The sequence below is a fragment of the Macaca thibetana genome, chromosome 14 (assembly GCF_024542745.1).
Source record: "Macaca thibetana thibetana isolate TM-01 chromosome 14, ASM2454274v1, whole genome shotgun sequence".
NCBI classification, from domain to species: domain Eukaryota; kingdom Metazoa; phylum Chordata; class Mammalia; order Primates; family Cercopithecidae; genus Macaca; species Macaca thibetana.
Genome location: NC_065591.1, coordinates 7,617,872 through 8,567,291, shown reverse-complemented (window position 1 = coordinate 8,567,291; position 949,420 = coordinate 7,617,872). Strand labels below are relative to the sequence as shown.

Below are 949,420 nucleotides of genomic sequence, written 5' to 3'. Positions count from 1 at the left end.
TGTCAGGCCGAAGCCACTGACATCATCTCTAGTCCCCAAAACAACCCTAGAAGGTAGCTATTATTGCTGCTATTTTTAGGCAAAAAAACTGAGGCTCAGGGAAATTAACGATCTTGCTCAAGGTCATATGGTGAGCAAGTGATGAAGCTGGGCTCTGACCTGACGCCTGCTAGACTCTAAAGTTTGGGCTCTTGTCTCTCAGGTCCTCAAGTGCTTATGAAACTCCTTCCCATTCAGTTCTTCATTTTGTCTCCAAACACTCAGTCTCTGCACCCACTCTGTGCCAGGGGCAGTGCTCAGGTTTTGAGGATGCCTAAGATGACCTCTGTCCAGAAGGTCACCTTCGAGTGGGGGAAACAAACACGGCCCAGTCCAGGCAGCGGAAGAGGAGGGTAAGAAGTGCAGGCTGGAGGGGGCCAGGTTGCCCCAGGATGCAGAGACTCCACCACCACAGACTCCACCCTCCAGCAGGAATCTCTTAAGCTCCCGAATATACACCCCATGTCAAGAGAGTTGAGAAAAGACAAAGGAAGAAGAAATACTAACCTGGGTGGGCACCTACCTGCCATCTGTCTGGCATACTGCACATGGCATCTCATTTAATCTTCCAGCAACCCTGAGAGGCTGGCACTGTTACTGTCACTGTCACTTTCTAGACAAGGGCAGTCAAACCTAAAGAAGTTAAGAAACAGCCATGGTCAGCCCACGTTCCCTGCAGAGCAGAGTGTCCTGGCAGCCTGGGCTTTCTCTAGAGCATGCCACTGTCTTCCCAAGAATGTATGGAAGTAGAAGGAAAGAGAGTGGGGACACCCCGAAGCCCGACTGCAGGGAACTAAACCCAAGACCCGGAGGGAGACCACAGGTGCCCAGGGCTGGCCCCGCCACACCCTGCCAGGTGTGTTTGCTCCTGCTAATGTCTCAGCCATAGCTGTCTCTTAAATGTCCCAGACCTGGAGGAAGGGTGAGACGGAAGTGCAGGAAGGAAGATGCTGGGGGATCCGGAGTGAGCGAGGACATTCCAAACCCACAGGAGCTCTGGAAGGAACTTCCAACGTCCGCCCCCGCCATGCCCTAACTCCTCCCTGCAGTTCCAATTTTCCAAAGTAATGATCTTGGTGGGTAAGAAACTCATCCTGTCCTCACCGCCTCGGCCTTGGCAGGGCTAGTCCAGCCGACTCCCTCCACCTCTTCCCCTTGAGGACTCCAGGCAGGTAACAGGCCTGAGCGCCTCCCTCCCCAGGCACAGCGGACAGACGGACAGAGGAGACCAGGACTGGAAGGACTTGCGTCCCTGTCACCAGTCGCACAAATGAAGCTGCCAGCGATAATAACAGGGCAAGGGCGCGCTCACCAGCTCTCAGGCCTTGCTAGAGCATGGGCCCTGGAGGAGTGGGGTTCCCTGCGTGCCAGACTGGTGCCTCCTGCCCTCCCCAACCAGCGCACTCTCCTCTGACTCAAACGCCCCCTAGGCGTTTGCTCCCCTTCACTCCCTTCCTGGGAGTTCTAAGAGGTTCCTGCCAGGGTTCTCTGAAGCCTTGAGTAGGGACCTCTGTGGGGCCACCACAGCCCTCAGGCCACAGCCCTGTAAGGGAGGCGGTGGGTGCTGGAGTCAGGGCAGAGGGGCTGCTGAGAGCTGCCCTGGCTAAGTTTCGTGCCCAGGTGAGGAGGAAGCATTCCCTAAGGAAGCCAGGAGCCTTCTAAGAAGTTTGATTTGCTTGGGGTTTGAAATTTCAGCCTTAATATAAAGAGTTCAGGCCGGGCGCGGTGGCTCAAGCCTGTAATCCCAGCACTTTGGGAGGCCGAGACGGGCGGATCACGAGGTCAGGAGATCGAGACCATCCTGGCTAACATGGTGAAACGCCGTCTCTACTAAAACATACAAAAAAGTAGCCGGGCGAGGTGGCGGGCGCCTGTAGTCCCAGCTACGCGGGAGGCTGAGCCAGGAGAATGGCGTGAACCCGAGAGGCGGAGCTTGCAGTGAGCTGAGATCCGGCCACTGCACTCCAGCCTGGGTGACAAAGCAAGACTCCGTCTCAAAAAAAAAAAAAAAAAAAAAAAAAAAATATATATATATATAAAGAGTTCCTACATATCTGTAAGAAAAATAAAATGCGGCCGGGCGTAGTGGCTCACACTTGTAATCCCAGCACTTTGGGAGGCCAAGGAGGGTGGATCACCCGAGGTCGGGAGAACATGGAGAAACCCCGTCTCTACTAAAACTACAAAAAATTAGCTGAGCGTGGTGGCACATGCCTGTAATCCCAGCTATTCGGGAGGCCGAGGCAGCAGAATTGCCTTAACCCGGGAGGCAGAGGTTACGGAGAGCCAAGATCGCACCATTGTACTCCAGCCTGGGCAACGAGAGCGAAACTCCATCTAAGAAAGAAAGAAAAGAAAGAAAAAGGAAGGAATGAAGGAAGGAAGGTAGGTAGGGAGGGAGGGAGGGAGGGGGAAGGCAGGCAGGCAGAAAGGCAGGAGGGAGGGAGGCAGGCATGGTGGTTCACGCCTGTAATCCCAGCACTTTGGTAGGCAGAGGCAGGCAGATCACTTGAGCCCAGGAGTTCGAGACCAGCATGGCTAACAAGGCAAAACCCTGTCTCTACTAAAAAAAAACCCACAAAAAATTAGCCGGGTGTGGTGGTGTGCACCTCTAATCCCAGCTACTCAGGAGGTTAAGGCACAAAAATTGCTTGAACCCAAGAGGTGCATGTTGCAGTGAGCCAAGATTGCACCACTGCACTCCACCCTGGGAAACAGAGCAAGACTCCATCTCAAAAAATAAAAATAAAATAGAAAATAAAAAAAATAAAATGTGTACCATGGGAAGCTGGCAAACAGTATGGATTAACTATTCATAAAAGAGCTTCAAATGATAACAATTATATGAAAAAAGTTTTGGGAGGCTGAGACGGGCGGATCACGAGGTCAGGAGATCGAGACCATCCTGGGTAACATGGTGAAACCCCGTCTCTACTAATAAAATAAAATAATAAAAAAAACTAGCCGGGTGAGGTGGCAGGCGCCTGTAGTCCCAGCTACTCGGGAGGCTGAGGCAGGAGAATGGCGTAAACCCAGGAGGCGGAACTTGCAGCGAGCCGAGATCCGACCACTGCACTCCAGCCTGGGTGACAGAGCAAGACTCCGTCTCAAAAAAAAAAAAAAAGAAAAAGAAAAAAAGAAAAAATTCAACTTCATTCATAATCCAAGGAATAAAAATGAAAATTAGGTATGTTTTACCTATAAACAAGTCTATCAAGGCCCAGTGTCATGGCTCACACTTGTAATCCTAGCACTTCGGGAGGCTGAGGCAGGCGGATTGCTTGAGGCCAGGAATTCAAGACCAACCTGGCCAACATGGTGAGACCTCCATCTCTTTAAAAAAAAAAGAGCGCAGTGGGTCACACCTGTAATCCAGCACTTTGGGAGGCCGAGGCAGGCAGATCACCAGGTCAGGAGTTCGAGACCACCCTGACCAACATGGTGAAACCCCATCTCTACTAAAAATACAAAAACTAGCCAGGTGTAGTGGCATGGACCTATAATCCCAGCTACTCAGGAGGCTGAGGCAGGAAAATCGCTTGAACCCGGGAGGCAAAGGTTGCAGTGATTCAAGATCATGCCATTGCATTCCACCTAGGCAACAGAGCTAGAGACTGTCTCAAAAAAAAAAAAAAAAACAAAAAAAAAAAACCAAAAAAAAGCCTATCATAAAACTAGTTTTAATATTGAAAAAGTAGAAACAATCTAAATATTTAACCTGAGTACATTAAAAATTATAATGAAATAAGCTGGGATTATAGGCATGAGCCACTGCGCCAGGCCAAGAGATTGGTCTTACATAAAAATCAAGGGTTCTGCCCGGGTGTGGTGGCTCACGCCTGTAATCCCAGCACTCTGGGAGGGCGAGGCAGGCGGATCACTTGAGGTCAAGAGTTCAAGATCAGCCTGGCGAACATGGTGAAACCCTCTCTCTACCAAAAAATACAAAAAAATTAGCCGGGCGTGGTTGTGTGCTCCTGTAGTCCCAGCTACTTGGGAAACTGAGGCACAAGAATCACTTGAACCTGGGAGACAGAGGTTGCAGTGAGCTGAGATCACACCACTGCACCCTAGCCTGGGCAACAGAGTGAGACCCTGTCTCAAAAAAACAAACAAAAAAAACTATAATGAAATATGTGTAGCTCTTAAATATGATGACATAAAAATATTTCAGGAAAATGCTTACAATATATTAAGTTTAAAAGCAGGTTCCAGCTGGGCATAGTGGCTCACGCCTGTAATCCCAGCACTTTGGGAGGGCAAGGCAGGCGGAACACGAGGTCAGGAGATCAAGACCATCCTGGCTAACACAGTGAAACCCCATCTCTACTAAAAAAAATACAAACAATTAGTCAGGCGTGGTGGCGGGCACCTGTAGTCCCAGCTACTCGAGAGGCTGAGGCAGGAGAATGGCGTGAACCCGGGAGGCGGAGCTTGCAGTGAGCCAAGATAGCGTCACTGCACTCCAGCCTGGGCGACAGAGCAAGACTCAGTCTAAAAAAAAAAAAAAAAAAAAAAAAAGCAGGTTCCAAAACAGTATTATGGGGTAGGCACACTTGTCATTTTTATAAACATCAGTCAGTCCACATGTCTGTAGTAAAAATCATGGAATAGTAAACACTACAGTGTTTATAATCTTAAATTCTTGTTCAATGGCAGAATTATGACTTTTCTTTTGTTTTTCTATATTTTGTATTTTTTTCTACAATGTTCCCATATTGCTTTTGTAATGAAACCTTCTTGATGATTTTGAAAGAGTCCTTCAGGAAGGCAACGTTGGAATAATTGGCTGCACGAGGATGTTCTTCACTGAACAGTGAAAATTCTTGCCAATTTAGGCCAGCTGCGGTGGCTCACGCCTGTAATCCCAGCACTTTGGGAGGCTGAGGCGGGTGGATTACTTGAGGTCAGGAGTTTGAGACCAGCCTGGCCAACATGGCGAAACCCCATCTCTACTAAAAATACAAAAAAATTAGCAGGGCGTGGTGGCCGGCGCCTGTAGTCCCAGCTACTCAGGAGGCCGAGGCAGGAGAATCGCTTGAACCTGGGAGGCAGAGGTTGCAGTGAGCTGGGTTTGCACCACCGCCCTCCAGCCTGGGTGACAGAGTGAGACCATGTCTCAAAAAAAAAAAAAAAAAAATTGCCCATTTGATGGTTATAGAAATGGGCTGGGATGGCAATGGCTGGGAGGAAGGCCAAGGGGATAAACTGCTCCAGATCCAGGAATCCCGAATTTGATGTTACCATGAAATCTAAATGTGTAGAAAGCACAAAGAATCTGGAGTCCCCAGACACTGAATCTGAATGCTACAGCTGCTTTGAGGAAGATGCCTAGCTTTCTGAGACTCACTGTCCATAAAGTGGAAGTAAGAGCAATGTAGGATGATGGTGAAGATTAAATAAGATAATGAGTTGCTTTGTGAAGCAGAAAGCTCTAAACTAATGCTGGATGCAGCAGATAATAACATCTATGTCTGGTTTAGCTTTGGCAAGCTGGACAGCGGCTGCTGTGGTTGAATTTGCCCTGACTGCTGAGAACACTGGGCATGTTGCAGGTGAGAGACAATTTTCCCATAGGGTTCAGGGCAAACTCTTTAATTTTCTGGTCCATAGTACTATAGAATATAAAAATAAACTAGCTAGGCATGGCAGCTCATGCCTGTAATCCCACCAACTGGGGAGGCTGAGGCAGGAGAATCACATGAGCTCAGGAGTTTGAGACCAACATTGTGAGATCTTGTTTCTGCAAAAAGTTTAAAAATTAGCCAGATACAGTGGTAGGGCCTATAGTCCCAGCTACTTGGGAGGCTGAGGTGGGAGGATCACTCGAGCCCAGGAGTTTGAGGTTATAGTGAGCGATGATGACACCATTGCATGTCAGCCTGTGTGAACAGAACGAGACTCTATCCCAGAATTTTTTTTTTTTTTTTTTTTTTGAGACAGATTCCTACTCTACTCTTGCCCAGGCTGGAGTGCAGTGGCAGGATCTTGGTTCACTGCAACCTCTGCCTCCCAGGTTCAAGCAACTCTCCTCTCTCAGCCTCCCGAGTAACTGGGATTACAGGCATGCGCAACCATGCCTGGGTAATTTTTTTTTTGTATTTGTAGAGATGGGGTTTCACCATATTGGCCAGGCTGGTCTCGAACTCCTGACCTTGTGATCCACCTGCCTCAGCCTCCCCAAGTGCTGGGATTACAGGTGTGAGCCACTGCATCCAGCCTAAAAAAATTTTTTTTCGGCCGGGCGCGGTGGCTCAAGCCTGTAATCCCAGCACTTTGGAAGGCTGAGACGGGCGGATCACGAGGTCAGGAGATCGAGACCATCCTGGCTAACACAGTGAAACCCCGTCTCTACTAAAAAAATACAAAAAACTAGCCGGGCGGTGGCGGGCGCCTGTAGTCCCAGCTACTCGGGAGGCTGAGGCAGGAGAATGGCATAGACCCGGGAGGCGGAGCTTGCAGTGAGCTGAGATCCGGCCACTGTACTCCAGCCCGGGCTACAGAGCAAGACTCCGTCTCAAAAAAAAAAAAAAAAAAAAAAAAAAAAAAAAAAAAAATTAAATAAACTTATTCAGAGCTCAGAGGAAGGTGTTTGGTGACCTGCTGACTACTCTTTGAGGAGTGAATATATGGCCCCTGATGAGAACCCCTGGTTAGTCGTGTGCTGAGCACTGGGAAGGAGAGAAAATGGCATAAAATGCAGACACCTGTTACCTCCTTCACCTATACCTGCTTACTGATGTTTTGGCGAAATGCTTGGGAGCTGAGTTGGGTGGACCAAGGATGCCAGAGCTTGTCATCTAAGGAGGCTGGGAGAGGCTGGGTGGTGGTTCTGGTTAGATGGGTCTCCACCCTGCACGAGATAGATGGTCAGGCTCATGAATCATGAGCCCCTCGTGTTCATAACCCATTAACTAGTTTGTCGCAGCACCACTCTTGACTTTCCCACAATATGGGCCCAGACATTCTCAGAGGGTACCATGTTCTTCAGTCCACCCAGATGAAATGGATTTACAAATCCAATGATGAGCTTTCTGAGTACTGACTGTGTTTGGAGATTCGTTCTTGACTATGCCACTCCAAGTCCTTCAAATGAAAGACAACGTTCGCCCTTTTTTTTCCTTCCTTTTCTGCTCCTTCTAGGATACCCCTCGCCACGTTTTCTGTTTTACCTCCTTTTCTTTCAAGGAATCATTTTAATTGTTCTTCCTCTCCTTGTTCCTCAGTTTCCCTCACCTTCTCCTCATGTCCTCCTCTCTCTGCCTCTGGATCCAGCCAGCGTCTTCCTCTGTGCTCTTCATGTCAGAGGCACCTGTCACCAGGAGCCACTGATGCCAGGCTGTCCTGAGCCAACACACAGGGAGGACTGTGTGATGAGGGAGTACAGATGGCAAGACAGCCATTCAGCAGCAGAATGGGGGCTGCCCTTGCCACCTAGGCCATCCAGGCTGGGGCTCCTGAGCTGCGTGGTCCTCCCTTCATCACTCACCCCTTCTCTGCCAGCCCTCCTCCCCTGCCCTCCCTCCACAGGAGCCCTTGGATTTATCCACACCTGCTGGTGCCGACATGCCCTAGACTGAAAGCACCGCTCCAGGTGTGGTTTCGCCTGGTGAATGGAGAGGCACGGGGCAGCTCTGTGTCCAGAGGTGGGAGAGGCTGTTCAGGGCCTGCCTTGCGCTTGGGTTCAGCCAGCGCGGCTGCCCCCGTCCATGCCAGGCCGTTCTGTTGATCCCCGCTATCGAGCGGAGCGTCAGGACAGGAGCTTTTGCTGTCTCCTTCCTGCCTTAGAACCCCACCCACTGTGTTTTTTCTCATCTGAATCTCATTTTGAAATCTCCAGCCCAAGGGGTTTCCCAACACCTCCCAGTTTTGAATCAACCCGCTGATGCCAGCACTCCCAGATGAGGAATAGAGATGTGAGGTGTGACCTGGCCTGGCACTGTGCCCTGAAGACACTCCTGTGCCCGCAACAGTCATCCGACTGGTGGCATCTGGACAAACAAACCTAGTTCCCTCCTTAGCTTCCATGAAGGAGAAAAACAAGTGGGTACAAGCTGAGGACAAGGCTGGGAGTGGAACTGTAGGAACAAGGACTGGCCAGATGGGGACACCAAGGCAGCCACGCTCCTCCCCTGGAGCCACAGCTGCAGGTCTGGCCTGCACCAGGTGGTTCTCTTGGGCAGCCAAAGAATTCTCTGCCCCCACCAGTGTCTCGGTGGAAACCATGCCCAGTCTCTCTCGGGGCCACCCCACAGGAATAGGCCTTTAGTTCCCCACCTATGGCTTCATGGGGAAGACTTCCGGCAGCAGGGGCCCAGACACGGCAGCAGAGTCTAGAGCAAACACAGAGAACTGGGTCAGTCTTCCTCTTTGTCCTACTGCAGCCTCGGGGTCCGGTCATTCTCCGAATGGGGCTGAAGGACACCAATAGAGCCAGAATGGCAGCCTGGGTCTGTGCATCATGTTCTAGCCAACAAAACATCCCACCTTGGATTTTATTTTTGAAATCTATTCAAAGCTTCGGTTCTGCATCCAATTCCCAGAGAGCCCATCCCCTCATCCAAATGTGCAGAGTGGCATGCCAGCACTGAGCCACCTCTGGAGGGTCGGCACCCTCTCACAGGGGTGAACACCGCAGACTGTAACTGAGCCTCTCTCTGCTCCTCTGATTTGAGGAGCAAGCACACCTGATACCACAGCAAGCACTTGTTCTTGGCACTTGGTGTCACTCTTGCTTCATCTTGGCTCAGCTTACACTCTTCAACAGACTGGTGGCAATCACCACAGAGAACTCTCTTCTTCCCCCTCAGCGCCACATGCACACACATGCACACTCACACAAGTATACTCACATATGCGCACAATTGCACACATGCACACTTGCACACACACTCACACAATTGCACACACATGCACTCACACACGCACTCACATACGCGTGCACACGCACACTTGCACACATGCACATTCACACAAGCGCACAATTGCACACACGCACACTCCACATGCACACTCACACACACACACACGCCCGCCAGGGCAGGAGCCTGGCTCTCCAGGAGACAGGGCAAGTGTCCAGACAGAAGGATGAGCGCCATGTTGTGGCACAGGAGGGCCCCATGGCGGATGGTGGGGAGGAAGGGCCGTGTGGACAGGCAGGGTGGGGTTGGGAGGGGTCCTCATCTTTCCTGAGCAGGGCCCTGGGTGGAACCAAGTCTTCTGCGATTGCTCATTGTTGACTTCATCAGCATATTCTTAAAATTCGAAATTGCTCAGAAGATAATCTAACAGCACAAACATGCACACATAAACAGTAAGAGTCCGTTGGCATCAAATTGGCAAAGTGTGGTGGCAGAAGCACAGGAAGGATCCATTCCAGGTGTGGGGCTTGCTGCCCCTCCCTCTTCAATGCGCTGGCTACCAAGCCTTTGCCAGTCCCCAGTGCAACAGTTCACAGACTTTTTTTCTGCTAAGAACGGCTTTTGGCAACCGCAAAAATGTGATGTGCCCTTTCGGTGGATAGAATTAATTGGCATAATAGAACGTGTCCTCCTCTCAGGCTTCAGCGCTGCTGCCTCTTCGCAGCTTCTCTCAGCCTCAGTTCTGTCACTTTTCCTCACTCAGACAACAACAGGTTCCTCCTAGCGAGGCGGTAATAAGCTCCCACTGGACTTTGGGGTCCTCTAGAATCACCTGCAAACTCCGCTCCTCCCTCCCAACGTTGTCTCTAGAAGATTCCTTTGTCCTCGAGGCTCTCCTTTCAGTGAAGGACCCTCATGGGGACACAGTGCCTCCTCTGGGACACACAGCCATAATATTCTTCTCATAAGAAATCCAACTCCTTGACCGGGCACAGTGGCTCACGCCTATAATCCCAGCACTTTGGGAGGTCAAGGCAGGTGGATCACCTGAGGTCAGGAGCTTGAGACCAGCCTGACCCAACATGGTGAAACCCCATCTCTACTAAAAATACAAAAATTAGCTGGGCATGGGGGTGCATGCCTATAATCCCAGCAACTCGGGAGGTTGAGGCAGAAGAATCACTTGAACCCGGGAGGCGGAGGTTGCAGTGAGCAGAGATCACACCACTGCCCTCCAGCCTGGGCAAAAGAGCAAGACTCCATCTCAAAAAAAAAAAAAAAAAAAAAAAAAGAAAGAAAAGAAAACTCCTCTGCTACCCATGAGGGAAGGTGACTCAGGATGAAAGAGAAGTTTGACAATCCCTAAATATCACCAGCTTAAGAAGAGCCATTACCCAAGAAGTCAGTGTGGAAAGGGCTGCCGGCCTCAGCCACAGCTGTCCTCTACCCACACTGCCGCCTGCCGCAGGCCACAGCACTGTCAGCCGAAAAAGCCCAGTGACATCTGGGTTACAGGGCTTGAGGCTGCCCTGATTTCTAGCCAACAGCTGGGCAGTCCTCAGCAAGAGCTCTCCTGGGAATGGGTCGGGGAGATTCCCTGTGCCCTGTCATTCTGACATCTCCCTGCACAAGGGAGCGGGTTAACCATGTCCTTGTCACCTCATCTTTGAAAACATCTCATAAAAGCGCATCAGAGAAAACAGTCTTTTCATCCCACCTATCATTAGTTCCCAGAACAGGGGCTGGGGGTAGGCAGCCTCCCTGAGAGTTTGCGGGATGAGGCAACACCGGCGCCTGAACTACCATTTAGCCTATTTCTGGAGATAAGCCTGTTGATGTCAAAGTCAGAAATGACCAACTCCAGCCAATAGCGCCCTGTGGAACTGGGTCTGTGGCATCTCCTTTCTCCCAGGCACCGTCCCCAGGGCAGGAGACAGGAACCCTAGATCGTGGGGGTTTGTGAACTGACCTAGGTAAATAATAACAAGTCGGGCTGCGCTCTCCTTGAGGTAGTTCAAAGTACTTTATCACCATTACCTCACTGATCTCACCAACATCCAAGGAAGGAAGGAAAGAAAAAAGGCAGAAGCTTTCTCATTTCATAAAACAAAAGTGAATGAGGGATGGGCGCAGTGGCTCACACATGTGATCCCAGCACTTTGGGAGGCCGAGGCGGGTGGATCAGCTGACGTCAGGAGTTCAAGACCAGCCTGACCAATATGATGAAACACCGTCTCTACTAAAAATACAAAAACTTAGCCAGGCGTGGTGGTGGGCACATGTAATTCCAGTTACCCAGGAGGCTGAGACAGGATAATTACTTGAACCTGGGAGGCGGAGGTTGCATTGAGCCAAGATCTCATCACTGCACTCCAGCCTGGGCAACAGAGCAAGACTCCATCTCAAAAAAAAAAAAAAAAAAAAAAAAAAAAAAAACAACAACAAAAAAGTGAATGGGGAGTGGGAGCTTTTAGGTGAACCAGCTCCTATTCACTCACGGTCAGTGAAGAACAGGTATCTCAAATATACACAATAACACTAATGGGGAGGGGGGAGGGCACACAAATGAACTCCAAAGCCCTGACTGGCCCATAGCCAGAAAAAAACAAAAAAATTCCCGATTTGGGTAGAGGAGTCCTCAACTGGGAGTTTGACAGTTCAGACTGATTTCAAAAGACGGGCTGAATTTCACTCCTCTGTGCTGGAAAGGGCATCAAACCATAAATTCCCCCTGCCCTGACTTCACCAAACTGTAAACAACAGAGACGCGCACCTCAGTAATTAGAAGAAAAAGCTAAGTGGCTTGTCAGCTAAGTGGCTTGAGTAGGCATAGGTGTGGCTGGAAGCATTCTGTGTATTTTCTCTACAGCCAAATGTATAAATAGTCAGAAATACTAGTTTAATAAGCTTATAAATTTGGAGTGACTCTTTACATCTGACAGTGAGGTCTGGGGTTCAACTATTTCACCTCTGAAATCAAAGGGGCTGCTATGGAGTATTCATCTCTGACCACTTCTTTTTTTTTTTGAGATGGCGTTTCGCTCTTGTTGCCCAGGCTGGAGTGCAGTGGCGCAATCTCAGCTCACTGCAACCTCTGTCTCCTGGGTTCAAGCAATTCTGCCTCCGCCTCCTCAGTAGCTGGGATTACAGGCGCCCACCACCACGCCTGACTAATTTTTTGTATTTTTAGTAGAGATGGGGTTTCATCATGTTGGCCAGTCTGGTCTTGAACTCCTGACCTCAGGTGATCCACCCACCTCGGCCTCCCAAAGCACTGGGATTACAGGCGTGAGCCACCACGCCCGGCCCATCTCTGACCAATTCTTCCAGAATGTTCCACAGGTTTCTTCCTCACACTTTATGATTCTATTTTACTGACACAAACAATTTGCCCTCCAATGTTTTGTGGAGGGGATAACAACTCTGGGTATTCAAAGATGTTTTCTGACATCTTCTCTCTTTCCTTCCCTTCTTGGTCTGCCCTGGACTACCTGAAATGCCTCCAAAACACGTGCTTCCCTTACCAATGTTCATGAGATGGGTACTTGTCCTGGTTAACTCCTACAAATTCACAAGATTCTCTAATGTTCAAGTTCAAAGCACTTGCATCTCTAGGTAATCATTGTTTGCTATAATGGTCTTTAGTTTTTTCTATCTACAATGTTTCTTTTTTTTTTTTTTTTTTTTGAGGTGGAGTCTTGCTCTGTCGCCCAGGCTGGAGTGCAGCGGCCGGATCTCAGCTCACTGCAAGCTCCGCCTCCCGGGTTTACGCCATTCTCCTGCCTCAGCCTCCCGAGTAGCTGGGACTACAGGCGCCCACCACCTCGCCCGGCTAGTTTTTTGTATTTTTTAGTGGAGACGGGGTTTCACCGTGTTAGCCAGGATGGTCTCGATCTCCTGACCTCGTGATCCACCCGTCTTGGCCTCCCAAAGTGCTGGGATTACAGGCTTGAGCCACCGCGCCCGGCCTTACAATGTTTCTAAACATTAATTTAATTGAACTTAAAAGCGACTGTGCATAATGTGCCGCAACTTGGCACTCAGCTCATGTAAACAGTGTGTTGCTGACAGGGTAGGTCTAGTGCAGGAAATAACCCCGTCAGCAGCGCTGTCCCACATAGGACTACAAATCCATGACAGCCTCAGGGTTCCCCACGAGTCACAATGGGTGATGTCATTCTTCTGGGGCTTGGCTAGGCTATGGCTGGGTCTAGAGGCACTCTCTCTTCCCAGTCCGTTTTTAGAACTAATATTTGCAGTGCTACTTCCACATTTCCCTCTATTTCTGATTCATGCCAGCCTGGGGCCTGAGACAGAATAAGCCTGCAGCTGAACACATTGTTACCACTTTTTTTCCAGAACCTTAGGAAAACGTTGTTAATATCCAGGGCTATGAGTGACCTTGCCGTCCCACATCATGGAACTGTTTATTAAACAGACAGATGGACAACCTTATAATTAGGTCAACTACGTATACTCCGATTCAAGCCCTTGGTTCCATTCCTTTTCTCTCTAAGATTAGGGAATTTCTCAATGACCAATAACGCACAAATGCCCCCCGCCTCACATCCCGAGGGAGATTGCTCAGCCTACAGCCACCCTGTGAAGATCCCATGACTTCTGGCATCTGCCCCAATAACCCAAGTCTCTTATCTGTGAGCTTTGGTTTGTCAGACCCTGTTGTTCGCATTAGTCTTCCTGTGCCTGTGAGGACAGAACCCGGACAAAGTGGGAGTCCTGATCCTGCGTATGCTGGTTGAATAGGTAAACACCCTCAGATAAGGAGGCCTTGGGAAAACCATTGTGACGTCCTAAGAATGCAAGGTGTAAAAGTTCTGATCCCACTCTCCCACCCCTAAACCAGTTGAGACACAGACCTGCCCTTCCCCAGGTTGACTTGGCCCGAGTAGATAGCATCTGCAATCTACACTCGCTCCCTCCCTCCCAAGTGAATCAGTCCCCAACTGGTTACCTCCCCAGGCTCCTTGGAGACAACGCCAAGTACAGCCTAAGGGGTGACGGCTCCATTTCAGGAGCCTGGCATCTCCGAGAGCGCCACCCCAATCCTCCGCTTTGGGCAGGTGCATGGGGAGGACTCAGGAAAGAGGTGTTCTGCCATGGACCAGTCCAGGTCCAAAAAGTCTCGAGAAGTGCCCGGGAGCCAGGAGAAGAGCCGAGAGATGAAAGGAGATGCCTGAGGTGCCGCAGCCCAGGTCTGAGCCGGGCTAGAAACCGCGTGACAAAACAACGATGCGTTCTTAGCCGTGATGGAACTCCCAGATTAGCTCAGCTTTCTTCCTTTTGTTTTGTTTTGTTTTGTTTTATTCATCTCTGTAGCATCTGTTTTCCTCTGGGCATGTGACACTTCCACTTTTTCCCTTCTTTGGTCCTCTTCCAGAGGTTCTGTTCTGTGCCGGATTAGGTCAGGAGTGATGGATTGTTCTTATACACACGGGATATGGTGGATGAATGTGTTGATCTGACACTCATTGAGAGTTCTAAACAGGGAATGATAGCAGTGACAAGTGGCGAAAGACACAGCCCCTGCCTCTCGAGCTTCTGTGGGACCCAGCAAGCTGGTGGGGCGCACCCAGCTTTATGCATCTGCCCTCAGGAGAGCTGCACAAGCTCCAATGTTTCTACTTTTATTTTTATTTATTTATTTTTTGAGATGGAGTCTCACTCTGTTATCCAGGCTAGAGTACAGTGGCACGATCTCTGCCCTCCAAGTTCAAGCGATTCTCCTGCCTCAGCCTCCCAAGTAGCTGGGATTACAGGCGCCTGCCACTGCGCCCAGCTAATTTCTGTATTTTTAGTAGAGACAGGGTTTCACCATCTTGGCCAGGCTGGTCTTGAACTCCCGACCTCGTGATCCACCCACCTTGGCCTCCAAAAGTGTTGGAATTATAGGCGTGAGCCACCGCGCCCAGTCTCAGGCTCCGATTTTTCTAAATGGAAGCCTCATCTCTTACTGACCCACTGGGTAACGGAACCCTTGATTTTTTTTTTTTTTTTTTTTTTTTTTTGAGACGGAGTTTCACTTTTGTTGCCCAGGCTGGAGTGCAATGGCGCGATCTCAGCTCACTGCAACCTCCGCATCTTGGGTTCAAGCGATTCTCCTGCCTCAGCCTTCCTGAGTAACTGGAATTACAGGCATGCGCCACCACATTCAGCTAATTTTGTATTTTTAGTAGAGATGGGGTTTCTCCATGTTGGTCAGGCTGGTCTCGAACTCCCGACCTCAGGTGATCTGCCCACCTTGGCCTCCCAAAGTGCTGGGATTACAGGCATAAGCCACCACACCCGGGCAGAACCCTTGATTTTTATGTAAGACCGATCTCTTGGCCTGGCGCAGTGGCTCATGCCTATAATCCCAGCACTTTGGGAGCCCAAGGCAGGCAGATCATCAGTTCAGGAGATTGAGACCATCCTGGCCAACATGGTGAAGCCCTGTCTCTACTAAAAATACAAAAATTAGCTGGGTGTGGTGGCATGCACCTGTAAACTCAGCTACTTGGAAGGCTGAGGCAGGAGAATGGTTTGAACCCGGGAGGCAGAGATCACACAGTGAGCCAAAATCACGCCACTCCACTCCAGCCTGGCAACAGAGTGAGACTCTGTCTCAAAAAAAAAAAAAAAAAAAAAAAAAAAAAAACGGATCTCCCGCTGGTAACGACTGGTTAATTAGTCTCTGGTTTTCTGTCCTCCTTCTACTCAAATGCTCCAGAAGAGCTCTGTATTTAAATACGCCCAAGTATGAATCTCTGGTCAAGTGAAGACTATTTCTAGAAAACGAGTAAGTCTTCCCAAATTCATCTGCCTCAGCTAGGACGGGCATAAATCACTTTTTCTTGAATTGGTCTGCATTGCATATCCCCCATTTCCTTTTCATCTTTTTTTTTTTAATTGCCAAACAAGATGTATGCCACCCAAGCCACAAAATGGTAGACAACCAATTTCTGTCCTGCTACATCCAAAATTCTCTAAGGTTCTACAAATACGAGCAATGATCACTAAATGACTCGTGCTGTAAGGGAAGAAGAGGAACTGGAAATATTCTGGCTAGTGCCAGGAGCTCTGGGGACCCCAGCTCTGCCTGGCTGCCTGGGTCCAATCATTCCCAAGGAGATAATGTCTATGGCTGCTGACAGGTCTCTCTGGTGACCACACTTTCAGAACTGGAAATTGGTGGTGGCCTGATATGTAGCCTGACAAAGGGCCAGTGTGTCTCTGTCCCAGAAATTGAGATTGTCCCAGAAATCTGAGGCCACATGGTTACCCGCAGGACAGTTCTGACACCATTTAGCTCATTAAAGCAGATGTTCAAACTCTCCAAACCCACCTATCTACTCACAATTTGCATCCCCCCAACCCCCATCAGTCCCCTTTTTTTAAAAAAAGAGATATGTTAAGCCAGGCATGGTGGCTCAGGCCTGTAATTCCAGCACTTTGGGAAGCTGAGGCAGGAGGATCACTTGAGACCAGGAATTTGAGACCAACCTGGGCAACACAGCAAGACCCTGTGTCTACAAAAAATCAAAATAAAAAAATGAGCCAGTGATGCGTGCCTGTGGTCCCAGCTACTCGGGAGGCTGAGATGGGAGGATTGCTGGAGCCCAGGAGGATGAGGCTGCAGTAAGCTGTGATTGTAACACTGAACTCCAGCCTGGGCAACAGAGCCAGACCCTGTCTCCAAAAAAAGAAAGAAAAAAGAGAGAAACGCTAGCGGTAAAAACAAACAAAAAAACCTAACTTAAAGCCTGCACATTCCCCACAGGAGGTTGTTTATGGCCCTGTATCCAGCTGGCTCTTCCTAGATTCAAAAGTAATTATTCCAAAAGAATGCTTTATGGTTAAAATTAAACCACAGTCCAAACGCTATTAGAACCAGACTTTGAACAAATGCCAAAGAGGACAGTTATGAACATCTTGACAAAAAAAGAGATCTACCAGAAGGAAGAAATCTAAAACAAAAAAATTAAGTAAAATGTTGAAACCTGTTCAACCACCCTACTATAGTTAGTACGCACTTTTTAACCACATTAGGAAAGCGAAACTCGTCGTGGGTGGGGTGGAAACGCTGCCAGGTCATCCTGTCTAAAGAAACTCGGGTCGCGCCTACCTGAGGGACGTGCGGGCGCGGCTCGGCCCCCACGAGGCGCCCCGACACCCCGCCGGCCGCGCGGCTCCCGCAGGCACAGCGCCCGCCCCGGCTAGCACCAGCGCATCACCCCGGTGACGTGGGTCACCTGCCCTGATGCGTTATTCCGCCGCTTGATGAAGAAACCAGCATCTAGGAAAACACAGAGGCGCCCATTAGCGTGCACGAAAATGCCCGAGGGAGCTGAGAGCTGGCGAAGTCACGAGTGCCGGGCTCCGGGCGGGAGGTGGGGGTAGGGCGGCGGGGCAGGGCCGGGGCGGGAGCGGCGATCCGCTGCCGGATCAGCAGCGCCCCCTCCTGGAACGCCGGGAGCGCCGCGCGCTCGGGTGCCGCTCTCCTTCCAGCCCGGCGCGCCGCTGCCCCCTATCGGACAAACGCTTTGACCGTTGGCTAAAGCAAGTATCAGACGTCAACTCCTCCAGGTGGCAAGCACGCCTGGCCAAGCCTCAGTTTCTACATCTCTCAAATGGGCGCGATGGCAACACCAGCTACCCTTGCACACCTCAGAGGGTGACCAGGAACAAATGAAGGAAGAGCCGCTGTTTCTCCCTGGGCTGGCCTCACTGCTTAGGCCCGCCTCGCTGCTTAGGCCCTAACAAAATCCAAGTCGCCTCCCTGAGGTCATCTTTCTCCCCCTTGTCTGAACTAGGAGCACAGTTATAAAACCACAGTCATGTTGTTCTAAGAGTGGTGTCTCTCTTCTAGTAGCTTCAGTAACTACACAAATGTATTTAGCATGATTTTCAAAACATTTTTTCTTATAAGCATGTATCATAATTTAAATTAGTTTTCTGGCAATTAGCCATTCACTGTCTAAATCCCCCACCACACTGTGAGTCCTGGGGATGCAGGGACCTCCCTGCCACTGTCATTGTTGTGTCTCCAGAATCTGCCTAGCATAGTGCCTCCCACACAGTAGGTGCTCAATAAATCACTGTTGGAAAAATACATGGATGAAGCCTAGGAGCTGGAGGCTAGCCAGAAATAGAAAGGACAAAGTCAGATATGGGGGGAAATAGTATTTCCAGAATGGTAACTCAAGTTAATATTAAAAATGAGGCCAAAGGCCGGGTGCGGTGGCTCATTTCTGTAATCCTAGCACTTTGGGAGGCCGACGTGGGTGAATCACTTGAGGCCCCAGGAGTTCGAGACCAGTGGGGCCAACACGGTAAAACCCTGTCTCTCCTAAAAATAGAAAAAATTGGCCGGGCGCGGTGGCTCAAGCCTGTAATCTCAGCACTTTGGGAGGCTGAGACGGGTGGATCACGAGGTCAGGAGATCGAGACTATCCTGGCTAATGCGGTGAAATCCCGTCTCTACTAAAAAAAAAAAAATACAAAAAACTAGCCGGGCGAGGTGGCGGGCGCCTGTAGTCCCAGCTACTCGGGAGGCTGAGGCAGGAGAATGGCGTAAACCCGGGAGGCGGAGCTTGCAGTGAGCTGAGATCCGGCCACTGCACTCCAGCCTGGGCGACAGAGTGAGACTCCGTCTCAAAAAAAAAAAAGAAAGAAAGAAAAAATTAACTGGGCGTGGTGGTGTGCATCTGTAATCCCAGCTACTGAGGAGACTGAGGCATGAGAATCTCTTCATGCCTCCCTTCATGGGAGGCAGAGGTTGCAGTGAGCCGAGATTGCACCACTGCACTCCTGCCTGGTGACAGAGTGAGACTCTGTGTCAAAAAATAAAAATAAAAAAGGCCAGACACAGTGACTCACGCCTATAATACCAGCACTGGAGGAAGCCAAGGTAGGAGGATCACTTGAACCCAGGAGTTCAAGACCAGCCTGGGCAACAAGGTGAAACCACATCTCTGCAAAAAATACAAAAATTAGCCAGGCGGCCGGGCGCGGTGGCTCAAGCCTGTAATCCCAGCACTTTGGGAGGCCGAGGCGGGCGGATCACAAGGTCAGGAGATCGAGACCACAGTGAAACCCCGTCTCTACTAAAAATACAAAAAATTAGCCGGGCGCGGTGGCGGGCGCCTGTAGTCCCAGCTACTCAGGAGGCTGAGGCAGGAGAATGGCGGGAACCCGGGAGGCGGAGCTTGCAGTGAGCCGAGATCGCGCCACTGCACTCCAGCCTGGGCAACAGCGTGAGACTCCGTCTCAAAAAAAAAAAAAAAAAAAAAAAAAAAAAATTAGCCAGGCACTGTGGCGCATGTCTGTAGTCTCAGCTATTTGGGAGGCTGAGGTGGGAGGATTGCTTGAGGCCAGGAGGTGGAAGCCGCAGTGAACCATGATCACACCACTGCACTCCAGCCTGGGTGACAGAGTGAGGTCCTGTCTCTAAATAATAATAATAATTAATAAAATAAAATAAAATAAAAATGAAAGGCCGGGCACAGTGGTGAGTGCCTATAATCCCAGCTACTCAGGAGACAGGTTGGAGGCTCACTTGAGCCCAGGTGTTCTAATCCAGCTTGGGGAATGTAGCCATCTCTATTTTAAAAAGAAAAAAGAAAGAAAAGGTAGGAATGATGAAAAAGGTTTTTAAATAGAAAGACGTGGTGGTTGCACAACATTGTGAATGCATCAAATGCCACTGAATGGTACGCTATAAAATGATTAATTATATGTTATATGCATTTCACCTCAATAAAAAAAATGAAAGGGCAGAATTGTAATACAATCATTATGATCCTTCCTGATTTAGACACTGCAAATACTTGATGAAGTCAACATAAAGAGAATAACTTTTATAGAGTGTTCTACAGTTGACATAAATGTTTCATATAAATGATTTCATTTGTCCCTCCCAACAAGCCCATGAACTTGCAGACGAGGAAAACAGGATTGCAGATCAGTGGCTTCCTTCCAACAGGTAGGGCACACTCCCACTCGGGGGCTCTGCCCTTGAGGCTCCCCGCTATGAAAAGACTTCCTCCAAACCACAGCTTCCCCCTGCCCTCTTGCTGGGCTCTGCTTCAAGAGTCACCAGAAGGGCCTTCCTCAAAGAGCGGCCCTCCTCCCCACCGTCATTCTCTCTCCCTTACCCGGCTTGAGTTTTTCTTTAAAATTCTTCAGACATATTATATTGACATTATTTCTTTTTGTCTCCTTCCATGATAATGTAAGCACCAAGAGAACAGGGCTATTTGTGAGTTTTGTTCTCTGTTATAATCCTGACATCTGGAATGGTACCTGACAAATAATAGGTGCTTAATAAATACTGTTAAATGAATGCATTTGTTAATTGGCCAGATCTTTTGAGGAGCCAAGGCTTTTTAGGTCACATCACAAAAACGAAATTACAATGTGATGGAGATAAAATACCAGTTGTGAGAGGCCTGTAACGAAGCGCTACCCAGTTCACTGATTATTCCCTGCGTGTGCTCCCCTTATCCCCCAGGGAGGCACCTGTCTGTTGTATCCCTGGCTTCCAGCACGGTGCTAGACACCTAGTATTAGGCACTGGTCTGCATCAGTAAGCAACAATGGATTCTGAGCAACATAGACAAGAACAGAACTGGCCACAATGCACATCCCAGTCCCACCCTAGGTGTGCACATGGCAGGGAACGGGGAGTCTCTGAGGATCAGAAGAAGGAGGAAGGAGGACATGCAGGACAGGGGTCAGAGTCCAGGGAGCAGCAGAGCATGGCCTTGTGAGCCCCACGTGATCTGTGTAGAAATGGCTACCAAGACCAAGCTGATCTGCCATGCAAACCTTGCACGATTACTTCTTGTTCCCAGGAGAGAGCTTGCAGGGCTAGCATCTCATGAGTGGGGTTGGTGTGGTCTGACAGGATGGATGACCCCTGTGCTATGGACAGTGAGCCTCTGAGAGGCAGTGGCCACTCCATAATACTGTCCAGTGGCCTCTGAGAAATTCCTGGCCAGCAGTGGCCGCCTTCCTCCAGTTCCTGAGCCAGGCAGCCAGGTGTGATGGAAAGTTGTCAGGTATAACTCAAAGAACATAGATTAAGAGTCTAGAGGCTGAGCACAGTGGCTCACACCCGTAACCCCAGCACTTTGGGAGGCCAAGGCAGGTGGATCACCTGAGGTCAGGAGTTTGAGATTAGCCCAGACAACATGGTGAAACCCCATCTCTACTAAAAATACAAAAATCAGCCAGGCATGGTGGCAGACATCTGTATTCCCAGCTACTTGGGAGGCTGAGGCAGGAGAATTGCTTGAACCCGGGAGGCAGAGGTTGCAGTGAGCTGAGATCAAGCCACTGCACTCCAGCCTGGGCGACAGAGCGAGACGCTGGCTCAAAAAAAAAAAAGAAAGAAAGAAAAAAGAAAAGAAAATAAAAAAGAAAAAGAGTCGACTCCTGTGCTTTGCTGGCAGCTCTGCTTCCCACACCTGTTTGAACCTGTATCTCTAAGGGCAGTTTACAGATTGCAAACAAAAACTCACACAAGCATGAAATGTGGTCATTTGTCCAACCTGACCATGGACATAGGGGATTACTGTTACACTTTAAATGGAACAAAATAGGCCAGGCGCGGTGGCTCACACCTGTAATCCCAGCACTTTGGGAGGCCGAGGCGGGCGGATCACGAGGTCAGGAGATCGAGACCATCCTGGCTAACACGGTGAAACCCCGTCTCTACTAAAAATACAAAAACTTAGCCAGGCCTGGTGGCGGGCACCTGTAGTCCCAGCTACTAGGGAGGCTGAGGCAGGAGACTGGCGTGAACCCGGGATACGGAGCTTGCAGTGAGCCAAGATCGCGCCACTGCACTCCAGCCTGGGCGATAGAGCAAGATTCCGTCTCAAAAAAATAAAATAAAATAAATAAATAAATGGAACAAAATATTTAATACAGATAATACCTGTTTGCCAGTGTGGGCCTCACATTTGAACGTTATGGTACAGAAACATGTTTTCATCCTTAATAAATCATAAAAGTTTATTAAAATGTTCTTTTTTTTTTTTTGAGACCGAATTTCACTCTTGTCACCCAGGCTGGAGTGCAAAGGTGCAATCTTGGCTCACTGCAACCTCCACTTCCTGAGTTCAAGTGATTCTCCTGCCTCAGGCACCCGCCAACATGCCTGGCTAATTTTTGTATTTTTAGTAGAGATGGGATCTCACCATGTTGGCCAGGCTAGTCTTGAAAAAATGTTCTGAAAGTGAAGTTTCCTTCCATCCCTCCCTCCCCTCCTCCTCCTTTCTTTCTTCCTTTCCTTCCTTTCCTTCCTTTTCTTTCTTTCTTTTTCTTTCTTTCTCTTTCTTTCTCTCTCTCTTTCTTTCTTTCTCTCTCTCTTTTTCTCTCTCTTTCTTTCCTTTTCTTTTCTTTTCTTTCTTTTTAATGGTCTCGCTCTATCACCCAGGCTGGAGCGTAGTGGCACAATCTCGGCTCACTGCAACCTCCACCTCCCAGGCTCAAGTGATCCTCCCACACCAGTTTCCCCAGTAGCTGGGACTACAGGTGTGGGCCACCAGGACCGTCTAATTTTTGAATCTTTTGTAGAAACAATTTTTGTATCTTTTGTAGAGACGCCATTTGCCTCGGCTGCTCTCAAACTCCTGGACTCGAGCAATCTGCCCACCTCGGTGTCCTAAAGTGCTGGGATTATAGGTGTGAGCCACTGCACGCAGACTCTGAAACTGAATTTCTTTCTTTCTTTTTTTTTTGAGACAGAGTCTCGCTGCAGGCTGGAGTGCAGTGGTGTGATCTCGGCTCACTGCAAGCTCTGCCTGCCGGGTTCATGCCATTCTCCTGCCTCAGCCTCCCGAGTAGCTGGGACTACAGGCGCCTGCCACCACGCCTGGCTAATTTTTTGTATTTTTAGTAGAGACGGGGTTTCACTGTGCTAGCCAGGATGGTCTCGATCTCCTGACCTCGTGATCTGCCTGCCTCGGCCTCCCAAAGTGCAGGGGTTACAGGCGTGAGCCACTGCACCTGGCCTGAAACTGAATTTCTGTAGAAAACTCCAAGCTTTGTAAACTGTGGTCCACGCCCCCATAAACAAACATGCACAGGTGCGTGCCCACACGCGTGCACACACACACACACACACACACACAATCTTCCCCCAAAGCTTCCTTATCATATGTCCAAAGTACGCAGCTCGAAATTCATGCAAATTATTTATTACAAAACAAATTTTTTAAAAATCACAACGTGATTTGCATACTGGCAATAGGCTGTTACTTGCCATTTGCCAGGGTATGATTTGTATTTTGTTTTCATTTATGCTGGTTTCAGGAACTCTGGCCATTTGCCGTTTCCCTGCACTACCTGTGCAGAACCCTCCTCCCCGTGGGAACTCAGGCATGGGTGGGCATTTAGTTTTTCTCAATTCCCACAGCATGTTTTCATCTTATATTGCCTAAAATTCAGAAAAGGTATTTAGCCATCAGTGGAGGCCTGGGCTTGGCAGGCATTAAATGCACAAACACAGCCTGGCGTCAAAGCCAAGCTGAGTGGCACAACTCGTGACGGAACAGCACAAGAGCAGACCCAGGTGCGTGCGCAGGTGTCAGGGGCCCCAGGCAGTGGGGCTGGCCAACTGGGGGGCACAGGCCCCAGTTGAAGGAAACAGAGAGAGGCAACTCCAGGTCCTACATGGGCCCAGTGTGGCCAGATCATCTCATTTTCCAAGAAAAGCCAGAAACATACTTTTTAATGTGAATCTCTGCATTTTATAAAGGTACCAATTAATTCTAAACATGGTGTTAAAATATTCTTTGGGGCAAACACAACACGTCTATGGCTGATGTGGCATCAAAGCCACCTGACTGTGAGCTCTCCAGAGTAGAAGATGGTTCCAGCAGGCTTCTGGACCGTTCATTCATTCACTGCTAACTAGGGCGGTCGCTTCACCTCCCAATCACATGGCACTGAAGACCCAGCCAGCTGGTAGAGCTACCACATAGGTCCAAACCCTCCTCACACCACCACTTACTACCAACACATACTAGCTATGTCATTTCGATTGACCATTCTGATGGGCTTCAGTGCCACCGCAGATAGTAATACAATCCTGCTTATAGGGCGGTTGTGGGATTAAGTTAGATAATATGGGCAACATGCCTAATGCAGAGTAAACATTTCACATCAACTACTGCTATCCATGCCCCTGGCGCCTCCTTCCTCACCATCCATTCACATTAATCAGCCAATTCTGTTAAATCGGACTTTTAATACTCTCTCAAGTCTTGTTTTTATTCCTCCTCTCTCTGCTGTAATTCATAACCTCATCCTCTCTACCTTGAACTATTTATTTATTTGTGTGTGTGTGTGTGTGTGTGTGTGTGTTTGAGACAGGGTTTTGCTCTGTCACCCAGGCTGGAGTGCGGTGGTGCGATCAAGGCTTGCTATAGCCTCAACCTCCCAGGCTCAAGTGATCCTCCCACCTCAGCCCCCTGAGTAGCTGGAACTACTGGCATATGCCACCATGCCCAGCTAATTTTGTTTATTTTTGTAGAGATGGGATCTCACTCTGTTGCTCAGGCCAGTCTGGAACTCCTGGACTCAAGCAATCCTCCTGCCTCGGCCTCTCAAAGTGTTGGGATTTCAGGCTTGAGCCACCCTGCCAGGCCTGAACTACTTACCATAATGATCTAGTAATCGTATCTCCACTTTACTGAGTGCCCACACACCATGGCCTGGTGACTCCATCTCCGAGCCAGACTTCTCTATGTGAAGCACAGATCTGATGGCATCATCTTCCCTGTCACCTACAGAACAGAGTCACAATTCCTCCTGCCTTTGAGGCTCCCTCCCAAGTCTAGCCCTAGGCTCATATCCTGCTAGTTTCTTTTCCCTCTGCTCTGGGCCGGGCGTGGTAGCTAACGCCTGTAATGCAAACACTTTGGGAGGCCGAGGCTCAGGTGGATCACCTGAGGTCAGGAGTTTGAGATGAGCCTGGCCAACATGGTGAAACCCTGTCTCCACTAAAAATACAAAAATTAGCCAAGTATAGTGGCACATGCCTGTAATCCCAGCAACTTGGGAGGCAGAGGCAGGAGAATTGCTTGAACCCCGGAGACGGAGGCTGCAATAAGCCGAGATTGTGCCACTACATTCCAGCCTGGGTGACAGAGTGAGACCCTGTCTCAAAAAGAAAAAAAAAAAAAAAAAGGCCAAGGCCAAGAGCCTGGTTTTACACATTTTTTGCATTCCCAGAGGGCATACAGTAAGTGCTCACTGTTTGCTGAATGAATTAATTGGACCAACTAAGAATGCATTTTAGCCAAAAGTTAATGTTACTTATTTCTTTGTTTGTTTGTTTTGTTTTGTTTTTTGTCTGAGACGGAGTCTCCCTCTGTCGCCCAGGCTGGAGTGTGGTGGCATGATCTCTCCTCACTGCAACCTCCACCTCCCAGGCTCTATCGATTCTCCTGCCTCAGCCTCCCTAGTAGCTGGGGTTACAGGTGAGCACCACCACACCTGCTTAATTTTTGTATTTTTAGTAGAGATGGGGTTTCACCATGTTGGCCAGGCTGGTCTCAAATGCCTGACCTCCAGTAATCTGCCCGCCTCAGCCTCCCAAAGTGCTGGGATTACAGGCATGAGCCACGGCACCCAGCCAAAAGTTAATGTTACTTTAACACATTATGTTACAAGAAACAAGACTGGGACTATACAAAGAATAAAATAAAAAAATTTTTTAAATCATCCAGGCTTGAGCCCAGGAGTTTGAGACCAGCTTGGGCAACATAGTGAGACTCCATCTCTATTTTAAAAAATATACATATGTATATACACACACACACGAGATATACATATATTTTAAAAATATATATATGTTTATTTATATACATATATAAATGTATACATACACATATAAAATATACATATATGTATATAAAATCACTCAGGAGCCCTGGAATGTGTGTGTTTTGGTTAATTTTAGTAGAAAAGGGTATTACCTATGCAAAGCTCTAGTTGCCTAGATAACTGAAAATATCTGCACTTACCAGGTTGTTGGCATTTGTCTCGGTATCTTGGTCTTCATTTCTCTTTCTGTGGCCCTGGTGAAATGCGTCTGATATCTCAGGAGAAAATGTAATCCAAAGAACGAATGTGGTTGTCTGGTTTATCATTTGTATACTGTGCAGTGCAATCTGAGAGATTTTCACAAAGCCAAAAAGTGCCCAAGTATGACCTTGTGCCTGTGCAGGCCTCTTACAAAAAGAGACGATTCTCTGGCTCTCAGAGAGTTTCCAGAGGAGGCGAGGAGTGATGATCTCAGGATGGCAGAGATCTAGGAAAGAAAATAAACTTCATTTTTTTTGACATATATATATATATTTATTATTATTATTATTGGAGACAGAGTCTCACTCTGTCACTTAGGTTGGAGTGCAGTGGAAGGATCTTGGCTCGCTGAACCTCCACCTCCAGGATTCAAGTGATTATTGTGCCTCAGCCTCCCAAGTAGCTGGGATTACAGGTGTGCGCCACCATATCTGGCTAATTTTTGTATTTTCAGTACAGACGGGGTTTCACCATGTTGGCCAGGCTGGTCTTAAACTCTTGACCTCAGGTGATCCGCCCGCCTAGGCCTCCCAAAGTGCTGGGAGTACAGGTGTGAGCCACCACACCCCACCAAAATTTATATTCTTAAATACTTGCCACCGAAGTGCTCATCCAGCAAGCATGAGCCGAATGAATGGAAAGGTTGCTACATAGCCTCATTCCCTACCCCCATGCAGGATCCCAGGCCTTGCTTTGGCAGGTGAAGAAGCCGAGGTTCAGGGCTTGTCTGGTAGGAATAGAGGAGGCCATTCAGCAGACAGAGCTGTTTCCAGCTCAGCTATGGAGTCAGGCTGCCTGGCTCTGGCAGTGTCTAGTGGGTAGAGTCAATAGAGTAATAGTTCCTGTCTCAAAGAGCTATTAGACTAAATTATAGAGAACATGTAAAGTGCTTAGCATGGTGCTGATTAAACTACTCTGGTTATTACAAGAATTCAGTAAACGTTAGCTATCATAATCATTTGTCAAAACGATCCTACCATGAGGCTTGAGCCATCTATAGCTTATCTTTACAACTCTGCCCACACCTTATTAATATCTCCACTTTATTGTCTAACAATGGGATCAGAGTTCCTAGAAAATGGAAGAACAAGCTCTCAGCTTCTGCCCAATAAAGAAGCAGAAATAGCGGAGCTGTGGAGAAGCAAACAGGTCTCATACACAGAACGCCTGGTTGTGCAACTGGCTTGGCGTAAAAATAGATCTGGACTCTCAATGGCCATGCAGGAAGGAAGAAAACAAAGGCGCAAGTCTTCAGGCTGCTGAGGGAAATTCTATACCCAGAAAAATCTCAAGTACAAGTATGGAACAAAGACAGTTTCAGGCTTTTGAGGCTTCAAAAAATGTGACATTCAAAGAAACGGGGTAAATTATTATAGCAATTTCTCAATAGATATTAAATAGTACTGAGACTGATAAAGTCACTGAATATGACGGGTTGATTCATTCTGCAAACACATGCTGAGTGCTACTATGTGCTGGTTACACACTGGACTAGAGAGGGTAACCAGACAGACACATATTGCTCCCCTCATAGAGCTCATTTACATCCTAGTGGGGACAGACAAATGTAAACAGCTACAGTAGGAAAGCTCTGAGTCAGAAGGTGATGAACGAACGTGATGGAGAAAGAGAAGTCAGGGCCTCTAGCCTCAACTTCCAGGAACTGGAACTACAGAACTACAGGAACTACAGCAGACAGAAGAACGAACTACGGCCGGGCACAGTGGCTCATGCCTGTAATCTCAGCACTTTGGGAGGCCGAGGAAGGCAAATCACGAGGTTAGGAGTTCGAGACCAGCCTGGCCAACATGGTGAAACCCAGTCTCTACTAATAAGTACAAAAATTAGCTGGGGATGGTGGCGGGCGCCTGGAGTCCCAGCTACCCAGGAGGCTGAGGCAGGAGAATAGCATGAGCCCAGAAGGTGGAGCTTGCAGTGAGCTGAGATTGTGCCACTGCACACCAGCCTGGGCAACAGTGTGAGACTCCATCTCAAAAAAAAATTACCAGCAACTGATGGCTTAAAACAACAGAGGTTTATTCTCTCGCAGCTCTAGAGGTCAGACGCTAAAACCAAGGTGCTGGCGGAGGCCACACTCTCTACAGAGACTCTGGGGAAGAATCCATTCTGTGCCTTTTCCAACTTCAGGCGACCATTGGCACTCCTTGCCTCATAGCTGCATCACTCCAGCCTGTGCCTGGGAGATCACACCGCCTCCTGCTCTCTGTGTGTCTGTTCTCCTTCTCTTCCTCTCTCTTATAAGGACACTTATAATGGCATTTATGACTCACCTCTAAAGTGGGCCCTTCTCTCGAGATCTTTAACTTAATTACATCTTTTGCCATTTTAAGGTAATATTCACAGGTTCCTGGGATTAGGAAGTGAATATATGTTTGGTGGACCACTTTTGTGCCTACCATAAGGAGCAAGAAAAATGGGGCAGTCACTGGAGGGAAATGTAGGGTACAGAGAGGTTTTTTGTTTTTGTTTTTTAAGATGGGAAAAGTTGGCAGGGTGCAGTGGCTCAAGTCGGTAATCTCAGTACTTTGAGGTAGAGGCAGGAGGATCGCTTGAGCGCATAAGTTCAAGACCAGCCTAAGCAACATAGAGAGATCTCATCTCTACTTAAAAAAAAAAAAAAAAAAAACTAACCTGGTGTGGTGGTGTGTGCACCCGTAGTCCCAGTTATTTGGGAGGCTGAAGAGATTGCTTCAGCCCAGGAGGTTGAGGCTGCAGTGAGCCATGATCATGCCACTGCACTCCAGCCTGAGTGACAGAGTGAGACCCTATCTCAAAAACAACAACGACAAAAAAAAAAGAACAACAACAACAAAAACGTTTGGAGATGGAGTGGGAACCAACTTGGCAGAGTGGAGGTAGCTGGCACTTAAGTACTTAAAGATAATAGAAACAAAAAGTTAACAGCTCACTCTACTTATCCCAAAAAAAGTTCAGGACACTGAGGGACCAGATACCTCAGATGGAAGGAAAAAGGCATAGATCTGAGAACAGAGAAATTGTTTAAGCATCTGTATATAAAGCAGTTAAGCTCACAAATCCCCCCAACATTTTTTAGCCGGGCACCAACTCCCGTAGCACAGTAGAGGGTTTCCTCTCTGGGGAAATTGAATCTCAGAAGCACCAACTCAGGGACACCAGGCACAGCTGAAGATGGAGTGAGCACTGAGCTGAAAACAAGGGACTGGGTGAAAACATGTGTACCAAGTGGTGGCTCCACAACCCTCTCTCCCCACCCTGCTGCTATAACCTCTATAGCAGGGGCCATGCAGATATCCCCCAGACAGATTGGAGAATTCTCTGGAGAAACTAGATGGTCCCTTCAGTGAGATTTACAGATTCTGATATTTGGGTGTACCCAGTAAAATATCCTGCTTGCTTCAGTCGCCACAGAGTGGAGCCCATAGATCAACAAGCCCCAAATTGTGCTTCCAGTTGCCTCTGCTTAATGCCTCATTCTTAAATATGGACAGTCGAAGATCAAACATTTGAGGAAAACTTCCAACAATACACACACACACACACACACACAAACAAAAAGGAGCGGGGGGATGGGGGGGAGCAGGGGGGTAGGGGGGAAGCCAGGGGGTGGAGGGGAAGCAGGGGAGGGGAACTCAGGGAGAAACAATAAGAAAAGCAGAAGAAAACTCAAAAACTAGAAAAATCCTTGGAAAGTTAAGAGAACAGACTCATGAAACAAGAACAGAAATACTATATATACAAAAAGAAGCATGGCCAGGTGCGGTGGCTCATGCCTGTAATCCCAGTCTTTGGGAGGCCGAGACAGGTGGATCACCTGAGGTCAGGAGTTCAAAACCAGCCTGACCAACATGGCGAAACCCCATTTCTACTAAAAATACAAAAAAATTAGGCAGGCGTGGTGATGCATGCCCGTAATCCCAGCTCGTGCAGGGCGCACAGGACGCTGAGGCAGGAGAACTGCTTGAATCGGGGAGGTGGAGGTTGCAATGAGCCAAGATCACACCATTACACTCCAGCCTGGGCGACAGAGTGAGACTCCATCTCAAAAAAAAAAAAGCAACCAATGAACAAGACAGTTAAAATGTAAAATTTCAATAGAAAGGATAGAAAGATATAGTTAATAAAGTTGAAAGTGGATCTCATGAAAATAGAGATGAGATTGGTGGTTACTGGAGGCCAGGAAGGGTGGAGGAAATAAAGACATGCTAATGAGTAGAAATGTACAGGTAGATGGAAGAAATGGGACCCAGTGTTCTATAGGGTGACTGTAGTAAACAATAATCTATTGTACATTTCAAAATCGCTAGAAGAGAATGATTCAAATGTTCCTGGCATAAAGAAAAAATAAATATTTAAGATGATGGATATCCCAATTACCCTGATTTGATCTTTACACATTATATGAATGTATCAAAATATTACATGTACCCCCAAAAATGTTCATCTATTATACATCAGTTGTTTTAAAGTTAATGAAATTGTCCAGAGAGTAGAATAAAAAGAGACAGACAAAAGGAGAAAAAAAGATAACAGCTATAATTCTGGGTCCAACATCCTCTAGTAAAGCCAGAGAAAATGGGATGAGGATATAGGTTGAGTTAGGGAGTGGTAGCAAACAGGTAATTTACATAGAAAAGAAAAATGCTCTCTATACAATTAAAAGAAAAGAACAAAAAGACTTATAAATAGCAATACTTGGAAGTTAGAAGATAGTGAGGGAATTAGCCAGGCACAGTGGCACATGTCTGTAATCCCAGCTACTTGGGAGGCTGAGGCATGATAATTGCTTGAACCAAGAGGTGGAAGTTGCAGTGAGCCAAGCTCATGCCACTGCTCTCCAGCCTGAGTGACAGAGTGAGACTTTGTCTCAAAAAAAAAAAATTAATTAAAAGGAAAAAAAGAAGAAGATAGTGAGGAAATGCCTTAAAAAATCTAAGGGAAAAATATTTCCAGCCTAGAGTTCTATACCTAGCTAAACTATCAGTCAATTATGAACAAAGAATTGAGATTTTCAGACAGATAGTGTCCCAAAGTTTACCTTCCATAGTCACTTTCTCTAGGAGCTATTAAATGATGCAGTTGACCAAAGTGAGGGAGTAAAACAAGAAACAGGAAGATCTAAGATCCAGGCAGTAGAAGCTGCAACACAGAAGAGCAAAAAGAGGTGGTATTGACATAGGGATTTTGTAGGACTAGTTTCCCAAGACACAGGTCACAAGACCCCACTAATAAAAAAGGATACAGCAGGCCAGGTGGTGGCTCATGCTTGTAATCCCAGCACTTTGGGAGGTCAAGGCAGGAAGATCACTTGAGATCAGGAGTTTGGGACCAGCCTGGCCAACATGCTGAAATCCCATCTCTACTAAAAATACAAAAATTAGCCGGGCATGGTGGCGGGAGCTTGTAATCCCAGCTACTCGGGAGGCTGAGGCAGGAGAATTGCTTGCACCTGGGAGGCAGAGGTTGCAGTGAGCCAAGATTGTGCCACTGCACTCCAGCCTGGGCAACAGAGCAAGACAGTCTCAAAAAAAAAAAAAAAAAAAAAAAAAAAAAAAAAAAAAAAGAAAGAAAGAAAGAAAAGAGAAGAGAAGAGAAAGGAAAAGAAAAAAGAAAAGAAAAGAAGGACATACCTACCAACAAACAATCACCATTATGGCATGTGGCTTCTTATGTTTTTTCTCACTTCTTTCTTATCTCCTCTCCTGCTTTTGTCACTTGGGACCCCTTCATTCTTCAGGCTCCTCTTTCAGAAATTTTGCACACTTCAGCCTGCACCTTCTTCCACAACCCTCAAAATCTACCCTTTATCCTGCTGCAATTATCCCCCATCTCATACACCCCATCATGTGTCAGACAAAATCCTTCTAGCCCATCTTCCATCCTTTTCTCAAACATTTCCCTATGAGCTCCCAGTCAGGTTTTCTCCCAATACCCAAGTTTCCTCTGTCAACACGTTACCAACACGTTCTCTTTCTCCTCCATATGTTCCCACTCCCTCTGAACCAGCCACTCCTCTTTACTTCCTTTGATCCTGGCCTCCACCTTCAGCCCCAGTAGCTTTTCTTCCTCACTTCCACTCTCTTTTATTTTAGGCTCAGACTCTCTCCATTCCTCTCTCAACTTTACCCCTTCAGTGTAAAGTTGCCTGGCTCTAATTTCTCCTCTGACTTCCAGTACTTCCCTTGTCTGCCTCTTTCCTTGTTTGGTGTCAGTCCTTCATCTGCCTCATTCACTGGTACCTTCACCTATAATATCTTTATTTTCCATAGAAACAGATTCATCAGTGATATCTTTCACTTCACGCAAGACGCCCCCATCAACTCCCACTCCTTTCTCAGTCTCTTGTAGTTCCTCACTCCCTTTGACACTTTCAAAAGGAATTTCCATCTCATCATCAGTAAATGCCATCACTCTTTCATCACCAGTAACTTCTACCACTTTTTCAATGTTCTCCTCATTTATGCTCCCCATTCTTGAAACCTCCAATTTCTCCCCACTGGTCCCCAACTTCTCCTCGCTAGATCTCAGCTTCTCTGCACTTGACCCCAACTTCTCTCCACTCAACCTCAGCTTCTCTCTGCTTGATCTCAGCTTCTCTTCACTGGTTCCCAGCTTCTCTTTGCTTGATCTCAGCTTCTCTCCACTCAACCTCAGCTTCTCATCACTGGTTCCCAGCTTCTCTCCACTCAACCTCAGCTTCTCTCTGCTTGATCTCAGCTTCTCTTCACTGGTTCCCAGTTTCTCTCTGCTTGATCTCAGCTTCTCTCCACTCAACCTCAGCTTCTCCCTGCTTGATCTCAGCTTCTTTCCACTCAACCTCAGCTTCTCATCACTGGTTCCCAGCTTCTCTCCACTCAACCTCAGCTTCTCTCTGCTTGATCTTAGCTTCTCTCCACTGGTTCCCCGCTTCTCTCCATTTGATCTCAGCATCTCTCCACTCAACTTCAGCTTCTCATCACTGGTTCCCAGCTTCTCTCCACTCCATCTTAGCTTCTCTCTACTTGATCTCAGATTCTCTCCACTTGATCTCAGATTCTCTCCACTTGATCTCAGCTTTCTGCCACTGGACCTCAGCTTCACTCCACTGGACCCCTGCGTCTCTCCCCCGGACACCAGCTTCTCACTACTAGACCTCAGCTTCTCTACACTTGATCTCATCTTGTCTACACTCGACCTCAACTCCTCATTCTGCCCCAGTTTATATCCACTGGATCTCAAGTCCTCTCCAGTGGTCCCTACCTTCTCCCCAGCAGACCTCAACCTCTCTTCAAACCCAGACCCCTTCATAGGCCCTGCTGTCATCCCTGCACTCTTAGATTTAGCCCTTATTTCGTGTTTGACCTCTTGCTTTCCCCAAATCTCCCTTGGGCTGTCTTTCCCCAAATCTACTGAAGCATGTGATGCACTTGCTCCATGGTGCAGCAGCTTCACATCCGTCCTTTCCTGACTCGGGCCTGACTTCCCTTTCAAGACCGTCTTTTCCACATCTTCCAGTCTCCAGTACTCAGACTCCAGCTTCGGTTTTTGAGTGTTTCTACTCAGGAGCTCCACTCTTTTCCCAATCACCATAAGCTCGTTCCAAGGTTCCCAGGTTTTCTCTCGCAGCAACGGCACCCCCTTGCAGCCCCGCTCCATTGGCGACCGTCCGTGGACCGCGGCCTCGCTTGGGGCGCCCCGGCCGCGGGCCTTGTGGAGCCCCCTAGTCCTCCTAGGCTGCTTACCCCGCCGCTCCCTCCCGCCCAAGGGCGGAAACCTTAACAGACCCCCCTTCTCCACAGACACTGTCCCCTGCCCTCGCCCCTGGTCTACCACCCACATCCCCACCACTGCTCCCCATTTCCCGTCCCCACCCTGCCACCCTCACCCTCTTCCCCTTCCCCTTCCCCACTGCCTGGTGGGCGCCAAACTGGGCGAGTGCGCACGCGCAGGCCGCACGTGGCCGTTGGAAGGAGGGGCCCGGAACGGCGGCACAGGGTTGTGGGGGTTCAGTCCGCCGGGGACTGGAGGGAGACGCGGCACGCGGCCTCTGCGACCCTATGAGCTCTGACCCCAGCTCCCACACTGTAGCCTATCACCGGACCACTCTCCGTGCCGCGTGCCCCTTAAAAGCTGGGGCCTGGGACAAGAACGACAGACATTGCAGCCAATGGTGTCACGCACGGTGCCCCGGTAGCCAATCGAAAGGCGCGGCTGAGGGAAAGGCGGTGGGAACCGCCCCCGACTCCAGGCGACTCCTTGGCCGGGCGGGGGAGAGCGTCCTCGTCAGCTGAGAGCACACTCACTCGGTCGGTTCCTTGGGCGAGTTACGGGGACGACCTGCGGGAGCACGCAGGCAGTGGTCGGACGCTGAAGCCGTGTGTGCTGCAGCCCAGGAGAGCGATGGAGACGCATGCGGAGGCTGGGAAGGAGGGCAAGGTAGAGAAAGGATGAAGAACACCCCCACCCCCAGCCTCCCCTCTCTCCATGAGAGCCCGTGATGCCCAATCATGCGGTGGTGTGTGTATGTCTGTGTGTGTGGTTGGCTGTCTCTGTGTGTTTGTGTGTGTGTGTGTGTGTGTGTGTGTGTGTAGTCTGCATGTGTGTGTCTCTGTGTGTCTGTGTGTGTGTATGTCGATGTGTCTGCATATGTCTGTGTGTGTCTGTGTGTATCTGTGTATGTCTTTGTGTCTGTGTGTCTCTGTGTGTCTCTTTGTGTGTCTGTGTGTCTGCGTGTCTGTGTATGGCCTACGTGTGTCTGTGTGTGTGCACGTGTGCGTCCGTGTGGGTCTGTGTGTGTGTGCGCATGTCTGTCTGTCTCTGTGTGTGTCTGTGCATGTCTGTGTGTGTGTGTCTGCGTGTACTTGTCTGTGTGTGTCTGTGTCTGTGTATGGTATGCGTGTGTCTGTGTGTCTCTGTGTGTCTGTGTGTATGGTCTGTGTGTGTGCACGTGTGCATGTGTGTGTGTGTGTGCATGCATGTGTCTGTGTGTGTCTGCGCATGTCTGTGTCTCTTTGTGTCTGAGTGTGTGTGTGTCTGTGTATGGTCTGCGTGCATCTTTATGTCTGTGTGTGTGTCTCTGTGTGTATCTCTGTGGGTGTCTGTGTGTGTGTGTGTGTATGGTCTGCGTGTGTCTGTGTGTCTGTGTATTTCTGGATCTGTGTTTGCATGTGTCTGTGGGTGTCTCTGTGTGTCTGTGTGTGTTTGTGTCCGTGTGTCTCTGTGTATCTGTGTGTGTCTATGTCTGTGTGTCTGTGTGTTGGTGTGTCTGTGTATCTGTGTGTGTTTCTATATGTCTGTGTGTGCCTGTGTCTGTGTTTGTCTCGCGTGTCTGCGTGTGTGTGTGCCCATGTGTCTCTGTGTGTATGTGTGTGTCTGTGCAAGTGAGAGAAGGGAGACTTGAGCAAGGGAGTGGGTAGCCTCTGTGGCACCTGTGTGGGGACTGATGAGGATGCCAAGGGAAGCGGGGTTTTGCCTTTGTCCTGACAGATGGAAAGAGACCGTCACTGTCACTCTTACCCTCCCCAGGACCAACTCATGCTGGCTTGATGGGGGTAGGGGGTGGGAGGTGGGGGCGGGGAGAAGGGCAGGATGTTAGGGATTGAGCAGAGGCTGGCATCCTCTTCTCCTTTCCCAAGGCGAGAGAATCCTGTTCAGCCCTAATGGCTTCATTTGTGTTCTGAGTTCATATAATCATAAGACTATTTCTTCCTTTTGACTTCATTCAGCAAAGAGTTGAGTATCTACGTTGTGCCAAGGATGGTTAGAGCATGGAGAGGTGCACCCTTTTGGGAGATGGAGGCATATGCACAGTGGGCCATGGCTAAGGATGAGGATGGAGCAGCTGTGGTTCACCTTTGAGGCCCATCTCCCTCAAGCAGCTACCAAGCAGTGTAGGTCAGAGCAGAAATACTAAGGCAGCAGGAAGGAGGCTGGGGACTAGGGAACCTGCTGCACCAGTTAGCCAAACTGCATGTGTTTGGGTTCTGGGGCAAGTGGGAGAGGCTGCCTTGGGAGTGTCAGAGAAGCCAAGAAATGAGGAGCGAGGTTCAAGTGGTTTGGAGGGACAAGAGGGGCTGAGAGACACAAAGCATGGAACAGAATGGTCTGCTTCAATGTTTATCTATGTTCATCTTCATGGTTAAAGGAGTTAACATATATAAAATGCTTAGGGCATATATATGAAATGGTTAGAGTCGTGCCTAGCATATTGTAAGGGCCAACATAAGCGTTAGTCATTATATTATTATTACTGTTATATTATTATTGCTGTATGTTCTGAGGATGTGCTGAGCTATTGAACAGATGGATGCACCCCCCAGCCTTTGCAGGAGCCATACTCTCTGAAAGTTCACTACCAATACTTATCCTCTAGGTTAGGTATTGCCTTCTCTAAGATCTTCCTTTAAATATAGAGACATTAAAAGAATATATAAACAAAAATATAATAGAGGAGAAAATGAAATAATATAAAATACTAGCCAAGCATGGTGGCTCAAGCCTGTAATCGCAGCACTCTGGGAGGCCAAAGCAGGCAAATCACTTGCGGTCAGGAATTTGAGACTAGCCTGGCCAACATGGTGAAACCCCATCTCTACTAAAAATCCAGAAAATTGGCCAGACATAGTGGTGTGCGCCTGTAATCACAATTGCTTGGGAGTCTGAGACAGGAGAATCACTTGAACCCGGGAGGCAAAGGTTGCAGTGAAACGAGATCACGCCATTGAACTCCAGCCTGGGCAACAGATCGAGACTCTGTCTCAAAAATAAATAAATAAACCCAAAGGATTATAAATAATTCTACTATAAAGATACGTGCACACATATGTTTGTTGCAACACTACTTACAACAGGAAAGACTTGGAACCAACCCAAATGCCCATCAATGATAGACTGGATAAAGAAAATGTGGCACATATACACCATGGAATATTATGTAGCCATAAAAAAGAATGATATCATGTCCTTTCCAGGGACGTAGATGAATCTGGAAGCCATCATTCTCAGCACACTAATACAGGAACAGAAAACCAAATACCACATGTTCTTACTCATAAGTGGGAGTTGAATAATGAGAACACATGGACACAGGGAGGGGAACAACACACACTGGGGCCTGTGGGGGACTGAGGGGCAAGGGGAGGGACAGCATTAGGACAAATACCTAATACATGTGGGGCTTAAAATCTAGATGACGGGTTGATAGGTGCAGCAAACCACCATGGCATATGTATACCTATGTAACAAACCTGCACATTCTGTACATGTATCCCAGAACTTAAAGTTAAATTTAAAAAATAAAATAAAATAAATAAATAAAAGAAATAATATAAAATACTATTTAAATAATTCAAAAGAAGACAAGAAAGAAAAAATACAGGAATAAAAACAGATGGGACAAAGAGAAAGCAACAAGCAAGGTGACAAGTTGCTAGCCTGCTACATCAGTAATTACAATAATTATGAATGGACTAAATTCTCCAATATAAAAAAAACATCGTCAGATTGTATTTTGGAAAAAAAAACTAGAGTCTGTTAAAAGATACGTATTTTAAATATAAGGACACAGAAAGGTTGACATAAATGGGTGAGAGCTGGGCATAGTGATGCACACCTGTGGTCCCAGCTATGTGGGAGGCAGAGGTGGGAGAATTGCTTGAGCTCAGGATTGTTTGAGGTTACAGTGAGCTGTGATTGTGTCCCTGCACTCCAACCTGGGACACAGAGTAAGACCTTGTCTTTTTTTTTTTTTTTTTTTTTTTTTTTTTGAGACAGAGTCTCGCTCTGTCGCCCAGGCTGGAGTGCAGTGGCCAGATCTCAGCTCACTGCAAGCTCCGCCTCCCGGGTTCACGCCATTCTCCTGCCTCAGCCTCCCGAGTAGCTGGGACTACAGGCGCCCGCCACCTCGCCCGGCTAGTTTTTTGTATTTTTTTTAGTAGAGACGGGGTTTCACCGTGTTAGCCAGGATGGTCTCAATCTCCTGACCTCGTGATCCGCCCGTCTCGGCCTCCCAAAGTGCTGGGATTACAGGCTTGAGCCACCGCGCCCGGCCGACCTTGTCTTAAAAAAAAAAAAAAAAAAAGAAAAGGGTCAGGCCCAGTGGCTCACACCTGTAATCCCAGCACTTTGAGAGGTCAAGTTAGGCTGATCACTTGAGGTCAGGAGTTCGAGAGCAGCCTGGCCAACACAGTGGAACCCCATCTCTACTAAAAATACAAAAATTAGCTGGGCCTGGTGGCATGCACCTGTAATCCCTGCTACTCAGGAGGCTGAGGCAGGAGAATGTCTTGAGCCCAGGAGGTGGAGGTTCCAGTGAGCCAAAATCACGCCACTGCACTCCATCCTGGGCAACAGGGCAAGACTCTCTCTCTCAAAAAAGAAGAAAAAAGAAGAAGAAGAAGGAGGAGGAGGAGGAGGAGGAAAGAAGAGGAAGAAAGAAGAGGAAGAAAGAAGAGGAAGAAAGAAGAGGAAGAGGAAGAAGAAGAAGAAGAAAGAAGAAGAAGAAGGAAGAAGAAGAAGAAGAAGAAGAAGAAGAAGAAGAAGAAGAAGAAGAAGAAGAAGAAGAAGAAGAAGAAGAAGAAGAAGAAAGAAAGAAAGAGAGAGAGAGAGAGAAAAGAAAGAAAGAAAGAAAGAAAGAAAGAAAGAAAGAAAGAAAGAAAGAAAGAAAGAAAGAAAGAAAATACTAGAAATAAAGAAGGATGGCCGGGTGCAGTGGCTCATGCCTGTAATGCCAGCACTTTGAGAGGCCAAGGTGGGTAGATCACCTGAGGTCAGGAGTTTGAGACCAGCCTGGCCAACGTGGTGAAGCCCTGTCTCTACTAAAAATACAAAAATTAGCCAGGCGTTGTGGCAGGCACCTGTAATCCCAGCTACTCGGGAGGCTGAGGCAGGAGAATCACTGGAACCTGGGATGCAGAGGTTACAGTGAGTCAACATCACGCCATTTCACTCCAGCCTGGGTGATGAGAGTGAAACTCTGTCAAAGGAAGGAAAGAAGGAAGGAAGGAAGGAAGGAAGGAAGGGAGGGAGGGAGGGAGGGAGGGAGGGAGGGGAGGGGAGAGGAGGGGAGGGAGGAAGGAAGGAAGGAAGGGAGGAAGAAAAGGGAAATAAAGAGGGACATTTTGGCCAGGGGCGGTGGCTCAAGCCTGTAATCCCAGCACTTTGGGAGGCTGAGATGGGCAGATCACGAGGTCAGGAGATCGAGACCATCCTGGCTAACACGGTGAAACCCCATCTCTACTAAAAAAAATTCAAAAAACTAGCTGGGTGAGGTGGTGGGCTCCTGTAGTCCCAGCTACTCGGGAGGCTGAGGCAGGAGAATGGCATAAACCAGGGAGGCGGAGCTTGCAGTGAGCTGAGATCCGGCCACTGCACTCCAGCCTGGGCAACAGAGTGAGACTCCATCTCAAAAAATAAATAAAATAAAATAAAAAGGGACATTTTATAATGATGAAAGATTTCATTCCACAGAAAAATAATCCTAAATTTATATGAACCTAATAATATAGCATCAAAATATGCAAAATAAAAGATGACAGAACTAAAAGGAATAATAGGCAAACCTACAATTAAATAGTAAGTAATTGTATTTTTTTTTTAGAAATGGGGTCTTTTATGTTGGCCAAGCTGGTCTCCAATTCCTAAGTTCAAGTGATCCTCCCACCTTGGCCTCCCAAAGTGCTAGAATTATAGGCATGAGTCACCATGCCCAGCCCAGTTAGAAATTTTAACACAATTCTCAACAACTGTTACAACAAGCAGACAAAAATATCAGTAAGGATTTAGAAGATTTAAATAACATGATTAATCAACTTGATCTAATTGACTTATGTAGAGCTGTGTACCCAACAACTGCAGAAAATATATTGTTTCAAATGCACGTGAAACATTTACCAAAATAAATGATACCTTGAGCTATAATGCAAGTGTAAATAAATTTTAAAAGACTGAAATCATATAGATTGTACACTCTGACCCAGAATTAATGTGGAATCAAAACAAAAACATAACTAGATTCCAAACTATTGGAAATTAAGCAACATGCTTCTAGATAACCCATAGGTCAAAGAAGAAATTATAATGGAAATTAGAAAATATTTTTAAATTGATGATTATAAAAATATGACATATCAAAACTCATAAGATACACAGTTTCCAGAGGGAGATGTATACCACTACATGCATATTTTAGAAAAGAAGAAAGCCGGCTGGGTGCGGTGGCTCATGCCTATAATCCCAACCCTTTGGGAGGCTGAGGCGGGCGGATCACGAGGTCAGGAGATCGACACCATCCTGGCTAACACAGTGAAACCCCATCTCTATTAAAAATATAAAAACTTAGCCGGGCATGGTGGCGGGCGCCTGTAGTCCCAGCAACTCGGGAGGCTGAGGCAGGAGAATGGCATGAACTTGGGAGGCGGAGCTTGCAGCAAGCTGAGATCTCAGCACTGCACTCCAGCCTGGGCGACAGAGCAAGACTCCGTCTCAAAAAAAAAAAAAGAAAAAGAAAAGAAGAAAGCCTTGAGTATACGACACTAAAGAAAATAAGTAATTATTATTATTATTATTTTTTTTTTGAGAGGGAGTCTTACTTCCTTGCCCAGGCTGGAGTGCAGTTGTGTAATTTCAACTCATTGCAACCTCCACCTCCCAAGTTTAAGCGATTCTCTTGCCTCAGTCTCCCAAGTAGCTGAACTACAGCTGTGCGCCACACCACACCTGGCTAATTTTTTTGTATTTTTAGTAGAGACAGTGTTTCACCATGTTGGCCAGGCTGGTCTTGAACTCCTGACCTTAGCTGATCCATTAGCCTCGGCCTCCCAAAGTGCTGGGATTATAGCGTGAGCCACCGCATCCAGCTGGAAAATAAGTAACTAAAAAAAAAAAATTTTGGCCGGGCGTGGTGGATCATGCCTGTAATTCCAGCACTTTAAGAAGCTGAGGTGGGCCTGGTGCAGTGGCTCACGCCTGTAATCCCAGCACTTTGGGAGGCTGAGGTGGGCAGATCACAAGGTCAGGAGATTGAGACCATCCTGGCTAACATGGTGAAACCCCATGTCTACTAAAAATACAAAAAATTAGCCAGGCGTGGTGGCGGGCACCTGTAGTCCCAGCTATTTGGGAGGCTGAGGCAGGAGAATGGCGTGAACCCGGGAGGCAGAGCTCGCAGTGAGTAGAGATCGCGCCACTGCACTCCAGCCTGGGAGACAGAGCGAGATCTCTGTCTCCAAAAAAAAAAAAAAAGAAGCAGCAGCTGAGGCTCAGGTGGATCATCTGAGGTCAGGACTAGCCTGGCCACCACGGTGAAACACCGTCTCTATTAAAAATACAAAAAAAGGCCGGGCGCGGTGGCTCAAGCCTGTAATCCCAGCACTTTGGGAGGCCGAGACGGGCGGATCACGAGGTCAGGAGATCGAGACCATCCTGGCTAACACGGTGAAACCCCGTCTCTACTAAAAAAAATACAAAAAACTAGCCGGGCGAGGTGGCGGGCGCCTGTAGTCCCAGCTACTCGGGAGGCTGAGGCAGGAGAATGGCGTAAACCCAGGAGGCGGAGCTTGCAATGAGCTGAGATCCGGCCACTGCACTCCAGCCTGGGCGACAGAGCGAGACTCCGTCTCGGGAAAAAAAAAAAAAAAAAAAAATGGCCAGGCACGGTGGCTCATGCCTGTAATCCCAGCACTTTGGGAGGCCAAGACGGTCGGATCACAAGGTCAGGAGATCGAGACCATCCTGGCGAACATGGTGAAACCCCGTCTCTACTAAAAATACAAAAAATTATCTGGGCGTGGTGGCAGGCTCCTGTAGTCCCAGCTTCTCAGGAGGCTGAGGCAGGAGAATGGTGTGAACCCGGGAAACGACGGAGCTTGCAGTGAGCGGAGATCGCGCCACTGCACTCCAGCCTGGGAGACAGAGCGAGACTCTGTATTAAAAAAAAAAAAAAAAAATTAGCTGGGCGTGGTGGCACACGCCTGTAGTCCCAGCTACTCTAGAGGCTGAGGCAGGAGAATCGCTTGAACCTGGGTGGTGGAGGTTGCAGTAAGCCGAAATTGTGCCACTGCACTCCAGCTTAGGCAACAGAGTGAGACTCTGTCTCCAAAAAAAAAAAAAAAAAATTAAAGAAAACAAGAAAGGCTGAGAAATTAATGATACATTCATTCTCAACAAGTCAGAAAAAGAAGAGCAAGTTAAACCCTAAGAAAATAGAAGAATAAGAGGATAAGCACACAAATCAACAAAGGCCGGTTGTAGTGTCTCACGCCTGTAATCCCAGCCCTTTGGGAGGCCAATGTGAAAAGGGGAGGATCACTTGAGAGTAGGAGTTTGAGACCAGCCAGGGCAACATAGTGAGACCTCCTCTCTACTAAACAAACAAACCAAAAAAAAAAAAAAAAAAAGAAGAAGTCAACAAATAGAAAATAAACATACCAATAGGGAAAATAAATCAATAATGCCAAAAGTGGTTTTATGAAAATGTTAATAAAATTAATAAACTAGCAAGACTGACAAAAGAGAGATTGAGAGAGCAGGAGAGAGATGGAGAGGAAGGAGAAGAATACTAATTACCATTCTCAGGAATTATAAAGGCGACATCACTAGAAATACTACAGACAAAAAAAGGAGTAGATATGAACAAGTTTTTGGCAAACAAATTAGGTAATTTAGATGCAATGGACAAATTTATTGAAAAAGGCAACTTACCAAACCTGAAGCAAGAATAGAAAATCTATGTAGTCCTATACATATTATAGACATTTAATCTGTAATTTAAAATATTTCCAAAAATATCTTTCTAGCACAAATAAAATCACATGTAAATTCTTCAAAACATTACGGGGGAAAATATCATTTTTATATAAATTATTCCAAAAAACAGAAGGCACAGTTTCTGTCTTATTTTAGGAGGACAGCATAACCTTGATACTAATATCTGTCAAGAGGAGATACAGATGGTGAGGATTGCACAACAATGTGAATGCACTTAATGCCACTGAATTGTGTGCTTAAGAATGGTTAGGCCGGGCGCGGTGGCTCAAGCCTGTAATCCCAGCACTTTGGGAGGCCGAGACGGGCGGATCACGAGGTCAGGAGATCGAGACCATCCTGGCTAACACAATGAAACCCCGTCTCTACTAAAAATACAAAAAAATTAGCCGGGCGAGGTGGTGGGCGCCTGTAGTCCCAGCTACTCCGGAGGCTGAGGCAGGAGAATGGCGTAAACCCGGGAGGCGGAGCTTGCAGTGAGCCGAGATAGCGCCACTGCACTCCAGCCTGGGCGACAGAACGAGACTCCGTCTCAAAAAAAAAAAAAAAAAAAAAAAAAAAAAAGAATGGTTAAAATGGGGCCGGGCACGGTGGCTCACACCTGTAATCCCAACATTTTGGGAGGTTGAAGCAGGTGGATCACCTGAGGTCAGGAGTTCAAGACCAGCCTGGCCAACATGCGAAACCCCATCTCTACTAAAAATACAAAAATTAGCTGGGCATGGTGGCGGGTGCCTGTAATACCAGCTACTCTGCAGGCTGAGGCACGAGAATCACTTGAACCCAGGAGGCAGAGGTTGCAGTGAGCCAAGATTGTACCACTGCACTCTAGTTGGGCAACAGAGTGAGGATCCGTCTCAAAAAAAAAAAAAAAATGATTAAAATGGTAAATTTTATATTATGTATATTTTATCACAATAAAAAAATTGTTAGGAACATTACAAGAAAGGAAAAATACACGTTAATGTCTCTCATGAACATAGATGCAAAAATCATAAAATATCAAGTTGCAGCTGGGGGCCAGGCATAGTGGCTCATGATTATAATCCTAGCACTTTGGGAGGCTGAAGCAGGAGGATTGCTTGAACCCCGGAGTTCAAGACCAGCCTGGGCAACATAGAGAGACCCCCATCTCTACAGAAAAATTGAGAATTAGCCAGGTGTTGGCCGGGCGTGGTGGCTCATGCCTGTAATCCCAGCACTTTGGGAGGCCAAGGCAGGTAGATCATGAGGTCAGGAGATCGAGACCATCCTGGCTAACACGGTGAAACCCCGTCTCTACTAAAAATACAAAAAATTAGCTGGGTGTGGTGGCGGGCGCCTGTAGTCCCAGCTACTCGGGAGGCTGAGGCAGGAGAATGGCGTGAACCTGGGAGGCAGAGTTTGCAGTGAGCCGAGATCGTGCCACTGCGCTCCAGCGTGGGTGACAGAGTGAGACTCTGTCTCAAAAAAAAAAAAAAAAAAAAAAATTAGCCAGGCATGGTGGCACATGCCTGTAGTCCCAGCTCCTTGGAAGGCTGAGGCAGGAGGATCACTTGAGCTCAGCAGGTTGAGGCTGCAATGAGCTGTGATCATAAACACTGCACTCTAGCCTGGGCAACAGAGTGAGACTCTTTCTCAAAAATTAAAAAAAGAAAAAGGTTGAGGCTGGCCACAGTGGCTCATGCTTATAGTCCCAGCACTTTGGAAGACTGAGGCAGGAAGATTGCTTGAGCCCTGGAGTTTGAGCCTACGGTGAACCATAATCACACCACTGCACTCCAGCCTGGGTGACAGAGCAAGACCCTGTCTCAAAAAAAAAAAAAATTATCAAGCTGAATAAGCAATATACAAAAGGATAACACTTCATGAACAAGGCCTTCTTCCAGGAATGCAAGGTAGTTTAACATTTGCAAATCAATCAAATGAAATTCAGCACATAAACAGATGACAAGAACATCCATATGATTATCTCAATCAAGGGAAAAACGATTGATAAAAATCAATACTCTCATCAAATTAGGCATAGCAGGGAGTTCCATTAAGCTTCATTAAGATACCCTTGATTAAAAAATATATATCTAAAAACACTTTGGGGTTAAATTTTAAATGCAGTCCCTCTGAGATTAGGAACATGTCATCATATCATCACTTCTACATTGTACTGGAGGTCCTGGCGAGTATAATAAGGTGGTAAAAAGAAATAAAGGTTGGAAAGGAAGAACTAAAACTGTCATCATTTTAGATTATAGGACTATATATGTAGGAAATCCAAAAGAACTGGCCAGGAAGGTGGCTCAGACCTGTAATCCCTGCACTTTGGGAGGCCTAAGTTAGGAGATCTCTTGAGCCCAGGAGTTCGAGACAAACCTGGGCAACATAGTGAGACCCTATCTCTACGAAAAATACAAAAATTATCCAGGCATGGTGGCAGATGCCTGTAGTCCCAGCTACTCAGGAGGCTGAAGTGGGAGGATCCCTTGAGCCTGGAAGTTCAAGGCTGCCATGAGCCAAGGTGGCATTACCACACTCCATCCTGGATGACAGAGCAAGACCCTGTCTCAAAAAAAAAAAAAAAAGGATCCACAAACAATTAAATTAATAAGTGAGTGAGTTCAGCAAGATAGTTAAAAAATTTATTAAAATTAACAAGTAAATTTGCGTGGACACAAAGTAAATATATAAAAATGTATGATTTTTTTTCTTTTGTTCTTCCTTTTTTTTTGAGATGGAGTTTCACTCTTGTCACCCAGGCTGGAGTGCAATGGGGCGATCTCGGCTTACCACAACCTCTGCCTCCGGGTTCAAGGGTTTTTCCTGCCTCAGCCTCCTGAGTAGCTGGGATTACAAGCGCCCCCCCACCACACTTGGCTAATTTTTGTGTTTTTAGTAGAGACGGGGTTTCACCATGTTGACCTGGCTGGTCTCAAACTCCTGACCTCAGGTGATCCACCAGCCTTGGCTTCCCAAAGTGCATGAGCCACCTCGCCCGGCCTTTTTCCCTTTCTTCTTTTTTTTTTTTTTTTTTTTTTTGTTTTTTTTGTTTTGAGGCAGGGACCCGCACTGTCATCCAGGCTGGAGTGCAGTGGTGTGATGGTGTGATCATGGCTCACTGCAGCCTTGACCTTCTGGGCTCAAGTGATCCTCCTGCCTCAGCCTCCTAAGTAGCTGGGACTACATGTCTTTGCCACCACACCAGGCTAATTTTTGTATTTTTTTGTAGACATGGGGTTTCGCCATGTTGCCCTGGTTGGCCTTGAACTCCTTGGCTCAAGTGATTCTCCTGCCTCAGCCTTCCAAAGTGCTGGGTTCACAGGCATGAGCCACCATGCCCAGCCTATTGTTTTTCTGTATACAATTAGAAGATGAAACTTTTAAAAATATAATTTAAAAAGCAAAGAAAGGGCACCTATAATCCCAGCTGCTTGGGAGGCTGAGGCAGGAGAATCGCTTGAACCCAGGAGGCAGAGGTTGCAGTGAGTCGAGACCATGCCATCGCACTCTGGCCTGGGCAACAAGAACAAGACTCTGTCTCAAAAAAAAAATAAATAAAATAAAAATAAAAAGCAAAGAAAAAAGAGAATCATCAAATACCTAGGAATAAATCTCACAGAAGACATGCAAGACCTTTACACAGAAAACTACAAAACATTAAAGATGACCTAAATCATTGGAAAGATATTACATGTTTTTAGATTGGAAGATTAAAAATTATAAATTATAAAATTACAAAGAGATCTAGTCTTCCCAGATTGATCTATATATTTGATATAATCACAATCAAAATCCCAGTACGTTTTTTAGGGGTAGAAATTAACAAGCAGAATATCTGTAGAAATGTAAAGGACTTATTTTTTTTTTTTTTTTTTTGAGACGGAGTCTTGCTCTGTCGCCCAGGCTGGGGTGCAGTGGCCGGATCTCAGCTCACTGGAAGCTCCGCCTCCCAGGTTTACGCCATTCTCCTACCTCAGCCTCCCGAGTAGCTGGGACTACAGGCGCCCGCCAACCCGCCCGGCTAGTTTTTTTGCATTTTTTAGTGGAGACGGGGTTTCACCGTGTTAGCGAGGATGGTCTCGATCTCCTGACCTTGTGATCCGCCCGTCTCGGCCTCCCAAAGTGCTGGGATTACAGGCTTGAGCCACCGCGCCCGGCCATGTAAAGGACTTATAATAGCCAAAATTATTTTGAAAAGAAAGGATAAAGTTGGAGGCTTTGCACTATGTGATTTCAAGTCTCGCCTGTCAGGTTACGGTAATCAAGACAGTGAGATATTATCATAAGGATAAACATTTAGAGCAATGGAACATAGCAGAGAGTCCAAAGAGTGACACTCTTTTTTTTTTTTTTTTTTTTTTTTTTGAGACGGAGTCTCATGCTGTCACCCAGGCTAGATTGCAGTGGCAAGATCTTGGCTGACTGCAAGCTCCACCTCCCGGGTTCATGCCATTCTCCTGCCTCAGCCTCCCGAGTAGCTGTCCCTACAGGCACCCGCCACCGCACCTGGCTAATTTTTTTTTTGTATTTTTAGTAGAGACGAGGTTTCACCGTGTTAGCCAGGATGGTCTCAATCTCCTGATCTCGTGATCCATCCACCTCAGCCTTCCAAAGTGCTGGGATTACAGGCATGAGCCACCGCACCCGGCCTGTCACTTTTAATAGGTCAATTGATATGTGTACACCAAAGCAATTCAATAGCAAAAGGAAAATGTTTATAACAAATAGTGCTCAAATAGCTGGCCACATGGCACAATGAATCACAACCCATACCTCACACTGCATATTCAAAACAAATTGAAAATCGCCAGGCGTGGTGGCTCATGCCTGTAATCCCAGCACTTTGGGAGGTTGAGGCAGGTGGATCATATGAGGTCAGGAGTTTGAGACCAGCCTGGCCAACATGGTGAAACCCCATCTCTACTAAAAATACAAAAATTAGCCAGGCGTGTGGCGCACACCTGTAATCCCAGCTACTTGGGAGGCTGAGGCAAGAGAATCGTGTGAACCCAGGAGGCGGAGGCTGCAGTGAGCCAAGATCACGCCACTGCACTCCAGCCTGGGTGACAAAGCGAGACTCCATCTCAATAAATTAAAATTAGGCCAGGCACAGTGGCTGATGCCTGTAATCCCAGCACTTTGGAAGAACAAGGCAGGTGGATCGCCTGACGTCAGGAGTTCGAGACCAGCCTGGCCAACATAGTGAAACTCCATCTCTACTAAAAATACAAAAATGAGCTGGGCATGGTGGTGGGCACCTGTAATCTGAGCTACTCAGGAGGCTGAGGCAGGAGAATTGCTTGAACCTGGGAGGCCGAGGTTGCAATGAACTGAGATCGGCCATTGCACTCTAGCCTGAGCAACAAGAGTGAAACTCCATCTCAAAAAAAAGAAAGAAAGAAAGAAAGAAAGAAATTAAAATTAAAATGAAGAGAATGAATTGAAAATAGATCATAGCCAGGTGGGGTGGCTCACACATGTAATACCAGCACTTTGGGAGGCCAAGGAGGGTGGATCACTTGAGGTCAGGAGTTTGAGACCAGCCTGGCCAAAAGAGTGAAACCCCATCTCTACTAAAAATTCAGAAATTAGCTGGGCGTTGTGGCGGGCGCCTGTAATCGCAGCTACTCAGGAGGCTGAGGCAAGAGAATCATTTGCACTCCAGCCTGGGCGACAGAGCAAGACCCTGTCTCAAAAAAAAAAAGAAAAAAGAAAATGGATTATAGACTCAAGTGTAAGCTTAAACTGTAATACCTCTAGAAAAATAAATAGAATATCTTCATGACCTTGGGGTAGGCAAAGATTTCTTCAACAGGACATAAAAAGCCTTAACCATAGAAATAAAGGACTCTTATGTTGAGCTTGTAACATTTGAACCATTAAGAGAGTCAAAGGCAAACTATAGACTAGGAAAAGATACTGACAAAACGTATAATCAACAATGGACTTGTCCCCAGGAACTGAGTTCCTACAAATTACTGAAAAACAGATAATCTGATCTTTCAAAGAGGTGGCTGGAAAGAATCAGAGAACTGAACAGGCACTTTACAAAAGAAGATATGCAGATGACTGATAAATACAGAAAATGCCGCTCAACATCATTCCTCACCAGGTAATACCAGTTACACTCCCATGCACAATTACCATGCCTTGACTAACAGGGTGGAAGTAAAAAAGACTAACAATTCCGAGCCGTCACAGTGGTTTGTGCCCAGACTGATCTGTATATTCGATGCAATCACAATAAAAATCCCAGTACGTTTTTTAGGGGTAGAAATTAACAAGCCGAGTATGTGTAGAAATATAAAGGACCTATAATTGCTAAAATGATTTTGAAAAAAAAGAATAAAGGTGGAGGCCTTACACTGTCTGATTTCCAGTCTCACCTGTCAGATTACAGTAATCAGGCCAGTGAGATATTATCATAAGGACAAACATAGACCAATGGAACAGAGAGTCCAAAGTTTATCATACTTAATCGGTCAATTGATACGTGTACACAAAAGCAACTCTCAGCTACTCCAGAGGATTGCCTGAGCCCAGTTCAAGGCCAGCCTGGACAACACTAGTGGGACCCCATTTCTTTAAAAAAAAAAAAAAGAGAGAGCGAGAGAAAGATAAAATGACTAACAACTCTTAAGTATTGGCAAGGATGTAGTGCAACTGGAACTTTCATACACAGTGCTGCTGGCAGTGTACATTGGTTTAGTCACCTTAGAAAATTGTTTGGCAGTATTTACTAAAGTGTTTTAAACATATAATATGCCTTCCCTGTGAACAAGCACTTCTCATACCCAACAGAAATGGGGACTTAGGTCAAAAGTCCTCAAAAGATGGCTGGATGCGGTGGCTTACACCTGTAATGCTAGCGCTTTGGGAGGCCGAAGCAGGCGAATCACTTGAGGTCAGGAGTTCAAGAGCAGCCTGGCCAACATGGCAAAACCCCATCTCTACTAAATTACAAAAATTATCTAGGCATGGTGGCAGGCGCCTGTAACCCCAGCTACTCAGGAGGCTGAGGAGAATCACTTGAACCTGGGAGGTGGAGGTTGCCGTGAGCTAAGATCGCGTCACTACACTCCAGCCTGGGTGACAGAGCGAGACTCTGTCTCAATAAATAATTAAATAAATAAATAAATAAATAAAGTCGGCCGGGCGCGGTGGCTTACGCCTATAATCCCAACACCTTGGGAGGCCGAGGCGGGTGGATCACCTGAGGTCAGGAGTTTGAGACCAGCCTGGCTAACGTAATGAAACCTTGTTTCTACTAAAAATGCAAAAAATTAGCCAGGCATGGTGGCGCGTGTTTGTAATCCCAGCTACTCGGGAAGCTGAGGCAGGAGAATTGCTTGAACCCAGGAGGCGGAGGTTGCAGTGAGCTGAGATCTCGCCGTTGCACTCCAGCCTGGGTAACAAGAGCAAAACTCCGTCTCAAAAAAAAAAAAAAAGAATTGTTCATGGCAGCTTTATTCATAATAGCCAAAAACTTGAAATAATCCAAATGATAATCAACAGTAGATACATGCATTATGATATAATCATGTAATGAAATAAGACACAGCAATGAAAACAACTACTTCTCCACTCAACAACATAGAGAGAGCTCTCTAAAGAACAGGGGCACAAAAGAATACACAATGCATAACTGCATTTCTGTGAAGTTCAAGAATAGGCAGGCCAGAATAGGCTGGGTTCAGTGGCTCACACCTGTAATCCCAGCTCTTTGGGCGGCCAAGGCGGGTGGATCACCTGAGGTCAGGAGTTCAAGACCAGCCTGGCCAACATGGTGAAACCCCGTCTCTGCTAAAATACAAAAATTAGCTGGAAGTGGTGGTGTGCGCCTGTAATCCCAGCTACTCAGGAGGCTGAAGCAGGAGAATCCCATGAGCCTGGGTGGTAGAGGTTGCAGTGAGTTGAGATCACGTCACTGCACTCCAACCTGGGTGACAGAGTGAGACTTCGTCTCAAAAAAAAGAATAGGCCAGGCCTGGCCGGGCGCGGTGGCTCACGCCTGTAATCCCAGCTCTCAGGGAGGCAGAGGCGGGAGGATAGCTTGAGCCCAGGAGTTCAAGACCTGCCTGGGTAATATAGCAAGACCCCGTTCTCCACAAAAGGGAAAAAAAAAAAAAGACAAGAATAGGCCAGGCTGGGCACGGTGGCTCACGCCTGTAATCCCAGCACTTTGGGAGGTGGAGGCAGGCAGATCACCTGAGGTCAGGAGTTCGAGACCAGCCTCAACATGGAGAAACCCCATGTCTACTAAAAATACAAAATTAGCCAGGCGTGGTGGTGGATGCCTGTAATCCCAGCTACTCGGGAGGCTGAGGCAGGAGAATTGCTTGAACCGGGGAGGCCGAGGTTGCAGTGAGCCAAGATTGCACCATTGCACTCCAGCCTGGGGAACAAGAGCGAAACTCCATTTCAAAAAAAAAAAAAAAAAATTAGCTTTAGTTTTTTTTGTTTTTGTTTTTTTTGTTTTCTTTAGACAGTTCCTCACTCTGTCACCTAGGTTGGAGTGCAATGGCAAGATCCTGGCTCACTGCAGCCTGCACCTCCCAAGCTCAGTCTTCCCACCTCAGCCCCCCAAGTAGCTGGAACCATAGGCATGTGCCACCACGCCCAGCTAATTTTTAAAGTTTTTTTGTGGAGGTGGGCGTTGAAGGGTGTCTCACCATGTTGCCCAGGCTGGTCTCAGACTCGTGGGCTCGAGCAAAATTTAGGTGGGAGTGGTGGCACACGCCTGTAATCCCAGCTACTCAGGAGGCTGAGGCAAGAGAATCTCTTGAACTCGGGAGGCAGAGTTTGCAGTGAGCCGAGATCACAGCACCGCACTGGGTGACAGAGCAAGACACTATCAAAAAAAAAAGAGGGAGAAACCATGTAGAGATAACCCTGTAAACAGTGACCAGTGACCTCAGGGTCAATTCCTTCATGCCGGACAGCCAGGCGGAGGGGACAGATACAGGGATCTCCATCCGGGAAGGAGACATCACTAGACCAGCTGCAGATGGGCCACCATCAGGCAAGGTCTTGCCTGTTTCTGGACCCACATATCACCAAGCCCCATCTCAGGGACCATCTCCAAAGTGTGCCAAAATCAGAGACAGGAGAGAGTGAGGAGGCCTCCAGATTGAGAGGTGGGACAGGTGCCTCTTGTATACTGGTGAGCAATGCTGAAAGGCAGAGTGATTCTTAAGCCTCTTCTCTTCCCCCTAATATCACTTGGCACTATGGTGTGGACACAGTAGGTATTCAATAAATGCATGTTGCTTCCGGCCCTTTGGGAGGCTGAGGTGGGAGGATTGCTTGAGCCCAGGAGTTTGAGACCAGCCTGGGCAACAGAGCAAGACCCTGTTTCTAAAAAAAAAAAAAAAAAAACACAAAAAAAACTTGGCATGGTGGTATATGCCTGTAGTCCCAGGTACCTGGGAGGCAGAGGCAGGAGGATCACTTGAGCCCAGGAGTTGGAGGCTGCAGTGAGCTATGATGGCACCACTGCATTACAGCCTGAGTGACAGAGCGAGACCCTATCTCAAAAATAAATAAATACATATTGAATAAGTCAATGCAAGAATGAGCTAGTAGCTTGGTGTCTTGTTGATCTTTTCACTTGAAGAAATACACGTGCTTTGCATGTAAGCTGTTGCCTCTTGGCATCAAAAGTAGTAAATGGAATGGTTTTGGCAACCCCCCCCAAAAGAGGTGAAAATGTCTCACCCAACTCACTTGAAGCCCTGGTTAAGGGATGCCTGAGTAGCCGACTGGGGAAGGGGTGGGCAAGTAACTGAGAAAGTACATGGGGTTGAGAAAGTACATGGGGTTTTAAGAAACTGGGTTTTGCTGGGCACAGTGGCTCATGCCTGTAATCCCAGGACTTTGGGAGGCCGAGGCAGGTGGATCACTTGAGGTCAGGAGTTTGAGACCAGCCTGACCAACATGGTGAAACCCCATCTCTACTAAAAATACAAAAGTTAGCTGGGCATGGTGGTGCACGCCTGTGGTCCCAGCTATTTGGGAGGCTGAGGCAGGAGAATCGCTTGAACCCGGGAGATGGAGGTTGCAGTGAGCGGAGATCGCTCCACTGCACTCCAGCCTGGGCAGCGTAAGATTCCGTCTAAAAAAAACAAGCAAACAAACAAAAACAACAACTGGGTTTCGACCTGGCACCGTCGCTTCGCAGCTGCATAACCTTAGACAATTTACTTCCCCTCACGGCACTGCACTCCAACCTGGGTGACAGAGCAAGACACTATCAAAAAAAAAAAAAGAGGGAGAAACCATGTAGAGATAACCCTGTAAACAGTGACCAGTGACCTCAGGGTCAATTCCTTCATGCCGGACAGCCAGGCGGAGGGGACAGATGCAGGGATCTCCATCCGGGAAGGAGACATCACTAGACCAGCTGCAAATGGGCCGCCATCGCTGGTTGTCTCAGCTTCAATATCTGTCAAATGGGAAGCTTTCTGCCTGCCTCCAAGGATGGGAGGGTTAAAATGTTTTGGCAGTTGCAAAGCTCAGGTCAGTGCCTTATCAGGACCCCTCTCTGGTGACCTGGGGCATTGCTGAAGCAGTGCTGCTAAAGAGGGTTCTGCAGGTGGACCAGAAGGCCTGCAGGGTGAGGAAGGGCAAAGGGGCCATGCTCAGCTAGGCCAGAGACCTCCCCTCCTCCGCAGCCTTCCTGTGCATCGGTGGATCTGCAGGGAGACAGCTCCTTACAGGTGGAGATCTCTGACGCAGTGAGTGAGCGGGACAAGGTGAAATTCACTGTTCAAACCAAGGTGAGGCAATGCGGGGCTCGAGGAAAGGTCCTGGTGGCTGCCCGCAGGAGGCATCCCCCAGGGGTGGTAGGCACGTGCCAACACAGCCTGTGGGCACTGTTCCTCCACCTGGCACTTGCCCTCAGCCCTTCCTGGAAAGCAAGCATCTTAACTAGGCTCTGGGTGCCTCTTCCTGAGGCCCCGAGTCCTAATCATCCCCATCCACGATTCTAAATGAAATCACGCACACCTGAGCTCTAACTTGGTCCTCCCTGGGATGTGGGATGAGGGGGGCCCAAAAGTGGGTGCCCAGGAGACTTGCTGAGGCAGGGCTTGGGGCAGAGAGGGTACCTCAGACGGCCTTCCTGCTTCCAGAGCTGCCTCCCTCACTTCGCCCAGACCGAGTTCTCAGTCGTGCGGCAGCACGAGGAGTTCATCTGGCTGCATGACGCCTACGTGGAGAACGAGGAGTACGCCGGCCTCATCGTGAGGAGGGGCCGGGCAGGGGCTGGGAGGGACAGGCAGAGCACTTGGGTGAGGACCAAAGGCTATGGCGGCCGTCTCGGCAGTGAGAGGTCTCCTAGCTCCATCCCTCCTTTGAGCAGATCCCCCCAGCCCCTCCGAGGCCAGACTTTGAGGCTTCAAGGGAAAAGCTACAGAAATTGGGCGAGGGGGACAGCTCTGTCACTCGGGAAGAGTTTGCCAAGATGAAGCAGGAGCTGGAAGCGTGAGTGCCCCCTCCTTTCCCAGCCCTCCCCAGCTATCTTCGCCAGCTATCCCCCCATGAATGTCTAGAGACCCTGACCTCTGACCCCAGAAAGGGGGCAGGCAGGATGATGGGGGCTGAGGAGGGCCTGTGAGCTGCTGCCGCTCTCGCAGGGAGTACCTGGCCATCTTTAAGAAGACAGTTGCGATGCACGAAGTCTTTCTACAGCGCCTGGCGGCCCACCCCACCCTGCGTCGAGACCACAACTTCTTTGTGTTTTTGGAATATGGACAGGATGTGAGCTGGGCCGAATCCCTGGCCCTGGGGCCGGAGTCTAGCTTGGGTGGGGAGGCACCCAGGGGTGGCAGGGCTGGAGAAGGGGCCCCAGTGGGCCCCAGCCTGTGTCACAGCTCTGTGAGTGGCTTGTGACTCGGCATGGGAGGTGAGAACGCCCACCCCAGCATCATACCCTCCCTGTGTGCCTCAGCTGAGTGTCCGGGGGAAGAACAGGAAGGAGCTCCTCGGAGGGTTTCTGAGGAATATCGTGAAGTCTGCGGATGAAGCCCTCATCACGGGCATGTCAGGGCTCAAGGTAACCCCTGGAGCTCCTCTCCAGATTCAATCCAGCACCTCAAGTCCACAGTACGGATTGAGGCTCAGGCTGGGTGTGGGAAGGAAGCCACTGGTGGGGCCTGGCCTGGATTGGAAGGAGATTTTGCCAACCCTGCGTGCCTGTGCTGCCAAGCTCCTTGGTGACCCAGTGTAAATGGGGTCCTGCCTGGCTCCCTTAGGAGGTGGATGACTTCTTTGAGCATGAGAGGACCTTCCTGTTGGAGTATCACACCCGTATCCGAGATGCCTGCCTGCGGGCCGACCGCGTCATGCGTGCCCACAAGTGTACGCAAGGTCCAAGGGGTCCTGGATCCCACAGCCCCTCTCCCCAGTGGTTCAACTCCTTGGGGGAGAGAAGAGAGCAGGGCATGCCTTGTTTGTCTGTGGCCACAGGCACCAGGGCTTGACGTGCAGATGTAGGGGCTCTGATGGGGGCTGTTCCCCCAACAGGCCTGGCAGATGATTATATCCCTATCTCAGCTGCGCTGAGCAGTCTGGGAACACAGGAAGTCAACCAGCTAAGGACGTGAGGACTCCCTCCACCCCTACCCTCTCCCTATGCCTGTAATACCATGTCTTCCCATGAGGGGTCACTCTGTAGATGTCTACTGTCAGCTCTAGGTGGGAGGTGTAGGCTCTCCTGTTGGGGGAGGGTGTTGGGAGGGAAAGGCGAGAGGGAGACTCTCAAGGAGGGGCTGAGACAGATAGGCTTTGGGCTGTTCCTCAGCCCCCTACCCTAACTCCTCCCTACTACTTCCTAGGAGCTTCCTCAAATTGGCAGAGCTCTTTGAAAGGCTGAGGGTGAGTACTGCCTTCTGTGCTCAAAAGCTTTCCTGGTGATCTTTGCAGGGAAGATGAGTCCTGGCAGAGGGAAGAGCTCCAGGATCATCCTGGGTTCAGTGATAACTTGGGCCCAGTGGCAAGTTGGGCTCACACTCCAGACTAGTTTAACGAGAGCTGGGCTGAAGACAAGGATCCAGCTTCGTGTGTGTGTGAGGGGGGTGCGCACGCGTGTACATGCGTGTGTGCAGCAGGGGAGAGTTGGGAGGCACAAGGATGTGCCCAAATCTCTGGCAGGCTGCACCCAGCTGCCAGCACACTGCCTGGGTACACACATCCCCCACTCTTCCCCAAGAAGTCACTGGAGTGTTGCTGTCTTCCTAAAACGTCTATTGGACTGCATCTCTTCCCTGCTCAAGGCCCTTCAGAGACCCTGCCCCTTCTGGAAGCTCCCAAAGTCCTGAGCTTCCACTTTCAGCCTCTTGTGCTCCAGCCACTGCCTCCCTTCCCTGCTTTGCCCAGGTGCCCTCCCTGAACTAAAGGTTCCCTGAACACATAGCCGCGTTTGCACAGCTGCCAAGCCCTCGGCTCCCTGTCTGGCTCTTACTTAGTCCCTGAGATCCAGATTAGATCCCACTTCCTCTGTGAAGCCTTCCCTGGCCTGTGCCCCTCAACACCAGGCCTGACCTGGAACAGTTACCTAAGGCCTCTTTGCTGGATATTTACATGAAACGGTGCCTCCCGCCCCTTAGCTGCCCCTCTGACAAGCTCCCTTCCCAGTGCCCACCTTTCTGATGCAGAAGCTGGAGGGCCGAGTGGCTTCCGACGAGGACCTGAAGCTGTCAGACATGCTGAGGTATTACATGCGCGACTCACAGGCAGCAAAGGTGAGAGGCAGCCCCAGAGCAACGCTCAGGCCTGGAAGCCAGGACAGGGAAGCAGTGACCCTGTGCCCGTGGTCCTAGGACCTGCTGTACCGGCGGCTGCGGGCACTGGCCGACTACGAGAATGCCAACAAGGCGCTGGACAAGGCGCGCACCAGGAACCGGGAGGTCCGCCCCGCCGAGAGCCACCAGCAGCTGTGCTGCCAACGCTTCGAGCGCCTCTCCGACTCCGCCAAGCAAGGTGAGCCCGCAGCCCCCCGGCCCCAGCCTGGGGCCACATGCCCTGCCCAGGTTCCCATGCCTCTTCCCCTCCTCTCCAGAGCTCATGGACTTCAAGTCCCGCCGGGTCTCCTCTTTTCGAAAGAATCTCATTGAGCTGGCAGAGCTGGAGCTCAAACACGCCAAGGTGAGCCCTCCCACCTCCCTCCCTCCCCCAGGCACCAGGGTGTGCGTGCACGTGTCAATGTGCACACGTGTATGTGCATATGTGGGTGTCTGCATGTACATGCGTGCGTGTGTGGATGAGAGCAGCCTCAGCTAAAGCTTGGGGTCATGCTTCCCTGGCTCACGACCCATGCCTTCTCGGTAGGAAGACCCAATTAACAGCAACTGTTATTGCACAGAGCAGGGGTGTGGGGAGCAAGGGGCTATCTACAGTGCAGAAAGAATGGCAGCCTGACTCAAGGAGCAGAGTACTTCAAGGACCTGTTTCTCCTCTGCAGGCCAGCACCCTAATTCTCCGGAACACCCTTGTCGCCCTAAAGGGGGAGCCTTAGAGCAGCCAGAGCTCAGCCAGACCCTGCTCTGGGATCTCCAGTGACCAGGGTATCCCAGACCCCTCTCTCTGGCAAGATGTCTCCTTCTCTAGCACAGTGCCACTAGCCACACCCTCACTCTGCCCCACATCCTCCCAGGGAAAGCGCAAACCCCCTACCACTACCACCACCAAAGGTGCCAGGCCCTGCAAGACACAGGGCAGCATAGGCATCATGATTGGCCACAGGTCAGCAGAGCCCCAGGGACCCCGACACCCCTCCCCAGGAAGCTGAGGAACAGCCTCCTCTCTCACCCAGGGCCTTGAAGGAATCATAGCTCTCTTGATCCCAGCCTGTTCTCCTTCACAAATAAAAACCCTGGTTTTGTAGCAAGGAGGCCTATTGTCCTTGCTTTCCTTCCCACAGCTCAAGGGTCCACCAGGTACACCTTCTGCCAAGGCAGTATGATCAGATCCTGGGGACACCAAGGAGGGTACCCCGCAGTATCCTCAGCCCTCTCTCCAGTGACAGCAAGCTCCTGTGGGAAGGCGCGACACCCAGAAGTTGGGATGCAGGAACCCCAGAAGTGTCTTCCAGGTTTGCCCCCACCCCCATAAACCCTAGCACAAGAATGAATTGCAAGTTCTCCACACGTTATTTCCTAACCACAAAAGGGATCTAGCCCTTCCTCCCAGAACCACTCACAAGCTCCTGAGAGGTAAGGAGCCAACTGTAACACCAGGCGGCCTCTTCCCTTCTCGGCTCAGTTAATTAGGGAGGAGATATAGATGCCCCATTACCACTCCCAATTCACCTCACCCTAGGGCCAGATTTCTTGGATGTCTTTGCCTGCTGGACAGGTGAAAGCCCAAAGTACAGGCTGGAAACAACCCATAGCAATGCTGGCAAAAGGCTCAGGGTACCGGCAACACCCTTTTGGTTAAACATAGGGAGGCGGTGCTCAAGACACCTGGGTCTGAAGTCCTGGGCTCCACCTGGCTGGCCCCACCCTGAAAGGACTCCACCCACATCTAGAGGAGGTCAAAGGCTCAACTTGGACTGACTCACAGCAACCACTGAACCTGACCCTCATAAACCTGAGTCAGCCATGCAGGGAAGACAGCAAACCAAACCGACCCTTTAAGCTACCTGTGACTTGCCTATCAGCCCACACCTAGGAAGGGACAGAAAAGACTATCAGATGGACCTCACTGCCCATCCAGGCAAGGCTACAGAGCACCCAGTTCAGGCATAAACCACTTCCGCTGGAACACCCCTGTGGCCAGCACCACTCCTTAAACAGCCAGTCCAGTGTCGATCACAGCCCCACCAACAGAATAATGGTGACCATCAGAAAGGTGTCTCAGCCAATCACTGGAGCCAGATAAGGGTGTGCAGGGACTGGTTGGGTATGGGATACAGAGAAGAGAGATAGCACCATTCTCCCAGTGCACCCCCCCGCCAAAGTCTCCTGGGCCCCAACCTTGAAATACACATCCCATTAATGAGCCTTTTTATTATTGTCTTTTTTAATCGAAGGTCCCTTACTGGTCCTGCTTCCATGAGTAGCAGTGACCAGGGGAAAAGGGAGAGGAACCAGCCGGCACAGGGAGGGGTCATCTCCACAACATTCCATTTATACACAGAACTAAACAGACAAGCACAGAGTCACTATTGCGGTTAGAAGTTGGCAGCATGGGAAGGGGGAGGACCAGGTGGGGAATGGGGATGTTGTTAAAAAAAAATACAGGCTCCCCCACAACTGGGGTACCTGGGGGGAACTTGGTCTGCTTCAACCCAAGAGGAATCAGAAGATCAAAAGCAGTTTGGGAAAGCCAGAACCGTCAGGGATGGAGGGAGAAGGAAAATCCAGGGGGTGGGGGGGTCTGTTTGGCAACTGGGGTGAAGGGATTGCCCTCCCCCTGCTGGGATCCCCCCAGCCCCTCCGGTCTGGCAGGAAGGGGGCAGCCTGCAACCCCCGAGGGCAGGTGTGGGGCTGCCAGATGCTCCAGGCAGGGGGCCAGAAGGGGCTCACAAAGGCTTGCCCTCCAGGGAGATGACAGCACTGCCCCCCAACTTCTCTGCCAGGGTGCAGCGGTCCTTGACTTCCTCGTAGCAGTTTGCTTGCAATTCATGCTTGATCCCTGTAAGGAAGAAAGGGGAGCATCTGTGAGCAGTAAGCACTGGGGTGGGGGTAGTTTCTGTGGCTGGGAAGGAGCCAATCAAAGCAGATGGAAGGAACAAGCAGGCAGTGAAGGGGGCGGACCCTCTCTGGGTGCTGTTCACCCTACCCTGCAGCCAAGGTCACAGCAGAAAGGCACTCAGCACCAATGCTGGCCCTTACCTGTCAGCTTTTTCTTGATGGCATCCTTGGAACTGGCATAGATCATTTTGCTCTTAAGGGGCGCACACTCAGGGGCCCTGAACAGAAACATGAGTCAGGCAACTCGCAGCAACAGCAAAGCCATAGGTGACTTTGAGAAACCCTTGGGCTGGCAGTGAGGAGTCTTTTGTTACAACCCCCTCCCAATCCAAACCCACACCTCTGGGTTGACCAGGATCCACAGAAGTTTCCCATCATGGGAAAGAGGGTAGGTGACAAGAAGTAGTGCCAGAATGAGCTCACCAGAAGATAAACACCAGGTCCTCCTTCTTGCTCTCCTTGGTCTCATAGGTTGCGTCATAGAGGGCGTAGCGGCAGTCCTTGTCTGGCAGCATCTTGACAAAGGTGGCATAGGGGTCGTCGACAGTCTGGCCCACATCGCCCACCAAGATCTCCTTGCCCTCCTCCAGGATGATGTTCTTCTTGTCCTCACTCAGGCAGAAGAGCACCGCCTTCTTGCGCTTCTTCACCTCCTCTGGCGTTGAAGACTTACGCACCTTCATGTCGTTGAACACCTTGATGACACCATCAGAGACAGCCACACCGGAGGCCTGGGAGACACGCCACGTATACCTCATCAAGAAAAAGACCCTAGGGAACTGCCCCTTGTTTTCTCAGAAGATCCCAGTCCGCGTCTTGAGTGGTCACTAGTGCCCTTCCCAAGGCAAGTCACTAGTTTTTCCACCCAAGCCACTCTCAAAGAACCAGATGGGACACAACCTCAGAATGGCAGCCATGGCCTCTGATCACCTAGTTCAACAACCCCTTCCCTCATTTTACGGGACAGAAATGGAAAACTCGTGAAAAGCAGAGCCTTGACCAAAATGTGAACCCAGAATTAAAAGATCCACCGGCTACTGACTCACTTGCTACTCACCGTATTTGCTCTCAGCCTTTGGATAAAACTGGTGACTTAGAACTTCAGATATGGAGGACCCAAACACCTGAGCCGAGACTCCTCTTCAGAAAGAGCCAAGACCCCACAATGCTAGATGGGACCCCAAGGACACTAACAGTTACAACAAACCCACCAGAACTGCTTGATTCAGTGTTACTACACAAACGACCTCTGTTCCCTCCTAGGGTCTTTCCCAACCAAAACAAGAATCACAACCCCCAGTAAGGACCCTGCCCGACAACTCCCTTCTTCCGGGAATAGTGCTAGGCCCCAGAAGTCGCTGGTAAAAACATGCCAAACTCAAGTGCCCAGAAGCCTCGCGATCTTTAAACTCCTACTCTGCGTCGTGCTTGGCAGTACCCGAGCCAGGAGGGGGGGGGCAATCCACGGTAAATCTGGTCCCCCGAACTCCCCGGAACTGCAGAGGAAGCCGGCCACGTGACTCGGTAGCTTCCGGAGTAGGCGGGGAAAGGAGATCGGCTAGGTCCGGCCCCCTCCCCAATAGAGAACGGCGTACCCGAAAAGCAGCAGCATCTCCAGGTCCCTAACCCTGTGGAATCACCTTAAAACAACGGATGTATCAGACCTATCTGCTGCAGGCAGGAGCCTGGATACGCTACATAACCTTCGGTTTTCTCAGCCCTCGGGCCGTATACAGGGGGCGGGGTGGTTTCCGGGCGGTGCCCGACTGGGTCACTTCCCTAAACTCGGCTCCACCCTCAGGCCCATCCGGGAAGGCCTGGCTGGCCCAGGGCTTCGGCACCCGCGGCCGGGCCTGAGCGTGCGCGCACGCGCCGGCAGACAGCGCCGTTCCAGCCCTCGCCCAAGGCACGGGTGAGAACGCAGCTCGTTAGATGTGCTCCCGAAGGCGCTGCGGTCTCTGCGATGCCCCCTCTAAGCCTTGCGGTGCAAGGCCCTAATCGCAGGCACCCACGCCCCAACCGGGACCCCGTCTTCCCAGCATCACCCCTCGCCGCGCCAGCGCCCGCCCCTCCCGGGCGCAGGCATCCCTGCCACCTGCTCCCGAGACGGACCCGGCTGCCGAGGGAGGGTGACGCGCAGACAGGAACAGCCTTGGGTGGGGCGCGCGCGCCGAGATCTCTCGCGCGCTTTTCCCTCGCCGCCCCCGGGCCGGGTTTGGACGCCGCGTGCTGCAGTCGAGAGCGCGCCCCTAAGAAACGCACGACGCTGGTCGTTCCGCGAGGGGCGCGCCAGCGCGCGCCCCGGACCCCTCCCCCCACGGCCGGTTTCCGCGCGGGCGCACCAGCGGGTGGGGGAGGGGAGCCCAGGGGGCGCGCGAGCGACGTCCAGACCGGCCCTCCCCGGCGCCCACGGGCGCGCACGCGCATTCCGGCACCGCCCGCCCCTCCGTGCGAGACCCTCATCCCGCCCGGGGCGCTGGGGGAGGGGTTGCGGACATCGCTCCCCCGTCGCCTCCTGCGCGCAGGCGACCGACCCGCAGCCGCCTCCCTCGGGCGTCGTGGCTTGCCGCTCACCATGTTTCCGGAAACGAAAAGGAGCGGGCACCGAGAGCCGCAGTAGACAAGAGCGCTGCAGACGCTGCCGGGACCCGACTGAACGCGGCCTCTCCCGGCCCCTTCCGTTTAGTAGGAGCCGCACAATGAGGGGCGGGGCGGGCTTCCGGCGCTCCCTCCGCGGGCCGACGGGAAATGGAGTCCGCGGGCCCTGCGCCGCCGCCTCGCTCGCTCGCTGGGTAACGGAGTCTTCCCGCCGGCCAGCCCGGAGCTGCAGTGCATGCGGGGAAATGTAGGCCCGGGTTCCGGGCGGCACCGCACCGCGCAGCGCGAGCCCATTGGTCCAATTTCCCAGGAACCGCTCTGAACCCGGCGAGGTGGCGCTCAGTAAAATGACCCGAAAACGATCCCCGACTAAGCGGCTCTTTATCCCGCAGCAAAACGGCTTTCTTAAGACCCATCTGGTATTATCTGGATCCGTTGGCCTGAAATTCTCGAGTGAGGTTAGGGTTTTGCTTTTCTGAATCGAAGCAACTATTGATTAGCCTGGAATCCCGACCTAAAGCAAAGAAAATCACAAGTATGAAGGCGTCATCGGTCGGATAACACTAGTACTCCACAGGTGCAAAGCCACTCGTCTCCTGAAAAAAAAGGCCATGTGCAACGTCAGTAAAATAAGAATAGGAGGAAAAGGCACAGGGGAAAGGTACAAGCAAATCTCTGAGAGCTTTGTTCTTGTTTAAAGATGTTTGGCAAAGTCATGAGGCGATAAAGGGTAAAGACGAGGCTTTGTGCATTCAATTCAAAGCTTCTTTATGTGCCTTTTACGTGCCACTGAGAAAAAATAGATATTAAGCCAGACTTGCACCCAGCTCTCGAGTTGATAGCCAGATACGTGGTTATTCTAACACCTGAAAAACTGAGACAGGATCTATGGTGGTATATGCCTTAAAAAAAAAAACGAGCGGGGGACTCCGGGATGATTTTGTTGTCCTAGAACAGTGATCACAGCCTCACACTCTGCAGGAAGAGAAGACTGGGTCGCAAACAAGCCAGAGGCAAACCCAGAAAGGGAACTGGGGACTCTAATCCTATAAACGGAATTAAGGGTGTAAACGGAGAGCGATGCCAGGGAGTGGAGTACCTTGCAGAGCATGCCGGGGGTTGTAGTCGGGGACATTCCACTGCACCGCCCCCGCCTGGGCTCCCGGCGCTCCAGGTGGAGACAGCAGCTTGACCCCCGCCTCCCGCGAGCGGCCCTGCATGAAGACGCTAGCGCCCCCTTTTCCGAGCCTTAGAGTTTCCAAGATCAACGGGGAGAGGGAGGGGGCTTCGCAGTTACCCTGGAGACGCGCTCCCGCCCGCCCCCAGCCGCGGGATGCCCTAGATGTCCTTATTAGGACATGAGACTCGAGGGGGCGGGGTCAGCCCGGCCGCCGGCTTCAGGCTCCTTATAAGGCCGCGGCGGGCAGGAGGCGGGAGCCGGAGCCCATTGGTCCAATTTAGCCCGGGTGGGGCTACTGCGCCGTGGGCTAGGCACAGTCCTGAGGGGCGGGCCTGGAGCTCCGGCGCCCACCTCTCCCTTCCTCACAGCCTGGAGACCTGCGTCTCACGACTTCCGGCATAGCAGCTAGATGCCGGGTGCTGCTTCGAACCCTGGCGGGTCGCCTGTGTCCAACTCAGTTATACGTGTCCTTGAGGCTTCTCAGGTTGAAACCCTTTGTAGGGTTTCCATCTTCAACCTCCCTGGGGGTCTCCCACTTCCGATTAGCCACAAAAATGACGAACTGTTCTCCCCTCTACCTGTGTCTGGGCTTCGTAACCCGCAGCCTGCTCCTCCGCCCCGGAACCCAACCACGTGCCCATCTCAGGCCTCCCCAACTGCCAGGGTGCCCAAGCACCTCTTACTTACAGTCCTCCTTCCTCTAGGCCTCTGACCCCCGACCTTCCGAGTCCTATTTTAGGCCTTCTCTGCACGTCCCCGACTTCCTTTCCACCATACACTCTTTGCCCTGTATCCCGGGGATGAGGATGACCATTTCCTCCAAGGATCCTGCAGCTCCTCCTGCCTTACCTTTGTGTCCTCATCCCCAGCACCCATTTCTGGGTGTCCTTCCCACCAATACGTTTGCACCCGTTTGCTGGACTCTTTTCAAGACCAGTCTCCATCTCCAGCCTCCTTCAAGCTTGAGGCTGAAACTGGCAATCTTAAGAGACTTAGAGTGGCCAAGTTCAGGTTAGTCCGTTAAGCGCCGCCCAACCAGTCCTCCCCGTCACAGGGGGCGCTGTCCGCCTTCCTCTCGCCTACACAAAGATGTCCCCGCTCTCGAATCTGGGGTGACAGGAAGGAGTCGGTCCAGACTCCGGGGGCTGGGATTGGGCGCGTCCCAAAGGCTAGCTGGAGTGGTGCCGAGGGGAAAGATCGTTTAAGAGACAGCGCCCCTCACCAACCACTTAGAGCAGCGCAGGGGCGGGAGGGCGGCAGGCTCTCCTCTCGTTAGTGCCCCGTGTGTTTGGGGCCCTGTGATCTCAGCGGTCCTGCCCTCGGCCTCCCTCTTCTCCCGCCCCGCCCCGGGCCAGGTGTTCGAATCCCTACTCCAGAACTGGCGGCGTCCCAGTCCCGCGGGCGTGGGGCGCCGGAGGACCCGCCCTCGGGTTCATGGCGGCCCCGGTCCGCCTGGGCCGGAAGCGCCCGCTGCCTGCCTGTCCCAATCCGCTCTTCGTTCGCTGGCTGACCGAGTGGCGGGACGAGGCGACCCGCAGCGGGCGCCGCACACGCTTCGTGTTTCAGAAGGTGGGTCCTGGCGTGGCCCGATGGGAAAAGCTGCTGGCCAGGTCGGGCCTGCCCTGACCAGGAACCCTACCCCTGCCCGGCCAGGCGCTGCGGTCCCTCCGACGGTACCCACTGCCGCTGCGCAGCGGGAAGGAAGCTAAGATCCTACAGCACTTCGGAGACGGGCTCTGCCGGATGCTGGACGAGCGGCTGCAGCGGCACCGAACATCGGGCGGTGAGCGTCTGGGAAAAGGGTCAGTGATCCCCTGCCTCCCCCCAGGTGCAGCTTCCGTACTCACCTGGAGGCCCTTAGCTTTAAGCTCCCCACTCCTGTCCAAGTTGCCGTTCGGCCTCGGGCTAGTGGCTGGGGCTCCCTGAGCCTCCCTCACCGGTTTCACTTATCATCTGAGCAGGTTGCATCCCAGACCTTCGCAGCTGCCGGATTCCGTGGAGTGTGGAGTTGACTGTCTTCTGCTCCCGCAGGTGACCATGCCCCGGGCTCGCCATCTGGAGAGAACAGTCCAGCCCCCCAGGGGCGACCTGCGGAAGTCCAGGACTCTTCCATGCCAGTGAGGAAGGGGCAAGGGGAGCGGAAGGCAAAGTGGGAGTGCGGGAGTATGATTTTCTGGCTTGGGAGATTTGGCAAGCCTGAGTCCAAATCTCACCAGTGATTCCTGGCCTTGAGCAAATGACTTACCCTCTTTTTGACTTTTTGACTTACCCTCTTTTTGACCCTCTTTTTGACTATTTGAATTAAATTCACATTTAATCTGTGAATAGGAATATTGGTAACAGCCAACGAGAGAATTCCATAATCAAGCTACTTAGGGAGCCCAGCTCAGTTAGTTACGGGGTCACCATTATTGAGTTTTCCTGTCTAATCACACGTGTTCTGCAGCGCGTGGTAGAACTGAGGCCAGGCTGGGCAGACACCCCCACCCGCTGCCCGGAAACTGCCTGCTGTCTCATCGCACATTTGCAGTGGGCCATCCCATCACCTGGCCCGTTTTACAGAGAAGGAAACTGAGAGATAACTGAGTGACTTACCCAGGGCCACAAAGCCTGCTGGGGACTTATTCGAAAATGACTGGCTGGCTTTCACGTTCAGAGTTCCTCTGTACCTTTCAGGTTCCTGCCCAGTCCAAAGCTGGAGGCTCTGGCAACTACTGGCCAGCTCGGCACTCAGGAGCCCGAGTGATACTGCTGATGCTCTACCGAGAGCACCTGGTGAGCACTGGGTGGAACCATGGCAGTGGGGTGGGAAGTTCCCAGAGGTGCCTAGCCCTGGCAAGGCAGGCAAAGATTATCCCAGCCACCTGAGCGAGATGAGGAGGGTCCCTGGCACTGAGCCTACCCTGTCTCTTCTACCTTGGTTTCAGAATCCTAATGGCTACCACTTCTTAACCAAGGAGGAGCTGCTGCAGAGGTGTGCTCAGAAGGCCCCCAGGGTGAGCACAGGGATTGGGGAAGACAGGCCCAAGTGGCTCTGGAGCCCACCAAAGACTGCCTTTTCTTGCAGTGGGCCCGTGTGTGGCCCGTGGCTGGGGACACAGGGAACATGGACTTGTGGTGGTACCAGGTGCTCTCTGACGGTCTCTTTTCTGATCCACAGGTAGCCCCTGGGCGTGCTCGACCCTGGCCAGCCCTCCGCTCCCTCCTCCACAGGAACCTGGTCCTCAGGACACACCAGCCAGCCAGGTGGGGCCAACTGCAGGAGATACAGGAAAGCACACGTGAACTTCTTAGTGGGGCCTTAGAGTCACTCAACAACTCCCAGAGCTGATGCTGTTGAGGTTGGGGGCCTTTCCTCAGGAGCCCCCACTGTTGGAGTACCTGGAGGGTGTGAAACCGCAGGTGCGGGGGTGGGAGGGTGCCGTGGTTATTGGAGGAGTAGAAAGACTTTTCAGAGGAGATAGCGTTTGACACGTTTTAGGATTTGGCAGGTAGAGATTCAGGATAAGTATTTCGAGGAGGAGGAAACAGCATTAGTGAAGATAGGAGGAAGGAAATCGTCTGAGACACACTTCTTGCAGACCTGAGAATGGAGCTGAGCAGGTCCAAGGAACTGCTCTAAGAGCCAAGAAGACCAGGAGCAGCAGGAGCCACTGGGGTCATTTGTGCAGGGCGCCAAGGGGGCGGTGAGGCCAGCCCAGCTAGGGGCAGGCAGGAGAGCCTGCCAGGAATGAGTGAAGAAGGGAGAACTGTATTTTTCCCCTCTGCCTCCCAGGTACTCATTGACCCCAGAGGGCCTGGAGCTGGCCCAGAAGTTAGCCGAGTCAGAAGGCCTGAGCTTGCTGAATGTGGGCATCGGGCCTAAGGAGCCACCTGGGGAGGAGGCAGCAGTGCCAGGAGCAGCTTCAGCAGAGCTGTGAGAAGGAGGGCGGAGGAGGGGGGAAAACGGAGGTGGGGATGGGAAATGAGGCCAAAACCCCACCTCTATCCATCACCTGTAGCTGAGCTGTGGCTGCCTCCCTACTGTAGGTGGGTGGTGGGTGTCGGGTGGCATGGGTGTGGGGCAACTGCCCTAGCACAAGGGGTTCTGGCCTCACATACCGATACCCCCCACTTAGTGCCAGTGAAGCAGGGGTCCAGCAGCCACCACTGGAGCTGAGGCCTGGAGAGTACAGGGTGCTGTTGTGTGTGGACATTGGCGAGACCCGGGGGTGAGTGAGGTGGGGAGAAATGAGGTAGATGATCGGAGGAGGCTGGGGGGTAGGCACTGCCCTGCCCTGATCTAGGATTCCCTCCTTGCCACTCCAGGGGCGGGCACAGGCCGGAGCTGCTCCGAGAGCTACAGCGGCTGCACGTGACCCACACAGTGCGCAAGCTGCACGTTGGGGATTTTGTATGGGTGGCGCAGGAAACCAATCCTAGAGACCCAGGTGAAGGGCCGTGGGCAGGCTGGCGCCAGGGGCAGGGCCTGGTGGGTGGGGGATCACAAGCTAACGGCTGGCTTGTCAGCAGCGAGCCCTGGGGAGTTGGTACTGGACCACATTGTAGAGCGCAAGCGGCTGGATGACCTTTGCAGCAGCATCATTGACGGCCGCTTCCGGGAGCAGAAGGTAATTTTGCTGGCTTTGCCAGGCTTCCCTGACTGCTCTGAGGCCCCCCTTTTCAGCCCAGAGCAATCCAGGGGCACTTCTGGCAGCCTCCTTGAGGCAGAGCCTTTGGAATCCAGCCACATCCACCATGTGGTTGCTCCAGAATCAGACCCCCACAGGCCTGTCCAGGCACACAGTAGGAAGCCAGGTACCTGCATTTTTGGGCTGAGCTCAGGAGCATATTAAAGACCTCTTGGGTACCGAGCCCCTGCAGTCTTGGATAAACAAGGCTTAAACCTCCAGAATTGGAAATACAGAGGCCGTACCTTGGTACTTGCTGCTGGGTGGACCCCCTAGTCACAGAGGCCATGTACCAGCCCAGGGGAGGCTTGAAGGATGTTGAGAGATGGAGGAAGGGCTTTCTAGACAAGAGTGTCAGCATGAGCAAAGCTGTGGAGGCCCCTCTGAGGCAGGTGGAGAGGCTAGGGAGGATGCAGAGGCTAACTGGTGGGAACAGGGTCGTAGCACCATTTTGAGTGTGACATCATAGACGCCCAGGCATGTGGTCATCCAGCCTGACCCTCCCTGCCCACTCTGTCCACTTCCCCAGTTCCGCCTGAAGCGCTGTGGCCTGGAGCGCCGGGTATACCTGGTGGAAGAGCATGGCTCGGTCCACAATCTCAGCCTTCCTGAGAGTACGCTGCTGCAGGCTGTCACTAACACTCAGGTGAGCAGGGAGGGCAGGGCCAGGCAGGCAGGGGCCGCTGTGGTCCATGGTTCATGGTCTGGGCCAGGAACCACCTTCCCTCTCTTGGGTCCTCTTCCCCAGGTCATTGATGGCTTTTTTGTGAAGCGCACAGCAGACATTAAGGAGTCAGCTGCCTATCTGGCCCTCTTGACGCGGGGCTTGCAGAGACTCTACCAGGTGAGCAGAGGCCCCTGTCCCAGTGTCGGGACACAGCCCACAAGGAATTCACCTTGCCTGGGCCCTGTGCATCCCCAAAAGAAGCAAGGTGGGTGAGATCCCCATTTCTCAGGCTGGCCCCCCGAGGCTGAGGACTGGGCAGGGGCTGGCTGGAGTTGTCCCTTTGAGCTCCAGCCTGGCCTCAGTCCCTTCTTCCCTCAGGGCCACACCCTACGCAGCCGCCCCTGGGGAACCCCTGGGAACCCTGAATCAGGGGCCATGCCCTCTCCAAACCCTCTCTGCTCACTCCTCACCTTCAGTGACTTCAACGCAGGAGCCATCAAAAATAAGGTACCGTCTCTGCCCAGCTTCTCGGACGTGGCCTGGCCCAGACCCCCACTGATCCAGCCCTTCCCCAAACCCAGGCCCAGTCAGTGCGAGAAGTGTTTGCCCGGCAGCTGATGCAGGTGCGCGGAGTGAGTGGGGAGAAAGCAGCAGCCCTGGTGGATCGATACAGCACCCCTGCCAGGTAGGCCCTAGAGGGCCCTTAGGTGTCCTCAGCCCCTGCTCTCCGTGCATGGAATTCACCTTAATCCATGCTTTGTGGAGGGAGCTTGGCCTTGTGTGGGCTGTGCAGACCAGAGATGGACAGATCCCAGGGTGCTCATGGAGGTCAAGCGGGGAGGAAGCCAGCAGACCCACACAGTGTCCCAGGCATTGGAGGCCACAGGAGGGAGGGAAATGTCCCACGTGGTGGCGAAGAGGCTTCTTGGAGAAGGGGGCTGGGCCATTAAGGGGAGTGAGGGTGATGGTTTGGAGCCTTTGCTGGTTTTGCCCCAGGGTTCCCACAGGGAGGGAGGACAGCCAGGCTGGCCTGGGGCCTTGAGTGCCAGGCTCAGGAAGTGGGGCAGTGTCCCAACTCTTCTATCCCATGCTGACCCCTCTGCCTGGCCCCTCATGGTGCTGGCCCAGAGTGGGCCACCGTCAGCCTCAGAAACTCAAGCCCCTGTCCCCCAGCCTCCTGGCCGCCTATGATGCCTGTGCCACCCCCAAGGAACAAGAGACACTGCTAAGCACCATCAAGTGTGGGCGTCTACAGAGGTGAGGGCAAGAGACGGAACCTGGAGGGAGTGGTGGGGACTGGGGCTGCCCTAGGCCCAGGGCGTGACCCTTGCTGCTTCTCTTCCTGCAGGAATCTGGGGCCTGCTCTGAGCAGGACCTTATCCCAGCTCTACTGCAGCTACAGCCCCCTGACCTGAGCTTATGCTGTGAAACAGCCCCCAGCCCCCATCTGTACCCCCACACAGGCTAGCCAGCCTTTTAACAACATCTTTTGTGGTAAAATTAGAATCTAAGTGTTTGCAGCCATATGTGTTATGTAGAAGATGCCTGGCCCTGGGGACCTTGTGAAATACGCAAGAACCAGGGATACCGTCTGGACCAGTGGTTTTTAAACAAAGCTGCTTAGGACCTGGGATTGCCTGGTCAGGGAGATGGAGTCAGTGGGGCACTGCAGCTTTGAATCGATTTTATGTCATCAGTTGGTCCTCATCAAATAAAACTTCCTTAGGAGTGCAGAGGGCTCATTGGGAAAATAAAAATAATAAAAATAAATAAAACTTCCTAAAAGAAAAGCTTGAAAACCACTAACAGTCCAGTTGCCTCTTTTTATAGAAAAACAGGCCCAGGGAACTACTAGGGCTTATCCAAATGTACAGTTTGAGGCAGAGTTAGGACTGGAACCCAGGGCCTCCTGGCGCTCTCCGGAGTAGAGTTTCTTAGGACCCCTGCAAGCCAGCCAAGTCCACATCTCTGGGCCAGGGCCTGGAGTCCGCCCTCCTCGTTACCTCCTCTCCTCTCGGGGTGGCTGAAGCTCGTGGTACAGAGCTCCCAGCTCCTGTCAATGGGGCCCCCTGGGCCTGAGCATATAGAGACCCCCATTTAGGTGAACTTGGCCTGCCCCTCCAAGTCCCACCCTGCCCCAGCCTGAGGCTTGCTGCAGTGTGACCCGCCCACCTCAGCCACCAGGACTCCTTCTTTCTCCCTTTATTGCCTTTCTCGTTCTGCCCTTCATAACAGGTTCCTCCGCTAGGGTAGCTGCAGGGAGGGTGGCTCCCTCCTGCTCCTCAGAAGGTGTAGGCCCCCACAAAGACGGTGAGCCTCAGTACAGAGCTGGCCCGGTAGCTCATGAGGGAATTCATGGTGACCATCTCCAGGTCCAGCACGTACTCCCGGGGGCCTGTCACCGGCCGGGCGAGGACCAGCATGGCGCTGACGTTGTTGATTTGCTGCAGGGCAGTGGGTGGAGGGATATATGTTGTGTCAGCCTGTGTGCTAGGCCCCTGCCCCAGCGTCACCTCCCTGCCCCGTGGCTGTGAGGTGGAGGGACAGCCCTGGCCAGACTGCGACCCCAGACTCTCATCCAGCTTTTTGACACCCTCAACATCTCTCCTCCCCAACCCAGGCTCCTGCCTTCAGAAATCTCCTGCTGGGGCTCTTCCCACCCTTTCCAGCTCATTCTGTCTGACCCAGGCTAACTGATGATTCAAGGTCACCATGTGGCTCTTGGGAGTGGTGGGACCTTTGGTGACCCAAAGTCAGCAGACTCCCTTCAGAGCATTCAGTTTCAAAATGAAAGAGAAGCGCTGGTTCTAGACAAACCCCTTCTCCTGGTGAGACCCATGCATGCCGCTGCCACTCACCGTGAGCAGCTCACTGTGAGCCACCCCTGGCCCCCTCCCACCTAACACATCCACCAGCAAGGAGTGGACTTTCTGACTCCAGGCCCCTGCACACGCCATTCCCTTGGTTTGTGGGTGAAATTGAGATCAGATATGGAAAACTAGTACCAGGACTCAAACTCCCGTGTCCGAGTGCTTCGTTAGAATTGCATTTAACCATCTGCCCTTTGCACCATGGGAATTTAGAATATCCCTGTTGTCCTACAGAAATCCCGCCTCCCGGGGGCGGGGCTTTGGGGAGGGGAGGGGCATAGCAGCCTGGCCGAAGGCGTCCTGGAGTTCAGTTTTAGATTGTGCATGTCAGTTGAGGGTTGCAGAAACCTTACCCTAATGTAGAAGTCCCCCTGCGAGTTTCCGGCACGGATCTGAAAGGCATTGTAGGCACCGGGGTAGACAGATGTCGCCTGGATCTGGAACACGTCAGCGGGCACGCTCCGCTCCGAGGTGATGGTCATGTACCGGTGCACAATGGATGAAGGCTGCTCTCGACACAGAGGGTTGGAGGCTGGGCAGAGGCAGCGGCTAGAGACCCCGAGGTGGGGGACATGAATGAGCTCCTTGCCTGTCCCCCCAATTTCTCCTACCCTACAAAGGAAGGGAATTCCAAAAGGACCCTCCCACCCCTGTGACTAGTTGTCATGAAGGACTATGGTTCCCATCAGCCCTCAGGGGCACTCACTTGTCCGAATAGATGCCAGTCAGCCCCAAAGCCCCCTGGGAGACGTAGTTTCTCTTGGGGCCTGGCATCAAATTGACTCACTTGTCAGAGACCTGGACGTAGGGCTCCACACAGCGGTTGGTGTCCACGCAGCGGTAGCCCCCATGGAAGTTGACACAGGTTTGGGCCTCAGAGCACTGGTGCGCACCAGACTCACACTCGTCAATGTCTGTGCCAGGGGAGAGGGGCTAGAATCGGGGGCGTCAGGCTGCCAGCTCCTGACACCATCCTGCCCATCCCACCCAGGCAACCTGTACCTTGGCAGAGGCGTGTGGCCAGCAGCTGGTACCCCTGTGGGCAGTGGCAGGAGAAACGGCCTGGCTCGTTGATGCAGCGGTACTGGCAGAGGTAGCTGGAGTAGCTACACTCATCAATATCTGAAGAAGCATGGGGATGGGGACCCCGGGTCAAGGGCAGTCTTCACCATTCAGTCCCACAAACATTTCCTAAGAAGGCCCAGCCCCGTGTTAGGCTGAATGTAGGAAGACAGGGGGATGAGACAAGCCACAAGCTCAGCCGGGAGATGGAGGGTTCAAACAAAGTTCTGCCCAGGCTGCCCCAGCTCAGACTTCTCTCTGCCCGGAACTGGAGGAAACACTGAATAAAGTTAGTGGGAATCTAGAGGCTTGGGTGTGAATCCCACCAGCTGATTTAGGGGAATCTTATTTTCCCAATCAGTAAAATGAGTGTCTTAGACTAGATGAGTCTCGTGGGTCTGCCCTGTGCTGTAACCTGCCCAATTCCTGCAACCCACAGTTAGCCCGAGCACCCAGCGGTCACCTCCAGCTAACTGAGCTTCACAGGCAGACCATTTCCCTTCTCTTGTTCCACTCATGCTGCCGGGTAGCAGTGAGGCCTCATCCCGCAGCAAAGCATAACATAGAGGGTATGTGCCAGTTGACAGGGTGTGAGAAGTCTAGGATCGAGCCCTGGCCCCATCTCATCCTGGCTGTGTGAACTCGGGCAGGTCACTTAACCTCTTTTAGCTGAATAATGAAAGTCACCATTTACCCAGGACTTTGTGCTTATTTTAATGTAATCCTCTCAACAAACCTGGAGGGAGATCTGAATGTCCTCATTTTGTAGAGGAAGGAGAAAATCATACCTCCTAGGATTCTTGAGAGGAAGGAGGCCAAGTGTGTCAGGGAACACACTACGAGGGCAGGTTCTCATTAAGTGGCAGTCAATTCACTTTAAAGCACTGCAGCTTGAGACGGGCTGGAGCCCATCTATCACACTCTCATCTAATCCTCAACACAACCCACTATAGAAGCAGAAACAGGCTCAGAGAGAAGCGACTTGTCCTAGTGCAAAATTCAAATGCAGGTAAATGCAGGTGAGCCTGACACGTGGGACAAGTGGCACCCACATCCTCAGTCTCCCCAGTAGGCTTCAGTAGGGACCTAGCTGCCTCTTCTTGTGCCTTCCCCACTGGTCTGGGAGTGCTCCACAGCCAGCCGGAGTGGAGTACCAGGAGGCAGCTGGGTGTACAGTGACGGGACGCGGAGGCCTCAAATGGAGAACTGTGTGGCAGGAGGCACGGCATAGGTAGGGCCTGGGGGCTCATGGAGAAGTACGCAGCAGGGGTGGAGCTCTCACCACTGCAGGAGAAGCCATCCCGGTGCAGCTCATAGCCCTGGTGGCAGCGACACAGGAAAGTCCCATAGGAGTTGAAGCAGCGCTGCTCGCATGGGGCCCCCATATCACACTCGTTCACATCTGGGGGTGCCAGGTAAAACAGGGATGAAAGCAGAGGAGCAGCCCGGAGCCTCCACTCTACCTGGGCTGGTCAGGAAGGGAGCGCCCCCACCTCACACCTCCCTGCCCAGGACCCAGGAGCCTGGCCCGGCCCAGCCTCACCCACACAGGAGCGGTTGTTAGGCCCCAGCTGGAAGCCCGGCTCGCACTGGCAACGGAAGGACCCAGGCAGGTTCACACAGCGATGCTGGCAGTAGCGGTAGCGGCACTCGTCTATGTCTGGGATAGAGGCAGAAGAAGGAGGGCGGAGGGCAGAGGGCAGGTGGGCTCGAGCCAGGTGGGACTCAAGGCTTAACCACCCATAATCCTGCCTGTGTCCGGGGAGCTGAATTGGGCAGGGTCAGCCAGGACACCTCCCAAATACACCCCCATACAGTCCTCTGTGTCTGATGACAGGAGGGTGAGGTGGCAGGGGCTGGGGGTGAAGCGTGGGTTGAATGGGGGTCAGGTGCTAGAGCAAGGGCCAGACCAGGGTCACAGAGCCTAGAGAAGCTGCTCCCTGGACTCACCCACACACTCGGGCCCGATCTTGCGGTAACCATCAGGACAGGTGCACTGATAGGAGCCAGGCAAGTTATGGCAGTCCTGGCTGGGGCGACAGTCGTGCAGGGCCTGGGCACACTCGTCCACATCTGCGAGAGACACCACTCAGCCCCCGCCTGGGATCCCGCACACCACCCAACATAACACATAGATCTAACACTTCAATTCAGTTCTCTCAACAGCACACGTAAGAGTTCACCAGCCTGGAGCCAACAGGAAAGGCACCCCTAACCTCTAAAACCGCATGTTGGGGGTTGCATAGGAAATAAGGTCCTGTCCACACCCCCAGAAGCACTGATTCCTGGACTGTCCTTCCTCCAAGGCCTGTGGCTCCCAGGGGACAGACACTGGAAGGCAGAGTTCCTGCAGTGTCTCTGCAGCAACCAAGGGGAGGGGGCCGGAGCTGGCTGGAGCAGTGGCACACAAGCTGGGGCCACCTGTGGCAGGTCGCAAACAACATGAGTGTCTGGATGAGGGTGTGGACGTCACCAGCGGCCCTTTTGAGCCGGGACGGAACATGAGGTCTTTTAAGTTTAAGATGCTTGGTGAGAGGACTGGAAGCCAGGCACCGGAGCAGTCCCCACTCACCCACACAGCTCTCCTGATCGTCGGGCTCATAGCCTGGTGGGCAGGGGTTGGGGTGTTGAGCGGGAGGCACTGGTGGCGGGGGTCCCTCGCCATGTAGGTCGTTGATGACGGCAGCGGAGCGGGGCAGGCACAAGTAGCCCCCGTAGTGGTTGATGCACTTCATTTCTCCCTTGCAGGCCTCAGGGATGGTCAGACACTCGTTGACATCTGCAGAGAGGGGCCTGCTGGGCACAGCCAGTCTCCTGGGCTGGCCCTGGAGGGAGCGGAGGCAGGAGCCCAGCTCGGCCTTCTCCAAGATGTGTGGCCCCAGCAAAGCCTTCCCACTCTGCTCAACAAGCCAAGTATGCCTGCCCGGGACCCCTTCCCAGGGTTGGTCAAGGCTGGAGGTGGGGCAGCTGTTCCCACTGTTGCCCTCATTCTTGGCCTGCAAGTGGGTCTCTATCCCTCCCCACAGCCCTAGCCCTAGCTCAGCCCAAGAGTGGGGGCCTCCTTACCCACCCCTGGGGACACTACCCTCCCAGGTTGTGATGAGACAAAGAGCTGGGACAGGAGAGTGGTTCAGAGAAGGCGTACAGGATCCAGCTCTTCTGAGGGGTAGGGGCAAGGTTTCCTGGGTTTCTGGGAGAGGGCGAGGCCACCCCTAGCTGAACTGGCCTCCAGAGAACCAGGGCTGGCCTCGGTGTAGCAGAGCTGGGCAGAGGACGAGCTGCTGGGCTCCCATGGCAGCTCTCGGATGTGGGGCTGTCCCTTGGAAAGCAGCTATCAATCCCCTTCTGGGTTCCTGGGGGTGTTTGGTCCCCCAGGCACACACACCCCGGCAGTGCTGGCTGTCTGGGTCCCACTCATAGCCATCTGTGCATTCCTGGAAGGGAACCAGAAGTGGCCAGTGGTCACCCAAAGATCTCCTCCAACTGACCAGGCCAACACTAGGGCCTGAGCCTGGCCACCCTCCGGCCTGCTCCAAACAATGGCCCCCAGCCCTCCCCCAGCCAGGAGAAGGAGTCTTCCCCGGCAGCAGCCACCCCGGGGTCCCGGTCTCTTCCTCCCTACCCTCCCCATCCCAGGCCAGCGGCCCTCACTGTCCCCACCGTGTAGCTGTCGGGCTCTTCGGAATCCTGAGGAGAAGCTGATCCCAAGAGCAACAGCAGCAGCGCCCAGAGCAGTAGAGACCCGGGTAGGCAGGAGGCACAGGGGAGCATCCTGGGGCTGCGAGATGGTGGACACCGGTCAAGGGCCTCTGCCGCGGCACCCCGCTCCCTGTGCCGGGAGTCCGAGCCCAGCCCCCGCCACTGCCCGCTCAGGAACGTGCTTGGGTCTCGGGGCCTCCCAGGGCTGGGGGCCGACTCCTCACAGGCCCAGGTCCCAGGCCCCGGGTCCCAGGCCCACCCGCCCCGGCCACCCCGCCCCGCGCCCCTGCGGCGAAGGCCGAGGAGCGCGGGCCTCTGTGGGCGCTACGCTGCCGCAGATTCGGCCGAGACTCCGGCCCGCGCTCTCCCCCAAGGACGGTCACAGCCACTCACTTGGGCCCGCGACGCCCCGGCCTGCGGCTCTGGCGGCTCGGCTGGCTCCGGCAATGCCTGCGGGCAGACGGACGGGCGGACGGCACAGCTCCCTGGACGCGCGGCCCCAGGAAGCGCCCCCCGCCCGCCAGCCTGCCGCGACGCGGCCCACCCCGGCGCCTCCGCCCGCCCTTCGGCGGATTCCTGAGCCCGCGCCAGGGGGAGGGACCCCGACCCCCCGCTTCTCCGCCCCCGGCCAGCCACAGGCCCCCACCCGGTCCCCCGCGGCGCCGCCCGGAGCCGCCTCCCGACGCCGGTCCAGGGTCCCCCAGCGCTCCATCCTGGGGCCCTGACCTTGATACCAGGCCCCCAGACTCACCCGGGGGCCCCCAGACGCTCACCAAAAATGTCATCCTGCTCGCCTAGATCCTACCTAATCTGCGCCCCCAGAATTTCATCCTGTGCACCCACACCGTAATCCTGGAACCCCTAGATTCTCATTCTGCGCCTCCCGAGATCGTCCTGGGTACCCAGAGCCCACCTCACCCAGTCCTCCAGACCCTCAATCTGCTCCCTTCAAAATTTTATTCTCTGCCCCAGACCGTCATTCTAAAACATCCTAAAACTTCATCCAGGGTCCCCAGACCCTCGCCCAGGAACGAGAGGCTCCCAGGTGCAGAATTGTCCTTCTCGCTCCCTCCTGCCCTCCACCCCCAGGACCGTCTTCAGCCAGGTGGTCTTCACTGCACACGGCGTCACCCACACCCTCCATCCACAAAGCTACAAGTTTGGGGGCGAGGGCGGCAGTTCCCTTTTGGCACAAAATGAATGGAAGCCCCTGAGAAGGAGGGCAGGGCTGATGTCGGACGTGCAGGATGCCAGGGTCGGGTGCCAACGCGCCTCCTCGACCTCCTCGCACCCGCGTCCCCCGCCCGGTTTCCGCCTCCGCCCCAAGTGGGGGCGTGTCCTTGGAGGCGGAGTATGGGCGGTGCTGGCTCCCAGGAAGGGGAGTGGCCTCTGTTTGCCCACGTCTCTGGGCGGAGTCAGGCGGGAAAGCGCTGCGTGTCCGGGGATCCCCCGCCTGGGGCCCGCCCTTCCTTTCCCTTTGCCATCCCTGCTTATCCCCACAGTCGCCCTCCACGTGACCCCAGCCTGCCGAGGAGGGGACGTGCTGGTGGGTCCCGAGGCGAGCGCCTGGGGTTCAGGTTAACTGCGCAGTTCCCGCTTCTCGCCACTCTACCACCACCATCCCTCCCAGCCGCTGGGGCCAGAAGGTTAAATGATAGTTCTTCAGGGGCCGGGCGCGGTGGCTCACGCCTGTAATCCCAGCACTTTGAGAGGCCGAGGCGGGTGGATCACCTGAGGTCAAGAGTTCGAGACCAGTCTGGAACACCATCTCTACTAAAAATATAAAAATTAGCCAGGCGTGGTTGCGCGTGCCTGTGGTCGCAGCTACTCAGGAGCTTGAGGCAGGAGAATCGCTTGAACTCGGGAGGTAGAGCTTGCAGTGAGCCCAGATCACACCACTGCACTCCAGCCTGGGTGACAGAGCGAGACTCTGTCTTCAAAAATAATAGGCCAGACGCAGTGGCTCACGCCTGTAACCCCAACACTTTGGGAGCCCGAGGGTGGGCAGATCACAAGGTCAGGAGTTCAAGACCAGCCTGGCCAACAAAAACACAAATTAGCCAGTGTGGTGGTATGTGCCTCTAATCCCAGCTACTCCGGAGGTTGAGGCAGAAGTATCTCTTGAACCTGGGAGGCAAAGGTTGCAATGAGCCGAGATTGTGCCATTGCACTCCAGCCTGGGTGACAGAGCGAGAGTCCGTCTCAAAAAATAATAATAGGCCGGGCGTGGTGGCTCAAGCCTGTAATCCCAGCACTTTGGGAGGCCGAGACGGGCGGATCACGAGGTCAGGAGATCGAGACCATCCTGGCTAACACGGTGAAACCCCGTCTCTAATAAAAAATACAAAAAAAAAACTAGCCGGGCGAGGTGGCGGGTGCCTGTAGTCCCAGCTACTCGGGAGGCTGAGGCAGGAGAATGGCGTGAACCCGGGAGGCGGAGCTTGCAGTGAGCCGAGATCTGGCCATTGCACTCCAGCCTGGGTGACACAGCAAGACTCCGTCTCAAAAAAAAAAAAAAAAATAATAATAATAATAATAATAATAGCTCTTTAAAACAAGAAAGACAATAACAAGTGTTGGCAAAGATATGGAGAAACTGGAGCCCTCATGCACTGTTGATGGAAAATGGTTTGGCAGTTCCTCAAAATGTTATCACATGACCTGGCGATTTCATTCCTAGGGACACAAACCTAGGATAATTGAAAAGATATGTACACACACACAAATCTGTACACAGCATTTATAGCTGCATTATATATGAGCCAAATGCAGAAACAACACAAAATCTGTCAACTGATGAATAACACGATGCAGTACATCTATACAGTGGAACATTATTCAGCCATAAAAAGGAATGAAGTGCGGATGCATGCCACAATATAGGTGAATTCTTGAAAATATTATGTGAAGTGAAAGAAGCCAGACACAAAAAGCCACATATTCTATTTATTTTTTATTTTTTTTAGGTGGAGTTTTGCTCTTGTTGCTCAGGCTGGAGTGCAATGGCATGATCTCGGCTCACCACAATCTCTGCCTGCCGGGTTCAAGCAATTCTCCTGCCTCAGGCTCCCGAGTGGCTGGGATTACAGGCGCCTGCCACCACGCCCAGCTAATTTTGTGTTTTTAGTAGACACGGGGTTTCACCATATTGGTTAGGCTGGTCTCAAACTCCAGATCTCAGGTGATCCACTCACTTCGACCTCCTACAGTGCTTGGATTATAGGCGTGAGCCACCGTGCCCAGCACACATATTACATTTATATGAAATAACCAGAATAGGCAAACCCAGAAAAACAGAAAGTAGATTAATGGTTGCCAGAGGAAGGTGGGGAATGGGGAGTGACTGCTAATGGGTCTGGGTTTTCTTTGGGATAATGAAAATATTCTAAAACTAGATAGTAGTGATGGTCACATAACTATGCAAACATACTAAAACCCACTGAATTGTACACTTCAAAAAAGTGAAGTTTCTTTAGGAGGCCGAGGCGGGTAGATCACGAGGTTAGGAGATCAAGACCATCCTGGCTAACACGGTGAAACCCCATCTCTACAAAAAAATTAGCCAGGCATGGTGGTGGGCACCTGTAATCCCAGCTACTTGGGAGGCCGAGGCAGTAGAATGGCGTGAACCTGGTAGGCAGAGCTTGCAGTGAGCCGATATCACTCCACTGCACTCCAGCCTGGGCGACAGAGCGAGACTCCGTCTCAAAAAAAAAAAAAAAAAAGTGAAGTTTATAGTCTGTAATAATACCACAATAGGGCCGGGCGCGGTGGCTCAAGCCTGTAATCCCAGCACTTTGGGAGGCCGAGACGGGTGGATCACGAGGTCAGGAGATCGAGACCATCCTGGCTAACACAGTGAAACCCCGTCTCTACTAAAAAAAATACAAAAAAATAGCCAGGCGAGGTGGCGGGCGCCTGTAGTCCCAGCTACTCGGGAGGCTGAGGCAGAAGAATGGCGCAAACCCGGGAGGTAGAGCTTGCAGTGAGCTGAGATCCGGCCACTGCACTCCAGCCTGGGCCACAGCACCAGACTCCGTCTCAAAAAAAAAAAAAAAATAATAATAATAATAATACCACAATAGGCCGGGCATGGTGGCTCATGCCTGTAATCCCAGCACTTTAGGAGGCCAAGGTGGATGGATCACCTGAGGTCAGGAATTCCAGACCAGCCTGGCCAACATGACAAAACTCCAACTCTACTAAAACGACAAAAATTAGCTGGCTATGGTGGTGAACACCTGTAAGCTACTCAGGAGGCTGGGGCAGGAGAATCACCTGAACCTGAGAGGTGGAGGTTGCAGTAAGCCGAGATCGTGCCACTGCACTCCAGCCTGGGCGACAGAGCAAGACCCTGTCTCAAAAAAAGGAAATATTTAAAAAAGGCAGGAAAGGGGTGCTGCTATCACCCCGTTTCACAGATAGGGAGGCTGAGAGACTTGTCCCAGGTGAAGGATGGGACTTGCACTCATGTCCCATGGACTTCAAGACCCGCTGAACTCCTTGCCCTATATTAGAGCATGAAGCACCCGCCCTGCGAACACTCACTCTGTGCCACAGTGTTGGGCGCTCCACTAAGTATCATTCCACTCAAGCCTCAGCCTGAGAATTGTCATTGCCAATTAGAGATGAAGACATGAGGCCCGGGGGGATGACTTAGTGCACGGCTGGTGTACAACCTGGACCTGAACCTCCATCTTTGCACTATCCAGCCTGAGTGAGCCTCCCACTTGGAGTTGCCTCCTCAGAATGCCTCCCCGGTCCTCTGCACCCTCAGTGACTTTCCCTGCCTTGGCCTGCTCTGCACTGGGTCCCTTTCAAGGTCCCAGACACCACTGGATCAGTGTCTCTCTCTGACCAAGTAGTGAGCTCCTCTCAGGCAGTGAGGCCCCTGTGCCCGTGGCCCACCCCTTACTGGGTGCCAGCAGGGATCTGCAGGGTCGGCAGGTGAATGGACAAATGAGTGAGTGGGTGGAGGAAGTTCACTGATTCACTCAACAAGTTTACTCGGCTGGGCGCAGTGGCTCATGCCTGTCATCTCAGTACTTTGGGAGGCTGAGACAGGTGGATTGCTTGAGGTCAGGAGTTTGAGACCAGCCTGACCAACATGGTGAAACCCTGTCTCTACAAAAAATACAAAAAAATTACCTGAGTGTGGTGGCGCACACCTGTAGTCCCAGTTACTTGGGAGGCTGAGGCAGGATAATCGCTGGAACCCGAGAGGCGGAGGTTGCAGTGAGCCGAGATCGTGACACTGCACTCCAGCCTGGGCGACAGAGTGAGACTCCGTCTCAAAAGAACAAAACAAAACAAAAAATGTTTACTGACTGGCCACTGTAAAGCAGATGCTGTGGTGCCGGGCACCAGGGACACAGCACTGACTAAAAACAGACCCAAACCTCCTGGCCTTGGGAGCTGTCATGCAAGGGAAGGAAAGAGAGGATCAAAGAGGAAGGCCACTGGGCCCCACACCTCCAGTCCCTCCTCCCCGTGGCCTCCCACATCCTACCATCACAACAGACCCACATTGGGACCTCCACCTCTGAGGGCTGACATGGAGCCTTAGCCATCAGTCATACAACAGGACAAGCCTGGCTGGGGCCCGTAACTGGGCTCTAGAACCACAGGGCCAGGCACCGCTCTGGGGATGGTCTGTCCACGGCATTTCAATAAAGGCAGCAGCATGCTTTTCAAATAGAGAAGCCCCTTGGCTTACTCTCTGGGCAGGGCGACAAAGTGTGGCCTCACAAGCCGGGCGCGGTGGCTCACGCCTGTAATCCCAGCACTTTGGGAGGCCGAGGCGGGCGGATCACAAGGTCAGGAGATCGAGACCACGGTGAAACCCCGTCTCTACTAAAAAAAAAATACAAAAAATTAGCCGGGCGCGGTTGTGGGCGCCTGTAGTCCCAGCTACTCGGGAGGCTGAGGCAGGAGAATGGCGTGAACCCGGGAGGCGGAGCTTGCAGTGAGCCGAGATCGCGCCACTGCACTCCAGCCTGGGCGACACAGCGAGACTCCGTCTCAAAAAAAAAAAAAAAAAAAAAAAAAAAAAAAAAAAAAAAAGTGTGGCCTCACGACTCTGGGAGGAATCCTAATAAAGAAATGCAGTAGTGAGCATGTAAGTGAATAAATCCCAGGATTACAGCTGTCCTGTCTCCCGCCCCATGGAACCCTAGAGAGCCAGCTCTTCACACCCTTCTCTGGTCTTGGTCACCAGTTCTCAGCCTGAACTCCTAGAAGGGAGGTCTCCAGCCCAAGGACCCACTTAGAACAAAGACAGCAGTAATGGGTGTTAATACTGCTGCCCAGCCCTTGACCTCACAAGTTAAGTTTTGGCCTCCCTCTGTCTGTGATGCTCACAGTTATCCTTCTGGCTCTTCAGCCCCCTCATCCTCATCCCTAGACCACGGGAGGGATGAGGAACGGGAGGCACTAGCAGCAATGGCTGCTCCTGGACTCTGACTCTGCACTTTCCTGTTTTGTTTTGTTGACATGGAGTTTCACTCTTGTTGCCCAGGCTGGAGTGCAATGGCGCGATCTCGGCTCACTGCAACCTCCACCTCCCGGGTTCAAGTCATTCTCGTGCCTCAGCCTCCCGAGTAACTGGGATTATAGATACCCGCCACCACGCCCACCTACTTTTTTGTATTTTTAGTAGAAACAGGGTTTCACCATGTTGGCCAGGCTGGTCTTGAACTCCTGACCTCAGGTGATCCACCCGCCTCGGCCTCCCAAAGTGCTGGGATTACAAGCGTGAGCCACCACACCTGGCCTGGTTTTGTTTTTTTGACACAGGATCTTGGACCCAGGCTGGAGTGCAGTGGCATGATCATAGCTCACTGCAGCCTTAATCTTCCAGGCTCAAGCAATCCCACTGGCCTCAGCCTCCCCAGTAGCTGGGACTACAGGAGAGCACCACCATGCTTGGCTAACTTTTTTAAATTATTTTTTTAGTAGAGATGAAGTCTTGCTCAGTTGCCCAGGTTTGTCTCCAACTCCTGAGCTCAAACGATTCTCTTACCTTGGCCTCCCAAAGTGATGGGATTACAGGCATGAGCCATTGTGCCCAGCCTGCTTTCTTGTTTACAACTTATGATGATCAACTGTTCAGTCAGCAAACACCTAGCGAGCCTGCCCCATGCCTAGCCCTATCCTGGGCACCGGGGACACAAGCAAACCGAACCCTTCTGGTGTGGCTGGAGGCAGATGCCCAATGGGCACAGGTGCAGCTGGGCTGAAGGGGCTGCAAAGCTTCTACCAGAGGTTGGGGAAGCAGGGAAGGCTTCTTGAAAGAGGCAGCCATTGAGGTGACTGAGCTTCATAGTAGGAGCAAGAGTGGTTCCTTTGGCCAGGTGCAGTGGCTCATGCATGTTATCCCAGCACTTTGGGAGGCTGAGGCGGGTGGATCACCTGAGGTCAGGAGTTCGAGACCAGCCTGACCAACATGGTGAAACCCTGTATCTACTGAAAATACAAAAAAATTGCTGGGCGTGGTGGTGCACGCTTGTAGTCCCAGCTACTTGGAAGGCTGAGGCAGGAGAATTGCTTGAACCCGGGAGGTGTAGGTTGCAGTGAGCCCAGATTGTGCCACCGCACTCCAACCTGGGTAGGAAAAAAAAAAGAAAGAAAAAAGGGGTGTGTTGGGGAGCAGACAGGCAGAGGACTGAAAGCCTGAAGGCCTGAGCAAGTTGTGGGTTCTAGGGGTCCACCCCTCACCCACCAAACCTGTCTTCCCCTTCGTGGTTCTCCAGCCCCGCCCTCACACCCTCCTCCTCGATCTGCACGGCTTCCTGCCTCCATGCCTCTCCAGACTGCACCAGCATGGCACTGACTACCCACCCCTCCTGCCTCCTGGCCCTGCTGGTGGCAGGCCTAGCCCAAGGCATCAGAGGCTCCCTTAGGGCCCAGGTAAGTGCTCCCAAAACCTTACAACTGCCAGTCCCACACCTGGGGTCACCCCTTCAGAAACAGCTGGCCTGTCATTCTCATTTTTCAGAGGGAGTCACTGAGGTTGGAGAGGGGGCTGACGTGCCCAAGGGCACATGGGAAGACAGAGAAGGCTAACTGGCTGACCCCTAGCCCAGTCCTTGCACGGCTAGGAGCTAAGGTGGGGCCCCAGCAATGATTCCTCTGCCCACTGCCCCTCTCTACCCTTGGTTCCTTGCCAGGACCTCAGTCCCCAGCCGCTGGAGCTGAAAGAGGCCTTCAAGCTGTTCCAGATCCAGTTCAACCGGAGTTACTTGAGCCCAGAAGGTATCACAGGGCACATACATCTCCACTCCAAGCCCCCACGTTTTTTTTTTTTTTTTTTTTTTTTTGAGACGGAGCCTCTCTCTGTCACCCAGGCTGGAGTGCAGTGGCCGGATCTCAGCTCACTGCAAGCTCCGCCTCCCGGGTTCACGCCATTCTCCTGCCTCAGCCTCCCGAGTAGCTGGGACTACAGGCGCCTGCCACCTCGCCCGGCTAAGTTTTTGTATTTTTAGTAGAGACGGGGTTTCACTGTGTTAGCCAGGATGGTCTCGATCTCCTGACCTCGTGATCCGCCCATCTCGGCCTCCCAAAGTGCTGGGATTACAGGCTTGAGCCACCGCGCCCGGCCCCCACGTTTTTTTTGAGACATGGAGTGCAATGGCCTCATCTTGGCTCACTGCAACCTCCACCTCCTGGGTTCAAGCGATTCTCCTGCTTCAGCCTCTAAGTAGCTGGGATTACAGGCATGTACCACCACACTTGACTTTTATATTTTTAGTAGAGACAGGGTTTTACCATGTTGGCCAGGCTGGTCTTGAACTCCTGACCTCAGGTGATCCACCTGCCTCAGCCTCCCAAAGGACTGGGATTACAGGTGTGAGCCACCGAGCCCAGCCATCCCACTTTGTAATAGATGAAAAACTTGAAGCTCAGGGTGGGGAACAGGCATGGCCAAGGTCACTCAGCAGGACAGGGCAGGGCTGGGCATGTGCTCCCTGGTTTCCTGAAAGCATGAGTGGGTCCAGGATCATTCTTTGCTATGGATCTGGAGGGCAGTGGCAGCGGGTGAGGTCCTGCCCTAGTCCTACGTGATCCCCTGGCTCCGCAGTCACTTCCCTGTGATTCCAGGCAGTGGGCAGGGGGCCACCACCTAGTCATTCGTTCATTCAGCAAACACCCAAGGACACCCATTTTGTCCCCACGTTGGGGACTTCTTCTCTAGCCCATGATCTAACCCCTGCCCCTGCCCTCTCGCTGTACTGATCTTTCTAGGGGGCTGGTCTGCGTGTGCCTTTTAGCCCAGGCTGCCCGTGCCGTCGTCTCCTCTCCCCGTCATGTTCCAGCTCTCCTCCTGTGGTCAGAGGTGTAAAGGAGGTGGCCTGGCAGGAAGCTGGTCTCTGGCCGCACATCCTTTCCTTGAGTCACCACCACCAGACCCCTTACCTGGCTTCCTACCCAGGGTGGCCAGAGATGGTCCTCTCGCTGCCTCTGGGGAAAACCCAACCCTAGGTGGGCTGGGTAACCACTTCCTCTGCCTGGGTATCTGCAGTGGGGCCTTGTAGGAGCTACACGAAAGGAGCCAGTGCTCAACTGGGTGGGTGTGGGTGGAAGGGTGCCCAGCCAGTGGCTACTTCCTGCCCCTGAGGGTTTGGGAGTCAGCCTAGGACAACTCCCTCTTGGTCCAGAGCATGCTCACCGCCTGGACATCTTTGCCCACAACCTGGCCCAGGCTCAGCGGCTGCAGGAGGAGGACTTGGGCACAGCTGAGTTTGGGGTGACTCCATTCAGTGACCTCACAGGTACCATTAACCCTTCTGGCCTGTAGGTGGTGGTTGGGGAAGCGGTCTCCCCAGGGACACTGGCAGCTGGACCCAGTGGACCTTCAATTTTCACTTCCCAGGGAAGGAAATTCATTTCCCTGAGGACCAGGGGCTTGGGTGCTGGTATCAAATCACCCAGTGCAGGGGCAGAATCTCTGTAGCCCTGTGTCCTAGCCCAGCCTAGGGGCCAGCACAGCAGCTACACGGAAGCACCCAGCAGGGAGTCCAGCCTCTCTAGGCTCAGCATCCCTGCCTTTTTGAGACAGGGTCTTGCTCTGTTGTCCAGGCTGCAGCACAATGGTGCAATCACAGCAGCTCACTCAGCCTCTACCTCCTAGACTCAAGCAATTCCCCCAACCTCTCAGCCTTCTAAGTAGCTGGGACTATAAGCCCGCACAACCACACCCAGCTAATTTTTCTACTTTTTGTGGAGATGGGGTCTTGGACTCCTGACCTCAAGTGATCCATCTGCCTTGGCCTCCCAAAGTGCTGGGATTATAGGCGTGAGCCACCACACCCGGCCTATCCTTGCCTTTTTGCCCCTCAGGGCATTATGGGACCAACGGCTGGAGTGGGAGAGGCAGAACAGGGAGAAGAGGTCAAAACAGAGACCTCAGTGGCCCTGTCTGTTCCCCAGAGGAGGAGTTTGGCCAGCTCTACGGGTATCGGAGGGCAGCTGGAAGGGTCCCCGGCATGGGCAGAGAGATAGGGTCCGAAGAGCCACAGGAGTCAGTGCCTTTCACCTGTGACTGGCGGAAGGTGGCCGGTGCCATCTCACCCATCAAGGACCAGGTATCTGCCCCTACCCAGCTCGCTCTAATTCAGCTAAGTGGTGGGAAGGAGAGGGGCCTGGCCCGAACACCTAGCCCCGCCTCACCCTCTCGCCCTCCAGAAAAACTGCAACTGCTGCTGGGCCATGGCAGCGGCAGGCAACATAGAGGCCCTGTGGCGCATCAATTTCTGGGATTTCGTGGATGTCTCCGTGCAGGGTAGGGCTGACAGAGGGTGCAGGTGTGACAGGGGAGGGAGGCCTAGGGGCCTGGTCACCCACACTGTCCCTTCTTGCACCAGAACTGCTGGATTGTGGTCGCTGTGGGGATGGCTGCCGTGGTGGCTTCGTCTGGGACGCGTTCATAACTGTTCTCAACAACAGTGAGTGCACTGCCCCGCCACTCTGTGCATCTGCAGGGGGACAGGGTGGGCAGGAGCGGAGCCTCCTCCCTTGTCTTGCTTATCTGCAGGCGGCCTGGCCAGTGAAAAGGACTACCCGTTCCAGGGCAAAGTCAGAGCCCAAGGGTGCCACGCCAAGAAGTACCACAAGGTGGCCTGGATCCAGGACTTCATCATGCTGCAGAACAGCGAGCACAGTGCGGGCAGGGCAGGGACATGGGCGGACGGCAGGGACAGACACCGGGGCAGAGGCAGACACACTGGGTGACTGGGCTAGAAGACAAGAGGGGGTGGGAGGAGCGAAGGAGCGAGAGAGAAACCGACACTCCCACATGCCAAGGGTCTGATGATGCTCCCGTCCCCAGGAATTGCCCAGTACCTGGCCACTTACGGCCCCATCACCGTGACCATCAACATGAAGCCCCTGCAGGTGGGATGGGAGAGCTGGCGGGGGAGGGGAATACAGGGGACTCGGCCCTACACTCAGCCCCTCGGCCCCCACCCCCTGCAGCTATACCGGAAAGGTGTGATCAAGGCCACACCCACCACCTGTGACCCCCAGCTTGTGGACCACTCTGTCCTGCTGGTGGGTTTTGGCAGCCTCAAGTCAGAGGGGATATGGGCAGAGACAGTCTCATCGCAGTCTCAGCCTCAGCCTCCACACCCCACCCCATACTGGATCCTGAAGAACTCCTGGGGGGCCCAGTGGGGAGAGAAGGTGAGTGTGATCTATTGGGGGAGGGGCCAGGCAGAACAGGCCTCTTCCCACCTTCCCACCCGTGTCCCCTAACCTCCTAGGGCTACTTCCGGCTACACCGAGGCAGCAATACCTGCGGCATCACCAGGTTCCCGCTCACTGCCCGTGTGCAGAAACCGGATGTGAAGCCCCGAGTCTCCTGCCCTCCCTGAACCCACCTGGCCCCCTCAGCTCTGTCCTGTTAGGCCAGCTGCCTCCTCGCCAGCCCTACCCCCAGGTTTTTGCTCATCTTCCCAATCTCAATACAGCCTGAATAAACCAAGACAAGACGTCTGGCTTGTGAGTGGACTCTTCTGGTGGATGGGCGGAGCACAGTCACCATTCCCTGAGATATGTCCCAGTTCCCAAGAGGCCACTGTAAATGTCCATCCTTGTACACGGACACCAGGTGCTCAGAGACAGACACAGGCACATCTGCACGTCCCCCACCTGCTCCCCGGAGCGAGGACCAGTCTCCAAACTCAGGGCAACTTTATTGTCAGTGTGGGCGGGACATTGGGAGGGGCCTCAGTCATGATAGAGGCGCAGGAGGCAGCCGCGGAGGGTGCCCATGTAGCGGTCCCAGAGGGCCTGGTGTCTGTAAGAACATGAACAGTGACAGCTGAGTTTTCACAACACTCACCATGGTGGAGGCCCTGCCCTGAGTGCTTTCTACACCTTCATTCATTTTGCCCTTAGAAAATTCTTACAGTTCTTCCCATGATGAACCCCAGTTTGTATATGAGGAAACTGAGGCATGGAGAGGTTAAGAAACCTGCCCCAAATCACACAGCTTCTAAGAGGGGGAGCCAGAGCTTTGGTCCTACCCCCAGGGTAGTAGAATGAGGAACCTTGAGTCTGCGGGAGGTGAGGTCCTGGCAGGTGGCAGGCTGGGGCAAGGCCAAGCTAGACAGGAGGACAGGACTGCTCACCGGAAGCCATCGAGGGAGTGGACAGATGCTGAATACTGATTCAGGAAGAACCGCACGTCGCTGAGTGGCCAGTGGTCGGAGCGGCAGGGTTCCACAAACTGTGGGCCCAAGAGAATACTTAGCACTCGTCTAGGCCGGGAACAGGCCAGGTTGGGTGTCAGAGGGCACGACAGCTCACCTTCTCCACGAGGTCCACAAACAGGTCTCTGACATCTTTATTGTGAGTCAGCTTGGCGGCCACGTTCACCAGCCCCCGGGACAGGTTCTGTGGGGCAGGGATCTTTGGAGTTCTGCTTTCTGCCCCAGAAGTTGGGAGCTGAGCACAGAAGCTGGGGGAGGAGTAGGTCCCTCCCCAGATCCATCCACCTCCCTCCATCAACCAAGTCCCCATTGTTTATGAGCTGCTCCCGTCAGCGGCCACCGTCAGCAGCCACCAGAGGGAGCAGCAGCGCCACCTGCCGGCCAGTCTCTGGGAGGGGCAGAGCTGCCCAGTACAGGTGGCGAACTGGAGGCTGACAATGCCAAAGGCCAGAGGCTGGATGGGAGCACAGACCTTGAAGTTGGCTTCCATCTCAGAGAAGACGCCCAGCTTTCCCCGGAGAGCAGTGCACACCAGGCTGCAGAGACAGGGTCACACCTATAGCCACCTGGGCCCCTACTGCAGGCCCCGCCCCATGGCCCCTACAAGGTCACCTCTTATGCAGGTCCAGAAGGTCCTTGTCAGCCACTAGCACCTTGAGTTCCTTCAAGTCCTGGAGAAATTCCTTGTCTAAGTCCATGTCCATGTCATCCATCTGCGAGTCTATGAGGCCATGAAGGGGGTTGCGGTGGGTGATAAAATCCCCTTCTGGGATAGCCTAAGCCTTTCCTCACCCAATACTTCATTTCCCCCCTAGGGACAGAAGAGGAAATGGAGTGTCAGAGAGATGCAGTGACATGCCCCGGGCCACAGAGAGGCAATAGGCCCTCTGTCTGCAGACAAGCTGTGTGTGGGAAAACATTCTATGGGCAGGGTAGCCTGGGTCTGGGCCGCGAACAGGAGCGAATGCTGGGAACTGGGGGCCTGTGGGAGAAACTACTGGTGGAGAATCAGGTCCTGAGGATGGGGAGACATCCAGGCACCTAGGTCAATGGGGGCCTCACCGACGGCTCCAAGGGTCCAGTTTTGGATCATGAGCTCAGCGCAGAAGGCAAAGTCACCGAAGCTCAGATACTGCAGTTTTTTCTTCCCCGTCTCAAAGCGGTTGTTAGCAAAGAAGACGATGGCTGCATAGTCCCTGCACAGAAGAGAGGAGGGTCCTCAGGGCTTGAAATTCCTTCTTAGGCTGGGCGCGGTGGCTCACGCCTGTAATCCCAGCACTCTGGGAGGCCGAGGCAGGCGGATCACGAGGTCAGGAGATCGAGACCATCCTGGCTAACACGGTGAAACCCCGTCTCTACTAAAAAATACAAAAAACTAGCCGGGCGAGGTGGCGGGCGTCTGTGTTCCCAGCTACTCGGGAGGCTGAGGCAGGAGAATGGCGTAAATCCGGAAGGCAGAGCTTGCAGTGAGCTGAGATCTGGCCACTGCACTCCAGCCCGGGCGACAGAGCCAGACTCCTTCTCAAAAAAAAAAAAAAAAAAAAAAAAAAAAAAAAAGAAATTCCTTCTTAGGAAGCAGCTGCAACCTCAGCTGGGTGTCCGAGTTCTGGCCTCTCTCCACCTCAAGTTGCTGTGTGACATGTCTCAAGTCACTTCTCTACGCCCTTTCCCCATCTGTGCGAAGAGAAGGTTCCAGCCCAAGTTTCCTAGTGCATACAGTGGGAGACCATAAGGGTAACAGTTACTATTTACTGAGCACTTCCTAAGTGCCAGGGCTGTGCCATGGCTTTACATATGGCATCTCTCAACAGCCCAACTGGAAATCGCTGGACTGTGCTTTGCATCCAGGTCAGTCTGGTCCAAAGTACAGACCAAGTTGGGTGCGGTGGCTCAAGCCTGTAATCCCAGCTACTCGGGAGGCTGAGGCAGGAGAATTGCTTGAACCGGGAGGCAGAGGTTGCAGTGAGCCGAGATTGCACCATTGTATTCCAGCCTGGGCAACAAGAGTGAAACTCCGTCTCAAAAAAAAAAAAAAAGTACAGACCAAAAGTGGGATAATCACTCCCCCAGCATACTAAGGAGGTCAGAAGGCTTGGGGTAGGGAAGGTGGACAAGCCTCAGGGCCCAGGGAAGTAGTGTGCAGGATGGGGAGGTGGCTAGCTCCTCACCTGGCCAACCGGTCAGAGAGGAGAAAGTGTTGCTGAATATTGTCCACCAGGGAGCCCCGCATTTCCTCTACCACCTTGAAGACTCGCTTAAAGTTGTCAAACTGCAGGGCAGTTAGGGTAGATAGAAGAGAGGACTGGTCAGAGTGTCCACCATGTCGCTCACCCAATAAACCACTTACTGAACATCCCTCCCTTCCCCATCCACCTATCCAGTCGGCAAGTGCTGATTTAGCATCTGTTATTCCTTCAACCAACTATTGGTTATTAGTACTTGTTATCAACTCAAATGCTTAGCAGCTCCTGCCGTATCTTGCCTTGGATAAATGTTTACTCAATCTTATCTCTAAATCCAACCCCATTTTAGCACCATGCTCTCCAGATCTTCACAAGTTTGAGTTGGAACAGACTTTCCTGGCTAAGCCCCAGGAACTAAAAAATAAAAAACAAATGCTAAGTTATAAACAGAAAGCTCACAGGAGATACAAAAGAAAGGCATCAAAGGCCCAGAAGGGTTACTTCTTCCTGGCGTACCAAAAAGGCTTGTGGAGAAGGTGGCATCTCATCTCCTGTCTTGGATTTCAAGATGTAGATATTGCCAAGAACAGTACCCTCCAGGTAGAGCAACATGAGTAAAGGAAAGCCTGGGGGCTGGAGAAATGTAAGCCTAGAGAGGTCTGCAGGGACGAGATCACAGGACAGTCTATAGGTCAAAGCCAAGAAGTGCAGCTGCTACCCAGGACGCAGTGGGAGCCCAAAGTCAGATCTGGGCTTCTGAAAGGTCACTCTGGCCATACAGTACAGGATAGCTTGGAAGGAGCAACAGGGAGCCAGGCACAGTGGCTCACGCCTGTAATCCCAGCATTTTGCGAGGCCAAGGCAGATGATCACTTGAGGCCAGGAGTTCAAGACAAGCCTGGCCAACATGGTGAAACCCCGTCTTTACTAACAATACAAAAAATAGCCGGGTGTGGTGGTAGACGCCTGTAATCTCAGCTACTGCAGAGGCTGAGGCACAAGAATCGCCTGAACCCAGTAGGCGGAGGTTGCAGTGAGCCGAGATCACACCACTGCACTCCAGCCTGGGGCACAGAGCAAGACTCTGTCTCAAAAAGGAAAAAAAGGAAGGGCGCGGTGGCTCACGCCTGTAATCCCAGCACTTTGGGAGGCTGAGACGGGCGGATCACGAGGTCAGGAGATCGAGACCATCCTGGCTAACACAGTGAAACCCCGTCTCTACGAAAAATACAAAAAACTAGCCGGGTGAGGTGGCGGGCGCCTGTAGTCCCAGCTACTCGGGAGGCTGAGGCAGGAGAATGGCGTAAACCCGGGAGGCGGAGCTTGCAGTGAGCTGAGATCCGGCCACTGCACTCACTCCAGCCTGGGCGACAGAGCGAGACTCCGTCTCAAAAAAAAAAAAAGGGGGGGAAGGGGAAGGGAGGAGAAGACTAGGTATGAAGCTGCTGCCACAGTCAGAGGCTGGAGCTGGGGCAGTGGTCAAAGGGAGGGAGTGAAGTGCAAATGGGATGCTGTGTCTGTGTGGGTGCAGTGCCCACCTGTCTCCGGCAGCTCTTGAGGGTGATGCCTGTTTTGGTGCTGATGTCATCCAGGTCTTTCTTGGTGCCTTTGGACAGCTTCTTGCCCAGCACCTCCCGAACAAAGGCCTCATCAAAGGCATAGTACCTTGTGGAGTCAGACAACACCATTGACCCCCCCCATAAAAGAGAGGAAAGGGGGCCTGGCGGGGCCTGGCAGGGCCTGGGTCTGACCCCTTCTGCTCTCAACTTTCTGATGGCTGGGTAAGTCCCATCCCTCCCTGGGCCTGTTTCAGCTGGGAAAATGGGTATACAGTCAGACTGGTTGATGTCTCCACCATCCCACAGGGTGAGCACCTCTCGATGAGTAGTGCCTGCCGGGAGGGCGGAATCTGGAAGATGAGTTGGTGCAGTAGCTTGGGTGGTGCGTGCAGCAGCCGCTCGAGCATGTGGAAGGTGCGGTAATGGTCCATGGTGTCGCTCTGCAGCACCGCTGCCGTGGCGCCCGTCTGCTCCAGGATTCCCGAGCGCACCCGCAGGGCCACCGCGTCGGTCACTGGAAAGTGGGTGCTAGCATCAGGTCCCGCCCCGCCGACGCCAGAAGCCCTTAAGGGATTCCATCCCCGATCCCTATAACACCCCTTATTCCCAGGCGCTCGCCCACTTCCCTAAAGGATGACCAAGTCCTAGCCCCGCCCCCTCTCCCATTCAAAACAACCGCTCCGCTGACGGGCTTCCCCACACGCCCCTGACGGACCCGAGTAACCATCGAGCCAGAGGCGATACACGTCCTCGTCGATAAGGGTAGTGTTCCCCACGAAGATGTCCAGCTCGCTGGTCATGGCGACGCCCGGGGCCGCAGCGGCCCGAGCAGGAGGGAGCACCGCTCGGGCCTGGCGCGCCGCCTCCAGGCCACTTCCGGGAGTGCCGAGATTCCGCTCCCGGCATCCGGACCCAGCATAGGACCACTTCCGGGACACAGCCAGTGGTGGCGGGGACGGGGCGGGAGCGGCGAGGGAAGAGAGGGGGAGGACTACGCGGAGGAGCAACGCTTCCTCCGGCTGGGAGGGGGAGTCCCGGGCTCCTGCGTCCTGTCTCCCCGCGGCGGTCTGCAGGAGCTCGAAGGGAGTTCCTCCTTTCGTCTCCACGGTCCCCGCAACCTCTCCCCTCACTTCCTCCTGGCTTTTCTCCCACCTTCTCTGCCCTCTTCGGGACCTCCTAAGTTTGACCTGTATCCTAAACTTAGGGGGTTTCACAGGGCTCTGTACTAAATCTCTTCTCCGCAAAAATGGGGTATGCCCCGACTTCCTCGGGCTCTTGCTGGAGACCCCTTTGTCCATCCTGCGCATGAGCACCTCTCCTGGGCCTGGGGCGCCTGCTTCCACCTTGGTTTTAACCACACCCCCATCCCCACGAGCTACTGACGTCTCTAATTCTGCCTTTCTGAGCTCTGCCTGGAAGTTCACATCCGGAGGGGCCGCCTATTGGCCAAGTCTGTCCACACTCTTCCTGTAAGCCCCTCAAAAGCTCAACATATTCTAGACAGACCTCTCGCTCTCCCCATTTGTTTCTTTCCTGCGTCGCTATCTCAGTGATAACCCTAACATCCACCAGTTCTCTCTTTTTTTTTTTTTTTCAGACGGAGTCTCGCTCTGTCGCCCAGGCTGGAGTGCAGTGACTGGATCTCAGCTCACTGCAAGCTCCGCCTACCGGGTTCACGCCATTCTCCTTGCCTCAGCCTCCTGAGTAGCTGGGACTACAGGCGCCCGCCACCTCCCCCGGCTAGTTTTTTGTATTTTTTAGTAGAGACGGGGTTTCACCGTGTTAGCCAGGATGGTCTCGATCTCCTGACCTCGTGATCCGCCCGTCTCGGCCTCCTAAAGTGCTGGGATTACAGGCTTGAGCCACCGCGCCCGGCCCATCCACCAGTTCTCATACGAGAAACCTGGGCGTTCTCCCAGACTCCTCTCTCCCCACGTTCAGTTCGGCTGATTTGCCTCCCGAATATTTCTATCTGTTTGTCCTCTCCACCCCCACTGACGCTGCCCCAGCCGTTTTTCTGCTTAGCTCTCCTTGCTCCTTGCACAGTTACCAATCTCCCTGTTTATGTCCCCTCCCCGCAGGGTTCGGCCCACACAGGGTTCGGCCCAATCTTTTTTAAATACTTTTTTTTTTTTTTTTTTTTTTAGACAGAGCCTTCTCGCTCTGTCGCCCAGGCTGGAGTGCAGTGGCGCGATCTCGGCTCACTGCAACCTCCGCCTTCTCGGTTCAAGCAATTCTCTGCCTCAGCCTATGGAGTAGCTGGGATTACAGGCTCCTCCCACCACGCCCGGCTAATTTTTGTATTTTTAGTAGAAACGGGGTTTCACCATCTTGGCCAGTTAAATGCATATATATGTGTGTGTGTGTGTGTGTATATATATTTGTTTTTTGTTTTTTTGGTTTTTTTTTTTGAGACGGAGTCTAGCTCTGTCGCCCAGGCTGGAGTGCAGTGGCGCGATCTCAGCTCACTGCAAGCTCCGCCTCCTGGGTTCACGCCATTCTCCTGCCTCAGCCTCCCCAGTAGCTGGGACTACAGGCTCCCGCCACCAAGCCCAGCTAATTTCTTTTTTGTATTTTTAGTAAATGCACATCTTAGAATGTTACTCCCTTGCTTAACATCCTTACAAATGTTACTCCCTTGCTTAACATCCTTACTGGCCTTTGGAAATGCTCCAACCTAGTACTGGAAGTTCTTAAGAATCTGGCTTTTACCTACCCTTGAAGCCTCTCTGTCTCTCTCGCGTTTTCTGGACACATCTGCTTTTCAAAAACCATCAAGCTATCCTCATTGTTCCTAAAGCAGCTAAGCTCTTTCGGGCACCAGTGTCTTTCACCTTGTTATTCTCTCTCCCTGAAATAGCTCTTTACTGGGCAAAGTCCTATGGATCTACCAGAGCCTCTTGGATAGCATCCCTTTTGGGAATCCTCTTAAGGACCCTCAGACCATACTTCTCCCCGATTTGTTTCTTGTTTAACACAGCTTGTCTTCCCGGACAGACTGCGTCCTCCTTGAGGATGGAATCAGTATTTTGGTTAAATTTATTTCTGCATGGGCCTTGCACATAAAAAACGTTTATTGAACAAACGAATCCTGTATGTTCCTCCCCCCAGGCAAGAAACGCTCCCTGGGAGGGATAGTAGTCTAACGGTGAGCTAGAACGTTTGGACTTAGGGTTCCGAGGAACCGGGAGCAATCCTTAGTGAGCCCAGACTTCCGAATTTGATCAAAGGTAAAGAGGGACTGGAGAGCGGTCCATCTGACTTCCGTCGGGGATGGGCAGGAGTCCGGGGTGGACGCCTGAGTCTTGGTTCTCAGAAGAGCCGAGAGGCCTAGGCTCGAGCTTAGGGCGATCCGGTACTTGGAGGTTCGAAGCTCCTAGTTTAGGGTTGAGACCGGTGCGGAGGGCGATGACGCGGGCCTTCCTTGACATCGAGGATCAGTAACACTAGGAGTGGGTGGGGAAGGGGCCCCCTGAACTCAGGCCCCGCCCCTTTCCGGGGACTTTTCACCGGATTGGCTGTCCTTCCATAACGTCGTGCGGCCCCGCCCCGGCGCGCGCCCCGCCGCGTGCCCAGCTGGGGTAGCTGCTGCAGCCTACGCTGCCTCGGCCACTGCCTGCTGCGCGCGGAGCCGGAGCCCGACCCTGAGTGGCGCCGGGCCCGACGTGGGGCTCCTGGGTCGCGGCGGCGGGCGGGCGATGCTCCAGCGGCCTGACCAGCCATGGAGGCCGAGGCAGGCGGCCTGGAGGAGCTGACGGACGAGGAGATGGCGGCGCTGGGCAAGGAAGAGCTAGTGCGGCGCCTGCGGAGGGAGGAGGCGGCGCGCCTGGCAGCACTGGTGCAGCGTGGCCGCCTCATGCAGGAGGTGAATCGGCAGCTGCAGGGCCACCTGGGCGAGATCCGCGAACTCAAGCAGCTCAACCGGCGTCTGCAGGCAGAAAACCGTGAGCTGCGCGACCTCTGCTGCTTCCTGGACTCGGAGCGCCAGCGCGGGCGGCGCGCCGCGCGCCAGTGGCAGCTCTTCGGGACCCAAGCATCCCGGGCAGTGCGCGAGGACCTGGGCGGCTGTTGGCAGAAGCTGGCCGAGCTGGAGGGCCGCCAGGAGGAGCTGCTGCGGGAGAACCTGGCGCTTAAGGAGCTCTGCCTGGCGCTAGGCGAAGAATGGGGCCCCCGCGGCGGCCCCGGTGGCGCGGGGGGCTCAGGCGCCGGGCCAGCACCCGAGCTTGCTCTGCCCCCGTGTGGGCCCCGCGACTTAGGCGATGGAAGCTCCAGCACCGGCAGCGTGGGCAGTCCGGATCAGTTGCCCCTGGCCTGTTCCCCCGATGACTGAAGGCACTGCCTCCTCCACGCCGATGCCCGCCCGGATTGCTCCCCGAGCTGTGGACCTCGGGACCTGGACGCCGTCCTGGCTGCGCAAGAGGGGCCGCTGGCATGGACTAAGAAATCCTGACACCGATAAGGGCCCCTCGCTCTTGCTGGCAGGGCAGCAGGGGGACTGAAGGCTGGAGCGGAGGGACTTGCTGGGGGTTGGATTGGGGGTAATAAACCCGGACGGAAGCGGAGCCCGCGGCCTGGGCAGCGTCTGTTTGGTACTCGCCGGGGTTGGGGCGAGGGTGGGGTGCTGAAACAGGGTACCATTCCCATCCAGAAGGACTGCAGAACTAATGATTCCCCCATTACTTCGAGCCTGGGGTGGGATGCGGGGCAGTGGTAAACCAGACTTCCCCCATCGGGCGCCGGGACCGGCCAGAATCCAGCCCCTGAAGTGGCTCCAGCTCCCTTCCCGGCTCCTTCCTGTTCAAGACAATGGGGCAGGAAGCAGCTGCTGGGGGCTTAGAACCACTCGGCCCCCTCCTCTGAGGCTGGAAGGGGGCATAACAGCGCCCCACCGTGGCACACGCAACAGCACTGTGGGCCCCCACGGGAAGAGGGACGGTAAGCCTCTTCGCTTTTACCCCAGAGGACTCTCTCCTCTCAGTCCTGGAGATGAGGCCGAGCGGATGTAGCCCCACTTGTCAGATAAGACAAAGTCCAAAAATATCAAATAATTTGTCCAAGGTCATGCAGTGAGTCTGTAGAGCTAAGGCTGGGACTTACGACTCAAATACTCTCCCATTGGCCTTGGGGTCCGGTGAGGCGCTCAGGCCACAGCTTCAAGCCTTTTATTCCATTTTGGTAGGTTTGTATAAAAATACTCTCTTTAGGAAAATAAATAGCAGCTGCCCTCGCTGTGGAGGCTTGGATTCCCTGGAGCTGAAGGCTTCTCAAAGCTGAGATCGGCAGATCTGCTCATCACAGAAGCCGTGGGCACCTCCTGAGTTGTGCGGTTCAGGAGGGGGCGGCAGAATGGCCTGGTCCAATCACCTGCTGCTGCTGGCAGTGGGGCTGGTGAGTTAGTGTTCTAGGTGGGCAAAGTGGCACCTTCTGTCAGGGGGTAGGGTTGGGTGGATCACAGGAAGAGGGTGATGGATAGTGTGGCAGTGACCTGGAAGGGGTTAGGGCTCCAGAGGACCTCTAAGGATCTACAAAGTCTCTGGGCTGCCGGGAATTCTCTGGCACAAATGGGGAATATTTTGTCTCTGATTTAGTGCAAATTGTGCTAGAGGCCAGCTCTAGAGAAACAGTGGGCAGCTTTGGTGGCCCCAAGCTGGCTCTACTGTGAAGCACAATATGGTCAGTCTCATTAGAGGGATGGAGAAGCTGCTGGAGTTGGATGTGGGATACTGTCCAGGCCAGCTGGACCGGTGGGGGAAGGGGAGGAGACGTTGGTTAGGGTGGCACCTGCAGGGTGTAGGGCTCGGGTGCCTCACAAAGCAAGGAGGGTTGGAGAGCCAAGGGGGTCAGAGGATGGGTCTCCGCTGCTGCTGCTACTCTTGCGATGAGCTGAGGCACAGGGCTCAGGAGTGCTGGGGTAGGTGAAGACTAGGCTGGGGGTGAAAGGAGTTAGGGAGGGTGTGGTCATGAGCGTGGGGGTGTGCAGTGCCTCAGGTTCAAGCACAGGCCCTGGGGAAAGGGAGATACAAGGTACAGGGCGGCAGGGGGCTGGCGGGCTGCTCGTGCCACTGGTACTGCCTGTGTCCCCCTCCTTGGCTCCTTCGGGGATTTTGCAGATGGGTCGGTGGGCTTCCAGCACCAGCTCCAGGCGCTCCTTCTGCTTCTGCAGCTCCTCAATCTCTCGCTGCAGCCCGGATTTCTCATCTTCCAGTTTGTCAGTCTCCTGTAGAAGATCAGGAGAGGAGTCAGGAAGGTGAGGGCTGAATACCCTGGAGCCTCAGATGTTTGGACTCAGGGTTCTGAGGAGCTGGGGTTGGGTGGGGAGAGAGCGGGGGCAGTGGAGAGTCTCCAGCAAGTCTGGACTGCAATTCCCATGAGCCCCTGGGAGAAAATGGGCACGACTCCCATCAGGCCCAGGCGTTTTAGGAGATTGCTGGCACCGGGCGGTGACTCAGGCCTGTAATCCCAGCACTTTGGGAGGCTGAGGCGGGTGGATCACTTGAGGTCAGGAGTTTGAGACCAGCCTGGCCAACATGGCGAAACCCTGTCTCTACTAAAAATATAAAAATTAGCCGGGTAGGGTGGCAGGTCCCTGTAGTCCCAGTACTCAGGAGGCTGAGGCATGAGAATTGCTTGAGCCTGGGAGACAAATGTCACAGTAAGCCATGAGCCGAGATCTCGCCACTGCACTCCAGCCTGGGTGACAGAGCAAGACTCTGTCTCAAAAAAAAACAAGGAGATTGCTGGCTGAGCCTCAGCTCTGCTCTGCCTCCAGTGAGGCATGCTGCAGCCAGTTTTTAATCAATTTTTCCTCATCATTTGCCCAGGACTGCCCCTCGGACAAGGAGCTAGGATGGTGGGGAAGGGGCTACATATACTGGGGCTTTGGGGGCTCCTGGGAGACAGGGTCCCTCAGAGTTCGGTGGACCAGGGCTGGTGCTCACCGCCTGCAGGAAGTCGGTCAGTTCCTTCCTCCGGTTCCTGCACTTGGCTGCAGCCAGCTTGTTCCGCTCGCGCCTTACTCGTCGGCGCTCCTCTTCCTCAGGGCTGATCTGGGGGTGAGACTGGCAGTGAGGAGGACCCTGGGCCATTGGTTGCCTGGAACTCGCCCCTCACGGTGGCCCAGTGGTAGGACCCTGACAGAGGTCATGGCAGGGCCCCCTCAGCTAGTGATTTAGGGATCACTGCACCCAACCAGTTCTCTGCACTGAGGCACTGTCTGCTTGGATTGGTAAAATTTCCTCCTCGCACCTAGCTTTAGTGCACATTCCTCTCCCATAATGCCCTCCCCTTCCACAAACCCTAACCCTCCTTATCTCTCAGGACTCAACTAAGATGTTCCTGCCTCCAGGAAGCCCTCTTATTCCCCAGCCAGAAGTGACCTTTCCCCCTCAGCACCCTCTTTGCAGGACCCTCATCCTTTTGGATCTCTGGACAACCAAGTCTCCTCTTCCAAGAGCTGTAAGCACTAGGAGGGGATAATGAGTGCTGCTGATTAAGTTGCAATGTGTTGGAAACCTACTATGTGCCAGCCAAGTACTTTATATAGATTCTTGTTTTTTCACTGAGAATATGCAAAGATTTTTTTTTTTTTTTTGAGACGGAGTCTCGCTCTGTCCCCCAGGCTGGAGTGCAGTGGCGCGATCTCGGCTCACTGCAAGCTCCGCCTCCCGGGTTCACACCATTCTCCTGCCTCAGCCTCCCAAGTAGCTGGGACTACAGGTACCCGCCACCTCACTTGGCTAATTTTTTGTATATTTAGTAGAGATGGGGTTTCACCATGTTAGCCAGGATGGTCTCTATCTCCTGACTACGTGATCCGCTCACCTCGGCCTCCCAAAGTGCTGGGATTACAGTCGTAAGCCACCACGCCCGGCCTTTTTTTTTTTTTTTTTTTTGAAACGGAGTCTGGCTCTGTCGCCCAGGCTGGAGGGCGGTGGCCTGATCTTGGCTCACTGCAAGCTCCGCCTCCCGGGTTCACGCCATTCTCCTGCCTCAGCCTCCTGAGTAGCTGGGACTACAGGTGCCTGCCACCACACTCAACTAATTTTTTGTATTTTTAGTAGAGATGGGGTTTCACCGTGTTAGCCAAGATGGTCTCGATCACCTGACCTCATGATCTGCCCACCTCGGCCTCCCAAAGTGCTGGGATTACAGGCATGAGCCACCGCGCCCGGCCTTTTTTTTTTTTAGACAGAGTCTCACTCTTTCCCAAGCTGGAATGCATTGGCCTGATCTCGACTCACTGCAACCTCCATCTACTGGATTCGAGTGATTCTCATGCCTCAGCCTCCCAAGTAGCTGGGATTACAGGCATATACCACCACACCTGGCTAATTTTTGTATTTTTAGTAGAGATGAGGTTTCACCATGTTGGCCGGGCTGGTCTTGAACTCCTAACCTCAGGTGATCCACCCTCCTCAGCCTCTCAAAGTGCTGAGATTACAGGCATGAGCCACTGTGCTTGGCCTTTTTTTTTTTTTTTTTTTTGTAGTGATGGGGTCTCGCTATGTTGCCCGGGCTGGTCTGGAACTCCTGGGCTCAAGGGATCCTCCTGCACTGGCCTCCTAGAAAGCTTGGATTACCAGCAGGAGCCACCACACCTGGCCTTTTTTTTTTTTTTTTAACATAGATTTTTTTTTTTTTTTTGAGACAGAGTTTCACTCTTGTTGCCTAGGCTGGAGTGCAATGGTGTGATCTTGGCTCACCGCAACCTCCACCTCCCAGGTTCAAGCGATTATCCTGTCTCAGCCTCCCTAGTAGCTGGAGCTGGGATTACAGGCATGTGCCACCACGCCCAGCTAATTTTTTTGTATTTTTAATAGAGACGGCGTTTCTCCATGTTGGTCAGACTGGTCTCAAACTCCTGACCTCAGGTGATCCCCCTCCTTGGCCTCCCAAAGTGCTGGGATTACAGGTGTGAGCCACCGCACCCGGCCTGTTGTTGTTGTTTTTTGTTTGTTTTTGTTTTTGAGACGGAGTCTTGCTCTGTCGCCCAGGCTGGAGTGCAGTGGCGCGATCTCAGCTCACTGCAACCTCCGCCTCCTGGGTTCACACCATTCTCCTGCCTCAGCCTCCCGAGTAGCTGGGACTACAGGCGCCCACCACCACGCCCGGCTTTTTGTATTTTTTAGTAGAGACGGGGTTTCACCATGTTAGCCAGGACGGTCTTGATCTCCTGACCTCATGACCTGCCTGCCTCGGCCTCCCAAAGTGCTGGGATTACAGGCGTGAGCCACCACACCTGGCCTTAAACATAGATTCTTAACCCAACTTTCCATGAAAAACTGAAGCCCACGGAGGATAACTTGCTTATGGTTCCAGAGTAGGACTTAGAACCCATAGAACCCACTCACTCTATTCCACATTGAGTGACAGGCCAGATAAGAGAGACCATTTCGCCAAAAGGATCCAACTCACAGCTCACAGCCCTACCTGGAGAACCCAGGATCAAAGGGTCACCCGCAGAACCAGGCTGAAGGAAGGATGCACAAGAGGGTTTACCCCTGGCCCGCTTCTGTGGCTCACACCACAGTCCCTCCTCACCACAAAGGCCAGACATCCTGTTCTGGGAAACCTATCCCTGGCTATCTCTCATCTTTCCCAGGGCCCTAACCTCTCTCCCCATCCTCTACCTGCCAACCAAGCTTTTTAAACTCATCCCCTGTAGTCTCCCACACCAAAATGCCCACGGAGAGGAAAGAGAGCCACTCCTTTAAAGACTCGCCATCTCTTATTCACTTATTTTGGTAAGGGCCTTGAGGAGCCAAGAATTCTCAGTTCCCTCTACTTTGAGCCTTCTGTTAGCTCCCAGTGAGACAGAGTGGCTTGGTGATTAGTTTTGGGGATTTTATTTTATTTTGTTTTTTTCGGTAGAGACAGGGGCTCTCTACGTTGCCCAGCCTAGTCTTTAACTCCTGGCCTCAAGTGATCCTCCTGCCTAGGTCTCTCAAAGTGCTGGGATTACAGGCATGAGCTACTGCACCTGGCCTTGGCTTGGTGGTTAGGATCTGACTTCAGAGCTGGATAGACCTGGAGCCAAGGCCAGTTCTGTGCCATTACTCACTACTTGTGTGATCTTGGGCAAGTGACTACCCCTCTGTGCCTTCATTTCCTTGGTGGAAGATGGGGAAAACCAGGGTACATACCCCAGATAGATTTCTTGAGGATTAAATGAGACAGGGAAACTGAGACTGAGGGAGTAGCTGAAGGGAACCCTCTTGTTCCTGTTCTCTCCCAGACAACATAAGTATCCCCTCTATGCATGCTGGTAGGTGGAGACCCCCTCACCATTACATGTGCGCACGTTACATGCTCTTGCCTCCACCTCCATCCTTGCTCCTGCCATCCCTCTCTACCTGGAATGTCCTTTCCTTCCTCTGTGCCTCTGCCAGTCCTACCCATCCTTCTAGGCTAATATGCCACCTTTTCCAGGAAGCTTCTGTGATCCAGAAGTGACTGTTGTATCCTCTGGGCCTCCCGTGGGGCTCCTATCGCTTTCAGCCTTGGGCAGTAGTCACCTATAGCCTACCTTACTCTCTCCTAACCCTATGTTCTCCTTTCTGGTAGGAGCTTCTCTGCACCCTAGCACTCCTGGGTGGAGTCGGAGCCACTGAGATGCCTCTGTGCCTTACCTGTTCACAAGGTCTTCGACGCACCCCTGGAGGCGGCCCCAGGGCCCGAATGACTCCTGGCCGGGGTTGTGGGGGGCTGTACTGAGGGTAGGTCAGAGGCCTGGGGTAACTGCTGGGCCCCAGGAAATGAGGCTGTACCATCCACTGCAGCTCCTGACTGCCACTCATGGTGTTGATGCTTGGCACGAGGTGGAACTTCTAAGGAATAAGAAATGGAAGGCCACAGATGAGGTCCATGTGGATTGAGGGGCTTCCACTGGGCAGAGGCTACACTGCTGTCTACCTTCAATGTACAGGCTAGCTCTGAGAACAGAAAGAACACAGCCTGGCAGTCAGAGACTGACCTGGTGGCAAATCCCTGCTCATAAGCTGTGTGGTTTTGGGCAGGTCACATAACCTTTCTGTGCCCCCGTTTCCCCATTAGAGCTAACATTTATAAAATATAAACTGCCAGGAACTGTTCTAACCACTTTACAAATACTGACTCATATCATTGGCACAGTAGTATCTTCATTTTCTTTTCTTTTTTCTTTTTTTTGAGATGGAGTCTCACTCTGTTGCCCAGGCTGGAGTGTAGTGGCATGATCTTGGCTCACTGCAATCTGTGCCTCCCAGGTTCGAGTGATCCTCCTGCCCCAGCCTCCCGAGTAGCTGGAATTACAGGTGTGCACCACCATGCCCGGCTAATTTTTGTATTTTTAGTAGAGACAGGGTTTTACCATGTTTGCTAGGCTGGTCTCCAACCCCCAACCTCAGGTGATCCACCCGCCTTGGCCTCCCAAAGTGCTGGGATTACAGGCTTGAGCCACCACACCCAGCCTAGTATCTTCATTTTCAGACAGGAGAACAGTTGTCCACAGACACAGAGCCAGTGAGTAGGAAACAGTATTTGAGCCCAGCAGCTGGTCTTTTACCCACTCCTGCACCTGTTTGCACGAAGAGGATAATTACAGCTCCCATCTCACGGGGAGGCTGTGAGAATCAAGTGAGAGAATGTGTGCGACAGTCTGGTAAGTGGCAGGTGCCCAGTGCAGAGGGGCTGAGGCAGGAAAGAGTCACTGCTGTGGGTTCAGGCCATCCCAATGCTTTTTTTTTTTTTCTTTTTTTTTTTTTTTTGAGACGGAGTCTCGCTCTGTCACCCAGGCTGGAGTGCAGTGGCCGGATCTCAGCTCACTGCAAGCTCCGCCCCCCGGGTTCACGCCATTCTCCTGCCTCAGCCTCCCGAGTAGCTGGGACTACAGGCGCCCGCCACCTCGCCCGGCTAGTTTTTTGTATTTTTTTAGTAGAGACGGGGTTTCACCGTGTTAGCCAGGATGGTCTCGATCTCCTGACCTCGTGATCCGCCCGTCTCGGCCTCCCAAAGTGCTGGGATTACAGGCGTGAGCCACCGCGCCCGGCCTTTTTTTTTTTCTTGAGACAGGCACTCACTCTGTTGCCCAGGCTGGAGTGCAGTGACCTGCGGGCTCAAGCAATCCTCCCACTTCAGCCTCCTAAGTAGCTAGGACTACCGATGTGCACCACCACATTTGGCTTTTTTTTTTTTTGAGACAGAGTCTTGCTTTGTTGCCCAGGTTGGAATGCAGTGGCTTGATCTTGGCTCACTGCAACCTCCACCTCCCTGGTTCAAGCAATTCTCCTGCCTCAGCCTCCCAAGTAGCTGGGACTACAGTCGCCCACAACTGTGCCTGGCTAATTTTTGTATTTTTAGTAGAGATGGGGTTTCACTGTTGGCCAGGCTGGTCTCAAACTCCTGACCTCAGGTGATCCACCCGCCTTGGCCTCCCACAGTGCTGGGATTACAAGAATGAGCCACCGCGCACAGCCTGGCTAATTTTTTTAAAAAAAATTTTTGTAGAGACAGGGTCTCACTAGGTTGCCCCAGGGTGGTCTCAAATTCCTGAGCTGAAGCAGTCCACCCACCTCAGCCTCCCAAAGTGTTGAGATGACAGGCTTTAGCCACCTGGCATGGCAGGCTGTCCCAATTCTAATCTTAGCTCTCAGCTACTTACTGCCTGTGCGACCATGGGCAAGTTATTTAACCTCCATGTGCCTCAGTTTCCTCATTTTTAATATTGTTACAGGTGAAGATTACAGGATTTCATTGATGTTAAGAAGTACCATTTAATACCTCTGAAATCAGTTTAATTGGCAATTTAAAAAATTTTAGTGGACTAGGCATGGTGACTCACACCAGCATTTTGGGAGGCTGTGTCTAGGATCACTTGAGCTCAGGAGTTCGAGGTCACACTGGGCAACACAGTGAGACTTCATTTCTACAAAAATATTTAAAACAGTAGCTGGGTGTGGTGGTGCGTGCCTGTGGCCAGGTCGCTTCCCAGCTAGGATCTCAGTAGGATTGCTTGAGCCCAGGAGGTTGAGGCTACAGTGAGCTGAGTTTGTGCAACTGCACTACAGCCTGGGCAACAGAGGGAGACCCTGTCTCAAAAAAGAAAAGAAAAGAAAAAAAAAAGAAAAGAAAAGAAAAGAGAAGAGAAGAGAAGAGAGAAAGAGAAAGAGAAAGAAAGAAAGAAAAAAAGAGAGAAAGAAAGAAAGAGGGAGGGAGGGAAGGAAAGGAGGGAAGGAAAGGAAGGAAGGAAGGAAGGAAGGAAGAAAGGAAGGAAGGAAAGAAAGAAAAGAAAATTAGTGGCATAAAGTTATGGTGGGTTTTTTTCAATCGATGAGGTCTTCGACTCTGTGAAATACGGTAAATGATGTGGCAAGCGCCCAGCACGACGTCCCTGTTCCCATTCTATCAACCAGCTATCTGAGGAGTGGGCTGGGATGGAGCTCAGTGTTCTGGGAGAAGTGGGTTCGAGCTCTGCCGCTGGGCCCTGGGTGTGGGCGCCCAATCATCCGGGAAGCGCCCCACAAGCCCAGGCAAGTCCCGACAGCAGTAGCCTGAGCCCAAGCGCTGCGGGCCCGGCGGCCCAGTGACCCCAGTTCCGGGTCCAAGGCACCGCCGGCGGCATCTCCCACTCCCGAGGTTGTCCGGGCCCGGGCCGCTCCGGGCCAGGAAGGGAGGGGCGCCCCGGGTGACTCAGCCGCCGTGACTCGGCCGCCGTGACTCGGCGGAACGGACGCCCCTCCTTCCCTCCCCTGCCGACACGTGCTCGCAGCCCCTCGACAGGAAACGGGCACCTGCAGCCTCCCGGGTGCCCCCAGCGGGCAGCGGGCGCCGTTAGGGGCCGGGAGCGGGGTCGCGAGAGTCGCCCGCAGCCTGACCCCGCGCACGTCCCGGAACCTCGAGGTCTCTATTCGCCGCATTCGGCAAAGGTCCACTGCCCGGACCCCCCGGGGGTCCCCAGGCGGAGAAACGATAGGGACTTGGCGACGGAGGGGCGAAGGACAAACAGACGGACGGACACGCGGACGGTCGCAGACCGGGCCGGGACTCCCACCCCGGCCCAGCTGCTCTCCCGACGGATCCCGCCTCCCTCCCGTGTTGGGACATCTCACCCCGGCCCAGACTCCAGATCCCAGGAATTCAGCCCAATGCGAAGGGACCCTCCGAGCCGTCGGGGCGGCCAACCCAGGCGCCCACGCTCCTTCTGAAGCAGGGTGGACGCAGAAGTCAGAGGTGGGCAGGAGGAGAGAAAGCGGGCAAGGAGACAGAGGGACAGATGCGGACTGCAAGGGAGAAGGGGGCGGCTGGGAGAAGGGGAGTTCGCGGGTCTCTGCCGCCCGCTGCGCAGTGGGGGCAACTGGCCCCGGACGCCGAGGGGCAGGATCCTCGCCCCGGCCCCCAGCCCGGCCCAGACTCCGCTTCCCGGCTCCAGTCCCGGAGTGTGCGGCAGTTGACCCGGCCTCCCACGCGCCGTCCTCCCGGGGGACCCCCGGCGTCGGGCCCCTCTCACCTGCTGGGCTGCCTGCGCTGTGGCCGGGTGCTGCGCGGGGCCGCCATACCCGCCGCCGTTCCCGGAGCTCGGGCCTGGTTCCCCGAAGTCTCGGAACATGCCCGGGGCTGGCGGCTTCACGGGGTCCACGGCTGCTGGGTTCTGACTCACCCGCGCCGTGCGGAGTCTTTTCTTTTTATGAATGAAAAGTTCTCGGGCTGAACCACTGCGACCGCGGGGGGTGGGGGCGTTGCAGCGACGCGGTCACCTCCAGGCTCCACCCGCGAGACGCGCAGCCTTGGCCCGTCGGTCCCGAACTTGGCGACGCCTCCCCCAGTCCGGCGGCAGCCTTTTCACTGGGATGGGCCCGGCTCGGCGTTCCCCGGTGGCTGCGGGCCCGCCCCCCTGACGTAGCTGCCCATACATGGTGCAACTTCCTCGCCGCGCCCAGGTGGAGCCCCGGGTTCCCCGGCGGACTGACGCACCTGCCCGAGCCCGCGCACAGCCCCAGCCCTCTCGCGGCCTGGGCTAGTCTCCGTTTCTGCTCCCACAAAATAGCGTGAAAGAATCACATCTCTAGGAGCCACGCCAACCGCGACCCAAAGCTTCGTGGAGTGAGATCTTTCCGCTGGCCTTGTTTTAAGGCTTCGAGTATATGAAAAGTGAATAAATGACAAACCAGGGTTACAAAAATGGTGGCATAATTTTATTTTATTTTACTTTATATTTTTGAGACAGGGTCTCTGTCACCCATGCTGGAGTGCAGTGGCCCGATCTCGGCGCACTGCAGGCTCAACTTCCTGAACTCAAGGGATTCTCCTGCCTCAGCGCCCCCTCCAAGTAAGTGGGACTACAGGCGCGCGTCACCACGCCCGGGGAATTTTTGTGTTTTTTGTAGAGATTGGGTCTTGCCGTGTTGCCCAGGCTGGGTGGTATATTTTAAATGTTTACGATAAGGTAATGCTTTGAACTAACCACACATACAATGCAATATAATTGTATTACTCAGGATAATTTCAGGAACCATAACGAATTTTAATTCAGGGCCACTACAGGTGTCCTGAGGTCTGGTAAACGCCATCTTCTTTACTGTCAGTGCCTTTCGGCCACCAGTCTTGTTTGGAGAGTATATCAAAGGCGAGTGAATGTGAGGCCATGGCCAAACGTGCTTGGGAGGCAGGTATCATCCTCATCCCTGTTTTACAGATGGGGAAACTGAGGCTGGGAGATGTTGAAATGAATTACTCAAGGTTGCTAAGTGAGTAGCTGGCACAGGTTGCCAAGTCACAGCCATGGGCGCTCCAAGCCCAGGCTCAGCCAAGATTTTTCCAGCCCTTACACTTTTACAGACACCTTGTTGCACATCCAGAATGTCAGTGCTAGGTACCATCCCAAAGCTTCTTCTCTGATTACTTCCATCTATAGGTGAGGAAACTGAGGCCCAGATGGAGAACTGAGCTGCCAGCTGTCACACGACTACAGAAAGAGGGCTGGGGCCAGGTGTGGTGGCTCATGCCTGTAATCCTAGCACTTTGGGAGGCCAAGGCAGAAAGAACCATTTGAGACCCCATCTCTACAAAAAATTAAAAAAATTTTCCGGACATGGTGGTACTCCTGCCTTGTGGTCCCGCTATTCTGGAGGCTGAGGAGGGAGGATGGCTTGAGCCAGGGAGGTCGAGGCTGCGGTGAGCTGTGACTGTGCCACTGCACTCCAGCCTGGGGGACAGAGCAAGACTCAAAGTAAATAGATCAAGAGGGCTGGGCTCTCCTGCTTCTCCATCGGTCCTTCCATTTCATCAGCTCTAGCTTTTCCCTCTGGGCTACTTTCCTTGGGAACACAGGCCAGCAGTCTGTGGGTGCACTCGGTACTTAGAGCCAGGAAGACCAGTTTGACCCTGGGGTTCTAGTCCCAGAGCTACCATTTTCTGTCTGTATGACACTGGGCAGGTCACCTTCCCTCAATTGGGCCTCGCTGCTGATCTCACGGAGCTGTTGTGGGATCAAATGAGATCACAGATGTGAAAGTGCTTTGTAAGCTGTAAAGTGTTGTGCACTCAGAAAGTCGTTACCAACCTGGTGCCTCTCCTTTGCCTTTGAACGACCCAATGTTTGTCATCCTCTGGTCATCATGATCTGTGTGTGTGTGTGTGTGTGTGTGTGTGTGTGTGTGAGAGAGAGAGAGAGAGAGAGAGACAGAGACAGGAGACAGAGACAGAGAGAAAGACAGAGACAGAGAGAGAAAGACAGAGACAGACAGAAAGGAGAGGAGAGTGTTTCTGAGGCAGTGTGATCCATGGACAGGACACTCGTGCTGGGGTCAGACAGCTCTGGGTCTGGGTTTGAATGTGGTTAAGCTGCTCACCAATTGTGTGACCTAGATGAGGCACACAATCTCTCAGAGCCTCTTTCTTTATCTGTGAAATGGAGACACAATGATAACTATCTCAAGGGTTGTTGGAGGACACAAATAATGTCACATGCTTAGCACAGCACATAGTAAGAATTTGACACATAGGCTGGCTGTTGTGGCTCACGCCTGTAATCCCAGCACTTTGGGAGGCTGAGGCGGGTGGATCATGAGGTCAGGATTTAGAGACCAACCTGGCCAATATGGTGAAACCCTGTCTCTACTAAAAATACAAAAATTAGCTGGGCATCGTGGCCCATGCCTGTAGTCCCAGCTGCTCGGGAGGCTGAGGCAGGAGAATCGCTTGAACCCGGGAGGCGGAAGTTGCAGTGAGCCAAGATTGCGCCACTGCACTCCAGCCTGGGTGACAGAGTGAAGCTCCGTCAAAAAAAAAAAAAAAAAAAAGAAAAATTGACAAATAGCAGTGAAGATGAATTCACATGTTAATAAAAAGCCCCAGGGGTGGGAACCTTTGGGACTGATCACACGTGAAGGCACTCATACGGCACATGTGCACACACATGTGCCCGCACATACACACACACTGATACCTCAACTTCTTGGCAGAGCCCAACCTGGACAGGTCAAGTGTGACACAGGTAACCAGGGAGGGATGACACAGGTCAGCCTTGACTGTGTTCGCTTGCCTGCTCCAGAAACATCACCCTGCACCCGACCCCACGGTCCCCAAGCAGTGGATGCTGGGGCCACTGTGGCAACTGAGGGAGCAGGGTTTCAGGTCTGGGGTGGGCGTGTGTGTGTGTGTGTGTGTGATTACATGACTTTGAAAGTCTCTTCCTGCTCTAACCGTCGCTGGAGCCACAAGGAGGTCCTTTCAGAGGGAGCACATTCCAACCTGCTCAATCACTAACCCCAGCCTTGTGGCCGTAGAAACGTTCCTGGCCTCTGACCTCACCAGCTTCCACTGAGGGAGGCCGGGAGAGAACCCCAGGGGGCCACAGCCATCGCTGGAAGTTTGGGGGCAGGGAGGCCTGAGAGACTCTGCCACTGTGCCTTGGTGGCTCTGTAAGACTGGCTCAGTCCCTTCCCCTCTCTAAGTCCCAGAGAATCCCCACCTTTTGGGACTGCAGTGAAGGAAAGGAGGCTTGGCACCCAGTGGGTTCTCAGTGTGGCCAGGGCATTGGAGGTGATATTTATGTTTATCAGTTTCTATTCACTCTTTAATTGAAGTTTACGTTGTTTTTGTTTGGTTGGTTGGTTGGTTGGTTTGAGGTAGGGTCTCACTCTGATGCCTAGGCTGGAATGCAGTGGCAAAATCACAGCTCACTGCAGCTTCAACCTGCTGGGCTCAAGCAATCCTCCCTTCTCAGCCTCCCGAGTAGCTGGGGCTACAGGCGCGTGCCACCACGCCCATCTAATTTTTTTTGGCTCAAGCAATCTGCCTGCCTCGGTCTCACAAATTGCTGGGATTACAGGCATGAGCCACCGCGCCTGGCCTTTGAAGTTTACGTTTTTACTTGAGATTAAATTCATGTAACAAACAATTAACTACTTTAAAGTGTACACTGCAGTGCCATTTATTACATTCACAATGTTGTACAACCACCACCTTTCTTTAGTTTCAAACCTTCATCACTCCAGAAAACACCCCACACCTATGAAGTAGTGACTCCCTATTTCCCCTTCCCTCATCCCCTGGTACCACTAATTTGCTTCCTGTCTCTATGGATTTGCTCATTCTGGGCATTTCAAGTAAATGGACTCATGTATTATGTGGTCTTTTGTCTGATTTCTTTACTTAGCACAACATTTTCTCTTTTTTTACCTTTCTTTCTTTCTTCTTCTTCTTCTTCTTTTTTTAGATGGAGTCTTGTTCTGTCACCCATACTGGAGTGCAGTGGCCCTATCTTGGCTCACTGCAACCTCTGCCTCCTGCACTCCTCAAGTGATCCTCCTGCCTCAGCCTCCCGAGTAGCTGGAATTACAGGCACCTGCCACCACACCTGGCTAATTTGTGTATGTTTAGTAGAGAGAGGGTTTCATCAGGTTGGCCAGGCTGGTCTCAAACTGCTGACGTCAAGTTATCTGCCTGCCTCAGCCTCCCAAACTGCTGGGATTCGAGGTGTGAGCCACCGCACCCGGCCAGCATAACATTTTCAAGACTCATTCATGTTATAATATGCATCAGTACTTTGCTCATTTTTATGGCTGAGTATATATGACCATTTGTTTATTCATAAGTTGATGGACATGGGATATTTCCACTGTTTGGCTATTATGAATAATGTGGTTATGTACATTTCTGTACAAGTTATTGTGTGGATATATGTTTTCATTTCTCTTGAATATATACCTAAGAGTGGAATTACTGGGTTACATGGTAATCTTCTGAGGAACTGCCGGACTGTTTTACAAAGTGACTATACCATTCTACATTTCCACCAGCAATGCACGAGGGATCTAATTTCTCCAAACCCTTGTCAACCCTTGTTATTTTCCATTTTTTATATTAAAGACATCCTAGAGGGTATGCAGTGGTATCTCATTGAGTTTTGATTTGATTTGCATGTCCTTAATGACCAATGAACATCTTTTCCTGTGTTTTTGGTTTCATCTGTACGTTTTTTGGACAGATATCTATTCAAGCCTTTACTTTTTTTCTTTTTTTTTCTGTAGAAATATATTGGTCTTAATATATTGCCCAGACTAATCTCAAATTTCTGGCCTCAAGTACTTCGCCTGCCTTCACCCCTCTTCATGCTGAAATGACAGGCAGGAGCCACTGCTCCCAACCATTGCCCAGGCTGGAGTGCAGTGGTGCAATCTCGGCTCACTGCAGCCTCCACCTCCCGAGTTCAAGTGATTCTCCTGCCTCAGCTTCCTGAGTAGCCGGGATTACAGGCATGTGCCACCATGCCCGGGTAATTTTTGTATTTTTAGTAGAGACGGGGTTTCACCATGTTGGCCAGGCTGGTCTCGAACTCCTGACCTCAAGTGATCCACCCACCTCAGCCTCCCAGAGTGCTGGAATTACAGGCACCAGACACCACGCCTGGCCCATTGCCCATTCTTAATTTTTTTTTTATTTTGAGACGGAGTTTTGCTCTTGTCACCCAGGCTAGAGTACAATGGCACAATCTCAGCTCACCGCAGCCACTCCCTTCCTGGTTCAAGCGATTCTCTTGCCTCAGCCTCCTGAGTAGCTGGGATTACAGGAATGCGCCACCACACCTGGCTAATTTTGTATTTTTAGTAGAGATGAGGTTTCTCCATGTTGGTCAGGCTGGTCTCGAACTCTAGACCTCAGGTGATCCAGCCACCTCGGCCTACCAAAGTGCTGGGATTACAGGCATGAGCCACCACACCCGGCCAATTGTTTATTTTTTTTTCATGTTGAGTTCTTTTTATATCTGGATTCTAAACCTTTATCAGTTATAAGATTTTCAAACATTTTATTTTATTTTGTAAGTTGTCTTTTCACATTCTTGAAAATGTTCTCTTTTTTTATGAGATGGAAAAATGTTCTTTGATGCACAAAATGATGCATTACTATTTTTTATGAAGTCCAATGTATCTTTTTGTTGTTGTTGCTCATGCTTTGGGTGTCTAATGTAAAAATCCATTGCCAAATTCGAGGTCATGAAGATTTACTCCTATGATTTCTTCTAAGAGTTTATAGTTTTAGCTCTTAGATTTAAATTGTTGGTTAAATTGAAGTCAAGCACACATACAGTAAAGTGCACACATCAGTGTGTTCAGCTTAATGATTTTAAAATAAGTCATTATGTATTATTATTATTATTTTGAGACAGAGTCTTGCTCTGTTGCCCAGGCTAGAATGTAGTGGCACGATCTCAGCTCACTGCAACCTCTGCCTCCCGGGTTCAAAAAATACTCCTGTCTCAGCATCCTGAGTAGCTGGGACTACAGGCACATGCCACCACGCCCGGCTAATTTTTGCATTTTTAGTAGAGACGGGGTTTCACCGTATTGGTCAAGCGGTCTCGAACTCCTGACCTCAGGTGATCCACTCACCTTGGCCTCCCAAAGTGCTGGGATTACCGACGTGAGCCTCCACACCTCGCCTTATTTATTACTATTTTTAAGACAAGGTCTCACTCTATCTCCCAGGTTGGAGCACGGTGGTGCTATCACAGCTCACTGCAACCTTGAACTCCTGGGCTCAAGCTATCCCCCCACCTCAGCCTCCCAAGTAGCTGGGACTGCACGTCTGCCACCATGCCAATTATTTATTTATGTCTTTATTTATTTATTAGTAGAGAGGAAGCTGTTGCCCAAGCTAATCTCAAGTTCCTGAGCTTCAGTGATCCTCCCGCCTCAGCCTCCCAAAGTATTGGGATTACAAGTATGAGCCACCAAGCCCAGCTTCAATGGCTTCTGCATGTATATAAACCCATGTAATCACCACCCTTATCAGCATGACATTTTTAGCAACTCAGAAGGCTCCTCTGAGTCACACTTGCCACCCATAGGTAGCCACTATTCTGACTTCTGTCATCATAGATTAGTTTTGCCTGTTCTTCAACTTCATATACATTTGACCATATGGCGTGTACTCTTTTGGGTCTGGCTTCTTTTACTCAACGTGTCTGTGGGATTCATCTGTGTTATTGAATGACCTGGTAGCTTGGACTTTTCTGTTGCTGCGTCCCATTGCACAAATATTCCACAATCGGTCTCTCCATTCTCCATTCCCCTGCTGATGACTTGGGGGGCCTTCTAGTTTTGGCCTATTATGAATAAGGCTGCCATGAATATCCTTTTGGGAGCCAGCTGTATTCATTTCTCTTGGCTATGTGCCTGGGTTGGGAGGAATTGTTGGGTCATATGGTTGGTGTACATTCAGCTTGAATTGATTCTCTCCACCAATGCTCCAACGTGGATGTACCATTTTACATCCCACCCATGTTGTTCAGTGGGTAACAGTTCCAGTTGCTCCACATCTGGAGATGACTTTTTTTTTTTTTGAGACAGGGTCTTGCTCTGTCACCCAGGCTGGAGTGCAGTGGTGTAATCTCAGCTTACTACAACCTCTGCCCCCCAGGCTCAAGCGATTCTCCTACCTCAGCCTCCCAAGTAGCTGTACAGGCACCTGCCACCATGCCCGTCTAATTTTTATAAATTGTAGAGACAGGTTTTTACCATGTTGGGCAGGCTGGTCTCGAACTCCTGACCTCAGGTCATCTGCCCACCCTGGCCTCTCAAAGTGCTGGGATTACAGGCATGAGCCGCGGCACCTGGCCTGGAGATGACATGTTAATTCACTTCTACAAAGATTTATTTTCCTTGGTCCTGGCCCCATCCTCTCTCCCCTGAATGCTCTCCACAGCTTCCAGCTCCGCACTTCCCACCCAGCAGCCTGAGGGATTGTTTTAATCCTGAAAAATTTTAAGAGTCTGAGCATTTCACCATCAGACTTGGACCTACCCCAGCTGTGGCACCTTTGGAATTGCTACCCAGGAAGGCTTGAAGCCTGGGAAGGGGTGGGCTAGGGGTGCTTGGCGTACCCCATGTTCTTTTAGGTTACATGCTGCTTGGGAGGCTTGAGGGGCTAAGAGGATAACACTAGTGGCTCTTGCTCATTGAACTGTGATGAACCAGACGCCATTCCAAGTAACATGTTTAATCCTCACAGCAACCCTGTGAGAGAGATGGTATAATACACCCATTTTACAGATCAGGAAATGGAAGCACAGAGAAATTAAGCAACTTGCTAAAAGCCACACAGTGAGGAAGGAAAGTGTGTGGAATCCAGACCCTCGCAAATCTGGTGGGGCTTGGCCAAATTCACAGGCTTTTCCTTCATAGGTACCTGCTTACTCTCCGCCCCAGGCTGCCAGACCGAGCCCCTCACCTTTTGCACAGACGACTCCCTCTGCCCAAGGAACCTCCCTTGTCCCCTCACCTGGCTGACTTTTATGCTGCAGCTTTCAGTTTCCCCACCACTTCCTCAGCAAGGTCGTCTACAAGTCCAACCCAGGTGAAATCCTTTAATCCCTTATGCAATGAGCAATACAGTTCCCTCGTGCAATGAAGGACATTACCTTTTGTTTTTGTTTTTGTTTTTTGTTTTTTGTTTTTTTTTTGAGATGGAGTCTCGCTCTGTCGCCCAGGCTGGTGTGCAGTGGCGCGATTTCCGCTCACTGCAAGCTCTGCCGCCTCCCGGGTTCATGCCATTCTCCTGCCTCAGCCTCCCGAGTAGCTGGGACTACAGGCGCCCGCCACCTCGCCCGGCTAATTTTTTTGTATTTTTAGTAGAGACGGGGTTTCACTGTGTTTGCCAGGATGGTCTCAATCTCCTGACCTCGTGATCCGCCCGCCTCAGCCTCCCAGAGTGCTGGGATTACAGGCTTGAGCCACCGCACCCAGCCAGGACATTACCTTTTATTCTCCCTTTTTGGAATAATGTTTGAAGGTATTGCATTTTGGAGATGGATATGCGTGTTTCTGTATATATATCTATATCTGCATCTACCAAGTTAATGGCCATAAAAAGGGGGTGTGGAAAAGAAATTATTTTATCATATTTCATTTACTTATTATTTGAGACGAAGTCTTGCTCTGTTGCCCAGGCTAGGGAGCAGTGGTGCGATCTTGGCTTACTACAACCACTTCCTCCTGGGTTCAGGCAGTTCTCCTGCCTCAGCCTCCTGAGTAGCTGGGACTACAGGCACCTGCCACCATGCCCGGCTATATATTTTTTTTTTTTTGTATTTTAGTAGAGACAGGGTTTCACCATGTTGCCCAGGGTGGTCTTGAACTCCTGAGCTCAGGCAATCAGTCCACCTTGGCCTCCCAAACTGCTAGGATTATAGGAGTGAGCCACCACACCTGGCCTGGAGAAGAAATTATTTTAAAACCTCGTTTTTATTTTTTATGTTGCTTTACACTAAAAACGTTTAATTGCATTTCTTTTTCGACTAGGTAATACATTAAGATATTTTAAAATTCAAAAGTTACAAAAGGGGTAGAGTGAGAAGCCTCCCCTCCACAGTAACCAGTTTCTTGTGTATTTTTTTTACCAAGAGGTTAGCCTATCTACATCCCGTATCATTTCTTGCTTTTTGGTTTTCTTATTATCTTGGAAGATCTTTCACTGAGTATATATAGATCTGTCTTGCTAAAAAGAAAAATCTGGCTGAGCACTGTGGCACACGCTTATAATCCTAGCATTTTGAGAGGCTGAGGCAGGAGGATCACTTAAGCTCAGAAGTTGGAAGCTGCAGTGAGCTATGATCAGGCCACTGCACTCCAGCCTGGGCAAGAGTGAGACCCTGTCTCACGAAGCTGCCTCGTCGAGGTTTGTCTTACATTCAGTAGAATGCACGCTTTGTTAATGTGCCGGTTATGTGTATACATCTGTGTAGCCACGTTCCAATCCAGATACAGAACATTTCCGTCCCCCTAGAAAGTTCTCTCCTGCCTCTCTGCAGTCGATTCCTCCACCCCAGGAAATCACTTAACTCATTTATGTTGTCATCGATTAGTTTTGTCTCTTGCAGAATTTCATATCAATTGAATCGTTCACCACATGCTCTTTTGTGCCTGGCTTGTCTCCCACTGCACAGATGTACCACAGTTTCTTTATCCATTCTTCTGAATTAACTGAACTAAAAGTTGAATGGAGTCAGATGTTGGGGAGGTAGGGATGATTAAAGACTTAGTCCCAGGCGCGTGGTGGCGGGTGCCTGTAGTTCCAGCTACTCAGGAGGCTGAGGCAGGAGAATGGCGTGAACATGGGAAGCGGAGCTTGCAGTGAGCTGAGATGGTGCCACTGCACTCCAGCCTGGGCGACAGAACGAGATTCCATCTCAAAAAAATAAAAGACTTGGTCCCAGGCCAGGGGCGGTGGCTCACGCCTGTAATCCCAGCACTTTGGGAGGCCGAAGGGGGCGAATCACTGGAGGTCAGGAGTTCAAGACCAGCCTGGTCAACATGGTGAAATCCTGTCTCTACTAAAAATACAAACATTAGCTGGGTGTGGCAGCGCACTCCTGTAATCCCAGCTACTTGAGAGGCTGAGGCAGGAGAATCACTTGAAGCCAGGAGGCAGAAGTTGCAGTGAGCTGAGATCGCGCCATTGCACTCCAGCCTGGGTGATAGAGTGAGCCTCTGACTCCAGAAAAAAAAAAAAAAACCAAAAAAAAAACACATGCATACACACAAACAAACAAAAAAACAAAACAGCGACTTGGTCCTCCTGACCACAAGGCACTTTCGTTCAGCCCAGAGAGGTGGTCAGACACTCAGACTAGTCCTGGTGCTAAGGAGACGGTGCTGCGGGGAGGGCCCAGAGAGTGCCAGGGCCATCACTGGAGCCCAGGAAGGAAGAGTTCTTTCCAACTGTGGTGGGGGTAGGAGAAGCCTTCCTGGCAGAGGAGAATTGAGGAGAAACATTTATAAAAAGCGAGGCTCCCTTTCCCTCACCAGCCACCTCTCCAGCCCAGGACTGTGGGACGAACATCAAAGACACAGCTCCAGCCTGGCTGGGTCTCTAGTAGTTCGTTAAATGACGTCATTATGTGACTTCAGGTCAGTCTCTTTCCTTCTGGGAGCCTCAGTTTCCCCTTCCTGCAGATGAGGTTTACATACTGTGGACCCTGAAACTAGAGGTTTCCATGGAGATGGCAGGGGCTGGGATGGGGTTTTGGGCCTCTCATCCTTGCTTCAGTAAGCGCCATTCAGCAGGCAGGAGGGGCTCTGGCAGTGGACATCTTGGGTTTGAATTTCAGTTCAGCCACTTCCTGGCTGGGCAGGCTGGGCAAGCTGGGGAAGCTGGGAAATTCCCTAACTTCTCAATGCCTCAGTTTCCTCCCTTGTAAAGAGGATGCTGGCTGGGTGCAGTGGCTCTCGCCTGTAATCCCAGCACTTTGGGAGGCTGAGGCGGGCGGGTCACCTGAGATAGCGAGTTTGAGACCAGCCTGACTAACATGGAGAAACCCTGTGTGTGGCCGGGCGCGGTGGCTCAAGCCTGTAATCCCAGCACTTTGGGAGGCCGAGACGGGCGGATCATGAGGTCAGGAGATCGAGACCATCCTGGCTAACACGGCGAAACCCCGTCTCTACTAAAAACACAAAAAATTAGCCGGGCGTGGTGGCGGCGCCTGTAGTCCCAGCTACTCGGGAGGCTGAGGCAGGAGAATGGCGGGAACCCGGGAGGCGGAGCTTGCAGTGAGCTGAGATCCGGCCACTGCACTCCAGCCTGGGCGACAGAGAGAGACTCCGCCTCAAAAAAAAAAAAAAAAAAAAAAAAAAAAAGAAACCCTGTGTCTACTAAAAATACAAAATTAGCCAGGCGTGGTGGCGCATACCTGTAATCCCAGCTACTCAAGAGACTGAGGCAGGAGAATTGTTTGAACCCGGGAGGCAGAGGTTGCAGTGAGCCAAGATCACGCCATTGCACTCCAGCCTGGGTGACAAGAGCGAAACTCTGTCTCAAAAAAAGAAAAAAAAAAAAAAAGAGTATGTTAATAATCTTACCCGCTTTTCACAGTTGTAGGGGAGTGACTGAGCCATGGCATGGACAGTGCTGAGCATGGCACCTGTACAGTAAGGGATGGATAAATGTTAGTGAGAATTTTCTTGCTGTTTTATTTTGTGCTTTATGGGCAATTTCCTCTGAAGGGTGATGTCAGGGGCGCTGCTGTCAGTGCCCAGGATGGATCTGCCCACTCCGCCTGGCCCCTTAAGTTTCTTGGAGTGGCTCCTGCTTCCTGCCGACCCAGGCTCAGACAGTTGGAGCCTGTCACCCAGTTCTCAGGTTCCCCCTAACTCCTCAGACCTGGGCCATACCCCAAGCCCAGTACCCCATGGGTGCCAGCTCCTGCTCTGGGCCAGGAGTGGTATGAAACACCCGTCCTGGATGAAAGGCTGGCAGGCCTGGGCTGGGCCAATAAACCACCCCACCCATCCTGGGAGGACTTCTGGGCACCGGTGTAAACTGAGTCATGGGGGGTGAGGGGGTGAGTCACACAGCCTGGATGTGGGAGCCAAATGGGACAGAGCTTGCCTGTGTGGGGTCCCTGGCCCCGTCTCAAACAGCCACAACTCTCAGCCCACCTCCGACACCCATCAGGCCCCTGGCCCACCACAGAGGTGAGCGGGGCCAGACCAGGTTCCCAGAGGACAGGAGCCTGGAGGCTGGACTCCCAGTATGCACGCATGTCTGTGTGTGAGTTTGTGTCATGTGTTGTGAGGGGCGGGTGGCAGACCGGAAAGGGAGGCTCTGACTCGGGAGGGAAGGATGGATTGGGGTTTGGAAAAGAGTCAAAGCCCTGGAGAGATTTTGGCGGGAATGCTTCGCTGCCCTCTCCTGGCCTCTGAGGGTTGGGCTGATTTTCCTGCCTGAACCAGCTTTCTCCCTTTAGGGGAGGGAGGAAGAGGAGCTGGGGCCTGGTGGGTGACCTCCGTGTCCTCTAGGGTATACAGAGGGCAGAGTCGGTTGGAGGAGGGAAGATCCCCAGAAGCCAATTTAGACTTCATCCCAGAAAGGTCTTTCCCCTCGGGGCCAGAGCTGCTCAGGGACCAGGGACAGAGCTCCCTGCGACGCGGGTGTACAAGGACTCCCGGGAGTTGTGCAGGCCCCAGAGCAGTTCTAGCCTTGACCTTGGCCAAGTTGCCAAGTTACTTAACCTCTTTCTGCCTCAGTTTCCTCATCAGTAAAAGGAGGAGGTCTGTGAGGACCATAATGAGTTAATGCATCTGAACTGCTTAGGGTGTGCCTAGCACAGAGTAGGTCTATATACAGGTTTGATTTTTTTTCTTTTTCCAGACAGGTTTGCCAGGCTGGAGTGCAGTTGCCGGATCGTGGCTCGCCAAAGCTTTGCCCTCCCAGGCTCAACCGACCTTCCTCCCTTAGCCTCCTGAGTGCTGGGAGTGTAGGAATGTGCCACCATGCCTGGCTTTGTTTTGTTTTGTTTTGTTTTTGGTAGAGATGGGGGTCTCACTGTGTTGCCCAGGCTGGTCTTGAACTCCTGGGCTCAAGCAATCCTTTTGCCTCGGCCTTCCAGACTGCTGTTATTATAAACATGAGCCACCACACCTAGCCCATGTTTACTTTTACTATTTGAGCCTGTTTTCTCATCTATAAAATGGGTGAGAAAGGACCCCTGAGGTGGCCCTTGTCCAGCTTTCTCTCTGGTCCCAGTCTCTGGTTTTATTCCCTGGGAAGGTGCTCCCTAAGCCCTGTCACCCTGCCTGACTCTATCTCCCTGGCATTTTCCAAGTAAGCAAAGGAGGATGGGGTTGGTGGGCTTCTCAGCTGGGTGTCCTCAGGTTTACCCCTGGGTGCCTGGGGGATGTATGTCAGAGGAGCGGGGAGTTTCCCTCCTCAGATGAATCAGCTGTGTGACCCGATCCTCATCCCTGCCAGAGCCCCTCCCAGCCGGCAAGAGTGGGGCGCAGCTGCCCCACTGGGAAAATCCCCCAAATCCTGCCAAAGCTCCTGCTGAAGCGTTCTCCCGACTCAGCTGATTCAGTCCTCTTTGAGTCTGCATGAGTTCCAACAGAAGTACAAGTCGGGCAGATTCTCTCCTTCCCTGGACAGACCCTCTGGAGCCTCCTCCCTGGGATCTGGGGTTTGCAGTATGTGAGAGTGGGAGGAAAAGGAGTTGGGGCGGGGGTTCTTTACCTGGCCTCAGTCACCCTTCCCCTGGGTTTTTTTTTTTTTAGACGGAGTCTGGCTCTGTTGCCCAGGCTGGAGTGCAGTGGCACGATCTCGGCTTACTCTAAGCACCGCCTCCCAGGTTCACGCCATTCTCCTGCCTCAGCCTCCCGAGTAGCTGGGACTACAGGCTCCCGCCACCACGCCCGGCTAATTTTTTGTATTTTTAGTAGAGACGGTGTTTCACCGTGTTAGCCAGGATGGTCTCGATCTCCTGACCTCGTGATCCACCAGCCATGGCCTCCCAAAGTGCTGGGATTACAGGCGTGAGCCACCGCGCCCGGCCCCCCTGGTTTTATAAAAGGAGCGGAGCACAGGACTTGTCCAAGTTTTCCCAGCACCCTCTGAGCTGAAGGCACGTCCCTGCTCCAAGGTAGGAAGGGGCCAAACAGGGCAGAACCCACTGCCAGCCTGAGGGGGTGGGTTTTGGAGGGCCATTGACCTAGCAGGGGACCAGTTCCCACTGTAGACCTGGAGACCCTTCTTGCCCAGTAGGTTTGGTCATTGCACTGTCTAGGCCTCAGTTTCTTCATCGGTAAAAAAGGGACTTTCTGCTGGGCATGGTGGCTCATGCCTCTAATCCCAGCACTTTGGGAGGCCAAGGTGGGTGGATCACCTGAGGTCAGGCGTTCAAGACCAGCATGGCCAACATGGCAACCCAGGAGGAGGAGGTTGTAGTGAACCAAGATCATGCCACTGTACTCCAGCCTGGGTGACAGAGTGAAACTCTGTTTAAAAAAAAAAAGAGAGACTCTCAGTTTTGGCCCAGCTTCTCTCCCAGGTGGTTCTGAAGACCCAACCTCCTGTGTGCTTTAGAAACGAGATCCTGAGTCCTTGCTGGGTCTCATCTGTCTTTGCAGTCCCCACTCCAACAGCACTTTGATAAAGTGGGGGTTCAACAGTGCATAAGATGCCCTGGAGTTGGATGAACTGGGTTTGAATCTTGGCTCTGCCACTTACTTGCTCCATGACTTGAGCCAATTATTGAACTTGTCTGGGTCTCAGTTTCCTCTTCTGCAAAATGGCAATAATAATAGAGCCAGGTGAAACTTAGATGAAATCATGTAGGTAAATGCTTCGCACTGTGCCTGGCTCTTGTTATGAACAGAATGAGGAAACTGAGACCCAGAGAGGGAGAGTGGCTTTCATTCACTCACTCATTTATTCAAGAATGTTTGGCTGAGTGCAGGGGCTCATATTTGTAATTCCTTTGGGATTACTTTGGGAGGATGAGGTGGTAGGATTGCTTGAGCCCAGGAGTTCAAAGCTGCAGTGAGCCATGATCATGCCACTGCACTCCAGCCTGGGCAGCAGAGCAAGACCCTATCTCAAAAAAGAAAGTTAATTTGGCATCTGCACTAGGCTGGGCCCTATGCCGGATGCTGGAGGATAAAGCATTGCCACTGTTCTGAAGGGATCTTACACACAGATGAGAGCAGCAGGCAGGCGGGAGCTGTGGGAGCCTAGGGGACATGCCTGCAACAGTTGGGGTGAGGAAGGATGCGGAAGGATCCTGAAGAATTACACCTGAGCCAGTAGGTCTGGAACATGGCGCCAGCCAGGGAAGTGGGCGAGGGTAAGCCAAGCAGAGGCTACAGCACCAGCAAAGGCATGAAAGTGAGAAAGGCCACCATGTGTGCAAGAAAAGTCGCACGCAGCTCAACGTTCTTGGACAAGGAGTGCGAAGCAGGGAGTGGAGACGGGATGAGGCAGACGGGTCCAGCAGGGGCTGGAGTCGCCAATTACCTCATTCATTCATATAATAACTTATGGAGTCATTGTTCTGGCCTAGCACTGTGGTAGGCTCTGGGGACAGGGCTGAGATCTAGCCACTGTTCCTGCCTTCACAGAGCACAGTATGGGCATGGGGCTTAGGGGCCAGCAGGAGACGGACCTCCATCAAGCCATTACACAAGTCACCACACACTCCGGCCATCAGGGCTGCAAGGCAGGTGCTCAAGCAGAAGGAACAGCCCGAGGCCCAGGGTTGTGCGACAGTGGGTGAAGGAAGTAACAGACGGCTCCAGCAGAGTGAGCATGGGCAGAAAGGGGTGCCCCAGGGAAGCGGGGACAGTCGATGGGCACCAGGTCACGGCCAGTGCAGGAGAGCGGACTCTATCCTGCAGACTGTGGGGAGCCATGGAAGGGCTTTTGGCAGAAGGACATGGCCACTCTGTGGGAGGGATCTGTTGACCTGGCTGTGGAGAATGGAGGAGGGACAAGAGGACAGTGGAAGTGGCTTGGGAGACAGTGGGTTGTGGGGTGGGGCAGGGCACAGCGATGGAGAGGGGCTGTGTGTGTGACACACTCAGCTATGAAAGAAGCCAGTGCCATTGACCCCACCTGGGCATCTCTGCGGGACCCATGAGGTGCCTTGGCCCACTTTGGTGGAGTGCAAAGCCCTGGCGGCCCAAGGGAGGCAGAGCACCAGGCTCCAACTTGGAGACCACCCAGCTCTGGGGACTTCCCAAGGCTGGGCAGAGGGGGACTCAGCCCTGGGGAAGCTCAGGGTGGGGAGGAAGCTGGAGAGAGGACTGAGCCAGCATCTCATGACTCAGCCACTTCCACCCAGTCAGCCTGGTGGCATCTCCGCTCCCCTGCTCTAAATTCCGATTTGGTGAGACTGCTGGGGGCTGAGTCAGTCTCGGCACGGCACGAGAGCTGTGTCCCAAGGGGCTCCCTGCCAGACACCCTGGCCTCCAATCCAGGCCAGGGCCAGGCACTGGGCTGGAGAGATGGAGGCGTGCGGGAGCCAGGCTCCGAGGCTACAGCAAGTCCCAGCAGAGCAGGGCGGCCTAGTGAGATCACATAAGTGAACATGCTTCGTGAGTTATGAAAAGCTGTTTTCCTCGGTGGGCTCAGGGACCTCATTGCCTGAGGAAGGGACTGGGATGCAAGTCCTAGCTCTGCCCACCTCATCGCATGACACAGAAAACTCCTTTCCCTTCTTGGCTTCAATTACCTTGACCGCAGAATGGGGGCAACATCTCCTAAAGAGGTTGTGAGATTTAAATTTAATACATATGAAAGCGCTTTGCAAACTGTCTAGTGGGCCCTATGAAGGTCAGGATGGTAGAAGAGGACAGTATGAATGGTGGGGCTTCCAGAGAGACTACCTAGGGTTGCGCAGGTTGTTCACTGCACAAGGATGTCCAGCCTAGGGTGCCGAAATCCAGCCCATCCCATCCTCTGCTCCCCAAACCACGTACCCTGGCCTAGGACTGCCTGGGCTTGGTACCTTCCTCTAATATGCACAAATGTACCTTGAGGGCTAGCAGTGGCCCCTTAGACGTTCCTGGAGGGATCAACCCCTGGAATTATGGGAAATCTCTGAGAAACTGATTTGGGATGGAGGGGAAGTGGGGCTGGTTTTGCAGAGGTTCTTAGAGACAGGGCCTAGCCTCAGCAGTGAGGCACAACTTATTGCTAGGGGCAGCTATGGGGGCCTGGCCGGGTCAACGGGGTAGTCTCTCCTGGCCCTGCCTCTCCCTAGCAACCAAAGCAGGTAACCACCAAGACAGTATTTTAAAAAACACTCAAGACACAGACCCAAGCCGGCTTTTATTGAAATGCCAGGAGCAGGCACATGTCAAAGTAGCCAAGGAAGGGGGGATGGTGGGACAGGCTGTGTGAGCTGGCAGGGATGCGCAAGCCTCATGTCCATGGTCCTGGCATCCCCTCTGCCAAAGGACAAGTAGGCACAACCACCCTCCCCCCAAAATGGCATGCTCAGGCCAGTGGGGCCCCTACCCCTAGACCACGAAGGCTCCAAGGAGAGGGGCTGGAAGTACTAAGTTTTCTCCCTTGTGAGGGGGAAGGAAAGAAGGGGAGATGCAGGAGGAAGGGGAGGTATAGCAGGGGATGAGCGTCCCAAGGAAGTCTCTCCTCTTAGGTGTCTGCACCCAACCCACGGTCCTGGGCAGTGGAGAGGAGCAGCATTACAAAGGGAAGCTGAAGGCTCATCCCTCAGAGAACCGGATTCCCCCAGCCTGTGGGGCTTGCATCAGCCCTGAACAGAGGGCAGAAGTTCAAGGGGACTGAAGATGCAGGTAGTTCCCAAGTGACCTAGTAGTCCCCAGAGTTGGGGGGCTTGTCCTTCATGGGACAAGGAGGAAGACAGGAGGATCCATCCCCAGCATGGAGTGGGGAGAGGGCAGTCTCCCCAGTTTGGCCCCTCTAGGTCAGTTCCACGTTGTTGGCACGGTCAAGCACTCGGGAGCCACGGGCACTGCCCCCAAGCTGGAAACGACTCTCATAGAGAGTGGGGCAGAGGTGCCAGCGGTTGGCCCGGTAGATGCCCAGGTAGGTGTAGACATCAGGCTTGTAGGTGAGCAGGCACTTAATACCTGCTGCACGGATGGCTGAATCCGCCTCCAGTACACCCAAGCGGTCCGTGAAGTCGTCCGTGTAAACACAGATGACCTGGCGCCCACCCTCCTTGGCCCGTGGGCTCACCTTGGCCACCTGAAGCCGGCCTTCAACCACGGCCCGGGCAATGCCAGCCCAGGCATGGTCCAGCTTAAAGCCTGGTGCCAGATGCATAAGCCACTTGCCTGAGAGCACGTGGTGGGTGATGGCGAGCTGGCGCAGGGTGCCCGGTGTGATGGGCCGCCCACTGGTCTGCAGAGCTTCCCAGGCTGCCTGCAGGCCCTGCACATCCCCGGAGTTGGGGTTGTAGCCCTGCCCATACACTGCAATCCAGCCCACAGGCTCTGAGTTGGGTGAACCGGGGTCCCCATAGCGGGTAACTTGGGATGGTGGGTACTTGGCCAGCCAGGCATCCAGCTCAGTGGCAGGTGTCGTGTGGGCATCAAACACTAGCCAGGGGTCCATGTCAGCTGCCATAGCCTCTGCAGCCAGGTGCTCAGCAGTGAAGCCATCCTCACGGCCACCTGGAGAGTCCTCCTCTTCCAGCTCCTCACCTGGTTCCATCCTGCTGTGAGGGAACCGAGTCAGGGCAGGGTCTGAGACAATAACTACAGGTGCCAGGCACTGGATTAAACTGTGGCCTTGGGTAAGAGTTATTGTCGATGCGCCTCAGTTGCCTCATCTTTACAATGGGATAACAACTGTTCCTGTCCTGTAGATCCGCTGTGAAAATTAGATGCCTGAGGAGTGAGCGCTCCAGAAGGGTTGCTGCAGTTATTACTATTCTCCTTGACTTACAGACAAGGAAACTGAGGCTCAGAGAGAAAGGACTTGCCCAAGGTCACCTGTAGTGCGTGGCAGGGCCAAAGGGTGAATCCAGGCGTGGGAGCAACCGGCCCCAGCTACACCTCCCGGCCCTGACAAGGCCCCCTTTTCCTGGCAGGTATCCGGAGCGCTGGCATTTAATAGAGGAAGGCAAAGAAGCGCACGTTCGCGCAGCTCCCAAGGCCGGCTCTGTAGGGCCAGGCCTCCCGAGAAGGCGTTATCGGGCCCACTTAAAGACGAGGACACTGAGGTCCAGAGAGGGCACAGGCCGTTCCGAAGCCAATGGGGCGGTGCCCGGACTCGAACCTGGGCTTGCTAGAGCCTGCAGGAGCGCCAGGCTCCGGCCGTGCCGCGCCCGCCGCCATTAACGCCCACGGCCCGATAGGTGCTCCCGCCCCGGCCCTGCCCTGCCCCTCCCGCCGCCCGCAGTCACCTCCGGCCTTCGCTGCGTTCGACGCCGGCCCAGCCCCGGGCCCGGTTCCGCTCCTGCCGGGGCTCCGTGCCACCGCCGCCGCGCCCCACCCCCGCCACGGCCGCCGCCGCCGCCGCCGCCGCCATCTTAGCGCCGTGCCACCTCAACAACAACTTTATAGACAAGCGCAGCCACGGGGCGGAGCCGCCAGCCTCAGCGGCCGCAGCGGCCGCGCTGTGGGGCGGGGCCGGCAGGGGAAGGGGCGGGGTCGACGGGGAGGTGCTGACTCGGGGGGCGGGGCCATCGCGGGAACCCCGGGAGGGGCGGGCCGTGGGGGGCGGGGCCAACGTTCGCACTTCTGGTCTTGGGGGCGGGCGGGAGCAGCGGTACAGACCGGGGAGGGATGCGCACGGCCCGGGAGGCTCCAAGAGGAGGGCACTAGGGCCCTGTGAGCGGCGTCTTAACCGGCGGCGCTAGGACTCCACGGGAAGCGGCGGGGGCGGAGCGGGCGGCACCAGGACCCGGGGGAACCGAGGCGGGCGGGCAGCGAGCAGGCCCGGGAGCCGGGAGGCTGCGGGCGGCGGCGCTGGACCCGACGCGGCGAGAGAGGCCCCGAGATGCCGAGCAAGAAGAAGAAGTACAACGCGCGGTTCCCGCCGGTGAGCACATGGCAGAGCCCGGCAGGGAGTGGGCCCGGCTCCCGGGAGGCTTGGGCCCAGTTCCCTCTGGAAAGGCAAGCGCGCCGCGGTGTTCGGGGGCCTGGACGCCCCGCCTCCTCCGTGCCCTCCCCGCGTCCGCGTCCTCCGCCCCCTTTCTCCGGGGATGCCCCTTCCTCCCCCGGCACCCCTTTAGGGGACGGAGGCGACGGGGTCTGAACTCTGCTCCCCCACCCGAAGGCGCGGATCAAGAAGATCATGCAGACGGACGAAGAGATTGGGAAGGTGGCGGCGGCGGTGCCTGTCATCATCTGTATCCTGCCGGGGGCGGGCCGGGTCGAGGGGCGTCGGGAAGGGAGGCAGCGGGTCGCCCTCCCCCGCCCTGGCGTTCTCCTTGACGCCCCTCAGCCCGGGCGCTTGAGCTCTTCCTAGAGTCGCTGTTGAAGAAGGCCTGCCAGGTGACCCAGTCCCGGAACGCCAAGACCATGACCACATCCCACCTGTGAGCGGCGAGGAGCAGGGAGGGGCCGGCGGGGCTGGCGCGGGGAGTTCACACACTGAGGGAGGCAGAGCTTGGATGGCGAGGGAGGTGGGCGGCGGCCGGGACACCAGCAAGGCCACAGACTGGCAGAGGAGGGGCTGGGCGTCCAGGCAGAGGGAGCCACTTAAGTAAAGGAGTGCAGGCCCGGGGGCGGAGATCAGCCCGAGCTCCAGTCTGACATCCGGAGCCCCTTGCTGCCACCCACTGAGGGTTTGGGTGTCTGGGCCCGTCTTGAGTGCCAGCCCCTCCTCACCTCTTCCAGGAAGCAGTGCATCGAGCTGGAGCAGCAGTTTGACTTCTTGAAGGACTTGGTGGCATCTGTTCCCGACATGCAGGGGGACGGGGAGGACAACCACATGGATGGGGACAAGGGCGCCCGCAGGTGGGGCCAGGGCCTGGCATACAGTGGGGAAGGCCAAGGCCACAGGGCTTGGGGGTGGCCAAGGAGTAGGGAGACCTCCGGGCAGATGGACTGTACCTTCCCAAAGGGGCCGGAAACCAGGCAGCGGCGGCCGGAAGAACGGTGGAATGGGAACGAAAAGCAAGGACAAGAAGCTGTCCGGGACAGACTCGGAGCAGGAGGTGAGTGAGGCCCCAGCTCTTCGCCCTGCCCTTGATGATGGGACAGACAGCCTCGCCCCAAGCTGAACTGGCAGGAGGCCAGCGCTCATCCTTTTCTGCGACCTCTTTGCACCCGGTTTATTTGTAAACTGGGGCTGTGAGGGTCTACTGCTGTCCCTGCCACTCCCAGTGATGGCCTCGTGTCTTTTCTTGTCAACTCTGACCTCTGTGGTGCTCACAGGATGAATCTGAGGACACAGATACTGATGGGGAAGAGGAGACATCACAACCCCCACCCCAGGCCAGCCACCCCCCTGCCCACTTTCAGAGGTGAGCAGCCCAGGGGCATGGAAGGGTGCTGGCAGACTCCCTAGAGCCAGTTTACCCTTCCTGGTCTCCCTGGCCCCTTGGTCTTGTTGATTGTGGCATATTTGGGGGGTGGGAGGAGAATAACTGAGGAGACTGAGGAGGGCTCGAAGGCAGGAGACTGTTCTCCTGAAAGATCCTGCTTCACCCTGCCAGGGCCCGTGGGTGGGCCCTGGGCCTGCCCTGCGTGAGCTGCCCTGGGCCTTGGCCCCATGGATCTGGAGGGTGGTGGTGGGAGGGTCAGGTGAGGGAGGGAGGGGCTTGGCAGCTGCCCCCGTGGAGGGCATGGTGGGGCTTAGGCCTGACTCCCCCCTGCCTTCTGCTCTGCAGCCCCCCGACGCCCTTCCTGCCCTTCGCCTCTACTCTGCCTTTGCCCCCAGCGCCCCCGGGCCCCTCAGCACCTGATGAAGAGGACGAAGAGGATTATGACTCCTAGCGCCTTCTGCCCCCCAGGCCATAGCCCCTTTTAGTTGGTTTTAGTTGCTCTGGGGGGAAGAGAGAAGGTAGAGCTGTTCTTAAATTTATTAAAAAATATAATAAAAGGGAATCTCAGTGTCTGTTCCAGGCTCTGTGCAGGACATCATGGTTGCCATCCCATCCACCCACCTGCCTTCCCCACATGAAACTGGGAGCTGGGGCCGGGTGCGGTGGCTCACTCCTGTAATGCCAACACTTTGGGAGGCTGAGGTGGGCGTATCCCCTGAGGTCAAGAGTTCAAGACCAGCTTGGCCAACATGGTGAAACCCCGTCTCTACAAAAAATAGAAAAATTAGCTGGGCGTGGTGGTGTGCCCCTGTAATCCCAGCTGCTAGGGAGGCTGAGGCAGGAGAGTCGCTTGAACCTGGGAGGTGGAGGTTGCAGTGAGCTGAGATCACACCACTGCACTCCAACCTGGGTGATGGAGTGAGACTCCATCTCAAAAAAAAAACTGGGAGCTGGGGCCGTGTCAATGGCAGGTGAGGTGCAGTGAGGGGAGAGAGGGATCATCTGGGGAGGCTGGAGGCCCTGGCTCTGCTGAGCACGCCAGGGCTGCCTACAGAAGGGAGGTGGGAGAGCTCGCAAGTGCTGGGCACGTGGAGGACACCTGCCCCGTGGTGCTGCTGACCCCTGGCGGGCTGCTGCCCTGCTCTCAGCAGCCTCTTGTCTCTCTGATGGAGACTCTTCTGCCCCCTGTGGGCTGCTGTGAAGGGATAAGTGGGACAGGGAGCAGGAACAGGTCTTGGAAACTGTAGAGTCCTGTGCCCAGTGTAGTGAAGGGCATGTGGAAAGGAGCAGACATAGTAAGATTGTGAAGGGCCTTGAAGGTGGTTTTTGAGCAGGGCGGTGACACAGTATGTTCATCCAGATAACCTTTCAGAGCAGACCCAGGAGCTGTGTTGCGTGTAAAGCAGAGGCACTCAGTGAGGTTGGGGAAGGCGCAGGTAGCCCACGTGGGGCCTCCTGGGGCCCGCAAGGCATTCAGTTTTAAAGGTCTAAATGGTGGCGTATGCCTGTGGTCCCAGCTGCTTAGGAGGCTGGGACAGGAGTTCGAGGCAGCAGTGAGCCATGATTGCACCACTGCACTCCAGCCTGGGCAACAGAGCAAGACCCCGACTCAAAAAAAAAAAAATGTCAAAAAGAAAACGTATACATATAGTCTGTTTCTTTTTTTTTTTTTTTTTTTTTTTTTTTGAGACGGAGTCTCGCTCTGCCGCCCAGGCTGGAGTGCAGTGGCCGGATCTCAGCTCACTGCAGGCTCCGCCTCCCGGGTTCACGCAATTCTCCTGCCTCCCCAGTAGCTGGGACTACAGGCGCCCGCCACCTCGCCCGGCTAGTTTTTTGTATTTTTTAGTAGAGACGGGGTTTCACCGTGTCAGCCAGGATGGTCTCGATCTCCTGACCTCGTGATCCGCCCGCCTCGGCCTCCCAAAGTGCTGGGATTACAGGCTTGAGCCACCGCGCCCGGCCACATATAGTCTGTTTCTTTTTTTTTTTTTTTTTTTTTGAGACAGAGTCTCGCTCTGTCACCCAGGCTGGAGTGCAGTGGCGCAATCTCGGCTCACTGCAAGCTCCGCCTCCCGGGTTCACGCCATTCTCCTGCCTCAGCCTCCTGAGTAGCTGGGACTACAGGCGCCCGCCACCGCACCCGGCTAATTTTTTGTATTTTTAGTAGAAACGGGGTTTCACCGTGGTCTCGATCTGCTGACCTTGTGATCCGCCCGCCTCGGCCTCCCAAAGTGCTGGGATTACAGGCGTGAGCCACCGCGCCCGGCTATAGTCTGTTTCTTAACAAGCTCAGTGGCTTTCTCGTGGGCACTGGTGGCAGCAGGGAACTGACTCGGAAGTCTGGGTGAGGTGATGGCAGCTGGAGCAGGACGAGGTAGGGGCACAGTGAGCGGTGGGCAGACTTGGGTCTGTGCTGGCCTCAGCCTTCAGCATGGAGATGGCCAACTGCACATGGAGGCTGAGGGGATTGTTAAGGGCGACCCCCAGGTTTCCTTCTGCAGCAGCTTTGGTGGTCAGGGGCTCCTTCCCTGCCGGGGGACGCAGGAAGAACAGGTTCAGCCTGAAGGTCACAATGTGGCTGTGATGAATTGGGGGTGCCTGTGAGGCTGCTGAGGGAAGGTGCTGAGTGGATGTGTGAATGTAGGGGAACAAAGACACGTGTGAGCCTCAAAAGCAGGTGACCTCGCTGAGCATGGGGTGCTGGGGCAGACCACCAAAGGAGATGAGAGAGCCCAGAACCCGTGCCACCCAGGATCCACGGTGGTGCCCATACAGGTACATCTGGAAGCAGGGAGAGGTCAAGTGTCAGACACCGTGGACAGGAGGTGGCGCCTGCAAGGCGACCCTCAGCTTTCCCGGCGACTCCACCAGTGCTGCTTGGGCCTTGGTGGTGGTTGTAGGGGGTGAGTGGGCTGGAGGTGAGAGACCCTGAGGCGTGTGGAAGCAGCACTTAGGGATGCCAACCAGAGACCACTCAGAGTGAGGGGCATAGGAGTGGGCAGTGGTTTGTTTATTTACATACATATTTACATTATATATTGTATATATATAAATTTTTCACACCATATGGATGCATAGGGGTGGTTTTTAGATGGTGAGAATTTTAGACACGATCTGCAGGGATAGGATGGGAGAGAATTGATGGGGTGAGGTGGGGGAACCTCAGGCCAACCTCAACCTGCCAAGGGACAGGGCAGTGAGTGGGTTTTGCGGGGAGGATTGAGGTAACTGTGTTTGTTTGTTTGTTTGTTTGTTTGTTTGTTTTTTGAGACGGAGTTACTTTTTCACCCAGGCTAGAGTGCAGTGGCGTGATCTCAGCTCACTGCAACCTCCACCTCCCAGGTTCAAGCAATTCTCCTGCCTCAGCCTCCTGAGTAGCTGGGATTACGGGTGCCCGCCACCATGCCCAGCTAAGTTTTGTATTTTTAGTAGAGACATGGTTTCACCACGTTGGCCAGGCTGGTCTCAAACTCCTGACCTCAAGTGATCTGCCTGACCTGGCCTCCCAAAGCGCTGGGATTACAGGCATGAGCCACTGCGTCCAACCAGAGGTAACAATTTTTTTTTTAATTTTAACTTTTTTGTTTTGTTTTGTTTTGGAGCCAGGGCCTCTCTTTGTTGCCTGGCCTGGAGAGCAGTGGCACGATCACGGCTCACTGCAGCCTTCTGGGCTCAAGTGATCCTCCCACCTTGGCCTCCCAATGTGCTGGGCTTTCAGACGTGAGCCGCCACACCTGGCTGGTCTTCACAGCTTTTATCTGATGGTGTCTGACTTCTCTGTGAAGCAGGGGGTGGGTCTCCTTCCCTGAGTGAGAGACCCAAAGAAGGAGAAGGTGGGTTAAAACACCCAAGGCTGGGCTGGGCGCGGTGGCTCAAGCCTGTAATCCCAGCACTTTGGGAGGCCGAGACGGGCGGATCACAAGGTCAGGAGATCAAGACCATCCTGGCTAACACGGTGAAACCCCGTCTCTACTAAAAAATACAAAAAACTAGCCGGGCGAGGTGGCGGGCGCCTGTAGTCCCAGCTACTCGGGAGGCTGAGGCAAGAGAATGGCATAAACCCGGGAGGCGGAGCTTGCAGTGAGCCGAGATCTGACCACTGCACTCCAGCCTGAGTGACAGAGTGAGACTCCGTCTCAAAACAAAACAAAACAAAACAAAAAAAACACCCAAGGCTGGTGGGAGGGTCAACGATTTGAGACATGGAGAGGGGACAGCCCTGGGGAGCTGGAAACGGGTGTCTGCAGGCCCTGCCTGCCTCTAGGTGCCCTGCTTTGGTAGCAGTGCCTTTTTTGGTTTCCTTTCAGGAACCATCTCTCCTCTGCTGGGACCTGTGCTTTGTGCAGTTGAGCGCCCTCCCTGGGGCTGAGGGGTGGGAATGGCACGCCAGGCTAGCCCATCACAGAGCCACCCACACTCCACCACTGATTGGTGCAGGGGTGGGGTCCTGAGCCCTGCGACTTCAAGTGGGACCATCAGGAAAGGGTTTTGACAGGATCGCTGGCAAGATGACAGCGACCACATTGGGGCAGCAGAGCTGGCGGAATGAGTGTGGGCTGCCAGGAGCTGCTGGAAGCAACTTATTACCCTGAGGGAACCATCCTGCCTGAGAACAAAACCAGCACAGAGAGCAAAGCCAAGAGGTCCAGAGACAAGAGCTTCCTGATGCCATCTGGGCACCTGGGGCTGAGCTGGCTCGAGGCCTGTGGACCTTGAACTTCTTAAGTCACATGAGCCAATAAACATTTCCCTCCTCTAAGCCAGTTGGGTTTCTGTCACTTGTCATTGAAAGAGCTCTGGTTGACATAGGGCCTGTGGACAGGAGGTAGATCCCACTGGCCCAGAGGCAGCTTTCTCTCAAAACAGATTGGGGGTGGTAGGGAAGGTAGACACTTGGGGTCACCAGAGCAGAGGTTGTGCCAAGTGCGTGTGAGGAGTGGGAGAGGGAAAAACCCCTGAAGCCTATTGGATGGGTCCATCCAAGAGGTGAGGGTCAGAATGGGGAGGGTTCAGGGTGACGCCTGGGAAGGCGAGGAGGCAGGGGTGCAGGGTGCGACCCTCACTGCATCCAGGCAAAAGGCCCGAGGAGGCCTAGGTGGGCAGGAGGAGCTGCCTGGAGCAGCTGGCCTGCACCTCTGTATTCTTGGCCTGCTGGTTCAGCCTTGAGGTGGAGCACTTAAGACTGGAACCTCTGGAGCCAGGCCCAGGGTTCAAATCCTGACTCCTCCACTTACTAACCTCAGACAAATTCTCCACCTTCTCTATGCATCAGTTTTCTCATCTGTAAAATCAGGCTAGTTGTTACCTATGTTAATTATATGTACTATGTGTTTTCTTTTTTAAAACATATGTATTATATATTTCATAGTCACTCCTCAGTATCTGGGGGATTGGTTCCAGGACCCCTATGGATACCAAAATCCATGGATGCCCAAGTCCCGAAGTTGGCTCTGCAGAACCTGCCAATAGGAAAAGCCAACCTTTCATATCCACGGGTTTCACATCCTGTGAATATTGTATTTTTGATCTGTAGTTGGTTGAATCCACAGACGTAGGACCCGCGGGTGTGGAGGGCCAACTGTACTGTATATACCTGTATGAGGGCAAAGCTTGCTGATATCACAAAGCCCAAACATACAGGTTCAAATGCAATGGAAGTTTGTATCTTGCTTACCTAAGATTCATAATGGGATTTATCTGATCAGTGGGCAGTACTTCTCTAAGAGGGACTTCAGGGCCTTGGCTCTTGTGGTGCCATCTTAGCCCATGATTTCCAGAGTCACTGTGGAAGGGGGAAGCTCAGAGCCCATGGAGGTTTTTATGGGCTAGGATGGGAAGTAGCCCAGTGCCTCTGCCCACCTCCCACTGGCTGGTAATTTCTGCTGACTTCACAGGCCACGCCCAGCCTTTGCCAAGTGTTAGGATGCAGCCTCCTGAGACAGAGGGCAGGGGCCCAGGGGAGATGGTGTTCCTGCCAGGGTCACGTGGCCTCTGGGTGCCTCCTAGGAGTGGTGAAAGATGGCCTCTGCCCAATGGGTGCCACTGGACACCGGGAAGAGGCAGCCTATCAGTGTCCTGTCTGCAGAGCTCTGCTGGGGAACCAATGATTTTCTCTTTTTTCTAGCCATGGGACACCTTTAGCCTAGTCCGTCTGAATGTCTTGCTCTGATCTCAGCTGCGCCCAGAGTGCAGGTGTGACCAGTATGTGGAATGGAGAGCAGCTTCTGAGGCCAGCATGGCAGCCAACAGTGACACTCCCTGCCAGTTGAAGAGCCACTCTCTATAGCCCACCACAGGGTTCAATCAGCAGATGTTTCCTGAGCACCCAACATCATTACTCAGCAGGGAAATGAGATAACAGTCACCCACCCATTAAGAGTCTGACATCCCTGGCCAGGCGCGGTGGCTCATGCCTATAATCCTAGCAGTTTGGGAGGCCGAGGCGGGCAGATCACCTGAGGCCAGGAGTTGGAGACTAGTCTGGCAAACATAGTGAAACCCCATCTTTACTAAAAATACAAAAAATTAGCTGGGTGTGGTGGTGGGTGCCTGTAATCCCAGCTACTCGGGAGGCTGAGGCAGGAGAATCGCTTGAACCCAGGAGGCGGAGGCTGCAGTGAGCTGAGATTGCACCATTGCACTCAAGTCTGGGGGACAGGAGCAAAACTCCATCTCAAAAAAAAAAAAAAAAAGTGACATCCCCAAGTACTAGAGAGGAAGAGGCTACACAACACTCATACATGGCTGGTGGGAATGTCATAGGTACAACCACTTTGGAAAACCATTCAGCAGTTTCTTATTAACACACACACTTCCCCTATGACCTAGCAATTGCACTCCTAGGTAGGTACCCAAGAGAGATGGGGGCATAGGGCTACCGGAAGACATGTACAAGACTGTAGCCCCAAACTGGAAACAGCTCAAATGCCCATCAGCAAGAGCGTGAATACGTAAATGGTGGAATGTTGTATGATAGAACAGCAGTAAAAGGAACCACTGTCAATGCAACACCATGCGTAGATCTTGTAGACCTTACGTGGAGCAAAAGAAGCCAAACAAAAAAGGACATGGGCCAGGTGCAGTGGCTCACACTTGTAGTCCCAGCACTTTTGGAAGCCAAGGTGGGCAGATGGCTTGAGTTCAGGAGTTCAAGACCAGCTTAGGTAACATAGTGAGACCCTGTCTCTACAGAAAAATACAGACATTAGCTGGGCATAGTGGCGCCCGCCTATAATCCCAGCCACTCAGGAGGCTGAGGTGGGAGGATGGATTTAACCCAGGAGGTAGAGGCTGCAGTGAGCTGAGATTGCTCCACTGCACTCCAGCCTGGGCGACAGAGTGAGACTCTGCCTCAAAAATTAATTAGTTAAAATGAAAAAGAGTACACACTGAAGTAATTCATTTAAGCCACGCTCAGGAACAGGAAAAACTAATCAATGGTGATGGAAGTCAGTACATCTGTAAGGGGTGGGGATTGGCTGGGGGTCGGGTACAGGGAGCCTCTGGAAGTGTTCTTCCACTTGAACTGGGTTACATATAAAACGATTAAGCTGTACACTTAAGATTGGTGCACTTCTCCGATATCTTCATAAAAGTTTTACTTAATCTTTATCTATCTATTTAGACCCTATTGCACGCCAGACACTGTTCTAGGTAGTGGCGATTAAGTGAACAAAATGTTCTTGGAGTTTATTTCTGAAGCAGTGAGACAGACAATAAAGATGGATCGTGCCAGGCACGGTGGCTCACGCCTGTAATCCCAGCACTTTGGGAGGGTGAGGTGGGTGGATCACCTGAGGTCAAGAGTTCAAGACCACCCTGGCCAACATGGTAAAACCTCGTCTGTACTAAAAATACAAAAAACTGGCCGGGTGTGGTGGCAGATGCTGTAATCTCAGCTACAAAGCAGGCTGGGGCAGGAGAATCGCTTGAACCCGGGAGGCAGAGGTTGTAGTGAGCCAAGATTGTGCCATTGCACTCTAGCTTGGGCAACAAGAGTGAAACTTGGTCTCAAAAAAAAAAAAAAAAAAAAAGAATCGCATGTCAGATGGTGATCCATGCTCTGGGGAAAATAAATAAAGCATAACAGGCAGTCCAGGGTGAGAAGGGAAGCCTGCATTCTTTTTTTTTTTTTCCCGAGACAGAGTCTCACTCTGTCTCCCAGGCTGGAGTGCAGTGGCACAACCTCAGCTCACTGAAACATCCGCCTCCTGGGTTCAAGCGATTCTCCTGCCTCAGCCTCCCGAGTAGCTGGGATTACAGGTGCCCACCACGCCCAGCTAATTTTTTGTGTTTTTAGTAGAGACAGGTTTCACCATGTTGGCCAGGCTGTTCTCAAACTCCTGACCTTGTGATTTGCCTGCCTTGGCCTCCCAAAGTGCTGGGATTACAGGCATGAGCCATGACGCCTGACCTTGAGGGGCCAGCATTCTTTTTTTTTGTTTGTTTGTTTGTTTTTGTTTGTCTGTTTTTTGGTTTTTTTTGAATAGTCTTTTTTTTTTTTTTTTTTTTTTTTTTTTTTTTAAAACAGAGTCTCACTCTGTCGCCCAGGCTGGAGTGCAGTGGCACGATCTCAGCTCACTGCAAGCTCCGCCTCCCGGGTTTATGCCATTCTCCTGCCTCAGCCTCCCAAGTAGCTGGGACTACAGGCGCCCGCCACCTCGCCTGGCTAGTTTTTTGTATTTTTTAGTAGAGATGGGGTTTCACTGTGTTAGCTAGGATGGTCTCGATCTCCTGACCTCGTGATCCGCCCGTCTCGGCCTCCCAAAGTGCTGGGATTACAGGCTTGAGCTACTGCGCCCGGCGGGGCCAGCATTCTTAACTGGGTTCGGGGAAGACTCTGGTGACGGTGAGTATGGAGTGCACAGGCTCACAGCCCTCTGTGGGGAGAGGGCTCCAGGCAGAGGGAACAGCAAGGGCAAAGGCTGGGAGGACTGGATTTCATCTGTTAGTTTCCTTGTGGTCTCCTCTGCTCCCACTGCCTCAACCACCACTCAGGGCCTGACTCAGGGGCCACCAGCTCTGGACTCAGCCCGCCTTAGCTGAGAGGTGTCCTTGTGGCACTGGCAGCCCCTTGGGCCTGAGAAGCTTGGTGCAAAGGGAGAAGGAAGAGGCATGGGGAACCTACCACACCCCTGCCCTGGGTGCTGCTGGACTTGGGGCCCCAGAGGCCGGGGAAGGAGGCAGAGGGGTAAGGAGAGTTGAATGACTGAGTGAATCTGCTCGTCCTCTCCCAGCCTCATCCCTGGCCTGGTCAAGGAGCTGACGTGCTGTGGGATCTGTTGACTTTCCCTTTCCCTCTCTGGGCTTTGCCCTCCACAGCCATGAAATAGGGCTGCAGATGCCTCCCCCGGGGGTTCATGAGAGGCAGGAGGCGTTGCAGCAGTGCGTTGCTCTGTGCTTGTCAGGTCTGAGGCCACTGTCAGTTTCTCTGCAGCCCCGAGCCCTCCTCTAGGAGAGATGTCCTCATACCCCCACCTTATGGATGAGGAGACTGAGGCTCTAGAAGTGAGGTAATGGCCCAGAGGTAGGCAGGAGCTTGATCTAGGCATATGTGTCATCTAGGACATGGAGAGGTGGAGTTAACAGCCTAACCCCCAATACACACCCAAAGGCCATCCCTTTCTCTGGCACAGGGACAGTTGGCTCCAGGACATAGACACGACCAAATTCCCACTCAACTAGGCTACAGGCCCTGAGGCAGGGGACTGGCGCCCATGATCTGGGCAATCTACCAGGGGCCTGGTCCCTCCCCTCTTTGGGGCAGGGCCTTTGATGAGAGTGGGTCTGGACTTTCTCGGGAGCTCCTTGTAGCCAGGAAGTGACAGGGCTGTGTGACTACTTCCCATCATCAGAGTGAATTATCATTATTCTGAAATCCCATTTTTCCTATTGTGTGTGTTCAAATGTCGTTTTAAAAAATGGAATAAGGACTAAGATTTTTGCCAGTAATCAGAAAGCTGCAAAGAAAAACAGGATCCCACACGATGCCCATCAGATAAAACAGAAAATCAGATAAAACCTGTTGCTAGTAAGGCTGCCAGTGAATGGAATTCTGGCATTTGGTGGGCGTGTAAGTTAGTGGGGATGTTTGAAAGGGCATTTTGGCACTTGTGTGTCCCCTGGCAGGTCCACTCCTGGGTTAAACCTCTCACAAGCAGACAGATGTATCCCAGGCATGGTTTGAGGTGGCAGAAAAATCAGTGTCCATCACTGGGCAACTGCCTGGGCAGAGAGCAACAGGGATGGAGCTTAAATGCAGAGTGCTGAGTGAAAAATAGTCAAATAGAGAACCAGAAACAAAAAATGCAGACATACACAAGAATCCTCTATACAGCATTTCTGCCACTTACTCTGTTACCTTGGACAAGTGACTTTAAGCTGTCTCTACCTCTGTTTTCTTTTTTCTTTTTCTTTTTTTTGAGACAGTCTCTCTCTCTGTCGCCCAGGCTGGCTTGCAGTGGAGCAGTCTTGGCTCACTGCAACCTCCACCTCCCAGGTTCAAGCGATTTCCCTGCCTCAACCTCCTGAGTAGCTGTGACAACAGGCGCATGCTGCCATGCCTGGCTAATTTTTGTATTTTTAGTAGAGACAGGGTTTTGCCATGTTGGCCAGCCTGGTCTGGAACTCCTGACCTCAGGTGATCCGCTCGCTGCGGCCTTCCAAAGTACTGGGATTACAGGTGTGAGCCACCGCGCCTGGCCTATTTTCTTTTATAAATAAATAAAAGAAAGACAAGGGAATGGCACTTGCGATCCAGGCCCTCCACCAGGGGTCTGGTCCCTCCCCTTTTTGGTACAGAGCCTTTGATGAGAGTGGGTCTGGACTTTTTTTTTTTTTTTTTTTTTTGAGACGGAGTCTTGCTCTGTCACCCAGGCTGGAGTGTGGTGGCCGGATCTCAGCTCACTGCAAGCTCCGCCTCCCGGGTTCACGCCATTCTCCTGCCTCAGCCTCCCGAGTAGCTGGGACTACAGGCGCCCGCCACCTCGCCCGGCTAGTTTTTTTTTTGTATTTTTTAGTAGAGACGGGGTTTCACCGTGTTAGCCAGGATGGTCTCGATCTCCTGACCTCGTGATCCACCCGTTTCGGCCTCCCAAAGTGCTGGGATTACAGGCTTGAGCCACCGCGCCCGGCCAGGGTCTGGACTTATACACAGGTGTGTGCGTGGAACAGGGCATGGAGAGGTGAAGTTAACAACCTATCCTGCCACACCTGAGGCCATTCCTTCTAGGTTGCAGGGATGCTCGGCTCCAGGACATGGATGAGACCATATAGACACAAATATATATGTATATGTCTCTCTATACACAAATATATACATATTTATATGTATATGTGTGTGCCTATATGTGTGTGTGTGTATATATATGTATACATATATTTTTTGAGAGATGGGATCTCACTTTGTTGGCCAGGCTGGTCTCAAACTCCTGACCTCAAGTGATCCACCCGCCTCAGCTTCCCAAAGTGCTGGGATTACAGGCATGTGCACCCCCGCCGGCCTCTACCTCTGTTTTCTTTCTTTTCTTTTCTTTTTTTTTTTTTTTTTTTTTTGAGACGGACTTTCTTGTCACCCAGGCTGGAGTGCAATGGCACTATCTTGGCTCACCACAACCTCCGCCTCTCAGGTTCAAGCGATTCTCCTGCTTCAGCCTCCTGAGTAGCTGGGATTACAGGCATGCGCCACCACGCCTGGCTAATTTTGTACTGTTTTTAGTAGAGACAGGGTTTCTTCATGTTGGTCAGGCTGGTTTCAAACTCCCGACCTCAGGTGATCCACCTGCCTCGGCCTCCCAAAGTGCTGGGATTACGGGTGTGAGCCACCGTGCCCGGCCTACCTCTGTTTTCTAATCTGTAAAATGGGGATCATAATAGCACCTCCTTCAGGGACATGTGATGGTTTCATGAGATGTGATATGTAAGTTGCTCAGCATAGTGCCTGGCATAGAGTAAGTACCCAATAACTGGTGCTGTTACAGACATTTATGGAAATAAGATCCTGGAAAGCAGATTGGAAGGGCATGTGCCACACAGACAAGGGGGCGTCGTGGCTCAGGGCAGCAGGAATAAGACTGGGATGCAGGGAAGGGGAAAGTCCATTGAAAAGGAAAGCTTTAGGCCGGGCACAGTGACTCACGTCTGTCATCCCAGCACTTTGGGCGGCCGAGGCAGGCAGATCACCTGAGGTTGGGAGTTTCAGACCAGCCTGACCATCATGGAGACACCCCGTCTCTACTAAAAATACAAAATTAGCCAGGCGTGGTGGTGCATGCCTGTAATCCCAGCTACTCGGGAGGCTGAGCAGGAGAATTGCTTGAACCCGGGAGGCGGAGGTTGCAGTGAGTTGAGATCGCGCCATTGCACTCCAGCCTGGGCAGCAGGAGCAAAACTCCATCTCAAACAAACAAAGAACAGGGAAGCTTTTCAGGGCCCTATGGCTGCATGGAGTGTCCCAAACTAAGGCGCATGTCTGCTTGATTCTATGCACCCTGTGTTCAAGAAACACAAAAGATATTGTCAGAATGGGCCCAACCTTAGGGGACAGCATCACATAGGGCAGGGTAAAGCATGGCCCTACAGGATTCATGGGATCATACATTGTCTTCATTCAGTCACTCAAGAAGTATTTGCTGAGCACCTACTCTGTGCCAGGCTCTGCTCTGGGCTTGGGGAAGATGAACTCAGAGAAAACACACAGAGCCTCTGCTCCCAAGCTCGGTCCAGCTGGGGGAAGGGGCAGCAGGCTGATGGTAAACAAATAGGCACACACACGCCTCTACAGGGGTAGCGGGGAGAGGGGACCCCAAGGAGGCCAGGGTGTTGAAGCCGCAGTAAGCAAGTGGGTGGGCAGGGCCCTGGTTCCTCCGGGGTGGTGGCTGCCCTGTGTTTAGCCACAGATGCTCTTCCATCCCAGCCTGGTGCCCAGGGTCGGTTTCACTTTCCCCTTACTCCTTTTCTTAGAGTTTGGTTTCTGTTTTGTGGGTTCCCTGCCCCCCTTCCGCCTTTGCCTGGAGTTGCAGATTAGCCTAGTGGTTCTCAACCCTGGCTACACCTTAGAACCCTAGGGAGCTTTTTTTTTTTTTTTTCTTTTTTTTTTCCTTTTGAGACAGTCTCATTCTGTCTCCCAGACTGGAGTGGAGTGGCGTGATCTCAGCTCACTGCAAACTCCGCCTCTCAGGTTCAAGTGATTCTCCATTCTGCCTCAGTATCCCCAGTAGCTGGAATTACAGGCACTCGCCACCACGCCCGGCTATTTTTTTGTATTTTTAGTAGAGACAAGGTTTCACCATGTTGACCAGGCTGGTCTCAAACTCCTGACCTTAACTGTTCCACCCGCCTCAGCCTCCCAAAGTGCTGGAATTACAGGCATGAGCCACCGTGCTCAGCCAACCCTGGGGAGCTTTAAAATACCCATATCTGGGCCGGTCTTCAGTTAGATCAGAAGCCCTGAAGATGAGCCTTCTCAAACTCTGGTCTCCTCTTCTTAACTTGGTGAGAACAATGGTCCCCCTCCCAGCACAGCGGTAGGAGAATCACCTCAGGCAGGCGGTGGGAACTAGGCAATGTCAGGGCTCCTCTCCTTTATCTTCCATTGCTCAGGGATCACAGCCCTGAGCTGCCCTTTGCCTAATATCTGAAAACACTTGTTTCCTGTGCTTTGTCCAGTTTCTTAACTGTTTGTAGAGAAAGGGCAATTTCAGTTCATCTTTCTTCCTCAAGGCCAGAACCCAGAGTCCCTCCTCATCCTTTGAACTCCCCAAATCCTTCACCTGTCACCTCTCCAAGTTTCTTCCCGTGCTCTGGCTGGGATCGTAACTGTGCGTGCAAGTTTCACCTCCACTTCTGGAAAGTGCCCCTCTCGGGGGCACAGGGCCTGTCAGGTTCACGTCTGTGTCTCCAGGATGTCTCGCAGGGCCTGGCATGTGGTAGGTATGTGGTGCGCATGTTTTTGTGCATGGCTCTGCCCCGCCCTTCTTCCTTCAGGCCACCCCAAATCATATCCGTATCCCTAGAGAACTGATGCCCACCCCACTCCAACCAGGTGGCACCTCCAGGACCGCTGGTCAAGATACCCTCTCCACGGCCATTGGTTCAGGGGTGGTCATGAGACTCAAGACAGCACACGTGGCCGGGCGCGATGGCTCATGCCTGTAATCCCAGCACTTTGGGACGCGGAGGCAGGCAGATCACCTGAGGTCAGGAGTTCAAGACCAGCCTGGCCAACATGGCAAAACTCTATTAAAAATACAAAAATTAGCTGGATGTGGTGGTGGGCGCCTGCAATCCCAGCTACTCAGGAGGCTGAGGCAGGGAGAATTGCTAGAACCTGGGTAGTGGAGGTTGCAGTGAGCCGAGATCGCACCACTGCACTCCAGCCTGGGCGATAGAGTGAGCTCCGGTTTTTAAATAAATTACCCAGTTCCAGGTTTTCTGTTATAAGCAACAGAAAATGGATGAAGACATTTATTTTTATCTTCATTAATTTATTTCGGCCAATTGCATGCCAGAGAGACCTGGCTACTACAAGACATCTGTATACTTGCTGAATAAATGAAATAGTATTGATTAATTTGCAAACCACATTCCCAGTGCACCTGAGGTGGCTTCCAAAAAGAACAAGGAAGGTAAAATTTAAAAAACAGAAATGGAGATTCAAGAATGTGGATGGGTGCAGTGGTATACACCTGTGCTACCAGTGGTGCACTCCCAGCTACTCTGGAGGCCTGAGGAGGGAGGATCACTTGAGCCCAGGAATGTGAGTCCAGACTGGGCAACATAGCAAGATCTTATCTCTAAAAACAAAAAAATGTTAGGCCGGGTGTGGTGGCTCAAGCCTGTAATCCCAGCACTTTGGGAGGCCGAGGTGGGTGGATTATGAGGTCAAGAGATTGAGACCATTCTGACCAACATGGTGAAACCCCGTCTCTACTAAAAATACAAAAATTAGCTGGGTGTGGTGGTGCACACCTGTAGTCCTAGGTACTTGGCAGACTGAGGCAGGAGAATCTCTTGAACCCGGGAGATGGAGGTTGCAGTGAGCCAAGATTGCGCCACTGCACTCCAGCCTGGTGACACAGCAAGACTCCGTCTCAAAAAAAAAAAAAAAAAAAAAAAAAGAAAAAAATTTAGGCCACATGGGAAGGCTCCTACCGTAATCCCAGCACTTTAGGAGGCCAAGACAGGAGGATCACTTGAGGCCAGGAGTTTGATACCCGCCTAGGCAACATAGTGAGACCCTGTCTCTAAAAAAATTATTTAAAAATGTTTAAAATAAAATAGTAAAATTTAATTAAAAGAGAAAATAAAGATCAGAAACAATAGCATAAATACATAAATATGCAACCTATAAAGGCCCATAAAGGTGCTTTATTGATTCAATATCAAATTTAGTTCTGAGCTTTCTGGCAGCCAAAGTAAAAAGCTTTTTTTTTTTTTTCCCAGAGAAAACTTCTTCAGTGGAAAGAAATTTTTTCCTAGACTTTAGCTGCAAAGGAACAGTTTCAGATGGGGCCCACAGTGTGATGTGACGAAGGCCAATCCCAGCCACATTCGTACAGCCAAAGCCTGTATTGAGCCTCCCACAATGAGTCCTTGGAGAATGGGTCCAGGCGATTCAGTTGTTCTCATTTGGGCTCGCCTTGACCTCTCAGTGGCTCTTGTTATAGTTGGTCGCTTTCTTCCTCTTTGAAACACTTTCTTCACTTGGATGGGGGCCCTCACTCTCTTGGCAATCTTCTTCCCCACTGTGGGCTCTGGTCTTGTCTCCATGGCCACATCTCCCTGACCTCTCTTGACCTCTGAATGGTGGCAGGCCCAGGCTCAGACCCCTCCCCTCCCCTTCCTTGCCCTCCCTTCCCCTCCCCTCCCCTCCTTTCCCCTCCCCTCCCTTTCCTTCCTGGCCCAAGTCCTCCAGTCGTCTTCCGGGATGACAGACCACTGTTTCCAACCCAGGCCCTCCAGTCTGGTTTCTACTCGCAGCCAGAGGGAATGCAGCCATTGCATTTTTATGCCATTTCCTCACCGTCCTGTGATCACCTAAAGTTACTAAACAAATCTCTATTAGAGTGCCCAGTTTTGTGTAGTAGCCAAATCCCAGAACTTGATTTAGAATGAAGTGTTCTTGGGCTGGGCGTGGTGGTACGCACCTGTAGTCCCAGCTGCTCATGAGGCTGAGGCTGCAGGGATTGCTTGAGTTTGAGGCTGCAGGGACCCGAGATGGCACCACTGCACTCAAGCCTGGGCAATAGAGCGAGAGTTTGTCTCAAAAAAAAAAAAAGAACAAAGCGTTTTCCACTTCTGGCCATTGCAGCCCCCACTGATAAGGAGTGGGGGAAGTCGGGTCTGTGCCTCTCCCTGGCCCCACTCCCAGGCTTGAGAAGACGCTGCCTTTGGAGAACAGGGAGGGAGGGCAGTGGGTGCAGACAGTGCATGCTGGATTGACACTGGTGTAAGATGGCATCTCACTCCCTGGGTGGTAGCTGTCTAAAGCTGGCTCCTGCCCTCTGAGGGTTTTATGGGCTCCCTTATGCACTACCCCCTTGACTGAAACTCCTGGGAAAGGGGCAGCACCTCTCTGTTGACTAGCTCTGGTTTTCAAGTGGCATGCACTAACCCACTCTGTTGCATACCCTGTGCCAGAGAAAACAAGTCCGTGGGGCCAGACCCCTTTTTCCGTTCCCGCTGTCCAGTGCCCACTGCAGTTCACCTCCTTTCTGGAGGCCTTCCCTACCAATGACCCACTGGGGTGCCATGACTGCAGGGAGCCCACCTTGAGCTCTCTGGGGGGCTTCCTTGAAGCACTTCTCACCAGATTTGGGGTTAGAAGGCAGCTCCCCAGCCCCACCCCTGCAGACTCAGTGCCATAGCAGCTCTTTCCAAATCAAATCACTGCCCCTTTCAAATCCACCCCTGATGCCTTTATACTCTTGAGGTAGATGAGGGGTTTCGAGAGTGGCAACATGGATTTCTGCTTTCTTTAAAATTCTGCAATTTGGCCAGGAGCAAGCACTTCACTTTGGCATTTCATTATCTGTTCCATTCTGGAGCCTCAGTCGAATATTCTTTCATGCTGTTCATCCTTAGGACAAACCCAGACTCCTCTCCCTGGCTACCAGGCCCCATGTGATCTGACTTTTGAGACCCCCATGGAGGTTTATTTATTTATTTATTTGAGACGGAGTCTCACTCTGTCGCCCAGGATGGAGTACAGTGATGCAATCTCGGTTTGCCGCAACCTCCACCTCCCGGGTTCAAGCAATTCTTGAGCCTCAGCTTTCGGAGTAGCTGGGACTACAGGTGTACGCCACCATACTCGGCTAATTTTTTTGTATTTTTTAGTAGAGACGGGGTTTCACCGTGTGGCCAGGCTGATCTCAAACTCCTGACCTCAAGCGATTTGCCCAACTCGGCCTCCCAAAGTGCTAGGATTACAGGTGTGAGCCACTGTGCCCAGTCTCCCATGGAGTTTTAAATTATCAAAACACCAACCTAGGCACAGTGGCACACACCTGTAGTCCCAGCTGCTCAATAGGATTGTTCTAGTCCAGGAATTTGAGTCCAGTCTGAGCAACATAGCAAAACCCCATTTCCAAATAACATAAAATATCAAAATACCAAAAAATATTACAAATAATTGTATGTTGGTAAATGTAGAAACTTAAGCAAAGTAAATACCTTTCTGGGAGAATGTGAAATGTCAAAATTGGCACAAAGGCTGGACGCGGTGGCTCAAGCCTGTAATCCCAGCACTTTGGGAGGCCGAGACGGGCGGATCACGAGGTCAGGAGATCGAGACCATCCTGGCTAACACCTCGTCTCTACTAAAAAAATACAAAAAACTAGCCAGGCGAGGTGCCGGGCGCCTGTAGTCCCAGCTACTCAGGAGGCTGAGGCAGGAGAATGGCGTAAATCTGGGAGGCGGAGCTTGCCGTGAGCTGAGATCCGGCCACTGCACTCCAGCCTGGGCGACAGAGCGAGACTCCATCTCAAAAAGAAAAGAAAAGAAAAGAAAAAATTGGCACAAAAATATCAAAACTTCAGTAGACCCATAACCAGGAAAGAAAATTGAGTAGCTCATGCCTGTAACCTCAGCACTTTGTTTTGTTTCATTTTTCAGACGGAGTCTCACTCTTGTTGTCAGGCTGGAGTGTGGTGGCGCAATCTCGGCTCACTACAACCTCTGCCTCCCATTTTCAAGCAATTCTCCTGCCTCAGCCTTCCGAGTAGCTGGGATTACAGGCACCAGCCACAACACCCGACTAATTTTTTTTGTATTTTTAGAAGAGACAGAGTTTCATCATGTTGGCCAGGCTGGTCTCGAACTCCTGACCTCAGGTGATCCGCCTGGCTCAGCCTTCCAAAGTGCTGGGCTTACAGGTGTGAGCCACCACTCCCGTCCTAACCTTAGCACTTTGGGGGAGGCTAAGGCAGAAAGATCATTTGAGGCCAGGAATATAAATTCAGCCTGGGAAACATAGTGAGACCCTGTCTCTTGGGGGAAAAAAAAACCACTAAAATAGGCAGGGCACAGTGACTCACGCCTATAATCTCAGCACTTTGGGAGGCTAAAGCAGGCAGATAACCTGAGCCTGGGAGTTCGAGACCAGCCTGGCCAACATCGTGAAACTCTGTCTCTGCTAAAAATACAAAAATAACTCGGATGTGGCAGCACATACCTGTAATCCCAGCTACTTGGGAGGCTGAGACACGAGAATCACTTGAACCCAGGCGGTAGAGGTTGCAGTGAGCTGAGATCAACTACTGCACTCCAGCCTGGGTGACAGAGCAAGACTCCGTCTCAAACAAAACAAAACAAAACAAAACAAAACAAAACTGAAAGAAAAAGAAACGTGTAATCTGAGACTCCAACAAGAAAGAACCCAACAGAAATGTTTTTATAGGGCGGTTCTACCAGCCTTTGGAGGAACAGATGGTCCTTATCTCATACCAGTTGTTACAGAAGACAGAAAGAGAGAAGGCTGCCCAATTTCTTTTTTTTTGAGACGGAGTCTCGCTCTGTCGCCCAGGCTGGAGTGCAGTGGCCGGATCTCAGCTCACTGCAAGCTCCGCCTCCCGGGTTCACGCCATTCTCCTGCCTCAGCCTCCCAAGTAGCTGGGACTACAGGCGCCCGCCACCTCGCCCGGCTAGTTTTTTTGTATTTTGTAGTAGAGACGGGGTTTCACCGTGTTAGCCAGGATGGTCTCGATCTCCTGACCTCGTGATCCGCCCGTCTCGGCCTCCCAAAGTGCTGGGATTACAGGCTTGAGCCACCGCGCCCGGCCTTTTTTTTTTTTTTTTTTTTTTTTTGAGATGGAGTCTTGCTCTGTCGCCCAGGCTGGAGTGCAGTGGCGCGATCTTGGTTCACTGCCAGCTCCACCTCCTGGGTTCACGCTATTCTCCTGCCTTAGCCTCCCGAGTGGCTACAGGCACCCGCCACCATGCCCGGCTAATTTTTTGTATTTTTAGTAGAGACGGGGTTTCACCGTGTTAGCCAGGATGCTGTCCATCTCCTGACCTTGTGGTCCGCCCGCCTCGGCCTCCCAAAGTGCTGGGATTACAGGCTTGAGCCACCGCTCCCAGCCCCAATTTCTTGTATGACCCCCCCAAGCCAGGTAAGGACAGTATCAGAAAAGGAAAGTCTGTACAGAGCATTTCATTGTGGACACAGAATAGAATATAGGAAAATACCCCACCTAGGGGTAGGAAAAGGGCATCTTAAGACTCCCAAACTACAAAGCTCTATTCAGAACATTTATGAATCTAACTCCATCAAAATTAAAGATTTTTTTTTGGCCGGGTGCGGTGGCTCAAGCCTGTAATCCCAGCACTTTGGGAGGCCGAGACGGGCGGATCACGAGGTCAGGAGATCGAGACCATCCTGGCTAACACAGTGAAACCCCGTCTCTACTTAAAAAAAATACAAAAAACTAGCCGGGCGAGGTGGCGGGCGCCTGTAGTCCCAGCTACTCAGGAGGCTGAGACAGGAGAATGGCGTAAACCCGGGAGGCGGAGCTTGCAGTCAGCTGAGATCTGGCCACTGCACTCCAGCCTGGGCGACAGAGTGAGACTCCGTCTCAAAAAATAAAAAATAAAAAATAAAAATAAAAAATAAAAAAGATTTTTTTTTACCAGCCTTAAAAAAAATTAAGGATTTCTGGTCAGGCACCGTGGCTCACACCTGTAATTCCAGCACTTTGGGAGGCCGAGGTGGGTGAATCACTTGAGATCAGGAGTTTGAGGCCAGCCTGACCACCATGGTGAAACCCTGTCTCTACAAAAACTAGCCGGTCGTGGTGGCACATACCTGTAATCCCAGCGACTCCAGAGGCTGACGCAGGATAATTGTTTTGAACCTGGGAGGCGGAGGTTGCAGTGAGCTGAGATCGCACCACTGTACTCCAGTCTGGGTGACAGAGCGAGAATTCGTCTCAAAACAAAAACAAAAACAAAAACAAAAACTAGACATCATTTTATGACCACATGTTTAGTCAAAATTCATAAGGTGAATAATGTCAATGTTTGGTGAGAATGTGGGCAGACAGAAATACTTGGTCCTCTGTAGGCACGTAAACTGACACAGCCCTTCTCTCAAGCAATCTGAAATTAGGTGTATGTTTATGCCAAGACCTTCCACTCTCAGTCCTGGATAAGTAGGCCAGAGAGATTCTCATGCAGGTGTACAAAGAGGCATGTGCAGGGGCGTTGACCAGGGTGTTCTTTGTGAGAACAGGAGTTGGGAGCCAGTTTGGCATCCCCTGTCAGAAGGATGAATTAAGTAAAGCATACAAAGGGAAACTACAGAACACTATGCAACGGTCAGGATCTACAAGGCTTTTAAAACACAGTGCAGGCTGGGCACAGTGGCTCACGCCTGTAATCCCAGCACTTTAGGAGGCTGAGACCGGCAGATCACCTGAGGTCAGGAGTTCAAGACCAGCCTGGCCAATATGGTGAAACCCGCTCTCTACTAAAAAAAAAAAATAGAAAAATTAGCTGGGCGTGGTGATGCAAACCTGTAATCCCAGCTACTTGGGAGGTTGAGGCAGAAGAATTGCTTGAGCCCGGGAGGTGGAGTTTGCAGCAAGCCAAGATTGCACCACTACACTCCAGCCTGGGCAACAGAGTGAGACTTTGTCTCAAAAACAAAAAACAAAAAACAAAAAGTGCTAGCAGGGGAGGGTAGCATGTGCCCACAATCCCAGATACTCGGGATGCTAAGGCGGGAGGATCTCTTGACCCCAGGAGTTTGAGGCCAGCCTGGGCAATATGAGACCTCGTCTCTAAAAACAAAACAGATGGGGCATGGTGGTTCATGCCTATAATTCCAGCTGTTTTCTTTTTTTTTTTCTTTTTTGAGATGGAGTCTCGCTTTGTCACCCAGGCTGGAGTGCAGTGGCATTATCTCGGCTCACTACAAGCTCCGCCTCTCGGGTTCACGCCATTCACCTGCCTCAGCCTCCTGAGTAGCTGGGACTACAGGTGCCTGCCACCACACCCGGCTAATTTTTTGTATTTTTAGTAGAGATGGGGTTTCACCGTGTTAGCCAGGATGGTCTTGATCTCCTGACCTCGTGATCCTCCCGCCGCAGCCTCCCAAAGCACTGGGATTACAGGCATGAGCCACTGTGCCCGGCCTAATTCCAGCTTTTATTTATTTATTTATTTATTTATTTATTTATTTATTTTTGAGATGGAGTCTTGTTCTGTCGCCCAGGCTGGAGTGCAGTGGTGTGATCTCAGCTCGCTGCAACCTCTGCCTCCTGGGTTCAAGCGATTCTCCCGCCTCAGCCTCCTGAGTAGCTGGGACTACAGGTGTGTGCCACCACACCTGGCTAATTTTTGTATTTTTAGTAGAGATGGGATTTCACCATGATGGACAGGCTGGTCTTGAACTCCTGACCTCAAGTAATCCACCTACCTCGGCCTCCCAAAGTGCTGGGATTACAGGCGTGAGCCATCTTGCCCAGCCTAATTCCAGAATTTTGAGAAGGCTCAAGTGGGAGGAGTCCTTGAGGCCAGGACTTTAAGATTAGCCTAGGCAGCATAGTGAGACCTCTGTCTCTCCAAAAATATATATATATTTTAAAAGTAGCCAGGCGTGGTGGCACATGCCTGTAGTCCAAGCTACTCAGGAGGTTGTGGTTGTGGTAGGAGGATCACCTGAGCCCAGGAGCTCGAGGCTGTAGTGAGCTATGATCATGCCACTGCACTCCAGCATTGGTGACAGAGTGAGACTCTATCTCTAGAAAATAAATAAATTTTAAAAACCCTAAAACACAGTTTTGAAAGAAATGAGTAAGGAACAAAAGTGAGATCAATACTGCTTATGCAAATTAAATATATACAATACCATTTATTTATTTTTGTACTCAGTTTTATTTTGTATGTTTTTCTTGAGACAGGGTTTCACTTTGTCACCCAGGCTGGAGTGCAGTGGTGTGATCATAGCTCATTACATCCTCAACCTCCTGGGTGCAGGTGATCCTCCTGCCTCAGCCTCCAAAGTAGCTGGGACTACAAGGACACACCACCATGCCCAGCTAATTTTCTTTGTATTTTTTGTGGAGCTGGGGTTTCACTATGTTTCTCAGGCTGGTCTCCAACTCCTGAGCTCCAGTGATATTCCCGCCTTGGCCTCCCAAAGTGCTGGGATTATAGGCGTGAGCCACTGTACCCAGACTACAATACCACTTACATAAACAAAAAATACATATACACAAAATGATAAATGCTTCACAATGATCCATTAACACCCTCCTTCCTTCCTTCCTTCCTTCCTTCCTTCCTTCCTTCCTTCCTTCCTTCCTTCCTTCCTTCCTTCCTTCCTTCCTTCCTTCGTTCCTTCTCTCTCTTTCTTCCTCTCTTGCTTTTTTTTTTTGGAGTCTTGCTCTGTTGCCCAGGCTGGAATGCAGTGGCATGTTCTCAGCTCACTGCAACCTCTGCCTCCCGGGTTCAAGCAATTCTCCTGCCTTAGTCTCCTGAGTAGCTGGGATTATTATTACAGGTGTGAGCCACTGCGTCCAGCCAGGCTCTGTTCTTCACAGGTTCACACTGGTTGCTGAGTAGAGAATAGTATCAGGACAAAAGCGAAAACTGGGAGGTTGGGTGTGGTGGCTCACACCTGTAATCCCAGCACTTTGGGAGGCTGAGGCAGGTGGATGGCTTGAGGCCAGGAGTTTGAGACCAGCCTGGGAAATATAGTGAGATCCCATGTCAATAAACAATAAATAAATAAATAAATAAGCAAAAGCCAGAGACTAAGTGTTACTGAAATGATCCAGAGGAGAGAGGGTATTGGTTTGGAGAAGCGCTGGATTCTGCATGTATTTCAAACTGGTAAGGTTTGCTAAGGAACTGGTAAGGTTTGCTAAGGAACTGGTAAGGTTTGCTAAGGAACTGGTAAGGTTTGCTAAGGCATTAGGGGCAGAATGTGAGTCAAATGAAGAAGTCAAGGATGATACCAGCCAGTTGACCTGAGCAACGGGAATCTCAGACATGCCCCTGACTGGGATGAGGCAGGCCAGGAGTCTGACCTTCAGCATGTCAAGTTGAAATGCTTATTTATCCAAGTGGGGATATCTGATGGGCCACTGGATATTTAAGTCTGGGAGAGGTCAGGCTGAGATATGCAAACTTGGGGACAGGTGGAAAACAGTAGATGCTGTTCTGGCGCAGTGGTTCATGCCTGTAATCCCAATGCTTTGGGAGGCTGAGGTGGGCCAGGAGTTCAAGACCAGCCTGGACAACATGGCAAAACCCCATCTCTACAAAAAAATACAAAAATTAGCCGGGCATGGTGGCGCGTAACTGTAGTCCCAGCTACTCGGGTGGCTGAGGCAGGAGGATCATTTGAGCCCAGGAGTTTGAGGCTGCAGCGAGCTGTAATGGCACCACTGCACTCCAGCCGGTGTGACAGAGTGAGACTCTGTCTCAGAAAGCAAGCAGCAGGTGGCTTTTAAGGCTGTCAGACTGGACGAGCTCACTTAGGGAGGGAGTGTGGTTGAGGAAAGAGGTCTGTATGCACCTCCTGAGAATATCAACCTGAGAAACCCTTGCCCTCTGCCAAGGAAGAAAGTGGCCCAGAATTCTGGACTGCCCAGGAAATTAGCTGGGTTGAGGTCTGGAAGGGGCTCCGTTTCTGAAAGTGGATCCACCTACATGTGCCTTCCGCTGGGCCCCAGGTGTGGGAGAAGGATGGCAGCCCCCTAGAAAGAACAGAGTTTGCATATTTTGGATGGCAAAACAGCTTTGCCTGGAGCAGCGCTATTTAGGATATTTACATTGGATGCGCTCATTGTGAGGCGCTACTGGGATAGAGTCTGAGAGCAGAAGAGGGGCCACAGGGCCACGGTCTGAGAAAAATCCTGCCTCTACGGCATCTTCCAGGATAACCTGCTTCCCTGGGGCCACATCATTGATTAATTAAAAACAGCAACACGGCCCGGGGCAGTGGCTCACGCCTGTTATCCCAGCACTTTGGGAGGCCAAGGCGGGTGGATCACTTGAGGTCAGGAGTTCAAGACCAGCCTGGCCAACATGGTGAAACCCTCTCTCTACTAAGAATACAAAAAACTAGCCGGGCATGGTGGCATATTCCTGTAATCCTAGTTACCCGGGAGGCTGAGGTGGGAGAATTGCTTGAACCCAGGAGGCGGAGGTTGCAGTGAGCTGAGATCACGTCACTGCACTCCAGCCTGGGGAACAGAGCAAGACTCCATCGCAAAAAAAAAAAAAAAAAGATAATAAGAATAACAGCAACGCTAGCATAGCAGTTCCCATGAGCCATGAGGATGTTCTGTTTGTATCTGCATAGTGATTTAATCCCTACCACTACCCTGGGAGTAGATATGATTATAACCAGCCCCCGATTGCCTATGCGAAAACAGGCACCGAGAGGGTACAGGACAAGTGGAGGAGCTGGAATTTGCACCCAAGTGCTTCCTCTGTGCTCTTAGCCATGATGCTCTGCTGCCTCAAAAGAATGGTCAGCTAGTGTTAGTAATAATAATGACATTTACCGATTTCATCGTTTGGGGTTTCATGTAGTCCTTGCAACAAACCTATGAGCTGGGCCCGTGATTCCAGTTTTGCAGAGTGAGGAGTTGGTCACAGAGCTAGTGAGAGGCCACACCAGGCCTCCAGCCCAGCTGGTCCGTCTCTAGGGCCTCAGTTCAGTACCATATCCCTGTACTGCAGGCCTCAGTGGTCAGCACCAGGCGTCCCATGGGGACTTAAGATTCCAAGGCTTTTGAGCACTGCTTAGAAGTTTGGGGTAAGATCTTTTAATTTTTTTATATTAAAAAAAATATATATTTTTGAAATGGAGTCTCACTCTTTTGCCCAGGCTGGCGGCTCACTGCAACCTCCGCCTCCCAGGTTCAAGAGATTCTCGTGCTTCAGCCTCCCGAGTAGCTGGGATTACAGATGCCCACTACCACACCCAGCTAATTTTTGTATTTTTAGTGAGATGGAGTTTCAGTCCAGGTGGGAGATGGAGTTTCACCATGTTGACCAGAGTGGTCTCGAACTCCGGACCTCAGGCACTCCACCTACCTCGGCCTCCCAAAGTGCTGGGATTATAGCCACCGCCTGGCCTGGGGTAAGCGTTCAATGTTTTAACTCCCTCCAGAACCTCATGGCCTATGAAGATGGCTAGGTGGGCCTGGGCCCAGGCTCTGAATGGCCTGCTGCCTCTCTCCTGGACACAGCGTTCGACTTCCTGGCTGGGGCTGGGAGTGCAAAGATTTGTTTATTTGTTTATTTTTTCTTGAGGCAGAGTCTCATTCTGTCGCCCTGGCTGGAGTGCAGTGGTGCAATCTGGGCTTGATGCAGCCTCTGCCTCCCGGGATCAAGCGATTCTTGTGCCTCAGCCTCCTGAGTAGCTGGGATTACAGGTATGTGCCACCATGCCTGGCTAATTTTTTTTTTTTTTTTTTTTTTTTTTTTTGAGACGGAGTCTCGCTCTGTCGCCCAGGCTGGAGTGCAGTGGCGCGATCTCGGCTCACTGCAAGCTCCGCCTCCCGGGTTCACGCCATTCTCCTGCCTCAGCCTCCCGAGTAGCTGGGACTACAGGCGCCCACAACCGCGCCCGGCTAATTTTTTTGTATTTTTAGTAGAGACGGGGTTTCACCGTGGTCTCGATCTCCTGACCTTGTGATCCGCCCGCCTCGGCCTCCCAAAGTGCTGGGATTACAGGCGTGAGCCACCGCGCCCGGCCCTGGCTAATTTTTTTTGCATTTTTGGTAGAGATGGGGTTTTGCCATTTTGGCCAGGCTGGTCTTGAACTCCTGGCCTCGAGTGATCCACCTGCCTCAGCCCCCTAGAGTGCTGGGATTACAGGCATGAGCCACTGCTCCCAACCTGGGAGTGCAAGGATTGAAATAAAATCTTGTGAAAAATCTTGTGAATCAAGTCCCTGAAGGAGCCATATCTCAGTTTGGCTCCTTCAGGGACTTTGCCGGGCCTGGGGGGCAGCACAGGAGACAGACTGACTCCCCTGTACAGATGGATGGGGAAACACAGGTGGAGTGGGGACAGAGGACTTACACCAGGTTACATGGGGAGCCTGTGGATGAGGCAGGAGCAGAGGCAGGACTTGGGCCTGGGTCTCTGCACTGAACGACTCCTGGGCACCCTGCTGAGCTCTCCCTTAGAAGGAGATTGGCCTCACATACCCCACTGACCCCTTCCTAGTATGCTTTCTGCCAGACCCCTTGAGACTGGCTGAGGACTGGTTGCCATAGAGATGGCCTGTTGGGCAGTTCCACGGTGGGGATGGGGGATGGGGCAGGATGGGGCAGGACACCAATATGCTAAATACCTACCAACAGTTGGTTAGGACCCCGTTGGCACGACCAGGGCAGGACATGCGGCTTCAGGCTCCGGGAACCAGCACTGGGCTGCTCAAGCTGCTGTCGACCATCTCTCAGGACAAGCAGGTGAGGTAGGCCCAGTGGGGGCACTTCCAGCTGCCCAGAGCCAGGTGGGCTGCCTTGGGTCAGGGAGGCCTGGGCTGGGGAGGCCCTTGAGAAGCCACGAGACCTGAGCTGAGATCCAGGTGAAAGTCAGGGAGGCAGGAGTGGGACAGGGACCACATGGAGGCCTAAAGGTCTTGGGAGAAGCTGAGGGATGACGCCTGGGGGTGACTCCCCGGGATGATGGGGTGATTCAGGGAACACTGTGGGAGGAGCAGCGTTTCAGGAAAGATTAAGACCACTTGGATGAAAATCACCTTGGTTTCTGCCTTGGCTGTAGCAGGTCCAGGGCCCAGTGGGACATTTGGGAGTGCAGTCCAGGGCCCAGAAGCGGCCTAGTGCAATGGTAACAAATCTGGGCTCCACCACTTCCCAGCTGTGTGACCTCAGTTACTCAGCCTCTCTGAGCCTCAGCTTTCTCCTCCAAGTGATGGGGGTGATAATGAGTACCAGCCTCCTAGGGTCCTTGGGAAGGTGTGTTTATGCATGAAAATCCTGAACACACAGTAGGTGCTCAGCAGGTGGTGGCTGTTGCTATTTTAATATGCAGAATGGAGGTGGTGTTCGGTCGGGTTTTTTTGTTTTGTTTTGTTTTTTGTTGTTTTGAGACTGAGTTTTGCTCTTTTTGCCCAGGCTGGAATGCAATGACGCAATCTCAGCTCACTGCAGCCTCCACTTCCCAGGTGCAAGCGATTCTCCTGCCTCAGCCTCCCAAGTAGCTGGGATTACAGGTGCAGGCCACCATACCCAGCTAATTTTTTTTTTTTTTTTTGTATTTTTAGTAGAGACGGGGTTTCACCATGTTGGCCAAGCTGGTCTCAAACTCCTGGCCTCAGGTGATCCGCCCCCCTTGGCCTCCCAAAGTGCTGGGATTACAGGCGTGAGCACCGCACCCTGCCCTGTTTGGTTGGTTTTCACGGTAACGAGGGCCCAGAGGGGCCCAGCCAGGCCCAGCCAGGTGCACAGAAGAGGAGGGCACCCAGGTGAGGTGCAACACAGTCCAGGAGGCTGCTTGAGCTGGCTGCTCCTCCCCTAATGTCTCTGCCCAGGGCCGCCTGGGGAGTGGTGATGGTGTGCCAAATCAGGACCTGCAGCGGAGGTCTCAGAGCTCAAGGCAGACAGCAAAGAAGGACCGCAAGCCCAGGGGCCAGAGCAAGAAAGGACAGGGCTCTGAAGAGGCTGAAGAGTAAGGAGCAGTGGGATGGGTCAGGAGGGTGCTGGGGGTCAGGGCCCTCTGGGGGCTGGTGCCGACCCTGACCCCACCCTGTCCTTTCTCAGTCTCTTCCGCCTTCCTCCTCGGAAGCCCTCCTTCCCCTTCCAGTGGGCCTGGGAGAGCATCGCCACAGATGTCCGGGCTGTGCTTCAGCCAAGTTCCCCAACCCCAGGCCACCAAGCCCTGCCCATGCCCTCCTCATCCTCCCAGCGCCAGTCCAGGCGCAAGTCCACGGCCAACCTCCCAGAGGCCTATGGCTGCTGCCGGAAGACAGAGGCGCAAAACCTGAAGGCGAGACAACAGCTGGGAGCCTGGGGTGGTGTCTCCATCCCTCCTGGCAAAGGGGAGCTAGGACCGGAGCCCCCCAGTGAGTGTGGCCTCCAGCCGCCTGGGAGGAGGCCAGGATCAGGATCGGCGTCCGACAAGCAGGTCCAGCTGCTAGGCCCGGGTGCTGAGGAGGCTGAGAGGGGTCTGAGTTCTGGGGAGCCGCCCCAGCGCCCCAGGAGGGGGTCCATCTCAGAGGAGGAGCAATTCTCAGAGGCCACAGAGGAGGCTGAGGAAGGAGAGCACAGGGCTCCCTGCAGAAGGAGGGCTGGTTGTCAGAAAAAGGGGCAGATTTCCGGAGAGGAGGCCTCGGATGAAGGGGAACTGCAGGGCCAGAGCCAGGGGAGCAGGCCTAGCTTCAACAACCTCCAAAGGCCACAGAGGAGGAAGACAAGGGCCAGGGAGCTGCAGGGGCCATGGGACCTGGAGAAGCTGCACAGGCAGCTACAGAGAGACCTGGATTGTGGTGAGCGTGCGACTCGGGGCCCGGGTTCCCCCGAAGCTACACTGTGGGGAACAGGGAGCAGTCAGGGAGGCTGGGCTCAGGCAGGCTGGGCTGTGCTCTGGGTGTTGCGGGGATTGCCCAGTGGCCTGGGAGAGAGAGGCAGCCCCTGACTTGGTCCCACTGTGGGCAGGCCCCCAAAAGCAGCCCTGGAAGGCTTTGAGGGCTGCCTTCCAGGCCTCCAAGCAGAATGGAAAGGCCTATGCCTCGGAAGACGATGAAACTTTCCTGTCTGCCAACCTCCCCAATCGCACCTTCCACAAACGACAGGAAGCCACCAGGTAAGAGGGAAGAGAAGGGAGTGGGAGCCCATGGTGAGAAGTAGAGATGGAGCTGGTTCTCCAAGAGATGCTTAGGCATTTGAACTCTCATTCCTTTATTTATCCATTCACCAAACTTTTGGATCATCTATCCATCCATCCATCCATCCATCCATCCATCCATCCATCCAACTACTGGTAACATCCACTCAACCATTCACCCATCTCTCTGAATACCCGGCCAATTGTCTACTGATACAGCCACTTTTATTTCCCATCTTTTCTTCTATCCATCCATTAAACTATTAACTAAGTGATTAATCCAACATTTATTATCTACTCCTGGGCCCTTAGGATGTAACTATTAAAAGACTTGGAATTAGCTGGACATGGTGACACATGCTTGTAGTCCCAGCTACTCAGCAGGCTGGGGTAGGAGGATCTCTTGAGCTCAGGAGATCAAGACTGCAGTGAGCTATGATCCAGCCACTGCACTCAGCATGGGCAACAGAGTGAAACACTGTCTCTAAAAAATAAGTTAAGGGGCTGGGCGCGATGGCTCACGCCTATAATCCTAGCACTTTGGAAGGCCAAGGCGTGCAGATTGTCTGAGTTCAAGAGTTTGAGACCAGCCTGGGCAACATGGTGAAACCCTGTCTCTACTGAAAATATAAAAAAATTATCCAAGTATGGTGGTGCGTGCTTGGAGTCCCAGCTACTCAGGAGGCTGGGACATGAGAGTCACTTGAACCTGGGAGGTGGAGGTTGCAGTGAGCCGAGATTGCACCACTGCACTCCAGCCTGGGTGACAGAGTGAGACTCTGTCTCAAATGAACAAACAAACAAACAAAAAACCCAGTCTGGTCAACATAGCGAGACCCCTGTGTCTACAAAGGAAAAAAAGATTAGCCTGGCTTGGTGGAAAGTGCCTGTAGCCCCAGCTACTCTAGAGGCTGAGTCAGGAGGATCTCTTGAGCCCAGGAGTTCAAGGCTGCAGTGAGTCATGATCACATCACTGCATTCTAGTCTGAACAACAGAGCAAGATTCTGTTTCTAAAGCAAAGGAGATAGTGGGAGCTGAAGGGGAGACTGGAGGCCGTGAGGAGACTGTTGGCAACACTGAGGTGAGGAACCATAGGCCCTGAACAAGGAGGCCCTGTGGATGGAGGGAGGGGATCCATTTAAGAGACACTTAGGCCGGGCGCGGTGGCTCAAGCCTGTAATCCCAGCACTTTGGGAGGCCGAGACGGGCGGATCACAAGGTCAGGAGATGGAGACCATCCTGGCTAACACGGCGAAACCCCGTCTCTACTAAAAACACAAAAAATTAGCCGGGCGAGGTGGCGGCGCCTGTGATCCCAGCTACTCGGGAGGCTGAGGCAGGAGAATGGCGGGAACCCGGGAGGCGGAGCTTGCAGTGAGCTGAGATCTGGCCACTGCACTCCAGCCTGGGCGACAGAGCGAGACTCCGTCTCAAAAAAAAAAAAAAAAAAAAAAAAAAAAAGAGACACTTAGAGGCTGGTTCAATAGGCCTTGGTGACTGGTGACAGGTGGCATGTGAGGGCAGGGGAGAGTTCATTCAGCATTTTTTTTTTTTTTTTGAGACGGAGTCTTGCTCTGTTGCCCAGGCTGGAGTGCAGTGGTGTGATCTCCACTCACTGCAAGCTCCGCCTCCTGGGTTCACGCCATTCTCCTGCCTCAGCCTCCCATGTAGCTGGGACTACAGGCGCCCGCCACTGCGCCCAGCTAATTTTTTTTTTTTTGTATTTTTAGTAGAGACGGGGTTTCACCGGGTTAGCCAGGATGGTCTCGATCTCCTGACCTCGTGATCCGCCCATCTCGGCCTCCCAAAGTGCTGGGATTACAGGCATGAACCACCGCACCCGGCCTCATTCAGCATTCTTATGCACCCCACAATTCTTTTTTTTTTTTTTGAGACAGAGTCTTACTGTGTCACCCAGGCTGGACTACAGTGGTGCAATCTTGGCTCACTGCAACCTCTGCCTCCCGGGTTCAAGTGATTCTCATGTCTCAGCCTCCTGAGTAGCTGGGACTCCAGGCACGCACCACCACACCTGGCTAATTTCTGTATTTTTAGTAGAGACGGGGTTTCACTATGTTTCACTAGGGTTTCACTGGGTTTATACCATTCTCCTGCCTCAGCCTCCCGAGTATCTGGGACTACAGGCACCCGCCACCACGCCCGGCTAATTTTTTGTATTTGTAGTAGAGACGGGGTTTCACCGTGTTAGCCAGGACGGTCTCTATCTCTTGACCTCGTGATCTGCCCACCTCAGCCTCCCATTGTGCTGGAATTACAGGCATGAGCCACCGCGCCCGGCCGCTGGCTAATTTTTAAATTTTTTGTAGAGATGGGGTCCCGTTATGCTGAGTTTGACTTTTTTAAGATTTGACACATAAGGGAGATTATATGGTATTTGTCTTTCTGTGCCTGGCTTATTTCACTTAACATAGTGTCCTCCAGGTTTATTCATGTTGTTGCAAATGACGGGATTTTCTTCTTTTTAAGGCTGAAGAATGCCATTGTGCATATATACCACCTTTTCTTTATCCGTTCATCTGTTGATGGAATCTTAGGTTGATTTCAGATCTTTGCTACTGTGAATATTCCTGCAATGAACATAGGAGTGCAGCTATCTTTTCTTTTTTTTTTTTTTTTTGAGACGGAGTGCCCGCCACCTTGCCCAGCTAGTTTTTTGTATTTTTTAGTACAGACAGGGTTTCACCGTGTTAGCCAGGATGGTCTCGATCTCCTGACCTCGTGATCCGCCTGTCCCGGCCTCCCAAAGTGCTGGGATTACAGGCTTGAGCCACCGCGCCCGGCCAACCTTTTCAACATACTAATTTCATTTCCTTTGAATATGTACCCAGAAGTGGGTTGCTGGATCTCATGGTAGTTCTACTTGTAATTTTTTGGGGGAACCTTGATATTATTTTCTATAATGACTGTACTAATTTATATTCCCACCAACAGTAAACAGAGGTTCCCTTTTCTCCACATCATCACCAACCCTTATCTTTCATCATTTTGATAACAGTCATTCTAACAGGTGTGAGGTGATATCTTATAATCACTTTATTTTGCATTTCCCAGATGATTAGTGATTAGTGATGAAAAAGACATTTGTATGTCTTTTTTTGAGAAATGTCTATTTGGGTTATTTGCTTATTTTTTAATTATTATTATTATTTTGAGACAGAGTCTCACTCTGTCACCCAGGCTAGAGTGCAATGGCATGATCATAGCTCACTGCAGCTTTGAATTCCTGGATCCAAGTGACCCTCTCACCTCAGCCTCCTGAGTAGCTGGGATTACTGGTGCATGCCACCACGTCCAGCTGATTTATTTTTATTTTTATTTTATTTTATTTTATTTATTTATTTATTTATTTATTTATTTATTTATTTATTTTGAGAAGGAGTCTCGCTCTGTCGCCCAGGCTGCAGAGCAGTGGCCGGATCTCAGCTCACTGCAAGCTCCGCCTCCTGGGTTTACGCCATTCTCCTGCCTCAGCCTCCTGAGTAGCTGGGACTACAGGCGCCCACCACCTCGCCCGGCTAGTTTTTTGTATTTTTTTGGTAGACACGGGGTTTCACTGTGTTAGCCAGGATGGTCTCGATCTCCTGACCTCGTGATCCGCCCGTCTCGGCCTCCCAAAGTACTGGGATTACAGGCTTGAGCCACCGCGCCCGGCCCAGCTGATTTATTTTTTAACTTTTTATTTGTAGAGATGGTGTCTTGCTATGTTGCCCGGGCTGGTCTCCAACCCCTGGCTTCAAGCAATCCTGCTGCCTCCACCTCCCAAGGTGTCAAGATTACAGGTATGAGCCACCATGCCCTGCCTCTTTGCCTTTTTTTTTTTTTTTGAGATGAAGCCTCACTTCATCACCCAGGATGGAGTGCAGTGGCATAATCTTGGTTTGCTGCAACCTCCACCTCCCAGGTTCAAGCGATTCTCTTGCCTCAGCCTCCTGAGTAGCTGGGATTACAGACAGACACCACCAGGTCTGGCTAACTTTTTTGTATTTTTTAGTAGAGACAGGGTTTCGACATGTTGGCCAGACTAGTCTCGAACTCCAGACCTTAAATGATCCGCCTGCCTTGGCCTCCCAAAGTGCTGGAATTTCAGGCGTGAGCCATCGTGCCTGGCCTTTGCCCATTTTTTAATTGAGTTATTTGCTTTCTTGTTACTGAGTTATTTGAATTCACATATTTTGGATATTAACCCCTTTTCAGATGTATGGTTTGCAAATATTTTTTCCCATTCTATATGTCATATCTGTTGATTGTTGCCATTGCTGTGCAGAAGCTTTTCGGTTTGATGCAACTTCATTTGTCTATTTTTGCTTCTGTTGCCTGTGCTTTCTGGGTCATATCCAAAAAACCATTGCCCAGACAAGTGTCATTAAGCTTTCTTTGTGTGTGTGTGTGTGTGTGTGTGTGTGTGTGTGTGTGTGTGGCAAGGTCTCAATCTGTCGCCCAGGCTGGAGTGCAGTGGCTCAATCATGGCTCACTGCAGTCTTGATTTCCTGGGCTCAGGCGATTCTCCCACCTTAACCTCCCGAGTAGCTAGGACTACAGGTCTGGGCCACCACGCCTGGCTAATTTTTTGTATGTGTAGTACAGACGGGGTTTCATCATGTTGCTGAAGCTGGTCTCAAACTCCTGGGCTCAAGCGATCCACCTGCATCAGCCTCCCAAAGTGCTGGGGTTACAGGTGTGAGCCACCATGCCCAGGCTTTTTTTTTGTTTTTTTGTTTTTTTTGGCTCAAGATTGCTTTGGTTGTTTGGAGTATTCCATGGTTCTATATTAACTTAAAATTATTTTTTCTATTTCTGTGAAAAATGTTATTAGAATTTTGATAGGCTTGCACTGAATCTGTAAATTGCTTTGGATAATATGGACATTTTAACAATATTAATTTTTCCAAAGCACCCTTCATTTCTTTTTTTTTTCTTTTTCTTTTTTTTTTTTTTTTTTGAGATGGAGTTTTGCTCTTTTTGCCCAGGTTGGATTACAATGGTGGGGTCTCAGCTCACTGCAACCTCTGCTTCCCGGGTTCAAACAATTCTCCTGCCTCAGCCTCCTGAGTAGCTGGGATTACAGGCATGTGCCACCACGCCTGGCTAATTTTTGCATTTTTAGCAGAAACGGGCTGTCACCATGATGGCCAAGCTGGTCTCGAACTCCTGACCCCAGGTGATCCACCTGCCTCCACCACCCAAAGTGCTGGGATTACAGGCATGAACCACCGCGCCTGGCCTGCAAGCAGGAGACTTCTAGAATGAGTAGGGAAAGGCCTTGAGCTGGGCCCGAGGGTTGAGCCTCCAGGGCAGTCTCTGTCGTGGACTTCCATGACAAACCCTACTCCCAGGACACTGGCTCTGGACCCTGCAGCCCCTCCCCACAGGCTCCCATATTCCCTTATCCAGCCCCTGGCCCTCTGTGAGGCTCCTGTTGCCCATAAAACTCTCATTCCCCTTCCCTTTCTCACCCAAGGAGCCTGCTGCAGGCCTGGGAGCGGCAGCGGCAGGAGGAGCGGCAGCAGGCCGAGCTGCGGCGGGCCCGAACGCAGCATGTACAGCGGCAAGTGGCCCGCTGCCTGGCAGCCTACGCACCCAGAGGGAGCCGGGGCCCTGGGGCGGCCCAGCGCAAGCTGGAGGAGCTGAGGTAGGGAGCCTGGGCTTGGGGAGGCCTGGTTGGGAGAAGGCAGGGAGGCCGTGCCAGGTCTCAGTCTATAGGACTGAGGAGCACCAGCCCTTGCCTTCCCTGGGGCTGGCCAGGCCACTTCACTGCGTTTCCAGATAAGGACGCTGAGTCATGGGGAGAAGGGGTCCATGGAAGGCCACCCAGTTAATAATGACAATCTCTGCAGCTGTTGAATGGTCAAGGTTAAAATATGCATCATGTATGATTACCCTTTTTCAAACCTTCATTTCCTGATTTCCAATGCCAGACATGCTTGTTATAAAATTTCAAAGATTACAGAAATAATGCCTGGAAAGGTGAACAGCCCTGTGACTGCACTCTGGGAGATAGCCATTGTTCACAGTCAGCTGAAGAGTCGCATTTTGTTCTCTTCCTATATTGTGACCATTTTCTGTTTTTTTTTTTTTTTTTCAGACGCAGTCTCGCTCTGTTACCCAGGCTGGAGTGCAGTAGCACGATCTCGACTCACTGCAATCTCCACCTCCCGGGTTCACGGCATTCTCCTGTCTCAGCCTCCCAAGTAGCTGAGACTACAGGTGCCCACCACCAAGCCCGACTAATTTTTTTTTAAATTTTTATTTCATTTTTTATTTTTAGTAGAGACGGGGTTTCACCGTGTTAGCCAGGATGGTCTCAATCTCCTGACCTCGTGATCCACCCGCCTTGGCCTCCCAAAGTGCTGGGATTACAGGTGTGAGACACTGTGCCTGGCCGTGACCATTTTCCTAATAAGCAAATTTGTGGGCAAACCTTTTTGGACTCCTAACAGGTCCGTGAAACAGGCAGTATTGCTGCCGGTGGGCCTCGTCAGGCTCTTCCTTTGGCCACACAAAAGAATTCGAGAGCAAGTCCAAAGGAAGAGCAGGCAAAAAGTTTATTGCAAAGCAAAGGCCGCCCTGACCAACGTGGTGAAACCTCATCTCTACGAAAAATACAAAACTTAGTAGGGTGTGGTGGCACATGCCTGTAATCCCAGCTATTCGGGAGGCTGAGGCAGGAGAATCGCTTGAACCCGGGAGGTGGAGGTTGCAGTGAGCTGAAATTGCGCCACTACACTCCAGCCTGGGTGACAGAGCGAAAACTCCGACTCAAAAAAAAAAAAAAAAAAAAAAAAAAAAGGCCCACCCTGAGGACTGCTCAGAAGGAGAGACGCAGCTTGTGCCTTAAGAGGATTTCCTTTTATGGGAGTTGTTTATACCTAGTCACAAAATACTGGTGAGGTCAGGTATGCAAAGGTGGACCTGTGGTTGGCTCATGCACTCAGCATCTGCATACTCTAACGTGCATCACATGAAACATTAGCATATAAAATCTCTACCTAGGGGTGTGTTTTTTACTATTAAAATGAGGAAAATGTTGCTATAACCACAACCTTGAGCCTAGCTGTGTATGCGGAACCCCGAGAAGTCCTTAGCTCCCTCCAAGGCAGGAATTTGTAGCTAACGGCTTCTCAGGCTTTTGGTGCTGATTGGCTGGAGATTGGGGAAGCTACATTCTGAATAAGGGGCTTTTGTTTTCTTTCCTGGGCTGTGCTAGGTATCAGTGAACTTGTAGCCATCTGTATCCCCTAGGACTGCTTATCTTGCAAAAGTGTTAGGTGCTCAGCTGGGCGCTGTGGCTCCTGCCTGTAATCCCAACACTTTGGGAGGCTGAGGCAGGTGGATCACCTGAGGTCAGGATTTCGAGGCCATCCTGGCCAACATGGTGAAACCCCGTCTCTACTAAAAAAAAAATAATGGCCGGGCGCGGTGGCTCAAGCCTGTAATCCCAGCACTTTGGGAGGCCGAGACGGGCGGATCACGAGGTCAGGAGATCAAGACCATCCTGGCTAACACGGTGAAACCCCGTCTCTACTAAAAAATACAAAAAACTAGCCGGGCGAGGTGGCGGGCGCCTGTAGTCCCAGCTACTCGGGAGGCTGAGGCAGGAGAATGGCGTAAACTTGGGCGACAGAGCGAGACTCCGTCTCAAAAAAAAAAAAAAAAAAATAATAATAATAATGATAATACAAAAATTAGCCGGGGGTAGTGGAACGCGACTGTTAGTCCCAGCTACTTGGGAGAATCGCTTGAATCAGGGAGGCGGAGGTTGCAGTGAGCCGAGATTGCACCATTGCACTCCAGCCTGGGTGACAGAGAGAGACTTCGTCTCAAAAAAAAAAAAAAAAAGTTAGGTGCTGATGCACGAGGGCACAGGGGATACAGAGCCACTGCAAAAGGAGCCCCTGGGGCCTCACACAAGGGGACAAGTCAGTGTGGCCCGCTCACCTTACTATCCTACCTCGGTATCTCCACCTGCATAACCTCACCGGTGAGGAACCGGAGGCTCAGAGATCTTAAATAATTTGCCAAAGGTCATGCGTGGGCAGCAGAATTGGGTTCCAGCCATGTTGCCGCCCTGTCTGAGTGCTCAAATGCTCAGCCTTTAGACGAAAGGCACCAGGACCTTTCCCCAAGAGCCCAAACTAGTGAAACAGGCAACACAAATAAATATGACCAAAACTAGTGCCAGTGGTTTGAGTACCTCCTGGGTGCAGTGGGCGCAGGGCATCTTTTTCTGCACCCTGTCTCCTTTGGTCCACGGCAAGTGGGGCGAGGGTCCTGCCCTGCCATAGGGCCACTGATGGCTCAGCAGGGTTCTTATCATCTACTCTTTGAGGCTCAGTTTTTTTTTTTTTTTTTGAGATGGAATTTCACTCTTGTTGCCCAAGCTAGAGTGCGATGGCGTGATCTCGGCTTACTGCAACCTCTGCCTCCCAGGTTCAAGTGATTCTCCTGCCTCAGCCTCTTGAGTAGCTGGCATTATGGGCGTGTGCCTCCACGCCCGGCTAATTTTGTATGTTTAGTAGAGACAGGGTTCCTCCATGTTGGTCAGGCTGGTTTCGAACTCCTGACCTCAGGTGATCCACCCACCTCAGCCTCCCAAAGTGCTAGGATTACAGGCATGAGCCACTGCGCCCAGCCAAGGTTCAGTCTTAATCACCCCAATTTTACAGATTTGGAAACAGAGGCTCTGAGAGGTCAAGTGTGTTTTGGGGGACTGCTTGGGCCAATGTTGAGGGGGACCCTTTCTCCTTCCCAATCTCGCTCTGTTGCCCAGGCTGGAGTGCAGTGGCGTGATCTCAGTTCACTGAAACCTCCATCTCCCGGGCTGAAGTGATTCTCCTGCCTCAGCATCCTGAGTAGCTGGGACCACAGGTGCAGACCACCACACCTGGTCAACGTTTTTCTATTTTTGGTAGAGACAGGGTTTCACCATATTGCCCCAGCTGTCTCAAACTCCTGACCTCAAGTGATCTGGCTGCCTCGGCCTTCCAAAGTTTTGGGATTACATGCATGAGCCACCGCGCCCAGCCAAGTGTTTTGTTTTCATAGTAAGGCAGGAAGTATAAGGTTCAGAACTCCAAGTGGCAGGTGCAGCAAAAAGAGTGATTCAACCTCACTCCTTTTACTTTCTATTTGAGAGGGTTAAGGCATAAGTAGATATCTCCCATGCAGTCTCTCAGCCCTTAGAGCCTGTGAACTTCACTGTCTGAGCGGAACAGGAGACTATGTCTTGCCTAGGAAGGGCGGGCACAAAAGAAGTTGTCCTGTGGGAGGGAGGCATGTGTCTTCCTTCCATTCTGAGATGATGCATGGGGCTGACACCCACAGGCACCACTTCCCTTTCTGCTCTGGGCTCCTGTCATTGTTTTTTTGAGACAAAGTCTCACTCTGTCGCCAGGCTGGAGTGCAGCAGTGCGATCTTGCCTCACAACCTCCAACTCCCTGGTTTAAGCGATTCTCCTGCCTCAGCCTCCTGAGTAGCTGGGATTACAGGCGCACGCCACCACTCCCAGCTAATTTTTGTATTTTTAGTAGACGGGGTTTCACCATGTTGGCCAGGAGGGTCTCAATCTCCTGACCTTGAGATCTGCCCACCTTGGCCGGCTCCTGTCACCTCTAACAGAAATAGCATAAAGCATCCAGCAGGAAAAGTGCACAAAATATCACAGAAAAGATAGGGACTGCCAGCTCATTTCCCACCTCCCCTTGTAACTGCCATAAATTCCTCCCTAAATAGTGAAAGCCTTTTTTTTTGCAGTAACTTGTGTTTCTGGCCATGGGTTTTCAAATCCATGTCTTTTTCTCAATGGAGGAGGGTTCCCTCCCTGGCACAGGGCCAAGGGGCATGGCCCAGCAAGGCTGTGTTTTTCCACAGGGCCCAGCACACTCGCTGAGGTCCCAGCACAGGTCTTGGGGTCTTGTCTGTGTCTCCCCTCCCTTCCTGTCCATGGGTGCTGCCTCCACACCTCAAGGCCTCTCTTAATGTGCTTCACAGATGGATGCCTGGTCCCATGTGGGCTGTGGCCCAAAGGCCCTTCTTGCTGCTAGGGTGCTCTCTTCAGGAGTGGCAGTGACACTCAAGTCTGTCAAGCAGACACATTTATGACAAGTGCACAAACTGGGTTTTGGGTTTTTTGAGACAGGGTCTCCGCTCTGTTGCCCAGGCTGGAGTGCGGTGGCACAATCTCAGCTCTCTGTAGCCTAGACCTCCCAGGCTCAAGCGATCCTCCCACCTTGGCCTCCCAACTAGCCAGGACTACAGGGGCACACCACCACGCCTGGCTGATTTTTGTAGAGACAGGATTTCACCATGTTGCCCAGGCTGGTCTCAAACTCTTGGGCTCAAGTGATCCACCCTCTTTGGCCTTCCAAAGCGCTGGCATGGCAGGTGCGAGCTGCCACGCCTGGCCATGCTGGGTTTTTAGAAATAAAAACTGTGCTTCCCCAGTGGAACCCTGATCTCTCCAGGGTGTGTTTTTTAAATTTGAAATATATATATTTTTTTAGTTTCTCTGTCCCATTTTCCAAGCTGTCTGCTTATAAGAACCAGAGAGAATGCTGGCAAGCTTGTCCGATCCCTGCTATATAGCACAGTGAAATAAACTGAGCCCAGAGCCAAGAGCCCAGAGAGAGGCCTTGCCCAAAGTCACACAACCAACAACCACAGCTCCCCCTCAAAGGGAAGAGGATGGGGAGGGAAGGCTATGTAAGCAGGTGTCTGGAAGCTCAGAAGCTAGCACTGGTCCCTTTCCCGTGGGGGTGGCACAGGAAGATTGGCAAGCCCCAGCTACACAGGGCTCGGCCCCTCACTTCCTAGCTGCACAACTTTGAACAAGTCCCTCAACCCTCCTGAGCCATCAGTAAACTGGATGAATAATTTCCACCCTGGCTGACTTCACAAGCAATCCAGGCCAGAATGGGAATGAAATAGCTTTGTAAAGGTGAGGGTGAGGACGTGAAGATCCAATCTTTAGTGAAGATGAGCCGGCTCAGGAGTGGAGATCAACAGTTGTGTCCACGGTTAGCTGCACAAAGGCCTGTCTCCCCTGCAGGCGCCAGGAGCGACAACGCTTTGCTGAGTACCAAGCGGAGCTGCAAGGCATCCAGCACAGGGTGCAGGCCCGGCCCTTCCTGTTCCAGCAGGCCATGCAGGTGAGGCTGCCCCCTGTGAAGAACTGGCTGAGTGGGTCAGGGAAGCAGGATGCGAGTAGGTCCCTGCAGATAGGATCCCAGGGCTGCTGCCCTCTGGAATCCCTGGGACTCCCTCAGTAAGCAGAGCCCCACCTCGCCCTTGGCAGCCCTGGTGCAGAGCGAGAAGCCCTCTTCTCTCTCCTCAGGCCAATGCCCGGCTCACTGTCACTCGGCGCTTCTCCCAGGTGCTGTCAGCACTGGGGCTGGATGAAGAGCAGCTGCTGTCCGAGGCAGGAAAGGTGGACAGAGAAGGCACCCCCAGGAAACCCAGGTGAGTCTCCCCGGCAGGTCAAGAACTGGCCCTGCCATGCTGCTGTGGGAAGGGCGCCCACACCAGCACTCTGGGCTCTGGAGGGCCTCCCCCAGGACTGGCAGAGAGCCCGAGGAAGGCAAGGCCAGGGTTGTCATTCCTACTTCTCAACGAGGAAACTAAGGACCTGAGGGGCAGGGCCATGTTTAAGGACACAGGAGCGAACAAGCAGCAGAGCCAGTCTGGGACTCTGCAACCACATGAGCAGCCACACACCAAGCTCTCATTAGGGGCTGGCACCACCACGCTAGTCACCCCATGTCTTAGAATAACCTGGTACAGAGCAGGGATTATGAGGCCCACTTGGCAATAAGGAAAGTGAGACTCGAGAAGAGTCACTTTGCTCAGGATCACACAGCAAGTCAGTACAGGAGCAGGGTTTGAAGCCACATTGTCAGTGGTTTCCTTGGGCATGGGGGTGAGAACTGCAGAGCCAGGGGCCTCTATCTGTGTCTTGAAGGAGCCACAGGTCAATGGGGGTGAGAATGGAGCACTCTCCTCAGAGGCCCCCAAGGACAGAACCCACCGGCAGGCAGCCTGACAGGCACTACAAGCCCAGCCTGGACCCGGAGTGCAGTTTCTGAGATAAAATTAAAGGCTTTATGGTAAACACAGTGTGGGATTTCTGCTGGTGGGGGTGGTGGAGGCTACGGGTTGGAAGTGGGAGGTGGCAGGTGGGCAGGCAGCTCTGTCCCCGCACTCCCTCCCCTCCAGGAGCTCTGGCTCTTTTGGTTCCCTCCACCCAGCACACACAGCCCCTTCTCTGCTCCTGAGGAGTGGGGACATCTCAAAGAGCAAGAGCTGTAACTTCTCCACCCCATCTTCAATGTATATGTTGGGTCCTATAAATTCAAGCGTCAATAAGACGGAATGACTCCTGCCTCTGAGGATGCCCAGTGAGTGGGAGAGGGCGTGGGCCCTTAAACGGGTGCATACATATCCCAACCCACGCTCACATCCCAAAACACGCTTATATCCTAACACATACTCATATCCCAACACACGCTCACATCCTAACACACGCTCACATCCTAACACACGCTCACATCCTAACACATGTTGAGTTGTGCAAGGCAGGGAGCCACAGACTGAGCAACCCTTGGGTGAGGGGAGGGGTTTCAGGACCGATTGGGATTGCGTGCTCTGGGCTTTTTTTTTTTTTTTTTTTTTTTTTTTTGAGACGGAGTCTCGCTCTGCTGCCCAGGCTGGAGTGCAGTGGCGTGATCTCGGCTCACTGCAAGCTCCGCCTCCCGGGTTCACGCCATTCTCCTGCCTCAGCCTCCTGAGTACCTGGGACTACAGGCGCGCGCCACCACACCCAGCTAATTTTTGTATTTTTAGTAGAGACGGGGTTTTACCATATTGGCCAGGATGGTCTCGATCGCTTGACCTTGTGATTCGCCTGCCTCGGCCTCCCAAAGTGCTAGGATTACAGGCGTGAGCCATCGCGCCCGGCCTGCACTGGAGTTTTAAGTCCCAGTAGTTTTAAGTTAGGGCTCCTCTCCTCAAGAAAAAAACTCATACACACAGATGTGCCACATTTTGCATTCAATTTCAGGGGTTCCAAGGATACACTGACGCTCATGTGGCGCTCCTTCAGTCTTAACAGTTCACGGGGCGCGGGTTTAAAAAATCCAATCCAGGGCTGGGCGCAGGGGCGCATGCCTGTAATCTCAGCACTTCGGGAGGCCAAGGCGGGTGGATAGCCTGGCTTCAGGAGTTCGAGACACCCCCCGCCCATCTACAAAAAAATACAAAAATTAAAGGGGCGTGGTAGCGTTCATTCGTAGTAGTCCCAGCTAGTGGGAAGGCTGAGGGGGTAGGATCACTTGAGCGCGGGAGGTCGAGGCTGCAGTGCGCCGTGATCGCGCCACTGCACTCCAGCCTGAGCAACAGAGTGAGATCCTATCTCAAGGGAAAAAAACAAAACAAAAAAAACAGGGAACGTGGGAAGGAAGCGTTCCCTAACGATACTAGTTATAGCGGGTCGGAAACTGGGCTATGGAATTGGAGATAACGGGAAAACACCACCCGCTGAAGCCACGACCCTAGGAGTCCACTAAGCGAGCGCCCATTGTAGGAGGGAGGTGTCTACGGAAAGGCCGTGAGGTAGTGAACACCCCGTTGTCGGTGAAGTGCAAGCGCAGGGATGCCGGGGAGGAACTTCCAGCCACGAAGACACTGGCTTAATGCCCTCTAAGTCCTTCCAGTTCTGGGATCCCATCTCCGGGTTAATTCCGCTTCCCTTGAGTAGCGCATGCACAACGGGACCACTGGCTCAAAGAACCCACCCGACCCGCGACGGCGCGAATGTGCACTGGAGCAGTGATCCCGGTCTTCCCATGAGCCTCTGGGGCCGGCTCCAGGGCGAGCGACGGAAGCAGCCGCTCTTAGTTTCCGGCAACACGACAGCGGCTGCCGAGCGACCCGGAAGTATTCCCATTTTGCGTTGTCTGGGCTCGGCGGTAGCCGGGCTTGGAGTGGACGTGCCACTATGGGGTCGTCCAAGAAGCACCGCGGAGAGAAGGAGGCGACCGGGACGACGGCGGCGGCCGGCACCGGGGGCGCCACCGAGCAGCCGCCGCGGCACCGGGAACACAAAAAACACAAGCACCGGAGTGGCGGCAGTGGCGGTAGCGGTGGCGAACGACGGAAGCGGAGCCGGGAACGTGGGGGCGAGCGCGGGAGCGGGCGGCGCGGGGCCGAAGCTGAGGCCCGGAGCAGCACGCACGGGCGGGAGCGCAGCCAGGCAGAGCCCTCGGAGCGGCGTGTGAAGCGGGAGAAACGCGATGACGGCTATGAGGCCGGTGAGGAGGCGGGGCCTGCGCAGGGGGCGGGTCGGGCAGGGGTCCCGGAACGTGCGGGTCTGGGTGTGCGCACAGTGTCAGCAAAGCTCTCCGGATCGGGAAACCCCCAGACTGTCTATATCAACTCTTATTAAATAGTCTTTCTACGGGATCCCATGAGCCCAGGAGTTAGAGGCTGCAGTGTGCTGCGATCCCGCCAGTGCACTGCAGCCTGGGCAACAAAGCGAGACTCTGTCTCAAAAAAGCTTTTCTACGATTGTTTGGGATTAGAGGTAGACTGTCTCCACCTGGCTCCTTGAGGATAGAGAGCTTCCGTTTTTCTCAGTTGTCTGGTACAGTCACAGATTCTCAATAAATGTGTTGAATGAATGAATGAAGTAGTGTCAGCATATGCAGAGGCAAGAAAAACCTGGTATTTGACGAATCGTATTGGACGAATCGTGTAGGGCTCCTGGTAGAGAAATGAAGGAGTAAGATAGGCAGGGATGTGAACGCAAAGGACCCTGTACTGTAGGCTCTGTTAAGAAATGTAGATTGTCTTGACAAGGTAGTAGGGAGCCTTGGCTGTGAGTTGAGGAGTGAGTTGCTCAAATCCGTATTTTGTAAACATTACTGGATTGAGAACTTAGTCAAAGGTAGTCGGGATTGGAGACCAGGAAATCAGGAGGGCTACAGACCAGGTGAGGGCTGATGGTGGCCTGCACCAAGGCAGCAGCAGTGAAGTGGAGAGAAGTGGACAGGTTGGAGAGGTGTTTTGGAGGAGGAATGAACAGAACTCAGTACTTGTATGAGGGTGGGAAGGAGAAGGAATTGAGGATGACTCCTTGAATTTTGGCTTGAGCAGCCAGATAGGTAGTGGGTGTCATTTCTACTGAAATTGAGGAGTAGGGAAGAGAAGGAGATTTGGAGCGGGGTGGGGGAAGATAATTCACTTTTGGGGTTGTCAAGGTTTATGTGCATAGGGAAATCCAGAGTTTGGACTGGATAAAGCCATTGGGAGTCAGTATCTGGGTGGCCAGTGAAGCCCGCGAAAGAATGCGACATGAGAAGCCGGGGTCAGGAATAGAACCTGAGAAATGCCCTTATGTTAGTAGTAGGCAGAGAAAGATGTTACCAAAAAAAGGAGATAGAGTAACCAAAGAGGCAGGAAAACCTTTGTGTCATGGGAACTTTGGAAATAGAGTATTGTTAGAAGGAGGGAGTGATCAGCAGTCCCATATACCACAGGAGATCAAGGAAAACCAGAACTGAAAAGAACCCATTAGATTAGAAATGAAGGAGACTGGTGACTTTGGGGAGCCTGGAGAGATTGGGATCCAGGGCCCAGGTGGAGAGTGGAGCCTTTAAGATACAGGATGGGAATGCAGGAAAGGAAGAGGTGTTTTTTTTTTTTTTTTGAGACAAAGTCTTGCTCCATCTCTTTAAGAGACCTTGTCTCTTAAAAAAAAAAAAAAATGAAAGAAAAAAGGAGAGGGCAGAATGGTGACTGTAGCAGTTTGGATCTCTTGGGTCAGGATAGGAAGGTGCGCAGAAGAGGCAGGGCTCTGAGACTGGACTCAGGCAGAGGAGCTGCTGGGGAGCTTGGGTGGAAGAAGCTGCTGTTTTCTGGTGTTTCATCAGGCCCAGGTGCTGGTGAGGGGCCCTCATCTTTGATCCTGCAGTTGGAGGCAATGATGCTGGCTTGTTGGCCCTATGTTCAGCTCCTGAGCCATGCTTCTTCTTCTTCCAGCTGCCAGCTCCAAAACTAGCTCAGGCGATGCCTCCTCACTCAGCATTGAGGAGACCAAGTGAGTACTGTCTCCCTTGTTTCCACTTTGTTTTTCTAAGATAGGTGGCTCTGGGGCCAGCCCTGGGGAGGCTTTCTCACATGAAAGTGTGCTAATTGGAGTTGGAAAGGTTGTATAGATCATCTTAGCAAACAGTAGAGTTATAGAAGAGGAAACTAATACCTAAGAGTAAAGTGGCATTCACCGGTTAGATGCAGACCAGGCTGGCGCCCATGTTTCCTGCTTTGGAGGCCAGGGCCCTTCCCAGTGTCCTAGGCTTCCTGGGGCAGACTGTGTGTTTGGGACCGCTCACTCCCACCCTGTTTCTTCTCCTGTCTGTTTGGAAATGCACATGGCGCCCTGTGTCTTTGATAGCCCCTAACACTTGTATCCTTTGATAGCCCCTAACACTTGTATCTCTTGTTCTCAGTAAACTCCGGGCAAAGTTGGGGCTGAAACCCTTGGAGGTCAATGCCATCAAGAAGGGTGAGTATGGGGCTGAGGATGGGGTTTGGGGGAGAGGGCCATCTGAAGGGGTCTTTGAAGAAGGTGGGATTAGAGGGCAGGTTCAGCACGGTTTAGTGGTCTTACACATGCATATTTGCCGGAAGGCACGAGGTCCCTTCTTGCTGTTCTAATGTGGACCTGGGGCTCTGCTTGTTTTCTGAGTTAGAGCCGTGGCCGTCGCATACTCACTCTGGCTGTGAGGTGTTGTTAGATGGACTGGAAGATGTGCACGCTTGCTGCAAACTGGGCTGTGCGGGGGTGGGTCTGTTGTTTTTCTTTAAAGCACAATTTGAGGAGCTTTGGAAGCCACAGAGGGTCCTGTCGTGCTGCATGGGTTGGCCAGGAGTGTGGGGACGAAGTGGGAGCAGGGAGGTGAAGGATTGTTCCTTCCTGTCCTGACCCCTTCTGGCCCCCTGAGCTGGAAGGGGGCAGGGTGAGTGGCTCCCTCCTCTCCCCACCAGCCATGGGCGGGCATAGCCTCACGTCTGGGCCCCCCTTCCAGAGGCGGGCACCAAGGAGGAGCCCGTGACAGCCGATGTCATCAATCCTATGGCCTTGCGACAGCGAGAGGAGCTGCGGGAGAAGCTGGCGGCTGCCAAGGAGAAGCGCCTGCTGAACCAAAAGCTGGGGTGAGGGGTCCTGGCCAGGGCAGGCAAGGGAAGGGCTGGGGAGGCCACCATCCTTGGCTGCCTTTTGAGTGGGGTTGGGAGCAGGAGCTGGGCTCCTGGAGCATCACTTTCTCCCCTCTTCAGGAAGATAAAGACCCTAGGAGAGGATGATCCCTGGCTGGACGACACTGCAGCCTGGATCGAGAGGAGCCGGCAGCTGCAGAAGGAGAAAGACCTGGCAGAGAAGAGGGTGAGCACCTGGGCAGCATGGGGTGGTTGCCCAGTGCTTTTGCTGGCCTGACTGGGCACTGAGGCAGGGGTCGACCCCAGAGAGGTGAGACGGGGTTCGGAGAGGGGATGGGCTGTGGTTGGTAGCATCCGCTTTGGATTCTCAGCAACTTTCCTGCAAGGCCTGCTCTTTTTGCACTCCGCTTGGTAGAGCCCTGAGTGTTTTCTGGTGGTGCTGAGTGGCCTGAGGTCCTAGGTCACCCCTCCCTGTCCCATAGGCAAAGTTACTGGAGGAGATGGACCAAGAGTTTGGTGTCAGCACTCTGGTAGAGGAGGAGTTCGGGCAGAGACGGCAGGTGAGGCTGCAGCAGCCGGGGTGGGTGGTGCAGGGCACACTGGCGGCCTTGATGCTGGAATCCCAAGGTTGGGCGCATGGAGGGAGGTTCTTTACTCGCCTGATTCTTCTGTTAGGACCTGTACAGTGCCCGGGACCTGCAGGGCCTCACCGTGGAGCATGCCATTGATTCCTTCCGAGAAGGGGAGACCATGATCCTCACCCTTAAGGACAAAGGTGACGCGAGCTGGGTGCCTTGGGTCGGGGCACAGCCTCTGCTGAGTTGTGGACAAGTGTGAATGGCCACTGCTCTGTGCTGCCCGCAGGCGTGCTGCAGGAGGAGGAGGACGTGCTGGTGAACGTGAACCTGGTGGATAAGGAGCGGGCAGAGAAGAATGTGGAGCTGCGGAAGAAGAAGCCCGACTACCTGCCTTATGCCGAGGACGAGAGTGTGGACAACCTGGCGCAGGCACGGCCCAAGCAGGCTGGGCGGCGGGGGCTGGGGTGGAGAATGTCGGGAATAGGGGCTCTGAGGAGGTGGTGGCTCAGTGGCTTTTCAGGAGCCACCCTGGGTCCCAACCTGTACCTCTTACCTTGCAGCAAAAACCTCGCTCTATCCTGTCCAAGTACGACGAAGAGCTTGAGGGGGAGCAGCCGCATTCCTTCCGCTTGGAGCAGGGGGGCATGGCCGATGGCCTGCGGGAACGGGAGTTGGAGGAGATCCGGGCCAAGCTGCGGCTGCAGGCTCAGTCCCTGAGCACGGTGGGGCCCCGGCTGGCCTCCGAGTACCTCACACCCGAGGAGATGGTGAGCCCTCTTGCGCCTTGTACTTGGGGTCATGATTCTCCCTCCCCTTGGGGCTCCTGCGCTGCCCGCAGGCACTGGGAAGAGAGGGCAAGTATTTCTGTTCACAAAGCGCTTGGCCTCGTGGGCAAGCAGTAAATGGCAACCTGGGGAGGCAGCAGGTGTTGACGGGTCAGGGCTGCTGAGCCAGATGGGCCCCAGTTGGTGTTTCTGCTCTGCCATACTGCCAGCTTGTGCCTTGGGTAAGCCATTTAACTGTGAGCCTGGGGCGCCCCATCTGGAGTGGCAGTGATAGGAGCCACCTCCTGAGGTTGCTGTGAGGATGAGTGACAGTGTGGGTGAGGGGTGACTGGAAAGGTGTGCGTGGATTCTGTCCGCAGAGTGACTGTGTGAATGTGAGGTAGTCAGCTGGTGTAGTAGGCGTCTTGCTCAGTGGGTAAGAGCAGGACTCTGGAGCCAGACTGCCCGGCTTTCCCACCTAGGAGCTGGGCGACCTTGGGGAAGGTACTTAACCTCTCTGTGCCCCAGTTTCCCTAATCACCAGTGGAAGGGAGATAGTAACCACCCCACGTGTTGCTCATGTGTGAGAAGTGCTCAGGACACTGGCTAGCACAGAAGAACACCAAAGAAGTGTTCATCCTCGCGGGCTTGTGGTGGCCTGCCTTTCCCCGCCCCGCCCCACGCCTCCCTCTTCCCCTCAGGTGGCCTTTAGAAGGACCAAGCGGAGGGTGAGGAAAATCCGCAAGAAGGAGAAGGAGGTCGTAGTGCGGGCGGATGACCTGTTGCCTCTCGGGGACCAGACTCAGGATGGGGACTTTGGTTCCAGGTGGGCTTGGACACCATGGTGGGCTGAGAGGGCTGGGCTGGGGTGTCCCGGGGGCTGGTGCTCACCAGAGAGGCCTCCTTCCCTCAGACTGCGGGGACGGGGTCGCCGCCGAGTGTCTGAGGTGGAGGAGGAGAAGGAGCCCGTGCCTCAGCCCCTGCCGTCGGATGACACCCGAGTGGAGAACATGGACATCAGTGATGAGGGTGAGCGCCTGGCCAGGGGGTGGGAGGGGGCAGGGACAGGAGCCCCGGGTTGGAGGAGATTGTCTGAGCAGGCATCCCCTGTGTATCCCCCAGAGGAAGGTGGAGCTCCACAGCCGGGGTCCCCGCAGGTGCTGGAGGAGGACGAGGCGGAGCTGGAGCTGCAGAAGCAGCTGGAGAAGGGACGCCGGCTGCGACAGTTACAGCAGCTGCAGCAGCTGCGAGACAGTGGCGAGAAGGTGAGGCTGGGCATGGGCAGGCCTGGGGCTACCAGTGCGTCAGCAGTCACCTGTCCTCACGAGCACATGTGTCATAGGCAACAGCCACATTCCTGTCTGAAGCCTCTTTTCCATTTGTTTTTTGTTTTCTGGGTTTTGTTTTTTTTTGAGACAAGTGTTTTGCTCTGTCGCCCAGGCTGGAGTGCAATGGCGTGGCCTCGGCTCACTGCAGCCTCCGCCTCCCTGGTTCAAGTGATTCTCATTCCTTAGCCTCCTGAGTGGCTGGGATTACAGGCACCTGCCACCACACCCGGCTAATTTTTGTATTTTTAGTAGAGACGGGGTTTCACCGTGTTGGCCAGGCTGGTCTCCAACTCCTGACCTCATGATCTGCCTGCCTCGGCCTCCAAAAATGCTAAGATTACAGGTGTGAGCCACTGCGACCAGCCCTGGTTAAAGTCACGTTTTCTGTTTAAAAGTCATGTTTTGCAAAAGTTTTTAGATGCCTGCTTTAGTAGGGGATCCTTTCCTGGCCTCTCTCTTCCTGTGCATGTTTGTTGAATGCCTGCTGTGAGTAGTGCATTGTTCTTGGGCCGAGAAGGTCATTGGTGAACAGGACAGCCACGGGGCCCTGGACTCAGAGAAGTGGCTTTCTAGAGTGTGTAGGGGAGAGCTTAGGGAGCAGCAGTGACCTGGTGAACGCAGGAACGGTAATTTCTGATGGTGACAGGAGCTGGGCACTCAGTAGGCCAATATAATGTGCTGGGGTTGGGATCTTAGACGGGGGAGTGCGGGGAAGACCTTTCCAAGGTACTAGTTCAGCTGAGACTTGAGTCACACAGAAGAGCCAGCCTTGCGGGGGATTAGGGGTGGCAGCAGGTGACAGGCTGGCGTTTAGGTGGTAGATCAACCAGCAGGTATCTCAGGAGAAGAGACCTTAGAGTGCCTGAGGGCCAGGGAGGCCGGAGCAGAGCAGAGAGTGAGGGGGTGGTGTGAGCTGAGACGGAGAGGTCAGGAGGCCAATGCAGGGGGAGCCTTGAGCCCACGGTCATCGCTGCCCCACAGGCACAGTGTGCCAGGCACTGCCCGCCTGCTCTGTGTTTGCTGATTCATTCCATCCTCCCAGCAACACCCTATGAGGGAGGTTCTGTCACCTCTGTCATTCCAGAGGCCACATTTTTAGCCCGACCCCACACTTCTCACCTAGGAAGAAGCCAAGAAAGGGTGTCCAGGAGAGGGAGCAAGGGAGGGAGGCTTCTGATACCACTGGCAGGCAAAGAGGGGACAGTTGCAGTGGATTGAGGACCGGGAGGACAGGGGAGTTGAGGAAGTGAGGGCTGCACCCGGGACGGAGGCCGGTCCGGACTGGAGAGGACGGATTTGAGGTTTAAAGGGCTGGAGAGGACGTGTTTGAGGTTTAAGGGCATATGGTCTCTGTCCGGCACCTTGGGTGCTCTGCTGTTGTAGGGAAAACAGCCAAGACAGTCTCTAAGTGAGTGGGCATGACTGGGTTCCAGTAACACTTTATTTCTAAGAACAGGTGGTGGGACATAGTTTGCATGGCCTGGCTCTAAAAACGAACAGATAAATGGGGTGATAGGCTGACAGGGCTGTTTTATGACTGAAATGAACATAAGGGTATTAGTCCCATGGATCTTAGCCTGCCTGAACATTAGACTCACCTAGGAAGTTGTTTCTGTTGTTGTTGTTTTAAGAAACAAGGTCTCGTTCTGTTGCCCAGGCTGGAGTGCAGTGGCGTGATCATAGTTCACTGCAGCCTTGAACTCCCGGGCTCAAGGGATCCTCCTGCCTCAGCCTCTCAAGTAGCTGAGAGCACAGACATGTGCCACCACACCTGGCAAATTTGTAAAATTTTTGTAGAGGGTCTCAGTGTGTTGCTCAGGCTGGTCTTAAATTCCTGAGCTCAAACGATCCTCTCGCCTCCACCTCCCAAAGTACTGGGGTTACAGGCTTGAGCCACCAGGCCTGGTCTAGCCTAGAAAGTTTTTGTTGTTGTTGTTTTTTGAGACGGAGTCTTGCTCTGTTGCCAGGCTGGAGTGCAGTGGCACGATCTCGGCTCACTGCAACCTCCACCTCCCGGGCTCAAGCAATTCTCCTGTCTCAGCCTCCTGAGTAGCTGGAACTACAGGTGCACACCGCTACACCCAGCTGATTTTTGTATTTTTAGAAGGAACGGGGTTTCACCATGTTGGTCAGGCTGGTCTCAAACTCCTGACCTCATGATATACCTGCCTCAGCCTCCCAAAGTGCTGGGATTACAGGCATGAGCCACTGCGCCTGGCCACCTAGAAGGTTTTTTAAACATATGAGCCACACCCCACACACTGTGCAGGCAGAAAAGTGGAAAGCCTGTCACAGTGAACACCTTTGTCTTCTAGAGTCAGTAATTATAAATATTGTTACAGTTCTTTTCTTTCTCTTCTTTTTTTGCTGACCACTGCAAGTTGCAGATATCATGACACTGCATCCTTAACTACTTCAGCAGGCATCTCGCGAAATCAGGGCCTTCTCCCGCATAAGCACACTGCCCTAACAAGCCCATAAATGCTGTAAAACAGCAGCTCGCATGCCCAGACTTTCCAGTTATCCCCCAAAATGTCTTTTTAATTTTTTGTTGTAAGCAGCATCCAGTCAAGTTTCACACCCGCAAAGGAGCCTTTTTCTGACTAATGGAGATGCTAGAGTATGTGGGGGAGACAAATTTGTGACGGAAGAGGAAAAAGATTTTGGCAGGCAGTGGTGGAGCCTAGAGTACAAATGGAGGGTGGGCTTGAGTGAAGCCAGCTCGTGTCGTCATGTATTTCGGGAGGGAAGGTGGGGAGGGCACAGCAGCTGTGGTGACCTTGGTTAGGGGAAGTCAAGGCAGCCCATGTCCGATTGTTCCGGTGTTTTCGAGTGACGAGGTGGCAGGGGTGGCGGTGCAAAGAGACGGGAGATGCTGTTCTGGAGAGTGGTGGGCAGACATACCACTGGAGAAGAGCAGGCCTGCCAGGCAGCGGGGATGGTGGGATTAATGGGCTGAGGAGGGGGATGGTGGGATTAATGAGTTGAGGAGGAGGATGGTGAGATTAATGGGCTGCTGAGGAGGGGGATGGTGGGATTAATGAGTTGAGGAGGAGGATGGTGAGATTAATGGGCTGCTGAGGAGGGGGATGGTGGGATTAATGAGCTGAGGAGGAGGATGGGATTAATGGGCTGCTGAGGAGGGGGATGGTGGGATTAATGAGTTGAGGAGGAGGATGGTGAGATTAATGGGCTGCTGAGGAGGGGGATGGTGGGATTAATGAGTCGAGGAGGAGGATGGTGAGATTAATGGGCTGCTGAGGAGGGGGATGGTGGGATTAATGAGTTGAGGAGGAGGATGGTGGGATTAATGGGCTGCTGAGGAGGGGAATGGTGGGATTAATGAGCTGAGGAGGAGGATGGTGGGATTAATGGGCTGCTGAGGAGGCGAATGGTGGGATTAATGAGTTGAGGAGGAGGATGGTGAGATTAATGGGCTGCTGAGGAGGGGGATGGTGGGATTAATGAGTCGAGGAGGAGGATGGTGGGATTAATGAGCTGAGGAGGGGGATGGTGGGATTAATGCCCTGAAGCGGTAGATGGTGGGATTGAGGATTGGGTTTTCTAGGGAGGAGGGACAAGGCAGTTAAGCGTTTCACAAAGGAGAGGTTCTGTTGATTTCCCCCGAGTCTAAACTGGGTACTGAGGGACATAACAGAGAGTGATGGGTATGAGGACAGGGCCTGGAGTCGTGATGTGGTTGAAGAATTACTAGATTGAGGTTAATACAGTCAATGAGCTAGAAAGAAAGGATGGAGAAGACAGAGAGAATCCTTGATTGTTTTGTTTTGTGACAGCGTCCCACTTTGTCGCCCAGGTTGGGGCGCAGTGGCTCCTATCAGCTCACTGCAATCTCCACCTCCCTAAAGGTACTCTGTCCACATACAGTCATTGGGGGTTAGGGCTTCCCCATATGAATTTAGGGGGTACATAGTTCCTAGATAGGACAGCATATCGTCAAGATGTCCATATCATGTAGTTCGTTTCTAGGTTAAATGCAATTCCAGTACAAATCCCAGTAGGGACTGTTTTCGAAGCTGGCAAACTGATTCTGAAATTGGATAAAGTAGGGGCATTGTGGCAGTGTGGGATTGCATAAGGATAGATTAATAGGACAGAGACCAGACAGAGGGGCCCCGAGACAGAACCGTGTCCCAGTGGAAAGAGATGCTTATCAGTGCAGTGAGTGGATTTGGGACAGTCAGTTATCTATTTATTTGGGGAAAAAGTGAAATTGGGTTTGTACCTCACACCTTGCAGATAGATTAAGAACTTCAAAGTAAAAACATAACATTTCGGAATCAAACTAAGGAAATTACATTTCTAACTTTTTGGTAGAAAAGATTTGTTTAAGTTGTTAGCAAAGCCAAGGCAGGAGAATTGCTTGAGGCCAGGAGTTCGAGACCAGCCTGGGCAACATAGCAAGGCCCCCCTCCCCCTGGCCAAACCCATCTCTAAAAATGTGTTTTTAATTAGCTGGGCATGGTGGCATGTGTCTGAAGCCCCAGCGATGCCGGAGGCTGTGGCAGGAGAATTGCTTGAGTCTAGGACTTCGAGGTTACAGTCAGCTATGACTGGGCCACTGCACTCCAGCCTGGGTGATAGAACAAGATCCTGTCTCAAAAAAAAAAAAAAAGAAAAAGAAACAGGTTCCATGGGTGGGTTTCTTCAAGAAACCATGAAGAAAAAAGTGAACATATAACTACATAGAAATTGAGAATGTGTGGCCGGGCACGGTGGCCTGTAATCCCAACGCTTTTTGGGAGGCAGAGGCGGGCAGATCACGAGGTCAGCAGATCGAGACCATCCTGGCTAACATGGTAAAACCCCATCTCTACTAAAAAAAATACAAAAAAGGCCAGGCGTGGTGGCTCACTCCTGTAATCTTAGCACTTTGGGAGGCCGAGGCGGGTGGTTGGATCACCTGAGGTCAGGAGTTCAAGACCAACCTGGCCAACATGGTGAAACCCCATCTCAACTAAAAGTACAAAAAAATTAGCTGGGCGTGGTGGTGGGCGCCTGTAATCCCAGCTACTTCGGGAGGCTGAGGCAGGAGAATCACTTGAACCTGGGAGGCAGAGGTTGCAGTGAGCCGAGATGGTGCCATTGCACTCCAGTCTGGGTGACAAGATTGAAACTCTGTCTAAAAAAAAAAAACACACACACACACAAAAACAAATAGCTGGGCGTGGTGGCGGGCGCCTGTAGTCCCAGCTACTCGGGAGGCTGAGGCAGGAGAGTAGTGTGAACCCAGGAGGCGGAGCTTACAGTGAGCTGAGATCCGGCCACTGCACTCCAGCCTGGGCGACAGAGCGAGACTCCATCTCAAAAAAAAAAAAGAAATTGGAACATAAGTTTTTTGTTTTTTTTTTTTACAAAACATATGAAGAATATAAAAACACAGACCAAAAAAAGATATTTGGCCATATATACAACCAAGAATGGGTTGGTGTCAAGAGTATACCAACAGACAAAACAAATCAACAAAACAGAAAATAGGCGAAAGATGTAGGTAAGACAGGCAGTTCACAGAAGAGAAAGCCTAACTGACCAGAAAAATACCCGCTGAACCCAGCTTCAGGAGGGATCACGGAAAGCTGAGCTAAAACAGTGAGGCACCTGCCACCCCCAAACAATTCTGCATAAAGGTCCAAGCCTGAAACAGTAGCGAGTATGAGTAAAGACGTGGAGCGGCCAGAATCCTCAGCCACGCTGCTCACAGCCATGGGCAGGAGTCTAATCAGACGAGAGGGAACGTGTGTGTGCCCCGGGCTCACCCCACACCTCTCCTGAGTGTGCCCACCTGCACCAGGAGACAGTGTCAGTGGGCCTGCAGCTGCAGTACTTGTGACAAAAAAAGTCCGTCCTTAGTGGGCTGGACATCGAGGAGCATCCAGCTCACGGGCTGTGATTCCATAGTGGAAACTGATGAGCTACAGCCATGTGCATCAGGGTTACTCTCGGAGGCACAGATTTTTTTACAAAACAAATTATAGAAGAGTCGTACAGTGTGGCTCAGGTTGTAGAATACTTAATACACAACAAAATAACTGTTCAGGGGCAGGTCCTTATGTGCCAAAGCCATGAAGACAAGCTGATGAGTCATGAACACAGATGGGGAGGGGATGCTCAGGTCTGAGCAGGGCATTAGCGATGCTGCCCCAGCCCAAGGCAGAGGGACATGGGTGTGTGTTTAGTTACTGTTTTAAAAAGCACATCAGCGACCGGGCGTGGTGGCTCACGCCTGTAATCCCAGCACTTTGGGAGGCCGAGGCGGGTGGATCATGAGATCGGGAGATCGAGACCATCCTGGCCAACATGGTGAAACCCCGTCTCTACTAAAAATACAAAAAAAAATTAGCTGGGCGTGGTGGCGCATGCCTGTAATCCCAGCTACTCAGGAGGCTGAGGCAGGAGAATCACTTGAACCCGAGAGGCAGAGGTCGCAGTGAGTCAAGATGGTGCCACTTCACTCCAGCCTGGCCAACAGCGAGACTCTGTCTCAAAAAAAAAAAAAAAAAAGCATAGCAGCTGGGTGTGATGGTTCATACCTGTAATCCCAGCACTTTGGGAGGCCAAGGTGGGTGGATCACTGGAAGTTGGTTTCGGGACCAGCCTGGGCAACATGGTGAAACCCTGTGTCTACTAAAAATACAAAAATCAGCTGGTCGTGGGGGCATGTACCTGTAGTCCTAGCTACTGAGGAGGCTGAGGCAGGAGAATCACTTGAACCTGGGAGGTGGAGATTACAGTGAGCAGAGATCATGCCATTGCACTCCAGCATGGGTGACAGAGTGAGATGATCTCAATAAGTAAATAGCGTATGATGCATTAGATATACCCCCTTTTATGTTTACAATGAAATTCATTAAAAAAATAAATGTTCCTGGATGTCCTGGAAGATTTTTTTTTTTTTTTTGAGACAGGGTATTGCTCAGCCCAGGCTTGAGTGCAGTGGCAACATCACGGCTCACCCTAGCTTCGACCTCCAGGCTCAAGCGATCCACCCACCCCAGCCTCCCAAGTAGCTGAGACTACAGGCATACACCACAATGCCTGGTTGATCTTTGTATTTTTTGTAGAGACTGTGTTTCACCTTATTGCCCAGGCTGGTCTCGAACTCTTGGGCTCAAGTGATGCTCTAGCCTTGGCCTCCCAAAGTGCTAGGATTACAGATGTGAGCGACCACACCCAGCCCCTGGGAGATTTTTTTTTTTTTTTTTTTTTGAGACAGGGTTTCACTCTGTTGCCCACTCTTGAGTGCAGTGGTGTGATCTTGGCAGCCTTGAACTCCCAAGCTCAAGCAATTCTCCCACTTCAGCCTCCAGTAGCTGAGACTATAGGCGTGTGCGACCACAATGGCTGATTTTTATATTTTTTGTAGAGATGGGATTTGGGCATGTTGCCCAGGCTGGTCTCGATCTCCCAAACTCAAGCAATCCACCTGCCTCAGAAGATTTTTTAAAAAAATGAATGTCGGCCGGGCGCGGTGGCTCAAGCCTGTAATCCCAGCACTTTGGGAGGCCGAGACGGGCGGATCACGAGGTCAGGAGATCGAGACCATCCTGGCTAACACGGTGAAACCCCGTCTCTACTAAAAAATACAAAAAACTAGCCGGGCGAGGTGGCGGGCGCCTGTAGTCCCAGCTACTCGGGAGGCTGAGGCAGGAGAATGGCGTAAACCCGGGAGGCGGAGCTTGCAGTGAGCCGAGATCGCGCCACTGCACTCCAGCCTGGGTGACAGAGCCAGACTCCGTCTCAAAAAAAAAAAAAAAAATGAATGTCATATAAAATAGAAGAGGGATGCAGAAGTGGACATAGTGACTCGAACCTTCACTAAGGAGTGAGGAGTTTGCTGTTGGGGCTGCAGGGTTGAGGAAGGAGTTTTTTTAAGAGGGGAGATAGTGGGTAATCGTTGCGTGTGGCTGGGCATCTGCGACAGGAGGGAAAGCAGAGGGTGCTGGTGCCTGTGGGGGGTCGCTGGATTCAGTGCTGGCAGCACGAGCGAGTTCTCTTCCCATGTCACGGAACCTGCTTTCTTGGTGAAGCAGGAAGCGAGAAGCTAGGCTGTGGGAAGTCAAAAGAGTGGGCCACCTCACCGCACTGAGGGTTCTAGAAGTGCTGTCTAGAGAGTCCTGAAATGGGTTTGTTGGGGGAGGGGCGAGTGGCAGGAGGGACCCTGGAGGAAGGAGCTTGAGGCTGAAGTAGTGTGCGAGGGGCTTTGGAGGGGGATCGGCACAGGCCTGGTCAGGAAGGCCCTGTAGGATATTGGGTGTTCATTTAAAGGGCATCCAAACCCATTGACGGGTTTGGAGCAGAACAGTGACCCCAGTGAAAGAGGTGCAGAGTGGAGTCAGGAGGCAGAGAGCAGCTGGGCCTGCATGGGCTGTGGGCGTGGCCTGTCTTGCTGCTGCCAGGGAGGACCCTTGGGTTCTTGGGTCTCAATGGCATCACCCCAGAAACTGCTGGGTTTGCCCACAGCTGCTCCCTCCCCCAGGTGGTGGAGATTGTGAAGAAGCTGGAGTCTCGCCAGCGGGGCTGGGAGGAGGATGAGGATCCTGAGCGGAAGGGGGCCATCGTGTTCAACGCCACGTCCGAGTTCTGCCGCACCTTGGGGGAGATCCCCACCTACGGGCTGGCTGGCAACCGCGAGGAACAGGAGGAGCTCATGGTGCGTCTGGGGCGGCCCCACCCTGCACTTCCCTGGGCTGGCTGGGCGCCTGCACCAACCCTGGCCTTTTGTGCCCCAGGACTTTGAACGGGATGAGGAGCGCTCGGCCAACGGCGGCTCCGAATCTGACGGGGAGGAGAACATCGGCTGGAGCACAGTGAACCTGGACGAGGAGAAGCAGCAGCAGGATGTGAGGGCTGCGCCGCTGGCGGGTGGGCATGGGGGTGGCGCTCAAACTAGAGATGAGCACTGGGCTCAGTGTCCAGAGCCTCAGCCTCCTCATCCAGAGTGGGCTCTGCAGACCTCTCAGGGCGATCTGAGGAGTAAATGAGGAAATTAAATGTTGTGGAGGCCTGGTGCCTGGTGGGTGGTGACCAGTGGGTGGGGCTGAGAAGAGCCGGTATGGCCTGCTAACCACTTCTGTCACGTGTCCCCTAGTTCTCAGCCTCCTCCACCACCATCCTGGACGAGGAACCGATCGTGAATAGGGGGCTGGCGGCTGCCCTGCTCCTGTGTCAGAACAAAGGTAGGGAGCTCAGGGCAGCCCTAACTTGGGTGGGCCTGGGTGCTGCAGCAGGAAAAGGGCTGGTGAGGGCCTGCGGTGCGGCAGGTGCAGGCAGGGTCCCCTCCGGTCCCCTCTGCTGCCCCTTTCAGTCCCAATGCTGGAGCCAACTCCCTGGCCCAGAGCCACTCCTTCCCCTCCACCCCGGCGTCTGTCCGTCTGCTCTGCCTTTGAGGCTCCACACCTGCTCCAGGAAGGAGAGCGGAGTTGAAACTGGTCCAGCTGTGGCACAGAGAGCCCTGGTGTTAGGACCCCAGCTCTGCATTTCCCTGGCCAGTGGCCCTTGGCATGGGGCGCGTTTCTGGCATCTTTGCTTTGCCTGTAGAACAGGCCTGATGGCTTTCCAGAGACAAGGAAAGGGAGATGCCCCCACAGGGCCTGCTCTACGTTCTCAGGCGGCCCTGGAGCTGCGGCCCTCAAGGGGTTGGGAGTCTCACAACCCCTCCGTCCCTAGGGCTGCTGGAGACCACAGTGCAGAAGGTGGCCCGGGTGAAGGCCCCCAACAAGTCGCTGCCTTCAGCCGTGTACTGCATCGAGGATAAGATGTGAGTGTGGCGGGGTGTGTGCAGGGCTGATGGGCCTGTGCCAGCTCGGAGCTGCAGGAACACAGCAGGCAGCAGCTCCTCACACTAAGGCCCCCTCTGTCTCGGGCCAGGGCCATCGATGACAAGTACAGCCGGCGGGAGGAGTACCGAGGCTTCACACAGGACTTCAAGGAGAAGGACGGCTACAAACCTGATGTTAAGATCGAATACGTGGATGAGACGGGCCGGAAACTCACACCCAAGGAGGTGAGCAGGGCCTTTTGCAGGCGGAGGCCCAGCCTGCCACAGGGAGGCCAAGCCCAGGGCCGTGCAATGCCCCAGGGTCCTGGCTCCATCAGCCTCTGGCCGGGGGCCTGGTGAAGTGCCACGGATAGGGAGGGGGCCCTCAGGGCCGAGAAGGGCTCTGCCTCAGTTAGTCTCTAGTGGGCACAGCAGTCCTTTCGCAGGCCAGGCAGGAGGGTCCAACAGGCACTCGGGACCTCTGCCCTCCTGTCCTCACCCGTGTGAACCCTTCAACAGCTTTCCTGGCCCGCAGGGCCATTCCAGCATCCAGACCCTTCCATCACTCTTGTAGGCTGCCCGACCCTCCTGCCCACCACTCAGCTGCCCCCATGCTCTCTGGGGTTTGTCTCCCTCCAGCCCCAGCGTCCAGGCCCCGCCCCTGCGTGGCAGGTCACCAGGTTCCCTGTACTCTGCCACCATGGCAGCACATCTGCTAGCCAAGCTGGTCTCCCGGCCTCTGCTGGGGCCCTGCAGAGTGCCAGGGTCTGTGCCCTTTTCCTATGCCCTTCCCACCACCCCAGGCCTGGCATTGGGGTGAATCAACACCCGCCCTGTTACTACACACCTTGTGGGCACAGGTGGCTCCGGCCCCAGCCAGGGCTCTGCAGCTCCCCTCATGCCCTGTGTCCCCAGGCTTTCCGGCAGCTGTCCCACCGCTTCCATGGCAAGGGCTCAGGCAAGATGAAGACAGAGCGGCGGATGAAGAAGCTGGATGAGGAGGCGGTGGGTGCTCTTGGGGACGTGGGGGGCCTTGCGCCTGCCGGGGCAGGGGTGGCTGGTGTGTGGGGCCTACTGCAGCCCTTGTTGAGTGGCCCTGACCCCGCAGCTCCTGAAGAAGATGAGCTCCAGTGACACGCCCCTGGGCACTGTGGCCCTGCTCCAGGAGAAGCAGAAGGCTCAGAAGACCCCCTACATCGTGCTCAGCGGCAGCGGCAAGAGCATGAACGCGTGAGTGACTTGAGGCTGGTGGGGTTGGGTGTGTGGGGTGGGGAGGGGAGAGGTGGCGTGGCCTGTGCCCGCCTCTGCAGCCTCACGCCCTGTTCTTCTCTGCAGGAACACCATCACCAAGTGACAGCGCCCTCCCTCCCCGGCCCCGCCGCAACCTTCATATTAAATAAAGCTCCCTCCTTATTTTTTCCTCCCTGGTCGTGGTACAGATTCCAGGGTTAGATCCTTGGTTGGGTGTGGCACAGAGTCTGGCTCCTGCTAGGTGAGACCCGGCCATCAGATGACACAACTAAACGACGGAAGAGAGAGCGAGAAGGGTCCTCTGAGGCTCCTTCCTTCTCCCCTGGCTGTCGGTCACATCTCTGCAGGGCCGGCTCTCTGATAGAAAGTGGAAGGCGGTTTTAGAAACTCGTCACCCTGCTTTCTTCTGGCCTCGGGGGCTGCACAGGTCACTGTCCTGTAATCTCTCCCTGTCAGAGAGCCCAGGGCAGCCCAGGACTGCCCAGCCTGGTGGGCTGGGGATTAGGTTTTGGGCAGGGCACAGGTGCCACCTTCTGTCTTGGCTGTCCTGTGCCACTCTGGTCTGTGTCTAGAGGAGTGAAATTCCCAAGGTTGGGCTGGGAGTGTTTTGTGCACGCGGTACGGGGAGGGCTGGGAGTGTTTTGTGCACGCGGTACGGGGAGGGCTGGGAGTGTTTTGTGCACGCGGTATGGGGAGGGCTGAGCCCAGTGCCTCCTGGGAGACTTGCCCACGTGCAGTGACCCAGAACAATGGGATCCTTGGCCTGAACTCTGTGATAGAGCTTGACCGAGCTGCTGGGGGGACACGTGAGCCTCAAATCCATAGAAAGACAAACGGCCACCTTGGGTGCCCAGGACACTGGTGCCCGGCCCCACGTACACTCACATACTTCCCAGGTGGCTCCCCCATTTTAAGATTTTAAAAATGAAACCAAAAAATAAATTGACAAAAACTGTGAACTTTAAAAAATAATCAACTGGGCACGGTGGCTCACGCTTGTAATCACAGCACTTTAGGAGGCTGAGGCAGGAGGATCGTTTGAGCCCAGGAATTTGAGACCAACCTGAGTAACGTGGCAAAACCCCATCTCTGCCAAAAATACAAAGATTAGCCAGGCGTGGTGGTGAGCGCCTGTAGTCCCAGCTACTTGGGATGCTGAGGTGGGAGGATCGCTTGAACCCGGGAGACAGGCTGCAGTGGGCCCTGATTGAGCCACTGCACTCTAGCCTGGGTGACACTCAGACCCTGTCTCAAAAAAAAATAAAAATAAAAAAATTTTAAATAATCTTGGGGTGAGAAAACTGTAGACAAGGTGCAAAACCCAGTAGCCTGAAGATGCACGGTTGGCACTGACGCTATTGCTGTTGTGTGGCTGGAGCTGCAGGGCTGAGTCTCTGGGTGCCCTTCCTCGAGCTCTGTATTCTCTGTAGTTTGACGTCTGACTCTTGATTCTGTTTTCATCTTGGCTGCTTCGTGGGCTTCTTCAGGAAGGGTGTCCTGGGGTGTCTAGGCTGGGACTAGGACTTGGGGCAGTTTCAAAAGCCTAGGAGGAAGCTGGGAACAGTGGCACACGCCTATAATCCCAGCCCTCTGGGAGGCTGAGGTGGGTGAATCACTTGAGGCCAGGAGTTCGAGACTAGTCTGACCAACATGGCAAAACCCCATCTTGACTAAAAATACAAAACAAAAACAAAAACATGGTGTGATGGCGGGTGCCTGTAATCCCACCTACTCAGTAGAATCGCTGGAGCCCAGAATGTCGAGGTAACAGTGAGCCAAGATGGTGCCACTGTACTCCAGCCTGGGCAACAGAGTAAGACCTTGTTTCAAAAAAAAATAAAGGAAGCCTAGGAGGTGCTTTCAGGGTTGGGACCGGGCAGTCAGTTGTCCCTGGCATGGACCCCAGGCCCCGGCCTAGTGTTCAAGTCACACCTTGACATCTGCAGGAAATGGTCCTTTAGGAGGCTGTCAAAGCTGCTGTCACAGCTGAAAATGACCGCAGCCTGGACTAGGGCCCAGGTGGAGCCGGGGTAGAACAGGCTGGCGTCAGCTCTGAGGCTGACTCACTTTCTGGCGCTAGTAACGGGGCAGAGTACGTGGTGAATCAGGGGCCTCCTCATTCGCGCCATCTTGCTTCCTCTCTGCATCTCTGGCTCTTGGTCCCAGCCCAGAGACTTCCCTTCTCTGCCCTGGCATACTCTACTCCGCTCCCCAGCTGTGTCCTGCTCGCGTGCCCAGGGCTGGGAGTGGCTGGGAACTACCAAATCCCTGGAGGCCTGAGTGCCCCAGGAGACAGAACTCAAGGAGGCTTCCCAGCTCTGCTGCTCAGTAGCCAGACACCAACAGTGCTTCCCCTGCCCTCAAGTACCTGAGGGGCAGTGGTGGCTCAAAGGCTGCCCTGAGGGTCAGTGAGCCCTCAGCTAGGACCTCAGGAGCCAGGCGGGTGGCACTCAGGGAGGAGAGGGTGCTTATGTTTGTCCTCTGCGTTTCCCTTCACTGGGAAGGATGACCTGGGGCAGGTCATCAAGTCTCTGTCTCACCTACAAAATGGCGGGGGGAGGGGGGCGTGATCTCAGACTTCTAGGGCCACCCTACTGTATAGTTGAGGACCAATCCTTCCACAACTTCAACAAAAATGTGCTTAGCATTGGCAAGCACTGTCTAAGAACCCAGAGCAAAGCCGGACAGGCTACCTGGGCCTGTGGGGCTTGGTCCTAAGAGCAAGCAGCCACTGCGCAAGGGCATAGCCAGGTGTGAAGGATGGGAGGAGGCCCAGCTCCTGCCCTCCCAGGGCCCATCTCTCCTCCGGATGGGCCTTCCGGGTTGGTGATGCTGACCCCAGCCCATAGGCCAGTGGTCCAGTGCTGTGTGGCCTTGGTTTTGAGCAAGGCCAGGACAGGGTCCTCCTCTTGCTCTTCGGGCCTGCCCCTTCCTGTGCCCACATCCTACCCGGGTCCTCCAGGCTCCTCCAAGCCTCAGCCTGTGGCCCCAAACCTGCCCCACCCAGCCCCAGGCAGGGTCCTGCCTCTTCCTCCACAATTCAGAGATGCTCTGGAGGGCCCAGGCAGGCCCTGCCAGCACGGGCTCCCTGTGGACCTGGGAAAAGGTGCCCTTCTGTACAGTGGACGCAGGCCTCAGGAGCACGGCCTGGTAGGCAGGTTCGCCCCCATTCATCCTACAGCGTGGTCCCTGGCGCCCCTCAGTGCCAAACCCACGATTGCCCCGGGGCTTTAGTTTCCTGCCCTGCCTTCCCCAGCTGGTCCTGTCATTGTCCCTTGGCTTCCTCAAGAAGGGCTCAGCCCAGGTGTACATTGGGCAGTGGCTGAAGGTGACAACCAGGGTGAGGACCTGGCTCTGCTGGTGTGGGGTCTCTGGGCTCCAGTGCCATGGGTGGGAGGGACAGGCTGGTCCCAGGAAAGTGGGGATTTCGCAGTAAGAGTCCCGGAGGAGCAGGACTAATCGGCTGGAGTTCCCAGAGAGATCCACCAGCAGCCACGTTGACAATGGAGAGCAGGGTGGGGCTGAGGACCCTGACAATGCAGAGATTGCTAAAAAGAGTTTCCAAAACTGTGATACTGTTTAGAACCCACAGAAAAAGTTGCAAGCAATACAAAGTGTTCCCTTTGAGGCATTTGACAATCACTGGACAAGGGGATTCTGTACTGCCCCAACTAAGTGTGTGTTTCGTGCAAACAAGGGCGTTCTCCCACATAACGCCACCCAGGACATCGGGAAAAGTACACTGATGCATCACTTCCACCTCATTTTAGACCCCAACTGTCCTAATGTCTATTTTTTTTTCTTTGAGTTGTGGCCTTATTTATAAGCACTGGATGAGTCCCTGGCCACCCCCAGGACAGAGCAACCCTACCCAGCCCCAGCCCAGTTAAATGCTACAGTTGGGAGCTAGGGGGCTCGAGGGAGGAATTAAGGGAAATACAGGCCTAGGGACATGTACTCTGTTAAATGGTCACATATAGGTCAGATCCTGTGGTCTGCAGAGCCACGGCTGTCACCACCCCCACACCAGGACGTGGAAGGTAGGGAGAAGAGCCTGAGGGAGCCGAGGCAGGCCCAGGGGTGCCCACCTGTCGTGCTCTGGAATGTGGAAGGGACAGGAATGGCTCTCAGGGAGTGTATGGGAAGGACGAGGTTAGAACTGTCTTATTCCATCCTGGCTAACACGGTGAAACCCCGTCTCTACTAAAAAATACAAAAAACTAGCCGGGCGAGGTGGCGGGCGCCTGTAGTCCCAGCTACTCGGGAGGCTGAGGCAGGAGAATGGCGTGAACCCAGGAGGCGGAGCTTGCAGTGAGCTGAGATCCGGCCACTGCACTCCAGCCTGGGTGACAGAGCGAGACTCCGTCACAAAAAAAAAAAAAAAAAAAGAACTGTCTTCTTGTGGGACCCAGTGTTAGGAACAACACCTGGTTTGCTTCTCTGTAAACACAGCAGCCTTGAGGGAGTGGCTGGCCAGCAGAGGCTCTGCCTACCCCAGACCCAAACACAGCCCGGCTCCTTCCCACCTCTACCCAGAAAGGATGGCAGCTGCTGGCTCCCTGCTCCCTTGAAGGGGCCAGGCACAGTCTGTGAGTCCTCGAGGGGCTCAGGAGAAGCTCTGGACAGGGTGGCTGACCTTCAGGCAGGCCCAAAAGAGGGCCAGGCCCAAACAGCACAGCCGGCAAGATGACAGACACCAGGCTGCGTGGAGGCCTCTGTGTCACCCTGCGTGCTTCCTTGCACCAAAGTAGGCAGCAGATACGTCACTTCCATGGATGTCTGCACCCGTAGGTGACACTTTCCTGCAGCGAGGGTGACATGTGAACTCTGTCCACAGAAGAGTACTCCTGCAGTGCCCACGGATGGCCCTGACACCCACCTGAGGTTCTGGACCCCACAGTGATGATTCCTTTGCAGTAGGGCCGAGGTCAGGTAACCCTCCGAGAAGTCACTTTGCAGACGAGACAGCTATGGTGACTTCAGACATATTTCTCCCCGGGCTGCGTTCTGGATTGGAGCAGCTTTGTTGCAAGCACTGCATTGACTACAAGCTGATGAGTCCTGCCTTCCGCCTTGATAAGCAGTGGGCACGCTTGCTCGCTGGGCTGGGCAGTACCTCATAGAAGGGGGTATGCCTGGGGTGGGGCAGGTTTACTGGCTTCACTCAATGGTACAAAGGGGGTCAGTTCCTCTGGGCCCAGCCCCACCTCCATCCCACCCCACTAAATCATTGATGAGGGAAGCCTCTCCATCTGCAGCCACCACCAGCAGGTCACCAGCCTAGTAATGTCCTTTTTACTTTTTTTAAGACAAGGTCTCGCTGTGTCGCCCAGGGTGGAGTGCAGTGGTACGATCATGGCTGGCTGCAGCCTTGACCTCCTGGCTCAGGTGATCCTCCCACGTCAGCCTCCTGAGTAGCTGGGACCACAGCCACATGCTGTCATGTCTGGCTAATTTTTGTTAATTATTATTATTATTATTAGAGACAGAGTCTTGCTCTGTCGCCCAGGCTGGAGTGCAGTGGTGCCATCTTGGCTCACTGCAAGCTCCGCCTCCCGGGTTCACACCATTCTCCTGCCTCAGCCTCCTGAGTAGCTGGGACTACAGGCGCCCGCCACCACACCTGGCTAATTTTTTTGTATTTTAGTAGAGACGGGGTTTCACTGTGTTAGCCAGGATGGTCTCGATCTCCTGACCTCGACATCTGCCTGCCTCAGCCTCCCAAAGTGCTGGATTACAGGCATGAGCCACCATGTCTGGCCAATGTCTGGCTAATTTTTTTGCAAAGATAGGGTCTTGCTATGTTGCCCAGGCTGGTCTAATTCCTGGGCTCAAGCAATTCTCCTGCCTCAGCTTCCCAAAGTGCTGGGATTGCAGTATAAGCCACACCCAGCCAACTGTCTGTTTTAGCAAAAGGATTCAGTTCAGGCAACTGCACCTATTGCAGTTCTGGCCGTGAGCCACCACATCCAACCAGAATTATTTCAAAAGACTTTACGATAGAATGTTTTGACCTCACATCCCTAGTAGTCTATAGAATATTTTGACCTCACATCCCTAGTAGGATGTCTATTAAAATAATTTTTTAAATTAACATAATGAATTCTTAAACACATTTAATAGTCTTATTGTTAGTAATAATGATGATGATATTGGCTGGGCATGGCGACTCGTGCATGTAATCACAGAACTTTGGGAGGCTGAGGCAGGAGGATTACTTGAGGCCAGAAGTTCAAGACCAGCCTAGGCAACATTGTGAGATCCCCATCTCTACAAAAAAATTTAAAACTCAGCCAGGCATGGTGACATGCACCTGCAGTCCCAGCTACTCATGAGGCTGAGGCAGGAGGAGTTGGAGACTGCAGTGTTCTAGGATCATGCCACCTCACTCCAGGCTGGACAACAGAGCACGACCGTGTCTCAAAAAAAATCCCCAAAAGATACAAACAAAAGAAAACTGAAGCTACGTAATAGGTACAATGGGGTTCATTATTCCATTCTATCTACTTTTGAGTATGTTTGAAAATTTCCATTATAGAACTTTGTTTAAAAAGAGAGAACAAGAACATGTTGGCTTAGCAACAGAAAAGTATACATATGTTCAGCCAAAGACATGAACAAGAATGTTCTTAACAGCACTATTTATAACAGCCCCAAACTGGAAACAACCCAGATGTCCATTAACAGAAGAAGAAATAGCCGGGCATGGTTCTTTGTGCCTGTAATCCCAGCAACTCGGGAGGCTAAGGATCCCTTGAGGCCAGGAGTTCAAGACCAGCCTGGCAACCACCTCTAAAAATATTTTTTAAATTTAGCTGGGTGTGATGGCTCATGCCTGTAGCTGTAGTCCCAGCTACCCAGGAGGCTGAGGCAAAGGACTGCTTGATCCTGGGAATTTGAGGCTACAGTGAGCTATCCTCACACTTGTGAATGGCCACTGCACTCCAGCCTGGGTGACAGAGTGAGACCCTGTCTCTAAAAAAAAAAAATCAACAAAGGGTAGACATTCATATAACCGAATGAGTAACATGGATAAACCTCACAGACATGAAATTGTACCTCCTGTCTGCTTCCATTTAATACAAAAACTGGCAACATTATTTTTTTCTGTTAGAAGCAGTATAGAAGGCCGGGTGCAGTCACTCATGCCTGTAATTCCGACACTTTCAGAGGCTGAGGTGGGAGGATTGCTTGAAGCCAGGAGTTCTAGAGCAGTCTAGGTAACAAAGCAAGACCCTGTCTCTACAAAAAAATTCTAAAAATTAACCGGGCGTGGTGGTGTGTGCCAATAGTCCCAGCTACTCAGGAGGCTGAGGTGGGAGGATTGCCTGAGCCCAGGAGGTTGAGGCTGCAGTGAGCTCTGATCACACCACTGTACTCCAGTCTGGGTAACAGAAAGAGACCCCAGTTCTTAATAATGATGATGATGATAATAATAATAATAATAGGGGTTCGGGGCAGTAGAGAGTGCAAAACCTCACGGGGCTTTCTTTGGGGGGCTGTTTTGTCTCTTGATCTGGGTGCTGGATAAGGAAGTGCTCACTTTGTGAGAATGTATTATTTGTGCACTTTCTTTTCTTTTTTTTTTTTTTTTTTGAGACGGAGTCTGGCTCTGTCGCCCGGGCTGGAGTGCAGTGGCTGGATCTCAGCTCACTGCAAGCTCCGCCCCCCGGGTTTACGCCATTCTCCTGCCTCAGCCTCCCGAGTAGCTGGGACTACAGGCGCCCGCCACCTCGCCCGGCTAGTTTTTTGTATTTTTTAGTAGAGACGGGGTTTCACCGTGTTCGCCAGGATGGTCTCGATCTCCTGACCTAGTGATCCGCCCGTCTCGGCCTCCCAAAGTGCTGGGATTACAGGCTTGAGCCACCGCGCCCGGCCTACACTTTCTTGTATACATAACAGTATTCAAGAAAAAAAATTGATGTTGAGTTCATGTTAAGATATAACCAGCATTGGCTGGGTGCAGTGGCTCACGCCTGTAATACCACCACTTTGGGAGGCCATGGTGGGCAGATCACTTGAGGTCAGGAGTTTGAGACCAGGCTGGCTAACATGGTGAAACCCCGTCTATACTAAAAATACAAAAATTAGCCGGGCTTGGTGGCACACACCTGTAGTCCCAGCTACTCAGGAGGCTAAGGCACAAGAATCACTTTAACCTGGGAGGCAGAGGTTGCAGTGAGCCGAGATGGTGCCATCGTACTCCAGCCTGGGCGACTGAGTGAGGCTCTGTCTCAAAAAAAACATCAAGCATCATTTTACATAATGACATAAATATAAAAAATGGCCAGCATGGCTGGGCGCAGTGGCTCATACCTGTAATCCCAGCACTTTGGGAGGCTGAGGTGGGCGGATCATGAGGTCAGCAGATCAAGACCATCCTGGTTAACACGGTGAAACTCCATCTCTACTAAAACTACAAAAAATTATTCAGGTGTGGTGGCGGGCGCCTGTCGTCCCAGCTGCTCGGGAGGCTGAAGCAGGAGAATACTGTGAACCCGGGAGGCGGAGCTTACAGTGAGCCGAGATTGCGCCACTGCACTCCAGCCTGGGTGACAGAGCAAGACTCCATCTCGGGGAAAAAAAAAAAGGCCAACATTAGAATGAGTGAAAGTTCATAAACTCTTCCTATGGTGACTCACATATGGCATAAGGAACTAGCTCACTGGTTTTGCCTTCTCCTTCCTCTCTTCTCTAAAGTTCTTCATTTCTTAGGCCTGTAACTTGCTGTCTTCCCACTACGGTGCCTTCTAATAAAGAGCTATCCATTTTCCAAAGCTAAAAACAATGTAAATCTTTGCTGTGGTTATTTTTTGACACATCAAAAAAGGCACCAAGCCTAGATGTTTTTTTTGTTTGTTTGTTTGTTTATTTGTTTGTTTTTTTTTTTTTTGACGCGGAGTCTTGCTCTGTGCCCCAGGCTGGAGTGCAGTGGCGCGATCTCGGCTCACTGCAAGCTCCGCTCCCCCGGGTTCACGCCATTCTCCTGCCTCAGCCTCCCGAGTAGCTGGGACTACAGGCGCCCGCCACCTCGCCTGGCTAATTTTCTTGTATTTTTAGTAGAGACGGGGTTTCACCGTGTTCGCCAGGATGGTCTCGATCTCCTGACCTCGTGATCCGCCCGTCTCGGCCTCCCAAAGTGCTGGGATTACAGGCTTGAGCCACCGCGCCCGGCCCTAGATGTTTTTAAAACTTCAAAAATTTATTGACCGGCACGGTGGCTCACACCTTTAATCCCAGCACTTTTGGAGGCAAAAGTGGGCAGATCACCTGAGGTCAGCAGTTCGAGACCAGCCTGGCCAACACGGCGAAACCCTGTCTGTACTAAAAATACAAAAATTAGCCGGGCATGGTGGCAGGTGCCTGTAATCCCAGTTACTCAGGAGGCTGAGGCAGGAGAATCACTTGGGGTCTGGGAGGCAAAGGCTACAGTGAACTGAGATTGTGCCATTGCACTTCAGCCTGGGTGACAGAGTGAGACTCCATACCAAAAAAAAAAAGTTGATTATCTAAAGGCTTTACCTTTAGATAACACACCATTCAAATGCTATTTAAACTACTCCAGATCAGATAGAAAGATGGTAAGCGCTCTTAACATATTTTGTGATATTAATAAAATACTGATAGTCAAATCTTTTCATTGTTTCTGAAGTTTGTTCCCTTCTGTCTGTTGGTGATAAACTCCTATATTCTGTTGGTCTGAATGTCTTCACTGTGGTGTAGGGAGGAGACAGCCATCCTGGCCCCCACGGCTATGGTGAGAATCAGTGCTGTCCTGCCTTGGGCATGTCTCCAAAGCCCAAACACACTGGGAAGACGGAGTTGGCCCTACTCAGGGTCTCCACTCAGGCCAGGCTGGGTCCCACTTCCCTCTCCCTGAGCCCCAGACACACCAATGCTGTCATTGCATGTTGATTCTCTGAGTCCCTGAGCCCCGTACCTCCTGGCCTTAGCGAGCCTTGCCAGTGTTCTCACCACTGCCCAACAGACACAGCATGCCACCTGCTCTGCCTCGGGTCCCAGACCTTTCCCTCCCCAGGCACCTGTTCAAGGGGAGTGAGAGAAGCAACACAGCCCTTCTGTGCCAATGCACACTCCACCTGGGGGAGGAGGCAGGGAGGAGGGGTCCTCAGAAACGACTGATTTGTCAACCCTGGACAAAATGAAAGGGAGAAGCAAGAAGCAGGAGGAAAGATGGACAGGTCTCTCTGCGGCCCCGCCCCCACAAAAGGAATGTGTGGGCTGGGTGCAGTGGCTCATGCCTGTAATCCCAGCACTTTGGGAGGCTGAGGCGGGTGGATCACCTGAGGTCAAGGGTTCAAGACCAGCCTGACCAACATGGTGAAACCCCGTCTCTACTAAAAATACAAAAAATTAGCTAGGCGTGGTGGCGGGTGCCTGTAATCCCAGCTACTCAGGAGGCTGGAGGAGGAGAATCTCTTGAACCCAGGAGCTGGAGGTTGCAGTGAGCCGAGATCACGAAGCAAGGAAGGAATGGAGGGCAGGAGGAAGGAAGGGTGTGGCCACAGATCATGAGTAGGATCAGTAAGACAGACCTCCATTCCCGAAAGCTAAATTATGGCAGACATGAGGTGGCTGGGGGACCCACATGAAAGAAGGCACTTGGAGCCTTCATAGAAGAATGCAGGGAGGCAAAACCCCCAAAGGCCTGAAAGCTTCAGCAGTCACTAGAAGGGGAGCTGAATACATGTGCTGAGGGGCGCTGGGGAGAGGACCCCTTCAGAGGCCACAGTTCTTAGGTCTCACCAGCCCCTCCTTGCTGCCAACCTACCAGGTCCCAGGCTCCCTGAATCCTCAGACAATAACTACAGGGGTACCTCATCCTTGTCCAGATACCGATACCGCCATGTGAGTCCTCCTGCACCTCAATTTGGGTGCTTTCTAACTGAAAGAACCAGGGCAGCCAGGCGTGGTGGCTCACGCCTGTAATCCCAGCACTTTGGGAGGCCGAGGCAGGCAGATCACTTGACGTCGGGAGTTCAAGACCAGCGTGACTAACATGGAGAAACCCTATCTCTACTAAAAATACAAAATTAGCCAGGCGTGGTGGCACGTGCCTGTAATCCCAGCTACTCGGGAGGCTGAGGCAGGAGAATCGCTTGAATCCAGTAGGCGGAGGTTGCGGTGAGCCATCGTGCCACTGCACTCCAGCCTGGGCAACAAGAGTGACAATCCCCCCAAAAACAAAACAAACCAGGGCAGTTCCCCACCACCCTCCAAGCACTGTACTCCAGCTTATAAATGCTGCTGGGGAGGAAGGCCACTTCTGACCATGCCTGGTGAGTGAATCCATCTTTGCGGGCATGGAGCTTGTGTTCGCAGTGGTCTACCAGTGTCCTAACTGCTGTTGGGGCATGTGGACCTTTTGATTGGACCAAGAATGCAGTTCCTTTAGGAGACTGTGTTACTAGGTTCGATGTTTTAGGGTTCTGTAGCCCGAGGCAAGGTGCTGACTTGCTGGTTTTACGTGCTTAGGGTGACCTCTGCTGGTGGCTTCTCTAAATGTCAGTTGAATACACAGCCAGCAACTGCCTGTACCTTCTTACATCAGCCAGTAGTTGGAGCCACATTGCTACCAGGAGGAAAAGACAGTGCTCTTCTCATACAAGAGTTATTAAAACAAAGTGATGCCCCAATGCTGTTCAAGAATGAACAGCCTGGTCTGGTTAGTAACAAAGGATTCTGGTACTTGGCAACTTTTTGTGGATTAGCAAGGGTTAAATAACAAAGTGAGTATTTTATCGTCATGAGAATCTATCACAATAACTGAAAGAATTGCTGCCAGTACTGGCACCTGGTGTACAGCCCTGGGCACTGCTAATATTTTTTTTTTTTTTTTTTTTTGATGGATTCTTGCTCTTGCCCAGTCTGGAGTGCAGTGGTGCCATCTCGGTTCACTGCAACCTCTGCCTCCCTTCCTGGGTTCAAGTGATTCTCCAATCTCAGCCTCCTGAGTAGCTGGGATTACAGGTGTGCACCACCACACCTGGCTAATTTTTGTATTTTTTTAGTAGAGACAGGGTTTTACCAGTTGGGCAGGCTGGTCTCGAACTCCTGACCTCAGGTGATCCACCTGCCTTGGCCTCCCAAAGTGCTGGGATTACAGGCGTGAGCCACCGTGCCCAGCCTCTACTGCTAATTCTCCATTCTTCAGTGTCACCAAGTGAGGCATGCGGCATGCCTCCACACCTCCCACAGGGACTTTTGGATTCTCTTGCAAATGTCGCCAGTGGATCAAACACATGCACAGCATGAACCGTTGGTGGTGTCCATGGTGTCCTGACTTCTTGCTTTATCAATGATTTTCTGAGAGCAGCTCCCACTGAGGAAACCACCCAAACTTCTCTGCATGCTTCTCAGACACAGGTCAGTAGAGATGGTTGGGCCTTGAATGAAGACAAAATCCAGGGTTCTGTGACCCAAGTCACTTTCCTGGGGGACAGCTGGGCAACTACTGAAGATGAAGCACCAGGCCGGGCACGGCAGCTCACACCTGTCCTCCCAGCACTGTGGGAGGCCAAGGCGGGTGGATCACCTGAGGGCAGGAGTTTGAGACCAGCCTGACCAACATGGTGAAATCCTGTCTCTACTAAAAATACAAAAAAATTAGTCAAGTGTAGTGGTGCGCACCTGTAATCCCAGCTACTTGGAAGGCTGAGGCAGGAGAATAGCTTGAATCCAGTAGGTGGAGGTTGTAATGAGCCAAGATCACACAATTGCACTCCAGCCTGGGTGACAAGAGCAGGACTCCATCTCAAAAAGTAAATAAATAAACAAATAAGTAAAATAAGGAAAAATAAAGCAAACCATGTAAAAAGAAAACAAGTGCACATGGAACTCGGACGATGGTTGCCTTGGGTGGGACAGCAGAGAATGGGATGGTCAGGGTAGGATGGGAGGCAGAGTATGTTGCTTGGGTTATTGTTAAAGTCCTAGCTTTTATTTTGTGGTGGTGGGTTTGAAGCTGCTCACATTATTAAAAATAACCAACTAAATATTTAATTATTCTTGACTTTTAATTTTTTATAGAAATGGAGTCTCACTATGTCACCCAGGCTGGCTTTAAACTCCTCAAGGGCTTAAGCAATCCTTTCCCTTCAGCCTCTCAAGTAGCTGGGATTACAGGCATGTGCCACCACGCCCAACCAAAATGTTTAAATATAGGCCAGACTCAGTGGCTTATGCCTGTAATCCCAACACTTTGGTAGGCCAAGGCGGGTGGATCACCTGAGGTCAGGAGTTCGAGACCAGCCTGGTCTCGAAACCCCGTCTCTACTAAATAAAAAAATTAGCCAGGCATGGTGGTGGGCGCCTGTAATCCCAGCTACTCAGGAGGCTGAGGCAGAAGAATGGCTTGAATCCATGAGGCAGAGGTTACAGTGAGCCAAGATCGCACCATTGCACTCCAGCTGGGCAACAAGAGCAAGACTCTCAAAAAAAAAAAAAAGTAAATAATTTATAGACCAAAACAGGAACCATAATCAAAATTAGAAAATATTCAAAACTAAGCTATAAGTAAAATACTAGATACTCCATACACATCAGAATGGCTATTGTGAAAACAAAAAACAGAAAACAGCAAGTGTTGGCAAGGATGGGGAGGAACTGGAACCCTCGGATGAGGAGGAACTGGAACCCTCAGATGGGGAGGAACTGGAACCCTCGGATGGGGAGGAACTGGAACCCTTGGATGGGGAGGAACTGGAACCCTTGGATGGGAGGAATTGGAACCCTCGTGTGCTGTTGGTGGGAATGTAAAGCGGTGCAATTGTCATGGAAAACAGAATGGTGATTCCTGAAAAAATTAAAAATAGAATTACTATATGAGCCAGCAATGCCACTTCTGGATCTATACCCCCATGAACTGAAGGTAGGGTCTCAGAGAGATTCGTACACCCATGTTCACAGCAGCATTATTCCCAACAGCCAAAAGGTGGAGGCCACCCCAACATCTATCAGTGGATAAATGGATAAACAAAATGTGGTCTGTATGAATTATTCAGCCTTAAAAAGAAAGGAGGCCAGGTGCAGTGGCTCATGCCTGTAATTCCAGCACTTTGGGAAGCCAAGGCGGGTGGATTACCTGAATTCAGGAGTTTGAGATCAGCCTAGCCACAGGTGAGATACCCTGTCTCTACTAAAAATACAAAAATTGGCTGGGCGCAGTGGCTCATGCCTGTAATCCTAGCACTTTGGGAGGCTGAAGCCAGCAGATCATGAGGTCAGGAGTTTGAGACCAGCTTGGCCAACACAGTAAAACCCTGTTTCTACTAAAAATACAAAAAATTAGCCAGGCATGGTGGCGGGCGCCTGTAATCCCAGCTAATCAGGAGGCTGAGGAAGCAGAATCACTTGAACCCAGGAGGCAGAGTTTGCAGTGAGCTGAGATTGCACCACTGTACTCCAGCCTGGGCAACTAGAGCAAAACTCCATCTCAAAAAAAAAAAAAAAAAAAGTAAAAACTGTATGCATGTGTGCATGTGTAGAGAAATAGAACACGGCAAAATGTTCGACTGGTGACCCTGCTGAAAGGCAAACAAGACTTATTTCACAATTCTTTCACCTTTTTCTTTAGGTTTGAAAATTCTCTAAAATAGTTTGGGGTGGGGGGAGGTAAAGCTGAAAAGTAACCGAAAGGGATAAAAAAAGAACTACAGGGGTTGGGCACGGTGGCTCACGCCTGTAATCTCAGCACTTTGGGAGGCCGAGGTGGGCAGATCACCTGAGGTCGGAGTTCGAGACCAGCTGGCCAACATGGTGAAACCCTGTCTCTACTAAAAATACAAAAATTAGCCGGTGTAGTGGCGGACGCCTGTAATCCCAGCTACTCGGGAAGCTGAGGTAGGAGAATTCCTTGAACCTGGGAAGCAGGGGTTGCAGTGAGCTGAGATCACACCACTGAACTCCAGCCTGGGTGACAGAGCAAGACTCCATCTCAGAAACAAAAGAGAAGAAAAAGAAAAAGTACAGGATAAACCCAGAGGGATTGGTTTGTTTCCCATTGGTTATGAGAGAAAAACAAAAACAAACAAAAAACAAAGGGAGTATAAGTGGGAAATACGGTAAGAGCAGCAGTTAATGAAATACCAATGACAAAGAATGACAACAAAAAGCTGGTGCTTAGGAAAGACTAATAATGACCTTCTGCCAAGATTGACCAGCTATAACAGAGAGAAAGCACAAATAAACAATATTACATATAAAAAGGGGGACATAACTTTGGATACAGCCAAGATTACAAACATAAGGCAATCATACAAATAACTCTGTACTAGGAAATTTGAAGCCATAGCAAACATGAGAAAATATGGGGGCTGAGTGCGGTGGCTCATGCCTGTAACACCAGCAATTTGGGAGGCTGAGGTGGACAGATCACCTGAAATCAGGAGTTTGAGACCAGCCTGGCCAACATGGTGAAACCCTGTCTCTACTAAAAATACAAAAATGAGCTGGGCATGGTGACACACACCTGTAATCCCAGCTATTCGGGAGGCTGAGGCATGAGAATCACTTGAACCTGGGAGGCGGAGGTTGCAGTGAGCAGAGATGGTACCATTTCACTCCAGCCTGGGTGACAGAGCAAGATCCTGTCTCAAAAATAAATAAATAAATAATATAAACATTTTTTCCTTGAAAATATGACTGAAAAACAGAACACCTGAGTAATCTATCACCACTGACAATTTAGTTCCAACCTACCTACCCACCCACCTAAAAAAAACCACCAGGGCATGGTTGGTTTTACAGCAAGCTTTACCAAAAATTTTAGAAATGCAAAATTCCAATCTTATACAAACTCTTGTAATTAAAATAAAGGGAAAACACTTTTCAACTTATTTTATGAAGCTGGTATAACCTTGATACAAAACAAAGGGTGGGGGCACTACAGAAAAGGAAAAGTTTAAACCATTTCACCTACACAACTGGATGCCAAAATACCAGAGAACCAAATCTGGCAGTATAATAACAAATCCATCATGACTATCTTCTTCCAGGAATGCAAGGATATTTTAACGTGAGAAATTTATGATATTCCACCACATTTACAGATTAGAGGAGGAAAACCATGTGGTGAGCTCAGATTGCCATCTGTGCTCCTTGGCACACACACAGGGGTGGCTGGGTGGCAAGGGAGGAAAGTGCACTGGGCCACACGGGGAAGCCGTCGTGGAAACGACCTGGCTGTAGAGGTTAGTCCTGAAGTGACAGAGGTGCAGAGTCTGAAGGGCCACAAAGTCTCAAGCATAACTGCAAGAGAAACCAGTAAGTACTATCAGGCAGCCAGTCACAGGGACTGGCCATGACATCAGGACAAGGGGCTCTTAACGTCAGATCTCAGCTCACTCTGGGAGATCTATTCATACATGGTTGGATCCCACCATTCAGTTGGGAGAACAGAGGTGGAATTCAGCTTCAGAGAATGACACAGGAAAGTATCGTGCAGAATACAAGGACCCTACCTCCATCAGGACCCTTAGTTACAGCCCATAGAAGCTGAATGGCTGGTAAGAGATGAAGAAGTGGAAACAAAAAGGTTTTAGGGGGAAAAGAAAGATGTTACTAGGTAGATCACAGTATCACTGAGAGAGCTGAAGAAAAACATAAGACCAAGCTTACAGATACAAGGCCAAAAAAAAAACACACACACAAAGTGGGCAACAAAGGACTATTTAGAGGAAAACGTATAGCCCTGAATATATTAGAAAACAAATTGAAATTCAATTAGCTAAGCCCACATCTCAAGAATCCAAAATGAGCAAATAAACCCAAAGAAACGAAGGCAAAGGCCAGTAAGGAAGACCTCTTGCACAGCTAGCCAAATAAAATACACAATATAAACATGTGTTTCTTGATTTCACCTGCCCTCACCCCTTGCCCCACTTTTTCTGGTAAGAGAACCTCTCTATTCCATGGGAAACATATAAGAATTACTTGTGGCTCATCCTGCCCCACCCCAGTCCTCCACACCCTCCTACCCCCAGCCCTGGCTGCAGTGACTGCTTCAGCACAACAAGTGACCTGAGGAAGACCCACTGCTCTTCACTGAAATACAGGGATCCTCAAGAAGGGGCTCTGTGTATACACTCAAGCTTCCTACAGAAAACGTCTGTAGGAGGGAAAGACATTGATCAGCTGGGAGCAGAGATGACAGAGATAAATGAGAGAGCCTGAGGAATCGTACTGCTGGCATTGGCTTACCCTGTCCGAAGCGTGCCACTCAGAGACCTCAGGTCAACAAGCCTTGTTTACTTCTAATTTGAGTTCAATTTTGTCATTTACAAGAAAGTTCCATATAGGCCAGGCATGGTGCCTCACACCTGTAATCCCAGCACTTTGGGAGGCCAAGGGGGGGCCAATCACCTGAGGTCAGGAGTTCGAGACCAGCCTGGTCAACATGGCGAAACCCCATCTCTACTAAAAATACAAAAATTAGCCGGGCATGGTGGTGGGCGCCTGTAATCCCAGCTACTCGGGAGGCGGAGACAGGAGAATCACTTGAACCCGGAACATGGAGGTTGCAGTGAGCCAATACTACACCACTGCACTCCAGCCTGGACAACATGGCGATACTCTGCCTCAAAAACAAAACAACAACAAACAAAAAAAGAAAGTTCCAAATAATAGAAATATTATGCAAGACCTTTTGCCCAAAAAGTTTAAATATATATGAAATATGATCCTAGAATGATATGAATTATCAAAATTGACTCAAGGATAGAAAACTGTAGACAGAACACAACTGAATAAACTAAAAGGCAAAGATCAACCCCTGAAAAAAGTATCCAGCACAGATGTTTTTGTAAACAAGTTCTACAAAATGATAAAGAAACAAATACCTGGTCTATAAACAATTCAAGCCTGAAGAAAAAGACGTCTCCAAACCCATTTGCAAGGCTAGCATAAAGCTAATATCGAAATAGAACAGGAAGGTCATTTTTTAAAACAAGGGAGGGGACTGGCACAGGGACAGAGACAAAACTCGTAAGTAAATAAGTAATATACTGTAAAACTAAGCAAGGTTGGCTGGGCGCGGTGGCTCAAGCCTGTAATCCCAGCACTTTGGGAGGCCGAGACGGGCGGATCACGAGGTCAGGAGATCGAGACCATCCTGGCTAACCCGGTGAAACCCCGTCTCTACTAAAAAATACAAAAAACTAGCCGGGCGAGGTGGCGAGCGCCTGTAGTCCCAGCTACTCGGGAGGCTGAGGCAGGAGAATGGCGTAAACCCGGGAGGCGGAGCTTGCAGTGAGCTGAGATCCGGCCACTGCACTCCAGCCTGGGCGACAGAGCCAGACTCCGTCTCAAAAAAAAAAAAAAAAAAGGCCGGGCGCAGTGGCTCAAGCCTGTAATCCCAGCACTTTGGGAGGCCGAGATGGGCGGATCACGAGGTCAGGAGATCGAGACCATCCTGGCTAACACGGTGAAACCCCGTCTCTACTAAAAAATACAAAAAAAAAAAACTAGCCGGGCGAGGTGGCGGGCGCCTGTAGTCCCAGCTACTCGGGAGGCTGAGGCAGGAGAATGGCATAAATCCGGGAGGCGGAGCTTGCAGTGATCTGAGATCCGGCCACTGCACTCCAGCCTGGACGACAGAGCCAGACTCCGTCTCAAAAAAAAAAAAAAAAAAAAAAAAAAAAAAACCTAAGCAAGGTTTATATCAGAATGCAAGGTGTGTTCAACATTAGGAAACCTATTACTGTAACTCAGTACAATCACGCAATAAAATCTTTTGATTTTCTCCATAGATGTCAACATTCATCACTGTTAAACAAAAGGGAAGGGGAAAAAAAGAAAAAACCCCATAAGCTAGAACAGAAGAAAACATCTTCAGCCTAATGAAGATCATCTACTGGAAGCCCAGAGCAAGCGTCCTACCTCAGGACGCAACGTGAAAACCATTCCCACTGAGAAAGGGGCAATCAAGGGTGCCATGCAACATCACACTGGAGGTCCTGGCCTCCGAGAGTCACAAGAAATAGACATGAGTGTAAAGGAGGAGATGAAACTGCCATTAGTGGGATACAATTTGGCTATCTAGAAAGCCACAAGATCAACTGAAGAACTGCGCATTCGACAAGGTGGGCAACACAAAGATGGACACACAGGTGGATGCCAGGGATGGGCAAAGGTGATTTCTACACATCCTTCACTACCAGTAACTAGGACTTTCATAAAACTCCTAAGACTAAATCAGATTGGAAGTAAAAGCCCATTTGAAGACCACACCACCTTCCCAAAGAACATATCTCATTTCTGGATAGGAAGATGAAAAACTGTTAATTTTTCTACAATATTTATTTAAAAATAAAATAAAAAACAGGGACGGGCATGCTGATTCACGCCTGTTATCCCAGCACTTTGGGAGGCCGAGGCGGGCGGATCACGAAGTCAGGAGATCGAGACCATCCTGGTTAACACAGTGAAACTCTGTCTCTACTAAAAAAATACAAAAAATTAGCCAGGCGTGGTGGTGGGTGCCTGTAGTCCCAGCTACTTGGGCGGCTGAGGCAGGAGAATGGCGTGAACCTGGGAGGCAGAGCTTGCAGTGAGCCGAGATTGTGCCACTGCACTCCAGCCTGGGTGACAGAGTGAGACTCCGTCTCAAAAAAAAAAAAAAAAAATGATATTTCCAGTGAGCAAAGAATGAACCGTCCAAGAAATAGTATAGGGACAAGTGACTTTCCCTTTAGGAGAAGTTTGCTACCTCTCAGAAAAAACAACTTCAGATGAATTATAGATACACACACATACATATCTTTAACCCATATCGTCTATTTTTGATATATACATCTATATATTTTATACATGTATATTCATACATACATATATACAGATGTATATATGTTTAAAGCCACACTATAAGAGGAAACAAATGAGAAACAGATAAATGAAGTGATAGCTGGAAGACGTGGGAATCAGTACAGGTTTTCACGCCTGTTTCTGAAATGGGAGATTCTACAGCACGCTTGGCACTAACACATCATATCCAGTAGACAGGACGGCCAAAAACACAAAACAAAAAAACAAAAGAATCAAACACCCAAACCCAAACAGAACAAAACCCAACACATATACCCGACCAAAGTCTTTAAGAAAGCAAAAGAGGTTGGGCACAGTGGCTCACACCTGTAATTTCAGCACTCTAGGAGGCCGAGGTGGGTAGACCACTTGAGGTCAGGAGTTCGAGACCAGCCTGGCCAACATGGCAAAACCTTGTCTCTACTGAAATACAAAAATTAGCCAGGCATGGTGGCACGCACCTGTAATCCCAGCAGTTTGGGAGGCTGAAGCAGGAGGTTCACTTAAGGTCAGGAGTTCGAGACCAGCCTGGGCAACATGGCAAAACCCCATCTCTCCTAAAAATAGAAAAAGTTAGCCAGGTGTGGTGGTGCACGCCTGTAGTCCAAGCAACTTGTGAGGCTGAGGCAGGAGAATTACTTGAACCCGGTAGGTGAAGGTTACAGTGAGCAGAGACTACACCACTGCACTCCAGCCTGAGCAACACAGGTAGAATCTGTCTCAAAAAAAAAAAAAAAAAAAAAGGGCTTCGAAGCACAAGAGGTAAGGTTTAAGTCCCACTGGCTTACAACGGGAAGGTATGTGAGCACATCTGCAGAGTTGGTAACGGGGAGGCAGGTGTTCCCTCTGATAGCTGCTATTTCTTAATGAGGCATGGGTTGTGGTAACTACCACAAGAAGGGGGAATTGATAGATAAGACAGAAGTTTTGAAACAGACATCCCAGAGTAGATCCACTGGGCAGTGCTTAGTGTCCATCTGAGGTTTGTAACGATAAACTTAAGGTACAACGGCTGGCCAGGCTGGCTGTTTTCTCACCTAATGACGGTGACTTGGGTTTGGGCAGAGTTGAATGACTGGGTTTACCCAGGGTTAGGGTTTTACTAGCTGAACAGAATGGAGGGACACGGGGGTGTAGGGTGGACCATGGAACTGATGCTATGCAAGAGGGAAGTGAAGACAGAAGGTTAATCATGAGAATGTCAGGGCTGGTTAGAAGGATGAAGGGTCAGGGTGGAAAAGCAGCCTCCATTTAAAAGGTTACAAGACAATCAATGTCCTCAGGGAATACTCAGGTTTCAATTAAAGTCAGATAGCCGGACCATTCAAAACAAAGGTAAGGACAGAGAGATTTGCCAGCCACCTTCTGGAGCTGATGGATGGTGAAGAGTGGTGGGAGAGACGGGATGGCATGTGGGGATGGACACAGTAGCTGGAGGTGAGCACTCCCGTACGCAGGGTGACTAGAAAGGCGGGGAGAACAGCATGAGGCACCATGGGCTCCTGAGCGTCTCTTAGAGGCAGGTGGGTGTTAGGTCCTAGGACTGTCATCCTGAATGCTTGAATCGGTACGAACTGCAAGCAGGCAAGGAAGCAGGAAGCTCCCAGCTGTTACACACATGCAAGGAGGCCCAGCGCAGGGCCTGGCACTTTCTAAGTGCCCAGTAAGAAAGAACAAACAACCGGGGAAAGACTCCAGCCATTTCCCATTTCCTTCCCATTCAGCCCACCCAGTCACAAGGTCTCTTTACCAGGGAGCAGTTCTTCACCTCACCACAAGCCTCCGTCCCCCGAGAGAGCCACTCAGACACCAGAACAAGTCACCAACCCACCAGGGGTTTAATTCTCCTAATCAAAACATCAGTTCAGAGAGGGGCCCTGCTTTGTCCCCATCCAGGGGTGAAGATCTGCAAAGCACCCTGGGAATGTCCAAGCCCAGAAGAGCCAGGGGCCCATCCCTGAGCAAGTGGAAAAGTGGGTCCTGGAGTCTCAGGCGGCCTCCTCCTCTTCGCTCTCCTCCTCACTCTCATGATACTGTCTGCGGTTTGTGTTAACAAACAGGTCAGAATCATCTTCTGAGCTGGACTCCTCTCCTGATAACTGTGGCTCAGCTGGGAGTTCTGGTTGAGTTTGTCTGCACGAAGGGAAGAGAGCAGAGTTAGCCCAGCACCTTCTGAGAAAACCAGATCTACAATCAAGGAGTTCCAAAAAAAGGAGGACCATCCGGCCCAGCAGTCAGGGCCCTACAGCACCCTTTAAAGACTAAAACAAGGGACAGAGGCAGAGCAAACAGTGGGGAAACTTGGCTAGAGAAACAGGCTAAAGACTGACCCCAGTCCCCAAACATGTGCCACAGCCATTTGTTTCAGTCAGGAATAATGATTCTACGACCACCAACTAATGCTTAATGAACCCGCATCACACACCAGATGCTGCACTAAGCAATTTTACAAGCCATCCACTTCTTTAATCCTCACAATGCTCCCATTTTATATATAAGGAAAATAGAGTTGGAAGGAATTAAATGACGTGCTTAAAGTCATTCAGCTTTAAGTGGCAAAGCCAGGATTTTAACCCAGAGAATCTGACCTTCAAGCCACATTCATAACTATGTACCACATACGTAGGAGATCTCAACAGATACCCTATGTAAGGAGGAAAAAAGGCTCTATTTTTCCCTCAAGGCACCAAAGCATGAACCCCTTATTTTCCATGTGTCCCACTGCACGGCTTGTTTCTCACCTGTTCCTGTTGTTGTGTTTCTCAGCCACTTCAGAGAAGGCCTCAGGCCTATGCCAAGAGATGAGCAAAGTCAGGGAGGACAAATCACTTTCTCACAAAAGAGCTGTTTCCAGCTGTCTCTGCCTGGGATGCCATGACCTTCCCTCCCCTAATTCCCAAGCTAGGAAGGCAATGCCTTCAGAAGCCAGAGAGTCAGTGATCAAGGGGACCACCTACCAAAAGCCCTCCTTCTGCAGGGAGCGCACATGGTCCTTGCAGAGCACAAACGAGATCTCAGCCTTCACCTTTTCTCCCTCTTCAATGGGGTCAACAATGAGAAAGTCTCCTGTAGGTAAGAAGAGAAAAGGCAAAGTCAGGCCTGCCTGCAATAAGGAAAGCCAAAGCCATAGGAAGTGGTTCTATCTCCTAGAGAGGGCTGCCTCTCTCACCTCCCTGTCTCTCTTTTTTTCTTTTTTTTTTTTGAGACACGGTCTTGCTCTGTTGCCCAGGCTGGAATGCAATAGCATGATCATAGCTGACTGCAGCCTCCACCTCCCAGGCTCAAGTGATTCTCAGGCCTCAGCCTCCCGAATAGCTGGGATCACAGGCACGTGCCCAACTAATTTTTTACTTTTTGTAGAGACAAGGTCTCATTATGCTACCCAGGATAGTCTCAAGCGATCCTCCCACCTCAGCCCCTCAAAGTGCTGGGATTACAGGAGTGATCCTCTCACCTCTCTTGATCCAGATGTTCTTGCGGTATTTAGAGGGCATGCTCACCAGGAAGCGCTGCCCTTGGGCTGTCTCCACCTCATGCAGATTGTTCCCTGGGGTCCTGAGTACCTGGTTCAGGAGAGACCAAGAATCAGTCTCATCGGTCAAACACTCTCTCAGCCACGCGCACCCTGCCACCACCCCAGGGGCCCTCCAGGGCTGGAGGGGTGGGGAGCAGAGCAGCTTGTGCCCAAAGCCACTCACCCTGACAATCTGCTGCTGGTCGGAGGGCACGATGTGCTCCCCCAGCACCTCCTTCACCACATGCTTCCTCTTGGTGGCCTGAGACATGCTGAAGTTGTCCCAGGGTGGTTAGGAACGAAGAGACTGTCAACTCCTCCTCCTGAGTTCCTTGGATGGCAGGCTCAGAACCCAGGACTGTTCTGAAGATGGGGAGGGGCCTTTTACTGAGGGGTGACACGGTGTCTTGGTTAAGAACATGGGCTCTGAAGTCTAACTGCCTGGATTCAAATCCTACCCTCATTTATTTCCTAACTATTCAACTTCTCTAGGTCCCAGAAAAATAACAGCTAACTCAGCACTGTTACAGAATGGGACAACAGTGCATGTCATGTAAAAGTAACTCCGGCAGGGAGCTGTGGCTCACGCCTGTAATCCCAGCACTTTGGGAGGCCGAGGCGGGCGAATCACGAGGTCAAGAGATCCAGACCATCCTAACACGGTGAAACCTCGTCTCCACTAAAAATACAAAAAATTAGCCGGGCGTGGTGGCGGGCGCCAGCTACTTGGGAGGCTGAGGCAGGAGAATGGCGTGAACCCGGGAGGCGGAGCTTAGAGTGAGCCGAGATCGTGCCACTGCACTCCAGCCTGGGCAACAGAGAGAGACTCGGTCTCAAAAAAAAAAAAAAAAAGTAACTCCTACAATCTTAGGTACTGGTGTAATGTAAAACTTTAGGAAAGTTCCAGATAAATCATCCTGGCAACCTCTCTGGAAGGAGTTTGAAATAAACCGTATCTTTCTCAACACGCTTGTACACCCCAAGTCTGGCACAGTCACACAACAGAGAAGTTCAGTCTGGCAACACACTACAGCCGGAGACAAATTAGGTGGCCACCGTGATGGTCCAAACCAGGAACTAGTTAATTAAAGGTTGAGGTGAGCAGGCTTGTCTGCGACATCTGCATTTTTCTGACTTGCGTACTTAGAAGACGAGGACCAGCACCCTTAAGACTGATGGTTTCCGAAGGAAACACTGTCATCTCTAGTTGCCGTTCTCCTTCCTCCTCCCTGTCTATCCCGGAGAAAAGACCCTCAGAGAAACACCCACACTCAGTCTCTGGCCCTGGGCTCCCAGGAACGCTGCCGGAGCAACCCCGCTGTCCAGGCTGGACGCTGAGAGAGGATCGTCCACGACTCACTTCAAGGCTGAGCCAAGAAAACACAGTAAAGGAACTTGCCGGCGGCCGCGACGGTAGCGTCACCTCGAAATCAGGTCTCCAGCGTTCCCAGTTCCCACCAGTCCCACTGCGAGGAGTGCGACGTGAGTCTGAGTCGGATGCCTCCGAAAACCGTCTTCCGGCGCTGTCTCAGAGGCCTCCCGGCCACCCGTCCCCTCCCTTGTCCGTCTTCTAACTCTTCCCTACGCCAGGTCGGTCAAGCCTAAGTCCTTGAGTTCCGGGTCCGGGCAGCACAGAAAGGAAGTTCTCTCCCTGTAGGCCTCTCTCCCTCAGAACTGCTCGAGGAGCGAGACCTTAGAAGACAGGGCTTCCCGCGAAGAACCGGAAAGGAGCGCCTACCAAGGACGCCGTCGAGGTCCGTGGCGCCTCAACTCTATAGCTCTAACTGGCTAGAAGGGCCCAACGTGGAAGGTTTTTTTTTTTAAAAGGCGGCTGAGGCGACCCGGAAGCGGAAGTGGAAGAAAGTTCTAGTGGCTTGACGTATCCGCGGGAGCAGCAGGGTGGCGGGAGGAACCGTTACGCGAACTGAAGCTGCCGGTGAGCGCGAGCCGCGGAGCAGGGCCCTGGCTGGAGGCCAGAGGGATTGCGGGGAGAAGGGGAGGAGAGGGGCCGCAGGCGCTGTGGCGGGCCCTGGGGGAGAGCTTGGCCGCGCTGCGGGGAGGGGGCGGGGTGCGGCGCGTGGAAGCCGGGCCGCGGGAGGGGGCGGGCCGCGGCTGCGCGCGATGGGGGCGGAGCTGGGGTGCGGCGTGTGCCCCGTGGACGCGTAGCGGGTGTGCGCAGCGCTCGGTGTGCGCTTCGCCCTGTAGGTAGAGACTCTTTGGTTAGCTTTCCACGCCAAGTGGCTGTTCCAGGCAGTCAGTACCTTCTTGGCTCAGCCAAGGTCACAGAGGGAGTGACAGCTTCCGGGCAGCCCTGGCTACTGACTCTGGGAATCTTCCCACTGCCCCGCTTGCGCCACCTGTTAGGCAAGATTGTTTTTCTTCTGGGGCAAGATCAAAATCCAGGTCCTGCAGGAAGAAACTCCTTTTCAGAATAGTAGGGAAGAGTCTCCCTGGATCTCGGTTTTCTTCTTTCAGGATGAGGGGGATAGAGCAAGCCACCGGAACCCCTGGCTTGGCTGCCTCTTACTGTGAGATTGCTAGTGGGCTCTTAGGAGTTCCAGGTCTTCAGCCCTAATCTGCCTTTCTTTTGGGATTCCTAGATTAAGCCTGATCAAGATGACAACCTCCCAAAAGCACCGAGACTTCGTGGCAGAGCCCATGGGGGAGAAGCCAGTGGGGAGCCTGGCTGGGATTGGTGAAGTCCTGGGCAAGAAGCTGGAGGAGAGGGGCTTTGACAAGGTGTGGGGTGGCCGCCTGTACCTGGTGCAGGCGGGGGTGGGAGGGAAGTGAGTCCATCTGCTTGGGGGTGGACAGTGGGGTATAATCTGAAGAGGCTGCCAGAGCCTGGGCACCTGGTGGAGAGGAGATGGGGGCAAAACCCACGCTGCTTCTTGGGCTTGTGTACTCTGAATGGCACAGGAATGGCCGCCTTGCTCTTATCCCTCACTGAACACTGAGCAGCACACCCCTTCCTTTTTCCCTGTTTTGCAGGCCTATGTTGTCCTTGGCCAGTTTCTGGTGCTAAAGAAAGATGAAGACCTCTTCCGGGAATGGCTGAAGGACACATGTGGCGCCAACGCCAAGCAGTCCCGGGACTGCTTCGGATGCCTTCGAGAGTGGTGTGATGCCTTCTTGTGATGCTCTCTGGGAGCTCTCAATCCCTAGCCCTCATCCAGAGTTTGCAGCCGAGTAGGGACTTCTCCCCTGCCCTCTACGAAGGAAAAGATTGCTATTGTCGTACTCACCTCCGACGTACTCCAGGGTCTTTTGGGAGTTTTCTCCCCTAACCATTTCAACTTTTTTGGATTCTCGCTCTTGCATGCCTCCCCCGTCCTTTTTCCCTTGCCAGTTCCCTGGTGACAGTTACCAGCTTTCCTGAATGGATTCCTGGCCCCGTCCCTCACCCCCCACCCTCACTTTCAGTCCGTTTGATACCATTTGGCTCCTTTTTGGGCAGAACAGTCACTGTCCTTGTAAAGTTTTTTAGATCAATAAAGTCAGTGGCTTTCATGACTGGGCTTTGTGCACTGAAAAACAAGTGGGCTGGGAGTTGCCTCTCCTCCAGGGACGGACCATGTCTCCCTCACTCCTTATCAGTAGAGACCGAAACTGGCAGCTTCCCTTCCACTCCCAGAGGGCAGTCATGCTAGCCATGTAGGCCTCAGGCAGGTGACTTGTGTCTCAATCCCCGAGTGATGTGGGAGAGGGTGTGGGTGGATCTTTTCCTGGGAGCCAGATGGACGGTGCTCCAGATGTTAGTTAAGTCAACAGCTGGGCTAGGCAACACCTGGTGGAAAAGTCAGTGGGAGTCAGAGGTACCAGACAGGGTGGGCCAGATGTGGGTGAGAGTTCACCTGCCAGTCAGCATATCATCTGCTCTCCTGGCCTCGGCAAGGGTGAGCAGGGCGCTTGCCATCTTCCATGATCTCTTAGGTAGGAGAAGGAGCACAGGTATCACAGCTGGAAGGATGTGAGGGGAGTACACCTCAGTACATTTTAGTCCTATTCTTTTTACTTTTTAACTTAATAGACACGGCCCTTCTGTGTTGCCCAGGCTGGCCTTAAGCGATCCTTAAGCCTCTCAAAGCGCTATGACTATAGGTGTGAGCCACCATACGTGGCCAGCCCTGTTATGTCTTGAACACTTAGTATGAACCAGGCTTGAAGCTAAAATCTTTGCAAACATTTTTTTCTTTCACAATAATAATTATTTTCTCTTTTACAGGTGAGGAAACTTGAGGCTCAGAGAGGCGAATTTGCCCGTGGACTTGCTCCTGGGAAGTAGCCAGACTGGAACTCAGAACTAGCTTGGAAACGCATGGACCGGGCCCTGTGTTCCTTGGTCATGTGGCTTATCCTCTCTGAGTCTCAGTTTTCCCACTTGGAAAATGAGATGGTTGTAGGGAAAGGATATTTGCAGCAGTGTGAACAACAAAGGAGTATTTCCGTAGCACAAATACAACTGCAATCAAGAAAAAGGTGGACTGGCTGGGCGTGATGGCTCACGTCTGTAATCCCAGTACTTTCAGAGGCCGAGGTGGGTGGATCACCTGAGGTCAGGATTTCAAGACCAGCCTGGCCAACATGATGAAACCCCATCTCTACTAAAAATACACAAATTAGCCCGGTGTGGTGGTGCACGCCTGTAATCCCAGCTACTCAGGAGGCTCAGGCAGGAGAATCGAATTTGGGAGGCAGAGGTTGCAGTCAGCCAAGATCATGCCATTGTACTCCAGCCAGGGTGACAAGAATGAAACTTTCAAAAAAAAAAAAAAGAAAAAAAAAGGCAGACAGCACAACAGAAAAATAGGTAGAAGACCTAAGATGGCCACAGAAGAAGGTTCCCTCCCAGTAAATAAGCACAGGAAAGGTGCTCCATATTGCTAGTAATAAGACATCACATGCCATTAATACCCATCTGACTGGCAAACACTTAAGTTGGACAATACCAAGTATTGATGAGATAGTGAAGCAACAGGAACTGATACCCAGCTGGTGGGAGTATAAATTGATCTAAACAATTTGGGAAGACAGTTGGGTGTTATTTAGTAAAACTGACACACCCTGTGACCAAGCAGTTCCACTCTCAGGACTGTGCCTTTGAGAAAGTCCCCAACACCTGCAGCAGGACTGAGGCGAGTTCGCAGCTGCAATGCTGGGAGCAACACTAGCGGCTGTCAATACTGGAGTAGATAAATACGCATTCATGCCACCGGGCACTGAACGGAGGTGAAAATGAACAAATGATAGCTGTGTACAACACAAATCTCAATAGCAAATGAAGCCAAACAAGTTCGTAGGAATTCCTACATAGATAGGAAAACAAAGGAAATGATTATGGTAAATGGTAAAGGAAAAAGTCTACAGTGATTATCTTTGGGGGAGGATGTGGAAAGGCTTAAGGGTAGGCTTGGCCTACCCTGGCCTGTGTTTCTGGCCTGTGGGGTGGTGGTACAGGCATTGACCGAAAGAGCGTGTTCTGTGCCCTTTTCTGTGTATTAGCTACATCTCAGAACAATAAAAATATAAAAGGAAAACCAAAAATAAAGACCTGAGGCTGGAACGATCGTGTGATAGGTCAGAAACTAAATTGTTATTTGTAGGGATGAGAGTTCTGGGCAAGGCTGGGACCGGGAAGTGCGAGTGGCCCAGCCTGAAAGGGACACTGGGGTGGCTGCAGCAGGGCCTAGCTTGTGCTTCCTGCCGCTTCCTTGGAGGCTGCTGGTCTGAGGCCTGGCTGAGGTCACGAGGGCTCTCTCTTGAGTTTCATACTGTTTCTGATGTCTTCCTGGGTAAGTCCCCTCAGCCTTGACCCTCATGCTGTGATGCTGTCGCAGGCCTGGTGTGCTGAGGTGGGGACTTTGCAGGACCCTGGCCTCACCCACACCTCAGCCCTGATGCTGCCAGATTGTTGCTGGTGCTCTGTGAGGTCATGGAGACTCCCTCCTCCTCCACGAAGCCCTTGCCTGGGCTCCTGCCCACACTGGCTTCCTGATTTGGCCTCGCCTGACTCTGGCACTAGGAGCCTGCTGGAAGCCTGCGGCTCATGCTGTCTGCTTTATTTCCTTGTCATCTGCCTTTCCCAGCTCACCCACAGGCTTTGCCTTAGAAGGGGCTGGAACCTGCCTTCTCACCTCTCCCTTGGGGCGCGGGCAGTGCGTATACCAGGTGGCAGGCCACAAACCCTTTATTAGGACTCCATATTGCATCCCACACAAGTTCTTGGCTCTGTCCTGGGACAGCAGTAGACAAAGGGTATCTAGAATGTACCTTGTGACAGTGTGGCCTCTCAGATCCAGCCTGACTCAGCCAGCAGGACAAAGGGACCACAGCTTGGAATGCTGGTGCAGAAAGCAGACCTGGTGGTGAGGGGTGAGAGTCAGGTTGTCTAAGTGTCAGCCCATGGTACCCAACAGGACATGCCTGGCCATCCGCTAGCCTGGGACATGGGTGGGCCCGGAAATCAGCAAATACTGACCCCGTGTCCCCATGCCCTCACACCCAGCCAGAGCTTGACACCCCTCAGCCGATCTAGTCATGAGTGCTCAGAGCCCGCCTAGAACCTGGTGTGAACACAGCCCGTGCACTCTGGGGTCCTGAAGGGCTCCTGCTGCCCCCGGAAAGGAAGTAAGGGGAGGCTACCTGGAGCACCACAAGCCCTGCCCCGCGGAAGCCTGCTGAGCATGGAAGGCTCCCAGCAGGTGCTTGTGACGGCTGATGCCCTTCCAGGCTGGCCCCTCCCTGCAGGGACCAGGGCTCTTTCCTGTCACTCCCAACCTTGACTGATGGCAGCCTTGAAGAGCCAGCCAGGCCCGATTCTGGGCCTTTGCTCCCCATGCAATCTGGAGCAAGTTGCTTCACTCCCTTGAGCTACAGCCTCCTTGCCAGCTGGTGCAGGGTTGTGAAGATTCAACCAGTGAATCAGCAGCGCTTAGGAGCGCTCCTCCCCAGAGGGGAGCTTTAATCCCTGTTGGATTACAAGTTTCCTTGCCGAAGGATCTCCTTTTCAGGATATGGGACTGCAGAGCCCTGGGGGAGGGCAATATCCTCTGCCCAACTGAAGGTTCAAGGAAGAGGGTTCTGGGGGAAGCACCAAGGCCTTGGAGGGCCTGATCCCAGAGGGAAGGAGATGTCAAGAACCTGCCCTGGTCATCTCTACCCATCAGGCCAGGGGCAAGAGAGGGGTGCTGTGGACAACCTGGGTTGGGATGTCTGGGCCACTGCAAAACTGGAGGCTGTGCCCTGTGGCCAGTACATTTGACCGACCTCAAGCTCACGTTTGGCCCAAACCTCCTGGAAGCCAGAGTGGTCCAGATAGGATGGAGTCAGGCCCCAGGAAAGTCTACTCAGGGACACCCCACCTGCAAGAAACAACCCTACACCATGCACAGTAGACCTCATACCCCTGTAGAGCAGCCAAGGACTCATGCGCCAGGACCCACCACTACCCTTCCCCTTTGACCTCCCATTTCCTCCTTGTAGGAAGAGGTGATAATCATTGCCTCTGCAGCTGCTATGGGAAAGAAAGAACATACATTGAATCCCTGGCGCAAGGCCTGGCACACAGCAAGAGCTCTTATCATTGTTAACCCCACTCCCCACCTTTTCTCACCAAGATACCAATTCTAGCTGTGTGACCTTATACAAGTGTCCCAACCTCTCTGATTAACTTTTTCATCTGCAAAGTGAGGATAATGTGTACTCCCTCAGGGTGCTTGTGAGAATTAGTGAGTGAAAAGTGCTCAGAAATTGCTAGGTTGTACTGCAAAAGAGTCCTTGGCATCAGCACAAAGCAGTGGCAGGTGGGGTGAGTGCCCATGGTGAGTCGAGTCGCAGACAGGCCTTGGCTAGTTTTTGAGAGAGTGTTGGAGGTACCTGGGGCTATGGCTAAGCTCCAAGTGATGAGACAGCAGGCCTAGGGGAGCTGCTTCTCCCACCTCGCCCCTGTGGCACAATCCTGGGCCTCTTCCTCTACCCCTCCCAGGCTCTCGGCTCAGAGTCCTGGCCAGGCGTCATCCTCCTGATCAACTCAAGCTCGGCCAGCACTTCCACAAACTGGAGTCTGTCCCTTTAAGCCAGACACCTGAGGCTGCCAGGAACTTGTGACGGTTCCTTAGAATCCCAGGAAGATGGCAGAGTTGGTTTTCCACAGCTGGGCTGAGGAAGTGAGGCAGGTAGCAGGCTGGCAGCTGCCCTGGGCAGTGAGTGACTGCTCTGGTCTAGGTCTCTGTGTGGGAAATCACTTCCTTTTGTGGTCTTGGAATTCTAAGGCCCAGAATCAGGAAGGGAGGGTGACACGCTGGATGCCTATACACAATATCCATCCCAATGAGGGCTGCCGGCTGCTCTTTAAGTACTGTGACCTAGCACCTCTTCCAAGCCCCAGTGAAGCCCCTGGAGGCTCTAAGCACTGCAAGATCTTAGTGCCAGCTGGGCGCGGTGGCTCAAGCCTGTAATCCCAGCACTTTGGGAGGCCAAGACGGGCGGATCACGAGGTCAGGAGATCGAGACTATCCTGGCTAACACGGTGAAACCCCGTCTCTACTAAAAAATACAAAAAAAACTAGCCCAGCGAGGTGGCGGGTGCCTGTAGTCCCAGCTACTCAGGAGGCTGAGGCAGGAGAATGGCGTGAACCCGGGAGGCAGAGCTTGCAGTGAGCTGAGATCCGGCCACTGCACTCCAGCCTGGGTGACAGAGCAAGACTCCGTCTCAAAAAAAAAAAAAAAAAAAAGATCTTAGTGCCCTAGGGACAATAAGCCTCTGCCTCCCAGCAACATGGAATTACAAGTACAAACTACAGTGAACTCTAAAATGCAGACAAATAATTCCAGCAAGGCCTGCCTGTAATCCCAGTGCTTTGGGAAGCTGAGGTGGGAGGATCTCGTGATCTCTTGAGGCCAGGCATTCGAGACCCACCTGGGCACTACAGTGAGACCCCCATCTCTACAAAAAAATTTAAGAATTAGCCAGGTGTGAAAAAAAATAACCAGGTATGGGGGCATGCACCTGTGGTTCCAGCTACTTGGGAGGCTGAGATGGGAGGATTGCTTGAAGCCAGGAAGTTGAGGTATAGTGAGCTATGATAGTGCCACTACACTCTAGCCTGGCTGACAGAGCTCTGTCACACATACAAAAATTTTTTTTCAACAAAATCCAGACTTTTCCTGAGTTGACTACTTCAACACTGCTTTTCATCTGTTTTTGTTTGTTTGTTTGTTTTTTTGAGACAGGGTCTTGCTCTGTCACCCAGGTGGAGTGCAGTGGCACTATCACTGCTCACTGCAGCCTCAACCTCCCAGACTCTAGTAATCCTCCCACCTCAGCCTCCCGAGTAGCTGGGACCACAGGCGTGCACGACCATGCACAACTAATTTATTTTAGATCTTTTGGTAGAGATGAGGGCTCACTATGTTGCCCAGGCTGGTCTCAAACTCCTGGCCTCAAGTGATCCTCCTGCTTCTGACTCCCAAAGTCCTGGGATTAAAGGTGTGAGCTACCGTGTGATTAATAGATCACCACGTGATTAACAGATCACCACCCTGATCTATGAATTATTGGAGTCTTTTTTTTTTTGAGACAGAGTCTTGCTCTGTCACCCAGGCTGGAGTGCAGTGGCGTGGTCTCAGCTCACTGCAACCTCTGCCTCCCGGGTTCAAGTGATTCACCCACCTCAGCCTCCCAAGTAGCTGGGACTACAGGTGTGCACCACCACGCCCAACTAATTTTTGTATTTTTAGTAGAGATGGGGTGTTGGGAGCCAAAAAGGCCAAAGGGATCGTGACCAACTCGGCATTCCACTGAAGGCTATATGATCAAACAGCAAACTGTTTATCACGAATGCAGGATGTGGGCAAACTCCCACTGTCCTGCCACCAAAAGGTTTGCTGAGGGCCTCACTCCCTTGCGCTGTGCTCCTTCAAGTTATCTACTGAGAAAATTAGTACCTATTGTTCAAAGGATGCAGTCTCGCAAGCCCGCTATGGGCCAAATGGCTGACTGACAACTACCTGACATACCCGACAAACATCCCCCCTTTCTCGCTATCTCTTTTGCCTAATAAATACGGAGGGCTGGGTAAAGCTCAGGGCCCTTGTCCAGTAGAGGCAAGGTGCCCCCTGACCGCTTCTTCCAAATAATACTCTTTTGTCTCTTGTCTTTTATTCCCGCGTTTGCCTGGCTTTGTTCAGTCCCCCTAGGTCCCTGTGGGCTATAATGGGGTTTCACCCTGTTGGCCAGGCTAGTCTCGAACTCCTGTCCTCAAATGATCTGCCCACCTTGGCCTCCCAAAGTGCTGGGATTACAGGCATGAGCTACCGTGCCTGGCAATTATTGGAGTCTTTAAAAACACAGTCATGGCCGGGCGCGGTGGCTCAAGCCTGTAATCCCAGCACTTTGGGAGGCCGAGACGGGCGGATCACGAGGTCAGGAGATCAAGACCATCCTGGCTAACACGGTGAAACCCCGTCTCTATTAAGAAATAAAAAAAACTAGCCGGGCAAGGTGGCGGGCGCCTGTAGTCCCAGCTACTCGGGAGGCTGAGGCCGGAGAATGGCGTAAACCCGGGAGGCGGAGCTTGCAGTGAGCTGAGATCCGGCCACTGCACTCCAGCCTGGGTGACAGAGCGAGACTCCGTCTCAAAAAAAAAAAAATAAATAAATAAAATAAAAATAAAAATAAAAATAAAAATAAAAATAAAAACACAGTCATGGGCCTTGTTTGCTGGTACCTCCAGCACATGCTCACTGTATCTATAGGAGAGCCAGATTCGAAACATCAATATCAGAACAAACTTAGGAGATAAGGTGTCTTTCAGACAAGGACACAGAGGCTCTGTCTGGGAGGTTGAGGGGCTTGCCCAAAGCCATGCGGTCAGTAAGATGGCAGACCTGACATGACTGACACCCCCTCCTTCTGGGCAGTTTGTGTCCTTTGGGCTCAGTCTGGTTTCAGATCACAGATTGGACTTAGACTGCCAGCACACCGAAACCAGTGTCACCATGTATTTTCCGCCGGTGTCTTTGGGCAAATCCATTTTCCCTTCTCTGTAAAGTGAAGACTTTTTTTTTTTTTTTTTTTTTTTTTTTTTGAGACAGTCTCTCTCTGTCACCCAGGCTAGAGCGCAGTGGCGCCCTCTTAGCTCACTGCAACCTCCGCCTCCCAGGTTCAAGCAATTCTCCTGCCTCAGCCTTCTGAGTAGCTGGGATTACAGGTGTGCGCCTCCCTGCCTGGCTAATTTTTGTACTTTTAGTAGAGAGGGGGTTTCACCATGTTGGCCAGACTGGTCTTGAACTCCTGACCTCAAGTGATCTGCCTGCCTCAGCCTCCCAAAGTGCTGGGATTACAAGCGTGAGCCCTCACACCCAGCCCTCTTTTTTTTTTTGAATCAGCATCTAGCTCTGTCGCCCAGGCTGGAGTGCAGTGGTGAGATTGCGACTCACTGCAGCCTTGAACACCCTGGCTCAAGTAGTCCTCCCACCCTGGACTCTCAAAGTGCTGGAATTACAAGCATGCCTAGGCGCCTGGCCAGGTGGAAACATTAGTCACTGGTGCTCCAGGAAGGTTGTCAGGCAGCGCTGAGCAGTAATGTGTCCTACTCACCTGCTGTTTATGCAGCACCAGGCCGCTTCTAAGAACTTTACCTGTTTCAGCTCACTGAATCCTCACAACATCCATTGTACAGAAGAGGAAACTGAGGCAGCGAGTGGTCAAGTGACTTCTCCGAGGTCACACAGCTAGGAAATGGTGGCAACAGTAAGAGCCCACGAAGAGCTGCGGTTGGTAGTTCACTCTGGACAGCCCTCCCGTGAACTGTCCCTTTACTGGCACTTGTTGCTGGGGACCTTCGTTGTCCTCTCCCTCCCTGGGCCAGGTGTGTCCTGAAGGGCAGGGAAGCGTCTTGGCACGCGGGTGCGCGCCGCCCCCTCGACCTCCTGGGCTCCCTGAACCTCGCAGGACCCCGGAAACCGGCAACTTCGAGCCCCGCCCCAGCTCCTGGCCGCGGGGGCGCACCGCGGGCGTCGGGCGGGGCGGCCCAGCAGGTAAAAGCTGCGCAGTCGCAGGCTCGGCACTCACAGCTCTGATGGCTCCGATGGCACTGACGGCCATGGCGCGTTCGAGCCTCCCGCTGGCGCTGGGCCTGGTCCTGGTCGCATTCTGCCTCCTGGCGCTGCCCCGCGACGCCCGGGCCTGGCCGCAGGAGCGCATGGTCGGAGAACGCCAGGACCTGTCGCCCGACGACCCGCAGGTGCAGAAGGCGGCGCAGGCGGCCGTGGCCAGTTACAACATGGGCAGCAACAGCCTCTACTACTTCCGAGACACGCACATCATCAAGGCGCAGAGCCAGGTGCGGCGGGCGGGGTGCTGGCAGGGGATACTGGCCCAGGCGGGGGAGGCCACAGGCGCTGCCCGGGCTTGCATGGAGGGGGCCCGAAAGCGCTACCGGGATATTTTCATGCAATATTTAAAAAAATCGAATTAATGCCAAAACTCCACAATGGGCAGCCATCTAAATTTCAAGGGAAGACATCATTCAATCCTGTATTGCATGCACTACCTGCCTTCCTGGCTTGCCTGGTCCTAGTCTCTGCCCTGATGGGGTAGATCGGGGAGAAGGGAAGGCAGATGGGGACAGTGGGCAGTTCCCCAGGTGGGGCATGTCTGATGTCTGCCCAGGCTGCTGGTGGGGCTCAGCCTCCAGGCCTCTCCTCCCTCCACACCCACCAGAACTTCCACCACCCCGGACCCCAGGTCTGAATCATCCCTTCCCCCTCTCTCCCCACCTGAGTGCCTGGGGGCAACAGGAGAATATGCTGGGAGGTGAGAAGTGAGGATCAAGGGTCAAGACCCCCGACCTGCCCCTACCCTATGTCCCCAGCTGGTGGCCGGCATCAAGTACTTCCTGACGATGGAGATGGGGAGCACAGACTGCCGCAAGACCAGGGTCGCTGGAGACCACGTGGACCTCACCACCTGCCCCCTTGCAGCAGGGGCGCAGCAGGAGGTAACAGCTGGGCTCCTCCAGCCCCAGCCCTCCCCAGAGCCTCAGGCACTCAGGTTGTCCAGCCTGAACTGGTTTGGCTGGACATGCAGATGTCCAGATGTCTGGCTGAACCTGTCGGCCTTCTGGATGAGTCAGCCTCTGGGCCAAGATGGGGTGCAGAAAGGAAGCTGGGGCTTCCTTGGGGAATGGAGAAGTTGGCTACCAAGATCTGGAGTCTAGTCCCGGCCATGTGGCTTGACATCCGTTGGGTCAATGATTGCCCTTTTCTTGCCCTGGATTGGCCTGGCAGGCAGAGGGCTGGCTACTGGGAGGAGACAGGTCGAGGCTGGGCTCACCCCTCCTTCTCCCCTATATTCTCTCTACAGAAGCTGCGCTGTGACTTTGAGGTCCTTGTGGTTCCTTGGCAGAACTCCTCTCAGCTCCTAAAGCACAACTGTGTGCAGGTGTGATAAGTCCCTGAGGGCGAAGGCCATTTGTTTTGGGGCCACGGTGGAGGGTACTTCAGGTCCATGGGCCGTATCTGTCACAATAAATGGCCAGTGCTGCTTCTTGCATTGGTTTCTTCTCAGTGCTTCACTTCTGCCCCCATCCCCCACCCCCACTTCTGGCAGCTCCCAGCTCCCCCGCCCAAGCTGAGAGGTCACCCTGCCACCTGCAGCAGAGCTGCTGCTGTCCCAGCCCAGACAGTGCTGAAGGTGCAGGGCTGAGCCTCCAAATGTGGAGCCCTCCAAACACCCCAGCATCACAGGCAGAGAGGAACAAATCTTGGAGCCCCCACACATAGCCAGAGACTCCCGATATTCTCAGAGGTAAGGGGTGGGGGCAAACTCACAGAGCGGGGGCGATGCCCGGAGACAAGAACAGGGCCGGCTGCCTGGGAGCACTCCGAGGAGGAGTCTGTGCTCTGCTCCTGCTCAGCCCCAGGAGGAGCTCATGGGTGGCATGTGGGGCTTCAAGCAGGCAGTGTCCTCACCCAGGACGCTGAGCTCCCGGCCTGTAAGATTCCTCCACCTGCATGTGGCCCAATGATGGCAGAGTCCCTGCAGGCCAAGAGACCATGAGGGCTAGGACAGTGCTTCTCAGTCCAGGCTGTGGGCTCCACACCACAAGGACGCCTCTCATGCCTTGCCCTGGGCAAGATGCCTGAAAGGGGCTAGACTGGGAGCCCTAGAGGGACAGAGCTTGTCTGCCACCCACAGGAGGGGTGAGGGGACAGATTCAATGTAATGTCATTTAAAGAAAACAGCGTTGTGGCTGGGTGCAGTGGCTCATGCCTGTAATCCCAGCACTTTGGGAGGCTGAGGAGGGTGGATCACCTGAGGTCAGGGGTTCAAGACCAGCCTGGCCAACATGGTGAAACCTCGTCTCAACTAAGAATACAAAAATTATCTGGGTGTGGTGGCAGGCCCCTGTAATCTCAGCTATTCGGGAGGTTGAGGCAGGAGAATCTCTTGAATCCAGGAGGCAGAGGTTGCATTGAGCCCAGATTGCGCCACTACACTCCAGTCTGGGAGACAGAGCAAGACTCCATCTCAAAAAAGAAAGCGGCATTGCAACATTTGCACACCTGAATTTGTGGCTGCAATTCATACTCCCCCATACATATACACACGCATACGCCCAAAGCACAACACACCAGACATACACACACAGACACCCACAGCACACACTCAGATGCTGGCAGATATCACATGCATACCCAGAGAAACACAGCCTAGCAACTCATGAGCACAGAAGCAACACACCCTAGAGAAACAACCTGGAGATGTACACACAAAACCCAAACACAACCCAAGGACCCACGTGCCACACCCAGAGGTGTTCCTCAGATGCACCAGCACACACCCACACTTGGGATATGGGCCTTGGGGGTGCTAGCTGTCGGTACCATCAGGCCCAGGCAGGCAGCACCACAGTGGCTGCGGAGAGCATCCCATGGCCCTTCCTTTCTGACAAGGCCTCACACCCTGCTTGTGCCTGCCTAGTCCCCTGCCCAAGGCTAGGGCCTAATGAGCAGCAGCCCCAGCTCCCAGGCCCTGCCATCTGCCTTCGGAGCCCATATTGGGGTAGGGACGAGGAAACAGGAAGTAGATCCTGGGTCCCACCTGGGAGTGAGAAGCTGAGGGGTGGCATTTGACAGGAGCTGGGGACCCGGGAGGTGACATCCAGCCCTGTTTCTGCTCAAGCTTGTCAGATGTGGCAGCTCAGACAGCCCAGGGTGTGTGGGGGGCCTGCTGCTTAGAAGGGCTCCCATGTGCCACCAAGCAGGGGCTCCCAGCATTGGGCAGGCAGGGGGTGGGGGGGCAGGAAATGCCTGCTGAATGAATGTGTGAGGTGTGAGGTGGTGGAGAGAAGCAAGGCCCAGAGACACCTGCCCGGTGACCTCTCTGCCCCTGGCATCTGTGCCCAAATCCCATATGGCATTTCCTCCACACAGTCTACTCCTGGGTCCTGGGCCAGCCAGTGCCTTCAGCCAGACCAGGAAAGAGAGGTGCTTATTCTGTCCTGGGGCCCTGGAAGCTACAGCACTGACTGGTCTGGCCCAGAGATGGGAGGGTTGGCAAAAAACTATTGCCCTTCAGCTCCCGCTCCTGACTCCCTCTGGCCTGAACTGCACCCTGGATTCACCTCTACTAGAGGTGAGATGGCTATTGTAGATAATGGAAAACCCTCCACTCAAGGAGAGACCCCTGGGGCCAGGGCAAGGCTTGCACTTTACTCAGTGCTAGGTTTCCAGCACCCAGCATAAGCCAGTATCCCACTGTCACCCCCAGCCATGGGGACAGGGGCTCTGGACATCCAGCCTAGGCTCAGGCTATCAGTCCGGAGGTCATCTAAGTCCTAGAGCAGGCTGTGGGGCGCAGCCTTCAGCCTCATTCCCTGCTTCCCTCTCCCAGCAGCAAGGTCCTCCACACATCCCTGCCCGCCCCTTGCCCTGAGGCCAGAAGGACTTGAGAAGCCCCGACTCCACCTCCCCTCAGTGGGCTCTAGAGTCTGACCCCAGGAAGGGCAGGATATGACAATGACCTCTGACCTCTGGGTTCATGACATCCCCATCTGGTTGGTGCTCTTCTCCTGGAGCTGAGGGTCCTGGCAGGATTGAGTTCCCGGGCTCTGAGTCCCCATTCCTGGAGCCCATTGGGCCCCCAGGCCCTGGCAACCCTGGGGTGTTCAGGCCTATTCTTTTTCTCCTGACTCTTGGGCCAGATGGGCCTTCCTCCCCAAAGCAGGGTTACTGCCTCCTCGGCTCTCCCGGCACCACCGACACCTGAGCTCAGCCCACGTTCTGCCTCACCCCTCCAGCTGCTGTTAATGCCCTGCTGGGCTGAGTTAGCATGCGGGCCCTGGTAGGGCTGGAGGGAATCAAGAGCAGCCCCTTTCATAGGGAGCACTGGCTCACACTCGTTCGTGAATGTGCACCAATTCCCTTCCCTGCGCCTTGGCCTAGCCAGTGAGGACATGGAGCCTCCTGGGGTTTAAAAACTCTATTGGGGCCCCCGCTCTGCAGGGCCTGGACAATCCTTCCAGCAGATTTGGGGATCCGTCCCAGTGTACCCAGGCGGGCAGACTGCCAGGGGTTGAAGTCTGTATCTGGTGTCCTCCTGGGGTCACTGCCTGAAGTCCTCTTCTCCAGCCTGCGGGGTTAGTGGGGCACGGGTGGGTGAATGAACCAGCCTCTGCCCTCCCCGATCCCCATGGGGCTGTTACTTGGGGACACTTCTGGCTACAAGCCCCTCGCCAGCACCTTCCCGCTCCTGCCTGGTTCACCTCAAATGTGGTGTCCACAATCTCATCGATGACGGCTGCCTGGGAGCGGAACTTCTGCTGCTGCTGCTCCACGCTTGCCACCAGCTGCAGGTAATGGAACAGGAGCTGCTGCTGCCTGCGGGTGATGGGTGGGGGTCGCAGAGATGGGCTGGGTTGACCTGCTGGCTGGGCCTACCGGACCCCAGAAGCACCCAGAGGCTCTTCTTGCCTGCCTCCTCCCCGCAAAATTTATATGACTGCAGACCTTTATTTCCAGGAGGTCTCCTTTTCCAGATATGAGAAAGTGCCCAAGTCTGCCTGTGGCGCAGAGGTTTCTGGCTTTGTTTATCTTCCTAACCACCCATCCCTCCACCCACCCATTTATCTGCCCCATTCCTCCCCATACGCCCACTCGACCATCTGTCCATCCATCCATCCACTTTATCCAGTCACTCACCGTCTGGCCCTCTAGCCACTCACAACTCACCTCCCCCTCCATCCACCTGCTCTTCCCTGTAGCCACCCCCCACCCACCCATTAACACCTTCACCATGCAGTGTAGTCAGTCATCCACCTGTCCATCCACCCACTCATGCGCCCACCACATTACCCATTGTCCCATTCACACCCTCCCGGCCATCTTGTCAACCCATTCATCAAAGAACACTGGAAACAATGAACACAGCAAGGTGCTCTGAGGAGCTGGAGATGAACAAAAGACAGCTTGGCCTCAGAGGAGATGGAGATTAACGAGAGACAGCTTGCCCTCAGAGCCAGACAGCTGCTGACACCTTGAGATGTGAAGTTGGGTTCTGAGGGGCCCAGAGGAGGGAAACCTTGCCCGGTGCTGGGGGCCTGGAAAGACTTCTGGAGGCAGCATCAATGAGCCGAGTTTGAAAGATAAGTGAGAGGCCAGGCGCGGTGGCTCACGCCTGTAATCCCATCACTTTGTGAGGTCGAGACAGGCGGATCATTTGAGGTCAGGAGTTCGAGACCAGCCTGGCCAACATGGTGAAACACTGCCTCTACTGAAAAAAACCACGCACAAATAGCCGGGCGTCGTGGCGTGCACCTGTAATCCCAGCTACTCGGGAGGGTGAGGTGGGAGAATAGCTTGAACCCAGGAGGCAGAGGTTGCAGTGAGCCTAGATTACACCACTGCACTCCAGCCTGGGTGACAGAGTTCCCAGATGTCCTGGCCCAGCTGGCCACTCAAGTGGACAGGAATGGAGGTTGAGCATCTGGCTTCCAGGCCTTGATCTAAGCTGTTCCTTCAACTACCTCATTATCCCTCCACTTGGCTAAAGTCTACTCATCCTCCACGGCCCAACACAGGTCTTTAGAGGTGGGGTCCTCATGGGCAGGGGCTGAGTCTGTGTCCTCTTTGGGTCCCTGGAGCCCTCACAGGGCCCAGACCTGACAAAGGTTGGGGATGGTTCTGGGGTGAAGGAATGGGTGGAATCTGCTGCTGGGATTAGCCAGGTGGCACACACACCTCTGGGCGTGCAGAAGCCACTCAGGGTCTCCACATTGCACCCACAGGCTCATTCACAAGCCTCAGCACTCCATCCCATTCTAGAGGGGCAGGCAATGTCCCTTTCCCTCCCAACCCTCCAGCCAGGCCCCCAGGCCTCACCCTTACACCCCAGGCCTCACTCCCTTCCTGTCTCCTCACTTCTCAGTCATGGTCCCAAACTTTTTCTCAATGAGCTGCTTCAGCATGGTGCCTTCACTCGCCACCTCTTTGGGTTCTGGATGTAGAGAAAGAAGGGTGAGGTCAAGGCCTGGATTTGGAGAGGAGGCAGAGGAACCCCATGTGTCAGGAAGATAAGGGCTAATGGAGCTTCTGTACAGGCTGCTCTAGGAGGTTGCTTCTCCGGGCGTGCCGCATGATGCAGTTCCCTTTGTTTGCTCGTCCAGCACCCACCCCACTTCTGGAAGAAGTACCCCAATTTTCCTGAGGAACAAATCACTTCTACCCCCTTTTAGTCCAAGTCCTCTGGCTGAGGTTAGCCCCATCCCCCAGCTTCAAGGACAGGTAACTTAGGCCTAGCCAATTAGAACGTATTTTTTCTTTTCGTCTTCTTTTTTTCTTTTTTTTTTTTTGTGAGACAGAGTCTTGCTCTGTCGCCTTGGCTCACTGCAACCTCTGCCTCCCGAGTTCCAGTGATTCTCCCACCTCAGACTCCCGAGTAGCTGTGATTACAGGAGTCCACCACCACGCCCAGCTAATTTTTGTACTTTCAGTAGAGACAGGGTTTCACCGTGTTGGCCAGGCTGGTCTCAAACTACTGACTTCAGGTGATCCGCCTGCCTCGGCCTCCCAAAGTGCTGGGATTACAGGCGTGAGCCACCATGCCCGGCCCCCAGTAGGTCTTTTAAGATTTGACAAGCACAGTCAGGTGTGGTGGCTCACATCTGTAATCTCAGCACTCTGGGAGGCTGAGGTGGGAGGATCATCTGAGGTCAGGAATTCAAGTTTGAGACCAGCCTGGCCAACATGGTGAAAACCCATCTCTACTAAAAAAACAAACAAAAAGTTAGGGGAGTGTGCTGGCGCATGCCTGCAGTCTCAGCTACTCAGGAGGCTGAGATGGAAGGATTGCTTGAGCCTGGGAAGCCGAGGTTGCAGTGAGCAGAGATTGCAGCACCACACTCCAGCCTGCACCACAGAGCAAGACTCCATCTCAAAACAAACAAACAAACAAAAAAAAACCACAACGATTTGACAAGCAGTTTAAATGGCTTTGGGAGGATTGTCCTAGAGTCCTCTGGACTAAAGTCCTCCTGAGTCTCAAAATCTAAAACTCTAAAACCGAGTCTGGAATTCTGTATCTGTGGAGGGAGGTTAGGGGGATGGAGAGACTGGCCTCCACCGGCAGGTGAGGCCAGGGCGGGCTGAGCTGGTACCTGCGGCTCTGAGCTCCGTCAGTGAGTCTTCCAGCAGCTTCTCTTGGATCCTGGCGGCCCTCTGGGAAGAAGAGGCCTCAGATCTGTCAGAGTCCCAGGCCTGCTCAACCCTGGAGCCCCATGGCCTTACTCCTCCAGCTTCCTGATCTGGTCCACCTGTCCCACCCCACTTGGTACCTCCTGCTTCATTTTCTCGAGGCCTTTGAACAGCGCCATCTGGAAGCTATCCACCAGGACAGTAATCACCAGGCTGGAGAGGGGGACAGGAGTGTGCCCTCAGTGAAGAGGCCAGAGGAGAGGGGCACCCTGTATTTCCTGTGGGTTCAGTGTGGCACGACCAGGGTGAGAGGGCTGGGGTGAGGGTCCCAGGGGGAGCAGGAAGCACGGGTGGTGCTGGGCAGCGCAGCAGGGGCGAGTCCTCACTTGAGGAAGATGAAGTACTGGATGATGATGTAAATTATGAGGATGGGAATGATGTACCAGGCACCTAGGGGGAGCAGGCCAGAGGGCACAGTCAGGCTGTGCTTGCCACCCCCAACCACGACCTGCTCCCTCCCCACACTCTGACATGCAGGCATCAGAAGCCCCACTTTGCCGATGGGGTCACCAAGCCCTGGCCGGTCCACCCCCGCAATCCCTTGCCCTCCCTGCCGCCTGGGGCCTGCCCTACCCTGGGCACGGCTGTCTATGTAGATGAGGGACCAGTCATCCAGAGTGAGCAAGGTGAAGAGGGTGAAGATGGTGGTGAGGATGTTCTGGAAGCGCTTGGGGTCAGATTTGCGGAACAGTGCTCGGAGGACCGCGGAGAAGAGGACTGGCTGTTCAGGGCCAAACTCGGCTCTCGGTCCTATCCCTGTCCCAGCGCCCCTCCTCCTGCCCCATCCCTGCTCCCCGCACCCCTTTCACCGCAACCCCTCAGGCCCCCACCCCAGCCCCTGCAGCACCAGGATACAGAGGCAGGTAAACATGAGGATGAGGATGGCTGCGATGGATGGCAAGGACTGGCCCAGGGTCCCTGTCACTTCCTGGACGCTGGTCAGGAATCTGTGGGCAGAAATGGAGCGAGGGCTGAGTCATCAGTGGGGCAGGGGGGTGTTTGTGCCTAGCAGCCACAGCTGGCGCTGAAGGCAGGAGGCTCCTGACTTGCTGGTGACTTGGGTGAGTCCCGGCCCCTCTCTGGAAAAATGAAGGGGCTGATTCCAGTGCATGGCAGGAGGCAGAAGCAGGCTGGGGTCAGCAGCCTCCGGCGCCCCCATCCCTTGAGCAGGTCACAGTGGATTTCTTGGGGGCCCCGGTCTGTGTCCCCTCTTCCTTTGGAGTCCCCACCCCAGGTGGGAGCCGTGGCCACCGACCTGAGCCTCCGCAGGACCCGGATGGCCCTCAGCGCTCGCAGGCTCTTGAAGACCTTGAGGATCCGGAAGAGGCTTTGGTGGTAGATGGCGAAGGAGTGGGTCTGCATCAGCAAGAAGTCCAGCACGGCCATGGCCATGATGAAGAAGTCTGAAGGCACAGGGTTCCTGAGCCTGGCGGGCTCCCAACGCCAGCGCTCCCTTCCCCACCGTTCTCTCATCCTGAGCCTCCCTGAGACTAAACACAAACGGTCTGGCCCCAGCCCCACCCACCCAAATTGTTCCAGAAGTCACAGAAGTACGAGAGACCCAGGGCGATAATCTTGAGCAGGGCTTCCACCACGTAGATGCAGAAGAATATGGAGTCCAAGGCCATGAAGTACCACTCTGCAGGGACACAGGAGCGCGCTCACAGCTGTCCCGAGCACCCAGTGTCCTCTCTCTCCTCAGCATGAGCCTCATACAAGCCCAGGTTCCCAGGCTCTCCCCGGCTCTACCTAAGCAGCTCCACGACTTCACTACTGCTCTGTGTCTCAGTTTTCTTGTCTTTAAAATGGGTTTAATTGTGTCCGGGAGCAATGGTGCACGCCTGTAATCCCAGCACTTCGGGTGGGTGAGGCGGGCAGATCACCTTAGGTCAGGAGTTTGAGACCAGCCTGGCCAACATGGTGAAACCCTGTTTCTACCAAAAATGCAAAAATTAGCTGGGCGTGGTGGCGGGCACCTGTAGTCCCAGCTACTTGGGAGACTGAGGCAGGAGAATCACTTGAACACGGGAGGCGGAGCTTTTGGTGAACCGAGATCACGCCACTGTACTCCAACCTGGGCAAAAGAGCGAGACTCCGTCTAAAATAAAATAAAGTAGGGATAACTGAAGTCCACTCGATAAAGTTGTGAGAATCAAATGCATGAACACAAGCGAAGTGCTTAGAATGGAGCCTGAGACAACGAGCCGGGCAGCTCCTGTCCTTCACCCTGCTCCATGACATTAGAGGGCCCAGCCTTCCCTGGCCTTCCACCCTCGCCCCTCCAGCGCCTTCCACCCTCGCCCCTCCAGGGCCTTCTCGGTTCCCGGCCCTTCCCGCGAAGCTCAGGCTGCAGGCGCCCGGCCGCCCTCAGTCGCACATTTGGAGCAGATGCGTCCCCTAGTGGCTGCGGCGAGAACAGCACCGCCTCCCGCCTAGCTGGTCCTTCTGTCTCGGGCTGGCTGACCTCAGCGGAGTCTTTATGAGACGCTCTCTAAACGCTGGGCAATGCCATCTACTTCCCAGGGGTGAGGATCTAGTGAGCTGAGTCCTGTGAACCGCCCGGCACTGGATCAGGCCCACGGAGGTCCTGGAACAGCATCGGTGGGTTCTCCATGGGAACAGGGCTCCCTGGCTCTTACCGCCCCGGATCTCGACTTCAGCGAAAGTCTGGGCCACCAGCATGAAGGTGTTGAGGCAGACGACGAAGAAGATGAAGGTTTCAAAGGCCAGGGATTGGGTCAGCTTCCGGATCATTTCCCGGAAGCCCTGAATGAGGAAGGTTAGCTTTTCCCACAGCCACTGCAAGAGATTAGTAGAGTGTCCCTTCTTGTGGGTCCGCTGGAGCCGGCCGGCTGAAAGGAACAGGGCCAGAAAGTCAAGTGTGTGCAAGTGGGGGACACGAGGTCCCGGGCACCCCCCAGCCTGGCTCAGCGTCCATAGTCACTCCCACCTGCTTGCTGGCCCTCCGCCTCCGGGGTTCAAGGAATTCTCGTGCCTCAGTCTCCCAAGTAGCTGGGACTACAGGTGCCTGCCCCACACCCAGCTAATTCTTGTATTTTTGGTATAAACAGGGTTTCACCATGTTGGCCAGGCTGGTCTCGAACTCCTGGCCTCCACGGCTTCCACCACATAGACGCAGAAGAATATGGAGTCCAAGGTTATGAAGTACCACTCTGCAGGGACACAGGAGTGCGCTCAGGGCTGTCCCCAGCACCCAGTGTCCTCTCTCTCCTCAGCATGAGCCTCACACAAGCCTGGATTCCCAGGCTCTCCCCGGCTCTACCTAAGCAGCTGCGTGACTTCACTACTGCTCTGTGTCTCTGTTTTCTTGTCTTTAAAATGGGGATAATTGTGACCAGAAGCAACGGCTCGCACCTGGAGCTCACTCCTGGAGACCAGGAGTTCGAGACCACCCTGGCCAATAAATCCCCAACAGGCTGGTCCTGTGCCTTCTGTGGCAGGGGCCAGCCTGTTGCGGATTTGGAGTTGGCTTCTGGGGATCCTGAGGGCTCCCACTCCTGTGTCTCATGCCTTTCTTTGCTCACGTGGCAACTTACACATGGAAAACCCAACCTCCTCATCACCCCATCCTCTTGGTGCACTTATCCTCTCCCTTTAAGGTCCTGATGAAATATTCCCTCCTCTGGGTTGCCTTTCCCACCCCCATTTAATAACACCCTTGCCCCTGTCTGCTTGTTCCTGAGACTGTTGTCATGTTTTATTTGTTGTTGTTTTCTGAGATGGAGTCTCGCTCTGTTGCCCAGGCTGGAGTGCAGTGTCACGATCTTGGCTCACTATAACTTCTGCCTCCCAGCTTCAAGTTATTCTCCTGCCTCACCCTCCTGTGTAGCTGGGATTACAGGCACACACCACCACACCTGGCTAATTTTTGTATTTTTTTGGTAGAGACAAGGTTTCGCCATATTGACCAGGCTGGTCTCCAACTCCTAAACAATCTGCCCACCTCAGCCTCCCAAAGTGTTGGGATTACAGGTGTGAGCCACCGCGCCCGGCCTATTTGTTTTTTTTTTTCTTATGGAGTCTTGCTCTGTCACCCAGGCTGGAGTGCAGTGGCATGATCTCGGCTCACTGCAACCTCTGCCTCCTGAGTTCAAGCGATTCTCCTGCCTCAACCTCCCGAGTAGCTGGGATTACAGGCACGCACCACCATGCCTGGCCAATTTTTGTCTTTTTTTTGGTAGAGACGGGATCTCACCATGTTGGCCAGGCTGGTCTCGAACTCCTGACCTCAAGTGATCCGCCTGTCTCGGCCTCCCGAAGTGCTGAGATTACAGGTGTGAGTCACCACGCCTGGCCTGTTGTCACGTTTATTGAACTACTAGGAAGAAGGTTCGGTGGAGTGAGGGAGTGAGAGCTAAAGCCCATGGTCCCTCCTTGCCCTCCAATAAGGCCCTCATTCAGGCATTAGTTCCTAATCTCTGTCCTCAAGCAGCTCACAGCTGAGTGGGAGAAATCTGGACAGATAGGATCCACCGTGGTCAATGTTCTGAGGACGGCAGGCCCCGAGCACAGGATGATCTGTGGTCGGCTAAGTGACCACCCCCAGTCTTGGGCCCCTCGAGGGCAGCGACTGTGTTGAATTTTTCCCTGTGCTGCCATGGTCCAGGCAGGTCACACACCCACACTGAATGAGTGTCAATGTTTGACTGGTGGACATACGAATAAAGAAGGCAGTGACTGAATGAACAAACACCTCATGGCCTAAAGAAGTGCATAATTCAAAAAATAAAAGATGGGACCATGAACAGTCAGGAGAATGAATAGCCAATGGGGGACATATGCAGGAGGTTCAGGCCTTACGATCTGTGGAAGGTCAGTGCGGGCCCGAGATCAGGTCTGGAACCTGTGCCAGGCAGCAGGAGTTGGCATGGGGGACCCAGCAAAGACTCACTTTTGCGTCTCCGAAACCGCCCCTCTTCTTTGCCCCAGTCTTCTGAATCTTTGGTGGAGGTATCCCAGGGATGAACTTTTTTGGACCTCTGGGTGGCATGTGAGGGGACTGTGCTGACACACCGAGTCATGCTGTGGGCCGAGCCCTGTGGGTGTGCCATGTGATGGGGGGAGGCTCCTGTATGAGAAGCAGCAGGGCCGGAGGCATCGTGAACCAGGCTCCAGGACGTTTGTGGGATGGAGAGCTGGGAAGTGCTCTGGACGTAGTCCTTGTACTGGTAGTCACCATAGAGGTGACTGGAATGATGCGTACTGTGGTGGTCTCGGTGCTGGTGGTGGTCTCGGTGCTGGTGAGTCCGGTGGTGGTACTGTGTGTGGTGGGAATGCTCACTATGGGGGTACTCGCTGTGATGGTCAGATATCCCATGCTGGTAGGACCCCACAGAGGAATAAGGGGAAATGATCTGTCCGTGATGAGAAGGCCTTCTATGCTGGTGGGCTTCGTGATGATGGGACCTGCCATGGTGGTGGCTTTGGTGATGGGTGGACCAGCCATGGTGGGAGACTTGGTGATGCTGGGACTCGTTGTGTTGGAGCCCGCTAAGGTAGGAAGCCTCGCTGTGGTGGAAGGACTCACTGTAGGGATTGGCTCCAGGGGGCAGGTAGGACCCACCATGGTGGGAAGCCTCGCTGGGGTGGTGGGGCACGCCAGAGGAATAGTGGGATAAATTCTCACCGAGATATTGGCGTCTGCCATGGTGAGACTCCTTATGGGAGTAGGAGTCATTCTGCTGATGGAACCCACTGTATTGGGACCCATCATGGTGCCTTCTGCCGGCATGGTGGAGCTCATTAAGGTAGTCCTCACCGTAGGAATGGTGGGAGGGGACAGCGCCTTCAGAGGGAGCCAGGCCAAAGCCTGTGGGGCCGTGGGCTCTGCCATGATTCCACGCCTCACTGTGGTGTTGAGATTGGTGGATGTGGGAGGAGAAAGCTTGGTCGTGGAAGTCTTCGAACTCCGGAGGGCGGTGAGATTCACCACGTCGCTGAGGCACGCCATGATGGTGGAGAGCTCCGCTGTGGCCTGGCCTGTGGTGTGGGGGTGATGAGTGGGAGCGAAAGAACGTATCTGTGTTATTAGTGTCTGCCTCATTCTGAGCCTTTTCAGGCACTGAGTTTTGATCCATGACTGTGCTGGGAACTCTGGAGCAAACAGAACTCCAGACCTGGGCCCAACAGGCCCCGCCTGGATTTCCCTTCCTTCCTGAGCCGAGCTCAGTGCAGACTGTGGCACTGGGCTTCCAGAAAGGCCTGACTATTCTCGTGGAACTCCCCCCTCTATGATGTCACCAGCAGGCCAGGGCCTCATTCCCAAATGTCTCTTCCTGGACTACAGTTCAGAATCAAGAATTATTGTGTCGGCCGGGCGTGGTGGCTCAAGCCTGTAATCCCAGCACTTTGGGAGGCCGAGACGGGCGGATCACGAGGTCAGGAGATCGAGACCATCCTGGCTAACACGGTGAAACCCCGTCTCTACTAAAAAATACAAAAAACTAGCCGGGCGAGGTGGCGGGCGCCTGTAGTCCCAGCTACTCGGGAGGCTGAGGCAGGAGAATGGCGTAAACCCGGGAGGCAGAGCTTGCAGTGAGCCGAGATCCGGCCACTGCACTCCAGCCTGGGCGACAGAGCGAGACTCCGTCTCAAAAAAAAAAAAAAAAAAAAAAAAAAAAAAAAAAAAAAAAAAAAAAAGAATTATTGTGTCAAACTCCTTCATTATAAATGAGGAAACCGAGGTCAAGAAAAGGGAAGGACTGGACCTAGGGGACCCCACAGGTCACTGGCAAAGCTGGACCAAGAAGTCCATGGGGCACTATGGCTTCATCAGCTGCTTTAGCCCTGTTATTGGAAAGAAAATGGTCCAAGTGGTCCAGTCTCCAGTCCCATCTAGAGGTCAGTTGGCTCTGGGGTGAAGACTGCCTGACTCCCTCATAAATAAGTGTGTGACCTTGGGCTTGTTGCTGAACTTTCCGATGCCTCAGTTTCTTCCTCTGTAAAATGGGAATAAGAACACCTAGCCCACAGGATCAAAAAAGTTAAGATATGTAAACCTTATATTAACAGCATAATACATAGTTTTTGTTGTTGTTGTTTGTTTATTTCTTACTTTATTTTTGAGAAGGAGTCTCGTTCTGTCGCCCAGGCTGGAGTGCAGCGGCACGATCTCGACTCACTGCAACCTCCGCCTCCCAGGTTCACGCCATTTTCCTGCCTTAGCCTCCCAAGTAGCTGGGACTACAGACGCCCGCCACCATGCCCGGCTAACTTTTTGTATTTTTAGTAGAGACAGGGTTTCACTGTGTTAGCCAGGATGGTCTTGATCTCCTGACCTTGTGATCCGCCCGCCTCGCCCTTCCAAAGTGCTGGAATTACAGGCATGAGCCACCGCGCCCGGCCTATTTTTTTTTTTTTTTGAGACAGTCTCACTCTGTCACCCAGGCTGGAGTGTAGCGGCACGATCTCCACTCACAGCAATCTCTGCCTCCCGCGTTCAAGTGATCCTCCTGCCTTAGCCCCCTGAGTAGATGGGATTACAGGCACCCACCGCTATACCCCATCCTGGCTAATTTTTTTTTTTTTTTTTTTTTTTTTTGAGACAGAGTCTCACTCTGTCACTAGGCTGGAGTGCAGGGGCGCAATCTCCCTCACTGCAATCTCTGCCTCCCGGGTTCAGGCAATTCTCCTGCCTCAGCTTTCCTAGCAGCTGGGACTACAGGTGCGCACCACACCCAGCTAATTTTTGTATTTTTAGTAGAGACGGGATTTCACCATGTTGACGAGGCTGCGCTCGAACTCGTGACCTCAAATGATCCACCCACCTCGTGCTCCCTAAGTGCTGGGATTTCAGGTGTGAGCCACCATGCCTGGCCAATACATGTTAATTGGCATTATTGTTCTCTTCTTGATCCTGGAAACCCCCTGTTAGGGTTATTACCAAAATAAAACTATCAGCCATCATTTATTGAGGACTGCTTTATACACATTTTCTTTTCTTTTTTTTTTTTTTTTTTTTTTTTTGAGACAGAGTCTTGCTCTGTCGCCTAGGGTGGAGTACAGTGGCATGGTCTCAGCTCACAGCAACCTCCACCTCCTGAATTCAAGAAATTCTCCTGCCTCAGCCTCCCAAGTAGCTGAAATTACAGGCGTGCACCACTACGCCCAGCTAATTTCTTTTGTATTTCTAGTAAAGATGGGGTTTCACTCTGTTGGTCAGGCTGTTCTCGAACTCTTGACCTCAAACAATCTGCCCACCTCGACATCCCAAAGTGCTGGGATTACAGGCCTGTGCCACCGTGCCTGGCCCATACACATTTAATTTAATCCTCACAATAGCCCCACATGGTGGATATTGTTTATCCCCGTTTGACAGACAAAGGTGCTGTGGCTCAGAGAGTATAAATGAGTTGCTTGATGAATGAAAACTTACCATCAGTGCTATCTTACTCCAAGTCTGTATCCGTAACCTTCATGCTTTCCTGTGTTCCTCCTGGAATCCACCGCAGAGCTTGCCCTGTAGGCTGAATTCATTTGCGCACAGCGCAGCTCTTCTGGAAGCTTATGGGTCTCAGCTTCTTGAATGCTTGGTCAGAGCCATGTCCATAGCGGCTACTGGGTTCCCAGCGATGAAAGAGACATGGCTCCTGTTTTAAGGAGCTCACTATCTGTTGCCAGCAGCAGACAAAGAAACAATTTGTGTGGGCTGGGCGTGGTGGCTCACACCTGTAATCCTAGCACTTTGGGAGGCCGAGGCAGATGGATCAGCTGAGCTCAGGAGTTTGAGACCAGCCTGGGCAACATGGTGAAACTCTGTCTCTACTAAAATACAAAAAAAATAAGCTGGATGTGGTGGTGTGCGCCTGTAGTCCCAGCTACTTGGGAGGCTGAGGCACGAGAATTGCTTGAGCCCAGGAGGTGGAGGTTGCAGTGAGCCGAGATCACACCATTGCATTCCAGCCTGGGTGACAGAGTGAGATCTTGTCTCACAAAAAAAAAAAAAAAAGGAAAAAGAAAGAAAAGCAGGACTGTGCTCATTCAGTTGAGTCTTTCTCATTTTTTAACATGACATCAGGAAGTCTGTTGATAGTATGTGAGCACGCATGGCCTGGAGAGGAGGTTGAGGCTGATGATATCGTCCTTGCTCTACTGAATTCCCTCCCCAACCTCCCTTTATGCACCAGCAACTGACTTATGGGAACAAACAAAACTCAACTGGTGTGACAGAAAATCAGAGGAAAATTTCCTTCTAAAGAAAGAATTTGTAAGTGCTGTGACTCAGCTGCTTCCCTGCTACTTTGCTGTTGATGTAAACATGATAAAACATGAATTAGGCAGGTTAGTATTATAGTAAAAAAAAATTTTTTTTTTTTTTTTTGAGACAGTCTTACTCTGTTGGCCAGGCTGGAGTGCAGTGGCGTAATCTTGGCTCACTGCAACCTCTGCCTCCCAGGCTCAAGCGATTCTTCTGCCTCAGCCTCCCAAGTAGCTGGGATTACAGGCGCCTAGCACTGCACTTGGCACATTTTTGTATTTTTAGTAGAGATGGGGTTTCACCATGTTGGCCAGGCTGGTCTCAAATTCCTGACCTTAGGTGATCCTCCTGCCTCGACCTCCCAAAGTGCTGAGATTACAGATGTGAGCCACCGTGCCCAGCCCAAAAAGATATTTTTTAAAATGGCACATTTACTTGTCAAGTGGCTGTGATTTGCAGTTAGACACGTAGCAATGGCTCCAGCAAAATGGAAAAGAACCTAACTACAATTAGGTTGTAACTCTTTATCACTAACCAACCTTACCAGATTTGTCCATGGACCTAGGCCTAGAATTCTCCCCTTTCATTTCACAGCCCATGTTTTAAAAAACCCCACGTTAACCCGTCAGACTCATTTGTAAAACACAGAGGCCAATAAGGTATAAAACAGAAGGGCAGGACAGATGACTAAACAAGAAACTTGCAAAAAATGTGAAATCCTCACAATTAAATGTACTATAATAGGCCAGGCACAGTGGCTCCCACCTGTAATCCCAGAACTTTGGGAGACCAAGGAGGGAGGATCACTTGAGGCTAAGAGTTCAAAACCAGCCTGGAAAACAGAGAAAGACCCTCTCTATAAAAAATTTAAAAATTAGCCGAGCACAGTGGCATGCTATGGTCCCATCTACTCCAGAAGCTGAGGCAGGAGGATCACTTGAGTCCAAGAGGCTGAGGCTATAGTGAGCCGTGATAACTCCACTGCCTTGGTGACAGAGCAAGACCTTGTCTATTTAAAAAAAAAAAAAAGAAAAAGAAAAAGAAAAAAGGCCAAGCATGGTGGCTCATACTTGTAATCTCAGCACTTTGGGAGGCCAAGAAGGATGGATCACCTGACGTCAGGAGTTTGAGACCAGCCTAGCCAACATGCTGAAACCCCGTCTCTAATAAAAATACAAAAATTTGCCAGGTGTGGTGGCAGGCGCCTGTAATCCCAGCTACTTGAGAGGCTGAGGCAGGAGAATCGCTTGAACCCAGGAGGTGGAGGTTGCAGTGACCCGAGATCACGCCACTGTACTCCAGCCTGGGCAACAAGAGCGAAACTCCATCTCAAAAAAAAAAAAGAAAAAGAAAGAAAGAAAGAAAAGACTCTATCCTGAGAGAGAACAGCAACCTCACATATTGACGACATGATCTCTGATACTGAACAGGATTTTATTTTTGTTTTCTTTTTTTTTTTTTTTTTTTTTTTTTTGAGACGGAGTCTGGCTCTGTCACCCGGGCTGGAGTGCAGTGGCCGGATCTCAGCTCACTGCAAGCTCTGCCTCCCAGGTTTATGCCATTCTCCTGCTTCAGCCTCCTGAGTAGCTGGGACTACAGGCGCCCGCCACCTCGCCCGGCTAGTATTTTGTATTTTTTTTAGTAGAGACGGGGTTTCACCGTGTTAGCCAGGATGGTCTCGATCTCCTGACCTCGTGATCCGCCCGTCTCGGCCTCCCAAAGTGCTGGGATTACAGGCTTGAGCCACCGCGCCCGGCCTATTTTTGTTTTCTTGATAATAAAATGAAAAACGACTTGATCTTTTTTTTTTTTTTTTTGAGAGGGAGTCTCGCTCTGTCACCCAGGCTAGAGTGCAGTGGCGCGATCTCGGCTCACTGCAAGCTCCACCTCCCGGGTTCACACCATTCTCTTGCCTCAGCCTCCCGAGTAGGTGGGACTACAGGCACCCACCACTGTGCCCAGCTAATTTTATTTTTGTATTTTTAGTAGAGATGGGGTTTCACCGTGTTAGCCAGGATGGTCTTGATCTCCTGACCTTGTGATCCACCCTCCTCGGCCTCCCAAAGTGCTGGGATTACAGGCGTGAGCCACTGCGCCGGGCTACAACTTAATCTTTATCCTGGCTGATGAGTCAACTGATTTCATCAATAAAATGGTGAATGCTTACCACGCTATAGCACTAGTAAGATCTGTAAATGGTCAGCACGATCATCAAGAAAATTTTCAGCTTTCCCAAACAAACAAAAAGCCAAGATAGATTTAATGTCATTTCATATGACGAATCATCAAAAAGTCTGTCTTGGAAGAACTACCTTGGCATTTATACTGATGGTTCAAATCAATGGTTGCCTCCATAAGAATTTTTACTGTCCTTGGAAAAAAACAAAACCAACAAACAAAAACTTGATGTTGTCACAACACACTGCTTTCTTCACAGAGAGGCACTGGTGTCGGAAACTCTTGGAGATGGAAAGTAATGATGCAGCAAAATGTTTGCCTTTATTCAACAAAGACTACCTAACCTGAAAATGTTTTAAAAACTGGCCAGGCAGGCTGGGTGCGGTGGCTCACGCCTGTAGTCCCAGCACTTTGGGAGGCCGAGGCAGGCGGATCATGAGGTCAGGAGATCAAAACCATCCTGGCTAACACGGTGAAACATGTCTCTACTAAAAGTGCAAAAAATTAACTGGGCGTGGTGGCGGGTGCCTGTAGTCCCAGCTACTTGGGAGGCTGAGGCGGGAGAATGGCGTGAACCCAGGAGGCAGAGCTTGCAGTGAGCTGAGATTGTGCCACTGCACTCTGGCCTGGGTGGCAGAGCAAGACTCTGTCTCAAAATAAAATAAAATAAAATAAAATAAAATAAAATAAAATAATAAATAAATAAATAAATCTGGCCAGGCAGGCTGGGTGTGGTGGCTCACGACTGTAATCTCAGCACTTTGGGAGGCCAAGGCAGGCAGATCACCTGAGGTCAGGAGTTCGAGACCAGCCTGGCCAACATGGTGAAACCCCATCTCTACTAAAAATACAAAAATTAGCTGGGTGTGGTGGTGCATGCCTCTAATCCCAGCTACTCGGGAGGCCAAGGTGGGAGAATCACTTGAACTCGGGAGGCGGAGGTTGTGGTGAGCTGAGATTTTGTCACTGCACTCCAGCCTGGGCAACAGTGCTGGGATTACAGGCGTGAGCCACCAGGCCTAGCAATATATTTCTTTTTAATTTTAAAAACTAAAAGAAATGTCGGCATGGTGGCTCACACCTGTAATCCTAGAACTTTGGGAGGCCAAGGCAGGTGAATCACTTTGAGGCCAGGAATTCGAGACCAGCTCGGCCAACACAGCAAAACCCTAGTTCTCTACTAAAAATACAAAAATAAAAACAAAATATAGCTGGGCATGGTGGTGGGAGCATGTAGTCCTAGCTACTCAGGAGGCTGAGACCTGAGAATTGCTTGATCCCAGAAGGTGGAGGTTATAGTAAACCAAGATTGTGCCACTGCACTCCAGCCTCCGTGACAGAGCAAGACTCTGTCTCAGAAAAAAAAAAAAAAAAATCTTAAAAAAAAAGAAAATGAATTAAAAACACTGTATAAAAACTTAGACAAAGGCATTCCTTTTTTGTTCTTGAGATGGAGTTTCACTTTTGTTGCCCAGGCTGGAATGCAATGATGTGACCTTGGCTCACTGCAACCTCTGCCTCCCGGGTTCAAGTGATTCTCCTGCCTCAGCCTCCCAAGTAGCTGGGATTACAGGCATGAGCCACCACACCTGGCCTGAGCACAGCCATTTTCTTTTCTTTTTCTTTTTCCTTTCTTTCTTTCTTTCTTTTTTTTTTTTTTGAGACGGAGTTTCGCGCTGTCACCCCAGCTGGAGTGCAGTGACACCATCTCGGCTCACTGCAAGCTCCACCTCCCTGGTTCAAGGGATTCTCCTGCCTCAGCCTCCTGAGTAGCTGGGACTACAGGTGCCCGCCACCACGCCCAGCTAATTTTTTGTATTTTTTTTAGTAGAGACGGGATTTCACCATGTAGGCCAAGATGGTGTCCATCTCCTGACCTCAAGTGATCCGTCCGCCTCAGCCTGCCAAAGTGCTGGAATTACAGGCATGAGCCACCACCCCTGGCCAATTGAGCACAGCCATTTTCTAGCACGCACAGACATCTGGTGGTGGAGCACTCTGTGTATGGGACCATTGAGAAAGCATGGGTCTGGCCGGGTAAAGAGGCTGACACAATCTACGGCGAGTCATCCTATCTCATCACTGAGGGCTCCTCCACCGATTGCTCTCTGATGGGCATTTCATATGGGAATCTTCCCACCCTGTGACTATTTTGAGAAGCTGTTCACAGTCCTGTCTCCTAGGCCATCGGATTGCCAGTTGTGCTCTTTTCAAGTCTCTGCAGCTGGCTAGCCTATCAGATGCTGCTCACGAGTCTGTGTAAATCTGTACCTTAGGCCACCTTTCCTCCACAGAAAGCATCCACAGATGTATTGCCCCAAGGTTCCACCCACTGGGAGAATTTTCCTTCACCACTGTCTGTAACCTCAAACTCCTGGGCTCAAGCAATCCTCCCTCCCCCTTTAGCCTCCCAAGTAGCTGGTACTACAGGTACGCACCATTACACCTGGCTAATTTTTAAAACTTGTTTTTGTAAAGACTGGGTCTCACTATGTTGACCAGGCTGGTGTGAAACTCCTGGGCTCAAGTGATCCTCCCATCTCAGCCTCCCAGAATGCTGGGATTACAGGCATAAGTGACCATGCCTGGCGCGCTTTTCTCTCTTCCTTTTCTTCTCTTCTCTTCTCTTCTCTTTTCTCTCTCTCTCTCTTTCCTTCCTTCCTTCCTTCTTCCTTCCTTCCTTCCTTCTTTCCCCTCCCTCGCTCCCTCGCTCCCTCCCTCCCTCCCTCCCTCCTTCCTTCCTTTTTTTTTTGATGGAGTTTTGCTCTTGTTACCCAGGCTGGAGTGCAATGGTGTAATCTTGGCTTGCTGCAACCTCCGCCTCCTGGGTTCAAGCAATTCTCCTGCCTCAGTTTCCCAAGTAGCTGGGATTACAGGTGCCCGCCACCAAGCCTGGCTAATTTTTGTGTTTGTAGTAGAGACGGGGTTTCACCATGTTGGCCAGACTGGTCTCGAACTCCTGACCTCAGGTAATCCACCTACCTTGTGCTCCCAAAGTACTGAGATTACAGGCATGAGCCACTAAGCCCAGCCTCTTTTCTTTTTTTAAAAAAAACTGAGTTTCACTGTGTTGCCCAGGCTGGAGTGCAGTGGCACAATCTTGGCTCGCTGCAACCTCTGCCTCCCAGATTCAAGCAATTCTCCTGCCTCAGCCTCCCAAGTAGCTGGGATTACAGGCACCTGCCCCGACGCCCAGCAAATCTTTGTATTTTTAGTAGAGATGGGATTTCACCATGTTGGCCAGGCTGGTCTCGAACTCCTGACCTCAAGTTATCTGCCTGCCTTGGCTTCCCAAAGTGCTGGGATCACAGGCATGAGCCACCGTGACTGGCCCCTCCAGTGTTTTTTTTTTTTTTTTTTTTTTTTTTTTGAGACGGAGTCTCGCTCTGTCGCCCAGGCTGGAGTGCAGTGGCGCGATCTCGGCTCACTGCAAGCTCCGCCTCCCGGGTTCACGCCATTCTCCTGCCTCAGCCTCCCGAGTAGCTGGGACTACAGGCGCCCACAACCGCGCCCGGCTAATTTTTTGTATTTTTAGTAGAGACGGGGTTTCACCGTGGTCTCGATCTCCTGACCTTGTGATCTGCCCGCCTCGGCCTCCCAAAGTGCTGGGATTACAGGCGTGAGCCACCGCGCCCGGCCTCCCTCCAGTGTTTTCTTAAATCCAGGCTACAGGTCAGCAAACTCCTTCCATGAAGTGGTAAATGTCTTAGGCTTTGGGAGCCATATGATCTTATTGCAGTTACTCAACTCTGCCAGTGTAGTGCATAAACAGCCTTAGACAAGACGTAAATACATGAGTGTGACTGTGTTCCAATAAAACTTTATTTACAAAAACAGGTGGTAGTCCAGATTTGCTTATAGTTTGCTCATCCCTGGTCTAGGCAGTCAACAAATCAATAAAACTTCTGATGTATAATGTTTGTTGATTTGTAGTGTAAATACTCTCACGATGGCTGATTTCAGGTTACCAATGTAACACCACCAAGTGCTGTCCTGGAAGAGATAGGCCGTAAATAACACACCACTGACTGGGCGCGGTGGCTCACGCCTGTAATTCCAGTGTTTTGGGAGGCCAACGCCAGCAGATCGTTTGAGCTCAGGATTTTGAGACTAGCCTGAGTAACACAGTAAGATCCTGTCTATTAAAAACTGATTAGCCCAACACGGTGGCACCAGGGGTGCCAGGTTGAGGTGGGAGGACCACCTGAGCCCAGGGAAGTCAGGGCTGCAGTGAGCCAAGATCGCACCACTCTACTCATCTGGGCAACAGAAGTGAAACCCTGTGTCAAAAAAAAAAAAAAAAAGTAAATTGTAGTAAACTAATTAGTAAGTGATGAGTTTTGAGTATTTATTGTCTTTACTATTTGTTTGTTTATTTATTTGAGATGGAGTCTCACTCTGTCACCCAGGCTGTAGTGTAGTGGTGTGATCTTGGCTCATTGCAACCTCCGCCTCCCAGGTTCAAGTGATTCTCCTGCCTCAGCCTCCTGAGTAGCTGGTATTACAGGCGCACGCCACCACACCTGGCTAATTTTTGTATTTTTAGTAGAGATGGGGCTTCATCATGTTGGCCAGACTGGTCTCAAACTCCTGACTTGAAGTGATCCATCTGCTTCGGCCTCCCAAAGTTCTGGGACAGGCGTGAGCCACCGTGCCCAGCTTGAGTCTTCCCATTTTTAATGCAGCATGAGAACTTGACTCCTTTGCCCTCTGTTGCCTGGGTGTTATAGCAATCCCATGAGATCAGGATGAATGTGGAGGATGGGAGTGGTGGAGGGTGATCCTGTCCTGTCCTTTGCCCACTGGAGGGCAACCAGGGGAACTCTTGCTGGGAAGAAGAGGATTGGCTGGCAGGGATCCTCAGATTTCTGTAGCCCTGCTGGGCCAGAGGAGCTAATCTAGAGTCTATGAGGTGGAGAAAGGGGCTCCCCTTCCTGTTCTCCATGCCCTCCTCTAGCTGGAACTGACTGTCTAGCCCCTTTCTTCAGGCACCTCTGCCCCACAGCCCCTCTCCACGCCTCTGGCCCATTCTGGGAAGCTGCCCAGTTGTGTTGGCGGAGCACCAGCTTCTCTCTCTGTGCCCCGCCTCACCTTGGGCTCCCAAAGCACTTGGGCTCTCTGCCCCTCCCTCCCACTCAAACCTGCTCCCAGGAGGCTTTTATAATGAGGCTCTTTAATAAAGAGGCTGCAGGGATGGCTGAGAGGGTGTTTCAGGGGGTTGGGTAATGTATTGTGGTGGAAAGACCTGGGCTTTGGAGCCTGAGCACTCTGGTTTCTGTCCTAGCTCAGCTTCTCCCGGCTGTATGAGCCTGGGCACTTCAACTTTTTGTATCTCAGTTTCCTCTTCTACAAGAGGGGATATAGCTGGGTGTTCAGTGGTACCTTCCTGTAATCCCAGTTACTCAGGAGGCTGAGGGAGAACTGCTTGAGCCTGGGAGTTTGAGGCTGCAGTGAGCCACAATCGCACCACTGCTCCCTCCGAGTAGCTGAGACTTGTCACTTGGGTGACAAGTGAGACCCTGTCTCTAAAATAAATAAAACAGGGAGAGAAGAGTAACAGCTACCTCTTAGGGTGTTGTAAAAATCAAGTAAGTTGGCTGGGCCTGCTGGCTCATGCCAGTAATCCCAGCACTTTGAGGGGCCAAGGCAGGTGGATTGTTTGAGGCCAGGAGTTTGAGACCAGTCTGGCCAATATGGTGAAACCCTGTGTCTACTAAAAATGCAAAAATTAGCCAGGTGTGGTGGTGGGTGCCTGTAATCCCAGCTATTTGGGAGGCTCAGGCAGGAGAATCACTTGAACCTGAGCAGCAGAAGTTGCAGTGAGCCGAGATCTCACCACTGCGCTCCAGCCTGGGCAACAGAGCTAGACTCCATCTCAAAAACAAAGCAAAACGAAAATCAAATAAGTTAAAAAATACATAAAGTGTAGAGAAGAGCACCTAGCACAGGGGTCCCCAACCCCTGGGCCATAGACATTACCACCTGAGCTCTGCCTCCTGTCAGATCACCATTAGATTCTCTGAGGAGTGTGAATCCCCTATTGTGAACTGCATGTGCGAGGGATTTAGGTTGTGCACTCCTTATGAAAATCTAATGCCTGATGATCTGAGGTGAAACAGTTTCATCCCAAAACCATCCCCCTTTACCCCTCACACCATGGACAAATAGTCTTCCACAAAGCCACTCCCTGGTGCCAAAAAGTTGGGGACCACTGACCTAGTATATAGTAAGTGATATGGCTTGGCTGTGTGTCCCCGCTGCCCTGCCCAGATCTCATGTTGAAATGTGATCTCCAGTGTTGGAGGTGGGGCCTGGTGGGAGATGTTTGGATCATGGGGTGGATCCCTCATGAATGGCTTGGCACCATCCCCTTGGTGATCAAATGGCTTGGCACCATCCCCTTGGTGATCAGCGAGTTCTTGCTCTGAGTTCACAGTGATCTGGTTGTTTGAAAGTGTGTGGCACCTCCCCCCAGAGGGCACTGACCTTGTTCCTGCTCTTGCCATGTGATAAGCTTGCTTCCACTTCACTTTTCACCACAATTGTAAGCTTCCTGAGGCCTCCCCAGAAGCTGAGCAGATGCCAGCACCATGGCTGTACAGCCAGCAGAACTGGGAGCCAATCAAACCTCTTTTCTTTTTTTTCACTTTGTAGCCCAGGTTGGAGTGCAGTGGTTGATCTCGGCTCACTGCAAGCTCTGCCTCCTGGGTTCACGCCATTCTCCTGCTTCAGCCTCCCAAGTAGCTGGGACTACAGGCGCCCGTCACCACACCTGGCTAATTTTTTTTTTGTTTTTAGTAGAGACAGGATTTCACCCTATTAGCCAGGATGGTCTCTATCTCCTGACCTCGTGATCCACCTGCCTCGGCCTCCCAAAGTGCTGGGATTACAGGCGTGAGCCACTGCGCCCAGCCTCAGTCCCAAAATTGACCAGCCAGGTGGCAGATCAGCTCCCCTCAGATGTGGTCAACAGCACTGAGCCATCTCCTCAGTGGGGGTGATGTACAATGTCTTGATGTCTAGATTAGTCCCCCTGTCTTCTGGTGTTACTGTGTTAGGAGCCACACCCTATGGTCAAAACATCCACCATGACTGACTCTCATTTTTTATATCATTTTCCCTGTTGGTGGGAAAGTCATAGCTGATGATTAAAGAAACCTGGCACATTCTCTGGCCAGGAGACCAGTGGTAATCAATGCTCTGCTAGGGCCAGAATGGAACTCCTCATGATCATATCTTGTTCCTTTTGGTTCATATCTCCATGCATGGCAGAAACGGTTAAGTCTCTGGCAAGCATCTTCTCAGTGAGCCAATCAGCCTTCCTTGGGGTATTGGTGAAGATGACTGCCTGGATGATGATCAGGGTTCCATACAAGTCACACAGTGGTCCCAGCTTCGACTCCTCTTGTTTTATGCTGATGTAAAATTGGCAGATACCCTCCAGGTGAACTCTTCCTTCTTTTCTTTTTTTTTTTTTTTTTTTTTTGAGAGAGTCTTGCTCTGTCGCCCAGGCTGGAGTGCAGTGGCGCTATCTCGGCTCACTTCAAGCTCCGCCTCCTGGGTTCACGCCATTCTCCTGCCTCAGCCTCCCGAGTAGCTGGGACTACAGGCACCTGCCACCACAACTGACTAATTTTTTTGTATTTTTAGTAGAGATGGGGTTTCACCGTGTTAGCCAGGATGGTCTCAATCTCCTAACCTCGTGATCCGCCCGCCTCGGCCTCCTAAAGTGCTGGGGTTACAGGCATGAGCTACCACGCCTGGGCAAACTCTTCCTTATTGACAAGGATTCTGGCAGGGTCCCTCATGAACTTCTTGGTCACCTCAAGTGCATCAAAAGGCATTATAGCTGATAGCAAAACCATCTGAGTGTTGCTGTTGAGCTTTATTTATTAATTATTGTTACTTTTAGAGACAGATCTCACTCTGTCACACAGACCAGAATGCAGTGGTGTGATCATAGCTCATTGCAGCCTCCAACTCCTGGGTTCAAGTGATCTTTGTGCCTCAGCTTCCCAAGTAGCTGAGACTACAGGTGCATGCCTCTACGCCCAGATAATGTTTAAATTTTTTTTGTAGAAACTGTGGTCTCATTCTGTTGCCCAGGCTATTCTCCAACTCCTGAGCTCAAGTGATTTTCCCTCCTTTGCCTCCCAAAGTGCTGGGATTACAGGTGTGAGCCACTGTGACTGGCTGAGGTTTTGGAATATGGCATAGATCTGGTTCTTGAATCTTTGGCTTAACATTTCATCAGCTTCATCCAATGCAAGCCTCTTGCTGTATTTGGGAGACAGTGTCTCCAGTGAAACATATGAAATACGTGGCCAGGAGTACTACGATGATATGGGGAGCTTCCATCTGCAGCTTCTGCTTCTACTTCAACATGCATGTGCGTGCCCCCAGTGCAGGTGTGACAGGAGGCACACACATAATCTAATGCCATGGCCGTTTTCTGCATCTACTGAACCAATTCTCAAGTGGGTTCCAGGACCAAGGCCTGGGTAGCCTTAAGATTCAATTCAATCTGCTGTAGAATGGATATGGCAAATGTGGCCATATTCCCAGCCCCAGATTGGGCTTGAGCAATCAACCACAACATAACCTTTGATAGGAGGAAGACTAATGCAGCTGGAAGTCAGAGACCTTCCCAAAACCATAGGCATAGAAGCCATGAAGGAGGGGCTCCAAGAGGTCCATGTCATCAAAGCTGTTGACAATCTCATTCCAGATGCTCTGGGTGATGCCTTCAGGCTCCATCCCCTCAGGATCATTGTGTTTGGACTAGGAATCTTGATTCATCCACATGATCCTTAGAAACTAGCCAATCTGAACTTCTCCTTCTCCTTCTCCTTCCTCTTCTTTTTCTTTCTTTTTTGAGATGGAGTCTTGCTCTGTCACCCAGGCTGGGGTGCAGTGGCGCCATCTCAGCTCACTGCAACCTCCACCTCCCAGGCTCAATCAGTTCTCCTGCCTCAGCCTCCCGAGTGGCTGGGATTACAGGCACCTGCCACCATGCCCAGCTAATTTTTGTATTTTTAGCAGAGACAGTGTTTCACCATGTTAGTCAGACTGGTCTGGAACTCCTGACCTCAATCTGCCTGCCTCGGCCTCCCAAAGTGCTGGGATTACAGGCATGAGCCACCATGCCCGGCCTCAATCTGAACTTCTAAGCATGACATTCAAGGGCTTTCATAATCTGGCACTGGCATATTTCTCCCCAGCCAGATGGCCCAGCATCCCTGTCTCACAGAGCCCAGGCTTTCTTATACCCGGCACCTCTGCGTGTTGCATGTATTGTTCCCTCTGTCCAGAGCCACTTCCTCCATCCCTGTTCTCATCTGGGACATCTCTTCTCCAGAGAACCTCTCCTGACCTCAGGCAGGCATTCCTGTCCTCCCCTTTGCTCCTTACACACTTTGTGCTTCCTATATTCATGAAAATCAAGGCTGGACTGGGTGTGATGGGTCACACCTGCAATCCCTGCACTCTGGGAGGCCAAGGCAGGAGGATCACTTGAGTCCAGGAGTTTGAGACCAGCCTGAGCAACATACTAAGAACCCTGTCTCTACAAAAAAAGTAAATAATTAGCTGGGTATGGTGCCATGAGCCTATAGTCCCAGCTACTCAGGAGACTGAGATGGGAGGATCACTTGAGTTCGAGGCTGCCGTGACCTATGATTGCACTACTGCACTCCAGCCTGGGCAACAGAGTGAGACCCTGTCTCAAAACAAACAAACAAACAAAGAAAAAATCAAGGCTGCTCATAGCCCATACCATGGCTTTGGGGAAAGTAGAAAAAGTCACCCCTTCCTCAAAATGCTTTCTTCCATCTGCGAAAAAAACTCTTCTAATAGATGTGTCAAACTATAACATCTACAACATGAAAGGTGTTGACCTTGGAGGAGTCCTGATGAAACCAGAGATGCCATCTTGGGAGAACCTCTGTGTGCCAGGACCTGTGCTAGGGGCCTGTTTATTTCACAGGTGAGGAAAGCGAGACTCAAAGGCTAAGTTCAAAGTATGTAACTGGTAGATGGCAAGAGCCAGGGTTTGAACTCCAGAGCCCCAGTGGTTAATCACAAGGCAAGATCACCCCCATCGAGTCATTGTTGGCCAGGTTTGCTGCCTCCACATCTTCTCTAGACCTTAGGGTGAGCTCCTCAAGGCAGGGACCACGTTTCACTCACTGCCAAAGTTCTGGGACCATTCTGAGTAGGCACAGAGTGGGCAGCACCCAGTGTTTGTTGGTGGAAGGAGCCTCCTTGCAGGAGTCCTAGGGGTTGGGGTCCCAGGGGCTGAGGCCTGTTCACCTGGTTGTGGCTGAAGCTGGAGATGTTCCCACCAAAGAGTTCCAGAGCCCCTGCTCAGCTTTAGGATTTGCCCTTGCCCCTGAGTCAAACAGAGAACCCTCTCCAAGTACCTGATGATTCCATTTGCCCCTGACTCCAGATTTTTCTGAGACCAGAGTTGTGCTCTCTGCTGAGGTGGGGCAAGGTTTATAAAGGAGGGCCTGCCTGCCTGGCGGCCAGGGAGGCCAGGGGAGGCCTATTGCAGTGGTTTGGCTGTTTGTCCCTTAAACCTCATGTTGACATTTAATCCACAATGTTGGAGGTAGGCCTAATGAGAGGTGTTTGGCTCATGGGTGTGGATTCCTCATGAAAAGATTAATGCCTTCCCTGAGGATTAAGTGTGTTTTTTCACTCTCAGTTCCAAGAGCTGGTTGTTAAAAAGACCTGGCACCTCCTGTGACCCCCTTGCTTCCCCTGTGGTCTCTGCATACTTGGGGTGCCCAGCAGAAGCAGCCTGAGACCCTCGCCAGATACATATACCAATCCTGAACTTTCTAGTCATCAGGATTGAGTCAAATAAACCTTTTAATTTACCCAGCCTCAGTCATTTCTTTATGGCAACACATAATGAACTGGGACACTTATCAAAGCAGACTTGGCCAGGCGTGGGGGCTCATGCCTGTAATCCCAGCACTTTAGGAGGCCGAGGTGGGCAGATCACCTGAGGTCAGGAGTTCGAGACCAGCCTGGCCAACATGGCGAATCCCCCCATCTCTACTAAAAATACAAAAATTAGCTGGGTGTGGTGGCAGGCACCTGTAATCCCAGCTACTCAGGAGGCTAAGGCAGGAGAATCCCTTGAACCTGAGAGGTGGAGGTTGCAGTGACCCGAGATTGCACCACTGCACTCCGGACTGGGAGACAGAGTGAGACTGTCAAAAAAAAAAAAAAAAAAAAAAGTAGATTTAAAGGCATGTCTGAATTTTCCAGGCCAACTGAGGGCAAGGTGAAGGATGTTCCTGGCAGAGTTATGACCAGAGGCTAGGGCTGGGGGTGCAGATGGAGACAATGGCAAGCACCTTACTGGCTGGGGGCCAGAGGACACCTATTTTTGGATAGACCACTTTGAGTCTGGTACAATTCTTTATTGCTGCTTAATGTCAGAAACTTAACTATGCTTTTGCATGATTCTAATTATTGCCTTTTTCAGAGCTCTGCTGGTAAAAAGTGGGGTGCCATACCAACAGTCCCCTTTCAAGCCCAGCGTGTCATCCATCCTGCCAACCAATCACTGCAATGTTCATTGTCCAAACAGGTCAACCGTTATTTCCAACGGTTCCAAGGATAAAGAGTTGCTGATAGGCCGGGCGCGGTGGCTCAAGCCTGTAATCCCAGCACTTTGGGAGGCCGAGACGGGCGGATCACTAGGTCAGGAGATCGAGACCATCCTGGCGAACACGGTGAAACCCCGTCTCTACTAAAAAATACAAAAAACTAGCCGGGCGAGGCGGCGGGCGCCTGTAGTCCCAGCTACTCGGGAGGCTGAGGCAGGAGAATGGCATAAACCCGGGGGGCGGAGCTTGCAGTGAGCTGAGATCCGGCCACTGCACTCCAGCCCGGGCGACAGAGCCAGACTCCGTCTCAAAAAAAAAAAAAAAAAAAAAAAAAAAAAAAAAAAAAAAAAAAAAGAGTTGCTGATAGCAGTGTCTTGGTTCTTCCCTTTACATTCTTTTGGGGGAAGGTGCTGGGAGTCAGCCTAGCTTGTGGCAGGTGGCCTTTTTTATTTGAATGGCACTACAGACAGCGCTTGTGAGCACAGACTCTGAAGCCACACTGTCTTGGTTCAGATCCTAGTGGCCACTTTCTGGCTGTGTGACCCTGACTTAATCTCCCCCAAGTTTCAGTTCCCTCACCTGGAAAATGGCACCCATCTCCAAAGTTAATATACATAAAGCCCTTAAGCAGTGGCTGGCACACCGTAGACCATAATAGCTATTGTTTTTATGACTTGTCCAGATATGTCGATATAGCTCTGAAGAAAGTAACAGAAAAAGTCCCGATTCTCTGCTACTCAGTCTTAAGGGAGATTTCACCTCGAAGTGCTGGGTATCTTGCTGTGTTAAAGGAAATCGCAGAAAGGGATTGGTCTTCATCTGAGTATGAGTTGTCTTCTTGTGAGGAAAGCAGGCCATTAGTGAAGTCAGTGATTCACAGGGGGAGGTCAAATTCTGAGTTAGGCAGCTCCTTACCTGAAAATGATCCTCCTTCCACCCAAGGAGGTGTTTTGCTCTAATCCCTCCAGTCCTTCCTCTTTGCTTACCTGCTTTGCTCCTGTTCCAAAGTTTCCCCATGAGCTCCATGAAAATAAGGCCCTATCTGCCTGGTTCACCTGTATCTCCAAATTACAGAGATGATGCTCAGTAAATGTTGCAGAATTTTGTGAAAAAGAACGATGTGGAAAGTGAGTGGGGCTGAGGTGGCCAGTCTGTGTTGGGGGCCTAGTCAGTCAAGCAGTTGAGAAGGGTTGTGGGCCTATGCCAGGTGGCGGGGGACCTTGAGTCCACGCCCCCATCCTCATGGCTCCAGCCACAGCTCCTCCTGGGAATTCGTTTCATCCTCTAATGTGGGGAATCCGGCTTCTATGACTGACATACGACTCGCACATTTTAAAGATGTTTTATTAAAAAAAAGAAAAACCAACCAGACAAAAATCCCAACCCAAGAACTCTTGGTTCTGATAGACTGGGAGCAGCTTAGGTCTGTGGGGAGGGTAGAACCTGGAAGACAGAAAAGTATAGGGAGCCTCAAGCCCTGGGAAGGAGAGCAAGAGCAGCCTTTCCCCAGGGCTCAGCCTCTCTCCGCGGGGCCTGGGCTTATCCACTTGGAAAAGACAGGTCGGGGGCGCTCAGCCCCCAGAAAAAGGCAGAGTGAGCAGTTCTGGACAGCCCTCAGGCCTCTCGTCAAAATCACCAACCAGCTGGGAAGAAGAGGGTGGCCCAGTGCTGGATCCAGCCTATCAGCGCCGTGCCCGAAGGCGGGGTTCAGCCCACGATAGGGAGAGGGGGCTCACGGAGGCGTACCCCAAAGTTCGGCGAGGGACTCAAGCCCCTTGAAAAGAAAGGGCTCTCATGGGGCAGGACATGGAGGCAGCGCCTGGCTGAACTCCTGGGAGGGCAGGGCAGGACCCAGGACCCAGGACCCATACTCCTAGAGGCCTGCGGAGCTCAGGGACCCTGAGGCCCGCGAGGCAGCACTCGGATGGGCCGAGGCGGGGGATTATCCAGGACCGGCTCGGGCCGAGCCCGCGCACCGCCCCGGCGCTTCTGCTTGCGCAGCAGGTAGTTCGAGTACTGGACCTCGGGCATGGCCAGCTTGAGGCAGGCCTCGGTGGCCGGGCCGGCGCCGCCGCCGGGCAGGTCGTAGCCCATAATGTCCACTTTGCGGCTGGGCTGCCACGGCTGCAGCTGCTTGGTGCGGATCTGCGCGGCAGGCCGCAGCACTGGCTCGTCCCCGAAGCAGCGCCGCAGTAGGCGCTGGCGGGCCTCGCGCAGCTCGCGAGCCTCGCGCTCCACGCACGCGCGGCCGGCGCGCGCCACGCGGCGCCAGAAGGTGGCGTTGAAGTGGTCGTAGAGGCCGGCGTCCAGGGCGTTCCAGGTGCGCGCCGCCCGCGCCAGCGCCGCGGGGATGGCGGCCAGGCGCGAGCTGGCGGCGCGCGCGTTGAGCTTGGCGTAGAGCACGTCGTCCAGGTCCCAGGCCAGCAGGCGCCGCAGCAGCACTAGCGACTCGTCGAAGTACTCGGCGATCATGACGAGCGAGAAAACCTCCTCCACCTGGCGGATGAGGCCCGCCAGGTAGGCGGCGTCGTCGCGCGGGCTGCGCTCATTGTCACCGCCCAGGTCGTAGGCCAGCGTGTTGTGTGCGAACATGGCGAAGTGCTCGCCGGCGCGGTAGTAGGCCTCGGGCGTGCGCAGGAAGGCCTCGAGCGAGGCGTTGGGCACGCGCCGGAAGGCCGGGCAGTACTGGTTGTAGTAACTGAAGAGCGACTCGAACATAGCGGCCGGTTCGCGAAGGATGGTGACATAGACGGTGCCGGGCGGCATGAGGCGCTCCAGCTCCGCACGGTCGAAGCGCAGGTGGCTGGCCAGCACGTGCGGCGGCCGCGTGGCCGGGTGCACGAAGTGCGCCGAGAAGTTGCGCGGGTAGCAGAACTGGTGCTCGCAGCTCGGGTGCGGCAGGGCCACCGTCAGATTGTGGCGCTCGGCAAAGCGGAACAGGATGTTCTGCACCGTCGTGCCTGCCGTCTTGTGAGTCTTCAGGAAGGCCACGGTCATGTGCTTGGGGCGCGGCGGCGAGTTTCGCAGAGGAGGGCAGCTCAGGGGGAACAGCTTGGGGTACCTGCCAGGCCCGAGGGGTGTGCAGAGAGGAGGGTGTGAGGGGGCTGCTGCTTGACCCCTGGCCTTACCCAAGGACTGTGGATGCCCCACAGCGCGGCCCCGCCTAGTCTGCACTCATGGAAAGGTCGAGGGCGGTGCTGGGTAGCCTCTAAGATGCCCCCTATGATCCCTGCTGGCCTCCTGGTATTTACGCCCTTGAGTATTCCCCTCACCTGAGGTACGCTGGACTTATCAGTGCATCTAAAGAAGAGGAGAGGGCAGAAATGATGGGATGTCACTTCTTAAATTTCATCATAGAAAGACTGTGGCTGGCTAGTATCTTGGTGTCTTTCACTTAATCCCGGATGACAGATGCTGGGGGAAGCAAGCTGCCATATAGTGGGCAGCCCTATAGGGAGCTACCACTAAGTGGGAAAAGCCCATAAGGACCTAAGGTCCTCAGTCCACCAGCCCGCTTGAAGACCTGAAGCCAGTCAAAACCACGTGAGTGAGCTTGGAAGCTGCTCCCTTCCAATCAAGCCTTCGGATGAGACTGCATCACCAGCAAACACCTTGGTTGCAACCCCATGAAAGACCTTGGTCCAGAAGTTCCCAATAAACCGCACCTGGCTTCGTGACCCACAATAACAGATGTTTGTGTTTCCAGCTGCTAAGCTTTAAGATAATTTGTTTATGCAGAAATAAATAAAGGATAAAGACCCCTGGAGATCTTTGAGGAATCCCCCTTTGTATATGTAGAAACTGAGGGCCAAAAGGAGAACAATCACTTACACAAAGTCTGGAGACAACTCACATGGTCACTAAATCCTTTTGTTCTTTTTCATTTTTACTCTTTAGCTGGCTCCTCACTTTGTAGATGGTTGGCACTGGGCTCTGCAGCAACCCATTGTTGGGTTTCATTTCTGTTGCTTCATTCTTAAAATATGGGTGTTTGGGATTTCAAACCAGCAAATTATCTGGCAAGGAGGGCTGGGCCCATTCACACCATTCTCAGGGGCAGACAGTGTAGAAAATGGGGACATCAAGTGCCCGGAGAGGTGCAGGGATTTGTTGGGCTCACACAGTGAGTCAGAATAGGGTCGGGGTTCCCGTGAATCACATGGTATCCTGTATGAGGGTGACTGGCTGCGTCACACACATCATGTCTCACTTTATAGATGAGAAAACTGGGGCTCAGAGAAGTGAGGGGACTTGGCCTTGCCCAGCACTAGGGAAGTCGTGCGAAGTTGTTTCCACTGCGGAGATGCTTAGCTGCATGCTCTGGGAAGGAGTTGAGCTGGATTCGGATCTCAGCTAACTGATTCTGTAACTTTGAGCAAGTCACTCAACCCTTTCATTGAAGAGCAATCCCTGTCCAGGGAGGCTGTGTGGCCCTAAAGGGAAAGCACGTTCAGAATAGAGGGAAAGAGCCAAGCCTAGCAGGACTCTTCTGGCAGGTGGAAGAACGGGGAGGGGAGCTCTGGCCCCCCTGGGGCCCCGCCCCCTCGCCGAGGCCACGCCCCCTTACCAGCTGAGCTGCGCCCCCTGGTGGATGAGAAGGCTTACGGTGCTGCACCCTAGCACCAGCAGCAGGATTTTCCGGCGGCTCATCATCTTGGTGGCCTGCTGCAGGCGCTGGAGGATGGGTGGCATGGCGGAGTACCCACCCCTGGACCAGCCAGGGCCTCGCTATCCAGGACTCCCTTCACAGGCACTCATGGGGGATCCTGTGGCTCTGGTAGCAGGGCCAGTGTTCCCGAGAAGCCTGGCAGAAGAAGGCAGATGAGTTTGCAGTGGGCAGAGGAGATGGGCTCTGCGCCCCAGCAGGTCTGATGCAAAGAGCTCCAAGAGGTGGGGTGAACAGAGAGGCCAGAGCAGATCAGATTCCTGCCTCCTGCTACCAAGACCCTATCTCCTCACTGCTCCAGATAACCTAGTCTTGGGTGGAATTACACGGTCTGGGGTGTAGCCAGCCCTTCAGGCCGTAGCCACTCCCACCCCTCAGCCCTGTCTCTGTCTCTCTGCCTGCTCCTAACTTGTCTTTGTCTCATGGTCATTTGTACATGTCTCCCCAGTGGAGTGGCTTCAGCACCAGGGCTTAGCTCAGAACAAAGAGGTCTCAACTCAAAGTTTCCTCTCCTCCAGGACTCCTTGCACAATTGCTGTAGCCCAGGGTTGGTCCTGACTCCCCAGAGAAACCGAGCTTCTCAGAAACACTGATCAGGCCTTCACCTCCTTGGATCGATACGGCTTTGAGTCGAAACTGCAGGCTTACTCTATGTACTATATTATTACATACTTATTCCCATTTAGTCCTCACCACAGCCCTGACATAGGTATTATTCCCACTGTACAGATAAGGAAACTGAGGCTCTGAGAGATGATATCACTTGTCTATAGCTACACAGCTGGTAACAGTAGAAATGAGATTCATACCTGCTGTTTCTGGCTCCGAAGTCCATGCCCTTAGGCACTGTATATGCTATTTCTGTAAGAGAACTGATTTCCCCAACCTTGCCCTAGACTCTGGCAATTCTGCATGCTTCTGAGTCCTGAGCGCTTCTAGCTGGGCTCCTGCCCTGAGGGCCCAAGACTGAGAAATTCATGAGGGAAAGGAAGGTCTTGAAATTCTGGAGCCCTATCTGGATTCCATCCCCAGACACCTGAAACCCAGGCAGCCCCATCAGCTGACTCTGCAGGGAAAAGTGCCTGACCAAAGCAATGGGATGGCAGCCTGGGCAGGGGTGCGGGTCGGGTAAGAGGTGGCTTCTGCTTGTTGCCCTACTGAGGATCTCCAGGAGAAGGTGAGCTTCCATCCCAGGTAAGCCCAGGAGTGAGAGAAGGGAGGAGGGCCTGGTCTCGCACAAGTCTCCTTTCCCCACAGGAATGCCTTGGCTTAAGGGCAGCCCAATCCTGGGCAGCTTCTGTGGAAAGTCCGCTTCAGCAGTGATGCCTGTCCCCAAGCTAGGGTGGGGCCTTAGTCTCCAGGTTCAAGTTCAGCTTCAGCCCTCACACATATCCTTCTCCATGGGGGAGGGGGAGCCTGGAACTTGATGGGCATGTGCATGTGGAACTAGGACACCTGGGTCCCAGGAGGGGTGAGGTAATGTGAAAACCCTTTTGATCATCACCTTTTCCAAGAGCCCTGGGCTTGGCTTCCAGTCTCTCTTTTTGACCCTACTGCCTTAATCCTGGATTACATTTAAACCTGTTTGGGTGGAAAGATGTCCTGCTTATGCCTCCCCTTCTCTCTAGGCCTTATCGCTGCTTCCCTCCACCTGCCTGCAGACAGACTTAATCCGGCCGGAGCCAAGGGTGAAGGGTCCAGTCACAGAGGGCAACCAAGGGCACAGCAGAGGAAGTCTAAGGCCTTCCCTGTTTCTTCAAGGATTGCTGGGGCAGAGAAGGGCTGGCCTGGCCTGGCTGGGGCTGCTTGCAGGAGGAAGTGAGAGCCCTTGGCCCTCTAAGGATACACACCTTTTTTCTCTGTCATTCCTGCTGCTTAGAGAACTTGGTGATTAGACAGAAGTGTCCCAAGAGGGGAAGGGGTGAGTCTACATCTACTTTTGCTAAACTTGCAGAAACCACCCTATTTCTCAGAGGATTCAGAGTCAGCCAAGGAAGTCAAGCCTAGCTATGGGGGACCTTTCCCGGGGCAGAGCTTCAACTGGCCTCACAGAGTGACAGGTGCCTGGTATCCCCCTCCATCCACTCCCGGGCCTTTCCCCACTTTCCCACATGGCTGAGCTCTGGGGAGCTAGCCAGGCCCCAGTCTGAGGCTGCTTAGGGGTAGGGGACAGGGCATCCTCAGTGCAGGAATTCCCTGGACACCAGCCCCTGAAGGTGGGCACTAGCATCTGTATGGCCACTGTCAGTGACAGGGTGTTCATCACCTCCCGATACAGCCTGGTCCATTTCTGAGCAACTTGCAGCTGTTCAGGTTCTTTCCGGGACAGCCAGGATTACCCTGCCAGTGGTAGCACCCGCTTCAGCCTGCCCCTTCCACCTCCCATTCTGCACTCTTGGTAGTGCTGCCCTCCTAGAGCACACAGAACATTTTTCTCCATGACAGACCTTCAGGTATTTGGAAGCAGTAACCCTGTCTCCTCTGGGCAGGCACTCGGCCAGGCTAAACATTCCAGGTCCTGAGAGAGGGTGCTGCTCGGACATTGTGGGAGGCCTGCCTTGCCTTGGCAATTTGACTCCAAGATGCCTGTTTTGGAGATGGAGCCAAGGCAGTGCCTGTCAGGGAGGGGTCATTGGGCTGGGTTTACATCTGATTTTCTGGCTGGTGTGGGGTGCATGGTGGTGCTGCTGGAGCCAAGCTTTACAGCAGTGGCCCTGGCTCCTGCCTTCAGATGCTTCACACAACTCCCCATTCTGCCTGGTGTCTTCTCCATGGAGAGAGTTCTCCCAGCTATCCCAGGCAGGTCAGGACGCCCAGGCTCATCAGAATGTCAGTGCTAATTTTAGTCAGAACAGTCTACCTCACGCTGCTGCCCAGTCTTGCAAATTGCTTGCTTTTCTCTAGGGAACCAAAGAAATAGTAGAGCCTACCAGAGCTTTGAAAATGGGCCTGGGTGCCCACCCTCCTAAAGGAGCCCTTTCTCCTCTGTCTCCTCTGAGCTCTAGAGCTGAAACTGATGTACTCAGAGGAAGGGGTGCCCTGGACTGGACTACTTGGCCCTGACTGCTGGATGGCCTGGAGACTCCATCCTGTCCTGACTTGAGGGATAGGACAGCCCAGTGTTGAGGGACCCTGACCCAGGGTGCTCCAGAGGAAGCTGCAAATTACTGAGGGGTAATTTCAGGGGGTCTGCAAAGTACTGGCCCAGGAGAGCACATCTTTCCACCTCCCTCTTTTTCCTCCTCCCCCACCCCCCAGCCTGCACCAGGTCTGCCCCTGGCCCCCCAGCCTCCCCTCTCTCTCATCCACCCCTGCATCATCCCTGCCTCGGAATTCCCTCCATCCTCCTGTCTCCATTAGTGCCCACCCGCACCATACCTCCCGCTCCCTCAGTTTCATCCCAGCATCCCCCAGGGATCCTGCCAGTGGGATCTGGTCACCATAGGGGATAGGCCAGATTGGCCCGCTCACCCTATCTTCTCCCACTTTCCAGGGGTAGAGCGCCCCCCTCCTCATGCTTTCCAGGCACTAGGCCCCCAAGATACTCTCTCGCCCGCCTCTCGGCCCCCATCCCGGTCTGGTCCACTCCCACTCCCCCAACCCCAGGCCGGCCACTGCAGTACTCACACCGCGCGCCTGGGCTCTGCCTCTCGCCCGGGCTGGGGGCGGCCGCCGCTATCTCTAGACCCTTGTCTTGAAATCCGCACGGGGTCCGAGGGTGCCCAGGGCCCTGCGCGCCGAGTGCCGGTGGCTTGCCTCTCAGCGCCTGGATGGGATCAGGTGGCGGCGTCCGCTAGGCTCGCTCCTCCCGGCTCTGCCCGCCCCCCGCCCCCCATCGCACACCGGAGGCAGGCGAGGGGCGGGGCCAGGCCGCGAGCAAGTAGGGGAGAGGGGAGAGAGGGGAGAGAGGGGAAAGAAAGCGGGAAGGGGGGTGGTCTCCCGGCTTGCCCGCTGGCTGTCGTGAACAGTCTCTGGGTGGCATCTTCAGATGCAGTTATCTTACTCTGGCAACCTTGCAGAGTTGGACACTAATGTGGCCAGCTGCCTTCTCTCACTCAGACAGGGAAACTGAGGCCAGGAAGGTGTCTGGATGCTCCTGCATTGCTGGGTATTCCGGGGCACCACCGGTCATATTTGGGCTCCTGGGTGAGCGAGACACAGGTACACTTGCAGGTACCCACATCCTCTCTATCCTCCTCCAGCAGAGAAGCAGTGCTCCAGCCTTGTCTGGTCCCATCTGTGCCCACACACCCACTTCCCTTCCAGCGTGTCCCCCATACCTTCTGATGTAGCTTCTGGCTGCTCACCCATTCTTCCTCGCTAGGACTCCAGACCCACTCACTCCTGATCAGAGCTATAGTGAGGCTGGGACCCCTGCCTAGGCACCTGCCATCAGGCATCAAAGAACCCAAGTTCAATCCTGGTTTGCTCTTAAATCCCAAAGTCAAGAGGCAACTCCCTGAGCCCTATTGCTTCCAGCTCTAAAATGGGAAGCTGTTCTGAGGTAGCAGAGATAATACACATGAAGGATTCATGTGAACTTCTTAGTCCTCAGCTCCTATCACCTGGGAGCTGGGCAGCAGCACCTCTCAAAGCCATGCCAGACACTGAGAGCCCCACACTGAGTTCTGTGGCTGACCTGCCCACCTGCTTTTTATTTTGCTCTGGGCCTGGTAAAGCAAGGATCCTGGAGCTGGGTAGTCATCCAAAGGTGGGACTGGAAGGGGCTGGATACGCCCTTCTAGGTCCACATAGGAAATAGGTAGTATTGTATGAGGGTCCTTGTTACGGTTAAGGAGGAGGAAATTGGGACTCTGAGAGTCAGAAGGACTGCTGGTGGCCCCAGTTCGGCCCCTTGGGCATGTCACCTTCTCTGCCCATCAATCCTTCACTGTGTACAATGTCGGGGTCGGAGGAGGATCTTGATACCTTGCCTCTTTCCCAGAGCTGTCATAAAATGAGGCTCCACCATCAGCCTTTAGTTTATCCTGCCTCAGAGACCCCACCCCCTTCCCTAGCACCTACACATCGCTTGAGGCCTTCAGCCTCAGATGACCTGCTCTGGGCTCTCCAGTTACAGGGAGCAGAAGAGCCTTCCTTTGGGCTAGAAAGGTTCTGCCTGAGTGGGCTGACAAGCTGGAGGGAAGGGCACCATTGTTCTGTCTTCCTTACTGTCCTTTCCAGGTTTGGCTTCCCCTCTGGGAGTGGCAGCAGGAGCCTGCCATAGTGATATTGATGCAAAGGGGAAAGGTCAAGGTTTGGGTAGGAGGAAGAGGACTTCCCACCCAGTGCTAGGATGTGAGCCAACCTTTCTCAACCCAGTCCTTTTCCCTGTCTCTCCCAAACCTCACCTTCCCCAGACCTGGTGCCCCATTCTTTTTTCCCCTGTTCCCAGCTTCTTCTCCACGGGGGGCAGTTGGCAAAATGGAGCTGGAGAAAAGATCTGAAGGGGATGTTTGGGGGAAAATGAGACCATTTCACTGAAGTCTCCCCATTCCCGTACTCAATAAAAACACACACAGTGAGCCTGGCTGTTAGTGACAGGGCAGAGCTAGTGGCAGAGGTGGGGAGAGAAATTGAATTGATGGTGTGGGACAGCGAGAGGTGGATGCTAGGCAGGCAAGAATCCCTGCCAGTATCTGCCTCTGTCCCCAAAGACCACGCGGAGTTGGGGTGGGGAGTGGGTGGCAAGGTGGGCCCCCAGTGCAGGTGCGGCTGAGGGAAAAGGGGCCTGAGTTTATTTTTGAGACTAAAAGACACAAATACTGTCACCAGAAACATTGTTCCTTTTTCCCAGTAATCATTTATTGGGCGCCTCTTGAACGGCAGGTGATGCGAGACTGAAAAAGATCAAGTCCCTGCTCACATTTTTGGGATGCAGGTAGGAAGAAAGGGCAAGAAAGACTTATCAAACGGTGGAGATTCGAATGTATTATGGGAACTCTAAGAAAGGAAAGGAAAGCGGGAGAAAGCTTAGTGAAGACGACATTTGAGCCGGCTTGGAAGGTGGAAAAGGGGGCTTTAGTGTCGCCCTTCCCCCAGGTCGGCAGCTGGAGCTCAGCCCGGGCGGGCCCGCTCCTCTCCTGGCTCGGATCCCCTTTCAGCCCATTCATCCGGGCCTGGGCCGGGGGTGGGCGGGCAGACAATCAGACACTGTTTTATCCCGGGCATTGGCTCCAGCCTCCCGCTTGGCGCCCGCAACGCGGAGCCGCCGGGGAAATGAGTTTCTCGGGACTCCCTGGGAGCGTAAGAGTCCGAGGCTCTGACGGGGGAGCCGGGCCGGAAGGCTTGACAGCCTGCGCTCCCGCAGGTGAGGCGCAGAAAACACTCCCTCGGGGCAGGGCCAGCCTTCCCCGCAGCCCCGCCCTCCGGCCCGCCGCCGGCCTTCTGGGCCGTAGCCTGGCGCAGGGCCCGCAGAGACAGAGACCTGCGCACTACAACTCCCAGGAGGCCTAGCGACCAGACGGCCGAGGGGCCACTGGAGAAAGGGGCGTCTGCGGCGAATCCCGTCGCCTAGCGTACCGCAGCGGGTGGGCCTCCGTGCGCGTCGCCTCCCAACCAGAGAGGACGTGGCGTACGGCGCCGCCGGAAGTTCCGGAAAGTGGGCCCAGAGGCCGGCCCGAGCTTCCGGGTTGGTCGCGCGCCTTGCTGCGGCCAAGATGGCGACCGAGCATCCCGAGCCTCCCAAAGCGGAATTGCAGCTGCCGCCGCCACCTCCAGGCCACTATGGCGCCTGGGCTGCCCAGGAGCTTCAGGCCAAGTTGGCAGAGATCGGAGCTCCGATCCAGGGTAAGGAACACAGAAAGTCGAGGGACCTTTACGGGCCTGCGGAGAAGCGGAGCCTGGTTACCCGGGAGACCCGGGCGCGAGGGGCGGAGGCGGGCAGCTGGGGTCTGACCTGGCCGGGCTTGCCTGCTCCATTGATCGTGTACTTTGCCCCGCAGGTAATCGCGAGGAGCTGGTGGAGCGGCTGCAGACCTACACCCGCCAGGTAGGTGTTGGCGGCGGGACGTCAGGATAGGCCGAGCTTCTCCAGGAGACCTTATATACCCCATCACGGCTCGGTCTTCATTCTTTCTTTATCTTGGCACAGCAAGGCGGAGGCTTGCCCTTTTTGGCTTGTTCTTGCCTTTGCCAGCTTAGTTGTAATTTCTTGTATCCATCTTGGTCCTCTTCAGTGCCCAGCCGGAGCGCTGGCAGACAGGCACTGGATACGTTTTGTTAAATGAATTGGGAGAGATCGTCGATTAGTGAAACAGCTAGTTTTGGACTGACCTAGAGTCCTTTCTCTTTTGCAGACTGGCATCGTGCTGAATCGGCCGGTTTTGAGAGGGGAAGATGGGGACAAAGCCGCTCCACCTCCCATGTCAGCGCAGGTAGGGAGGTTCTTCCATTTTTTAAGATTCTATCTGCTGATCCTTTTGTAGTTCATGAGCATGATGATTCGGTGTTCGCGTGCATGTGTGAGACCTCACACCCTTGCACATCTCGCCTGACCTGAGTGGGGAATAGAAAGATTCCATCTGTTCAGGGTAGCCCTTCCTCTCACTTGCAGTGTACTTGAGATGCAACTGACTGACTGGGCAAGGAGGTACTGCCATGACAGAATTGTGAGCTCTTCAGTTCTCTCTTTGATGCTGATACTTGCCTCCTTTTCCACTGTCTGCTTCTCCAAATTCTGTCATTCAAGATTCAGCTTGTGGCCAGGTGCAGTGGCACATGCCCGTAATCCCACCACTTTGGGATGCTTAGATGGGAGGGTCACTTGAAGCCAGGGTTCGAGACCAGCCTGGGCAACACAGTGAGACTCTTGTTACTACAAAAAATTTTTAAAAATTAGCTGGGCACGGCAGCACATGCCTATAAAGTCCAAGCTACTCTTTAAGCTGAGGCTCAAGGATTGCTTGAGCCCTGAGGTTCAAGGCTGCAATGAGCTCTGGTTGTGCCACTGTACTCCATGTACTCCATCCTGGGTGACAGAATGAGACTTTACTTCTCTGAAAAAAAAAAAAAAAAAAAGGTTGGGGGGTGATGGGGCAGGGGCTGGGAGATTGTCAGGAAAAATAGCAAATGCACGCCAGAATCAATACCTAGGCAGTGGGTTGACAGGTGCAGCAAACCACCATGGCACACATTTACCAATGTAACAAACCTGCACATCCTGCACGTGTGCCCCAGAACTTACAATAAAATAAAATAAAATAAAAAAATAGGGGGAAAAAAAAGAGGCAGGGGATGGTGGCTCATGTCTGTAATCTCAGCACTTTGGGAGGCCAAGGCCGGTGGATCGCCTGTGATCAGGAGTTTGAAACCAGCCTGGCCAACATGGTGAAACTGTCTCTACTAAAAATACAAAAATTAGCTGGGCGTGGTGGCACATGTCTGTAATCCCAGCTACTTGGGAGGCTGAGGCAGGAGAATCTCTTGAACCCAGGAGGCAGAGGTTGCAGTGAGCCAGTGAGCCGAGATCAGGCCACTGCACTCCAGCCTGGGCGATAGAGCAAGACTGTCTCAAAAAAAAAAAAAAAAAAAGAGAGAGGCAGGGCGTGGTGGCTCACGCCTGTAATCCCAGCACTTTGGGAGGCCGAGGCGGGCAATCACTTGAGGTCATGAGTTCGAGACCAGCATGGCCAACATAGTGAAACCTCGTCTTTCCTAAAAATACAAAAATTAGCCGGGCATCGTGGCAGGCGCCTGTAATCCCAGCTACTTGGGAGGCTGAAGCACGAGAATTGCTTGAACCTGGAAAGCAAAGGTTGCAGTGAGCTGAGATTGCACCATTGCGTTCCAGCCTGGGTGACAGACTCTATCTCAAAAAAAAAAAAAAAAAAAAAAAAAAAAATACAGCTTGAATACAAGGAAGCCCGACTTGTCCCTACCCAGCTGGAAGCAATCACCCTCTTCTTTGCCTGCCCCAGGAACAGTTCCCATGTTCTTTTGTGAGACATTGAGAGCTCCCTGATTTGATTTCATACTCCTTGCATTTAGCAGTCATTGGGGTTTGCATTGCCCTGGTACAGTGGTTCCTGTTTATTTAAGTCCTCTCAATTTCCATGTTGCTTCTGATCCAGGATTTGCCTCTTTTTCTCTAAAGCAGTGGCTCTGACCTAGGATCTGTTGATCTCTGTGTGTAGAATGAGGAGTCCCTAGATGGCCTCAGAGGTGTCTTTGAGTCTCCTGGAATTGTATGCAGAGTCTGTATTCAGGATATCTTTCTGGAGAGAGTGGATAGCTTCTTGTGGTTGGTGCCAGAAGTTAACATTCTCATATCTTTATAGGGCTATGGAGCATTCTCTCTTATGAATTAGGAACTATGTGTCATTTGACTTAGAATCCCAGCTCCTGACTCAAAGTAGATCCCCCAGATATGTGCAGATGAGTAGATAAATGTTTCCTAATTTTATGATCATATTTTCTCCACAGCTCCCTGGAATTCCCATGCCACCACCACCTTTGGGACTCCCCCCTTTGCAGCCTCCTCCACCTCCCCCACCACCTCCACCAGGCCTTGGCCTTGGCTTTCCTATGGCCCACCCACCAAATTTGGGGCCCCCGCCTCCTCTCCGTGTGGGTGAGCCAGTTGCACTGTCAGAGGAGGAGCGGCTGAAGTTGGCTCAGCAGCAGGCGGCATTGCTGATGCAGCAGGAGGAACGTGCCAAGCAGGTAGGGCAGGGGGAAGCCCTGGCCTGGGCCTCATTAGGTCCCTGAAGGGGCAGTGGAGCCTTAAGAGAAAGCTGGGTCCTAGAACTAAGGCTTCTGGGAAGGTCGGGACTAAATATTGGAACATGGGCCCTTGACTGGAAGAGGATCTCAAGAAGCAAGAGTTGTGGCAGATTGGCCCGTTGGATATTGGTGCTGGTATGAACTTGTTTTCTTTTTTAAGCAGGGAGATCATTCGCTGAAGGAACATGAGCTCTTGGAGCAGCAGAAGCGGGTAATACCCCTCCCCCTGACCTTTGACCTCATGGTCCAATCCATTGGCTGTCATTTGTATTGCTTCGAATGCACCAATCAAGTTTTGTTCCCAACTAAGTACTAGTGTCTTCCAAAGCATTCAATTTTTCTTGAAGTTCAGGAATTGACAGACTATGACCTGTGGCCTGTATGTGCATGGCCTGTGAGCTAAAAACAACTTTAAAATTTTTTAAGGATTATAAGAAAACCCAAACAAAAATATGTACCAGAGTCCATATGGTAATCCATAAAGCCTAAAGTATTTACCTTCCGACCTATTCAAAAAGAGCATGCTGACTTCTGCTCGCCTTACATGACATCATTCTAGATAGGACTCTGGGTAATTGAGTTATTTGTATTGGATTTAGACAAAATAGGACTGTAAGTCCGGGAATGTTATATAAGATATTTGGCCCCAGAGGTGCGTTGCATTAGTCATTACGCAGTGGATTACTCAGGAGTATTAAAAACTGAGCATTAAAAGCAACAAGTATGAGCTGGGCGTGGTGGCTCACACCTGTAATCCTAGCACTTTGGGAGGCTGAGGTGGGCAGATCGCTTGAGCTCAGGAGTTCGAGACCAGCCTGGCCAACATGATGAAACCCTGTCTCTATCAGAAGTACAAAAATTAGCCAGGTGTGGTGGCGCATGCCTGTAGTCCTAGCTACTTGGAAGGCTGAGGTGGGAGGATGGCTTGAGCTGGGGAGGCAGAGGTTGCAGTGAGCTGAGATCATGCCACTGTACTCCAGCCTAGGCAACAGAGCCAGACCTTGTCTCAAAAAAAAAAAAAAAAAAAAAAACCACAAGTCTCAACCTGTGGATAAAGTACTGTCTTTGCCCAGATTGTGCTGGATCTTGAGGGGTAGATATAAGAAAAGAGCTCAAAAGTTTCTAATGTATCTTTTGGGGAAGAAAACTCTCTGAAAAGTAGAAGGCACTGTTTGGCTCAATATGAAATTCCCTGCTTGGAACCAGAAGTTTCCTGGGGTTTTCCTTGGTGTTATTTCTAGGGATTTTCCGTTGTGATGAGAGGGCTCCTCCATTTGGATTAGTAGCCTGGAAGTGTGGGGGTGGAGGGGATGTCAGCACCCAAGGGGTTTGTGATTGTTCTCCTTGGGCCCATTACCCGCTGAAAGAATGCATTTGCCAGGGGCTGCCTGCCAAACTAGTTTTCAGGCAGTGTCTACTCCTACTTCCCTCCTGTAGGCAGCTGTGTTATTGGAGCAGGAACGACAGCAGGAGATTGCCAAGATGGGCACCCCAGTCCCTCGGCCACCACAAGACATGGGCCAGATTGGTGTGCGCACTCCTCTGGGTCCTCGAGGTGAGACCCTGGGATGGAGGGGAAGAGCAAGAAAAGTGATTTAGACATTTTTAAAAAGACTTTTAAAGTATCTATCACATTTAAAAAGAGCATATATAATAAACATACAGTTTAATGGTTTTTTACACACTGAACACACCTGTACAACCAGCACCTGGACCATGATCAGCACCCCGAAAGCCCCGCCAAACGCCCCCCTCCCCGCAGGTTCACCATCGCCCTTTTAGCAAGGGAGGGAATTTTGTATGTGAGTGTTTTGTCTCTTCTGACATTGGATTTCTTTTTCCCGTCTCTCAGTAGCTGCTCCAGTGGGCCCAGTGGGCCCCACTCCTACAGTTTTGCCCATGGGAGCCCCTGTTCCCCGGCCTCGTGGTCCCCCACCGCCCCCTGGAGATGAGAACAGAGAGGTGAGACTAACGATTTCCTCCTAGGTATAAGAGAGTGGTAGTTTAGGAGGGGACTATTTTTGGATTTTTAGAGAAGGGTTCTGTGAGAAGATGGGGGGACTTAAATTCCTGGGGGTAGTGGGGAGCCGTACTTATTTAAACTAAGGGTACAGCAGAGGGATTGGGGAGACATTACTGAGGCAGAGTCTTGGGGTCCCTCTGAGGAACACTGAACCTCACTGAGCCCAGTTGGTGTTGCCCACTCTCTGCTGCTTACATCACCTGGGCAGCAGCCTTTCTAGTCCAAGAGGTAGAAGCTGGTGGGAAAAGGGCACTGTGATTCGCCTTCTCTGACCGGTTGTCTCTGGCAGATGGATGACCCCTCTGTGGGCCCCAAGATCCCACAGGCTTTGGAGAAGATCCTGCAGCTGAAGGAGAGCCGCCAGGAAGAGATGAACTCTCAGCAGGGTGAGTGCCAGGCGTCCTGAGGCTGTAGCCACAGAACCTGGAGAGGCTGAGCTGAGTCCTCGTCCCTCTGTCCCTTTCCCTTGCCTCTTGGTAAAGGCAGGTTACTGTGAATGAGTGCAGGGCGCATTGGCACCATGAAGACTCGTTACCACCTTCTTCCTTACAGAGGAAGAGGAAATGGAAACAGATGCTCGCTCATCCCTGGGCCAGTCAGCGTCAGAGACTGAGGAGGACACAGTGTCCGTATCTAAAAAGGAGGTAGGGGCTGGAGCTGAGTCTGGAAGGAAAGGCAGGAGATGGGACTTGGGTACGGAAATAACACAGTTTATAAGTGTTCAGTAAGTAATAGCTTCTGTTTTGTGCCAATTTCCACCCTCAGCATCTTACAGATATTTTTCATTTAATTGCTTTTGAGTTTCAAGTACTATGCATGCCTACATTTTACAGCTGAAAAAGCTGAGGTTCTGAGACGCACAGTAATTTACCCAAAGGCACACAGCTTGTGAGTGGCAGAACTTTGGAGTCTGCCTCCAAGGCCCCTTCGCAGCCACTTCATGAGATGGCCTCCGAAAAGCCTGACCGTTGAGCTGTGGGGGAGACCGGGGGAGGAGTTTAGGGGTTGGGGTGCTGGCACAGTACTTGGATTCCCTGACCCAGCTGGTTTTCCTCCTCCTGACAGAAAAACCGTAAGCGCAGGAACCGAAAGAAGAAGAAAAAGCCCCAGCGGGTGCGAGGGGTGTCCTCTGAGAGCTCTGGGGACCGGGAGAAAGACTCAACCCGATCCCGTGGCTCTGACTCCCCAGCAGCTGATGTTGAGATTGAGTATGTGACTGAAGAACCTGAAATTTACGAGCCCAACTTTATCTTCTTTAAGAGGATCTTTGAGGCTTTTAAGGTACAAGGAGAGCGTGCTCGGAAGGGGCAGTGCCAAACAGGGAAGGGGCTCAGAGGTGGGTGCGAGGCAGCAGTGAACAGGCATGTTTTTAGTGCTGGCTTTAGGAACTGGGAAGGGGCTCAGAGGGCAGGGGTTTCACCTTGTCTGCCTCCTCAGCTCACTGATGATGTGAAGAAGGAGAAGGAGAAGGAGCCAGAGAAACTTGACAAATTGGAGAACTCTGCAGCCCCCAAGAAGAAGGGATTTGAAGAGGAGCACAAGGACAGTGATGACGACAGCAGTGATGATGAGCAGGTCAGGCCCAACCCTCCTGGTGGGAAGCAGGGACTCTGGGCACAGGTGACTGAGATGCATCCAGAGAGGGACCATGGTGAACACTTGCAGAGCTTTGGGGGCTTAAGTTTGGGGTGGGTTGGGCAGTTTCATTCACATCTGAGTCCTGCTCAAAAGAGGTGATTGTTCTGTTCTAGGAAAAGAAGCCAGAAGCCCCCAAGCTGTCCAAGAAGAAGTTGCGCCGAATGAACCGCTTCACTGTGGCTGAACTCAAGCAGGTAAGCCCTGAGAGTATTCTGCAGGCCCTGGATCCCAGCTGGGAGACCACCTGGGGAGCCAGGGAGGTGAAAAGGAGTTCTTTGAAGGAGGTGTGAGTGATTTGGGTTTAGGTCCTTTGAGGAAGAAGAGCTTCAGAACTGAGAAGTCGGGGCTCTCAAGAACATGCATTACTATGTGTTTTCCAGCTGGTGGCACGGCCCGATGTTGTGGAGATGCACGATGTGACAGCGCAGGACCCTAAGCTCTTGGTTCACCTCAAGGCCACTCGGAACTCCGTGCCTGTGCCACGCCACTGGTGTTTTAAGCGCAAGTACCTGCAGGGCAAACGGGGTATTGAGAAGCCCCCCTTCGAGCTGCCAGACTTCATCAAACGCACAGGCATCCAGGAGATGCGAGAGGCCCTGCAGGAGAAGGTGAGAGCCTGCCCTCGGGTGTCCCCATCCTTCACAGCAGTGTGCTTCAAAATGGGAATATGGGTTGAAACCCACCTACCACCTACTTGTTACTTGTCTAATTATCCTTTTGTTTTCCTTCTCTGCTCTTCTTCCCCTCTGCCTTCACGTTGCCAGCTCACCTGGTGACTCCTTTCTTAGATGCACTTTGTGGCTAGGGATTCATGGTGGTTGTGTAACTTCTTAATTTTAAAGCTTTTAGTTAAATGCTCTGAACTCAGGAGGTACAAAAGAACACGGGGATGTCTCTGCCTTCCAGAGAAATGATGAGATTCATCTCTTGATGAGATGGTTTAAAAACTAGTTATTGATATACACAGCTGAGGCTGATATTGTGTAGTCTGTTTTGTTCAGCATGGATTATGTAATTTTGAAGGGTTTGAGCAGGAAGGATTTTGGTGACTTTCGGGGTGAGATAATTGAGGCTTCCCTTGATCTCTTTTGGAGTTGGGAGCTGGATTCTCTACATGAATTTGGTGAGTACTTGTTAAGGCTTGTCTTCTGCCATTCTCTACAGGAAGAACAGAAGACCATGAAGTCAAAAATGCGAGAGAAAGTTCGGCCTAAGATGGGCAAAATTGACATCGACTACCAGAAACTGCATGATGCCTTCTTCAAGTGGCAGACCAAGCCAAAGCTCACCATCCATGGGGACCTGTACTATGAGGTTTGGGAGGGGGCTGGGAGAGGTCAGGCCGGGCCTTGGGGTTGAGACTGTCTAGGGCTTTTTTTTTTTGAGACGGAGTCTCGCTCTGTCGCCCAGGCTGGAGTGCACTGGCGCGATCTCCACTCACTGCAAGCTCTGCCTCCTGGGTTCACGCCATTCTCCTGCCTCAGCCTCCCGAGTAGCTGGGACTACAGGCGCCCACCACCTCGCCTGGCTAATTTTTGTATTTTTAGTCGAGACGGGGTTTCACCATGTTAGCCAGGGTGGTCTCGATCTCCTGACCTCGTGATCTGCCCGTCTCGGCCTCCCAAAGTGCTGGGATTATAGGCGTGAGCCACCGCGCTTGGCCTTTTTTTTTTTTTTTTTTTTTTTTTTTTTTTTAAATATGAGGTCTCACCCGTTACCCAGGCTGGAGTGCAGTGGTATGATCTTGCTTCACTGTAGCCTCTGCCTCCTGGGCTCAAGCAGTCCTCCCATCTCAGCCCCCCGAGTAGCTGGGACCACAGACACACCACACCCAGCTAATTTTTTGTATTTTTGGTAGAGACAGGGTTTTGCTATGTTGCCCAGGCTAGTCTCAAACTCCTGAGCTCAAGTGATCCACCCGCCTCAGCCTCCCAAAGTGCTGGGTTTACAGGCATGAACCACCGCACCTGGCCCAGGAGGGCTTCTGAAGCAATTACAATAGTTCCTCAGCCTTAGAATTGCCCATTGACTACCCTTGGATGAGATGGAATTTAAATTGAGGTCCTATTTGGAGGAGAGATGCAGATCTGGTGGCTTCTTTCCCTGATAGACTCTTCTTATCCTGTCTTAGAAGTGATAATGGTGGTGGGTGGTTTAGGGATGGAGGGGCCAAGGGACAGTTGCTTTTAGGAAACTTTTAATATTGGGGGTGGTAGAGAAGTTGGTATTTTTTTTTCCTGATCCTTGAAATCGTAGTCCCCTTGATGTCATGGAATTTATGAGGTGGAAGAATTTTGCAGATCATCCTGTCGAGTACCCTCGTTTTACAGATGAGAAGGCAGGTCCTAACGTTGGCTGTCTTCTCATAGTGGGTTATTGACAGCACTGGGAGTCTGGCCTGGTTTTTATTCCTTCCCCGACTTTGGCCAGGGAAAGAAGTGATGAGAATCAGAGTGGGAGCCAGGTAGCCCTCACTGGGATTTTATATCTGATGTGGGTTAGGTCTTCTCGCCTTTGTTTTCACGTCCTCTTGCCATTGTGCTCCCACTGAGTGTCTGGGTCTGCAATGTAGCATGCTCTGTTTTTCCCTCAGGGGAAGGAGTTCGAGACACGACTGAAGGAGAAGAAGCCAGGAGATCTGTCTGATGAGCTAAGGATTTCCTTGGGGATGCCAGTAGGACCAGTGAGTGTCAGTTAGCTGTCTGGGGAAGCAGCGAAGTGGGTGGGGATTGGAGCGGAAGGCAGTGACAGGGATATGGTTTGGCAGATGGTATCCTGTTCTCTTTTTCCTGCAGAATGCCCACAAGGTCCCTCCCCCGTGGCTGATTGCCATGCAGCGATACGGACCACCCCCATCGTATCCCAACCTGAAAATCCCTGGGCTGAACTCGCCCATCCCTGAGGTGAGCATTGTCCTTTCATTCATTCTTGGCTGTTTCTGCTTTTGAACTGGAAGGTGATTTTTTTGTTTTCCTTCTCTAACTCCACCATGTGTTTCTTTATTTAAAAAAATTTTTATTGACACATAATATTTGTCATATACCATGGGTATGTGTGGAAAAAACAAGTAATGGTTTTTGTTTTTTAAAAAACTGACATGCTCATCATAAAATATTCAGTCAGAATCGACAAGTACAAAGATGAAAGCAAGTCACAATTTTACCACTCAGAAATAGCCAAATTCACTATTTGGTGAATGTGTTTCCAGATATGTCTCTGAATATAAGAATGGCCAGAGAGAAATAATTTTATCTTAGCCAGATGTGGTGTCTCAACACCTGTAATCCCAGCACTTTGGGAGGCTGAGGTGGGAGGATCCCTTGGGGCCAGGAGTTTAAGACTAGCCTGGGCAACATAGTGAAACCGCATCTCTACTTTAAAAAAAAAAAAAGAAAAGAAATAATTTTTTTTTTTTAGTTTCACTTCAATCTATCAGAAATAATTTTATCTCAAGAATGTCTTCAAATTTATTCTTATTTTAAAGTAATCATTAAAAAAATTGACAGATAAGAGTCATTAAAGTAAAAAAGTAGTATTGTTAAACTTTAGATAGAAACTTCCGCCCCTTAAGATAAATAGATTCTGAACAAGCTAGCCTTCCAAAGTTAGGAAAACTCAGTAAGAAATTGAAGTCATGTTTTCAACGTACGTATTTTGGTTTCAGACAGCAGAGACTCTGCCATGACAGAAGAGGTTATTAGCATACTTTCTGCCTCCTGTCTCCTTATCCTGTTGCCTCCAGATTTTAGTTGTTTATTAATTTTGGTTTCTAATGCTTCATAACATTTAATTTTATTCTGCAGTCATAATTTCCAGAGTTCCCAAGTGTCAGCTCTGTACTTTTGAGTGTGCCTTTTCTCTAGGGCTTCAGAATTTCTTTTGCAGCTAAGGAGTGAACTGATTGTGCTCACTGTCTTGCAGAGCTGTTCCTTTGGGTACCATGCTGGTGGCTGGGGCAAACCCCCGGTGGATGAGACTGGGAAACCGCTCTATGGGGATGTGTTTGGAACCAATGCTGCTGAATTTCAGGTATGGGCTATGTACTGGCGATCTTGGTTTTACTTAACATCATGAAGGTTAGAGATTGTTGGTTTATAGCTTCATTATCAGGGAGTTGCGTGTTCTGACACAGCAGAGCCTGGAAAAGGGCAAACATTTTCCTGAGATGTTAACGCAAGCCCCTCACTGGAATTTGAGCTCTAGGTAGGTAGGGATTATTGTCTGTGTGTTGACTCTTAACACCCCTTCAGCTTAAAACAGCCTGGTACATAACAGGTACTTAGAAAACATTTGTTGACTGATTAAGTGATTTCTTTCAGACCAAGACTGAGGAGGAAGAGATTGATCGGACCCCTTGGGGGGAACTGGAACCATCTGATGAAGAATCCTCAGAAGAAGAGGAAGAGGAAGAAAGTGATGAAGACAAACCAGATGAGACAGGCTTTATTACCCCTGCAGACAGGTGGGGGAAGCAGAGAGTGCCTCTTGGAAATGGCTTATCTTTGGGGGCCTTCTCTTTACTCCAGAGCTTGTTCCTCTCTTCACAGTGGCCTCATCACTCCTGGAGGCTTCTCATCAGTGCCTGCTGGAATGGAGACCCCTGAACTCATTGAGCTGAGGAAGAAGAAGATCGAGGAGGCGATGGATGGGTGAGGGTGCCAGACAGGGCTTCACTTCCCGTTGGCTGACTGGCTGACTGTTGTTCCTTTCTCCCCCATCCCTTTTTAAAAAATTATTGAACCAACTCTGCCAGGCGATACTCCAGGCAGGGAGGAGTCAGCAGTTGAGGTAAACTGGTAATCAGAGAACAAGATACTTTCAGATGTAGATAAGGATGCTCAAGCAGAGGAAACTGGGTAATGGGATGGGGTGGCAGGGAGGCCTTTGGGAAGGCCTCATTGGGGAGGTGGTGCTTGAACTGAGACCGGAATGGAAAAGCGCCAGCCACAGGATCATCTGGATCAGAAGTAACAGTAAGTGCAAGCAAGTGCAAAGGCCCTGAGACAGGGATGCGCTAGTATTTTGAAGCTCCATTTTTAGGTACTTGAATGTGTGGTGTTGTTAGGTCTTCATGAATTGACCCCTTTATCATGAAATGACCTTCTCTTTATCCATTCTGCTCTTTGTTCCCTTTTTCCTGTTTTTATACCTTCTTTTGGATTACTTGAACAATTTCTATGATTCCATTTTATCTCCAGTGTTGGTTAATTAGCTGTTAAGTTTTTGCTTTGTTATTTTAGTGGGTGCTCTGGGGTTTATCGTAGATCATGTCTATATCAGGATCTAGCTTCTCTTGATGTCACACTGCTTCCAGATGGCATTAAGAGCCGCGATAGTGTACTTCGCTCTCCGCCCAACTTTGCACTGTGTTATCATGTATTTACATGTTATAAATCCTGTACTGTATAGTTATTATTTTTGTTTAAATGGTCAGTTTTCTTTTAGGGAGGTTTAAATAAGAATCATGCATGAAGCCATGTAGTTACCATTTTTGTTTCTTTCATTTCTTTGTGTAGATACAGGTTTCTATCTGATATCATTTTTCCTCTGCCTGAAGGGCTTCCTTTAATGTTTCTTTAGGGGTCATGGTGGCTTACGCCTGTCATCTCAGCACTTTGGGAGAAGGCTGAGGTGGTAGATTGCTAGAGTCCAGGAATTTTGAGACCAGCCTGGGCAACATAGTGAGACCCCATTTCTACAAAACAAACATTTCTTATATTGTGGGTCTGCTGGTTTTGAATTCGTTCAGCTTGGGTAGTCTTAAAAATTCTTTATTTGGCCTTCATTTTTGAAAGATCTTTGCCAGGTATAGGATTCTAGGTTGACAATTTTTTTTCTTTCAATACTTTTTTTTTTTCTTTTTTGAAATGGAGTCTTGCTATGTCACCCAGGCTGGAGTGCAGTGGTGTGATCTTGGCTCACTGCAACCTCCACCTCCTGGGTTCAAGCGATTCTGCTTCAGCCTCCTGAGTAGCTGGGATTACGTGTGCATGCCACCACATCCAGCTAATTTTTATATTTTTGTAGGGATGGGGTTTTGCCATGTTGCCCAGGCTGGTCTCGAGCTCCTGGCTTCAAGTGATCCACCTGCCTTGGCCTCCCAGAGTGTTGGGATTATAGGCGTTAGCCACCACATCAACCTTCTTTCAGTACTTTTAAGATGTTGCTCCAGTGTCTGTCTTCTTTCTTGCATTGTTTCTGGTGAGAAAGCTGCTGTCATTCTTACGTTTGTTCCTGTGTACATAATGTGTCATTTTTATTTGGCTGTTTTTAAGATTTTATCGCTAGTTCTAACAATTTGACTGCAATGTGCCTGGGTGTAGTTTCCGAGTGTTCCTTTGCTTGGGGTTTTTAAAGCATCTTAGATCTGGGTTTTTAGTTTTTATTAATTTGGGGGAAATTTTGGTCATGATTTCTCCAAATATTTTCTCTGTTCCCTTCTCTTTCCTCTCACCTTATTCCTCTGTTAAGTTGTCCCACTGCTCACTGATGCTTTTCATTTTTTTTTTTTTTTTTGAGACGGAGTCTTGCTCTGTTGCCCAGGCTGGAGTGCAGTGGCCGGATCTCGGCTCACTGCAAGCTCTGCCTCCCGGGTTCACGCCATTCTCCTGCCTCAGCCTCCCGAGTAGCTGGGACTACAGGCGCCCGCCACCTCGCCCAGCTAGTTTTTTGTAATTTTTAGTAGAGACGGGGTTTCACCGTGTTAGCCAGGATGGTCTCTTATCTCCTGACCTCGTGATCCGCCCGTCTCGGCCTCCCAAAGTGCTGGGATTACAGGCTTGAGCCACTGCGCCCGGCCGATGCTTTTCATTTTTAAAGAAATTCTTCTCTCTTTGTATTTCACTTTAGAAAATTTCTATTGCTATGTGTTCAAGTTTACTATTATTTTCTTCTGTAATTTCTGGTCTAACAGTAATCCCATACAATATAATTCTCCTTTCTAGAAGTTTGATTTCAGGTCTTTTAAATCTATTCTTTCTCTCTTAACTTTTTGAACATGTGGAATGCAGTTATAACAATATTTTATTTTTATTTTATCTTATTTTATTTTATGATGGAGTCTTACCCTGTTGCCTAGCCTGGAGTGCAGTGGCATAATCTCGGCTTACGGCAACCTCTGCTGCCCAGGTTCAAGCGATTCTTGTGCCGCAGCCTCCCAAGTAGCTGGGACTACAGGTGTGTGCCACCACACCCAGCTACTTTTTTTGTATTTTTAGTAGAGACAGGGTTTCACCATGTTGACCGAGCTGTTCTTGAACTCCTCAGGTGATCCGCCTGTCTCAGCCTCCCAAAGTGCTGGGATTATAGGCATGAGCCACCACACCTGGCTATAACAACATTTTAATGTATTGTCTGCTAACTCTAACATTTGTGCCATTTCTGGGTTGATTGCCATTAGTGGATTCATTTTCCTCATATGGATTGTATTTTCCTACTCTTTTGCATGCCTGGTAATTTTTTTTTCTTTTCCTTTTTTCTTTTGAGAGAGGTTCTCACTGTGTTGCCCAGGCTGGTCTTGAACTTCTGAGCTCAAGCAGTCCTCCTGCCTCAGCTTCCCAAAGTGCTGGGATTACAGGTGTGAGCCACCAGACCTGTCCAGTGCCTGGTAATTTTTTACTGAATGCTAGGCTTTGTGAAATTTACCTTGTTGGGTCCATGATATTTTTGTATTCCTGTAGATTTTCTTCAGCTCATTCAGGAATATAGTTATATGGAGCTAGTTTGATCCTTTCAGGTCTTGTTTTTGGGGTTCTTGAGGCAGGACTGAAGCAGTCCTCCCCACTGTGAGGCACAAGTGCCTGTGGACTCTACCCACCGCCCTGTGAATCAGGAGGTTTTTCCGTCTGGCTAGTGGGAGTTGCACTATTCCCAGTTCTGAGTGAGCAGCAGGTGCTGTTACGAATCCTTTCGGGTGCTTCTTTCCCTGTCCTTGGTAGGCATGTGCTGCTTAGTACTCCCCTGCATACTTGAGGACCTTCTCTAGGTCTCTTGAGTTCTCTCTCAGCTCTTTTCTTCAGTACTCTATCCTGTGAACTCTAGCTGCCTTGATCTCCCTGGACTTTCAGCTTCATCCTCCCAACTCATGGAGTCCTCAGGGCTCTCCATGCGTCTTCCCTCTGTTCTGTGGCCTGCAAACTCTTGGTGCAGTATGCTGGGGCAGTTGAAGGGCTCATTGCATTTGTTTCCTATCTTGCAGGAATCACTGTGCTTTGTTGCCCCATGTCTAGTGTCTTGAAAACCACTGTTTCATATATTTTGCCCATTTTTTGGTTGTTTCAGGCAGGAGGGTGTATCTGGTTCCTGTTGCTCCTTGTCAGGAAGCAGAAGTCTCAAGCTTTGCATATTCAAGGAAGAAAAATAAAGAAGGGTACTGTGGACAGAGTATAGTGAGGAGGGCTTGGGTAAGGGATCAGGCTATGAACCCTTTAGGTCATGGTAAGGAGTTTAGATTTTATTCAGATAATGATCAGAAGCCTCAGAGGGTTTTGAGCAAAGGTCTGACAGGACCTGCCATCCATTTTAAGCCATTTTCTCTGGCTCTTGTGTGGAGAATAGATTGTCACCTCTTCCAGTGGGAGAGGTGGAGATGATGGACACAGTCTGGGGTAATAGTGGTAGAGGTGCTCTTATTCCTAGTGTAATCCTTGAAATTAGTGGTGAAACTGGCTGTGGATGGCTCTTGCGTCGGAAGGCCTGAAGTGTGAATTACGTACATGAGAACTCAAGGCATGACATTCTTCGGGTGGGAACTGTTGTCGCCTGCTCTCTCTTGCTAGCTTCTCTGTACCAAAGTTCTCTTGGAAACTTTGAGCCTCTCTGACCTTTTGACCCTTCTGTACATGTGGGAGTCCTGGTCTGTGATCCCCTAACTTGGTTTAGGGGGCCCCTTAGCTCCATCTGTGTTCCCTGGAGTCAGCACTGTGCCACCCTCCCCTTCCCCCTGCCCAATTATTTTCTGTCATGGGCTTCCATGAACTGCAGAGGCTGCATCCTTGGGGAGCTCAGAAGCTCTCCAAGGCGCTGAGTGGAGGTGCCACCTGTATCTTTTGTTTCTGCTTCTGGAGACCCTTTTGTCCCTTCCTTTTTGGGCCTGATCCCATTGTCCTTCACAGAAGTGAGACACCTCAGCTCTTCACCGTGTTGCCAGAGAAGAGAACAGCCACTGTTGGGGGAGCCATGATGGGATCAACCCACATTTATGATATGTCCACGGTGAGTACTTGGAGGACACACTGCTTTTGGAGGCTGAGAAGGGCGGCAGAAGCTAGGGCTTCTCTGACTCTCTTTGGAGGTGACAAGGCCCTGATCTCCTTTCCAGGTTATGAGCCGGAAGGGCCCAGCTCCTGAACTGCAAGGTGTGGAAGTGGCGCTGGCGCCTGAGGAGTTGGAGCTTGATCCTATGGCCATGACCCAGAAGTATGAGGAGCATGTGCGGGAGCAGCAGGCTCAAGTAGAGAAGGAGGACTTCAGCGACATGGTGGCTGAGCATGCTGCCAAACAGAAGGTAGGCGCTTCCAGGGGCGCTGGGCTGGGTGAGAGCCAGGGACCCTGGCCTGCCGTTTTCAGTGGTGTGGTGCCCTCTAGTGGTGAGAGTGAGGGTGGCCTCTGCTTGCTGCCCTGTGCGCTTAGATTTGGAAGTCTTAGAAATCCTCCAGTGGGCTGCCCTCTTTAAGGACGATGAGGGGGAGGAACTCAGCCAAGTCTGAGAGGGAGCTCGAAGAGAATCCAGATTCAGCACCTTTCCCACAGACTTCTATGTCTATGTCAGGCTGCCCACCCTTGTTTTGGGGGTCTGGGGGTGGTTCAACCTGTTATAACCTGTGTCTCTTTCTCCCTATACAGCAAAAGAAACGGAAAGCTCAGCCCCAGGACAGCCGTGGGGGCAGCAAGAAATACAAAGAGTTCAAGTTTTAGGTCCCCTCATGCTGGCCCTTTTTTTGGCCCTCTGTCTGGATGCCTGGGCTTCACAAAAGAGCCATCTCTCCCGCAGTTCCCAAGGACTTGTCATTTCATGTTCTTATTTTAGACCTGTTTTGTAAATAAAGCTGTTTCCCAAGGAAAGAGATGAATATGTAACACTCCTGATCCTCCCTCATCTCCTTTTAGCCCCTTCTTGCAAAAGGACTAAAATAGCCTCTTTCTACAATCACTGGGCTGCCCCAGTAACCACGAACATGAACTGGGATCAGATGGCGCAGTTGACTGGTGGTGACGCCAACCCCGGGCTGAAATCTGTTTCACCACTGCCCTGCTTTGTAGGAAGGCTTGGGGGAAGTACCTCTAGGTCTGGTTTGACCTTACTACTTTGTCCTTGGGGAGTAAAAATAGCCAGCTTAGCGCCCTAGCGTGGTGGAGGAAGTAACAGTGGGCTTGGGAAGTAGGCCAGGGCAGGCCTTCCCAATTGACCTTGTGACCAGAAGTCCAAGTCCTTACCTGTGTGAGCACTTAGCTCAAAAGCTAAATTGTCCTGAGTCCATGCGAGCCCTTGGCTTCAAGCAACACTAGTCGCTGGGATTTGGGGTTTGTGTGTGGGATGGGGGGACCTGCTTTCTCCAGGTTCTTACCCCTGGTCCTGAGCAGCCTTTCTGACAGACTAGAGCAGGCTGGATCACTGGCTCCCATGGGCATTTGCCAGCCTGTGGGGAGGGGAGTCGTGCTGCTGTTGTACTACTGGTGTTTAAGTGCACCAGTGGAGGCGCTCACTTGCTGGAGGGTTCAAGATGGTTTTGGGGTGGAGGGGGGGTGATCCAGATAGGACGTGGCAGCTGAGCTAGGCCTTAGGAGGAATGGAATTTTAGAAATTTGGTAAGCAACAAAGCACTGGCACTCTAAAGGATTTGGGGGGTAGGGGAACTGTAGGGAAAGAAGAGGAAGGTTGGCTCCAGATGGGCCCCGGGGTAGCTTGAGATTCACTCGTGCGAAGAATCTTCTGGACTCCAGGTCCCTGAGCTCCCGCTTGCCCTTGGGGCGGGAACTTCCCGGATCACAGGCACTCGCGGTGGCAGCGGGCTCCGCGTGTCCGCCGACCTCACCGTTTGCCGCCCGCAGGGCAGGGCTAGGTCGGTAGGCGGAGAGCGGGCTTCCCCGGGGAGACCCCCACCGCTGGCGGCGGTTTCGGCATTGGCTCCGAAGACTCGAGGGGCCGAGGCGCGCTCCCGCGGCAGCCCCCTCCCTGCCGGGACTGAGTCCCGGAAAAGCCGGGTTTCCGCTGGCGGGGCCGCGGCGGGCCGGGGGCGGAGAGGCGAGGAGCGGGGGCAGACAAGCCGCTGATTTGAGGGCAGGGCCCGCGGGCGCGCGCTGGCCACAGACCACCGCTTCAACTCCGCCGGAGCGAGGGGCGCGCGCCGCCGCACGCAGGGCGCGAGCGCGCCCGGCACGGCCCCTCGGCGCTGGGTGGGGCCGCGCTGGCCGGGCTCCCCGCCCCCTCCCGGACACGCCCACCCGTGTCGGCCGCGCGAGCCGCAACAGGCAGCGGCGGTCGAGCGCGAGGCCCGCGCGCTCAGAGGCCCCGCGCGTGCGTGCAGCTCGCTGGCGGCTCGCGCTCTGGCAGGCGGGCTGAGGAGGTTGCCGAGCCCCCGCCGCCGCCGCCGCCGCCGCGGAGGAAGCCTGGGAGCCAGCTCGGCGTCGCCTCGGCCTCCCTAACCCCCGTCTAGCCGGGCCATGGCGGAACGCGGAGGGGCGGGCGGTGGTCCCGGAGGCGCCGGGGGCGGCAGCGGCCAGCGGGGCTCCGGGGTCGCCCAGTCCCCTCAGCAGCCGCCGCCGCAGCAGCAGCAGCAGCCGCCACAGCAGCCGACGCCCCCCAAGCTGGCCCAGGCCACCTCGTCGTCCTCGTCCACCTCGGCGGCGGCTGCCTCCTCCTCGTCCTCGTCCACCTCCACCTCCATGGCCGTGGCGGTGGCCTCGGGCTCCGCGCCTCCCGGCGGCCCGGGGCCAGGCCGCACCCCCGCCCCGGTGCAGATGAACCTGTACGCCACCTGGGAGGTGGACCGGAGCTCGTCCAGCTGCGTGCCTAGGTGAGCGCGGGCGGGTGCGGCGGGGCTCCAGAGGAGCGGGGTGGCCGCCTGGGGCCCAGCCCTCCCCGCCCCAGCGCCCAAGGGGTCCCCGCCCTCCATCCCACCGACTGTCCCGCGGCCGGGCCTGACTCCAGCCAGGCCTCCCGGGACTCCTGCCGCGGGGACCCGCCCTCTTCTGGCAGCCCCACCTTCTGCCTGGGGCCGGGACCACCCTTCTGTCCTCCCCGAGGGACTTTCTGGCCTCGGCCCCGGGCTTTCTCCGGTTGGGCTGACCGAATCCGGCCTTCCTGGTAGTCAGTTTCCCCGAGTAAGCCACTCTCCTGCCTCGCCGGCGCCGGGGGCTGTACAAACATGGATGTGGTATAGATCTCTTGATACTGTTATTTCCCAATAGACTCAGCGTATGCCAAACTCGATTGTCACCTCTTGCAGGTAAAGCTCATATAATCACCCTAGGGACTTCTCATTAGCCTTCGGAACACATGTTCATTTGAACTTCATATTACACACGTTCTGTCCCAAGCGCTATGCTCTTAGTTTTGGGGTCCTATTTAATGTGTCCTGAAGTGTATTTTTACCTCCCTTCCCCCACTAAAACTGGTCCCAGAATCTCCCAGCTCTGCAGGGCTCTATGAAATTACTGCCTTGTTCCTAAATTCAATCCATTCCTCTCTGTCTGTTGGAACCATCTGGGGACTTTCCTTCCATTGGCAAAATAGGCCTGAGTTTGGGGATATTTTCTGTTTCTGTATTGGCAGGGCAGTCTGTGGGGACACTGTGGTATGTCTTACAGTTTGCCACTTGAATAAGAGTGTGTGGAACTGGTTTCACTCAGAAAGCCCAGAGAAGTGCCTGGAGGTGTTCTTTTTTTCACCTTGCAGCTGAGTTGATTCTGTTGCCTTGAAGTCTTGGGCTCTCTCCTCACTGTTGGTTAGGCAGACGGATGTGTAAGTCAGAGTTAGGGAGCATTGCTGGGCTTCACCCTCAACTGTCTTCCTTTCCCCACCTTTTTTCTGGATAATATTTTATATATATATCCCAGATAGGAATGATGAGAGTACATCTGTTTCGCTCAGCTTAAAGAACAGAGCATTATCACCTCTGTTGAAGCTCTCAGGGTGCCCCTTCCTGACCATCTCCCCTCTTCCTTCTACACAGGGAAACACTATTTTGAATCGTGTTTATCATTTCCCTTTTTAGAAAATTAGTTTTACTACATAATGCATCTCTATATATTTTATAGTTCTGAATGTTTTTGAAGTTTGTATAAATGGTGTCATCCTGTATGTGTTCTGTGACTTGATTGGTTTTTCTTTTTTTTTTAAATCAGCATTAGGTTTGTGAGAATCATCCATGTGGTATGGTAGCCATAGTTAAATATTTTCATGATGGGTAGTATTCCGTTGTATGAATGAATATACCATAATTCTCTTGATAAATATGTACGTTGTTTCCTGTTTAACACCCTCAGTAATGCATACATTTCCCCCCAGGACTCCTAGTGCTCTTTTGCAGATGTTTCTTTAGGTTGTATTCATATGGAGGGGTGGGGTTGCCACTTGCAGGGTGTAGATCTGGGACTTAACTGGGCAAAAGTAGATTGTTTCCACAGGCTCCTTCCACTCTGTTTCCACGTCACTTAACAGATTTACACATTTTTTTTTTTCCTCTGTCCTTTCTCTAGGGAAATCAGGAGCCACATTAGTTTAGTTTGCTGTGGCCAGATCTATAGCACAACACCAAGCTCAAGCGAGAGTTGAGTATGTGATGGTATTCCTCTCTTGATCCTAAGCAGGCCTCTCTCTTTCTATACAGGCCCATCCATCGCTGAAGTATCCTAACCCACCTCTTTCACACATAGAAACACCGTGCCCCTTCCTATGTGGGTCCAGCCTTCCTGTTCCTCCTTCACTTCCATGCCTGTGTTTGGTGACATTTGGGCAGCTGCCTTCTCCATCTTGTTAGGTTGAAAAGGCGCGAGCCGGCTGGCAAGGAGCTGCAGCAGAGGGGCGTGAATGAAATCATTGACTGCTGTTGATGTTTGGTCTGCCCCTAGGTCTCTTGGTCACTGCACAGTCCACGTAATAAATTATTAGCCCAAGAAACAGCCAGGCATTCTGATCAAATGTATAATTATTATGCTAACTTGCTGTGAGAGGCTTAGGCGGACTTATTTTCGCATTCTGGGAGCCTGCAGTTGTGTCACGTTTACTTACCAGTCCTTGAGCTTGTCCACTGTCCTGCTTCAACCTTGTTTTCCACCCATCACCCTTGTACCTCCTAACTCCTTGTGGAACACATGTGCTCTTTGAGCATTTTGCAGGCTGGAATAACACCCTGTGGGGAGAAAATGGCCTGCCATTGGTCTTTCCACTTATTAGAGTCATCTGGTTAATTTGAGGTCTCCTGGGTGTCCTTGTTCATGTTGTTTAGAATATATTGGCAACATGCAGCACTCTATGGAGGGATTAACATTCTTGTCTCATGTAACTCAAATGGGACACAAATATATGAGACACATGCCCTTGAGAAATGTAAACATGATTGTGGATCTAAGGTTAGGTGTACATAGAATGTCGTGGAATTTGGTCTCAGGGCAGAGAAGAGGGGCTCGAACAGTATGGTGTTAGGAAGGTCCTGCTGCTTTTCTTGATGCCTGTCAAAACATAATTTGCTTTTGAAAAAAATATCATTTCCTGTATTAGATATTTAAATAGAGAGCATTGTAGTTGTTCCTCAGGTAGGTATCTGCTTTTATTTAACATCTGTTAAATTCCCCCAGAATACATAATACTTTTGAAAAACTTTATATATGGCCGGGCGCGGTGGCTCAAGCCTGTAATCCCAGCACTTTGGGAGGCCGAGACGGGCGGATCATGAGGTCAGGAGATCGAGACCATCCTGGCGAACACGGTGAAACCCCGTCTCTACTAAAAAAAAATACAAAAAACTAGCCGGGCGATGTGGCGGGCACCTGTAGTCCCAGCTACTTGGGAGGCTGAGGCAGGAGAATGGCGTGAACCCGGGAGGCGGAGCTTGCAGTGAGCTGAGATCCGGCCACTGCACTCCAGCCTGGGCGACAGAGCGAGACTCCGTCTCAAAAAAAAAAAAAAAAAAAAAAAAAAAAGAAAAACTTTATATAGATGAATAGCTTACCCACAGCTGGTTTTAAAAGAACGAAATTGTTCTGTTGATCGCATTTTTCACCAGCATTTTTTGTTTTTTTTCTTTAGATGGAGTCTTGCTCTGTCATCCAGGCTACAGTGCAGTGGAGCAATCATAGCTCACTGCAGCCTGCAACTCATGGGCTCAGCAATCCTCCAGCCTCAGCCTCCCAAGTAGCTGGGACTATAGGCACATGCCACCACACCTGGCTATTTTTTTTTTAAACAGGGTCTCGCTATGTTGTCCAGGCTGGTCTTGAACTCCTTGCTTCAAGCTCTCCTCCTACCTCAGTCTCCCAAATTGCTGAAATTACAGGTGTGAGCCACTGTGTCTGGCCTTTTACCAGCATTTTTTTTTTAAGCCAAAATGATTAATATATGTCCATGATTAGAAATTTGAGCAGTATGGAAAGATGGAAAGCACAAAGGAAAAAGCCCCCAGTCCATCCCTTTTCTCACTTCCCAGAGGTAATCACTGTGAAATACAGGTGACTTTTAAGATTCTGTTACAAAAAGGTAGCTCTGCTATAGTTGCTTTATCTTTTATGAAATTCAAGCTTTAGAAATTATCTTTGTTTTCCCTCCATCCTAAGTAGTACTTCCTCTACTATGGTCCAGTATGTCATGGACTGTGGTGCGGAGTTATGGGGACCAGGTGGTATGCTGCTTGATGTTAACGAGGAAGGGTTTTAGAGCCTCATTGTTGATCCCTTCCCTTCTGCCTTTGTATGGTGAGGTTTTCCTGATATTCTTTTCTCTTTTTGTGCTGCTGTAAGTAGGAGAGGCAGATAAATTATTAAACTTTACAAGCATTCAAAATTTCCTCAGTGGCATAAAAATGATTATTAAGAGATGAAATGTGCTCTGCTGTATCACTCGCAAACCATATCCAAAGCCCATTTGCATACCCTTATGTGTGTGTGAACTTAGGGTAGGAGTTCTGCAGTTTTCAGTCACATTTCTCCTTAGGCCACATTTTTTTTAAGTGGGTGCTGAGGTCAAGCCTTAATGGACAAAAGCGTTGGAGCCAGAGAAGGTGGCCATAGCTGAGTTGGCATGACTGGCCTGCAGCAGAAGTGTTACTTTCATGAAAACACTTGGGGGCAGTTGCCCCTTTAACCACAGAAGCACTATACAAGCCAAGATGTACTACTCTGTCTTCTTACTATATTCTAGGACAAATTGTTCCATGCATTAGTTTACTATTTATTTATTTATTTATTTTTGTTTGTTTTTGAGATGGAGTCTCACTCTGTCGCCCAGGCTGGAGTGCAGTGGTGCAGTCTTGGCTCACTGCAAGCTCCGCCTCCCAGGTTCACTCCATTCTCCTGCCTCAGCCTCCCGAGTAGCTGGGACTACAGGTGCCTGCCACCATGCCCGGCTAATTTTTTGTGTTTTTTAGTAGAGATGGGGTTTCACCGTGTTAGTCAGGATGGTCTCCATCTTCTGACCTTGTGATCTGCCCACCTCGATCTCCCAAAGTACTGGGATTACAGGCGTGAGCTACCACGCCTGGCCTTTGTTTTGTTTTTTTTGAGACACTGTCTTGCTTTGTTACTCAGGTGGGAGTGCAGTGGCACAATCACGGCTCATTGCAACCTAGACCTCCTGGGCTCAAGCATTCCTCTCACCTCAGCCTCCCGAGTAGCTGGGACCATAGGCCCTTGCCACCATGTCAGGCTGATTTTAAAATGTTTTGTAGAGATGGGGTCTTGCTGTGTTGCACTGGCTGGTCTCGAACTCCTGGGCTCAAGTGATCCTCCCTTCTCAGTCTCCCAAAGTACTGGGATACAGGCGTGAACCACTGTGCCCGGCCCATGCCTTAGTTTTTTCATCCTTATGGGAATACTTTTACTTACCATCCATTCTTAGATGTGGGTGAAATATATATAAAATTGGATCTATAGAAGCCTGGGAGAAAGCAATTCTTAAATTATTGGTATAAAGTAAATGTAATTGGTCAAATAAGAAAGACCTGGTGAAATTTCTATTACTACCCTAGCATTAAAAGTATTTTTTTTTTGGCCAGGCGCGGTGGCTCACGCCTGTAATCCCAGCACTTTGGGAGGCTGAGGCGGGCGGATCACCAGGTCAGGAGATCAAGACCATCCTGGCTAACACGGTGAAACTCCGTCGTTTTTTTTTTTTTTTTTTTTGAAACAGAGTCTCGCTCTGTCTTCCAGGCTGGAGTGCAGTGGCGCGATCTCGGCTCACTGCAAGCTCCACCTCCCGGGTTCACGCCATTCTCCTGCCTCAGCCTCCCGAGTAGCTGGGATCACAGGCACCCGACACCACGTCCGGCTAATTTTTTTTTGTATTTTTAGTAGAGACGGAGTTTCACTGTGTTAGCCAGGATGGTCTCGATCTCCTGACCTTGTGATCCGCCCGCCTCGGCCTCCCAAAGTGCTGGGATTACAGATGTGAGCCACTGCGCCCGGTCACATTAAAAGTCTTAAAAGCATGTTTGTACCTTAGGAGATTTGAATTTCACATTGTGAGTGTTGTAATAGAATATCCTCTCTATCAGGGTAATAGTATCCATCGTCCCTGTGGAAGCTTAGATTCCTTGACTGAGAAAGATAATGACTTTCACAGAGTCCATTTTACATGTATTGATTTACAGATCTTTTGGACACATTAGCGATTATGTGATTTCTTTCTAAGCTAGTTTTCTAATTTCTTAGCCAAACCAGTAAGTTGTCACTGTTGTTGTTGGTGCTGGCATGAGGGCAGGTGCACGTCAGAAAATGTTTGGGCTGCGTCTTTTCACTACCTCAGTTCAGGAGGCTTGTCCAGTTTGGACCTGGACTTTTTTTATTTTTTTGAGATACAGTCTTGTTCTGTCGCCCAGGCTGGAGTGCAATGGTGCAATCTTGGCTCACTGCAACCTCCACCTCCCGGGATTCTTGAGCCTCAGCCTCCCAAGTAGCTGGGACTGCAGGCGCGTGCCACCATGCTCAGCACATTTTTGTATTTTTAGTAGAGACGGGATTTCACCGTGTTGGCCAGGCTGGTTTCGAACTTCTGACCTCAAGTGATCCACTGGCCTTGGCCTCCCAAAGTGCTAGGATTACAGATGTGAGCCACTGCACCTGGACTGGCCTGGACTTGAAGGTGTTGATGTAGACGCCAGCATGCATCTACAGGGTGGGTCCTCTGAAATTTGGTGTTGGCCTGGCTCACACCCATGTTGTCACATTCCGGAAATTCCGTGGGAATCTAGTGTAGCTGTGGGAATGATTTGCCAGTGTTGGTCTTCTTCCAGCATAGGTCTTGGGGTGATATTGAGGGCTCTTGAGGAAAGTCAGAGTTTGGAGTTGGACTTAGAACTTCTTTCCGAGGGCCATCGAGCAAGGTGGGCAGTCTCTTAGGTCGGCGAGCACTGACAGGGTCTTCTTTGTGGACCTACATGGAGGAATAACCAGCTTCCAAAGGTTTTAGAGACCAAGATATGCACCAGCTCTAGAGTGTTACCCCTTATAGACCTTCACAGGGCGGCTGACTGGACCTGTGTTCCCTGTTACCTCATTAAAAACCAGAGAATGGCTTTGGTCTCAGCTCAGGGATCACCACTTAGGCAGACCTGCACCCTACTTCTTGACCTTGGGAAGCGCAGTAGAACAGACAGCTAATCATTGAAACACATCTGGAAAACTTCTAGAGAATAGTTTATCAAAACATTCTAAGGCTGGGCGTGGTGGCTCAAGCCTATCATCCCAGCACTTTGGGAGGCTGAGGCGGAAGGATCACTTGAGCGCAGGAGTTTGAGACCAACCTAGACAACATGGCAACCCCGTCTCCACAAAAAATAAACAAAATTAGCCAGGTGTGGTGTGCACCTGTGGTCCCCACTACTCAGGAGGCTGAGGTGGGAAGAGCACTTGAGCTCCAGGGGTCAAGACTTCAATAAGCCATGATCTCACCCCTGTACTCTAGCCTGGGCAACAGAGTAAGACTCTCTCTCAAACAAAAATGGTCGAATAGAGAATGTTCTAAACTGTTACTTTCCTTGTGTTGAGGTAGATGGCGAGGCATAGGTGATAAAATAGTGTTGATAGCAGGTTTATTTAATTTTGTGCAGATCCTTTTAGACTGTAAGGTTTTTTTGTTTTGTTTTGTTTTGTTTTTTTGAGATGGAGTTTTGCTCTTGTCACCTAGGCTGGAGTGTAAAGGCACAGTCTCGGCTCACTGCAACCTCCGCCTCCCAGGTTCAAGCAATTCTCCTGCCTCAGCCTCCCGAGTAGCTGGGATTACAGGCATGCACCACCATGCCCGGATAATTTTGTATTTTTAGTAGAGTCGGGGTTTCACCATGTTGGCCAGGCTGGTCTCGAACTCCTGACCTCAGGTAATTCACCTGCCTCGGCCTCCCAAGGTGCTGGGATTACAGGCGTAAGCAACCATGCCTGGCCAACTGTAAGGTTTTTTTTTTTTTGTTTTTTTTTTTTGAGACGGAGTCTCACTGTGTCTCCCAGGCTGGAGTGCAGTGGCGTGATCTCGGCTCACTGCAAGCTCCGCCTCCCGGGTTCACGCCATTCTCCCGCCTCAGCCTCCCAAGTAGCTGAGACTACAGGCGCCCGCCACCACGCCCGGCTAGTTTTTTGTATTTTTAGTAGAGACGGGGTTTCACCATGTTAGCCAGGATAGTCTCGATCTCCTGACCTCGTGATCCACCCGCCTCGGCCTCCCAAAGTGCTGGGATTACAGGCTTGAGCCACCGCGCCTGGCCAACTGTAAGGTTTTTAAGGTACAACAAAGGTTAGAATATTTGAGTTTAGTTCTAGTTTCAACAATTTTTCTGAATCTCAACTATGGTTCTTCCTCTTTCTTCCTTGTGAGTAATGATCTGCGTCAACTCTCAGATTAATCTGGGCTCCCTTCATCCTTTCAGCACTTTCGGTACTTTTAGTTTTGTAAACATAGTGGTATCCACAGGCCATTTTGGCAAAAACACTTTTTATAACTGTATGCATCTTAGAAATTGTGCTGTGGGTGATTTGCTGTGTATGTTTTTTAGTGACCTGGTATAAATATAGTTAGATGTGAAAGGAGTGATGCCTTAAATTTGTTCCCTGCTGTAACACCTGTTCCCCTCTTTATAGTCTGTGTAACTCCTCCAAATGACAGATCTTTTGGACACATTAGTGGTTATGTGATTTCTTTCTAAACTAGTTTTCCAAACTACCTCTCAAAACCTTATTATGAGTAGGATTTCCCCCAGTTAACATTTTGGGTATGACTGGCATGTTAATTGTCTCTGAGGGATTTTAGACTGGTTATTTTGTTTTTTATTTTGAGATAGGCTCTCACTCTGTTGCACAAACTGGACTGCAGTAGCATGAACACAGCTCACTCTGCAGCCTCAATCTCCTGGGTTCAAGCGGTCCTCCCGCCTTAGCCTCCCAAGTAGCTGGAACCACAGGCACATGCCAGCATGCCCTGCTAACTTTTTAATTTTTTGCAGAGACAAGGTCCCACTGTGCTGCCCAGGCTGTTCTCAAACTCCTGGGCCCAAGCAATCCTCCTGCCTCAGCCTCTCGTAGTGTTGGGGTTATAGGCGTAAACCACTGCCCCCGAGCTAGACTGGTTATTGTGCTGAGATATAGGAAGGCATTTTTTCTTTTCAGTTGTTTTCTTTTCTTTTTCTTTTTTTTTTCTTTTTGAGACAGAGTCTTGCTCTCTTGCCCAGGATAGAGTGCAGTGGCTCAATCTCGGCTCACTGCATCCTCTGTCTCCCGGGTTCAAGTGATTCTCCTGCCTGAGCCGCCCAAGTAGCTGGGATTACAGATGCATACCACCATGCCTGACTAATTTTTGTCTTTTTAGTAGAGACAGGCTTTCACCCTGATGGCCAGGCTGGTCCTGAACTCCTGACCTCAAGCCCGCCTCAGCCTCCCAAAGTCCTGGGATTATTGGCGTGAGCCACCACCCAGCCTCTTTTCAGTTGTTTTTCTGAAACATTGTGCGTGTTTGTGTGTGTGTATGTGCACTTCTGTATCTGTCTGTGAGTTTTCTTTTGTTCTTCTTGGTAGGTGAGACAATTTTAGCAGGGTTTTTTTTGGGTTTTTTTGGGGGGGTTTTTTTTGTTAGTTTATTGCTGGGGAAAGGTCTGGGTTAAAAAAAAAAGTTTAGAACACACTAAGGCTTGGGGCATCAGTTACCATTTACTGATCCCTCCTCACTAACCTTTTCCTGCCTCTTATTTACAAACACCAAATGGCTTCAGGGTTTGGGGAGCAGCTTTTCCCTTCTGTCTTTCTGTTTTATGGTACCTCTCAAACACATTGCATTGTAATCCCTTCCAACCCCTTGCCCCCGTAGTCTTTCCCAGAGTGATATTTTAAAATGAAAATCAGAACTTATCACACCCCCTCTATAATCTTCCAGTTCTTTCATTCAGCAAAAGCTTATAGACCAGCTGGTGTGTGCCACAAGCAAAATCCTTGATCTCGTGAAGTCCGCATTCTAGTGGGTGAAGATAAGAGACACCATCCAGTAACTTTCTGTCATACTTAAAAAAGACCCCCTTTTCATGGTTCAGGAGATGCTAAAAGATGCAGCCCCTTCCCGTGTCTTTGACCTCACCTCTGCGTTCTCCCCTTGCTCCTGAGGTGGGTTACCCCCGCTTTAGGGCTTTTGCACTTGCTGTTCCCTCTACCTGTGATACTCTTTCCTTGGATCCTTGGATCACTGAGACTGGCTCCTGGGTGTCATTCATCTCTTCACTGACCTGCCACCTTGGAAGGCTGTCCTCACCTGCCCAACCCCTTCTGGGAGCTTATAAAGCTGCTTCACACCTACTCGCCATTACCGGAAATAATCTTGTTCCTTTATTTAGTTACTTTATAGTTACTCAATAACTACATTTGTCAAATCAATGACACTGATTTTCCTATAGTGTTTTATAATGTTTATTGAATGACTATCTGTTATGCCCAATTCATCCATTCACCAAATATTTACTGAGTGTTTCTGTGTGCCAAGCACTGATCTAGGCTCTGGAGAAGCAGCAACAGACAGGCTGACAAAATCCATTCTCTCCAAGAGTGTGCATTCTGGAGGGGGTGACAGATGAGAAACAATTACGTCATTATATCTGTGATAAATGGTCAGATAGCAAGTAGGGTCACAAAGAATAGTTTGGTGGGGAACTGAGTGTCAGGGGAAAGGCTGTCTTGGTCAGGGAGGGCATCTGGTAAGGTGACAGTTGAGCTGATGCTCGCTGCAGTGAAGCTGATGACCTGAGCATTTACTGTGTGCCACAAAACCGCCAGAGGCAGGTGCTAAGAGCCCTTTTCTCAGAAGGGAAAATTGAGGTCCCGTGAGGTGAAGGCATTTTTTTTAAAGACTACACAGTTTAAAAGTAGGCGGGGCTGGGATTTGTCTCATGACTCACGATTGCCGGACACCAGAGCCGTTTCTGTGTTTAAACTTGGTCCCCCAAGCCTTGTCTGGTTCTCATAGCTGACAAATAATATTTAATGCCGTATTCTTTGCCAGCTGGAATTACAGAACGCTGCTCAATTTCCATCATAGACAGTGAGAGGTTGTGTGGCGTAGTGGCTGTGAGTGTGGGTTCTGGAGCCAGTCAGGTCAGATTTTACTATTTGACTCCGGACAAGTTTTTAACTTGTATAATCTTCAACTTTTTTCATCTGTAAATGGGCATAATAATTGACCCTGCTGGGTGTGGTGGCTCACACTTACAACCCCAACAATTTGGGAGGCTGAGGTGGAAGGATTGCTTGAGCCCAGGAGTTCGAGACCAGCCTGTGCGACATAGGGAGACCCCCGTCTGTACAAAAAATAGAAAAAAAATTAGCTGGGCTTGGTGGCACACGCCTGTGGTCCCAGCTACTTGGGAAGCTGAAGCTGGAGGATTGCTTGAGCTCAGGAAGTAGAGAATGCAGTGAGCTGTGTTCATACCACTGCACTCCAATCTGAGTGACAGAGCGAGACCCTGTCTCAAAAAAAAAAAAAAGTCCCTATCTCACAGGATTATCATCGGAATTAAATAAGGTTAATTTTGTTATTAACACATGTTAATCATGTATGTGGCAACATAGAAAGCACTTAATATTAGCTATTACTGTTGCTATTTTTCTTGTCGACCTAATTTCTTTGTCTTCCCTGCCCCCCTCAACCAAAACAAACCAAACAAAACAAACATGCTTTCTTTTGAGAATTAGGGTAATAGATTTCCTCAGTGGGACCCTCACAAGGTCTTGGGCTCACCTTAGGCCCAGATCCTGCCAAACCCCAAGCTTATTAGACTACAAAGTCAAAGCAAAGTATTTTGGTTCTCTGAAGCAGTGGCTGGGTTGGGATCCTGTTTCTACATCCTGCCAGCTTATATGAACGGAAGAGATGGTACAGGCCCCGCCTGCAAACCACAGCTTTGTTTTGAGCCAGCTTGACTTGACAGCTTCCCTATTTTACCTGCTGACTTCTTTAGCCCTGGTTTGGCAGCCAGAAGAGCAACTGAACCAGTTTACTGCTTACCATTTGTCACCAATGAAAACTGAGCAACTCCTAGGAAAATGAGGGTTTAAATGTAGTTGATTTTGTTTTTCTCTTGTCTTTTTAAGTTCTCCTTTTTGTGTCTCAAACTATAGAAAAACTACATTCTACTTTTACAGGAGAAACCTGATAATACATTTGTGGTCTCTTCTGAAACACGTAGATCTTTGGGTGTATGTTAATTTTCACCTTCCGTAAGCATCAGGACTTTATTTTTCCATTTTGGTCGGAAATCTACAATTATATTTACTTGTGTGTGGTTCTTCTTTAAGAATATATAAAACACAGATTAACATTTCCTTGAATCTGGATCTTAATGATAAATGGATTCTCATGGTAAACGTCAGGGCTTAATGAAGAGTGTAGACTGGTACATGGGGCACAACTGCTTTCTTTAGTTTTTTGTGTGTTTGTTTGTTTGTTTTTGAGACGGTCTTACTCTGTCCGCCAGGCTGACGTGCAGTGGTGCAATCATAACTCACTGCAGCCTCGAACTCCCGGATTCAAGTGATCCTCCAACCTCAGTCTTCCAAGTACAGGTCCACATCACCACACCTGGCTAATTTTTAAATTATTTGTAGAGATGGGGTTTTGCCATGTTGCCCTGGCCTCAGGTGATCCTTCTACCTCAGCTTCGCAAAGTATTGGGATTACAGATGTGAGCCACCGTGTCTGGCCACCTTTTTTTTTTTTTTTTTTTTTTTTTTTAAAAAAAAAAAAAAAAAAACCTCATTTGGGCTGCGCACGGCAGCTCATGCCTGTAATCCCAGCACTTTGGGAGGCCGAGGCAGGCGGATCACGAGGTCAGGAGATCAAGACCATCCTGGCTAACACAGTAAAACCCCGTCTCTGCTAAAAATACAAAAAAAATTAGCCGGACCTGGTGGCGGGCTCATGTAGTCCCAGCTACTCGGTAGACTGAGGCAGAATGGCGTGAACCTGGGAAGCGGAGCTTGCAGTGAGCTGAGATCGCACCACTGCACTCCAGCCTGGGCGATAGAGCGAGATTCCTTCTCAAAAAAAACAAAAACAAAAAACCCTCATTTGTTATGAAGATAGATAAAATGTTTGAGCATCAGGCCGGGCGCTGTGGCTCACGCCTGTAATCCCGGCACTTTGGGAGGCCGAGGTGGGTGGATTACCTGAGGTTAGGAGTTCAAGACCAGCCTGGCCAACATGGTGAGACTCCGTCTCTACTAAAAATACAAAAAAATTAGCCAGGCGTGTAGCGGTCACCTGTAATCTCAGCTACTTGGGAGACTGAGGCAGGAGAATCGCTTGAACCTCAGAGGCAGAGGTTGTAGTGAGCCAAGATGGTGCCATTGCACTCCAGCCTGGGCAACGAGAGCGAAACTCTGTCTCAAAAAATATAAAATAAAATAAAATAAAGTGAGTGTCTATGTTCATAGAAATCATGACCTTCACATCTTTGAGGAGTGTCAGGGAAACTATGACTATGATGGTGTAATATTTATACTGCAGCAGCTCTCATATTAGCCACCTTTTACATTGTCTTCACAAGCAGATTTTTGTTTGGTACTTTAAATCACAGGCGATGGAATGGGCAATGTAATACGCGTTAAGTCTATTGTTTAATAAAGTTATGTCCTCAGAGTTAAAATATGTAGAAAGTAGTTGACAGCATTCTGTCATCTCTCCCATGCACTGTTTTTGCTGTGAATGAAAATGAATAAGCAACTCTGGAAACCAAGGTCCTCTGGGAACATGAAAACTCTTGTGGCTATTAATGGATTTAACTGTATTTCCTCTCTGCCACCAAGATGTGCAATAAATTGTTTATGCCCTTGCTGTTAGTGGGGAGAATGGTTCATTAAACGCATGTAATATCATTATCGCTTTGTTTTTATAACTTGTAGATAGTCCTATCTCTCCTTTTAAAAAAAAGTATAAGAAGAATGGCCGTAATTATTAAACACTGGCCATTAATCCCTTTGGTTGACTTTTTCCCTCCATGGAGAAAAAGGAAGGTATCATCTCACTGGGGATGCAAGCTTGGGCTGGAAATGGGACATGGTCTCCTAAATCTAAGATTTGGCAGAAGGGTGGTTTGGTATGCTTTGGACTTGGGCCAAGTGATATATTTACTTAGGCTCCAGAAGGGCCTGGTTCTAAGGCAGCCACACTGACAAATGAATGCCTTGTATCAAGTGTGGAGAGGCTTCATCGTATTTAAATCCACTTAAGAGAACAGTTATGAAAGAATGACTGTTTAGGACTGTGGCTCAGTTTTCTTGTTTGTCATTTAGGTATTTCTGCCAATTATAATCAATGTGGAGGATAAAAAGCCAGCAAATTGCTGTAGTCTCTTTAAAACCATGTGCCAGAAATGCTTTGACATTAAAGTTTGATTTCTCACTTGGCTTTACCCCACCATGTGGGTTTGAGTAAGTCTTTTTAACTCTTCCTGCACATATCTCTACTGTTTCCTCATTTAGTCGAAAGATACTGAGCATATATTACGGACCAGTCACTGCTTGGATACTGAGGAGTGAGCAGTGAACAAAACAGACAGAAATTCCAGCTCTTGTGGAGCTTACCTTCTGGGGACAGGGTGGGCAGCAGGCAGTAATGAGTGAGTGAGCAAATATTAGGGTGTGTTGAATGGGAAGAATAAAGCTGGATGGGGATAACTGGGCAGAGGGAGGAGGTCACGGTTTTAAACAAGGTGGTCTGGAAAGACCTCAGAAGGCAAGACAGCCACATGGAACACACATTTAGGCAAACTGGGTGAATTTTATGGGATGAGGCCTCCCAGTAGAGGGAACAAGAAGTCCTGGCAGGTTCCAGAGCATCCAGGAGGCCAGTTTGGCTGGAGCCAGGTGAATTAAAGAGAGAGAATGGATAAAGTCAGAGGGGTAAAAGGGGTGATCTCACAGGCCATTGCAGGACTCTGGCTTTGACCTTGAGTGAGATGGGAAGTCACTGGGGCTTTTGAGCCAGCGAAGAGGCATGTTGATCACTTCCACCCTGAAAGAACCCCTGACCACTGTGTGTGGAAGCAGGGAGTCCAGTCAGGGGGCTGCTGTGATGATCTAGGTGGGAGCTGATGCTGACTTGGACTAGGGTGGTGGAGGTGGAGATGAGAAAGTGATGGGAGTCTGGGCATATTGTCAAGCCTGAAGGATTTGCCTGTGGATTGGATTTGACGTGTGACAGAATAAAAGGATTCAAGGATGACACCAATATTTCATTTAACTTCTTTGTGTCAGTTTTCTGTTTGTTTTCTTTGAAAATAATTATTGTCATCTCTTTATCTTAGTGACTTTCTGTGAGAACGAGATCTGTGTAACAGAGCTCTTGATGGGTTTTTTTGTTTCCACTTCTGCCATTTGTAATTAATTGGAAATAAAATTTCTTGGAAATGTACTAGGTGATAGAATAACCCATAGGTTGGCACCTGATTGTTTTAAAAACCTGGATGAGTTCTTCTTATGCTTCAGGCCACAGTGATGCTGTGGGAATGGCTGAGTCTCAATATCCCTGAATTGCTCTGCTGTTGTGTTTGCTGTCTGGTGTCCCCTCTGCAATCCTTATTTATTTGATGGTTTCCAAAGAGGGAGATTGCAGAAGCCATTAATAACTGTAGCCCCATAGCCTTTGTCTCTAGCCCAGTGAAATAGAAAAGTCCAAAACATCATGTTTTTTCTTTTTTAATATTTTTTTCTTTTCTAATGTAACTAAGAGTTTTTTCTTTTTTAAATGACTGGTTTGCTATATCAGACAGCCTGTCTGCACTTCCTAGGAGCTGCTCTGTAAGGAGGAATCCTGCTGCAGAATGATCTAATTTGTATAATCTTGAAGGTGGAGCTATTTTTGAAAGAGAACAGAAAAATAATGGAGCCTTTTGCTCAAGATTGCCAAACTGAATCTTACTGTTTTATAAAGGCAAAGGACTCAGAGTTTGCAGTTTGAACTCCTCTTTCCTCTCGTTGTACTCATTATGTCTACATCAAATTTATGATAGATATACTTAGATAATTACTCTCGAAAATGACAGGTGGGTTTTCATTTGTTTCTTTCGCTTATTCTTTTACATTTTAGATAAGTGTATTATTCAACTTGTAAATCACAATTTGATGAGGTGAGTAGTATAAAAGAACAGTTACCAAGTTTAGGAATTAGAATTCTCTTTACAGTTCTTAACAATAGACTGATGGTTTGTAACTAGTTCTCAACCTTGTCATACCTTATGACTCCCTTTAATATCCTGAAATAAAATTCCCAGATAAAATCTACTGACCTGTCTACAAAGTCTTAACTGTAATATGAAAGAAAAATAAAAGGAACAGTATGGTAATAAAACATTATGGCAATAAAATATGTATTTCTGTGTAAATTCTCAGAAGACAAATGTAAATGCTCACAGCACATTGGAAGCCGGAGCCATCAGGTGCTTGCGGGTACACATGGCTTTATCTGTGTGAATATGACACCTATAAATAGAGGCCAGTACAGGTGTGTTGTGTTGGTGACTCAGATATGTAGCAATGCCATTGGCGATATGATTTTCTAAAATGGTGAATAAATCTGCATAAAGTTCTACACAAAACAAAGTATAATCTTTCCCTTATTTACATAGTAGTTGCATTCCTGGAAAATTTAGTGTTTATTTAGTGGTGAAAAAATGCTTATGATTTCTTTGTAAGATCTCTTTTTTTTTTTTTTTTTCCTTGAGACGGAGTCTGGCTCTGTCGCCCAGGCTGGAGTGCAGTGGCCGGATCTCAGCTCACTGCAAGCTCCGCCTCCCGGGTTCACGCCATTCTCCTGCCTCAGCCTCCCGAGTAGCTGGGACTACAGGCGCCCGCCACCTCGCCCGGCTAGTTTTTTTTTGTATTTTTTAGTAGAGACGGGGTTTCACCGTGTTAGCCAGGATGGTCTCGATCTCCTGACCTCGTGATCCACCCGTCTCGGCCTCCCAAAGTGCTGGGATTACAGGCTTGAGCCACCGCGCCCGGCTGTAAGATCTCTTTAGGTCTAGCCTGAGATAGTTATAAACTGCTTTTTACTTAGATGCTGTGTCTGGCAGGGCCAAAGGCCGATTTGTTATGAACCTGATGAAGCTTAAGTGTTAGGGCCCTGTACATGCACAGGCTACTTCCAGGGCCCTATACCTAATTAGAAAAACAAAAGCAAAAACACCTTTTTTCTTTTCCCTCTCACTCTGTCTCACTCTGTCTGCCAGGCTGGAGTGTAGTGGTACGATCTCAGCTCATGGCAACTTCCACCTCCCAGGCTCAAGTGATTCTCATGCCCCAGCCTCCTGAGTAGCTGGGATTACAGGCACACACCACCATGCCTGGCCAATGTTTTCATTTTTTTTTGTAGAAACGGGGTTTCACCAGGTTGGCCAGGCTGATCTCGAATTCCTGACCTCAAGTGATCCACCCGCCTCTGCCCCCACAGTGCTGGGATTTCAGGCATGGGGCCAGGCCAAAACACCTTTTGAGCACATGTTTTCAGGGCCTTCTGAGGCTGTGTCATGGAAATAACATGGGACATGTTTGAAATGTCATGTACACTCAGAAAAGGACATATATAATAAGCACAACTTGATAAATTTTCATAAACTGGACATATATAACCAGCACTCACATCAAGAAACAACATTATCAATTCCCCAGAACATTACCATGTCGCATTCTAATACCACGCCTCCCACTCCGCCAATGATAACTCATTTCCTAATTTCCAACAGCATGCATTAGTTTTGCCTGCTTTTGTACTTCACACAGTGGATGAAGTACAAAAGAACACTTGTTTTTTTTGTTTGTTTGTTTGTTTTTGAGACAGAGTCTTGCTCTGTCTCCCAGGCTGGAGTGCAGTGGCATGATCTTGGCTCACTGCAGCCTCCGTCTCCCAGGTTCAAGTGGTTCTCCTGACTCAGCATTCCCGTGTAGCTGGGATTACAGGCATGCGCCACCATGCCCCGCTAATTTTTTGTATTTTTAATAGAGGAAGGGTTTCACCATGTTGGCCAGGCTGGTCTTGAATGCCTAACCTCAGGTGATCCACCTGCCTTGGCCTCCCACAGTGCTGGGATTACAAGCGTGAGCCACCGCGCTCAGCTAGGAACACTTGTATCTAACTTCTGCTGCTCAACATTATGTTTATGTGATGCATCCACCTTGTTGCAGGGAGTTTTAGTGAGTGTAATCTTATTGCTGTGTAGTACTATATTCCAGGGTGTGAGTATATCGCAGTTTGTGTAACCAGTCTGCTGTTGATGGCCATATGGGAGATTTCCAGTTTGGGCTATGCTGAATAGTGCTACTGTGGGCATTCTTGCACATGTCTGTTGGTAGACCAGAGCACTCGTTTCTCGAGTATATACCTGGGACTCAAATTGCCAGGTTGTTGGTTATATGGACAGTATATTCAGCTGAGCAATATATGAAAGTTGCTGTTGCTGTACATCTCCACCAACAATTGTTTTTTTGCCTTTTTCAAGGCAAAGAATCGGGCTGGAGTAAAATGGTTTCTCCTATGGCTTTAATTTGCATTTCCCCAACGATGTTGAGCACCTTTTCATGTATTTGTTGGCCATGTGGGTATCCTCTTTTATGAATTGTCTGTTCAGGTCGGTTGCGCATTTATCTATTTTGGTTGTCTCTCTGTTTCTTATTTACCTTTAGGAGTTCTTTTTCTCAAAAATATCTTCTCATACTCTGTGGGTTCCTTTTTTACTCTTTATATTTATTTATTTATTTTTATGACATGATATCATCAAGCAACCTTTTTACTCTTTTAATGGTTTTTTTGATGAACAGAAATTCTTAATCTTATAATTCAATTTATCAGTTTTTTCCTTTGTTTAATACTTTTTATTTTCTGTTTAAGAAATCTTTGCCTACTCTAGGATCATGAAGATGTCCTCTAATGTTTTCTTCTGAAACTTTTATTGTTTGCTTTCCACATTGAGGGTTCCAGTCCATCTGAAATTGATGTTGTATGTGTTGTGAGGTATGGGTTAAGGCACATTTCCCCTGATATGGATACTCAACTCTGTACCATTTATTTATAAGGTCATCCTTTCCCCACTGCACCATATTGTCACTTTGATCATAAGTCCCGTGACATTTTACGTGTGGTTCTAATTTTAGGCTTTCTATTCTGTACCATTGGTCAGTCTGTCCATCCTTGCATCAGTGCCGCCCTGTCTCAGTGACTGTATCTTTATGATAGGCCTGTTACGTTAGTGTGTCTTCCCGCTTTGTGCTTTTTCATAATTGCCTTAAGGTAGTGTTTGCCTTTTGCATTTCTTAGAAATTTTAGAATCAGCTTTTCAGTTTCCTTAAAAACTTCTCTTGGGGGAGAAATTTTATTCAGGATTACATTGATCTGTGGATTGATTTGCAGAGAATTGAAATCTTTAAAATTGAATCTTTTGATTCGTAGACATATGTCCCTTTATTTAGGTCATGGTTTTGCATATTTTAGCATAGAAGTATTCTGCACCTTTCTTTAGATGTATTCTTATCTATTTGATATTTTTAAACCTTAAAGCTAATTTTGTAATTGTAATTTTGTATGCTTTTTCTTACAGAGGATTCTTTTATAAGCTGTAGGGCCTACAAAACCTTGTTCTGTCCCTGGGTGGAATGTTTTCACTTACATGAATGTTGAAAATCATGTGGGAAGCTAGTCATTTCTTAATTGTGCAGGACTTGAAGGTTCCCACAACTGTGGGTTGTAGGATGTTTGGCATTCTTATTTTTCCCACCACGGAATGTCAGTGAATTCTCAATCATTGTGACAACTCCAGAGGCATTACCACCACGATCATTCTTTTGAGACTCAATTGTTAAAGACATTTTGCTCTTATTATGACAGTTGTTATAGTCCATAAATGTAAGCATGCTTGAATGCCCAAGTGTGTGTGATTTTTTTTGCTTGTTTGTTTTAGGAAGAGACCTAAAATAAGTCAACAGTTTCAAGTGTTGCCATTTATTAATACAACCCAGACTTTAAAAATTAGCAAATGGTTAATCTTCACAGACTTCTGTTTACAAGCTTCCTGGTAGAATGTATTGAATACTGGACTTGGAACCAGAATAATTAAATCCTTCTTTTAACAATTAGAAACTCTGATTTGGGGTCCATGACCTTTTGAGCTTCAGTCTCCTCCTCGAAATAGAAATAAATAAAAATAACTGTCTAGCTGACTACTCAGAGTTCTTGGGATGAACAGACTAGACGACTTATAAATGCTTTGTATCTCCGAGCACTATAGAAATGCCATTGGTGGCCAGGCGCAGTGGCTCACACCTGTAATCCTAGCACTTTGGGACGCCAAGGCGGGCGGATCACAAGGTCAGGAGATTGAGATCATCCTGGCTAACACGGTGAAACCCCATCTCTACTAAAAATACAAAAAGTTAGCCGGGCGTGGTGGTGGGCGCCTGTAGTCCCAGCTACTCGGGAGGCTGAGGCAGGAGAATGGTGTGAACCCGGGAGGTGGAGCTTGCAGTGATCCGAGATCGTGCCACTGCACTCCAGCCTGGGCGACAGAGCGAGATTCCGTCTCAAAAAAAAAAAAAAAAAGGCCGGGCACGGTGGCTCAAACCTGTAATCCCAGCACTTTGGGAGGCCGAGACGGGCAGATCATGAGGTCAGGAGATCGAGACCATCCTGGCTAACATGGTGAAATCCCGTCTCTACTAAAAACAAACAAACAAACAAACAAAAAAAACTAGCCGGGCGAGGTGGCGGGCACCTGTAGTCCCAGCTACTCGGGAGCCTGAGGCAGGAGAATGGTGTAAACCCGGGAGGCGGAGCTTGCAGTGAGCTGAGATCGCGCCACTGCACTCCAGCCTGGGCGACACAGCGAGACTCCGTCTTAAAAAAAAAAAAAAAAAAGAAATGCCATTGGTATACATTCATGTATTTGTTATATTTGTTAACTCTTCTTTGCTAGGACTGTGGGCATAATTACCAAGAGGAAACCTTCTAAATAGTTTGGATTCACCCAGTTTGGGGTTCTTTGAGCATGGACGCTTTAGCCATAACTTACAGAAAGTGGCTTTTCTTTTCTTTTTTTCCTCCTCTCCTCTTGTCTTCTCTTCTTTCCTTTTTTTTTTTTTTTTTTTTTGAGATAGGGTCTTGCTCTGTTGCCCATGCTGGAGTGCAGTGGCATGATCTTAGCTCACTGCAGCCTGAACCTCCCAGACCCAAGCAATCCTCCCATTTCGGCCTTGGAAGTAGCTGGGACTACAGGCCCATGCCACCACACCCAGCTAATTTTGTTTGTTTTTTGTAGAGACAAGGTCCCACTGTTGCCTAGGCTGGTGAACTCCTGGACTCAAGCGATCTTCCTGCTTCAGCCTCCCAAAGTACTGGGATTACAGGCATCAGCCACCGCACCTGGCCTAAAAGTAGCATCTGTTTTCTAAAATTGTGTGTATATAGGAAGGCAACAAGAGCGCTGGTCTGTTGGGATTCCTATGTCTTAATTCTGGTTTCGTAAATGAAAGTAGGCAAACCACTCACTTTCCAGTTCCTTCGTTGTCTTACTGCTTAGAAATGCTCTGAGGAGAAAGAATCACTAAACAGTTTGATGTTCCTCAGTGAAAGGTACCAGATGAATATAGGTGATACATTATTATAATTAAATTTTCTTTCATATAAATTCACGATAACCCTGACTTTCCAGCCAATGGATTGAGAAATCCTTGGCCTGTTAGTGGATAAAAAGATAATGAGAACTTGGAATGTAAGTTGTGAAGGAGAAGGATACAGTTTTTACAATTTTAATATGGAATTTCAGTATGATTTCTCTACCCCAGTAAATCTTAGTCTCTTTAATTAGCATTACATTTAGCATGCAGATTCTTATGAAAGGCAAATGCTCCTTTTAATTGTGTTTTTGTTTCATTTGAAGTTTCAGCATTTGATTGCTTTCCTCCCTGGTTTGTTTTATTTATTTATTTTTTGAGACAGAGTCTCACTCTGTCGCCTAGGCTGGAGTGCAGTGGTGGATCTCAGATCACTGCAACCTCTGCCTCCCGACTTCAAGTGATTCTCAGGCCTCAGCCTCCCAAGTCTCTAGGATTACAGATGTGTGCCACCACACCAAGCTAATTTTTGTATTTTTAGTAGAGACGGGGTTTCACCATGTTGTCCAGGCTGGTCTTAAACTCCTGAGTGTAAGCAATCCACCCATCTCAGCCTTCCAAAGTGCTAGGATTATAGGTGTGAGCCACCACGCCCAGCCTGGTTTTATTTTTTGGTAGTCCAAATTCCCTGGTAGGTTTTTTTCTCGTTGTTGTTTTGAGACAGAGACTTACTCTGTTGCCCAGTCTGGAGTACAGTGATGTGATCTCCGCTCACTGCAGACTCAACCTCCCAGGTTCAAGTGATTCTCCTGCCTTAGCCTTCCAAGTAGCAGGGGTTACAGGCACACGCTACCACGCCTGGCTAATTTTTGTATTTTTAGTAGAGACGGAGTTTCACCATGTTGGCCAGGCTGGTCTCAAATTCCTGACTTCAAATGATCCACCTGCCTCGGCCTCCCAAAGTGCTGGGATTACAGGCGTGAGCCACCACACCCGGCCTCATTATTGCTTTTGTTTTTAATCAAAGTTATACATATATTTTAGAGAGTCAAGTAGTTCTACAAGACTTATTTAGAAAACAATCTTTAGGTATATCTGGTGAGTTCCAGCTGTCGAAGACTCTTTGGCTTTTCCATCAGCACCCTCATTTTCCCAATAAGTTTGTAATTTCTTTTTTTTCTTTTAATTTTTGAGACAGAGTCTCACTCTGTTGACCAGGCTGGAATGCAATGGTGTGATCTCAGTTCACTGCAACCTCCACCTCCCGGGTTCAAGGAATTCTTCTGCCTCAGCCTTCCAAGTAACTGGGATTACAGGCATGCTCCACCATGCTCAGCTAATTTTATTTATTTATTTATTTATTTATTTATTTATTTATTTATTTATTTTTGAGATGGAGTCTCGCTCTGTCGCCCAGGCTGGAGTGCAGTGGCGCGATCTCGGCTCACTGCAAGCTCCGCCTCCCGGGTTCACGCCATTCTCCTGCCTCAGCCTCCCGAGTAGCTGGGACTACAGGCGCCCACAACTGCGCCCGGCTAATTTTTTTGTATTTTTAGTAGAGACGGGGTTTCACCGTGGTCTCGATCTCCTGACCTTGTGATCCGCCCGCCTCGGCCTCCCAAAGTGCTGGGATTACAGGCGTGAGCCACCGCGCCCGGCCAATTTTTTTTATTTTTAGTAGAGACGACATTTCGCCATGTTGCCCAGTCTGGTCTTAACTCCTGACCTCAAGTGAGCCACCACGCCTGGTTTTCTTTTTTTCTTTTCTTTTCTTTTTTTCTTTTCTTTTCTTTTTTTTTTTTTTTTTTTTTTTTTTTTGAGATAAAGTGTTTCACTGTGTCACCAAGGCTGGAGTGCAGTGATGCAATCATGGCTCACTGCAGCCTTAACTTCCCAAGCTCAAGTGATCCACCCGCCTCAGCCTCCCCAAGTGCTGGGATTAGAGGCGTGAGCCACTGCACCCAGCGCGTAGTTCTTTCTTTTTTGTTTCCAAGTATTTCATTGAAACGTGATATAATTTGCATATCCATTCTCCTGTTGATGGACATATAGGTTCTTTACAGCTTTTGGCTTTTATGAATAAAGTTGCTATGAACTTTTTTTTTTTTGTTTTGAGACAGGAGTTTCACTCTTGTGCCCAGGCTGGAGTGCAATGACGTGATCTGGGCTCACTGCAACCTCTGCCTCCTGGGTTCAAGCAATTCTCCTGCCTCAGCCTCTCTACTAGCTGGGATTACAGGCATGCGCCACCAGGCCCGGCTAATTTTTTGTATTTTTAGTAGAGATGGGGTTTCTCCATGTTGGTCAGGCTGGTCTTGAACTCCCGACCTCAGGTGATCTGCCCGCCTTGGCCTCCCAAAGTGCTGGGATTACAGGCCTGAGCCATTGTGCCCAGCCGCTATGAACAGTCTTATACAAGCGTTTTTACAAACATACATTTTCATTTCTCTCTCTCTCTCTTTTTTTTTTTTTAATGTAGAGGCAGTCTCGCTTTGTTGCCCATGCCGGTTTTGAACTCCTGGCTTCAGGCAGTCCTCTTGCCTCACACTCCCAAAGTGCTGGGATTACAGGCATGAGCCACCACGCCCAGCCCCATTTTCATTTCTTTGAGGGTACATATGTTGGAGTGGAATGGTGTGTCTTAGAGTAGGTGTATGTTTAACTTTGTAAGACACTGTCAATTTTTCAAAGCGATTGTATCAGTTTACATTCCCACTAACTGAGGCAGACAGATTGTGAAGTGGCCCCCATGATCCCTGTCTCCTGGTATTTATGGCCTGGTAGTCCTGTGCCCTTGGGTGCAGGTGGGACCTATGATTGACTCCTCACTAATAGAATATGGCAGAGGTGACAGGACGTGTGTGGTCATGCATACCTGATTATTCCAAGTCAGACTGTAATGCTCATCTTGTGAGGAGACTCTCTCCCTTGCTGGCTTTGGTGCTGTGTTGTGAGCTGCCCATGGAGAGGGCCATGTGGCAGGGAGCTCAGGGCAGCTTCAGACCCACAGCCAGCAAGAGGCTGTGACCCTCAGTCCAGCAGCCCACAAGGAACCGAGTGTTGCCAACAACCATGTGTGCTCGGAAACAGATCCTGTCCCACTCAGTTCTCAGATGAGACCATAGTCTCAGCCAACACCTTGATGGCACCTTATAGAGGACCCAGCTAAGCTGTACCTGGGCTTTTGACTTACGGAACCTGTGAGATAATAAAAATTCATTAGTTTAAGCTGCTGCTAAGCTTTTGCTAGTATTGTTATGCTACAGTAGATAACTAATACTAGCAATATAGTTCCTGTTGCCCTATATCTCCACTGACATTTAGTGCCTGTCTTGTAAATTTTAGTCATGTTAGTGGGCATGAAATGGAAACTCTGAGGCTTTAATTTGCATTTCCCTAATGGCATTGATTACCTGCTAATTGGACATTTGGATACCTTCTTTTGCAAAGTATTTGTTCAAGTCTTTTTCCTGTTTTAAGAATTGGTAGGCCAGGCATGGTGGTTCACACCTGTAATCCCAGCACTTTGGGAGGCCAAGGTGGGCGGATCGCCTGAGCTCAGGAGTTGGAGACCACACTGGCAACGTAGTGAAACTTCGTCTCTACTAAGATGCAAAAAATTAGTCAGGCATGGTGGTGGGCACCTGTAGTCCCAGCTACTCAGGAGGCTAAGGCACAAGAATTGCTTGAGCTAAGGAGCTGGAAGTTTCAGTGAGCCCAGATCATGCCACCGCACTCCAGCTTGGACTACAGAGTGAGATTCTGTCTCAATAATAATGATAATAATAATTGGTATTTTTAAAATAATTTATTTGTAGAAGTTCTTTATATATGACAGGTTAAATTCTTTATCAGATATATGTGTGTGTGTCTGCACGAATGTGTGTTGTATGTTTGTGTGTGTATCTGATAGAGTTTTCTTCTAGTCTGTGATGGCGAGGAACTTGCACATTCCTCTTACCTCATGCAGATTTCCAAACTGTTCACATTTTACTGCATGTACTCTGTAGTGCTATTTCTCTCTCTAAATCAGTTTTTTCTGGGTCATTTGAGACCATGTTATGCACATGCTATCCTAACACCCTTAAATATTTCAGTGTTTATTTTCCCCTAGTTAAGGGCACTCCCAAATAACTACTACGTACTCCTTTAAGTCAGGCAATTTGCAGTGATAAAACCCTATTGTCCAATCCATTAATCCCATTCACATTTTGCTGCCCCAACTATGTCTCATTTCTGTTTCGTCCCAGGATCCCAGGGAGGAGTGTGCATTGCACCTAGCTGTCCGTGTCTCTTCACACCCTCCAGTCTGGGATCATCCCTTTGTCATCCCGGTCATTCTTGTCCCCAACCGTTAGATGCTCTGTAGGATGATTGGCAAGGTGGATCTTGTAGTATTTCCTTATGACCAAATTCAGGTCATGATTTTTTGACAAAAGTATCACAAAAATGATGCTGTAATAGTCTCAGCACATCACATCAAGGGGCACGTTCTGTTAACCAGCCCTGTTCCTCTGTTGTTGGCCCTCATCACCTGCTCGTGTTGGTGTCTGCCAGGTATCTCTGTTTTTCTTATTGTAATGCCATTGTTTTTCTTTTCTTTTATTTCCTTTTCCTTTTCTTTTTTCCCTTTTCCCTTCCCTTTTCGATGGAGTCTCACTCTGTAGCCCAAGCTGGAGTGCAGTGGCACAATCTTGGCTCACTGCAGCCTCCGCCTCCAAGGCTCAAACAGTTCTGTCTCAGTCTCCCAAGTAGCTGGTACTACAGGCGCATGCCACCACACCTGGCTAATTTATTTTTAATTTTTTAACTTTTATTTTATTATTTTTTTGAGATGGAGTGTTGCTCTGTTGCCCAGGCATCAGTGCAGTGGCACGATCTCTGGTCACTGCAAGCTCTACCTCCCAGGTTCACGCCATTCTCCTGCCTCAGCCTTCCGAGTAGCTGGGACTACAGGCGCCTGCCAGCACGCCTGGCTTATTTTTTTTGTATTTTTTAGTAGAGATGGAGTTTCGCTGTGTTCGCCAGGATGGTCTCTATCTCCTGACCTTGTGATCCACCCTCTTCGGCCTCCCAAAGTGCTGGGATTACAGACGTGAGCCACCGTGCCCAGCCTATCACTTTCTATACATTTATCTCTTTTTTCGCAGGGGGTTGGGTTTGAGGGCAGGATCTGGCTCTGTCACCTAGGTTGGAGTACAGTGGTTCAATATCAGCTTACTGCAACTTCTGCCTCCTGGGCCCAAGTCATCCTCCCACCTCAGCCTCCTGAGTAGCTGGGACCACAGACATGTGCCACCACACCCAGCTAATTTTTGTATTTATTGTAGAGTTGGGATTTTGCCATGTTATGCAGGCTGGTCTTGAACTCCTGAGCTCAAGTGGTCCACCCACCTTGGCCTCCCAAAATGCTGGGATTATAGGCATGAGCCACCATGCCTGGCTTATATCTATTTTTTTTTTTTTGAGATGGAGTTTCGCTCTTGTTGCCCAGGTCCTGAAGTGCAATGACGCAATGTTGGTTCATCGCAGCCTTGGCTCACTGCAACCTCGGCTCACTGCAACCTCTGCCTCCTGGGTTCAAGCAATTCTCCTGCCTCAGGCCCCCGAGCAGCTGGGTTTACAGGCATCTGCCACCATACCTGGCTAATTTTGTAGTTTTAGTAGAATTGGGGTCTCGCCATGTTGGTCAGGCTGGTCTCGAACTCCTGACCTCAGGTGATCCGCCCACCTCGGCCTCCCAGAGTGCTGGGATTACAGGCGTGGGCAATCACGCCTGCCTTTTTCTTTATATAGCTTAAAAACCATGTATTCAGACTGATCTCTTAAGTTCCAGTGTAACATTTTAAGATTCTCTCCAGCTTAAGCCCTTTGCATGTTTGTAAGTACCTCTTCCAAGAGTGAGAAACCTGGCTTTCGCTATCCTCAGTATATTTACTTATTTACTCCTTGTAACTGGTCTTCCAACGACCCTGACCTTGTCTTCTGTCTGCCACATCTGTACATTGCCCTCACACCCCCGCCCCAGCACCCTGTGTCATTGAGCACTAGTAGGTGGAAGCAGGAAAACAGACATGTGTAAACTTCGTAACAGTGACTCATAAGACAATAGAGGTGGAAAGCAAGAAGCCGATTTACTCTGCAAAATCATTAGTATTTGTTCCATTATCTACTGTTGTGTAAAAAAGTCTCTCCAAAACTTATCACTTAAAATAAGGGCAGAACTATTTTGCATACAAACTGCACTTTGGGCAGAGCTCAGCAATAATACTCAGTTCTCTCTGCAGCACTCAAGTGAGGTGGGCTGATTCAAAGTCGGAGCGTCTGGGGGCGGAGGCTAGAATCTTGTGCAGGCTCCCTCACCCAAGTGATGTCTGGCGGTTGATGCCAGCTATTAGCTGGGACCTCCATGAGAACTGTGGCTGGAACACCTGTAATGGCCTTTCCACATGGCTGCTTGGCTTCCTCACAGTACAGTGGCTGGGTTCCAAGGGCAGGCATCACACAAGCAAGAGCAAGCCAGTGGAAGCCTCAGTGCCTGGCCCCCTGCAGCCTGGAGAGTCACGCGGCCTCATTTCTACTGCATTCTACTGGTTAGAAGGAAGTCACTAAAGCCAGCCGTATTCAGGGGGAAGGTAATTTGTTTCCACTTTTTCATGAGAGGACTGTCAAAGAATTTATAGATATGTTTTAAGACTGGCACAGAATTTTAAAATACACTATTTTCTGGAAGAATGGAAGATTCATTTGTACAGTTGCATTTGTTCAGTATTTTTAATTCATTTTGTTTAAAAGTTTTAAACACTTACATCTACATAGGTATGCTTGCCCCATTTCCCTTTCTCTTCACTTTCTCTTTTTGCAGAACCCTCCTGCCAGCTAACTCATGCATGCATCCGTTCATGCTTTTCTTCATTCTTGTGTGATATAGAAATGTATATACACATACATACAGTGGGTTGGGAATATTGTTTTTAAAAAATAGAATCACAAACTAATTTTTGCATCTTGTTTTTCTGAACAAAATCCCTGTGAATCAAGAGGTTTCATTCTAATTTGTTCTTTTTAGATGCTGCACATACTCTTGTTTTCTGATTTGGTTATTTGATCATGAGGGGATAGGATACTCGACTCAGGGAACAGGAATAGAGAGAGACAGGCTTCACAGAAAGGGTAGTCAGGAATGAGAAAGAAGAGGAGTACTCAGTATTCCTGGGGTCTTCAACCTGATGTGTCATCGAAGCGGGTGGGAAGTTGGGAAAATGGCGGTGGGGAGGTGTGTTGGTTGGTTTCAGTGGGGAAATGAGTATTTTTTTATATGCACTAAAATTACCTACCAGACAGTTGAATACATAGGAGCAGGGCGTGAGTCTAAGGATAGGACTGGAGTTGACAGACAAAGCTATAAATGGAGACGGTTACTGGGGGGAGAGCTGTGTCTCGCTTAGCATCACTTGCTGTTAGTGGTGGGCCCAGACAGCGACTGAAATATTTTCATTCCAGACCAGGGTCCAGTGTATTTATACTTGATACATTAAATTCTGATCTTTAAAAAGCTGTCAGTTTTTTAGAAGGAGAGTTTTTATTTTCATTTTATATGGTGTGGGCTGAAGAAATCTTTTGCTAAATATAACAATGTGAGTTTGCTAGTCTTTCTGAGGCATTGAAGGCATTTAAAATTTGAAACCAGAGCTACCTGGTGGGAACATCCTTGATCTCTTCTCCAAATCAAACCAACCTAGGCCACGTGTAGTAATTAGTTCAGTTGAATGGCTGAAGAAGGATTTATTTGCCCCTTTTATGTTACAGAGGAGATCTGCAGTACAGCTCGAAAAGGGATACAGAATGAACAGGATAGACATGTGATTCTGACCCTGATAACCACTCTGCTTCCATCAGGTTTACTGTTATTATTATTATTTATTTTTTATTTTTTATTTTTTATTTTGAGACGGGTCTCACTCTCTCAGCCAGGCTGGAGTGCAGTGGTGCAATCTCGGCTCACTGCAACCTCCGCCTCCCAGGTTCAAGTGATTCTCCTGCCTCAGCCTCCCAAGTAGCTGGGACTACAGGCACGTACCACCACACCAGGCTAATTTTTCTATTTTTAGTAGAGAAGAGGTTTTACCATATTGACCAGGCTGGTCTGGGACTCCTGACCTCAAGTGATCTGTCTACCTTGGCCTCCTAAAATGCTGGGATTACAGGCCTGAGCCACTGTGCCCAGCCAAGTTTACTATTATTGTTATTAAAAATACTGATGGCCTTGAAATCAGTGTAAAATAATAATGTCATCTTTTTAGGAATAAGAATATTGCTCTCTTCATGCCCACCGGCTGTAGGAAAATTGAGGGAAATGGTTATTTTCTCCTTGTAGGTTGGATTACTGAAGCTCAGAGTGAGATGACCTGTGAGTTTTATTTATTTTTATTTATTTTATTTATTTTTGAGACAGAATCTCACTCTGTGTGCCACGCTGGAGTGCAATGGCACCATCTAGTCTCACTGCAACCTCCACCTCCCAGGTTCAAGCCATTCTCCTGCCCCAGCTCCCCGAGTAGCTGGGATTAAAGGCGTGTGCCACCACACTGAGCTAATTTTTGTATTTTTAGTAGAGAATGGGTTTTACCATGTTGGCCAGGTCTGGAACTCCTGACCTCAAGTGATCCATCTACCTTGGCCTCTGAAAGTGCTGAGATTATAGGCATGAGCCACCAAGCTTGGCCAACTGTGAGTTTTATATAAATGGTACAGTTGAAATGATAAAAGTCCTTAAGATTTAATTTTGATTAGGGGAAGTGAGTGAAAGGTGCCTCTCTTGCTGGTTTTCCCTGTAGTCTGTTTGGTTTGGTCTTTTTTCAGATAAGTTCAACAGAACCGTGGGATGTCAATTATATGTAAAGTACATGGAGAAAGCTGCAAGGATGTGTGTGACTCAGGCCTGTCGTTAGAGAGCTCCCCATTTTGGTATGTACAGCTCACTGCAAGACAAAGCAGATGAAATAAGTAACAATTAGAGTTACATGTGAGGTAATTTAGGAGAAAAGGGCATTAGTTCCTTTAGAATCTGGCATTTGACCTGGAATTTTTGTTTTCAATTTTCTGTTTGGATTTTTTTTTTTTTTTTTTTTTTTTTTTGAGGCAGAATCTGGGGCTGGAGTGCGGTGGCATTATCTCAACTCACTGCAGCCTCCACCTCCCAGGTTCAAGTGTTCCTCCTACCTCAGCGTCCCTAGTAGCTGGGATTACAGGTGTGCGCCACCACGCCTGGCTGATTTTTGTATTTTTTTTTAGTAGAGACAGGGTTTCGCCATGTTGGCGAGGCTGGTCTCAAACTCTTGACTTCAAGTAGTCCACCTGCCTCAGCCTCCCAAAGTGCTGGGATTACAGGCATGAGCCACCATGCCCAGCTGGAATTTTTTTTAAATGTACAAAAATAGAAAAAGGTGTGTGATGAATCCCTATGTACTTATCACCCTGCTTTATTATCAGCTCAAGGGCAGTGCTGTTTTATGTGTGCCCCATTCCTTCCCCCTACTCCCGCCCCCAGGTTATCTTGAAGCAAATCTCAGATGTCATCACATTTCTTTTGTAATAATTTCAATATGTATCTTCAAAAGATAGGGACACTTTAAAAAATACATAACCACAATACAATTATGTCTCCTAAAGTAATTAATAGTAAGTCCTTAATTTTATTTGATTTACAGTCACTTTAGTTGGAATTTACAAAGAGAAGATTTTAGTAGATGGTGAATGGGAGGAAGGGAATTCAGATAGAGGGAATAACACATGCAAAATCAGGGACCATGTGTAAGTGAAAGGTAATAAAAGTCTGATTTAGGGCTGTGGCATTGGGCGGAAAGGAAATTACAAATATCAGTCGCAGCAGGGGTAAACTTAATGGAATTTTCCAGTCAAGGACAGCATGTGTATCTTCCTTCTATTGCTGGTTAATAGTAGTCATTTTGAACCATATAGAACAGGATTGACAGACTATAGTTTGTAGCCCAAATCCTGTTCTCAGTCTGTGTTTGTTAATAAAGTTTTACTGGAATCACACCCATTTGTTGATGTATTGTTGTGTATGACTGCTTTCATCCCACGGTGGGCAGAGTCAAGCAGTTGCAGCAGAGACTCTGACCTGTAAAGCCCCAGATACTTACTACTATCTGGCCCTTTATAGAAAAAGTTTGCCAACCTCTGATCTAGAAGAAACTGGGCCCTGGATTTAGTGCTTGCTCTCAGAGGAGTTGAGTAGAATGTATGGGTTAGAAACAACCATGTCTTTGTGATATATAGGGGTATACAGGAGTCAGAAACAGTAGATTTTGTTTTGCTCTGTCTTTATCATTCATTTTATAGCCTGTTAAAGTTAAGTGTAAGAATCTCTCTGCCTGTTTATTATTTGATTTTATATTGTGAACGTAAGCTCTATGAAGTCAGAGGTTTTTGTCTTTTCCTCACTATTCTATTGGCAGGGCCTGGATCAATGCCAGACATTTAGTAGGCATTCAGTAAGTAATTGTTGAATAAGTAAGCAAATATTTTAGTCTTTTTGCTTCTCTTCTGCATTATACACATTTGGAGTTTCTTGGGAAAACAAGGATGATGTATTTGTAGGTGGCAATTATGCTATTATGTAAATCTGCTATAATTTTTCCCCAAAGCTCAGAAAATTGTTTCATTAGTACAATGGAATATTAAGCAGCGGTTAAAACTAGTAATTATGGGCCAGGCGCGGTGGCTCACTCCTGTATCCTCAGCACTTTGGGAGGCCGAGGTGGGCGGATCACCTGAGGGGTAGGGAGTTTGAGATCAGCCTTACCAACTTGGAGAAACCCCGTTTCTACTAAAAATACAAAATTAGCCAGGCGTGGTGGTTCATGCCCATAATCCCAGCTATTCCAGAGGCTGAGGCAGGAGAATCGCTTGAACCTGGGAGGCAGAGGTTGCAGTGAGCTGAGATTGCGCCATTGCACTCCAGCCTGGGCAACAAGAGCAAAACTCCGTTTCAAAACAAACAAACAAACTAGTAATAATGATAACTATAGAAATGAGGAGAAATGTTTATGATAGGTCAAAATCTTATGCACACTGCCTCTCTAAAATATGAATGAATATGGACAAAGACTGGAAGATAATGTGAAAATGAAATCATTTTAAGACAGTGGAATTTTTGGTGATTTTTCTCTCCAAAATTTTCTTTAATACTATTGCTTACTCATCTTTTCAGTAATGATTTTAAGTATGTGTAAACTTTCCATGTCCTTCCCTGCACTATGTACAGAAATAGAACCTTTAATGTGGATCACAAATAACATAATCAGAAATTAGAGATGGTATTGAATCTCAGCACTGGAAGGAGAATAGGCTTTATGAGTAGATATTCCACTTTATCCTGAGATACACAGCTACAGTACACTTTCTAGGAGGAGTATGCCTATAAGCATCCTTGGTTGGAACTTGAATTGGGTTTACAAGCTTACATTTAGATAAAAGACTTTTTATTTGAGATGAAATCAGTACAGGCATGGTAGAAAGGAGTAGCCTGGGTGAGAATGTCTTATGTTTGGTTTTCTCAAAGCATCATTCCTCCTTTCCTCTTATTCTGGCTAGCTTTTCCACAGTGTCATATAAAGGCAGCATTTTCTAGTAGATGCAAGTCATTTGGAGGAGTCATTTGGTTTTCTTCTCATTTCACTTTCAGCCTGCCTTTAAAAATGTAGCTGAGGCCCACCGCTGTGGCTCACACCTGTAATCCCAGCACTTTGGGAGCCTGAGGTGGGAGGAGCGAATGAGCCCAGGAGTTCAAGACCAACCTGGGTGACAGAGGGAGAACCTACAAAAAATGAAAAATAAAAAATTTTAAAAATGGCCGAGTGCAGTGGCTCACGCCTATAATTGCAGCACTTTGGGAGAGTGAGGTGGGCAGATCACTTGAGACCAGGAGTTCGAGACCAGCCTGGCCAACATGGTGAAACACGATCTCTACTAAAGATACAAAAATTAGCCAGGTGTGGTGACACATGCTTGTAATCCCAGCTACCTGGAAGGCTGAGACATGAGAATCACTTGAACCTGGAGAGGTTGCAATGAGCTGAGATCGTACTACTGCACTCCAGCCTGGGTGACAGAATGAGACTCCATCTCAAAAAATAAAAATAAATAAAAAAAATTAGCCAGGCGTAGTGGTGTGTGCCTGTTAATTCCAGCTACTGGGTGGAGGTGAAGAGGTAGGTTGAGGTGGGAGGATCGCTTGAGCCCAAGAGGTTGAGGCTGCAGTAAGCCAGGATCACACCACTGCACTGCAACCTGGATGACAAAGTGAGACCCTGTCTCAGAGAAAAAAAAAAAGGAGATAAATGTTGTCTTTGTACCTCAGTTTCTCCACATGCAAAACTTTGGTTCTTTATACCTTTCCCAAGGTTGTGTGGTGAGTTTGCTGCTAAATAGGTTTTTGTGTTTCTTCTACCAAACTACATTTCCAGGATATGTACAGTTGGTGTTCAAGCCATTGCCTCTGGGCTTCATGTGAGCATTCTTGCCCCAGGCAGGAATTCTGCAGCACAAAACAAAATACTGAAGATTTTACCCTTTGAGAAGTATACTCCATAAGGGAATATTACCTCCCAGGTTTAGCAGAGGGGAAGACAATGAAGTACCTGTTTTCATTTCATTCAAACACCATTCAGTGGTCTGTGAGTCTACATGAAATGACTCCCTGCGGACAGCACCCTTCCCCAGTCTGACCACCTACTACTTCCTCCCAGGTCACTCCCTTGCAGCCACGGAGGCTTCTTTGCTCTTTCCTGAAAATGTCAGTTATGATCTGCCTTGGTCTCTGTACTGCTTCTGCCACATAGAGTCATGGTTCGTTTTCACTCCTCCTCAAAGTGTTTGCTCATATGTCACTGTCCCAATGAGGCCTGTCCTGTGCTCCCCTCCCCCCACATTATTCCTGCTTCCCTTTCTCCATAGCACTTGTCAACTGCTAACACACTATATCCTTTTCCTGTATACTGTGCTGATTGTCCTTTACTGTCTCCCTGTTTCCAACTAGAATGAAAGCTCCATGAGGGCCATGATTTTTACTGATTTTGTTCACTGTTCTATCCCCAGTGGTTAGATTAGGGTCAGCCACATAGTAAGTGCTTGGTAAATATTTGTTGAATGAATGAAATGGCTGGGACACTGAGTTTCACCTTCTGCTTGGAATTCTTTTACTTATATGATTGTTACCACTATACCACATTGGCCAGGGATTTTCTGTTCCCCCGTTAATGAGCAAGGACAAAAAACATCTTCTCTTGGTTCTTCCTTAGCATAACTGAGATAGGCTGGAGAGTTCAAGGAAATGTTTTGAGTACTAAGAACAGTAGAGAAACAAGCATAGAGAACGCAACAAATATTACAACAGTCTGGCTTAATAGTGTTTCACTCTTGCAGCTGTCATATCTAGCTTGCTCTCATATTTTGCAGGCCCCATCCTAATCTACCCACTTAGGAGAAATCTAATTCCAGCTTCACAGGACTAGTCCTGACCTTGCCTTGATGCCCTGCATGTGGCACCATCTCATAATCTGCTACTAAGGAGCTCCCTTTTGTACATCATGACAGCTACCAACAAGGCCAAGAGAACCCAATAAGGCCCATTTTCTAGTTTGAGTGTTGTGTTAGTCTGCATGGGCCGCTGTAAAAAAATATCACAGAATGAGTGGCTTAAACAGCAAACATTTTCTCACAGTTCTGGAGACTGGAAGTCTAAGATCAAGGCGCCAGTAGGGGTTGGTTTCTGGTGAGGCCTTTCTTCTTGGCTGCAGACGGGTGCATTCTAGCTGTGTCTTCATGTGGCCTTTCCTGTGTGCACAGAGAGCATATGTAAGCCTTTGTTATCTTCCTTTAATAAGGACGCCAGCCCCATTAGATTAGGGCACCACCCTTCTGACCTCATTTAACCATATTACATCCATAGGGCACTACTTCCAAATACAGTCACTTTAGGGATTAGGGCTTCAGTATAGGAATTCAGGGCCAGGTATGGCATCCCATACCTGCAATCTCAGAGCTTTGAGAGGCCCAAGTGGGAGGATTGCTTGAGCCCAGGAGTTTGAAACCAGCCTGGGCATCATAGCAAGACCCCCCCATCTCTACAAAATTAAAAAAAAAATTAGCTGGCAGTCTGGGTATTAAGTCTCATCTATACAAAAAAAAAAAAAAAGCCAGACAGGGTGGTACATACCTGTAGTCCAAGCTACTTGGGAGGCTGAAGTGGGAGGATCAGCAGAGCCTGGGTAATTGAGGCTGCAGTGAGCCATGATTGTGCCAGTGCACTCCATCCTGGGTGACAGAGAGAGAGGCCTTGTCTCAGAAAGAAAGAAAGAAAGACGAGAGAGAAAGAAAGAGAAAAGAGAAAGAAAGAAAAAAAGAACGAATGAACGGATGAATTAGCTGGGCATGGTGATGTGTCTATAGTCCTAGCTACTTGGGGCTGAGCTAGGAGAATTGCTTGAGCCCAGGAGTTCAAGGCTGCAATGAGCTATGTTTGTGCCACTGTACTCCAGCCTAGATGACAGGGCAGCAAGACCCTGTCTCTAAAAACAAAACAAAACTAAGAATTTTAGAATGACACAACTCAGTCCATAACAGGTGATACCTCTTTGACTGGAACAAATAACCTTATTCTTCAGGTGCAATACCTCACACAGACACTATGGCCTTCATTCACTTTTTAAACTAGCATTTATTGAAGACAAAACTATGTGCCAAGTTTTATGCCAGCTGCAGGGGATATCCCCTACCCTCCACCAGTAGAGGAGACGGAGCTAGTTTCAGAGAAGGGCGATGAATACCTGGGGATGGATGGATGTGTTAGGAAAAGTTTCATTGAGAAGGTCACATATGGCCAGGCATGGTGGCTCACACATGTAATCCCAGCACTTTGAGAGGCTGAGGTGGATCACTTGAACCAAGGAGTTTGAGACCAGCGTGGGCAACATAGTGAGACCCCATCTCTATTTTAACAAAAAGAAAAAGAGAAGGTTGCATATGTTCTTTCAGGTCTGTCAAGAAATGTGTGCTAAGTTTACCACACAACAGCATATGAGTCATGTCACCATCATTATTGTCATCACCTGCCTTTATAGTAACAAGAAGGTAGTTCGTTCACACTCTAACCTAAGCCCTTTTTCTTCATCTTCACCTGGCTTTGGTTCTTTTGCTGCAGTTACTCCAGCCTCTTTCCCCAGCCTTTATCTTCCAAATTTTCTGCGGTGTTGTTTCAACAGTCAGTGACTTTTCTCTTCATACTCTATTGATGATGAAGTAAAAATTGATTTTGATTTTTTTCTGATTTCTTTTCCTTAGGAAGTTTGAGTTGAACCTTTAGTTCTCCCTTCTCATCTCGCTTTCTACAAAGGCAATTCCTGGTGTTAGGTGAAAGCTGTTCCTGTTAGAGCCTACTGTTTGCCATTAATAAGTGATAAGGGAGGTTGTCAGCCAGCATTAATACTCTGTTTATGAAATTACAGTTACTGATGAAGTATTTTGTGAAGTTCTTAAGATATAAACGGCACAAGTGATTTGATAAGTTGCAGCTCCAGAGAATTCCTTACATAGTATGCCAGCATTTCTTTTTCCCTCTCAACGGGATACACATAACATTAAATTAAGTTTGTCTTGGTTGCCATTTACTTTAAACGGATCTGGTGCCTGTGCTCAGATATGTTTATGAGAGTATAATTGATTTCTCTGAAAGCATTGAGATTGAGGGAGTAGCTGTATCTTACCTTAGTCTCATTGATGATTCATGGAATTGAAATAATTAAAAAGTACTTATTACATGCCTTATTGCTTCATGACCCTTTGATAAACTACCAACACTCTTACCAAATGCCTCCTGATTTTTTTTTTTATTTTTTATATATAGACAAGTTCTCACCGTGTCACCCAGGCTGGAGTACGGTGGCTTTCACAGGCGCGATCATAGCTCACTGCAGCCTCGCCCTCCTGGGCTCAAGGGATCCTCCCGCCTCAGCTTCTTGAGTAGTTGGGACCACAGGCACCTGGCACCGTGCCTAGCTAAATGCCTCTTGATTTTAATGGCATGTCTTGTCTTCATAGCACACTCCACAAAAAAGTGTATGAAGTCTGATAGATATTCTCTATGATCCTTCTCTTTTCTGTAGTTTCTTTTTTTTTTCCTTTTTCTTTTTTTTTTTTTTTAAAGACAGGGTCTCACTGTGGTTGCCCAGGCCGGAGTGCAATGATGCGATCTTGGCTCACTACAGCTTCTGCCTCCTGGGTTCAGGTGATCCTCCCACCTCAGCCTCTTGAGTACCTGGGACTACAGGTGTGCACCACCACGCCCAGCTAATTTTTGTATTTTAGTAGAGACGGGATTTTGCCATGTTGGCCAGGCTGGTCATGAACTCCTGACCTCAAGTGATCCTGCCACCTCGGCCTCCCAAGGTGCTGGCATTACAGGTGTGAGTCGTAGCACCCATCCAACATTTTACTCTTTATACATGTGTTCAGCCACAAAACTTTCTTCCCTACCAGCCCTCCCAAGTCTAAGTAAAATTGATCTCGCAGTCACTTGACCTATTTATCTGGTATTATCCTGGTACGCCGCTAGAGGTATATATACGGGATCATGTGTCACTTAAGGATGAGAATGTGTTCTGAGAAACGTGTCATCATTGAGTATACTTACACAAACCCATATGGCATAGCCCACTACGCACCTAGGCTGTGTGGTATGGTCTATTGCTCCTAAGCTACAAACCTGTACAGCATGCTATTATACTAAATACTTTAGACAGTTATAACACAGTGGTAAGTATTTGTGGATCTAAACATAGAAAAGGTACAGTAAAAATATGGTATAAAAAATGTTGCATCTGTATAGAACAACTCCATTATAATCTTATGGGACCCCTGTTGTATATGTGGTTTATTGTTGACTGAATGTTGTTATGCGGTACGTGACTGTACTAGTTTTAGAAGCAAAACTGTCTCTATAGCCCACTTCTTAGCTTCAGGTACTATTCCCTAATGTCAGACATGTGGCACTGACTTTTCTTCTTAACTCCAAACTTATGTATCCAAGTGCCTATTTGACATCTGCATTTGGATATTCGATCAGCATCACGAATTTAATACAAGGACCTAACTCTTGATTCTCTCCACAACGCCAAACCTATTTTTCCTCGAATTTTCCCCACCTCAGGAAACTATATTATCCACCTAGCTGCCTACGCCAGAAACCTAGGAATTATCCCAGATTCTTCTTCTTATTATTATTTTTTCTTTTTTCTTTTTTAGTTTGTTTGTTTTTGACTCACTCTGCCCAGGCTGGAGTGCAGTGGTGTGATCTCGGCTCACTGCAGCCTCTACCTCCTGGGTTCAAGTGATTCTCCTGCCTCAGCCTCCCGAGGTGCTGGGATCACAGGCATGCGCCACCATGCCCAGCTAATTTTTGTATTGTAGAGATGGGGTTTCGCCATGTTGGCCAGGCTGGTCTCGAACTCCTGGCTTCAAGTGATCCACCTGCCTTGGCCTCTCAAAGTGCTGGAATTCCAGGTGTGAGCCACTGCACCCAGCTCAGATTCTTCTTTATAATGACTGCCTCATGTAGTCCGTCAGCAGGAGCCGTTGATTCTGAACCCTTCCCATCCCTGGTGATTCCCATGCTCTCCTGTCGTTCACGCTGCCCTGTCTCACCTGCGTCATGCAGTAGCCACCAGACTGATCTGTTTCACTGCCTGTGCAGTTCTTCTCTACACTGCCAGCAGAGTGGTCTCTTTGAAATGCAGATCTGGTTGTTGCACTCACCTGCTTAATACCCTCCAGTAAAACCGCATGCCTGCCACATGGCCTGCCTTCTGCTGCTGCTTGGATAGGAGAGGCTCTGTCTCTCCTTAGGGCCTTTGCGCTTGCCGTTCTTTGGAATGCTTGGATCTCAGAAAGTTACATAGCTGTCTCCTTGGTGTCATTCAGGTCTCACTCAGTGCGGACAGGCCTTCCCTGGCCTCACAGTCACATGCCTCTCGTTGCTTTCTTAATATTTTACTTTAAACTTTTTTTCTATTACATACCTTATCCAACATGATTTTGTTCGTGTGTTTTACAGGAGAGGGGTTATGTCTTTCTCATTCATGACTGAGTCCTCAGTGCCTGAACAGTTCCTGACATCCAGTAGACCCTTTGTATCTATTTGTTGAATAAGTGACTGCTTTTCCCATTGTGCATGGGCCAGTGCCAGGGGTCGAGTTGTAGTGAACTGAGAGTACATGGGCAGTGCTGAATGGGAAAATGAAAGTTACCAAAAGCCTCTGGTGCCTTGCTTATTCATAGCAGATTTGTTCATAATAACAAAAGCTGGAAAGAACCCAAATGCCCATCAACACATGAATGAATAAACTGTGGCTGTGATTTGGCCATAAAAAGGAATGAGTTGATACATGGTAGAATGTGGATGAATCTTGAAAGCATTATGCTGTGTGAAAGGAAGCCTTACACAGAAGAGCACATACTTAGGATTCCATTGATATGAAATTCTAGAAAGGACGTTTAATTTATAGTAAGAGAAAAGTGGCTAACCAGAGCCCAGGATGGCAGAGGGTTGACTGGGATGGAGCACAGAACTTTTAAGGTTATGGAAATGTTCTGTATCTTAAATATGGTGGTGATTATACAAGTATAAATTTGTCAGAACTTATCAAAATGTACAATTAAATTGGTCCACCTTATTGTATATAAACCATTTATCAAAGTTGAACTGGTGTCTGACATTTAAGTGTACTTTGGATTTCTTTTGTTTTGTTTACCTACCCACTTCTTGGGCAGATGACTTTTCTTTTAATTTCAAGATCTCCTAGCTACCTGCTGACTCGTCCCAGACATACTTGCATTCCTGTTTCTGAATCAGTTCCAACATCCTTTGGGTCTCTTGTCCTCAATCGCTAGTTGGCAAAACATCTTTCTAATTGCAGGGCTATTGGTTATCTTCAGATACGCTATTGGAACTTACTTACCATTAAGGCTAGTTGGGTTTCCACCTCAAAGACTAAGTATTTCCAAGCAGACACTTTTACAACACAACAAGCAAGGAAAAAAATGTTTGCAGCACATGTAGTTTGACAAGAAGACGTAAGAAGTATATATTTTAAACTGTCAGTTCCTTTAGATATGATGACTTGCGTACTTTGATCAGACTTCCTCTTCAGAAGTCATAGTCTTTATGTTTAGGATTCCTCCTGTTCCTGTTAATACAGCAACTGAACTGAAGGCTGCATAAAGGTGTGGTGAATAGTTGACTGTCTCATGATCAAACTCTTGCTCTGACATGAATACACTTTATTTAGTATCAAGTCTAATTTTCATCTTTTATTTTTCCTCCCTTTAGTTCACAGAATCACCCAGTCCTTTCTTCCTTTATTAATACTTTATTTGCAAGTGATATATGACCACAGCCTCATAAAATACTCAAGCAACACATACGGTATGATGTGAAAGTGCCACTGAAGCTCTCTTGCATATCTCCACCTCCTCAGACAAAAATACGATTAAGATTCGGCAAACATTCTTCTAGATCTTTTCCTAAGCATTGACATGGTACATATGTACAGATATGCAGACATTGTTTACGTAAGCAAAATCTCTGTGAGTTGTTCAGCTTGTTTTTTTCACATAAAAACATATCTTGGGGGCCGGGTGCGGTGGCTCACGCCTATAATCCCAGCACTTTGGGAGGCCGAGGAGGGTGGATCATGAGGTCAGGAGATCAAGACCATCCTGGCTAACACGGTGAAACCCTGTCTCTGCTAAAAATACAAAAAATTAGCCGGGTGTGGTGGCAGGCACCTGTAGTCCCAGCTCCTTGGGAGGCTGAAGCAGGGGAATGGCGTGAACCTGGGAGATGGAGCTTGCAGTGAGCCGAGATCACACCACTGCACTTCAGCCTAGGCAACAGAGTGAGACTTCGCCTCAAAAAAAAAAAAATTGTATCTTGGGGATTTTTCTGTTTTTGTGCTTATAGGCCTATCTCAAAGTTTTTTTTTTTTTTTTTTTTTTTTTTTTTTTTTGAGACGGAGTCTCGCTCTGTTGCCCAGGCTGGAGTGCAGTGGCCGGATCTCAGCTCACTGCAAGCTCCGCCTCCCGGGTTCACGCCATTCTCCGGCCTCAGCCTCCCGAGTAGCTGGGACTACAGGCGCCCGCCACCTCGCCCGGCTAGTTTTTTTTGTATTTCTTAATAGAGACGGGGTTTCACCGTGTTAGCCAGGATGGTCTCGATCTCCTGACCTCGTGATCCGCCCATCTCGGCCTCCCAAAGTGCTGGGATTACAGGCTTGAGCCACCGCGCCCGGCCTCAAAGTTTTTAATGACTGCTTAGTATGCCATAGAATGGAGAAAACACAGTTTATTTAATCCTACTAAATGGACATTTATTTCTAATTTTCACTCTAACAGTCAAAAAATGAATTTAGAAAATGCAAATAATTTGTGTTTTTAGGGTCTTTCATTTCTTACTTAGTTATATAACTATTCTACCTTTTAAAAAATTTTATTAGGGTGGGAAGTGCCTCACTGATACTGTAATGTTAGAACTACACTGAAAACCTTGTTTCAGAAGAAAAAGTTGAATGCAAATTCTCTGTGACTGTGGGTTCACAGAATGCTTCATTAGCATTGTGTCTCCAGGGTTTTCTCTTTAGGTGTGATTATAAACCAAAAGCACTATAAGTGGTTACATAATTTTCTTACAGTTTTTATACTCGTTCAAAAGAAGCATACATCTCTTAAGGATTAGAACTAGAACCATAAGCCAGGTGTGGTGGCTCACACCTGTAATCCCAGCACTTTAGTAGGCTGAGGTGAGAGGATCATTTTTACCCAGGAGTCGGAGACCAGCCTGGGCAACATAGGGAGACCCCATCTCTACAAAAAAAATGCAAAAATTAGCTGGGCATAGTGGCTCATGACTGTGGTCCCAGCTGCTTGGGAGGCTGTGGTGGGAGGATTGCTTGAGCCTGGGAGGTCAAGGCTGCAGTGAGCTGTGATTGTGCCACTGCACTCCAGCCCGGGTAACAAGGCGAGACCCCATCTCAAAAAAATAAACAAATAAATAACTAGAACAGTGACCTTTGGTTGTAACATGAAATCAGCAGTTGGTTATAATGAGTGCTTTCAGTTAATATTTTCCCATGGAGCTGGAGCCAAGCATTTGTGAAAAATGTTTTTTCTCTCTCCCTTTTTCAGTTTGAAATCCTGTTAATACACTAATTTCTGTGGAACTTTCTACCAGCCTCTACTGGTGACCAGCTGTTGTTGGTTTATTAGTGCTCAAAATATTTAAAACATACAAGAGACCTGTCTTTACATCTCCTTGCCCTATATATGGAGATGCACAAATATGGAAAATTCTGATGTTTAAGCAGAATTAGTTATATTTCAGTTAGATGAATTTCAGTCTTTCAAAACCCCACATGAGGTAAGTATATTTCTTCAGCTCTGCTTTTCAGCAAATAGTGGGACTGTAGAGCAGGCTGACATTTGTCTTAGCTACCCAAGAAGGACCAAAATTGCCTTCCTGTTAGGTTTTGCCTACATATTTAGTTATGAAACAGCCTGAGACCCTGTTTTCTTTCGTATTAACTGATCTCAGTGTTAACCTCACCTTCCCTCCTCCCCTTTCTTTTTTTGGTTTCTGGTTTTCCTTTTCAATGTGTTACAAGTACGCTTAAAGCACGAAGGCGTTGCAATTGGTAGAGATGATTATGTTCTCTGGTGGTTTCAGTTATCTTGACTTTAAGCTTTCTTCCTCTTAGACAAATAATATAGGCAGCTGTCGTATCTGAGGGTTTTAAATTCTTGTTAACCTTTTAACTTATTGTGATTAAGATGAATTTGAAATGAAAACCATTTCCTCTATTTAAGAATCGCCTTGGCAAGAAGTTGGAAATCCTAGAACCTTATTGCAAAGGAATGTGTCGCTATTTTTTATGAATGAGTCTGGTTAGGTCCAGTGAAACCTTCCTGTTGCTAATACACAATTAGGTATCTTCAGCGAGGGAGAGACTGTCCTCTAAGGCAAAGCAGCTAAAGCTCTGGGGGCAAAGGGCAGAGTGAATAAGCAGGGGCCTGGGTCATTGATTTTGTTCACTGACCTGAAAGCATCTGACTGCTCATCTCACATCCCTTCTTTGCCCTCGGTTGTTAGATACTAGGTCTACTGTGGATGAATGAGACTGTCTACAGAAGGGTTCTAGTACCCACCAAAAGCTGTTTGTAAATACGAAGTATTGCATATTATCTTTCCTAAGGTTGTGAGAACCTAGAAGAACTACCTTTGATTAGTGCTAGAAAACAGCTCTTATGAGACATAAAGTTCATTTAATAATCCCATAAATACTTACGAGCATCTATTCTATACCAGGCATTTTCTAGGTTTTTGGAAATAAAGTGGTGAACAAAATAGATGAACATCTCTGCCTTCATAGAACTTAGATTCTAGCTGAGCACAGTGACTTATGCCTGTAATCCCAGCACTTTGGCTGAGGCAGGTGGATTACTTGAGCTCAAGAGTTCAAGACCATCCTGGGCAACGTGGTGAAATCCCGTCTCTACCAAAAATACAAAATATTAGCCAGGCATGGTGGTGCGTGTCTGTGGTCCCAGCTACTCGTAAGACTGAGGTGAGAGGATCACTTGAGCCTGGGAGGCGGAGGTTGCAGTGAGCTAAGATCATGCCACTGTGCTCCAGCCTGGGTGACCAAGTGAGACTCCATCTCAAAAAAACAAAAAAAACTCCTGGATTCTAGTTGGGGAGACATATACTAAATAAGATAACACAAATAAAGGGCAATATATAGTGTATTCGGTAAGGACAAATGCTAGGTAGAAAAAACGAAGCAGGGGAAGAAGACAGGAAGTGTCAGGGGTAGTACTGTGGCTTTATTATTATAAATTGTTTCCTTTTAAAAACTATGTGTATTATTTTATGCATTAAAGCATTGCTCTGAGAAGGGGTCCTCTGACTTCTCCAGACTGCCAAAAGGGACCCTGGCATTGAAAGGGTTAACGAGGCCGGGCACAGTGGCTCACACCTGTAATCCTAGCACTTTGGGAGGCCTAGGCAGATGGATCACTTGAGGTCAGGAGTTTGAAGCCAGCCTACCCAACATGGTGAAATCGCATCTCTCCTAAAAATACTAGAATTAGCCAGGCATGGTGGCAGGCGCCTGAATCCCAGCTACTGAGGAGGCTGAGGCAGGAGAATCGCTTGAACCCAGGAGGCGGAGGTTGCAGTGAGCTGAGATCGTACCACTGCACTCTAGACTGGGCAACAAGAGGAAAACTCCATCTCAAAAAAAAAGAAAAAAAGAAAAAGACAAGGTTAAGGACCCCACATTACAGTTACAAGACCAGCCCTCAACATGTGATTAAAAGATGTTTGTTATGGCCGCCAGGTGCGGTGGCCCATGACTAATCCCAGCACTTTGGGAGGCCGAGGCAGGCGAGTGATCACCTGAGGTCGGGAGTTCATGACCAGCCTGACCAACATGGAGAAACCCCATCTCTACTAAAAATACAAAATTAGCCAGGCGTGGTGGTACATGCTTGTAATCCCAGCTACTTGGGAGGCTGAGGCAGGAGAATCTCTTGAACCCGGGAGGTGAGGTTGCAGTGAGCCGAGATTGCGCCATTGCACTCCAGCCTGGGCAACAAGAGTGAAACTCCATCTCAAAAAAAAAGGAAAAAAAAAAGATGTTTGTTTCCTTTTTGATGCTTTATGTGATAATGATGCGGTAGACTTTCCACATATCTCCCTATTATATCTGGTAATTGTGGCTTTAAATTATTTGAAGCTGTCATTCACTGTTGAGACTAGCGTTTGTAGGATGTTTTTTCCATTTGTATTCTGCAGAACCCCAGGGTACCCTGAAGCCTTTTTGGCACATGTGGGGGTCATTTTAAACGTATGTTTGGTGGAGTATTCGTCTGTGTTAGTCTAAACAAATAATCAGATGCCTGGCCTTGAGGGAGGTATAAGTAAAGAGGATAGACTAAGTGGTTGGTGCATATTTATGGAACATAAACAGCATAGATTGTTAACAGATGCAACACACAGGTGAACCACTGATTTAAGCTGTTATGTGTATGCCATTGAGCCACTATCAAGACCTTGAGCTGCTACCTAGTGTCTGTATAAAGATAAGAATTTCCAGCCAGGGGCCAGGTGCTGCAGCTCATTCCTATAATCCGGGCACTTGGGGAGGCTGAGGCGGTAGGATTGCTTGAGCCCAGGAGCTCAAGACCACCCTAGGCAACATAAGGAACTTGTCTCTGCAAAAATGGAAAATATCAGCCAGGTGTGGTTGTGTGCACTGTATTCCCAGCTCCTTGGGAGGCTGGGGTGGGAGGATCACTTGAGCCTGGGAAGTCAAGGCTGCAGTGAGCCATGATTGTGCCACTGTACTCCAGCCTGAGTGACAGAGTGAGACCTTGTCTCTAAAAAATAAATAAATAGAAAAGATTTTCTAGACCAGGCGTGGTAGCTCACGCCTGTAATCCCAGCACTTTGGGAGGCTTAGGTGGTCCGATCACCTGAGCTCAGGAGTTTTAAGACCAGCCTGGGCTTAGGCAACATGGCGAAACCCCATGTCTACAGAAAAAAAAAAAAATGATATTCTGAGCTTATCGTCTCGTTATTTCCTTCTCTCCCTTCCCAAATATTTTTTTGAACATCTGTGTCAGCTAGGAATACAGAAACTAAAAAACGAAAATGTTGCTTGCCCTCGTGATTGCGGAGATATAGGCAATTGAATAATCAACCATAACATGTTATGGTAAATGCTAAGATAGAGGTAGGCTCAAGTGTCAGTAAAAACACAGAAGTGGGACACCTGAGCTGAGTGGGAGTGGGGGTGGCCCAAGAAGGCTTCCTGAACCAGTGGCACCAGATGGATGAGGGAGAGGCCCCCTGCTCCCTGCTTGTCTTCTGCTGTCTTCTGACCAGTAGTGTTAATACTTCTTTGGTTTAATGCAGGATCGCCAGACTCTGTGGCTTACAACCTGTTTTCGTGTAGCCCATAAGACATACCTTTCTAAGTACTATAGCTGAAAAACATCAAAAGAATAATAATATTTTGTGTCATGTGAAAATTATATGAAATTCAAATTTCTGTCTATAAACCTTATTGGAACACAGCCATGCTCATTCGTTTGTATGTGGTCTGTGGCTGCTTTCTCCCTGCAATGGTAGAATTAAACAGTTGCATCAGTGACCTTATGGCCTGCAAGACCAGAAATATTTAGGCCCTTTACAGAGAAAGCTTGCTGGCTCCTGTTTAATGCTTTAACTGTTCTACTGAAAGGCAGGAGGCTGAAAAAATGATGGTAGTCAAAAGGAATGCATGAAATCCTGTTATCTTCTGTTAGCTGGTTGCAAGTAGTACACAGGATATATTTGAGACATCTCTTTTCCTATCTCCCACCAAAGCATAATTCAGGCGGATCTCAGTGCACGGGCACGGGCATTTGCCTCATTCTTGTTTTGTCTGTTTTTAATTTAGTTATGGGAATATTTTAATATCTCTCAAAAAGAGGGTATCTGGTATGAGTCAGAATGATTACAGAACATGCTTGCCTGGAGAATAGGAAATGTGGGATCCACTCCTGGTGTGCTGTTAGCTGAAGGACGTCAGAACTGTCCTTTAACCTCCCTGTAGGTCTCTAAATGGTGGGATTGTTTGGGGATTACACTAGATCATCTCTAGGCACCTTTCAGCTCAGTAGAGACATTGCTGCGTGGTGGAAGGTGTGTCCTGGGTGTGAATCCTGGTTCTGTCCCTTTCTGCCCAGGAGACCTTGAGCAGCTTATCTAAATGCTGTGTGCCTTTGTTAGCTCATCTGAAAATGTGGCCGTAAGAATGACCTCATGAGAATGGAATGAGATCATGTTCTTAAAACTCTTGGCACTAATAGGTATTTAATCTACTATACCTGTGAAAATTATGTCTGTGAACTCTTTTTTTTTTTTTTAGACAGAGTCTTGCTCTGTTGCCCAGGCTGGAGTGCAGTGGCACAATCTCGGCTCACTGCAACCTCTGCCCACTGTGTGCCACCAAGCCCGGTCAATTTTTGTATTTTTAGTAGAGATGGGTTTCAGCATGTTGGCCAGGCTGGTCTTGAATGCCTGACCTCAAGTGATCCACCTGCCTCGTCCTCCCAAAATACTAGGATTACAGGCGTGAGCCACCGAACCCAGCCTGAATACTAATTATATACTTCATTTTAATCAAACTCAATTTGTGAAATAGCTGGATTTAGGATTTGCTTAATGAAAGAGATATGGGGTTCCTTTAAAAGCCAGCTTTTCTACTAGAATCAACATTATTTGAATTACATGCAATTATATGAGATCGTATCAATGCATAGGAAGCTAGACATGTATTAGATTGTGGTTAAGGGCATAGGCTTTGGAGTCATAAAATATAGCTGTGGTTCAAAGCCTGGTTTTGCCATTATTTACTAGCTGTGTATGATCTTGGCCTTCCATTTCCTCCTGGGAATGGTGATAATACTTGCTTTGAAGATTGAATGAAATTACCCATATGAAATGCTTAGCATGGTGCCTAAGTAGTGCCACTCTGAAGTTTCATGGACTCCTCCTCTCTGGACACATACCTATGCTCTGTCTGCTAGAACTCCTCACTTCTATTCTCCTAACTTACTTACCTTCAGAGCTCAGTTTAAGGGACATCTTCATGAAATCCCCCTCGCCCCAGCCCTGTGCTTGCACAGTGCCTGTGCGTACCTGTCTCTGCTTCCCACTGTGTACAAGCCCTACCTCCTCCTTTTATTGTGCTTCACTTTATTGCCCTTCACAGATGCTGCATTTTTTACAGATTGAAGATTTGTGGCAACCCTATGTCGAGTAAGTCTGTTGGCACCATTTTTCTAATAGCATGTGCTTGCTTTGTATCTCTGTGTCACATTTTGGTAATTCTCGCAATATTTAAAATTTTTTCATTATTGTATTGGTTTCAGTGATCAGTGATCTTTGATGCTGCTATTGTGATTGTTTTGGGGTGCCATGAGCTGCGTCCGTACGAGACACTAGACTTAATTGATAATGCTGGCATGTGCTCTGACCGCTCCACTGACCGGCCATTCCCCCATCTCTCTTCCTCTCCTCAGGACTCCCTATTTCATGAGATATAATATTGAAATTGGATCAATTAATAACCCTACAATGGCTTTTAAATGTTCAAGTGAAAGAAAGAGCTATGTGTGTCTCACTTTAAATCAAAAGCTAGGAATGATTGAGCTTAGTAAGGAAGGAATATTGAAGGCCAAGACAGGCTAAAAACCAGGCCTCTTGCAGCAGTTAACCAAGTTGTGAATGTAAAAGAAAAGTTCCTGAAGGAAATTAAAAGTGCTACTCCAGTGAACTCCGGAATGCTAAGAAAGCAAAACAGCCTTATTGCTGATGTGGAGAAAGTTTCAGTGATCTGGACAGAAGATCAAACCAGCCACAACATTCCCTTAAGCCAAAGCTTGATTCAGTGCAAGATCCTGACTCTCTTCAATTTTATGAAGGCTCACAGAGGTGAGGAAGCTGCAGGAGAAAAGTTTGAAGCTAGCAGAGGTTGGTTCATGAATTTTAAGTTAAAAAGCAGCGTAAAAATGCAAGGTGAAGCAGCAGGTGCTAATGCAGAGGCTGTAGCAAGTTATCCAGAAGATATAGCTAAGGTGGCTAGATGATTAAACGAAGGTGGCTACACTGAACAACAGATTTTCAATGGAGATGAAACACTGCTTCTTTGGAAGAAGATGCCATCTGGGACTTTCATAGCTAGAGAGAAGTCTGTCTGGCTTCAAATTTCAAAGGACAGGCTGACTCTCTTGTTAGAGGTGAATGCGGCTGGTGACTTTAAGTTGAAGCCAGTGCTCACTGACCATTCTGAAAATTCTAGAACCCTTAAAAAATTATGCTCAATCAACTCTGCCTGTGCTCTATAAATGGAACAAAAAGCCTGGACGACAGCATATCTGTTTAGAGCATGGTTTACTGAATATTCTAAGCCCACTGTTGAGACCTACTCAGAATAAAAGATTCCTTTCAAAATATCACTGCTCATTGACAATGCACCTGGTCACCCAAAATTCAGATGGAGATGTACAAAGAAATTATGCTGTTTTCATGCCTGTTAACACAACGCCCATGCTGCAGCCCATGGATAAAGGAATATTCTCAATTTTCAAGTGTTATTAGTTAAGAAACATTTTGTAAGGTTATAGCTGCCATAGGTAGTGATTCCTTTGATGGATCTGGGCAAAATAAATTTAAAACCTGCTGGAAGGGATTCACCATTTTGATGCCATTAAGAACATTTGTGGTTCATGGGAGGAGGTCAAAATATCAACATCAACAGGAGTTTGAAAGAAGTTGATTTTGACTCTCCTGGATTATTTCAAGGTGCTCAAGACTTCAGTGGAGGAAATAACTGCAAAGGTTGGGGAAATGGCAAGATAACTAGAATTAGAAGTGGAGTCTGAGGATATGACTGAATTGCCGTAATCTCGTGATAAAATTTGGATAGATGAGCAGTTGTTTCTTATGGATGAGCAGAGAAAGTGGTTTCTTGAGATGGGACCTTCTGGTAAAGATGCTGTGAACACTGTTGATAACAATGTATTACAATAATTTATAACAATAACTATGTATTACATAAACAGTGACGCCGGGCGCGGTGGCTCACGCCTGTAATCCCAGCACTTTGGGAGGCCGAGACGGGCGAATCACGAGGTCAGGAGATCGAGACCATCCTGGCTAACACGGTGAAACCCCGTCTCTACTAAAAAATACAAAAAACTAGCCGGGCGAGGTGGCGGGCGCCTATAGTCCCAGCTACTCGGGAGGCTGAGGCAGGAGAATGGCGGGAACCCGGGAGGCGGAGCTTGCAGTGAGCTGAGATCCGGCCACTGCACTCCAGCCTGGGTGACAGAGCGAGACTCCGTCTCAAAAAAAAAAAAAAAAAAAAAACAAAAACAAAAAAACAGTGACAAAGCAGCAGTAAGGTTTGAGAGAACTGAATCCAATTTTGACAGAAATTCTGCTGTGGGTAACATGCTATCAAACGTATTGCATGCTTTAGAGAAATCTTTAATGAAAGGAAGAGTCAGTGTGACATACTTCATTGTCTTATTTTTAAAAATTGCCACAGATACCCCAGCCTTTAGCAGTCACCATCCTGATCAGTCAATAGCCATCAACATTGAGGCAAGACCCTCCACCAGGAGAATGATTGCAACTTGCAGGGGGCTCAGGTAATTGTTAGCACTTTATTTATTATTATTATTTTTTATGAGATGGAGTCTTGCTCGGTCGCCCAGTCTGGAGTACGGTAGCACAGTCTTGGCTCACTGCAGCCTCCGCCTCCTGGGTTCAAGCGATCCTCCTGTCTCAGCCTCCCAAGTAGCTGGGATTACAGGCACGTGCCACCACGCCTGGCTAATTTTTGTATTTTTAGGAGAGACAGGGTTTCGCCATGTTGGCCAGGCTGGACTTGAACTCCTGACCTCAGGTGATCCACCTGCCTTGGCCTCCCAAAGTGCTGGGATTAAAGGCGTGAGCCACTGCGCCCGGCCCAATAAGCTGTTTTTAAACTAAGGTATATACTTTTTTTTTTTAAGACACAATGCTATTGCACAGTTAATAGACTACTTATAGTATAAACATAACTTTTATATGCACCAGGAAATAAAAAATTTCATGCGACTTGCTTTATTGCAGTGGTCTGTAACTAAAGCCACAGTATCTCCTAGGAACTATTTACTTGCTATCTCCCTATCAGACTGTGAGACTGTCAAGGGCAGGCATTCTGCTCAGCTTTGGCAATACTGTCTAGTGGTGAACAAGACGGAACTGTTTCAGGCCATGGGCATTCTAGTGGGAAGACAAATATTTAATCACAAGTGTGCAAAATGCTGCCATAGAACAGGAGTGCAGTGGAGCATAATAGGAGCTCTGGACCTTGTCTGAACATGTCAAAGAAGCCTTTTTTCTAAGGAGTGATTGTTTGTTTAAGTTGAAACCTGAAGGATGTGTAGGAATTAGCTAAGTGAAGAGTAGGAAGAGTTCCAGGCAGAGAAACTGTGGACACAGTGGCTTTGGGCAAGTTACTCAGCTTTTCTCTGCTTCAGTGTCTTCATCTATAAAATAGTAATAATATAACCTAGATTACATAGTTAGGGTTGTTGTGATCATAAAGACAATATTTCAAGTCATCATCTAATATTTCTGAAGTGGGGCGTAATTGGTTCCTGCAGGATAACTTCTGGGTCCATGTTTATGTATTGAATGGCTAAATGTATGGATCTGCTTACTGCACTTTAACTTGTTCTTTACCTGCTCTAAAGCCTTTCTCTCATTTTAATGACAAGAACAGTGTATTTTGCCTTTCAGTGAGTTTGTTAATTATGGAGATCAAACTCTGCCTTTCATTACTGTGTAAGTCTCATGGTGTGTCAGACTTCTTAGGTCAGTATATGTCATCAGTTAGAATGCTTTCACCTTCAAGAAACAGAAAAGCCAGCTCAGTGACTTAAACACACAGATGTTTATCATTTCAGAAAACAAAAGTCGGGCAAGGGTGAGTCCAGTGCTGGTTAACTGAGCAGCTTGGCAAAGGCATCAAGGAGCCAAGTTCATTTTGCCCTCCTGCTTTGTCATCCTCAGTACAAGCTTGCCCACTGGCTCCCCGTGGTCTCAGGTGGCCTGTCACAGTTCCACGTGCCACAAGGAGACACCAGAACATCCATTGAGGAGGAGAAACGGTTTTTTCCATGTCTGTCTCTTTATTGATGAACATTTGGGTGACTTCCTCCTTTTGTCCATTGTGAATATGCTGCTTATGAACATTGGTGAACAATAAATTCTTTTTAAAAATACAGCATCTGGGAGCTAAGCTATGAGAATGCAGAGGCATAAGAATGATATAGTGGACTTTGGGGACTCGGGGGAAAGGGCGGGAGGCAGGTGAGGGATAAAAGACTACAAATTGGGTACAGTGTATACTACTTGAGTGATGGGTGCACCAAAATCTCAAAAACCTATGGAAATAAAAAATTAAAGTACCACATCAATTAATGCGTAGACCAAATCTTATTGCAATTAAATCTCTACTTTTAGCATCATTTGCTGCAGTGAAGTTCTAGTATTTGAAATATTTTGAGCCACTAGCTTGCTGTTTAATGGGATTTGATCCCATAGTAAAGAAAATATAAACCAAATAAGTCAAAAGGATTTTAGAAGTAATTTTATTCCATCCTCTATTTTGAAGATGTTCTGGATTCAGAGTGATTTTCCAGGGTCAGAGAGCTAAGTCATGTTAAATAATTCAAAGTGTATGAAAATATATATTACAGATTCAAGTAGAGTAACCAGGGGTGTCTTTTGCCTCTAGTCTTACTCTAACCAGTGTCTAACTATGCCTGTGTAGATAAAATAAAGTAGAAAACTGGGATAATTTGAGTATTCAAGTAATTGAAGAAAATTACTCCTGTTTAAAATATCTGGGCTGGCCGGGCATGGTGGCTCATACCTGTAATCCCAGCACTTTGGGAGGCTGAGGCAGGCAGATTACTTGAGGTCAGGAGTTCAAGATGGTGAAACCTCATCTCTACTAAAACCTCATCTCTACTAAAAATACAAAAATTAGTCATGCGTGGTGGCCCATGCCTGTAATCCCAGCTACTTGGGAGGCTGAGGCAGGAGAATTGCTTGAGCCCAGGGAGCAGAGATTGCAGTGAGCTGAGATTGTACCGTTGCACTCCAGCCTGGGTGGCAGAGCAAGACTCCGCCTCAAAAAAAAAAAAAAAAAAAAAGGTGGGCGACTTTAATATTTATCTTTTAGGTATTTGCTCCAGTAGTCCACTTAATGTGTTAGTGTTCGACGTTACTAGTGGGATTTTGCTCCTCGTGCTCTATTTTCTGATTTCTGTCACCAGTGATTTCATAGTTGTATACAGTAATCTCTGGTTAGAGACAGAGGCAGTGGCCTGCTGGGGGCACACCAGATGGAAAGTGAGAGTTCCTTGTTTAGGGCTTTATTTTGCCCTTGACTTCAGTAATCAGGGTGTTTCCTTGTTCTGAAACACGCTTGTGTTAGTCACGACAGGTTCATAACTGGCAGACAGGTGATCCTTGAACAAGTAAATCCCAGTGGAACCAGAAAACTGGGTCTTGTTTTCCTTAACTGGAACCTGACTTAGAATCAACTATTGAACTGGGAAAAAAAAAAAGTGTTAGCCATTAGAAAAAGAATTTAAATTACTGGTCTGTCCATATTTAGAATTTCTTGCAATCATTTCCACTGTATGTAACACTGAAATCCTTTGTGGTTGTCTGCTGCAAAAATGAATCTTTGACCCAGCAACTTTAAATGCTTTTGACACCTTTGGGAATTTTGAGAATTGTTAATTTAATCTGCGCTTGTCCTAGGTGGGGGCGGGGATGAGGGAGAAGTGATGTCCTTTTGTATTCTCAGTTATGCTGTTTGTAAGCAGAGGCTTGTGCTTCTGGAACTTGTGTTTACCAGGGAGTGATTATTAGCATAATAAGTACCATATTCTAGCTTTTATTTCTGGAGGCAGTAAAGAGCCAGCCAAGCAGAGAGAAGAGTGGGAGGTGACTGGCAGCAAGGGCCTTGTCGCTATTAGTGCAACACTACTGCAGGTGGAGGAGTGTTTCATCAAAAAGCAGGAAGAAGGGGAGGCCTTTTCTGCCTATGACTCTTAACTTCCCTGCATGCTTTGTCTTTACAGGCCTGCAGTGAGGTTAGGATGCAAACAACTTTCTTTTCTTTCCCAACCCAAGCCCATCATGGGTTCTCGCTAACTGATTCTTCTTCTCTTAGTAATTATTTAGCTGTCAAGCAGGGACTTGCCCTGACAAGGAGAACGGGACGATCACTTGACCAGGCCCTCTGGTTCCTGTCTACACAATGTCTGTAGTCCCTTCTCTCAGAGACTCAGTGTTTAGACTCACATGTCTCCCCGAAGGGAAGGAGGAGGCATTCAAGTAGAAACACACTTACGTCAGCAGGTTTTCTGAACCCCCAGTGAATTTTGAGTTCTCAGTGCAACCTTCCCCTGCTTCACCGTTACTGTTTCTTCTCTGTGCCTCTGTTTTGCGGTTGGGAAAGTGGAAAGGATCCTGACTCCGGAGGAAAGTGGAGAAGAACCGATGGGCCCAAATGCATCAAGGGCCTCCCTTCAACAGAGAACCGCCTGGTCCTTCTCACTTACACGTGCTGTCTGAGGGCAGCGCGCTCATGGGAGACGTTGAAGAGGTGTAAGAAGGCTTCTCTGTGTAATTGGGGAGCAGGACATGCACACAAAGACAAGTGCATCAGGGCACGTTCAGTGTGTAACTTAAAATAAGTGACAGGCATAATATGGTGGGCAGAACTGTGTGTGTATTTCAGATAGCGATTCAAGGACTGCTTGTCGCTTTGTAGGAACACTGTAGGCCAGAATCAGTCTGTTAAATGGGAGTTGTTGTCCTGTGACACTTTTCTAGATTAAATGGTCCTGATACTCTATCATAAATGCTTTTATTTTTAGTTAGTTGAGGAAGAAGATGGTATTTTTCAAAAGTGAGACAGAAAAATGCATATGGGACATTATATGTATGTCCTGGTATGAGTGCACACCCCCACCTGTGAAGCAGCCTTGCTGCTAAAGTAGATCCCGAGTTTGATAAAACGCCTAGATCTTACTATGTATTTAGAGGAAATATGTAGGACGGAGAAACGTTGTAAATGGCCTTTTGGGGATAGAATCAGCAAATTCCAAACTGCATTATAGGATAAACAGACCAGTTTTTTCAACAAATAAATCATAAGGGGAAAAGGTGAGATTGAAGAGATGAATGAACTAATAGTCATATATGATTGATTCAGACAAAAGAAAATGTGAGGCAATCTGGGAAATGTGGACACTGACTGATTATTTGATGCCATTAATGGTATTAAGAAGTTTATTTTATAAAACAAACCAAAAACAAGAGGAAATTTATTTTATGTTGAATATTGACAACAAAAAATTAAAATTTAAAATTTTGTTGTTAATTAAGTGTGAAAATTGTGGATGAGTTTTTTAAAAAAATCCTTTAAAGAGACATATATATTGAAATATTTACATGTGAAAAGAAATGTTGTCTGTGATTTGCTTCAGAATAACCCAGGCAAGGGAGTAGGTGGGAGAATTGCTGACACAGGATTGGTTATGCATTAAACATTGTTGAAGCCGGGTGTTGGACAAACTAGGTTCGTTCTACTGTTCTACTGTGTATATGTTTGAAAATTTTCAAATATAGAGTTAAATTTTAAAATTTAACAAGTTAGGCTGGGTGCGGTGGCTCACACCTGTAATCCCAGCACTTTGGGAGGCCAAGGCGGGCAGATCATGAGGTCAGGAGATCGAGGTCATCCTGGTTAACACGGTGAAACCCTGTCTCTACTAAAACTTCAAAAAATTAGCTGGGCGCAGTGGTGGGCACCTGTAGTCCCAGCTACTCGGGAGGCTGAGGCAGGAGAATGGCGAACCTGAGAGGCAGAGCTTACAGTGAGCCGAGATCGCACCACTGCATTCCAGCCTGGGTGACAGAGCGAGACTCTGTCTCAAAAAAATATAAAATAAAATAAAATAAAATCTAACAAGTGAGTAAGGGCCAGGCACAGTGGCCCATGCCTGTAATCCCAGCACTTTGGGAGGCTGAGGTGGGTGGATCACCTGAGGTTAGGAGTTCGAGACCAGCCTGGCCAACATGGGGAAACCCCATCTCTACTAAAATTACGAAAATTAGCTAGGCGTAGTGGTGTGCGCCTGTAATCCCAGCTGCTCGAGGCTAAGGCGGGAGAATCACTTGAACCTGTGAGGCGGAGGTTGCAGTGAGCCAAGATCGCACCACTGCATTCCAGCCTGGGCAACAGAGCCAGATTCCATCTCAAAAAAAAAAAAAGTGAGTGAGATATCTTGACAAAAGGCAGAGTAGTGGTTGCCTGGAGCCTGGGTAAAGGGGCAGCATGGCTGCACAGGGGCACAAGGGATCCTTTGGAGTGATGGGAATGATCTGTGTCTTGGCTATGATAGCGATTTCATGGGTACATACATTTAAACTCATCAAACTGTTCATTTAAATGTGTGTGTTTTGTTGTATGTAAATTATACTGTAATGTCAATTTAAAAATTGATTAAAATTAGTAAGAAGGGGCCAGGTGTGGTGGCTCATGCCTGTAATCCCAGCACTTTGGGAGGCTGAGGTGGGCAAATCACCTGATGTCAGGAGTTCAAAACCAGCCTGACCAACGTGGTGAAACCCTGTCCTCTACTAAAAATACAAAAATTAGCCGGGTGTGGTGGCGCGGGCTGTAATCCCAGTTACTTGGGAAGCTGAGGCAGGAGAATCACTTGAACCCAGGAGGTGGTTGCAGTGAGCTGAGATCGTGCCACTGTACTCCAGGCTGGGCGACAGAGCAAGACTCCATATCAAAAAAAAAAAAAAAAAAAAAAAAAGAAGGGTTTTAAAAATATTATTATTATTATTAAAATAGAGACGGGGCCTAACAGTGTTGCCCGGGCTGGTCTCGAACTTCTGGGCTCAAGCGATCCTCCCTCTGCCTCCCAAAGTGTTGGAATAATGGTGTGAGCCACTGTGCTTGGCCAGTAAGAAGGGTTTTTATGCATTATACACATAGTGTGGAATCAGTAATTTCAGAGGCGTGAGGCACCCAGCACTGCTGGCAGCAGCAGGGATTACCTGACTTGTGCTGCATCTTTATTTTTCCCTTCACCTCAAGTTAACTTTATCATTCATACTTCTGATTTTGCGGTAGTGTCTCTAATTTCTCCTTGCAGCTGTAGAGTCAGCTTGAATTTTGTGATGTTTGTCCATGTGTCTGTCATCCAAAAGGACATGCATTTTTATGCTAGAATAAATGATGTTAGGAGGACATCTACCCATTTATGATAACTTTTTAAACATTCAATTGGCTACGTTGTAATAGTCAAGCACTAAGGGTACACCTGAGCTGAAAACAATTCAGTTGGAATCTAATTTTGATTTATTTTCCATCCAGTCCACCAACCAACCAACCAACCAGTCAGCCAATCAGCATTTATTGAATGTATTCTTTGCACCATCCACTGGGTTGGGTTTTGGGTGCATGAGGATGAATATGATACAATCCTGCCCTTAAAGATACAACTTTCAGGGTGAGAAGATAGCTGTGTATATGTATAATTTCAGCAGCATGACAAGTGCCATGGTCAAAGTGAGTGCAAGATGCAATATAGTCTAAGGCCACATTTATGCATGTTGGCCTCCTCCCTCCCTCCCCTCTAGCCCGCTTCCTTATCTGGTAAGTCAAATGAATCAAGTGTCAGGCAGTTTGGAGAGTTGAAGCAGAAGGAAGCTTCCTTCTGCCCCTATAAGTTTGTTAGTTTTTCTTCCAAATAAAAATTTGTTATTTTTACAATACCATTATATTGACATTGCAAGGGTCCCTGGTGTTTTTATTGTTTTCTGTTGTCACTTTGTATCTCTTCTCCCATTCCCATCCCACTCCCATTAGCATCTTCTCTGATGTGTTTAATATGTACCCTTGGATATATATGTATCCTTAGGTGGTGTTTTCTGTAAATTTATATAAATAGCATTACATGATAATTCTCATTCTGATTCTTTCTTCATTTAAAACTATGTTTTCAAGTTCTGTTGGTGTTGTGTTTATATGGTGCTTTTAGCCACTGCATTGTATTTTTATTGCTCTATCTGCTGCCTTTTATTTATCTGTTCCCCTAGTGACGGACACCTCATTTGTTCTCCCTGTACCACAAACAATGCTCTGTAGGTATAGTGGCTCACATCTATAATCCCAGCACTTTGGGAGGCTGAGGCAGAAGGATCGCTTGAGACCAGGAGTTCGAGACCAACCCGGGCAATGTGACAAAAACCTCATCTCTACCAGAAATTAAAAACTTAGTTGGGCGTGGTGGCATGTGCCTGTAGTCCCAGCTACTTGAGAGACTGGGGTGGGAGGATCGCTTGAGCCCAGGAGGTTGAGGCTGCAGTGAGCCTTGATTGTGCCACCACTGCACTCCAGCTTGGGCAACAGATTGAGACTGTCTCAAAAGATAAAAGATAAAACTAAATAAATTAATAGGAAAATCCTCATATATGTCTTCTTACAAACTTGTACAAGAGTTTTTCTGGCTAAATACCAACAAGTATAATTGTTGGGTCACAGAGTATAATCATATTTAATTTTACTAAGTAATGCATGATTGCTTAATTTGTATTTCCACTACTAAGTGCAGTCCTTAGTATTTGACTTTAAAACTTGTGTGAGTTTGGCAGGTTTCACATGTTATTAATATCTTGTTTTAACTCACATTTTTCTGATTACTAATGAGCATGGCTGGATTTCTGTGTATGTTGGGTAGTCTTTGGATTTTCCTTTTATGTATGACCTAGTCATATCATTTTCCTATTTTCCAGTAGAGTTTCTTATATATTCTAGCTGTTAATCTTAAAGCAGTTACAAATGTTTCAGATGTCTTCTTCTGTCCCTCATCTACCTGCTAACTTTGTTCATGATGTCCTTTATTCAGCAGAAATCCTTTGTTTTAATTTAGACATTTCCTTTGCTTTTTCCATTTATAAAGATTTGTGCTTTTCGATGTCTTACTTAAGAAATATTTTCTGGGCCAGGCATGGTGGCTCATGCCTGTAATCCCAGCACTTTGAGAGGCCAAGGTGGAAGGATTGCTTGAGGCCAGGAGTTTGAGACCAGCCTGGGCAACATAGCAAGACTCCATCTCTGTGTACAAAAAAGGCATTATCCTATATTTTCTTCTAATTAGGTTTATATGTGCCTCAATTTACATCTCCAGTTTAATCTTTTCTCTGATCTCTAAATTTGTGTACTCACTGTCTGCCTGATAGCCGCACCTAAATATCTAATAGATATCTCAAATTTAGCATTGCTACAACTTATTTTATCCTTTCCTCATTAAAAAAAAAAAAAAAGATCTGTTCCTCCCCCAATCTTTATTTATCTAAGTACACGTGTCCCTCGGTGTCTCTGGAGGATTGGTTCCATGAGCATCCCACCACAGTGGATACTGATATAGGTTAGCTTTGCGTCCCCACTCAAATCTCATCTTGAACTAGAATCCCCAAGTGTTAAGGGAGGAACCTGATGGGAAGTGATTGGATTATGGGGGCGATGTCTTCCATGCTGTTCTTGTGATAGTGAATTCTCGAAAGATGTGATGGTTTTATAAATGGTAGTGTTTTCCTGCGCTCTCACACACCTCTCTCTCCTGCCACCGTGTGAGACAGTCTGTGCTTGCTTTCCCTTCGCCATGATTGTGAGTTTCCTGAGGCCTCCCCTACCCTGTGGAACTGTGAGTCAGTTAAAATCCTTTCCTTTATAAATTACCCAGTCTCGTGTAGTATCTTTATAGCAGTATGAAAATGGATTAATACAGATACCAAAATCCACGAATGCTTAAGTTCCTTGTATAGTGACACCGTATATGCATATAACCTACACACATCCTCCCTCGTATTTTAATCTCTTGAATACTTATAATAGTTAATACATTGTAAATGCTAAGTAAATTATTGTTATACTGTATTATTTAGGGAATAAACAAGAAAAAGTCTGTACATGTTCAGTATAGATGCAACAAGCCTTTTTCCCCCCCCTAAATATACATACATGTACATATTTTTTGAGATGGAGTTTCACTCTCTTGCCCAGGCTAGAGAGTACAATGGTGGGATCTCTGCTCACTGCAACCTCCGCCTACCAGGTTCAAGCAATTCTCATGCCTTAGTCTCCTGAGTAGCTTGGATTACAGGCATGCGCCACCATGCCCAGCTAATTTTGTATTTTTAGTAGAGATGGTGTTTCACCATGTTGGCCAGGCTGGTCTCGAACTCCTGACCTCAAGTGATCTGCCTGCCTTGCCCTCTCAAAGTGCTGGGACTACAGAAGTGAGCCATGGCGCCTGACTTTTTCCTAAATATTTTTGATCCACAGATATGGAACCTGTGGGTACAGAGGGCCAACTGTAAATGGTGCTGCTTTCCACCCTGTTGCTCAAGCCAAAAACCCCGGAGTCATCTTTGCTTCTTTTTCATGCTCTGCATGTATAATCTGTCAGCAAGTTTTATACATTCTGACTCCAGAAAATTTCTGGAATCTGTCCTGGGCTCTTTATGGTCTCCTGCTGCTCCTCTAACCATGTCATCTGTCTTTTGTATAGCCATTATTACTCTGCTTTGCAGAGTTTATTTGTTGCATTTATTCATTAAAGACTCTTACCTCAGCTTCATAGTTAGCTTTGTAAGATAGAGCACTAGGTCTGGCTGGCCATATGCTGCCAGATGGAGGAGCTGAGTTTCTTTCTTATGTTCTGCTCCTTGGCTTCAGTAGTGGCTGCTGGAGGCATCACTGCACTGATGCTAGGGGCAAAAGATCTTGCCAACCTCTGTGCAGGTCGTTGGAACAGCTGATAATGTCCGTGGTTTATAATATGATGTAGATCAAGAGATGTCATTGAAAGATTTTTGCCTGCCAGCAGGTCAGAGTCTGAAGACCATGCCCAGGGTGGCGCTATCATAGTTCACTGCAGCCTCTGATTCCTGTGTTCAAGCTGTCCTCCAGAGTAGCTGGGACTATAGGCACACACCAGTATACCCAGCGAACTTTTCAATTTTTTTGTAGAAATAGGGTTCCGCATCTGTTGGTCAGGCTGGTCTGGAACTTCTGGCCTCAAGCGATCCTCCTACCTCAGCCTCCCAAAGTGCTGGGATTACAGATGTGAGCCACCATGCCCAGCTAGACTTCTTTGTTAAATGTACCTTAAAGCAATGCTTTCTTCTTTTCCCATCACAAATTTAATTATTTATAAAAATATCTAGTGGAAAGAAACTGGATTAGCAAGCCAGACAGATACTTGTCCTGGCTAAGTGTGATACTGGGCAAGTTGTTGACTTCCTTCTTCAGATGCCTGTGATATATACCCCATGTTTATTCTAATTTCTTAAAGATATGAGAACCTAGCTCTAACATATGCATAAAATGCCTATTCCTGAGGCATTGATCACACTGTCATTGTTCCAGGTTCCTTTCCGTCCTCCCTGAAATCTCCATTAGCATAATTCCCCACCATCCCCATGTGCGGAGTCCACTGCCCCACCATATGCTGCTGCCCTCGACTGTTCTGAGGCCGGCTGAGTTTCAGAAGTAACGGACTTGGTGATTAAATTTCTTTTTCTTTTTTTTTTTTTTTTTTTTTTTTTTTTGAGACGGAGTCTCGCTCTGTTCCCCAAGCTGGAGTGCAGTGGTGCAATCTCAGCTCACTGCAACCTCTGCCTCCCAGGTTCAAGTGATTCTTGTGCCTCAGCCTCCCTAGTAGCTGGGACCTACAGGTGCCTGCCACCACACCTGGCTAGGTGATGAAATTTCTTCAGCTTTCTCTGGCCCTCCCTACTTCTGGAATCCAAATGACATGCTACATAGCGTTGCCATTTCTGATTTGGATGCACAAATATAGGGACAGATGGGTGTGTGTGTGTGTTTGATTTTTTTTTTTCTCTGTTAATCTGGCTGTAAAAGCATTTCCAATGGCTAATAGTTTAGTATATGTTCCCATTGTGGGAGCAGCCTATACATACAGAAGTCCAGTTAGGTAGGGCTCCCTATACCCTGGCGCCAGGACGTTGTTCTGACCGATGGTGCCCCCTGATGGCCAGTGTAGAAACTTGGTCACGGTGTCATCTTTTTCTCACCATCATGGGGGATTCCCTTCACTCCCCAGCATTTTCTCACTTTTATTCTGTCTTGAATCTTAGGTAATTATGCCTGAGATAATCCTTCTTATCTCCTCTTTGGGTTTCTTATTTCTTCTCTTATTTATTGCTCTCTTACCTCAAAAATATCTTATTTCAGCTGGGTGCAGTGGCTCACGCCTGTAATCCCAGCCACTTTGGGAGGCTGACGCAGGTGGATCACCTGAGGCTCAGGATCACTTGAGGCCAGGCTGGCCATCATGATGAGACACTGTCTCTACTAAAAATACAAAAATTAGCCAGGTGTGGTGGTTCAGCTACTTGGGAGGCTGAGGCAGGAAGATGGCTTGAACCCAGGATGTGGAGGTTGCAGTGAGCTGAGATCACATCACTGCACTCTAGCCTGGGCAATAGAGATAGACTGCATCTCAAAAAAAAAAAAAATCTTATTTCTTCTCACCACTCATTCTTTTCATTATATTTGAACTAAAAGCTTTTCCCAGTAATGGCTAAAAAGTACCTAGTGGCGTGTCCATATCAAAAAGAAAGGAAGCCCTTGATTTTGAAGAGAAATTAGAAGCCACGCTAAGGACTCATGGTTGCTAACTTCTTGAGCTCTGAGATAGGTAAGGTGCTCCCTTCAGAATCTTTATGAGTTTTTGTTAGCTCTTCAGCTTTCTCCAGCCAAAATTGCTTTGGTTTAAGCTTTAAAACTCAAGATAAATGAAGGTTCTTCATTTTAACTTTAGTTGATAAATTACTAGTATTACAGAGTGATTTTCTGTGTGGAAAACATGCCAGTGCTGTCACCCAGACACACTATGCATGGGTTCAGCATGTACCATGGCTGCCTGAGGCCTGCCCTCCTCCCTGCTGGCCTCCTCTCCTGTGCTACTTTTTTTTTTTTTTTTTGAGACAGAGGCTTGCTCTGTCACCCAGGCTGGAGTGCAGTTGCAATCTCAGCTCAGTGCAACCTCCACCTCCTGGGTTCAAACAATTCTTCTGTCTCAGCCTCCTGAGTAGCTGGGATTACAGGTGCCTACCACCATGCCCAGCTACTTTTTGTATTTTTAGCAGGGATGGGGTTTCACCATGTTGGCCAGGCTGGTCTCGAACTCCTGATCTCAAGTGATCCACCTGCCTTGGCCTCCCAAAGTGCTGGGATTACAGGCGTGAGCCACCACACCCGGCCTTCTGTGCTCCTCTTAACGTAGTTTCAGATTCTGCCCAGGTGCCTTCCAGACTAGCTTCTGGAACACTGTCCACCTGTCAGTTGAATTCTTGAGCTATTGATTTGTCTGTGACTTTTAGCTCATAATTGAACTGTTGTAAATAACATAGATATGTAAGTATGTCCCACGGGTTATGTGACTATAAGCACATAACCCTCCAGTACTAATTCACTGTCTTTCAAAATTGTGCTTTTGCTTTTAGTGTTTGGGGAGCCCAGGAGAGGAATGTGAAACAGGACTGCCCAATCCTACTAACACACACACACACAGACACACAGACATGCCAAAAACCAAAACAAACCAAAATATTCCTGAGTGCAGGAGTTGTGATTTAACAAAACCTTCATATCTTCTTCCATCCCCACTCCAGAGAACACCCTACTTAGAATAAAAATCTAGGATTGATGAGCACTATGGCTTCCAGTCTTTATGGAGCTGTGAGAACCCATCGTTACTTGATTTATTCTTCTATCTTTTCCGGAGTGGATGTAGTCTTTGAATAGAATTGCATAATTTTAGGGTTTTAAGCACCCTTAACAATCGTGCAGTTTAGTTTCCCATCTCATGCCTTCCAGAAAACTTCATACAAGTTGACCCTCATCTAGCCTTGGCCTGAGTGCTTCCACTGAGCCAGAATTCAGCACTTTTTTAAGCAGGCCCATTCCATCGTATGGACTGCCCGAAGTATTAGTAAGTTCTGTATGTTCAGCTAAAACTTAACTCATGGAAGTTTCCACCATGAGTCCTGATTCAACCGTAGAAACAAATGACTCAGTTTTTTCACTTCTACAGAAGTGGCCTTCAGCTATTGGAGGACAGCGCCCAGCCTCCGTAGGCTCTCCAGCCCCAGCGTTGCCCACTTTTCTCTTGGCTTTTTGGGCTTTTTTCTTCTTGATTTTTGGGGATTTTTGAAAATAGCCCTATGTCTTGGATATGAGTCACAAATTGCTCCCTCCCCTTCATTTTGTCATTTGTCTTCAAGCTCTGTTTACATTGGTGTTTGCCATGCAGAATTTTTTCTTTAATGTAATAAAATGTAGCCATGTTTTTCACAATGGCCCCTGGACTTCATGCATTTAGAGTTCATTTATACTTAGAAAGGCCTTGTCTACTTGAGGCTATTTAAAAAATACCCATATTTTCTGCTAGTAACTAAATGGATTTGTGTGAGTGTGTGTGTGTTTGTGTGTATGTACGTACTTAAATCTTTTATGCATCTAGAATTTATTTTAAAATAAGATGTGAGGTAGGGGTTCAAATTAATTTTTTTTCCAGCTAGCTGCCTAGTTACTCCAACATTATTGAATTATTCATTTTTTCCTGCTGTTTTGAAATACCATTAAATTCATGACACACTTTTAGATTTTTTCCTAGAATGTTTCATATGTTTTATTTCCAAGCAAACCACCACACACATCTTATACCTTCATTGTTGAAATTTTTAACCTAAATGTAAAACTTGTTATGTGCTTACCTGGCATCCGGCTGGTCGGGATGATCTGACTCTGCTCCTTCCTGCCTCAACAGCTTCCTCTTGTGTGCCACCTGCAGGTTAATAAGCATCTCTTATGTCGTTATCCAGGCCATTGACCAAGGGGTGACAATAATGTTGGCCTTTGTAGGGCTGTCCTTTGGACTCCAGTGGAGAACCATTACTCACTCTTTCCTATTTTAGAGATGCAGCATGATAGGTTAAAAAGTGCTTAGGGTTTTGGTTTCAGTTGCAGGACTGAATTTAAGCATCCCTTCTATTCATTCTCAGACTTTAATGTGAACAGGAATAACCTGAGGATCTTATTAAAATGCAAATTCTTTATTTTTATTTTTATTTTTGAGACGGTGTCTCGCTCTGTCGCCCAGGCTGGAGTGCAGTGGCACTATCTCGGCTCACTGCAAGCAAGCTCCGCCTCCCAGGTTCACGTCATTCTCCTGCCTCAGCCTCTTGAGTAGCTGGGACCACAGGTGCCCGCCACCACACCCAGCTGATTTTTTGTATTTTTAGTAGAGACGGGGTTTCACCGTGTTAACCAGGATGATCTCGATCTCCTGGCCTCGTGATCCGCCCGCCTGGGCCTCCCAAAGTGCTGGGATTACAGGCATGAGTCACCGCGCCTGGCGTTTGTTTTTCTTTTTTCTTTTAAGATGGAGTCTCGCTCTTGTCTCCCAGGTTGGAGTGCAGTGGCACAGTCTCGGCTCACTGCAACCTCTGTCTCCCAGGTTCAAGTGATTCTTTTTTTTTTTTTTTGAGACGGAGTCTCGCTGTGTCTCCCAGGCTGGAGTGCAGTGGCGTGATCTCGGCTCACTGCAAGCTCTGCCTCCCGGGTTCACGCCATTCTCCCGCCTCAGCCTCCCAAGTAGCTGAGACTACAGGCGCCCGCCACCACGCCCGGCTAGTTTTTTGTATTTTTAGTAGAGACGGGGTTTCACCATGTTAGCCAGGATAGTCTCGATCTCCTGACCTCGTGATCCACCCGCCTCGGCCTCCCAAAGTGCTGGGATTACAGGCTTGAGCCACCGCGCCCGGCCCAAGTGATTCTTATGCCTCAGACTCCCAAGTAGCTGGGATTACAGGCACCCACCACCATGCTCAACTAAGTTTTCTATTTTTAGTAGAGACAGGGTTTCATCATGTTGGCCAGGCTGGTCTTGAACTCCTGACCTCGGGTGATCCACCTGCCTTGGCCTCCCAAAGTGCTAGTATTGCAAGCGTGAGCCATGGCACCCAACCTAAAATGCAAATTCTGATTCAATAGGTGTGGGGTAGGCCAAGATTTTGCACTCCCTCCCCTGTTTTTTTTTTTTTTTTTTTTTTGAGACAGTATCACACTCTGTCACTCACGCTAGAGTGCAGTGGCCTGATCTTGGCTCACTGCAGCCTCAAACTCATGGACTGAAGTGATCCTCCTGCCTCAGCCTTCTGAGTAGACGAGACTGTAGACTTCTGCCACTATGCCCAGGTAATTAAAAAAAAAAATTTTTTTTTTTTTTTTTTTTTTTTTTTTTTTGAGACGGAGTCTTGCTCTGTCGCCCAGGCCGGAGTGCAGTGGCGCGATCTCGGTTCACTGCAAGCTCCACCTCCCGGGTTTACACCATTCTCCTGCTTCAGCCTCCGAGTAGCTGGGACTACAGGCGCGCACCAGCACGCCCGGCTAATTTTTTGTATTTTTAGTAGAGACGGGGTTTCACCGTGTTAGCCAGGATGGTCTCGATCTCCTGACCTCGTGATCTGCCCGCCTCGACCTCCCAAAGTGCTGGGATTACAGGCGTGAGCCACTGCCCCCGGCCAAAAAATATTTTTTTTTAGAGATGGGAGTCTTGCCATATTACCTGGGCTGGTCTTGAAATCCTGTCCCCGAGCAACCACCCAAAGTGGGATTACAGGGTGAGCTATGGTGCCCAGCCAGATTTTGCATTTTTAATAAGTCCCCAGGCCATGCTGATGCTGCTGGTCCGTGGACTACCCTATATCTTGCAGGACCAAGACTAGGGTGAGTCAAGTGAGATGCCCCATGAAGTGTGGGAGGGGGCACTTACTATCTTGGCACTTGCACACACCGGAGAGCAAGCACTTCTTTTAAGTTTTGTACCCTGGGTCCCTTGCTTGCCTCCCCCTAATCCCAGACCTGATATCATGTTTCTTATTATTGTTAGGCTCACTGCTGATGAACCTACTAAATAGGACTCTTGAGAGGTGAACTCTTGCTGTCTGCATTTTTTTTTTTTTTTTTTTTTTTTTTTTTTTTTTGATACGGAGTCTCGCTGTGTTGCCCAAGCTGGAGTGCAGTGGCACAATCTTGGATCACTGCAACCTCTGCCTCCTGGGTTCACACCGTTCTCCTGCCTCAGCCTCCCGAGTAGCTGGGACTACAGGCATGCGCTACCACGCCCAGCTAATTTTTGTATTTTTAGTAGAGATGGGGTTTCACCGTATTAGCCAGGATAGTCTCGATCTCTTGACCTTGTGATCTGCCTGCCTCGGCCTCCCGAAGTGCTGGGATTACAGGCGTGAGCCACTGCGCCTGTCCACTGTCTGCATTTTTAAACAAGTTCCCCCGGTGAGCCTTAGGCACACCAAAGTTTGAGAACCACTGAAAAAGAGAAGTTCTGACTTTTAGGATTAATTTACAGCCTGTTATGAAACCAGTGCTTGCAACCTGAAAACCTCATGCTGCTGTTTACCTTTAGTTTTCATGATGTGCTTGAGATAGTGGTGGCTAAGCCTGAAATATATATATTTTTAATTGTAATGTTTGTGGGTACATAGTTGGTGTATATATGGGTTGCATAAGATGTTTTGATACAGGGATGCGAGGCATAATAATCACATTAGGGTAAGTGGGGTGTCCAACTCAAGCATTTATCCTTTGTGTTACACACAATCCAGTTATACTTTTTAGTTACTTTAAAATGTGTAATTAAATTATTTTGTACTATAGTCACCCGGTTGTGCTAGCAAATACTAGGTCTTATTCATGCTTTGTAACTGTTTTTTTTTTTTTAATCCATTAGCCTTCCCCATTTCCCTCCCACTGACCCCCGACCCCCACCCCCCACCACTACCCTTCCCAGCCTGTGGTAACCATCCTTCTACTCTTTGTCTCCATGAGTTTAATTGTATTAATTTTTTAGCTCTCACAAGTAAGTGAGAACATGTGAAGTTTGTCTTTCTGTGCCTGGCTTATTTTACTTAACATTATGACCTAGTGCCATCCATGTTTCATCCATCCATCCAAAGGATCACATTCTTTTTTGTGGCCGAATAGTACTCCATTGTGTATATGCACTGCATTTATTTATCCATTCATCTGTTGATAGACACTTGATTTCAAATCTTGCTTGTTGTGAAGAGTGCTGCAGTAAACATGGGAATGCAGAGACCTCTTTTCTATACTGATTTCCTTTATTTGGGGTATATATCTAGCAATGGGATTGCTGGATTGTAAGGTAGCTCTATTTTTAGTTTTCGAGGAACCTCCAAACTGTTTTCCGTAGTGGTTGTAAAGTTGCAAATATTGACAGTAGTTACTCAAGTGGTGCCAGACTACAGGAGAAGGCCTGCTTGTATTTGACAAAACCAACCTTTACCCACGTACTGAATCTGATAATGTGGTTTTTGCTCAAAATCCAACTCTTACGTGGTAAAAACCTTAATCGAAAATGCACCATAGCTCAGTGCTTTTCAAACTCTAATGCAGGTAAGAATATTCTGGGTATCTTGTTAAAAATGCAGATTCTGATTCAGCTGGCCTGGGGTGGGGCCTGTAATTCTGCGTTTCTGACAAGCTTTTAGAGGGTACTGAAGCTTTAGCTCTACAGCTGTGCTTGCAAACCAAGGAGATTTTCGACTGAGCTCTAGTTCGGAACTTTCTCCTAACGTATGAGAGTTTTGGTTAGGAATGTTTGGAGAAGTTATTCATTAATTTTACTTCAGCAGACAGGGAAAGATGTTTTTGTATTTTTAGTAGAGACGGGATTTCACCATGTTGGCCGCCGGGCTGGTCTCAAAACTCCTGACCTCAAGCGATCTGCCCGCCTCAGCCTCCCAAAGTGCTGGGGTTACAGGCGTGAGTCACCGCTCCTGGCCAGAGATGCAGTTTTGATATGTTGTCCAGGCTGCTCTCCTGGGCTCAACTGATCCTCCTGCCCCGGCTCCCAGAGTGCTAGGATTATAGGTGTGAAGTCACTGCCCAGCAGGGCTGCATGTATTTTTTCTAAAACCCAGGTAAAATGTATTCATCGCTTAAGAGTCAGCATTTATTTATTTATTTATTTATTTATTTATTTATTTATTTATTTTTTGGGGTGAGACCAGGTCTCGCACTGTTGCCCAGGCTGGAGTGCAGTGCCACGATTTCGGCTCACTGCAGCCTTCACCTGATCCTCACACCTGATCCTCCTGAGTAGCTGGGACCACAGGCACTTGCCACCCAGTGGTCCCAGCTTGCCACGCCCAGCTAATTTGTTGTATTTTTTAGTAGAGACAGGGTTTTGCCATGGTGCCCAGGCTGGTCTTCAACTCCTGAGCTCAGGCAATCCTCCCACCTTGGCCTCCCAAGGTGCTGGGACTACAGGCATGAGGCACTGCGCCTGACTTATCAGCATTTTATTAAAAAAAAAAAAAAAAAACGGCCGGGTGCGGTGGCTCAAGCCTGTAATCCCAGCACTCTGGGAGGCCGAGGCGGGCGGATCACGAGGTCAGGAGATCGAGACCATCCTGGCTAACACGGTGAAACCCCGTCTCTACTAAAAAAAAAAATACAAAAAATTAGCCGGGCGAGGTGGCGGGCGCCTGTACTCCCAGCTACTCGGGAGGCTGAGGCAGGAGAATGGTGTGAACCCGGGAGGCGGAGCTTGCAGTGAGCTGAGATCCGGCCACTGCACTCCAGCCCGGGCGACAGAGCAAGACTCCGTCTCAAAAAAAAAAAAAAAAAAAAAAAGAGGAAGGAGATAATTGTGTGAAACCTGATAGTAAGAACTTTCAATTTAAGCTGAATGGAAGTGGGGCTCCTGAAAAAGAGAAGAAGGTTGGTGACCAGCCTGGTCAACATAGTGAGACCTGGTCTCTACTAAGAGAAAAAAAATGGAGGGAAGAAGGTTCAAGCTGCTGCCATTTAACACTGCTTCTCCCAGGAGAGCAGCCCTGCGACGCTTGAGTTTCTCTGAATGATGTCTTAGGTTTCAACACTGTCCGCTTACTTGTTAGCCACCTTCATGGAAAAAACCCGCAATCCATGAATATTTGTCATCTCGCATGCCATTACTGGGCAAACAAAATGAATCACAAGCTGGGACTTGAATAGAAATTCCATTATTTACAGACAGGTCAGATTAATCTACCTAGGAAGGACAGTGAAAGAGGCTATTTTTCCTGATGGTGCTTTTTAAACTGCAGTCAGGTGGTGCTGTTAATGAAAATGCGAAAGAGAAAGAGTGATTTCCCTCCTAAGCAGTATTAGATTATAGTGTTGTCAGGAGTCTTGCAATTGAATTACCTTCTTGTAATCAATTCCACCTTATCAGTTAACTCTACTTGTAATGGACTGCTGGCTTCAAGAGACTTAGTCTGGATTATTTAAAGCTTCTTGCTGTAAAGGAGACATCACCTGTAGCATCTTCCCTTCCCCAGGTGGAGCATCCCCTGTTGGAGCACTTTGGAGGCTGCAGTGTTGTGAGCTCTGCCCTGGCTGGGAGGGGTTCTGGAACAGGTCTGAAGCCCGTAGAGCAAAGGCTCATTTGTCTGCTTGATGCCAGTGTGCTGCGGGTTCTTCAGAGGCTGGGACTGGTTGCTTCTGAGTCCTCGTTAGTATTGTTACTGCACTTCCCATTCGTATCTGCCTGTCATGTTCTACCACTAACCCCCAGGAAGAAATGAATGGGAAATTTAGTTTGCCATGATTTTTGCCCTGATTTAATGTATGATAGTTTGGGAAGCCATTTGCTGTTCAAGACCTTCCTTTTTTTTTTTTTTTTTTTTTTAAGGCAGAGTCTCACTCTGTTGTCCAGGCTGGAGTGCAGTGGCACAATCTCGGCTCACTGCAACCTCTGCCTCCTGGGTTCAGGCGATCCTCATGTCTCAGCCTCCCAAGTAGCTGGGTTTACAGGCACACACCACCATGCCTAGCTAATTTTTGTTTTTTTAGTAGAAAGGGGTTTTGCTATGTTGGCCAGGCTGGTCTCCAACTCCTAACCTCAAGTGATCTGCCCCCCTTGGCCTCCCAAAGTGCTGAGATTACAGATGTGAGCCATTGCGCCTGGCCCCAAGACTTTTGTGAAACAAAGCATTTTTAAAAGTTTCATAAGTAATATTGGAATTAATTTAGAGTGGACTGTGTGAAATAAATGCTTTGTCACAAACTTAACGGGGTCAACATGGTAACAATATTGAAAAATGCTTTTAATTTTGTGAGGTGCGTATTCATAGAACTAAGAGTCAGAAGTTCTTGAACCTTGATTCCTATTTGCCTCTTACTGATAATGGACTATATTTAGCCTTTTCTTGGGTTGGGTCCTTATCAAAGAATGAGAAGACTAATAGTAACAATAATATGTGTTTGCTGTATGGCGAGAGCTAGCCAGGTGATTTGCAGTTTTAGTAGGGTAAGGTATAGCAGTATGAACCATTTTTTTTTTTTTTTTTTTTTTTTTTTTTGAGACGGAGTCTCGCTCTGTCGCCCAGCCCAGGCTGGAGTGCAGTGGCGAGATCTCGGCTCACTGCAAGCTCCGCCTCCCGGGTTCACGCCATTCTCCTGCCTCAGCCTCCCGAGTAGCTGGGACTACAGGCGCCCACAACCGCGCCCGGCTAATTTTTTGTATTTTTAGTAGAGACGGGGTTTCACCGTGGTCTCGATCTCCTGACCTTGTGATCCGCCCGCCTCGGCCTCCCAAAGTGCTGGGATTACAGGCGTGAGCCACCGCGCCCGGCAGCAGTATGAACCATTTCTATAACAAAAAGGAAATGTATCATGTTGACAGAGTGAACAAAGTTTTTTAGAGAAGAGGAAAACAAATCTTGAATTTGTTATTTGTACAAATATACATAGAAAGCTATCAGGGCTGTCAGGAGTTTTCGTTCATGTGAGAATGAAGGTAAAACTTGCTCTAGGTGCTGGCCGGGCATGTTGGCTCACGCCTGTAATCCCAGCAATTTGGGAGGCCGTGGTAGGCAGATCACAAGGTCAGGAGATCGAGATCATCCTGGCTAACACAGTGAAACCCCTTCTACTAAAAATACAAAAAATTTAGTCGGGCGTGGTGGCAGGCGCCTGTAGTCCCAGCTACTCGGGAGACTGAGGCAGGAGAATGGTATGAACCCAGGAAGCAGAGCTTTTGTGAGCCAAGATCGTGCCACTGCACTCCAGCCTAGGCGACAAAGCAAGACTCTGTCTTTAAAAAAAAAAAACAAAAAAACCTTGCTCCAGGTGCTTAGATAAGACTCGAGGGAAACACAGACATTTATTTGGTTTATTGTTAGATCAATGTAGAGTTGTACAGCAATCTTTTACATTTTCCACTCTCAAGACCTAGAAATGCATGGTATAATAGCTTAGAAAGACAACTGGTGTGAAGTATGTTCCTTATTCTTTTTTTTCTTTGAGATGGATCTCACTCTGTTGCCCAGGCTGGAGTGCAGTGGCACAATCTCGGCTCACTGCAACCTTCACCTCCCGGGTTCCAGCAATTCTCTTGCCTTGGCCTCCCAAGTAGCTGGGATTACAGGCATGCACCATGACGCCTGGCTAATTTTTTGTATTTTTAGTAGAGATGGGGTTTCACCATGTTGGCCAGGCTGGTCTCGAACTCCTGACCTCAGGTGATCCACCACTTTGGTCTCCCAAAGTGCTGGGATCACAGACATGAGCCATCACTCCAGGCCTGTTCATTATTCTTGATGATCTCACATTTGACTTACAATGCACTTTTATGTCATGTGATGAGGCAATACGTTTGAAGATGAAAGAGGGCATTTAAGTAGCTGAGGACAGAATCGGAACTTTAGTAGTTACAGTGAGGAAGTCAAAATTTCTCCCCACAAAACAACAATAATACCAGACAGAATTGTCAAAAGCAACTGTTTCAGGGCTGTAGAAGTAGAATAAATGCAAGAAATAAATGGAGAAGCATTTATCCAAGAGAAACTGCCGAACTTCAAGTAAGAAAAATGGGAGTCTGTGACGTCCTTGCCTACAGTGACAGGGGGTTACTCCCATCTCCTCCTGCCATTGGTGTGGTAGTTCTGTCAGGGTAGAGCAGGCCATGAAAACTAGCAGCTTGGCTACCAGAGGGAACTCGCTTGATTTGGAGCAGGTGAAAAGCCCCCATCCGGTGGTATTGACAGTGAAAGTAATGAGCCTCAGTAGCAAGAGAAAAGGAAGGCCAACAGTTCTGGTAGTGAGAGAGATATCCCAACTGGGTCAAGCAACAGACTGGCAAAGTAGCCCAAAACTTAATTGAGACCCTGGAAATGAGACAGTTTTAGAGGGGTCTGAAGGGCTGTCCACACATTTCTGGCTGACTTAGAAGCCTCTGCACACATGCAGGTAAGACTAGAGAGATCCCATGGTATCTGTTTGTCCCTGGTTGGCTGGGAATCTGCATGAATGTACAAAGGAAATGCAAGAGGGCTGATCCGAAAGGAAGTGGGGTAGACCTGAAAACTGCTTGAACTTTTTGCTCCCTAACCCTGCACAGACCCATGGGCAGAGATTGGAAGCCTACCTAGCAGGCTCAAGAGATGTGAACACAACCTATAACCAATCATTGCCTGATCACTAAGCCGTGTGTTAGCAAGTCAGGCTTAAAAATAAAAACAAGAATTTGAAAAGAAAAACTGGCAAAAAAAGAAGAAAAGAAACTGAGTAGACATCAAATAGCCACACATCACAGGGGAGACAGATTTTGTAGATTTAGTCGAGGCAAATTACTAAAGAAATAAAAAACACACATGAAAAATTACAGTTGAGAGTTGCTACAATATATTCTCTAAAACATCTAGTTTTTAAAAATTTTGTCTGTAATTTATTATGGTTATGTCTGTAAGGAAAGGCTACAGAAAACAAAAAAACGCTAATGGGACAAAAAAAACAGGAAAGGGTGGTTCATATTCAGGGAAGATAATCAGTCAATAGAAACTGTCTCTGAGTGAGCCTAGATGTTAGGTTTAGTAAACAAAGACCTCAGCACAGCTATCGTAGATGTGTTCAGGAAATACAGGAAACTATGTATGTCATGTTTAAATATTTAAAGAAATGTATGATGACTGTGACTCAATAAATCTCAATAAAACAGAAACTATAGAAAAGAACCAAATGCAAATTCTGGAGATGAAAAATACAGTAACTAAAATTAAAAATTTGCTATAGGAATTCAACAGCAGATTTGAGACATAGAAGAAAGAATCAGTGAACTTAAGATAGATCAATAGAAACTGCCAATCTGAAGAACCTGAGAAAAAAAAGTGAACAGAGCTTCGGGAGATCTATGGGACATCAGGCATACCAACACACAAGTCATAGAATCCCACAAAGAAAGGAGAAGAAAGGGCAGGAAAAAAAAATGAATGAAGTAACAGCCAGAAACTTCCTATGTTTGATGAAAATCATGAATCTATGAAAACTTCAAATTGCATAAATATTGAGGGATCCACACCTAGGCATATCCTGGTCAAATTATTGACAGGCAAAGACAAAAAGAGGCCAGATGCAGTGGCTCACGCCTGTAATCCCAGCAGTTTGGGAGGCCAAGGCGGGCAGATCACTTGAGGTCGGGAGTTTGAGACCAGCCATGGCAAAAACCTCGTCTCTACTAAAAAATACAAAAATTAGCTAGGTGTGATGGCTCATACCTGCAGTCCCAGATACACGGGAGGCTGAGGCAGGAGAATTGCTTGAATCTGGGAAGTGGAGCTTGCAGTGAGCCGACATCATGCCACTGCATTCCAGCCTGGGTGACCAAGTAAGACACTGTCTAAAAACAAACAGAAAAAGACAAAAAGAGTAAGAATGTCTTGAAAGCAGCAAGAAAAAGGTAACTCCTCAAGTTTTTTATTGCAACAGTATGAATGTTTGCTGACTTCTCAGCAGAAACAGTGTAGGGTAGAAGGCAATGGAATGACATATTCAAAGTACTGAAAGAAAAAAACCAAATCAAAATCTTTATATCTAGCAAAAGTATTCTTCAAAAATGAAGGCAAAATGAAGACATTCCTAGATAAGCAAAGACTAAGAATTGCTTGCTTCCAGATCTACCTGAAAGAAGTTTTTTGACTGAGAGGAAAATTCTACCAATGGACAGTAATTCAGATCCACAAGAAGAAAGGAAGAACACCAAAACTGCCAAATATTTGGGTAAATGTAAGATAATGTATAAAAATAGCTGAGGTTCAAAGTAATAAAGAACATTCTCCTGGTTAAGAGGAAAATGATAATGGAAACTTGGGTCAACTTAAAGGAATAAAGAATGCTAAAAATAGTAAGTATGTAGGTAAACATAACAAATTTTCTAATGTTGTAACTTTTCTAAATGGTAATTGACAGTAAAAAGCAAAAATAATAACTATTATGGATTTAAAACATGTAGAATAGAGAGTAAAGCGGTGATTCCTGGAGCCTGGGAAGGGTAGGTGGGAGTGTGAGGGAAGTGGAGTTAGTTAATGGGTACAAAAAGAAAGAATGAATAAAAGCTAGTATTTGCTAGCACAACAGTGTGACTATAGTCAGAAGTAATTGTAATATAAAAATAACTGTTGTCTGTGACACAAATGATAAATGCTTGAGGTGATGGATACTCCATTTACCCTGATGTGATTATTATGCATTACATGCCTGTATCAAAGTATCTCAAATAACCCATGAATATATACACTTTCTGTGTACCCACAAAAATTAAAAATAAAAATTTAAAATTTAGAAATGAAATATATGGCCATAAAAAAAAAGACATAAGGAAAAAAAATACCTGAGACTCTCTTGTAGTTTGTTGAGTGGAATTGGCATAATCCTTTTGAAAGCGAGTTGGGCAGTAGCCATTAAAAATTTACTTTTTAAAAATTAATTATTATTTTTTGAGACAGAGTCTTACTCTGTTGCCCAGGCTAGAGTGCAGTGGTGTAATCACAGCTCACTGCAGCCTTGACCTCCTGGGCTGGGCTCAAGTCATCCTCCCAGCTCAGCCTCCCAAGTAGCTGGGACTACAGGCACACATCAGCTTGCCTGGCTAATTTTTGTATTTTTTTGTAGTGATGGGTATCTCATGTTGCCCAGGCTGGACTCATACTCCAGGCCTCAAATGATCCTCTTACCTTGGCTTCCCAGAGTGCTGGCATTACAGGTGTGAGCACCAAGCCTGGCCTGCCATTAAAAATTTAAATGGTTAGTCCTTTTAACTTAGCACTTTCAGTTTTAAGAACATATATCATAGAAACACTACAATAACTTTGTAATAACTAAAAACTATAAAAAAGTCAAATGCCCATCAGAAGGACTGATTAAGTAGTATATTTATTTTGACTAAATATTATAATTAAAAGGAATGAAGTCAGGCTAGGTGTGGTGACTCATGCCTGTAATCTCAGCACTTTGCGGGGCCAAGGAGGGCAGATCACTTGAGGTCAGGAGTTCAAGACCAGCCTGGCCAACATGGTGAAACCTCGTCTCTACTAAAAATCAAAAATTAGGTGGGCATGTTGGCACGCACCTGTAATCCCAGCTACGCATGATGCTGAGGCATGAGAATCGCCTGAACCGGGGAGGCGGAGGTTGCAGTGAGCCAAGATCACACCACTGCACTTCAGCCTGGGTCACAGAGTGAGGCTCCATCTCAAAATGAAACAAAACAAAACAGAATGAAGTCGTATATGTTTTAATATGGAAAGGTGTCCACTTAACAGTTGCTAAATGTGATGCATTTGGTCGAAAAGAGATGGAGCAGCACAGAAGTATATGCTCAAAGGTATGTGTGAGCATGTGTACATGCACACACACTTTTTTTTGTTTGTTTGTTTGAAATAGGGTCTTACTGTGTCACCCATTCTGGAGTGTAATGGCTTGATCTTGGCTCATTGCAACCTCCGCCTCCTGGGTTCAAGCACGTCTCCTGCCTCAGCCTCCCGAGTAGTTGGGATTACAGGCGTGCACCACCACACATGACTAATTTTTGTATTTTTAGTAGAGACGGGTTTTCACCCATGTTGGTCAGGCTGGTCTCAAACTCCTGACCTCAGCTGATGCACCTGCCTTGGCCTCCCAAAGTGCCAGGATTACAGGTGTGAGTCACCGTCCCCAGCCAACATGCACTTTTTTTCTTCAGACTTTTAACAGTGATCTTGTGATTTATAGGATTGTTCCACTTTATTATGTATTTCCAAAATAGGAGTTTTTTTCTACTGTGTATTTCTACTTTTTCTACTTTTTGAAGTACTACTTCAAAAACAAATATTTTATAAACATGCATTTTAAAAAGCAGCTCATAGCATAACATTAACTTTGTATTTGAAATTGTGAGATTAAGTACCCGGCCTATAAACAGCACTTAACTTTCCTTTCTACATCCATTCCATATCTTGTATTCCCGTGTGTGTGTGTGTGTGTGTGTGTGTGTGTATGTGTTTTACATGTCTGTTCAGTACATTATAAGATCTTTGGGGGCAAAACTGATTTTTTTTTCTGTTTTGAGATGGAGTTTTGCTCTCGTTACCCAGGCTGGAGTGCAGTGGTGCCATCTCGGCTCACTGCAACCTCTGCCTCCCGAGTTCAAGCAAGTCTCCTGCCTCAGCCTCCTGAGTAGCTAGGATTACAGGCATGCACCACCACACCTGGCTAATTTTGTATATTTAGTAGAGATGGGGTTTCTCCATGCTGGTCAGGCTGATCTCAAACTCCCAACCTCAAGTGATCCATCCACCTCGGTCTCCCAAAGTGGGATTATAGGCTTGAGCCACTGTGCCCGGCTAAAACTGATCTTACTCATGTTTGTTCAATTCCTCCCTCCACATCCCATCTCTCTATTCCTATCATATAGTGCTTTGCACACAGCAGACCATCTGTGAATATTTATACTTTATTAAAGACATATAAAATAGTAATTACTCTCTACAGCATTGGAATCCAATACAGTAATCTATAATACAGTTATTTGATCCACTGACATACGTTCGTTCTTTTTCTCCCAAAAATAACCATTGAGATTAACAAAACCAAAACAAAACTGAAAGAGTTCTAGCTTTTCCCATCTTCTCCATTTACTAAATATAGAAAAGACTGGGTTTTGCTGACTTTTAGGCAGGAAATGGATTCTTTTTCTAGGAACATAATTCCTGTATCTAACTGAGCTATTCTTTTATGTCGTTTCCTTTTCACTAAAACAGAAAAAACATTTTAAGCCTTTCTACCTTTGCTATATGACTTTATCACATGCAACATTTGGAATATTTGATCTCATAAATTTCTAAAGACAGGGCTTTACCACTGAAGTGTTATTGTTCATTACTTGAAAACTTATTACTTTTAAATGTTTTGTGTATAGCACTGTGCTTTTAAAAGTAAGGTATTATTTTTAAAAATCCACAAAGTAAATTACTTTCTGTTGGATTAGAGGAAATTTCCATTAAGGGAGATTGAGTGAAGTGGTTGCATAAACCCTCCTACAGATAACAATTGAAAGATCTGGGTAAAATATAAGAAACAGCTAAAAGCATCCAAAAACTGTCCCTAGAACCTGGAGGAGAGTTGACTCCTGAAACACTATAATAGAAGGAGCAAGAATTGCAAGTTTATGACTTTTTTGCCAGAAGTTATGCATCATTACCCATGGTGGTTTCAGTAGAATGAAATGACAGTGAAAAGCTGCAGCCTTACAGATGAGAGGTGCCAAAGAAGAGAAGTCAGGGATGGAAGAGAAGCTGGAAAGTCCAGGGGGAATCCTGGAAACAAGAGAGGACTACAGAAAGGGTGAGGTCCCATATCTAAGTGAAAACTGCCCAAATTCCTGGTTGACTGTTAAACTCTAAATGTATAGGTGAAATCCCAGGGAGCCCAGCAAAACAAAAACAAAAATAAAAACCAGCCAACCAGTGAAACAAAGCAAGCAGACAGAGGCTAGAGAGGAATCTCCCCTTAAAAGACAGACCTATACTATATGAGATCTGTGAGGTTCATGCTTTTTAAAACAGTATATCCCTAAACTGTGAACAGCGAAGCTGTGGAAAGCTGAAGCCTTACTGGCTTGGGGTTGAGAGGAAAGACCCTAATATTGCCCAAGCAGCTGAAAACTTAGGAGGAAATCACAAGAACACAAAAATCGGAGAGTATGATCCCCTAAATCTGAGTATGATCAATCTAAATCCTTGGCTGTCTGCCAGATTACACAGAAGCATGGGAGACCCCAGGGAGCTAGGCTAGACACTGTAAGAGCTGAGCAGAGAGAGCAGCTGCTCCATACCATAGGAGAGACAGTTTGCAGTTTTAATCTAGGCAAGTTAACTGCCTACTAGAATATAAAAAAAGAAAGTACTCAGAATAACACAGTAGAATCCAGAGTTGCTATAACATCTTATCTACAATGCCAAGTTTTCGGTCTACAATTACTAGACATGTAAATAAAGTGGAAAGTCTAACTCATACTGAGGAAGAAAAGCAATCAATAGAGACTGACTCTGAGTGTGTAAGTGGGTACAGTGTTGGATTTTGCAGGCAGACTGCAAAGCTGCTGTCCTGTGATCAAAGAATTATAGGAAAATTTGATCAAAGAATTAAAGGAAAATTAAGTGAGGAAGGAAATTAAAGGAAAAATAACTGAACAGATTGTAACAAAGAAATGGAAAGTAAACAAATGGAAGTTGTAGAGCTGAAATAAGTAATAGCTGAAATAAAAACTCACTGGAGGCCGGGTGCAGTGGCTTACACCTATAATCCCACAACTTTGGGAGGTCAAAGCAGGAGGATCACTTGAGCTCAGGAGTTTGAGACCAGCCCTGGCAACATAGTGAGACCCCACCTCTACAAAGCGATTTGAAAATGAGCCTTGCATGATGGTAGGTGCCTGTAGTCCCAGCTTCTTGGGAGGCTGAGGTGGGAGTATCACTTGAGCCCAAGAGATTGAGGCTGCAGTGAGCTGTGATCATGCCACTGCACTCCAGCCTGGCTGGCAACATATCTCAAAAATAAAAAGTTCACTAGATGTGCTCAACAGCGGTTTTGAAATGACAGAGAAAATAATCTGTGCAGTTGAAGATAGATCAATAGAAATTATCCCACCCAATGAAGAGAGGAGCAAAGATTGAAGAAAAGTTAGTAGAACCTCAGAGACTTGTAGGACGATATCAGGTAGCCTAATATAAGTGTACTTGGAGTCCTAGAAAGGGAAGAGAAAAATAGGCAAAAAACAATATTTGAAGAAATAATATCCCCAAACTTCTCAAATATGGTAGAAAACACTAATTTATAGATTCAATAAGTTCAATGAAGTCTAAGCACAGAGAAAAAGCACTCATAGGCACATCATAGTCAAATTGCTGAAACCAAAGATAAAAAGAAAATCTTAAAAGCAGATGGAGATCCTTTTGCAGCTCACGAGTATGACGATTGGGTGTTCATGCACGTGTGTGAAGTGTGCCACCCTCTGAACCTTGTTACAACATCAGCGCATTATGTCTCTGAACTTGTGTGGGGAGGGGAAGCAGAGAAAAGTGACACATTACATAAAAGGGATCGGTGTTACAAATATGACTGACTTTTCATCAGAAACGAAGGAAGCCAAAAAACACTGGAATAGTATAGTCAAATACTGAAAGAAAAACCCTGTCAACCAAGAATCCAGTATCCAGAGAAACAATTTTCAAAAATGAGGGCTAAAGACATTTTCAGAAAAACAAAAATCGAGAGAATTCATCACCAGCAGACTTACACTAAAAGAAGTTTTCAGAAGGAAGGGAAATGATACCAGGTGGTAACTCATCTACAGGAAGAAATGAAGATCACTGGAAATAAAAGACTATGAATTTTTTTCTTTCTCTGATTTCTTTAAGATACATATGAATTTTTTTTTTTTTTTTTTTTTGAGATGCGGCTCTCACTGTGTTGCCCAGGCTTGAGTGCATTGGCTATTCACAAGGACAATTAATGGTGCACTATAGCCTTGAACTCCTGGTCTCAAGCTATTGTCCTGCTTCAGCCTCCTGAGTAGCTGAGACTATAGGCGTGTGCCACTGTGCCTGCTGGTGACATAAGAAACAAGATTTTAAAGATTTTGTAACACTGTAGTGCTGGGTTTATAATGTCCATATAGGTTGGTCACGGTGGCTCACATCTGTAATCTCAGCTCTTTAGAAGGCCAAGGTGGGTGGATTGCTTGAGCCCAGAAGTTTGAGGCCAGCTTGGGCAACATGGTGAGACCTTTTCTCTACCTAAAAAATAAAAAACCTTTTAAACATATAATGTATATATAGGTGTAATTATGACAACAATAGCACTAAGATGGGGCAGGGCAAATGGAAATTTACTGTTGTAAGATTTGTATATTTTACCTGCTTAGAAGAGACACACTTTAAACACAGAGACACAGGTTAAAAGTAAAAGGATGGAAAAAGATTATACCATGAAAAGAATATGCGTAAGAAAGCTGAAGTGGTGATGTTAACATTTAATGAAATAAACTTTAAGACGAGGAATATTGTTAGAGATGAAGAGTACTTTATAATGATAAAAGGGTCAGTATCTTACAGAGCTATAAAAATCTTAAATGTATATGTCCCTGATAACAGAGCTTCAAAATACTGAACCAGGTGCAGTGGCTCGCTTCCGTAATCCCAGTGCTTTGGGAGTCCAAGGCAGGAATATTGCTTGAGGCTGGGAATTTAAGACCAGCCTGGGCAACATAGTGAGATCTCGTCTCTGCAAAAATGTTTTAAAAATTAGCTCGTTGTAGTGGTGCACACCTGTAGCCCTAGCTGCTCTAGAGGCTGAGGCAAGAGAGTTGCTTGAGCTTGGGAATTCAAAGCTGCAGTGAGCTATGATAGCACCACTGCCCTCCAGCCTGGGAACAGAGTGAGACCCTGTCTCTGAAAAATAAAAATAAAAAGGCTACTAGGACTGGTCAGTGAGTTTAGCAAGATACAGTAGGATCTCACTACTGTAAGAGCATACAAGTTCAGTATATCAAGAAAACCATTTAAATTTTGATCAGAATACCAAGAAAAACAGATAGCCGGAAAAAAAAAATTGTAAGTATAGTGTTCCACTTGCTATATCATCCAAATACATAAGTACTAGGGATAAATTTGACAAAATGTATATAAAACTTACATACTGAAAACTACAAAATATTAGTATAAATAGGCTTGTGGATTGGAAATCTCAGTATCATAAATAATCAGTTTTCTACAAATTCATCTGTAGATGCAGTACATTCTCAATCAAAACTCCTGCTGTATTTTTTTTTGTAGAAATTGAAAAGCTGGTTCTAAAATGTGTATGGAATGCAGAGTACTTAGAACTGGCAAAGCCAGCAAAAATTGAGGACTGACTTTTACAGCACCGCAAGGCTGTGATACTGGCAAAAGAATAGACATGTACATAAATGAGAAGATGGAATCCAGAAATAGGTCCACACGTAAATAGACAATTGATTTGCAGCAAAGGTCCTGAGGCAATTCAATGAGGAAAGGAACATCTTTTCAACACATGGTACAACAGCAACTAAATATCTGTGTGGAAGAAAACGAACGTTAACCCACACCTTATATGCTGCCCAGAAAGCTCAAAACGGACCAAAGTCCTAAAAGAGTTAAAACTATAAAGCTTCTGGAAAAATTATAGGGGAAAAGGTTCATGTGACTTCTGGGTGTGAAGAGATTTTCTAAGTAGGATACAAAAAGCACACACCATAAAATAAATGAATGCTAAATTGAACTTTATCAAAATTAAAATGTTTGCTCTTCAGGAAGGAGTGAAGAAAATGTGCAATATGGGATAAAATGTTTACAATAGATAAATCTGACAAAGGACTGTAAAGAACTCTTACAATTCAATAATAATAACCCCAGTTTTTAAATGCACAAAAGATTTCAAAGTATGCTTCACAAAGTAAGACAAAACAATGGCCAGGAGCTACATAAAATACTCACATTATTAATCATCAGAGAAAAGCAATTTCCAGCCATAATGAACTACCACTCTTTACCCTCTACAGACGGCTAAAATTTAAGAGACTGATAGTGCCAGGTGTTGGCAAGTGTGTGGCACAAGCAGAACTTTCATATCTTCTGTTGAGAATGTAAAGTAGGGCTAGTTTAGAAAACAGTACTTTGTTTTAAAGTTAAACAGCAGTTACCCAAGGATACAGTAATTCCATGCCTAGATTTTTATCTGAGAGGAATGAAAAGGCAGAGGCTTCTTAATGAGTGTTCATAGCAACGTTATGCATGATGGCCAAAGGCTGGAAACAATCCGGGGACTCATCAGGCGAATGGATGAACAAACTGTGCCGTCCCAGTCCAGTGAGAGCTCTGAGCAGGAAAAAGGAGCTCTAGACAGCATGAATCTGGCTCAAAAACATGCTTTGTGAAAGAAACCAGACCCAGAGGTGTACATGCTGTATATTCACACAAAAATCTCAAAGGTTCAAACCAGTGGATAGTGACAAGAAAACAGAGGAGTGGTTGCCTGGGGCTTGGGCGTAAAGGAACTTTCATGGGCGATGAAAATGCTTTTGCATCTTTATTGTGGGGGTGTTTACACTGGTATGTTGTATGTAAATTTTATTGTCTGTAAATTATATCCTCCACAAAGTTGTTTCTTCTTTTTTTAAATTTTATGTGTGTGTGTGTGTGTGTGTGTATTTTTTTGTTTGTTTGTTTGTTTAAGACAGAGTCTCACTCTGTCCCCCAGGGTGGAGTGCATTGGTGTGTGATCTCGGCTCACTGCAACCTCTGCCCCCTGGGTTCAAGCGATTCTCCTGCCTCCCGCAGCTGGGATTACAGGCACGCACCACCATGCCCAGCTAATTTTTGTGTTTTTAGTAGAGATGGGGTTTCACTATGTTGGCCAGGCTGGTCTCGAACTCCTGGCCTTAAGTGATCCTCCCATCTTGGTCTCTCAAAGTGCTGGGATTACAGGCGTGAGCCACTGCGCCTGGCCTAAAGTTGATTTTTAAAAACATCTTTCCATGGTTTAATAAAGGCAGCTGTTCACTCACTAGGTGATGATTATACTTTAGGTTGCTTATTCTCTTTCCCAGAACTTCTTTCTTTTTCAGGTATCAGATTCCTCTTTGTGGTGATGTTCTTCTAGGAGGAATGTTCTGACCCCAAGTTCTGGTCATTTTGCTTTGTTTGATAATTTTGTGTCCCCTCAATTACGTGGGATGGTACATGTTACCAAGTTGTGACCAATGACGAGTGAACAGACGTCTTCAGGGTCAGGAGGGACTTTTAGAAAAGATGGAGAAATGGGATAGATTATATTTTCTCCCTCCCCAACCTCACTAAAATGACAGTAAAGGAATTTTCTTGAAGAGATCGGAAGAGGAGATTGCAGTGGGCCAGAATTTTTCCCTACAAAATTTTGAAAACTGAAATGTAGGTACATATATGATGAGTAATTTAGGTTTCAACTTTATCTGCTCCACTAAGTATTTGCAGTGGAGGAAGCTAACAGGAAGCAATCCTGTTTTCAGCCACATGTGGGCCACGTTCTTAGATAGGTTTTAGGTACCTGTGAATATAGGATGTACACTGGGGCTGAAAATGGAAAATGAGTTGAGAGTGTGCATGTGGAAGAGTTAGCACCCCAGATCCCCATCCCCAAAGAATATATGTGTCAAAGCCTAACCTGGAGAAATCCTGTTATAAATGAGGGTGGGAGGCAGGTTTCTTACCCAAAATAGTAGATCAAGTTGAAGTCTGCATATTCAGCCACATCTTTCCACCTACCTTCCTGTCTTGGTTCCTACTGTCCTGGCTGTCGGGCTTGTTATCACAGACACCATCTCTGCCCACCAAGACACTGAAAGACTTACCTCAGAGCAACTGACCCATCCTTGGCTCCCAGAACACTTGTTTATAAGCCCCTCAGCCAGGACATTATCACATTTTTCTCTGGGGAAATTGACTAGCCTATGGGAAAAAAACCAAACAAACATGGTATTTAGAATTTCCTTATCCCATCACATACTGTGAGGTCCACAGTAAGCAAGAGGTGCTCATCCACGTAGAATTTCTAGTTAGCTCTTTAGTATCTTTTTTGTTTTTTGAGACAGGGTCTGGCTCTGTTGCCCAGGCTGGAGTGCAGTGGCATGATCACAATCTTGGCTCTCTGCAGCCTCCTTCCCCTGGACTCAAGTGATCTTCTTACCTCAGCCTCCCGAGTAACTGGGATTACAGATACACGCCACTACACCTGGCTAGTTTTTTTGTATTTTTTGTAGAGACAAGGTTTTGCCATGTTGCCCAGACTAGTCTTGAACTCCTGAGCTCAAGTGATCCACTGGCTTTGGCCTCCCAAAGTGCTGGGACTACAGGTGTGAGCAACTGTGTGCGGCCTGCACTTTGAAAAACAAATTCCTCAAAGAGATATGATGTTACATCAAGGAAACAAGAGCAGGATGCCATGTAAAGGAACTATTCAAGAATGTTCTTGAAAATTGAAAAATCTCACCAAGTAAAGATTGCAGTAAAGCAGTTGGAAGATAGGCCGGGCGTGGTGGCTTACAACTGTAATCCCAACACTTTGGGAGGCCAGTGCAGAAGGATCACTTGAGGCCAGGACTTTAAGACCAGCCTGTGAAATATGGCAATACCCTATCTCTACAAAAATAGAAAAAATTAGCTAGATGTGGTGGGGCACACCCCTAGTCCTAAGTACTTGGGTGGCTGAGGTGGGAGCATTACGTGAGCTCAGGAGTTCTAAGCTGCAGTGAGCTATGACCACACCACCACACTCCAACCTGGATGGCAGAGAGGGTAAAGTAAAGCAGTTGGTCAAAGATACAGACAATAAGTGGAAGAAGAAAGAAAATTAAAGGATACCTAGGAGGTCCAACATATGACTGTTGGAGTCTAGAAAGGTGAAAGACAAGGCATTATTTAAAAAGCAACATGAGGTTTTCCCCAAAAATGTCTCAGATGGATAAGAGCTCACCCAGTGTCCAGAATGAAAAAAGTGATGAAAAAGACCCTCAACACATTGTTATGAAATTTTATGACACTGGTGACAGATTTTAAAGGCATCAGAGAGAAAAGTCACATAAAACTGATCTAAAACGAGTGACATTAGACCATTTAGCAATAGCACTGGGATCTAAAAGATAATAGATTAATGCCATCTAAAGCCTGATGGAAAAATTTTCAGTCTGTAATTCTATACCTAGTCAAACTGTCAAATCAAGAGTGAAAAATGTTTTCAGAAATGCAGGGTCTCGGCCGGGCATAGTGGCTCACACCTATAATCCCAGCACTTTGGGAGGCCAAGGCAGGTGGATCACCTGAGGTCAGGAGTTCGAGACCAGCCTGACCAAGATAGTGAAACCCCGTCCCTACTAAAAATACAAAAATTAAGGCCGGGCGCGGTGACTCATGCCTATAATCCCAGCACTTTGGAAGGCCAAGGCAGGCGGATCATGAGGTCAGGAGATCGAGACCATCCTGCCTAACACGGTGAAACCCTGTCTCTACTAAAAATACAAAAAAAGAAAAAGGAAAAGAAATTAATCGGGCCTGGTGGCGGGCGCCTGTAGTCCCAGCTACTCAGGAGGCTGAGGCAGGAGAATGGCCTGAACCCGGGAGGCAGAGGTTGCAGTGAGCCGAGATCGTGCCAATGCAAAAATTAGCCAGGCATGGTGGTATATGCCTATAATCCCAGCTATGAGGGAGGCTGAGTCAGGAGAATCACTTGAACCTGGGAGGCAGAAGCTGCAGTGAGCCAAGATCCTGCCACTGCCCTCCAACTGGGGTGACAGAACAAGACTCCATCTCAAAAAATAATAATAATGAAATTCAGGGTCTCAAAATATTTTCCTGCTGTCTGCTTTTTCTCAGAATATCTAGAGGATGTGATCTTCCAAGACTAGAGAGTAAACTAAGGAAGGACGATGTGGAATCCAGGAAAAGGAATTCAACCCAGGACCCCCTTTTCACAGGGAAAACTCAAGGTATTGGCGAGGAAAAGTCCCAGGATGACAAGTATTTACTTGGCCCAGTCCTAGGAGAGAGATGGGTCCTAGGAGAGATGTCTCCTATGAGAAATGAGACTCAGAGACTATATAATGTAATTGTATGGGGAAGAATTTTTTAGTTCTCTTGGAAAATTTAAAAATTAAAAAGTCCAAAAGAAAAAGGCATCTCCAAAATATTTTTAAAGCTATATAAGGAAAGAAATATAGCATGCCATATAACTAAACCGGATAGTGTTTACATAGTCATAGTCATATAAATACTGAATATTGGTTCAATAAAATATTACCACACAACTCTTGGGAAGATGAAGGAATGGTAGCATGTGTGTCTTTGCATGGTGTCAGAGAGCTAGATCTTAATTTTATGTAGGAATGCAGTAGATAATGTCTAAAATTGAAAAACTTAGATAAAAGCTTTATTTGAATGCTTAAATCTGTCTTTAGATTATTCATTATTTACGTTATTTAGAAATACAAAGGTGAATACCGAAAGAGTTGAAAGGGATTAGTTGCCACTGGGAAGTGGGGAGGGATTGTAATCGTAATAGATTTGTTGCCCAGTACGCGGCATCAATATCCTGAGACATGGCGTTTTATCATAGTGCTGCCGAACAAGGAAACAAGATGGAAGGAAGCCTAAAATCCATCTCCCCAGGAGTTCAGGGCTAGGGATTTTAAGGGTTTTGGAGTGAGCCGAAGTGTGGAGATTGGTGATTGGCTAACGAGTGCAGGGTGAAGTCGTGGGACAGGGAGATGAAGAAATTGTGTTCTCATCCTGATTTGTTCTTTGTGGAGGGTCTTCAAACTGGTTGTGTCAGTTGTTCCACTGAAATTCAGAATCTGAAAAATATCTTAATTTTTAAAAGCCTTATGATTCTAACAGGAGAAATTCTATCAGGAGGAACAATGGGGATGCAGATGGTATCTAGTGTGGTGTGACTTCCAGTTACCAGGAAATGGGCCAAAGTGCAGCCTAATTAGTGCTTATTTATGACTATATTTCTCTCCAGAATTCTTGTTAACCCTGTGAGGATGGCTTCAGGATGAAAGAGGAGACTTTTCTTTGTTGATCAAGCCTTTTAGTACAACTGTTTGGTTTTTTAAAAATGTCTACCCACCTGATACGTTGATACAAATACAAATTATATTTTAAAAAAGAAAAGAAAGTCCTTATTTTCTGCCTCTGGATGTTGGTGTGTGGTTGAGGATGTGATGACAGGAGTTGCAGCAGCTGTTGTATAGCCATGAGTAGAGTGAGTCAGCAAGCCAAACGTGATGAAGGGCTTGGCCCTTTCCCTTTATGCACCTGTTTTTAGAATGATGAGCTAGTTCCACAGCTACCTTTAAAACTGACGTATGTTGTGAACTTATATTTAACGTAACTACTTATTTGCTTTATCCTATACTGTATATAATATTTTCAAATAATACCACTATTATTACTAACTATGATAGGTTGTATGCAAATACTATGCCATTTTACATACAGGACTTGAGCATCTCAGATTTTAGTAACCCTGGGGTTCCTGGATCCAATCCCCAGTTGGCACTGAGGAACAACTGTACTTAGATTTGTAGGGTTACAATCACAGTATTTATATAATGATAAATAAATGCTATTCATTATTTTTCAACTTTTAGCCAGGAGAAAAACTAAAGGTAGTGGCATTAGAGGAACCAGAAAGAAAAATATACTTAAAACATTTAAAGTTACAAAAGTTACGAGTTAAAACACTGAAAACAAAAACATAATTTCCATATATGGGGGGGAAGGAACAAAAATAAAGGCCTGTACAGTAAATTGCCATCTTTCCTATCAGAAAGTCAATTGATCTTTTAACAAACAATGAAAAAGGTGAAAACAAATGTATAGTCATGTCACAAGTGGAGCCTCTCCCTAGCTCAGGGGCTGATTCTGGTTGGTCCAAACTGAACATGGTAGTCTTATTCCAAATGAGGTATATTCTAAGAACAAAAGAACTGCAAAGAAACCTTCATCTGGATGGCAGCTGTTTAATGTTTATCAATCCACCCTGATGAGACTGATATGGAAGATTACTCCGCTTTCACAGAAACAGTGGGAAAAGTCCAACTATCTTCACATTTAACAAACTGTAAGGAAACGCTAACAGATTAAGAAATTAACCACAGGACCTAATTAGAAAAAGATCTGGCAACATGCCCAGCTCATCCAGTGGCAGAGGGAAAAAATATTCTGCATTTGTGAAACTGTTTAGAAAGGGGTAATTTAAATGCCCTTTAATCTGGGCTAGTACTGTCCAATTAAGAAGTCTGTTAGAATGAAAACACTTGGGTTTTTTAATACTTAGTGTGGTGAAGCAGATTTATTTTCTCCCCTTAGTATATTTATATTGATTGGTAAAGGTCATAGTTTAATTAAATAAGCTACACATTTCCTGTTTTCTTTTAAACCACTGTGCTAGGAGTTGGATTCGAGTAAGATTGGACGTGTTCTCTGTCCTTCAGCACATTTGTGCAGTGTGACTATAATTCAAATTGGAGTTTGGCACCGAAGTTTTATATCTAATTTAGGCAGCCTAACCTAGTTAACACAGATTGGTGCTAGATCCTGGCTGACACCTACTACCTACATGACCTCAGGTAAGCTACTGAACTGTTCTGCACCTCAGTTTTCTCAAATATAAAATAAAGATTATAATTGTTTTAGGATTAAATTATATACATTGCACATAGCAGTATCTGACTTACAGTGTTATATGTTTGCCATTATGACGTTATACCCCCACAAATTGTGAAAGTTTTGTTTAAAAAATGTTTTCCTGATTAAAAAAATTTAATACATGATCTTTATAGGAAATGTGGGATATATAGAAAAGCTGTTTTATTTTATTTTATTTTTTTTTTTTGAGATGAGGTCCCTCGGCCAGGATGGAGTATGGTAGCCCCAGCATGACTCACTGCATCCTCAATCTCCTGGGCTCGAATGATTCTCCCACCTCAGCCTCCCAATTAGCTAGGACTACAGGCATGTGCCACCATGCCTGGCTGATTTTTTTTTTTTTTTGGCAGGGGAGTGAGGGTGGGGATGACATCTCATTATGTTGCCCAGGCTGGTCTTGAACTCCTAGCCTCAAGCGATCCTCCTGCCTCGGCCTCCCAAAGTGCTGGGATTATAGGTGTGAGCCACTGCACCTGACCAAAAAGCATTTTTAAAAAACTCATCTGTCACTTCACCACTAATAGAGCAGTGTTAGCATCTGGGCACATCTCTCAGAGACGGTCTTGCTTGCATTGTGGTTAAGAACATGGACTCTGAAGCCACCTACCTGGGTTCATATTCGGGTCGCACTGTTTTTTAATCTCTGTTCATCTCTCTCAGTTTACTCATCTGTAAGATGTGGCTAATAGTACCCCTCACTTAGTGAGGATAAAGGATGCTAATATATGTAGAGCATTTAGAATAGGCAAGTCAGAGGTAAGTGTATGTGTTGTTGCTGTTATTCTCTCTGTGTGTATGGCCAAGGTTTAAAGAAATTTCATTTACCTCTGAAATAGAGAATATATATATATATATAGCACTAATGAGTGGTGCCCGCAGGCAAGAAGTGCTACAGGGGATAAACAAACATACACAAATACGTAATTTGCATGACCTGGCAGATGTCTTAAAGGCACTAGAAAAAAATTAGCTGGCGTGGTGGCATGCACCTGTCATTTCAGCTACTCAGGAGGCTAAGGGGGTTAGGATTGTCAGAGCCCAGGAGTTCAAAGCTGCAGTGAGCCGAGATCACACTACTGTACTACAGCCCGAGGGACAGAGCAAGAATCTATCTCTAAAACAAAAATAAAAACACCAAATAAAAATAAAGAAGGCACTAGAGTGGAGAAAGGAAACTGAAGTAGAGCTAGTTATAACTTGTCCACAGGAGATTGTAACTTGAGCAGGGGGAATCAGTTCCCCCTAGCTAACTGGAAAATAATTTCTTCCTGGGCAATTGGGGAAAAAAGTGAACAAATTTGTGGTTTAAAACTCAAGTAAAAGATAAGAATGTCTATATTGTTGGTAATAAAAAATGATCCTGGCCGGGCGTGGTGGCTCAAGCCTGTAATCCCAGCACTTTGGGAGGCCGAGACGGGTGGATCATGAGGTCAGGAGATCGAGATCATCCTGGCTAACACGGTGAAACCCCGTCTCTACTAAAATAATACAAAAAAACTAGCCGGGTGTGGTGGCGGGCGCCTGTAGTCCCAGCTACTCGGGAGGCTGAGGCAGGAGAATGGCATAAACCCGGGAGGTGGAGCTTGCAGTGAGCTGAGATCCGGCCACTGCACTCCAGCCTGGGCGACAGAGCGAGACTCTGTCTCAAAAAAAAAAAAAAAAAAAAAAAAAATGATCCTATTACTCTAATTTCATTGGGACAATGAATAAATTCCCACTTGAAATCTCAGCCAGAAAACTAAGTAGAAATTCAATTGGCTACTTTTTTTTTTCCTACGGAAAAACCCTTACTCTGATTTGCAAAACAGATAAATTAGAGAGTGAGCATTCACAGCCTCGAGAGATTCACTATTGACTTCCTATAAATAAAAGCTTTTCCACAGTCAGGTTGGATTCCAAGAGGAATGTGATGATTACTATGAGAGGCAAGCACGCATTATTTTAGAAGCCCAGCCTGATGGATATTAATTGGTGTCATGGGTTGAATATTGACCCTCAAAAAGTTATGTTCCAGCCCTAACCCCTGGTACTTAGGAAGGTGACCTTAGTTGGATCGAGAGTCTTTGAAGATGAGATCATCTTGGATTGAGGATAGACCTGAAATCTAATGACTGATTTTTGTTGTTGTTGTTGTTGTTTTGAGACAGTGTCTCTGTCGCCCAGGCTGGAGTGCAGTTTTGCGATCTCAGCTCACTGCAACCTCTGCCTCCCAGGTTCAAATGATTCTCCTCCCGCAGCCTTCCCAGTAGCTGGGATTACAGGCACCCACCACCAGGCCAGGCTAATTTTTGTATTTTTAGTAGAGACAGGGTTTCTCCATGTTGACCAGGCTGGTCTGTAACTCCTGATCTTAGATGATCTGCCTACTTCGGCCTCCCAAAGTGCCGGGATTATAGGCCTGAGCCACTGCGCCTGGCCTGATGTTCTTATAAGACGACGGAGAGAGAGTTTTAAGATACAGAAACGGGAGAAAGGCTATGTGAAAACAGGGGCCAAGGTTGGAGTGACAGGGCCAAGAATGCCCAGGATTCCCAGCAGCCACTAGGGGCTGGAAGGGGCCAGGCAGGATGCTCCCTTAGAGCCTTTACAGGCCACACAGCCCTGCCTGCACCTTGGTGTTGCTCTTCTGGCCTCCAGAGCCATGAGAGAATAAATTATTGTTGTTTTAAACCATCAAGTTTGTGGTAATTTGTTGTGGCAGCTTTAGGAGATGAAAATAAGGCATAATTTGAAGTTGTCAATAGGAAAATTATTTTATGTACATATGCAAAAATATATTTGCTAAGACTAATGTGTCTATTATGTGAAACCAAGTAAGCAATGTTAAAATTTTATCCGCAGTAAATGTGGGGTTGGAGAAGTCAAAGATACCATTTTAGATATCAACAATCCTGATGGGTATAATAAAATGACCCTTTTTATTTGGAAAATTTGAAGACTGAGTATGGTTATTAAATTTGCCACTGGAGAAAAACTAGAAATCTAAAAGTGATACAAGTAAGTTCTCCTTAAAAATAGTTATTGGTGGCCGGGTGTGGTGGCTCATACCTGTAATCCCAGAACCTTGGGAGATCGAGGTGGTTGGATCACTTGAGATCAGGAGTTTGAGACCAGCTTGGCCAACATGGTGAAACACCATCTCTACCAAACAATACAGAAATTAGTTGGGTGTGGTGGTGTGTGCATGTAGTCTTAGCTACTCAGGGAGGCTAAGGTGAGAGAACTGCTTGAATGAGGTGGGCAGAGGTTGCAGTGAGCTGAGATCGTTCCACTGCACTTCAGCCTGGGCGACAGAGGGAGACCCTGTCTCAAAAAAAAAAAAAAAAATTATTGGTAGTCTGATCTGATGCTCTCCTATCCCAGTAGCTCAGTCACACCCAACATTTATAATTACCTGGAGACCATACTTAGTTTGTTTTTGTATTGCTGCTAACATTTCTGATACAAAGCTAGACGATTATTCAAATCTTAGGTCTAAAATTTATATTTCCTGTATTGGGGTCTCAACAGTGGACTTAAAGATGCTCATTCATATCCCAGAATTATTCTTTTCAAGGTGGAAGATCTTTGAATAGGTAGCTATGATGTGATGTGTATTGTTATTTGAATCAAAGTCTTCTGGTTTCAAACAGTAAGATAATGGTATTTTCTGTCTGTGAAGTCCTTTATCAGGAATGTCTAAGGATTATTTTGTTTTCTGTCTCTGAATGCAGCTGTTTGTTTCTGAAGCAAAATATAGGTCTTGCCTTGAGGTGGGATAGATAGAGAGATCAGAGAAAGATGGAATTATCTCTGGTCAGAAAACCTCAGCTGGTTATACAGTGCTTTAAAATGTACCATTTAAAGGTAAAATAGCAAGTTGTTTCGGCTTCCGTGACCTATTTTTAAAAATGTTAATTGTCTTTGTAGATAAAGACATCTTGAGTCCAAATTGCAGTTTTCTTATTCTGTTTAAGCATTGTAATACTGTCAGAAGCTGAACTTTGTGGGAGGGGAGTCAAGTGAGGAGAGAATGCAAGTAAGAAAGGAAAGAGTGAAATCACAAGTTGGTGTTTCCTGTCCTGGCTCTTCGGTTCATGGGAAGTGGCAGAATCTGGATGTAATGCCTCCATAATTGGGAAAAGGAGCAAAAATCTTCTTATTTAGTCATTGATGTTGTGCGGCTTTCGAACTCTGCAGAGTTAAAGATTTCTTACATGTGCGTTTTTCATTTCATCACTCAAGTCTTGTTACAGAGATGATACAGATCAACTCCTGATCTATATGATTTCAAAAACAGCACAGTGACCCTGGGGTAATGATATGGTAGGACATAATTGAACCTTTCTGGGCACTTGTGTGCTATGTCATTTTTCTTGTATGTAGTTCTAGAGTGACACCAGATCTATTTAAAAATATATATTTTCATTTGTGAATATAGTCCCAGCTACTGGGGAGGCTGAGGCAGGAGAATCCTTTGAGCCCAGGAGTTCATATCCAGCCTGGGCAACATAGTGAGATCACTGTCTCTAAATATGTATATATATATATATATATATATTTTTTTTTTTTGGTAAAGACGAAGTCTCGTTATGTTGCCCAGGCTGGTCTTGAACCCCTGAGCTCAAGTGATCCTCCTGCCTCGGCCTCCCAAAGTGCAGGAATTTACAGGTGTGAGCCACCACACCTGGCCTTCTAAAATTTTTTTTAAATAACAGTTTTAAGACATTGTTTATAGTTTGTTGACATTACATTCAGGTCCCCCTTCATGTCTCTTCCCTATATTCTCAGGTGAAACTTCACTTCTCTCTTAACCGGGAATCCTCAGAACCACAAGAGATCTTAGAGGAGAACATGTGGTCCCAACATCTTAACAAGCTGTGCTAGAAATGGAGTTGGTGGCCTCACTGCTGGCCAGTGTGGAGACCAAGCTGCAGGTGCTGGTTCCTTCTGCTGTACAGCATGCCCTTTGTTGGAGCTTGAAATCTTGTCCTCTGTCCTCACTTTCATCTGCAACTGATTATCTTCCTAAGAAGGAAAGATCCTTTAGTCAAATGTTTTTCCTGCTCCACTGAAATGTCTAGTATTGTAGTCACCAGTAGTCTTCATTCTGCCAGATCCGGTGATGAGTTTTCTGTCCTCAGCTTACTCCACTCCTCGGCAGCATCTGACACATCTTCTCGACTACTTTCTTCTCTAAGTTGTGAAAGCACGTCCTTCCGGTTTTACTCCCTTATCGGCAGCTCCTCAGTTTCCTTTGCTGAACGCTTCTCCTCTGCCAGACTTCTAAGCCTTGGAATACCCAGGGTCCCATTCTTGGCCTATTCTCCTTTCTACCTCAACTCTCCTCTGGAAGATCTCAGCCAGTCCCATTGCTTTGAATACCATCTCTATGCCTCAACTCCTAAATCTGTCTCTCTAGGCTGATCTTTCCCTTGAGATCAAAACTTATAATCTGCTGGCCTAATAGTACTTCAGTTTTCTACTCGGATATTTAAGACATCTCAAACTTGCATGTCCTGACTTTTCTACCCTATTCACCCCAAAACTTCTCCCAGTCTCCTTTGTCTCATTAAACAGCACCACCATCTGTCCACCCTGTTGCTCAAGCCAAAAGTCCAGAAACATCTTGGAGTTTTCTATTTGCCCCGTACCCCACATTCAGTTAATCATCAGCAAGACCTGTCAGTTGTATCAATGTTCTTGAGTTCCACACTGAAATCCAGCTTTACTACTACTTCAGAACAAACTTCTTCCTGTCTTTCCTGGGCCACGTCACAGCCTCCTAACTGGTTTTCCTGTTTCCACCCTCCCCTTTCTTTGTCCATTATTCACCTAGCAGCAGGGTGATCTTGCACAAATCATTTTCTATCACTCCCTTGTTTATAATTCTTCGGTGGCTTTCCATCATAAACAAAATAAAGGTCCCTACTACATGGTCCAGCCTCCGTTTGCATCTGACCTCACATTTATTATTATTATTATTTTATTTTATCTTATTTTTATTTTTATTTTTGAGACAGAGTCTCACTCTATCGCCCAGGCTGGAGTGCAGTGGCATGATCTCGGCTCACTGCAACCTCCGCGTCTCGGGTTCAAGCAATTCTCATGCCTCAGCCTCCCGAGTAGCTGGCACTACAGACACCCGCCACTACACCCAGCTAATCTTTGTATTTTTTGTAGAGATGGGGTTTCACCGTGTTGGCTAGGCTCTCTCGAACACCTGACCTAAGGTGATCTGCTTGCCTCGGCCTCCCAAAATGCTGGGATTACAGGCGTGAGCCTCCATGCCCAGCCTGACCTCACATCTTACAGCTGTCGTCATTTGCCATGCACTAGACATCCTTGCCTTGTTTCCTTCAAATATCCCAGCCTCACTTTATTTAGGTTTCATCCTCTTCTTTTAAGTTTTACTCTGTTTGTATTTTCCTGCACAATTAACGATTTATTTTTGCTTGGTTTTGAATTTGATGTAATACAACATTGTAGGTAGTCTTCTGCAGCTTAAGCTTAGTTCATTGACTTTCATTGCCGGATAGCGTTTGATTGTGTGAATTTACAGATTTGTCTCCTCCTCTGACAGTGTACACTTGGGTTCTGATGAGAACAGTGCAAATATTGTCTAGTGTATAAGGAACTTATAATGGGCCAGGCAGTGTTCTCAGTGCTTTTATATATATGGGCACTAAGAGCAACCCTATGAGTCGGTATTATTACAATGCTCATTTTTCAGATGAGGGAGCAGAGGCATAGGAAGATAAGTAACTTACCCTTGTCATCTGATAATGAGTGAAATTGCTGGATCATGGACTTCACATATGTTTAGCCTCAAAAGATGATGCCTAATAGTTTCTGAAGTGATTGTACCAGTTGATACTCCCACCAGCAGCATATGAGTTCCCATCGTGCCACATGTTCACTCACACCTAGTTTTGCCAATTTTGTGGGTGTAAAATGGTATTTTGATTTCAATTTGCATTTCCCTGATTCCTAATGATTTGAGCATATTTTTGTATATTTATTATCCATTAGTGTTTCCTCTTCCAGAAACATGGAGCGTCTGTTCCTGTCTTTTGCCGACTTTTCCATTGATTCGTCAGTCTTTTTCTTACTGACTTGTAGTTCTCTCCCTTTGTCAGTATTAGGAGTTTCAGTCTTCTCCGAGTTCATGGCTTTGGCTTGTCTTTTTTTTTTTTTTTTTTTTTTTTTTGAGACAGGGTCTTGCTCTGTCATCCAGTCTGGAGTGCAGTCATAACTCACTGCAGTCTCGAACTTGAACTCCAAGCCTCAAGTGATCCTCCCACCTCTGCCTCCCAAAGTGCTGGAATTATAGGCATGAAGTACCAGAGCTGCCTTTGGCTTGTCTTTTGAGTCTCTTTTTGGTGTCTCTTGATGAATAGAAATTCCTAATTTTAATATAGTTGGATTTCTCGTTGTTTTCAATGTCTTATTTCTAGAAATCCACTCTTACCTCATAGAGTCATAAAAATATTGTCCAATATTTTAGAAATTTGCCTTTCACATATAAGTATTTAAGCTACATGAAGATTATTGTTATGTATGGTGTGAGGTATGGATCCAAATTTCCTTTTTTGCATTTCATAGTTTATTTTTTTTCCCAGTTATTGGAATACTGCCTTTTTCTTACATTGTTTCTGCATGATTGTGCGATTGTTTCTGGGCACTCTACTCTGTTTCATTGATCTTTTTGTTGTTCCTTCACTAATACCATGCTGCCTCAACTACTCTTTCTTTACAATAAATCTAGATACCTGATAGCCTAATTTCCCCACCTTGTTTCTTTTCTTCAAGAGTGTCTTGCAGTGGTGTGATCACGGCTCATTGCCACCTCAACTTCCAAGGTTCAAGCGATCTTCCCACCTCAGCATCCCAAGTAACTGGGACCACAGGCATATGCCACCACTATGCCTCACTTCTTTTAAAATTTTTTTTAGAGATGGAGTCTCGCCATGTTGCCCAGGCTGATATTGAACTCCTGGGCTTAAGTAATCTGTCCACCCTGGCCTCCCAAAGTGTTGGGATGACAGGCATGAGCCACCGTGCCTGGCCTGCTCCTTATGAATTTTAGAATTAGCATCTGTGGAAAATCCTGTTGGAATTTTGATCAGTGTTGTATTAATTTCTTACATCAATTTGGAGGAGAATCAAGATATCAATGCTAGAGTGTCTCTTATGCATGAACACGGCATCTCTTTTGTCTTACAATGATATTTGTATACGTACAGTCTATCTTACAAGTCCACGCAGGACTTGCACATCTTACGGAGTGAGACAGCTTAGAGATAGCATAGAGTAGTGGTTTTAGGAACAAAGGCTTCAGAACCAGGCTGCCTGGGTTTCAATCCTCACTTAGCTGCTTACAGTGTCATCTTGGGTTTCAATCCTGTTGGTTTCAGTCCTCACCTAGCTGCTTACAATGTCATCTTGGGTAAGTCAGCCTCTCTGTGCCTCATTTTCTTCATCTGTAAAATAGGGGCTAATGTTTCTACTTCATGGGGGCACATAGTAAATGCTCGGTAGTTGGTAGCTGTTGCTATTATTTTGTTTTACCCTTAGGTGTCTTATTTTTTGTTGCTTTTATATATATTTATATGTAAATATATATAAATAGTGTATATATTTTTTTTAAATTATATTTTTATATTATTTGTTGCTGGTGTTTAGAAATGCATTTGAGTTTCAGAAATCTAGCAACCTGGTTAATCTCTCATTAATCCTAATAATGAGAATTCTTCTGGATTTCCCAAATGGGCTGTCATAAATCAACTTGCAAATAATGGCTTTTGTTTCTTCCATTTCAAACTTCATATTTTTATGTCTTTTTTGTTCTTTTACTGAGCTGGCTAGGGTCTTTTTTTGCTTTTAGCTGAACAGCCTTTTCAAATAGGTAGAGTCTTGACAACAGTATAACCTTGAATAAAAGTGGGAATGGTGAACACCTTGTCTTATTCCTAGTTTTTAAGAGAACATTCTAATGTTTCACTATTAAAGTATTTGCTGTAGATTTCTGGTGTGTATCTTATATGTCAAGGAATGTTTTTCTACTCCAAGTTTGCTGAGAGGACTTATGATAAATGGATGTTGAGTTTTACCAAATGCTTGATACAAATCTGTTGAAATGATAGTATTTTGTCCTTTAATCTGTTAATGATGAAGATGACATGCATAGGTTTTCTAATGTTAAAGCATCTTTACATTCCTGGAATAAATCTAACTGGTTCATGCCTCCTTTTTTTTTTTGAGACAGAGTCTCGCCATGTCACCCAGGCTGGAATGCAATGGCTCGAACTTGTGGCTCACTGCAACCTCCGCCTCCCAGGTTCAAGCGATTCTCCTACCTTAGCCTCCTGAGTAGCTGGGATTATAGGTGAAACCACACTTGGCTAATTTTTTTTTTTTTTTTTTTTTTTTTGAGACGGAGTCTTGCTCTGTCACCCAGGCTGGAGTGCAGTGGCCGGGTCTCAGCTCACTGCAAGCTCTGCCTCCCGGGTTTACGCCATTCTCCTGCCTCAGCCTCCTGAGTAGCTGGGACTACAGGCGCCCGCCACCTCGCCCGGCTAGTTTTTTGTACTTTTTAGTAGAGACAGGGTTTCACTGGGTTAGCCAGGATGGTCTCCATCTCCTGACCTCGTGATCCGCCCATCTCGGCCTCCCAAAGTGCTGGGATTACAGGCTTGAGGCACCGCGCCCGGCCTTTTTTTTTTTTTTTTTTTTAATCTTTAGTAGAAATGGGGTTTCACTCACCATGTTGGCCAGGCTGGTCTCCAACTCCTGACCTCGTGATCCACCTGCCTCCCAAAGTGCGGGGAATACAGGCGTGAGTCACCATGCCCGGCTATTTTGTAAATACATTATTTGTTTTGCTAATATTTTGTTTTAAAATTTTTCATTACTGATCATAAAAGAGATCGGCTTATAATTTTTCTTTCTTGGGTACTGAAGTTATGTTAATTTTATGAAATGAATTAGAAAGTGTTTCCTCCTTTTGATCCTCTGGAAGAATGTATATAAGATTAAAATGATATTTTCTTTGAATGTTTGGTAGAATTAGCCTGTGAGGATAATCTGGACTTGGTGTTTTCATTTTCAGAAGAGTTTAAACTACTCATCACTGTCTTTTTTTTTGAGACAGAGTCTCGCTCTGTGGCCCAGGCTGGAGTGCAGTGGCGCGATCTCGGCTCACTGCAAGCTCCGCCTCCCAGGTTCACGCCAGTCTCCTGCCTCAGCCTCCCGAGTAGCTAGGGCTACAGGTGCCCACCACCTCGTCCAGCTAATCTTTTGTATATTTAGTAGAGACGGGGTTTCACCGTGTTAGCCAGGATGGTCTCGATCTCCTGACCTCATAATCCGCCGGCCTCAGCCTCCCAAAGTGCTGGGATTATAGGCATGAGCCCTCATCACTGTCTTTAATAGCTGTAGAACCTTTCAGATTTTCTCTAGCTTCCTTAATAATTTCTGTTACATTATATGTTTCTAGAAATCTACCTTTTTCATCTAAGTTTCCAGCTTTACTTGGATAAAGTGGTTGGTGGCATAGTCTAATCTTGTAAATCTTTGCTTAATCTGGAGTATGTTCCTTGAAAAACAGTTCTAGGTTTCTAGATTTTATTAGCTTCTTAAGACTAATATATATTTGCTGTCTATTTTATGAAATTTGCTTTATGCTGCTTTCTTTTAGATTTTTGGCTTATTTGACTGTCCCTTTATTTTTTACTTCTTAATGGCTACTTAATTCATTAATTTCAGCATTTCTTCTTTTCTCATATAACTACTTAAAACTGTTGTTTCCTTTAAAAAATAATAAAGTTTCCCCTAATACCTGCTTTAATGGCATAGCAAAGTTTTGATACGTCATATTTTAGCGTTTGGTTCTGAATATTATCTGATTTATATTATAACTTCTTCTTTGACCCATGAGTTCTTTTCAGGGATGTTTTTATACTTTCAAATGCATTCTCTTTAAAATTATCTTCTTATTACTGATTTCTAATTTAATTGCATTTTAATGAGAAAAAGTAGTTCTCATATTACTGATTCTTTGAAATTTATTGGTAAAGGTTGGGTGGGCATAGTAGCTCATGCCTGTAATCCTAGCACTTTGGGAGGCTGAGGCAGTTGGATAGCTTGAGTCAAGGAGTTCAAGACCAGCCTGGGCAACGTGACCAGCCTGGTCAACCTCATCTCTGAAAAAAACAAAAAAAAGAAAAAAAAAGCAGGGTGTGGTTGCATGCACTTTAGTCCTAGCTACTCGGGAGGCAGAGATTGCAGTGAGCTGAGATTGCACTACTGCACTCCAGCCTGGTGACAGAACAAAACCCTGTCTCAAAAAAAAAAAAAAAGGAAATTTGTTAATAACTTACTTTATTCCTAAATACAAGATCAGTTTTTGAAAACATTCTATGTATGTTTGAAAAGACTGTGTATTGTGCTGTTGTGGGGTTCCGGCTTCCATGTGTTCATTTGAATATTGGTAATGTTAGCTTTTTTTTCTGTTTAACAATCAATTACTAAGAGAGGTATGTTAAAATATGCCTCTATGATAAGTAAACTTCTCACTGTCTTATACTTCTGTCAGTTTTTGTGGTATTTATTTTTAAGCCATTTTATTAAGTTTATATAGGTCTAGAATTAACTTCCTGATAATTCTCTTTCTAGTAATTCTATTTTGTCTAACATTATATATTCCAACTTTCTTTTGATTATTTATCTAGTGTAACTTTCTAGTCTTATTCTACGTGAATTCTTATGAAGAACATATAAGTGAATTTTGTTTTATAAATCTGATCTATATCTTTTAGGAGTTTAATATATTTATACTTAACGGTGGCTATTGATATCCATAGGTGTTTTTTCTGCCATCTTAATTTATGCTTTCTATTTGTTCTTTTTTATGGGGGGTGGGGGTGTCTCTATTTCTGGATGACTCTTTAGCCCTCTTTGTCTCCTTTTGAATTCATTAACAGTTTTGCTCTCATTCCATTTTTCTTTTTCTTTTTTTTTTGAGACAGAGTCTTGCTCTGTCGCCCAGGCTGGAGTGCAGTAGCACCATCTTGGCTCACTGCAAGCTCCACCTCCCAGGTTCACGCTATTCTGCCTCAGCCTCCTGCGTAGCTGGGACTACAGGTGCCCGCCACCACGCCCGGCTAATTTTTTGTATTTTTAGTAGAGACAGGGTTTCACTGTATTAGCCAGGATGGTCTCGATCTCCTGACCTTGTGATCCGCCCGCTTCGGCCTCCGAAAGTGCTGGGATTACAGGTATGAGCCACTGCCCCCAGCCTCATTCCATTTTTCTAAACTGTGCATTCAAAAGACAGACATTCAATTTTTATTTTTTTAGTTTACTCTCAAGCTTTGAATGTGAATACTTAAGGGTTTAAAGTTAGTGAATTTCCGTTCTCTTCTGAAACAATTAAAGGCCCTAGGAAATACTTTAATCCAATCAGTTCCTCCCACCACGCTTGCTGTACCATTTACTGTGCGTTAATCAGACGTTGCCATTCTTGTTTTATAAAAGCAATGTTTGTTTGAATTTCCCTATATTTTTACAATTTTCTTTGTCCATTATTTCTTTTTCTATCCTTGTCTTTCGGGACGTTTCCTTACTTTTACGGTATATCCTTAAGACATTACATGAAATGTGTGAGCCATCCAGGGTCCCCAGTGACTGTGGCTCTCTGTGATTCACATGCCCACACTGAAGAGGGCTGACCTGTGTAACCATTGGAATGTTGCAGCAGTGATGGAGCATGACTTCTGAGGCTGGGTTGTAAAATACATTGCACCTTTTTGCCTTGCTCTTTCTTGGGCCACTCACTGCGGGATGCCAGGCTGCCATGTCATAAGGTTATCAAGCAGTCCTGAGAGGATTCCATGTGGAGAGGAGCTGAGTCTCCCTGTCAGCTGCTAGTACAAACTTGCCAGCCTTGCAAGGCAGCCACATGGGAAGCAGATGCTGTGACCCCATCAAGGCAACTGTAGCCCCAGCCACCATCTGGATGGCAACCTCACAAGAGACCCTGAGCTAGGACCACCTAGCCCAGCTGCTTCTGAATCTCTGACACACAGAAACTGTGAGATAATAAATGTGTTTAGCAGCCGGGTGCAGTGGCTCCCATCCCAGCACTTTGGGAGGCCAAGGCAGCCAGATCATGAGGTCAAGAGATCGAGACCATCCTGGCCAACATGGTGAAACCCCATCTCTAGTAAAAATACAAAAAATAGCTGGGCGTGGTGGCTCACGCCTCTAGTCCCAGCTACTCGGGAGTCTGAGGCAGGAGTATTACTTGAACCCGGGAGGCAGAGGTTGCAGTGAGCCGAGATCGCGCCACTGCATGCCATCCTGGTGACAGAGCGAGACTCTGTCTCAAAAAAAAAAGTGTTTTAAGTTATCAGTTTGTTACATAGCAGTAATTAATACACATTAGTGAAAGTCTTCTAGTAGTAAACTCTGTTTTTATCTTAAAATGTTTTTTGGTTTTGGGGGTTTTTTTGGTAGAGACAGGGTCACCTGCTATGTTGCCCAGTCTGGTCTTAAACTGCTGGGCTCAAGCGATCCTCCCACTTCAACCTCCCAAGGTGCTGGCATTACAGGCATAAACCACCACATTCAGCCATCTGAAAATGTCTTCAATTAATGCTCATTCCTATAGTATGTTTTATCTATGTATACAATTCTGTTTTCACAATTATTTTCTCTCAGCACATTGAAGAAATTTTTTATTTTCTTCTGAATTCCATTATTGCTGTTAAAGTCCATTGTCAAATAAAAGACTTATATCTAGACTATGTAGAAAACCTAACACTGAACAGGGTGCAGTGACTCATGCCTGTAATCCCAGCACTTTGGGAGCTGAGGTGGGCGGATCACTTGAGGTCAGGAGTTCAAAACCAGCTTGGCCATCATGGTGAAACCCTGTCTCTACTAAAAAAATACAAAAAATTAGCTGGGCATAGTGGTGCGTGCCTTTAATTCCAGCTACTTGGGAGGCTGAGGCAGGAGAATCGCTTGAACCCGGGAGGCGGAGGTTGCAGTGAGTCAAGATCATGCCACCACACTCTAGCCTGGGTGACAGAGCGAGACTCTGTCTCAGAAGGAAAAAGAACCTAACACTCAACAAACACCTCAGTTAAAAAATGGGCAAAAGATTCAGTCCAGGCACAGTGGCTCACACCTGTAATCCCAGCACTTTGGGATGCCAAGTTGGGCAGATCACCTGAGGTCAGGAGTTCGAGACCAACCTGGCCAACGTGGCGAAACCCTGTGTCTACTAAAAATACAAAAATTAGCTGGGCGTGGTGGCACGCGCCTGTAATCCCAGCTACCCGGGAAGCTGAGGCATGAGAATCACCTCTGGGAGGCAGAGGTTGCAGTGAGTCGAGATCGTGCCATTGCACTCCAGCTGGGCAACGGAGCAAGGCTCTATCAAAAAGAAAAAAAAAAAAGGTAAAATATTTGAATAGAGACTTTACCAAAGAAGATATGCCAAATAAACACTTGAAAGGATGCTCAAAATCATTAGTTGCTTGAGAAAGGCAAATTAGTCACGAGGGAAATCCAAATTAAAACCACATTAAATAAAATAACAAGAAAAAAATCAAAAAACCGTAATAAGTTAACAGTTACTGAAATGGCCTTAATCAGAAAGGCAGACAATAATAAATGGTGGTGAGGATATAGAGAAACAGGAACCCTCATACATTGCTGGTAGGAATGTAAAATGGCATAGCCACTTTGGAAAATACTTTGACAGTTTCCAAAGAAGTTAAACATAAATTTACCGTATGACCCTGCAATTCCACTGGTAAGTATATGCCCAGGAGAAATGAAAGCTGGGTCCAAAGCGTTCAAAGACTTGTATGTTCATAACATCATTACTCTTTAAAACTAAACAGTGGAAACCACTCAAGTGTCCACCAACTTGTAAATGGATAAATAAGTATTATTCACCAATGAAATGAATAAAACACTGATGCATGCTACAAATGGGTCAGTCTCAAAACGCACTAAGGGAAAGAAGCCAGACAGATTGTATTGTCCGTTTTGTATGAAGTATCCAGAAAAGACAGACCTATAGAGATGGAGACTTGATTGGCTTCCTGGGAGGGAACGGAAATAGGGATTAACTGTAAATGGGCACAAAGGGTCGTATTTTGATGATGAAAATATCCTAGTACTGTATTGGGGTGATGGTTGCACCATCTAACAAATTTATTGAAGATCATTGAATTGTACATTTAAAATAGGTGAATTTTGGCCGGGCGTGGTGGCTCACACCTGTAATCCCATCACTTTGGGAGGCCGAGGCGGGTGGATCACCTGAGGTCAGGAGTTTGAGACCAGCCTGACGAACATGGTGAAACCCTGTCTCCACTAAAACTACAAAATTGAGCTAGACGTGGTAGCAGATGCCTGTAATTCCAGCCACTCGGGAGGCTGAGGCAGGGGAATCACTTGAACCCGGGAGGTGGAGGTTGCAGTGAGCCAAGACTGCACCATTGCACTGGTGCAACTGGTCTGCCTGGGCGACTGAGCAAAACTGTGAAAAAAAAAAATCGGTGAATTTTATAATATGTAAATTAAACCAATACAGTTTTGTTTTTGTTTTGTTTTAAGTTGTCAGTCTGGGTGCTTCTGTCTTTTTCTCAGGCAGCTTTTAAGTCTTCTTTGTCTTTGGTATTCTACAGATTCACAATACAATATGTTTGATTGTAGATTCATTTTTCTGTACTCTCCATTTGAATTTATTGGGCTTTCTAAAATGTGAACGTGGGTGGCTTTGGTAAATTTTGGAAATTTTTTTGCCATTGGCCCTTTGAATAATGCCCCTTACCTATTCTATTTCCTTGGAGATTCATTGCATCTAGATTAGATTTCAGCTCGAACTTCTCCGTTTTCTAGGTCTAACTTTTCTTTTACACTTTTCACTGTCACTTTGCTATATTTTGTGTAAGTTCTGACTGTCTTCCACTGTACAAACTCCATCAGTCCCAGTGGCCTGTAGGGGACATGGAGTGTGCTTATGACTTCCCATACATAGGTAACAGGCTTTACCCCTGGAGCCAGGGTGGTGTCACCTTCTCCAGGACCAAGTGGATTTCCACAAACCATGTTGGGGAGGGGTGTGAATTGCAATCACATGTACTGATCATTCAACCCGGAAACCTGAGCGTCGTCTCTGATTTTTCCTTCTCTACTCTTGGCATCCTGTAGGTTGAAATGTCACAGAGTTGATTCCACTTTCTAAATGTTTCTTGAATTGAATTTTTTTTCCTTTTGATCTCAGTGATCACATTCCAGGTTCAGGAATTCATCATTTCTCACCTGGACATTTTCAGTAACTTCCTAACTCTTCTTGTCTTTATACTCACCAGTTCCAGTTTACTCCACACACTTTGACCAAAGTGGACTTTCCAAAATATAGACACTATTTCCTTCATTTTTAAAAATTTCAACTTTTATTTTAGATATAGTGGATACATGTGCAGATTTGTTACTTGGGAACATTGTATGATGCAGAGGTTTGTAGTACAAATCCCGTCACCCAAGTAGTTATTACAGTACCCAATAGGTAGTGTTTTAAACAAACCACCCCACCTAGCTCCATCTCTAGCAGTCTGCAATGTCTGTTGTTCCCATATTTATGTACATTTGTGCTCAGTATTTAGTGCTCACTTAAGTGAGAACATGCATTTTAGTTAAAGAGAGTGTATCTGCATTTTAATGTTACTCCTTTGTCTAAAATCCTTTAATTTCTACGTCCCAACATAAGATCCAGATTCCTTTTTTTTTTTTTGAGATGGAGTTTCACTCTTGTTGCCCAAGCTGGAGTGCAGTGTTGCAATCTTGGCACACTGCAACCTCTGCCTCCCGAGTTCAAAGGATTCTCCTGCCTCAGCCTCCCAAGTAGCTGGGATTACAGGCACGCGCTACCACGCCTGGCTAATTTTTGTATTTTTTGTAAAGATGGGGTTTCACCACGTTGGCCAGGCTGGTCTCGAACTCCTGATCTCAAGTAATCTGCCTGCCTCACCTCCGAAAATGCTGGGATTACAGGCATGAACCACCATGCCCGGCCCATATACACTCTTAATTTCCAACCTACTTCCCTGCTTTCTTAAAGAACCAGTTCTGTGGCTTTGAACATGATGTTCTCTCTGACTGGAGTGGTCTTCCCCCTCCCTGCCAGGTGAGCTCCAACTCATCCTTATTTTCTGTGAAGCCTCCTCTTACTCCCCAGGAAAGACGTCAGATACTCCTTCTGCATTCCATAGTAACCTGCATATGTCTCAAGTAAAGCACTCGTAAGTTACGCTGTTGTTTGTATGCCATTCTCACTAGACTGAGAATGCTCTGAGGTCAGGGATCATTCTTGATTTACTTAGCTTCATCCCTGTTCCTTCATTGGTCTTTTTCAACAGTGACTGTCTATCCCAGGGCTACTGGTAGTTCTTTTTCAAGTCTGTTTTGGGCAATGCAAGGATAGCAAAAAGAAAAAGGAAGATTTCTTAGAAAGGGGAAAGGATCTCCAGGTTTAAAAATACTTTCAGAGGCTGGGCGTGGTGGCTCACGCCTGTAATCCCAGCACTTTGGAGGCTGAGGCGGGCGGATCACGATGTCAGGAGATTGAGACCATCCTGGCTAACACGGTGAAACCCCATCTCTACTAAAAATACAAAAAAAAAAAAAATCAGCCGGGCGTGGTGGCGGGCGCCTGTAGTCCCAGCTACTCTGGAGGCTGAGGCAGGAGAACGGCGTGAACCCGGGAGGTGGAGCTTGCAGTGAGCCGAGATCATGCCACTGCACTCCAGCCTGAGCGACAGAGCCAGACTCCGTCTCAAAAAAAAAAAAACTTTCAGAAATGTTCTGAGAGGAGCACTTCGGATATGCCAGAGTCTATGCTAGGAACTTTTCACATTTACTAGTTTGCACAGCAATTCTATTTTCTAGATGAGAAAGCTTACAGTACTCTCTCTGCAATACTAAAGGAGCTACTTTGGACCTGAGAATTTTTGTATCTGGTTTTAATAAGCAAAAGTCGCCACCCTACCTTTGAGGCCTGTTTCCCAATCCAGAAAATTATCATCAAGGAGATTGCAGAGAGAGATAGAAAATGCCATACATTGTGTTGGTCTGTGCAAGTAATTGGCATTCATAATCCAAAGATAAACACCCTGAGTAACTGAAAATTTTCTTAGAATCTTATGTGCCTCTGCTTTCTGCTTCATAGAAAGCCACATCCTATGGCTATGGAGTAAAATATCCCTAAGAATGTTCCTTGGTTCTGTTTATTGTTTGGGCTTAAGTTTTTTCTCATTCTCTGATATTCTCCCATTTGAGCGATTTCAGGATGAAACTGCCCCATTCAGACATTTTGGGAAAGAAAATTTAGTTGCTTTGCTTTTTTTTTCTCTTGAGACAGGGTCTCTTTGTCACCCAGGCTGGAGTACAGCTGCGTGATCATAGCTCACTGCAGTCTCATCTCACAGGCTCATGTGATCCTCTCACCTTAGCCTCCTGAGTAGCTGGAACTACAGGCCCATGGGCACGTGTGCCACCACACTGGGCTAATGTTTTTTTTTTTAATGTTTTTAGTAGAAACAAGGTCTCACTATGTGCTCAGGCTCGTCTTGAACTCCTGAGCTCAAGCCGTCCTCCTGCCTCAGCCCTCCAAAGTTCTGGGATAGGCATGCAGCACCATACCTGATCTAGTTGCTTTGCTTTTGAAAAATCTGCTTTAAGGTTACTGGTTTTAAAATAATGTCTTAAGCTGGGTGTGGTTGCTCACACCTGTGATCCCAACACTTCAGAAGGTTGAGGCTGGCAGATCACTTGGACTGGAGTTTGAGACCAGTCTGGGCAATATGGTGAAACCTCATCTCTACTAAAAATACGAAAATTATCTGGGTGTGGTAGTGTGCACCTGTGGTCCCAGCTACTTGGGAGGCTGAGGTGGAAGACTCACATGAGCCCAAGAGATGGAAGCCGCAGTGAACTGAGATCATCCCACTGCACTCCAGCCTGGGTGACAGAGCGAGACCCTGTCTCAAAAAGGCATAGATAAATAAATAAATAATGCCTTAGCTCATCGTTTCACAATCAAAATTATGCTATTTCATATGAAATAATAGGTTCAGCATCTACATATATTTGGGTAACCTCTTCAGCAGTAAGAATATACTGCTCAGAAATTTACTTGTTGGTGTTATTGTTGGAGCTTGTTGAGACTTTCACAGGTGCCTATAAAATAGAAACAATTTTAGAAATGTTTTTACTCTCACAAAGGAAAACCTTTGTCATAGTTTTTTTCTATTGGTTTGCTCTTTATGTGAATAAATGCTGTTAAGGGAAGAGGCAGAGCTTATTCTTCCCATCTTCTGATTAAAGAACTCAAGAGGGGAAAATGCCTTGCTCATATGACACAGCCATTTCTTGGTAGGACAAAGGAGTAATCCAGGTCACTTGTCTTCTATTCCTTGCATTTATCTACTCTGGTCACAAAGGGACCAGTGCAGGACAGGCAAGCCGCAGAATTGGGGCTTAGCCCAGGAAGGTTCTTTGCTTTGCTCAGGAAAGAATTCAAGAGTGAGCCAGTGGTAGAAGAAAACAGTTTTATTGAGGTGGCAGTGTTACAGCACCGTGACTGCTCTGCAAAGCAGGGATAGACCCCGTCCGTAGGCAGGCTTAAGCGCTGTGACTGCTCTGCCGAGCAGCAATAGACCCTGTGGGCAGCCTCAAGAGCAGCCACTCAGTGGCAGTTCTGCAGTCATATTTATACCCACACTTAATTACATGCAAATTAAGAGGCAGATTATTCAGAATTTTCTAGAAAAGGGGCGGTAACCTCCAGGTTGTTGCCTTGGAAAGGGGTAGTGACATCTGGGTGTTGCCATGGCAGTGGTAAACTTACATACACTAGTGGGTGTGTCTTATGGAGTGGTGGTGTTGCCTCTTCTCTTTACAGCCGGTCTTCAATCTGGTCCAGAGTAAAGTTCTGCCTCCTACCTCATGACCATCATTTTGATTTGGGGTCTAACTGTTCAGGTTTTTATTTCGTCCAGATCTTTGTTTCTCCTTTCTTCCCCTTTTTTCTGTTCAAAATGTGACCACTTTGCTGTTTATTGATATCTTATTAGAAGGGTATTAGCTGGGTGGTAGTGGCATGCACCTGTAATCCCAGCTACTTGGGAGGCTGAGGCAGGAGAATCGCTTGAACCTGAGAGGTGGAGGCTGCGGTGAGTAAGATCACACCACTGCACTCCAGTCTGGGTGACAGAGTTAGACCCTGTCTCAAAAAAAAAAAATAAAAAAGAAAGAAAAAAAAAGGAGATGGAGGGGGAAATGGAATATGACCATTTCTCTCTTAGTGAGCCTCTCAAATTTGCATGAGGGTAGGTTAGAAACAGCTGTTAAATGCAAGTTGAGGATCATTTGTAGAAATTATTCAAGGCTGTTTCTCCTTTATCCTACAGTCACGTATAAACTAGAATTATTTAGAAGCTTTCAAAAGATTCTTGCCACTATATTTTGTTCTTTTCTGTACCCAGTTATCAAGTAGACCGCCTTATTCTTTCAGACTTAGTCTAATGAGAGCTAAATAATTTCTTGAGAGAATTTGCTTGTGCTCAAGTATGTCCTCACTGAAGCCTTAGCCTAGTTACTCAGTGATCTCCTTTTGTGTAATTTAGAACTTAATCATGCACTGTCACGTTTGTTGGTTAATTGTTTGATATACTTAAATCCTGTCCTTTCAACTAGGTTATGAATTGCTCAAAAGCAGAGATTATGCCCAATTTTTTCTTTTTAAGCTCCTAGCACAAAGCTAAGTACAGAGAAGACGTACAGTAAAAGGCTGATGGAGATCTTTCTGGGAACACTCTATCAGTGGCACTCTGTCCTTCCTGCTGGTGGCAATGGGAATGTTCTCTGCAAGGGCTCACAAGGGCTCGCATGCCTAGGAAGTGGAAGAGAAATGGCTCGAGGTGCAGGGAATGAGGGGACAGCCGGGAACTCTTGGCCTAATTAGAATAGCTGTTGCCTTCCTGCTCTTATTGGAAGGAAATTGATCCCAAAGAGAGCCAAAGACAGGCTAAAACAGTGAACTCACAAAAATGTGAAAAGTAAGGGGTGAGAGCAGATCAAGGGACCAAGATTTAGTGTTTTGTTATTGTTTTATTAATGATGGTCTAGGATTTCCAGATGGAGTTTTAAAAGATGGAAATAAATGACCTGTTATTAATATATTTTCAGAATGCCTTTGTAGAGAGGAAGATTATTTCTGAGCTGAGTAACCTGGGATCCTCCTTTAAAAGTCCTTTGGACTCTATAATCATCTTTGTAATACTCTGTTTTACTTTAAAGGCAGACTCAACTTCTTAAGAGTTCTAGCACATTGAGCCCCATTTGTGTCATCCACCTTTTCACTGACCTTCCAAAGGTGGACTGGCTGGAGAACCCTAGCTGTCCATTGTATTTGAAGTCCTTTTGAGTAGGGACTCGGCTAGAAGTGTTCTTCTGCCTGATCCCCAGATGAAAAGGACGGGAGGGGAGTAACAGAGGAGTCTGCAGCCAGCTCCGATATACCCATGCCGGACCACGGAATCTGACTTCCAGCCCACTATAGCACAGAGGTAGCTAGAGAGCAGAAAGTAGAGATTTGGCTCTCTTAGGGATCTTGGAGAGAACTTTGTTTCCTTCAGCTTTTGAGATATCTTCCCTTCCCTCATAAGGATGAGACTCAGGGTTTCCTGATAGGGCACTGCCCTCTAAAATGGACTTTGGGAATAATTTGGCCAACTGGTTCTTTTTGAAAGTATTACTATTTGGAGGGTTGTAACTAAAGTCCTAATACCTTGGGAATCTGTTCCTGGTGAACATTACTTAAAGACAGGTACACCTGCATACATAACAGAAAAACCACAAAGTTAAGAAGAGGTTTATGTCTTTCTCACTTAAAAATGAAAAAATCAGCTGGGAGCAGTAGCTCACACCTGTGATTTCAGCACTTTGGGAGGCGGAGGCAGAAAGATCGCTTGAGCCCAGGAGTTATAGACTAGCCTGGGCAACATAATGAGACCCCATTGCTGCAAAAAAAAAAAAAAAATTCTAATTAGTTGGGTGTGCTGGAATGCACCTGTAGTCTCAGCTACTTAGGAGGTTGAGATGGGAGGATTGCTTGAGTCCCAGGAGTTCAAGATTGCAGTGAGCTTTGATCATGGCATTGCACTACAGTCTGGGTGACAGAGCAAGACCCTGTCTCTTAAAACAAACAAACAGGGCCGGGCGTGGTGGCTGAAGCCTGTAATCCCAGCATTTTGGGAGGCCGAGACGGGCGGATCACGAGGTCAGGAGATTGAGATCATCCTGGCTAACCCGGTGAAACCCCGTCTCTACTAAAAAAAAATACAAAAAACTAGCCGGGCAAGGTGGCAGGCGCCTGTAGTCCCAGCTACTTGGGAGGCTGAGGCAGGAGAATGGTGTGAACCCGGGAGGCGGAGCTTGCAGTGAGCTGAGATCCGGCCACTGCACTCCAACCTGGGCGACAGAGCGAGACTCCGTCTCAAAAAACAAACAAACAAACAAAAAAACACACCTTCTGTGTGGTTTACAGAGGCCTGCATGGGAAGCAGCCCGCAACATGGGCTCCCTGGCCTTGCTGTTTTTCAGGCAGACCAAGCATGTAGCTAGTTTAAGGCCTATGTACTTCTTCCCCTCAACCTAGAACTTCTCAAGGAGGCCCACCCTGGCCACCTAACTCAGAATTACAACTCTCCCCACCCTCCTCTGCCTCATGCGCGCAATACCTAGCTCTATTTTCACACAATCTGACCTACTACATAATTTACCTAATTATTATGTTTATTGCTTATTGACTGTGTCCTTTCACTAGAATGTGAACTCAAGGACAGGACATTTTGTCTGCTTTGTTTACTGATGTATCACAAGTGACCAGAACAACATGTGCCTCATTATAAGGCTGATAGATGAGTGACAGAGTAACGTGACAGAGCTGCAGTTCAAACCAGAGTGTATCTGACTCTTCAGCCTTCATTCAGGCCTTTTTTTTTTAAGTCAGTGTGCAGATTGCATACAGTGGAGTGCATGGGTTTTGGATATAAGGCCTGTGGGTTTCTGCTGGTGTGTAGGCCCCGTGACGTTGCCGTGGGTGTTGTTAGCCAGAGGGCTCCCTCGTATCCCTTCCAATCAGTGCCTCCACCTGTCTCAGTCACTGTACTGGCATCACCACATATTGGTCTTACCTGTTCTTGAACTTCACAGGGATGGTAAGACAGTCTTTTGGGTCTGGCTCTTCCGGCTCAGTGTAGTGGTTTTGAATCATCCATGTTGTCACATGTATCATAGTTTGGTCTTTTTTGTATACTACATTTTGTTTGTTCATTCTTCAGTTGGTGGGTGTGTTGTTTCCAGTATAGGACCATTGTGAGTGGAGCTGCTTTAAACATTATTTTTTAATTTTTTATTTAATTTTAAAATTGACCAATAATAATTGTACATCTTCATGGGGTACATAGAGATGTTTTGATACATACAATGTATGATTAACAGAGCAGGGGAATTAGCATACTCGTCATCTCAAACTCTGATCGTTTCTTTGTGTTGAGAACATTGACTATCCTCCTCCTAGCTATCTATAATTAATATTATTAACTGTGGTCATCTTTCTGAACACTAGAGCTTATTCCTCCTATCTAGCTGTAATTTTGTACCCTTTAAGAAATCTCTCCATTTCCCTCCCCTTCCCCTGCTATTCCCAGCCTTTAGTATCATCTGTTCTACTTTTTACTTCTATGAGATTAATTTTTTTAGCTTCCATGTGTGAGTGAGAACATGCAGTGTTTTACTTTCTATTCCCAGCTTATTTCACTTAACATAATATTCTCAGTTCCATCCATATTGCTACAAATGACAGGATCTCACACTTTTTTATGGCTGAATAGTACTCCATGGTGTGTGTACACCACATTTTCTTTATCTCTTCCTCTGTTGTCGGACCCCTAGGTTGATTCTGTCTCTTGGCTATTGTGAACGGTGCTGCAGTAAACATGGGGGTCTGCATTGTCTCTCTGATACAATAATTTCCTTTCCTTTGAACAGATTCCCAGTAGTGGGATTGCTGGATCATGTGGTAGTTCCATTTGTAGTTTTTTGAAGGAAACTCCATGCTGTTCTCCATAGTGGCTGCACTAGTTCATGTTCACTAGTTACAACAGTGTAGAAGAGTTGGCTTTTCTCTGTATCCTCTCCAGCATTTGTCATTTTTTGTCATTTTAATAGTAGCCAGCCCAACTGGGGAATATGATAACTCATTGTGGTCTCGATTTGCATTTCCCTGATGATTAGCGATGTTGAATTTTTTTTATATGTTCGTTGGCTATTTGTATGTTTTCTTTTGAGAAATGCCGGTTCAGATCGTTCGCAGATTTTTTTAATCGGATTTTTTTTTTTTTTTTTTTTTTGCTGAGATATTTCAGTTCTTTATATATTCTAGATATTAATTGCCCATCAGATGAGTAGTTTGCAAATATTTTATCTTATTCTTTTCACTCTGTAGATTGTTTCCTTTGCTGTGCAGAAGCTTTGAACATTCTTGTACCTGTCTTGTTGTGGTGTGCCTTCCTTTCTCTTGGGTTCCCTTGGGAGCTGGGTATAGGAGTAGATACACACACACACACACACACACACACACACACACACACACACACATATATATATATATATAAAAAATCTAATCAACTACCAAATGGTTTTCTCGAGTAACTGTACCATTTTCCACTGGCCCCAGCCATATGTATAAGTTCCTGTTACCCTACATCTTCACCAGCACTTGGAATTATCAGCCTTTATAATTTTGCTGTAAAATTATTTTCTGCTGTAGAAAAACAAAGCAGAAGTGTCATCAGGGAAGGACTCTTCCCTTCAGGCCTTGGTCCTACATTTTCACTGCATGAGAAGCGCCCACCAGGGAAACATAGGGTAGCAAGAAACTTGGGGTGGGCAGCTAACTAACTCAGCTTCCTAAACACTGAGACTACTTCTTACAACGTCTTGCCAGACACAGTCAGTGTGAGTCATCCTCACAACTGTATCTGGGAGTCTTTGCATCAAATGTGTGCAAATGTGGGTTTATGGAGAAATTTATCTTATTTCCTTAGTGTTCTCTGTTATATTAAGATATATGTTTAAAACGTTCACTTATAATTAAAATAATTTCTTGTAATTTGCTAATAAAATGCTTTATACCAACTTAAATTGGTCCCTGGACTGTGATAGGCCTGTGTGCATCATGTCTTGACTACTCCTGTGTGACCTAGGGACGTTTTCTTAACTCTTCCAGCATCTGTATCTGTAAAATAGGTATAATACCCACCTCTTAGCATTACCGTGAAACTTAAAAGAGATAATGAAATGCATGTCAGGCAACTAGTACATGATAGATGCTGAATGAGGGATAGACATTTTCTTGTACTTTGAAGAGTTAGAATACATTTGAGTCCCCAAGTCCCCTTGAGTCATGCCATTGAAAACAAACAAAAACATCATGTTGAACTGATTGCCACAGGTTTCAAAATCTGTGTGCTGTGTTACATTTCTGTGAAAACATGGAACATATCCAGTCTTGCTGTTGCTTTACCTAAGGTACTAAATCTTTCTTGGCCATCTTGTTAACATAAGGTGCTATGGCATAAAGGCCTGTCTTGTCTCTTTATTCAACAAATATTTATTGGTCTGTGATGTTTTTTCCTCCTAACATAATTCTGCCATGTTATCCTATGAGGTATTTATCTAAGAGCCTTCTGAGGCATAATAGAGCAGTGGTACAGAGCGTAACGTGATTGTTTGCCTTTCCCGCTGGACTGTGTAGCCCACATCCTTCTACAACTCCAACAACTGGTTCAGTACCAGGCACAGAGCAAATGTTCTCTAAATGTGGGCAGTGTTGAATGAGTGAAGAATCTTAAGCAGAGAAGAAACGCATGTCCCCGACTGACTCCTGTGAGACTTTTATCTTGCAGTGAGTTTATTCAGCAGCCACAAATCAATTTGAAGGTGGAAAATGTTTGCTTTGAAAACAAGGAAAAACCTAACCCATCAGAAGTGTTCATGATTGGCAGTCTGCAAAAGTTGATCATACATATTGAGTTATTCTCGTCATACCCAACTAAAACAGAGCCAAGAAACTAGGGGAAAGGCACTCAGGGCATTGCTCCAGAAATGGTATTCTCTGCAAACCTGGCTGCTGAAACTGCCTGCTATAACCTGAAACCCGTTTTATCTGATGTCTACTGTGATGACGTGCTGCACTCTAAGACTAGTTTTGCCCACCACTGTCACTCACCTGTCAGAGCTTGCCAATTTCCCAAAACCTTACTTGTGCCGATGAACTTTCTCGAAGAGCAATAGTAACATTTCTCTTTTTTATAAAACATCTAAGCTTCTCTTTGTTCTTTGGACATACCGAAGACTACCTGATCTACAGGTATGCCCCCAATTGCAGCAGTTTTTTCCTCCTCAGATAAAACATTTGAATTTCAGAGATTTGTTTCTATTGTATTTGATTTTGGCAAGCCTCAGATGAGGACGAACGTTGGGCATATTCAGTCTTTTCCATTTGCTCATCCCAGTCATGTCCCATTTCGTTTTGAGCCATCATTTTGTGCCTTAATGAAGGCACAAAATTCAGTTAAACAATGTACATAGTTAACTACTTTTGTTTGTTTGTTTTTTGTTTTTGAGATGGAGTCTCCCTCTGTCACCCAGGTTGGAGTGCAATGGCGCACTCTCGGCTCACTGCAGCCTCCGCCTCCTGGGTTCAAGCAATTCTCCTGCCTCAGCCTCCCACGTTTCTTTTTATTTTTAAGAGACTGGGATCTTTCTATGTTGCCCAGGCTGGCCTCGAACTCCTGGGCTCAAACAGTCCTCCCACCTCAGCCTCCTGAGTAGCTGGGACTGCAGGAGTTAACTACCTTTCTGAATAGCCACATCTCCAGTCCCTGCTTCCTCCTCTAACTCTGCCCTTCTTGGCCACCTCTTTTAAAGGCTCTTGTGATTATATAGGGCCCACCCAGATAATCGAGGATAATCTCCCCATCTCAGGAGCCTTAACTTAATCACATCTGCACAGTCCCTTTTGCCATGGGACTTTGCCAAGGTACCATATTCACAGGTTTCGGGGATTAGGAGATGACATCTGGGTGGTGGGGGTTGGGTATTCGGTCCACCACAAGGAGATTAGAGTTAGAATCCAGCTCTGTCACTTACTAGCTAAGTGAATTTGGGCAGGTCACTACTCCACTTGAAATACTTTCTGTTGCATGCATAGAACAGTGAGCCCCCAACACACATCCACACAGTCCTATTTTTGAGGTCTGGGTGAAACAATATAGACGAAGAGACCTGATAAGTTTTCATACATTGTATTTGATTTTGATTCTAGCTTAAAGCAAAGAAAGATTTATTTTTTTTCTTTGTGTTAGTCAGCAGGTCTTTGAAAGTACTTGGGTGACCGGGCGTGGTAGCTCATGCCTGTAATCCTAGCACTTTGCGAGGCCAAGGCAGGCGGATCACCTGAGGTCAGGAGTTTGAGACCAGCCTGGCCAACATGGTGAAACCTGTCTCTACTAAAAATACAAAAAGTAGCCGGGTATGATGGCGGGCGCCTGTAATCCCAGCTACCCAGAAGGCTGAGGCAGCAGAATTGCTGAAACCCGGGAGGCAGAGGTTACAGTGAGCCAAGATCGTGCCGCTGCACTACAGCCTGGGCGACAGAGAGAGACTCTGTCTCAAAAAAAAAAAAAAGAAAGAAAGAAAAAAAAGAAACTACCTGGGTGAGGTTAATTCAAAACCAGAATTTAGTTCTGTTGACCTGGATTTGTCCTCCTTTAAAAAAAAAAAAACATGAATTATATTAATTTCTTCACATACTTTTGTTAATCTGATTTTAACTAGAAACCATTTTAGGAAACTTAATGTGACAAATATTTGCCGAGCAACTGTACTGTGCCCAGCATTTGGGCAGATGCTGGGGGGAGAGTGGTGGAGGGGCAAGCCTGCTGCCTGCCCACCGGAAGTTACACTCCAGTGGCAGGATAGGAGTTGTGCTGGGGACACATCACAGACTTTGCAAGGCATTGGGGGAAGTTCTCCTGGCAAAAATGCATAACCCAAAGCTGAAGAGGCGTTAGCTGGCAGGCTGGTGCCAACAGAAGGAACAGCAACCTCCAAAGGCCCCGAGGTGAGAGGGTGGCACTGCCAAGGAGCCAAAGGAAAGTTAGTGTGGCCGGAGCAGAGGGAGGGCAGTGGAGACGCAAGACAGGGGCCTGAGCAGGGCCTAGAGGGCCTCAGCACGGAGGAAAAAAGAGGCATGAAATCCAGTCGGATTCTCTGGACTTGTCATGACTCTAGTCAGCAACATCCCTCATGTGTCCCGTTCCCCAGAACCTCTCCCAGGAGAAGAATGTTTGAAGACTTTGACCACCTGGGCAGCCACAGAAAGGCAGCGTCCAGAGTCTCCCTCCTACTCCTGCTGGAAGTCCAGGGTGGCCCTGCTGTGGTAAGGCCAAGGTCAAGTCAGAGCAGAGTTACTGAGACTCCACAGTGAGGGACAATCCTGTCACTTTTGAGTTGCAGGGAATTTCTTGATTTGTGGCACTGAAGATGTTCTGCATATTTGGAGCAAAATGCAGCTGAAATAGAATTTGTGACCATTTAACCATTTCCTGCCAAATGGTGTATGTTTTGTTTGTGTGGATTATCTTCTCTTGCTAAAGATTTATATCTGTACATCTGTCAGGTGTGATCAGGTGGAAAGTAGAAGAGGAACTGTGTGATTCTCCTCCCTTGGTCTCCTCTTCCCCCTCAGAAATGGCTCCAACATACTAGGCATGGAAAATGTGTTGCCTTTGGCTTGAGATAAATGACATCCATGGAAGTTCACACAATAATGTACCTTTTGACACTTACTTTTAGAAGCTGGGCATGGTGGCATGTGCCTGTGGTCCTGGCTACTCAGGAGGCCAAGATGGGGAGGATCTTTGGGCCCAAGGATCCAGTCTAGGCAACATAGTGAGACCTATCTCTTAAAAGTATAAACATTAAGTAAGAGGGGATAATCTTTCACTGAGACAGGGGACCCCTGGGACTGAGGACAGCGTTCTCACATTCTTACTTCAGGTAAGGCAGGTTGCCTAACCAGTTGTTCATCACTTTTCTCATAAGTTCCTTGCATATGACAGTATCTTCCTTCCCTGTTTTTCTAGGCTATTCAGCTTGACTCTGAAGAAACTCGTCATGCTAAAAGAAATGGACAAAGATCTTAACTCAGTGGTCATTGCTGTGAAGCTGCAGGTGAGTAGGGCAGGACTGTTGGTTCAGGGCCCAGGGAAGCTGGATAACCATTTGCCCACTGCTGGGGCTTCAGAAACACCACTGGGACCACCTCTGGCTTCCTCCTCTCAGCACAGCAAGGTGCACAGTGGAAAGATGACAGAGCTCACGGGACCTTCTGAGCCCAGCTCTGCCTCTTGGTTAAGGCACTCAGTTTCTTCAAACCTTTCTTTGTCTGAAGAACAGAAATGGTTTTTCCTACACATACTATGAGGATCAAGTGATATAGATCCTAAACTGTTTATTATAAACTACTCAGAAATTACTAGGCTGGCTAGCATTGGTTTCAGTCTTAGTCCCAGGATTGCTAGATCCAGGTAGATGCACGGGTGTGGGAAGCACTTCAGAGGTTTTCTTTTTTTTTTTTTGAGATGGAGTCTTGCCCTGTCTGTCACCCAGGCTGAGTGCAGTGGAGCGATCTCGGCTCACTGCAAGCTCTGCCTCCCGGGTTCATGCTGTTCTCCTGCCTCTCAGCCTCCCAAGTAGCTGGGATTACAGGCACCTGCCACCATGCCTGGCTAAATTTTTATATTTTTAGTAGATACAGGGTTTCACCGTGTTAGCCAGGATGGTCTCGATCTCCTGACCTCGTGATTCGCCTACCTCGGCCTCCCAACGTGCTGGGATTACAGGCGTGAGCCACTGTGCCCAACCTGCACTTCGGAGGTTTTCTATAGCGTGGAAGAAACTTATAGATTGTTATTTCAGACTGGGCAATTTAAAGTTTACTGGGATATTTTATCTTCTATATAAATCCCACCTATAACTCCTTACATTTAGTATTTTCAAGGGACCCACAACATTTCACAAACATTTGTGTTCTTAAGTATTCCTGAATTTAAGGAAAGGAGAAGGGAAAAGCTGAATTATAGAAGGGCTCAGGAATTTACCTGTTGCCAGCTAATTACCAAACAGCAGAACTGGGACCAGAAACTAAAGAGTGGGTAATTTGTGTGCTCATTAAATCTCATTACCAGACCTCCCTTAACTGATTAATCCTTTCTCCTCATGACTCCCTGGAGTAGAGAGAGATTCTGCAGTGCCTCTGGAGTCACTAAATAATGACTGGAGTCTTCAGCTTAAGGATGGTGTATTTACTGAATTCTTATTCGTTGAAAAATAGCAAACTGTGATAACTCCCTACTAACCAGAATATTTTATTAGCTAGTTCACCTACTATGCTGCAATTTATTGTACTATATCACCTTCATTAAAATCCACTTCTATATCACTCTCAGTGTGTGAATCATACATTGAGGTGCCTGGGCCTCTTTCTGGGATAAATACATTAGTCCCAAATACATAATTTAGTCTTCAAAACTTAAAATGTTGGGCCGGGCGTGGTGGCTCACGCCTGTAATCCCAGCACTTTGGGAAGCTAAGGTGGTGGACCACCCAAGGTCAGGAGTTCGAGACCAGCCTGGCCAACATGGTGAAACACCGTCTCTACTAAAAATACAAAAATTAGCCAGGCATGCCTGTAGTCCCAGCTACTCAGGAGGCTGGAGCAGGAGAATTGCTTGAGCCTTTGAGGGAGAGGTTGCAGTGAGCTGAGATTGTGCCACTACACTCCAGCGTGGGTGACAGAGTGAGACTCCATCTCAAAACAACAACAACAGAAACTTAAAATGTTTTAATTACTCATGAATCCCTGTGTGTCCCACCTTATATTCTAATTCCCTGTTCATTTTATGAATACTTCCTTCCAAATCTATGAAGTGTTCCCAGACACTGTTTGTTGGGAAAGCGACTGTGGGACAGCGATGTGAACTGTTAGTGTCTTGTCCTCCTCTCCTGATTTTGGTCCCCATTTCTAGGTCACAGGCAGTGTTCCCATTTTCAGGAATTGCTTCCTTTGCTAAAGAATGTTGCTGTTCTGTGCCGACACCATTGGGGTGGTTTTGAAAGTTCCCTACTGAGTTTGCCATCCCTGCAGCTAAATGCTTTTGCCAAAGAAATAATTTATTTCCTGATTAAATATTTAGCATTCTATAATTCTAAATTATACCAAAACTACAAATATTTTGAATTTTTAAATTGTTCTCCTTCCAAGTGGCTGAAAGTAATTACAGATGTCACCACATTCATTTATTCAGTCACTTATGTATGTATTCATATAATAAATACTTATTGAGCATCCATTATGTGCCAAACATTGTTCTAGGCACAGGAGATACAGCAGTGATCAAAACAGACAAAAATCCCTGCCATTAAGAAGCACTGAGCAGTGATTCCCCAAAGGAGATCTGCAGACTCTGAAGTCTCTAAGACACTTTCAGGGGGTACAGGAGGCTACAACTATTTTCATGATAATACTGTGGCATTATTTGCCTTTTTCAGCATGTTGACTTTTGCACTGAAAGTACAAAAGCAACAGTGGATAAAGCTGCTGGTGCCTCAGCACAAATGCACCCAATGTCCCAGGAGTCATTGTGTTGTTTACCATCTCATGAGTGAAATAAGAAGATAAAAGGGCTAGGCACAGTGGCGCACCCCTGTGGTCCCAGCTACTTGAGAGGCCAGGGCAGGAGGGTCACTTGAGCCTAGGAGCTGGCTGGAATGAGCTGTTTGTGCCAGTGCACTCCGGCCTGGGCGACAGAGCGAGACTCCGACTCAAAAAAAGGGAGAGAAAGCCAGTTTTGCTTAAGAATGTTCTCAAGAAAGCAGTAAAACTTGTTCATTTATTACATCTCAACCTTGAGTCTGCATCTTTCTCATACTGCGTGTGATGAGATGGGAAGTATACACTGAGCACTTCTGCCTCGCAGCAAAGTACAATGTCTGTCTCTAAGACTAGTGCCTGGGTGAGGTAGAGCTACTGAGTTGTGAACTACAGTAGCTGCTTTTTTTCATGAACACCATTTTTACTTCAAAGAGGGACTTATAGACAAACAAGTTATTTAGACTCAGGTGTTTGGAAAGTGTTTTCTTAAAAATGAACAGAGTTACCCTATCAATTCAAGGAAAACAACTTAGTTTTGGTTGCCAATGATAAATAAAATTCCTTTTTTTTTTTTTTTTTTTTTTTTGAGACAGAGTCTTGCCCTGTTCAGTGGCGTGATCTTGGCTCACTGCAATCTCCATCTCCTGGGTTCAAGCGATTCTCCTGCATCAGCCTCCCGAGTAGCTGGGACTACAGGCGCCCACCACCACGCCCAGCTAATTTGTGTATTTTTGGTAGAGATGGGGTTTAACCATGTTGCCCAGGTTGATCTCGAACCCGTGACCTCAGGTAATCTGCCCACCTTGGCCTCCCAAAGTGCTGGGATTACAGGCATGAGCTACCACATCTGGCCAAAATTTGAGCTTTTAAGTGAAAATTAGAATTTTGGAAAACTTGTTTCTGTCACTGAAAGCTTAAAAGCTTCCCAGTTCTTAAAGACTTTTCTGAAGAAATCAGAAGTGATATTAAAGATTTTGAGTTTTTTATATTGTATAATATATAACATTTGAATATTTTCTAAATGACTAATGCATGAGGTTACAAAATCATGCTGGATAAAAGATCCTTTCAAAGAACAAAATAGACCAGTGGATTGGGTTTTTAACTTTCTATTTTAAAATAATTTTAAATATACCCAAGAGATGCAGGGATAGTCTAAAGAGTTCCTGTATACCCATCCAGCTTCTCCCAATGTTAACATCTCTCTTAAACATGGTACATTTATCAAAACTAAGAAATTACCATTGGTATGATACTATTAATTAAATTAGACTTCAGATTTCCTAGTGTTTTCATTAACATTCTTTTTCTATTAATTGGATTTTAACATATAAGAGTATGAAAGTCTTATTGATATTATTTAAAATTCTACTTTGGAAAAAAAATTTTTACTTTGCAACTAATCTTTAAGAAACTACCACTTAGAGAGTTAATGGTATAGTATCAAAGGAAAATAGTCCACAACTGGCTGGTCACGATGGCTTATACCTGTAATCCCAGCACTTTGGGAGGCCAAGGTGAGAGGATTGCTCAAGCCCAGGAGTTCGAGACCATCCTGGGCAACACAGCAAGACCCCATCTTTACCAAAAATAAAAACTATCTGGGCATGGTGGTGTATGCCTGCAGTCCCAGCTATTTGGGAGGCTGAGGCAGGAGGATTGCCTAAGCCCAGGAGTTCAAGTTTACCATGAGTTATAATCACACCACTGCACTCCACCCTGGGCAACAGAACGAGACCTTGTCTCTAAAAATAAAAAATAAAAATAAATAAAAAATTCCACAGTTGTCTAGAAAGGCTGTTAAAATGCTCCTCTTTCTTCCAGCTATAGATCACTTTGAGTCTGGATTTTCTGCATATACTCAACCAAACTAGTTTTGCAACACATTGAGTACAAAAATAGGAATGAGAATCTAGTTGTTCTCTATTAAGTCATTCATTAAAAAGATTTACAGAAATGTAAAACTATGCCATCTCCCTCATACACTGCTGTTGGGAATGTAAAATAATGCAGCCACTGTGTTGTTTTGTTTTGCTTTTGTTTTTATTTTAGAGACAAGGTCTTGCTGTGTTGCCCAGGCTGGTCTCCAACTCCTGGCCTCAAGCAATCCTCCCGCCTCGACCTCCCAGTGCTGGGATTATAGGCTTGTGCCACCATGCCTGGTTCTCAAAAGGTTAAAGACAGAGTAACCATATCAGAGTAACCATATATGACTTAGCAATTCTACTCCTAGGTATGTCCCCAAGAGAAATGAAAACACAAAAAATCTAACATGCAAATGTTCATAACAGAATTATTCACAAGCTAAAAAGTAGAAACAATACAAGTCCATCAACTGATCAATGGATAAATAAAATGTGGTCTAGTCATACAGCTCCGGAATACTACTTGGCAATAAAAAAGAATGAAGTATATCCATGCTCCAGATGGATGAACCTTGAAAACATGATGCTAAGTCAAAGAAGCAAGACACAAAAGGCCACATATTGTATGATTCCATTTATATGAAATAGGCAAATCCTTAGGGTCAGAAAGTAGATTGTAGTTGCCAGGGGTTAGGGTGGGAGATGGGCAGACTGGGGAGGGTGATAATTAAAGAATATGAGGTTTCCTTGTTGAATGATGAGAATGTTCTGGCACTGACTGTGGCGATGGTTGCACAGCTCTAAACATACTGAAAGCCATTGAATTGTACACTTTAAATGGGTGAATTGTATGGTATTTGAATTATATCCCAGTAAAGCTATGATTTTTAAAAAAAACTATGTCTTCTCACTAAATTATTTTTGTTTCGGGAACATATTTTTCGTTTTAAAACTTTGTATATAAACACATAATAGGTTTATTGTTAATTTTAAATGGATTAATAAATATTTTAAAATATCTGTTTTAATTCATAATGTGGTGACTATTGATAGATAAACCTACATAAACAAAATATTAATAGATATATCTACATACACAAAAGCTTTTTGGGATTCTTTCTAGGAGTGTAAAAAGGACCAGGCACAGTGGCTCATGCCTGTAATCCCAGCACTTCAGGAGGCTGAGGTGGGCAAATCACGAGGTCAGGAGATCGAGACCATCCTGGCTAACATGGTGAAACCCCGTCTCTACTAAAAATACAAAAAATTAGCTGGGCATAGTGGCGGGCACCTGTAGTCCCAGCTACTTGTGAGGCTGAGGCAGGAGAATGGCGTGAACCCGGGAGGCGGAGCTTGCAGTGAGCAGAGATCGTGCCACTGCACTCCAGCCTGGGCGACAGAGCGAGACTACGTCTCAAAAAAAAGAGTGTAGGCCGGGCGCGGTGGCTCAAGCCTGTAATCCCAGCACTTTGGGAGGCCGAGGCGGGCGGATCACAAGGTCAGGAGATCGAGACCACAGTGAAACCCCATCTCTACTAAAAATACAAAAAATTAGCCAGGCGCGGTGGCGGGCGCCTGTAGTCCCAGCTACTCAGGAGGCTGAGGCAGGAGAATGGCGGGAACCCGGGAGGCGGAGCTTGCAGTGAGCCGAGATCGCGCCACTGCACTCCAGCCTGGGCAACAGCGTGAGACTCCGTCTCAAAAAAAAAAAAAAAAAAAAAAAAAAAAAGAGTGTAAAAAGGTCCTGAGGCCAAAAATTTGAGAATTATTATAGTAAAAGGAAAGAAACAATAAACAAAATAAACGAGAAAATTATATATAGGCATTCCTTAAAAATTTTGTTTTATTTTATGAGATGGAGTTTCACTCTTGTTGCCCAGGCTGGAGTGCAATGGCACGATCTCAGCTCACTGCACCCTCCGCCTCCCGGGTTCAAATGATTCACCTGCCTCGGCCTCCCAGATTGCTGGGATTACAGGCATGCACCACCACACCTCACTCATTTTTGGATTTTTAGTAGGCATGGGGTTTCACCATGTTGGTCAGGCTGGTCTCAAACTCCTGACCTCAAGTGATCCACCCACCTTGGCCTCCCAAAGCGCTGGGATTACAGGTGTGAACCACCGTATCCAGCCACATTCCTTAAAATCTAATCCATTCCTGAAAATATGTTGGATGGCAGAAGCCTATATTTTATTATTTAAATGGGAAAAATAAGAAATACAGAATATTACAACACTGTAATTGTGGTGTGTAAATTACTCATATTTTGAGTAGGAAGACTAAAAGATGAGCCTATCAAAAATAATAACTATGGGCCAGGTGCAGTTCATGCCTATAATCCCAGCTCTTTGGGAGGCTGAGGTAGCTGGGTCACCTTAGGTCAGGAGTTCGAGACCAGCCTGGCCAACATAGTACAACCCTGTCTCTACAAAAAATACAACATTAGCCAGGCATGGTGGCACATGCCTGTAATCCCAGCTACTCAGGAGGCTGAGGCAGGAGAATCACTTGAACCCATGAGGCAGAGGTTGCAGTGAGCCAAGATGGCACCACTGCACTCCAGCCTTGGCAAAAGAGCAAGACTCTATCTCCAAAAAAAAAAAAAAAAGAGGGAGGTGGGATGAAGTTGAAGTGTAGAGTTTTTATTGGTTTTCTCTTTGCTTCTTTATTTTTTGTTTTTGCAATCAGAGTTAAGTTACCATTCAGTTTTTAACGATGGGTTGTAAGATGTTATTTGCAAGCCTCATGGTAACCGCAAATCAAAAAACCCTGTAACAGATACACAAAAAGCAAAAAAATAAAAAGCAAGAAATTAAAACATACCATCCGAGAAAATCACTTTCACAAAAAGAAAGACAAGAAGGAAAGAAGGAAGGAAGACCACAAAACAACCAGAAAACAAATAACAAAATGGCAATAGTAAGTCCTTACTTATCAATAATAACATTGAATATAAATGGACAAAATTCTGCAATCAAAAGACATGGAGTAGTTGAATGCATTAGAAAACAAGACCCAGCTGGGCATGGTGGCTCATGCCTGTAATCCCAGCACTTTGGGAGGCTAAGGTGGGCAAATCACGAGGTCAGCATTTCAAGACCAGCCTGGCCAACATGGTGAAACCCCATCTGTACTAAAAATACCAAAAATTAGCTTGGTGTGGTGGTGCACGCCTGTAATCCCAGCTACTCGGGAGGCTGAGGCAGGAGAATTGCTCGAATCTGGGAGGCGGAGGTTGCAGTGAACCCAGATTGCACCACAGCACTCCAGCCCAGGCAACAGTGCAAGACTCTGTCTCAAAAAAACAAAACAAAACAGGACCCAGCTAGGCACAGTGGCTCATGCCTATAATCCCAGCACTTTGGGAGGCTGAGGCGAAAGTATTGCTTGAGCCCAGGGGTTTGAGACCAGCTTGGGCAGCATAGTGGAATCCTGTGTCTACAAAGAATTTGAAAAATTAGCTGGGTGTAGTGGTAGACCTACTCAGGAGTCTGAGGTAGGAGGATCACTTGAGCTCAGGAAGTTAAGGCTAAAATGAGCTATGATTGTGCCAGTGCACTCCACCTTGGGCAACAGAGTGAGATGCTGTCTCAGAAAAAGAAAAACAAAAACATGACCCAAACATCTGTTGCCTACGAGAAACACGCTTGACCTGTAAAGACACATAGAGACTAAAAATAAAGGGTTGGAAAAATATACTCTATGCAAATGGAAACCAAAAAAAAAAAAAAAAAAAGAGTAGGCATAGCTATACTTACATGAGACAAAATAGATTTCAAGACAAAAATTGTAAAAATTGACAAGGTCATTATATAACGATAAAGGGGTCAACTCAGCAAGAGGATAACAATTGTAAATATATATGCACCTAACACTGGAGCACCCAGATATATAAATCAGATATTATTAGAGCTAAAGAGAGTGTTAGACTCCAGTACAACAATAGCTTAGAGACTTTAACACCCCACTTTCAGCATTGGACAGATTATCCAGACAAAATAAACTAAGAAACATCAGACTTAACTGCACTATAGACCAAATGGACCTAATAGATATTTACAGAACATTTCTTCCAATGGCTGCAGAATACACTTTTTTTTTCCTTAGCACGTGGATCATTCTCAAGGATAGGCCATATGTTAGGTCACAAAACAAGTCTTAAAACATTAAAAAAAAAAAAAGTTGAGGCCAGGCATGGTGACTCACGCCTGTAATCCCAGCACTTTGGGAGGCCAAGGTGGGTGGATCACGAGGTCAAGAGATCAAGATCATCCTGGCCAACATGGTGACACCCCATCTCTCCTAAAAATACAAAAATTAGCTGGGCGTGGTGGCAGGTGCCTGTAGTCACAGCTACTCAGGAGGCTGAGGCAGGAGAATTGCTTGAATCCTGGAGGTGGAGGTTGCAGTGAGCGGAGATTGTGCCACTGCACTCCAGCCTGGGCAACAGAGCGAGATTCTGTCTCAAAAAAAAAAAAAAAAAGTTGAAATAATATCAAGCATCTTCCCTGACCATAATGGAATAAAACTAGAAATCAATAACAAGGAATTTCGAAAGCAATACACACACATGGAATTAAACCATATGCTCCTAAATGACCAGTGGGTCAATGAATAAATTAAGAAGGAAACTGAAATTTTCTTGAAACAAATGATAATGGAAACATAACATATCAAAACCTATGGGATACATCAAAAGCAGTACCAAGGGGGAAGTTCATAGCTAAGTGCCTACATCAAAAAAGAAGAAAAACTTCAAATAACCTAATGATGCTTCTTAAAGAACTAGAAAAGCAAGAGCAAACCAAACCCCAAATTAGTAGAAGAAAAGAAATAATGAACATCATAGCAGAAATAAATAAATTTGAAAAAAAAAATCAACAAAACAACTTTTGGATTTTTGTGTGTGTTTTGTTTTGTTTTGTTTTTGAGATGGAGTCTTGCTCTGTCACCCATGCTGGAGTACAGTGGTGCAATGTCAGCTCATTGCAACCTCTGCCTCCCAGGTTCAAGTGATTCTCCTGCCTCAGCCTCCCAAGTAGTTGGGATTACAGGTGTGCACCACCATGACGGCTAATTTTTGTATTTTTAGTAGAGACGAGGTTTCACCTTATTTGCCAGGCTGGTCTCAAACTCCCAAACTCAGGTGATCCGCTTGCCTTGGCCTTCAGTGCTGGGATTACAGGCATGAGCCATCATACCCGGCCAAAGAGTTGTTTTTTGAGAAGACAAAATAGACAAACCTTTAGCCAGACCAACTAAGAAAAAGAGAAGACACAAATAAATCAGAGATGAAAAAAGAGGTGACTGACATTGCAGAAATTCAAAGGATCATTAGTGGCTGCTATGAGCAGCTGTATACCAATAAACTGGAAAACCTAGAAGAAATGGATAAATTCCAGGGAAGATACAGCCTACCAAGATTGAACCATGAAAAAATTCAAAACCTGAATAGACCAGTAACAAAAAAAAAAAAAAAATAGCTAGATGCCATCAACATAGTCTCCCAGCAAAGAAAAGCCCAGGCCTTGTTAGCTTCACTACTGAATGTTACCAAACATTTAAGAAGAACTATTCCAAAACATAGAGAATACTTCCAGACTCAATCTGTGAGACCAGTATTCCCCTGATACCAAAACCAAAGAAAGTGACAGGGCAGTATCTCTGATTAACATTGATGCAGAAATCGTCAAGAAAATACTAGCAAACAGAGTTCAGCAACACATTAAAAACATCATTCATCATGACCAACTGAGATCCCGCAGATGCGCAAGGATGGTTCAGCATACACAAATCAATTAATGTGATACATCATATCAACAGAATGAAGGACAAAACCCATGTGATAATCTCAATTGATGCTGAATGGCTGGGCATTGTGGCTCCCGCCTGTAATCCCAGCACTTTGAGAGGCCAAGGTAGATAGATCGCTTGAGGCCAAGAGTTTGAGACCAGCCTGGGCAACATGGCAAAACCTCATCTCTGGTGGGGGGAATGTATATATACACCCATATATATGTATATATTTTTTTTTTCTGAAAAAGCATTTGATAAAATTCAACAAGCCTTCATGATAAAAATCCTCAAAAAATGGATATGAAAGAAACATACCTCAACACAATAAAAACTGTATGTGACAGACCCATAGCTTGTATCAGACTGAACGGAGAAAAAAACTGAAAGCCTTTCCTTTAAGATCTGGAACAAGACAAGGATCCCCACTTTCACCACTGTTATTCAGTATAATAACTAGAAGTCCTAACTAGAGCAGTCAGGCAAGTGAAAGAAATAAAGGCATCCAGATTGGAAAGGAAGAAGTCAAATTATCCTTGTTTGCAGATGATATGCTCTTATATGTGGAAAAACCTACACTTCACAAAATAACTAGTAGAACTGATAAACAAAATCAGTGAAGTTGCAGGATACGAAATCAACATACAGAAATCAGTAGTATTTCTATATGTCAACAGTGAACAATCTGAAAAATCAAGAAAGTAATCCCATTTACAAGAGCTACAAGTAAAATAGGATACCTAGGAATAAACTTAACCAAAGAAGTGAAAGATGTCTATATTAAAAACTGTAAAACATTGATGCAAGAAATTTAAAAGGACACAAAAAGCGGAAAGATATTCCATATTCATGGATTGGAAGAATCAATATTGTTAAAATGTCCATACCACCCAAAGCAATCTACAGATTCAGTGCAATCCCTATCAAAATACCAATGACATTCTTCACAGAAATAGAAAAAACAATCCTAAAATGTATATGGAACCACAGAAGACCCAGAATAGCCAAAGCCATCCTGAGCACAAAGAAGAAACCTAGAGAAATCACATTATCTGACTTCAAATTATACTACAGAACTATAGTAACCAAAACAGCCTGGTACTGGCATAAAAACAAACACCTACACCAATGGAAGAGAATAGAGAATCTGGCAATAAATCCATACATCTACAGTGAACTAATTTTCAGCAAAGGTGCCAAGAGCATATATTGGGGAAAGGACAATCTCCTCAATACATGATGCTGGAAAAACTGGATATCCACATGCAGAGGGATGAAACTAGACTCTTATCTCTCACTATATACAAAAATCAGATAAAAATTGACTGGATGCTTAAATCTAATACCTGAAACTATGACACTACTAAAAGAAAACATTTTTCCAACTGCTTTGGCCACTAAAATAATAAAAATAAAAGAAAACATTGGGGGAACTCTCTAGGAAATTGATCTGGGCAGAGATTTCTTGTGTAATACCCAGCACTGGCAACCAAAGCAAAAATGGACATATGGGATCACATCAAGTTAAAAAGCTTCTGGGCCAGGCGCAGTGGCTCATGCTTGTAATCCCAGCACTTTGAGAGGCCGACAAGGGATCCCTTGTCCATCTGACAAGGGATTAATAACCAGAATATATAAGGAGCTCAAACAACTCAGGAAAATATCTAATAATCCTATTAAGAAATGGGCAAATGATCTGAATAGACATCTCTCAAAAGAAGACCTACAAATGATGAACAGGCATATGAAAGGGTGTGCAACATCATTGATTATCAGAGAAATGCTAATCAAAACTACAATGAGATATCATCTCACCCTGGTTTAAATGGCTTTTATCCAACAGACAGGCAATAGTGAATGCTGGTGAGGATGTAGAGAAAAGGGAACCCTCATACACTGTTGGTAGGAATGTAAATTAATACAGTGAATATGGAAAATAGTATGGAGGTTCCTCAAAAAACCAAAATAGTCCCATGTAGCACTATTCACAATAGCCAAGATTTGGAAGCACCTAAGTGTCCATCAACAGATAAATTGATGAAGAAAATGGTACATACACATAATGGAGTACTATGCAGCCATAAAAAAGAATGAGGTCCTGTCATTTGCAATAACATGGATGGAACTGGAGGATATTATGTTAAATAAGCCAGGCACAGAAAGACATACTTTGAATGCTCTCACTTACTTCTGGGAGTTAAAAATTGAAGTCATGGAGATAGTCTAATGATGGTTACCACAGGTTTGTATGGGCAGTGGGGCTGTGACGATAGTTAATGGATACAAAAACATAGAATGAATAAGATCCGGTATTTGGCCAAGCATGGTGGCTCACGCCTGTAACCCTAGCACTTTGGAAGGCTGAGGTGGGAAGATCCCTTGAGTCCAGTAGTTTGAGAGCAGCCTGAGCACTGTAGTGAAACCCCATCTCTTTTTTTTTTTTTTTTTTTTTTTTTTGAGACAGAGTCTCGCTCTGTTGCCCAGGCTGGAGTGCAGTGGCATGATCTTGGCTCACTGCAAGCCCCGCCTCCCGGGTTCACACCATTCTCCTGCCTCAGCCTCCTGCGTAGCTAGGACTACAGGCGCCCACCACCACGCCTGGCTAATTTTTTGTATTTTTAGTAGAGACAGGGTTTTACCATGTTAGCCAAGATGGTTTCGATCTCCTGACCACCTGATCCGCCCACCTTGGCCTCCCAAAGTGCTGGGATTACAGGCATGAGCCATCACGCCTGGCCCCATCTCTATTTTTTAAAAACTTTTTTTTTTTTTTTGAGACGGAGTTTCGCTCTTGTCGCCTAGGCTGCAATGCAATGGCACAATCTCAGCTCACTGCAACCTGCACCTCCCAGGTTCAAGTTATTCTTCTGCCTCAGCCTCCCAAGTAGCTGGGATTACAGGCACGCACAACCATGCCCAGCTAATTTTTGTATTTTTAGTTAGAGACGGGATTTCACCATGTTGCCCAGGCTGGTCTTGAACGCCTGACCTCAGGTGGTCCACCCGCCTCGGCCTCCCAAAGTGCTGGGATTACAGGCATGAGCCACCACGCCCAGCCAAAAAAATTTTTTAATTATAAAATTTTTTAAAAGTGTTTTAAAGATCTGTGATATTTTATAGTGCAACAGGGCAATTACAGTCAATGTTAATTTATAGTACATTTAAAACTGAAAGTATAATTGGAATATTTGTAACATAAATAAATGATAAATGCTTGAGGTGATGGACCCCATATAACCTGATGTGATTATTACATGTCGTATGCCTGATCAAAATGTCTTATGTACTTCATAAATATACCTACTATATACCCATAAAAATTATTAATTAAAAAATTGAAATAAAGAATAAATGAAAAATAACAGTTATTCTTCAGACATCCAAGAAACCCCAACCAGTTTCCTCAAATATCACTATAATACTCTTAATTTTTTTTTTTCGAGAAGGGGATCTCACTATGTTGCCCAGGCAGCCCTTGTACTCCTGGGCTCAAGCTATCCTTCCACTTCTGCCTCCTTAAGTGCTGGGATTATAGATGTGAGCCACCACACCCAGCAACAATACTGTTAAACATCTATGTGAAAAGAATTTTTGGTTTAAATAAAAAGCATTTAAAACACCAGTAACCTGGCTAGTCGCAGTGGTTCGTGCCTGTAAATCCCAGCACTTGGGAGGCCAAGGCAGGTGGATCACCTGAGGTCAGCAGTTCAAGATGAGCCTGGGCAACATGGTGAAACCCCATCTCTACTAAAAATACGAAAATTAGCTGGGCGTTGTGGCGCACTCCTGTAGTGCCAGCCACTTGGGAGGCTGAGGCAGGAGAATCACTTGAGCCTGGGAGGCGGAGGTTACAGTAAGTCAAGATTGTGCCACTGTACTATAGCCTGTGCAACATAGTGAGACTCCGTCTCAGAATAATAGTAATAAAACACCTGTAACCTAATTTTAAAAATATATTAATATTAATAAATATTTTAATGTGCTATAATGTTACTTTAATATTTAGATATAAATGGTTTTGCTTCTATACTGCAAATGAAGATATACTATTATATAGATAAACAAATGATACAAAAGTATATTAAAAATAATTTTGAAATTGGACCCTGGTTGGTAGTGCCCCAGGCACCTGGAAGAAGCAAATACTGGAACCCATGAAAGCTAAACCCTTGAGGAAGGGTAGGAAAGACAAGGACAGTAGCGCACCGTGCTTGAAAGGGCCGGACCTGGCTGTGATCCCGTAATACACTGCACTCTGCATCCTGCTACCTGCACACGCAGATTCCTTCTAGCGAGTTTGAAATTCAGATAGTGAATTTGGGATAGAAAGTTTTACAGGTATTTAGAGCACATACTTGGGTGGTGATAGTTAATATGATCGTATAATGAGGCTACTGCTATTGGAAGGTGATGTCTGATAGTGACAATAAATAAGATAAAGGGGATGGAGAGGGCTGGGGTGGAGGAAGTTAACAGATTCCCTACGGTGGTCACGGTAGACCTGGTTGAGAAGATGACTTTTACCTAAAGACTTTGAAGGAGGTGAGGGCCGTTCAGGTATCTGGAAGAAGAGCCTTCCAGGCAGAGGGAAGAGCCAGGACCAGGCCCTAAGGCCTTCATATTCTATGAATATATGCTCTGAGCCGAGAAATCTGAAAAGAACCCTAAGCACTGATTACTTTTTTCAACTTTTATTTTGGAAAAAATTCAAACACGCAAAAGTAGACAGAGTAGTTTACAATTCCCTCGATCCCCTTTCCAAGCTGTAATGGTTATCAACTCATCGCCAGTCTTGTTTCATCTGTGTCCCCATCTGTTTCCCTTCACCAGTGTTATGTTGAGGTAATCCATACATCATAACATTTCACCCACAAATATTCCAATATGTAATTAAAAAATGTAGGCAGTATTTTTAAACAAAACCACAATACCATTATCACACCTTGGCCAGACACGGTGGCTCACGCCTATAATCCCAGCACTTTGGGAGGCCAAGACAAGTGGATAACTTGAGATCAGGAGTTCAAGGCCAGCCTGGCCAACATTATAAAACCTCGTCTCTACTAAAACTACAAAAATTAGCTGGGCGTGATGGCATGCACCTGTAATCCCAGCTACTTGGGAGGCTGAGGCAAGAGAGTCACTTGAACCTGGGAGGCAGAGACTGCAGTGAGCCGAGATCACGCCCCTGTACTCCAGCCTACTCAACAGAGCAAGACTCTAAAATAACAAAACAAAAACCTTAATATCACGAAATCAGTGCTCAAATTTCCAGTTGTGGCATGAATCTCATAAATGTGTGGAAAGTCTTGTGGGAGAGAGTGGCTGTCAGTTTTGCTTTTTATAGTTTATTTGATGCATTCAGTCTTCAGTTGCCACTGTAGCGCTCGAGCTTCCGGGAGTCCTGAGGCCCTGGCCTGTGTGTGGGCTGACTGTGCTTCTGCTGTTATTTTATTTTTGTTGTTGTTTTTTGAGACAGGGTCTCGCTCTGTTGCCCAGGCTGGAGTGCAATGATATGATCTTGGCTTATTATTATTATTATTATTTTTGAGACGGGAGTCTTGCTCTGACCCCCAGGCTGGAGTGCAGTGGCGTGATCTTGGCTCACCACAAGCTCCGCCTCCCGGGTTCACGCCATTCTCCTGCCTCAGCCTCCAGAGTAGCTGGGACTACAGGCGCCCGCCACCACGCCTGGCTAATTTTTTTTGTATTTTTAGTAGAGACGGGGTTTCACCGTGTTAGCCAGGATGGTCTCGATCTCCTGACATCGTGATCCGCCCGCCTCAGCCTCCCAAAGTGCTGGGATTACAGGCGTGAGCCACCGCGCCCGGCATGATCTTGGCTTATTGCAACCTCTGCCTTCTAGGCTCAAATGATTCTCCCACTTCAGCTTCCTGAGTAGCTGGGATTACAAGTGCACACCACCACGCCCGGCTAATATTTGTATTTTTTTAGAGACGAGGTTTCCCAGTTTTGCTCAGGCTGGTCTCGAATTCCTGGGAAAGTGCTGGGATCACAGGCGCCACCACACCCAGCCTTCTGCTGATTTTATACCCAGCCTTCCCCCTGTGGCCGTTACCCATAGGCAGCATCACTATAGAATGACATAACCATCAGGGCTCTACTTCCTTGGTCTCATTTTGGCCTCATGAGTGGCCGAGGCATTTTTCCATGTGTGGAATTTTCCCCTAAGGGTCAGCACCACAGCATAGTACCATTTCAACAGAACAATTCCCAGAGTAATCACAGCTTTGCCGAAGATGAGAGATGAGCAGCTCAAAACTTGTCATCAATTATAAACAGAGATGGGTGTGGGGCTCAAGTCTATGTAATCCCAGCACTTTGGGAGGCCACGGCAGTAGGATTGCTTGAGCCCAAGAGTTCAAGACCAACCTGGGCAATATAGCAACACCCCATCTCTACAAGTAAAAAATAAAAATAGTAAAAATAGTGTTTCAATGAGCAGCTCCTTGTTTACAGATTTTCTTCTTTTTAAAACTCATTCCTGGCCCAGTGTGGTGGCCTGTAATTCTAGCACTTTGGGAGGCTGAAGTGGGAAGATTATTTGAGCTCAGAAGTTAAAGACCAGCCTGGGCAACATAGTGAGACCTCGTCTCTTTTTTTATTTAAAAAAAAAAAAAAGAAAAAGAAAAAAACCATTCCCTCCAAGGTCATGGGATCAAGGGGGAAAAAAGAAAATAATATATAAAAATCATGCCCTTAGAATTTATTGTTTTGGATTACAATTTTTGAATGGAAATGTTTCTTTTTTGCCAGGCTGCTTTCTAAAAGGGTTACTGTAATTTACTTTGCTTCAACAATGAATGAATTTGGAAATCCTACCACATCCTTACCAACTTTGGATGTTGTGGGGTTTTTTTATTATTGGTATTAATTTTTAAACTGCTTATTTTTTTTAGACAAATTTATTCAACACCGTTTATTTGTGTGCTGGGAATCATATTGAACAAGACATATCTTTGTCTTATGGATCTTGAAGTTTAGTGAGATTCAGTAACTGGCAGTAAGAGGGCTGTCTAACCCAAATATTAGGTTTGGAGCAGGGGAGGTTAAAGAGGAAGTTCTGGGGAAAAAAAAAAAATTTCAGCTGAGATCTGAAAGATGAGTTGGTTACTTGTGTTCAGAAGCCAAAAAAAGCATCCAAGAAGAGAAGAAAAGTACATGAAAAGCCCAGAGACAAGACAGTGTGCCTGGGGAGTCAGAGGGAGGATCACTTGAAGTCAGGAGTTCGAGGCCAGCCCGACCAACATGGCAGTAAGAGGGCTGTCTAACCCAAATACTCGGTTTGGAGGGTGGGGAGGTTAAAGAGGAAGTTCTTGGGGGAAAAAAAAAAAAGGAACGGTGGGCAGGGAGGGTCATACACACCCTGGAGGCTGACACTACCGGCCTCTTCCCCAGGAGTGCTGGGAACTCGCAGGCATTAACAAATCATTTTGCTGTGATAACCCTTTATGCACCCTACAGCATCATACATGTAAAATCAGACTTATGGTAGATAGAGGCTTGATTCAAATAAGTACAGTAAGGATTCATGAAATATTTGGACTGGTAAGAATGTTTGGGCCGGGTGTGGTGACCCATGCCTGTAATCCTAGCACTTTGGGAGGCTGAAGCGAGCTGATCATCTGAGGGCAGGAGTTCAAGGCCAGCACATGGTGAAACCCCATCTCTACTAAAAATACAAAAAAAATTTGCCGGGCGTTGTGGCAGGCACCTGTAGTCCCAGCTACTCAGGAGGCTGAGGCAGGAGAATCGCTTGAACCCAGGAGGCGGAGGTTGCAGTGAGCCGAGATCGCACCACTACAGTCCAACCTGGGCGACAGAATGAGACTCGTCTAAAAAAAAAATAAAATTTAATTTTTTTTTTTTTAAAGAATGCTTATAGAGTTTAGAAGTTGTTTGCAAACATAGTATTTCTTTTGGTCTGATTTTTGGTGACACAGCTTTGACAGATTTTTTTTTTTCTTTTTATTATTAATATTATTTGAGACAGGGTCTCGCTCTGTCACCCAGGCTGGAGTGCAGTGGCAGGATCATGACTCACTGCAGGCTCGAACTCCCAGGCTCAGGTGATCCTCGCATCTCAGCCTCCTGAGTAGCTGGGACTACAGGCATGTGTACCCCCACCGAGACAAATTTTTTATTTTTTGTAGAAACAGGAGTCTCACTATGTTGCCCCAGGCTAGTCTCAAACTCCTGAGTCCAGGCAGTCCTTCTACCTCAGCCTCCCAAACTGCTGGGATTACTGGCATGAGCCACTGCACCTGGCCAAACAGACTTTTCTTCTCGGTTTCAGGGTTCAAAAAGAATTCTTCGCTCCAACGAGATCGTCCTTCCAGCTAGTGGACTGGTGGAAACAGAGCTCCAATTAACCTTCTCCCTTCAGGTGAGACTCTCCTAGTCTTAGGCCCCTAAGATGCTATATCCTGGCTAGTCCCTAGACAGTCCACTAACCCAGAGACTGTTTTATCCCAGAGCCCCAATTCCCCAACTTGGGTGGGAATGAATAAAAGTCACCTGGAGGTTTATGGCTGGCCTGGAGAGCCAAAGCAACCCCTTAGCCATCCACGGTAAGGGTGTAGAAACCTGGGTAGGCACCATGGCTCCTTCCCTTCCTCTGCCTTGGCTAACAATTGTTAGCCATCTGCTACACCCCATCACCTCTCCTTAGTGATCCTCGCACCCCCCGTGGACCGTGCCACCTTCAGCCTCCACATCGGGTTCTCCGTCCTTCCCCTCTACTCCTTATCCCTCCTAGTCGGTGTCCCTCTCATCATAATTCCAGTAATTCCATGCCCGAATTGAAACACACGGAGAAAACACCTGATAAAGTGGCAAGCAAAGAGACAGTTTTCTGAACGGGTGTGGACCCCAGGGCCGTGGCGTGGAAGCCAGGCACCAAGCTGAATCAGTTCCACCAGCAGCAACTTCATGGCTCTCCTTTCAACCCTGATTGTCCCCTTTTACAGACAGGAAGAATTGAAGCACAGAAAGATTGTATGTCCTCTAGAACCCCTCAAGGACCCAGCTGCTCATTAACCATCCTTGACTCTGTGTTTTATATTTCATAGTACCCTCATTTCCTTAAGCGAGATGCCAACAAGCTGCAGATCATGCTGCAACGGAGAAAACGTTACAAGAATCGGACCATCTTGGGCTATAAGACCTTGGCCGTGGGACTCATCAACATGGCAGAGGTGAGAGGAACACAGTCTCCAGACTGTTGGCCTTTGAGTCACAGAGCCCACGGGAGACACCAGCCCAGCCATTTGAGCCTTCCAGATGATTTTCCCAGCCTGCTGGCTAAGTGCTTAATTCTGTTTTACAAGTTAATTATTTGTTGAAAATTCAGAATATACTTGTTTTTATCAAGTACTTTTCCTTCATGAAAAGTTTTAACTTTTAAAAAGGTAAAGCTCAAAAAATTACATAAAATTTCAAACTTTCAGAAAAGTTACAAGAATAGTACGAAGAATTCCCATATGTGGATTCATCCAAGTTCTTTAACATATTACCACATTTCTTCTTCTCTCCTCATAGACATATTGTTAGGTATTATTTTCTGAGCCAACTTTCTGAGAGTAGGTTGCAGGCACGACGCCCCATTACACGTTAATACTGCGCCATGTTAACTTCCTTAACATGAGAATACTCTGCTGTCTAAACTCCCTGCCACCATCAAGATCAGGACACTAACATTGAGATAAGATTGCCATCTAACTCACAGTCCCTGTTCCAATTGTGCTGAGTGTCTCAGTGATCTCCATCCCCTTTATGGGTCTGGGATTGATCTAGCATTACGTGCCGCATGTCACTGTGTCCTTTGTCCCCTTCAGTCTGCAGCAGCCCCTAGGTTTTGCTTACCTTTCATGCCCTTGACATTTTTTAAGCGCGCAGGCTGGTTACTTTCTTGAATACTCCTCAGTCCAGGTTAGCCTGATGTTGCCTCAAGATTAGATTCCATCTGTGTGTTTCTGGCAGCGTTACCACAGAAGTGTTCTGTTCTCAGTGCAGCTTAGGCAGCACCTGATGTCAGTTGGTTCCTTTCCTGGGGATATTAACTTTTAATTTTTTTTTTTATTTTTACTTTTTTTTTTTTTTTTGAGACAGAGTCTCACTCTGTCGCCAGGCTGGAGTGTGGTGGCATGATCTCGGCTCACTGTAACCCCCACCTCCTGGGTTCAAGTGATTCTCTTACCTTAGCCTCCCGAGTAGCTGGAACTACAAGCGTGCACCACCATGCCCAGCCAATTTTTTTTTTTTTTTTGTATTTTTAGTAGAGACTGGGTTTCACATGTTGGCCAGGATGGTCTCAATCTCCTGACCTTGTGATCCGCCTGCCTTGGCCTCCCAAAGTCCTGAGATTACAGGTGTAAGCCACCGCGCCCAGCCTTTACTTTCTTTTTTTTTTTTTTTTTTTAAGAGACAAGGTCTTGCTGTGTTGTCCAGGCTGGCTGGTCTCAAACTCCTAGGCTCAAGCAATCCTCCCTCCTCCACCTCCCAAAGTGCTGGGATTATATGCATGAGCCTCTGTGCCCGGCCTGATATTATCACTTGGTTAACATGGAGTCTGCAGGGTTTTTCCACCACAAAGTTAATTAATAAGCATTTTTACTTACTGGAAAAAAATATTTTACGGGGAGATAAATATATTATGGGGAGAAAAAGGTAGGTAACTTATCTTTTTCTTTATCACATTTTCACCTACTGGTTTTAGCATCTATTCATGATTCTTGCCTTAATTGGTCATCATTATACTTTGATGCTTACCAGACAGTGAATTTCTAATCCCACCATTCCTTACATATTTATTAATTGGCCTTTTTTTTTTTTCCCCCCCTGAGAGGGAGTCTCACTTCATTACCCAGGCTTGAGTGCACTGGCACAATCTCTGCTCACTGCAAACTCTACCTCCTGAGTTCCAGCGATTCTCCTGCCTCAGCCTCCAGAGTAACTGGGATTATAGTGGCCCGCCACCAGGCCCAGCTAACTTTTTTGTATTTTTAGTAGAGACGGGGTTTCACCATGTTGTCCAGGCTGGTCTTGAACTCCTCGCCTCAAGTGATCCGCCTGCCTTGGCCTCCCAAACTGCTGGGATTACAGGTGTGAGCCACTGCTCCCAGCCTCATTAATTGGCTTTCTGTAGTAAGATAGTGCTTTTCCTTTGCTCTCATTTATTTGTGTCAGTTATGGACCGCGGATTCCTGTTTTATTTGATGGGGCTGAATCTGCTACTATCATTTTTTTATTTTGATGCACAGACTTGTCAGGTTTGGCCCGTGGGAGCCCCTTCATGCCGGCTTCGAGTCCTTTGTACTGTATCTCATCATTCTTTACATCCTACCATACTTTCTGGTACAAAACATTTCAGGCTCATCTTGTACTTTCCCTGACCCAGCCCCAGAATGAGCAGATTCCCCAAGGAGCCCTGGTTCTTTTCAGTGGAGAATGGTGTTCAGAAACCAAGATCTGGGTACCAGGAGTGCCCATGTCCCCAACTTGGTGTCATCTACTCCCACTGAGCAGACAGAGCTGAGAGAGATCTGTCTGTATGCACACATGTGCTCGTGTCTACACACACGTCACAGCTCCTTTCAGGTCTAGGTCCAGATCTGTCTAACCATGAGCACGCATTGGTAATTTCAGTTCCAACCCAATGGCTTTTTATAGCTTTTATTTCTCCATATTTCTGATTCCCTTTTGGAATGGTAAGAAGTCAGGCTATGATTATTCTCAATACATGTACTCACTAGTGAAGCTCCCTGGGTGCCAGGCAGTTCCTCTCAGCCCTAACGGGAAGAAGAAAGCAGCCACTGATCTGTTTTTAAAATTATTTCTGTACTTTAATAAATAGGAACAATTTTGTGCCCATGATAGAAAATTTGAGATAGTCCTAGCCCGTCTTTCTGTCCTGCTCAGTGAGTGTTTGTGTCAGTGTGGAGACAGGGGGCAGTGAATTCCCACCAGCACCCCCTGCCCCTGCTACGCCAGGCGCTGCCATTCCCTGTAGACTGGGCTCCTTTTCCTTATTGCCAGTGATAGGCGACCACCACCTGTAGGCCTGGCCTCACCCAGACTCAAGAGCAAGTTTCTCTGTAAAGGACTTACACTAAAATTAGTCCTAGAGATTAGCAACTATTTCTTTTGTTCCCTCCCTCCCTCCCTCCCTTTCCTTCCTTCCTTCCTTCCTTCCTTCCTTCCTTCCTTCCTTCCTTCCTTCCTTCCTTCCTTCCTTCCTTCCTTCCTTCCTTCCTTCCTTCCTTCCTTCCTTCTTCTTCCTTTCTTTCCTTTCCCTCCCTCTCTCCCTCGCTCACCTGCTCTCTCTCCTCTCTCTCTCTCTCTCTCTTTCTTTCCATCTTTCTTTCTTTCTTTTCTTTTCTTTTTCTTTTCTTTCTTCCTTTTTTCTTTTTTTTTTTTTTTTTTTTTTTTTTTGAGATAAGAGTCTCACTGTCACCCAGGCTGGAATGCAGTGGTGCAATCACAGCTCACTACAGCCTCGACTTCCTGAGCTCAGGTGATTGTCCCACCTCAGCCTCCTGAGTAGCTGCAACTACAGGCATGTGCTACCACACCAAGCTGATTTTTTTATTTTTAGTAGAGACAGGGTTTCACCATGTTGCTCAGGCTGGTCTGAAACTCCTGGACTCAAGCAGTCTGCCCGCCTCAGCCTCCCAAAGTGCTGGGATTGCAGGAACAGACTACTGTGCCTGGCCGAGCAACCATTTTCTATATTTTATTTTATTTTACTATTAATTTTTTTTAGATGGAGTGTTGCTCTGTTGCCCAGGCTGGAGTGCAATGGCATGATCACGACTCACTGCAACCTCTGCCTCCTGGGTTCAAGCGATTGTCCTGCCTCACCCTCCCGAATAGCTGGGACTACAGGCACCTGCCACCATGCCTGGCTAATTTTTTGTATTTTTAGTACAAACGGGGTTTCACCGTGTTAGCCAGGATGGTCTCGATCTCCTGACATTGTGATCCGCCCGCCTCGGCCTCCCAAAGTGCTGGGATTACAGGCATGAGCCATCGCGCCTGGCCCAAGCAACCATCTTCCATCGTGATTGTTATCTTTAAGCACATGGCCCTGACCAGCACTTCTGGGGATAATTTTAAAGCTAAGACCTTAGGCCAAGTGCAGTGGCTCATGCCTGTAATCCCAGCACTTTAGGAGGCCAAGGCAGGAGAATTGCTTGAGCCCAGGAGTTCGAGATCAGCCTGTGCAACATAGTGAGACCCCATCTCTACATAAAATTTAAAAATTAGTTGGGCATGGTGGTGTGTGCCTGTGGTCTCAGCTACTGAGGCTGAGGCGGGAGGATCACTTGAGCCTGGGAGGTCGAGACTGTAGTGAGCTGTGATCACACTACTGCATGCCAGCCTGGGTGACAGAGTGAGACCTTGTCTTTAATAATAATAAAAAAACAGGCTGGGTGCAGTGGCTTATACCTGTAATCCCAGCACTTGGGAGGCCGAGGCGGGCAGATCACGAGGTCAGGAGTTTGAGACCAGCCTGGCCAACATGGTGAAACCCTGTCTCTACTAAAGATGCAAAAAAATAGCTGAGCATGGTGACAGACGCCTGTAATCCCAGCTACTTGGGAGCCTGAGGCAGGAGAATTACTTGAATCTGGGAGGCAGAGGTTGCAGTGAGCCAAGATTGCGGCACTGCACTCCAACCCAGGTGACAGTGAGAGGCTCTGTCTCAAAAAAAAAAAAATAATAATAATAATAAAAGTAAGACCATGAAGCAGTAGGACAGTAGACACGGATTTGAAAGTGAGAAAGAAAATGTATCAGCAGAATGCTGTTGCTGCTGGGGGGCTTGTGCGTTCCGTGGCTGCGTTTCTCCAGGTGCCTCTGTAGTAACATGCCTCCACCACCTCCCCTTGCTCCTAGGTGATGCAGCATCCTAATGAAGGCGCACTGGTGCTTGGCCTACACAGCAACGTGAAGGATGTCTCTGTGCCTGTGGCAGAAATAAAGATCTACTCTCTGTCCAGCCAGCCCATCGACCATGAGGGAATCAAATCCAAGCTCTCTGGTAAGATGCATGTAGCGTCTGGAGACCCTACAGCCCATCCTGGGAAAGCTGAACAAGACAGTGCCCGAAATGTTCCTGGGCAAGAGACCTTTAGAGACCCCTGGAAGTAAAATGTGGCTTTGGCCCTGCCCTCCCCTCCACCCTGGCTGTGTTTCCCCCAAAGAGAACCATTGATTCCAGCCCATCGAAGTCTCTTGGGCCAGATCTTCCCATTGCAAGGTTATCTGACTCAGGTGTCTGTTGCAGATCGTTCTCCTGATATTGACAATTATTCTGAGGAAGAGGAAGAGAGTTTCTCATCAGAACAGGAAGGCAGCGATGATCCATTGCATGGGCAGGTAATTTTCCATGGTCCCTCACGTGGAGCATCCAAGAAACTCCTGGAGTTTCCCACCCTCATTCTGTCCCCGTACCCACTTAGGACTTGTTCTATGAAGACGAAGATCTCCGGAAAGTAAAGAAGACCCGGAGGAAACTAACCTCAACCTCTGCCATCACAAGGGTGAGCCTCAAAGGTCTGGGGAGTGGTTGGCTAAGATTTTCAGTCTGGGGGTAGGTTGGCAGCAGCATCTTCAGGTCTAGAAGAGGCTTCTTAAAATATATCAACACAGGGTCATCCCGTCAACGATTCCGATGCACGCTGTGTATCCTCACCACCACCCAATTAGACTCACTGTTGTTGGGAACCACCATTACTGATAAGAGTGTTATATCCTTCAGGTTATTGTTGGATAGAAAAAAGGAGGAGAACCCTTCTTTTAGAATTCAGAACAGATAGTGGTCCATCAGGGAACAGACCGCCTCCCACCCACTCCAGTGGCTGCTTCATGTCACATGCTGTCCTCTGCAGGGAGAAGGCCAGCTCCCTCTAGGAGTTGTTTTAATCATGTGCTGAACTTATGCAGAGATAATAGGCCAGTCGTGGGGTGCTCCTATGACCTTGGGCTTGCTAAGCTTTAATTACATCAGGTATTGTTCCTGCCTTAACGGATCCATAACCTTGGAGACCAGGTGCCTTTTGATACTTTTCCTAAGAGTTCCGCAAGAGTCACTGTTTTGATGACATTTGAGTCCTGGACTGAGAAGCTAAAAACCTGAATTCCTAGGTGGTCTTTTAACAGATTCTGGAGTACCTGCATGAAGTGTGGGAGGGCCAGAAGTGCTGGGAACGTTTCCGAAGGGGAATTCACAGCTCCATTTCCCCAGAGGCATCCTGATTCTCCCCAGTGCAGAGCTAGCCTAGGGACCAACCCCCTGAGAGCTGAGATGCCTGCCCCTTCAGGGATGACAGGAGGCCAGATGCTGTCACCTCTCCCATCACACTGAGGTGTCACTGGACTTCAGGTAAATCTGCAAGACTGTGAACTGGATTTCCCATCCAGTCAGCAACTAGGGAGCGGGAGGACTGTTTCCTTGTCCTTAGGTATCCACCTCTTGATTGGTGCTCCAAATGGTCCCCATAAGGTGTGTCACCAGTGCCCCAAATGCTTGACCTCCCTTGCACTCTGGAAATAGGGAGTGACTGTAGGATATCTCTGTAGTCAGCCCCTGCTGCTGAGTCTTTCTTTTTCCTGCTCTGTAACCAGAAAGCGGCCCTATTTTCTTCCCAACAGGTGCCCCCAGAGCTTAATAAGTCACCTCATCCTACGTGGGGTCTCCTCCTTGGCATGACCCTGGCACATGACTGGAATTCAGTGCTCCTGCTAATGTTCACTCCTCCAGAAGTGTTTTTTTTTTTTTTTTTCTTTTTTTTTTTTTTTTTTTTTTTTTTTTTTGAGACAGAGTCTCGCTCTGTCGCCCAGGCTGGAGTGCAGTGGCCGGATCTCAGCTCACTGCAAGCTCCGCCTCCCAGGTTTACGCCATTCTCCTGCCTCAGCCTCCCAAGTAGCTGGGACTATAGGCGCCCGCCACCTCGCCCGGCTAGTTTTTTGTATTTTTAGTAGAGACGGGGTTTCACCATGTTAGCCAGGATGGTCTCGATCTCCTGACCTTGTGATCCGCCCGTCTCGGCCTCCCAAAGTGCTGGGATTACAGGCTTGAGCCACCGCGCCCGGCCCTTTTTTTTTCTTTTTAAGCTGCAGGCACCTTCCAGTTCTACCCCAGAGACTTAGTGACCTCCCTTAGTGCCTGTCTTCTCTGTGCATGCGCATTCTTCTGTCTCACCAAGAGCACAGATGTACTTGACCTTCTCTGAACATGTCTCATGCTGCTCTGTCACTGGGAGCTTGACTTTTTTTCTCTGCTGTGAAGGCCCTTTCTCCCCTTTCTTTGAAGATTTATCGGTCTTGCAAGTTCATTGTTTTCATCCCCAGGCAGCAAGTCTGTCATTCAGGCAGGAAGTACATATGACCACAAGCTAAGCATCATGCCCAGAGACAGATAAAGGCCCAGTCCATGCCATCAAGCGCACAGCATCTAGTGACACCACACATTTCAACAAATAATTACAGCCCAGTAGGACAGGCGCCAAAAGACATAGCTTTGCAATGACTCCAGGGGACTGTGGCCACCTGTCCCAGAAGTGCCAGGACAGCTTTCCAGATGAGATGCTGAGAGATAGGTTTTTTAAAATAAAACTTCACCAGGCGGATTTGGGCAAAATTTTTATTCAAGGCAGAAGATATCCTATATAAAGGCCCACTACAGTGCTGTGGCTCATGCCTGTAATCCCGGCACTTTGGGAAGCCGAGGCAGGCGCATCACGAGGTTAGGAGATGGAGACCATCCTGGCCACCATGGTGAAACCCCGTCCCTACTAAAAGTACAAAAATTAGCTGGGTGTGGTGGCGTGTGCCTGTAATCCTGGCTACTCAGGAGGCTGAGGCAGAGAGTCGATTGAACCAGGGAGGCAGAGGTTGCAGTGAGCCAAGATCACCCCACTGCACTCCAGCCTGACGACAGAGCAAAACTCCATCTCAAAAAAAAAAAAAAAAAAAAAGGCCCAGTACAACGGCATACAGTTTTTCCCAGGAACTCGAAGCAGTGAGTTTCCACTTGACTATGGGGTGTGAAGGGTCAAATAGAGAGATAAGGTTAGAAACAGGCAGACCCAGGCTTTGGACACTTACAGGCCTGACTGCTGAGCTCTGTTCAAGTAGTGGAGGCCAGTGAAGACTTCTAGTGGGAGGGTAGCATGAGCAGGTTTGCACGCGGAAGGACCACTGTGGGCTGTGGAGGGAACAAGACCAGAAACAGGCGGGCAGGGCATGAGATGTCAGCTGAAGGCTGTTGTTGTGATCCCAGAGAGGCGAGGAGAAAGGCCTGAATGGAAACAGTCGTGTCACAGATGGAAAAGGGAGGATCCACGGTAGCCAGAATGGGCCTGTGGGGAGAACAGGAGGGAGAGACTCCAGGCATAGATGTGGGTTCAGGTGTGTTGGTGACATCAGTAAGAGGATCAGAGTGCAAGGAGAAGACGCTGCGTTCCACCATGGAGCTGGTAAGGCTGAGGTGCCCATGCTGTGCATGCGCAGGTGGGAGTCAGCAGTGGGCACTGTGGATCTGAAGGGCAAGCGAAAGAGATGAGCTGGAAACCCACATTTGGGAGGTGTTGGGGCACAGTGGGGCGAAGGACCTGGGGATAGACATTCCTTCTCCCCGCAGCTGCACCCAAGGCCCAGGAGCCACACAAATTTGGCCTGTCTTCCTGAAAGGCTTTGAATGCCAAGGGCAGAGACCAAGTCCTCCAGTCTTCGTGTCCTCTCATAGCTCATCATGAAAGTGGGCTCTGGTGGATGTTTGTTCACTTGAATTGACCCCAAGTGGACGTTGCTGAGAACTATCGTGCTATTTGTCCCTACAGCAACCTAACATCAAACAGAAGTTTGTGGCCCTCCTGAAGCGGTTTAAAGTTTCAGATGAGGTACGGCCCCTTACTCCCAAGGTTAATGGTGAGTTGAATTCCCCGGGTTTCACCCAGCATCCCTGGTGTACACTCTGTATTGCCACTGAGAGTCAGGATTCTGGGATTAATATTCCTGCTCCCCGTGGCCTGCCTGGTAGAGCCCTAAGGAAGAGGGTGGCTAAGAAGGACTTAAGCGAGCGGAGGAGAGAAAGAGGCTATGCACACAACGTAGGGCAGCACAGCTACGCCCGACCCTTGGTGATGCCCAAGCCTCTGGTGTGCGATACAGGGACAGACCTGGCAGATGCTGCTGCGGTTGTCACTTAATTTCCCCTCTTATCCCATGGGAACATCAGTGAGCAGCAGCTTGTGAGGTGGAAATGTCCTTGGTGGTCAGCTGTGGAATAACCAGGAGTGGGCTGCTGAGAGAGAAGCAGTCTTTTCCCTGGGCACCGGGAGGGACCCATTTCTACAGGCTTCTAAGTGGGCTAACAGAGGAATAAAGATGAAAATTGTTGAGAGTGATTGCTTCGCCTTCCTGTGGGCTGTAAGGAGGGTAGGACGGGCCCACACAGGCAATGGGCCTCGGGATTCCTCAGCTGTCCCTCCTGGCACAGCTTCACAGTGTGGAGTGGTGGCAGAAACCAGGGGGAAGGTGGCCTGTCCCCTCCCTCAGGCTGGATCATGGAAATGACGTGAAGGTTACTCCAGCCAGTGTGAAGCTCTGGCGTGTCCCTTAAGCAGGACTATAAGGGTGGCCCAAGAGAAAGGAGCTGCTCATCAACCACAACTGTTAATAGGGGTGACCCTAAATTCAGAGACTCTTTTTTCCCCTGCAGGTGGGCTTTGGGCTGGAGCATGTGTCCCGCGAGCAGATCCGGGAAGTGGAAGAGGACTTGGATGAATTGTATGACAGTCTGGAGATGTACAACCCCAGTGACAGTGGCCCTGAGATGGAGGAGACAGAAAGCATCCTCAGCACTCCAAAGCCCAAGCTCAAGTGAGCCCCCCTCTCTGTAGCTGGCCTCCAGACTCTCCTTCCTGGTCATAGCAGTCTCCTGACCCCTCCCTCGCTGTCCCCTCTATTACCAGGGAATCCTGGTCCTTCATTCTTTGTGAACTTCTGGCTCTCTGGGAGAAGGTCACTGTTTTGCCTCTCACTGACAGAAGTCCTATAGGACTCTCAGGAAGTCCCCCCTCCCCCGACCCGACCCGCCTCTTCACCTTGCACTTCCCTGCTCGCCGGGCGTTCTGGACACCCGTAGCTTGTTGACCCGCCCTGAATGCCAGCTCCACTCAGCTCTCCCAGCGTGCTGTTCTGAGCCCTGGCAGCACTGACCCTGGCTGTGCTCTTCACCACAGGCCTTTCTTTGAGGGGATGTCGCAGTCCAGCTCCCAGACGGAGATTGGCAGCCTCAACAGCAAGGGCAGCCTCGGAAAAGACACCACCAGCCCTGTGAGCGAGACTGCGGCTGCGGGGCGGGGCGGGACCATGCCATGTCGGGGCTCGGCACTCCGACTCTCTGCGTCTCTGATCAGGGCTCATGTTGTGACCTTAGAAAAGTGGCCTCATTGGCCGGGCACAGTGGCTCATGCCTGTAATCCTAGCACTCTGGGAGGCGGAGGCGGGTGGATCATGAGATCAAGAGATCGAGATCATCCTGGCCAAGGTGGTGACAACCAGGCTCTAATAAAAATACAAAAATTTCCCAGGCGTGGTGGCATGCACCTGTAGTCCCAGCTACTCAGGAGACCGAGGCAGGAGAGTCACTTGAAGCCGGGAGACAGAGGTTGCAGTGAGCCGAGATTGAGCCACTACACTCCAGCCTGGCGACAGAGCGAGACTCCCTCAAAAAGAAAAAAGAAAAGTGACCACATCTTGTTTCAACCTCAGTTTTCTTCCCCTCAGTCTGACTGGGAGCTTAGCTCTTTGGGGTCATTGCTGTGTCAGGCTGAGTTGTTCTTTTGGTCTGTTGCTGCCATGGCCCAGAGCCTTCCCTCTCAGAACACATACAACCTCCCCCTCTGCTGGGTGCGGTGACTCACGTCTGTAATCCCAGCTCTTTGGGAGGCTGAGGCGGGTGGATCACTTGAGCCCAGGAGTTCGAGACCAGCCTGAGCAAAAATGCAAAAGTTAGCCAGACGTGGTGCACGTCTGTAGACCAGCTCCTCGGGAGGCTGAGGCAGGAGGATCCCTTGAGCCCAGGAGGCAGAGGCTGCAGTGAGCTGTGATCGCACCACTGCTCTCCAGCCTGGGTGACAGAACAAGACTTTGTCTCAACAAAAACCTCTCCCTTCGTGTGCGTTCTGTGGTAGCTGAGAGTGTGGCATGGAGTGGGCATTTGGCCAGTGGTGAGTGGCCCTGCACCAGGCTGGGGAAGGAGCAGGTATGGAGAGGAGGGGAGCCACTGAGATGTGCTCAGGAGGCCCTAGTAGGCTTTATGGGACCAAGAATCCATAGAGGGGAGCAGTGCCCCGAGAAAGTTTATAATTTAGTCAAGAGGTTTCCATTTTTCCTGGTGAGCAAGGGGAAAAGGAGGCATATACTGTAACACCCGGAGCCACGACCTGGGCCTTGCTCCATCCCTCCTAGGAAAGGCCCTGCTCCCTCCGCAGATCGCAGGCAGGGGTGGGGGTGAGCCTGAAGCAACCTCAGACCCTAGGAAGCTGCTCTTCCTTCGTTTACAATGGAAGGCAAGTGAGCGTTGTAAAGTGAGCGTTGTAGCGATGTGAGTGCCCAGCTTAGGGTTTGCCCTCCAAAGCCCAGTGTCTTTTCCGTAGATCAAAGAAACACGTCCTTTAAGTCCTCCTGTTCACCTGCTTTACTGGCAGATGAAGCCTAGTCATTGTTCACCAGGGGGATTACCAAACTCGCCCTGCAGATCGGTAGTAATTGTGCGGAGATGATAGGAAACAGGGGAGGCCTCCACCACTGAAAAGCACAGGTCTGAAAGGGCAGGTTCCCGTCCTGGTAACCACCGTCTCTTGGTGCATCCCCTGGCTGCACTTCTGCCTGCTGCCACCAGATGGGGCTCTCTCCCAGCGCACCACTTTTCCTGGTTAGGACAGCGCCCCACGTGGCGTTAGTGAGGAAATGCGTGGGAAACTGCAGCCCAAACAGACTCCTCCCTGAGAGAAACCGCAGGCCTGCCCCTGCAGACCCTGCACCCTAGACGCCGTTCCAGGCCGGGTTCATGGGGATTCAAGAACTGAGGAGACCTCGCTAAAAAAAAAAAAAAAAAAAAAAAAAAAAACCTTTCAAATTTATTTTTTATTTTATTTTATTTTGTTTGAGTTGGGGTTTTGCTCTTATCGCCCAGGCAGGAGTGCAATGGAGCAATCTCGGCTCGCTGCAACCTCCACCTCCCAGGTGCCAGCGATTCTCCTGCCTCAGCCTCCCGAGTAGCTGGAACTGCAGGCACGTGCCACCCATACCCTGCTAATTTTTGTATTTTTAGTAGAGATGGGATTTCACCATTTTGGCCAGGCTGGTCTCAAACTCTTGACCTCAGGTGATCCACCCGCCTCAGCCTCCCAAAGTGTTGGAATTACAGGTTTGAGCCACAGTGCCCAGCCTTTTTTTTTTTTTTTTTTTTTTGAAGGGGGGTGGATAGGGTCTTGCTCTACTCCCCAGGCTGGAGTGCAGTGTGTACTCAGCCACCTCACTTTCTTTAGTATTAGTGTTTAGGATGTGGCTTGGAGATGGTTTTCCTCACATGGAACTGCTGAATGGCCCTGCTGAATTGACACCATCCACATGGGCAGACCCGACCCCTGGCCATGACCCAACCCCTGGCCATGAGAGGCAAATTCCTTCTGAACTATATGGGATGACTCTAGAAGGAAACCTGGGAGCCGGCTGAGGGAGGACTGTTTCTCAGTGTTCCAGGAATATAGAGCAAGTGCCCTAATGTAACTAAATTACTAACTGAGACAGTGCCCCAAAAGCAGTAAGCACTTAGGTGTTCACCTAACACTGTGGGTGTTCAATAAATGTTGGTTACCTGATTTATAAAACTTACAGAAAAAATTACCTAGACACACTGAGCCTTGGTGCCTCATCTGTAAGGTTGTGGTGTCGGTGTAGGAGCCCATTTGGCTCAAAAGCTAATTGAGGGTAGGCACAGTGGCTCACACCTGTAATCCCAGCACTTTGAGAGGCCGAGGCGGGTGGATCACTTGAAGTCAGGAGTTTGAGACCAGCCTGGCCAACATGGCAAAACCCTGTTTCTACTGAAAATACAAAATTAACTGGGCATGGTAGTGCACACCTGTAATCCCAGCTACTCACAAGGCTGAGGCAGAGATTTGTTTGAACCTGGGAAGCAGAGGTTGCATTGAGCCAAGATCCCGCCACTGCACTCCAGCCTAGGTGACAGAGCAAGACTCCATCTCAAAAAAAAAAAAAAAAAAAAAAAAAAAAGCCAATTGAGTGTCAGCCTTTATAATATGGTGGCCTAAGGGCCCCTGTCTAAGCAAAAAACACATTTGGGACAGAGTGGAGCTTCTGAGTTTGAGTCTTGACTCCACCACTCCACTGGCTGTGTGATCTTGGGCATGTTACCACGCCTTTGCTTCCTCATCTGCAAGAAACATGTTAAAGCTCATGCCTGCCAAGGTAGTGAGGAGATGGAACAGGATCGTGCATATCAGACTGCCGTGTGGGGTGTGCCTGACTGACTTACTGCATACAGAACACTGCTCATTGCTCACCGACTACTATTGCTCTTATTATTATAATTCCTTAGTGCCGTTTCAGTTTTGGACTCCTAAAATTGATAGAATCTAGATGTTTTTTTAGTGAGTCCTTCAAATTCTGGTTCCCTTGGCCAGGTTTCAAGACTCACTTTGCTGGTTCTGTGCTGATATTTCTATTTTGAAGGACCCCATATGTCTGGAAGTGGGTGTGGAACTTTGGAATCCTTTGGTATGAAAGGCACTTTGGGAACAGCAGAACAAGGCTGTGCTCTTAAATGGAGAACTTCTGAATGGATTAGGAAAAACCACGAGATTGTGCACATGTAGGCAGGCATGCACACACCGCCTCAACTTGTATCCTCTCTTCCCTGGTTTCCTAGCACTGTTATTTATTTATTTTTCTTAATCTTGCTTTTTGTTCCCCACATTTTAGAGGATTCAGTTTATCGCTAGAACCAGAAAGAATTTCTGCTGATAAAAATTATTCCAGTTGTTGAATTTTCCCAAGACTTGAGCACACAGTGGCAACATAATTTGGTTCTCCAAGCTGATAACAATGAGCTCTGACAGTGCTTCAGTTAGGGCAGCCACAGAGGCAGACTTTCAGCCAGGACTGCCTGCTGCCTAAGTCGCTATTTCCACAGCACTATAAATAATGGCATTAGAGCCTAGTCCTTCATGAAATGATAGCCTACATATTACCGCTCTTGCCCCTTTCTCTCTGACACAGGCTTACACTCTTACCCTTCAGCAGCTGACATTGTCCATGGGCACAGTAGTGCAGACTGCTGGGACTTCCAGTGATGCCTCATCCACGTCCAATGCCAAACACTTGGTCAGACACAGCTGGAGTCCTGCTGGTGTTCCAGCATCCTTGGGGGGGAGAAAGTGCTTTAGTGTTTATAGAAGCAGGAACAGAAATGTGGAGAAGTTAGGAATTTGTCCCCAGGAGGATTATTTGGGACATCTGGAAGAGCTAGTAAATAGCCAGCAGGTGTCCTCTAAGCCCAGTCTAAGTTAAAGATATTATCAGGAGATGGATATGCTAATTACCTTGATTTAATCATTTCACAGTGTATCCATAAATCAAAACCTGTTGTATATTGTAAATATATACAATTTTTGTCAATTATAGCTTAATAAAGCTGGGGTAAATAAAGATCTTACTAAATGTTGCAGCCTTGACATGGAAGCAATACTGTAGCTGTCATAGGGCTTAACAACAAGGCATGCTACTTTAAAACCTCCCGGCAGACCTGTGTTATCACCCAGTTCATTCTCTTTAAAACATGTTTAATTAATTTGTCATATTGAGATCCAAAACTGAGTGAAATTATCTTTAGTCTCAGGTCTAACCAGAGCTTTTCCATGGCCAAGGCTGGGCATGGTGGCTCATGCCTGTAATCCCAGCACTTTGGGAGGCTGAGGCAGGAGGATCACTTGAGGTCAGGAATTCAAGACCAGCCTGGTCAATCAGCATGGTAAAAGCCTATGTCTACTAAAAATACAAAAATTAGCCAGGCATGGTGGTGGACACTTGTAATCCCAGCTAATCGGGAAGCTGAGGCAGGAAAATCGCTTGAACCTGGGAGGCAGAGGTTGCAGTGAGCCAAGATCACACCACTACACCCAGTCTGAGCGACAGAATGAGACTCAGTCTCAAAAAAAAAAAAAAAGAAAAAAACATTGATCATATAGACAAGGTGTAAATGAGCTAGCTCTGCAATCTGGAAGCAACCTGTTCTGTGGCTGTGAGCCATTACACAAGCCAAACCGTCTGAAGATCTGGGGTCCCAGGGTCTAGCTCAGGCTTGCTGAGTTAGTCCAGCAAATGGCCTGGAGCAGGGATTCTCAACTGGGGATGATTTTGCCTCCTAGACATATGGCAATGATTGGAGACATTTTTGTTTGTCACCAGTTAGGGGGTGGAGAGTTGCCACTACCAGCACCTGGTGAGTAGAGGCCAGGGATGCTGCCAGACATCGCACAGTACACAGGACAGACCCCCACAATAAAGAATGACCCAGCCCCGGCTGGGCGCGGTGGCTCACGCCTGTAATCCCAGCACTTTGGGAGGCCGAGGCGGGTGGATCACAAGGTCAGGAGATCGAGACCATCCTGGCTAACAAGGTGAAACCGCATCTCTACTAAAAATAAAAAAAACTAGCCGGGCGTGTTGGCAGGCGCCTGTAATCCCAGCTACTTTGGAGGCTGAGGCAGGAGAATGGCATGAACCCGGGAGGCGGAGCTTGCAGTGAGCCGAGATTGTGCCACTGCACTCCAGCCTGGGCAACCAAGGGAGACTCCGTCTCACAAAAAAAAAAAGAATGACCCAGCCCCAAATGTCACTTGTGCCAAGGTGGAGGAACCCTGGTTTAAAGTGTGGCATAGGGAGACTGCTGTGGTGATCCTTGTTCCATAGTTTACTAGGTGACCCTGAACTTACTAGCCTCATGCTTCTGAGTATTATATGATTGACTCAGAGAAAGGACTTTGAGTCATTGGGAGGAAGTGGGATATCATTTATATTTTCTGTCTCCTGTGGTTCCCTACAAGAAACAAAAAGATTCACTAAAGCCAGTACCTTCCCTGCATCTAAGACCTACAAACCCAAAGTCACCACTGGTGACTTTGAATTGCTGTCTGCACAGCAAGAAGCAGTATTAACAAGTATGAAAATCTGGTTATGTATCTGTATTTGCAAAGGAAATTTTTAATATTTATGAGAAATGCTAATAAGAGTTGGGGACAAATGAAGAATTAATTTACACCTAAATGGCTTAATATTGGGTGCCTTTCTGCTTAGTATATCCTGTTAGAGGGTATTCTGGATGTTCCCACCAGGCAAAAAGCATTTGGCTACCGTGAATGTCTTTAGTCTCAAAATCAAACACCTGAACCTAGCATGCTTCTTTCTCTGGCAAGCAAAGGAGTCCTTCCTGGTGTCCTTCCTGGGCAAGGGTATTCACTGGATCCAGGGTCAAAGACTTGATGGATGCAGTAGCAAAGCCATCTAAATTTTGAGCTTCTCTTCCCTAGTGACATCTCGTGGGAATCAGAATTTCTGGGTTCTGAATCTCCCTGTGTTACTGACTTGATGACAAAGATAACTGATCCCTCCAAAACCTAGTTTTCACAGAAATGTACCCCACCCCCGCACATAACATAAAAGCCCTGAAGATTTTATGAGGTTTGAGATTAAATGAAAGTATTTTAAGTTTCATAGGGACCTAGTAAAACAAATTAAAGTGGTAGTTACTTGGATCAGTGATAACCAATTCTTATAATTTTTGCAGATGGAATTGGCTGCTCTAGAAAAATTTAAATCTACTTGGATTAAAAACCAAGATGACAGCTTGACTGAAACAGACACTCTGGTATGTATGGGTCAGTTTCCTGTTTCAGCTATTTCAAATATAGTGTTTGTCCCTTTAGAAATAAAGGCAGAAGGACCCTCAGGACCACCCTAGAAATTTCACCTAAATCTACAGGCTTATGAATGTCCTGCGCTCTCTTTCTCCTGAAATACTTACCTGTGGAATGTAACATACTACCTGGTATAGACACCGAGTTGCTCTCAAAGTTAATATACCAGAAATGTCCTGCCCTTTAATAAGAGCTGACCAAATGCTAGTTGGGGAAACTTCTCACCATCTGTCACCAACATTCTCCCTGGAAAATCGTCCCTTCCTCCTTGGGTATTGCTCTTTCTGCAGCCAGGCAACCCACAACATTCAGTCTCTGACTGGTACTGGTCTGTGTTCTAAGAGGTGCTGGAGCTGCCCAGGAGTGCAGGCCTAAGCCCCAGTGAAGTGGAATTGAGTTGGTTGGGATGCCCAATTTTTTTACATGTTGAATTGCACACACATTTACTGTGCACCTGCTTGTGCTGGGCACTGAAGATGCAAAGATGAGCGAGCCACAGTTTGTATCCCCTGTACTTCCCTGGGTCTCCGCAGAGTCCCAGGGAGGTACTAGGGATGCAAACTGGGGAAGCGACGTCTGAGCTGGGCTTTGCAGGTTACATCAAAGTTCATCCCATGGGACCAGAGGCAGGACCCTTGTGGGGAAGGAGCAGAGAACTTTACGGAATGCTATCTAGGGATGAGCCTCACGGTGGGACCTGCTAGGAGTTGACTAGAATCTGTGACAGAATTATTTTAGCCTTATGTTTTCTATAGTAAATAAGACTAAAGATCTTATATATTTAGGCTTGATTCAAGGTTAATTTGAAAGTCACTACCCTAACTTATATTTTCTAGTTCACCAGTAATCTGAATAATCCAGCTTCCACTGTGGCCCCAATGTGGTCCGTACTGCACGTGGCAAGTACAGTGTGGCCTTTTCAAAATTAAATTCCAACTGTGTCACTTCCTGATTAAAACTCTTCAGGGATTGGCCAAATCTCAGCAATTTAATGTTGAGTGAGTAAAAGAAGCCGAATACCAAAAAATGCACGCCATAGGATTCCAGTTCTGTGAAACTCACAAACGGGCAAAACTAATCCATGAGAGTGACGTCAGCATACCTGTTACCCAAGGGATGGGGAGGGGCATAGGGAGCCCTCAGTGCTGGAACGTTCCGTCTTGATCTGGTTAATGGTCACCTGGGGGCATATTTGCATAAAAATTCAAGTTGACTATTCTAGATTTGTGCTTCTTATTTTATAGAAGTTATGCCCTCAGTAAGCATTTTGAAAACATAAAGACAAGGCAGAGGCAGGGAAGTAGGCAGGTACGCAGCCTGCATGGAGAGCAGAGTCCTTCCTGAGGGCTGGAGCATTAGGGAGGTAGTGGGCCGGGGGAGGAGGCACGGGTGATTAATTTAGAAAGGTGGCCCAGGCTGGGTCATGGCGGGCCTCAGAGGCCCCACTAAGGAATCAGACTTGGCCAGGTGTGGTGGCTTACACCTGTAATTCCAGCAATTTTGGGAGGCTGAGGCAGGCATATTGTTTGAGCCTGGGGATTCAAGACCAGCCCAGGCAACATGGAAAAACCCCCATCTGTACAAAAAAAAAAAAAAGATACAAAAAATTAGCCAGGCATGCTGGCATGCACCTGTACTTGGAAGGCCGAGGTAAGATAATCACTTGAGCCCAGGAGTTCAAGACTGCAGTGTGCTGAGACCATGCCACTGCACTCCAGGCTGTGCAAGAGAGCAAGACCCTGTCTAAAAAATTAAAAAGGATGTCGGGAGTTTAAGATCAGCCTGACCAACATGGAGAAACCCCATCTCTACTAAAGAAAAAATACAAAATTAGCCAGGCATGGTGGCACATGCTTGTAATCCCAGCTACTCGGGAGGCTGAGGCAGGAGAGAATTGCTCGAACTTGGGAGACGGAGGTTGCGGTGAGCCAAGATTGCACCAAGGTTGCACCATTGTGCTCCAGCCTGGGCAACAAGAGCAAAACTCTGTCTCAAAAAAAAAAAAAGTGATCTGAGGAAAGGCAAAGGCCTGGGCTCAGAAGGTAAGATAGAGAGGGTGGATGTGTGGCCGGGCGTGGTGGCTCACGCCTGTAATCCCAACACTTTGGGAGGCTGAGACGGGCGGATCACGAGGTCAGGAGATCGAGACCATCCTGGCTAACCCGGTGAAACCCCGTCTCTACTAAAAATACAAAAAACTAACCAGGCGAGGTGGCGGGCGCCTGTAGTCCCAGCTACTTGGGAGGCTGAGGCAGGAGAATGGCGTGAACCCGGGAGGCGGAGCTTGCAGTGAGCTGAGATCCGGCCACTGCACTCCAGCCTGGGTGACAGAGCGAGACTCTGTCTCAAAAAAAAAAAAAAAAAAAAGGGTGGATGTGAGAGTGTGGCCAAAGCAGGGACAGACAGTGGTGGCGTGGGGAGGAGGAAGGAAGGGAGAATCTCAAGGGAGATGCAGCTGGCTTTGGCCAAGGTGAGAAATGGGGCTATGGTCCTCTCTGGTCTTCTAGACCAGATAAGGTCCGGTCAGGGTGCCAGGGAGATGCATCTAGGGGTCCCCTCTTCACTCCTGGAGACAGCAGGTCATCAGTCCACTCTTCATTTGCTGGCAGGTAGTTTGTAACTGGATATTTACTGGATTGCAGCATACAGTTCCCCCATGGGCTGTACTCAGTCACCGTGAACAGTGGCGATTTTCCTTCACCTGAGGCAGGAGGTTTAGGACCACTTGCTTTCAGGAAAAGAGAATGAGTAACTCTCTTCAGGATGGTGATGGGGCCTGGCCAGTCCAAGGAGGCTCCTGGGTGGTCACTGAGTAGGAGGTCATCTTCACTGTTTCCTCTCCTCCATGGTAGGAAATCACCGACCAGGACATGTTTGGAGATGCCAGCACGAGTCTGGTTGTGCCAGAGAAAGTCAAAACTCCCATGAAGTCCAGCAAAACAGATCTCCAGGGCTCTGCCTCCCCCAGGTACTGCAGATGGAAAGGAAGCAGAGGGTACAGGCTGCAGCTGTGCTCAGTGTTGGCTTTGGGGCTGAGGTAAAGTGGAGCTGGCAGCGGCTTTGGGGTTGGAGGGGCTATTTCACCACCCTTTCTCCACCTCCCTGGCAGCAAAGTGGAAGGGGTGCACACACCCCGGCAGAAGAGGAGCACGCCCCTGAAGGAGCGGCAGCTCTCCAAGCCCCTGAGTGAGAGGACCAACAGTTCGGACAGCGAGCGCTCCCCAGATTTGGGCCACAGCACGCAGGTACTTCTGCGTCCCCGCAAAACACCAGGACCCTCTGAGATTCCCTGAACTTCAGGCTCTATTTTATTGGCTTCCTTGGACAGTTAGTTGGAGAGAAGAGGAATACTTGGAAATGCGCTGAACAAAAACTCTTGAAGAAAGACTAAGTTAGAGAGGTCTTCCATATTCCTTCCTTACTGCCAGTGTGGAATTGGCTTCCACGCCGACCTCTAGGGCACAGGCACGGGAGCCAAAAACGCTGTGTGGTCCCGGCCTGTCCGGCTGCGAGTGTCGATTCCACACCACTGGTGTCTCTGCCTCCATCAGACGTCAGTCTGGAGATTGTGCCATGAATCCGCTGTTGCAGAGGACAGCAGCCTCTGGATCTCATGGGACACCCTGACCCGAGCTCCCGACCTGAGTCGGGAGCTGTGGTCGGTCATCGTGCTCTCAAGCCCAGAAGCCAACAATATTGAACTATTTCAATGGAAGGACCTGAGAGTGGGCTGGAGAAGAAGTCAGAAGCAACTGGGCCTTGGGAATTGTGTTCTCCTTTTGAAGGCCTGTGGTGTCAGAGATCTGGGACAGGGATTTTCCCAGCACACCTCACACAGTTCAGTTCTGCTAGGGTTAAACAGCCAGCCTGTTCATTCCCCTGATAACTTATCAAGTGCATTGTCAGTGTGGCCTCCTGAGCTCCATGCTATTACATGGCTGAAAATGAACTTGAGACTAGAATAGCCCAGTGCCTGGGGTGAGGTATTGTCCTTCTTGTTAATCACTGTTCCTGAAATACCTTTTGTTCCCTCAGACAGCAGGTCCCCACACAGCACTCACTGCCACTCTCATTATTTCTCTCCCCACTGCCCTCATTTCCGTTTCTCTGAGCACCTGCTGGCCGCCCTCTGCCTCTCCTCTCCTGGTTCTTATGCTGCTGCCCCTCCTGCCACCCGCACTGTTTCCCATCCACGAGGCTTGCTGCACCTCCCTCTCCACCTGCCCTGGCAGGACAACCACTGTGGCTTTGTTCCTTCTCTCCGTGTGTCCTCTAAGGACTCGCTTTGCTGCTGCTTTCTCCTCCTTTCCATCGTGGTCTGGCCAGTGGGAGACTGAGTCTCCCTCCCAAAGGCCTCGTATCTGTTCTCTCTGAAAACCCCTGCTCCAGGGACTCCCCATGCACCAGTCCAGCAGCCCTGTCCTCAGGCTCCCTGGGGACTCCCTAACAAGAGACACTTTTGTTCCTGCAGATTCCAAGAAAGGTGGTATATGACCAGCTGAATCAGATCTTGGTGTCAGATGCAGCCCTTCCAGAAAATGTCATCCTGGTGAACACCACTGACTGGCAGGGCCAGGTAAGTGCTGAAACTGCGAGACCACGTGGGGTCCTGGAGGGCAGGCAATGCCGGGGTGCATTGTCAGTGTGGCCTCCATGCTATTGCGTGGGGAGATGGGAAACTCACCCCTCCATCAGCCCCCGCCTGCTCTGAACTGAGCCCAGAACTCTGAGTTCTAGTCCAACTTCTGTCATTGTCCAACTTGCAGGATCTCAAGTCACTAACTTTGCTGTACCTCAGCTTCCTTATATGTTAAAAAACAAACAAACAAAAAGCAACAGTAATTCCTCCAGGGCGCCAGGAGCGTCAGGCAGCATAGCGGAATGGAGGCCCCCTCGAGAAGCACCTGGCTGTGACCTCCAGGGCTGCCCCTGTGAAGGCAGGTCAGCAGGGCAGAGCATCCCTGCCTGCTCCCTCAGCGCTGTCCACCTGACTTAGACACTGGTGCCAGGGACACCTGGAGTGTCGTAGCATGTGAAACCCCCTAAGCCTTCCCATCTCTCACACTCTGCGTGTCTCGTGGGTCAGCCCCACCCTCTCCTTACTGGCAGTCTGGAGACCTGGCTGCCTTTGCCCAGCTTCAGTCTGAACTGCAGAGGACAGGGGCCCTGCAGCTCGGGTCTGGGCCTCGCTTGCCTCTTGGCCCTTGTGAAGGAGTGATGTGTTCTTACCTGTGTCCCTGCTCTCCTCCCTCCCCATCTCAGTATGTGGCTGAGCTGCTCCAGGACCAGCGGAAGCCTGTGGTGTGCACCTGCTCCACCGTGGAGGTCCAGGCTGTGCTGTCCGCCCTGCTCACCCGGATCCAGCGCTAGTAAGGGCTCTGGCCTCCGCTCTCCTGCCCTTAGGGATTCCCTCTAAGACTTCATCTTCCCACCCTGACTTCTAAGCAATTATAGACCCTCTTGGCCTCATCAGACTAAGAATCTGCAGAGGGGCGCATGTTTTGGGGGGTGGCGGCAGCAGGCTATGAGGCTCGAGGCCCCTGCAGACCCCAGAGGATCAGGGGTAGAAATATCAATTCCTGTGCTCCCTGCCTCCCTGCCTGGACTCCTGCCATGCCTTGACTTGCTTTATCCTCTTTAACCCATGATGGAGAGGACACACAGGTTTTAAAAAGATCTTTTATTCCTTCCAACTGCAACATGCTGGTAGACATTCAAGAGTCAGTGCTTCCCCCACCCTCAAGTCAGTGCTTCCCCCATCCTTAGGGCCTTCTTAAAAGGCCCGAGTCCCTTGCCCTTGTAAAAGAGAACTGTGGATTCCAGGCTTGGGGGCACGCACCCTGTGTTAGCTTCAGCTGTTCTGTCTGCTTCATGGGCAATGCCCTCTGACCCCGGATTTTCCTCTTGGTTGTGAAAGCACTGTGGCTTATTCCCTGTATGATCCTGTCTTGTTTTATTTTGTGGATTGGTTTGCTTTTCCCCTGTGGGTTGTTGAGATCATAGAAAGTCAGCTCTGGGCCACCCGCTGGGCAGGGTCCTGGCACCGCCTGAGCACTGCTATGACACTCCCCTTCCTCCCCAGCTGCAACTGCAACTCTTCCATGCCGAGGCCAGTGAAGGTGGCTGCTGTGGGAGGCCAGAGCTACCTGAGCTCCATCCTCAGGTTCTTTGTCAAGTCCCTGGCCAACAAGACCTCCGACTGGCTTGGCTACATGCGCTTCCTCATCATTCCCCTCGGTAAAGATGGGCGACACCAGGAGGGCATCGGGCATGAGGGTTCTGTAGACAGATACCTTGTCTGGAACAGGATGGTGGGGTTGGGACCTAGGAAGGGACAGTCAAGAAAACCAAGGCCATGACCAGGGACAGCTGATCCCACACTGTCTCATCTCCTGACCAACACCTCTGGTTTTCCATCTATCAGGTTCTCACCCTGTGGCCAAATACTTGGGGTCAGTCGACAGTAAATACAGTAGTTCCTTCCTGGATTCTGGTTGGAGAGATCTGTTCAGTCGCTCGGAGCCACCAGTGTCAGGTAATGGCCCCGTGTAAGGAGCTTACTTCCACCCCCGGGGTCCACAGGTGCCAGCCTGGCTGCAGAAGGAGGCCGAGGTCATGCTGCTTTCCTCCCTGCAACTCTCACCTTCCCGGTCACTCTGCCCATTCATTTTTCCATAAGTGTTTATTAAGTGGAGGCTCACTGTGCACAGCCCCTCCACTCTGCCTGTTTTCATCCTCTGCTATTTGCTCTGCTCCTGTTCATCTGGAAGCAACAACGGCCATGCTGGCATAGTGGGCAGGGCATCTCTAGTTGTAGAGATGAAATACAAGGAGCAGAGAATAGCAGTCAAGTGACGAAACAGTCACTTGATAAATGAATAACACCACACCAACCAGGTGCTTTCTTGAATATCAAATAAAGGTGGCAGGGGTCAAGGGCCCAGTGGCTCACACCTGGAATCCCAGCAGTTTAGGAGGCCAAGGTGGGTGGATCACTTGAGCCTAGGAGTTTGAGACCAGCCTGGGCAACATAGCAAGACCCCGTCTCTACAAAAATTAGCTGGGCATGGTGGTGTGTGCCTGTAGTCCCAGCTACTCGGGAGGCTGAGGTGGGAGAATTGCTTGAGACCAGAAGGTTGAGGATGCAGTGTCATCACGCCACCGCGCTCATCACGCCACCACGCTCATCACGCCACCGCGCTCATCACGCCACCACTCATCACGCCACTGCACTCATCACGCCACTGCACTCATCACGCCACTGCACTCATCACGCCACTGTACTCGTCATGCCACTGTACTCCAGCCTGGGCAGCAGAGTGAAACTCTGTCTCAAAAATAAAATAAAAATAAAAAAATAAAGGTGGCAGGTATCAGAATGAGGTTGAGCTCTTCCAGGCTGAGAGGTAGTGAGGGCCTGGTGCAGCTGAGAAGGAGGTGATGGCAAAGGTCTGTGGGGTGGGGTGAGGCTCCTTCAGGCCACCAGATGGATATGCGCAAGGACAGGCAGGAGCAAGTAGGCATGAGAAGGGTGTGAGTGGCACAAGAAAGAGCAGGGCTTCGAGGAACTGCAAAGATTGGAAGGGAGAGGACCATCCTTGGGCTCATAATTCCTTCAAACCAGAAGGACCGTAAAGCCCCATCCTTCACTCAACTTGAGAGTCTGACGGGTCTCAGGAAGGGAGCCCTCTCCGAGAGGGTCTGCAGGTTTGCCAGCTGAAGTCAGTGGGGCAGTTAGTGATCTCTTGGCTTTTCTGCAGAGCAACTGGACGTGGCGGGGCGGGTGATGCAGTACGTCAACGGGGCGGCCACGACACACCAACTTCCCGTGGCCGAAGCCATGCTGACCTGCCGGCATAAGTTGTAAGTTTGACTTTGAGGGGTTTCTTAAAAATAGGTTGGGTGGGTTAGAGGAATCTTGGGTCTTCCTTGCTTTTTCACATTTTCCTTCTCCACATTCTACATTCCTTCATAGGAACCCAAAAGGATGTGAGTGGTTTTTACCGCCACCTCCCCAGCACTCCTTCCTTGCCCAGAGCCTTCCACCCATAGGAGCCTGAGTTCATCAGTTTCCTTGCCTGCCCCTCAGTATAAAGCAGCCCATCCTCATAGCTGGAACTCAGACATGGGAAGCAGGGAGCGTAGTTTGCATGATCAGGTCATTTGCCCTCATTTTGTGAGCTCCACATGCCCACCAAGTCTCAGACCTTCCCCGTGCCGCCCTGGGATGTGACAGGCGGAGGCAGCACAGCATCCTGGACTCCGCTGCAGCCACAGTGAGACAGGAAAGGCCCATTCCCCAGCACTCCTCCCTGTCTCCCCTACTAACTGTGACGCTCTCCTGTGTCTGCCAACAGCCCTGATGAAGACTCCTATCAGAAGTTTATTCCCTTCATTGGCGTGAGTACTGACTCCCTCTGCTCGACACCCCACCCATTCTCCTGGTCTTCCTGTTCCCCCTTACGCAGGAAAACGAAAGATTCACCTAGAACAGTGGTTCTCCAGACACTGGAGATTTTGCCCCCAGGGGCTACCTGGCAGTGTCTGGAGATGTGTTTGGTTGTTATACTGGGGGCAGCCAGTGGGTGGAGGCGAGGGGTGCCACTGGTCATCCTCTAGTGCACAGGAGGTCCCGCAGCAGAGAATGGCTTGGCCCCAAGTGTCAGTAGTGCGGAGGTGGAGAAACCCTGGGCCAGGACGTGGATTGGGCTGTCCCTTTTAGTGTCCACCTTTTCCAAATCACAAACTGTTGCTGGCTCCATCACTGGTGACTCCTGTTTATTACACCAGGCCCTGACCTTGCTGCCTTTGCCCAGGGAATGATGTCCAGACGTGGCTCAGGGGAAAGGGAGCTGCCTCGGCAGTAGTGGAAGGCGGCATTCAGAAAAGTCTGAAAACAGATACTTTTGTCTTCATGGTTGGATAGGCCACTGACAGGAAGGCTTTCTTCCTTCCTTTTCTATTTAGCTGGGGAGAAATCTCTATACTAGTAAACTTTGAAAGTCAAGGAAGAACCCCATGGATGTCTCTGATGGCAGGTGCGCTGCTGGCCATCTGTTCATCAGCAGCTGGGCCACAGGCTCAGCCTGACCTAGGGAGGGGCCCGGGGAAGCTGTGCAGCCCTGCCAGGGGCCGGAGCATGGCACCGGAGCAGGACCGAAAACTCCGATTTCCACTTACAAGAGCTTTGCATTTCCCTTCCAAACCAGCTTTTATCTTTATTTTTAATTTTTTTATGAAATGGAGTCTGACTCTGTTACCCATGCTGGAGTGCAGTGGTAAGATCTCAGCTCACTGCAACCTCTGCCTCCTGGGTTCAAGTGATCCTCCTGCCTCAGCCTCCAGAGTAGCTGGGACCACAGGTACATGCCACCACGCCCAGCTAATTTTTTTTTTTTTTTTTTAGACAAGAGTCTCACTCTGTTGCCAGGCTGGAATGCAGTGGCATGATCTCGACTCACTGCAACCTCTGCCTCCCAGGTTCAAGTGATTCTCCTGCCTCAGCCTCCCGAGTAGCTAGGATTACAGGTGCACGCCACCACGCCCAGCTAATTTTTGTGTTTTTAGTAGAAACAGGGTTTCACCGTGTTGGCCAGGATGGTCTCGATCTCTTGACCTCATGCTCCAGCCACCTCGGCCTCCCAAAGTGCTGAGATTACAGGCATGAGCCACCGCGCACGGCACGCCCGGCTAATTTTTGTATTTTTTTGCTGAGATGGCATTTCGCCATGGTGCCCAGCCTGGTCTCAAACTCTTGGACTCAAGAGATCCACCTATCTCGGCCTCCCAAAGTGCTGGGATTACAGGCGTGAGCCACCATGCCCAGCCAGCTTGTATCTTTTTATGTAATTTCCTTGAGGCTCCCTTGTAGCTTCTAGACAGGGAGGGGCTCATGTGGATGATGGGGCCTAGCTCCGTGCTCTTCCTGCTCTCTGCACATCCAAGATGGGGATGTCTTGAGTGATCTCAGGAGATACCTGAGCTGGGGAAATCCAGCAGCCCCTTCTCGTGCCTTGCAGAGCCTCCTATCCTGCAGTCTAGCCACTCCCCGGTTAGCCCCTGGGCTGCTCCCATAGCCACGTTACAGGCCCCAGGACCATGGCCCATAGCTGCGGCTGGTGGTTTGACACATCTTCGTGGAGCTGTGAGTTGCTGCTCACTCAGGCTTCGCAACCGAGAGAGAGATAACAAATTTAAAACAAATTAAAAACCAAAAGAGCTAGCAACCTCATCAAATGCCAGGCGAACAAGGAGAAAAGGGGTGTTGTAGCCAGGAAGCCCCAGAGTGGCAATTTGTTCCTCTCCGGGAATCAAAAGAAGGGTGTGTAGAGAATCGGGACAGACTTCAGCGAACACAGCCTTGCTGTCACAGCAGCCTCCAGGCAACCACCTGCAGGCCTGTGCGGTAGACTTCGCCCCACCAGGGTCCAGCCCTCTGGACTCCCAGCCCAGCTGCCTCTTTGCTTGGGACTGGGCCCAGGTGATAGGGCCCAGGACTTCACCTGTCACTTCAGACCACAGCCTGGATGCTCACCTAGTCTGTGACTGTGTTCTTTTCTAGCCACTAGAGGGCCCAGGCTGTCCTTTCCAGAATTCTCTAGAAAATTCCTAAGGAATCCCCTCACCCCCATTCAGTACTCCTCCAGATTACAGTAAGACCAGAGAGGAGAGGGCTGGTGTCCACAGCTTAGCACATCCACTTGGCCTATAGACACTCCCACCTGGCAGAGACAGAGCCATCTTCCTAGGCCCTCTGCCCACAGGACCCTAGAGAAACGAGATCGGGACATCACAGGTTCCTGCCTTCAGCTCTTTATCCCCAGAGAAGAGCTGCAAAGTCTCGCTTGCCCCACCTCATTGTTGCAACTAGGTTTTTGTTTTGTTTTATGTTGTGTTGTTTCTACAGCTGGGCTGCTCCAGATTTGCAAAGATTTTTTTATTTACTTATTTATTTATTTAACGTATTTATTTATTTTGAGATGGAGTCTCGCTCTGTCGCCCAGGCTGGAGTGCAATGGCACGATCTCAGCTCACCGCTTCCCGGGTTCAAGCGATTCTCCTGCCTCAGCCTCCCAAAGTGCTGGGATTACAGGCGCCACGCCACCACACCCGGCCCAGATTTGCAAAGATTTTAAAGCCGACAATAAAATAATGTGTAGTGATGGCTCTTGTGCCAACCATCTGTTTCTGGTTGGATCAGAACATGCCTGCTGTAATAGGAGGATCTAATGAGTGCCTCTTCTCTCCTTGCAGGTGGTGAAGGTGGGTCTGGTTGAAGACTCTCCCTCCACAGCAGGTGAGCCTAGGGCTTCCTTGTTCTGTGGAGTGAGGCTGGTGCCCTCCCTGTCTTCCCTCTAGTCCAGTAGGCCAGAAGTTAAGCTCTGGATGTCCTGAGGGAAGTCAGAGCTTGAGCAGGAAGCCTGTGGGTGCCCTCACTCCCCCGCTGCAGTTGTGGCTGGGGGAGGTGGGGAGGAGCCTGGGGCCAAAGGAGGAAAGCAGGCCATGGGATGGGAGGAACCCCGGCTCCTTCCCACCACTGAGTCAGGGATAGCTTCCTCTGGCCAACTGTGTTTGTCGTTTGTCCCCTGACAGGCGATGGGGATGATTCTCCTGTGGTCAGTCTTACTGTGCCCTCCACGTCACCACCCTCCAGTTCGGGCCTGAGCCGAGATGCCACAGCCACCCCTCCCTCCTCCCCATCCATGAGCAGCGCCCTGGCCATCGTGGGGTAAGGCTCCTGCCCATACCTGTCCTGCCATGCCCTCCATCAGGCCCACCCAGCTGATTCCAGTGACAGACATATGGGCTTAGAAGGTAGCCACAGGAAGCCAGGCGTAGTGGTGCACACCTTCGGTCCCAGCTACTCAGAGGCTGAGGCAAGATGATTGCTTGAGCCCAGGAGTTTGAGGCTGCAGTGAGCCATGACTATGCCACTGCACAGTAGCCTGTGTGACAACAATACCCTATCTCTCCAAAAAAAAAAAAAAAAAAACCCCAAACACTAAAGTTAGAATTCAGAGACATGTCACTAGCCGGCCTGGTCATGGGAGGACACTTTCTGCCCTGTTTCACAGTATTGGGCTGAATGAGACAGTGTTGGCAGAGAGGCCTGTAAAGTGCTGTGCAAGTGTCTTGTTATGGGACCTCCCAGGTGGTAGAAAGAGCATGACACTTGGGAAGTAAAACACACGTGGATTTGAGTGGTTCTGTCTTCTGTCTGTCCACTGCCTTAGCTTGGACAGGTTACTGAACTTGAATTTCATCTAATGAAGAGAGGTGAAATGGCCACCTTGCAGGACTGTGGAGCAGGTTACATAAGAACATGGAAACCGAGCGCACTGGCTCATCCTGTAGTTCCAGTCACTCTGGAGGCCAAGGCCGGAGGATTGCTTGAGCCCAGGAGTTCAAAGCTAGGCCTGGGCCACATAGTGACATGGATTGGGCTGTCCTTTCTTTTTTTTTTTTTTTTTTTTTTTTTTTTTTTTTTTTGAGACGGAGTCTTGCTTTGTCACCCAGGCTAGAGTGCAGTGGCCGGATCTCAGCTCACTGCAAGCTCCGCCTCCCAGGTTCACGCCATTCTCCTGGCTCAGCCTCCCGCGTAGCTGGGACTACAGGCGCCCGCCACCTCGCCCGGCTAGTTTTTTGTATGTTTTAGTAGAGACAGCGTTTCACCATGTTAGCCAGGATGGTCTCGATCTCCTGACCTCGTGATCCGCCCGTCTCGGCCTCCCAAAGTGCTGGGATTACAGGCTTGAGCCACCGCGCCCGGCCTGGGCTGTCCTTTCTAGTGTCCTCCTTTTTTCTTCTTCTTTAGAGATGTGGATTGTCTCCTTTGGTGACAGTCAGAGGGCCTCTCTAAAGGAAACAATCCACGCCTCTAAAAAAGAAGAGAAAAAGAACTTGTGTGTCAGCGCCTGGCACTGTGAGGCGGCCCTGCTAAGGTGCTGCAGCCGGAGCGGGAGCAAGCAGCGGAGCTCAGGTTCAGGCTGAATCTCTGAGACCACTGGAAGCGGTGATATAGTGGGAGGCCATGTCTTTAGGATGTCAAGTATCTACAGTTTAGATCAAGGGTCCAGGAGCAGGGGGCAGAGGGAGGGTGAAGGGGTGGGCTCCTGACAAGAAGAAGCTGAGGTGAGGAGAGCAGGCATGGTCAGCACTGGGAGGGAGCAGCCTTCCTCCCTTCCCCCATTTTGTTGCCTTCCACCTTCCCCTCTTCCCTTTCCTTGTAGCAACAGAGAGGATGGCATTGGCCGGTGACTTCCCCTGAAGTGCCAGTGAGGTATTGGGTGGCACGAGGCCTGCCCCGGAGCTAGAATCCCAGTCCCTGGTCTCCCTCACCCTTTGCTCCTCAGGGCACTTCCCTCCAGGGTCTTCTGGAGGGAACAGTAGAGGAAAGGAGGAAGTACTCGGCCAGATTCTGCTCTGGGGACCTCAGGTTCCTGGCCTCCTGGAGGCGTTTTCTCTCATCTCGCCGCTCAGCAGAAGGGTTTCTGTCCAGCATGGATTTGGGCAGCCTTGGCAACAACCCTTCCCTCCACCTCCTTTCCCTTCCAAGTTAATCCTGTTTTTTAATGGAACCTCTGAAATGAGGCAGAAAGAGAAAAGTCAGATGACTTTCCTAGCCTGTGTACCTATTGTGTCTGACACCTCCTTTCAAGATACATCAGCCCTTTTCCCAGGAGCTAAAATTATTGCTGAGCTAAGAGTGCCATGAAAAGGACAAAGCTACAGGTCAGGTGGCACCAGCTGCTGTCCTGAGGCTGCACTGGAGCCGCCCACAGGGGCTTCTGCTGGGCGTGTGCGTGTGTGTGTGCGCGTGCGTTATGTGTGTGTATATGCATGTGCACGCATGCACTTACATACACACACACTTTCTTCCTTCATAAAGCTTCCTCCTCTGCTGCCCTCATCATCCTGTGAAGCTTTTATTCGGTTTCCTTTTCGTGACTTGGGCCTTTATTTTCCCCTGCTTTGTTCTCAAATCAACCTGATTCCCCTCTCCCACATGAGCTGCTCTGTGTGTCTGGAGGGAACAGAGCCGCAGCCTTCAGCCTGCCCTCCCGGGGGCTGGCGTGGCCCCTACCCCATTGGGCCCATGTAGTTGGGAGCTGAAGGCAGAGCTGACCTCTCCTCTTTGTTCCTTTCCTCAGGAGCCCTAATAGCCCATATGGGGATGTGATCGGCCTCCAGGTGGACTACTGGCTGGGCCACCCGGGGGAGCGGAGGAGGGATGGCGACAAGAGGGACGCCAGCTCGAAGAACACCCTCAAGAGTGTCTTCCGCTCAGTGCAGGTGTCCCGCCTGCCCCATAGTGGGGAAGCCCAGCTTTCTGGCACCATGGCCATGACTGTGGTCACCAAAGAAAAGAACAAGAAAGGTAAGTGCCCCCAAGGCCAGGGAAGACCAGGGGCCACCAGGCCTCCTGTCTCCTCTCTCAGGATCTGAAAATAAATCTGCTTTTGGGATATTTGGGATGAAGAAGCATCCCATGGTCTGGCATGGGGTTCAGGGGGCAGTCCCACCTCCCCTTGAGGGACAAGGCCATTCCTTCCGTCATACAGGAAACCGAGGCTGCAGAGTTGCTTGGTCACTCTGCTGAGCTAAAGCACTTTAGGGGCTGAGGCAGCGGCCGCTCTATATTGAAGGGGGCCTTTCTGGCCACTGCTGTCTGGGAAGGACTGCAGACAGGGAGAGGCCTCTCTGTACCACAGCTCCGGGTCCCTGTGACGCAGGAGCAGAGCACTTGCACCCAGCCCTGGAGGCCGCTCCAAAGAGGCTTCATGAGCAAAAGGAGGTGGTTGTGTTTTCAGGATTAAGGGGCATACAGTCCATTCTGGATAGAAGGGGTAGATTAAGGAGCTGGAGGTAGAGTTGGAGCTGGCCCAGCTCCTGTGCATGGGAATGAGGCAGGAACCCCCACGGCCAGGCCAGTGCTGCACAGTGCCTGCCACCATTGGTGTCAGCTAGGGACCCACAGCTGGCTGTGCACCTGCAGCGCTGGCATGACCCCGACCCTGCCACCTTTGGGTGCTCCAAAGCAGCTGTGCCTATTTCTGTGTGTGCCTCCCCTCTGCAGAGTTCCCCTGAAGGGGGATCAGACAGGGTTGTGCCAGGCCCACAGCCAAAACCCACGGCCTGCAGCACGGAAACTTGCAAGGGGTTCAGCAGTGCCCTCCCTGTCCTTGCTTCCTTTCTGGAGTGGGAGTGGAACGGGGAGCACTCTCCGGCATCCCCAGGGCAGCGTGAGGACAAACTCATGCTCCACTGGCTCCTGCACAGAGCGCATGCCTGATAGGGAGGCAGCCCCTGCCCCACAGGCTGCCTAGAACGTTCCAGCTGGAAAGGACTTCAGAGACCATCTGGACCAAGGTCTTCGCTGAACAGGCGAAGATATCCAGCCCCAGGGGGAGGAGTGGGACCTTAGCCAAAGTCACCAGCCCAGTGCTGGGACCGGGTCAGGAACCTGAAGATCCTGACCCACAGCCCAGTGCCAGGGAGGAGGGGTTGCTTTGCAGATCACCTCCCCTCGCCACAGGAAGAAGGGAACAGTGGGGGCTGGGGAGGAGAGAGGTGATGGCTTCCCCAGGGGCTGGGACACAGGTGGCCTTGCTTGCTTTCCAGTTCCCACCATCTTCCTGAGCAAGAAACCACGAGAAAAGGAGGTGGATTCTAAGAGCCAGGTCATTGAAGGCATCAGCCGCCTCATCTGCTCAGCCAAGCAGCAGCAGACTATGCTGAGAGGTGCGAGGGCGGGCAGGGCCGGGAGGGCAAGAAAGGGACTGGAGAGGGAGGCAGGCAATGGCCCTTCCCTAGGGGCCCTGGGGAGATGGCCTGAGCAGTTCGGTCACCACTCCTCTCCCTGTCACCCCCAGTGTCCATCGATGGGGTCGAGTGGAGTGACATCAAGTTCTTCCAGCTGGCAGCCCAGTGGCCCACCCATGTCAAGCACTTTCCAGTGGGACTCTTCAGTGGCAGCAAGGCCACCTGAGGCCCTGTCTCCCAGCCACTTTCCCTCCTGGCACTGCCACCAGCCTCACCGCCTGCGGGCAGGGGGAGGCCAGCAGGCCCGGGCCCAGCATCCCTTCCCTGGCACCAGGGTCTGCCTCTCACTTGCCCAGGTCCCAAAGGACACTGCCACAGGGACGCCTCCCCTCCCCTCCCCTCCAACCCATCCCTGCGCAGCCCCTCCTCGTTCCTGCTTTTCCCTTTCTCCCTCCTGCTCCAGGCCCAGGGCGTGATGGTTTTGCCTTCTGGTACCCATAGTCCCCGGGACTGAGTACTCCAGGCCTTCCTTCATCCGACTTCCAACCTCCTTCTTGTGGTATCAGTTTCCTTCCCAGAAATGGGAAAGCTGGAATCCTGGTCCCCAGCAGGAGAGCCTAGTCCTCCCCTGGCCCCTCCAGCCATCAGGGTGCCCTCTAAGACGCAGCTGCCAGATCCACTCACTCTGCCTCCTCCAGCAGGACCCAGGGCCACTTTCCACTCTTGTGGGGTTCTCCGCCTGCCCCAGAGCTTCCCAAGGGAGGGTAAGGGGGTACCCTGAGCCCACGGGACCCCTGCTCCACAGCTCACAGGGGCAGGAGGCAGCTCCCCCACCTCCAGGACCCTGTTGCTATGGTGACACAGTGTTTCGAGGACAGAGGGGCCTCACAGTCTCTCCCACCACCCGTGCACGACTTCCTCACCACCCCCAGGTTCCCTGCAGATGTCGTGTGTGTCCTGAGTGTTTCTTTGATTCTTTGCACACCAAGTCTTTTGGTTGTACCATGTGACACACGCTGTGCACCAGTCACTGTCTTCACGACTTCAGCCCTTGTTGATGATGCTCCTGCCTCTGTCTCCCAGCCCCTCACCCGGCACAGCTCTGCCTGGACTTGGAGAGATGGGAGGCAGACCCCCGCCACCACACATGCTATCTGTGGCCCCTCAGACATCCCATTCATCTCCCATTCATCTCCCTCCCGCCGCTGTGTCAGTTTGTCTGCCTTTCCTTGCTGTGTTGTTCCTCCTCCTTAGGCCCCAGCCTGGGCCCAGAACCATCCTCCCAGCCAGGTTTCCCTCCAGCAGGCTCCTTCCCTCCCTGTCACCTCCCTCTCACCAACTGGGGGTCTGAGCCCCTCAGTCTTGACCGTCCATGTTCTCAGGAGTGGTTGAGGACACAGGGCCCCAGCCCAGCCCTCCGCATCCCCCAGCCCAGCCCTCCGCGCCCCTCAGCCCGGCCCTCCGCACCCCACAGCCCCTTTGGAGCTTTTCTCTTGTTCTCTCAATCCTTCCCAGAAGTTTTTGCACAGAACTCCATTTTGAAAGTGTTTTTCTCATTCTCCATACCTCCCCCAAGCTCTCCTCCTGCCCTTTCCAGGGCTCAGCCCTGCTGTCCTGAGCGTCTCCTGGGCCAGAGAGAGGAGATCGGGGTGGGAGAGACTGAGTTGATGTTGGGTTTTTCATTCAATAAACTGGTGATTTCTTACCGACTGCCTTGGGCTTCTGTGCCCCCTCACTGTGCCGCAGGAGCCGCCCAACCCCTTCTCCACAGTGCAGCCCAACTCCGGTGAAAATCCGCCAGGAACGTGGGTGGAAAGAAGCATACTCCCATGTTCTCAGTAATGGAAACAGGCATGAAGGTGTCTCACCTGGCATGAGGCAGGCAGAGGTCGGAAACAGGAAAGATGCCATTTCCACACCAAAAGCCCGTTTCTCCCCAGGACCCACCATCCCCAAATCCCACTTCCCAAGGCAGTGATGTGTTGAGTGTGGCTTCCCCATCTTCTGATCAAAGGTTAGAACTTAGCTTCTCTCCCCTGCTCCAGGTTGGTGAAGTCTGAGCCAGCGGGGTCTTTGCCTCTGCAGGTGGAGGGAATAGGGCTGAGGTCCATCTGTGTTCCATCTGAGGTCCATCCCTTTCCTGCCTGCCCTTGACTTAGAGATGGAAAGCAGTAGTAGCCACTGTTCCCTGGGCGCCCGGTTCTTCCCCTGGCTTCCAAGACAGGCCTGCACAGACAGCCTCCCTCATGAAGAAGGGCCCAGAGGCGGCCTGGCACAGTGCCTCATGCCTGTAATACCAGGACTTTGGGAGGCCAAGGCAGGCGGATTGCCTGAACTCAGGAGTTTGAGACCAGCCTGGGCAATGTGGCAGAACCCCGTCTCTACTAAAAAAATACAGAAAATCGGCTGGGTGCGGTGGGTCACACCTGTAATCCCAGCACTTCGGGAGGCTGAGGTGGGCAGATCATGAGGTCAGGAGATCGAGACCTGGCCAACATGGTGAAACCCCGTCTCTACTAAAAATACAAAAATTAGCTGGGTGTGGTGGCACGTGCCTGTAATCCCAGCTACTTGGGAGGCTGAGGCAGGAGAATCACTTGAACCCAGGAGGTGGAGGTTGCAGCGAACCGAGATTGCGCCACTGTACCCCAGCCTGGCGACAGAGTGGACTCCACTCAAAAAAAAAAAAAAATTGCCGGGCATGGTGGTGTGTGCCTGTAATCTCAGTTACTCAGGAGGCTGAGGCAAGAGAATCACTTGAACCCAGGAGGCAGAGGTCGGAGTGAGCTGAGATCATGCCACCACACTCCAGCCTGGACGACAGAATGAGACTGTCTCAAAAAAAAAAAGTGCCCAGAGGTGAAGGCTTGCAGGAGGGGCAGCGCTTGGCATCCTTGCCCTGCAGGTACAGCCCCAGAGGAGTTGATGGCCATCCAGAGCCTGCTGTTACTGGCCTCAGTCTTGGGTTCCCCAAGCCCTGTGCCCAGAATTCCTCACATAGAGAGGCTCGGGGACCCAGCTGTGTGGCTGTGTGCAAACTCTGAGCCTAGAAAATGAAAATCATGCCTGCCTTCTAAATGAGGTGATAGCGGGGCTGGTGAGAGGAAAGCCCAGGAGAAGCACATCCTGCCTAGTGTGACCTGGACCCAGGGCTGAATGTGGCTGCAGAGCAGGGTGAAGTGCCCACGAGGCCTTCCCAGAGCACAGCCAGGCAAGGGCTGCAGGGCAGGAGCTGTGCGGAGCTGGGGGCCAGGGAGCTCCAGTGGAGGGGGTGGGACAAGTAGACTTGGACCCCAGCTTCTGGCCCTCTTAGGTTCTGGCTTAGACCTAGGGGAGAGGGTGAAGGGTGAACTCTCAGCCCATCTGCATCTGACACCATATCCTCAGCCTCCCCTTCTGTGGCAATAAATGCCCCACCCTGCTCCCATCTTCGGGGCCCATCCCTCTCCACTCCTTGAGGGCTTTGCTCCTATAGTCGTCTTCTCTCCTGCACCGCGGGTTCTCCCCTCTGCCGGGACTTTCCACCCACTTACAGGCATTTCAAGTGGATATAGCTCAATATTAAAGATCAGAGACTTCCAGATTCCCTTCAGCTGCCATTCTTTGTCTCTGCTCCCCTTAGAGCAAAACTGTTCCAAAGAGCTGTGTGTGTTCCCCGTCTCCATTTCTGCCCACTCCCTTCCGTTTTTTTCCTCACAGTCCTGCCAAAAGTTTCCTTTCCAAGGTTGCCAGTGACCTGGGTTGCCCAGTCCTCTCAGTAGCATTGGATGCAAATAATCACCTGCTGGAGTCTTTTCACCTGGCCTGTGGACAGCTCTGTGCTCTCCTCTCACCTCCCTGGCCTCTCCTTCTTGGCCTCCCTTGCTACAGTGTCCTCAGCTTCCCAGCCTTGAAACCCTGGAGGACTTGGGGCTCCAGCCTCTAATCTAGCCTCCTCTCTCCCCACACTCAGCCCTAAAGGGAGCTCACTCGGCCCCATGGTGTGAAACGTGCTCTCCTGGGGAGACTTACCTCCTAGTAAATGCAAACTCCATTCTTCAGTTTTGAGGCCGAAAACTGGGGAATCCTCCTCGATTCCTGTTTCTCTTGTACCCACCAATCCATGAGCAAATCCTCCAGGCTTACCCTGACAGTGCCTCGCCCCTTCCTCTACTGGAAGGGGCAAGATTATCTTTTGGAAGGGGCAAGATTATCTCTGGAAGGGGCAAGATTATCTCTACTGGAAGGGGCAAGATTATCTCTTGTCTGGTTATTGCAATAGGCTCCTAATTATCCCTGCTCACACCCTCTTCTCCCCGTAGCCTGTTCTCCACTCAGTAGCCAGAGAGATCTTTCAGAGCTGAGCAGATCGTGTTGGATTGCTGATCCAGGCTGTGCAGTGTCCCACCCTAGGCATGTAAGCTGAAGCCTCACCTGTGAGGGGCCCACATGGTCTGACCTCCCAGGAGCTGCCGGATCTTGATCCCTCTTACGCTTCCCCTCCTCACTGGCCTCTCAACATTCCTCAAACACCACTTGGCCTCAGAGCCTTTGCATGGACCTTTGGTCCTGTCCATATTGCTGCTGCCCCCAGGCCCATGTGGCTTGCTCCCTCATTCAGGTCTTGGCTGAAATGTCACCTCAGGAGGCCTTCCCTTCTCCGACCCCTCTTTTTTTTTTTTCATATTCATATTTCCCACTCCTTGGCATTAATTATTCATTTGTCTCTCCCACAAGAATGCAAGCTCCAAGAAAAGAGGAAATGTTTTTCCCTGTTATGTCCTTGGCACCCAAAATACTGCTTGGCCCATCACAGGTGCACAATAAATATTCGCTTACAGAATGAAGTTCCCTCTTGCTGCTGGAACTGGGTCCCAAATCCGGATGTGCTACTCAAGACATTTTAACTGATGCCTTAGCCCAAAAGACACCTGGGTTTTCTCATAGGCTCAGAACTAAGAAGATAGACTCCTACCCCGACAAAGACAAGGAAATCAGCTGTGTAGCAACAGTTTGGAGCACAAGGCAACTCAGGTGGAAGGTGCTGACTCAGACCCTTGAAGCAGCTCTGCCCAATCACCAGGAGTTAAGGCTGGGCCAGAGCAGAGCTGCCCACAGGTCCGCCAGAGACTAAAGGCAAAGGGTGGCATTTTGGTGCAGAAAGTGGAAGAGCCTCTATCTAACCTGCACACCAACTCCAGACTGGTTATATTTTTAAGTATACGGTTTTAGAATACCTTTAGATTTGCAGAGAAGTTGCAAAAATAGTAGAAAGAAAGCCCTGCCAGTTTCCCTTAACGTTAACATGTTACATTCATGTACATTTGTCATAACTGGCGAGCCAATCATGATGCACGATTATTAACTAAAGTTCCTATTTTGGCTGAGCCCAGTGGTTCACGCCTGTAATCCCAGCACTTTGGGAGGCCGGGGTGGGTGGATCATCTGAGGTCAGGAGTTCAAGACCAGCCTGGCCAATGTGGTGAAATCCCGTCTCTACTGAAAATACAAAAATTAGCCGGGCATGGTGGCGGGCACCTGTAATCCCAGCTACTCGGGAGGCTGAAGCAAGAAAATCGCTTGAACCTGGGAGGCAGAGGTTGCAGTGAGCCGAGATTGTACCACTGCACTCCAACCTGGGCAACAGAGTGAGACTCTGTCTCAAATAAATAAATAAATAAATGTCCCTATTTTATGCATATGTCCTTAGTTTTTCCCTAATGTCCTTTCTTCATTGCAGAATGCCACACTACGCTTGGTCATTCTGTCTTCTTTTTTGTTGATTTTAGAGACAAGGTCTTGCTCTGTTGCCCAGGCTGGAGTGCAGTGGTGCCATCTTAGTTCACTGCAGCCTGGAACTCCTGGGCTGAAGCCATCCTCTCACCTCAGCCTTCTGGGTATCGGGGACTACAGGCATGTGTCACTACACCTGGCTCTTTATTTTGTTTCATTTTTTGGTAGAGATAGGGTCTTCAACTGAACTCAATTATTAATCTTCCTACTTTGGCTTCCCAAAGTGCTAGGATTACAGGCGTGAACCAACACATCTGGCCCATTATGTCTTCTTGGGCTGTGATATTTTCTCAGACTTTTTGATCTCTATTTTTGATGACCTTGACAGTTTTGAGGGGTATTGGTCAGGCATTTTGTAGAATGTCCCTCAGGTGGGGATTGTCTGATGTTCTTCTCATGGCTGGACGGAGGTTATAGGTTGTGTTGTGGGGAGGAAGACCTCAAAGGTGAATGCCCTTCTCAGTGCAGTCTGTCAAGGGCACATGCTGTCAACATGACATTACTGATGAAGTTGACCTGGGCTCCTCACTGTGAAGTCCCACACACCTGCTCCCATGCTGTTCTCTTTGGAAGGAAGTCGCTGGTGCAGCCCACACTCAGGTGAGGGGTTGATTATCCCTACATGCATCATCTGGGATTCTCCTGTACAGGAGGTTTCAGACTAATCTTTAAACTGCTTCTTTCACCACCCCTTTTACCTGCTGTGTCCAAGGATTGATAGCATTAATAGCTGTCACCATCACCTACAGGGCATTTCCTTTGAGCCAGGCTGCTGCTGAGTGCCTTACATGGTTTATTTCATCGAGCATCTTACATGGTTTATTTCATCCTTAGAGCAGCCCTCCCTGTGAAATCAATTCTGCTGATGCTTCCTTTTGCAAAGGAGGAAACCAAAGGTCAGAGCCTCCCCTCCCGACTCTAGAGCCTCCCCCATCTAACCACTTATGTTGCGACTTGAACGCTCACAGTCATCCCAGACTTCACATGGCCAAAGCAAGACTCCTGATTTCCCTTGATCTTCCCCAGTGGGTAATGGCACCAGCATCCATCCTGTTACTCCAGCCAGAAACCCGGACTCATCCGCGCACCGCCCCTCCCAATCCATCAGCAACTCTTGTCCATGCTGCCTCCCAAACACTGTTTCCAACTGTAAGCCAGGGCACCTTCCTCGCATAGAGTCCTTCATCGTCCTGTCCTCCCAGTGCCCTCTGAATAGAGGCCAACCGTTGTCCACCAGGCCCATGGTCTGGCTCCACCTGACTCACTAGCTTCACTTCTAGTTGCTTTCCGCCTCCCATGCTCACCACCCTCGAGCCACACCTGACCTTTCAGTGCTCACATCCCTCTCCCAAGCCCAGAGTAAGCTCCTTCTCCTTTAGGATGTGGCCTTTGTATACCTCCTCCAAGAGCCTTCCCCAACCACCCCACCTAAAGCCTGGTTGTTAGCCTCTGTCTGTCGTCTCTTCAGTCATAGAGTTCACTGTTACCTGCAGCAAATGTCTCTGTACCACATTCGAATGAGAGCTCCAGGAGGGCAGAGACTCGAGCCGCTGGACTCATTGCTGCAGTATCCAGCACCCTGGCACATGGCGGACCCTCGATAAAGGTTGGTTCAATGCGTGAGTGAGGGTTAAGTCACTTGTCCAGTGCACACAGATCGGCTGAGAAGAGATCAGGTTTCTAAACCCCATCATCTGACTCGGGCCATCTCTCAGGGCCCTAGTCAGATCCTATCTTCCCAACCATCCATATATCTGGCTTTTATTAACTTCCTACTAGTTCATGTCCTAGGTACAGCATGAACCTAGGTTGGGTCCCAACCTATACAGGAACTCTAAGGCCAGTAGGGGAGAAAAACAGACCATTGCCACACAGCGTGACAGGCTGCATTGGTGCACACAGGAGGGATGTCCACCCTGCAGGAAGAGGTGTCCAAGAAGATGTCCCAAAGGGCATGACACCTGAGTGGCATCCTGAAGACATCTGACAAGGATGGATATTCTGGGCATAGGAAGTAGCAAGTGTCAAAAGCAGAGGCAAGGGAGAATGTGGCTGATGCTGAGAACCACACAGGGCTCAGTGAGGCTGGAGATGATGGTGATGGTGAGTGAGGGTGCAGGAGCAGAGGAAGAGTCCAGGCCCTGAGGAGCCTCATAGCTGTTACTGTTACTACTGTGGGCCGGAGCAAGAATTGTACACTCTGTCCCAAGAGACAGGAGAGCTGGCAAAGGGACCTAGGTGGAGAAGTGAGACGACAGATTTTAGAAAGATCTCCTTACTACAACACGCCAGGAGAAACAAGACCTGCTCTGCAGACTGGCAGATGAGCTTGAGGGCTGCAGCAACCATTTAGAAAAGATGTGATGAGGACATCGTAAAGGTGGAAGGGTTGGAGGGAAATAGATAAATATGAGAGTGACTTAAGAGGTTGGATTAACAGGTTTTGGTAGCTGGTTGGAAAACAAAAGTTGAGGCCGGGCATGGCAGCTCATGCCTGTAATCCCAGCACTCTGGGAGGCCAAGGCAGACAGATCACTTGCGGTCAGGAGTTTGAGACCAGTCTGGCCACCATGGTGAAACCCCACCTCTACTAAAAATACAAAAATTAGCCAGGCATAGTGGTGGGCAACTATAATCCCAGCTACTTGAGAAGCTGAGCCACGAGAATCGCTTGAACTTGGGAGGCAGAGGTGGTGTGCTGAGATCGCACCACTGCACTCCAGCCTGGGCAGGCGACAAAGCGAGACAGACTCTGTCTCAAAAAACGAGGCCAGGCGTGGTGGCTCACACCTGTAATCCCAGCACTTTGGGAGGCCGAGGTGGGCGGATCACCTGAGGTCAGGAGTTTGAGACCAGCCTGACCAACATGGTGAAACCCCATCTCTACTAAAAATACAAAATTAGCCAAGCGTGGTGGTGCATGCCTGTAATCCCAGCTACTCAGGAGGCTGAAGCAGGAGAATTGCTTGAACCTGGGTGGCAGAGGTCACAGTTAGCCGAGACCGTGCCATTGCACTCCAGCCTGGGCAACAAGAGTGAAACTCCATCTCAAAAAAAAGAAAACGGAGTTGAAAGAGTCCAGGATAGACTGACTGCCCTGTGTGAACATCCCTGCAGGAGATTTGAAAAGGACTAAGTGCTGTTCCAACTGGAAATGGAATATGTGGGTCTGGGTAGAGCTCAGGGGACTGATCTGGGCCAGAGATGGAGATGTGGGCCTCCCCACTATGTGGGAGAGCTGACGTTGGGGAGAGGGGAGCTCATCCCCCACTGGGCTGATCTTCTTGATCACATGGGCACCTGCTGTCCATACCACATGGCTCACGCTTGCTTCCGTTCAGTTTCTGCCACCTCATTTGTGGCTCACCTTCATTCTGAGTGCATCTCTCTCTAACAACACTGCAGACAGAAGCTGCCCCATATTTCTCATTCTTTTTACACACCTTGCACTCACTAGCACAGGGTCTGTTGAATACTAAGCTTGAAGGTGATGAGAATAAACAACCACTAGGAATAATGTCTGTTATGTACAAAGCCTAATGTTAAGCCTTTACGCCTTTTTTTTTTTTTTCTAAGACGGAGTCTCGCTTTGTCCCCCAGGCTGGAGTGCAGTGGCGCGATCTCGGCTCACTGCAACTTCCGCCTCCCAGGTTCACACCATTCTCCTGCCTCAGCCTCCCAAGTAGCTGGGACTACAGGCACCCGCCACCACACCCAGCTAATTTTTTGTATTTTTAGTAGAGATGGGATTTCACCGTGTTAGCCAGGATGATCTTGATCTCCTGACTTTGTGATCCACCCACCTCGACCTCCCAAAGTGCTGGGATTACAGGTGTGAGCCACCGCGCCTGGCCCTGCCATTTTATTGCATTCTCTGGATGACCCAAGAAAGTAGGTAATAGGAACCCTGCTTTACAGATGAGGAAGCAGGTAAACTAACAGACCATGCCTAAAAAGCGACACCACTAGCAAATGGAGAAACGCGGCTTTGAACTTAGCTGAGTCTGACACCAAGGCCTGCGGTCCCTCCACTGAGCAGGGCAGGACCCGTCTACCCTGGCTGGGAGGTCACAAGGAAGAGAGGGTGCAGATGTGCCATATGGCCACAGGACAGGAACCAGAAGCCTCTGGGGACAGCTTTGAGTGGACTGATTCTTGGCTCAGTGGCAGAAAGAACCAACAACTAGTGGTGTCCAAGGTAGACAAGGGCACTTCAGGAAGCTGGGGAGGCATGGTCTTTAAGGAGCCTCCCATCTTGAGCAATTATGGGTGAATGTGCGACTTTTTTTTTTTTTTTTTTTTTTTGAGACAGAGTCTCACTGTGTTGCCCAGGCTGGAGTGCAGTGGCACGATCTCGGCTTACTGCAACCTCTGCCTCCCAGGTTCAAGCGATTCTCCTGCCTCAGCCTCCCAAGTAGCTGGGACTACAGGCAAAAGCTCCCACACCTGGCTAATTTTTTGTATTTTTAGTAGAGGCGGGGTTTCACTATGTTGGCCAGGCTGGTCTCAAACTCCTGACCTCAAGTGATCCACCCGTCTCGGCCTCCCAAAGTGCTGGGATTACAGACGTGGGCCACTGTGCCCGGCCTTATGTGCTGACATTTCAAGTAGGATGATAGCCTTGGCAAAAGTGCCCCAGCCACTTCAGAGAAAGGGAGGGAAGCTAGCCAAAAGAAAAAGAATAATTTAAGAAAGCAGATTTCAGTGGGACGAGGGCTTCCGAGGATCTAAAGGGATGGAGTAGGAGAAGTGGGAGTGATTTTCAGGGAGGAAACAGTAATATTAAAAGTAGCAAGAACAACTTCCCAGGCATGAGATGGCAGGGGGCTGCTGAGCACTGTGGAAAGAGCATAAGGAGCTGAATCACCACTGGGCGTGGATTTCTTCCTTTATTCTCCATTTACTCAGTGCCCATCAGCAGCCTGGCATGAGATCAGCAGCTGCTGGGGGAGCACAGGACAGCGCAGGATGAAGTAACAGTCTCTTCCTTGGGGAGACACACAGTGTAATCCTCAGAGACAAGATAAAAAAACCAAGTGGCTGAAAGGGCCGAACACATGCAAGGCTAAGCGATAAGAGCATGAGAACCAGCAGGGAAGGCCCAGCCTTCCCCCACCAGCACACCAGGAGGAGCAGCCAGCGCCTAAGGAGAATCACAAAGGAACCACTGAAGCCCACAGACGGTGAGCAGAACAATCGGAGCAAGGAACCTGCACAAGTTGCAAAGGGAGATTGACAAGTGTTCTCTCCATTTACCGGGGAAAAGGTGATAAAATAAATGTGCTCCTTGGCCGGGCACAGTGGCTCACGCCTGTAATCCCAACACTTTGGGAGGCTGAGGCGAGCAGATCACCTGAGGTCAGGAGTTTGAGACCAGCCTGGCCAACATGGTAAAACTCCATCTCTACTAAAAACACAAAAACTTAGCCAGGTGTGGTGGTAGGCGCCTGTAATCCCAGCTACCCGGGAGGCTGAGGCAGGAGAATGGCGTGAACCTGGGAGGCAGAGGTTGCAGTGAGCCGAGATCACGCCACTGCACTCCTGCCTGGGGAACACAGCAAGATTCTGTCGCAAAACAAACAAAAAAGCCCATTGAGCCAGGTGCAGGCGCCTTTCACTTCTCTGAGCCTCAGTTTCTTCACCTGCAAAACAGACACTGAAATAGCACTTTCAATCCGGGGTGCACAATACAGGCACCACTTAAGTTTTAAAGCCACAAGACGCGGCCAGGCTCCGTGGCTCACACCTGTAATCCTAGCACTTTGTGAGGCTGAGGTGGGACGATCGCTTGATCCCAGTAGTTCAAGAACAGCCTGGGCAACACAGGGACAGAGGGACAGCCCATCTCTACAAAAAAATAAAAATTAGTTGGGCATGGTGAGCACCTGCCTGTAGTCCCAGCTACTCAAGAGGCTGAGGTGGAAGGATCACTTGAGCCCAGGAGTTCAAGGCTGCAGTGAACTATGATTGTGGCACTCCACTGCACCCTGGGTGACAGTGGGACCTCATCTCTTTAAAAAGTCCACTTTGGGAGGCAGAGGTGGACAGATCATGAAGTCAGGAGTTCGAGACCAGCCTGGCCAATAATGGTAAAACCCCATCTCTACTAAAAATACAAAAGTTAACCAGGCATAGTGGCACACGCCTGTAGTCCCAGATACTTGGGAGGCTGAGGCAGAAGACTCACTTGAACCCAGGAGGCGGAGGTTGCAATAAGCCAAGATTGCGCCACTACACTCCAGCCTGAGCAACAGAGCAAGACTCCATCTCAAAAAAAAAAAAAAAAAAAAGTCCCAAGAGGTGCCCAGGATTCACCTTCACCCTGGCACCACCAAATCTCAATCTCTAGAGGGAAAGCCTTCTAAGAAAGTTATTTCTCAAAAGATTTTGAAACCCAGTGTCATGAAGAACAACAGAAGTGCCTTGCGCTCCATATTCTGTTTCTTCCCTGTGAACAGAACATGCTGGCCAGATGGGAGTCCAGTCATGGTCAGATGGAGTCTCTGTGCACAGAGGCAGACTTACCAAAGTGCAATCAATGCAAATATATGTATGTATATATTTTGAGACAGGGTCTGGCTCTGCCGCCTAGGCTGGAGTGCAGTGGCATGATGTTATCTCTGCTCACTGCAACCTCTACCTCCTGGCTTGAGCCATCCTCCCACCTCAGCCTCCTGAGTTGCTAGGACTACAGGTACATACCACCATGCCCAGCTAATTTTTGTATTTTTTGTAGAGATGGGGTTTCACCATGTTGCCCAGGCTAGTCTTGAACTTCTGAGCTCAAGCAATCTGCCCACCTCAGCCTGACAAAGTGCTGGGATTACAGGTGTGAGCCACTGAGCCCAGCCCAACCAATGGCAATGTATCTGGGAAATAAGGCCAATGTGACGGCTGAAGGACCACAGGTCCCAAATGCAGAAGACCCCAATCTCAGGGGCTCTGGAGGAAAACTGACCAGCTGAAATGAACAAGGATAAACACAAGCTCAGCACTGATGCAAATAACATAATCAATGGACATAAGACACAACAGAAGGTGTGCTTCTGAAGAGGGGAGCTGGATGGCTGAGGACAGCAGTCACAGGGATAACTACATTTCATCGTAACTTGCTTGTATGCCTTTTTTTTAAGTTTTTTTTTTTTTTTTTTTTTGAGACGAGTCTGTCTCTGTCACCCAGGCTGGAGTGTAGTGGTGCCATCTCAGCTCACTGCGGCCTGCGCCTCCTGGGTTCAAGCGATTCTCCTGCCTCAGCCTCCTCAGTAGCTGGGACTACAGGTGTGCACCACCAGGCACAGGTAATTTTTGTATTTTTGGTAGAGACGGGATTTCACTGTGTTGGTAAAGCTGGTCTCAAACTCCTGACCTCAGATGATCCACCTGCCTCAGCCTCCCAAAGTGCTGGGATTACAGGTGTGAGCCACTGAGCCTGGCCTTTGTATGTCTTTTGAATGTTGCACAAATGAAAGTATTAGCTATCCAGAAAAAAATCATGCCAGTCACGGTGTCTCATGCCTGTAATCCCAGCACTTTGGGAGGCCAAGATGGAGGACCACTTGAGACCAGCCTGGGCAACATATCAAGACCCTGTCTCTAAGAAAATAAATTGGGAAAAAAAAAAAAGCCAGGTGTAGTGGCATGCACTTGTAGTCCTAGCTTCTTGGGGGGCTATGATGGGAAGATTTCGTGAGCCCAGGAGTTTGAGGTTACAGGCTAGGCCAAGGCCAAGGTGGTTGGATTACCTGAGGTCAGGAGTTTGAGACCAGCCTGGCCAACATGGTGAAACCCCGTATCCAAAAATACAAAAAATCAGCGAGGTGTGGTGGTGTGTGGTATAATCCCAGCTACTGGGGAGGCTGAGGCAGGAGAATCGCTTGAACCCTGGAGGTGAAGGTTGCAGGGAGCCAAGATCGTGCCATTGCACTCCAGCCTGGGAGACAGACTCCATCTCAAAAAGAAAACAAAGAAGTTTGAGGTTACAGTGAGCTATGATCACACCACTGCACGCCAGCTTGGACGATAAAGTAAGAACCTTTTTTTATAAAGTATTTTATAAAGTAAGAATCTTTTTTTTTTTTTTTTTTTTTTGAGACGGAGTCTCCCTCTGTCGCCCAGAGTGCGGGGGCGCGATCTCGGCTCACTGCAAGCTCCGCCTCCTGGGTTCAAGCGATTCTCCTGCCTCAGCCTCCCAAGTAGCTGGGACTACAGGCTCCAGCCACCACGTCCAGCTAATTTTTTGTATTTTTTAGTAGAGACGGGGTTTCACCGTGTTAGCCAGGATGGTCTCTATCTCCTGACCTCGTGATCCGCCCGCCTCAGCCTCCCGAAGTGCTGGGGCTACAGGCGTGAGCCACCGCGCCTGGACCAGAACCTCTCTTAAAAAAAATCATTGGCAGAGAACAGGTTTGAGAAGAACCTGGTTGGATGTAACTGAGATGTGTAAAATAGAGGGTCTTCACTTGTGTAAAAGGCAGCCTGGTTTGCGGCTTTTTTTGTGGACAGGTGGCATCCTGGGGATACCGTCCCTCTGATCTGCGCAGTTCATTCCTCGTCTCTGATCACTGGGCCCGGGGCTGAGCACCACCTTCTGAGCAGGACCGACAAGCTAGACTACACCCAGAAAGGAGAAATTGGGATGGGGAAGGGTCAGGAAACTGCGGTAGGACTGAGCGAAAGGACCAGGAGCAGCCCGGGGAAGAGATGAGACCACGCGGGGCACCATCGCTGTCTCCAAATACCTTAACTGACATAAGGGAGCAGCTTTCTTTCTGAAGACAGAGCTAGGGCTGTGGATGAGCACTGCAGGAAGGCACTTCGAGGTCTATACAAGGAAAATTTTGCTAACCTTTGGAGTTGTCTCAGAGCCGAACGTAGTAAGCTCCCTGTCACCGGATGTGCTTGAGCTAAGGGCGCTGAACCACCTCTGTCAGAGATGGTGAGTCCCCCACCAGATGTGACCCCGGGATGCGAAGCCCGGGGTCAGATCTGCGAGCCAGGTAACAGCGGCATTCACTTCTCGGGTCTTCGTGAGCATTAAGTCAATGAACCCAGGGCACCAAGGGGCGCAACACGCAGTAGGCGCTCAATTAGTGGCAAATGCCTCGCTCTGTACTCCGGGAAGCCCAACCTTCTCCCTGCGCCTCAGTTTCTCCCGCCGTCCTCGATGGCGCCACACTAGGTACCTTAGGGTTCAATCTCCCGAGCAGCTCCACACCCTGAGGACCCGGGCCATTTTGAGGCCGAGGGCACCCCTCGGGGCTGGCGGGCCCCTGGAAACTGCGCCCCGGGCGGGTCCTCGCCCCGCCCCCGCCTCGATGGCCCCGCCCCGTCCCCCTCCCGCTGGAGCCGGCCCGGCCCGCGCTCCTTTAAGGCAGCGAGCTGGCCGTGAGAAGCGTGTTTCGCCCCCTCCGACGCCACCGAGGTAGCGGCTTCACCTTTAAGGCGGCGCGGGGGCTGCTGGGAAGGCCGGCGGGATGGAGGCGGCGGGACCGGCTCGCGGCTGCGGGTCCGGGTGAAGCGGGAGGCAGCCGGAGCCGGAGCCGGGCCCGAGCACCAGGCGCAGGTCGGCGCGGGCCGATTGGGCCGGGAGACGGGATCAGGCCCTAAAGCAGGGGGAGGCTCCAGGTCGGCCTAGGGGAGGGGGTCGTCGTGGGCGCGGCCTGTGGGAGGATCCGACCAGCCCTGGTAGGGGGCGCGGTCCCGGGTGGCCCAGGGCAGGGGCGCGGCCTTTTTAGGGGAGGCCGCAGGACGTTGCGCTGGCCCAGGGGAGGGGTCGTAGTGGGCACAACCTGGAAGGACTGAGGGCCGCGGTCTCAGCCCCTGTAGGGAGATGGCCTCCGCAGGGTCGGCCCGTCGGGAGGATGGGCTCCGCGGCGTGGCCTGCCGGTTGGGGATGGGGCTGTCCGAGGGGCTGGGCCCGGATCGCCGGAGGGACCAGGGTCTCCTGCACAGGAGTGAGCCCCCACGTTCCCCATACCTGTCCTGGTTAGGGGGTCCCCGGGGAAACCCGGACACTGGGCCGCCTAAGTCGGCCTAAGCCGGTGGTCTGGGGCCGAAGCAGGGTCCGGCCGCACCGCATTGCGTCTCCCTGGCCAAGACGAGCCGGGCGCGCCCTCTGTAGGCCAAGCGTGGGCACGGTACGGGTTGCCGGCTGGGGGACCTGGGCACACGGGACCAGGCGTCCGGGGACCGCCTGTGTTTACCTAATCTGGGGCGGTGTGGCTCCAGGCCCGGCGCCCGCCTGCCCGCACCCTCGTCCTCACAGACGCCACAACCATGGCCATGATGGTGCTTCCGCGGGAGGAGAAGCTGAGCCAGGATGAGATCGTGCTGGGCACCAAGGCCGTCATCCAGGGACTGGAGACTCTGCGTGGGGAGCATCGTGCCCTGCTGGCTCCTCTGGTTGCGCCTGAGGCCAGCGAAGCCGAGCCTGGCTCGCAGGAGCGCTGCATCCTCCTGCGTCGCTCCCTGGAAGCCATTGAGCTTGGGCTGGGGGAGGCCCAGGTAGGTCAGTCTAGGGTACTGAGGTGGGCGGTCACTGGAGGGATCGAGCCTTCCAGAGAAATCCAGTAATCTAGGAGAAGAATATGAGCAAGGAATCTTCTGTTTCCTGGAGCCCCGTGTTAGGACCCCAGTAAATACCTTTTGAAGAAATAAATGCACTTTGGCGACCCCAGCCCTGCCGTAAGAGACCATGATCACCCTCGCCCCCACGCAGAGCCCCATTCCCAGCTCCCCTCTACCTAAGGGAGACTGGATGGCATATGAGAACAGAAAGAAAATCCTTAAGGAAACACAGCCTCCCACCGATTTATTCTTCTATTCATTCGTTAACAGATGAGTTTTTCAGTGCCAGCCAGGCCGTTAGGTGGATACAGGACCCAACAAAATAGACAGGATTCCTGCCCTATTTGGAAAAGAGACAAAAGCACACATAATGAAATAATTGGTTGTTACAAATTGTGATGAGTTCTACAAAGAAAAGAACAAGATTTTATGATAGCTCACAGCAGTGAGTCTTGTCTACTGGTCAGGATTTCTGTGAGGAAATGACAAACTGAAACCTGAGGGAAGAAATGAACCAGTCTCCAGGAAAGGGAGGCAGGGGAGAAGTTGCATGTGCAAAGGTCCTGGGGTAGGAGTTGTGGTGGAGGAACTCGGGGAAGAACTGTGTGACTGGAGCTTCATGGAAGGGAGAGAGGGACAGAAGAGGCCTGGGGAGAAGCCAAGAGCCAGATCATGGCCTCGTTAGTGTGGGTTTTATTCTCAGGAAGTCAGAAAGCCTCTGGAGGGCTTTAAGCAGACAGGCAACACAGTCTGACTTGAATTTCTAAAAACTTTCTCTGGCTGAGATGTGGAGAATAAATCTCAGTGGGTCGAGGATGCAATCACTCTCCAGTGAGTGGTTAGGAAGCCACTGCTGGAATTCAAATCAGAGCTGGTGCTTGGAATTAAGGGGTGGCTATGATGGTGGAGAAAAGGGACCAGTTCTGGATGTTCTGGAGGTAGGTCCAGGAAGACCCAGGGTGGAATAAGGGAGAGAGAGGAAGGCAGCATCACTCCCAGGTTTGTGATTTAAGCACATTAGGGAGGAGAGGGCCTGGGTGGATCAGAACTGTTTTGGCCCCCTTTAGTTGAGGCTGCCAGGATGATATGCAATTGGAGATGTCCAGGAGCCATTGGGATGTGCAAGGAGTTAGACTTGTTTTATTCTCCTCAGAGCTTGGCTGAACCCCTGCCTGGCACGTGAACCCTGGGGAGGTTGTATCATCTTGGTTTCCTTTTCTTTAAAATAGGGATCATGCCATCTGCTGTGTATACTTCCAGGCTGTTGGGGGAATTTTTTTTTTTAAGCTAGTGGTTATGGAAACACCTGTCACTTAGGCATTTGCTAACCAACTGTAAAGTACAGGGTCTCAGACGGCCTGGCCCTCTGCAAGGACATTCACTCCTCTGCCAGTTGGCCATCACAGGCAGAGAGGACCAGTCAGGGGTCCCACACCTGGTGGAGCACATGCACTCTCACAGAGGGGGAACAGTCTGCATGGAGGGCATGGGCATCAAGGCCATGAGTGAAGCTGGAGCAGAGTGGGAGGTGTGACTAGCTGGAGACACCACTGCAGAAATGACCCTGGACCGTGAAGGACCAGGAAAGGGTGGAGGCCAGGTGTGGTGGCTCACGCCTGTAATTCCAGCACTTTGGGAGGCCCAGGTAGGAAGATTGCTTAAATCCAGGAGTTCATGAGACCCCGTATCTATGAAAAAATTTTTTATTTTCATTTATTTATATTTGAGACAGAGCCTCACTGTGTTACCCAGGCTGGAGTATAGTGGTGCAGTGTCCGTTCACTGCAGCTTCCACCTCCCAGGTTCAAGCGATTCTTCTGCCTCAGCCTCTTGAGTAGCTGGGACTACAGGCACACACCACCACACCCACCTAATTTTTGTATTTTTAGTAGAGATGGGATTTCACCATGTTGGCCAGGATGGTCTCAATCTTCTGACCTCATGATCTGCCCACCTCAGCCTCCCGAAGTGCTAGGATTACAGGCGTGAGCCACCGCACCTGGCCAAAATTTTTTTTAAATTAGCCAGGTGTGGTGGTGTGCACCCATAGTCCCAGTTACTCAGGAGGCTGAGGTGGAAGGACCACTTGGGCCTGGAAGGTGGAAGCTGCAGTGAGCTGTGATGGTGCCATAGCCCTTCAGCCCAGGTGACAGAGTGAGACATTGTCTCAAATTTAAAAAAAAAAAAAAAGAGAGAGAGAGCAAGAAGGGAGGTTGGAACCTAGGCAGGAACGCAGGAAGAGACTGGAAACTCAGGAAAGGAGTTATAGAGGCTGGGGAGAGGGGTGGGGGTTGAGGCCAAGGCCTCTGGATACTTTTCCTGCCCCTGTGGTTCCTCACGCCAGCTGAGCATTTGGGATACATGCCCCTTCCCTACCTGGGAGCTGCAGAAAGGCAGGGGATGCTGTGGCCCCCTCAGCAGAAGTGGGGATGGAGTCTTTGGGTGGCCCTTCAGCCATCTAGCAGAGTTCTGTGGGCAAGCACTAGCCCTGGGGCAGGGAGCAGTAACCTCGTGGCTGTGGCAGCAGGGGCCTGAGTACAACCCAGGAAGAGATGAAGGAAGGGGCTAGTAGCTCAGAGAAAGCACAGCACCCCAACTCTCTCACAGGAGAGCCCTTTTGGGGTTCTCCTGATCCCAGAAGGAAGGAACTGGGGACTCCCAAGCCTCCTGGGTTTGGGCTTTGCACTATGGTGTGTTTGAGGCCTTGAGGAGATTCTCCCTTGACTAGGAGAGAAAAGGCCTACAGCTCCTCACTGTAGGGCCAGGCCTGGCCCTTCACTGGGTCCCAGAGCCCAACTAGGCCCAGGCTACAGTCATAGGCGAGGGGTCGATGGGGCTCCGACCCTTACCTGGGCTGGTTGCACAGGTGATCTTGGCACTGTCGAGCCACCTGGGGGCCGTAGAATCAGAGAAGCAGAAGCTGCGGGCGCAGGTGCGGCGCCTGGTGCAGGAGAACCAGTGGCTGCGTGAGGAGCTGGCGGGGACGCAGCAGAAGCTGCAGCGCAGTGAGCAGGCCGTGGCCCAGCTGGAGGAGGAGAAGCAGCACCTGCTGTTCATGAGCCAGATCCGCAAGTTGGATGAAGACACCTCCCCTAACGTGAGCTCCTACCATGGTCGCTGTTGCCCAGCAAGGGGGCCTGGGAGCAGGGAGGGGCAGCATGGAGCAAATTCGGCTCCACCCCAGCCCACGGACACCCTGGCTGCCCTGTGTCTCCCTCCCTGACGCTCATCCTGTCTTCCTTCCCAGGAGGAGAAGGGGGACGTCCCCAAAGACACACTGGATGACCTGTTCCCCAATGAGGATGAGCAGAGCCCAGGTGCGGATGGGCAGTTCTGGAGTGGGGGAAGGAAAGGTTGTGTGAACGCTTGGTCCTTGGGACCAAGTGGCTGCCATGTTCCTTCCTGCCTCACTTCTGATCATGACATCCTAGCGTGTTAGAGCTTCAAGAACAATCATACGTGCTGCTGCTTCTCACATCCCCCCAGCTCTGTGGGGAGCAGACATCACAGTTAAGAGCTATGGAGTTGCCAGCCTGGCTTCCAGTGCTGCTCTGCCACTAGTTGCCCTGACCCTTGGGAGAGTTCTTTTCTCCTCCGAGTCACCTCTGAGGGAGGCATGTGCAGACAGCCACGCTGGGGCCAGTGCCTGCTTTGCTCATGGTACTGGTTGTGCATCGGGGCCTCCACTCTGTACACAGGGACGCAGGCTCAGAGGTTAGGCGACTTGCCCCATTACACAGAGCCTTAAGTACTGGAGCTGGGCCTCTACCCCCTCTTTCTATAGGGTAACTAGACCCACTGTGTAAATGGGGTAACTGAGAAAGAGTGGTTAGTGACTTGCCCAGGGCCACGTGTCAAGTGGCTCAAAGGCACAGCTGGCATGTACCATCTCAGCCCAGTGGGCAGATGGTACATCTGACCTCCTGCCCTTGGCCCTGCAGCCCCTAGCCCAGGAGGAGGGGATGTGTCTGGTCAGCATGGGGGCTACGAGATCCCGGCCCGGCTCCGCACCCTGCACAACCTGGTGATCCAATACGCCTCACAGGGCCGCTATGAGGTAGCTGTGCCACTCTGCAAGCAGGCACTCGAAGACCTGGAGAAGACGTCAGGCCACGACCACCCTGACGTTGCTACCATGCTGAACATCCTGGCACTGGTCTATCGGTGAGGACTCTCTGGGGGTGCCCAAATTCTTCTGGAACGCTTCAGCCCTGGATCACTAACCTTTGGTGCCTGCTGTGGGCCCAGACTCGGGGCCCACCTGTGTGGAGCTGGGCTACAGATGCGAGTAAAACTGTCTAGTGTAGGAGAGAGGCTTCGCCAGAACTGGGGAGAGACTGCACATGAGGACTCCAGGGGTCCTGGGGAGTCTGCACAGCTTCTCCAGGCACTAAGGCTGGAGGAGGGGCTTTGCCAGAAAGTGAGTTTGGCTGAACACAAGAGGCTAGAAAAGGTTCCCATGGCAAAAAGCCAGCATGAACAAAGGCACTGGGACCTGGAGAGCGGGACATGCTAAAGGGGCAGCAGGAGAGCCATGTGGCGCCCAGGGATACTAGGCACCAGGCAGTCAGTGGGACTCCAGCACCGCACACCCCAGCCAATTGTGAGAAAACTGCCCACAGCCCCTGGAGCTCAGAGAGCAGGAGCTAAGCAGGTCTCCCCACACTATGGGTCCCACTCTGTCATACTCACTCACTGAGTACAGGAGTGACCACAGGGACTGCAGGCCACTGGGGAGGGCCTCGAGCTGGGGGACAGCCCTGACCATGCTCCCACCTGCTCCCAGGGATCAGAACAAGTATAAGGAGGCTGCCCACCTACTCAATGATGCTCTGGCCATCCGGGAGAAAACCCTGGGCAAGGACCACCCAGCCGTGAGTGAGGGTTGGGTGGGAGGTGGGGGCTGTGCCCCATCCCCTGCAGGTCCCAGAGTCCTGCAGGGCCTGGGTCAAGGAGCTTCCATTCTTCCACCTCCAGGTGGCTGCGACACTAAACAACCTGGCGGTCCTGTATGGCAAGAGGGGCAAGTACAAGGAGGCTGAGCCGTTGTGCAAGCGGGCACTGGAGATCCGAGAGAAGGTGGGAGCAGGCAGGGCTGGGCAGGCCAGGGGTCTGGGAGGCAGGGGCCCGGGCAGCCCTGAACCCAACCCCTGGCTTCCTCTCCCATCCCAGGTCCTAGGCAAGTTTCACCCAGATGTGGCCAAGCAGCTCAGCAACCTGGCCCTGCTGTGCCAGAACCAGGGCAAAGCCGAGGAGGTGGAATACTACTATCGGCGGGCGCTGGAGATCTATGCTACACGCCTCGGGCCCGATGACCCCAATGTAGCCAAGACCAAGAACAACCTGGTGCCTTGAGGCTGGAAGGGGCTGGAGGATGAAAAGGAGGGAGGCAGGGATGACGCTGGGGAAGAAGGAGAGAAAAAGGCTTGGCTCCATGCATCCTGTTCACTCTCTGGGTCTCCCACTTCCAGGCTTCCTGCTACCTGAAGCAGGGCAAGTACCAGGATGCAGAGACCCTGTACAAGGAGATCCTCACCCGCGCTCATGAGAAAGAGTTTGGCTCTGTCAATGGTGAGTGTGTGGTTGCCATGTTCCTCTGGCCAATCCATCCCAGGCCCACTCTGCCATCAGCACCCAGGACAGATTCCTCAGCTGGGCAGGCCGTCAGACTTTGGCCTGGCTGGTCCCCAGCTTCACCCCCAGATGGTGCCCAGCCACCTGTGCTCACGTTTGCACATGTAAGCATACACCCAACTCATGCAGCCCCCTTGGCCTGCCAGTGCCTCACACACCTTTGCATCCCCCTTCTTCACTGGCAACTCCTGCTCACCTCATCTCCCGCTCTGAGAAACTACCTCCGGCCCCGGATGGTCAGTTGTCATCTGCTCCTGAGTCCCTCGGAGCCTGGCCCATCATTCAGGCCTAGTACATGTCTTGGGCTGTGGCCTGAGGTGTAAGGGTCTGTTCTGCTCATCTCTTTGTCCAGAAGGGGGTCAGTAGTGTTTTGGGTCTTATTCTTGTTCATTCATTCAACAAAGCCCAACCCTGGTCTCCCCTCCCCTGACCCCAGTCCTGTGTCCAGCCCAACCAGGTGAGGCCTATATGGTAGGCCGCTGACAGTCTCCTTTCTCTCCCCAGGGGACAACAAGCCCATCTGGATGCACGCAGAGGAGCGGGAGGAAAGCAAGGTAGCTCTGTGGGGCAGGTTGGGTGGTTGTCAGGGGAGGCGGGGATGTGCAGAACGGGGCCTGCTCTCACTTAGTGTGACCATTCTTTTTCCAGGATAAGCGCCGGGACAGCGCCCCCTATGGGGAATATGGCAGCTGGTACAAGGCCTGTAAAGTAGACAGGTGAGGGGGGCGGGGCGGGGCTGGGGAGCAGAGCATGGCAGGGCAGTCTCCACATTCCATACTCTCACTCCTAACACACCCCTCCTCTGCCGCTCATCTGGCAAGGCCCAGCTCACAGGTCACCTGTCCCAAGAAGGCTCTGTCTCCTAATTCTCAGCCTAATTATCTTGCTCCGGGTCTCCCAGCTTTCGGTCCTGGTGACAACATCCCATGAGGGCCCTGGGGCCAGGTCCCTAGCCCTGGCGTGATTCCCCCAGGGCAGAAGAGGCTGGGTGGGCCCAGCACAGGGCTTGACATGGGAGGGAATGGATTCTGGCTACCCCAGAGGTCCCTATTTCCTCAGGGCCCCCTATAGGCTGGGTGCCAGGACGGGCCCTGGGTCTGGGGGAACATGGAGTTTGAGACTGTCCCATCCACAGCCCCACAGTCAACACCACCCTGCGCAGCTTGGGGGCCCTATACCGACGCCAGGGCAAGCTGGAAGCCGCACACACACTGGAGGACTGTGCCAGCCGCAACCGCAAGCAGGTGGGGCTCCATGCAGGAGGGGGTGGGCAGACACCTGTGTGGCCCTGAGTGTGGCCCAGTCACGGCCTGATGCCCCTGCCCCTCCCTGATGCCCCTGCCCCTCCCTCAGGGTTTGGACCCCGCAAGCCAGACCAAGGTGGTAGAACTGCTGAAAGATGGCAGTGGCGGGCGGGGAGACCGCCGTGGCAGCCGAGACGTGGCCGGGGGTGCCGGGCCCCGGTCTGAGTCTGACCTCGAGGATGCGGGACCTACAGCTGAGTGGAGTGGGGTGAGTCCAGGGGCTGGGGCCGGGCCGGGAGCCTAGGTGGCCAGTGGGGCCTAGAGGTGAGCCTGTCCACCCGCAGGATGGCAGTGGCTCCTTGCGGCGCAGCGGCTCCTTTGGGAAGCTCCGAGACGCCCTGAGGCGCAGCAGTGAGATGCTAGTAAAGAAGCTGCAGGGGGGCGGCCCCCAGGAGCCCCCTAACCCCAGGTGAGCCCCCCACCAAGGTGAGCCTCAGGAACCACCCAGCAACCCCGGATGAGCTCCTGACCCACGAGTGTGCCCCACTGACCCCAGGCAACCTCCCCATCCTTCTCAGGCTCCACCATCCACCAGTCTGCTCCCTCCCCAGCCCCACCCTGCTCCCTGCCCCCATCTCCCCTGAGTTCCTCCTTGGGCAAATACCACGCTGTCCTTTTCCCTCAGGATGAAGCGAGCCAGTTCCCTCAACTTCCTCAACAAGAGCGTGGAAGAGCCGACCCAGGTAGGGGCAAGCGGGTGTCCGGGCACTGGGCGGCTGTGGCCGGGGCTGCATGTGCGCTGCCAAGCTTCCCTCCAGCATGCCTCTTCATCCGACATGGGAGGGAATGGATTCTATCCCAGGCCTACTTTGGGCTGGACAAAGGGGAGACACAGGAGGGGAACCCAGTCTCTCCTGGGGGTGGATGTGTAAATGGCCAGTGCCAACACAGTCACCGTGGAGATGGGCGGGAGTGTCAGGGCACCAGGGCGTGGCCTTGGGCCGGAACTGCCACTGCCTCTGCCCAGCTCAGGGACTCCGGCTGCCTCTGCCGGGTCAGGCCGCTTCAGGCCAGGGAGGCACAGACTGGCAGCAGCACAGGGCTGAGCCACCTGCCCCCTCTGCCCACAGCCTGGAGGCACAGGTCTCTCTGACAGCCGCACTCTCAGCTCCAGCTCCATGGACCTCTCCCGACGAAGCTCCCTGGTGGGCTAATGCTGAAGGGGCAGCCAGTCACCAGAGCACCCACCTGGCACACCCCCCTCACCCCAGCCCTGCGCATGGGCCTGCTGCTTGTCCCGCCTGTCTCTCCCACAGCCCCTGTCTTTTCTGTTCAATCTCAGGGTAACCTTCTCCCTTGTCATCTCAGCCTGAGCCCTGGAGGCTGGGCCTGCCCACTCCAGCTCGATCCCTTATTTATTCCTTCCAGCAGGGCCCTCTTCCTTAGGTTCGGGGCCAGCAGGAGGTGCCGGCTGGAGTCTCCACCATAGACTCAGTGGCCTGGCCTCCCCAGACCCCAGAGCCAAGAACACTAAGCACTCGCCGGCCCTTCGGCACCTTCGCCCTCCCTCCCAACTCAACCCGGCCGTTGCTTCTGTATATAGAGAAATAAGTTATTGGCCGCGCCCCACCCTTCAGTCCACGGTACTACCCGGGCCTCCCCTCGTCCCTCCTCTAGTGGTACCGCCCAGGCCTTAATCACCCCCATTCCGTGCGGTGGTATCTCCCAGGCTCCACATTCTCGGGAGTGGCGCCTCCTAAGTGGCTCCCGGGACCTTCTCGCGCTCCTCCTGGCCTCTGAGGGATGCGTCCTACCCCGCCATCGCCCCGTGCCCCAGGACAGGGACCTCCCCTTAGTCCTCCCACCGCCGGGCCCTGCCCCGCATCCCGGCCTTATGCACTGCCCCTCCCGCCCGGCCCCGCCCAGGCACGGCCCGACCCCGCCCCGGGCACCGCCCACCGAGCCATCCTGCCACGCCTCTCCCCACGCCTGCAGCTTCTCGCGAGGGGCGGCGACGGTCCCTTGGTGGCAGGAGGGGCTCCCCCTGTTGCGGGTGAGGCGGCTGCTCTCTATTTTCAGATGTTGCTGTAGAAATAAAGACGGTTTGAATCTGAGCCGGGCTTGTTTTGAGGCGGAGGTCGGGGTCCCCCCGCGTCTCTAAACGGGTGGAGCCGGGAAGGGTCGCGCGTGAGTGGGGGACAGTGTGTCTCGCTCAACCGCTGTCCGCGCAGCTGGGCCCAGATATTCTGGCCCACCCCGGAACTGGGTGGGGGCCCCACAAGTCAGGCTTTCCCTAAAACGTTCACTTGTGGGGTTCTGGAGACCGCGGGCTCTTACGAGCTCTGCTCTTCACAAAGTTTTTGACTTTGAGTGAGTTTCCCGAGACTCAGTTTTTTCATCTATGAAATGCGGGTGATGACACGCGGCTGCGAGTTAGGAGTGCCCAGTACACGAGGAACCCTGGACATGTGAACTTTTACTAGTCTTGCTAGATCCCACATTCTCATTTAATGTTCACAACGTGGGTATTGGCAGGGTAAGGATGACTGTCTCCGTCAGACAGATGTGAAACGTGCCAAGCCCAGCTCTAAACTGAGCTTTTTAAACACCGAGACGCCGTCAGGCTTTCCAGCACCGTGCTCAAGCCTAGGTGCGTCCGGCGTGCAAACTACAAGCCCCAGAAGGCAATGCGCCAGTAGTGATGGGAGTGGGCGCGGAGGCACGGGCTCCCCGACTACGCCTGCGCAGCGGGGCTGAGTTGGAGAACGTCTCAGACTACAAGTTCCGAGAACCAGCGCGGCGAGGCCTGAGAAGAGGACGTTTGCGCCTGCGCGTCGCGGGCGGGGCCTCTGGGGCGGAGCGGCCACCATCTTGGAACGGGAGGCGGAGCAGAGCCGACTGGGAGCGACCGAGCGGGCCGCCGCCGCCGCCATGAACCCCGAATAGTGAGTGAGCCCCGCCCGCGCCGTCCAGCGCAGCCTCGATCCCGAATACGGGGCTGTACGCTTACCGGGGTTGTCTGGCCCGGGTCAGGACTGTGCGGCGCCCCCACATCCGGGTCCCTCTTCCGCTGACCCCCCCCTCACATCCGGGTTCTGCCCCTCCCCCCAGGGGCCCCAGGACCCCGGCTCAACACCCCGAGCTCTCACACCCGGGGCCCAGACGTGGCGACCCCGAGGGGCAGCTCTTGGAGCCCGAGACACCGGCTCTACCAGGCCTTATCGGTCAGATGACCCCGCAGTCCCGGTCACTTCAGGCCTCAGTTTCCCCACCTGCTGCTTGACAACTGTCCTGGAGTTTGGGAGCCCGTCTTTAGATAGTTTCTGGTCTCGGGTTCAGGCTCGGGCCCTTTAGGTCGGGCAGTGAATCCCTCTACCCTTCTCTTTCTCCTGAAGCACGGCTCCTGGGGCCGGCCCAGAAACTGGCCAACTAAGCGGGAGGCCCCGAAGCGCCGCTTGAGTCCCGTCTCCCGCAGGTCCTCTCTTCCGGGGCTGCCTCCTACCCTTTGCCTGGGTTACGCTGACCTGTCGCTCCCGACGGTCCGTCCTTTCCCGCCTTCTCCTCGCTTTTGCTCAGGCCCCCAACGCCACCGTCGCACCCCTTCCCTTGGCTGTCACACTGCTTGTGAAGTTTAGATGAGTATGGAATTTGCTCTCCCCCTTCCAGCGGGATTCTCTGGTCCTCAAACTCTCCTCACTCTTGGTCACTCCCTCTGCGGGTAGGTGGCCCACATCTCATGCCCAGGACTAATAGTTTTCCCCAAGTATCAGTTATCTTCTTCCTTTTCTGCCACTTCCTTTTTCTCCTCCACATCCAGGTCTCAGATTTCCTTGGGGAAGGGTGAAGCTCTGAGCTGGATTGGGAGGGGAACAGAGAAGGGAACCAGCAGGCTCTCGCAGGGACTTTGGAGTCTGACAAACCTGGTTTGAGTCTTAAAGCGAAAAACTGTGTAAGTTAGGGCAAGTCACTTCCCTTCTCTGGCCTCTGGTTTCCTCATTAGTTGACAATGATAAAACTGACTTCATTGGAGTGTTGTGAAGATTAAATGAGATGATGCATTTGAAGTACTTCACACAGGGAACTCAACTGTGTGACTTCACACAGTCACAAGTTGCAACTCAATATTATTAAATGTGATTACCTTTTACCTTTTTTTTTTTTTTTTTTTTTTGAGACAGGGTCTCTCTCTGTCACCCAGGCTGGAGTACAGTGGCACGATCATGGCTCACTGCAGTCTCCAACTCTTGGGCTCAAGCGTTCCTCCTGCCTTGTCCTCCTGAGTAGCTGGGAATACAGAGGTACACCACCACATCTGGCACATTTTTAAATTTTTTGTAAAGACAGGGTCTCCATCTGTTTCCCAGCCTGGTCTCAAATTCTTGGGCTCAAATGATCCTTGTGCCTCGGGCTCCCAAAATGTTGGGATTACAGGTGTCAGCCACTGCACCCAGCCTTAAGTGCAATTTTCATTGCAACTTGACCACCTCTTCCTGGTGACTTCATAACAGGTTTTTTGTTGTTTCCAAAGAGATGGGGTGGACTGGGCGCGGTGGCTTACGCCTGTAATTCCAGCACTTTGGGAGGCTGAGGCGGGTGGATCACGAGGTCAGAAGATCGAGACCATCCTGGCCAACATGATGAAACCCCATCTCTACTAAAAATACAAAAATTAGCCAAGTGTCGTGGCACGTGCCTGTAATCCCAGCTACTCTGGAGGCTGAGGCGGGAGAATCACTTGAACCCGGGAGTTGGAGGTTGCAGTGAGCTGAGATCGTGCCACTGCACTCCAGCCTGGTGACAGAGTGAGACTCCATTTCAAAAAAAAGAGAGAGAGACAGGGTCGTGCTACATCACCCAGGCTGGTCATGTACTCCTGGGCTCCAGGGATCCTCCTCCTGCTTCACCCTCCCCAGTAGCTGGGACCACAGGCACACCCCACAGCACCCGGCCATCAGTCTCTTTACATGGGTTTTTCACTTAACAAGTTCTAGACTGTGCCCTGGGTTCTACTTCTGGGGCCTCCCCTGCCAAGCCAGGCATACCACAGGTCATGTACTGGGGATTCCCTAAATAGCCCCTACTGTACCAAACCATGAAGTCTCAGAAATCAGGGTAGGATACCCAGCTCTGTCGCCTTGGCAGGTCACGTCCCTCTCTGTGTCTTGATTTCTTTCTCCATAAAGTGAGAATTTAGACTCAGCAAGCTGAGAGCCCTTTGGGCTAGCTTTTTCTGGAGGGGGGCATCAGCCCTCCCTGACCGGGACTGGTGGGAAGATCTGGTGAGCACCATAGTATTCTAAACCAAAGGATGACCAGGCTCACCCCTGTAATCCCAGCACTTTTAGAGGCCAAGGCAGGTGAATCGATTGAACTCAGGAGTTTGAGACCAGCCTGGGCAACATAGTGAGACCCCGTCTCTACAAAACATAAAAAGAGTAGCCAGGGGCTGGATGTGGTGGCTCACACGTGTAATCCCAGCACTTTGGGAGGCCAAGGCAGGTGGATCACCTGAGGTCAGGAGTTTGAGACGAGCCTGGCCAACATGGTGAAACCCTGTCTCTACTAAAAATACAAAACTTAGCCAGGCATGGTGGCAGGTGCCTGTAATCCCAGCTACTCGGGAGGCCGAGACAGGAGAATTGCTTGAACCTGGCAGGCGGAGGTTGCAGTGAGCCAAGATCACGCCATTGCACTCCAGCCTGGGCAACAAGAGCGAAACTCCATCTCAGAAAAAAAAAAAAAAAAAAAAAGATGAGTTAGAAGTGGTAGTGGACACCTGAAGTCCCAGCTACTCGGGAGGCTGAGGTGGGAAGATCACTTTGAGCCTGCGAGGTAGAAGCTGCAGTGAGCCGTGATCACTTCAGTGCACTGCAGCCTGGGTTACAGAGTGAGACCTTATTGCTAAAAAAAATAAAAATAAACCAAGGGATGCCTCGTGGGGTGGGGGAATCCTCTAATTGTGACTCCAGGATGATGGTAGGTGGGCTCCCTGCCTCCCTTCACGCCTTCCCATCCTCTCTCTCCAGTGACTACCTGTTTAAGCTGCTTTTGATTGGCGACTCAGGCGTGGGCAAGTCATGCCTGCTCCTGCGGTTTGCTGTGAGTAAGAAGCCTCCCATACCATCTACCCGGGGTCCTGACTGGCAGCTGGGGGGAGAAGGGACCACCCAGAGCACAGTAGTCGCAAGATCTGGGAACCAGGGGTGAAGCTGTAAGACCTGCCAGCAGCACATCTGCCCTGAACAAGACACAGGGCTGGCCAGCTGGGTGCTGGGAATTGGGGCTTGGTGATTAGGAGACCCCGCTGGGGCTGGAAGCTGGAGGGAGGCTTTCCAAGTGGGCCTCACCTCATTTACTCCCATCATTTCACTGGCCCCTGAACTTCCAGGATGACACGTACACAGAGAGCTACATCAGCACCATCGGGGTGGACTTCAAGATCCGAACCATCGAGCTGGATGGCAAAACTATCAAACTTCAGATCGTGAGTGTCGCTCTTCCCAAAATCCCTGGTACAGAGGTGTCCGCCTTGGGAGGGAAGGGACTCTGGGAATCTGGACCCCAGCTGACCTGCTCCTCTGCCTACTGTCTCCTAGTGGGACACAGCGGGCCAGGAACGGTTCCGGACCATCACTTCCAGCTACTACCGGGGGGCTCATGGCATCATCGTGGTGTATGACGTCACTGACCAGGTACTCCTGGACTAGCCATCCTCAGCTTGGCCTCCTTAGCCTTAGGTCTTTGACTCTTCTTTTTCCTCCTTCCATCTTCTCTTTCCTAATGCTTCCTGGAAAAGACACTGTACTTGTCTGCTTGCGGGAACTAACTAGGAAAAAGAAAAAAATAGGTGACTGTACTTGGACTCATTTCACAAGGAAGGAAACAACCACAGAAATAGATCCTCCCAAGGCCCTGTTGCAGGTTCTGGCAGGACAAGCCCTCACACCTTCCCTCCCCGCCAAGCCAAACTTACCACCTTATTGTAGACCTTCTGGGCACCTGCATGTTATGGGAGTTTAGTCAGGCGGTTGGCTGCTATGATGGGTCTGTGGCTTCCTGTGTGAAGACACAGTGCAGGGGGACAATTAGAGGGCCTTAGACAAAGAAGTGAGGAGGCTTGAGCTCTGGGCCCAATGCAAGCAGAGATCCAGAAGCTCTGTGCCTCCAGCAGCAGTGTTAGTCCCATGTGACTGACAGTGGTGGTAGCAAGAGCCGAAAATGGTTCCATGAAACCTTATAGTTTACAGAACCTGGCCCAGCCCTCAGATTGCCTCTGATGCTCAGAAGAGGTCTGTGTTATGTTCCCATCACACAGGTGAGGAGTTGGGCTCAGGATGGTGAGGTGACTTGCCGAGGGTCCTTCGGCTAGTCCAGTGGCAGAGACAGAAAACCTGGATGGCTCATTCCACCTGCTTTGTGTTTTTCTACCAAATGTTGTTGCTTAACAGGGCCGAGCCCTGGGGATGAGGAGAAGCTTAAATCAGCCGTGGGCTGGTAAGAGTCCCTGTCTGAGGAGCAGCCGGGCTCTTTAGCTCACCAGGGACTCATGATGTCCTCAGCTCTGGACGAGCTGTGGGGAAGCTACATACCACCCAGACAGGTTACCAGGGCCCACCTGACTGCCATCTATCCAGTGACCTCATTTCAGCAGATTGACCTCTCGTGGCTTTGAACTCTGTTCTCTTCTCTCTCCTTGAAAAGTGTACCGTCCCCAGCTCCTCAGTCTCCTGCAGCACTTGATTCTCTATTGTCAGTGTCTGTTTGCTGGTTTGTCCGGTGCTGCCTCCCATCACCCTGTGTTTGGTGCTTCCCGACTGCCCTGGACTCTCCTCCTTACTCTGGTGCATGACTGGGGCCACTCTGTGGCTTGCTTCTGCCTTGTCTTCTGTGATTCCTGCATCTAACAGCTGTGGCTGTGGCTTCCCTCCTCTGTCCGTGTCTACGCTGGCACTTTGTGTCTGTGTTAATTCTGATCTTCATGATCTTCTCTAGTAAACTAAATGGTGGGGTTTGTGTTTTCCAGATGAGGAAACTTGCTTGGAGAGGTGTTAAGTAACTTGCCTCCGGTCTCACAGGAAGGGCAAAGCCAGTTTTGGAGGGCTCTTGGCTTTTGAGCACACCCTTTCCCCCGCCTCAAGCAGTCTCTGCAGAACTCAGATGTCCAGCACTGGCCTCACTGTCTCTCCCCAAACCAGCGTCTCCATCCACATTTTTAATACTTTTATTTTAAAACGTGGGGTCTCGCTCTGTCACCCAGACTGCAGTGCAGTGGTGTGATCATAGCTCGTTGTAACCTCAACCTCCTGGGCTTAAGGGATCCTCCTGCCTCAGCCTATAGGTGCACACCACCATGCCCAGCTGCATCCCCATCTTTGTGACACAATTCTTACCAGGCTGACCAGAAAACTCTTCCCTCCCCCATCCAGTCAGTCTCAAGTCCCCTCTGTTCTCTCCCCATCATCTTCCTCAAATCTGTTTTCTCATGATAATAGCAGTCATGAGGATAATAGCAGCTCTTGCCAGGTAAGCACTTGTTATGAGACAAGCCTGCGTTCATTCTCTTCATGCTCACAGCAGCCCTTCTGGGAGGTACTGTTTCTAGAAATGAGGAAACTGAGGCTCACAGTGGTCAGGGGACATACCTGAGGTCACACAGTAAATGGCTGAGCCAGGCCTTCAGCAGCGGTGGTCTAAATCCTGTGTGCATCCCTGGCTTGGTGCACATTCTCTTCCCTGGGTTATTCCAACCATTCCCAGTTGGTCTGCATCTTGCTGGTCTGATCTGGCCTCTGTCTCCTGTCAGGACTAGCTTTCCAGAGCACAGGTGTGATCTTGCTGCTTCTGGCCCGAGAAAACGCCCACTGGCTCCTGGTTGTCCAAGACTTAGCCAGGCTGAGACAGTCTGTGCTCTGGCCTCTCCCCATTCCCCGCTCTGTCCTCCCCCGTCCCCTCTCCCCTTTCCCCCTCTCCCCTTTCCCCCTCTCCCCTTTCCCCCCTCCCCTTTCCCCCTCTCCACTTTCCCCCTCCCTATTGAGTGCATCCCAGCAACATTCCACTTCCTCCCATTCCCCAGAGACATCATGCCCCTCCCATTCAGTGACCTGGCACATGCTGGCTCCCCAGCTGGCACCTCTCCTGCACAAGGCCAGTTCCCACCTGCAGGCTTAGGCCTGCTGTTGCTCCCACCTCAAGCAGAGGTGGTCTGGGGGCTCCCCGGTCCCTGCCTTCTAACCTGTTTTGCCCTTGTGTGTGGCCTGGTCTATTCCTCTGCTGTCCCATGAATGTGTTAGGGCAGGACTCAGGTATGATTTCCCCCTTTGTCCCCAGCACTTAGTGCAGGACCCAACTTGGAACATGGCAAGAGTTTGAGCCAGTCTAAGTTTGAGCCAGTGTGATGTCATCAGGTCTCTGGCTCCTAAGGAGGAAAAGTGGCACTAGCTTGAGCACTTTCCTGAAAGTCCTGTCCTTTGTGTGTGGGGTAGGGGCAAGCTGCTGGAAGAGTCTGAAGCCGGGTCATAAGGCTGTTGGTGCCAAAAGTAGGATGAATTTTAGGCTGTTCCCAGGAGTCCTGTCTCGCCATGGGCCAGGGCCGCCTCTGAGAGGACCCTCGACCTCCTGCGCTCCAAGGCTACAAACCTTAAAGGGATTTTCAGGCCACGGTGGGAACTGTAACTCTTGCAGACCTGTTACTCTCTGTTCCTGTCTCCCCTCCACTCTCTCTTTGCTTCTCACATGTGGTTAGGCCTGCAAGTGTCTCGGGCAGAGACAGCTGCAGGGAGCAGAGCTGGCAGGCCTGGGTTGGAGCAGCTGTTGAGGTGCTAGGGCAGCTGGCAGGCTGCTGGGGCTCTTCTGGGTCTTGGATGGAGGAGGGCAGGGAGGAAGGTTCAGCCTGGAGCAGAGGGCTTCCTCTGCATCCCTGAGCCGAGGACTCAGGGGGCCCAGAGCTGTACTGTTCCCCTCAGAGAAGGTCTTGTTCTCCAGGTCTGGGGTAGGGGTGACAGTTGGGAGCAAAATAACTTTGGCCCCTGGCCCCCTCTAGGAGTCCTATGCCAACGTGAAGCAGTGGCTGCAGGAGATTGACCGCTACGCCAGTGAGAACGTTAATAAGCTCCTGGTGGGCAACAAGAGCGACCTCACCACCAAGAAGGTGGTGGACAACACCACAGCCAAGGTAGCAGATGGGCCGGTCTGCCTGGGCTGGGGGCGCTGGGGCCTCCTGCCCCTCACCCTGCTCTCCCCTCCTCTTCTCTCCTCTCCCTTGTCAGGAGTTTGCGGACTCTCTGGGCATCCCCTTCTTGGAGACAAGTGCCAAGAACGCCACCAATGTCGAGCAGGCGTTCATGACCATGGCTGCCGAGATCAAAAAGCGGATGGGGCCCGGAGCAGCCTCCGGGGGCGAGCGGCCCAATCTCAAGATCGACAGCACCCCTGTAAAGCCGGCTGGCGGTGGCTGTTGCTAGGAGGGGCACATGGAGTGGGACAGGAGGGGGCACCTTCTCCAGATGATGTCCCTGGGGGGGTGCAGGAGGTGCCTCCCTCTCCCTCTCCTGGGGCATTTGAGTCTGTGGCTTTGGGGTGTCCTGGGCTCCCCATCTCCCTCTGGCCCATCTGCCTGCTGCCCTGAGCCCCAGTTCTGTCAAGAGTCCCTAAGGGAGGACACTCAGGACCTGTGGTCAGGCAGGGCAGGGGCCTGCTCTGCTGCTGCCTCTAGGTGACTTTCCAAGATGCCCCCCTACACACCTTTCTTTGGAACGAGGGCTCTTCTGTCGGTCTCCCTTCCACCCCCATGTATGCTGCACTGGGTTTCTCTCCTTCCCCTTCTTCCTGCTCTCCTTCTGCCCAAGAGCTGAGGTCTCCCCGGCCTCTACTGCCCTGGCTGCAGTCAGTGCCCAGGGCCAGGAGAGTGGCCAGGGGATCCAGGACCTGGGATCCAGGGCCCTGGGCTGGACCTCAGGACAGGCATGGAGACCACAGGGGCCTAGCAGCCCACCCTTTCCTCTCCCCACTGCCTCCTTTCCCCTCCCACACTCCCAGCTCGAGCCGTCCAGCTGTGGTGGGGTCTGAGTATATCTAGGACGGGTGGGTGGGTAGCCGCACTGGGCTTGTGTCTTGAGCCTGGAGGGAGTCTGCTCCTGCCGCCCTCTGCCCTTCCAGAGACAGACCCGTGCGCTGCCTGCCCAGTGTGCCCCTTTGTCCCCACGTCAGGCAGAGGCGGAAGGCCCACTGTGCCAGAGGCTGGGCACCAGCCTTAACCTTCTGCTAGCACCTCCTCCCCTTCCCCGAGGCAGCACATCTGGCTCACTCTCCCCTGGGTCTCTGGAGCCCACCAGGGAAGGCCCTCATCCCCTGCCGCTACTTCTCTGGGGAATATGGGTTCCATCCGGGGTTGGGGGCCTCTCTGCTCATCCACTCTGCACCCAGGATCCTAGTCCCCTGCCCTCTGGCACAGCTGCTTCCTGCAGGAAAGCAAGTCTTTGGTCTCCCTGAGCAGCCATGTCCCTCGTGCTGTCTCTTGCCTGTCCCACCTGTGCCCTGCCCTCCAGCTTGTATTTAAGTCCCTGGGCTGCCCCTTGGGGTGCCCCCCCGCTCCCAGGTTCCCCTCTGGTGTCATGTCAGGCATTTTGCAAGGAAAAGCCACTTGGGGAAAGATGGAAAAGGACAAAAAAATTAATAAATTTCCATTGGCCCTCGGGTGAGCTGAGGGTTTTTGCAAGGAAGTTGTGGTGGACAAGTGTGGTCTCTGGTCCAGCCTTGGGGTGGGGGGATGGAACTGGAACCCTGGGCTTGATGGGGTGCACGGGGGTCCTGGCTTGGTTTCTGCATCTTAAGGCTGCTGGTGAAAGCCCTTGACCCCGTTTCCTGGGGCCAGGAAAGCTGCTTGTGCTTCTGTGGTCTGTCCCCAAGGGCCCAGCACCGTTCTGTCAGGGAGAGAGAGGGCGGCCATCAGCTCATACCTGGTGTGCCGCCGCCAACTCCCACGGGGGACACGGCAGAGGTGTGGGGTCGTGCAGCCTCTGAAAGGGCCCCCACTGCACCTGGCCCGACCTCCTTCGGCGCCCCCCAAAACCCCGCTGCCCCCATTCAGCCCATGTCCTCGCTTCGCTGTGTGTCCCAGCCAGGTGCTTCTGCCGCCTCCGACAGTGACAAGTGCCTCGCACTTCAGCCTCTGCCCTGCGCGCCCGCCCGAGGGGGCCGAGTGCGGCTGTGCCGGTGGCTGGAGTGCCTAGGGGTGCGGGGTGCCGAGGGGGACGGCCGCGGGCTCGTCGGGGCTGGGGGTGGCGCCCGAACCGGGCGGGCAGACGAGGGGCGCGCGGAGACCCAGCCCCGCCCGAGGCCGCTCGCGCGGCGGCCCCGCCCCCGGCTCCGCCCCGCCGGCTTCGCGGGCTGGAGAGCGAGGGAGCCGCGGGCGAGGGATCGCAGGATGAGCGATCGCGGCCCGGGCAGCCAGCAGCGGACGCGCCCCCCGAGCCCACCGGCCCGCGCCCCGCGCCCCCCACGGCCCCGCGGTCCCGGTCCCGGCCGCATCGCCCACCTCCCCCGAGCCCCACGGGCCATGCCCGGCCGGCCCTAAGCGCGGGCCGGGGGGCGTCCCCTTGCGCCCGGGCCCCGCGCTGGCGCCCCCCGGGCCGCCGCCCGGCGCGGGGGCCATGGCGTTCACCTTCGCCGCGTTCTGCTACATGCTCACCCTGGTGCTGTGCGCCTCCCTCATCTTCTTTGTCATCTGGCACGTAAGGCCGGGCTGGGGCTGGGGGCGGGGTGGGGGGCAGGGGCCACACGGAGCTGGAGGGACCCAGGGCGGGTGGTCTCAGAGCCCCGGGGAAACTTGCTATCCCCCAGCAGTCGGCTTGTCGGCTTCGCCCCCATTAACACCCCCCATGGTCGGCTTTCTTCCCAGGGCCCCCCTTCCTTCGCCGCCCCCGCCTGTCTGTATGTCAGTCGGTCCCTGACCCCCTCCTCTGCCCCCGTCCTCTGCCCCATGCAGCCCGTGAGGTGGGGGGTGGAATTCTGGAATTTTTGCTCCTTTACCTTCTTCTACGTCCCCCGCCCCCCCACAACCATCCAGCTGCCTCCATTAGTCCGTCGGGCAGTTTGTCTGTCTGCTGCCCCCCCACCCTTTGTGGGTTTTTCCAGCCAGAGTGATGGAGCCGGTTGCTATGGCAACTGCATCTGTTTACAGGACCCACAGATCTCATAGCCCATTAACCCTTTGCCTTCCCAGCCCCCTCCCTGACCAAACAGCACTTGGCTCTCATCAGCCCCCAGAGACCTAGCCCCCACCACCGGCTCACCTTGGGTTTCCCTACCCCTCCTGTTGGGAGCTTCCCAGCCCCTCAGGTTTCCTCTCCATTTTTCAGCTTCCCTCCTCTTCCTGCCCCCCTTCCCCTTTGTCTCACATACCCCTTGGCCTGTCCCTCACCCTGGCCTAGCCTCACACCTGGTTCTTCAAAATGTCCATTCCTCATCCTACTTCCGACCCATCGCTTCCCCCAGGCTCCCTTCTCCTCCCCTCCCAGCCCCTCTCCTCCAGGGCCTCCTCTGCCTGGCTCCCTTCCCCTCACTACAAAACTATCAATCAGCCTCCAGCTGGTTGTTGGGGGCCCCTGGCCCCACTTTACTGCCCTCCCTCCCCACCCCCACCCAAACCCCGTGCCTGTCTCTGTAACAGCCTGCCCAGCTTGGCCCTGGTCGGCTCAGCTCAGCATTCTCTGCCCACACCTACCTCCCGCGCACACCTCCCTGATTGTCATTCCCTTTCGGGGGTCCTCTTACCCCTCCCTCAATCCCATTTCCCATAACCCTTCCCTCCTTCCTCCTAGTGCCTCACCTGCTTCTTTCCCCGGGTTCCCCACTTCCTCTCTCCTTTCTCTTCCTGGGACCTGCTGCCTGCTCCATGGTTCCCCCTGCGCTCCCTTTGCCATCCCCTGCCACCTTGCTCTTTGCCATCGGGATTCCATAGACTGACTGAACCTATACTGTGTGAGGAGTGAGCCCCCACAGGCACCTCAGCACACACTCCAGCTCCAGCCCTGTCACTCCCTGGCCTGGCTCTGCTGTCTCCCTGGGTCTTGGTTGCTTTGTCTTTCCCCCCCCTTCCCCCCACCCCGAGTTACTCTATTTTTATTTCTGTGAGGTAGGGGCAGGAGGGCTAGGGTTCTAAGGGCTGAAGGGAGCTGGAGGCCACAGGCTGGGGAATGCAGAGCTGACCAGCTCCTAGGAGAAGGGCTTCTGGAATTCAGGATGCCCCTTTTTGGGGCCTTCCCCACCCAGGGCCTTCCCACAGGCCCTGTGGGGTCCCTGTCCTCAGGGGATTCTCAGCAGTTTTCCATCCACCACACCTGCATTGATGCTTCCCAAAGATCAGGCTCTGGGTGGCTTTGAGGGGGTCAAGGATGAATAAAACCAGACTTTGCCCTTGTGGAGTGCCCAGGCTGGGAGGAAAGGCCCAAGCTTTGAAGAAATGTCTTTGTTCATTCAACAGATATTGATTGAGCACCTATGTGAGGTACTGTGTCCACTCAGCCATTTAACTGGATGATCTTATCTAGTCATTTGTCCTGAGTCTGGTTCCTCACTGGCGAATGTCTGATGTGACCTGTGCACATCAGAGTGCCTAGTGTGGCCTGCTGGGTGGTAGGGGATAGGAGGTGTGGTCCTCAGTCCACAGCTGCTAAGAACTAGACTCTTAACAGGGCAGGACCCCAGATCCCACTCCAGACCCTCAGCCCAGGCCCCAGTGGTTCCTAGGCAACACTGGTGGTGAGTGATGCGTGTCAGCTGTCACCGTGGGGGATTGTTTGTTACGGGGGGCTGAGTCAGCACCAGGCAGCCTGGGGGGTGGGAGGCGCGACGCCTGCCGCCTGCTGGTGATGCCGGCTCTGGGGCACAGACGGCACCCTTCTGCTCCCTGTGGACCCTGTTGCTGTGCGTGCCAAGCGGCGGCTGCCCAGTCAATGAGGAACTGGGTGGGGGGGGTGATCCAGATGGCCCCAGCTCCCTCCAGGAAGCCCATGTTCTTTCTCTCTGAGCCGTCTGGGTTCTGGGATGCCTGGGGGTGGTGGGCCTGCTGCCTCATCCTAGGGCTGGAGCTGATGGGAGGGGATCCCAGCAGGCTCCTCTGCCAGCCCATTTCCCCCAAGTCACCTGTCAGCTCCTCCCAGGCCCATCCCATCATCCCCTCAAACACTTGCTCCCCTGGAGAGTTTCCACCCGTGAGGACACTGCCGTCTGCCAGACACCCTAACACCTGAAGACACCTTAGACTTCTGCCTTCACTTCTCGGCCCTTTGAACCCTCTGGAGTCTGGCTCCTAAAGAGCTGTAGAATCGCATACACGCCTTCCGTCTCCACTACAACTCTCCTCACTCAGACCACCATCAGCCCTGCCCCTAACCCTCCAAACTGTCCCCTTGCTGGTCTGACCTGAGTATGACACAGTGGTTAGGAATTTTAACTCTGGAGTCACACTGGGTTAGAATCCACTAACCAGCTGTGTGACCCTGGACAAGTCACTTAACCTGTCTCAGCTTCCTCATCTGCAAAATAGACATGAAAATAAAACTAGTACCTAAATCATTAGGGTGTAAGCATTAAATGAATTAATCCACATACCTGCCAGCAGGAGCACCACTTAGATCTCAGCTGTGACTGTCAATGAGCTCGGATTTCCTGCCCCACCAATCCTGAGACATGGACCAATCCTAAGACATGGGCCTGACCACCCCACTCTGCTGCTGTGTACTCTTCCATGCCTCCCCACAATGTTTTTGTGTTAGAGTCCAACCTCCTGCTCCAGCCTCACAGGTTGTCCATGTCTGGCTCTGCTGAACTCTCCAGCTCCTCTTCCACCACTCCCTCTTTTCTTCCTGCTCGCCGCGCTGTCATGCCAGCCCCATGAAACCCGCAGCCTCCTGAATGTCTCCTGACCTTTCACCCCTCTGCCATTGCACCTTCTGCTTGAACTGCATTTCCCCCATTTGCTCACCAACACCTACTCCGAGTCGAGCCTGAACTCCCTCACCCTCCACACAGGGTTAAGCACCCACTCCAGGTCCTGTACCCTAAACCCTGATCACCTGGAACGTAGAGTGATCATCCCTCTGGGCGTGGGTTCCTCCCGAGCAGAGGCTGCATCCCAGGCCTCTGGAGCCCCAGTGCTCAGCACAGGGCCTGAGACCTGGTAGGGCAGACACGAGGCCATGTCTTGGGATGTTTCGGAAGGAGGTGTAGTGGACATGGGCCTGAACTGGGCATCCAGACGCTAGGGTTCCCTTCTGGACTGTTGTGATGACCTTGGACCAGGCCCTGCCCCTCCCTGGGCCTCGGTTTCTCCACCTTTGCAACAGGCTCCACCTGGCTGGTCCTCTTCAGTAAACTCCTATCCCACAGAAGGGCTTGGGGGGAAGGTCATAAACTGCTGCCCCAACCCTGACGGGCACTCGCCCCTCCCCCAGATCATAGCCTTTGATGAGCTGCGGACCGACTTCAAGAACCCCATCGACCAGGGGAACCCTGCGCGGGCAGTAAGTGATACATGTGCTGTGCCGAGGTGTGTCTGTCCGTCTTTCCATCTGTCGTAGGCTGGGGGTGGGAGACGGGAAGACGGGGGTGGGGTGGGGGGCCTACGGCCATGCCCCCTTCCTCTCTGTCTCCGCCCCCAGCAAACACCTGGCGCGTGCTCAGGGCCGAGTTCCTCCTGGCGGGGCGGCGGTTGCCAGGCTCTGGGCCGTTGCCTTGGAGACGCGGGTGAAGGCCCCTCCATGGTGACGGTCGCCATGGGGACGGCGCGGCTGCTTCCCGGCCGCGCCGACAGTGCCGCAGAGACCGCTCTGGCGCCCCCTGGCGGCCACATGCGGGGCGGTGGGAGCTGCTCCAGTATCTGCTTCTCTGCCTCCCCCATCGCGGCCTTTTGCTTCCCCCAACAGCGCGAGCGTTTAAAAAACATCGAACGCATCTGCTGCCTCCTGAGGAAGGTCAGTGTCAGGGCTGGGGGCAGGAGGCTCCTAGCCCAGCGCTGTCCCCACTGTCTGTGGCCCAGAACCAGGCCGTCCCCCGCTTTGGGCCTGTTTGATCCACTCTGCTACTTGGGAGGGAGTGGGAAGCCAGAGGCCTTTTAATCTCCAGAGGTCATGGTGGGTGGGCACCTTCCAAACCCCAGCTCCTCTCTGTGCCCTTGAAGCCTGGGTCTGTCATAGCACCAGGCCGCTGACCTCTCACCCTCACTCCCCCAGCTGGTGGTCCCAGAATACTCCATCCACGGCCTCTTCTGTCTGATGTTTCTGTGTGCAGCAGAGTGGGTGACCCTGGGCCTCAACATCCCCCTCCTCTTCTACCACCTCTGGAGGTGAGGGGAGCAGCTGCCTTGGGGAGGCTGAGATGGGGAACAGGGACAGGATGGGGGTGGGAGCCTTGATGGCAGACACTCAAGCCCCTGTCTGCCCCAGGTACTTCCACCGTCCTGCAGATGGCTCTGAGGTCATGTATGATGCGGTCTCCATCATGAATGCTGACATTCTCAACTACTGCCAGAAGGAGTCCTGGTGCAAACTTGCCTTCTACCTGCTCTCCTTCTTCTATTACCTGTACAGGTGAGGCCTTGCCCACAGCAGTCAGAACTCAGGGAAGGGATGCCCCAGCATCACACTTCCAATGCCCTTTGCCCTTGAGGACTGAGGGCAGCCCAGGGTGTGGCCAGGTGGGTAGCTGGGTGGCTGTGTGTGTGCAGGGCTAGGCTCACTGGCTCATCTTCCCACAGTATGGTTTATACGTTGGTGAGTTTCTAAGGGGGAAGCCGGCCAGGGAGTGAGCCCAGAATGGACCGGACGCCTGTGCACCCCCAGCCCTGCCCCTTGGCCGCAGAGGCCTCAGCCCTGGGGAGGGAGGGGGCACTGGTGCCCCCAGCCTCTCCAACCCCCAAACTGCTGCTGCGGGGACCCCCCCACCTTCAGAGCCCTCCCCCTTGGACTAGAGCGGCCGGGCAGAGCTCTAAACAGGGGCAGGGGCTCCTCTGCCAGCCTGTGGGCATGGCAGTCAGTCCTGGAAAGGGCAGGACCTCCGGCCTTGTCCATTTCGGGGGAAACTTGGGCCCTGCCAAGGGGCAGAGCTTGACCCTGGAAATTCTGGGCCACCCCCCTCCACCCCCGCCCTGAGGCTCCCCCTGCAGGTGGGGGGGTACCCGCACCGGGAATGAGCAGGCTCAGCAGGGGGGCACCCCACCCCTAGTCTGCCCTCCCCTCTCCCCCAGGCTCTTTCTCCAGCCCTGTCTCCATCTGCCCCAACCTCAGCCCACCTTGTCTCTTGGACCTATTTTCTATGTCGCCTGGAGGAGTCCGGCACCCCCTCCCCGGCCATTTGTGACAAAATATGAATAAACTACTGCAAATATGTGGGCCCCGGTTCTGCTCCTGGAAAGCTTGAAGAGGAGATGGGGGCCAATTACAGGGACTGTATAGGGGGCAGCCCTAAGCTGAATCCCCAGCCTGGCTTGTCTTACCCCACTAGCCCACAGACCCTGCTGGAGCCCCCCAGAGGGATCAGAGGCCTTCCAGTTCCCCTCAGCAGCCTCCTTCCATCTTCTCTTTCCCAGCTGAGGCTGCTGAAACCCTTACAAGGCAGTATCAAGGCCACCAAAGTCAGGAAGCCCTCCCTGGGCCCACCTTCTTCCTAGACAGCTCCAAGCCCAGTCCCCTGGGCAATGGAGAGGCCCAGAGGTATCCGTAGCTCCCCATCAGGCCCCAGGAACAAAGGTCAGACAGTCAAGGAAATCAAATCTTCAATGAATGAAAAACTCAGTGCCATCTGGGGCCAGGGGGTCACCGGACCAGGTGGAAAGTCAGCCAGTATATGATGAGGGGCTGGAAGGCTGCAGCTCCCAGAGTCAGGTAGAGCTGGAGACGCTGCCGGGGGACGGGGCCCCCCATGCTGTCAGGGCCCAGGGCTGCTGTCCGAAAAGAGCGCACCTGGAAGAAAGGAGAGCTGAAGGCTGGCCAGGAGGGGGAGGTCTGCCCTCAAGTGAAGGCAGGGGAATGGGGGGGCACACCAGACTCACAATGAAGTACATGAGCGCCGATGAGGTCCAGGCCAGCGCCACGTAGTAGCCATCGCTGCCAAACAGCAGCCCCGTAAGCACACTGAGGATCATTCTGGGGGTGAGAGGAGGAAAGGGTTGGTGATCCCCAGGGGTCTAGGCCTGAGATTGGCCCTACCCCCAATGCCCAGAGCCCAGCTAGACCCCACGTCCCACAGCGCCTTTTACTCTCAATCTGTCCCCACAGGGACCCAGACCCCAAAGGGATATGGAAGGCTCAGGACTCAGCCCCAGGACCTGGATCTGAGATCCCCTTCTCTCCCCAAGACTCTGGCAGAGTGACTCTCAACACCTCCCCAACCTCTGCATGGCACCCAGGTCCTCAGGAGACTGCTGGAGACAGCTCCTCCCTCTTAACAGAGCAGTGCTCGAGGTCACTGGGGGCCAAGACATGTCCAGGGTCACAGTTCGAGGCTACAGCTATGCAGGCCCAGACCCAAGGCAACCCCTCTGGCCCACAGGTGCTCACCCCACGTATTTGTAGCCACTGTAGGCCAGCAGGTGGAAGGTGCTCAGGTCGCTGCGCACGGTGGCCAGGTAGAGGCCCAGGAGCAGGGCTAGCACCTCCATCACCACCCACACCAGCGCCGTGCTTGCACACAGGCCCAGCACCTCCGGGGAGAACCTGTGCCAAAGCAGGGGCGGCTCAGAGCCAGGCATCCTGAGGCAGGGGTGAGGATGAGAGACTGGGGCAACAGAGGGTGAGCTGGGGACCACCACATATGCCCTAGGGAGGTTGGGAGAAGAGCTCACAGCAAGGGGAGGGTAAGGGAGGGGTTTGGCACTGACCTTTTCTGAATGCCCAGTGCCATCCCAGCCAGGAGCACGTAAGTAATGAAGGCCATCGCTGCCAAGTGCCAGAGAGATGCCATCAGCTTGGCTTCCTCAATCAGAGCTGCCTTCCTAGGCATTTGGGGTCACTGACACGCCCCATACTTCCTTCTCTGCATAGCCCAGCATGGCCTGACCTCCACATTCTGCTCCCAAATGCCCTGCCTGGGATGCCTGTCTCCAATCAGCCCTCTCCCACTGTGTAAATGCCACCTGACCCTCTTCCAGGACCACACGCCACCTTTCCTCCCTCTGTGCTGGGAGCTCATCAGTTTTCTGCTGCATCTCAGAAACTGGATCATGGGCCAAGGCCATTGTTCTGCCTAGACAGGGACCAAACTGGTTTCTGGCAAGACCAGAATGCAGGTTCAGTGGACACCCATTCTCTCCCTAGAGTCTGGGGCCATGGAGATGACCTCACCTCAGTCAGCAATTCTGAGTCTCGGCACTGGTAGGGCTCTGGCTGCCCAACAATGCAGGGAACTCCAAGTTTAACTTTGGGTAGTGTTCATAAAAGCTCAGAGCCAGTGGGAGCTGGGCATTAGCAGCAGTTTTAACTCTGTCTTCTGCCTCGCTTAAAGCACTAGAACTGGCAGGGTGCTGTTGCTCGTGCCTGTAATCCCAACACTTGGGGAGGACAAGGCAGGCAGATCACTTGGGCCCAGGAGTTCAAGACCAGCCTGGGCAACATAGCAAAACCCTGTCTCTACTAAAAATACAAAAATTAGCTGGGCATGGTGGCGGGCGCCTGTAGCCTGCAGTCCCAGCTACTCAGGAGACTGAGGCAGGAGGATCACTGCCTGAGCGTGAGAGGCAGAGGTTGCAGCGAGCCAAGATCACACCACTGTACTCCAGACTGGGTGACAGAGTGAGACCCTGTCTCAAAAGGAAAAAAAAAAAAAGCACTGACATGACCACCAGCGGGGAGTGTCTGGAGTTCTGGAGTCAGGAAATCAGCTGTACCGCCCGTCAACTCTTAAGGCCTCAAAAATACTGAAGCTCCTCTGAAGCTTGGCTTCAACAAGTAAAATGGGGATGCCAGTTCCAGCCTTACACGGTGGCTACGATGGGCAGAGGGGATGAAGGATGGAGGAACCCCTGTGCTGCCCAGCACACCTAGGCTGGCTGCCTGCCCTCAGTCCCACTGGCTGCCCTCACTGGAAGCTCATCTGTGGGCTGGTCACTGCACTTACTCACTCACTCTGGGTGTCCATGATGGGCCTGGCCCTATGCAGCCAACAGGATAGAGTCAGCTGCACATGTGAGCAGCCTGAAAAATGCCATGTGGACAGGCAGTTGTGGGAACCCAGAAGGGAGCCACCACTTGCTCAGGGGCTCAGGAAGGCTTCTTGGAAGAAGGGATAACAGCACGCCTTGGAGGACAAGTAATAACGATGGTAACAGCTAATGTTTCCTACGTCCTTCCTGTGTGCCAGGTGAGGTGCTGAGCAAACATCACCTTGCTGAATCTCTCCAACAGTCCTTTGGGGTAGGGACTATATTGGTCCTGTTTTACTGAAAAGTACAAATAACCAGCCTAAAGTCCCACAGCTGGAATCTGCAAAGCCAGGTCTAAACCCAGAGCTCCAGGCTGGGGAGGGATATAGTCCAAATCAAGAGACAGGCAGGTCTCAAAAGGGTGTCCTGGGGACACTGAAGGCATATTTAGGAAGCTCCTTACTGGTAACCCTGCACTGCCTGCCTGGTGTCTTGTAACTGCCATACATACACAAAGCACCAAGAACAGATGCTGACTCAGTAGCTGAGCCTCTCTTCCCATTCATCCCTCAAGACACAAGTCCCCCCCCGACCCTACCCCACCACGTTCCCCAGCCCAGGTCGGAGACTCACTGGGGATATAGAGGTCAGGGGCGTTGAGGTCTTGCCGAGGGGGCAGAGGAACATCGCGACTGTACTGCACTTCCCAGTTCTGGCAGTGGCAGCAGTGGCCACATCAGGAGGGGAAGAAGAGAAAAGAGGAGAGAAGGGGGTTGAGGTCTGGGCGCCAGACTCCAGCACAATGAGGAAGGCCCACCAGCTCCCTTGATAGGAAGCTCACCTGGTGTGTGTAGGGGAAGACCAGCAGCCCTAGCTTCTTGGCCACGTAGGCTGTGTCCACAGCAAAAAAATACTTGAGTTTGTTCACAGACACAAAACGGTGCAGCTGGGAGGGGAGAAAGGAGGCTGTGGGCAAGCCGCACCCCACGAATGCCCCTCCGTGTTCTCCATCCCTGAGGACACTGTGAGGAATCGGGTGGAATCCCATGATGTCCCAGCCCTCGCCAAAAATTCTGCCACCCGTGCCCTGGGGGCAGGCCACACCTCCTTGTGCACCATGTCCTTCCCATGGGATGCGATGGAGCTGCCATAGGCCATAGCCACATTGGCCATTGGGTCCCCAAGCAAGTGGTTGACACTGAAGGCCACATCTGCTCCTGGGGCTGGATATCCCCCGGGCTGGCTGGAATAACCACCGCTTGTGTCATCGAAGAGGGGAGGGGGATCCGGGGCTGCCCGGGCCCTGTGCTTGGAACCTGTGGGTTTGGAGGTATCAGAGTAGATGACAGAAATACCAAGCATGAGCCCAAGCCACCGCCCCTTCCCTGGCTGGACAGCCCTGCACGGGTCCTGCAGGCACCGATCAGTGAGGAGACCCCAAGCTGGGTGAGGGGGAGCTAACTGAGAAAAAACTTTGATGAGGGATCCTTTGCGAGAAATCCGTTGCTAAATGTAGGCAAAGGAAGAGCTGAGGCAGCGCCTAGAAGTGGTTGCCCACTTGGGGTTTCTGAAGGCCTCTCGTTGGAAGTGACCTCTGAACTGAGCCATAGTGAGTAGAAGTTGCAGATAACTGGGAGGGCAGTTAACTGGGAGGGCATCCTTGTGTGAACAAACCGGGGAGAGGCGACAGCTGGCTACCCGGAGGCCCTGGACAGTGCTCAGGGACCTCACCAGGCTCACAAGAGTGAAAGGAGTTTCTGGAGGCGGACCCCGTTTTTCCCCGACTCCGCCATGGGACTCCCAGCTGTGCTACCACCGCCCGGTCTCACGACTGGGCCGAGAGAGCGAAGTCCGGGACGCGTTGCAGTGTTGCGAGGGGCAGGAACCCGAGTGACACCCCCGCCCTGGGCAGCGGTCCCAGTCGCTATCTCCCTCGGGGTGAGCGGGCCGCGCCGCCGACTCCCCCCCGCCGGCCGCGCCGCGCCGCGCCGCGCCCCGCCAGCGCCCCACGCACCGTGGGCTCCGTAGCCCGAGTGATAAGCCATGGCCGCGACGCTCTCTCTCCCCGAGGGCCCGCTGCGCCGCCTCGTGGGTACGAATACTAATAAGGCAGCTGCTCCGCGCCCAAAGTACAGACCGAGGCCACCCGGCCGCGCGACACGTCCCCCACCCCGCCGGTCTCGGCCACCATGTCCGCGGCGTCATCCCCCATGCCTGCCATTGGCTCTTCGGCGTCGCCGGCTCGCCCCACCCCTCTCCCAATTGGCCACTGACTGGCTCTAGCCTGAGCGGATTCGGCAGAAGGCAACATCCGGGTGAGGGACAGGAGGAGCAACTTGTGGTGCCTAGGATTGGATCACTGGCTTGCCAGTTCACGGTGGGAACAGCCAATAGAAGAGTTAAGGAAGAAGGTGGGCGAGAATTATTCGCGCGCCTGCGCGGTGAGGCACTTGACGCAACCTGCCACGACTGCACCAGGGAGACTAGAGGAGGCCTGCGGCCGGAGTCATGAACGAAGCTTCCTTGGTGGGACGTACTCCAGGAGGGAATGGGGCGGTCGAGCGCCAACCAAGCCCTGGCCTTCGGGGCGCCTGTTCCTCCCTCTCTGGGCTTGTTTTCCTCCCCCGTCACCTGCACTTCACCCAGTCCTGGAACGGAGCCCCAGCAGCCCCGGAGGTGGTGGTGGGAGGCCGCCACTGTCAGTGACTGAGCGGCCAATCAAGCCCCAGGATGCTGACTCCTCCTCCCACCTCCCACTCCTCTTCTCCGCGCGGGTGCTGTCCGTCGTCCGGTGCTGAAAATGCCCTCCCGCCTCTGCCGCCATCCTGTAGACTCCCGAGGGCCTGCGGATGGGAAGATTTGGGGTCTCGAACCACACGCACACATACACGCATACTGCAAAACTGGGGCCCAGAGGATCCGAAGTCCCAGAGACTGGGTGGTATAGATGGGGCAGGATCCTGCCCAGGGCCTGTCCCATAGACTCTCCCGTAGTCCAGCAGATCTGGGGGCAGAGGTGTGCTGATCTGAGTCCTGAAGCTGCAGCCGAAACTCCTGAGTCATCGCCGGGCCTGTGGTCTTCTCGAAGTGAGGCCCCCAAGCCTCATTTGTAGTCCCAGAGGTTCCTTTCTCTCCACCCAGGTTCTGATCACTTCCACCCCCATGGAGACAGTCTTCAGGAGCCTCCCTCTCACAGACCTTCAGCCACCGCTTTCTAGAGAGGACGACCTCTCTAATTAGCTACCAGGTGTCCACTTACACCAGATGACCTTCCTGCTCCCCAAACTCAGCCCACGTGGTCTGATTGCCCAGAGGTCCCCTCTACCTCGGATGCCCTTCCCCCTCATATCCACTTGTCCATAAGCCTAGTTATCTTTAAGAGTCAGTTCAGCTTGTGCCTCTCAGAGAGACAAAGGGAACAAAGACCTGACCTGGTCAGGGGTGGAGGTCATAGGCTGGGTTCTAGGCCCCCTCTGGGTGCACCCAATTTGCCCTGCATGTAAGTTCCATGAGGACAGGCCCTGTTGTCATTCTCCACTTCCATCCTTGCCTTCCCAGTGCCAAGCACAATACTTGCATATAGAAGACACCCAGTAAACATCTGTGTCCAACAAATATATAATAAATAGATAAAACCCTGGACCAGTCCTTTCCTCTGTCTACATCTCAGTTACCTAATCTTTAAGTGGGTAAGGATGTTTAATTGAATGGTCTTTGAGTTGCTCTTTGCCTGAACACACACACATACAAAATGAATTAACCCACCAGTATTGCAGCTTATTTTCTGCCCAGATTGTCTAGTTTTCCAGCAAAGCCAGACCCAGACACAGATGTGAAGATCTGAGGCCCTGGAGGGCCAGGAAGTAGCACTGGGGCCAAGTGTACCTGGGAGGGGTCATCTAATGCAAGCCAGTTCCCATGTCCCTGCAGGGCACGATGGATGCTTGTGAACTGAATCCAAAGCCTTTCTATGTATTTTCTTCCTTCCTTCCTTCCTTCTTTCCTTCCTTCCTTCCTTCTTTCTCCCTCCTCTCCTCCTCCTCCTTCTCCTCCTCCTCCTCTCTTCTTTCTCCTCCTACTCCTCTCCTCCTCCTCCTCCTCTGCCACCGACGCCGCCTTCTTCTTCTTCCTCCTCCTCCTCCTCCTCTTTTTTTTCTTCTTCTTCTTCTTCTTCTTCTTCTTCTTCTTCTTCTTCTTCTTCTTCTTCTTCTTCAAGACAGGGTCTTACTTTGTCACACAGGCTGAAGCACAGGGCATGAGAGATGCTTGTAAACTGAATCCAAAACCTTTCTATGTCTGTCTTTCTTTTCTTTTCTTTCTTTCTTTCTTTCTTTCTTTCTTTCTTTCTTTCTTTCTTTCTTTCTTTCTTTCTTTCTTTCTTTCCTTCCTTCCTTCCTTCCTTCTCTTTCTTTTCTCTCTCTCTCTGTCTTCTTCTTCTTCACAGGGTCTCACTTTGTCACACAGGCTGGAGCACAGTGGTGCAAACACAGCTTACTGCAGCCTCTAACTCCCAGACTCAATTGATCCTCCTGTCTTAGCCTCCCGAGTAGCTGGGAATACAGGTGTGCACCACACCATCATGCCCAGCTCATTTTAAAATTTTTTGTATAGGCAGGGTTTCGCCATGTTTCCAAGGCTGCTGGAATTCCTGGGCTCCAGTGATCCTCCCACCTCGGTCTCCCAAAGTGCTGGGATTACAGGCATGAGCCACTCAGTCCGGCCTCTATCCCCATTTCTCAGATGGGAAAACTGAGGTTGGGAGCGGAGCATGCTGGCCCAAGGTCACGCAGCCTAGGGTCCCTGGTGTCCTTGCCCCAGCCTGCCTGTCCTAAGCTGAGTCCAGCACCCCTGCCCAGCCAGTGAAACTCATCACGCTTTTCTCAGCTGTAACTACCCTCTTCTCCAGGTGAGGCTTCAGGGGTGGGATCTGGGTGGGCTTAACTCTGGGCCTACTCCTTAGAGATGGGACCCCGCGAGCGCCCACCCACCTTGGAGATTCTTCTTCCTCATTTTACAGCCCGGGAAGCTCAGGCGCCAGAGGGTTAGACCAGCTCAAGGTCGCGAGCGCGAGCGCGGCCAGAGGAGAATCCAGGGGTCCAGCCGCCCAGCGGGGGCTTCTTGGGGGCGGGCGGAGCGCCTGCCGTGCCAGGCGCTGCCGGCGGCGCCGCCGCCGGTGCCGCGGGGGCGGGGTCAGCGGAGGGCGGGGCGCCGGGCACCCGGGCCGCCAACGCCGCCAACGCCTCCGCCGCCGCCGCCGTCGCCGCTGCCGCTGCCGCTGCGCTCAGGCTCGAGCTCCGCGCACTCCCTCCGCGGCCGCTGAGCCGAGCGGACGCCCCTGGGGGCCGCGCCGCAGCCCTCCGTGCTCCGCCCTATCATGCCCGGTGCCCGGGCTGGGGCCGCCCAAGCAGCCAGGACACCATGCCCGAGGACGGCGCTGGCGACGGCGGGGAGGTCCCCGCGCTCATCCCGGACGGCGAGCCGCTGCGGGAAGAGGTACCGGCGCTGGGGTCCGGAGCCGGGCCTGGGGCGGCGTGAAAGGGACCAGTGCAGAAGGCGACCCCAAGAGAGGGGCTGAGGAGGGAAGTCCCAGAGCCCCTACGGCCAATGACGTCATTGGGGTCACCTGCCGCCCTGCCGGGGGTCCAGGGGCCCGCGTTGGGGGTAGGGGTGGGGCGGCTGGACAGCAATATGGGGGGCGACTTCCGCCCCCGGGGCCCCGCATCCAGCCTTGCCCGTCCTGTGACGTCAGCGCCTGGCCCCCACGCCTCCCACTGCCGCAGCCCAGCGGGGGATGCTGCTTCCACCGCCAGGGCCGCGGGGTCAGGTCCCCAGCCCGGCCCGGCCGCTCACGAGGTGTCCGGGCAGTGCCTGCAATGCAGCAGCAGTCGCAGAGCCTAGAGGGGAGGAGGGGAAGAGGAAGGGAGGTGCCTGGGTACCCCTTCTCCTTGTCCTCGAGGTGAGGATTGAGGGCCCATTCTGATGACTGGGACCCCAGATGGCCCCTCCTCAGCCCTAGCCAGTAAGGTCTGCAGGACCTAGGGCCCCGAGTGATGTGTGGGGTGATAGGGTGGTGAGTGGAGCTGTGTGTGCATTTGGGTGAATGTAGCCTGCTTGTGTGTGTGTGTTGTGTGGGTGTGTGAATTGGGGGTGTGTGTACCCTGTAGTCAGGTGAGGGGTGAGTGGGTGCCTGGCTCGGGTTGTCACTCAGTGGTCTAGGTGTGTGCATGTGAGCGAGTCCCGTTGTGGGTGGGTCTCTCCCTGTGGGGTCTGAGGAGCCAAGGTGTCAGGTTGCATTGGGGGTGGGGAGATGTGCACTGTGGTCAGGTGAAGGTCTGGTATGTCTCTGGGCTTCACTGCATGTGGAATGTGTATGTGCATGTGTGTGTCCTGTGGTGGATGGATCTGTGGTGCGTGTGTGTGTGCTATGTGTGTGTACCATGCTATGGTTGTGGGAGTCTGTGCTCTGGGGACAGGTGAGGGTCTGGAGTTTCCTGGTGACAGGCAGTGTGGCCCTCCATGGTAGGTGGGTCTGTGATGAGCATGTGTTGGAGGGGCGTGGACAAGTGTGTGTGTACCTGACAGGCTTTGCAGGTCAGGTGGCGCTGTGCTCCTGTGCTGTGTGACGGGGCCAGGCTGTATCTGGGCTGGGCTGGGGGATGGTTCCTCTCCTCTTGGGCCTCTAGAGGCCTGGTAGGTCTGGGGTAGGAGAGGTAACCCCTTAACCCCTCTTTTGTTGTTTCTACCTTTTCCACCCCTTTTTACCCTTCCGCTCTCCCCACTGTATACCTACCTGCTTCTCTCTCCATGGGCACCTGGGGGTGAGGTAGCTAGGCTGGCAGCCCTGCCAGGGAGGGTGTGGCAAGCCCTCTGAGCCAGGGAGTGGCCCCTGCTGCCCAGCAGCTGTGTCCCGCCCCCTCGCTCAGCACAGATGAGTGGAGGATGGCCCTCCATCTGCTCCCCACCCCAAGACTCGCACCTCCCCCGTTCTAGATGCTCCCGTTGACTCAAAAGCCTCTGCTGAGTCTTCTAAGTCCCTGTGGAACAAGGGACCAGAGGGAGTCTCAGGGTAATGGTGACCATATTTATTCCCATGGCCAGACACTGTGCTCAGATCTTCACACGTATGATCTTGTTGAATCCTCACAACAGACTCAGTTTACAGATGAGGAAATTAAGGTCCAGAGAGGATGAGGGACGTGCCCAAGTCATACAGTAAGTGCTGGAGCCAGCACTGGCTCCTGGGCAGTGAAACTCCAAAGCCCATGCTGTTTACACCTCGGACCCCTTCCCCCTGCTTCCCAGACCAACAGGACCAAGAATCAAGGCCCAGAGAGGGCAAAGATATAGCCAAGTCCACACAGCAAATCAGGGCAGAGCAAGGGCTAGAACTCATTTTCTCAATAGCCAGTCCAAGGATCCACCCCTTCTGGCAGAGGCGGGCCTGCTGTGTCCTGTGTACAGTTGGCCCAGTGCTAGCAGGGCACAGTGGAGGATGGATTTGGGGCAGCGAGTCCTGGGTTTGAATCTGCAGCGCCACTGTGAGTGAGCTGGAAATGTGAAGCCTGGAGCAAGCTACTCATCCCTCTGAGCCTCAGTTTCCTCCTCTGTAAAATGGGGCTCACGGAATCACCTCCCTCAGCTGGGTTAAGCAAAGTGGCAGGCCCCACTGATGGCCTCACCTGACACAGACTTCCCTTTCTCTGCCCACCTGCAGCAACGGCCCCTGAAACAGTCCCTGGGAAGCTCCCTGTGCCGCGAGTCGCACTGGAAGTGCCTGCTCCTCACGCTGCTCATCCACGCCTGCGGGGCCGTGGTGGCCTGGTGTCGCCTGGCCACAGTGCCTCGGCTGGTCCTGGGGCCCGAGGCTGCCTTGGCCCGGGGAGCCGGTGGCCCGCCACCCACCTACCCGGCCAGCCCCTGCTCCGATGGCTACCTGTACATCCCGCTGGCCTTCGTCTCCCTGCTCTACCTCCTCTACTTGGCCGAGTGCTGGCACTGTCACGTGCGGTCCTGCCAGGCGCCACGCACCGACGCCCACACGGTGCTGGCGCTGATCCGCCGGCTGCAGCAGGCGCCGCCGTGCGTCTGGTGGAAGGCCACCAGCTACCACTACGTGCGGCGCACCCGCCAGATCACACGCTACCGCAACGGCGACGCCTACACCACCACGCAGGTGTACCATGAGCGCGCCGACAGCCGCACGGCCCGCGGCGAGTTTGACTACTCGGCTCACGGCGTCCGCGACGTCTCCAAGGAGCTGGTGGGGCTGGCGGAGCACGCGGCCACGCGGCTGCGCTTCACCAAGTGCTTCAGCTTCGGCAGCGCGGAGGCCGAGGCCTCGTACCTCACGCAGCGGGCGCGCTTCTTCAGCGCCAACGAGGGCCTGGACGACTACCTGGAGGCGCGCGAGGGCATGCACCTGAAGGACGTGGACTTCCGCGAGTCGCTCATGGTCTTCGCCGACCCCCGCAGCCCGCCCTGGTACGCTCGCGCCTGGGTCTTCTGGCTTGTGTCGGCGGCCACGCTGTCGTGGCCCCTGCGCGTCGTGGCTGCCTATGGAACGGCCCACGTGCACTACCAGGTGGAGAAGCTCTTCGGCGCCAGCTCGCCCCCGCCCGGGGCCGTGCCCAGCGGGCCCCCGCTGTCCCGCGTGGCCACAGTGGACTTCACTGAGCTCGAGTGGCACATCTGCTCCAACCGGCAGTTGGTGCCCAGCTACTCGGAGGCCGTGGTCATGGGCGCAGGCTCGGGCGCCTACCTCAGAGGCTGCCAGCGCTGCCGTCGCTCCGTCAGCAGCAACTCGCTGCCCCCCGCCCGGCCCAGCGGGCCCCGTCTGCCCTTTAGCCGCAGCCGCCTCTCACTGGGCGCTGGGGGCCGGGCCACGCCAGGGGTCTTCCGCAGCCTGAGCGGGGGGCCCCTGGGGCGCCGTGGAGAGGACACAGAACCCCTCGAGAGCCCGCCCTGCTATGAGGACGCCCTCTACTTCCCGGTGCTCATTGTCCACGGAGACAGCGGCTGCCAGGGGGATGGGCAGGGTGCGCTCTGAGACCCCCACAGCCCCCAGAGTAGCCCCCTCCCCACCATTCCACCATGGGCTTAGACGCCCCGGTGATCGTCGTCCAAAACAGGCGGGAAAACAGACCAGCCACACACAAGGGGCAGGGGTGAGGGTGGGGGTGGGGGTCCTCAAACAGACTAAAATGCAGTGACCCGTGGTCATTTTGGAGGAAACGGAGGCCACCTAAGTGGAGCCTAAGAATCGCCCCCAGCATGGCTTCACCCCCCAAGATGGCCAATGATCTGGTCTGGAGGCCTCTCACAAAGGGCAGGAGAAGAAGCTTCCAGAAAGGCTGGGATGGAGAAAGAGTCCTGCGGCCAGCTGTTGCCTGCAGCAGAGGCTGCCTGTGGACACTTCCCTGCCGGGGCTGAGGCCATGCTGGGAGCTTCCCAGCGACGCAGAAGCACAAATTGGCGGGTTGGGGCCATGCCCAGCCAGGTTGGCTTCCCTGGGGCTGAAGAGCTGGCTGTGGTGGCACCATGGCCTTGGCCCTGCTACTCACCCAACATTCCCATCCTCCCCTGATAGGCCCCTCCTTGCCTGCCCTTTCGCCCGCTGCTCAGGGCCAGTCACTGATTGGATCTAGCAGTGCTGTTCCTCCACTTGGAGCCTGGTTCTTGGAGTACAGCCTTGCCCCATGCACCTGTACTGTTTCGCCTGGTGTCCACCGCACCCTCCTCCCACATTCAGCTACCCGTACAACCTGGGGTTCCTTCTCAGGGCCTCACCTGGTCCTCACATCCCCTGGCCTCTGCTCCTGCCTCCCAAAGTCCATGTCTGCCTCCATCAGTCACACACACCCAGGGACGCCCTCTCCTTGCCCTCCGGGACTTATCTACTCTTCACTTTCCTGATGATCCGTGGGGCCCAGACCTAGAGGGCATCCGAGGGGCCCGGCCTCGCCCGCAGCCTCTTGGATGAAGTCCTTGCTCCACCATGCAGGCCCTTGCTTCTCCCATCAATGAGTCCTGGCCCAGGGGACACTGACCCTCCCCCAGGGAGGAGAGAGGAGTTCCTTCCCTTTCAACGAAGGCTTCCACACCCTCTCAAGGGTGGTGGGGAAGGGAGGAGGCTGAGAAGATGCAGATTAAATAAAGGTATGGAATGGAAGGCCTGTGCATTCCTGGGTCTTGGGTCCGAGGCCACCGCTGCAAGCATTATGGGCCTCCGTGGTTCAGGGCATGATGAGGGGTTCTGGGAAGGGACTCAGAGATGGGCTTCAGTGTTCCCAGGAACAAAGTAAGCGGAGGAGAGGAAACCTCCCCTGCCTAGCCTGGGGCCTCTGAGACTCAAGTGTGAGTCGTTCTGAGCACCTGGCTCCCCTGAATCTGGTATCTGGGCCTGGGTCACTGCTAAGGCATTGTCAAGGTGGCCCTTCTTCCAGCTCAGTGGGGGATTCCATTCTGTTGCTGGGCATGCTGAGGGCTAAGAGAGTGGTGGCTTGTCCCCAAAGTGGGGAGAAAGAGCTATGGTCTGTGACTGGAGTTCGGTGCCCCCCAGCAACTACTGACATTATCAATCTGAGGGAAAGGGCACGAAGCAGGTTGAAGGACACAAAGCTGGAAAGGACAGCCCCAAACCAGGGCAGGCTGGCATGGAATCCAAAGGCAGAGAAAACATCAGGGAAAAGGAAGGTCCTGACTCCCTGATGGAGCTCTGAAAGACTCCTGGACATGGCATTGTCACACGTGCAGCAGTAAAGGGTGTTCACTGTGCTAAGGGGCAAGCGTGCATGGAATCCAGCCTACAGGCCACTCCCCAAACTCTGGCATGGAGCTACATCCACTTGGAGAAAGGGGACCCTTTTCCTATTCACGCAAAGGTGGCATAACAGCTAATGGTGACCCTGGAAGGCTGCGGAGAATGGGTGGATTTCCCTAAACAAAGACAGGGCAGGCAGTGTCTTAGACAGCGGATGCTGCCCAGACAAAGGCCTGGCTGCCGGGCATGAGCTGAGGTGTGACGAGGAGATAGAAGCAAGAAAGCATGGAAGGCTTTGCTGTAGCTTCCATGCCAAACCCTAGAATTTGTCCGTACACTGGAGCAAACTGGGCAATCTGCAACCATGGAAGGGGGATGGGCAGGGACGTGATACAATCAAGGCTGCATTTTAGGATATTTAGCAAAAGTCCAGCTACCTGCTGGCTCTGTGGGGAGGGTGGAGTGAAAGACCAGAGCTCTCCCTGTGTGTTAACCGACAGCCTCTCTTCTTTGGGAGTGAAATCAATTCCTCATTCAGAAGCAAATTAGGTGGAAAACTCTATGGTGCCCAAACATTCAAGAAGGCTCCAGTGGGTGGCCGGGCACAGTGACTCATGCCTGTAATCCCAGCATTTTGGGAGGCTGGGGCAGGCAGATCATTTGAGGTCAGCAGTTCAAGACCAGCCTGGCCAACATGGTGAGACCTCCCTGTCTCTACAAAAAATACAAAAATTAGCTGGGCATGGTGGCAGGGACCTGTGACAGCTACTCAGGAGGCTGAGGCAGGAGAATCGCTTGAACCCAAAAGGCAGAGGTTGCAGTGAGCTGAAATTGTGCCACTACACTCCACCTGAGACTCTGTCTCAAAAAAAAAAAATAAATAAATAAATAAAAAGGCTCCAGTGGGTAGGGAGGCCAGCATGCTGGTTCCAGCTCCTTGCCATGAGAAAGACCCTTTTTCCACCATTCTGCTCTAACACCATAGCCAACAACTGCCCACTGCCCACTATCCATTGTCCTCCCTTCCCCAATGACAGGACCCCAGTTTTGCTGCAGATGGCAATGTGCCCAGCTAAAAGGCAATATTTCCAGCCTCCCTGGCATATATGGTATGACTGTGTGGCTGAATTATAGGATATTAGATATAAACAGAAGGTGCTGGAAGGGATCTCCAAGAATGCCCCTTGAATAGAAGCAGTATTGGTGAAGGTCATTTTTCTCCTCTCTGCTTCAGCCTTCATTCAGCCTGGGATGCGTATGTGATAGCTGGAATGCCAGCAGCTATCTTGGAGCAGGAAGTGACCTTGAAAATTGTAGCCACGTGCTGAAGATAGCAGAGCAACAAGGTAAAAGATCCTGGGCTTTTGATGACACCATGCAAGTTTCCATGTCATCCCTTGGGTTGCCTACCTCTAGACTTCAATGAGAAAGAGAAATAAACTGTAAGTCTGCTTAAGCCCACTGTTTTTTCTTGTCTGTTACCGGCAGCTTTTACTAATTATCTACTGCCACATAACAAATTATCCTAATCCTAGTGGCTTAAAAAAGCAATAATTATGATGCTCTCTCCCGGCTTCTGTGGGTCAAGAACTCAGATAGGACACAATGGGGATGGCTTCTCTGCTCCATGACATCCAGGGCTTCTGCTGGAAGACTCACACTGGGGCTGGAATCATCTGAATGCTCATTCACTCACATGTCTGGCAGCTGATGCTGGCTGAGGGCTGAGGGCTGAGAGCCTAACTAGGGCTGTTGATGGGAACACTCACACAGGGCACCTCCACGTGGCTTGACCTTCCTCATAACATGGTGGCTAGGTTCCAAGGACAAGTGTACTGAGAGGGTGAAAGCTGTATTTCCCTTTATGATCTAGTCTCTGAAGTCACATGGCATCACTTCTGCCCCTTTCCATCAGTCAAGGCTATTGTGAAGGTCCACCCAGTTTCAAGGGGAGGGAATATAGGATCTCATCTCTCTGTGGAGGCTTGTCAATGTCACGTTGTTAGAATAGCATGTGGGACGGGAGATATATTAGTGGCTATCTTCAAAAATGCAATCGACCGCTGAGCCAAATGCCATTTGCCATTCCTAACTGATTGATACCCGTAAAGTGATCTGCAAAATGAACACCAAGCTCTTTATAGTGCTGTTTTAAGAGAGGAAGGTGGTGGCATGTCAGATATGGGCCTTCCCAGGGCAGAGTGAGCTGCTCAGATCATTTATGGAGGCCTTCGGGCCTACAGTAGATTAAATATGGCCACAAATTCTTTACCACTCCTCTCTTCAAGAGGTAGAATCAGGCTGGGCGCAGTGGCTCACACCTGTAATTCCAGCACTTTGGGAGGCCGAGGCAGGTGGACCACTTAAGGTCAGGAGTTCAAGACCAGCCTGGCCAGCATGGTGAAACCCCGTCTTTACTAAAAATACAAAAATTAGCCGGGCATGGTGGTGTGCACCTGTAGTTCCAGCTACCCAGGAAGCTGAGACAGACGAATCACTTGAACCCACGAGGCAGAGGTTGCAGTGAGCTGAGATCATACCACTGCACTCCAGGCTGGGCAACAGAGCAAGGCTCTGTCTCACCAAAAAAAAAAAAAAAAAAAAAAAGGAAAAGAAAAGAAAAGGAAAAACAGAGGTGGAATCTGTTTCTCCTTTTTTTTTTTTTTTTTGAGACGGAGTCTCGCTCTGTCGCCCAGGCTGGAGTGCAGTGGCCGGATCTTGGCTCACTGCAAGCTCCGCCTCCCGGGTTCACGCCATTCTCCTGCCTCAGCCTCCGGAGTAGCTGGGACTACAGGTGCCCGCCACCTCGCCCGGCTAGTTTTTTGTATTTTTTAGTAGAGATGGGGTTTCACCGTGTTAGCCAGGATGGTCTCGATCTCCTGACCTCGTGATCCACCCGTCTCGGCCTCCCAAAGTGCTGGGATTACAGGCGTGAGCCACCACGCCCGGCCTGTTTCTCCTTTAAATCTGGGCTGGACTTGTGATTTGTTGTGACCGATGGGATGTGAGGGAAGAGATGTTGGCCCACTTCTGAGGCTAGGCCTGAAAGACTCTTGTTGCTTTCACCTTTGCCCTCTTGCAATCCTGAGACCACCATCTATAAAGATGCCCAGCCAAGCCTCCTGACAGATTTGAGGCTACGTGGAGAACTGAGGACCCCAGCCAAGAGCCAGCATCAGCTCCAGATATGGGATGACCGAGGCCATCTTAGACACTGTAGGCCCAGTTGAGCCATAGATGACAGGAGCCTCAGGAGTGACCCAAGATGAGACCAGCAGATGAACTACCAAGCTGATCCCAGCCCAGACTGTTGTCCTATAGAATGAGGGGAAATAAATCTTTGTTTAATTCACTACATTTTGGAGTGATCTGTTACATGCAATAGATCACTGTCACAAGGCTCTAAACCCAGCTGCACTTCACGAGGGAGGGCACTGGGCCTGCACAGCCAGGAAGAGGAGGGACCCAGAAACCCCAGTGTTTGATGGACAACTCTCAGCTCACGATCTCCTGATGGGACACGGGGTGGTCACGTGTTCAGACTCTCTTGGAGTCAACACCAAGCCAGGGTGTTCTGTTCTAGACTGTTCTCAAGAGGAGAATTCATGCTTGAGGAGTGGTGCAAAGTCTGGCTCCCAAACCCCAGCTGCCTCTGCCTCTGCTCTCTCCTGACATGGGCTACCCACAGCATGGCAGGAACAGAACCTGTAATTTCTACCCCCACCCCCACCTGCTCCTCTCTGTCTTCCATCTCAGAAAATAGAGCTACCATTCAGTCACATTCAGTCAGTTGCCTAAGCCAGGCACCTGCACGGCAAGCCTCTTCATTTTTTTTTTTTTGAGACGGAGTCTAGCTCTGTCGCCCAGAATGGAGTGCAGTGACCAATCTCGGCTCACTGCAAGCTCCGCCTCCCGGGTTCATGTTCACGCCATTCTCCTGCCTCAGCTTCCCGAATAGCCATGCTTGGCTAATTTTTTGTATTTTTAGTAGAGACAGGTTTTCACCGTGATAGCCAGGATGGTCTCGATCTCCTGACCTCGTGATCTACCCGCCTCAGCCTCCCAAACTGCTGGGATTTTAGGCATGAGCCACCACGCCTGGCCGCCTCTTCCTTTTTTTTTTTCTTTTTTTTGAGACGGAGTCTCACTGTCACCCAGGCTGGAGTGCAGTGGTGCAGTCTCAGCTCACTGCAACCTCCGCCTCCCAGGTTCAAGCTATTCTCCTGCCTCAGCCTCCTGAGTGGCTGAGATTACAGGCGCCTGCCATCACGCCCTGCTAATTTTTGTATTTTCAGTAGAGACGAGGTTTTACCATGTTGGTCAGGCTGGCCTCGAACTCCTGACCTCAAGTGATCCGCATGCCTCAGCCTCCCGAAGTGCTGGGATTACAGGCGTGAGCCACCGCATCTGGCCAGGTGTGGGCATTTTCTGATTAGAGATTTGGCTATCACATATGGACTGGCTTTGTTGTAGGAGGTAAAGATCACAGGATCTGCCTGGGTTCAAACCTCCATTTACTAGTTGGTCAACTAGGGCAGATGGCTTAATGCACTTAGGCATGTGCCTTCAGCTTCCTACTCTGTAAATTGTGGTAAGAATGGCACTTACTTCATGTTGGTTGTTATGAATCTTATATGGATTAAGCCAAGTAAAGCCCTTAGAAAAGGACCGGGCATGTAAGAAGTGCTTCCAGGCCAGGCATGGTGGCTCACGCCTGTAATCCCAGCACTTCGGGAGGCCAAGGCAGGTGGATCACCTGAGGCAAAGAGTTCGAAAGCAGCCTGACCAACATGGTGAAACCCTGTCTCTATTAAAAATACAAAAATTAGCCGGGCATGGTTGTGGGTGCCTGTAATCCCAGCAACTTGGGAGGCTAAGGCAGGAGAATCGCTTGAACTCGGCAGGCGGAGGTTGCAGTGAGCCGAGATCATGCTATTGCACTCCAGCCTGGGCAACAAGAGAGAAACTCCGTCTCAAAAAAAAAAAAAAAAAAAAAAAAACCAGAAGTGCTTCAAGCATTCACTGTTATTATAGTCATTATTAGCACTAAATCCTACTTCCATTTGTAGTGGCCAGGGTACGAGCATTGGAACGTGGTCTGGAAAGAATCCCTCTCCCCAGGCCTGATTTGCCCAGAGGTGGGCAAGGGCAAGTTTGGCAGCGAAGGCAGGAAGCAAAGGGCCCAGCTGGAGCTCAGTGGTGTCAGCTCCCTTCCTCCTCAAGCGTTGCTCCCTGTCTGTCGCCCTAACGTTTGAAAAATATTTTACTGGGTTCCTAGCCCGGAACTTCAGCGTCTCCTGCCCTCCAGGCTGGTATTTTCACATGTAGAGATGAGAGCTGAGATAGCGTCTCGCTTGAGATACTGTCTCTAAAAACTAGGATCTTCAGCTCCTAATTGAGGGCTTCCCCCTCCAAACCCACCCCTTCGCAACACACCCCCCAAAGAAGGTGTCTAGCCTTTGGAGCACTAGGTGGCGGCGGGGGGAACCTGGCCCTAGGTCGCCAGGTGAGAGGCGATGCTTTCGCCCCTGAGAACAGGATTTGTTGGGGAGGGACAGCGAGAGTTTGACCAGCCAGTCACTTTAGAGACTGTCAGGGGAGCTCAGCTCTGGGGTGGTTCGAGGGCCAGTGCGAAGCTCCCTTAGGGACGAATTTCCACATATGACGAAGGGCATCTGCGAAAGGATGGGCTGTCCCGCGGGGGGAGTCGGCAGATATTTAAGTAACACTAACATTTAATGAATTAAGCAGCTATTTATTGAGCGATTAGTACGCTTTGAGAGAGGTGCCCTACCGAGGCCTCGCGGTGGCTGTAAGTCCGCGGGGCCGAGGCCAGGTGGCGCCAAAGGCCTTTCGACGCCATCCGCGCGGCTGTCGAGGCCCAGTCTCCGGGCTCGCCCAGAGAACCCGAAATCTGGACAAACGGAAACCGTAGGTGGAGGGAGAAGGCTCCAGGGCCAAGTTCAAGGGCATCCTGGTGAGAGATGGGGGTTCGGAGGACTGGTGAATCTGGGCATACCCCGAAGGTGGTAAGGGACCCAGGCGCGGAGTGGGCGGGGCTTGCGCCCAAGAGGGTGGAGCCTGAGTGTGGGTGGGACCTGCGATAAGAGGCTCGGTAGCGCTCTTCGCAGGGTGGTATTTGTGCGCTAGGCCACAGCCGGGACGCTCTGTGTGGGCGGGACTCGAGGGCCTCCCTCAGGGGCGTGGCTTGTAGCTTTCGTGGGCGGCCCCGGGGGCGTGGCTCCGTGTAGGTGAACCGCTGCCTCCGGGCGAGGTGTGACAGTCCTGCGAGGGCGCAGTTCTTCCACTTTTGTGAGCTTGAGGGGGGCGGGGCTTGTACCTGGGGGCGGAGCCTGAGGAAGAGGTTGAGGGGAACTTCACACGTTCCCTGGAGGGCGGAGTTTACATCGTCCCCCAACAGAGTTAAGACCTCTGGGGGATTCCCTGCAGTGTCCAGGGCTCTGTGAGGCGAAGTTTGCAGTTGTATTGGGCGGGGCCTGTAGCGCCGCGTGAAGAGAATGTGTAAACTCGGGGCGAAGTTCATACCTCCGAGAAGCGGAGACTAATAGTTCTGCCAATCTGCGCGCGCCGAACGGAGGAGGCGGGGCTTGTGGGTTGTGGGCGGGGGACTGGGCGGGGCCTAGAGGGCAGAGGGGCGGGCACGAGCGCTGCTGGAATCTTTGAGTTGGCAGGGGCGGGGCTTGTGGCTTTGTGGGCGGGGCCTCTGGAGAGTTCCCGGGGGCTGTCTTCGGTTCTGCAGCGGGTAGGCGTCGCTTGTAGCTCCGGGTCCGAGCTGATACCGCCGGAGTAAGCAGTTCTCGGCCGCGCCCGAATGAGGCGGAGCCTGCGAGTCAGTGGGCGGAGCCCGGGCTGGGCGCAGGCGGGGGTTCTGCCCTGGGAGGCCGTCTGTTTAGGCCCGCACGCAGCTCCGCATCTGGTGCTCATTACCAGATGACAAAGAGCCGGCTCTGGGCCCCCTTCCCCACTCCCATCCCCCGCCTCCGACTGCAGTGCATTTAACTCCTTCCTGCCCTCGGGGCACTCTGGATCCCTACCCGAGGTCACGCGGGGGACTCCAGACCTTCCAGTCTCGGCAGGCCTTGTCGCTCCCCACGCTTCCTCACCTCCTTCCCAGACCTAGCGATCTGGTCCGCCTCGCAACCCTCATTCGCATCCAGCAAACCTGCCCGACGGCGTCTCCGAGGTTAAAGCTGTGCAGGATCTGGCGGGGACGTCTGGTTTGAGTTAGGGGAACGTGAGAGCGGGGACTGGGGGCAGTGCGTAGCGTTCCCTCCGCCCCCTCCGCGACCCCCTGGTTCATCCCCAGCTCCAGCCCCTCCTTTCCTGGTTCCCTGGGGCCCAGCTCAGTCTTCCAGCTCAGGTCCAGGCCCGAAGGGGGCACTGGGCCACTCCTCCTCGCCTGCCCGGGTGGTCGTGGCGGCTCTGCCCCGTCCTAATTAGAGGCCCCCGAGAGGCTGTAACTGAAAAATTACAGAGGCGGTGGGAACTGGCGCCTCCCCTGCCCAGGTCTCACCCCCGCCCCCCAAGGTAGTGAGCCCGGAATGAGGGAGGTCACCTCCACCAGGCTGTGATCTTTGACCAGGCCCTTCTCCAGTTCCTGGGACACCTCAGTCCTGAGCAGCCGGAGCCCTCTCTCAAGCTCGCGTCTGCTGAGCTCTGTCCCCCACCACCCCCAGCCAACATGGACAAGAGCAAAGTGTGGCCCTGGCGAAAGAAGGCCTTGCTCCTGCGGCTGTCCAAGCAGTTAGCATGGGATCTCTCCCAGCTTCCTGGCCCTTCCCAACCCAGCCTCCTGCCCGGAGCAAGTGGAGGAATGCCTCCAAGAGCACCCACAAACCAGGGGGTGGCAGTCCCCTTGAGTGACCCTGAGCCCCAGCCCCTAACTTCTGTGAAGCTTACAGGCATGGGAAGGGAAGTGTCTGAAGAAAGAATCAACTCACCCACTAGCCCCCTCCTTCACTCCTCTGAATCACCAGCCCCAGAGCCTACTTTGACCCCTAAACCCCAGTTTGGCTCCAGTTCAGCAGATGCCCTAATTCTACAACCCTCCCCCAGATTCAGCCCCACCTTCTTGGAGCTTTGGTAAAATGAGGAATAAATACGAAATTCTCCCCATGCCAAATCTCCCACTACTGGGCTCAACTGTGTGACTCTGGGCAGGGTTCTGCCCTCTCTGGACTCCTGCTTCCCTGAGAATCTCTGAGGTATACCCTGTCTTAAAGGGATCTTACCTTACCTCCTTGAGGACTCAGACAAACTGAAGGAAGATCACCTCCTTTCTTCTGAGTCCTCCCAGAATCTCCCTCAAGCACCAGTGGGGGTCAGAAGCCTTGGGTAAGGTTGACACCCCATTTATTGGAGAAGACCCCAGCACCCGCCCCCTGAGGTCTTAAGGGCTTTGGTGTATCCTTGGTCACGAGCGCTGAGCCAGGAAGCAGAGTTCCTGAGAGCCAAGTCTAGTGGTTGAGAGAGGACCCTGGCTGGGCCTGGGGAGCAGGAAGCCATCTGTCCAGCTGGGCAGCCCCTGTGGGTCCCTGGTGCAGCCCCAGCCATGTGTCCAATGCACACCCCTTCCCCCTACTCCGTGAGGGGGATCTGCACCCCATCACACGCTGGTTCTGCAGGTCTGCACCCCTGTGAGGCTGCCCCTGGGGGGCATGGGTTCCGTTGGACTCTTGCTCCCAGCATGGGTGACCCAGCGATAGCAGTCAGTGATGCGCTTGTTGGGTGCATGGGGGCCACAGCGGGTGCAGTACACAATGCCCAGTGCAAGCAGGACCACCAAAAAGACACACGTTGGCACCAGGAGTGCCACCAGAAGCCACCGGTCATCCCTCTGGATGTGTTCGGCAAGACCAGCCTCCCCCAGGGCTGTTGGGGCTGCTGTGGGAGCTGCTGAGGGCAGCCACAGGGCCAGCTTGGGACTGGGGCCATCTTCCCTTGGGATTTGGGGGACTTTGGAATGGGGATGTGTAGGGCTGATGGGTGAGGTCTGGTTAGTGGGGCTCTGAGAGGGCAGGAGGGTGGGGAGGGCTGGGGGCTGGGTGGCAGCAGGCACAGAGACTTGATGGGCAGGAGACACAGGGGACCTGGAGCTGGTGGTCAGAGAGGGCTGGGGAGTAGGGATAATGGGAAGCTGGGTAGCCTGGGTTCTGAGGACAGGGGCATCTGGAGCTTGAGGGGATTGATGGGCACCGAGTGTGGTGACCAGAGGGGCACGGTTAGGTGGGATTGCAGGCAAATGAGTGGTGGTCTGGGTGCCAGTGACCTGGGTGTCTGGAAACATGGGGGACTGGTGGGCAGGGAACAGCTCAGGATATCTGGTTGAGATAATGGGGGGCTGGTGGGCAGGGGGCTGTGCTGGATGAGAGACAGAGAGAATACCGGGTTGGTAGGCAGAAGGCAGATCTGGATAGTTGGCTGCGATCATGGGGATCTGGTGGTCACGGGACAAAGCTGGGTGTGTGGCAGGGATCACAGGAGGCTGGTGGGCGGAAGGCAGTGTGGGGCGCGTGGCAGAGACCACCACAGGCCGGGTGACGGAGAGCACTGAGGAGTGGTAGGGGACCCTGGGGGCACTGAGCGGGGGCGGCCAGGTGGGCTCCGGGTAGGGTATCTGTGGCTCTCTGTCCTCTGGGAAGCTCGGTCTATAGGCCCGGGCAAAGTCAGGCGGCTGAGTAGGCTCCATCCACAGGATCCCAGGCATCTCCGTCCAGCCACCGCCAAAGGCCTCCCAGGCCTCGTCTTCATCTTCCTCATCCTCCCCATCATCCAGCAACTCATCTCCGAGGTCCTGGGAAGCCCGGGCACCCATGGCCCCTGCAGGGCTGCAGCTGATGCCATCAGCCTCCAGCTCATGACCCTCACTACAATAACACTCGAAGCCACCAACATAGTTGACACACATCTGCTGGCACACACCGGCAATCTGGCACTCATCTGTGTCCACACAGCGGTGCGGATCATCCTCCGCAGGTCGGAAACCCAGGCGACAGTGGCAGCTGTAGCCTTGTGGCCCACCGGGCTCACACTGCTGCTCGCATGGAGCCTGGGCACAGGGATCCTCGCAACTGCGCCCGTCTGCTGCCAGCCGGAAGCCCTCAGTGCAGCGGCAGGACACGTGACCATCCACCTCCTCCACACATTCGTGTTCGCAGCCCCCGTTGTCAGGGCTGCAGCCAGTCCCCAGGCACAGGGGCCCTGCCCGTGACCAGCCCACACCTCCCTCGGGCTGCTTCACGCAGAGCAGAGAGGCTCCCCTGCCAGCCTGGCACTGCACAGCGGCCACAGAGCCGAAGGGTAGCCACTCAAACTCTGTGGAGACCAGGTGGAAGGGCGTGGTATAGACGGCTGGGCCGGCCTGGCCCGCCTCGTCTTGCAGCGCTGGGCAGGCACCCTCGAAGCCAAACTGGCACAAGTAGCCGTCGACAGCCAGCGTGCATGAGCCCTCCAGCCAGCGGTGCTCGCCACTCGCCTCCAGGGCCACACAGCGCTGGGCCGGGCAGGGGCCCCCAGTGGCTGGCTGGGCCCAGTTGGTGAAAGCCGTGTCCTGGTCCCCTGTGGTCCACGTGAAGCCTCGCAGTGGGCGCTGCAGCTGGCATTGCCGGGCCTGCCGCTGCAGCCCGATCCACAGCAGCCGGCTGGCCGGGCCTGCACCCACCAGGTTGTCCACACGCTGGGCCTCCTCGGGGGTCCGAGGAGTGGCCAGGTCGCCCCCCAGCTCGCGGCAGGCCCGCCAGGCCTCCAGAAAGGTGCGGCGCCGTGGAAAGAGAGCGTAGCAGCTGCTGGGGCCGCAGGCGGAGCGGGGCTCAGCAGCCCAGGGGTCCTGGCCCAGTGTGGGCCCTGCGGCCGCCCAGGCCAGCAACAGGCGCAGCAGCATCGCGATGCCCCTGGACTGGTCCGGCCCTGGGCCCGCAGCAGCTCTTGACAGGGGGAGGGCCTGGGGCCTCCTGCGGGCGGGCCGTGGGCGGGCCTGGGGCCGGGCTCAGGCCTTGTAAGGAGTGGGCTGGGGCGGCTGCCAGCTCCCTGCTCCCTCTCCCCCGGGGGCCGCTGGAGCAGGAAGCAGTGGGGTGGGGGGCGCTAAGGTTGGGGGCGGAGGAGGGGAGGAGGCACAGTTGACGGCTGCCCCAGGCCCCATGGGGCTGAGAGTCAGGGGGTGGGAAAAGCCTGCCTGCCGAGCTCTGTGACCCTCAAGTTGGGAGTCAGGGCTGTGGAGTGAGGTCGCTTCCCAGAGACTCAGAGACCCAAATCTGGACACAGCAGCCCGGTCACACCCGTGAGCAGTCTCAGCCCAGCTGCTCGCCATGCACGGGAACACCCACATGCCCACTCCCTTCTTGCCCCACAGACGCGCGCATGCGCCTCCCCCACCCCCAACCTCCTACAAGAGTGCACTCTCTGCCAAGCTGTTTGTCGCTTCACCTAACCGTAGACCTATGTTGGCTTGCAGACGACTCCCTTCCCACACGTACACACATTCTGACATGCTGAGACCCTAGGTGCACATACAAAAATGGTGTGGCATTCTACATGACCTGACATATGAAGACCTCTGATTCGGGTGCAGGGCCTGAATGGAAACCAGCTTGGTCACCCAGGCACAGGCATCCTCAGCCTCTCATTTATTTACTGAGCCCCTGCCCCAGCCTCTCCCCCTACCCTCAAACTTTCTGGTTCCAGCTGGGCCAGCGTGTGGGGCGTTGGGGGAGTGATGGGGCCAGGGGCTGCCCTCCCCTCACCCCAGCTCAGCCTGGGGCCCTGGGAACCTGGGCTTAGATGGGGAGGAGGCAGCCCCTAAACAGGAAATGCCTCCCTGGGCTCCTGCGTCAGGAAGGCAGGGTGCGTGGTTTAGGGGGCTGGGTGGGGGCTGGGCTGCACTCAGGATGTGCAAGGCTGTGAGGGGACCCGTGCAGGGCCATGTATGGGCATGGGGCACACAGTGACATATATGCATATACACGACACAGACATTACGTGTGTGGAGCCCTCCCTGCTCCCGGGGCCTGCTGTGTGTGGGGCTGGCCAGGGTCGTCTTCCCGCCCTTTCTGGAGGCCTCTGGAGGCATGTGCACTGAGCCCATCACCCAGGATGACCTCTGGGGAGCTGGCTGGCGGATTAACCCGTGCACACCCGCCGCACTCTTAGCAGAAGTTAGAAACAGGGTGGGGAGGTGGGGGAGAGGTTCTGCCCTTCAGTAAGCTGCCCCGATGCAGCTTCCCCCTCTGTCACAGATGTATCGACTTTGTGACTGCAGGGGAGTCACTGGCCCTCTCTGGGTCTCCTTTTTTCTTAGTTGCAACGTGGGGGCAATGAGTCCAGGATTTTTAGCTCAGCAGGGCTGTGATAATTGTGTCACAGCACTCAGTGTTTGCAAATGTGCTTTGTCAGCTGTGGAGCCTGAAGCAAATGTTACTCCGTCTTCTGAGCATATGTGGCGGGTGGAGACCAGGCTGCGTTTCTGCAAACCACCTTACAGTGCCTAGGCTGGCCCTGCAGACCCAGTCAGCCCCTCGAGAAACAGGGCTTAGGAATTGTTTCCCATATGCCTGGAAGTCCCTTCTTACAAGGTCTATGCCTGTGAAGCACACAGAATGACTCCCCTTCTCAGGAGACAAAAGTCAAGATGGAGGAGTTCATCCTTCTGTTGGCTCAGGCCCCAAACCTTGAGATCATGCTTGACTCCTCTCTCTCACAGCCCATCTCCAGTCTCTCAGTAAATCCTGTTGGCTTCACTTTCAAAAGAGACCCAGAATCTGACCACTCCTGGACACCTTCTTTGCCACCCACCCCCAACCCAGGTGGCTAGCAACGCCAATCTAGATTTCCCAAACAGCCTCTCCCCGGTCTCTCTCTTGCCGTCTCCATCCTGCCAGAGGGATCCTTTCAAAATCCAAGTCAGATTTGGTCACTTCTCCATTCAGAACCCTCTGAGCCCCCTATCTCGCTTAGAGGAAGGACCACAGTGCTTGCCATGGCCTCCAGGTCTATGTGATCTGCCTCCAAACTCTGGCCTCATTGCTGTTCCTTAAATGCTCCAGCCACTCTGCCTCACGGCCTTGGTCTTGGCTGTTCCCGCTGCCTGCAATGCTCTTCCTGCAATATAAAAATGCTCTGCTTCTTTACCTCTTCCAGGGCTCAGCTCAAGTGCCAGAGTCCTTGACCACCTCACCCCATCCCACACCGCCCCCTGGGGCTGCTTAACCACTGGATCTTCTTGCATTTTCCCCGTCTGCACTTATCACTATCTGACATTAAATATGTTTACTTGTGAAATTAGTTGGGTGTGCTGGTGCACCTGTAATCCCAGCTACTTGGGAGGCTGAGTCAAGAGAATCATTTGAACCTGGGAGGTGGAGGTTGCAGTGAGCCAAGATTGTGCCACTACACACTCCAGTCTGGGCGGCAGAGTAAGACTCTGGAAAAGAAAAGAGGAAAGGAGAGGAGAAAGAGAGAGAGAGGGAGGGAGGGTGAGAAAAAGAAAAGAAAGAGAGAAAGAGGGAAGGGAGGGAGGGAGGAAGGAAGGAAGGAAGGAAGGAAGGAAGGAAGGAAGGAAGGAAGGAAGGAAGGAAGGAAGGAAGGAAAAAGAATGAAAGAAAGAAAGAAAGAAGGAGAAAAGGAGAGGAGGGGAGGGATGGGGAGGGGAGGGAAGGGAAAGGAAGAGGGAGGGAGAGAGGGAGGGAGGGAGAGAGGGAGGGAGGGAAGAAGGAAGGAAGGAAAGAGAGAGAGAAAGAAAGGAAGGAAGGAAGAAAAAGAAATGTATTTGTGGATTTGCTTATTGCTTATGGCCCAAATCTCCCCTAGCCAGAGTTTCTCAACCTTGGTGTTATTGATATTCAGGCCTGGATAATTACTTGTTGTAGGGCCTGCGTGGTGCATTGCAAGGTGTTTAGCAGTGTTCCTGGCTCCTATCTAGATGCCGGTGGCATCCCTCCAGTTGAACCATCCAAAATGTCTCCAGACATTGCCAAATGTCATATTCCCTGGGAGCAACATCACCCCCAGGGGAGAGCTTCCGCTCTTGGAGACTGTGAGCTCCACGAGAGCAGGGTTGTTATTTGGTTCCCTACTCTATCCCCAAGCCTCGAAAACTCCTGACTCATTCACAATGCCTCGTGAATGAACTTCAGAGAAGTGATGAACCTGGCTCAGGGAGACGCAGTGGGGAGCTGGGATTCTTCCTGCAGCCAAAGCCCACTTGTCCCCAACACTCACTGGCCTTCCCCATGAAGTCAGACCACCTCTGGCAATCGGCAAGCCTTTTTGCAGATGGGGAAACTGAGGTACAAGGAGTTTCAAAGAGCATCAGTGGCAGGAATGGGACTAGAACCAAGGTCTCCTAATTCTTATTCCAGTTCTCTTTTTGCTGTAGCACCCTCAGGCATCATTTGAGCAGAGTCTGAGAGTTAGGCCTCAAGTCAAAAACCAAAGACACAGTGGCTCACGCCTGTAATCCCAGCACTTTGGGAGGCCAAGGTAGGCTGATCACATGAGGCCAGGAGTTCGAGACCAGCCTGGCCAACATGGTGAAACCTTGTCTCTATTAAAAATACAAAAATTAGCCCAGTGTGTTGGTGGGTACCTGTGGTCCCAGCTACTCAGGAGGCTGAGGCACAAGAATCGCTTGAACCTGGGAGGCGGAAGCTGCAGTGAGCTGAGATCACACCAGTGCACTCCAGCCTGGGTGACAGACGATCTCAAAAAAACAAAAACAAGACGGGAGGAAAGCATACCAGGAAGAAGGCACAGCCTGGGCAAGACAACTGAGGTGGCAGAGCTCAAGATGGGTTTGGAGACTACAAAGGACTCCACTAGGCTGAAGTGAGGGACATCGTTAGGGACAGTAAGGAGTGGAGAAAAGGAGTGGGAGCCTATCTTGAAAGGTGTTGAAGTTGTCCCTAAAAGTCTGGGATTCCCTCCTGGAGGCCATGGGGAAGAGAGGCATGATGAGAGATCTCTGTAGCTTGTGTGTGGTGGGTGGAGGGGGCTTGGAGGCCGAGACCAGTTAGGAGGCTGTTGCAATAGTCTGGGAAAGGGGAAAAGGGGAGGGAGCTGGCTGGAGAGCCCGGCGGCAGGGCGGGCCTGGCTGGGGGAGGCAGCCTCCGGAGGCTCCTTAGGGGCAGCCCTGAGCCTGGTCCAAGGGTGTGGCGAGCCCAGTCATGATTCGGGCAATGGCCAGTACTGGGGTGTCTAAGGGGACGGACGGCTGCAGGCTGTCTGACAAGTGGGTGGATGGGATCAGAGGTCAGGAGCCCAGCCTCTGTGGGGGTGAGGGGTTGGGGGGCAAGCAGGCAAAGCAGGAGAAGAAAGGTCAAAGGTCAAATTCCAGATGTCTTGGCTGGGCCTACTTGCAAGTGGAAGGAAGCCTGAGCCAGCATGAGGAATGGGGAAGGCAGGAGGGGGCACCTCTGGCCTCTGTGAGGCTAAATGTCTGGTGGATTGGGAATGAGACTTGGAGAGGCATCTGGTTGCCCACTTTGTGAGGGTGCCCAGCACTCAGCAGCCTCCCCAAGGTTGTGTGAGGTAAGGTTGAGGCTGCCCAAGAACTGTGTTATCTAGTGAGGCTGGGGGATGTAGTGGGCATAGCATCAGGGATCTGGGTTTAAGGGGTTGGAGAGGGGTTGATTGGGGTCTTATTCTTCCTGCTAGTCTTTGAGCCTAGCAGAGAGAAGATGCTAATTGATACAGTAAATGGTTGGAGGATGAGTGGGTGGATATATGGATAGATGGATGCATGGATGGATGGAGGCATGCATGAGTGGATGGATGGATGGACGGATGGATGCATGCATGCATGGATAATGAATGAGTGGGTGGCTGGCTGGGTGGATGCATGGATGTTGATGAATGGATGGGTGTGTGGGTGGATGGATGTGTGGGTGGGTGAAGGTATGCAGGCATGAATGATGCATGGGTGTGTGGGTGGGTGGATACATGAGTAGATGGGTAGATAGATGAATGCATGTATGCACAGATGCATGAGTGGGTAGAAGGATGCTTGGGTGGAAGTCCCATGTTCTAGGACACCCCCAATGGATGGATGGGTGGGTGGGTGCGTGGGTGGGTGGATGGATGGATGGATGGATGGATAGATGTATGCATGCGTAGGGGAATGTGTGGCTGGACAGATGCATGGGTGGGTGGGTGGATGAATGCATGGGTGGGTGGATGGGTGGGCACATGCATGCATGGATGATGCATTGGTGTGTGGTGGGTAGATGCATGAGTAGATCTACCCAGGTGTGTGGATGAGAAGATTTTGAGATGCATGTTTGGATACAGGGCCGCAGGCAGAAGTGGGAGGTCCTGAGTCATAACTAGCAGCCACCATGATGAATTACATGCTCAGAAACAGAACTCTGCAGCTCTGCAGAAGTGCAGCCCGGGAGGACAGGACAACTTAGGCTACCACTGGCAGGGATCAAGTGTGATGCTTCCCCTAGTACCACACAGCCTGTTTTCTGCTGGGTTCTGAGGCCGACATGTCTCCCTGGTTGCAGGTAGGGACAATGTACCTTCCAAACTCAGGAGGCCAGGCTCAGCTCACATTGGGGATCAGGAGGCGGGGGTTCCCTGCTCTGATCATGGCCCATATGAGGGGAACTCATCTGAAGAAGAGCATGAACGCAGAAGCCCGTGGCCTGAGAAGGAGCCTTGTCTTGCAGCTACCAGGACAGGCAAGAAGCAGATGGTGGATTTGGATGCCATGTGTGGGCCTGTGGGGGTGAGGGTGAGGGCGGCCTGAAGAGGGGCTGGCCCACAGAGGACCCAGTGGAACAGCCAGGGTGGGGTATCGAGTGTGATTAGGGGACGCCCCCCAGGCAGGCGTCCTGGACGGCCTTGGCACGCCAGGCCGCTGAGCCAGCACATTGCTTTGTGTACAAATCACCTCCTTTTCTCCTTTTCTTCTGTTCCCATCCCCCACCTCCCTCCATGCCTAAATTCTTCCCAAACCACCCCAGCCTTCGGGCTGTCAGGAGGAAGGGTTGATGTGTGGCGGGTGGGAGGCCCCTGGTCTTGGATGGGCGCTGGGGGGTCCCTCCCACCCAAGACCAGGCACCTACCCCAGGCAGGAGTTGGGGAGGGAAGGGAGCGATTGCCCCCTCCTCCCCCTCCCCAACCTGTGTGCTTCTGGATGGGGGATCCCTGCAGGAAGGGGAGGCAGTGGTGCTGGGGACTGGGCCAGGTGGGAGAAATAGGCTTGGGGAAGGGGGGCCCAGGAAGAGTGTGGTCCAGACCAGGTGAGGGTAAAGGATCCTGCCAACCGAAGGGGGCTGAGGGTTGGGGGGTGTATTTACCATGGTGAGAGGCCGCGTTCTTGTTCCTGGGTCCTGCATGTATGCGTGTGTGTGTGTGCATGTATGTGCTTGCAAATGCCTGGGACTGCTGTGAATGCGCAGCTAGGTGATGTGCGGGTGTCCCCGCAAGTCCACACTTGTGCCCACACCTGTGAGGGAGCAGCATATGGCTGTCCCCAGATTGTCCAACCTGGGCCCAGCTGGGACCCCAGTTCCCTCTTCTGCCAGAAGCCTGACCTGAACATCTGGCCACATCTGCCCACAAGAAAGGGAGTCCCAGAGCACGTGTCAGAGCTAGAAGGGCCCAGGCCTCCCGCCCCAGTGTAGGAACAGTCCTTCTCAGGGTCACAGTTTCCTCACCTGTGCAACGGGTGCCTGTGGAGTGGACACTGTGGTCCCTGTGGTGTCTTGCCAGAGGCGTACCGCTCAGGGCGACCAACTCGTCCGGGTTTGCTGAGCACTTTCTCAGTTTCAGCACTGAAAGTCCCATGTCCTAGGACACCCCCAGTGCCCCCGCCAGTCCCAGGAAATCGAGATGGCTGGTCCCACTTGCCAGTGACGCTTCTCTTTCTACTACATCCTTCCCCTGCTAGCCCTGTCCCTGCCTCCCCCCACCCCATCTCTGGAACCTTCTCTGAAGGTTCTTACTTTCCCTTTTGCTTCCTGTCCTGTACCCTCTTCCTCCTGCCCCTTACTGTCCCCAGGGTCTCACTCGGTCTCTCTCTGGCTGCAGGGTCTCTCTCTCTGCTCCCCTCTCTTCCCTCTCTGTCTCCAGAGTCTCTGTCTCCTCTCCTGCCCAAAGGATCATCCCCTGGTTGGTTTCTGGGGTCTGTCTCTCCATTCTCTGCTCACTTCGGTCTCCCCTCTCCACCTCCGGTGTCTCCCTGTCTCTGTCTCAGGGTCTCGCCACCTTCCCTGGGTGGTCCAGACCTCCCTCTTGTCTCCTGGCACCACACCCCCACGGGGCTGGCTGGGGTGGAAGCCAGGTCTGGGGGCTGTGACCAGGGCGGGAAGGGGAACCCAAGCAGACATGATATTTATGTTAAGACTTCAAAGTGGGGCAGAGGCCGCAGTGGGGGTGGAGGGGTGGAGGGTGGAGGGAGGGAGGTGCTAGCAAAAGCCAGACTAAGGTCAGCGCCGGCCCCTCCCAGCTGAGGGTCTCCTTGGTGACACACACCTCCCCGTGGGACCCTGAGACTCGGAGTAGGGACAGAATGCACTATTTTCGTGCAGAGTTCCAAGAAAGGCACTTCCTGCACCCCCGCCCTGCCCCCAGCCCCATCCTTTCTTCCTGTCACCCTGCAGCTGGGTCTGGGCGCTGTGGGCCCCACCTCCTCTGAACATCAGCCTGGCCCGGGAGACGGGGGTCTGGAGGTGGCAGGAGCAGAGGGCTCGATCTCAGCAGGAAAACATCCCTGGCGCGGGGACAGCCTGTGCGTTCCTGACTCTCTGGCAGAGGCCTCGCCTGGCAGGGCTGTGCGGGGCTGTAACCCGGTTGGCCCCGACCCAGCCAGGCGGACCCAGCCCTTTGGGGCCTCTGAGCCGTGAGCCTGAGGGCCTGAGGGGCCAAAATGGGCCAAGAGGGTCACCCCACCCCTGCCCCCGCCCTTGGCCTAACCTCTGCTAAAGACACCCAGCTGCTGGGACCTGGAAGGCGTGGGGTCAGGGGCCCTGGCCCTGGGTGGGGTGGGTGGGAAGGGCCAATTGTCTCATCCTGCGTCTCAGCTGAGCCCTGAGCCCCTCCCAGGGGCTGCGCCCAGCAGGCACCCTTCAGGCTGAGCCACCCCTCAGGAAGCCCTCTGCCCCCAGACTCAAGGCTCGCTCTGGACCCAGGACCCTCTGGTCCAAAGTCCACTCAGGCCCCAAATGCCCCAGCCCCTGGGCCAGTGTCTCCTCCAGGGTCCTCCCTAGGCTCTTCCCGTGAATCACTCAGGCTGGAATCTGATGAGCTCAGGCCTCCCCGCCCAGCACTGCCTGCCTCTGCCTCCTGCCTGGCTAGTGGGGTCACCACTCCCCTCATGGGGGTCTTCTCAGCAACCCACATCTCCCTCCAGGGTCCAGCATGGGCTGGGGTGGGTGAGTGGTGGTGGAGCAGGCCAGGGCTGCAGTGAGGTGACTCAGGAGAGAGCTTGGACTGCTTCTGTGTGCTCCAAAGTATAAAAGGTCTGTGTGTGTCTGTGTGTGTGTCTATGTGTGTGTCTGTCTTTGTGTGTGTCTTTGTGAGTGTGTCTGTGTGTGTGTGTGTGTCTTTGTGAGTGTGTGTCTGTGTGTGTGTGTGTGTCTGTGTGTGTCTGTCTTTGTGTGTCTCTGTGTGTGTGTGTGTCTTTGTGAGTGTGTCTCTGTGTGTGTGTCTGTGTGTGTCTTTGTGAGTGTGTCTCTGTGTGTGTTTGCACTTCCAGTGCTTGGAGAGTGGGAAGGGGCAGCCGTGTGCTGCTGTGTCTTGGGAGAGTGTGCACCGTCGCGTCTGAGTGGGGGATGGAGTGTGCCAGTGGCAGTTCTGCACAGGTAGGTCTAGTGCATCATGGGGTCACCATGTGTGTCTGTGTCAGCCTGTCCCCATGTGTGTGTGTCTGGGAGTCACACTCTGAACCCAAGAACAAGGGTGCTGAAATAGTTCAGTGTTTGCAGATTCAGGGATGTCTGAGTGGGTGGCTGGTCTGTGTCAGGGTGTGTCTGGGAGGAGGGGCGCCAGTGTGTCCCTGTGCCCCATCCCGCAGGAGTGAATGGCTGACAGTGTCAGGGTGTGCCTGTTAACCCGGGGGTGCCCCAGGGTTGTTGCACATGCTCGTGGCTGGCAGAGTGTGCACACTGTGTGGGAATGTGGGTCAGACAGTGTCACTGTGTGTTAATTGTGGGTGTGAACATGGGTTGCAAGGCCATGGCAGCGTGCTAGATGCTCTGTGTTGAAGGTGTGGCAGGGTGGGGTGGGTCTCAATGACTGCCTTCTGCTGCACCCCTTTCAGGCCACCCAGTAGGCCCCTGGTTCCTGGATCACCATGGTCCACAGAACCAGGGACATGCAGCCCTTCCCTCACCCCCTATTCGCAGGGTCCCAGGGACCCACTGCCGTGCGCTTTCCTCCTAGCACCAGGCCAGCAGCACTGAGTCCCCTGGGTCCTCTGGATGGCCTTCTCAGCAGAGGGGACCCTGCACGTGGCCAGGAATGAGGCGCATTCTGCCCCCTGGTGGCAGCGATGAAGGATGCGCCGCCCTGCACTCCAGGAAAGCGGAGGGACGGTTTAGGCTGCGTCTTTTGGAATCAGTCATTCCACATAGACTCACAAGTGCCAATTCCGGCCTGGGCATTGTTCAAGGCCCTTGAGATTTAGCTAGGAACAAGGCGGGGTTGGCTCTGGCATTCTAGTGAGGGAGACAGACAATAAATTTGCATACAGAACCACCGTGACTTTAGGAGTGATGAGGGCAACGTTTCCAAGTAAGGAAATGACCTGGCTGCTCGTTAACAGATCCAAACGTCAGAGTTCCAGTCTTGCCCTGCAGAGTGGACGCTGGGCCAGGCATGTCACCTCTTGGAGCCTTGGTTTCCTTTTCCATAGGGACAAAGACTGGGGAAGGGGTGGCACAGAATCCCTAGGACACAGTGGACTTTCAGTTACCGTCCAGATCACACCATGTGAATGGAGAGATGTGACCTGTTTCCCTTTGGCTGGAGCTGGGGGCGCTTAGCGCTTGGTCTATAACAGACACTTTTGTTGTTGTTGTTGTTTGATTTTTTGTTAGAGTCTTGCTCTGTCGGCCAGGCTGGAGTGCAGTGGCATGATCTCGGCTTACTGCAACCTCCACCTCCCAGGTTCGAGCGATTTTCCTGTCTCAGCCTCCCAAGTAGCTGGGACTACAGGCACAAGCCACCCTGCCCAGCTAATTTCTGTATTTTTAGTAGAGATGGGGTTTCACCATGTTGGCCAGGCTGGTCTTGAACTCCTGACCTTAGGTGATCTGCCTACCTCGGCCTCCCAGAGTGCTAGGATTATAGGCCTGAGCCACCTCACCCAGCCTATAACGGACATTTGATAAATGTGCTGAGTGGACAAATAAATCAGCCCTTCTGCTTTGAAGGACTGCAGAACCTGGTGTCTGAACCCTTTGCCCTGTAACAAGGCACTTTCCCTGAGCAAGTCTGAGTTTTCTCATCTGTAAAATGGGGCTAGTGAGACTGGTCTTACACTGGCCTATCATCGTCTGCCTTGCCTGGAGGCTCTGCCCCAGGATCATGACCTTGCTGATGCTGCTGATTTGGCCTGGACCCCTGACCAATTAGTTTTTTTATTTTTTTATTTTTATTGTGTTTTTTATTTATTTTTTTTGAGAAGGACTCTTGCTCTGTTGCCCAGGGTAGAGTGCAATGGTGTGATCTCAGGTCACTGCAAGCTCCACCTCCCAGGTTCAAGCAATTCTCTTGCCTCAGCCTCCCCAGTAGCTGGGCTACAGGGTAGCTGGGACTACAGGTGCATGCCACCACGCCTGGCTAATTTTTGTATTTTTAGTACAGACGGGTTTTCACCATGCTGGCCAGGCTGGTCTCGAACTCCTGACCTCAGATGATCCACCCGCCTCGGCCTCCCAAAGTGCTGGGATTACAGGAGTGACCCACCAGGCACAGCCCAGAGTTTCTTGAGAAGAAAAACCACAAGACCCAGGCAGCAGCAGCCCCCTGTGGTGCTCCATCACTGGCGAGGGCAGGGAGGGGGTCAGGTCATGCTGAGCCTGGCAAGGGTGGGAAGGGCTTGCAGAGGCCCCAGAGCCTCATTCCCAGGAGACCAGCTGTACATCCGGCCCCTGGGATCCTCTGAGCACCCTCTACAAACATTCCACGTCCTTCTGAGCACCCTCTACAAACATTCCACGTCCTTCCTCTGGGACTGACCTTGACACATCCTGTGTTTGATTCCCAGTACCCAGCCCTCCCTTATACTCCCCAGGTTTCTGCCTCACTGTCCCTCACTCCTAGTTATCAAACTCCAATCCGTGAACAATATTTATTGAGCGCCTATGGCATTTGTGCTCAGCATTGGACTGTGCAAGGCACTAGGGGTGAGTGGTGAAACAGGGAGGGAGGACAGAAGAGCTAACGGGACACTTCCTGTCAGCGAGAAGCTTGGGAGGGCATGGAAGTGGGAAGAGAAGAGCTGCCGTTGGCCTAGTGACAAATTTGGGAGCCCTGCAACTGGGCTGTATCTGGACTGCTCATCTGAAAGCCAGTGACTGGCTGGGTGCGATAGCTCATGCCTGTAATCCCAGCACTTTGGGAGGCCAAGGTGGGTGGATCACCTAAGGTCAGGAGTTTGAGACCAGCCTGGCCAACATGGGGAAACCCCATCTCTACTAATAATACAAAAATTAGCCAGGTGTGGTGGTGCACATCTGTAGTCCCAGCTACTTGGGAGGCTGAGGCAGAAGCATCATTTGAACCGGGAGGCGGAGGTTGCTGTGAGCCGAGATCATACCACTGCACTCTAGCCAGAGCGACAGAGCAAAACTCCATCACAAACAAACAAACAAAAAAAAAACCCAAAAAGCCAATGTCCACAATTTCTACCTCCCAGTTGTCATGTCTGACATGTGGGCTGATGTCCCTCTGTGCTCAGTGCCTGAGGAGAGAACCTCTGGGGTCGTCCTCCACGGGGGGACAATTCCTTCCTTCCTGGGGATGGCCCACGAGAGGCTGGCCTTACCCAGACCCCAGAACCTAAGGGACCTGGGGGCCAGCAGCCTCGGTCCCTGCGCTGTCCCCAGGTTGCCTGACGCTGCCAGGGACCCCCTGTGCTGCTACAACCTTGGAGGCGCCCTCACCTCTGGGTACCGTGAGCATTGTGTGGCCAGCTTCCCTCTCAGCAGCTTCCCTGGCCATGCACGCCCCCTCGTGGTTGGTCGTCGGCACTTTTCCTTGTTTGGATTTGCTACCTGCTCTGGGCTTCCTTGGGGGCTGCCCCGGCCTTTGTGGGTGACTTAGAATGGAGGGTGGAGTTGGAACCTGCTGCCCTGGTTTGCGTGGGGGAGCCTGTAAGGACTTGCTGTATGACATCCTGGGAGTCACTTTCCTGAACCTCAGTGGGCCCAACAAGCCACGGCCAGGTAAAGCTTTTGTGACGGCCAAGAGTTTAGTGCAGAGAGCATGGTTTCTGAGCCCCCTCTCCATTCTGGAAGCTTATCTGCCAGCTGGTGTACCTCCCCAGAGATGCTGGAGGGCCTGGGAGGACTCCAAATCTTGGGGAGAGACTGTAACTTGGGTACTTTCTCCCCAGGGCCTGATTTCCGGGGGAATAACCTCCTTGAACTAGGTGTCAGCAGGTGGGAGCCCTGTCTGGCAGAGAGTAGATTCCAGGAGAGAGTTAGCAGCCCAGCTCTCTCCCTCCCTTTCTGCCATGAGCTCTGCTTGTGCAAAATCACCCATTTTGATCACTGAAACACTTCTGGGAACCGAGCAGGGCAGCAATAGTGTCCCCACTTTACAGATGAGAGTACTGATGCTTGCAGGTGCAGGTCCTTCGGGTGTCCAGGACAGGGGTGGGCTCTGAGCCTTTGCTGCTGTTCCGTGGCCTTTCTAAATCCTCCTGACACCTAGGAGCCATTGGAACCTTTTAGGGTCTAGAAGTCTCAGCCTGGTGGGGGCTACTGGGGTGGAGCCCTGACTCAGTCACGCCCATGGGGGGAAGGGTAAAAGGAGCCGAGACCGTTACCCTCCCCATGTCAGAGGTTGGGCATCCATCAGATTCGCCCCCACTTGGCACACTCCCCATTGCAGGCTGGCTCACCCTCAGCTGGGTGAGAAGAACAAGAGGCAAGGGGCCTTGGGCACACAGTCTGGGGGTCCCCCGAGCCCCCTCATCTTTATTCCAGTTCCTCAGATGTGGCAGTTCCCTCAGCTTCCCTGGAGACAAGTATCAGACAAAGGTGGTGGCAGACACTGGACAGGGCCCTGGGTGGGGCTGCTGGCGCTAAAAGGACTTCTCAGCAGGCACAAGGTCTCCCGCCCCAAATGACCCTTCTGGCCACTTCAAGCTACTCCTCTGCTGCCCGGCTTCCCTCTGCCTCTGGCTCCCCTGGCTGAGCAGAGCCTTCACGGGCTCGACCCTGGCCCCCTTCAGCAGTTGTGTCAGACTCTTCCCTAGTGTCCCTGGGGCTGGCTTTGACCCCAGCGTCCTCATCTCCCTGGCACCCTTGCTCCTCCCCTCTGCTCCTTGCCTCTGACTGCCCTCTGCCCTCCTCCTCTGTTGCAGCCTCCTGGGTCTCAGGCCACTCTGCCCGGCGGTAGACAAGGTAGCCAGTGGTGGGCAGCCTGCGGGCCAGGGCTCCAGGGGGCAGGCGGTGGTAGCCCTGGTCCTTGTACAGGAAGAGGCCAAAAGTGTTGGGCTGCGTCACTCGGAACTTGGTGGCACAGAGCTGGTTCAGCGTGGCGATCGAGGCCTCTGGGGGCACGGCCAGGGTCTTGGAGGTGCAGCCACTGCTGGGATCCTGATAGGCTACTCGGAGGAGGTGCTATGCAGGAGGAGAAGCAAAAACAAGTACTCAGCCCTGACTGGCATGCATCTGGCTCCAAAGCTGAGGGACCAGTGTGGGCTGTGCAGGGACAGGGTGGGGAGGTGGAAATCCAGTGGGAGAACCAAGTGGCAAAAGCTCTGTGAGCTCCAGGGGTCGGCTTGTGGGCCACAGCTGAAGGTGCAGGACAGCCCAGTGGGGAGCTCACAAGCTTGAGACGAAGCTTTGATAGTGCACACTTTGTGCCCCAAGTACTCTCCTGCATTAACTCATTTAATCTTTACCTCAACCCCACGAGGTAGGTCCTATTACCCCATTGTACTGATGAGAAAACTGAGGCACAAAGTAGTTAAGTAACTTGCCCAAGTCCCCACAACCCAGTGGCAGAGCTGGGATTAGAACCCAGGATCTGGCTACAGAGTCTGGACTCTTCACCAAGGACAGGAAGGTGAAAGGCGGGGATGGTGTCTGGCTCTGAGGACACGGTGGAGGGCCTGTTACCTGGAAGCAGTGGGTGGCAGGCAGGCGGCGCTGCTCCCAGAGGCTGAGGGAGCGCCGTAGCTCCTGCGAGGGACTCAGTGGGAGGGTGTGGGCCTGACCCAGGCCACTCAGCAAGGCCAGGCTGGCAGACAGGCTGGTCAGGTAGTAGCCACCTGGGACACAGGGTGGAAGAACACGGCTCAGGCTGGGTGTGGGGCACCCATCCCCTCTCCCCTTCCCTGCTTATTCAGGGCCCACCCAGGCAGGGAAGTGGGTGGGGGTCCCTCACCCTCTCCGGTGAGCAGGCTGGGCTCCAGCAGTTCTGACATGTACTCGGCCTCCAGCAGCAGCTCAGGAAGGTCACAGTGGGCCAAGACGAGGCTCAGCAGAGGCAGGAACTCGTCAGCACCCGCGTCCTCCCCTGTGGGGACATGGTGAGAGGAAGAAGCTTCAGGTGCAGTCCTTGCTTTAGGCAGTGACCCCTCCCCATGGCCTAGCAACCATGGCAGGGCTTCGGAGAGAACGCACTGCTCTCTGGGCCTCAGTTTCGCAATCTGCAAGATGGGAGGGTGGGCTCATTCTCTCCCGCAGGGCCATTCCAGGGTCCTGGGGACCTGCCACTGGGGGTCCCACCTCCAACTCAGAGGGGCAGGGCAGGGTGAGGTGGTGGCAGAGACATACCCTCCTGGGTCCTCAGGGCCATGTAGAGCAGCTTGCAGGCCTGCAGGAGCCGCTTCACCTGGGCGCTGGGTGAGTAGGTGCGGAGCAGCTGCAGCAACTTCTGGCGCACCTGCTCCATCTCTACTGGGGAGGGCAGGCTCAGGTGGGACCCAAAAGCTCCAGGACCCTGGGCCCGGGCCAGGCGGAGGCCCTCAGCTAGGCGGCCCAGGGAGCCGTCTGCGGCAAGCCGGCGCCGCACGCGGGCTGCCAGGATGGGCCGGAGAGGCTTGAGCACAGAGCGATGCAATGACTTCTCCAGGACATGTTCTGCCAGAGGAGGGGCAGGGAGGGGTCAGGGGAAGACTGGGGAGATGGGGGACAGAGGCCAGGGGAGAAGGGAGCAGGGGTAGAATCGGGGAGGAGAGGCAAGGAAAGCAGGAGGAGGTAGCCTGGGTGAGACAGAAGAGTTTGGGGAGAGAGAGGATGGAACTCTCTCGAACAGTGGTAAGACAGGGTGGGTTTGTAAAGCAGCAGAACAGAATCAGACAGGCTGGCGCTGTGGAGGGGAGCAGAGGGTCGGATGGGGCAGTGCTGGAGCTATGGAGAGACGGAGCCTCACCCAGCCTTTTAGGCGGCAGCAGCTTCTCAGGGCCCAGCTCCACGCTCAGCATGGCCCGGGCCCGGCTCAGTGCCTGACGGATGCCCTGCAGCTCCTGGGGCTCAGGCCCGGCCCGCACCTGGGTCAGTAGGTCCTGCACCAGCTGGCCTGCGGCTGTGTGTCGGTCCTGCATCAGCGCCGCCGCGGCCCGGCCCACCTGCCGCTCCGGCGCCAGTAGGGAGCAGAAGGCGGCACTCATGGACCGAAGCAGAGGCCGCCGGCGGCCCAGGTGGGGTGAGGTCGCTGGGCTCCCCCGGGACCCTGGCGCCCCCTCCTCCTCGGAGCTGCTGGGGGAGCCGCAGTCCACCTCCTGGAGGGAGGGCATAGGCGGAAGGCTAGGGTCACCGCCTGCTGGCACGCGGTACCCCACTGAACTCTCCCTCCGCAGCAACTGGCAAGGGGGCAGCCGCTCTGTCTGGCTGGGGACTGCCCCTGGCAACACAGGGACGGGGGGAGGCGGCACGGCAGGTGGAGACAGGGGGCTGGAAGTCTCTGTGGACACGCGCACTTTGAAGCTTCTCTTGAATTTCTCCCGCTTGGTGGGCCCCAGGTCCCCCGGGAACAGGGGGTTGAAGAAGCACAAGGCGGCTCCGGTGCCCTGGTCCAGCTCTTGAGGGGACCGGGCCTTCAGCTGGGGCAACACTGGGCCTCCAGCCGGGCCCCGCTGAGCCTTGATGTTGAGGGAGGAGCTCCAGAACTCTAGGGAACAAGAAACCAACTGGGGCCTCCAGGATTGGTTAGGGGAAGTTTCCCAACCAAGGAAAGGCATGGGCTTCGGGCCGTGTGCTGCGAGCCTTCCCCTCCCCTCAGCCTCAGCTTTTTCATCTGTGCAATGGGTGGCAAGGAGCTCTTACCAATGCCCAGATGGGAGATGGCCTCCAGCTCTTTGTGGGTGGCTGCACGGTGGATGGCTCTGGGGAGCTGCAGCGGGAGGAGAAGGATGTCCCTGAGGCCAGAGAGGGGAGCAGAAGGGAGTGAGGGCCGAAGGGGGTGGGGAGGATGGGCTGTCCCAAGGAGCAGGGCCCGTGGACACCGGGCACCCTGCAGGCAGACTCACCGGGTGTGGCAGTAGGCACAGATGAGCTGGACTAGGTCTGGGAACATGAGCTCCGAGCCCTCCAAGGAGACGCCTGAGAGAGGAGGGAAGTGAGGTGCTTCTCTAGGGAACCTCCCTCCTTCCAGCCCCTTCCTGCCAGGCCAGCCCCTCACCGCCAGGGCTCTCCAGGATGTAGTGGCTGGAGACGAAGGAGGGGCCGCTGGCTTCGGGCAGTCGCATGCACAGGGCCTGGCACTGTCGGGTGTTAGATTTCCGCACGAGGAACGTCTGCAAGTGGATAGGGCTCAGGCAGCTCAGGACCTTGGCATCCCACCCTTCTCCCTCCCACCCCTGGCTGGCCAGTCCCTGGAGGTTGGGGGCAAGACTCACCCCCGGGGGCTCGGTCCTCAGCACGTGCAGTGCCGCGGCTGCGTTGGCTTGCAGCTGCAGCCACACAGGCCGGGTGAGCAGCAGGCGCTCCCGCAGGCTCACAACGCGTCCCGGCCGCTGTGGCCCGCCTGCCTGCCCGCCGCTGGCATTGGGCACGTCATACAGTGGGTCCTGGGCTGGCCTGAGGGCGGGCATCCAGATCTGAGCAGGGAGCCAGGGGCTGGGACCCTTGCTCTCCTCTTCCCCGCTCCCAGGTTTCCCACCTTCTCCGTCCCCAGATAGACCCTCTTCTCGCAGCCCCTCCCTGCCCCACCTGGCTGCCCTGCCAACTTCACTAACTTTTCTGTCTCCAGGTGCCCAGGAGTGAAGCTGGATGGGCTGGGGGCTCCCGGAGGGCCCGTGCCTGACTCTCCAGGGCTTTCCATGGCTGGGAGCTCCTTCGGCTTCAGGAAGAGAATCCAACCCCAAGGCAAGGCACGCACATCCCCAGTGAGTAACACTTCCTGAGGGCGGTCCGCCTGTCACACCCGCCTGTTAACTCTTGTGTGTCCACCCCGCCTGGCCAGTGCCTGCCTCCTCTGTTCTGGACCCTGCTTCGGGGGTCAGGGATCCCCTCCGTGCTAGCCCTGCTCTGAGGGCCCCAGCTGGGGGGTGCCACCTCCACACAGGGCCTCCTGCAGCCTCACCAGCTCCTCAAATTGCACAGGTGGGCGGGAAGTGGTTAAACGGCCGACTCAGTCCCCGCAGGCCCCAGCCACACTCTGGGGGCACCTCTGGGTCTGTGGTCAGTTGCTCATCTGCCCCTGGCCTCAGGTCAGCCTTGTGGGAGAGCACCCTCTACTGTCCATAGATGACTCATTCCTGAACATGGGTTTTAGGATTTTAGGTTGCCATGGAGAAAATATGCCACGTCTCCATGGAAACCAACCTATTTGCTTAACTGAGGTTCTGGGGGTGGTTCTGACACTCAGCACTAACCAGGGGGAGTCTGGCTGTGAGGTCGTTAGCACATGGTGCTGCTGCCGGCTGCCTCCTACGCATGCAGGCTCTGCCAGCCTGCCTTGCCAATCTGCCAGGCAACTGGGACAGGTGCAGACATGACCCAGGCTTCAAGCACACGCACCCATCCTCCCCACCCGAGGCACTCCGCTGGCGCCATATGTTCTCTGCCCAGTGCCAGGCAGCCCAGCGCCCACCTCCCCCTCCCCAGTGTGGCCCCACGCACAGTGCTCCAGCCTCTGCTGGGCAGTGCAAGGAGTGGCAATCTGCAGGCACCTCAGAAGTCAGCCTGGTTCAGGTGCTCCCCACAGAAGCCCTGATTCTCTTGCAAGGTAAATCACACATACACGGGGCACACCAGAATCCCAGGAAAGGTTTTAATTCTAGTCCTTGAAATCTGAGAGGCAGACACCAAGAACTGCCCTGAGAAAACCTGGGGGGCCTGGCATCTTGCCTCCAGCCCCAGTCAGGGTGGACGGCCCCCCTAGATATCACGTCTGACTCAGAGTTCCTGCACAGTGGGGCCTGGCTCCCTGGCCCTGAGGCCGGAGAGCCTGCATCCAAGGTCAGCAAGAGGATGTGGCTTTGACTTCAGCTGTCTTCTCTGTCAGGGGAGCCCCAAGAGGCGGATCTTCAGGAGCGGGAGGTGGCAGGCGGCTCAGGGATGGAGAGAGTAGCCTTGCCTGGCCAGGTCGGCTCCACAGCCACAGCTGTGCAGGCCTCGAGGAGGGCAGAGGAGGAGTCCAGGCCAGTGCCAGCGGAGTGGGAGGGCCCAGCAGCACCACAGGAGCCTGGCTGGGCAGACCCTGAGGGGCCTGTGGGTCTGCCTGTCTGCAGCAGGAAGATGAGAATCCTGGGTGCGGTGCCAGCTGCTCTGAGGGTCCCCCTGGCTCTGAACAGCAGGGTCACGGTCCTGTGCGTATGTGGGAAGGAGAAAACTGTCACCAGTGAGGAAGCTGAAAGGAGGGGGGCAGCCACTTACTGAGCGGAGTGACTTTGGGCTGGCCCAGGACAGGCCTCCTGGGCAGCTCCACGGCCCTCCCTGACCCCTCCTGAGTGGGAGCTTCATCAACCCAGGCTTCCCCAGCCCCATCCTGGTTCCTGCTCCTCAAACTCCCACAAGCCCCTCAAATCTAGACCATCCTAACTTTCTTGGGCCACTGATTCTGACACAGCCACAGCCTCTCTCTGGGCTCCTTCCTGGAGGCTGAGCTGAGGGAAGGTGATGGCAAGGCGGGCAGGGGAGGCCGTACAACAGCCATAGTTCTTACCATCCGATTTTCTCTTCTGAGGGGACACAGCTGCCCTAGCCTGGGTGGATGAGAAGAAAAGCCCCCCTGAGAGCCCACCTACAGCCTGGCAATCCCTGCCCCACCTCCCACCTCTGTGGCGTGTGGGCTGCTGCCTTAGTGCTATGCCCCCAGGGCCAGGAACATAGGGCCCCCCAAGCCAGAGCTCCCATGCTCCTGACCGCTGGCCAGCTCAACGGCTCTCCCGCCTCCCTGCCCCCCTCCCCCCTCCCACCCCATCAAAACCTGCCCTGGAACAGGAAGGGGCTGACACAGACTAGAAATCCCTTCTCCCAGGGCCGCCTTGAGCAAGAGGACTTGTGAGCCAACTGCGATCCAGGGACCCTGGGCTGAAGATGGGGGAGCCTTGGTGAGCAGAGAACTCCCAGGCCTGCAGATGGCAGAGCTGCTGCCAGGGTGGGGGGCCCTGAGGTGGGGCAGGGCACATGGGCAGCAGCGGCCCCACCTTTTTGATGGCCGTCCAGTCCTCCAGGATGTCGATCTCTTGAAGCATGTACACGATGTATGGGCCTGTGGTGGGGGTCAAGGAAGCCCAGTGGAGGCGGCAGGTGATGAGGGCAGGGCCACCCACCTGACATTCAGGAGTGGGGGTACAGCAGACAGCATGAAGTGGGAGCTGAGGATCTGGGTCCGAGCTCAGGTTCCACCTCCTACCTCTTCTCCCCCCAGTTCCAGGGTCCTCCTGGAACCAAGTCCATGGAGGACACCAAGTGTTGTTCCCCATCCCTTGCTCACCCTCACCTCGTCTTGAGGTCAGCTGGCTGAGGCCCATCCCATCTCACCCTGCAGCACAGCCCTGACCTGGCCCCTTCCCCGATCCAAAGACAGACGCAGGGCTTCTCCCTTCAGAGACAACTCCCCTTCCCCACAGTGCTCCCTACCTGATGTCTCCATGCCTTCACCTCTCATTCGCTCAAGTCACGGCCTTCCAGATTCCTCCCTCCCTGCCTGGGCCTGCTCTCCAGCACCAGGTGGCCATAATGACTAAGGCTGGCTGCTGCAGGAATGCCCTCAGGGGCACAGGAGGACTCAGCTCTGCCAGGACAGATGAAAGCACAGCAGGCCCTGGACTAAGCTTAAGCTAACCCTGCCTAGGGAGGGGCGGAGGCAGCTGGTGCCCTCTGGGATGTGGGCACCCCATGGTAGGGCACAGGAACACACAGGAGAGTGAAGCCATAGGCACTGGAGTAAGACCGGAGAGGCCTCACAGAGGAGGTAACGTTTGAGATGAGCCCTGGACAGTCAGGACAGGCAGGACTTCCAAGAGGAGGGTGGGATATGAGCAAAGGCTCCCCAGGGAGAGCTGGGGACCCGCTCAGACAACCCCAGGAGATGGAAAGTCCTCAAAGGCCAAACCTCACTCAGGCTCGAGTGCAGTGGCACATCATGGCTCGCTGCAGCCTTGATCTCTCAGGCTCAAGCAATTCTCTTGCCTCAGCCTTCAGAGTAGCTGGGACTATAGATGCACACCGCCACACCTGGCTAATTTTTGCTATTTTTTCTAGAGACGGGTTTCACCATGTTGCCCAAGGTGGTCTCAAAATGAACTCCTGGGCTCAAGCAATCTACCTGCCTTGGCCTCCCAAAGTGCTGGGACTATAGATGTGAGCCACTGAGCCTAGCCCGTTTCTGTTTTCCTAGGGTCCACATAGCCCAGAGAGACCCAAGAACCTGTAAGAAATTGCTGACAGCTGGATTTGCCTGGACATGGTCACATGACACCAAGCAACCACAAGTGCATCTAGTGCGACTGTCCTCCATGTCCCCTCCAAACCTCTCCCCCAGGTCTGGAGGTGACCCTAACATCCTGCCACCTTTTAGGCCACCTTGGGTGAAAGGATACCAGAAACCAGAGGTGCCTTCTTCCTCTTGCTGGGCGGCAGGGAGTCCCAAGACCTGGAGCTGCCTCTGGCGTGCAGTTTGTCGTCCCACCATTCTGCCCCCAGACCCAGAGTTAGAACTGGGGTGCTGGCCCACAGGACACTCTCTCTTCTGTAGCCTCTGCCCCCACCATGGGCCAGCCTGGCCTCATATCCCCTGCCCCATCACAACCCTGGGCTTGGGGTAGGAAGCCCCTTAGGGCTGTTCAGGTCCTGCCCGCACAGCTGCACAACCCCGGGAAGAGGCCGCTGCACTTCTGTGAGCCTCATCTGTTTAGTGGACAGTGGGATGATGACAATTCCTGCCACCCCAGGACTCCACATGAACACAGGTACTATGAACGTGGAGGGGACTAGAGCTATTGCATGGGACTGCATGTCACACTGATACCTGTTTTGGAAAGAGCAGGGGCAGAAGAGGGCAGGGAGACCCACTCTGCCCGAGCCCCTACTGTGTGCCAGGCCCTTTCCAGGCCTGGTTTCCTTCAGTCCTCACACTGACCCCAAGAGGCAGGTCCTCTGACTGTCCCCTTGACTTCAGGACATCTGAAGTCTAGAAAGGGGTGGGCGTTGACAGAGCCAAGCCCAGGGCCGGGGTGCCCGGGCTCTCGCGCTCACCAGAGCTGAGGTCCAGGCTCTGGCGGTCCTCCTCCAGCCTCTGGATCCGCTCCTGCAGCTCCCCCTGCAGTGTGTCATAGAGCAGCAGCTTCTCACTCTGGAAGAGGGGGCAATAGCTCAGCAGGACGGATGGGGAGAGCTCACTTCAGGCCTTGCGCCCCACCTTGTCCCCAGTGTGCCCAATCAGGCCCACCTCCAGGTGCTGTTTGGCTCCCTGCAGCTCACATTCGTACTTATTCCTGATCACATCCAGACAGAACCCCTTGTAGATCCCTGCAGAGAAAGGAAGGAGGGGCCCTGCTTGGCTGGGGAGCCTGGTGCCCACACAGGAGGGCTGAAAGCAAAGGGTGAGGCCAGGGAGGAACAAGAGAGGAAGGGGACAGGGTGCCATGGGTTCTGGGAGGGGAAAAAGGCACAGAACCACCCACAGACCTGCCACCTGAATGCGAATCTTGAGGCTCTGCTGCAGCCCCCCAAGGGGCTCCGTGTATTCAGGGGCTCTCTCAGCCCCCACTTCCTCCAGCCGCAACCGCAGCTGACTCAGTCGTTCCCTGAACAACCTGGGTGGTAAAAAAGGCAGCCGTGCACCCATTTGCTCACCTATTGCTCTTGGGCAAACACGTACCCAGCACCCATTCCACAGCAAGCCCTGTGTTAGGCGTGCACTTCCTGGGCACCAACCACGCCTGCCCAGTACCAGGCCCACCACCTCCTCATCCCAGCTCCTCGCAGACCCAGCCCAAGGTGTCCCCATGCTCACTTCTCCTTTAGCTCCGAGAACTGCTTTTCTAGGTCCAGCATCTCACTGACACACTCGCTGCGGCGCCGCTCATAGTCCTCATCGTCCATCTCTGGGACAAGAGGCCAGTAAGGGCTAGCTCTGGGGAGGGGTGGTGGGTACCCACATGTGTGCATGTGCGTCCTTCATGTGTGTGTGTGTGCATGCGTCCTTGTGTGAAGGGGCTGTGTGTTTGTATGCGTGCTTGTGTGTAGGGGCTGTGTGTGTGTGTGTGCGTGCTTGTGTGTAGGGGCTGTGTGTGCGCACGTGCTTGTGTGTAGGGGCTGTGCGTGTGTGTGCATGCGTGCTCGTGTGTAGGGGCTGTGTGTGCATGTGTGCTCGTGTGTAGGGGCTGTGTGTGCATGTGTGCTCATGTGTAGGGGCTGTGTGTGTGTGTATGCGTGCTTGTGTGTAGGGGCTGTGTGTGTGTGCACGTGTGCTCGTGTGTAGGGGCTGTGTGTGTGCATGTGTGCTCGTGTGTAGGGGCTATGTGTGTGTGCGTGCGTGCTCGTGTGAAGGGGCTGTGTGCGTGTGTGCTCGTGTGTAGAGGCTGTGTGTGTGTGTGGGTGCTCGTGTGTAGAGGCTGTGTGTGTGCGCATGCGTGCTTGTGTGAAGGGGCTGTGTGTGTGTGCGTGCTTGTGTGTAGAGGCTCTGTGTGTGTGCGTGCTTGTGTGTAGAGGCTCTGTATGTGTGCATGCTTGTGTGTAGAAGCTGTGTGTGTGCGTGCGTGCTTGTGTGTAGGGGCTGTGTGTGCATGTGCATGTGCTTGTGTGTAGGGGCTGTGTGTGCGTGTGCATGTGCTTGTGTGTAGGGGCTGTGTGTAGGTACTTGTGTGAAGGGGCTGTGTGTGCATGTGCATGCTTGTGTGTAGAAGCTGTGTGTGTGTGCTTGTGGCAGAGGCTGTGTGTGAGTATGCTTGTGTCTAGGGGCTGTATGTGCATGTATGTGCATGCTTGTGTGTGGGGGCTGTGTGTGTGTGTGTGTTTGTGTAGGGGCTCACCGGAGCTCTCCTCTTCTGACTCTGTCTGGCTGCCGCTCCGCTCCTCCTCACTCTCTTCCTCCTCCCCATTCATCTCAGTGGCGGAATCACCCTCTGCTTCCATCTCTTCTGTGTCTTTGCTTGGAGGCTGGATGGGCATCCGGACTCTGGGAGAAGGAATGGAGCTATCACTTATGGCTGCCCACAGCTCAGAGGGGGAAAGAGGCAGCAGGAAGCTGAACCCAACCTGATCCCAGATGGGGAAAGCCAGGGAAGTGACTGGCCTGGCCACACCTTGAGCACATACTGGGTGACAAGGGTGCAAATGGCCGTCTGCACCTCTCACAGAAGCCTGGGAGCTGTGGAAATGCTCCTGCTCTTGGATGTCACTGGTGATCCTAATCCTGGGAATACTGGCCAAGGCTGTGATCCACAGAAAGGAAAGGCCCAGGGGGCACTCTCCACTGCCTATGGACTGGACCTAAATTTCTTTTTGAGATGGAGTCTCGCTCTGTTGACAGGCTGGAGTGCAGTGGCATGATCTCGGCTCATTGCAACCTCTGCCTCCCGGGTTGAAGCAATTCTCTTGCCTCAGCCTCCCGAGTAGCTGGGACTACAGGCACCCGCCACCACACCCGAACTGGACTTAAATTCCTAACTGGGGCTTTCAAGGTCTTTACCAGACTGGACTTGACCTACCGGTCCAGCAACTTCATCCCACCATATAATGGCTAGTGCCTGCACTTCCACCTTCTGCCCTCTGCCTCAGCTGTTCCTTCTGCCTATAATGCCCTCGGCTTCTCTTCCAGATAACGCTACAATCTCCTTGTCTTTCACTGTGCTCTGGGTCAAATCCCATCTCCTTCTGCCTCCTCTTGGACCGCGGGTCGTCAGTGTTCCCCTCTCTTTTCTGTGTCTTCAGCTTCTCCCTCTTAGCAACCTCCTTCCCATGAAACTTCAGATGTGCCTGGGTATTTTCTAGCATTAACAAAACACAGAAACACAAAACTTCACCCATTCCACCTGACTGCTCCGTTTGCCACTTCAGAGTTACGCTTTTCAAGGTCTCATGAACACTGGCTGTTCCTACTTTGACCTCCCAGTCATTCAATGTCATCAATCTCAGCTGAAACTGATCCCGTAGCATTAACCAGTGACTTCCTTGTGGCTAATGCCAATATTTTTCAGTGCTTATTTTAATTGTCTGCTCGGCAACATTGAACACTGGTAAGCATTCCTTCTTTTACTGACTCATCTAACATGTATTGAACATCTAACATATACTGGGTACTGTCAGACGCTATGGTATGCAGGGGCCCCAAGTGTGACTGTCTTTGACCTCACCGAGTTTACAAGTTCCTGGGAGAGAGGGGCAAAGGAGCACACTATAACCATGATATGAGGAGAGTTAAGACCAGGGGCATGAGGGAGGAGTATATAACCAGGACCTGGAGCCCGATGCAGCAGGGAGGCTTCCAAAGATGGACCAGCTGGGTGAGCTGCACTTACTGAGGGAATATTCCAGGTAGAGTTAGTAGCAAAGACCCAGAAATAAGAGAAGGAAAGCAGCTGGGGGCACATGGGTCTAAGTCTCAGTGAGAAATCTGAGCTGCAGAGATTTGGTCGTCAGCATACAGCAAGTTCTTCATGCCACAGGAGACGGTGCGACTAGCAAGGGAGAATGTGTGCAATCAGAAGACGCCCATAATGGAACTCCCAGGGTTACCAAAGGGGCAGATGAGGAGACCCCTACAAAGGAGGAGGCAAAACCCGAAGTCGTGGAGAAAGAGAATTTCAGAAGAAAGCCAAGTACTGCCAAGTAGTAATTGTACTGATAGTGCCAAGTACTGCCAAGAGATCACCTAAGAGGATGAAAACAGTCCTCTCAGCAGATAATCTCTCAGCCCCCTGCAGGCTTCTATTTTATTGTGTTCTTTCAACTTCTCTGGACACGGCTTGTAGTCCTTTAGTACACTGCAGACGCCACTCCCTCCAGGAAGCTTTGTTTGTATCTATTTGCCTATTCTCATGTCTGTTCCCCCAATCAGTCTATGAGCCTCACTAGGGCAGGGGCTGCACACGTACCTTATTTACCTAGCACAGTACTGGTTCACTTGATGACTGGAGGATTTGCAAATACAAATTTAACAACAACAAAAAAATTTTGTGAGGCAGACATTAGCTTTTACTTTTCGGTAGTCCCAGGTCCCTGTGATGGTAGCAAACTTTCCTTGACACCAGTTCAAGTTGTGTATAATAAGCCTGGCCTAGGTGAGCGTTTAGTCATATTCCTCAACAATTTCACTAATGATCTGCACCTGACTTGAAAAGCTCGGTTCTCTAAACCAGCTTCATCTTTCCCGTTATCAAGCCTCAGTTCCCAACACTTGCAATGCCTCTTCACTGTTAGTATATTCACTTTGTAAGACGCAGCTTAAATCTATCTCTTCCAGAAACCTTTCTCTCCTCCAGCTGGTTCTGATTATAAGTGAGTTAAGTCACAATCTTCCCATCTTACCCCGGGTGCAAAAAGCGGATAACCATTCCTGCTCTGAGTGTTGAGGAGCTCGCAGGTGGTAAGGGATGGAAAAGGACATTGTAAAGCGCGGTGGTATAAGGGATGGAAAAGCACATTGTAAAGCGCTGTACACAGGCAATTTAGCTTTTCAGAATGGCAGCTCCTCCGGGGCACGCCCCTAGGGAAGGCAGACCCTCCTCATTCTCGCAGAGGTCAACCCAGCTTCTCCGCGGTGCCCAGGGGGCCTCCCGCTCGCTTCTAGATGTGCGGGAGCGGGCCGGAACATCGCTGGCTAGCCCGCAGCCCAGCACGCATCAGGCCAGTTAAATCTCTGCTTCGGCCTGGGAGGAGGAGATTGTGCCGGCCCTGCTCGACTAACCGGAGAGGCCGAACCAAAAGCCATGCATGGCGATACGCACCGCGGGGACTGGGGCCTCTGGCCTCAAGACCGAGATTCCCTGAGAGGTGCCCGTGGTTGCCGGTACCGGCAGCAGCGCCGGTCTCCCGCAGGCGCTGCGCGGCTCCCTTTTTTCCGGGAGGCAGAGCCTATCGGTGCTTCCGTGTGCGTCATCAGGAGGCGACCGTCGGGGGTGCTCACAATTGGACAGTTTGGTCCCGAGGCATGCTGGGATACCGCGGGCCGGTCTCCATAGTAACTGGCCGACATTCGCGCAGGCCTTTGGCCTGCAGAAAAGGGCCTGCTGTTTCAGTGCTTTGCAGACGGCGCCCTTCGTCCGCTGCCACCTCCCCATGGCGTGCAAGGGGAGAAGCCGGCCCCGACCCCCCACCCCCAGCTCAGGAGAGTAACGGAGCCAGCTGTGGGTGTGAACACGCATTTATTTACACATTGTCATCGGTAGGCACATACCCAGCCCAGCCTGTTGAAGGGACAGATCTCAGGCTGTCACCCATGGAGCCTGCAGAGTCTTCCCTCCTCTAGAGCCCTTGAGGGCGAAGGCCTGAGAGAACCAAGAATTTTAGGCTTCTGTTCAAGAGCTAAGAACTAAAGTTTATGCCTTCATCTGATTTCTTTCCAAAAAGTCCATTTCATTAAATACTCAGACTTCTTAGCTCCATCCCATTCATACTTTTTGCTCTCCTACTACCCACCCAAGATTGTTAATAATAACAATAATAATAACAATAATAATACTGCGATAATATTAATACTTCACATTTGTACGAAGCTTACAGAATGTTTTCACATATAACATCTCATCTGAGCCTCCCGACAGTTCCGTGAGGTAGGTATTCTCACCTCCCTTTTTACAGACAGGGTAACCGAGGCTCAGAGAGGTAACGGGATTTACTCAAGGCCACACAGCTAGTTAGTGGTAAAGCTAGGACTCGATCCCAGCACCCCATATTCAAGTCCAGTGTTTCAACACCACAGCTACCTCTGTAAAGTGGAGCGACATTTTTTACCCCAGTCAGGCCTAAATGGTGGCCTGAGGAGCCCAGAGGCTGACTTCTCAGACTAGGGTAGGGAAGGGCTCAGCAGCGTCGGGGAGAGTTGGGGTACTTGGCCTTCAACTCCTGTTTGAACTGGCGATAAAGGATCTTATTGTGCTGATTTTCGGCCTCCTTTTGGGGATGGAACTTCAACGCTTCTTTGAAGCCCTTATGAACCAAGAAACCTTCGTTCAGGACCTCAAAATCAAACCCCGCCACATGCAGCTCGCAGGCCTGTAGGAGGAAAGACAGGTCAGCAAAGTTTGATGACATTGACAGGGCTGAGACTGACTTCTCTAAAGCCACAGTCCAGCGCTCTCACCCCTCTGGAAGTATCCTGGATCTTCCACACCATCCACCCACCTCCCGAACGGTGATCCCTCCTGCTTCATTGCCTCCTCTCCATCCAGGGCCACTCCTCATAACTCCCTGATCCCACCACCCCTCCTGCCCCATTACCCCTGCCCTCTCCCTTATGAGCACCTGGCTGATTCTGTTGAAGCCGTACTGCCGAAAGCGCTCGTCGAAGGTGGGCACCTTGCCTCCTGCCACGTAGAATGGCTCCCAGGGGTCCTGCCAAGGTACCACGTAGGCAGGCCGCAGCAAGCTCTCTTCCGGCAGGTTGACCCAGCGGGAATAGTTGGTGGGTGCCTGGCAGGGTGTGCACAACCCATAATAGAAGGGTCGCACCTCGCCAACCTGGTAGAGCTGCACCAGCTCGTTTTTGTTCATGGGCATACGGCGGGCTCGTCGGATCTCGAAGGCAGGCACCACCAGCGCGGTGCCGCCCCACTGGTTGCTCTGATCCAGCATTTCCCGCAGGCCTCTCCACAGCCCCTCGCTGGGCACCATGTCCACATCGATCACCAGGGCATAGTTGGCCCCCTCACGAGCCAGATTCCTCAGCAGGTTATTGGGGTAGGAGACATTGGTGCCCAACGCATAATTAATCCCGGGCTGGGCCACCCTGGCTAGCTTGTCAAAGACCTCCTGGCAGGACCGCAGCAGGGCAAACTCCCCCGGCTCCCGGGGGTCGGGCACGGCTGCCTCGTAACGAGAGGGGCACACGAGGTGCATGGCGACCCTGGCGCGCATGTCGGGGCAGTGGCTGCTCAGCGCGTAGGCCAGCACCGTGGCCAGCTGCGCCTCCTCCTTGGTGGCCGCGAACACCGACACGGACAGTGGGCCCTCCCAGCGCTCCAGCAGACCCGACAGGTGCAGCAGGTTGTCCACGCTGGCGTGCGTGGCCAGGATCACATCGTTGGGTTCCATGGTGGTCTTCAGCAGGCCCCTGTAGACGCGGTAATCGCCGCTGGCGTCCAGTACGCCTCCGGAGGCCAGCGCGGTGCGAAGCTGCGTCTTGACCTGGTCCACGGACCGTGGGGACGGGGGAAAGAACTCAAAATATTGGTCTTGCTCCTCCTGTCCGTGCAGTCCGGACAGCAGCGACAGGTAGAGCAGCTGCAGCATCGCCACCAGCATGAGCGCGGCCAGCAGCAGCTGGTAGAAGGCGCACCTGATGGCGTAGGACATCTGCATGGCTGTCGGGGCTCGGGGCGCGCAGCAACGACCACCCGGCCACAGACTACACCAGCGGCCGCAAGCCCGGATTTACCGCAGCCTGCCGAGCGCAGCCGAGGCGAGCCGAGGCCAGCCGAGCCCCGCGCGCCGCGCCGCCCCGCCCGCCTCCCGCCTCCCGCCGCCGGCCGCCCGCCGCTGCCGCCCCCAGCCCCCGGCGGGTCGGCTCGTCCCCTGCGAGGAAGGAGGAGCCACAGCCCCGCCGCCCGGCCGCGCGCCGTGCAGATGCCCCGCCCGCCCGGGCCCCGCCGGCTTCCCGGGACGCACTCCCCTCCCTCCCCGCCGGCGCGCGCACCCTGGACCAAGCGCGCCTTGAACTAGCAGCGCGCTGGGCTGGACTCGGAGGGAAACCGTGGCAGAGCTCGGCCGCAGCGTGGTGGATGGCGTGGGCTCAGCTGAAAGGAAGTCAAAACGCTCCCTTCCTTCCGCGGCTTCTTGTTTCCCCGTGTCGGCAGAGGTCTGCGCTCCGATGTAGGTGGTAGTGCCTGGAAGGTGCGGAGGAGATGAGAGATAAGTGAATGTGGAAAGATTGGTGTTACATAGGACGAGGTGGCCGAGTGGTTAAGGCGATGGACTGCTAATCCATTGTGCTTTGCACGCGTGGGTTCGAATCCCATCCTCGTCGGCCGTCTTTTATAGAGCGGCGTGAGAAAAGCATCTAAATTTTCACACCCTACCTGTTTGGAGCAGCAACCTGGAGAAAACTCAACTGGAGGTGCGAGGGGTAAGGAATCTTAATTTTCACATCTTGCCTGTTTGGAGCAGCAAGCTGAGGAAAACTGAACTGGGGGTGAGAGTGGAATTCGATCCCAAGTCTCTCTGGTCTTTATCCACCACGGATCTCCTGCCTGCTCCTACTCCAGGTATCTGTAGCTCTGGGCAGAGGCCAAAGGTGTTTTCTTCTAGAAAGAGGAGGGCCCAGGGTTTGGTGGCACGGAAAAGACTAGAACCGGGATTCTGGCCATTGTGAAGTTGGGGGCCAGTGTATGATCTGCAGGAATTAGGGAAGCCCGCATTGGAGGCATCGCCCTCCCCGTCCGAAGTAGTGGTACTTGTCCTACTCCCCAGCACTTCTCCCAGGGCGGAGACCTTGTGTCCATACGCCCCGCTCCCCACCACAACACACAATCTCTTTTTTTTTTTTTTTTTTTTTTTTTGAGGCAGATTCTTGCTCTGTCGCCTAGGCTGGAGTGCAGTGGCGCAATCTCGGCTCACTGCAACCTCTGCCTTAAGCGATTCTCCTGCCTCAGCCTCCTGAGTACCAGCGCCTGCCGCACGCCCGGCTAATTTTTTGTATTTTTAGCAGAGACGGAGTTTCACCATGTTAGCCAGGATGGTCTCGATCTCCTGACCTTCTGATCCGCCTACCTTGGCCTCCCAAAGTGCTGGGATTACAGGTGTGAGCCACCGCGCCCGGCCACACACAAACTCTTAAGCAGAAGGCTTTGAACACTCCAATATCAGGCCACCACACTCTTAATAAGTATTTGTGGATTAATTCATCTATGGACTCTTTAGAACACGAGAAGCTGTGGGAAGGGCAGACACTGCCACTGCTAAATCAATTACCGTATATTACTCAACTTTTTAGGCTGATCCAGGGAGGCCCCTATAGGGCAGAGTGCTCTGAATCTTTTTTTTTTTTTTTTTTTTTTTTTTTTTTGAGACGGAGTCTCGCTCTGTCGCCCAGGCTGGAGTGCAGTGGCCGGATCTCAGCTCACTGCAAGCTCCGCCTCCCGGGTTCACGCCATTCTCCGGCCTCAGCCTCCCGAGTAGCTGGGACTACAGGCGCCCGCCACCTTGCCCGGCTAGTTTTTTTGTATTTTTAGTAGAGACGGGGTTTCACCATGTTAGCCAGGATGGTCTCGATCTCCTGACCTTGTGATCCGCCCGTCTCGGCCTCCCAAAGTGCTGGGATTACAGGCTTGAGCCACCGCGCCCGGCCTGAGTGCTCTGAATCTTGAGATGTCAGGACAGACTGGGCAGGGCTTCAAATAAGGATAAAGTGTCCGTCCCGCTATTCCACAGGCAGTAGGGTGCCACGGTTGTGGAGTTGAAGAGTGATCAGAAAACCTTTATTTTGCAGCCTAGTGCAAAAACACACACTGAGTACCTGCTCCCTGCCAGGGACTGTGTTAGGCATGAAGGGATTGGCCTTGGAGGAGACACAGGTATTGTCCTTGGGGGGTTTCCACTGGTGACCTTGGCTGTAAAGAGGAGAAAGGCAAGTGCAGATCCTTTCAGCACAGGCCTTGCAGACGGGAGGCTCAGAAGCCAGACATGCTACCATTTGGATTTTCTTTGACCTCCTCAGTGTTTTATATATTATTTTTTATTACCGTTATTTGAGACAGAGTTTTGCTCTTCTCGCCCAGGCTGGAGTGCAATGACGCAATCTTGGCTCACTGCAACCTCTGCCTCCTAGGTTCAAGCGATTCTCCTGCTTCAGCCTCCTGAGTAGCCGGGATTACAGACGTGTGCCACCATGCCTGGCTAATTTTTTGTATTATTTTTTAGTAGAGACGGGGTTTCACCATGTTAGCCTGGCTGGTCTCAAACTCCTAACTTCAGGTGATCCACCCGCCTTGGCCTCCCAAAGTGCTGGGATTACAGGTGTGAGCCACTGCGCCCAGCCTTATTATTATTATTATTATTATTATTTTGAGATGGAGTTTCTCTCTTGTTGCCCAGGCTGGCGTGCAATGGCCCGATCTCAGCTCACCGCAACCTCTGCCTCCTGGGTTCAAGCAATTCTCCTGCCTCAGCCTCTAGAGTAACTGGGATAACAGGCATGCACCACTATACCCAGCTAATTTTGTATTTTTGGTAGACACGGGGTTTCTCCATGTTGGTCAGGCTGGCCTCGAATTCCTGACCTCAGGTGATCTGTTCGCCTCCCAAAGTGCTGGGATTACAGGCGTGAACCATCATGCCCATCCCCGCCCTATTATTATTTTTTAAGACAGAGTCTGGCTCTGTCACCCAGTCTAGAGTGCAGTGGCGCGATCTCAGCTCACTGTAGTGTCTGCCTCCTAGGTTCAAGTGATTCTCCTGCCTCAGCCTCCTGAGTAGCTGAGATTACAGGTAAGCACCACCATGCCCGGCTAATTTTTTGGTATTTTTAGTAGAGATGGGGTTTCACCATGTTGGCCAGGCTGGTCTCCAACTCCTGGCCTCAAGTGATCTGCCCCCCTTGGCTTCCCAAAGTGCTGGGATTACAGGCGTGAGCCACTGCACCCTGCCCCAAACTGATATTTTAAAACATTAAGGAGGCTGGGCACAGTGGCTCACACCTGTAATCCCAGCATTTTGGGAGACCAAGACGGGTGGATCATCCGAGGTCAGGAGTTTGAGACCAGCCTGGCCAACATGGTGAAACCCCATCTCTACTAAAAATACTAAAATTAGCTGGGCATGGGTGCCTGTAATCACAGCTATTCTGGAGGCTGAGGCAGGAGAATCGCTTGAAACTGAGGAAGAGGTTGCAGTGAGCCAAGATAGCACCATTACACTCCAGCCTGGGTGACACAAAAGAGACTCTATCTCAAAAAAAAAAAAAAAAAAAAAAAAAATCGGTTTGGGCTGGGCTCGGTGGCTCACGCCTGTAATCCCAACACTTTGGGAGGCCAAGGCAGGGGGATCACTTGAGGCCAAGAGTTCAAGACCAACCTGGTGAACATAGTGAGACCCACATCTCTATAAGAAAAGAAAAATGTTTGAATCATGTAGTAGTTAACTTTGGTGAATCGGATTTCACGTACAACCCATCTTTCTGCCTTTTATTTTATTTTTTTGAGATGGTGTCTCACTCTCTAGCCCAGGTTGGAGTGCAGTGGTGCAATCATGGCTCACCACAGCCTCAGCCTTACCGGGCTGGGACCTTTCCAAGTAGCTGGGACTACAGGTGTATGCCACCATGTGTGACTCATATTTTATTTTATTCTATTTTTGAGACAGAGTCTCACTCCAGTGCCCAGACTGGAGTGCAGTGGCACATCATGGCTATTGCAGCCTCAACCTCCCGGGCTCAGGTGATTCTCCCACCTCAGCCTCCCGGGTTGTTGGGCCTACAGGTGTGTGCCACCACACCTGGCTACATTTTTGTATTTGTCTGTAGAGATGAGGTTTTGCTGTGTTGCCCAGGTTGGTCTCAAACTCCTGGGCTCAAGAGATCCACCCATCTTGGCCTCCCAAAGTGCTGGGATTATAGGCATGAGCCACTGAGCCAGGCCTATCTTTTATTTTTAAGTTCAGAAGATCTGGCAGTGGCTGGCCTGCATCCCCACAGGGTGACAATGGACCACAGCACCAGAGTGGCCCCCACTTGGCAAACAGTCTTCTCTTTGCCAAACTCCCAGCCCTGCCCTTCCTTGTCTGCCTCTGCCTGTGGCCCTTTGAGCATTTGAGTTTCATCTGCAGTGCTCACACGATACCCATTTATTACCTCAAAGAAGACTTGCCTGCTCATCTGCCCCCAGTCCCCCACTACAGTGTTAGGCACACAGCAGGTGTCATCAATACATGTTTGTTGAATGAATAGATAAGATGCTTATGAAGTGTCCCCAGAGACCCTAGTCTAAGGGGACACTGTAAAATGGTGACTGGGGCTTGGTGAGGTGTCGAGATCAGGGAAAGCCACATGGAAGGCCCAGAAGGTGGCAGAAAGCTGCTACTGTGGGTAGAGGCACCTGGCTGGGAAGAGGGACTGTTTGTGACAGAGAGGGGAGTGGGAGTTTCAAAGACCAGTGTAGCCAGGTGTGGTGGCTCTTACCAGAGTGAGACCTTATCTCAAACAAACAAACAAAAAATGGCATTAATAACCAATAACGAGGGATCTGCTGATGCCCTTACTACAGGCCAGATGGCAGGGCATACCTGGACTCTCCCCAGGGAGACTTGTGTTAAGCGTTCTCCAGAGAAACAACCGTGTGTGTGTGTGTGTGTGTGACAGACAGAAAGAGAGAGAGCAGGAGAGAGTAAGTGATTGATTTTGAGGAATTGGCTCATGTGATTATGGGGACTGGCAAGTCCAAATTCCACAGGGCAGGCTGGAAACCTAGGGAGAATTGGATGTTGCAGCTCAAGTTAAAAGGCAGTCAAGCCAGGAGCGGTAGCTCACGCCTGTAATCCCAGTACTTTGGGAGGCCAGGGCGGGCGGATTGCTTGAGGTCAGGAGTTTGAGATCAACCTGGGCAACATGGTGAAACCCTGTCTCTACAAAAATACAAAAAAAATTAGCCGGGAATGGTGGTGCGTGCCCGGCTACTCGGGAAGCTGAGGTGGGAGGATAATTTGAGCCCAGGAAGTCGAGGCTGCAGTGAGCCGTGATTGCACCGCTGTACTCCAACCTGGGTGACAAAGTGAGACTCTGTCTCACTATAAAAGGCAGTCTAGAGGCAGAATTCCCTCTATCTGTTTCCCTTAAGGCCTTCAACTGATTAGATGAGACTCACCCACATTATGGAAAGTTGTGCTATTGTAATATAATAAATGGCCATGGCTAGGCATGGTGGCTCATGCCTGTAATCCCAGCACTTTGGGAGATTGAGGTGGGAGGATTGCTTGAGCCCAGGAGTTTGAGACCAACCTGGGCAACATGGTGAGACCCCATTTCTACAAAAATTTTTAAAAATTAGCCAAGTATGTTGGTGTTCTCCAGTAGACCCAGCTACTCAGGAAGGTGAAGTGGGAGGATCACTTGAACCCAGGAATTCAAGGTTGCAGTGAGCTGTGATCGTGCCACTTCACGCCAGCCTGGACACAAGACAAGACCCTATCTCAAAAACAAACCAACAAAAAAAGAAATATGTGTTTGGTCTCTCTCTCCAGTTCCTAATACAGAGTTCCTAAATCCCTTGAAATTTCCTGGGCGATAGGAGCATCTTTTGTTCTAGTGATGCAAGTCTTCCTGAACTCTTAAATAGCCTCAGGATGGGGTCTGGTTGCCAGACGAACCAACCATGTGATTAAAGAGTTGGAACTTTCAGTCCCACCCTCTGACCTCTGGGGAGGAGGAGACAGGCTGAAAATTGAGTATATCACCAGTGGCCAATTATGTTATCAATTATGCTGACCCTTTAATAAAGGCTCAATGAAACACCAGAAGGACAGGGTTTGGAGAGCTTCCAGATAGCGGAACACCTGCAGGTTCCCGGAGGGTCGTGTGTCCAGAGGCGGTACAGCAGCTCTGCAGCCTGCCCCTCACACCTTGCCCTGTGCATCTCTTCCACCTGGCCGTTCATCTGTACGCTTTGTAATATTCTTTTTTTTTTTTTTTTTTGAGATGGAGTTTTACTCTTGTTGCCCATGCTGGAGTGCAACGGTGCTATCTCTGCTCATGGCAACCTCCACCTCCCAATTCTACTGCCTCAGCCTCCCAAGTAGCTGGGATTACAGGCATGTGCCACCACGCCCAGCTAATTTTTGTATTTTTAGTAGAGTTGGGGTTTCTCCATGTTGGTCAGGCTGGTCGCGAACTCACGACCTCAGGTGATCCGCCCACCTCGGCCTCCCAAAGTGCTAGGATTACAGGCGTGACCCACCGTGCCCGGCCTGTAATATTCTTTATAATGAACCGATAGACATAAGTGGTTCCCTAAGTTCGGGGAACTCTCTAGCAAATTAAACCCAGGGAAGGAGTTAGGGGAGCTTGGTTTATATCTGGTTGGTCAGAAGTGTAGGCAACTGGCCGGGTGCAGTGGCTCATGCCTGTAATCCCAGCACTTTGGGGAGGCTGAGGCAGGCGGATCATCTGAGACCAGGAGTTCGAGATCAACCTGGCCAATATGGGGAAACCCTGTCTCTACTAAAAATACAAAAAATTAGCCGGGTGGTGGTGGATGTCTGTAATCTTAGCTACTCAGGAGGCTGAGGCAGGAGAATCGCTTGAACCCAGGAGGTGAAGGCTGCAGTGAGCCAAGTTCATGCCATTGCACTCCAGCCTGGGCAACAAGAGTGAAACTCCATCTCAAAAGAAAAAAAAAAGAAGTGTAAGCAACAACCTACTATGTGCAATTGGCATCTGAAGTGGGGCAGGTATGTGGGACTGAGCCCTCAACGCATGGGATCTGAAACTATCTCCGGGTAAATAATATCAGAATGGAATTGAATGATAGGACACTCTGTTGGTGTCCACTGGAGAGCTGCTTGGGTGGTGTGTGGGGAAGAATCCCCACCAAGTTTGGTGACCAGAAGCAAAGTGTTGTATTGAGTGTGAGGGCAGAGAGAAAATAACTGGGTTTTCTCCTTCAGAGAAGGAAATCATCTTCAGAGAAGGTAGACTTTGAGTAAAGTCTACTGATTTAAATGTAAATTTTTTCTTAAAAAAAATGCCTTCATAGGGTGTGGTGGCCCTTGCCCGTAATCCCAGCACTTTCAGAGGCCGAGGTGGGTAGATCACGAGGTCAGGAGTTCAAGACCAGCCTGGCCAAGATGGTGAAACCCCATCTCTACTAAAAATACAAAAATTAGCCAGGCGTGGTGGTAGGTGCCTGTAATCCCAGCTACTTGGAAGTCTGAGGCAGAGAATTGCTTGAACCCAGGAGGCAGAGGTTGCAGTGAGCCGAGATCATGCCACTGCACTCCAGCCTGGGCGACAGAGAGAGACTCCATCTCAAACATAAATAAATACAAAATAAATAAAAACACCTTCATAGGCCGGGTGCGGTGGCTCACACCTGTAATCCCAGCACTTTGGGAGGCCGAGGCGGGTGGATCACGAGGTCAGGAGATCGAGACCATCCTGGCTAACACGGTGAAACCCTGTCTCTACTAAAAATACAAAAAATTAGCTGAGGGTGGTGGCGGACACCTGTAGTCCCAGCTACTTGGGTGGCTGAGGCAGGAGAATGGCGTGAACCCGGGAGGCACAGCTTGCAGTGAGCCGAGATAGCCCACAGCACTCCAGCTTGGGCGACTGAGTGAGACTCCGTCTCAAAAAAAAACACCTTCATAATGATGTCTAAACTTGGTGTTTGATCAACTGTCTGGGTGCCATGACCTAGCCAACTTGACAAATAAAAGTAACCATCACACGACTCTACTGCTGTCGTCTGACACATGGCACTGGGCTCCTCCCACTTGCCTCCCACAGCTCCAGCCAGACACAAGACTCACCTGAGATTCCACCCCGAGCCCCCTTTCCAGGCTGGTTTCTGCCATCTAGACCCACAACCACCTACCCCTCAAGAACTGAATCAGTGCAGTCCCAGATTGGGCCATTCACAGATGGCCATCTCCCAGCTGCAGGTGTTTTTTTGTTTTTTGTTTTTGAGATGGAGTCTCGCTCTGTCACCCAGGCTGGAGTGCAGTGGTGCAATCTTGGCTTACTGCAACCTCCACCTCCCGGGTTCAAGCAGTTCTCCCGCCTCAGCCTCCCAAGTCGCTAGGACTACAGGCGTGTGTCACCAGGTCCAGCTAATTTTTGTATTTTTTTGGTAGAGATGGGGTTTCGCCATGTTGGCCAGGCAGGTCTGGAAATCCTGACCTCAGGTAATCCACCCGCTTCAGCCTCCCAAAGTGCTGGAATTACAGGTGTGAGCCACTGCGCCCTGCCCCAGCTGCAGTTTTAACAGGGTTGTGTCCCAAGTCAATTGAAGGCTTGATTGAAGCCTAAAAGACAGCTAATCAGGCCGGGCGCGGTGGCTCACGCCTGTAATCCCAGCACTTTGGGAGGCCGAGACGGGCGGATCACGAGGTCAGGAGATAGAGACCATCCTGGCTGACACGGTGAAACCCCGTCTCTACTTTAAAAAATACAAAAAACTAGCCGGGCGAGGTGGCGGCGCCTGTAGTCCCAGCTACTCGGGAGGCTGAGGCAGGAGAATGGCGTGAACCCGGGAGGCGGAGCTTGCAGTGAGCTGAGATCCGGCCACTGCACTCCAGCCTGGGCGGCAGAGCGAGACTCCGTCTCAAAAAAAAAAAAAAAAAAAAGACAGCTAATCAGACCCTTCACTTGTCCCAAGGTGAAGGTCAACGGCTGTAGTTTCCCGAGGCCCCATCATATGTCAGCCCCAGCTAAGGGCTTTGCCCGCCCTGAGTTTTCCAACAGCCCCTCAAGGGAGGTCTGTTCACCCCTCACATCCTTCTCCCTCCTCCTTAGGCCCCCACACTACACCGGCTCCATGGCCTGGCTTTGGGAGCTCCAGAGCTGCCTCCAACCTGGAGGGAGTCCCCTGCCTCCAAGTGCTGGAAGGATGGAACTATTATCTGAACCAAGCAAGATCATGCTTGGCTACTGGTCTACTGTCCTGCATGGCATCCTGGGGTCTCTGGAGGCACTTTTCTTGGGAAGCAGAGTGTGGGCTCTGAAGATGGAATTCCAGCTCTGCTGTGTGGTCTTGAGTAAGGTCCTTTTTTTTTTTTTTTAATAATTTTTTTAAACAATTGAGGCAAAATATGCATAATTTAAAATTAACCATTTTAAAATGTGGCATTTAGTATATTCACAGTGTTGTACAACTACCACCTTTATCATGTACCAAAACATTTCCATCACCCCACAGAAAACCCCATACCCATTAACAGTTACTCCCCAGTTCCCCATCCCCTACTCCCCATCAACATTGGTCTGCTTCCTATCTCTGTGGATTTGCCTATTCTGAATATTTCAAATACATGTAATCATACAATATATGATCTTTTATGTCTGGCGTCTTTCACTTAGCATAGGAATTGCTTGGTCACATGGTAGCTGTACGTTTAACTTTTTTTTTTTTTTTTTTTTTTTTTGAGACAGAGTCTCACTCTGTCACCCAGGCTGGAGTGCAGTGGCCGGATCTCAGCTCACTGCACGCTCCGCCTCCTAGGTTTACGCCATTCTCCTGCCTCAGCCTCCCGAGTAGCTGGGACTACAGGCGCCCGCCACCTCGCCCGCCCGGCTAGATTTTTGTATTTTTTAGTAGAGACGGGGTTTCACCGTGTTAGCCAGGATGGTCTTGATCTCCTGACCTCGTTATCCGCCCGTCTCGGCCTCCCAAAGTGCTGGAATTACAGGCTTGAGCCACCGTGCCCGGCCACGTTTAACTTTTTGAGGAACTGCCAGACTGTTTGTCATGACGGCTGTACCATTTTATATTCTCACCAGCAATGTATAGGGGTTCTAATGTCTCCACATTCTTGCTAACACTTAGTTTTTTCATTAAAAAATTACTATAACCAGGGCCGGGCGTGGTGGCTCACGGCTGTAATCCCAGCACTTTGGGAGGCCGAGTTGGGCAGACTACTTGAGGTCAAGAGTTCGAGACCAGCCTGGCCAACATGGCAAAACCCTGTCTCTATTAAAAATACAAAATTAGCTGGGTGTGGTGGTGCATGCTTGTAGTCCCAGCTACTTGGGAGGCCAAGGTGGGAGAATTGCTTGAACCTGGAAAGTGAAGGTTGCAGTGAGCTGAAGATGGCACTACTGTACTCTAGCCTGGGCGACACAGTGAGACTGTCTCAAAAAAAAAAAAAAAAAAAAAAAAAAAAGACTATAACCGTCCTAGTGGATATGAAGTGGTATCTCCTTGTGGTTTTGATTTACATTTCTCTAATGAATAATAACGTTCAGCATCTTCTCTTGTGCTTGTTGGGCATTTGTATAGCTTCTTTGTTTTATTATTTATGTATTTTTTGAGACAGGGTCTCACTCTGTCACCTGGGCTGGAGAGCAATGGCATGATCTGGGCTCACTGCAACCTCTGCCTCCCAGGCTCAAGCAATCCTCCCACCTCAGCCTCACGAGCAGCTGGGATTATAGGCATGTACCACCACACCCAGCTAATTTTTATAATCTTTGTAGAGATGGGGTTTCGCCATGTTGCCCAGGCTTGTCTCGAATTCCTGACCTCAAGCAGTCCACCTGCCTCGGCCTCCCAAAGTGCTGGGATTACAGGCATGAACCACCATGCCCGGCCTGTACGTCTTCTTTGGAGAAGTGTCTATTCAAGCCCTTTGTCCATTTTTGGGGTTGTCTTTTTGTTGTTGAGTTCTAAGAGCTCTCTATATATTCTGGAAACTAGACCCTTACTGAATATATGATTGCAAATATTTTCTCCTATCCCATATGGTGTCTTTTCACTTTCTTGATAATGTCATTTGATAAACAAAAGTTTTAGGCTGGGCAGGGAGGCTCATGCCTGTAATCCCAGCACTTTGGGAGGCTAAAGCAGAAGGATTGCTTGAGCCCAGGAGTTCAAGACCAGCCTGGGCAACATGGTGAAACCCTGACTCTACAAAAAAATACAAAACTTGGCTGGGCACGGTGGTTCATGCCTGTAATCCCAGCAGTTTGGGAGGCTGAGGCAGGCAGATCACCTGAAGTCAGGAGTTCAAGACCAATGTGGCCAACATGGCGAAACCCCATCTCTACTAAAAATGCAAAAATTAGCTGGGCATGGTGGCACGTGCCTGTAATCCCAGCTACTCAGGAGGCTGAGGTGGGAGAATTGCTTGAACCCGGGAGGCGGAGGTTGCAGTGAGCCGAGATGGCACCACTGCACTTCAGCCTGGGCAACAAGAGTGAAACTCCATCTCAAAAAAAAAAACAAAAAACAAGAAAATAGGCCGGGCGCGGTGGCTTAAGCCTGTAATCCCAGCACTTTGGGAGGCCGAGACGGGCGGATCACGAGGTCAGGAGATCGAGAGACCATCCCGGCTAACACGGTGAAACCCCGTCTCTACTAAAAAAATACAAAAAAACTAGCCGGGCGAGGTGGCGGGCGCCTGTAGTCCCAGCTACTCGGGAGGCTGAGGCAGGAGAATGGCGTAAACCCGGGAGGCGGAGCTTGCAGTGAGCTGAGATCCGGCCACTGCACTCCAGCCTGGGTGACAGAGCAAGACTCCGTCTCAGAAAAAAAAAAAAAAACAAGAAAACCAAACTTAGCCGGCCGTGATGTCATGGGCCTATAGTCCCAGCTATTCAGGAGGCTAGGTTTGGGGATCTCTTGAGCCTGGGAGACAGAAGTTGCAGTGAGCTGAGATCACACCACTGCACTCCAGCCTGAGCAACAGAGTGAGACCCTGTCTCTAAATAAATAAATAAAATAAATAAAAAATTTAAATTTTGATGAAGTTCCCATTTATCTTGTTTTTTTATTTTTGTTTTTGTTTTTTCTGTTGTTGCCCATGGCTTTGGTGTCTTATTTGAGAATTCATTGCCAAATCCAAAGTAATGAAGATTTACGTGTCAGGCCTCTGAGCACAAGCTAAGCCATCATATCCCCTGTGACCTGCACATATACATCCAGATGGCCTGAAGTAAATGAAGAATCACAAAAGAAGTGAAAATGACCTGTTCTTGCCTTAACTGATGACATTACTTTGTGAAATTCCTTCTCCTGGCTCATCCGGGCTCAAAACCTCCCCCACTGAGCACCTTGTGACCCCCGCCCCTGCCCGCCAAAAAACAACCCCCTTTGACTAATTTTCCTTTACCTACCCAAATCCCATAGAACGGCCCCACACCTGTCTCTCTTCACTGACTCTCTTTTTGGACTCAGCCCGCCTGCACCCAGGTGAAATAAACAGCTTTACTGCTCACATAAAACCTGTTTGGTGGTCTTTTCACATAGACACGAGTGAAATTACGCCTACATTTTCTTCTTCTTCTTTTTTTTTTTTTTTTTTTTTTGAGATGGAGTCTCGCTCTGTCACCCAGGCTGGAGTGCAGTGGCCGGATCTCAGCTCACTGCAAGCTCCGCCTCCCGGGTTTACACCATTCTCCTGCCTCAGCCTCCCGAGTAGCTGGGACTACAGGCGCCCGCCACCTCACCCGGCTAGTTTTTTGTATATTTTTAGTAGAGACGGGGTTTCACCGGGTTAGCCAGGATGGTCTCGATCTCCTGACTTCGTGATCCGCCCGTCTCAGCCTCCCAAAGTGCTGGGATTACAGGCTTGAGCCACCGCACCCGGTCACGCCTACGTTTTCTTCTAAGAGTCTTACAGTTTTAGGTCCTATAATATAGGTCATTTATCTGTTTTGAGTTAGTTTTTGCATATGGTGTGAGGTAGGGGTTCAGATTTGTTAAAGAGACTATCTTTCCCCATTGAATGGTCTTAGAAATTTTGTCAAAAATTATTTAGCCAAAGATGGGTTTATTTCTGTTGCCTCATTTCTATTCCATTGGACTACATGTCCATTCTTATGTCAGTACCACACTGTTTTGATTACTGTAGCTTCAAAGTAAGTTTTGACATTGGGAAGTGTGAGTCCTCCATCTAGCTTTGTTCTCTTTTTCAATATTTTAGTTATCCAGGGTTACTGGCACTTCCATATTAATTTAAGAATAGACTTTTCCTTCTTTTTTTTTTTTTTAAGAGACAGGATCTCACTATGTTGCCCCAGGCTGGTGTCAAGCTCTGAGCTCAAGCTATTCTCCCACCTCAGCTTCCTCAGTAGCTGAGACTACAGGCATGCACTGCTGTGCTTGGCTGGAATTTTGATAGAGATTGCACTGAATCTGTGTATCACTCGGGGTAGTATTGCCATCTTAACAAGGTACATCTTCCAATCCATGAACATACAATATATTTTCATTTCTTTAGGTCTTCTTTAGTTTATTTCAGCACAGCCTAGGCAACACAGTGAGATCCCAGCTCTACAAAAAAAAAAAAGAGAGAGAGAGAAAAGAAAAAATTTTAAAAAATAGCTGGGCGTGGTGGTGCACGCCTGTAGTTTCAGCTACCCAGGAGGCTGAAGAGGGAGGATTCCCTGAGCCCAGGTTAAGGCTGCCGTGAGCCATGATTGGGCCACTGCACTCCAGGCTGGGTGACAGAGTCAGACCTTGTCTCAAAAAAAAAACTTTTAATTTCAACAATGTTTTGACATTTTCTTCTTCTTTTTTTTTTTTTTTTTTGAGGCAGAATCTCACTCTGTGATCCAGGCTGGTGTGCAGTAGCATGATCTCAGCTCACTGCAACCTCTGCCTCCTGGGTTCAAGTCATTCTCATACCTCAGCCTCCCAAGTAACTGGGATTATAGGCACGTGCCAACATGCCTGGCTAATTTTTTGTGTTTTAGTAGAGATGGGGTTTCACCATGTTGGCCATGCTGGTCTCAAACTCTTGAGCTTAGGTGATTCACCTGCCTGGGCCTCCCAAAGTGCTGGGATTACAGGCATGAGCTACCAAGCCCAGCCAATGTTTTGTATTTTCTTTCTTTTTTTTTTTTTTTTTTATTGAGATGGAGTCTCGCGCTGTGTCGCCCAGGCTGGAGTGCAGTGGCGCGATCTCGGCTCACTGCAAGCTCCGCCTCCCAGGTTCACGCCATTCTCCTGCCTCAGCCTCCGAGTAGCTGGGACTACAGGCGCCCGCCACCACGCCCGGCTAGTTTTTTGTATTTTTAGTAGAGACGGGGTTTCACCATGTTAGCCAGGATGGTCTCGATCTCCTGACCTCGTGATCCACCCGCCTCGGCCTCCCAAAGTGCTGGGATTACAGGCTTGAGCCACCGCGCCCGGCCAATGTTTTGTATTTTCAATGGGCAAGTTTTTTACTTCCTGGGTTAATTTTTTCCTAGGTATTTTACTCTTTTGTATCCTATTGTAAATGGAGTTGTTTTCTTAATTTCCTTTTCACGTTGTTCATTGTTAGTGTATATAAATATAACTGAATTTTGTTTGTTTGTTTTGAGACGGAGTTTCGCCCTTTCACCCAGGCTGGAGTGAAGTGGCGCGATCTCAGCTCACTGCAACCTCTGCCCCCTGGGTTCAAGCAATTCTTCAGCTTCACCCTCCTAAGTAGCTGGGATTACAGGCGTGTGCCACCACACCCAGCTAATTTTTGTATTTTTAGTAGAGATGGGGTTTTGCTGTGTTGGCCAGACTGGTCTCAAACTCCTGACCTCAGGTGATCCACCCACCTCAGCCTCACAAAGTGCTAGGATTACAGGCATGAGCCACTGTGCCTGACCTGAATTTTGTGTGTTAATTTTTTTTTTTTTTTTTTTTTTGGAGGCAGAATCTCACTCTGTCACCCAGGCTGGAGTACAGTGGCATGATCTCATTTCATTGCAACCTCACCTCTTAGGTTTAAGTGATTCTCCTGCCTCAGCCTCTTGAGTAGCTGGTACTACAGGTGTGTGCCACCACACCCAGTTAATTTTTATATTTTTTAGTCAAGACAGGGTTTCACCATGTTGGCCAAGCTGGTCTTGAACACCTGACCTCAAGTGATCCACCCGCCTCAGCCTCCCAAAGTGCTGGGATTACAGGCACGAGCCACTGAGCCAGGCTATTGTGTGTTAATCTTGAATTCTGCAACTTTGCTGGCTTTATTAGCTCTAAAAGTTTGTGTATGTGTGTACGTGTCTGTGTGTGTGTGTATGTCTCTGTGTGTATGCATGTATTCTTTAGGATTTTCTATATATTTATATATTATGTCATCTGTGACTATGAATAGTTTTACAAAAACTCTTTTTCAATTTGCTTAACTTTTGTATCTTTTTCTTGCCATTTTTTCCCACCTCAATGTGGAAACTCATATCTTGCCAAATTGCTCTAGCTAGAACTTCTAGTACAATGTTGAGTAGATGAAATGGTGAAACCACGGATCCTTGTCTTGTTCCTGATCTTTGGGGGAAGGCTTTAGGTCTTTCGCCATTAAGTATAATGTTATTTGTGGATTTTTCATAAATGCCCTTTATCAAGTTGAGGAAGTTTCCATCTATTCCTTGTTTATTCAGCATTTTTATCTTGAACGTGTGTTGGACTTTGACACATGCTTTTTATCTTGAACGAGTGTTGGACTTTGACACATGCTTTTTATCTTGAAAGCGTGTTGGATTTTGTCACGTTTTTGTTCATAAGTTGAGGTGATCATGTTGTGTTTCCCCTTCATTCTGTTAATGTGGTGTATTACATTGATTGATTTTCTTTTTCTTTTTTTGAGACAGTCTTGCTCTGTTGCCCAGGCTGGAGTGCAGTGGAGCAAGCTTGGCTCACGGCAAACTCTGCTTCCTGGGTTCAAGTAATTCTTGTGCCTCAGCCTCCGGAGTAGCTGGGATTACAGGCGTGCATCACCACAACCAGCTAATTTTTTTTTTTGTATTTTCAGTAGAGACAGATTTCACCACGTTGACTAGGCTGATCTCGAACTCCTGACCTCAAGTGATCCACCTGCTTCAGCCTCCCAAAGTGCTGGGATTACAGGGTGAGCCGCAGTGCCACATTGATTGATTTTCGTATGTTAAACAATCTTGCATTTCTGGAATAATTCCTACTTGGTCATGGTGTGTAATTCTGATAATATATTGCTGGGTTAGGTTTGCTAGTGCTTTGTGGAGGATTCTTGCATCTATATTCATATAAGATATGGTCTGTAGTTTTCTTGGAATGGTCTGTATGTTACTTTGGCCTCAGGTCACATAGAATGAGTTGTAAAGTGTTTTTCTTCTACTTTATGGAAGAGTTTGAGGGTTGTTGTAAATTTCTTTTTTCTTTTTATTTCGCACACTACCCTCATGTAGGAATTGTTGTTAATTCTTTTTGTTTTGTTTGCGACAGAGTCTTGCTCTGTCACCCAGGCTGGAGTGCAGTGGCATGATCTCAGCTCACTGCAACCTCTGCCTCCTGGGTTCCAGAGATTCTCCTGTCTCAGCCTCCAGAGTAGCTGGGATTATAGGTGTGCACCACCACGCCCCGCTAATTTTTGTATTTTTACTAGAAACTGGGTTTCACCATGTTGGCCAGGCTGGTCTCAAACTCTTGATCTCAGGTGATCTGCGCTTGTCAGCCTCCCAAAGTGCTGGGATTACGGGCGTGAGCCACCACGCCTGGCCGGATTGATGTTAATTCTTCAAGTGACTGGTAGAATTCACTTGTGAAGCCATCTGGTCCTGGGATTTTCTTTGTTGGGAGGTTTTTGATTACAGATTAAATCTGGTTACTTGTTATAGGTCTGTTCAGATTTCCTGTTTCTTCTTGCATCCATTTTGGTAGTTTGTGTGTTTCCAGGAATTTGTCCATTTCATCTGACTTGTTAGCATACAATTATTCATAGTATTCTCTTATAGTCCTTTTTACTTCTGGGTAAAGGCATACCTCACTTCTTTTTTTTTTTTTTTTTTTTTTTTGAGACGAAGTCTCGCTCTGTTGCCCAGGCTGGAGTGCAGTGGTGCGATCTCAACTCACTGCAAGCTCTGCCTCCCGAGTTCACGCCATTCTCCTGCCTCAGCCTCCTGTGTAGCTGGGACTACAGGCACCCGCCACCACACCCAGCTATTTTTTTTTTTGTATTTTTAGTAGTTTTCACCGTGTTAGCCAGTATGGTCTCGATCTCCTGACCTCGTGATACGCCCGCCTCCGCCTCCCAAAGTGTTGGGATTACAGGCGTGAGCCACCACACCCGGCCAGGCATACCTCGCTTTATTGCACTTTGGGTTATTGCATGTCACAGATAATTGCATATTTTTTTTACAGATTGAAGGTTTGTGGCAAGCCTGTGTTGAGCAAGTCTGTTGGTGCCATTTTTCCAACACCATGTGCTCACTTCCTGTCTTGGTGCCACATTTTGGTAATTCATCCAATAGTTCAAGCTCTTTCATTATTATTATATCTGTTATGGTGTCCTGTGATCAGTGATCTTTGATGTTACTATTAAAATTGTTTTGGGGCACTGCACCCATATAAGACAGTGAACTTAGTAAGTGGGCTGGGTGCAGTGGCTCAGGCCTGTAATCCCAGCACTTTAGGAGGTGGAGGTGGGTGGATCACAAGGTCAGGAGTTCGAGACCAGTCTGGCCAACATAGTGAAACCCTGTCTCTACTAAAAATACAAAAAATTAGCCAGGTATGGTGGTGTGTGCCTTTAAATCCCAGGTACTCGGGAGGCTGAGGCAGAAGAATCTTGTGAACCCGGGAAGTGGAGGTTGTAGTGAGCAGAGATCACACTACTGTACTCTAGCCTGGGCGACAGTGTGAGACTCCGTCTCAAAAAAAAAAAAAAAATCAGGCCGGGCGCGGTGGCTCATGCCTGTAATCCCAGCACTTTGGGAGGCCGAGGTGGGCGGATCAACAAGGTCAGGATAGAGAGACCATCCTGGCTAACACAGTGAAACCCTGACTCTACTAAAAAATTAGGCCGGGCGCGGTGGCTCACGCCTGTAATCCCAGCACTTTGGGAGGCCGAGGCGGGCGGATCACAAGGTCAGGAGATCGAGACCACGGTGAAACCCCGTCTCTACTAAAAATACAAAAAATTAGCCGGGCGCGGTGGCGGGCGCCTGTAGTCCCAGCTACTCAGGAGGCTGAGGCAGGAGAATGGCGTAAACCCAGGAGGCGGAGCTTGCAATGAGCCGAGATCGCGCCACTGCACTCCAGCCTGGGCGACAGAGCGAGACTCCGTCTCAAAAAACAAAACAAAACAAACAAACAAACAAAAAATTAGCTGGGGGTGGTGGCGGGGGCCTGTAGTCCCAGCTACTCGGGAGGCTGAGGCAGGAGAATGGCGTGAACCCGGGAGGCGGAGCTTGCCGTTAGCCAAGATCACACCACTGCACTCCAGCCTGGGTGACAGAGCGAGACTCCGTCTCAAAAAAAAAAAAAAGAAAAATTAAGTGCTGGGATTACAGGCATGAGCCACGGCGCCCAGCCCCAGTCGAATTACATTTTTAAAAAATCCATTCTTCGGCCATGCACGGTGATTTATACCTATAATCCCAGCACTTTGGGAGGCTGAGGAAGGAGGACTGCTTGAGCTCTAGGAGTTTGAGACCAGCCTGGGCAACATAGTGAGATCCTGCCTCTAAAAAAAAAATTTTGTTTTAAATCCATTCTGATAATCTTGCCTTTTAATTGGAGAGTTGAGTCAATTCCATTTAAAGTAATTACTGAGGCCAGGCACAGTGGCTCACACCTGTAATCCCAGCACTTTGGGAAGCCAAGACGGGCAGATCACTTGAGGCCAGGAGTTCAAGACCAGCCTGACCAGCATGGTGAAACCCCGTCACTAATAAAAATACAAAAATTAGCCGGGTGTGGTGGTGCACACTTGTCCCAGCTACTCGGGAAGCTGGAGCAGAGGAATTTGCTTGAACCCAGAAAGCAGAGGTTGCAGTGGGCCAAGATCACACCACTGTACTCCAGCCTGAGCAACAGAGTGAGACTCTGTTTATAAAAAGTAAAAATAAAAAAAAGTAATTACTGATAAGGAAAGACTTACTTGTGCCATTTTGCTATTTGTTTTCTACATCTCGTATCTTTTCGTTCCTCATTTCCTCCATTAATGCCTGCCTTTTTTTAAAAGATAGGATCTTGTTATGTTGCCCAGACTGAAGTGCAGTAGTGCAGTCACAACTCGCTGCAGGCTTGAACTCCTGGCCTCAAATGATTCTCCTGACTCAGCCTTCCAAGCACCTAAGACTACAGGCATGTACCATCATGTGCCCTGCTATTTTATTTTTATTTTTGTAGAGACGGAGTCTTGCTATGTTGCCCAGGCTGGTCTCAAACTCCTGGCCTCAAGAGACCCTCCTGCCTTGGCCTCCCAAAGTGCTGGGATTACAGGTGTGAGCCACCACGCCTGGACTTCTTGAATCTTTTCTGAGCATGCATCTTGCCCTGCATGCATATGGCTTTCTAAATTCCCTGATATTTAAGGGAGCTTTTCAGTTCCCCAAAGAATCTCTCCCCAGCTTTTCCTTACAACCTTTCAGCTTGTCTGTTGTTCATGTAAACTGTAATCTTTGCTCTGGACAGCAGGGGTTTGTTAATTCGCCTTTCAGTGTTTTGGAGAACTGTCCTCTAAGTAGAAGCTTTTCCATCCTGAGAGATTTCGGAGTTAGGCAAAACAAAAGCGAATGTCTGGCATCAGACATCAGACATGCCTAAAGAACTGGCATCAGTTCTTTAGGTAGTCCCCAGACAGGTCGGAACTGATAGATACAATCCTTTGAGAACAAAGTCTGCTTTGCTCCCTTGAGAACCAAAGGCTAGGGTCCCACATTGGGAATGTCATCTTCACACCACCACTAACCCAGAAGGGAAATGGAGCAAGGGCAGGTAAAACACTGCAAAACTCTCATTATTTTTAAGTTGCCACTTTCTTGATTCAGCACTTGCTTGGGGTTGTTGTAAATGTTTGATTATTTTCCAGAGTTCCAACAAAGGTGGTTCCAACAGTCGCTCATTTTTTGTTTTTTGTTTTTTTTTTTCCAAAGGCACAGGCCCTTGGAGCTGTCTGTTTTACTACTTTTGCTTACATTCTATTAATATTGAGCTCCATGGAACCTCAGTTTATTCATCTGTAAAATGGGGTAGTGCCCAGGGCTTCTGCTTCACAAACTCTGGGGCTGCAATGGAAAGGGAGTCCAGGCCAGGTGCAGTGGCTCACGCCTGTAATTCCAACACTTTGGGAGGCCAAAGCGGGCAGATCACTTGAGGTCAGGAGTTCAAGACCAGCCTGACCAACATGGTGAAACCCCGTCTGTACTAAAAATATGATAAAATTAGCCAGGCATCATGGCACTTATCTGTAATCCCAGTTACTCAGGAGGCTGAGACAGGAGAATAACTTGAACCCAGGAGGCGGAGGTGGCAGTGAGCTGAGATTGTGCCTCTGCGCTCAAGCCTGGGTGATGGAGCAAGACTCTATCTCAACAAAAAAAAAAAAAAAAAAAAAAAAAAAAAAAGGGGGCATCCAGCCAGGTGACCTCAGTCAACAGTAGTTTGTTCAAGATACCTTGAGAAGAAAGAAAGAGCAAGAAGAACAAGGATGTCATCTGGCTCCATCTAGGATATCATGATGACTCTAGTGACCACAAAGCAATGCCCCTTTCTATTATGTTGATGACCCTGCCTGTGACCTTGACCCTGCCTATGACCTATTCCTTCTAATGTGCCAGTAACCTCGAGACAACCCCCACTCATATTGTGGCTTCATTCTCCCAAGAGAGATGATCTGATTGGTTCTTCTCTTCAGGGAACCTGGACCAGACCACCTCATAGGCTGCTGGCCAGTCAGTAGGTGGCTGCCATGGCTCAGACCCCGGCCCTGGTCCAGTCAGCCCTGGCCAGAGATGTCATTTCCATACAAAGCAGGGTGTGAGGGTTAGGTAGGGAGGCCTCTGGGGCCACTCAAAAGGGGCCAAACTCTGACAACACGTGGCATTTTGAGGCAGGTGGAAAAGCAGATCACAAATGTCAAATGCTTTTCATGTAGTGGAATTATTTTTATTTTTTATTTTTTATTTTTGAGATGGTCTTGCTCTGTCACCCAGGCTGGTGTGCAGTGGCAGAATCCTGGCTGACTGCAGCCTCCGCCTCCTGGGTTCCAGTGATTCTCCTGCCTCAGCCTCCCGGGTAGCTGGGATTACAGGCGCCCATCACCGCTCCTGGCTAATTTTTGTATTTTTTTTTTTAATGAAAAATCATTTAATCTCTTTTCCTAAAGAAAGGATCCAGGCAGATACTTTATACCACATCTATATTCATTCCACATACATAAAAGCCACACTGTATTATATTACCCTGTTTTTATAGGGCTTGAGTACTTCCTTGGCTTCACCACAAAGGGGCGTGGGTCCTTTGTGAATAAGGTCAGCACGGGCAGAGTTGTCTCAGACGCAGAGCAATTTCTCAGGAAGAGTCCAAAGGTGGATCTGGCAAGTTGCATGCTATTTCCTTGAAACCAGAGCATCTTAATTCTGATCCAGATGATTTCTCCCCTTTGAAATAATTGCAAACAAGATTAAAACTGTATTCAGGAACAATTCCAGCTGGCTTTTGGCTTCCTCTGATGTATACTCCTGAGCTTCACGCCGCCAACGTCTCTGCTTCCGCCCTGCGCCCCTCTGCTTCCGCCCTGTGCCCTGTATTTTTAAAATATAGACCAGGTTTCACCATGTTAGCCAGGGTGGTCTCAAACTCCTGACCTCAAGTGATCCGCCCGCCTTGGCCTCTCAAGGTGCTGGGATTACAGGCGTGAGCCACCATGCCTGGCCTCACGTAGTAGAATTCCAACCACCAGTCTCCTCTTCCATAAAAGGGTCAGCAACTTGAGGGTAAAGATATCTCTCCACTGAGCCCAGCTCAGTGCCCTGTGCAGTGCAAGTGTTTGCTGATGGAAAATGGCTGCGTCTGCGGGAATCCGGGCCTGTTGGCAGAGCTGTGACAGGGTGGGGAGGCAGCAGTAGCTGGGGACTAGGCGCTGTCGGCAGAGCTGTGACAGGGTGGGGAGGCAGCAGTAGCTGGGGACTAGGCGTCAGGTGAGGGGCAGGCAGGTGTAGCCAACCAGTCCAAGAATGTTTCCAACATCAAAGCCCCTGCATCCTGAGCTGATAAACTTGTGCTGGGTCTACTGGGAAGGAGGATGGGAAGACGGAATCCCAGGTTGTGACATCATAAGGACACCTGAGGGGTAAGTGTCCTCTTTTTGGGCCCCACCCTCCACTGGGCTTGCTCTGGGTGACGGGTGGCCCTAGTGGGTTTCCTGGGACTGTCTGTCCTGTGAGGTGGGCAGGTGGGTGTCTGCCTTCTTGGTCCCAGGTGGATCTGGCAGGTCTGGGGAGCTTTTGTTTTGTTTTGAGATGGAGTTTCACTCCTATTGCCCGGGCTGGAGCACAATGGTGCGATCTCGGCTCACTGCAACCTCTGCCTCCTGGGTTCAAGTGATTCTCCTGCTTCAATCTCCCAAGTACTGGGATTACAGGCATGTGCCACCACACCTGGCTAATTTTGTATTTTTAGTAGAGATGGGATTTCTCCATGTTGGTCAGGCTGGTCTCGAACTCCCGACCTCAGGTGATCTGCCCGCCTCGGCCTCCCAAAGTGCTGGGATTACATGAGCCACCGTGCCCGGCTTCTAGGGAGCTTTTAGGTACAATGGACAACAGTTGTCCTCTCCTCTGAAGGTAGAGAAGGAGAAGGGGACCCAGCAAGTATTGGGGTCCTGCCCCCAACAGTCCCAGTCAAACAGCACAGCTAGGCCTAGTGGTCTTGCGAGAGACTCCTAGGACTCCAATAACCGTTTCCCTAATATCATCAGAGGTGGTACTCTAGCTCCAACCTCACTCCAGGACTCCAGCTCAGGCAGGTCATAAAGAAAAGGGACAATTTGAACCCAGGACTCTGGGTCAGCATGCATGCACTTGTCCACGAGGTTAGCTGGCCTCCATAGAGGCAGCCTCCCTCATCTCCTGTATCAGTCCTCCTCTGGAAGCCACTGTCTAGGCCCCATCACCTCCCCACTGGACTGCCGGGATCAACTCCTCTGTGGCTTCTCTGCTTCTGCCCTTCCTCCACCTCAGACTAGCAAACTCATATTCATCCCTCAGGGCCCAGCTGGGGAAATACCTCCTCCAGAATGACTGCCTGACTTCTCAGGTGGAATCAGTGGCTCCCTCGACATGCTTCTGCAGGGCCCTCACAAGACGTATCACAAGTTACATTTGGCTTCCCGTGGCCTTAGGAGTGGGGACTGTCTCCTTTGTTTCAGAGTCTCCAGCCTAGGCAGGGCCTGGCCGGGGCAGCTGCCTGTGAACAGTGCTTGAAGGAATGAATCCTTACTCGGGGTCTACCCTGTGGCTTATTTCAGCAACCAAGGTCATATCTTGCCCATCTTCCTCTTTGATGCCAAGAGCCCCTGGCTTCTGAGCAGGTACCCTATGCTGGCTGAGCATCCGATATCTAATAGGTGTTCAGTGAATGTTCACAATGGCAGGTGGGCAGAAAACCGTTGCTTTTCTCTGGGATGGGCAGGGTAGTACAGGTGTGTGGTGAAGCAGACTTTCCTTCATCCTCTGTAGAACTGATGGGGTCGCCAAAGCCCTGCCCACACTGACTGCCTCTCTAAGGCCAGATTTCTGAGAAGAAGCGACCCTGGGGAGGCAGAGGATGCCAGTGAGAGCCCAGGGACTCATGGAGGGGGAGAGCAATAGTTGTCCATCTAACCAGGTGCTCTGCCCAGGAGCTCAGAGTTCCTTGCAGGTCAGTACCCCCCAGCTATCATGTGGTCCAGAGGACCCAGCACAGAGATGACCACCAATCCCTACCCCTCTCGGGGCCTCAGTCATCCCACCTGTCAATGGGGTACAATCTTTCCAACCCCACCCAGTTCACTGAGGCCAATAGAGCCAACAGCACTTCGGAAATAAAGACTTGGTGAACGCATCATACAAATAAATGGGGTTGTTATTAGACCCAAGAGCAGGGTCCGAAGGAGAAACAGCAAAAAGGGGGAGTGAGTGCCCAGGGCTCCTGCCCCGAACCCCTTGAGGAAAACAGAAACAGGTGTTGGGCAGGAAGAACAGCACCTACAGGGAGGAGGGAGATGGGGTTGGATCCCGGCTCTACCACGGACCAGTCACTTTCCCCAGGACTCAGTTTCCTCACCTGTATAATGGGGGAAGCACAATCCTTGCCCAGCTCCTTTCAAGGGCCTCAATTAGGCTTCGGTGAGAGAGTGGGTATGGAAGAGGTTTGCAAACTGTAAAGTGCAGTGCACACATGCAGGCTAGCTGTGGCTCTGGGGCCCAGGCCCAGCTGGGCTCTGTGGAGTGGGGACAGTAAGTGTTGGCAATGAAAACACTGCTTGAGGCTGAGCCTGGCCCTTTGAGCACTCTCAGGTCCTCAACACCTGTTTCTTCTTCCAGGTCCCCCCAACTTCCCTGGCACCTTTTACCCTGGGTCGCTGAGGCCTGGGAGGACGAGGAGCTCCTGCCCTGGGCTGGCCCCACCTCCCACTCTGAACCCTCTGGTTGCCTCTGCTCCTGGTGATGATGAACAAATGCAGACCTGGTGGTGGGGAGCGGCCATGCCCTGCACCCTCTCTTCTCTAGACATCACCCTTTCCATGAGGTCTTGTGCAAGTCACCCCCATTCCTGGGTGAGGGTTAGAATGACCGGTGATGAATTCTTCCCCGCAGCACTCCAAGTGGATGAAGAGCAGCTCCTGCCCCCTGCTGGTAGCCCCAGGCCCAGAGGCCTCCACCCAGCAGAGGCCTAAGCCAAGCTCGCCATTCGCCCTGGGCTGGATCTCAGCTTCAGAAGGAGACGTTGAGAAGAGGCTGCCAAAGAGCCCGGAGGGGCCACTTCAGAGAAGCGCCTTGAAGAGGAAGGAGAGGGAGGCTCCACAGGAAAGTCCCAGGGCCAGGAAGAAGGTCATGAGGGCGCCAGCCACCTCCCTCTCGTGTGGCAGCACCTGCCTAGAACACCCGGGAACAGGAGCTCTTAGAAAACGCTGGGTCCAAACCTAGACCCAGCTCCACCGCCCGCTGCCCATCCAGTCTGGGCTCTGTCACCAAAACTGGCCCCGTCTTTCTGGCCTGTTTCCTGGTCTGTAAATGAGGCTGCTGGATAAGGATGTCTCTCAGGGCCTCTGGGTCCAACATGATGGGATTCCAGATTCTACAGCCTGCCCTTTCCACAGTGCTCCCAACCTGTCTGCCCTGCCAGCTTCATTTTCTCTGGATTCGCCACTCCATTGCCCCTTGAGGAAATAGCCCATGAACCTTGTTTTTCGTCAAAACCTTAGCTCTCCTTCAGCTGAGAATTTTACAGCTAGATGGGCCCTGAGGAATGACAGTTCAACCCATTTTTTTTTTTACAGATGGGGAAACTGAGGCCCATTGAGGCGGCCCCAGAACCAGTGCCTGGGCTACTTTGCTGGGCAGGTACCTCACTAGCCCAGTTCTCCTCTCCCCTGCAGTTAAGGGCTGGCCAGGCAAGGGGCGCCAGCAAGGCCTGCAGACAGCTAAGGTTGGGCTGGCCAGAAGCAAGATGGGCCATCCCTCCCTCGAAGGCAGTCCCTTCCCAAAGACTGAACCCACCTCCCCACTCCCAGTCCCCTACCCCACCCCATTCCCCCGGACCTGGGCGCCAAGCACATGGTGAGGGACACCAGGTAGCCATTAGAAATGGCAAACAGCAGCATGAAGGTGATGAAGTAGGCATCCTGTGGGAAGAGGGTGGGCAGCCGGGACCTCTGGGGCACGTGGCACAGCATGAAGAGGGGCACGAACAGGAACCGCAGGCAGACCAGCAGGGGCAGCAGCCGGCTGTCCTCATCTGGCTGTGGCAGAGGCTGGGGTCAGTGTGGTCCCTGGACCCAGGTCTCTGCTCCAGGGCATCTCAGGACACCCATAGAGTACTTTTTATTTTTTTTCTTTTTTTTAGATGGAGTCTCACTCTGTTGCCCAGGCTGGAGTGCAGTGGCCCTGATCTCAGCTCACTGCAACCTCCACCTCCTGGGTTCAAGAAATCGTCCTGCCTCAGCCTCCTGAGTAGCTGGGACTATAGGCACCCACCGCCACCATGCCCAGATAAGTTTTGTATTTTTAGTAGAGACGGGGGTTTCATCATGTTGGCCAGGCTGGTCTCGAACTTCTGACCTCAAGTGATCCACCCGCCTCGGCCTCCCAAAGTGCTGGGATTACAGGCGTGAGCCACCACACCCAGCCTCATTAAAAATGTGTGTGTGTGTGTGTGTGTGTGTGTGTGTGTGTGTACAGACAAGGTCTCACTGTGTTGCCCAGGCTGGTTTTGAACTCCTGAGCTTCAGCTCAAGCCATCCTCTTGCCTTGGCCTCCGAAAGTGCTCGAATTTTAGGTTTTGTGTTTTTTTTTTTTTTTTGAGACACAGTCTCGCTGTGTCTCCCAGGCTGGAGAGCAGTGGTGCGATCTCGGCTCACTGCAGCTTCTGCCTCCCTGGGATTACAGGCATGTACCACCACGCCTAGTTAATTGTTATCTTTTTAGTAGATACGGGGTTTCACCATGTTGGCCAGGCTGGCCTCGAACTCCTAACCTCGTGATCCACCCACCTCGGCCTCCCAAAGTGCTGGGATTACAGGCGTGAGCTACTGCGTCCGGCCCCAAAGTGCTAGGATTATAGGCATGAGCCACCACGCCTGGCCCACCCATAGGATAGACCCATCTGTCACCCCCTGACCTCCTCTGACCTGACCTACCCTGTGAGCCAGTGAGGGAGGACCCAGCGCTGGGGCCTGGGCCAAGGCCACCCAGCAATCAGGGACCGGCCTGGGGCTCACCTCTACCTCTCCCAGGCTCCAGCTTGTGCTCTCCACAGCATTTACAGTTTACATACTCGGTTCCTCAGAGCATCCCCTGGTGGTTCCCAGAACCCCCTGGGGGCAGATGGGGTTTCTGAGTGGGATCGGAAGCGGTAGATCAGCTCCTGTCCTGACTTGGATGAGACCAGCTCCTCTTTCACCTGCTTTATGTATTGTCTCTTTGGAAGATTTCATTTAAAGACACAGCACCATGGCTAAAACCAACCCCAAACCTAAGGCTCTTGCTCAGTCCCTCACCTGGTGCAGGAACCTCCATGTAACATTCTCTGAGCAGCGAAGCCTGCATGCTGGGGACACAGAGGTCAGCTGGACGTGACTTTTGCTTTCAAGGAGCTCACGGTGCAAGCCCTGGCCTGCACACCTCCAGGGCCCAGGTGCTCCCTGCCGCTTGGCCAATGGTTCCACTGCCAGGCCACTTGGACTACTGGGAAATCACCTCCATGCTCTTTCAAGACCTCGGATCCCAAACTGCTTCCTAAAACATCAGATCACCCAGCCCTGGTGTGCTTACCCACAGGAAGTAAGAGGTCAGGCTCCGTCCCAGCCAGTCCATGATGTTGAAGAGGAGGAAGCAGCAGATGGGGTTGAAGAACTGACCTGGGAGGGAAAGGGCTGCAGCTCATACTGGTCCCCAATTCCCCTCTCCCGTCCTCTCCCCTTTGTACCCCCCACCCTGCTGTCTTCTCCACTCCGACACTCACTCCACTTCCCGGGACTGGTGGAGCTGGTCACCATAGCTGTGATGGCGGGGAAGACGGACAGGGTGACTGTGAAGACCAACACAAGGCACAGCGCTGTCAGCCAGATCTGGGAGCCAGAGGCAGGGGTGTGAGCAGGCAGGGCAGTCCCAGGGCCCCACCCTCTTGCCCAAGCCCCATCTGGGAGCAGGACACTTGGGGTCTGGCCCAGCTGTGTCCCTGACCCACTATGACCCTATGACCTTGGGGGAGACAATGTGAACCCCATTATTCCCCAGGGATGGTGGTTGGGGCTATATCCAAGCCAAACCTTCTGGAAGACAACGAAGACTGAAGGTTTTCCTGACTTCTGGGGCTCATCTGGCTCTGATTCCGGCTCCTTCTCCAGGTCAAGATCCAGTGTCAGAGCTACCTTCTGGGGACTATTGGGAATCCCGTTCTCATCTGGGGGGAGGGGCGAAGGGTCATGCTTGTGACCCAGGTTTCCCGACAGCCAGGCCCAACGAAGGGAGATTCCCAGCAGTTAAAACAAGTGATCCTCAGCTGGGCATGGTAGTTCACGCCAGTAATCCCCACACTTTGGGAGGCTGAGGTGGGCAGATTGCTTGAGCCCAAGAGTTCGAGACCAGCCTGGGCAACATGGTAAATCCCCATTTCTACAAAAATACAAAAATTAGCCGGGCATGGCAGCCTGCACCTATAGTCCCAGCTACTCGGGAGACTGAGGCGGATCACTTGAGCCCAGGAAGTCGAGGCTGCAGTTGAGTTGTGATTGCGCTGCAGTGCAGCCCAGGTGACAGAGTGAGATGCTGCCTCAAAATAACAACAAACCGCACCCCCTGCCCCCCGCCCCCCCAAAAAAAACAAGTGCCCTTCCTCCAGCCCAGGCTGCAGGCGAAGCGAATTCATGATGGAAACATGCATAGCTACCAGGAAGCGCATGCATGGGTCGGGCGATGAGCAAAGCACCTTAGATGGATTATCTCATTATCGTTGCTTTACAAATGACACATTGAGGTTCAGAGGGCTGCAGTGGCTAAGTGGTTTGTCTCAGGCCACACAGCTGAGACGTTGTGAAACCAGTACTCAAATTCAGAGGTCTTTGGATCCAAAGTTTGCATGCATGGAAGCTCTATTGCCTCCTCATTTTATAGAGGTGGAAACTGAGGCCCAAACAACAGCAGGGATGACTTTAATCCTACCAACTTCCCTTCATGATCTTCCGGTTTGCACAAGGCTACTAGGGGTGGGCTCTGGCTGGGAACAGAGGGAACGGCTTCCCAGGGGAGGTGGCTCTCAGGGCTTACCAGACTGGAGGAGCTCAGCTTTGGTCTCCAGCTCCTGAGCTTGGGCCTGGGATGGTTTATTGGCCAGGTAGTAGCGGGCAAACTTCTGCAGAAGGACAGGAAAGTGTTGGGCCTGCCTGGCTTGCCTGAGGTGTCCGGATCCCTGCCCACATCATTGGCCTGGAGGCTGGGGTCCCTCAGTGTCTTCTCTGGGGGTCAGGGCTGAGGCCAGGTCTCCTCCACCTCCCCTGGCCTCTCTCAGGGTCTCAGACTCAGGACTCTATCCAAGATGCTTTAAGGTGGGGCCTCGAGCCCAACAGCAGGCTCACCAGGTGAGGCAGGCTCAGGTAACACATGATGGACATGAGGATGCCCACACAGGGCGTGATAAAGTACCCCAGGGCGGAGGTCTGGGCGTCCACGCCACCTGCGGAGAAACTTCAGCTGCAGAAGAGGCACCTGGTCCCACCAGCTCCCACGGGGCTTCCAACTCTTGTCCCACTTCCCATTGTGGACTTCTCAGACCCACTCCCAGCCTCCCTTCACTGAAAATGGGAATCTTGTACAGGGCCCCAGGGCAGCCCTGCCCTTTTCCCACTTTCCCCTACATGTCATTTTTGTTGAGCACGTACTATGTGCCAGGAGCCTTCTCTTATTGCATGCTCATTATAATCTGAGCAGGGAGCTAGAACGATCACGTAGGTGGGGAAACTAGCACAGAGCGGTGACAAGCCTTGTCCAGTGCCCCTAGCTGGTAAGCGGTGAAGCAGATTCAAATCCAAGACTATCTGAATCCCAAACCCATCCCCTCATCCTTCAACTTCAACCTGCTGCCGCATGCCAGTACTGGCCCCAGGAATCCTGTCCCTGTCCCTGAGTTAACCCAGTCCTCGCTTGGTTATTACTCCTCACTGCAGGGCCCATGAGCCCCACTCCCTAGCCCCAGACCCAATCCCCATTTCCATATCACCCTCTTACCTCCATCTTCACCCAGAACCCAGGTGTCTTGCTCTCACATGCCCTCTCTGTTCCCCAAACCTCAGAGGCCGCCCCAGCCCTCCAGCCACCCAAGTGCACTCACTGGCCATGGACAGGAGCATGGCAAGGGCAGCAAAGATCCCAGCCAGGCCCTGGCCGCTGAGGAAGAGAGTGCTGTAGGTGGAGGGCATGGTGCCCAGCTGCCCGAAGAGGCTGCCCTGTAGGACTGCACTGAAGGCTGTGGAAGACAGGGATGGGGGCTGCTGCTCAACTAGGCAGGACTCAGGGGCTCCCTGGAGGAGGTGTCGGCAGGATGCACAGGGGACTCTGGACAAGGTTGCACAGGTGTGAGCTTCCCTAGGGACTCTGGGCACTCTGGGGCAACACCCGCCATTCAGTCCTTTTCTGAGGTGCAGCCATTGGTTTGTGGGGCTGTCGACCAGGAAGCCTGCTCCTAGGTCACCAGACAAGTGACTCTTCCCCTCCCTCTGGGCCTCAGTTTCTTTACCAGGGATATGAGTGACCATGATGCTGTCTTCCCTTCTCAGATATGCTGGGCCCTTTCAGTAATGAGGCCAGGCTGAAGCCCTGCATGGGCTGGCTGGGGAGGGGGTGAAGGTGCTCACAGTTGATGAAGCAGACGGAGGCCATGGTGATGGAGAAGAAGGGTCCGGGGCTCATGTCCACCTTGACCAACGCTGCCGTCAGGGCAAAGAGCAGCAGTATGGCCAGCAGGCTGCCCAGAATGCGCACCGTCTCCGGGATGCTGCTCAGAAGGGGGCAGAGTGGATCAGTGGGGCCTAGGCCAGAGGGGGCTGGGGAAGGGCTGGGCAGTAGGGCTGGGGGACGGGGGGCATGGGGGAAGGCCTCAATGAAGCTGCGTCGGCAGGGGGCACAGGAGCCAGGGCAGGCCTCTCACCACTGGTACAGGAAGGAGTTGAGAAGGGTGAAGAGCAGCAGGGGCAGCTGGGACAGCAGCGTCACCCAATTGTTGAAGTTGAAGGCATCCTCCGGGCCTGTGTGGTTGGTGCCCAGGATCCTGGTTGTGCTGTTGCTGGCCCTGACCAGTCGCGCCTGGAAGTACTGCCAGGTGGGGAGGTGACGGAGGGTCAGCACCTCTCAGCCTTCCCCCACTGCCTTCCCCCTCACTTGTGATTGCTTTCTACTGTCTGCAGGGACTTGTCTGCCATGTCCTTGTTCTGTCCCCAGCGCCTGGCACACAGTCGGGGTTCCATGAATGTGCACTGAGTTAAATGGCTGAAGTCTGAGACACAGCCCAAGCATTAAGAGCCCCCAGCATAAGCCTTGATCCAGCCTTGGACAGCCCCTTCTCTTCAGCGCCCTGGTTCCAGCCCCCATCCCCACTCGTGCAGCAGCTGCTAGATTCATTCATTCCAGGGGTATTTATTGAGCACCTACTGTCAGCCAGGCTTTGGCCTAGGTGCTGACCAACTGCATTCTCTCTGGAGCACATAGCCTGCCACTCCTCTGCTTAACCTCCTCACTCCTCAACACCCCGCTTCATTCCTACCTACTGCCTGCAGGGCAAAGCCCCAAATAGAACAGCCCTTCAGAATCAGATCCCAGTCTCCCTTTGTGCCCCATCTTCTGCTCCATCCAGCTAAGCTCCAGGCAGCCCTGGCTCTGGATTCTCTCTAAACAGGCTGATCCTCTCTTGCCTGTTTGCCTTGGGCGTGGCTGTCATCTCTGCCTGGCGTGGCTGTCACCTCCACCTGGAATGCCCTACTGAGCACACCCCTCCATATGCACTCTGCCTACCCTACTCCCAATTTACAAATCTCTTCCACGAAGCAGAAGAAACTTTCTCCCTCCCCTGGGGACCCACTGCACTCTGCTGTAAGCCTGGAATGTCGCGCATCATGTTACATTATTAATAGCTCTTTGGCCCCTCTTGCTCTCAAGACCAGGGGCTGATTCATCTCTGGGTTTCCAGGGCCCAGCACAGAGCCAGTACCCAAGAGGCATTTGCAAAGTTGTTGCAGTGAATACAGATGAATAACCCGGTCCCAAAGACAATGCAAACCCCATATTTCTGCCTTCCCTGAAGACACTCCCTGCTGTTTCCTCCTGTGTCCCCAGTGCCTTCGCCACAGTAGGTGCACATTAAACGTTTGTTGAACGAATGAATGCATGAATGAGTAAAATTCATGGTATTCCAAAGAAAATCAAACGTTCGATAACCGACTTTTGGGGTGACTGACTCAGGAATAACGACACATAGAGGAGGTGGGTGGGCAGCGCCTTTGCTCATTCCAGACCCTGTGGGCTGGTGGCCTTGGCCCTCTGAGATGTGGACATTCCTGAAGTTCTGCTTTCCTAGTCATGCGGGAAGCATTGCCCTCTCTGTGGCTCCGAGCTTCAGCCCATAAATGAGCTCAACGAGGGGTCACAGGTGCGCGGTGAGGAAGCGCCCGGTAAACCTCATCCCAAAGGGTGCTGGCTGCGGCCACGAGGCTGCCACGCCGCCAGGAGTCTCACCGGGATGGCGGTGATGAAGAAGTTCCAGGGAAGGAGGGTGCCCAGCCCCAGGATGAAGAAGCTGATCCCGACCAGGTGGTAGCTGTGGGGATCGGTGGGAAGGTCACCCCGAGGACGCACCCGCCTCCGCGGGCCCTCCCGCCTCCCAGGCCGCCCCCTCCGGAGCGGACTACAACCCCCATCACCCCAGCTCTGGCGGCAGAGGGAGTCGGCTGATGGGAATTGTAGTTCGATCCGGTCTTCTCTGCGCCTCGGAGCGCCTCCAGGGAGCGGGTCTGCAACGCCCCCGGTCACTTGGGTCCCGGTCCGCACCCACCCGGGCCCACTCACCTGTCCCGCGGGGCGTCTCCTCGCGCCATGGCCGTCGCAGCGGATGCGCCTGGGGTGAAACGCACAGAGAAGCCCCACCAGCACCTGCGCTGGGGCCGAGGGCCGCAGCACCGGTGGGGCGGGGGGCGGGTCTCCCCAGATCCCGGTGCAGGGCTGCAGGAGCGGCACAGGTAGCCTCCGGCGGATTTCGGCGGGTCTCGCGCTCCGCAGGCTGGGACCTGGGCTCCGCCCCCGGGGCGGGGACAGAGGGTCGCGCCACCCGTCTTTCCTTCCCGCACCCGCCGCAGGGACTCTAGACTCCGGCTCGGGCCCCGCCCCACCTCGGAGCCTCCGGAACCCGCCCACTCACGGCACAACCCCTCCCCGCAGACCCCAGTCCTCTCCGCGGGCGCCGGAGTGGAAGGCGGGGGTAGGGGCTGGGGGTAACCTCACCTCCACCCCTCGCTGAGAGCTCTGTAGGGGCAGCACTGGCGCGGGGCTCTTCCCGCTTCGTCAACTCCGAGGTGATGCCAGAGCCGCTCCAGCGACCCCTAAAGCTGGAGCCCACCGGGGCGCCCCCTAACTAGGGAGCCGCTGCGGAGCCCCCACCCAGAGCGTAACCCAAGCCGGGCCCGGACGGGGGAACCGGAGCCGCCGCCGGTCGCCCGCGATCCTGGCAGGCTTCGCCGCGCTGGGTCCCCGTGAGTGCCTGGAAAAAACAGCATTACTTTCAACTCCCCACACTTTTTATGTTTAAAAAAACAAAACAAAACAAAACAAAACTTTCAAAAGACTATAAATCATTAATTTGCTCCTACTCATAATCTACGAATAGGTGTGGGTTCTCTGCAATCCCCGGGCGTATCGGGGACGCTGGAGAAGTGAGAGGCCCCGAAACACAAACTATTTTCTTTTTCTTTTTTTTGAGACAGAGTGTCGCTCTGTCGCCCAGGCGGAAGTGCAGTGGCCTGGTCTTGGCTCACTGCAACCTCCCCCTCCCAGGCAGGTTCAAGCGATTCTGGTGCCTCAGCCTCCGGAGTAGCTGGGACTACAGGCGCATGCCACCACCTCCGACTAATTTTTGTATTTTTAGTAGAGACAGGCCTTCACCATCTCTACTAAAGAGGTGGCCAGTCTAGTCTCGAACTCGTCTTTTGACCAGGCTGGTCTCTGACTCGTGACCTCAGGTGATCCGCCCGCCTCGGCCTCCCAAAGTGTTGGGATTACAGGCATGAGCCACCACGCCCGGCCAGAAACTATTTTCTCAAGCAATGACATTTTATAGCCATTCCCGGGTTGCTTATGTTTTTCCTCCAGCCGACTGTGAGTCTGTAGGGGCATAGGCTGTGCTTGTCTGGTCCATTGGTTTACTGGCAGCATTTGGGCCGTTGAGTGATAAATGGGTTGCAGTAAAATGCAGGTGATTTTAGGGAGAAAAGGGACAGCATTAAATTACACCGAAAGAGAAAGTTATTCTTTCCATTTTCTTTCAAGCCTCTGGATATGTCAAGGGTGTTAACAGGTTGCTAACACTTCTTAATCTGCCTCCCATCCCTTCCCCTCAGCCTCAGAGGGTCTGCTGACAATTCTATGAAAAGTTATTAACTTGTATTTGTCTTATATTTATTTTTATAGCAACTTTATTTTCAGGGCTACTCATACTGGTTTCCTATTTATGATTATGATATCAACTTTTCTCTGAAAAATCAATTTATTGATGGAAAATGAGTTATTTTAAGAAAATCAAGCGAGGCTGCTGGTGCAGCACAGCTACGGCACAGGTTGTGAAGGAAGGACTTGAGAATGGAGGCTGGGGAGCAGTGAATTTGTTGAGACAGTGAAGGGAGAGGATGAGGGCATTTCAGGGAGAGAACAGCCTGTCCCAAGACAAGGGACAAGAGAGTGCTGACACATTCTGGGACATACAAATAAATCCCTTTGGCTGGCATTGGTGGGAGGAGGGGACAGAGCCTCTACAACAGCCAGGCTGGTTATGGCAAGCCTGAGGACTGATTAAGGAGTTCAAATTTCATTTCAAAGCACAGACGTTCAGCTGGGGCCGATTCCGTCATTCTTGTAATAAATATTTTGTTACTATCCTGCAATGAAATTCATATAGAACAAACCCTACCTATACACAATAATATTTGATGTTCAGATAATATCCTGATTGTACTGCAGAGGAATCATAAAGAAAAGTGTTTGGTAATAACATGGTATGTGTGAATGTGTTACTATTCATGGTATGTGAAGCTGTCAGATGCTTGCCCTTCTTTATAAAACTGCAATGAATCCACGGCTACAAAATCACATGGGATACCGGCGTGCAGTGAAACTGGCCACTCAGAGACCACTAGTTTGCCAGGTTTTTTTTTTTTTGAGACGGAGTCTCTCTCTGTTGCCCAGACCGGAGTGCAGTGGTGGGATCTTGGCTCACTGCAACCTCCACCTCCTGGGCTCACACGATTCTCCTGCCTCAGCCTCCTGAGTAGCTGGGATTACAGGTGTGTGCCACGATGCCTGGCTAATTTTCTTATTTTTAGTAGAGATGGGATTTCGCCATGTTGGCCAGGCTGGTCTTGAACTCGTGACCACAGGTGATCTGCCCGTCTCAGCCTCCTAAAGTGCTGGAATTACAGGCATGAGCCACCGCACCCAGCCTCTTTTCTTTTCTTTTCTTTTCTTTTTTTGAGACAGAGTCTGGTTGGGGTGCAGTGGCCGGATCTCAGCTCACTGCAAGCTCCGCCTCCCGGGTTTACGTCATTCTCCTGCCTCAGCCTCCGGAGTAGCTGGGACTACAGGCGCCCGCCACCTCGCCCGGCTAGTTTTTTGTATTTTTAGTAGAGATGGGGTTTCACCGTGTTAGCCAGGATGGTCTCGATCTCCTGACCTCGTGATCTGCCCGTCTTGGCCTCCCAAAGTGCTGGGATTACAGGCTTGAGCCACTGCGCCCGGCCTGCCTCTTTTCTTTTTAAAAAAACTTTTTTTTTTTTTTTTGAGACAGAGTCTTCCTCTGTCGCCTGGGCTAGAGCGCACTGGTGCAATCTCGGCTCACTGCAACCTCCGCCTCCCAGGTTCAAGTGATTCTCCTGCCTCAGCCTTCCCGAGTAGCTGGGATTATAGGCATGAGCCATCATGCCCAGCTAATTTTTGTATTTTTTAGTAAAAACGAGGTTTCACCATCTTGGCCAGGCTGGTCTTGAACTCCTGACCTTGTGATCCACCCACCTTAGCCTCCCAAAGTGCTGGGATTACAGGCATGAGCCATAGTGCCCGGCCTAAAAACAAATTTTTTTAGTCATTTATGTTTTAAATTTTATTCGTATTTATTTATTTATTTATTTATTTATTGAGATGTAGTTTTGCTCTTATTGCCCAGGCTAGAGTGCAGTGGCACAATCTCGGCTTACTGCAACCTCTGCCTTCCAATTTCAAGCGATTCTCCTGCCTCAGTCTCCCTAGTCACTAGGATTACAGGCTCCCGCCACCATGCTCAGCTAATTTTTTTGTATTTTTAGTGAAGACAGGGTTTCACTATGTTAGTCAGGCTGGTCTCGAACTGCTGACCTCGTGATCCACCTGCCTCGGCCTCCCAAAGTGCTGGGATTACAGGCGTGAGCCACTGCGCCCAGCCCTATTTATTTATTTAATTGATATATAATAGATGTACATATTTTCAGGGTGTATGTGATCATTTAATCTATTCATATCATGTGTAAAGATCAGACTAGGACAACTAAGATGTCCATCACCTTAAATATTTGTCTTTTCTTTATGCTAGGATGTGATTTTCTGAAATGTGACCAAGTCCTGATCAAGTTCCAAAGAAGTCAAAGTGCAGCTGTTCGTCAACACAGACAGTAGCTGTGTTACTGAAGAATGCTGTGTATTTTCAAGCCTTGCAAATAATACATTTTGTCTAAATGTAAAAAGGATTTAAAGTCTAGGCTCAGAAAAATTATCAACATGGTTTTTAAAAAATAAACAGGCCGGGCGCGGTGGCTCAAGCCTGTAATCCCAGCACTTTGGGAGGCCGAGACGGGCGGATCACGAGGTCAGGAGTTCGAGACCATCCTGGCTAACACGGTGAAACCCCGTCGCTACTAAAAAATACAAAAAACTAGCCGGGCGAGGTGGCGGGCGCCTGTAGTCCCGGCTACTCGGGAGGCTGAGGCAGGAGAATGGAGTAAAAACCCGGGAGGCAGAGCTTGCAGTGAGCTGAGATCCGGCCACTGCACTCCAGCCTGGGCGACACAGCGAGACTCCGTCTCAAAAAAAAATAAAATAAAATAAACAGTAGATTTTATTTTTAGGTTGTACTTAATCCGCTATTAAACCTGTGTGCTGAATTTCATTCAACATTGATTATTATTATTATTATTATTATTATTTTTGAGATGGAGTTTTGCTCTTGTTGCCCAGGCTGGAGTGCAATGGTGCGATCTCAGCTCACTGCAACCTCTGCCTCCCAGGTTCAAGTGATTCTCCTGCCTCAGCCTCCCGAATAGCTGGAATAACAGGTGCGAGTCACCACACCTGGCTAATTTTTTTATTTTTAGTATAGACAGGGTTTCACCATGTTTGCCAGGCTGGTCTCGAACTCCTGACCTCAAGTGATCCTCTGGCCTCAGCCTCCCAAAGTGCTGAGATTATAGGTGTGAGCTACTGCGCCCAGCCTGGCTTCTTTCATTTATGTGTGTGCTTAAGGTTCCTCCATGTCTTTTCATGGCATGATAATTCATTTCTTTTTGTTTGTTTGCTTTTAATTTTTTAAATTTTTGAGATGGAGTTTCACTCTTGTCACCTAGACTGGAGTCCAATGGCATGATCTCGGCTCACTGCAACCTCTGCTTCCCAGGTTCAAGTGATTCTTCTGCCTCAGCCTTCCAAGTAGCTGGGATTACAGGTGCCTGCCACCGTGCCTAGCTAATTTTTGTATTTTTAGCAAAGACAGGGTTTCCCAATGTTGACCAGGCTGGTCTCGAACTCCTGGCGTCAAGTGATCCGCCTGCCTCAACCTCCCAAAGTGCTGGGATTACAGGCATGAGCCACCACGCCTAACCAACTCATTTCTTTTTATTGCTAAATAATACTCCATTTTATGAATTGCCACTGTTTGTTTATCCGTTTACCTATTTCAGGACATCTTGGTTGCTTCCATGTTTTGGTGATCACGAATAAAGATGCTATACACAATTGTGTGTAGGTTTTTGTGTGGACATAAGTTTTCAATTTGTTTGTTTTAAATACCCAGGAGCACCATTGCTAGATCATATGGTAAGACTGTTTAGTTTGGTAAGAAACTGCCAAACTATCTTCCAAAGTGCCTGTACCATTTTTTGTCCCCAGCAACAACAATGAAACAATTCCTGATGCTCCACAATTTTGTGGGCACTTGGTGTTGTTAATGTTTTAGAGTTTAGCCAGTCTCATCAGGATGCAGTGATATCTTGTTTTATTTGTTTGTTTGTTTGTTTGTTTATTAACTTTTTTATTTTTTTGAGACGAAGTCTCAGTCTGTCACCCAGGCTGGAGTGCAATGGCTCAATCTCGGCTCACTGCAACCTCCCCCTCCCGGGTTCAAGTGATTCTCTGCCTCAGTCTCACCAGTAGCTGGGACTACAGGCACACGTCACCACGCCCCGCTGATTTTGTGTATTTTCAGTAGAGATGTGATTTCACCATTTTGGCCAGGCTGGTCTCGAACTCCTGACCTCAGGTGATCCACCTGCCTCGGCCTCCCAAAGTGCTGGGATTACAGATTTGAGCCACCATGCCTGGCCCTGACTTTGACTTTGTTCTTTTCCTATATTGTGTTGGCTATTCTGAGTCTTTTGCCACTTCATCTAAGCTTTAGAATCAGTTTGTCAATATCCACAAAATAATTTCTTGGAATTCTGATGGAATCAAGTTGGGAAGGAGAGATATCTTGACAATATGAAGCTTTCCTATCCATGAACAGGGAATATCTCTCCATTTTATTTATTTATTTATTTACTTACTTAACTTTGAGACAAGGTCTCACTCGGATGTCCAGGCTGGAGTGCAATGGTACAGTGACAGCTGGCTGCAGCCTCAACCTCCCAGGCTCAGTTGATCTTCCCTCTTCAGCCTCCTGAGTAACTGGAACCACAGGTATGTGCCACCACACCAAGCTAATTTTTAAATTTTTAAATTTTTTTGTGGAGAATAAGTCTCATTATGTCGCCCAGACTCATCTCAAACTCTTGGACTCAAGTGATCCTTCTACCTTGGCCTCCCAAAGTGCTGGAATCCTAGGCATGAGCCTAGGTCCCAGGCCTCTCCATTTATTTAATTCTTCTTTGATATCTTTCATCAGAGTCTTGTAGTTTTCCTCATATAGATCTTGCATATTTTGTTATATTCGTTGCACCTAAGTATTTCCATTTCTGGGATGGTAATGTAAATTATAATGTGCTTTCACATTTGTTTATTGCGTCACTATTCACAATAGCAACGACTTGGAACCAACCCAAATGTCCATCAGTGATAGACTGGATTAAGAAAATGTGGCACATATACACCATGGAATATATGCAGCCATAAAAAAGGATGAGTTCAGCTGGGTGCTGTGGCTCATGCCTGTAATCCCAGCACTTTAGGAGGCGGGTCACGAGGTCAGGAGATCGAGATCATCCTGACTAACACGGTGAAACCCCATCTCTACTAAAAATACAAAAAATTAGCCGGGCGTGGCGGAGCACCTGTAGTTCCAGCTACATGGGAGTCTGAGGCAGGAGAATGGCGTGAACCCGGGAGGCGGAGCTTGCAGTGAGCCAAGAGGGCGCCACTGCACTCCAGCCTGGGCAACAGAGAAAGACTCCGTCTCAAAATAAAAATTAGCCAGGCATGGTGGCGCGTGCCTGTAGTCCCAGATACTTGGGAGGCTGAAGCATGAGAATCACTTGAACTCAGTTGGCAAAGGTTGCAGTGAGCCGAGATCAAGCCACTGCACTCCAGCCTGGCGACAGAGTGAGACTCTGTCAAAAAAAAAGAGAGAGAGAGAGAGACAGAAAAGAAGAAAGAAAGAAAAAGAAAGAAAGAGAGAGAGAGAGAGAGACAGAGAGGGAGGGAGAGAGGGAGGGAAAGAAGCCGAGATCTGGGCTCTGGGAGACAGAGTGATCATTTAAAAATGAAAACTGGATGATATCCAGCACTTTGGAAGGCCAAGGTGGGTGGATCTTGAGGTCAGGAGATCGAGACCATCCTGGCTAACACCGTGAAGCCCCGTCTCTACTAAAAATACAAAAAATTAGCTGGGTGTGGTGGCAGACACCTGTAGTCCCAGCTGCTTGGGAGGCTGAGGCAGGAGAAGGGTGTGAACCCGGGAGGCGGAGCTTGCAGTGAGCCGAGATTGCACCACTGCACTCCAGCCTGGGCGACAGAGTGAGACTCCATGTCACAAAAAAAAAAAAAAAAAAGAAAGAAAATTGGATGATATCAACTTCCTTCTTACACTTTTGGATGGCTTGCCACCGTGCTCACAGATGAAGCTGAATCTATTCACAGCCTGCAGGAACCTGCCTGAGTGGGCTCCTGCCCGCCTCTCCAGGGCCATTGCCAGCTCCTCTCCCCTTAGCCCATCAGGTCTCTGCCACACCAGCCCTTTTGGTTCCTGGAATATTCCAAGTTTTCTGTTCTCAATGCCAAGAGAAGTGTTTTGCCTCTGAGTAACTCTGACTCCTCCTGAAATGCCCCTTCCCGAGAAAGGTCTTTTCGAATGGCCTCTTCCTGTCCCATCTCCAAGTTTCATTAGGCAGGACCCCATGGTTTTTCTTCTGTGGCAGAGACTGCTTGCTACCCACCAGAAGCCTTTCTCTTCTTCTTTGGTGGTAATGGACTTGTAGCTGGGCATGTCACGTGGTCTACGCTTCCTTTCCCAGGCTCCCTAGCCTTGTCCATATGCTAGGTTCTCTCTAGAGGAATTTTTGTTGTTGTTGTTGTTTTGTTTTTGTTTTCGAGACTGGGTCTCATTCTGTTGCCCAAATTGTAGTGCAGTGGTACAATCTCAGCTCACTGCCTCCCGGGTTCAAGTGATTCTCCTGCCCCAGCCTCCCAAGTAGTTGGGATTACAGGCACCCATCACCACACCTGGCTAAATTTTTTGTATTTTAAGTAGAGACGAGGTTTTGCCATGTTAGCCAGATGGGTCTCAAACTCCTGACCTCAGGTGATCCGCCTGCCTTGGCCTCCCAAAGTGCTGGGATTACAGGCGTGAGCCACCGTGCCCAGCCTATAGCAGAATTTGATTGAAGTGACATGTGTCACTATTGGGGGAACACGCCCCCAGTATTTCAACGTAGGTTCTTTCTATTTTCCATAAGTGTCAGCCAGCTGAGAAATAAAGAGAGACAGTACAAAGAGAGAAATTTTACAGCTGGGCCACCAGGGGTGACATAATATATTGGTAGGACTGTGATGCCCACCTGAGTCTCAGACCAGCAAGTTTTTATTAAGGGTTTCAAAAGGGGAGGGGATGTAAGAACAGGGAGTAGGTACAAAGATCACATGCTTCAAAGGGCAAAAAGCAGAACCACTAATAAGGGTCTAACAAAGATCCATGCTTCTAAGGGAACAGGACAAAGGGCAAAAGCAGAACCACTAATAAGGGTCCAACAAAGATCACAAGGCAAACGGCAAAAGCAGAACTACTGATAAGGGTTCATCAAAGATGACAGGGCAAAGGGCAAAAGCAGAACCACTGATAAGGGTCTATGTTCGGTGGTGCACATATCATCTTGATGAACATCTTAAACAACAGAAAACAGGGTTCGAGAGCAGAGAACTGGTCTGACCACAAATTTACCAGGGTGGAGTTTTCCCAACCTTCATAAGCCTGTGGGTTCTGCAGGTGACCAGGGCTTATTTCAGTCCTTATCTCAACTGCACAAGACAGACATTCCCAGAGCAACCGTTTATAGACCTCCCCCCAGGAATGCATTCCTTTCCCAGGGTATTAATATTAATATTCCTTACTAGGAAAAGAATTTAGCGATATGTTTCCTACTTGCATGTCCGTTTATAGGCTCTCTGCAAGAAGAAAGTACGGCTCTTTTGCCCGACCCCGCAGGCAGTCAGACCTTATGGTTGTCTTCCCTTGTTCCCTAAAAATCACTATTATTCTATTCTTTTTCAAGGTGCACTGATTTCATATTGTTCAAACACGTATGTTTTACAATCAATTTGTACAGTTAACACAATTATCACAGTAGTCCTGAGGTGATGTACATCCTCAGCTTATGAAGATAACAGGATTAAGAGATTAAAGACAGCATAATAAATTATAAAAGTATTATTTGAGAACTGATAAATGTCCATATTAAGATGAAATCTTCACAATTTATGTTCCTCTGCCACAGCTCCAGCTGGTTCCTCCACTTGGGGTCCATGACTTCATGTAACATGCCACTTTCTGGACTGGCTCATAGAAGTTCCCATGCATGCCTGCCATGGTCTTTTCCCCATTCTGGGGCTAGAATGGCCACAACCAGAGGCTCGTGGAAGCTTTGTGTAGATGGCAGCTCTGATGTCAGCCTGGGGCCTTGGATGACAGTAGTGGACAGAGATCCCCACCAATCTGGAACTCCTACCCTAAACTGTTATATGAGAGAGAATCCAACATTTGTTTCAGCAGCTTGGCCTACCCCAGTGAAAACACCATCTAATTCCATTCAGATGCTGTCAGAAAGCATGGAGCAGAAAGGAAGGTGACATGGAGGGAGCTTCGAGTCTGAGCAGAAGATTAAGCTAGTGTTGAATATTTCCAATAACAACACTTAGGGGTGTGGAATAAAATATCTGACTCCATCACAAATGTAGAATTAAGGGAACTTGTAAGGAAGAAATGGAAATCTCCAAGCACCAGAAGCAAAGAGGAACCTGGACCCCAGAGAAGCAGCCTGTGAGCTGGGAAGTTGGCACCCCCAGGGTGATGGTGGCGTTGGGGGCTTTATGTTTTGTTTTTTGCTGTCGTTTGCTTGCTTTGCTTTCAGTGACTAAAAAATAACATTCATTGAGCACTTTCTATATGCCAGTCATTGTCCTAAACTCTTCACATGTATCTACTCTTTTAATCATCACAACCTTCCAAGGGAGGTGCTGTAATTTCCCCATTTTGCAGGTGAGGAGATGGAAGAACACAGAAGTTATGTCACTTGTCTGTGGCCTTGCAGATGGAAAGAGGTAGAGCCAGGACTTGAACTCAGAACGTCTTGCTTCTGAGTCGGTGTCCTGAAGCAGCATGTGTTACTACCATATGCCAGTGTGATAAGAAGAAATATGAATAACAGTTTAGTTAAGATCAGCTTTCACCTGGGGATCAATGATCCTGGCACAGTGTCCATCACAACACAATGCATCCTGTGGCCCACAGAATCTAAGGAGGCTGACGCAACTGCATTAAGCCAGGAGACAGATCTCTGTTCCTGCTGCTTTCCAGGCTGTCCACATCTCTGCCAGACAAGTCTCACTGAGGTCTGGGAGAGAGAAAATATTCAAATTATTTTGTATTCCTGGCTGGGTGCAGTGGCTCACTCTTGTAATCCCACACTGCAGGAGGCTGAGGCAGGAGGATTGCTTGAGGCCAGGAGTTCAAGACCAGCATGGACAACATAGCAAGACACTGTGTATTAGTCTGTTCTCACACTGCTAATAAAGACATCCCTGAGATTGGGTTATTTGTAAAGAAGTTTAATTGACTCATAGTTCCACATGGCTGGAGAGGCCTCACAATCATAATGGAAGGTGAATGAGGAACAAAATCATGTCTCACATGGCATCAGGCAAGAGAGAACATATGCAGGAGAACTCCCCTTTATAAAACCATCAGATCTCATGAGACTTATTCACTATCACAAGAACAGCACACGAAAAACCTGCCCCCATGATTCAATTACCTCCCATTAGGTCCCTCCCATGACATGTGGGGATTATTACAATTCAAGGTGAGACTTGTGTGGGGACACAGAGCCAAACAATGTCATTCTGCCCTGGCCCCTCCCAAATCTCATGTTCTCACATTTCAAAACCAATCATGCCTACCCAACAGTTCCCCAAAGTCTTAACTCATTTCCACATTAACTCAAAAGTCCACAGTACAAAGTCTCATCTGAGAAAATGCAAGTGCTTTCTGCTTAAGAGCCTGTAAAAACAAAAGTAAGTTAGTTACTTACCAAATACAATGGGGGTACAGGCATTGGGTAAATACGCTCATTCCAAATGGGAGAAATTGGTCAAAATGAAGAGGCTACAGGCCCCATGCAAACCTGAAATGCAGTGGGGCAGCCACATCTTAAAGCTCTGAAATGATCTCCTTTGACTCCAATTCTCACACCCACATCAGGCTGATGCAACAAGTGAGCTCCTATGTCCTTGAGCAACTCTACCCCTTTGGCTTTGCAGGGTACAGTTCCTGTCCTGGCTGCTTTCATGGGCTGGTGTTGAGTGTCTGCAACTTTTCCAGGTGCACAGTGCAAGTTGTGGGTGGATCTACCATTCTGGGGTCTGGAGGATAGTGGCCCTTTTCTCACAGCTCCACTAGGCAGTGCCCCAGTGGAGACTCTGAGAACGGGCTCCCACCCCACATTTCCCTTCCTCACTGCCCTAGCAGAGGTTCTCCATGAGGGCTCCGCCCCTGCAGCACACCTCTGCCTGGACATCCAGGCATTTCCATACATCCTCTGAAATCTAGGTGGAGGTTCCCAAACCTCAATTCTTGACTTCTGTGCACCTGCAGGCTTAACACCATGTGGAAGCTGCCAAGGACTGAGCTTGCCCCCTCTGTAGCCATGGCCTGAGCTATACCTTGGCCCCTTTTTGCCATAGCTGGAGCAGCTGGGATGCAGGGCACCAAGTCCCTAGGCTGCATAGAGCACAGGAGCCCTGGGCACAGCCCATGAAACCATTTTTTTCCTTCTAGGCCTCCAGGCCTGTGTAAGAGGGCCTGTGGAGAAGGTCTCTGACATGTCCTAGAAACATTTTCCCCATTGTCTTGATGATTAACATTTGGTTCCTTGTTACTTATGCAAATTTTTGCAGCCAGCTTGAATTTCTCCTCAGAAAAGCGTTTTTTTTTTTTTTTTTTTTTTTTTTTTTCTACAGCATTGTCAGGCTGCAAATGTTCTGAACTTTTATGCTCTGCTTCTCTTTTAAACACAAGTTCCAATTCCAAACCATATCTTTGTGAATACACAAATACACAAAGCTGAATGCTTTTAACAGCACCCAAATCATCTCTTGAATGCTTTGCTTCTTAGAAATTTCTTCTGCCAGATATGCTAAATCATCTCTCTCAAGTTCAAAATTCCACAGATCTCTAGGGCAGGAGAAAAATGCTACCACTCTCTTTGTTAATACATAGCAAGAGTCACCTTTATTATAGTTCCCAACAAGTTCCTCATCCCCGTCTGAGATAATCTTTGGTGAAAATCATTCAACAAGTGTCTAGAAAGTTCCAAACTTTCCCACATCTTCTTGTCTTCTTCTGAGTCCTCCAAACTGTTCCAACCTCTGCCTGTTATCCAGTTCCAAAGTCGCTTACATATTTTTGGGTTATCTTTACAGCAGCACCCCACTCTACTGGTACCAATTTACTGTAATAGTTTGTTCTCACACTGCTAATAAAGGCATACCCAAGACTGGGTAATTTATAAAGTAAAGAGGTTTGATGGACTTACAGTTTCACATGGCTGGGGAGGCCTCACAATCATGGCAGAAGGCAAACAACGAGCAAAGTCATATCTTATATGACAGCAGGCAAGAGAGAGCATGTGCAGGGGAATTCTTCTTTGTAAAACCATCAGATTTCATGAGACTTATTCACTATCAAGAGAACAGCACAGGAAAAACCTGCCCCAATTCAATTACCTCCCACCAGGTCCCTCCCACAACATGTGGGGATTATTACAATTCAAAGTGAGATTTGGGTGGGGACACAGAGCCAAATCATATCACCCCATCTCTATTAAAAAATACATATGTAGGCCAGGCGTGGTGGCTCACACCTGCAATCCCAGCACTTCGGGAGGCCAAGGCATGTGGATCACGAGGTCAGGAATTCGAGATCAGCCTGACCAACATGGTGAAACCCAGTCTCTACTAAAAATACAAAAATTAGCTGGGCGTGGTGGCACGCACCTGTAATCCCAGCTACTAGGGAGGCTGAGGCAGGAGAATGGCTTGAACAAGGGAGGCAGAGGTTGCAGTGAGCCGAAATCAAGCCACTGCATTCCAGGCTGGGCAACAGAGCGAGACTATGGAGGGGGGTGATTAGATCATGAGGCTACATTCCTTATAAATGGAATTGGTGTCTGTATAAAAGAGGCCTCAGGGAGTTCCCTCACCCCTTCCATCATGTGAGAACATGTGAGACTGTGCAATCTATGAACCAGAAAGCAGGTCTTCACCAGATGCAGAACCTGACAGTGCCTTGATCTTAGACTTCCCAGCCTCCAGAACTTTGGGAAATACATTTCTGTTGTTTACAAGCCACCCAGTCTATGGTATTTTGTTGCAGCAGCTCTAACAGACTAAAACAGCAGAAGCAACTACGAGAACACTTCAATGGAACACAGCCCTTCTCAACATGCTCATAGCCAAATGAAGAAACAACTTCCCATAAGCAAGAATGAGCAGCCAGCCACCAAGAGCATTACCTCCTTTAGGGGCAAACTCATGTTTCTGGGTAGACACTTTATAAGAAGTCTCAATAGGCTGGGTGCAGTGGCTCACGCCTGTAATCCCAGAACTTTGAGAGGCAGAGGTGGGAGGATCACTTCAGCTCAGGAGTTCAAGACCAGCCTGGGCAACATGGCAAAGCCCTGTCTCTACCAAAAATACAGAAAATTAGCCTGGCGTGGTGGTATGCACTTGTAGTCCCAGCTACTTAAGAGGCTGAGGTGAGAGGATTGCTTTTGATCCTGGGAGGCAGAGGTTACAGTGGGCCAAGATCTCGCCACTGCATTCCAGCCTAGGTGACAGAGTGAGACCCCATTAAAAAAAAAACAAACAAAAAGTCTCAACAACTTAACTTGTTATTTTCTCAACAACTTAACATTATTTTAATGTTATAATTAGACTCTGAGGGTTATTTTATAGCATATGAAAACTGCTTTTGAAATTCATCTTGGAGAAGACATGAGAGAGAATAACTAACAACAGATTTAATTTTTTTTTTTTTAAGACAGAGTCTCACTCTGTTGCCCAGGCTGGATTATAGTGGGGCAATCTTGACTCACTGCAACCTCCGCCTCCTGGGTTCAAGCGATTTTCCTGCCTCAGCCTCTCGAGTAGCTGGGATTACAGGCGCCTGCCACTACGTCCGGCTAATTTTTGTATTTTTAGCAGAGAGGGGGTTTCACCATGTTGGCCAGGCTGGTCTTGAACTCCTGACCTCAAGTGATCTGCCCACCTTGGCCTCCCAAAGTACTGGGATTACAGGCGTGAGCCACCAAGCCTGGCCTAATGACAAATTTAAAAAGAACCATGGGCTAGGCACAGTGGCTCACATCTGTAATCTCAGCACTTTGAGAGGCTGAGGCAAGTGGATTGCTTGAACCCAAGAGTTCACAACCAGCCTGGGCAACATGGCAAGACCACATCTCTATTTAAAAAAAATAATAAATTAGCCAGGCATAGTGGCACATACCTGTGGCCCCAACTACTTGGGAGGCTGATGTGGGAGGATCACTTGAGCCCAGGAGGTCAATGTGGCAATGAGCCATGATTATGCCACTGTACCCTGGCCTGCTGGCCTGGGCAACAGAGTAAGATCCTGTCAAAAAAAAAAAAAGAACAAGAAAATCAAGCAATACTACTACAGTATCATATCAGTCAAAGGCTAATCAGGAGACAGAATCTACACAGTCATTTGAACAGCAAAAGTCCAACATAAGGAGTTATTAGGGGATTGAAATCATGCGGGATTGACTAATGAGAGTTGAAGAGAACACTACAGAACGAAAACATAGGCCAGGCGCGGTGGCTCATACCTGTAATCCCAGCACTTTGGAAGGCCGAGGTGAGCGATTTGCTTGAGACTAGGAGTTCGAGACCACCCTAGGCAACATGGTGAAACCCTGTCTCTATACAAAGTTTTAAAAGTCAGCTGGGTGTGGTGGCATGTGCCTGTAGTCCCAGCTAACCGGGAAGCTGAGGTGGGAGGATTGCTTGAGTTCCTGAAGTCAAGGCTGTAGTGAGCTGTGATCACACCATGCACTCCAGCCTGGGCGACAAAGTAAGGTCCTGTCTCAAAAAAAAAAAAAAAAAAAAAAGAAAGAAAGAAAGAAAGAAATAGCAGATAGAAGGATAGAGGTAGAAGCCGCTGCCCTGAGGGCTAACATAGAGCACCCAAGGAAGAGCCCCACTCCAAGCCAGGGATCCAGACGACGCTGGAGAGAGCAAGGCCATGGCTGATGAGACATTTGAAGTGCCTTGGGCAACACTGTAAAACTGCCAGAGGCTACGCCAGGGGAAGCTGCTGGCTGCTGGGTGCTGCTGGTCACTGAATGGTCAGGAATTGGGAGCTGGAGAAGCTGATCTCAGCAGGATCTGGTCCCTGGAAAAACTATTATGTGTCGGCCTGATGGTATGGAAAGCTGTGGCCTGCAGGAAGGAGCCTGGTGTGGAAAACTCTGCCTACCCAAGAGCTGAGCGCCACAGAAAGTGGGTGCTGCGCTTGTCTCCTCCCGTGTCTCTTCAGCGCCCTCTATTGATGAGGCTGAGGACGGGATTTCTAGCAAGATGGGCTTCTATAAGCAGAGGAGATGGAAGTCAACTGAACTGTGTAGTTTACCTGTCAGATCCTAAAGCCAAAGGGGAAAACTTTACTCAGTGGATATGAGCTCCCACTCAAGGAAGTTGCTCCTTGGTCTTACTACTCTAGGCTTCAAAGATGGTAGGAGGGGCCGGGCATGGTGGCTCACACCTGTAATCCCAGCGCTTTGGAAGGCCAAGCTGGGTGGATCACCTGAGATCGGGAGTTTGAGACCAGCCTGGCCAACATGGTGAAACCCTATATCTACTAAAAAGGCAAAAATTAGAAGGGCGAGGTGGCGTGTGTCTGTAGTTCCAGCTACTTGGGAGGCTGAGGCAGGAGGACCACTTGAACCTAGGAATCAATGCAAAATGATTTATTATGTGATGATTTAAAATCTGTTGAAATGAAACTGATCTGTTTCGTCTACAAAGAGCAGACCGCAGAAATTTGACAGGGACATCAGAGTTATGGTGAGAAACAGGTGGATGAGTGGCAGGACCTGATTACTGGTGGGATCATGCCAAGATAATTTTCCAGCTGAAGCAGAGGGGAAACATTCCACTGACCTATAGATGAAGCCAAGGCTGGTGTTGGAGATGCTGGCAGCTCTGTTCTGGACTTTATGTCAAAGAAATCATATTGTATGTTTCTTTTGCTATTTCCATGCTTAGTTCATTGGGGAAAGTATAAAAGAAATTGCACCATAGTGAAAGCCATTTGAAGTTAGATGAAAAACAATGGCTAAACTCTTCCAACATCTTTAGGAAATGCAGACGTAATGAGGAGGTCTTTCAACCTCAGTTTTCTAACACATCTGAAAGCCTTTGCACCACCTGGGAAGCCTCCTTATTTTACTATCAGGGAACAATAAGACATGATCTTAACTCATAGGAATTTCTTCTGTCTCCAGAGCCTGAATCCTCTGAATTATTTTTTAAACTTAAACTTGCACGTACAAAGTTTTTGTCATGACACACTTTCTTTCTTCTTTCTTTCTTTCGTTCATTCTTTCTTTTCTCCTTTCTTTCTTTCTTTCTTTCTTTCTTTCTTTCTTTCTTTCTTTCTTTTTTTCTCTCTCTCTGTCTCTCTCTCTCTTTTTTTTTTTTTTGAGACAGAGTCTTGCTCTGTGGCCCAAGCTGGAGTACAATGGCACGATCTCGGCTCACTGCATCCTCTGCCCCCCGGGTTCAGGCAATTCTCCTGCCTCAGCCTCCTGAGTAGCTGGTATTATAGGTGTGCACCACCATGCCCGCCTAGTTTTTGTATTTTTAGTAGAGATAGGGGCTTCACCATGTTGGTCAGGCTGGTCTCGAACTTCTGACCTTGTGATCCACCCGCCTCAGCCTCCCAAAGTGCTGGGATTACAGGCGTGAGCCACCGCACCCAGCCTCTTCCTTCCTTCCTTCCTTCCTTTCTCTTTCTTTCTTTCTTTCTTTCTTTCTCTCTCTTTTTTCCTTCCTCCCTCCCTCCCTCCTTCCTTCTCTTTTCTTTCTTTCTTTCTTTCTTTCTTTCTTTCTTTCTTTCTTTCTTTCTTTCTTTCTTTTTTTCTTTCTTCCTTTCTCCTTCCTTCCTTTCTTCCTTCTCTCTCTCTTTCTTTCTTTCTTTTTCTTTCTTTCTCTCTCTCTCTTTCTTTCTTTTTTTTTTGAGACAGAGTCTCACTCTGTCATCCAGGCTGGAGTGGAATGGCACAATCTCAGCTCACTGCAATCTCCACCTTCCAGATTCAAGCGATTCTCCTGTCTCAGTCTCCCAAGGAGCTGGGATTACAGGCGCCTGCCACCACACTTTACTAATTTTTATAGTTTTGTTAGAGATGGGGTTTCACCATGTTGGCCAGACTGGTCTCAAACTCCTGACTTTAGGTGTCCACCCTCCTTGGCCTCCTAAAGTGCTGGGATTACAGGTGTGAGCCACTGCATCCGGCCGACACAAAGACTTTCATGTTATTTCTGGAATAAGAAAAACAGCTATGGAAAAAATATATCAACAGCATACTGTATACAACATTTTTTTAAAAATAGAGATTAATGAGTTATGAAAATATATGTAAGGCTGGACACAATGGCTCATGCCTGTAATCCCATCACTTTGGGAGGCCAAGGAGGGAGGATCATTTGAGCCCAGGAGTTTGAGACTAGCCTGGGCAACATGGTGAAATCCTGTCTCTGCAAAAAATTTAAAAATTACCAGGGCATGGTGGCAGCACCTGTAGTGTTAGCTACTCAGGAGGATGAGAAAGGAAGATTGCTTGAGCCCAGGAGTCTGGGGTTGCAGAGAGCTATGATCCTGCCACTGCATTCTGCCTGGGTGACAGAGTAAGACCCTGTCTCTAAATTTAAAAAAAGAAAAAAATTAAGAAAAGAAAATATCATGTAAATGGTGAGCTAAGCCAGATTTCTTGAATGAACAGTGCTTGTCACAGTGATTTCCACTTCCCCATTCTATGTGCTTTTGTTCTTTTTTGTACAAAGAGATCGTACTCTGAGGTCATTTATGTAATTAAAAATAAAAGAATAAAAACCAAATCAAGAACATTTTCTATTATAAAATCGGAAGAAATAACATTTTTACATTTCTAATTAAAACTCTAAGTGCGCTGGGTGCAGTGGCTCACACCTGTAATCCCACCACTCTTGAGAGTACAAGGTGGGTGGATCACTTGAGTTGGTCAACTCTTGAGCTGGTCAAGAGTTCAAGACCAGCCTGGCCAACATGGCGAAATCCCACCTCTACTAAAAATACAAAAATTAGCTGGGTGTGGTGGTGCGCGCCTGTAATCCCAGCTACTCAGGAGGCTGAAGCAGGAGAATTGCTTGAAGCCAGGAGGCAGAGGCTGCAGTGAGCCGAGATCATGCCACTATACTCCAGCCTGGTCGACAGAGGGAGACTCCATTTAAAAACAAACAAACAAAACACCTCTAAGTGCATGTTTCTAATACAAGCCCTAATCTAGATTACAAGTGAACTGTAATCAAAACAGTGGAGTATGAGACAGGAAATCTACCTGTAAGCACTATACGAATGATACTTCTGAGAGAAAACATAGGAGAAAATACTTGTGATCTTAGTGAAGGGATCATTTTCTTAGTTATGACACCAAAAAGCATGATCCATAAAAGAAAACAGTATAAACTGGAATTCACCAAAATTAAAAACTTTAACTCTTGGCTGGGCGCGGTGGCTCACGCCTGTAATCCCAGCGCTTTGGGAGGCTGAGGCAGGAGGATCACGAGGTCAGGAGATCGAGACCATCCTGGCTAACATGGTGAAACCCCGTTTCTACTAAAAATACAAAAAAATTAGTTGGGCATAGTGGCACGTGCCTGTAGGGCCAGCTACTCGGGAGGCTGAGGCAGGAGAATCACTTGAACCCGGGAGGCTGATGTTACAGTGAGCCGAGATCGCACCACTGCACTTCAGCCTGGGTGACAGAGCAAGACTCCATCTCAAAAAAAAAAAACCACAAAAAATCTTTAACTCTTTAAAATACACTGTTATGAACATAAAAAGACAAGTCACAGACTGGGAGAAAATATTTGCAAAACATATATCTGACAAAAGACTTGGACCTAGAATATATTAAAATATATAACTCAGTAACAATAATTCATTTTTAAGTGGAGATGATTGGCTGGGTGCAGTGGCTCACACCTGTAATCCCAGCACTTTGGGAGGCTGAGGCAGGTGGAACACTTGAGGTCAGGAGCTCAGGACCAGTCTGGCCAGCATGGTGAAACCCGTCTCTACTAAAAATACAAAAAATTAGCTGGGTGTGGTGGTGCGCACCTGTTGCCCCAGCTACTTGGGAGGCTGAGGCAGGAGAATCACTTGAACCTGGGAGGCGAAGGTTTCAGTGTGCCGAGATCGCACCACTGCACTCCAGCCTGGGCGACAGAGCGAGACTCTGTCTCAAAAAACAAAACAAAGCAACAACAAAACAAAACAACAAAAAAACCGGAGATGATGTGAACAGACACCATACCAAGGAAGGTATATATGTGATAAGTTAGCAAATAAAATATACTCAATGTCATTAGTCATTAGGGAAATGCACATTTAAACCACAATGACTTACCTGGCAGGGGAGATACCATGATCACGTAGGTGGTTTTCCCAGGGTAAGGCTCATCCATTGCACTCCAGGTGTGCTGACCCCTGTAATTTCCCTAAACGCAGGAAACTCAACTGCATTGTTTGTGGTAGTGGGGGACTGCACTTGCGCTTGCTCCTGTGCCAAATTTCTTTGTTTTCTTTTCTTTTTTCTTCTTCTCTTTTTTTCTTTTCTTTTTTTTTTTTTTTTTTTTTTTTTTGAGATGGAGACTTGTCCTGTCACCCAGGGTGGAATGCAGTGGTGCAATCTTGGCTCACTGCAACCTCCACCTCCCAGGTTCCAGCGATTCTCCCGCCTCAGCCTCCTGAGTAGCTGGGATGACAGGTGCATGCCACCATGCCTGGCTAATTTTTTGTATCTTTAGTAGAGACGGGGTTTCACCACATTGGCCAGGCTGGTCTCGAACTCCTGACTTCATGATTTGCCCGCCTTGGCCTCCCAAAGTGCCAGGATTACAGGCATGAGCTACCATGCCTGGCTTCCTGTGTCAAATTTCATTTTTTTAAAAAAGAAAAAGAACGCAATGAAATACCACTTACTCGCCTATTAGAATGACTAAAATTAAAAAGACTGACTATACTGAGTGTTGGCTATGAAGGAGAAACTAGAGCTCTCATACTCCGTTGATGAGAATATAAAATGGTACATTTTGGAAAAACCATTTGGCGGTTTCTGAGAAAGTTAAACACATACTACCACATGACTCAGCATTTCACTTCTAGGTACAGTTCCAAAGAAATGAAAGCACTGGTCCAAACAAGGACTTGTACAAAAATATTCATAGTAGCTTCATTTGTGATGGCACAAAGCTGGAAACAACCCAATGTCCTTAAACAGGTTAAGGGATAAACCAATTGTAGGAATAATTTTCACAATTTAAAAGCAATGATGCCGGGCACAGTGGCTCGTGCCTGTAATGCTAACACTTTGGGAGGCCGAGGCAGACGGATCACTCAAGTCCAGGAGTTTGAGACCAGCCTGGGCAATATGGCAAAACCCCATCTCTACTGAAAATACAAAAATTAGCTGGGCGTGGTGGTGGGTGTCTGTAATCCCAGCTACTCGGGAGGCTGAGGCATAAGAATCACTTCAGCCCAGGAGGCAGAGGTTGCAATGAGCTGACATGGTGCCTCTGCACTCCAGCCTGGGTGATAGAGTGAAACTCTGTCTGAAAAATAAATAAATAAAAGTAATGAACTATTGATAAATACACAGCATGGGTGGATCTTGAAATAATAATGCTGAAAGAAGCAGATTCCCCCCTCAAAAAAAATAGTATGAATTGTATAATCCGATTCATATAAAATTCTAGAAAATGCAAAATAATCCATAGTGACAAAAGGCAGGTGAGTGGTTGCTTAGAGATAGGGCTGGGCAGGGGGTAGACAAAGGATTACAAAGAGTCAAAAGGAGGCTGGGCATAGTGGTTCATGCCTGTGATTCTAGCACTTTGGGAGGTAGAGGTAGGAGGCTCACTTGAGGCCAGGAGTTTGAGACCACCCTAAGCAACATAGTGAGACCCCGTCTCTACAAAAAGTAAAACAATTAGCTGGGTGTGGTGGCGCACGCCTGTGGTCCCAGCTATTTGGGAGGCTGTGGTTGGAGGATCGCTTGAGCTTGGGAGTTTGAGGCTCAGTGAGCTTTTTTTTTTTTGAGAAGGAGTCTCGCTCTGCCTCCCGAGTTCATGCCATTCTCCTGCCTCAGCCTCCTGAGTAGCTAGGACTACAGGTGCCCGCTGCCACATCTGGCTAATTTTTTGTAGAGATGGGGTTTCACCATGTTAGCCAGGATGGTCTCAATCTCCTGACCTTGTGATCCGCCCGCCTCGGCCTCCCAAAGTGCTGGGATTACAGGCATGAGCCACTGCACCCGGCCTCAGTGAGTTTTAATTGCACCACTGCACTCCAGTCCCATAGAGGGAGCAAGACCCTGTCTCAAAAAAAAAAAAAAAAAAATGCAAGAAGAAACTTTTTTTTTTTTTTTTTTTTTTTTTTTTTTTGAGACGGAGTCTCGCTCTGTCGCCCAGGCTGGAGTGCGGTGGCCGGATCTCAGCTCACTGCAAGCTCTGCCTGCCGGGTTCACGCCATTCTCCTGCCTCAGCCTCCCGAGTAGCTGGGACTACAGGCGCCCGCCACCTCGCCCGGCTAGTTTTTTGTATTTTTTAGTAGAGACGGGGTTTCACCGTGTTAGCCAGGATGGTCTCGATCTCCTGACCTCGTGATCCGCCCGTCTCAGCCTCCCAAAGTGCTGGGATTACAGGCGTGAGCCACCGCGCCCGGCCTGAAGAAACTTTTGAAGGTAATGGATATGTTCATTATCTTCATTGTGGATTCTGGGTATACACATACATCAAAACTTATCAAATTGTACTATTTATTTATTTATTTATTTATTGAGACACAGTCTGACTCTGTTGCCCAGGCTGTAGTAGAGTGGCACGATCTCGGCTCACTGCAACCTCCACCTCCCAGCTTCAAGTGATTCTCCTGCCTCTGCCTCCCAAGTAGCTGGGATCACAGGCGCACACCAGCATGCCCGGCTAATTTTTGTATTTTTTTTTTTTTTTAGTAGAGATGGGGGTTTCGCCATGTTGGCCAGGTTGGTCTTGATCTCTTGATCTTGTGATCCGTCCCCGCTCAGCCTTCCAAAGTGCTAGGATTACAGGTGTGAGCCACTGTGCCTGGCCAGAGCTTTTCATTTTCTTTAAACTCTTCAGAGTAGTTAAAAGCATCAGCTGCTCCTCAAAAGATATTTATTAATTGCAAAGAGAAAAGTAGTTATTTTGCAGTGGACGAACTCAGAGCAAACACTGCCTTAATCAAGCACTCAAGGTTAAAATCACCAGTTTAAAGGCCAGGCGTGGCTGTGGATGCCTGTGGTCCCTGCTATTTAGGAGGCTGACGTGGGAGAATTGCCTGAGCCTGGGAGGTCGAGGCTGCAGTGAGCCTAGATTGTGCCACTGCACTCCAGCCTGGGCAACAGAGTAAGACCCTATCTCAAAAAAAAAAGTTTGTTAAGTCACTAAGTTTGTGGTAATTTGTTACAGCTGACCTTATGGTTTACTGTGTGGCCCAGACTGAGGAAACATTCTCCAGCCAAACAAGGCTGCAGTCTAAGCAGTCCTCTTCTTGGCCTTTATACTCTGTGGAGCCAGTGACACCAGATGGAGAAACTGTATGGAGCTTAGGGAAAGGCTGTATAGGAGAATTGGAGCATGTGCCCTGTGTTTTGTTGGTTTTGTTTGGTTTTGGTGGTTTGTTTGTTTGTTTATTTATTTATTTATTTATAGAGGAAGTGTCGGCTAATTTTTGTATTTTAGTTCAGCAGAGTTTCACCATGTTGATCAGTGTGGTCTTGAACTCCTGACCTCAAGTGATCCACCTGCCTAAGCCTCCCAAAATGCTGGGATTACAGGCGTGAGCCACCATGACTGACTGTTAAACTTTTTATTTTGGGATAATTGTGGATGTACATGCAGTTCAAAGAAATAATACAGAGAGATCCTTTACCTGGTTTCCCCCATTGATAATATCTTGCAAAACTATACTACAATATTGGCCGGGCGCGGTGGCTCCAGTAATCCCAGCACTTTGAGAGGCCGAGGCGGGTGGATCGTGAGGTTGGGAGATCAAGACCATCCTGGCCAACATGGCGAAACCCCACCTCTACTAAAAATACAAAATTTAGCCAGGTATGGTGTCGTGCGCCTGTAGTCCCAGCTACTCAGGAGACAGTGGCAGGAGAATCACTTGAACCCAGAAGGCGGAGGCTGCAGTTAGACGAGATCGCACCACTGCACTCCGAGCCTGGTCGACAGAGTGAGACGCTGTCTCAAAAACAAAACAAAACAAAAAACTATAGTACAATATCACAACCATGATATTGATATTGACACAGTCAAGATACAGAACACTGCTATCACTTCAAGATCCCCCATGCTGCCCATTTATAGTCATACACACTTTCCCTACCCATTCCCCTCTCCTACCCCACATCTTCAACCCCCGCAATCACTAAGCAGTTTTCCATTTCTATAACTTTATCATTTCAAGAATATTATATAAAAGGAATCATAGGCCATGTGTGGTGGCTCACACCTGTAATCCCAGCACTTTGGGAGGCCGAGGTGGGTGGATCACCTGAGGTCAGGAGTTCAAGACCAGCCTGGCCAACAGGGAGAAACCTCGTCTGTACTAAAAATACAAAAATTAGCCTGGCGTGGTGGAATGTACCTGTAGTCCCAGCTATTAAGGAGGCCAAGGCAGAACAATCACTTGAATCTGGGAGGTGGAGGTTGCAGTGAGCCAAGAGCCAAGATCGAGCCACTGTACTCCAGCCTGGGCAACAGAGCAAGACTCCGTCTCAAAAAAAGAAAAAAAAGGAAAAAAAAAGGAATCATACAGTATACAACATTTTGGGATCAGCCTTTTTCACTCAGTAGCATCCCCTGTGGGTTCATTTAGGTTGTTCTGTGTGTCAGAAGTTCATTCAGTTTTTTTCTTTTTTTTTTGAGACGGAGTCTCCCTCTGTCGCCCAGGCTGGAGTGCAGTGGTGCCATCTCGGCTCACTGCAATCTCTGTCTCCCACATTCAAGTGATTCTCCTGCCTCAGCCTCCTGAGTAGCTGGGATTACAGGCACGCCCCACCATGCCCAGCTAAGTTTTATATTTTTATTTATTTATTTTAATTTTATTTTATATTTTGAGAAGGAGTTTCACCCTTGTTGCCCAGGCTGGAGTGCAATGGTGCGATCTCAGCTCACCGTAACCTCCACCTCCCAGGCTCAAGTGATTCTCCTGCCTCAGTCTTCTGAGTAGCTGGGATTACAGGCACCTGCCACATGCCTGGTTAATTTTGTATTTTTAGTAGGGACAGGGTTTCTCCATGTTGGTCAGGCTGATCTTGAACTCCCGACCTGAGGTGATCCACCTGCCTCGGCCTCCCAAAGTGCTGGGATTACATGCATGAGCCATCGTGCCCGGCCTAAGTTTTATATTTTTAGTAGAAATGAGGTTTCACCATTTTGGCCAGGCTGATCTCAAACTCCTGACCTCAGGTGATCCACCTGCCTCGACCTCCCAAAGTGCTGGGATTACAGGCGTGAGCTGCCGCGCCTGGCCAAGTTCATTCATTTTTATTGCTAGCACTCTTCCATGGTATTGATTGTTTAACAGGTTATATAACCATTTTCCTATTGGACGTCATTTGGGTTGTTTCCAGTTTTGAGCTATTCCAAATAAATCTGCTGCAAACAATCCGGTACAGGTTTTCACGTGGACATGAGTTTTCATAATGCCCAGGAGTGCAGTTACTCAGTTGTCTGGTAGATGCATGTTTAACTTTTCAAAAATTGGCAGGCCAGGCGCGGTGGCTCACGCCTGTAATCCCAGCACTTTGGGAGGCTGAGGTGGGCGGATCACGAGCTCAGGAGTGCGAGACCAGCCTGACCAATATGATGAAACCCCGTCTGTATTAGAAATACAAGAATTAGTTGGACTTGGTGGCGGGCATCTGTAATCCCAGCTATTCAGGAAGCTGAGGCAGAAGAATTACTTGTACCCGGGAGGTGGAGGTTGCAGTGAGTCAAGATCTCGCCCCTGCACTCTAGCCTGGGGGACGGAGCGAAACTCCATCTCAAAAATAAATAAATAAATAAATAAAATAAAAAAGAGTTGGCCAAACTGTTTTCCGGAATGGCTGCACCATTTTACATTTCCACTGGCGATGTGTGAGTGGCCCAGTTTCTCTGTAACCTTGCTAGTGTTTGGTGTTGTCTGTGATCCATGTAGAGTTAATTTCTGCGTTAGATTGTGAAACTTAGATTGTGATTTGATTTCTTTGCCTATGTATGTAGGATTGCTGCAATGTTACTTGCTGAAAAGACTGTCTTTCCTCCACTGAGGAGCCTTTGTCCAAAATCATTGGGCATATTTGTGTAGGTGTATTTCTGGGTTCTCTTTCCATTTGATTGATCTAGGTGTCTGTCTGTCTGCTGACACCACACACAGTCTTGATGACTGTAGTTATATAATGAGTCTTTAATTCTTAGAGTAGTTCCACTAACTTTATTCTTTTCTTCAAAATTATCTTAGCTATTCTAGTTATTTTGCCTTTTCATATACATTTTAGAAGAGTCTTCTCTATACCTATAAAAAATCCTGCAGGGTTTTGATAGGAATTGAATTAAATCTATATATCAACTTGGAGAGAACTGACATCTTTACTATGCCATCTTCCAATCCATGAACACACTGTGTCTCTCCATTTATTTAGATTTTCTTTGATTTCTTTTATAAGTATTTTTTAACTTTCAGCCTACAATTCCTTTACATATTTTCTTAGATTTATACCTAAATATTTCCTTTCTATTTTAAGCAATTATAAATGACATTATATGGCCAGGAACAGTGGCTAATGCCTATAATTCTAGCACTTTGGGAGGCCAAGGTAGGCAGATCACTTGAGGCCAGGAGTTCAAGACCAACCTGGCCAACATAGCGAAACCCTATCTCTACTAAAAATGCAAAAAAACCTTAGCTGGGTGTGATGGTGCATCCATCTTTGTAATCCCAGCTACTTGGGAGGCTGAAGCATGAGAATCACTTGAATCCGAGAAGCAGAGGTTACAGTGAGCCAAAACTGCGCCACTGCACTCCAGGCTAGGCGGCAGAAAGAGACTCTGTCTCAAAAACCAAATAAATAAATAAAGCAAATAACATTATATTTTTAATGTCTGTGTCCATGTGATTATTGCTAGTACATAGAAATACAATTGATTTTTGTATGTTGAGCTTATAACCTACAATCTTTCTTTTTTTTGAGATGGAGTCTCGCTCTGTCGCCCAGGCTAGAGTGCAGTGGCGAGATCTTGACTCACTGCAAGCTCTGCCTCCCAAGTTCATGCCATTCTCCTGACTTAGCCTCCTGAGTAGCTGGGAATACAGGCGCACGCCCAGCTAATTTTTTTGTATTTTTAGTAGAGACAGGGTTTCACCATGTTAGCCAGGATGGTCTCAATCTCCTGACCTCTGATCTGCCCACCTCGGCCTCCCAAAGTGCTGCGATTACAGGCGTGAGCCACTGCGCCTGGCCTCCATTCCTTTTTTTTTTTTTTTTTTTTTTTTTTTGAGACAGAGTCTTGCTCTGTCGCCCAGACTAGAGTGCAGTGGCGCAATCTCGGCTCACTGCAACTTCCTCCTCTGGGTTCAAGCGATTCTCCTGCCTCACCCTCCTGAGTAGCTAGGATTATTACAGGCATGCACCACCATGCCTGGCTAACTTTTGCATTTTTAGTAGAGACAGGATTTTGCTATGTTGGCCAGGCTGGTTTTGAACTCCTGATCTCAAGTGATCCACCCGCCTCAGCCTCCCAAAGTACAGGGATTACAGGCATGAGCCACTGCACCTGGCCATGCCTAGCTAATTTTTAGAGACAAGGTTTCACCATGTTGCCCAGGCTGGTCTCAAACTGCCAGGCTCAGGTGATCCTCCCACTTTGGCTTCCCAAAGTGCTGGGATTACAGGCATGAGCCACCGCACCTGGACTGAAATGCAATTTCTGTATCAATTGATGTGATTTTTTTTTTTCTTTAGCCTGTGTTATGGAGCTGATGTGTCCCTCTCCTCCTCTGCCCCGAAATTCATGTATTAAAGTCCTAACCCCCTGTACCTCAGAATATAACCATATTTGGAGATACAATCTTTAAATAAGTAAAATTAAAATGAGATTATTAGAGTGGTCCATAATACATTTTGACCAATGTCCTTGTAAGAAGAAGAAATTTGGCCACAGACACACATGGAGGGAAGATGATGCGAAGACAGAGAGAAGAAGGCCCTCGGAAGGAACCAATCCTGCTAACACCTTGATCTTGGACTTCCAACCTCCAGAACGGTGAGACATAAATTTCTCACTGTGTTTTCCCCAAGTCTGTGGTACTTTGTGGCACCATGCCCTCTTTAGAACACAAGCTGAGATACTCATAAAGGACTGAGTTTTGCCTGATCCACCAATCCATGAACTGGGCTTGCAAAGTCATTCCCCATCCTTATGTGAAAGTTGCGCATATGACCTCAAGCTCAAGTGTAGCCTGGAAGCTGAAGTGGGTCTAACGAGCAGGGGGCTCCCACTTCCAGTGTCCCCAGACTCTCCCTTCCTGGCCACGTCTCCCTCAACTCACACCCATGGCCTGATGGGGAGTTCTGAGCCCAGCACACGAAGGGTTCTGTGTGACATAGCACCAGCTGGTAGTGGACTGCTACAGCATCACAGCGCACATATGGGTGTCACTGAAAGACAGTGCAAAGATATATCTCCAAGCAGATAGAGCTTTGAGGGGCACATCTAGTCCACTTTGTTTTGAAGGAGAGTAGTTCTGAACTGTGGCTGTATGCAAGGGCATACATAACAGTTTAGCTGTTGTGAGAAATATTATTACCTTAGGAGTTAAGAACTCAGATTTGAGCTGACTGCCTGGGTTCAAGTCCTGGCTTTGCTACTTACTGTCCATGCAACTTTAAGCAAGTGATTAAACTTTTTGTACCCCTATTACCTCTTCTTACCATTTTAAAGAAGGTAATGATACTATCTACCTCATAGAGTTGCTGTGGTGAGGACTGAATTAATATAGGTAAAGTACTCAGCACCTGGAACACAGTAAGCACTGTGTAAGTTTATCTGCAATGGATGATGATGGTGATGATGTCCAACAGTCAGGGATTTGGAAGGAACAGAACTAGGACCCATAACAAAAAATTCTGGCAGATTCAAGAATGGTTCAAATCCTATAGGGTTGAAAATTTCCCCCACCAGGGAATGAACCCTGATCAGCCATGGTACAGGCTGAAGGCAAAGAGAAGGTGGAGGGGGTCAAGAAGAAAGGTAGTTGTAAATATCAACTACAGCCTTAGGCCTGTTGCAGAAATGAAGATTCCAACAGGCATCAAATGCTTTGTCCTTGTCCTATTATGTGACCATTTTCACTTTCCTTCCCCTCTCCCTTTCCTCTTCTGTTTTATATATGGTGATCCTTCTCAGCCAGGGGTGATTTTGAGCCATGGGGGACTGATATGGTTTGGCTCTGTGTCCCTACCCAAATCTCATCTAGAATTGTAATACCCACGTTTACAGGGAGGGAGGCAATTGGATCATGGGGATGGTTTCCCCCATGCTCTTCTCATGATAGGGAATTCTCATGAGATCTGATGATTTTAAAAGTATCAGTTTTCTCCTGTGCTCTCACTTCTCCCTCCTGCCGTCTTGTGAAGAAGGTGCCTGCTTCACCTTCCACCATGATTGTAAGTTTCCTGAGGCCTCCTCAGACATGCAGAACTGTGAGTCAATTAAACCTCTTTCCTTTTATAAAGTGCCCAGTCGCAGGAAGTTCCTTATAGCAGTGTGAAAACGGACTAATACAGGGACCTTTGCCAATGTCTGGAGACAATTTCAATTGCCATGACTTGGGAAAGGGGAGTGCTACTGGCATCTAGCAAGTAGAGTAAGGGAGGCTGCTAAACATCCTACAATGCACAGAAAAGTCCCCCACAACAGTGATTATTTGGCCCAAAATATCAGTGTTCTCAAGGTAGAAAACTGATAGAGAGTATAGATGGTGGTTCATATTTTAAGTCCACAAGTTACAGGATATCAAGATGGAATTGGGATTGAACCAAAGAAGGCTGAATAATACCCAGAAGTGGATGTGTGCTTTCCTGTTCTTCAGAGTCTACAAAGAGAAACACTCTGTTTCCCAGACTTGCTTACAACAAGGGATCTGGGTGTGACTTAGATCCCGCCAGCCAGAGGCACTCACGTGCCTCAGATTGCAGCAGAGTTTACAGTACCCTGGGGTGGACTGATTCTGCAGGGTTGTTTTTTATGTCATTTCTGAAAGTCTAATTAATAGCCCATTTCTCCAGCTCTTCCAATTATTTTATAAACACTAAAACCCTATATAGAATCCCTTAATGCTTAAAATGGTAAGAGTAGTTTCTGCAATAGAACCCTGATCGATACGGCAATAAATAGTATCCACAATGACTTATCAATAAGGAAAAGTAAAAAAAGGAGAGAAAATTAAGTAAAATATGTGAATATTCCAGAGGGAAAAAATAAGAATGTTCTATAAACTTGAAAAGACGTTCAACCTCATCAGTATTAAGGGCAACCACAACGAGATACATTTTCACATCCACCAGATCAACAGTTTGGATGATGCCCCTAAGTAGTCCTGAAGCAGTGCCTCCCAACCTTTCTTACCTAACAGTGCACAGAGAAAGCCATAGAATGTTACCAGCACAGGCCAGGTGCGGTGGCTCACACCTGTAATCCCGGCACTTTGGGAGGCCGAGGTGGGGGGATATCTTGAGATCAAGAGTTCTCTACTAAAAATACAAAAATTAGCTGGGTGTGGTGGTGGGCACCTGTAATCCAGCTATTTGGGAGGCTGAGACAGGAGAAACGCTTGAATTCAAGAGGTGAAGGTTGTAGTGACCTGAGATCACACCACTGCACTCCAGCCTGGGTGACAAAGTGAGACAACATCTGAAGAAAAAAAAAAGAAAGAAAGAAAATACAAGTCAGTAAGAACAAGCTACCAACAGCCTCCAAAGACTTACATAGGATCAGTATTTCTGCAAGAAAATCAAGAAAGCAATAGACTCGAGAAGATTCACTGGAAAACAAGGCAAGCCCGTTAAGAACAGCAAGCAAAGAGGAGGCATTTTTCTCACTTAATAGTAGATACGTACAAGGGTTCCACCATAGCAGGAAGATTACATCGTAAGACAACAACATTCAAACACGAAACACAGTATATATAAAATTAGAGATATTGCTGGGCACAGTGGCTCATGCCTGTAATCTGAGCACTGTGGGAGGCCCAGGCAGGCGGATAACCTGAGGTCAGGAGTTTGAGACCAGCCTGGCCAACATAGTGAAACCCTGTCCCTACCAAAAATACAAAAATTAGCTGGGCATGGTAGCATCCATGTGTAATCCCAGCTACTTGGGAGGCTGAGGCAGGAGAGTTGCTTTAACCCAGGAGGTGGAGGTTGCAGTGAGCCGAGATTGTGTCATTGCACTCTAGCCTGGGCAACAAGAGCAAAACTCCATCTCAAAATAAAATAAAATAAAATAAGAGATATTGACAATTGGGGAAGAGGGAGAGAGACTGGAGCATCTAGCTCTTGTGAACACCCAAAACACTGGATAATGTGGAGACCCCCTGACCTTCTCCTGACTGTGGGCTGCTGGGTTCGTTAATGGTAGAGTAGCTTAGGATGAGCTCCTTCGTTCAACCCAAAGAGCAGGGGCTCACAGAGGTGTGTTGGACTCACTTTCGCCCTGCTACCTCATACTAAAAACCCCTGGGTCAGAGGCTCAGAGACCTGAGTTCCATCTGTGGCTGTCTGAAACCTCCAAAAAACCATTTCACTTCTCTGAGTCTCAGTCTCCTTGTCTGTACGTGGGAATGATTTTAATGCTCACTGTCCTGCTTATCTCAAGAGACTGTGAGGTTGATCAAAAGAGACAAGGGGTGTGGAAGGGAAAGGGTCCAAGAAGAGCACTTTTCACAGTCATGAGTGCAGGAGGCAGTTCCGCCTGTGCTGCTATGGGATCTTAGGCAAAGCAGCAACTTCTTTCAGCTCCAGTTTTTCTCACTTTAAAATGACAACAGGCCAGGAGCGGTGGCTCACGTCTGTAATCCCAGCACTTTGGGAGGCTTAGGCAGGCAGATTGCTTGAGTCTAGGAGTTCTAGACCAGCCTGGGCAACACGGCAAAACCCCATCTCTACTAAAAATACAAAAATTAACTGGGTGTGGTGGTGTGCGCCTGTAATCCCAGCTACTCAGGAGGCTGAAGTGAGAGGATTGCTTGAACCCGGGAGACAGAGTCTGGAGTGAGCTGAGATCGCACCACTGCACTCCAGTCTGGATGACAGAGTGTGACCCTGTCTCAAAAAAATGAGTAAAATAAAATGATAATAATATTTTGCGGCCGGTGGCTCAAGCCTGTAATCCCAGCACTTTGGGAGGCCGAGACGGGCGGATCACGAGGTCAGGAGATCGAGACCATCCTGGCTAACACGGTGAAACCCCGTCTCTACTAAAAATACAAAAACCTAGCCGGGCGAGGTGGCGGGCGCCTGTAGTCCCAGCTACTCCGGAGGCTGAGGCAGGAGAATGGCGTAAACCCGGGAGGCGGAGCTTGCAGTGAGCTGAGATCCGGCCACTGCACTCCAGCCCAGGCTACAGAGCAAGACTCCGTCTTAAAAAAAAAAAAAAAAAAAATATATATATATATATATATATATATATATATATATATATATATATTGCATTACAGAGTTTCTGTGAGAATGGAGTAATACCAGGAAAGCACGTAGCACAGTGCCTCACACAGGGAGCGCGTTCGCTAAACGTTAGTCACAAGTGTGATTGATCACAAGTTAATCACAAGTGTGGTAAGAATAAGTCCCGCGTTAATCAGGATTCTGGTGTGAAAATTGCTGAGCCCTTCATGCTCTTCCCCGCTTGCAGACGCCAGAGGGCGACATAGACGGCGGGACTCTAGCCGCCAAGCACGTCCGCCGCAGACCCATAGTCGGCCACGCGGTGGCGCTAAGCCACACAATATCCGGTTTTCCGCAGGCTTTGGGGGACAGAGGGCTGACCCGGGGAGAGCGGAGACCGGGTAAGGGGGCCTTGGGAGCCAGGGAGCCCTGAACCAGAGGGTCGAGGACCCTTGGACCGAGTATTCTCCGGGCTCCCGGGACACAAGATCAGCTGGGAATGAATGGGTCCTGGGCTTTTGTGAATCTGAGTGGGGCATCCCCTCCTCTGGGCGCCGGGCTGCGCCCCCTTCCCCTGGGCAGCCGCGGGGCCGTGACGCCTGGCGGAGGGGGCGCGCATCTTGGCGCGCGCCTGTCCTCGCAGTGGCTCATTCATCGCCGCCGCGGCACGCCGTTGCCATGGGGACGTGATGCAGGCGCGAGGAGCGGGAGGGAGAGGGAGGCCCCGGGTGACGTCCGCGCTCTTCTCGCAGCTCGTCTCCCGCGGCCTCCCAATTCTTGCCTAATTTGGAAGAGAGCCGCAGCCCTTCTGCTGATGCGCGCGCGCTGGCGCCTTTTTAAGGCAACTGGCGGAGTGGCGGCTCCACCAGAGCCTGGGAGCTGCCCCCGCCCCCGAGCCGCGAGCCCTTCGCGGGGCCGGGGCCCGGGGAGTCCCCGGCGCCGCACGCCCCCACCACCCCCATCTTAGCGCCCCCCACCCTCTATGGGGACATTTCAACCAGGGAAAAGGGAGGTCCTGCCCTTGCCCCTCGCCCCCGCCCCCCTCCTCCAACAGGGGAGACTTCTGTCCAAACCTTGGAAAGAAACGAGATGCCAGGCCTAGCGCCTTCGGGGATCCTCTCTGGACAAGGCCACAGGGTGAAAACACCAGGTGAGGACTTCACTACCCTTGGGGCCACCATGGGATCCTGGAGACCTTTGCCTCCCTCCAGGCCCCCCGGCCCCTTAACCTTTTTCTCCCTGTGCTCAGCCTGGAGCAGAGTTAGGATCCCAGGAAAGCCCCTTACCAGTTGCTCCAACCTCCTCCTTAAACTGGAAGGTAAACTGAGGCCCAGAGAAAAGTAGTGATTGACTAGTTCCTGGAGGGAGAGCATGGGCTAGAGCCCACGGCCGCTGACCTCCTGGCCAGAGGTCAGGCCATTCCTTATGGTTGAGCTTAGCCAGCCCCGTGTGCCAGTCCCCAGCCTCTGCCCTGCACCAAGCAGAGGGGCTGGACACCTTTGTCATGACACCAACTGCCTCTCCTTCCCCAGCACAGTCTGGACCTGGGCGGGGTTTTTAGAGAAGCTTCTGGACACCACTCCACGACAGACCAACCAGGTTGCTGCTGCTTGCAAACATCGCCTGCATTGAAGGATTCCTGTAGCCACCAGCTCTGGAACTTTCTGGAACCAAACCTTTCCCCAGACTGCCTACAAGGACCAGTTTGCTTCTGGATGTAGGTGTGGCCTGCAGGGGTCTGGCAGGGCTCCCCAGAGTCAAGTGGACCCAGCCCTTTGGAACCCCTGCCTGGTCCTGTTGACTTCTGCCCTCTCCCTGCAGCACTTCCTGGAGGTGTTTGACGGGGACCTGGGACGACAGCTGGGAAGTGCCTGACGTATTCTCAAGAAGCTGCAGATTCCAGACATCTCTGGGCCCCTCTCTGGACTGGGATGGGGGACCCAGAGGTGGAGAAGAACACACAAGCAGCACTTGAGGGCTCCAAGGGTGGCGAGGAGAGAAGTTTCTGCTCTGGTACAGCTAGCCCTGGGACCCTGAATGGTGCTACAATGGAGCGTCCACCCCCAGCGCCAAGCCCTCAGTGCAGAGGGGAAGACTCAGGCGGCTCTCAGACAGACACAATTTGCCAAGGTCACACAGCAAGTCAGGGTGCCGCTAAGACTAGGACCTAGAGCTCCGCCTCCTGGCCCAGGCTTCTCAGCACCTGGACCCCAGAGGCCAGCCTGTGGGAGGCCCGCATGGCCACTGCACCACAAACCAAGGACCTAGTCTGGGTTCACCTCCACCAAGTGCTGGCCGTGAGTCACTTGGGTCACTCCACTCTCTGCATTAGGCCTCAGTCATCCAAGACCATCTTTCAAGGGCCCTCACTCCAATTATGAGTCTGGGACTTTCTGAAATTGAGCATTTTGGCCAGGCTGTGGGGGCCCTCTGTGGCCACCTGTAAGACACTGCCGAGGGAACTTTCCTCCTCTCACCAGACTGAAGCTAAGAAGTGCTGGAGACAGAAGTTGCTTTAGCCACAGGCTGTGTAGACCACCTGAGGATGATCTGGGAGTCTGTTTTGTGCACCTTGGAACCCATCGGATCCCTCCAATGGTGAGTTCCCTGGTGTACCTAGCACCAAGCTGTGAGAATGACCCCCAATGGGTTGGGTGGAAGAAGCAAAACTACAGGCTCAGTCCCAGTACTTATTCCCCTGTGTCCACACAGGCCAGGTCTCCAGGGTCCCTGCCCATCCAGGGCTGAGGACGTGGTCCTCTGGGAGCCTTCAGGCCCACTCGGACCCTAGCATTGGGCAATGGGCTCATCCCCACCTGAAACTGGGGCTTGGGGTTGCAGCATTCAACTTCCAAAGCCCAAGAGGCACTGGGACAGGTGGCCCAGCAGGCTCAGAGATGCTCAAGTACCAGAGGTTGGGAGGGCCCTTTGAGGCTAAGGGGTCTGACCCACTGCTATTTTGCAAATACAAAAACTGAGGCCCAGTGAGGGGGAGAGGTTTGCAGAACACCCCCAGCAGGCTAGTGGCAGAGCTGGGAACAGAATCTGCATCTTCCGCTGCTCCTGTTCAGAACTATTCCCCTGCACCAAACACAATCCACTGACATCTAGACTGAGCTCACCTCTTCTTCTTCCTGGACCTTGGACTCCTTTTGCAGAAGACTCTCCGAACTAACAGCCTGTCAGGGCTGGCAATTCAGGGGTTTTCCCTTCAACCTGATGGTCCTTTCCACCAAAGCTTCCTAGTGCTCCTCCCCTCCCACCAGTGCTCAGCCCTTCTTGGCTTCAGAAGCTGCTCCATCCTCAACCGTAAAGGTCACTCTCCCCTGCTCACCATGGTTCACCCAACTCCCTGTGGTTCCCGCATTCCCAGGCATGGAGAGCACCATTCTCCCAGCTCGTGGGGGTCTCTTCTTTGTTGCCCCTAGGCCCAGTCCCTGACCCTCTCTGACCACTGGAGCCTTAAACCCCATCAGTCTTTCCTGGGACGCCCTGGACTGTTCCCTGCAGACTCCCTCTCTGCTGGCCCAGGGCCTGTGGGAGTAATGATGGCAGGCATGTCATAGGGCTGCTGTGAGGTTTTCATGAATTAATACGCTCATCAGGTACACAAGGTATGAGTAGGTGCCACATCTGTAAACTCCCATGTTACGAGCTGTGCCCTGTTAGTAACAAGGAGAGACTTGGAGCTGGAGCCTCTGGAGGCCGAGGCACCTGTGGGTGAAAGGGGAAGAAAGGAGGTGCCAGCCTGGAGGAGTTTTTAGTAATCAGAGATAATGGGAGCCACAAGGGTCTTAAGCTGGGAAGAACATGGTCAGGTCGGCTTCCAGAAGAATGGCAAGGGGAGCTGGGCTACTGAGCACCAGAGGGGTGTGTTGGGCCTAGCCCAGGCCCTCCATCCCTGGCTTGGTGAGCAGTGAAGGGGGAGCTGCTGCCCAGGGAAGAAGCTTGCTGGGGCCTGAGCCAGAGCCCTGAGGGGCACTTTGAGTATATCCCTTGACTTTTCCAGGCTACAGCCCCAGCCTGGCTTATTCCATCTTGTGCTCTCACACCTGGCCTGGACCAAAGCTGCTAGTGGGTACCCAGGCTATTTCTACACTTGCAATGCCAGTACATGTGCTGCCTCCTGAACCAGCCCGTGCAGTCTCTGCATAGCCTTGTTCAAAATTATATTTTTCATAAAGTTAAGATAACGACCAACATTCTGCCATTGAGCATTTCTTGTGCTCCTTTTATGCATCAGGCATTTTCTGAGTGTTTTAACTACTTAACTCCTTTAATGCTCACATAAGTCCCTTGATAGAGGTGCCATCATTCTCCCCACTTCTGTATTTAACAAATTTGTAAACTGAGGCACAAAATGTTAAGTCACTTAACTGACCAATATCACAGAAGCAATCTGTGGAGGAGGCAGGACTCAGCCCAGATTCTCCTCCCCCTGCCACCCCCTCCTGCCCCAGGTACATCCCTGCCCGCTGGCCTTTCCACGCGGACCATGTCTCTCCCACCGCCTCTTGATGGTCCTTCAAACGTCTGCAAATGCCACACCACCCCTCAAGCTTCCTCTTCTCTGAGGAACATCTCTCCATTCCTTCCATCTTTTAAACATTTCTTACAAATGTTTATGAAGCACTTTACTCCACACTGGAATTAACAGTGGGCAAAGCAGTCACGGTCCCCGCCATGGTGACCACAGTCTAGTGGAGAAGAGGCAATAAATTCCTCACCAAAATAAAGTATTAAATCGCCATTTCGCCAAGTGCCAACAGAGGCCTGGGGTGCCTGCGAACCTGTAGCTGAGGATTTGGCCTCATCGGGAAGGTCAGGGAAGGCTTTCCAGAGGAGATGATATTTGGGCTGAACTAACAGGGGAAAATAGGAAGAACTCGGCAGAGGAGAGAGGCAGCGGCACCCCAGGGGAGGGAACAGCATGTGCAAAGGCACTGTGGTGGCCAGGAGAGTGGCAGGCCAGGGACTGGAAGAAGGCTTATGTAGCTGGAAGAGAGGCAAGGGGGTGCATGAGGCCAGACAAGCTGGAGGGCTTACCAGAGTCAGGCCTGGGGGATGCCCTGGGCCCTGCCTCACAGCCTCGGGTGCAGTTGGCCCTTCCTCATTGGCTGCTGTGCTCAAGGCTAGGCTTGGACCCAGAGCATAAGTTCTAGAGCCAAACCTCCTGGCCCTAACAGAGGCTGCCCTCTCTCCACTTTTGCTGCCTGTCCCTGTTAACACAACCTCAGCTACAGTGGTTTCTTTTGTGGCTACCTGGCACCGTGTCAAGTCTCATTTATGAGGCCACACTCCTCTGTCCACCCAGCCACCCACCCAGCACAGCCTGGCCCAGTCAGCACTGACTTGCTACCAGCAGCTCAACTCAAATGCACCTACTTGGGGAGGCCAGTGCCGACTCCTCAGGCAGGGTCATCCCTCCTTTTGCTCTCCCCAAACTCCCAGTATGCCTCTTTGACGGCCGTATCCCACTGAAGTTGCTGGATGGACCCCTTGCTCTCTCACCAGCCTGCAGGTTCCATGAGGCCGAGACCAGCTGTATGTGGGCACCATCACGTCACTGCAGAAGCTGGCACAAATTCCACCCTCAGCTGTTTGTTGCATGAATGACTTACTCGCCTGAGCCCCTGCCCTATGTCAGGCCTTGTACTGGATGCTGGGAACATGAAGACCAGGTGTAGATGCTGGTAGGGGAGACAGCCAAGTAAACACGCAGGGACAGCGCGGAGTGCAGAGTGTGGTGACGAGGAAGCACAGGGGCTGGGGGCACTGAGGGGGTCCCCGGACTTCACTGGAGGACCAGCAGGGCCAGAATTCGCCAGTTGGGAGTGGTGGTGGAGACGACTATGAAAATGGATGTGAGGAAAGTCCGCCTCCTCCAGTCTCCCCAGGGCACAAAGTGGCCGCTGCTCTGCATTTGAAAAGTGGCTTTAGTTGATTAGGTTTCTTTCCCCTCTTGAAATGTGGCTGCTCTGACTTGCTCCTCACTGCATTCCTTGCGTCCTCTTCTCTCAGCCCTGCCTTCAGGACATTGCCCACAAAAGTTTCATCTATTCCCACCTGGGCTCCACTCTCCCCCTCCCACCCCCTCCATGGTTCGATGTCCCTCACCTTCCTGGCTCTCTGCTCATTCACCCAGCTCTGGCCGTCTCAATGCGTGGGTGCCAGCCTGCACCCTCTTTACATGAGCTTTGTTGATTTCATAACCATAAATAGATAAAATGTTCTGAATGCTTTCATGTGCAAGTAGAATTGAGGGAGTGATAGCATAATGAAAAGGCCTCAGGAAAAGGAAAACAGCCTGCTAAGATGCAGCGGAAGACAACACGGCCACTGCACAAGCCAGCTCTGCGTGGGTTTCCTATTCTCACTGCACTGACCGCGGAGCTGTGGACGCAGGATGGGGAGGTGCTTAGGAATCTGTTAGAAAACCTTTCCCTGGTTTCAAATCCACCAATTCAAAAGAACAACCTAGAAAAAAACATAGTAGAAGTCAGGAAAATCTGGGTTCAATTGTGGATGTATCTCATTCTAGCTGTGTGATCCTGGGCAATTTAATCAATATCTCTGAGAAGACATACAGAGATTCTTCCCCTGGGTCAGACTGGAGGCTTCGGAAGGCCCAAGATCCCACAATACCTTCCTTTTCCTCCCATACATAAATTTTGTCTTCCTTACAATGCCTTAATCACCAGCCCTGAGACCCCCTGCCCAAAATGCAGTCCTGCAGACTAGGGTTGGAATAGGGATGGAATAGGGTACCCTGTCTCCTCATTGCCTTTTCCAACACCTGTTGCAGGAAGTGGAGCGTCATCCTGCATGGGGAGGATACATCTCCACAGCCACAAAGGAGGCTGGAAACCAATAAAAAGCCTGGCCCATTGGGCTTCCCACCTCTCCTCCTTTAAGTTGTGCAGGAGCACTACTTCTCTCTGGCATTTGGAACAGTAAAGGGAGTTGAAATGATAGCTTGGTATACCCTGGGTTAAGAGAGCTTTCTGGGTGAGAAAGAGAAACAAGTGGAGATATTCGTTGTGTGAACTCATCCTCTGGTCTAAGGATGGCAAACTTTTTCTCTAAAGGATCAGTTAGTAAAAAAGGGTCAAAAAGTTCTTTAGGCTTTTGAACCATGTGGTCTCTGTTGCAACTACTCAGCTCTTCTATTGTAATGTGAAAACAGCCATAGACAATGAGTAAATGAATGAATGTGACTGTATTCCAATAAAACTTTATTTACAAAAAGAGGCAGCAGGCTAGATGAGGCTAGATTTGCAGTCCATAGTTTGTAAACCCTAGCCCTATCATGTGGTGCAAGAGAGAAAGCTTGGATTGGGAGCAGGAACTAGGGGTGAGGCTCAGCATTGCCAGAGACTTGCTGTGTGACTTTGATTAAGTCATTATCCGTCTCCGAGCCTTTGTTTCACCATCTATCAAATGAGCATCATAATATCAGTCAAGGCTGGGTGTCGTGGCTCACATATGTTATTCCAGCACTTTGGGAGGCCAAGGTGGGAGGATTGCTTGAGGTCAGGAGTTCAAGATCAGCCTCGGCAGGAAAAAACTTTCAATTATCTGGGTGTAGTAGTTTATGCCTGTAGTCCCAGCTACTCGAGAGGCTGACACAGAGGATCATTTCAGCCCAGGAGTTTGAGGTGGCAGTGAGCTATGATCAGACCACTGCACTCTAGTCTAGATGACAGAACAAGACAGTATATAAATAAAAATAATGATATCAGTCAGATTTGTCATGAGAATGTATCTAACAGGCCAGAGCAAATCTGGAGTCTTTTTGTCCCTCTGCTCCATAATGTTAAGTGGATTTGCACCCACTGCCCATGCCAACCTCACCTGGCCATGCCCTTGCCTGCTGAGGGTGGCAGCGGCCTGCCAGAAAAGAAGGTGTCTGTCTCCAGGGTCAGATTCTTCATCTGTCTTTCCAAGCTCGAGCCCCAAGTGACCCCATTTCTGTAGCAAGCCAAGCACAGGAGGAAACAAGGAATTCCTTTCTTTCCACCATCCAGTCGTTTGGCAGGAAGCTACAGTTCACTTGAGAGAGTGATGTGGCTGCAGTGGCTGGTGGCCAGGCTTTGGAGGAGGCCTTTGAGACTCAGGCTGGGAATAGAACTGTGAAAAATGGGCGTCAGTGCTCTTCTGGAACATTCACCTGTGGCCACAAGTTAAGTAGTTGCAGCTGTGGTCTCATTGGTGACTTGCAGCACCACCAATTGCATCAATGCATCTTTCTTGGACCATCTTGCCCACCTGTCTGGTCTGACCACTACTGCAAGCTTGCATCCTTTGGCATATTGTCATTTTCTCTGAAGCCCCATTCAGTGATTCATTCATTCATATTCTTTCTGTCTCTCCCAACTTCCCTTCCCTTCCTCCCCCTTTCTCTTTCTCGTAGACACATTTGTCCAGAGCAAGACAAGATCACACTTTGACAGCCCTCTGTCAAGATCCTTGCTCCATATCTCCAGACTAGCAGCCAGGAGTCTCCATGCTGTTCTGAAGAAGCAGATTCCTCAGCTACCCTTCAACTCCTTCCCAGGAGATAATCCTCCTCCAAATCTCTGGAAAAGATACACCTCCTCTTCTCTGATAAAGGCTGGGGGGTGATGCCCCTCCCCCAGGTTCCCAATAAAGCTGTGCAAGACAGGGGCAAGGGAACTCACGGCCCGTTTTTGCTACAAAAACCCTTTTTCGGAAAAAATAATAAAGAAAGGAATCAGCCAATCCCTCCTCGATGCCATCACCTCTTCTTGGTGATTTTTCGGGGAAGGAGTGGGTGGGTTGCTATGGCAACAGATGCGAGCTCTTCTCAGTAAAGAAGGGACCTTGATTTTTTTTCTCTCTCATTCTCTCAGTTGTGTGTGTGTGCGTGCATGTGTATGTGCGCCTGTGTGTGTGTGTGCATGCGCGCTACGCATGCCTGTGCCCACACCAGGATTTTTTTTTTTTTTTTTTTTTAGAACTAAAGAAAGCCCTTCTCTTCTCTCAGCTCTCCAAATATGGAGTGATGGAAAACCACTTACTCCTGCAGGCCAGGGAGAATTCAGGATGATTCAAGAGAAAAGGGAGAGGTCATGTGGGGCTCCTTTCCTCCATGTTTTTACTAGAGATTGCATGCAACAAGAGAGCTTTGTAAATGGTTAGGGGGCCCTTGGAAAGAGGAGAATATGCTAGGTGGAAAGGGGTGAGCAAGATATAGATGGTGCAGGAGCCCAACAGGTGACATCAGAGAGGGCAACAGAAGCTATACTGAGTCTGGGGATGCATGCACATCCCACCACGCCATCAGATGCTGAAAGACCCAGAGCAGACTCAGATATGGACACAAACACAGACACTGACAGAGAGGCATATGGAAAGTTGTAGACATAAATACACACAGGCACAAACATAGAACTGCACACAACATAAGAAGTTGGAGACCAAAAAAAAGACAGACATAGATGCAGACATAGGTAAACACATAGATATACAGGGGTACAGACTTGCAGCTACAAAGACACATGCAAACAGATAGAGATATAGACGTGCAACCACGTTCAGACAGGTTTAAAGGCAAACACACAGGACACACAAACACAGTCTCAGTCAAATGAACACAGGCGTGTCCGCGCGCGCGCACGCACACACACACACACACACACACACACACACACACACAGTCTGGCTCTTTTCCTTCAATTGCCCAAGCATCCTTGAGCGGTATTGCATAGCTGGAGATGCTGCACGCTTGCCCAGTAGGTTTGGCTGAGAGGCTGTACTCTCCCATTCCTTCTACACACTCACCCCAAAGCCCCTCTCCCAATTCACTCCCTTGCCCACTTTCCCACAGCCAGTAGGCTCTGATGCCTCCCCCATCTCAGGCTTCTAATTCTTAGCTTGTTCTGCTGCTGCTGCCTGCCACTTGGGGGAGAGAGTGGGGTGACTCAGCCAGGCCAGGATGACTCACACTGCCAGTATTTTTAGCAGCGGCCAGGAGCTCTCTAGTGTGCCAGCCGCCCCCCTCCTCCTGCTTGCTATTTCGGAACCGTCACTGGTGATATAAATAGCTCCTCTCCCACGGCCTGAAGCTGCTGCCAAGCTATTTTTGGTTCTGCACGGTTAAAAATAGCTTCACGGAGGTGGGAGGCAAGGGGAGTGGGAGCTGGCCTAGGGAGAGGAGACATCGGGGCATACAGAGCTTCTCAACTTGAATCAGAGTGGGCGAACTAGGATAAGCCCTTCTCTACCCCCTCCCTTGTCCCTTTCTAGACCCTTCTTTCCTTCCAACGTGCTTCTTCCCATTCCATTCTTCTGGAAAAAGCCAGGGGTTCTTCCCTTGAGCCCAGTTCTCCTCCCTTGCTTACTTCACCCCTAGAGCCCAGAAATCTTGGCTCCCTGCAAAACCCCCATATTCATTCACAGAAAATAAGGGGACAGTCAAAGGGGAGGCTCACTCTGAGGCCTGTGGGTACCCAAAGCCCTATTTCGATGTCCCCGGCAAATCGTAGCCTGACTTCCCTGGTGGCTCTTTCAGCACCACGGACAGCGGTTGGCGCCCCATTCCTTCACTGCAGATTCGCTCAGATTGCTGGAAGCCATGGGACCCAGCCAGTAGACTCCTCTTATCGTGGAGAGGGACACTCAGAATGCCTCACAGGCAGCTTTATCATCAGTGGGTGAAGAACACAGGAACAACCCCCCTGGAATTTCATAGGGAAGGGGATCCAAAGATCAAGGGTTGTTGAAATGGAAGCTTGAGAAAGGGGTGGGTAGGTACATTAGAGGTCAGATTGAGATGAAAGAAGCAACACAGACCCATGTCCAGGAGGAATCATCTCTCTGTCATCCAGATCAATAGGGTTAGAGACTGTGGCAGACAGACACACGGACATCATTCCCTCCACCTCAGTTGCGACACTGACCACAGGATGGCCCCAACCTCTGCCAAAATGCATAAGACACAAGAATAGGGTCTCTACACCTTGTACCCCTCTTCTAAGACATACTTCTTCTCAGCTGCCTCTCCTCCCACTCTACCTCTGTTGCTATCCCCCCTTTCCATGAGGAGTGGGGAGTTCCCTGGCCCCAAGCTGTTCTTTTTGATGTCAAAGTTAATCTCCATGCTTCCTGTGTGACTGGGAATTCCCAGTCCCACCCTCTAATTTTTAAGTGGCCTCATTTCCAGCCTCTTAAGCCATTCCATGCGCACACAGCTACTCCATCAAACGAGACTTCAGATAAGAACATTCCCAGCCCACTTGCTTCTTGCATTATTGAATCCCGGGGTAAGAACGGCACCTCCTTGCCCCTGTAGAGAACAATAATCTGTGGTGAAAAGAGAAAAAAGCGGGCGTGGGGGGTGGGGATAAAGCAAAGGTGACAGGATATGGAGAAGAAGGAAAGGGGAAGCTTCAGGGGTCAAGGCACTAAGCTGAGCCGACCAACAAACACGCTAAGAGAAAAAAGAAACGAAGGTGGGGAGTGGAGAGTTGAAGGTGGAGAGGCAGAGCCAGCAGCCCTAGCGCCGCAAATGTGGAGGCGGTGGAGGGAACCTGGCGAAAATACAGGGTCCCTGGTAGGTGCAGGGGTCATAGAGGGTCCAGCGCTATCCCTTTGCTTCTCGGCTGCTCCCCCATCTTGCCCGCCTAGGCAGGGCGGGGAGCCCTCCGGAGCGGTGCGGAGGCAGCGAGGCCCCGCCCGCCGCCGCCGCAGCCGCGGCAGCCGCCGGAGGATTCCTGTCCTAATATGGAGCTGGGATTCCCCCGGCCCCGCCCCCGCCCCCGGCCCGCGGGGAGACCGAGGCTGGCAGCAGGGCGGGGGGAAGCGCTCGCTTGGGGGCCGGCAACGGGGGGAAGGGATGCCTAAGTGCAGACCCAGGTCCTCGCCGTGTCCCGCGTCCCTGCCTCAGTTTCCCCTGTCAGTAAGATTAATTAGCTGAGAGGGAAACCAAGAATCACTGCAGACTACAGCGCTGGTGTTGGTTTCTATTCCTGGCTGTGGGAAAACAGGATCAACGCCAAATTCAGCTGGTCCCTTTCCCACCGGACTCCCTTTCCACCCATCCTAGGGACTTAGACCCCCACGAACACCCCCTGATTAGCCGCTAAGTCCCAATTTGGGAAGCGGGGGTGGGGATTTTTTCTTTGAAAATGGCCAAGGGAATCCCAGGTTAAGTAGTCCCCAGAGAGGAACCCCAGCTGTGACCTGTCCCACGGAGGCCAAGGAAAGTCCTCCTTCCCTGCATGTGAACGTGACCTTGTTTGTCAAGTAACGAGGGGGATTTGTAGACAGTCTTATTCCTCCCCATTCACTCAACTCCTCAGAAAAATTAGTGTCAGTGCCGGCCCCTCTCTGCCCTCTGCAAACTCCTGCCGGGGGCTTCAGGCCGCCCTAACCCTGGCCCTGTCGCTTCCCTCAACTGTACGCGTTCGGACGCCAGGGTCCCCACACCCCATTCAAGCTTTCCTAACGCAGCGCCTGCCTCTCCGCTCAGCTCCCTCCAGGCTCGGCCCCCTCCGCAGCCTCCTGCTCCCCCCTCGCCCGCCCCCCTCCCGCTCTCATTCTACGTCATGAGATGACGTCGGAAGCCGGGCGGGAGGAGGAGCCCCCCTCCCCAGTCAGCGGCTCCCGCTGCAGCTTGCTTAGCCCAGCCTCCCGCTCTCCCGCCCCCCCGCTCTAAAACGAGCCCCCCACGCCTGGCAGGAGCTATATAAGGCGGCGTGAGGCAGGCAAGGGGGGCAGCGCAGCCGAGCGGAGCCCAGGAGAGCAGAGAACGAGCCTGAGCGAGAGAAGGGGAAGCACGGAGGAGGAAGCCGCCGCCGGTGCGTCGGGACGGGAGCGCAGGTGCTCGGGCGCCCGAGCTGGAGCTCCGCAGCCGCCGGTCATGTACCGCTCCACCAAGGGCGCCTCCAAGGCGCGCCGGGACCAGATCAACGCCGAGATCCGGAACCTCAAGGAGCTGCTGCCGCTGGCCGAAGCGGACAAGGTCCGGCTGTCCTACCTGCACATCATGAGCCTCGCCTGCATCTACACTCGCAAGGGTGTCTTCTTCGCTGGAGGTGAGCATGCTGGGGCTACCGCAGATCCGAGCTGCCAGGTGCCGGAGACCCTGGAACTCAGGGAACCCACTGGGGCTGCCGCATGTCTAGGGCAGCGTGCTGGCGAGCTGGGGAGATTTGGGACTCGGGAGATGCGGGACTATCTACTTTTCCTCCTGAGCTCCCTCCAGACCTCACCTTAGTTCTGAATGAGAGTTAGAGAGCCTGGTCGATGTCCCTAACACCAGATTATGAGAGGAGAAGAGCCAGGACAGAGCTGCCTCGGTGCCCGCCAGTGCAGAGGCGCTCCGGGAGCTGGGAAGGGAAACCCGGGAAGTTGCAGGGATGGAGCTGCCTGAGCCTAGGGGAACATAGCCACTGTCCGCGGTGCTGAAAGGGATCCCCTTCGGGGGCACTACCCATGGTGCTGACGGCTGCATCTGCCGTGTGTGGCGCTGTCCACGGTGCTGATCCCACAGCCCGCTTCGGAGCTCTGTCCACGGTTCTGAAATCAGAGCCACTTTGGAGCTCTGTCCGCGGTTCTGAAATTCAGAGGCGAGGAGTAGCCGACCCCGGTTTAGAAGTCCAGGGCTTGTGGGCTATGGAGGAGATACAGCAACAGGTTCCCCGGCCAAGAGGTGCGGGCAGCGGGTCAACAGGTGTTTGCAGAGGCAGGTCCACGAGAAATTCCTCTGGATTATCTGAAACTCAGACCATGCCTTCTTCACTTCTGCTTTGGCTCCCAGTCTTACTCCTGACTCACCACGTCTTCTCGCCCTACAGGCACTCCTCTGGCGGGCCCCACGGGGCTTCTCTCAGCTCAAGAACTTGAGGACATCGTAGCGGCCCTACCCGGCTTTCTGCTTGTGTTCACAGCCGAGGGGAAATTGCTGTACCTGTCTGAGAGTGTGAGCGAGCATCTGGGCCACTCCATGGTGAGTGCTGAGGGTCCTTTCAGCTGAGGCTGGGCATGGAGGGGGTGCCATGAGCCTTCCACTCCTGAGGAACTGGGAATTACTATGGAGGAAGAGGTTATACCCTACTAGACACTATAGATCAAAGATTGGCTTCTGCTGTTCTCACTAATGGTCATCTCTTCTTTTCCTTCCTCCAGGTGGACCTGGTTGCCCAGGGTGACAGCATCTATGACATCATTGACCCAGCTGACCACCTCACTGTGCGCCAGCAACTCACCCTGCCCTCTGCCCTGGACACTGGTAAGGACTCCTTTCTCCCTTCCTGAGTCCAGTTTCCCACCTGCTGCCCTTCTTCCCACTATCCACTGTCTCTCTCAGCCACTCACCCTCTTATCTGTTTTTCTCTTCTCCTATCTAGATCGCCTCTTCCGCTGCCGCTTCAACACCTCCAAGTCTCTCAGGCGCCAGAGTGCAGGCAACAAACTGGTGCTTATTCGAGGCCGATTCCATGCTCACCCACCTGGGGCCTACTGGGCAGGAAACCCCGTGTTCACAGCTTTCTGTGCCCCATTGGAGCCAAGACCCCGCCCTGGCCCTGGCCCTGGCCCTGGCCCTGCCTCACTCTTCCTGGCCATGTTCCAGAGTCGTCATGCTAAAGACCTGGCCCTACTGGACATCTCTGAGAGGTAAGCCTGGAGTGTTCAGATTCCAAGAGGAAGGCAGGCCAGAGATGAAGGAACCCTAGATTCTGGAGTCAGGGGCAGGGAGGATGGGGTTTAAGGGGGCAGAGGATCTGGGAGGGAGTGAGATGCATGGGTATCAAGCAAGGAAAACAGAAAGCTGACCTCACCCTTTCCACTTTCCCAGTGTCCTAATCTACCTGGGCTTTGAGCGCAGTGAACTGCTTTGTAAATCATGGTATGGACTGCTGCACCCCGAGGACCTGGCCCACGCTTCTGCTCAACACTACCGCCTGTGTGAGTGTCCAGAGAGGCTGGGGACAAGAGAGCAAGCTGGGAAAGGGCATGGGAGACCAGACAAAGATGAGCTGTAGTCAAGAGTGATGCTGGGGAGATAACAGAGGCCAACAGTTTTGGACGCTATAGGGTGAATATGAGGGTGAGGATTCAAGGCAATAATCGAATCAGAACTGGGGGACTTTGAGTGGTGAGGTCAAGGTAGAGAGCTGAGTGGTGCAGGTGAGGGTAGTCAGAAGAGAGGATGTCATGGCTATCTCAATTCAGTGGAGAGGTGACCAAGGGCAGGGAGTAGGTAGAGTTGCCTGGTGGGCATTCTAACTCTGCATCTTCTTTCTCCCCAGTGGCTGAGAGTGGAGATATTCAGGCAGAGATGGTGGTGAGGTTACAGGCCAAGACTGGAGGCTGGGCATGGATTTACTGCCTATTATACTCAGAAGGTCCAGAGGGCCCCATTACTGCCAATAACTACCCAATCAGGTAAGCCACAAGCCAGGGGCCTAGGGGGCAGCTGAGGTCGGCATGGAGGAGATACAAATCAGGGAACTGCTCTGGAAATGGACATCAGACCCTTACCAGCTGCCTCTTCTCTCCTCTCCAGTGACATGGAAGCCTGGAGCCTCCGCCAGCAGTTGAACTCTGAAGATACCCAGGCAGCTTATGTCCTGGGCGCTCCGACCATGCTGCCCTCATTCCCTGAAAACATTCTTTCCCAGGAACAGTGCCCCAGCACTAACCCACTCTTCACCACAGCCCTGGGGGCTCCCAGAAGCACCAGCTTCCCCAGTGCTCCTGAACTGAGTGTTGTCTCTGCATCAGAAGAGCTTCCCCGACCCTCCAAAGAACTGGACTTCAGTTACCTGACATTCCCTTCTGGGCCTGAGCCTTCTCTCCAAGCAGAACTGAGCAAGGATCTTGTGTGCACTCCACCGTACACGCCCCATCAGCCAGGAGGCTGTGCCTTCCTCTTCAGCCTCCATGAGCCCTTCCAGACCCACTTGCCCACCCCATCCAGCACTCTTCAAGAACAGCTGACTCCAAGCACAGCGACCTTCTCTGATCAGTTGACGCCCAGCAGTGCAACCTTCCCAGATCCACTAACTAGCCCACTGCAAGGCCAGTTGACTGAAACCTCAGTCAGAAGCTATGAAGACCAGTTGACTCCCTGCACCTCCACCTTCCCAGACCAGCTGCTTCCCAGCACAGCCACCTTCCCAGAGCCTCTGGGCAGCCCTGCCCATGAACAGCTGACTCCTCCCAGCACAGCATTCCAAGCACACCTGGACAGCCCCAGCCAAACCTTCCCAGAGCAACTGAGTCCCAATCCTACCAAGACTTACTTTGCCCAGGAGGGATGCAGTTTTCTCTATGAGAAGTTGCCCCCAAGTCCTAGCAGCCCTGGTAATGGGGACTGCACGCTCTTGGCCCTAGCCCAGCTCCGGGGCCCCCTCTCTGTGGATGTCCCCCTGGTGCCCGAAGGCCTGCTCACACCTGAGGCCTCTCCAGTCAAGCAGAGTTTCTTCCACTACTCTGAAAAGGAGCAGAACGAGATAGACCGTCTCATCCAGCAGATTAGCCAATTGGCTCAGGGCATGGACAGACCCTTCTCAGCTGAGGCTGGCACTGGTGGACTAGAGCCACTTGGAGGACTGGAGCCCCTAGACTCCAACCTGTCCCTGTCAGGGGCAGGCCCCCCTGTGCTCAGCCTGGACCTGAAACCCTGGAAATGCCAGGAGCTGGACTTCCTGGCTGACCCTGATAACATGTTCCTGGAAGAGACGCCCGTGGAAGACATCTTCATGGATCTCTCTACCCCAGACCCCAGTGAGGAATGGGGCTCAGGGGATCCTGAGGCAGAGGGCCCAGGAGGGGCCCCATCGCCTTGCAACAACCTGTCCCCAGAAGACCACAGCTTCCTGGAGGACCTGGCCACATATGAAACCGCCTTTGAGACAGGTGTCTCAGCATTCCCCTATGATGGGTTTACTGATGAGTTGCATCAACTCCAGAGCCAAGTTCAAGACAGCTTCCATGAAGGTGAGTCAGCCAAAAGGTCCAAGAACTCAAATCCCTCTCCTGCCAATGAAATGCTGGGTAGAATTAGGTAAATCAATTCCCCCTCTCTGTACCTTGATTTTATTAAGGGGATGACATCCACTGCTGCAGAGAGTAGCAGTGGGGATAGGAAAAAATGAAAGGCTTAATATGAAAGTTTGAACAAGTAGACATGGCAGGGGCTGAGGCTGTGGGATAGAGTGGTAGAGAATCCTTAAGGAAGGGCTTGTGCTTAACTCCATAAGAGTCCTAGGTCAGTCTTCACCACCCCACTTTACAGATGGAAATAATCAAGGTCCCAGAGTTAAAGAAACTTTCCTTAGGGCACACAACAAACTTATGGAAGAGGAACTAGAGCTCTATCATAGTATCCTAGCTCCCTGAAAGGAATACAGAGCAAGAGTTTATAGAAGTTGGTAAAAGAAAGATGAGGCTCAGCCCCTGACTCCATTGAGGTAGCTCCCTGGTTACAGCCCCATCCTTCCTAAACTACAGCCACGGTTTCACTCCATCCATCCAAATTGCCCCCTAATCTGCTGAGCCTCTGGCCATCGTTTCATCATTGAGCCAACATCTTTGAAGCCCATATTAATACCAACACATTCTCAGCCCCAGGATCCTCTGTCCTTATTGGCCTAGCTGATTGTGTTCTCTCTCTCTCTGTCTCTCTGCAGATGGAAGTGGAGGGGAACCAACGTTTTGAATAAGTCTGTGACTTAACGTCGTCAAGTATGGCATATTGTCATCAAGACGTGGAGCCGCTCTCCACCCCCCCGGGACTGTTGGGGGGATTCTGGGGGCCAGAGGGGGATATATATGATTCCCCAGGCCCTGCAGGATTTGGGGGGGGGGAGGTGGGAGGGCAAGGGAGGGGAGCTTCTTTTTAAAATCAAGAGACTTCGAGCGATCCCAGTTTCCATTTCAATCTGTATTCACTCGTAGTGAGTTTCCTTGAATGGGATTTCAAGCGGAGAATGGGGGAGTCTCACTTCCCTGCCGCCTTGCCCCATTGGCCTGGGCCAGTTCTCCACTCCTAGGGGCCAAGCCACCCCTAGGCCTTGGTGGGGGAAAGGCAAGGCCCACCCGGGCCAGCCCGTGCCCTGAGGGGCTCTTGACACCCACGTAGAATTCTCTACACACCAGTAACGGGATTTCAATTCCGATGGACTCTGCCGCCCTGGCGGCCCTTCCTGTGACTTTTGCGCCCCGCGCCTGGGGTGGGGGGTGCGAAGAGACGCTACGTTCCTTTCCGATGGAGGAAGGCAGACCTGCCGTCACACGTGTGCTTGCACGAGTGCGTGTACCTGGTGCGGGACTCACCCGGCCGCCAGACTGCCTGGGCCTGCCCAGATGGCCACCTCGTGGTGCTGCGGTGACTTTGTAGCCAACTTTATAATAAAGTCCAGTTTGCCTTTTTGGTACCTCTGGTTTCATGCACTACTGTGTAAAAGGAAGGGTGGAGGATAAGTTTTGGAGGCTTGGATGGGAGCCTGGGGGCCAGGAGGTAAAAGCTGGACCTATTTGTGGCCCCAGCATTTCTTCGTCCACTTGTGAATTCATTCATTCATTCATTCATTCACTCATTCATTCATTCTTTCACTCAACATCCACATGTACATTGTATGGCCCATACTGTGCTAGAAGCTGGAAAGTTTAGGGCTAAAACAGATGTTATGTCTTGCCCTCAAGGTGCTTGGCCAAACCCCGTACTAGAGAATATCGGCATCTCCTCTCTGTGCCAGGCTTGCAGTGCTCGTGGTGTGGGAGGAAACAGAGGGCCTAGGGGTGGACAAGAGGATTCAACTTGATGTTGGTTCTGGACATGGGTTTGAAGCTTCTGCTCACAAGTTCTTTCTTCACCTGGCCTTCAGGGAAGCAACTTCCTTGTGGGGCCCTGGATCGACCCGTTGGAAATTGTAACCACATCTGTTATCCTTGCACAGGGCTTTCAGCTGACACACACTTTTACATCTCTTTTTGCTGCAACAATGCCTCTGGGCAGGCATATTAGCCCATCTCACTGATGAAGAAACTGAGGACCACAGGTGAAAAGTTATTTGTTCCCACAGTTGGTGAGAGGCATGGGTGGGTGGGCAACGTACCCAGAGCATCTACATCCCAGCCCTGGGCTGTTTCCTCTGCTGGAAGAGCCAGTGAACCACCACCCATCCCAAATCATCTCATCCCAGATTACTCAAGAAGGGCAAATGTGGGCTGGAGCAGGGTCCTTTCTCCCAAGTGTGGGGTAAGAAACCCCCTCCTTTTGCTCCTCCAAGTCTGTAAAGTAGAGCTGAGAAGAATATAACTCAGTAAGTCAAGAGACAAAAGTTTCCAAAAATGCTGTTTTCCTCCAAGCTTGAAGCCCAAACAGCCACAGGGTAGGGTGAGGGGCAAATGAAACTGAGATGGGCTGGGCACAGTGGCTCACACTTGTAATCCCAGCACTTTGGGAGGCCAAGGCAGGAAGATTACTTGAACCCAGGAGTTTGAGATCAGCCTGGGAAACCAGGTGAAATCCCATTTTTACAAAAAATACAAATATTAGCTGGGTGTGGTGCACACATGCAGTCCCAGCTACATGAGAGCTGGAGGCTGGAGGATCTCTTGAGCCTGGGAGGCGGAGGTTGCAGCGAGCCAAGACTGCACCACTGTACTCCAGCCTGGGCGACAGAGCGAACCCTGGATTCAAATCTCACCTCCACCAATTATTTGCCAAATGGGACTTGAGGTTCAGTTTCTCCACAAGTGAAGTGAAGCTGACAAACATGGTACTTATCTCCCAAAGACGCTGTTAGAACCTGATAGTGTCCATTTATAAGCGGAGAAGCACAGAATTGACTTAAGTTATTAAATTGAATTAGAAGGCAATGGTGACCTCAAATGCTTGAGAGCATGTTTCTTTCTCAGGGAAAGGAAGGAAACTCCAGGCCCCAATCTTTCCCCGGTGAAGTACTGAGGCTGGGTTCCAGGAACTGAGGGTGCAAACCTGAGAGAGACCCTAAGACTCCTTTCATTCCAAATCCTCCAGTTCTGGGGCCATGCCCTTTCTGAGGGTCCCATGGGAAGGAGGACACTCCTGGGGACCTGTCACTATTTTTCCACCTTGGACAGGTCCTTGGGTGGAACAGGAGAGTGGAGTTTTGCCCTCTGCCTTCCTTGTGCATCTGTTCTCCAACTTGGACAAAATAACTGGACTGTCATCCCCAGGAGGACCCTGGCACAGAGCACAGGACTGGCACATAGCAAGCACGCTCAAAGTGTCTTCTTGAAAGGAATCTGTTTTTTTCTTCTTTCTTTCTTTTTCTTTCTTCTTTCTTTTTCTTTCTTTATCTCTCTCTCTCTTTCTCTCTCTCTCTCTTTCTTTCTTTCTATCTTTCTCTCTTTCTTTCTCTCTCTTTCTCTCTCTCTTTCTTTCTCTTTTTCATTTTAGACAGGGTCTCACATTTATTGAAAGAAACTTCTTTCTTTCATTAGCTCTTTCTTTCTTTCTTTCCTTCTTTCTTTTTTCTTTCTTCTTTGTTCTTTCATTCTTTCATTCTTCCTTTTCAGACAAGGTTCACTATATTGCCCAGGCTGGACTCAAACTCCTGGGCTTAAGAGATCCTCCTGACTCATCCTCCCAAAGTGCTGGGATTACAGGTGCACAGTACCCCACCTGGCTGAGAGGACACTTCTGAAGATCAAAGGATTTCATTAGAGTCATCAGTTTCTACCATAAAAATGTGTTCCCAAGTTCCCCAGAGGGAATCTTAAGTGGCCATGAGCTCAGGACACACACTGGAGTCCCATCTAAAAACCTCCCTCGTGGGGGGCCGGTTGCGGTGGCTCAAGCCTGTAATCCCAGCACTTTGGGAGGCCGAGACAGGCGGATCACGAGGTCAGGAGATCGAGACCATCCTGGCTAACACGGTGAAACCCCGTCTCTACTAAAAAAAAAAAAAATACAAAAAGCTAGCCGGGCCAGGTGGTGGGCGCCTGTAGTCCCAGCTACTCGGGAGGCTGAGGCAGGAGAACGGCGTAAACCCGGGAGGTGGAGCTTGCAGTGAGCTGAGATCCGGCCACTGCACTCCAGCCCGGGCAACAGAGCGAGACTCCGTCTCAAAAAAAAAAATAAATAAATAAAAAATAAAAACCTCCCTGGGGTCATTAAAAAAAAAAAAAAGGAAAGTCTGGTCAGGAAATTGTGGCAGCTCATGCCTATAATCCCAGAACTTTGGGAGGACGAGGTGGGAGGGTGCCCTGAGCTCACGAGTTCAATACCAGCCTGGGCAACAAAGCAAGATCCAATCTCTACAAACAAAAATTAGGTGGGCGTGGTGGCATGCACCTGTAGTTCCGTCTACTTGAGAGGCTGATGTGGAAGGATTGCTTAAGCCCAGGAGTTAGAGACTGCAATGAGCTATGGTCATACCATTGCACTCCAACCTGGGCAACAGAGCAAAATCCTGCCCCAAAAACAAAACAAAACAAAACAAAAAAGAAAATCTGAGAAACCTAAGGAAACATAATGATGAAATAGAATGTAGTATACTAGAACAGAAAAAGGACGAAAGGTAATGAGGAAGTCTGAATAAAGTATGGACTTCAGTTGATAATACTGTATCAACATTGATTCATTAATTGTGACAAATGTATCATGTAAGTGTAAGATGTTGGTAACGGGGGAAATGGCTGTGGGGTCTGTGGGAACTTTGTAGGATCTTCACAACTTTTCTCTAAGTCTAAATCTATAATAGGCCGGGCATGGCGGCTCACACCTTAATCCCAGCACTTTGGGAGGCTGAGGTGTGTGGATCACCTGAGGTCAGGAGTTCGACAGCAGCCTGGCCAACATGGTGAAACCCTGTCTCCGATAAAAATACAAAAATTAGCTGGGCATGGTGGCGTGAGCCTGTAATCCCAGCTACTCAGGAGGCTGAGGCAGGAGAATCACTTGAATTCGTTAGGCGGAGGTTGCAGTGAGTCTAGATTGTGCCATTGCACTCCAGCCTGGGTGACAGAGTGAGACTCTGTCTCAAAAAACAAAAACAAACAAACAAACAAACAAAAAAAAACACAGAAAAGCCCCCATCTTTTTTTTTTTTTTTTTTTTTGAGATGGAGTCTTGCTCTGTCGCCCAGGCTGGAGTGCAGTGGCATGATCTCAGCTCACGGCAGCCTCTGCCTCCCGGGTCCCAGCAATTCTCCTGCCTCAGCCTCCTGGGTAGCTGGGATTCCAGGCGCATGCCACCACGCCGGGCTAATTTTTCTATTTTTAGTAAGACGGGGTTTCACCATATTGGCCAGGCTTATCTCAATCTCTTGACCTCGTGATCCACCCACCTCAGCCTCCCAAAGTGCTGGGATTACAGGCATGAGCCACCGCGCCTGGCCGCCCCACAACATTAAAAAGTAAAAATTATGGAAGAAAAAAAGAAACCCCTCCTTGGTATTTGGGGGCAGTGACAGGAGATGGTAGAGTGTGTGTAGACAAGAAGGCACCCTAACACTCAGAACTGCTGAGCCAGGCAGTCGGCCCGTGCGGAGAAGGAAGTTGAGAGAGCCCATGGCGCCCCCTGCTGGACATAGAACTATCTGCTTCTGTTCCCTTCCCTGGCAGGGTCCCTGTGGCTCGGAGCATCAATACTGCATCTTAGAATAGATGGGTAAACTGAGGCCCAGAGAGAAGAAAGGAATTGCCCAATGGCACTTCCAAAGTGGCTGCCGAAGCCAAATCTGACTCTCAAGCACCCTTGCCACCAACACCAGATTGCTGCCCTGGGAGCAAAAAGGTATGAGAAAGGGCTGAAGTTTTGGGGTCACAAAGACTGAGCTCAAATACTGACTCTGGCACCTCATTTTGCATGTGATAAACACTTATGACACCTAAATGTGCCAGGACTTTGCTAGGTGCTAGGGAAAACTGAACAAGACAGACAAGGTCCCTGGACTCACAGATCTTACACTGAAGTTGTGGGGAGACATAACAAAAAGTAAAATAACTCTCTAAAAGGAGCATGCAGTGCGTGCAATGAAAGAAAGAACTTGCGTGCTGTGGCAGCGAGTAACTGAGGAGGGGGTGCTAATTTAGAGTGTGGAGTCAGAAAACTCTTCTAAGGTGACATTGAGCTAAGACCTAAAAGATAAGAAAGAAGAACAGGCCAGGCACAGGGGCTCATGCCTATAATCCTAGCACTTTGGGAGGCTGAGGCAGGTGGATGGCTTGAGCCCAGGAGTTTGAAACCAGCCTGGGCAACAAGACGGATCCCTGTCTCTACAAGAAAAAAAAAAAACAAGAGCAAAAAGTTAGCCAGGCGTGGTATGCACCTGTAGTCCCAGCTACCCAAAAGACTGAGGTAGGAAGATCACCTGAGCCCAGAAGGGCGAGGCTGCAGTGAGCCTTGATTGCACTTGCACCACTGCAGTCCAGCCTGGGTGAAAAAAGTGAGACCTTGTCTCCAAAAAAAAAAAAAAAAAAAATGGCCGGGTGTGTTGGCTCACGCCAGTAATCCCAGCACTTTGGGAGGCCGAGGCGGGTAGATCACGGGGTCAGGAGATTGAGACCATCCTGCTAACACGGTGAAATCCCGTCTCTACTAAAAATACAAAAAATTAGCCAGGAGTGGTGGTGGGCGCCTGTAATCCCAGCTACTCGGGAGGCTGAGGCAGGAGAATTGCTTGAACCTGGGAGGCGGAGGTTGCAGTGAGCCGAGATTGTGCCATTGCACTCCAGCCTAGGTGACAGAGTGAGACTCCATCTCAAAAGAAAAAAAAATGATAAAAAGATGGAAAAATGGATAAGAAAGTTTTGTTTTTGTTTTCCTTTTTTTTTTTTTTTGAGATGGAGTTTCGCTCTTGTCACCCAGGCTGGAATGCAATGGCATGATCTCGGCTTACTGCAACCTCTGCCTCCCGGGGTCAAGTGATTCTCCTGCCTCAGCCTCCTGAGTAGCTGGAATTATAGGTGTCTGCCACCACGCTCAGCTATTTTTTTTTTTTTTTAGTAGAGACAGGGTTTCACCATGTTGGTCAGGCTGGTATCTAACTCCTGACCTCAGGTGATCTACCCACCTCAGCCTCCTAAAGTGCTGGGATTACAGGTGTGCAACACCATGCCTGGCCAAGAAACTTTTAAAAGATAAGAAAGGATGCCCACCCTGGCTGCAGGCTGGGTGTCTCTGGCTTGCTGAGTGTGGGTGACTACCCTGAAGATGCCGGTCGGAACCTGCCAGCACTGCAGATGCTGTTGGTCTGCTGTGCCCATGATATTGGGGCAAAGAGGAAGTGGCTATTTCTACACTTGGTGTTCAGAAACCAGTGAGCTCTAAGAATGGTTTATAGCCTGACATTTCTTAGAAAAAAGAAAAATAAAATTAAACAAGATTATATTCATGATGGCTCTTGACTGTTATCCCAGCAGTTTGGAAGGCCGAGGTGGGAGGATCGCTTGAGCCTACAAGTTTGAGAGCAGCCTGGGCAACATGGCGAAAACTCATCTCTACAGAAAAATATAATTTAAAAAATTAGCCAGGCATGGTGGTGTGTACCTGTGGCCCTAACCACTTGGGAGGCTGATGTGAGAGAATCACTTGAGGCCAGGAGTTGGAGGCTACGGTGAGCTATGATTACACCACTGCACTCCAGCCTGGCAACAGGGCAAGACCCTGTCTCAAAAAAGGAAGGAAAGAAAAAGAAGAAAGAAAGAGAGAGAAAGAAGGAAGGAAAGAAGGAAAGAAAGAGACTTCGTTGGGCACAGTGGCTCATGCCTATAAGCCCAGTGCTTTGAGAGGCTGAGGCGAGACGATTTGAGGCCAGGAGCTTGAGACCAGCCTGGGCAACATAGTGAGATACTGTCTCTTTAAAAAATAAAACAGGTCAGCCATGGTGGCTCACGCCTGTAATCCCAGCAGTTTGGGATGCCAAGCTGGGAAGATTACTTGAGGCCAGGAGCTTGAGACCAGCCTGGGCAACATAGTGAGATACTGTCTCTTTAAAAAATAAAACAGGTCAGACATGGTGGCTCACGCCTGTAATCCCAGCAGTTTGGGATGCCAAGCTGGGAAGATTACTTGAGGTCAGGAGTTTCAGACCAGCCTGGCCAACATGATGAAACCCCATCTTTACTGTAAATACAAAAATTAGCTAGGTGTGGTGGCACAGGCCTATAATTCCAGCTACTTGGGAGGCTGAGGCAATAGAATCGCTTAAACCCGGGAGGCAGAGGTTGCAGTGAGCCAAGACTATGCCATTTCTTGTCTTGGAGACAAAAGCGAAACTCCATCTCCAAAAACACCACCACCAACAACAAAAATAAAAATAAAATAAAATAAAAGTAAATAAAAAATAAACATAATTTAAAATTCACCAGGCATAGTGGCATGCACCTGTAGTCTCAGATGCTTGGGAAACTGAGGCTGGAGGATCCCTGAGGCTGCAGTGATCTATTACCGCACCACTGCCTGGGTTACAGAGTAAGACCCTGTCTCTAAAACATTTAAAAATGAAAAAGCCAGGTGCGGTGGCTCACGCCTGTAATCCCAGCACTTTGGGAGGCCGAGGGAGGCAGATCACAAGGTCAGGAATTTGAGACCAGCCTGGCCAACATGGTGAAACCCTGTCTCTACTAAAAATACAAAAATTAGCCAGGCGTGGTGGTGGGTGCCTGTAATCCCACCTACTTGGGAGGCTGAGGCAGGAGAATCGCTTGAACCCAGCACGCAGAGGCTGCAGTAAGCTGAGATCATGCCACGGCACTCCAGCCTGGGTGACAAGAGCAAGACTCTGTCTCAAAAACATAAATTAATTCATTAAAAAAAAATTTTTTTTTTTAATGAAGTATTGGTCGGGCATGGTGGCTCACACCTGTAATCCCAGCACTTTGGGAGGCCAAAGCGGGTGAATCACCTGAGGTCAGGAGTTCAAGATCAGCCTGGCCAACATGGTGAAACCCTGTCTGTACTGAAAATACAAAAATTAGCCGTGTGTGTTGGCGGGTGCCTGTAACCCCAGCTACTTGGGAGGCTGACACAGGAGAATCACTTGAACTTGAGAGGCAGAGGTTGCAGTGAGCCAAGATCGTGCCACTGCACTCCAGCCTGGGTAACAGAGTCAGACTCCATCTCACAAAAAAAAAAAAAAAAAAAAAAAAAAAAAAAAAAAAAAAAAAAAAAAACCTAAGCCATCATTTAAAATTGTTTTAGAAAGACAATTTTTAGGCTAGGCGTGGTGGCTCACACCTGTAATCCCAGCACTTTGGGAGGCGGAGGCGGGCAGATTATGAGGTCAGGAGATCGAGACCATCCTGGCTAACACAGTGAAACCCCGTCTCTAGTAAAAATACAAAAAAAATTAGCCGGGCATGGTGGCGGGCGCCTGTAGTCCCAGCTACTTAGGAGGCTGAGGCAGGAGAATGGCGTGAACCTGGGAGGCAGAGCTTGCAGTGAGCCAAGATCATGCACTGCACTCCAGCCTGGGCGACAGAACGGAGACTCCGTCTCAAAAAAAAAAAAAAAAAAATGCCGGGCGCGGTGGCTCAAGCCTGTAATCCCAACACTTTGGGAGGCCGAGAAGGGCGGATCACGAGGTCAGGAGATGGAGACCATCCTGGCTAACACAGTGAAACCCCGTCTCTACTAAAAAAAAAAATACAAAAAACTAGCCGGGCGAGGTGGCGGGCGCCTGTAGTCCCAGCTACTCAGGAGGCTGAGGCAGGAGAATGGCGTAAATCCGGGAGGCGGAGCTTGCAGTGAGCCGAGATCCGGCCACTGCACTCCAGCCTGGGCGACAGAGCGAGACTCCGCCTCAAAAAAAAAAAAAAAGATAATTTTTAAATGTTCTAAATAGTTGCCAAGTTAAAAGTATACAGCATTATACAGCTCTATAGAGGATGACCCCAGTTTGCTTTTTCAAAAAGCATTATACATAAATACACAAAGAAAAAAAAAAGAGCAGAAAAGATATACAACAAACATTGGCAGAAGTCTCATCTGGGTGGTGGGATAACGTGAGGATTTTCTTTTCTTTTAGGTGTTTATCTATGCTTTCCATATTTTATCAGTATAAAATGAAGTGTCTAGCACATAACAGATGTTCAGTAAACACAAAACTTCTTTCTCCCCCAACTGCTGCTCTCTTCTCTGAAAGGACAATGAGGAAATAAAAGGCCAAGGGCTTCCCGAGGACTTCTGCATCAGGCAGGAACCTGCTGAAGCTTTGCTCTTTCTGTGGTCTGTAGCTGTCAGCCCTACAATAGTTCATGTTCAGCCAACATCTGACCCAGAGCCAGGGTCAGGAGCTTAATAGAAGGGCCTGAGGTAGCCCCTGGGATCTGGGCACTCCATGTAGTAACCCTGCCTGGGGCTGAGCTGAGACCTCCACAGGGACCTGTTTCTGCTGAGGTGGCAAATCATTAGGAGATAAAAGAGATTTTTGATGGAAGAAGCAAGCAATACACCCCAGGCCTAGCACCTATGGTTCCCAGCCTGGGGAGGGGAAGAACAAAAGATTTCAAATGAGAAGCCCTGTGTTCTATTCCTACCTCTGGCACCAATTCAGAACCTGGGCAATAAAACAAAATTATAACTTAAAAGAAAAAAAAGGACCTGGGCAAGTTACTTTGCTTGGCTGAACCTCAATTTGCACATCTGAGAAGCAACATGAAGACCCCAATTTCCTAATGTCTGCCCATGTTGGCTACCACCAGTACTGGTCCCCTTCCCTGAGGTCCCAAGATAGAAGATGACAGTGGGTAAGAAAGGATGTTTATTCAGGCCTGATGCCTCAATACAGCTAAATGTACAAAAATACATCATTCAAAGTCACGAAAACCATCATCATACTGGTGTGACCTCCTTCCTCCCCTGGGGCACAGCCTTTGCAACTGGCCCCCTTCCCAGCTGCCTCCTTTGATATCTGGGAGAAGGGGGGCAAGGGTCACTTCTTGGCAGCTTCCTCCTGGGCGGCCAAATCTGCCTCCTTCTGAGCAGCGAGGAAGATGGCTCGTTCCTTCTGGAAAGCTGCAAGTTCTTCTGAACTGAGGCTGCAAGTGAAGACAGACAGATGGTTGGCGCATGATGAGTCACCAGTGGGAGCTCACAGGACCCCATGTCTTGCAGGGGCTCAAAGGGGCCTCTGTCTCAGAGCCCAGCTTGCCTGGCCCCTTCTCCCTCCCTGACTTCCCAGCCTCTATACCTTTGCTTTCCAGGGACACCATCTCCCAACCCCCAAAACCCCTATCTTTTGTTCCCTTATTAAATCCCTACTCATCCTTTGAGGTGTCAGCCAGACCCCAGTCCAGATTAACTGGGGTACTCTGTGCCCCAAAATATGCTGTACAATGAAGTCACGGGGCTGAGCATGTATGTCTGTCCCAGGGCTGGGGTCAGATTTACCCATCTCCATGTTCCCAATAAAAGAAAAGATTTAAGAAAAGTCAAGTCTGTGTCTGCTCCATGCTTAATCCCACTCTTCTCGGGAAATAATCAATTGTCAGCCTTGACATGGGATGTGACACAGCAGCAAGAAGCCAGTAAAAGGTTGAGTGCTATCTCTGTTCCAGCCATTGTCTAGGCCAGACACTCTCCCACCCAACATCTTACTTCAATGAAACAATTCCTGAAGTCATCTGAAGCCCCATAACGGGGGTCTCCTGTTTGCCTCAGGAGCAAGCATGAACCTGACACAGCTCAAAAATCTTTCCCCACTGGTCCTTCCCTCAAACCATTCTCCACTCGCCTAGGTCTAGGACGACAGACCCGGGTGACACTGAACTTCTCCCACTTGGATCCTTCATGGAGAGCTTTCCATTTCTTAGAACATTTGCAGAACAACATCTAATACATAACAGGTGCCCAATAAGAGTATTCCAAATCAATGAATGTGGTCTCCCACACCCACCCTATCCTCTAGAATCTAGGGTCCCTTGACTTAAAAACTGACTTTCCCACTGCAATGGGCCCTCTCAGCTCTGCCCGAGTCCAGAGCTTTCTGGGCCCTCTCGTCACACTGCACCTGCCAGGACACTTACTCCTTCACCACACGAATGCCCAGAGAACGGGCAGATCCGATGATGGAGCGGACAACAGAGGACAGGGGTACGTCCTGCAGGGCGAATGCCTCATCCTGAGCTTTGATGCAGGCAATCTCATACACATGCTTCAAGGTCACCAGGCCTGCCACCTCTTTCCCTAGAAGGAAGGAACAAGTGGTTCTTCAGGTGTTACTGAGATTCTGGAGTCCCCAGAATCTCAGACGCCTACCCTGACCCTCACCTGTTTGCCGGGCCCCCTTTTCAATTCCAGCTGCTGCCTTCAAGAAGTAGGAAACAGTGGGCTGTCCAATCTTGATTTCAAATGTCCTGTCAGGCTTAACAGAAAAAAGAAATATGAGATTCTCTCTTCCTGCTGCCCCATCCCAGGGAACTTCTAATGTCCTGTCCCTGCTTCCTTCATCTCACTTTCCTATGGCATCCCTCAAAAAGACCACAGAATCACAAGAAAAAAATAAATCTGGGCCAGGCGCAGTGGCTCATGCCTGTAATCCCAGCACTTTGGGAGGAAAAGGTGGGTGGATCACCTGAGGACAGGAGTTCAAGACCAGCCTGACCAACATGGTGAAACCCCATCTCTACTAAAAATACAAAAAATTAGCAGACATGGTGGCAGGCGCCTGTAATCCCAGCTACTCAGGAGGCTGAGGCAGGAGAATTGCTTGAACCCGGGAGAAGGAGGTTGCAGTGAGCCGAGATAGTGCCATTGCACTCCAGCCTGGGCGACAAGGGCAAAACTCCATTTCAAAAAAAAAAAAAAGAAAGAAAAAATAAATCTGCAACAAACAACCCTGTCCTCTCTATTCCTGCCCTAATTCTGCTCTGGAAGGCCCAGTGAGATGGAGGGGCAAAGGAGGAACTGCAACATGGCAAGATGGGGCTGGTTCAGAAAAAATATGGTCTAGTCCTAAATGGGGAAAGTGGAGCCCAGTAATAGGAAGTCAAGTCAGGAGCTGAGAAAACCCCAGATGACCAGCCCCAGGGCCGAGGAAGAACAGAGGGAGAAAGAAACCAGGGATCGGTCCAGACTCCACCTTCACAAAAATCTTGGTAGGCAGAGGAATGCCTTCTTTGATGTCCTTTGTCCTCTCATTGAACTCCTTGCAAAATTGGTTGATGGAAACACCTCTCTGTGAGGGAAGCAGAGGGGGTTAGTGGTGGGAGGAGGGGACGGCTTCCTACCGCCCAGGAGGCGCCGTCCATTCCCTCCTTCGTCTTCACTTCTCTGTGTTCCTATCTCTACCCAGATTCAACTACCCCTCCGTGAGCCAGAAGATCTGTACGCATCTTCCCACGTTATCCTCATCACAGCACATTGGGAAGGGATGAGGAAGCCCAGGCGGAAGAGCCTTTGTAACCAGCACAAGGACGTAAAGCGTGTGAGAAGCAGAGCCGAGCTCTGAACCCAGGCCCCGGTAGTTCCAGAGCCAGCGCCGTCCATCCGCGTCCTAGTTTCCACCACCCTCGACAACCCCCACGTCGGGTTCCCAACACGGCCGCACCTGACCCAGCACTGGGCCTAGTGGGGGCCCGGGCATGGCCAGGCCTGCCCGCACGATGGTCCGGATCACACCGCCGACCTCGGGCTTCCTGAGGCCCCGGGTGGTCCGGCCGAGCTTCGACATGATGCGGGGCTGCTGGCTTCAGTTCACCTCAGGGCAGCAGCAAGAGCGAAGCTCTGGGCGCCACCATCTTGGCCCAGAGGTCAAGGGTCCTCACGTTAGGCTAGCGCAGGTGAGGCCAACAAACAGCAGCCTTGTTTCAGCCCTATTGCTCGCCAACTAGTAAGACAAGGAGGATAAGAGGAGGATAAAACACTTTTTAACTTGTCTTATGCAAATAAAGGAAGGTCCCGAATGGCCTCAGTACACAATTTCCCACAGGAGCGCGCACAGGCACTACCTCGGACAGCTAACCAGTAGGGTTGGACTTTGATACCCCATAGCATTGTGGGTATGGTAGTTTTGACTCCGTGTACAGGTCCGGCCTATTGCTACGCTCCAGGGCGCCATCTGCTGCACACGGTGATAATCCTAGGGTTTGAAATACACCTGGAGCTCCTGATTGGTAATGGGAGTCTCTCTCTCCTCTCTCTGTTCCTCACATGCTGTTGAAAGGCAGTACAGTTAAGAGTGTAGACCCTGAGCTGGGCGCGGTAGCTCACGCCTGTAATCCCAGCACTTTGGGAGGCCAAGGCGGGAGGATCGCTTGAGCCCAGGAGTTGGAGGTGGCAGTGAGCCAGGATCGCGCCACTGCTTGTGAACTTAATCAAGTTTCTTATGCTTTGTCTCCTCCCCAGTACAGCAGGTATTGTAATATGTAGCACCTACCTTTTAGGATTGCTGTGAGGACTAAGTTAGCAAAATGCTTAAAACAATGCCTGGCACCTAGTCAGCATGTGCTATTATTATCTGTACAATTAAGATAAAACCTGAGCTATTGTGAGGCTTAACAGACCCAGAACATTCGATGCATCATCTGTGACCAGTCAAATAAGCCAGCATCTTATTGTATCATGAGGAGAGCAAAAATCACCTGGCGACCTTTGAACAGGTCCTGGAGACTAAAACTCCTTACCTGAGGACTTTAAAAGTAATTAAACTACCCTAGTATCTAATGTTAGCATCTGGTTCCAGGACTCTTTTAAACTTAAAATGTATAAGCAACTAGAATTTCTATACACTCGGGAATGCCATGCCAAAACTCACTTTGCAACCCTTGCTGACATTAAGGCACCAGAATTACTATGAATGTAATCATTTATCATGACCTACGTGGCTAGTGTGGTCCAAATTGCCCTCAAGCTTCCTCTTTAAGGTCCATAAATACCCCCTAAGGAAAATCCACCAGCATGGTCAGTTCTTTCTTGCTGGGGCATCCCTCTGCACTCCTCTGCAGCGTTCTTTCTTTCTAATAAAACTTTCCAGCCGGGCACGGTGGCTCACACATGTAATCCCAGCACTTTGGGAGGCCAAGGCGGGCAGACCACCTGAGGTTGGGAGTTCAAGACTAGCCTAACCAACATGGAGAAACCCCGTCTCTACTAAAAATACAAAATTAGCCAGGCATGGTGGTTCATGCCTGTAATCCCAGCTACTCAGGAGCCAGAGGCAGGATAATCACTTGAACCTGGGAGGCAGAGGTTACAGTGAGGCAAGATGGCACCATTGCACTGCAGCCTGGGCAACAAGAGTGAAACTCCGTCTCAAAAAAAAAAAACCCAAAAAACAAAAAACTTTCCTTTTCAAACCTATACTGTTGTCAGTAAATCCTTCTTACCAACCCACAAGTCAAACATTTCCCCATTCCAGGGCTCTGACACCTTGCCTGGCATATCATTTAACTTGTTTTCTGAGCACTTGCTCTATGTCAGGCACTGTGCTAAGCACAAGTGCATTGTTATTTAATCCTTGCAATGGCATGAGGCAAATGCTTTTATTGTAAGCTGGGAGCAGTGGCTCATGCCTGTAATCCCAGCAATTTGGCTGAGGCGGGAGGATTACTTGAGCCCAGGAGTTTGAAACCACTCCTGACAACATATTGAGACCCCATCTCTAACCAAAAAATAAAATAAAATAAAAAATTAGCTGGGTGTGGTGGTGTTGCGGGAAGTCAGGGACGCCAAATGGAGGGACCAGCTGGAGCCGTGGCAGAGGAACATAAATTGTGAAGATTTCATGGATATTTATCAGTTCCAAAATAATGCTCTTATAATTTCTTATGCCAGTCTTTACTTTAATCTCTTAATCCTGTTATCTTTGTAAACTGAGGATGTACGTCAGGACCACTGTGATAATTGTGTTAACTGTACAAATTGATTGTAAAACGTGTGTTTGAACAACATGAAATCAGTGCACCTTGAAAAAGAACAGAATAACCGTGATTTTTAGGAAACAAGGGAAGACAACCATAAGGTCTGACTGCCTGTGGGGTCGGGCAAAAACAGCCATATTTTTCTTCTTGCAGAGAGCCTATAAACGGACGTGCAAGTAGGAGACAGATGGCTAAATTATTTTCCTAGCAAAGAATATTAATATACCCTGGGAAAGAAATGCATTCCTGGGGGGAGGTCTATAAACGGCTGCTCTGGGAATGTCTGTCTTATGCGGTTGAGATAAGGATGGAGATATGCCCTGGTCTCCTGCTGTGCCCTCAGGCTTACTGGGGTGGAGAAAAACTCCGCCCTGGTAAATTTGTGGTCAGACTGGTTCTCTGCTCTCAAACCCTGTTTTCTTTTGTTTAAGATGTTTATCAAGACAATACGTGCACCGCTGAACATAGACCCTTATCAGTGGTTCTGCTTTTGCTCTTTGCTGTGATCTTTGTTAGACCCTTATTAGTAGTTCTGCTTTTTGCCCTTTGAAGCATGTGATCTTTGTACCTACTCCCTGTTCTTACACCCCCTCCCCTTTTGAAACCTTTAATAAAAACTTGCTGGTCTGAGACTCAGGTGGGCATCATGGTCCTACCGATATGTGATGTTACTCCTGGCAGCCCAGTTGTAAAATTCCTCTCTTTTTACTGTCTCTCTTTATTTCTCAGCCAGCTGACACTTATGGAAAATAGAAAGAACAAACATTGAAATATTGGGGGCGGTGTCCCACAATGTGGTGTCACACACCTGTAGTCCAAGCTACTTGGGAGGCCAAGGTGGAAGGATTGCTTGAGCCTGGAAGTTCGAGGTTGTAGTGAGCTATGAGTGCAGCATGGCACTCCCCGCCGGGTTACAGAGTGAGACCCTGTCTCAAAACAAACAACTTTTATTCCGTCTTCTTCTTCTTCTGCTTCTTCTTCTTTTTTTTTTTTTTTTTTTTTTTTTTTTGAGACAGGGTCTTGCTTTGTCTTCCAGGCTGGAGTGCAATGGCGCGATCTCGGCTCACTGCAACCTCTGCCTCCTGGGTTCAAGAGATTCTCCTGCCTCAGCCTCCCAAGTAGCTGGGACCACAGGCGTGTGCCACCACTCCCAGCTAATTTTTGTATTTTTAGTAGAGATGGGGTTTCACCATGTTGGCCAGGATGATCTCGATCTCTTGACCTTGCAATCTACCTGCCTTGGCCTCTCAAAGTGCTGGGATTACAGGTGTGAGCCACTGCACCCGGCTTTGTACCCATTTTTATAAATGAGAAAGTTGAGGCACAAAAGAGAGGTCAAAAACACCTAGCCTCTAAGTGACTGGGCTGGGAAACAAATATTAGGGCTATCAGATTCTAGACTGTGCTGTTGTTACTAGAAAGGGGTCTGATCCAGACCCCAAGAGAGGGTTCTTGGACCTCATACGAGAAAGAATTCAAGGCAAATCCATAGAGTAAAGTGAAAGCAAGTTTATTAATAAAGTAAAGGAATAAAAGAATGGCTACTCCATAGAACAAAGCAGCAGTTTGGGCTGCTGGACTAAGTATATTTATAGTTATTTCTTGATTATATGCTAAACGAGGGGTGGATTATTAATGAGTTTTCCAGGAAAGGGGTGGGCAATTCCTAGAACTGAGGGTTCCTCCCCCTTTTAGACCATATAGGGTAACTTCCTGACATTGCCATGGCATCTGTAAACTGCCATTGTGCTGGTAGGAGTTTCTTTTATTATAGCATTATAATTAGTGTATAATGAGCAATGAGGACAATCAGAGGTCCCTTTTACTGCCATCTTGGTTTTGGTGGGGTTTTGCCAGTTTCTTTGCCACAATCTGTTTTACCAGCAAGGTCTTTATGACTTGTATCTTGTGCCGACCTCCTATCTTATTCTTTGACTAATAGTGCCTTAACCTATGCAGCCCTGTAGGTCTCAGCCTTATTTCACCCAGCTCCTACTCAAAATGGAGTTGTTGGCTGGGCATGGTGGCTCACGCCTATAATCCCAGCACTTTGGGGGGCTGAGGCAGACAGATCATCTGAGGTCAGGAGTTTGAGACCAGCCTGGTCAACATGGTGAAATCCCAACCTTATTTTTTGGTTCAGGGCAAATATATTTATCCACCTGTGAGAGCTGTCTCTGATTTTCCAAATTCCCACAAGGTAAGACCTGGCATTAAATCTTGTAGTTTGGAGTCCTGCTATCTTGGTCACATTAATCACCAACCTGATGATTGGGTAGGGAGGAGTCTCCTGCCAGTTACTATTCTGACCTTCTGCTCTTTGTATAGTAGCCCATCCCAGTCATACTGGCTTCCAGAAATAGGACCAGCCCATGTTTTCTTCCTTCCTTCCTTCCTTTCTTTTTTTTTTTGACAGAGTTTCACTCTTGTTGCCTAGGCTGGAGTGCAATGGCACAATCTTGGCTCACCGCAACCTCCACCTCCCGGGTTCAAGCAATTCCCCTGCCTCAGCCTCCTGAGTAGCTGGGATTACAGGCATGCGCCACCATGCCTGGCTAATTTTGTATTTTTAGTAGAGACAGGGTTTCTCCTTGTTGGTCAGGCTGGTCTCAAACTCCTGACCTCAGGTGATTCACCCACCTCAGCCTCCCAAAGTGCTGGGATTACAAATGTGAGCCACCATGCCCAGCCATGTTTTCTTTTTAGATCTTTCTCAGAGTTAACTTTAAGGGTTCCTGAGGTGACCCATGCACTTTTCATTGGTCTTTTTCCCTCCCTTCTGGGGTCTCTTTTACTAGTCCCTTGGCTCAAGTATAGTGAGTCCATTCCTATTCAGCTGTTCACGTGGCTGTTTCAGTGGTTAAAAGCATTGGATATGGACCTTCCCAGCATGGGTGGATCTTGTCTTCTTTCCAAGTCTTAATCAGCACTAAGTCACCAGGCTGTAAGTGGTGAACTGTGAACTCATGAGGCTAAGTTTGAGTCAGAAGTCCTTTTAACGTAAGGGATGACAGAGTGGAGGATATGGCCAGCATATGATTTTTTTTTTTTGAGATGGAGTCTCGCTCTGTCGCCCAGGCTGGAGTGCAGTAGCCGGATCTCAGCTCACTGCAAGCTCCGCCTCCCAGGTTTACACCATTCTCCTGCCTCAGCCTCCCGAGTAGCTGGGACTACAGGCGCCCACCACCTCGCCCGGCTAGTTTTTTGTATTTTTAGTAGAGATGGGGTTTCACCGTGTTAGCCAGGATGGTCTCGATCTCCTGACCTCGTGATCCACCCGTCTCGGCCTCCCAAAGTGCTGGGATTACAGGCTTGAGCCACCGTGCCCGGCCCAGCATATGATTTTTTAAGAATTGATCCTTGATTTCCATAGTGGGGAGATCTGTAGCTCTGCCCAAATATGGGAGTCCATATAATAACTCATTGGGGGACAATCCCAAGCCTTTTCCTGGGGCTGTCCTAATTCTAAGGAGTGCTATTGGGAGACATTTGGTCCAAGGCATTTTGTGATATGCTTTTTGAGAGTTTGATTCATTCTTTATACCTTTCCAGAGGAAGGGGGATGCCAAGTCGTGTGCTAATTCCATCTGATTTGTAAACATTCCATAATTCCCCTTAACACCCTTGAGATAAAGTGGCTCCCATTGTCTGAATTAATATTTTCCACCAGGCCAAATCTAGGTATAATCTGTTCTAATATTATTTTGACCACATTCTTGCCAGTGGCTGTTGGAAAGCAAAAGGCTTCCACCCAGCCAGAAAGGTGATCTGTGATCACCAGTAAAGAATTAAGTCTTCGGCCAGGCGCGGTGGCTCAAGCCTGTAATCCCAGCACTTTGGGAGGCCAAGATGGGCGGATCACGAGGTCAGTAGATCGAGACCATCCTGGCTAACATGGTGAAACCCCGTCTCTACTAAAAAATACAAAAAAACTAGCCAGGCGAGGTGGCAGACGCCTGTAGTCCCAGCTACTCGGGAGGCTGACGCAGGAGAATGGCATGAACCCAGGAGGCGGAGCTTGCAGTGAGCTGAGATCTGGCCACTGCACTCCAGCCTGGGCAACAGAGCAAGACTCCGTCTCAAAAAAAAAAAAAAAAAAAAAAAAAAAAAAAGAATTAAGTCTTCCTGCTTTGGGCATTTCTGTGAAATCTACCTGAATGCTTTGAAATGGTCTTAGTCCGGGAGGTCTTCCTCCCATCACCTTTTTCTGATCACCTTTTTGTTTATCCTTTGACAAGCTGCACAACTTCCATATACTTGTTTAGCAAGTGTATAAATCCCTATACACTCATAGTTCCTAAGTATTGCATCACACAGAGCCTAGGGTCCCCAATGACTCCCTTTGTGTAATAAAGACATTAGTTCTCTTATTAGCAATTTGCTCACACTAGCTCTCTCACACTTTCCACCTTTATCTCGGCTGTCTGCTCCAGCTCTGTGGTTCCTGCCACCTCCATGCCTGCAACTGCACTCCCTGGTCTGTAAGGCCAGCTCTTACTTACAAAAAATTAACCTTCAAAGGGCCTTGCCCTACTGGGTCCTCCAGATCTACTCTGGAATAATTTTTTTTTCGTCTGATCTCTGAGCCTCTGGAGGAGTGCAGAGAGAGTTTTTTTCTTGTTGAATCTTGAATGCCTTTGAGACATTTTGTGTTGCAGGAGGGAGCTCTTTGATTCCTTTAATTATTAATTCCCTGAGGTCCTGCATTCATGCATTTGGCCTCAGTCCCTGGGATCATTATTATCCTATTCGGGATTGACATTTGGAAATTTTTGTTGGGCTGGCAAGACTCCTTGCCCAAGACGGAGTTGCCTCACCCAGATGGTCATGGCCACTCTCCTAATCATTTCCCTTTCTTCTCCCATGAATAGAATATTTATAATAGGCATTATTTTAGCCCAGGTGTAAAAGCTGGGTCCTAGGAATTGGTGCAGCTGGTCTGCTAAACTGAGGAGATATTCTAGGAGTAGTTTCATTTCCTTCTTGAAATTCCTAACTTCAGTACTTGTAAGAGGAGCATTTAAAAAGTCAGTCTCGGCCGGGTGTGGTGGCTCATGCCTGTAATCCCAGCATTTTGGGAGGCCAAGGCGGTGGATCATGAGGTCAGGAGATCGAGACCATCCTGGCTAACACAGTGAAACCCCATCTCTACTAAAAATACAAAAAATTAACCGGGCGTGGTGGCGAGCACCTGTAGTCCCAGCTACTCGGGGGACTGAGGCAGGAGAACGGTGTGAACCCGGGAGGCAGAGCTTGCAGTGAGCCAAGATTGCGCCACTGCACTCCAGCCTGGGCAACAGAGCAAGACTCTGTCTCAAAAAAAAAAAAAAAAAAAAAAAGTCAATCTCTCCCTGTCCCATGGGAACTTCCCTAAGAGGGAACATGCTAGATGACTGCTGTGTGGAAGGGATAGGGAAGTTCTCAATATCCCTCTTACACTGTTTGCCAAGACCAGCTTGGTCACGGATACCCTAACCTAGCAGCACTAGAGGAATTAAAGACACATACATAGAAATATAGAATGTGGGGTGGGAAATCAGGGATCTCACAGCCTTCACAGCTGAGAGCCATGAACAGAGATTTAACCACATATTTATTGACAGCAAGCCAGTGATAAGCATTGTTTCTATATATTATAGATTAACTAAAAGTATTTCTTATGGGAAACAAAGGGATGGACTCTGGCTAGTTATCTGCAGCAGGAACATGTCCTTAAGGCACAGATCACTCATGCTATTGTTTGTGGTTTAGGAATGCCTTTAAGCGGTTTTCCTCCCTGGGTGGGGCACGTGTTCCTTGCCCTCATTCTGGTAAACCCACAACCTTCAGTGTGGGTGTCATAGCCATCACGAACATATCACAGCGCTGCAGAGATTTTGTTTATGGCCAGTTTTGGGGGCCTGTTCCCAACACTGTTCTAATTCTTTTCTTAAATTTGGATAAGGATCTAAAGGAGCAGTTGGTCAGCTCTGGGTCTTTCTTCCTCTAACCCCCCGCTGTCCCTTGATTTTCCTGTCCCCTATTTTGTGAGATGTATAAAGGTGGTAAGCATGATATGGGGTCCCAGGGCTTTTTGGTGGGTAAGAGCTTTTTACTAGGTTCCTTTTCCTCTTCATGGGGGCTAATTCCTTGATCCAACAGAGGGGTAACCTATCTCTTCTTTGGAGGATGAGATTTTATTATTTACATAGAGAATTAAGGCTTGGCACATCCAGTCCTCATCTGAGACAAACTTAGGCCAAAAGACCAAAGGCTTACGAATAGGGTCTTTGGGCCAGATAAAAGAACAATACTTTATCATCTTTTGCTTTTCCCTGTCCCTGGTTCGAGGGTTATTACTCCAAACCTACAACATTCCCCCCAAAGGACTATCTGGGGGAATGTCAGGGGACGTTTCTTTGGCTCCCTCTTTCCTTTTTCCCCTAGGCCTAGAATTCCTATTTCCCACTTTCGGTCAGTCTCTGTGTTGGAGCTTTTCTCTGTTTACTCAACCCCCCCACTGGAAGTTTCTTGCATACTCCAAGAATTGCTTCATCTGTCTCCAACTGTTTCCCTTGCAGGAGAAGGGGACCATGGATTGGGACTCCACACTCAACTTTGTATCGAAGATACTTCTCAAACACACTTGACCTCCAAAAGTGCCCAACCACCAACGCAGTACTTATAATCCAATTTTCTGTCCTTGGCTCTCCAATTTTCTGATCTTGGGTCATGTACGAGGTTGCCTGGTTGCCATGGTGCCTGCTTTTCTCCCTATGTTACCTCTACTGCCTCCTGAATAACAGTCTCAGGTTTGTCTAGGGCCTCTGTGGGGAGCCGGATGCCCAGAAAGAGTGAGCCACCTAAATCAGGTGGATGCATCTCCCCTCTCTCCCAGAGTCCCACTCCACACAGGCACAGAGATCCTGGATGAGCCCCCAGATTTGTGAGAAGCAAGTTCACCTGTCCAAACCCGAAGAATGGACTCAGAGGCATGAAGAACAGTGAAAGTGAGACATTTAATAGCCATCTTGCAAGATCGGGTGTCTGATAGGCAGGCATACCTGGGGCAGCTAGAGCAGGTAATTTATCTCCTAGCACCCACTTCCCTTCCCCAGTTCCTCACTGGTTGAGTACTATAGGGTTACAATCATCCCAGACATTGCCTAAGTTTCATCATCCCCCTTGTAAGGTTATACATTGGTGACCTTCCCTGCTTAAGTTTCAATTTCCCAATAACGAAATTTTCTTCCCTTTTATGGGCTGACCCATCCTCTACATTCTGTTTGCTTATTATGACCTTTTTGGTGAATGAGCCATGCAGTTTGTTACATTCACAGGCTGGCTCTCAGAGCTTAAATTTATCATGCCTTGAAAATGAACCATTTAAAATATTTTCTCACAAACCAAGGTATCCCTTCCATGTATTGATTTATTGTCTTTGCTTATAACTCCTAACTCCTTAAAACATATAAAACCAAACTGTAACCCAACCACCTTGGGCACACTTCCTCAGAACATCTTGAGACTGTTCCCCAGGCTATGTTCACCCATATTGGCAGAGAATAAACCTCTTTAAAATGTTTTACAGAGTTTGGTTTTTCCATTAATATGCCTCATCTAGTAAAATGAAAGAATCCACATAAAACCACCCTGGAAACTGTGAGGCACATACAAATTATTTATTAGGAATACTTGTTGGACTCCCACTAATTAAATATGATTGTTTCTACCTCTGAAGTCCATCAAGGCCTTTATAGCACTCAGGCTTGTTAACCTTACCACAGCTCTGGAGCCAAGCTACAAAGCCTTGAGCAAGGTAATTAACCTCCCTGTGCTTCACTTTCCCTACTAGTAAAATGGAACCAATAATATCTGGGCTGGGTGCAGTGGCTCACGCCTGTAATCCCAGCACTTTGGGAAGCCAAGGTGGGTGGATCACGAGGTTAAGAGATCGAGACTATTCTGGCCAACATAGTGAAACACTGTCTCTACTAAAAAAATACAAAAATTAGCCGGGCATGGTGGCTCACGCCTGTAATCCCAGCACTTTGGGAGGCCGAGGCCGGCAGATCACAAGGTCAGGAGATCAAGACCACGGTGAAACCCCATCTCTACTAAAAATACAAAAAATTAGCCGGGCGCGGTGGCAGGCGCCTGTAGTCCCAGCTACTCAGGAGGCTGAGGCAGGAGAATGGCGTGAACCTGGGAGGCGGAGCTTGCAGTGAGCCGAGATCGCGCCACTGCATTCCAGCCTGGGTGACAGAGCGAGACTCTGTCTCAAAAAAAAAAAAACAAAAAACAAAAATTAGCTAGGCATGGTGGCACGCACCTGTAGTCCCAGCTACTCGGGAGGCTAAGGCAGCAGAATCACTTGAACCCGGGAGGCAGAGGTTGCAGTGAGCTGAGATCGAGCCACTGCACTCCAGCCTGATGACAAAGTGAGACTCCATCTCAAAAAAAGAAAAACAGTGCCTATCTGGCAGGAAATTAGTTAATTCAGGTAAAGCACTTAGAAGACAGCCTGGCCCAGGTCGGGCACAGTGGCTCACGCCTGTAATCCCAGCACTTTAGGAGGCTGAGGTGGACGGATCACAAGGTCAGGAGATTGAGACCATCCTGGCTAACACAGTGAAACCCCATCTCTACTAAAAATACAAAAGATTAGCCCGGCATGGTGGCAGGTGCCTGTAGTCCCAGCTACTTGGGAGGCTGAGGCAGGAGAATGGCGTGAACCCGGGAGGCAGAGCTTGCAGTGAGCCAAGATTGCGCCACTGCACCCTAGCCTGGGCGACAGAGCGAGACTCCATCTCAGAAACAAACAAAACAAACAAACAAACAAAAAGAAGACAGCCTCGCCCAGAGGAAGCAAGGCTGGGTCTGATTTAGCTCTGTGTGCCCACAGTGCAATAAATCCCTCCTGAATGAAGGAATTGTCACGAGGCAAACCCCAAAATTGGGGCTTGGCCTAGGAGGCCACATGGGTTCTTGGCCTCATGCAGGAAGGAATTTAAGAGCAAGCCAACAGAGGAAAGTAAAAGCAAGTTTGTTTTATTTTTGTTTTATTTTATTTTAGAGATGGGGTCTTACTCTGTTGCCCAGACTGGAGTGCAGTGGCATGATCTTAGCTCACTGCAAGCTCTGCCTCCCAGTTTCAAGCAGTTCTCCTGCCTCAGCCTCCTGAGTAGCTGGGATTACAGGTGTCCACCACCACACCTGGCTAATTTTTGTATTTTTAGTAGAAACGGGTTTCACCATGTTGACCAGGCTGGTCTCAAACTCCTGACCTCAGGTGATCTACACACGTTGGCCTCCCAATGGGATTACAGGTGTGAGCCACTGCACCTGGCCTAAAAACAAGTTTATTAATAAAGTAAAGGAATAAAAGGGTAGCTACTCTATAAGTAGAGCAGTGGCATGGGCTGCTTGACTGAGTATACCTATGGTGATTTCTTAATTATATGCTAAACAAGGGGTGGATTATTTATTAGTTTTCTGGTGTAAACTAAAAATAAAATTCTAAGGCCCCCCTACAACCATCTAAATCGACCTCCCTGTCAGCCGAGGGCATTCCAAAGTTAACCTGAAAAACTAGGCCATGATAAGAATTGGGGGTTGGACATACCTCATTATACCCTCTTCCCTTTTGGAATTCAGGAAAAACAAACCAGCATTAACATCAACACAGACCTGAAGTCTGATAAGAAACATCTGCAGTCTATTTTCTCTGAAGCCTGCTACCTGGAGACTTTATATGCATCATAAAACTCTGGTCTCCACAACCCCTTATTGTGATAACCCATACATTTCTTTCTGTTGATGCCAGGTCTTTAGATAATAACTTAACTCTTTCAACCAATTGCCAGTCAGAAAATTTGTAAATCTACCTGTAATCTGGAAGCCCTCACTTCAAGTTGTCCCACCTTTCCAGGTCACTTCAAATTCTCCCACTTCAAGTTTTCCCACCTTTCTGTTGCTTATAACAGAACACCTGAATATACACCTTACATGTATTTTTTTTTTTTTTTTTGAGATGGAATCTCTTTCTGTCACCCAGGCTGGTGTACAGTGGCACAATCTCAGCTCACTGCAACCACTGCCTCCAAGGTTCAAGTGATCCTCATGCCTCAGCCTCCGTAGTTGGGATTACAGACATGCACCACTGTGCCCAGCTAATTTTTGTATTTTAGGTAGAGACAGAGTTTATATTTTATATTTTTAGCAGAGACAGAGGTTTATATTTTTAGTAGAGACAGAGTTTCACCATGTTGGCCAGGCTGGTCTTGAACTCCTGACCTCAGGTGATCTGCCTGCCTTGGCCTCCCAAAGTGCTGGGATTACAGGCATGAGCCACTGCACCCGGCCTCTTACATGTATTGACATGTATTATGTCTAAAAGGTATAAAAGCAAGCTGTACCCTGAACAACTTGGGCACGTGTTGTCAGGACCTCCTGTGACTGTGTCATGGGTGCATCCTTAACCTTGGCAAAATAAAACCATCTAAATTGGCTGACACCTGTCTTGGATACTTTGGAGTTCACACTGGGAAAGGAGTGGAGATTTCTAGGACTGAGGGATCCTCCCCTTTTTAGACCACATAGTGTAACTTCCAAACGTTGACATGGTACTTGTAAACTGTAATAGCACTGGTGGGAGTGTCTTTTAGCATTCTAATGCATTATATTTATTGTATTTTCAGCAGTGAGGACAATTAGAGTTTTTCATTGCCAGCTTGATACTGGGTTTGGGGGCTTTTTTTCCCCCCCACATCTTGTGTTATCAGCAGGATCTTTGTGACCTATATCTTGTGATGTCAGCCTGCTGATCTCCTATCTTATCTTGTGACTAAGAATACCTGCTCCCATGGGAATGCAGCTCTGAAGGTCTTATCTTCATTTTACCCAGACTCTATTCAAGATGGAGTCACTCTGGTTCAAACATTTCTGACAGAATCAGGAAGTTGACTGGCATAGCAGGTGGCTACAGAACCAAGTGTGCAATCTGGGGCAGTCTGCTCTATGGGGTGCAATTTCCACTTATGGTCAAGGGAAACACGGTTTTGATTATCCTGGCTCTTACAGACTACCAGGAAGCAACTCCCCAGGGTACCTCAGTAATATGTGAAGTCAAAGTGAGGTCATGTGTGAGGTTCAGTGGCAATAGTAAAGATGAGGCTGGACAGGTGGGTAGGGGCCAAATCATTCAGGCCTTGTCAGTCCTATGAAGGAGTGTGGACTGTGCAATAGGGAGCCATTGAAGGGTGTTAAGCATGTGCATCATATTTGCATTTTGAAAAGGTCACCTGAGCTTGAGTAGGTAGGAGGCACTGGAGGAGCATAATGGTGGATGCAAGGAAACCCATTAGGCCAAGGAAGGAATAGGGTAGAGAGATAATGGTGACTTGGACCAGGGAAGAGGAGGGGCACCCATTCATGTGCTATTTAGAAGACAGAATTTATTTTATTCAACAAAGGCTTGTGCAGTATGAACTGTGTCTCTGAACAGTAATTCTTTTGTTCAGACGGAGTCTCACTCTGTCATGCAGGCTGGAGTACAATGGCTTGATCTTTACTCACTGCAACCTCTACCTCCCAGGTTCAAGTGATTCTCCTGCCTCAGCCTCCTGAGTAGCTGGGACTACAGGCACGTATCATCACACCCGGCTAATGTTTGTATTATGAATAGTAATTCATTTAAACCTCACCACTATTCTAAGAAGTGTAGGTACTATTTCTGTGTTTTTGGAGATGGAGTCTTACTCTGTCGCCCAGGCTGGAGTGCAGTGGCGTGATCTAGGCTCATTGCAACCTCTGTCTCCTGGGTTCAAGCAATTCTCCTGCCTCAGCCTCCCGAGTAGCTGGCATGACAGGTGCATGGCATCACACCAGGCTAATTGTCTGTATTTTAGTAGAGATGGGGTTCACCATGTTGCCTAGGCTTGTCTTGAACTCTTGAGCTCAGGCAATCTGCCAGCCTCAGTCTCCCAAAGCACTAGGATTACAGATGTGAGACACCGCTTCCAGACTGCTATTTCTATTCCCATTTTACAGATGAGGAAACTGAAACACAATTGTAATCACACTGTATACAAAATTTGTGTGTTGTGGCCGGGTGTGGTGGCTCATGCCTGTAATCCCAGCACTTTGGGCAGCCGAGGTGGGCAGATCATGGGGTCAGGAGATTGAGACCATCCTGGCTAACATGGTGAAACCCCGTCTCTACTAAAAACACAAAAAATTAGCCGGCCATGGTGGCGGGTGCCTGTAGTCCCAGCTACTTGGGAGGCTGAGGCAGGAGACCGGTGTGAACCTGGAGGCAGAGCTTGCAGTGAGCCAAGATCATGCCACTGCACTCCAGCCTAGGTGACAGAGCGCTCTGTCTCAAAAAAAAAAAAAAAAAAAAATTGTATGTTGTGTATTGGTATTTTACCTTGAGCACTGTCTTAATCTGTTTTCAGTTGCTTATAACAATCTTTTTGCTGTTGCTTATAACAGAATACCTGAAACTGAATATAATAAATAAAATTTATTTCTTACAGTTCTGGATGCTGGGAAGTCCAAAGTTGAGAGGGCACAACTGGTGAGAGCCCTCTTGCTGATGAGAACTCTCTACAGAGTCCTGAGGTGATGCAGGCTATCACATGGCCAGAGGGCTGAGTGTCTAGCTCACGTCTCTCTGCCTCTTCTTTTGTTTTTCGAGACAGAGTCTCACTCTGTCCCCCAGGCTGGAGTGCAATGGTGTGATCTTGGCTCACTGCAACCTCTGCCTCCTGGGTTCAAGTGATTCTCATGCCTCAGCCTCCTGAGTAGCTGGGATTACAGGCGCCTGCCACCATGCCTGGGTTTTGCCATGTTGGCCAGGCTGGTCTCAAATTCCTGATCTCAGGTGATCCACTCACCTCGGCCTCCCAAAATATTGGAATTACAGGTGTGAGCCACTGTGCCCGGCTGACTCTTCTTAACCAATCCCACTCATGTGATAATCCACTAATTCATTAAGTCATTAATTCATTAATTTTTAAATGGATTAATCCATCCATAGGGCAGATCTCTTAATGGCCCCACATTTCAACACTTCCACATTGAATAATGTAAACCAAAAATAAAAATCTAAGCCTCCCAACCGTCTGAATGGACCTCTCCTCTCAGCGAAGGGCATTTCAAACGACTAGTTCAGACCTTGATGGGAAGTGACAGTCAGATATGCCTCATTATTCCCTTCTCCCTTTTGGAATTCAGGCAAAACTCACCAGTAAAAACAGATCTTAAGACTGATAAAGCAGACTCTTTGTAGAAACAGGATACCAAATTCCAGCCTGACTCTAGTATAGCATCACATGACAGATAGCAGGCCCTGAAAGAAATCAAAGTATTTTGCTCCAAATTATGTTTCTTTGCCATATATTGAAATAGTCCTGTCATGAGGGAAATCTACATTCTAAAGAGAATCCTCTTCCTTTTCCAGGTCTTTTTCCTGGTCCAGGAGAAAAACAGTCTGACAGGCAAAATTTACAATCTATGTTCTCTGAAGAATGCTACCTGGAGACTTCATCTGCACAATAAAAACTTTGGTCTCCACCAGGCGCAGTGGCTCACGCCTGTAATCCCAGCACTTGGGGAAGCCAAGACAGGTGGATTACAAGGTCAGGAGATCGAGACCATCCTGACTAACACGGAGAAACTCCATCTTTACTGAAAATAAAAAATTAGCTGGGTGTGGTGGTGGGCATCTGTAATCCCAGCTACTTGGGAGGCTGAGGCAGAAGAACTGCCTGAACCTGGGAGGCGGAGGTTGCAGCGAGCTGAGATCATGCCATTGAACTCCAGCCAGGGCAACAAGAGCAAAACTCCATCAAAAATAAATAAATAAATAAAGAAGGAGGGAGGGAGGGAGGGAGGGAGGGAGGCAAAGAAAGAAAGGAAGGAAGGAAGGAAGGAAGGAAGGAAGGAAGGAAGGAAGGAAGGAAGAAAGAAAGAAAGAAAGAAAGAAAGAAAGAAAGAAAGAAAGAAAGAAAGAAAGAAAGAAAGAAAGAAAGAAAGAAAGAAAGAAAGAAAGAAAGAAAGAAAGAGAGAGAGAAGGAAAGCATGAAAGCATGGTAGTACCTGCTCAGCTTCTGGGGAGGCCTCAGGAAACTTACAATCATGGTGAAAGGGTGAAGGGGAAGCTGGCATATCTTATACAACCAGAGCAGGAGAAAGAAAAATGAGGTAGGTGCTACACACTTTCAAACAACCAGATCTCGTGAGAACTCTATCATGAGAACAGCACCAAAGGGATGGTCGTAAACCATTCAGGAGGATCCACCCCCATGATCCAATCACCTCCCACCAGGCCCCATCTCCAACACTAGGGATTACAACTGAACATGAGATTTGGGTGGTGACACAGAGCCAAACCATATCAACAAGTGTCTTCTATGTTATGAAATATCCCTCCTGCCGGGCGCGGTGGCTCAAGCCTGTAATCCCAGCACTTTGGGAGGCCGAGATGGGCGGATCACGAGGTCAGGAGATCGAGACCATCCTGGCTAACATGGTGAAACCCCGTCTCTACTAAAAATACAAAAAACTAGCCGGGCGAGGTGGCAGGCGCCTGTAGTCCCAGCTACTCGGGAGGCTGAGGCAGGAGAATGGCGTAAACCCGGGAAGCGGAGCTTGCAGTGAGCTGAGATCCAGCCACTGCACTCCAGCCTGGGCGACAGAGCGAGACTCCGTCTCAAAAAAAAAAAAAAAAGAAAGAAATATCCCTCCTAAATAGAATTTTACTGACTAGAACAGTTCGGGATGGCCTCTTTGAGGAAGTGACATTAGACTTGAGAGAAGGAAGACAAGGGACTTGTTTGGGGGAAGGGCCTTCCAAGCAGAAGTAAGTGTGTGTGGACCCCTGAGGCAGGCGTGGGCTGGTTGGCTCTGGAGACCACCACGGATGTCAGTGCAGCTGGATGGAATGAGGGAGGGAGTAGGGGAAGGAGAGGAAGTTGGAGAGGATGGGGAAAGCAGATCACAGCAGGCATCAGAGGGCAGGTAAAGACTTAGGACTTTACTTGGGCTCCAATAGGAAGTCACTGGAATAGGTAAGTGATGGGATGCAATTTACGCTGTAGAAGATGACTCTTGCCTGCTGAAGGAAGGCTACAGAGAGGCCAAGATGGAAGCAGGGAGGCTGTTGTCATCCAGGTGAGAGATTTTGGTGCTGCAACCAGGGTCATGAAGGGAGAAGTAGAGAAGATCATATAGGCAAGGGTCATTGCATTGGTTCCACAAATATTCCCCAAAGACCTACTGCATGCCAGGTCCTAGGTCAGCCACTGGACATACAGAAATGAGAAGGTGTGACATCACCTTTGAGGGTTACACGGGCTAGGCACTGGCTTTCTATCTTTCTTGGCCATGAGTATTAGTAAAAAAAAAAAAAAAAATGCATTTTACATTGTGGCCCAATGCACATATGTGACATATACACAGGGAAATACCAGTTTCATGAGACAGTTCATATCTTTATATGGTGTACTCTATTTTCTATTCTATTCTATTCTATTCTATTCTATTCTATTCTATTCTATGATTTCATTAAAAATGCTGGTTGAACCCATGAAGTCAATTTCATAACTCGCTGGTAACTCACAACCCTACCTTGCAAAAAGCCTTGACCTAACAGGAGAGGTAAATATATGAGTAGAGCACTAGGTGCAGAACCACATGGTGAGTTCTCTATGAGGGGCAGGCACAGCTGCTGCCCTGCAGGGAGGTGCTCTCTGTGCATCAGCTCAGCTAGTTGCTGTAACAAAACACCATGGCCTGGGCACGGAAACAACAGAAGTTTATTTTCTCACAGTTGTGGGGGCTGAAAGTCCAAAAGCAAGATGTTGGCGGAGTTGATTTCTTCAGGGGCCTCTTACCTTAACTCGAAGATGGCCACATTCTCCCTGTGTCTTCACAAGGTCTTCCTTCTGCTCTGGTGTCTCTGTGTGTCCAAATTTCCTCTTCTGATAAGAACATTAATCAGATTGGATCAGAATCCACCCTAATTGGCCTCATGTTAAGTTAAATCACCTCTTTAAAGGCACTCTCTCCAAATACAGTCACATTCTGAGGTACTGAGGAGCCAGGGCTTCAACATATGAATTTGTAGGGGTTGGAGAGATACAATTTGGCCCCTAATAGGCATGTTCCCCAGTCTGGGGACAGGGAAGCAGAGGGAACAGCAGAGGTACAGGATAGTGTGGGGCAGGAAGGAGGTGCATGTACTGTGGCGTCAGTGGAGGGTATGGTGTGAGGTAGGGAGTATCAGGCTGGAAAGGTTGGCAGGGGCTAGATCTGAAGGGCCTTGAATCCTGCACCAATGAATGTAGACTAGCTTGCAGAGGGGTGAATCTCAAGTGTCACTGCACTGCAAGATTGCCTGGGACATTGTGACAAATGCAGGGATCCTTGGAGGGGACATCCCAGAAAGCTGCACTTTAATCAGTATCTCAGATGGACCAAGACCCACCCTCAGCAAAGAAGATGCAGGTGCCATTGAAAAAATGTAAACAGGGGCTTGACACTGGCTCAGTTGGAGAAGACAGATTGGAGGGGCAAGAATGGAGACAGAGAGGCCATCATGGGGGCTGTCCTGAGTGCCCAGCCAAGAAATGATGAAGTCTGAACGGATGCTAACAGTGGTTGACTTCTAGAGAGTGTTTAACATATGCCATGTGGCCAGGCACGGTGGCTTACGCCTGTAATCCCAGCACTTTGGGAGGCCGAGGCAGGTGGATCACAAGGTCAGGAAATTGAGACCATCCTGGCTAACACGGTGAAACCCTGTCTCTACCAAAAATACAAAAAAAAAATTGGCCAGGCTTGGTGGCAGGCGCCTGTAGTCCCAGCTACTCCAGAGGCTGAGGCAAGAGAATGGTGTGAACCTGAGAGGTGGAGCTTGCAGTGAGCCGAGATCGCGTCACTGCACTTCAGCCTGGGCGACAGAGCGAGACTCCATCTCAAAAAAAAAAAAAAAAAAAAATGCCATGAGCCAGGCCTGAGCTAAGCACCCTTCCTGGGTAATCTTACTGATTTCTCACAACAGCCTTGTATGGTAGGTATCTCTATTATTACTATTATTATTTTGAGACAGGGTCTTGCTCTGTCTCCCAGGCTGGAGTGCTGTGGCACAAACATGGTTCATGCAGCCTTGATCTCCCAGGCTTAAGCAATCCTCCCCTCTCAGTTCCCCAAGTAGCTGAGACTATAGGCACATGCCACCACACTGGCCTAAATTTTGTGTTTTTTTGTGGAGACAGTTTGCCATGTTGCTCAGGCTGGTCTCAAACTCCTGGGCTCAAGTGATCCTCCTGCCTCAGCCTCCCAAAATACTGGGATTACAGGCATGAGCCACCACACCCAACCAGTGTCTTTATTTATTTATTTATTTATTTATTTATTTATTTATTTATTATTTTTTAAGACGAGTCTTGTTCTGTCACCAGGCTGGAGTTCAGTGGCGTGATCTCGGCTCACTGCAACCTCCGCCTCCCAGTTCAAGCGATTCTCCTGCCTTAGCCTCCCGAGTACAGGCGTGCACCAGCACGCCCAACTGATCTTTGTATTTTTAGTAGAGACAGGGTTTCACCATGATGGTCTCGATCTCTTGACCTTCTGATCTGCCTGCCTCAGCCTCCCAAAGTGTTGGGATTACAGGCATGAGCCACCATGACTGGCCTATTTATTTATTTATTTATTTATTTATTTATTGTTTGAGATGGAGTCTCACTCTGTCCTCCAGGCTGAAGTGCAATGGTATGATCTTGGTGCACTGCAACCTCTGCTTCCCAAGTTCAAGCAATTCTCCTACCTCAGCTTCCCAAGTAGCTGGGATTACAGGTTTTCGCCACCATGCCCAGCTAATTTTTTGTATTTTTAGTAGAGATGGGGTTTCACCATATTGGCCAGGCTGGTCTCGAACTCCTGACCTCGTGATCCACCAGCATCAGCCTCCCAAAGTGCTGGGATTACAGGCGTGAGCCACCACGCCCAGGCTATCTTTATTTTTATTTCATAGTTGAGAAAACCAAGGCTCAGAGAGGTGAAGAAACTTGCCCCAGGTCACAACTAGGAAGAGCTGTCTGTGTGTGTGTCAGGACAGGCAGAACCTAGATCTCAGCCCTGCTTCTCTGGACAGATGCAGAGGGGATGGCAAGGTTGATGGGAGCTGTGGGGACATAGTAGGCAGGACTTGGTGACAGGCTGAATGTGGGCAATAGCAGGGGTGGGGTATGAGCTACTTGCAGGCAGTTCTGGGTCCCTAAATCTCCATGTCGCCAATCAAACGTCAAAGGGGCCGGGCGCGGTGGCTCAAGCCTGTAATCCCAGCACTTTGGGAGGCCGAGACGGGCGGATCACGAGGTCAGGAGTTCGAGACCATCCTGGCTAACACGGTGAAACCCCGTCTCTACTAAAAAAATACAAAAAACTAGCCGGGCGAGGTGGCGGGCGCCTGTAGTCCCGGCTACTCGGGAGGCTGAGGCAGGAGAATGGCGTAAAAACCCGGGAGGCAGAGCTTGCAGTGAGCTGAGATCCGGCCACTGCACTCCAGCCTGGGCGACACAGCGAGACTCCGTCTCAAAAAAAAAAAAAAAAAAAACGTCAAAGGGAGCCCAGCCTGGGTGTGGGGCAGAAGCGGAGATGTTGGCGGCGTGAAGCTCAGGAGTATACATCAGAGGAAGCCAAAAGCCAGCTGGAATAGTTCATGAATACAGTTTTAATCTTGTTTGCAATTATTTCGAAGGGGAGAAATCATCTGGATCAGAATTAAGATGCTCTGGTTTCAAGGAAATAGCATGCAACTTGCCAAATCCTCCCTTGGAGTCTTCTTGGTAAACTACTCTGCCTCTGAGACAACTCTGCCCGTGCTGACCTTATTCACAAAGGACCCACGCCCCCTTTGTGGTGAAGCCAAGGAAGTACTCAAGCCTTATAAAAACAGGTTTATTTTACAGGAAGTGAATGTCACACTTCCAGAAAACTCTGCCTGGTATGAAAGATATAAATTTGACATTCTTGTCTTTCACTTGAATGGCCAGTTTCTGATGATGCATCGATAAAACACCTCAAAACTTGAAAAACAGCTCCTGAAACTTGAGCAGCAAAGTACCGGAGGCTGACTAATGCCCTCGTGATTTCCCACCCTCTCTTCCTATACGGCATCTTCCTAAGGAAATGACCATGGCCTGATACTCCTTTTGTCACCTATACAGAGCCCTAAGGATATTCTGAACACAGTGGTGCCAAACAAATGTTGACATTCCTTTTTTGGTTGACGGGGGAAAAAAAAAAAAAAAAAAGGGAGCCCAGACTCCTCACTCTCCTCTCTGCATTCCCCATCCTCTGTCTGCTCTTCCCCACTCCTCCTGGGGGCTCCCAAGGTACCAAGCAAGAGGCTGACGTTGCTTATGTATGATAGATACATATCTCTTTGTATCTACTTGCTCGTTTAGTGACTGGAGGGATTATTTTATTGAAGTCTATCTCCTTCTTCTTGCTGCCAGAGTGTGAAGCCTCGGATGTCACTCCTCAGGGGGTACAGCCTTGGGTACCCACAGTCACCGTGGGTTAACAAGGGTTGTGGCAGGACTCTCTTTGACTGACTCATTCCCTGACACACTCAGCTGTTAGGCTCCAGTAATTGCCAGCTGAGTTGTCTATTACTGTATTTTCAACAAAGCTCTGGGGTGTAAACTGCTCCACAAATGGATCCAATCAAACCTGGTGACTCCTTTGAAGAAACAGTCCCGGAGGTCAGTGTCTGAGATTTGTTCTGACTCCAGCAGGATTCTCCAGTTTCCCTTCTCCAGCAAACTAGCCAGACTGCAATTTAACCTGTATCTCCAAAGTCCATCAATCTCCCCTGTATTGCTTTTCACCATCACCTCCAGTATTTTGAGAAGGCTCTTGGGCTTGAACTTAAAACTTCTCTACAGCCTGTTACAAATGTTCCTTTAGGGAAAGATCTGGAGCTCTCTCTCTTACTACCTACTTTTTTGTTTTTTTTCAAGACAGGAGCTCGCTCTGTCACCCAGGAGGCTGGAGTGCAGTGGCACAATCTTGGTCACTACAACCTCTGCTTCCCGGGTTCAAGTGATTCTCCTGCCTCAGTAGCTTGTATTATAGGCAAGGACTACCACACCCTGCTAATTTCTGTACTTTTAGTAGAGACGGGGTTTCACCATGTTGGCCAGGCTGGTCTCGAACTCCTGACCTCAAGTGATCTACCCACCTCAGCCTCCCAAAGTGCTGGGATTACAGGCATGAGCAACCATGCCCCGGCCTTACTACCCACTTCTGTTCCCAAGAGAAATCTCTGAGCCAGGGCGCTGGTGCTGGCAGGAACAATAGCATGCCATTCTCTGAGTGACACTTTAGGAGCTGAGTGCTTAGAGGAGGACAAGTTCAGCAGCCCCAGGTCTCCTCAGTTCCCCTCCTCCACACTCTGAATGGAAGCCCCATTCCACAAGTGGGGTAAGAGTGAACTGTGCCCCAGTGTTCTCAGCAATGCCATGCTCCATGTTGGATATCCATCCTACCAATAGAGGCTAGGCGGAAGAAGTGCACCTCCACATCTCAGATACACTCACCCAGAACTCAGCCCTAACAACAGGTAGCTGGGGCAGGATGAAAAATGCTGATGTCCAGTCCCTCCTGAAAAGGTAGCCCCCTGACCTGCAGCAGGGGAGGGAGGGAGCCCTGTGGTTTTTTTTTTTTTTTTTTTTTTTTTTTTTTTTTGAGACGGAATCTCGCTCTGTCACCCAGGCTGGAGCGCAATGGCACGATCTCAGCTCACTGCAAGCTCCACCTCCCGGGTTCACGCCATTCTCCTGCCTCAGCTTTCCGAGTAGCTGGGACTACAGGCGCCCACTACCGCGCCCAGCTAATTTTTTGTATTTTTAGTACAGACGGGGTTTCACCGTGGTCTCGATCTTCTGACCTCGTGATCCACCCACCTCGGCCTCCCAAAGTGCTGGGATTACAGGCGTGAGCCACTGCGCCCAGCTGTTTTTTTGTTTTTTTGAGACAGGCTGTTATTCTGTCACTCAGGCTGAAGTGGAGTGATGCAATCATGGCTCACTGCAGCCTCGACCTCCCTGGCTCAAGTGATCCTCCTGCCTCAGCTTTGCAAGTAACTGGGACTATAGGCACGCACCACCATGCCCAGCTAACTTTTTGTATTTTTTGTAGACACGGGGTTTCTCCATGTTGCACTGGCTGGAATATTTTCTCATTCTGAGGTAGATGAGACAGGGTGGTAATAACCTCCCTTAAAGGACAATAAAACTTGCTAAATAGATGGAGAAAACAAACCACCCAGTAATGCACAAACTGCATCCTGGGCTCATGGTTAGAACATCCTGCAGCAATGAGGTAGAAAAGCAGAAGTAGAGCTGGGCGTGGTGGCTCAAGCCTGTAATCTCAGCACTTTGGGAGGATGAGGCGGGCAGATTACGAGGTCAGGAGATTGAGATCATCCTGGATAACACGGTGAAACCCCGTCTCTAATAAAAAATACCAAAAAAGAAAAAAAAAAAAGCCAGGTATGGTGGTGGGCACCTGTAGCCCCAGCTACTCGGGAGGCTGAGGCAGGAGAATGGCGTGAACCCGGGAGGTGGAGTTTGCAATGAGACAAGATCGCGCCATTGTGCTCCAGCCCGGGTGACAGAGCAAGACTTCGTCTCAAAAAAAAGAAAGAAAAGAAAGAAAAGCAGAAGGGGGCCAGGCATGGTGGTTCATGCCTGTAATCCCAGCACTTTGGGAGGCTGAGGCAGGTGGATCACCTGAGATCAGAGCTTCGAGACCAGCCTGACCAATATGGTGAAACCCGTCTCTACTGAAAACACAAAAACTAGCCGGGCATGGAACCTGGAAGGTGGAGGTTGCAGTGAGCCAAGATCACACCACTGCACTCCAGCCTGTGTGACAGAGTGAGACTCCGTCGCCAAAAAAAAAAAAAAAAAAAAAAGTGGAAGGGAAAATCCCCAAATTCATGTAAGCGCAGAAACCCATGTTTAGTGTCCTTGGGCTGACCTATGCTCATTATAATAGTAAGAAACACACTCCTGGGTGGAGATTTAAGATGCTAATGAGACATGCCATGTGTGTACTAGCATACACAATAATAGCACATGTGCATGCAGGGGACCACCCAGAACATGAATAATCATGAATAATGACTCCCCCCTTTATGAATAATCATGTAAGACTCACATAAAGAAAGTCTCCCCAGGGTCAATCGGTGCTGTCTCACCTTTGAGCAGCCAGCTCTGATCAGGTGTCAGAGTGTACTTTCTTTTTATTATTTATTTACAGGCATGAGCCACCACACCTGACCAATACTTTAATTTTTCTTTTTTTTTTTTTTTTGAAACAGAGTCTCGCTCTGTCGCCCAGGCTGGAGTGCAGTGGCACGATCTCGGCTCACTGCAAGCTCCGCCTCCCAGGTTCACGCCATTCTCCTGCCTCAGCCTCCTGAGTAGCTGGGACTAAATTAAAGCGCCTGGCCTTTAATTTTTCATAGAGATAAGGCACAGTAGGCCAATCTCAGATTGCTATAAAGGAATACCTGATGGCGGCAGGGCGCGGTGGCTCAAGCCTGTAATCCCAGCACTTTGGGAGGCCGAGACAGGCGGATCATGAGGTTAGGAGATCGAGACCATCCTGGCTAACACAGTGAAACCCTGTCTCTACTAAAAAATACAAAAAATCTAGCCAGGAGAGGTGGCAGGCGCCCGTAGTCCCAGTTACTCAGGAGGCTGAGGCAGGAGAATGGCGTAAACCTGGGAGGCAGAGCTAGAGTGATCTGAGATCTGGCCACTGCACTCCAGCCTGGGCAACAGAGCAAGACTCCGTCTCAAAAAAAAATTAAAGAAAATAAATACCTGATGGCCAGTCGTGGTGGCTCATGCCTGTAATCCCAGCACTTTGGGAGGCCAAGATGGGCAGATCACCTGAGGTTAGGAGTTCAAGACCAGCCTGGCCAACATGGTGAAATCTCATCTCTACTAAAAATACAAAAATTAGCCGGGCGTGGTGGCAACACCTGTAATCCCAGCTACTTGGGAGACTGAGGCAGGAGAATCACTTGAACTGGGAGGTGGAGGCTGCAGTGAGCTGAGATCACACCACTGCACTTCAGCCTGAGCGACAAGAGACTCTGTCTCAAAAAACAAAAAAGAAATACCTGAGACTAGGTAATTTATAAAGGAAAGAGGTTTAATTGGCTCACGGTTCTGCCAACTATACCGGAAGCATGATGCTGGTATCTGCTCAGCTTCTGGGGAGGCCTCAGGAAATTTACAATCATGGTGGAAAGTGAAGGGGGAGCAGACACGTCACATGGCCAGCAGGAGCAAGAGAGAGTGAAGTGCCACACACTTAACCCCAGATCTCATGAGAATTCATTCACTATCACAAGCACAGCACCAGAGGGATGGTGCTAAACGATTCATGAGAAACTGCCCCACCAATCACCTCCCACCTGGCCCCATCTCCAACATTGGGGATTACATTTCAACATGTAATTTGAACAGGGACATATATCCAAACTATATCACGAGGTCTCACTATGTTGCTCAGGCTGGTCTTAAACTCCGGGACTCAAGCAATCCTCCCACCTCAACCTCCCAAAGCTGCTGGGATTACAGGCATGAGCCACTGCTCAGCCTCATTGTGGCTTTTGTCTTAGACTCTTGGATCACTTGTTTGGGAGAATCCAGCTGCTGTGTTGTAAGAACATTCAAGCTGTCCTCCAGAGAGGTCCACATGGAGAAGAACCCAGGCTTCCTGCCAACATCCAGCACTCACTTTCCAGGCATATGAGTGAGCCTCTGGGAAGCAGATCATCCGGCTCTCAAGCTTTCTTATGACTAAAGTCCCAACTGAAATCTTAACTGCAACCCCATGAGAAACTTGAGCCAGAACCCAGGTCCCAGCATAGGAAAACAGTGTATTTCATGGCAAATATGACACCATCTGGAAGTGAAACTCCTGTGGTGACTGATGTTTGACCCCCACATACCAAGGTGTTCTGCAGTATGCTCTTTAAACAATGCCTTGTAGCATAGAAAGCCCCCCATAAAGATGCTTATTTAAACCCCCGCAGTGGTCATGGATCTTGGCAAAAAAAGTCTGAAGACATGACCAGCTGCACATGTTTTACCCTAAAAGAGAAAGGATACCTTCTGGAGTGTGGGTGCGGGGATCCATTATCTTGCAGCTGCCTAAGATATCCCTTCTGTTTCTAAGTCATTAAATGTTTCTTTCTGAGAAACTGGATTTGTCAGTCTCTTTCTTCAGCCTCTCAGCTTTCTTGGACTTTGGGGGTAGGTTTGCATAGAACTGCACGTAACACTCAGCTAAACTGCTTTCAAGTTTCTGATTCTTAGAAACTATGTGAGATTAAACATTTATTCTTTTAAGCTGCTTAGATTTGGATAATTTGCTACTCAGCAATAACTAAGACAGATTTGGTGCCAGCTGAGCACAGTGGCTCACACCTGTAATCCTAGCCCTTTGGGAGGCCAAGGCAGGAGAATTACTTGAGCCCAGGAGTTCAAGACCAGCCTAGCAACATAGAGAAACTGCCTCTACAAAAAATAAAAATGAGCCAGGCACAGTGGCATGCACCTGTGGTCCCAGTTACTCAGGATGCTGAGCTAGGAGCATTGCTTGAGCCCAAGAGTTTGAGGCTGCAGTGAGCCATGACCATGCCATTGCACTCCAGCCTGGGTGACAGAGCGAGACCCTGGCTCAAAAAAACATGGTGAAACCCCATCTCTACTAAAAATACAAAATTAGCCAGGTGTGGTGATGCATGCCTGTAATCCCAGCTACTTGGGAGGCTGAGGCAGGAGAATCACTTGAACCCAGGATGTGGAGGTTACAGTGAGCCGACATCACACCATTATACTCTAGCCTGGGCAACAAGAGCGAAACCTCGTCTAAAAAAAACCAAAAACCAAAACAAAAAAAAAAAAAAAAAACAAGAAGAAAATCCCCAGCCTCTCCAGTCAAAAACAATGCTAAAATTAACAAATGGCTTCTGGAAAAAGATCACATCAGAAAAACATGATACAAAGTTGAAGCCAAGAGGCCAAGAGTATGCCTGTAAATTCCCTAAGACTTCAGGTCCAAGGCAATAGAACCATTCAAACAATAAGGGCTTCTAGAAACATTAAAGGATTTGTCTATCAGCATGAGCCCAAGGTAGAGGGGCTTATCTCATAGAGATGTGTGGGCATAGTCTAATGAAATGAATAAGGTCCATAGAAATCTACACAGTTTTTAAGAGAATTGTATTGGCAGAAATACTGCCAACTTGGACTGTAAAGGACAGAGACAACAGAAATGGAAAAGCAGCATTTGAACCCCCAAACTTTTTTTTTTTTTTTTTTTTTGAGACGGAGTCTGGCTCTGTCACCCAGGCTGGAGTGCAGTGGCCGGATCTCAGCTCACTGCAAGCTCTGCCTCCCGGGTTCACACCATTCTCTTGCCTCAGCCTCCCGAGTAGCTGGGACTATAGGTGCCCGCCACCTCGCCCGGCTAGTTTTTTGTATTTTTTAGTAGAGACGGGGTTTCACCGTGTTAGCCAGGATGGTCTCGATCTCCTGACCTCGTGATCCACCCGTCTCAGCCTCCCAAAGTGCTGGGATTACAGGCGTGAGCCACCACGCCCGGCCAGAACCCCCAAACTTCTATAGACAGGGTGCAGGCCAAGAAAAATTACTCAACTGCAAACACAGCCTACCTTTTATGGAACAGGAAAGATGACTCTGGAAGTATAATTAAGAGCCCAGAAGGTGGAGCCAAGAGTCACGGATTATTATCCTCAGGCCTTGAAGTCTTAATCAAAGAACTGCCAACTTGTGTCTTGCTAGAGTTGACAATTTCTAGGCACCTTGTGTTTTGCTAGAGTTGACAATTTCTAGGCACCAGTGACTCTTGCATGCCTCCTATATTCCCACTTTTTTGTTTTGTTTTTTTTTGGGTTTTTCTGAGACAGAGTCTTGCTCTGTCGCCCAGGCTGGAGTGCAGTGGCACCATCTCAGCTCACTGCAACCTCCACCTCCCAAGTTCAAGCAATTCTCATGCCTCAGTCTCCCAAGTAGCTGGGATTACAGGCATGTGCCACCATGCCCAGCTAATTTTGTACTTTTTTTTCAGACAGAGTTTCACTCTGTCGCCAGGCTGGAGTGCAGTGGAGCCATCCAGTGGGATTACAGGCGTGAGCCACCGCACCCAGCCCAGAAATAATTTTTAAGACAGACATTGTAGGCTGGCGCGGTGGCTCACGCCTGTAATCCTAGCACTTTGGGAGGCCAAAGCTGGCGGATCACAAGGTCAGGAGATCCAGACCATCCTGGCTAACATGGTGAAACCCTGTCTCTACTAAAAATACAAAACATTAGCTGGGTGTGGTGGCGGGTGCCTGCAGTCTCAGCCACTCAGGAGGCTGAGGCAGGAGAATGGCATGAACCCGGGAGGCGGAGCTTGCAGTGAGCGGAGATCGCGCCACTGCACTCCAGCCTGGGTGACAGAGTGAGACTCCGTCTCAAAAAAAAAAAAAAAAGACATTGTAGCTTCGGTCTTGCTCTCTTGTATCACTCACTCTGAAGGACCCAGCTATCATGACATGAATACATTCAAGCATCCCACAGAGAAGTCTCTATGCAAAGAAATGTTAGCCTTTCACCAAAACAGCACTCACCTGCTGGGTACATGTGTGTACCTCCTCCTGCAGGGATTCTCCAGCTTATTAAGCTAACTTTTTTTGGTAAGGAGCCAGACAGTAAATATTTTAGGCTTTGAGAGCTATATAGTCGCTCTCACCACAACTCAACTCTGCCATGGTAGCATGAAAACAGTCACACAGTACATAATCTAGTGGGTGTGGCTATGCTCCATACAAGGTTATTACAAAACAGGCAGCAGGCTAGTGGGCTGTAGTTTGCTCACCCATTCTAAACTAAACATCATCTCTCTTTCCAGTTCCCATTGCACCTGTTGGGAGACAGTGTCGTTAAAGTAAGCTTCAGCTTTTCTCAGTCATTTCGATATAAATGCAGTCCTTTTGACTCTTCCACCTCCTCCTCCTCTACTTGAAATGGCTTCTCAGATCCAGGAGGATCTCCCCAGTGTCACGGCACTGGGAAGAGCCAGGGGCCTATGGACCAGTGCCGCTGGAGCTTGGCTATCTTCCTTGCGAGCTTCTACTGAGATACCTGTAACTTACGGGCCTCCAGTTGTCAATCTAGGTACCCCGATCCACCAACCCACGGGACACTCCAGCCTCTCTCAGCTTTGCAATTTTGGGGCACAGAAATCTCAAGGCTTTCCCATGCCACTCACGCATCTAAGACTCCGCAGACCAGCCCTCCTAGACATAGCACAAACCCCACACTGCTGTAGTCAACCCTGCTTCAAGGGCTTTCCTCTAAAGCTAGAGCCTGAGAACTGAAGCCCAGGTTGCCTCTGCTCTGGATCCCCAAATCTATGTGAGGGATCTGTCTTTTCCCAACCCTACCCTCCCACTCTGGCATGGCCTCAAGGGCAGAACCCAGCATCTTCCAGCTCTTCCTTCTCCTCTCCAAATCTCCCACCCCAGAAAGAATTTGCCACTGTTGTTTTTTGTTTGTTTTCTTTTCTTCTTAATTTTTTTTAGAGACAGGATTTCATTCTGTTGCCCAGGCTGCAGTGCAGTGGTGGGATCATATCTCACTGCAGTCTCAATGTCCTGGGCTCAAGCGATTCTTCTGCCTCAATCTCTTGAGTAGCTGGGACTACAGGCAGGCACCACCATGCCCAGCTAATTTTTTAATTTTGTAGAGACAGGGTCTCACTATTTTGCCCAGGCTGGTCTCAAACTCCTAGCCTCAAGCAATCCTCCTGCCTTGGCCTCCCAAAGCACTGGGGTGAGCCACTGCGCCCAGCCTGTTTTGCTTTTTCTGCATGTTTTCTCAACTAGATATATAACTACTTTTCCAAACTATTCCAAGCCTCTCACCTTCAGGCATTTGAACCCAAGAATTAAAGAAATAAAGTTTCTGGCCGGGCGCAGTGGCTCATGCCTGTAATCCCAGCACTTTGGGAGGCCGAGGCGGACGGATCACAAGGTCAGGAGATCGAGACCACGGTGAAACCCCGTTTCTACTAAAAATACAAAAAATTAGCCGGGCGCGGTGGCGGGCGCCTGTAGTCCCAGCTACTCAGGAGGCTGAGGCAGGAGAATGGCGTGAACCCGGGAGGCGGAGCTTGCAGTGAGCCGAGATTGCGCCACTGCACTCCAGCCTGGGCGACAGAACGAGACTCTGTCTCAAAAAAAAAAAAAAAAGAAATAAAGTTTTTATTTTATTCCTTTCTTTGTCCCTTTCTTTGAAGCAACAGGGACAAGATCTAGATTGAAGAGAGAAAAGGGAGGGCTGACAAAGGAATTTCAAAACAATACTGCAAAATCCTATTTCACCACAAGCAGGTGTAATTATTATTCCCATTTTACACATAAGGAAACTGAAGCTTAGAGAGATTAAGAAGCTAGAGTTCTTGGAGCAGAGCACTGGATTTAGAGCCAAAAGCCAAGGTTGGAACTTAGGCATCTGCTGTTGGTGTCCTAACTCTCCCTTACTCTCCCTTACTTGAGCAATCCTGGAATCAGGCCCGCCCCAGGATCCCTGAGGCCCAGTGGTCTGGCTGTGCTGCCATGCAGCTCCAATCCCAGTACTGCCCCAGGAGAAATCCTTGCCTCCTCTGAGTCTTGGTGATCCTTCTCCGACCTTCCTCCATGCAGTCCAGTGTCAGGTGGAAGCACTGGGGATCCTGTGAAGCATCAGCTCCGCATCAGCCTGGCTTGTGACCTGGGGCAAGTTTCTTCTCCTGCCTGAGCCTCGGCTTCCTGGTGTGTAAACTGGGGATTATAACAGGGATTCAGTATATGTTCACTGAGGACGTGCTCTGGCAGGCAATGCATTAAAAGCTGCGGGTACACAAGGGAGTGAGGCTGTCCCAGGGTCCCCGGGCAAACCCAGCACAATGGAGGCCTCTGGAGGCATCAGTGAGGGCAGCTATCCTGTGTCACAGGGTTGTGTGACCTGCAGCCTGCTTGGTGGGAGTCTCGCAGGGAAATTCTCTGTGACTAACGAGTATCGTTTCCCCTAAAGGATGTGCCGTCGGCTGCATTCTTGTTTCATCTAGCCGCTGGGCCCCAGAACAGTTGGCAAAGCAGTTGGTATCTTTGGTTATTTTTAGGTGGGGGAGTTAGCAGGGTGGATGTGGTAGGGCCCCAGGGGACTCTGGTAGATTGGGAGCTTCAGGTGCAACAAGTTTTTGGGGGTGGGGGTGGCAGCGGCTCCCTCTCGGGAATGTTTAGGCAATCTCCCGGAATCCTTCATGATGGAAGTCAAAAGCCACTTCCTCTATGCAGTCTTCCTTGATTTTCTCATAAAACACCCCCACCACCACCCACAAGACCAAAGACTTGGTCTGGAACTATAATCCAGCCTTTAGTTATAGTTCCAGACCAACAGTACTGAGCAATAGGGACCTTACCTGATGCAGATAAGGTTTCTTTTCTGCATCTCTGAGGCTCCATCCCTAGTCAGAAGGATAAGGTACGGAAGCCACTCATACAGCTGAGATTCTCTCTTGGCCCGTTTCTAGCAAACTACAAGTAAGTCACTTTTGTAAATCTATTTCCTCATCTGTAAAATGGGCAACTATCGTGCCTGCCTTCCAGGATTAAAGTAAAGGGTTTAATTTGCTCAAAGCACAGCGCACAGCGCACAGCGCCTAACGTAGACTGGCAGATCTGGGCCCCAGGCCCAGAAGGGGCTGTGCTCCCGCAAAGGTCTCTTTCCTTTGCAGCACATCGGGTGGTGTGTGCATCCTAGCGGGGCGGGGGGGACTAAGGGGAGGGGGGTGCCCGAGCTGGGCTGGAAGACAGGTCTGCGACTCTGTTCAACTGCAGCTGCTTTCCCCGGCCTCCACCGCTGCCGCACACCCCCTTTGCCTTTAGCATTTTCCTCCTCTCCTCTAATTGCGTGGCGTCCCCAGATGGAAGATGGGGTGTCGGAGCTGGGGGTGGGGAGTCCCCCGGCCTAAGGCTGGGGAAGGGTCCTCCAGCGCCCTGTGAGGGCCCTGACCTACGGTGGGGAGGGGGCGCCCGGGTCTCCGGGAGAACTCCGGAGTCCCCGGAAATGGAGGCGGAGTCTGGGGAGTCTGAAATGGGGGAGGGGTCACGTAGACTACGGGGGAGTCCTGAGCCGGCGAGGAGGGGCAAGGGAGTCCCTCAGACGGAGTGGAGGGCGGGGCTTCCCTGGTCAGAGGGCGGTGCCAGGGGAGGGGCGTGGTCTCATGCGAAGGGGAGGAGCTCCCCCGACGAGGGCTAAGCATCGCCGCAAGAGGCGGAGTCTGGAGTGAGGCGGGGCTCTCCTAGGGGCGGGGACAATGGGGCGGGGCCTCAGGGCAGGGGGCGGAGCGTGGCTCTTCGCGCTCATCCCCCTCCTCCGGCCCCGGGTGTCCCCGTGACGAGGCAGCGCGGAGCCGCCGCGGGCCTGGCCCATCCCGCCGCAGCGGCCCGGGGCCGAGCAGGGGCTAGGCGGTGAGGGAGCGGCGCCCAGCGGGTCCCGGAGCGTGGCCAGGTGAGGCCACCGGGGCAGAGGGGGCGGGGGCTGCGCCGGGCGGGTCCCGGCGGGCGCGGGGGGCGTGTTTGCGTGTCTGGGGGTGGCGGAGGGAGTGGGTCCGAGGGCGGGCGCCGGTGGCTACTGCGCGCCCGCGCTTCCCTGCGGTCGCGGTTGCGGGTGGTTTCTGCGCCGTCCGGGCCCGGGGAGTGCGGGGCCGTGCGCGCGCGCGTGTTGTGCGGAGGGGCCGCCGGGTGTGGACCTGCGTAGGTGCTGGGCCGCGGTTCTCGTTCTGCCCAACCGGGGCGCAGGGCGCGGGGCGCGGGGCGCGGGCCTGCCCCGGCGCGGTCCCTCCAGCGCGAGGATGTTTTCCAAACGGGCTGCCTGCGGGAGACGGCTGTGCTGCAGCCCGAGCTCGAGGGGGGAGCGCCGCCCCCACAAGCCTCCTGAGACCCGGGCGGCTGGGGACGCAGACACCTGAGGGAGGGAGGGAAGAGCGCGCACCCAGGAGTCCATTGGCCTGCCCGCAGGGGGAGGCCGAGATGGGGAGACTGAGGCAGATGGATGGTGAGGCGGAGGCGGGCAGACAGGCAGACAGGCAGAGACAGGGAATAGGGGGAGAGAGACGGCGAAAAGGACAGCGGCTAGGAGGACAGAGAGTCTTTGAGAAAGCAGATGGACAGACAGAGGCCTAGACCTCAAAGGGGCAGAAAGATTCAGATGGACAGGTAGATTCAAAGAACCTGTCAGAGGGGCTAAATCAGAGGTCCAGAGGCTAAGAGCCATAACCAGGAACTGAGTCTGAGATGAGGGGTAAGGGCCCCCAACTCATGGGGTGCCCCTCTTTGAAGCACATCCCAGACTGGGATCTTGGCCAAAAAGCAGCCTCTGGCCACCCCAAGTTGGTCCATTCCTCTGGCACCACTGAATATCCTGACCCTCTTGACTGTGCCACCCCTCCCTGGTATCCCAGCAGCCTCGGGCAGTTTAGAGGAGGCAGAGGGGAAGTGGTTGCCATAGCAGTAGAGGCGGTGAAAGGTCACCCTTGCCTTAGCCTAGGCGGTCCTGCAGCAGGCTGGAGCTGGGATTGAGTGGGCCTGGGGTGGGAACCTGCAAAGCTCTTTTCTCTCCCACTCTGCCCAGAATGGTGCTGGAAGGAAACCCTGAAGTGGGGTCCCCCCGAACCTCAGACCTTCAGCACCGGGGGAACAAGGGCTCTTGCGTTCTGTCCTCTCCCGGTGAAGATGCGCAGCCAGGCGAGGATCCCATCAAGTATGGTGAACTCATCGTCCTGGGGTGAGCATCTCTGGCCTAGAAGGGGTGAAGCACCAGACACCCACCCAACGCAGCCAGAACAAGGGCCCCGACCCCTCCTTCCCCCACAAAGTGCCTTCTGCTGTTCGTCCCTCCTCACCTTCCTAGCTGAAAGACAAAATTGACCAAACCCACCTCAATTCATAATTATTGTTTTATCTTCCTATTTTTCACAAATTACTGTGACAACTCTAACCACCCAACTTCCTGATCAGATGAGAAAAACGTTAACACCAGCTGCCTTTCCTAAAGCACCTAGTGTGTGTGGTGTGGGTTGAAGAACTCTGGTTCTCCAGTAAAACTGCTAGGTTCAAATCCTGCCTCTGCAAGTTGCTGAACTTCCCTGTGCCTCCGTTTCCCGTTTTGCAAATGGAGATGTTAATAATCCCTTCCTCAGAGAGTTGTCAGAAGGAATGAATGAGGTGATTTCTGTAAAGTACGTAGAACAGCGCCCAGCACATATCAAGTGTTCTGGGAGGCAGGCCTGTGCCAAGCCCTTTCATGGACATTATTTCATTTCAATCTTCACAAAGATGCTGTGAGGAAGGAGGTGAGGAAACCGAGGCTCAGAGAGGGGAAGTGACTGGCCCAAGGGCACACAGCTGGTAAGTGGCAGGGCTGGGATTTGGACCCAGGTCTTTCTTACTCTAGGTCTAGTGCACTTTTACTAAGCCACAGCTGACCTGCACACTGCAGATGAGAAAGCCAAGGCCAGGAGAGAGGAAGCAACATGAACTGGCGGCCGGGCCAACCTTATCCCTTCCTGGTCTTCTCCTGACCAGGATCTCTGCACCATCTACTCAGATCTTTCTCCAGGGACAGACCCTCTTCCTCCTCCCCCATCTAGGTCTCCTTTTGGCCTCTCTCTGCCATCAGTCCTAAAGAAACTATTTGATAAGTTATATTATCATTAAGATTATTTTTTTATTATTTTTTTTATTTTTGAGACGGAGTCTCGCTCTGTTGCCCAGGCTGGAGTGCAGTGGCCGGATCTCAGCTCACTGCAAGCTCCGCCTCCCGTGTTCATGCCATTCTCCTGCCTCAGCCTCCCGAGTAGCTGGGACTACAGGCGCCCGCCACCTCGCCCGGCTAGTTTTTTGTATTTTTTAGTAGAGACGGGGTTTCACCGTTTTAGCCAGGATGGTCTCGATCTCCTGACCTCGTGATCCACCCATCTCGGCCTCCCAAAGTGCTGGGATTACAGGCTTGAGCCACCGCGCCCGGCCAAGATTATTTTTTTAAAATGGCTGTTTGTTGACACGTGCTTTTTTTACCAAAAAAAAAAAAAAAAAGCAGTAATAGCGAACACTTATCAAGGGCTTCCTATAAATATGCCAAACTCTGTGCTAAGCACTTTTAAATGCTTTGTCTCATTTAGTTCTCAAAATGAACCTGCGGGATAGGTCCTAAAAAATTAGCTCCATTTTACAGAGGTCATGTGATAAGTGGAAGAGCCAGATTTAAGCCAGGCCCATCTGTGTCCCAAGTCTGTGTCCTGAACTGCCCCACCTCGGGGCCTGCCCACCCCCGCCCCCGATGTGTGGGAAGAGCTCACAAGGGCAAAAGTGATGTCTCCCTTGGGAGAGCTTGCCTTGAAAAAGCAGCTGCTTTGTATCCCAAAGGCAGGACTGGCTTTCCAGCCCAAGGCAAGGCCACTAATGTGGGAGGCTGCAGACCCACGGGTATGGGCCCTCCTGGCAGCCCCTTTGCACAGCAGAGTCCACATTGGCTGCACATCAGAGCTGCTGGAGGGCACTGAAAATACACATTGACAGGCCCTCTCCAAGCCTACAGAATCACAGTCACAATGGGTGGGACCAAGGAATCTGGATTTTTTTTTTTTCTTTTTGCGGCAGGGGAGACAGAGTCTTGCTCTGTCGCCCAGGCTGGAGTTCAGTGTCACGATCTTAGCTCGCTGCAACCTCCACCTCCTGGGTTCAAGTGATTTTCCTGCCTCAGCTTCCTGAGTAGCTGGGATTACAGGCACCCACCACCATGCCTGGCTAGTTTTTGTATTTTTGGTAAAGACGGGGTTTCGCTATATTGGCCAGGCTGGTTTTGAACTCCTGACCTCAAGTGATCTGCCCGCCTTGGTCTCCCAAAGTGCTGGGATTACAGTTGTGAGCCACTGCGCCTGGCCTCATCTGGATTTTAACAAACTCACTAGAAGATTCTGATTCAAGTGGCCTTGTCTGTATTTGGCAGCTCTTTGTCCTGTCACTTCCTGTTCCCAAACCTTCCTGGCACCCCACTGGTTACAAAATAATGTCCTCAGCCTGGAGTTCAGAGCCCTCCCACCAGCATCATCTCCCCCACATACTTCACCACCAAAGTCACCATTCCCTGATCTCATCAGATCCTGCCAGCCTTGGGCCCTTTGCTTAGGGTGAGCCTCCATCTAGAGGGGCTTCTGGAGTCAGAGAGACTGGGCTCGAATCTGGACATTTTCACCTACTAGCCAGAGGCAAGTCACTTTACCTCCCTGAGCCTTGATTTCTCTCATTTGTAAGATGGGCAGAAAGCCACTTGCCTGGCAGGCCACTGCACAGATTCCATTAGGTGATTGATAACATGAAGGCCAGGAACACGGAGGCAGCAGCCCATGGCAGCGATGAGAGCTATGACTCACCTCCTCTGTGCCTCTCACAGCCATCCCTTCCGGACAAGAGATGGAAAGGCAGGTGGAAATTGGACATGTGTGGATATATAGAGGTAGTGGCATTGTGGGTCAGTTTTTCCTTTCGTTTTGGTTTTGAGTAGTGGTGTGATAAGTGACAATTTGCTACAGGTGAACCCTTTCTAGTTCTTCAAAACCCAGTAGAGGTGTTCCCTCTCCCAGAAACCTCATGCTAGGGCCAGAATTCCCTTTTCTTCCTCTAGGCTTATGGCATCCTTGACTTGTGCCTGGGTGTGGCAGGTGGCACCTAGGTTCCTGGAGAAGCTGAGGAACCCCTCCACTGAGGGCCCACAGCTGACCCGTGGTGCGTCACCTCTACTGCCCCAGTGCACAGCACCCATCCAGGCATGGCTCAAGTGTCCAGGAAATACTTGGTTAACTGAATGAAAGTGCTTTTGAAACTGTTCTGACACCCCCCGCCCACTCCCCAAGGTACCGATTTGTTATTGTAGGGTCTTCTAGTTTCAGGTGCTTCTAGAGCTTGTTTATTAAGGTAGGATCTGCCCAGAAGTTGGCAGTTTCCTCCAAGTTTCATCAGGGGTTCACTTTCCCTCTTTCTCTCTCTCCTCTTACAACCCTTTCTTCTTGACCTCCAACATCTACAGCTACAATGGGTGTCTGGCAAGTGGGGACAAGGGCCGCCGGCGAAGCCGCCTGGCACTGAGCCGCCGTCCGCATGCCAACGGAGTGAAGCCAGATGTCATGCACCACATCTCCACGCCGCTCGTCTCCAAGGCAAGCAACTGACCTGTAGACCTGAGGTCCTGCCCTCCCTGCCCAAGGCCCAGGTCTTTGGCCTTCCAGGTCCTACCTGCCCACAGCCCCCCACCTTAACAGGGGAGCCCACTTTGTGTCATCACTCACTGCGTATTGGGCCACCTGAGAATGGTGATGAAAAATCCTTTGCAGTGTGCACAGTTCTTTACAGTTTGCAAAATGTTTCCTTAACTACCAGACCTTTCTGAACCTTGGCTGCCTCTAAGATGGTGCTGCTTATTTCCATCCAATGGAAATGGGTGGAAATGAGCTGCGCCATCTTAGAGGCAGCCAAGGTTCAGAGAGTGGGAGGTGACAGTCATACTGCAATGGTAAAGGAAAAAACCTTTGGCTTTAGAGGATTTGGGTTAGAATTCAGCCTCTGATATTTCCAGCTGTGTGCCTTTAGGGCAGTTTCTCTGTGACCTGCAGTTCTTTCAACTCTAAAATGGAACGATAACCCCAATCTTTTTTTTTTTTTTTTTTTTTTTTTTTTGAGACGGAATCTCGTTGTCACCCAGGCTGGAGTGCAGTGGTGCAATCTTGGCTCACTGCAATCTCCACCTCCTGGGTTCACACCATTCTCCTGCCTCAGCCTCCCGAGTAGCTGGGACTACAGGTGTGCACCACCATGCCCAGCTAATTTTTTTTTTTTTTTGTATTTTTAGTAGAGACGGGGTTTTGCTATGTTGGCTAGGCTGGTCTTGAACTCCTGACCTCAAGTGATCTGCCCACCTCGGCCTCCCAAAGTGCTGGCATTACAGGCGTGAGCCACTGCGCCCGGCCTGATAACCCCATTCTTAAGGTGATTGTAGGGCTTAAATCATGTGACACACCCGCTGCACTGTCCACCCTCTGCGAAGGATGGAGCTGCCCCCTTTCTGGAGAGTGGCTGCTGGCCCTTGAGCTCCAGCTGCTGGCTCCAGGCTTACACTTATCATAGCTGCACACCCTGGCAAGTGACTTTTTTCTCCCCCCAGGCACTGAGTAACCGTGGTCAGCACAGCATCTCGTACACGCTGTCCCGGAGCCACTCGGTCATAGTGGAGTATACACATGATAGCGACACAGACATGTTCCAGGTATGCTCAGGCCTCTCCACACACCTCCTGGCCACCAGGCCTCTAGGCTCTGCAAGCATTTCAGGTGAGGCTACAGGATGGGAGGCCATGGGAAAGTTGCTTCCCTCCAGACGAGGAAGCAGGATGTCCCAGTGTGGGCTGTTGACTGCAGAGTCACACAGCAAGCCAGTGGCTGTATCAAGGATCAAACTCAAGACTCCTAGACGGTGGGAGTTCACACAGCTCAGGGGTTCAGGTGTGAGAGGCCTAATGCCTGTGTTCAGATTTTGGCTCCATCACTTACCACTGGGTGACTTTGGGGAAGTATCACTTAAGTTCTGTGGGCCTTGGTTTACTCATCTGTAAAATGAGGCCCATAATAGTACCCACCCCACAGGAAGATTAACTTAGGCATTGCATATAAAATGTTTAGCATGGTGGCTGGCATATGGCAAATAGTTACTCAGAAGTTGCTATGTGCTGCTAACATTTGACCACCCTCTTATAATTCTATCAGCAAATCAACTTGTATTTATTGAATGGGGTGATCCCTAGTGCTGTGGGGGCAACAGAGAAGGAGAAGCTGCTCCAGGCAATGGCTTCTTGGACTTGGAGACCCCACCTGGGAGCCTAGAAGGTCTAAGGAGTTGGTGCTGCCCCCTTCTCAGGGCCTGGCAGCCTCCTTTTTTGGTGACCTTGCATACAGAGCAGCTGCCGGAACTGTGGGTGGGGAGGCCTATGAGAGTCCCCTATGTACATGCAGTCGCTGCTTGCTTTCCCTGTCCTCACAGATTGGCCGCTCCACAGAGAACATGATTGACTTCGTGGTAACAGACACATCCCCTGGAGGAGGGGCTGCCGAGGGCCCTTCCGCCCAGAGCACCATCTCTCGCTACGCCTGCCGCATCCTCTGTGACCGCCGGCCGCCCTATACTGCCCGCATCTATGCAGCTGGCTTCGACGCCTCTAGCAACATCTTCCTTGGAGTGAGTGAGCCCCAGGAAGGGACCAACTCTTCATCTGTGAGGCAAGGGGTAGGCTTGGGAGGTGCAGCATCTTGATGTGATGAACCAGCCCACAGTAATCCAAATGATGGTCCTGGCAGGGCTTAGCAACCCCAGCTAACTGATGAGCAAAGTGAGGCCCAGAGAGACACTTAAGTCATGCAGCTTCAATGCCAGTCCTCTCTGAGCCACCTCTGAACTTGAGGGTAGGGGGGCAGTGCCTCTGGCACATAGCCTGCTGGGGGGCCCCTGGTGGATGTGATCTGATCCCTCATGTGGTCCCAGGAGCGGGCGGCCAAATGGCGGACCCCAGATGGCCTGATGGATGGACTGACCACCAATGGTGTTCTGGTGATGCACCCGGCGGGCGGCTTCTCCGAGGACTCAGCCCCAGGTGTCTGGCGGGAGATCTCGGTCTGTGGGAATGTGTACACATTGCGGGACAGCCGCTCAGCCCAGCAGCGGGGCAAGCTGGTAGGTGGCCTGCTCTATTCCCCACCCTCATCCTTGCCAGGCCCTCACAAGCTGCCCATCCCCCTGCCCAAGCCAGGAGATGATCTCTAGTCCTTCTGCCCCAGGGAGCCCCAACAGGCTCCATGTTGGGGAATCCCAGGCCCAGGGAGTTCTTAGCATGTGCCACAGACAGGCAGACAGACCAGGGTCCCCAAGCATAGCGTGCATACCACTGGAGGTCCAGGGGGTGATGTGATCAAGGCACACACAGACATACTGTGCAGTCCCAGGTGGCTTTGAGGCTGCTGGCAGCTTAAAAAAAAAAATCACACCTTCTTATGAGAGTGACACCGGCCCATGTGTGAGCAGTTTATAGCCTGAAGTGTTGGCAGTTTGTAGCATGTCTGTCACATTCAGACAGGTTTAGCACTGTTCTCTCTCAGGAGGAAAGGGTCCTTACAGTAGTTCTGACACAGGTGTTAGTGGCAACTCCTTGTGGTGCAGATCAGAGAGCTGAGGTTAGGGAGCCCAGAGTGAGTCCTAGAGAGAGGCAGGGGCTGCCCAAGGTCACATGGCCATGCTCCTCAAACGGGCCATGCGTTGCTCTTCAGGCATGAGCACATTGTCCAAGGAGATGCAAAACCTCAGAGAAAAGCATGGCTTTTCTTTGCAGAGCGTCAACTCTGTGGGGAGGTCTGGGGAAGCATTGTTTGGTAAAATGATGCATGTGAATGTTTCACAAGCCTACTCTTCTTAAGCACTATTTGCCACACACTGTTCTAAGTTTTTACACTGAATGATTCATTTATTTATTTTTTTTTAATTTTTTTTTGAGATGGAGTCTCACTCTGTCACCCAGGCTGGATTGCAATGGCACAATCTCAGCTCACTGCAACCTCCACCTCCTGGGTTCAAGTGATCCTCCTGCCTCAGCCTCTCAAGTAGCTAGGACTACAGGCATGAGCCACCACACCCGGCTAACTTTTTGTATTTTTAGTAGACATGGGGTTTCACCATGTTGGCCAGGCTAGTCTGGAACTCCTGACCTCAGGTGATCCACCCGCCTCAACCTCCTAAAGTGCTGGGATTACAGGCGTGAGCTACCGCGCCCGGCCTGATTGATTCATTTAATCTTCACGAGAACCACTTGAGATGCCAGAAGGTGCAGTCCATCTTGAGGATGAGGAAACTGAGATGGAGAGAGGTTAAGTTACTTGACCAGGGACAAAGTTAGTCAATGGTAAGGCCAGAATTCAGCCTGGGCAGCCTAGCTCCTGAGTTTTTGCTTTTAACTGTAACTACTGGGATAGTTGCTTTGGGCTAAGTACCCAGCATTCCCTGTTAGCTTTGAGCTAAGTACCCAGCATTCTTTGTTAGAGGCCTTTCCTGCCTCTGTCAGGAGGAGGGCACTTCAGAAAACATCTTATTTTAGAAAAACCCTGTCTGGGTTCAGACTCCCTGATTAGACAGATGGAGAAACCAAGGCCCATGCCCCGCTGGGAGGGGGGGTCAGCATGTGCCTGGGGTGCACCTGCCCGTTCGCTTGGCCTCCCAGCCTGCCTTGCCCCTCTGCCCTGCCTGCCCTGCCAGCCAGGGTGTCCTCTCCAGGGAGGCTCCGTGGGATGGACCCGTGGCTCAGCGGGGGCCTCTTGGGCAGTAAGGCCCTTCTACTGCCTCTGGCAGGTGGAAAACGAGTCCAACGTGCTGCAGGACGGCTCTCTCATCGACCTGTGTGGGGCCACACTGCTGTGGCGCACACCGGCGGGGCTGCTGCGGGCTCCAACACTGAAGCAACTGGAGGCCCAGCGGCAGGAGGCAAATGCAGCGCGGCCCCAGTGCCCCGTGGGCCTCAGCACTCTGGCCTTCCCCAGCCCAGCCCGTGGCCGCACAGCACCCGACAAACAGCAGCCATGGGTCTACGTCCGCTGCGGGCACGTCCACGGCTACCACGGCTGGGGCTGCCGGCGGGAGCGGGGCCCCCAGGAGCGCGAATGTCCTCTCTGCCGCCTCGTGGGGCCTTATGTGCCTCTATGGCTTGGCCAGGAGGCCGGCCTCTGCCTGGACCCTGGGCCGCCTAGCCATGCCTTTGCACCTTGTGGCCACGTCTGCTCTGAGAAGACTGCCCGCTACTGGGCCCAGACACCACTGCCCCACGGCACCCACGCTTTCCATGCCGCCTGCCCCTTTTGCGGGGCCTGGCTTACCGGCGAGCATGGCTGCGTCCGCCTCATTTTCCAGGGCCCGCTGGATTAGGCTCCCTGGGGCCCCCTGCTGCTGTGCCCACCTGCCCACCCAGGTCCCCACCTCCTGCAGCCCAGAGGGAGCTCTGCATGTGGGACACTCCCTGCTGGCACAGCCACACCAGATGGACATGTTGGATGGGCTGTGCCCTTCCCCCCAACTGTGGCCCCCCAAGGAGGTCCCCAAGATCTCCACCCCAGTCATGCTGATGGGGCCTTCAGAACCAGTTCTGTCCTGGGTCGATGGAGGAAAGCCCAGCCCCATGGCCTTGCCCTTCCTGGGGCATCCCACATCGTGCCGCTGACACTGTGTGCCCCTGGGGGAGTGAAGGGGCCAGGGGCCCCTGACCCCTAGCTTAGGCTGGCTATGCCCTGAGCCTGCCAACCCAGTTTCAGACACTCATCCTTCCTGCTGCCACCCTGGGTTCCTCTATAAACCTCGCTGCTCAGCTGCCGCCACAAGTCCCATGTGCCCCGCATGCGTGTAATGCCTCCAGCCCCCAAGTGAGTGGTGGGTGGGTGGCAGGCTGGGCCCAGCATTTGCTGACAGCCACTATGGGCTGGACTCTGTGCTAAGTGGTCTCTGGGGACACAGAGGCAATCAGACCTGGTTCCCCGCCTGGCGGAGTTCACAGTCTAGTGGAGGACAGACTGTTACCAAATGGCAACACGCTTCATGTGTGCTAGGATCAGAGTACGAATCAGGCTGTAGCAGGCCTCACTGGTAATGGAAAGGTGAGGGAGGCTTCACGGAGGAGTTGTCATAGGAGCTCAGCCTCGATGGCTGCTCGGAACCCTTGGGGTCCACAAGATGGGAAGCGTGCTCTATGCAGAAGGGAGGGCCTGTGCGTGGGCTCAGGTGTCAGTAAGCCAGGAATCCAGGGACATTGTCAGGGTGGCTGGAGCATGGACTGCTGGGGGACAGAGAAGGGGGTGGAGCAAAAGGTTGGGACCATGTGACCAGGGAAGATGCTGGATGGAGGATTCTGAACCTCATTTGTGGATGGTCAGGAGTCAACAAAGGGAAGAGAGAGGACTCACTGGTCAAGAGTGTGTCGGCTGTGACACAAGGGCCATCATCCCTGAATGCCCACCACGTGCCCCGCACTGTGCTGATGATGATAATAATAACTACGTCCATTGAGCACTCTCCAGACACCTGGCTCTGCTTCTTGGAGGTTTTGTTATTTAATCCTCACAGTAACCCAAGAAGGGAGGTGTTGCCATTTGTGTCTCTGAGGAGATGAGGGTAGATGCACCAAGTCACACAACTAGAAAGTGGCCAAGTCAGGATTTGAATCCACAGCTGCTCCTCTCCATCACAGTGTTGCTTTCCTTCAACAGAGGTGGGGGTGAACCGAGCAGGGTTTTGGATACTGGATTGGTGGACACCCACCTGCTTTGTGCCCAGCCCTGTGCCTCTCGCAGCCCAAGGTCTGCAGAGGGACCTACCCATGCTTGTTGGAAGTTGACCCCCACACCTGTGCTGGCCACCTGTACCCCAGGCTAGGATGCAATGGGCTATCAGCCAGGCTAGAAGTGTTCGGAGGAGTGAGAACCAGGGGCTCTAGAAGGCCCAGGGAGGACCTGAAGCCTGAGTCAAGTCTTGAATGGCAGAGCATCTCTAGAGGCAGGGAGGAGTTGGGAGGGCAGCCAAGGTGAGGGGAACAGCATGGCATGGCAGGGAACATGCCTGGTGTGGAGGGGGGCAAGCAAAAAGGAATGGGGGGTAGGGAAGGTTGCTGAGGCCTGGTGGGCCTTGATTGCCATGGAAGTCAAGCCTGAACTGGATTCCTGGTCATCCTGGCCACAGGTGGGCGTGTTGCTGGGGTTGCCCCAGACCATTCCTGGGGAGAGCAAGCCAGGAAGACAGGTAGATGGCTGTTCTGGAGAGGAAGAGAAGAAGGCTCTGAGTATAGACCTGACCTGGGCATCGTCCCCAGTAGATGGCAGAGCCTAGAGGAGTACAGATTCCAAGGGGAGGGATGGACCTGCCCAAGGTCACACAGCTCGTTGAGACCGGGATCAGACCTGGGCTATTGAGAAGACAGACGGCACCCGCATGTTATGAGGAGGAGGGTGTGGTCAGATTCTTGCTTCCAGAGCATGGCCCTGCTGCAGTGGGGGCGGAGGGGAGGGTGGGGATGCTGCAGGAGGTGTGGGAGCATTCCAACTTCTCTCCCCTCAACATACAACACACAACACTCAAAATCCAACTCAGAATTTCAAGTTCTCTCTTCTGATCCTGTTGGGAACCAGGCAGGGGAACATTTTTTTTTTTTTTTTTTTTTTTTTTTTTTGAGACCAAGTCTCGCTCTGTCACCCAGGTTGGAGTGCAGTGGTGTGATCTTGGCTCACTGCGAGCTCCGCCTCCCGGGTTCACGCCATTCTCCTGGCTCAGCCTCCTGAGTAGCTGGGACTACAGGCGCCCGCCACCACGCCCGGCTAATTTTTTGTATTTTTAGTAGAGATGGGGTTTCACCGTGTTAGCCAAGATGGTCTCGATCTCCTGACCTCATGATCCGCCCACCTCGGCCTCCCAAAGTGCTGGGATTACAGGCTTGAGCCACCGCGCCTGGCCTAGGCAGGGGAACATACTGATCCCATTTCCAGTGGGGAACCTCAGACCCTAGGAGGAGAGACCAGCAAAGGGCACCACCCTAGATGCTGGGGAGGACTCAGAGGTATTGGTGGATGGGGTCAGACAGCCCTGGTCTTGTCCCAGCTCTGCCTTTGCCAGCTCTTAGAGCCTCAGCTTCCTCAATGCTAAAGGGGATAACAGTCGCTACCTCACCAGGTGGTTGTGAATATATGGAGGGCACCTGTAACACAGTTGATTCGTGTTGCCCCTCACCGACCCCTTTTTCATTCCCATGGGGAACAGCCAAGGCTGGGGAGTTATGACTCCAGTGATAGACTGCTCCATGTGAGTGACTGTGTGTGTGTATCTGTGTGTTGGGGTCAGGGACACCTGAACTGTGTGGTGTTATAGGAGTCAGTGAACCTCTTAGCCTCAGTTTCCCTATCTGTACAATGGGTAAAGTGATGATACCTCAGGATTTTTGCAAGAATTAAATGACGTCCTCCATGCCAAACTGGTAGCAAGGGACCTCAGGACATGCTCATGTTATCTGTGATCATAAAAATGTGATCACGTAGCTTGGTTGGGGGTTCCGAGAGTACTGGGATCTTTTCCTCGCCTGAGCTGTCCCCTGCTGGCAGTGGACAGCACTACCTCCCTTACTTGTGCACATTTCAACTTCACCTGTCAGCCAACACTATACCCATTTTAAAGACAATGAAAATGGAGGCAAAGGAAAGAAGGGTGACTTTCCTGAGGACACTGACCAACTTGTTGAACTCCATATAACAAGTCATCATCAAAGCTAACAGCTTGTAACACTTGTGTCAAGCAGGGCCTTGGGCACCTTTGCGGATGAGAAACTGATGTCTATGGTAAGCAGATGCTGCCTGGCCTAGACACAGGCGTGGCAAGGAGACTGTGTGGGACTTCAGTACCCAAACGCCCCTCACCCTGCGCCAACTATAGGGAGCGGCACTGCAGCCAACACATCACAACTTACAATATCCCTTGGATTGGATTCAATTATTAGCCTGGTTTTCCAGTTCATAAAGCCTAGACTCCCAGACAACCTCGCTCCACCCACAGTCTGACCCTGGGCCCTCACCACTACTCCCGATTCGGCCTAGGCCCTTCCACATGCCCCACCTAGACCGTGGTTTTGTGAGTCCGTCCAGACCTGTAAAAGTGGACTGCAGGCCCGCCTCTGCTCTGGACTCCCTTTCGGGGCTGCAGGAGGCTTTCTGATCCATCAGGCATCTGACAAGCCCCAGGAAACTGCCAGCCTGTTTGTGCTAAGGAAACTGAGGCTCGGGAATGTTTAGCGGCTGCTTCCAGGCCCGTGGCGGGTGGGTGGTGGTACAGTGAAGCACTCGAGGCGTTTCTCCGCGCCCCAACACGAGTGAGACCACCTCAGCCCTGGCCCGAGCCCACTCGACCGTAGCCTCGATTCCCGGCACCGAGAGCTTTGCAACTTCCAAGTCTCCACTCCCAGGCCCCGAGTCCCGAGAGTCAGGGGGAGCCACATTACTCCTATTGTGTAGGTTCCCACATGCAAGAGTAAGGTTGGGGTCGCTGGGGTGAAACCCCAAAGGAAAGCGGGATCGGGACTGAGGGAGGGGGATTCCCAAGTCCCTGACACCAGCGCCGGGTCAGCCTGGGCTTGGTGACCTCGTCAGTCCCGTCTGCCGGGACTAGGCCGCGGCCAGGCCGGGCACAGAAGCACCCGGTCCGGCGCGTGTGCGGCCTGCAGACAAAAGGCCAAGCCCGCAGGGCCAATCCGCGCACCACCCCGTAGCGACTGGGGGCGGGAGCCGGAGAGCCGAGAAGCTTGTCTCGGCGCGTCTATTGGCTGGTATTGACGCCCATCCGGACCCCGAGGCCAGGCAGTTGGCCAAGGGGGGCGGGGTTTGCAGAGCCCCAATGAATGGGGGAGCCGGAAGCAGGAAGTGAATTTGGGAACGGAGCAGCTGCTGCAGGTGAGGCGCGGCGCCTGGGTTTTGGGGATCCCAGTGTGTCATTCCGGGGGACCAAGGCGAATCTGTACTGAGCGCAAAATCATTCCCTTTCTGCCCACTCTCCTGTACCTCCTCCAAATTCACCCCGCCCTCGAGGCCAAGGAGCGCTCCGGGGAGCAAAGAGTTAACAGCCCTTTCCGAATCTTGAGGCTGTGCTATTGGGGCGGAGCTTCTGGAGTCCGGGACAGGCGGGGAGGCTGGAAACTCTGTCCCAGCCGGGAAGGGGCGTGGCGGGGAGAAGGCCCCGGGTTGGGGAATCCCCGGGTTCCAACAGGGCTGTCAGACCTTCAGTAAATTGTTGGCCTTTCCAAGCCTCAGTTTCCCTATCTGTAAAATGGGTTTTCTTCTGGTAGTAACTTCCTGTTGTAACTTCTGTGGCTTCCCTGGAGGAGCACAGGAAGAGAGCAGGAGAATGGAGGGCCGAGGGATGAGAATGGGACAAGTGCAAGGAAAATCATTTATTGCTGTGGATATTTTCCGTCCAGGCGACCTCATCTGATTAGCGCACCCACCTGGTAATACTGAGGTTATTCCCTCTTTTACAGAGGAGGAAACGGAGGTGCAGAAAAGTAAAGCAATGGAAGTCTGGGGCCTAGTCCTGGCTAAAGGCCGAGCCTTCCACCTGGCGGCCTGGAACTTTATCCTTGTGAGCCCAGTGGAAAGTGTGAAGAATTCTGAACAAAGGCCAGGCGCGGCACCTGTAATCTCAGCACTTGGGAGGCCGAGGCAAGCGGATTTGAGGCCAGGAGTTCGAGACCAGCCTGGACAAAATAGCGAGACCCCCGCCTCCCCGTCTCTACCCAAAATGCAAAAAATTAGCTGGGTGTGGTGATGCACGCCTGTAGTCCCAGCTACTTTGGAGGCTGAGGCAGGAGAATCACTTGAACTCGGGAGGCGGAGGTTACTGTGAGTCAGGATCATGCCACTGCACTTCAGCCTGGGCAACAAAGTGAGACTCCATCTCAATAAAAGAATACTGAACAAGGAAGCAGGGAGGGGCCTGGGCTGGGAGCCTAGAGATGAGGATCTCTGCTGCTGATGTCTCCATTGTGGGATTAGGCAAGGCTCTGAGCCTGAGCCTCGGTTTCCCCATCTGTAATACTAGGTAGTTAGATCAATCTATTTTTTTTTTTTTTTTTTTTTTTTGAGACAGAGTCTTGCTCTGCCGCCCAGGCTGGAGTGCAGTGGCATGATCTTGGCTCACTGCAAGCTCCGCCTCCCGGGTTCACGCCATTCTCCTGCCTCAGCCTCCCGAGTAGCTGGGATTACAGGCGCCCGCCACCTCGCCCGGCTAGTTTTTTTGTATTTTTTAGTAGAGACGGGGTTTCACCGTGTCAGCCAGGATGGTCTCGATCTCCTGACCTCGTGATCCACCCGTCTCGGCCTCCCAAAGTGCTGGGATTACAGGCTTGAGCCACCGCGCCCGGCCAGGTCAATCTATTTTTTTTTTTTTTTGAGATGGAGTCTCACCCTGTCACCCAGGCTGGAGTGCAATGGTACGAGGCTCACTGCAGCCTCCGCCTCCTGGGTTCAAGTGATTCTCCTGCCTCAGCCTTCCCAGTAGCTGAGATTACAGGCGCCCGTCACCACACCTGGCTAATTTTTGTATTTTTAGTAGAGAGGAGGTTTCACCACATTGATCAGGCTGGTCTTGAACTCTTGACCTCAGGTGATCCACCCACCTCGGCCTCCCAAAGTGCTAGGATTACAGGTGTGAGCCTCTGTGCCTGACCTTAGAATCAATCTTTAACGTTTAGGGACTACAGGCCAAATATGGTACACCAGTGTATTTTGTGACCCCTTGGGTGAGTCATCTGACCTCTGAGCCTCAGTTAGCATATCTGGTGAATGGGTACAATAATATTCCCTTCCATGTGGGCTTTTGGGAGGATTAAATGAGATTATAAGAGTTCAGAGCCAGGTATGCAATTGATATAGGGTAAACAACAGCTGTGATGACAGTGATGGTTCTCAGCAGGGCCCATGGCGGACACCCAGTACATCCTGCCCAATGACATCGGCGTGTCTAGCCTGGACTGCCGTGAGGCCTTCCGCCTGCTGTCACCCACAGAGCGCCTCTATGCCCACCACCTGTCCCGTGCTGCCTGGTATGGAGGCCTGGCTGTGCTGCTTCAGACCTCCCCCGAGGCCCCTTACATCTATGCTCTGCTCAGCCGCCTCTTCCGCGCGCAGGACCCCGACCAGCTGCGCCAACATGCCCTGGCTGAGGGCCTTACCGAGGAGGAGTATCAGGTTAGTTCCCTTGGGCCAACCTGCGTTTCCTGAGTGGCTTCTGGGTGTGAAAGACCAGGACGCAAATGTCTGTCTCTTTCAAGGGGTAGGTGGAGGATTAGACCAAAGGTTACAAATTCAGGCACTTCCCCTCTCTGGAGCCTCAGTCTTCTCATCTGTAAAATATGCATGTGGGATGTCTGTACCGCTTAGTGTTGTGATGACCCACTTAGAACAGTGCCTGACTTCAAGATAAATGATAGCTGCTGTGATCATAACAAAAGAAACTGTGGTGGAGATTCAGGGAAGGAGAGGAAAGAGTCCAGAGTAGGTATCAGGAGGTCTGAATTCAGGACCAGTTCTTCTCTACCACACTATGTGGCCCTGGGCAGAATGTTCTGCCTGTCCCTTGGTTTTTGTTTTTGGACATATCGGCCAGGTAATACACGAATTCTTAGTGCATTGCAGCAATGCAGCAAGACACAAAAAACACAAAGATCACTCATTCTGTGCCCTCCTCAGAGGTAACCCACTGAGACTGGTACAGCCTTTTCTTTCTCTCCTTTTTTTTTTTTTTTTGTGTGTGTCAGAGTCTTAGTCTGTCACCCAGCCTGGAGTGCAGTGGTGCAGTCTTGGCTCACTGCAAACCTCCACCTCCCAGGTTCAAGCATTTCTCATGCCTCAGCCTCCCAAGTAGCTAGAACTACAGGTATGTGCCACCACGCAGGGCTAATTTTTGTATTTTTAGTAGAGATGGGTTTTCACCATGTTGCCCAGGCTGGTCTTGAACTCCTGGCCTCAAGTGATCCACTTGCCTTAACCTCCCAAAGTGCTGGGATTACAGGCGTGAACCACCGTGCCTGGTCTTGGTTACAGCCTTTTCAATCCCGTCTGTGTATTACATACCTATATGTGTATATGCATGGTGAATCAGTTCCTTATTTTCTCTTTTATAGAAATGAGATGATGTTCTTTTCCTGCTTTGTATCCTGCTTTTTCCATTGAATGCCATGTCTTGGAGAACTTGGAGAATGGGATACATTTAAATGTACCTCATTCTTTTTTTTTTTTTTTTTTTTTGAGACAGAGTCTCGCTCTGTCACCCAGGCTGGAGTGCAGTGGCCGGATCTCAGCTCACTGCAAGCTCCGCCTCCCGGGTTCACGGCATTCTCCAGCCTCAGCCTCCCGAGTAGCTGGGACTACAGGCGCCCGCCAACTCGCCCGGCTAGTTTTTTGTATTTCTTAATAGAGACGGGGTTTCACCGTGTTAGCCAGGATGGTCTCGATCTCCTGACCTCGTGATCCGCCCGTCTCAGCCTCCCAAAGTGCTGGGATTACAGGCTTGAGCCACCGCGCCCGGCCTCATTCTTTATTATTGACTGTGAAGTATTCCACAGCAGTGTACACTATAATCAATTTAATCTTTATTTCTGGACATTTAGCTTGTCCCGTTTTTCTTACAAACAGTGCCATGGTGAGCATACTTGTGCATACATGTGAGGGAGATCTGTTTCTAGAAGGAGAACTGCTGGGTCAAGGGCTCTATACATTTACAATTGACTGATTCTGTTAAATCATCTTCTAAAAAACTTTCACTGCATTATATTCCCATCAAGAATGTACAAGAATATGGCCTGTTTTTCTATATGGGAAATAAAGGGATTGGATTGTTTCTCTCTGAGCTGACGTGCTGTTTATTCTACCTCTTTTGAAGTCTGGGCATGCACTTCCCATCTTGGGCATGGCTTACTCATTAAAAGAGCTAATATCTGTGGAAATATTTATAAACGGAAAGGTGCAACCCAAGCATTACTATTTTCAGGGAAATTCTTTTTTTTTTTTTTTTTTTTTTTTTTTTGAGACAGTCTTGCTCTGTCACTAGGCTGGAGTGCAGTGGCACAGTCTTGGCTCACTGCAACCTCCAACTCCCTGGTTCAAGCGATTCTCCTGCCTCAGCCTCCAAAGTAACTGGTATTACAGGCATGCACCACCACACCCAGCTAATTTTTGTATTTTTAGTAGAGACAGGGTTTCACCATGTTGACCAGGATGGTCTCAATCTCCTGACCTCGTGATCTGCCCGCCTCGGCCTCCCAGAGTGCTTGGGATTACAGGCGTGGGTGCCAGCCATTCAGGGAAATTCATGTTTGCAAGTGGCAGAAACCCAGCTCAAATTGGCTTACGTGAAAAGGAGAATTGTTGGGTCACATGATTGAAAAGTCCAGGTCTAGAGGAAGTTTCAGGCATGGCTGGACTCAGGGACTCAGTGCTACCACTGCGATGCAGTCTTCATCTCTCAGCTTGCTTGCTTTTCTTGCTCCCGGAGGGGGAGCTCCAGGGGTTCCAGGCCTGATGATACCTGTTGTACACAGGCTCTTTGCCAATGGGAAATGTCCTGGGTATCGCTCTTATGCCAGCTTGAGCCTTGTGCCCATCCTGTAGCCAAGGATGGTGGTTTCTCAGACTGGCCAAGCCAGCTTACATGCCCAACCCTGGGGCTGGGGGAAGGGAGATCCCCCACCCTCCCACCCACAAAAGGAGGATTGAGGTCTTGTTACCAGAGGAAGATCTGGGGCCAGCAGAAGCCATAGAATAGATAGATGATTAAGGCCCCTCTGGCCTAGCAGGCAGGCCAGCTGCCTGACAGGTCAGAGGCTGAGGACAGGCTCCCAGGAGAAAGAGGGAGGTGGTGCTGGAACTGGGCCTTAAAGGACACAGTAGTCTCAGGTGGCTGAGAGGGTGCTGGGGTGGAGAGGGCAAAGGCAGACGAACACTTGGGTGTGTTTGGGAACTGCCCAGAAGATCAGTTAGGCTAGACAGCGGGGGTGTGAAAATGGGTCTGTGAAAGTGAGTGTGGGCCAGACTGGGGCTTCCCAGGACCTGGGTCCTGCCCGCACATTTTCCAGCCTCATCCACACTGGCTCTGCTGGGGCATTCGCATCTCAGGAGGGGGTGTTGCTGGGGTCAGGGAGGCTGTGCTTCCTGGGTCTCTGATGCCTGTCTCCCCCCTCAGGCGTTCCTGGTCTATGCCGCGGGTGTTTACTCCAACATGGGCAACTACAAGTCCTTTGGTGACACCAAGTTTGTTCCCAACTTGCCCAAGGTGAGCCAAAGGAGGGCTGGGGAAGGTGGGGATGGGGGCTGGTGGGGTAGGGGTGGAGAATGCAGTAGAAGGAGCCCCAACTGGAGTGTCAGAAGCCCTGAGCAGAACATGGACCCTGTTGCTGCCACCCTGCATGACTGTGAGTGTCACCAACCTCACTGGGTGCCGCGGCCTCTTCGTGTGTAAAGGAAAAGCACAGCTCTCCCTGACTGCTGATCTGCAGGCCGAACAAGGGCGAGATGTGGAACTGTTCTGTGAACTTTCAGGTGCTCTCAAAAATGGAGCTTGTTGGTCATCACCAGGAACAGTGGGAAATACGGGGCTGGGGGCATCCCTCCCAGAATTATGAGGCTTGAGCCTATCTAGGGCAGAGGTGGTTCTTACAGCAGGTATAAGAGCTGGGACTTTAACATGCATACAAGTCACTTGGCGGTCATGCTGCCATGCGGCATCTGATTCAGCAGGTCTGTGGTGGACCCAAGATTTGACATTTTTGCTTTGAGACAGGGTCTTGCTCTGTCGCCTAAGCTGAAGTGCAGTGGTGTGATCATGACTCACTTCAGCATCAACCTCCTGGACTCAAGTGGTCCTCCTGGCTTAGCCTCCCAAGTAGTTGGGAATATGGGTGTGCAGCACCACACCAACTAAATTTTCTTTTCTTTTTTTGAGATAGGGTCTCACTCTGTCACTTAGGCTGGAGGGCAGTGGCACAGATACAGCTCACTGCAACCTCAACTCCCTAGGCTCAAGTGATCCTCCTCAGCTTCCAGAGTAGCTGGTACCACAGATGCCTGCCACTGTGACGCTTGGCTAATTTTTTAAAATTGTTTGTAGTGACAGAATGCCACTGTGTTACCCAAGCTGGTCTTGAACTCCTGGACTCAAGCAATTCTCACACCTTGGCCTCCCAAAATGCTAGGATTACAGGCATGAGCCGCTGCGTCTGGCCTTTATTCTTTGTAGAGATGGGGGTCTGTCTATGTTGCCCAGGCTTGTCTTGAACTCCTGGCCTCAAGTATCTCTCCCTCCTCTGCCTCCCAAAGTGCTGGGATTATAGGCATGAGCCACCACACATGGAGGCTTGACATTTCTCAGGCCCTGCCAGTGCTGCTGGTCCACGGACCACACAGTGAGCCAAAGCTCTTAGACCATGGGAGAAGAGCTTAGGAGTGGATAGGGAGGCTCTGGAAGGCAGGTTTGGGTGGTGTGACTGGGCCATTGGCTTCCCTTTCCCTGTAGGAAAAGCTGGAACAGGTGATCCTAGGGAGTGAGGCTGCTCAGCAGCACCCCGAAGAAGTCAGGGGCCTCTGGCAGACCTGTGGGGAGCTTATGTTCTCTCTGGAGCCAAGGCTTCGACACCTCGGACTGGGGAAAGAGGTGAGGCCCCTGACTCTCCCGAGGGGACGGGGCAGAGGGAATTCTTTGAGGCCACCTGGTAAGGAGGGAAGGAAAGGGGATGGGGAGGCAGTGGGCTCTGCCTCACACTCCTGAGGCAATGCTGCTCCCCACTGCAGGCCTCAGTTTTGTCATCTGTAGAATGGTAAGCAGGTTGGGTCAAATGCTTTCTGAATGCCCTCCCAGATCTGACATTCTGCACACAGGATGCCATGTGCTGATGGAGGGAAGGAGAGGAAGGCTGGAGGTGGAGGGAGCTGAGGAGGGGACAGCAGGGAAGGAGGGGGGTCCCAGGTTTCCCACCTCTGGAGGCCGCATCCGTTGCATGGGACGAGGACCTTGGGAAGCCTTAGGGGTGGGCCAGCCTGAGAGAGGCACGGGCAGGGCTGCAGGAATGCTGGAAATGAGCATCTGTTTGTTTTATAACTTTTTCCCCGGAAGTAGATGGAGGGGTAAGCGGTAGACGCTGCTGGAAGGAGGGAGGGGCAGGAAGCCTGGGAAGATGACGTCCCTGCAGCACTGACCTCGGCACCTCCTCTTTCTCCTGTCCCCTCTCTTCCCCAACAGGGAATCACCACCTATTTCTCTGGGAATTGTACCATGGAAGATGCCAAATTGGCCCAGGACTTTCTGGACTCACAGGTTTGGGGTTAGGGGAGCTCAAGGTAGCAGAGGTTTGGTGGAGTTCCTAGTCCCAGCCCCTCACAACTGGTGACCACTCCTGGGTCTCTGCTTGACTACTCCCTGCTAACTAGGGAAGGTACACCCCTGCCCACCCCAGGCTATAGAGCCTAATGACAGCCTCAGGGCTGGGCGAGGAACCAGGACCTCAGGCCACAGGGGTGTGAGGCTCTGGGGTCCACGTGTCAGTGGAGCTCCCAGCTTAGCCACTCACCAGCCATGTGATCAGTTTCCATGTCTGTGAAGTGGTACCCACCTCCGGTAGCCCTGGGTTCGCAGAGGCCATGCAGTGCCTGGCATAGTGGTTGGAGTCAGTGCTTAGTAGAAGTGCACAGTGTCCCGAGCAGAGCAGGAGAGTCGGCCCTGGGCTGCCCACTCCCACTCTCTCCCGCTTCTCCCAGCCAACCTGGAAGGCCCAGCCTGCTTTGCCTCCATGCCTTCTCCCCGGGGGGTGACCCATTTTCCTTCCTCCCACCCCACTGGCCTCTCCAGACCTCACTCTCAACCCCTGCCCTGGTCTCTTCCAGAACCTCAGTGCCTATAACACCCGGCTCTTCAAAGAGGTCGATGGAGAAGGGAAGCCCCACTACGAGGTGCGGCTGGCTTCTGTGCTTGGCTCAGGTGAGCTTAGCCCCAGGCTTCCCTTCTGCTCCCTCCCAGGTATTTCTGGACCTGGGTGGCTCAGGTCCTGCCAGCCCTGCCACTCCCACACAAAGAGGATCCTTCTTTCCCAGGAGTTTCTACATAAGGCCTGGAAATGGCTCTAGTTTCTCTGTATCAGTCCCCTATTTGTCTGTGAACCAATCCCTGAGGGCTGGCAAGGGACAGGTCTCTGATTGGCTCAACCTGGTCTCAAGCCTACTCTGGAGTCAGGCGATGAGGTTGGCCCTTCAGGCCAGGCGTGGTGGCTCACACCTGTAATCCCAGCACTTTGGGAGGCTGAGGCAGGTGAATCACCTAAGGTTGGGAGTTTGAGACCAGCCTGGCCAACATGGTGAAACACCGTCTCTACTAAAAATATAGAAATTAGCCAGGCATGGTGGCATGTGCCTGTAATTCCAGCTACTTGGGAGTCTGAGGCAGGAGAATCGCTTGAACCCAGGAGGCAGAGGTTGCAGTGAACCAAGATCTCACCACTGCACTCCAGCCTGGGTGACAGAGCAAAGCTCCAGGTCAAAAAAAAAAAAAAAGAGGCTGGCCCTTTCCAAACCAACTGCACTTGGGGTAGTAGTAGTGGGACCTGGGGTGATATTCTCAAGGGGAAATTGGGATCCATTCCCAGGAGAGAGGAAATAGTGTGGACAGAAGTGTCCAGGCCTTTATGAAGACTTTTGCCACCTGGCTCTTTTTTCCCCACCTGCACCCCAGCCCCTGCTTCATCTCCATATCCTCCCACTCAGACTCTGTGCTCTGGCCATGCTCAACAGCATCCAGTTCTCACGGACCCTCTCTAGGTCTTTTGTTTTGTTTTTGTTTTTGTTTTTTGAGACAGAGTCTCACTGTATCACCCAGGCTGGAGTGCCCAGGCTAGAGTGCAGTGGTGCGACCTTGGTTCACTGCAACCTCTGCCTCCTGGGTTCAAGCGATTCTCCTGCCTCAGCCTCCAGAGTAGCTGGAATTGCAGGCGCCCATCACCACACCTGGCTAATTTTTGTATTTTTAGTAGAGACGAGGTTTCGCCATTTGGCCATGCTGGTCCTAAACTCCTGACCTCAGGTGATCCGCCTGCCTCTCGGCCTCCCAATGTGCTGGATTATAGGCATGAGCCACCGCGCCTGGCCCCTGTCCAGGTCTTTGCACAATCTATTCCCCACTTCCCATGCGGAACCCCCTCCAGCCTCTCTTTGTCCCCTGGCCACCTCCTCCCCATGCTCTAGGCCATGCATGGACATTGCCTTCCCCAGGACCTTTCCCCATCTTCCCATAACTAAGTCCATGCCCTTCTCTCTTCCCATTGCCACACTCACTAGCTCTCCTGACTACAAGCTCTGCAAGAGAAGGGCCTGTGTGTTTCATCCACTGTTGTCTCCCCAGTGCCCAGCGCTTGGTGGATCTGAGCTTCCACCGGGGAGATGATGGCAGATGTGGGTTCAGAGGAACAGGAGTTGATCTCACTGGAATATAAGCTGGGCTTATACTTACAGTACAGGATGCAGTGTCAGGCAGTGGTTGAATGTGGCCCTGGAGCCGGGCTGCCTGAGTGGGTCATTATCTATTGCTGTGGAACAAATGCTCCCCAAATGTAGTGATAAAAAACCGCCTTTTCATGTTCACGGACACTGGGTCAGGAATGCAGGTAGAGCACAGTAGGAACAGCCGGTTGCTGGGTGACCATGTCTGGGGCCTCAGCTGGGAAGACTCGACAGCTTGGGGCCGCAAGCATCCCCAGGCTTATTGGCTCACACGCAGGTGCTGGCTGCCGGCTGGAACCCAGCTGCGCTGTTGACTAAAATACATCACATGGCACCCTCCTATTGTTTGTGGTAGCTGGGCTCCCAGAGTGAGCCTCCCAGGAGAGCCAGGCGGAAGCCTGCTCACCTTGTGTGACCTGGCCTCAGCACATGGTGTCCCTGCTGCTGAAGTCACAGCCTTCCTGGCTTCAGGAGGAGGGAACACATCCCACGTCTCCATGGGCAAAGTCACAGTTGAGCTGGACATGATGGCTCATACCTGTAATCCCAGCTATTCAGGAGGCTGAGCCAGGAGGATCGCTTGAGCCCAGCAGTCTGAGATCAGCTGGGCAACCTTGCAAGATCCTATCTCAAATTAAAAAAAAAAAAAAAAGGTGTAAGACAGGAAATATTGTGGCTGTTTTTGCTCGTTTGTTTGTTTTTACATAGCCTTGAAGTATATTTTATTGATCAGAGACAACAAGGAAAATACAATAGTGTGTAAACATCCCATTGCTTCTGTAACAAATTGCCACAAATTTAGTGGCACAAAACAACATGAACTTATTACAGTTGCAGGGGTCCAGAGTCTAAAAGCAAGGCTGGGCCGCATTCATTTTGGAGTCTCAGGAGGAACCTGCCCCCGCTTGCCTTTTCCAGCTTCTGGAAGGCTGCCCAGCCCCCCAACTTCACTCCAGCTCCCTTCTGCTATCGTCACAGCTCCTTTTCCCAGCCACCCTCTTGTCTCCCCGTGGGACTGTTGATTACGTTTGGGATGTGACTGTCTTTTTAAATCCAATCTGCTACTTGCTGTCCACGTAAGCTCTCGATGCCTTAGTTTCCCATCAGTGAAATGGAGATGATAATTTCTGCCTCCCCCCAGAGTTAGAGTGAGGCTTAAAGGAGTTAACACATGGAAAGCACATGTTATTTGATACATATATTTTTGTTTTTTAGTTTTTGGGTTTTTTTGTTTTCGTTTTTGTGTTTGTTTTTTTGGGCTGGAGTCTCTCTCTGTTGCCCAGGCTGGAGTGCAGCAGCGCGATCTCAGCTCACTGCAACCTGTGTCTCCTGGCTTCAAGCGATTTTCCTGCTTCAGCCTCCTGAGTAGCTGGGATTACAGGTGCCTGCCACCACGCCCAGCTAATTTTATATTTTGAGTAGAGACGGGATTTCACCATGTTGGCCAGACTGGTCATGAACTCCAGACCTCAGGCAATCTGCCCGCCTCGGCCTCCCAAAGTGCTGGGATTACAGGTGTGAGCCACCGTGCCCGGCTGATATATATATTTTGGAAGACGAGAGTTTATACTCATGTCTGTTGGCTACAGGGAGCCATTGAAGATCTTAGAGTGAAAGAGTGCTACGGGGAAAAGCTGACGGAGGTGTCTTACTCCGGCCTTTTCTCTGAGTGACACCTTCTTTCCCCAGAGCCTTCCCTGGACTCTGAGATGACTTCCAAGCTGAAGAGCTATGAATTCCGGGGAAGCCCTTTCCAGGTGACCCGAGGGGACTATGCGCCCATCCTCCAGAAGGTGGTGGAGCAGCTGGAGAAAGCCAAGGTTGGACTGGCTGGGGACCCCTCTGGGCAGCAAAGCTGGTGTGGAGGTGGGTTGACCTCACACAAGGCTGACCGACTCCTGCTCACCTCAGTTGTATGCAGCCAACAGCCACCAGGGGCAGATGCTGGCCCAGTATATAGAGAGCTTCACCCAGGGCTCCATCGAGGCCCACAAGAGGGGCTCCCGCTTCTGGATCCAGGACAAAGGCCCCATCGTGGAGAGGTGAGCCGCCAGCTCCACCCCACCCGCCCCCTCCTGCCCGCCCCTCCTCCACCTCTGCCCTTCTCTCCCCCAGTTACATCGGGTTCATCGAGAGCTACCGTGACCCCTTTGGTTCCCGAGGAGAATTTGAAGGTAACTTCCTCGGGGAGGAGGAGGTCAGTCACAGTCCCTTCCCCTACATCCAAGTCCACGTGTCCAGTGTCCCCTGATGGTTCTCCCCACCCCCACTCAGCCATAACCATAACAATAACAACAGCCATCGTAAATAAACACCATTTACAGTGTATTGGGCACTGTTGTAAGAAGCTTAGCTATATTAACTAATTTAGAGTTCATCACCCCATGAGGATGTTTATCCTCACTTAACAGGTGTGAGCACTGAGGCACAGTTGGGGGGTGACCCAGAAACTCTGGCTCTGAGCTACTTTGCTGTGCTGCCTCTGGTGTCTGGTCAGGGCACAGGCTCCAGGTAGACATGTGCCTCCCAAGCCTAGCTTCACCACTTCCAGGCTGTGTGACCTTGGGCCAAATAGCCTGACCTCAGCACCAGTGCGGTTAGGATGCAGACTGCTACACTCAGTGGCTGGAAGCAGGATGGACATTGTGACTGGACCTGACCTGGGGCTGTCATCCCAGGCTGGTGGCAGGCTGCCTCGGCCCCCACCCCCTTCCCCAGGGGACCCACCTGTGGAAGGCAGGGCATCCAGCCTGAGGATTCAGCCACTTCTCTGGCTGCCCTAATCCTCCCCAGCCGCTGGATGTAGAAGAGTCTGATCATCTGCCTGTTAAAGCCGGAGAGATTAGTCTGGGAGGAGAGCACACAGCCTGCTGGGGCTCAGGGGTGAGCCGTTAGACCCAGGCCCAGGGAGAAGGGGCAGGCGGCCCAGAGGCCTGAGGGGGAGACAGGTTTGTGCAGCTGCAGCTTTCCTGTCCAGGTCCTGACCTAGTAGGGCCCAGACCTGGGTCACTGCTGTCCCCAGCTGCCAGCCCAGGGTGACTGCATACGGTAGACATTCAGTACATGCGTGATGGCTGGAGTAGGGTGAAGTGAGAGCCCTCCTGGAACCCTGCCAAGCCACAGCTCCCTCCCTCCCCTGCAGGTTTCGTAGCTGTGGTGAACAAGGCCATGAGTGCCAAGTTTGAGCGGCTAGTGGCGAGCGCAGAGCAGCTGCTGAAGGAGCTGCCCTGGCCCCCAGCCTTTGAGAAGGACAAGTTCCTCACCCCCGACTTCACCTCCCTGGATGTTCTCACCTTTGCTGGCTCCGGCATCCCTGCTGGCATCAACATCCCCAATTGTAAGTGTTGGCAGGCCCAGCCCCCGAGCCCCAGAAGCCTCCTTTTAGAGTCGCCCCTCCCTCTCCACACACACACTCTCCACAAACTGCCCTGTGCCTCTTGTCTGTGACCTTTGACCCTTGCCTCTTCTTCCTGGTCCTTCTCCGCCTTCTCCAGACGATGACCTGAGGCAGACGGAAGGCTTTAAGAACGTGTCACTGGGGAATGTGCTGGCTGTGGCCTACGCCACGCAGCGGGAGAAGCTCACCTTTCTGGAGGAGGATGACAAGGTGGGTGCCAGCAGTTGGAGGGTTGGGGCTGGGCCTCACCTTCCTCAGCGGACTCGGGAAGGCAGACAGCCCAGAGCAGTAGAGAGGAAAGCACACAGCTTCCGTCCTGGCTCTGCCACTTCCCAACCACATGACCGTGCGGACTTTGGAGCCTCGGTTTCTTCTCGGGTCACACTAGGGGGGCATCCCTCCCTTCCTCCTGGGTTGTTGCAAGGATGAGATGGGCTGTGGGGTGGAGCACAGTCGGCCTTTACCAAGTACATGCACTGAGATGGGCCCATGGCCCGGGGGAGGGGAGGCCGACAGGCTCTGTGGCCAGGGCCGGCCAGTGGACAGCGCAGGTCTCTGCTTGTCTTGGCAGGATCTGTACATCCTCTGGAAGGGGCCCTCCTTCGATGTGCAGGTGGGCCTGCACGAGCTGCTGGGCCATGGCAGCGGCAAGCTCTTCGTACAGGTAAGAAGGCAGCGGCCAGCCCTGGTACTCCAGCCCACAGCTCCACTCCCCACAACCTGCCCTACCCAGTGGTGAAGCTGCTCTAGCCTCTGCCCTCAGGGGCTGTGGGTTGGGTGGGGAAAACGGCCCCTTAAGCAGAGAAGACCCTGTCTTGCCCTTCCTCAAGATGTCCCAGGAGCTCAGAGGCCTGGTGTAGAGCCGGGGTGTAGAGGGCCCTCTGGGACAGTTCAGCTGCTGTTCCCCACACCAGGAGGAATTGCTTGGCTCAGGCTAAGGAAGCACACCCTAAGGGCGTGGCTCCAGCAGCCCCAGGACAGACACTGGGGGTAGGGGGCATCTCTGGGTGCTCCCATCTGAGGCAGCAGTGCTATCTTTGTTTGCGCTGCTGTTCCGTGGAGCCTGGGCTTTTCCAGGTATCGTAGGGAGCCACTTCTCCCCAGAGCAGCCCCTTCTTGCCAGCCAGCCAGCGTGACTGGAGTCCCCTCCACACCTACCCAGGGAATATGGAAACACAGACAACCTTTTATGGGGGGCTGAAAAGCTGATGTGGACCCCCAGCATGGAGATGACCAGAAGTGGGGTGGGGTGTGGCCCCTCCCTTCCGAGGGCAGGGTTCTTGGTGGGCCCTGCTTCTTGGGGTGTGGGGCTGCTTCCCTGGATGGGGAAGGGCTGGAACTGGGCCCCGGGGTCAGGAGGATGCGCAGAACAGCTGCTGAGGCAGCAGGCTGGCGAAACGCCTTGTCCAGACTTTATCCAGGCTGTGTGTGGCCTTGGATAAGTCAGCTCCTTCACCAACCCTCAGTTGGCCCATCTGTAAAATGAGATTCCTGACCCCTGCTGTGTGGGCTGTTGTGAGGAGTAAAGGTGAAGACAGTAAGCCCTGACACACAGTAGGTCCTCAGCAAACAGGTATTAGTGTTGAGAGACAGTGTCCACGGAGGTTGTGTGCTCTGACTCCAGTTTGGGGCTCTTAGGCTCCAAGCCTCAGTTTCCTCGTCTGTGAAGTGGGATAATAGTAGCACTGTCCTCGGAAGATGGTTGTGAGGATTAAAAGGACGCTGCATGAAAGACGCATGGCATGCAGTGGGAGTGGCAGTGCCAGGAGCCAGACCAGAAGCCCGTGGTGGGCACAGCTGGGCTCTCTGGCCCACCCATTGGAGCATCTCCTACTGGGGTCTGGAGACACCAGATCTGGGTCCTCACAGGACTTGGGGCAAGTTCCTCGACTGTCTGGCCCTCGGTTCTCCTCTCTGTGCGGTGGGGTAGGCATCTCTGGTTCTCGCGTTCCTGATGGCTCTGAGGAGGCAGCCAGCGTCACAGGGCTCAGGGCTGTGCAGGCATCAGTGTGTGGACGGACCTGCTGCTCCTGCGCTCCCACTTGCCTTCCTGAGCCACTCTCTGAGCCCGTGGATTCTGGCGCTGGAGGCCTGGATCCAGCTGGGGGTGCCTTTCCCTCACCCACCCTGTGTTCTGCAGGATGAAAAAGGAGCATTCAACTTTGACCAGGAGACAGTGATCAACCCAGAGACGGGCGAGCAGGTGAGGGAGGCCTCAGTAGAGCCCCAGGGTGCTGGGAGGGTGGGCACAGGTGGGATGGGGCAGTGGCCACCCTAAGCCTGACAGTGGAGCTCTTTTTCCAGATTCAGAGCTGGTATCGGAGCGGGGAGACCTGGGACAGCAAGTTCAGCACCATCGCCTCCAGCTACGAAGAGTGCCGGGCTGAGAGCGTGGGCCTCTACCTCTGTCTCCACCCAGAAGTGCTGGAGTAAGAGCAGCAAAGCCAAGGGATGGGCTGTCCCGGTGCAGTGGCCAGCCCTGGGGGCATGGAGGGTGGGTGGTGGCGGCCGGTGGAATGGGGACAGGGTAGCCTCTGACCATCCTGCCACCTGCCTGCCCGTCTCACAGGATCTTTGGCTTTGAGGGGGCTGATGCGGAGGACGTGATCTACGTGAACTGGCTCAACATGGTTCGGGCCGGGCTGCTCGCTCTGGAGTTCTACACACCTGAGGCCTCCAACTGGCGACAGGTGGGGCCTGGGTGGGGCCCCCAGGAGGCGGAAGGGAGCCTACAAGGATGATCAGCCTGCCAAGATCAGGGTGCAAGGATGGGACCGCTGTACCTTTAAGGCAGATGAACAGGGTTTAATGCCAGACTCCACTGTTTGGGGGGCAAGTCACATGACTCTCGTGAGTCCCAGAGTTCCTGTCTGTGAAGTGGGAGTAGGACTCTCCCCGGCCACCATTTCACGGTGAATCAGATGAGGTGATTTTGTTAGGACTCCTCACAGTTGACGCCCTCTGTGCCACACACAATTCTAAGCGCCCTCCATGAATTCACTACGCCAGGAGGTAGGTGCTGTTGTTACCCTCATTTTGAGAAGAGAAATTGAGGCACAAGGAGATGAAGCAACTTGCCACTAAGTGGCAGAGCCAGGATTCGCATCTATACGGTGCCTCCAGGGCCATTCAGTGCCACGGCTCCATTTTGTGTCCTTTGGACATGGGGTAAGTGATAGAAATTTTTTTTCTTTTTCTTTTTTTTTTTTTTTGAGACAGAGTCTCGCTCTGTCACCAGGTTGGAGTGCAGGGGCGTGATCTTGGCTCACTGCAACCTCCGCCTCCCGGGTTCAAGTGATTCCCCTCCCTCAGCCTCCTGAGTAGCTGGGACTACAGGCGCATACCACCACGCCTGGCTAATTTTTGTATTTTTTAGTAGAGACAGGGTTTCACCGTGTTAGCCAGGATAGTCTCGATCCCTTGACCTCATGATCCACCCGCCTCAGCCTCCCAAAGTGCTAGGATTACAGGCATGAGCCACCGCGCCCTGCCAGCAATAGAAACTTTTTGACAAAATCAGATGGGTGTGGTTTGAGGAGGTGATGTGACATCATTCAGGGTCCAGAAATGTGGGTCTGAGTTGTGGCTCTTCCTTTACTAGCTGTGTGCCCCTAAAGAAGTCCCTCCACTTCTCTGGGCCTCTGTTTTATCATCTGCAAACTGGGGATAATGACGCTTACTTGGTTCCCCTTTTGAGCACAAACAAGGTTGTGGAGGAGAAAGTGTTTGGGGACCCTGGAGGGGGTAGCTGCTGTCCTCAGCGGGGGATCCGGAGGAGCAGGGATCACGGTGGGTGACATGGGGAGCATGGGCACCAGGTCCTACCTGGAAATGGCCTCCCTGTCTCCTAGTGCAGCCTGCTGTCTCTGTTAGCAGAGGAAGGAGGAAGCATTTGAGGGGAGGGGAATAAGCAGAAAAGGACCCACAGGGTGGGGGAGAATGACAATAACAGTTGCCAATAAATGAGCAACTGGGACCAAGGACCAAGCCTAGGACCAAGCACTTGATACGGGCTACAAATGCTGTCTTTCCCCACCCTGGCAGGCCCATATGCAGGCCCGGTTTGTGATCCTGAGAGTCTTGCTGGAGGCTGGCGAGGGACTCGTTACCATCACTCCCACCACAGGCTCTGATGGGCGCCCAGATGCCCGGGTCCGCCTCGACCGCAGCAAGATCCGGTCTGTGGGCAAGCCTGCTCTAGAGCGCTTCCTGCGGAGGCTTCAGGTAAGCAAAGCCCTCTCGCCTGGATGGGCCCCCGCCAACCTCTCCAGGGGCAGAGTGTTACCGTGTGCCAGGCACGGAGAATAAGCTGTGAGCAGTTCTCTTACGCTGCAGTGAGGAAAGGTAGCCAGTAAACATGTAAGCACACCGGGTGCCTCACGCCTGTGATCCCAGCACTGTGGGAGGCCGAGGAGGGCGGATCACTTGAGCTCAGGAGTTCAAGACTAGCCTGGGCAACATGGCAAAAACCTCGTCTCTACAAAAAATACAAAAATTAGCCAGGCACGGTAGTGCGCGCCTGTAGTTCCAGCTACTCCAGAAGCTGAAGTGGGAGGATCACTTGAGCCTGAGAGGTGGAGGCTGCAGTGAGCCATGATTGTACCACTACACTCCAGCCTGGGTGACAGAATGAGACCCTATCTCTAAAAAAAAAAAAAAAAAAAAGAATAAGGACATCTTTTATGTATTTATTTGTTTGTTTGTTTGTTTGTTTATTTTTGAGACAGAGTTTTGCTCTTGTTGCCCAGGCTGGAGTACAATGGCACGATCTCAGCTCACTGCAACCTTCTTCTCCCGGGTTCAAGTGATTCTCCTGCCTCAACCTCCCGAGTAGCTGGGATTGCAGGCTCCCGCCACCACGCCCGGCTAATTTTTGTATTTTTAGTAGAGACGGGGTTTCACCATGTTGGCCACGCTGGTCTTGAACTCCTGACCTCAGGTGATCCACCCACCTTGAATTCCCAAAGTGCTGGGATTACAGGTGTGAGGCAACGCACCCAGCCAGGACATCTTTAAGAATGAAGGACATTTTTAGACAAACAAAAACAGTTTACCATTAATAAACCGTCAGTAACAACACTTCTACAGGATATAATTTAGGAAAAAGAAACAGCCCCAGAGAGAAGGTTGGATAAGCTATAAGAAATATGGCTGAGTGATGCTGAGAGTAAATATACAATATGAACTTTGTATACCAATAAAAATGATCAATTTGGCTGCGTGTGATGGCTCATGCCTGTAATCCCAGCACTTTGGTAGGCTAGATTCCTTGAGTCTAGGAGTTCAAGACCAGCCTAGGCAACATAGTGAGACCTCATCTCTACAAAAAATTTTAAAAATAGCCAAGTGTGGCCGGGCGCGGTGGCTCATGCCTGTAATCCCGGCACTTTGGGAGGCCAAGGCGGGCAGATCAACTGAGGTTGGGAGTTTGCAACCAGCCTGACCAACATGGAGAAACCCCATCTCTACTAAAAATACAAAATTAGTCGGGTGTGGTGGTGCATACCTGTAATCCCAGCTACTCGGGAGGCTGAGGCAGGAGAATTGTTTGAACCCAGGACGTGGAGGTTGTGGTGAACCAAGATCGGGCCACTGCACTCCAGCCTGGGCAACAAGAGCGAAACTCCGTCTCAAAAAAAAAAAAAAATTAAAAATAGCCAAGTATGGTGATGCACGCCTGTGGTCGTGGCCACACAGGAGGCTGAGATGGGAGGATTTCTTGAGCACGGGAGGTAGAGGCTGCAGTGAGCCCTGATTGCCACTGCACTCTAGCCTGGGCGACAGAGCTAGATTCTGTCTCTAAAAGAAAAAGAAAAGATAACATTGATCAAAAGTTACCATAAAGAAGGTGTCAAGTGTTACACTAGGATAGGATATTTACAACACATATGGTTAGTCCCCGCTTATCCACAGTTTTGCTTTCTGCGGTTGCAATTAGCTGCAATAAAATACAACAAGATATTTTTAGGCTGGGTGTGGTGGTTCACTCCTGTAATCCCAGCATTTTGGGAGGCCCAGACGGGCTGATCACCTGAGGTCAGCAATTCAAGACCAGCCTGGCCAACATGGCGAAACCCTGTCTCTATTAAAAATACAAAACTTAGCTGGGCATGGTGGCAGGCGCCTGTAATCCCAGCCACTCAGGAGGCTGAGGTATGAGAACCACGTGAATCTGGGAGTTGGAGGTTGCAGCAAGCCAAGATTGCGTCACTGCCCTCCTGCTTGGGTGACACAGTGACACACTGCCTCAAAAAGAAAAAAAAGATACTTGAGAGAGAGGCTGTATTCACCTAACTTTTATTCCATTATTTTGTTACATTTGTTCTATTTTATTAGTAGTTATTGTTAATCTCTTCCTGTGCCTAACTTATAAATTAAACTTTCTCATAGATGTGTATGTATGGTGAAAAAACAGTGTATATATAGGGCCCTGTACTACATGGTCTTGGAACATATCCTCCATGTATCTGTGGGGACTACTGTACTAACAAAGGGTTCATATCTAAAATACATAAAGAACTTTTCAGCCGAGCACAGTCGCTCCCGCCTGTAATCCCAGCACTTTGGGAGGCCAAGGCAGATGGATCACTTGAGGTCAGGAGTTTGAGAACAGCCTGGACAACATGGTAAAACCCATCTCTACCAAAAATATAAAAAATTAGCCAGGCGTATTGGCAGGCGCTTGTAATCCCAGCTACTCAGGAGGCTAAGGCAGGAAAATCGCTCAAACCTGGAAGGTGGAGGTTGCAGTGAGCTGAGATCATGCCACTGCACTCCATCCTGGGCAACACAGTGAGACTCTGTTTCAAAAAATAAAGAAAGAAAAAACTTTTTTAAAAAAAAGTGAGGGGCCGGGCGCGGTGGCTCAAGCCTGTAATCCCAGCACTTTGGGAGGCCAAGACGGGCGGATCACGAGGTCAGGAGATCGAGACCATCCTGGCTAACACGGTGAAACCCCGTCTCTACTAAAAAATACAAAAAAACTAGCTGGGCGAGGTGGCGGGCGCCTGTAGTCCCAGCTACACGGGAGGCTGAGGCAGGAGAATGGCGTAAACCTGGGAGTCGGAGCTTGCAGTGAGGTGAGATCCGGCCACTGCACTCCAGCCCGGGCAACAGAGCAAGACTCCGTCTCAAAAAAAAAAAAAAAGAAAAAAAAAAGTGAGGGAGAAAAGATAACCCAACAGAAAATAAGCAAAAATGAACAGAAGAGGAAAATGAATTGCCCTTGACCAACTAAGGGAAGATGCTCAACCTTGTTAGTAATTAGGTAAGCTCAACCTAAGCTACGTAAGTTACAACTGATACCCACCAGCATGGCAGAAATTGATAACTGCCAGCATCCACTTAGTAGACTAAGCAATGAGGACTGCCACCCACTGCTTTTGGAAGGCTGAATTACATATGAATTTCAAGAAACAGCAGCATCATCTCTTAAAGTTGTGCATTCCTGTCACCTACACAGAATCAGTTCTGGAAAAACTTGCATCTGTTCATCAGGAGACATACAGGGATGTTCACATCTGCATTATTAGCAAAAAGCACCAGCTGGGCGCAGTGGCTCACGCCTGTAATCCCAGCAATTTCGGAGGCCGAGGCGGGCAGATCACCTGAGGTCAGGAGTTTCAGACCAGCCTGGTTAACATGGTGAAACCCCATCTCTACTAAAAGTACAAAAAGGCCAGGCGCGGTGGCTCATGCCTGTAATCCCAACACTTTGAGAGGCTGAGGTGGGCAGATCACCTGAGGTTAGGAGTTCAAGACCAGCCTGGCCAACATGGTGAAACCCCTTCTCTACTAAAACTAAAAAATTAGCCGGGTGTGGTGGCATGCGCCTGTAGTCCCAGCTACTCAGGAGGCTGAGGCAGGAGAATCACTGGAACCCGGGAGGTGGAGGTTGCAGTGAGCCGAGATCGTGCCACTGCACTCCAGCCTGGTGACAGCGAGATTCCATCTCAAAAAAAAAAAAAAAAAAATACAATATCAAGGATAGTGGTTTCCTTAGATGGGGGCAGCCACAGAGTGCAGTCAAGCAGAAGCAGTAGAACTAACTCTGAGGTGAGGTGGGGGTTGTATGAGTGTCTGTTTTTCTTTTTGGTGTTTTTTTTTTGTTTTTGTTTGTTTGTTTGTTTGTTTTTGAGATGGAGTCTCGCTCTGTTGCCCAGGCTGGAATGCAGTGGCAAGTTCTTGGCTTATTGCAGCCTCCGTCTCCCGGGTTCAAGCAATTCTCCTCCCGAGTAGCTGGAATTACAGGCACGTGCCACCACACCCAGCTAATTTTGTTTGTTTGTTTGTTTTTGAGATGGAGTCTTGCTCTGTCGCCCAGGCTGGAGTGCAGTGGCTGCGATCTCGGCTCACTGCAAGCTCCGCCTCCCAGGCCATTCTCCTGCCTCAGCCTCCCGAGTAGCTGGGACTACAGGTGCCCACCACCGTGCCTAGCTTATTTTTTGTATTTTTAGTAGAGACGGGGTTTCACTGTGGTCTCGATCTCCTGACCTTGTGATCCGCCCACCTTGGCCTCCCATAGTGCTGGGATTACAGGCATGAGCCACCGCGCCCAGCCTTTTTTTTTTTTTTGAGACGAAGCCTTGCTCTGTTGCCCAGACTGGAGTGCAGTGGCACAATCTCGGCTCACTACAGCCTCCGCCCTCCAGGTTCATGCCATTCTCCTGCCTCAGCCTCCCGAGTAGCTGGGACTACAGGTGCCCGCCACCATGCCTGGCTAATTTTTTGTATTTTTAGTAGAGACAGCTAAAAGACACTGTGTTAGCCAGGATGGTCTCCATCTCCTGCCCTTGTGATCCACCCACCTCAGCCTCCCAAAGTGCTGGGATTACAGGCATGAGCCATCGTGCCTGGCCAAACTTTTTGTATTTTTAATAGAGACGGAGTTTCACATTGTTAGCCAGGATAGTCTTGATCTACTGATCTCATGATCCGCCCGCCTCGTTCTCCCAAAGTGTTGGGATTACAGGCGTGAGCTACTGCGCCTGGCCCCAGTGTCTGTTTTAATGTTATTTACAGTATACATACTATATCTTGTATGTGTAAGAAATGTTTTATTTTATTTTATTTTATTTTTTTTATTTTTGAGACGGAGTCTCGCTCTGTCGCCCAGGCTGGAATGCAGTGGCCGGATCTCGGCTCACTGCAAGCTCTGCCTCCCGGGTTCCCGCCATTCTTCTGCCTCAGCCTCCCGAGTAGCTGGGACTACAGGCGCCCGCCACCTCGCCCGGCTAGTTTTTTTTGTATTTTTTAGTAGAGACGGGGTTTCACCGTGTTAGCCAGGATGGTCTTGATCTCCTGATCTCGTGATCCGCCCGTCTCGGCCTCCCAAAGTGCTGGGATTACAGGCTTGAGCCACCGCGCCCGGCCTATTTTATTTTTATTTTATTTATTTATTTATTTTTGAGATAGAGTCTCACTTTGTCACCCAGGCTCTAGTGCAATGGTGCAATCTTGGCTCACCGCAACCTTCACCTCCTGGATTCAAGCGATTCTCCCGCCTCAGCTTCCTGAATAGCTGGGACTACAGGCACCGCCATCATGCCCGGCTAGTTTTTGTATTTTTGTAGAGACAGGGTTTCACCATGTTGGCCAAGCTGGTCTTGAACTCCTGACCTCAGGTGATCTGCCCGCCTCGGCCTCCCAAAGTGCTGGGATTACAGGTGTGAGCCACCGCACCCAACCAGAAATGTTTTATTTTATAAAGGGTAATGGTCATACCTGCCTTGTTTACATGTCAGATGAGATAATCAAATGAGAAACATTAGCTTTAATTTTGTGGGCATTTACTCTGTGCTAATCACTGATCTGTGTTTCTCACTCATTCAGTGCATTAACACTGTGAGAGAGCAGAACTATTCCTGTTTAGAGATATTCCTGTTTAGGTGTTAGAGATAGAGTGGTTTAGTAACTTGTCCGAGGTTACACTGCCTGTAAGTGACTGGGCCCAGCGTTTTGCAGGGTGTCTTAGTCCGTTTTGTGCTGTTGTAACACACCAAAATACCAGAGGCTGGGTGATTTATAAAGAACAGAAATTGGCCAGGTGTGGTGGCTCACACCTGTAATCCCAGCACTTTGGGAGGCCAGGGCAGGGCAGATCACGAGGTCAAGAGATGGAGACCAGCCTGGCTAACACAGTGAAACCCCATCTTTACTAAAAACACAAAAAATTAGCCGGACGTGGTGGCATGTGTCTGTAGTCCCAGCTACTCGGGAGGCTGAGCTAGGAGAATTGCTTGAACCCGGGAAGCAGATGTTGCAGTGAGCCAAGATTGCTCCATTGCACTCCAGCTTGGGTGACAGAGCGAGACTCTGTCTCAGAAAAAAAAAAAGTGTCTGGGCGTGGTGGCTCGCGTCTGTAATCCCAGCACTTTGGGAGGCCGAGGCGGGCGGATCACGAGGTCAGGAGGTCAAGACCATCCTGGCTAACACGGTGAAACCCCGTCTCTACTAAAACTACAAAACGTTAGTTGGGTGTGGTGGCGGGTGCCTTTAGTCCCAGCTACCAGGAGGCTGAGGCAGGAGAATACCGTGGACTCGGGAGGTGGAGTTTGAAGTGAGCCAAGATCGCACCACTGCACTCCAGTCTGGGCAACAGAGCGAGACTCTGTCTCGAAAAAAAAGAACAGAAATTTATTTCTGACAGTTCTGGAGGTGGGGAAGTTCAAGATCAAGGCACCAGCTGGTTCATTGTCTGGTGAAGGCTGCTCTCCCCTTCCATCCAAGATGATACCTTGTTGACGAATTATTTGGAGGAGAGGACTGGAAGGAATGCTGTGGCCTCACATGAGAGAAGGCAAAATGGCAACAGGGCCAAACAGGCATGAAGGCTGTTTTCCTTTTTCTTTCTTTCTTTTCCTTTTTTTAGAGATGAGACAAGGTCTCACTATGTTAACCAGGCTGGTCTCAAACTCCTGAGCTCAAGTAATCCTCTCACCTCGGCCTCCCCAAGTGCCCAGGATTGCAGGCATGAGCCACCATGGCTGGCCTTTTATTTATTTATTTACTTTTTCCATAGAGATAGGGTCTTGCCACATTGTCCAGGCTGGTCTCAAACTCCTGGGCTCAAGTGATCCCCTGCCTCCTCCTCCCAAGGTACTAAGATTACAGATGTGAGCCACCACACCCAGTTTAAAGTCTCTTTTATAAGGGCCTTAATCCCATTTGTGAGGAAGGAGCCTTAATGGTTAAGTTGAAACTTAACCATAAGTTTCAACAGCGGAATTTTGGAGAGGACACATTCAAACCATAGCACAGACTGTCCAGGGCTGACCACAATCAGCTGTGGCCTGTGGCAGAGCCCTGTGGACACCGGGTAAGTGCCCATCCTAGACATTTACTCCATCCTTCCCACAGGTGCTGAAGTCCACAGGGGATGTGGCCGGAGGGCGGGCCCTGTACGAGGGGTATGCGGCAGTCACTGATGCGCCCCCGGAGTGCTTCCTCACCCTCAGGGACACGGTGCTGCTGCGTAAGGAATCTCGGAAGCTCATCGTTCAGCCCAACACTCGCCTTGAAGGTAATGGACTCTTGAGCTCCCTTAATGAGCACCACACAGGGCCCTCTGGGAAGCAATAAGAACCCATCCCAGGGCTCAGGGAGAGCAGCCTGGGATGGCCCTTCCCTTTCTGCCAGGGTCCTTCCCATGCCAAACCTCAGGCCCTAATCTTGGTATTGGTCACCACCCACCACCCCCCCGACACACACACAGTCATGCGAGTTGTAAGACAGTGACAGAAGATTTGAAGAATACCACCAGAGCAGGGGATAGCAGAACATGCAGACTTAGGGGGAAGCCAGGCATTTGTACCAAAGGATTAGACCTGTTGGGTACCCAGGCTGGGGGTCAGGTCAGGAGGGAGCTGGGACCCAGCAAGCCTAGTGAAACCCAGTGGACAGTGTGACTTGGTCGCATCTGGGATGGTGATCAACAGCTGCATCATCCCTCTTCCTTCTCAAGCGACAATTCCGGAGCCTCGCCCTGGCCACAAGGTGCTTATATCTTTTGAATTCAAACCCCCTGGGGACCCAGCCCCTGACTGCCTTCACTTTCCTCTCACCCCTTGATTCATCTTTCCTGCTGTTTGTCACTTGAGACACCTAAGATGATGTGGTGTTATGGAGTGGTTAGAGCACCAGCTTCAGAACCGCCCTCTGACCTTGGCCTAGTCATTTGACCTTTCTAGACTTTGGTGTCTTCATTCACAAAGCCATTGCGGACCGCTTGCTGATATTATAGTGAACCTGAATTCCTTCTTAGAGTTTCTAAGTGCTTTCTGGGGATTAACCTTTTAAATCCATACAGTAGCCCAATAAGGTAGGTATTTTTGTTATCCCCATTTTACAGGTAAGGAAACTGAGGCACAGAGAGTAATTTGAGTAATTTGCACAAGGCTTATGCCTTTTTAGTGGAGAAGCCAAGAGTCAAATTAAGAGTGGTTGAGTCAGGCATGGTGGCCCCTGCCTGTAGTCCCAGCTACTTGAAAGGGTGAGGTGGGAGGATCGCTTGAGCCTAGGAGTTCAAGACTGCAGAGCAAGACCTCAGCTCTTCAAAAAAAAAAAAAAAAAAAAAAAAAAAAAAGCATTGTCCTGGCAGTTCTGAGGGTTAAATAGAATAATATTTGTAAAAAGTCATTACCTATTATTGGTGAGGAAAAAGCATTTATTTATTTGTTTTTTGGGTGGGTTTTTTTTTTTTTTGAGATGGAGTCTCACTCTGTCTCCCAGGCTGGAGTGTAGTGGCGCAATCTCGGTTCACTGCAGCCTCTGCCTCTGAGTTCAAGTGATTCTCCTGCCTCAGCCTTCCGAGTAGCTGGGATAACAGGTCCCTGCCACCACACCCAGCTAATTTTTTTTTTTTTTTTTTTTTTTTGAGATGGAGTCTCGCTCTGTCGCCTAGGCTGGAGTGCAGTGGCACGATCTCCGCTCACTGCAACCTCTGCCTCCCGGGTTCATGCCATTCTCCTGGCTCAGCCTCCCGAGTAGCTGGGACTACAGGCACCCGCCACCGTGCCCACCTAATTTTTTGTGTTTTTAGTAGAGACGGGGTTTCACCGTGTTACCCAGGATGGTCTCAATCTCCTGACCTCGTGATCCGCTCACCTCGGCCTCCCAAAGTGCTGGGATTACAGGCGTGAGCTACCGCACCTGGCTGCTAATTTTTTTTTTTTAGTAGAGACGGAGTTTTACAATGTTGGCTAGGCTGATCTTGAACTCCTGACCTCAAGTGATCCTCCCACCTTGGCCTCACAAAGTGCTGGGATTATAGGCATGAGCCACCGTACCCGGCCTTATTTTTTTATTTTTAATTTTGTTTATTTATTTATTTTTTGAGACAGGGTCTCACTCTGTCACCCAGGCTGGAGTACAGTGGTGTGACCTTGGCTCACTGCATCCTCTGCTTCCGGGGCTCAAGTAATTCTGTAGCCTCAGCCTCCCGAGCATCTGGCACTACACACCGGCTAAGTTTTGTATTTTTTGTAGAGACAGGATTTCTCCATGTTGGCCTGGCTGGTCTTAAACTCCTGAGCTCAAAGTGATCCACCCTCCTCGGCCTCCCAAAGTGCTGGGATTACAGGTGTGAGCCACCATGCCCAGTGGAAAAAGCTTTTATTTTATTTCTTTCTGAGATGGAGTTTCCCTCTTGTTGCCCAGGCTGGAGTGCAATGGCGCAATCTTGGCTCATTGCAACCTCTGCCTCCCAGGTTCAAGCGATTCTCCTGCCTCAGCCTCCTGAGTAGCTGGGATTACAGGCATGTGCCGCCATGCCTGGCTAATTTTTGTATTTTTAGTAGAGACAGGGTTTTGCCATGTTGGCCAGGCTGGTCTCGAACTCCTGACCTCAGGTGATCCGCCCTCCTCGGCCTCCCAAAGTGCTGGGATTACAGGCGTGAGCCACCGTGCCCGGCTGGAAAAAGTATTTATTAAGACGCTCATTCTAGATGCTTTTCCGTGCCCTCCAGAGGCTTCCTGGGATTTGGCCCCAACCCTTGCCAGCCTCACCACCTCTTCTCTGGCTTACTGTACTCCGGGCTCCCGACCCTTCTGTTTCTTCTACCCACTGAGCTCGCTCCACTCCTACAGCCTTTAAATAGGCTGTTCTTGCTGCTTGGCATGATCTTCCTCCAGATCTTTGCCTGTCTGGTTCTTTTTGTCCTTCAGCTCCTTGTAAAATGGCACCTTGTGAGAGAGGTTGTCTCTGACCCCTCAACCTAAAGTAACTGCTTCAGTCCCTCTCTATTCTGCCACCCAGCTTTATTTTCTTCATGTGCCCATCACGCTTGCCCATTTTTTTGGTGGTCACATCTCATGATGGGAGGAGCAGCATACACCAGTGCCTCATGCGCAGCCTGGCACATTGGAGTTGCTCAGTGGCTGTCAAATGAGTGCATTAACAAATCATGCCAGCCACATGGACAGTACCATCAATTGCTTTGATATGTCCAGCCCTGTGCGAGCCATGGGGGAGCCACTGGGGACCCGGAGGTGATGACAGCTCATTGGGGATGATAAGATATGGAGATAAATAATCACACAAGGGAAGTGTTAATGAGCAGCCAAAAGATATAAACAGAACTCTGAACACTTAGAGGAGGGAAGATCGCATCCATCTTTAAGAGGATCTGGGAACGTTCTGGGGAGGAAGTGGTGGTTCCCACTAGATCTGAAGAACAGGTTGGATTTTCAACGGCTGTGATGGTGATGCACTGTAAAAATTTTTTTTTTTTTTTGAGGTGGAGTCTCACTCTGTCCCGCAGGCAGTGGTGAGATCTCGGCTCACTGCAACCTCCACCTCCCGAATCAAACAATTCTCCGGCCTCAGCCTCCGAAAAGCTGGGATTACAGGCGCCCACCAACATGCCTGGCTAATTTTGTATTTTTAGTAGAGATGGGGTTTCACCATGTTGGCCAGGCTGATCTCAAACTCCTGACCTCAAGTGATCCACCTGCCTCAGCCTCCCAAAGTGCTGGGATTACAGGCGTGAGCCACCACACCCAGCCAGGTCACTGTAAAAGTTTTCTATGGATTAACTCCTGACAACCCAGAGAGAAATGGTTATTATCCTCATTTTTCAGCTGGAAAATGAGGCACAGAGGGGCTGTGTATTTGCCTGCGGTCACACAGCTTTTGGGTGGCACAGCCAGAACTTGAACTCCAGAGCCTGTGCTCTTTGCTGCTGTACAGCTTGCGATGTCATGGAACATGACAAGTTGCAGAGAGAGGCTAGAGTAGTTGAAATGTGTTTGAGGGCAGTACTTCCCAGGAGTATTCAGGGGACCCTCAGAACAGCCCATTTAACAAATTGGTAAACAGGCTTGGAGATAATGATGCCATGGTGGCTAGCATTTGTTGAGCACCCCTTCGATGTGTGACTATGTCATCACCACAGCTCCTTTACAGATGAGGAGACTGAAGCTTAGGAGGTTGGGAAACTTGCCCCAGGTCCCACAGTAGACAGATGAAGTTGTTGCTGGACTGTGAGCTTCAGGACACCAAGGACTGTATCTGTTTCACCTAGTGTGGCACCTGGTGTAAACCTTTTATTATTTATTTATTTATTTATTTATTTATTGAGGTAGAATCTCACTCTGTCGCCCAGGCTGGAGTATAGTGGCATGAGCTCCATTCACTGCAACCTCTGCCACCCAGGTTCTCCAGCCTCAGCCTCCCGAGTAGCTGGGACTACAGGCACGTGCCACCACGCCCAGCTAATTTTTTTGTATGTTTAGTATAGACAGTGTTTCACCATGTTGGCCAGGCTTGTCTCAAACTCCTGACCTCAGGTGATCCTCCCGCCTCGGCCTCCCAAGGTGCTGGGATTACAGGCATGAGCTACCGTGCCCAGCCTAAATCTTTATTTGACTGACTGAATGAATGAAAGCAGCAATGCATTTAATACTCCCCCTGTAGTATTTCCTTACTCTTAGTGTAAAGAGTAAGTTAAGTAATTAACCTAAAACGTAGAGCACAGGTTCTTTTTGGCAGAGCTCAGTAAGAAACAGCTGCTGCTGTGATTGTGATTATTAAGACTATTATGATGATTCAGTTTCCCTATTCAGACCTTTCCCTGCTGCTATTTTATCTCCATCTCCTCCCCAGACTCAGACGTGCAGCTTCTGGAATACGAGGCCTCGGCTGCTGGCCTCATCCGATCCTTCTCCGAGCGTTTCCCAGAGGATGGACCCGAGTTGGAGGAGATCCTCACACAACTGGCCACAGCTGATGCCCGATTCTGGAAGGGCCCCAGTGAGGCCCCATCTGGCCAGGCTTGAGGAAGATGTGTGGCCTCTCCCCTAACTCCAAGAAACCAAGGCTGCAAGTGGCCCTCCATTCGTGTGTGTTTTTAGGGGCTAGGGGAGGGGGTGGGGCAGGATCTTGGACCTTGGTACTACCTCAGCTGAGGGTGGTGACACTAACCCCTTCCATTTGTCAGCACTTTCCAGCTTGCCAAGTGCTTCCCCTCTGTGATCTCATTTCATCTGCACTGCCATACCTGGAGTGAGCAAGACAGGGCTCACCATCCGGTCTACCAGATGAGGAAATGGCAGTTCTGAGAAGTCACTGGTCTAGATTCCACAGGTGGCACGTGACAGCTAGGGTTCAAAATGTTCTCACCTAATCCAGTGCTCCTGACATATTAATTTTATAACCAGACAAATAAATATTAGAGACAACCACCATATTTGTGTGGCTCCTCCTTGCCTTTGTCTGTCTTCTCATTTGCTCCCAGCAGAGTGATGGGCTCAAGGCCTGGGGAGGGAGAAAGGAGGGCCATTTTTAGCCTCCCTTCCACAACAGGATGTTGACATTATCTCTAGATGAGGATATGCAGTCACAGAGCTAAACATAGCACAATCTTTGCAGCTCTCCTTTGTGGCATTCCTTGCATTTTTAAATGTTCCGGGGCCAGGCGCGGTGGCTCACGCCTGTAATCCCAGCACTTTGGGAGGCCGAGGCGAGCAGATCACGAGGTCAGGAGTTTCAGACTAGCCTGGCCAATATGGTGAAACCTCGTCTCTACTAAAAAATAAAAAAATTAGGCCGGGCGCGGTGGCTCAAGCCTGTAATCCCAGCACTTTGGGAGGCCGAGACGGGTGGATCACGAGATCAGGAGATCGAGACCATCCTGGCTAACACGGTGAAACCCCGTCTCTACTAAAAAAAAAATACAAAAAACTAGCCAGGCGAGGTGGCGGGCACCTGTAGTCCCAGCTACTCAGGAGGCTGAGGCAGGAGAATGGCCTGAACCCGGGAAGCGGAGCTTGCGGTGAGCTGTGATCCGGCCACTGCACTCCAGCCTGGGCAACAGAGTGAGACTCCGTCTCAAAAAAAAAAAAAAAAAAAATTAGCTGGGCATGGTGGCTACTGTAATCCCAGCTACTCGGGAGGCTGAGGCAGGAGAATCGCTGGAACCCGGGAGGCGGAGGTTGCAGTGAGCTGAGATCGTGCCATTGCACTCCAGCCCTGGCGACAGAGCGAGACTCCATCTCAAAAAAAAAAAAAAAAAAAAAAAAAAAAAAAAAAGTTGTGGGAATCTACAAACTCAACTTAAGTCAGAATCCTCTGCATTTGCCCCATAACCTTCATGTTTTGTTTCTCTGGGCCTGGACCTCTACAGTAAGGCAGCAAGACAGGACCTGACCCCTTTTCAACCGGGTAACCATGAAGATGGAGACAGGAGGAGTTTGCTTTGCTGCTCATAAATGCAAGAAGGGGCTTCTTTCCAACCCTGGAAGCCAAAGGGCCCTGTGGCTGACCCAGAGACTGTAAGACCCAGACGCCTGGAAAGGCGGCTCTGACTGGGAAGGAGGAAAGATAAATAAGCTGGGAGAGATTCCTCAACCCAGGAGGGTGGCCAGCGCGTCCTCCTCAGCCTGGAGGAGAAAGCTTGGCGCCCGGAACCTTTGTACTCGCGCTTCCCACCGCTCGGGCATTATTGGGCGTTACGCGGCGGCGGGGGAGGGGCCGGTTGCCAGGACGACGCCTGCGAAAATGGCCGCTGCGTCCTCATCGGATTACAACGGCTGCGGAGCTGAGAGGTGAAGGCGGGGCCCCTCAAGGCTTCTTTTCCCACCCGTGTAAAGAGGGTCCCTTGGTCCCCGGGTTCTGGGCTCCTGCTGTTCTCGGGCAGTCTGGAAGGACTCTTATAGAGGTCAAATAGGGAAACCGAGGCCTATGTGCAAATGTGTGTCTGGAGGTCGCTCGGTGAGCCAGTGGCGGAGCCTGGACTTGTACCCAGACGTTCTGTACCTTACGTTCAGAGTGACCTGTACCAGCTTACTCAAAGTTTTCTTCCCCTTCCATGGGACTCACTCCCCAACTCTTTCCCCCACTCCCAGCAATGAGGCCAATTCGAAATGGTTGGATGCGCACTACGACCCAATGGCCAACATCCACACCTTTTCTGCCTGCCTAGGTGAGTCTCTGGAACCAGGAACCCTGGGTTCTAGTGGGATGGGGAGTCAGACAATGGTCCTGTAGTGAAGCCTCTGGGATATCTGAGACCCTGGTTTTGGCCCTTTTGTTTTCCAGCGCTGGCAGATTTGCATGGGGATGGGGAATACAAGGTAAGCATATCACCCTCGCAGGAGAGTTGAGGGTAGGGGGATGTACCCAGAAATGAGATTTCCCGACGGCTGAAAAGAGGCCCAGCATACTCTGGAATTCACATATACTGTGAAAAAGCACATTTAGCGTTAAATTTTGTTTTTATGTGGAAAGTGAGGAGAACGTATTAATTTCATAATACAGACTGCAGAAAGTAAAGCAGATCAAATATTTCTAGGGATTCTACTAAGACAAAGCCTTTTACTTTAGTTAACATGATTTCCTTGTTGGAAGGGCAAATCCCTTGGTTGGTGGGGGGCGGCATTAGAATCTGGAGGGAAAGTAAAAGGGAGGGAAGTTAACATTTTGTTTATCAAAAGATTTTAAGATTGGCCATGAGCTGTCAATTGTTGAAGCTGGATAATGGGATATATGGGGGTTCACTATATCTCTTTACTTTTGTATGTGGATGAAAATTTTCCATAGTAAAAATGTTAAATTTTAAATTTAATTTTAAGGCCAGCATGGTGGCTCACGCCTGTAATCCCAGCACTTTGGGAAGCTGAGGCGGGTGGATCACTTGAAATCAGGAGTTCAAGACCAGCCTGTCCAACATGGTGAAACACCATCTCTACTAAAAATACAAAAATTAGCCGGGCATGGTGGTGGGCAACGGTAATCCTAGCTACTTGGGAGGCTGAGGCAGGAGAATCGGTTGAACCCAGGAGGTGGAAGTTGAGTGAGCCGAGATCATGCCACTATACTCCAGCCTGGATGACAGAGTGAGATTCCATTTCAAAAAACATATATATATATATATATTTTTTTTAAATTTTAAATAAAAAATTTTTTTTTTTTTTTTTTTTTGAGGCGGAGTCTCGCTCTGTCGCCCAGGCTGGAGTGCAGTGGCGCGATCTCGGCTCACTGCAAGCTCCGCCTCCCGGGTTCCCGCCATTCTCCTGCCTCAGCCTCCCGAGTAGCTGGGACTACAGGCGCCGCCACCCCGCCCGGCTAATTTTTTTGTATTTTTAGTGGAGACGGGGTTTCATTGTGTTAGCCAGGATGGTCTCGATCTCCTGACCTCGTGATCCGCCCGTGTCAGCCTCCCAAAGTGCTGGGATTACAGGCTTGAGCCACCGCGCCCGGCCATAAAAAATATATTTTTAAATAAATATATATTTAATTTTAAATAAAAATGTAAATAAAGTTTAAAAGATGTAAATTTTTTAAAGGTAGAGAAATATATTTGGATAAAAGAAAGGAAGTTAGCATGGATTCAGTATCCATTTCTGGACTAGACCTTCCGTGGAGGCACATAAACATAGATTTTATTTATTCCCATTTTGTGAATGGGAAAATAGTTTCAAAGAGGTTAAGTTTACTTAATTTGTAACTGGGTCTGTTTGATTTCAAGTCTTGTGCTTTTTCACCATAGCTCACTCACCATGGGCAACGACACCACGATAGATAAATCATGTGGGTAGCTAGAAGATTGTCCTGGAATCCTACCCCACATAGAGAGTGCAATAGGACTCAGTGGTTTTTGTCCCCAAATTCCTATCCATAATGCATTCAGTAATTCAGCAAGTGTATAGTGAGTCCCTACTGTGTGTCAGGCATTGTTGGGACTCTACACTTAGAAATACATCAGCATGTAGTCAGGAGGATATACAGACACTGTCAACAATTATTCCATGATATTGATTGAACACCTAGTTAGTATTTGGCTCTGGGCTTACAGTAGTGAGGGAAGAGAAACCACAGACACAGTAGCTAATAAGAAATGTTAGCCAGGCACAGTGGCTCATGCCTGTAATCCCAGGACTTTACGAGGCCAAGGCAGGTAGATCATGAGGTGGAGTTCGAGACCAGCCTGGCCAACATGGTGAAACCTCATCTGTACTAAAATACAAAAATCAGCCAGGCATGGTGGCGGGCGCCTGTAATCCCAGCTACTTGAGAGGCTGAGGCAGGAGAATGACTTGAAACTGGAAGGCGGAGGTTTCAGTGAGCTGAAATCACACCATTGCACTCCAACCTGGGTGACAGAGCGAGACTCCATCTTAAAAAAACAAAAGAAAGAAATGTTAAATACCTTCACATAATAGAATGTTTAGTGGCTAGTTTATTCACCATTGAGCCCCAGCATCTAGCCCAGTGCCTGGCACAAAGTTGGTACTTGATAAATATTTGTGAGGAAGTGAGTAGATGCTAAAATTGAACATTCTGATGTGGTCCCTGGAAAGTATTATGGGGGCGCCAATGAGAACAATGGATTCTATCTGGAGGCACCAGGAAGCAGTAATGTGTAAACTGGGCATTTAAGGATGAATGAAGTCTATCAAGAAGTCAAGGATGAGAGGATGGGGAAGGCATTTCAGGTAGAAGAAACAGCAAAAGCAGAGGCACAGAGGCTTAGAAGTTCATAGCATACTTGGAAAGAATAAATGTAAAGTTAGAAAGTTGAGGCCCATATAAAATAACTACCACATAAAAAAGTAGTTAAGACTATGGCTTTGGGTTCAGACAGACCTAGCTCTACCACTTTATAGCTGTGTGACTTTACTTAACATCTCTAAGACACAGCTTCCTCATTTGAGAAATGAGGCTAATAATGGTACCTGCTTCACAAGGTTGTTGAAAGCCCGGTGTAGTGGCGCACATCTGTAGTCCTAGCTGCTTGGGAGGCTAAGGTGGGAAGATCGCTTAAGCCCAGGAGTTCGAGGCTGCAGTGACCCATGATTGCACCACTGCACTCCAGCCTAGGTAACAGAGCAAGACCCAGTCTCTTAAAAATAATAAGATTGTTGGCCGGGTGCAGTGGCTCACGCCTGTAATCCCAGCACTTTGGGAGGCCAAGGCAGGCGGATCACAAGGTCAGGAGATCAAGACCATCATGGCGAACATGGTGAAACCCCGTCTCTACTGAAAACACAAAAAAATTAGCCGGGGCCGGGCGCGGTGGCTCACGCCTGTAATCCCAGCACTTTGGGAGGCCGAGGCGGGTGGATCACAAGGTAAGGAGATCGAGACTATGGTGAAACCCCGTCTCTACTAAAAATACAAAAAATTAGCCGGGTGCGGTGGCGGGCGCCTGTAGTCCCAGCTACTCGGGAGGCTGAGGCAGGAGAATGGCGTGAACCCGGGAGGCGGAGCTTGCAGTGAGCCGAGATCGCGCCACTGCACTCCAGCCTGGGGTACAGAGCGAGACTCTGTCTTAAAAAAAAAAAAAAAAAAAAAAAAAAAATTAGCCGGGCGTGGTGGCAGGCGCCTGTAGTCCCAGCTTCTCGGGAGGCTGAGGCAGGAGAATGGCGTGAACCCGGGTGGCGATGGAGCTTGCAGTGAGCGGAGATCGCGCCACTGCACTCCAGCCTGGGAGACAGAGCGAGACTCCATCTCAAAAATAATAATAATAATAATAATAATAAGATTGTCAAGAGGGTTAAATGAAAGGATGCATGCAGTTTCTGATGTGGTCCCTGGCACATACTGCATGATCAGTAGCCAGCCTTTCTTGGGTACCCACTTTCTGGCCAGAGCACAGCAATGGGAAGTGTGATAGGAAACAAGTTGGGAACTAGATCAGAGGGGCCTACCAGGCCTCATTCAGGGGAATGGGCTTGTGTGGCAGCTCCAGCAGCTTAGAAGATGGATTGGAGGGTGGAAAACTGAGAGACCAAAAAGCTTGGTTCCCCTCTGTGTGTCCACAGAGCACATCCTGCCCTGCATTTGGAAACCAGGCTTCAGCAGCCCAGATATGGGTGTCCCCATCCCTCCCACACTGAGCTCTACCACTGTCCCAGTGTCTCTCTAGAAGTGCCTGGCATGGAAGAAATGTTTGCTGAATGAATAAGAAAAACATCAACTGCCACTTATTCCTCAGTAGCACTTACCAGGTTCTGTAACTCATTATCTCACTTGATTTTCACCACATACCATGAAAGTATTCTCATTTTGCAAGTGGGAAACCTGAGATTCAGAAAGCTTAGTCAACTTTCCCAAGGTCAGGCAGCTTGAAAGCCTGAAGGCAAAGCCTTTATTGGTGCAGGAATGAATGAATGCGCACCAGCAATAAGGCAAGAAGAGGGTCAGTGGGGAGGTCTTCAGACCCTGAGCCTAGAATGAGCCATCCTCTCCCTGCAGCTGGTGGTAGGGGACCTTGGCCCTGGTGGGCAGCAGCCCTGCCTGAAGGTGCTCAAAGGACCACTGGTGATGACCGAAAGCCCACTACCTGCTCTGCCAGCTGCTGCTGCCACCTTCCTCATGGAGCAACATGAGCCCCGGACCCCAGCTCTGGCACTTGCTTCAGGCCCTTGTGTCTATGTGTATAAGAATCTCAGACCTTACTTCAAGTTCAGCTTGCCCCAGTTGCCTCCAAATCCTCTGGAACAAGACCTTTGGAACCAGGCCAAAGAAGTAAATAACATGGGAGTTGGGAACCAGAAGGCAAAGATGGCAGCCACTGGGAGAGGAGGGCTGGGCTCCTGGGAAGAAGGTGGGCTGGTGGCAGGAGGTCAGTTATAGTCCATCTCTGACAGCAGCAGTGGTGGCACTTTTTTTTTTTTTTTTTTTTTGAGACGGAGTTTCACTCTTGTTGCCCGGAGTAGAGTGCAATGGCGTGATCTTGGTTCACTGCAGCCTCCGGCTCCTGGGTTCAAGCAATTCTTCTGCCTCATCCTCCTGAGTAGCTGGGATTACAGGCACCAGCAACCACGCCTGACTAATTTTTTGTATGTTTTAGTAAGAGACAAGATTTTGCCATGTTGGCCAGGCTACTCTCAAACTCCTGGCCTCATGTGATCTGTCTGCCTCGGCCCCACAAAGTGCTGGGATTACAGGCATGAACCACCATGCCCAGCCTAGTGGTGGCACTTTTGGACAAGTTGCTGCACTTGGCTACTCAGCAGTGGCTCCCAGAGAGGCACTGAGCCAGTCCCCTTAGAGAGTGGAACCCAGAAAATTCCTCTGCACTAGCCACATCCCTGCCCAACTTTGAGGTAGATGAAACCAAAGAAGGCAGGGGCCTATCAGAAGGAGGACTGGAAACACCAAGAGAGGAGGGGAATTTGGGGAAGCGCCGATAAATGGGATGATGAACATGGCCCTGAGACTGGATTCAGGTAACGGGCGTGAGCTTGGGGCTCAGTGCAGAGGCAGGCTGGCAGGGAGACAGAGACCAAGAGGTACCCCCAGAAGTGTGGAGCTCTCTGAGGGCAAGGGCGTTGGGTTTCCTGCCTGGCTTGAGCTCACAGGCTCACCCTTCTTCCACATTTTCACAGGACCGGATTGACCCCTTAACCCTGAAGGAGATGCTGGAGAGCATCCGGTGAGAGGCTGCCTTCCCCTTCATCCCCCTCCTCACTCCTTCATCCCATCTGAGCCCCAGGGCCCCATTCCTCCACTTGGCTGCCATGCTGGCCCCTTTCCTTGCAGGGAGACGGCAGAGGAGCCGTTGTCCATCCAGTCACTCAGGTAAGGGCCCTGTGGAGGGCCAGGGTTTGGGAGGCTCCAGGTGGAGGAAGCAGCCACCAGATTGTGCCAGAATGATAGAGGAGGGCAGTGAGGCCGGGGCCTGCTGTGTGTCTCTGTGTGTTCTCTGTGTGTCTAGGTTTCTGCAGCTGGAGCTGAGTGAAATGGAGGCATTTGTAAACCAACACAAGTCCAACTCCATCAAGCGGCAGGTAATATCCCCTTCTCTTTTTATTTCCCTCTAAAAAAATTTACATTTTTTTAAAAGACCGCTTAACATCAGTGGTAAATTCTGTAAGCAAACCCAACCAGTATCTCTTTGCTGTATTCCTTCCAGCCATGCCATGTGTGTGTAATCATAAAGCTGCAGTGCCTTCCGCATTCCAGTTAGTAGTGACAGGTTGTTTTGTATTTTTGTTGTTGTTGTTGTTGTTGTTGTTGTTGTTGTTTGAGACAGTCTTGTTCTCACCCAGGCTGGAGTGCAGTGGCATAACCTCAGCTTACTGCAACCTCTGTCTCCCAGGTTCAAGCGATTCTTGATTCTCCTGCCTCAGCCTCCCGAGTAGCTGGGATTACAGGCATGTAATCCACGCCCGACTAATTTTTGTATTTTTAGTAGAGATGGGGTTTCACCATGTTGGCCAGGCTGGTCTCCAACTCCTGACCTCAGGTGATCCGCCCGCCTTGGCCTCCCAAAGTGCTGGAATTACAGGCGTGAACGACCACACCCAGCCGACAGCTTTTAATATATAGATATATAGTCAGCAGGACACAGATTCTGAGAAAAAGATAGATACAAACATACATACATACATACGTACATACACAGATACATAGAAATAAAAAAAGATCATGTTACATAAATTGCACATAACTTGTTTTCTTGAGAGTAAAGGTAATAGATTTTTATTACAGAAATTTTGGAAAAACAAAGAGGGGTATATAGGCCAAGTGCATTGACTCATGCCTGTAATCCCAGCACTTTGGGAGGCCAAGGAGGGGATAATTGGAGGCCAGGAGTTTGTGACCAGCCTGGGCAAGAAAAAAGCGAGACTTCTTTTTTAAGTTAGCTGGGTGTGGTGGCATGTGCCTGTAGTCCCAACTGCTCAGTAGGCTAAGGCAGGAGGATTGCTGGAGCCCAGGAGTTGAAGGCTGCAGTGAGCTATGATTGTGCCAGTGCACTTTAGCCTGGGCAACAGAGTGACGAGAACTTTTTTTTTGTTTTGAGACAGTCTCGCTCTGTCACCCAGTCCTGCCCCCACCACCCAGAAAAAGAGGGAAGTATAAAGGAGAAATATAAATATGACTGTAATTTCACTACTGAGAGATCCAAAAGATACCTATTCTTACCATTTTGATATATTTTCTTCGTAAGTATGCTTTTATATCCTGCTTCTCTTGAGTATGTAACATATTTTGAGCATTCGTCTTTAGGAACTTCATTGTTAATGGCCTCTTGATTATGTCACTGACTATTCAGTATTTCCTTCATACTTTGTTTATATAACCATTCACATCCAGGTCATTAGACAAATGTTTCCCTTTTATTCACTTCCTACTTTTTGTAGTTATAATTTTAATGCCTTTATTGATGAACCTATGCATTGGTGAGACCTAGTGGTTCTTTTTTTTTTTTTTTTTTTTGAGATGAAGTCTTGCTCTGTAACCAGGCTAGAATGCAGTGGTGTGATCTCAGCTCACTGCAACCTCTGCCTCCCGGGTTCAAGTGATTCTCATGCCTCAGCCTCCCGAATAGCTGGGATTACAGGTGCCCTCCACTGCGCCCGGCTAAATTTTGTATTTTTTAGTTAGAGATGGGGTTTCACCATCTTGGCCAGGCTGATCTTGAACTCCTGACCTCGTGATCACCTGCCTTGGCCTCCCAAAGTGCAGGGATTACAGGCATGAGCCACCACGCCCAGCCGATCTAGTGGTTCTTGACCTAGGGGCACCAACCCTCAGTCCAGGAACAGACTCCCAGAGCTGTCTTGCAGTTTAGAAAGCCCCATGGGAACCATCCACCCCATAGAGGCCACGCTCACTGAACACACTGACAAACACATGCCTCAGACTTTGGCTTGTGTTAGACCAATTCTGTGAGAAACACTGCTCTCTCCTGCTGATCAGCAGCTTTGACATCCACAGCTGTCAATATCTTTGAGTCCTTTTAAAATGGGGAAGTGAATTAATTACTGCTTAAAAGATGCAGTTCGGAGGGGGCAGTCTTCTCAAGTATCTGTCATGGTTACCACTCACATCTTTTTTTTTTTTTTGAGACAGAGTTTTGCTTGTTGCCCAAGCTGGAGTGTAATGGCACGATCTCAGCTCACTGCAACCTCCGCCTCCTGGGTTCAAGCGATTCTCCTGCCTCAGCCTCCTGAGTAGCTGGGATTACAGGTGTGCACTACCACGTCCAGCTAATTCTTTGTATTTTTAGTAGAAATAGGGTTTCACCATGTTAGCCAGGCTAGTCTCAACTCCTGACCTCAGGTGATCTGCCCACCTTGGCCTCCCAAAGTGCTGGGATTACAGGCGTGAGCCACTGCACCCGGCCAACCACTCGCATCTTTGAGTTATCATTAACATTTGGAATGGGAATAGTTACCACTAGTATCTGTCCACATGTTTGTAAGCTTTCTCCTTCCATTAGGCACTGAAAATCATTCCTCTTTTTTCATCTTTTTTGGGGTAGGGTAAGGAGCTGGGTCTTCTTCTTTCACTGAGGCTGCAGTGCAGTGGTGTGATCGTGGCTCACTGCAGCCTCAAACTCCTGGGTTCAAGTGATCCTCCCCCTTCAACCTCCTGAGTAGCTGGGACCACAAGTGCATGCCACCACACCCAGCTAATTTTTTTTATTTTCATTTTTTGTAGAGACGGGATCTCACTATGTTGCCCAGGCTAGTCTTAAACTTCTGAGCTCAAGTAGTCCTCCCACCTCAGCCTCCCAAAGTGCTGATATTACAGGCATGAGATGCTGTACCCAGCTGTCTTTTTCAATCTTGATGATAATCACACAATGAGCACCTTTATCTAAAGAAAAACATTTTGCAGCCGGGCGTGGTGACTCTTGCTTGTAATCCCAGCACTTTGGGAGGCCGAGGCGGGCGGATCACGAGGTCAGGAGATCGAGACCAGCCTGGCTAACACGATGAAACCCCGTCTCTATTAAAAATACAAAAAATTAGCCAGGCGTGGTGGCGGGTGCCTGTAGTCCCAGCTACTCGGGAGGCTAAGGCAGGAGAATGGCGTGACCCCGGGAGGTGGAGTTTGCAGTGAGCCAAGATCGTGCCACTGCACTCGAGCCTGGGTGACAGGGCAAGACTCTATCTCAAAAAAAAAAAAAGAAAAACATTTTGCTTCTGCTAATTTCTGTAGGAGAAATTCCTTACAAAGGTGATCTTTTCTTTTTTGTTTTCCCTCCAATTATAATTACAAAAGAAACATGCGCCCACTGTAGAAATGATAGGCATCATGAGGAAATTAAACATCACTTGTGATATCACTGTCCAGCAATAACTAGTGTTTGTTTAAGGGTTTAGCCTTCCACATGTTTTTGTATTCATATATTTTTTATTTTGAAATTTTTATTTTTTTTTTTTTTTTTTTTTTTTTGAGACAGAGTGTCGCTCTGTTGCCAGGCTAGAGTGCAGTAGTGTGATCTCAGCTCACTACAATCTCCACCTCCTGGGTTCAAGTGATTCTCCTGCCTCAGCCTCCCAAGTAGCTGAGACTACAGGCTCACGCCACCACACCCAGCTAATTTTTGTATTTTTAGTAGAGATGGGGTTTTACCATGTTGGCCAGGATGGTCTCGATCTCTTGACCTCGTGATCTGCCTGCCTTGGCCTCCCAAAATGCTGGGATTACAGGCGTGAGCCACTGCACCCAGCTTATTCTTTTCTTTTTTAAGAGATGGGATCTCACCATGTTGCCCAGGCTGGTCTCAAACTCCTGATCTCAAGTGATCCTCCCACCTGGGCCTCCCAAAGTGCTGGGATTACAGGCACGAGCCACCTTATTTGGCCTATATTCACATATTTTTAAAACTAGGATTATACTAATGTAATTTTTTTTTCTTTTCATTTTTTTGAGATGGAGTTTCGCTCCTGTTGCCCAGGCTGGAGTGCAATGGCGCGATCTCAGCTCATCGCAACCTCTGCTTCCTGGGTTCAAGCGATTCTCCTGCTTCAGCCTCCCGAGTAGCTGCAAATACAGGCATGCGCCACCACGCCTGGCTAATTTTGTATTTTTAGTAGAGACAGGGTTTCTCCCTGTTGTTCAGGCTGGTCTCAAACTCCCAACCTTATGTGATCCGCCCACCTCGGCCTCCCAAAATGCTGGGATTATAGGCGTGAGCCACTGCGCCCAGCCTTTTATCTTCTTTTCTTTTCTTTTTTTTTTTTTTTGAGGTAGAGTCTCCTTCTGTCGCTGAGGCTTGAGTACAATGGCACGATCTCAGCTCACTGGAACCTCCACTTCCTGGGTCCAAGCAATTCTGCCTCAGCCTCCCGAGTAGCTGGGATTATAGGTACCCGCCATCATGCCGGGCCAAATTTTGTATTTTTGTAGAGATGGGGTTTCTTTTCTTTTTTTTTTTTTTTTTTTTTGAGACGGAGTCTCGCTCTGTCGCCCGGGCTGGAGTGCAGTGGCCGGATCTCAGCTCACTGCAAGCTCCGCCTCCGGGGTTTACGCCATTCTCCTGCCTCAGCCTCCCGAGTAGCTGGGACTACAGGCGCCCGCCATCTCGCCCGGCTAGTTTTTTGTATTTTTTAGTAGAGACGGGGTTTCACTGTGTTCGCCAGGATGGTCTCGATCTCCTGACCTCGTGATCCGCCCGTCTCGGCCTCCCAAAGTGCTGGGATTACAGGCTTGAGCCACCGCGCCCGGCCTCTTTTCTTTTTTTTTTTTTTTTTTTTTGAGATGGAGTCTTGCTCTGTCGCCCAGACTGGAGTGCAGTGGCACCACCTCGGCTCACTGCAGCCTCTGCCTCCCAGGTTCCAGCTATCCTCCTACCTCAGCCTCCTGGGTCACTGGGATTACAGGTGCATGCCACCATGCCTGGCTAATTTTCATACTTTTAGTAGAGATAGGGTTTCACTATGTTTGCCAGGCTGGTCTCGAGCTCCTGACCTCAGGTGGTCTGCCCCCAAAGTGCTTGGATTATAAGGGTGAGCCACCACGCCCAGCTGAGATGGGGTTTCACCATGTTGGCCAGGCTGGTCTTGAACTTCTGACCTCAGGTGATCTGCCCGCTTAAGCCTCCCAAAGTGCTGGGCTTACAGGTGTGAGCCACCACGCCCAGCCCTTTTCTTTTCTTTCTTTCTTTTTTTTTTAAGACGGGGTCTTACTCTGTCAGTCAGGCTGGAATACAGTGGCAGGATTATAGCTCACTGGAGCATCGAACTCCTGGGCTCAAGGGATCCTCCTGCCTCAGCCTCCTGAGTACCTGGGACTACAGGTGCATGCCATCACACCTGGCTAATTTTTTATTTTTATTTTTTGTAGAGTTGGGGGTCTCATTTTGCTGCCCAAGCTGACCTCAGACTCCTGGGCTCATGCAATCCATCCGCCTTGGTCCCCAAAAGTGCTGGGATTACAGGCATGATCCACTGAGCCTGGCCCAAATATTCTTTTAAAATATGACTTTAAAAAAAATGACTTCAGCCGGGCATGGTGGCTCATGCATGTAATCCCAGCACTTTGGGGGCTGAGGCAGGTGGATCACAAGGTCAGGAGTTCAAGACCAACCTGGGCAACATGGTGAAACCCTGTTTCTACTAAAAATACAAAAATTAGCTGGGCATGGTGGCGTATGCCTATAATCCCAGCTAGTTGGGAGGCTGAGGCAGGAGAATCGCTTGAACCTGTGAGGCAGAGGTTGCAGTGAGCCGAGATTGTACCACTGCACTCCTGCTTCGGCAACAGAGTGAGACCCTGTCTCAAAAAAAAAAAAAAAAAAAAAGACTACATAGTTTTTGATCATATGGATAGCTCATAATTGACTTAAGACAATCCTCTTTTGTTAGAAAGTTAGATTTGTTGCAGCAAACACCTTTGTACTTAAATTTTCTGTCACATCTCTGATATATCCTCTTCATCCTCCTTTGCTCTCTTTCTTTCCTCCTGTGGCATTCTGGGAGTATCTTGGGGGTGGTGTGTGGAGGTTCCCTGGGTGACCCCTGGAGTCCTTCTGTAGACAGTTATCACCACCATGACCACCTTGAAGAAGAACCTGGCTGACGAGGATGCTGTGTCTTGCCTGGTGCTGGGCACCGAGAACAAGGAGCTCCTGGTGCTTGATCCCGAGGCTTTCACCATTTTAGCCAAGGTCAGTGTCAGGTCTGACCCTGGGCACACTGGAGGCTCGGGCTACATTCTCTCCCCATGCTTCACAGTTAGTTCTGGGTGATATATATGTTCCTTGTAGAAAAATTAGAAACTAGATAAGCATAAAGAAAGATATATATCAAAAAATCCTGCCGCCCATGGATATATACAATTAAAGTTGAGGCATAGGTCTTTCTAGACATTTTCATATTTAGACATAGATATATAACTTGATGTAAATACTTAACTTTATAAAAACAGGATTAGCTGGGTGTGGTGGTCCATGCCTCTAACCCTAGTGCTTTGGGAGGCCAAAGCAGGAGGATGGCTTAAGCCCAAAAGTTTGAGGCTGCAGTGAGCTATGATTGTGGCACTGCACTCCAGCCTGGGTGACAGAGTAAGACCCTGTCTCTAAAAACAATAAGTAAATAAATAAATAAAAGCAGGAGGTTCATGTAGCATGTTCTTTTCATGTAGCAGTATATCATTGGTGTCTTTCTGTATCTATAAAACCACATCAGCCTTTTGTTTTTTTTGTTCTTTTTTTTTTGTTTTTGAGTCACCTGTGTCACCCAGGCTGGAGTACAGTGGCTCTATCTCAGCTCACTGCAGCTTCCACCTCCCGAGTTCAAGCAATTTTCATGCCTCAGCCACCTGAGTAGCTGGGACTGCAGGCATGCACCACCACGCCTGGCTCATTTTTGTATTTTTAGTAGAGATGAAGTTTCACCATGTTGGCCAGGCTGGTCTCAAATTCCTGACCTCAGGTGATCTCTGCATCTCAGCCTCCCAAAGTGCTGGGATTACAGGCGTAAGCCACCATGCCCAACCCCACATCAGCCTTTTTAAAGACCACACAATATCCATCATATAGAGGTACCATAATTCATTTATGCTGTCACCTATTGTACATTTAAATTGTTTTTCATTTTTTGCTATTAATACCAATGCTCTAGACTTTTTTACCCAAATATCCTTGCATGCTTCTTTGTTTGTTTTTGAGACAGTCTTGCTCTCTTGCCCAGGCTGAAGTGCAGTGGTACAATCTCAGCTTACTGCCACCTATGCCACCTGGGCTCAAGCAGTCCTCTCACCTCAGCCTCTCATCTGTGGGACCACCATGCCCAGCTAAGTTTTGTACTTTTGGTAGAGACAAAGTTTTGCCATGTTGGACAGGCTGGTCTCGAACTCCTGAGCTCAAGCGATCCAAAGTGTTGGGATTACAGGCGTGGGCCACCATACCCAGCTGCATGGTTGTTTAAGTACAGCATTAGGATGCAGTCCTAGAAGTGGCATTGTTTAGTCAAAAGGCACAGACAAGGCCGGACGCAGTGGCTAACGCCTGTAATCCCAGCACTTTGGGAGGCCGAGGCAGGCGGATCATGAGGTCAGGAGATCGAGACTATCCTGGCTGACGTGGTGAAACCCCGTCTCTACTAAAAAATACAAAAAATTAGCCAGGCATGGTGGCGGGCACCTGTAGTCCCAGCTACTCGGGAGGCTGAGGCAGGAGAATGGTGTGAACCCAGGAAGCGGAGCTTGCAGTGAGCCGAGACTGTGCCACTGCACTCCAGCCTGGGCGACAGAGCAAGACTCTGTCTCAAAATAAATAAATAAATAAAAGACACAGACTAAAAGGCTCTTGCTAAATGTTGCCCCAAGTTTCCCTCCTGAAAAACTGTATGAGTTTAAACTGGGTGTGAGTGAGGAGATTGGGACTTTAGACCAGGCACTCACTCAGAGGAGTTACTGACAGGGCAGGGAGGGATGGGGGATCCAGAGAAATTGGAGTGTTTGCACCTCTTCTTTGCAGATGAGCCTTCCCAGCGTCCCTGTCTTCCTAGAGGTTTCCGGCCAGTTTGATGTTGAGTTCCGGCTTGCCGCAGCCTGCCGCAATGGAAACATCTATATTCTGAGAAGGTAGCCACATCCATGGTCTCCGGGGCTGGTAGGAACATCTCAGAAAGCTGGTGGCTTCAGAGGCTTGCAAGATGAGAGTGGGTTTTAAGGCTGGAATTTGGAAATGCAAAGAACTGAGAACTTCATAAAGGAGGCTGAGCCCATAAGCACAAGGAGGATACCTGAAGGCTTGTGAGATAGGGGCTGGCACAGTGAGAGACTAGGCTGGGTGGCTATAGTACGGGAGTGATCAGAGATGAGAGGATAGGCTGGGCGCGGTGGCTCACACCCGTAATCCCAGCACTTTGGGAGGCCGAGGCAAGTGGATCACCTGAGGTCAGGAGTTCAAGACCAGCCTGGCCAACATGGTGAAACCCCGTCTCTACTAAAAATACAAAATTAGCTGGGCGTGGTGGTGCACGCCTCTAGCTCCAGCTATTTGGGAGGCCGAGTTAGGAGAATTGCTTGAACCCGGGAGGTGGAGGTTACAGTGAGCCAAGATCGCACCACTGCACTCCAGCCTGGTTAATAGAGCGAGACTCCGTCTCAAAAAAAAAAAAAAGGACCAGGCGTGTTGACTCACGCCTGTAATCCCAGCTCTTTGGGAGGCCGAGGCGGCGGATCACGAGGTCAGGAGATCGAGACCGTCCTGGCTAACACAGTGAAACCCTGTCTCTACTAAAAATACAAAAAATTAGCCGGGCGCGGTGGCAGGCGCCTGTAGTCCCAGCTACTCAGGAGGCTGAGTCAGGAGAATGGCATGAACCTGGGAGGTGGAGCCTGTGGTGAGCTGAGATCACACCACTGCATTCCAGCCTGGGTGACAAAGTGAGACTCCGTGTCAAAAAAAAAAGAAAAGAAAACAGATGGGAAGAAATAAAAAAAAAATTTCCCATATTTGTTACTTTCCAGGGTACATGACATGACACTTGTTTATGCATTAGTTTAATATTCCATATAACATGCTTTTTTTTTTTTTCTTTTTTTGGAGACAGAGTCTCACTTTGTCACCGAGGCTGGAGTGCAGTGGCACGATCTTGGCTCACTGCAACCTCCACCTCCCGGGTTCAAGCGATTCTCCTGTCTCAGCCTCCTGAGTAGCTGGGACTACAAGTGTGCGCCACCACACCTGGCTAATCTTTGAATTTTTAGTAGGGATGGGGTTTCACCACATTGGCCAGGCTGGTCTTGAATGCCTGACCTTGTGATCCACCCGCCTTGGCCTCCCAAAGTGCTGGGATTACAGGCATAAGCCACCACGCCCAGTCTAAAATGCGTTTTTAAAATTCAATAAATATTTATTGAGCACCTACTATGCATTATGCAGTGTGTGGTATTAGGGATATATTGATGAACAAGATAAATATGGTCCCTGTCCTTGTGGGGAAGACAGATATATTAAAGTGAAGAAACCAAGATATTCCTACAAATTGGATGAGTGCTATGGAGAAAAAATACAAGCTCAGTGGGGAAAAATACTGGATAAGGGTGATCAGGAACACCTCTCTGTGGAGGTGGCTTGAAGGTTAAGATGGAACCAGTTGTTGAGAAATTTGGGAAGAGTGTTGTAGGCCAACTCAAAGCGGGAAAGACATTGGCGTGTGCTTCTCGAATAGGGAGGAACTAACTGTACTTTCTGGAAAGGGAAACTACAATTGAGAGGCCAGTAAACTAAAAACTACATTGACACAGGGCAAAGCTCTTCATCCTTTTCTCATAATAAAGTGCCTAAGTCCACTTGTCCTGGCTAGTCCAGCCAAAGGTAAACTCACTGAAAACTCTGTTAAATGCCAGATGATCATACAAGCCACTATAGTGAAGGTGGGAGAAGATAAGCCACCATAGTGAAGGTGGGAGGAAGACACACTTGAGCTTTTCCAAGGCCACACATTTACTAAGGTGGCAGAGGTGGAAATAATCCCAGGGTCATACGCTTTGGGGCCAGTGTTCCTCCCAGGTGAGTCCATGGGGTTTAGAGAGAGGAGGGTCAGCCATGGAAGTGCAGACGATTTCTCTGGGGCCGGACAGTGTGTCGTTTATTCCACAGAGACTCCAAGCACCCCAAGTACTGCATCGAGCTGAACGCCCAGCCTGTGGGACTTATCCGGGTACACAAGGTCCTAGTGGTGGGCAGTACCCAAGACAGCCTGCACGGCTTCACCCACAAGGTGCGGCCCCCAGCAAACAGCAGCCCCTCCACGCCTATGTCCCCAACGCCCCCTTGGCAAGGAAGCCCTCTGGCTTCCCCACCCCAGACACTCTTCTTTCCACTGTAAGCCCTGAGCCCTCCACAGACACTGGCTGTTCCCTGCCAGGGGAAGAAGCTGTGGACAGTGCAGATGCCTGCAGCCATCCTGACCATGAACCTCCTGGAGCAGCATTCCCGGGGCCTGCAGGCCGTCATGACTGGGCTGGCCAATGGAGAGGTCCGCATTTATCGTGACAAGGCCCTTCTCAACGTCATCCACACGCCGGTGAGCCCCATCTGTGGCATCTGCCACTCACTCCTCCTTGCCCTGGTCTCACCTCCAGGGCTTCTTAGCTGCCTCTCCCGACCACACATTGATGCATTTCAAAAACATTTGTTGAGGCCAGGCGCAGTGGCTCACACCTGTAATCCCAGCACTTTGGGAGGCCAAGGTGGGCAGATCACCTGAGGTCAGGAGTTCAAAACCAGCCTGGCCAACATGGCATAACCCCCTTGCTACTGAAAATACAAAAATTAGCTGGGCATGGTGGCACGTACCTGTAATCCCAGCTACTCAGGAGGCTGAGGCAGGAGAATCGCTTGAACCTGGGAGGCAGAGGTTGCAGTGAGCCGAGATCACATCATGGCACTCCAGCCTGGACAACAGAGCGAGACTCCATCTTAAAAAAAAAAAAAAAGTGTTGAGCACCTCATATGTACAAGTCACCATATTGGTAGGCGTGGGAGGGTGTAAAATGATGACTAAGTCCTTGTTTTCAGAAGGCTTACAGTCTAAGGTAACAGCCAGCCAGAGACACAGCAAATTTAAAAGCAGGGCCAACTGAAGCAGAGCAAAGTGCTAAAAAGCGCAGAGGGGGCTGAGTGACAAGGGTGGGGGGTGAGATAAATGGGAATGGACTCCATGGGACACTTCACAGAACAAGTGACAGTTCAGCTGGGCCTCAAAACAGTTTGTCAGGTGGACAAACGGAGGAAGAACATTCTGCACAGAGAATAGCATGAATAAAGCCTGAGAAGTATGAAGGCTCTTGATTAAGGAATCCAGGTCATTTGATGAGTTTGGACCAGAGGTTTTCAGACTCTAAGTTGTGAATCATTAAATCAGTTTAGTGGATCACAACCAGCAACATTTTAAAAAATAGAATAGTAAATTCAAAGTATGTCACAAGTGAGGGCCGGGCACACTATCCCACGCCTGTAATCCCAGCACTTTGGAAGGCCGAGGCAGGTGATCACAGTTCTAGAACAGCCTGGCCAACGTGGTGAAACCCCATCTCTACTAAAAATAAACAAATTAGCCAGGTGTGATGGCACACACCTGTAATCCCAGCTACTTGGGAGGCTGAGGCAGGAGAATTACTTGAACAATGGAAGGCGAAGGTTGGAGTGAACTGAGATCGCACCACTGCACTCCAGCCTGGGCCACAGAGCAAGACTCTATCTCAAAACAAAAAAACAAAACAACAAAAACAAATAAATAATTACAAATGCAAATACAAAAATTAGCCAAGCATGGCAGTGCACGCCTATAATCGCAGCTACTGGGAAGGCTGAGGCAGAATCACTTGAACCCAGGAGGCGGAGGTTGCAGTGAGCTGGAGATCGTGCCACTGCACTCCAGCCTGGGCGATGAAGTGAGACTCTGTCTCAAAAAAAAATAGTATGTCACAAGTGAAACTGTGTGTGTGCATGTGTGCACCTGTGTGTGTAAATTGTCCCATGTCACAATATAAAAGTTGCAAACAACTGGCTTGGGCCATAGGTGCTGGGAGGGCTGGTGGTATGCTGGTTGAAAGAAGGGTAAAGAAGAGAGAACTGACAGAAAAGGCGGGTTGGAGTCAAATGTTGAAGGCCTTCAGTGTCCTAACAAAGAGGACAAAAGCCATTGGAGGTTTTCTAGTAGAGACCAGACATATTTGTGTTTTGGAAAGGTAGCAAAGGCAGCATTGTGAAGGACAGACTGGGGAGAAAGACCCGAAAGACAAGTCTGGGAGACCTATTTGGAGGTTGACCACAAAAGTGAGGGCCGGTGATATGTGGTCTAGAACTGAGATAGTGAGATTGGAGTGGAGATGAGAAATATAGTAACTATTTCAGAGGCAGTGATGCCCCAGGCCTATCTCTATCACTTCTCACCTATTACATCTGGGGCCTCCCCTACCCATCCCCTGTCTTGCTTGCCTCTCCAAGATATTTCCCCAGCTAAACTCTGACGTCTCCACATAGGATGCAGTGACCAGTCTTTGCTTTGGCCGCTACGGGCGGGAGGACAACACCCTCATCGTGACCACTCGAGGTGAGTGGAGTCAGACCTGGCAAGGGCTCTGGAGTCGGGAGTGAAGGGACAGGGCTGCTTCTGGGGAAAGAGGAGAAGGTGGGTATGAAGCATGGGTGGACCTGGGTGTGGAAAGCAAGGCCTACAGATGTGTCCTTCTGGAGCTAGGCCTCCACCGGGACAGCCTAGGGGCCGGGTCCTGGGCTGGATTCAATCTCTCTAGTTCACCCAGCATGCCCAGGCATTGTGCCTGCCACAATGCCAGGAACATCACAGTACTCCACAAATAACTGCTAAATGGATTAATGAATTAATGATGGGAGACTATTAAGATGCAGTTCATTACTTCCAGAAATAGTCTCATCTGGAAGACAGATGTGTACGGAAGCAACTCTATAGGAGGCAGATTGGGGAAGAAAGAATGGGAATGTGGGTAGAAGTAGGGAGGACAAATCCATTTCCACTGTCCACTTCCCTAGGTGGTGGCCTGATCATCAAGATCTTGAAGCGTACAGCAGTGTTTGTAGAGGGAGGAAGTGAGGTGGGTCCCCCACCAGCCCAGGCCATGAAACTCAACGTGCCCCGAAAGACCCGGCTTTACGTGGATCAGACACTGCGAGAGCGGGAGGCTGGCACTGGTGAGACTCAGACTGGGTCCTTTCCCTTCTTCTTCCTCCATTACTCCTACACAGCAAAGCTGGGGGAGTGCTGCCTAGCCACCCTGTGTAGTGGGAGGAGATCTCAGCCAACTAGGCAGGTCACTCGCCTCTGGAAATCCAGGGACAGCCTAGGAGGTACATCTTGCCTGCAAATCACTGTTCCTCAGGCCGGAAGGTGCTGTGGGTGACAGCAAGAACGCTTAGAATTCAGGGAAGGGAACAGTCACTTCCAAATGCAGGAATTCTCATGAGGAAAGTAGAATTTTGGCTGGGTATGGTGGCTCATGCCTGTAATCCCAGCACTTACAGAGAGTCAGAGGTGGGGGGACAGCATGAGTCCAGGAGTTCAAGACCTACTTGGGTAACATAATGATACTTCTTTCCCCCGCCAAAAAAAAAAGAGAGAGAGAGAAAAGTAGAATTTGACCAGTGTCTTCTTGTCCAGTTTTTCCTGCCCACTTGTTTATTTGTTCATTCATTCATCGTTCGTTCATTCATTCACTCATTTAGTACCTATGATTATGCCAGGCCTTGTGCCAGATGCCTTGAATTAGAATAGTCCCCACCTTGGGCCGGGTGTGGTGGCTCATGCCTATAATCCCACCACTTTGGGAGGCCGAGACAGGCAGATCATGAGGTCAGGAGTTCAAGACCAGCCTGGCCAATATGGTGAAACCCCATCTCTACTAAAAATACAAAAATTAGCCAGGCATGTTGGTGTGCACCTATAGTCCCAGCTACTTGGGAGGCTGAGGCAAAAGAATCGCTTGAACCCAGGGGGCGGAGGTTGCAGTGAGCCAAGATCGTGCCACTGCACTCAGCCTAGGCAACAGAGCGAGACTCTGTCTCAAAAAAAAACAACAAAAAAGAAACAAGAATAGTCCCTACCTTAGGAACTCATGAAGGGGCCAACCTCGTGATGAGGTGTAGAAGGGGTTTCTGCAAAGAGCTTTTGGAGCACACAGAGGGAGTAAGGACTTCTGCCTGGGAAGCTTGGGAAAGGCTTCAGAGCGAGGTGACTTTGGGCTTCACCCTAAAAGATGATTGCCAGACCCCCAGACAGGCAGAGCAGGGTAATGTAGGCAGAGGCACAGGGCGTTGACCTGGATTTAAGAAAGCAGGTTCAGTTCAGTGGCTCACGCCTGTAATCCCAGCTCTTTGGGAGGCTGAGGCAGGCGGATCACCTGAGGTCAAGAGTTCGTGACCAGCCTGGCCAACATGGTGAAACCCCCTTGCTACTAAAAATACAAAATCAGCTGGGCATGGTGGCATGCGCCTGTAATGTCCTGAGGCAGGAGAATCACTTGAACCCAGGAGGCAAAGGTTGCAGTAAACCAAGATCACACCACTGCACTCCAGCCTGGGTGACAAGAGCGAGACTCCATCTCAAAGAAAAAGAAAATGTACAAAGTCTAATAAAATTGTAAAACTATCTTCAAGAACAGAAAAGACCACCTTCAAGAATGCTTAAGTGGAGAGATTTACCAAGTTGCAGGATGGGAAGACCTAATGCTGTAAAGCTTTAAGTTGCAGTTAAAATCCCAGTGGGGTTTAAGAATCTGGCCAGTTGATTCAAAGAGTAAACCTAAGAAGATCGGGGAAAATAAGAATGAGGGGACTTACCCTATCAGGTAGCAAAATGAACTCAAGCTTTGGGAATCAGAAGCTGTGGTGTGGATGTAGAAATAGAATGGAGATCGGGGCAGGATTAGGAAGTCCAGAAACTGACCCTGAACATGTGGAAAGTCAGAGTGTGTGAAAGGTGTCATTTTGAATTGGCAGGGAAATGTGAGACTGTCCAAAAACACACAATCAGGACAACTTGCTTCTAGAAAAGAAAATTAGACCTTTTCGGCCAGGCACAGTGGCTCATGCCTGTAATCCCAGCACTTTGGGAGGCCAAGGTGGGCGGATCACCAGAGGTCAGGAGTTCGAGACCAGCTGACCAACGTGGTGAAACCCCATCTCTACTAAATACAAAAAATTAGCCAGGCTTGGTGGCGCATGCTTGTAATTCCAGCTACTTGGGACGCTGAGGCAGGAGAATTGCTTGAACCCGGGAGGCAGAGGTTGCAGTGAGCTGAGATCATGTCATTGCACTCCTGCCTGAGCAACAAGAGTGAAACTCCATCTCAAAAAAAAAAGCAAGAAAATCAGACCTTTTCTTCATATCGGTCACAAAAATTAGTTCTGGATAGATTAAAAATAAATTGTAAAAGTACTGGAGAAAAAGGGCATAAAATGTGAAACTTGGAATGGCAGAAGCCACTTCACACCCACGGAAGAGCAAGGCCAGCCTGGGGGACCGGGGTGCCCAGTCTGGAAGAGGAGGGACAGTGGGGTGGGCGCGGGGTGGGCCCTGGAGGCAGCTTAGGGAAGAGTCATGTGATCCTGCAAACGGTGAGATGTGAGGGGTGGACCTAGGTGACTTGATGGACAGGGAGGCAGTGACGGAGGCAGGACCATGAGGCTGGTTTCCACAGCATTGGGCCTGAGGTGTTGATGGGACTTCCCTGTGGAGATGAGCAGGAGGCAGGCGCGGGTGCTCACTAAGCTGCTGGAGACACATGCACAATATCGAGCATGGACACTGAGGACTCAGGAGGAATGTGGGGCCTGCCCTCAGGAGCTCGTGGCTGTTCCTCTTTGTGGTGGTCAGAGCTGTGGCAGGACACGGATTGTCTGGGGGAAGAAGATGGAGGATGAGAAGAGGACCATGGACCAGACTCAGAACAACAGCCTCTAGGGCCAGACAGAGGAGCCAGCGAAGGAGCTAGACAGTGCGGGCAGGGAGGTGGTAAGAGAGTGAGAAGAGGCAGGGCAAGGCCACAGCATCCAGTTTTGCCAGAAGGCTGGGCTCTTTCCCACCTCCCCAGCTCCTGCAGACCCCTCCCGCAGCACCCTCTTCTTGCACCCTCCCCACACCAGCCTGAGCAGGAGTGCCCTGTTGCTGCCTCCTCCCTGCCACCCCTACATCCACCGTTAGCCTCTGGGACCCTTCTCCACAGCCATGCACCGGGCCTTCCAGACAGACCTATACCTGCTGCGCCTGCGGGCTGCCCGTGCCTACCTGCAGGCCCTCGAGTCCAGCCTGAGCCCCGTGTCCGCGACGGCCCGAGAGCCACTCAAGCTGCACGCCGTGGTGAGCATCTGGGTGAGGACAGAGTCAGGGCCAGAGGGGCAGAGGCCAGGGTGCACAGGAACCCCTCTGCCACACAGCTAAGCCCCAGAGCCAATTCCAAGCCAACTCAGCCCGTGCTCCCCATCACCTTTCAGCAGACCTGGGGACGAGTCTCATGTCCTCCTTGGTGAGAGCAGCCTCACCTTCCCACCCTCCTGTGCCACCTCTCTCCTCGGCTGGTCATGCCGAGGGTCCAGCTCAGGCCCCCAGAGTAGTCACATTGGGATATTTCTTCCCAAGAACCTGATGGGATCCTTACACCTATGGTACAGGGAAGAAGGCTGTCACTTTGGTAACTGTGGGCAGCCCAACGTGTTAGGACTGCTGGGTACAGGGAAGGGGCCATCCTGGCCTCAACTGCAAGCACCGAGACCAGCACGGGCACAATGAGGAGCCCGCAAGGCTCAGACGCAAATGAGCTTAGGATCAGCAGGGCTCTGACCAGCTCTAAATGTGTCCCTGAGGTGTGGCATCTGACCCAACCAGGTTCTGAGTTCTCTTTTCCTAAAGAGTGGATAGTTGGAGAGGAGGAAGAGGCTACAAGGCAACTCCGGGGAAGCGGGAGAAAAATGAACTAATCAAGGCTACCCTAGGATGAAAGTGGGAGGTGGAACAGGCAGGGGGTGGGGTGAGGGCTCAGGGTGAGAGTCGAGGCCTGCAGTCGCAGGCCAGCTCTGCCTCTGACTTGCTGCCTGGCCTCCCTCAGGCTCTCACCCTCTCTGGCCTCTTCTGATCCCTCTGCCCCTTCTGGTCTTCTGTGTCTGCTGGGAGGCAGATTGAGTAGGAGGAGGGGACATGAGGGCATTGGTGGAAGGAAGGCAGAGCACTGTACTCCGTGCCCAAGGCTGCCAGGTCCTAAGGGCTTTCTCCACCCACCCCCTCTATAGGTTCAGGGCCTTGGCCCCACCTTTAAGCTCACACTTCACCTGCAGAACACCTCGACAGCCCGTCCCGTCCTGGGGCTGCTGGTCTGCTGCTTGTACAACGAGGCGCTCTATTCCCTGCCCCGGGCCTTCTTCAAGGTACTGGATGCTCCTCACTTACATATGGAGTGGAAAAGGCCAGCAGGGGCCTGATGAGATGCCCACAGAGCCCCACCAGGTCAGGGTCAGAGCATGTGGGTGGCTGCCAGCTGGCCAGCAAACCTATTCTCCCACCACAGACCAGGCCAAGGCCCCAGCAGGGGCCTCTGGAGGGAGCCCCAAGCTCTACCTCTGCTGCTTTTCTTGCAGCCTGTGAGGGGTCTCCAGGAGCCATACCAAAGGTGCTGGGAAAACTGCCAGAGCCTGAGCCCCACCTACACCTCCCAGAAGCCTTTTAGGGGCTGGGGGACCCCAGAGCCCACCCTGCTGCCCAGCTACTCCTGCAACAGGAAGAGGAGACTACGAGCATCGCCCACAGAGTGAAGGGCCTGGTTTTCCCCTAGGGCCCAGGTCTGACCCCAAGTTGGCAGGACCAGACTGCGAAAGACTGGAATATGCAGTAAACAGCCCCAGACTGGGCGGGAGTCCAGAGGTCTAGGTTTCATCACTCACCATGTGGCCCTGGGGCATTCACTTCCTCACCACACCTGCATCCTCCTCCACCCAGCAGTTGTCTTGCCCACCCTGCAGGGGTGCCGAGGCTTAGCAGAGACTGGGCCTGAATGCACTTGGGAATGTGCCAAACACTGTCACGAGGGCTGGTTTCCTTACTTCTTTGTCCCCAAACTTAGGTACCCTTGCTGGTGCCCGGGCTCAACTACCCCCTGGAGACCTTTGTGGAGAGTCTCAGTAACAAGGGCATCTCAGACATCATCAAGGTAGGCGCCACACTTGTACCATGTGGAAGGTGAGTGGGACCCTGGGGAGGACAGTCAGGGTGAGTGCCAACAAAGCCCTTGGGGGGCTGCCGGGTGGGGGTGGGGGTATCTGCACAGTGGAGCCCTATGGCCTGTTATTAGGGCCAGCGCAGACCCTAATGGCAAGGGGTCAGGGGTGCATGCCCCCTGCTGCCATGGCCACTCCTCCATAGGTGCTGGTGCTTCGAGAAGGCCAAAGTGCACCCTTGCTGAGCGCCCATGTCAACATGCCCGGGAGCGAGGGGTTGGCGGCCGCCTGAGCCCTCGGCTGCTGTGAAAGCCCCTGTACAATCAGCCAGGGAGAACTGGGCAGGTTCAATGGCCCCAGGCCCACTCCTCACACAGCAGTGTGCTGGGGTGATACCTTGTTTCCCCTCTCCTAAGCACCCCCTTCCTCACCACCCCCACTGCTGGGCCTATAGTAGCAGGTTAGTGAGTACCCAGGAAGGCTCAACTCCTCCTCCTCCGACCAACCAGGCATGGTCCCGCTGAGGTCCTGCTACGCCATCCCCTCCCCAGCCTTTTCCAGAAACCATACCGGGCTCGGAACAGAGCTCCAAAGCGGTCAAATTGAGCTGAGCAGGACAGGCGCAGCCTTTCTCCACTGCCACATCCCTCATGCACATCACTCATCTCCCGCTGCAGGCCAAGGCCAAAATTGGGCTAGTCCTGGCCAGGGAGATCAGAAGCTCTTCTGGGGTGAGACTGAGCCTCCTGTTGCTCCCTGGAGTTCCAGAGGCTGGGCTGCAGCCCACTTAGCTTTCGGGCAAAACATGTGCTCTCCTCTCTGCTTGTCAGCTGAGCAAGCCCAGGGAATAGCCCTCATCTCCCCAAGACACTTCTCTGAAATCTTAGACTTAGCCAGTCTCAGGCCTATAATGCCACAAAAAGGTTGTTCAGGGAGAAGGGGGTGCAGGAGGGCAGAGGGTGCCCCGCAGGGAGCTGGTAGCTCCAGCCTCACTAGAGCTCCTAAAGATCACACAGCAGCTGCTCCTGACAGGGATGCTCATGCCCAGAAAGAAACCCCAGGAGAGGAAGGCAGAGCGAGACAGAGCAGAGCCAGGGCCAGGAGCACCAGGAGAGGTGTTTCTGGGGCTCCGGGGAGGTGCCACAGGAGGCAGAAGTCCAGAACTGCCCATATAGATGCCCTTCTATGTCCTGGGGCCCAAATCAGTCCTGGGTGGGAAGTTCCCAGGGCAGTGGCCACATCATGAGAATTAGCAGGAAAGGCGGGGCCTTTCTCATCATAGCTGTTTCTGAGGATGAAATGGGAGACATATGCCCAGCACCTGATGTAAATTTATGTCATGTAATACTATGTACCTACCACTAAGAAATACATGAGCCGCGCCATGTGGACAGTAAGTGTTCATAAAGCAACGTGAAGCAAGAAACAGTGCAGGGTGCCCAGTGCACACACTAGAGAGAAATTGTGGACATTAAGCACAAGCAGAATTGGTGTTTTTCTAAAACATACTTATTTAAAAACATGTATCCACTTACTAATGTGGAATTACACAGTTTGTAACAAGAAAACAGTCTCCCCATTCTCTAGTACAGCTCCCCTACCCAGCAGTCACTTCTAGTTCGTTCAGCTATTTTTAAAATGTGCTTATGTGACTCTTGCTTGATAGATGAATCTTTGGCATTACCTGTTGACTCCCTGTTGTCATACATGAGGCTTTAGCTCTCTTTTGTCAGCACCCCTCCCCCATCCCTAGTTATTAGGTTAAAAAATACTCAGATTACTATTTCTATTACTATGTGAAAGTTATTAACTGCGGAGCCAAGAGTTGGACTATAATTAAATTACCTTCCTTGTACTGTTTTTTAAATGGAGTTAATGAGTTGCCCTGAGTTTCTCATTTACTTTGTTTTCTGATGGGCCAATTGCTAATTCTTCCCCTACCGTCTGACAGCTCCTCTTTTTTCTAGACACTTCCCTTCATCCCCTGCTTCACTGAGGACTGTTTGTTCTCCAGGTAAATTCCCTTTGCCTTTCTCCTGGGCTAGATCCTGATTCCTGGGCCCAGTGGCTTCCTATTTCTCAGTTCACCCTCATTTGGTGAAACATATCCTCAAATATCTTCTTTTAAAAGTTGTGGCCAGAAGGCCGGGCGCCGTGGCTCACACCTATAATCCCAGCACTTTGGGAGGCTGAGGTGGGCAGATCACAAGGCCAGGAGTTTGAGACCAGCCTGGCCAACATGGTGAAAACCCATCTCTACTAAAAATACAAAAACTAGCTGGGCATGGTGGCAGGTGCCTGTAATCCCAGCTACTTGGGAGGCTGAAGCAGGAGAATTGCTTGAAACAGGAAGGCAGAGGTTGCAGTGAACCAAGACTGCGCCACTGCACCACTCTAGCCTGGGCAAGAGCAAAACTCTGTCTCAAAAAAAAAAAAAAGCAAAACTCTGTCTCAAAAGAAAAGAAAAAAAAAAGTCATTAGAGGCCAGGTATAGTGGTTAACACTTGTAATCCCAGCCCTTTGAGAGGCCAAGGCAGGAGGATCACTTGAACCCATAAGCTGGAGACCAGCCTGTGCAACATGGTGAGACCCTGTCCCTATCAAAAAAAAAAAAGTCGTTAAGAGTTTTTAAAGATTTTTTTATTTATTCATTTTATTTATTTTTATTTATTTATTTATTTATTGAGACGGAGTCTCGCTGTCGCCCAGGCTGGAATGCAGTAGCGCCATCTCAGCTCACTGCAAGCTCCGCCTCCCAGGTTCACGCCATTCTCCTGCCTCAGCCTCCCAGTAGCTGGGATTACAGGCACCCGCCACCACGCCTGGTTAATTTTTTGTATTTTTAGTAGAGACAGGGTTTCACTGTGTTAGCCAGGATGGTCTTGATCTCCTGACCTTGTGATCCGCCTGCCTCGGCCTCCCAAAGTGCTGGGATCACAGGCGTGAGCCACCACGCCCGGCCACCATGTGTTCCTATCATTTGCTGTGCTGTGGGTGGAGATGTGCATCCTTCAGCTCCAGGAAACTATACTGCCGTTGTTTTGTGGGTGATTCCCACCCCCCTGCCTTTGTTTTTTCTATTCTCTCTAGAACTCCAGTTAAGCCCCAAAATTATAAAATTACAAAAATTAACTGGACATGGTGGCATGCACCTGTGATGCCAGCTACTTGGGAAGCTGAGGTAGGAGAATCACTTGAACCTGGGAGGCGGAGATTGCACTGAGCTGAGATCACGCCACTGCACTCCAGCCTGGGCAACAAGAGTGAAACTCCATCTCAAAAAATAATAATAATAAAAATATTTGACATGAGGGCTGCCCAGTAATTAAAAAAAAAAAAACTATAACAAACATTTAATGGTGAAATATTGAACTTATTACCTCTAAGGTGAGAAACAAGGGTGTCTGCTACCTGCACTCCACATTATATAGTAGTCTCACCCATACATCTAGATGGGCAAGAAAATTAATAGGTATAAAAATTTAAAAGGGCTGGGCATGGTGGCTCACACCTATAATCCCAGCACTTTGGGAGGCCTAGGCAAGAGGGTCAGTTGAGCCCAGGAGTTCAAGATCAGCCTGGGCAACATGGTGAAACTGTCTCTACAAAAAATAAAAAAATTAGCCAGGCGTGGTGGTGCATGCCTCTAGTCCCAGCTACTTGGGAGGCTGAGGTAGAAGGATTGATTGAGCTCAGGAGGTGGAGGCTGCAGAGAGCCATGATCGCGCCACTGCACTTCAGCCTGGGTAACAGAGACCCCATCTCAATAAAAAAGTTTTAGGTTTATTGGACACAAGTGTTTTTTAGGGGATGTTTGTTTGTTTTTGAGACAGAGTCTCCCTCTCTCGCCCAGGCTGGAGTGTGCTGGCGCGATCTTGGCTCACTGCAACCTCTGCCTCCCAAGCTCAAGCGATTATTCTGCATCAGCCTCCCGAGTAGCTGGGATTATAGGCATGCACCACTGCACCTGGCTAATTTTTGTATTTTTAGTAGAGATGGGGTTTCGCCATGTTGGCCAAGCTGGCCTTGAACTCCTGACCTTGGGTGGTCTGCCTGCCTTAGCCTCCCAAAGCACTGGGATTACAGGAGTGAGCCACCGCGCCTGGCCTGGACAGAAATTTTGTTTTGGTTTTGGTTTTGGTTTTTTTTGAGACAGAGTCTAGCTCTTGTCACCCAGACTGGAGTGCAGTAGCACAATCACAGCTCACTGCAGCCTCGACCTGCTGAGCTCAAGCCATCCTCTCACCTCAGCCCACCCCATCCCCCACACTATAGACGCACCACCACACAAGGCTTTTTTTTTTTTTAATGACACAGGGTCTCGCTTTGTTGTCCAGGCTTGTCTCAAACTCCAGGCCTCAAGTGATCCTCCTGCCTCAGCCTCCCAAAGTATGGGATTACAGGTATGAGCCACAGTGCCCAGCCTCCACTAATTTTGTATTTTGTAGAGACAGGGTCTCACTATGTTGCCCCGGCTCACAGTCTATTTTGATAGTGCATGTATAATAGCATAAAATATCAGATACTTAAGAATTAATACAATTTAAAAAGGCATGATCTTTATGGGAAAAGCTATACAACTTTATTGAAAACATGGAGTGGAAAAATAAACCCTGCTCATGAATGGGAAAATTCAATTTTACATAGATGCTGATTTTATCCAGACTGATCTATAGATTCAACTGGATTCCATTCTCCATCTCAAGGGGTTTTTTGGGGGAATTTGACAAGCTGATTCTCAAGGTTACATAGAAGAGCAAGGGCCAAGACTAGAGCTTAGGAGATGACTCCCAAAGGGCACAGGGACAGAAAAAATGACCAGTGGAACCAAAAAGAAAAATTAATTGTGGTATTTCAGTGGATCACTATGCATCAGGGAAAAGAAATGCCATACAGCTACACACAGTAATCCAGATACATCTCAGCAACATAATCAAGTGAAAAGGCAAACTGTAAAAGAATAAACTCAGCATGATTTCATTCATACATTTGAAAACATGCAAAGCCAACACAAACACATTAATAAAACTATAAAGCAAAGCAATGGAATGACTGAAACAGGACCGTGTCTCCCCCACCAGGGAGGGGCAACAGCAGGAACTTCGAAGGAAATGGTAACCTTCTCAAATGCAGTGGGGGCTGTTGTTTCCTCTGAATTTTATAAATGTGTTCTAGTAGCTACTCACTAATTAAAACAACAAACAAACAAACATGAGTCCAGGCACAGTGGCTCACGCCTGTGATTCCAGCACTTTGGGAGGCCAAGGTGGGCAGATCACCTGAGGTCAGGAGTACAAGACCAGCCTGACCAATATGGTGAAACCCTATCTCTACAAAAATACAAAAATTAGCAGGGCGTGATGGTGGCTGCCTGCAATCCCAGCTACTCGGAAGGCTAGGGCAGGAGAATCACTTGAACCCAGGAGGCAAAGGTTGCAGTGAGCCAAGATCACGCCACTGCACTCCAGCTTGGGCAACAGAACGAGGCTCTATCTTGAAAAACAAAACAAAACAAAACAAAAAACATGAAAATAAGATATTGTGGGCCGGGCATGGTGGCTTACACCTGTAATCCTAACACTTTGGGAGGCCGAGGCAGGTGGATCACCTGAGGTCAGGAGTTCCAGACCAGCCTGACCAACATGGAGAAACCCCGTCTCTACTAAAAATACAAAAAAATTAGCCAGGCATGGTGACACATGCCTATAATCCCAGCTACCGGGAGGCTGTGGCAGGAGAATCGCTTGTTCTGGGAGGCGGAGGTTTCGGTGAGCCGAGATCGCACCATTGCACTCCAGCCTGGGTAACAAGAGTGAAACTCCGTCTCAAAAAAAAAAAGAGAAAGAAAATAAGAAATTGTGGAGGGCAAGGGATGAAACGGGACAAGGTGAGTCTGCTAATGCATCTGTTCAGCCAAAGTGCCAGGCACACCAAGTTCCTACTGTCACTAAAAAATAGCAACAGAGCATGCCTTTTAGAAAAACAACCAGCCCAAGCAGCTTTGCATGGGCAAAGCCTGTCAGAGGGTGGGTTTCTCTGAAGGTTCTTGGGGGTCAAGCATGTTCCTTCATGGGAGGACCCTCCCAGCAGTATCTATGAACTTTCACTTAACCCCATTTATTGGTTCAGCCCCTCACCCACCCCTCCCCAGTACCCCTAAGACCCGAAGCTTCTCTGGTTCCATTTATCCTTCAAATAATCCTCACGTCACCCCACTCCACCCCACCCAGAGGGGTAGCTGCTGGCTGCATGGCGTGGGTGGGACGCTGGGGAGCAGCACCCTGCTGATCCTTACGTAGACTTCCCACCAGTCCCCATTGTTGGCTGAAACCTCACCTCACCCTCCATGGTCCTGGTGGAGTTCCTGAGCCTCTCCAAGGCTCTGACAGGTAATTCCACTTGCCTCTTGGCCCCACCTTTTGGGAACACATAATTTCAGCTCTTAATTCTCCATCCACTTTCCATCTTTGAAAATGTCAGCCAGGCGGCCAGGCGCGGTGGCTCACACCTGTAATCCCAGCGCTTTGGGAGGCCAAGACGGGTGGATCACAAGGTCAGGAGATAAGACCATCCTGGCTAACACGGTGAAACCCCATCTCTACTAAAAATACAAAAAATTAGCTGGGCGTGGTGAACCTGGAAGGCGGAGCTTGCAGTGAGCTGAGATCATGCCACTGCACTCCAGCCTGGCGACAGAGCAAGACTCTGTCTCAAAAAAAAAAAAAAAAAAAAAAAAAAGTCAGCCAGGCATGGTAGCTCACACCTGTAATCCTAGCACTTTGGGGGATGGAGGTAGAGGCGGGTGCCAGGAATTCAAGTTCATCCTGACCAACATGGTGAAACCCTGTCTACACTAAAAATACAAAAAAATCAGCTGGGCATGCCCAGGTGCAGTGGCACACACCTGTAATTCCAGCACTTTGGGAGGCCGAGGCAGGTGGATCACAAGGTCAGGAGTTTGAGACCAGCCTGGCCAACATGGTGAAACGCTGTCTCTGCTAAAAATACAAAAATTAGCCAGGCATGGTGGCGGGCACCTGTAATCCCAGCTACTCGAGAGGCTGAGGCAGGAGAATCACTTGAACCCAGGAGGCAGAAGTTGCAGTGAGCTGAGATCGTGTCATCGCACTCCTGCCTGAGCAACAAGAGCAAAACTCCGTCTCAAAAAACAAAAAAAATTAGCCAGGTCTGGTGGCAGGTGCTTGTAATCCCAGCAACTCGGGAGGCTGAATCACTTGAACCCAGGAGGTGGAGGTTGCAGTGAGCCGAGATCGCGCCACTGAACTCCAGCCCTGGCGACAGAGTGAGAAAAAAGAAAATGTGGTCAGGCTCTTTGTTCTACTGTGTTCCCTCCTGTTTTCTTTTCGTTTGTATATATTTTGGTTTTCTTTACTATCATCTTAGAGAGACCCTAAGAGAAAACAGACGAACTCATGTGTTTAAGCCTGCCATGTGGAAATGGCGATCTCTGTTGACTCTATTTACACAGAAACGTTTAACAAGCAGCTCTTGAAGAGTCCAGAGAGGTACAGGCCTAGCCCTCTCAGCACCACCCTCCACAGATGCCCAAACAGCCCCAGCGCATTTCTTTACCTTGATTTCTTTCCTACTCATTTCCTCCAGCTGTGCAAGGGTAAAGGCAAAAGCACAAAGACCTGGGTTCGAATCCTGCCTCCATTTGCCGCACCATGATCTTACCACATGGATTCTCAGAGCGTAACTGCTGCCCCATGGGCCAGGTTAGCTAAGAGAGGTTCCATGAAACTGCTGTTGCAGAAATGTTTTAACTATAAAATGCCAAACCTGGGAAAGAACATTTGGATTCTCATAGCCTGGATCAGTAGGATACTGCCTTGTCCTGCTGGTACCCCACCCCCAACTCACCCAGGCTGGGGGACGTAGAGCCCCCATCCCTGAGAGCCTCAGGCATTCTGTGGTTTCCAGGCCCTACAGAGGGACCCAGAAACAGCCCCAGCAACAAAGTGAGGGGCCAGAAACTGTGCAAAGATGGGAGGGAGGCTGAGAAGCAAGTCAGTGCTTTATTAACCTGGCAAAGGGGCAGCTAGGCAGCCTGAGCAGCCCCCTGCCAGACCCTCCTCTGCACTCCTCTGCCTAAGTCATGGCCCAAGCCCTAGACACGTAGGTGTGTAGGCAGGCAGGTGCAAGGCCAAGGAAGGGGTGGAGTTGTCCAATGCAGATGTTAAGGTCCAACCCGACTTCCTTCCTGAGTCTAGGGGTGGGGTCCCCCTCTCACCCCTTCCTCCCTGTACAGTTCTGGCTCTTCCTGGAGTCAGGAGGCTGTGTGTCCCACATCTGCTGTGGTCTGGAAGGTGATCCCATCCCCAGGCAATGGGGAAGCCAGGAAGGGCCAGAGCCAGACAAGGGCCCAGCGGGGCCCCAGGGCTGCCTGCAGGTTGTGGCAGGGACCCAGGTCATAGGAGTGCTGGCCCCGAGCCCACTCCCATGTGGTCTGGCCCCGCAGCAGCAGCATCCCATGGAAGAGCAGCCCAGCCCCACACAGCAGCGCACCCGCCACGCACGTGTCCGTCACGAAGGCCAAGGCGAACTGTGCCAGAGACACTCTGCCTGCAATGAAAGAGCAGAGAGGATCAGGGAGTGCCAGTGGGGCCTAGCTCTCCGTCCACCCGTGCCCCTCCACCACAAAGCAGGGCTCATTCCTCCACTCATCAAACCCTGTGTCGATACTCGCTGGCCAGCCTGTGCTGGGTGACAAGGACACACTGGTAAACTGGGCAGACACAGCCCCCTGCTTGGGATACGGCTTCATTCATGCATCACAGACTCGTGAGCACCTCCTCAGCCCTGGAGGCGATGCCAGGCACTAGAGGGTGTCTCTGCCCTTGGGGAGCTCACAGACATTAAAGAGGCCATTCCTGGCTAGATGCGGCGTCTCACGCCCGTAATCCCAGCACTTTGGGAGGCCAAAGCAGGTAGATTACCTGAGGTCAGGAATTCGAGACCGGCCTGGACAACATGGTGAAACCCCGTCTCTACTAAAAAATACAAAAATTAGCCAGACATGGTGGCAGGCGCCTGTAAACCTGGCTACTTGGGAAGCTGAGGGGCTCAGGCAGGAGAATTGCTTGAACCCGGGAGGGGAGGTTGCAGTGAGCTGAGATCGCACCACTGCACTCCAGCCTGGGCAACAAAGCGAGACTCCATCTCAAAAAAAAAAAAAAAAAAAAAAAAAAAAGGCTGGGCATGGTGGCTCACGCTGGTAATCCCAGCACTTTGGGAGGCCCAGGCAGGTGGATCATGAGGTCAGGAGTTCCAGACCAGCCTGACCAACATGGTGAAACTCCATCTCTACTAAAAATACAAAAATTAGCCAGGCGTGATTGTGCACGCCTGTAATCTCAGCTACTCAGGAGGCTGAGGCAGGATAATCGCTTGAACCCGGGAGGTGGAGGTTGCAGTGAGCCAAGATTGCGCCACTGCACTCCAGCCTGGGCGACAGAGAGAGACTCTGTCTCAAAAAAAAAAAAAAAAAAAAAAAAAAAAAAGCCATTCTCAGCTACTTAATGTGTGCCGCCACAGAAAAGCCAGCATCCTGTGCCATCTTGGCCCACAGTCAGCAACAAGTACCTGCTGAACTAACAGACTACGAGAGGCCATGAAATGTTACGCTAAGTGAGAGAAGCCAGGCACCAAAGGTCACATGTTTATCATCCCACTTATGTGAAACATCCTGAATAGGCAAATCCACAGAGACAGACAGATTAGTGGTCGCCAGGGGCTAAAGAGATTAGGAAGGAACATGGAGGGACCACTAATGGGTGTGGGGTTTCTTTTTAGGGTGAAAATGTTGTGGAATTAGACAGTGGTGATGGTTGCACTATATCATAAATGTACTAAAAGCCACTGAATTGTACATTTTAAAGTAGTTAAAACGGGCCAGGTGCAGTGGCTCACACCTGTAATCCCAGCACTTTGGGATGCTGAGGCAGGTGGATCACCTGAGGTCAGGAGTTCCAGACCAGCCTGGCCAACATGGAAAAACCCCGTCTCTACTAAAAATACAAAAAATTAGCCGGGCATGGTGGCGCATGCCTGTAATCCCAGCTACTCAGGAGGCTGAGGCAGGAGAATCGCTTGAACCCAGGAGGCAGAGGTTGCGGTGAGCCAATATCACGCCATTACACTCCAGCCTGGGCAACGAGCGAAACTCCATCTCAAAAAAAAAAAAAAAAAAGTTAAAATGATAAATTTCACCTCAATAAAAAGAGCCCATGGCAGGGGGTCGGGGGTGGGGGATGCCATGCAAACTTATTAAGAGGATAGGGGCAGTGGACTTCATCTATTTTTTTTTTCATTTTTTTTTCTTCAGAGAGTAGACTTCATCTGTTTTTGTAAAATAAGGATAAAACATTGTTTGGGCTGGCCACGGTGGCTCACGCCTGTAATCCCAACACTTTGGGAGGCTGAGGCGGGCAGATGACCTGAGGTCAGGAGTTCGAGACCAGCCTGGCCGACATGGTGAAACCCCATCTCTACCAAAAATACAAAATTAGCCTGGCATGGTGGTGTGCACCTGTAATCCCAGCTACTTGGGAGGCCAAGGCAGGAGAATCACTTGAAGCTGGAAGGCGGAGGTTGCGGTGAGCCGTGATTGCACCATTCCACTCCAGGCAACAAGAGCGAAACTCCATTTCAAACAAAAACAAAAACCATTCTGTATGAAGGTCCTGAGGCAGGCCAGAGGCACCTGTGAGACAAGCAGGTGGACGGTCTGCAGGTCTGCAAGCACAGGGAGAAGCCCAGGCTGGACAAGCAGTTCTGCGAGTAGAGGGTGCAAGGCAGCCCTGAGACTGTGGGCGCAGCTAGACCTGCCAAAGTGTGCGCAGTGAGGGTGGAACAGCGCCTAGACAGGAGCACGGGGAAATCGGTTCTTAGGAATCAGATAAAAGATGAGAAAGGGCAACCAGAAAGGAAGGCGAACGCATCAAGGTCCCAGCCATCAGTGATGCCAGGCGGAGAACACTTCTCGGGGGCTGGGGGCTGGCAGCGTCATGACTCTAAAGGGTCTCATAAAGCAAGAACTCAAGTGGGTCCTGGAGTGTGTGGAGACGGATCCCTGGGTGAGTGGTGGTGGCAGAAGCCAGGCTGGAGCAGGCAGGGAATGAGCAGCCATGAGCCTGGGCAAGTCCCTCAGGAAGCTTAGAGCAGGGCAAGTGCTGGAGGAGGATATGAGGGCAAGGGAGGGTTTGTCCAAGGTGGCTAACCGGGAGGGCAGAGGGGGCCTGGCCTGCAGGAGAGGCAGACGCCACAGCCTGAGGCCTCCAAGCAGGGAGGTAGGCACCAAACACAAGAAGCTGGGAACAGTCAGCCGGGCTCGGGGATTTGAGGACAACACAATTTGGGATGTGCCAGCTGATGTCTCACTTTCTCAGTGCCGGAGTTAGGAGGGTGGGAGAGCAGGGAAGGTTTGAGCTGCTGTCGCTTCAGGGAGCAAGCTTACGAGCAAACAGCAAGGCCAGGCATAGCCGAGGTCCTGCTGAGGTCAGCAGCTGTGAACATGGCATGGCACCAACATGCCACAGACTGCCAGTGCCTTTGGCTTTCAGCAGCCAGAGGCAGACACAGAGAAGCCAGGAAGGCACTGTGGAAGGAAGATGAGGGAGGAAGTTTGCGATGCTGGCAGGAGAATGGTGGGAAGGATGAGCTCTGAGCTGGACGTCGGTGGCGAAGGTGGAGAGGCACAGACGGGCAGTGAGGGCCACGAGCCTGCGGGCTCATGGAGCAGGTGCCAGGGCCTGGAGGAGTAAAAGATGGAGAGGAGGTGGGGAGCAGAAAGAGGGAGATGGGTGGTTTCAGGGGTGACTCATTTTTGGATTCTTACCAGGACTGGGGTGTGGACATGGGAGGAGGCGAAGGAAAGAAAAATGAAGGAGGAGGCCAAGAGCTACGCCATCCAGGCATTGAGGGGGCTGTTCATGCAAACATCCAGACACCCTTGATTTCCACAGGGCCCAGGGCTGAGAGAGAGTCTATGACTGGAGCCAGAGTCTTCCGTGACTGAGGGGAGTGAGTGTTGACCACAAGGAGGTAGGGCAGTGCGGCTGGAGGGCTGGGACTCATGGAGGGAGGGATCATTGAGGAGGGCAGAGGAGGACCTGTTGGGAAGCTGGTGTGGGCAGATGAAGACTCTGATAACCCCAGTGGGCCACTGCCAGAGGCCTCCCCTGGGCTGTAGGTGGGGTCCATGCACAAAGCTGGGCTTGGATAGGATAAGGAGGCACAGTGACTACTCGGAGTAGCCGGAGAGGTTCCTCACTGTAGATCAAAGTGATAGAGGGAACCATGAAAAGGTCAGGAGGGAGGAATGGGGGCGAGAAAGGCCAAAGCATTCTGGGGGTAGAGAACAAAGAGTAAAAAGGATCAGCAAGGCTTCTACCTGTAGATGTGTTGGGGGAAGAGGACATACGTGTCATCCAGAACATGGTATCTCAGGCAGCCTGCTGATCCAAGTCTGCCCTCCCCAGCTTCCCATAACTGGGCCTTCCCCTGCCTGTCACTTTCACTGGCTTCCCACTATCCAGTCAAATAAGAGCCATCTCCTCACACCAGTTCTCAGGACCCCGCCCGCCAGGCCTCCCTACCAATCTGGCCTTAATTCTCACAATGCCCTGCCCACCCTCCAAACCTTTGTTCCTACTGCTTCTCGCATTTAGAAATGCCCCTAGAATGCGCTTCCACATCCCGCCACGCAGGGACTCCCATGAGTCTTTCTCCTTTCTCAGCAACTCCCGGAATCTCCCGATTCCCTGGCCAGACCACTGCACTTGCCTCAACGCACCAGTTTCCGTACTGCCCCCCGCTGGGTGAATACCAAGCTGCCCTTTCTGGCCATCACTGACACTGGGGCTGGGTCCCCCAGGCCAGAAAGCCTGTCTCCCACCAGAATGGGCTGTACTCCCCAACCCAATACCAGGGCCCCTGCCTCTGTGCAGAGGCCTCCCAGGCTCCCCACCTGTGAGCAGCATGAGCCAGGGAAGCAGCAGGAGGGCAGCCATGTGGAGGGGCGTGTGGGCTCGCAGCAGGGCCGATAGTGCAGGTCCCAGCAGCACGGAGATGTGGAGCAGGACGCCGGCAGCATGAAGCAGCAGGCACAGGAACGGCCGGTAGTTGCCGAAGCCCACGCAGCGGCCCAGCAGTCGGCAGTGGTGGTCCCGACGCAGGATGCAGACGCGGCAGGCAGAGCAGTGTCCGCTGCGTGGCGGCACCTGGCTTTGGCACTGGTAGCAGTAACTGCAGGAAGGAACCACAGGGTCAGTTCCCCCAGCAGCTCAGGTGCCCCATACTGTGCACGGGGCAGCCCTAGAGCCCATCCTGAGGAAGCAGCAACAGCCATTCACCCTGGCTAAGCCTCAATTTCTTTACAAGTAAATGCAGGATAAACAAGATGTCCCCGGCCCTTCTAGTTCTAGCACTACAAGTCTGAGGTCTCTTCCAGCCCTAACGTCCCCAGTCCTGAGACCTCTCTCAAGCCACTGACATCTAGCAGCAAATCTCTCCCTTCCTCCACGGTCACCCCGTTGTCCAGGTCACCGGGAACTCTCTGGATTACTGCAATAGCCTCTCAACTGGTCTCTGATTCCATCTTTGCCCCTCCTCGTACAGTCTCACCCCAGCAACCAAACTGACCCTCCTCTGCTTAAAACCCTCCTGTGGTTCTCCAATTTATTTCTAGTAAAAAGCAAAGCCTTCAGTGTCCTACAACATCCTTCCATCTGTGACATCTCTTCCCCTCTCTTACTCCACTACAGCCACACTGGCCTTGCTGTTCTGGGAACATACATGCTAGGCACACAACTGATTCAGAGCCTTTGCACCACTAGTTCCCTCTGCCTGGAACACCCTTCCCTCAGATTCCCACATGGCTAACCCCCGCCACCCCCTCCAAGTTTTTTGCTCAAATGCCTCCTCCTCTATGAGGTCTATCTTGACCATGTATTTATTTATATTATTTTTAAAATTAATTTTAAAAAAATTTTAGAGACAGAGTCTTGCTACATTACCGAGGCTGGAGTGTAGTGGCTGTTCACAGGTGTGATCATAGCACACTACAGCCTCAGCTTCTCGGGTAGCTGGGACTACAGGCGAAAGCCTGTGCCTGGCATAAAATTTGTGTGTAGAGCCGTACTTGGTGTAATTTTTATTTTCTAATTATAAATTGACAAATTCCAGTTGTATATACTTATGGGATACCAAGCGATGTCATCATTTATCAGTACAACTTGGAATAATCAAGCTAATTAGGATAGCCATTACCTCAAACACTTATATTTTTGTGATGAGAATTTACCACCTATTTATTTATGTATTTATGTATTTATTTATTTGAGATGGAGTCTTGCTCTGTCGCTCAGGCTGGAGTGCAGTGGCTGGATCTCAGCTCACTGCAACCTCTGCCTCCCAGGTTCAAACAATTCTCTTACCTCAGCCTCCCAAGTAGCTGGGATTACAGGCATGCGTCACCACGCTCGGCTAATTTTTTTGTATTTTTAGTAGAGACAGGGTTTCACCACGTTGGCTAGGCTGGTAAACTTCTGACCTTAAGTGATCCGCCGGCCTCGGCCTCCCAAAGTGCTGGGATTACAGGCGTGAGCCAACGCGCCCGGCCTAACCACCTATTCAATACTGAAACTTGCAACCCCTTTACCCTGCTCTACTTCTTGTTTCCAAACTACTATCACCTTCTAGCTTCTATATGATTTGCTTACTTACTGTTCCTCTAGTTTCTCATCTGCCCCCCTCAAATTAGCTCCGTATCAGGAATCTGTTCTATTGTACCCTTCGTCCCTGTAACAATACCTTGCACCTAGTAGGTGCCCGATAAGTATTTGTGAGTGAATAACACTCAATTATAGCTCTTCCATCCCAGGTTCTAAAAAAATTTCTGGCTCTAACAACCTGAATCCTAATGTAACCCGCTTCTACCATCTGAGGTCTTGGGGCCCCTCCCCACTGTCTAAGGCGCCCACTTCTCCCCCCGGATCCCGCACCCCACTCACGCCCAGCCCTGGCCCAGACCGCGGCCGGCCAGCATCACGCCCCGGATGCTGGGATCCGAGCGCAGGAAGAGCCCCACGTTGCCCAGCAGGTTGAGCAGCTGGAAGGCGGCCAACGCCAGCTGCAAGGCCCGGGCCAGGGGTCCCAGCGGGGGCGGCCCGGGACCGAGCACCAGCACGTAAGCCAGCTCCAGGCCCACGGCCGCGGCCCACAGCGCGGTGAGCACGAGAGGCAGCCGCGCGGGCGCCCCGTCCGCGCTCCCAGCCGCCCAGGGCTGCCCCATGGCCTGGACACCCAGCTGTCGGAGCCGGGGGACTAGGCCGCTTCCGTATTGGGGCGGAGATAGCGGCAGACGGACGTCTGCCACGGCCAATAGAAGCTCGGAAGGGGTGAGGCGAAGGCTCAGACCCTAAGGGAACGGCCGGCCGACGCGGCGAGTTGATTGGACCGACGGACCAGCCGTGGGGCGCTTGGAATCCCGCGGCGCTGGAGCCCGGATGACTTCGCAGCGCGATTGACCCGCCCACCCTGGAGGCCCCTCCCCTCCTGCCGGAGCCCCGCCCACTGGCGGCGGGGCCAGGAGTGCCCTGGGGATTGAGTTGCAGCCGGGGTAGTGTCGGGGTTTCCCGGCTCAGCACATTCTCCCCTACTCCCCCTGGCCGCCCCGATATTAATAGCCCTGCCGCAGCCCATCCAGCTGGCTCAGAGCCGTTCCCCATGCCCGGGTGTCTCCCTTCATCACCCCAGAAAACATGCAAAACAGCTCGGCGCCTCTGTGTTCCTGACTGTGAAATGGGGATAGGGCTCCGTGTCCCACCAGCGAGGTGCTGGAAGAGGCTCACGAGGAGCTCGAGGGCAGCCTCTAGGGCGGCCCGCGGTGACTATTATTATCGGCCTTTCTATTGTGGAGAGGAGGAAACAGACTCAGAGAGGTCCCGTGGATTTCCCAAGGTCACACAGCGCCCCAGTAGCGGAGCGGGAATGCAAACCCAGGATCTCCGCCGCGAGATCCACCCCGGCTTCCCCGAGTTCCGCAGTCTCCGGCTCCAGGACAACCCCTTGCCAGGTCTAACCCGAGCTCCTTCACCCCCATCCGGCCCCTCCCTCCTCCCCCATATTTAGTGCGAATTCGATCTGGGGCTGGGCTGGGCCCTACTTAACCGGGCCCGGGTGTCCGAGAGCGCGCCGAGCGGAGCGAAGCCAGGAGCCCGAGCGAGATGATGATGGTTATGCAGCCCGAGGGTCTGGGGGCCAGGGAGGGGCCCTTCGCGGGCAGCGGCGGGGGCGGCGAGTACATGGAACAGGAGGAGGACTGGGACCGCGACCTGCTGCTGGACCCGGCCTGGGAGAAGCAGCAGCGGAAAGTGAGTGCTCGCCCATTTCCTGACAGCAAAACCGAGGCCTGAGAGGCCGGGCGGTTTATCCTGGGCATCTCAGCAGGGCAGGGGCAGAGCTTGTCTTTAACCTAGAGTGCTAATCCCCAGCCCAGGCTCTGCCCATCAGCTGCCTGCTGTCCCCAGGGCTGGAGGAGAGGGCTGGGAGCCCTCAAGAGGGGTTTAAAATGACAAGAGAGTTTCTGGGGTCCCCACCCCACCAGGGTTCAGTCCCCTGGACCCACTGCCCCACTTCTGCTGGTGAAAACAGGCTGGGCAAAGCCCAGGAGATCCGAGTTAGGGGGTTCAGGAAGAAGAATCTTTCTCCCACCACTCTCTAGTTAAATATTCCCAGACCCCACCTTAAGGGCTTGCAGCCAGGCAACTAGTGGACTTGGGAGTGTGGGGGTGGTGAGAAGGGTCCTCTCAGACCCCACCCCACCTCGTTTCCAGGGTGGGGTCCATAGTCGCTGTATCTCATTTAACAACTGAAGAAACTGAAGCCCCAAAAGGAGCACAGACAGGCCCCAAATCACAGACTGTCAGACATCAGGACCTCCGCAACCTAAGGATCTTTACCCCTTTCCCCACCCCCATTCTTTTCCAAGATACCCCAGGCATGGGGCCCTGAGTCTGCTGAAAAGGCCATAGGTCGAGGAGGAGGGAAGACCTGGGTCCCCTTACGCAGTAACCTGACTCTCCAGCCAGATGGACACGTAGTGCTGAGGCAGCACCTCGGGGGTGCTGGAGACGGGCACAGGGGCAGCTGCTGCCCAGGCCCAGCCCATCAGGCACTCAGGGCCCCTCCCTCCCTGAGTTATTTTCACTCCCAGACTTTCCCAAGTAGAGGGGGCAGGACACCTGGGTTCCCAAAGAGAAAATGATCCGGGCCAGAGGGAGAAAACTTTGGGGAGTGGCAGGCCGGTAACCAGGAGGGCACCATAAGGCCATTGGACCCTGCTCAGTGTGTGCCAACACTGTATGACTCCAGGAAAGGGCAGGGTACTCAGGTACTCAGTGGAATTTGCAGTACCTGAGAATCCTAGAATTTAGAATCAGAGCACTTCCACTGGGTTAGATGACAGGAGATGACCCCAAGGGCCAAGAGGCTCCGCTGAGTCGGCTGGGGTGCCCTGGGTGACAGGCTTCCACTTAGGCTCCCCCTGCACCTGTCTCCAAGCACAGCTGCAGTCCCAGGTTCGGCAATTTCCCAGGGATGTCATCCCTGTCCTTGGCTCCAGCTGCCACCTATTCTGCAACATCTTCTATCCCTACCCCCCCACCCACCCGGGCCTCTCCCAGATCCAGGTCCGCATGCCCCTCATATGACACATGCCAGTCTGTAACTTGTCTTTGTCACCTAACAAATTATCAGGAACATCTGTTCATCCCAACTTGCAGTCACCATCTCATCCATTCATTCAACGGCTACACAGCATACAGGCTCTGAATATCAATCAGCATCTCTTGTAGTTGGACATTTGGCTCATTTCTTTCTAGTCCAGCGTTGTTTATTGCAAGGTGGTAATAAACATCCTCGTGCTCAGCTTTAGCCCTGACGCCTCCCTGTTCCTCTGTGCTCCCTTCCTCCCCAGTGACTCCTCCATCCAAGGGCTTCCTTCATACAGTCTTGGAGCAGCACACTGCCTTGGCCCACATCATGTCTTACTATGTGCCAGCACTGTTTTAAGTGCTGGGATTTGGCAGCAGACAAAATAAAGCCCCTGCCATGGGAGCTTACATTCCAACATTTCTGTCTCATCCATCCGATCCTGCCTTGTCCCCCTCACTGACACCCTTCCTCTCTTGCCCTGGTCCCAGTGGCTGCCTCCTCATTTCTCTCTTTTGCCGTGCCAAGCCATTCATCTCCACTCTGCAACCAGCATGGACAGTTCTGCCCACCTCCCTCCTGCCTGAGGCTTCCCTGATTCCCTGTTGCCCTCTGGATCAAATTTTAACTCCCCAGCTTAGCACCTAGGATCGCGCATGACCTGGCCCCTGCTGCCCCTCCGGCCCGCCTCTCACCACTTATACCCCAACAACCCCAGCTCCATTCCAGCAGTGCCCAGATCCTCGTAGTCCGACAAATGTAGCAACTGTTTCTCACAGCCAGCGAGCACTTGCCCGCATGATTGCCCCTGCCTGAAATGCCCTTGCCTGCCCTTCCCTTCCTGAATGATTCCTGCCCATCACAACTCTGATCAAATTCTTGCCTTCCCCAAGAGGCCCCCGCCCTGATCCAACTTCCCTCCCATAAACTCCTTGGCAACCTCTTACAGCGCTTCTCAGACCAACGTGACTCTTGGATGGGCTATGAGCTTCCTTAGGGCAGGAAAGACTCTCATTAAGAGTCTTTGTGGTATGGGGATGCTCTGAATCCAAGAATCCTGCCAGGTTGGAAGAAGAAAGACCTAAGATATCATAGATTCTGATCCTTTAATTACACAAATGGGGAGACCAAGCCCCAAAGGGGGAAAGGGGCTGACCCTGGATCACAGAGCATGAGTGGCTCAGTTGGACTTGGAGCCCACCCTGACTCTACCAGGGAGTCTATGGAAAGGCAGAATTCAGGACCTGAAGGGCGGTAGGTTGGCAGAAACTTGTGTACCAAGTGTGATGTCACCCCTATCTCCAACAGACACACAGCCCTGTACCATCCCTCCTATCTCAGATGGAGGCTGAGGCTGAGGCTGAGGCTGACTCTTGGGGAAGGGGTGGGCAGTCATCCCCAGAAATGAGATCAGACCAGATGTGGTGGCTTATGCCTGTAATCCCAACACTTTGGGAAGCCAAGGCAGGAGGATCACTTGAGCCCAGGAGCTTGAGACAAACCTGAGCAACATAGTAAGACCCTGTCTCTCTCTAAAAAAACAAAATGAGATCAGGCTGGGCCTGAGTGCCAGCTGATGCTCCAATAGCCCACAGAGTCCTTGCACACTTAGGGTCTACTCAGAGGCCAATTTACAACAACCCTAGAAGGTCAGAACTGATAAAAATAGAAACACAGAGACAGTCCCTTAGGCAAAACCCTGAGGGCCAGATGTGCTTCAGTCCAGGAGTTTTCAGATTTCAGAAAGGCAATATCACCCTGCACTAGCTCCTGTAGTTCAAAACCTCAGAGGGCCCCACACTTTGAATGGGTTAACATTTTCTAAGGGTCCTCCCGTGTTTAAGACCCCCAAGGCTAGAGTGCTGGTGGCCGGGTGCCCCAAGTCTGAACTGGGACCTGCATGGGTCCCAGACTCCATTTCTCCCCTCTCAGGAAAACTAAAGCTCAGAGAGGGAAAGGGACTGGCCCAGAATGCACAGCAAGTCAGTGGCTGAGCTGAGCTGTGATTTGAATCCAGAAATACAAGGCTCTGAGACCTACCCTGACTGAGGAGACAGGACTGTGCCCCACATCCCCGAGCCGATCGTAGGGTCTGAGTGCTGTCCTCTGCCCCCAGACCTTCACTGCCTGGTGCAACTCACACCTGCGCAAAGCGGGCACCCAGATTGAGAACATCGAGGACGATTTCCGCAATGGCCTCAAACTCATGCTGCTCCTGGAGGTCATTTCAGGTGAGGATGTCAAATCAGTGCACCTGAGCCCCAGGACCCAGGAACATCTGGACAGCAGGGGGAATAGGGTGGCAGAGTGTTGGACGGGACTTGGTGGAGAGGGGAGAGTTTGCGGACAATGACTTCTGCTGCCTCTCATGACCTTTGGCCCTTGGCCTCTCCTCTTATACCCAGGAGAGAGGCTGCCCAGGCCAGATAAAGGCAAGATGCGCTTCCACAAAATCGCCAACGTTAACAAGGCCCTGGACTTCATTGCCAGCAAGGGGGTTAAGCTGGTGTCCATTGGTGCTGAAGGTGAGGAGGTGGCAGGAAGGGTCCTGGGCAGGGCGCGGGGGCCTCTCTTGACGTCAGCAAATCACCTCTGTGGGCCTCAGTTTCCTCATCTCATCAATGGGAATAATCCCTGCCTCGCAAGAGAGCCTGTAAAGAGCCAATGTACCAACCAGGCACAGTGGCTTCCGCCTGTAATCTCGGCATTTTGGGAGGCTGAGGTGGGTGGACCACTTGAGGCTAAGAGTTTGAAACCAGCCTGGCCAACATGGCAAAACCCCATCCCTACTAAAAATACAAAAATCAACTGGTGGTGGCTCACACCTGTAATCCCAGCTACTTGGGAGACTGAGGCACAAGAATCGAATGAACCTGGGAGGCAGAGGTTGCAGTGAGCCGAGATCGCGCCACTGTACCCCAGCCTGGGTAACAGAGCAAGAGACTCCATCTGAAAAAAAAAAAAAAAAAAAAAAAAAGAGCCAGCCAGGCGTGGTGGCTCACACCTGTAATCCCAGCACTTTGGGAGGCAAAGGTGTGGGGCTCACAAGGTCAGGAGATCGAGACCATCCTGGCCTACATGGTGAAACCCAGTCTCTACTCAAAATACAAAAATTAGCTGGGTGTGGCAGCACGTGACTGTAATCCCAGCTACTCAGGAGGCTAAGGCAGGAGAATCGCTTGAACCCGGTAGGCAGAGGTTGCAGTGAGTCGAGATCCTGCCACTGCACTCCAGCCTGGCAACAGAGCTAGACTCCGTCTAAAAAAAAAAAAAAAAAAAAAAAAAAAAAATGCCAAACTGCCAGCGCAGCCCCTGAACCCTAGTAAGAGTTCAGTGAAATAATTTCTAAATAACAAGCAAGGCATGGTAGCACGTGCCTGTAGTCTCAGTTACTTGGGAGACTGAGGCGGGAGGATTGTTTGAGCCCAGAAGTTGGAGATCAGCCTAGGCAACGTAGCAGAACTCCATCTTGGCCAGGCACAGTGCTTCACGCCTGTAATCTCAGCACTTTGGGAGGCCAAGGCAAGTGGATCACCCTGAGGTCAGGAGTTCGAGACCATCCTGGCCACCATGGTGAAAGCCTGTCTGTACTAAAAACACAAAAATTTGCTGGGCATGGGCCAGGCGCGGTGGCTCACGCCTGTAATCCCAGCACTTTGGGAGGCCAAGGCGGGCGGATCACGAGGTCAGGAGTTTGAGACCATCCAGGATAACATAGTGAAACCCTCTCTCCTCTAAAAATACAAAAAATTAACTGGCCATGGTGGCAGGCGCCTGTAATCCCAGCTACTCGGGAGACTGAGGCAGGAGAATGGCGTGAACCTGGGAGGCAGAGCTTGCAGTGAGCCGAGATCACGCCACTGCACTCCAGCCTGGGCGACAGAGCAAGACTCCGTCTCAAAAAAAAAAAAAAAATTGCTGGGCATAGTGGGGCACACCTGTAATCCCAGCTATTCGGGAGGCTGAGGCAAGAGAATCCCTTGAACCTGGGAGGTGGAGGTTGCAGTTAGCCAAGATTGTGCCACTGCACTCCAGCCTGGGTGACAAGAGAGACTCTGTCACACACACACAGAGAAAACTCCATCTCAAAAAATTCCCCAAACCAACCAACTAAACAAAAAAATAGATGTGGGCCGGGGGTGATGGCTTACACCTGTAACCCCAGTACTTTGGAGGCCAATGCAAGCAGATCACAAGGTCAGGAGTTCGAGATCAGCCTGGCCAATACAGTGAAACCCATCTCTACTAAAAATACAAAAATTAGCTGAGCCTGGTGGCATGCACCTGTAGTCCCAGCTACTCAGGAGGCTGAGGCAGAAGAATTGCTTGAACCAGGGAGGCAGAGCTTGCAGTAAGCTGAGATCACACCACTGCACTCCAGCCTGGGTGACAGAGCAAGACTCTGTCACCCCCCAAAAAATAGATGCAGCTGGGTGCAGTGGTTCACGCCTGTAATCCCAGCATTTTGGGAGGCTGAGGTGGGCGGATCATTTGAGGTCAGGAGTTCGAGACCAGTCAAGCTGACATGGCAAAACCCCATCTCTACTAAAAATACAAAAAATTAAGCAGGTTTGGTGGTGCACACCTGTAGTCCCAGCTACTAGGGAGGCCAAGGAAGGAGAATCGCTTGAACCCAGGAGGCGGAGGTTGCAGTGAGCTGAGATTGCACCACTGCACTCCAGTTGAGGCAAAGAGGGAGACTCCATCTCAGAAAATAATAATAAAGAAAAGAAAAGAAAGAGAGATGCTTACTGAGTACCTGCAAGGTGCCCACCTACTAGGTACCAGCCCTGAAATGAGAGACAAGGGCTAGAGGACTGATCAGAGGGGAAGGTGAGCGGAGGCCAGATAGCACAGACCTTGAATGTCAGGCAAATCTGTCCCCTGACCCCTACCCTGCAGAGATCGTCGACGGGAACCTGAAGATGACCCTGGGCATGATCTGGACCATCATCCTTCGCTTCGCCATCCAGGACATCTCTGTGGAAGGTGAGCAATGGGAAAGGAGGTTGGGGCCAGGTGCAGTGGCTGGGGCCTGTAATCCCCACACTTTGGGAGGTCGAGGCAGGCAGACCACTTGAAGGATCGCCCAGGAGTTCAAGACCAGCCTGGACAACATGGTGAAACCCCATCTCTACAAAAAATACAAAAAAAAAAAAAAAAAAAAAAAAAAAAGCTGGCCATGGTGGCATGTGCCTATAGTCCCAGATACTAGGGAGGCTGAGGTAGGAGTACCGCTTGAGCCTGGGAGGTTGAGGCTGTGGTGAGCCATGATCGTGTCACTGCACTCCAGTTGGATGACATAGCAAGACCCTGTCTCCAGGAGAAAAAAAAAAAAAAAAGGTAGGGTGAGAGGGCTGACCTGGACCCCTTCTCAATGAATTCTCCCACCTCCTCCCCACCCAGAAACCTCGGCCAAGGAAGGCTTGCTTCTGTGGTGCCAGAGGAAGACAGCACCGTACCGCAACGTCAACGTGCAGAATTTCCACACCAGGTCTGTCAGCTGGTTACCAAATGTGTCTGGGCCTCTGTGGGGCACTGGGCACAGAGAGGAGCCCTCCCTGGTCAGTGAAGGGCACTGAGCTGGTCCCTGTCACAAGCCACAGGGGAGGAAAAGGTCACAGCACAGTTCTTGGAACAGTGTCTGAAAAGAGGGCTCAGTAACTGCTGAGTGGAATGGAATTGAATCCAGGAAGGTTCCAGTAACTCCTGGAGGAGGGAGTGTTTGAGATTTCCCTGGAAGGCCATTCCAGCCAGAGGGAAGCTGGAGGCCAAAAACATCTAGAAACTGGTTGGGCCTAAACATGGGTGTGTGACAGAATCATGATGAGCCAGCAGGAGACGGTCCAGATACGGTCAGGAAGGGCCTCAAACGCCAAGCTAAGGGGTTTGTGCTTTACTCCATTTTACAGATGAGGCTATCCTTCTGGGGGGTGCTCCTGGGCCGAGGGGAGAATGGGGCCCCAGCTTGAACCCAGGCCTGACCCCCCTCTTCTCTCTGTTCAGCTGGAAGGATGGCCTGGCCCTCTGTGCCCTCATCCACCGACACCGCCCCGACCTCATCGACTACGCCAAACTGCGAAAGGTAGAGACCCCTACCACCCCCACCCACGGCCTCTGCCTGCAGCTGACCTTTCACCCTCCTCCCTCACACCCATCTAGGATGACCCCATCGGCAACCTGAACACTGCCTTCGAGGTGGCAGAGAAGTACCTGGACATCCCCAAGATGTTGGATGCAGAAGGTGCGAGTGAGCTAGCCCAGGGGAGGACCCCACATTCTCACCACTGGGCCTGGTGCACCCTCCACACCTTGGCATGGCCCTTTCCTCCTCCTGGGATGCTCCGACTGCCCCCACCCCACTCCCTGGTCACAGTCCCCCTTCTCCAGCAGTCCTCTATCTTGTCCCCTGCCCCGTCCCCTGAAGAGGACCAGCCCTTCCCGCCTCTCCGCTATGTAATGGCCCTACCTTCTGCCTCACATCCCAGTTACCTGGGTTACCTGGGATAACATTGGTCCCCCAAGAATGGCAGCTCCCCTGGGGCATGTCCTGCCTGTGGTCCCCATGCTTAGGCAAGGCAACAGTCAACTGAAGCAGCAAACACTCTCTGAGCATCTACTTTGCATGATGCCTGGGCTGTGTGGGCACTGCTGGAGAACTTTTTCTTGCCCTGAGGAGCTGTGGACTTGGGGGAAAGACAGACAGACAGAGGGAGGTATAGGATAGTTCAAGGCACGAGGCAGCGTGGACCAGTCCCTCACGAGGCCTACGGTGGCTGGTCAATCACACTCACCCACCCTCTCCCTCACACTTTGCTCACCCCAAGGTGGGGAGGTGGGGAAGTTGCTGAGCCCTGGGGTAAGGAGTGAGGGCTTCAAGGAAGAGAAGACACTGGGTTTGGGTGACTGGCTGCTGGTGGCCATGACTAGATACTTCCAGCCCTCCCACCCAGAGGGAGTTCTCTCCCTAGGGAGGGACCCCTGGCTTTGGCCAGTAGACACCGTGCTGTCCTGCCCTAGACATTGTGAACACCCCAAAGCCGGATGAGAAGGCCATCATGACCTATGTGTCCTGCTTCTACCATGCCTTTGCCGGGGCTGAGCAGGTAAGGTGGCCCAACTGCTACTGCCTGGGCTTGTGGACCCAAGGGCCCAACCTTGGCTGCAGCCCAACATTGGAGGCGCCAGACCACGCAGGTGGGAGTGCCACTGTCCCAGCTGCACACACTCAGTCCTCAGCAAGACCAGAGGACCCTGGTTTGGAAACTCCCTGCCTACCTAGGAGCCGTGCTCCCCCCATCCCTTTCCCTATTTTTTGTTTGTTTTTTGAGACAGGGTCTCACTCTGTCACCCAGGCTGGAGTGAAGTGGCATGATCACAGCTCGTTGCTGCCTTGACCTCAGCCTCCTGCCTCAGCCTCCCCAGTAGCTGGGACTACAGGCACATGCTACCACACCTGGCTAATTTTTGTATTTTTTGTAGAGATGGTATTTCATTATGTTGCCCAGGCTGGTCTCAAACTCCTGGACTCAAGTAACTTACCCACCTCAGCCTCCCAAAGTGTTGCGATTACAGGCATGGGCCACCACACCCAGCTGGGGGCTCTGTTTTTTAAGGGCTTTACAGAGGCAGCTTGCTTTAATGCCAACCCTCTACCAACTACCCCCATAGGCAGAGACAGCTGCCAACAGGATCTGCAAGGTGCTGGCGGTGAACCAGGAAAACGAGAAGCTGATGGAGGAGTATGAGAAGCTTGCCAGTGAGGTGAGGCTGGGCTCCCACTGTGCTCTGCCCATCCCGGCCCTACTGACTCTCCCAACCCTGCTAACCCCAAGCGTGGGCCTGCAGAGCCTCCCTCTGCTCAGAGTAGCCCTGGCTTCCTCCAAGCCTCCTCCTGTCCATCTCCACCCAGCACTTGCCCTTCTGCCAACCCAAGCTCCTGGTCAGTCATTGATTGACTCATCATTCATCCATTTACTCCTGCATTGATCCATTCACTCGTATTTAGGTAGTCACATGGCCCTTTGCTCTGTGCCAACCTATACTAGCCCCTGGACTCAGAAATCAGCCATCCGACTCCTTCTCTGACTCATGGGGACTACCCCATTCTGCCTTCATATTTGTCAAAGTCACCCCCACCTACCCTCTGGCCACAGCCTGGGTGTGGGTGGAGAGGGGTGGGTGAGCCGGGCAGGTCAGCTCAGAGGTCTCTGCTTTGCCCCTGCCTGGCCCTGTCAGCTGCTGGAGTGGATCCGCCGCACCATCCCATGGCTGGAGAACCGTGTGGGCGAGCCCAGCATGAGTGCCATGCAGCGCAAGCTAGAGGACTTTCGGGACTATCGGCGTCTGCACAAGCCGCCCCGCGTTCAAGAAAAGTGCCAGCTGGAGATCAACTTCAACACACTGCAGACCAAGTTGCGGCTCAGCCACCGGCCTGCCTTCATGCCCTCCGAGGGCAAGCTGGTCTCGGTGAGCTCTACACACATTCCCTGGGTGAACTTGGGGTCCGTATCCCCATCTGTACAATGGGCAAACAGTGATGGAGGGCACCCCTGCCTGCTCCACAGGACATCGCCAATGCCTGGCGGGGGCTGGAGCAGGTGGAAAAGGGCTATGAAGACTGGCTGCTCTCAGAGATCCGACGCCTGCAGCGACTCCAGCACCTGGCCGAGAAGTTCCGGCAGAAGGCCTCCCTGCACGAAGCCTGGACCCGGGGTAGGTACACCTACCTCACGGGGCTGGACTGTCTCCTGGGGTGGAGATTGGTGTGCAGGGGTGGGAGGGGAGGTTCTTGGCAAAATGCTCGGGACAAGGGTAGGTGCTCTGCAGGGAAGCCGGAGACTGGATTTCTAATCCCACCCTGACTTGCTGTGGTGCAACCTGGGCCTCTCTTTGGGCCACTGCCCCTCTGTGGGCCAAAGTTTGTTTTGTTTTTTGAGACAGAGTCTTGCTGTATCCCCCAGGCTAGTAAAATCTCGGCTCACTACAATCTCTGCCTCCTGGGATCAAGTGATCCTCCTGCTTCAGCCTCCCAAGGAGCTGGGACCACAGGTGTGCACCACCACGCCAGGCTAACTTTTTGTATTTTTTGTATAGATGGGATCTCACTTTGTTGCCCAGGCTGATCTCAAACTCCTGGGCTCAAGCGATCCACCCACCTCAGCCTCCCACAGTGCTGGGATTACAGGCGTGAGCCACTGCACACACGGGTGTTATCTATAAACTCAGCCTTCCCCCTCACCCCCCAGCCCTGCTCTGGTCTTCTGTGGGTCTGCTCTGATTAATTCATCAGTTCGCATTTTATTTTATATGTATCAGGTGTACAAAGGTGAGTCCATTCCTCACCCTAACATCACTTACATCATACTCAAAGTATCCTGACGCTAAAATATTGCACGAGTCAAATATATTACTCTGGATAGAAACATCCATTCGGTGTTCTGTCGAGGATTTTAGTGGTGAACAAAGGAGGCCGGTTCAGGGGCTCATGGGGGTTACAGAATCGTTGAGAGCTATTTTAAGGTCAAATTACGCCAAAACTGTACCAAAGGCCCCTTGGTCGTAGCTCGCTCAGGGGACGCTGATATAGTTTACGGATCACACCACCGAAGAGGAGTTTCATCTACGTTATTACACCGACGCCGCAGAGCAAACCCCTAGTAGGGGCTAGGCCGGTGTGATCGCCACCTTAGCAGATGAGGCTTCGTGGTCACAGAGCCCGGCCCGCACCCCTGCCCCTGCCGCCACTGGGTGACCGGAGCCGGCCTCTCTTCGAGCAGGGAAGGAGGAGATGCTGAGCCAGCGCGACTACGATTCGGCTTCGCTACAGGAGGTGCGGGCGTTGCTGCGGCGCCACGAGGCCTTTGAGAGCGACCTGGCGGCGCACCAGGACCGCGTGGAGCACATTGCCGCGTTGGCCCAGGAGCTCAAGTAGGCGGGGCCTCGCGGGGCCTCGCGGGGCCCGCTCCCAACACCCCTGGCCCCGCCCCCGGCGGCGAGCCCCGCCCTGATCCCCATTTCCCTCAAGACCCCAAGCTCTCCAGAGTTCTTCTGTAACCGCGCCCCCCCCGGAACCCCACCCCCATCCCCATCTCCGGACCCGCTCTGCTGCCACCACTCTTCCCACTAGGGCTTGACCTGTCCCACTCGTGGCCTGCCCTCTAACCTGTCCGCTCTCTTCACCCGGCTTACTGCCCCAAACCCTCCCCATCAGCTTTGGGCTGGCCACCCCCTCCCATGAACCCACCCCTCCACCCAAGCACCTCCATGGACTGCAGCTAAGGACATGCGGGCGCCCACCTACACAGAGGGATGCGCGGGGACCGCCCCCTCTTGGAAAGCACCCAGCTTTACCCACCACCTGCCCTGGCTCCCGCACACCTTCACCCCCACCCGGGGCGCGGGTGAAGTGCAGTTAGGACATCTGGGCTGGGGCTGGCCCCACACTCGCCCTACTTCTCGCTCCCAGTGAGCTGGACTACCATGAGGCAGCCTCAGTGAACAACCGCTGCCAGGCCATCTGCGATCAGTGGGACAACCTGGGCACCCTGACCCAGAAGAGGCGGGATGCACTAGAGGTGGGGCTGGGGGCCGGGCAGCTGGGTGTGGGTAGGTGGGTGAAGCCAGGTCTGCTGGGCATGCTGCTGACCCACTATGCCCCCCACCCCTAGCGGATGGAGAAGCTCCTGGAGACCATCGACCAGCTTCAACTGGAGTTCGCCCGGCGGGCCGCACCCTTCAACAACTGGCTGGACGGTGCCGTGGAGGACCTGCAGGACGTGTGGCTGGTACACTCTGTGGAGGAGACCCAGGTGGGTGCCAGGGTTGCAGGGGATGGATGGGATGACAGGGAAGCTGGCCCCAAATTCTGCCAGCCACAACTTTAGGCTCCTAGGGCAAAGGGATGGGAGGAAAACCCCAGTTCCCGAGTGCTGGGCTGGAAGACAGGAGGCCGGGGTTCTTGCGTCAGGACTTCTCAGGACCGCTGGGTGGCCCAGGGCACACTGCTGCCCTTTCTGTTGCCTATGGTAAGTGGGGGACACCAGTTGACGCTTCCTGCCTGTCACCCCCAGAGCCTGCTGACAGCGCATGATCAGTTCAAGGCAACGTTGCCCGAGGCTGACCGAGAGCGAGGCGCCATCATGGGCATCCAGGGTGAGATCCAGAAGATCTGCCAGACGTATGGGCTGCGGCCCTGCTCCACCAATCCCTACATCACCCTGAGCCCGCAGGACATCAACACCAAGTGGGATATGGTCAGTGCCACCTGCAGCCTTCCTCCCACCCACTCCTGCATACTCTGACCACCCTGAAACTTAGGTGGCCCAAGATATGGAGAATAAAGTCCATCTTCAGATCTGGGGTCTGCCAGACTCCACGTGGGACTGCATAAATCACCTTGTCTGTCTTGGGCTCATCTGTATATGATGAGCCGTAACAGCAGCATTCTCCTGTCAGGATTGATGTGAAGTAGAATTAAGCCTTGTGTGTGGACATCTTTTATAAATCCACCCATATTAGTTATAAATGATGCCATCAGCCCCATTTTGCAGATGACAAAACTGAAGCCCACAAGGGTTAGTGACTTGCCCAGGAGCTTTCTTGCATATCCCAGACAAGTTGGCTCAAAGCAACAGGGGCTGAGGTTTGAGGGGCTGGAGCCCATTTCCCCTAAAGCCATTTCCCAGCCCCCAGAGCTGGCTCTGGCATAACCGCCCTCCTCTCAGGTCCGAAAGCTGGTGCCTAGCCGTGATCAGACACTGCAGGAGGAGCTGGCACGGCAGCAGGTAAATGAGAGGCTCCGGCGACAGTTTGCGGCCCAGGCCAATGCCATTGGACCCTGGATCCAGGCGAAGGTGGAGGTAAGGGCTGGGATAGTGGGTCCAACCTGGGGAGGTGCGGCTAGGGCTGGGCCACAGGGAACTGGGAGCCCTCATGCTGCCTGGGAACCCCTGCAGGAAGTGGGGCGGCTGGCAGCAGGGCTAGCCGGCTCTCTGGAGGAGCAGATGGCTGGGCTACGGCAGCAGGAGCAGAACATTATCAACTACAAGACTAACATTGACCGGCTAGAGGGTGACCACCAGCTGCTGCAGGAGAGCCTGGTGTTCGACAATAAGCACACCGTCTACAGCATGGAGGTGGGATCACAAACTCTCAGGAGAGAAGGGAGGCAGCGCTGGCTGAGGAGGCCCAGGGAGACCACAGCCGGACAGAGCATGCATGTCCCAGCAGGGTCCCCAGTTCAGCTTGGCCAAGTCCCTTAAGACCCAGCGATGCCGGGCGCGGTGGCTCACGCCTGTAATCCCAGCACTTTGGGAGGCCGAGGCGGGCGGATCACAAGGTCAGGAGATCGAGACCACGGTGAAACCCCGTTTCTACTAAAAATACAAAAAATTAGCCGGGCGCGGTGGCGGGCGCCTGTAGTCCCAGCTACTCAGGAGGCTGAGGCAGGAGAATGGCGTGAACCCGGGAGGCGGAGCTTGCAGTGAGCCGAGATTGCGCCACTGCACTCCAGCCTGGGCGACAGAGCGAGACTCTGTCTCAAAAAAAAAAAAAAAAAAGACCCAGCGATGGAAAGTGACCCTTCCAGAGTCACAAAGCAGTCCAAACCCAGGCCAGGATTGGCCATAGCTGGTTATCAAAAGATAGGAAGGACTGCTGGGGGGTTACTCAGTGGAGCTTCCAGATGGGGATGGAGGCCCAGTGAGGGGGAGGACTTGCCCAGGGTCAGTGGACTGGATGTGGAGCTAGAGCCAGTGGCCAGGCACTGGCCGCCCACTGACGGTGGCCTGTCCCCGACTGCCAGCACATCCGCGTGGGCTGGGAGCAGCTGCTCACCTCTATCGCCCGCACCATCAATGAAGTGGAGAACCAGGTACTGACCCGAGATGCCAAGGGGCTGAGCCAGGAGCAGCTCAACGAGTTCCGAGCATCCTTCAACCACTTTGACCGGGTCAGCAGGGGCCTGGCCCTGTGGGGTAAGACACTTGGGGGCTGGTGGAGGCTGGAGACCAAGCCTGATATCCACACACCCCCTACAGAAGAGGAATGGGATGATGGAGCCTGATGACTTCCGAGCTTGCCTCATCTCCATGGGCTATGACCTGGTGAGTGCCCCCCAGCCCCTTCCCAGGAGTCCCAAAGTACCCCCTCCTCTGTGCTGATCACCTACTGTGCGCCTCCCATCTTCACATACACCATCCCCTGCATCTTCATCACATCCACACAGGGGCTAGCAAGGCTCAGGGAGGTAAACTCACTTGGACCCAGTTCTGTGTGGACCCAAAGTCTGAGCTTGCAACATTTTTACCTGTAGGGAAACAGCACTACAGAAACAGGTATGGCCCTGGAAAAAAAATCAGGACCAGGGAGCAAATCTGCTTCCTGCTATAGGTAGGATGCAGATTTCAGCCTACCATAAAGAACGTCCTATAGCCAGGACTAAGGTCTCTGGAGGAAGGGAACACCCTTGTTACTGGGGCTCTGCTAGCCAAGGCTGGACAGTACCCAGGAGGGGACATCCAGACCCCTCCTGGCTTTAGTGCTCATGGGCATAGTGCCTGGCCCCTATCTCTGCAGGGGGAAGTGGAGTTTGCTCGCATCATGACCATGGTGGACCCCAACGCAGCTGGGGTGGTGACCTTCCAGGCCTTCATAGACTTCATGACCCGAGAGACAGCCGAGACTGACACGGCTGAGCAAGTTGTGGCCTCCTTCAAGATCCTGGCAGGAGACAAGGTGAGTCCCAGGTGGTGGAGGGGCTGGGGGGCTGGGGCAGGGCATAGGACCTGTGGGTCCTCAACGCCTCTTCTCCCCAGAACTACATCACCCCCGAGGAGCTGCGACGCGAGCTCCCCGCCGAGCAGGCCGAGTACTGCATCCGCCGTATGGTGCCCTACAAGGGATCCGGGGCCCCAGCTGGAGCCCTGGACTACGTGGCCTTCTCCAGTGCCCTCTATGGGGAGAGCGACCTCTGACCCCAACCACTGAGGTTTTGGAGAGAGGGTGCACCCTGTGGCTGATCCCATCCGTCCCTCAGAGCAAGGGCCTGAGAGAACAGTCAGCCAAGTGCTTCTGAATAAAGATCCCTCTGTGGGTCTCTCCCCATCTCCTTTTGGTTCCTGAAGCAGAAGCTGGGCCCTCAGGCTCCTGGGCAGGACCAGCTATCCCACCTTGACCCACCAAAAGTCCTGCCCTCCCTCCTCACCCCCGGGGACTGAGCATTCATACCACACTGGGGACCAGGACACATCTTTATTGCTGTTAGAAAAGGTTGGTTACAAGTTTCCTGGACGTGGAGAGGGACACGATCCCTAAATCCAAGGGAACCAGAAAATTTATAGTATCAAACAGAGGAAAGCGGAGGCAGGACAGAGCTGGGCTTAAGATCAGAACATTTTCTTCCTGCTCATTACCCGAGCCCAGAGTTCTTGCCCCAGCTTCAACTGCCAAGATACCACCCTTCACCCCAAGATCCTCCTAAGCTACCACAATTCAACAAAGGTGCAGGTGCAGAACTTCAGGGTGGGAGTGGGGTGCAGGGAAGCAGGGGCTGTGCCCCAGCCCAGTGCCCTCTGCTCACCCTGAGGTACCCAGTGCCTGTCCCTCTGCCAGCTGTACCTCCCGGGGAGGGGCCTGGACACGTCAGGCTGCAGCAGCGGCCACTCTGATCAGCACCAGGTCCTGAGCTGGGGGCCCCTCCTCAGTCCACCACCGCCGAGCTGGCCATGGTGTTCACACCACAGGCCCCAGACCCGCGATGCAAGTAGTAGTAACCCTGGGGGAGAGGGGGAGCTGGTGAGGGCACCAGGGTAGGATGGCAGCTGGGGGGCCAGAGGCCAAGCCGGCAAGACTCACCTTCTCACCCCAGTCAGTGCCCCAGCTGTTCTTGATGGCCCAGAAGGGAACGTCAGAGCCTGGGGTGCAGTGCAGAGCACAAGGATCAGGGCCCTTAATTCTCCAGGCAGAGCCTTAATCACTTTGCACCTTCAAATACTTGCACTGGGCCTACTGTATGACGAGGACTAGGAAAAGAACAGAAAGCAAGGGGCCCACCTACCAGCCTCAGGGAGAAGCCCTGGGGCAGGGAGGAAGCACCCACCCACCCGTCTCTTGCAGGTCATCAATATTTACCCTCCTGGCCGGGCGCGGTGGCTCAAGCCTGTAATCCCAGCACTTCGGGAGGCCGAGACGGGTGGATCACGAGGTCAGGAGATCGAGACCATCTTGGCTAACCCGGTGAAACCCCGTCTCTACTAAAAAATACAAAAAACTAGCCGGGCGAGGTGGCGGGCGCCTGTAGTCCCAGCTACTTGGGAGGCTGAGGCAGGAGAATGACGTAAACCCGGGAGGCGGAGCTTACAGTGAGCTGAGATCGCGCCACTGCACTCCAGCCTGGGCGACAGAACGAGACTCCGTCTCAAAAAAAAAAAAAAAAAAAAAATTTACCCTCCTACAGCTCAGCTTCCCTTCCACAGACAGGACAGATGATGCCCGCGTGGCCATGGCCCAGGCAGCGGGTAAGGACAGGGTTCCTAGGCATTCCCCCTATTTCCCCTCTAGAGGACTTGAGATGCCTGTGGCCTGGCTGGATGCAGGATAGGCAGCGGAACTCACGGTTGCCATAGCCCACAAGCAACACCGCATGGTCGATGAGCCAAGGGCTGCAGAGGGGCCGGAGAGGGCGGGAGATCCCATGGCGGTAAAACTGGAGGTGGAAAAGGAGTAGGGGATCAACTCCAAGATGAGGTCGGGGAGGTCAACAAGAGATGGGACAGGGGCAGTGGGGCTAGGGCCTCACCTGCATGCCAAAGGCATTGATGGCCACGGAGATTGGGCCTTTCTTGGCCAGCCAGGCCGCCAGCTCTGAGATGGGAAAGGGTGGCATCAGTGGGTACCCAGGCCCTGGCCCCACCTTGCCTCACCTCACCCCGCCCCTCACTCACTCTGCTCATTCTGGCTCAGCTCCACGGAGTCATTGATGTAGACCTTGGCCTTCTCTGCTGAGAAGTTGCAGGCCTGCATGTGGCCCCGGTAGCTGTAGTCATCCTCTGTCTCCAGCCCTCCTGGGGAACGGTGTGGGTGAGTACAGAAGGGCGGGCTCCCATTTGCCATTCACAGCCAGAAGTGGACTAAGCCCCCTACATGAGGTTTCACATTCCTCGTCCACCCCAGGCCACAGGCCATCCCCCCTGAGGAATGTCTTCATTCTAGAAATGACACATCTGAGGCTGGGAGAGATGGGGAGGAGGGACCAGCACCCAGCAAGAAAAGTGGCAGAGACAGAACTCAGCTCCAACTTCTGACTCCTCACCAAGGGCTCGTCCCAGCAGTCTTTCACCCAGGCTGGAGTACAGTGGCACAAACATGCCTCACTGTAGCCTCAACCTCCTGGGCTCAAGCAATCCTCCTGCCTCAGCCTCCCAAGTAGCTGAGACTATAGATGCAAGCCACCATGCCTGGCTAATGTCTTTAATTTTTTGTAGAGATGGGGTCATGCTATGTTGCCCAACCTGGTCCTGAACTTCTGGTCTTAAGTGATCTTCCCACGTTGGCCTCCCAAAGTGTTGGAATTACATGCATGAGCCACCACACCTGGCTGGGTCAGCATTAAGACTTCAACTTAGCTCTGTGTGACTCTCACGCTCACATCTCCCCCCATCATAAAGTATCTTCTTGCAGAGGGAGAAGTGGCTCCAGTTGCCCCTCCTGACCCCGTTAATGCATACCCAAATTCTTTATGGCCGAGTAGGCGTTGGAGGGCAAGCCGCCCATGCAGGCCTTGTCCATCTTGTCACAGTCCAAGAGCTCTAGGAGACAGAAGGCTGGTCCCAAGAAGCCCTCCTGAGGGGCTAGGCTGGGGACAGAGTGGTAGAGCGAGATGCTCACCCTGTTCAGAGAGGGAGAGTAGGGTCCCCTGGTTCAGAAACCACTGGCCCTCCACGTTGCCTGTGACTGAGAAGGCCCAGCAGGAGCCACACATGCCCTACAAGAGATGGGTGGAGTCAGAGCTGGATCCCTTCACCAGCCCCAGTGCAGTGCCCATGTCCCACCCTCACTTCTAGGGGTCCAACCTGGTCCTTGACTTTTGTGACAGCCCCCTTACTCCTCCAGTCCCATTCAGGTGGGGCGAGGTCACCCACAGACTTGGCTTGCTTCATCTTGTTGCCAGGCTCTTCTCTCAGGAGGGGATTCAGGTAGATGGTACGGAACTCCTCCTCTGCAAGTAAAGGTGGGCAGGGCATGGGGAGAAAAGTGTTCTAAGCCAGACCTGGCCAGAGGCCTTGCAAGCAAGGTCCTATCTCTTCCTGGCTCCATGAGGACTCTGGCCACTATCCCTACCTGTGAGATCACTGAACTTGGTGACTCCATACTGAGCTGTGCCACGGTCCAAGGCCTGGATCTTCTGTGCTCGCACCATGTTATTGACAAAGACGGACAGGCGCCACCGGGCTTCTGAGGACCAAAGAGCAGAAGAGGAGGGGCTTGACCCCAGGCAGATAAAAGGAGGGGCAACTGGGGCTAGCTGGCAGGGGTTTCCCCGCAGAGTAGGTAGGGGTGGGGGCCAGACATGCAAGTGATGGAGTGGGAGGTCTGATCAACTTTTGGGGCCAAACTGAAGTGATGACTTCCCAGGTGCAAAAGCAGTAAATGGGGTCTTAAGGACACTACCCACAAGAGGTGGTGGGGAAAGGCCATGTTGTCAAGGACTCTCCAGCACAAAAAATCCGGCCTCTGCCCCATCCCACCCTGCCCAGAGTGATGGAGACGCATGGCTTTCTTTTTTTTTTTTGAGACCGAGTTTTCACTCGTCACCCGTGCTGGAGTGTAATGGCGCAATCTTGGCTCACTGCAACCTCCGCCTCCTGGGTTTAAGCGATTTTCCTGCCTCAGCCTCCCGAGTAGCTGGTATACAGGCATGCGCCACCACGCCCGGCTAATTTTTGTACTTTTTTTTTTTGGTAGAGATGGGGTTTCACCATGTTGGCCAGGCTGGTCTTGAACTCCAGACCTCAGGTGATTTGCCCGCCTCAGCCTCCCAAAGTACTGCAATTACAGACATGAGCCACCGCACCCGGCCAAAACCCATGGCTTCTGAGCGGGAAGATAAGGTGGGAGAAGGGACCAGGTACTCAGGGTAGCTGCCCAGTCTAGCAAGGCTTAGGGAGAACTCAGGAATTACGGGGTCCTTGAACAGCTGCACTGCCTCTTGTCTTTCTCCTCCCCCACACCAAGGTGCCAAGTTGGGGGGAAAGTCCTGTTCTGATAGAAACAGGTATAGCCAAGGCTGGGTCCTCACCTTCCTTTGACTCATATGTCCGGTTATACGTAATGACAAAGTTCTTGAAGATTGAAGCCATCTTCACAGGCAAGTCCTGGATAGGTAGACCAGTCTTTAGGCTAACCAGGGAAACCCACTCCAGAGGGAAGGGAGGAGAAGGGCGATGAGGCAGTGGCTGGCTCCCCAAGCTACGGGATCCTCACCTGGGGCAGGGGATCCTCATTCAACAGGGAAAGGACTGAGCTGAAAGTCTCATTTCTGCTGTCTGGATGGGGTTGGGACAGAGAAGAAATCATGGCTGAGCCCTGAGTGAAGGCTGACTTGGGCTCCCCAGCAGCCTTGGGCTCTCCCAGCACCTGGAACCTTGGTGTCCACCGGGCCACAGTCCTTCCGCAGCAGCACGTGTTTTCCAAGTTCATCCAGAACTTCGAAGCTGCAGAGCTGGAGGGAGAGGAAGAAGCTGCTCTGGGGGCCTGGATCTGGATCTGGGGAGCAAGATCTGGGCAAGATGGAGCTGGAGGCTCTTCAGGTGAGGGCCACCCCTAAGGCAATCACCCCATCACAGTGGACAGCTGCACCAGGACATCCTCCCCTTCAGAGCATCCTGGTTTCTGGCCCTCGGGGCCTGGGAAGTGGCTCGAGGTGGGGCATCAGCTGCATCAGATTCCTGCGTCTTGACCTAACTCGTCATAATCTAACTGCTGCCTTACTCAGCCAGGGGCCGGGGAATCCCAAGAGCCTCATCACTCACCAGGGTTTTCTTGGACGCGGGGAGCCGGCACACCATGGGATCGTTGCAGGGTGGCTCCTCCAGGGTCGCCTCCAGGGAGTACAGCGAACCCTGGCCCGCCTGTTGAGAGGGGCAGGTGAGGCGGGCACGGTCGGCCCTGCATGGCGCCCACGGCCCCGCCCGTGCGGTGCTGCCTGTTCCCCACCACCAGAGATCGGTTCGTCCAGCGGGCAGGCCCCATCCCAAGGTTAGGTCAAAGTTCCTATCCCTCGGACCCGGGCCCGGCGCCCCCGCCCCCGGCGCGTTCTCACCCGGCGGCCGCGGCCGCGCACAAGGCCCAGCACGGCCCGCGTCCCCGCAGCCCGGCCGCGATTGAACATGTCCAGCGCGAAGCGGGTGGGCGCCAGCAGCTCCGGGGACGGCGGCCCCCAGGCCTGAAAGCTGGCGGCTTGGGGCTGGGCGGGGGCGGCCACTGCGCCCGGGAGCAGCCCCAGCAACGACAGCAGCTGCAGCCAGGGCGCCATGGCGAGGGCAAAGCCGGCTGCCCGGACGCGCGGACCCAACAGACGCGCCACCGACCGACCGGGTACAGAGCCAGCTGCAAGCCGGGCCTGAGTCCTCCCTCCCGCGGGGCGACCGCGCGCCGACCAATGGGCGCTGGCTTGGGGCGCCTGCGCGCTCTCTTGTTTACAGGAGGCACGTGGGGCGCGCGGGGCAGGGAGAGCAGGAGGCTGCTGGCCTGAGGCTAAAGCTAGTCAGTAACCTCTATCACTTGCGTGTTATAGGTCACGCTTGTTACATGACATGCCAGCTCCTTTTATTCGGAGTAGCAATCTCTGAAGTAGGTGCTATCCCCATCGTACTGTGGAGGAACCGAGGCTTGGAGAGATTAAATGGCGTGGCCGGGCTCTGTGACTCACGCCTGTAAATCCCAGCACTTTAAGAGGCCAAGGGGGTGGATCACCTGAGGTCAGGAGTTGGGGACCAGCCTGGCACACGTGGTGAAACCCCGTCTCTACTAAAAACACAAAAATTAGCTGGGCGTGGTGGTGGGCACCTGTAGTCCCCAGCTACTCGGAAGGCTGAGGCAGGAGAATGGCGTGAACCCGGAAGGCGGAGCTTACAGTGAGCCTAGATGGTGCCACTGCTCTCCAACCTGGCCAACAGGGCGAGACACCGTCTCAAAAACAAACAAACAAACAGAAAAGATGGAGACCCACCAGCCTGACCAACATACTAAACCCCATCTCTATTCAAAATACAAAAATTAGCTGAGTGTGGTGGCAGGCGCTTGTAATCCCAGCTACTCAGGAGGCTGAGGCGGGAGAATCACTTGAACCCAGGAGGCGGAGGTTGCAGTGAGCCAAGTTCGCACCACTGCACTCCAGCCTGAGCGACAGAGCAAGACTCCGTCTCATAAATAAATAAATAAGATGGAGACACAGCTGGGCGTGGTGGTCCACGCCCATAATCCCAGCACTTTGGGAGGCTGAGGTAGGTGAATCACTTGAGGTCAGGAGTTCGAGATCAGCCTGGCCAACAGGGTGAAACCCTGTCTCTACTAAAAATACAAAATTAGCCGGGCACGGTGGCTCACGCCTGTAATTCCAGCACTTTGGGAGGCGGAGGCGGGCAGATCACGAGGTCAGGAGATGGAAACCATCCTGGCTAACACGGTGAAACCCCGTCTCTACTACAAAATACAAAAAATTAGCCGGGCATGGTGGCAGGCACCTGTAGTCCCAGCTACTCGGGAGACTGAGGCAGAATGGCGTGAACCCGAGAGGCGGAGCTTGCAGTGAGCGGAGATCACCCTACTGTACTCCAGCCTGGGCGGCAGAGCAAGACTCCGTCTCAAAAAAAAAAAAGAAATGGAGACCCACCAGCCTGACCAACATACTGAAACCCCATCTCTATTCAAAATATAAACATTTTCTGGGTGTGGGCCCAGAGCGGTAGCTCACGCCTGTAATCCCTGCACTTTGGGAGGCTGGGGCAGGTGGATCACGAAGTCAGGAGATCGAGACCATCCTGGCTAACACGGTGAAACCCTGTCTCTACTAAAAATACAAAAAATTAGCCGGGCGTGGTGGCGGGTGCCTGTAGTCCCAGCTACTCTGGAGGCTGAGGCAGGAGAATGGCGTGAACCCGGGAGGCGGAGCTTGCAGTGAGATCGCGCCACTGCACTCAACCTTGGGCGACAGAGCGAGACTCTGTCTCAAAAAAAAAAAAAAATTGCTGGGTGTGGTGGCGGTTGCTTGGAATCCCAGCTACTCAGGAGGCTGAGACAGGAGAATTGCTTGAACCCAAGAGGGGAAAGTTGCAGTGAGCCGAGATCACACCATTGCACTCAAGCCTGGGCAACAAGAGCGAAACTTCATCTCAAAAAAAAACAAAACAAAACAAAACAAAAAGCTGAGATGCAGACACTAAAGCACACACAGGTATGGGTTGGTGGTTGCTGGGAATCAGAACAGAGATAATGATGACTCAGGAGAAAGAGAGCAGGCTTGAAGGAGCAAAGAGCTGGAGGAGGTGAGTGGTGGTGTATTAGTTAACTACTCCTGTGTAAAACACTACCACAAGCCTGTGCAGTGACTCGCGCCTGTAATCCCAGTACTTTGGGAGACCAAGGTGGGAGTATCGCTTGAGCCCAGGAGTTTGAGACCAGCCTGGGCAACATGGCAAAACCCCCTCTGTACAAAAAATACAAAAAGTGATGGCATGCACCTGTAGTCTGAGCTACTCAGGGGGCTGAGGCAGGAGGATCACTAGAGCCTGTGAGGTCGAGGCTACAGTGAGCCATGATTGCACCGCTGAGCTCTAGCCTGAGAGATAGGGTGAGATCCTGTTAAAAAAAAAAAAAAAAAAAACCAACAACAACAACAACAACAACAAAAACTATTACCTATTACCCGCAAAATTAGTGGCTTAAAACAATGCATGGCCGGGCACCATGGCTCATGCCTGTAATCCCAGCACTTTGGGAGGCCGAGGTAGGTGGATTGCTTGAGCTCATGAGTTCAAGACCAGCCTGGGCAACAGTGAAACCCCATCTCTACAAAAAATGCAAAAATTAGCCAGGTGTGGTGGTATGTGCCTGTGGCCCCAGCTACTCAGGAGGCTGAGGTAGGAGGATGGCTCAAGCCCAGGAGGCAGAGCTTGCAGTAAGCTGAGATTGAGATCGAACCACTGTACTCCAGCCTGGCGGATAGAGCCAGACCTTGCCTAAAAAAAAAAAAAAAAAAAAAAAAAAAAAAAAAAAAAAAAAAATTTCTTACATCTGTCTCAGTGGGTCACGAGTCGGCTTACTTGGGTCCTCTGCAGGGCAGCACTCAGAGCTGGCCAGGCCTGCAGTCTCCTCTGAGGTTCAGGTGGGGAAAGAGTACGTGTAGCATTCAGCCCCTGTGGCTATCAGAGTGGTCCTCAGTCACTTGCAAGCAAGGCTGCCCTCAGTTCCTTGACACGTGAGCCCCCCAGCAAGGACACTTGCTTGCTGAAAGCCAGAAAGGGAGAGAGAGGCTACCACAATCTTTTTCTCTCTTTTTTTTTTTTTTCCGAGATGGAGTCTTGCTCTGTCTCCCAGGCTGGAGTAAAATGGTGTGATCTCCACTAACTGCAGCCTCCGCCTCCCGGGTTCAAGCAATTCTCCTGCCTCAGCCTCCCAAGTAGCTGGGAGTATAGGCACATTCCACCATGCCTGGCTAATTTTTTGTATTTTTAGTAGAGATGGGGTTTCACCATGCTGGCCAGGCTGGTCTCAAACTCCTGACCTCGTGATCCGCCCACATCAATCTCCCAAAGTGCTGGGATTACAGGCATGAGCCACCGCGCCTGGCCCCACAATCTTATATAACATAATCACATCCACGTAATCACATAGATCCACCACCTCTGTTCTATCCTGTTGGCTAGATGCAAGTCACAGTCCCACCCACACTTAAGGAGAGGGAATTACACCAGGGTGTGAATATTAGGTGGTGGGAATCACAGCGGCTGTCTTAGCGCCTGTCTACCACAGGCATTCCCCAGAAGAGTACCTAGTACACACAAATATTAACAGCAGCAATAATAATGGCTAATGTTTTATGTGCACTCACTACCTGTGAGGCACTCAGAGTCCTCAGCATGTGTGTTATCAGCTCATGTAACCCCACACAGCCCTGTGAGATAGTTGTGATGCATGTGAGGAAACAAAAGCAAAAGGAGATTCAGTAATTTGTCCAGAAATTGGTGAATGCTGGAAGCAGAGTTTGAATCCAGTTCTTTTTTTTTTTTTTTTTTTTTTTTTTTTTTTTTTTTTGAGACAGGCTCTCACTCTGTTGCCCTGGCTGGAGTCCAATGGCACCATCTCAGCTCACTGTAGCCTCCACCTCCCAGGTTTAAGTGATTCTCCTGCCTCAGCCTCCCGAGTAGCCGGGATTACAGGCATGTGCCACCATACTCAGCTAATTTTTGTATTTTTAGTAGAGATGGGATTTCACAATATTGGCTAGGCTGTTCTCGAATTCCTGGCCTCAAGTGATCCTCCCGTCTTTGCCTTCCAAAGTGCTGGGATTACAGGCATGAGCCAGCGCACCTGGCTAACTTAGATGAATATCCAGTTATAAGACCTATAAAGACTCGCTTCTCAAACTGGCCTCTACAGACCCCTGAGTGCATGGAAGCGTGCCATTGAAAGCCAGAGGACAGGCCGGGCGCGGTGGCTCAAGCCTGTAATCCCAGCACTTTGGGAGGCCGAGACGGGCGGATCACGAGGTCAGGAGATCAAGACCATCCTGGCTAACACGGTGAAACCCCGTCTCTACTAAAAAAAAATACAAAAAAAGTAGCCGGGCGAGGTGGCAGGCGCCTGTAGTCCCAGCTACTCGGGAGGCTGAGGCAGGAGAATGGCCTGAACCCAGGAGGCCTCGGAGCTTGCAGTGAGCTGAGATCCGGCCACTGCACTCCAGCCTGGGGGACAGAGCAAGACTCCGTCTAACGGGCGGATCACGAGGTCGGGAGATCGAGACCATCCTGGCTAACACAGTGAAACCCCGTCTCTACTAAAAAATACAAAAAACTAGCCGGGCGAGGTGGCGGGCGCCTATAGTCCCAGCTACTCGGGAGGCTGAGACAGGAGAATGGCGTAGACCCGGGAGGCGGAGCTTGCAGTGAGCTGAGATCCGGCCACTGCACTCCAGCCTGGGCAACAGAGCGAGACTCCGTCTCCAAAAAAAAAAAAAAAAAAAAGAAAGCCAGAGGACAGACGGCACTGTTTCTCCAAGTACACCCAATGGACTGAATAAATCAGTCACCCAGTCACCAGGGAGTAGTTGACAATGCATAGTCTGCACATCTGCTTCAGTAGGCCTAGATCAGGAGCTTAGAATATGCTGGGGAAGCTTAGGAACACCTGTTTGAAAAGTCTGCAGCAGGCTGTAGTGGTGGCTCATACCTGCAATGCCAGCACTTTGGGAGGCCGAGGTGAGTGGATCACTTGAGGTCAGGAGTTCAAGATCAGCCTGGCCAACATTGCAAAACCCCGTCTCTACTAAAAATACAAAAATTAGCTGGTGTGGTGGTAGACACCTGTAATCCCAGCTACTTGGGAGGCTGAGGCAGGAGAATCGCTTGCACCCTGGAGGTGGAGGTTGCAGTGAGCCAAATCTGTACCATTGCACTCCAGCCTGGGCAACAACAGTGAAACTCTATCTCAAAAAAAAAAAAAAAAAAAAACAGCCCGGGCGCGGTGGCTCACGCCTGTAATCCCAGCACTTTGGGAGGCTGAAGCAGGAGGATCACAAGGTCAGGAGATCGAGACCATCCTGGCTAACAAGGTGAAACCCCGTCTCTACTAAAAATACAAAAATTAGCTGGGCGTGGTGGCTGGCGTAATTTTTACAAGAGAGTGGAGGGCCCAGCAAGCTCAGTCGGTAGAGCATGAGACTCTTACATTCGAGTAAAGTTTATTTTTAATTTATTTTTGTCTTTCTCTTTTTTTTTTTTTTTAAATGGAGTCTCGCTAATTCACTCCATTCTCCTGCCTCAGCCTCCTGAGTAGCTGGGACTACAGGTGTCTGCCACCACGCCCGGCTAATTTTTTGTAATTTTTTAGTAGAAACAGGGTTTCACCGTATTAGCCAAGATGGTCTTGATCTCCTGACCTTGTGATTCGCCCACCTCGGCCTGCCAAAGTGCTGGAATTACAGGCGTGAGCCACCGTGCCCAGCTTTTTTTTTTTCTTTTTAAAGAAAGGGTCTCTCCAAGCACAGTGGCTCATGCCTGTAATCCCAGCACTTTGGGAGGCCGAGGCAGGCAGATCACCTGAGGTCAGGAGTTCGAGTCCAGCCTGGCCAACATGGCAAACCCTGTCTCTACTAAAAATACAAAAATTAGCCAGGGGTGGTGGCATGCGCCTGTAGCCCCAGCTACTCAGAAAGCTGAGGCAGGAAAATCACTTGAACCCAGGAGGCAGAGGTTGCAGTGGCCAAGATTGTGCCACTGCACTCCAGCCTGGGAGACCGAGCAAGACTTTGTCTCAAAAAGGAAAAAAAAGTTGCCAGGCATGGCGGTGGGTGCCTCTAGTCCCAGCTACTTCGGAGGCTGAGGCAGGAGGATTGCTTGAGCCCACGAGTCCAACCTAGGCAACACAAAGAAATCTGCATCTCTATTAAATAAAAAATTTAAAAAGAGGGTAAAATCACAGCCTTTGGAGTCAGATTGACCAGCCTGGGTTCTAACTATGGTTCTGCCTCTTCGAATTGACTATGTGACCATGAGCAAGTTACTTTGTTTTTGGAGCCTTTTTGTAGAAATAGAAAGAGCACCTGGGCCGGGCGCGGTGGCTCAAGCCTGTAATCCCAGCACTTTGGGAGGCCGAGACGGGTGGATCACAAGGTCAGGAGATCGAGACCATCCTGGCTAACCCGGTGAAACCCCGTCTCTACTAAAAAATACAAAAAACTAGCCGGGCGAGGTGGCGGGCGCCTGTAGTCCCAGCTACTCGGGAGGCTGAGGCAGGAGAATGGCGTGAACCCGGGAGGCGGAGCTTGCAGTGAGCTGAGATCCGGCCACTGCACTCCAGCCTGGGGGACAGAGCGAGACCCCCGTCTCAAAAAAAAAAAAAAAAAAAAGAAAGAAAGAAAGAGCACCTGGGCCGGGCGCGGTGGCTCAAGCCTGTAATCCCAGCACTTTGGGAGGCCGAGGCGGGCGGATCACGAGGTCAGCAGATCGAGACCATCCTGGCTGACACGGTGAAACCCCGTCTCTACTAAAAAATACAAAAAACTAGCCGGGCGAGGTGGCGGGCGCCTGTAGTCCCAGCTACTGGGGAGGCTGAGGCAGGAGAATTGCGTGAACCCGGGAGGCGGAGCCTGCAGTGAGCTGAGATCCGGCCACTGCACTCCAGTCTGGGCGGCAGAGCGAGACTCCGTCTCAAAAAAAAAAAAAAAAAAGAAAGAGCACCTGGCCTGATCGGACTCTTCTGATCTTTAGTAGACATGAGCCAGGCATGCTGGACACCCTGCAGCATTTGGGACAGTCCTGCAAAACAGATCATTATTCCATGTCCTGCACAACTTTCTAATGTCCTACGAGTTATTTACACGAGTGGAAAACCTGTTTATAGTTATGAGCTGAAAACCCTAACTCAGTTATGTAAACACATTACATTATATACAGTTTTAGCTTATACTGACTTTTCCAGGAATGTGGCTAAATGTTAATCAAAGGAAGAATTTTCCTTACATGAGTTCAGATCTTTACAAGGAGTCATTCACCATTCACAAAATCATGTCTCTGAAGTTAACATGCCTGTATTAGTCTGAATTTAAGAGTGGTCCAGGGCCAGGCTCACACCTGTAATCACAGCTGCTTGGGAGGCCAAAGTGGGAGGATCACTTGAGGCCAAGAGTTCAAGACCAGCCTGGCAACATGAGATTCCATCTGAAAAAAAAAAAAAAAAAAAAAAAAAAAAAGAAGGAAAGAAGAAAAGCAAACAAACAAAAAAGAGAACAGTCCCACTTCACAATGACCATTTCAGATGTCTTCTGAAATCTCAGTGTGATCCTGACCAAGGTTGTGCACATGGAAATGTAGATTTCTTTTTTTTTTTTTCTTGAGATGAAGTCTTGTTCTGTCACTCAGGCTGGAGTGCAGAGGTGCGATCTCCACTTGCTGCAGCCCTCTGGAGTTCAACTGATTCTCCTGCCTCAGACTCCCTAGTGGCTGGGATTACAGGTGCACAGCATCACCACACATGGCTAATTTTTGTATTTTTAGTAGAGACGGTGTTTCACCAGGCTGGTCTGGAACTCTCCACCTCAAGTGATCCACCTGCCTCAACTTCCCAAAATGCTGGGATTACAGGCGTGAGCCACTGCGACCGGCCAAGATTTCACTATTATATTATTATTATTATTATTTATGATTACTATTTTAGTAGAGAGTTTTGCCATGTTGCCCAGGCAGGTTTCCAACTGCTGGACTCAAGCGACAAACTGCCTCGGTCTCCCAAAGTGCTGGGATTACAGGCACGCCCGGCCTATGTCTTTTTTTTTTTTTTTTTTTTTTTTTTTAAGACAGAGTCTCGCTCTGTCGCCCAGACTGGAGTGCAGTGGCTGGATCTCGGCTCACTGCAAGCTCCGCCTCCCGGGTTCACGCCATTCTCCTGCCTCAGCCTCCCCAGTAGATGAGGCGACAGGCGTCCCCCACCACGCCTGGCTAATTTTTTGTATTTTTTAGTAGAGACAGGGTTTCACCGTGTTAGCCAGGATGGTCTCGATCTCTTGACCTCCTGATTCGCCCGCCTCGGCCTCCCAAAGTGATGGGATTACAGGCGTAAGCCACCGCGCCCGGAGGCCTACGTCTTTCTTTTGAGGCCACCCCTTCTTCCCACCTCTAAGCGTTCCAGAATCCACAATGATTTATTCGTCCGAAAGAGCAGGGGAGTGAGGGGGTCTGGTTTCTTAGGGTGCTGGCGGAGCAACTGCAGTCGGCGGTCTACGGCGGTCATGACTATCGACACACGGTGGCGCTGTTGAGGCTCGGTCCTGTGCATTCCAAGAGCCCTGGAAGAAGTTGCAGGGTTCTCACCTCCCACGCAGCCGCTGCACTCCGAAGCACAACCAGTGAGTCAGGGAGGCAGGGCCAGAAAGGAGTTTGGCATCACTGGATAAAAATCAGCCTTAATTTACATCCCCTACGTGCGGCTAAATGTTAAAATGGAGAGATCTGGGCCCTAGGCTTCACACCACCTACATAGCATCAACGCCTGGATGTCAAACTTAGCCAGAGCTGCGTATTGTTTTCATCCTCACCCGTCCTCAGGAATCTCCCATGCCAGCATATGGCATCACTATTCTCCCAGCTCTTCAGTCCAGAGAACTGGAAGTGTCGTTGATTCTTCCCTTGCCTTCATGCCGCACGTCTAGCCCATCTCCAAGTGCCGTGGAATCTGTCCACTTCTCCCCATTCCCGCAGCCGCTCCTCATGACCAAGCCCTCACCATTGCTTGCCTGACTGAATCCACTCCTGCCTCCAATAAGCTCCTCTGCAGGCCACAGCTGGAGGGACCTCCTTAAACAGAAACCATCCGGGCACGGTGGCTCACGCCTGTAATCCCAGCACTTTGGGAGGTCGAGGCAGGTGGATCACCTGAGGTCAGGAGTTCAAGACCAGCCTGCCAACATGGTGAAACCCTATCCCTACGAAAAATACAAAAATTAACTAGGCATGGTGGCGCACATCTGTAATCCCAACTACTGGGGCGGCTGAGGCAGGAGAATTGCTTGAACCCAGGAAGCAGAGGTTGCAGTGAGGGGAGATCCTGCCACTCCACTCCAGCCTAAACAACAGAGCAAAATTCTGACTCAAAAACAACAACAACAACTGCCAGGCGCGATGACTCATGCCTGAAATCCCAGCACTTCGGGAGGCCGAGGCAGGCGGATCATGAGGTCAGGAGTTTGAGACCAGCCTGGCCAACATAGTGAAACCCTGTCTCTATTAAAAATACAAAAAATTGGCCAGGCGTGGTGGCTCAAGCCTGCAATCCCAGCACTTTGGGAGGCCGAGACTGGCGGATCACGAGGTCAGGAGATCGAGACCATCCTGGCTAACACAGTGAAACCCCATCTCTACTAAAAAATACAAAAAACTAGCCGGGCAAGGTGGCGGGTGCCTGTAGTCCCAGCTACTCGGGAGGCTGAGGCAGGAGAATGGCATAAACCCGGGAGGCAGAGCTTGCAGTGAGCTGAGATCCAGCCACTGCACTCCAGCCTGGGCAACAGAGCGAGACTCTGTCTCAAAAAAAAAAAAAAAAAAAAAAAAAAATTAGCTGGGCGTGGTGGTGGGCACCTGTAATCCTGGCTACTTGGGAGGCTGAGGCAGGAGAATTGCTTGAAGCCGGGAGACAGAAGTTGCAGTGAGCTGAGATCATGCCACTGCACTCCAGCCTAGGCGACAGAGCGAGACTCCATCTCAAAAAAAAAAAAAAATTACAATATCATATTACTTAAGATGAGATAAAGGTGAATTTGATCAGGTATGATAAGGTTGGGGCTCCCAAGAGGGAGTAAGGTCAACAAGGGTGAAAAAATGGCACGACTTAGTCCTTAGTTGGTTTGCCCTAATATTTGTAGAATGGATGGATGGATGGATGGGCATACGAATGGATAGAAGAATGGACATTCTGGGCCACAGGCTGGAGTGCAGTGGCACAATCTCGGTTCACTGCAACCTCTGCCTCCCAGGTTCAAGAGATTCTCCTGCCTCAGCCTCCCGAGTAGCTGGGACTACAGGAGAATGCCACCATGTGTGGCTAATTTTTTGTGTTTTTAGTAGAGACAGTATTTCACTGTGTTAGCCAGGATGGTGTTGATCTCCTGACCTCGTGATCCGCTGGCCTCAGCCTCCCAAAGTGCTGTGATTAATAGTTGTGAGCTGGCCGGGCGCGGTGGCTCAAGCCTGTAATCCCAGCACTTTGGGAGGCCGAGACGGGCGGATCACGAGGTCAGGAGATCGAGACCATCCTGGCTAACACGGTGAAACCCCGTCTCTACTAAAAAATACAAAAAACTAGCTGGGCGAGGTGGCGGGCACCTGTAGTCCCAGCTACTCGGGAGGCTGAGGCAGGAGAATGGCGTAAACCCGGGAGGCGGAGCTTGCAGTGAGCTGAGATCTGGCCACTGCACTCCAGCCTGGGCAACAGAGCGAGACTCCGTCTCCAAAAAAAAAAAACAGTTGTGAGCCACCATGCCCGGCCATGGGCCTCCTGTTTTCAGACCAGACTTCTTTCCTGGACTGAATTCATCTCAGGGGCTGTCCCTCAGCCTTGCGTGGGCAGCTCTGATCCACCTCCAGATCTTTCTGCTGAATCACGTCAAGAGTTAGATTAGGATACTGACTTTCCCCACCTCCACCCCCACCCCTAAAGGCCCCAGGGCCGCATACACAAATAGATTCACATCCTCTCCTCACTACTTTCTTTGCCAAGATCTCAGGCTATAGCACTTTAGAGCTTTCCAAAAGCTTCCCGTTACACCCTAATCCCAGAATGACCTCTAACTCACCTCACCTTTGCATAACTCAGAGGAAGTATTCAACAACAATCATAATAATATTCAGCCAGTGCTTGCTTTGGGCTCAGTGCTAAATCCTTCTCAGGAATTATCTTTTCATTTAAAAAGTTCATCTTAGGTGGTCTGAGGCCTGCAGACCTAGGAGGGTATGACATCTTAACAATTAAATCCCTGCCTTAACGAGCTGGCAGATCGTCATTTGGAGGTTTGTTCAGATTTACGTATACTGATTTAAAACATGAAACTAGACGCATGCCTGGACTAACACCGCCATCTGTGGGGTGGGGGTGGGGAACAAGTATGGAAGCCTGTGATGCAAGAGCTGCAAGAAATCTGTTTGGGCCAGGTGTAGGGGGCCCATGCCTGTAATCCCAGCACTCTGGGAGGCCGAGGCGGGTGAATCACAAGATGAGGAGATCGAGACCAACCCCGTCTCTACTAAAAATACAAAAACTTAGTCGGCGTGGTGGCAGGCGCCTGTAGTCCCACCTGCTTGTGAGGCTGAGGCAGGAGAATGGCGTGAACCCGGAAGGCGGAGCTTGCGGTGAACTGAGATCATGCCACTGCACTCCAGCCTGGGCGACAGAGCGAGACTCTGTTTCAAAATAATAATAATAATAATTTTAAAAAATCTCAAGGGCTGGGTGCAATGGTCCATGCCAGCAATCCCAGCACTCTTGGGAGGCGGATGGATTACTTGAGCTTAGGAGTTCAAGACCAGTCTGGGCAACATGGTGAAACCCGATTTCTACTAATAATACAAAAATTAGTCAGGCATGGTGGGACATGCCTGTAATCCCAGCTACTGGGGGGGTCTGAAGCACAAGAATCACTTGAACCCAGGAGGTGGAGATTGCAGTGCGCCGAGATTGTGCCACTGCACGCCAGCCTGGCTGACAGAGTGCAACTCTGTCTCAGAAACAAACAAGAAAAAGCTTTTAAAAAAGAAATCTCACCAGGTGCGGTGGTTCACACCTGTAATCCCAGCACTTTGGGAGGCTGAGGTGGGCAGATCACCTGAAGTCGGGAATTGCAGACCAGCCTGATCAACATGGAGAAACCCCTGTCTCTACTAAAAAAACACAAAATTAGCCGGGTGTGGTGGCACATGCTTGTAATCCCAGCTACTTGGGAGGTTGAGGCAGGAGAATCGCTTGAACCTGGGAGGCAGAGGTTGCAGTGAGCCAAGATCGCACCATTGCATTCCAGCCTGGGCAACAAGAGCAAAACTCTCTCATAAATAAATAAATAGCAGAAATTGGGTGACTCCAAAGCCTGTGTCTTTCTGCTACCATAGGGAGAAGGGAGAACAAGACACCAGGAGGTCCTTTTTTTTTTTTGAGACAAAGTCTTGCTCTGTCACCCAGGCTGAAGTGCAGTGGTGCCATCTCGGCTCACGGCAACCTCTGCCTCCTGGGTTCAAGCAATTCTCTTGCCTCAGCCTCTCAAGTAGCTGGGATTACAGGTGTGCGCCACCATGCCCAGCTAATTTTTGTATGTTTAGTAGAGATGGGGTTTTGCCATGTTATCCAGGCTGGTCTTGAACTCCTGACCTCTGGTGATCCACTCGCCTCAGCCTCACAAAGTGCTGGGATTACAAGTGTGAGCCACCGTGCCCCGCCAGGAGGTCGTTTTTGACATTGGTTCCATCTCATCTTCTGCCATGGCCCTGTGCTCACTGCCTATTCATAGAGCCCCACAGACCCACTTTGCCCCCACCATTAAAGTCTTCTGTCCTGTAGACTCCTAATTGCTGTCACCTTTTAAACATGAACTCAGCTAAGAGACTACACCATTGGCCTGGGGGGAAAGAAAAAGAGAAAGCAAATTGGGCAACTGCTATGTGCTGAGCAGCCCAATCACTGCGCCCAGCAGGGGGTCTCCCATACCTCCTCTCATTAATGACCACAAAGACCCCCTAAATCTCCCGGCTCATGCCCAGGCTGGTCTCCAACTCCTGAGCTCAAGCGATTCGCTCACCTCAGCCTCACAAAGTGGTAGGATTATAGGCGTGAGCCACTGTGCCTGGCCACCACAATCAATTTTAGAATATTTTCATCACCCCTAGAATAAACCCCATACCCGTTAGCGGTCACTCATTTCCCCCAACCTTGCCCGGCCCCTAGTAACCATTAATCTAATTTTTATTTCGATGAATTTGCCTATTCTGGATATTTCATATAAATAGAATCATCCAGTATGTGATCTTTTGTGTCTGGCTTCTTTCATTCAGCATGATTTTTTTGTTTGTTTTTTTGTTTTGTTTTGCTTTTTTTGAGATGGAGTCTCACTCTGTTGCCCAGGCTGGAGTGCAGTGGTGTGATCTCTGCTCACTGCAACCCCTGCCTCCCAGGTTCAAGGGATCCTCCTGCCTTAGCCTTCTAAGTAGCTGGGACTACAGGCATGCGCCACCAGACCCAGATAATTTGTATATTTTTGGTAGAGACGGGGTTTCACCATGTGGACCAGGCTGGTCTCAAACTCCTGACCTCAGGTGATCTGCCAGCCTCAGCCTCCCAAAGGGCTGGGATTACAGCCGTGAGCCACCGCACCCGGCCTCCATGTTGTCCTTTTTATTATTACTATTGCTATCCTAGTGTGTGTGCAGTGGTATCTTACTGTGGTTTTGATTTGCATGCCTTTAGTAAATACGATATTGAGCATCTTTTTATGTGTTTATTGGCCATTTGCATATCTTCTTTGGAGAAACGTCTATTCAAATCCTTCACCAATGTAAAAATTGAGTTATTTGCCTTTCTTAATTGTTAAGATTTATATATTCTAGATATGATCTCCTTAATCAGGTTTATGATCACAGATATTTTCTTCCATTCTGTGTCTTTCACTTGCTTGATGGTGTCCACAGAAGCACAAGTCTTACATTTTGATCTACCACTTATTAACTGTAAGACCTGAGCAGGCCAGATGTGGTGGCTCACACCTGTAATCTCAGCACTTTGGGAGGCTAAAGTGGGAGGATGGCTTGAGCTTAAGAGTTCCAGGCTAGAGAGAGTCATGATTGCACCACTGCACTCCAGCCTGGATGACAGAAAGGCACCTGGTCTCTAAGAGATTTTGAGTAAATTACCCTGCTTCTCTGAGCATTTCTCACCTGTAAAGTGAGCATCATGATGTCTTGTAGGTATAGGATAAAACTATAATGAGGTGAGAAACACAAAGCCCAGATCACAGGGCTTGGGTAGGCTCAGGTAGAATCTATACTTAGCCGAGAATCTCATGGGAGGAAGGGAATGTCTCTGAGGGTGCAGGTCATGGGTGATCCACAGGCCTCCCCATGCCTCTTTCCCCCATTATTTCCACTGTATGTGTTTATTGGCTCTGTCTGAATCTACTCCTAATTTCCTGATTGCTTCTTCTTCAGTGCCTAGCACTGTACCACACCCACAGACAATGTACATCAAATATATGATGGATGAATGAATGAATGAAAAGGAAATGAAATCTCCCACCCAAGGTTGCACTCCAGCCTGGGCAACAGAGCAAGACTCTAGCTCAAAAATATCTACATATTTTTTAAGAAACTCAAAAAATTAGCCAGGTGCGGTAGTAAGCAGCTGTAGTCCCAGCTACTCAGGAGGCTGAGGTAGGAGGATTGCTTGAGCCCAAGAGTTCAAGCTGCAGTGAGCTATGATCAGGCCACTGCACTCCAGCTTGGGCAACAGAGCAAGACCCCATCTCTAAAATTAAAAAAAAAAAAAAAAAAAAAATCCAGGTGCTGTGGCTCACTCCTGTAATCCCAGCACTTTGGGAGGCTGAAGCAGGTGGATCGCCTGAGCTCAGGAGTTTGAGACCAGCCTGGCCAACATGGTGAAACCCCCTCTCTACTAAAAATACAAAAAAGAGCCAGGTGTGGTGGCAGGTGGCTGTAGTCCCAGCTACTCAGGAGGCTGAGGCAGGAGAATCGCTTGAACCAGAGAGGGAGGTTGCAGTGAGCCAAGATCATACCACTGCACTCCAGCCTGGGAAACAGAGTGACACTCTGTCTCAAAAAAAAAAAAAAAAAAATTAAAAAATTAAAAAATTGTTAACACTTGTCCCCACGGCAGGAAACTGAGATATTGGAGGTGGGTATGGGAAGGCTTACTTTTCAGTACACATCCTGGTATATTTTGTACACATCCTGGTATATTTTGTACCATGTGCATCTAATTGGTAAATATTTAATTAATTTTAGTCTTCCTAATAGTGTTTGAGAACTAAAAGAGGTGACAATTTAATGTAGTGTAATAGGAATGCTAAAGTGAGTTGTTCCAAAGATCAACTTTGCCTCTGTCTGACCTTTCCCACTACAATGAACTCCAAGGTCTCAGTTCTTTTGATCTAGGAGATTTGGGTTGTATTGTGCAAGGCTTGACATAATGGGACTACTAGGCTTGGGGATACTTTTATGAGAATTTCACTAAGAAAACAATAGTTTTAGTCTCAATCCCTTCATAGTTGGAAGCATAATGTTCCTGAACCCCCTCTGCTCCCAGAGATAGACAAATATTTCTTCTTCCAAAGCAGTAAAGAGGTCTAGATGAGCTGCTGGCCATTTGGGGGTGAGGGAGGCATTTGAGGGCACTGGGCCTGGTCAAGGCGTAATAGGGGTATTCCCAGGAGCTACTAAAGGCTGGCTGACTGATGGGGATCCTTCAGGGCCGAGACCAGGTGGCGAACCCGCCGCTGCTGTTGCAGCCAATAGAGCATCTCCACTTTGTCACTCTTCATCTTGTCCAGGTAGCGCCGCCCCTTGAAGATCACTGGCTCGCCAAAGATTAACTCAATCTCCTCCAGGAGAGAAGCCAAAGAAGACTCCATTAAGTTGAGCTTCCTGTGGAGATGGCTTCGGATCTGATCCTCCTCCAGGAAGTGACTGGAGCTCAAGTTGGTCTTTTTGAAGAAGCGGTTGGGGTTGGAAGCTTGTCCCTCAAACCACTCTAGTCTCGCCAGCAACGCCTCCCGCAGCCGGATGGGCTTCAGGGCTCGCTCCCAGGCATTCACCAATGAAGGCAGCTGTCTCAGGCGGGCTTTGGAACTGTATTTAATGACCATGTCCACCTGGTCCTTGTCGGGGACCTCAAGCACAGACCACAGTTGTTCCAGACGCTTCTGCAGGCTCAGGATTTTGTGAGATTCTCCCAGGTGGGTGGTCTTCCCAGCTCCTAGCCTGTGCTCTAGCACGGTGTTCCAATCCCACTCTCCTGGCACAAAGTCTGGTTCTTCATCTTCTAGCAATGGGGGAGGGTGCTGAATCTCTAGGGACTCTCTGACAGGAGCCACAATCTCCACAGGAACCTCTTCTTCATGCATTTGAAAGATGACATGAAGGAAATCTGTTTCATGGTTGGTGAGGTACTTGAAGTAGTCATCCACAGACAAGGTGGTTTTCCACGAGTTCATCAAGGAGGCCTTGTTTGACCACTTCTCCCAGCTTTTGGTAGCTTGGGGTGATGGGAGGGAGGGCATCATCTCAGTATTGGACTGTAAAGTGTTTGCTCTCTGGGAGTAAAGTCCAACCAGCTCAGGGTTGATGATTTGAGACTGTTTTTCTTGACGTAGAAAGGCTGAGGACAGGAAGGTCGACCAGTCTTTATCTGCTGCAGGCTCAACTAGGGGCCCTTGATCGAAATGTAAGTGGTCAGAAGAGACATGGCTCATCAACTCCTTGTAGACCTCCCTGGTAGTACTGCCAACGAAGTTATCAATATCCATTTTTTCAATGGCTTTGGGATCCAGTTCACCAGCCAGATGGTTATACAGGGCTCCGGCCCCCTCAATGTGGAAAGAGTCTAAGAAGTTTCTATCAGAGACCCGTACGGCAGCCGCCTGGACCACGACCTCATTTCTAAGCTTCAAAGTAATGGTCACTGGTTGTGGGTGAAGTGGAAAGGATTTGGGGGGCTGGGGGTCCCACTGCCCAGAGGTTTCTTCCTCCTGGAGGTTCCTCAACATCTTCTCCAGCTCCTCCAGGTGATGCCCTGCAGCTGGGTGACGGGTCACAACCCCAAGGAGAGGAGGCAGGCCTGAGTCCAGTGGTGGGTAGCGAGTCCCCTCCAACTTCATCTTCTTTATCAACTGCTTCAGATCCTCAGCCACGATGTGCCCAGTCAGCTCTGGTTTGCTCTCTGTAGCCAAGACCAGCGGGGTTAAGGGGCGAGATCGGAGTGGAGGAAGGCCCAACTCATCTGCCAGCCTCCAGCCCTCACGCAGGGAGGGCATGGATTGGCCTCTCCGGAGCTCAGAGTAGAAAGGCAAGGGGGAAGCCCTGCTGGTGGGGGCCACAGGATAGCTGCGCAGCGACACCATCTGTGAGGAACTGATGTCGATTTCTCTCTTCTTTCCTATGGAGGGTGGCCAGTGGAGAGGCTTTTTCCTCTTCAACCGAGGGATGGACTTCAATTCCTTCACTGGATCCATCTTTCCTGGCTCATTGAGAAACTCTGGTGGACGGCTGAGTTGGATGAGGTAGTTCAGGTTGAGGTTAGAGCACTGCACTTGGGCGAAGCCAGTGCTGTGAGGCCAGGGGATAGGGCACAACTTGAATGTCCCAGCGGGGCAGACAGGGCGCAGCTTGTCCACACCTCCAGAGGCCTGCTCTGCCCTCAGCAGGGCCTGGAAGTCGGTGAGCAGGCCACGGTAGACGTCGGGACTAGTGAGGAAGAGTGTGCAGTCCCTGGCAAGGCTGGCCGCCAACCGGGTGAGCGTGGCTGATTCAGTGAAGACCCCTCTGGGGGTCGACATGGTCACCAACAGGTGCAAGTAGCGCAAGAAGAGCTGTTCACTGCTCAGCAGCACGTAAGCCTCGAGCCGCTTCCGCAGCTTGTGGTTGTTTTTGTGGCTCAGACTAAGTTCGGCGGGCGGCTCCCGCCAATTGCACTTCAGCTCGTCCAGGATGACCTTGATGAGACGTAGTCGAGCCTCAGGAGGCACTCGCGCTGCCATCCCACTGCTGGAAAGCAGCTTGGCCACCTGGCTGCACAGAGACGCCACCGTCAGCTTCGCGAGAGGGAAGGACTGTAGAATCCGGCCCTCCTGCTTGGGGCGCTTCTGAGGCTCTGGGGACGTCGCCCTAGTGGGGAAGAGCGACAGCGGACGCAGCAACCGGTGGTAAAACCGCTGGAGCTCAGGCTTGTGCTTCGGAGGCTCCATCTTACGGCCTGCGGCTGCCACCGTCGGCTAACAGAAAGCGGAGTGGTTACTAAGGCAACCAGGAGCCCGAGGGCCCGAGTGCGCCTGCGCGGCCGCCACCCGGCGACTGACGGGGCAGGGCCTTGCGTGCGCACGCACTAGGAGGCGGAGTTAAGGGTGTCTTTCGAGGGCCAGTCCCCGCGACACCGCGCTGGTTGGTGCTCCTGCGCCTGAAGAGTTCTGCGTTTCGGGCTGGTGACTGGGTCCAGAATGGCTTCGGACTCGGGGAACCAGGGGACCCTCTGCACGGTGAGGGTTGAGGCTTCGTGTAGAGCCTCGCCGGGCAGAGAGCCTCGGCCCCTGGGGTGATCGTTACCTTGGGTCTAAGAGGGGAAGGAGTGAGCACTTGGGTTGGGGCCTGGGGCCACGGGATGAAACTAGCATGCGAGGGTAGCAGGGGCCCTGCGTGAGTGTTGAGGGAGTGACTCCCATGGCCCTGGAATGGTCATGAGAGTCATAAAGAAGGTGCTTGAAGAGGGATTACGTGGGGGCTTGTTCCCAGACCTTGGAGTGGTCATAGGGTAGGTAGGTGGTGAAACAAAGTCATACCAACGCACTTCCCCAGCGATCATCGGTCGGTCCCTGCTGCCCTTGCAGTTGGAGTTCGCGGTGCAGATGACCTGTCAGAGCTGTGTGGACGCGGTGCGCAAGTCCCTGCAAGGGGTGGCAGGTAAGAACAGGGTAAACTTTTCTGCGGACAGTCCAGAGGCCTCTAGGAGGGACCAGGCGAATCTATTAGACGAACCTTACTCCCATTTTACAGATGCAGAAACTGAACCCCAGAGAGTGGAAGGAATGTTCTCAGAGTTACACACAGACCTGGAGGGAGAGCCTAGAGTACAGCTGTCCAGCTTGCCCTGACAGGTTCTAACTGCCTGTCTTACTGTCCTGAACCTCACGTGCCCCAGAGACTGAGGAGCTAGGCTGAAGGAGTTCCTTGGAAAACAGGCAGTTTTTGCTTGGGAAACAACATAATCTTGACAAAGCAAACAGCAGTGCTGGCCTTATACCATCCTGAGTAGCTTCTGGTTCTTAAAAGGCCAGCTGGTCTGTAGGTGACCTGGCACAATTAGAAAGATCTGGAAAGGTAGAGCCACCAGCATGGCTCTGGGAACTGGCTTCCTTTGATTCTGTTAAGTGTTCATCCAGGCCAGGCTTAGTGGCTCATGCCTGTAATCCCAACACTGGGACGCCGAAGTGGGTGGATTGCTCAAGTCCAGGAGTTTGAGACCAGCCTGAGCAACATGGTGAAAACTCTTCTCTATAAAAAATACAAAAATTAGCTGGGCATCATGGTGTGCACCTGTAGTCCCAGCTACTAGGGAGGCCGAGGCAGGAGGATCACTTGAGCTCAGGAGGTGGAGGCTGCAGTGAGTTGGATTGCGCCAGTGCACTCCAGGCTGGGTGACAAAGTGAGACCCTGTCTCAAAAAAAGAAAAAGTCATTTGGCAGGTATGGACCAGACACTGGGGTTTTTTAGGGAGAAGAGTTCACACGGGTATCAGGCACATCCCCTACACTCAGGTGGAAATAAGCATGTAAGCGTTGCCTGGGTGGCATTCACAGAATGCTTCATGGGAAGAGCAGTCCTGAGAGGGAATGAGATGAGATGGCTTCTGAACCTGGGACCTTGGTAGTGGTGGACTTTGTAAAGTGGTTAGGGGTGTGAGCTCTAGAGTTCAAACCCCCTCTTTGCCACTTAATGGCACTAAGACTTCATGCGTGTTACTTTTTGTGTTTCTGTTTCTTCCGTATTAAATGGGGGATGATAATAGAAGCTACTCTGGAGGATTGTCTTGAAGAGTAACCGAGTTAATACAAAAAAAGCACTTAGAAAAGTCTTTGGCATGTAGTAACAGCCCAGTCAATCCTAGGGGATTATGAGAGGAAGGGCTTACAGGTGGTGATCTGGATGGAAGGAGGCTGGAGGGGGCAATGGTGAAGCTGGGTTTGCTTAGACTATGTGTTTTGGGGTGGTGAGTGAGCCCTCCACTTCCTGTACAACTTGCTTGCCAGGAGAGCAGACAGTTGGCCTTTCTCTTGGACCCGGCTCAGTTTTCAGCCCTCAGCGTGTTTCTTAGGCACCAGATAAAGACTTCTGGTGACTCTGTGTTTTCTGGTCTGGCTTGGCTTTCTCATGGGGCCCAGCAAGGAAGTTGTAGTTTTCTAGAATGCACACACACAGAGAAAGAGAGTTGCCATCTCAGGAGGCCTGGGGGAAGGCCTTCTCAGGAGATAAGCAGGAGGAGCACCCAGCCAAAGGCTCACCCCCTAGAATCTCTGTCACTTGCCCTGGTGTTCTCTGTGGCCTTCTGTTTTCTCCCTCATTGGGCTCTGAGCCAACCAAGGGTGGGCCTGGCCACATTCCAAGGTCTGCCAGTCTTAAGGAGCAAACTGAATGGCTGCTTAGCTAAGGAACCAGCCTCCCTCTTGGTTCAGACTCAGTCAAGAATTCAGGAGGTGCATAGTGACAAGGAGCTTCCCACTTCAGGAGCAGAGAATCAGCTCTTCTCTGGAGACCCCAGGGTCTGGGAACTCTCCTATGCCGAATCCTGTCATCAGGACATCTTATCTGCTGTGTGTCCAAAACATACTTAGGCCTCCACACTGCTGCAGGCCACCCCGCCTTTCCCTAGCCTGTGTAAGAACCTCATCCTTTGATGGGTTCCCCATTGCTTCTGTTGCCCCCTCTAATAGCTTTTGCACATAAAAGCCAGTGTGAGATAGATAGATAGATAGATAGATTTTTTTTTTTTTTTGAGACAGGGTCTTGTTCTGCTCTGTTGCCTGGGCTGGAGTGCAGTGGCACTGTCTCAGCTCCCTGCAGCCTCCACTTCACGGTTCATTTGATTCTCCCACCTCAGCTTCCCGAGTAGTTGGGATTACAGGTGTGCACCACCATGCCTGCCTAATTTTTGTACTTTTACTAAAGATGGAGTTTTGCCATGTTGGCAAGGCTGGTATCGAACTCCTGGCCTCATGTGATCCACCTGCCTCAACTTCCCAAACTGCTGGGATTATAGGTGTGAGCCACCACACCCGGCAGACAACTGACTTCGAGACCTGCCTGGTCAACATGGTGAAACCCTGTCTCCACTAAAAATATTCAAAAAAATTAGTCAGACATGGGGGCGCATGTCAGTAGTCCTACCTACATGGGAAGCTAAGGCAGGAGAATTGCTTGAACCCAGGAGGCAGAGGTTGCAGTGAGCCAAGATCGTGCCACTGTGCTCCAGCCTAGGTGACAAAGCAAGGCTCCATCTCAAAAATAAAAAAATATATCATTCATGTATTATAAAAATCACCCATTTAGGCCAGGCGCAGTGGCTCACACCTGTAGTCCCAACAATTTGGGAGGCCAAGGCGGGTGGATCACTTGTGCTCAGGAGTTGGGGACCAGCCTCTGGGCAACATGGTGAAACCTCGTCTCTACTAAAAATACAAAAAATTAGCCGGGTGTGGTGGCGCATGTCTGTAGTGCCAGCTATTTTGGAGGCTGAGACAGAAGAATTGCCTGAACCTAGGAGGTGGAGATTGCAGTGAGCCGAGATTGTGCCATTACGCTCCAGCCTGGGCGACAGAGCGAGACTCTGTCTCAAAAAAAAAAAAAAAAAAAAAAAAAAAAATCACCCATTTAAAGGATACACTTCATCTGTTTGTAGTATTTTCAGAGTTGTGCAACCATCTCTCCACTGTCAGTTTTACATTTTAATCACTTCATAAAGAAATCCTAGGCCGGAGCCAGGTCTGATGGCTCATGCCCTGTAATCTCAGTACTTTGGGAGACTGAGGCAGGCAGATGACCTGAGGTTAGGAGTTCAAGAGCTGCCTGGCCAACATAGTGAAACCCCGTGTCTATTAAAAGAAAAAAATACAAAAAAATTAGCCAAACGTGGTGGTGGTGTGTGCCTGTGGTACCAGCTACTCCAGAGGCTGAGGCAGGAGAATCACTTAAACCAGGGAGGTGGAGGTTTCAGTGAGCTGAGATTGTGCCACTGCACTCCAGCCTAGGTGACAGAGCGAGACTCCATCTCAAAAAAATTAAAAAAATAAAATAAAAAATAGAGACAGAAAATAGATTGGTGGCAGGGGTGGGTGGCAGAATAGGAGGGTGATAGCTAAGGGATTTAGGATTTCCTTTTATTTTATTTTATTTTATTTTATTTTATTTTATTTCAGAGACAGAGTCTCACTTTTTCACCCAGGCTGGAGTGCAGTGGTGCAATCTCGGCTTACTGCAACCTCCGCCTCCTGGGTTCAAGCAATTCTTGTGCCCCAGCCTCCCAAGTAGCTGGGACTACAGGTGCGCACCCCCATGTCTGGCAAATTTCTATATTTTTGGTAGAGACAGGGTTTCACCATGTTGGCCAGGTTGGTCTCAAACTCCTGACCTCAGGTGATCCACAGACCTCGCCCTCCCAAACTGCTGGGATTACAGGCGTGAGCCACCGCACCCGGCCTATTTTGTTCTCTTTTTTTTGTTGTCGTTGTTTTTCCGTGATGGAGTCTTGCTCTGTCACCCAGGCTGGAGTGCATTGGCATGGTGGCTCATAACTGTAATCCTAGCACTTTGGGAGGCCGAGGTGGGTGGATCACCTGAGGCCAGGGGTTCGAGACCATCCTGGCCAACATGGTGAAACCCCATCTCTATTAAAAATACAATAATTAGCCGGACATGGTGGTGTATGCTTGTAATCCCAGCTACTTGGGAGGCTGAGACAAGAGAATTGCTTGAATCTGACAGGTGGAGGTTGCAGTGAGCCAAGATCCTGCCACTGCACTCCAGTCTGAGCAACAGAGTGAGACTCTGTCTAAAAAACAAACAAAAAAAAATTTAAGCTATCTCCTATGGGAAGGATATTTTCTGTCTCTGTGGATTTGCCTGTTCTAGACATCTCAGGTACATGGCATTATATATGTGGCTTTGTGACTGGCTTTCACGTAGCATAATGTTTCAAGGTCCGTCCATGTTGTAGCATGCATCAGCACTTCGTTCCTGAATAGTATTTCATTGTATGGATACTACATTTTATCTGTTCCTTAGTTGATGGACATTTGGGTTATTTTTATCTTTTGGCTATTGTGAATAATGCTGCTATGGATAGCCCACTTTAAAAAAGAAAAAAATACGGCTTTAAAAAGAATTATGTATGTTTCCAAAGTTATAAATAATGCCTGGCGAGTATTAGGACTCACATAAATCCTGGGGGCAAGGTGGCATTATCCCAATTTGTATGAAAAGAAACAGACTCAGAAATGAGGAGGCTTACTCAGGGTTACACAGTTACAAGGTAGCTTGCCTCTGGCCATGGGAAGTTTGGTGGAAATGGGGATGGAGAATTGCTGTCTGTTTCTCTGTTTCCTGCTGCCAGCACTGGGTGCCAGCCTCTGTTGCCCTCTTCCCTCTCTCTCTTGCCAGGTGTCCAGGATGTGGAGGTGCACTTGGAGAATCAGATGGTCTTGGTACACACCACTCTGCCCAGCCAGGAGGTGCAGGCTCTCCTGGAAGGCACGGGGCGGCAGGCAGTACTCAAGGGCATGGGCAGCGACCAGTTGCGTGAGTGACCACTATGGCCTTGGCCCCTCTGGGAGGGAGGTGGCTCAGAGCTGGTACAAATCTAACCATAGGATTCTCGGGCTCTGGGTTGGCGTGGCTTTGATGAAGGTGTGAAAATTATGAGAGACTCCCTGCCCTTGCCGAGCTGCTGAAGAGGTGTGCTGGGTGAGGTGGCAAGCCAACCCAAGTACCTAATACCTTGCAGATAATCTGGGGGCAGCAGTGGCCATCCTGGGAGGGCCTGGCACCGTGCAGGGGGTGGTGCGCTTCCTACAGCTGAGCCCTGAGCGCTGCCTCATCGAGGGAACTATTGACGGCCTGGAGCCTGGGCTGCATGGACTCCATGTCCATCAGTACGGGGACCTCACAAACAACTGCAACAGGTGAGTTGTCCAAAGTCTCCCCAGTAGCATCCTCAGCTACACATTTTCACACTTGCCCCTCACCAATACTCTGTGAGGCACATACACACAGGCACAACCTCCAGATGAGGAAACTGAGGCTCACGGAGGTTAAATGACTTGCCAAAGGTCCAGAGCAGGTAAAAGGTAGAGTTGGGATTTGAGTCAAGATCTGACTTTGGCTGGGCACAGTAGCTCACACCTGTAATCCTAGTACTTTGAGAGGCCAAGGTGGGCGGATCACCTGAGGTCAGGAGTTCAAGACCAGCCTGGCCAACATGGTGAAACCCCATCTCTACTAAAAATACAAAAAAAATTAGCCGAGCGCAGTGGCACATGCCTGTAATCCCAGCTACTGGGGAGGCTGAGGCAGGAGAATCAATTGAACTCAGGAGGTGGAGGTTGTGGTGAGCTGAGATTGCACCACTGCTCTCCAGCTCAGGGGCGACAGGGCAAAACACTGTCTCAAGAAAAAAAAAATGTGATGTTGCAGGTCCTGCTTGTAACCACCTTACTGCCTCTGAGATGGAAGGGGACTTCTGGACACAGGAAAGGAAGGGTCCCCATGCCATGGTGTTAGTTATGCTGTGATATAACTAGTTGTTTACTCATCTGTGACTCCCCCGAGCCAGGAGCTTATTGAGGACAGGACCCATGTCTGATTCTTCTCAGTGCCCTCTACCCAAAGCCCAGCACAGAGTAGGCCTGTTTGTTGAATGAATGAATGAATGAATGAAGCAAATATAGATAGGTGAGAGGGTAGAGCACCTGCTCTGTGAGCTGCTTTCCTGCCCACCTGTTTCCTTTCTTTCCTAGCTGTGGGGACCACTTTAACCCTGATGGAGCATCTCATGGGGGCCCCCAGGACTCTGACCGGGTAAGTGTCTGTCTGGTTTTGGGCTTGAGCTGAGAGAGGACCTAGTCTCAGGGGCAGGGCAGGCAACTCTTGGGATCTTAACAGTGTGATTCCTTTTTAGTGGAGTCTTTTCCTCTCACTTTGTTTTGCTGAGTTTGGAAACATTTGTTGACACTTTCTATGATCAAAGACCAGGGGATACAATAGATTACAGCCCCAGTGCCTGACCCAAGGAGCTCACAGTCTCTGGGGGAGATCACTGAATTCCATGGTTTCCAGGCAGTGAGATAATCCTTACAGGAGCCTGCAAGGGGCCCTGGAGCCCAGAGTGAATAATTCATCTGCCTGAGGGGCAGGGGCAGTGGGAGGAAGTAAAATATGGAAGTTGAGGGTTTTACCTAAACTGAAAAGGCTGTCCCTGGCGCTCCCTAACACCCCTGGTCCTGGAGTTTCATTTTTCAGCAGAGAATCATTTCCCAATCTTCAGGGAATTGCGTGTTGCCTTAATGATTTTTTGCCTTATCTGAGTACTAGTTGTATTGTTAGTTACTCAATCATTTGATTTTTTTATTTTATTTTTTGAGACAGAGTTTTGTTCTTATTGCCCAGGCTAGAGTGCAATGACGTGGTCCCAGCTCACTGCAACCTCCGCCTCCCAAGTTCAAACAATTCTCCTGCCTCAGCCTCCCTAGTAGCTGGTACTATAGGTACACACCACCACACCTGGCTAATTTTTGTATTTTTAGTAGAGATGGGGTTTCACCAGGTTGGTCAGGCAGTCTCAAACTCCTGACCTCAAGCGATCCACCCACCTCAGCCTCCCAAAGTGCTGGAATTACAGGTGTGAGCCACTGTACCCGGCTCTGACTGTGCCATTTTCTATCTTGATGGGTTTGCAACCTTGTGCCATAAAGCAAATGAAACCATGGTATGTGTTTCTTAATGAATGTAACTCATTTTTGGACTTTTCACATCTCTGTTACCTATCATGCTTTTCTTTTCTTCTGTTTATTTTCCTTTTCCTTCTTTCTTTCCTTTTTTTTTCCTTTTCTTTCTTTTCTTTTTTGAGATAGGATCTCACTCTGTTGCCCATGCTGGAGTGCAGTGGTGCGATCATGGCTCACTACAGCCTTGAACTCGGGGGCTTAAGCAGTCCTCCCACTTCACCTGATAGCTGGGACCACAAGCATGTACCACCATACCCAGTTAATTTTTTTTTTTTTTTTTTTGTAGAAATAGGGTATTACTCAGTGAAACCCCGTCTCTACTAAAAAATACAAAAAATTAGCCAGGTGTAGTGGTGGGCGCCTGTAGTCCCAGCTGCTCGGGAGGCTGAGGCAGGAGAATGGCATGAACCTGGGAGGCAGAGCTTGCAGTGCGCCGAGATCGTGCCACTGCACTGCAGCCTAGGTGACAGAGCAAGACTCCATCTCAAAAAAAAAAAAAAAAAAAAAACCCCAAAAAAATAGGGTGTTACTATATTCCTCAGGCTGGTCTCAAACTGCTGGGATCAAGCAGTCCTCCCTCCTCAGCCTCCCAGTGTTAGGATTACGAGCATGGCCGGGCGCGGTGGCTCAAGCCTGTAATCCCAGCACTTTGGGAGGCCGAGACGGGTGGATCACGAGGTCAGGAGATCGAGACCATCCTGGCTAACACGGTGAAACCCCGTCTATACTAAAAAATACAAAAAAAAAAAAACTAGCCGGGCGAGGTGGTGGGTGCCTGTAGTCCCAGCTACTTGGGAGGCTGAGGCAGGAGAATGGCGCGAACCTCGGGGGCGGAGCTTGCAGCCTGGGCGACAGAGCCAGACTCCGTGTCCAAAAAAAAAAAAAAAAAAAAAAGGATTACGAGCATGAGCTAATGTGCCTGGCCTCTGTCACATTTCTTTTTTTTTTTCTTTTTCTTTTTTGTATTTTTAGTAGAAACGAGGTTTTGCCATGTTGGCCAGGCTGGACTTGAACTCCCAACCTCAAGTAATCCGCCTGCCTTGGCCTCCCAAAGTGCTAGGATTGCAGGCGTGAACCACCGTGCCCGACCACTCTGTCACATTTCTAATGGTCAAAAGTTTTTACTCCCTGTTCTGGGAAATCGGAGAGGCATTTCTATAGAGTCCATTGCACAGTGCCATGCGTATGCTCAGTGATTAGTAATCTGCTGCTGCTGCAAATCAAATGACTCCAAAGTTAGGAGTTTAAAACAACAAACATATACTGTCTCTGGGGCAGGAATTTGTGTGTGACTTAGCTGGGTGCCTGCAGCTCAGGGTCTCTCTCGGGGCTGCAGTCATCTTAGGGCCCCACGTGGGGAGAATCTGCTTCCAGGTTTGCTCATGTTGCTGTTGGCAGGCCCCAGGTCCTCTGGCTGTTGGCCAGAGACATCAGTTCTTTGCCACGTGGGTCTCTCCCTAGGGCAGCTCACAACTCGGCAGTTGGCTTCCCTCAGAGTGAATGAGCAAGAGAGAGATTGAGATTGGGAGAGGGCGTCCAAGACTCAAGCCACATTCTTTTGTAACCTAATCTTAGAAGTGACACTAGGTCCAGCCCATGCTCAAGGGAGGTGCAAAGCCCTGGAGGCATGGAATAGCAGGGAGTGTTTCTGAAGGGCAGGAGACTGCCTTGTGACCTGTGTTTTCTTCCTGGGCCCCAGGTGGGGCAGGGAATCAGAAGGAGCTGGCATCAAAAGCTATACCTCACTCAACCCCTTAACTTAGACAAGGAAGAACTGAGCAGGAGCTGAGCAGCCAAGGCTACAGTGACTGGCAAGTTGCTGTTGGGTTTTAGCATGTGCTTTTCCCAGATGGAAAAGAATTTCATGTAGGAATTTGCATCCAGCCTAGTTGTCCCTTGCACATCTCCTAACTGATCTCTAAGCTCCCTTCTGTTCTCTCCTCACCTGCTCCAGTCCTTACTTTTCATAGACTGCACTAGAAGGATTGTTCTGAAGCCTGGAGTAACCAGGCCATGCCCCTGCCTGAAACTTGTCTTGGCTCCCAGTGCTTGAGAGTACAAGCTGGGCCTAGCTTCTTAGTGTGGACATTCAATGCCCCACTCCCCCGGCCTGTTGCCCCTGCCTGTGTGCTGAGGAAACAGCCTGGAAAGACTGCCTTTCCCTGAACTCCTGCTGGGTCATGCTTCCAGCCACGCTGTCCAGGCTGCCCCCTGCCTTGAGGCTGCTCCTCAAGCCGGGCACGGTGGCTCATGCCTGCAATCCCAGCACTTTGGGAGGCCACAGCGGATGGGTTACTTGAGGTCAGGAGTTTGAGACCAGCCTGACCAACATGGTGAAACTCTGTCTCTATTAAAAATACAAAAGTTGGCTGGGCGCGGTGACTCAAGCCTGTAATCCCAGCACTTTGGGAGGCCGAGATGGGCGGATCACGAGGTCAGGAGATCGAGACCATCCTGGCTAACACGGTGAAACCCCGTCTCTACTAAAAATACAAAAAAAAAAAAAAACTAGCCGGGTGAGGTGGCGGGCGCCTGTAGTCCCAACTACTCGGGAGGCTGAGGCAGGAGAATGGCGTGAACCCGGGAGGCGGAGCTTGCAATGAGCTGAGATCCGGCCACTGCACTCCAGCCTGGGCAACAGAGCTAGACTTCATCTCAAAAAAAATAAATAAATAAAATAAAAATACAAAAGTTGAGCCTGGCGCGGTAGCTTACGCCTGTAATCCCAGCACTTTGGGAGGCTGAGGCGGGCAGATCACGTGGTCACGAGATTGAGACCATCCTGGCTAACACAGTGAAACCCTGTCTCTACTAAAAATACAAAAAATTAGCTGGGCGTGGTGGCGTGCGCCTGTAGTCCCAGTTACTCGGGAGGCTGAGGCAGGAGAATGGCGTGAACCGGGGAGGTGGAGCTTGTAGTGAGCCAAGGTCACGCCACTGCAGTCCAGCCTGGGTGACAGAGTGAGACTCCATCTCAAAAGAAAAAGAAACAAAAACAAAACAAAACAAAACAAAACAAAACAAAAGTTAGCCAGGCATGGTGGCGTGCATCTGTAGTCCCACCTACTCGGGAGGCTGAGACAGGAGAATCACTTGAACCTAGGAGGTGGAAAGTTGCAGTGAGCCCAGATCGTACCACTGCACTCCAGCCTGGACAACAGAGCCAGACTCTGTCTCAAAAAATAAATAAATTAATTAAAAGACATACAAAAACTAGCCAGGCCTAGTGGTGCGTGCCTGTAATCCCAGTTACTCGGGAGGCTGAGGCAGGAGAATTGCTTGAACCCGGGAAGCACAGATTGCTATGAGCCAAGATCACACCGTTGCATTCCAGCCTGGGCATCGCAGTGAGACTTCATATCAAAACAAAACAAAAACAAACAAGCAAAAAAAAAAAAAAACACTCTTCAGGGCTCTGTATCACCTCGCCCTCCTTGATCTTTCTGCTATTTAAGTCCCCAATGCAGGGCATAACAAAAAGTGCCAGGTGCAGGCAGCAGATGTCCCTCTGGAAAATGAGATAAAGCAGAACTGGCGCTTCTTCCTGCCCATCAGTTGGTGGCACAGTGAGATGCCTGGTTACTCAGCAGCAAGGTCATGGGAGCCTACCCGCACTGGCACAGGCACTTGTTTCTGCCCAAAATGTCAGGTTGGGGACAATTTATTTGCACAGATGTGGGTTTCTGAGGCTCACTAGTAAGGCCTTGTCACCCCAAAACACACCAACTGTTGTATTCACCCTGTGTGTCATGACCCCTAATCTGTTCTGTGTCTGGGTCCCCACCATGTTCTGAGTCCCTGGAGGATGGTGACCTGCATACTGCCCGCCATGCCTGGTACAGTGTGTCTGACCTAGGAGGTGCTCATGGGTGTGTTATGGCATTTTTTCTTACCTTCAAAGCAGAAGGAGGGCAGAGCCAGCTTCTAGGGGCTGGGATGGTCAGGGAAGCCAAGCTTGGCCAACTTAAGCCTATGGGAATTGAAGACAGCCAAGGGCTCACAAAGCCATCAGGAGGCTGCGAAACTGGGCTAACTGGAGGCTGAGAAGCAGCACTGGGCGATGGCCTCACTGGAAAAACAGTCTGGTCTAACAGGAATGACTGCACAGGCAGGGGAAACTTCTACCGGCTCTTTTCAGCCCACTGTCATCCTGCCCAGGATTTCAGTTCCAGGGAGGGAGTGTTCAGATGGTGCAGGACTTCCTGGACCACTTTCCACTTCCAGAGAGGGCCAAGAGAACCTTGTCTGCCCAGTCCTTGGGGAGCTCAGATCCTACCAGACTGGTACCCACAGGAGGAAATGGGTACTTTGGGGAAGCAGGAAGAGGCATCGGAATCAGAAAGTCAGAAGATAGCAGATTGGCACCATGTGGCACACATCCCCTCTATACACACTGGGTCTCATTCCAGCACCGCGGAGACCTGGGCAATGTCCATGCTGATGCTGACGGCTGCGCCATCTTCAGAATGGAGGATGAGAAGCTGAAGGTAAGGTGGAAAAGAAGGCGGGCACCCTTCCTAACAGGGTCCATCGTCTGAGGCTGTCGTCTCTCCTCAAAGGTGTGGGATGTGATTGGCCGCAGCCTGGTTATTGATGAGGGAGAAGATGACCTAGGCCGGGGAGGCCATCCCTTATCCAAGATCACAGGGAACTCTGGGCAGAGGTGAGTGGTGTCGGCCCCTGCAGGAGGCTGTGCTCTGTGGATGGTGCATGAGGAACCCAGGGGTGGGGACCTAAACAAGTACCCACCCTGACCACACATTCTTCTGCAGGTTGGCCTGCGGCATCATTGCACGCTCTGCTGGCCTCTTCCAGAACCCCAAGCAGATCTGCTCTTGCGATGGCCTCACCATCTGGGAGGAGCGAGGCCGGCCCATCGCTGGCAAGGGCCGAAAGGAGTCAGCCCAGCCCCCTGCCCACCTTTGAGCAGGACCTCACCTTGGCTCTGTTGCTGTCCTCCAGGGCGAGCACTTTCCTCTTCCAGAGGGGGCCAGAGGGACCTTGCCTGCCCAGTCTTTGGAGCGCTCAGTACAGGGCAGGAGCTGCTGCGGTGTTCCCTTGGCAAATGAGTTTTATTTTCATTTGGGACTTGGTGTTTTGTGCTTGTCTCTGTGCCCCTTATGGGCTTGGTGAACATAGCTCTGCCTCTTCCCTTTGTATCAGGGCCACCCCTTAGCATTGGAGCCAAACAAACCTGAATTCAAACCCACACACACACTGAAGTCCCCATCTTCCTCCTTGGAGCCATAATGAAGAGCCACCACAGTCAAATTTCTGTTGGTGGCCTGTCCCCTCCCCTCACTATGGCTGATTGGAACCAGAATGGACATCTGACCTGTGGTGGCCCATGCTTTCCCTGAGAAATCAGCAGATCCAGCTTTAGTTTCTTCCTATGGTTGGACCCATAACCTGGGAATATGGGAAGTTTTGGTGGCCCTCTTCTCCCTGCCTTATTGACTGAGCACCAGAAAAAGCCAGTCAGCTAGGAAGGAAGAATGAAGCAGGGAGAACCTAAGAGTTGCTGGAGAATCCCAGTCACTCTGGAGTCCCCTCTCTGAGCCTTTCCTGAGGCCAGCTGCCTCCTGCCTGGGATTGAACAGATGCTCCTGAATCCTCCTAATGCATCCCCCTGTTAAGATAATCTGGCTTGAGGCCGGGCACAGTAGCTCACACCTGTAATCCCAGCACTTCGGAAGGCCAAGGTGGGAGGATCTCTTGAGCCCAGGAGTTTGAGACCAGCCGGGGCAACAGAGTAAGGCCCCATCTCTACAAAAAGTTTTTTTAATTAGCTGGGTGTGATGGTGCATGCTTGTGGTCCCAGCTACTTGGGAGGCTGAGGTGGGAGGATTGCTTGAGCCTGGGAGGTCGAGGCTGTAGTGAACCGTGATCACACCACTGCATTCCAGCCTGGGCAACAGAGCAAGACTCCATCTCAAAAAACAACAACAACAACAACAAAAAAACCTGACTTTATTTCTTTTAGTCATAAGTAAAAACTATTAATTAACATAATAAGTGAAGTGCTTGGCACAGAGCCTGTCACACAAAGTAAAGGGAGCAGCAGCTGTGATTCTGAGGCTGCGTGCGGTGCGACCCTTGGAGGCAGTCCTAGCAAAGCTCCCCTTTCCTATGGTTGGATGAGCTGCTAACAAGGGAACAGTTTGTGGGGCCTTGGGTTCAGAGCCTCCCTACTCATCTATTCTGTCCCTGTACCCCCACCCCCATGGGGTGCCTTGCTCATCCTTGACAAAGCTGCTTTTATGACAGGGTAAGCTGGCAGACTACAGACTTTGCCCCTACACTGCCTACTTGGAACTGAGTGGGTGGTTTCACAGTTAGTTGTCCTTGGCTTCAAGGCAGAGCCCCTGGCTCTGCTCCCATTCCCCAGTCCCTGTCTGTTTTCCCTTTCAAGGCTGTGGGTTCCACCTCTAGCCCCAAGCCTTGGACTCTGCTCTTTCTTGCCAAACCTCTGCTGGCTGTTTTCCAGCTCCCTGTGGTTGCTGGGAGCCAAACCCTTTTAAGCCCAGACTCAGGCTGTCTTTCCCCACTTCCAGGTCATTGCAGAAACTCATCCTGGATTCTCCCCACAGCTAACCCCTGACATATCCTCTCACCTCCATTCTGGAATGGTACCTGGGTTTTAACCTTTTTAAGCCTAAACAGTTCACCATGACACCACTCTATTAAACCTCTTTTTTTTTTTCCTTTTTTTGAGACAGAGTTTAACTCTGTTGGCAAGGCTAGAGTGCTGTGGCGCAATCAAGACTCACTGCAGGCTGGGTGCGGTGGCTCACGTCTGTAATCCCGGCACTTTGGGAGGCCGAGGCGGGCTGATCACTTGAGGTCAGGAGTTCGAGACCAGCCTGGCCAACATGGTGAAACCCCATCTCTACTAAAAATACAAAAGTTAGCTAGGGGTAGTGGTATTACAGTGCCTGAAATCCCAGCTACTCCTGAGGTTGAGGCAGGAGAATTGCTTGAACCCAGGAGGCAGAAGTTGCAGTGAGCTGAGATCAGACCGCTGCACTCCAGCCTGGGTGACAGAGCAAGACTCCATCTCAAAAAAAAAAAAAAAAAAAAAAAGATCAACCTCATTAGCTTTTCTTCTGAAATTCTGGCTGTGTAGTTTTTCAAAGTTTATTTTTAAATCACAGAACACTGTTCAAACATTTTGAAGCCTCATCTGCAAAGCAGAAGAACTGCAGGCAAAGATGCTCCGTTTTGGTCAGGCACAGTGGCTCACGCCTATAATCCCAGCACTTTGGGAAGCCAGGGCAGGAGGACTGCTTGAAGCCAGTTAGAAACCAGACTAGCCAATAAAGCAAGACCCTGTCTCTACAAAAAATAATTTAAAAGGCCAGGCGCAGTGGCTCACGCCTGTAATTCCAGCACTTTGGGAGGCCGAGGTGGGCGGATCACGAGGTCAGGAGATCGAGACCATCCTGGCTAACATGGTGAAACCCCGTCTCTACTAAAAATACAAAAATTAGCTGGGTGTGGTGGCATGTGCCTGTAGTCCCAGCTACTCAGGAGGCTGAGGCAGGAGAACGGCGTGAACCTGGGAGGCAGAGCTTGCAGTGAGCGGAGATTGCGCCACTGCACTCTAGCCTAGGCGAGAGAGCAAGACTGACTCATATAATAATAATAATAATTTAAAAATTAGCCAAGTGTGGTGGTGCAGGCTTATAGTCCCAGCTACTTAGGAGGCTGAGGCAGGAGGATTGCTTGTGCCTAGGAGTGTGCTGCAGTGAGCCATGGTCATGCCACTGTGCTCTAGCCTGCCTGAGAGAGTAAGACCTTGTCTCTAAAAAAATAAAACTAATTAAAAAAAAAAAAAGGTCTTTAATCCCAGCAGTTTGGGAGGCCCAGATGGGAGGATTGCTTGATCCCAGGAGATCAAGGTTGCAATGAGCCATGATTGTGCCACTGCACTCTAGCCTGGGGGACAGAGTGAGACCCTGTCTCAAAAATAAATTAACAAATCAATAAATGAAAAGGAAAATTTGAGTCCAAGATGGGAAGATTACTTGAGGCCAGGAGTTCGAGACCAACTTGGGCAACATAGCAAGAACTCCATATCTAAAAAAAAAAAAATTTTTTTTTTTTTTTGAGATGGAGTTTTGCTCTTGTTGCCTAGGCTGGAGTGCAATGGGGCGATCTCGGCTCACTGCAACCTCCACCTCCTGGGTTCAAACGATTCTCCTGCGTTAGCATCCGGAGTAGCTGGGACTAAAGGTGCAAGCCACCATGCCCGGCTAATTTTTTGTATTTTTAGTAGAGACGGGTTTTCACTGTGTTAGCTAGGTTGGTCTCGATCTCCTGACCTTGTGAACCACCCACCTTGGCCTCCCAAAGTGCTGGGATTACAGGCGTAAGCCACCACACCGGGCCTATACCTCCATATTTTTAAATAACATGACTGTCATTATTTCTTATTTTCAGTCTTGATATTGTCTGTGGAATTCTATATTAGGATGAATTCTGCAGTAAGTAACACAGTCTTAATAGTGGCCAAAGCAATTAAGACATTTAATTATGTCGCCAGATCAACAGTCTGGAGATTAGAGGATTCAGAGCAGGTCCAGTGGTGTGGCGACATCAGGATACTGTCATGAACTGTGTGTTTCTCTTCATGTTCCCTCTCCCCTTTTGGAGGCAAGGGTGATTGCCACAGCTCCAAGCCTCCCATCGTCACACATTCACATGATAGGGTGGAAAGCTGGAAGGAAGGAGACCAAAAAGGGAAACCTCCTTTCTAACAGAAGAACACATATGCAATGGAATAATGAAAGTCAGCTGTGAAAATGTCTTTATCTGTGTTGTTACTAACTCGTATTCTCCTGTAATCAGTTTCCTTTGTAACAGTGGCAGCTGTAACAAAGTACCACAAACTGTGGCTTAAAACAACAAAAATTTATTCTCACAGTTCTGGAGGCCAGAAGTACAAACTTAGTATCACTGGGCCGGAATCAAGGTGTGGACAAGAGCTTGCTTCCTCCAGAAACTATAGGGAAACATCCCTTCCTGGCTTCTTCCAGCTTTGTGTGGCTGCTGGCATTCCTTGGCTTGTGGCTGAATCTCACTCCAATCTTCAAGGCCAGCACCATCCACTCAGTCTGCTGTCTTCCCATTGCCTTTTCCTCTGTGTATTTGTGTCAAATCTCCTTCTGCCTCCCTCTTATAAGGATTGCATTACATGTGATTGCATTTAACACCACCAGAGTAATCCAGGATAATCTCTTCTTAGCAAGGGCCATTGATTCAATCACATCTTCAGAGACTTTGCCACTTAAAGTAACATTCACAAGTTCCAGGGATTAGGACCTAGTATCTTTGGAGGCCATTAATAAACTTGCTACAGTGACCTAGTAAACCACAGGTAAATTGATACAATTAACTTAGGAAAAGGTCTCATAAGTAAATTTGACAGGACTCTAGTTTCCATGACAGAATTTCTCTCTAGCCTTTCTCTCCATTCGTTGTAAAGAGGTAAGGACTTTCCTTATCAGATTGTTTTATTGCAGAGATTGTTTTTACCTAAAACTAAGTTTACCTAAGTTTACAAAATTTGATTTAGATCAGTGGTTCTCAGTGGGGATGGTATGGCCCATAGGGGACTTCTGGAAGTTTGTTAGGGCCATTTCTTCTGGCTGTGACAATGCTAGGTGGGGGTGAGGATGCTGCTGGTATTGGGGGAAGACTAGGGATACTTACCAACCTTCAATGTGCAGGATAGTTCTCCACCAAATAGCCCACAGAATACCCTTGTAGGTAAAAAATCACTACTTATTTCTACTTCAGATGTTGTCTTGCTCTGTCACTCAGGCTGGAGTATAGTGGTGTCATCATAGCTCACTGTAGCCTCCATCTCATGGGATCAAGCAGTCCTGCCTCAGCTTCCCGAGTAGCTGGAACTACAGGCATGCACCACCATGTCCAGCTAACTTATATTTTTTCTTTATTTATTTTTGAGACGGAGTCTCACTCTGTTGCCCAGGCTAGAGTGCAGTGGCGTGATCTCAGCTCACCGCAACCTCTGCTTCCTGGGTTCAAGCGATTCTCCTGACACAGCCTCCTGAGTAGCTGGGATTACAGGTATGTGCCATGATGCCCAGGTAATTTTTTTTTTTTATTGTGTTTTTAGTAGAGATTGGTTTCGCCATGTTGGCCAGGCTGGTCTTGAACTCCTGACCTCAAGTGTTCCACCCACCTTGGCCTCCCAAAGTGCTGGGATTACAGGTGTGAGCCACTGCGCGGGAATAATTTTTATATTTTTTGAGACACAGGGTCTCCCTGGATTGCCCAGGTTGGTCTCAAACTCCCGGGCTCAAGTGATACTCCTGCCTTGGCCTCCCAAAGTACTGGGATTATAGGCATTGAGCCACTGCGTCCAGCCAAACTTCTTACTATGTGTCTTACATTGTGTTCAACACTTGTTATTGCTCAAAATGGCCTTATCCTTTATACATACTTGCCAAGAGAAATTTTTATTAGAGACAAGGTCTCACTGTGTTGCTCAGGCTGGAGTGCAGTGGTGCTATCACAGCTCACTGCAGCCTTAGCCTCCTGGGCTCAAGTGATCCTCCCACCTCAGCCTCCAGAGTAACTGGGACTACAGGCATACACCACCACACCTGGCTAATTTTAAAAATTCTTTTCGTACAGATGGGGTCTCACTATGTTTCTCAGGTTGGTCTTGAACTCCTGAGCTCAAGTGATCCTCCTGCCTCAGTCTCCCAAAGTGCTAGGATCACAGGGATAAGCCACCACACCCATCCCCAGATTTACAATTAAAAAAACTCTACAAAAATAAAAATGTGGTAAAGCCAGCTATTTTATAGGTAAGAAAGGTGATACTCATAGATGTAAAGAATCTAGCTGGGTATGGTGGGTCATGCCTGTAATCCTAGCACCTTGGGAGGCTGATTCTGGAGGATCACTTGAGGCCAGGAGTTCGAGAGCAGCCAGGGCAACAAATCGATCCCCGTCTCTACAAAGTAAAAATTAAAAATTATCTGGGGGTGGCTGGGCACGGTGGTTCATGCCTGTAATCTCAGCACTTTGGGAGGCTGAGCTGGGCAGATCACGAGGTCAGGAATTCAAGACCAGCCTGGAAAGTCCAGGCTGCAGTGAGCCATGATTTCATCACTACTCCGGCCTGGGCGACAGAGTGAGACTCCGTTTCCAAAAAAACAAACAAACAAACAACAACAAAGAAAAAACCTGCAAACTTTTCTTTGAGATCAGCTAAGCCAAGCTAGACACTTTACAGATGAGAAACTCACTGAGGGCTGGAGGAGGGAAGAGGGTTGCCCACTTGGACCATAAAACTGAACTAGGGCTAATTTAATGCTCTTTCCATTATTCCAGGTCAAGGAGTCAGATCCTTATTCAAGCCCCAGCATTCTGATTTGCCAGGTCTGTGAAGTTTGGCAAGATTCTTTACATCTATTTAATTAATTTATGTATTTAGAAACAGAGTTTCACTCTTTTGGCCAGGTTAGAGTGCAGTGGCACCATTACAGCTCACTATAATCTTAAAATCCTGGGCTCTGGTCGGGTGCGGTGGCTCAAGCCTGTAATCCCAGCACTTTGGGAGGCCGAGACGGGCGGATCAGGAGGTCAGGAGATCGAGACCATCCTGGCTAACACGGTGAAACCCCGTCTCTACTAAAAAATACAAAAAACTAGCCGGGCGAGGTGGCGGGCGCCTGTAGTCCCAGCTACTCGGGAGGCTGAGGCAGGAGAATGGCGGGAACCCGGGAGGCGGAACTTGCAGTGAGCTGAGATCCGGCCACAGCACTCCAGCCTGGGCGACAGAGCGAGACTCTGTCTCAAAAAAAAAAAAAAATCCTGGGCTCAAGGTGATTCCTTCTCCCTCAGCCTCTCAAGTAGCTAGGACTACAGGTGCACTACCACCTGCAGATATCTACACACACACACGCACACACACAAACACACACGTATGTATTTTTTGAGACGGAGTCTTACTCTCTTACCTGGGCTGGAGTGCAGCGGCCACTATCTCAGCTCACTGCAACCTCCGCCTCCTGAGTTCAAGCAATTCTCCTGCCTCAGCCTCCCGAGTAGCTGGGATTACAGACACACGCCACTACACTAATTTTTTGTATTTTTAGTAGAGATGGGGCTTCACCATGTTGGCCAGGCTGGTCTTGAACTTCTGACCTCAGGCAATCCGCCCACTTTGGCCTCTCAAAGTGCTGGGATTACAGGCGTGAGCCACCCCGCCTGGCTGCCAGCTAAATTTTTAAATTTTTTTAGAGGTTGTCCAGGCTGGCCCTAACCTCCTGGGCTGAAGCCATCTACCGGCCTTAGCCTCCCAAAGTGCTGGGATTACAGGCGTGAGCCACCACACCCAGCCTGAAATTAGTTTTACCTGTTTCCTTTCACCTTTTAAAATGTGGGTAGTAGAAAAATTAAAAGCACCTATGGGTCTCACTGTGTTAAGGTGAGACCCCACCCGCTGGGCGGGGTGACTCCCACCTGTAATCCCAGCACTTTGGGAGGCCGAGACAGGCGAATCATGAGGTCAGGAGTTCAGGACCAGCCTGGCCAACATGGTGAAACCCCTACTAAAAATGCAAAAATTAGCCGGGCGTGGTGGTGTGCACACCTGTAGTTGCAGCTACTCGGGAGGCTCAGGCAGGGAAAATCGCTTGAACCCAGGAGGCAGAGGCTGCAGTGAGCTGAGATAGCGCCACTGCACTAGAGCCAGTACAGCCAGGGTGACAAGAGTGAAACTCTGTCTCAAAAATAAATAAATAAATAAATAAATAAAATGGCTATGCTTACTGGGTAGCTAGGAGTTTGCTGATATCCTGTTATGGGAATACCACCAGCAGTTTGGATTTCGGGAGATACCAGAGTACTGCCCCCTTTTCTTTCTTTTCCTTTTTTTTTTTTTTTTTTGAGACAGAGTCTTGCTCTGTCACCCAGGTTGGAGTGCAGTGGTGCAATATCGGCTCACTGCAAGTTCCGCCTCCAGGGTTCACGCCATTCTCCTGCCTCAGCCTCCTAAGTAGCTGGGACTACAGGCACCCGCCACCATGCCCGGCTAATTTATTTTTTTGTATTTTTAGTAGAGATGGGGTTTCACCGTGTTAGCCAGGATGGTCTCGATCTCCTGACCTCGTGATCTGCCCGCCTCGGCCTCCCAAAGTGCTGGAATTACAGGCATGAGCCACCTCGCCTGGCCCAAGCACATGCCATTTCAATGGCCTTGTGCTACACAACTCCCACTATCCTATTCTGCTCTCTGTTCCAGGCTCTGGTCATATTGGGCTTTTTTTTTTCTTTTTTTTTGAGATGGAGTCCTGCTTTGTCGCCCAGGATGGAGTGCAGTGGTGTGATCTCAGCCCACTGCAACCTCCACCTCCCAGGTTCAAGTGATTCTAGTGCCTCAGCCTCCTGAGTAGCTGGGACAGGTGCCAGTCATCACGCATGGCTTGTGTTTTGTTTTCAATTAGCAATAATCGCACCTCGGATAAACCTCATTGGCTATGATACTGCCACTGTGCAAAGCTAATGTTTTGTAGTTTCAGTAGAGACAGGGTTTTGCCATGTTGGTCAGGCTGGTCTCGAACTCCTGACTTCAGGTGATCCGCCTGCCTTGGTCTCCCAAAGTGCTGGGATTACAGGTGTGAACCACTGTGCCTGGGCCATACTGGCTCTTGACTCTTCCTTGAACTAGCCAGATTTGCTTCTGCCCTAGCACTCTTCGACTTGTACTTTCTGGCTGGCATGATCTTCCCTCAGAGGATGGCTTAGTTCCCTTGATTACTCCAAGTCCTCATCACCATCTAACACGCTTATGTTTTACTTATTTCTTGCCTGTCTCTCCCCACCATAAGATCCAAGAAGGTTGGGATTTCTGTCATTTTTTTTTGTTGTTCAGTGCTATATTCTTGGTGGTGTCCACATGGTAGGTGCTATTTGTTAACTGAACACGCAAGCAAATATTTCCCTGAGTTTGTCACATGTCTATGTTTTTGATGTATGTCTGCTATGCAACAATCTTATTTACATACCCAAAACTGTTTAAAAAAAATTTTTTTTTTTTTTTGAGATGGAGTTTTGCTCTGTCACCCAGGCTGGAGTGCAGTGGCCAGATCTCAGCTCACTGCAAGCTCCGCCTCCCAGGTTCACGCCATTCTCCTGCCTCAGCCTCCCGAGTAGCTGGGACTACAGGCGCCCGCCACCTCGCCCGGCTAGTTTTTTGTATTTTTTTTTTTAGTAGAGACGGGGTTTCACCGTATTAGCCAGGATGGTCTCGATCTCCTGACCTCGTGATCAGCCCGTCTCGGCCTCCCAAAGTGCTGGGATTACAGGCTTGAGCCACCGCGCCTGGCGTAAAAAAATTTTTGATACGGAGCCTCACTGTGTCGCCCAGGCTGGGGTGCAGTGGCCTGATCTCAGCTCACTGCAAGCTCCGCCTCCCGGGTTCAAGCTATTCTCCTGCCTCAGCCTCCCAAGTAGCTGGTATTACACGCATGCGCCACCACACCTGGCTAATTTTGTATTTTTAGTAGAGAGGGGGTTTCACCATGTTGGCCAGGTCCTCAACTCCTGACCTCAGTTGATTGGCCTACATTGGCCTCCCAAAATGCTGGAATTACAGGCGTGAGCCACCGCTCCCGGACTAAAATTTTTTTTAATAAGGCTCAACTTTTGCTTCCTCAAGAATTGATTTTCTCGTTTATTAAACTGTTTATTGTGAAAACCTTCAAACATACAGTAGCGTCATTCCATTATTTCTTGATTGGGAATTCCATCAGGGCAGAGGCCTTTGATTTTTCACCGTCTGCCAGGACCTCAGCAACCCCAGGAAATGTTTCCAAAGAATGAATTAATGGCATGAAGGCTTCTCCGGGGCCCTGCCTCAGGTCCCCTCGCGGTGCCCAGCACAGTCCCGGGAGCCGTTTGCCGACTCAAGGCGCCTGTCCTGGTTTCTCCCGCCAGGCCTGGCCTTCCCCTGTACACTCACGCGGCCACCTCCAGGCGCGGGTTTGGACAGGGCTTCCAGAATGGGAGGAGCCTTGACTTCCAATTGAACAAAGTTTTTCCTAGGAGCCCGCCGGTCCCAGCCCCACCCGGGCCAGAGGCCGCCTCACAGACTAGGCCTCTTTGCCGCCGGGGCCGCTGGCGCGCGTTCTCCTCTCTTCAGCCCTCCCTCTCCCTCCCAACCCTCCCCCCGCCACGGGCTGCCCGCCACGGGCTGTGGCGGTTGGTCGTCCCTTTCCCACCCCCTCAGCTAACGAGCGGGCTCTAGGCCCTCTGGGATTGGCTGTGCTTGAGTGCATCTTCCCTCAGCGTTTCTGATTGGTCGCTGGACGTGCGGGATGCGGGTCCCCATTGGCTAGGCCAGGGCGCCTGCGCGGCGGGGTTCTCGGTCGCCAGCCATTCCTAGGGAGGACTGCCGCTCGTTCGGACGTCTTTCCTGTCGCTGGAGGAGACGTCCGGGCTCTCCGGGAAGGCGGCTGCGGCGACAAAATGAAGATATTCGTGGGCAACGTCGACGGGGCGGATACGACTCCGGAGGAGCTGGCAGCCCTCTTTGCGCCCTATGGCACGGTCATGAGCTGCGCCGTCATGAAACAGTTCGCCTTCGTGCACATGCGCGAGAACGCGGGCGCGCTGCGCGCCATCGAAGCCCTGCACGGCCACGAGCTGCGGCCGGGGCGCGCGCTCGTGGTGGAGATGTCGCGCCCAAGGCCTCTTAATACTTGGAAGATTTTCGTGGGCAATGTGTCGGCTGCATGCACGAGCCAGGAACTGCGCAGCCTCTTCGAGCGTCGCGGACGCGTCATCGAGTGTGACGTGGTGAAAGGTAACGCGGAGGCGCGCTCGGGGGCGGGGGCGCGCTCGGGGCACTCTGCCTGTTAGCCACGCCCCTTACCCGGGGGTCGGTCACTGCGCGGTTGGGAGGGGTGGGGAAGTGCGCGGGAGCAGGCCGGAGGTGTTGGGGGCGCGTTGGGTAGAGCCACCCTCCTCCCCTGCGGTCCAGGAACCGTCCACCAAGTAGGAGGAAGCGGCTCTGGGTGGGTGCGGCGGCCACTGCGAGCCAAGCTACGGGGCCGGGGACGCGCCTGAGAGCCTTGCGAGTGTACCGGGGGCGCGCCTTCTCCTGGTCTCCTGGGCCTGGCACCCAGCGGAAATTGGGAAGTGACGGGCACAAGCCGGATCATGAAGCGGGGAAGATTTCTCCACTTCCCCACTTCCTCTCCAGACGTCGGTCAGAGCAAGGGAAGAGGGAAAAGGTGGGGGCTGACGCCCCAAGGCCGCCCTCCTGTTCCCTCCCGATGAATGTGCTCAAGCGGAAGGTAACGGGGCCCTTGGACGTTTCTCGGGCTGGGGTCTGTTAGTCTTGTCTGGCATGGGTCTACTCACGGGCACAATTACACGTGGGTACGAGAGGGGCCCCTTCCGAATCACTTTGGCCTTTCAATATTAGGTAGGTTAGGCGTGGTAGCTCTGTGCTTTCCTCCTCCCTCAAACCTGGGATTTTTCTTTGGGCTCGATTTTACATTTGTCAACTGGAAACCCCAGCCTTTTGCATGTGCAAGAAAGTTTGTTTTATGAAGGCCCCTTCTGCGTAGTCTTTACGTGCCAAGCCAGTGCCCTAGGGCAGTGTCATTCTTTCATAAGCTTGGTGACTTTGCAAGGGGGCATACTCTGGCTGAGGGGGTCCTGGGGAGGGGTCTGTGAGAGGTCTTCACTAAACAGTGGCTAAATACGATTTATTGAATCAGTAGTAGTCATTGCTTGAGCAGTCTAATCCTCAGGGCAGATCCCTATTGCCTTTTCTTCGAGAAAAATGTGTCACCGTAATTTAAGCCTGACTAGCGACCCAGTTGACTTTTTCATAGCCTGAGTTTTTATTCCTTAAGCTCTTTTACATTGGCAAGGTTTGGTAGGACAGCCCTTGTGTATGTGGCCAGCTTCTGCTCCACTTGGGAACAGATCAGAGCTAACTTTGCCCTGTCATCTCGGAGGATGCAGCCTGGGAGTATCTGATGCCCTACTCCTGGTGGGTTCATACCTGCTTATACTCTGTGTGAGAAGTTTCAGGGATAGGAAATAAATGTGGGTGCAAGTGCTTATTTATCCCACCAAGATATTTCATTTGCTGTCCTGGAAAGGCACATCTTTGGGGCCATTCCTAGTCCTTTAAGTGGGGGAAATATAAAGGGTCATAGTGTCCACTACTAGGAACAAGTCCTTGTTCTGCATTAATACTGCATTCTATTTTCCTCAACTCAGGTTATACACGTCCACGACTATCCGGAATCGGGCTTTCCTGCTGGGTGCTCTGAGGCAGGCTGTATGGTGCATGGATTTTTGCTTTTGTTTAGAGTAAAAGAGTGGGGCAGGGTCTCAGATTGGGTACTTGTCCAGCAAGAGGATGGGGTATATGAGTCTCATTTGTGAGAGTTTTGTGTTTAATTGACTTACCAAGTTTCTTTTGTGGTTGTTAGGTAGGGTGGCTACTAGATTGAGAGTCTGGAGTCAAACATCTGAAGGGACAGTCTCCCTGGAACTCAAGCTCCTTGCTTGCTTTCAGGTGGTAGAGAATGCCAAAAATTTGCCTGAATTTGCTTGGGACCCAGCACCAAGTGACAGTGGGGGTGAAGAGCATAACTGCCCATGAATTTTTAGAACTCCTGGCTGACTCTTTGTGAGAATTAGAGGGAGTTTTGTGCATTTGTTCCTTTGTAAACATTTGGCAGAAATGCATTGACTTACTCAGGGAGTGGTGGTCAACTATTTGCAGTTATGTTGTTGTGTAACAGAGCTCCTGATATACTTCGATGTAAGAGACTGCGGGAAATACTTGAACATCATGTTCTCCACTGATGTCTTTCTATCTGTTTGTGATGACGGAAAGTGAGAGTTGAAAGTTGGGAGTGTAGTAGAAGCGACTGGCTCTCTAGAGAGTGTATTCATTTCTTGTGCTAGGAGTGGTCATTTGATTGAGTCTCCTCGTGTTGGCTGACAGGGCTTTGAAAAGCACAGAAGCTTGGTGTTGCACGGGACAACCAGCTCTGTTTTCTTTCACAGGGAAAAAAAACAACATAGTTGCTTGGTTACTCTAGGAGCTTAGATAGGATTTGTAGAACAGAAATCTCAATAGCAACAGTGGATTGTAACCACTCCACAGCTTCCTCCTATTAGGTGTTCAAAGATGAACAGCTTCCGGAAACACGTACAGACTTGTGGGGAGATCTGAAAGACCAAAGAGGAAAATATCTCCTCATCATTTTTGTGAGTGACTGTTTCTTCTTCCTATACAGAGCTCTGTAGTTTCAAGTTTAAGATTTTTTCTTTTTTCTTTTTTTTTTTTGAGATGGAGTCTCGCTTTGTCGCCCAGGCTGGAATGCAGTGGCGAGATCTCAGCTCACTGCAAGCTCCGCCTCCCAGGTTCACGCCTTTCCGCCTCAGCCTCCTGAGTCGCTGGGACTACAGGCGCCCGCCACTACGCCCGGCTAATTTTTTGTATTTTTAGTAGAGACGGAGTTTCACCATGTTAGCCAGGATGGTCTCCATTTCCTGACCTTGTGATCCGCCTGCCTTGGCTTCCCAAAGTGCTGGGATTACAGGCGTGAGCCACTGTGCCTGGCCCTCAAGTTTAAGATTTTGTCTTAAGACAGGAGAACTTATTTTTCTGGATTCACTTAATTTTGGTACTGGAAGACTTTTGATGCCACCAGACCATTTGGAGATCTCTGTAAAACATTACTTGATAGTCCCAATGCAGTGATTTCCTTCAAAGTTTCCTTGAATTAGATCTTTAGGCAACAAGGTTCCTGGAATTTTTCAGATCTCTGGTTTTAATGGTCTTAGGAGTACCTGGGTTTCAGGGCATCTTTAATATAGCTAGGTCTGTGCTTTGCTGCTTACTGTGATAGGGTGTATCACTATTGGATGCGGTTGAGTTAGCTGGGCCACCTATTCACACTTTCTCCTCCAATATCAGGCTTAGAAACTTCCTGATACAGTTTGGTTATAATTGTATCAGATGGATTTTAAAATTTTGTACTTATTTTTATATTATTTATATATTATTTTTTGAGACAGAGTCTCGTTCTGTTGTCCAGGCTGGAGTGCAGTGGTGAGATCTCAGCTCACTGCAGCCTCCGCCTCCTGGGTTCATGCAGTTCTCCTGCCTCAGCCTTTCAAGTAGCTGGGACTACAGGCCACCACACCTGACTAATTTTTGAATTTTTAGTGCAGACAGGGTTTCACTATGTTGGCCAGGCTGGTCTCGAACTCCTAACCTCAGGTGATCTGCCTGCCTCGGCCTCCCAAAGTATTGGGATTACAGGTGTGAGCCACCATGCCCAGCCTGGATTTTTAAATTTTTTGATCAGTTACACAACTCGTCTGGGCAGTCATTTGAATTGTACATGTGACACCTCAGTTTTCAATTTTCACCACTTGGTCTGAATAAAAACCTAAGGAGGGAAACAGACAATGGGATGTCCAAATGCTCTTGTAAGCCTGTGGAAGTTTTTGTCTCATTCTAGTGTCAGGAATTTGTGGATGGAATTATCTGGACTATTAGAATTGTTCCTTAATATTACCTCAGAATGTCTAGAGGCCCCTCCCCCGAACAAGTGCCTATGAGCTCCAGCAGCTCTCTGCTTCCTCTTCACTTTGGGCCTTTCTGCTTGCCATCTCCAGGTGGTTTTGCCATTTCTAAGGATTACCTCAGCCTCTGCTTTTATTTTTATTTTTTATGTAAAAATTTTAAAAAATATTTATTCATTCTTTTAGAGATAGGGTCTCGTTTTGTTGCTCAGGCCAGAGTGCAGTGGCATGATTGTGGCTCACTGTAGCCTTGACCTCCTGAGCTCAAGCCATCCTTCCACCTCAGTCTCTCAAAGTATTAGGATTACAGGAGGGAGCCACCATTCCTGGCCCAGCCTCTGCTTTTAAAGGGCTCTTAGGCCACGTGCTAGTTTTTAGTTTTTTAGCTTACTGTACCCAAAGTGGAGATGAGAGATCACAGGACAACTCTAGTGCCTTATGGCTAGGCCGAAAGAAACACGTAGTTTTTCCCAGGTAGTAGATAAGGCTCTGGCCATGGGAGTGTTGAGGACAGAGTTGTGGTAATTCTTTTTTCTTTTTGAGACGGAGTTTCACCCTTTTTGCCCAGGCTGGAGTGCAGTGGCGTGATCTTGACTCACTGCAACCGCTGCCTCCTGGGTTCAAGTGATTCTCCTGCCTCAGCCTCCTGAGTAGCTGGGATTACAGGCACATGCCACCACAGCCGGCTAATTTTGTATTTTTAGTAAAGATGGGGTTTCACTGTGTTGGTCAGGCTGGTCTTGAACTCCTGACCTCAGATGGTCCGCCTGTCTCGGCCTCCCAAAGTGCTGAGATTATCGGCGTGAGCCACTGGGCCTGGCCTCGTTTTGTTCTTTTATCATCTCTGCCAGGTTCTAGGTTTGCATGGCATTGTGTTTTGCTTGAGATGAAAGATAATATTCTATAGGGAAATAAACCTCTGGTTATTTCTAGGTTTGAATAGTCATAATTCCTTATTCTCTAGCTGTTTATGTCTTACAAGGCACTTCTGTCTTTTCTCTTGAACCTCTTAACTTTGAGGTAGGTAGGATAGATTTGTCAGAGGAAATAAGTGGTAAGTTTCTTTTTATTTTTTTTTGAGATGGAGTTTTGCTCTTGTCACCCAGGCTGGAGTACGGCGGCATGATCTTGGCTTACTACAACCTCCTTCTCTTTCTCCTGGGTTCAAGTGGTTCTCCTTCCTCAGCCTCCTGAGTAGCTGGGATTACAGGTGACTGCCACCACACCCGGCTAATTTTTGTATTTTTAGTAGAGACGTGGTTTCACCGTGTTGGCCAGGCTGGTCTTGAACTCCTGACCTTGGGTGATCCACCCATCTGGGCTTCCTAAAGTGTTGGGATTACACGCATGAGCCACCGTGCTTGGCCAGTTTCTTTTCTTTTTTTTTCTTTTTTTTTTGAAATGGAGTCTTGCGGTGTCACCTAGGCTGGAGTACGGTGGTGCCATCTTGGCTCACTGCAGCCTCCACCTCCCAGGTTCAAGTGATTCTCCTGCCTCAGCCTCCCGAGTAGCTGGGATTATAGGTGTGCACCACCACACCTGGCTAATTTTTGTATTTTTAGGAGAGACGGGGTTTCACCACATTGGTCATGCTGGTCTTGAACTCCTGATCTCATGAGCCACCGCACCTGCCTAAATGGTAAGTTTCCTAAGATAACAAGTCAGTGATACCTGTATCTGGAACTGAGACCATTGAATTCTTAATTAAGGATCCCTTTTGTGCTGTGCCACGCTTCTGACCTCTACTTATTGATTGTATTTTTTTCCCATTATCCTGAGGTTTGTGTCATTGTCTTCAAATCCAGGGAAATGTCTTGTTCTGTAGGAGCAGCTAGATGGGCATCCCAGTACGAAAGTTTCTAAAAATGAGGACCCTTGTTTGGAGATTATTAAGAATGTTTCTTATCTTAGTATTGTCATCCAGGTAGCTCTTTGTTTCTTAAACTGATGTGACAGATAGCATCCTGGTACTTGGATGCTATCTGAGAGTAGCCACAGGTAGAGAATGGAGCTAAGCTCAGAACCCTATTTCCTAGGGGCAGGCTTCTCTCATTCAGATTCTGCCTGTGCTATTGTGCTTTGTGAGTGTGGACTTGAGAATTTCTCTCCACTCCTTCACTACCTGAAGTTTTATCCTTCTGTGTGGTGGATAAGTATATAATTTTGAGACCAACATCCTGTCTTCTCCTACCCTACCACAGCTTACTCAGATCATAATGAGAGCTGCAGGGTTAACCTGCTTAGCAGAGCCTGTTAGCTGCAGTAATTGCAGCTTCATGCCTTATAGGTGAGAAACCAGATATTTCCTGTAAGCAGTCTGCTCTGTGAACAGAAGCCCAAGGTATAAGATATACCTCTGTCCCTTAAAGAGGAAACAGTGGAGGATGTAATGTGGTCTGGGACAGGGGGATTGGGCATGAACTCAGCCACTAGGCTTAGTTTCTATTCCCATACCTCGTTGGCTTACACAGGGTCCATGTTCTCTGCTTCTAAGCTTTAAGTTTTAGTCATTTGACACGGTCCTGCCTTATACCTTGACCTTTCAGGGATAGATTGTGTAGCAAAGGGGCATTGGAAGAGCTGTGATTCTGGTCCTGACTCTAACACACTTTGAGTGGGGCAAGCCATGTAAAAACTCTGAGCATGTATGTGTGTCCATCTGTTAAATGGAGATAACGATTCTTTGCCCTGCCTACCTCACAGGATTGTGAGGCCCAAATGAGGTCCTCCCGTACCTGAGAGTGCCTTGAAAACTTGGGAAGTACTGTGAAAAAGCAGAGAGATCATATTGGAACAATGTTGTGAACTGCTTGCTTGTTGCAGTCTAACTCTCTTGCCTTAATTGGACATGGGCTGAGAGATGGGTCATACCAAAACGTGAGTGGTCGTTTCCAGTGTTTGAGAGTTAGGCTTCAACAGTGAGCTAGGCTTCAAAGCTGTTTGGTGAGCTTGGGTTGAGAACATTGAAGAATTGAGTGATCTAGGAACCCTTTCTGCATTTTGTTCTGCTGGTTTGTACTTACAGGAGATGTGAAGATTTTTATCCTGTGTTGCAGTTCATCTCTGCTCCTCCTCTCACCAGGAAGTTGGGTGAGGTGGCAGGGTTTGTAAAGGGGAGAATGGGAAGAAGGCTGTAGGCAAAGATGACTGTTTGGGACAGTCAGAAGCTTTGTTATATGGGAGCTACATTTTATGACACACTCCTGGAGAGGAGGGTTTGGAGGCCCTGGAGGTAGCTGGCAACAGCTGGGTGCTGTTGTGTGTCCAGTTTGGGACCCATCAGGTAGCATGCCCTGCCCCCCTAATTGCTAACCCTCTGTCTGCTGCTTTATCAGACTACGCGTTTGTTCACATGGAGAAGGAAGCAGATGCCAAAGCCGCAATCGCGCAGCTCAACGGCAAAGAAGTGAAGGGCAAGCGCATCAACGTGGAACTCTCCACCAAGGGTCAGAAGAAGGGGCCTGGCCTGGCTGTCCAGTCTGGGGACAAGACCAAGAAACCAGGGGCTGGGGATACGGCCTTCCCTGGAACTGGTGGCTTCTCTGCCACCTTCGACTACCAGCAGGCTTTTGGCAACAGCACTGGTGGCTTTGATGGGCAAGCCCGTCAGCCCACACCACCCTTCTTTGGTCGCGACCGCAGCCCTCTGCGCCGTTCACCTCCCCGAGCCTCTTATGTGGCTCCTCTGACGGCCCAGCCAGCTACCTACCGGGCCCAGCCGTCAGTGTCACTGGGAGCTGCCTACAGGGCCCAGCCTTCTGCCTCTTTGGGTGTTGGCTATCGGACTCAGCCCATGACAGCCCAGGCAGCCTCTTACCGCGCTCAGCCCTCTGTCTCCCTTGGGGCCCCATACAGGGGCCAGCTGGCTAGTCCTAGCTCCCAGTCTGCTGCAGCTTCTTCACTTGGCCCCTATGGTGGAGCCCAGCCCTCGGCCTCGGCCCTTTCCTCCTATGGGGGTCAGGCAGCTGCGGCTTCTTCGCTCAACTCCTATGGGGCTCAGGGTTCCTCCCTTGCCTCCTATGGTAACCAGCCATCCTCTTACGGCGCCCAGGCTGCCTCTTCCTATGGGGTTCGTGCAGCTGCTTCTTCCTACAACACCCAGGGAGCAGCTTCCTCCTTAGGCTCCTACGGGGCTCAGGCAGCCTCCTATGGGGCCCAGTCTGCAGCCTCCTCACTAGCTTATGGAGCCCAGGCAGCTTCTTACAATGCCCAGCCCTCAGCCTCTTACAATGCCCAGTCTGCCCCATATGCTGCACAGCAGGCTGCTTCCTACTCTTCCCAACCTGCTGCCTATGTGGCGCAGCCAGCCACAGCTGCTGCCTATGCCAGCCAGCCAGCAGCCTACGCCGCACAAGCCACTACCCCAATGGCTGGCTCTTATGGGGCCCAGCCAGTTGTCCAGACCCAGCTGAATAGTTACGGGGCCCAAGCATCAATGGGCCTCTCAGGCTCCTATGGGGCTCAGTCGGCTGCTGCGGCCACTGGCTCCTATGGTGCCGCAGCAGCCTACGGGGCCCAACCTTCTGCCACCCTGGCAGCTCCTTACCGCACTCAGTCGTCAGCCTCATTGGCTGCTTCCTATGCTGCCCAGCAGCATCCCCAGGCTGCTGCCTCCTACCGCGGCCAGCCAGGCAATGCCTACGATGGGGCAGGTCAGCCGTCTGCAGCCTACCTGTCCATGTCCCAGGGGGCCGTTGCCAACGCCAACAGCACCCCGCCGCCCTATGAGCGTACCCGCCTCTCCCCACCCCGGGCCAGCTACGACGATCCCTACAAAAAGGCTGTCGCCATGTCGAAAAGGTACTGTATGCCCCCCCGCCTCTGCCCCCAGCTGGGGCTTAGGGCAAGGGGCTGAGGTTGGCATGGGAGGGAAACTGGAGGCATCGGCCCCTCCCTTGGTCTTCTCTTCTCTATTTCCGTGGGATGTCCAGAGGCCGAGGGGAGCAGTGTCAATGAACTTCTCTGGTCACCAGGGTTCAGGTGGAGCATAGTGCTCAGCCTGGGGTGGTAACTGCTAGTCAGACCAGGCACACTGTCACCTGTCTAGGCTAGCCCAAGTGTCATTGGAGCTACTGCCTGCAGGACTGTGGCCCATATCTTTTCCCACTGTCTCAAGGATCCTTAAGCCTATTACGTGGTTGTCCTGGCTTTGGCAGGGATGGGGGTTAAAGAGTAGTCCCTTTGGCACTCACTGGCTAAAGGCAAGTTTATGAGGTGCGTCCACTCTGGGAAGTTGGGGACCTTGCTTTCATCCGCCGTTCTGTTGATAAACAACCAAGGTCTTTCTCTGCAGGGCCCAGGGGTGGAGATAGTTTGCTGTGGTGTGGGAATGTAGACCAAAATCCACCTTGGCCAGTTCAGAGGGGAGGACTTCAGTGGAGGCTTTGGTTTCCCACTGAGTTGAAGCCAGGCTTGATTTTTTTGGCCTGGATAGGGTGATGAGCCTTCTGACTAAAGGAGACCAATCTCTTGGAGACCAGTGTGATCACACCCTCCCTTTCCCCATTGGCATCTCCCCAGTGCCCACCTGGAGTCCTCCCCTCAATTGTCTCATTCACCAACTGTCTTCTTCTCTCGACTAGGTATGGTTCCGACCGGCGTTTAGCCGAGCTCTCTGATTACCGCCGTTTATCAGAGTCGCAGCTTTCGTTCCGCCGCTCGCCGACAAAGTCCTCGCTGGATTACCGTCGCCTGCCCGATGCCCATTCCGATTACGCACGCTATTCGGGCTCCTATAATGATTACCTGCGGGCGGCTCAGATGCACTCTGGCTACCAGCGCCGCATGTAGGGCCATCCTGGGATGGGGCACCACAGGGCGGGAGGGAGAAAAGAGGTGGGTAGGGTTACAGATCCAGGTTATAACTACTCTGGCCCATACCTTTCCTGGTTGTGGTTTTTCATCCCCTCTACCATGTGGGCCTTCCCCAGGAGATGATCCTTTTGAGTGTTCGGCAGTAACCTACTTTGTTCCTTCGCCTCAGCAGCAAATCTTGCTACTGGCTCTAGATCTGCGGTTTTCCCTCTGCCCTGCCTCCCGTCTCCCCAGAATGGGAATTTCTTTTATGTTTTTATTTTTTTCCTGGCTCCTTTTTATTTTTGTGCGCGATATTTAAGGTCGTCTGGATGGGGAAGCAACCTGCAGCTGAGGTCGCCGGCGCCTTTTTCTTTTTAGATGGGAAGGAGGCCAGGAAAGGGTTAGCTTAACCATTTCCTATGCGCCAAGCTGTGCCAGCAGTCCAGGGTACCCTGACTGTCCCTCTGTAGACTGTTGAGACTGAGTTCTTGTTGGGACAGTCAGTTGGCATGTATCCAAGTCCCTGCTGACCGCTAATGTTCTAGCTGATGGTGAGCGGCACAGTCCCACTTCCCCATCTCCCCAAGTAGGTGGTGTTAGAAAACCTTAATTTTTTTTCCCTTTTGTATGGACTACAAATAAAACTTGGGGCAATTTGCAGTTTGGAAACCTGGTTGTCATTGTCTTGATTGCATTCAGTGTCAAAGCAGCCAATTTGACATCCAGGAATACATGATAGCTAAAGGGAAGGCAGTCAGAGAACCCAGGACTGGTGAGGAAAGGGGTTTGAATGTGGGAATTAGAAGGATTGCCCTGTGACCCAGAAGGATTTAGCTTATCGTCGTCCTGCTAGCCTGCCATCTTTCAGACTGGAGTCCAGAGCAAGTGGCCTGGTCCTCAGCCCTCAACTTGAGTTAGTCACACCAAAATGCAGTAAATAATGCCCATTTTCCTCTGCCTGTGCTTGATCATTTTCCCTCACTTTTCTCTAGTTCAGGAATAACCTGTGTTCCAATGGGATGGTTCTGGGGTTTGGCCTCTCAGGAAGTGGGGAGTGGGCTGCCGTGGTATTTACAGGCTAGTGGATCCTTTAGGCAGTAGGCTTAAATGAGTGCTGGGGCTGGAACCCAGAGAGGAACCAGTAGTGGAGTGGGGGTAATGGCATTGCCTGATACTGCCCTATGGTTGGAAGAAGGAAGGGCAGAGAAAACTTGAAGCAGGTATGGGGCATTCTGGTCGTATTTTGCCTGTTGAGCTGTTACCATGGAGCATCCTCCTGTGTCCTGCCAACCCCTGCCATTATAGTAACCGGAGACTCTTTTTCCCTATTCCTATCTGTGAAGATTTTCAGATGTCCTCTCTCTGGGTTTATATTTGAAGGTATAGAATCTGGGAAGGGGTGGGGTGCAAGCATAACCAAGTAGGGATGCTAGGGTTGGGTGGGGAATTGAGGACTCTCTTTATGCTTTTATTCTAGGGCTGGGGATTGAGGACCTGGGCAAAAAATAGGACATTTCCAACCAGGGACAAGATGGAGGCTTGGGCTTAATGCTGGGTAAACGGAAGACTGGTTGAGTGGGATAATGGGAGAACATACTGCTCCTTTGGGAAAAGGAGCTTTAAAGACTGGGTTTGGGAGCCTATTGGGGCAAGGCGACTTTGGGGAGGTGTATGTGTCAGTCAGGTGGAGGTCAGGTGGGTTGTCTTACGCCTCCTTTACTGGCTTCATGTGAACTTGCCTGTGACAGTATCTTGCCCTAGATGTCCTCTTCCCTCTTGCCAATGTGCAAAAGCATTCAATCTTACGACTGTGAGTTCTTATTTGTGGATGCTAACTGGGGTAATCTCAGGGAGTACTGGGGGCCATGGCTCTTTGCCTTGCTTCTCTTTCTGCTCACTGCTTTGCTTTCAGGTGCTTAGCTGCTCCTTTTTATTTCTTTGCAGGACTGGGAAAGAATGGGAGGAGGATTTTGATAAGTTTCTTGTTTTCTGTGTGGTGATGGGGTGGTCTGAGGGTCAAGCTAATAAGCCTACCTTTGGTTATTACCCTGGAAAATGGAGGGTTGATGGTAGGGTTATGATTGTGGCCTGCATATTTGCAATTTTTCTTTGTCAATGTGGCTTTCTGTCATCTTCCTTTCTCTCCAGTGAGGGTTCTGCCACTGTCTCAATCCTTTGGTTCCTGCAAAAAACAGCTAAATGTGCTCTCAGGGCCCGTGGTGATGTTCTCTGTCGCAGCCCCAGGTCTTGAAAGTGACCTGGCCCAGATGAGCGCTCTGCCTGCTTGTCATCTTTAGGTCCTGCTGCCCCTGCTGCCTCAGCCCTCAGGCTCCTAACTGCTCAAGCCAGAAGGAGCTACAAAGCCAAATCATTTGTCATTTTTCTCTTGCAGATTGTTTTAAAATCTCCCTCCCCTCTTTTATTTTAATTATGTCACCTGTGTTAATCCTATAGCCTGCTTCTTTGGTTTGTGGATTGCTGATCTGAAGTTCTATAACTTGGGGAAAGTTGGGTCGAGTGAATGGGAGGACAGACATTGAATGTGTGTTCTGGAAAAATGGACTCTCTATCTTCAGATTATTCAACTTCTCCACCTATCACCTCTACAACTTGGCCTTCGTTGGAGAAGTTTTAGTTGGCTTATTCCTGGAACAAGACCACCTAGAGGCTTTTAGCCCTGTCACCCTGCCCTCTTCTGAGGTTTGGACCTTGTTTTAAATTCTGTGTGTGGTGGACTTGAGACCATCTCTTGTAATGGAGGTAGTGGGACTATCACTGAGGGGGTCAGCCTATCCAGGTAGGCTACTGTTGTAGTCAAACCCATCACTTAAATTCTGCCACAGTCTGTGCACAGACTGTTGGTTGATCCTCCAGGCATTTTGTCCTATTAAGCCAAATAGGTGGATATCATGGGATGGATGAGGTCATGATGAAAACAGATTTACTAGATTTATGGACCTAGTATACTATGTACATATGGAAAACTGAATTTTACAATCTATAGGTACCTTTGGTCATAAAGAGTTAAAGTCTATAGTTTTCTAGAAAATAATTCTTAAATCTGGGTTTCATGTCTAGATTTAAATCATATGTATCTGTAGTGCTTCAAATGTGGCCAGGTGTGGTAGCTGACACCTGTAATTCCCAGTGCTTTGGGAAGCTGAGGCAGGAGGATTGCTAGAGGCCAGGAGTTTGAGGCCAGCTTCGGCAATACAGTGGGACCTTGTCTCTACAAAAAAAAAAAAAAAGGCCAGCTGTGGTGGCACGCACCTGTAGTCCTAGCCACTTGGGAGGCTGAAGCAAGAGGATTGCTTGAACTCAGGAGTTGGAGGTTATGATCACGCCACTGCACGTCAGCCTGTGTGACAGAGCAAGACCCTGTCTCAAATAAATTAAGAAACAAATGCCTTGCTCAGCTAGCTGAGGCAGGCTTTGGGCTGACCTTGAGGGATTTATTGTCTGGGAGGCAGGACCTACCTCAGTGAGCTAGTTTATATGAATAATTATTGATAGGCAAGTGGTAGATAAGGAAGGAGAGAATGTGGCAGTAGTCGCAGGTAGTTAAAAATTTTTTTGGAGAAATGGTTTGATTTAAAAACCGACTTGGGGCAGGTGTCATGGCTCAGGTCTGTAATCTTAGCACTTTGGGAGGCCGAGGTGGTCGGGTCCCTTGAGTTCAGAAGTTAAGACCAGCCTGGTATACATGGGTAAACTTCATCTCTACAAAAAAAAAATTAGCCGTGGTGGTACGTACCAGTAGTGCCTGTAGTCCAGCTGAGGCTGGAGGATCTCTTGAACCTGGGAGATGGAGTTTGCATTGAGCTACTGTCATGCTGCCGCACTCCAGCCTGGGCAACAGAGTGAAACCCCATCTGAGGAAAACATAAAAACAACAAAAAAAAGTAAACTGACTTGGTATAGACAAGAGTGACCGTTGTCTCTTTAATCAGGTTTTTAAGGTTTTTTTTTTTTTTTTGAGATGAGTGTCACCCAGACTGTAGTGCAGTGGCGCGATCCCCACTCACTGCAAGCTCTGCCCCCCGGGTTCCTGCCATTCTCCTGCCTCAGCCTCCTGAGTAGCTGGGACCACAGGCACTCGCCACCATGCCTGGCTTTTTGTTTTGTTTTGTTTTTTTTGAGAGGGTCTCACTATGTTGCCTAGGCTACACTTGAACACATGGCTCAAGTGATCTTCCTACCTTGGGCTCCCAAGTAGCTGGGACTACAGGAGGTTTCCTGAATTTGAATCCTGGCTCTACCTCTTCTTGGCTGTGTGATCTTGGACATATCAGGAGCACTGTCTCTCTTTTGTTACCTATAAAATGAGGATAATAGCTAACTACAATAAATTAATTAATACAACAAACTAAATTTATATTAGCGTAGCCAACACAATTATATTAGTCTTCGTAGCAACTCACATGCGTTAGCTATTTCTTTTTTTTTTTTTTTTTAAGATGGAGTCTTGCTCTTGTTGCCCAGGGGGGAGTGCAATGGCGTGATCTCGGCTCACTGCGACCTCTGCCTCCTGGGTTCAAGTGATTTTCCTGCCTCAGCCTCTCGAGTAGATGGGATTACAAGTGCCCGCCACCACATCCAGCTAATTTTTGTATTTTTAGTAGAGACAGGATTTCACCATGTTGGCCAGACTGGTCTTGAACTCCTGACCTCAGGTGATCCACTTGCCTTGGCCTCCCACAGTGCTGTGATTATGGGTGTGAGCCAACATCCCTGGCCAACATTAGCTTTTTTTTTTTTTTTTTTTTTTTTGGAGACGGAGTCTTGCTCTGTTGCCCAGGCTGGAGTGCAGTGGCGCGATCTCGGCTCACAGCAAGCTCTGCCTTCCGGGTTCACACCATTCTCCTGCCTCAGTCTCCCGAGTAGCTGGGACTACAGGTGCCCGCCACCTCGCCCGGCTAATTTTTTGTATTTTTAGTAGAGATGGGGTTTCACTGTGTTAGCCAGGATGGTCTCGATCTCCTGACCTCGTCATCCGCCCGCCTTGGCCTCCCAAAGTGCTGGGATTACAGTCGTGAGCCACCACGCCTGGCCAACATTAGCTATTTCTAAACCTATTTTGTAAATGTGGGAGTTGAGGTTGTTGGTTAAGTGACTATGTTTTTTTTTTTTTTTTTTTTTTTTTTTTTTGATATGGAGGCTTGTATCACCCAGGCAGTAGTGCAGTGGCGTGATCTTGGCTCACTGCAACCTCATCCTGGGTTCAAGCAATTCTGCCTCAGCCTCCTGAGTAGCTGGAACTACAGGGATGCACCACCACACCCAGCTAATTTTTCTGTTTTTAGTAGTGGCAGGGTTTCACCACGTTGGCCAGGCTGGTCTCGAACTCCTGATCTCAAATGATCCTTCCACCTGGCCTTTCAGAGTGCCGGGATTACGGGTGTGAGCCACCATGCCTGGCCTTAAGTTACTATTCTTAAGATCAAATGGCTACAAAGTTGGTGGCTCAAGGAACTGAACCAGACATTGGAACCATCTAGGGCTTTGTTTATAATCGTGCTGTACGACTGTTGGGAGAGTCAAATGAGAACATGTGACACGTATATATAGTCACTTCTCATGAAATGTTAGCCATCTCATATTAATGAGTTAGAACATTCTGGGGACACTGGGATGGCCTAGTGGAGCAGCACACAGCTGATCCAAAGATTTTGGATATAGGTGTGAGTACAGCACACACTTGTAATAGTGAAGGCAGTGAATTTTTGTAATTAGCGGTACCTAGAAGTGATTTGGCTACGGACCACATCAATTTTGGTCACCTCCAGTCTCTGGCAATACTATTTTGTGTCCTGGGAACAATTATTGTGGATATGGAGAAGAAAGGTTATTGATAATGCAGGGGACTTTCAAGACATTAAGGAAGGCTAAGAGGTGGTTGCTGGCAGTAGGATTGGCGCCTAGGAAGCCTTCTGCCTGATTACCATTGAATATCCCTGGAGCATACTGGCTTTTTAGTTTGCCCCCTTATCAGACTTGTAACTCATTTCTGGACCAGAAGCCAGAGTTATTTATTGGATGTATAAGTTATATTAAGATGTTTAAGTTATATATTCGTTCTTGAGCCTGTAAAACTCAGATTAGACTGGGCATGGTGGCTCACGCCTGTAACCCCAGCACTTTGGGAGGCTGAGGCAGGCGGATCACCTGAGGTCAGGAGTTCGAGACCAGCCTGGCCAACATGGTGAAACCCTGTCTCTACTAAAAACACAAAAAATTAGCCAGGCGTGGTGGCGTGTGCCTGTAATCCCAGCTACACGGGAGGCTGAGGCATGAGAATCACTTGAACCTGGGAGGCAGAGGTTGCAGTGAGTCAAGATTGAGCCACTGTACTCCAGCCTAGGCGGCAGAGTGAGACTCCATTTTGAAAAAAGAAAAAAAAAAAAAAACTCATATAGATTACATTTTTATGTCGTTTTCACTGTCACCGTGTTTACCCCTAAATTTGTATTTGTCCCTCATTTCCAAGAGTCTGATCTCTTATTTCTCATCTATATGCCTATATACACTGCCCTTTTTATTGAAGATTGGCAGCCAGAATACATATTTTTTCTTGGCTCTGAGAAAATGGCAGCTTTCTAGATGACTGGACAAGTCACTTAACCTCTGAAGAGCTTGGTAGCCTCTAGTCAGCAAATTAAGAATCACCAAAATAGCATCTACCATGTTCCAGACAAGGTGCTTTTATTTACTTATTTTAATTTTTTCAGATGGTCTCTGGTTGCTGAGGCTGAATGGAGTGCAGTGGCATGTTCTTGGCTCACTACAGCCTCTGCCTCCTGAGCTCAGGTGATTTTCCCACGTCAGCCTCCCAAGTGGCTGGAACTACAGGTGCGTACCACCACACCCAGCTAATTTTTTTGTATTTTTAGTAGAGACAGGGTTTCTCCATGTTGCCCAGGCTGGCCTCGAACTCCTGGACTCAAGCAGTCCACCCACCTTGACCTCCTAAAGTGCTGGGATTACAGGCATGAGACACTGTGCCCGACCAACAAGGTGGTTTTATTTTTATTTTTATTTTTTTTTTTTGAGACGGAGTCTCGCTCTGTCGCCCAGGCTGGAGTGCAGTGGCGCTATCTCGGCTCACTGCAAGCTCCGCCTCCCAGGTTTACGCCATTCTCCTGCCTCAGCCTCCCGAGTAGCTGGGACTACAGGCGCCCGCTACCTCACCCGGCTAATTTTTTTGTATTTTTAGTAGAGACGGGGTTTCATTGTGTTAGCCAGGATGGTCTCGATCTCCTGACCTCGTGATCCGCCCGTCTCGGCCTCCCAAAGTGCTGGGATTACAGGCTTGAGCCACCGCGCCCGGCCCAAGGTGGTTTTAAAACATCCCTTTTGCCAGGTACAGTGGCTCACGCCTGTAATTCCAGCACTTTGGGAGGCTGAGGCGGGTGGATCACCAGAGGTCAGGAGTTTGAGACCAGCCTGGCCAACATGGTGAAACCCTGTCTCTACTAAAAATACAAAATTAGCTGGGCGTGGTGGCACATGCCTGTAATTTCAGCTACCTAGTAGGCTGAGGCAGAATCCCTTGAACCCCGGAGGTGGAGGTTTTCTGTGAGCTGAGATTGTGCCATTGCACTCCAGCCTGGGCAACAAGTGCAAAACTCCTTCATAGATTAGATAGATAGATAGATAGATAGATAGATAGATAGATAGATAGATGATTGATAGATAGATAGATAGATAGATAGATAGATAGATTAGATAGATAGATAGATTAGATAGATAGAAGTGCAAAACTCCTTCTCAGATAGATAGATAAAACATCTCTTTTGATGTCATTCTCTGTAGTTCAGGTGGCAAGACAGAGGATTTGGATCAGATCTCTTTAATTGGCCTTTATGTTTTTTTTTTTTTGAGATGGAGTTTTGCTCTTGTTGCCCAGGCTGGAGCAGCGTAGTGGCGCGATCTTGGCTCACCGCAACTTATGCCTCCTGGGTTCAAGTGATTCTTCTGCCTCAGACTCCCTAGTAGCTGGGATTATAGGCATGCGCCACCACGCCCGGCTAATTTTTTTTTTTTTTTTTTTTTTTTTTTAGTAGAGACGGGGTTTCTCCATGTTGGTCAGGCTGGTCTTGAACTCCCAACCTCAGGTGATCTGCCCGCCTTGGCCTCCCAAAGTGATGGGATTATAGGCGTGAGCCACTGTGCCCGGACTAATTGGCCTTTTAATTGAAAATCTTTTATTTTTTTTAAGGGGCATTAAGTTCCTTTAGTACTCAGTAAAATACAGGTAGGTGTGTATCAGTATGAAGACACTTGAACTACAAACTTCTCTACCTGAAGCTTCATTGTGTTCCAGTTGTCAAAGTGGTGATCAAAATCCGTTAGCTTGGGTTACCTCTGGCTGTTTGGTACCTGCTTTTCTGTTTGGGGAAGACTGGAACGCGTACTAGGTGATGAGTAAAGGTGCGTGTTTTCAGTACTAAGTGTTCAGGTTTTTAACCTGATATTGACTGAAAATCCGAAGTCGTTTCCCTCCTTTGGGCTATCAAGAAGTTAACTCATACATTCATTCATTTACTTGTTAACTTAGTCAACAAATATTTGAGGGTGTTACCATGTGCCAAGTACAGTTCTAACACTGGGGATATAATATAAAATTAATAATATGCCTTTTTAAAATAAGTATAGGATTTCAAGTGGTAGTAAGTATTCAGAAAGACAACATGGAGTCATAGGATAGAGTTCCAAAGTAGGGTTGGAGTGAGTGATGTTAGATCGGTGGCAGTGAAGAACCTGAAGAAAGAATATTCCAGTCTAAATGAGCTTGGGATAAGGCCAGTATGTCTGAAGGGAGCACAGTTGGTGGTCAAGGGCCGTGGTGGTTAGAAACATTGGGAAATTCCGGCAACAAGCAGATTGGGGTAAGGTCTTACAGTGCAAGGAGAGGAGTTTGAATTTTGTTTCAATTGCCTTTAAAAAAAAAAAAAAAAAAACTAGGCCAGACTTGGTGGCCCACGCCTGCAATCTCAACACTTTGGGAGGCCAGGGCGGGTGGATCACGAGGTCAGGAGACCAGCCTGACCAACATGGTGAAACCCCGTCTCTACTAAAAATACAAAAATTAACCAGCCATGGTGGATGCGCCTGTAATCCCAGCTACTTGGGAGGCTGAGGCAGGAGAATCACTTGAACCTGGGAGGCGGAGATTGCAGTGAGCCGAGACTGCACCACTGCACTCCAGCCTTGGTGGCAGAGTGAGACTCCATCTTCAAAAAAAAATCAAAGCCAAGGCTGGGCATGTAATTTCAACACTTTTGAGAGGCTGAGGTGGGAGGATTATTTTTGGGCCCAGGAGTTTACTGAGACCAGCCTGAGCAACACAGAGACCTCATCTCCCAAAAATAAAAAAAAAAAAAAAAAAAAAAAAATTGGCCATGTGTGGTGGCACACACCTGTAATGAGCCCGGGAGATCAAGGCTGCAGTGACCTGTTATTGTGACACCGCACTCCAGCCTGGGTGACAGCATGACCTAGTCTCTTTAAAAAAAAAAAAAAAAAGAAAAAAAGAAATTTATTGGCTATTATCCAGCCTACTTTCTAAATTAAACCACCCCAAATACTATTCTCATCATCCTTGCTTATTAAATGTTACAATTGCCATAGTTTTGTGGGTTTTGTTTGTTTTTGAGATGGAGTCTCACTCTGTCACCCAGGCTAGAGTGCAATGGCGTGATCTCAGCTCACTGCAACCTCCCCCCACCCCCTGGGGTTCAAGCAATTCTCCTGCCTCAGCCTCCCCGGTAGCTGGGATTACAGGTGTGTGCCACCATGCCTGGTTAATTTTTTTGTGTTTTTAGTAGAGACGCGGTTTCACCATGTTGGCCAGGCTGGTTTCCAACTCCTCACCTCAGGTGATCTGCCCACCTCGGCATCCCAAAGTGCTGGGATTACAGGTGTGAGCCACTGTGCCCGGCCGAGAGGATTGCTTTTGAGTGCAGGCATTTCAGACCAGTCCGGGCAACAAAGACTTTTGTCTCTACAGTAAATTAAAAAAATAGCGAGGCCTGGTGGCATGCACCTGTAGTCCTAGCTACTTGGGAGGCTGAGGAGTTCCAGGCTGCAATGACCTATGGATAGTGCCACTGTACTGCAGTCTGGGTGACCTTGCAAGAACTGTCTCAAAAAAAGGCAGGGAGATATTTAATGTGGTTCATTTAGGATGAGCTTGTAAAGTGTTATATAGCTAACTAGACCTAGTTGGGTTTCAGAAGTCAAATCAAGTAATTAGGTTTTGGGCTGCATGTGGAGGTGGTTAGTAGTTTTGATGTCTGCACACTGGGCTTGAACTGTGATTCTGAGAAGATTTATGTTCCCAGTCTCCTTCCAATCTGGAGAGATTATTAGTTACAATGAGTTGATCATTGATATACTTTGGTATTTTGGAAGAAAGTTTTATCCTCAGAGATGTTGAGACGAGATCTAACTGAAGGAGATGAGGATTTCTGTACCATACGCGTTACTTTTTGATGCTGGCCACCTCTGAAGGGCACGTGGCAGCTGACACAAAATTGATTTTCTTCATCACTGATCCTGTGGCCTTTACACAGGCCCAGAGGTGCATCAGCATCCGCAATGAAGTGGACAAGATTAGTGACCAATATATCTGTAAATGTTTTTTTAGTTCCTTACCTTTTTTACCTTAGGATAAATTGTTGACCAGTTTTCTACAGTCAGATTCCTGAATCATGTTGGGTTTTTTTAAGTTTCACTTTTGTCGCCAGGCTGGCACAATCTTGCCTCACTGCAACTTCTGCCTCCCGGGCTCAAGCGATTCTCCTGCCTCAGCCTCCTGAGTAGCTGGGATTACAGGCACCTGCCACCACATTCGGCTAATTTTTGTATTTTTAGTAGAGATGGGTTTCACCATGTTGGCTAGGCTTGTCTTGAACTCCTGACCTCAGGGGATCCGCCTGCCTCGGCCTCCCAAAGTGCTGGGATTACAGGCGTGAGCCACCGCACGTGGCCCTCGTGTTGGGTTTTAAAACCCACTCTTTTTTTCCCCCCAAACTCTGACTTCACATTTCTCTTCATGAAACCTTTCTCTTTGGGGCATGGGTGGTGGTCAAGAAGCTGCTTTGGATGGTGGTGTGTGGTACTTGTGTCATCTTCATTCCTGATGATCACTTTCCTCATAAACTGCACTGCTTTTAGCTTGTTTTGTTCGTGTTTTAAGTTCTTCCATCCAGTCCCTGCATTCCACCTTTTAACCCTTTTCAAAAGCTGCTTTGCAGAGGGTTTTGACTAAAGTTACTTGCTTAATGAATATGGGATTATGGGAAGCAGCCTAAGGATGAGAGAAAACAAGGCAGCAGCTGGACCCTCTGGAGAATGTTACTTTGTATTTTGTTTACAGCTGGTTGTGACTAAGTTCTTCCCTCTAAAGTCGGTTCTAAGGGATTAAAACAGCCCTGGCTGATGGCGCCCAATAAAATAAAACAAACAAACCTTTGCTGCTCCAGTTTTTTCTCAGGGTGGGGTCGGGGTATACTTTCAATCTCCATGGTCACAGAAAGGACTCTTCATCGCGGACCCTGGGAGGCTGGTTCCCAGAGGGAACTTGTCCTCAGCGTCTCCTGGACAGTGCAGCCTTCTGCCGGGCCTACTTCTGGGCCATTACAGAGGTCCTTTCACCACCTGTGAGAGGTTTGATTTTGGGGGAGATCCGGGACTCTCAAGGCTACAGTGTGGACTACTGGCCCAAGGAGAAGGTTGGTTTCCTGAGGTGGTGGTGGTGGTGGTGGGCGGGAGGGGGGTGTTTTTCTTACCTGGCATGTGCCTGCATAAGCTATTTCCACAGCGTCCTGGCCGCAAGGGGGGTGGTGCTTGGGAGGTTAGAGGGAGACAACTAGAGTGAACGGCAGAATGGAGCGCGGAATAGTGTCTGGCTGTGCACATGGAGGTGGCGAAACGTGGAAGCTTAACGAAGTTGGCGCCATGAAGCTAAAGACTGCTACCCCGGGGCTCTAGCTCGCTCCGCCTAATGGCGGGCCGCACCCCGCCGGCGAAGCCCACGTTTGTAGGTCCGCCCTCACGCTGATCTCTTGCCCAATCAATGAGTTCGGCTTCGCGAGGTTGGTGCTCATTGGCTTTCGTATAAAAGCTCCGAGGTTACAGACGTTTCCACCTCTTGCCGGCCTCTCAGGTAATAGGCGTCCGTGGTAACCAATCAGGAAGAGGATCTGCGGGACCGCCGGCCTTTTACTTTATTGAGTGGCCAATCCGGTTGTAGGCTCACCTCCCCCCTCTACCCAGAGCCACTGCTGCGGCCGCCGCCATTTTAGCGTTTTGTCAGAAGCGTCCGTGCCGCGAGGAGGAGGCCCTGCTGGTTTCCGTGCGGGTGAGACTGCGAGCCCTTCCATTGCCTTTCTTGTACTCTGTTAAATCTTCTCTCACTCTCTTGGGCTTCGGGGTGTACTGGTGGGGTCGCAGCCTCCACACCCGTCACTGAGAGCCGATCTCGGTCCTCGGCATTGCGCGGTAAGCCGGGAGCAGCCCTTCCCCCCACCGCCCCCTGAGAATACCTTGTTTTTTTTTTCCCCCACCCTGCCCCGTGCCCGACGTGGCTTCTCTTGGAAGCCTCGAGATTTCCACTGGGAAAACCCCTTTTCCCTTATACCTGGCAATTACGTCCCTGTTTCGAGAATTTCTCGGGCTGTGAGACATCGTCTGGTTAATAAATCTGAAGCTCTCCTCCACGGCCACGCATTTCAGTGTTCCGCAGGAGCTCGGACGGTGCCCTGAGAGAGGCGTTCCCCAGTCCAGTACTTTCTTTATCCTCCACTCCTCGCTGTCTGATCTGAGTCGCGCGTTCACTACTTCCAAAGGAAACTCAAATGTAGCTGTTGCAAGGCCTATTTCCCCGGAAATGATGGCTGCTTTGGTTACTACTTGAGGAAAAGCCTGTTGATAATTTCAGGCAGGCAGCAAGCCTAGTAGACTTTGGTTTTCTGTTGCTTTCCTAATGGATAGAAAAGCCCAGTACCCCCATCTCTCCGTATGCTGTTTTTCATGCACATTTCTGTTGGAAGGTATCAGTTCTTACTAAATCCTTTGTCTACTAAGGACCTCCCTATTGCAGACGTCTTCTCATTCTTACAGGTTCATGGCGGCTACTATAGCAGGCCTTAGTTCACTCCCACTTCCCTTTGATTGTATCGTGTGGAGGTGTGTGTGCAGGCGGGTGAGAGAAAACTGGAAATATACATCAGAGTGAAAGTCGTTGTTTTTTATGAACTGATGTGGGCCTAAGGTCTTTTGTCAGAAATCTTGTTTTTCTCTCCCAGGCTCTTGTCAGGATGGTGAAGCTGTTCATCGGAAACCTGCCCCGGGAGGCTACAGAGCAGGAGATTCGCTCACTCTTCGAGCAGTATGGGAAGGTGCTGGAATGTGACATCATTAAGAATTACGGCTTTGTGCACATAGAAGATAAAACTGCAGCTGAAGATGCCATACGCAACCTGCACCATTACAAGCTTCATGGGGTGAACATCAACGTGGAAGCCAGCAAGAATAAGAGCAAAACCTCAACAAAGTTGCATGTGGGCAACATCAGTCCCACTTGCACCAATAAGGAGCTTCGAGCCAAGTTTGAGGAGTATGGTCCGGTCATCGAATGTGACATCGTGAAAGATTATGCCTTCGTACACATGGAGCGGGCAGAGGATGCAGTGGAGGCCATCAGGGGCCTTGACAACACAGAGTTTCAAGGTGAACCACCCTCTTTGGGTAGAGGACTGAACACAAGGCTATGTGCAGAAAGTGGTTGGATGCGTAAAAGGAGAGGTTTGGTAAAGATAACAGCTGTTGGCTGGCTGGTGGTGAAGAATTAAGTATGGGTGATGGACTTCTTAAGATGTAGAATACATGGGACTTAGAGGCTTTACCTTAGGCAGCTGTCTCCTGGAGAAAAACCACTCAGCTTTTATTTGGAGCCCCTAAGGCTTTTGTGCTCATCAGTACAGAAATCCTTTTCTCTGAAGGCTTTCTGAGTTACTGGGTTTTTTTGTTTTTTGTTTTTGCTTTTGCTTTTTTTGGTAGTAGAGCAGAGTTCAGAGTTCCTCACTCTGAATTTACTGCTCTCAGCATAGGATCAGAATTATGCATTTTACATGAAGAACCTCACAAAAACATGTCAAGCAACACTTTTATAGGAGCAGAATCCTTGTTAAGTTGTCCTGCCTTACACAAACTCTTAAAAGAGTTACAGCTCTTGTTTTTTTTATTATTATTATATCTGTACCAAGGGGTTGTGTTTTGAGTATAAGGCCACTCTAGAATTAGAAGGCTGATTTTAGGACTACTTGGGGAGGAGGCAGGAGGCACTGGGGTTTTAGGGGCAGTAATGACTGTCTTTTCATTGGTTTGGGGGGCTGGACTTTATAAAATTTTGGTGAATAGAGCACTTAGATTTGTGTTATCTTAGGAGTCTTAACCAAATGAATTTTTTGTGCCTGGAGGGCAGCATGAGTGATAATGTGGATTGTCACTTCATTTGGAAGCATCTCAAATCCCCAACATTTTGAATACCTACATGTTGCTCAAAGGAAATGCTTGTTAGAGCATTTTGGATTTTGAATTTTCAGATTTGGGATGCTCAACTGGTATGTATCACGCAAATATTCCAAAATCTGAGGTCTGAAGCAACAGTGGCAGTTCAGGGGTGGTAATCATGGTGAGTTGCTATCTGAACTCTTCTCTCACCTCCTTTGGTTTCCCAGTATCAAAAAGAGCGGTGTCCTTTTTTAGCTTAATTAAGCAGGACTGAACGAAAATTTAAAAAATAAAAAGCTTTATCCAAATTATGGAGTGTTCCTGTGACTCCTTGCTATATATTCCAAACCTGTGTTCTGACAGTGTAGTGGTCGATTGTGTTTCTGAGTACTCCCCTCATTAAGAGTCATTACTGCTGCCTTTGGTGTCCATTTCCCTTAAATTGGGCTTTTTTAGAGCTGAAAGTCTGATCATTATTTCCGCTAGTAATGGGTACCCTGTGTCATGGGCATTGCTGTGCATTAGTAAAGAAAAGTGACGCAGGTCTCTCAGGTCTAGCTTGCTTTCTTTTTTTCAATTTGCGTGTTGAGAATTATTTTGTCAACAACTTAATTGAGAGCAAAGGCTGCTCTTGTGGAGGGTTTGCGGTGTGATACCTAATTTTTGGACTGTTTGCCACACTGTAGCCCAGTCAGAAGAGGTGGTGTCTGCTTGTAGCAATTAGGTTTAAGGAGAGGACAGTGTGGTCTTGATTCAGGACAAATTATCCTTATATAAAACTCTGGGTGTCTGAACCCAAGATCCCCTGACACTAACCTTCGCTTAGTTTTTTTATCTTACTTTATTTAATATTGGCGTTTTTTATTTCTTAATACTATTCTGTTAGAGTTATAGATGTATATTGATGAGTGGTATTAGGGTGGTCTTTTTTCCTTTCCGTTTCTTAGTGTTGGGTATCTTCTCTATTGCATGCCCACTTAAAATCTCTTTTAGATATTCTTAAAAAATTAACTTCTTTTTCTGGCATTGGAACCAAGAGATGCTTAGATCAAGGTATTTATTAATGATCTTTTTGTCTGGAATGTGCACAGTTGGTTTCTTAGTTGTTTTCACTGGTTTTGTTAGGTGCCAAAAGTGGCACTTTTGTTAGCACTTGTTTTCTCTGGTTTTGTTAGGTGCCAAAGTGGCCCACTGGGCAAATGCCAGAGACAGGCTAGCACTTTAAGGCACTTAAGTGCATAATTGCATATCTGCTCTCTTAGTAACCTGCAACCTAAACTTCCCAGCTGTGTAGACCTTGATATTTTGTTCCTTCCATCCCCATTTCCCTATTGTGTTTTCTGGTCTCCCAGAATCTAACATTAATTTTGCAGGTAAAATTGTGTGTTTACTATTTTCTCTAATGTTAGAGGATCCATCTGTTGACTCTCCCTTGCTTTTGACCATTTACTCCTTTGACAGGTATATATTTAGGTGCATCATAACCAATTGCATTGGGAAGTTTTTGCAGGATTTGGATGTCTTCGGAAGTTTGCTTACCAGTAAGCTGATAGATCATGTTAGGTAGAAATTGCTTCTGTAGAGACTAACTTAGTTTTAACTTTTCTAGAAAAGATTCTGCTTTTATTACATTTTCAGAAGTAATACTTTTCATTTCCAGAATGCAAATTTTAATTTTCAGGAAAAATATTAAGCATATGTTCTTAGTTAGGCTTTCAGATAGGTAGTTTCAGGAGAAGTACTTTAATTCTGCTTAAACTGAGCAGTTTGGTCCACTGACTAGTATAAGTAGTTATTCTCCACTTTCCTCAGCCACCTTTTCTTCCATGGTTTTTACAGTATTCTAAAATTTCAGGCATTTGAGAACAATCTGTCCTGTTTTTGCCCTGTTTGCCTTTGACCCTAGTAGAGGGTCACTAAAATTAACTATCAGATTGTAAAGAATCCATGTTAAAGCAATGATCAGAACCAGCAGTTAAAAGGGCCCAGTTAAGGGAGAAGGCTGTCCTTCAACTTGTGCCCCTCAGTCTCCCCAGTTCATGAGGGTTTTTCCAGAGATGTACTTTGAGATTTGCTTGTCATATTCAGCTGTGGATTGAGTCTAGATAATTCTTTAATAGTGGTAATCATTGGAGTCTTTTATTCCATTCTTTTAAAGTTTTTGAGAAGGGTGGAGAGCTGGCCTTTACTTACATTCCCTTGCTTAATGAAAATCCATCTTGCTGGTAAGGATTGGAGGTGTCAGAAAAAAATTGGGCACTCTTTCTTACTTTGACTTCTTTTGACTTTGAGCCGCTGTTTGGAGATGATTTTTACTTGCAGTTACTTGGCAAAGGATGAGATTGTTTTGAGCAAGAGTAGTTTATTTCTTAAGCATTTAAACTATTGTTATAGCTGGCATATTTCATCACCTAATTGATCTTTGCCTGAAATCAGGTCATTATACTGAATCTATAAGTTGAGTTTTTTTTTTCCTTTTTATCTTTTGGTAAAGATGAGTCCTGCATTAGAATTGCCTAGATAAAGCCATTGCTATGACCAGTGTCTGGGGTAGGGGCTGGGGCTATGAGTAAGAGTGATAGCAACCCTTCTTGCGTCTGTTTCTTCAAGGCAAACGAATGCACGTGCAGTTGTCCACCAGCCGGCTTAGGACTGCGCCCGGGATGGGAGACCAGAGCGGCTGCTATCGGTGCGGGAAAGAGGGGCACTGGTCCAAAGAGTGTCCGATAGATCGTTCAGGCCGCGTGGCAGACTTGACCGAGCAATATAATGAGCAATACGGAGCAGTGCGTACGCCTTACACCATGAGCTATGGGGATTCATTGTATTACAACAACGCGTACGGAGCGCTCGATGCCTACTACAAGCGCTGCCGTGCTGCCCGGTCCTATGAGGCAGTGGCGGCTGCAGCTGCCTCCGTGTATAATTACGCAGAGCAGACCCTGTCCCAGCTGCCACAAGTCCAGAATACAGCCATGGCCAGTCACCTCACCTCCACCTCTCTCGATCCCTACGATAGACACCTGTTGCCGACCTCAGGAGCTGCTGCCACAGCTGCTGCTGCAGCAGCAGCCGCTGCTGCTGTTACTGCAGCTTCCACTTCATATTACGGGCGGGATCGGAGCCCCCTGCGTCGCGCTACAGCCCCAGTCCCCACTGTTGGAGAGGGCTACGGTTACGGGCATGAGAGTGAGTTGTCCCAAGCTTCAGCAGCCGCGCGGAATTCTCTGTACGACATGGCCCGGTATGAGCGGGAGCAGTATGCCGATCGGGCGCGGTACTCAGCCTTTTAAAGCTTGAGGTGAGAGGGGTGGGGTGTTCCCTCTTCTGGTTTTGCCATCCCTCCTGCAGCCTAAAGGGCTCCATTTAGGCTGCCCTGCTTGCTTGCTTTTGCAGGGTTAGGGTAAGCTTACTAGGGTGGCTCACAGGCTAGAGAGAAGTCCTACCTGTTTAACTTTAAAATATATAGAGTTCCTTGGCCCTCATGGCTATTTTTCAGGGCTTCTGGTAGCGAGAGTCAATTTGATTCTATTTGTGCCTAGAAAAATAAAGAATGATGTGCTGGTGAATCTTGGGTCACCTATGTACTATGCTATAATTGAACCTTACCTGGGGACCCACACGTTCAGGCTCAGGTGTTTTGTTTCTTAGAGCCTTTGTTAAGTTTCCTAGGTGTGCGACATTCCTAAGGTCTTCAAGTTTCCTGTTCTGTTTTGTGCTGTGTGAAAGTTCTGATATGATCCCTGATGATAAAGTCCATAACTGTAGTTAACTGGTCATCACTGCTCAGGTCCCAGTTACTAAGAAGACTACCAAAATGGCATCATCTTAATCTTGAAGCATATTTCTGACATTCCTGAACGATTCAACCCTTATGAGTTTTATAGAACTTATTTGATGGTAAGTTGGGGTAGAGAGAAATACAAAACTTATCTTTTATAAAGTTCCACAAGGAAGTCTGGGCATAGATGCTAACACCTACCTTCTTTGCCCAGCTCAGATTTATTCCCTGAATAGAGTGCCCACTCCATTGCTTTATCTTTCAGTCTGTCCTGTAACAGCCCAGCCTGTCACTTACTTAGGTTTTTTTTTTTTTTTTTTTAAGTAACTATTCCCACAGTTCTAGTTTGGACATCATCTACTTTCTCAGGGTATGTGTTTAAGTATGCATGCACACCTGTTAATTTTACTCCTTTGGTGAGGTTGAAATCCAGGGTTGGGAGCTTTGCCATAAGCAAATCACTCCCTTCTTCATCTTCTCACTAGCTGTTTTGGGCATTTAATACTCTTGAGCCAGCAGCTCTACCCTGAGTCCCTTTGCTTTTTCCACTGTCATACATTTTGAGCCCCATGATCCATTTGGCTCTACTTGAATATATTCTCTTCTGATACTTGCCAGCTTTGGGCTCTAGGTGTTTGAGATTATTGTACTTAAGGGTAAATCTCAATGCCCTTAGTTTTGAGTAGCTCCCAGTGTGTCCCAGACATTACCATTGATCCTTAATTATAGTAACTGTGTGAGTGATAGATAACTGTCATCTTTGCAGTTAGGGCAGAAGATATGTGACTTTCCCAGGGTTATTGAGTAGGCAGTCACTGATTGGGCTGGAAAAGAGACTTCAGTGACTTGATGTGTAGCTTATACATGCCCTTCCACACCTTCTTTACAAAGTTAGTTTCTTCCCTAGTTGGAATTGGATGTCCTCAGGTCTTAAAACTTGCACAGTTGATGCTACTTTTATTTAGACTTTGAATGATTTTTAACTTGGACCTTGGCAGTAACTCCTAGATAGAAAATACTGTTGATTTTTTTTTTTTTTTTTTTTTTTTTTTTTTTTTTTTAACCTCAGGGAGCTAATTGGAGCCTTTCCATTTTTCCTGTCCTCTGCTGACAGCTTGTGATGTGGAATTACCTTCTCTAAGGAATGCTAATGTTAACATCATCAAGAGCAATGGAATGTCTCTTTGCCTACTTTTATGAAACAAGATTTGCTATTAATTTAAGACCTTAGTCTGAGATTGTTTAGACTCCCCAGTTACTCTCTGGCCTTCAAGCTCTTTCCATTGTTAAGAGATTACTGTGATACTGGGGAAGGGTACAAGTAAACTTAAAAGGAGTGTCAAGTTATCAGACTTTGTAAAGATGTTGAAGTTTTTAATGGGAAAGCCCTTTTGAGCTTTGCTGTAAAGCCGCTGTATTGTGCTCTCTTTCAGGTGGGATGTGTGTGGGCTGAAATTCCGAGCTGCGGTTGTGCATGAGAATACACCCTTCGTGGTACCCCATCTCCGGGACGTTCTCGGCTCTGTGCGTTCAGTCCCTCAGGAACCGTGGACCTTAATTTACCTTGCTAAGTTCAGACCTTCTCTTCCTTTCCTTTCCTTTCCTCTCCTGCCCATTTTCCTGTTCTTCTGTCCTTCAAAACTTCTGTAGCTTCCCATTCATGTTCTGTTCTCCCAGCAGGCCTCATTGTGTGCAGAAACTGTGGTGGGGGCTGTGCTGTCTCCTCCCTGCCTCCTGCCTCCTGCGGCTGTTGGATTTGGGAATGACCTTGGTGAGAGTCTCACTGCTCCAGGGTCTCTTTTTGGTCCAAAGGCTAGACCTATAGAGTTGGATCACTTTTTTTCTTTCCGGTGAAATAAATGGTTTTTCAACTTAGGGTATGTGTGCTTTGAGAGACTTCTTGTTTCGGCTTGTTTGGGGGTTCATTTGTACCTTGAAGGGGAGGGTATAAAGTTTTAAGATACTCAGCTTTGGGTGAACGTCACTGCAGTTATTTTGTTTATTGCAAATAGGACTTGTAGGTGCCAGAGGAAAGGGGTTATATAGAAGCCCAGGTAGGCAGCCTTATTCCAATGAAGACTTTTCCCACTGGTCCACCTTTGTTATAAAACCACCTACTTTTAGTTTAGAGATGTTGGTCTTCTCTTCTAGAGAAGCAGTCACTACCTTCCCTTAAGACTACCATTCCAATCACCCAGTCAGTGTATCTAGCTTAACTTAATTTCCGGGGATGAGGAAGTCAGCTTTCGCTCTTTGTGCCTTGTGAAAAAATGAAGCTGTGGCTCCAAGAGTACTTTGCTAACTGTAGGCCAGTGACATGTGTTGATGCCTTTCACCATCTATTTGTTAAGCTCTGCCAAAATCCAAAGAATGCCTGAATGTCCCACTAGCACCTCATTACTTGGGTTTATAGCCTTTAAATCATAGGCATGGAGAAATGACCCAACATACGAACTTTAGATACCTTGTTGAATGATGGGGCTAAGTGCAAGAACTGCCGCCTCTTAGCCTCATGTTTTTCTTGAAACAGTTACTTGTCTTCCATATGTTTGCTCTGTACCTTCTTGCTCCAATTTCTACAGATACAGGACTATGTCTAGTTAGAGCATTTCTCAGAATCATTCAGCAAATACTGAGCACCTACTGTATGCCCGGCATTACCCTTTAGGGAAGTCGGGTTATGATGATGGGGAGATAAGCAGGTCTTTACTTAGATGGTTTCTTAGATTTTTTTTTTTTTTAATAATTGCTTCCTCCTGTTGGATTCTTCCTAATCGTAGATGGCCAAGATTTGAACAGCTCTATACAACATGTAATTTATTGAATATTTTTGTATGTGAAGCCTGTGCTGGGTGTTTGATGTGTTCTCATTTAATCTTCCCAGCAAATGTTTTTCTGTTAGTTTTTTCCTTTCCTGGCTGGGTTGGTTCTCTGCCATTTCTCTTGGATGGTCGTACATACCTACTTTGGTTTCTTTTTCTCTAAAGGACAGACCCACCACTGAACGCCATTTTTACTCTCTCAGTATACCCTTTGATCTGATGGGTAGGGTTGGCAAATTTCAAACATTGGAGACTAACGGTATTTGTTGATTCAACAAATATTTTATTGAATGATACTCTGGAAGGTGGTGTTTTAAGTGTTGGGCATATATACGGTTCTGGAGCTTCTATTCTGAGGGAGGAGAAAATGCAGAAATGTCAAGCAAGAATTCTCTTTAGATGGGGATGGTCAGTGAAGGATTTTCAGAAGTGACATGGTAAACATGGATATGATACATTTTTGCATTACAAAACTAGTTAAAATTAGTTAACTAGTTAAAATTAACTCAGGCATGGTGGCTCACGCTTGTAATCCCAGCACTTTGGGAGGCCGAGGCGGGTGGATCGCAAGGTCAGGAGTTCGAGATCAGCCTGACCAACATGGTGAAATCCTGTCTCTACTAAAAATACAAAAAATTAGCTGGGTGTGGCGGCATGTACCTGTAATCCCAGCTACTCAGGAGGCTGAGGCAGCAAAATCGCTTGAACCCAGGAGGCGGAGGTTGCAGTGAGCCAAGATTGCGCCATTGCACTCCAGCCTGGGCAACAAGAGCAAAACTCCGTCTCAAAAAAATATTTTATAAAATAAAATATTAACTCCTTGGCCGGGTGCAGTGCCTCACACCCGTAATCCCAGCACTTTGGGAGGCTGAGGCAAGTGGGTTGCTTGAGCTCAGAAGTTCAAGACCAGCCTGGGCAACATGGGGAAGCCCTGTCTCTACAAAAAATTTAAAAATTACCTGGGCATAGTGTTGCACATTTGTGGTCCCAGCTACTCCAGAGGCTGAGGTGGGAGGATCACTTGAACCCAGGAAGTCAAGGCTGCAGTAAGGTAAGATCAGGCCACTGCACTACAGCCTGGGTGTCTCAAAAATTTTTTACCAGGCGCAGTGTCTCATGCCTGTAATCCCAGCACTTTGGGAGGCTGAGGCAGGCGGATCCCCTGAGGTCAGGAGTTCGAGACCAGCCTGGCCAACTTGGTGAAACCCAGTCTCTACTAAAAAATACAAAGGGAGGCAGAGGTTGCAGCGAGCCGAGATTGAGCCACTGACTCAAGCCTGGGGGAAAAGAGCGATACTTCTCTCAAAAAAAATTTTGTTTTTAAATTTCTTGATTCTGTTAGAGGAAGTCATTGTTGCTTTCTGCTTTGAGATCCTGATCTCCCTGTAACAGACAACGTAAGAGTAGTTTTTTCATAACAGAATCTGGCCTGGCTTAATGCTGTATTCATACTAGATGCTTTTCCATTTTCTCTTTTAAACTATTTATTGTTTGTGTGTGTGGGTTTTTTTTTTTTTTCCCCCTTGAGACAGGGTCTCTCTGTTGCCCAGACTGGAGTGCACTGGCATGATCTTGGCTCACTGCAGCCTGTGCCTTCCATGTTCAAGTGATTCTCCTGCCTCAGCCTCCTGAGTAACTGGGATTACTGGCGCCTGCCACCACACCTGGCTAATTTTTGTATTTTTAGTAGAGATGGAGTTTCACCATGGCCAATCTGGTCTCAAACTCCCAGACTCAAGTGATTCGCCTGCCTCCTAAAGTGCTGGAATTACAGGCATGAGCCACCACACCCAGCCTTAAACTATTGACTTGTTGAGAGGAAAAACTTTATCAAGAACAATGGCAGCCTAGGCAACATAGCAGGATCCCGTTTCTAAGACAATTTTAAAATTAGCTCTGTGTGGTGGATATGCAGCTGAAGTTCCAGCTACTAAGAGAGGCTGAAGCGGGAGGATAGTTTGAGCCCAGGAGTTTCAGGCTGTGGTGAGCCGATTGTGTCACTATACTCCAGCCCAGGTGACAGAGCAAGATGAATTATTTTTAAGAGGTGATCTGGAAAGATTGACTATAATTCACTGATTTTCAACATTGATGTATTATGAAGTTTTCTTTATGCTTCCAATCAAGTGTATCTTTGAGTTGAAGCCATGTAGTTGGCTCTTTGTAATTGACAAGGTTATGCTGTCACTCCTTACCTCAGGAGTAATAAAGTACTTTTTCTTGCTTTTTGTTTAGCCATCTAGCTCTTTTTGTTTTTTAGACACCCAAGCTGCAGTGCCGTGGCATGATCATAGCTCACTGTAACTCTGATCTCCTGAGCTCAAGGGATCCTCCTGCCTTGGCCTCCTAAAGTTTTTGCGGAGATTATATGTGAGCCACTGCGCCTGGCCAAAATGTAGTTTTTCAAGAGTAATGCTTTAATAAACTGATTTTCCCCCATAGCATTTCACTGTTCATTCTGTCTAGTAAATGTCTAGCTGGATTTCTATTTCGCTAGGTACTCCCTGATTACCTGCAATTGGGTTAGCATGTGGTGAATACAAAGATCAATAGGGCATTGTGCCTGTCCTCACTGTGCCTCCACAAGCAGCTGCTTGTCTGGGTCTTGGGTGTACAAATAATTGATATGTCCTTGGAAGTCAGGTTGGGGTGGGAATGGTCATACTATTTTGTATTGATGACATGTGGCCTGGCCTGGTTCTGCGTGAGTCAAAGGACCATGGAGGGCAGAGTTTTCAGGGTGATGTTGGAGTTTAACTTGATGTTAACCCTGTTAACTTTGCCTTAAAAGTTTTCTGGCCAGGAGTGGTGGCTTGACGCCTGTAATCCCAGCACTTTGGGAGGTCAAGGCAGCAGATCGCCTGAGGTTGGGAGTTCAAGACTAGCCTGTCCAACATGGAGAAACCCCATCTCTACTAAAAACACAAAAAATTAGCCAGTCATGGTGGTGGGCGCCTGTAATCCCAGCTACTCGGGAGGCTGAGGCAGGAGAATCACTTGAACCCGGGAGGCAGAGGTTGCCGGGAGCTGAGATAGCGCCATTGAACTCCACCCTGGGCAATGAGAGTGAAAATATGTCCTTAAAATAATTATAATAGGCCCGGTGGCTCAAGCCGGTAATCCCAGCACTTTGGGAGGCCGAGACGGGTGGATCACAAGGTCAGGAGATCGAGACCATCCTGGCTAACACGGTGAAACCCCGTCTCTACTAAAAAATACAAAAAACTAGCCGGGCGAGGTGGCGGGCGCCTGTAGTCCCAGCTACTCGGGAGGCTGAGGCAGGAGAATGGCGTAAACCTGGGAGGCGGAGCTTGCAGTGAGCTGAGATCTGGCCACTGCACTCCAGCCTGGGCGACAGAGCGAGACTCAATAATAATAATAATAATAATAATAATTTAAAAATGAGCTGGTCATGGTGACTCACGCCTGTAGTTCCAGCTACTCAGGAGGCTGAGATGGGAGGATTGCTCGATGCCAGGGATAGAGGTTGCAGTGAACAGAGATGGTATCACTGGACTCCATCCTGGGTGACAGAGTGGGACCCTGTCTCAAAAGTTTTCCAGGCATCCTCAAAATTGGGGTTTTTGGTGAATGCTAAATTAAACCAGGCTCTTTACCCTAGAGCTACACATCAGTACTTAAAGTAGTCTCAGGGGGATGCAGTAGTGAGAGATCATTGGCACTGGTACTAAGTGCTGTTTCAAATTACCCAGGTCAGTTTGCTCTCAGTAGTTTTGTGTTCTTATACATCATCTCATTCTGAGATAAAAGGAATTCCCAGGATGATGGTGATGGGAAGTCCCAGGACTCCCTTTCTGCAGTGGATTTGGAGAACAGTAGTCCAGGTTGAAGCAAGAGAAAGTATACTTCTAAGAGGGGATGTCTCAGACAAAAAACTGTATTAGAATATACTGAGGAAATTTTTGCCTTACTTGGAGAGTTTCGAGCTGAATTACTGATGAAGTACAGAGAAAATGAAAAAATTAAGGTAAATATTAACTAGAATAAACAAAAACTTATGAAGTATTATAACATGAGGATTTTCTTTTTTGAGACGGAGTCTTGCTCTGTCACCCAGGCTGGAGTGCAGTGGCGTGATCTCGGCTCACTGCAAGCTCCGCCTCTTGGGTTCATGCCATCCATTCTCCTGCCTCAGCCTCCTGAGTAGCTGGGACTACAGGCGCCCGCCACCACACCTGGCTGAGTTTTGTATTTTTTTAGGAGAGACGGGGTTTCACTGTGTTAGCCAGGATGGTCTCAATCTTCTGACCTTGTGATCCACCCCCCTTGGCCCCCCAAAGTGTTGGGATTACAGGCGTGAGCCACCGCGCCCGGCCAACATGAGGATTTTCTTACTCCGTTTGAGCTACTGTAACAAAAGACCATAAACTGGATGGCTTATACACAACAGAATTTTATTTCTCAGCGTTTTGGAGCCTGGGAAGGCCAAGATCAAGGCTGTGGCAGACTTGGTGCCTGGATCCTGTCTTGAGTTTGCAAGGCAGGAAGGGTGAGGGATTTCTCTGGGGTTTCTTCTATATAAGGGCACAAATCCCATTGATGAGGGCTTTGTTCTGTGGTGTAATCACCTCTCAAAGGTGTACCTAATACTTTCACCTTGGGGATTCGGATTTTAACATGAATTTTCGGGGGACATAAACACTCAAACCATAGCAGGATTCAACTGTATGTGATATTTACCTAGTTACGATTGTTGTAGCTCTGAATATTGTAATAAAATAATAATCTGATGAAGTGGGGATGGGTGGGTAATATGTGTAAGAGCAAAACTCATAGAAATGAGGAATTTTTTTTTTTTTTTGGTTGCCCAGGCCGGAGCGCAGTGGTGCGATCTCGGCTTACTGCAAGCTCCGCCTCCCAGGTTCATGCCATTCTCCTGCCTCAGCCTCCTGAGTAGCTGGGACTACAGGCGCCCTCCACCACGCCTGGCTAATTTTTTTGTATTTTAGTAGAGATGGGGTTTCACCATGTTAGCCAGGATGGTCTCGATCTCCTGACCTTGTGATCTGCCCACCTTGGCCTCCCAAAGTGCTGGGATTACAGGCATGAGCCATCACGCCCAGCCAAAAGGAAATTTTTTAAAGTGGCAAATGGATTATGAACATCTTATTCAGAAATAAAGGTAAAGAACAACTAAAAAGGCAAAAGCAGTTGGCTTCTGGGGAAGGTGGGGCAGGGGACTTTTTGAAGCCTTAGTATTTGCTTTGTTAAACCATGTTCTTGCATTATTAAGTTTTTTCATGCTAACAACTCTATTTTGTCAAGCCAGATTATGATGGCTTAACATGAGTGAACCTTCTAGCTTCTCATCAGATGCAAATCTGACAGGAATAGGGACTTGTGTTACTTTATGGCAGGTAAATAGCACCCTTGAGATACAAAATTGGGATGGTTTCGGGCCTAGTGGCGCCTGTCTAGTCTCAGCTACTAGGGAGGCTGAGGTGCAAAGATTGGGCGCAGGAGTTCCAAGGCCAGCCTGGCCAACATAGTGAGACCTGACCTGTCTGAAACATATACCCGCCCACCCCCATCCCCACCCCCACCAAAACAGGGATGGTTCTTCCTGTCCCCTTAAGGAGACACGACACCAAAGGAGAAAGTACTTGGATAGTGATGAGTGAATTGAGCATTTTATTACTGCTTTCATTTTTGTCTTGTCACAGCTAACAGGGAGGTTGAGTACTCTGTCCACTGGGGGCTGGTGCTTCCATTGAGGGTTGTGTGTGCCTGCTGATTTCTTTGAGTTCCTCTATCCAACATCAGAATTGTTTGTATTCAGATATGCGACAAGATGGGACTTCTGAGTTTCACAGTGTAAGGAAGATTGACACCTAACCGAGTTTGGGGCTTCCTTTGTACAGTTGACCATTGAACAACAAGGGTTTGAACTGTTGTGCAGGTTCACTTATACATGGACTTATAGATGGATTTTCTTCTGCCTCTGCTGCCCTGAGACAGCCAGACCAACCCCTCCTCCTACTTTTCCTCAGCCTATTCAACATAAATACTATCGGGATGAACACCTTTATAATGATTCACTTCTACTTAATTTTTTTTTTTTTTTTTTTTTTGAGAGGGAGTCTTGCTCTGTCACCCAGGCTGGAGTGCAGTGATGTGATCTCGGCTCACTGCAACCTCTGCCTCTTGGGTCCAAGCAATCTCCTGTCTCAGCCTTCTGAGTAGCTGGAACTGTAGGCACATGCCAACCATGCCCAGGTAACTTTTGTATTTTTAGTAGAGACAGGGTTTCACCATATTGGTCAGGCTGTTCTCGAACTCTTGACCTCAGGTGATCCACCCACCTCAGCCTCCCAAAGTGTTAGGATTATAGGTGTGACCCACCGCGCCCAGCCTTTTGTTTAGCTTTTATTGTAAGAATACAGTATACATGTAACACATGAAATATGTTAATTGACTTATGACCTGTAAGGCTTCCAGTCAACAACAGGCTACTACGTTTTGGGAAATAAAAAATCATACATGGGTTTTCTTTTTTCTCTCTCTTTTTTTCTTTTTTTTTTTTGTGACAGAGTCCTGCTCTGTCGCCCAGGATAGGGAATCATACTTTGAATACATGCCTCAATTAAAAAGGCAAAAAATAAGCAGGGCACAGTGGCATGCACCTGTAGTCTCAGGTACTTGGCAGGCCGAGGTGCAGGGATTGCTTGAGCAGCCCAGGAGTTCAAGCCCAGCGGGACAACAGCAAGACTCTCTCTAAAAATATTACTTATTTTAGAGACAGGGTCTTGCTCTGTCATCCAGGCTAGAGTGCCACGGTGTTATATCTCACTGCAGCCATAGCTCCGAGGCCCAAATGATCCTCCAGTCTCAGCCTCCCAAGTATTTAGGACTACAGGCGTATGCCACCAAGCCCTATTAACTTTTTTAAAAATTTTATTTTTGAGACAAGGTCTCACTTTGTTCTCTAGGCTAGAGTGCTGTGGTGCAAACATGTCTCACTGCAACCTTGACCTCCCAGGCTGAAGCTATCCTCTCGCCTCAGCCTCCTGAGTAGCTGGGACCACAGGCATGCACCACCACGCCCAGCTCAGTTTTGATTAATTTTTTTTTTTTTTTTTTCTTTTAGAGACAAGGTTTTCCCCTGTAGCCCAGCCTGGTCTTGAACTCCTGGGCTTAAGTGATCCTCCTGCCTTAGCCTCCCAAAGTGCTGGGATTACAGGTGTGAGCCACTGTGCCCCGCCTACAGATAATTTGTTTTTTTATTTTTTGAGATGGAGTCTCACTCTGTCGCCCAGGCTGGAGTCCAGTGGCGCCATCTCGGCTCACTACAGTGTCTGCCTCCCAGGTTCAAGCGATTCTCCTCCCTCAGCCTCCTGAGTAGCTAGGATTACAGGCGCATACCACCATGCCTAGCTAAATTTTTTTTTTGTAGTTTTAATAGAGACAAGGTTTCACCATGTTGGTCAGGGTGGTCTTGAACTTCTGACCTTGTGATCCGCCCGCCTCGGCCTCCCAAAAGTACTGGGATTATAGGTGTGAACCACCGCGCCCAGCCTTCTTTTTACTTCTTTTTTTTTTTTTTTTTTTTTTTTTTTGAGACGGAGTCTCGCTCTGTCGCCCAGGCTGGAGTGCAGTGGCCGCATCTCAGCTCACTGCAAGCTCTGCCTCCCGGGTTCACGCCATTCTCCTGCCTCAGCCTCCCGAGTAGCTGGGACTACAGGCGCCCGCCCCTGCGCCCGGCTAATTTTTTCTATTTTTAGTAGAGACGGGGTTTCACCATGGTCTTGATCTCCTGACCTTGTGATCCGCCCACCTCGGCCTCTCAAAGTGCTGGGATTACAGGCGTGAGCCACCACGCCCGGCCCTTTTTACTTCTTTAAAATTTTGCTGGGCGTGGTAGCCCACACTTGTAATCCCAGCTACTCAGGAGGCTGAGGCAGGAGAATCGCTTGAACCTGGGAGGTGGAGGTTGCAGTGAGCCAAGATTGCACCACTGCACTCCAACCTGGGTGACAGAGTGAGACTGTCTCAAAAAAAAAAAAAAAAGTGTGCCCATAAGTAGTTTTTTTTTAAAAACAAAAAGGATAAGGTTATATTTAAACAATTCTTAGACATAATGTTTTAACATTTTTTGATGTGTCTGAAATTTGTGTCTTGCTTATCCATATGTCTCATAGTTCAATTGGCAGTGTTTAATTTTTTTTTTTTTTTTTTTGAGAGAGAGTCTTGCTCTGTTACCCAGGCAGGAATGCAGTGGCATGATCTCACTTTATAACCTCCACCTCCTGGGCTCAAGTGATCCTCCCAACTCAGCCTCCTGAATAGCTGGGACTACAAGTGCACACCACCACGCCCGGCTAATTGTTTTTATATTTTTTTTTTGTAGAGATGGGGTTTCGCCATGTTGAGTGGCTGGTCTTAAACTCCTCAGCTCAAGCGATCCGCCCACCTCAGCCTCCCAAAGTGCTGGGATTACAGGCGTGAGCCACTACGTCTGACTGGCAGTGTTTTAGTAGTGTATAAAATAATGTTGTACCTAGGCCGGGTGCGGTGGCTCACACCTGTAATCCCAGCACTGGGAAGCTGAGGCGGGTGGATCACGAGGTCAGGAGATTGAGACCATCCTGGCTAACATGGTGAAACCCTGTCTCTACTGAAAATACAAAAAATTAGCTGGGCGTGGTTGCTTGTGCCTGTAGTCCCAGCTACTCCGGAGGCTGAGGCAGGAGAATGGCGTGAACCTAGGAGGTGGAGCTTGTAGTGAGCCGAGATAGCACCACTGCACTCCAGCCTGCACGACAGAGCCAGACTCTGTCTTCAAAAAAAAAAAAAAAAAAAAAAGTTGTACCTGAAAGTTAGTGACATTTTGTATTAGATAAAAAATGGTTATTTGGTATGAGTGCAGGTATTTTAATAAGGTACATTCCTAGATATTGATGGGCAGTTTATATTTTGCTGTGTGTCAAATTGTCCTCAAGTCATTACAATGTATATTCCCACCAGTTAGATGTGAAAGGCTTCACCTAAAACCATTACCTTGTGGGGGTATTTCAACATTAATGGGGGGGGGTGACACAAATATTCAGACCATAGCTGTCTTTTTTTTTTTTTTTTTTTTTTTTTTTTTTTTTTTTGAGACGGAGTCTCACTGTCGCCCAGGCTGGAGTGCAGTGGCCGGATCTCAGCTCACTGCAAGCTCCGCCTCCCGGGTTCCCGCCACTCTCCTGCCTCAGCCTCCCGAGTAGCTGGGACTACAGGCGCCCGCCACCACGCCCGGCTAGTTTTTTTTTTGTATTTTTTAGTAGAGACGGGGTTTCACCGGGTTAGCCAGGATGGTCTCGATCTCCTGACCTCGTGATCCGCCTGTCTCGGTCTCCCAAAGTGCTGGGATTACAGGCTTGAGCCACCGCGCCCGGCCAGACCATAGCTGTCTTACTGTATTTATAATTAGTGTCTATTTTTGTAATGAGTGAGGTTTTAATTTTTTGTAGAGACAGGGTCTTGCCATGTTGCCCAGGCTGGTCCTCAAACTCCTGCCCTCAAGTGATCCTCCTGACTTGGCCTCCCAAAGTGTTGGTATTACAGGCTCAAGCCACTGTGTGATCTCGGCTCACCGCAACCTCCGCCTCCCGGGTCCCGGTTCAAGCGTTCAAGCAGTTCTGCTGCCTCAGCCTCCTGAGTAGCTGGGATTATAGGCACGCGCCACCACACCCAGCTAATTTTTGTATTTTTTGTGTTTTTAGCAGAGATGGGGTTTCACCATGTTGGCCAGGCTGGTCTTGAACTGCTGACCTCGTGATCTGCCTACCTCGGCCTCCCAAAGTGCTGGGATTATAGGTGTGACCCACCACGCCAGTCCTGGAGTTTTGCTCTTGTTGCCCAGGCTGGAGTGCAATGGTATGGGTTTAAGTGATTCTCTTGCCTCAGACTCCTGATTAGCTGGGAATATAGGCATGTGCCACCACACCTGGCTAATTTTGTATTTTTAGTAGAGATGGGGTTTCTCCATGTTGGTCAGGCTGGTCTCCCGACCTCAGGTGATCTGCCCGCCTGAGCCTACCAAAGTGCTAGGATTACAAGCGTGAGCACCGCGCCTGGCAGCCCTTTATATTTTTAAGAGTCGTTTGTATTTCCTTTTTGTCTTTTTATATCTTTAGCACTTAGCTTAAAAAAAAAAAAAATTAGGCTTTTGGGCGCCTGTAATTCCATCTACTCGGGAGGCTGAAGCAGGAGAATCATTTGAACCCAGGAGGTGGAGGTTGCAGTGAGCTGAGATCACACCACTGCACTCCAGCCTGGGTGATAGAGGAAGACCCTGTCTCAACAACAAGAAGAAGAAATACTTGGGCATCAGCCAAGTCTTTTGATCCCAAGATGATTTCTTTAACAAGTTTCCTTTAGGTTTTACTGCTGGACATCCTTAAGATAAGAAATTGGGCTGGCAAGCCTGGGTAATACGTCAAAACTCTATCTCTACAGAAAATTTTTAAAAATAGCTGAGCATGGTGCTGTGTACCTATAGTTCCAGCTACTCTTGAGTTTGAGGTAGGAGGGTTGTTTCAGCCCGGGACATTGAGGCTGCAGTGAGCCATGATCATGCCACTGCATTCCAGCCTGGGCAACAGAGCAAGATACAAAAAAAAAAAAAAAAAAGAAAAAGAAATGGGGTTTGGCAGTGTTTTCTCCCATCACTTAGGGAGAATGGATAAATCATATCAGTGGTACAGTATTCTTACTTTGTTTTGTTTTCTCTTGTTTTGAGACAAGATCTCACTGTTGCTCAGGCTGGAGGGCAGTGTTGCAATCATGGTTCACTGGGGCTGTGAACTTCTGGGCTCAAGTGTCCTCTCACTTCAACCTCCTGAGTAGCTGGGGTTATAGGCATGAGCCACCATGGCCAGCTGGCACATCATTCTTAAACACCAACTAATGTGGAAGAGTCTTTGTTGTTTTGTTTTGGAGACATTCCATTCCAAAATGCCAACCTGTTAATTTCTTTAACTTCTTTTTTTGAGACAGAGTTTTGTTCTCACTGCCCAGGCTGGAGTGCAATGGTGCGATCTCGGCTCCCTGCAAACTCTGCCGCCTGTATTCAAGTGATTCTCCTGTCTCAGTCTCCCGAGTAGCTGGGATTACAGGCACGTGCAATCACGTCTGGCTAATTTTTGTATTTTTAGTAGAGATGGGGTTTCATCATATTGGTCAGGCTGGTCTTGAAGTCCTGACCTCAGGTGATCCACCCTGAGGTGGATCGGCTCGGTCTCCTAAAGTGCTGGGATTACAGGCGTGAGCCACTGTGCCCAGCCTAATTTCTTGAACTTCTTACCTTGTGTTCCTTACCTCAATTCTTTACAGGTTGCTTTTTTTTTTTTTTTTTTTTTTGAGACAGTTTTGCTCTGTCACTCAGGCTGGAGTCCAGTGGCGTGATCGCAGCCTCCTGCAACCTCTGCTTCCTGGGTTCAAGTGATTCTCCTGCCTCAGCCTCCCAAATAGCTGGGACTACATGTGTGCACCCCCACGCCTGGCTAATCTTTTTTATTTTTTGTAGAGTCGGGGTTTTGCCATGTTGACCAGGCTGGTCTCAAACTCCTGAATTCAGGTGATTCAGCCGCCTTGGCTTCCCAAAGTGCTGGGATTTCAGGCATGAGCCACTGTGCCCGGCCCACTTTTCTGTTTAAAAGATTGTTCCTTGTTTCTGCTACATGTCCCTAATGGTTGTGTGGTAGTTTCTCCTCCATGTCATCTTCGTGACCTAAACTAATGGAAGCTCCAACGTCTAAAACTTACATTCTAGTCCAAGACAAGTAATGAACATAGTAAATAACTAAATTATGTGTTAGGACGTAAGACCTTTGTATTAAAAAGGTTCAAGTTAAGTAGCGAGGATTGGGAGAGCTAGTGCAGTATATGTGTGTGCAGATTGCTGTGATAAATAGGGGGCCAGGCCTGTGTATTTAAAAATTTTTATTTTATTTTTATTTTTATTTTTATTTTTATTTTTTTTTTTGAGACAGAGTCTCGCTCTGTCACCCAGGCTGGAGTGCAGTGGCCGGATCTCAGCTCACTACAAGCTCTGCCTCCCAGGTTTACGCCATTCTCCTGCCTCAGCCTCCCAAATAGCTGGGACTACAGGCGCCTACCACCTCGCCCGGCTAGTTTTTTGTATTTTTAGTAGAGACGGGGTTTCACCGTGTTAGCCAGGCTGGTCTCGATCTCCTGACCTCGTGATCCGCCCGTCTCGGCCTCCCAAAGTGCTGGGATTACAGGCTTGAGCCACCGTGCCCGGCCAAAATTTTTATAATTTTAAAAAAATAGAATTATATTTCTTTTTTTTTTTTTTTTTTGAGATGGAGTTTTGCTCTTGTCACCCAGGCTGGAATGCGATGGCGTGATCTTGGCTCACTGCAACTTCTGCCTCCCAGGTTCTAGCGATTCTTCTGCCTCAGCCTCAGTAGCTGGGATTATAGTCATGCACCACCATGCCTGGCTAATTTTTGTATTTTAGTAGCGATGGTGTTTCACCATATTGACCCTGCTGATTTCGAACTCCTGACCTCAGGTGATCCACCTGCCTCGGCCTCCCAAAGTGCTGGGATTATAGGAATGAGCCACTGCGCCCGGCTTGGGCCTCTTAAAAAAGTAAGATTTGAGCAATGAGTTGAATTAGATGTAAGTTAGCACCAGGTATCTGGGGGAAAAGTACTCCAGGTAGAGAGAATATCTTGAGCAAGGGTCTCAAGGTGGAAGTGTTCTAACAGTAAGGAGGCCAGTGGCAAGAGTGAGTGAGGGGAGAGAGGAGCAGAAGAGGTCAGGTAGTTAGCAGATCTAGTAGTTAATCTATGGCCTTTCTGGCCTTCATTCTGAGTAAACTAGTCTTGTGGGGTTTTTAAGCAGTGTCATAATGTGATGTACTTTTTACAAAAATTGGCTCTTCAGAGCTTTTTTTTTTTTTTTTAAACCACTCTTTCAATCCAGGTTTTCCTGACTCTGGGAAGAACCAGGAAGAGACGGCCCAGAAGTATTCTTTTTATTTTTTATTTTTTTTTTGAGATGGAGTTTTGCTTTTGTTGTCCAGGCTGGAGTGCAATAATGTGATCTCAGCTCACCACACCCTCCGCCTCCTGGGTTCAAGTGATTCTCCTTCCTCCCGAGTAGCTGGGATTACAGGTGCCCACCACCAGGCCTGGCTAATTTTATATATATATATATATTTTTTAGGCGGAGTCTTGCCTTGTTGCCCAGGCTGGAGTGCAGTGGCTCAATCTCAGCTCACTGCAAGCTTCGCCTCTTGGGTTCACGCCATTCTCCTGCCTCAGCCTCCCGAGTAGCTGGGACTACAGGCGCCTGCCACCACTCCCGGCTAATTTTGTTTTTGTATTTTTAGTAGAAACGGGGTTTCACTGTGTTAGGATGGTCTCGATCTCCTGACCTTGCCACCCGCCTCGGCCTCCCAAAGTGCTGGGATAACAGGTGTGAGCCACTGTGTCCGGCCTAATTTGGTATTTTTTTAGTAGAGACGGGGATTCTCCATGTCGGTCAGGCTGGTCTCGAACTCCCAACCTCAGTTGATCTCACCTTGGCCTCCCAAAGGGCTGAGGTTACAGGCGTGAGCCACCATGCCAAGCCTGAGTATTCTTTTCAAACAATAAAATACACCAGTTTTGAAAACAATTTGATACATTGTGACAATGTGCTTTTGGGGGGGGGGGGGGGGGGGGGGGGGGGCTTTTTTTTTTTTTTTTTTGTTTTTAAAAGATGGTGTCTCACTCTATTGCCCAGGCTGGAGTGCACTGGCATGATCTCTGCTCACTGCAGTCTCCACCTCCTGGGCTCAAGCGATTTTCGTGCCTCAGCCTTTTGAGTAACTGGGATTGTAGATGCATGCCACCACGCCCGGCTAATTTTTATATTTTTAATAGAGACAGAGTTTCACCATGTTGGCCAGGCTGGTCTCAAACTGCTGACCTCAGGCGATCCACCACCTTGGCCGCCCAAAGTGCTGGGATTATAGGCACAGTCATGAGCCACTGTGCCCAGTCTGACAATATACTTTTGATAACTGATGGTTACAATGTTCCCATCGCTGCAATCAAAATACAGAACATTTTTGTCAGCCAAAAAGCCCTTGTTCCCCTTTGTAGTTAATCCTCAGGCCCTGATCAATTTTTTAGTCTTTTTTTTTTTTTTTTTTTTTTTTTTTTTTAGGTGCGGTCTTGCTCTGTTGCCTAGGCTGGAATACAGTGGTATGAGCATGGCTTAATGCAGCCTCGACCTTCTGAGCTGAAGCAGTCCTTCCATTTCAACCTCCCAAGAAGCTGGAACTACACAGGTATGCACCATTGCACCTGGCTAATTTATTTTTTATTTTTATCTTTTGGTAGAGATGGGGTCTCCCTATGTTGCCCAGGCTGGTTAGGAACTCCTGGCTCAAACTATACTCCTGCCTCACCCTTCCAAAGTACTAAGATTAGGCCAGGTGCAGTGGCTCACACTTATAATCCCAGCACTTTGGGAGGCTGAGGGGGGCGGATCACTTGAGGTCAGGAGCTTGAGAGCAGCCTGGCCAACGTGATGAAACCCCATCTCTACTAAAAATATAAATATTAGCCAGTTGTCATCGTGCGCACCTATAGTCCCAGCTACTTGGGAGGCTGAGGCAGGAGAATCGCTTGAACCCGGGAGGTGGAGATTGCAGTGAGACGAGATAGTGCCACTGCACTCTAGCCTGGGCTACAGAGCAAGATTTCATCTAAAACAAAAACAAAAAACAAATAGGCATGAGCCACCTCGCCTGCCCCCTCCCCCACCTTTTTTTTGAGACAGGGTCTTCCTGTGTCACCCAAACTGGAGTGCGGTGTTCAACCTCTGCCTCCTCCCGGGCTCAAGCAATTTTCCCATCTCAGCCTCCCAAGTAGCTGGGACCACAGGCGCATGCCAGCATGCCCAACTTATTTCTGTATTTTTTTGTAGTCATGGTTTTGCCATGTTGCCCAAGCTGGTCTTGAACTGAGCTCTAGCCATTTGCCTGCCTCAGCCTCCCAAAGTGCTGGGATTACAGGTGTGAGCCACCTAGCCTGACCCTTTTTTATTTATTTATTTTTTTTGAGATGGAGTTTTGCTCTTGTTGCCCAGGCTGCAATGCAGTGGCACGATCCTGGCTCAGTGCAACCTCTGCCTCCTGGATTCAAGCGATTCTCCTGCCTCAGCCTCCCTAGTAGCTGGCATTACAGGCACGCACCACCACGCCTCTCTAATTTTGTATTTTTAGTAGAGATGGGGTTTCTCAGTGGTGGTCAGGTTGGTCTTGAACTCCTGACTTCAGGTGATCCATGTGCCTTGGCCTCCCATAGTGCTGGGATTACAGACGTGAACCACTGTGCCTGACCTAAGCTGACTTTTTGTTTGTTTGTTTGTTTTAAATGGGCAACTAGAATAGGCTCAGAGATTCCCTGAAATCATTGTTAATTGTCACAATTTGGGGGGATTCTCCCCCCAGGGATGTGGCTAAACATCAGTAGTGCCAAGTTTGAAATCCTCTTTAAGACTTCATTCATTGCTTTGGCTTTGTATACCATCTGGAGTTGTGCTGTTCAGTGTGGTAGCCAGAGCCATATACAGTGCTGTGAGTACCAAATACCTGTGGGATTTAAAAAATTAATATAAACCAGGTGCTGTGGCTCATGCCTATAATCCCAGCACTTTGGGAGGCCAAGGCAGGCAGATCACTTGATGTCAGAAGTTTGAGACCAGCCTGGTCAAGATGGTAAAACCCCATCTCTACTAAAAATACAAAAATAAGCCAGGCGTGGTGGCATGTGCCTGTAATCCCAGCTACTTGGGAGGCTGAGACAGGAGAATCGCTTGAACCCGGGAGGCGGAGGATCTAGTGAGCCAAGACTGGGCCACTGCACTCTAGCCTGGGCGACAGAGCAACAGTCTGTCTCTCAAAAAAAATAAAATAATATGAGAAAGAATATATTCATTTTTTAATGCTCATTATATGTTGGACTGATAATTTTTTTGCATATATTGGGTAAAAATACATTAAAATTGTTTTTGTTTTTTTCCTAACCACTAGACTATCTGGGGAAAATAAAATTAATACAACTTAATTTCACCTGTTTCAGTTCCCTATGTGGTTTGCATTTGTGGCTCACATTGTATTTCTGTTATTAACACTGATCCAGGTGCTAAAGACTCTTGATATCTCCAGTTCAAAACCTCTCTTCTGTGCTCAAGATTCAGGGATCTGGAGACCTAGTTGACATTTCTTCTTGGTTCTCTTTTTTTTTTTTTTTTTTTTTGAGATGGAGTCTCACTCTGTTGCCCAGGCTGGAGTGCAGTGGCGTGATCTCGGCTCACTGCAACCTCCGCCTCCCGGGTTCAAGCGATTCTTCTGCCTCAGTCTCCTGAGTAGCTGGGACTACAGGCGTGTGCCACTACACCTGGCTAATTTTTGTATTTTTAGTACAGATGGGATTTCACCATATTGGCCAGGCTAGTCTCGAACTACTGACCTCGGGTTCCTCCTGCCTTGGCCTCCCAACATGCTGGGATTACAAGCATGAGCTATTGTGCCTGGCTGGTTCTCTTAATACACCTCCAACTTGGTACATCTGAGATAGAGCTCCGGAGACTTCCCACTCTAAAATCATTTCTCCTTCAGTCTTCCTTATCCCCTTCTCTTCCAGCCAGATTCCTGGTAGTCATTCTTACCTCCTCCCCAACCATTAGCAGCTGTTCACCATGTTTATATCACATGTTGCCTCTTTTCTCTATGTCTTTGCCACAGCCATAGTCTAGACCATGCTATCCTCTCCCACCAAGATGACTACAGTGACCTCCAGGTCTGTCTTTTCCTTATCCTTGTGTCTTCAAAGTATTCTCCATTTAGTAGCCAGAATGATCTTGTGAAATGTAAATCAGATGTTCCTTACTTAGAACCTTTCAGCAACTTCCAATTTTATCTAAAGTAAAATGCCCAATCCCTTAGTTTGATCGGGCCTTGCCTCTGTCACACTCTATTATCTCAGGCCCTTTTCCCTATTTATCTATCCTTTTCTGACCACACTGACTCTCCTTTCAGATCGTTGTATACACTGAGCTCTTTCCTGCCTCAGGGCCGTTTTTTTGTTTGTTTGTTTGTTTTAATTAAATCTGGAAGGACCTTTCTCTTTACTGCTTTAGAGCTAACTTATCCTCAGATCTTAGCTTCAGGATCAAGTATCGGAATGCCCTCCTAAACCACCTGTAGCTTAGTAGGTATGTCCTCCCAATATTCCCTGCCATTGGACCTATTTTGTGTAATTTGTGGTATTTGTCACAAATTCTTTTTCTTTTTTTTTCTTTTTGAGATGGAGTCTTTTTTTTTTTTTTTTCTTTGAGACGGAGTCTTGCTCTGTCAGCCAGGCTGGAGTGCAGTGGCAGGATCTTGGCTCACTACAACCTCCGCCTCCCGGGTTCAAGTGATTCTCCTACTTCAGCCTACCGAATAGGTAGAATTACAGGCTCCTGCTTAATTTTTTGTAGTTTTAGTAGAGACAGGGTTTTGCCATGTTGTCCAGGCTGGTCTCGAACTCCTGACCTCAGGTGATCTTCCCGCCTTGGCCTCCCAAAGTGCTGGGATTACAGGCGTGAGCCACCGCACCAGGCCACTAATTTCTTTTTTGTTTTAGACGGAGTCTCGCTCTGTTGCCCAGGCTGAAGTACGGTGGCACGATCTCGGCTCACTGCAATCTCCACCTCCCGGATTCAAGCGATTCTCTGCCTCAGCCTCCTGAGTAGCTGGGATTACAGGTGCGTGCCACCACGCCTGGCTAATTTTTGTATTTTTAGTAGAGACAGGGTTTCACCATGTTGGTCAGGCTGGTCTCGAACTCCTGACCTCGTGATCCACCCGCCTCGACCTCCCAAAGTGCTGGGATTACAGGCGTAGGTAGACCACTGCGCCCAGCCTAAACTTTCTAAACCTCAGTTGCTTTATTGCTGGGAGAGCCAGGATGCTACCTCATTGGGTTCTTGTGGATTTGCAGAGGTGACAGATACGCAGTTTGAATTTGGCCTGGATTCTCAAAGGCCCTGCAAACCTAAGGCACTTCAGATTGAATTCATCTTGTCAGATTTTTCACTCTTCCCCCACAAGTCCTGGAGCTGATTCTATCATTTCTTGCATTTCATTTCTCCTCAGCAGTAGAGCCTAGCTCTGGTCTGAAGAAAGATGAGATTGATCTTCCAACAAACTGACAGCTCTTCCCAGGAATATTTACTTCTCCCCTCCTTCCTTTTCCCGAATCTCCTAGGCCAGGTGACTTCCTGAGGACCAGGTTTGTAAGCAAAATCCCGACAAGCTATGAAACCAATCTGGGGCAAGTTGCTTCCCTTTCCTGGTCCATCTTTCAGGCAGCTGACCTTTTTCTGCCCTTAGGACAAGTTCCTAACAGTGCATTGAGTACCCTGAGGGTCTAGTGTCTTTCTGTGCCATGCCAGCTTCACTATGTATCTGGAAACCCAAGGAAGGGGGTAGATCTGAGGCTACAGAAACCACATATGCCTCATTCATCACCATGTTCCCACATCCTAGCTCATAGTAGGAATTCAAACAGCTGATAAATGAATTCAGGAGCTTTTAGTGTTGAGAGGCTTCATGGGACTCTGAAGTGGTCTATAGTAAGAAACTTGGTCTTGGTGAACTAAAGGAATTTTGTATTCACAGTATGTAATTTCTCATATGAGAAGTAAAGTTTAGAAATAAAAACATTGGCCAGGTGCAGTGGCTCACGCCTGTAATCCCAGCATTTTGGGAGGCCGAGGCAGGTAGACCACCTGAGGTTGGGTGTTCAAGACCAGCCTGACCAACGTGGTGAAACTCCATCTCTACTAAAAATACAAAAATTCACCAGGCGTGGTGTCATGCGACTATAATTCCAGCTACTGGGAAGGTTGAGACAGGAGAATTGCTTGAACCTGAGAGGCAGAGGTTGCAGTGAGCCGAGATCATACCAGTGCACTCGAGCCTGGGCGACAGAGCGAGACTCCATCTTAAAAGAAAGAAATACATTTGTCTTACTCAACAGTCCTCTTTTGGGGTGAAAGGTTTTCTAAAATAAAAATTACACAATACTGCAGGGCTTTTTCTCTACCTATGAGTAGCTTATTTTACTACCTAACCATATGGTAACTCATTTTACCACAGTAGCCACAAATTGGATAGCACAGATATGGAACACTTCCATCACTGCCAGAAGTGTTATTGGGCAGTGATGATATAGAACTCTTCTGCATAAAAAAAATTTTTTTTTTTTGAGATGTTGTCTTGCTGTGTTGCCCGGGCTGGAGTACAGTGGCGCGATCTCGGCTCACTACTAGCTCCGCCTCCCGGGTTCACGCCATTCTCCTGCCTCAGCCTCCTGAGTAACTGGGACTACAGGCGCCCGCCATCACACCCGGATAATTTTTTGCATTTTTAGTAGAGATGGGGTTTCACCGTGTTAGCCAGCATGGTCTCGATCTCCTGACCTCGTGATCTGCCCGCCTTAGCCTCCCAAAGATTACAGGCGTGAGCCACTGCGCCTGGCTAGAAAATTTTTTTTCTTGTTCTGCCAATGAGATAGAAATCAAGATATGTTTATTATTTACTTATTTTTTTTGAGACAGAGTCTGTCACCCAGGCTGGAGTGCAGTGGTGCATTATCAGCTCACTGTAACCTCTGCCTCCTGGGGTTCAAGTGATTCTTGTGCCTCAGCCTCCCCAGTAGCTGGGATTACAGGTACACACCACCATGCCCAGCTAAATTTTTTGTATTTTTAGTAGAGATGGGGTTTCGCCATGTTGCCCAGGCTGGTCTCAATTCTTGAGCTCAGGAAATCCACTCACCTCAGCCTCCCAAAGTGCTAGGATTACAGGCCTGAGCCATGCACCCGGCATATGTTAAACTTCCTATGTTAAATTGGTTGAAACCTAGCACGGAGAACCATCAGAGATTTTGCCGAGGCCAGCAAAATCTGCAGATTTTTTTTCTTGGCTCTGCATAGTGCCTTGCAGATCACAAGAAAATCCCAGCATCTTTGCCTTATTTTCTCTATTGTAAAACAGAGTCTTGCTTCCCTGGGGAATACTGAAGCTAACATGAGCCTTATGTACTTCACCACTGGTTGGAATGTGTGCATGGACAGGTTAACTTCTGTAGATTTGTCAGTCTGTTCCCCTAAGAAATGAGGGAAAATTTTTGCTTCACCTGTCAAGATTAAGTATAAAATATGTGAAGTAAATGCTATATTATTGTAGGTAAAATTTCACATGTAGTCAAAATTTATACATCAACATTTCCATATGAAGTACAATAAAGCTTAAGTAGGGTTGAGTCCATCATTAAATGCGTTCTATGGGGATCTAAACAAAGATAAATAAGATGTCCGTGATCTAGAAGACATACGTGACTGCAAAATGTCACTGCTAATCATTAATATGTGATTTGCTTTTCTGCTCGGATTTTATTTTAGCCAAAGCCTAATCCTAGCAGAATATTAGCACCTTGGGAAGAGAGACCTCTTTTAATAGCTCATAAGTGAATTTAATTATTTTTTAAAAATTAAAAAAGGAGAAACACTGGAGAGGGGTGATAACTAAGCAATTTTTTTTTTTTAATATGAGCCAGAAAAATATGAAGTGAAATTGAGTTAACATGATAGGTCCTTGGAGAGAATCTGCTCAGCCTTTTTCTGATGCAGGGCTTATTCCTAGCACTACTAATCTGGATCTGTTAGCCTTTAAACTGGTTTAAGAGCAGCTCTGGTTAGAGAAAAGTAGCCTCACCACCAGCTGTAGCAAATTTAGAAATGTCTCAAGAATCTGGCTAACTTCCCATCACTTATTACTGAAGCCACAGCACTCACCTCACTAAATCCTTTTTTTTTGTCGTTTTGGAGAAAGGGTCTCCCATTGCCCAGAATGGAGTGCAGTGGCACGATCACAGCTCACTGCAGCCTCAACCTCCTGGGCTCAAGAGAATCTCCCACCTCAGCCTCTTGAGTAGCTGCGATTACAGGCGTGCACCACCATGCCCAGCTAATTTTTTTTTTTTTTGAGATGGAGTATAGTGGTGCAATCTCGGCTTCCCGCGACCTCTGCCTCCTGGGTTCAAGCGATTCTCCTGCCTCAGCCTCCTAGGTAGCTGGGACTACAGGCACTTGCCACCATGCCTGCTTAATTTTTGTATTTTTAGTAGGGACGGGGTTTCGTCATGTTGGCCAGGCTGGTCTCAAACTCCTCAAGTGATCTGCCTGCCTCGGTCTCCCAAAATGCTGAGATTACAGGTGTGAGCCATTGCAGCTGGCCAACTAATTTTGTTGTTTTTGTTTCTTTTGAGATGGAGTTTTGCTCTTGTTGCTCAGGCTGGAGTGCAATGGCGCAATCTTGGCTCACTGCAACCTCCGCCGCCTGGTTCAAGTAATTCTCCTGCCTCGGCCTCCTGAGTAGCTGGGATTACAGGCGCCTGCCACCATGCCCAGCTAATTTTTGTATTTTAGTAGAGATGGGGTTTCACCATGTTGGTCTCCCTGACCTCAGGTGATCCACCCACCTCGGCCTCCCAAAGTGCTGGGATTACAGCGTGAGCCACCATGCCCAGCCGGCCAACTAATTTTTATTTTTGATAGATACAGGGTTTCAACATGTTGCTTAGGCTGGTCTCGAACTTCAGTGGGCTTAAGTGATCCACCCACCTCAACCTCCCAAGTGCTAAGATTACAGGTGTGAGCCACCACGCCTGGGCTTAAATTCTTCCTTCTATATGTAAATTTCTGACATCTATTAGTTTGAACTTTGTAGCTTAAGAACTAGGAGAGAATAAAAAGACTGTGGTGGTAAATAACAATCACAAACATAAAAAGATATTTAAGTGTTAGAAACGTTTATTTGTCAAAAAATTAAAAAAAAAAAAAGGGAGGTGTGGAATAAAACAAGGGTAAATTTCAGCTAATGCTGTACCACGATCACAGGTTGGACATAAAAAAACAAAACAAAACAACAAAACCCCCAATGGTCCTAGCAATTTCAGAAGAGTAACTTCAATGTTAGAGTCCAGAGCTAACAGAAGAGTAAAAGGCTGCTTGCCACTACATGGTCATTTTAAAGGGAAAGGAGATGCTGCAGGTAGGCAGGGAGAAGGATTCAACTCCTAGGGAAAGCAAGATAAGAGGGGCTCCACTGCACAGGAAAAAGGGGATGCCAGCATAATCCTTACCTAGGGCTGCTCAGAGGCTGAGAACATAAGGAACAGAGTGAAAGGCTACAGAGACTAGTTTCAGGAGGAAAGAAAAGTCAACTTAGGAGAATTAAGAAAGAAAACATAGTTGGTCACAAACTCCTTTTGTTTACTGAAACATGAAGCAATGGAAACATCCCGGCAAAGGGGACCGCGCGGAGCAAGTTCTCATATATGACCGCAGCCCGAGGGTTCAGTCCGCAATTATCCTACCTGAAAGAGAGCACAACACAAGAGGCTTACACAATGCCTGGAGAGCAGCCTGGCTCCGAGTACAAGCGCCCTGGGTCCCATCCTGTATTCCACGGGGGGAAAAAAAAGAACAAAACAAAACCAAGTCAGACTGGATCTAACTCATATCTTATGTAATTACCTAGGAGTCTATTAATAGCTATATATAGGAATCTACTTATGGCTATATAGGAAAAGATGCAATCTAGCTGAAGAATGTGTTGGTGATAAATACATCTTTCTTATCCATCTTTTAGGCAAGATAACCCCTGTGACAGAAGGCTACTGTTGCTGCAACAAAGGGCATACATACATTTTCAAGAACTGCAATTTAATTTTGGGGTCCAGGAAAAGCAGAAGATGCTGAGATGTCATATATGGCGAACTGCACTATTCTAAATGTGTTTTGTTTTAATCTTTCACAGTAAACAAGCTTTCAGAAATGGTCACAAGGGGTAGGATATCAAGGAGCAGCCAGTCATTCACCCAATTCCAACACACCTACATGTCACACTGTCACAGAGTTAGAGCCACAGTTCCAGTAGTTCCCCTAATTGACCAAATCTCCCTTGCCAAATCAAAAGAAGAAATCACTCCTAAAATTCTCTAATCCTTCTATTGATGATGGGAACTCCAGACACCAATGGCTGGGGGAAAAAAAAAGTTAACTCACACCAAGTTCCTCTACTTATTACAGACAAAGGGCCAAATCTTGGTCTTGATCTGTGCCAATCGACTTCAAAAGTTGTGACGTTCTTGGATCAGTTCTGCTAGGGTGAGACCCGAATTTGTATCCCCAACAGTTCTGGAGTATTTCATCCTGGCAGCCTCATTAACATCAGGCTCCTGGGACTGCAACCAACTCAGGGTTATTCAGTCCATTTGAGGTTCACACCTGGAAGGTAAGTTTCTTTAAAAGTCATCACTAAAAAGAGGTTAGTTGAACAACCACTGCTTGCAGTCAAAATTCATTTTAAAATGTCCTAGCAATACCTTTTGAAGACTACAATATATGAATTTAACATTTAACTTTGAAACATAAGAGAAACAGGTTATCTGATAGATTTATACCAGCTTACTTCAGAAGCATATCCCATCTCATGCTAGATCCAGCTGCATTAAAAGTAAAAATTAATGGCAAACTACAAATTTTAAGATCATTTGCTTCACACATAAACACAGACTGGGCTGCACGGTGGTCTCAAGAGATTTCAAGACTTGTTTACATGCATGTAAGAATACAACTTATTACAGGTTCGTAACATTTGCTTCTCAATTCACATAAAAAAGCAAATTCCTTTTTTAATTTTTTTTTTTTTTTTTTTAAGAGAGAGAGGAGCCACTCTGTTGTCCAGGCTGGAATGCAGTGGCTAACTGCAGTCCTTCACTCCTGGGCTCAAGGGATCCTCCAGCCTCAGCCTCCTGAATAGTTGGGACTACAGGTGCGAGCCACTGTACACAGCTGCTTTATCTTCTACATGAATACCAAAGGGATAAGTTAGGAACACCAGAAACTCAGTAGTAACTCACTTTAACCTTGCTTCTGGGGCTCCAAATGATGCTCATTTTCAAGGTACAAGAAAAACCATGAGAATGTAAAGTTGTCATAATGCCATTTCCACTCAGATGAAAAGATTTATCTCTTTAGATACTCAAAATTATTCCTGGCATTTTAGCACTTTTGGTGCACATTTCCTGATATAGGAAATAGTAAAATTTCAGAGCCTATGGCATTGGCTTTCACCACCTATGCAATTTTCTACACATCTGAAAATTACCAGTTTATCTAACTTACCTAACTCCTGAAATGTTCCTCTCTTCAACAACAAAAAACACAAAACAAAAATTGCTGGAAGAAATGGGAAGCATCCAGCTCTAAATGACAGCATAACAGGCTATGAAGAAATAGGGCTTAAGTGCCCATATAGAACAAGATGCTAGTCTAGATTACTAATAAGGACTCCATGGGGCAGAAGATCAAAACATTCAAGTAAATGTCTTAGAAGCGAACATTTGAAATTTATAGGACTTCCTCTGGCATGTAGGTATGATATTCGAAGAGTTTCCTTTGACGAAGGGTAATGACCCAAGTAGTAGTTTGTTTTTTTTGCTTTTGTTTTTTTTAAAAAGGAGAGACAGGGTCTCACTCTGTTGCCCAGGCTGGAATACAGGGGTGTGATCATAGCTCACTGTGGCCTCTTTCAACTCCTGGGCTCAACTGATCCTTCCAACCTCAGCATTCTGAGTAGCTGGGATCACAGGTGCTCCCCATTACACCCTGCTAATTTAATTTTCTTTGTAGAGACAGGGTCTTGCTATGTTACCTAGGCTGGTCTTGAACTCCTGGGCTCAAGTGATCCTCCCGCCTCAGCCTCCCAGTGTTAGGATTACAGGCGTGAGCCACTGCCTCTGCCCTCAAGTAGCAATTTTATTAGCAAACTGTAAGCCTAAAGTAATGGTTAAAATTCTCACTGTGATATTAATTACTAAGCCCTGAACCTGTGCCCTTCAGCTTTACCATGGCAGTACTTCTGTAGTAGAGCGAGCACGGGTTTCGGAATCAGGCCCGTGTGTGAATTCTGACTCTATCTTCCATTTACCAAATGACTTTGGGCAAAGTACTTAACCTTTCTGAGGTTCCCTTCTCTGTAAAAGAATAAAATATTTCAGTCTTATCGTATAGATGATATATAAGAGAGCACGTAACAAATGTTAGATCTCTCAAATGTTTTTCTGTAACCCAAATATACTTACAACTGATTAAAGAATGTTCTATCAAATTGAATTTGTTGTTCTCTCAGAAGGAACAAGTTGGTTGGAGTCATACACTAACGCCCTGACAGGCCAAATGGAACTTGTGGCCTAAGCTAGAGAAATACTGAAGACTAACATGTAATTTGTACCTTTTGGATACTGTCCGGAGAGCAAACAGGTGGCTCTAGCCTCCTTTATGAAGCATGGGTCTCTTTCAAGGGAACTAAATGGAATCTTTTAACCATTCCCACCCATCTCTCACCTCCAGTTTTTAAAAGGCTGAGTACCGGGCTCGGTCCACATACTGCTCCCGTTCATACCGGGCCATGTCATACAGAGAATTCCGTGTAGCTGCTGAAGCCTGAGATAACTCACTCTCTGGCCCATAACCGTAGCCCTCTCCAACCGTGGGGAGCATGGCTGCAGCACGACGCAGTGGGCTCCTGTCCCTTCCATAGTAGGAGGAAGTGGTGGCCGCAGCAGCAGCCATAGCAGCTGAAGTGGCAGCAGCGCCAGAGTTTGGCAACAGGTGTCTGTCATAGGGATCAACAGAAGTAGAGTTGAGGTGGCTGGTCACAGTTGTGCTTTGGACTTGAGGCAGATGGGACATGGTCTGCTCTGCGTAGTTGTATGCAGAAGCCGCTGCCGCTGCTGCTACTGCCTCATAAGAGCGGACCCGGTATCGCTTATAGTAGTCGAGTGCTCCATATGCATCGTTGTAATACATGGATTCCCCATAGCCCATGGTGTAAGGTGTGCGAACTGCTCCATATTGTTCATTATACTGCTCAGTAAAGTCTGCCACACGACCTGTACGATCTACTGGGCACTCTTTGGACCAGTGCCCTTCTTTCCCACACCGATAGCAGCCACTCTGGTCTCCCATCCCAGGGGCAGTCCGAAGCCGGCTTGTGGACAACTGCACATGCATTCTTTTGCCTTGAGGAAACAGATGTAAGATTTATTTTAACTCATTGACATTCTTTTTCCTCCCCTAAATGAAAGTAAATTAGTTGTCATAAGACACACAGACACACACACCTGTGACCCTATTTCAGCAACCTCCTTTAAAAAGTAGTTGAAATTTTTTCTTTTCCTTTTTTTTTTTAAGACGGAGTTTCGCTCTTGTTGTCCAGGCTGGAGTGCAGTGGTGCAACCTCCACCTCCCAGATTCAAGCAATTCTTCTGCCTCAGCCTCCCGAGTAGCTGGGATTAGAGGCATGCACTGCCACGCCTGGCTAATTTTGTATTTTTGGTAGAGACAGGGTTTCTCCATGTTGTTCAGGCTGGTCTCAAACTCCCGACCTCAGGTGATCCGCCTGCCTCGGCCTCCCAAAGTGTTGGGATTACAGGCATGAGCCACCGTGCCTGGCCAGCAGTTGAAGTTTTAATACAGATGAGAGCTAGAAAATTTGATTTTTCAGAGACTAGTCAATACTTTCTACTTAGGCCAGGAGTAGACCAGACTCACTCCTGCTTCTGTCTCCACAACTTTCCTTTTTCCCCTTAAACACAACAATTGGAAAAGTTTCAACTTCTCACTGCTAAGATTTTATTACTTGTAATGATTCAAATTCTACCAATACTTTCAAAATCAACCAACAAAATCTCAGTTAAGTCAGATTTGGAAGGCATCTTGCCCATCTCTCACTGACTGACCGAGGATCTCGTAAGGCCTGAGCATTTACTATTGCTTAAAAACCACATCAGTCATCTGTCCATCTTGTTTCCTCCAGCTATTTTTGCAGATGTCACCAGAAGGCTCCCAATCATGGGCACATGAACCATATCTGGCTTGTCATCTGCTTCATCTCTAGTATCTCTGGGAGTTATAAGACCTTCCAGATGTCAACTCAGTCCCACCCCTACAAGGCTACTGTGGAAAGCTACCTGACCAAGGTCTCTCAACAACAAGAATTAGATCTTAAAACAGTACTGGTTTCTTAGGGACAGTGTGTTGACATGTAATGAAATGACTGGCATTTCATCCTGCCATGTAACTTACAATTCTTTTTTTTTTTTTTTTTTTTTTTTAAGATGGAGTCTCGCTCTGTCGCCCGGGCTGGAGTGCAGTGGCCGGACCTCAGCTCACTGCAAGCTCCGCCTCCCGGGTTCCCGCCATTCTCCTGCCTCAGCCTCCCGAGTAGCTGGGACCACAGGCGCCCGCCACCTCGCCCAGCTAGTTTTTTGTATTTTTAGTAGAGACGGGGTTTCACCGTATTAGCCAGGATGGTCTCGATCTCCTGACCTCGTGATCCGCCCGTCTCGGCCTCCCAAAGTGCTGGGATTACAGGCTTGAGCCACCGCGCCCGGCCGTAACTTACAATTCTTTATAGGGATTAACTACTAGTTAGAAAAATGCAGCATTTGCCTAGAGACCTTAAGAACACAAACAAATGGGCCACATCCATTTCGGCTGCCAGGAAATGACCAGCAGTGAGGAACAGCTAAGAGAAGAAACAATCTTTGCTCAGGGATTGTGAACCACCAAACCCAGGGACCCTTACTGATGAAAGCATCTGAAGTCTTTAAAAGCAGTTAAAGAAAAAGAGTAGTCTCAGGTTGCACAAGACTCTCCTGGAGATCAAGTCAGTGCTTTCCAAATTGTAGCCAAAAGAAAATGCAAGGGAGGCTGAGGCAGGAGAATCGCTTGAACCCGGGAGGTGGAAGTTGCAGTGAGTGGAGATCGTGCCACTGCACTCCAGCCTGGGCAACAGTGTGAGACTCCATCTCAAAAAAAAGAAAGAAAGAAAACGCAGTCAGCACAGATACAGAGAACAGGGGCTTCTCATTACTCTTAAGGACTGCTCAGAACAAATCCCCCCCCTCTGCAATCAGCAAGTTGCTCTCTCTTTAACAGACCTTGTTCTGGATGCAGCTATGTGAGAGGAAGCCTTGTGCTCCACCATCCTGTTGGAAATAGCCCGATTCAGGACGGCAGCAGAACAGTGCCATGCACTGACCCTGAGAGGGGAGTGGGTTAGTGCAGTAATATAACTTTAGTCAAATTCATTTTGCCCAATGTCAAAGAGTCCTATCACTCCAGTTTCTAGCAGAAACAAAAGTGCTCAGGCTTTATACCTCCAACTGCTAGCAGACAGGCAGCATCCACTATCACTGATAGCAGACACCCAAAAAGGCACTAAATATCTAAAAGCATTTTGCCATCCCATTGTTTTCAGAGATTTAAATACTCCTAATTGTTCGAAGTTAGGGGCCACAATGCTACAATTTGAACAGAAACACAGATTTCTGCCACCATTTATATCTCAAATGCAGAGTTCCCTATAATTTAGACTAAAAGATTATAAATGACTTGGCTTTCAAATACACATGATGACATTAAGCTATGTGACAGACACAAACTATGCTCCAATTGCGAAGTCAGAGTGACCATGACAGTCTAAAAAAGAGCCAATCCAGAGACCTAAAAGTAACATTTTTAACAAAAAATTTCAATTAAATTTGCACTTTTATAGATTCTGGGTCCATTTTTTGGAGAAACAAAATCCAGCAACTTTACCTTGATGTTTTTTAACTAAATCCAATCTTCATTCCTGCATTTATTTAGAGGGTGGGAACTCAAGTTTCTATCTGTGGCAAAATCTACCTCTGTGTAGTTGTGAAAAGGATGCAGGTATCAATTTTTTGTTTGTTTTTTGAGATGGAGTTTTGCTCTGTCACCCAGGCTGGAGTGCAGTGGCGCAATCTCGGCTCACTGCAACCTCCACCTCCCGGGTTCAAGCAATTCCCTGCCTCAGCCTCCTGAGTAGCTGGGATCACAGGCACCCATCACCACTGGTGTGATTCTTAAGCAATTTTTGTATTTTTAGCAGCGATGGGGTTTCACCATGTTGGCCAGGCTGGTCTTGAACTCGACTTCCTAATCCACTCGCCTCGGCCTCCCAAAGTGCTGGGATTACAGGCATGAGCCACTGCGCCCGGCCCAATTTTTCAACCTAGAACTAAAAAAATCTGTAATAGAGGTGACAGGTTTAAAAAAAAATTTTTCAAACAGTTTCTCCAAGCTGGGTGCGGTAGCTCATACGTGTAATCCCAGCACTTTGGGAGGCCGAGGTGGGCCAATCACCTGAGGCCAGAAGTTTGAGACCAGCCTGGCCAACACAGTGAAATCCTATCTCTACTAAAAAAATATAAAACATTAGCTGGGCTTGGTGGCACATGCCTGCAGTCCCAGCTACTTAGGAGGCTGAGGCACAAGAATCACTTGAACCTGGGAGGCGGAGGCTGCAGTGAGCTGAGATTGTGTCACTGCACTCCAGCCTAAGCAACAGAGCAAGACTGTCTCAAAAAAAAAAAAACAAAAAAAAACACCACAAAAAAACCCAAAACAACCACAGTCTTTCCAATGGTTATAATTTGTTTTTATTAATTATTATTATTACTTTTTGAGACAAGCATCTTGCTCTGTTGCCCAGACTGGAGTGCAGTGGCGCAATCTCGGCTCATTGCAACTTCTGCCTCCTGGGCTCAAGCAATTCTCCTGCGTCAGTCTCCTAAGTAGCTGGGACTGCAGGTGCACGCTACCACACCTGGCTAGTTTTTTCTATTTTTAGTGGAGACAAGGTTTCACCATGTTGGCCAGGCTGGTCTCAAACTCCTGAGCTCAGGTGATCCGCCTGCCTCGGCCTCCCAAAGGGCTGGGATTATAGGTATAAGCCACTGCATCCAGCCTAGCCTTTTAATTTAAATACCCTAAAGTTTTAAAAATAATTGAAAAAGACTATGCTTCTCTATTATTATACCTTAAGGAACTAGGGCAAAGAAAAATGAAAGATTAATTCTTCTACTCTACTACACTTGGACAGGCCAAAAGCTTAAAGATATCCTGAGACTTCCAAAAGTTACTGAAGTTTGTTGCCAACATTTTCCAGAAAACCAGCCCAATAATAGTGTTTTATTTTGAAAGCTGTAACAGAAAAGAGCATTAAAATGCTGAGAAGTGGGAAACCTGGGGTCTTAATTTCTAAGCGCCTATCAAGTGCCATGATCCAGAAAATATTGGGGATGTAGCTAATACAGAGTAGCATTCTGACTTAATGCTTGTTTACATATAGGGCAAAAAAAACAAGACACCTGAACTCTCACATATTCTTCCCAATTAAGCTGCCTGATTGTTATTTGGGAATAGCTTCTTTAGGTCTTCCAATACCAACCGTGTGTGCTAAGGAAGTAAGTTGAGTTCACTGCTGGCTGTAGAAAGGAAACAGATCCTGAAAGAGGAAGGTAAACTCAGATTCTGCTACTTCCTTTTAGAAGTCATACAATGCAAAAAGCCTCAATGGCAGCCATTAACATATAGAAATAAAGGTTCAAAAGAACTTTTTTGTTGGTTCGTTTGAGACTGAGTCTTGCTCTGCTGCCCAGGCTAGAGTGCGGTGGCGCGGTCTCAGCTCACTGCAACCTCCGCCTCTAGGTTCAAGTGAGTCTCCTGCCTCAGCCTCCTGAGTAGCTGGGATTACAGGCGTGTTTGTATTTTTAGTAGAGACAGGGTTTCACCATGTTGACCATGCTAGTCTCCAACTTCTGACCTCAGGTGATCCCCTTGCCTCGGCCTCCCAGAGTGCTGCGATTACAGGTGTGAGCCACCTCACCCGGGCTCAAATGGCCCTTTAAGAGGCCATGTTCATTGGTAGACAACTGAAAAGAACTTAAATTGAAACGTATCAAACTGGTATCCAGATTGCATTTTCTGTAAAACTACAACTTACTATCCAATGCTAAGCTTGCTCTTGTCATCTGGGAGAAAAAAACCAGAGCTGGTTATAAAAATGTCTCTATCTATAACTAGGAGGAGAGTGCTCTCTCCAGAGGAGCCAAGTTAAGAACATGAAAACCAAATACAGGATTTTTCTTTTCCTATTCATTTTAGTGTCTGCACTTTCTAAGGAAGTGATGTTTTAAAAAAATCTTATAGATCCATTGCATTATTCAGATACTCACTTCCTAATTATACCTGCCTTATTAAAATACATATTCATCCTAAGCCAACTCCCCCAAGTTAACTGATTTTTTTTTTTTTTTTAAATTAACTTCAGGTAGCTTTTCTTTTTTTTTTTTTTTTTTTTTTTGAGACGGCGTCTTGCTTTGTCGCCGAGGCTGGAGTGCAGTGCCACGATCTCAGCTCACTGCAAGCTCCGCCTCCCGGGTTCACGCCATTCTCCTGCCTCAGCCTCCCATGTAGCTGGGACTACAGGCACCCGCCACCATGCCCAGCTAATTTTTTTTTTTGTATTTTTAGTAGAGACGGGGTTTCACCGTGTTGGCCAGGATGGTCTCGATCTCCTGACCTCGTGATCCGCCCACCTCGGCCTCCCAAACTGCTGGGATTACAGGCGTGAGTCACTGCATCCGGCCCTAACTTCAGGTAGCTTTTCTTTCATTAAGAGAGTTTGGCCTGTAATCTTAGCACTTTGGGAGGCCAAGTAACTGATTTTTCTTACACATATTTTTGTCCTTTTCCTTTTTTGTTTTTGTTTTTGTTTTGTTTTGAGATGGAGTCTTGCTCTGTCGCCAGGCTGGAGTGTAGTGGCACAATCTCAGCTCACCGCAACCTCTGCCTCCCAGGTTCAAGCAATTCTGCTGGCTCAGCCTCCCAAGTAACTGGGACTACAGGCGTGCACCACCACGCCCAGCTAATTTTTGTATTTTAGTAGAGACGGGGTTTCACCATGTTGGCCAGGATGGTCTCGATCTCTTGACCTTGTGATCCCCCTGCCTTGGCCTCCCAAAGTGCTGGGATTACAGGCGTGAGCCACGGCGCCCTGCCTGTCCTTTTCCTTTTATTCAGTTGTATTAAATATATATATGTGTGTGTGTATATATATATATATTTTTTTTTTTTTTTTTTTTTTTTTTTGAGGCGGAGTCTTCACTCTGTCGCCCAGGCTGGAGTGCAGTGGCACCATCTCGGCTCACTGCAAGCTCCGCCTCCCGGGTTCACGCCATTCTCCTGCCTCAGCCTCCCGAGTAGCTGGGACTACAGGCGGCCGCCACCGCGCCCGGCTAGTTTTTTGTATTTTTTAATAGAGACGGGGTTTCACCGTGTTAGCCAGGATGGTCTCGATCTCCTGACCTCGTGATCCACCCGTCTCGGCCTCCCAAAGTGCTGGAATTACAGGCTTGAGCCACCGCGCCCGGCCCTTGTTTTTTGTATTTTAGTAGAGACGGGGTTTCACCGTGTTAACCAGGATGGTCTCGATCTCCTGACCTCGTGATCCGCCCGCCTCGGCCTCCCAAAGTGCAGGGATTACAGGCATGAGCCACCGCGCCCGGCCATATATATATATTTTTTTCTTTTTCTTTTTCTTTTTTTTTTTTTTTTTTTGAGACGGAGTCTTGCTCTGTCACCCAGGCTGGAGTGCAGTGGCCGCATCTCAGCTCACTGCAAGCTCCGCCTCCCGGGTCTATGCCATTCTCCTGCCTCAGCCTCCCGAGTAGCTGGGACTACAGGCGCCCGCCACCTCACCCGGCTAGTTTTTTGTATTTTTTAGTAGAGACGGGGTTTCACCGTATTTAGCCAGGCTGGTCTCGATCTCCTGACCTTGTGATCCGCCCGTCTCGGCCTCCCAAAGTGCTGGGATTACAGGCTTGAGCCACCGCGCCCGGCCTTTTTTTCTTTTTCTTTTTTGAGAAGGAGTCTCTCTGTTGCCCAGACTGGAGTGCAGTGGCGCGATCTCGGTTCACTGCAACCTCTACCTCCCAGGTTCAAGCGATTCTCCTGTCTCAGCCTCCTGAGTAGCTGGGATTACAGGCACACACTACCACGCCTGGATAGTTTTTCTGTATTTTTAGTAAGTGATGGGATTTCACCATGTTGGCCAGGCTGGTCTCGAACTCCAGAATTAGCTGTATTAAATATATTTAAAAGGCAAGGGCATTCTGTATTACATTACTAGAATACCTCTGCAGTTTGTACCCAACTTTACATTCTTTTACATTTTGCTCATCACCTGTCAGGAGAAAACCGTCCTTCCCCAGTCTCCACTGTCCATCATGATGATCTCCCCCATCAAATGAAAATAATTAAGAATACTTTTAAAAGCTGAAAATGCAACAACATTCCAAAATAAGAAAAAGAAAAACAAATGTAAGAAAAGCAAATAAGGAAAGCTTCACTATCACTTTCAATAATTTTCTAACCAGAAGAGAAACACTCATGGTTGCAAACAGCAATCACCTGTCATCATATAGCGCCTTTTACTGTCAAAACACTTTCACATCTATTCATTCTAGCTCCACTACAATCCTGTGAGGGAGGTACAGTAGGGATCATTAACTCTATAAGTGGGGACAATACTAGTGAGGAAAATGAAGCAGAGAGATGTTAAAACACTTGTCCAAGGTCACACACTAGTTAATGGTAGCAAGTATCTGCAACCTTTGCTCTATGCTTTAAAGAGCAGCTAAAGGCCAAGGCATTACTGGCTGAAGCCAGAGATACCTGATGGTGCTCTGATCTCCACTATGCAAACTTTCTTACCCTTCTCTGGTCAACTTTTCCTCTTCTCCCATTATTTATTTTCTCATTCTGTTTTTCAGGTTTAACAGAGGATCCAAAAGTACTTCTTAACAACCCCTTTAATGACACTCAGGGCAAAAACGGTGTTGACTTAGGAACCGCAAAAGTGGCTATGAACATGAGGTCCAAGACGATACTATTACCAAAACACTTGTAGAACAGTGCTATCCAAAAGAATGTTCTATGATGATGGAAATGTTCTGTGTCTCTATTAACACGGTAGCCACAGGCATCATGACTACTGAGTGCGTGAAACGTGTCTGGTATACACCTGAAAAATTGAATTTTAAATTTTATCTAATCTTAGTTAATTTCAATTTACTAAACCACATGTAGTTACCATATTAGCACAGTTCTAGAGTCTTCTGACAACCTCTTGTGGTATTAGTGACAACATATGTACCTTTATCATCAGTATAAATAGTATGATGCTTTTACTGGAATTTCTTCAGAAGCGGGACCATCATTCTCATTTAGTTTGATATATTTAGAAATTTCTTTTTCTTAGGGTTAAATAATAGTAGGTGGAGCAGAACACTCCATGGCATGTTTTTTGACTCTGCTTGAATAGATTGCACAAATCTGAGCAACCAAAAGATACTCCCGCAGATCGACTTGCCACCCAGATTTAGAATATAGGGCTTCCTCTAGATGTCTTTTTTCTTCTTTCCCACCAGTATCCATCACCCAAAGCAGTAAAGAATATAAATCTTAAGCACTTAAACCCTCAAATATAAGGCTTCCCGATCATAACTAAAGACGCAGGTAAGCCACAGACCTTTATCCTCCCTTCTCTCATGAGGTACTCGTTTCCCCAAGCAGATTACACCTCCAACAGCACTCGAATGAATGCAAGAATCTCGCAGGATAAAGTAACCCACAGTCTGCGATTCTATGCAGTCGGTGAGCAACATCTTAGCAAACCTGAAAAGGGGAAGTGTTTGCTTCCCCAGAGGTAAACTATGCTTAAGAGCGGAAAACATAATCTATTATTTCCAGCTAAAACAGAATGGAAGAGACCACCCTGCCAGTTCTATAGTCTTGTGTTCTTGCCTGTCTTGAGCTAGACCCCACTCGGCTCTACTACCCAGGCCCAGTGCAGTTCACCTTGAAACTCTGTGTTGTCAAGGCCCCTGATGGCCTCCACTGCATCCTCTGCCCGCTCCATGTGTACGAAGGCATAATCTTTCACGATGTCACATTCGATGACCGGACCATACTCCTCAAACTTGGCTCGAAGCTCTTGGTTGGTACAAGTGGGGCTGATGTTACCCACGTGTAACTTGGTTGAAGCTTTGCTCTTATTCTTGCTGGCTTCCACGTTGATGTTCACCCCATGAAGCTTGTAATGGTGCAGGTTGCGTATGGCATCCTCAGCTGCCGTCTTGTCTTCTATGTGCACAAAGCCATAGTTCTTAATGATGTCACATTCCAGCACCTTCCCATACTGTTCGAAAAGAGAGCGAATCTCCTGCTCTGTAGCCTCCCGGGGCAGGTTTCCGATGAACAGCTTCACCATCCTGACAAGAGCCTGGGAGAGAAAAACAAGATTTCAAAAGTCAGGGGTGTGGTGGGAAATTTCGGTGCACTGCAGCATTTTCATCTAATCCTCCAAAGTTCTTGCACCTTCAGAGACCCTCGCATAGACATTCATTATTCTTCCTCAGTAGAAGGGCGGTTTGTTCTTGAGAAGTGCGAGCTATGTGTGACATGGAAACAGGAGGTCGAGGGTCAGCATGCATAGCACAGTCTATCACCTCTGTGAAATGGAGCGCAATGAAATACCAGAATTAGCTGTTTAATGTCTTAAAATGAGGAAAGAGAAAAGCCCAAGCAAAGGCAAGGGGTATCTATCGCAGTGCGCCTGGTAACAAGGTTTTGGAGGGAAATCTGTGTACCTCTCCTCCACGCACTAGCACCTTTCAAGATACACTAAAAGGAAAAAAGTCCCCTTTCCCTCTAACCGGGACCAACCACTCGCCCCCCAGCGGCCCACCCTCCAGCTTCTTCGCTCCAACAAAGACTCGACCCGACCCCTGCCCCGCCTCCTTCCGGAGACCCGGTCCCGCCTCCTCCCGTTGTCTCCCCGGACCTCCCGCAGCAAAATGAGAAACCCAAATCCCCGCCATGCCTTCTGCAGGAGGCCCGGCCCGGCCCGGCCCGCCCCGCCCCCGAGCTCCCCACATCACACACACAAGACCCCCTCGCACCTCCGGGTGGCGGCGGCGGCGGCGGCGGCTCCCGCGTCAGGGAGAACCCTACAAAATGGCGACGGGCGCTCGAGCCTCGACGCGACCGGGCCCTTTCTCGCGCGCCAGCTCACGCACCGGCTCACGCACGCGCGAGTACGCGCTGCTTCCCTCCCCTTCCCCTCGCGGGAGCCGAGTGACCAATCGCGAGGCTGCATACAAATGACCTCGCAGCACGGGGGCGGGGCCTCTTGGTGGCGGCACAGCGCCGCGGAGGTCAGCCCACCCCCAGCCCCAGCCACCCAGTCATCACCCTGGAAAGGATCGCCACTCCTGCGTCAGAGGGGCTCTGGACGCAACCACTGCCTAGAAAAGCGGAGGCCCCGGGGAGTCACTCACCATCACAATGGGTCCTGCTATTGGGCCCTCTGAGGAGGCCGGAGAGCTAATGACAAAGGGGAATCTCCCCGAGGGCCCTAAAAAGGGGCTTTCGTAGCGGGCTGGCCGGCCTCTGTGGCAGCTTGGGGCAACATTTCAGAAATACAGGTGCGCCACATTTTAAGCAAAACTAGTCATTGTTTTGTAGCGCTTTAAACATTATTTTAGTGTTTCATTACAGACGTGTTATTTATTGGTACGGAAACTGAGAACGAAGGGGCAGAAGGATAACCTGGCAAAACTAGGACAGGCCTAAGAGGCATTGCTACCCAGGCTACGCTTAGTCATGTTTTGTTTGCTCGTGAGTATCCGTGGTCTGGTTCTCTCTCATTGTGTGTCCATCACAGTCCTGGTCTGTGGTGAACACACGAGAGGAATACTTGGTGGAGAGGCCCAGCGAGGTCTCTAGTTAAGGGGTGGGACAGGGTCTCCTCGTCCACACCACGCTGGAAGTCTAGGCTACTGTGAGTTTCCCAGCTGTCTAGCCTTGAGAATTCAGCTGTGGTCCAAGGGCACCTCCTGGCGGTAAAAACAAGCTTAGGCGGGCCGGGCGCGGCGGCTCACGCCTATAATCCCAGCACTTTGGGAGGTTGAGGCGGGCCGATCACAAGTTCAGTAGTTCGACACCAGGTTGGCCAACATGGTGAAATCCCGTCTCTACTAAAAATACAAAAAATAGCCGGGCATGGCGGCGGGCGCCTGTAATCCCAGCTACTCGGGAGCCTGAGGCAGGAGAATCGTTGGAACCCGGGAGGCGGAGGTTGCAGTGAGCCGAGATGGTGTCACTGCACTCCAGCCTGGGTGACAGAGCAAGACTCGGTCTGGAAAAAAAAAAGTTTAGGTGGATTCCCCAACTGTCACCTTCCAACAAAGAGTAGCCTTTTATGGAGATTGATGGATTGGGTTTATCTCGTAGAGCCTGCCAGGGAGATTGTCAGCCACCATTCCTCATTGTAGTGGCTCCATAATGGCTTCTCTGATACCATCAGGCACACATTCCCCAGGCTGCCTTCTTCCACCCCAGCTACTTGGATATATTCTTTCCCTGAGTTCCTTTTGTTTCTCAGCCATTTCAGAAGAGGCATTGTCCTTCCGATTTTATTTTATTTTTATTTTTCAATTTTTTAAAGACAGAGTATCGCTGTGTCACCCAGGCTGGAGGGCAGTGGTGCGATCTCGGCTTACTGCAACCTCCACCTCCCGCGTTCAAGCCATTTTCCTGCTTCAGCCTCCCCAGTAGCTGGGGCTACAGGTGTGCGCTACCACACCCAGCTAATTTTTGTATTTTTAATAGAGACGGGTTTTCACCATGTTGGCCAGGCTGGTGTCCACTGGCCTTGGCATCCCAAAGTGCTGGGATTACAGGCATGAGCCACCACGCCCGGCCCTTAACTGTTACTACTATTATTTTTGAGTCAGGATGTCACTTTGTTTTCCAGGCTAGAGTGCAGTGGCACCATTATGGCTCACTGTAGCCTCAACCTCCCAGACGCAAGTGATCCTCCTATCTTAGCCTCTGGAGCAGCTGGGACCACAGGTGTGGGCCACCCCATCCAGCTAATTTTTAAAATGTTTTTGTAGTGATGGGGGTCTCCCTGTGTTGCCCAGCCTGGTCTGAAACTTCTGGGCTCAAGATGGTTCCACTGCAGTCTCACAAAATGCTGATTACAGGTGTGAGCCACTGCACCCGGCTTACTATGTGCTTCTAATTTAAAACAGCACTATCCTATGTTAATATCATCTACTGTTTATGCCCAAATTTCTCCTGGATTGTTACAAATGTCTTTTTACAGTTGATTTCTTCTAATCTGGACTTAAACGTTGTACATTTGTATAAATTATGTAAATGGTGTGTTTTGAGTTGTATAGCTCACTGTGCCTTACTATTTTTCCACTAAGGGCCGTGTCGCCGCATGATACCTCACTAGTGAGTAATGCAGTCCTCCGTGGTGTACAGTCACAGATTGTACCTGTTCATCTCTGGGCATAGGACGCTCAGCTTGCTTCCAGCTCTCTGTCATTATAAACAGGGCTGCAGTGAACATGCTTAAGTATGTGCGCTAATTCTGTGTGAGAATTTGGGGGGATATAAACCCAGAGGTGGACTTGCTGGGTCATAGAGTATACGTAGAACTCACCTGTCTAAGTAGCGCCGAATTGTTCTCCGGAAAAGCTGCACCAGCAAACTCTTCCACCTGCAGCATATGAGGGGCCTTGTATCTCTGCGTCCCTCCTGTGATGACATTATCTGCTTTTCTAATTTTTGTCAGTCTGATGGATATAAAGTGATATTTCATTGTTGCTTTAATTTGTATTTCTCTGGTTACTAATGATTTTAAGCATCGCTTCTTGTCTGTTTTTTTTTGAGATGGAGTCACACTCTGTCGCTCAAGCTGGAGTGCAGTGATACTATCTCAGCTCACTGCAACCTCTGCCTGCAGGGTTCAAGCGATTCTCCTGCCTCAGCCTCCTGAGTAGCTGGGATTACAGGCATGCGCCACCACCACACCCAGCTAATTTTTGTATTTTTAGTAGAGATGAGGTTTCACCCCATATTGGTCAGGCTGGTCTTGAACTCCTGACCTTGTAATTCGCCCACCTTGGCCTCCCAAAGGGCTGGGATTACAGGCGTGAGCCATCACGCACAGCCTTTTCTTTTTTTTTTTTTTTTTTTTTTTTGAGACGGAGTCTTGCTCTGTCGCCCAGGCTGGAGTGCAGTGGCACAATCTCAGCTCACTGCAACCTCCGCCTCCCGGAGTTCAAGCAGTTCTCCTGTCTCAGCCTCCCGAGTAGCTGGGACTACAGGCACGCATCACCATGCTTGGCTAATTTTTGTATTTTTAGTAGAGGCGGGGTTTCACCACATTGGTCAGGCTGGTCTCGAACTCCTGACCTTAGGTGATCCACCCACCTTGGCCTCCCAAATCGCTGGGGTTAAAGGCATGAACCACTGCACCCAGACTTGTTTTTTGTGAAAGGGTTTTGCTTTATCATGCAGGCTGAAGTGCAGTGACACAATCATAGCTCACTGTAGCCTTGAGCTCCTGGGCTCAAATAATCCTCCTGCTTCAGGAGGCTGAAGCCCTCAGGCCTCAGCCTCCCAAGTAGCTAGGACTATATGCCCAGCTAATTTTTTTGTTTTTGGTAGAAACGAGGTCTCACTATGTTGCCTGGGCTATTCGAACTCCTGGCCTCAAGTGATCCTCCCACTTCAGCCTCCCAAATCACTAGGGTTACAGGTGTGAGGCACTACACCTGGCCTCTTGATTTTTCAAGTTTATGCTTCTGTAAATTTCCTGTTCATATCTTTTGCCCATCTTTCTTTTCAGGTTGCAGGCTCCTTTTTTGTTGTTGATTTGTAGGGCTTTTTCGTATATTCTAATCTCTTATTGGTCTCAAATACCATCTCTCATTCCACTAATTAACAACTCTGTCCATGGTGTCCTTCACTGAACAGAAATCCTTATTTCTTGTGCAATGAAATTAATTTTTATCTTAAAGCTGTGCTTTTGAACTTTTTTTTTTTTTTTTTTGAGACAGCCTGTTGCCCAGGCTAGAGTGCAGTGGTGTGATCATGGCTCACTGCAGCCTCAACCTCCCGGGCTCAAGCAATCCTTCCACCTCAACCTCCCAAGTAGCTGGGACTACAGTTGGGTGCCATCATGCCTGGCTAATTAAAAAATTTTTTTGTAGAGATGAGGTTTCCCTGTGTTGCCCAGGCTGGTCTTGAACTTCTGAGCTCCAGTGATCCTCCCATCTCGCCTCCCAAAGTGCTGAGATTGCAGGTGTGATCCACTGCACCTGGCCTGCTTTTGAACTTTTGTATAAGATGTTCTTCTGTAGCCTCCTTAGTCACAAGATATTCTCCTACATTTTAGTCTATTAACGTTATGTTTTTGTTTTTGTTTTTTGGGGGATGGAGTTTCGCTCTTGTTGCCCAAGCTGGAGTGCAGTGGTGTGAGCTGGGCTCACTGCAACCTCTGCCTCCAGGGTTCAAGCCATTCTCCTGCCTCAGCCTCCCGAGTAGCTGGGACTACAGGTGTGCGCCACCACGCCCGGCTAATTTTTGTATTTTTAGTAGAGATGGGGTTTCACCATATTGGCCAGGCTGGTCTCGAACTCTGGACCTCATGTGATCCACCCTCCTTGGCCTCCCAAAGTGCTAGGATCACAGGCGTGAGCCACCGTACCCGGCCTATTAACATTATATTTTTTACCTTTTGCATTTAGATCTGGAGCCCATTTACAGCAGTGCTATCCAATAAAAATACAATGTTAGCTATGTATGTAATTTAAAAATTTCCAGCAAACACATTAAAAAAGTAACCAGAATAGTTGAAACTCACTTTAATGATACTTTTGAAACCCAATATATCTAAAATATTATTAAAACACATAATCAATATAAAAATTAAGGTATTTAAAGTTGTTGTCCTCTTCCATGCTTGATGTCTGGTGTTTCAGAGCCACGGCACACTTGGTTTGGCTACATCTCAGTAGCTACACATGGCTGGTGGCTGCTGCTGTGGACAGCATGGACCTAAAGTCCACTCTTGTAGGTGATGTTAGAAATGCAAATATATTTTTCACTACATAATTAATCCTTTTTTTTTTTTTTGAGACAGGGTCTCACTTTATTGCCCAGACTGGAGTGCAGTGGCATGATCTCGGCTCACTGTAACCTCTACTTCCAAGGTTCAAGCAATGCTTCTGCCTCAGCCTCCCAAGTAGCTGGGACTACAGGTACGTGCCACTACACCTGGCTAATTTTTGTAGAGATGGGGTTTCACCATGTTGCCCAGGCTGGTCTTGAACTCCTGAGCTCAAGTGACCCACTCACCTTAGCTTCCCAAAGTGTTGGGATTATAAGCGTGAACCACCATGCCTGGCCAAATAATCCATTTTTATGTGCCATCTCTCTCCATTGATTTGTGGTGCTGGCATTTATTGTATTTTCATGTTTAACTTGTCTCCTATCACTCACCGCCTCATTCCATCCTGTTGCCTTTCCTGGAAGTTTTTCTTTCTTCCACTCACAGCTGAAGGTGTTTTCTGACTTAATTCCTGACACTGTGCTTCCCCTCTTCTATGTCCTATTCTTAAGGAATCATGCCCTGAAGTGCTTCTGCTGCCACATTTGCAGATGCTGCTCAGAGCCTTCAGTCTCACCTCTGTGTTCACAATACCTGCCCCTTCTGAGGGACTGCTTCAACTGGCTGTCCTATTTACACTTACATATCACATTAAAATAATCATTTCTCCATTAATTTCTCCATACACATTTCCTTCTAACATTTCCAAGTATTGTTTCCCTTCAACCCCCCCGCAGGCTTGCCACCTTGGAGTGCAAATACCTAGATTCCCTGAGCACCCCCAAGGTATGACTGTCTCTTCAAACAGTGGAGAGTTTACAGTTGTATTTGAAGAAAAGATGCCTGTGTAATGCTGATGGATTCTTCCACTTAGTCCCATGACAGATTGTTCTAGTTACATGTATCTACCTGTTGGCTGTGGAACAGTAAATCTGCCCATCTTAAGGGGGAAATTATCCTGCAGGCTCTCTGGTCTACCAGATCTCAGGTTTGGAGCCCACTCTGGGGCTATGATGAGCTAGTTCTGGGCCTGCACACACCTGACTCGGTCTTCGCCATGGCTGATGATAGTCAGGCCCGCAGTCAATGACGCTGAAGGCGGGGCTGCCTTCCTGGAAAAACGGTTGTCTGTGTGTATAGAACCAATGAGAGAACACACTCTTCCTGCTGGAGGCCACCAAGGAGTGGCCACTTCCATCAACATCGGGAGACAAACACCCTGCCCTGAAAGCTCCGATTGCCAAGCCAGAGACAAAGGAGAAGCCACCAGCTCCTTTTTAATACTTCACCAGATCCAGAAGGTAGTCTGAAATTCGAGACTGACCTGGGCAACATAGTGAGACCCCGTCTCTACAAAAAATAAACAAACTTAGTTGGGTGTGATGGCATGTGCCTGTGATTCAGGCTACTCGGGAGGCTGAGGTGGGAGGATTGCTTGAACCTGGGAGGTGGAGGTTGCAGTGAGCTTTGATTGCGCCACTGCAGTCCAGCTTGGCTGACAGAGTGAGACTCTGTCTCAAAAAAAAAAAAAAATATATATATATATATATGTGTGTGTGTGTGTGTGTGTGTGTGTGTGTGTGTGTGTGTGTATAAAATCCTCTGTGTGTGTATTTACACATTTGGGCTGTAAAGTTACCTCATGGCTTCCCAGAGTGACTTCATTCTGTTGGTCAGTTTATTGGAACCTGCCACTTCTCTGATCCCTGTCTGAGCTCCCTTGATCTACTGGAGAGCAGACAGCAAGTGGGGGCAGTAAGCACCCGCTATGTGCTCAGCTTTCCACCACTGGGCTGAGCAGTGGCTGAGACTGGCTGGGGGCTGTAGCAATGCTTCCCAGTCTTCCAATTTGAAAACAGTTTAGAGACTCACAAGTGAAGAAAATTGTGCACCAGGGAAGGAGTCCTCATTGCTTTTTAACATGAATACTGCTTGGTGACATCATCCCAACCCATGGGGAACTACTTTGGTCTAAAAAGAGGCTTGGCATTGGTCAACCCAGCACACTGGAGGTCACTGTCACAGGGAAATGAGACTGGGTCAGGGAAGCTCTCAATGTGACACAGCTCTTCAAGAGCTTGGAGGCTGGGGCAGAGTGGAAACGTGAGATGCAGGAGACCAGAACCAAAGGAGAGGACATGGGCTTGGGCAGAGAGGCTTTGGTCAGGAAAGCAAAGACACCCAGAGGCAGTGAGAGAAGCTGAGCTGTTTAATCACCTCCTTGGCCAGACTCAAGGCGGTGGCTGTCCCTGAACAACACACCTTGAAAGCCATTGAGAGCAGCTGGAGATGGAGTGGCAGCTGGAGTTAGAGGGTGGGGGTGGGGAGGGAGGGCTCCTGCGCCTGTCATCTGGCACTCCTGCCCCCAGGGCCTGCTTCAGCTCTGAGAGGTTCCTGGCTGGTCCCAGGGGTGAGGAACCAGAAGGCAGAAGGCGAGTGCCCTCGCTATGGTGGGAGAATGACCCTGAGGCAGGGGCAGTCACTCCCCACATGGCCTATGTTGAGGGTGCAGCACTGTCCGCACCTTGGTGAGGGACAGAGGCACGAGGCTGGGGAAAGAGGGGAGAAGTCGGCGGGGGTGGGAGAGGGGGTTGCCTGGGTCCCACCACCAGTCTGGAATTAAACAGCAGAAGAGAAGGGCTGCCCTTGGGAACACGGACTTGTCCCCAGTGACAGTTCCTGGTGATGGGTTGACCTTGGCAACAGACCCTAGCAGCAGGCAGTTGTCCTGACAAGAGGGTGGTCCCTGTTGACTGTCCCTGGCAGTTTCCTGAACGGAGGGAAGGAGCTGGCCTGGGACGTTGCCCCCAGCTACTTGTTCTTCTTGAAGAAGCTGAAGCGTTTTTCTCGCTCTCGTTCTCTGCCGTCTTTGCTGCGGAGCACAACAGGCCCCTCAGCCCCGACAGGTGACACTGGGGGCATGGTCATGGCCCGGGTCATGCCCCGGGTGGTGCTGGGCACCACCGGCTCTTCGGGCTCTCCAGAGGCAGAAGATGCAGTGGCAATGGCTGCGTTCACCACCCGTAGCCACGAGCTCATCTCTGCCTGTGGACGGAAAGACCCTTGGTCAGCTTTAAGGATGCTCCGCTGGGGTGGCCACGGTGGACAGCAGGGAAGTGTGAGAGGAGGAGGCAGAAAGTGAGCTGACTGTTTCATGCTATTAGGAGAATGCAGCCGGCTTAGACAGGGAGTGCGGCCTGGTGCGGCTGTCACACACATCCAGTCTTACCACAAAGGACGAGACCAGGAAAAAGAGGGAGGACGGGGAAGGAAGGGGAGTCTGCAGCTGGAGGGTTCTGGAATGGCACGGACAGAGAGGAACACGGAGGACAGCTCACCTCATCCTTGGCCTGGAATAAATATTCTTTTCCATCCTGTAAGCTGTTGGGAGAGAGAGGCCACAGGGCAGAGCTGAGAATCTGGATGTGCCAGGTCGCTGCTGGTGAGAGCGCAATCATGACCCAACACCGGGCTGGGACATCTGGCTGCAGCCCTCGGAGCCGGACCAGACATGCTCTGCACATTCTTCAGTCTTCCCCGACTGCAGAAGCACATCCTTTCTGACTGGCCACAGAGGCAGGGGGAGCTCACTTCCACCCCAGCCTGGGCCTCCTGCTCCAGCTGCTTGCTGGCAGGCAGGGACAGGCCCCTGGAGGTCTTGCCAGATCTCTGCCTTTGGATTTCCCACCCTGGGTAATTTTTCACCTTGGCATCGGCAGCCATCAGGCCTGGGTCTTGGTTCTCCTGCTCCCCTTGGTGTGGAGACAACCAGAATCCTCGCCTCCCTCATCTACACTGTCCCCAAGTGGCTGGCCTGGTTACTCTACTCAGGGGTTCCTTACAGGAACTCCCCTCCCTCTGGACCCGACTCACGGCTCACCTGTGCCACTCCCAACTCTCCTCCCATCCCGAGAGCACTGTTCCCTGTTCCTACCCCAGCTTGAAGACGTGTTTGCGCTTTCGGTAATCAAAGGCGACACTGCCCTGGGCCCTGGCCAGGCTGACAGGCACTTCTCCGTGGTATGGCACCCCCGCACTGGCTGCCTTGGCATCCTTGTAAAAGCCGAGGCTCCCACGCCGCAGGACACAGTACACGTTCTGCCAGGACCTGCGAGGGACATGGTGCTGACTGGTTGGCCTCGGTGGCTCCTGCTACCCGGGGCCCTCTTGGGTATCCTAGGACTTCCAGTTAGTTCTGCTCCCATCTTTAGGCCATGGTCTTCACACCCTCTGGTCCTCCCCTGAGGCCCTGCTCTGGTCCCAAGTCCTACCCTTTGCCCAGAAGATGTACTTTAAAGGGCATCCCTTCCTCTATCTGGGCAGAGGCTCTGGGGAAATCCCCTCTGAGGGCAGGCTCCGGAGAGGCTGTACCTGTTGGCAGCCTTCTTCCCGAAGGCCTCCATCTCTTGCTTGCGACACAGTACCCCCTCCATCTGCTCCTGGGCAGATGGCTCTGGGCCTCGAGGAGGCAGGGTGGCAGCGTGGGCTGACTCGGTGGACCTGCTCTGGGGCATCGCAGGTGGGGCCGCGCCCCGAGTCCGGGTCTGCCTGTCTCCCCGGGGCCCATTGGCTTCGTCCCCTGGGCCAGGTCCCTAGGGGGGAAATCAGTGTCAGTGTCAAAGGATGAGATGGGAGATCCCTAACCTGGGTGCCAGGAAGCTCCGTGTCCAGGAGTTGGTCTTCCTGCCCCCAAGCTGCCCGTGAGCCTCTGCCCTCTCACATCCCATCCCCAGTACTCCCCCACCCCACTCACCACCCCTTCTGGACCCTTCGCCTCCCAGTTATCAACACCCACACTTGCAGGGGAACTCACTGGCCCTTCGGGGGAGCTGCTGTCCTCAAGTCTCTGTTGTCCCAGCAGGGGCTGCAAGAATAAGAATCTGTAAAGGATATGCAGGGGTGGAGGGGCTATGACTCCGATGGGGGAACAGGGGACAGTGGGGTCACCTGTGAGGGCTCTCCATCTGTGCAGACTCCATTAACACTGGGGGCTTGTGTGGATGGTGGTGGCCGTAGCTGGGTTCTGGGATGACCAAAGACAACACAGGATCATTAGTCCCTGGGTGGCCTGGGCTCAGCCTCCTCCTCCTACCCCAGGCGTCCTGGCTCTCACCTGTCCCAGGTGGTGTCAGGAGCCGTCTGGCCGCCCACCAGGTCCCCTGGAGGCACACTGGCTGTGGGTTCAGGAGCAGGCGGCTGTTTCCTTCGCTCCTCCTCCTCCCTCTTTCTCTTCCGCTCCTTCTCCCGCTCCTCTAGCTGCATTCAGCGTGTAGAAAGTCGCGTGTAAGAGGGCCAGGGAAATAGGGAGAGCTGAAATGTCTCAACTCTGATTTGATGAAATATGATAAAAGGAGAACAGAATTCGAGAAGACGGTGGGGACAAGAGACAAAATGGGAGAAGGTGTCTCAGCCTCACCCAGGGGAACTGACACCTCCTAAAGGTGTGGTGACAACGGCACGCTCAGCTCACATCTGGGAGCCACTGGTACAGTGGCAAGAGAGAAGACATGTCTTCTCCAAGCAGAAGCAAGCATGGGTCGGGGGAGCAGGTTGGGGGTGGGCATCTGGGGTCCTGTGTCCCTCACCGCAGTAAGCTTCTCTAGCGCACAGAATCGTTCCTCCCAGGCCACTGCTGACTTCTGGAAGGCCTCGTGCCGCTTGATAAGGCTCTCAACTTCATCAACCGTGCAACCCAGCTCAGCGCTGCGCACCAGCGGCTCCTGGCTGCAGAGCCAGGCCTCTGCCATCCCTGCATCTCTTCCAAACACGAGCACCTCCAAAACTGGTGGGATCAGGGGTCACAGGAAGATGGTGGGTCAGAGTGGCCACTGGCAGGGCACAGTGGCCATGGCAACCTCAAGAACAGGGACACAGAGAAAGCCACTGCCCCAGAGCTGTGCCAGGCAGCGCCAAGGTTGGACATCGTGAGTTTCACACCCAGGGTTCCTGGTCTCACCTACTCTGGAAACCACAGGGTGCAGAATGCCCCCCACTCCCCACAGCACCTGGGGCCCCCTCAGCAGCTCACCCAGCTGAAGCCAGTCCATCTTCTCCTGCCACTTCTCGGCCGTCTCCTGGCGCCGTGCCTGCAGCTGAGACAGCTTCTCTGAGATCTGGGGGGCAGAGATATGAGTTAGCACCAGGATGTGAGGTCTTTCCAGGGCCCCTGGGGAGTCACCCAGGGCGACAGATAATTTCTTTCTTTTTTTTTTTGAGACAGAGTTTCGTTCTTATCGCCCAGGGAATGGTGCAATCTCAGCTCACTGCAACCTCACTGCCTCCCAGGTTCAAGCAATTCTCCTGCCTCAGCCTCCGAGTAGCTGGGATTACAGGCACCCACCACCATGCCCGGCTAATTTTTGTGTTTTTAGTAGAAATGGGGTTTCACCATGTTTCATCACAGCCTAGCCACACAACCCTTGGAGGCCAGGCTGGTCTCGAACTCGTGACCTTAGGTGATCTGCCCGCCTGGGCCTCCCAAAGTGCTGGGATTACAGGCATGAGCCACCATGCTTGGTCCAGGACCAGTGATTTCTGATGTCAAAAGGCAGACGGTTCTCACATTTCCAGAATGCAAGAAACCCCTGAATGGCACTGAGGGGAGAGAATGAAAAATTTCTTGCAAAGAAAGAATGAGAGGAAGCAGAAAGCTGCCAAGAAGTCAGCGTTCAGCACTGCCCAGTGAGAATGGCCCGGCCACCCGGGCCTCACCCACCTCCTCGGCCGCATAGTGGCTCCTGGCCAGCAGCTCCTTCCCCATGTCAATGCAGGAGGAGAAGCGGTCCGCCCGGGCCTCTATCTCTGCCTTGATGCCTTGCTGGTTCTTGATGACTAGATCCGCGGAGGACACATCCCTGGGGGGAGGCAGAAACAGCATCATCTGCTGCCCACAGTCCCATCACAGCCCAGCCACACAACCCATGGAGGCCCCGGGCCCTAGGGTTCTCACCGGGGACGCTCCTGGGCATCCATCTGCAGGTTGACCTCATCCATCCAGAGCATCAGTTCCCGGACAGCCTTGAAGAAGCGGAACTTGTCCGTGGTGTCCAGCAGCAGCTGCCGGCGGGCGGCAGAGCTTCCCTGAAGCTGAGCCCAGGCCTCAGCCACGGCCTGCATGTGGCGGCCGATCTCCTCAGCCTTGTCTCCAGCATATGCCTTCTGGAGCCGGTGGCCATCGTCCTGCACCTGCTGGACCTGTGGGGCCCCGGGTCAGAGTCAGGCAGAGCGGGGGACTCCAAGGAGCCGCAGCCTGCCTCAGTTCTGGCTGCCACTCTCACCTCCTGCTGCCTGTCTCACAGCCAAAGCAGCAGGGGGAGGAGCCAGGGAGTGGGGGTGCTGGGAAAGATGAAGGCAGGTGCTTGGCCACACTCTGCCCTATTGGGTCTCATCTGGGAACCTGGGCTTAACTTGGGGAGGATCTGGAAAAGGGCCATTGGCCAGTTGAACTTTCAGAGGCCTGTCTAGGATGTTATGGACCTTGGAGATTGCTAGAACGAGACACTTAGCCTGAAGAGGGGATTCAGGCAGGGGCTGATGGGTTTTAGTGGTTGAGGGAAGGATCCATGCTTACTGAGTGTGGGCCTAGAGCTCAAGCCTGGGAAGCACCAACAGGCAGATTTAGCAGAGCATGAAGAGTCTCCTGGCCACTGGGAACCCCTGAAGACATCATGGGCTCTCAAGGGGGCTTGTCATTAAAAGTGTGAATGCAGTGGCTAGATGTCCCCTGCCAGAGATAGTTTCTTTCTTTTTGAGACGAGTTTCGCTCTTGTTGCCCAGGCTGGCGTACAGTGGTGTGTACAACCTCTGCCTCCCAGGTTCAAGTGATTCTCCTGCCTCAGCCTCCTGAGTAGCTGGGATTACAGGCATGCGCCACCAGGCCCAGCTAATTTTGTATTTTTAGTGGAGACAGGGTTTCTCTATGTTGGTCAGGCTGGTCTCAAACTCCCAATCTCAGGTGATCTGCCCTCCTCGGCCTCCCAAAGCGCTGGGATTACAGGCGAGAGCCACCGTGCCCAGCCAAACAGAGATGTTTCCTTGGAGCAATTTCCTCATCTTGAAATGGCCCTCCAAAGGGTGCCATCCTCCCAGCATCTCTGAGCTCTGCCCTAGCTCCTGGGAACGCTCCCCGGCATTTCCCCCTTGGCCTCCTCTAAGCCTCCCCCACCTCCGCATGCTTGGGTCAGACCTGGGCGCTGAGGGCCTGGATGTCGTGCTCGTAGGCACAGTGTCGGCGCTGTAGGGCCTCGGCAGCGTTGAGGTCGCGGCCAGTCCCGTCCGGAAGCTGCTGCTGCTTGTGCTGCACCCGCGCCAGGGCTTGGCGTGCCCCGTGCAGGAAGCGCTGCAGCTCGTATGCCGCGGCCAGCACCTGACCCCGCGTGTCCAGCAGCTCAAGCAGGTCAGCCCAGGCTTCGTTGAGACTGTCCTTCCACTCGGCCACAGTGGCCCGTGCGGCATGGCCCCCAGCAATGAGCCCATTGGCCAGTGCATTGGCGCTATCTACGCGCTCCTGACCGATGGTGCTCGTGTCCCGGGAGAACTCTCGGAATTTGTCTCGGAGCATCTGGTAGAGGAAGCAGATGGACAGACCATGCTGTGATGTTGGGGGATGTGGTCCCTGCCTGATGGGGCGAGTCCTCCACTCCAAACTCAGAACCCACCTCTCCCCGCTGGCCACGGGGCCGGGACAGGTTTCCCCCCGGTGGTTAAGGAGCAGGCATGGTTGCTTCCCACTGACCCTGTATTCGACAGGCGCCCTCCACCCCCGGCAAAGGGGTTTCGAGGTGCTTGGGACCCTCAGGCCTCAGACAAGAATCCCCTAACTATGGCCCATATTTCTGTACGACAGAGGCTCCAAGCCCCTAAACCGTGGAGGGGATCATACCCCATTTTGTTGAATTCTGTTGAAAAGTGTGAGTGATAATTTCCTATTTGCCCTTGTCTCAGCTCAGCTTCATGTCCCCTTTCTGCACAATTCTTCAAATTGTGTGTGTGTTGTGTGTTTGTGTATTTAGAGATGGGGTCTTGCTCTGGAGTCCACTAGCGCAATCACTGCAGCGTCGACCTCCTAGGCTCCTCCCACCTTAGCCTCCTGAGTAGCTGGGCCTACAGTCCTGCACTGCCGTGCCTGGCTAATTAAAAAACATTTTTTTTGTAGAGATGGGGGTCTCACTATGTTGCCCAGGCTGGTCTCAAACTCCTGAGCTCAAGTTATCCTCCTGCCTCAGCCTCCCAAGGTGCTGGGATTACATATGTGAGCCACCATGCCCAGCCTCTTCAAATCATATACCTCAAAATCAGGAGGGCAGTGCCTGCCCAGCCTGGTCTTGTCTCCTGGCCCCCCAGTGCTCTGCCTGCGACCAGCTCCTAGTCTCCCTGTGGGTCCTCCACTCTTCCCATGGCTGATCTGAGCTGGGTGCTCTCCCTACACTCACAGTCACATGCTCATAGTCCTGGCCCAGCTCGTGGGAGGCCGCCACGACCTCGCGCTCCTGGATCCACTGCTCTAGGTCATCCAGCTCGCGGCGGAGCTGGCACAGCCGGAGGTGCTCCTGCAGGCGCTCCCGCCGCTCTCCCGCCAGCTCCTTCAGGCCGGCATACAGCTTGTCCACCTGGGCTTGGCGGATGGATATCCGCGTGCTGCAGAAAGAGTGGGAGAGGCACTGTGGGACTTAGGGGTGTAGCTCTGACTTCCGGCCTGTTCTGTGGAGCCCTGTCCCTCAGGGCTCCCAACAGCTCGCCCACCCTGCACTCCAGCTTTCTAGGAGGCTCCATGCACACAGCACTGAAGGCTCCACATTCCCTGCACCTTCCTGTTCCTGCAGCCAGCTCCTCCCCTAGGCTGGGCCGGGCTGCCGCTGCACCCACCTCTCTGGGTGCTCATGGTCAATCATGTCCTGGCTGCTGGCTGCCAGCTGGTGGATGGTCTGCGCGTAGTCGGCCAGGGCTTGCTCCAGCACCTGGTGCTTCTTCACCTCTGCCTGGGCACTCAGCTCATCCTGGGGGAAGGGACGGTGGGAGGGGACAGTGGCATCAAGCAGCGGGTCGGGGGAGGGCAGAACTGGCCACATACACCAGGCTGTGTCCTGGCCCTCACCTTAGCCTTCTCCTGGCCCATCATGTGTAATTCCTGCTCGCCCATCCAGGCCTCCGCCTCAGCAGCATCACGGTAGAACTGCTGGGCTCGCAGGGCCTCCTCGAGTCGCTTCCCTCGAAGTTCCAGCTCGTGGCCCAGGCGTTTCCACATTTCCTGCAGCTGGGCCAGCTCCGGGCCTGCTGCTGCTGCACCTAGAGCGCGCTGCCGCTCCCTCAGGTCCGCGATCCGGGGCTCATGGCCCTGAATCTCCTTCTGCAGAGTCTGCCCATGGCCACAGAAGAGAAAATGCTGAAAGGCCTGCCGCAGCCCCACATGCTCCTGGAGACCACCCTTCACCCCGTGCCTCTCTCCCTCCTGGGTCCTCTGCTCCCTCTCCTAGCTGGGGCTGCCATGGTAACACGCCTCAGCCCCCCAGCCCCCACTATGTCCCACTGAGAGGACCCACCCTCCTGAGGTGAGGAAAGACAGCCACTGAAGTCCAGGGTTACACTCAGCATTGAGGGGGGCCTGGTCTTAAGAAAAAACACACGTCCAAGTCTGGGGAGGCTCCTGGGAACTTCTCTTTTGCCTTCAGCCTCTGCCTCACCTGGTTTTTCTTCATGAGAAGCTGGACACTGGGTAGGTCCTTGCCATGCTCCATGGAGCTGGCCATGGGCAGCCGCTCTGTCACCCACAACTGGAAGAGGAAGAGGCGGTCAGTGGAGGCCCAGAGGGCAAGGCAAAAGCACCAGGGACTTTTAGTGGGAGTGGGAACACCTGGGGCTACCTCCATGTGTGTAGGGAACGGTCATCTCTGGTTCTGGGGGGCATCCCCAAGTCTCCCTAGAGGGGACATGGTCAATGCCAAAGAGAAGAGGGAACAGAGCCCTGCTGGCATCTCCCTGGCATTGAGGAGGGAGGCTGGAAAGCCACGTGGCTGGGGGCAGCTTGCTGTCCTTGGCCCCAGTGACTCACAATCTCATCCTCCACGTCCCGGTGGAACTGGTGCTGCTCGCGAGAAGCCTGCAGGCGCCGGCAGCGTTCCTGCATGGGCTGGCACAAGGCCCTGAACTTCTCTTCCACAGCCCTCGAGGTCCTCTCCACCTCCCCTGCACCCTGGTCCTCCTGGGCCAGCGCTTTGGCCTGGGCCTGAATTGCCTCCACCTCCTTCTCTCTCACAGCCATCTCCCATTCCAGCATCTGCAAACCGCCAGGAGGAAGGACATGTTAGCTCTGCATTTCCGCCTTCACGCCCAGCAGAGACACCAGTCTCTATCCAGCCCACTGTGGCTGCTTATCACTGCAGCTCACCCAGGGAGAGCACCCCCTCGTGGGCTGGATCAGTGGATCTCCAACTTTATACACACGAGAGTCCAAGGGCAGGGGTTGAAAGAATCTCTATTGGGTACTGTGCTTACTACATGGGTGATGGGTTCAGTTATGCCCCAAACTTCAGCATCACACAATATAACCTTATAACAAACCTGCACCCACACCCCCAAATCTAAAAGACTGAGATTAAAAAATCCAGGGTAGTGTGATAACTGTGCCCATTATCAACTCATTGTCTCTCCATCCCCAATCCATCGTGGCCCTGCTTTGAACTGGTCCCTGAAAACATTCCTCCTTTGCCAGCGGGCACAATCTAGACCTTGTCAGCAGAGGGCGCTGGAGGGACACCACAATGCCTAGCAGATGAGGGGCGTGCCACGGTTCCAGCGTGTTTTCCTTCCTCCTACAGCAAAACTGTCCACAGTGCGCAAGAGATTCGGTGGCTCTGAACTCTCTGGCAAGTTTTGCTGCACTCCAGTGGCCACTTCCTGCTGGTCAGCCTTGGCTTGCTGGCTTCAGACCTGCTCTGGCCTGTGATACCCCAACAAATTTCCAGGCCATTCAGTGGGCCTCTGCCCTCTCCAAGGAGGTCTGAGACTCAGCCATCTTGCTCCTTCCTGGAGGACTCCTCGACCCCAGAGGTGTCAGCTGCTCCCTACACTTCCCATTCTGCATTCTTTAGAGCTGGGACCAGTAAGTCCAGCCCACTGCCTAGCCTTATAAAGTTTTTATTGGACCACAGCTGCACCCCTTTTTAAAAATTTTTTTGAGACAAGTCTCGCTCTGCCACTTAGGCTGGAGTACAGTGGCACAGTCACAGCCCACTGCAGCCTCGACTTCCCAGGCTCAAGCAATCTTCTCACCTCAGCCTCCAGAGTAGCTGGGACTACAGGCACACACCACCACCACGCCCAGCTATTTTTTGTATTTTTTTGTAGAGATGGGGTTTTGCCATGTTGCCCAGGCTGGTCTCAAAGTCCTGGACTCAAGGGATCCGCCCACTTCGGCCTCCCAAAGTGTTGGGATTACAAGTGTGAGCCACCACACCTGGCCATACCCTTTATTTTACGTATAATCCACAGCTGCTTTTACCTTACAAGGGCAGAGGTGAAGGGCTGTGACATAGACCTTATGACCCACAAAGCCCCAAATATTTACTATCTGGCGCTTTACTGAAAAAATTTTCTAACCCCTGCTGTAGAGTTCTCTTTACCACCTTTTCCTAATTCATACTTCTTTTTTTTGAGACGGAGTCTCGCTCTGTCATCCAGGCTGGAGTGCAATGACACGATCATGGCTCACTGCAACCTCTGCCTCCTGGATTCAAGCCATTCTCCTGCCTCAGCCTCCCAAATAGCTGGGATTACAGGCATGTGCCACCACACCCAGCTAATTTTTGTATTTTTAGTAAAGATGGGGTTTCATCATGTTGGCCAGGCTGGTCTTGAACTCCTGACCTCAAGTGACCCACCTGCCTCGGCCTCCCAAAGTGCCAGGATTACAGGTGTGAGCCACCGTGCCTGGCCTAATTAATATTTCTTTTTACTGAAGTTCTCATCTTCAAATTATTAGTGGGTCTGTCTCCTAACCCTAATCCTGACTGTGACATATTCCTAGAGATTCTGATACTGGCTGCCCAGAGAAATGACTCCGGGAAATGCTACTGAAGGTGTTATCTGCCAGGCCTTAGCTGGCCTCCCAAATCTTGAAAGCTTCAGACCCCTTCCTTTCTTCTGCTATTCACCATCCCCATCAAAGGCCCACAGCACACCTGCTGCTTCTTGAGCAGGATGTTGACGCTGGTGAGGTCCTTGCCGTAGTCATCCGAGTGTAGCTGGGCCTGCAGGCTCTCCAGCCAGCTCTCCAGGGCACAGCAGCTCTGGGCAAACAGCTCAGCTCGGTTGGCATCAAAGAGGCTGCGGGCCTTGGCTTGGGTGGTGGTCTCCAGCTCATCCCAGCGCCTGTGCAGGTCCCCCAGCTTCTCCGACACCAGGGCTTTCAGCTCTGGCTTCTCAAGAGTCAGCTCTCGCCCTTCCTGGAAGGCAAGACAGAGAACGTCAAAGTGCCCAAATTAGCTTGAACTTTAGAGGCTGAGAGCACGGGCAGTAGAGACCTGAAGTGTGGGCAATAGTTCTAAGTCCTTGTGTGTTCTCATTGACATACTCTTCGCAGAGGTTTAAGATCCCTTCTAAACCGCTGTTCCCTTACCGCTGATGAACCCCACTCCTCCTTCAAGACCCAGCTCAAAGAGCATTTCAATGAGGAAGCCCTTGCAATCTCTCTTTAGTTTGGGTTCCTTGGTGCCTGTGGTTTCTGGCACCACACTGCACATCGACTTATTTGCCATCGTTTTGTATTTCTCAACTCATTACTCTTCACTTCATTGATAGCAAGTGAGTCCCACCTGGTTTCCCCACTTCCAGCTTTTCTGCTTGAGGATTTTTGCGTCTGGGGTGGTGAGGGAAGTGTGCTCCCTTGAACTGTGTGGAAGGCAAACTGGAAGAGCCACGGAGTTAACGAGCCCAGAAGCAGCCCTCAACCAGTGAGACAGGGAGCTGATGGATAAATACGCAGCATCCAAGTGCTGTGGCTGTGCGGGTGCTGTGTTCTGTGTTTCATCTACACCCCCACAGAGTGCCCCATGAGGGTTGGGCTCCCGCTGCCCATGGGGGTAACTGGCATGACTTCTGTCCCTTCTCATCGCTCCATTCCCCTACTGATGCTTCCCGGGGTCACCTCCCTAGAATCATTACTTCTGGGTCTGCTTCTAGGGGAACACAAACCCAGACACTGCCTTCAGGCCATTTTGCAGGTGGCTGTGGCTGTCGGGATGAAGAGCATCAAAGGCTAGCACTGCCTGGGTAGCTTCACAACCTTAAGCACAATCCACACTTGGAAGCACACGCATGTGGTGGTCAGGGTGTTCCGGGCTTCTCTCCCACCTCTTCTTCCCTGGGGCCCTGCACACATTCTGTGCTGCTGCCAGACTCGCTCACCCCCTTGCTCCCAAACAGGCACTGCCTACCACTGGTTTTCTGTTTGGTTTTCTCTACCTGGAAACATCTTTTCCTCAATATCTCCACTTGTCCAAATTCTACTCATCCGCCATGGACTGCCCTGGATGTTGCTGCTTCTAGAATTTCCATATCTCCTCTCTCCTTATTCCCCAGGCTTCAGCAGGGCCACTCTCACAGCACTCATCAGATTCTTCTCTGGATTCTATTTAGCTACCTGCATATATGCCTCATATCCTGACTACAGCGTTATTCCTTCAGGGTGGAGCCTACCAGGGGATCCCTTTCGGACCCCATGCAGTGCCTAATACAATGCTTTGGATATAGTAGTACCAAGTAAATATTTGCTGAATGAATGGAAACAATTGAAAGCACACTGGTCTCCTTTTGTCCCAACCGTCATGCCCTTGGGGGAAGGAAAGTGTCTTTTCGTAGACCTTGCAGTGCCTCACAGACTGTTGAGCGCATACCATGTTCTGTAGGGATACTTGTGGAGCAGATATAAAACTTTATGTGTCCTTGGCTCTTGAGGAAGAGCTAGGTGGAAGACCAAGAACCAGGGACAGTAAGACTCGAAAATAAGGACTGGCAGACTACATACAGCCCATGAGGTAATCTGGCCCACTGCCTGTTTTTACAAATAAAGTTTTACTGGGAAACAGCCATGTTCATTCATTCACCTATTCTCTGCGGCTGCTTTTGCACTACAACGACAGAGATGAGTAGTTGTAGCAGAAACTGTTTGGACTGCAAAGCCTCAAATATTGACCATCCAGGCCAAGCCCTTTCCAGACAAGGTTTGCAGAGCCCACTGAAGAGCGCCATCCTGCTTTGAACTCAGGAACAGTTATGGTGTTAAATCCAAGCTGCAGTTTGGCTACCTACTAATTTGTACTTTATCAAGGTTCTGGACTCACTGTCCCACTCTCTGTCTCCAACAAAGACGTTTGTTTCCCAGGCCATAACTTTCCACCGTGGAGCTGTGGCACCAGAAGCCCCACAGTCTCTAACCATGACGAAAACCACGTCCTGGAGCCAGGCCCTCCCCTGCACGGTGGGGGACTCTGCCGAGAGGCAGCCCCCACAGCACCACTCACCTTGTCCACCTTGTCCAGCCAGTCTTTGTTGGCAGCCAGCTCGGCCATGAACGCCTGGTGCTTCTGCCACTTGGTATGCAGGTTGCGGGCCTCGTCGTAGGACACGTCCTGGGCTGTTAGCATCTTCTCATCAATCCAGAGCTTCAGCTGGACCAAACGTAAAACAGGGACAAAGGAGAGGGGGCATTTCCAAGGGAGGGGAGAGGGGGGCATAAAAGCAGGGCCACAGTGAGCCAGGAGAAGTGGGCACCTTGGGAAGAAGCATGAAGGGGCTCACAGTCTCTGGTGACCTTGTGCTGGACTTATTCTAGGCTCAAGGTGGGAAAGACATGGCTAGGGAATATCCCGGAGCCCCAGGGAGCCTCACCTCGTGACAATCTTGCAGGAAATGCTGCTGCTCCCGGTTGTCCCGAAGACGGCCCAGAAACTGCTGTGCTGCGTCTTGATTCTTCCTGTGCCTGGAATGACACCCTCTTGTGAAACCCTGGAATTTGCTGTAAAAGGGCTGTGACCCTTTGGCTAACCTAGGGGCCTCCATTTCTTCTAGGGGAATAACGCCTTCCAGGAGCATGAGGTTACCCAGGAATCCTGACTTCCTTTTGGCCCTGGTTGGGGGTAGAACCTCCCAGCCCTCTCCAACCACTTGGTTCTTCCCCTCTACTTCTCCGTCAGCTCCTACCCCATCTGTGCGTTTCCTGTGCCACATTCATCTTTGAGGCCACCCTGTTTCCCAGATTTCCCCCAGGACCCCTAATTCATGGACCGCCTCATCAGACCTCCTCTCAATGGAGTCTGCCTTTTCCCGAATCTTGTCGGCATGGATGTTGCCTTCAGACACCAGCTGGCGCCCAGCCTCCAGGAGCCCGTGGATCCGTTCCCCATTGGCATCCATGGTGCTCATGAAGTCCTCCAATTTTTTAATGGCAGCATCAGCAGCCTGGAGTGTCCCTGGCATCTCCGTGTGAGACAGAACATATTCCTGCGTGGGAGCGGTGACATTCAGCTCATTTTCCCCAGCACAATTCACCCCCTTAGGAGGGACCCACCCAGGGGCAAATCTGAGAGGTAGGGGCCAACCCACAGACAGGGAGGGTAGCCAGGAGAACTCTGAAGACAGGGAGGCTGCCAGCCAGTGTGGGAGTCTCAGAAAGTCACAGGGAAGCTGGGTGGGAAGGACTTTCCACTCCCCAGCCCAAATCCTGTTCTATCTCACTTCTAGCTCCTGATTCCATTTCTTTAACAGTTACACGACAAACTGGGTTTTCTATTTCTTCTAAAGTCAGTTTTAGTAAATTATATTCACATTTTTTTCATTCCCATTTTTCTTTTTTTTTTCCTTTTCTTTTCTTTTGTGAGACAGGGTCTCATTCTATGGCCCAGGTTGGAGTGCAGTGGTATGATCATAGCTCACTGCAGCCTCAAACTCCTGGCTCAAGTGATCCTCCAGCCTCAGCCTCCCCAGTAGCTGGGACTACAGGCATGCATGACCATGCCCAGCTAATTTTTTTTTTCTTTTTGTAGAGATGGGGGTCTCACTATGTTGCCCAGGCTGGTCTCAAACTCCTGAGCTCAAGTTATCCTCCTGCCTCAGCCTCCCAAAGTACTGGGATTACAGGTTTGAGCCATCCTGTCTGGCTCCCATTTTTCTTTATAAAAAATTCTTCTATTTTCTTAAATTTTTTTTTTTTTTGTAAAGACAAGGTCTTGCCATGTTGCCCAGGTTGGTCTGGATATTCTCAGCCTCAAGTGATCCTCCCACTTTGGCCTCCCAAAGTGCTGGGATTTCAGGCCTGAACCACTGCACGGCCCCGTTTTGCTAACATGTCCTTCCTGCCCATCCCGCTCCTTCACATTTCCCCGGGTCCCTACTTTGCTCTTCCTCCTGGTTGGGACTTTGCCTGGACTTTCACCTGGCTGCTGAGTACGCCCTCAGCCTGACGAGCATCCCGCAGGAATCCCTGGAAGCCGTGGGCCTGGGCCAGGCGACCTTGCCGGCTCTCCCACATTCGGCCCAGCTCCTCCCAGCCAGTTCCCAGGGCCTCCAGTCGCTGTCGTAGGAAGAGGCACTGGGGGTCAGCCTGGTCCCGGGTCACCTCCTCGCCCAGGGCTCGCAGCCGGCTGTACTCGCTCTGGGCCCGCTCCACCTCTCCCCGAAGGGCTGCATGTTGGGCCAGGAGGGCCTCTGCCTCAGGCAGGGTGGCTGGCCCTTCTTCAGAGGCCACAGCAGTCTGAGTACGGCCTAGCCAGGCCTGGAAGTCATCCAAGCTGCGCAGGAAGTCCTGCAGCCGCCGCGCCTCCCCCAGCGACTCTTCTCGACGCCGCATGGTGGCCCTGAGGTCCTCCCAGCCGGTCTGCACCTCTCTGAGCCGGGCGTTGATGGCCGCTGCCTGAGCGGGATGGCCGGCAGCCAGGGCATTTGCCTCTCGAGTCAGTTCACCGACCCGGGAAGCAATGGCCTCCAGGTCCCGCTCCGTGCCAGCCAGCTTGCGCTGCAGGGCCAGCACCCCAGCCAGATCGTTGCCTAGGCCCTGGGTGGACTCGATGACCTTGGTCTTCTCTCTCATCCAGGCCTGGGTCTCCGTACACTCTAAGTGGTAGTTCTGGATGCTCAGGGCTGAGGTCAGAGCTGCCTTCTTACCGTCTGCCAGGGACCGAAACTGCTGCCACCTGAGAGCAGGGGGAGGGTTCAGCTTCCTGCCCTGGCCAGGCCTATTTGGAAGCTTCTTCCCTGCTTCTCTCTCCCTTGGTATCTCCCCTTGACTCCTCCCTTTCTGGCCAGCAGCTGCTTCAGACTACCTTGACTCCCTCTCTCGTCTCTTTGATCCTTTTTCCTTTCCCAACGTATTCCAGACTGGTTTGCTTCCTCCTTGGTAGCCACTCTGCCAGGCTCTACAAAACCTGCCTCCCACTGCCATCCCCATTGCTTCATTTCTCTGTCAGTTTCCCAGTCCTGCCCTTCCAAGCCCACCTGTGGTTGAGCTGCTCCTGGGTGTTGACAATGCGGTCCTTGCCTGGGGGGCTGGCCTTCAGTAACTGCTCGGCAACGTCATTCACCGCGGTGATTTGTGCTGCAAGGGTGTTCATTTCAGGCTCCAGGGTCTCAAACCTGAGAGGGTGGAAGAGTCAGGCGTGAAATGTGGGAGGCAGCACTGTGCCCAGTCTACCTAAGTCCACCTCTCTTAGACACCCAGGAGGGTGTCTCCTTCACCAGGAGGCTTATCTGCAGGAGTCTCTGTGCCTCTCAGCCTATGAGGTTCATAGTATCTGTGGGTCAAGGGAGGAACCCCCAACTCCCCCAAAACAAGCAGAATAACTATTATCGCTAGAACTGCTCAAAAGATGGTGAAAGGTAAAGGTCAGGAACATACACACAAGTCAAACTAGACCCTGGCATGGGGCCAACCCTTTTTCGGATCCTCTGAGCCTCCTGGGACTTCCCTCTTAGCTGCCTATCTGGGTCTCATCCCACTAATATGTGTTAGAAAATGAAGTAATAACCAAAAATATTGGTCTGGGTGATGAAAATGTGAAGGATAACTTCTTCCAGGGACATTTTATATTTTGTTTTTGTTTTTGAGACGGAGTCCCACTCTGTCACCCAGGCTGGAGTGTAGTGGCGTGATCTTGGCTCACTGCAACCTCTGCCTCCTGGGTTCAAGCAATTCTCTGCCTCAGCCTCCTGAGTAGCTGGGATTATAGGTGCCCGCCACCATGCCCAGCTAATTTTTGTATTTTTAGTAGAGATGGGGGGTTTCACTATCTTGGCCAGGCTGGTCTTGAACTCCTGACCTCATGATCCACCCTCCTCAGCCTCCCAAAGTGCTGGGATTACAAGTGTGAGCCACCTCGCCTGGCCGGCATTTTATGTTCTAATAGGGCAGGGTTTGCAAATGTTTTCTGTAAAGGGCTCAACAGTAAATATTATAGGCGTCATGAGCCATGCAGCTGCTGCAGCAACTATTCAGCCCTGCTGCTGTAGCCTGAAAGTAGCCACGGGCGATATGCAAAAAGAGTGTAGCTCTCTTCCAATAAAGCAGAAACAGGCAGCAGGCTGGATTTGGCCCAAGGGTTGTAGTTTGTTAACCTCTACATTAGGATACCTTGAAAACTAAAAAAAAAAATCTTTAATTACATTTTTATTTATATTTATTTATTTATTTTGAAACAGGGTCTTACTCTGTCACCCAGGTTGGAGTGCAGTGGCATGATCTCAGCTCACTGCAGCCTCGACCTCTGGGCTCAAGCAATCCTCCTGCCTCAGCGTCCCCAGTAGCTAGGACTACTGGTGCCCACCACCATGCCTGGCTAATTAAAAAAAAAAAATGTGTAGAGGTGGAGTCTCACTATGTTGCCCAGGTTGGTTATGAACTCCTGGACTCAAGTGATCCTCCTGCCTTGGCCTCCGAAAGTGCTGGGATTACACGTGTGAGCCACCAGGCCCAACCTAATTACATTTTTTTAAACACCAGGAAATTTGATTATACATTGATCATAGATCATATCAAGAAATTCCTAATTTTGGCCGGGCACGGTGGCTCAAGCCTGTAATCCCAGCACTTTGGGAGGCCGAGACGGGCGGATCGCAAGGTCAGGAGATCGAGACCATCCTGGCTAACATGGTGAAACCCCGTCTCTACTAAAAAATACAAAAAAATAGCCGGGCGAGGTGGCGGGCGCCTGTAGTCCCAGCTACTCGGGAGGCTGAGGCAGGAGAATGGCGTAAACCCGGGAGGCGGAGTTGCAGTGAGCTGAGATCCGGCCACTGCACTCCAGCCTGGGCGACAGAGCGAGACTCCATCTCAAAAAAAAAAAAAAAAAAAAAAAAAAAGAAATTCCTAATTTTGTTCTATGGGATAATGGTTCTATAAATTTTTTTTAAGATTTATTATTGAATAAATGATTTGAAGATTTATTCTGTAAATAAAGCTATTTTAGTGTCTCTGTCTAAAAGGCTTATAACTTCAAAGCCTCAGCTATTTTAAGTCCACACAGACAATTTCAAAATAATATATCGTAGGTACGAATGCTTCCTTGTATTTCTTAAAGGGTGCACCCTGAAGAACGTAGGAGGGACATGCTAATATTGGGGATTTGATTTTTAAAAGGGCAGAGAATCAAATAAAGCAAGATATTGGCAATGATTGAATCTGGGTGATGGGTATAGAGAGGTTTGCGGTGAAATGTCTCTACTTGTGAGTATGGTTAACATCTTTTGTTAAAACTAGAAACGGACAACCATTAAGACTCAAAGGGGTGAGGCAGGCAGTTTATGGAGGGACTCACCACCCACATCCTGGCCCCTACCCTGCCTCCCAAGGCCAGTCCCACTGGGAGCCTGAGGGGCCTACCTCTGCTGCACCACCTCCAGGTCCTCCAGGCGCTCAGGCAGGGCCAGCCCGTTGAGCCACTGCTCCTTCTCCTCCACCCAAAGCCCGCAGGCCCCGGCCTCGCTGAGCATGGTATAGAGCGCTAGGGCTGCCTCCAGGGCCCGAGCTCGCTCGCCTGCCCGGGCCTGCAGCTCCTCGTAGTGCCGCTCCAGGGTGGGCACCCGACCCTGCACCTCAGGCGTACGGCTCAGTGCGGGAGGCAGGGCTGCTGCCTGTTCCCTCAAGGCGTCCAGGGTTGGCCGGTGGCTTCGGATCTCCTCCTCCAGGGCCCGATGCTGCCTGGCTAGAGCCTGCGTGGAGAACTCGTCGTGACCCAGCTCGGGGCTGGACACCAGGCGCAGTGCGTCTACCAACCAGGCCTCCATGTCGTTTGCATCAGCCTGGAACTGGTAGAGGCTGGCAGCTTGGGCCAGCCGCTGGGCACGCTCCTCGGCCAGGGCCTCTAGCCGCTCCCACTGGGCTTGGAGCTCAGCTGCACGGGCAGAGGCCTGGCTTGCCCCAGGGTGACCCTCGGCCACCAACTGCTGGCCCTGCTCCAGGGTGAGCTTCAGGGGCCCCAGCCGGCCGCTCATCTCACCCCGCAGGGCTGTGTGCTTGTTGAGCAGGCGGAGGACACCGGTCAGGTCCCGGCCCGTGTCGGCTGAGGCCAGGAGGTGCTGCTGCTCCCGCACCCAGGCCTCAGCTTCGCCCACCTCCCAGAGGAAACGCCAGAGCCGCCGTGACTCCTCCAGCCGGGCCCGCCGCGCCGCTGCCAACTCGCACAGTGCCTCATAGCTCTGCTCTAGCTTGGCTACCCGCTCTGACACCAGCTGCGGGTCGCAAGGTCTATACTCTGAGAAAGTCACAGGAGAGGGTCAGAGCTGCAATCCAGCCCTCCGGCTGCTCCCTGCCACCACACTCTCTTGGGCTTCCCACCTTGGCTCTAGCTCAGTCACCATCCTTTGGTCACCATCTTTCCTGTCCCCAGGTTTCCCAACCCTTCTACCTCGGCTCTTGATGTGCTCCTTCCCAGCCCCTCCCTCTCCAGTGCCTTCCCCGACTTTTCACCTTTCCCTGGGTTGCAGAAGCGCAGGGCAGAGGCGCTGACGGCCCGCACCCTCTCGGCCTGCACGGCGATGTCTGCCTCCACCAGCTCGTGCAGCTGTAGCAGGTCCTCCACTCCTGTCAGGTGCTTGCCCAGGTCCTGAGACTGCAGCCGGCCCTGCCAGGCACACATGGAGTTCGGATGCCCGCCTGAGCACGCACGCGCTAACCTGCCGTGTTTTCCTTCCAACCTCTCTGTGGCTCCAGGTGTTGCACCCAGGTGAGAAACCTGCTTACTCACACACACTGAGATACCCCAGTTCTGCTCTGGCACCCCGACCTCCTTATCCTTATCCTTAACTCCCCTGCTGTGGAACAATGTTCTAACTAACTCCTGCTCTTGGAAGCTTTGCTGTGACTAACCTTCTTAGCCTCAGAATCACTGACACCCTCCTGTCACCACTGCTCTGCCCCTGCACCCAGCAGCCTTCCTTCCACATCTTTCCCCAATCCACCCTCCTGGCCGCTGCCCGCCTGGGAGATGGCAGCAACCCTAACAGGTCTTGCTCTCATGCTGCCTGCCCACAGGCCTTCTTCAGAGTAGCCAAAGTGACCTTTTTACAAACGTAAGGTACAATGAAGTCTCTATGCCTCTCAAAACCTTTTAATCACTTTCTTTCTTTATTTTATTTTTTATTTATTTTTTTTTTTTGAGACGGAGTCTGGCTCTGTTGCCCAGGCTGGAGTGCAGTGGCCGGATCTCAGTTCACTGCAAGCTCCGCCTCCCAGGTTCACGCCATTCTCCTGCCTCAGCCTCCCGAGTAGCTGGGACTATAGGCGCCCTCCACCTCGCCCGGCTAGTTTTTTGTATTTTTTTAGTAGAGATGGGGTTTCACCGTGTTAGCCAGGATGGTCTCGATCTCCTGACCTCGTGATACACCCGTCTCAGCCTCCCAAAGTGCTGGGATTACAGGCTTGAGCCACCGTGCCCGGCCTCTTTCTTTATTTTTTGAGATGCAGTCTTGCTCCCGTCATGCAGGCTGGAGTGCAGTGGCGCAATCTTGGCTCACTGCAACCTCCACCTCCCGGCTTTAAGCAATTCTCCTTCCTCAGCCTCCTGAGTAGCTGGGATTACAGGCGTGTGCCACCACGTGTGGCTAATTTTTATATTTTTACTAGAGACGGGGTTTTGCCATGTTGGCCAGGCTGGTCTCGAACTCCTGACTTCAGGTGATCCACCCACCCTGGCCTCCCAAAGTCCTAGGATTACAGGTGTGAGCCACCTTGCCTAGCTGTGGTTTTTTTTTTTTTTTTTTTTTTTTTTTTTGAGACTGAGTCTTGCCCTATCACCTAGGCTGGAGTGCAGTGGTGCAATCTCAGCTCACTGCATCCTCCGCCTCCTGGGTTCAAGCGATTCTCCTGTCTCAGCTTCCTGAGTAGCTGGGACTACAGGCGCCCACCACTGCACCCGGCTAATTTCTGTATTTTTATAGAGATGGGGTTTCACCATGTTGGCCAGGCTGGTCTTGAACTCCTGACCTCAAGTGATCGCCCACCTTGGCCTCCCAAAGAGCTGGGATTGCAGGCGTGAGCACCGTGCCCGGCCCCTTCAAATCACTTTAAAGGATCCGTGTTACTTTGAATAAAATCCAAACTCCCTGACCAGGCCTGTAAGACCCTAATGGGCTGGCTGTGCCCTCCCAAATCTCAGTCCACGGCCCCCACTCCTCATGCTCACAGCCCACCGGCTTTCCTTCTGATCCTGAACACACCATGCTGGTCCGGGCCGAGGGCCTGCGCCGGCTCTTCCTTCTACCTGGAACGTTCTCTCCTGAGAGCTCTCTGTGCTGTTCTTGACAATATTCTGGTCTCGGCTTAAATGGCATTTTCTCAGAGGCCTTATCTGACCAGCCCCTCACGCCGCCCTGTTCCAGATTCATCAATGGTTTTATGGCCCCTGCTCTTTTGTTTATGGAAAGGTCCGTGGGTTTTGTCATCAGCCTCCTCCATCTAGAACATGAACCCCGTGTGGACAAGGCCCTGTTTCCTTTGTTCACTGCTACTGGGGACAGGGCCCTGTGCTGGTTCACACTCCACAGAGACTGGCCGAGCAGACAGGCAAACGCACCCACTGTGGGGCCCCCTCAACTCTTGATCACCTGTATCCCACCCAGCACGCCTCACTGATACCTTCATCTCTTCCATCCAGTCCATGAGGTAGAGCAGGTCCTGGAACACCTTCTGCAGCTCCAGGTTGAGGAGGAGCCGCTCCCGCCGGGCGGCCACCATCTGCCGCAAGAAGTCCCAGAGCCGCGCCACGTTGTGCTGCCGAGCGGCGATGCGCTTGATGTCGTGGTAGCACTCGGCGGCCAGCTCTGCAGCCACGGCGTCCACCGCCTGCACCCGGCCGCTGTAGGCCACGATGTCCGTCTCAATGGCTTCGTGCTTCCGTACTGCTGCCTCGACAGCTGCCAGCTCCAGCCCAAAGTTGTCCTGTGTCGGGGACAGGGAGAGGAGGTGTGGGGACCAAGGGACAGTGCCTCTGCCGGCTCCTCTGTCCTGCAGAGCACTTGGGCTGCAAGATCCCAGCTCCATGTGGTGGCTCTAAGTTCCCTCTCTACCCCACCCCCATCCTCTTTCACCAACACTCTCTTCTGTCCCAGCCTCTGGCCCCTTGCTCCCAGACCTCTAGGCCTTTTTACCCAGGTGGCGGATTTCATGTTTCATGGTCTCTCCAACCCGCGGGGCTTCTTATCCACCACTGTCTCTCTCCCAGTTCTGACCAGCCTAAGCATCCTAGGAGCCTCCAGTCCTACCTGGGACACGAGGCGCTGGTTCTCGCTGAGCCAGGTCTCCCGCATAGCAGCCTTGCGGTCGAAGCGGGCGGCCAGCTGCTCCAGCTTCTCCTGGCGGATGAGCTCGGTGCGCAGGGCCAGCTCACGCTCGTGCTCCGCCTTCTCCAGCCGCTCCCAAGCCTGTGGGGTGGGGACAGAGTCAGTGGAAGGGACAGGGCAGGGAGGGCTCAGTAGGGCTGGAGGCACATGGTAAGTCCCATGGAAGCTCGGTCTAGTGGATCCGTGGAATGCAGTGGGTGAGACGCCTGGGCGTGGAAACAGGAAAGAGGGCAGCGCTGGGAGTCTGTGAAGCTATGTAGAAGCTTCTGGAAAAGGACTGAAGGGAGCGGGAACAGTGGAAACCATCTGATTCCTTTGTGTTGGCAGGACTGTATGCGAACCTTATTTTTACTTTTAGTCATCTTACAACATCGTGAAAAAAATAAAGGAAGGGATAGTGAGTTGGGGACAGGTGGAATAAGCTGAGGGACTTGGGGCATAATTTCCTTACGTGACCTCGTATGGAGAGTCAGACAAAGGAGCAGGGAGCCATGTGCCTGAGAGGGCGGGAGAATCACATCTGGCACAGTGTGGGCAGCTGGGCGGAGTGCTCGAGTTTCAAGTTGGGGCAGCAGATAGTAGAGTTTGGTGAAGGTCGAGATGGCCCCGGGTTTGGGGATGTGTGCAAGGCGTCTGGGCCAGGGGCTACGCTGAGGGTGGGTGGCCTGTGGGCAGCCACGGACCTTGTTGATGTCCGAGATGAGCCGGCCCTCGCGGGGCGTGTAGACCTTCTGGTTGTTGGCCCGAAGTTTGCTCTGGATGGTGAAGAGCAGCACTTCCAAGTTGCCTTTCTCGGTAAACCTGAGGCAGGAGGCCGGGTTGGGGTTAGAATTAAAGCCCATGAGGGTCACAAGGACTCTTTCCTCTTCAAAATGGCTGTCCTGTGGTGCTTTTCTTCTTACAAAAGTAATACAAGCTCTTTACGTGGAAACCAGAAAATACTGGCGAACCAAAAGAACATAGTTTTATTTTATTTTGAGACAGAGTCTTGCTTTGTCACTCAGGCTGGAGTGCAGTGGCACAATCTGGGCTCACTGCAACCTCCGCCTCCTGGGTTCAAGCCATTCTCTTGCCTCAGCCTCCTGAGTAGCTGGGATTACAGGAGCGTGCACTACCACACCTGGCTAATTTATGTATTTTTAGTAGAGTCGGGGTTTCAAATTCCTGACCTCAAGTGATCCACCCACGTCAGCCTCCCAAAGTGCTGGGATTACAGGCGTGAGCCACTGTGCCCGGCCGAAATAATTCTTTATTTTTTTTTTTTTTGAGACAGAGTCTCGCTCTGTCGCCCAGGCTAGAGCGTGGTGGCGCAATCTCGGCTCACTGCAAGCTCCGCCTCCTGGGTTCACGCCATTCTCCTGCCTCAGCCTCCTGAGTAGCTGGGACTACAGGCGCCTGCCACCACGCCCGGCTAATTTTTTGTATTTTTAGTAGACACGGGGTTTCACTGTGGTCTCCATCTCCTGACCTTGTGATCCGCCCGCCTTGGCCTCCCAAAGTGCTGGGATTACAGGCATGAGCCACCGTGCCCGGTCCGAAATAATTCTTTTTTTTTTTTTTTTTTTTTTTGAGACGGAGTCTCGCTCTGTCACCCAGGCTGGAGTGCAGTGGCCGGATCTCAGCTCACTGCAAGCTCCGCCTCCCGGGTTTACGCCATTCTCCGGCCTCAGCCTCCCGAGTAGCTGGGACTACAGGCGCCCACCACCTCGCCCGGCTAGTTTTTTGTATTTCTTAATAGAGACGGGGTTTCACCGTGTTAGCCAGGATGGTCTCGATCTCCTGACCTCGTGATCCGCCCGTCTCGGCCTCCCAAAGTGCTGGGATTACAGGCTTGAGCCACCGCGCCCGGCCTGAAATAATTCTTTTATAACCTATTTCCTTGCTTATTTTTCATGAACATTTTTCCATGTCAATAAATGCATTTATTTAATGTCATTTTCAGTGGCTGACCCGTGACTTATTTTTCTTTTATAGTGGTTGTGTTGATGAACATCCTTGAAGCTACATCTTTGTTTAATGCCCAGAAGACGACTTCCTAGGTTAAAGGGTACACCTTAAATCATTCCCTGGAATGTATAGAAACAGTTGTTTTCTGGACTAATATTAGTTTCAGAGCTGATATATATTAATTCCAAAAGAACTCCATGACAGCATAAACACAGACATTTTGGCAGGTACTGAACAGAATTGCCTAAGAGCAATCACATATTTGGAACAGTTAATTGCTAAAATATTGAAATGATAAGAACCTCTGCAATTCTCACGTTACCAGCCACACCCACGTTGCCGGTTATGACCTGCCTGTCAGGTCCAGTCCCCTCTATCCTATGCTGGGATTGGGTTGCCATGACACCCTGATCAGTAATCTTATCTGATGAATTGCACTGACTCAACACATCATAGCAATCATTTCCACAGCATGTTTTTTTGTTTATTTATTTTTTGAGATGGATCTTGCTCTGTCACCCAGCCTGGAGTGCAGCAGCATGATCTCAGCTCACTGCAACCTTTGCCTCCCAGGTTCAGGTGGTTCTCCTGCCTCAGCCTCCCGAGTAGCTGGGACTACAGGCATGTGCCACCATCCCCAGCTAATTTTTTTGTATCTTTAGTAGAGACAGGGTTTCACCATGTTGGCCATGCTGGTCTCAAACTCCCGACCTCAGTAGAGATGGGGTTTCACCATGTTGGCCAGACTGGTCTCGGTGATCCATCCGCCTTGGCCTCCCAAAGTGCTGGGATTACAGGCATGACCCACCATGCCCTGCCCACAGCATGATTTTTTAAAATGGCTAATCATTAAAAAAAATTTATTTTGTATCAACTACGTTGTTTGGATGCTTCTGGCATGGGAAATCTCTACTGCACTTATGTACTGCCAAATTTCCCTCCCTGAAAGTTGTGCTAATTTAGGCTTCCTCTCGTGGGAGCACAGCTCAGGGCAGGGTGGGGCCCCAGGGACACCTACTTGGGCGGCTTCTCCACGGTGCGGTAGGAGTTGAAGGACTGCAACTGGTTCTGGACCCCACTCAGGGAGTTGGCCAGCTGCCGGTCATTGAGGGTCACAATCGTTTGCTCGATCCACTGCAGCAGCTCTGAGGCCAGGGACTCATACTTCTCCACCAGGCGCTCTGCCTCCATGGCATGGTCCAGCACCTGGGAGGCAGAAGACATGGACATGACAGTCCCAGCCACAGGGTCCCTGGCCCAGTCCTGCAGCTCCACCCTGCCCTTGCACTGAGGGAGTAAGACCCCTCAGCCGGGCCTCCTCTGGCCTTTATACCTATTGCCCATGGACAGTACCTTGCCAATTCTCTTGCCTTCCACTGCCAGGGCCTTCATCTTGGAGAAGTAATGGTAGTAAGTAGCCACATAGGTAATGATCGACTTCTCATCTGGCTGGTCCACATTCACATCTGCAAGAGCGGACCATTTGGGTCAGGCCTCCCAGAAGTACATCCACAACTTGCATCAGCTGCCCCAAACCCTGGGCCTGCCCAGTCCTCCAAGGCTGACATCTCTCCATCCCCTTTTAGAGCAAAATGACAACTTGGCCATTCAAATGAAAGGGGCACCAAAAGCTCACCTTTTTTCCCTTCTTCTGGAAACAAGAAGGGCCCTCCAAGCAGAGCACAAACCCCAGAAGGAGGCTTTTACTCAGAGTTCCCCATGGAGACCAAAATTAGTTGTTTGGGGAAGAAAAGCAAGAAAAGAGACAGCATTGCTATGTGGGGATGGATCACGGACTTTTAGGCTGGAACAATGTTTAAGAAATCAATGGAGGCCGGGCGCGGTGGCTCACGCCTATAATCCCAGCACTTTGGGAGGCCGAGGTGGGCGGATCACGAGGTCAGAAGATTGAGACCATCCTGGCTAACACGGTGAAACCCCATCTCTACTAAAAATACAAAAAAATTAGCTGGGCGTGGTGGCGGGCGCCTGTAGTCCCAGCTACTCGGGAGGCTGAGGCAGGAGAACGGTGTGAACCCGGGAGGCGGAGCTTGCAGTGAGCTGAGATCGTGCCACTACACTCCAGCCTGGGGGACAGAGCGAGACTCTGTCTCAAAAAAAAAAAAAAAAAAAAAAAAAAGTCAATGGATTGAGGGGCAGCAGGACAGAAGGTATGAACTAAGCCTCCTGAACCTAAGATGCACAGAGCAATGGGCCCTGTGATCCCTGCAGCTCAGTGGGGACAGAGGCCAGCTCTCAGCACCATCTCCAGGTGTGATCACGCTGTTTCTAACCTCAATCCCAAACCTCAGCTGTGGGCCCAAGGAGGGGAGTGTCTTTCAAGCCGAACTGGCTTCCACCACACAACCGAGGCTGACCGTAACTTGAAATCTATGGGTTCTTTTAAATAGGCCAGATTTTATCCTAAAGGTAAGACTATGAGACTGGAAGCCTCTTGCCCATTTCTGGAAACACGCAGGCAGGCAGGAGCCACTGAAGTCATCTCGGAAAGTTACAGAATGCTTAGCTTTATTTCCAGGTTCTGAATTACAGCCATGCTGCCCAGAGGCTCTCTAAGGAGCACTGCATGAAGCCTATGTCTGTTGCTAGCTCGCTGACACTTGTCATTCTGGAGTAAAAGGGTCCAGGTGATAGGGCTACAGGTAGAATGGAAAACAGGGAGAAAATGGCCAAGACCAGCGAACATCCACCCAGTGAACTTCAGGAGCACCTCCAGCAGGGGAGTCACTGGGCCCTTCTCTCCTCCCTGTTCTGGCTGCACCAAGATTGGTCTCCACTCTACCAGAAACAGCAGAGGAAACAGGCTCTGGAGCCAGGCTGCCTGAACGCCAATCTCAGCTCCATCTGCCGGAGGACTTGGGCAAGTTGCTCACCCATTATAGGCCCCCATCGTCTCTTCCATAAACTGAGGGTAACAGTACTGATTTCAAAGGGGTATTGTGAAGATTAAAGCATGTCAAGTGCAGAACCAGGTACCAAATAAGAGAAAAATCGCAGTCGGGTACAGGGGCTCACACCTGTTATCCCAGTGCATTGGGAGGCCGAGGTGGGCGGATCACAAGGTCAGGAGTTAGAGACCAGCCTGACCAACATGGTGAAACCCCGTCTCTACTAAAAATACAAAAACTAGCCAGCCTGGTGGCATACGCCTGTAATCCCAGCTACTCGGGAGGCTGAGGAAGGATAATTGCTCGAACCCAGGAGGCGGAGGTTGCAGTGAGCTGAGATCGCGCCATTGCACTCCAGTCTGGGCAACAGAGCGAGACTCCGTCTCAAAAAAAAAAAAAGAGCCCAATCGCTGTTACTGATCTCATCTATCTTGTCAGCATTATGACCAGAACCACAGGAACCAATCAGCAAGGTCAGCTGACCACAGGCCAGGTCTGGGTAAGAGTGGAAGGTCATGCAGCTTAATTTTTTTTCTTTTTTTTTTGAGACGGAGTATTGCTCTGTCGCCCAGGCTGGAGTGCAGTGGCCAGATCTCAGCTCACTGCAAGCTCCGCCTCCCGGGTCCACGCCATTCTCCTGCCTCAGCCTCCCGAGTAGCTGGGACTACAGGCGCCCGCCACCTCGCCCGGCTAGTTTTTTGTATTTTTTAGTAGAGACGGGGTTTCGCCGTGTTAGCCAAGATGGTCTCGATCTCCTGACCTCGTGATCCGCCCGTCTCGGCCTCCCAAAGTGCTGGGATTACAGGCTTGAGCCACCGCGCCCGGCCGACCTACAGTCTTTTGTTAGAAAAAACTGAGAAATGATTTTCATACCACAAAATTCACCCTTTTAATGTATATAATTCAGTGGTTTTCAGTGTAAAGATGTATTTTTTAGGGGGAGGGGTAATCATGGGGTCTCAGTATGTTGCCCAGGCTGGTATCAAACTCCTGGGCTCAAGCGATCCTCCTGCCTTGGCCTCCCAAAGTGCTGGGTGTGAGCTACCCCATGGTTTTCAGCATATTTACAAGGTTGTGTAACTATCACCACTTTCTAATTCCAGAACATTCTCTTCCCCCACCAAAGAAGCCCCTGTATCGGTTGGTGGTTACTCCATGTCTTCCCCCTCTGCGGCCCCTGGCAACCACTGGTCCACCTCCTGTCTCTACCCTACCACCTCTTTTTCACATAGCTCTGGCCCCACCTTCAGGATCCAGCAGCTTGGTAAGTCCCAGCTCCTTTTCAGCCAGATTGAATGCATTCTGCAGATTATAGTGCGCATTACACTTCTTCAGAGACTCAAAATCCAGCAGGTCTGGCCTGGGTGGGGAGGAAAGACAGAAGGGATCAGAAACATGTGAGATCTTAAAGAGGAAGAGGAAACCCACACCAATCTTTATCCCTAAGTCACCGACCCAATTTTGTCCAGAAGTAGGCATCCCAAACCCACACTGCTGCTCACAGCCCCTCCCCATACCGCCTCCCCTGCTTCCCATCACAAGCGCTCTGTGCAGTCCTGCACCCCCACGTTCTGGTTCTGCTCCGAGTGCTATCCCTTCCTTCTGACTGCTGTGCAGCTCGTCTCATCTCTGTCTCCACATGTGCAGCCGAGGTCACTAGCCGACCCCATCTGCTCACCGGTGTTTATGCACGATGGCGTTGAAGGCTAGCCCATCTCTCCAGCTGGTGGTGAAGTTGTGTACATTGACGTTGGGATAACTATAAACAGAGATTCGGAAAATGGTGAGTAGGGCTGAGCCCTGGTCTGTGATTCCAGGGCAGTCACCAGCTCATGGTTCCTGGAGCCCAGCACAGCCTGGGGGTCACTGACCCTCCAGTGCCACATGCCCAGGGCATCCTCACCCTGCAGTCTTCATCTGGCACCACAGAAGCAGGGCATCCTTGGCTGACTTCTTCTCCTTGTTGTCTTCTGTCTCCACACTGATGTCTTGGATCTAGGAAGGAAGCAAGCAGGGCCCTCACTCCCTGGACAGGAACTCCTGGTGTTATCAGAGATGCTCAGCTAAATGGCAGGAAACCACTCTTTAGACGGTGGTAATGGGGTGGACAGGCATAGCCTGAGGTCCTTTCAACCTAGGCCAGGGACCACAGAACACTGGGTGGAAGGGGTTTGAGGCAGCAGATTAGGGTAGGATGCTGAAGAATGGATGTGTCCCTGAGTGGAGGTGCTGGTCCCTCCAGGTGGGGAACTGCAGGCGGAAGAGTGAATCTTTTCTGAGAGCTGGCTCTCCAAGGTGTCTGAAAGCTGGCTTTCCAAGGTGAAGCCGACAGAACCCGGGAAGGAAGGGGGTGATCAGGAAAGCTGTGATGACATGAGGACACTGGGGCATGGGAAGGAGGAGGGTGACTGTTCCACTGGGGGAGGCCAGCAGAGTTTATGGCAGGGGATTGGGGCCAGTGACCAGACCCTCTGGAAGTTCCCAAACCCCTTGTGGTGAAGGACCAGTTTGTAAAACTTCTAGTCCCTTGTGGACCAATACACAGAGCAGCGCACAGGGAACCTGTCACAGGGGTTTGCCATTCACCCACGCTGGTTTCTACCCTGTTGAAGGAGGGGAGTCCACTGATCTGGTGCTTGGATAGCGCCGCAATAGCAACTGCTACATAAGGTTCTAGATCCTCCGTCTTTGTGTTTGTTGTGTCACGGGCCAGCAGGAACAGTCTGGGGTGCAGAATCAGGGCAGGAACCACACCCTGTGTGACAGTGTGCTGGGGTACCTGGAATCGAAGGATGATGGTCCAGACCAGCCCAAGGGTCAGTCGGTGGTTTCCGTCCACAATGTCATGGGAGCCCATGTTTTCCAAGTGCACTTTCTGCTCCTTGAGGAACTGCAGTGCCTTGTCCACGTTCTCCAGGCAGTGGATCCGCATGCGGCCCTTTGTGGGCTTTGGCTGTGGAGGGACGGGGGCAAAATGGCACGGGACTGTGGGCTTCCACCTTCTTCCCCAGCCTTCCCAGGGCCCGGCTTTGCACACCTTCCCCATGACCTACCTCAGGAACACAGGCACAGCCCCAGGGCTGGAGCCAAAGCTGAGGTTACAGATGAGGCTTGGGCAGATTAAGATTCCCAAGGGAATTAATTGCACCCAGAGTAGGTGGAAAAAGAAATGTTTTCAATGGGGCCACTGTTCCTGTCTCCACGAAGCAGTGCTCCTATGTAATCCAAGTGGCAAAGGCGCTCGAAATGAACCCATCCTCTGAGCAGAGGGAGCCACTGCTTCCCGCCCTGTGCCGTCACTCTCTCTGAGGGCTGTTCCTCCAGCTGGTCCCCTTGGACACTTTTCTGAGGCCCCCTCTTCCCTTCATGACCACAGCTCACCAGTGTCTCTCCCGAGAGCACCTCGAGGAGCCTCAGCAGGTTGCGTCCATCCCGGAGGTCGCTGTACAGGTCCCCCACCCGGCACGTGACCCGGGCCAGGTGCGAGTTTACCCACTTGGTGAAGGTTTTCTTCTGCACGGCTTCTCGTTCATCTGCGGTGGCAACATGGGGTTATTTCTGTCCTTCGAGTTCAGCATGCCTGCTTCTAAACACCAGTTGGCAGGGGTGGGGGATGGAGGAGCCTGAGAGATTTCGGGAAGCGGGGTCCTCCAAGGAGGAGGAAGGGAAGGAAGATGACCAGGAGGAAAGCCCGTAACTTGGAATGAGCTCATAAGCAAGGTAAAGAAGAAAGATGAAAGACAGAAAACAGGCTTTGAGAAGAAAGGATGAAGACCTTGGAAACCGTGGGACATGCAGGGAGGGGCTGGAGTGGGGCAGTCGTGTAAGTGGTGGAACACTGGTCAAGTGACTTCATCCATCAGAGCCCCAATGTCCTCATCTGTAAAATGGGAACATCACTTTCTACTTCAACAGGTCATTGTGTTGATTAAATGAGATAAGGTATATAAAACATCTAGTTGGTGCCTGGCACAAAATGGCTCCTTGGTGAGCTGCTGTTATAAAGTGGTGTGATCTGACCTGCAGGAGAGCAAGAGCTGCCCAGGCCGGTGGGAGGTATGGCTGTTTTCTTTTGGTTGTGGACAAAGGAGAGGGTGTGGGCTAAAATCATAGCAGCGGCTCTTCCAAGCGGTCATTAGGACTTGATGGTATAGAGGCTGCAGGCCTCCTGAGTCAGCTTACTGTTCCTTGGATAACTTAAAAGAAAAGGCAGGCTCCTCTGTTTTGGGGGTTGGGGACGGTACGTTCAACAGGCTGCAAGGGGATCCAGTTCCAGGACATAAACACCCCATTGCCCAGAAGAACAAGATGTTGAGAGTTGGCAACTGGGAAAACAGTGAGGCCAGGAACCATGAGGGAAAAAAGCCAGGCAGAGTTAGGCACCAATCTCAAAAAAAAGTTAGGCAATGCCCTGCTGCCCAGCCCACAGAGGAGGGGAGCTACTGAAGAGGGGAAATAAGTACTACGTTTCATAGGAAAATAAAAATTAAGAACGTTCTAAGTGACAAAGTGAAAGCATCAGAAGCTGCTCTGGTGATGAGGATTTCTGCCACTTCCCCACAGAGAGCCCTGTGCAAGGACCCAACCCAAGTGGCTGGGGTCTGAAGAGGCACTTTTGCTTCCGTCTCAGCACCAGCATCTCAGACACCAGAAAGACTCATCCCTTAATCTCACATTCCTAAGCACCTCACCCATAAGACACAGCAACACACCCACGTCGCTCCCTGTCTCTTACTTTCAGCCACTATACCGGCACAAAACCTGGGGTCCTAATAACAACATGGGATGGCCCCATGCTCTCCAGCACCCGTGAAACCAAGGGTGCGTTGGGGCCTCCCGGCAGGTCTACAGGCCCCATCTGAGCCAGGAGGAGCCTGGGTCACAGGCCATCGCTGGATCCAGGGGGACTGCCCTGCTGCTGGGCACCCTGGGGTGAGACCATTTTGGCACACAGGCAGAAGACACAGAAGTAGTGTCAGCTAGGAGGAAAATGGGCAAAGTCAAGCACAAGAAACCAAGTGTTATGTCACAAGACGCCCACAGCATCCCAAGATCCTTACACACACACACCAGTGATTCCCAGAAACACACCCAAGCACTTGTGCCAGAGTGAACACACACCTGCGCAGACATCTACCTGGGCCTGTTTGCACAGATCCTCTCCTTCAAGACACTCCCTCTGCTTCCACACACACTGCCCCCGTGCACACATTCAGACACACACTCAGAAGCGTGGAAAGCACAATCTCCCGGTCCCTGGGCCTGGCTCACCCCTACTCCTCCCCTAACTGTCCTGGCAGGCGCTCCACCGCCAGATCCAGATCTGCCTTAGAAGCACTGTTGGGGCCTCCCCGGGTGCTGGTGCCCCTGCGCCCCCCAAAGCTGGTTGCCTTTGCTCCATGCAGCACCCCAAGGCCCGGCAGTCACACCCACCCATGCCATCATACACGGTCCCTGCCAGTGGGTCCAAGCCTTTCCCCATTCCGTTGACATCTGTGTATTTTCCAGCCTCTTGTAATTATCCCCTCCAAGCTGCATCACATTGTCTCCCAGCACAAACACTGGAGTCACACTGTGTCCCGTGCTGGGTCCTCAGCTCAGCTCCGGCCACTCTCCCCACACCCAGGTCCCTCTGGCCCAGGCGCAGTCGTCCATACAGGGGGCCCCCGGGCCTCACCTTGTAGCTGTTTGAAGCGTCCTTCCAGCACGCTGGCATACTGAGCAGGGTTGATGAAGGCAGCTGGTGAGAGCAGGAGGCCCCCGGGGTTCTGGGCCCCTTCCACAGCCTCATAGTAAAACTCGCCGGCCTCGTGCAGGCCGTTCCCGTGCACCCTGTTCACTCCGTTCCCATTCATGCTGCCAGCTGCTGGCTACAGAGCCCAGGGCCCAGAGTCCATGCTCCCCGCCGGCAGGGGGCCAGTTTCTGTTCCCCAGTGGAACCTCAGGCTGGACTCCAGGGTCAGGGGATTCAAGAATGGTGGGAATTACAAGGAGTGGCAAAAAGAGTTACGGGGTGTCCCGAGCTCCTGAGACAGAGAGTGAGGGCACGCCTGGCTGCGGCGGCGAGAGGGGACAGGCGGCTCCAGACAAACAGGTTGGACAGTGTTGGGGAGGGGAAGGAGGCGGAGTGTGGCTGGCGGGGGCAGGGCCAGGCCCTGTGGGGCGGCAGAGGAGGGCACTGTCAGCGCCTTCGAGACCCGCCCATCAGGCCCCAAGTTACCTAAGAATACGCAAGATCCACGAGAGGGGCCCCCCAATGCAAACTCCTGTTTCCCAAAGGTTTGCAGGAACAGCGAGGGCAACCCCTCTCTGGGTGACTCTGGGAGGTCCTTCTCCAGGATGTGTGGGCTTTGAGCCCCAGCTCAGAAACAGACAAAGAGAAATCCGGAAATGAGGAGATCCTCAAAGAGGAAAGGCCAGGCACCGTGCGAGGTATTTTCTTTTACTCCCTTGTCTGTGAAATGGGCACTGTTTCCACCTTTCCAGCTGTTTACCACCACCTCCAGTGCCAGCTCCTTCCCTGCCCTCCAGCCCATCAGGGCCGTCCTCCACCAGGCCATCCCAGCCCCCAGACACCCTGCTGCTGGGCGCATCTACCAGGCGCCCTTCCCCTCGGCTTCAGCGTTTACCATGTGCAGCCTACACTTGCCCTTCCCCGTCTTCATTCATTCAGTGTTTATTTGACACTTACTGGCTGGAGACAGTGCTAGGCAAAGCCCATGCAGAGCTGCCTCTTCAGGGGAGCCCAGTTTAGTGGTGGAGATAAACACCCAATGAGAGCACGAGGTCGCACAGATGTGTGCAGACACAGTGACAGTCCTGCCTGGCCCGAGTTATGTGCAGCCAGACATGGTGACAGTCCTGGGAGGGATGTGTCCTATGTACACAGGCTTGGTGACAGTCCTGGGAGGCATGTGTCCTATGCACACAGGCTTGGTGACAGTCCTGGGAGGCATGTTTCCTATGTACACAGGCATGGTGACAGTCCTGGGAGGCATGTTTCCTATGTACACAGGCATGGTGACAATACTGGGTGGCACTTGTCATGTGTGCAAACATGGTGGGTGGCACATGTTGTACACACATAGACATCATGACAGTTCTAGAGGCTACATGAATCCAAAACCAGAGTGCCAGGAATATTTCCCCCGAACATGACATTCTCCATAACCCACACCTTCTGTCTTCTCTGATGTATAGACGCACTGGTAGGAGAGTTTCACAGCTGGCCTGAAGACCCAACCAGCAGGACAGAGAAGCCCAGGAGAAAATGAGAGGGGGTCCCAGGAAGTTATGGCTGCCACAAGGGGGTCCTCAGACTGGTGCTGGGCTGGCTCAAAAGAATCACTTAGGGAGCTTTTGAAAAACCCTGAGTTGTGGACCAAGATTCTAATTTTCTGCGTCTAGGGAGGAGTTTGGAAACCTGTATTTGTTACAAAAACATCCCTGGGTGATCCTGTAAAACATGTGGCCAGGTTTGGGAACCTCCCTCTTGGAGTCTCTCTTCTTCTAGGGGCCAAGCCCACCCCCACTGGGAGCACCACCTCTTGGTGAGAGTAGCTGGGGCCTTTCAGACTGGGTTGGGTTGGGCTGGGCTGGGCAGCCGGCAGGTCAATGGTAATGACAAGGGTGGGATGGAGGAGGAAGCCAAACAGGGTGGGTGGCCTTGGGGTGTGTGGGTGAGTCAGCCCCACGCCAGCCACTGGTGGTGTCAGGTGGCAGCCGCACTCTTGTTGCCATGACAACTCCTCCCCCGGAAGACAGGGAGGCCGTCAGACGAGTTTCTGCTCAGAGCAGAGAGCCCAGGCCCCAGGCCGTAGGGAAGGGTAGGGGCCAAGGCAGGCAGAGAGCACACCCGGGAGAATGGGCAGCTGCTGAAACCAGCAGCAGCGGGAGGAGGGAACCTGCTTCAGGGAACAGGCAGATGAGATAATGGGAGTAACAGGCGGCAGGTGGAAGGAACAGGTGGGGAGGGAGCAGAGGGGAAATAATAGACCAGGAACAGGTGTGGGAAATGACAGTGGGAAATCAAAGAAGATACAACAAGGGCATGACAGGTAAGGGAGAGGTGGGCGGAGACGGGAGTGGCAAGAGCGAGAGTGCTGAAGGATGAAGGGGCGTGACCCTGGGGGCTGAGGCCAGACAGGGAAGCTGTTTTAGTCAGCTTAGCCAGTCCAGGGGCTAGTGCAGCGTCTCTAGGCTTGCGGGGAGGAGCTGGGGGAAGTTCTGAATGGCCTGAAGGCTATTCTTGAGGCTGGATTTGGGCACCAGGGAATTGATAGAGTGTTCTGGGTCTCCCACTTATAAAGAAAAGTCAGTCTTCCCATAAAGTTAAAGGGCTCTTCATGACGAGCTGACAAAGCCTCCTCCAGCATCCCCCCACCTCGACCCTCCCCTGACCTCACCTGCCAGAGCCTTAATGCGAGACCTCTCAAAGAGGCGGGCTGAGCTGCTGTCATTGTCCCAGTCTGAGTCAGGAAGGTCCCAGCGGTTGTTGATGTCGCTGTACTGGCCCTGGATCTCCAAGCTGTCAAAGTCTGTGGGTGACAGAGTGCTGCTCATGGTGGTGGCTGGCTTCCTGCTCCTGCAAGGAGAATGCGGCCAGTGAGGGTTGTCGAGGGACCACTAAGCCCTCCACTCACCACCAGGGCCTTCTGTCTTCCTGCCCTACCTGTGCCCCGCTCTCCTTGTGGCCAGAGGCTGTGGTTGGCTGCTCAGGGGAAATCAGCCCCCAGAGGGAGAGGGGAAGCCACCGGGGAAGCCTAGGGACAGGAATACATCAGAAGCACAGAAAGTGAAGCAGGAAGGCGGCAGCAGCTCAGAGTAATGCGGTGGTCAGGAAAGGCTCCAACGGCTTCGGGCCAGAGACGGATGGGTTTGGGGGTAAGGAAAGGGGTGATGGGCTTCAGTGCTTCAGACAGCAGTGTACAGCCCAGGATAATGCAGGGAGCACATATGGGGCCCTGTGGGCAATAATGACTAGAAAGTGGCATTCTTTCCTTCCACAAACTGTCCTGAGCCTGTGATCAACCCAAGATGGCCTCCTCTACCCTGTCGGCAAGTTGAGATAAAAAGACCCAGATTCGTTGGACGCAGTGGCTCACACCTGTAATCTCAGCACTTTGGGAGGCTGAGGTGGGTGGATCACCTGAGGTCAGAAGTTCAAGACCAGCCTGACCAACATGGTGGAAACCCATCTCTACTAAAACTACAAAAAATTAGCTGGGCATAGTGGCAGGCGCCTGTAATCCCAGCTACTCTGGAGGCTGAGGCAGGAGAATCGCTTGAACCTGGGTGCACCACTGCACTCCAGCCTGGACAAGAGAGAGAGACTTGTCTTTAAAAAAAAAAAAAAAAAAAAAAAAAAAAAAAAAAGACCCAGATTCTGCTCTTGAGCTAAGAAAAAGCTATGATACACCAGGAAGATTGATGTGCTGTTTGGCAAGTATGGATATACCAGGAAGATTGATACGCTGTTTGGCACGTGCCCAGGAGTTCAAAGGAGGACACAGTATGGTTCTCTCCCCTTCGTTTGCTTTGGTTTGCCACAGAGAACGTTAGTAAGTACTCAATAAATGTCGGCTGTGACACGTCCCTGCCACTGACATGCATCACCTCACCATAACTTCCCGTGGGGTGAGGGCCCACTATCATCCCCATTTCATAGATAAGGAAACCGCACAAAAGACATTAAGTTGGCCAGGCGCAATGGCTCACGCCTGTAATCCCAGCACTTTGGGAGGCTGAGGCGGGTGGGTGGATCATCTGAGGTCAGGAGTTCGAGACCAGCCTGGCCAACATGGTAAAACCCCGCCTCTACTAAAAATACAAAATTAGCCGGGCATGGTAGCACACGCCTGTAGTCCCAGCTACTGGGGAGGCTGAGACAGGAGAATCACTTGAACCTGGGAGGCAGAGGCTGCAGTGAGCCGAGATTGCGCTACTGCACTCCAGCCTGGGCGAGACAGAGTGAGACTCCGCCTCAAAAAAAAAAAAAAAAAAAAAAAAAAGACACTAAGTTACTGGTTCAAGGTCACGCAGCTGGAAGAAACAGTGCTGGGTTTTGAAAAGTTCTTTCCGACTCTGGGGACACGCTCTTAATCGCAGCCTCTTGAACAGAGAATATACACAGGTTCCTCAACCATCCTGGAGGCCTCGAGTCCTCCCCGGAGGGATGAGCAGCCATGGCTCCTGCCTAGGGCCCAGGCTGGGGAAATGTGAACCACGTCTGCTCAACAGCACTACTTATGGCTCTAACTTACGCAAACACACTCTGTGCTCAAAACTAACAAATGAGGTTCAGAATAGCTGCTGGGGATTAAAAAAAAAAAAAAACAACAACAACCACCTCTACTGCCCAAAGTTCTTGCGTAATTCAGCATTCAGCAGCCATTCGAGAGAGGGGAGGGGACTGGGTCTGTAACTTTCACAAAACCCCCAATTCTGCATTTCTCCTGATCCCTACTTCCTAGGACCAGGGCTGTGGTCTTGGTAGCCTCAGATTCTGGAAAGGAAGGAGGTATGTAGAAGACAGAAGTGCTGGGTGGTGAGACTCGGGTAGGTGGTGAGACCCATAGGCATACAAAGGCAGGACCTGGCTTCCATCATTAACTAATTCCATGAAGCTGAACCTGACCTGCTTGAAGGCCAGGGTTGTCTGCCCCTCCCCTTTCTCCTAAAGAGAAAATGTGCGCAAGGATTTTTCTTGGGAGGAGCATTAATGAGATGCAAGGGAGCTAAGGTCTAAGGCTTGTAGATTTGGGCTTTAATTCCCTCTAGAAGGAAAGGGAACTTAATTTCTACTAGGCCTAGGACTCTTCTCATTCAAAATCCACCATTTCTCCCCACAGATTCTCTGGATTTGTTCTGTAAATATTTATATAAAAATATATTCTAGGGCAGAGTTGAATCACCCTGAGCAAAGAGCGCTGTGGGCAAGGCATGACCTGAACTAGCGTCACCTAATACTCTCAGCTTCTAGACGGGAAAGTAGTCCACGCCTCAGGACCAAGTGTAATTCCACTTCTCTCGGCCCCTCAAATTAGTGCTTCCTAACCAGCAGCCACACTTACGCTCAGCTCTGGGATGGACATCTCCAGCACTCAAACTCTCCCTGCACAGATCTGCCCACAAAAACGCCTACACCCAAGTCCCACCCCGCCCCCGCTTCGGTTTCCATGACCCCTTACTAGGAGTCACAAACGTACCAAGGCTAGCCCCCGGGAGTGTTTCGCTGGGTCAATATGACTGATTTTTTAAATGACTGATTTTTTGGCCAGGTGAGGAGGCTCATGCCTGTAATCCCAGCACTTTAGGAGGCCAAGGTGGGCAGATTACCTGAGGTCAGGAGTTCGACACCAGCCTGGCCAACAAGGCGGAACCCCGTCTCTACTAAAAATACAAAAACTCAGCTGGGTGTGGTAGCAGGTGCCTGTAGTTCCAGCTACTCAGGAGGCTGAGGCTGTCAAGTCGCTTGAACCTGGGAGGCGGAGGTTGCAGTGAGCGAAGACTGCACCATTGCACTCTAGCCTGGATGACAGAGTAAAACTTGTCTTAAAAAAAAAAAAAAAGACTAATTTTGGATTCCTTTAGATGGGTCTGCATTATCTCTCTACAGGCCCAGCCACTTCACATACTATGTTACCTGCCTGGCCCCAACTGCTGAGGTTTGCAAACCCAACCTCATACATCTTTGTACTCCACAAAGAGCAGAAACTCAAAGAAGCTAACCATCTGACCCTGTCTCCAAACTACAGTATCTCTGAGGCCCCTGCAAGCTGCACAGAACCTAAACATGGACTGCTTTGGCTTATTTTTGGGGCTCCAACTTGGTCCTCCCAAGGGGAGGGGCAGACAACCCTGGCCTTCAAGCAGGTCAGGTTCAGCTTCATGGAACCCGTTCTGCCTTTGTGTGTCCATGGGCACACACCTCCCCACCTACCCATCACTTCTGTCTTCTCCACACCTCCTTCCTTTCCAGAACCAGTGACTGCCAAGACCACAGCCCTGGTCCTAGGAAGTAGGGCTCAGGAGAAATGCAGAATTGGGGGTTTTGTTAAAGTTACAAAGGGGTCCAATTGGGAGCCAGACCCTCCAGGGAAGTCCAACTGTTAGAATGTCCCTGTGGATTCCTACCATTACCAAGAGAAAGTATGGAGCTAGAACCTCCTCTTCCCCCAAATAAAACCTCGGCCACTTAAATGCGCCTCTCCCCAAATTGAATTTGAAGCATGCAAGCTGTGTGTCCTGAGTTTCCAGAAATGCTGTGATATGGATAAGGAACTACGCTGGCACTGGTGTCCTTAGATCACAGACCCCCACAGGGCCACCATGTTGTGACTCCAGGGAGTTTGTTCCCACAGCCTTCCATGTGAATGGTGCTCTCTGGCATTGTTCAGCATGTGGCTCTGAGGCTCTGCTACCTCTGTGTCTCTAGGTGTTGGTTTCTGAGCATTCTGGCTCTGCAGCTCCCTGGCCTTGTGGACAATATGCTGTGTTCTCAGCATGTGTCCCCTGCTGCCATCTCTAGATTTCCACTGATTTCTATTTGCGTTTCTCCTACACATATCCAGCGCTGTTTTCTTGCCACTGAGTAGATCATTCCTCACCTATGACCAGGGTCTCCATGCTCACACTTCCTCAGTTGGCCAGCGGCCCCCCCCCAGCTTCATGACCCCCCGTCTCTCTTGAAGCCGGAGAATCCTCAATTGTCCTCTCTTCCACGGATTCCTGAAGTCTGGCAATAGGGCGGTGCAGTAGCTAATCCAGATTACAGTCTCATCATACCTTATTCTTAGCAATTGACCTCAAGGCCAGGCCCAAGTAGCTTACACTGTTAGTGCTAGAAGAATGCCAACCCCCGCCAGTTGCAGGCTTGGGGTCCTGCTGGAATCTACGCCAGGCACTGCTGGAGGCAGACTAGGGTCACGCGTGCTGATCCTCCAGGGCAGCTTTCCTCTCTTTCAGCTGATATGTTAAGCTAGAAATCCTATACCCTGGGCTAGAGGCTGCCTTGTACCCTAATTCTTCCTCTCACCACCTCCTGCTCCTGATGAATTCTTTCCCTCGCTCAGAGTTGATCATTCCCTCCTCTGTGCTCCCAGGGCACTTCGGCATGCAGCTAGTATTGTACTTACTTATCACATCGCATTACAGTTAGTTGTTTACATGTCTCTCTGCCCACTCCACATTTAACTCATTGAGGACAAGGGCTGTTTACTCGTTTTGATGTTTTTCCAGACTCAGTACAATAGATATGCAATAAAGAGATACTGAATGACTTGACTATAATTCATTTTTTTGGCTATCGAATTAATGTCTTTCTTAGGACTAGAGAGAAGCTCAAGGAAAGAATGAACAGGGCATGGGAGAAGACCTGCTCCTGGGCTGGGATACTTTCAGGGTTGAGCTCAACAGCTCAGGACTGGGGATTCTCAAACTTCCATGAATCACAACAACCTAGAGGACTGTTAAATCACAGGTCACTCCCCACATCCCCCAGCTTCTGAGTCGGTACTTCTGGGGTGGTACCTGGGAATGTGCATTTCTAACCTATTCCCGGGTGACACTGAAGCTACTGGTCTGGGGACCACACTTTGAGGGCCACCCTTGTCCAAAGATGGGAAGCAGCTGGAATTGGTTAGAGGAGCCATGAGTACTGAGAAGACACAAAGTTTCAGGGGTGAGTGTGACCCAGGGTTAGCTTCTTGGTCTGCTCAGGCCTTTCCCACACTAAACTCAAATATCACTTCCCCTCAGGAGCTCAGGCAATGAGAGAGGAAGATGAAGATGGAGTAGGTGCCAGAGGTAATGAAAGAAACAGTGCTGATGCCCCAACAGCGAACTGCAGATATGCGGGAGGAGGACGGCAGAGCTAGAGAAGTCATGGGAAGGCAGAGTTGAACAAATGACAGCGGGATGAATAATAGATTAGAAGAAATGGGGACTTTGGCAAAGTTCAAATCTTACTTGCTTCTAAGTATAAATGGGTGGACTGGCAGAGAGATAAAAGGAAAAAAAGTCACAAATCAGCTCACGGCCCCCAGGAAGGCAAGAGAAAGATGGGCCCCAGGGCAGAAAACAGGGGAAGGCAGGAACAGCAAAACCCCAACCCACCTCTCAGACTGTGTCCCTGATCAAATCCCTCGGAGGAAGTTAGGAATTGGGCTGAAGAGGGGGCCGAAATTTTATTTTCTCTTCTAGAATCCTCCAGTTATGGCAGATTTATTCAAATATTCAAATTCTTCACTCCCTTGCTACCTCCCTTCCCCAAGACCGGGGTCACATCAATTTTTCTAAGTGAAGAATCTAAACTCCATCCTACCTTCTCCGCGGCCAATCCTTTGCCCTTCTGAATATGCCAAGAGGTTGCCCCACACCTCAAGCTAAGACACATATTTGTAACTCACTCTGCCCTCTTCACCGTCAAAGAAAACTGGTTTGTGGCTACCTCTGCCCATGCCTGAAGCCCCCGGGCTCTCCAGCGTTGGAACCGTGGCTGCTCCGAGAGGGGGAGGGCAGACGTCATGTAGCAGGTTAAGACCGGGGCAAGCCTGCACCTCACACAAGCATGGAATGTCCTGGGGTCAATGGGGTAAAAGTTCCAAGCCGAGTGGAAGGTAAATCATGACTGCGTCGCCGGAGCTGGAACACCCCCGCGAGCAGGTCTCGCCGGGTAGCTCCGTGCGGGGCGGACAGCACAGCCCTATCAGCGTCCCGGCCGCAGAAACGCCGCACGCGGCCGCTTCCCAGCCGCCCGAAGCGTCTGCGTTCTCCTCGGGCCAGTTCCGGCCACCACAGCCAACCGCGTGCCCCTCTCCCACACACTGGGGGGGAACAGAAGGGAGCGCGTGGAGCCAGCTGCCAAAGAGGCGAGGAGGAGCCCACGCGGCTCCCGGGAGGAGGGAGCCGGGTTCCCGCAGCCCGCCGGACAGAGGCGGCCGAGCGCGCCCCCAGCACCTGGCCCGGCGCCGGCCCGTCCGCCTCGCAGCCCCGGCGACGCGAGAGGCTGGCGCTGTCAGACCCGCTCCCAGCCTGGCAGCGAACGTGTCCGTCAGCCCCAACTGTTCCAGACTCTTCTCCCAGCTCCAGAGAGGCCCGAATCCCCCACGGCCTTGGCCCCCACCGCCCTCACCCCGGTACCTGTGTGGCTGGCACGGGACCCTCTCCGTCCCGTCCCCGCCTGCTCCCGCCCCGGCTCGCCCGGGCTCACCCCGGCCGCCGGGACCCGACCCCGACCCCGACCCCGACCCTGCCGCCCGCACGCTGCAGCACAAAGCGCGCCGCCCCGCGGGCCCGGACAAAGCGGGCGGGGGCGCCGGCACCTACCTCCGCGCAGAGCAGCGGCCGGGCGGGCGGGGGCGCGGCGGGTGGGGGCGCACCGGTAGTTGCCGCGCCCGCAGCCCGGCCGCGACAGGAGGTTGCAGGCAGCGGCCGGGCGCACCGCGGGCGGCGGGCGGGCGCTGTCACGGGGCGCAGGCGGCGCGGGGGGCGCGCGGGGCGGGCGGCGGCGGGGCGCGTGGCGGCGGCGCGCGGGCGCGAGCGGCGGGACTGCGGCGCCGCGGAAGGAGGACAATAGCCTCCCCCTGCCGCAGGCCGCCGGCTCCCGCGGGAGGCCCGGGACCATCTGGAGCCGGCGGCCCCGCGGGGCTTGGGGCGGGGCCCGAGTCGCCCCTTCCCCGCCCGGCGCCATGGCAACCGCGGCCCCTCTTGGTGCTCCCGGCCGCTCCCCGCCGCTCCCCGCCCGGGGTCGTTGACCTGCCCCGGGGCTAACGCGACGGCAGCTCCGAGGCCGGCTGCCGAACCCCAGCCACCTTCCGTGCGGGTTCCCCCCAAAACCCCGCCTTCTCGTCCTCGCTGGACCCGGATCCCCACCACAGCTTACAGATCTTGGTCTCCCCCGATTCGGACACCTCACCTTTCTCCCTATTCTGCTTTTCCTTCAAAATTCGTATCCCCGAGACACGCGATCCTTCCTCTAATGACACTGCCGAGACACGCGATTCTTCCTTTAATGACACTGCCGACGAGGTTTCCCGAGATCCAGCCTCCGTTCCCCTTTCCTCTCCGGGCACCTCCAGTCCGTCTCCGCTAAGCATTCCTCTCACCAGTCCCCTCGCTCTCGCGTCCTCCTTCAGGCAGCTGGGCCGGCTCTGCCTCCCAGAACATCTCCATGGCACAGTGAAGATTCGCCTTCTACAGATCAGATGCTGGGAACAGGCATCTCAGCGCTTCTCAGCTCCTCTCATTTATCAACCAGGAGAATTCCGGCCTAGTCACCGTCTTGAGGGGGGTGGGGGTGGGGGCAGACATTTCTAGGCCTGGCACTGGGTTTCTCCTTGGTTTCTTAGCGTCTGGGTGGTCTAAGGTCTAAGGTCCTTAACCAAGGTGAACTGCTGCCTGCTTAGGAGAGGAAGGAATTATGCCCAAATCATGACAAACTCACAGAGTGCCAGGTGGGTGCTAAAAGCGCATCATCTCATGTGACACTCCCACCCCCACTCCAGCTCTGAGAAGTAGGTGCTGTTCTTCCAGATTAGAAAACTCAGCTCAGAGATGAACCAGTGGTAACAGGGTGAGCTTTGTACACAGCCGTTAGTTTATGTACTGCCCCTGAAGATGTGGGCCCATTTCTATCCAGGGAATGCCTGAAATGGCCAAGTAAGGGCACTCAAAGAACGGGCTTTGAGCGAATTATTGGATTTAAGGTTTTATAATAGCTTAATGGGTAATTTAGGATTTTGCTCCTTTCTGAAAAGCTATGCATACTGAAACAAATATATGCAATTGAAGTACTTTCCAGATACGGTTTTCACAACCCTAACTAGTGGTGTCATCTACCTGGCCTTGGTTTTCCTAGTCTATGAAATGGGTTGGGAGAAGGGTTGGGGAGTTCCACTGAAGATTACTTTGAAGCTCTCTCCTAGCTCTGATATCTGTGCTTCTGCCACGAAACTGGAAGTGGCTTTCTGGTGTGTACCTCACAGTTAGCTGCATTTGAGGCTATTTATGATTATGATTATGATTATTTTGAGACGGAGTCTTGCTCTGTCACCCAGGCTGGAGTGCAGTGGCGTGATCTCGGCTCACTGCAGCCTTCTCCTCCCAGGTTCAAGCAATTCTCCTGGCTCAGCCTCCCTAGTAGCTGGGATTACAGGTGCATGCCACCATGCCTGGCTAATTTTTGTATCTTTAGTAGAGGCGGGGTTTCACCACGTTGGCCAGGCTGGTCTTGAACTCCTGACCTCAGGTGATCCGCCCGCCTCAGCCTCCCAAAGTGCTGGGATTACAGGCATGAGCTGCTGTGCCTGGCCTGAGGCTATTTATTAAATTACTTTTTTAATAGCCACTCTTTCAGGCAATGGCATTGTAAGGTAATGGCATTAAAGAAACAAGGGCATAAACTGCAACTCTTCCTAGAGGTAGGAGTACGTGTTGGTTGGTTCAGGGGGAAGCAGGCACCAACCTGTGCATGACGGTCATCAGGGACACTTGGTCAGGGACATTAAAGCTGATGGGATGAGAATCAGCTGCCCATGGCCGGGCGTAGTGGCTCACGCTTGTAATCCCAGCACTTTGGGAGGCCGAGGCAGGTGGATCACGAGGTCAGGAGTTTGAGACCAGCCTGGACAACATGGTGAAACCCCTTCTCTACTAAAAATACAGAAATTAGCCAGGCATGGTGGTGGGCACCTGTAATCTCAGCTACTCAGGAGGCTGAGGCAAGAGAATCACTTGAACCTGGGAGACAGACGTTGCAGTGAGCCGAGATCATGCCACTGCACTACAGTCTGGGTGACAGAACGAGACTTCATCTCAAAAAAAAAAAAAAAAAAAGAGAAAGAATCAGCTGCCCTGCCAAAGGAACTGGAACCACCAAGCTGCTGCTGCTGTACTGGTTATGGGAACTGAGGGTCACAATGACAGCCTATAATATTGTGACCCAATTAGAAGTCAAGGGTATTAAGTCTTATGCTTAGCAAAATAATATCTTTTGTAGAGTTATTTCCTATTTTCAGCATTTCATAATCCTTCAAGAAGACTTTTAAGATAAACATTCTCATTCTTATTCCATTGATGAACAGACTGATGTTCACACACCTAAGTGAATGTACAAGTTCACAGAATTAGCTCATGATAGAAACTCCAGGCCTTCTGAATCCTAATATGTTCTTTCCTCTCTGCTAGACAGGGAGTATAGCAGAATGGTTAAAAGCATTGATTTTGGAGTCAGACTCCTTGGGTTTAAACTGTAGTTCTGCCACCCACTCACTGTGTGACCTTGGGCAAGTTACCTCCCTAGGATTCAGTTTCCTTACATGCAAAATGGTACCATAATGTGGGGAACATCAAATGAGTTATTGCAGGTAAAGTAAGAGAACAGTGCCCAGCACATAGTAAGCACTTAACCAGTATCAGCCATTATGATTTTACTGTATTATTTCCCATACTGTTTCCCGGTTTGGAGAGGAAGCATGTTGAATAAAGAGAGCACTGAGATCGCCTCTCTCAGCTCTGTGACTGGGTTGCTTTGGAAACTTGTTATTTTGCTCTGTAGTGAACCAGCACAGTCAATGATGAAGAAAACATCTGGTTCCTTCTTACTTGAGTTGCAAAAGTGAATGGAATGATGTCCACCAAGTTTGTTGAGCTTCTCAGTGAATCCATGTTTGCTGTTTACATTATCAAGATTCATGGAAAGGTCTTAGCTCTGCCCACCAAACATACATACATGGCTAAATTCTCAGCTCTTGTTTCTATACCAGGGAAGAGGTGTCTCTCCTTCCACCTAAGATGGATTCTTCTGGCTCCTATGTTAAGTCTCATCCCCTTCCGCAGCCTCATGGCCCTCACTCCTCCCTCTCTGCTGGCTCCTTCCCATTAGGATTTAAACATGCTCAAGCATTTGCCAGCTTAAAAAATAATCAAGAAGCCCTGATCTCCCTCCATGCATTCCCCTTGCTGTTCATGTTCACAGTCTTCCTGAGTCATTTGCACTCATTGGCTTCACTTCCTCGCCCCTGTTCAATCAAATATTTATGCAAAAACTATATGGCTAATTATATGCCAGGCACTTTGCTGGGATCTGGGGACATAATGATGAGTAAAATGGATACTGTCTGTTTTCTCTTGGAAGAGCCTGTGGTGGGACTGACAAACATTAATAAAATAACCCAGCAGATATATAACTGCAAAGTACAATGAGTGTTATGAATGAAAAGTTCAGGATGTTAAGAGAGAATTGAACAGAGTCATAACCTCAGATCACCTGAGCTGAGATCTGAAATATGAGAAGCATTAACTAGACAGAGTGGGGAATAATAATAGCTGTTACTAACATTAACGTGGAACTGTATTTCTAGTACTTTACACATAATATTTCATTTAATCCTTTATACCAACTCTGAGAGGTAAGTATTATCTCCATTTCGCAGGTGAGGAAATGGAGACATTGAGAGATTAAGTACCTTACTCAGGGTCATCAAACCAGGCAAGGGTAGTGCTGGGATTTTAACACAATCTGACCCTTGAACCCGTGTTCTTACCCACAGAGTGTATGGCTAACAAGCCTGATGTTGCAGGACACATGGTGTACATAAAAAACGGAGAAGAGTCTGGGAGCAGTGG

The 949,420-nt window shown here is 50.5% G+C and overlaps 44 protein-coding genes, 4 long non-coding RNA genes, 4 other non-coding genes and 4 pseudogenes across 111 annotated transcripts; 32 read left to right on the top strand and 24 right to left on the bottom strand.

Annotated features, from left to right (window-relative positions):
- Positions 1-25,856: 25,856 nt before the first annotated feature.
- On the bottom strand, positions 25,857-33,090 carry LOC126935412 (golgin subfamily A member 6B). Its single transcript, XM_050756807.1, has 2 exons — positions 31,632-33,090; positions 25,857-26,223 (listed from the first exon to the last, which is right to left on the bottom strand). The coding sequence occupies exon 1, from the start codon at positions 32,925-32,927 to the stop codon at positions 32,223-32,225; it is 705 nt and encodes a 234-aa protein (XP_050612764.1). The 5' UTR covers positions 32,928-33,090; the 3' UTR covers positions 25,857-26,223; positions 31,632-32,222.
- An 811-nt stretch (positions 33,091-33,901) lies between these two features.
- Positions 33,902-57,597, top strand: SNX32 (sorting nexin 32). The gene is made up of 13 exons (XM_050756743.1): positions 33,902-34,412; positions 53,384-53,488; positions 53,843-53,953; positions 54,073-54,194; positions 54,347-54,470; positions 54,661-54,765; positions 54,965-55,070; positions 55,236-55,311; positions 55,547-55,586; positions 56,366-56,452; positions 56,531-56,690; positions 56,770-56,855; positions 57,172-57,597. Exons 1-13 carry the CDS (start codon positions 34,377-34,379, stop codon positions 57,223-57,225), a joined length of 1,212 nt encoding a protein of 403 aa, XP_050612700.1. The 5' UTR covers positions 33,902-34,376; the 3' UTR covers positions 57,226-57,597.
- Positions 57,598-59,072: 1,475 nt separating this feature from the next.
- Positions 59,073-229,648, bottom strand: CFL1 (cofilin 1). 15 transcript variants are annotated; one of them, XM_050756795.1, is made up of 5 exons: positions 229,645-229,648; positions 61,982-62,067; positions 59,831-60,138; positions 59,549-59,625; positions 59,073-59,348 (listed from the first exon to the last, which is right to left on the bottom strand). In XM_050756795.1, the coding sequence occupies exons 2-5, from the start codon at positions 61,982-61,984 to the stop codon at positions 59,236-59,238; spliced, it is 501 nt and encodes a 166-aa protein (XP_050612752.1). In that variant the 5' UTR covers positions 61,985-62,067; positions 229,645-229,648; the 3' UTR covers positions 59,073-59,235. The 15 variants fall into 15 exon arrangements, with proteins under 15 accessions (XP_050612752.1, XP_050612748.1, XP_050612753.1 ...); XM_050756791.1 differs by lacking the exon at positions 229,645-229,648 and adding an exon at positions 225,381-225,384; XM_050756796.1 differs by lacking the exon at positions 229,645-229,648 and adding an exon at positions 196,738-196,741 and having other exon boundaries at positions 61,982-62,062.
- On the top strand, positions 64,108-70,324 carry MUS81 (MUS81 structure-specific endonuclease subunit). Its single transcript, XM_050756658.1, has 16 exons — positions 64,108-64,754; positions 64,839-64,968; positions 65,217-65,302; positions 65,862-65,960; positions 66,113-66,181; positions 66,346-66,431; positions 66,961-67,101; positions 67,304-67,396; positions 67,494-67,615; positions 67,698-67,795; positions 68,385-68,501; positions 68,604-68,699; positions 68,901-69,029; positions 69,104-69,207; positions 69,696-69,779; positions 69,871-70,324. The coding sequence occupies exons 1-16, from the start codon at positions 64,620-64,622 to the stop codon at positions 69,935-69,937; spliced, it is 1,656 nt and encodes a 551-aa protein (XP_050612615.1). The 5' UTR covers positions 64,108-64,619; the 3' UTR covers positions 69,938-70,324.
- EFEMP2 (EGF containing fibulin extracellular matrix protein 2) lies at positions 70,332-433,414 on the bottom strand. Its single transcript, XM_050756711.1, has 12 exons — positions 433,396-433,414; positions 76,547-76,675; positions 76,115-76,232; positions 75,840-75,888; positions 75,027-75,233; positions 74,405-74,527; positions 73,998-74,114; positions 73,737-73,856; positions 72,395-72,514; positions 72,180-72,306; positions 71,746-71,941; positions 70,332-70,966 (listed from the first exon to the last, which is right to left on the bottom strand). The coding sequence occupies exons 3-12, from the start codon at positions 76,223-76,225 to the stop codon at positions 70,805-70,807; spliced, it is 1,332 nt and encodes a 443-aa protein (XP_050612668.1). The 5' UTR covers positions 76,226-76,232; positions 76,547-76,675; positions 433,396-433,414; the 3' UTR covers positions 70,332-70,804.
- On the top strand, positions 83,731-88,146 carry CTSW (cathepsin W). The gene is made up of 10 exons (XM_050756747.1): positions 83,731-84,061; positions 84,322-84,406; positions 85,810-85,923; positions 86,582-86,736; positions 86,837-86,933; positions 87,016-87,096; positions 87,186-87,311; positions 87,480-87,544; positions 87,626-87,832; positions 87,913-88,146. The coding sequence occupies exons 1-10, from the start codon at positions 83,975-83,977 to the stop codon at positions 88,021-88,023; spliced, it is 1,128 nt and encodes a 375-aa protein (XP_050612704.1). The 5' UTR covers positions 83,731-83,974; the 3' UTR covers positions 88,024-88,146.
- On the bottom strand, positions 88,326-93,524 carry FIBP (FGF1 intracellular binding protein). The gene is made up of 10 exons (XM_050756752.1): positions 93,321-93,524; positions 92,921-93,119; positions 92,585-92,711; positions 91,032-91,132; positions 89,926-90,059; positions 89,476-89,584; positions 89,336-89,399; positions 88,961-89,047; positions 88,783-88,880; positions 88,326-88,448 (listed from the first exon to the last, which is right to left on the bottom strand). Exons 1-10 carry the CDS (start codon positions 93,403-93,405, stop codon positions 88,379-88,381), a joined length of 1,074 nt encoding a protein of 357 aa, XP_050612709.1. The 5' UTR covers positions 93,406-93,524; the 3' UTR covers positions 88,326-88,378.
- On the top strand, positions 95,960-97,167 carry CCDC85B (coiled-coil domain containing 85B). The gene has a single exon (XM_050756819.1). It carries the CDS (start codon positions 96,327-96,329, stop codon positions 96,933-96,935), a length of 609 nt encoding a protein of 202 aa, XP_050612776.1. The 5' UTR covers positions 95,960-96,326; the 3' UTR covers positions 96,936-97,167.
- Positions 97,752-107,426, bottom strand: FOSL1 (FOS like 1, AP-1 transcription factor subunit). Its single transcript, XM_050756785.1, has 4 exons — positions 107,088-107,426; positions 103,234-103,431; positions 99,544-99,651; positions 97,752-98,822 (listed from the first exon to the last, which is right to left on the bottom strand). The coding sequence occupies exons 1-4, from the start codon at positions 107,184-107,186 to the stop codon at positions 98,412-98,414; spliced, it is 816 nt and encodes a 271-aa protein (XP_050612742.1). The 5' UTR covers positions 107,187-107,426; the 3' UTR covers positions 97,752-98,411.
- C14H11orf68 (chromosome 14 C11orf68 homolog) lies at positions 124,641-126,967 on the bottom strand. Of its 2 annotated transcripts, none has more exons than XM_050756771.1 (2): positions 126,744-126,967; positions 124,641-126,053 (listed from the first exon to the last, which is right to left on the bottom strand). In XM_050756771.1, exons 1-2 carry the CDS (start codon positions 126,866-126,868, stop codon positions 125,294-125,296), a joined length of 885 nt encoding a protein of 294 aa, XP_050612728.1. In that variant the 5' UTR covers positions 126,869-126,967; the 3' UTR covers positions 124,641-125,293. The 2 variants fall into 2 exon arrangements, with proteins under 2 accessions (XP_050612728.1, XP_050612729.1); XM_050756772.1 differs by having other exon boundaries at positions 124,641-126,050.
- On the top strand, positions 127,255-129,393 carry DRAP1 (DR1 associated protein 1). 2 transcript variants are annotated; one of them, XM_050756816.1, is made up of 7 exons: positions 127,255-127,381; positions 127,619-127,691; positions 127,787-127,880; positions 128,182-128,301; positions 128,408-128,501; positions 128,722-128,810; positions 129,177-129,393. In XM_050756816.1, exons 1-7 carry the CDS (start codon positions 127,340-127,342, stop codon positions 129,280-129,282), a joined length of 618 nt encoding a protein of 205 aa, XP_050612773.1. In that variant the 5' UTR covers positions 127,255-127,339; the 3' UTR covers positions 129,283-129,393. The 2 variants fall into 2 exon arrangements, with proteins under 2 accessions (XP_050612773.1, XP_050612772.1); XM_050756815.1 differs by having other exon boundaries at positions 128,387-128,501.
- On the top strand, positions 155,426-170,271 carry TSGA10IP (testis specific 10 interacting protein). Of its 3 annotated transcripts, XM_050756645.1 has the most exons (9): positions 155,616-155,768; positions 156,854-156,990; positions 157,083-157,807; positions 157,977-158,124; positions 161,854-161,946; positions 163,626-163,796; positions 169,213-169,312; positions 169,498-169,622; positions 170,122-170,271. In XM_050756645.1, the coding sequence occupies exons 1-9, from the start codon at positions 155,622-155,624 to the stop codon at positions 170,243-170,245; spliced, it is 1,770 nt and encodes a 589-aa protein (XP_050612602.1). In that variant the 5' UTR covers positions 155,616-155,621; the 3' UTR covers positions 170,246-170,271. The 3 variants fall into 3 exon arrangements, with proteins under 3 accessions (XP_050612603.1, XP_050612602.1, XP_050612604.1); XM_050756646.1 differs by lacking the exon at positions 161,854-161,946 and having other exon boundaries at positions 155,426-155,768; XM_050756647.1 differs by lacking the exons at positions 155,616-155,768; positions 157,083-157,807; positions 161,854-161,946 and having other exon boundaries at positions 156,873-156,990; positions 170,122-170,255.
- On the top strand, positions 171,956-189,241 carry SART1 (spliceosome associated factor 1, recruiter of U4/U6.U5 tri-snRNP). The gene is made up of 20 exons (XM_050756835.1): positions 171,956-172,468; positions 174,198-174,255; positions 174,665-174,720; positions 175,244-175,370; positions 175,494-175,599; positions 175,856-175,933; positions 176,049-176,148; positions 176,238-176,380; positions 176,512-176,718; positions 177,417-177,541; positions 177,629-177,744; positions 177,838-177,980; positions 186,541-186,714; positions 186,794-186,904; positions 187,153-187,240; positions 187,731-187,821; positions 187,932-188,067; positions 188,737-188,826; positions 188,930-189,051; positions 189,157-189,241. The coding sequence occupies exons 1-20, from the start codon at positions 172,156-172,158 to the stop codon at positions 189,173-189,175; spliced, it is 2,403 nt and encodes an 800-aa protein (XP_050612792.1). The 5' UTR covers positions 171,956-172,155; the 3' UTR covers positions 189,176-189,241.
- Positions 210,708-213,937, bottom strand: EIF1AD (eukaryotic translation initiation factor 1A domain containing). Of its 2 annotated transcripts, none has more exons than XM_050756823.1 (6): positions 213,807-213,937; positions 212,592-212,770; positions 212,348-212,456; positions 211,851-211,959; positions 211,635-211,682; positions 210,708-211,026 (listed from the first exon to the last, which is right to left on the bottom strand). In XM_050756823.1, the coding sequence occupies exons 2-6, from the start codon at positions 212,676-212,678 to the stop codon at positions 210,882-210,884; spliced, it is 498 nt and encodes a 165-aa protein (XP_050612780.1). In that variant the 5' UTR covers positions 212,679-212,770; positions 213,807-213,937; the 3' UTR covers positions 210,708-210,881. The 2 variants fall into 2 exon arrangements, with proteins under 2 accessions (XP_050612780.1, XP_050612781.1); XM_050756824.1 differs by having other exon boundaries at positions 212,592-212,794; positions 213,677-213,902.
- Positions 214,273-215,917, top strand: BANF1 (BAF nuclear assembly factor 1). The gene is made up of 3 exons (XM_050756832.1): positions 214,273-214,343; positions 215,008-215,146; positions 215,399-215,917. The coding sequence occupies exons 2-3, from the start codon at positions 215,024-215,026 to the stop codon at positions 215,543-215,545; spliced, it is 270 nt and encodes an 89-aa protein (XP_050612789.1). The 5' UTR covers positions 214,273-214,343; positions 215,008-215,023; the 3' UTR covers positions 215,546-215,917.
- Positions 223,950-225,962, top strand: CST6 (cystatin E/M). The gene is made up of 3 exons (XM_050756826.1): positions 223,950-224,751; positions 225,283-225,408; positions 225,774-225,962. The coding sequence occupies exons 1-3, from the start codon at positions 224,488-224,490 to the stop codon at positions 225,855-225,857; spliced, it is 474 nt and encodes a 157-aa protein (XP_050612783.1). The 5' UTR covers positions 223,950-224,487; the 3' UTR covers positions 225,858-225,962.
- CATSPER1 (cation channel sperm associated 1) lies at positions 228,879-238,392 on the bottom strand. The gene is made up of 12 exons (XM_050756612.1): positions 237,075-238,392; positions 234,802-235,014; positions 233,688-233,801; positions 233,418-233,565; positions 233,018-233,109; positions 232,736-232,879; positions 232,489-232,552; positions 232,243-232,315; positions 232,066-232,126; positions 230,831-230,906; positions 229,177-229,291; positions 228,879-229,043 (listed from the first exon to the last, which is right to left on the bottom strand). The coding sequence occupies exons 1-12, from the start codon at positions 238,258-238,260 to the stop codon at positions 229,017-229,019; spliced, it is 2,313 nt and encodes a 770-aa protein (XP_050612569.1). The 5' UTR covers positions 238,261-238,392; the 3' UTR covers positions 228,879-229,016.
- On the bottom strand, positions 251,712-252,362 carry LOC126935423 (eukaryotic initiation factor 4A-I-like; annotated as a pseudogene).
- On the bottom strand, positions 256,508-263,676 carry GAL3ST3 (galactose-3-O-sulfotransferase 3). Its single transcript, XM_050756732.1, has 3 exons — positions 263,475-263,676; positions 259,749-259,985; positions 256,508-258,242 (listed from the first exon to the last, which is right to left on the bottom strand). The coding sequence occupies exons 2-3, from the start codon at positions 259,871-259,873 to the stop codon at positions 257,072-257,074; spliced, it is 1,296 nt and encodes a 431-aa protein (XP_050612689.1). The 5' UTR covers positions 259,874-259,985; positions 263,475-263,676; the 3' UTR covers positions 256,508-257,071.
- On the top strand, positions 266,368-283,293 carry SF3B2 (splicing factor 3b subunit 2). 5 transcript variants are annotated; one of them, XM_050756604.1, is made up of 22 exons: positions 266,368-266,636; positions 266,792-266,838; positions 267,146-267,223; positions 269,271-269,510; positions 269,734-269,781; positions 271,008-271,125; positions 271,426-271,532; positions 271,883-271,979; positions 272,146-272,237; positions 272,659-272,874; positions 273,031-273,168; positions 273,345-273,425; positions 273,612-273,839; positions 274,396-274,545; positions 275,825-275,914; positions 276,027-276,134; positions 277,153-277,260; positions 277,551-277,693; positions 277,779-277,880; positions 282,345-282,444; positions 282,551-282,736; positions 283,075-283,293. In XM_050756604.1, the coding sequence occupies exons 1-22, from the start codon at positions 266,507-266,509 to the stop codon at positions 283,144-283,146; spliced, it is 2,679 nt and encodes an 892-aa protein (XP_050612561.1). In that variant the 5' UTR covers positions 266,368-266,506; the 3' UTR covers positions 283,147-283,293. The 5 variants fall into 5 exon arrangements, with proteins under 5 accessions (XP_050612561.1, XP_050612559.1, XP_050612558.1 ...); XM_050756602.1 differs by having other exon boundaries at positions 271,423-271,532; XM_050756601.1 differs by having other exon boundaries at positions 269,731-269,781.
- Positions 267,263-267,345, top strand: LOC126936748 (uncharacterized; annotated as a pseudogene).
- On the top strand, positions 284,672-457,986 carry PACS1 (phosphofurin acidic cluster sorting protein 1). 3 transcript variants are annotated; one of them, XM_050756595.1, is made up of 24 exons: positions 284,672-285,245; positions 404,251-404,338; positions 422,799-422,888; positions 423,574-423,699; positions 428,402-428,546; positions 428,793-428,884; positions 428,968-429,048; positions 432,349-432,408; positions 433,230-433,390; positions 433,753-433,846; positions 440,385-440,465; positions 443,367-443,482; positions 443,624-443,759; positions 444,986-445,090; positions 445,777-445,883; positions 446,597-446,751; positions 446,939-447,049; positions 448,275-448,377; positions 448,872-448,914; positions 451,768-451,810; positions 452,107-452,242; positions 454,665-454,891; positions 456,136-456,255; positions 456,387-457,986. In XM_050756595.1, exons 1-24 carry the CDS (start codon positions 284,893-284,895, stop codon positions 456,500-456,502), a joined length of 2,889 nt encoding a protein of 962 aa, XP_050612552.1. In that variant the 5' UTR covers positions 284,672-284,892; the 3' UTR covers positions 456,503-457,986. The 3 variants fall into 3 exon arrangements, with proteins under 3 accessions (XP_050612552.1, XP_050612553.1, XP_050612554.1); XM_050756596.1 differs by lacking the exon at positions 284,672-285,245 and adding an exon at positions 285,465-285,677; XM_050756597.1 differs by lacking the exon at positions 284,672-285,245 and adding an exon at positions 402,802-403,226.
- LOC126936740 (small nucleolar RNA U13) lies at positions 365,660-365,764 on the top strand. Its single transcript, XR_007719556.1, has one exon. It is a non-coding gene; the product is annotated as a small nucleolar RNA U13 (small nucleolar RNA).
- Positions 457,987-471,440: 13,454 nt separating the features above from the next.
- On the top strand, positions 471,441-481,606 carry KLC2 (kinesin light chain 2). 4 transcript variants are annotated; one of them, XM_050756636.1, is made up of 16 exons: positions 471,441-471,610; positions 472,313-472,551; positions 475,481-475,711; positions 475,862-475,931; positions 476,556-476,778; positions 477,401-477,488; positions 477,592-477,693; positions 477,787-477,960; positions 478,086-478,185; positions 478,753-478,802; positions 478,897-478,964; positions 479,384-479,492; positions 479,602-479,760; positions 479,837-479,961; positions 480,178-480,235; positions 480,623-481,606. In XM_050756636.1, exons 2-16 carry the CDS (start codon positions 472,324-472,326, stop codon positions 480,704-480,706), a joined length of 1,869 nt encoding a protein of 622 aa, XP_050612593.1. In that variant the 5' UTR covers positions 471,441-471,610; positions 472,313-472,323; the 3' UTR covers positions 480,707-481,606. The 4 variants fall into 4 exon arrangements, with proteins under 4 accessions (XP_050612593.1, XP_050612592.1, XP_050612595.1 ...); XM_050756635.1 differs by having other exon boundaries at positions 472,276-472,551; XM_050756638.1 differs by having other exon boundaries at positions 471,494-471,672.
- A 694-nt stretch (positions 481,607-482,300) lies between these two features.
- On the top strand, positions 482,301-491,209 carry RAB1B (RAB1B, member RAS oncogene family). The gene is made up of 6 exons (XM_050756821.1): positions 482,301-482,437; positions 485,519-485,591; positions 485,881-485,976; positions 486,089-486,184; positions 489,532-489,663; positions 489,758-491,209. The coding sequence occupies exons 1-6, from the start codon at positions 482,424-482,426 to the stop codon at positions 489,950-489,952; spliced, it is 606 nt and encodes a 201-aa protein (XP_050612778.1). The 5' UTR covers positions 482,301-482,423; the 3' UTR covers positions 489,953-491,209.
- On the bottom strand, positions 490,557-493,546 carry LOC126935438 (uncharacterized). The gene is made up of 2 exons (XR_007719243.1): positions 493,318-493,546; positions 490,557-491,410 (listed from the first exon to the last, which is right to left on the bottom strand). It is a non-coding gene; the product is annotated as an uncharacterized LOC126935438 (long non-coding RNA).
- Positions 491,858-497,878, top strand: CNIH2 (cornichon family AMPA receptor auxiliary protein 2). Its single transcript, XM_050756825.1, has 6 exons — positions 491,858-492,220; positions 495,944-496,012; positions 496,415-496,462; positions 496,721-496,833; positions 496,934-497,077; positions 497,245-497,878. Exons 1-6 carry the CDS (start codon positions 492,140-492,142, stop codon positions 497,270-497,272), a joined length of 483 nt encoding a protein of 160 aa, XP_050612782.1. The 5' UTR covers positions 491,858-492,139; the 3' UTR covers positions 497,273-497,878.
- Positions 497,879-498,244: 366 nt separating this feature from the next.
- Positions 498,245-505,825, bottom strand: YIF1A (Yip1 interacting factor homolog A, membrane trafficking protein). Of its 3 annotated transcripts, XM_050756770.1 has the most exons (8): positions 502,640-502,875; positions 501,730-501,941; positions 501,467-501,571; positions 501,259-501,337; positions 499,366-499,423; positions 499,046-499,201; positions 498,538-498,631; positions 498,245-498,448 (listed from the first exon to the last, which is right to left on the bottom strand). In XM_050756770.1, exons 1-8 carry the CDS (start codon positions 502,668-502,670, stop codon positions 498,302-498,304), a joined length of 882 nt encoding a protein of 293 aa, XP_050612727.1. In that variant the 5' UTR covers positions 502,671-502,875; the 3' UTR covers positions 498,245-498,301. The 3 variants fall into 3 exon arrangements, with proteins under 3 accessions (XP_050612727.1, XP_050612726.1, XP_050612725.1); XM_050756769.1 differs by lacking the exon at positions 502,640-502,875 and adding an exon at positions 505,614-505,825 and having other exon boundaries at positions 498,245-498,631; XM_050756768.1 differs by having other exon boundaries at positions 498,245-498,631; positions 502,640-502,877.
- Positions 505,826-505,965: 140 nt separating this feature from the next.
- TMEM151A (transmembrane protein 151A) lies at positions 505,966-510,793 on the top strand. The gene is made up of 2 exons (XM_050756724.1): positions 505,966-506,118; positions 508,340-510,793. Exons 1-2 carry the CDS (start codon positions 506,044-506,046, stop codon positions 509,669-509,671), a joined length of 1,407 nt encoding a protein of 468 aa, XP_050612681.1. The 5' UTR covers positions 505,966-506,043; the 3' UTR covers positions 509,672-510,793.
- Positions 510,794-519,740: 8,947 nt separating this feature from the next.
- CD248 (CD248 molecule) lies at positions 519,741-522,337 on the bottom strand. Its single transcript, XM_050756616.1, has one exon. The coding sequence runs from the start codon at positions 522,282-522,284 to the stop codon at positions 520,011-520,013; it is 2,274 nt and encodes a 757-aa protein (XP_050612573.1). The 5' UTR covers positions 522,285-522,337; the 3' UTR covers positions 519,741-520,010.
- A 13,171-nt stretch (positions 522,338-535,508) lies between these two features.
- Positions 535,509-540,055, bottom strand: RIN1 (Ras and Rab interactor 1). The gene is made up of 10 exons (XM_050756611.1): positions 539,760-540,055; positions 539,421-539,601; positions 539,204-539,318; positions 539,052-539,124; positions 538,849-538,940; positions 537,956-538,693; positions 537,358-537,663; positions 536,966-537,097; positions 536,698-536,849; positions 535,509-536,196 (listed from the first exon to the last, which is right to left on the bottom strand). Exons 1-10 carry the CDS (start codon positions 539,843-539,845, stop codon positions 535,720-535,722), a joined length of 2,352 nt encoding a protein of 783 aa, XP_050612568.1. The 5' UTR covers positions 539,846-540,055; the 3' UTR covers positions 535,509-535,719.
- Positions 540,056-540,782: 727 nt separating this feature from the next.
- BRMS1 (BRMS1 transcriptional repressor and anoikis regulator) lies at positions 540,783-549,074 on the bottom strand. Of its 2 annotated transcripts, XM_050756803.1 has the most exons (10): positions 548,922-549,074; positions 546,006-546,151; positions 544,988-545,078; positions 544,660-544,787; positions 544,421-544,500; positions 544,228-544,324; positions 543,573-543,665; positions 542,175-542,239; positions 541,691-541,730; positions 540,783-541,332 (listed from the first exon to the last, which is right to left on the bottom strand). In XM_050756803.1, the coding sequence occupies exons 2-10, from the start codon at positions 546,142-546,144 to the stop codon at positions 541,325-541,327; spliced, it is 741 nt and encodes a 246-aa protein (XP_050612760.1). In that variant the 5' UTR covers positions 546,145-546,151; positions 548,922-549,074; the 3' UTR covers positions 540,783-541,324. The 2 variants fall into 2 exon arrangements, with proteins under 2 accessions (XP_050612760.1, XP_050612762.1); XM_050756805.1 differs by lacking the exon at positions 543,573-543,665 and having other exon boundaries at positions 548,922-549,068.
- A 247-nt stretch (positions 549,075-549,321) lies between these two features.
- On the bottom strand, positions 549,322-551,701 carry B4GAT1 (beta-1,4-glucuronyltransferase 1). Its single transcript, XM_050756742.1, has 2 exons — positions 550,438-551,701; positions 549,322-550,188 (listed from the first exon to the last, which is right to left on the bottom strand). The coding sequence occupies exons 1-2, from the start codon at positions 551,491-551,493 to the stop codon at positions 549,997-549,999; spliced, it is 1,248 nt and encodes a 415-aa protein (XP_050612699.1). The 5' UTR covers positions 551,494-551,701; the 3' UTR covers positions 549,322-549,996.
- A 374-nt stretch (positions 551,702-552,075) lies between these two features.
- TRNAS-GCU (transfer RNA serine (anticodon GCU)) lies at positions 552,076-552,157 on the top strand. The gene has a single exon. It is a non-coding gene; the product is annotated as a tRNA-Ser (tRNA).
- A 15,138-nt stretch (positions 552,158-567,295) lies between these two features.
- LOC126935440 (uncharacterized) lies at positions 567,296-576,849 on the top strand. Its single transcript, XR_007719245.1, has 3 exons — positions 567,296-567,660; positions 573,767-573,864; positions 576,371-576,849. It is a non-coding gene; the product is annotated as an uncharacterized LOC126935440 (long non-coding RNA).
- Positions 575,619-584,621, bottom strand: SLC29A2 (solute carrier family 29 member 2). The gene is made up of 12 exons (XM_050756710.1): positions 584,327-584,621; positions 583,997-584,078; positions 582,417-582,580; positions 582,124-582,263; positions 581,601-581,735; positions 580,849-580,946; positions 580,541-580,625; positions 579,544-579,677; positions 579,237-579,342; positions 579,047-579,132; positions 577,316-577,515; positions 575,619-576,649 (listed from the first exon to the last, which is right to left on the bottom strand). The coding sequence occupies exons 1-12, from the start codon at positions 584,353-584,355 to the stop codon at positions 576,538-576,540; spliced, it is 1,371 nt and encodes a 456-aa protein (XP_050612667.1). The 5' UTR covers positions 584,356-584,621; the 3' UTR covers positions 575,619-576,537.
- Positions 584,622-604,147: 19,526 nt separating this feature from the next.
- On the top strand, positions 604,148-604,311 carry LOC126936754 (U1 spliceosomal RNA). Its single transcript, XR_007719561.1, has one exon. It is a non-coding gene; the product is annotated as a U1 spliceosomal RNA (small nuclear RNA).
- A 13,156-nt stretch (positions 604,312-617,467) lies between these two features.
- Positions 617,468-625,243, top strand: LOC126935441 (uncharacterized). The gene is made up of 3 exons (XR_007719246.1): positions 617,468-617,635; positions 618,018-619,083; positions 624,899-625,243. It is a non-coding gene; the product is annotated as an uncharacterized LOC126935441 (long non-coding RNA).
- Positions 625,244-629,195: 3,952 nt separating this feature from the next.
- Positions 629,196-634,892, top strand: NPAS4 (neuronal PAS domain protein 4). 2 transcript variants are annotated; one of them, XM_050756609.1, is made up of 8 exons: positions 629,196-629,543; positions 630,306-630,457; positions 630,637-630,739; positions 630,858-631,125; positions 631,307-631,416; positions 631,761-631,896; positions 632,018-633,453; positions 634,146-634,892. In XM_050756609.1, the coding sequence occupies exons 1-8, from the start codon at positions 629,369-629,371 to the stop codon at positions 634,172-634,174; spliced, it is 2,409 nt and encodes an 802-aa protein (XP_050612566.1). In that variant the 5' UTR covers positions 629,196-629,368; the 3' UTR covers positions 634,175-634,892. The 2 variants fall into 2 exon arrangements, with proteins under 2 accessions (XP_050612566.1, XP_050612567.1); XM_050756610.1 differs by lacking the exons at positions 629,196-629,543; positions 631,307-631,416 and having other exon boundaries at positions 629,573-630,457; positions 634,146-634,252.
- Positions 634,893-640,663: 5,771 nt separating this feature from the next.
- Positions 640,664-640,800, top strand: LOC126936713 (small nucleolar RNA SNORA43). Its single transcript, XR_007719532.1, has one exon. It is a non-coding gene; the product is annotated as a small nucleolar RNA SNORA43 (small nucleolar RNA).
- Positions 640,801-644,197: 3,397 nt separating this feature from the next.
- MRPL11 (mitochondrial ribosomal protein L11) lies at positions 644,198-887,188 on the bottom strand. Its single transcript, XM_050756822.1, has 6 exons — positions 887,178-887,188; positions 646,998-647,195; positions 646,530-646,625; positions 645,719-645,812; positions 645,475-645,634; positions 644,198-644,487 (listed from the first exon to the last, which is right to left on the bottom strand). The coding sequence occupies exons 2-6, from the start codon at positions 647,118-647,120 to the stop codon at positions 644,382-644,384; spliced, it is 579 nt and encodes a 192-aa protein (XP_050612779.1). The 5' UTR covers positions 647,121-647,195; positions 887,178-887,188; the 3' UTR covers positions 644,198-644,381.
- On the top strand, positions 667,930-668,544 carry LOC126935429 (glutaredoxin-like protein C5orf63 homolog). The gene has a single exon (XM_050756831.1). The coding sequence runs from the start codon at positions 668,082-668,084 to the stop codon at positions 668,367-668,369; it is 288 nt and encodes a 95-aa protein (XP_050612788.1). The 5' UTR covers positions 667,930-668,081; the 3' UTR covers positions 668,370-668,544.
- On the top strand, positions 679,664-690,586 carry PELI3 (pellino E3 ubiquitin protein ligase family member 3). 3 transcript variants are annotated; one of them, XM_050756717.1, is made up of 8 exons: positions 679,769-679,946; positions 681,069-681,221; positions 681,773-681,844; positions 684,522-684,651; positions 685,653-685,754; positions 686,525-686,719; positions 687,023-687,211; positions 688,874-690,586. In XM_050756717.1, the coding sequence occupies exons 2-8, from the start codon at positions 681,070-681,072 to the stop codon at positions 689,441-689,443; spliced, it is 1,410 nt and encodes a 469-aa protein (XP_050612674.1). In that variant the 5' UTR covers positions 679,769-679,946; position 681,069; the 3' UTR covers positions 689,444-690,586. The 3 variants fall into 3 exon arrangements, with proteins under 3 accessions (XP_050612675.1, XP_050612674.1, XP_050612676.1); XM_050756719.1 differs by having other exon boundaries at positions 679,773-679,946; positions 681,170-681,221; XM_050756718.1 differs by lacking the exon at positions 681,773-681,844 and having other exon boundaries at positions 679,664-679,946.
- Positions 693,229-723,652, top strand: DPP3 (dipeptidyl peptidase 3). 2 transcript variants are annotated; one of them, XM_050756614.1, is made up of 18 exons: positions 693,229-693,990; positions 696,008-696,282; positions 699,275-699,364; positions 700,604-700,741; positions 701,327-701,401; positions 701,968-702,061; positions 705,262-705,392; positions 705,484-705,614; positions 705,688-705,746; positions 706,715-706,909; positions 707,067-707,179; positions 707,541-707,633; positions 709,110-709,172; positions 709,274-709,398; positions 709,539-709,659; positions 711,014-711,193; positions 718,328-718,490; positions 723,072-723,652. In XM_050756614.1, the coding sequence occupies exons 1-18, from the start codon at positions 693,939-693,941 to the stop codon at positions 723,242-723,244; spliced, it is 2,271 nt and encodes a 756-aa protein (XP_050612571.1). In that variant the 5' UTR covers positions 693,229-693,938; the 3' UTR covers positions 723,245-723,652. The 2 variants fall into 2 exon arrangements, with proteins under 2 accessions (XP_050612571.1, XP_050612570.1); XM_050756613.1 differs by having other exon boundaries at positions 696,005-696,282.
- Positions 724,907-751,201, top strand: BBS1 (Bardet-Biedl syndrome 1). Of its 4 annotated transcripts, none has more exons than XM_050756640.1 (17): positions 724,913-725,011; positions 725,312-725,388; positions 725,505-725,539; positions 729,663-729,935; positions 730,799-730,845; positions 730,953-730,991; positions 731,128-731,200; positions 737,185-737,316; positions 739,129-739,235; positions 741,262-741,382; positions 741,530-741,688; positions 743,650-743,719; positions 744,178-744,336; positions 747,366-747,499; positions 748,426-748,560; positions 749,253-749,339; positions 749,552-751,201. In XM_050756640.1, the coding sequence occupies exons 1-17, from the start codon at positions 724,965-724,967 to the stop codon at positions 749,636-749,638; spliced, it is 1,782 nt and encodes a 593-aa protein (XP_050612597.1). In that variant the 5' UTR covers positions 724,913-724,964; the 3' UTR covers positions 749,639-751,201. The 4 variants fall into 4 exon arrangements, with proteins under 4 accessions (XP_050612598.1, XP_050612597.1, XP_050612596.1 ...); XM_050756639.1 differs by having other exon boundaries at positions 747,366-747,511; XM_050756641.1 differs by lacking the exon at positions 737,185-737,316 and having other exon boundaries at positions 724,907-725,011; positions 747,366-747,511.
- On the top strand, positions 749,858-751,201 carry LOC126935416 (uncharacterized; annotated as a pseudogene). Its single transcript, XR_007719242.1, has one exon. The product of XR_007719242.1 is annotated as an uncharacterized LOC126935416 (transcript).
- On the bottom strand, positions 757,367-764,895 carry ZDHHC24 (zinc finger DHHC-type containing 24). 2 transcript variants are annotated; one of them, XM_050756760.1, is made up of 3 exons: positions 764,382-764,895; positions 762,338-762,615; positions 757,367-757,932 (listed from the first exon to the last, which is right to left on the bottom strand). In XM_050756760.1, exons 1-3 carry the CDS (start codon positions 764,660-764,662, stop codon positions 757,637-757,639), a joined length of 855 nt encoding a protein of 284 aa, XP_050612717.1. In that variant the 5' UTR covers positions 764,663-764,895; the 3' UTR covers positions 757,367-757,636. The 2 variants fall into 2 exon arrangements, with proteins under 2 accessions (XP_050612717.1, XP_050612716.1); XM_050756759.1 differs by lacking the exon at positions 757,367-757,932 and having other exon boundaries at positions 759,508-762,615.
- Positions 765,499-781,183, top strand: ACTN3 (actinin alpha 3). Its single transcript, XM_050756598.1, has 21 exons — positions 765,499-765,743; positions 769,199-769,313; positions 769,488-769,607; positions 771,985-772,071; positions 772,489-772,576; positions 773,089-773,167; positions 773,245-773,326; positions 774,103-774,188; positions 774,754-774,846; positions 775,321-775,551; positions 775,650-775,797; positions 776,862-777,012; positions 777,551-777,659; positions 777,753-777,893; positions 778,155-778,337; positions 778,809-778,943; positions 779,040-779,219; positions 779,888-780,034; positions 780,123-780,188; positions 780,661-780,819; positions 780,900-781,183. The coding sequence occupies exons 1-21, from the start codon at positions 765,597-765,599 to the stop codon at positions 781,056-781,058; spliced, it is 2,706 nt and encodes a 901-aa protein (XP_050612555.1). The 5' UTR covers positions 765,499-765,596; the 3' UTR covers positions 781,059-781,183.
- Positions 781,316-887,181, bottom strand: CTSF (cathepsin F). Its single transcript, XM_050756712.1, is given in 15 exon segments — positions 781,316-781,858; positions 781,939-781,997; positions 782,698-782,788; positions 782,882-782,946; positions 783,027-783,146; positions 783,810-783,890; positions 783,970-784,066; positions 784,155-784,300; positions 784,423-784,536; positions 785,381-785,456; positions 785,566-785,715; positions 785,717-785,803; positions 786,114-786,212; positions 786,404-786,643; positions 887,178-887,181. Coding segments are annotated over 14 exon segments (1,473 nt in total). The 5' UTR covers positions 786,617-786,643; positions 887,178-887,181; the 3' UTR covers positions 781,316-781,783.
- On the bottom strand, positions 801,987-804,910 carry CCDC87 (coiled-coil domain containing 87). The gene has a single exon (XM_050756607.1). It carries the CDS (start codon positions 804,803-804,805, stop codon positions 802,280-802,282), a length of 2,526 nt encoding a protein of 841 aa, XP_050612564.1. The 5' UTR covers positions 804,806-804,910; the 3' UTR covers positions 801,987-802,279.
- On the top strand, positions 804,609-817,693 carry CCS (copper chaperone for superoxide dismutase). Its single transcript, XM_050756780.1, has 8 exons — positions 804,609-805,093; positions 805,442-805,514; positions 810,264-810,401; positions 810,607-810,784; positions 811,619-811,679; positions 817,015-817,092; positions 817,165-817,268; positions 817,378-817,693. Exons 1-8 carry the CDS (start codon positions 805,055-805,057, stop codon positions 817,529-817,531), a joined length of 825 nt encoding a protein of 274 aa, XP_050612737.1. The 5' UTR covers positions 804,609-805,054; the 3' UTR covers positions 817,532-817,693.
- On the bottom strand, positions 826,067-826,149 carry LOC126936770 (uncharacterized; annotated as a pseudogene).
- On the top strand, positions 827,712-884,378 carry LOC126935346 (RNA-binding protein 4). Of its 10 annotated transcripts, XR_007719228.1 has the most exons (4): positions 850,311-850,373; positions 851,320-851,743; positions 873,317-873,440; positions 875,904-879,332. XR_007719228.1 is itself a non-coding variant. In XM_050756618.1 (3 exons), the coding sequence occupies exons 1-3, from the start codon at positions 828,116-828,118 to the stop codon at positions 838,001-838,003; spliced, it is 2,010 nt and encodes a 669-aa protein (XP_050612575.1). In that variant the 5' UTR covers positions 827,725-828,115; the 3' UTR covers positions 838,004-838,678. The 10 variants fall into 10 exon arrangements, 8 of the variants coding, with proteins under 8 accessions (XP_050612575.1, XP_050612576.1, XP_050612581.1 ...); XR_007719229.1 differs by lacking the exons at positions 850,311-850,373; positions 851,320-851,743 and adding an exon at positions 827,712-828,452; XM_050756618.1 differs by lacking the exons at positions 850,311-850,373; positions 851,320-851,743; positions 873,317-873,440; positions 875,904-879,332 and adding exons at positions 827,725-828,452; positions 835,549-837,013; positions 837,796-838,678.
- Positions 881,003-895,765, bottom strand: LOC126935386 (RNA-binding protein 4B). Of its 7 annotated transcripts, XR_007719237.1 has the most exons (5): positions 894,527-894,624; positions 894,008-894,431; positions 884,621-885,297; positions 882,278-882,499; positions 881,003-881,668 (listed from the first exon to the last, which is right to left on the bottom strand). XR_007719237.1 is itself a non-coding variant. In XM_050756749.1 (4 exons), the coding sequence occupies exons 1-3, from the start codon at positions 894,548-894,550 to the stop codon at positions 884,630-884,632; spliced, it is 1,116 nt and encodes a 371-aa protein (XP_050612706.1). In that variant the 5' UTR covers positions 894,551-894,624; the 3' UTR covers positions 881,003-882,499; positions 884,621-884,629. The 7 variants fall into 7 exon arrangements, 4 of the variants coding, with proteins under 4 accessions (XP_050612706.1, XP_050612707.1, XP_050612705.1 ...); XR_007719236.1 differs by having other exon boundaries at positions 882,278-885,297; XR_007719238.1 differs by having other exon boundaries at positions 881,003-881,586; positions 882,278-885,297.
- LOC126935442 (uncharacterized) lies at positions 895,749-900,755 on the top strand. Its single transcript, XR_007719247.1, has 2 exons — positions 895,749-895,828; positions 900,153-900,755. It is a non-coding gene; the product is annotated as an uncharacterized LOC126935442 (long non-coding RNA).
- A 1,558-nt stretch (positions 900,756-902,313) lies between these two features.
- SPTBN2 (spectrin beta, non-erythrocytic 2) lies at positions 902,314-946,298 on the bottom strand. Of its 5 annotated transcripts, XM_050756558.1 has the most exons (38): positions 945,711-946,298; positions 938,466-938,556; positions 938,200-938,378; positions 933,176-933,327; positions 932,574-932,747; positions 931,698-931,789; positions 931,473-931,553; positions 931,039-931,154; positions 928,239-928,351; positions 927,904-928,091; positions 925,622-925,739; positions 924,861-925,019; positions 924,235-924,537; positions 922,069-922,222; positions 920,983-921,853; positions 918,603-918,740; positions 917,545-918,301; positions 916,411-916,613; positions 916,002-916,092; positions 915,635-915,781; positions 913,295-913,558; positions 911,167-911,391; positions 910,799-910,888; positions 910,213-910,473; positions 909,984-910,114; positions 909,551-909,755; positions 908,305-908,679; positions 907,069-907,313; positions 906,835-906,973; positions 906,148-906,232; positions 905,705-905,901; positions 905,233-905,375; positions 905,067-905,142; positions 904,933-904,983; positions 904,491-904,711; positions 904,054-904,227; positions 903,458-903,500; positions 902,314-903,164 (listed from the first exon to the last, which is right to left on the bottom strand). In XM_050756558.1, the coding sequence occupies exons 3-38, from the start codon at positions 938,354-938,356 to the stop codon at positions 902,931-902,933; spliced, it is 7,173 nt and encodes a 2,390-aa protein (XP_050612515.1). In that variant the 5' UTR covers positions 938,357-938,378; positions 938,466-938,556; positions 945,711-946,298; the 3' UTR covers positions 902,314-902,930. The 5 variants fall into 5 exon arrangements, with proteins under 5 accessions (XP_050612515.1, XP_050612517.1, XP_050612518.1 ...); XM_050756560.1 differs by lacking the exon at positions 938,466-938,556; XM_050756561.1 differs by lacking the exons at positions 938,466-938,556; positions 945,711-946,298 and adding an exon at positions 945,122-945,267.
- Between the last annotated feature and the right edge of the window lie 3,122 nt (positions 946,299-949,420).

What these genes read in the sequence shown, in the direction of transcription:
- LOC126935412 (XM_050756807.1), bottom strand. Translation starts at nt 32,927, where the DNA reads ATGCTGAGATCAAATGGAGAGAAGCGGGGAACCAGTGGAGAGAAGCTA.
- SNX32 (XM_050756743.1), top strand. Translation starts at nt 34,377, where the DNA reads ATGGAGACGCATGCGGAGGCTGGGAAGGAGGGCAAG. An exon ending in AGGAGTACGCCGGCCTCATC is followed by an intron (nt 53,954 to 54,072) that starts GTGAGGAGGGGC and finishes TCCTTTGAGCAG; the next exon opens with ATCCCCCCAGCCCCTCCGAG. An exon ending in AGCTCTTTGAAAGGCTGAGG is followed by an intron (nt 55,587 to 56,365) that starts GTGAGTACTGCC and finishes TTTCTGATGCAG; the next exon opens with AAGCTGGAGGGCCGAGTGGC.
- CFL1 (XM_050756787.1), bottom strand. Translation starts at nt 61,834, where the DNA reads ATGCGCGTGCGCGCCCGTGGGCGCCGGGGAGGGCCGGTCTGGACGTCG. An exon ending in CACCCTCCCTCGGCAGCCGG is followed by an intron (nt 60,139 to 61,519) that starts GTCCGTCTCGGG and finishes CGTGTCTCCCAG; the next exon opens with GCCTCCGGTGTGGCTGTCTC. An exon ending in GACCTGGTGTTTATCTTCTG is followed by an intron (nt 59,626 to 59,830) that starts GTGAGCTCATTC and finishes GTTTCTGTTCAG; the next exon opens with GGCCCCTGAGTGTGCGCCCC.
- MUS81 (XM_050756658.1), top strand. Translation starts at nt 64,620, where the DNA reads ATGGCGGCCCCGGTCCGCCTGGGCCGGAAGCGCCCGCTGCCTGCCTGT. An exon ending in TCCAGGACTCTTCCATGCCA is followed by an intron (nt 65,303 to 65,861) that starts GTGAGGAAGGGG and finishes TGTACCTTTCAG; the next exon opens with GTTCCTGCCCAGTCCAAAGC. An exon ending in CAGGAGCCATCAAAAATAAG is followed by an intron (nt 69,030 to 69,103) that starts GTACCGTCTCTG and finishes CCCCAAACCCAG; the next exon opens with GCCCAGTCAGTGCGAGAAGT.
- EFEMP2 (XM_050756711.1), bottom strand. Translation starts at nt 76,225, where the DNA reads ATGCTCCCCTGTGCCTCCTGCCTACCCGGGTCTCTACTGCTCTGGGCG. An exon ending in GGATGGCTTCTCCTGCAGTG is followed by an intron (nt 72,515 to 73,736) that starts GTGAGAGCTCCA and finishes ATGCTTCTTCAG; the next exon opens with ATATTGATGAGTGTAGCTAC. An exon ending in AGGGGGACTTCTACATTAGG is followed by an intron (nt 70,967 to 71,745) that starts GTAAGGTTTCTG and finishes ACTGCCCTGCAG; the next exon opens with CAAATCAACAACGTCAGCGC.
- CTSW (XM_050756747.1), top strand. Translation starts at nt 83,975, where the DNA reads ATGGCACTGACTACCCACCCCTCCTGCCTCCTGGCCCTGCTGGTGGCA. An exon ending in TCCATTCAGTGACCTCACAG is followed by an intron (nt 85,924 to 86,581) that starts GTACCATTAACC and finishes TCTGTTCCCCAG; the next exon opens with AGGAGGAGTTTGGCCAGCTC. An exon ending in CATAACTGTTCTCAACAACA is followed by an intron (nt 87,097 to 87,185) that starts GTGAGTGCACTG and finishes GCTTATCTGCAG; the next exon opens with GCGGCCTGGCCAGTGAAAAG.
- FIBP (XM_050756752.1), bottom strand. Translation starts at nt 93,405, where the DNA reads ATGACCAGCGAGCTGGACATCTTCGTGGGGAACACTACCCTTATCGAC. An exon ending in AGATGGAAGCCAACTTCAAG is followed by an intron (nt 89,048 to 89,335) that starts GTCTGTGCTCCC and finishes CCTGCCCCACAG; the next exon opens with AACCTGTCCCGGGGGCTGGT. An exon ending in CACTCCCTCGATGGCTTCCG is followed by an intron (nt 88,449 to 88,782) that starts GTGAGCAGTCCT and finishes ATGTTCTTACAG; the next exon opens with ACACCAGGCCCTCTGGGACC.
- CCDC85B (XM_050756819.1), top strand. Translation starts at nt 96,327, where the DNA reads ATGGAGGCCGAGGCAGGCGGCCTGGAGGAGCTGACGGACGAGGAGATG.
- FOSL1 (XM_050756785.1), bottom strand. Translation starts at nt 107,186, where the DNA reads ATGTTCCGAGACTTCGGGGAACCAGGCCCGAGCTCCGGGAACGGCGGC. An exon ending in CAGCGCAGGCAGCCCAGCAG is followed by an intron (nt 103,432 to 107,087) that starts GTGAGAGGGGCC and finishes CTTATTCCTTAG; the next exon opens with AAGTTCCACCTCGTGCCAAG. An exon ending in TGACCGACTTCCTGCAGGCG is followed by an intron (nt 98,823 to 99,543) that starts GTGAGCACCAGC and finishes GATCTTCTACAG; the next exon opens with GAGACTGACAAACTGGAAGA.
- C14H11orf68 (XM_050756771.1), bottom strand. Translation starts at nt 126,868, where the DNA reads ATGGCGGCGGCGGCGGCGGCGGCGGCCGTGGCGGGGGTGGGGCGCGGC. An exon ending in GAACGCAGCGAAGGCCGGAG is followed by an intron (nt 126,054 to 126,743) that starts GTGACTGCGGGC and finishes GTTCCCTCACAG; the next exon opens with CAGGATGGAACCAGGTGAGG.
- DRAP1 (XM_050756815.1), top strand. Translation starts at nt 127,340, where the DNA reads ATGCCGAGCAAGAAGAAGAAGTACAACGCGCGGTTCCCGCCG. An exon ending in GGCGGTGCCTGTCATCATCT is followed by an intron (nt 127,692 to 127,786) that starts GTATCCTGCCGG and finishes GACGCCCCTCAG; the next exon opens with CCCGGGCGCTTGAGCTCTTC. An exon ending in GGACAGACTCGGAGCAGGAG is followed by an intron (nt 128,502 to 128,721) that starts GTGAGTGAGGCC and finishes TGGTGCTCACAG; the next exon opens with GATGAATCTGAGGACACAGA.
- TSGA10IP (XM_050756645.1), top strand. Translation starts at nt 155,622, where the DNA reads ATGGGGCAGGACACCAATATGCTAAATACCTACCAACAGTTGGTTAGG. An exon ending in ACAGAGAGACCTGGATTGTG is followed by an intron (nt 157,808 to 157,976) that starts GTGAGCGTGCGA and finishes CACTGTGGGCAG; the next exon opens with GCCCCCAAAAGCAGCCCTGG. An exon ending in AAACGACAGGAAGCCACCAG is followed by an intron (nt 158,125 to 161,853) that starts GTAAGAGGGAAG and finishes TTTTATTTGTAG; the next exon opens with AGATGGTGTCTTGCTATGTT.
- SART1 (XM_050756835.1), top strand. Translation starts at nt 172,156, where the DNA reads ATGGGGTCGTCCAAGAAGCACCGCGGAGAGAAGGAGGCGACCGGGACG. An exon ending in GGTCAATGCCATCAAGAAGG is followed by an intron (nt 174,721 to 175,243) that starts GTGAGTATGGGG and finishes CCCCCCTTCCAG; the next exon opens with AGGCGGGCACCAAGGAGGAG. An exon ending in AGTTCGGGCAGAGACGGCAG is followed by an intron (nt 175,934 to 176,048) that starts GTGAGGCTGCAG and finishes TTCTTCTGTTAG; the next exon opens with GACCTGTACAGTGCCCGGGA.
- EIF1AD (XM_050756823.1), bottom strand. Translation starts at nt 212,678, where the DNA reads ATGTCTCAGGCCACCAAGAGGAAGCATGTGGTGAAGGAGGTGCTGGGG. An exon ending in GAACATCTGGATCAAGAGAG is followed by an intron (nt 211,960 to 212,347) that starts GTGAGAGGATCA and finishes TCTTACCTACAG; the next exon opens with GAGACTTTCTCATTGTTGAC. An exon ending in CTGCAGAAGGAGGGCTTTTG is followed by an intron (nt 211,683 to 211,850) that starts GTAGGTGGTCCC and finishes CTCTTGGCATAG; the next exon opens with GCCTGAGGCCTTCTCTGAAG.
- BANF1 (XM_050756832.1), top strand. Translation starts at nt 215,024, where the DNA reads ATGACAACCTCCCAAAAGCACCGAGACTTCGTGGCAGAGCCCATGGGG. An exon ending in AGGAGAGGGGCTTTGACAAG is followed by an intron (nt 215,147 to 215,398) that starts GTGTGGGGTGGC and finishes CCTGTTTTGCAG; the next exon opens with GCCTATGTTGTCCTTGGCCA.
- CST6 (XM_050756826.1), top strand. Translation starts at nt 224,488, where the DNA reads ATGGCTCCGATGGCACTGACGGCCATGGCGCGTTCGAGCCTCCCGCTG. An exon ending in TCATCAAGGCGCAGAGCCAG is followed by an intron (nt 224,752 to 225,282) that starts GTGCGGCGGGCG and finishes CTATGTCCCCAG; the next exon opens with CTGGTGGCCGGCATCAAGTA. An exon ending in CAGCAGGGGCGCAGCAGGAG is followed by an intron (nt 225,409 to 225,773) that starts GTAACAGCTGGG and finishes TTCTCTCTACAG; the next exon opens with AAGCTGCGCTGTGACTTTGA.
- CATSPER1 (XM_050756612.1), bottom strand. Translation starts at nt 238,260, where the DNA reads ATGGATCAAAACTCAGTGCCTGAAAAGGCTCAGAATGAGGCAGACACT. An exon ending in TTTGGGACCATGACTGAGAA is followed by an intron (nt 229,292 to 230,830) that starts GTGAGGAGACAG and finishes CATCACCCGCAG; the next exon opens with GCAGCAGCAGCTCCTGTTCC. An exon ending in TTGTGGACACCACATTTGAG is followed by an intron (nt 229,044 to 229,176) that starts GTGAACCAGGCA and finishes CTAACCCCGCAG; the next exon opens with GCTGGAGAAGAGGACTTCAG.
- GAL3ST3 (XM_050756732.1), bottom strand. Translation starts at nt 259,873, where the DNA reads ATGCCACCCATCCTCCAGCGCCTGCAGCAGGCCACCAAGATGATGAGC. An exon ending in CAGGGGGCGCAGCTCAGCTG is followed by an intron (nt 258,243 to 259,748) that starts GTAAGGGGGCGT and finishes CGGGCCTGGCAG; the next exon opens with GTACCCCAAGCTGTTCCCCC.
- SF3B2 (XM_050756599.1), top strand. Translation starts at nt 266,507, where the DNA reads ATGGCGACCGAGCATCCCGAGCCTCCCAAAGCGGAATTGCAGCTGCCG. An exon ending in CACCTCCCATGTCAGCGCAG is followed by an intron (nt 267,224 to 269,270) that starts GTAGGGAGGTTC and finishes TTTTCTCCACAG; the next exon opens with CTCCCTGGAATTCCCATGCC. An exon ending in GGATCTTTGAGGCTTTTAAG is followed by an intron (nt 272,875 to 273,030) that starts GTACAAGGAGAG and finishes CTGCCTCCTCAG; the next exon opens with CTCACTGATGATGTGAAGAA.
- PACS1 (XM_050756595.1), top strand. Translation starts at nt 284,893, where the DNA reads ATGGCGGAACGCGGAGGGGCGGGCGGTGGTCCCGGAGGCGCCGGGGGC. An exon ending in GACTCATCAACATGGCAGAG is followed by an intron (nt 423,700 to 428,401) that starts GTGAGAGGAACA and finishes CCTTGCTCCTAG; the next exon opens with GTGATGCAGCATCCTAATGA. An exon ending in CAGGGCTCTGCCTCCCCCAG is followed by an intron (nt 443,483 to 443,623) that starts GTACTGCAGATG and finishes CCTCCCTGGCAG; the next exon opens with CAAAGTGGAAGGGGTGCACA.
- KLC2 (XM_050756636.1), top strand. Translation starts at nt 472,324, where the DNA reads ATGGCCATGATGGTGCTTCCGCGGGAGGAGAAGCTGAGCCAGGATGAG. An exon ending in ATCCTGGCACTGGTCTATCG is followed by an intron (nt 476,779 to 477,400) that starts GTGAGGACTCTC and finishes ACCTGCTCCCAG; the next exon opens with GGATCAGAACAAGTATAAGG. An exon ending in AAGGCCTGTAAAGTAGACAG is followed by an intron (nt 478,965 to 479,383) that starts GTGAGGGGGGCG and finishes TCCCATCCACAG; the next exon opens with CCCCACAGTCAACACCACCC.
- RAB1B (XM_050756821.1), top strand. An exon ending in AAACTATCAAACTTCAGATC is followed by an intron (nt 485,977 to 486,088) that starts GTGAGTGTCGCT and finishes ACTGTCTCCTAG; the next exon opens with TGGGACACAGCGGGCCAGGA. An exon ending in TGGACAACACCACAGCCAAG is followed by an intron (nt 489,664 to 489,757) that starts GTAGCAGATGGG and finishes CTCCCTTGTCAG; the next exon opens with GAGTTTGCGGACTCTCTGGG.
- CNIH2 (XM_050756825.1), top strand. Translation starts at nt 492,140, where the DNA reads ATGGCGTTCACCTTCGCCGCGTTCTGCTACATGCTCACCCTGGTGCTG. An exon ending in CTCTTCTACCACCTCTGGAG is followed by an intron (nt 496,834 to 496,933) that starts GTGAGGGGAGCA and finishes TGTCTGCCCCAG; the next exon opens with GTACTTCCACCGTCCTGCAG. An exon ending in TTCTTCTATTACCTGTACAG is followed by an intron (nt 497,078 to 497,244) that starts GTGAGGCCTTGC and finishes ATCTTCCCACAG; the next exon opens with TATGGTTTATACGTTGGTGA.
- YIF1A (XM_050756768.1), bottom strand. Translation starts at nt 502,670, where the DNA reads ATGGCTTATCACTCGGGCTACGGAGCCCACG. An exon ending in CTCGGGCTACGGAGCCCACG is followed by an intron (nt 501,942 to 502,639) that starts GTGCGTGGGGCG and finishes CCAAACCCACAG; the next exon opens with GTTCCAAGCACAGGGCCCGG. An exon ending in AGGACATGGTGCACAAGGAG is followed by an intron (nt 501,572 to 501,729) that starts GTGTGGCCTGCC and finishes CTCCCCTCCCAG; the next exon opens with CTGCACCGTTTTGTGTCTGT.
- TMEM151A (XM_050756724.1), top strand. Translation starts at nt 506,044, where the DNA reads ATGCCCGAGGACGGCGCTGGCGACGGCGGGGAGGTCCCCGCGCTCATC. An exon ending in GCGAGCCGCTGCGGGAAGAG is followed by an intron (nt 506,119 to 508,339) that starts GTACCGGCGCTG and finishes GCCCACCTGCAG; the next exon opens with CAACGGCCCCTGAAACAGTC.
- CD248 (XM_050756616.1), bottom strand. Translation starts at nt 522,284, where the DNA reads ATGCTGCTGCGCCTGTTGCTGGCCTGGGCGGCCGCAGGGCCCACACTG.
- RIN1 (XM_050756611.1), bottom strand. Translation starts at nt 539,845, where the DNA reads ATGGAAAGCCCTGGAGAGTCAGGCACGGGCCCTCCGGGAGCCCCCAGC. An exon ending in CATCTCCCATCTGGGCATTG is followed by an intron (nt 538,694 to 538,848) that starts GTAAGAGCTCCT and finishes CTTGTTCCCTAG; the next exon opens with AGTTCTGGAGCTCCTCCCTC. An exon ending in GGCCCTGAGGACCCAGGAGG is followed by an intron (nt 537,098 to 537,357) that starts GTATGTCTCTGC and finishes ATGTCCCCACAG; the next exon opens with GGGAGGACGCGGGTGCTGAC.
- BRMS1 (XM_050756803.1), bottom strand. Translation starts at nt 546,144, where the DNA reads ATGCCCATCCAGCCTCCAAGCAAAGACACAGAAGAGATGGAAGCAGAG. An exon ending in GATTCGCATTCAGGTGGCAG is followed by an intron (nt 544,501 to 544,659) that starts GTCTGTGGGTGG and finishes CTTTCTCTGCAG; the next exon opens with GGATCTACAAGGGGTTCTGT. An exon ending in GAGCCTGGACCTCAGCTCTG is followed by an intron (nt 543,666 to 544,227) that starts GTGAGCGCGAGA and finishes GTCTGGGGGCAG; the next exon opens with AATGGTGGGACGACAAACTG.
- B4GAT1 (XM_050756742.1), bottom strand. Translation starts at nt 551,493, where the DNA reads ATGCAGATGTCCTACGCCATCAGGTGCGCCTTCTACCAGCTGCTGCTG. An exon ending in GCTTCAACAGAATCAGCCAG is followed by an intron (nt 550,189 to 550,437) that starts GTGCTCATAAGG and finishes TTCCTCCTACAG; the next exon opens with GCCTGCGAGCTGCATGTGGC.
- SLC29A2 (XM_050756710.1), bottom strand. Translation starts at nt 584,355, where the DNA reads ATGGCGCGAGGAGACGCCCCGCGGGACAG. An exon ending in TCTTCATCACCGCCATCCCG is followed by an intron (nt 582,581 to 583,996) that starts GTGAGACTCCTG and finishes CCCACCTGGCAG; the next exon opens with TACTTCCAGGCGCGACTGGT. An exon ending in ACCTGAGCCTGCCTCACCTG is followed by an intron (nt 580,626 to 580,848) that starts GTGAGCCTGCTG and finishes GTCCTTCTGCAG; the next exon opens with AAGTTTGCCCGCTACTACCT.
- NPAS4 (XM_050756609.1), top strand. Translation starts at nt 629,369, where the DNA reads ATGTACCGCTCCACCAAGGGCGCCTCCAAGGCGCGCCGGGACCAGATC. An exon ending in TGCTCAACACTACCGCCTGT is followed by an intron (nt 631,417 to 631,760) that starts GTGAGTGTCCAG and finishes CTTTCTCCCCAG; the next exon opens with TGGCTGAGAGTGGAGATATT. An exon ending in TCAAGACAGCTTCCATGAAG is followed by an intron (nt 633,454 to 634,145) that starts GTGAGTCAGCCA and finishes GTCTCTCTGCAG; the next exon opens with ATGGAAGTGGAGGGGAACCA.
- MRPL11 (XM_050756822.1), bottom strand. Translation starts at nt 647,120, where the DNA reads ATGTCGAAGCTCGGCCGGACCACCCGGGGCCTCAGGAAGCCCGAGGTC. An exon ending in TAGGCCCAGTGCTGGGTCAG is followed by an intron (nt 646,626 to 646,997) that starts GTGCGGCCGTGT and finishes CTTCCCTCACAG; the next exon opens with AGAGGTGTTTCCATCAACCA. An exon ending in AAAGGGGGCCCGGCAAACAG is followed by an intron (nt 645,635 to 645,718) that starts GTGAGGGTCAGG and finishes CCTTCCTTCTAG; the next exon opens with GGAAAGAGGTGGCAGGCCTG.
- LOC126935429 (XM_050756831.1), top strand. Translation starts at nt 668,082, where the DNA reads ATGCTCTGGTTTCAAGGAAATAGCATGCAACTTGCCAAATCCTCCCTT.
- PELI3 (XM_050756717.1), top strand. Translation starts at nt 681,070, where the DNA reads ATGGTGCTGGAAGGAAACCCTGAAGTGGGGTCCCCCCGAACCTCAGAC. An exon ending in GGTGAACTCATCGTCCTGGG is followed by an intron (nt 681,222 to 681,772) that starts GTGAGCATCTCT and finishes ATCTTCACAAAG; the next exon opens with ATGCTGTGAGGAAGGAGGTG. An exon ending in CTAGCAACATCTTCCTTGGA is followed by an intron (nt 686,720 to 687,022) that starts GTGAGTGAGCCC and finishes ATGTGGTCCCAG; the next exon opens with GAGCGGGCGGCCAAATGGCG.
- DPP3 (XM_050756613.1), top strand. Translation starts at nt 693,939, where the DNA reads ATGGGGGAGCCGGAAGCAGGAAGTGAATTTGGGAACGGAGCAGCTGCT. An exon ending in GGCTTCTGTGCTTGGCTCAG is followed by an intron (nt 702,062 to 705,261) that starts GTGAGCTTAGCC and finishes TTCTTTCCCCAG; the next exon opens with AGCCTTCCCTGGACTCTGAG. An exon ending in GCTTCCTGCGGAGGCTTCAG is followed by an intron (nt 711,194 to 718,327) that starts GTAAGCAAAGCC and finishes TCCTTCCCACAG; the next exon opens with GTGCTGAAGTCCACAGGGGA.
- BBS1 (XM_050756639.1), top strand. Translation starts at nt 724,965, where the DNA reads ATGGCCGCTGCGTCCTCATCGGATTACAACGGCTGCGGAGCTGAGAG. An exon ending in TGCACGGCTTCACCCACAAG is followed by an intron (nt 741,383 to 741,529) that starts GTGCGGCCCCCA and finishes GTTCCCTGCCAG; the next exon opens with GGGAAGAAGCTGTGGACAGT. An exon ending in GCATCTCAGACATCATCAAG is followed by an intron (nt 749,340 to 749,551) that starts GTAGGCGCCACA and finishes ACTCCTCCATAG; the next exon opens with GTGCTGGTGCTTCGAGAAGG.
- ZDHHC24 (XM_050756759.1), bottom strand. Translation starts at nt 764,662, where the DNA reads ATGGGGCAGCCCTGGGCGGCTGGGAGCGCGGACGGGGCGCCCGCGCGG. An exon ending in GGTCTGGGCCAGGGCTGGGC is followed by an intron (nt 762,616 to 764,381) that starts GTGAGTGGGGTG and finishes TCCTTCCTGCAG; the next exon opens with TTACTGCTACCAGTGCCAAA.
- ACTN3 (XM_050756598.1), top strand. Translation starts at nt 765,597, where the DNA reads ATGATGATGGTTATGCAGCCCGAGGGTCTGGGGGCCAGGGAGGGGCCC. An exon ending in GGTGTCCATTGGTGCTGAAG is followed by an intron (nt 769,608 to 771,984) that starts GTGAGGAGGTGG and finishes CCTACCCTGCAG; the next exon opens with AGATCGTCGACGGGAACCTG. An exon ending in CCTTTGCCGGGGCTGAGCAG is followed by an intron (nt 774,189 to 774,753) that starts GTAAGGTGGCCC and finishes CTACCCCCATAG; the next exon opens with GCAGAGACAGCTGCCAACAG.
- CCDC87 (XM_050756607.1), bottom strand. Translation starts at nt 804,805, where the DNA reads ATGGAGCCTCCGAAGCACAAGCCTGAGCTCCAGCGGTTTTACCACCGG.
- CCS (XM_050756780.1), top strand. Translation starts at nt 805,055, where the DNA reads ATGGCTTCGGACTCGGGGAACCAGGGGACCCTCTGCACG. An exon ending in GCCCCCAGGACTCTGACCGG is followed by an intron (nt 811,680 to 817,014) that starts GTAAGTGTCTGT and finishes GTCTCATTCCAG; the next exon opens with CACCGCGGAGACCTGGGCAA. An exon ending in TGGAGGATGAGAAGCTGAAG is followed by an intron (nt 817,093 to 817,164) that starts GTAAGGTGGAAA and finishes CTCTCCTCAAAG; the next exon opens with GTGTGGGATGTGATTGGCCG.
- LOC126935346 (XM_050756618.1), top strand. Translation starts at nt 828,116, where the DNA reads ATGAAGATATTCGTGGGCAACGTCGACGGGGCGGATACGACTCCGGAG. An exon ending in CGAGTGTGACGTGGTGAAAG is followed by an intron (nt 828,453 to 835,548) that starts GTAACGCGGAGG and finishes CTGCTTTATCAG; the next exon opens with ACTACGCGTTTGTTCACATG. An exon ending in GCTGTCGCCATGTCGAAAAG is followed by an intron (nt 837,014 to 837,795) that starts GTACTGTATGCC and finishes TCTCTCGACTAG; the next exon opens with GTATGGTTCCGACCGGCGTT.
- LOC126935386 (XM_050756748.1), bottom strand. Translation starts at nt 894,550, where the DNA reads ATGTCTATGCGAGGGTCTCTGAAG. An exon ending in CTATGCGAGGGTCTCTGAAG is followed by an intron (nt 894,432 to 894,526) that starts GTGCAAGAACTT and finishes TTTCTCTCCCAG; the next exon opens with GCTCTTGTCAGGATGGTGAA. An exon ending in TGACAACACAGAGTTTCAAG is followed by an intron (nt 885,298 to 894,007) that starts GTGAACTGCACT and finishes TGTTTCCTCAAG; the next exon opens with GCAAAAGAATGCATGTGCAG.
- SPTBN2 (XM_050756557.1), bottom strand. Translation starts at nt 935,649, where the DNA reads ATGAATGGGAACGGAGTGAACAGGGTGCACGGGAACGGCCTGCACGAG. An exon ending in ACCAGCGCCTCGTGTCCCAG is followed by an intron (nt 924,538 to 924,860) that starts GTAGGACTGGAG and finishes TCCCCGACACAG; the next exon opens with GACAACTTTGGGCTGGAGCT. An exon ending in CTTCTGCAACCCAGGGAAAG is followed by an intron (nt 921,854 to 922,068) that starts GTGAAAAGTCGG and finishes TGACTTTCTCAG; the next exon opens with AGTATAGACCTTGCGACCCG.